The sequence below is a fragment of the Halichoerus grypus genome, chromosome 5 (assembly GCF_964656455.1).
Source record: "Halichoerus grypus chromosome 5, mHalGry1.hap1.1, whole genome shotgun sequence".
NCBI lineage: Eukaryota > Metazoa > Chordata > Mammalia > Carnivora > Phocidae > Halichoerus > Halichoerus grypus.
Window position 1 is genome coordinate 38,458,708 of NC_135716.1, and position 1,137,237 is coordinate 39,595,944.

General features: G+C 41.6%; 6 protein-coding genes, 2 long non-coding RNA genes and 1 pseudogene across 19 annotated transcripts; 4 read left to right on the plus strand and 5 right to left on the minus strand.

Annotated features, from left to right (window-relative positions):
* Positions 1-181,937: 181,937 nt before the first annotated feature.
* On the minus strand, positions 181,938-203,588 carry LOC118555966 (uncharacterized). Its single transcript, XR_004927241.2, has 3 exons — positions 203,209-203,588; positions 202,423-202,466; positions 181,938-182,293 (listed from the first exon to the last, which is right to left on the minus strand). It is a non-coding gene; the product is annotated as an uncharacterized LOC118555966 (long non-coding RNA).
* Positions 203,589-203,605: 17 nt separating this feature from the next.
* Positions 203,606-208,064, plus strand: TSPYL5 (TSPY like 5). Of its 2 annotated transcripts, none has more exons than XM_036124411.2 (2): positions 203,606-205,911; positions 207,162-208,064. In XM_036124411.2, exon 1 carries the CDS (start codon positions 203,723-203,725, stop codon positions 204,965-204,967), a length of 1,245 nt encoding a protein of 414 aa, XP_035980304.1. In that variant the 5' UTR covers positions 203,606-203,722; the 3' UTR covers positions 204,968-205,911; positions 207,162-208,064. The 2 variants fall into 2 exon arrangements, with proteins under 2 accessions (XP_035980304.1, XP_035980361.1); XM_036124468.2 differs by having other exon boundaries at positions 203,606-204,640.
* Positions 208,065-276,173: 68,109 nt separating this feature from the next.
* Positions 276,174-276,587, minus strand: LOC118555930 (large ribosomal subunit protein eL30 pseudogene; annotated as a pseudogene).
* Positions 276,588-304,507: 27,920 nt separating this feature from the next.
* Positions 304,508-752,593, minus strand: CPQ (carboxypeptidase Q). 6 transcript variants are annotated; one of them, XM_078072196.1, is made up of 9 exons: positions 752,573-752,593; positions 652,447-652,913; positions 606,880-607,087; positions 546,845-547,052; positions 470,828-470,939; positions 415,074-415,165; positions 380,385-380,586; positions 311,875-311,940; positions 304,508-305,036 (listed from the first exon to the last, which is right to left on the minus strand). In XM_078072196.1, exons 2-9 carry the CDS (start codon positions 652,877-652,879, stop codon positions 304,873-304,875), a joined length of 1,485 nt encoding a protein of 494 aa, XP_077928322.1. In that variant the 5' UTR covers positions 652,880-652,913; positions 752,573-752,593; the 3' UTR covers positions 304,508-304,872. The 6 variants fall into 6 exon arrangements, with proteins under 6 accessions (XP_077928322.1, XP_077928319.1, XP_077928321.1 ...); XM_078072193.1 differs by lacking the exon at positions 752,573-752,593 and adding an exon at positions 752,279-752,431; XM_078072195.1 differs by lacking the exon at positions 752,573-752,593 and adding an exon at positions 751,685-751,818.
* Positions 751,716-818,343, plus strand: LOC144381835 (uncharacterized). Of its 3 annotated transcripts, XR_013447774.1 has the most exons (5): positions 751,716-751,846; positions 785,291-785,419; positions 786,707-786,758; positions 786,852-786,918; positions 818,109-818,343. It is a non-coding gene; the product is annotated as an uncharacterized LOC144381835 (long non-coding RNA). The 3 variants fall into 3 exon arrangements; XR_013447772.1 differs by lacking the exon at positions 818,109-818,343 and having other exon boundaries at positions 786,852-787,039; XR_013447773.1 differs by lacking the exon at positions 818,109-818,343 and having other exon boundaries at positions 785,291-785,397; positions 786,852-787,039.
* Positions 788,473-885,403, minus strand: SDC2 (syndecan 2). Its single transcript, XM_036066902.2, has 5 exons — positions 884,843-885,403; positions 800,874-800,985; positions 794,866-794,999; positions 790,648-790,783; positions 788,473-789,732 (listed from the first exon to the last, which is right to left on the minus strand). Exons 1-5 carry the CDS (start codon positions 884,900-884,902, stop codon positions 789,569-789,571), a joined length of 606 nt encoding a protein of 201 aa, XP_035922795.1. The 5' UTR covers positions 884,903-885,403; the 3' UTR covers positions 788,473-789,568.
* Positions 885,404-1,013,823: 128,420 nt separating this feature from the next.
* Positions 1,013,824-1,076,596, minus strand: PTDSS1 (phosphatidylserine synthase 1). Of its 2 annotated transcripts, XM_036096127.2 has the most exons (13): positions 1,076,281-1,076,596; positions 1,066,434-1,066,525; positions 1,052,907-1,052,951; positions 1,049,690-1,049,814; positions 1,045,660-1,045,818; positions 1,041,803-1,041,954; positions 1,038,033-1,038,174; positions 1,035,998-1,036,110; positions 1,033,058-1,033,123; positions 1,025,354-1,025,453; positions 1,017,652-1,017,720; positions 1,016,861-1,016,930; positions 1,013,824-1,014,881 (listed from the first exon to the last, which is right to left on the minus strand). In XM_036096127.2, the coding sequence occupies exons 1-13, from the start codon at positions 1,076,457-1,076,459 to the stop codon at positions 1,014,772-1,014,774; spliced, it is 1,422 nt and encodes a 473-aa protein (XP_035952020.1). In that variant the 5' UTR covers positions 1,076,460-1,076,596; the 3' UTR covers positions 1,013,824-1,014,771. The 2 variants fall into 2 exon arrangements, with proteins under 2 accessions (XP_035952020.1, XP_035952022.1); XM_036096129.2 differs by lacking the exon at positions 1,066,434-1,066,525 and having other exon boundaries at positions 1,076,281-1,076,416.
* A 272-nt stretch (positions 1,076,597-1,076,868) lies between these two features.
* MTERF3 (mitochondrial transcription termination factor 3) lies at positions 1,076,869-1,099,449 on the plus strand. Of its 3 annotated transcripts, none has more exons than XM_078072200.1 (9): positions 1,076,869-1,077,005; positions 1,079,721-1,080,069; positions 1,081,355-1,081,507; positions 1,086,151-1,086,340; positions 1,090,331-1,090,478; positions 1,090,836-1,090,907; positions 1,092,074-1,092,235; positions 1,098,888-1,099,135; positions 1,099,302-1,099,449. In XM_078072200.1, exons 2-9 carry the CDS (start codon positions 1,079,736-1,079,738, stop codon positions 1,099,447-1,099,449), a joined length of 1,455 nt encoding a protein of 484 aa, XP_077928326.1. In that variant the 5' UTR covers positions 1,076,869-1,077,005; positions 1,079,721-1,079,735. The 3 variants fall into 3 exon arrangements, with proteins under 3 accessions (XP_077928326.1, XP_035952023.1, XP_035952024.1); XM_036096130.2 differs by lacking the exons at positions 1,098,888-1,099,135; positions 1,099,302-1,099,449 and adding exons at positions 1,085,594-1,085,632; positions 1,095,285-1,095,585; XM_036096131.2 differs by lacking the exons at positions 1,098,888-1,099,135; positions 1,099,302-1,099,449 and adding an exon at positions 1,095,285-1,095,585.
* UQCRB (ubiquinol-cytochrome c reductase binding protein) lies at positions 1,099,018-1,104,322 on the plus strand. The gene is made up of 4 exons (XM_036096132.2): positions 1,099,018-1,099,135; positions 1,101,325-1,101,396; positions 1,103,066-1,103,232; positions 1,104,110-1,104,322. The coding sequence occupies exons 1-4, from the start codon at positions 1,099,117-1,099,119 to the stop codon at positions 1,104,185-1,104,187; spliced, it is 336 nt and encodes a 111-aa protein (XP_035952025.2). The 5' UTR covers positions 1,099,018-1,099,116; the 3' UTR covers positions 1,104,188-1,104,322.
* The last annotated feature ends 32,915 nt before the right edge of the window (positions 1,104,323-1,137,237 follow it).

The window sequence follows — 1,137,237 nt, forward strand, 5'->3', positions numbered from 1 at the left end:
AGACCTGAGTTGTGACCTAGTATGTGGTCTAATCTGGAGAAAGTTCCATGTGCACTCGAGAAGAATCAGTATTCTGTTGTTTTAGGGTGGAATGTTCTATAAATATCTGTGAGGTCCATCTGATCCAGTGTATCATTCAAAGCTCTTGTTTCCTTGTTGATTTTCTGCTTAGACGATCTGTCCATTGCTGAGAGTGGAGTATTGAGGTCTCCTACAATTAACGTATTGTTATCAATATGACTCTTTATTTAGGTTAACAGTTGGCTTATGTAGATGGCTGCTCCCATGTTGGGGGCATAGATATTTACAATTGTTAGATCTTCTTGTTGGATAGACCCTTTAAGAATGATACAGTGTTCTGTGTCTCTAATTACAGACTTTAGTTTAAAATCTAATTTGTCTGATATAAGAATTGCTACCCCAGCTTTCTTTTGAGGTCCGCTGGCATGGAAGATGGATCTCCATCCCTTCACTTTCAGTCTGGATGTACCTTTAGGTTCAAAATGAGTCTCTTGTAGGCAGCATATGGATGGGTCCTGTCTTTTTATCCAATCTGCAACCCTGTGCCATTTTATGGGAGCATTTAGGCCGTTCACGTTGAGAGTGATTATTGAAAGATATGAATTAATTGTCAACATGTTGCCTGTGAAGACGTTGTTTTTATAGATTGTCCCTGTAAATGTCTGTTGTAGATCACTCTTGGGGTCTTTCTCCTTTTATAGAACCCCCCTTAATATTTCTTGCAGGGATGGCTTAGTGGTCACATATTCTTTCAGTTTCTGTCGGTCTTGGAAGCTCTGCATCTCTCTATCCATTCTAAATGAAAGCCTTGCCGGATAAAGTATTCTTGGCTGCATGTTCTTCTCATTTAGGACCCTGACTATGTCTTGCCAGGCCTTTCTGGCTTGCCAGGTCTCTGTGGGTAGGTCTGACGTTATTCTGATGTTCCTCCCTCTGTACGTAAGGAATCTCTTCCCCCTAACTGCCCTTAAGATGGTTTCCTTGGTTCTAAGATTTGCAAGTTTTACTATTACATGCCAGGGTGTTGGCCTGTTTTCCTTGATCTTAGGAGGGGTCCTCTCTGCCTCTAGGACTCTAATGTTTGTTTCATTCCCCAGATTGGGGAAGTTCTCAGCTACGATTTGCTCAAATACATCTTCTAGTCCTCTCTCTCTCTCCACTCCCTCCGGGATTCCAATTATTCTGACATTGGAATGCTTCATGGTGTCACTTATTTCTCTGATTCTATTTTCATAGATTCTGAGTTGTTTTTCCCTGGCCTCCTCTTTTCCCTTTTTATCTATTATATTGTCTTCCAGGTCATTTATTTGCTCTTCTGTCTCAGTTACCCTAGCTGTTAGATTATCTAGATTGGATTGGATCTCATTGATAGCATTTTTAAGTTCTGCCAATTCACCTTTTATTTCTGCCCTTAGAGACTCTATGTTGCCATTAATTGATTTCTCCATTCTAGCCATTGTCTTCACAATTGCTAGCCTGAATTCCATCTCCGACATCTTGGTTATATCTGCATCCATTTGTAAATCTGGAGCATAAGTCATAATCTCTGAGTCTTTTCTATTTTGGGGGCTCCTCCTCCTAGTCATTCTTTTGATGGGTGTTTGAGGGAATGTATAGAGTCCAAATTATTGACCAGAACCCAAGCAAGATGCACCTGTTTTCTTGGGACCTTAGGGTTGCTGGCCTCTTGTTTTCCCAGACTGTCTTCTGCGGGAGGGTCCTGCCAGGCTGTTACTCAGGCAACCCTGTTTGGGCGGAGTTGCCCTGCCCCCCTGTGGCGGGGGATGGGCTCAGCGGGAATCAGTCTTTGGGGCTTTTGTTCTCTGGCGGCTTTCCCTGGTGGCTTTCCGCGTCTCTTCCCCGAGTCAGAGCAGAAGAGACCGTTTCCAACCCTCTGCCTCAGAGCAGAGAGACCGCAGTCTGTTCTTCAGTGAGCTCTCCAGGCCACACCGTCTCCGTTTCTGTCCATGCTGCTATAAACTGCAGCGGCCTGGGTTGTGCACCCCTCCGCAGCGCTCCCCGTCCTGCCTCCAGGTCGGGCATGTCTCTGCCCTTTGTGTTTCTAAAACTGCCAGCTGCTCCCGGGTCGCACGCTACCCCACCGCTCCGGGTTTCCACCCTGGGGGCTGCCCTAAAGTCCTTTCCCCACCGCTACTGGTCTGCGAGTCTGTGCCCCGTCCGCAGCGCGGGAGGCTGTCGCTCACCAGCGGGGTAGGATCCCCACGGCCAGGCACCCTCCCGCTGCCCTTTATCCTCCGATATCTGCCCACGGAATCAGGGCTCCCCGCTTCATACCTCAAAACCAACCGCCTGCGATATTCTGTTTGTAGAGATCCAGATCTTCTTACATCTCAGGCTGGTTTTGTGGGTGCTCAGAGTGGTCTGGTAGATATCCAGCTCAATTCTGGGGACCAGCTGAAATAGGGTCCCCTACTCCTCCGCCATCTTTCCCCCTCTCCTGTTTGAGATTATTTTTATCTCTGGGCTTTGTCTTCTTTTCCGTTAGTTCTTTCTGCAGTCAGGTGGAGTGAGAGAGAAAAGGAACCCCCTAGATGGGTTTAATTAGAAAGCTTTCTGTAAGAGAGAAGTAATCTGGCAGGTGATTCAGTGGGCGGAGCCAGGTGGGCAGAAAAACAAGATGCAATCAATATGTCCCTGTGGTCATCCCTTAGCCAACCCCTTGGTTTCCTGGTGTGGAAAACGGAGTGCCTGGCCTCTAGGGTCTTCTGCAGCTCCAATCATCCTGGAGTTTAGAATCCTAATGTCCAGGGAAGTGTCATGTCGTAGAGAGAGGCAGCGGCATGAGAAATGAGGCACCAGCAGAGAGGGAGGGGCAGGGCGGGCTGCATGCTTGGGGGACCCCATGCAGGGGCAGCTGGCTCCACAGCACTCAGGAAGACCCCACGCTCTGTTTAGTGCTCTGCTTTTGCCATTTGGAACATTTTCAATAATATTTGAACAAGGGATCTCACATTTTCACTTTGCACTGGGTCCCACATTATCCGGTGGTCTTGGATAGGGAATAGGATGGAAGTGGGAGGACCGAAGTAGCACAGATGGAAGAAAGAGCAGGCTGTGAAGAGAAGGGGGCTCCGTCCCTCTCCTACCCACTGCTGTTGGGCCCCCCGCAAAGCCCCATTGAATGCTCCACCCACTACCTGAATGCTGGGGTCCCCATCAGCCTCCTTCACACATCCCACAGGTGCAACGTAGACATACTTCTGGTATCTACTGTTCTCCCAGTTCACAGATAATTATCTGGTTGGGAACCTTCTTTTAGAACAGTCGGATTAGTTTTTTTTTTTTTCTGTGAATTCAGAAGTTTCACCTTAATACACTATTTCCGGGGGCTGGCTCATGTCTAATTTGCCTGACACTTATGCATAGGCCTGCAGAATAAGAGAGAATGAAAGAGATCATCCGTCCAGGGTGTGCACCTTGGGTGAGGGTCGTGAGTGGCCACCCTTACCCAACTTGGGTGTTCCTTTGTCTTCCCGGACACAAAAAAGCCATGAGAATCCAAAGGCATTCTTCTTCTTCTTCTTCTTCTTTTTTTTTTAAATTTTTTTATTGTTATGTTAATCCCCATACATTACATCATTAGTTTTAGATATAGTGTTCCATGATTCATTGTTTGTGCATAACACCCAGTGCTCCATGCAGAACGTCCCCTCCTCAATACCCATCACCAGGCTAACCCATCCTCCCACCCCCCTCCCCTCTAGAACCCTCAGTTTGTTTTTCAGAGTCCATCATCTCTCATGGTTCGTCTCCCCCTCCGATTTCCCCCCCTTCATTCTTCCCCTCCTGCTACATTCTTCTTCTTTTTTTTTTTCTTTCTTAACATATATTGCATTATTTGTTTCAGAGGTACAGATCTGAGATTCAACAGTCTTGCACAATTCACAGCGCTTACCAGAGCACATACCCTCCCCAGTATCCATCACCCAGTCACCCCATCCCTCCCACCCCACCCCCCACTCCAGCAACCCTCAGTTTGTTTCCTGAGATTAAGAATTCCTCATATCAGTGAGGTCATATGATACATGTCTTTCTCTGTTTGACTTATTTTGCTCAGCATAATACCCTCCAGTTCCATCCACGTTGTTGCAAATGGCAGGATCTCATTCCTTTTGATGGCTGCATAATATTCCATTGTATATATATACCACATCTTCTTTATCCATTCATCTGTCGATGGACATCTTGGCTCTTTCCACAGTTTGGCTATTGTGGACGTTGCTGCTATAAACATCGGGGTGCACATACCCTTTCGGATCCCTACTTTTGTATCTTTGGGGTAAATACCCAGTAGTGCAATTGCTGGATCATATGGTAGCTCTATTTTCAACTTTTTGAGGACCCTCCATACTGTTTTCCAGAGTGGCTGCACCAGCTTGCATTCCCACCAACAGTGTAGGAGGGGTCCCCTTTCTCCGCATCCCTGCCAACATCTGTCATTTCCTGACTTGTTAATTTTAAAGATTTTTATTTATTTATTTGACAGAGAGAGAGATAGCGAGAGCAGGAACACAAGCAGGGGGAGTGGGAGAGGGAGAAGCAGGCTTCCTGCCGAGCAGGGAGCCCGATGTGGGACTCGATCCCAGGACCCTGGGATCATGACCTGAGCCGAAGGCAGACGCTTAACGACTGAGCCACCCAGGCGCCCTGACTTGTTAATTTTAGCCATTCTGACTGGTGTGAGGTGGTATCTCATTGAGGTTTTGATTTGGATTTCCCTGATGCCGAGCGATATTGAGCACTTTTTCATGTGTCTGTTGGCCATTTGGATGTCTTCTTTGGAAAAATGTCTGTTCAAGTCTTCTGCCCATTTCTTGATTGGATTCTTTGTTCTTTTGGTGTTGATTTGATGAGTTCTTTATAGATTTTGGATACTAGCCCTTTATCTGATATGTCATTTGCAAATATCTTCTCCCATTCTGTCAGTTGTCTTTTGGTTTTGTTGACTGTTTCCTTTGCTTTGCAAAAGCTTTTTATCTTGATGAAGTCCCAATAGTTCATTTTGGCCTCTGCTTCCCTTGCCTTTGGCGATGTTTCTAGGAAGAAGTTGCTGCGGCTGAGGTCGAAGAGGTTGCTGCCTGTGTTCTCCTTTAGGATTTTGATGGACTCCTGTCTCACATTGAGGTCTTTCAACCATTTGGAGTCTATTTTTGTGTGTGGTGTAAGGAAATGGTCCAGTTTCATTCTTCTGCATGTGGCTGTCCAATTTTCCCAACACCATTTGTTGAAGAGACTGTCTTTTTTCCATTGGACATTCTTTCCTGCTTTGTCAAAGATTACTTGACCATAGAGTTGAGGGTCCATTTCTGGGCTCTCTATTCTGTTCCATTGATCTATGTGTCTGTTTTTGTGCCAGTACCATACTGTCTTGATGATGACAGCTTTGTAGTAGAGCTGGAAGTCCGGAATTGTGATGCCGCCAGCTTTGCTTTTCTTTTTCAACATTCCTCTGGCTATGTGGGGTCTTTTCTGGTTCCATACAAATTTTAGGATTATTTGTTCCATTTCTTTGAAAAAAGTGGATGGCATTTTGATGGGGATTGCATTGAATGTGTAGATTGCTCTAGGTAGCATTGACATCTTCACAATATTTGTTCTTCCAATCCATGAGCATGGAACGTTTTTCCATTTCTTTGTGTCTTCCTCAATTTCTTTCATGAGCATTTTATAGTTTTCTGAGTACAGATCCTTTGCCTCTTTGGTTAGATTTATTCCTAGGTATCTTATGGTTTTGGGTGCAATTGTAAATGGGATCGACTCCTTAATTTCTCTTTCTTCTGTCTTGTTGTTGGTGTATAGGAATGCCACTGACTTCTGTGCATTGATTTTACATCCTGCCACTTTACTGAATTCCTGTATGAGTTCTAGCAGTTTTGGGGTGGAGTCTTTGGGATTTTCCACATAAAGTATCATATCATCTGCAAAGAGTGAGAATTTGACTTCTTCTTTGCCGATTTGGATGCCTTTTATTTCTTTTTGTTGTCTGATTGCTGTGGCTGGGACTTCCAATACTATGTTGAATAGCAGTGTTGATAATGGACATCCCTGCCACGTTCCTGACCTTAGGGGGAAAGCTCTCAGTTTTTCCCCATTGAGAATGATATTCGCTGTAGGTTTTTCATAGATGGCTTTTATGATATTGAGGTATGTACCCTCTATGCCTATACTCTGAAGAATTTTGATCAAGAAAGGATGCTGTACTTTGTCAAATGCTTTTTCTGCATCTATTGAGAGGATCATATGATTCTTGTTCTTTCTTTTGTTAATGTATTGTATCACGTTGATTGATTTGCAGATGTTGAACCAACCTTGCAGCCCAGGGATAAATCCCACTTGGTCGTGATGAATAATCCTTTTAATGTACTGTTGGATCCTATTGGCTAGTATTTTGGTGAGAATTTTTGCATCCATGTTCATCAGGGATATTGGTCTGTAATTCTCCTTTTTGATGGGGTCTTTGTCTGGTTTTGGGATCAAGGTAATGCTGGCCTCATAAGATGAGTTTGGAAGTTTTCCTTCCATTTCTATTTTTTGGAACAGTTTCAGAAGAATAGGTATTAATTCTTCTTTAAATGTTTGGTAGAATTCCCCTGGGAAGCCATCTGGCTCTGGGCTTTTGTGTTTTGGGAGATTTTTGATGACTGCTTCAATTTCCTTAGTGGTTATAGGTCTGTTCAGGTTTTCTATTTCTTCCTGGTTCAGTTTTGGTAGTTGATACATCTCTAGGAATGCATCCATTTCTTCCAGGTTATCTAATTTGCTGGCATAAAGTTGCTCATAATATGTTCTTATAATTGTTTGTATTTCTTTGGTGTTGGTTGTGATCTCTCCTCTTTCATTCATGATTTTGTTGATTTGGGTCATTTCTCTTTTCTTTTTGATAAGTCTGGCCAGGGGTCTATCAATCTTGTTAATTCTTTCAAAGAACCAGCTCCTTGTTTCGTTAATCTGTTCTACTGTTCTTTTAGTTTCTATTTCATTGATTTCTGCTCTGATCTTTATTATTTCTCTTCTCCTGCTGGGTTTAGGCTTTATTTGCTGTTCTTTCTCCAGCTCCTTTAGGTGTAGGGTTAAGTTGTGTACTTGAGACCTTTCTTGTTTCTTGAGAAAGGCTTGTATTGCTATATACTTTCCTCTTAGGACTGCCTTTGCTGCATCCCAAAGATTTTGAATAGTTGTGTTTTCATTTTCATTGGTTTCCATGAATTTTTTTAATTCTTCTTTAATTTCCTGGTTGACCATTCATTCTTCAGTAGGATGCTTTTTAGCCTCCATGTATTTGAGTTCTTTCCGACTTTCCTCTTGTGATTGAGTTCTAGTTTCAAAGCATTGTGGTCTGAAAATAGGCAGGGAATGATCCCAATCTTTTGGTACCGGTTGAGACCTGATTTATGACCTAGGATGTGATCGATTCTGGAGAATGTTCCATGGGCACTAGAGAAGAATGTGTATTCCGTTGCTTTGGGATGGAATGTTCTGAATATGTCTGTGAAGTCCATTTGGTCCAGTGTGTCATTTAAAGTCTTTATTTCCTTGTTGATCTTTTGCTTAGATGACCTGTCCATTTCAGTGAGGGGTGTGTTAAAGTCCCCCACTATTATTGTATTGTTGTCGATGTGTTTCTTTGCTTTTGTTATTAATTGCCTTATACAATTGGCTGCTCCCGTGTTAGGGGCATAGATATTTACAATTGTTAGATCTTCTTGTTGGATAGACCCTTTAAGTAGGATATAGTGTCCTTCCTCATCTCTTATTACAGTCTTTGGCTTAAAATCTAATTTGTCTGATATAAGGATTGCCACCCCAGCTTTCTTTTGGTGTCCATTAGCATGGTAAATGGTTTTCCACCCCCTCACTTTCAATCTGGGGGTGTCTTTGGGTCTAAAATGAGTCTCTTGCAGACAGCATATCGATGGGTGTTGTTTTTAATCCAATCTGATAGCCTGTGTCTTTTGATTGGGGCATTTAGCCCATTTACATTCAGGGTAACTATTGAAAGATAGGAATTTAGTGCCATTGTATTGCCTGTAAGGTGACTGTTACTGTATATTGTCTGTGTTCCTTTCTGGTCTATGTTGCTTTTAGGCTCTCTCTTTGCTTAGAGGACCCCTTTCAAGATTTCTTGTAGGGCTGGTTTCGTGTTTGCAAATTCCTTTAGTTTTTGTTTGTCCTGAAAGCTTTTTATCTCTCCTTCAATTTTCAATGACAGCCTAGCTGGATATAGTATTCTTGGCTGCATATTTTTCTCATTTAGTGGTCTGAATATGTCCTGCCAGTCCTTTCTGGCCTGCCAGGTCTCTGTGGATAAGTCTGTTGCCAATCTAATGTTTCTACCATTGTAGGTTACATATCTCTTCTCCCGAGCTGCTTTCAGGACTTTCTCTTTGTCTCTGAGACTCATGAGTTTTACTATTAGATGTCGGGGTGTTGACGTATTTTTATTGATTTTGAGAGGGGTTCTCTGTGCTTCCTGGATTTTGATGCCTGTTTCCTTCCCCAAATTAGGGAAGTTCTCTGCTATAATTTGCTCCATTATACCTCCTGCCCCCCTCTCTCTTTCTTCTTCTTCTGGGATCCCAATTATTCTAATGTTGTTTCGTCTTATGGTATCGTTTATCTCTCGAATTCTGCCCTCGTGATCCAGTAGTTGCTTATCTCTCTTTTTCTCAGCTTCTTTATTTTCCATCATTTGGTCTTCTATCTCACTGATTCTCTCTTCTGCCTCATTTATCCTAGCAGTTAGCGCCCCCATATTTGATTGTACCTCATTAATAGCCTTTTTGATTTCTACTTGGTTAGATTTTAGTTCTTTGACTTCTCCAGAAAGGGTTTCTCTAATAACTTCCATGCTTTTTTCAAGCCCAGCTAGTATCTTTAAAGTGATGATTCTGAACTCTAGATCTGACATCGTAGTAATGTCCGTATTGAGTAGGTCCCTGGCAGTCGGTACTACCTCTTGTTCTTTTTGTTGAGGTGATTTTTTCCGTCTTGTCATTTTGTGCAGAGGAGAATAGATTAATGAGAGAACAAAATGCTAGCAGGGTAACAACGTCCCCAGAAAATATACTCTAAACAAATCAGAAAAGACCTGAAGCAGTGGGAAAAGAAAGGGAAAGAGAGAAAAAGGAAAAAGAAAAAAAAAAAAGAAAAAGAAAAAGATAAAGATAAAAACAAACAAAAACAGAACTAAACAAAACAAAACAAAAACAGAATGTGATCAAATATGATCAGGCTGGTTTATAGATCAGTGCCACACACTAGATTTTGGGTGTATTTTGGCCTGTTAAAAGAAAGTGCCTCCCAAAATTTTAAAGAACGAAAAACTTATATATGTACAAAAATAAGGGTTGATATGATGAAGGGATGGAATATGACTGTAAAGATGGAAATTATAAAAAATTTTATAAAAGGAATTGATAAGTTGTTTGAAAAAAGAAAGAAGAAGATTTAAAAAAAAAAAGAAAAAAAAAGGGAGAGAATGTGATCAGGCAGGGGAGTAGAAAAAAACCATACCCTAGAGATTTAGAGTATATTTTGATCTGTTAGAAGAAACTATCTCAAAATTTTATTTATTTATTTATTTATTTATTTAATTTATTTATTTATTAAAGATTTTATTTATTTATTTGACAGAGGGAGACACAGCGAGAGAGGGAACACAAGCAGGGGGAGTGGGAGAGGGAGAAGCAGGCTTCCCGGCGAGCAGGGAGCCCGATGTGGGGCTCGATCCCAGGACCCTGGGATCATGACCTGAGCCGAAGGCAGACGCTTAACGACTGAGCCACCCAGGCGCCCCTCAAAATTTTAAAGAGAGAACAACTTATATATATATGCCAAAAATATGGGTAACTACTATGAAGGGATAGAATATGACTCTAAAAATGAAAAATAAAAATGTTTTTTAAAAAAGGGATTGATAAGATGTTGGTTGAAAAAGGGGAAAAGAAAAATTCAAAAAAAAAAAAGAAAAAAGAAAAAAGAAAAAAAGACAGTTAAAAAAAATAATTAACTTTGAAAGACTAAAGAATCATGGTAAAAAAGCCATGAACTCTATGTGCAGTATTCCCTTAGCGCTGGAGTTCTGCCGTTCTCATTGATCGGTAAACTTGGTCTTGGCTGGCTGTTCTCGCTGATCTTCTGGGGGAGGGGCCTGTTGCCGTGGTTCCCAAATGTCTTTGCCGGAGGCAAAATTGCCCCGCCCTTGCCGGTCCGGGCTAAGTAATCTGCTCGGGTTTGCTCTCGGGAGCTTTTGTTCCCTGCAAGCTTTCCGTACAGCTTTGGGGAAGGAGAGTGAAAATGGCGGCCTCCCAGTCTCCGCCCGGGGGAGCCGAGAACTCGGGGTCCCGCTCCTCAGCGAGCCCCCAGAGAAAAGCAGTCAGTCACTCCTGTCTCCCCGGTCTCTGGCCTCACTCCATGCTCACCCGGCCTGTGACCGCGCGTTTCTATCTCTGGCACCCGACCCTGGGTGGAGTCTCCAAACCCAGCAGATCCCCGCGGTGCGCTCCCGCACCTCTCCTCCCGGGGGAAGAAGGTGAGTCTCCCCGGATCTGCCGCTTGTTGGGTCTCTGCTGGAGGAGCAGTGGCCCGACTGTGCCGCGGATCACGGTTTATAGCAACCCCGAGCTGAGAGCCCGCGCCTGGGCTCCGTCTCTGCAGCTGGCTTCCCTGCTCCGATACCTGGGAGCTCTGCCGCACTCAGGCACCCCCGGTCTTTCTGTGACCCCGAGGGTCCTGAGACCGCACTGTCCCATGAGGGTTCCACCCCCCACTTAGCCACCAGAGTGACGTCCCTCAGCGGAGCAGACTTCTAAACGTTCCGATTTTGTGCTCCGGGGCTCTATCATTTGCCAGAAGCGGCTGACGGAGGCCCCTCCCCCGCCGTCTATCCTCCCGAATATCGCCTCGGATTCACTTCTCCGCAGGTCCTACCTTCCAGAAAGTGGTCGCTTTTCTGTTCAGAGAGTTGTTGCTCTTCTTTTCTTCGATCTCCTATTGAATTTGTAGGTGTTCTGAATGGTTTGATCCCTCTCCAGCTGAATTCCTGAGAGGAGACGAAATCCAGGTCTCCTACTCCTCCGCCATCTTGCTCCGCCCCCTTCTTTTTTTTTTAAGATTTATTTATTTTAGAGAGAGCGGGTGCCCCCGCAAGCGAGGGGGGGGGCAGAGAAGCCGACTCCCCACTCAGCATGGAGCCGGATGTGGGGCTCAATCCCACGACCCTGAGATCGTCATGACGCTCGCTGAAATCAAGAGCCCTCCGCTCAGCCAGCTGAGCCATCCAGGTGCATTCTTTGCAGAGCTTGTAGCAGCTCCTCCTTTGTAGAGGGAGCGAGGCCATGGAGGCCTGGCCACAGTAGTCGGGAGTGAAAGTAGGTCTCTAACAAAGTACAGCCTAATTGCTAAGTGTAAGCAGTTGTCTCTAACAGAATCCCAGACATTGAACTCTAACAGCTGAATTGACAGATTACCTGTTGGCATCAGAAAGAATTGAGGGCCAAGGTACCAGGAAGGAATTTAATACGGAGTTATCCATCTTAAACAACATGCCAGGTGCCGTGATAGGAGCTTTAAATATACTATTTCAGGTAATGCTCACAACAACCCAGGGTGGTAAGCGCAGATTACTGGTCTCAGTTTACAGATGAGGAAATTCAAATACGAAGGCTGAAAATGTGTCTTAGGTCTCAGTAGTGGAATCAATATGCAGAGAGGTTGTAGAGGGTGGTGAAGGTGGTCCTTAAGGGCATATAGAGACTGCTAACGTCCCATTTACTTGACTCCTTCCCAGACATAAACAAAATGACTTGAGTCTTCAAGGGCCTCCTCTGTCCAGAGCTTCCCCACACACCAAGCGTCCTGTCTGGAGTTGGGGGCCTGGGACTTAGACTTCTCAGACTCCTCAGCTCGAAAGGGAACAGGCAGAGCAATATGGTCTCCCCAACAGGACTTTTTCATTCCATCTTTCTTTTCACTAACTTCTAACTGAAATTTACTATTTCCCTCAATTACAAACATAGGCAATGAACCACAGTCTTGTTTGCAGTTTCTGCGACTTTCTTATCAATAGAAATCGCAGATATTTTCATTTCATATTATGGGAGCTATAGATATTTCCAAATATCACTTACTCCCTTCGCTGCTTTGAAATTATAGTAGTTGAGACTCATGGCTAGATCTTGTTATTTAACGCATATTACTAGATCACAAAATTCTCAGTATTTTGTCATCATGGTAAAAATATATAACACAGAAGTTGCCATTTTTAACCATTTTTAAGTGTACAATTTAGTGGCGTTAATTACATTTACACTGTTATACAACCATCACCGAGTTTTAAAAATATCTTGATAGCTATACATTAATGTCATAGGTTTCCCTGTGATTCTGCTTGTTTTGATTATACGTTTAAAAGCATTAGTCTCAGAAGGGGTTCTATGCTTCATCAGACTTCTAAAGGGCTCCGGGACACATAAAGATTAAGAAGCCTTGATTTATAAGGTCTTTCCACTTTTAATATTCTGGGATTATATGAGTCTAAGCCAATCAAACTTTCTATTAATAAATGGGGATTATAATATTTCTCTGCTAGACATCTAACCTTGGGGATGGCCACTTAATGAGCTTCCTTGAAGTGTTCTGGAACACTGAGGGTGGGCAGGCAGGCACTGAGTGTTTCCTTCAGCACAGCATGAATGTTCTTGGCAAGACGTTGGCATGTCGAAGACTCTCTGGAGACCCAGGGCCTGAGAGCACGGGGGACGGGCTGGGGCCCTCTCTCTGAGAGCCTCCTGTAAGGCATCACTGTCAGCAAGGGGACATCACATCACTTCTGGGGCTCGGAATCAGGCCGGGGAACCAGACACCAGTAGGCGGCCTGCTTCCCTGGGGGTGCTCTCAAGACAGACCCTGTTAGCTGGAGAGCAGGACTCACCCATCAAGTGGTATCAGACATTTGGTATAGTTGGGAAAGTATCCATTCATTCCATTTATTCATTTGTTTAGCCCTGTAATACATTTTTACTGAGTGCCTACTTCTGCACCAGGATTACTGCAATGAAAAAAACAAAAGTTTTTGCCCTAATGGAACTTACCCTCTAGAGGAGGGAAGGCACAGACAATAACCAAAATTTAAAAGTACATTATATAGCATATAGTGATGACAAATTTTGGGAAATAATAAAGAGAGTGCTCTGGAGGAGTGGGCTGGTTGTAATAATTGCTACCGTGTCCAGGGAGGGAATTACTGAGAAGGTGACATTTAGTTAAAGACTTGAGGTTGAGAGAGTGAGTGATACAGACATTTGAGGCCAGATATGCCAGGCAAAGGGAGCAGTGCAAAGGTCCTGAGGCAGGAGCACACATGGCATGTTTAGGAAACACCAAGGAGGCCAGTGTGGCTGGGGCAGAGGTGTGCAGTGCAGATGACACACTGGTTATAGGACCCTGGAGGGTCCTTCAGGGCACCCGGCTTTTCCTTTGAGAAACATAGGAAGCTATTGGATGGTTTTGAGTAGCTAATAAAAATATCTGCTTTAAGTTTTTACAGGATCAGTGGGAGGACGAGGCCTGAAAGCGCAGAGACCAGTAGAAGGCTGTTGGCAATAATTCAGGACAGGCGACGGTGGCTCGGATCAGGATGGTGATGGTGGAAGGGGCAAGAAGTAGTCAGATTCTGCGTATGTTTAAAGGTCAAGCTGATGGAATTTGCTAATAATAGATGGGATGTGGGGTGTGATAGGAAGAGAGGAAGAAAGGATGATTCCAAGGTTTTTGACTTGAGCAACGTGAAAGAAGGAGGGAGTTATTTGGTGGGTGTCTACTGTATGGCAGGCCAGAGTGAAACCTCAGGGGGACAACAGTGAATGGAACACAGTCCCTGCCTTTAAGCAGCTTCGAATTCAGGGGATGGGGTGGCAGGGGGGAAGGCAGAAACACAGGCAGCCCTCGGACACCATCGGAAGTCTGGGAGGGACACCCCATACCGTCTCAACAAGTTAGTGGATGTCCCTACAACCTTTGTCCTCATCTGTACAATGTAGGTCATAATAGTACTTATACTGGGTTTCTACAGTGAATAAACAAAATAAAGCGTGCAAAGCACTTAGCACAGTGCTTGGGACATAATAAATGCTCGGTAAGTGTTAGTTAATATTCATCACCACCACACATTAGCAATCTCTGGTATACATTTTATTTGGTGCCGAAAGGGCAACCATATTTCCTAATGATAATTTGTTGGGCAGTGGAAAAAACACGCAATTTACATGATCAGTTAAAATGAATTTGTGCCACACAGTATTCCCTTCTGTCTATTCTGCTTGGGGCTTTTTGGTGGTATTATTTCGGAGGGTTCAAACTTCCGGATTGGATAGTTGAGTAATTTATCTGTTGATCTCTTTGGCAAAGAGGAGTTGGATTTTATAAGTATTAGTTTAGATAAATATAGAACAATCGAATGTCCCTCATAAGCTATTACCATCTTTGAAAAACATAGCTGTGTACCTCCAGATAGGATCTGCCCACAGCCTGGCTACTCTTCACAGGGCTACCGAGGAAATAAGGGAGGGAAAGGAGGAAGAATTTTCAACCAGAGGCCCAGAGCTGCAAAGCTCCTCATTTCTTCTATAAAGCCAAAGATCAGCCAACAAGTACAGCACCCAGTATAGTTTTGTTTGCACATGGTCTACTCTTAATTACTTCCTGGATGAATGACGGAGTGAGTTTGAGGGCTGAGTTAGGCAGGGGTAGATATAAATACACTTTATGGAAAAATAAGGACCTCAGGGATTTTCAGAACAGGTTGCTTTTTGCCAAGTTCTTTGATGGACATTACACCCTGCCATCCTGACACTGGTTCAACAGGTGGCCAGATGAGTATATCCTCAACTCCATTTTACAGAAAAGGTAACTGAAACCCAATCACCTGCCCAAGGTCAAACTCCGAGAAAGTGGGGAGTCCCCGAGTCCTCATGGGATGCGCTGCCTCCACCACAGAGAGGCTGTATGAAATCAGGACACCAACACTCAGATTCTGAGATTCCAACCCAATTGAGACAGTCTTACAGAGCACGTGGTGGCCTCCCATACGAGGTCAGGTGGGGCCCAAATCTCTCTTCCCACCAGAAGCTTCTGGCCCCTCTCACTCCATGCCCAGAGCCTCAGCCTCTCTGCGTCGCCTGAGCCCAGAGGCCACTCTGGGAAGTCAGGATGAGGACTCCCAGACCCTGAGCTCCTGGCCTAGCATCAAGTCCTTGCTGTTGGCAGTCCCGACCCTGGTGGCCCCATCCTGAGGGCAGGTTTCTGTCCTAGGTAGACCAGTCTGGGGACACTGATTTTGAGCAATTGGGTTCATCTCTTGTTAGCTGCCCACCTTCTTCCTGGCTGGTCTGTGTTCCTGATAGATTGGTCTGTCTGGATTTTGGGGGTTTCTATGTTTCTCAGGTCTTTGCCTTGAGTGCAGCTGGTCAGAATCCCTTCTCCAGGGTCTGTGGACGTCTCACATCCACTCTGAAAGGCGAAGGGCTCCTGGCACTAACCATCGCTCCGCCACTGCTCTGGACTTCATGCCTCAGCACTGTTCCTAGCAAAGGGCTCCCCTGGTCTTGGGAAATCCTGCCTGCCTGTCCCAGTTCTGCCGGTTCTGCCTGGCCCCTCGATCTCTCCTGGCACGGAGCAACTTGGGCTGGAGTTGGGGCATCCGAGGTCTGTCACCGGTGCCCTGCTGAACCACATACGGAGAACTGTGGGCCCCTATAGACGCTTATCAAACATCCTCCCAGATTTTGAATAGTCCCCAAACACGACTATAGATAAAGTCCTGTGTTACTCCATGTGTTGGCATGCCCCTGCATGCTGTTGTCAGCCTTCATGAACCTGCCCAGTGGTGGGCTCTGCAGGCAGGGCCTGGGGACAGCGGGCTGATTGGAAATGACAATCATTACTGCACGATGCATAAAAGAGCCCGTCTTCATTTACAGATTTGCTGTTTTGCCCACCATGGATTTTTTTTTTTTATTTTTTTATTGTTATGTTAATCCCCATACATTACATCATTAGTTTTAGATATAGTGTTCCATGATTCATTGTTTGTGCATAACACCCAGTGCTCCATGCAGAACGTGCCCTCCTCAATACCCATCACCAGGCTAACCCATCCTCCCACCCCCCTCCCCTCTAGAACCCTCAGTTTGTTTTTCAGAGTCCATCGTCTCTCATGGTTCGTCTACCCCTCCGATTTCCCCCCCTTCATTCTTCCCCTCCTGCTACATTCTTCTTCTTCTTTTTTTCTTTCTTAACATATATTGCATTATTTGTTTCAGAGGTACAGATCTGAGATTCAACAGTCTTGCACAATTCACAGTGCTCACCATAGCACATACCCTCCCCAGTGTCCATCACCCAGTCACCCCATCCCTCCCACCCCACCCCCCACTCCAGCAACCCTCAGTTTGTTTCCTGAGATTAAGAATTCCTCATATCAGTGAGGTCATATGATACATGTCTTTCTCTGTTTGACTTATTTCGCTCAGCATAATACCCTCCAGTTCCATCCACGTCGTTGCAAATGGCAAGATCTTATTCCTTTGGATGGCTGCATAATATTCCATTGTATATATATACCACATCTTTATCCATTCATCTGTTGATGGACATCTTGGCTCTTTCCACAGTTTGGCTATTGTGGACATTGCTGCTATAAACATCGGGGTGCACGTACCCTTTCGGGTCCCTACTTTTGTATCTTTGGGGTAAATACCCAGGAGTGCAATTGCTGGATCATATGGTAGCTCTATTTTCAACTTTTTGAGGACCCTCCATACTGTTTTCCAGAGTGGCTGCACCAGCTTGCATTCCCACCAACAGTGTAGGAGAGTTCCCCTTTCTCCGCATCCCCGCCAACATCTGTCATTTCCTGACTTGTTAATTTTAGCCATTCTGACTGGTGTGAGCCCACCATGGATTTTTTGACACTAATTTTGATTTTTTAAAATTTGCGTTAAAATTTTACTTATTTTGGTTAATGAGGGTTTTTTGGCAGCCCCTTAAATTTTGTGCTTCAGGCAAGTGCCTCAGTTGCTTTGTCCTATCCCCAGCCCTGTCCTTCACTTGCAGCCGGGCCTCTCTTCTCTGTGGTCCTTTATCGCCATAAAAGCCAAACCCACCTCCTCCCCTCACTGCGCACCTCTGCTCTCTTGACTTCTCTGCCCTATCTCCTAGTTCTGCGCCTGCTCAGCCCTGGGTCCTCCCACATTGGTCCTCCTTCCCGGCACACACTTCACGGGGTTTAGTCCATCGTTTGCAACCTCCTCAACATCTCACGTGTTTTCAGACTTGTCTTTCCGAGTCCTGGTCCTCACGAAAATCTGGCTCAGTGCCCAAAGATGCTACTTCTGCAATGTTCACAGTCTCCCACCTGAGGACAACTGGTAGGGTGAGTGGCAGGAGCACTGCTGGCTTCCTCCTGACTCCCCTGGGCCAGTCCTTGGTTGCTGGTTCCCTGTTGTCACGTAAAAGGACATTTTCCTTTGAGGCTCAGGATCTCTCCTTCTCAGAGTGACCCACTGGGAAGCTGGAGCCCACCTGCCTTACTTACTAAAGACTGAAATGGAGCTTACTCATCCCGCTAAAGAAGCAGCCTACCACAATCAGGGATCTTTTGAGGTCTTGTAGCTTTCCTGTCCCAAACTTGGCCTTGTTCCTGAACTTCCCCTGAACTTCCCCTTCTAGTCCTTTATAGCCACCTGCTTCCTGGGTCACATCTTCAATTGTTTGTCGCTGGAATCAACTCCCACATTTAGCCTTAATTTTCTACCTTCCCCCTCTCCCCCAAACATCTGTCATTTTCTCTCTCCTGTGGCCTCCCTCCTGCTCAGCCTCCTTCTCCACCTACTCCCTAACTTTTCTGACCCTGGTCACCTTCTTTCAGCCTTTCAACCCTTTACGCTTCATCCACTACTGGCCATTTCATGCATCTTCACCTGAACTGCTCTATCAATTCCTCTGCCCATTGACCCCTCCATCATTCACCCACATAATTCAAACCCTAAACTGATCTGTCTCCTCTCTTCCTATAGCCTTATGGTTGGACACTGTTGGAGAAAGACATAAAACAGTGCAGCCTCTTGCTCTAGCATTAGCTTGCTCCTCTGCTGGGAACCCCCTCCCCATAGTGTAATCACGGCCCCCCAGTTGCAGGGGTGGAGGGAGGAGCATCTAAGTAGACTCAGTGTTTGTAAACTGTACCTTTGCCACCATTTGCAAGGCCTCATCCTCAGTGGTCCTAGTGGTGACCTTCTTTTCTTCTGGGCTCTCTATATTTTGTGGTATTTAGCATCTACAGAATTCCTCAGATGGATCTTGGGACCAAAGCATCACTTTGAACCTTATACATCTTTAAGTCCAATAAACCAAAAATATCATAAATATTAAACCTCTCAGCTGGGAATGTACCTAAGTATATGCCACTTAAAAAGGAGGCTAGAACACATTTTTGGCTAAAGGGAATGTTAGGCATCGTTAGGGAGTGAATTACCACCACAATACTACCATCCAAAGGAAAACCAGGCCACGTTTGAAATAACTACCGACAGACTGGTGTCCCTTAAGCCAAGGGTCTGGTGTAAGTCTCCCACTTCCCTCGGGGTAGGTGTGGAGGTAGCCCCACCTTCATAGTGTCCGCTGAACTGAGAGCCAGGACAGTTGCCCTGGGGCCCACCACAGCAAAAGGCAAGGGGATCCTGAGTCCTGGGTGAAGAATCATTTGGAAGCTGTGGCAGAAACTCAGGGGGACCTGTAGGTATTAGCTTGCAACCTCAGGAGCTTCTCAGGTGTAATGTGGAACCAGCCCCTGTATGTGGAGGGCAGGGAGAGACTGAAGAGCGAGGCCAGCCACGCCAGGTTGGTAGGTGGCAGATCTAATAAGCGAGGGAACTTACCTACAAGCCTGGTCTTAGGTACCATAAGATGAGTGGATCTCTGCATCTGCCTGCCAGAATCTTAAAGATTTATATAGAGGCCTTAACTGGGTTCAGTCACATATACTGTCCAGATGGTTTAAACAAAACATGGTCTCAAGGCTATGATCTTAGGGCAGCTTCTAGGAGTGGGAGGGCACACAGAATGCACATTCCAAGGACAGGGCAAGGGGTGAGGAGCTCTGATTGCCAGGATCTAGATCCCGGGTAAACTGGTAGTCACATCCTCCCCAGGACTTGCCCCAACAACAGGTGCAGGCAGAGGTGAGGCTAAAGCAGCCCGGGAGTCTCACCTGTCTTGGACAAAATGGCGAGGCCAGCGCAAGAAGGAGTCTACTTGCAAAAGTAGGAAACAGTGACAGGCTGGTAAGCTTGTTCTCGGGAGGAAAAAAAAAAGCCCAATTCATAGTATTTGCTGATTTCTGTGGTGTGAATACTCCTACTATGACTGATTGCAAGCTATCTACATGATGTTACTGAACGGAGAGTGGAGAAAAGAGGTGTGTGCTCAGTTCTTGATGGCTACTATGAGCTGGCTCCAGCACACCGTTATCATTAGTGCAGGCAGTGACCAGAGGGACAAGTGACCGATTGCCTCAGAGGCCGGCGAGAACTCAGAAGCAACAAAAGGATCCAGATGCTGTTCTTGCACCCTCTTTCCCTGCCTGTGAAGTTACATTATCCATAGCTCAAAAGCCTACATTTTCTCTGCATGTCTGACTGAGTTGAACTAAGAGTAGATTTGGGGCCATCCTACATATGGGATAGAATCTAAGCTGATTTATGTGGCATTTGGGACTAAATGATCTGCTCCTGCCTATTTCCAGATTCATTTCTTTTCTTTAAATTTAAATTTAAGTTAGTGAATATACAGTGCAATATTAGTTTCTGGAGTAAACTTCAGTGATTCATCACTTACATACAACACCCAGTGCTCATAGCAACAAGTGCCCTCCTTAATGCCCATCCCTCACCTAGCCCATCCCCCACCCACCTCCCTCCATCAACCCTCAGCTTGTTCTCTATCATTAAGAATCTCTTATGGTTTGTTTCTCTCTCTCTCTTTTCCCGCCTCCCATATGTTCATCTGTTTTCTTTCTTAAATTCCACCTATGAGTGAGATCATATGGTCTTTGTCTTTCTCTGAATAAGTCACTTATTTCACTCTAGCTTCATCCATGCTGTTGCAAATTGCAAGATTTCATTTTTTGATGGCTGAGTAATATTCCATTGTATATATACACCACATCTTCTTTATCTATTCATCAATTGACGGACATTTGGGCTGTCTCCATAATTTGGCTATTGTTGATAAGGCTGCTACAAACTTCGGGGTGCATGTGCCCCTTTGAATCTGTATTTCTGCATCCCTTGGGTAAATACCTAGTAGTGCAATTGCTGGGTCTATTTTGAACTTTTTGAGGAACTTCCTTACTGTTCTCCAGAGTGGCTGCACCGGTCGGCATTCCCACCAACAGTGCAAAAAGTGTTCCCCTTTCTCCACATCCTCACCAACACCTGTTGTTTCTGATGTGGTTAATTTTAGCCACAGATTCATTTCTTATTTTTTACTATGTGCATTTTTTTTTACCTGCCTAACTTCTATGCATTTTTAAAGACTTACCTTAGACATGAAAAGGCCTTCTCTGAATTCTTAGAATTTAGTGCCATCCAGAACATTCTGCAACAGTGGAAGTATTCTATATTTACACTGTCTCATATGGTTGCCATTAGCCACTTATGGCTTTTGAGCACTGGAAATGTGGCTAGTAGGACTAAGGAACTGGCTTTTATATTTTAGGTAATTTTAATTAATATAAATTTAAGTAGCCACAGGTGGTTAATGGCCACCATATTGGGTAGTGCAGCTCTATATTGTTGTGGGTGCCTCTTTTTGTGTTCATGAAATACATTTTGTGTTGCTCTAACTTTGCATTTACCTTATTATGTCACATTTGTTGTTTTTTTTGCCTGTTTCTCCCCACCTGATGTTGCCCTTATTGAGGGAAAGGAATGTGCTTGCAATGTGGCAGACCCTCAATAAACGCCATTGAATGTGTGAAGAGTGCTGGATCTTTCCAACACCAGTGTCTGCCCCTTAGAGCTCTCCCTGTAGGCTCAGCTGCCTGAATGGCCCTTGACCTGCTGGCCACCAACTAGAGTTCTTCTAGACTCACTTCATTCCTGTTGAATTTCTACCAATGTAGTTGGCTTTTCTGGAATAGCAATTCACTCTCCACTTCCCTACCTCTACCTAGATTAGCCTCTAAGGCTTCACTCGGACCATTACTTAAGGTAGCCATCTCTCCATCTCTGGACTGATATGTTGGTTTTTCTTCTGGTTCATGCTTCTATAAGCTGGCCTTTACAGTTACAGCCTCTGAATTCATGTACATCTTGCACTATTTTAACCTGTATCAAAAGTGTACCTACATTTGGCCTGAGTCTTGCCTTCTCTCAACGTTTTCCAACCCGCCACCTCTGAAGAATTGGTTTTGCCTCACTGGTTTATAAGATATACACATTTTATTTTATGATCATCATCATTACTCTTGATATAGATATGCCCATTCAAGAGGTTCCTCCAGGCCCTTTAAAACCTGATCCTATAATTCCTGTAAGCCTCTCTTCTACCATGGTCATTTTGCCTCACTATAAGGTTTAAAATAAGCCAGGTAATTAGCTGAGTGGAAATTAATATGTGCTGTTCACTCTTTGTGCTTTTAAAAAATAAAAATATGTTTAATAAGTATCCATGCTGAATATTAAATAACATTTTATATAAATGGTTATATAATTTTCTCCTTTATTCTGTTCATGGGATGAATTACACGGATTGATTTTCAAATATAAACCAGTCTTGTATTCTTGGAATAAACCCAACTTGGATGTGATATATCATCCTCTTATAGCTAGATGTGGTTGCTAATATTTTGTTTTGGATTTTGGTATCTATGTTCTTAAGAGAGGTTGGTCTATAATTTTTCTTTCTTGTAATATTGTTGTCTGTTTTTGGTATTATGGTCATGAAGGCCTGATAAAGTACAGTTGGAGTATACATACTCCAGTTCTCTTGCTGTTTGGGTGAGAGAACTCAGAGACATGAGGTATTCCAGATTTCCCCCATGGACTCAGACTTTGGATAATCAGAGTGGCAAATTGTGTGATAATGAGCTCTGTTTTGGCTGCCTTCCGCTCCTTGTCTCATTTCCCCACTAACCTACTAATGTTTCCTCTAATCACCTCCTTAGACTCAAATCATTCTTTTGGATTCTGCCTCTGGAAGGAACATAAACTGAGGACTGTGGGCTCTCAATTCCTGACTGTTTTGGTAGCTTTGGAATGCCTTCAAACAAATGCGTGGTGAATTCTATCCAACTTTTCTAGTTGTTCTTGGTAAAAGAGTTGGTTGAGTACAGCCTAGTCCATCATGGCTGAAAGCAGGAATGTTTACTGATCTTCTATTTACACATCATATATCTATTATAAAAAAGAAAATGCCTATGTACAATTCAGTAATTTTCCTAATAGTTGAATTCAGTCTTTAATATCTAGGAGTTCTGGTTTAAAGTAACCCTGAGGGGTGCCTGGGTGGCTCAGTCGTTAAGCATCTGCCTTCGGCTCAGGTCATGATCCCAGGGTCCTGGGATAGAGCCCCGCATCGGGCTCCCTGCTTGGCGGGGAGCCTGGCTCTCCCTCTCCCACTCCCCCTGCTTGTGTTCCTGCTCTCACACTCTCTCTCTCTGTCAAATAAATAAATAAAATCTTTTTTAAAAAATAAAGTAACCCTGAAACTAATAATACAATATATGTTAATTAATTGAATTTGAATAAAAATAAAAAAAATGCAATATCCCCTTGGAGGGGCAGCACCCCCCCCCCCCCCCCCCGAGAAAAGTAACCCTGGTAACATAGCCAGTCTTCATCTTTATTATTCACTCTGAAGGCTTGTCTTGGAGTCAGAGGCCTCCTGAGAAAGGTTTATACTTCTGGGACTCAGGCCAGTTTGGGGCTTCTCCGCTTCTCCCAGTCCCCTGTGATCTCATCTGGATGTGACATTACCCAGGTAATTAAAGGTAAGCAAGTTTATCCTTCTAGCTTCCTTATTGCCTTGGAAGGTTGTTGGGCCCCCCCTGATTCCTCTACATCTCTTCAAAGCAGAAAAAGAGACAGCAGACGATGAACCTCATGCTCACTATGACAGTGACAAAAGCTCGTTCTCCTGAGCAACAAGAATCCAATTTCCACTTTATTTCTGTTCTCAGTCACTACTGCATCTCGAGCTTCTCACATATTGCCAAATTTTAATAGGAGAGCATTTCCCTCATTGTTTGAGCCGCCTCCACGAATCTACAACTTTTATAAATAGCACTTCTTAAAAGGGACACCTATCTTTTCACAGAATATTTTAAAAAACAACTTTGAAACAATATTGAGCATTTTCGGAAGCAGAACAAAAGCCATGAGGCGGGGTTGAGCAGGTCAGGGATCTCGTTGCGGGAGGAGGTGTCAGTGACCCGAGGCGGGGCGTCAGAGCCTGAGTGAGTTAAGGTGGATGCGCATGCAAGAAGGCAGGCCAGCTTGATTCTCTTTTTTTTCCCCCACAATTCGGTCAATCCACCTTTCCTGCTTTCCGGTGTTGCAGCCCTGGTTCAAGACCTCTAGGCTATCGCAACAAGCTCTCGACTAGTCTTCTGGTCTACACAGCAGCCAGAACATTGGCTAGAAAATACCACTCCTCTACTTAACACTCCCATGACTTCCCATAGCAACCAGAATAAAACTCATGCTCTCTTCTGACCTACAAGGGCCTACATAATTGGCCCTTAACACGCTCTTGGGTCTCACCTCCTCACCCCCTCTTGTTCACGTGGCCTGTATTAGTTTTCTATTGCTGCTGGAACAAATTACCACAAGCTTTCGTGGCCCAAACAATACACATCTGTTCTCTTACAGTTTTGGAGGTCAGAAGTCCTAAAGTCAAGGTGTTGGCAGGGCCGTGTTCTTGCTGTAAACTCCAAGTAAGAATCTGTTTCTGTGCCTTTTCTAGCTTCCAGAGGCCATTTGTATTCCTTGGCCCATGATTCCATCTTCAAAGCCAGAAGCCAGCAGTATAATATCTTCCATTCCCTGTCTCTCTTACCCTTCTGCCTCCCTCTTCTAAGAATGCCTGTGATTACATTGGGCCCAGCTGGATCATTCACGATACTCTCCCTATTTCAAGAGCCTTCAATTAATCACACCTGCAAAGTCCCTTTTGCCATTAAGGTAATGTATTCACAGGTCCCAGGGATTAGGTTATGGGTATCTTTGATGGAGGGCATTATTCATTATTCAGCTTACCTTACTGCTCTAGTCTCATTGGCCTTTCTTCCTCCCTCCTTCCCTTCCTTCCTTCTTTCCTTCCTTTCTTCCTTCTCATTTCTCTTCTCTTCTCTTCTCTTCTCGTTATTTATTGAGAGAGTGCGAGAGAGGGCGCATGTGAGTAGGGGGAAGGGCAGAGGAGGAGAGAGAGAATCTCAAGCAGACTTTGAGTTGAGTGCAGAGCCCAACTTGGGGCTTGATCCCAGGACCACAAGATCATGACCTGAGCTGAAACCAAGAGTTGGACATTCAACCGACTGAACCACCCAGGCGCCCCTCCCTGGCCTTCTTTCTGTCCCCAGGCCCACCCAATTTATTCCCATCAGAGCCTTTGCCCTTGCCATTCCTTCTGCTTAGACTGTCCTCCTAGTTGGCTGAGTCCAACTCAAATGCCACTCCTTGGAGAGAACATCCAGATAGAGAAGGTTCTTCCCCTACTTCCCTTTCTTATATTGCCCTATGTCATGTTCTCCATAATTTTACTTGTTTCCGGAAGTATCTGATTCATTGTTAAAGGGGAATATTATTTCTCTGCTCTTCTGATTTTCAGGAGGAAGGCATTTCACCCAACACTCCTGGCCTTCTGCTTCACTCCTTTCTCCTCCCTACAAATGGGAAGCGGGTTGTCTGAGGAATAAGTCTGAGGAGGAATGGGACATGAGTAACAGAAACCCTTCTACTGCCTTCTCTTTTCGGGATCTGCCTGACTGCGGAGAGTACTTGTTACCATTTTCAGCCCTGTAGAAATGGTAAGGGCCTGTGGTGTGGGGACTTCCGCCTGTGGTGACCCAGCACTTCTGTGACTTCCGTGGATAAGTTGTCAGGGGTACTGGGCATTGAAAGCTCATTTGGCTCCTACATCTAATGCCAGGTTTTCTGTGTCAGCTGTGTCAGTATTAAAAGTGATATTTTGGTTTCCACATGCAGATGCTTTTATTTTCTTTCTTAATGGGCTCAGAAGGCTATTTATTGGTATCCCCTCGACTCCTTCAACATCTCTGTATTTGAGTTTTTGGTGCTTCTCTTCCCTCCTGAATGTGAATCCTCCAGGATTGGAAAGCTGGTGGTCTTTTCCTCTGCATACGATATCCCTACCACCTAGGGCAGGGCTTGGCACAAAGAATATACTCAGTAAATCTTTATTTACTAGACAGATTTCATGTTAAAATACAATAGCCAGTGAACTTTGAGGGGATTCGTCAGAGATTCACTGTGCTATAGGTCAAACTAATTATTAGAGCAAAGGCATTTTTGTTGTTGTTGAAGTTGCCCCTGTTAACCTACTCCTTATTTAAAGGAATCACAGTACTTTCCATGGAACATAAAACAAGCCTTTAGACATTGTTAAATCTTCTCTAAAGAGCAAGATATTAGGTGATTTTTTTTTTTTCCTACACAACTCGTGTTAACTTGACAGCTTCCACAGTTATCATTAACATCATTATTTACTTGTTAAGCCTGAGATGAGTCAGTATTTAAGATTTCTACCATCATAGCATTTAGTCTAGCCTGAACGGTAAAATAGTACACATGACATTTCAAGATCTTCAGCTATCTGACAGCCAATATTAGTAGACATCTTGCAACTACTGTATGTGATATACTGTGCTTGGCATGGGCTTACAGAGGTGAGTAGCACACCCTCAACCACTTAACTATTGATTGGTAGGGCTATGAAATAATATTAGGGCTTGCTCTGTGCCTGGCATTATCTTAAAGGCTTTATTTTTTTCTAAACACAATATTCATGACAACCTGGTGAGTTAGCTACTATAACATTCCCTGCATGTTATTGAACATGTAAGCAAACAACCTTGGGAAATGTACTGTCTCGCTTTGGAGCAAAAAGCAGTCTCCCTAAACTCAGAGTTGCTTGCCTGTAACCAGGCTGCATGTGCAGATGCCATCTGGCCCTTTCTGCATCTCCCTGTGGGAAACGGGGTTCTAGGAATCAGAGCAATATATGCTGATACTCTGGCTACTGCAGTTGTTGTCAGTAATAAACTCTCCTTCATCTCTGACCCAGGGGTTTCATATCTTCTACCAGCCTCCGTGGAATGATGGCAGATGAACTTGCTTGTTTGCAAGTTAGTAGGTAACATCTCAGACTTTTCACAGTTCTTGATGCTCATGAGCAAGTAAATGGAAAGAGGCAAGTCAATGAGTTCAATTTCAAGCATATGAGGTTTGAGGTGTCTTGGGCCATCCAACTGCTGATATATCCAGTAGGTCTTTGATCATATATGGAGGAACCTAGGGCATAGATTTATATTTGGTAACCAATTATGTTAACGCTGTTGCTGAGATGATAAAGTGGTAATAGAATGTGTAGATTCCTCTTTCTAGAAGCATGGCTAAGGAGAGACAGAGACAAAGAACCACTAGCAAGGATGAGAATAAATATGAAGAAGAGAGAGGGGAAAGTTGATGAAGCAAGACCCCTAAGGAAATAGAAACTGATGGAACCATGTCATACCTTTTCCACTGAAAAGGGAAGAAGGGAAGGAAGGATAGATAAGGGGCTGATATTTGTTTAGATGTCAGGATGGCATGGAAGTTGAGGGAGTCCTTCTCTAAAATTGGCTAGGTCACTGCTAAAAGGAACGAGAGAGGTGTTGGGGCTGGAGGCTCCAGGAGAACAGCATAGGTTAGAAATAGCTGGAGGAGGAACAGAAGATGGAGCTGTCTGTAGACATCGACTCTCTTGTGTCTGGCCCAGGGCTTTGCACATAGTAGGCACTCAGTAAAACCAACTGAATTAATGAATGGACACATTAGAAAGATTCTTGGGTAACACTGAGGTGTCAGTTGAGGTTGAGATGTTGAGTTAGATGATGCTATGGGCAGGGAGGAGTATCCTATTTGGTGACTGCTTGTAGCCACTAAATGGGTAGTGTTCAGCCCACCTGCTAAGAGATTGCAGGATGGTTTATCCTGAGGCGCAGGCAGGGCCAAAGCTTGAATCAGCTGGGATCAGGAAGGAATAGTTCAACTTGAGTGCTTCCCTCTGACACTATGAATGCCAAGAAGTTGAAGCTTGACCACACCTGAATTCTTATCATATTATAGAGCAAACAAAAATTGTTTAAGTCATGATGCGATCCAAGAATAAATTCAATGATATGACCTCATTCCAAATGGGATCAATTTTTATTTTTAATGCATTTATGGAATTGAGGTTCAGGCTTCCAAGAGAATGAGAGAAAGGGATAGAGGTCAATAAATGGGGTGAGAAAAATAGCTCAAAATGAGCCATGGGGCATTCTATTTAAAAAGAAATGTGTTTGTGGCCAGCCAGAAAATGATCATAATGGTTGGAAGCAGGCAACAGTCATCAGAGAGAGATTTAAGTAACTTTCCATTACTTGGCAATGTTTTTAATTTGGCTATATCTGACACTAACAAGTGAGGGAGAAAGCCAGCCCATAATTCTAAAACTAAATTAAAACTGCTCTTGAGGCATCTGAAGATTTTGATCTTGGAGAATAATTGGTTTTTGTTTCAGTTCATGCAAGTCAGCAGGCAGGGCGAAAAAAGCACTGACCTGCAACAAAGCATTAGCCTTCCCAGCAGTGGGCCTTGGCTTCCATAAGTGCAGTTCGGAAAACAACTCTACAAACCTGCATCTACACTGAATGGTGAAAAAATAAATACACTCAATGGTGTTGTACAATTTTAATGTACAGGAAACTCCACCCATGTGCGTTTGGCAGGTGTCCACAGATACCAACAGCTCATGGTCTTGACTTACAGCAAAGGACAGAGTGATGGTCCATCCCAAGAGAGCTATTTATAGGACACCAGTGCATGTCATTTTCTTTAACTATCGTCTAGTTGATCTTGATGTTTTGGGGCTCTGCCATTTATTTTCACATTAAATTATAGGTTTTTAAAACGAGACCATTGTGCCTGGCCATCCCGCAGTGTCCTATCACTCACCTGTCACTGCTTGGGAAAGTCATCTGAGGAAATGTAATGAGATCACTGGGGCAACCCCTTTTCAAGGCTAATTATTCCAGCACACTCCGTCTTGCATTGTTATTTTTAACTTATTAACATTAGCTTTCTTTCTTCCTAAGAGGACTTGAGTCCACTCAATTTCCCTGTCAAAAACGCAGATTGCAATTTTATTTTTTTTCTTATTTCCTGGGAAACTATAACCCTCATGTCCAGCTCCATTTTCTCTTCTCTCCTCTTTGATTCTCTCACAGTGCAGGGATTAAAACTGATCATTGCAAGGTGACACTGCAAGGCAGGCTGGACACATTTTTAAGTGGCCTGAGCTTTGGAGGTGAAGGCAGTTGGGAAAAATGGCTTCCATCCACAAGGCAGCGGCTCTTAATTCGTCTTCCTGTTTTGCCCTGACCCCTCTCCATCTGTTCTCGATCCAGTGGCCAGGTGCTCCTGGGAAGACTCAGGGGTCAGATCAGTCCTCTACCCCAAACCCTACCTGATCTACCCTCCCACTCTGTCCCCAGCTCCTGCTACTTTGTCTTCACTCATGCCATTTGCTCCAAGGACTTCCTTACTGTCCCTCGGACCCACCAGGCGTGCTCCTGCCTCAGGATGCTTGTTGTCCTTGCTATTTTCCTAGAATGCTCTTTCCCCAAATACCTTATCATGTTCTCTCTCATGTCCTTAACAACCGTTTTTGGTGAGGCCATCCTAGACCATCCTATTTTAAATTGCAAGCTCCTTCCCTAGTCCGCACCTGGAATTCCCTCTTCCCTGTTCCTGCGCTACTTTTCTCCATAGCATGCATCACCCTCTATCTTACTATGTACATTTCTGTTTTATTTTTTCATGTCTTGTTTTTCCCTACTAGCACCTGAACTCCAAGATGACAAGACGTGTTGTGCATTTTGTTTATTGCTGTATCCCTACCGCTTAGAATAATGTTAATAAAGTATGTTCCTAACTCGTGGTTCATTTCAGGAAGCCTATCGATATTTTATGATGTCATCCCTTAAAACTGCCCCAAGTCTCCCTTATCCAATGGTGTGCTGGTGGAATCCTTCCACAAATAGAAATCATAAATACCCATAACCACCCCAGAAAAGAAACCCAGAAAGATGCAGTGGGTTTTTAGTGTATATTTCCATTTTCAAACACTTGAAAAATAGGTCATTCATGGTCTTTCCCATATAATTAAGAACTCCATTAGCACTATTAGCAAGTTATTAGCAGTGATTTGGAACTAAGTATGTGTGTCATAATCTTTCCCCAAATAAAGAAAATAACTTTAATAGCTCTGAAAGATATCTTCAATGGAATTGGTTCAACTTGGTTTTATTTTTCACAGAAGTGATTTCTCTGCAATATTTATTAAACACCTTCTATATTCCAAGCAATAATATGATGCACTGTATTGTAGTTATTTCATTTATTAACTTCTATTAGCAGTCTTGAATTGGGGTTCTTTTTTTTTTGTTGAGCCAGGCTATTGGTAAAAACATTAATTGTTTTCCCTTTTCAGAATCCCCAGGAGGTTACACCCTTTGAGAGACACACAGTTCAATCTCCTGGGGGAGCGGCTGGCTCTTTGGTAAGTTCCAATCTTGGTCTCAAAGGTCTGTCTCACTTTCACCAAATTCCCAAAGCAACCAACAGCTAGGAATCCCAGAGCAGCTTCTGCTGTTAAATATGCTGGACTCAGTTTTTGCGGGGAATTAGCATGTAGCGTAACAATACTCTTTTGTGCCAGTTTACTCATTGCTCTTTCAGGGACCCGTGGGTTCTCATTGTTGTTTGTACTCCCTTCTTAAATATCATCATCATATATCCTCTTTTTAAAAAAAATTATTTTTATTATTTGTTTTTAATTTTTTTAGGTTCAACATATATCTGCTGGTTTAACTCATTCATTCATTCATTCATTCATTCATTCTAGTAGAGTGGTTAAGCTTATGGACTTTGGTATACCAGGTAAAAATTTCAATACATTAAAAACATAACTCTCATAAATATAGATTGAACACGTGTCACAGATTTCATTAACTCATTAATGAGGGAACTAGCAGGGTGGTAAACCTGGTTCAAAGGCTTACAGTAGAGACGGGAGGATTTATAGTCACAGAAAGCAAGAATGCTGGAAGAAGATTGCCGCAGTAGCTGGGAACTGGCTAATCTCCTGGGGGACAATAGAACTGTCACCTTTGGAGTGAGCTTTTCCACTGGAGGGAAACCCCTTCTCATTGCTGAGGGCCATCGATCATTTTTTTTTTTTTAAAGATTTTATTTATTTATTTGACAGGAGAGACACAGCGAGAGAGGGAACACAAGCAGGGGGAGTGGGAGAGGTAGAAGCATGCTTCCCGCCGAGCGGGGAGCCCGATGCGGGGCTCGATCCCAGGACCCCGGGATCATGACCTGAGCTGAAGGCAGACACTTAATGACTGAGCCACCCAGGCGCCCCGGTCAGCGATCATTTGAGTCGCTCTCAGCTTGATACAAGTTAACATCCACCCTCAGGAAGTTGCAGAAGACCCTAATCAAAAGTAAAGAGTGAGCCATTAGGGTGAACCTCGTGGAGGACAGGATAATTCTGGCGTGGGTCTGTCGCATGTTCCAGTATGACCCTGAAAAGGCAGCCAGCCACCTTTTTGTCCACTTCCAAGTTTGGGATATTTTTGTCTTAACTGCCATTAGGTTGCCTGGAGTCAGATTCTGGTCCCCACACTCAGTAGCGGTGACTGTGGCCAAGATATTTAACTTCTCTAAGCCTCAGTTTCCTCATCTGTAAAGCAGAGTTAGCAGTAGTTTCTACCACATTGGATTATTGCGAGCTGTCAATGAGCTGACCCGTGTGAGGAGAGTAGAATGGAATATGATTGCCCGGCATATAGTAAGTGCTCCATCAAGCTTGGCAACTATGATTTACGTGGGCATTAGGCTGAACTGTAGGTGATCAGGGGAAAGGCTGGTGTCCTTCATGTCCTGGCCTTGTCAGGGAGGGTGCTGAGACCCTAAGGCCATCACAGATTTGGTTGTAGTAGTCAGAGGGAGTTCACGTCATTTAGGAACCCCAGAGAGCTCTTACCTCCAGCCTGCGGTCCGAGTAGCTACTGGCAGTCCAGAGCAGAGCCTGGATGGAGGCAAAGAAGGGGGCCCATGTGGAAGAAACAAGAGGTGAAACAGAGAAGGAAGAGCTGAGGGCCAGGTGTCACCCGCAGGTGGGGGCTGTGAAGCCCTAGACATTTGAATCTTCTTTCCTTCTTTCCTTTCTTCCTTTCTTTTCTCAACTGTTGAAGTCTCCATGCAGGTGCTAGGTACTCTTCTAGTACTTTTCTACTCTTCAGAGTTGAGTATGATCTAGTCCCAACACTTAGGGAGTTCATAGACCAGCAGAGGAACGAATGTGACCCATCATTATAGAGTGTGGACAAAATGCAGTGTATCAAATGAGAGATATGTCTGCAGAAGGAAGGCTTTTTGCTCCCTCAAGACTGTTCCGGCAGCTCCCTGGCCTAGGCCGGACCACAGAAGGGTGGCAGTGGGGCTTATGAACACATTAGGAGAGCAATAGTGATTAGTTAGGGGTTGCATTGTGTACCCCACGATACATATTGAAGTTCTAACCTTATTCGGAAATAGGGTCATTGCAGACATAATTAGTTAGGATGAGGTCATACTGGAGTAGGGTGAGCCTCACCCTACTCCAGTATGACCTGTGTCCTTATACGAAGAGGGAATTTGGACACAGACACTCATAGAGGGGGCAGTCAATGGGAAGACACACAGGAAGTTGGCCATGTGAAGACGCAGGCTGAGATCGGAGTTATGCTGTCACAGGCCAAGAAATGCCTGGGGCTACCAGAAGCTGCAAGAAGTGAGGAGAGATCATCCCCTAGAGGCTTTGGAGGGAACATGGCCCTGCCAACACCTTGATTTCTAACTTCTAGCCTCCAGAACCATGAGAGAATAAATTTCTGTTGTTCTAAGCCAAGCAGATTGTGCTACTTTGTTATATCAGCCCTAGGAATCTAAAAACAGCTTTTTTGGGAGGTGAGGTTATTTACAGTTTGCATTTAAAAAAATCACCGAATAGGGAAACACTGGTCTATGACTTATAAAGCACAACTGACATGGCTCATTTCTGAACTGGTCTGGCCAAAGGAGCAGGTCCATCAGTCCAAAATGATGAAGAACATGGGGTCACATTCACTGAAGGCTTGTGGTGGCCCACGCCCTTCTAAGTGCTCTATATGGATTAATTCACTCACCCCTTTAACACCTCCTGGGAGTTAGGTGTTATTGTCTCCATGTTACAGAGAAGAAACTGAGATATGGCCCAGGGTCACGGTGAGTACATCACAGGACTGGGATTTAAAAGCAGGCAGCCTGGTTCCAGAGCTTGTATTCTTCACTGTGACAGGGGAGGACCTCAGAGGAGGGAAGGGACATAAATCGCCAGCAGTGTCCCCTCCTGTCTGCTGTCCTCATGTGCTCTTTCTCAGCTACTTCCCACAAACACTCTTCCTGCAAATGTTCCTTAGTGCTACCTCTTCTTTCCTTTTTTAAAAAACTGATTAAAAAAAAAATCGAGGTGAAATTCATAAAATTAACCACTTTAAAGTGAACAACTCAGTGGCATTTAATAACTTTGTAATATTATGCAGCCACTACTTCTAGTTCCAAAACATTTCATCCTCCCCAAATAAAAGCCCGTGTCTATTTCATAGACACACAGTCACTCCCTGTTCTCCTCTCCCCCAGCCCCTGGCACCCACTGATCCACCTGTTTTCTGTATCATTGGATTCACCGACTCTGACATTTCACATCAATGGCATCACGCGATATGTGGCCTTTTATGTTTGGTTTCTCCCAATGATCATGCTGTTTTCATCCAGCGTGCATCAGTACTGTATTCCTTTTGATGGCTGAATAATATTCTGTTGTATGTATGTACCACAATTTGTTTATCCATTTGTCTGTTGATGGGCATTTTTTTTTTTAACCTTTGGCTAATGTGAATAGTGCCACTGTGAACATGAATATACAAGTGTGCATCTGAGTATCTCTTTTCAATTCTTTTGGGTCTATTCCTAGGTATGGAATTGATGGCTCGTATATTATTTCTTCTTTCTTTCTTATTTTTTGGGGGGTCATATATCATTTCTATGTTTAACTTTTTGACCTGGCATCTCTTGTTTCTCATTCTTCCATGTTGATTCCTCATCACAAATCCCTGCTTGGAGTGTGGGGAAGTCAGAAAGCCAGAAACAGGCCAAGGAGTAGGGTCAGGGTCAAGGAAAGGCTGGGACCATGTCCACCTTAATCATCATTTACTTCATCTGTCACACTTATTATGTGGGGCTATTCTCAAGCTTGGGGAAAATAGACTGAAAGCTGGCTCCTTAAAATGGAATTGTAGAAATTCAAGATGGAACAGATGTTGCAATTTGGTGAATTTTCAAACTTTCCTTGACTGACTTCTTACAGGCCTCATGAGGGGGGCCTTGGGGCCCTCCCATGTCCCATCCACCCCTTAATTATATTGGCTCTAGTTTTTATCTCTTCTACATTTTGGGTTTTGGGGTAAGATTTCACATGAAGAGCGGAGGAATGATATTTTAAAATTTAAATTGTTTTTGTTTCGGGTATTTCCTTGCACCCTGGATCCTTGACCCATTCAGTGAGCATGGTTTTCAGTGTCCATTGCCTTAGGAGAAAGATGACTCAGAGAAGTCAGAGGGACAAAAAAAGGGAAGGCATTCTTGGGTTGTAAATGTCAAAAACCTGGGTTTCTGAGAGGGCAAATTTCTGTGTGTAGGATAGAGATTTGGGAAGTGAGGAAAGGCGAAGACTCCTGCCTTGGGAAAGACTCTCAGAGATGGGAGAGAGGGAAAGATAGGGGGGAAGTGAATAGGAAGGGAGGTCAGTGGGGTGTGGGTGAGGGATCAGATTCTGATCAGTGCAGAGTCAGCATCTAGAGCCTGCCAGGCTCCCTGGCATCTAAGTCATCGATGAATGGCTCACCTATGTTGGATGTCAAAGGAAGCCAAGTCTTCATTGGAGTGAGCACTGTGTCCCCCACAAGGAGGAGTTTGGCAATGGATTTCTTGGCGTGTGGTGAAGACTCCCTCTTAGCCAGCCATCTGCGTATCATCTAATGACTAGCATGATGACCTCCATCTCTGTTCCAATACCTTCTCATTCCTGTGGCACATACAGCTAGTAGCCTCCTCAGTTTCCATCACCTCTTTCCCTTGCTTTTATATCTTCAGTTTGGTTCAGGGTGGTGACATGTTCATCAAAAAATTCCTAGACTTCCTTCAAGGTCATGTGGGCAGTTTCTGGTCAATGAGATGTGAATGAAAGGCTTCCATGTTCCACTGGATGAGGCTTCCAGGAAAGCCATTGCTTTACTCATAAAAATGGAGAAAATCGGCTGGCATGAACTTTTGCCCTCTCCTTTCCCTCCCTTTTCTGCCTAAAATGGAGAAATGATGCCTGGAGATGCCCCAGACACTCTGTGACTACTTTCTAAGGATGGCAGAGCAGGGATATAGAAGGAGCCCAGTCATTGGGCAGCCACACTTAGGCTGGCTTACCTGCTACTCAGTTTCCCTCTTAAATGAAAGAAATAAATCCCTCACTTAATCCACTATTTAGCTTCTGAAACATGTGGCTGAGCGCACTTGGAACAGGTTCCATGACTCTTACTTCATGTGGACAACTTGAATCAGAACACTCGTCCCACATGCATGAGTCCCATCCCCATGGCTGATGGCGGACGTTGTTTCTGGAGACCTGCAGAGGGGGTGCAGTGAGGAAGGGAAAACCTCCAGCGCTTGGGTGAAACCAAATGGAACCCATTTGCCATCTCTCTAGAGCGAGGACATTGATAGAATATTCTCCTTCATTACAAAAGAATGGGTTCACTTAAAAATAGAAAGTAAAATCTGCTGCTGCATTCCAGCACTCTCTCACATTACAAAGGAAGGGAATGAAATTGATGGACAGGAAGTGACTTGCCCAGGGCCCTGCAGGTAATAATGGGTGGCTAATGTGGTTTGAAAGGTAGGGTCTCTCCCACCCTCCATGCTTTTTCTACCACTAGAGTGCTCCTAGAGCTAAATTCCTTCATCTTTTGCATTGTTTTCTACTAAGGCGATTAGCTGAATATCTGGTGTGCTAAATTAGGGAAATTTGAGGGCTTTTAAATGAAAGTAAACAAGGATTAAACAAATCAGATAATTTAAAAGAAATCCAGATGGTAATTAAAAGGATTAATACTGGTGTTTCTAAATGACAAACAGTTCTCTTAATCTTAATTATTAATTGCTAAATTAAACATTACAGCCTCATATATTCTCATATTGTTCTGATTTATTCAACATCAGTGTACTTAAGAGAAGTGGAAAACATAAATTAATGATATGTAAATTCCTATATTCATGAGCAGATGCAAAAATAGGACAGGTCCCACTACTGCAAAAGGATTATAGCTGACATAGAACTCCAGTCTGAGGCAACACTGATCCCACGCGACTCTGTCTGTAAGAAATGGTGTCCTGACCTGGAAATCTAGAGCTGAAGATACAGTGCTTTTCCATGGAGCACAGTTTATGGAGAATTGGTTGGGAAAACAACCATGAGAGCTTTGAGACTGGTCCATAGTAGTCTTCAAAATCTGAGGGCTCTGTAGGGAGCTCATTGAGGCGGTTCCTCTGGATTTTGGTGGAGCACGCTCTGGTGGCCCAAAATTTTTCCTGCAGGTTTTTCTGCAGGAATGTGGAACCCACACTCCCGAGTGGAATAACTTTGGAATCACTGTTTTTGTGGTGATTTTTACCTCTTTTAGGAAAGCATTCTTATGCTTCAAATATTTTATGTTCAACAAAATTTTACTAAATCCCAATTTGCATTGCCTTTGACGCTGTTTAAACTTTTGATTTTTCTTTAGTTGAAGCAGGTAGTGATGCTTATTCCACCACCTGAAATGTATACTTTCAAACCCTGCATTTAAAGACTAATATTTAGTGGACCGGTTAGAAGGAAGGAGACAACTTCTCCTAATTTCCTTCAGTGTAAAAGGGGAGCTCCCTACCACAACAAGGTGTATTTTTTGGATCAATCTAACTTTAAAATTATTTTTTAATGTATGTGAGAGACTTAAAAAATTGTAAAAGCCTGCACATATCTAAGTATTATCTGCTTCTCTGTCGTCTGTCTCAGGAGAACAGGAAACAGTCACTAAGTTCAGTTATAAAGGCAGAGAATCCTCAACCAGAGGTTGGAAGACCAATCTTTCATTCCCTCATCAAACATTTATTAAGCACCTGCAGTCAGCAAATACAAAGAAGTTCTTAAGGAGTAGATGGAAGAGAGGGGAAGAGAAAAACATGAACAAGCAGTTACAGCGTTATGAGTGCTTTTATACCCCTTAAATTCCTTTTATATTCACAATAACACAAAGCCACTTTAATCCGTATGATTTGGATATACTATCTAAAGACATATATCATTTGCTAGCAGTTACACATTTATATTATATAAAAGAAAATAAACTCACCTCTATTAATCATGGAAGAATTCACTGTTTTAGAGGATACCTTAAAAGTTTCCTTCTATCCCAGTGTTTTCTGAAATAAGAAAGAACACTGACAAATATAAAAAAAAAGAAAGAAAAGAAAAGAAAACCAGAAGGCTTTGTGGCATGCACCAGGTCTGACACACAGTGGAGGCTCAGCAGTGTTTGAGAAATGAACAAATACATTAATGACAAGCAGAGGGAGGGGGTTTTCCTATGTCTTATGTGAGCATTGTTCAGAATGTCCATTTTGGAATTCAGTACGAGGCTCTTTCATCCTAGCTATGAATGTGTTAACATCTATATACCTCTCTATGTATGATTCAGTGGGAAAACTGTGAAGGGTTCATACAAAGGGTGCTGTGGGAGACTACATTTCGATCCTCCTTGTAGCTACAGGTGGCCAGTGAGTTGGAAATGGAAGCGTAGAGAGTTGAATTAAACAGAGGGTAGATTCTTTTGTCCTACCCTTTCTTTGTGTGTCTGAAACATAGATGTACTTATTGGAGCTCCAGTAGCCATGTTGAACCACGAGACAACCTGGAGGAGGAAGATCTCCTGCTAAGGATGATGGCGGAGCAGAAGGAAAAGGAAACCAGGTCCCGGATGATCCTGGAGCCACCAAGCCAACCTTGGACTGTCAAGCTCTTGATTTCTTTTATGTGGGAGAAATGAAACCTTTTTTCTGTTTAGGCCTAAAATTGGATTTTCTGTGATACTCAGCTGAACCAAATGCCTACTTAAACACTGCCATTTTGCTGTTCTTCTCAGGGGCTTGAGCCAGCCATTGCCTTTTATCTCCTCTCACAGCTTTCCTCGTTACAACCCCTCCACCTATCCCTAACGCCAGGCATTGAGAAGCTATTTTCTTCAAGGGCCATATGGTAAATGTTTTAGGCTGTACGAATCATCCGGTGTCTGTTGCATGCTGAGAGCAAACTCAACTCTGCCTCTGTAGTGAGAAAGCAACGACAGGCCCTGCGTAAGCAAAGGTGTGTGGGGGTGTTCCAGTAAAACTTTATTTATAAGCCTGTGCAGCTGGTCTGCACACCCTAGGCTGCTGACCACAAACTTTTAGTCCACAGACTTAGGGGAAATGAAAAATAACTTTTGTTCATAAAGTGTTTGGGGTTAGCCCGTTGTCCAAGGATGTCTCCCCTCTTGGTCCTTGACTTTTCCAAGGCAGGGGTCATGCTTTAGTCATGTGTATATTCTCATCACCTGGCACAGCATTTAGCACACAATATGGATTCAGCATATATTTTCAAACAAATAAATGCGAGTGAAGCACCGAGTCAAGGAGGCAATGAGTCCTTCGAAGGCTGAGAGATTGAAGTTGGTGGTAGTGAGACAGCGAGCTCTGGTTTCAACTAAAAAAAAATTTTTTTAAAAGATTTTATTTATTTATTTGAGAGAGAGAGAGAGAGACAGAGAGAGAGCACACCAGGGGGAGGGGCAGAGGCAGAAGCCGACTCGCCGCTGATCAGGGAGCCTGACACGGGGCTCGATCCCAGGACCCTGGGATCATGACCTGAGCCAAAAGCAGACGCTTAACTGACTGAGCCACCAAGGTGCCCCTCAACTAAAATTTTTTTTTTTTTCAACTAAAATTTTTAAAAGTAAAACCCCTTTAGGGGTTGTGAAACCTGAATTTACCATAAATTTCTCTTCTTATTTTCTGAGCAGATTAATCTGTGTCTCCCATAAAATCTTTTGCACATTGAACAACAGATGAAAGCATCCCCTTCAATTCCCACACACACTTGGAGGAGAGCTTAGGTCCCAAGGACGGAGGAGATGTTTATCTTGGTCCAAGTTGCTGGGCTGGAAGGGCATGAAGACAGTACGGACCAGGGCTGGCCACTTTGGTGAGCTGAAGTGAGTCCCTGCTCCACTTGGCCTGAGGCAAACACCGTTTTCAGCAGGGGGCTGCTTCGAGTGGCTGGTGGCTGCAGAGGGAGACTGGGCCACCTCTGTGACTGGGAGCCCATTGGAAGAAAGGTTTTGTCCCTTTCCTCTCCGAGTGATGAATGAAAATAGTGCGTAATGTCTCTGGACCGGGGTGACTTCTGCTGATCCAGGGACAAAACTCACACACCCTACACGCAACCTCACACAGCCATCCTTCCCCATTGATCTCACAGGAGAAGCTCACGGTTTGCCTGGCACAGTACAAGATACCAATGAGAATTAATGCTTCTGGTGGCAAAGTGTTAGTTCCTGTGTTGCTTATTTCCCTGCTAATTTGCATATACAAGGTCCACAGTCCCTTATCCAAAACCCTTGGGGCCGTATGTGTTTTGACTTTCAGATTGTTCCGGGGGATAGAAAGATAAAATGGTGTCATATATAATTTAATGTCCCCAGCACAGTCTGGGGAAGCACCCCTTGACCAAACACATTAAAATTTGTGCAGAAAAATGTGAATATTCACACTCAGTAGGACCAATGAAGATTATAAGTAATCTCATTCGCGTCAGGGCAGATTTGGCCACCAAATAGATTTTGATGCCAAATGCATTACAAAGAAAGAAAAGAAGAAAGAAAGAAAGAAAGAAAGAAAGAAAGAAAGAAAGAAAGAAAGAAAGAAAGAAAGAAAGAAAGAAAGAAAGAAAGAAAGAAAGAAAGAAGGAAAGAAAGAAAGAAGGAAAGAAAGGAAGGAAGAAAAAAGGAAAGAAAAAGAAAAGAAAAAAGTTTTCAGAGTTTTTTGAATCTCAGAAATGTGAATCAGGTTGTCGGCCTCTATTTGGTCTTTCTTAAAGTGCCATCTTCCAAAGAGTCATCATTCATTTGGTCACAGAAGCACATCTGTCTAGTGCTTTATGCTCGGCACAGTAACGTCATGTTCTGACTTGTCCATCCTGCTGTCCTCACTACAGGCCAGCTAGCCTAGCTTAGTGAGTTTTTGTTAAAATGAATAACAGTCTTGCAAATTAGAAGTTATGATAACAGTATACTACATTGATAAAACCAAGTCCTAGATGGTTCAGGGGCTTGGCCGAGGGTGATGCAGAGAGTCTTGAACTCCTGGTGTTCCGTCCTCACCATCCTTGCTGTTTGCACACAATATGAGTGATGGTAACTACACCCAGGTTTTGAAAAGAAGCTGGGTCTAATCTAAAGTAGTGCTTCTCAGCAGGGGGTGATTTTGCGCCCTCTCTCTGCAGGGTGCCTTGGGGACTTCTCAATGTCTGGGGTTAATTTTGGTTGTCACAACTTGCCTGGGGATGCTAGTGGCATCTAGTGGGCAGAGGTGAGGGATGGTGCTAAGCATCCTATAACACACAGAACAGTCCCATAACCAAGAATTAGACAGTCTGGAAAGTTTATAGTGCTGAAATTGAGAAACTGTGGTTTAAAGTTATCACTCAATTCAGCTTAATTCAGAAAAAATAATCGGGCACCTGGGTGGCTCAGTTAGTTAAGCATCTGCCTTTGGCTCAGGTCATGGTCCCAGGGTCCTGGGATCGAGCCCTGCATTGGGCTCCCTGTTCCACAGGGAATCTGCTTCTCCCTCTACTCCTCCTCCCATTTGTTCTCTCTCTCTCTCTTAAATAAGTAAATAAAATCTTAAAAAAACCCAAACAAACAGGAAAAAAAACATCATCAGCCCTCTTGAATTAGGAGACACCTCTGATGCCTTCAGGGCATGTATTTTGTGCCAACTCCGCCCAAAGACACTGCACAGGGACTGCTCCCTTCTACCCTGCAGACTGGATCAAACCTGCCTTCCCTTCCTGCCAATTGGTTCCTCTGACTTGGGGACAAGATGCTTTGGAGTCAGCCTGAGGTCAGGCTTTGCTACTGGCCCCAAAGGGGAAGTGAACAAATAGATTTTTCTCTCTGATGAGGAAGCATGCTTAAATCAGTTGAAAACCTGGCCAAAGGTGCAAGAGATCCGAATGATGATTTTTACATATCTCGTCTCTTTATCACTTTGTCTTAACAAAGATGGGAAAGGAACACGCTTGCCTTTGATAACTTTTGAATCACCAGCAGAGGGCAGACATTGCTTACCTAAAGGAAAAACCCTAGTTCCGACCTACCGTTCAAGTACAGACTGAAATGCCAGAATCTGCAGGAACCAACTAACTCAACTACCTCTCCTGGTCATTCTCTTCCTCCCTGTCATAGCTGCTGTCATTGAAGTCGGCTCAGTCAATTATAATTTTGCATCTGGAAAGATACGGTTTCTTTTTTTTTTTCCTGTTGATGACTATTTTAAGTGACTTGAAAATCTTTCTTGAAAAAAATATTTTTTCTTCCTACTTAAAAATAATGCATGAGCTTGAAAGAAATTAGGAAAAGATATAAAAAGACAAAGAAATTTTTGCCTCCCAGAGATGATCACTGGTAATTAGCTCTTTGGTGCTTTTCCTTCCAATCTCTGTTCCATGAAAACTTCTGAAATGTATTGGTAGCGATGACACATGAAGGGTCCTTGACACACTGAGAAATGTATATACATCTGTGTTTTCTTGTCTCCCTATCTTTGCTCACCCAGCTCAACTGGAAATTCTTTTTCTAATCTCTGAAAATCCAAATCCTAGATGTTTTTCAAGGTCAAACTCTTACGTCTTGATTCTCCCCAGCAGGAGTTGATCTATTTTCTTCATATTTTTGTGTCACTGTGTCTATGACTTTGTTATGGTGATTACCCCCTTCTGCTTTACATTACAATATTTATGTACGGTTGGAAGATTCAACTTCCTACGATTCCTATATGAATCTTCCTACAGGGTCCAGATTTTTTGAATGTGGGGATCTCATTTTATCTTTCTATCTTACATAGTACCAATATTGGGTTATCGCATAGTAAGTACTCATAAGTATTTGTAAAGAGTAAGAAAGGAAAGAAATAAAGGAAAGAAAGAGGACGGAGAGAGGGAAGGGGAAGAAAAGGAAGGAAGGAGTGAAGGAAATAAGGGGGAAAGAAGGAAGAAAATTGTTTCATTATAACTTGCAACAAGGTTTTTGAGGAAAACAGGGATTCTTCTAGTTTCACAGGGGAGGCCCAGAGAGTCTAAGTGCTGGCTCATGTTTATAATGCCATTTGGTGGAATTTTCTCAGATTAGAAGATTCAGATTTTGGGTATTTTTGTGGGTTGACCTGTGTTCTCCAAAATGATATATTGAAGTCCTAACCCCTGGTACCTGTGAACGTGACCTTATTTGGAAATAGGGTCTTTACAGATGTAGTCAAGTTAAGATGAGGTCACACACTAAATTGGAATGGGCCCCAACTCTAATGACCGGTCCTTACAAGGAGAAGGAGGTTTGGACACAGAGATACATAGAGGGAGGACGGCCATGTGAAGACCAGGCAGAAACGGGAGAGATGCAGCTCCGAGCCAAGGAAGGCCCAGGATTGCTGGCAACCACCAGAAGCTAGAAAAGCAAGGAAGGATTCTCCCCTTCAGGCTCCAAAGAGAACGTCGCCCTACTGACACCTTCATTTCATACTCTGGTCTTTAAGACTTGAAAGAGTACATTTCTGCTGTTTTAAGCCACCCGGTTTGCCGTAATTTGTTACAACAGCCCAAGGAAGCCAATGCATCACGTTGACAACTTCCTAGTGACAAGAGGCCCACTTGGGGAATGAAGGGAAGTCCTACAGATCCTTGGAAGGAGGTCAAGATGCCAGGGAGATATAGGGAGTCCTTGGTGAGGATCAGACAGAAGGGGCTTGTTGGATGGGTTCAGAGATAGCTTCCAGTTGTTTCTTCCCCAAAATTTTAGCACAGGCAAATCCTTCTTTTTCCCTCATTTATCTTTCAAGGTATTAGGCCTTCTTGAAGGTCTTTGGAAAATATTGCGAAAGTTAACCATCTAATTTCTCTGGTGTCATCAGTGGACTCTTTCTAAATGCATGGAACCGTAGTCGGCAATTTGTTAGCTCCTAAGTGAATGGCTGCAGGGCATTAAATCCTCATATTTTTTCTAAGAGCGTGATCTGGGTGGCCACCAGTTCTTAGCTTATCATATCATCTTCCCAAATATATCACGATATGACAGAAACCACTTAGAAGGTTCTTACAGGATTCTGAGGATTAAATTGTAACTGGGAAAATGTTGCCAAAGTAGGGGAATGGAGCCTCTGAAATAAGCCTAAATGTCCCCCACCCTAACCCCCAAGACTTAGGTAACTTAGTTACTCTGGCCCCAAGATAGAAAGATCAATTCTTAAAATAAAACAACTTGCTGGGAGGTAGAGGTGAGACTGCTCGATAAATGTCATTGTCTCTCTCCCCGAGGTAGGAAAAATAAGTCAGCAGACATGGGGATGACTTTCTTTTGGTTCCCAGGCAAACACTATTTATTCCAGAAAGGATTTTAGCTTAGGAGTGTCTGGCATATGGTATCCCCTCTATGAAAGTTTTCTGAGTGAATGGAATACACGAATAAGCGAATGAATGACTTTGTGGAATTGGACCCCTCATAGCAGTGCCCTTTATTGCTTTGTAACTGAGTTTGTTTCTGTAATTTCCCTGCAGCATGGCTAGGAGTGAGGGAAGCTCTTCAAACTGACAACACATGGCCAAAGCCACTCATTTCGAGTAGTAGTGAGTTTTGGTTTTCCTATATCACTTCCTGTCTTTTCAGGGTCACTGGGCTCTGAGTGTATCATTGGCCTGGGACTGGATCCTAGTCAAAGGTTTCAGGGATCTGCGATGCATTTGTCTTCAAAACCAAAGGCAACTCCATCGAATGTAGCAATGACCGTGACGTTCCTGCTTTCAGTTTCTGCTAAGCCCTTGGGTTAAGTTCCTATTTGGCTAAAAATAATATTGCCATTTGAGTATTTCTTGACCTTATAGGATTCAAGCCTAACTGATTTATTAAACAAATATTTTGGGGGGTACCTAGTATGTGCTAGCTTCTTTTATTGAAGATTTTTTAGTGAACAAAATGCCTCCATGGAGCTGAAATCCCAGTGGGAAAAGAGTGATATTAAACAAATAAAAGTGTAAAACAGTGTAAGGCATTGACCATGCCATGAATCAGAACAGCAGAATAAGGAGATGGAGGCAGGGGTCTCTCTTTCAGGTAATGTGGCTTCTCTGAAGAGGTAACATTTCAGCAGAAACCCAAGTGAGTGAGGGAGTGAATCTGTGAAAATATCTGGGAAAAATTCATTCCAAGAAAAAAAATCTAAGACCTTTACCTCCTACCACCAACACCCCCCAAAAATCATCCATCATGAAAGGACTAGGAGTAGCGTACTTTGGAATAAGAGCAGTGGCCAGAAACTCATGATCTGGTGTCTAGTTCCCTCCATTTTGTCTTGCTATCCTCAGCATTGGCCACAGCTTCACGCTGTCAGCAAAATGGCTGCAACACAGCCTTCTAAAAAGGACAACCTAGGGGCACCTGGGTGGCTCAGTCATTAAGCATCTGCTTTCGGTTCAGGTCGTGATCCCAGGGTCCTGGGATCGAGCCCCGCATCGGGCTCCCTGCTTGGTGGGAAGCCTGCTTCTCCCTCTCCCACTCCCCCTGCTTGTGTTCCCTCTCACTCTGTCTCTCTCTCTCTGTCAAATAAATAAATAAAATCTTAAAAAAAAAAATAAAAGGGACAACTTACAGAGTCTTTCAGTGGCTCTTTAAGAATTCCAGTTAACTGGGCGCCTGGGTGGCTCAGATGGTTAAGCGTCTGCCTTCGGCTCAGGTCATGATCCCAGGGTCCTGGGATCGAGCCCCACATCGGGCTCCTGGCTCAGCGGGGAGCCTGCTTCTCCCTCTCCCTCTGCCTCTCTCCCTGCTCATGCTCTCTCTCTCTCTCTGTATCTCTGTGTCTCAAATGAATAAATAAAATTAAAAAAAAAAAAAAAAAAAAAAAAAAAGAATTCCAGTTAACTAACTAGAATTAAAATAAAAACTTAAAAACAAAAGAATAAAGATGGTCCCTAGCTGACTCGCAGCTCCTTAACTATCATTGGCCAATCACTGCAAAGGAGAGGAAGTACCCTCAGTGGGATTGCTGCTAGTGGGGGTGGGGGTGGGGTGTGTGTGGGGGTTGTCACCTTCCCTGAGGCACTTGGCTGTGTTACACCTGAGCAAAATTATGGTTCTAGTAGAAAAAAGAGGGGAGGATGGGTGTTTGGTAGGCAACCAACGGTGCCCACTACACAAAACCAGCACAATTCAATATGGTGCAGATGGTACGTAGTTATTTTGGTGAACTGTGGTAACACAAAGAAACACCCGTGTTTGTTACTTGATTATCAGGATAGTTAAGGAAGCTACGGTGAGTAAGAGCACACTATATATGCGCTGAAGTTTCATAGTCAAGTGCACAGTTATATATAGGATGGCTCTGTTGTTGTTCTGCTGATGAAGTCAGGCTTCCGCAGGGAGAACAGCTGTTTAGAGCAAAGAGTTGGAAGAGAGAAGAAATGGATCCAAGTTCTGCTGCATAATATTCAGGTGTTTCATCAACTTGGCTGCTTGAGTCCCTGGAGAGAAGGCAAGATGCTCTGAGTCAGATGTTTACACGCAAGTAGTAGGTCAAAAATAAATTAGCCTTTTGCTACATCATGCAGCCCGTGGTGGGGTTTAGTCACATCAGATTTCTTATGTATCCGTGTTAACAGTAGGAACCAACAGGATGAGTATAATAGGTAGGACTGGATCCAGACCATATTCTCCGTTGGGAATAGTGGGAAGTTCTGCAAACTCTTGATTATTCACAGCAATGGATGGGAGCAAGAGCACAGCTAATCTAAATTGGCAGTCAAAAGGGTTTCTTTTTCAGCAACTGTGACTGGCATATGAATGTGACTGTGATCTGCTATTTAGTTACTGAAAAAATCTGTCTCCAGAATTAGAAATCTCTCTATTTCCCCACTTCTGTCCTCCTGCTGGTCTTTGGCCTTCTATTTCACTCAGAGGGAGTGAACTCCATGCCTTTATACATGCTATTCCTTCTTCACCTGGCAGATCTGTGCTCTTCTTTCTAGACTCAAATCAAGGCTTTGGAAATTCTCCCCCAACTAATAACTCCACTAATAACTACCATGAAAGTGAGCGAATTGTTCCATGGTCCTCAGAATGTTCCCAGCCTAATGGGGAGTTCTTATTAGAAGGATGACACATTGTCCCAGTTTGCCTGGGACTGGGTTGTAGGAAAAGGGTGTCAAAGGATGTGGGATTTTCAGTGCTAAAACCACAGAAGTCAAGGGAAAATTGGGGATGAGTTGGTAATCTCAGGACACCAGCCACTTAAGAATGGGGAGGGGTACCTGAGTGACCCAGTCAATGAAGCGTCTGACTCTTGATTTTGGCTTGGGTCATGATCTCAGGGTCATGAGATCAAGCCCCGCATCGGGCTCCATGCTGGGCATGGAGCCTGCTTAAGATTCTCTCTCCCTCTTCCTCTGCCCCTCCCACCCAACTGTGCCCCCCAGCTCTCTCTCTCTCTAAAAAAAAAAAAAAGAATAAGGAGGAAAGAGAACCAACAAGGGTTGGAAGGCAAGAAGCAGGAGGTGAGGGAAAAGGGGGAAATGGTGGAAGAGCTCTCAGGAAATCCCTCCCTCTCAAACTTTAAAGCTCATTACACGTTCCAGGCTTTGAAAAAAAGAAAGGAGAATGGGGACAATTAACTTTTGGTCTTTTCCCTTTAAGGTTGGTCTTTTCCCTTTAAAATGTGTACATGAAAAGTATCACTAAACCATAAGAGACTCTTAAGCACAGGAAACAAACCGAGGTTGCTGGAGGGGAGTGGGGGATGGGGGGATGGGGTAACTGGGGGATGGACAGTAAGGAGGGCATGTGATGTCATGAGCACTGGGTGTTATATAAGACAGATGAATCACTGACCTCTGCTTCTGAAACCAATAATACATTATGGATTAATTGAATTTAAATAAAAATAAATTAATTAAAAAAAAGTATCACTGTTAAATGGAAGCAATGACTATTGAATTGTCACGATCACTTAGTCAGGTACCTTGGAAGAACTTGTTGAGAGCTCCATCTTGAAAACTGTCCTGGCAACTTATTCCCCACTCAACAAATATTCACCAAGAGTCAGGCACCACATGGGTGCCGTCCGCTGGGAGGAGCCCTGGCGAGGACCCTGTGTCCCCCCTGGAGCTGTGGATCAACTCCTCCCCGAACAGCTTCTTGGTCATAGGTGAGGGCTTGACTGGGCAGGGCATCTTTGTAGACTTCCAGAGCAGCCTTTGGGATCCAATAGCCAGCAGAACCTCGGCAAATTTGAATATAGCTTGGGACAACAAGTAGTCTGAGATACCCAGGAATGAAAATAGCCAACTACAGTTCATCCCCAGCCTAAAGACCACTGTGAGATTAGAGCAGCAAATTGTTCTTCAGCTCAACCCCACAGCTTCATTTCTTTTTTTTTTTTAATTTTTTATTATGTTAATCACCATACATTACACCATTAGTTTTTGATGTAGTGTTCCATGATTCATTGTTTGTACACAACACCCAGTGCTCCATGCAGAACATGCCCTCTTTAATACCCATCACCAGGCTAACCCATCCCCCTACCCCCCTCCCCTCTAGAACCCTCAGTTTGTTTTTCAGAGTCCATCGTCTCTCATGGTTCGTCTCCCCCTCCGATTTCCCCCCCTTCATTCATCCCCTCCTGCTATCTTCTTCTTCTTTTTTTTTCTTAACATGTATTGCATTATTTGTTTCAGAGGTACAGATCTGTGATTCAACAGTCTTGCACAATGCACAGCGCTCACCATAGCACATACCCTCCCCAATGTCTATCACCCAGCCACCCCATCCCTCCCACCACCCCCCACTCCAATAACCTTCAGTTTGTTTCCTGAGATTAAGAAATCCTTATATCAGTGAGGTCATATGATACACGTCCTTCTCTGATTGACTTATTTCGCTCAGCATAACACCCTCCAGTTCCATCCACGTTGTTGCAAATGGCAAGATCTCATTCCTTTTGATGGCTGCATAATATTCCATTGTATATATATACCACATCTTCTTTATCCATTCATCTGTCAATGGACATCTTGGCTCTTTCCACAGTTTGGCTATTGTGGACATTGCTGCTATAAACATTGGGGTGCCCGTACCCCTTCAGATCCCTACATTTGTATCTTTGGGGTAAATATCCAGTAGTGCAATTGCTGGATTGTATGGTCCACAGCTTCATTTCTTGTCATTCCATCCACCCACCCCAGTGAACTATGGGCGGCTCCTTGAACTTGCCTGCTTCTCTTTGGCTTCTAGGCCCTCCCCCCAGCTTGTTGAGTTGGCTTGCGTCATCCTTCCCAGTACAACACCTGCGCCCACCCCCCATTAAGTGGCCTGATGCAGACTTGCCCCCGGGCCTCATCTTCACCATTGCCTCCTCCTGCAAACCTGCCCAAGCCCTCTCCTCTGAGCTTGTGGCATTTACTACATGGTATTGAAATTATTTATTTAGCTAGGTGTCTTCGTCACTAGATTGTGGACTTGTTGGAGGTAGGACTGGGCCCTGCTCAGCACAGAGCAGGTGCTTAATAAATGTTTATTGAATGATTGAAAATGAGAATAAAATAACATTTCATGAAAACTAAAGTAAACACAGATTTCATGATTTGGGTGGTCAGTTGGTATGTTAGTTTGGTTCAGAAATATGATATTCAAAATATTTATTACTCCTGAATTAGATCATCAGTGGGAATAAATCCTACCCAGTGGTGCTGGATTAAAGTTCTAGAGGCTCCTAATGTTGTGCCAGATGCTACCCCTTTAGTTGCTGACCCCTGGGGACGTGGGGGATCCCTCAGGAGGAGCCTGATGTCAGTGTTGGGACATGATGGAAACCTGATTATTGACTGATTGATACTGCAGTATTTCAATATTTTAACAACTGCCGTGGTCATCCACGTGCATTCGGGCCACATTTCAGCCCTGGTCAGATTCATCTTCTCATTAAAATGGATGCTATAGGATTTGTAGCAGGAAGAGAAAGCCTGCATTTTAAATTGCCCCAGATTCCCCTGGTGGGATGATCTGTGTAATCTTATCAGATATATTTATGTATGGGGAAGACTCTTTATGAAGTTTCCATCACAGAGTAGAGAAATATCGATTTTATCTAGAACTCCCTCCATCGAATGCCAGGCTGAGGGTGTTCCCTGGGGCCCACCCTGGGCCGCTGTCTCTGACACTGCATTTAGTCATCCCATCCTTTGTGAGCAGTCGGGATAGGATGGTGGCAGCCAGGCTGTCCTGGGGGTGCTATGCCCCTGGGAGCTTCCTAAAAGATGCTGACCCTTGAATCAGAGTTTTGTAGCAGATAAACAACCCCCACACCAATGGTTGCAGAGCTCGAGACTGCCAAAATAAAGTGTGAAATCATTAAGAAATGAAGACACTTGGATATATTCGAAACCTTGGATATATTTGAAACCTCTTTGTGTTTCCAAAGACTCTAAAATTTGGCTTCATTTAATTTAGCCATAGGGAGATGGCTGGTATAGATCTGTGGGCCTATTTTGCTCAAGCACTGAATATAGAAAGGTGTTTAACTACAACTGGGATGCTAATGAGTGCAAATTTCAGCAAGTCTGCCACGTTCCCCAGTGAAATTCTGATCTGAAAGAATTATACAAAGCCATACTTCCTCTCTAAGCATAAGGGATTTCCCATGGAAAGAGATAAAGTTCAGAAAGCACAGGTTTGTGTTATAAAGGCTGTTTTCTACCTATTTTAATATATGCTTTGAAAACGCAGGGGTATTAGAAGAAGAGGAGAATGTACGATCCAAGTTATGTACTGAAAGATCCTGGGGAATAGCTCGCAAGGTATAATAGGATGTAAGATGTTCAGAGATTACATCAGCTACCCGAGAGCACTGTTCCTGATTAAGAGCTCAAATCTAATGGCCAGGACACCTGAAATGGCTGAATGAAAATAGAATCCCCAGAAGAATCTTTGAAAATAAAATAGGACAGAAGCCCAGAGGCATATCCAGAAATTGCTAGAGGCACCAAGTAAAGAAAGGTCACCAAGAATAAAAGAACATGGAATGGCTAAAAGAAGGGGGAGACCATGATGGGGTATCTCATTAATGGGAAACACTATACTATTGCTACTTCTTGTTACTTATCCAGAGGAAATAATCTGCTTGTGTAGGCGATGATTTATGCTCAGAGATGTTCATCACAATGTTATTTATGATCCCTCAAAAGTGGAAACCATCTTAAAGGTTAGCGGTAGAAGAACGATTAAGCAAAGTGCACCGTGCCTGTGTCATACATGATCGTATGCAGCCCGAAAAATAATGGTCTTCAGGAGTTTTTGCTCAAGTAAAAATACCTGTGCCCTGCATACAGCTTCATCTCATCCCTGTAACGAACAACAATTTTCTTGCCACACGTTAATTTGTTGGAATAATAATTTACGTTTTTCTCCCTCTAGTGATTTTTCTCCCCATTTTTAATCAGAAGGCAGGTTTTCGTCACTCTCTGTCTCAGCGATCTGAGCAGTGAGCAGAGGTAGTCCCAAGTCAGCTACCTTTCGAAATATTACTCTTATAATCAGAAAATGACAAAAATGGCATTTAAAAAATGCTATTAAAATTCCCACTTTAAACATCATGGGGAAAAGATTTGGCAATGCCATCTGGCAAGACAGTGCAGCCTACTCCAAAGTAGCAACGTCTGCTGCTGCCACCGAGGGTCCTGGGTCCTCTACTATGTTTGCAGAGGACAGGAAGACTGGCCGAGGCTTCTGAGCCCTGGAGAAATCGTCAGGCTTCCTTGTCCTTCCAGACTGGTCTTTAAGCAACACCTTCATTTCCATTAAGAGCAATTTTGAGGGTTTGTTATGAGTACATATCAAGTATTGGGAGAGCCAAGAATGGGAATTACTGTTATCATCATTCCATTAAGCAGAACGTTTTACTGACCACCACTTCCATAATAAGATCTCACAGTACTTTCTGAATCATCCAGATTGGCTCGGTACAGGTTTAGGTTGAAGTACATTTTGTTGTAATTCAATTCTTTGAAAATTGGTAATTCGGATAAGCTCTGAATCACAACTTATTAACTAGAACAGTGGTTTTTAAACTTTCTTTTCAACAGAGTGACAACCCATTCTTCAAACCCCAGCGTGTATGAAGTTTCATAGGTCATGGAAATAAAAGTTGATTTGCTCTGGTGAGTGGTGGTGGAGAGCCTCCTGGACCCAGCTCAGCCCTACTTCTTTTCCTCCAGGTTAGCTTCCCTTCACCCCCAGGAGGACTCTCAGACCACCCCCCCACCCCAACCAGGGCTCTGTGAGCACAAATAGAAAACTGCCGAACCTCAACATTTTCATGAGAACAAGTTCTGACCAAACACAGAAAAAAAGAGCTTCTACAGCGAATGGATGGTCTGAGCACATTGCACGTCACCCCTTGCTATGGCTTGTGGGGAGGGGGAAGAGAGAGAAAAGGGGTGTCTCCCTTAGAAGAGAGACAGATTTGGGGATCCTCAGGCCCTCTCCCTTCTGGAAACTTCATCACTGATACTTCCCTTTGGACTGTGAAATCTGAAAGTAAGATAATGCTGCTTTACGGAATACAGTACAAAATTAAATTACCCCCACCCCCATTTTAATATATTACAGGGTCAACCGTACGTTTGCAATAGGAGGGACAAAAATGCTCTAACAATGCTGCATTAGAAAGCTTTTGCATTGGGACACCTGGGTGGCTCAGTGGTTAAGCAACTGCCTTTGGCTCAGGTCATGATCCCGGGGTCCTGGGATCGAGTCCCACATTAGGCTCCCTGCTCAGCAGTGAGTCTCTTTCTCCCTCTTCCTCTGACCCTCTGCCTGCTTGTGCTCACTCTCTCTCTCTCTCAAATAAAGAAATAAAATTAAAGAAAAAAAAAAAAGAAAGCTTTTGCATCATCAGGTTCATCTGGCATGAAAATTGTCTTCACCTTCTCTTTTTCCCAATTAAAATCAGATTTTTCAGCCCTCCTCCCAGCTTATTTACCAAATACTTGGTGGCTTCAGTGGAGGGCAGGATAGGGTCCTGGTGGACTCGTTGCTTGGTTCTGGGGCTGCACAGAGCCGAGTCTGAATCCTGCCCCATCATTTTGTGGCCCTGGCTGGGAAGCTCTATGCGCGTCAGTTCCTCTCTGCAAAGGCGGATAGTAAAGGTCCTTCTGAGGTTGAATGAGATGATGCACTTAAATACCCAGCACAGTGCCGCTGACATTGTACATGCCCAGTATCTATTTATTTTTATCATGAGTTTAGTTTGTGAGTCTCTAAAACAGTGATTTTTTAAAAAAAATCATGGCTACCAATTAGAACCACCAGGACTGCTTTAAAAACTATGAATAACTGATAGCACAGACCAATTAAAGCAAGGCTTTTGCGCTGGTCGTTCAAAAAACTACCTCAGTAGTTCTGGTGGCCATGGGACTGAATACGCAGCTGGGGGTGAGAAGGTGTCACAGAGGGAGGGAGGGGTGCAGCAGGTAGACCCTTGTCTTGCCGCTTGTCTGGGACACACAGGAGCGCTTGCCTCCCCTGACTGCCGCCCCCCCCAGCCCGGCCCCCGGCAGCCTGCTGCCTGGCCAGCGGAGGAGCAAAGACTGATGGTGACAGCGAGGGGAGGGGGGACCGACGTCAGAGGGATGCCTGGACACAATGGGACCGGTAACCGGAGCTTGAGTGCACACCGCCCTTTACCATTTCCAAAGTGTTTTCCCATCCCGAACGGTTCGCCCTTCTCCATAACCCTGTGACCTATAGCAGGCCCGTGTAACGCCCAAGCAAAGAAAAGGGGAACTGAGTCACGAACACGCCAGGTCATCTGCTTCCGGTCAAACAGTACCAGGTGGGCGGGGTCATGACAAAACCCACATCTGCTGAGTCCACGTGTCTTTCCGAGATACTGTCTGTGTCTCTTGCTTGGCTCCCCTGCCTGGTGGCTGTTCTGTACCCCTCTTAACCAGTGAGGGGAAGTTCCCGAGAACCTCCTAGTTTGCAATGTACCAACCTGGGGGTGTCTTTTTGCTTCTCCCACAGATGATGTGGACAGGGTAGGAGAAGGTTCTAGTGGAAATAAACTTTGTAATGTGCCTCTCGGTTTCACGTTATTGAGTATCCCTCTCCAAGCTTTGAAGTAGAGGCAAACTGGCACAGCAGGAAGAACTCAGTTCTCAACTTTGTGTCAACAACAAGCCTCAGCGTGGGTTTTGGGCCAGAGCTCCCGGAAGCCGGAGCAAGTTTGTGAACATGATGGATTTCAAGCTACTTGTGTTGAATATTCCAGGAAAAGCTAACCAGAGAATGCATGATGTCCTCAGTGTCCTGTGTCACTTCTTAGAAGAACCTGTTCCAAAGTAAACTGTGGTCTGGGTAACAATAAAATGCTTATACACATATGCGCCCACCCACTGTCCCCAGGACAACGACCAAGGATTGGATCCCGCTCTTAGGTCCTCGGTGGCCTACGATTTCTTTGACACTCTGGCACTGTTCCGTTAGGCCAGCATAAACCATATGGTTTTCCTGCCTCTGGGGATCTGCTGCAACTTTAAATGCTGTAAGCAGCTGATGGGTTTACAGGAACTGCCTAACCAGTATTGCATCTTGATTTGTGGTCTCACAGTTGGTTATGGAGTTGATCTGGATTCAAAGAAGCAAATGGCCACAGCATCAGGATGTGGGTTGGTCTTAAAAACAAGGGTGGTTGTTCATGCAGATACAGATGTCTGGGAACCAGCTAGTTCTGTACCATGAAGGAGACTATCAAGGTGTTTTTCTTTCCTTCTTTCTTCTTCTTTTTTTTTTTTAAATGAGGCTTGGGTTAGTAATTTATTCTGAGACTTCACACTACATGTGAAATCCCCCAGGACCTGAAGGAGTGAAGGGAAAGCTATTTTTAATCATGGTTCAGTAATAGCTATGGAGAGAAATATTGTCCAGTAAACTTGCCCTGTTCCATCTCTAAGGATTTTTTTTTTTCCCACAAGGTACTCAGAAACATAGAGAAACATCAGGTTCATATCTTGCTCTCTGGATTCTGATCAAGGTAACAATCATCACAGTTCTGATAAGCTGTCATCAGAAAAGATCAGCACATGAGGATGAACCGAGAAGAAGCAAGACTAGGGGATAATCAATCACCCTGCCTTCTTTCTGTTCTTCCAGTGTGCTACTCTCCTTCCTACCCTCTCTTGCCTCGCTTGTCTTCTCCTAGTTCACTCCTCACCATCTGTTATAGGTGAATTGTGTTCCCCAGAATAGTATGTTGAAGTCCTGACCTCCAGTACCTCAGAAAGTGACCTTATTTGGAAACAAGGTCATGGTAGATGTAATTATTTGAGATGAGGACATATTGGAGTAGAGTGAGCCCTTAATCCGGTATGATTGCTGTCCATATAAGAAGGCCATGAGAGACACACGGGGAGGATACCAGGTGACAACTGAGGCAACTATTGGGGTGATGCAGCTGCAAGTCAAGTGGTACAGGGACCAATGGCCGCCTAGAAGCTAGGAAGAGGCAAGGAAGGATTCTATTCAGAGTCTCAGAGGGAACACAGCTCTGTTGACTAATTTTGGACTTCTGGCCTCCAGGACGGTGACAGAATTAATTGCTGTTGTTTCAAGCCACCCAGCCCACATGTGGAGTTTTGTTATGGTGGCCCCTGGAAACGAATACACCATCCTTCTGATCTGAGTTTAGATATCCCCTTTCGGGGGGAACCCTCCTACACTGTTGGTGGGAATGCAAGCTGGTGCAGCCACTCTGGAAAACAGTATGGAGGTTCCTCAAAAAGTTGAAAATAGAGCTACCATATGATCCAGCAATTGCACTACTGGGTATTTACCCCAAAGATACAAAAGTAGGACCCGAAAGGGTACGTGCACCCCGATGTTTATAGCAGCAATGTCCACAATAGCCAAACTGTGGAAAGAGCCAAGATGTCCATCAACAGATGAATGGATAAAGAAGATGTGGTATATATACACAATGGAATATTATGCAGCCATCAAAAGGAATGAGATCTTGCCATTTGCAACAACGTGGATGGAACTGGAGGGTATTATGCTGAGCGAAATAAGTCAAACAGAGAAAGACATGTATCATATGACCTCACTGATATGAGGAATTCTTAATCTCAGGAAACAAACTGAGGGTTGCTGGAGTGGGGGATGGGGTGGGAGGGATGGGGTGACTGGGTGATGGACACTGGGGAGGGTATGTGCTCTGGTAAGTGCTGTGAATTGTGCAAGACTGTTGAATCTCAGATCTGTACCTCTGAAACAAATAATGCAATATATGTTAAGAAAGAAAAAAAGAAGAGGAAGAATGTAGCAGGAGGGAAAGAATGAAGGGGGGGAAATCGGAGGGGGAGAAGAACCATGAGAGACGATGGACTCTGAAAAACAAACTGAGGGTTCTAGAGGGGAGGGGGGTGGGAGGATGGGTTAGCCTGGTGATGGGTATTGAGGAGGGCACGTTCTGCATGGAGCACTGGGTGTTATGCACAAACAATGAATCATGGAACACTATATCTAAAACTAATGATGTAATGTATGGGGATTAACATAACAATAAAAAAATTAAAAAAAAAAATATCCCCTTTCGGGGAAGTCTTTCAGATCCTTCTGCAGCCTAGAGTACATCTTCCTGCTATACAGCCCCCTACCACCTCTACTTTTCCTTCAGGACATTCATCATGTTGAGCAATTACCACTCAGTTTGTCTTTTCTATTAGACTGTAAAGTCTCTGAGGGCAGAGATGATGTTTCCAGGACTCATCACTCCATTCCCAGCAACCATGGTTGTACCTGCCATTAGTGTCCACTCTCTAAATGTTTGTTGACTGAATGAAAAATGAGGAAATTCAATTAAAAAATGTTTCTAGCTTTGCAGAATCATCTGGAGGTTAGCACTTTATGAACGGAAATTTGCTCATTAAAACTCACTTTATCTGAGAGAAGGGATTGTTTTTTGGGAGCTGGAAATCCAGCCTTTTTATATTTAGTCACAATATTTTTCTTCAAAGTACTGAAAAAAATATTTAGGCTTTCTTTTATATAAACAGTTTTCAAGATGAAAACAGTGTGAAGAAACCCTGCTTAAATTGTTTGAAGTCTCCCTTTCCTCCCTCCTCCATAAACTGCAATTTAGAATATATTTTGAATATCTTTCCTTGATGGATTCACCACTTAAGGCAGTAGCAGTACCGTTCAATGAATATGAAATGAGTCAACAAGTTTTCAAAGTATTTTCCTTGCCTTTTACTCAATGCCTTCTCTATCTCTCTCCGAAGCTGCTGGCGTAGGTTGTAAAGTATCTTTCCAAAGCTTTGTATTCCCTTTTGGTCATGTATGATAGTTACAGGGAGCACTTTAGAAGAATGAAAATATGAGGCTCGACTCTAAAGTAATACATGGAAATAAGTGTCTCTTCACCTTCGGGTATTTAATCCCAAAACTGTTAAAAACATCATTCTAACTTTTATTTTGGAAGAGTTTCTAAAGTTTGCAAGAAGACCAGTCTTATTACTGTGTTGTCATGTCTGGTTTTGGAGGGAAAGAGAAAATTTTTATTTACTTGTGTGACCTCCATATGATATTCGACCATGTGTCCATGAGGGAGAAATTTGAAAGGTGGGCCCTGAGAGAGGGCTGACACCAGCCGTGTCAGTCACAGTGCTGAGGGAATTGCTATGGGTGTGGGATGGGCAGAACTGAATTTGAGCTCCCATTGGTGATGTTGAGCTAGTCCTTAACTTTCTTGAGTCTGTTTCTTCATTTGTAAAATGAAAATAATATTTTTAATGTTACAAAGAAGATGGTTTTTTTAAAAAAAGATTTTATTTATTTGAGAGAGAGGGAAAGTGAGCGAGAGAGAGAGAAAAGAGAGAGAGCAAGAGCATGAGCTGGGAGAGGGGCAGAGGGAAAGAGTCAGAGGGAGAAGCAGACTCCCTGCTATTAGGGAGCCTGATGATATGGGGCTCAATCCCAGGACCCCAGGACTATGACCTGAGCCGAAGGCAGACACTTAACTGACTGAACCACCCAGCCGCCCCAAGCAAATGACTTTTGACAATATGTATGAACATGCTTGACCACATATTAAGTGCTATGGATATAAATCTAGAATGGAGTTATTTAGATATGTTATGGTAACACTTAACCACTTAACAAAATGCTTTGGGACGCATTCTATTATTTGAGATTTAAAATTATCTATTGAGTGAACTGGGCTAGGCACTAAGCTACATAGAGGAACAAGATATAGTTTCTGGTGGCAAGGAACTTATGGTCTAATGGAAGAGACAGACAAAAGCCAGATAATTTCAATAGTAAGTGCAGTGTACATACTTTGCACTGTACTTTATATATGTTATCCCATAAATCCCTCATGACCAACCAATGAGGCCCTAATAATTATCTAGGGGACTTGCCCACAATCACACAATGGGTAAAGGATGAACCTGGGGCTGAAATCTAAGCGTATCTCCAGAGGCTAAGGCTTGATCACTGCACTTGGCAGTGACTTCATAAGTGTCCCAGGTTTATTGTGGCATAACATACCACCTCAGTCTTAGCAACATGAAACAACAACCATTTTGCTATGCTCACAGATTTTTGTGGGTTGTGAATCCATAAATGGGCACAGCAACAATAGCTTATCTCTGCTCCGTGATGTCTGGGACTCAGCTGGGCAGAATGGAAGGCAAGTGACTCAACAGCTGGGGTCTGGAAGGGTAACTTAATCCCACACCCCGTGGTCGATGCTGGTTGTCGGCTGGGACCTCAACAAGGGCTGTTGGCCAGACACACCTATGTGTGGCCCCTCCATGTGTCTGCTTGAAATCCCTCACAGCATGGTGTCTGGGTTTCAAGAGCAGGCAACCCAAAGAGAACCAGCCTGCAGCTGCATGGCCTTTTACAACCTGGCTTTGGAAGTCACACAGTGTCATTTACAAGCCCCACTCCACTCCAGATTCAAGGAGAGGGAACATAAACACCATTCTCAATGGGAGGAGTGTCAAAGTCATGTCGTAAGAACACATGGGATTGGAAAATCCAATCTGCCACAGTCTACAACAATTCATATTCCTCCTACATAAAATACACTCATCCCCTCCAAGTCTCATCCCCATAGGGCATCAGCTTGAAGTCCCAGTCTCATCATTAAATCTGATCCAGTGTGGATGCAGCTCCTTTTGTGTGGTTCCTCTGAAAGCCAATGAATTAAAGAGACAAATTATCCAAATCCCCCCTTTCCCATCCAAGATACATTTGTGGGACAAACATTAAATAACTGCTTTAGAACTTTATTTGAAAAGGAAAAAAAAAAAAGAGTAGCATCCAGCAGTTACTGGTCCATAACAATTTTGAAATTGATCTGGGCACATGTTACCTGTTCCTTAATTAAGGCTCAGTCCTACTGCTTGGGAGTTGTTCTCCTGGATCTTCTAACTTCTGAGCTATCCTTCTTTTCTCTAAGAAACCACTGAGTGTTTGCCACTGAGTGGTTTTCTCAGCTGATTTCCTGTTCATAGAAGTTCAAAGGCCAAAAGCCTCCTTTCTCTGTCTCTTTAAGTCATATCTGATCTAATTCTTTAAAACTCTTTGCAGGTTTCCTGTGTGTCTACCCACTGGACAAAATCCATCCCATGAAACCCTGTGAGATAAGCTCTTCCTCTTGCGCTTCCTTTAAGACGATGGGACAATGTCCTTATAGTTCTTAGAAGATACATTCTTTAATAGAGAGAATCTGTGAAGCATGCCTTTAATATGCTTAGAAGGCCTGTTGTCTATTTGAAAGATTCTATGAGATTTTAACAGGATCTCAGAGTCCCACCCTGGATTTGATCTTTGGTCTGAGGTCCATCTTAATTTAAGGATTGTTTGCTGGCTGGAGACATTGGAAATAAGAAGCAGTTTTGTATTTGAACCTAGGAAGTCCTGGCTCCTTTATATTTAACATTTCATTCATTAATTTCTTTTCTTACATTTTATTATGGGAAGCAAAAGGAATCCAGGGGCCATTTTCCATACTGTGACTAGAAATCTACTAACCCAGCTCATTGAGCTCATTAGGTATATTCCCTATTTTCCATGCGACTGTGGCAGGGTTGCTAAACTTTCTGCCTCTACATAACAAGGATCTCCTTGCTTCCAGCTTCCAGTGACATTTTTAAAAAAGATTTTATTTGCTTATTTGTCAGAGAGTGAGAGAGTACACACAAGCAGGGGGAGCAGCAGGCAGAGGGAGAAGCAGGTTCCCCACTGAGCAAGGAGCCCGATGTGGAACTTGATCCTAGGACCCCGGGATCATGACATGAGCTGAAGGCAGACACTTAACCAACTGAACCACCCAGGTGTCCCTCCAATGACATTTTTAATAAGGTTCTTTTAACCTCTCATCAACAGCCTCCTCAAAGTCTTATAGGTTTTCATCAACCAACCAGTCCCAAAGTCAATGTTGTAATTTTGAGGTCTTATTATGGCAGCACCTTACTTCCAGGTATCAAAATCTATTTCAGATACTACAGCTGCACTACAAACCACCCTGGAGGTAGTGGAATGAAACAGCAAACATTTTGTTATGTGGGCCGGGAATTCTGGACAGGCAGAGGTGTCCTGTTTCAGTTCCATCACATCTGGCACTGAACAATGAGTGTCAATTGGGAAGACTTGAAGACAGAGGCTGAATTGATAGTTGAGGGCTAGAATCATCTGAAGGCTTGCTCACTTATATGTCTGGTAGTTGATGCTGGCTGATGTCTGGGACCATAGCTGGGATTGTCAACCAGACCACCTACCCATGGCTTTTCCCTGTGGCTGCTTGGTCTTCACGGCCAGGCTCCAAGAGTGAATTCTAAAGAGAATCAGGAAGAAACTGCAACATTTTTAAGATTTAGCTCTAGAGTCAATAACATCTCTTCTGCTCTTAGTCACAAGCCTGCTTAGATTCAGGGAGAGGGAATATAGAGCTTCTTCTAATGGAAGAAATGTCAAAGTTGTTGAATGGGATGAGGATGTGGGTGAGAGATGCTGTTGCAACCATCTTTGGAAAATATAATATAATCCACCCTGATCAGAAGCTATGGAACTATGGGGAACAAACACCTGAAGATTCCAGAAAGGTTGTCAGAGGGAGATCATCCCTGAGCTGTGTCTTAAAGATGAACATGGAAAGAGTGTCATCATGTTCCTGACTTCATGGCAAAGGAAACAGAGTTCTAACTATAATCTCCTAAATGGTTATGGGTATAACCTCCTGAAGTTACTACTTTGAAATGAAAACAGTCATATATATATAAATACTGTATTAGAAATATTCACTTAATTTTTTTTTAAAAAGATTTTATAAGCAAATAATGAATCATGGAACACTACATCAAAAACTAATGATGTAATGTATGGTGATTAACATAACATAATAAAATAAAATTAAAAAAAATAAAGAATGATTATGAAGAAAAAAAAGATTTTGTTTGAGAGAAAGAGAGAGAGAGAGATTGAGATAGTGAGCAGGGGGAGAAGGAGAAGCAAGTTCCCTGCTGAGCACGGAGCCTGATGCGGGGCTTGATCCCAGGACCCTGTGATCATGACCTGAGCCGAAGGCAGATGCTTAACTGACTGAGCCACCCAGGTGCCCTGACTTAATTTTATAGCCAAACTCCACACTAAATCAGTGTTTAACAATGATCTGTAAATGGCAAAAACAGTCACCGATTCAAGAGATATATTTCAAATGAATTGCTAACAAGGAGCTATAAATAGGAGTAACTGATAAATGATCATAGTCCAATGAAGAAAAGTCAAGCAGGAGCATCTAGCAAAAAGAATTCCATAGGAGGAAGAAAGAGAACTGAGAATCTGCCACAGTGCAATGCAGAGGGATTCAAGGCAGCAAATCAAAGGGCTATGCAATTTGGAGCTAAATATAGCCAGGAACGTTCAACATCTGCTAGTACAGCGGGAGGACATCAATTTTCCCTTTAATAACTCTAGGTCACTGTCGCTGGAGCACTGTTCTAGATGAGGTTGTCTATGTAATACCTTTTCTTATTCAAATAATAGTCTGATAGTGGACAGAGGGCCATTGGGGATCTCTATATGCCCCTCCAAATTGCTGCCCTTTTAATGGGGTTTTGTAGATGTTACACAATACTCCTCAAAGCTTTATCTCACCCTTCTGTCTCAGCTCCAGCAATATGAGTCTGGCCTAATATTTATTTATTTATCTTAATAAATATGACATGAAATTCTCTCTCCTGTCTTTGTCTCCCTTCCACTTCCTCATAGGTAACCACCATCCTTAGTTTCCTGTGCATTGTTCTAGAGTTTGTGCATGCATAAATAAGAAAATACCAACACAGATTTTTGTCTTCTTTCCTATCTTCACCCCTTGCCTTTTTTTAAACCCCAAAGATAGTGGATTGTGTAACATGTTTTGCAACTTGTTTTGTTCACTTAACTACATTTCTTGGAGATTTTTTCCCCTTACTTCATTACATGGTGAGTTTGTATGTATGTATGTGTATGTGTATGTATGTATGTATGTATTACAGGCAGTAAGAGAATTCATAAACCTCATCTCATGGGAGGGATTGGATATAATATAGATAGTGGGATTAGAACCAATATGAGTTTGAAACTCATCTTTTCCATGTGAAAACCATATAATATTGGGCAATTTCCATAATCTTTGAGAGCCAATTTCGGTGATAACAACACCTTGAAAGTTTATAGTGAGGTCATCAATAAAAGACTGCATTTAAATGACCTAGAACTTAGAAGATGCTTCACAAAAAATGCCTATCATTATTATTTCATCATCTGAGTTTGGAATGACACTGATTGCTCGTCAGTGCTCCAACAATCATCCTGATTTGGTTCTGGAAGGGCCTAAGGCTTTCCTCCTAAATAATCTCCATCTCTGTTCTGCTAGCACTTTATAAATCAAGTTCTATTGAACTTGAAGCCCTTACAATCTCTGATGAACATTAGCAGTGCTGCTAAAAATGTCAGTTGTGTAGATATTTTGTGGTACTTGAGGGAATAATGAGAAATGCCAGATCTTAGGCTGAAGCTCGTGTGTGTGCTCAGATGCATTGGCCACTGTGATAGATTGCATTTAGTCCTGATTCTTTACCCTTTCCTGGATCCATGCCATTTGCCATGTGACTTTGTAGTTTCCCCTACTGAAAGGATGGAATATATTTCCCTGTTCCTTGACTTTAGGTTGGGCCATGTGATTTGCTTTGGTCAATAGAAAGAGGTGGAAATGATAGTATGTTAGTTACCCATTATTAAGAGGCCTTGTGTGTTTCCACTTTCCTTTTTGTATTCTGCCATTGCTATGAGGAGAACACATCTGAGTTAGCCCTCTGGTCCCAGGAGGAGGACAAAAGACATGTGGAGCAGAGCCAACCCAGCTGAGCCATCCTAGTCAAACCATCCTTGTGGGGCCCAGCCTTGATTAGCTGACTCCCAGACAATCCAGAGGTGTGTCAGTTAAATAATGGTTGATGTTAAACCCTAAGATGTTATGGTTATTTGTTGCACAGCAATAGCAAGCCAACACAACTACACCCCACCAAGTGGTAAAAAACTGTTGAAAAATAACAGGAAATTTCAGAGTGTCATCATGTTCCTGACATGAAATTTTTGGAAGATGTCTGCAATAGGAAAAATACAAGTTACACTCTGACTGAGATTCAAAGCTAGGATTTTCAGGGAGAAGACACAAGGAGAAGGATCTGGAAGTGGCAATGCAGAAAGAATAAGGAGGTCAGGAAATTTCCACAACTACTTGCATACTGATTTATCACATTTATACATGGACAGGATAGGTGGCAAGGAAAGTAAGAAATGAAATGGATAGGTATGTGTACAATGCAGCCAAATAGGAATGAGGAGGGAATATATAAACTGTCTGCAAGTATTTGAAGTATAAGTATCAGAGGTGGGGTAAATAGTTGATTGAGCTCTAAGAGGAAACATCTAGGGCAAAAAAACAAAAAACAAAAAACCAAACCCGCATCAATGCTGAGCCAAAAAAACTTTTTAAGTTGGGGCAAGAAAAAGTCTTCCTGAGAAGATCTGCATCACTCTTGCTCCCGAGGAAGCATTAGGGGTCCCCTTGCTCTGATACTTTTAAATTTAACTGAATAAGGGAATAGAAACATACTGTGGAAATAACCTCTGGCCAACTGGATGGGGGCTAGAATCAACAATCCAGCAAAACTGAGCATCCAAATCTCATTAGACAGATGGGCATCTATCCTGTCCCCAGTGATCTTCCTGCTGTCTACATCTGTTTGTGAATTTTAGACAACTTAAAAGAGGAAATATTGGAAATAATCTCTTGACCCAGAAAAACTCTCCTTTAAAATTAGACATAAGGCACACACAGACCTGATAAAGAGTCTAGGTTAATGAGCTTTGGGTCAGAGAGGAACTGTAGTAAAGTCGGGTTGGTCTTTTTAAAGATGGCCCACAGCCTGAGACTACTGTCAGATTGCTGATGGCCAGTCTAGGCCGAGGCCTCACTGCTATCATTGCTAAATGCTTGGGTAGGGTAGTGAATACTGGGCTGAGAGTCTGTCTGTCTTTCTTTCTTTCTTTTTTAATGTAATAGCAAGACTGAACATTTTAGGGGAAAGTAATTCCAAGAGAAGTTCCTGTTCCCTTGGATAAATACAGGTTTTCAATGCTCTAAACGGCCATTCCAATTTCTTCTTCAGGGAACACATTTTATTCTTAAAGACTCATTTCACAGTCTTTCTCGCAATTTGGAGAGTCGAATAGTCTGTTGGTTATACAGGAATGGGTTTTATGGGAGTGTTGTTGGGGTTCTCTTGATAGGAAGGAATTCACAAGGGGACCAGGCAACACAATGTACCTTCTTGCCATTAGCTGGGAAGGAAATGTTCTGTCTTTGGTTTTAACAGGGGTGGGGGCTATGTGAATAGCTTTTCCTGGTATTAGTAATAATCTACCTCATACTGCTTTAAACATAACTTGGATTGGCTTTTGTTGGTTTCTCACAAATTAATTCCTTTCAGCTTCTGGAAATAGATACCTGGGAGACTTGCCACGGCCTTCTTCCTAAGATTGATTGAATTAAAACCATTGATTTCTCCCGGCTGTTTTCTGTGATCTTATTCTGCATCAATTATCTGGACTTTTATGGGTTAATACAAAGACTAGAAACTTAAAAAGTGGATAGAGAATTGTCATTCCTAGGGGTTAAATATTTTAATAACAGCAGGGTAAGACCAATCGATACTAGGCCAAACTGGTAATGTTTTGGGAATGTAGATTTACATATGTGTGAAAGCCTTTTCTCTGTGGGTGATAGAATACTCCCTTATATTTGTACATATAGGAAATACTCGAATCTTCCATTCTCATTTTTAGTAAACGAATGGAGAAAATCTCAACATCTTAAAAATGACTAATTCAAAGTCACATAGTAGGTGAAAGAATTGGAGAGTCCTGTGGTTAGAAAAAAAGTTCTTATCACAAATGGGATATGCTTTTATGATAGAAATTTTAGAATCAGGTGACCAAAAAGAACAAAATTTCAGTCTATGATCTCCCTGGCCACGAGTAATGAAGAGCTCTAGGAATCCATATGTGGCAGGTAAGACCTCCCCTCCCTGTGGTTTCCACCTCCACTGGCAGGAAGCAGGAGGGGTCCCTGGGACTCTCCACATACCCCTTCCTCTCCCTCCCCTGCAGCTCTCATGGCTTCCTCTCCTCTTCCCTGCCTTGAGATGGCAGGATGAAGCCTTCCGGAGCTACTTCTCTCCATCTGCCTCGTCCTCCCTCTCGCCCTAGGACTCAAATGCCCTTAGGGCGCTTTGCATCCTATTCTCTGACTCAATGTCCCTGCCCCTAAACCCCAAATTGTCAAGTCTCTTATACACCCAGTCATCAACCTTGACTCTCCAGCCTTTTCTGAAATTTCGCTTCACCTTCTTACTCTAACAACTGACCCCTGGCCCCTCCATATTCCCCTCACCCAGTGGCTGCTTTCTTTTCCACACCCTTCATACGATGGGGCACAGAGAGGGGTTGGATGGCCTCCTTATTCTTTCTGCATTGCCACTTCCAGATCCTTCTCCTTGTGTCTTCTCCCTGAAAATCCTAGCTTTGAATCTCAGTCAGAGTGTAACTTGTATTTTTCCTATTGCAGACATCTTCCAACCCTACTTCCCCCCATTCCTCATTCCGTAAACCATGGTCAATGTCACACTTTCCATTAGGACTATAACCACTCCTGCTGTAAGTCTTAGAGGCTTTCAGTATTCACATAAATAACTATTCTAGTACCTTCCCCTCTCACCTCCTTGACTTCCTCTTCTCCAATGATTTTGTCCTCTATCCTTGCTCAGCCTCCTCTTCCTGGTCATGCCCTAGACCTCACCATTACCAGTAACCATGATATATCTACAGATCAGTTTGAAGCATTCCACTCTGATGTCCTCTCTTTACATTTGACTCCCCCTAGTATCCCAATGACAAAACTTCTCCAGCACCACTGGCATGCATGGTCCATAGATCCTTCCTCTTCGCAAAGTCTTTTGAACCCCCTCATGTCCTCACCTCCCTCCTTACTGTACTTAGATGCTATGGTCCAAATTCACCTCCCTTGCATATACTATTAATTTCCTTTCTTTTTCTCCCTTCATTGTATTCTCTTGGCAAAACCCTGTTTAAATCCAACTCTCTGCTGATTCTGTGTTTGTTCAAATGACCATGGCTAGAGAAAAGCTCATGATCATGATGGCTGAAGCCCCTTTCAGTTCATGGCCATGAACCTCAAGTGGGCTTTTCCTGTCGCTGAGGAATCTCATTACATTTTCCAGGCTCATTTATGCTCTTGCTCCTCAAGTGAGCTATTTCACAGATTTTTCTCTCTTTTCAAGGATCTTCCACTATTCTTACTCCCAGCTTGCTGCCTATCACCAAGAAAATAGACGCAATTAGAAGAGGACCCTTCCAGATGTTTCCATCGCCATATCTACATACCTAGTTTCATCTGTGTTCCATAAGCTCTGCCTGGCCTCCTCTGTGGATGAACTGCCTCTGCTCCATCTATGAATAGCACAAACACTTTAGCACAAGTTCCCATGCTCTCACCTACTCAGGAGGTTACAAAAAAAAACTTCTTTGGGGGTGGGGGGAGCCTCTGTCTACATAAAACTTTTCATTAAAAGAGGTATTACAAAACTCATAGGCCTGTGTGAGGTATAATGATTTGTTGATGGAGATTTAGGATAATGGGTAGAGCAGTTCTTACATATTTATTTATTGTCCCATCAGCAGAAATGAAGAGACTTCATATGCCCAGATACCCTTTCTCTTCCCGTTCAGATCCAGGGACCATCTCTTTGTGTTTTTGGTTGTCAGTGTGATGCTTCTGGCTCACTTCACATCTCCCATCATAAGACAAGGGAGAAAGGCTGTAATTACTTTGCTATGGCTCTTCAGAACCTGCTTGCATGAAGATAGTTATCGATCTTCTTGCCTCTGCATTTCCCTAATACCATTTATTTAATGCTGGTTATCTTATCACTCATAGAGCTGCATCATCTATTATGCTGCCTGTGAATTCTCACTTCCAAGGGGTCTCTCGAAGGTTGTTCTGTGCTTCACTGCTGAGCACCACAAATGCAAGTCTCACCCAGAACTTGCAGGGAAATGTGAACAATACTTTGTTTTCTGGTCATGTTAAATTTACCACTCAGAAGTTTATTGAATGAATGTAGAACACAGTCTTCTCTTGACCACTTTAGGTTGTACTTACTGCATTCCTAGGGTGTGATCTTTTTCAACGTCGATCCCACTCCTGCCTTGTACACTCTGCCACCTGGGAGGAAGAATAGGAGAGGGGCCCATGAGCAGAATGAGAAGAGTGGCCTCATTCATCCCAGACCCACACCTCTGCCCCTGATCCGACATGACTTAAGATCAACTTGAGAGTGCATGACGTTGCCACATTGATTGGAGATGAGAAAGGACATCTCTTGGAAGCGCACCCTGGTTCTGTAGAGCAGCTGCCCGAAAAAGCCCTTTGGAGAGAGAGGCAAGTCCCCTCTAAGGACTGCCTGACACATGGAGCCTGCAAAGGGACACGATGACTGTCCTGGGTGCCAGTGGCAGGGGCATACAGGGTAAAGGATGCCTGTCAGCACTTCCCTGCTGTGAACTGGAGGTGGGACTGCAGTCGGAACACAGATGGGCGAGAGTCTTCACACAGGCCCATACATACCCAACCATTGGTAGTCCAGACCCCTGAACTCATCCTGTATCCTATGAGTCATCCAAAATCAGCACCATCCTAGTGGCCTAACCTTGCACAATCCTGCAAAAGGATACACTCTGGTGAGTGGGAGGAATCCATGGAATGAAGGCCCAGCCGTAAGTCCCTAGAATTCCACCACAAGCATAGGTCCTGGAGCTTTTTGGGGCAGCTGATTGATTCCACAGGTGGGGTAGGATAATGGCAAATGCCCTGGAGGGAAAACACAGAGACCGGAGTCTATGCTGGTCCTGTCCAGGCTCGGGGCTTTCCATCCAGATGGCCCTGCTGGCCCCGGCTAATGGCCCAGGCATTGAAGGGAGACAAAAAATGTCAAGGAAGGCACTTCTGGTGATTACTAGGGTTGGAGGGTCAGACCTGGGGGCCCCTTGCCCAGATGGCACTAATGGCCCTGGATGGACCCAAGCACAGGAAGGAGACTTATACCAATTTGAGGAAAGCACTCCAAGTCATGGGGACCCCGCAGGTATAGAGCCTGCGGTAGGTCTTCTACTTACTTGGGTCTAATGATAGAACTGCAGTGATCACTTCTCAGCTCTCCTCTTCTTTGACTTTTCAGAAGAATTTGTCACAGTTGATTATTTCTTCTTTCTCGAAACATCATCTTCATTTGACCTCTGGGACCCCACATCTCCTGGCTCCCCTTCTACTTTACTAGTCACCTCTTCTCAGCCTTTTTGGCTCATTCTACGTCATCTCTCTGGCTACTAAGTATTGGAGACCCCCAGAGTTTAGTCTTCAGATCTGTTCTCTATCAGTACTCACTTTCCAGGTAATTGTATCTAGGACCACCATGTACGCGGCTTCATTGTGTGTGCACTGCCTAATTATAGGAGACACCATTCACAACAACCACAACATGATCAAAACTGTGCTTTGCAAAACCTGAACAATTGAATGTAATGGTTCTGATACAGTCTTGTGGCTTTACATGTTTTTCATACCTGATGACAATGGACTCCTCTGAACTTCAGACTCATATCTGTTCAACAGCCTTTTCAACATCTTCAACATCAGTTTCTGATCTTCTCCCCTAAATCTGTTCCTCTAGTGGTCTTCTCACTTCAGTAAATGCTCACTCTGTCCTTCTAGTGGCCCAGTCCAAAAACCTGCAATTCATCCTTGACTTCTCTTTCCTTTTTATGCTATATCCCATCTGTCAGCAAATCCTGTTGGCTCTACCTTCAAAATCTATCTAGAATTGACTACTCCTCACTACTTTTACTATTCCCACCCTGGTCTAAACAACTATCATTTCTTTCCTGGATTATTACAGTGTTTTTCTGACACCTATGCTTCTATACCTCCCATCTATTTCGAACACATTAGCCCTCATGAACTAGTTACAATATGTCAGATCATGCCACTCTTTTGCTCAAAGCCATCCAGTGGCTTATTATTTCACCCATAATTAAATCCAAACTTCTCACTGTGGCTCCTAAGGCCCTATAAGATCTGGCCTCTGCTTCTTTCCCACTCCTTTCTCTCTCACCCTTTCTCCTACCCTTGGCCCTTTGCTCATGCCACTTTATTCATAACAACTTAATTGCTGGTCCTTGAACATGGCGAGCTTGCTCCAAGCTCCCAGCCTTGGTACTTGCTATTCCTTCAATCTGAATTGATCTCCTCTCTGGTGTTTTTATGACTCGCTCCTTCACCAACTTGGCATCACAAATCAGCTGTCATCTTATTAGTGAGAACTTTCTGAACACTCTCATTGAAACACCAAATGTCTCCCTCCAACAATGGCACTTATTGCCATCAGATATATTATATATTTCACTTTTAAATTTTACTTATTGCCTGTTTCCACCTGCTAGAAGGTAAGCTCCATGAGGGCAGTGACTTTTGTTTGTTTTGTTCACTTTTATATTTCTAGACCTGCCACAGGGTAGGTGCTAGATCTATTGAATGAATGACTGAACCACTTATTGTTGATTTTTTTGTTCTGTCTCTTAACACATGTATTTACATAGATAGTATTATTTAAAACTCAAGACTGTGTTGCACGTATTGTTTTCCAACTGGCTCTCGCACTATTTCATGAATATCCTGTTTCCATTCTTTAAACAGTCTTCTGTAACATCATTTTAATAACTGCATATTTCATCGTAGAGATAAATCACATTTTATTTACCTAGTGTTTTAGTGGTAGAAAGTTGCATTTTTCCAAGGACTAACAACTCTACTGCACTAATGATTTACCCATTCTTGTGATTAACTCTTTAATAACAATAATTATCATAATTTATTAGGTACTTCCTTTGTGCTAGGCTCTGGGCTCGGGATTTTATACATTATCTCAATTAATCCTCTTAACAGGCCTATGAGGAAGGTATTTGAGGCAGGAATTAGTAGAAACTGAGGGTAAATGACTTGCTCAGGGTTGTGTAGGTAGAATGTGGCAGAGCTAGGTTTTAAACCCAGGTCTGACTCCACTGTCCACATTCCAAATTGAGATGCTCTACTACCTTTGCAGGATAATTTTCTAGAAATGGAATTTCTGCTCGATCCCCAATTCTTAAAAAGTCACGCATTTTGGAGAGATTTGATTCACGAATTGTTAGTTTAGGAGAAAGTGCTAGTGACAGCATTTCTTGTCCTAGGGCCACAGAAAGAAGAAAACTTAAAAATAATTTTTAATATTATTCATACTATGAAAATAGTACACACACGATAAAATTTCAAGTCATATCTGGGTGTTCAGTTAAAAATGAATCTTCTTTCTACCTTCCAATCCTACCAATTTGGAGGTGTCACCATTAAAAGGTATTCATACCTTCCAGAAATTAGAGAAATTCTTAACTCAAACATGTTTGATATGGTTTGTCCTCTACAGGTTATTTAAAGAAAATTAAAAATTGGAAAGAACTTTGGAAATCTCAAAAATAAAAATTAAAAGAGTCCTAAGGAGATAAGCAGGCATCGTATTTGAAGAAAGAGCAAGCAACCACTCAATTTATCTCCTTCCCCTCAGGCCCTTACATTGCTCAAAGTAGAGAATGATGATTCCTGTCAATTTGTCATCATTCATTAGGACAGGAATCTTGTCTGTTTTAGCAGATATACTTTTTTTAATTAATTTTTTTTTGTTTCCCCAATGCTTGGCACACAGTCAATACTCAATAAATATCTAATTGAATACATGAAGTTATGCTATGAACAATATTGCTTGCTTAGCTTCTGGATGTTCCATTCTGAGGGAACTGAGAAGTCCACACCCGGTCCCACAGAGGACCATGAAGACACCTTGACTATCCTCTGTGAAGCCACAGAAGAAGGTCTCCCTGGCCTTGACTTTGCAGGTGTTGGAAGAGAGGAGTCTAGACGTGGAGGCAGGGATGGGGCAGAGGAAGGGTGGTCAAGAGAGGAAAGACTTCTAGGAACCCATTCAAAAAGGACCCCATAGGGCCCAAAAAAGTGACTCAGTGGGAACAGTTAAGATATGTGTTTTCTCATCCTCTAAGGTCTAGGTGTGTACGTAATTGATTCCTGTCAGTTTTGAAAAATCCTCTGAGAACCAGTTTTCATAACCATTCCCAGGAACTCATGGATGTGGATGTGCCACTGTTTGTTTATCCATATACTAGCTGAAGGACATTATTGTTTGCTTTCAGTTTGGGGCTATTACAAATAAGATCATTATAAACATTTGCAAATAGTTTTTGTGTAAACATACATTTTTCTTTGGTAAATACCTAGGAGTGGTATCCCTAGGTCATATGGTAATTGTATACTCAACTTTATAAGACAATGCCACAGTTTTCCAAAATGATTACCTTTTTTATTTTTATTTTTTTTTAAGTAGGCTCCATGCTGAGGCTTGACGCAGGGCTCAAACATGGGGCTTGACGCAGGGCTCAAACCCACGACCCTAAGATCAAGACCTAAGCTGAGACCAAGAGTTGGACGCTCAGCTGACTGAGCCACCCAGGCACCCCTGATCACCATTGTGTATTCCCACCAGCAATGTATGAGAGCTCCAGTTCCCCTCCATCCTCACTAGCACTTGGTATTGTTAGGTTTTTGAGCTTAGCTACTCTAACAGGTGTGTGTCTCATTGTAGTTTTAATTTGCATTTCCTTAATGATGAATAATGTTGAACATCTTTTCACGAGTTCACTTTTTTTAAAAAAATTTTTGAACCCTGATTCTTGGTCAGTTACCTTGTAGGCTGTTCCTTCGTTTGGCTTGCCTGATGATTTCTCACAATTAGAATTAGGTTGTGGGGCACCTGGATGGCTCAGGTGGTTGGGCGTCTGACTCTTGGTTTCGGCTCAGATCATGATCTTGGGGTTGTGGGATTGAGCCCCGCATCAGGCTCCATGTTCTGCGTGGAATCTCCTTGTCCCTCTCCCTCTGCTCCTCCTCCTGCTCGTGCTCTTCTCTCCCTCTCTCTCTCTCACATAAATAAATAAAATCTTTAAAAAAAGAAGAATGAGGTTGTGAATTCTAGTCAAAATTTCCAAAAAATGATATTGTGTCTTCTGTGCATCATATTAAGAGGTTTGTGATGTCAGTAAATCCTACTACTGGTGATGTTAACCTTGACCACTTTAAGGTGGTGTCTGATGAGCTTTTTCACTCTAAAACTGTCTTTCCCTTTGCAGTTCATAAAACTCTTGGGTAGATATTTTGAGACTATGAAAATAACCTTGTTACCTTCAAATTTCATCCAGTAATTTTGGCATTTGTAAATGGATCATGGATGCAGCAGATTTTACTGTGTGTGTGTGTTTTTTTTTTTACCAAGTAGGGATTTTTTTTTTTCATTTCTCTCGTCTCAACTTTTATAGAATTCTATTTTATAGGGGAAGAGGTGTCCCTGCTTCCCATTTATTTATTTATTTATTTATTTAGATCAGTCTGGACACACGGATATTTATTTTATTCTACCTGATTAAAATCTAATCCTGTCATTGTTTTGTTGCTCAAGTTGTTTCATCTTTAGCTATTAGGTGCTCCTTTAGGCTAGCTCTTATGTTCTTTTGACAAGTTCCCATGGTATTTTGAGCAATTCCCATTATCCTGCCACCACAGGATATTGATCTTATGTACTTTTCCTGACCAAGTCCAAGAATCACTTACGTTTCTAAGGAAACCTGGTTCCTTTGACTGGGGAATGGTAATTCAAAATAAACATCTGGACACTAGGTGAGCTCCTTGCTACTGAGTGTGTTTCTTGGCCCTCCCAGCAAACAGAGCCAGAAAACAACAGGTCTGTATTGTAATGCACACATCCCCACACATTTTGCTTTCTGTAACCATCGGTATGGACATTAAAAACAGTGAGTTTATCCTGATACCTCTGATTCCTAATCCAACACCAGAGCATTCATTTTAGCCTTTCTCCTTGTAACTTCTTTCTGTCACAGTAAGAAATCTAGCTTTCTTGACCTTTGGTATAGTTATTTACTTCTAGTACACCCAAAAAGTGGTTCAGTACCGCTAACCCATACCTTTGTGAGAAATACATTTGACAACCAGATCGCAGCATTTTGGTGTCATTCCTTTTCCCTCTTGCCTTATGGTGTCCAGTCAAGATATTATTTTCCAAAGTGACTCAGGTTAGTTCTTTTCTTCCCCACCCCTTGCCGTGTGGTTATTTATTTGTAATACAACTGAGGGCCATCTTTCACTCTTTGTGTTCTATCTTGGATTTCCCCCACATTAGTTTTAATTATTTCTTTATTTTGGGGGTAGATATATGAAATGTAGGTGAAACCTTACCGTCCTTTTGAGAGTCAGAGCTGTAGAAAAAGTATGTCTGGAGAACTGTAGAGGTAGTTTCAGTTCTGTCACAGCTTCCTTGTCTCTCTCTTCTGCCACCTGGTGGAGATCTGCAGACGGGAGCCTGCCAGTGAGCAGGGGACTCACTGATTGCAGCTTCCCAGGAGGCCACACTTGCAGTGAAGCCCGAATTTGGCTGTTAGCAACTTATTGAAGATTTTACCACAATAAGTTAACATCCATCACCTCATGTAGTTTAAAAAAAAAACACACACTTGTTTTTTTTTCCCCTTGTGATGAGAACTTTTAGGATCTATTCTCTTAGCAACTTTCAAATATTTACATATATTGTAATATATAGTCATTATGATGTATACTTTAAATGTATGCAGTGCTATGTGGCAATTATATCTCAATAAAACTGAAAGAAAGCAAAAACGATGTTAGCCTAATTCTTACCCGTTAGTATGGCGCCCAGCATCTCCCCTGCTGTGGGATCCAGACGAGCCAGCGCTCCTGTGTCGTCTCCTTGGACCGGCTTCCTTCCCTTACATTTCACACTACTTGGCTGCTCTGAGGACCTCAACTCTCCGATGGGCTCAAAAATGCTATGCTTTTTCAGTTTATCCAGATTTTTCATGTTGTTGGAGTGAAAGGGATGCTCTGTCCAGCTTTTTACGTCTTCGGCTCAGGCCAAACGTGTGAGGGGCACCCATGTGCACATTGCTGTTTAAGGCATTTTATGTGAATGCTTGATTGTTAGAGAGGTTTTTTCCCCCCTTAGCTTATTAACTTGTGAACTTCTTCCTTGTCTATTTACATGTGTCATAGGCCTGTTGAGGACCACCGAGGGAGAATTTGACTTCTCTTATTTCTCTGAAAGTGCTCAGCGCAGTGCGTTCCTTATGCTATTGGCTAAAAAGTTCCAATCGTTTGCATTCCAATTTAAACCTATTTCTTATTTTATCTTTTTTTTTAAGATTTTATTTATTTATTTGAAGGAGAGAGAGAGAGAGCACAAGCCAGGGGAAGGGGCAGAGGGAGAGGGAGAAGCAGAATCCCCGCTGAGCAAGGAGCCCGATGCGGGGCTCGATCCCAGGACCCTGGGATCATGACCTGAGCCAAACGCAGAGGCTTAACCAACTGAGCCACCCAGGCACCTCTTATTCTAGCTTTAATTAACAAAGCTGGGGAAAGCACGACTCACCCCTGTATTGGGTTGAATAATGTCCTTCAAAAATTCATGTCCAGCCAGAACCTGTGAATGTAACCTTATTTGGAAATAGGGTCTTTACAGATACAATTGATTAAGATGAGGTCATACAAGATTCGGGTCAGCCCTAAATCCAACATGACTGATGTCCTTATAGGACGAGGGAAAGTGAACACAGACACACTGACATCCAGGGAGGAAGGCCACGTGAAGAGGGAGGCAGAGATTAGAGTGATGCTCCCACAAGCCCAGGGACGCCAAGGATTTTCAGCAACCACCAGAAGCTAGAAGAGTGGAGTAAGAATTCCACTTTGTGTCTCAGAGGGAGCGCAGCCCTGCCAACATCTTGATTTCAGACTTTGGGCCTCCAGCACTGTGGGATAATAAATTTCTGTTGTTTTATGCCACCAGTTTGTGGTAGTTTGTTATGGCAGTCCCAGGAGGTGAAGACACACCTGATTCTTTACATCATGTAATTCTCCTCAGCCTCGGTGATACAAGTGTAAAATTCTTCAGGTTTTCTGAGCTATTCCTTCATCCTTTCTTTATAGTCTTTTTTTTTTTCATAATTGTTCAGCCTATGTATGAGCATACATTTTTTTTTCTGGTCAGAAGGGCTCTTAAAGAAAAGCTTTAAAGGAAAGCAGTGCATCTACAATGTGGGAGATCTGTGGCCTGCACAGGGAGAAATGTCTTAGGATTTCAGAACATGAGCTCGCTCAGAGTTCGTGGTGGATGTGGTTTCTAGCAGAATTAATGGGATGTCAAGCTATGTTGATATTCTTCCACCAGAGAGATCCCTAAGATCCATGCCAACAGCTTTGGTCTCTACGAAGTCTCCCTATGAAGAGCCATTTCAGTTTAGTGTGGTCTGGACCATTGCTCTTTAGGATGCATTTTTGCGGTGATAGAATAGTAACTGGTTTCCTTAGAAGAGAGATGGAAATGGCTCCCTAGAAGCCTCCCAATACTGCCCATCCACCCAGTTGATCAGACAGCCTTACCCTTTAAATGCCTACCTGCTGGGGCTGGAATTAGGAGGGCCTTTTAAAATGGTCTGCTAAATAGGCAATAGTTTTTGTACTCTAAAGAATGGGCAGGAAATGCATTAGAAATTTGTCTCACTCCTTTCCCTGGTCTCATATCCTAACAACTTCCCCCCCCTCACAAAAACAAGTTTACCATGGGCTAATTTCTCTTTCTTTTTCTGAATTCTTCCTTTTGATTTATTTCTTCACTGTCCCTGCTCTTTGATTTCCTTTCTTTCCCCTTGCATTGCTTTCTGAATTGTCTTCGGCTTATGTCCACAGGGCCTGCTGGATTGACTTGTCCCACACATCTGTATTTGATCTTATAGGCTCGTGCTGGATAAGGAGGGTCTGCCTGATGCGGACTATAATTCTCTCATCACCAACTGCAGAGACCACAGCTCTGGATTCTACTTCCTCTTTGAGCTGCATTGGGTCAGAGTTTGTGTGAACGGAGCTGCTGAGTTGATCCAGAACTTTCGGGTTTGATCAGACCCAGATCTTCTGGACTTTCTAGCAGGAAACAGCCTGGACTACATTCTCAGGCTTCTCGACCAAGAAATCTGAAGGATTCCAGTGGACAAAGAAATGAGCTTAAACTGACAAGATGAAATTTAGCAGGGGTATATGTGAAGGGGATCAGAATATTCCACCCTGGGATATGCCACATTAGCATAAAGAACATTTAGAGCTGAAAGCAATTAAGAAACATCAGACTCAGGAGGAACTCTCTGCCCTCCCCATTTCTGTCTAAAAGCAGGGCATATATTTCCCTTTTATAAAGGTAACATAAAGTTCCATTTGTAAAAAAAGTCCCTCTCTCCTGTACTTGGAAAAGGAGAATTATTCTTTTTTTTTTTTTAATTTTTTTAAATTTTTTTTTATTTATTTGCGAGAGAGAGAATGAGAGACAGAGAGCATGAGAGGGAGGAGGGTCAGAGGGAGAAGCAGACTCCCTGCTGAGCAGGGAGCCCGATGTGGGACTCGATCCCGGGACTCCAGGATCATGACCTGAGCCGAAGGCAGTCGCCTAACCAACTGAGCCACCCAGGTGCCCAAAGGAGAATTATTCTTAATCACTCTAGAAAATTCTCAGCGGAGAGGGTACCAACTCAAGTCTGCATTACAAATCTTACTAAAAAAACTTTCCTCCATCAGTAGTTTCGCATAAATTTATTTACTTTTCCACAATTTACCACCTCTAGGGACCCTTTGTCTAGTCACTTTTCTGTAATTTATCACCCTTTGTTAAAATTGTATATAAGCTTCTGAGTCTAATTACTTTTTGGGGATTTTCACTCTTATTTCTATGAACCCCCCACATGCATGTAAAATTAAAAAATCAACATTAAAAATATGTATTCCTTTTCTCCTATTAATCTGCCTTTTGTTAATTTGCAGTCCACAGCAACTGAATCTAAGAGGGTAGAGGAAAAAAGTTTGTTTTTCTTATATATGCAAGGGTCTGAAACAAGAGTCAAGAAATCTGCTACATGAGTTCAGGTGATTTAGCAGCCCTAGGAGCAAGGGACAAAGAAACTAGTCAATAGTAATATCAGTGTTCATCAAAACTTCTCTTTGTGGCTTCACTTACATATTAATGTCCATCTTAGTATAGACTAATCAAAATAGTACTGAGTTCCATATGAGCTAGAGCTTATTGTAAAGACCGGGGTAGAAAATTGCCTGTGTGATAGATTAATTACAAAAATGTTCCCAATCTCTTTCAACCTCTTCCCTGTTTCCATAAATTTTGCAATTTGACCCTGTAGCTCCTCCCATCGAGAAGTGAAGTCTATTTCTCCATGCTTTGAATCAAGCTTTGTGATTGGCTTTGACCTATATAGAATGTTGCAGAAATGCTGGTGAAACTGTTCTGAACCTAGACTTCATGAGCCCTTGGACATTTTCACACTTTCTCTTAGAATCATGCCTCTGCCATGTGAACAAACTCAGGCTAGTCTGCTCAATGCTGAGAAACCCATGGCCTAGTCATGCCTGTCATCCCAGGTAAGAAGCAGCCAACTTGCCAGAGCCAAGAGGAGAATATCTTAGGCCAGCCAGCCCCCAGCTAACCTGACACTCGGCTGTAGGAAAATATCTGAGCTCAACTGACATCAGCTAAGCCTAGGGCAGATAAGTAGAGTGACCCAGCTGACCTGCAGACTTGTGAGCTATAGTAAATATCTGCTTCTTGAACCATTAGGTTTTAGTTTGTTACACAGCAATAGCTCACTGATACAGCCTTGAAAGCACATCTTGTAAGAATTGTTAAAGCAACTGATGATATTGCCTTTGGAGAAGGGAAGACTTGGTGGGGAGCATGACAGCTCTGGAGACTGTGGGGTTCAGTGGCCAGTGCTGGACCCACAGAGAAAAACCTACAGGCCAGAAGTTGGTCTGGTGGTCAGCTCATCTGATGACAGAGCAAAGAAAAGTGGCAGCCTAGGGAGTGGCCTGCACTATCAGTTTGTAGGGGCAAAGGATGTGTATTTCCAACAGACCAAGTGGAGACCATAGCCTGGAGAGATTTTAGAGATACTCTGCTTAAGAGGGTAACCTGGAGGGGTTTCAGTATCCTAGATGACTGGATCTTTGAAGTGGCCTGCTGAAGAGTGGTAATAAGAGGCTGATTGGAGGGAGCATCGCACGAATTAAGGAGATTGTGTGAGAGGTCACCTGGGAGGTCTCTGGTGGCCCACAAATACACCATGGACAAATGAGTCCAAAGTGCACCACATCTATTAGAATCCTGGCCTTGACACATACCCAGTTGTATGACCTTGGGCAAATTTCCTAATTACTCTGAGCAGCAGTAAACTGGCAAGCATAAATCCATCTTGTAGGGTTATTGTTAGGATGAAATGAAATATTCTGTGCAAAGTTCCTAGGGAACTCTAGTATGCCCACAGTAAGGGGCAACTCTTGGAAACAGCTTTAGTACCGCTGGGTCAGTGGGTTTAGGTTACCAGCAACTCAGCCAGGGCGGAGAGCAAGGAAAAAAAGAATGATAGAAGAGGGAGAAGGGAGGCAGAGGGACGAGCGGGGGCGGGGGGGGGGGGCAGCAGGGAGAGATGGAGAAAGAGAAAGTGGAAGGAAAACCTCCATAAAAGGAAAGTTTTTTTATGTTTGTTTGTTTTTAATAGGAGACGAATAGAGAAAAAGAAAAACAACATTTAGCTGGGGTCAAAATATAAAGCACCCCCCCACCCCTAAGTTGATCTCATGTTACTAGAAACAACAATTTCAGTTGATCTGAAAAAAAAAAAAATAAGTTTGCCCAAATCTAGGAACTTGGTACTCTCCAGCATAAAACAGTCCTTTGTGAGTAAACATGTGGTTGACTTAAAGTACAATCTTCCCAGAGGGTTTCTTTCGGCTTCTCAAGATGTTTCCCTCCTCTGTTCTCTTCTCAGGCTGTGATTGTCAGTAGGTTAGGTGTATTAAATGTATTTTTGACCTACAATATTTTCAACTTTCAATGGGCTTATGGGACATAACCATATTGTAAGTCGTGGAAGATCTGTATCTAGGGATATTTACTGTATTAGAAATTAAAATAGAAATTAAAAAATTTTATTAATCCATTTAAAAAAATAATAAACTAAACAAATTACAGATTAATACAAATAACCTTTAAAAATGAAGGATAACTGTATTTTCCAAAAAAATTGGTAAGAAAGGTAGTTTTACATTTTTTTCAAATTTCTTCAATATCTGGCTTTGTAGAAGACATGTGTATGAAAGCATGTATCTACCAGAAGGTATATACTTTGGCATTCAAACTATTGTGATTTTGTACGCTATGTAGCCTCTGGAAAACTCCACGGTACCTTCGTGACAGAGTGAGAGTGAAAAAGGCAAACAGTGTCTTAGCAGGATCATGAAAATAGCTTTTTAAAAAAATTTTTTTAAAGATTTTATTTATTTGAGAAAGAGAGTGTGAGAGAGAGAGAGATCGATCATGAGCGGGGGGGAGGGGTAGAGGGAGAAGCAGACTCCCAGCTGAGCAGGGAATTTGATGCAAGACTCCATCATCCCAGGACCCTGGGATCATGACCTGAGCTGAAGGCAGACACTTAACTGACTGAGCCACCTAGGTGTCCACAAAATAGCTTTAAAAAAAAAAAATTATTTATTTTAGAGAGAGAGAGTGAGTGTGAGCGAGGGGAGGGACAAAGGGGGAAAGGGAGAGAGAGAGAAACTCAAGCAGACTCTCGCTGAGCATGGAGCCCGATGTGGGGCTCCATCTCAAGACCCTGAGATCATGACCTGAGCTGAAACCAGTAGTCAGACACTTAACCGACTGAGGCACCTAGGCGCCCCCATGAAAATAGCTTTGTTCTCATGGCCCCCTGGAAGGATCTTGAGGACCCACAGGAAGATGCAGATCATTTTGAGAATTGCTGCTCTAGGACTTTCTCCCTGCACTACCGGAAAAGCTTTCCACATCCCTTTCCTGTCTGATGGGAATTGCTCCTGGGTCACATCCTCCTTCTTCCCTGCTGGCATTCTCCTTGACCTTCCCTGGGCCAAGGTCAGTGTCTAGGCTGTCAGGAAAGACATTGAATTTTTTAGGAGGGAAAACATCTACAGGATTATTTCAAATGTGTTATCCCCACCACCAAGAGGAAGATGAATTGAAAGGAGAGGATGGTGGAAAGTGAAATGTGTTGGGGGGGACAGGGAGTAACAGACTGTTCCCCTCTGTGCCTGCTTGCTGGGGCCCTCGGATGCTCTGCTCTGCCTAGCCTGCTTGGCAAATACTATGTTCTTTCAGCTACATTTATCACCTGTCCCTTAAATTAATGAGACCAGCTCACTTCTCTGATGGTCAATTTACTAGTTTCTTTCTTTATCATTTTGCTTTGGGCACCAGAGAAGAAAAATATCTGTGCTTCCTTTTGCATAGGGATAAACAGAAATCATACACTATTAGTGTCTAATAACCGAGATCTATAAACTCAGCCCGGGGTGATAAACCTGGATGATTTTTTTTCCACTGTCTTTCATGTCAGTCCTCCTTCACCACAACATCATCAATCAATCAAATTGCTCCTGGAGTTCGTTATGTTACCATGGCAACGCCTTCCCGCACAGTTAAAAATAAAACTTCTGTGTTCCTGCTGAAATTTGGGGAGAGCAAGGACCTAATTGCCTGGCAGTCCTCATCGTGGGAACACTGCTACTCGGGCAGAGGCGATCTAGCCACTTTGTACTGGAGAGTGAAGACGAACAGCAGCACCGAGTTCTGCGTCTGTCTCCCCCGGGGCAGTCCCCGCGAGAACGTGAGGCTGCCTCTTGCAGGTCTGCGTAGCTGTTTTTCATCATCGACCCACTGGAGGCTTCCCCGTTCTTAGGCTGCGGGTCCTTCACAGACATCTTCTCTGCATTCGGCAAATCCATGGGGAAGAAGGAAAAAAAAATCAATGCGGAAAGCGGGTTAACTGCTCTCTTGGACACTTTAGATTGTTTCATAAGGAAGAGATTTCTGCAGAGATGCCGCATTCATTTAGGTTCCCCCAGAGACAGACCCCGAGACAAGGATTCAAGGGCAAGCACTTGATTTGGGAGGTGCAGGGGTACAAATGGGGAGGGGAGGTGGAAACGTGATGCGGAGGAGACAAGATGAACAATAAGCAATAAGGATGTGCCGTGAACTCAGCCACCAATGTGGGTAACTGGGACTTCATTCTGTAGGGAAACTGAGGAGTGGGGGGGAATCACTGGCCTCTGAGTTCTCCTAGCTGAGGAATGAGAACGCTGGGTATCTATACACTGACTCTCAAGGGGCTTTGGCTGAAGGCTGCTCCCAAGGGTACTCCTTCCCGGCACTTCTGCTCTGCCAGGTGGGGCTGGGTGGCCCTTTGGCTCTATAGAATGAGTGCTGGCCCGGAGATGCAGGAACCTGCGACCAGAAATCAGTGGATAAGGGATTAGGGTGGGTCACTGCAGGTGTGGGCTCCGGGTGCTCCGACTGGGAACTTTATTTGGGAAGTGAAAGAAGTTCCACTGAAGCAAGCCTACAAGAGACTAGCCCCAAGAGTAGTGACTATGAAAATAATAAAAGAACAGAAGGTGGTTTTAAAATGGTTTTGTTATTGTTTTCACTTGTATTTTTAAAATGGTATTTTCCTACAGTACGCAAGATATTTGAATGGACATTTGAATCTTTACTATCATGAAATGGCTTTTCATCTTTAACCAACCTCTTGGAACTTTAGTTTTTCACGGCTTGCCTTTAATCCCCAAATAGCCTCACGTCACCATGTGGTTAGAATCCACCTTCCCTAAGTATGCTTTGCCTTTTGATTCTGCTCCTTTGACGCTTTCCCAAAGATGACTCCTAAGTATAGTGTCTGAGAGTCAAGTGACTGGAATATCAGAAACAAGGCTCCCAGAGGAGGGACAATAACAAGCCCCCCATCTATGGAATGTCTATGTGCCAGGCACTGTGCTAAGTGATCTTCATGGATCACTTCATTTAAAATTTATAACCACTCCATGAGGAAGGTACTCTAATCACCCCGTTTTACAAACGAGGAAACAAAGGCAGAGTAACTTGAAAGTTCCACCGTCTAGCAGATTTGGGAGCCAGGATTCACACCCAGGCTGCCCATTCCCAGAAAATGTCTTTAATCACCTTTATCTTTTTCTTTTTATCTTCTGTTATTTCTTCCAAATCAAAATTGCTGTTTTGGGTTGACAGTTTTCAATATAGTCCAATAGATGGACCATACTACAAAATGTCTAGGACTAACCCATCTGCAGCTGGCCCTGGCCAGGGAGCAATGCTGCTTAAAATCAGATTTGTATTCAAAGGAAGTGTACAGGCATGCCCCTCCTTCCCTCCCAAGGAAGAACCCTAGTAATACTTGCTCTTAAATATCTCTCTCAGGTCAAAGTTGTATATTTTGTACTTCATGGGAAGAGCTCGGGGGCTTCAGCTGATTTCAATTTGTCCAGACCACTAGGAAGATGCTGCTTGAGGACAATTTGCCTCTGGCCCAATGAACTGCTACCGATCTGCTGCAGAGGTCTATGGTTCTTTCCACAGATAAAGCAATATACTTTAATTTATCCTCTTGGGTGCAGAAAGAATGACTTAGAATATTACCTCCAGTAATTCACCATTTATTTTATAAGGCTACATGCATACAGGAAAACAAGAAAAACTGAAGGCCTGGATGGAAAAGACAGAGCCCATTGACCAGAAATGGTGGGATGGTCTGAACTCGAGAGCTTTGAACTTGACGCCCCTTGGCTCCCTCTGCAGATTTGCTCCTTGAACCTCTCTCTGCTCAGTTTTCTCATCTTTCTCTCCATATACTTGCCTTCTCTTCCTCATATCTACTGCTTCCTTGAGATTTCTCTTTTTTATCTTTCTTTTACACACAGAGCAACATGAATCGTGGCTTCTATTTATGTTATATGCTTTAAACTACTGTTTCCACAGTTAACTGCGCTAATCTCAGAATTTCTTGGCTTAAATGATGAAAGGAGAGACTCAGAATGGACAAGTTTATGTGTTCAAGCCAAGCCATGTCATAAGTTTCTAATCAGTCTGTGGCTTCTTGGCCTTTAAGTCAAGTGACTGCCCCTAGTCCAGTTTGCTTTGGCCAGGTATGTGTGGTATAACTATAACCCCTTCAGGAAAGGTGCCCACAGCGGCTGTGGGCAGGGCAGGTACCATAACTGAGATCTACTGTACTGCTCTTTGAATTTCATAACAAATGGCATCTTGCTCCCTGCACTTCTTTTTTTTTTTTTAAAGATTTTATTTATTTGCGAGAGAGAGAATGAGAGACAGAGAGCATGAGAGGGAGGAGGGTCAGAGGGAGAAGCAGACTCCCTGCCGAGCAGGGAGCCCGATGCGGGACTCGATCCCGGGACTCCAGGATCATGACCTGAGCCGAAGGCAGTCGCTTAACCAACTGAGCCACCCAGGCGCCCGCTCCCTGCACTTCTATTACTGAAAGCATATGGGTAGGATTTCTGGCACCAATAGAACCGTAGATACACTCAAGAGAGCTCAGTCCTGAGTTGCCTCTCAAAAGCACAGCCATGATATTTTATATTTGATAAAGGTGACCTAACAGAATTTCTAACCATCGAAGGTTCTAGGTTTTTCGAGGGTCTATCTCTGCATCAAACGACCGTATGAGAAAAATCACATACTTGGACTACATCAGTTTACTTCTCTGGAGACATGTCTGAATAAAATTATGGTTTAAGATTATACCCTTGATGTTAAACATAAGAAATGTACACATGAAGAATGTATTTGCATCTTGAAAATTGTTTGAAAAGTTCCTTATTATTATATGTGCTTTATATAAACATTCATGTAATAATTTTCTCTTAGATTTTAGTGCCAAGGAAAAAAAAACTATTTGTTTTAATGAGTGAGAATGACATAATTCACCAAATTTCTTATTTGTCACTAGAAAAATCAAGCAAAATTTAGGACTCAATTATAGTAACTTGCTTTAGCCTTGGTTTCTGATATAATAATCTTCCTCCTCTCAAGTACATGCTTTTGATATTTTATCCTTATTTTAATGATTGAAAAGTATATATTATGTCTGTTGCCTAACCCACTTTAAATACTTTTGGAAGTAACTAGAATACAAGTAATACATATGATTCAATATGTATTATTAATGTTGCTGCTTGGTAGAGTACATGCTAATGAATTCAGGGAAATTTTTGGTGTTTTAGCAGGTCTTCACGCTAGTGACTTTTTATGCTCAAACATATTGTAAATGAGATGTTCGTTACCACTGTGCTTTTGCTACTAAGAAAATGTTTGTGGGGCCCCTGGAGCAGTCTGATGATGTATTTATGTTGTAGAAAATTTGAGTTTAAGAGAGTTCACATGAAGATTTTTATTGAAAGGAAGGGCTGAGGTTAGTAACCACTGGTAAAGAATTATTCATTTTCCATAAAGGAATCAGAGAGAACTTGATTGGCCTTTTATAATAGATGTTTTAGGATGCTGGAGGCTGTAGACAATTTTAAATAAATACATGGAAACACACATTTTCCAGAAAGGAAGGCTCTTTGGAAGGCAGCAAGCCATGTGGCCTACCAGGGTTACAAGCCTGGTTTCCACTGAATGTTTTTTGGACCTTGCTTTTAAAAAAATGAGTTAGCAGTAACACAAACAAAACTTGCATCTCTGTGGAGTGGTATTTTCCAGGTCACTGGGCATTCTCTGCTATTGGATTTAGTGGTATGTCATTGAATTCTTATTTTGGAAATTGCCAAGTCTTAAAGCCAGCAGATGCTTCAGCCCCCACCCAGCATTCCAGTGAGCTTGATTGGCCCTTGATCAAACTCTGCTTCACAGCAAGTCTGATTTGTTACCTTGGACCATTTTTCTATGGTTCTTTGTTCTTTTGCTCTCACTTTGGAGGAGCCAATGCGGTTGCTTTTGGCACCTGAGTTTGTAACCTTTCCCGAATTTCTCCTTCACAACCTCTTGTCAGAGACCCAAATCCCAAAGGCACATGCTAACGCAGCCCAGATGCCAGGAAGATCCATCCCCAGCTGGGCCATATGACCCTAATGAGCAAGCAGCCATATGTACAGTTAATTAAAACTGAAGTCAAAATACGAAAATGAGTTTTCAGGGTGCACTTAGCAATGGCAAGGTTTCCTTTTGTAAAATCTGGGCACTGCTTATACAGCCACCAGGAGAAAGGGGCAAGCAAGCTACTTATATGAATTCCCTTTGCTTCAAAATCTCAGTTAATAGCTATAATGTATACGAATGTCCCATACTGAAAAGTCCACTGAAAGACATTACAAGAAGGAGTAAAAAGAAAGCAGTCTGTGCTTACAATCTAGTGGGGCATTGAACATATTAAACTCTCTCCTTCAGTGGCTGACGTTCATGGTTTTTCCTTTGTGTTTCCCTTGACCCTCTGCAGGTAGGATTTGTCTCTTACTTTGTGGTTCCATTGCACTCCGAGCCTTCCCGTGTGTTCTGATGGTTGACTTGTCTCCCTTGCTCAACCGTGAGGTCCAGCGGTTGTACCAGACCCACTAGTATTGAATGGGGAGAGCTGCCTTGCACGTTCCATAGAGTTGAGGGCCAGTTGTTTACTGTGGGTAGATTGCTATTGACTATAGTGACAATATTTTTAGGTATCATGGAATTTGGCAAACGCTATAAAATCAGGGCGATGAATTTTGGGGTGGTGGATTACCAGTACATGGAATCCTTGAAGTCAGGATTGTGGCTTTTTTTTGGATCTCCAGAGCCTGGCATAGAATGGGTACTCAACATGTATTTGATGAATGAATGAAGGGACCCAAAATAGAATGAAACCAACCAAATGGGCCTCGTAGAAAACGAAACAAGCGGTTGCAATGATGTAGTGAGTTGAGAGGCCCATTGAAGGGTCCCCATCTCTCCACCAGTCTGTGTCCCTTGCTGCTTTGTTGCTGTACATGATCCCGTATTGATAGTATTTTCAGAGTAAAGTGCACATTCTGATTGGTTGTAGGGAGAAGTTCACTGAGTGGAGCAAGAGAAGGGGAAGCTGATAGGAAGTGAGATGGTGGGTGGGAGCAAACACACTGGCCAGAAAACACACTGAATTGAGGACTAATTTATCCAATAGTTATTCCATTAAAGGTTCACCCCTGCTGGAGCTAAGCAGGACTGTGAAATGGTGAGATTTATTCCTAAGCCTTTCTACCTTTCCTTTCTCTGTGAGCCAGGGCATTCATAGCATCCCTTTCATTTATTTATTTATTTATTTATTTATTTATTTATTTATTTATTTATATTATTTTTAAAACAGATTATTTATTTGGGGGAGAGGGAGAGGGAGAAAATCTCCAGCCGACTCCCTGCTGAGCAGGGAGGGAGCCAGACTCAGGGCTTGATATGGGGCTCCATCTCCCGACCCTGAGATCATGACCCTGAGATCAGGACGTGAGCCCAAATCAAGAGTCAGACGCTTAATGGATTGAGCCACCCAGGAGTGCTGCTCTGTTCTTTTTAAAGAAAAGAATCCCTTATTCTAGACCTATTTCTCTCCCACTACTTTTCTGTTACAGCTTCCTTGTCTTTAGCACCTTCTCTATGAGCCCAGCCGTTCCTGGTTATGACTTGAGATGTTATTCTAAGCAAGGTGCTACTGTTATTCAACAGAAGACTCATAGAAACAGTAAAGATTGAATCCAAAGAAACAAAAACCCCAATGATGGTGTATCAGGTACTGTGGGAGCTGTATGGGGGAAAATTTTAGTGTGGGGGACAGAGAAGATTCTAGGTGGTATGCTTTAAATCATACTACATTAAGTAATTGCTTTTACTGCCTTAGTATTAGCTAGGTTCTCACTGATTTTTGACAAAAGAGCAGGGGCCTGATGAGGTAGGAGTTGGCAGGGGTAAGTTTTGATAAAGGGAGGGAAGAGGCAAAAGTCTAGGGTAGGGGAGATGTTCCTTACCAGGCATCCTGGGCATTTGGAAGGTACTAGAACTATGGAGTGTAGGCATATCCTGGGGGCCAGAGTGCGCTGGGGGAGGAGGCCCCTGGAAGGTGCTGGGGGAGGGGTGGGAGAAGAGCAGAGGGTCTCAGAAGCAAACATGGCCTCGAGCCAGCCTTGACTGCCGTCTGTGTTTGGTCTTTTTCTACTTAATGTTTACTAGTTTTGTAATTGCCAAAAACTTGTAGTAGGCAAGCTTCTCAGACAAGATTTGAGCTTCTGTGCTGATGGCCTATGTTTATTGGATTCAGCTTTCTTGGAGAACGATCTACTTTCCAGGACCCCTCCTACTCCCCACTTCTCCGAGTCTTCAGGGAGAAGGCAGGTCCAAACTGAAAGGGAATCTCAAAGAAGGCTTGTTTGCAGTCCGTTAGAGGATTCTGGAAAATAATTTTGTTTATATCAAAAAGCAAGAGGAAGAAATTTTTTATGAAAATTCTTTCATTTACCTACGTGTATGTCTTTATTCCTTAGACAAGCTGTGAGTGAGGGGGCAGGTGGGGAAAATCCAAATCCTCGGAAATGTTTTGCAATGTGTGTAAGGTTTAAATAAAGATTTCATCAAGACTTCAGAAAATTACCTCTCCTCCCTTGACAACAGCTCTGCATCTAGGGAAGAGCATGGGCTAAAGTACAGTTGGAGAAAGTGACTTTACTTTTTATCCTCCTTGGGATTGGGACTAATAAGTAGTATCTTTTGAAATCCTATGACCAGGGGAATGGTGCCAGTGCATGAGAGACAAGTACCAAGGTGCTGGGTCAGTGTGCTGGTTTGTAACATATTGTACAAAGCTCAAATGGAAGCTACTTTCTCCTTAAAGGTGTCAGGTAACAATAAGAATGGGATAATAAAATTGCACACAAATGCATTGAGTACTCACTGTGCATTGGGTCCTGTGAGCTAAGTGCTTTCCAGCATTATCCCACTTAGTCTTTTAACAACCCTGTGGGGTAGTCACTGTTACAATCATGCCCATTTTATAGGTGAGAACACTGAGCAACAGAGCAGTTAAATAACTTGCCAGTGGTTAGTAGCAGAGATGGAATTACGTATCCAGGCCTTGGCCTGGGCTTCTAACCACGACACTACCAGCAGTAGAAGGCAGGGCACAAACTGCAACAGCAACATTTACGGAGCACCTACTATATGCCGGGAACTGCACTAAGTCTCTTCCATGCTTTATTCACTCACTTTCTTGACAACACTATGAGGTTGATTCTGTTCTATTCCCGTTTTACAGAAGATGAAATTGAGGCATAGGTCACAATTAGGGTAATGGAGCTGGGGTGGTGGTGGCGATAAGTGCTCGGGCTGCTACAGGTGACCATCAGAGTGACTAAAAGCACTAGCAAGGGACACAGACCTGTTTTCATAAAGGCTAACCTAGGGTCTCGCATCACGGGTTATGAGCGTGTTTACACCGTGCAAAAATGTGCGATTTCTCTCACTCATGTGTGCCACCCTGGGATAGCACTGATGTTGCTGATCTGCCTCCCACCACAACCGATTCCCGAGCCATACCTGTCTTATGATGCTCTGAGCGTCTCACCGCCTGAAGCCCAAGCCCTCTGGTGCTACGGCGTGGGAAAGCTTTGGGTGCCACCGGTGGGCAAAGGTGGGTGGGCAGACAGTGTCTTTGGTTTGTTTGATTGCAGTAATAAATAAACAAGACACAGAAGGAGGGAATTTCAGGTGCTTCTGTGTCACTTGGTTCTAGTTACCAATATTAGTCTCCAGCTTTTTCAGGCAAGAAAAGGGGGACGAGCCACCGATGGAATATAAAAGTTGCTAAAAGCAGCATTTCAAGACAACAGAGATGCTCACACCTTGGACCTGTGTGGCTAGGTTCAGGGACAAAAGTTTATTTATTTATTTATTAACGAGGGCTGATTTCTACCATTTATCTTTTATTAGACTTCACTTGAACTTACAGTGCTCCTCAAACGATGGTACCATATTAAATTGATGGCCCCTTCCCCCAATTTCTTCTATCCCTACACAATACTTAATTTTTATGGGGATTGGCCATCTCAGTGGCTTAAGAAATGAGAGATGGCTTTGACCAAAAGGTGTAAACACGCCTTACTGTTTGAAGCCTTACTATTTGAGTTATTTTCCTGGTCACAGATGTAGACTTGCAATGATTCATCATTCATTCATTGCTCTGAGCCCCCAGCCCCTAGAAGCAAAGGTAATCCCAGTTTCCTCAAGCCTGCTGAGTTTGCACAGATAGGGGAACTCAAGTGCCCCGGCTCATGCCACCAGGTATGTAATGAGTGACTTTCATTTCCATTCAAACTTCCACCAAGTTATTGCTAGGAGCCGCTGGGGCCACCTCATGTGAGCTCGTGAGCAGTGTTTCCGCTTTGGACCATCTTGCCAGCATCTGGGGTTTGAGGGCAGCACCTCATTGCTTCCACTGTTTAATCTCCGATGCTCGCAATCATAAACCTTATAGTGCCTGTGGCGCCTGGCCCATCTGCATTTTTTTCCTGCACCTAAACCACCGACACTGCAGAGGTGAGGCTATGCTCAATGTGAGGGCACAAGCCCCTTCTCTCCTGCATGGGTCTCTGAGTCTCCTGGAGTCCCTCCTGCAGACAGCTTCTTTGACTTCATCTGCAGCCTTCTCCAGATGCTTCTCGGGGCTGGCTGTGGTCAGTATCCTCCGTGGATTCTTCTGGGAGTGGGTATAAACTAGTGCGAAATTGGGACTCTGGCCTCCCATGGAATTTCGAGATGATTTTCAGACAGATCCAGCTCGAGGGTTGAAGTGAAGTAACGTTTACATTCAGGCCTGAAACACACTGCTTTTAGCTCTGTACTTAAGCCTACCTGTCCCCGACCTAAGGCATCTGCATCTCTGGGGAGCTTGTTGGCAATGTGGAGTCCCAGGCCCCAGCCCAGGTCTACTAGAAGCAGCTCTGCATTTTAACCAGATCCCCAGGTGATTTACATGCACATTAAAGCCTGAGAAGCTCCGCTGTGTATCATAACTGACAGATCAGACCGTTCTGAGGAAGTGCTGTTGATGTGATTTTGGGGAGCCCTGCAGCGTAGAATGTTTCAAGTAAATCCAATGATTGCTTGCTATTAAATACCTATAGAGACTTTTTTTTTTCCTGTCTTTATGAACCTCTTTCATTTGAACTCAGATTTTATTTTGGGGTTTTTGATATTCATGTTAGTCAATAATGGAGCTTGATATTGTGTATTAACTTGAATTCTCCCTCCCGTCCATTCTTCTCGGGTTAAGAACTCTGATAATGGAAGGGAACTATGGAGCTGACATTCAAGGAAAATCCAGAAAATGAATTCCTTTTTATCTTCAGGCAGAGCGGCTCCAATGAATAGAGAACTGTAATAAAGCCTTTTTATATGCCTGTCATAGAAAGACAAACCTTTTCCAAAGGAAATGGATTTGAGTATTTGCGAGGTATGATAAACAGCCTGACAAAAAAGGGCCTGAATTTCCCTTTTAAATGTTCAGTAGGGGGAGGTTTTAACTTCTCCTGTCAGGTAAAAAAAGAATTCATTATGAAAGCCATTCCAGCTGAAACTCAAAAATGAAAACTAGGCCCGATCAGAGTGGAAAGCAATGATTTAGAAATGTGTTAAAGGGAGTAGTTTAATGAATAAAGTGTCAATTTTCCATAGGAGCAAAAATAAATCACGCATAGGCTTAACCAGTTTTGTCGCCGTGAATGATCTGGGATAGTTGGCACCAGCACACATTAAAATCTAATTCTCACCGAGATTTGTGTACGTGAATTGTTGATAATGATGTTAATAATGGCATTGTATCCATTTTATGACTTTTCTATTCCAGCAAATGCTAAAAGGAGAAAGAAAATGAGCATTTGAATGAAAATGGCCCTAATTTTCAGACTTTTTCCACTCAGCAGAAAGCCTCGGGCCCTAGAATCCACCCATCAAGGAATGACCTGATGTCCCGCTGCAGAATAGTCTAGACACTCGGTGTCGCTGTCCTTGGTCTTGGTTCTGAGGTGTATCAGTTTCCTAGGACTGCCCTAACAAAGGACAACAGACTGGGTGCCTTCCACAACAGAACTTTAATGTCTCACAGCTCTGGAGGCTGGAAGTCTAAGACCAAGGTATGGGCAGTGGTGCTTCCTTCTGGGGGCTGTGAGGGAGAATCTGTTTCAGGCTTCTTGCCAGCTTCTCATGGTTTGCTGTCAATCCTTGGCACCATCTTGATCTCTGCCTTCATCCTCACATGGTGTTCTCCCTGTATGCAGATCTGTGTCCAAATTCCTTTTTTATAAGGACAGTAGTGACACTGGACTGGGGCCCACCCCGATGACCTTCTCTTAACTAATTACATTTTCAAAGATTCTGTTTCTAAATAAGGTCACCTTCTGAGGTACTGGGGATTAGAACTCCATTGTGTCTTTTGTTGGGACACACAGTTCAATCCATAACACCACCTGAGGCTGCTTTGTAACAAGGTTGTTTGGTTTGTTAATAACTAGACTCCTGTTCCTAGCACAATCCCTCTGCAGGGGATCAGAGTTCAGCAAATCATGGAATAGGTAAAGTAATTCCTTACCTAGGTATACATACTTACAAAGCACCATTAGGTATCTTTGAGGCATGGGTTGTACAATACTTATTAGTGAGGAAATGGATGCACTCGGAGGTTACCAGAATATGCTTCTCCCATTCTATAGTTATCTGGTTTGTTTTCTTGTTATTGTTTGTTGAACTAAAAGTGAAGGCAAGGAGCTTGATTATTTGCTTAATACCATGTTGACTGACCGAGCTTGGTACTTGGGAGATAGTCAGATTCACATAATTATAGCTGCCTTGTTATGTGCAGTAGAAGCAAGAACACAGATAGAATGAGAGTACACATTTGTAAGAATGAGAGGACTGGAGCTTTAATGGAAAACCCATCGGATCTGAGTTATCATGAGAAACCAACCAAACTGATGCTTATACACATTCCTGGGTCTCCTCAGCAGACAGCAAGGGAAGACCATCATTATAGGCTAGTTCTCCTTGCATGTCAAGGACAGAAGCAAATCATCATGTGTAGAGCAATGCTTACATTTCCTTCCTCCTTCTCCATTTCCTCTTGGATGTACTGAGTCCCCACTGGTACCAACTAACATGTTGTTGCTTGCAATTTGCTCTTTATTAAGTAAGGAAAACCAAATGATTGCATTTTAGTTCATTTTCTTTTTTTCCTGCTGTTCATCTAATGGCAACCTTAATGAGCAACATAATGGCTAAGGGAAGCAGGAACAGAAAGGAAGGGGGAAGAGCAGAGCCGGCATAGTTTCTAAGTGAAATTCTTTTACAAAATCATTTAGAAAGGACTAGAGATGGATAGGAACTTTTCTCTTATGAGACAGCAATTTTCTTTGGGTAAATTCATTTTTCCATAATCATCTGCATCATTGAATGGAAGTATTGCAGAGCGGGAAGTGGCCTTACAATTTGCTAGTTCAACTCCCTCATTTTACAGGAGGACACTGAAGCCCAGAGATGATAAGGTACTTGTCCAAGGTCACAAAAATTAGTTTTTACCAGAGCCTGCACTGGATCTTATGCTTTCTTTGAGCCCGAGTCTATCATTTTCAGTCTGCTGTATATTCCCTCTCAGAACTGAGATTTTTTTTTTCTCCCCTCCCTCCTCTTTTCTTCTTTCTTCCTCTGCCCCACCCCCCCCTTTTTTGTTTTTAGATGCTGCTGACAGCTAGCTATGTTCCCTGTGGAAGAAACTGCTTGCCTGGATGCCTCACTCTGGACACTGGAATCTCAACTGTATGAGATTGGTGGGGCATGTCCTGGCTAGCTATCTGTTTATACTGATCCCTGGAGGGGCATTATGCTGTACTATGCTATTTAAAGCTAACACAGGGGACAGGCAGGCAATGACTAAACACCTCCTATGGAATCAGAACACGTGTAGATAACTGTAGGGGTAACCCACGCTTCATCCTATACCATGATCATGAACACCACCCAGTGGTGTTGTGAGATTCATTTCTACTTCCTAACCTCCTGTTGAAACCTTTAGCAAAGTGTGACCAGGAGCCATCTCAGTCCTGGTCTGATGCAGTCACCTTTCCTTACACGTTTCCATCCTGCTGACGTTTCTCAGGGGGCCTGCGCAGTTCCTGTCCTCAACCACTCCATGGGACTGCTGGGTTGCTTATGTTTCACCCTTGTTAGAGAATTCTGTTCCCTTCTGCCCTTGCTCCAAGTTCATTTTTGGCTTGGGTCTACATTAATGGTATTTAAAGGAGGCTGATGTCCCTCAACATGCTCAACAAAAACATCAGCTTCCTGCGGACCACACCTGCAGAGGGTCTCTCTTTCCCACACTCTGGGACTTGCTCTCATCTCTGTTCTACCCCTGTGTTTTCTGCTATACTGTGACTTGGGGAAAGGGCTCCCCACTTGGCTTAATTTGGTAAAAAGAATAACTTCCACATTGGAGCCAAGCAGAAGATGAATCTTCTTTGGTACAGAGGCCATCGTATTTCCCAGCTGGTGGGGCTCCACCAAGCATTCTTCTTGGCTGCCAAAGTTCTCCATTTTAGTGGAGAAAATGTGAAAAGTTCACATTTTCAGATCTTCATTCTCAGCGTGGGCTAGGCAAGTGGACTGGAGGTAGCTACTACCCCACCCCCCCAACCAAACAACGCTGGTTACTTGGTGGGAAGAGGAAATGGTCAAATATGGTCCTATAATATGATCTTGACACAAGAATGCCTCCCAGTGTTCGTGTTTTCTACTGAATATTGGCTTCAGAAATCGTGATTTCATCAGCGGGATTCTGCTTTTGGAAAACCACAAAACCAAAGCCAAAACCCAAAACAAAACTCTGGTCCCAAGAGGGAGGCGGTGAGTCCAGGATGGAGAAGAAGATGACAGGCAGTGGAGCTTGAATTCCTGGGTGAGCAATGGTGCCAAATGCAGCCGGAGGGCTGCATGACGTCTGACCTTAGAACTGTCATGGTTCTTCTTTCGTCTCTCCTTCTAACCTTTACCTGGTTTCTCCTTTTCCCCTTCTATTTCTGGTTAGCCCCTCTCATATACTCACCACGCTATCAAGATGGTTAGCTAACCACCAAAAATGTGTTCTTTCCCCTCCATGATGTGGGGGTGTTGCTGGGAGGGGGCAAGTCAGGCAGGGATTGCATTTTCTAGCCCTCCTTGCACACGTGTGTGCCTGTGTAGCAAGTTCCCAGGGATGGAGTGTGGGCAGAGGTCTGTCTGTCAATTCAGGCTGGGCTTTGGAGAGTGTGCCTTCACCACCACCTCTTTCCCCTTGCACCGGCTCGCCGTGGAGGACTCTGGAACTCTCGTGACGTGGTTTCAACCTTGCTGTTCAGTGGAATCATCTGGAAAGCTTTAAAAACCCCTGCTGCCCAGACCCCACCCCCAGAGATGCTAATTAAATTGGTCTGGGGTGTGGTGAGAGCAGCAGGAGTTTTAAAAGGTGTCCTAGAGGCTAAGGGAGGCTGAGAACTGGTGCTCTGGAAGGGTTTGGAGCCATAAGAAGGAAATTGTCATGGGGAAGAAAGCTAGCTACCCACTCGCCAGGAACACCCACGTTGGAATGTTACTTAAAAGAGAAAGCAACCTTTATTCTATGAAGTCCCTGGGAATTTGAGGTTTATTTGTTATAACAGCTCAGTTATCCCAGTTAATGTATTTTTTTTAATGAACACAGAGAGAATGCCTCCTTAGCATGCCAAGATTTTCTCCCAACATCTCCTGGTTGCTTTGATCTGTTGGATTCAACTGTCCCACAAGTGGGGCAACTGGGGTGTTGGTGGGGTGCAGAGCCAGCCCTCCACTTGGGCATTCCCAGGTGCTACTCCGGCAACTGTGGGAACTTTGAATCAGGTACAGCACCCCTGTCAGCGATAAGCTCACGTGGAGATAATCATTGTTGTATCTGAAAGATGGTGATTTCCTCAGGTTTGCATTTGTCCTGTGATTCTATTAGTCTTTGTAATTCTGTTTACTGAGATCCAGTGCTCAGGATGATGCCTTCTACTCTGTGGTTGGTGATATGATACCATATTTAATTTTTCCAAGTTTTCTGATACCACTCAGTGAGAAAAATAATTGTTAGTGTTCAATTGCAGAATGTTTCTCAAGTAATTGTCTCAAAACTGCAGGGTACGTATCTGATTTCTTTGATTGATCTTTTTTGTGTATATATTTTTCCAACATCTTGAATAATTTAGGAGCAATCCTTGGTTTGTGGCTAATTTGGTGTCCGGCAATTATGCATCTTTCTGAAGCAGCTATTTCACTCACTGTGTCTGAAAGCAGGAGAGAATTGTTTTACAATGAGACTCATTGTCACATTGAACTTAGGCGTGTGGCCATACAAGGTTCCTGGAAACCTGGTGCTTATCTTCAGACCAAGGTGTGTTCTAAAAGGCAGGTGTTGGTCCTGTCTTCTGACATTGGCATTGATGGGTTGATAAGTTTTCTGTTTGCTTTAAGCTTTTTCCCTTGTGTTAGTTGAAAGTAATAGTGAAAGGGAAAATAAGGCCTGCTGGAGTTCCTGAACCCAACTTGAAAACTTAATCATAGGGAGGAAGTAGGGCTAGTTCTGGAGTGAAAGTGGGCTGTGGTAGGGGAGGAAGCACAGTCATAGGCGTGCTCTAGGATTGTTCTGGGACATGTAGAGAGCTTTCCGGGTGGCTGGTGATCCACCCTCAAGCAGACAAAAGGACTCATCTATACCAAACTGTGCACCTTGTTCTCTGATACACTTGGGGGTTGAACAAGTTGGGTTGGTTGCTTATAAGGAGGGAGACACACACCATGGGGAAGTATAGGGAGACCCAGTTAAAGGGTGTTAGGAAGAACTTATTGTAGGGTTTTAGCTTGTGTCTGATGATTTTTAGGTGGGTTCAAGAAACCGGGATTGGATACTTCTAGGAAGTGGGGTTAATTCTATGCTTGGGTCTCTTAACCACTCTTCTTTAAAAGGTGGGATAAATGAATCAAAGGAGGAGTTGTAATGGTAAAGAAAAGAGGTCACTCATTTGCAGGGGAGAGGGTGTTGGGTCATTTTTGTGCTTTGGGCAATGTTCATATTTTTGTGTGGACTCAGACGTGATTGTGGGCTGGTCTTGCTTTTGCTTTGATCCATCACATGCAGAGTGGCCTTGTCTGATATCGGTGTTCTGTGAAATTGTTGATACTCAACAAGGCCTTGCTGTGTGTGCCAGTGTGAGTTCCTAGCAGCACCAAGGCCCCGCTGATTGAACCAGGCCAGTTCCTGCATGTCTGGGGCTGCTTTTCTCGCTCTCGAGCTGGTATACTCTTGTATAGCCATATTGACTCTTTTAAAAGATTGAAAGACTTCTGAATTGCTAATGTGATAGTAATTCACCATCGCCATGAGTCTTCAGAGATACGGTATCTCACGACCCTTCCCCATTGCTCCCTAGCTCTTCTGCATAACCCACTAGTTGGTAGCAAAGTAAGGAACCTTTTGTATCATGCTCCAGGTAGCAGGAAAGGGTGAAAAGACATGAAGAAAAGGAAACAGAAATGAGGCCCGAACAGTGACCTTAACAAAGGCAAAAAACTGGGAAGAGCTGAGATGGAAGGAAGAACAGAAGAAGGGAATAAAGAACAAGAGGAAAATTCAGGCCAAGGCACCCATGCTCTGGGGCTTTTGTTATAGTGCCGTTCAGTTGTGTTGAATATGTGTCCAAATGAGTTTGCCATTGGCTGGAGCTTAGAAAACAATCATTTTGTTACAGAGAAGTTTGGGTTGGAATTGGATCAACTTTGGCAGGGTCTAACCTGTAAAGAACAGAAGGAAATGGAGCTCTAGGGCTTAATGGCCACTTGCGGAATGGAGTCTCATGGAAGCTGGTTACAATGCACAGCTTGGCTCTGTCACTGTTTTTCTCGGTTTCATCCCATGATGCTCCTTTGAATCACAACCTGCACAGGCTCCTGCGCAAGTATGAAAAACCTCACCGTCTTTGAGTTAGAATGAAAAACAGCATGCGTTTCCCTGCCAAGTCTCGGCAAGAAGGCAGTGTGAACAGATGGTGGAGGGAGCTGCACAGGAAAACCTTGATGAACCGCACGGTGGTGTGCACGGAGCACCACGCAGGAAGGCCTTTCCTCTCCCCCTGGTGAAGAACTTCTGCAAATAGCTGGGGGGAACATTGGAGGAGGGTGGGGGTGCCCGAGATCTCATCCTTCTGAAGTCGGAGTTCTTCGAATTGGCAGCATCAGCACTGTTCCTGGGCACACACAGGGACAATGAAAGAATCCATGAAAGGGAAGAGAAGGTGAGCGTGAAGCAATAGTGCATCGGCAGGTGGAGGCTGGGCCCCGGGAGCTGGAAGGGGCCCGGGAGGTCACTCTATCCTGAGTTCTCATTGCAGCTCTGTGTGTCCTGGGACTCTGGTGCATCTCTGGTAGCCAGAGTCTTTCTGGACACTTCCAGTGCCTGGCTATGTGAAACAGAAGCAGGCAATCGTGAAACAGACCAGCCTAAAGTAGATCAGGTACTCCTAGGATGACTTTTCTGTTAAATCACTCTTTAGAGATTGTTTTTCCTAGAGAAATGAGTGTCCCATTTCACAAACACACTCAGAAAAGCCCCTACCAGCTCTGGGTCTTCTTCATATGTGTGTGAGTGTTCGGTGTGTATTGTGTTCCGTCTCAGGGAAAGAATTGTTGGAGAGTTGTTCTTTTGGGGGGCTTCCTTTGGGCACTGGAATATGTCATTTGTCTCAGTTCCTTTGTTTTATATTTTTGGCTGGGTGACTATTTCTGGAAAGTTGAATTTCCTTTCTGGTCATGGAGGGGTAAGGTCATTTTTACTATAGAGAGTTCCTTTGAGTCTCAAATATTTTATATCTATCTTCATTGGAGATAAGGGTTTATTGGATGAAGATACATATTATCCAGCATTCCCAAACCTGATCATACACTTTTTTTCTAATCTTTTAAAGGAAGCCCCATAATCTCAGGACAAGAACCCCGATTCCTTGCTATAGTGGCCCTGAGTATCTGGTCCTTTCTTACTTCTTCTGCCTCGTGTCTCACCACTCCCCTATAGGCTGCCTACATCCCCTTTCATGAGAATCCTGGGAATCTGTCTGAATACATTGTGCTCATTCTTGCTTTTCTGCTGATGCATGAGCTGTTCCATGAGAATGCAGTCATGGACCATGCCATCTAGCTGAGCAGAAAGCACATGTCCCTGTTACATTGGACGCATTCAGGTTGCAAGGAGGAGACTTGCTCAGAATGTTTTGGGATTTATTTTGAGGATGCTTAGGGAATGGAGAAAAGCAGAAAATTGTCTTAATCACTGCAGTGCCAAACTCACAAAAAACCAAGAATGATATTTGGGACATGGATCATGGTTTGGGACAGAACATGGCTTATCTCATTATTGGCTACCTTGGCTGGTTTCATCTGTTTCTGCCTAAGATTTCACTGTCTGGTGTTGTTGACTCACTCTACTCTCTACCTCATAAGTTTGGTTTATTCATGGCTGCATTGCTTTTTTTTTTTCCAAAGTGAGTTTTCCTGCTTCCTTTGCCTCTGTCTGTTTTCCTCTCTGTGTGTTTGGCATTCAGACTTGCTAAGAGAAGGACTCTGGGCAGTTGGCATCCTGGATGGAATGCAACCACTGAGCCCAGCTTTCGTTCCGGGCCCCCTCGTTGGCACTGGCCAACCAAGAGGTAATTGCCTTTAGGACAGATGCTAATCCTTGGCCCAATCAGCTGTACCGAAGGTGGCAGAGTTACCTGGTAGAAAACATATCAACCTAGGATAAGAAGCATCAAAGAGGGATGGGTCAGCATAGTAAAGCTTCTCAGAAATGCTTGTGTGGGTTGCTTGGTACTTAGAAATATATAAGACAGCAAATAACTGTTGTATTAGTAAAATATGCAATGAGTGTGTTAGACCAGGTGAGAAGGGGCTGAGACCGTTATGGTCTGGAGTAGACATGCCTCTGCTTACAATCTTGAGAATAAACTTCTCAGGATGGCATAAGGCCTTATGATACCTGGCTCCTGCTTACTTTTCCAGCTTTATTTCCAGCCCACAGGCATCATGTTCCAGCCACTGGATCTCCCTGCAGTTCCTGGATGATTGTACCATATTTATTCCAATGCCACAAGGAAGAACCTATACTTCTTTACTTTTGAGATGAAGCATCATTTCTTTGCCAAAACACTGCCCTCCCTCCAGCACCTAACACCTTTCCCCCAGCCCTCTGTACATGCCTCTATTCTAGCACTTAGAGCTCTGGGTTGTGATTCCTGGCTGACATACCCACTTTACTTACTGGACTAAGGGGAAAGGGGCTGAATGCAATTTATTCATTTTTGTATCCCAGCAACAAGCCCAGGGCTTGGTACCTATTACTACTGCTAGGGCTGGCTCCTGTTTATTGAGTTATTACTCTGTTCCATACACTGTTCCAAGTGCTTAAGTAATTTAATTCTCTGAACAATCTTCTAAATAGGAGCCATAAGGATCCTCATTCTATGTTTTGGGAAATTGAGGCACAGACAGGTTGAGAAACTTGCCCAAGGTCATGTAGCTTATAATTGGTGGATTCAGGATTCAGATCAGGTAACTTGTTCCAGTCTGTGCTTTGCTCACTGAGCTATACTGTCTCTTGGCAATAAATCTTGTGGAGGAATAGTAGGTATTCAATTAGTGTTGAGGAAAGAAAGGAATAAATGCAAGTGTTTTAACGGAGAGGAAAAGGTTGGGGGGGCAGGCACTGTAGGAGAGGGAAATGAGGCATGCCCAAACACATCCACAGAACAGCAAGTAGCAGTCTTGGGAGACAAGGCTGGACATGTTGGTTGGACCAAATGGTTGACACTATCAAATGACAAGATAAGGGATTGGGCTTTTGAGGAAGGGAGTGACATGATTAAAAGCAAGTTTTAAGATTAGTCTGGCTTCAGAGTACAGGAGGTTTAAAATGGAAAGAGAATAAACACAGAGGGTCCAAGCAGGAAGCCCCAGAAAGAGTCTTGAGAGGCAGTATAATGAGAAGATCAGCGGACCTAGAGTGAGACAAATGTGGGGTTTGAGTCCTGAGTCTGCTACTTGCCTGCTTGTGTGACCTCTCTCAATCTTTGAGCCTCTAATCCTTCATATGTAAGACAGGCATTATTACTCCCCTCACAGTTTGTTATAAGGATTAAATGCATGTTTGCCAAGGACTTAACATAGAGCTTGACCTTGTTCTTTTGTTTTGGGTCAAGGTGATTAGGGCTTTTGCCCCTGTCATAGCACTGGCAAAAGAAAGAACAAGAAAAGGAGACTCAGGAGAACTTGCTGACTTATGGGTGCCGGGAAGTTGGGGTGAGACAGGGTCAGTGAGTGGTCAGTGTGGGTGGTAAAGTCAAGAAGCCTGGGTTCTGGTCTGGTTTTTTTCACCAACTATCACTCATCCACATGGCTAGATCTCTGTGCCTTTCCTGGAATATAAAAATGTTGGACCAGCAACTGTTCATTTTTCTTCCAGCTCTGGATGTTCTACCCATATCGTCAGGAGGTCTGGATTCTGGACAACCAGGAGAATATAAAAGATGCCCAAGCTCTGCCTTCCCCTTCAAAGAGATTTTCCCACCCCTTCTAGTTTTATTAATCCAATCCTTTTTTCTCCCTCTGAAATGGAAATATCATTGTTTTCTTTTGTTTTGGGCAAACAACTCCAAAATCTCAGCCATTGATGGCAGGTTTTACCACCAGAACAGAAGCGAATCAGAGATGAGTTTTTTTCTTGGAGTCCTCTGGTTGCCCTATCTGACCTGAGCCTCCCCATTTCTCTGAAAGGCAGAGCAGGTGGTTTCTCAAACAATTTAGTTTTTTTTTCTCATTCCCTGAAGGCATGGCCTATGTTCTCCTTGGTCAGCCTTCACAGCTGGTTTGTGGTGATGTTCCTCAGATGTCTTTCTCCCTGGACACGCCAGGTGGGCATCGTCAAAGAGAAAACACGTGGGGCCTGTCCCTGGCAAGATGCACATGCAATCCCCTGCTAATAAACATTTTTATATTGTGAATACTGCTTTGCCTGCATTCTATTTTGCTGTGGGGGAAAGGAAATGTCTGAGCAGTTGCTGAAGTCTCTAGTGAGTAGGTTTCCATGGCAGCTCTCAGAGGGTTGAATCCCTCTCCAAAAAAAGAGTAGTCGAGTTTTAATTTACAAAGGACAAAAAGGTCTTTACTCTGATTTTGCTTATGGAAACTTCAGATAAATCTCCCAAGCCTTCCAGGTGCCATATGGAGCCGGGAGGAGGGTCATTGACTTCTGTAACCGTACAACACCCCAGACACAGGATGTTGGTGATATGGAGCAACCAAAGAATGCTGGTTCTTAATCAAAAAGGGAAAAATGATCAAATTGACCTAGTAGACATTCATCAAGAACCTACTGATAATTCCACCTGCCAGAGGTGGCAAATTTCCACTCTTTCAGAGTTCTGGGTTGAATGTCAAAACTGCTTGTCTACTTAATAGGAAAATGAACTGCGGCATTCTTTGAGCTGCTGAGCAAAGATATGGGTGCAATCAACCACCACGTTAAACATTTCAAGAATCACAGCTTCTATGAGGAATGGAGGTAATAATTATCCAATAGGCTTTGTAAAGAACAGCCCAACTGTTGGAAATTTGCCATAATGCAATTGAAAGAACAGGAAACAATTTTGCCCTAAAATCCTAGAAAATGAGATTCTACTTGACCCAGAAAGATGTCCAAAATTTATTTCACTTCACTAATTTTCTTTTCAGTTGTGTCCAATATGTAGTCAAATACAACTGTTGAGTTATTGTATTTTTCATTCTCGTATTTCTTTTATTTTGGAAGTTCATTTCTTTTCCAAATGTGCTATATCACTTTGTATGGTATCCTACACCATTCATATATTTTCGTGTTTGTCAGTTTTTTAAAAACAAATTTGGGTCTGATAATTCCATTACCTAAAATCTGTGGGGGTCTGTTTCTGTGGTCTGTGATTTTTGATGGTTCCTGTTCCTGTTCAGGTTGTCTTGTTTTCTTGTGTGCCTGGTAAGCTTTGACGGACTGGCGGTCACTGGTCTTGTAAAATTATTGTTGAGGGTTCTCTGAGGCCTAGGATGGATGTGCCCCCTCCTGAGATGAGCTACTAGTCAAAACGCCTCAGAACAAGTTCAAGTTTTGAGAGGCAGTGGCTCACAATCCAGACTCTGTAAGATGAGATGTACATTTGTAAGAGGTCTGGCCCCGGCCACAAATACCCAAGAATAGATGTTTTTCCTCCTTTTCTTCTTTTTTTCTCTCCCCCTTTGTTTATTACCAAAACAGCCCTTTGTGATGTTTCCAGAGGTTCTGGGGAGAGGTGCAGGATGAGATCTGATTGCTCTCCCATTGAGAATATGGACCTTTTGGGCCTTAGCTCCGTGTGGGAAATGTCTTCCAAGATCCCTCCCCATCAGTAGGCTTGAGGCCTGTCTCTGGGTCTGCTGCTGGTGACCTCAGTGTAGACACTTGTTTTACTGGCAAAGGTCCTCAAATCACAAGTGGTTTTGTAGGTCTCTTTTTTGGCCTACCCTTCTGGTTACAGGATTTCATCCAAAAATTCACCAGGAAGTTCCTCATGTCTTTTCAGGTCTTCATTGCTTTTAAGTTGTTTGTATTTTTACATTTTATCCATCATTTTTTTTTTTATTTCAGCTTGCAAGTTGATCTGAGTAAACTAGATTACTTTTTCTAGATACTGGAAGATGGTCTTTCAAAATGCAAGTCTATACAAGTTCTTCTTATCACCACTATGGTCATTCTCAAAATAGCTTACTTGTTGAAAATTATTTACTTCTAGTCGGGCCCTTGGCTGCACTTTGGGAAAATTTCAGGATAGAGTTCAAGCTGCTTGGCATGGAACACAAAGCTGCTTCCTACCTCTCCAGACCTACTACCTTCTACTCCCTTCTTCACACCACTGAGCCTTTGCACATATACTTCCTATTGGATAGTGTACCCTTTTCCCTTTGTCCCTGGGGCAAACGCTTATCCATCTTTCAAAAGCCAGCTCAGAGGTCCCCTCTTTTATGAAATTCTCTTGGACTGCCCTCTCTCCACGTTATAATTGATCCTCCCTTTGATGGTATACATTGTACATGATTCTATGAATAGTTAGCATACAATTATAGTTTCCTTTTGTACCAGATTTCAACCTCCTTGAAGGCAGGGATTATAATTAATTCATCTATGTTTTACTCAGCCCCCAATACAGTGTCTGGCATGTAGTTGGTGCTCAAGATATTTTTGCTAATTGGTTGAATGAATGCAGGACACAATCAGGTAATTCAGATTCCAGCCCAAGTAGGAAGAAAACTACCATGATTTCTGATACTAACTACCCCCAAATCTAAACTTTATAGATTAAAGGAATAGTCCTCCACAAGACTGACCTCACTTTAGTTACCAGGTGTAAGTCTGGGGATCCATACACCACACTCACTTCTGATCAACTGGCTACAAATTTAGATTTTGATAGCCCTTCAGGTTTGATAATTTGCTAGAACTACTTAGAGAACTCAGGAAATGTTACACTTATGACTATGGTTTTATTATAGCAAAAAGGATACAAATTAGAACAAGCCAAAAGAAGAAACACATAAGGTGAGATCTGGGAGGGTCCCAAAGGCAAAGCTTCCATGTCCTCTCCTCGTGGAGTCAGAATGTGTTACCCTCCCAGTAAGTACATCGATGTAGGAAATGCACAGAGCATTGTCCACCAAGCTTATCCAAGATTTGGTGTCTGGAGTTTTTATCAGGGTTTTGTCATGTAGGCATAATTGATTGAATCACTGGCTATGCGATTGAACTCAACTTTCTGCTCCCTTCCTTCTCCAGAGGCCAGGCTGATATCATGCAGCTCAGAGCATCAATCACACTGTTGGTCCTTCTGGCATGGCTGGCCCCAGTCCAGAGTCATTCTGTTAGCACAAGGTATTTAGGGGCCCACCATGAGTCACTTTGATAACATAAACTGTTACAGCTCACCGTGAATAACAAAGACACCCCTATCACTTGGGAAGTTTTAAGGATTTAGAGGCTACCTTCCAGGAACTGGGAACAAAGGCCAGTTTAATTCTTTGTTGCACAAGAAATGCTTTCAGCCCTAATTGGGATGCGGTTGGTGCCAAGGAATTCAATATGGTGAACAGGCCCACAACAGGAAGTCCAAATGGGGACTTGATATCTGAGAAACTGGTGAGTTGCATGTAATAACTGGCATTTTGCAATAACTGCCCTTAAATTATAGGTGAGAATCACCCAGTGCTTGACACAGAGTAGGAATTTAATAAATATTTGTTAAATGAGTGAAATGAAGTGAGTGTGAATTGGACTTTGATGTATGGGGATCCTGGACAGAGGAAGAAGAGGTGAAGAGGGCATTCCCAGTACAAACTTCTCGAGGGCACAGAGCAAGGATGCACGTGTCAGGTTCAGGAGAGTGTCTGTAGGTTCATATAGGGCTAGATGGGGAAACAGGATGACTATGAGTAGAATTCATAGATCGTTATGTGCCATTATTGGTATGTTGGTCACTTTAAGAAACCAAGGTAGAAGATTTAGTTCTAAATCATGTAAATGTCTAAGCTGGTAGGTGGCCCAGAGGAGTGATTAGCTCTACTCCACAAAGTCATCTAAGGACCCACGTTCCTTCCATCTTCTTATGCTGCTATCCCCTGAGATATTGTCTGCTGGGTTGAATCTGGTTTACCTCCACCATGTCTCTGTTCTGGTGCATAAAAAGAAGAAAGAAGAGGTAAAGGGCAACCAGTTTTCTTTGAAGGAGGTGATCCAGATGTTGCACTTCCTCATATCCCACTGGCTAGAAAGTAGCCATCTGGGAAGTTGGGAAATATAGTCATTAGCTGAGCAGTCTTGTGCCCAGTTAAAACTGTGGGGGGTGAGGGTTGTATAAAAAAAGTAAGAAGGAGAAAATGAATATTGGGGAAAATAAGCAGATTATGTCATACCAGCCTAAAGTGTTTAGACTTCATCTCATAGGACATTAAGACCTGGTGAGAGTTGGAGGAAGAAATGATCAGGCTCAGTTCTAAATGCCTTCTAGTGCCTCCTGAGAAGTTTCTGAGATTGATGATATAATCTTTTTTGATTTATGACAATAGTGAGATGATATCAAAGGAGCGCTAGTCTTAACACAGGAGGAGGCAACTGTCCAAAAACTTCCACAAACATCTCCTCCGCTGATGCTTACAATTCTGCCTTTATTGTCATTCTCTTGGGAAGGAGATTGGGAGTCAACCTTGCTGAGCCTCTTCTTGCAGGGGCACTGTGAGAGGGAACACATATTCTCCGCTCTTGATGGTTCCTTCTGTGTGCAGGGATACCCTATTCCTTCTGCTCCTATGTCACTCTTTGCCAGAAGAGAAGGAAGCTCATACTTGATTGATAAGTCTTTAAATTGGGATGGTGTCTCATTTGTTCTTGGTTATGAAGAAAGTCCTAGAGGGTAGGTCTCTAAGGAGAAGTCTCTCATTTCCCAGCTGCACCTGTTGCTGGTAGGTGACAGGGCCAGCTGACCTAAGCCATGCCCTCCAATAGAGCTTCTCATTTGTGTTGAAGGTGATATTCCCATCCTCATCTGCCAGATTCCTTTGTTTACTTCTGAGCCGTTTCAGAACTCCAGTCCCTCAAAAGCCAACAGGTGTGCACGAGGCTGCTCCTAGTAGTTGAAGGAGCTCTGCTCATCCCTCCTGCCACTGAGCGGTGGAGAGTCTGACACAACAGGAGAGAATGCGATTGGTTCATCAGGAAACACTTCAGTAACTCACCAAGTGCATAAACCAAGGCTCTCCTGAAAAAAACTGAACCAATGCAAGTAAGCAGGAAAGAAGGAAGAGGAAAGCAAGAGAAAACAAGGACTCAGAAAGAGGGGAGTTGAATTAGTGACTCAGTTTATTGGAATAGCTGGGCGCATGGTGCAGGTTTAACATTTTTCCTTAATGATTTTTCCTTGCTTCCAGCTTGACAAAGCCCAATTTTATGTTTTCTCTGTCCTGTGTGTGTGCAGAATTTTCCACAACATACAGGTCAATTTCATAAACTTTTAAAAAAGGGGTAACCTATGAGTGTAATTTTCCATTCTGCTTTCCAGGGCACTTAGCTCCCCTAGGAGGTGGGTAGGCTGTGGAGGTGTCCAGCTGCAGGGAGTCCCTCATCTCTGATGGCTAGTGATGATTCACTTCCCTCTGCCTGCCTTGAGGAGCTTCTGAATCCACTCCTGGATCAGGTTCCTGCTCCATAGCCCTTTTCTCTGAATTCTGAAAGCAAGAAATTATCTGCTGTTGACCCAGAATTCAATCCCGCTGTTAGGTGGAGAGCCTGCTTTTCTGATTCTGCAGCAGTGGGAGACTTTCTGGGTAGTCATCCAACTCTGATGACATGAAGGAGGAATGAGAACAAGGCTACATGTGAGAGAGGCAGGAATGTACAGGCAGGGCAAGGACCCTAGGGGCTTGTGTTTATTGCACTGAGAACATCAGGACTTGTGATAATGAATGCTCAAAAGTCAAGAATAAATTAGTTTTCTGTGGCCCTCAGGTAAGACTGATTATAACTGAATTGATACAACAGGATGCTTCCTAATCTTGGAGGCATATAGTAGAAATCTCCACTTGGATGTCTACTAGGTACCCCCAAATGAAAACATTCAAAATAGAACTTCTGATCTTACTCCCCTCCCACCAAACTTGCTCTTTCCCAACCTCCCTCCTTGATGGACATCATTTACTGCTTATGCAGCCTCAATTATCATCTTTGGAACACACCATGCCCATGAATGACCCTTTATCAAGCCTGTGATTCTCCCTTGAAAATATATCCCCAATTCTACCACTCCTCACCATGGGACAAGTCACCTCCACCCATCACCTGCTCTATCGTGATACCTCCTCACCCAGTTTCTTGCTTCTAGTCCTTCACTATTAAGGATAAATCATGTCAAATATATCCTCTCATTACAAGTCTCACTCCCACCGGCTTAACTGCAGCCAGAATAAAACTCCAAAGCTCTTCAGGTGGCCTGTGAGACCTTAAATACTCTGGCCCTTGTCTCCAGCCATACCCTCGTTCTCTCTGCTTCTTAAAATTCCAAACTCATTCCCACCTTGGGAATGATGTCCTCTCTGCGTGGAAGTCTCCCCTAGATCTTTGTGTGGCCAGCTCACTCACATCATTCTGGAGTCAGCAAAAATGTCACCTCCTTAAAGAGGCCTTCCTTGACCAGCACCCTTCCAACCTTCTGGTATTCTCTGTCCCATTTAACTTATCCTAGTTTCCTCATTGCTCTATTTGAAATTGTGTCTATTTGTTATGTGCTTATTTTATGTTTCCTTTTGCTATAATGAAGGGCAAAGGTTTTGTTTCTCATCTTTACCACACAGTGCCTAGAACAGTAGACCTGGGTAGAGTAGGGGCTCATGAAATTGTTATTACATGGATGAGTGAATAGCAGCTTCTGTTTAAGAAGCTTCTATTGTGTATCCAGCATTGAAATAGGAATGCATCTTGTTTGTTCTTTCAACTTTGGCCAAGGATTTGGGGATCCAGACCATCCATTGTCCTCCCAGCTAATGGGTTCGCTGTGTGAACCAGATGTTTGAAATCACCGTGAGGTCAGTTTCAATTTGGAGGCACTTTGGAAAAAAGAAATTCTAGTTTTTAAAATTGTAACACAGCCTCCTCAACTGTTGATGATGCCCTATTGTTGACAGAATAAAAGTACACTCCTCCACGAGGTTGATGTCACCCTGCACACTGGCATGATCTCACCTTCAATTACTCCTTCCATGACCCTACCCACTGTCTAGCCGCACTGGACTCCCCTTTCCTCCACTCATGCTGTTTCCCTGGCCTCAAGGTTCTTCTCCATTTCTTTACCTCATGAGATTGTATTCATCCTTTAAGAGCTAGCCCAAATGCCACTTTCTTTATAAAGCCTCTTTTGCTTTCTTCCCTCCCTAATAAGAATTCCTATTCTGCCCTACTAACACCTTGTTCATCCTATTATAACATGACATTGTATGATAACCAATTGTATCTTTTCTTTGCATCTCTTATTTTTATCACCCCAATTCCCAGCAGAGAACTTAGCACAGAGGCTTGTATTTGTTTGCTAGGACTGAAATAACAGAGTGCCACAAACTGAAGCCTTAACAGAAATGCCTGTCTTATGGTTCTGGAGGCTCTAAGTCTCAGATCAAGGTGTTGACAGGGCTGGTTCCTTCTGGGGGCCAAGAGAGAGAATCTGTTCCATGCCTCTCAGCTTCTAGTGGTTGCAGCCAATCTTTGGCATTCCTTGGCTTTCAGAAGCATCACCCCAACCTCTACCTTTATCTTCATATGGTGTTCTTCCTATGTATCTTTCTCTGTGTCCAAATGTCTCCCTTTTTTATAAGGACACCAGTCATATTGGATTAGGGCTCACCCCAATGACCTCATTTTAACTTGATTACATCTTATTACATACCCTATCTCCAAATAAGGTCATATTCTGAGGTACTGGGGGTTAGGCCTCCAACATATCTTTTTTGGGGGGACATAATTCAACCTATAACAACTATTTACCCCCAAAATATTAATGAGTGGACATGAACTGGAATCCTTTTGTGAAAAAAAACCACCCATCTGTCTTCATCTTCTTCCCTAGGTTGAGTTTCCTGAGGACAAGCCCTGTGTCTGATTTGTTTTTCTATCCTCAGTACGTAGCTCTGGGTGTGACACACTGTAGTTGCTCAGTAAGTGAATGATTAACTATAAATACTTATTCAGATGCCACTTGCCTCAAGAGAAACTTGGCATCTCAGGAAACTCCAAAGGCTCTCAAAGGATGGAATTGCACAGAGTGGTAAGTGGGTTCGTGCAAATCAGCCTAACTTTTAGTGTAGCGTTTTTCAGTCTAGCAACAATAAGATAAATTATATTTTGTACCCAATGCAAAACCTTCATAAGTCAGGTATTGGGACCAAGTTAAGATAACTAACTTACCTTCTCTCATCTAGCACTCACAATGGTCCTCTGAGGTAGGTACAGGTATTGGTCCCATTTTGCAGATAAAGAAGCAAGATAGATGTCAGGTGGTCCAGGGTTATGCAGCTGGTCTATGGTGGAGCCAGAATTCCATACCAGTTCTGAGACTAAAGCCAATGTTGTTAGCTGCCATGACACTCTGACTCTCTGTTTCTATTTTGAGCTCTGTTTTGTGTGACATAGGTTCATGTGGTGGATGGGGCTTTGAATAGCATTTCAATCAACACCTTCCTCAATGCAGGAGCCACACTCCAATCTCCAGAACAGGGGTGTGCTTATAGTATTTCCTGCTTAAATTTTGTTTTCTGTAAAATGAAGAAGTTGGGCTTTATAGTCCCTCCCAACTCAACAATTCTGTGATCATTTGAATATACCCAGAGAATGCTTTATTCTGAAGGGTGTGACTGCAAGTTGAAACTAAAAAGAAAATCTATAACGAATCAACCTCTAACCCCTGTAGCTCTTTCCTCTCTTCTTTGGCCCCTCTGAAGCAACAGAAAATAATCTATTCCTTCTTTCACATGGCAGTTCCTTATAAGTAGCGTTTCTTCTTTTGACACCACCTTCCAGGACTTTACCACATTGGTTATCCTCTTCCTGGTGAGTGCCATGTGGTCAGAGAAATGTATCTTAAAATGCATGAACTGGAAGGTCTGAGGAAATGGAGTAGCTCGGGGGCTGCAAAACTGTTTCTTCAAAGCACTGGACTCAACTCTGTTGCCCTTTTGGATGCAATTGCTTGTGAAGAGCACCTCAGAAGGAAATGAGGCTGGCCAATTGCTCTGAAGCTTTGGCAAGAATGTGAGGCAGCCATGGGTGGGCTGGGCGCACTGAGGCTCTGCCACTTCTCAGGGGCTTATTGGAACCCACCAGAACCCTCCAAACCCACCCACTTCCTAACCTTCCATTTCCTGCATTGACTCAGGCTGTTCTTAGGTCCACCTTTATCTTGTCAGTAATCTAGTCAAGTCTCAATTATTGTATTTCTGTAGAATATCTCCTGGGGGAGATATTACCTTCTCATCTTATTGCCACTTCTCCTGACACATCGGTGCCTGGATATCCACTGTGGGCTCCATCCCTTCCTACTCTCACCTATCCCATTTATTGGTGCCAGAGTAACTCTCCTACAACCCAGCCTCATCCTAGAACTCCTTAACCACTTGCCACACCCCTTCTCTGCCTGTTAGTCTGTGGCCAGCGGCTCCATATCTCACTGACCCACCTTCCCATCATCCTCCACATGTGCAGGTCCCATCCCAGTGTCTGTCAGGGTGAGAATGAGGCCTCTTAGTTTACATGCAGAGAAGAGAGCATGCAGGATTTACCCCCAAAAATGTTTGTTAGTAAATTGATATGAACTGGAGTCCTTTGTGAAAAACAAGCACCCATCTGTTTTCTGAAAATGAAGAAAGGACTTATTTCCGTTCTTCTCAGCGAGTCAAAAGGACCAAGTCTGGCTGAGGCACTTTGATTTGGAACATAATTCCCTCGCTCATTACAAATTCTGAGATGTTTGAGTCTGTAATTAAAGCAAACAGCTCTCCCCAAATTAATTTCAATCCCAAAGAAATTCGTCCAATTTTACCAACTCAAAGGAAGGTATTAAAGATCCTAACATTACTTAGGTGCCAATTCCAGATGGTGAGGATGAAAGATTATTAAAAATAAAAAGCCTGATCATGAAGTGGGCAAGTGGAGGACAGGACGGCTTTGGGTTTCTGTATGAGTCCTCTCCCGGAGTGGAAGGAGCAGCTCCAGCTGCGGAGTAGCGGGAGGCATCCCCAGACACGACACCGGAAGTTCCCACTTAGCTGCAGGTCAGTTCCGCGAGAAGGATGTTAGATTCACTTCTCTTTCCAATAGCAGATGCATTTAAAAATGTCTTTGGGACCAGTGCCTTCTTTCCTCACTGAGAGTCCAGTCCCACATTGATATCCAGGTCTCCCAGGAGCTTCGGCAATCAGGACGCCCCAAAGCAAACTCCCTGCATTACTTCCTGCCACTGCAAGCCATTCCCAAGACACAGGTTCCGGGCCCCTTTCTCCGGGCCTAGCTCAGGAGAATGAGAGCTTACAGCTGGGGACAACGAACAATTCAGTCCACAGAGTCGTGGATTTCAGGGAAGTGAGGGTGTTGGTTTGTTCTTCTCGGCACATCATTTGGCATGGTCTCCTCTGCTTTCCTTCCATGTGTGACACACATTCCCATGTCTTGCAAAAACTCTGGCCAGCCTGTGGGGTAGGGGGACGATTAGCGTGGATGGATGACATATGGAAGCCGCTATAGGAAACACATGCTATCTAATCGGAATGGTATTTGGGGCTTGAACAAAGTATAATTGTTAAGACTTTTAATTACCCAAACAAATGCTTAAATAGAGATGCTGAGTAAGTGAGATCATAGCATCATGCCAAGGCTATTACAGTATGTAATTTCAGCAGAATATTTGTAACTCATTGATTCATTTGATAAACATTTATTAGGACGTGTTTGTGCTAGGCATGTAGCTCACTGCTGGAAATACATCCAGTAAGTGGGAGGAAGGATTGAAATGTGCACATGCACATGTACACGCATGTGCGCGTGCCCACACGCACACACACACGCGCGCACACACACCATTCACATTCACATAATCTCCTTTTGACACCTGGGGATTATTGGCCTGAAGCACCAGCTGTAGTTGCTTGTTTTTGCTTCGGCTACCTGATTTCCTTATTTACCTCCCCCCACCCTGCCCCGACCGTGATTTAATTTGATGTTGCCACTCTGTAAGAGAGGCTTAGCTGTTGTGAGAGAGGTGGAAAGAGAAATGTGTATTTAGTGTAAGACATTTGTGTGCACATCTGAGCTGTTGATTTAATGAAATGACATCCGGGTCTGCAAACTGAATGCGAAGGAAGAGAGAAGGGCTTTGCGAGCTGGCTGGGTAATTACAGATTTGTTTAACTGTCACTAAGATTCCATTTCATGGTTTTGTTTTTATAATTACAATTATTTCACCACTGGGTTAAAAACCTTATATCTTAAGAGTCACCCAAAAGCATATTTTTGGTGATTGAGTTGTTCTAGAAAAGCTTTGAAACACAAGGCTTACCAAGGAAATAATAAAATACAGGCAGAATAAATACAGAGGGGCAAAGCCAAGGTGGTTGATTAACGTGTAAAGATTATTGAAGTGTGCAGTGAAATATGGGGTAATCTAGTGGACATGGTTTATTGGTGGAAATTTTAAAACACCCTCTGTTTTAAAACACAGGATGTTTTAAAATAAATAAAACCCAACTTTGATTAGTGTGTGTACTTTCGGTAACAGAATACATAATCCTGGAAAAATATTGGAGTCCCCTTTGAGGTACAATTGTTTAGCACAGATTTTTCATTTGAAATTAGTGTTTACTCTGAGCCAGAGAAAAATCCCAGATGTTTTTTCCATTAGGCTGTGTATTTAACTAGAAACCGTAATTATAGAGCACTTTGTAATGTGTGATGTGCTTTGCTCATATATGAAGCTCGTACTAGTATTAATAACTACCATTCATTAAGGGTTTGTCTTGTGCCCGGCCCTGTGTTAAGCACTTCACAAACTCATTTAATCCTGACGAAAACTCTGTGGGTATTATTATGTCCATTTTACAAATTAGGAGCCTGCTACCAAGTGAAGTTAATAAGTACCCTGCCCAAAGTTATGGAGCGGCAGAGCTGGGATCCTGGTCCCCTCCGTCTGACTCCAGAGTCTGTGCTCTCAATCACTGCACCTACCCTAGGTCCTGAGTGGGCAGGCGTGTGTATAGGGATCAGCCAGGCCTTCCACCTTAACAGGATGTGGTGTGGTTGGAAAAAACACGTGGTCCCTCCTCCTCATTCGCAGCCAGCACCTCAGTTTCATGCTCTGTAAAATGGGAATCATAATTCCTGTTCCTAAATAATAATAATAATAACAATTTCTATTCCTCCCAGGGTTCTTGTGAATCTTGAGTGAGACAGTGCATAAGAAAAGTCTTGTAAATTGTAAGGAGTTCTATAACCGTAAATATCAATTATATTAATTTCATAGTGATAACAATATTAATCTGTCAATCCTCACAAACCCTGTGCACACACAGTTAATATTCCTCTTTCCCAAGGAGGAGAGTGTTTGGCTGGCTCTTTAAAGTTTAAAAAACAGGAATGTGTTTAGCAGTAAGATCCTTTGCCTCTTCTCCCCACTTCTTGCTGCAGCTCAAATCAGAAGGACCATGCCTCCATGGATAGGGGCGCCCGGGTGGCTCAGTCGTTAAGCGTCTGCCTTCGGCTCAGGTCATGATCCCAGGGTCCTGGGATCGAGCCCCACATCGGGCTCCATGCTCCGCAGGAAGCCTGCTTCTCCCTCTCTCACTCCCACTGCTTGTGTTCCCTCTCTCACTGTGTCTGTCTCTGTCAAATAAATAAAATCTTTAAAAACAAAACAAAACAGAAGGACCATGCCTCCGTGGAGATGGAGAGTTTTGTTTCACTGAATAACGACTTCGCATCTGGAAAGCATTCTTCCTTATCCTTACCATTTAAAAGCTCTACTGTCAATGAAAGAACTTTCTTTCAGTGTCGACAATTGAACCCCACCTGCCCGTTTTTTTTTCTTCTCCCAAAACCCTAAGGTTTTTAAAGAGGGACTTTAGGATTTTTTTTTTCTTTCTTAAGAGGGATATTTACTTTATTCTGAAATGTCAAATGACTGACTGTGGCTGGAAGAGAGTCATTTGGGATACTAGACTGCTGTTTAAATAAATAAATAAATAATAGGTGGCACATCTAGAGTGATTTCTCTTTTCATGTTTAGGCCTAAGAAGAATCTTCAAAGAGTCTGAGTGATTTGCGAAGGCTCTCATGGCTCAGAGAAGCAGGGGATAAAATATGAAGTATTCTCTCTTGGGACCAACACATAAATGAAAGCACCATCTGAAGAAGTTTCTGGAAATTCATACCTATTCAGTAAATATTTGCTGAGGGTGAATCACCTGGGAAGCACCATGGTAGGGACTAAAAAGGTGAGGGAGACATGGGGCTTCTTTGCAAGATGACTTGATGGTATTGGGAAGATGAGTCTGGAATATAAGTATGAAATAAGGTAGATGACAACATGTGTCGTACTGAAGATACCATGTCGGGGGTGAAGAGGAGACCTAGATCCCACTCTATTGGGGGAAATGAAGAAGTTGGGCCACTGGGAACAAAGGTGGTCCAGCTTGGCTAGAATGTTGAGTTACCTCAGGGAGGGAGTGAGAAACCAGATGGAAAGGTCAATCGTTGAGGTGACATTTTAGGTGGTGGTCTTCAATATTACACCCAGGAGGAAGACTGACAGGGAAGCTGGTCTCTGGAATCATCTCGTCTTCCATGTCTGTTTCAGGTCCTCAAGTAGAGTTATATGAAACCCACATCTTTTGTGCGGTATTTTGAGTAGATTCCTGTATAAAAAGAGCACAACCCAAGCTAATATTCTTTTGTTATTTTTTTCCCCCTCCATTTAACATATCAACCCTTTCCCCAGGGATCAGCATCAGAGCTGTGGCCGTGTGATAATTGGCTACAACTATTGAAGGCAGAGGCACTCCTTACTCGGTCCATTTGAACTCACTTCATCTTGGTTGCACAATCCTGTAATGAATGGAATGGATCAGGGCTCACTTCAAAACACAGGGAGGAAGCTCCTTAGATTATGGGTTATCAACCCCGGCTACACATTAGAGTCACTCAGGGCAGCTTAAAAAATTCCCATCATTTGGCCCTACATCAGGATAATGGAATTAGAATCCCTGGGGTTGTCACTAAACATTGGGATTTTAGAAACTTCCCTCTGGTGATTCCAGTGTACAGAGAGAGTTAGGAATCACTGCTTTAGATAATTTGTGGCAGGAAAAACAAATCCAGCAGTCAAGAAACTAATATTTCCCATTTAGTTATTTTTTCCTGAATTCAGGGTGAAATGCAGAAGTGCAATCATTCAACATCCTCATCCCAGTATTATCTAGAAGTACCAACCAGCTGCCTTACCACAGGGAATGACAGAGGAATAACAGCCAGCACAGGGACCCCAGCAGGCTAATGTCAGGATTGTGACTTTTGACAAATTGACCCCTGCGTTTTGTTCCTAGACATTGTGTTACCATACAGTGTCTTCGGAATTCACAAGGTTACCAGCGCTCCCTTTTTCCAACACAAAATGTTGATCAGGCAATCAGGGGAGCTGCGCCCAGCTTCTTGAAATAGATTTCTCTGCCCAAAGAGAGACTTCTATTTAGCACTTCTCAACACGTCAGACTCCTCACAGAGACGGTCCTTCTGGTTCAAGCCCCCCTCCCATGCCCCCCGTCCAAAGCAAGAAGTCTCGTTTCCAAGAACTTGATGTTTTTTGCCTTGAATTATCTGGGTAATTACTTCATGCACTCCATTCTGTATACACACTTTTCTTTGGATAAAAAAAAAAATCCATATCCAAAAATATGGGGCATCAAATTTTATGCCCATGCTGCTCCCTGGAGGTAGAGAATGAAGGGAGTAACTCTTCCCGAACACCAGCCTGTGGGAAGAATCCAGTCTAAAGTCACAAATTGTTTTGGCTTCATAGCTGGCATGCAGGAAGTGACATTGACGTAATGCTAGCCTCCAAATACGTTTTCAGGCAAGCGATCCCAGATGAAAGACTGAGAGACCCCTTCCCAGACCCCCCTTGCTGCCAGGTGTAGCCACATCACTAAGTTCTGGCCCATGAGAGATAAGCAACAGTGATATGTGACACTTCCAGGTCATAAAGCTCAGATGGAAGCAGTGTCCTCTCTCTCTCTCTCCCTCTTCCCGCTGGCTGGAGTGAGGACTTCTTGTAGTCGCTGGGGATAGCACTTGAGAACAACTCTCATTTGTGAGAGAGAAATATATTTCTATCTTGTTTAAACCAGTGTTATTCTGGGTCTCTACCGCACAAAACTGAACTCCTATTCTAACTAATACATAGTTCCCCAGAGTCTTAGGTACCATTACAAAAATCTTTCATAGGTGCTTGGCTCCAGGAAGGAGGAGTGGGCAGAAAACTTGACTTGCAAGGTAATGATTCCATTGCCCACTTTTTTGTTAGAAGTCATCTGATTTGAGTTACCATGTAGCCAAGAAGAAATGGAGCACAAGGAAACCACATAGTTCAGAGAGGTCACCGGAGCATAGATGTACTAGGTGAGCCCCAACCTTGGTCATGCTGGAAACCTCAACGAAGTGTGGGACATAAATGCATCAGAAACAAACTCTGTCCTACTGGGAATGATGTAACAGCCACACTCCGCATAATGCGGGATTCTAAAATGGAGACAATCCCCATGCTTCATGAACAATTCACTGGGAATAATTTATTTAAAATAAGACATTAGTTATATCTACATGTTCAAAGTGTCTCCCAGGGAAAAAAGTTGGATTTCTGAATTACGTGCATCAGTTGCTCCGCTAGCATCATAAATTCAAAGGAAAGAGAGAAATGTGGAAGGTGTTGAAGTCCAGGGAGCACTTCTAGCCCAAACAGTGAGTCCCAGACCGTTTCTTCCCAAGTTTGGCTGCCATTTGTCTCTGTATGAGTTCCCTGAGCAATGATCCTTCTGGGTATCTCTGGAGAGGAGTGGCTCAACTCTGTATTTCATAAGGTTTGCTTTATTTTTCCTTGGCCCCAGAAAAGGCAGTCTAGCGCATTGCATGTTTAGGAGAGAAAGTAATGAGCTGTCAGGAAGGGCAGATTAGAAGCAATTTACTGACCAGTCAGGATCCTTAGCTGTGTTCTTGTCAGGTAGGCGAGCTTTTATGCCTCTCAGTTCCTCTTAGGAATTGTATATCACCCTCAGGGTAATGCATCCAGTTGAGTTGCCTGCGTCATCTGATTCACTCACACTGGCTCTGGTTTACTAGACATGTATGCACTGTAGACATATTTGATGTATGGATATGTTTCCCCCTCCTGAGCCACTTTTCTTGCCTTGATTCCAGTGCAAACTCAGACATTTCAAGAGCACAGCGTTTAACAAAACATATGATACTGAGTTACATGAGATGTGGTGTTTAATTCCACCCAGGACTGTATTTGGTGATATAGTGTGAAGTTTTAAAATAATATTTTCGCACAAAAAATGTAAATGTTCTTGCAAATGTCACATCTTACCCAAGTGCTTTGGGTGATTCATTGTTAAATGAAAAGCCTTAATTATATTTCTGCTACTCATTAACAGCTACAGCATGGGGATATTCAGTCTCAGAGCTTTCTGAGTGCTGATTTGATGAGATAGCTCACAGATCCTGGCAGAAAAACATGTCCCACAAGGAGATAGGGTGATGGACTCGCTGATTTATTTGGCGCTGTAACTGATCTTCAGGGAGAGACATGGAACTTTTTAGGAAACAAATTGCCAACCTCAAATTGTCCCATTTTTCTAGGTCACTGAGGTGCTCTCGAATCTGCCAGGACTCCTCTCACAGGGTCCTGATACCAGGCTCTTCCCAGACTGCCAACCTTCATCCAGGAGGTATCGTTATGGCTCTTTCCTCTGCACGTCCCCTAACAAAAGAGTGGGGTGCAGGTTCTGAGAAAGAAAATGGGACTAGTTGGCTGCTAAGGCAAGGAGGGCAAGGTCTGGGGTGGGAGACAAAGGAAGGATGAATCAAGAGAAGAGGCAATTTAATGTATAGGTACATATATGGGGTCTGATAGAGATTTATAGCTCAACAACTAAGCAAAACACACCAGGCCAATCGTGGATACCAGGATCTACTAGAAGAGGGTCCTACTGGGCAGGGACAAAAAACTGAGCTTTGTCCATCTAGCTAACTGAGTCCTCCTGGGATGGCCTGCTTAACAATGGATAGAGAGAACTGGTCCAAAAAGCGAATGCAGGGGCGCCTGGGTGGCTCAGTCGTTAAGCGTCTGCCTTCGGCTCAGGTCATGATCCCAGGGTCCTGGGATCGAGCCCCGCATCGGGCTCCCTGCTCAGCCAGGAGCCTGCTTCTCCCTCTTCCACTCCCCCTGCTTGTGTTTCCTCTCTAGCTGTCCCTCTCTCTGTGTCAAATAAATAAATCTTTAAAAAAAAAAAAAAGCGAATGCAGATTGAGTTTATACTAACTTCTCTGACGGCTATGTATGCTTTGCCTCATTTAATCCTCACAAAATTTTTCAAGGTGGCGATTATTGTCTCTACTTTTCCAAGGGAAACTGGGTAGCTAAGTATCTTGACTCAAGTTAATCGGTCAAAAAGTGGTAGATGTAGGTTAATTTGTTGATTCATTTCATTCATTCATTCATTCACTCATCCTGTAACTGGGATCTACAATTTTAGAAGTGACTACTTATAAGTACAGAGAAACACATAGGTTTTTTATTTGTGATGTGGGACTTCTCACAGGTGTTCTGTGCACAAGAGTGAGTTACAGGGGCCCCTAGATATTGAAACTGTCCACGCTTGGAGCAGCAGGGCAGGACGGGAGCCCCCTAGCCAGTGGCCCTGTTTGCTTTCCTCAGTGTTCCATGCCAACATCATCATTTTCTGTGTGTGCCCTGATATGAAAAAGATTGGGAAGCCCTGCTGTAAACTGATCTTGCTCTTGAGACCATGCTGCCCAGTGAAGGGGGTGGGAAGGTGAGGCAGGGATGCTTATGCCTCCCAGTTTATGATGTGATGATATCTCAGTCTTTTTCCAGTGTAACCTGCCTCTTTCAAGCTAGCTCAGTGTCCTCCATGTAAATGCTTGAGTCTTCAGCATTTCACTCTCTTTCCCCCTTCACTCCAAGATGGCTCCCAGCATGTGTGCGGTTTGGTGGCTCACATTTTCAAGATCTTTGCTGGCTTTGGTTGAAGTATCTTGGACCACTTGTCTCTATGTATCAGCTTCTGTCTTCACTGAACCCACTGCTGGTGACACTGGTCCTGCCTGTCTTTAGGTCACATCCTGGTATCCGTGGGCAGCTTTTGCCTCCAGTCTCAAGGTCCCTGCCCTTGGGAGTCTCATCAGTCCTTACTTCTCTTCACCTCTCTGCCACCCAACCAGGACACAGGGGAACTTCTGGAATGCCTGCAAATTATGCACCAGCCATAGAAAACCACCAGTTCTGTGTCAGGTCATCTATCCAGACTCTTCCCAGTATTGTCCCAAACCCTAGTCCTGGGCCCTGCACTTTGGAGGGCATCATTCTGGCTGCACTCCTTCCCATCAGCAAGGAGTCCACAGATCTAGGAAGATGTACTCTGTCTAGACTATACTTTGAGTACCCAGGACACTGAAATTCCTTGTGCAAATTTTTGGGGCAGCTTCCATGTTCTTGCATGCCTTTTCCCAGATCCCCAGTGTGTACATATCTGGGCCCAACGATGGCTTCAAAATTTTCCTTTTGATATCTAAAGGAAGTTGTATGGAATCTTGCTTTCTCCAAAATAGCCCATCAAGCAGTGCTACTTTAGCAATTTAACATTGCTACAATATTCAAGTGTATGATCATTGGGTTTGTTTCATAGACTGTACACTAGTATAGACTAGTTTGGTTGTCCTCAAATTCATGTGTTCAGTTGCCTATAGATACTCATCATATGGACTACATATGGATCTGGAATGATAAAAAATACAATAAATAAAACAAAACCACTGGTCTTTCCCCATAGATAGTTTGAGAAACACTGATCTAAAGGGTCCCAAACTTGTAGTCAAAAAGCTTATCAAAGACCCCCATTTTCTAGGTGATATCTACCATCCCCTTGGAGGGGTGGATGCTTTGCTTTCCCAAGGCCACTGAATTCATAGGATGTGAAAGTGTTTTCATGTGTCAATTAACTCAACAACTGTTATTGTGCACCAGCTGTGTTCCAGTTGGGTACGTGAACTTGGACCTATGTTAATTTGAAGGCCACACTCATTCCCCTCAAGTGTATCACCTCGGCATGTCGGGTTCCTCCCATGCCCACCTTTTCTCTTACAACTTCATGCTGTAAAGTGATCTCCTAATTACCCTCTCTTTCCCCTTTCTGAATCTATTTCTCCATGGACTGCCTTATCTGTCCTTGACCTGACTACTGGCTTGTTCTCAGGTTCGGCCATAACTTTTAGGGACCAGGGCCGCCTGAGCCTAAGAAGGCCCGACATACCCAGGAGTTGTTTACACGTCCCATCATAGCACAACCAGCATTGGACTGTGGCCTTTCTTAAAGGTCAGTAAACCATGAGTGCACATATTCCAAGTGATTCTGATGATCAATGACTCCTAAGCCTGCAATCCCAGACCATTCACCTGAGCACCAGACTCAGAGGCCAATCAAGGTTGGCTAATCTCTACCTACCCTTTAGGACCTTGTGCAGGCCATGTCGTCTAGGAAATATTCCTTAGTCTCTGGCTAATTTCAGAGTACTTCTCTGTGCTCCCATGGTGTTCTGGGGGGCTGTAGCACTGTCGAAATATCCAAAGTGCAGTCAGACTATCTGCTCCAGTGGTGTTCTGTGCCTGCCCACACCGCAGTAGGGAGGTGGTTCTGACTGTGGTTCTCAGACCAGCATCATCACCATCACCTGGAAGCTGGTCAGAAATGCAAATTCTCAGGCCCCAGGCCTGCTGAATCCTAAAAGATGAGGTTGGGGTCAACAATCTGTGTTTTAACAAGCACTCCAGGGGACCCTGATTCTTGCTCAAGTTAGAGAACCCCCCTATAGAGAAATAATCTTGCCTGTTAGACTATAAGATCCTCAAAGGCAGAGATGAACCTCTTTCATTTTTGTGCCCGCAGAGTCAAGGCAAGTTTGCATGTTCCTGGCCCATGGTGGATAAAGTTGTGCATTTGCTGCTTTTTTAACGATTTTGTGACCAGGACACAGGAATGCCTGATTCTGGCCTCCAATAGCAGCCCCTGTCCCAGACACCCGTGGAGTTTCTGAGAGACCAATAGATACATGAGAATAAAGAGCTGCTTTTATTAGTAAGTGTGCCAGCTGAAACCTAAGAGGAAGCTTGGAAAGTCTGAGTGAGAGCATGCTGTTTGGGTTTGGGGCCTCTGCGCTATTTTGTTTTTACTCCCACATTCAGACCTTGGCCGCTTCATGGAGCAGGGCGTTTAGGGTAGAGAGGGGCCAGGAGCAGCCCGAGCTCAGGCCCCAGTCTCCCTGTCATCAGCTACAGCAAGGATGAGACAGGAGAGGGAGGGGAGGCTGCTCCCAGGAGCCCTGAGCCATCTTTCCTACGCAGCCACATGACTCAAAGAGGATCGTGAGAGCTACTAATGCTACCAGCAGCTAACACTTATGGAATACTTACTGTGTGCTGGGCACTGCTCCAAACGAGGTAAAGACAGTGATTCAACGGCCAGTTTTGCAGATGAGGAAACTGAGGCACAGGGAATGTATTGTCAAGGTCATGAAAGTGGTAAGTGGCAGAACCAGGCAGTCCAGGCCCAAACCCAATGTTGTAAATATTCTGCTAAACTCTTTCTCCATAGACAGGCAGAAAGTTGCTGTTTGGGGGGCAAGTAGCAGGGAGTTTGATAGGGATGGAGGAGAAGGGGAGTGTGGGACACACACACACACACGCATACATAATATACACAATACACACATACATATACACATACTTATATGCACACACATATACACACATACTACACATACACACATACATACCCACTCATACATACACACACATACATATACACAAATGCACACACACTACATACATACACATAACACATTCACATATACACATAAATACATATACACACATACACATACACACATACCCACTCATACTTACCCACACAGACATATACATACACAATACACATTCGCACATACATACACACACACACACACAAACACACACATACATGCATGCACACACATACACATGCATACGCACACACACACATGCACACACATGCACGCTCACATACATATGCACACACATACACACACGTACACACGATGAGAGAATGATTCCAGGGTCTCCTTACCTACCCAATCTCCTGGCCCGGAAGAGAGGGAGGACGGCTGGTGTGCTCTGAGGGGCCAGGCTGTGCTCAGGCCCTTGGGCACACACCCCTCTCCTGGCCCCCAGCTGGGAAGCACGGCCCAGGGGATGTCTTCTGGTCAGACCGCTCAGGTGGGAAATTCTCTTCGCAGTGTTGGGCCCAGAGGTGGGGGGGGCAGCCGGGTGGGAGGCAGGCAGAGGCAGGCTTGGCCTGGTGGAGCCATGCTGCATGGCTGTCTGTCCTTCCTGAGCCGCAGAGGGCTGGGGAAGGAGGTGCAAGAGGGGCTCTCCAGAGGAGGGGCATCCGGGCAGCAGGGGCTGGTGGCAGTGAGGCCAATGCCAGAGTAAAGTGGGAAGAAGGCGACCTCGTGGAGAAATGGTGCTTGACCCGATTCACATTTGGGCAGTTTCAGAACTTGCTCTAATGAGGGATATGGCAGTGAATTGGGTAGAGATTTGAAGTCAACAAACAAGAAAGTTGATGCCTTTGCCACTGATTTCCTGCAAAGGCGTTTTGATGTCGTGAAAATATTTTTTCTTCTTTCAGTAGAACTGCCAGCTTGGGTATTTCTCTTTGCATTAAAAGGTGCACTATTTTTCCTGTGTGATTAGATTGAAAGAGACTTAATTTAGTTCACTTAGCAAAGCCCCGTATGAAATGCGGTGGCTCGCAGAAAACAGAGTTGGTATATGATATGTATCTTTTTTTCAGGTGTCTCAAAGCACAGGTTCGGGAGATTGACCAAGGTTTTTCTTCCCACGTTACAAATGAGGACACAGCCGGGGAGGCTGAAGCCGGCGGCCGGCGGGTGCTCAGTCAGCTGTCAGAGGCAGGAGGGGTTGCTTTCAATTCTCTTCTCGTTGTTCCGGCTAGCATGTCGGCTCTTGGGGATTCATGCAGCACAATCTTTGCCTGTGTTTCTGAGGCAAGTGACCTATTTCTAAGTAGGCTCATCACAGAGAGGCCCTTAATGGATTTCCCTCCCTTTTAAAGGGAGGAGCTCGTTTCTCCTTCTCCCCAAATACACACAGGATGGATGAAATGATTCTCTTTTCATGTTGGAGTGGAGGGTTTTAGCTCCCCCTGCTTCCTTGAGGTTGTGAAGACCTCCCCCTCTGCCCCAGAGGGGGTGCAGCAGTGGCCTTCAGAAGTGGCCACTTTCCATTTCCTGCAGCTCTGGGACCCTGGGCTGCACACCCATAGAAAGGCCACATAGGTGTGGGCAGCTCCCTCGGGTCAGGGAGCTCGGTTTTCCTCGTCACCTCCATCCTCACACCCTGTAGGAAGCACAAGCAAGCCCATTTTAGATTTCAGACTGAATGATGGTCAGGACAAGGTAATTCCAGATTAATTACAATGTATCTGAAGGGCGAGACTGGGGGCAGAACTTTCATTCACTATGGGAAGGGAATGAAGAGACATCAGTTAACAGTCGGAGTGTCAGATGAACAGGACTTGGACCGGGGGCAGGGCTGGATGTAGGAGGTGTCGCCTGGGAAGCTACCCGGGTGCCAAGCTGTAAAGGAGAACATCCTGGAAACATGGGGAAGGGTAAGTCAGCTTTCCATGTGACGCCTTCCATAACTGGCCAGAGTGAATTGATTCCGCTCCCACTGAAAGAGGCAAGCTCTAGAGTAGAAGCTGAAGACCCACGCCTCATTGCCGGCTCTGAGTATCTGCAACGTACACCTGTAAGTCGCATCTCTGCCATCAACTTTGAAGTTGACCATGGTGGAGAGGGGGCATTTGTAACGACTGGATCTTTTCAAACTCAGTAATACACGCTATGGTACTGTTTATTGGGAAAAAGTGATTTCTCTCAGACTGGTCTCTTTGATGCCTACACCTTTCTATGGTTCAGTTTGCTTCCGAGGACTTTTCTGGTTCTGATGGTCATAGCGACTCATCTCTCTCTTTCTTGAACATAGAAAAGTATATACAATTTTTATTAATGGAAAATGAGTTTCTCTTTACTTCCATTAAAGAAATGTTCAACAAATATTTAAAGAATATTGGTTTGAAGGATCATCAAATTATTGATTGCTCAGGCCTCCCGCATGTCCACGTAGGTACAGGTCTACACCTACCTTCCTGACTGGAGGTAGAATTGCATTTTGGAAGCAAGGACGGATTTTTGCCAATGTCACAGAGAAAGAAATGACCAAAGTTTGTGACAAATCAAATGAGGGAAGACAATGCAAAGTCCTATTACACTGATTTGCTTTTGGCTGGACTGGATTGCCTGAGAGACGCGGCCTTTTCGGGTTGGTGGAGAAACTTGATGCTTTGGGGATCTCATTGCTCTCAAGACGCTCAAGGGGTCAGAGTCAGACCCAACAATGGCATCCTTGGTTGTTGACAGTTTTGAAGTGAGTGTCTGAACTCAGTCAGAGATCATTCTGGACTTTTCTCTGGCAGTAATGAGAGCCAGTACACATTTGTCACATGAAAAAAAGACTCAATTTAGAGAAAGCTAATATAGAAATGTCATCTGCCATATTTGGCTGAAACAGGGACCTAATAGGAGATGTCAGAAAAATAGGAAAAGAGAAGAGTGAGCGAAGAGTCAGGAGGGGGTGATGTGTAAGCAGGCAGAGAAATCTCCCTTTCCTCCCACTGTTTGTTCAAGAGCTAACTTAGGGGGCAACTATTTATTCAAAGGTGATTCTGTACGTTGCTGTAGAATCACGCAACCTCCTTGGGGAAAGAGCCTAGATAAACACAAAGCCTAATGATTACCGATACATCGTTATTTTCCCATGTTGAATATGGGAATTATTATTTGTAGTAGATCTCGGCATTTTTCTTTTGCCCTTTCCAGATCATTAGAGGCATTTTCAAATCAAGAAAACTCTCGAAGGCCTTCACAAGCTAGGATTGTTTATGGAACAAAAACGCGGCTCCCAACAAATATTTGCAACTTAATGATACGTTTGTCTAAAGCCCAGAATTTTTGTATAAAGCAGGTGTCAGCTCAGTATATGTTTCACTGCTCCATTAAGCACCTACCTTTCCCTTGAAATTACTCCCCATCTTATGCGGCATGAGTACATTGAACTGGTCATTTATTTTAGATTAACTCAGTGCTAGGCTGGAAAACACAGTTCCCAGCAGGGCTTTATGGTGCATACTTCTGAAAATCCCATTTTCTTTTTTCTTTTTCCCTTTACACACTGTTGGGACATGTGGAAAACAGGCGCTTCGAGCAGAGGAGACATTCAAAGGTCTCCCTGTTCCAGAGGCAAAATATAAACAAACATGCCCATCACCAGTTTCCAGATTTTTGCATTGAGTGCTTTCAGCGCGGCTGCCTGTTCTCACCATGGGAATCGGTTCTCTGCCCCGCTTGGGGACCCTCGTTAGCAGAGAGAGCAAGTGGAAGAGGAGAGTTTTCTCTCTCTCTCTCTTTAAGGGGTTCTGACCCTGCTTGATCCAAATATTGCTTTTTCTGGGGCTTAGTCCCCAAGTGCTATAACCCAGCACCTTGGCTTCCTGCCAGGACGTCCCAAGGCAGAGTGGAAGGGGGTTGCCTCTCTGACCTGCTATGTAGGTTTTTGTAACTTTTAGCGCAGTGGCACTGGGTTTGTTTATCATTCTTTCTCCCAGAATTCCCTGCCTCCTGGTTCCTAACTCTGAGTTTGGCCAAAGAGGGGGCACGGATAGCCCAGGACAAGGGGATAAAGAGCATGTCCTCATTTGCGTTCCCGCCCCTTCCTTGCAAGGATGATGTTTTCCTGAGACCCTGGTGCTTGACATTGGGGTGCACCGAGAGCCACTCACTGGTGGGGACTTTAAAACTCCTGATGCCCAGGCTGCCCTCAAGACCAATTACATCTGAATCTCTAGTGTGGGGCCTAAGTGTCAATATTTTGTAAAGCTTCTCAGGTCAGCCAAAGTTGAGAACCACTGTCTTAAGTGTATCTGCGTGATTTTGACACTTTCTTGGTGTACCCCAGGGAGAGGCTATTGACTGGTTCTGTCTTTATTTGCCTTAAAATAAATCAAACCTGGAAAAGACTGGGTCTGAAGTTACCTCCTGAGGTGTCTCTGAAACTTGGACATTCGGAATCCCTGCTTTTGAAACTTCTGCCATAGAAGGGTTGCGGACTTTTAAAATGAGAAAGCCAACTGTTTTCCATCACTCAATTAAGGATGTAAAGCCATAGTTGTAAGTTAGGGGGCATAATGGGGGTATTGCTTAGAAATTGCTTCAGAAAGTACCATTTATTAATTAATTAGCATATATGCAATTATATTGTTTACTATAATTTGTTGTTATGGGCATACTTTCTTCATATTTAATACCATGGGGACACCGAAAGACAAAGTATCATGCTGAAACAGAAGGTAAAACCTTTTCTTTATTCATGTGCTTAGCTGCAAAATCATTTACAGTCCATACCCCTCCCCCTCAGAAACAAAATAAACAAAGCAAAAAACCCTAAGAAATGATATTTCAAGCTTAGAAAGTTCTATTACGTTAGGTAACTTCCAATATACTTAGCTGCAACTATGTTAATTATTTTTTTCTATTGTCATTAGATAAGATTTTCTGCCACTCAAATAGCCAATTTCTGTATTATCACCTCTTAGAGGCTCATAATGGAGTTGGTTTATTAAGACAATCACAATGAATATTTCAGCCCTCAGTCACAGAAGACAGAACACAATTTATTGTCCAAGTGTCTGGATAAGCACAGGCTGGGTATCCAAATGTGAGTTAATTCATCAATATTATCAGTACATCCAGTGTGGACATCCGGCAGGAAGCAAGAAGAACTAACTCTGGGTCACATCAAACAGTCCATGAGTTAACTTGTGAACTCCATGCTCATTTTTCACATCTCAGTACCAGAGGGAGTCTTGGAATCATAGAATTTTAGCAGTGGGACCTAAGACGTATCTGATACTGAATGGCAGAAAGATGGCATCCGTTGTGCCAACTTTGGACTACTGGGGATGGTTGTGCGGGATGTTGTGCCAAGAGATTGAGACAACGTCTGGGCTCAGCAGAAGGAGAACCCCTGTCAACAGCGATGTCTGCAGTGGGTGTATGAGGGGAGGGTGGTGGCAGAAGGTGGTCAGTATTTGTTGGGTTTCCTCTTGCAATGGAGGTTCTCAACATCACTGCATCTTGCAATCATTTAAGGGGCATAAAAAACATCCCAATATCTATGACATACCCAGACCAATGAAATCAGAACACCTGGCTGTAGGACCATGGTGAGTCCCATGTGCCTCTCATATTGAGAATCACTTTCTTGTAGACAAAGGACACAAGGGCCTTGAGAGATAATGTGATTCACCCAATGCCATATCGATCTAGGTAGAGGATGTTTACCAGGCGTCATAGTTCCCACCCACTCTTCTCTTCACCATCCCATATTGTCTTCATCACAAATCTTTAGAGAAACACACGAATAAAGGCCCATTGATAATTTTGTCTGCTCACTTTTAGAACAGTCCTTCTCAACCTATGAGCAGCAAGCATTGACTTTTAGACTCAATGGCTGGTAAATAGTCACATTCTTAAAATTACTGTTTTGAAAATATATGAATAATTCATTTTATTGAGTAAAATACAAATTTATTGAGAAGCAGTGCTGAACTCAGGGTAGCTTTCGGACCTTTTGTGTTTTCTCACTGGGTAATACCCTCTCGGGTCCTGCCACGCTGGGGTCGGGCACCACTGGCTCGGACCTGAGAGGGGCCTGAAGCGGTGCAGCTGTGAAGAGCCCAGACTTCCCCCAGGACGAATTAAAGTCCCCACGGGTCCCTGCACACAAACTCTGACCTCAGCGTTGCCGGCCTGTCCGTTGTTGCTGTTGTACATAAGAATGAGAAGACTCTTTCAGCTCACACATGGCTCAACGTAATCCGACTCTTGGGTACGAGAAAATGACATCCTTGGGTGTGAGTCAGTGAGGATGCCGGCGATGCTCAGGCTGGAGGTATTCTGAGAGTCTTTCAGGTCGGCAGCTGCCACGCCGTAGCAGAATGTGGTGGAGTTCATGATCACGTGGTTTGTCATCCTGTCTCTTGTGTTCGTATGAATGTTCAGTTGGACAACTCCGTGTCATTCTAGCTGGAAAGCCCGGTGTGAACCACTCTTCCTCCTTATGAGCCAATTTTCTCATCTCTCAAAAGGAGGGATTAGTGTCCCTTCCAATTTTAAGAAACTGTCTCCTAAGGACCCGTGGCTGGATGATTATTATTCTACAGATGATGATCTTGTGGCCTAGAGGTGTACCAAGCAACTTTCCTAAGACCCGACTTAGTTATCAGAAAGTACCGGACTAAAATGAGGTCTCTTAACTCAAAGTCTATTTTCTTTCTACTAACAAGGCTAAATAAAGACTGGGGTTGTACTGAAATTTTTAAGGCTCTCCTGTAATTTATCCCAGCCCTCCTTATTCTCTGCTCCAGCACTTCTGTAGGGTTCTCTGAAGACTGCTGAGCCCAGAAGCCTACACACGTTTGGCAATTCCTGTCAGCAGTGGGACTGCTGGGTAAGGGACACATCTAAAAGACAGATGTTTTCTTCCCTAGGGGTCAGCCCTGGTGCAGGAGCTGGGGAATGAGAATTTAATTCTGTAAAACATATATTTATTGAACTCCTACTTACTGTGTACTGGGAACATCGGAGACACAAGCATGAGTAAGAAGGCATTTCTGCCTTTGCCTTGCTTGTGAGGGAGACTGACACAAGAACAGTGACTAATAAGATAGACTGATAATGGAGGTGGTTGTGGCAGGTGTGACTGATGGGTCAGTTTTACACCCGTTTCCAGACCCCTTGCCTGTACTCCCATAGAAAAAGCCAAAGAGTTGCTTTTCTAGTCCCCTGTGAAGGAAGGTAGTTACATGAATAGTCTTGCCGATGAGCTCAATGACACACACCATATAAGATGACAACTAGGATAGGTCCTATGAAGGAGAGAAGCAAGGTCTTGGGGAAGGGGTGGGGAGGCAGGAAAGACTTTCCTGGGGCCATGATGCTCCAGCTAAGAGTTGAGGGATGGCAGGCATTAACTGGGGGAGAGAGAACAGAATGGGAAATTCTTAATCCTAGATGGACCGCTTCCTCTGGGTTCTGATGGGGGAGAGCATCAGAAATAGCTCCTTCTCCCCAGCCTCAGCTCTGGCTGAAGGGGGCAGCCATGGCTCTCTCTGACCCATCCTCCCAACCACCACGGTAGGCTGGGAATATACTCAAAACACAGGGCTTACTTTGAACAGTGAGTGATGGATGACCTAATTTTTTTTTTTTTCAGTTGTTCATGCTGAAAAAAGAAAAGTTAAAATGCAATTTCAGATTAAAACAAATGCAGTTCGGGTGACGGAAGATAGATTGACAGTGGTTCTTTTCATATCTAGATGATGTCTAATTCTGGGCTCATGGTGAGATAGGAGAAGTGTTTGCAGGAGCTGGGGCATGCAGGGGACAAGCTGCAGCTCAGCTGTGTGCTCATCAGGGGCGGGGGGCAGCATGCGGTGATGGCCAGTTGTGATCAGAGCTTGGAGGAAACACAGCCAACTAAGAAGGAATAACAGGGAGGATGTACTTTAAATATGGGGCCAGGGAAGCCTCTCTGAAGGAGTGATTTATAAGCAGAAACCTGAAGGATAAGGAGACGTGAGCCCTAGGGAAAGGTGGGGAGGAGTGGGAGGCACTGAAGGATTAGGTCAGGATGAGCCAGGGGAAGGAGTTGGACAAATGCAGGATGAGTTGGAGACACAGAGGGCCAATTATATCAAACCACAAAGTCACATGGGGAAGTATGAAGGAGGAAGTGACTGGGGCAAGGAGTGAGAGGCTGACCCTAGGAGGGCTTTTAGGAGGAGGTGGCATTTGGACTGGGTTTTGAAGCCTGAATAGGAATTTTCAGGCTGAAAAGGCAAAGAAGTACATTTCAGGGAGCAAACTAGCTTGGTGAAGGCAGAGAGATATGAAAAGACATGATCTGGGAGGTCCAATTTTTTCTGTGATTCTTCAGGAAAAAAAAAAAAGATGATTAATACGATGGCCTCTAGCTCTGGTTATATTTTCGTATTTCATGTTTTCCTTCCCATGTGTTTGTCTACTGCAGAGGGGCGTCTGAGTGTTCTCACTGAAAATAAATCTCAGGTATTTTATTTACCACTCAGGCTGTGAAAAGCCCTTAGTGTTGGGCAAGGTGAGGCAGAATGCTACCAGAACTGTCCCCAATATGTTTATTTCCACAGCCTGTTTATTCTAGGGGGATTGGAGAAGGTACCTTTCACTACAGAGATGAGCTTAAGTTTGAATGTTGGTCCAAGAAGCAGAATGCTCAGAGGCTCACATGGTCTTAACTAGGCCAGGGAGTCAGGACCCGTCAACAAAGACAAATTGAGAATAAGGAAATCTCCTGAATAATTCAGGTCAGAAATGAGAAACACTTTGGCTTCAACCTATGCTTCTGGAGAGATCCTTACTTCTTTTCCCTCAACGCTTCCCCGGCTCAGCACTCAGAGGCCAGTTCCTAAAGAGGCAGCAATTACAGATAATCATCTGTTAGGACTCCCTTCCCATCATGCCCTCCCCACAGCTTGGCCTGTTTGCCTTGGAAGCCACGGGAAGCTCAGCGTTCTCAGCCATTCTGCCTGTCTCCTTCTGCTCTCCCCTACAGCCCCTTGTCTGACTCCAGCTTGGACCCTCCCCAACCCCCCAACCCTTCCACTATGCCTCCCAGACTCAGAGTCTGTCATCAGCAAAATCCCCAGAGCCTGAAATGACTTTTTGGACATTTTCTTCCTCTTCCTGGAGCCCCAGCTGGAATCTCCTGTAGCTCTGTCAGGAGACGTTTCTGTCTTTTTCCTCTTCTACCTTCCCATACCCTGGGCGTGGAGACAGGTAAGGTCTCCCCTTGCTTCTCGCTGTGGCTTCCAGACTGCTGTTCTTCCCACTCTCTCAAGTATCCAGAGCATTGGAGACACTCACTGGGTCCTACATTTTCCTGCTCTCCTTTTGTGCCAGTACCTCCCTCCTCCCATCCCCTCATTTATTGGCAATTTTAGCTCCTGGATTCCCATCTTTCCAGCACCGCTTTGCCATTACTTTGAGTAGGTGATTCCCCCAACACCTAGCCTCTTGGTTGCCAGGGTCTGGCCCTGTGTCCCCCATCAGTCTCCTAGCCCCATGGCCGCACCCTCGACTTTGCCTTAGCCATTCCCTTACCACAGGCCTCAACGTCGCTTCAGTGCTCCATAACCACCATCGCCTTCTACTCTAGCCTGTTCCCCCCAGTCGCCCAACTCCAGGAATCCTTCGGCCTCTCTTAGACCTCTGACCCATCTTCTGCCTTTGCTGTGCCGTCTCTTTCTTCCTCACCCAGCTGAGATCTCATGGACCATCTTGCACACCATTTCTTGCAGGCCACTCAACTCCTTCCTTTGTCTCTCCCTTCTTTGTACTTGCTGGCAACACGCCAAGCCTGCTTAAATCCCACTCTCTGACTATTCTGAGCCTGTACCCAGCACCGAATGGCGCTTGCAAAGAGTACAGGACCTGGTGACGAGCTGTGTTTTAAACTCATGACCACAGACCCGAGCAGGCTCTCTGCCCTACCTGGCAGCTTTGTTTGCCTTGTCAGTTCCTTCTCCATCCCTCCAGAGACAGACCTCACTCTCCTCCTCTCTGTCCCTCAGACCACCAAGGCTCTCCTCCCCCCACTCAGGGCCTCACAGACTTCAACGAAAAAATGAAAGCCACGGAAAGAGAACTGTGGTGGGCTCTTCCCCCAGAACTCTGATTCCAGCTGCCTCTGAGCCAAGGGCTCTCCGTCCCTCTGTAACCCGAGCAAGAGTCCTCACTCCTGCCTAAGACTGGCTCTTCCCTGCACCCTGCCCCTACCCCCTCATCCCTGCTCCAGGACACTGGTCCTGCCGTTGTCTGGTCCCTTTGTGTCACCAAGGCTTCTGTTGAGCGCTGAAACATACTGCAGCACCTCATATCCTAACCCCGCATCCTACTCAGGCTGCAGCTTCCTTTTGTTCTCATCTCTAGAGCAAAACTCCTCCAAAGGGCTGTCTGTTTGCTATCTCCACTTCTTCACTTGTTCTCTCTTTAATTGGCTCCCACCAGGTTTCATTCCTCATCATGGCACCACACTCTGTGGGTCTACACTGACCACTCCAGTGGAAACTTCACACTCTTTATCTCAACTCATGGGTCTCATTGGTCATGCGGCTTCTTCCTTCTTGAGGGACCCTTCACTTGACTTAGCAATACTGCCCCCTCCTGGGTTCCCTCCTGAATCACCGTCCATCCCTTCCCAACTGCACTTGCTGGATCCTTCTCTTCCAGACCTCCGGGTGTTGGACCACGTCTGGGCTCTGTCTTGAACCTCTTCTCTTCTTCAGCCACACACTCACCTTCCTGGTCATCTCATCCAGGCCCTTGGCTTTCAAGACCATAAGTAGGCTGATGACTCTCTAATTGATAGCTCTTGCTTGGAGCTCTCCCCGATCTTATTTCCTGCCCAGGACCACACTTGCAGTTGTCCAAGGTAGGCTTCACACAACTCCAGGAAGTAGCGTTGGTGTTGGTGATCATCACAGAATTGTGGATTTATTCATTTAATTTTCTGGCGGTTGATAATAAAGTGACAATGAAGGGTTTTCTGGTTTGGACCAAGTCATCCTGTGGGCTAGTGGGTGGAGCTGTTACAACGTTCCCCTCCACGAGGCTGTGCAACAGCCATCCTTCCTTGTGACTCTTGTTTAGGCAAGCCGAGTATGCACCTGCCTGTGCCAACACACTGCTCTCCCCCTGCCTTGACCCCGTCTTCCGGGTATGCCCTTGGCTTCCCTGCCTGCCCACGTTGTTCCACCCTAGATAAAGCAAGAGCCCTCACTTCTCTCCTACTTTACTATTTTTTATATTTTTTATTATTTATTTTTTAAACTAAGTTTTTAAAATTTTAATTCCAGTATCGTTAACATACAGCATTATATTAGTTTCAGGTGTACAATATAGTGATTCAACAATTCCCTACAGCACCCTGTGCTCATCATAAGTGTACTCATTAATCCCCATCCCTATTTCATCCCCACTTCACTATTTTTAATGGTACTTCTCTTTCTTTTGTATTGTATTATAAATATATTTTCTTACCTGTTTTTCTGGCTTCTCTGGTACTCTTTGAAATCCACAAGGGCAGGGGCTTTGTCTTGTTCACTGTTGAGTTCCTGGAATCTAGAACAGTGTCTGGCACAGAACAGGTGCTCAGTAAATAAATACTTGCTGAATAGGTGAATGAATGAATGGGTAGCATGGCTATACTTCTTCACGTCACAGTTTATAGCCTCGTATTTCATAGTGGGTATCATGGACTGAATGCTTATGTTCCCCCAAATCCACATGTTGAAGCCTTAACCTCCAATGTGGTGGTATTTGTTGGTATTTGGGGAAGGAATCAGGTTTAGATGAGGTCAGATGGATAGGGCCTCCATGACGGGATTTGTGCCCTTATGAGGAGAGCCACCAGAGAGCTTCTTCCTCTCTCTCCATCATGTGAAGACACAGCAGGAAGGAGACAGTCTCCAAGCCAGGAAGAGCGTCCTCACCAAGAACTGAATCTGCTGACCTTGACCTTGGATTTCCCAGACACCAGATTGTGATAAATAAATGTCTGTTGTTGAAGCCATCCAGTCTCTGGTATTCTGTTATGATAGCCTGAGCTGACTAAGACTGGGTGCTCGTTAAATGGGAATGATAACAATGCTAAACTCCTGAGGATGTTGCAAGTCTTGAATCAGGTGATAGATGTACATGTGAGCTGTATACAAAGACTCTTACTGTTGCTTTTATTGCTAAGAAATTAACTGGTAGAGATAGGAATTTGAATTTCATTTATCCATTTATTGCACAATTATTTCTGTGTCCTTCATATGTGCTACATTCAGGATTCCAGGTTCTGGGGATACAATGGCGAAAAAACAAAATCCTTGTCTTCCTGGGACTCAAGAGTTATCAGAAGATTAGATTTCTTTCTGTTTTCTGCTTTGCTCCAATTTAACTTGGGTGTGGTCTTAGTGGAAGGTGCAATCTTTAACACAGCAGAAGGGTGGTGTAGAGAGGGAGCATGGATGTCAGTGAGGGCAATGATATTTTCAAATCCAGCTGTGGCAAGGAAAACCTCATGAATGGGAGAGTTACTTTGTCTCTATAAACCTCATTTGTCTCTCCAGTAAAACCCCGGAACTAATCAAATCTACTTTGCTGGGCTGTTGTGAGGATAATTTATGTAAAGCACTTGGTATCCAGTGAGAGTTAAGTGCTCCACAAGTGTGAATTGTAGAGGCATTTTTAGGGGAGGTCAAGGAGGGAATAGCTCCCAAGGGAGAGTTTCAGGTCTCAGTGGAAGAAGGAAGATTTCTCACAATGGTCCTGGCTATAGGCAGATTCATTTATAAGAGATTGATGATTATGAAAAGACATTGTAGCAGGACCTGGTGGGAAAGGAGAGAGAGAAGCAAGGCTGCAAGGAGAAAGATGAGCCAAATAGACCTGAGGATAAGGAAAAGTGGCCTCAAGGAGATTTGTTTGCGGATCATTTCTGAATCTCAGGGATGAAGGAAGGTGGGATGGACTGACGGGTTTGGAGCCTGAGAATGTAAAAGAGTAGAGATCTGCTAGAGGGAAGTGGGCCTGTGTTCACTTATCTGAGAACTTCAGTGGTTTTGGATTTGGTAGGGGGGCAGGGGAGCTGAGGAGAGCTGGAGATGGAGTTTACTGAAGTGAAATGCATGTGGAGTTTCTGGGTGCACTTGCGAGGTAGGGTTGAGGAAATGGTGAGGAGAAGGGATAGCAAAGGGAAGAGAGGAGCCAGCACATGGTAGGGGACCAGAGTTGCTAGAATGACTTAAGAACAAGGATGATTAAATTGCAATTTCAAGCTGATGGCTACACACTGTGGCCATGTAACCCTTCCCCTTGCTGAGCAGACCCTCCCTTCCCCTGCCTGTTTTGATGTTGGCAACATTCTTATTTTCATGGATGGTTTAGGGGAGGGTTGAGAGGATTGACTAAAGTAATCTTTCTGGTCGACATTTTCATTCAACCCAGTTCTACAAACACACACACTGACATATGTTATTCCATGAAGCAAGACTGATCCTTACTTTGTGTGATAAAGTAAAAACACATAGTTAAATATAAAATATGGCATTATTAATTCTTAAATGTAACATAGAAACAATTTTTAATAATAAAAAATTATAATTTCAAATAAAGATGATATGATGAGATAGCTGTCTGTGCTTGCCTAGAATCATAAATTCATTCCAGGACACACGTGGACAAGACTCCAAACATATCTGGTGGACTGTTGATCCCAAGAGTTCTGTTTTTAATGTGGTCAAGGTTGAAAATTTAGTTTTACCCAAATGGGTTACTGTGAGTGATAATATTAGCAATATGCTTTTTATATTTAACTTAAGAAATTTTTACTCAATCTGAATCCAAAATAATGAACATAAACACTGAGTCTTTTAATCATTCTTCAGTGTGAATGAGTAAGCTGTAATAATTTATTCTCTGAACAACACCAAGTTATGCTCAATTATTGAATCAGGGTTTGGAAAAGAAAATGGATTTGTAATCCAAGTATTTTTCTTTAATGTTCCAATTTCCCTTTTAGGAAGTTAAAAATGAAAAGTTTGAGACAGAAGGGAGTTGTAACAATATTTCTAATTCTATTTCATTTGGGCTGTTTTCATGAGCAATGTTCTCTTTGATATGTTGTAACAATAGTGGGAATATTTACTAGATAGGGCGATTACTTGTGTCTTGGTTCCAGGGCAAATAAGATGTTTTGAAACCCCTGGATATATGGGGTGTCTTGTTGATTTTCCTCTATGGTTTCAAACATAGTTTGTTAAGAATACTGAAAATATCAGTGAAATATGCCAATTTTTTTAAAGCATCTTTTTTTTTAAAAGAATTTTATTTATTTATTTGACAGAGAGAGACACAGTGAGAGAGGGAACACAAGCAGGAGGAGTGGGAGAGGGAGAAGCAGGCTTCCCGAAGAGCAGGGAGCCCAATGTGGGGCTCGATCCCAGGACCCGGGGATCATGACCTGAGCCGAAGGCAGACGCTTAACAACTGAGCCACCCAGGCGCCCCTAAAAACATCATCTTTGAAAAAATTGCCAAATGATACTCCTCAATTAGAACACTGTGAATCTCATTCTGGAGTTTGTATACCATGCTTAACACTTTCCTTTGTAACAACCAATACCCTTTGGATGACTCAGTAAGTGGATATGATTAACTCTAATCTCTGAATAAAACATTCCAAAAAGTCAGCTATTCAGTGAGGTTCCTTTCTTAGCCTACACTTTTCAACTCATCCATGAGATTTGGTACAATATCTTTGAGATGCCCAAGCCCCAAGACATATAAACCAGATTTCAAACAGCACTGTTATTAGTAGCATCCAAACATTTTCTAGTAACTGCATTGTGTTTCCTAGCTGTATTTACTGTCCTGTGCCTTTGAAGCTTTTGATAATGCTTTAGAGTAATTCACATTGATCAGTAATGTCTATTTCTAATTTTGTGGCTATATTTTATTGTTACATGAGATTCAATTGAAACTATATAACAAATTCTCCATGAATTATCTCACCACACATATCTGACATACATGAAACAGATTGCTTCTCTTCCAATATCAGTGCCTCTTGTTGGGGCTCGGAATCTATACTAGTTGCTGTGTTCTGCACAATGATACTGTATTTTCATTAAGAGGAAGGGCTTTCATTCTATTTGCTGATTGATTATTAAAAGTTACATACGCCATATCCACATGTGCTGAAAGAATAATATTTTTAGGAGCTGCAAATTCCATTTTCTCTTTTGCCACTCAATTTGCCATTATATATATGAGATGAAGGTTTTCTTGTTAACTGCTGCAGAATGACTAAGAATACCAAAAGCGATCATTGTTACATAGCACTCCTTATGCACAGGCTCTTTTCTGTGGGCCTTATGTGTATCATCTCTACAACACCACCACGGACTAATCACTGTTATTATTTTTATTTTACAGATAAGCAAATGAGGCCACAGAGAGACAAAGTAACTTGCCCCAAGTAACACCACCGGTAAGAGGAGGATCTGGAATTCAAAACCAGGCAACTAACTCCAGAATTTAGTTCATAACCAATACATTGAACTACCTCTCAAATTGGAAATTGTGTCAATATTTTATGTCCTTTTCCGCCTCTCACTTGAAAAGACTTGACAGACCTATTGAAAACATGGAATTACAAAACAAGACACTGGGTTCTGTCATTTTCAAAGAATTCTGTGGATTAGATAAAGCCCACATTTTAAATAATTTTCATTATAAAATCTCACAGTTGCTTTTTACTTTTTCAAATAAGGTTCAAATTAAATCCCAGTTTATTGATTAGAGTCAGCATTTTGCTCAATATTGTTAGTTTTTAACTTCCAAATTCAGAAGTTGAACTTGGCGCACACATCTCCGGATTTTTTTCTCTCCTCATTCCTTTATCTTTATCCATTTTAAGGACAATTAATTCTATTTCAGCAAAAAGGTAATAATTGTTGAGAAACTAAAAAAAAAAAATATCTGATAGCATCCTTTCTGAAGAAGACCTTCCAAATTTGTAACCAGCTGTGACTTTGTTAAATTAAGTCTTACGAAGCAGAGCCCCAGGGTGTCCAATGGTGAGCCAGCGTTTAGTTTAACGAAAGACCGCAAAGAAATTGAAATAGAAAAGTTTATTACTCACAAGTCCTGGAGGAGGTACTTGGTAGACATGGAGGGACCACACTGGGAGGTCAAGGCAGGGTGCAGGCAGAGAGAAGGGCCGCACCTGGGACACGTGCCTCTCTTAGTGTTCGTGGGTAGAACGCTTTAGGGTTTCTGGGCTAAGCCTGGATTGGTCAAGTCAAATGAAAAAGAGCAAGGTTTTGGTAGGCTCTGCAAGGGTTTTATCTAAGGTGCACACAAGGGGAAGGCCCTGGGAGGCAGGGGAGACTGTTGCTCCAAAGGGTTGCTGGGAGGGTCATGAGGAACTTACACTTCCTTGTGACTCTGTGGACTGTTATCTAAGGCCTGCACTCGTTGCAGGGGCTGGTGTCAGCTCAAGGCCCCTGCATGAGCTTGGCCACACAAAATGGCTGCTGAGGCAGCAATATTATGGGATAATTTAGCTAATCTCTCAACAAACCAATACTCGGTTGAATGGCTACAATTTTGCTGACAGGGGAAATACAAATTATCATAAAATAGAAGGGCACCAAATTAACCCTCCCATTATAGTAATGGTCAAATTGACCATCACAAGCTGAGAAATAGAATGAGACATCAACGAGCAAAAGAGCAAATGATCCATTCCTCGCCACTCTGTGTATTCATCATATGCCCACCACGAAATCTTGCAAATGGTGGGAGCAATTGAGCACGGTATTTGTTGCGGCATTTGCATGGCTAGGATTCCTCCTATGAACTCTGATATTTTCTAGTTAATTAAAAAAATGCAGGTTGTGACCTACAACATTGATTTAATGATCCTCCAATGGATGGGACCTGCAATTTGAAAACACTCAGTTAATGGAAGACTGAGTTTCCCCTTTGGTTCTATGTCAGGGTGAAGAGAAATGAGTCTCGTGAGATGGGGAGTCGAGAATGGGAATTATGGCAAGTTTAGTAGAGGAATACAATTAGTGCCAGAGGTGACCATGAGACCTTGTGAAGTCTCAGGAACTTGGGGAAGGCATTGGAATTTCCCTAGGGTAGGGATGCAAATTTGAGCTGATCTTAGCTGAAGGTGGCCCCAGATGCCATTTGCTTGACCATAGCAGCAGTGGAATGAAGTGGTCAAGTATACGAGCTTTGGGGCTTGGCTGCTGAGTCTGAATCTTGGTTCTGACACTTACCAGCTGTATGCAGATTACTTAACCTTTTTGTGGCTCAGTTTTCTTATTTGTAAGATGGGGATAATAATAGTATTAAGTTCAAAGGATTATGATGAGGGTTAAATTAGTTGCTATATACCATACGTGTAAAATATTACAACAGTGGTCGGAGTGTGAGATGCATTCATGGAAAGTTAGATTTTTTTCCTTTTCTTTTCTTTCCTTTTATTTATTTATTTGTTTGTTTGTTTATTTTAATTATCAAGGGGAGTCATGTTTAGGCAAACTGTAGGAATTGAAGGAGCTTCTCAAGGGTGCTGCAAACCTCTATCTGAAGGTGTCCTCTCTGGGTAAATCATTCTTCCTGACGTTAGGTGAGTTTGAAACACTGTAATCCCCCATCAGACACACGCTGGGAGTCTGTCCCCTGTTGTATGACTGTGTGTTCAGAGACTGCACATCCATGTCCAGTAGCTGGGGTCGTTCCATTTCATCAAGGGGCCTGGGTCAAACCAGACAATGTCAGCCGACCCTCCCTCGTCCATGAGCAGCATGAGAGAGGTGAAGATGTGAGTGGAGGGGCAGCTCTGGGTGGGTTAGTGTGTGCTCATGGAGTGGATATGTGGAAATGGAGCTGTCGATGTTGAGGTAATTTAGAAATGTGAAGTGCGGGACTCAGATGGATTGCCGCAGGCAGCTGAGACCCCTGGGAAAGGTGGACAGGCTGTGGATGGAGAGTAGATTGTAATCAGAGGTCAGAGTAAGGGACTGGGGGGGATCATGGGAAGTGACGGGCTGTAGTGACAGGGAAGGACAGGGAATGCTGTGAGCTTCAAGGGGACAGTTTTCTGCCGTGTGGGAAATGGAATCAAAGACATCCAAAGGCAATGTGGGGCTCCAGACGCTGCCTCCTGGCCTCAGGTGTCCTGGGGCAAGGGGAGACGAGTGGCCCAGTTTGAGAAGACAAATAGAGAAATGATGTCCTTTGGAGTGGGGGCATGGCTGAGGGCATTCTGAAAGGATCCGTCTGTTAATGGCAGCAAGCAGTTTCTGGAGCAGGGGAAGAGCAGGTGGAGGGAAGTGGCGGAGAGCCGCCTGGGACGGTGAGATGTCGCGGGCTGTAGTCTAGGAGGTGTCGAGAGTACAGAAACTGGGGACATGAGCTGACGTGACCTGAGGAAACCAACTCTGCAGGGTCAGGCTTGGTGGGGGCAGGCCCAGCACAGCCTCTACTGCTGTGTAGGCTTTAAATAAGCCCCATTCCCTTCCTCCTTCCCTCCTTTTCTTTCACTCAGCCTCATTCCTACATCGCAAACTGAGAAAGGTGACTGATTTTTGTACACTACTCATAAACACAGAAGTAGGCAGGTGACTTCATGTCGTTCTTTTCCTCAGTGCCCACACCTTTCAAGGTCCCTCATTTGTGATCTCCTGGAGATTGACACCAAATGGTCTTTAATTCCAGGCATTGGAACCTGTTGAATTCGGTGGGTAGGGGTGGGGCTCCCCCTGGCTTGACCTCCCAGCCCAAGTGCTGGGGCTTTGGTTTACATACCACTGTGGCTCCTCCAGGGCTAAGCCCACCTCCTGTTTTAGGGATATTAGAGCATTTAGGGCACTGGGTAAGGGAAGGACTCTGTGGGGCAGTTCTGATGGGGAACTCAGCGATTCCTGTAATACAGGCTGTCAGATGAGCCAGGGGCTGCGTGGGCTGCTGTCAAAGGAAGCCCCGGACCGCACAGTGGTGGGTGGACAGGCCTCTGCATAGGAGCTGCTCCCTGGAAGGGTTGGGATGATCTACAGACACTCTATTGGCTCATTATGGGCTCCGACGCCTCTGAACACAGACTTCCCTCTCTGAGAGCAATTCCTGTATCCCATGCCAGGTCTAGTCCTCTTGTCTCTGCCACAGAGCCCCTCAAGGTCACGGCCCCACCATGCCAGTCCCCTCTCCCAGCCCTGGTGACCTTCACCTGGTCTCCCGGGGAGGAAAGGTTGCCCCCTCCCCATCCATTACTTTCTAGTCTTTATTATAACATCAGTTTATGTCAATGTTCTCTTCCACTCAGGGACTTCTCTTTTGATTCTAATTTGGAAATAAAATAGTCAGAATATTAACGGTTTTCTTTTCTGTGTCCCTGTAGCTCAAGGACCTTTAGATGCCTGTGCTGCATTAGGGGATGGGGCTCTCTAATCTTTGTTATGGTACAGACTTGAAGTTCTGCTCTACTGAGGGCCTTCTGTTCCCTTCCAGGTCTGCAAGTGAGGGAAGAAAGAAAAAGCCCCAAGATGAATATTCAGGATCCTATCTCAGTATATACGCTATTGTTCGGGAACCAACCTCGGAGGCCTGTGCCGGGACAGGCTCTCTGTCATGGGCCCTCTGTGTGAAGGGACCTGCCTGGCCAGCTGCTAGCTTCATGAGGATTCTTCTGGTAGGGACTGTTGAAAATATTTTGTAATTGGATCCCCAGGTGTCTGTCTGTACTCAGGGGCAGGGGAGCGGCTGCCTCGGACAGCACTTGGCCCACACACCTGGAAGATTCTTCTTGTTGCGTGTCTTCCTTTGTTCATAGAGCCTGATTTCTTTGCTCCTCTGGCCACTAAGTAGAACATGGCCACCTGAAGGCTCTCAAGCTTATGCGATACGAGGTTGGCCACTTGGATGCTGCTCTCTACTGTCCTTTTCCAAGCTCAGAGTCCCAGGATGGGACACCTGACATTTTTTCTTGCATCAGTCATTTGCCCCTGTTCTGACCATCTGGGGCAGGGGTAGGGGCAGGAAGGGCTGAGAGAGGGCTCCGACAATAGAGAAAGGGTTTATTTCTGGGGACTTCCTTCGACAGCAGCCCCTGGCTCATCTGGCAGCCTGTATTACAGGAATCGCTGGGTTCCCCATCAGAACTGCCCCACAGAGTCCTTCCCTTACCCAGTGCCCTAAATGCTCTAATATCCCTAAAACAGAAGGTGGGCTTAGCCCTGGAGAAGCCACAGTGGTTTGTAAGCCAAAGCCCCAGCACCCGGGCTGGGAGGTCAAGCCGGGGGGAGCCCCACTCCCACCCACCGAATTCAACAGGTTCCAATGCCTGGAATTAAAGACCGTTTGGCCGGTGATAGAGAGCCCGTCCCGCACAGCCCTCTGAGGTGGGTCCCTGAACAGTAGTGTGAGTGCCGTCTTTGAGAGTAGAGAGGTGGGGCAGACCGTCCTCAAAGATGAGGGAAGCAGCGTGTGTAGGGCACACTACCGGACCTTGTTCAGCTGCCCTCTGGTGCTTGGGGCCTCCATGACCACACTTTGCCACGCACTGGTCTCGCGTACGAGGCCCTCCAATGCAGGGCAATCCCCATCCCTCCTGCATTCACCAGAGCTGACAGACTGTTGAGCTGGAGGCTGCCTCCCTATAACTTCCACCTTCTGGTGTTAAATCTAACCCCTGAGGCCATCGAAAATAAATCCAGTTCCCTACCCGCTAACAAGCACTTCTGGTATTTGAGGAACTTGAAGAAGTATCTTCTTCAGGGAACTAGGGCCAACTCCTTTAACTCCCTCATGGGATGTGGTTCAGGCTCCTTTGCCATCCTGACTACTTCCCTCTGAATGAGCTCCTGGCTTGATCATCTTTGCTCTAAACCACGGCCTCCTGGAATGGATGCAGCAATGCTCCGTGGGTGGCCTGGTGTGGGATGCACTTCCCTCATTCTAGAAACTATAGGGCATGCAGCCTACAGCTGCACCATGTTATTGAATGAACTTCTGTAAAGCTCACAGGGTGCTAGAGCAGGATTTAAAATCAGGTAGCACAGGTTTTGATCCTAGCCCTGCCACTTACTGGTGAGGGGATTGTGGGAAACTGCCATGAGAACTTTTGGAGCCTCAGTTTCTCCTCTGTAAACTGGGAATACTAATGGCCCTACCCTGATAAGGTTTACATGTTTGTTTTAGGTGGGGGTTAAATTAGTTAAGACCAGGAAAGCACTTAGCACAGTGCTGGTATCTAGTACATATTCAAAAAAAGTTAGCTAATAGTACCATAATTATTTGTATGGTTTCAAGTACCGGTGTTGTGATGTTCTTCTTTTTCTGGTCACCTGGATTCTCCCAGGTAGTGTTTTGTACTCCTCTGTAGGGCTCTGTCCTTGTGAATTCCCATCTTGTTAGATTCTGCCCCAATTCTAACCCTATCCTGCTAATTTTGGTCTCTGGCTCAGTGAGTCAGTCTACTCTATGTCTCTCCCAAGTTGGTGCCCTGGCCAGAAGGTAAGGGCTCTCAGTACCAGTAGGAGGGCTTGACCTCCCAGCCCAAGTGCTGGGGCTTTGGCTTACAAACCACTGTGGCTCCTCCAGGGCTAAGCCCATCTTCTGTTGTAGGGATATTAGAGCATTTAGGGCACTGGGTAAGGGAAGGACTGTATGGGGCAGTGCTGAAAACTTTTGTTTTCCCTTTACCTCTCTTGATACACATGAAGCTCAAGGAACCCGGAAGTATAGAGCCCTGCAGCTACACACTGCAGGACTGGAGTCAGCAGCCCTGGGCTCCAGCCCCCGCTCACTGCTGATGCAATGTTGCACAAGCTCAGGGAACACTCTAAGACTGGGTTTCCTCCTCTATAACAGGTATATACTAGGGGACCTACCTCCTAGGGTTGTGGTGAGGAGTCCACGAGCAAACTGTGCCAGCACACACATAGTAGGTGCTCAGTAAACACAAGCTGCTCTCTTGGCCCGGCTGTGGCAGTCCTCAGCGCTCTGGGCAGGAAGAGCAGGAGTCTGGAAGAGGCACTGGCGTCTGGGGTACCACCAAAGTCATCCTCCAGAGGAGAGAGAAGTTTATCCCCTTCTTTCCTCCCAAGTGGGGGCTGGAGGATCTGATGGCCAGAGGAGCGAGCGGACAGTAATAGCCGCAACATGCGGCCCTGCTCACATAAGCGACCTTTGTTCAGGCCTCTGCTGGCATCTTCTGCCTCAACACTGAGGCTATTATAACACAGGCCTCCTGAATAGCACCCAGCATCCCTAGTTGCCAAGGTCAGGCATCTGGAGCCAACCTCCCCCAGCTGTGGTCTGGCCACCTCCCAGCTCATGTGGGTTGGGTGCTCCACAGAGGGAGGGCTAGAGGGCCAGGCTGTGTGGAATTAGGGAGGTTGGATCTGGGTATGGCGGCCAAAGAAATGTGAAAAAGGCATTATTTTTAAAAGCTCCTACCTTAAAGCTTGGAGTCGGGATCCCCAAAGATAGTGGTAATAAAATGATGGGTGGTAAAGTACAAAGAGAGGGGCCGTTCGGGCTCCTGAAAAGTATTTTTGCTTGATGGAAGTTAATAGCTTTTATGCATATTGAAAATTAATCAAATGATTCAGATCTCTGTGTAATTAAAGTCCTTTATAGGGATCAAAGAAGCTTCTTCTGGGGAGGCTTTGAAGACACAGAGTGGAGGCTCCTGGCACACACATTCTGGAGATGGTGGAGATACCGAAATGAGGCTCATTTTGTCCCAACTTAATAACAAGGAAACTAAAGAAAAATCAGAGAGAATCAGACCAGGTTGTTCCTGTCTGTCTGGTCCCAGAATATCCCAGTGTGGTCGGATGGTGTGTGGCTGGATACCACCAAGGGAGAATTTCCCTTGGCCCTCCCTCTGGCTCTGATGTGGCTCTGGGGGGATGGGTGCTGAACCCCCAAACCCAACTGTGCCTCAGATTCATCCTGCTGCTTCGGGACCTGCCCAGGTGTTCTGCCCAGAGAGCAAGAGCCTGCCAGATTGACCGAGGCCTCAGGGATAGATGGGAAGCCCTCTACTAAATGGACACAGCACCCTTTATTTCTGGTTACTAAAAAAAAAATGAAAAAAGTAGGTCACTTGGGCTCTGCTCCTGGGCCTGGGTCCGCTTTGCAACCTCCCTGAGCTTTCACTGTGCTCTTTGGTGACATCCCTTTTGCAGGCTGTTCCAGAAACCCGATGTCTTCCTGACTGCTGGTTGCTGGCCCTGCCTCTGGTTTCTGGGTGGCCAGGCTGCCCCTGGATGGGTTTCTAGTAGTCTGGTCTTTGACAAAATCCTGCAATGTGCATCTTTCTTTTCTTTTCTTTTTTTTTTTCAGAGTTTTCTCCATATTTTTTTCTGAGTATTTCCTGTTACTTTTCCCCTAAATGTTTTATATGCTGCTATAGTGAATGGGATCTCCTTTTCATGAAATTTTCTAATTGATTAATTCTGGAAAAGGATTGATTTGTGTGCTTGATAGAACTTTCCATTGAACTCATCTGAACCTAGTATTATTTTCAGGATAAAACTTTGACATTTAAAAAATGTTATTAACTGGTTATGGGTCCACTAAGTTTTTCCTATCTCTTCTTGAGTCATAGGTATTCATAGAGAAACATGTAATTTGTGTAAACTGTCAAATTTTTTGTATAAAGTTGTATGGAATATTTCTCATGTTTTAAAATAATCTTTTCTGTATCCTTCTAGTCTCTTTTGAATTTCTAACCTTGTTTATTTGTCTTTTCTCTTTTTTTCTTAACAACACTTGCCAAAGTTTATTTTATTGATCTTTCTAAAGAGGCAACTTTTAGCTTTAGAGTTTAAGTCTGCTGTTTTGTAGTCTAAAGCATTAATGTTTGCCTTTTAGTTATTAATTATTTCTCTTTCTTTGGGTTTATTCTCCTGTTTTTTATTTAGATTCTAGAATTGAACACTAAATTTACTTTTAATTTTTTTTTTCTAATGAATACCCATAAGGTTATTCATCTTTCCTTTTACTACTTCTGTGGACAAATCTCTTAGCCTCCAATATGTAGTACACTCAATCCTTTCTAGCTTGTAATTATTCTTTTAATTAAAGTTATTTTGAATGCATTTAAATTTCCAAGTAAATCTGTGTGTGTGTGTGTGTGTGTGTGAGAGAGAGAGAGAGAGAGAGAGGTGGCTTCCTATTGATGCTATAATGGATTACCACAAATTTAGTGACTTAAAACAACACATTTTTTTCTCCCTACAATTCTGGAGGTCAGGAAATCAGTTTCACTGGGCTAAAGTCAAGGTGTTTACATGGCTGGTTCCTTCCGGAGGCTCTGAGGGGAGGAGAATCTGGTTTTGTTTTGTTTTGTTTTTTTGCCCTTTTCACCTTCTGGTGGCTGCCTGTATTCCTTGGTTTATGGCTCATCCTTCATCTTCAAAGAACGTGATTCCAGTCTGCTTTTGTCATCAGATTGCCTTCTCTTTCTAGTAGTATTTGCCTGTTTTCCTCTTAAAAGGATGCTTGTGATCACATCACTGGGCCTCCCTGGATAATCCAGGGTAATCTCCCCATCTCAGGATTATTCACTTAATCACATTTGCAAAGTCCTTTTAGCCACAAAGTAACATATTTACAGATCCTGGGGATTAAGAAGTGGCTAATTTAGGGAACTATTAGTCTCCCTATCTCAGAGATGCTTTTCTCTAATTGTGAATTTCTAATAGGTTTTATTTCTGTGTTAGTGAATTTGTTGCTTTGTGGAAAATTAAGATTTTTGTTTAAGTTTTGAAGAATATGATCATTTAAACCCCTGGTGACACTATATAGTAAGAAGGTGTTAAAACTGGTAAGAATATTTTATATGGAAGATATGAGAAACGCTGGCATCTGGAAAAAAAGAATCAGGAAATGCTTATATAAAATAAGAAGACTTTGAAATTGTCACAAGAAAAGACAGGACAGCCAGCGAGAGTTAAATGGGAACATCTGCATGAGTTTATACGTTTAGGAAAGCTCTTACGGTGTCACCAAGGTAGCTTAGGTGGGTTTTGGTGTAACTGCGCCCACAGCCAATAATAAAACAAATCCTGGACTAGACAGGCGATGCTAATTGTGACCCTTGGTTTTCAGCAGTCTGAGCTGGCAGGCTTTCTACCCTATCTTGCAGTATCTCTGAAAAGGGAGAAAAAATATTTGCAAGGCCCAGCTTGAAGCCTTTGGTTTGGGACTCCTGATGGCTTGTTCTTTTGTTCTGCAGATCTTTTGTTATATCAGAAGAAAGTTGTAAGGGATTTGGCCATGGCCAGAGTGCATCATGGATTTCCCCATGGGTGGTGGTTCTGAGTAAATTTCACCATAGCTTTATAATCGGCTTGCTGGAATTATAACCTGGAAGCTCCCTCCAGAGCTTGGCATGAGGCTCTTCTTAGCATACCCCACCCTTGTGCACTGTGCAAGCAATCAGATCTGGGTTCTGGCACTGTTTGCAAAACTAGTGTTTCCATTGTTTGAGCAGAGGGCTGAAATCAATGTGGATAGGATTTAAATATCTTCTAAGCATTACATATGATAGTAAATAAAGGGCCGTGAAAGCCTTTGACCAGCCTGTCTCTTGGTGTTCTAAAATGATTCAAATGATTCAAAGAATCAAAGTGTAATTTATCCCCTAGATAGAAACATTTTGAAATTTGGTCGACTGTACAATGTGTACCAACTTATTTATATTTAACTACAAGTTCTCTTGGTTTCTTTGCTTCCTGGTTGTCGTAGAATGAACTATTTTGCTCTGCTTGAATCATATCTGTCAGAAGCAACTTGACTTTCTAGGAGTCGTGGGAGGCCAATCGAAATAATGGCTCAGTTTAAATCACAGAGAATTCATTGAGAGAAGTGGAAATCTTTATGTATGTATACCTGAAAAATATCTTCATTTTGCCTTCTCACATTAAGTTAGTGTGGCTGAGTATACAATTGTAAATTTAAAATGATTTTCCATTAAAAAGTTCAATATATTTCTCCTTTGTCTTTAGGCATCCAATGTTACCAATGAGAAATTTTATTAGGATGTGCTTGGGCATGGGTCTTTTTCTTTCTTTCTTTTTTTTTTTTTTTAAAGATTTTATTTATTTATTTGAGAGAGAGAGAGAAAACACAAGCAGGGGGAGGGGCAGAGGCAGAGGGAGAAGCAGACTCCTCCTGAGCGGGGAGCCCAATGCAGGGCTCCATCCCGGAACCCTGAGATCATGACCTGAGCCTTAGTCAGAGGCTTAACAGACTGAAGCCACCCAGGCGCCCCCAGTCTTTTTCTTTTTTTAAGTAAGCTCAATGCCCAGCGCGGGGCTTGAACTCATGACCCCAAGATCAAGAGTCTCATGGGGCATGGGTCCTTTTCATCAATACTCTTGAGCACTTGGAAATTCCTTTATGGAACTTTGGGATATTTTCTCCTATTTAAAAAATATTACTTCCCACTCTCACCTTAAGGAATAGCATGGAGGACATTAGGAGAAGGAAGGGAAAACTGAAGGGGGGAATCGGAGGGAGAGATGAACCATGAGAGACTATGGACTTTGAGAAACAAACAGGGTTCTAGAGGGGAGGGGGTGGGGAGATGGGTTAGCCCGGTGATGGGTATTAAGGAGGGCACGTACTGCATGGAGCACTGGGTGTTATACGAAAACAATGGATCGTGGATCACCACATCAAAAACTAAAGATGTATTATATGGTGACTAACATAACATAATAAAAAAAATTTATTGAGGTGTAACTGATATTCAAATAATTTCATATATTTAATGCATATCCATTGATGAGTTTGAATATCTGCATATAGTCACTGTACCTTCACCACAACCAAAGTACTAAACATAGCCATCCCTCCAAAATTTCCTTGTGATCTTTTGCTGTATATTGCTTTTTGTTTTAGTTTTTCGGTGGTAAGAATACTTAATATGGGATCTGTCCTCTTAATGTATTTTAAAGTGTAATGTTAACTATAGACACTATATTGTACAGCAGGTCTCTGGAACTTATTCATCTTGTGTAACTGAAATTTATACCCATTAAGCAACAACTCTCCATGTTCCCCTTCCCCCAGCCCCTGGTAGTCACTTTTCTACTCTGCTTCTAGCGGTTTGACTGTTTGAGATTCCTCATATAGGTGGAAACCTGTAGTACTTGCTTTTAGCGTAATGTCCTCTAGGTTCATCGGAAGTTGTAGCAAGTGGTAGGATTTCTTTCTTTTCAAGGCTGAATAGCATTCCATTGTATGTATATACCACATTTTCTTTATCCATACATATGTTGATGGGCATTCCCTCCTGCTCAAAAGTCATAGGTGATATTGGACCTCATGAAGTGGTTCTTCATGTCTCTGATTTTTTTCCCTTGCCTTTTTCTACTTCTTTATCTTTTACCCCAGTTGTGGATGATCTCCTTGACCCCATCCTTCAGAATGATAACCCAGTCACCAGTCCTATCCATTTTATTATATTCTGTCCACAGATAAGAGTTTTTATCTCAGGAGTGATCTTTTGAGTGCAGCTAGGAGAAGGGGCTGGGGAGTACCACCACAGACGAGGAGACAACTAAGGGGCTCTTGTAGCAGTGTGAATGAGAGACAATGGGGACTTGTACTGAGAAAGGGAGACAAGAAGATGAATTAGGGAAATTGAGCAGTTGGAATAGATAGGACTTGGGGCTTGGATTTAGCATTGAAAAAGAGGGAGGAGACGACGAGGAGGATAAGGTTTAGACTTTGGTAGCTGGATGATCGTGACACCATTCCTTGTAGGGCTCTCAGAAGGAGAAGCAGATGTAGGGGCATAAAATGAGCTTGTATGTGGACATGTTGGTTTCAGATGCCTCTGAGACGTAAGAATGGAAATACCTAGAAGGTAGCTGAATCTATGGGTTTGGAACCCCGCAAAGATATCTGACATTGAGCTATGGCTTAGGGATTAAGTAGAATATGGATAGACATTGAAGCCTTGGAACAATATTACTCAGGGAGAATGGAAATGGGAATCAATGTTTAAGAGACACGTCAAGGAAGAGAGGTCCACAAAGGGGCAGAGAAGGAAGAGTTCGAGAGTGTATTAGTTTTCTATCACTGCTGTACAAATTGTCACAAATTTATCATCTTAAAAAACACCCATTTATTATCTCACGGTTTCTGTGGGTCAGGAGTCTGGGCTCAGCATGGCTTTGCTTTGAGTCTCACAAGTCCGAGCTCCAGTTTCCTTGCTGGAAGCTCTAGGGGAGAATCTATTTCTAGGCCATTTAGGTTGTTGGCAGATTCCTTGCTGGCTGGGAGTCCTTCTCAGATTCTAGAGGCTACTCACATTCCTTGGTTCGTGGACCCCTTCAAGGCCAGCAAGGGTGGCCTACATCCTCTCGAATCTCTCTGACCTTCCCTTCTGCCCCATCTCTCTGACTCTTCTGCTTTAGGGGCAGAAGCAATTGCACTGGTTCCAGCTGGATGATCCAGGCTACTCTCCCTATCTTAAAGTCAGCTGATGTCTTACCTGAATTCTATCTGCAGTCTTTTCAAAGCAGTACCTACATTAGTGCTTGATTAAATGATGGGGACATGGGGATTTTGGAGGGGACATCTTTAGAATTCCGCAGACTGCAGGGAGACAAAAGGAAGACCAAAAGAGAGGAGATTGGGCCTGGGGAGCTAAACCCTAAGGAGGCGTGGGGGTGAGAATGAACATGAGGATGGCATCCATAAGAACTTATATTTAATGATAATAACAAACAAGAGGTCATGACGGGGTCAGCTAGCTGAGAAGCCTCACAAAGAATTATTTTTTGTTGCACCTCGGTGAGTGGTGAGTGGTGGCGATGTGGTCATCTTAGAAATACTCATCTTCTGGGGCACCTGGGTGGCTCAGTCAGTTAAGCATCAGATTCTTGATTTTGGCTCAGGTCATGATCTTAGGGTGGGGAGATCAAGCCCCACGTTGGGCTCTGCATTGGGGCGTGAAGCCTGCTTGACATTCTCTTTCCCTCTGCCCCTCCCCCTCCTCTCTCTAAAAAAATACTCATTTTCCATCTGGGAGAATGGAGCTTTCCAAGAAGTGTGAGTTTCTGGTGGGTTTCTAGCAGGGGGGAGACGCTGATTTCCCTGGAAAGTGGCAGCCAAGGTCTTGGGCACACTTAAGACTGTAGAGGACCTGGGTGTTGAGCCCACGCTCTCCAACTATTTCTATTGTTAGCTCCTGTCTCTTTCCCCCAAAACTCTAGGACCAAAATGGGTGTCTTAGTTTCCTGGGGTTGCTATAATAAATCACCACAAATTGGGTGTCTTAAAACAACAGAAATGTATTTTCTCATAGTCCTGGAGGCCAGGAGTCTGAAATCAGGATCCCTGGGCTGAAATCAAGGCATGTGCATGGCCATGTTTCCTCCAGAGGCTCTCAGGGAGAATCTGTTCCTTGCCTCTTCCAGTTGGTGGCTGCTGGTAGGGTGTGTGCCAGTGTGGAGGAGAATTGGGTATGGGTGGAGAGCCTTAACAGGGATGAGGCTGGGGAGATGGGCTGCAGCTGGACCAGGGGACCCTTACCTGAAGTGCCAAGAAGTGGTCCAGAGAAGGCCTACCTAGCTCCTTACTATATGATGGTAGCCTCCAAAGAGGAGGATGGAGGCCTCCAAAGATGATATAATGGGGCATGGGAAGAAAACAGTAGAACTTCCAGAGAACTATCTATATTCATTTGATATCTTCTCCCTCCCAATGTCTATTTTAATGAATGTTTTGCATTGCTTTTGTAAAACATTAGTATAGTAATTGATACATATAATCTACAGGAATTGATACAGATAATCTAGTATGTTAAATGATACAGATAATATGATATATATAATATGATATAATTATATATATGTAAAACATTTTACTGAGTGGATGTAAGACCACACAATACTACAAAGCATAGCAGTACAATCTGACCCACACTCCCATTGAGAGCATAGCTAGACCCTTGGTTGGGTCCAGGAATGATGTCCTGTCAGGTAGCCAAACTGGCTCTAAGACCCTAGCATACCAGGCCTGGATTCTGGAACCTTCCTTCAAAACAGGTGGGAAAAAAAAAGTTCAAGATGTTACAGTTGAGACCCATTGACCCTATCTTAAATATCTTCGAACATCTAACTAGTCCTAACAACCTTCTACCGCAAGTCAATGTATTTAGTTACAGTTTATGTTAGAGGGTTTGCTGGGAAGTGACATTGCTTAAAGTTAGATGCTTTGGATCTACTATAATTGGCGTATTTATAGATTTTTTTTTAAATGACTGTGCCTGGAGTTTGGTAACAGCTGATTAACTTTTTTCCAGGCTGAAATGATCACAGTCATGTTCTATGGAGTAAAGTTTTAGGGACTCCATCACCCACACCACCCTGATGCACCCAGAGTCATTTTCCAAGGGAATCTGAGCCCTGCTCTGAGGGTTCTCCCATGTCTGACTCTGCATCGAGGTGTGGGGGGCACACGTACCCATCCCTGAAACGCTTCTCGTTCTTCAGAGAAGTATGTCTGTATACAGACACCCAATGGAAGGACATAGGCCTGCTCCGGCTGGTGCCATGGAATGCTTGTACCCTTCGTGTTAGAAAATGTGTTTATGGAGCTCTGCCTCCTGGGAGTCAGCCAGGTCATTGGAAAGCTGTAAAATCTGGATTTGGCCCTTTTCACTGGAGCTTTGCTGTGGAGCCATTTCACCAGGCTGAGATGTGTCATAAATGCATCTAGGACATGGCCTCACACAACTGTGGCCAGATTTGCTGCAGGGACGCTGTTGAAGGTGACAGTCTGTCTATCATTACATCACACGGCCCTTTTTAAGAGCCTCAAGTGAGACATTTTCTGTCTCAGTACCACGATAGAGGGTTTTTTTTTCCCCCTGAGCACCTAGTTTGCTTTTCATTTTATGAAAACAGTAAAGCATGTAAATGAACACGTTTCCCTCTCGGACGGAGAAACATAGAGCTACATTTGCTGCTTTCTTCTCTGAAGTACACAGGACTCTGTGGGTGTCAATTTTGTGTGCTAATTCCAACTTCATCTTATTTGTTTCTACCTTAAATTTCCTCTTTATCTCTTTACTTCACTGATGTGTTATCGTGCGTACTGAATGTGTTTTCCTAAGTCACCTCAGATATTTCAGAACTGAAGGGAATTGAGGAGCGTGCAGTGGTTAAAAATGTGAGTTCTGGGGATAGAAAGACCTGAGGTTGAATTCCTGCCTGGCCACTTAGGACATGTGCGACCTTGGATAACTTCCCTGACTCTGTTCAATCTCAGCATCCTCGTCTGTGAAATGGGATAACAAGAGTACCAATTTTTTTTAAGGCTGTTGTAGGCAGGAAATAGAAAGCATTTAATATAATGCCTGACATATATTAAGTACCAAATCAGTATTATATAATTATTGTTACTGTTAGTATTAAAACTAGTGAGAGAATAAATAAATACATGAATAAATTAATTTATGTACTGGAGGAGAAAAAAGTCAGTCTTATCCTGCTGGGCCATTTCCTCTGTTCCTATGGGTTGAGGCCACCTGGAGAATTAACTGAAGAAACTCCTTAAAATCTTGTAGAAGCTCACAAACCCTGAAGCCTTTGAGAAAGATTTTTATTTTTTATGTTTTAACTAGAAGGGAATGGAGAAAGGGTCATAAAATGTTAAAGTATATTACTGACTATATTATTGACCTATATTACTTTTTAACAGTAACTCCAAAAATTATTACCATCTCCAAAACAATTCCAAACAATAATGTTGTGGCTTTTGTGGATGCTGTCATTAATTCACGGGGGGGATTGCTGCCTGCTGGCCACGTACCCTACAACTTAGACAATAAAATGAAATGGAACAGTAGATGATTATAATATTCCAGAATAGGCTAGTAATGTTAAAGTGACTAAAGACCAGATGTGTTTGAGGAAGAAGAGTAATGCCAAGGTGGTGTCTTTATTAAGGTGCTTTATAAACGTGAGTCTATTATCCCCCCAAGGAACTCTGAAATAGCATAAGCTCCAGACACCAGACTAAGAACTTTTAGTCTGGACTTTTATGTGCTTAACTCATTGATTCTGTTCCAGCATCCAGCACATGCCTGGCACAAATATTTCTTGATAGAACAAGTGAATGAATAGGTTGCCCCAAGTCATGAGAAGCCCACCAAGCACTGGACGATCTCCCTGGAGGCAATAGGACCAAAGGAAGCTCAGTGACCTGTGGGTTGATGAATAGGCCACTGGAAGACTTTAATGCTGGGAACATGGGAGCAGGGGTTGCTTTCATTCGCTCACTCAGTCAACAAGGTTTTGTTTTAAATCACTGTTAGGGTCCCGATGCTATGCTGGCCTCAGTGGGTACAGAAGACAAAGAAAATCGAGGCTCTGTCCTCTGGCACTAATCACACAACACATGTGACAGGCACAAGGCATTCTTTTTTTTTTTTTTTTAATAAATTTTTTTTATTGTTATGTTAATCCCCATACATTACATCATTAGTTTTAGATATAGTGTTCCATGATTCATTGTTTGTGCATAACACCCAGTGCTCCATGCAGAACGTGCCCTCCTCAATACCCATCACCAGGCTAACCCATCCTCCCACCCCCCTCCCCTCTAGAACCCTCAGTTTGTTTTTCAGAGTCCATCGTCTCTCATGGTTCTTCTCCCCCTCCGATTTCCCCCCCTTCATTCTTCCCCTCCTGCTACATTCTTCTTCTTTTTTTCTTTCTTAACATATGTTGCATTATTTGTTTCAGAGGTACAGATCTGAGATTCAACAGTCTTGCACAATTCACAGCGCTTACCAGAACACATACCCTCCCCAGTGTCCATCACCCAGTCACCCCATCCCTCCCACCCCACCCCCCACTCCAGCAACCCTCAGTTTGTTTCCTGAGATTAAGAATTCCTCATATCAGTGAGGTCATATGATACATGTCTTTCTCTGTTTGACTTATTTCGCTCAGCATAATACCCTCCAGTTCCATCCACGTCGTTGCAAATGGCAAGATCTTATTCCTTTTGATGGCTGCATAATATTCCATTGTATATATATACCACTTCTTCTTTATCCATTCATCTGTTGATGGACATCTTGGCTCTTTCCACAGTTTGGCTATTGTGGACATTGCTGCTATAAACATCGGGGTGCACGTAGCCTTTTGGGTCCCTACTTTTGTATCTTTGGGGTAAATACCCAGTAGTGCAATTGCTGGATCGTATGGTAGCTCTATTTTCAACTTTTTGAGGAACCTCCATACTGTTTTCCAGAGTGGCTGCACCAGCTTGCATTCCCACCAACAGTGTAGGAGGGTTCCCCTTTCTCCGCATCCCCGCCAACATCTGTCATTTCCTGACTTGTTAATTTTAGCCATTCTGACTGGTGTGAGGTGGTATCTCATTGAGGTTTTGATTTGGATTTCCCTGAGACAGGCACAAGGCATTCTATGGGATGACAAAGAAGGATACCCAATCCAGACTTGGAAACACTCAGGGAAAGCTTTCACGAAGAATGGGCATATGAGGGTTGAGTTGGAAGTCTTGGCCAGGTAAAAGGCGGGGCAGGCAGGAATAGCCAGAAAATGAGAGAGTGTATGACACACAAGAGCCCCCTGCCATGCCGAGTCAGTGTGGCTGGAGCAGAAAGAGTGCAGAAAAACCACTGAAGCTCAGGCTGGCAAAGAAAAGAGAGGGGTCTGCTCAGCAGGGCCTTGCCTTCTAGGGTAAGGATTATCCCTTTATGTGGAGAGCAATGGCTATGCATTGAAAGTTTGAAGCAGGAGAGTTTCAAGATCAGATCTGAATTTAGAAAACTCACCCTGGATACCATGGAGAATGGATTTTGGGGTGGAGACTAGAGACAGGGAAACCACTGAGTGAGGAGGCTGGTATGTTGACCAGGCAACAGAGAGTGGATCTGAAAGATAGCTGGGCATTCTTAGTGATCGGATATGACTGGGGACCGAAGAGGAAGACGAGCCAAAGCTATCTGCAAAGGAATGAAAGTAAGATCGATGTTCCCTTTTAGTATTGGGTGGACATTTTTCCACTTCTAACTCTTTTCAAAGCCACTTCGTGACATGTGGGCAGGACAGTGAGATGTGCATCCAGCATGTGGGGGAGGGGGCATCCCAAAGTTGTCAGAGCTCCTCTTCTTGCCTCCCTTCCAATCTCACCATCATGGTGTCATTTCATGGTGGCTTTGCAGCTATAATCAGGGAGCCCAACAACCCCTCTGATGGGATTTCAGAGGCTGGAAGATCTTTGGACACTGCCTCACACGGATGAATGGGGGTCAGGACCTGCCTATGAGGGCTTCATAGAAATAGAAAACAGGTGGAAATCAGTGAATCAGACAATTGTGGCATTGGGCTTCTTCGGATTTGGAGGCAGAAAACCTACATCCAGGCTCCATTTAGAAGTCCAATGCGCTATCCATTGCACACAGAGCCACCTCCAGACTCCATTTGGGATGAGCTGGGGAAAATCATTAAGCTCCAACACTAAAATGTCATTAAACATCAACAAGAAAAGTTATAATGACTTACATAAATCCATGTGTCACTTACACTCTATGAATTTCAATTTTCTTCTTTATTTTTTTTTTAAAGATTTTATTTATTTATTCATTAGAGACAGAGAGAGAGAGAGAGGCAGAGGGAGAAGCAGGCTCCCAAGGAGCAGGGAGCCCGATGCGGGACTCGATCCCAGGACCCTGAGATCATGACCTGAGCCGAAGGCAGATGCTTAACCATCTGAGCCACCCAGGCGCCCTCAATTTTCTTCTTTATAAAATGAGAATTAGAATATCTTCCTATCCATATCTTGAGTGCAATAAACCACATGTGTACTAATGCTTTGAACCTGGTAATATGATTAACTATGGACATGTTGGAAACCTGTGAGGTGTGCCAGGTGCTGTGTTGAGCATGGATTTTATAAGTCCGACCGATATGGATTCGTGTCCTGGATACAGTACAAATCAGCTGTAGGCAAGAGGGGAGGTTGCTCCCCAAATGGCTTCCAGTGATCTCCACCTCCTGATATTTACTCCCTTGTGCAACCCCCACTTCTTTGTGTGTGTGGACTGGACCTGGTGACTCAACTGAGTAGAATCTGGCAAAGTTCATGGCATGTCCCTGTGGAGATTAGGTTGTAAAAGGCTGTGATTTCTGTTTTGCTCTCTCTCTCTCTGACTCTGACAAAGCAAGCTGCCATGAAGAGGCTCATGTGACTGAAGGCACCCTCCAGCCAACTGGTGTGGAACTGGGGCCTTCAGCCCAACAGCCCATGAGGAAGTGAGTCCTCCAGCAACCACTTGAGTGAGCTTGAAAGCAGATTCTTCCCCACTGGAGCCTCGACATGACTGTGGTTCCTGCTAATACCTCAACTGCAGTCTCGAGAGAGACACTAAGCCAGAGGACCTAGCTAAGCCATGCCATGATTCCTGACTCAGAGAAACTGTGAGATGATAAATGTTGCCAGAAGCCACTAAGTGTTGGGAGAATTTTTTACGTGGCAATACATAATGAATATCAAGCTACTCAATCGCTCTGAGCTCCTTTGTCCTCCTCCATGAAATGGGATCCTAACCCTGCATGCAGAAGTTATAGCAAGAATTCACTGAGAGAATGGATCTAAGCCAAATACAGTGCCTGGCACATAGTACGCATTTAGTAAATGGTTGTTAATATTATCTAAAAGGCAGCAAAGCCCAGGAACAGTTGGATGGGACACATACCAGGGCACTGAGTCAGAGTCATGTCTCCCTGGCTGTCCCATTATAGCAAACCATACTCTGTCGTTAATGTTGGTCCAGTTGTGTGTCTTCTCCAGTTGACTTTGCACTGGACGAGGATGGTGGTATGTATGTTGTGTCCCCACTCTATTCCCCTAGCATCACCTAGCAACCCTAGCATCACTCAGTGAAGGTTTGTTAAATGAGTGAAGAAATAATTGAATTAATGAGCGGGCTGAGAGATGGCTTGCCCCTTTGGGATGTCCGGGACTTCAAGTGGCAGGAACTTGTCCAAGGAGAGAGTATGGGGCAATGGGAAGGACGTTGGAGCTGGGTGTCAGGGCCAATTCTGATGCTCATTAGCAGATTCTCCTCCCCGCTCCCCGCACACCCCCTCCCCTCAACCCAGCCCCGCTGTGTTTGCTGAACACAGGCAGCACATCACTTCATCCTCCTTCCACGAGCCTCAGCTTCCTCATGCATCAAATGGGAGTCATAGTTGTCCTCACCTCCTAATAGGATCCCTGTGAGGATTAAGCGAGGCCACCCATGTAAAAGCATTTTGCAAACGGCAAACATGATACAAATAGAGATCAGAAATGCTTTTCAAGTGGCCTGTTACTCAATCAGGCACATTTTGACACAGCTCAGATTTAGAAAATAGGTTTGGTTTGTGGCCAAAATTCATGGACTAATTTAATATAAAGAGCAATATTCTGACAAAGTTTTACTTTTTTATTATCTGGAACATGTATTCTTTTTCTTTTTTTTTTTTTCCAAAAGAGTAGAATGCCTTGTTTTTCCTTTCAACTATTTTCATTCACCTTCGTGAGTGGCATGTTTGGATTTGCAAACGGGAAGTGTGTCTTTTCCAGATGAAACCTTTAGCAGTAGGGACATGTTAGTTTTGCCTTTCCAATGTGTTGTTGATAAATTTTGGCTCCAGACTTTTGTTTTGTGTCCATTGGCATGGGGGTAAGCGCTCTTACCAGCTAAGGAAAACAAAGGCTCTTGAGAGGTGTCCCTCATCTGTATTCAGGCCCTAACCAGACAACTGTTTCTGCTTCAGGGAAACCCCAAAGTAGCCAAGAAGACTAAGTCAGTTTCCTTGAGCAAGTAACATCCAGGCCCCTTCCCATCACACCTTACCTCCCATTCCAACACAACTTCCTCTGCCTAAGAAATGTCTTTCCACAGCATTCTACAAATGGCATTCAGGGAGAGGTTCACCAGTTTGCCATAAATGAAGGCACCATGGGACACAGGCATGAGTTAGGGAAACATAGTACACTGTAACTCCCTCTTGGAAAATCACAACACCCCTTGTAGGCGACTAACTCTCTTGGAAAATCACAACACCCTTGGTAGGTGACTAACTTTAACATGACTTAGGTCAAAATAAACACCATCGAGTCAGAATCAATTACTTTCTCTATTCTTTCTTCTGTCTCTTTAATAACAGTGATAACCTTCTTTCTTGCCTTTTAGTTATTTTTCTACTTGCATATCTCCCTGGTTGCTCTATTTTCTCTGAGAGGACAGACTAGCTTCTTCACTCTGCATTTCTGCTGTGCCCGGTGCCGTGCTGGAAATGGCCCAGGTACTCAATGAATGTCTTTGGAACAAGCGGATAGAATAATAAATGTTGACTCACCTAGAGTGGGCCAAATAAGCAGACCTTAAAGAAGAGGGCATAAGCAGGCGAAACAGGTCATGTTTTTCATGGGCTGGAATCAAACAGTTAGGGGTTGAAAATCCCACTTCCTTCAGCTGCTTCAGGCAGAGCCTGGCATCAGTGGATTCTATTAAGTCATTGTTCCCAACAGGTTTGGTCCTTTTGAATCATTTATTCGGGGTCGTATAAGCATGGTCTTCCTGTACTTTCCTGCCCAGGGACAGTTACACATTCTGTCACACAAATCCTCTTTAATTTTTTTCCCCTAGGACACGAGGTTGTTTACCAGGGGAAAGTAATTTAGAAACTGCTCATCTTGATTTGGAGTTAATGAAAACAAACACACTGCCAACCTTACATTACCAATAGATGACCATCTCACAATAATATTGATAGTCTTTGCCCGGATGCAAATTTTGGACACGCTTTTAACATCTATGTCACCAACCCCCTTTTCTCGTGCTATGGATAGAAAGTAATCCTTGGAGGCTTTGACTATATGCTCATGTTCTCCATTACTTGTTGGGTTTCCTTTCACTTGCTGGACAAACATAAACAGGTGGAAAAAGGGACTTTGACTCAGGCTGGCCCAGGAGTTGGAATAAAGTGTATGGGTTCCAAGAGCTAACTCTCTTCTGTAACTTTTATTAATGGAGATTCTCTACCTTTCGGTTAGCTCAGCTACGTGCATCTAGGGGCCTGAGCATGGGAGAAAGAAAGGGTTTTTCGGACCATAATGCTGGCTCGCAAAACATGGCAACTGCCAAAGGAGGAGGAAGCAGGACTGTGTTGGGTTGTTTCATGGTCAACAAGACAAATGTCAGTGAACTCAAGCAAAGGTCCATATTGTGTAGTGCTGACCCCAGCGATCAGTGGAAATGGTGGGGGAGAGCTTTGCGGTTTGGCCATAACACCAGAAGCTTTGGGACACACCTGGGTCTGTTTTATTGAGACCCAGGTGTCATTCATTGCTGAGTAAGGTAAATAAGCCAAGCATCTATGACAAGAAGCATGGCGCCATCTTGCATGTACTTAGCAGGAACCATTCGGGGTACCCAGCTGGGGGAAGCAGAATTGGTGAAGGTGATCTTTAGTAAAAGCAACACCTGTTAAATTGCTAGTTATTGACGGGGATTCACGAAGCATGGCAAGGACGGAATTAGACTTTCTTTTTATTATTACCAGTCTTTTTTGGCTCCAGGAGGTGGAGGTGGTGCGTGGTGCAGGGACATGGACAGCGCTGGAGGCCAGAAAAGAAGGCTCAGCAATATGAAGGGTCAGAGAAGAAGAGAGGAAAACAAGGTAAGGACAAAGAGAGGTCTCAGAGAGCCACAGAGATAAACGGGCAGGGAATTCCTTAGGCAAACAAATGACGCATGAATCATTTAATGCTGAAATTGTGGTTGGGGGTCCTGAAAGGAGTCTAGGAGGTGACGTGGAAAATCATTAGCAGAAATTAATCATCCGCCGCTTTCAACACCAAAAATGATACTGACCTCCATCAACCAAAAGACCATAGAAGAAGCCAGAGGGACTGCTCTGGGGCCTGAGGGTTCCCCAGGTCGGCTGTTGTCCTGGCGGGCAGAGGAGAGTGGCAACCAGGGCAGGGCTCGGTCTGTGATGCTCTGGAGGAAATAATACTATCACAGATCTTCGTGTAGTTAAGAGAGGAGATTCCTGCAGATAACCAGGAAGGGAAGGTCAGCACCGACTGGGGCCCAGCACCCCTTCGTGAAGACCGTAACTGTGATGAGCTCAGCTCCTGGCAGAGAGATCTGTTTGGTTTGGACCCGGGAGTCCCCCTGCAGAACCCCACGAGTAGAGAAAAGGCATGCGCTGTGCTTTGTCTGGGGGACAGGCTGACAATGCCAGAGGGTGCCATAACCCCAGGAGTGGGACAAGAGGTAGCAACACTGTCTCCATTGTTTGGAGCCTGAGGCTGACTTACTCCCTCCGGTGCCTACAGCCCCAGGTTTCTGGACCATAGCTTTCCCGATGGGTGTCTAGGCAGCACCCTGCCATATCACAAGGAACTGATAGACTCTTTGTCTCTTCCAGGCATTGGGGAGGGTGGGTGGGAGCTGCTTGGGCTCCTGGCTTCCTGGGCATGGCGATATTGGATCATGACCAGCACTAGGATGGTGTGAGTGAGGTTCCCAGTGTGCAAACATAAGGAGGCCCTCACGCTCAGGGCTGTCGGGAAAGTACATGGTCAACGCCCCTTTGTATTTTGCACCTCGCTTCTCCCACCCCAGTGCTGGCTCTGGTTGGACTCGAGTATTTTTACTCTACATTTGGTAGTCACCCAGGCGGTCTGGAGCCCATATTTCTGTCTGGTGTCTGGAGAGGCTGTGGCCAAATCTGGAATGTATCAGGATGGGCGGGGCATGTTTTATTCTCTGCCGCTGCCAGGCCGCCAGGGGCTGTCAAGGACCCGCTGCTATGGGTGCTTGCAACCTGTACAGCTGTCCCGTCTCTGGGCGGGGAGAGGCGGGAAATAGGAGAGCTTCCACCAGTGTGACCTAAAGGGAACCCCAAAAGGATATTAATAAGCTTCGAGAAATAACTTCTCTATTCTTGTCTGATTAGAAAAATAAATACATGTTCATTTTAGATGGAGTTAAAAAAGAAAAAGCAACTGTAATTCCAACCCCCAAAGTGATCCACTCTTCCCATGGTCAGTCCTTTTGAGAGTTTCATCTTTCATCACGAGGCCCTAGTGATGACAATGACAAAGACGAGAACAATGACCATCACAACAAACATGTATTATTTCTCCATGTTGAACCCTAGGCTATTTGCTTTACATGCATTTTCCAACATGATCTCATCTATTACTCAGAACAACCCCACTGGGCCAGTAATAGTATCCCTATTTTGCAGGTAAAGTGAGAGAGCTTAGAGATGCAAAGTGACCTGCCAAAGTGACACTTTTAGGGAGGGGCTGAGCTGGATTCAAACCCAAGTGTACCCGACCCTATAGTCTGAGGGCGAGAAGGTGGATTAGGAAGGGTCTCCTTCTTCCCCCTCTGATTCCTTGCCTCTCGATTTACAAAGACGGCACAGAGTGAGGATCAAATGACAGATCCTGTTTTGGAAGGTTTTTCACCTCTTGGGTGGGGTGACACGAGGCTCCTCCAAACAAGACGTGAATGTCAGTCCCTCCCTCCCATCCATCCCACTTCAGGTTTTGTGCAGTGTTTCTTGAGCTGGCTCATACCATATAGTTTACAAGTTTGCAAGAAAAACTCCTTGTTTCCTTTTTGTGTTTGCATTTTGATTTTCTAGATTGTTTTGATTCTTTCTGGCGCTGCATGAAGTTCTGAGCAGCGGAAGACAGGGGTCCACTGGAAAGAATTTTGCCCCCCTCAGATCCAACACCTGCTCACATCAGACTTTCCCTAGGAGTTTTTGAAATCAGACACAGTGGGTTACACTCCACTGTCATAAGAAGAAATTGCATTTGTGTCCATATGTGCTTTAGAATGACGTAAAACAGAATGTATGCAGATTCAAGATGGTTACAAATTCTTTGACAGTTCTTCTCTTTGAGGGGAGGTCTATTTCTCCTCCTCTTGAATTTGAGGGTGGCCTGTGACTGCGGGACCAGTAGAAAATGATGCTGTGTCAGTTCTGGGTTTAGCTTTTATGGGAACTGGCTGTTTCTACCTTGGTCTCTCAGAATACCCTCTCTTGGAGTCCTGAGCTGTGTAAGGGGGTTTCAGTGAGCCCAAAGCCACCATGCTGTGAGGAATTCCAGGCTGGCAACGTGGAGAGAGAGTCCGTGAGGGGGGAGGCGAGGAGGACAAGGTTCTCTCTCACGCATGCCAGCCCCAGCCATTCAAGTCATTCCAGATGAGACTGAGACAGTGTGAGGCAGAAAGGAGCTGTCCTTCTCTGTCCTTTCTGAATTCTGATCAGTAGAATCTTGACATAAAATCCTAAGTTGTTGTTTTAAGCTCTAAGTTTTTGTTTGTTATGCAGCAACGGATAACTGTGACAGAACCATTTGTAAAATTTTACAAAACCACTGAAGATGTTTTGATCCAGACAAGCCCAGGAAAGGAAAGGGGTCCTGTCCTCATTTCCTAGGGTTGTCATAATAAAGGACCACATACTGGGTGGCTTAAAAAAGAATTTATTGTCGAGTAGTTCTGGAGGCTAGAAGTCTACATCCAGGTGTCAAGAGGGCATATTCTTGGATATAAACCAGTTTTGTATCTGAATTTGCCGTCTTACCTCAGCTTTCCTTGCTTCCTCCACTGACTACAGAAGTCCTGTTTTCAGGGCGCCTGGGTGGCTCAGTCATTAAGCGTCTGCTTTCGGCTCAGGTCATGATCCCGGGGTCCTGGGATCCAGTCCCATGTCAGGCTCCCTGCTCGGTGGGGAGCCTGATTCTCCCTCTGCCCGCTGCCCCCCCCGCTTGTGCTTGTTCTCTCTCAAATAAATAAACAAGATCTTAAAAAAAAAATAGAAGAAAGCATTAAAAAAAAAGTACTGTTTTCTCATATTCTCTTCTAATCCAGCATTGTCATCCTCCTGGTTCCCTCATTAATGAACTAAATAACACTTTGACATGTGCTTACTTATCTATATGAAAATCAGGTTTTTAGTATTTGGGGAATTATACTTTGACAGAAGGGTAACTGAGAGAAGACAGGACTCATGTCTTCTTCAGACTCCTGGCTGAATACTGTCATAACACTCTGTCTCCATCAGGGGCTATTTATTACAAACAACAGAAGCCAATCCAAATTAGCATAAGTAAGAAGGAATTCATTAGGAGACTGGATGGGTCTCATGGGACTCAGTTATAGGAAAGATAGCCAGGACTCCAAAGGAGGGGAGCACTGTCAATCCCTCACATTCTCTCACTCCAAATGCTCTCTGGTTTCTGATTTTCTCCAGATAATGAGCACTACTCTCTGGCTTCATTATAGATTGGTTTCCCTGTTTACTTATCAGCATGAGTATAGTTAAAAATGGATCTAGTTGACCTTCCAACCCCAGAATTTTATTTACCCCTGACAAACCAATAAATCAACTAGATTTGGTTACCATGCCCACCCAGCTAGGGGAGGGGAAGGAGAACACCTTCAGCTGCCCATTCACCAGAAGCTGAGGTTAGAGTAGATATTCTAAGAAGCACCAATGGGCAAGGGTGGCAGATATTTCTCTGATACTCTGCCCCTTAATAAGACCATTTTAGAGATTCAGAACAGAGAGAGTGATGAAAGAGGTGTTCTTTCCAAGATTTCCTGCTTTAGACCTGAGAGTGGTCTTAGGACCACTTTGGTTCAACCCATCCCTGAGGCCTAGCAAATAGGAAAGCCCCTCAGCTTCTGAAAAGGACAGAGTGAAGGCTGAAGAAAGAGAGGATGATTTTTAATTAAAACTCTTTGAAATGGAACCTAATAAAAACATCATTTTTAGGGACTATACACTTAATTGATCATTGAGAAAATTATGTCATATTGGAATTCCTTTTCAGCCAAAATACTTAGAGTAACACTAGCTACTGTAACAAATAAATCTCTTAATTTCATTGCCTTAGTACAATGCAAGTTTATTTTCCACCTACAGCAGTATAAACATAAAGCAGTAATCCCAGATCAGTGGGTAAGAATCCTTTCCTTTGCTTAGGTCTTTAAAAATGTTTGTCAGTAATGCTTTGTGCATATTTTGTTAAATTTATAGATGTCAGATGATTTTGATACTAGTTCAAGAGTTATCTTTTTAAAATAAGAATACATTTTCTAATCATTTATTGCCAATATTTGGAAATACAATTTACTTTCTTATACTGATCTTGGCATAATCCACTAGCAATCTGGCTAAATCCACTTATCACTTTAATAATTTATAGGTACATTCTTTTATATTTTCTATGTATACGATCATATTGTCAGAATACCTTTATTTCTAGTTCTTATGCCTTAATCGTCTGGAGGACAGTTAGATAAGAATTATGGTAGAACATTAATGAACTAAGTATTCTTTTTTTTTTTTAAAGCAGATCATAAATCTTTAACAGAGCAAATGTTCAGCAAACCATTGTAGCTGCATTTGTGGACATGAGGCAATTCTCAAATTTTAGTTAGCACCAGTCGAAACAAAACTGCCAGGTTCAACTTGATTAAAGCATGATATATATTTAAAAGGATCTTCTCATGGCAAGGAAATGCAAGGTGAAACAGCGGTCTAATTTTTTTTTTAATTTATTTTTTATTATTATGTTATGTTAATCACCATACATTACATCATTAGTTTTTGATGTAGTGATCCATGATTCATTGCGTATGAAGAGGGGGAAATCGGAGGGGGAGATGAACCATGAGAGATGATGGACTCTGAAAAACAAACTGAGGGTTCTAGAGGGGAGGGGGGTGGGAGGATGGGTTAGCCTGGTGATGGGTATTAAAGAGGGCACGTACTGCATGGAGCACTGGGTGTTATACGCAAACAATGAACTAAGTATTCTTAAGAAGTTAGAAAAGAGCAGTGAAATAAGCTCAAAGAAAGTAGAAGGAAGGCAACCACAAAGCTTAAAGCAGAAAACAAACACATAATAAAGAAGATCCACAGGGTGAAAAAATTTTTTTTAAAAGGCTAACAAAATTGACACACTCTGCAAAATTAATGAAAGAGACAGAGGAGGCACAAGTTAATGATAGTAATTGACTTTCTAATGTAAATGTAAAAATCGTGTAATGTAAAAATGTAAAAAACATGACTGCATATAGTAAAAAGAAAATATGGTCTTTTGAACAACTTAATGCCAACAAATTGAAAAAATTTAGATAAAATTGACAAATTATAGAAAAATGTAGAACACCAAAACTGATTCAAGAGGAAACAGAAAATATGAATAGTTCTATAATCAATAAAAATATCTAATCAATAACAAGAAATATCTCAACAAAAAATAATCCAGCTCCAGGATTCACTTAGTTTTGCTAAGTGATCTCAAACATTCAAGGAACAAACAGTATCAGTTTTATAAAAATTATTCCAGAACGTATGAGTGTAGCCTAATCTTAATACCAAATTTGGCAAGCATGGTATAAGAAATGCAAATTAACCCAATATCATTTATGAACATAGGTACATTCTACACAAAAATATAAGCAAACAGAATTCAGCAACATATGAAATTTAATAACACATCATGTGTAAGTTGGAATTATTCCCAAAATGTAAGGTTAGTTTTAACATTAGAAAGTTAATTACTATGATTCACTACATTAATAAATTAAAGGGGAAAAGTATACAATTATCTCAATAGTTACAGAAAAATGTACTGCTAAAACTCAATGTGTGTTCAGGATAGAAACTCCTAGCAACTAGGAAGAATTCTCAAAAGAAAGTAACTTCATTAGCTTCAGAAAATCTACAAAAGCACTCCAAATAGCCAACATCATAAATAATAGAGAAGTATTAAAAATATTCCCTTTAATATCAGAAATAAGACTAGAGGGCTTACCATCTTACTTCTATTTCATGTTGTAGTAGTGTCCTGACCAGTTCAGTAAGGGGAAGAAATAAGATCAGAATGGAAGGTTCCTAAAAGTCATAACAGAATTTAAAATTGTCTCCATTGAAAATCCAAAGGAATCTACAGATAATTATTAGACTCAATAAAAAAGTTTAGTCAGGTGGCTGGATAAACAGCCAACAAAATCAAGAAGAAGAGCAACAAAACAATTGAATTTATATCTACCAGAAATACATTAAAAAAGTGAAATTTAAAAAATCTATCTAAGATCATCCAAAAATTAGAGGTACCTAGTAATAACCTCCCCCCCATCAGTATAAAAAACTTTCATGGGAAATAGAATAAAAATGTATGGAACATAGTTAGAAGCCCTAAAAATGGATGTGGATGTGGATATGAATTCGCAGACACACATGCACCAGCTTGGGCCTGGTGTCATCCTGGCAATGGCAGGGGGGACAGAATATCCAAGCATGGCCACTGCATGGGTTACGAGTTTGCAAATAATGCGGAAGACTGGCTGGAAGGACCGGCAGGCTCTTGATGTTCTTCCAGGGAGAGACTTGGACAGCAGAGAGACTCGGTGACCTTTGGGGGGAAGCCTCAGGAAGTTTAATACCCCATTTATACTGTATTGTTTCAGGCTCTGAACTGTGCAAATCCCAAGATCTTACAGAATATTAGGCAGCGTCCAGGCTTTACATCTGGCTGGAGGAAAGTGGCTCTCTTCTTTCTAATAGAGAAAGAATTACTGACTCCCGGACAAATACAAAATGATTTTGCAAGGGACACTTCATGGTAATAACAGACCCTTAGCTTTACAGCTTGCCATACCAAGGCTGAATTGCTCATAGCAAGATTCAAAAGTTGAAGGCTCAGTCTTTATCTTTAATTACTTCAGATGAGGCTGCATCAGGCTTCAGTTGCTTTCTTTCAAGCCATCCATTGAAAGGAAATCCTACTGCAAATGAAAAGGGGGCTAGCGCAAGAACTAATTTAGTGAACCGTGGCCATTGTCAAGGGCAAACACCAGTTTGGTTAAGGTGGGCGTGAAAGTCCTCTTGTGTCCTTGCATCCCTTTCCTGTGTAGAATTTATCAGCGTGTTATTATTGCCCATTGAAAATCAATGGGAAAGAAGCCAGGAGCCCAAACCCCATTCAGACTAATCATCTCCCTCTGTACGTGAGGAATCTCTTCCCCCTAACGGCCCTTAAGATGGTTTCCTTGGTTCTTAGATTTGCGAGTTTTACTATTACATGCCGGGACGTTGGTCTGTTTTCCTTGATCTTGGGAGGGGTCCTCTCTGCCTCTAGGACACGAATGTTTATTTCATTCCCCAGATTAGCGAAGTTCTCAGCTATGATTTGCTCAAATACATCTTCTAGTCCTCTCTCTCTCCCCACCCCCTCAGGGGTCCCAATAATCTCAGTGTGTTTAATCACAGGACTGTCAGCCTTAGTGTTGGCACGGCCAACACAGGTGATGAATGGCGTTTCAAAATGTTGCTGTCAAGTCCTGCCTTTCCCCAGCCTCTGTGGCTTGCTTCCATCCACGGTTGAGATGATTTAACCCCCACCAGCAGGTGCAGCCCCACAATGGTTTCTAGGAAGAGGATTGCAAATATGCCTGCCACTACTTACTTCCTTTCCTAAGGCAGACATCATTAATGGATCACTACCTTCTTTTCTGCTAAGCTCAGATAGCCGCAGCCTTAAAATCCTTTTCAACTCAGGGTTCTTGACAGCTATCCCCAATGGCCTGGGACTGGCATGCAGGTAGGAATGTATTTGGCTTCTCTACTCTTGGGCCAATTGGATGTAGAAGACCCTAAAGAGAGCCAGCCTAGAACTGGCTCCATATAGAGTCACCCATGCTGCTTAGTCTGTCCTTGACTTTGTGTTCCCTTTCTTATAACTGGGCTTTCCTGCATCCATCCATCCATCCATCCATCCATCCATCCAATAAATATTGACTGAGTGCCTCCTATAGATCAGATGCTATTCTAAGCCCCAAAGATACAGTACTTATATTATAATGGAACTTTTATCCTAGTGGTGGAGACAGATTATAAACAAATAAATGAAACAGTAATAAATGCCAAGAAGAAGATTAAAGCAGGACAAGAGTATATACATATATCAAAATGATTAAATCCACAGTTTGAATATGTGCAGTTTACTCTATTTCAATTATAGCTCAATAAACTTGAGGTGGGAGTAAATTTAGAAGAAAAACAATGGTGGGTGACATGAAAAGGAGCAATATTTCAGACCGAATGGCCATGGCACTCCCCTCTCAAACAGCAATACGTGAGCAGAGTCTGTGTGAAGTAAAGGAATGGCACAGGAAGATATCTGGGAAGGAACATTCCAGGTTGTTCAGGACGATAGGAAATCATTTGGTTAATATTCCTCTCAATTTTAAGATCAGTTTTAGAGAGGTTATATAACTTGTCTAAGTCGTACTGGTTAAAGTAACAGATAACCCCCCAAATGTCAGGGTTTTAACATGATAGAAATGCATTTATTGCGCACTGGAAAGTTCCTGACTGGCCAGGCCTTTCCTCCAAGCAGGGATCCAGAGGCCAAGCCCTATCCTCTTAGACTTTTACCTCTCCATACTAAGGTCAATTCAAAGGCACAGCAGAATGGGGGACTGGGTGTGGGGAGTGTTAATGTATCAGCTGGGGTCCTCTTCCGCTCACAGTACATTGGCAAGAATACAGTCATGAGCCACAACTAACTGCAGAGGTGTGGAAAGAAGAGAATTCGTGTGCAATCAGCCAGCAGTTTCCTCCACGGTTACTTAGTGGCCAGATCAGGATTCGAACCCACGTCTCTTGGCCTCCATAGTCAATATTCTTTATCATTGCCCTTCTGTCTCCCCAAGTGAGCTGTTCTTTTGTCATCATCTGAAAGCTGTTCTTTTGCCATCGTACTGCCCCTGCAGCTTAGCCTGGCCTCCGTCTGCCACCCTGCTTGCCTGTTTCTGAGTGTTCCCTGCTCCCAGGCTTCTTTTCCCTGTGTTTGGGTCAGGCATCAGTGTGCTGCCTCCCCCATTGTCTGGGCTTAGTCCTCCACATGCGAGGGTCTGTCTGCTACACTGGGCCTGCACCCAGAGTCCCTCTGCCCAGCATCTGCTGCACACCACTGGGCAGGCTTCTCCTAATAGAGCTTGGCTTTGTGGCAATTAAGGGGCTATTTTCAGTGCTAAATGCAGACACTCTGGTTGGAAAATCAATGGTTTCAGCATACATACCAGTTGACCATTATAGTTAAAGGAAAGATACTTTAGGTACTTTTTGGAGAATAAAAAGAGACAACCCTAACATTGAAAAAAATTGAAAGTCACCGGAACCACTATGTGTGGAGACTCAACTCTGGAGTATCTATCTGAATGAATGGAGTCTCAGAATATAATCACTGCATGTATCTAGGACCACGAGGAGCCTGGGGTGTGGGATGGATGGTTTAGATTGCCCATGCCTGTCCAGAAAGCAGCTCCAAGTACATCTATCACTGATGGAAGGCTAAGGATCTCATCTTTGCATGTAAAAGAGAAGACACATTAATACATAATAACAAATTTATAGAGGATTTAGAAGTTCAATGCATTTTCTGCTAAATTCACATTTTATATCTAGTTATTTTATTTTCATAATCTTAGCAGAGCACATAGCAGTTTCTTAATACACATTTGTTAAATGAAGAATGACTTATGTATGCGTGAATGGATAAAAGGATAAGATAGAACACAAGGTTTCCCCATTCTTAGCATGTGTGAGTAGATGAATCTATGAGCAACAAATAAGAAGATAATATATTGTTACAATTTAATAAACCTTATAATAGGGTTAATTTTCTTTTGTTATGTACAAGTGGGACTAGGTGATTAATAAGGTATAAATAGTAAGCAATTCCAGAGGGGGTCTGGGAACCCAGCCCACCCCTGGGTTCCTCCCTGCCTTAAGGGGTTTGGGGACCCTGACCCTTCACACTCAGACTAGTGTCTGGGAAGATACTCCCTTCACACAAGATCTTTTAGGGAATGCCCAGAAAAGAATAGACCTGAGAAAAGAAAGAAAAAGAGAAGAAAAGAAAAGAAAGACAAGGAAAGAAAAAGAAAAGAGAAACAAAAACACAAGAAAAACCAAGGGGAAAAAAGAAGTCTTGATTCTTTTTTTTTCATAAATTTTTTTTATTATGTTATGTTAGTCACCATACAGTACATCATTAGTTTTTGATGTAGTGTTCCATGATTCATTATTTGCATATAACACCCAGTGCTCCATGCAATACATGCCCTCCTTAATACCCATCGCTGGCCTAACCCATCCCCCCCCAAACAAAAACCCTCAGTTTGTTTCCCGGAGTCCAGAGTCTCTCATGGTTCATCTCCCCCTCTGATATCCCCCCTTCATTCTTCCCTTCCTTCTCCTAATGTCTTCCATGCTATTCCTTATGTTCCACAAATAAGTGAAACCATATGATAATTGTCTTTCTCTGCTTGACTTATTTCACTTAGCATAATCCCCTCCAGTCCCATCCATGTTGATGCAAATGTTGGTTATTCAACCTTTCTGATGGCTGAGTAATATTCCATTGTATATATGGACCACATACTTTTTATCCATTCATCTGTTGAAAGGCATCTCGGCTCCTTCTACAGTTTGGTTGTTGTGGACATTGCTGCTATGAACATTGGGGTGCATATGGCCCTTCTTTTCACTACATCTGTGTCTTTGGGGTAAACACCCAGTAGTGCAATTGCTGGGTCATAGGGTAGCTCTATTTTTAACTTTCTGAGGAACAGCCACACTATAGAAAGAGAAATTAGGTAATCCATTCCACTTACAATAGCACCAAAAACCTTAAGATACCTTGGAATAAACCTAACCAAAGAGGTAAAGGATCTATACTCTAGGAACTACAGAACACTTATGAAAGAAATTGAAGAAGACACAGAAAGATAGGAAAACATTCCATGCTCATGGATCAGAAGAATAAACATTGTTAAAATGTCTATGCTACCCAGAGCAATCTATACCTTCAATGCCATCCCAATCAAAATACCAATGACATTTTTCAAAGTGCTGGAACAAACAATCCTAAAATTTGTATGGAACCAGAAAAGACCCCGAATCGCCAAGGAAATGTTGAAAAAGAAAAACAAAGCTGGGGGCATCGTGTTGCCTGATTTCAAAGTATATTACAAAGCTGTGACCACCAAAACAGCATGGTACTGGCACAAAAACAGACACATAGATCAATGAAACAGAATAGAGAGCCCAGATATGGACTGTCAACTCTATGGTCAACTAATCTTCGACAAAGCAGGAAAAAATATCCAATGGAAAAAAGACAGTGTCTTCAATAATTGGTGCTGGGAAAATTGGACAGCTATATACAGAAGAATGAAACTCGACCATTCTCTTACACCATACACAAAGATAAACTCTAAATGGATGAAAGACCTCAATGTGAGACAAGAATCCATCAAAATCCTAGAGGAAAACATAGGCAGGAACTTTTCGACATTGGCCACAGCAACTTCTTTCAGGACACGTCTCCAAAGGCAAGGGAAACAAAAGCAAAAATGTACTTTTGGGACTTCATCAAGATAAAAAGCTTCCGCACAGCAAAGGAAACAGTCAATAAAACAAAGAGACAACCCAAGAGAATGGGACAAGATATTTGCAAATGACACTACAGATAAAGGGCTTGTATCCAAGATCTATAAATAACTTCTCAAACCCAACACCCCAAAAAACAAATAATCAAGTCAAAAAATGGGCAGAAGACATGAACAGACACATCTCCAAAGAAGACATACAAACGGCCAACAGACACATGAAAAAATGTTCAACATCATTAGCCATCAGGGAAATTCAAATCAAAACCACATTGAGATACCACCTTACACCAGTTAGAATGGCAAAAATTGACAAGACAAGAAACAACAAATGTTGGAGAGGTTGTGGAGAAAGGGGAACCCTCTTACCCTGTTGGTGGGAATGCAAGCTGGTACAGCCACTTTGGAAAACAGTGTGGAGGTTCCTCAAAAAGTTAAAAATAGAGTCTTGATTCTTTTAACGCTGGTTCACATGTGCATGCACACACTCGTGCTCACGGGCAACACACGCACCTGTTTCCAAGACACTAGACTGCTTCCTGCCCTCATCCTCCCTCCTTGGAACTTTCTCTTCCCCTGGCAGATCCCTGGAATCATCTGGTTTCGTTTTATTGTGGTGTGAAGACTCCAGAAAAAGAGGCCAAATGGAGACAAGAACAAACCTCTCCTTCTCCAAGATGATGCTCAGGTGGTCCTGAGCGTTTGCATCTCCGCCAGGTGTTCCGGTCGTAGGTGACCGCTCGACCTGAGGCTGCAGGGACGATTACCCGATCGTGACAAATGTGCAGATAAGACCCAGAGAAGCAGTGGACTCCTCCCGTCTCTCACACTCCCCACCTCCACCGGCATCTAGTTTTAAGCCCGTCTGGGTTCTGTCCTCTCCGCCTCCCCGTGCTTCCTCCTGCCTGAAATGAGGCTCGCATGGCCTCTCCCTGGGACGGGGGTCACGGCTGGAGTCCACTGAGCCTGCGTGCACTGGCCTCCTGCCGGTCAGCTGTGGCAGTTCCTCCCTTCCTGTGCTCCAGGTCCCGCAGCTTGCACGTGCCTCTGGAGGGGCTGTTGAGGAGAGTGAAGAAGATGTGAACCCGTGTATCTCCAGAAGGGTCTCAGTGAGAGCATCCCGCTTTCCTTCTCTGTCCAGCCCACTCTTGGCACGGTCGCCAAAGCAATCTTCCCGAAATGCAAACCCAGTCGAGCTATTCTCCTCTTAGTGCCCTGCCTGTCCTCCTCTATACAGTAAAGACCAGACTCCTGATCATGGTTTATAAGGCCTTCAGGACCTGGATCCCCCTGCTTTCCTCGTCTAATCTGCCATTCTGTCAAATAGGGCTTTGCTTCTAACCATTCAAAATTACACAAAACTCTCCCTGAATGCCTTGTTATGGTTTTAATCCAGGTTAATATGCACTTGTTATGAACTATTACCCCTGCCTTCCGAAAGGAATCTTCCTTTCTCTTGTCCATTTGGTGAACATCTAGCTGTTCTTGAAGACTCAGTTCAAACAGGCTGCATTGTGCAGAACCTCTCAAATCCTGGTGTTTGCTTGCAGGCTGTGTCCTTAGCAGGCCCATCTCAGCGTGTGCATGGGCCGCGCCGTGTTTTGTTAGCTCACTTGTCTCTCTCCCGGGCTGGGAGCTCTCTAGGAGCGGCTGCCTCATCATACTCCTCCAGATACCCCAGCACATGCGCGGTACAACTGTTGGCTGACGAATAAATTTGGGTTGCTTAGAATCACACGGTGCATAGTTAATGTGTAGTGAGGAGAGTATTGTTTCTTTTCTGTTATGGTCTGATTGTGTTACCCAAAGAAGAGATATTGAAGTCCTGATTCCCAGGACTTCAGAATGTAATTTTATTTGGAAATAAGATTGTTGCAGAGGTACTGAGTTATGATGGGCCCCTAATCCCACATGACTGGTGTCCTTTAAGAAAAGGAGAAAAGATGTGGAGACAGATGCACACAGGACCATTCAGCACTGGGGGCAGAGACTGGAGTGATGCATTGGCAGGCCAAGCACACCGAGGATTCCTGGGAGCCAGCAAAAGCTGGAAGAGGCAAGGAAGGATTCCTCCCTAGAGCTATTGGGGAGAACATGGTCCTGCTGACACCTTGGTTTCAGATTTGTAACCTCAGAACTGTGAGACAATGAATTTCTGTTGTTTTAAGATACTTAAGTTTATGATACTCTTAGGGCAGCTCTGCAAAATAAATACATTTTCCATCAGACCAGAAGATCAGTCCTTGTCCTTCGAAGATGACCGCTGACTGTCTCCCTATCTCTGCACAGGATGATATAAAGGTCAGTATGCAGAGGCACAAGGACCACGAAACTCATAAAGCTTCAAGGGCCCCTCACTTATGAGGTCCATTCCAAGGGCATGGGAGGGTTGCCGGCTTTGTGTTCACATGATTGTAAGTTTTTGTAAAATTTTTAAATGGTATTGTAGCCACAATAAATTAAGAGCACTGTCTTTTTCCTTTCCTCTTGGGTCAGGTGACTTTATCATGGCTGGGAACTTTTTGGAATCCTGCTAAGAGGATGTAAGTTACCTAGGAGATACCTGAGCTTGGCTTAGTGGGATAGATTTATGTGGTTTTCAGTCCCCTGAATGTAGAGTTAAGTTAGTGTTAGCTCTCCCACTGTAAAGGACTTTCTGCAATTCTCCTCCCACTCACTGTGCCCACTCAGCAAAGCAAAGTGACACAGGGTGCGAGGCCAGAGGCTGTGCCCTGTTAGGCATGTGTCCTTCAGCACCCACTCTGAAACTAGGGGGAAGTGAAAAGACACAAGTTTCCAAGTGTATCCAGATGCGAGTCTGTGAAGCATTCTTTGAATCACCAGATGCATAAAACCGTATTTGGAGAATTCTGTGCTCATGATCTTTGTCAGAATGGAAGTTCTCTTCTGTCAGAAATATACTTCAGTAATGTAGCCTGTACACGGATAAACATGCCTTACATTCTTTTATATTATGATGGAAAATCTCATAAAATAGAATTTAGTCTGAATTCTTGTGTTAATAGGACACAGACCTGTAGCAGTACTACATATGCTGAGCCCATTCTGAATGTAAAGTTGTATGTTTTCTGCATGCATAACAGATCATGTTTTTGTGAACCTAGCATATCTTGTTCTAATGAAGTCTGATGCTTGCAGATGAAACAGCATCCAAGACACAACCTAATGAGACAAGTGTTTCCCTGAACAAAAGTCCTACTCATATTCATCTTTGAATCATTGTGTAGCATAAGAGTAATTTTTTTGTACAAATTATGTAGCTCAATACAATACAATAACTTATGAAGCTGAAAGTAACTTTTTAAACCATTAATAATGCAAAATAAAAAATTCTTTTTTTGCTAATAGAAAGACTGAATTTTGTTTTCTCTTTAGAAAAGATTATACAATTGCTATTGTATGAAGAGTTAATCAGAGCATATGGATCCCAAAACTGTGTGGGAAGAATGTATTATAGAGATGTGCCAGGCAATTATTTAATAAGAATATGTTATTTATGGACTTTGTGATACTGGTTGTATTAGTCATCTTTGTTATATTTGAAATGTATTTACTTTCTTCTCTCAGTCTAAAGAAATATTCATTTTTTGTGCCAAATTTTATAGTCCTCATTTTGTATTCTTTTTCTTAAAGAAGGCCCTCCCCCAAATTATATGTGTTAAGCCCCATATAATCTGAAACTGGCCTTGTTAATACATAATCATGATTGACACAATTTGTTCATCAAGTTTTACTGAAAGCCAACTGCAGGCAAGGTGCTGGGTAGGGGCTTTATGGTATAAAGTGGGAAGAGCCCTCAGTTGGAGTTAGGGGTCCAGGGGTCCCAGAGAAAGAGAGCCGTATGAAATTAGGCAAGACCTTTCTCCTCTTTAAAACTTGATTTCTTCTTTAGTGAAATGAGGAGTTTGGGTTAAATAAATTCTAAAGTTCACCTTCACTTGATGATTTTATGAACATGCATTTCAGAGTCAGCCCAAACCTGAATATTACTTATAAATAATATTGTCACTACTTAGCTGTTTCTACTCTCCAGGAATTGATGACCCAGTAAGCCAGGATTGGCCTTTGGTTTGTTGTGACAGGGCAATGTTTGCTGGGAGTTCTGTTCCTTTGTTTCACAGGTTGATTTACATCTTGGGCCAAATGAGCCCCATTTCTGACTGCTGAAGTTTTGAAGTTGTGCCTGAGCATGTTCTCATGAGGATGCTGTTCCTATTCCAGCAGGAATTACTATATCTAATAGCTAAGTTAACCATCTTGGTCTCATTGATCCTTTGACAAATCCTGCTTGGGGGACCTGTGACAGGATGTACTCCTGCCTGGCAGTCTGGGGCATGATGCCATGACTTTGTTTTCATGGACCCTAATATCTAATAGAACATTCTGTTTGATGTTTTGATTGTTCTGAGGGGATCCTCTAGGATGCTGGCCATGGTTTCTGCCACAGGGATAATGCTTATTGTCACATGGGATATTGACATGACAGCGCTCTACAGTTCTTTTTGCTAAGGAACCACTGTCCATATACTTGTCAAAAACAAAATTTCCATCAACCAGCTAATATTCATTCTATATTAGAAAAATAGCAGTGCATGCTTCAGCTGACACTTCTTTTTTATTTCCATGCTTAAGTTAACCGATGGCTGTTTTTATTCATTATTCATTTATTGATTTGATTTACATCCCTTCTTTTTCCAACTTAAGGGTTTGAATTAGATTTTTAAATTCAAAAGGGAATTCTGGCCACGTCAAAATGATGGTTTTTGAACGTGGCAAGATCATAATTGTATTTGGGTTTGATTTCGATTTCCAAAGATAACTTAAGGAGGTGTCAACAGCCCTTAATAAGGTCAGTCATATAAGCAGGGTAATTAGTTTGAGAACAGAATGTCAACATTGATAAAAGCTGCTAATTTGGTTATTTTTAAAGATGTTTAAGCTGAGGCAGATACCTTTTAAATAAGATCTCTTGTCTGCTATGACTGTTTTTGAAGATTACATGCAAGTCAGTTAAATGATTCATTCAATAATTCCCTCAGTAAATATTTGCTAAGGATGAGAAGCTGTTGACCACTTCGCAGAGATGATGCAGTTTTATGGACTGAGGGTTAGTATGAAGAAGACGGAAGTTACAGGTCAACTTGACCCAGAAAAGGAAACCCTGCCTTTGAAGTTCCACTCCAAAGATGGGACACTGATAGATGGTGCTGATTTATGCTGGCTTGGCAGACATTAATGGAGCAACAGGAAAAAAAAAAATGGCTCAACATGAGCATGGTCCTTTGAGAGACCAGAGACATTGACTCTGTTTAATGAAGAAAGTGGTCATTTGGTTGCTGCTACAGAGGATAATCAACCATAGGACTAAGTCACAAAAGCAATAAAAAGATAGAAATTTCATGGAGCAAATACCACAAACTGTGTAGTCATATGTCAATCTCTTTAGATGGGTAACTATCACTATATAGATGGGTCAAATTATTAGCATTAATGCAACCACAGTTTTAGACTATGTGGAAAGTGTCCTGAACATTTCACTAATTAATTCAATCACTCAGTCGTTCGAACAATAGTTTTTATTGAGACTATGCACTAGGCCTTTGCTAGGTATTGAAGAATCAAAGATGAATAAACTGTATGGAGGCCAGAGTAAGGAGACAGAGAAATAAACCAACAGTACAAGATAGTTTGAAAAGCACAATGACAGAGTACTTGAAAGGCACCTCATTCACTGGTGAGGGAGTGGTGAGCAAGGGATGCTGGGAGAGAAACCATGGCTAAAACCGTTGATAGCCTATCCAGCCACCATCTTCCCCATTCATCCTTGCCAATAGAACCTTTTGCTCTACATGAGGCAGAACATATTCACAGAAGAGGGGATTTCCCCCTAGTCATACGTAAACCATAGTGGTCCTTCTTCCTTTGCCAAGGATTGCTCTAGAGTAAGCTGGTAACTAGACCTGCCTAATGGGACCAGTGGGAAAGTCTGCTGGGAAAGATTTTCGTCTCTGATAAAAAAAAGATGTTGCGGGGGGAGGCTGTCATTTCTTTCTGCCTTTGGATGTGGTTTTCTGTTGGTCTGATGTTTGGAGTCAAGGCACGCAGTTTCAGACCATATGGGGAAAGCCGAGACAAAGAGAAGGCAGCCTAGAGCTCAGACATCACCAGGCTGCTAAATTAACTAGCTCTGGAACTGCCTGCTGTGCACTTCTTGCTAGGGGGATAATAAACCTCTGTATCATACTGTATGAAATCTCTAGTTTGATATTTTGTTAGGTGAAGCTGAAAACATCTAAATTGATACAAGAGTCTTCCTGAAGGAAGTTCTGAGCTGAGTCTTGAAGAGTGTATAAGACTTAACCAGACAAAGAAGTGGGTGAGGGAGGTACAGAAGGCACTGAGCCAGACAGACAGTAGCACATCTGGGGAACCACAAGTATTTCAGTATGGCTCTGGCAAGAGGTGGCGCTGGAGAGAAAGGTAGGACTTTGTGTGCCATGAGAAAAACCTTGACTGTATCCTGAAATAACCCTGGGGCACTGAAGAGATCTCTTAGATTTGCATTTTGTAGAGATGACTCTGATGGCCATAGGGGGCACAGATGAGGGGGTTTGGGATGAAACAGAGAGCACGTAGGATAATCTTGATGAGAAATGGAAAGGGTGGTGGTGAAGGGGACGCAGAGTGGGGGAAGGTTTGGGAGATGATAGGAAGGCAGGCTTCACAGGATTTGAAGGCTGATTGAATGTGGGGAGAAGACATAGGGAGGTGGAAAGGCCAATTCTTGAGTTTCTGGTTGGTGTCTAGGCAGGTGGAAGTTTTTGCCACTGAGACAGGAAATTAATAAGGTGGTTCTGAGGCTGGGGGAAATAGCTGGTATGTGTGTGATGGGTTGGGGGTGATAATATATTCAACTTGAACATATACATTTGAGAATTCTGAAGGACAAAGAGGTGGGGATTTCTAGTTGGCAGTTGTATATGTAGGACTAAAGCCGAGTGCTCAGAGGAGAGGTCTCGCCTGGACAGATCTGAGGGTCCTTAGCAGAAAGATGCCGTTGAAACCTTGTGAGTGGGTGTACAATGTGCAGACTGAGAGGAGATGTTTCTCTGGAAACACCCACACTTCAGAAGCAAAAAAGAGGAAAAGGTAAGAAAAAGTGGACAAAGGAGGCAAAGGGCCATCAACCAGAGAAATAGGAGAAGATGGGACAATGGAAGCAAAGGGAAGATTGTTTCAAGAAAAGAGAAGGGGCAAGAGTGTCAAATTAAATGTCAAGTAAGACAGACACTGAGAAAAATCCAGGGGGTTTTACAGAAAGGAACTCATACCCAGGGGAACAGTGGGGGTAGAGATGGGCTTGTGCTGTGGTAGGGGAAGGAATGGAAGGTAAGGAAACAGAGACAGATGTATTAATCATGGGTTCTCAAACTTGGCTGCACACTGGAATTTGCTGTGTCTCAGCCCCAGGGAGTGTGATTTAATTGGTCTGTGGAGTGTCCTAGCCATGAGGGCCATCAAAACTGCCCCAGGTAATTCTATTATGCATCAAAATCAGAGAAGCACAGCTACCAAGGACACTGTGGGAAACTCAGCTGAGTGGGAGGAAGGCTTATGGATTGGAGACTCAGGCTAGAGGAAGGTACCGCTCCTCAGAGAGAAAGAAGAGGCCGAGACTGAGACACAAAGGACTGAACTTTTGGTGGGGCGGGGGAATGCAGCGGGTCTTCTGTGAAGGGAGAAGAGGCTATAAAGACATGAAGAGGGGTGTGTACTTTCGAGGAGAGGAGGAGATTGAGGGAGACCCCTCTTATTCTAGTTTTTCTTGTTGGAGCTCCCCAAGGGCCAAGGAGATCATTTGTGCGATGAATTTACCGTTGAGGGTTTTCTTGTGTAATCTGTCCCTCCTCCTACACTACAAGCTCATCTGTTTTGCTCACCATTGGATCTCCAGTGGCAAACTTATTGCCTGCACTCTAGTAGGTGCTCATTAAATATTTGTTGAATGAGTGAATGGTTTATTTATTTATCTCCCGTGGTGCGCTCAGCAGTGATCACTAGGATGCTCAAAAATATGTCGAAAGAAGTAAGAAGCCGGAGGCCTCACAGGTGTCACACGACACCCAACTTCTCACCTGACTCATTAACACCACAGAGCCTGGACACTGAAAATGAAGACCAGTGACCACTGTGCAGCCCAAACCCCATGACTGCCTGTGGACTGACCTTGGGCAGGCTGGTCACCTGGGCAACTCACTGGAGAAGCAAAGGAGAGGGGGAGCGGGAGATAGCTGTTTGAGAATGTGAATGATGCAAGGATAATTGCAAATGTCTGCCTCACAGAGGCATTTGCAAACAGGTCTTCCTTTTTTTTTGGTTTTTGTTTTTTGTTTGTTTGCTGAATGTACCAGCTGGCTCATACTATCGTACAAGAAGCATAAAGAAGTGAATTAACAAAATTCAGTATCTCTATTCCCTTTATGGGGCTAACATGTGCCTTCTTGGGGGTTGTTTGAAGTTGTTGGCCTGTCTCCTTCCAATAAAAGTAAGTTTCATGAGGGCAAAGAATTTTGTCAGGTTTTTTTTTAAGTAGGCTCCACGCCCAGTGTGGAGCCCAACACAGGCCTTGAACTCACAACCCTGAGATCAAGACCTGAGCTGAGATCAAGAGTCAGATGCTTAACCAACTGAGTCACCTGGGTGCACCAAGTTTTGTCTGTTTTATTCTCTGATGTGTCTGCAGCCCCTAAGTCAGCATCAGCCCACAATAACTATGTACTGAATGAATGAATGGACATTCACACTGTGCTCTGGCTGTTATTCCAGTGGGGTTCCCTGCTCTGAAATCCTGCCGTGTTCCCCCTCCCAGTATAGACCTTAACCATCACCCACTCCATCATGAAGCTAGGTGTGCATACCTTCTCGATATGCTGGACTCCATAAGGAAGGGATTTTTGTCTAATCATCCTTGGGACCCATCATTGTCCTGAGCCCATAAGAGAATTTGTTCACTCAAAAAATATTGGCTGAGTATTGCTAGTTCCAGGTGCTGTGCTAGGCCCTACTGATACCATGTTAAACAAGATCCAATTTCTTACCTCAAGGGTTTCCCACCCAGGGAGGAGGGAGACCTACAGGCAAATAATAATCAAGCCAGCGAGCAGTGCTACAGTGGGGTCTGTACAAAGGACAATAGGAGGGAGCACAATGGAGCACTTCCGTCTGCCTGGGGCCAGGGTGTGGGTGGTTGGAAGGTTGGTGAAGGAAGTCTCCTCAGAGGGGCTGCTGCTTGAGTAGGGAGATGAGGGTTTGTGGGTTGGCAGGCATGGATGTGGAGAGAAAGGGGGAAGGGTGGTGGTGGTGTGAGGAGAAGCGTGTCAGGCAGAGAGAAGAGTGTGACCATGAAAACAAGGAGACGTGAGAAAGTGGAGGGGGTGGTGTGGCTCAGGGCTGAGGTTGTCTGTCATGACATGAAAAATAAATCAACGATTTATTCTAATCAGAACCTGGGACTCAAACTTAACTAGAGCGGCTAAAGGTAGACGGAGTAGAGTCCTTTCTACTTGTGGATGAAGCCCAGTCCCAGGGCGCAGACCCCAATAGGTAAGATTTCCACACTGAAGCCTGGACTCTGCTTTCTTTGTTCTTTGCAATTGTAATGGTGGTTGTGAAGATCTAATTTTTCTCCACTCTAAATCCTGCATCTCTTGTCTGAGACTGATTATATGATTATACCCTTCTTTTAATATTGATCTGGTTTTATGGCACAAGATACTTTCAAATGATAAAACTTGTTTTCTTTGAGATAAAAAGGGTAGGAAAAGAAATTGACTACAGTGTCTGTAGAAGGATAAAGGAAATAAACATTTTGGGATAAACATGGACATTTTAAGTCCCGAACTGTGATCTATTAGGGACATTTATATCCAAAAGGCAACCCCGTACACAGCAGTGAGCAGAAAATGTCTGGGCCACAAATACAAAATGCTTCAGGGAAAACATTCTTCTTTTAAAATAATCAAATTCAAAAAAAAGAGAATTGAAGCTAAATCCCATCCTTAATTTGTGCTAGAAACCATGTGGCCAAAGTGTACAATTTATAAACGAAATTATCCTTGGCTTCTTCGACCATCATGACTGGCTTCCTCAATGAAAGGAGGAAGTAGAAGGAAGAGCCATTTCCTCAGGATGTATCTTCTCTCTGAGTGAGGCTCCTGTTTGATTGGTCTTGCTCTGTTTTTCCTGTGGGCAGAAATGGAGAAGAGGTTACAGGATGGACCAGTCAGGGCAGAGCCCCCAGACTCCTTCCTCTTTAAACAGAAAAGAAAATAAGTAGAATGTATTTTGACATTTTGTTTTAAATTTTCTAACTTGGCTCGAGTCATTTACCTTTCTTCGCAACGCTACCTACACCAGAGAAACACATATGCTGTATTTCTTGTCAGAGAGGAAAAAAATAATCTTCAAATGCTTGACAATGTGGTGGGCCAGAAGTACATGGACATATGTGGTAGGAACTGAAAGGCTCCATGAAACTTCCTCTATAATCATGATACAAATAGTTTCCATTATTCTGCCATTGTGCCTAGAATTCCTGTGTGACTCATGTCTTTAGGGAAAGATATGTCAACATTTCAGATTATTCTGATCCAAAGGTGATACCCAACTCAGTTGTTAGCTGCTGGATAGCAGAGCTCTCTTATGCTTCCAAGTATGCCCACTTGGCTTAAGTACAATCTATACACATGGTAGGTGTTTAATAAGTATATGTGGAGAGCCAAAACTAAGTATTGTCAACCATTAGCATCATAATAGGATGGTTCACTTATAAAATTATTCTCCAACTAAGAACACTGAAATCTATGCTTATTCAGAAGAAGGAAAGTTAGGTTGGTTTGGGTGCTTTAGCAGACCTGGAGCAGGAGAGGGTGCAGTGAGATGCTTGGGACCCAGGGCACTAGATTTGTATTTGAAACATAATGTCAACTACATAAGTAATTAAAAAATTTCTAGTAGCCACATTGAAAAAGGTAAAAGAAACAGGTAAAATTAATTTTAATATATTTAACCCAATATATTAAAAAGTATCATTTAAATAAGTAATCAAAATAAGAATTCTTAGTGAGATATTCTACATTTTTTTCATGCTAAGTCTCCAAAATCCAGTGTGTATTCTAATCTGAGAGCAAATCTCAATTCAGAGGAGCTACATTTCAAGTGTCCAATAGCCACATGTGGCTACCATATTGGACAGCACAGATCTAGAAGGCCAGTTGGCATGGAGGGAGGGAAAGACAGAGGGAAGGAACAAGGGAGGGGCACTGCAGTGGGGGAGCCATAGGGAGCCAGGGGCCAGAAGAAAGTGGCTGGGAACAGGGACTGGGGAGGGGAGCTGGAAAGCAGGAAGGCACTGAGACAAAATGTGCTTCCTAAGTTTGCTGGGGCCTTTTCAGTATGATGGCTGGAGCTGCGCTGCTCAGGCACACTTGGCTCAGCCTGGGTTGGAAGGATTTTCAGGGCTGTATGTAGGTACGGTTCCTTCAAGTATTGTTCCTTTGGTGTCTCTGAAGTGAATTCATCCATCCCAAAGTCTCTTAGTTTAATAAGTCTAAAGAGTTTTTAGAACACCAACATTTATCACTTTCTTCTAGAGAAATGGCCATTTTCTAGAGGAACATATTGAAATTACCATCGTCCAGCACAGGTATCCCTGGCTAGATGATATCTCCACAACTCTATATTTGATGTCATGGAGAGCATAGAAGAGACTGCGAGAAACAGGGCAGAGAAATTTTCAGTCACTTTTACCAGCATGCCATCCAGTCCATCCAGGGCACTTTTCCGTGATCCACAACCCGTGAACTGAAACTCAGTTTGGAGGCATCTTCCATAAAGAGGTTACATATGGTACTAATTCACCATACTTGGGATGGCTGGGTGGGAGTGAAATCCACACAGAAATGCCATTTGCTTCCTTAGAGACTGGATATTGAAATGTTCCTCTTTCTTGTCAAACTTAGAAATTTATAGCAGTGGCAGCCCCAGGCACCTAATTCAAGGTGTATCTGTCTCCCAGGAAATCAATTAAAACTTAAAATTTTAGGATTGTTTTTTCTACTATAGCCCATTTACATTTGGTCTTGGGAGTTCCTCATGCTGAGAGCTGAGAGGTCAAAGATTTCTGCATCTTTCCAGCATGCACTGTTCTAAATGAAGTTTTCCATCTTCGCTCCCATGAGTGGAATAATCCAACCTAGGAGGTATAGTTCCATTAGACCAATAACCTGAGGCTGCGCTTCATCTATTTTTTGTCCTGCTTTGCTTCTTTTTAAAAGGTCCTCTTCACTGGGTCTTTCCATGGATTTTTTGGGCACGTTCTTTCCCATCACAGGTATTATCTGCATCTTCACTTGCAATAATGGTTCCACCTAGAAACCCACCCAGTAATTCTTTTAAGTATTTTAGATGGATCTCCCCCTCTCAAATCTGTCCAAAGTTTCTGTAACTATCTGGCAGATTGGCCACAGTCTCCTGCCTGTGGTTTCTTCAGTTGCTCTTATTAGGGACTCTCTTCCTTGAGCTGGAAGAGGATGGCTTTCAATGCTTTCCTAAACTTGAGACCCCTTAGCAGGTGTGGGGAGGGGAGGGGTCATTCCAGCTGGCTCTTCTTCCTAATCTTTTCTTTGGGAGCAGCTAGATCTGGCTGTGTCTTTCTATTCCCTTTATATCCCTCTACCTTGTCTCTAAAACCCCAAATGTTTTCCTAAGGAAAGATTTCTTTTCCTCCTGCTTAAGCAGCCCATCTGCTTTCATCTGTCTTTCATTCTCTCTTTGTTTCTATTTAGATAATAGGACCGAAGCATATTTTGACAACCAATCCAGTTCCTCCTTGAGTTTCTGAGCAAACTTGCTTCCAGATATACTGTTTCAAGATTAGGCCTCTTAAATTGTCTTCTTAACTTTTGGGTTGGTAATAATTTCACTGAGCATTTTGGTGGTGTGGGGGGGATTGTTTTATTTTGTTTTAATCTAAACCCAGGAAGATGGAATATTCTTATGAAACAATGGCTTCTATTCCTCTTGATATATTCATTACTGAAATCTACCACCCTTTGGGAGTGTCACCAATGTTAGCAACCTTGAAATATAAAGTGAGGGCCAGAATTTATGTTATTAACAAACTCAGGACAAACCGGAGCCTAAGAGCTCTACTACCATTATTTCATTTAATTTCCACCATAGCCACTGAGGTAGGTATTAATAACATCTACAGTTTACAGAGAAGCAAAGTAAGAATTGGAAAGGTTAAGCAATTAATCCATGTTATACAAGTAGTAGGAGGGGGAATGAGGATTAAAATCCAGATCTGATTCTGAAGGCAGTACTCTCATCATTTGCCCACTAAAAGGTGGGTTACTGTCCATCCCTGCCTTTTCATTTAAATCCATATTCTCTGGACATGAATCTCAGGAAATTGTTGGCTTCCCTTTCCCGCGATGCTTCCAGAATGCGTTTCCTTGCAAATGATGAAATGGAAATGGGTAAGAGTGAATGGATGAATAGGGAGTTCCAGATGGAGGTGAGAAATGCTGAAATGATGAGTCGTATCCGTAAATCAGCAGGTGTGCATGGCTCTTGGTGACAGACACCCATTTGCCTCACAGCCAAACTGTCTGCTTTGCCTTTGCTGAGCTGCAGTGGCAGCCAAACTGTCTACTGCTGAATCAGTGACCCAATGAGAGGGGCTGAAATTATTAAATCAAGCCAAACAAAAATCAAACCCTGGGCATTGATGCAGTGGAAGAAGAAGAGATGTCACATGCCTCTTTTTGAATATTTCAGAGATTATCATTGCCTGGGAATGGAATTCCAGTGACTAGAAAGGCGGAGGGATGATTGCCTTAATGCATTGCCCGTTAATCCTGTTCATCCTTTTGCCAAAGAGTTAATGAAGCTAAGGCAGAAGGAATTGTTATTGAACAACCCAACATCTACTATTTAAGCTAAAAGTAAAGCAGAAAAGGAAGGTCCCCAAAGTCATAAAGGATAATAGTTTAAGCTAGAGAGGGAAATCTAAGGCAGGTTGCTGTAAACCTTGATTTTCAACCCTGTTCCTGATGCCGATGGGCCTGTGGATCTTTGGAAATTTATTACTTTTTCATGCAAATTTGAGCTAAGCAAATTTGAAATCGTGTAATATGAAAATAATAATAAAGCCTCCCTTTAGACTCAACATTTGGAATAATATAAATTCCCCTTATTTGTCATGTTCCCAGCAGGAAATAGATGGTACACTTAAATTAGATGAAAGGAGGTGTGGGCAGGGTGTAGGAAAACTGCCAGGAGTAGTACAATCCCTGATCCAGACCTACAGGGACAAAGGGGGTGAGCGGTTCCTGAACCCTCGGGAGGACAGCTGTATGGGGAGAGCCACCGGACAGCAACTTGCGCCTTCAGGAGAGGGACACAGCTGACCAGTGGTGGCCCAGCAGAGTGGGATCCCTAGGAATCGATATCCTAACCTCTCTCCTCCATTTCCCTGATTTCTTGCAGGTGCTGCCTATTGAGAGAACCTAGCTGGAAGCCAGAAGGCAAGGAGACATGTTGATGTCGTATATATAGATTGACTTCCTGTGGGGAGCAGGGTGAAGGACCTGGAGGACCCCCACACTAAACCGAAAACTGAGCCAAGAATCCTATCATTTCAAACCAGCAGTAGGGCCCATTGTAAATGGGGTTTCTATTATTGTCCATGGCAGTGCCACTCCAGCTGGTAAACAGCACTCACACCCCTCCTCCCCCAAACTCTCTATCCACGGGCAGGATGGAAATGTACCAACTTTGAATTATGAGATGCTTTGAGGGAACATGCCTTCCATTGAATTCAACCTCCCCAATGCACCTTCTTCTCCAAAACACCATGTTGGTTTGGAGTCTTCCTATAAGAGATTTTAAGCTGCACTAAAGAATTCTGGCTCACCTCTCTTTATGCTGCTTCTGTGTTCTTGAGATGCCACAAAGTTAAGATTTTTTTTTTTTTTAAAGATTTTATTTATTTATTTGACTGAGAGAGACACAGTGAGAGAGGGAACACAAGCAAGGGGGAGTGGGAGAGGGAGAAGCAGGCCTCCCGCGGAGCAGAGAGCCCGATATGGGACTCGATCCCAGGACCCTGGGACCATGACCTGAGCCGAAGGCAGTTGCTCAACAACTGAGCCACCCAGGCGCCCCACAAAGTTAAGATTTTTTTAAATACAATTCTCATTTTATTTGGAGGCATGGGACATTATCAGTGCTGTGCAGCCTTCCTTTCTCTTACACTAGAATTGATTGGTACTCCAAGAAATTAATTTTGAACAGAATTAATAGCTGTGTTTCCCTTGTCACAATGGTTGCAGAAATTCTGGCTGCTAGACTATAAGCTCCCTGAGGGCAGGGGTTATGTCTCATTCAAACACTTATCCCCAGCTTCTGGTATAATGCATGGTTCTTAGAAAGTACTCAATAAATATTTCTTGAATAAGTGAACAAAGCTTTTAAAATTATGCATAATCCATAACCAAATCATACCTACTTCTAACCATATTCCCTAAGTCTGTATTATTAAAAGATTTCAGAATCACTATAAATGATATTGGGAAGGTTGAATGGCTCCCACCTCCACTGGAATGCTGGGAACACCACAAACTAAGAATTAGTATCCAAGATCAGTCCTTGTGTATGATTCCATCATTTTAAGAGTTCTTCAAAATGCAATTATTGCCAATTAAAAATTTTCCCTAAGACCCAAAGAAAGTCATTTATCCTTTCAGATCCCCGTGAATGCAGAAAACTTGGTATCTCGACCAAACCAAGTGTAAGAGTTGCCATGGGGCCCATTTCGTTTAGTCATCTGCTTTACTTTAAAAATGACAAGGCTGCACCTTATAGCCATCAAGGTTCAGCCCCAAGTGGGTTGGAAGGAGCCTGTGATTCTCTCTAGGGTAGCGGGATTCACCTTCTATCACCTGCCACAAGACAAGGACGAGGTGGGAGGGGCTAAAGGATTGAGAAAAGCTTTACCCTGTGGTACTGTTCTTTGCTTAGAAAGCCTGCATTCTGGCATCTCTTAATGATGGCTTAATTTGGGGGTATTTTTAATCCAGGAGATTAAACCAAGCCATCCATTAAGAAGTTAATCCATGCATTTGATTTCCATTAAGAGAAAGAAGAACAGATTTTTTTCTCTCTCTTCTTCTTGTCCTAATTTCCCCTTTACTTAAACTTCCTCTCCTCTGTTCAGTGATGTCATTGTAGCTTTTAGTCTCTGGCCCGGGGGTGTGGGTGTTAGCTGCTCTCTCGGCAGCCACTGCTGACTCATCGTGGTGAATCATCTGCCTGGGCCTGGGGCCTGGGAGAGAGTGATGTCTCTGTACACCCTCCCCTCCCCCTGCCTGGCCTCCCCTTTAATACGCTGCGTGTTTGAAACGGGCGTGTTCAGCTTAGGCTGCCCAGGAGCCTGGGAACTCACTAAGCTCCCCAAATGCCAGGTGGATCCTGGGCAGGGAGCCCTGGGGTTCTCACCAGTGCAGGGCTGAACTCCTTCACCCTGCTCATCACGAGGCCATTTATAGACTCAGACAGCTAGGAGGTGACCGAAATGACACATCCGATGCAGCCAGACATCCAACAGTCAAGCTTCCCAGCCCTGCTCAGCCTCTGCTTTGAGGTCAATTACAAACTATCATTTTTGTAAGGATGCTCTTAGTTCAACGGTTGCATAATCCATAGCTCTGTTTCTCAGCAATGATAATTCAGAGCCTCCCGGACAGCAGAAATCCCTGGTTTAATCTTTTTTCCTCCCTTTCCATTTCTTCTTCAACTGCTTCTCCACCTCACTCCTAACTCAACAGTTTCCAGCTGTGTATTGCTTGGCTCTGTTTCCACCCCAGATTTTTCTATAACGTGCAGCTGGACTCCTTCCAGGTCCCAGATGTGCTATTTATTTATGCTGAAGCATCTGGGCCTCAACACAGTCCTGTCACTGCAACGTGGCAAACTTGCAAAAAAAATTCGACTGGCAGCTAGCTGGCAGGCTGCACCATCCTGACAAACCAGGGAGGCATTTCAAAGGAGTGCGAGGTGAGGCCAAAGCAAGCGGCGTGAGTGAGGAAGGCAATCCAGGCGAAGCCAGAGGCTCACACTCTCCGACGCTGTGGCTTTTAGATGAGTCTAGTAACACTGGAAGATGAGGGTTTGATTCATTTCAAAGCACCATGGTGCTGCAGCACAATCCAAATTACTCATTCTCCTCCATAAGTGAACTGGAAGCGAGGTTACCCAGTGAAAGCAAACGGCTATCACCCCTAAGTGATGGGGCTGTGAGCACCAAAGATGACAGTCCAGAATTGGGGGTTATGGAGCTGTCGGGGAGGGACACTGGACTGGGAGCCAGAGTCCTGGTTCTGGTTCCAACTTTCTCCTGCTTCTTTTCATGACCCTAGGCAAGCCTTTTCATCTGGGATCCTATGCCCTCTTCATGACATTAAAAGATGGGGTAAATTGTGAGGTTTCAAGTTTTTTTTTTTTTTTTTAGTTCAAACTAAATCTTAAGTGGAAGTCTTTTATGTATGTGTGTTCAAGATCATGGTGCAAGGAAGCGGTAATAACAGTGTTCTGGGAAACAGCGTAACTGGCAGCTCATCCAGGGCACACTGGGTCCCACAGAGCTCAGAGGCAGGGGGGATGGCGGAGGTGTGCCTCTCCACCACTCAAGCATCCTCACCTTGAGAGTCCTGTAGCTTAGCCACATGGCTTCCCCTCTCAGTGGCACAGAGAACAAGCCCCTCTATTGATGCTCTCTCTTCCTTATTCCTTCCCTGGCCCAGTCTAACTCCCTCCACCCTCTCCTCCTTTCTAGTACCCTCTTCTCCTTAGCTTCCTGCTGGGATGCCAGGCATTCAGCTCCATCCTCTCTGAAGGGGCCAGGTAGAGTAGGCATGGGACAGAACTATTTATGACCTCACGTGAAACAAACCCTTGGCATACGGATCTTCCGGACTACTGAATGGAGCCTCTCTTAGCAGATTTTCTGTGTATTGTATCAAAAGAACTCTCCTCTCTCTTCTTCCACCTTGAGTCTCATTACTGAAAGCCCCATTTCTGCTCCTAGCCCTAGCTTGTGTGGCAAGCCCAGAGTGTGGTGTGTGTCCCTCTGTCTAGTCATTTCTGAGACAACTTTATTGGACCTTGAGGGCTCCTTAAAGCACAGTTTGAGGACCACTGTATAAAATGTAATTATCACTCCCAATCCTTGAGTCCTAAAGACTCAGAGAAGAGTATTCTTCATCTGGATTAGAATCCTAGAAGTTTCTGGACTAGAGAGGACTTTTGGAGATCCCCCCACTCTTTCTCATCTGCTGCTTTGAGGGAGGTCTACATCCATCTAGAGTCTTACTAGTTGGGAGAAATTCCCTGAGGAATCATTCATAGCTCCTAGCACCATACAGCTCTCCCCACACAATTTTCTCTCCAGCGGTGCAGTGTGAGATACTCTAAGCATGTGGGTGAAGGAACATTTCAGTATCAGAGAACATCCCTCCATACAGGTGACTTCTTATACGGAGACCCAGGAGTCCAGCTGGCCTAGAGACAAGAGCTGTGCCACTAAGGGAAGTTCCGAGTCATCTTGGTTCTGGGGACAAATGATTTACTTTTCCTCTCATCCTCAATGAATGGTATAGCACCATACTTGAAGCTGTTATACATCATATTATTCTTTCCAAATATTTGCTGCTCTACTTAGTGATAGGTTAAGACCTCCTGGCTACATGCATGTTCAGCTCAGTCACTGATTTGCTTTGGCCAATGAAATGTGAGGAGAAGTGATGCATGTCACCACCAAGATAACACTCAAAGTCCATATGAAGTTCTACCATCTCACTTTTCTCTCTTCTAACAAAGGGCAATATCTCAAATAGGGGCTGCTTTTTCAGCCTGGGTCTCAGAATGACAAGGATGTGGAGAGGCAGCAGACCCAAGACAGACATGTGGTAGATGTGGAGTTTGAACAAGAAACAGACCTTTGCTGTTGTAAGCCTCATTCTAGTTGAATTGTTTCTTGTGGGTTAGGGGCCAGAGAGACCTAGCTCTGAATTTCAGCTGTATAACCTAAGACAAATCACTTAACCTCTCAAAACCTCCATTTTCTCATTCATGAAATGGGGACGATAATTTCACTTACCTCACTGGGTTGTTGAAAGGATTAAATACAAAAATACAAGTAAATTGCTTAGCACAGTACCCAGTACTTAGAAAACACTTGATACATGTTACTTATTATTATTATTATAAAACGTATTTAGGGCACAGGAATAAAAATATGGGTGTATATGAAAGAGATGAACAATTACGAAGCAGGATAATTAGTCATAAATCTTCTTTTAACACTTAATTTTTAAAAATAATACTCAGTATTTATGGCTCGATGTAGGAAGAATAATGGCCCCCAACCAGTGTCCAAATCTCAATCCCCAACCTGTCAATATGTTACCCTATATAGCAAAAGGGACTTTGCAAATGTGATTAAGGGAAGGATTTTAGAGATGGGAATTTATCCCAAATAATCCAGGTAGGACTGATGCAATCACAAGGGGCTTTATAAGTAAAAGAGGGAGGCTGATGAGTCAGTGAGAGAAGGAAATGTGAGAATGGAAGCAGAGTTAGGAGTGTTTTAGTTACTGGCTGGAAGAGCCAAGGAATGCAGACAGCCTCCAGAAGATGGGGAAGCCATTAGGATGGATTCTTTTCTATGGCCTCCATTAGGAACGCAGACCTGGATTTTAGTCCACTGTGACCATTTGGACTTTTGACCTACAGAACTGTAAAATAATAGATTTATGTTTTGTTAAGCCACTAAATGTATGGTAATTTGTTACAGCATCAATAGGAAACGAAGTCAGGCCCAATTCCTTTTTCTGTTGTTTCAGCATTGCTGCTTCTTGTCAACAGGTAGTCTCATTTTCCTGAGTCCAATATCGTAAAGGTTTGGGTGGAATTTCTTTAGATGCCAATGCATGCTGACTCATAAATTAGGTCCCATGCCTATGGCCATCCTTTCTTGCCAATTCCCTCCCCCATCTCACATGATCCCACCCTACGAATCCCAGATACATAGTTTCAAATCATAAAAGGAATTTTCTATTATAATTTTAAAATGACATGTTATACTTTGTTCACTGTGTGTAGTTTGGGGGGGGGGGTTGCTTGTAATATTTTCCAGTCACTACTAAATGCTAAAATTAAGGCCAGAAGGTCCTTAGATAAACCTGAATTATGCCAGCATGATTCTTAACATGACTTTTTCCATGACTTTTTCCAGAATTCTCTTCTAGCAGATGAATTCTTTCATCATCAAGAGAATGTCATATAAACTCTCTTGATGAAAGAATTCATTTACTAAAGTAATACATGAGGCATATGGTAGTAATTTTTTTTAACATCATTTGTTGCTGAAATCTTGTTTGATCATAAACAGGGAGAAGTGATTGTTGTTGTTTGTTTCTTTTAGATACTTTTTTTTACTTCCTAATTTTTTCTTTTTCTTTTTTTAATTCAAGTATAGTTAACATACAGTGTTATATTAGTTTCAGGTGTACAATGTAGTGATTCAACAATTCTATATATTACTCAGTGATCATCATGATAAGTGCACTCCTTAATCCCCATCATCTATTTCACCCATCCCCCCATCCACCTCCCCTCTGGGAGCCATTATTTTGTTCTCTATAGTTAAGAGTCTGTTTCTTGGTTTCTCTTTTTTTTCCTTTGTTCATTTATTTCTTAAATTCCACATATAAGTGAAATCATATGGTATTTGTCTTTCTTGGACTTATTTTGCTTAGCATAATACTCTCTAGCTCCATCCATGTTGTTGCAAATGGCAAGAATTCATTCTTTTTTATGGCTGAATAATATTCCATTGTATATATATGCCACATCATCTTCATCCATTCATCCATCAGTGGGCACTTGGGTCGCTTCCATAGTTTGCCTATTGTAAATAGTGCTGCAATAAACACAGGGGTGCATGTATCCCTTTGAATTAGTGTTTTTGTATTTTGGGGGTAAATATCCAATAGTGTGATTACTGGATTGTAGGGTAGTGCTATTTTTAATTTTTTAGGAACCTCCATTCTGTTTTCCTTTTTATTGGTTTTAGTGATGGCAGACAAGAGAGAAGAGGAATATTTGTCATCTCTTTCCCACAGGCACTTTTCAAAAATTTCAGCTCAACCCTCTAGAGTGGGTAGGCTGTGCAGGTGCATCAGGGGGTCTCCCTTATGCTTGCAAACCTTTTGCAAGAAGCGTGCTCAGTGTACTATCATTTCCAGGACTCTCTCTGCTTCAGGGGTTCTTGGTTCCTTCACTGCTCCTGCCTGGGGTGGGAGAATGAGTCACGTGGGAAGTGTAAATTTCCTGATCCCTCCAACTACAGTTCATAGCTCTAGCCACACCATGGTAAATATTCTTTCTGTTCTAAATAAAACAATAATTCTGTGCTCAGACTGCTACTTTTTTTTGCTTCTCATTGGCTCCCAATTCACAGAGTCCAGGTTGGGAGTAGACAACTTTCCAGAATCTCCTCAACCACAACATGCTGATTTGTTTTAGTTATTTTCTACTATTAAAATAGGGTTGCAGTATGGAAGGGGTATTCTCTATAAGTTCCAGTGCCAGAAAATAAGCCTTTGAGCTTTCTTGATACCCGGCCTTGTACTTCTAAGTGTCCCCCCATCACTTTAGAGGTCCTAGCTGTGAGTTACTCCCCTCCCCCATCTCCAAACTGCCCTTCTTTCTGATATCTGGTCCTACAGAAGGGTGGTCTGGTTGCTCTCCAATGAGCAGCATCTCCCTCTCGGAATGTGTGTAAAATCTTAGTACATACAGTATACTCACTCTCCTCATGTTAGATTTTTTACTATTACATTTCAGCCTGGATTCTGCAGTGGAAACTTACTGCCACATAATTGACTTTCATTCACTATTTTTGTCTAAATAGGGTTATACCCATTTTTAGCTAGATATTATATGAATTAGTATCTGAATCATACCCAAGACCAGATGGAGTTGGCTTTTCCTGGGGAAGATAAAGTGTTAGGCTTTTCTTGTTTTAGTTATGAAAATGCCAGCTTGAGCAATTCACTGGCTGGTGTCCTAATTGTCTTAATGTGTGAATCAGAGAGGCCATATGGCCCACCTGATCAATTGTGTGGGTATTAAGAAGGGGATGGGAAAAAAAGGATCCAGAGGGGCATAGTTAGTCACTTAAGTCTACCATTTATGTCAGAAGTGTGTTAGTTGCCCAGGGAAGATTTGTAGATGCAGCTGCCGGGGGAAGCGAGCAACATGGATGTGTCTCTGAGCCGGTCTTGCAAAGCCTTCATGTTGTAGGAAGATGAAAATATTTTGGGAGTCTAAGTTACATGCGTTAAGAAATCAGAGGAGCATGGGGTTCTATGCATGAAAAAATAAAGCCAATTAAAAATAATGATCATCCTCTTGGAAGTTCAAAATGGAAAAAAAAAATCTTGCTTGATAAGAATCTAACCCCTCACTTGTGTCCATCTTGAGTAGCAGCTGTCCTCTAGTTGCCATCGACTCCTGGCTTGCCTTAACAACACGGGGTAGAGTCCAACCTGGGATCATATGACCGCTCTTTATTTTCAAAAGTTTCTCTTGGGTGACAGCCATGAAAATCTCTCTTCTTTGGAGGAATTCAAATTTCCAGACATTCATTCATGATTTCATTTAAAAACTTAGTTTAAAAAAAATAAGGGTGTAGAGTAGGGGTTCAAAAGTGGAGTCTACAAGCAGAATTATTTTGTTTGGTTCTCATAGGATCTTTAAGAAATTTCACACACACAAAAAATGCAGATTTCTCCATGGCTACAATCAGCCGGAGTTAAGTGGCCAACTGCCAGCCTGAGAAAGGGCATAACCCATTCTTTAGTTCCCTGTGGACATGCCCTGGGCCTGCTTCATTCTCTTACACCACCTGCCTGGTCCTACACCTGAACCCTGACCGGAATAACCACTTCTCACACTATGAGGAAACTGAGGTACAGAGTCACTCTGAGAGGCAAACACAGCTTACATCCCCAAGGACTCAACTTTGTGTGTGAATGGGAGTGGACGTGAAGCGGGGAAAATCGTTTTTAAAAGTAACTGGAATGGTTTCTCTAAACACACCAATGTGTTGGGGGAGCAAAGGAAGGAAAGTGATGGAGACAGAGAAATCGATGATGAAATGGAAGGGGAGGGCATGGCTCTTTGTGCCCACTTGGTAGCAGGAGACAGAATGAAATTCACTAGTCCATTCCTCACGTGATGCCACCTCCCACAGACAATACCCAGGCTCTAAGCACAAAGTCAGCTGGAAAAGGCTCAATGCACAGAGGCTGACTTCAGGATGTATGTCCACTTTCTCCTCTAAATTCTACAAACTCTATTTCCTTGGATGAAGCCACTATCGCTTTGGACCTGAACCACCACGGAACTTTTACCAAGTGCCTCTCTGTCCTGCTCGCCAGCCCGTTTGGTGCTATAGGATATGTCCGTGGTGCTGGATTCAGCATCAGCATGGTACTGGGGCTTTCACTCCTGACATTCCTTTCTGGATTCACTATTGGGAATACATGTGTTTTCTCTGAGAACCTGTTTTATCGTTTTGTTGCTGTTGCGTGTGTGTGTGTGTTTTAAAACACTGTCAACATTATAAAGGTTATACCACATCTGATTTCTCTCTTTGCACTGGTGGGTTAAAGACCAGAATCAAATCCACGGTCAGCCTCCAGCAAGTACAGGAGACATAGTGGAAAGGGACACATTTGGATACTTCATTCTGTTTGTTTTTTTCTTAATTTCCTAGACCTTAATTTTCCTTTGTTCTTTTTTTTAACTATTAATTTTTAAGTGCTTTTTAAAATGTCTTATTGCTATCAGATATTACACAAATACAGAATGAATAACCAAAATGGGCATTCCAGAAGACAAGGAGTATCTTCAGTTAAATTAGCTTGGGTAAAATGAAATGGAACAATGAAACCCCATGCTTATGGGTGCTAGTTGATTGCAACATATAATTGAACATTTTACCCACACAATGCTTGCCCATTAATTTAAAATTCAATTTAATCTTTGTTCATTTCCCCCAGGTCTTTGATGTAAATTCCTAGCTTCATGAAGATTTATGGCTTGTTTGTTGAAATGGGAAGGGGTCTTCTAATTGGTTTCTCTCACTACCATAGTTACTGGTGTCTGAGATGTGCTGGGTGATATGAGAGGATCCTCTCCCCACCTCCATCCCAGGGACTCTACCTGCATGCAGGCTCTGGTCATCCTCCGTGAAATCCTGGCCTTCTTCAATCTCAGAACCTAGTGTAAACCACGCAGGATCTTAGATTGTATGAAGTGGAGGGAATTCCAGTTTCTGTTTTTCATGTTGCCCTTTGTCAACGACTTTTTTCTGGGATATGCCAAGATTCATATCCAAGTCCTGTTGGGATATTTTCTTCCCAGTTTATCTCCCAAGTGAAAATCTACCAACCTCACTTCCTTTTCTAGAACCTTTCTGTACTATATGTTGTTGGGAAAGAAGAAGGAGTAAGGATGTTAAAAGTGTGTCTGTGTGTATATACAGGAAAGGGGATAGTGAAGATTTAAAAAATTATGGGTGTGATATGAACAAAACATTCCTGAGTGCACAAAAAGAGAGAGACTTTGCATCGTACTCTTCTCTGCACTGGACAACATGGGGTGGTGTTGATTGAGGACAGCTTGTTTGGGTTTGGTAATTGAGGGTGGTTTGGTACAGGAATGGCTGTGGGGTAATTCCAGGAGAAGGCACTGTGCAGCTTACATATAAGGCAAGTTTGGCGTTTGCAACTCATGGAGCTTCTTTCCTGGTTGGAGACAAAAGCTTGCCTACGTAGCCCAACTAGGGAAAAGTTCAAGTGTGTGATAAATTACTACATCACATATTAAAAGTAATAATTGCAATAAATGGGGTGCACCCACAGTTCTAAATTCAACCCATAACCAATTAATGAGAGACTTTCTTGGACAGCACTTAGTTTTGCTTTAGGGGCCTTCCCTAACTTGTAGTGAAAGTGCTCATTTGGTGATTGGAGTTTCATGGATTTCCTAATTTTTATAATCACAACCACGTCTTATGAGGCCTTCTTTTAATACCTTCTGTTATTTTCTAAAACTATCAATGTCACTTATTTTCTAAGGAGCTTTAAAATGCTATCTCTTAAGTTTCTCCAGCTTTGGAGTTGCATGACTAAGCCCATTAGATCCTGGGTCTGGACTAGTTAATACTACTGTATTGAGTATGAATTTTCATGGTTGCAGCAACTTATAAACTTCAGATAACTTAAACATGGCAATTCAAGTGACTTGGTAACTTTACATTTAAAATTTCTGTTTCTTTTATGTAAATACTTAATCATGTAGGACATTCCCTGTTCCTTTTCTCATCTCTCCAGGGCTAAGGCTTCTTCATCCTGTCATTGATGGAGAAGGGTCTGGTGTGAATCTTATCTTCAGTCTTTGCTGGTGTCTGCTGAGGCTTAGCTGGACCTGCCTGGTCTTTGAAATCTGCCTCTACTCCCATTGTGTCCACTGAAGAAGCGTGCCCCTCGTGGTCTCTAGTCATCAAATCCTTTACTCTGCACCTTCTTTGCCAACAATAGAAAGTCCATTCAAATTCCCCAAATGCTCTTCACGAAGCTCCACACCTCTCTCTACTAAACACGGGGAAATGTAGGATTGCTCTTGCACTCTATTCTGGGGCTGTGAGAGATTGAGAGTAGGGTGGCTGGAGGGTGGGACAGGCCATTTCAGAAATGCCTTTGGCAATGCTTAACCTTGTGAAAATAAAAAGAAACCTTGTGGGGCATCTGGGTAGCTCAGTTGATTAAGCATCTGCCTTAGGCTCAGGTCATGATTCTGGGGTCCTGGGATCATGCCCCACATGGGGCTCACTGCTCAGGGGGGATCCTGCTTCTCCCTCTCCCTCTGCCCCTCCCTGCTGCTTGTTCTCTCTCTCTCTCATAAATAAATAAAATCTTTTTTTAAAAAAGGAAACCTTGTATAAGATAAAGTCAGGAGGCCAGAAGGGGAGCTCTTACGCCCTACCACTTGTTGACAATTGCAACCCCAACAGGAAGACTCACACCTTGCAAGTCCATACTGCTTTAGCTGCTTTATTACCCAAGCAGGAGGAAGGTTTTCTTCTTGCCCAGCAACAGCCAGCCAATGAGAGACAGTCACAACTCAGCCAGTGAAAAGCCACCATACTTCGAACTCTCAGTTTATTCTAATGGACTTTTGTTTGTAACAGCCTCTCCCAAATTCCCCCTTTCCTCTATGGAAGAGCCTTCCTCTCCTTTGTTCTCTGAACTTGCCTATAGATTTGCTATAGCTTGCACGTTCTGAATTACAATTCTCTGCTATTCCTGAATAAACCCTTTTTTTTTTTTTTGCTTGTAAAATAACTGACGGTTTTATTTTTAAAGTTAACACTCTGTACAAACTTTTCTACTCTCTTGGCTGCCCTGCGATGAAAGACGTCCTCAGAGGATTTCTTGTCTGGGTTTCAGTTTTCAATTTGGGAGCTAGTCCTCCCCACTCTGAGATGTCTGTCTTTTCCAGGAGGATGGTCTCTACCAACTCCCCAAGGGTTTTGATCCTTGGAGGGGTAACTGTGAGAATCCTTTTCTCAAGAGATACTGCACCAGCTATACACTCTCTAAATGTTCCCCAAGATCCTTAAGCCCAGCTCAGAAAAGGCTCTCACTGCCTCTTTGTGTGGTGGAGATATGCTTTATACATCATCACATGTTCTTCCTCCTTATGTTTTATGTTATAAACTCTATGCATTTAGTGCTCCAGGATTTGCTTTTGAAGTGCCAAAATTTTTTTTTTCTTTTTCAATACCATTGTATCTTCCCCTCTCAAGAGCCTATTTTGAAATTCAAAGTGAAGAATTTGACTTGCTGAATTCAGCTTTTGCTAGGTTCTTTGGTACCTTTCCCTCTCTGGGATAAAAGCCGCTATTCGCTTAAAGATCTAATTTTAATGGTGAAAATGTTCTAGGGTAAAAAGGAAATGCCAAGAAGTAAGAATACATCTGTCAATATTTTAAAATATTTTACAGCTACTTATATGATATGAACTGAATGACTTAGGTGGTCTAGTATAAAATTTTGCTCTTTGGGGAGGAATTGGAAAGAATCTAGGCACATGTCTAACAATATTAACTTTAAATAGTTTTTGAAATTTACCATAAGAGGCAGATTTTTCTCTCCCTCTTGGCTTTGATAATATTCCCTATGTCACTCCCTTCTCTTCCATGATCCTCCATAACCTGGGAGGGTTAGTTGGCAAAATTCCATACAGTAAGCAAGATTTACTGCCATTTAAGAGCCTCATACTATCTCCTTGGGGAAAGACAAAACCCTGTGGCTAAAAATGTCAAGTCTGGGATCTTAAAGTTCTACCAGAGAAACTGTGGGGAATGTTAGTCTCTTGGTGGGGGAATAGGTTGGATCACTGGAATGTCTTTTTCCCAGCTAGTTAATTTCTATGATTCAAGGAAAACAGACCTTAAAAGGAATGGAGAAAGTACAATTTTTATGGAACAAAAGGAACATTAGTTACTTTAACATTTTGAAAAGCATTTTTATGAATTTTTAATAAAATTTGCAAATGATGAAATATCATCACATTCAAAAGAATCAATTAAATGCTTATATTATCATGGATTTAATCCCCTAATTATTGGGAAAAGGTAAAAATTCCCAGATTTCTGAGTTCACGATAGTAAACTTATATTTCTTTCATAATATTCACAGAATGCTCAGGACAAATGCTGTGCAAATGGAGATGTTTTATTCCCAACATGGACTGTTGAAATGAAACTCACTTATGTTGAGTATCGCCACACCAGGTATATACCTCATTGAAAAATGATTCCTGACTGATATATATATTATGTTTGCATGTGTAAGAATGTGTATGTATATGCATGCATATGTATAATTTTATAAATACATATAATTTTTGAACATTGAAAGGTATTTTACCCACTAGAAAGAGTTTGATATTTCAATCTCTCAAATGATAATTTTGTATCATGGAATAGTGGTTAAGAGCATGGGTGCTGGAATCTGATTGCCTGGGCTAAAACCATTAATTAGCTGTGTGACCTTGGGCATGGTACTGAAATTTTCCGTATAGCAATAACCTCATCTCTAAGGTGGGAGCAATAACTGCACCTGCCCCATGAGGTGGTTGTGGGTATTAAGTAAATTAGAACATGGCATTGTATAAAATACAAGATAAATGTGAACTTTCAGTAACATTATTAGTATATGCAAGGCCCATACTAGCTGCTTTGGGGGAGAAAAGAGACACAGTCTTTACCCTTATATGGTTTACTATCTAGTTGGGAACTCAAGCTATAGTCTTATATAAAGTGAAATACTAATATCTGAGAAGAAAATCAAGAGTTCAGTTCAGCTGCACAGACCAGCCTCTTAAATATAGAAGCCATATGGGCTGGGTGACCTGGACCAGGTCACCCTTTTATATCTTTATATAAAATGTTAGTCTCACATTTGTTTCCCTTCACCTGATGCTTATCTCTCTGACATGATGAAAACAGGCTCAAGGCACATTGTATAATAAACAACGTTTGCAGTGGCCCAGCCTATATTAATCTTGCAGTGGTTTAACCATGTGTGAGCAGTAAAGGACACGGCTACTGATGCTGGATTAAGGCTCTTGACAACAGAAGTTGGTTGAGCTGTGAGTGCTCTGAAAAGCAGGCCAGCCCACCAATTTCTGCAGTTTGCAGAGGGACAGTGACTGCTTCAGCTGATTTTTAAGTTTTTTCTGATATTTGCAGACAATTCCAGACTGTAATTATCCAGTTTAAGAGGTAATTCTGTACAAGGACTGGCACAAAACTGCCTATCTGATTGCCAGATAAATATTACAGTTAACAACTTCTCTGTGAGATCAAGGACAGGACTACTTCCCATGGTCTGGGATGTTCATGGAAGGCCTTGGGAAGAAGTGGTTATGAAAGGGCCTTCAAAAAGAATTTAAGGTAATCTTTGGATTAATCCCTTTTAAATAAAATATTAATTCCCCTAATTTAATTTTTTATAAAGAGGAATGCCTTTATTTATTAATTAATTTTTAATTTTAAGTAGGTCCCAAGTCCAATGTGGGGCCTGAACTCACAACCCTAAGATCAAGAGTCATATGCTCTACCAGCAAGGCGCACCATCCCCTAACTTAATTTTTAAATTTATCACTCTAGATTTTCCCCTACTTTCTGTCCCTGACTGGTGCTCGTATCAAAAGATAATTCTGTGCCTAAGTTACGAGCTTAATAAGTTTTCATATGTTGATCTGAGTATATAACCTTCACCTATAAAACTGCTTCTGGGGGGAAAACAGGGGTATTCTGAATTCCAGACAATCAATTTATAAACCCATTTTTTAAAACTCTACTTGGGTTGGTTCTTTCACTCAACAATTAATGAGTGCTTTTCGTTAGGATAAGACACTGTTGTAGGCCCATATGAACAAAAGAAAGATACCTGCCCTCATGGAGTTGACATTCTGGAGAGGACAGACCGTTAAAAAATATACAGAATCAATAATTGGTAGTGTGTTGGAAGGCAATAAGTGCTAAGGGATAAAGAAGGAGTAGTGCAGGGTAAGAGGGAATGGGATGGGTGGCAATTTTAAACAGGATGGTCACTGTGAAGGTTACACTTAAGCAAAGTGTGAAGGGAGCCAGCCAAGATGACCAACCCCAAGTAGGGGAAGAGTATTTAAGGCAGAAGGAAGAGCCAGTGCAAAGGCCCTGAAGCAAGAGCTTACCTAATGAGTTTGAAGAATAGCAAAGAGACCAGTAGAGTAGGAAGGGGGTGGGAGAGACAAGAGGATGAGGTCAGAGAGGTAAGTTGGGTAGTGGCAAGAGGGAACTTGCTACATCATACAGAGCCTTGCAGGACTGTAGAGGCTTCGAGAAAGTCAGCAGTCACTTGCACTGGGCTGGCTTAAAGCAAAGCCTGCTTGTATCAAAATAATTTCTCTTTTCCCCAGTGTCCTATACTTCAACTTTAATGTGGATACAAATAAACTGAGATCTTCCTAAAATTCAAATTCTGATTTAGTAGGTCTGGGGCAGGGCCTGAAATTCTCCATTTTTAGCAAGCTTCCAGGTGATGCCAGGCTGCCAGTCTACAGTTACACATTGACAAGTAAGAATAAAGAGGTGTTGAGTTCCCAGGGGCTCTGGAACTTACCTCTCCATTAGCTGGGTGCAAGGGCCTTCTTGTTCCTTGTGAGCCTGAAAGGACAACCTCAAAAGGTATTTGTTCACTTTCCTATCGGTCATGGTCTCACCACTAGACTCACTATTTCAAGGTCCTATCACTTGGCTAGTAAGAGCATGGTCTAGAACTCCCTCCGAGAACAAGAGATAGGTTGTCTGGCTGTTTCCATGCAGAGTCTAAGAAGTTTCTAGGGCCTCCTCACTGCCTATGGAGGCTCTGACCACATTCCTATCTTACTCCAGTTACAGAAGTTCTGACTTGTGGCCTTCACTCCTGGTCCTATGCCTTGAGTGAAAGCCCAGCCCTGTAAACTAGGCCTGAGGCAGCCAGAGGATCTGGGTTATGCTCCCAGGTAGAAGAGAGAATGCCCTGCTAATGACTGTTTGACAGGCAAGGCTGGCCTTCTTAAGAGCTAGTGCAGTAATCTGCAGCGGTGCAGGCCTGGGAGGACTAGCCACTCATGAATATAAAGCACGGGTTGTGAGTCAAGATAGGCCTGGGTTTGAATTGTGCTTCTATCCCTTACTGTGTCATCTCAGGAATATTCCTTGGGGTCCTGGAGTCACAGTTTTCTCATCTGGAAAGTGGGAATGACAACAACACTTCCCTCATTTATTGAGAGGATGCATGTAAAGCATGTAGTCAGGCACCTGGTGCATAATGATGCTCACAAAATACTGGTTATTATTTTTATAATCACTAGTAACATCCCACCACCTATCAGATCGCGTTGTGGCCTGACCCCATGGTACCCACCTTTACATTCTCTGCAGTTCGGGCACCATGGCAAATCCCTCAGCAAAGGCTTTCAAAGAGAAAACAGAGGGGTCAATGGCAGTTTCATCGTGGTAAATGTCACTAGAAGTAATTAAGGAACTGAAGAGGTTTCGTTTAGAAAGGAGATGATGGGGGGATGGACGTGATGGCTGTCGTCATGTTGTCTCGTGTGAGAGAAACGAGACGCGTTCCACGAGACCCAGCGGGCACGCCGAGACCAACCGGAAGCAACGAAAGGAAAGCACACCCGCCTCCACCAGACAAAGCGAGGCAGGGGGCGATGTAGGAGGGGGGGTGGTCTGTGAGGGTCCGCTCCTGCGCAGCTGCGGCGGCGGAGCCAATCGCCGCGCGCAGCCCGTCCTCGCGCGACGGTACAGTCGTGCAGTCGTGACGTCGGCGGTTGCCATGGAGAGGCCCGCTAGCTGAGGACCGCGAGCTGGCGCCAGGGGCGGCGGGGTCAGAGCGTGGCTTTGAAGCCGCTTCCGCTACCACCATGAGCGGCCGAAGTAGGGGTAGAAAGTCCTCCCGCGCCAAAAGGGGCAAAGGCCGCGGCAAAGCCCGAGTCCGCGCTGCTCCTGACGACGCCCCCCGCGACCCGGACCCGCCACAGTGCCAGAGGCTCGGGGAGGAAACCCAGGCGGCACAGGTGCAGGCTGGCGCGGGTTGGGGTGGCCTGGAAACCGCTGCGCCCGCGCCGTCCCGTCGGCCCGGGGAGGACGCTGCCTGCCGGCTCCCCCTGGACTGTGGCCTCGCGCTCCGGGCCCGAGCTGTGGGGGATCGCGGGCAGGCCGCGACCAGGCCCAGCCCGGGGAAGGCCACATCCCTCTCGGAGCGTCTAGCAACAGACACTGTCTTCGTGGGGACCGTGGGAACCGTGGGAAGGCCGAAAAATGGCCCCCGCGTTGGAAATCGGCGTGGCCCCGCCGGGAAGAAGGCCCCAGAAACCTGTAGCACAGCGGGGAGGGGGCCTCAGGCCATAGCTGGCGGGAAGCTGAAGAAAGGGGCCACAGGGGAGAATGTCTCCGCCCCTGTGGTAGAGGAAAAGAAGGTGGAGAAGGATGCAGGGTCAGGGCCCCTGGCGACAGATGGCAGCATGGATACGCTGGAGACGGTCCAGCTGAAGCTGGAGAACATGAACGCCCAGGCAGACAGGGCCTACCTTCGCCTCTCGCGGAAGTTTGGGCAGTTGCGACTGCATCACTTAGAGCGCAGGAACCTCCTCATCCAGAATATCCCGGGTTTCTGGGGGCAAGCTTTTCAGAACCACCCCCAGCTATCCTCCTTTCTGAACAACCAAGATAAAGAGGTTCTCAGCTACTTGAACAGCTTGGAGGTGGAAGAGCTTGGCCTCGCCAGATTGGGCTACAAAATCAAGTTCTACTTTGGGCGCAACCCCTATTTCCAAAATAAGGTGCTCATCAAGGAATATGGGTGTGGTCCTTCGGGTCAGGTGGTGTCTCGTTCTACTCCAATCCAGTGGCTCCCAGGGCATGATCTCCAGTCGTTAAGTCAGGGGAACCCCGACAACAGCCGTAGCTTCTTTGGGTGGTTTTCAAACCACAGCTCCATTGAGTCTGACAAGATTGTGGAGATAATCAACGAAGAACTGTGGCCCAATCCCCTGCCGTACTACCTTATGAGTGAAGGGGCCCGTGCAGAGAAAGGAAAGGAGGGCAGGCAAGGTCCAGCAAGGCAGCCAGTGGAGACCCCTGAGCCTGGGGCAAACAAGTCCAACTGATCCTGCACTAGTCTCCCTACTACCTCCTGTTGGACCTGTGCCCAGCTAACCACACGTGTTTGGCTATCTGCCTTCTCTTCATGTTGGCCTCTGTGCACTGTATTCCCTTTGGACTTCAGTTACAAGAATATGGTATTTATGATCATGTTCTTTTGCCTCCTCGTGGCCTTCTTGCTTTTTCACATTAGTGTTACATGTTAAATGATCTCACCCCTACTGTTATATGTTAAGCACACATGCTTCAAGTGTGTGCTGCCTTTGTCTACATTGCCTGGACCGTGTTTTTGGCTCTGGCCTTTCCCAGCTGTCTTTAACATGGACACTCATGAGTCATCCTCCAAGAGGACCAGTGCATCCTCAAGCTCTGCTACTTCAGGGCCAGTGACTTGCTGAGTTTTGTGTTCATGCTGGCCATGCATGCCATCTATGGCCAGTTTTTCTGTTGCCACTGCAGAATGAAGCTAGCGCACATGGTATTGGCCATCAGCCAAAACTAAGTGTTCCAAAGCCCTGGGGTCACCGGCCTCGTTGCCACCACCTACTGGATCTTGACTTTGGCTAGGGGCCTCAGCTGCCCTGCTGGATGTGCAGAATAGCACTTGACTGCTGGGCATGGATGAGGTTGAGAGTGAGAAGCAGTATGCCATGTGTTCTGTACCATCATGTGTCTCTTCCTGCCTCTGGGCCCTTCTACTATTGAACATTCATCAAGGTCTATACCATGCTCCGTCACTGTCAGGCCACTGAGACTTGTCTAGGTTGCTATTGGCCCTAGTTGGCTTCCTGGTCAACGAGGACCTCAAGAACTGCCTGTGGACCCAGGCCCCCTGCCAGTGCATGAGACACACACCTACCCTCCCCAGCCTTCCAGGAACCCTGCCACCTGCCATACTGATGGGCGGGTGTGTGAACATGTGCTCACTGTCATCGTGCTGTGGCTGCAGGTGAGGGTGGGGACTGGACCCACATACAACCTAGGTACCTTTGTCAACTCCACTTATCCCTTCTTAGCACAGGACCAGGGTGCTATAGTGGGGTTGCTGGGGAAGAGGTATTTCTGACCTGTGGGCCTCTGTCTACTTCCTCTCACACCTCTGTACCTTACTTGCCCTTCCTTCACTCCCTCTCTTCCTTCTTTCCTCCCTTCCTTTCCTGTCCTTTCTTCTTCCTCCACTTCTCCCTTCCTTTTTTGTTTCAGTATTACCACAGCTCAGAAAGAGAAAGCAACTGAGAAACCAGAGTTTTCTGCATACAGCTAGCGAGACAGCGGGGACTTGCGCACACTCACACACCATGCTGACAGCGGGTAGAGGAGGCCAGAAGGCTAAGTGGGTCTGTGGTCAGCTGTGGTCAGACCTTGGTTCCAACTCCTGGGTTCACTCTTTAATTCTCAATTGAAAATTCTTTTCATGGCTACACATGTGTTAGAATTATAAGCCCTAAGGCAGCAGTGTTGTGGACTAGTGTTTACTCCTGTTCCAACTTTTGTGTGTGTGTGTGCCCCTTAAGACCCAGTTACCTCATATTGTTTCCTCCTCTGTGGTAGCCTCTGGCCATCTGGCCCTCATTCCCCAGCTTTCTACTCTTCAGCAGTCCTTTGCTCTCTTTACTTTGCTACCTTCAAATACCCTTAGGAATAGGCTTCCATCCTGGGGCATGGGGACAGGGTGGTCAGAATCTGTTCTGGATCTCCAGGGCTCATTTCCAGTGAGTATAAAAGCTGAGCCAGGCCCTCTTTCTCCTTTGCATCCCTGAAGGTTGAGGGGTAGGACTGTAACACTTGCCCTCCCCCTAATCTCCCTTTCCTTATGGGAGACCTTGTTCTGAGTTCCCCAAGGGCTGGGGAGGCCTTGACTCAAATTTGTAGAGAGGGTGTGCCAGGCGGGGAACTTGGAGCAAAAACACAGAGCAGGAATGGGCCTGGTGTGGAAGGGGCCTGGAGATGCAGGTAGAAATGGTTTGAGAAGCCTCAGGGAGACTATGCCTGTCTCTCAGTGAGGGCGGGGACGGGGAGGGACCTTCCCCAGAGTGAGGAGGGGAGAATTAAAGGGGTCATGGGCCAATACAGTACCTAGGTGAGGGTTTGCCCACGGTTTTATCCAATCATTAGCTCATCATTAGTGGATTTTATAAATCACAGAAACAAATCCAAAACAGAATAATGTTACTTTGGATGCTTTCTCTTTTGTTCTAGGTGTGGCCTTGCGTATGTGGAAGATTGATGCTATATGCTGCTTATTTTGCCATAAGTAAAATCTTACCACTTCCCCAATTTTTGCCTAATGGGAAAATGTAGCTGCACAGGTCTGCTTTTTTCTTTTTCTTTCTTTCTTTCTTTCTTTTTTTTTTTTTTTTTTAACTTTTTGCTCTTTATTATGGACATTTTCAGACAAGCACAGAAATGGAGAGGATGGTACCTGGCCCCTGTGTACCCGTCACCTAGCTACATCAATTATGATCAACCTGGTATCTTCCTCTCCCCACCTGTATTGTTGATGGAAAATCTGACACTGTGCCAATTCAACCTTGACTACTTTGGGAGATCAGGACTCTCTTTTGGTGGTGATAGTGGTGGGGGGCACTATCATGATCCCATCAGGTCTGCTTTTTGCTTTGAATGTTAACGAATGAAATTCCAGAAATGGGTCTTAGAAGTGAAAGTCTTCAGGATAAACAGGGAGTTTCAAAAAGAGATGAAAAGATGCTCCCTTTCCCCTGTATCCACAAAGGGAGAGAGAGAGAGAGAGAGAGAGACTGTTCTGTTGTAAATCTTACAGACTGATACAATAAGGTGTTTACTTGGGACCCTTCACCAGAATATCTGTTTTTTTTTGCTTGTGGAAGATGGAGCCTTGTGTGACTGTTAGAAATATCATCAGCTTGTCCTGGTCTCATAATATAACTGGTTTTGGAAGTATAATTTGGAAATTGTTTCTGTGTTCTGTGAAAATTGCTCCCCAAAGCAATCAGTTACTGGTTGTCTTACTTGGTAATTTGACACCCTGGTAATAATGCAATTATTCCTTTGTTCCTAAACAGTATAAATAGTTGTAAGCCCACATGCATGATGGAAAAATAAAAGCCTGTATCTCTGTTATATTTTTTATTTTAACAAAAGAATTGGAAGGTGAAGGTGAGGCTAGGTAGTTGAGGGGATGTATACATTGGCCTCGAAGAGTGCTTCCTAGGTCTCAGGCCCTGGTGTGACTAGCTCCATAACAATGATTCTCATGCCCTTAGCAGAGATTGAGATTCTGTGGTTGGTTCTGGGAGGAAGCCAGGTAGTTCTTGTTTTTAACGAGTTTTCCAGGTGATTTTAGTGGAAATCCGGTGTTTCTCAAATTTTAGAGTACATCTGAATTGTGTGAGGAATCCTGTTAAAACTATGAATTCTGATTCAGTAGTCCAGGGTGGAACCTGAGATTCTGCATTTCTAACAAAATTCCAGGTGATGCCAGTGCTGGTGGTTTGTGAACTGTACTTTGAGTAGGAAAGGGGTGATGTTTAAGAACCATTCAGACTAGAGTAACAGTGCTCAGCCTTGGTTGCACGTTAGAATTACCTGGGAAACTTAAATATACTGCCGGAGCTCTGCACAATTGCTGACTAAATCAGAATGTGGGAAGGGGTTGGTCCAGGTATAGGTGTGTTAGAAACATCCCAGGTGATTCTGTTGTCTAGCCAGGGTTGAGAACTAGGGTCTCTGATGCTGTTCATTACGCATCTATAAGAAGGTTAATTCTACACATCAAGAGAAGCAGCAGCAGACAACAAAAGGCCACGAAAAGCTGCCCAGCAGAAAATAGTTGGAAAAAATTAGAAGTGGGTTGTTAAATGACAAAAAAATAAAATTGGTTTATATGATAAAGGGCACGAATCAATAAATGTGCAGTGTTCGGAGCATAGTAGGTGTTCAAATATTAAATGAATGAATGAGTTTAAAACACAGTTTATAGTCAAATGCCTTAGGGCTAGCCTGGTAATTAAATTTGCAAAGTAGGCCAGATTTGTTTCACAAGGATATGTGTATTCATTTGTTAGGGCTGCTGTAATGAAGAACCCCCGACGGGGTGGCCTAAACAACAGAAATTGACTTGCTCCGTTTTGGAGGGTAGACGTGTCAGATCAAGGTGTGGGCAGGGTTGGTTTCCTCTGAAGGCCTCTCTCCAGGCTTGTAGGTGGTCCTCCTCTTCTCTCTGTCTTTACACGGCCTTCCCTCTGTGCGAGCTTGGGAGCTGTGAACAGAGGTGGAGATTGTGTGTAGCTGTTCTGCAGGGCTAGATTGTTTACCTGGGGGCACTGCAGGCCTAGTGTGGCTGCATCTTCAAAGGGCAGTGGGAGGAATCAGGAATTTTATGCAGAATCTCCCAATTTTGAATGCTTTCAACTAAAAAAACAAAAAAATTTAAACACCCAGAGCCTTGCTATTAATGATATGTGGAGTGCAAAAGGGTATGGAGAGCAGCCTCTATTTGATGCTCAAACATCTGCTTGGGATTCATGCAGAGTCCTCTGGGGTTATGCATTGAGAGGGGCTCTCTGCCCAATTTAGCTCACACACTTGCTTCTTCAGAGGTATGAAGCCTTCACTCCCCAGGCCCCCCTTTCATGCCCCTCTCTTTGGTTGTTTGGAGATCCTGTCTGATCTGGGATTCACTACCTCCCCATGGGCTCATTCATTGATTGCCTCCTGTATGTGCCAGTCTCAGTTGTACACATCAGAAATATAGCTATGAACAAATAGAACTTTGAATTCTGCCCCCTCTTCTAGGTTTCAACCTCTTAGATTTTGCCTGGGATTGTCAGTCAATCTCTTTCTTTTTTCCCTTTTCCTGCATAGGGCTGCCGAGTGCTGTAGATCCATATGGGAGGTAAAGGAAGCCTCTTTTTACCCTCTGACCTCTAGGTCAGAATTCACAGGGCAATTAGGTTTTTAATAACCTGCAAAGTGAGGGCTTCTTGGAGTAATTCTTATTAGGCTAAATCCTTTGCCCTTTTCTCAACTTTGAGCTTTATTACAAAAGGCCTTCTTTTGGCTTCTAAACTTGTTACTGGCAGGGCTTTTTTGGAAGTATGAGGGGTTTGATTATGCCATGGGTGAGGGAGGAGACAAAACTAGTCTTACTACTAATAGCTTATTGAAAATTTTTATCAACTTGGGACTGTCTCTCCTTAACACTTTGGGCTTCCTGCCTCTGGTCTACTCTACCAATTTGCGACAAGGCAGAGAGGCGCACCGCTCCGGGTTGGCCTCACCTAGGGAGGAAACTTTGCCCTCATTTGTCCCCTTTGAAAATTGTGGAAACTCCTTCTGCACTCCCACCCCTTGAGATCTGGACCTTGGTGAGCCACTGTTACTGATGGGTGGGCCATATCCCTCAGGGTTGGGGCAGCAAAAGAAAGCCGATTCAGTCTATGGTTTTTATCTCTCTTTGTCCTTAGCATCTTCACTTGTGCTTTTGGGATCTTCTCCAGCCGTATTTCACCATTCAGGGTCTCAACTCATTTCTGCTGATTCATTTTCACCTGAAACTCTGACTTGGTGCTTCTGGACCCCAGATCTGCCTTCTCTGGTCAGGTGTTCAGTTTCATGCTCTCCGAGGCTCCAACCTTGAATTCCTTCCTCCTCTCCCTGCCTCCTCTCAGCCTGGTTCTCAGCTGAGGTTTGACAAATATAAGACAAAATAGCCCCCATCTGTGTGACACTGGATGGACAAAGCACAGTCACATTATATCAGTTGTAACAACTATCTGAAAAGACGGCTCAAAGAGGTTAAATGACTTGACCAAAACCACAGAGGTAGTAGTAAGCAGTAGAGCCAGAACTCAAACTCAGGTCTGCCAATTACAAACTCCATCCATACCCGTGATGGTAAACATGAGGCCCAAGCAGATACCTGGTACTATGAACCTCGGCACTTCTTTCCACAGAACCTGTAATTAAGCCTTCATGTAGTGCATCAGAATCCTCAGCACAGCACTCTGGTTAGTCACAGCCAGGCAGAGTTGGCATGTGAGTGTGAACCCTCCTGGCCATCCCAAACTCTAGCCTGCCAGCAGAGCTCAGTGAGGAGCAGGGCTGGCTAGGGCTGAGGCTTCCTTTAACTGCTTTGTTCTAAGGTTAGGATCGGCTCAAAATTTCAGTACCTGAAGATGAATGATTTGAAAAAAGGAGGTAATCTTTCTTCTGTAACAAGAAGTCTGGTGATGGGAAGTTACAGGCTTGCTTCAATGGCTCCATGATGTTCGGGCTCTGGTCCACACCTGTGCTTCCTCTTCTCTTGGCTTTCCCCACATCATTCCCCAGCTGCACTTAAAGGCGGGCAGGAAGGAGGAGAGGGAGAGCTTCCCGCATGTCTCTGTCTTTATCAAGGAAGAAAATCTTTGCCAGTAGTCCCTGCTAGATCTCAGGAGACCTGAGTCAGGTTCCATGGGCCAGAAATGGGTCACACTCTCACACTCTATTTCAGGGAAACATGGCACTGCCATCAAGGAATAAGGAGAGCTCAAGTGGTTAGGGCGGATGGGAGATGTTAGTCACTTGTAGGCTCATCCTTTCTGGAGCGATGTGGCTATGCCGCTGACAAGCACATCACATAATAGTTGGAAGCACCATGCATGTGCACTGCCCCTGCCCCAGCTCCCCTGGGCACCTCTTCTGACAAGAAAGCTCTACCAGTGCTTGGCGTGCTGTGTCTCATCTCCTCCATTACGTGGTAAGTGCTCTTCCCGCTAGGCAATGCGTTTTTGGTTTTCCTGTTTCCCATAGCACCTCACCCAGGGTTCACTCAACATTTGATGCATGTGGTCAGTAAATGCTACTTGGGCAAATGCAGTAAGTCTATAATCTTTCTAAAATGTAAATTTGATCATGTCAGTTACCCGTTCAAAACCTTCAGGAGTAAGGTCCAAAATCCTAAGAAGCTCATAACAGGCCTTCCATTATCTGACCCTACATATTTTTTACTTCAAACTTTTTTATTATGAATAATTTCAACATACATAAAAGTTGACAAAGCACAATGGTTACCCGTTTATCTACTATTTAAGTTCGATGATTTTTAACTTCGTGCCATATTTGTCTCTCTCTGTATATATATGTTTTGCTGAACAATTTGAAAATAAGTTGCTTGACCCTTCACCCCTAAATACTCAGCATGCATCTAATAAAAAAGGATTTTCTCCTGTGTAAACGTCAGACCATTATCACACTGCAGAACAGAATTCCTAAATACCCTCTAGTATACAGTCCATATTTAGATTTCTCCATTGTTACCAGAATTATCTTACAGTATTAGTTTTAAAATCAAGATTGAAAAATGTTCAGCCATTCATCTGGTGATCTCTTCAATCTTCTTAAAACAAAAATAATCCCCTCACTTTTGTCGCCCCCCCCAAGACATTGACTTTCTGAAGGAGTTAGGCCACTTGTCTTTTAGGATGTCCCAAATTCCGGATTTGTCTGATTGCATCTTCCTGGTGTCAGTTAACTTTTTCCTCTGTCTCCTGTATGTCTTGTAAACTGAGGATGCAGATGGAATGCCTTTGGCAAGAGTACATAGACAAGGCAGATCCTTCACGGTGCGTCACTTCTGAAGGCAAAGTGACAGCTGGTCCCACTGTCGTGCTGTTCGTTTGCTCTCTTGGTTAAGATGGCGATCACCATATTTCCCTCTTCCAATTAGCAGGAAATCTCTGAAATTACTGTAAGGATACTGTTCCCTTAAACTTTCATCCCAAGATTTTAGCAGCCATCGATGACATTTGCCCAAACCTGTTACTTCACTGTGGGTTACAAAATAGTAACCTTCTAATCTTGGCATTTCCTTTACATATGTTATCTGGTATTTTCCTGTAAGGAAGACTTTACTCACAGCATCTAGCAATGAACTATACTTCCTTCTGAAAGGCAGTGTAAATGCTTCATTTATTCCTTTTATTATCTATTTTCGGAATCAGAAGTTGGTGTAATAATTGCCTCTAATGGTTTCAAATAAGGGCATGTTTTTCTTTTCTCTTTACGATCACCGTGGACTTGTGGGGTTTTATTTATTTAACGTTTTATGATCAATTATAGTAATTTTCTCTTTTGGCTACTCAACTGACTTGCATTTTGCTACTAACTTTTACCAGACTCCTCTTGTCCTTGTCCCTGGTTTTCTCCCATTGCCCCCTGTGCTGTGCTGCAGCCGGTATGAATCAGTGTGAATCACTTCCGGGTCTCTGGATGCCCACCGTGCTCTTTCATACCCTGAATGTTTGTACAAGCAGTTTGTGTAGGAAGAAAGCCCTTGCAGCCCTTCTCAGGTTCGGCTCAGATATTCTCGTACCAAGCCGTAGTTTTTAATCTGAATTATTCCCTCCCTCCTCTTTATTTCCACAGTATTCTATCCACACTTCAATTTACAGTACCTAACATAGTGACTTGTTCTTGTCTGTTTATCAGAGACTGTGAGATCCTTGAGGCCACAGAATAATAAATGACGAGTAGTATGTCTTAATCATTTTTGTATTCTCATAGTTGAGGGGCTTATGCATAGTAGGTGCTCATTAAGCAATTGAACAAGTGAGCAAATGAATGGTCCCTAAAGATTCCTTAAGGCAGCAGTGACAAACCATAGAGAGGCTGCAAGTGCCCAGAAGCAGAGGTTGGGAATAATTTCAAGTGAAGAGAAGCATGAACCTAATACAAATGGGTTAAAGGGTGGTGGGGGGTGGGGAACTATCACCGGTACAAAGCCTCAGGCAAAAAACTTGAGTTTGTTTCTTCCTCTCTACTATAAACTCTCAAGGATCTTTGTTCATTGTTGAATCTCTTGAATCCCAGGTGCATACACATTGACATATTTTGGTCTGGTGAAAGTGTTACCCCGTAGGGATCCGAAAGGGTACGTGCACCCCGATGTTTATAGCAGCAATGTCCACAATAGCCAAACTGTGGAAAGAGCCAAGATGTCCATTGACAGATGAATGGATAAAGAAGATGTGGTATATATATACAATGGAATATTATGCAGCCATCAAAAGGAACGAGATCTTGCCATTTGCAACGACGTGGATGAAACTGGAGGGTATTATGCTGAGCGAAATAAGTCAAACAGAGAAAGACATGTATCATATGACCTCACTGATATGAGGAATTCTTAATCTCAGGAAACTGAGGGTTGCTGGAGTGGGGGGTGGGGTGGGAGGGATGGGGTGACGCGGTGATAGACACTGGGGAGGGTATGTGCTCTGGTAAGCGCTGTGAATTGTGCAAGACTGTTGAATCTCAGATCTGTACCTCTGAAACAAATAATGCAATATATGTTAAGAAAAAAAAAAAGATAGCAGGAGGGGAAGAATGAAGGGGGGGAAATCAGAGGGGTAGACGAACCATGAGAGATGATGGACTCTGAAAAACAAACAGGGTTCTAGAGGGGAGGGGGGTGGGAGGATGGGTTAGCCTGGTGATGGGTATTGAGGAGGGCACATTCTGCATGGAGCACTGGGTGTTATGCACAAACAATGAATCATGGAACACTACATCTAAAACTAATGATGTAATGTATGGGGATTAACATAACAATAAAAAAATACCTTCAGGGGGAGGAAGGGGATAACTGGGATGAGTAATTATAAAGAAATGGGGTGATTTTTAACAACCACATCAGAATTTGTATACCTAAAAGATCACTGAACTTTAAATAGCCAAGGAGCAAAACATTTCAGCATTCCTCTCTGGAAACTGCTTCCAGAATTCACTTTGTTTTTGACCAAATGTGATATACTAACACACCTAAACTTACTCCCCAGCTATGGCACCAAATAAATGTCTAATTTCCAAAAACCAAAAAAAAAAAAAAAAAAAAGATGGCAGGTTGGATGGGCCATATCTTGGAGTTGTCCCATGGCAGAAGCTGTCTCTTCCTAAGGGAGCATTGAGACTTGGAGAATCCATTTTGTTGAGCACATACCACATGCTGGGCACAGTGCTAGGCACATTTAAACACATCATCACAATAATTCTATTATTATCCTCATTTTCCAGATGAGATGAAAGAGCTCAAGAGAGTTTCGGTAACTTGTTTAATGTTATGTCAGGTGTAATTCCTGGAGCTGGGAGTGGAGCGCCTTAGCCACTGTTCTGCCCTGGCTCTCAGGCTGGGGTTTGCAGTTTGAGTTGGTGAGTTGGACTAACATTGTCTCCTGCCTTCAGAAGAGAGGGAGGAGGGTGTGTGGCTGAAGATAGACTTCAAGCCTTTCAGGGGGTAGTTATCACTGTCCAGGGAGTGGGAGTGTGTGTGTGTGGGTGTGTGTGTGATGTGGCGTGGTGTGGTGTGTGTGTATGGGGAGCCACATCTGTGTGTGCCCAGGGAGGGCATAAGAGTGGCCAACAAGCCAGCTTTGGAATACAGCCTGTGGACCTGTGGACTGCATGCTGGTTGTCCACGGACCCACAGTGCCCAGAGGCTGCCAGGGCGTGTGTGCTCACTCGGATCACTGCCCACTGAGCAGTGGGGTCCACATTTTAAAGACTCCCAGCTGTGGGTAGCTTGTGGGAAACAGACTCTCTTGGCTTGAAGCAGCTCAGAAGGAGTAGGCGTCTATTAAGGCCCTGAGCAGATGGTGTGACAGGGAGGCTGAGTCACAGAAGGCACCAGGCTCAACAAAAGGCCATCGCAACTACTAAACGAGGGGATTAGTTTGTGTAGGGGCAACATAGGCCTGCAGGACGTAAGCTGTTCTTTGAGCTTCAGCCTCCCACACAGACAGCTGTTCCTCTCTCCGCTCTCGTCTCCAAATAAGAGAGATAGTGACAAGTCATTCTTAACATTCCATAGGGGTGTTTCCCTATTCCCCAAACACTCACATTTCTACTCCACACAGGGACCGTGGGGAGGAAAAGAAAGCGAGGCAGTTAACATTAACTGAGCACCTCCTACATGCTAGACTGTGACACGTGGAATGTTTTCACCATCTTCTGTTTGTGTTTTTTTTTTTCTTTTTACAGTAACAAGCTTATGAAGTCTCCATTGTTATCTACATTTTACCTTTAATAATACATTCTGCAAGTTAAGAAACTTGCTCAGGGTTTCTCAGCCAGAATTCTTTGGCTCCAAAACTTCTGTCCTTTCCATTTTACCATAGTTCTCCCTCCTAGAAGAAGAAGGGAGACATGGTTACTCCTAATTTTAAGGAAAGTGATACAAATCAAGTAGAATGCTTTCAGCTTCAAGTAACAGAAACCCTGACTAATGGGGACCAAGAGTAAGGACAGTTATTGTTGCCATAATAAAGAATTTGGAAGCAAGTGGTCCCATGGTTAGTTTAGCTGTTCAGTTATTTTATCAAGTCCCCAGACTCTTTCCATCTTTCCAGTCCTTCTTTTCTAACATCTTGGCATACACTTAGCAAGGACTTCTTGTCTTCAAACTTGTTTCATGATCCCAAGATGGCTGCTTCAGTTCTAGGCATCATATTCTCAGAGACAGTGTCCAAAATAGGGAAGTAGCAAAACAGGCAAAGAGGAGCTTCTCCGGTACAACACTCTTCTTTTACCAGGGAAGAAAATATTTCCTGAAGTCTCTAGTGCACTTTCCTTTACATCTCATTGGCCAGACAGGAGTCGTGTGTGTGTGTGTGTATGTAATCTCCATCCCCCACTTAGACAAATTCCTGGTGTGTGTGTGTGTGTATCTATATATATGCACACACACACACACACACATATATATACACACACACATATATATTTGTATATATATATATATCTCCATCCCCCACTTAGACCAATTCCTGGCAAAGGGGGACATTACTGCCATGACTCACTCCGATTAACCAGGACTAGTTCCCCAGGGTTGGGCACATTGCATGCAGGAAGGGAGCATGGCTGTGGGGAAGGCACTTGCCACATGATAGTAAGGCCAAGGGCTCCTCAGGCTCTGTGACTGCCATAGCCAGGACAAAATACTTGGGAGAAGCGAAGACATTTACTGTCTATTCACAGATTTAGACAGCAGGCTTGTTTTGTTCCCTTTCTGATCTCAGGCATGCGTTAGGCACCGTGGTGGGTTGAAAGAACTGTAGGATATAGGCTTGCACGTACTTTATAATCTAAATGGGGGAGGAGTTAAATAACAGTGAACAATTCAATGAAAGCATGAAACAAAAACTTCACAAAAGCCAGCATATGATCAAATGGTCTCTGGGTCAGAGGGCAATTTAAGCAGATTCTTCTCCAAAGTATTTTGTGAGTTTCTTTGTTATACTCATGACTGGATGGAAGCATTTTAAACTCTTTTCAACCAGTGGGATTTATTTTTGTATCCTCTGCTGGTTTTTGTTATTTCCTTCCAAAGAAAATGCATAAATTTTTCAATGATTTGAGGATATTCTGGCCAAGGAAATAATTTTTAGGTGTTAAATATGATATTGCTGGCCACCAGAAAAAATATTTGGTGCTTCAGCAAGAGATCAGAACCAGTCATAAACTAATGTACAAGTTCTGGTAGCTTTACTGTGTAAGGTTGACATTTTATGATTTTTTTTTTTTTTTTCCTTTTGGGGAGGGTTCCCTGTGGAGCTAAGCGGTATTCAGATTAAGCATGAACATTCATTTCAACTGTTACATTAGAGGCACTTGAATAATGCTTAGCAAAATGCCACAGCCGCCAAAACTTTAATTTGGCCTCTGATTAAAGGCAATCTTCTCAATCTGGCCTCAGTTCCTAGAGTAATCCTTTGAACAGATTAGACACAAACACATACTTTGCTGATAATTGTGTGTTGATTCTATAATAAATTGGTTGGGAGTAGTTGCTATCAGTTGAAACCCAAAATCTCCAAACGGTGACTCAGAATATGGACTCTCATTCCTCTAGAGTTCCGGCTGGGCAACTTTCCCCCCAGCCCAGGCACTTTGCTAAGATCACCATTTGGGAGACCACCCCCCAAGCCCCCCCATCTTTTTTATTTTTGGACTTTTGTTATATGATCCTTTCAGAGAAGGTTACTTTAATTTTTCCAGCCTCTTCTTGGTTGGGGGTTGGGATCACGCCCAGTATGGCATTTTGCAGGCTCCCTTTTCAGGGACTGTTCTAATAAGAATGGGCTATAAGTACTTTGCTACCTCACCCCACCCTCTTGGGTATTTTAAATGCTCCTCTTCCCTAGTTGAGCTAAAGCCATGGTGATCCACGCCAATCTAAAGAGAGATGTTTCTGCCAGTCATCTATGGGTAGTTCTCTGCCTCTGAGCACTCCAGTAGCTTCTGGGCCATGAGCAATTGAAGAAAATGTTGTGGCTTTCTTGGCTAAAGAAAAAGAGTAAGATGCAGATTGCAGAACATGCTTATCTTATGGCTGCCTTCAGGGCTACATTTGCAGGTCTTCAAAACCAAAACGAACTTCAGTGGAACCAAGAAAGAGCAGTAGGTATGGGCTGTGGTGTAAGCAAGGCTGACTGGAGTCACTGGCTTTGGGTACTTGGTGATGACATCAAATGTTCCAGAATGGCTAATTGCTAAATGTTTACCAAAGTAAGGTCAGGGGCCTAGAGAGTTGGGGGAAAGGTATATAATGGGAGATTGTAGGTACGATAGTTAAGAGTTGGAATCAGGCATATCTGGGTTCATATCCAAACTCTGATAGTTAGTATGTACCACTTTGGTAGGTATTTAGTTTCTTTAAACTCCATTTGTTTTTTGTTGTTGTTGTTTTTTTAATCTGTAAAATAGAGACGAAAGTTCTGAGTTAGGCGGAAGTCAAAAAACAAGACTCAAATTAACAGAATAAAAAAAATTGTTTTAGCATGTACAACTGAAAAGTCCACAGGCAATCTGGGCTTCAGATAGGGCTTGATCCAGGGATTCAAATGATCTCTTCTTTCACCTCTCAGCTTTTCTTTCCTCTGTATTAACTTCATTCTCAGGCAGGTTTTCCCCTCCTAGTGGCAAGCGGGCTGTTTGATGCTCTAGACCCACAACTATTCCCTTTCAGCAACCTTAATGAAGAAAAAGGTATTTCTTCCCTTCCAGTTCTCCCCTCCTCCTCCTCCTCCTCCTCCTCCTCCTCAAAAAACAAACAAACAAAAAAAGTCCTGAGATTGCCTCTTTTGGTTCATTGGTCATTATGTACACTTGAACCACTTGCTAAGAACTGGGTTACTGCCCAGCCCTGGAGCCTGGAATGGGGTCAGTCCCACCCAACCTACAAGGACTGACAATAGAGAAGGGATGATTTTTTTTTTTTTTTTTCCAGATGAAAATAAATTGTGGTACCAGTACCAGAGAAAGGAGGATAGATGCTGGGCAGACAAAACCAATAGATGCCATGGAATGGCAGTTCATTCCTGGGTCATTCTCATTAATAAGGAAGTGGGAAGGAATAAAAAAACCTATTTATGAGGATCAAGTGCCAACAACCCCCTAGCTTGCCTTTCTCCACAGTATGACAGTCTTTATACTATAGAGATTTGGTCTCAGCTTGAATGTGACCTATAACCCACATTGCTTTAAGCTCTCAAGGCAGTAAGCCTTGTTGTTGTTGTTGTTGTTGTTGTTGTTGTTATTCTCTCAAGGTTTTGGTGTTTTTCTTCTGTATTCTATGGTGTGTCTCTTGGCTACAGGTAATCCAGACAGTGATCCCGTGGGCATGGGAGGCTGGGAAGAGTGGGGCCAGAGCTACTACTGACATACAGAGAGGGCTCCTTCAGGGGGCAGAGGTGTGGGGTCTTCCACCTGAGGCTGCTGAGGGCCAGGTGATACTGGCTAGTCCCTCAGAGAATCTAGAGATGGGATTCTGGGATTTCCCGGGAGCCACGTGACTTTCCGTGTACCTCAGGGAGGTTTGGGAGTTTTTACTCCTCCTTTCCCAGGCCAGGGGCCTAACCTTCATTCCTCCTCTTGGCTCCCATTCCAGGGCTTACAATTCTGTAACTCCCTCTTCTCTACACAGCAGTCTGTTCCTCTGGGGATGAGCCACACGAGTCACCCCTTGTGAGTGTGGGTGGCAGAGGGACACACAGTGGGTGGGTGTCTTCCAACACTGGACGGTGTCTGTTGATGGATGCACGTAAGACTGGCCCACACAGATGAAGTCCCTGAGGCTCAGAGAGCTGGCAGGATTTACCTTAGGACAAAAAGCAGAACAATTCGAAGGAATTCATGACAACATGGGGAAGATTGTTCACACGAAATGTTCCACAGAAGCTTATTACAAGAACATCAGTCAGAGAAAGAGATGAGCTCTACTTGGTGGTGGTAGTGGGTTCTGTGTCCTTCCCTCTAGGCTGGGCTGTGGTGAGTAAGGAGGCTGGTGAGAGAATTAAGAGAATTTTAGATGAATTGCTCAAAATGTGAGACTAAGAGAAAAGGAGGCAGGACATAGAAGGGGCAGGGGCTAATGAGGTTGTGGTAGGTGAGCATCTAGATAATTCCACCTTGGAGTCCAAGGAGTTGGGCCTGGGAGCCAAGCAGGAAAAACACTTCCTCCTTCAGCAATCAGACGGAGTATGGAGGAGATGCTCAGCCTTGGGTCAGAGTGAGAAGCAGGAAACAGGGAAGCTTTGCTCTGAAGATGAGGGTTTGGGGTAGAGGAAGCAGAGACCACCCAGGAGGGGAGCCTTTCCTGTCCCAAGGCGGGAGACCCAGGAGACCTCACGGAGTATCTCGAACCTTCGAATGCCTCTGTTTCCTTCATCTGTGCTCCAGCTCTGCTCTGTACTTGAGCCAGCTGTGTGAGGACAGGCGTGGGAGGGCAGGGTGATGAAATGATAGGATGCGGGGCCAGCAGGGGAAGCCCAGGCCTCAGGATTGAGGCCTTCAGCGGGGAAATCTCTTCTTCCTTATGCTGGGGAGGTGGTCGCTAGGTGTGGACTGGAGAACCGAATTACAGGATGACCCCCCGGAGGTCCATTTAGCCCTCTGGGGGGATGCTCAGCCTGCCCCCCAGCTCGGGCAGGGTTTGTGTCCTGTTTTCCTGCCCTGCATGTTATCCCCCACCCTCCAACCCTGCCCCAACACACACTCTAAATCGTGAAGCACTCCAGGCTTCGGCCCAACCTAAGGAAACTATTTGTTCTCTTGAGCTTTATTCTGATTTCCATAGCACAGAAGAAAAAAAAAAGTCCAAAACAGAAAGTAACTAACTGGGGGTTTTGTTTTGGTTATCTTAGGAAGGGTATGTCTCGGGGGGAAGGTGAGGAGGGGGCTTCTTCATCCCTGCAGAGTCTAAATCAATGGAAATTAAATACTGACTCCCAGGATGACACTGAAAACTCTCAACCCGGGATAAACTCTGAAAGCTACATTTTCACCCCCCAGATGAGGGCTTTCTGATGGGGATGTTGGCAGCTCCCAGCTCCACAGCCTGGCCCTGGGCAGTGCTGCAACATCGTTTATTTGAAGATGAGGATGCAGCCAGGGCGGCCCCTGTTGGGGACTGCGGTCCGCGCGCGCAGAGCCCTCCCTGTGTCCTGGGTGTGAGCCCCTCCCGCCCACGGAGCCCTGGCCCTCAGCCCCATTGCTCCGGGGCTCTCGCTGCCCATCAGCCCTGGGCATCTACCATCAGCTCCCTCTGCCTTTGAAGGAAGGTGCTTCTGCTTTCCACCTGCCTTTTTTCGGGGGAGGGGGGCGGCGGCGGGGAGATTTTCTTTCTGCCTGCACAGGCGGGGCTGCAGCTGTGGGCAGGAAAGGGAAGAAGCTCACTGGAGGTTGAAATGAAGGGTGAAGCCACAGGAGGCCTGTGGGACCTGTATGCTGGACCCCATGCCTCTTACCCAGCGGCGGTCTTCGGCAGGCTGGCAGCTCGGCCTCTCGATTGTGCTTGGGTCTGGAGAGAAAGCCATGCTTGGCTGTGTGAGGACGGCAGAGCACGGGTGGGACCGGGCAGGGTGCTAGTGCGGAGTAGGGACAGGGACAGGGACAGTCGGAGTACTGCCTGGGGGCACTGGCCTTGTGACAAGACAGAAGTGGATTTGAATCTTGGCGCCAAGACTTACTGGCTGTGCGACAGCAGCTGGAGTTCTCAAGGGCCAATTTCTTGATTTTTAGTATAGTGATAATCATATCTATTTCCCTTGTTTGCCAAAATTGCCCCTTTAACTGTTAGCTGGGGAATGTGGCCCCAGAAGAAGGGCACCACTTCCCAGCATCCCTTGCAGAGAGATGTGACTGTGTGATGTAGTTTTGTTCCTTGGGATCCAGAAACCTTCCTTAAAGTCAGTCAGCGCCCCCTCTTTACTCCCCTCGTCCTTATCCCTTCCTCTGTCCTGCGGAGGTGGCCTGCGTCCCAGGGATGATGGAGCTATGAGCTGGAAGGAGCCTGGCCTCTCCAAGAGCCTGCAGAGTTGCCATACTGGACTGGTTGACTCGGCATTTTTATGGGTGAAAGAATGCTGTTTAAGCCACTGCTGCTTTGGGTTCCTGTTTCTCATAGCTGAATCCGTCCTGTCTGAGGCAGTAGATTTGCCGGCTCCAAGCCCAGCACTGCCTCATCATGGGCTGCCCACAGGGGTAGTGGGCCACAGCGGGGAGCCTGGGGCCGGTGTGCACTGATGACAAGGACGCTGAAGCAAGGCCTCCAGGCATTCTGGGTAGCGTTCTGAATGCGCCCGCGCTCGCCCTCTGCCTGGCTTCCACAGAGTTTATTAGGAAGCAGCCAGCCTGCCATCTACAGAGGGTGAGGTCTGTCTCGAGTGCTCTCCTCTCCATCATCTCTGGCCCTCTTGAGCCCCGGCCTCTGCACACTGTGGTGCCATTCTGGCCCTCCCCCAGCCCCCCCATCCTAGGCATTACCACCACAGGCTCACTCTCTCCTTGCTCCTATCCACACCCGCCCAGGAAACGGTCTCCGTGCCTATCATTCTCACAGTGGTCCCAACTACAGCCTCCGAACCCCATTAATGAGAGGTCATGCTTCTGGAGGATACAAAAATGTTCCGGGGCAACTTTCCTGCTGTGTCTAAACCATTTACCAGACAGAGAGTGAACCACGCTCTCTGCAGTGAAGGGGGCCTCCTGCCCAGAGGGCTAGAGATTACAAGGCAGCAGGATTTGGTGAAAGGAGCCCAGGTTTTGGCACCAGCAGTCCTCAGTTTCAGGTTCCCGATGTGGGGTGTCGAGAAGCCGCAGGTTCTTTGCAGCAGGCGGGAAGCAGACACGGGGATGGAGCTTGGGCTCCGGGATGTTTATTGTGGACCAAAACGTGTGTGACCTGGAAGGGGAAGGAATGGAATTGGACAGGGGAGAGGGTGATCAGCAAACCCTTCCCCCCCCCCCCCAAGATGTTCCAGAGCATATGCTGCCCATCAGAGCTGTCCTATCCTGGGCCTTTGTGTCCCTGCCACTATGAGCTCTTGTAGGTGGGCTGCCCGGAAAGGAAAGGACATGCCCTTGGATGAAGCAACCCTCTGCAGCAAGGCGCCCCGGGCGGGAGCTGGCAGCCGGAGGCAGGAAGTCCTGCCCCGGAGCGAGGTCTGGGCAGTGCACCTCCTGCTCGCCACGGTCTTCGTCTGCGAAGTGAGGCTAATAATGCCAACGTCGCAGGGCTGAAGTCAGCTAATGGGCGAGCCTCGCCTTTGTGGGACCCACAGTAGCGATCTCCGTGGGCACTCGGCACGCCCCCTGCCGGGCAGCCCGGGATATAGGCGCTCTCCTTAGCGGAACTGCCCTCGGAGAAAGGCCTGGGTGAAGCTGACACCAGCGCTTTCTGATAGGATGAACTCCCTGGGAATGTCAGGAGTGGGAAATCCAGAGCCCTCCAAGTTGAACGCTGTGAAGCCCATCCTTTTTTCGAGTCTCCGCTGCTCCCGCACTCAGCTGTTCCACATCAAATGGCAGTCTGGGTTCAGAGCAAGACGGCTTCTGATCAAGACCAGTGAAACTAAATATGGAGAAGTCCAGAAAAAGAGGAATGCTCAAGAAAGCTGAGTTTCACTCCATTTGGAGATCTCTGAATATATTGACGGCTTGCATCTCCCCATTCTTAAGCCATGCATAAAAAGGCCCCAGTTTTCCACTCTGCGTCAGGATCTAAGAGGCATTTCAGGCCAGAGTCTGAGTTGGGGTAGATGATGAGAATGATGCCTGTGGAGACTGTCACAGTGATGGCCCCAAGGAGTCACGCCTCCTGGTGGTCACGTGCTTGCCTGGTCCTCTCGCACATTGGCGCTGGGCTTGGCCATGTGACTCGTTTTGGCCAATGGGACGTCAGCAGACATAACACAGGCAAAGGCTTAGCCAGTGTTTGAGCGCTGGGAGTTCCTGAGGTTTGGGCTGCACTCCTCGAGGGTGAGAGCCGGGGTGGGAGGAGAGGCCCTGCCCTCCCAGGCAGCCCTCCCGCTGAATGGAGCCCTGGTGAAGCCTGTAGAGCCGCCCAGCTGCCCCGCGGGATCCTGAGAAATAATAAATTGCTGTTATTATAATTTTTTGAAGTGACCTTGAATTCACATAACATAAGATTAACCATTTTAAAGAGTACATTTCAGTGGCATTTCGTATATTCACGGTGTTGTGCAACCACCACCCCTTTCTAGTTCCCAAACCTCAAAAGCATCACCCCAAAAGCAAACCCTGTCCCCATTAAGCAGTCCATGCCCCTTCCCTCCCCCCACCCCTCTAGCTCCTGGCAACCACCAATCTGCTTTCTGTCTCTATGGAGACAGACCTTTGGGGACTGGCTTCTTTCATTTAGCATAATGTATTTACCCATGTGGTGGCAGGTAGCAGGACTTCATTTCATTTTGTACTCCCACAAACAGTTGTACGCCAAATGTTCACAGCAGCACCGCTCGCAATAGCCAAAAGGTGAAAACAGCCCAAATGTCTATCAGCCAATGAATGCATGAATGGAGTGTGGTATGTACATACAACAGAGTATAATTCAGCCAGAGTTACTGTTATTCAGCCGTAAATTACTGTTATTTTAAGCCATTAGGTTTGGGAAAGGTAACAGATAACTGATAGGGTTTTTCAGGTAATTGGGGTAATAAGAACTATCAATTCCTACATGGTTTCTATGTGCCTGTACTACATGAAGCACTTTGCATGCACTATGCTTTGATTTTCACAGGAACCCTCAGTTGAAGTATTACTATCGACCCCATTTTACAAATGGGAAAACTGAGAGATTAAACAATTTGCCCAATTTAACCCAGATGATTTGATTCCAGAGCTCATGCCTTATCTACTCATTGTACACAATCCAGCCCTAAACCAGAGGCCTGCTCCGGGAGCTGGAAGGGCAGGAGCCCACAGCAGCCTGTGGCTTTGCTGTGAAAGAAATACTGCTCTCCGTTTTCTATACAATTCCTAATGAATATGACCGGGAGAAATGATCGACAGATATTAAAGCTGATAGTGGTTTAAAATCTGGACAATGTGAAATTCTAATCTGTGAAGCCTGATTTGGGAATAACGTTGTAGAAATAACGTCTGCAACATAAATGTTCAAGGGCAGAAGCTACAATCCTAGTATTTGATATAAACAAAGCACCCTGATCAATGGCCAAAGTTTTATTGTAAAATTTGCATGGGAAAGAAGTAATCCCAATGAAAATAACTTCTGTGAAATTCAATACCAATGAAAGTGGAAAGAATTGTAAAGGATTTAACTGGGCTATTTAAAAAAATTGATTAAGGAATTAAATTGACTTAATGGAGTTTGTTCAGGAAAGTACTTTCAGTACAAAATGTATCCATGACGATATAATTGTGGTTCAAATGGTAGTACTCTTAGGAGTCAAAATATCCTCAGGACGGAACATCTTTCTGAGTCAAAACATCTTATGATTTTATTTTTTAGTACAGTTGGCACACGATGTTAAAATATATTTTATCTTTCTTAATGATTCTTTGAAGAGTGTAAAATGCTGTTAGGGCACCCCTCAATAAAGCTATTTTTAAAGAAAAGATTTAAAAAATAAAATAAAATCCTATTAAGGTACAAATGTAAGTCACTCTGGGATGCCAAGACAGATTTCTAAGGCCCTTTGGAAAACAAGTGCATTGGGATATAGTCAGGCCCCCAGATACTGGGGTTACTTACAATGCAAGGTGAGGCAGTGAAGACTTCCCTGGGGAGTCAGGAATTCACCCCAGTGCAGAGGAAGGTCAAGCACTGGTGTCCCTCTTGAGACACAGGTTCTGGGCAGGGAGGAGAGTGGCACAGAGAGAAGCCACTTGAGTAACCTTGTGGCCCAATGTTTAGGGAACGTAGCATGAATTTCTCCATCAGAGGGAGCCTTAATCCTTAAGAGAGAAGAAAGGGCAGCATCTCTCTGGGGTGTGGTCATCTCAGGTAACCATGGAACCTGGAAGAGCAGCAATGTGAACCCAGCAGCAAAATCCAGCTAGGAGCCACCATATTGGGAGCAGGAGCTACTTGGGATTCACTAGAAAGAGATTTGGGGCTGGCTGGGGTAGTGTGGGGATGTGGGGAAGAAGTGCAGCGCTGTTTATACAAGAATCCCTGCATCTAGGCCTACAAGCTTTTCAGGTTTCGTAAAAATATTTATCAGCTATAAATATATCCAGAAAATTTCAAAGCTAAAATGAGCAAATGAAGAAATGTATGTAAAATGTGCCATTAGGTCATCTAATAATGGATTACGTGTAGTTCTCATATAGTTACAATAAATACGAAGTTTGGATCATAAAAATAATTTATTCTTCATACACTCAAATTTTTGAAAATAAACATCCTTTCAAAAAGTTACAGCAAAATAATATGTAATATAAATAACGATATTATATATTTAAACTATATATGTGACTCACTTTCTCCTCTTTTTTTATCTATCTATCCATGAAAGCTGTGGGTATGTTTTAATGTATCTTACATGATTTAGGGGAAGTCTAGGGCCTACAAAGGTCTTCATATGACATGAGGGGGTGGAGGCGTGACTTGAAGGTGAGGTAAGGGTTGTTAGGCTGTTCACAAAATTGAGTGCGGTCTGGAGCCAGTGACCTTGTTAATTAGCCCCAGAGCTTGATTTTTCTCGAGCCTGGTATGGCCCAGGAAACAGGAATTGTATACAATATTCTCAGAATTTACGCAGAAAAAGTACTGAGTAGACAGGGAACAGATAGATCTAGGTTTAAGATTAAGAAGGTAGATTGTGGTTCAGTGATGTACTAGGTGCCAAGTGGGGTTAAAAATAAAATCCCGGGGCGCCTGTGTGGCTCAGTCATTAAGCGTTTGCCTTTGGCTCAGGTCGTGGTCCCAGGATCCTGGGATGGAGCCCCATGTCGTGCTCCCTGCTCAGTGGGAAGTCTTCTTCTCCCTCTCCCACTCCCCCTGCTTGTGTTCCCTCTCTCGCTGAGTCTCTCTCTGTCAAATAAATAAATAAAACCTGAAAAAATAAAATAAAATAAAATCCCAAACCACAGCTTGGGGCCATCATGTGAATGGAGCCCTTTGGGGTTGTACAAGATGGCAGACCCACCACATCCCTTGGATTCACAGAAACATGGAGAGCAGGTTAGAACTGTAGAGACTGATCATCCTGCATTCCATTCAATGGGATCCTACTCAAGATACAATGGACGTGTAGTCATCACAAGGAAAAGGAAAAAGATATTCTCTGCAGAGAGGAAACTCCCAGGCTGAGCCCTAAACAAACCAGCACGTTGAATTCCTTCCTTGCAGGACTGGGGCCTGGAGCTTTGGGGATGACACAGCTCTCTCTCTGTTCCTACAGAAGCTGAATAGGTCTGGGCAGCTGGCCGTGGGCTGAGCAGACAGATTGAAATGCAGGGAGCACTAATTTGTTAGGAATCCCTGAGGCCCCTACTGTCACCGGCCATTACTTACATCCCAGAATCTTTCTTTACAAGGGACCTCTCATTCACGAACACATCCATAAACTTAATGCCTTTGTTTTTTTAAGGGGAGAGAGCATAAGTCAAGGGCTTTTGCAGCAGATCCTGGCTCTCTGAGCACCGCACACCGTCACTGTTCATCTTGCTGAATACCAGCAGGTTGGGCTCTGCAGAGAAAACAATTAACGAGGGCAACTTCACTTTTGGAGAGAACTTGAAAGCTCTCCTGATTCCCAGCCTCCGTGCTGATTCCCTTGAAACTGGAACCTCTCCTTTTGATGCTTTAGAAACCGAATGGATAACGGAAACACTTCCCTGGTGGATGTTGAGAAATGGATCCTTCACAAACACCCACCTTCCCAAATTCAAGGCAAGCTTGGATGGAATGCATTTGGCCAGTGTGTTTTTACGAGGAATCCTGCAGCCACTCAAGGGGCACTGGTGGGAATTTGAATAAAAGGTCTTCATCCTCTCTATTTTTGCACCAAGTAACCGTTCCTGCCCATTCTAACCTTTCCCACCCCTCTGCCTCTGTTCCTCCTGATTTCGAATCCTAGAATATCAGGTCTGACAGGAACATAAAATTGCCTTATCTTGGGGCGCCTGGGTGGCTCAGTCGTTAAGCGTCTGCCTTCGGCTCAGGTCATGATCCCAGGGTCCTGGGATCGACCCCCGCATCAGGCTCCCTGCTCCGCGGGAAGCCTGCTTCTCCCTCTCCCACTGTGTCTCTCTCTGTCCAATAAATAAATTAAAAAATTAAAAAAAAATTGCCTTATCTTACCCCTTATTTTTTCCCCCCTGGGAAAACAGGGCCCAGAAGGATGAACAAAATAGCCAATAGTTATTCAGCTTAGCATCACAGCTGTGGCTAAGTTGGGTCCCTTGAAGGCAGGGCCATTCCCAAAAGGACTCAGGATTTGTGCCTTTTTTCACTTAATGAAATTGGGCGAAGACCCTTTGATGACACACCCCAGTGAACCCCAGACTTCAATGTGGAAATGTGGGCATGAGCTCTACACTAACCTCATGGATACAGATTGACTAGGGCCAAGCTCCAGTGGACACACAAACCTTGCTTTGTGGACCAAGCATCATGCTGAAAGTTGTATATCACAATTTTTTTGGTTAACAACTACATTTTACGAGCACAAAGACACCTGGCAGGTTTAAGGAAATAGAAAGGAATCCTTTAGTAAAGTAAATTAGCATTTCTTTCTTTCTTTCTTTTTTTTTTCAGTTAGTGTTTCTTAACTTGCCTTTATGAGAAATCTAGATTTTCACAGTTCATGAGAATCTCTGTATTTGGGTATTTTCTTAGATCTGAATCAAGTAGCCTCTCTGTGTCTTTGTTTTCTCACCAATAATGAATCTTGATGTTCCTCGGCATCCCCTGACAGGACAACTGTGAGGTTTGAACTTGCTCGGCTCTCAAGGAGATGTTAGTCCCGTTGCCTTAGTCCCAATATTGCCACCAGCTTCCATCCTGCCCGTAGCCTCGCGCTGAGGTTGGCTGGAATGCGCATATTCTGAAGCAGTGAGGCTGGGCTGGGGTGTGCAAGAGGGCCTGGCTAGTAATTCTCATGGTTGAGAAACTACTCACAGTTAAAAGAAGCCCAAACAGAGGGTGTGACAATCTCAATTCAACTTAATTTGTGTCTGGAGCACCTACTGTGTACCAGGGCTGTATTGTGCCCAGGGAATGGAGAGCTTGGTGGCCAGTCCTTGCCCTCATGGGGTGGGGGTGGGGGAGCAAGGGCCCCTAAGGGAGCGCCCCTGTCACAGCCCTGCCTGAAGACAATAAAGAGGAACTCTCCACCTTCTAAGTTCGGTCCATCAACGGGGACAGAGCTGATTACCAACCAATGTATTTTTGTTGTGTTGAGGTGGGCCCCGTAAAGTTCGTCAAACCCACCTTGAAGAGCAGGGGAGGCAAGAGACACACAGAAGAGAGGTGTGGGAAGTCACGAGGACTTGCAGCTGGCATGTTGTCACATTGACATCAATACCCTTCTTCGGGAGAGTTCTGACCAAGGTTTCACTTTGCAGAGAAATGCCTTCCCAGTTTTCCTCCAGCACTAGAAGCTGGACGTTCCAAAGGTGAGCTCGGGCCTTCAAATCCCTCCCTTTGGCGCCCACAACACCAGTAACTGTGATGAATTACACCTGGCCATGGCAACAGTCTCATTTTTTAGAAAAGCCAATCTGGAACACTTACCATGCTTAAAAGGAGCATTGACAGATAAGCAGCCTTCAGGATGGCATTTCCAAAAATCCATCTCTAACGAGGCATAGCTAACAATATGTGGATGGCGATTATTCCAGCAGCCAGTCCCAAGGTGCTGGAATCAGTTGCATGTGAAATTTGCTTTGACAAACCATCCCTGATTATGTAAGCCTTCTGCTGGGCTCCAGACCAAGGAGCTTCCACTATTGACCGAAGCTTCTGGTCAACTCCTCCCGCAAATGGCAGAATATAGATTGAAGCCATTGTCAGGTCGTCAGGCACACACCATTTCCTGGGACTGCGATCAGAGAAACAAGGTGTTGAAAAGTGGGAAGTTTAGGGGGCTGGGAGATACAGGGCCAACCACCGTTGCTTCCCCAGGGAGAAGCCAGTTGCTGCTTCTATGAGAGACCAAGAGAGGGGGATGTGTGGGGAAGTATAGAAATCCAGGTGGCAGTGGGCATGGTTCCAGGGTTTCTGAGAACCCTTAGCTCAGGGCTTTGTCTCCCAGCATGTGCCCAGTTTCCCCAGTTTCAACAGGTAGGAAATCATACCTGCCCTGGAAATTCTGAAACCTCAGGCTTCTTACAGTTTATCTGACATTATCTGCTGTGTTTAGAAAGCCACATGTGGGTTGGGACTTGATGGGTTCAGTTTCCTAATGTGTCAAAAAATGTGACACAAAATGCATGACAAAAAAATGTGTCAACATTTTTCCAGGAAAGAGGGCCTGGGGCAAGTGGGTGGTTTACTTGGATTCAAGATAGTAAAGTCTTTCTTAAAAGAACTCGTAACTATCATATAATCTCGATCTGTTAGGATTAGGGCCAGCTGCTAGAAACAGACAACAGAAATAAAAGTGGCTGCAGTCACATAGAGGTTTATTTTCTCTAGTATAAAATAAGACTTAACCTAGATTAAGTTCATAGTTCATCTATAGGCCTCCAGCTTCCATGGCCCAAGATGGCTTCTGGAGCACCAGAGAAGAAGGAAGGGGGAAGGGAAAAAAGAATGCTTCCTGATGGGATCCATTTTATTTAAAGGAGCCCCCCACAATGACTTCGTTTACTTTTATTGGCCAGCCTTAGTTGCAAGGGAAGCTGAGCTATGTATTATTTTAGCTGGGCACATTGCTGTTTAGATTATAGCGGGCAGGCAACCGGTAGGCCCTGCCGTATGATCTTTTCGGGGCAGCTTCTATAGCTCAGGTGAAAAGCATATTGCTTTATCACCTAGACGTAACCACGTTTGGATCCTGGCTCCATTGCCTTTTAGCCGTGTGACAGTGAGTAATTCATTTTGATTTTCTGGATCTGTTTCCTTAGCCATAAAAATGAAGTTACGAATCCTACCTGATGGGGCTGTTATAAGAAGTTGATGAGACAGCTCATGTAAAGCGCTTAGCACAGCGCCTGACATTTGAACAGCAGGTGTTCAATAAATGTTAGTGCCCTTTCTCATCTTGTGAGTTGAATGTATTATTTACTTGCATGGAGGCTTTGCCCACCAGCTCCTCGACGTGGGTCCAGAGTGCAGATCCCCTGGCGGAAGGCCCAAGAGGGTGGCAACCACATTTTTTTTAAATTTAATTTTATTATGTTATGTTAATCACCATTAGTTTTTGATGTAGTGTTCCACGATTCATTGTTTGCGTATAACACCCAGTGCTCCGTTCAGTACGTGCCCTCTTTAATACCCATCACCAGGCTACCAAATTTTTATCATTAGAACCATGGCGGCAACAGCAACAGTAAGAGTGGGCGTGCATCCCGTGCGTCGGCTGCACCAGGCACTGTGCTAGGTGCTGTACACACATCATCTCATTTAACCCCCACTAGGTCAGACACCTTGTGTCCTCTGCCTAGATCCCGGGGTCTTTTACCATAATGATACTTCCAGTGGTTTGCACCTGTGACTCTTGTCAAAGGTTACATAAGGGCGCCTGGGGATGCTTTGCCCATTGTGCAGAGTGCCTGGCGTTTACCTTCCTTCGTGGCCCTCAGCCCCGGAGCAACCAATGCAGGTACACAAAAGCCCAGTTTCCTTGAGTAGGACAAACTGATGTACAAACCTCCTTCCAAGTGCCAGGGAAGATCGGGCTGGGAAACCATCTCTTGCTTTGATTTTTCCCAGTCCCTGCCTGCTTCCTCAACTGTCTTAGTGGGAACATGTCCTAAACACATCACCTGTACATGAATCCTCCTCTCCATTTCTGCTTCTGGGGAGTCTGACCTCAGATACACCCCAAGCCCCATGAGGCAGACCTATTAGGAAACCCTTTCCCTTTGTACAGAAGAGAAAATCGAAGTTTAGATGGGTCAAGTAATTCGCCTGAGGTCACACAACTAGTAAGGTGGTAGAATTGTGATTTGAACCCAGGTCTTCCTGGCAGCACCCTGAGATCATACCTTCTAGCGGTACATCTTCTCTGAATGGTGGCCCAGAACCCACAGGGATAAAGTACCAAGGATTCTGGCATGTTGAATTCCTCAACCAATTTGCTGCTAAGGTGGAGGCTCATTTCCAAGGTATACTGTTGAGAACAGCTAGGTTAAATTCTCAGTGAAGCGTCATCAAGGGTGTCCTGAAGCCCTGACTCTACTTTTCTTAAAAAAAAAAACAAAAACACATAACTTTTTTTAAAAAAAGATTTTATTTATGGGGCGCCTGGGTGGCTCAGTCAGTTAAGCGTCTGCCTTTGGCTCGGGTCATGATGTCAGGGTCCTGGGATGGAGCCCCGCATCGGGATCCCTGCTCAGCTGGGAGCCTGCTTCTCCCTCTGCCTGCCGCTCCCCCTGTTTGTGCTCTCTCTCTCTCTGACAAATAAATAAACAAAGAAAACTCTTTTTAAAAAAAATCTTATTTATTTATTTGACAGAGAGAGAGAGAGAGAGAGATCATGACCTGAGCCGAAGGCAGACACTTAACCAACCGAGCCACCCAGGCGCCCCCCCAACCCTGACTCTTCTGGCTGAGGTTTGGTCCTCCTCACTTTGGGGAGGGTGCAATGGAGCTGCTGAAGAGGACACAGTGTGCACCACGGCGTTCAGGCCTCTCAGCCAGTCCCTGCCACATCCTGTCTCAGGGCACGTAGCTTCGCCCGCCAGCATCATCAGTTCTACCCAGAAAATTGGGCTCTCTTCTCACTGTATTGTTTCCAAGCCATTTTGGCTTTATCCCTGAAAGAGCGACACCCTGGGTCTTCCCGTTTCCCAAGAGCTTAGAAAGTCATTCCTTTCCCTCCCTGTGGCTTAAAAAGAGTGACAACACCATTTTCATGGAGGGAGACTGGGAAATAATTAAATTAGCCATAATAACTCAACAATTATAAAAAGTCTTCCTTATCTGAGAATGCTTGATGGGGGTGGAGGGGAGAGGAGGTCAAACAAACAAACCAAACCACAGCAAATCATGGCTTGTGATTTTGCCTCAAAAATTAAACTTTCTTTAAAAGCTTTTATAAAAATAAGTTGAACTTTGATAATACCAACTATCAGCTAATTCTTAAAGAATAAATGAAATAAACTTTTTACATGTGAAAATTGTCCAACAAAATTGCCTGGTTGCTAATCCTAAACTCTTCACCCTTAACTTTTGTAGCACAATCCAAAAAAAGAGTACTTTTTACAAAATACGTGAGTATTTTACCATGTTCTCCAAGAGCCACTTGAAAACCTTTCCTATTGCAATTGTTTTCTTTGAAGCAACATTAACTTTGCTCTTCTCTCTTTATTTGGTAATCGGCTTCCTCTGCCTGGCTCCTGGGTCAGGGGCTTAGCTGACTGAATTGGGCATTCTGCAACATCACTTTCACTGACCTCATGAAACCCCTCAATTTTTGCATAATTTGCAATTTTATTTTGCCATCCATTTGCATTGCATTTGCAAATATGGTCAGATATTGCAGAGGTCAGACCATCAGGAAGGGGCAGCCTTTCGTTTTTTGGCAGGAAGGAGTATTAATGAATTGTAAGGTGTCTGGAGCAGGACCTGATATACGTACTAGACTTTAGCAGTGAATATTTTTGTGCTATGAGAACTGTTGCTTTGATTTCAGGCACTTGCATATGAATATTCCAGTAACAGGCCCTCCCTATGTGCCTGTACGGTGTTTCAACATTTAGGAAGCACTTTAACATTTCATGTGACCTTCACGGCAGCCAGGTGAGGAACATCATTTTCTGGGTGACTTTTCTGAGAGCCAGAAAGGTTAGGGGACTTGCCCAAGGTCCCACAGGGGCTTGAGAAGATGGCCCTCAGGTCTGTATCTTTTCATTCTAACTTTCTCTGGAAGTTCTTCACCTAGACACCCAGCGGAGAGTGCAAGTTCTGAATGGAGGTCTGGAATGCAGGGACCACCCGAATCTGTCTTAGCCAGGAGGCCTATGGAAGGCAAAATCTGAGGCACACCACTCCTCAGATCTAGCTCCAAATCCAGGTTAAAAAGCCCCATTAGGGAAGCTCATTTCTAAACTTCGCCCAAACCAGAGTGAGCTCCTCTATTTGCAGAAGAGTCGCCGTGGGCAGGAAACCCTCTCTCTCTGGTCCAGAACTGCCATTTGGCTCACCTTGGCAACATCGTTTCAATTAGGGTCAACAACCCTCTTAATTATGCACTATTCCTTAAGCAACGAGGTAATGCTTCATTCATCAGAGTTTTATCTCCTCGTTATACCACTAAGAGTCCCTGTGGTCTCCTCCACTCAAATTATCAGCAAGAATAAATCCAAGAGTTCAATATGATTGCAGAGCCATCCATTCATTAGGGCTCATTTTATTAGTCTCCTGCAGTTTGGAGCTGCCAGGAAGTGGGCACTCTGCTGCCAGCGAAGGCTGAAATGCTGACATGGTACGACGAGCTCCGTGGGTGGAGTGGGCAGGTGGGCTCCGAGGCCCGCCAGGGAGGGACGTGGTGGTCCTGGGGAGTACGGGGGGCGGGTGGATGCCGAGGAGGAAGAAGCCAGTCTCTTTCTCTAACCGCCTCTATCAGGCAACCGTACTCCCTCCCATTTCTTTGCAAGCACGCGACCGGAGAGGTCAAGGACTCCCAAGAAGCATCCTGTGTATCTCTCTTCCTCTAAAGCATTGGATCCCACGTGCTGGCCTCGGACCGGGAGGACGGAGGGGTTATTGTAGTCGGTTCGGACAGCCATGAGCGTGTCCAGCTTTGTATGTACGCACCACAATTTCTTTTTAAATGTTTCCAGATGCCTCTGGGATGAAGACAATAAAAATTCACTTAAATGCTATGGGATTTACAGTAGTTGCGTCAATGGCCTTTTGGGGGGCATCTTCTCAGCCTCCAATGACTCTTTTTTTTTTCCTGAGAACTAAGTTCCTTCTCCCAGCAGAAACTGGCCCTGGCCTGTGTTGGTACCACCGAGCCCCCTTCTTCCCGGTCACAGCTAACTGGACCCGAGGCTGCCACCTTGCCTATGCTTAGCTGACCAGAGTCTCCCCTTTAGAACTTGCGACGGGGATTCAAAGATCGCCTTGGGATGCAGGTGACTGACCAGAGGTGATGTGTAACTGGGAGCTGTGGAGCGGCTGTGTCTTCCTGGGTGAGGCAGGGAGAGCGGGCGTGTGTGGTGGGGGGGGTGGGGGGAGGGAGGGACAGGGCTGGGAACATATGGAGAGAAGCAGAAATCCAGGCAGTCACAGCTGGGCCCTGACCACCCTCCAGCTCCAACTGTTTGCCTCCCAGAGGTGTGGATGCTCTGGCTACGTCAGGGATCCTTTCAGTACATTAAAACTGCTTAAGGTGACTTCAACCGAAGAAATAGTGATTTCTGGATATTCTATGGATACTAAATATATAGATACCAAATAAAACTTATTATGTGGGGATTTTTACATATTTGTATTTTTACATATTATAAAGTTTCCTTACTTCTTCATAAGAATGTTTTAGAAGGATGGTGTTCTCTGCTTTGTCCGAAAATCTACAGAAGGAGATGCATCACTCACAGAACATCCAAGCAAAGCACTCAGCTCGGCACCCTTCACTGACTTCATGCCCAACAAGGGTCAGCAACTGTTTTCTTTATCACCCATAGCCTCTTGACCAGTACTCACAATGGCCAGGTCCAGAAGCACCTTTTGGAAGTCTATTCTACATCGAGAACACATATCATTTGAACATGTCCCCCTCACCTTGAAGATCTTTGCAGCCTCCGTGTACTCCCCCACTTGTAGGATCAGGAAGAGCGTGCACTGGGGTGGGCTGTGGGGGTGAGGTGGTCTCACAAGTATCACCTGGAGAATGCGTTGAATTATAAATTCCTGGACCCCATCCTAGACCCACTGACTGGAAGCTCCAGGGGAGGGACGAGAGGAGCTGCATCTTTAACAAGTGCCCAGGTGATTCTCATCATTACTGATCTGTGGGGGTTATAAATCTCTGTCTCTAAGTGGACAAACCACAGGTCTGGGGAGATGCCTTAGGTGCAGAAAGTCATATCATATGTTTTAACTTTGGGGGGATTTTTGTTTTCACACTATCCAGCATCCAGTTGTTCACCTTCTCCCTCCCTAACAGTACCGAGATTTTCATTGTGTTTTCTTCTTCCCCACAAAACCCAGATGCTTCTGGGAACCCTGCTCCCAGGTCCAGGCACCAATCAGTACACTCCATTTCCTGGTTCAAGTGTGGGCACATGATCTACGCTGACCTCATCAAGGGGAATGTCAAGACTTTTGCTTGGAAGGGATGGTATAAGGATGTAAGGCCTGGAGCCACGGTAGCTATTTTGTCACTCTGAGGGAAGTAGCTTTCAGATGACTCTGAGTAGAAGAGATAAAAGAACCCAAGTCCTTACTGGCATTATTAAGGTTCCAAAGCTCAACTTATCTCTGCACTTTCTGTTTGTGGGGGTCAAATTTCCTCAGCTCCATCCCCTTCACTCTCCCAGTGCTTTGCTCTTGCTTCTCATGTCCTACTTAGTTGTTTATGGGATTCCTCCATTCCTAGACCTTGCATCCCCACTCAAAGGACCTTTGTTTTAGTTACTTAGTTGGGTATTTGGAACTTGCAACAAAGAGTGCTACCAGATATATTTCACAACATCCTTTAAAAAACGGTAAGTTTATTTCATGTGTTGATGCAAATTGGTCAAGGCATGAAATCCTCAGCTACTCCCTAAACAAGAGGGAGTGGATTTGAATTTCAGCAAGAGGGATTTGGGTTAGAAAGAAGGAAAACTTTTCTTCTCAGGAAGGCTGTGAGGTATTTAAAGGGAACATCCAGGGAGGTTTTAAGAGCTTCCTATTGTGCAGATTAAAACAAAAAAGCAAATTTTCTAGGATAATTTCAATGTTGTCCTGCGGAGCTGTGGAGGGATAAATTAATTATCCTCACTTAGGAGCTCTTCCGTTCCATGATTTCATAAAGCCATCCAAACTTTATTCTGGATGCGTTTTCCTGATCTCACTTATGAAATCCATCATCCCAGCTCTCCTAGGGCTCCTCGGATGACACTTGGCAACCATTCCCAGGGGCAGGCCCACCCAGATGCCCCTCCTAGGCCACTGGGGGATGAAAGAGTCCCTTCTCTCCCTTGTTGTGACCGACCAGATGTGCCACTTGGCCAGCCAGGAATATTTTTATTGCAAAGTATGCTGTTTCCACTGACGACACTCCCAAAACCGTTAGGACAAAAACAGAAAAGAGGATATCATATTCTGGCTTGTTTGATGTTCTGAAGTGGACCTGATGAGGCAGACATTATTCCAGGGCCTTAAATCTCTCCCACTAAAATGTCCCACCACGTCCAAAATCTGCTCGTTGATACACTGAATACAACAGTGGTACAGTGGAGGTGACTGCAAGGAAAAAGATTTCTTCCTTCCTTCCTTCCTTCCTTCCTTCCTTCCTTCCTTCCTTCCTTCCTTCCTTCCTTTCTTTTTTTCCGACACAGGGTGCAACAAGGACCAGAGTGCTGTTAGCATGTTGGGGAGACAGCACTGAGGGCCTAGCCCCAAGGCCTTCCACTCCTCTGTTACTGTTCACCGATCACACAAGGCACGGGGCAGTTGGAATTGAACCAGACACCATCTCTGCTGCTAACAAACTCGCGGCCTGGGAATGGAGTCCCCCAGACAGCCATGGAGGACGTGAGAATCTGAGCAGAGCACCGGGGCATGATGAGGTCGGAGCCTCTGCCGGGGCCAGGCTCCTGAGGCCAGCCTGCTCGGCTCCTAGCAGACACCGTTAGCGGAAGAGGCCCAAAAAGAACTCTTGCCTGGGATTAAAGCAATGGCCTCTCAGGCCCGACTCTGCTGTTTTTTACCTTAAGCCAGTCACTAAATTCTCCTGAGGTTGTTTCCTCGACAGCCAAGCGGAGCTTATAAAGCTACCTCACAGAGTATGTGCAAGTGCTTTATAAACCATAACGTGTCCAGGAGAGCCAGCCACCGAGGCTGGCAGGGAACAGAATCAAGATGTGTCATCCCCCATGAGAATGTAGGCAGAGGGGACGTGCGGAGTGAGGCACTGAACTTGGGGAGAGCTCCCGCGCATCTCTGTGAGGCCTGACGCCGAGGGCCCCGCCTCAGGAATAGGGACTGTTGCGGGGCTGTCCTTTCAGCTTAAGTTGGCAGAAAATGCAGGCTCCCCTAGATGATGGGGTCAACCATCTCTAGGGATGGGAGTCAAAAATCAAAATTCCACTCTCACATCCCAGCCTAAAGAAAAGACTCAATTTGTTTGCTTAGTGGTGGTTTTTTCCACTCTCCGAAAGCTCAGTAATATTTGACAAACCAGGCTGCATCACCATGGAGACCCGACCCTGCTGGTGCTTCCTCACACAGGACAGCGTAAGCTTGGAGCATGCCTGACTCCATGGGCCAATTTCAGACCCCATGAAGGCCTCGATTTCTTACTTCTTACTGCATGTCTTCTCTCAGAAGATTGGAGTGGTGGGGCTAATATCTTAGCTTTCTAAATGGGAAAACAATGTAAAGTTTGGGAAATACTGGGTTTCATCACCTAAATTCTGGAATAGATTATTTTGTAGAGATTTGTGAGCACCTTTCAAAAGAAAGTAGACTCAGTTAGGAATTTATAGGCTGTAACTCATGTCTTTCTGGGCTACGTGCAAGCGAGGCAATGAATAAACATTTGTTAAGTAAATGAAGGCAGATTTGAGGTGATCTATAGTAATAAAAATATATCCTAAATGGATAATTAGAGATAAGAAAGCAAAATATTGGAGGAATAGAACAAAAAGGATTAAAAAGAAAGAAAAAATGAATAAATATTTTAGTATCTAGATGACTGAAAGACTGCAAATGAACACGAGGTTTAGCTCAAGAGTCCTAGAAACCAAAGCAAAAGAGTAATTGTTAGATTTTCTTATTCTTTCAATGTTTGGCAAAAAGAAAGGAAGGAAGGAAAGAAGGGAGGAAGGGAGGGAGGAAGGAAGGAAGGAAGGAGGGAAGGAAAGAAGGGAGGAAGAAAAGGAAACATAGACTTGCACCCAAACAGATGTTTTTAATTTTTTTCCCTGGCATTAAGTTCTATGTGAAATTTATTACATGAAAATTGTGTTTTACCAGGAACCGCAAGCAACACTATATGTTTCAAAAGATATGGAAACATTCTTCAAATAGACCCTTTAATGCTGATTCTCTATAAAAGCTGAGGACTTCATATGGAGTCATAACCCAGTTAAGACATTTTTTCAGGGAACTGTTAAAATATAGGCCAAATAAATTTGTTTAGAGACCCTAAAGGAAATAAATAATTAATGTGTCCTTCAGTGCCACTCTCTCAAGTCTTAGAAAGACGGAGGTCCACATTACACAACACTAACAGATGCCTTATTCTGTGCCTATGATGAGGGAGAGCTCATTCTATTCTAGTTCAAATGCTTTAGATACCAGACGTACAGAAGCAAATTTGATATTATGTTCCAAACTCTTAAGAATTTGATAGAAATTCTCACTCAGAGAAGCAGCGTGGTATAGAAAATAAGAGCCCAGGATACAGTGCAAATAGACTGGGGTTTCAAAACTTGGCTCAAAATTACTACGTGACCACCTTAGCTAAGCTACTGAATTTTTCTCCAACCTCAGCGTTCTATTTGCCAAAATGTGGATAATATGCCTTACTTTGAAGATTGAATGACATAGATTAGATGACATAGTATATTAGTTTCAGCTACAAGTAGCAAAAAAAATTCCAAATAGCAGTGGCTTAAATAAAATAGAAGTTTATTTCTTGCTTGTGTTCTAGACCAAGGACCAGGCTCCTTGTAGCTTGTTGCTCTACATGAGTGGCTCCCATTCCTCAGATAACCTCATAGTCCAAAATGACTGCTGGAGCTCCAGCATCATTTTTATATTCCAGCCGGCAGGTAGGAAGAAGAAAGAGAGTGGAGCACACCACTTCCTTTAAAAAATTTTTTTTTCATTTATATACCTTTGGCCAGAATTTTATCACATGGTCTTACCTAACTTCAAGGGAAACTGACAAATGCCATCTTTATTTAGGGCAACCCAGTCTCAGATTTAACAAAACATATATAGGACACCCAGTGAAATTTTAGTTTTGGATAAATAATTAATATTTTTTTCTCTTTTTTTAGAGAGAGAGAGAGAGTGTGAGCGTGTGTGCGAGCAGGGGGTGGGGAGGGACAAGGGAGAGGGAGAGAGAGAGAATATTAAGCAGGCTCCATGCCCAGCATGGAGCCCAACATGGGGCTCGATCTCACGATCCTGAGATCATGACCTGAGCTGAAATGAAGAGTCAGACGCTTAACTGACTGATTCACCCAGACGCCTCAATAATGAATAAATTTTTAGCATAAGTATGTCCTAGGCAAAATTTGAGACATACTTTTAATAAGAAATTTTTCATTGTTTGCCCAGAATTCAAATTTAACAGAGAGTCCTGTATTTTATCTGGCACTCTAGCCCAGTTAAAAGCCAAGGGTCTCATTACTGAGGTGGGCAGGGTGGGGGAGAATGAGTATCAGGGGACAGTCGGCAGTCGGCCACCGGGGTACATATGAAATTGCATGTTTCGCAGAGTGGGTCTCCGGCAAATGTTGGTTCTCTCTCCCTTTCCCTGTGAGGCAAGGTCAGAGAGCAGTCGCAGGGGTAACTTCTAGAAGAGCCAGACTGGTTTCTGAAATAGAACTTTGAGGCTGGTCTAAGCATGTGTACCTGGTTCAGACCTGAGGGATCTGTGCCCAATGCATGAGAGAGACCATTTTGGCCTGAAAATTCAGAAAGCACTGCCCCTTTTAGTCACAAAAAAAGCTTGGTCTCGTCTCTGCAGAAGGTCCATTTCTGAGCACATCTGTGAGCTAGTGGACCCACCAACTGAGGTGGCTGCGGGATGGAGGAGTGGCCTGCAGGGTGGGGGCGGGGGCGGGGGGTATCAGTCTGTGGCTTACCTTCCTGCCCTCCACTGCAAATGTTTTCACAATAGCGGATGTGAGATTGTTCTTTCTGACTGTAGTTAATCAAATATCTCAGCTTCTTCTCAAGGCCACTGTGAATTCCTGATCACAAAGCCGTGTCATCTGTATAATGGAGGAAGTCTCCGGATGCTGTGGCAGAGAAAGCATGAGCTCATTTCAGTTATTAATGGAAGTAAATTATTTGGGTTTAAGGTAAAATAAAGTGGAGATAGGACAGAGTTTTGTTCTGCAGTGTTTAGAATTAGAATTTGCTTTGTCAAAAGACTGTTCTTACCAGCAATATTGTGTTATGGGCTTTGATGGAGAATTACGTGCCTGTAACCTTATTTTGACAATGGCAGATCCGCTCCATCCTTCAGTTTTCCGGTTGGCACTAGCCTCTGAATTGGCTCCTGCCGTCTCCCTCCTTGCCCTTCCCGTAAATCCATTCTTCACAGAAAAGCAAGAGTGTCCGTTATAGAACATATCTCAGTGCAAACCCTACCTGAGCCCACTGGTGTCTTCTTGCGGCTAGACTAAATCCTTTACCAAGCCAAAGAGGCCCTACCCAGTCTGACTTTCTTTTTGTTCTTTGGCCACACTGTAGTGGGTTGAATGGTGGCCCCCAAAACGTTTGTCCACATACTAATCCCTGGAACCTGTGAATGTTACTTTATATGGCCAAATATGTGATTAAGTGAAGAATCCTGACAGGAGAAACTTATCCTGCACTATCCAGGTGGGCCCAAAATGCAATCGCTTATATCCTTAGAGGACAGACACACAGAGAATGGGAGGAGGCGATGTGATCACAGAGCTAGGAATGGAAGTGACGCAGCCACCAGCCAAAGAACCCTGGAGTTACCAGAAGCTGGGAGACACAATGGATGGTTTCTCCCTTGGAGCCTGCAGAGAAAGTATGGTCCCACCACCTTGATTTTGGACTTTTGGCTTCCAGACCTGCGGTAGAATACATTTCTGTTGCCTCAAGCCACCGAGTTTGTGGTAATTTGTTATCGTAGCCCCTGGAAACAAAAGCACCTGCCATGACTATTATAAATCTACTGGTTCTTCTTGTCATTCAAGGCTCAGCTTAAATGCCATCTCCTCAGATGTGCTTGCCCTGATGACCTCAGGATGGCTCTGTTGACGCCTCATTTATTCTGTGGGTGTTTCCAGAAGGAGGGAAGGTCAAGTAATTGCATGCACGAGGAGAAGTAAGATGATTATTGAGAACTGAGGAAATGAGGCATGGGGAGGGTGAATAAGTTGTCCATTGTGGCACATTCAGCTGAGGGGAGCGGAGACGAAATCCATGCCATTGGACCCTGGAACCTGTGCCCTCTCTCACCAAGCTGTACCGCCCCTCCACAGTGGGAAAGGATACTGCCAAATGGCTGTTTGAGCAGCACAGGATATATTCTTTTGTCCCCCAACATACTTACAGAATTGCAGAGACGCTTGCCCATTTTATTCTTCTTACCTCCCTCTCCAATGGTCTCGTCCCTCCTGTTGAGCTCGTACCCAGGGGCAGAGGAAGCAGAAATGGGAAATGATCCCTTACTTTCACCCACCTGAAATCGCCATTCTGAAGGATAGCAAGACAGGGCCAATGGTTATTAAACCATCAAAACTGACAGTCCATAAGGTGCATAATTGGACATGGACTTACACTTTGGTCTGCTATTTAGCAGTGGTGATTAAATGTGAGTTATTGACGTGTTTGATCTGTGTATTTTCTTCTTTGCTTCAGCAGCTCACCCTAATTATTCCTGGAGAAACAATATTCCTCATCTCGGTTCCCCATAGATAACTGACAGAGTCATTGTTTCAATTTTGGCATTCATGTGTCAGAGTTAACAGATGTTTTGCAGATAGCGGGCTCAGAAGAATGGCAAATTGGGTCCATATATTTCTAGGATGTGTATATATTTTTGTAAGGTAAGGGGCAACAAGATAGCCTTGGGAGCGGGATCAACATCAACATTTAAAGGAACAAGTTACAGGTATGCAGAGCAGACCCATCATTTTCATAGGCCATTACTTTTATTGAGAGGACACCAATCTTAGTGATTAGCTTTGTGGCAAATTAAATACGGCCACAAATCCTTTGACTCTCTTCCTTTCAAGAGATGAGATCCAATCTCTCTCTCTCTTTAAATCTGAGCTGACCATGGTGTCTTGCTTAGCTAATAAAATATAGTGAAAATGATGTTCTGGGGTTTCTGAGGTTAGGTCATAAGGAGCGTTGTAGTTTCTGCCTTGGGTGCTTGGAACGCTCACTCTCAGGATGCTCCCTCTTGGATGCAGGTTCCATGCTGCCAGAAACCCGGGTTATACGTAGGTGCTCTAATCAAGCTCCCAGCCCACAGCCAGAATCAGCTGCCAGCTATGTGGGTGAGCCGTCTCAAACAGCCACACAACCAAGTTGGTAGAAAATTGCAGCCCCAGCTGACATATGACTGCAGTTGCAGGAGAAACCCCAATTGAGAACCACCCAGCTGAGCTCAGTCAACCCATGAAGCCACGAGACATAATAAATTGTGGTTTGAAGCCACTAAGTTTTGGGTGACTTGCTAGGCAGCCATAGATAATTAGAGCAGAATTTGGTACCTGGAAGAGGCACACTGCCATGATAAAAACTGAAATCATGGGATATTGGCTTTGGGACCGAGCAGGAAATTGTTATTGGAGGCTGAATAAAGGCATCCCTTATTTTGTAATGATGGATAATTTGATACATTGTTGTTCGTGGTAATGTGAAAAACAGGAATATACCTATGAAATAGCAGATTTGGCTAAGGAGACATCCAGGCAGAATATTGAAAGTGCCTACTGGTTTCTTTCAGGCTGGTATGTTAAGGTGTGATAGAGAGAGATGAGCCCCTGCCTGACTATTTCATTTCAAGCAAACTTGGATGAAATGCAAAGAAGCAGACTTGCTGAGTTTAGGGATACAGTTGTTTCTCATCCCCAGCCTCTCTAGTTGGGAAGAGTAAGACATGGTGTGAGGGTATTGATCATCTCAAAGGTATGGCTGTAAGGTACTTGTTAAGCTTTAGAAAGTTTTTTTTTTTTTTTTTTAAAGATTTTATTTATTTATTCATAAGAGACAGAGAGAGAGAGAGGCAGAGGGAGAAGCAGGCTCCCCGCTGAGCAGGGAGCCCGATGCGGGACTCGATCCCAGGAGTCTGGGATCATGACCTGAGCCGAAGGCAGATGCTTAACCATCTGAGCCACCCAGGCGCCCAAGCTTTAGAAAGTTTTAAGAGTATGGCTCATAGACCCTCTCAACTGGACAGAAAAATTTTAAAGAAATCTGAGGGATTATTCCATAACACCTGACTCTCAGCCCAAGGCAGCCAAGAGGCCTGTCTCAGAGGCAGAAAGATCTAAAGGAACATCACACTGATGTTCACTGCTTCACCATAAGGATGTGTTCAAGCAGAGTTTTGCCATTTGTTTATTCATATAGGCATTTCCTCATTCAACAAGTATTTATTGCATTGTTCTGTAGACCAGACTCTCTGCTATCCTCTGGAGACCCATGATGCATAAGAGATAGTCCCTTCCCTAGGGTCTCATAATCCAGTGGGGGAGACAGACCAGAAACAGGAAGTATAACCAGAGGGTGAGTCCCACAGTAGAGGTGATGTGGGAGTGCAGAGGAAGGGCCCCAATCCTGGCATCAAATCTGCTCCACCTCATGACAAAATTCTAGAAGGAGCAGCAAGTGGGACATGAGCTGTGCTCAGGAAAAAAGGACAGGCCGAGGACTGACAAAATGAGAGCTGCAGACAGAGGCCACAAACAGACCAGAGGCATCAGAGGACATGCCCTCACTGGCCTCCTAGAGGCCATCGACAGGCTCCCTCTGAGGCTCAGCTCTTGGAATCTGGTGAGTATATTCCAAGCCTCCCATGGGGCCTACAGAGAGGGAGCATCTCTCACGGGCATGGATATAAAGCAAAGCATCTCAACTATGTCTTGGTTTTGGCTCCAAAGATGAGTTCTGTGTGGGCGAATCTTTTTCTTCTTATATTCTATTACTTTTTAAATTGTACATGCTCTAAAACATTAAAAAAGAAGCTAAAATAAATTTCCACAGAGTTCAAAATGGCAGACTGTGATCAGAGCCAATGTCCTTTTCCTTCCAATGTTGGCTTGTCTACAAAGTGATCTCCCACTTGGTGAGGCTATGCTGCGCCCCCCATCTTCTCCTTCCTCCACTTCCCCTCGTTCCCACCCATTGAGGTTCTCATCAACTTCAGCTGCGGTCAAAGCCTAAGACCTGGGGTGAAATCTACCCTAGATGCTCTTTGAGGCTTGGTTGAGGGACTTTACTTGCATCCCCGTTTGGAAGTTGAATGCCCACATGGAATAAGGACCCAAGATGACATTTCTGTCAGTGATGGCTTGGAGCTCTCTCCTTCCTTACTCAACTGATTGTCTAGCCTGAGTCAGGAGCTAATTTTTCCCTGGAGTACTAACACAATGTGGACCAGCAGCCACGGCCAAGTACAGTCTGGGTGTAATGTTCATCAGCACCAATTGGTGAGGGTCCTAGTTTTGGTCTGAGAGCTCCCGGAGGACAGGAACCAGGCCCTCTTTCTCCATTTTCCAGCACCTAGCAAGCTTTCTGGCATCTGGAAGGGGCTCAGTAGTGTTGGTGGAATTCATCCTGGGTATTATCCAGGTAGACAACAGCCCTTAGAGTCACCGTATGATGAGGAGGGATTCTTCTACAGCTGAAGAATAAACATGATAATGGTGATAAAAGAAACTAGTACCATTTATTGAGCCCTAATGCTTTGTCAGGTGCTAGGACAAGCACTTTACAGGCATTAATTGGGACTCAGAACCCTTTGGTGTGTAAATATCATCACCCTCATTTTACAGATGAGTAAATGGAATCTCAGCATTGAAGAAACTGGCAACCGCCTGGTTGATGGGGCTTGGACCCTAGGATTGTCGATTTTGAAGACTTTGACTCTTATCCATGACATTTTGTTGTGATACCTGAGGCCCATATCTGCAGAGTATCCCAGGTTCCATGGGACAAAACTGATAAAGGACTTGAGGATCCGATCATACCCCCAACTCTCTCCCTATCAAGGCATGGGAAGCAGGAACCAGGCTTCACACAGTGGGAGGTTGGGTTTGGGTGACCAAGCAACAAAGAGATAAATGCCATCCAAATTCCCACTTAAAATAAGCAAAACAGCCCCAGGGCTCACATGGCCAAAGCAGAGGGCTGAGGGATTTGGTAGGTTTGTTTATTTCAGTCTGTATTTGACCTTGCACTACACTTTCCAAGCAACTCCCAGTGAATACAGAAACCTTTCCCCTGCCTCGGGAACATTTCCATACACACAGAAACACTGCACAGATGAGAAAAATTAAGATGTACTCTCCAGCTCGCCTTGCTGTATTATTTAAAACAATTACTGTATGATTTTGCTTTCACATAGCCATGGAAACCCTGCTGAAAGGATTTAATATAATTTATTGTGTGCAGCTTAAGAAGAAATCTGTTTCTCCAGTGCTGGAAAACAAAGCAAGCCCATTCCTCCCCGCTTCCGTACAAGGTGTGAGAGATGCAAATTGTGGGCCAGTGGGTGACCCCACACGGCAGGCAACTGAGCTTTCTGGGAAATCGTTCTGGAGATAAGTGGACCTGCTTCCTTTAGATATATGCAAAACAAAGCCAGTGCCAGAAGAATGCTAATCTCCTTTGATGTGCCCAGAGCTGATTTACCGTTTCAGAAAGGGAAACGCAGCTCTGGGCGGCAGGACCACAAAGCTTTGCAGTAAACACAACAGAGAAATTTCCCCTGCCAGGTTACCCCAGGAAACTGTCCATTCACTGGCTCTGCTTACAGGTAGTTCAGGCCTCCGTGATGGGATCCACGAAGGAGGGTAGCTGGACACGGGGGGCTGATGAGAGGGTGGGCTCACTTCGGAGCTTGCTGATACCTACAGCCCAGTTTTGTAGCTGTTCTAGAAATGGGTTGCTTATTACAAACCTGGCTGCCTATTAGGGGCTTGGAGAAAGACCGATGCTTAAGCCCCAGATCTTTTTTATTACATTAGACACCTTGGGGGGAGGGGGGAAGGCCCTGGTATTTTTAAAAAGCCCACCAAGTTACTGGGATGAGCAGCCAGGTTGCGGACCACAGCCCCAATTTTGTGCTTCCTTAGGCCCAACTCTTTTTATGCTTGCTTTCTGGTTCCCAGCAAGACATGTAGTGCCTGATGATCTGTAAGCCTCAAAGTCCTGCTTTAGCGTTCGACTCCAGTCTGCAGTTCAGCTCTTTCTTTCTGGTTTCAGTGGGTGGCAGGAAGAACACGGCTGAAGTTGGGGAAACTGGGTGAAGGGCTTCCCTGTACTATTTTTTGCCACTTCCTGTGTATCCATAAAAATTTCAAAACAAACTGTTAAAGAGAATTGCAGCTGAAGACTTGGGTTCAAATTCCAGATCTGATTCCTATTAGGTTTGGGACTTAGGGACATAACTTACCTTCCCTGGGTTTTTTCCTTAGGAAGATGAGGATAATTATATCTCTTTGTTGCATAATCGAAGGAGATGATAAAAGTGTAACACTTGGATGTTAGCTGGAGTCTCTTGGCCCCTAAGGGCTAGATGAGATTGTTCAAACCCTCAATCGACAGACCGTGGACCATCTGATTACTTTCTGAAGCCCCGGGAGTTTCTGGGCAACTTACAGCCTTGTGGTCACCTTAGGTCGTGAGCTCCTGCTTCCACCAAATTAGTCGGTTCAGGCACTGTCTCAACCCACCACTTGGGTTGTTGAATTCAAATGGGCAACTCAGTCAGTTCCCTTAACTTCCCAAACAAACCTCTCACAGAGGTGGTCTTGAGTGTATGGGACTTTACTGAAGTTTTGGGAAGATGAAGGGAATTACATTGGAGCTGCAGAAATGACTCACAACACAGTGTCCTACAATCCTGCTTCTCAAGTTTTTTGGCCGCCTCCATATGGGTTGGTCCTCACCTCTTCTTGCGTCTTCCCTCCTGTCTTTTTCCTTCCTCCCCAGGTTTCTCTGCATTTCTAATGTGGCACATTTAGCGATCTTGTTTATTTCCTTCGCTCTCATCTTTTCTCCAGAGATCTTATTAAAATATTTCCTGACACATCCAGCCCCTCCAAAGCTGCATGGAGCATCAGTAGGTCAACAAAATCCAGCCCTAACTCTAACCCGTTGGGATGGTTAATAGTAGGACAATGCTTTCAGCTCATGCTCGCGGTCCACAGCGTCCTCCGCCTTCTGCATCCTGTCAGACCCACGGTGGCCTGACAAGAAGGCCTCCCTGAGAATCCTCTCTCTGCTCAGGCAGAGTTCATCAGCCTCCCCACCTTGCTGCCATGAAATGCTGTTCATGCCTTCATTAGAATAGACTTCCCCTCCATTTGCATGCTGGCTCCCCGTGTCCCCCCATCCCTTGCACGAGCTGGTGAGCTCTTCAAAGGCAGGAGACACAGCCTTTCCATCACATGGTACAGTCCTGGTGCAGAGAAGGCACTGGATAAATGTTTGCTCAAAGTGGCAATGAATGAGTAAGCGCTCACCAAACAACAGTGCCGAGTATGCTAGTGTTATTTATTTTAATCTCATGCAAAACACGGAGTGGGCATTATCTCCTGCTCCTAATTCTTTTGTGATTGGTTAACCAACAAGGTAGGACTAAGGCAGCTGCAGGGTAAAAGCCGGTGAAAGGGAAGCCACGCTGGCTGCCTTCTCAGGGAGGGTTACGCTCAACTGGGAATAATAATGCGCCATCACGTTGTTGGAGCCATTTTGTTTAGAGCTTATAAAATGCTTTGCTTACTTTAAAGATGTCCTAGCAAGGATAAAGGATAGCACATGTTATCATCACATGCCAGTAATTACTAGTCTGCCCTTGATAGGGCAGGATTAAAATTCAGATCTTTAAGACTTCAGGCTCTGCTCTCACATACTTTCCCTGGGAATAATCCATTTTTGGAGAGAGAAGCTAAATAATTCCCATGGGCATGGATGTCTCTTAGCTGCAGAAGACAGAGCTCAGGTCCCAGCAGCCCTTTTGTCCTTCTCCTTCTGGGATCCTCTGAGCCTGGCCGGTGTCCTATTCAGACTTCTTAGCTTCCAGGTCAATGCAGGCGCTGGGGATGGAGGAGGACAATGGGCAGCTGCTGAGACACTTGCCAAATCTCAATGCTCAGGCTTATTCGGTGATGTTGGATTGAGACAGCCTGACATGTACTCACCTCTACTTCATAGAAACTCAGCCTATGCACACTTACTGAGTACCTTCTGTGTGCAGACGCACTGTTCCAGGTGCTGAGGATTCTAAGGTAAACAGGAAAGTCACGGTCCCTACCCTGAGAGTCTAGTGGGGAAGATGGACATTTAACAAATAAGTGATTAGAAACGTGCACATTGCTGTGAAGGAGAAGTGCTATGCAAGTTAAGGGAGCCGAGGACAGGGTCACCACGAGGGGCTGTGCAAACTGTAGTCTTTGTGAATGGCGCCCCCTGAGGTGTCTGGTCAGTAGGGCAGTCAGCCTGAGACGGAGGGAATAACATCCTGTCAACTGAAAAGATGAAAAAGATTGGCCAGGTGAAGAAAGGAGGACCGACATGTGCAAAGGCCCTGAGACAGAAAGAAGCTACGCACGGCCAAAGGACCGAAGGAAGAAGAGTGTGACTAAAGCAGAGAGCGAGAGGGACAGTGAGGTGGGCCCTGTGCTGGGAGAAGGAAGAGGAGCCAGATCAGGCTGGGCCTCACAGGCCACTGAGAGGAGTTTGAATACTATTGGGACTGCAATGGGAGAATGTTTTGAAGCTGGGAATGATATGATCTATGTTGTGCGGGCTGCCACTGGGGGATGAATTGGGGTGGGGGCAGCAACAAGATTGGAGGTGTAGACAGCGCTGCCAGATCAGTTTTCACCAGAGACCTTGGCTGCCTTTTCCTTCTCATTCTTACAATTGTGACAGGCTTTGCGATCCTCATAGCATTTTAAATTTGATCCTAGGGGCATTTGATCCTAGGAGGCGAGGGGGGCATTATCACCGCATTCCATACCTGAAGTAACTGAAGGTTAGAAGGAAAAGAAAAATGGCTTTCCCAAGATCCAACAGCCAGTAACTCCTGGAGCGGCTTCTCGAGTCAAATCAAGCAACCTGACTAATCCCCCATTCTATCATGTTATGCAATGTCCCAACGAAATTATATAATTACTTACTTTTTTAAACGCTAAGATGTAATCTAAAATTTCCGAGTCATGATTACCGTGCAGAAACAGAGAGAAAAATAAACACCAATGGAAGACTGATATTTTCCCTGGGAACGGCCCAGCTCACCCAAACTTCAGATGAATGAAGAAGGCTCTATTTCATCAGAATCACAGAGGCCCTCTCTTTCCCTCGTCTTTACTTACCCGAGTGTGGCCCACTGAAAAGGATCCAGTGTGCTCCGAGTCTCAGAAGATATATTTTTGCTCATTAATCCCCAAATGGAGGTTAAGACATAAACAAATCAACATTATTTAGACCGAATGAGGCAAACATTCCTTTCAAAGACTTTTGTTCCCTCTGGGAACATGAGCTACCTGAGCCTTAGCCACAAAAACATGTACTTTCTTTCCCTTTTAAGGAAATGCCACCTCATTGCCAAACCTCAAGCACAACATCCCAAGTGGAAGGAGATGTTTCAAGTATAGCAAGGAGGAAACTCAGATTCAAAAACCCCTCAGTTCTCTTCCACTGGGGACTCCATCTGAGACTGTCTGTGGATAGTGTTTAATGTTCTGCAAATCTGCTATTGAAAAGAGATTTTTGTTACAATTACATTATAATGTTTTTCTCCAAGATCCTTCCTTGTCTGGGAGCCAAGCTGCTCAAACCTTGAACAAATCATTCCCAGACTGAATTTCCAATGCCCTTGTTAAGAAGGAGGCAGGCGTGAGGGGGGGACTCAGGCTTATCTTGCCCTCGTCCCTGACACTGGGGCACACCAGATAAGTCATGAGTTTGGGGTTTGAGGACGATAGTATGCAATTGGCCCCTCTTTGCTTTTTTTGGCTCGAGTTTTGTCAGAATTAATTCACTTGGATTTGTTATTTTGCTAAAGTCTCTATGGAAATTACTAATCCAGAACATTACAAGCATAGTCCCATGAAGGCATAAACCTTAGATGTGGGCCAATATGGCCTTGTGGGAAATGAAGAATGGTACACATGAAGAGGGGAGTTTTTCAGCAAGTTGGGGTGGGAGGAGGGAGGGAAGGGACTAGAACCTGAAGCCACCATGGTCCCAAAGGCATGTTCAGTGGGAGAAGGTCTGGGTTTGTAAGGATGGAAGGCTGCCAAACACACCCTCCTTGACTTGGCTTCACTGCTGCCATGACCCTACCCCCATTTTCCCAGGGCCCCCATTCAGAGGTGGAAGGAAGGGTCGGGAGCAGCTTTTGTGTGGCTGCATCTGCTGGGGTTGGATCTCAGTTCTGGGGAGGAAGGTCAGAGAGGAGCGCTGTCTGTGGTTGTCACACGGAGCAGCTGTGCAGGGGCACCTGGACAATTCCCCAGAGCTCCACCCCTCCTGTCCCCACCTCCCCCCAGGACACATTTTCCCTCTCTCGGTGGCATTTGGTGATACCTCCGGCATTTACCACACTCACTGATGATAATCTGTGCACAAATTTGTATCCTGTAGGGTTTTTTGATTGCAAGTGACAGTAAGTGACTCTGATTAGCTGGGATGAGGACTTTTACCAGGAGGTAGATCAGGCCCTCGGAGAATCCACAGGACCTTTCAATAGTCTAGGAAACAGACAGGAGGCAAGGTGGCCCTGCAGGGCTAGACAGGGACACCCTGGGAGTGACTGTGCCCTCAGGATGCCAGCTCCAGGCTGGAGGGACTGTATCATGGCTCTTTGGGCCACTCACTCAAGACTCGGAAATGGGGGAAAGCATCTATTTATGAGCTTAGTCCTGCCTGGCTCCAGTCACACTGGGCCGTTGTGGGAGACTCTGGGGAAAGGAGCTTCTGGTTTCTCTATTCTGGGAAGCAGGTGCATGGATTTACCACCTTGCTAGACCAAAATCAGAACTGAATCAGGGTGTTGAGCAGGGAGTGGAGGAGAACAAGGTTCACTACACTTTTTCAATCTCTCCTCTGGGTCTGTGAGCCAGTCCAGGCAGGGGACCAGGTGATGGCTTTCTCCTCTTTGTATCCCCAGAGCAGAGCCCCAGTTTAATGCAAACATCCCCGAACAGGGGGCTGACTCAAAGGGCCTCAGACAGGAGGCTTGGGTTGGGCTCGTTGCAGGTTTGATTCCAGGAAGGGAGAGGCCCTCTGAAGGGAGGTGAGAGGTGTCCCCGTGCTCCTCCTTCTGAATGGCTGCTGATCATGAACACTCCTTTCTGAGGGAGCTTAGAAAACTGGGGCCAGAGGCCTCTAGGGAACCTGTGAAGAGTCTCTCCTTAATCCCTGGCCGTTGCCAATCCCAGCCATTCAGACAATCTCCAGGAGCAAGCGGAAGGCCTGCGTGAGTGTGGCTGAGAACCTAAGGAGAGACAGCATGCCTGCTTTGCTTCTCCCTGGGGATCTTGCTGTCCTGACGGCAAATGATGGCTTCCTGTGTCCCCTCCCCTAGGCCAGACCCCAGGGCTGCATATATTCATTTCTGAAACAATTAGAAAAAACACAGCACCTCATAATGATGGGTGCTTGAGTTAGAATTTTAACCCCAGCTGCGACTCAGGTTTTTTTTTTTTTTTTTTAAAGATTTTATTTATTTACTTGACAGAGACACAGCGAGAGAGGGAACACAAACAGGGGGTGTGGGAGAGGAAGAAGCAGGCTTCCCACTGAGCAGGGAGCCCGATGCGGGGCTCGATCCCAGGACCCTGGGATCATGACCTGAGCTGAAGGCAGATGCTTAACTGACTGAGCCACCCAGGTGCCCCTGCGGCTCAGGTTTTAATGAGAAAAGAATTGGCTCTGTGATGTTGGGGAAACCACATCATCTCCCTGGGCTCCTGTTTCCTCTTTTCCAGAGTGGTAGGGGCAGGGGGTGAGCTCTCAGTGTCTGTGTTCTCAACCGCCCACCACGCTAAATGAGCAGCCCCACTGCTTAGCCAGGACACGTCTGTTTGGGGCCGCACTCAGAATCTAGAGGCACAGCTGGTCTCCTCGGTGACTGCCATGCAACACCGTGGTAATCTATTTCCTGTGCCTGTTTTCTCCTGTAAAGGGCTCTGATAAGAGATCCCAGAGGCACCACGGAGCAGGGAGGAGCCAGGATTTTAACATACATGCAGTGACATTTAGGGCCATGTCAGCATCTCCAAGCCGAACTGACACAGATTTACAGCTCACAAGATGAGGCCTTTGGCTCATATCTTGCTGAAAAACAAAATGGAAATCTACCAGGAATCCAAAATATTCCTCAACAGAAAAGGAGGGACGCTTGGGACAAGTCAGGTGTTGGGTGGGCTGGAAGGTGGAGAGATTCCTGCTAACACTTGTCTTGGAGAGTCACGTATTAGGACCCCTCAAGGTCCTGACATAAAGGGAAAGGTTTCACTTTGTATAAACTAGCCTTCCCCAAACTTCTTTGAACATGAAATATTTTCTGTTCATGGAATACTCATTCACTGTTGGCAACTTTGTGTGATCTGTCTGCATGTACACTTTTGTACAGGGAACCTCCCATGTGTACCAACCCCAGGGCCTCTCCAGCCTCCTCTTAGGTTTGGGACATGTAGGCAGCTTGTAAAGAAATGACTCAGTTAATAAGGTTGTTGAATATTCTTTGAGCACTCACCATGGGTCAGGCACTGTGTCGAGTATAAGAAAGATAAATTTGTAAAAATCCATGGTTTCTTTCCTCAAGGAGCTTGTGGTCCGGTGGGAAGGGGACACATGAAGAATGACCCGAACTTGCCTTCAGTATTGCTAGGGATGGACTTGTGTCCCCTGTTACGGACCGAATGTTTGTGTCCTTCCCCCCAGATTCGTATGTTGAAACCCTACCTCCCAATGTGATGGTATTAAGAGGCGGGGTCGTTGGGAAGTGAGTAGGGTTAGATGGGGTCATGAGGATGGAGCCCTTGGGAATGAGGTTAGTGCCCTTGTAAGAGGCCCTGGCTTCTCTCCGCTCTCTGCCATGTGAGGACACAACCCGGAAGAGGGCCCTCAGCAGAACTCCACCCGTTCACACCCTGGTCTTGGACTTCCAGCCTCAGGAACTGGGAGAAAATAAATGTCTGTTGTTTATAAGCTGCCCAGTGTATGGCACTTTGTCACAGCAGCCCAGACTAGGACACCCCCAAATTCATATGTGGAAGCCCTAACCCCAGCGTGGCTGTTTTTGGAGATAGAACCTATACGGAGGCAATTAAGGTTAAGTGAGGGCAGGGCCCTAATTTGCTAAGGACTATCACCTTATGGAAAGAGGAAGAGAGGGATCACTCTGTCCACACACGCTGAGGAAAGGCCAGGTGGGGAGGACATGGGGAGAAGATAACCACCAGCAAACCAGGAAGAAGGACGTCACCAACCAACTGAGCTCTGCTGGAACCTTGATCCTGGACTTCCAGCCTCCAGAATTTTGAGAAGATAAATTGCTACTGTGTAAGCCACCCAGTCTATGGTTCTTTTTAGTAGCCCAAACTACATGCATGGGCAGGGGCAGAGGATCCGAAGTCAAAAGTGGGCGGCCACAGACGGGTCCGAACCCACAGCCGGGGGAGCCGTGGCTATTCCTGCCCTGTGCTAGCTGTCCTCAGCTGGGGGGCTCAGCATGGGCTCTCTGCAGACTCTGGGAAGCCAAGTCACAACTCCGCGTCCCAGCTTCCTCATCGGATAGGCATAGCTGACTCTCATCCTCTGTGATTATTTGGACCTTGTATTCATTTCCTAGGATTGCCATTAACAAATTACCACAAACTTGGTGGCTTAAGACCACAGAACTTTATTGTCTCTCAGTTCTGGAAATCAAGGTGCCACAGGCCATGTTGCCCTTGAGCCTCTGGGTGGAATCCTTCCTGGCCTTTCCTGGCATCCGGGGGCTGCAGACAGTCCCTGGAATTCCTTGGTTGGTAGCTGCTATCACCCCAATCTTTTCAAGTGGCCTTGTTCTCTGTGTGTGTGGCCATGTGTCTTCAAATCTCCCTGTCCTTAGCAGGACCCCACTCATTGAGTTTAGAGCCCACCCTAATCCTGATGACCTTACCTGGATTACATCTGCAAAGACCCTATTTCCAAAGAAGGTCACATTCACAGGCCGGTAGAACGTCAACATACCTCTTTAGGTGACACAGTTCAACCCACTACAGCCTTACCATAGATAGACAGGATCAACTTGCCCAAGGCTTGTTGAATCACCCCCATGTCATAAGCCAAAAAAGACAGATCATAATTGGCCATGTTCACAAACAACATGCCAACTGGAACCATGACCTTTAGCTCCTGACTGGTCTCCTGTTGCAGGTCTTTCGCTCTGCTATCCATTATGTTCTGTGCTCTGAGGAGGATCATCATAAAATACAAATCCAATCATGCCATGTCCTTGTCCAAAATTCTCTGGGGCTTCGCCTTGCCTCAAGCATAAGTGCTTTGTTCCATTGTGGAACATGCCAGCCTTTCATGATTTGGTCCCTGCTCAGCCCAGCTTGGGTTCAGGTCCAACTCATTAGAGCAGTGGACCATCGGAAGGCACATTCAGGTGGAGAGGAGACAATCATCACCTGCTGAAAGCTGCACAGTTGGGCCCGAGGAGGATAAATGGGATGAGGACTGCGGGTTGATGGAGGCCGCCCGAGAACGGGACAAAAAGGAAAGAAGTGACAGTGACCAGGTGATACGGAAGGTGTTGTGTGGGAGAAGAGGCTTGTCAGCAGGGTTCGTGTGGCACTCCCATCATTGCCACGTCTAGAGTGTGGCTGGATTGGAGTGCCGACCGTTGACCTAAGACAAGGGCCTCACCCCAGGTGTTCGGATAAGGAGGTGCCTTGCCCCCTTTCTCCTCTCAATGCCAGAAGGTGAGTACCTGGAGGTGAGTCGAGTCAGAGGGAGCCAGGTGAGAAAGCAGTCCTGACCCACCCCTGTCCCTGGACCCAAACCGCGGTAGCTATAGATCCAGTCAGTCAGCACTGGATGGCTAGCAGGAGAAGAACCTGGAAGCAAATATGAGCTGACCCCTGTGAAGTAGCATCAGGTGCTTCCACAGGAAACAAATAATGTCATGGCTAAAAGTGACAGAGTGTGCTTGCTCGCAGTTACTAAAGAAACAAAACCGTGTTATGTTTCTGCCCAGTGAGCTAAGACCCTTCCGTAGTCCTGTGGATGAGGAAACCAAGGCAAAACGATGTTGAATAGCCATGAGCTTTAGTTCTGAGGAAAATTGAATTGCGTGTGGTTCTCGGCCTATGACCAGACGCCCTGCAGATCTTAGCTTTTATGGTTTCAAACAGAGAGAAGGACCTGGACCAAAACGCTGGCATGAGAAGGATGCTCGTTAAAGCTCGCGTCGCCTCCATGTTGGCAGCTGCCCACCAGCGTTGCGACTGTTGCCCTGAGCGTCCGTCTGTCTGCTTGACCATGGGGACGACGCCGGGTGCATCGGCGATGAAGGAGCCAATGAATACTGAACGAGTGAAGTTAATAAACAGAATGGCATCCCTATTTCAAATTGCAGGAGTTAAAGGGAGACTTGGAGGGTAGGCTGAATAAAGGTAGTGATAAACCCGGGATTTGGAATATTTCCTTTGAGATGTGGGTTGTAATACACTTGGGTTTGTGAGAGAAGGTGTGAGAATGGTTGGACACCTTTAATGTGAGCTTGACCAAGGATGCGGGTGTGGACAGGGGGTAGTCTCTGGTTCCCAGGGAGCCCTCAGCAGCCTGGATTTGATGGTGACCAGTGACAACAGAATGCACAGTCCTCCATTTGCTGTTTGTGCTCCTTATGTCCAGCTCCTTATGTGCATTAGATTTGGTCTTTCAGAGATCCATGTTACGTGGAAGAAAGTGTTCATGTGGGTCAGTTCTGCTACAATAATACAGAAGAACCAGCAGGAGCTCAGCTTCGTAAGGCAAAATCCGAACTAAAAAGGCAGTGCTGGTCTTATGTCGCTGAAATTCAGCAAAGCACTGTGCTTACTTAGAGTTTTAGAGGGACATTCTTTCAATCCCAGAAGAAGAAATTATTCCCCAGCAGTTATCCTTGGAAGAGAAGCACTCTTCTTCTCTGGAAACGGTTTCCCAGGCTCCACCAAATGAAGGAGACAGGTGAGCTGTTGTGTCCCCAGTACTTCAGCGTCTGACACATAGTCACTGCTCGATGAAGTTGTGGGTAGAATGGGAGTGAATCTGGAATCCCAGGGGAGAAAAGAGCTCACGCATACTGGGTGCAGCACGTGGGAGCTCACGGACACTGACAGAATTCAGGGAGAGGATGAGGAACCAGCAAACAAGACCGGGAATGGGTAGCTCGCCAGGGAAGGAAAGCCCAGGGAGGGTGGTGTTCTGGAAGTCAGGTAAAGACAGTGTGACAGAGGGGGCATGGTTGGATGGGGGGACATGCTTTAGGAAGGGTCAGGTCAGGCAAGGGCTGAACAGGGCCCAGGTTTGAGACTCGGGTGTCATCTAGAAACAGTTTCCCTGGGGTGGTGGGAGAGACGTTAGGACCCAGTGCCTTCAGGAATGAACGAGAAGGGAAGAATTGAAGACAGCAGGAAGTTTTAAAGAATTTTGCTATAAAAGAGGGAGCAGAGCAATGGGGCCGCAGAGAGGGATGTGGGGTAAATTGAGTTTTCTATGGGAGAAATTATATTTATGTGCTAGTGGGAAAGTTCCAGTAAAGAGTGAAACATGAACAACGCAGGAGAGAGGGAGGACAGCTGCTAGAGCAAGGGAGGACAGCTGCTAGAGCTAGACGGGGAACCCACGAGGTGAGGTGGCAGCCGCAGGAGGGCTCCTGGGTGCGGGGAGGGGAGACCCAGCCTCTGGGTGCCCGTGCGGTGGGGGACGTGCGGGGAGGGCAGAATGTGCCATTGCTTCTCGGGTTGTTTCCATGTTCTCAGTGGACGGGGAAGCTGTGAGTGAGGAGGGGGAGGTGTTTGAGGAGGTGAGTGTGAAAGATTCATCTGTGAGATGAACGGTGTGAGTGTCCAGGGAAATGATCCTGCACGGGCTCTGGGAAGCTTTGAACAGAGCATCAGCGCCTGAGCAGGAAGGCGGGAGAAGAATGGAAGGAGGCCCCGTGGAGCCTGAAGGAACCCGTCCCCTACTCCAGGTCTGGATGTACTACCAGGGGAGCGGGGGTGGGGGGGGCACATGGCCTGCAGCGAGAGGCCCTCGGGGGATGCCTGCAGGAGGAGAGGCCGCTCACCGTCCATGCACGATCGCAGTGGAACCACCTGCCCCCTCTGTCCGTCACCCCCTTCCATGCTCCATGGCAGCCACCGTGTGGCCACGCTGTCAGTCGGTGCGCTTGCGCCCCGCTTCCCCGGCGGGAAGGCAGCCTCCCTCCTGAGGGCGGGGGCGCAGGGGTCCTGCCCATCGCTCTGTGCCCGGGACCCTGGGCACCGCCTCCTGCGCACTGGGCCAGTGGTTCTCACCCCTTTTATTCTCAGGACACTTTCACCCTCTTAAACATTGTTTAATATGGGCTCTATCTTGTCAATATTTACCATCTTGAAAATTAAAGTATGACATTTTTAAATACTTCCTTTAAAAATGTATTAGTTCATTTAAAAAATAATTAACCCACTGCATGTTAACATAGATAAGTTATTATTATGAAAAAATGACTATATTTCCCCAAACAAAAAACTGAAGGAGGAGAATGGCCTTGTTTTACCATTTTGCAAATCTCTTTCTGTCTGACTTAATGAGAGGCCGAGGGGTTCCCATATCTGCTCAGGCCTTCAATCAGTCATGCTACCCTTGGGTGTGGAGGCTCTAGAAACCTCCACAGGATATTTGTGAGAGAATGAGTGTGAGAGAGATAAATAATGTCTTAGTATGATGAAAATAGTTCTGACAACTTGCGTACCCCTGAAAGGGTCCTGGGGAATCCCTGGGGTCCCCAGGTCATGGTCTGAGCACCACTGTAAATGTTTGCTGATTGATTGACTGACCGACTGAATGAATGAATGAATGAACAAATGAGGGAATGACTCTCTCACTACAATGTGCTAACTGTTTTCTCACTGGGCTTCCTGCCACCCTCCAGTGCTCCCTCTCCGATTCACCTTCTGTGCTGTTAGAGAGCCACCTTCCCATTGCACTCTCTGTCGTTCCAGATCGAGTGCAAATTGGTAGCAGGACATCCGTGGTCACCAGGTCCGGCCCCTGCCCACCTTTTTATCCTCCCCACACTCCCTCGCCAGCCTCCAGCCATACATAACCATTTCTGCCTTTATTCATGCTGTTTCCACTGCCCAGAACATCGTTCCCTGTGTCTTCCTCTCTCCCCCACCCGCACACACTGTCTGGCAGATTTGTACAGCTCCTTCCAAGCCCTAGGAAAGGTCGCCTCTCTGAAGCCTTGCCTGAATGCTTGTCACTGGAGCCGCTGACAGACGAAAAGGTCCCTAGCCCAGACCCCACCACACAGAGCACAGAGACCCTCCGATTCATGGCTGATGACCACGGTGGGCGCACACGCCTCATGTGCCTTGTGCCTTTAATCCTCACAGAGACTCTGTGAGCCAGCCACGGCAGCCACAGTGTGGCCAGGCTGGGATGGAACCCACATGCCTTTAGGTGGGGGCTCTGGAGTCCAGCAGCTCCGAATCAAATCCTGACGAGCCTCGCCTGAAATGCCCAGTTGTATAAGGTTAGGCAAGTAACTAAATATTGCTAAGCCTCAGTACCTTCATCTGTGAAATGGGATGCTGATTGGACCTATCCCAAAGGGTTCTGTAAATCTTATCTTTTTATTTGAAAGAGAGAGAGAGCACAAGCAGAGGGAGAGGGAGAAGCAGGTTCCCCGCTGAGCAGGGAGCCCAATGTGGGGCTCGATCCCAGGACCCTGAGATCATGACCTGAGCCGAAGGCAAACGCTTCACCGACTGAGCCACCCGGGGGCCCCGGGTTCTGTAACACATTAATACATGACAATGGTTTAGCATAGACAGCCTCTAGCACATAGTAAGTGCTCAGTAAGTCCTAGCTCTTATTATTTAGTGCTACGTGTTCCTTAATTCTTATCCTCTACACTCGAAATGCAGGCAGATATTTATGCCACGTTTCTCTAATTGACGCTGAAGTCCTCAAAGCAGGAACTGTGTCTTGCAAATCTGTGTCCACCACGGCACCCCGCGCCCTGCGGGGCACCTCGTCAACGCTCGGGAAATAGCCCAGGAAGGCGAGGATGCTACACGGAGGCGCCGTTTACTGGACTCTTCCTTGGGGAACTTTTATCGGCCGTGTTGTCTACTGACCTGCACGCTCCAGTCAGCATCGTGGGACGGGCCAGAGGCTTGTCCCCAGACCTAATCTCTTCAGAGGGAACCTGCAAGGAGGTCTCACTGGGGGGAAAACGTTTGGGGAAGGCCGACGCTGAAATTTCCTTCGCGGTGTGCCCTTTGAGAGCATGCACACCTTCCAATGCTCAAGCAGCCGCGCTGCGCCTCGCGGCTGCCAGGGGCGGACTCTCTGGACGGCAGTCGTGCTCCCAGCTGCAATTCTGCGTGCGCCCCTCTGTGGCGGACTCCCCTGACAGTGCTCTCTGACCACGCTCGGTGGGAAGGAAGGCTGGGGGGTGGTGGCTGTGGCTCTCACTCATCTCCCTGAGCCTCTCAGAACTTCTCTTTGGGGAATAGCTGGGCCGGGTCTGACGTGGAGGAACGCCAGCTGTGCTCTCGGCCCCTGGCACACTCGCTGACCGGCCTTGCACACTCGGGGCATCGTCACTGCTGCTGTCATTGGGGGGAGTGTCACTGAAAGCCTGTTCTTCCTCAGGAAGCCTTGAGGGTGGGGTCGTGCTTCTCAGGCTGGAAGGCCGTAAATGGTAATGGTCAAGGGCGCCAGTATGGGGGGGCAGACAACTAGACACAGACCCCGGCTCTGCTTCGCTCCCCTGTGTGAGATTTCATGTGATCCCCTCAACCTCAGCCTCCTCGTCTGCAAAACGTGGATAAAGACAGCTCCCTCGTGGTGCAGGTGTGAGGTTTAAGGGAATTAGGGCAGATAAAGCTCCAGGATGTTCCTCACTACTTAGTAAATGCTCCAGAAATTCTACCTGTTATTAGGAGATAAGGCCACAGGATGAACCGGGCACATTTTTTTTTTCCCCTGGAAAATCAGTTTTTCTCGGAGAGTTGGGGAGAAGTTTTGAATTTTGATGATCCTAACAGAGCAAGCACACGATGTAAATATTTTATAAATTTAAAGATAAAATAGAACTTTTGGAGAAAATAAAATTGTGCTTTCAGTGTCTGTTTTGCCCTTTCTGACCCTGGCTCCCGAGCCCCAGGGCCTGGGGCCGGAAGATCAGCCTCCCCTGGCGTGGGGGGTACATCAGGTCCCCCTCTGCAGAGCTTTAACAAGCAGAGTCCCAGGCCCTGATCTCACTCAGAGGGACAGCACCCAGGAAGACTGTCCTCTTAGGGGAGGGAAGGGGCGGCTTTGCCCTCTCCTTTGGGGACCGCTAGCGCGTCGCACATGAGTCAGCAATTGATCTGCTGCCTGAGGCCAGAGCAGAACTGATCCAACAGGGAAGCTTGAGAGTGAGTCGGGGCGGTTTTATTCATTTCTCTACTCTGAAGTCCTTCAATACCACGAAATCTTTGTATCCCCAGAACTCATGCTCTAATCATTTCTTCTGTGTTTGAACTCACTCCAGGGCTTTGCTCGGGCTGCCTGCAAAGGCGGGTGGAACTGTTAAGAATGCAGCAATGACCTCACCTGCTGCTTGGCTTGTAGCACACGTGGGTGGCAAGGCCTGAACGTATGGTTTTCAGTGGCTCCTTCAGGGTAATTAGATGCTAGAAGACAACTGAGACCTACAGAGGCAGGCTGGGTGGCTGCCGCACCCCATCTCCCCGCAGGGCTCCGCGGCTCGCGGCTCGCGGCTCTAACACGTGGGGCACGTGACAACGCAAGGTCTCCACCTCCCTGGGTCATCGGAGGTCTATTTAACGTCAATTACGACAAGTTCTGAACAAAGGATTCCTATAAATCTGACACATCTGGTTAGGAAATGTATTTATTTTGTCAGATTTCTTGAGTAGTAGCGTTTCTCCATTCAGACTGAATGATGGCATTCAACGTGCCTACTTACTCATCTTGACAGCTAACAAGATAAACACGTCAGCATGTGATCTGCCAAATAACGTTTCCATGCAGTTCAGATAGAAGTCGCCAGTGGTGCGTGCTTTGGAAAAGGGATGAGTGCTGCATTCAAGGTGGGAGCTGCAAAGCAAATCTGTTTCTGCCGGCTCTGCCCCGATGATTGCCTCCGGGGGCCGGGTCGGCCAGGCCCGTGCTCCGCTGGCGAACTCAGCGTGAAGCATCGTGATGTTGGAGGACCCCCCACAGAGAGCTGAGAGCCTGGGCAGGGGTCCTCTGTGGGTAGAGGCTAAAGGCACAGCTGATTTGCAGACTTGGGCACTTGCTCTGTCTATGGCATTTACACAGCCACAGAGGTGCCAGGAGCTGTGGCACAGGACGTGCCTGGCACCCGCCAGACTGCCTGGAGAGCCATGAAGTCCCCTGGGAGGACCTCACAGTCTCAGAAGGAACCTAAAGGATGCCTGGGGCTCTGCAACACAACAGACACGGGTCGCAGTGTGTGATCCCTCGCATCACTCATCAGGGATTGGCTTGTCGGGGATCATTGCACCAATCTCTCCATTTCCCCGGGGTCTACATCGGCAAAACAGGGCACTTCCGGGTTCATGTGGTCCTTTCCCTCACCTCCGTTCCTGTTGATGGGTGCCCATGGACAATAGGATGCTTCCAAGTTCAAGGCCTTGTGGATCTGAATTTGGAAGACATGCTTTCACAAGAGGGTCACGTCAGTGCCACGGAAACCTCATGCTTCCCAACGTCTTGGTCAAATTCACTTCTGGAGCCGACCTGATCTGACCCCTTCAAGATGGCTAAGCCTCAGCCCATCGGCCATGGCTCTGGACTGAGTCTTGGTGCTGAAGGTCTGGTGTTGAGGAATAAAGACCAGAAGGCATGTCACCCACAAATGGGCTGGGGCTGTTGGTTCTGTTATATGCTGATTTCCCTCCTCCCCTTTAGGGCTGAAGCCTGTCACCAAAATCAAAGCATGGGTCCTGACTCACTAAACTGTTCCATCTCCTCTCTGGGGTGGCTACTAGGTCTTTTCCTGCACACCAGGGGAGTGGACTGATGGTCCAGTGCCATTTCCAAGTGTCACCCACCGTCTGAACTCAGGCCATTTTGTGTTCTGCAGCCTTTGAACAGCAGAATAGCTATGTACTGAGTCCTTACTAGGTGCTAGACACTGTTCTAAGCTACATATCTATCTCACAACAATCCTATGACAAAGGTACATTATCTCCATTCATTCATCAACTTAGATATGTGCTGGACTCTATCCACAGGTAAGGAAGCTGAAGCTCACCTGTGCCAGGTGAAAGATAGTAAATGGCCAAGCAGGTAAGAATTCAAGCAGTCAGACTCAGGCTCCTGGTGCTGCATGAACCACTGTGCCTGACCACCTTCTCTGCTGAGCTTAGGGGCCAGCTTCCAGCAGGCCTGTGTGGGCAGCCCCGGAGAACTTCCAGTGGTTACAACTCAGAGGCCTGCTGCCCCGCATCCCCGGATGGAGCTGGAGTTCCTCAGAGTTCCTGTGGGGAAGGGGCGGGGGCTCAGACACCCCTTTGGCCTGGGTTATTCCAGTCCTGCCGTGGAGAGCGTCCTCTCCCAGACCACCCTGGCCACGTTTTAGAACTACTACAATTCATTATTTGCAGTTAATATGTTTTTTTCTAAAGGTAGCATTTAATAAATATTTCTTTTTATGGAGGTAACATTTATGGTTAATGGTTTTCTATTTACAGTAGTGATATAAAATTTGCTTCGTAACTAAATGGATTTAAGTTTTTTAGGCATTTAAAATATTCTGGTAAAATATACATAACATAAAAATTACCGTCTTAACGATTTTTAAGTGTACAGTTCGGTAGTGTTAAGTACATTCACATTGTTCTGCCGCCAACCTCCAAAACTCTTTGTATCCTGCAAAATTGCAACTCTATACCCATTAGACAACTCCCCATCCCTCCCTCCCAGCATTGTCTGGCAGCCACACTCCTGACTTCTTTTTCTATGAATCTGCCTAATCTAGGTGCCTTATATAAGGGAAGTCATACAGTATTTGTCCTGTGGCTGGATTGTTTCACTTAGTGTAATGTCCTTAAGATTCACTGATGTAGGATGTTTTTGAATTTCCTTCATTTTTAAGGCTGAATAATATTCCCTTGTATGGATATACTACATTTGTCCATCCATTCATCCACCAATATTAACGGACACTTGGGCTTCCACCTTTTGGTCATTGTGAATAATGTTCCTATAAACATGCATATACAAATATTTGCTTGAAACCCTGCTTTTCTTTCTTTTTCTTTCTTTCTTTCTTTCTTTCTTTCTTTCTTTCTTTCTTTCTTTCTTTCTTTCTTTCTTCTTTCTTTCTTCTTCTTTTCTTTCCTTTTTGTATATATACCTATAAGTGGAATTGCGGGTCATATGGTAATACTATTTTTAATTTTTTTTTCAGGAACCACTGTTTTTTACAGTGGCTGCACCATTTTGCATTCTTGCCAGCAATGCAGAGGTCTAATTTCTCCACATATTTACTAACATTGGTTATTTTCTGCTTTTTAATGGTTATGATCCTAATGAGTGCGAGGTGGTATCTCACTGTGGTTTTGATTTGCGTTTCCCTAATGATGAGTGATGCTGAACATGTTTTCATATGCTTATTGATCATTTTCATACCTTCTTTGGAGAAATGCTTACTTGTCATGGGACCATTTTTTTTTTTTTATTTTAAAGATTTTTATTTATTTATTCAACAGAGACAGCGAGAGAGGGAACACAAGCAGGGGGAGTGGGAGAGGGAGAAGCAGGCTTCCCGCTGAGCAAGAAGCCCGATGCAGGGCTCAATCCCAGGACCCTGGGATCATGACCTGAGCCGAAGGCAGACGCTTAACGACTGAGCCACCCAGGCGCCCTGGGACCATTTTTTAATAAGGTCATGAAGTTAATAAGTTTTTGAAGCACGAATTCTTCTGGGAGAGGCAACAGACCTCATCAACTTCATTGGTTCAGTTGACAGAGTTCATTAGTGTTGGCTTTAGAAAGAGACTGTGTTAGGGACATAGAGTATGTGCATTGGATGACATAGGTGGGCAGGCAGATAATGGGCAAGCAGAGGTTTGTAAGAGGTCAGGGGGCACGAGGCAGAGAGAGGTGTCCTGTGAGCTCTAGGAGAGAAACAACAAATGGGAAGCAGGAGAGAACCCAAAATAAATTTCATTGCCTTCTCAGTTTTGCCAAAGACTGATCAGGCTTTTGGGGATCCCCAGAGAGAAGTGGGGATGAGAGTCCTGTGGGTTATATATATATTCAGTCCCTTGCTAGGTTTCAGGACAGATACAAAAAGGCCTATAGTGAGTGAGAATTCCCCTCACTTGGCTCAGGACAGCTTAGCCCAGGTGTCCTACCACCACCTGGAGACCCCTTCCTAGCTGTATAGATGTGGTGGGTGATGTGGCGGGAGGGGAGACTCGGAGCTGGGCTCCTAGAATGAGCATGCTGACTCTCTGGATCTTCGTCAGGTAGTTTTCCAGAAGGCCACGGGGGGGGGGGGGGTGTTGGAAATGTGTGGGGTTCTTTGAGCTGGAAGATGCTACACACTTAGGGTATGGGTCGGAATGTTAATGGGGGGGGCCAGTACCATTCAGGACACATTGTCCTGCCTGAGTCCCAACATTGTTCCCATTGAGAAATGCTGGTTCATTCCTTAAAAGGACAGCAGATAGAGCAGAAAAGGGCACAGTCCGCCCTAGTGACTGACAACCTGCACTGGACTCCCTGCTCTGATACTTGCTGGGCTGCTTTGTGCGAGTTACATAACCTCTCTGAGCCATGTGCTGCTATCTGCCCCAAGTGAACACGGGCTTGGCGGCTGCTTTGAAGAGAGCTGATGGTTACCCCATCATTCGGTAATGAAGAGGTGACCCTCCAACTGTGCCTGAAGGCTGACTTATGCTGGGAAGCAGCGCTGGCCCGCGGGGCCCTGGGAATGGGTGTGTCAGCGAGTCACTCTCAGCCTCCCAGTGGCAGAGATGGGGGGGTTGGCAGGCAGAAGGGCTACATCAGCAGACGGGGCAGTGCCCACCCACTTGTGTGGGCTCTGGCACCGGTCCCCTTGGCCGTGGCTTCCCAGTGCCCTAGGACAACCCTGCCTGGGTCAGAGCAACGGGTAATCCCAGCCCTTTACAACCCCCCCTGCAGAGGCAGCTCTGTCTCCAACGGGGCCAGGGCCCTGGGGGTTCCACCTGTGCCTTTCCAGCTCAGAGAGAAGCTCTTGGGGCTCTTGTTTGATGAGCTGCCCTGGTGGCACTCAATTACAGCCCAACTCAGCTGAACGTTTTTGGTTTCAGGTTATGAAACGAATACCCACTGAGCCCTGGATGCCCAAGCTCTGAGGCTGTTCAGATTTCACAACATCACTCTTGAAAAATGAAGTGACAAAGCTCCTGTCTTATTCGGATCCTGTCACTCCCCTGTGTCATTGCATTCTTTCCTCCAGTTATGATTTTTGGAGAACGCTTCCTCACACCTTTCCCCCACCTCCCGTCCACTTGCATGTTCTCCCTGCACCAGAGAGCATGCAGCGACCTAGTGGGATGGTAAAAATCCGGTGGGGGAGGGTGCTGTAGCTCAGGGCAGTGTGTGTCATGGGCTGGTTAGTTGTGTCCAGGATTTTAGTGGCAGGACATTCCTGTCTTCCTTCCTGTGTTAAAGCCCATTTATCAACGATGTTTCAGGCACTTGCTAATAAAGTTCTGTGATCTTGTTCATCTTATGGAGGCTCCATTGAGTTAGGTTCAGTTCTCCGGGGGGAATGGGGGCAACCCTCTCTTCATTTGCAGACATAGGAGAGGAAAGCTGTGCCCTCCGAGGATAGTCACTTGGTGGCTGTGCTCTCTACTCATCGCAAACACATGGCAAGGTCGCTACAAATAGAAATCCCAAATCTTGGAAAAGGCACATTGTTTGGTGAAGGTGATCAACACATTGTTGGAGAACTGTCGGAATCACATACAAAGCCATCGACAAATGTTGCTTGGCAGGGTCAGGTCAGTTAACAATGAAAGAAGAGAAACTTTGCAAGGGGAGATGATGAAAGGTGGTTTACAACATAGAGTATGACAGGGTAAGAAAGGGCTCTGGGGAACAGGATGCCAAGCTCAGACATCTCTGCGATGCTTTGTGGAGGTCTTCATTATGATTATGCTGTAATCCAAGTGAGAGAGCTATTGCGAGGATTAACTGTATTCTGACCGGTAAAGTGCTCAGAAGAGTGCCTTACCCACACTCAGTGATCTATGAAGGTTAGGGATGGTGGTGGTGGTGGTGGTGATGACTCTTATGTTAGTGAATAGCACTGTCTACCCAGTTATTCAATCCAGTCAATTCCTAAGACTTGTGAATTCCAACTACTCCCTTAATTTAATTTCTCCATCCCGCATCCAGGCCACCTCTCCTCTGCCTGTCATCCTGTCCCCACGTGGTCTCCTTGCCTTGTGTTTGCTCCTTCCAATCCATTCTACCTCCTGTGGTCAAAATGCTCTTTCCAAGACAGAACTCTGAATTGGCAAACCAATTTATGTTCCTTCTAGCATTGTGTGAGCATACCTATTTCCCAAACTTTCACTGGCATTGTTTATAATTATTTAAAACACATTTTTTTGGAAAAATGGTATCATTTTATATTTCATTTCCTTGCCACAGTTGAACTTTAAAAAACACATGCTTGCCATTTTATTACTCCCATTGTATAATGTCTGTTCGTCTCATTTGCTCTGAGAGGCCTTTGATATTATGACACAGTAAATGTTATCTGTGATCTGAAGCTCAGTTTTGGAGCCTGGCAACAGTTGCCCTGGCTGGCCCTGGCCCTGGGCTTGGGGCTGTACAGAAAAGCTCCTTTTATAGTTGCTTCCGATGGTACAATGTCATGTGCCCATCTGTTTTAATTTGGCCCAGCCCATGAGGACGTGAGAATAGGACCCCTTGAAGCACCCAATAACCGTTCACTCAGCATGGCCTGTTCCTCATCCCTGGCTCACTTGTACATCATGCTCCTTCCGGGTGGCCATTTTTAGCTTAGATGACCACACCATTTTGAAGCCTGCTGCTTTTGGGGGCTAAATATAATTTCTCTGGGAAAGGGGCCAACTGCGACAGCTTATTTCCGTTTGGCCTGTGTCTTGAGGCAGGACTGAATATGAGAGGAAGTGTGGAGCCAGCATGAAGAAACAGTGTGGCGCCACCGAGCACCAACCACCACCGCACACAGACCTTCTGGTGGCAAAGGGGAGCCAGAGGTCGAGTGAGTGCACCCACTTTTAGCCCCCAGAGAGTACAGGCAACTTAGGCACGAGAGGTTCTTTTGGTCTGAAATGACAGGGGTGTTTGGGTGTGTGCCTACTCAAACCATATTAGAAGGTTCTGCCTGAATTCCATTGCTCATTCTGGTAGTTCATACTACTTGGGATAAAACAGCCTTCCATGACCTAATCCCTGAACTTCTCACTCTTGACACTCCCCAAATCCCAATTACCATCCTCACCTCTCCAGCCGTATTGAACAACTACAGTTCCCCAACTGCATCATGCTATTTTACACCTCTATGCTTTGGCACCTATTATTTTCTCTGCTTGGGTTACAACTGGAAAACGTCTACTCATTTTTTTTTTTTTAATCCCAACCCAATGCTCCTTGACCCACCCCAGTAGAAGTAATTAGTCACTCCTTTGTTTCAGTATGGTTCTCAGTTCGTACCTTTGTTGTCGTAGCACTAAATTTTCCGTGCTTGTGTCTCCTCTGTTGGAGAGGTAAAACCTTGAAGGCAGAGACTTCACTCATTTATTTGTTCATTCATCCATCCATCCATTCAACAGACATTTGCTGAGCACCTGCAAACGTAATGTGGCACTCTTCCTTGTTGTTGCATACCTTCTGCAGGGCATGGCTCTGGAACAGCAATGCTCAAGAATGGGTGGTGAATAGTATTGAGTTGAGAATGGCTACATAACTCATTCCTGGCATTGGAGGATTGCCTTCAGGTGCAGCATATTTAATCACCTTGAGCTTTGTGGTCTCATTGTATGTGGAGGATGTGTCATTTCAGCCCTCCACCCCACCGTAGGACTCCTCACCACGTCCTGGCTGCCAAGCCTTCTTCTGCATCCAGATCTGCCAGATACATCCAGGAGAATGACTTGGACTCACAACTTCTTCCCCCACCACTGACTTGCTTTCCCAGTGGAAATTATGTGTCATGTTGCACCCAGAAGAGCCATAGTGTACCCACATCATGGCACAACTATGGCCAAAATACTTGGAGCTGTGCTAGGAGAGCATGATACCAATGCATAGCAGATAATAGGAAGTGGGTGTTGGCAATGTTGTCACCATGTTTTTAAAAAAATAATTACTTAATTATAAAAGAGAGAGGATTTTAAGATCAAGTCACACAAAGGTGGTTTGAGTGACTCAAGTCCAGATAGAATTTGGAAAGACCTATAATAGGTGACGTTGGGGAGGGAAGGGAGTGAGTGTGAGTGCGGAACAAAGAAATGAGAGACACACTCTGCCCATAAACCATTCATAGGAGCGTGGGCTGTGCTTTGTCTTTTGGATGCACTGGCCATTTGGGCACTCCTGTTTTTCTTTAGGTTTCCCAGATTCTGGACCCCCTGGTTCCTCCCTCCTTTGAGTACCTCTGCCCTCTGTTAGCCTGGTCTGTTTCCCTGACAGATCCCAAAAAGCCTCACTAAAGGAAACTGTTTATCCTCAACTTGGTCTGTGATAGAACCCCACATTGACCATTAGGCATAGGACAGAAACTTCTAACTATTCATTTTAGTTAATTATTTGTTTTGTAGGGGTTTTTTAATTTGCTTTTTGGGGAGGGTCTTTTTTGATATTTGTGTTTGAAATATATTTTATGCTACTTCCTTTAAAAAAGAGATTATCCAGGGGCGCCTGGGTGGCTCAGTCGTTAAGCATCTGCCTTCGGCTCAGGTCATGATCCTGGAGTCCCAGGATCGAGTCCTGCATCAGGCTCCCTGCTCAGCAGGAAGCCTGCTTCTCCCTCTCCCACTCCCCCTGCTTGTGTTCCCTCTCTCGCTGTGTCTCTGTCAAATAAATAAATAAAATATTTAAAAAAAAGAGATTATCCCTTTACTAATATCTAGTTCTGTGCTTCATCTTTTTTATGTTTGATGAGTTTTATAACATTAAAATATAATGCTTATTTTCTACACAACATTTTCAAATGTATTTTTGGAGTGTTTGTACTAAATGATGATTTTCAGTGTTGCTAAACAGAAGTCTTATCGGGACGTCCTAAGGACCCAGAATCTCGCTTTAAGTTGCTATCCAAAAACAATCATTGTCTTTATAAAGCCCAGTGTTTCATTTTGGAATCTTTGTGGGAATGTTGGAAAGACCCCTCTGCCCCCTCCTCTGGGCCCACCCATCCCAGAGGCCCGCCCATGATAGGCGAGCTTCCCAAGTTCTCAGGCGGGTGGCCAGGGAGTCTGACCCCATGGACAGCCAGGTCGACACTGCTTCCTACACAGTGGGATTGTTCTGTAATCAGCCCTCTCACCCAGGCAGAAGTTCCTACGTGGCAAGCCAGTCCCAGTGATGCTTGTCACTGGGTGGTGACAACTCTAGGGGAAAAGTCACATCACAGTCCAATTTGGAAGGTCACTGAGTCACTCACTATTAAGTTTCCAAATCCCAAGTGTGTGAGAAGTTAGTCACCGGACATCCTGGGAAATATGGCACACACTGGTAGATGTGAAGTAAAGGTCCATTCAAGCAATTCACCCTGTTAGGTGTGATTACCCAACTCTACTGAAGATCCCACTCCAAGCACTAGGTCAAGTGAAAAACGGATGTGAGCTCAGACTTTACCTTAAAATATATGTGCTTTTACTTTCCATTTCATAGAATGAAATTCATAGGTGAGGTAGCAGTGTGTATTGGATAGGACCAAGGGCTCTTGAAGCCAGACAAAAACCCACTTTAAAGCCTTACCTCTACACTTCTTAGCAGGGTGACCCTGGGCATATTGTTTACCTCCCTCAGCCTCAGTTATTCACCCAGAAAATGGAGATTATTATGCTCTGACCTCATAGGGCTGTCAAGCAGATTTGAAGAGACAAACGTATTTAAGTGGCAACTGGTGGATAGCACTCGATAAACAGTGGGGAGATAAGGAAATGAAAATGGGCCAGGCTTTTGAAAGAAATGGAATATCGATGACATGTTTTCTGGTCTAATTTAGGTCTCAAGATTTCTTCTCTTACTTGGTGTCTTGTCAAGTTGCCCTCCTTAAGTCAACAGGTGCTGGCCACAGTATGTGGAACGGGGGTGGGGGTGGGGGTGGGCATCTCCCTTTATGATTGCCCTAGCTAACAGACTCCATGAACTGAGGTAACTTGAAGACATTCTTTTAGAGTTAATATAGTTTAAATAAAATATTGGTCTAGATCAGGAATTAGAAAAGTTTTTCTATAAAGGACGAAATAGAAAACATTTTAGGCTTTGTGGCCCATATGATCTCTGCCCCAGTGACTCTGTTTGTAGCATGAGGGCTGTCATAGATAAACACATAAATGAATGAAAATGGCTGAGTTCTAATAAAACTTTACTTGTGGACATTGAAATTTGAATTTCATGGAATTTTAATGTGTCAGAAATATTCTTATTTTTTTAAGTGACATTTTTAAATGTAAAAAACAGGCCATACAAAACGAGGTATCAGGCTAGACTGGGCCCATACACCCCTGGTTTAGAATGATATTTTGTTAAAGATAAAATTTGGGTGTCTCCTGGCCTGCTTTAGCTTCCTTCCTATTAAGCATGTGTGGTTATAGAATGTTGACTCCATGCCTGTACATTACCAGAACTTCAAGAAGAGATCATCAAATCCATCCTCATAGTGAAGGTTTCAATACTCTTCTCAAGTGACCCATAAATAAGGTACGCATATCCTCTTTTATCTTTACTCCACGCTGCAAGGTAGATTTTATTATTCCTACTTTCCAGTTGAGGAAACGGAGGTTCAGAATACCTACTTAAGTTCCATAAGATCATGTGCTAAAGAAAAGGTAGGACCAAGATATAAACCAGGATTGTGTGATTTTAAAGCCCAGGCATTTCGCACTGCTTTTCATGGCTTCCCTCACCCCCTAACCTCATAAGCTTATGGCAGAACAGAAGGTCGGGAAGGGCAGGCGCTGTGTTAAACATTGACCTCACTTTTTAGAACCCAGGTCAAGGGTTTTTCCTGGGAATTTGGGTTCTGTTGGGGCAACACTGAGGAAGTCGGATTACATGCCCAGTGACTGAAATAGCTATTTATATTTGGTGTTGTTTTTTTAATCACATGAGCAAGCATTACTATTAGCCAGGAGTCAATGGCCACCCACGGGGAGAGACACCCAGCAGTGAACAATAATTACTGAGGTCATAGATCACTTTGGGGCATAGCTGACACGGGGGTCTTGTCACTGACAGAAGCGACGGGCACGCGAGTCAATGAGGCTGAGCCACCCTGGATATAGTTCAAAAGGCTGTCTGCGTTAAAATGATGTCAATTACATGGAAGGATTCAGAGACCAAACATCTAGCTTTGGAAAGGGCTGATTCAGGAAAACTGGTTTCTGATTAGACAGAGCTGTAGTGGTGGTAAGTGGTGACAAAGGTTCCCTGGGAGAGTCATCTGGCTGTATTTGACTTGAGTGTAGAGCAAGGAGGTCAAGTGACCAACCTGAATTGTTCTAGAGGCCATTAACCAGTCTCTTCTAAGAAGAAAAAGATAAAAGGTGGGGGAGGGAAGGAGGAAGGGAGAGAAAGGGAGGGAAAGAGTGGGGAGAGAGAGAGATGAATGGGTAAAAAATGAGAAACAAGCAAATTGTCCTAGAGGCCATTAACTAGTCTTTTTTCTAAGAGAAGAGAGAGAGAGAGAAAAAGTGGGTAAAAAGTGAGAAACAAGCAAAATAGCGAGAAAAACTTGAGGTTTACCATAAGCCGGCCTTGGAATAGCTTCTAAAAGGAAGTATGTATGTGTTTGTTGTGGGAGAAGCGAAACTAGGGTGTGGTGGGGAAGTAAGACAGAGATGGGAAGGCAGCCGAGAAAAGGTTCATCATTGAGCAAATAGCACTGTGGACACACAGAGCGTAATCCCCCCCGCGATCGCTGGCAGCCAGGGGTTATCCTGCCTGAGGAGCAGGGAGCTGAGGGGCGAGGAGCAGGGAGCTGAGGGGCCAGCAGCCGGTCAAGGGCCTTTTCCCAAGCAGTGGGTGACCGCTGACCCCCCAGGGCTCGCTGGCAGTTGGAGTTGGGCTGGCGATTATGGCGATGGTGAATGCCGAGGGGATGAGGCCGAGGCGCTGGGACATCTGCAGCAGGCGCGCTCCCAAGAGCCATCTTGGAAGTGAAGCTCTGAGGGTTAGGGTTTTACAGGTGCACACGCTGTGAGCTAAACAAGAAGGGGTGGCGGGGGGGAGAAGAGAGAGAGACTAAAGCCGTAGAGAGGAAGGACGGCAATAGAGAAGAAAGCAAGTCTGTGATTGACCAAAGGTGTCCGTGTGAGGACCAGAGCAAGAGAGTGGAAGTCTGGCATTTTCTTGCCTGCTGCCCATTCCCATGAGAAAAGAAAACTGGATGTGGTCTGTCAGGCTCCATAATCCAAGGACTCCATGTTCTCATGCTGGTATCATGCTGGCTGATAGGAAGATGGGTGGTTTTCTCCTTCCTGAGAGAGGGGCTAGACATGGGAGAGCAAGTTTGCAGTGTCAGAAAACTCAAGGCCACTTTCATTGGCGTGGAAAGCTCCACAGATGAGGAGAAAAAAGATCCTCAGAGGCTTCCTTTTAAGAGGTCTGGTAGTGAGATTGTTTTTCCCAGATGAATTCCTGGGCCAGTATAAACTTCTGCTGGGGCTGCTTCTGCGATTCCTCTCTCCACCCCTTCTCCAAGAATGAGCCCAGCTAAGGCTCTTTCCAGACAAGTTCAGCTTGTGGAAGGAGTTCAAGGAGTCAGTCTCATGCAGGGCTAGGGTGTCTCTAGTCGGCAAACATGTCCCATTCACCCACTGGCTCTTGGAGTGGGCTCTCTCAGGTGTCCACAGCATAAGCTCTCTCCAAGCAGTGGGGCTTTGGTTTTTGCTGTTACCCAGGGGATGATGTGAACTCCTCTGAACTCAGGGCATCAGGGGAACTGAGCTGTGGGAGGCCGAAGCGTGGCCCCCACTGGAACCTGATTTCATGTTACTTGATTTGGAAAAAGGGTCTTTGTAGATGTCAATGAAGGATCTGGAGATGAGGAGATTATCCTTGATTATCCAGGCCCTAAATGGCATCCCAGGTGTCCTTAGAAGAGAAAGGTAGAGGAGGATTTCACATGCACAGAGAAGGGGATGTGAGTGGAGCAGAGATTGGAGTGGTGCGCCCACTGGCCGAGGAATGCTGGGAGCCACCTGAAGCTAGACGAGGCAGGAAGTGGACCTCTGGAGGGAGTATGGCCCTACTGACACTTTGATTCTGGACTTCTGGCCTCCAGAACTGTGAGAATAGATTTGTGTTGATTTAAATCAAGTTTGTGGTAATTTGTCACAGCAGGCCCAGGAGACAAATATAAGAGTCCGTAACCTTTCTGATCATAAGTTGATCTGGTTACAGACAACCTGTGGATTGAGTTGGGTAATACCGAACAGTATGTTCTTCAGAGTTTAGGTGAGGCAGGGAGAGAAAAAGGCAGGCAGATGTTTGTTTCCAGCAGTGGCATCCTTGGGGTTGCAAACTTGCTTCCAGAGACCTTGGGGAGACTAAGCAGATCCTTACTTTCATCTTCCAAATGGCCAGGCTGCTCTCCACGGTGGAGTGACTCAGTGAAAGAACACAGAGTGTGTGCTGTGGATCTGGGTCGGGGTCAGACTCCAACTTCCCCAGTTCCTCAGTGTGCAGTGAGGTGACCGGCTTAGGGTAGAGCTGCGATTTGTACCGTGGTCTCCCGGATCCACTGTGGATCGCACGGGGACGGGAACACTTCCATCTGCCACTGGGCTGTGAGGAGGCTGCTGACATCACATCTTGTTCCTTGGGGAAACCAAGGTTCTCTTATAGGTGATGCTGAACCCTTACAGCGTACCAGGTGCTCTCCGGAGAACTTCGCAATATCTTTGTAAAGTAGAAATTCCGATTCCTTGTCATACTCGGGGTCCTCCAGAGAAACAGAACCAAAAGGATGTGTGTGTGTGTGTGTGTGTGTGTACAGAGAGAGAGTGAGGGAGAGAGAGAGAGAGAGAGGAAGAGAAGGAGGGAGAGAGAGAGAAGGATTTATTTACTTTAAGAAATTGGCTCCCATGATTGTGGAGGCTTGGTAAATCCCATATCTATTGGGCAGGCCAGCAGGCTGGAGGCCCAGGGAATCCTTGATGTTGCAGCTTTTTTTTTTTTCAGTGTTTTTAAAACAAGCTGTGGCCAGTTTTATTAAAGAAAAATTTTGCGTGATTTACTTTTCACCAGTCTGTTCTGGCATGCTTCGAATGATATCAGAATCACCTGGATCAATGATAGCCAGGGTGCATACTCTGTAGTATTTCCCACATGCTGTGCCCAATTCAATATTATTGCCACTGTAGTGATGGACACCAGTTTTGGCCAACATGGCATAGTATTCTATTTCAGATTTCCTCAAGGCTGGGCAGTTGTTGGCGAGGATGACCAGTTTCGCTTTGCCATGTCTGATCATTTTCAGAGTCTGCTTGTACCCCAGCACGTACTTTCCACTTTTCATAACAAGCTGGAGCCTGGAGTTGATCGACTCCAGCAACTTTTTCGTCTTCTTTGCGGCCACCATCTTCCTGTCTTAGATGCGGGAAAAGCTGAAAGCAGTTTGCTAACAGAATTTCTCCTTCTTCAGAGGTGGTCAGTCTTTATTCTCTTAAGGCCTTCAACTGATTGGATGAGGCCCACCCACAGTATGAAGGGTAATCAGCTGTACTCAAAGTCCATCAATACTCAAAGTCTGCTAATTTAAATATTAGTCCCATCTAAATAATACCTTTACAGCAACATCCAGATGTGTTTGACCAAATATCTGGGTAATGCAGCCCAGCCACATTGACACAAAAAATTAAACACCATTCCCTCCCACAGCTCCCAATCTTTTAACAGAAGAGGAGACTGAGGCTTAGGGAAGTAGAACAACTCACTGAAATCATGCAGCTAGTGGGTGGTTTGACTCAAAAGCCAAGCCTTCACCACCATGTCCTGGATATGGTGCAGATATTACCCTCACATCAGGCTGGAATTGGCAATGGGACCCCAGTTCCTTGACCAGGTAGGCAGCTCACCCTTCCTCCTTTGTCACACCCAGTCAAGGCAACAAGCCAAGGTGATCTTAATTCAGATTCTTTCTCTTCCTTGTTTACTGCTCACCTTTAACCTTCTGACTCTCTCCTTCTTTCCCACTTCTCTGTTCCCTAGCTAAGTTTCCATCAGCACATGCTTTCCCTATTTGTGTTTGATTTTTTGATTTTTTATTTTTTTAAAGATTTTATTTATTTATTAGAGAGAGAGAGTGAGAGAGAGAGCAAGCACAAACAGGATGGAGGGGCAGAGGGAGAGGGAGGAGCAGGCTCCCCGATAAACAAAGAGCCCGAAGTGGGCCTCGATCCCAAGACCCTGAGATCATGACCTGAGCTGAAGGCAGATGCTTAACCGACTGAGCCACCCAGGTGCCCCGTGTTTGATTTTTTTTTAAGTTACTTCTACCATTTCACACAGATTTCAGGCACCATATATCTACCCTGAGAAAGCTCTCAGTCTCTAGCCACGAGTCAGCTTCTTATTGGACACGTGTAGTTGGGGCCAGTGAGGGGGTTTCTCTTCCTGGACCCCTCACTCCCAGAGCAGTGAGAAGACAAAAGACCTGAGTGTTCTTGGTCTTGAAGGGCAAGGGCTAGGCCTCAGTTGACCTTGAAGGAGGGGCCGTGTCTTAGACATCTTTGAACCCCGTGTCCATCAGCATCCAATCAGGAAAATGGAAACATAGCAGAGATTTGAAGCCGAGAGAAAGGGAAGGGGAAGGGAAGCCAGGGATTAGCAGCTGCAGGGAGCTGCTACCACTCCTCAGGCCGGGGAGCACGAGGGAAAATGGCACATCCAGAGAGTTCTCTGGACCAGACAGGCGGCTGCGGCGGTGGCTCTGTGGTCCTCGCTGCTGTGGGACCTGCCTTGTCCACCACGGCTGCCACTGCTGCTTCTAGAAGCTAGGAAACATGGCTTCTCCGGGTTTGGGGATGCTTTTGTAGACAGATGCCTGAAGTTGATGGGAGGAGGCTAAAGCAGAGGGTGTAGCTATGGTTACACAGCTCTGTGGATCCGCGCGTGTTAGTGGGGACGTCCGATCTTTCACTACTTCGTACCCGGATTAGGTTGGGCCCCCATTTCGAGCTGCCGTACCCCACTGTCTTCCCTCACAGCATTTGGTAGAGAACAACCGTTCTGTTTACCAGTTGTAATGATCTATTTGAGCCAGCTGCCCGCCGGGCCGAGGGCCGAGCCCCCCTCGTTTCCTCTCCTGTCCCCTGGTGCCTGGCGCTCAGTGGCTACCGGGGCTCGTGCCAACTGACACCGACCGGGACCTCAAGAGATAACCCTTGGCTATTTTCATCGAGAACGTTCGCAGAAAATCCAGGGGCCTCATGGGAGTGCCTGGGTTTTGAGAAGAAAGCTGGATGTGAGGCAGTTTTCCCTCCGCCGCGGCCCTATCGTTCAGCTTTTCACAGCGAAAAGGCCGTAAGGATGGGGGGGGGGGGCAAAGGGCAGTCCAAGAGGACTCGGGGGGACGCGCCCCCCTGCCCGGGGGCGAATCTGCGTAGACACTGGGTGGTTACTGAAGCAGGCGGAACCCGGACGCCGGCAGCCTGCCCCTCTACTCTCGCCTCCTCCCTTCCTCCCTTCGGCCCTCATTTACAGCTGGGAGCCGAGAGCCCACAAGCTCGTGGCCGCTGCCAGAGGACAAAGAAGGGAAAGAGATTGCGAGGGCGCTCCGGTGGGCAGGAGAAGCGGTATGCTTTGCCCCTGAGCCCTGGGGGGTCGGCACTGGGAGAACAGCTATTACTCTCGCAGAGAGGAATCCCCCCGGTCTGGGCGCCCCCCCCCCCCGCCCCCCAGAAGTTGCTCTTCCTCTCCCCGGGCTGAAAGTGCGCAGACTGATTTCTAGCCTCACGGGTGTTAAGCTCTCACACTAAGAGTGTATGAATGTGACTGTCAGATCTGACCGATGACCACTGCTTGGCTCCCTCACGTGCCTTTGAACCTTGTCCCAGGTCAATGCATTTAGCAGGCCTTGCACGTGTCTCAGCGGCTTCCCCACCTGCCGTTGGACCACTACAGAGTATCCTTGAGACTTCCGTGAGGGATACATATATTTAAATACATGTATGCTGTATATATTTAAATACCTTATACACATAAATATATAAGGTATTTCTATATATATATATAAGGTATGTATATATTTATATATATTAAATATATATATTTTTTCAGACGCAGGTATTCTTCTGAGGGAGGGATATAAAATGCATTTTAGGTTTCACTTATTTGTGGAACATAAGGAATAGCATGGAGGACATTAGGAGAAGGAAGGGAAAAATGGGGGGGGGAATTGGAGGGAGAGATGAAGCATGAGAGACTATGGACTCTGAGAAACAAACAGGGTTTTAGAGGGGAGTGGGGAGGGGGGATTGGTTAGCCCGGTGATGGGTATTAAGGAGGGCACGTACTGCATGGAGCACTGGGTGTTATATGCAAACAATGAATCGTGGATCACCACATCAAAAACCAATGATGTATTGTATGGTGACTAACATAACATAATAAAATTTAAAAAAATAAAATGCATTTTATCTTCCATGTCTTGATCATTTATTGGTGGCCACCTGGGGCGTGTGCTGAGAAGGACCCTGAAGGGCTGTGATCACTAAGTTATGGGCACCGGAAGACTTATAAGACTCTTCTATAAGAAATATGTTAAAAACCAAAAGGCTCCATAATTACATTTCTAAGCTTCCCTGGGAGGAATTCTGCTGCTTCTCCCAAGTGCTGAAATACCTACCTAAGGTCATTCCTCTCTTTCTTCTTTTTGTTAATAGCAAAATTTCCCTTCCTGTCACACTTGCCTATCACCAGACATGATGTATTTCATGGTATCATGGAATGTTAGAGCTGGATGATTCTTTAGAGAGCATTTCGCCTAAGTGTCCTATTTTACGCAGGGTGAAAATGAGGCAAAGGAGTCTGATTTTCAAAAGGTCAAACAGCTAGTTAACACAGGTCCTCTGCCTCCCATTTGTCTTCTCGGGACCCTCTGCTTCGAAGGCAAAAAACAAAACAAAACAAAAACCTGAAGACTCTGCTAGTAAAAATGCAGGGTTGCTGAGGATTGTACCACCTGGGGGCACATAGGGTCACTGTGGAGCTGCATAGTCTGGCTCTCTCACTTGCTAGATGAATAACTTGTAACTAGTAAATGGCTTAGTCTGACTAAGCCTCAGTTCCGTCATCAGTAAACTGGAGGTGAGGGTTCTGTGGATTACATGAGGCGATGAAGGGTGCAGCACTGGGTCTCGCTTAATAAATGTTGGTTATTTTTATCATCGGTGCAATGATCTGGTTGGACTCAATGATTCCTTCTTGTTCTGAGAGCCTGGGATTCAGAACATCAGCTGATAACACAAGGGACTGCCTCTGCACTCCCTGTGGTGGGCTGGTGGGCTCCATGTTTTTATCAGGACTGTTCTATTCAAGTAAGATGACACCCAGAGAGTGAGTCCTTTCGTAACTATAAGGCATTATTCATTGCTTATTTCAGCTAACATACTTGTCATCATCATCATTATAATGACTAGTATTAATAACTTTCAAGGTATATTCTATGAATATGGTTCTGATTCCAATGGCAAGTTTCAAATCCACGAAGGACTCTGTAAAATTCTCAACCCCCCTAAGTAGAACCTCTTTTTGTCAACCTTTTTGTTCAGACTTGTGTCTTTAAACTGATTATTCTCAACAAGGTGGTGTTTTAGGTTGATCTTTATATCCTACTACAGTTTTAATTAGTATCATATTTATATTTGCTTTTTATTGATACCTTATTCCTGGGCTTGCATCCATAGTCATTTCCTAAAGGGCACGGTTTTTAAAAACCTAATAAATAAATTATAAATGTCTGTGTGTGTGTGTGTGTGTGTGTGTGTGTGTGTGTCTAGGCTGAAGTTAGCACCAGCTTCTGAAGAGTGAGCATTAGGTGTTCGTGAAGGGGAATGCTGTCTTGAGGCAAAATCATCTCTTGTGCCTCCAGATGTTGTCTGTGCGCAAGTCCCAAAATACGTCATTTCTCTGCTAAACTCCTCAGCGACAGGATGGTCTCCAGTCCAACCCTGTGGTCCTGATCCACACCATGTGTACCAGGAATTGGCTGGGAAGATGCTGTTGACGTGAAGTCCACTGATCGCCCATCATCAGGCATCTTGAAGCCTCAGCAAGCACCCTGGGCCTGAGTGCCATCCTTCTGGAAATGGGCTTCATGTACAAAATCCAATAGTGGGGCACAGCAACACTGTGACAAGGCCTAGGGAATCTGAAGTGTCCTTCATGGCTGGAGTTCATGGATCGATTAGGGAAAACTCCCTAACTTTGGGTCTATTATTTTTTCATAAAAAGGAGGCATGAAGACAATGTGGAAAAGCAAAGGCTTTGCGATCAGAGCGCCTGGGGTAGAATCCTGGTTGGACCCTGCCGTGGTGTTGGCCATTTGACTCTAGGGCCACCTTAATTCTTCTGAGGGCCAGTTTCCCATCTATAAACTGGAGGAGGATTATACATCCACCGCTGATTTATGGGTTCTTGAGAGGATTACATGAGGGATAGAGACCCACATTGGTATGGGTTTATTGTCTCTGGTCATGGACAAGATTGCCGCTAGACCGAGAGGGTTAATGTTATCAGGACTCAATTTCCCTCACTCAATCTTTTGGTTCCACTTTCCTCTTTCTTAGCTTTATTCTCAGCCAAAAATCACCACACTCCCATCAATAAAAGAACTTCTCGTTCTCAACAAAAGCCCTAGAACTTGAATTCACTCCAGCACTGAATGGCTTGCGTCATGTTGGTCATGTTTCTTAAACCAGCCACCCATCACCAAAGGCATGCAATACACTGATTCATTCATTTATTCAACACATAATTATTGAGCATCTATTATGTTCTTAGGACTTCTCTGGGAGCTGAAGATATAGCAGTGAACAACAACAACAACAACAAAAACCAAACAAATACATAAATAAAAAGATAATTTTAGATACAGATTCAAAGTCGGAGGTTCTGTGTGGGGACCAGGACTCTGGTCTCTATTCAGCAAGCTCCCTAGTGAGTCTGATGCCAGGGGTCTGTGTTGCACATTTTATCGGAAGGTATAAACACAGCATAAAGAACATGCTCCAAAGACCCAGGGAGCAGCGTTCAGCTGTAAGTTGCCCTTTCTTAGGTCAGGAAAGTTCGCAGACGGGAAGAGAGTCAACAACAACACACCATGATGATAGCTTCAGGACAGACAGGAAAACAGTCTGCTTGCTTGAAGAGCAGGAGGGGGCAATATAGTTGTTCAGGGCATCATTTCTTACCCTGGAAGTCCCCATCACCATCCAAGCCAAGATTCAGATGTTTCCCGCAAATATAAAAATGAAGATTTGTTTGGTTCCTCTCTTCGCAGCTTAAATATCTGTAAAGATTCAGGATCTGCAGGAACGAGTCAGTTTGTGTTCTAGATGCAGGTGTACGTGTTTAGGGTCCAGTGTTCATTGATTGTGGTTGATTATCATCCCACCAGCTGTCCCTCCTCTCTTCCCTTCAGAACAGCTTATTCGATCTCATTTCCTCCCCTTTCCCCAGAAGGTAAACTCTTGCCAAAAATGTTTCTATGTATGGAGGCCTAGAGGCTTATTCCTTGGAGGCAAAGAGCAAGAGGTGCTTTGAAATCTGGTTTTACAAGCTGCTTTGCCAGTTTTCCCAGAGGTAAGAAACCAAAGCTGAGGCAGAGCAATGCCAGATACCCCTTCCAGAATCTTTTCACGGAAAGCCACCCTGAGGCTATTCCTCTGACCTTCTCCTACTCTGCTCCTTGTTCTTCCTGTTTCCTTCTTGGGGAAACATCTGTAGGCTGTGTGACCTCCTTTTCCTCTGATCTTTCTGTCTTGCATTCCCGCCTTTGGGCACTATCTTTCCCCTCTCTGAAGGTCACAAACCAGGGCCTTGCTAGCCCATGTTTGTGGAAGTGCTCAAGTGAAGTGAAGTTTATCAAGCAAAGGAATGATTGCCACAGTAGGGTGTGGGAAGGGGAAGACTATTTTTTTAAATTTATTTATTTTTAAAGATTTTATTTATTTATTTGACAGAGAGAGAGAGCACAAGCAGGGGGGGAGTGGCAGAGGGAGAAGCAGGCTCGCCACCGAGTAGGCAGCCCAATGTGGGGCTCAATCCCAGGACCTGAGCCGAAGGCAGACACTTAACCAAGTGAGCCACCCAGGTGCTCCAGGGAAGACAATTATAATGGAACAAAAGGAAGGCAGGGTGTAGTTCCCAACACAGGGAATAGGCAGGTAGGTGAATCCTTACTGGATGCATTAAGTATCAGATGCAGAGGAAGCAACTGTTGTGATACCACTCTGGATAACAAGGCAGGAGAGGGTTAGAACCACTCCTTTAGGACCCTCCTTCTGGATCATTCCTAGATCATCACTTAAATGGAAACATAGATTAAAACTGGAGGCTTAGCACTATAAGAAGGCAGAGTGGAAATGCCCCAGAGCTCATCCTGTCTGGGCTCATTGTATAGAAGAGGGAAGTGAGGCCAGCAAAGGTGGGGGGTTGACCACAGTCACCTAGGGCCTTTCAATGAGAAAGCACTGCAAGTCATAGGCAGAAGCCAGGGAGGCCAAGGGTGGCTGAGACTCACCCAAGAGTGCAAGTCTTAAAGTCTATCATGTAATATAATGAAGAAAAAGTTGCTATCATTTAGTCATCGGATGAAAGAATGATGAGTCAAAGTTTGACTTTTCTGACAAATTCTTCTCTTTGTAGTAAGACATGTGGTAGAGTGCGGACAGCTCCATCTGTAGAAAATAGCTGGAAATCTAATGGCAGCTCCTGATTTCTCTCTCTAACTTATGATATCTGGTTCTTTGGGGTCTGGCAATTTCCACTGTTTTAAAAGAGCACATTGAATAGAATTTGAATCCTAAATAAAAAATAGTAACAATAAAATAAAAAGAGGAGAACGTATTCAAATCACATGTCATTTCCTGCCTCCAATCCAAAATTCTCAGCAAGGTGTTAGTCCTTAACCGGTCTGCTTTGTCCACCCTCTGACTTCGTCATACATCTGAGCTACTGACTTCATTATTTCTAAGACTAAGTTATGTGTTGAAATTCATCAAGTCTGGGAAAGTGGGTTATCTGTTTCAGTATGTGAGAAGTTATCTCCTTTTTAAACATTTATTTTAAACAGTCAGATGAATTGTCGGTATTAATGTCTGGACTTTGAGAATTGAATCCAAATGACAATACAGTCAGGGATTCACTTTAAAAAATGTTGTTTGACCTTATATACTAAGGTGAATGGGGGTAGAATTTCCTGAAGCCAAGTTCAGATGCGACATCCTTTCCAAAAGAGGCCCAATTAAGATCACATATCAAGTCACCTCCTAGATTTGCATGTGAAAAGGCGCCATTATGGGGGCAGCAGAGTGTTTGCACCGTAAATTATAAAGAGATGTTTCTCTCTTCTGTCATCAAGACACCATTTCAGCCATTTCCATATTAATTTTGTAGGCTGGGAAACCCTTGCCATTAATTATATCTGTTCAAAACTGGAACGAGCAGAGATAGGTTGGTAATAAAATAAGATGAAGCAGAAAACTGTGCAGAATACCTCGTCAGCTGATAGTGTTGGGAAAAGCAGGTCCAGAATTATCTGTGTAAAGAACCCAGCCCACCAGAGGGCAAGAGATGGAAGTTGTCTTTCCGATACACTTGTCCGTATGTCCTCTCCTCTTCCTCCTACAGGGCAAGCTCACCAGAGTCACCGCATAGCCCTGGGAGCCTTAGTTTCCCTCCTCCACAACTAGACCCCCCCCATCCCCCACTGTCTACCTGCTTTCTTGGTTCGCTTTGGCTCACAACACACTCAGTGGATCCATTTTTCTGGGTGGGCCCGACTTCATTTTTTGGTTTGGTTTTGTTTTTTAGCTTTCCCCATTTTTAAAAATTAATTAGTTAATTAATTAATTATTTCAGAGAGAGAGCGAGAGCAGAAGGTGAGGGGGAAGGGGCAGAGGGAGGGAGAGAGAATCTTAAGCAGGCTCCACACCCAGCGTGTAGCTGATGTGGGGCTTGATCTCACAACCCTGAGGTCATGACTTCAACTGAAATCAAGAGTTGAACACTTAACCGACTGAGCCACTCAGGCATGCCTAGCTTTCCCCATTCTAATGTATGGCCAGGGTGAAAACTTACTGCATTTGAGAAAGCATAAACACTTCAGGGAAGCTGTGGCTTTTTCATCATTGTGTTTGGTTCAGCCCGGAGCCCTCAAACCTGGAGAACCTGCTGGACGGAGGAGGCCTGACTTCTGGGCTCATCACACCTGCTGGCCCAATGTCTCAACCTCACTGGGCTCCTCCTGGAGGAAATTAGGAGGGTGGGCTGAGTCTGCATGTCCTCCAGGTCTTCCGGAGGTGACAATGTGACTAAGGATCATGACCTGAGCCAAAGGCAGACGCTTAACCAACTGAGCCACCCAGGCGCCCCAGCAGATTATATTTTCCCTAAAATGGAGCACACAGTGAAAAATAAAATAAGGGTTTTGGGCTGCAATATGCTGAGGGCTCCCTGAACCCCAGCTGTGCAAAAAAGCAGTTCAAGGTGCTTCTGTATGTGAGTGTGTGCGTGCTTTCGTTTTTTTCTCTCCCTGAACCTGCTGCTGGAATCTATCGTCCTGTCCTCTCTCATAATCTTCTCTGCAGTGTAGATGCACTCTCCCAACTGGAGCTCCATTTGCCCTGCCAAATCCCATTCTGAAAATCAACTCTCGAAATGGCAGCTTTAAGGGGACACAAGTGGGGCTGAAACTAGGGAGCAGCCTAAAGGAATGGCTTGACTTCAGAAGTTAAAGAGAATCCTAGAGGCCCCATGGAGTGAGTTCATGTTTCCTGAGGATCCTGCTGGCTCGTGCCGGTTGAGGTGACCAGTCTCACCAGATGGGAAGTGTGACTTTGTGCACTGAGCTGTAATTGCCCATGACAATTGTAGTCTTCTTCCTGCACCCAGAAAAAGAGATATACCAACAAAACCACCAACCAGAAACCCACACTGTTTGAGGCAGATGTCCTATTAAAACTGTAATTGTCTCCATTACAGAAATTCCTCCCCATGTTCTCATTCTTTGTTTCATGTACCTATTTTTCAATAGTCTTCCTCCATCCACTTCCCTCAAATCTCCTGGTGTCTCTTTTGTGGAAGAGAACAAAAGGAATTGCTAACCTTGACTTCTGTCACTGTTCAGATCTATAAGAAAGTATTTTTCTTGTAAGTTTCTCATAGAGGCTCTTGCCTTGGACATTGCATTTTTCCATCCATCCATCCATCTATCCATCCATCCATCCCATATTCATGCATTCACTGAACCCTGTGAGAACGTTGTTTGTTTTGGCTTGCCCAGAACTGTTCTCTCTTCTTCTGGCAACAACCCCATTTTCCTTTGGGAAAATGCCTTCATTCATTTTCAATCCATGCGGTTCAGGTGAAACTGACCCCAGCAGCCAGCAGCAAGAATGCCTATATCACCGATACCTGGCCACCGCCCTGCCTCAGTGATTGGAATAAGTGGTCAAATCAGAGTCAGTCTGACTCTTCAGTGTGTGGCTGGAGCTCTTGGGGAAGACAATCTCTCATACGGCTCAGGTTGCCAAGCTATAGGAAGGTCAGTGTGGAGTTCCCAGTAGCTATGCGAGAAGAGTGAGGCCAGCAGAGGAGAAACAGAAATCGAGATGGTGAGTGAGCAACCACGTCCTGATAGCCTGGTGAAGTCCCTGGATCCAACTGTTTCGGTTCTAGTCCCTGAATTTTTCAGTCTTGTAAGTGAATACATATCCATTTCATTTACGTCATTTCGAGTTGGGTTTCTGTCACTTGCAAAGGAAAGAGTTCTATCTATCTTGTGCCAGGTCCTGAGACCAAGATAAACCAATTTCAGAACCCAAGCAGCCCAGTAGGGTGGTTGAGGGTATGACTGTCGCCTGCCTTTGAATTCTGGCTCCACTATTGACAAAGCACATGACCTCACATAAGTTCCTCTGTGCCTCGATTTACTCACCTAGAAAATCGTGAAGGGTATAAAGATTACCTAACTCATAGGCTATTGTGAAGATAATCTAATTTATTAGAGTGTTTAGCATGGTGCCTGATCTACAGTGAACATTTAATAAATATGAGCTCGTGGCAAATTGTGGTCAGCAGTGGCTAGACACAATCAACAAGATAAATACCAATATTCTCATGAATCTGCTTTGTTACCTTCCTCCTCCTCTCTATCCTACTTGTATAGATTGCATTATTGTTCCTAATTCTTAACACACCATGGGTATTGTAAGCACTGGTATTGTTTGCTCCTGAGTATATCTGCAGAAGTTGACTGACCCATCATCACCTTTCTCCCCACCCCAACCCAATAAGGAAGGGAGGACATGCCATATGGGAAATTGTCTCCAAGTACATGAAATGGTTGCTTCCAAATACACTACTGGACAAGCTATTCCAGAAAGACTCACAGAACAAATTAAAATACTTAAGTCATAAGATTTATGAAGTATATTTAAAACACACAGCAGTGGCAAGAGGAGAAAGATGAGGTCAGTTAATGCACTTAGGGTGCTATTGTGGTGGAAGGACCACACTGCCTGAATCCTGGGGTAGGCAGTGTTCATAGGTCCTGTCTCTCTCCACCACTTCAGCTCTCCCTGCTAATAGTGCGGTTACTAGGACCAGAGTTGAGGTTTGAGCAAGAGGACTGTGCAGTAAAGGATTACTCAGCGGGCTTGAGGTGCTCAAACTCTGTACATTCCAAAGAAAGGACTGGTTCTTGACTAACTCTTGGGAGATCACCCTTGAGCCCTTGGAATAGCCTGCCTGATAAGAGTATCTCTGTTTACCGGGGGCCTTGGGCCCTGCCAGATAGTTTATGCTAACAATGTGATTTATGGTAGTGGCCTTGGGCCATGTGTTATCAGTTGGACCCCTAGGGAGCTGGATCTGAGTAGTTAAGGTCCAATAAAAATTCTGGACACTAAAGCTTGTTTGAACTTCCTGCTTGGCAATACTTTGTAAGTAGTGTCACATGTCATTGCTAGGAGAATTAAATGTCATCCATACAATTCCACTGGGATAGGACAACTAAGAGCTTGTACCTAGTTTCTCCTGGACTCTGTAATATGCACCTTTTTCTTTTGCTGATTTTAATCTTTATCCTTTTGCTATAATAAATCATAACTGTGAACTTAACTGCTTTTCTGAGTTCTGTGAGTCTTAGCAAATCATTGAAACTGAGGGTGATCTTGGGGATCCCTGACACAGGGGCCCACTGATGGAATGTGCCCTGGGCCAATGTCACATACTTAGGTTTCTATAGCCATGTAGGAACAAGTGTGCCTGGCTTCTGCTATTGCCTGCCGATTGGCCAGTCGAGCAGCTGTGAGTTTTATTTGAGTTTCCTGGGCATGGGACATGTGGGACCTGTAGGATATAACCAATAGGTTGCCAAATTAGGAGATGATGAATATTAAATGGTCACACATATTTAATGCTTCTTGATATTTAGTCTTATATATATTTAGTACATTATGAATATTTGGTACTCAGATGTATCATAAATATGAGGTATTTCTTGGTTCTTTCATCCTTCTCTACATGTGACTAACATGCTCATGTTCTCCTTGCTAACTACTTCTTATATTTACACTTCATACATCCCATGAGTTCTGCCTTTGACAATCACACTTTTTGCTTACTAGCGCCTTATTTATATTTATATGTCTTCAGATAGTTTGCCTAGGTTTGCAAACTATAAGCGTAATCATTTACTAGAATTGAGTATTCTCAAAAGCATGCACATCACAGGGACACAGCCTGATAGGTGAGTTAGGGGAGGAGACTCACAAATCTATCACTGAATGCTTTAGTCCTCAAGTACCTCAGTTCCGGAAGGTCATTGTGCTGAGGCCCAGCACATACATGTCCTGATTCCTGGCCTCATGGTGGCTGGCTGCCTCCTGAAGTTTTTCACTTCTATTCATTGTTCTTGTGGAATAATGATACTAGTGATAACATCAGAAATCACATATTTAGAGCTACCATGTTCCAGGCATTTTTCTAAGCACTTCATATAAAGTAATGCTTCACAGGAGCCCTGTGAGGTAGGGGACATTTTAATCGCATTTTAACAGAGGAGAACATAAGACACAGATGAGTAAAGAAAGTTCCTCAATATCAACAGCAGAAGTAATGGTAGAGCCAAGAATCCCACGCAGGAAAGCTGGCTCCAGAAACCCTGCTCCTAGCCGCTGCATTCTGCTCACTTCCAGAACAGTGGCAGAGCCCTTCACTTGCACCTTGGCTGAACTCAAGTTCAAGCCTTATAAACATTGCCAAATGTAAAATATTTGAACACTGAAAATGCTTAGGCTGAATGTTGATAAGAAACTAGAGTGAGTGAAGGTAGAAAGGCCTTAATATATATTAACCTGTGGCAAGACTGGTGTTCAGAAGGACGTCTTACAATTACCTTCATTGAAAGATGGCCACGAAGAGCAGAAGTTCAAAATGGTAAAGTGGCATCTAGTGCTAGCACAGGGAAGGAGACGTTCTTAAGAGAGAATTCTACAGGGAAGTGTTATGGGTAAGAAGTTACCTCTCTACGCGTATATGGAAAATGTATAATAAAAATGAACATGAGCACCCACACCCCTTCAGATTTCCTGGATATCTGTCACAAAGTTCACCTGTCTACTTACATACCCCAGAATTGGGAAGGTTAACAAAAAAGGGGGCCCAGAAGCATCTAAAGGGTGGATGAGATCAGAAGGTGTCACACTCAGGAGTAGACATTTTAATATTCCTTCCCTTAAGCCACATACTTTGAATGTTTATGGCAATGCTTACAGACAGTAACTGTTGGGGTTATCTTGTGGAGGCGGAGCCAAAGAGTGGAAACTGACCACGGTTGGTCAAAGGACTTGAATACCAGTGTTGGCTCTGCTCTCCTTGTGTGGCACTTTGCGGGTCCATGAGCCCAATTCTTGGTCTGTTCATTTGCAGAACTCGTGACCATATACCTGTGCTAGGGAGTTATGAGCGCTGTGGGATGGGGACGCAAGGCCAGGAAAATGATCTGCCCAGTGTCGGGCATACAGTAGGTGCTCAGTTAATGAAAGTGAAATCTGAAGCACATGTACATTTCACCAAAATATCCTTTTTGATGATGCGCTCCTAGATTTTACCCATCCTGGATTCCCTATTTGCCCTCAGAATGTTGGCAGGAGACAGACTGGGAAATGGGTTCCTGGCTTGAAGTAAAATTTTCTTGACAAAACACATTTTATTCTCAAGGACTTCTGAAAGAAAAAAATCTCATGCGGTTTCTTGGAGACTGAGTGCTTCTCTATGTGAGCATGTTTTAAGGCACAGTGGAGTACAGAATCCTCTAGACTGGAATGGAATAGGGAGTAAGATCTGGTAAAACGTTGTCTACCCCTGCTTACTAATCCCGACAGATACTTATTAATCCTGGTAAAGTCTTTTTGAAGTTTCACAAAGATCCTAATTTTACAGAATGAGAAGTTTTGCTGAGTCTCACCACTCCTCTTGCCCCTTCTCCCTTCCCCTGCCACAAGTCAATGATCCCGTGGGCAATAACCCCCTTGTAATGAACCCAACACAAACGGGCCCAAGCACTGCACCTGGTATCAGCCTCCACACTCAGCCTTTGTCCAGGAGAGGGCGTTGCCACCAAACGTGGCCTCCTGATTAGCCCCCTCGCGGCAAGTCACTATAACTCCCTCAGCTCAGGCTGTGCAAGTCTCCTCATAATTAACCTCTCCTTTTACAGCTAATGGTTCTTACAGTGAGGCCTCTAATGTAGGGCAGCCCGTAATTCACCCTGAGGGTTTCTTTCCACGTATGAAACCAAAGCATTTTTAAAAAGAGTCTTTCTATGCACAGCAGCCGCCTAAGAGTTGCTTCGAACACAAATAGAAAATGCCTTTATCACTCTGAGGATAGTCCCACTGGACCTGGGTATGATTTCCTGTTCTTCCCCTTCAGTTTTTCTTTTTTTTTTTTAACAAAGAAGATCAAAATTCATTCCCATGTAGGCGTGTTCGGTGATTATATATATATATAATATATATAATGTATATATATGTGTATATATATATGTATGTATGTATATAATGTAATATATATTATATATATATATATATATATATATATATAATGGTCTGCCCTGGTATTCCTGGGAATATCAGACTATGGGTTGCTGCTAGCTGGAATTTCAGAGAACTTTTTTTTTTTTTGGAGAGAGAGAGAGAGATGGGGAAGGAGCAGAGGAAGAGAGAGAATCTTAAGCAGGCTCCATGCTCAGTGCATAGCTCGATGTGGGGCTCAATTTCACAACCCTGAGATCATGACCTGAGCCAAAATCAAGAGTCAGACACTTAACTGACTGGGCCACCCAGGTGCCCCGAATTTCAGAGAACTTCTAACCTGAGAATGATATTGTCCTTAGGAAGCCTTCAAAGATAGTCTGTACTGCCCACTTGTGAGTTCAGGGCACACTTACTGAGGCTACAAAGACTAGAACCTTCTAACAGATAACCTGCTAAAAATAATTCCTACTGGAAAACCAAATAAATAAAAAAACCAAAAATAAATACCCAAATGAAAGTCCAAGATCCTGAACCAAGAAAGACAATGAGTGTGGCATCTACCGACTCTATTTGAAAGAGTGAGCAGTTGGGAGGTAATCATACTAAGGAAAGCTAACATTTATTACTGGTTGAGGCCATGCCAGACACTGTCCTAAGCACTTGATAATCACTCCCTCACATAATCCTCAGGACAATCCTATAAGGTAGGTGGTATTAGTCCTATTTTACAGATGAGGGCTCTGAGATGAACACACAGGAAGCCAGAAAGTGTTGGCACGTGGCCATGAGCTGGCTCCTGGCCACGCTGCAGCCAAGTTCATATAGCTGCCCATGTAAAGATGTCCTCTGGGAGCCGTCTTGGGTGAGCTGCTGACCTTCCTGGCTATATATAGGTGGCATCTGATGCTATATTTTCTATTGCACAGCATTATAGCTCCAGGAAAGTTCTTCCTTCTAAAACCACCTCTCCAGGCTGTTCTATCTAAGCTTCTCCTCAACACAGTTAATTTCTAGATACCAATCCTATAGCCATGTCAAATCACAGGGTGAGTAAGAAAATCATCCAATGAGCATGCACTGAGTTCTTGCAATGTATGGGGCTCTGAGACACAGAGATGGAAAAGCCAAAGTCCTTGGACTCAAGGATTTCATAATCTGGTGGTAGAGACAGACAAGTAAACAGACCATTCCAATACATGCAACAAATATTATTGTAATAGGTACAAATAGCACTTCATTTGTACTAGGCACTGTTCTTAGCACATTTCATAGATTTTTCTCATTTAATCTTCACAGTAATCCCATGGGTAGCTGTGGTTAGCATTTTGCATATAAGGAAATGGAGGCACCGAGAGGCTATGATTTAGCCTTAAGTGGAAGAGATGGGATACCGAGTCCAGGCAGTCTGGCCCCAGTCCTGCACTTTAAACCAGGCTGCTCTGTGACCTCCGTCCTGATGGAGGCAAGCACGGAGGAACATACCAGCACAGAGGAGGAACACTGCCTCAGGCAGGGAGGCATCTTTCCAAATGAGGGGGTCCCAAGTTGGATGGAGTGATCTATAAAACCTACTAGTCCATGACTAGACAAGACACGGTTGGGGGAAAAATTAAGCGTGGTACAGGCACATCCTAGAGTATATATTGTAGTCAGGAGCGATGGGCTGGCAACATGGCAGCATGGATATAGTTTATGAGCATAAGACTAAGTGGAAAAAGGAAGACACAGAATGGGACCTGTAGCACCATGTCATATGTGTAAATTTAAAATGCATACACAAGAAACAATGATACACATATATAAGAACATGTATAAATAAAATTATTCCTATCAAAGTAGAATGGTTGCCTTTGGGGATTAAGATGGAATTCTAGTGGAGAAAGAGATAAAATAAAGCAAGAGAAGCATCATGATGGTAGTGTACTGTGAAAGGAAGGGAATAAGTAAGTCAACCTTGGGTCCCTGAGAGAAGAGGAGGGTGAGGAGGAGGAAGAGGAGAAGGAGGAGGAGGAAGAGGAAGATAAGAAGGAAGAGGAGGAGGGTGAGGAGGAAGATGATTCTTATTAGTGTCTGTCAAGCACATACCCTCCCCAATGTCTATCACCCAGCCACCCCATCCCTCCCACCCCCCACCACTCCAGCAACCCTCAGTTTGTTTCCTGAGATTAAGAATTCCTCATATCAGTGAGGTCATATGATACATGTCTTTCTTTGATTGACTTATTTTGTTCCCATGCTGGTAAGTTCTATTTACCATTTCCTAATAGAATGTTTATGCAACTATTTTGAAAAGAGCCATTTTCAGTCCTCAGAAAAGTTGGCCAAGTCTTTATTGGAAATTCGAACTGGCATATAAAACAAATAAATGATTGACTTAATTTTTTTTTAGAACAAAAGTACCTAGAAGAGAATGTGAAAGTCAGTCAGGAGGGATGAACAAACAGAAAACCTTCTCTGACCTTTGGAAGTCAGAGAATAGTCAACAAACTGATTTAGGCAATTTCACTGCTTTGAAGGTTTCAAAGAAGACTGATTTCTGTTTGTTCTGCCACCATTTGGAAGTGCAAAGATCAAGGACATCAAAAGTGTTATCTGAGCTTTCGAATGTGTTTGTGAAATTGCCAATATGTCATGGAGGCATTTCTCAGAGATCTGCATTGTGGCACTTTTTATCTGTGTCAGTTTGGCAGGTGCCATCTGATCAAGTGAGTGGCCCTTCCGGCACACCAAATGCCTTCCAAACGCCTCCCAAAGGCATGCCAGAGAGAAAAGAAAACCAGCCATTTCCTGTGATTGGGAGTCAGAGTTAACCAAAGGGCCTATGATGACTTCCTGAGGATGTTTAGTTGGTCATTACTGTGGCTGACAGCTGGTGCATGAAGCTTGTAGTCTACACTTCATGAGCAGCAGTATTAAATCTTCAGAATCACAAAGACGTCCAGTCACCCTCTGTAGTAAGTGCTACTTCAATAAAGTTTATCCGAGGGAGTCAGTCCAGGGCTGATATGGTACTCCCCATCGTCAGGGACCCATACTCCTTCCTGCTTGCTTCTCTGCTGTTTGTGACTTCCATTCTCAAGTTCACTTCATGGTCCAAGTCTGCTGCCGATGCTTCAGCCTTTCAGTAGGAAAGAGGATGGGAGGAGAAGAACATGCCCATCCCTGCTACCTCCCTTTAAGGAGACTTCCTGGAAGTTTCTTTAGAATTTAGTCCCAGGGCTACAACTACTTATTGGAGACTATAACCCAGTTAAAATTTAGGGGTCTGTTACCACAGAAAAGGTAAAAAGGATTTTAAAGGACAATTAGCTAGTTCTGCCCCATCATCCTTCAGGACTCAGTTCAAATGTCCCTTCTTTAGAGAGACCATCGGAGCCCATCCTGTCAATAGCAGGCCTTCCCTACTTATTCTTCATCACAGAACTTGTTCTACTTTTTATGTTCTTTCTCCTTCACTAGAACAAAGTTTCTTGAGTATAGGGACCTTATCTGTCTTGCTCTTCACCTCCATACCCTAGTGCCTCACAGTGTGTGGCACATAGTAGAAACTTGATAAACATGTGGAATGAATGAACAAATCATGAATGAGCATCCTTAGCAGAGAAAACCAATGTGGTATTGAGGCTAAATATATAAGTTCTGGGATTAGACAGCCTTGATTAAAATCTTGGCTCCACCTCTTATTAGTAATGTGACTGTGGGCAGTGACTTAACTTGTCTAAGTTTTGGCTTCTTTATTTGTAAAAATGGAGGGGGTTGCTTTTGGGAGAATGAAATGAGTTAATACATGTGAAATGTTTACCTCTCTGCCTCCTGGATAGCTAACAATAAAGGTTAGTCTTTATACATGACCATAAAAATAATTATAATTTTTGTTATTATTGAGACCTATCTAGTCCAAAGATTCAAAGGAGGCATCCCAGAGGAAGAGACCTTAGAGATGAGCCAAGGGGATAGGCAGGAATTGACTAGACAAAAAAAAAAAAAAGGGTAAGGGAGAACATCCTAGGAAGAAACCACATATGGTCTTGGGGCAGGAAGTGATATGTTAGAATTAGAAAAAAAGTCAATGGGGCCAGAGTGAAGAGAGGAAGCATAGTATGTAAACTGAGACTAGAAAGGAAGACAGGGTTAGAACATGCAGGACTTTGTATTATGAACTTTATCCTCAGTGCAAAGAGAAACTACTGAAGTGCTCTCAGCAGGGGAGTGCAGAATCAGATTTGTAATGTATATGTTGGGATTATTGCCCTTTAAAAAGTGGAAGAGACATGAGATCTCCAATGAGCACACACCAAGGAAAAACCACGTGAGTGCACATTGTGAAGGTGACTGTATACAAGCCAGGAAGACGGTCTTCACAAAGAGCTGAATCTGCCAGCACCTTGATCTTGGACTTCCCAGCATCCAGAACTGTGAGAAATAAATCTGTTATTTAAGCTACCAGTCTATGGTATTTTGTTAGAGCAGCCTGAGCTAAGACAACCTCCCTTATTTGTGGATTGGAAAACTTAATGCTGTTAAGACATTGATGCTACCCAAAGTGATCTACAGATGCAGTGCAATTACTATCCAAATTTTAATAGTGTTTTTTTACAGAGATAAAAAAAATCCATCCTAAAATTCATAGGGAATCTCAAGGGACCCCAAACAGTCAAAACAGTTTTGAAAAAGAACAAAGTTGGAGGTCTTGCACTTACTGATTTCAAAACTTATAAAGTTAAGTAAATCAAAACAGTGTGGTACTGGCATAAAGACAAACATATAGATCACTGGAATAGGAAAAAGAATCTGGAAACAAACCCTCCTTTATAGATGGTCAAATGATTTTGGACAAGGGTGCCCAGACTATTCAATGGAGAAAAGATAGTCTTTTCAACAAATGTTGTTGGAAAAACTGGGTATTCATACTCAAAAGAATAAAGTTGGACCCTTACATTACACCATATATAAAATGGACTCAAAATATAATAATGGAATATTATGCAGCCATCAAAAGGAATGAAATCTTGCCATTTGCAACGACGTGGATGGAACAGGAGGGTGTTACACTGAGTGAAATAAGTCAATCAGAGAAAGACATGTATCATATGACCTCACTGATATGAGGAATTCTTAATCTCAGGAAACAAACTGAGAGTTGCTGGAGTGGTGGGGGGTGGGGGGGATGGAATGGCTGGGTGATGGACACTGGGGAGGGTATGTGCTATAGTGAGCGCTGTGAATTGTGTAAGACTGTTGAATCACAGACCTGTACCTCTGAAACAAATAATACATTGTATGTTAAAAAAAAAAAAGAAGAAGAAGAAGATAGCAGGAAGGGAAAAATGAAGGGGGTTAATCGGAGGGGGAGACGAACCATGAGAGACTATGGACTCTGAGAAACAAACTGAAGGTTCTAGAGGGGAGGGGGGTGGGGGGATGGGTTAGCCTGGTGATGGGTATTAAAGAGGGCATGTTCTGCATGGAGCACTGGGTGTTATACGCAAACAGTGAATCATGGAACACTACATCAAAAACTAATGATGTAATGTATGGTGATTAACATAACATAATAAAAAAAACAACAAAAAAAATAGAATTACCATGTGACCCAGAAATTCCACTTCTGGGTTTAAGCAGAATCTGGAAGAGATATTTATATAATAATGTTCATAGCGGTATTATTCACAATGGCCCCAAAGTGTAAAAAACCCAAGTGTCTGTCAACATTGATGGATAAACACAACGTGGTATAAACATACAATGTAATATTATTCAGCCTTAAAAAGGAAGGAAATTCTGACACATCCTACAATGTGGATGAACCTTGAGGATGTTACACTAAGTGAAAATGCCAGGCACAGGACAAATATCGTATGATTTCACTTATATAAGGTACCTGGAGTAGCCAGATTCATAGAGACAGAAAGTTGAAGGGTGGCTGCAGGGCCTGGGGGCCCTGGGGTTAAAGGATATTATTATTTAATTGGTACAGGGTTTCAGTTTTGTAAGATGAAAAGAATTCTGGAGATAGATGGTGATGATGGTTGCACAAAAATATGGATGTACTTAATATCACTGAACTGTATACTTAAAAATTGTTAGGATGGTAAATTTTGTGTTCTGTGTTTTACCACTATTAAAAATAATAAACAATAACTCCTGAATTAAAAAGAAATACAAATTATAATTAATGAATATCAAGATTTTAGATAAAAATAAAGTGAACATTTTTAATTTAAATTTTAAAATGTTCATTAAATATTATTAATTTTACAAAAATAGAACAATTTGTAGTACTAATATAGACTGTCCATCTAGTTGCCAGTTTAAGTTATGGATATTAGATTTCAAAAGTGTTATGCCTAGATCAACAGATACTCAAATTTATGAGGAATACGCATTATTTAATATTGCAGATATGTCACCATGTACAACTGTTGTGAATGCCATGAGTACCTTCAGAACCACAAATTGGGACACGACGAGAATCAAGAAAAAATGCTCAACACTTCTGGGAAACAATAGCTCATTAGTGCCAGAATCTATTGCATTCATGCTGAGAAGAAAGATTTGAAAGGTTAATGAATTTGTCTTTTCTTCTTGAGTATTTCTGCTTCTCAAGTCTTCGTGCTCTTAGGCAGTGTCTATGTTCACAACATTCAAATACAATCTTGTCTCAAAGGCAACACCGGGGATCAGTGCTTCCTTGGAGCCTGCAAGTGGAGACTCGGAGTTATGAGCCATGCTGTGTGAACTCTGAGCACCAGACCCCTGGTGACTGAAGTACCCATATATCGCTCAATAAATTTATTGTTGGTGTGTGTTTGTGATATGTGCGGCCCTCTAAAAGCACAAGGCCCCCCTCTCTTGGGCCAAAGCATGGCACTGTGGAAGCCCCACTTGCTATTCCTTGAAATGAAAATGCACCATTAGACTCAATCTATCTACACAGTGAAGGCTAGAAGGTATGCTACCCAGAGAATTTGTTTGTCTGAGTGGGATATTCGGGTTTAAATTTTCTAGATGGCAGCCATATTTTATCAGCTCCATGACCTTGGAAAAGTTATTGATGAGTTGTATATCCAGGTTTTCTCATATCTAAAATGGGGATTAAAATAAGACCTACATCATTGCATTGAGTGAAGATGAAATCAGAAAATGCATATAAAGTTCTTAGCAGTACAGTTGGCCCAGGGAGGGTATTAGTGATAATGGTGATGATGATATGGATGGCAAGGCAGATCTTGGGGAAAATTCATGTTCCGTTACAGTTTCTGGGATAGACTGGCTGGTACTCAGAACTAAGAGAACTATTTGGATTAGTGTGTGACTTAATCATCAAGATCTGAGGCACAGCTAATGTTCTTTAAATCTGGAAAATAGAACAAGGCTTTCTGAGGTACCCGGCAACCTATGGATAGTTGTGTGGCTGCTTGAGCAGACCCAGAATGACCACCAATGAGATTAAGAACATCAGGTTCTCTGAAGAACTTGAGCACCCTTAGGATACGCTGCAAATATCTGAGTGTTTACTTGTCAAGTTTCAGGGCCACAGGGAGGCCTTCATGTCCAGGAAAAAGGTCTTTGCCTGAAGTTGAGTGATTGATTGGAAGGCCTGTTTTGATGAGAATTGAGTTCACCTATCTCATTTTGTGTACAAAATTCCATAACAATTGCTTTCTGCCATTTCTCTGCTGAACTGTGGACCATCTAAGGGAGAGAAAAGAAAAAAAATAAAAAAAACAAAAAAAAAACTTCAAAGGTAATTTCTTTCCGCTCCAAAAACAGTCTTGGGTTTTCTGGTTTAACAGAGAATTAAGAAGTAAGCATGCATCATTTATTTCTATGCAAAAAACATTCTTCACTTCAAACAGCAATTAGTGATAACATTTCTATCTCGTGTCATGATGAGATTTTTATGCTAATCATCACATAGCAGTAAATTAATCATTTGGGCACAGTTAGAGAGAATGTATATTTCATGAGACAGATATAGATATCAAGATCTGTTTGATATTTACTCAAGGTAAATGGGAAGCATCTCAAATTATTATGAAGGGAGCATACTAAGCAAATAGGACTGTGTGGCGATGAAATGTATGCAGCGTAGAAGCATGAGGATTTTCAAAACACTCTTGGTGTCATTAGTGTAATTATTGTGAGGAAGGTGGAACACTCCGGGGAACCCAAACTCCAAATCATTCGCAGATGCATCAGAACCCTCGAAGCCACATCCTAACAATGTCAAGGGCAAAATCAGCAGTCGACCTCCTTTCCCTGAATCCCCTCCTTTTTCTGTTGCAGAATTCATCCTTTTCACATTTTACAATATTTAAATGGGTTTCTCTTCTCAATTTGCACTTAAGTCTACTCAGCCAAATGAATCAGAAAAGCAACTTGACCCTGAAGTCAAATTGGAAAGCTGCTGCATGCGCAGGAAATAGGCCACCACTCAAATGATACACCATTTCTTAGCAGATGAACAATTCCTTTTACAACAATTTATGGAAAATAAGATAATTCTACTAAAAAATTCCTATAGCTCTAGTTATTCAATAGCATGTGCCAGGCTCCATGGCTGTCTGGTAGACCTAAGCAATTACGATGTGCAGGTTGTCATGAGTTTTTTCTCATCTTCCTTCTTCCACCCTTCTATTTTTCCAACTCCCATGTACTTCTCCTATATTGTTGGTGCTACTGATAACCACACTCACCAATACACTCCCCTGCCTGCACATATTCACATTGTCTCCCAACCCAGCCCCTCTATACTCCTCCAGTAAGGGGACCAGTTAGGAAATGGTAGGGGCATTTCTGCTACCATTTGGCCCTACGTAATTCTTTTTTTAATTTTTATTTTCTATTTTTTTTGCCCCCAGGGAAATAAACAACTCTCTGGGGAAAGGCAAGGAGATGTAATAAGATCCACTTCCTAAGAGCCATTTCTAGGATATAGGCAATGGGCTCTGATAATTCATAGATGCCATTTATTTTTAATCTCATTTTTGGGCAGTTCATGAAATCCCTGAGAATCCACATTCCCAAACTGGAATCAAATAGTGAGAAAAGAATGAATCAAAATGTACAAAACATAAAATGAATATGATTGTATACATTGGACAGAAATTGCTGACCTAATACGCACTTCTGACCAAGCAGAAGTAACAAGAACCAGACTTGTCTTTGGGTATTAACCAATTAAAAATCCAAATAAAATGTATGAAACAAGATAGTGGACATCAGGAAATGAGGACAATGGTGCCCAAGAGACAGAAAACAAATGAGGTGAGCTCCATTCTTCCCTGAGATTACTGCTTTAAGAGTTCCAGTTCCAGTTCAGAGAAGGGAAACCCAAGCAGAGCCCAGCCCACTGTGAGTTGAGGAGAGGGATCTGAATGTTTCTGGAAGGCCAAGGTAGCTAGAGTTCGCAGGATACACTCTTAGGAGAGAGGCTCACAGACTGAGAATGCTAGAGATCTGCAGAGGGTCTCCTCACCCCTCCCTCACTTGAATTCTGCAAGTTCTGATATGGAGGTGTTTTTGGGGGTGTGTGTGTATGTATGCTATTATTCAGTTGTAGAAATGTTTTGATTTCAATTATGATTTCTTCTGTGGCTCATGGGTCACTTAGTGGTCATTTCTTCATTTCATTAAGTCACTTATTTTCCAAACTTATATTTTTTTAGTTGATTAGCCCATTGTGGTCACTGAATATGATAGCAAATTTATTGAGCCTTTTTTTTTTTCTTACTCCATTTTTTGGGAGGTTGTTCTGTGGTTTTACATTCTACCTCTATTTTTTTTGGTTACACTTGAAAACCTAAACTTTATATTTAACTTAGCAAAACCTAAAGTTAAACAGTATCTCTATTATCTTCTAGAGAAATACAAGGACCTTAGAACACTAATTCCTGTAACTTCCCTTTTTATTTATATGCTATTCTAGCCAAGCATCTTCTTCCTTTTCAAATTCTAGATTATTGTGTTATTTAATTTAGTTCATGTTTGTTTAAAATGTTTGCTACTTTCTTTGCTCTTAATTTCTATTGAGCTGCCAGGCTGAGGTGATCGATTAGGACAATTAGCCAAAATGATATTAACAATAATGCCTTTACTGCTTACTGAGACAATGTAAACAAGATGCAAAAATAGACACCAGTTCCTCAATGTTCCATTTTCCCCCACAGAATGGTGCCAGGCAAGAGTCAGGTGAATCAGCACAGATGGAGGAGAATCTTAACTGCCAAAGAGCTGTGAACAAAAGACTCCTGCCATTTTATGGACTTGGGGTGGAGCCAGGGAGGAGAGAGGGTGGGGAAAGGGCCAGAGTGGAAAGAACTGAGTCACAGTAGACAAAAGTATCTTAGTCAAGATTCCCAAAAAGGAGGCCTCTGAATGGAGATGTTGGGCTTGGAATGCAGATATGTTTATGAGCATGGCTGGCCCAGAGGTCCTGAGTCCTTGACTGCAACTCCCTTCAGAAAACTATAATGCACCAGCTGTGTACCAAGTCTTACATGAGGAGGATAGCTTTCCCCTGTGAGGCCTGCCAGGCAAAGTCCTTGTAATTGCCTGTAGTTGGGCCTAAAAGATCACTGATCTTTCGTGTGGAGCCAACACTCTTCATTTCTTGTCTTCACTCTAGGACCATTGAGTTTTGCCAGGAGTACACATTTTCACATTTCCTTTAGTGAAGGTCTGCTGGTGGTAAACTCTCTGTTTTTATTTGCCTGAAAATATCCTTATTTTGTTCTCGTTCTTGAATGATACTTCTGAGGATAGAATTTTTAGGTTGACAAATTTGTCTCTTAGCATGTTGAAGATACCTTTCCAATGTCTTCTGACTTGCACTGTTGCTATTATTAAGAAGTTAGCTATTATTAATTGTTGCTCCTTTTAAAATAATTCATCTCTTCTCTCTTGGTTCAAAGATCTTCACTTTTGTGGTCTACAGTTTCTCTACAATATGTCTTAGTGTAGATTTCTTCTCATTTCTGCTGTTTGGGATTCACTGGACTTCTTGACTGTGTGAACTGATCTAATTCATTATTTCTGGAAGATTTTCATTTATTATTTCTTCTTATTCTCATGTTCTATATTATTTTTTCTCATTTATTATAATTCTTTGTCCTACTTTTTCTTTTTTGCAACCCTGATTAAATATATATTAGATGATCTAACTCTTTCACATTTCTTAACCTTTCATTCATATTTTCCATATCTTTTTCATTCTGTGCTAAATTCTCATTAGTTTCTTCACTATTCTTTCAGTTCATGAATTCTCTCATCTGCAGTAAAACTGGCCCTCTAATATTTTTTTAAAGATTTTATTTATTTATTTGACAGAGAGAGAGAGAGCGAGAGCAGGAACACAAGCAGGAGGAGTGTGAGAGGGAGAAGCAGGCTTCCCGCTGAGCAGGGAGTCCGATGCAGGGCTTGATCCCAGGACCCTGGGATCATGACCTGAGCCAAAGGCAGACGCTTAACAACTGAGCCGCTCAGGCGCCCCGACTCTCTAATTTTTAAATTTCACTTCCAGTTGTCTATATTTCTTGAAGTTCTGTTTGTTGTTGTTATTTTTTTTTTTTTTACAATATGCCTGTTCACTTTTTATAGCCCTGTGCTCTCTCACTCAATTTTCAATCTCTTCTTTTACTTCCTTAAACATAATAGAGTTTAGAAAATTCTCAATCTAAAAATTCCAATATCAGAGGACACTGCAGGTTAATTATGGTTTGTTTGTTTGTTTAGTTTGTTTTTGCTCAGAATGTTATGGGTCTTTCTTTTTGTTTTTTTTTTTAGTTTTTTTTTTCTTTTGACTGTGAGTTCATATTATCGTAACTTTATCTATGGGAATTTCTTCGGACCCTCCACTCAGCACTTATTCAATAATGGTAATTTTCTTTGCAGTCTTCAAATTTATTTTTAGTTCACCATAGTATTGAGGTATAATCCTTTGAGGTCTCAATTTTATTGGGGGGTCTCTAGTATCCTTAATATGGCAGGCTTTGGGATTTGTCTACAGTCCTCTGAACCCTGAAAAGCAGTGAAAATGGAAGTGTAGTTCACCACCTTCTGCAAATTTTCTCAAAGAGAAAGGTGGTTTAATGTTCTGTGTCTCCCTCTTGGTTCTTGCCTTCAGTTAATTTTTTGTCTAATATTCTTTACCTTTTAACCAGTTAACTCATACATTTAAGAAACTGTTTCTCAGATGGTATCCAGAATTTTTGGTTTTCAGTGTAAGTGTCAAAGTACCAGTTTGCTGCCTTGCCAGAAATGAAAGACCTACTGTGTCTGTCAATCTTATTACCATTAATAAAACTGATACTTTGTCTTCTCCTTCTGGAAATTCAATTACATGTATGTTAGGTCCCTTGATACCCAATGACATGTATATTAGACCACATACATATTAGATCGCAACTCTTGGAAGCTCCATTCTGGTGCTTGTTTGTTTGTTTTCCTTCACTATTTCTTCCCTTCCTGTTTTAGTTTGGGCAATTTTTATCGACCTATATTCAAGTTCATCCATTCTTTCCTCAGCACAGTCTGCTAAAACACCCAACTAGGAAATGCTTCATCTCTGATACTATATTTTTTATTTTGGCATTGACATTTGACTCTTTTATAGTGTTCATCTCTCTGTTGAAATTCTTCTGTTCATACATGTAGTTCTAGATCTTTAATGTATCAATCGCAGTTATGTTAGAGTCCCCTCTGACAGTTCCAGGTCATCTTTTAGTCTGGCTCTCTTACTTGCTTTAACTCTTGACAATGCATTTATTTTTTTCTTGCAGTTTTTTAAATTATTTTTTTAATTAAATACTGGACATTGTGTGTGGAAGAATAGTAGGTATTGTTCCCAGAGTGGACGAGGATCAATGTTTTTGCTCTATTGGGCCCTATAAGTATTATTTAGCCTCACTGGGCCTCAACTCCATTAACAGCAAAGTGGGAATAAGCTCCAACTTCATAGAAATATTGTGTGAAATATATAAAACATAAATGTCAAATATTACTATCACTTGCCTGGTGATAGACCTTAGTCATTATGTTTAATAAGGCAACTAGATTATACACACTTGATTTTTATCTTCAAATGGTGACATCTTTTTTTCCTGTTAATTAAAAAAATTCACATTTCATTTGAAAAATTCTAATGAGATGAAAATGTACAAATTAGAAAGCCAAGTGCCTCCACACATTCAACTAAGACCATACTACAATTGCGTATTCCTCAACTCCTTCAATAAATAACATAAAAATTGGTATCACTGCATTTGATTTAATGTTCATCAATACACACATAAAACCCAGAGATCTTCCAAATATTTATCCAGTATTTACTTTCAAAGTAGAAATAATAATTTTTACAGGTGGTATAAATAAAGGTCCCCACTGTGATCCCTACCATATTTTGACTCTATGTGGGGGTGAGGATCATTTCTTCCTCTAGAAACAGAGAATTTGTAAAGTATCAAGAAGGATGGTAACAGAAAGTATGAGAAAGTACTGTGCTTTGAAAATGGATCAGGTGAGAAGAAAGTGTTAGTTGAAGAGGGACTTCCTGGAGCTGCAGACCCAGCATTCCTGGCCAGAAAGGACGAAAGTGCTTTCTTTCCTGTTCTTGCTAAGACCTGGGCAGCATTTCCTCCATGTCCGCGATGACGTAAGAGACAACAGCCCAAACAGCAGCAGCCACGTTCATCTGCTTTGGATCCATGACAGTCATGGTGTCTCCATGGGAGTGATGGAAGGAGAAATATTTATAGAGGTCATCAAGTAGACTGGCTCCTGGGGAGAAAAGAGGAAGAATTCTTAGTGAAGTATTTCAAGAGATTGCTGAATAGCTGCTCAGAAACCATTGCTGCTCTTCCCTGCTTCACTCTTCCTGCTCCTACTATGCAGGCTGCAGGGGCAAAATCATTACTTTCCCAGGCTCTCTGGCAGCAAGAAATGGCCAAGTGAATACCATTCTTATTACTAGGATAGGAGTGGCAGGCTGTGGGAAAGTTCTAGGAAAGCCTTTACTTTGCCGACAAGAGTCGGGAAATGCCCTAGTGCTGCATAAAAGTAGATGAAAAGTTTGGAGCTGCATGGGGTAATAAAGCCCCCACACTAAAAATGGCCAAGTGGAAAGACAGAAGGAGCCTGGATTTCGAAAACACTGCTAGCCCACTGAATAGGCTCTACATTGCCTACTTCGGGACTATCTGCCACGTTAAAGAAGATAAAACTTTATTTAAGTAACTGATAGAAATGTCCTATTTATTTATAAAAAGATAATATCTGCTTTTGTATCTGCAAGAGTGCAAATTATGTACCTTCCTGGATTCAAAAGAAAGCCCATACTCTTTTGCTCAAGTTTTTTTGCTCAAATCATTCATATACTTCCCATGAAATTTCCCAACAACCTCTAAGGGCATCAGCAGGCACCTTTGCCCCACTTAAGAGCTTTCTTCTTTCTCTAGTGAAGCTTTTCTCTAGCTTCCACCATGGACCACAGCCTTGGGGAGTCTTTGCCCTCCGTTAGTCATCCTTCAAAACCTCCTGGGCCCAGTTTGTGGATTCCAACTGCAGTTCTTTATCCTCTGGCCTTATTTATTTATGTGTGGTGTTATTGTGAACTACACATACATAAGATTGAAGAGAACACAAATGCATATCAGGATGGGTGACAATATAAAAAGTATGCATATGTCCACAATCCATTGCAAGAAAGATACTACCAGTACTTTTGAAGCCCATTTTATGAGTTCCCCCACCCCTCGTTGAAACTTTCCTCCCTCCAGAGGTACCCACTTTCCCATTCTGCTTGTGTGTTAATCACTCCTTGATTTTTAAAAAATTAGTTTTACCCTATATTTATATGGCATTACATAAAATAAATAAATAAATAAATAGTTTAATACTGTCTGCCTTTGAAACACATACACCAGATATATTTCTGTGACTTGGTTTTTCCACTCAGTGTGTATAGCTGTGGTATTTTCATTTTTTTTTATTGCTGTACATTATTTCATTGAATTTATTTATCCATTTTCCTGATGATGGACATTTAGGTTGTTTCCAGTTTTCTGTTATTATATGTTGTTATCAGCATTCTCTAGCATCTAAATAAAGGAATGGACTTGCTGGGTTATAGAGTAGGTGTGTGTTTAATTTTATCGTGTAATTCCAAAATGTTGCCCTTTTCAGTGTGCACTTCTGCTGTCAGTATATGAGTCTTCCTCTTGTTTTACAAGAGCACTTGCTCTTGTCAAGCTAATATTTGCTAATCTGGTGGGTATGAAATATTATCTCATTATGGTTTTAACTTTAACTTTCAAAATTATTAATGAGATTGAGCATGTTTTCATATATGCATTTTTTTGTCATTTATGTTTGCTCTTTTGTAGAATACTTGCTCATGCCTTTTGCCCATTTTTCAATTGATTTGTCTTTTCTTATTAACTTGCAGGAATTCTTAAAATATTTTAGATACTAGGAATAAGAAGTGTCTTAATTACTACTAGTAGCTTAATTACTACTGCTTTCTATTTCTTGTAATTGGGCAGAGCAAATCCCCCCACCTTCTCTTCCCTCCTCTTCAGGAATGTCTTACTATTCTTAACTGAGCTTTCAGATGAAGTTTGGAATCATTTTAAAATTGTACAAAAAATATTCTTGGATTTTGATGGAAATTGTGTAAATCTACATGTCAATTTGGGGAGAACTCACATCTTTATATTAGGCTATTGTGTTCTTATCCATGAAAATGGCATATTGATATTTCCTATTTATTGAAGTCTTCTGTAGCATCTTTAAAGTTTTGTGATACAGCTTGCATACCTTTTGTTAGTTTTCTTTTCTCCAAAGCTTATACTCTTTGTCGCTAATTGTAAATTCTACATTTAAAAAAAATTGCATTTTCTATTTGTGGCGATCCATTTTTAGCATCAAGGATATATCTGATTCATAAAAAGGCAGGTGTTCCTTCTTTTGTACACTCTGGAGCAGTTTGTGTAAGATTAGAATGATTCATTTCCTGGTTTTTTTTGTAGAACTCTTTACAAAACCATCTAAGTCTGATACTTTGCTTATGATAAATATTTTAACTAATGATTCGATTTCTATCCTGGTTATTGGGCTATTGGGATTTTGTATTTCCTCTTGAATTAACTTTGGAAATTATATTTTTTAGGAATGTGTGAGTTTTGCCCAAATATTCAAAATAATCAAAATCAAAATAATCAGCATGAAGTTATCACTAATATCCTGTTTTTAACTCTGTTTATGTCTGCATGTATAGGAATGCACTTTTTTTCATTCTCCATATTAGTTATTAGTGTCTTCTCTCTTTTTTGTTCATCAGTCTTGCCAGCAGTTTGTCAGTCGTATTAGTTTTTTGAAAAAAAAAAGAAAAAGACAATTTTTTTAACACTCTCTACTATAGAGTGGTTTTTCTTCCATTGATTTCTACTCAAATTTATTGTATCCCTCCTTCTTCCTTCTTTGGCTTGATTTGCTTTTCTTTTTCTAACATCTTGAGTTGAATGTTCAGGTTATTGCTTTGCAGCTCTCTCTGTCTCCAGCATAAGCAATAAGGCTGCAATCTTCCTCCTACTGCTGCTTCAGCTATCTATATCCTGCCAATTCTGAGGAGTAGTTTCAAGATCACTCAGTTCTAAATATTCACCAATTCCTGGTTTGATTTCTTTTCTTTGATACATAAGTTAGAATGTGTTTTCTAATTTTTAAAAGTATGGGGGTTCCCTTAGTTATTTTTTCATTATTGATTTCTAATTTAACTTACAGAGAATGCAGGCTATATGATACAGATTCTTTTCAATCTACTGAGATTTTCTCTGTGGCCTATTGTGTGATCCATTTTTATAAATGTTCCATGTGTGGAAAAGAATGTGCTTTCTGTGTGTTGTGTATATGCGTGAGATCAAGATTGTTTCTTCAAATCTTTTAACACCTAACTTATTTATTGTCTATTTGAGCTATCAATTTTGAGAGGGATATGTGAAAATGTCCCTCTGTGATTTTGGATATTTTTTTTTGTAGTTCCAGCAATTTCTTTTTTATATATTTCAAACTTACAGTATTAGGGGCATACAAATTTAGAATTACAGCTTCCTGATAAATTGAACATCTTTATTAATGTGTAGTTATCATCTTCATTTTTAGTAATGCTTTTTGTCTTGAAGTTAGCTTTTCCTAATATTTAATATAGCCATACCTTCTTCCTTTACCTTAGTATGTCTTCTCCCATCATTTTTTTAAAAGATTTTATTTATTTCTTTGACAGAGAGATAGAGAGAGAGCACAAGTAGGCAGAGAGGCAGGCAGAGGGAGAGGGAGAAACAGACTCTCCACTGAGCAGGGAGCCCAACATGGGGCTCGATCCCAGGACCATGGGATCATGACCTGAGCCGAAGGCAGCCGCTTAACTGACTGAGCCACCCAGGCGCCCCACTCCCCCATCATTTTACTTGCACTCTTCCTTGCTCCTTATGTTTTTAGAGGTTTCTCTTATGAAGACTTTAAAGTTGAATTTTAAAAATCTAGTCTAACAGCTTGAATTTTAACTGGACAGTATAATTTCTTTATGAAGATTGTGATTACTATTAAATTGAATTCATTTATGCCATCCTAGTTTTTGCGTTCTATTAGTTAATTTTGTTTTCTAGATTTGTTTTTTTCCCCCTTTTCTTTCTTGCCCTCATCTGTGTTGACTTTTCCCCCTCCTATCATTCCTTTTCTCCCCCCTCCCACTCTACTAGTTTGAAGATTACACGTTTTATTTCAATTCCTTCAGTGGAGACCTTAGAAATCATAGCTCACATACTTAGCCAAAGTTAATCAATATCTTATTTAAGGACACTAGGGCCCCTTTGTCTCCAGATACACTCACTGCTCATTAAAAAACATGGTTCAGGGAAACAGATTGGCAGATACCCTCACACAAGATACCCTCTGCTAGGCTCCAGAGTTTTCTTACCTCTATCAATTCTTGCTTTATCATTTTTCATCTCTGAGGAATTCCCTTACTTTGCCTCACTAAGCCATGTATTATAGAAAGGCAATTATTGTTTTATCCACAATTATTTTTGGTGGGGAAAAATGTGTCTACAAACTTCTGGTCTACCATATTAAAAGCATTCTCTTCTCATAGTCCTCTACTTCCTGCCCTGTGGATTGGATCCTGTCCTTGTTTCTGAGACCTTTGTGGCCTCAGGATGTTGTCTAGATTTTCTCTATCCCAACTCAAGTTTTTAAAACTTTGTGTCAAGGTTAATCTCTATCTATGGCCCCAAACTCCTTGCTCTGAAGTAGAATTTGGATTTATCTCCATTCATATTTCACATTGAGTTCAGCTATGGTGCTATTAAACAAACACAAGCCAGTGAGGCAAAAAAATAAGTGTAAAAGAAAAACTCAAACCTCACCTCTGACAACTAATGACTCCAATGCCTGCCAGGATATATCCAAAACAGGGCGTATTCAGCTGACAATGCCTAGTAAACCCTTCACCCGTGTGGAGGAGAGTTCTTCCAGTTCAATAATTTTTCTTTCTAAACTAGTAAAACATGTTTTCTGTTAGCCCAGTGGCTCTGAAAAAAGTGGGATCTGACCATCATCCAGACTGATAATGTAACACCATCAGTGGCTGGGCTGGAGCTGAGGTCCACAAATATTCAGAAGGCTCAATCCAGTTCAATTGGGCAAATACTTGAGTTCCTACAATATTCTAGGCAGTGGTCTAAGGACTGAGGCAGGCATAAAGATGGAAAAAGACACAGCTGCTGCTCTCAAAAGAGACAGCTTTTGACAGAGTGTCCACAAGCAATAATAACGCAGAATGTACTGAGTGCCACGAGGAAAGGACAAAGAAATAGCAGATGGCTCATGTAACTGAATGACCTTCTTTGGCCCCTAGACTAGGTCCCCTTGCTTTGTGCACTCCATACTTCTCTTATAATCTCCACCATCTTTTGTTATAATTGCACGTTTGAAATCTGATTTCCCCATTATACTGTAAACTCCCTTAAGGTAAGGCCTCTGTTTTGTTCTCTACTCTGTCACCAATGCCTGTAACATAGTGCCAAATAGAAGACAAATGTGTATTTGTTGAGCTAATGAATGAAATTGGTGAATTTTATAAGTAAACTGGGCCTTGAAGGTGCTGTATCAGAGTCCTTGTAGGAAACAGATGGGATGCTCCAAAAAGGTAACTTGGAGAATTTGATGAAAGGACTATTTACAAAGAGCGGTCGGGGTTAAATAAAGCTCAGAAGAGATGCTGATACATCCTAGGGCTGGCAACAAAGAAGCTATTACCATTCCTAGGCTTAGAAGGCAAAAAAAGCAGCTCTGGCTGCAGGAGAGGGTCACCAGAGCAGTCGTGGCTATTTGTACAAGCCAGGGAATCAATCAGTTTCCTGCTGGTGCCTCCTGTAGCCTACGGGGCCTCCCCATGGCCAAACCCAATCATAAGCCAGAGGGAAGGAGTGATTTGTTAATGCAGTACATAACAGTCTCCAGGGCCACAATATCGGGTAGAGAAAGGTGAGGACTGATACGGAATTGTAAAAGAGATTTTTAACATAAGTACTTAAGATGTCAACAGACAAGAGATGGGGTACAGACATTCCAGGTGAAAGAGTACATGAGCGTTCCAGTTTGGGTGATGTGTGTGTGTGGGTAACTTAGGTTAATTATTGGCAGATCAATTATTGGTAACCAACTGTGGAAGGTCCTGAATATAAGGCTGAAAATAGATGGAATGTAGTTCATAAATGGGGAGCCCTTGGGAACCAATGGGCAGGAAGGCGGGGAGACTAGAGTTGCACCTTAGGGAGATGCTACAGAGGAATATAGAGGTGGAGTTGTGTAAACACCATGGTAGTGAAGAGAAGGCTAGGGAAGAGGTATCATCTGGGGGGCAGGTGTCAAAGACCAGGCCACATGAGAATATCCTAGTTTCTGAAATTCTCTAGAAAGCATATGGATGAAGATAACCAAAATTCCCAGTGAAAAGGCCAGAGGTCCATTTTAAAACCAGAAGGTTCCTTATGTCATGATCTCACTGCACACCCAGGAGAGACAAATCTGTGTGTTTACTTTGGTAGGAGCAAGAAGTATTTTAACAGAAACAGTGACATTTCAGAACCAGCTGAAGCTGGTGAGGAGCATCAGGTGGAAAGCAAATTCATGTACAAGTTAAGGACAAAGTCAAGGAGTTCAAAGAGTGAAAGTCACTGAGAGTAGATGGAAGATGAATTAGAACCGTGTACATGAAGAAACAGGAAAGGACATTTCATTCCAGCAGACAGAGTATGGCTCACTTGGGGCTGTTTTCCTCCAATTCAGCGCTTCTTAAAGACACTGCATGATGGCTGACAGGAAAGGCTCCAAATTCCATATTGAAAAAACAGAAGCAAGATATACTTGTGTATGCCCTCTCCAGGCCTCTGAAATTCCCATTCAGGCTCAGCCTGAAAGAACTTGCCTGCCAGATGGGTGGGAATCTGGCTGCCTCCCCTCACAACTGGAACATTACAGAAGGCATTTCCTCAGAGATCATCGAAGTTCCCATGAACATTTCATACAACTAAAACAACTCCAGAAAATCCGATATTACCAGTGAGGATGCTGATAACCACAGGCGTTACGAGGTGGTCCTGTTGGCTGCCTTGCAGCTTTGTCTCTGCAATTCCAAGGAGACATTTTATCAGTGACAGCTACTAGTCTAAAAGACCAGCACTGAGGGAGAGCCTGCACTGCAATTTCTGAGAGCACCTGACACGCTCTCATGGGTGGAAGGAATGTTAACTATCCCTGGGGATAAATTGCAGTCTCTTTTGACAGGTATATGAGCTCTGAACAGGGAATCATCAAATGCTTTTTAGAAATAGAAAGCTGGTAAGTAGGAGCCTGCTCTGAAGGCCAACATTCAGCTCCTGGAAATAAACTACAACATTATTAGGGCAGTTCACTGCTAGGAAATTATTTCTAAGGGAGGTTTGGAATTTAAGGATGTGAAGACATATCCTTGAGTATGTCAGCCAAGAAGTTGGACCTACGCAGGGAGATACAGCAGAGAACACAGGAGTTAGAGTCAGATAGGCCTGGGTTCACATTCAAACTCTTCTGCTTAATAACTGGGTGACTTTGGGTGAATCATATAAGGCTTTTTAGCCTCAGTTTTCCCACTCACCAAATGGGGCTACTAAGATCTGACTTTCAAGGTTCTGGTGAAAATTAGTAGGCACTCAATTAATAGATGCTATAGATCCATAGGGCTGACCCGATACATACACAGCAGCTTGATCAATTAAATGCAACTTGGAGGGACTTAAAATTATAATTTAATAAGTTAAAGTTCTGACAACTGTTCTTAAAGATGAAATAGCTGGACCATGACGTCTATTCTTTATGACCCCACCTTGACCTGGCTTGGATTATTTTTCCTTCTCCTCCTTCCCATCCCCTTCTCTCCTCTCCTCTCCAAATCTGTTCTATAAACATTCATCTCAGAAAATATTTTCCAGCTGTTTGACGGTGAAAATGGTCCCATGAATATTGTAAGAAATATCCAACCTGCCCCATACTGTTCACACCAGATTCCAATCTTCACAGAGAGATCTCAGTAATGACTGTGGTCTGTGCAGAATACTGGAACAGGATTGAATACCTGCTAATTCCCGAAAATTTGCGGGGGGGGGGTAAATATACAAAGATTCTCATAGCCTCCTCTTTTTGTATGTTAAGTCTCATTCATTTGTAATCAGTGCATTTTCATGTACACAAATTAAGCAATTCATGGAATGAGAAGTTTTTGAAAGATTTGAAAGCTTTGAAAGTTTAAATTCAAGTCTGTTATTTCAGCATATACATTGCTGCTGCAATGTTGCATGAAAGATGCACTAACAGGCAAGCAGCTGTGGAAAATCCATTTCTCCTTTATAAACAGATCTTGAACAGTCTGGGGTATGCAATTTAATTGCAATGGAATGTATTACAGACATTCCCCTGATCATAATTGTGGGGTTAGAGAAGAATGTTATGGTCTTATTCCCTGCAAGAAAATGGTCCCCCTAGAATCTATAAAATCTAAAAAGACATTTAAACTTTAATTAAAATTATTATTTCTTTTAGCAACATTATCAATGAAAAACATTACTGCCAAAACAATTAGAAAATCAATTCATGGGCTTTGCAGACATTTAATCTTTCTTTTCAAAAAGGGCAGCTTTATCCCTACTGTATTAAATCTCATTGAAAATTAGAGTGAGAAGCAGTTAATTAATAGCTTCCTAACCCATAGCTCTCCAGAAGAGAAAGCAACTTCTAAGTAGGAAAGGGGAAAAAAAAAAAAAAAAAACCAAAAAAAAAAACAAAAAAACCAGTAAATGAAAGGAAAGGACAGGACAGGAAAGGGAAGGGAAAACATCCCCAATCAAAACTCCATAAAAAGTATTATAATTTTAGTTTCTAAACTCTTAATTTATCCAAGAATTGCCGAGTCTATGTTAAAAAGGTCCAGGCATAAGCCTACAACTTCCATCTCTTTGAAAAGCTTGGATTGGCTGCTGGGATAACTTTGGCCACATAGCTTAGTCACCACCCTCAGCCCTGGTGAGCCTCCAGTTCACATGTACCTGAACTCTGTGATAGTGATTCATCTTTCCACAAAGTGAAGAATTACAGAGCAACAGCAAGACTAACTAATCCCTGCGGCACGAAGCTGGTACAGACTCTCCCACAGCGGGAATAACAAGGACACTATGTGTTGAGTGCTTCCTGTGTGCTTAGGGCTTTATGGAGATGATTTTATGTAGTTCTCCCAGTGACCCCATGAAGGGATGGTCATCACGTGGCATTAACAGATAGAAAATAGATTTAAGGAACTTGTCTAAAGTCATACAATAGTAAGTGGTAGAGATAGGATTCAAATCCAGGTGCCTCTGACCTAAAAACTGTGCTCCTAACCAGTGTTCTATACCTTCTCTCACTGCCCTATCCCAGGAATCTGTAACTACTTTCTCCCCAGTGGGTAACTATTTGCACAATTTATCCCATTCATTGCTCTGGTCCCCCATACCAATTTCTGCCTCATGACATGGAGACAGAAATTCAAATAGGAGGTGTCCTGGACCATAAAACAGTGAAGAATTATGTTCATACAGTGGGCAGCCTGGGACTGCCTATCAGAAGATGAACAGCAGAGCCCATCTGTCACCAAGTCCTCTGCTCTGTCTGGGCCACACTCTCAAGGGCCTGCCAGTCCTCCTGAGAGTTCCCGGACCATTCTATCTAGAACTCCTCCCCCTGATCCCTCGTTATCCCCCTTTTCACTGTTTAAAAGTATATTATTCTTGTAATGGTTTTATAATTTGCTGCTTGTCTTTCCCATTGGAATATAAGCTCCATAAGGGCAAGAACTTGGTCTTTTTGTCCCAATTCCCAACGCCTGGCATGTAATAGAAGCTCAATAAATATTTGTTGACTCACTAAATGGATAAATGAAAGAATTATTAAATATCAAATTGGACAAAAGTAGAGAAGAATATTGATTGGTTTCATCCTCTCTCTCTCTCCAGCCACTCTTGGTAAGTAAAGCCTACTTTCCGGGGATTCTATTCTCAGCTCTTGCCAGGTAGGTTCTCATTACTAAAAACATGTGATATTTCATATACAAGCTGAGATCCAAATGCTCTCTTACGGATTACACAATATGTTCTTGTACCTTTCACCACTGTTAGAGAAATCAGCCACAACTTGAAAACAGGGCAAAAAGGTGGGCAGCACATGTTTTCAATGTCATTCAGGAGCAAAGTCCACCTAAAGATTTCCTAGGAGAACGTATTTAGTTTGACTCACTGCTTACTATTGATTAAAGGTCGCAGACTTAGTGAATTTATATTTTAACTCATAGATTTTTGTCTAGTAGAGATGAAAATGATTTCTGTCCCAAAGAACAGATAATCCCAAAGGTTACAATTTATTGGCCTTTAAGACATTAACCAGTTTTTATCTAATCTAGCAATCTCATCCTAATATTTCTTTATTAAATTGCCTAGTTTCTCAAATGCTCTATAAATTGGTATTAATATCTTACTGGATTCCTTATTAATTAATTGAATAAAATTCTTTGACATGTATTTATTTTATATTTGCATGAACATCATGATTTTACCTTTTAGAAAATTATAACTTAATACCACCCATCTATAAACCATAAAAGAAAAATCACATTCTCACTTCTCAAAAGTTAAGTTTGTCACAAAGTCATCATCTATAATTTTATCCATGAGCACCCGAATAAGCAAAAGCACTGAGCACTGATAGATATATATATCTGTGTTTCTGTGGCTATAATATGGGGCTTGTCCTTAACGTCTCCCGACCCGTTAATATCCTTATTTATCTCTTGAACTGCTTTCCACCTTCCACATGAGAGTCATGCTTTTACCTTTTAGAACATTATAATTTAATACCATCTACCTACAGACCTTAAGTAAACAATCACATTGGTATGTAATAAGGTCCTTATCTTTGGGTTTATGATTTACGTGTGTGCGTGTGTATTTATAGCTTCAGATATAGCCGTAAAGAAACACCCATACCACTCTGTCCTTCTGTATGTTTTTGTAACACAAAATAACATCGACACTTGTTTGGGAGGGGTAATTTTGAATCTTACTCATTTTTATATATTGGTCTTAATTTATCATTCTCCCTTTGTCCATACAGAACTTACCCACTCTTCTTTCATGGCCTCATGTCAGTAAAATTCCCACCTATCTGAGCCAATGTGATTCCTTGTAAATGCTTTTCTGCAGTTTCTCTCCACACTTGGGGAATGATGCTCACTAAGAAAACATCAGTAAAAATGGTTTCTGACAGAGCATACTGTCAGAACATTCAATGTATGTGGGTCTTGAACTTAAGAAGACTCTAAAAATTGTTTCTAGTGTGGCATTTACAATGAAAGCCTTAAAATTATCCTGGGTCTTCCTATAATTGTGCTCATACGAACAGATTTTGATTTCTGGCTACAGATGCAAAAAAGTTACAAAGCTACTGTGCAATAGAAGGCAGGTGTTAAGATATAAACCTTTGTCTCTGCTTGCCACCTCCCATTCTGTTGGCAAGCAGAGACAAAGGAATGAGACAAATTGGAAGTATTACATGGACATGCTGTTCTAGACTTATTTCTCATACTGAATTTGATAATTCTGCAAGGCTGGTTGGCAGGAGTACTGCAGAAATGCCTGGGTGACATGGGAGAGCTGGAGCCCCAATTTTGTCACCCACTATTCAATGATTATGGTATTGAAGGCCAACTGGTTGATAGGAAGATGTCCGTTCATGAAAGAGGTCACAAGGGAGACTCTATGAACCTCTGACCAGTGATTCTCACTTCCCCATGGCCAGGCTAATGATTTATAAAATCCAAGCACTTAAACACATAGTTTATAGGGAAAAAAATCATGGCTTTTGTAAGAGGAAGTCTTGGCTTCTTTATGATCATTAAAAAGGTAAAAAAAAAAAAAAAAAAAAAGGCTGTAAACAAAGAGAAAAGAGTTTTTTACCTATTCAAAGAACCTCTGATTAAACTATGCTACAACCAAAAATGTTGACGTGCTGTGGAACTGAATGTTTTGTTGTGCATACAGAACTACCTGGCTATGAGACAAGGAAAAAAAGCAACAAGTATTTCTCTGCAAGGAAGTCCACCTGAGGGTTGGTATCATTATTTGGAATTGGAATCAGTCTTGAAAACCTACAAATGCCTTTCCAGTTACACTGTGGGTCTCCATTATCCCCCCAATAAGTAGGACAGGCTAAAATTGCACCTTTTAAGGTAGCAAGTATAAATTCACTGCTGATTAAGCCATACTAGGTTTCAAAGAAATGAGGCTATTTGAGAGGCTACACTTAATAATTTTAGGTCATGTCAAGGTGGGCAGCCAACGCCTCCACAAAATTCCTCTGGGGGCCATTGTCAGAAGCAGAATTATGGGCTGGATGGACCAAGAGTCTGCACTGAGATGGGCTTTTTTTCATTTCTAGATACCATAGTGTCAAGGTCACAAGAAGCTACACCATGGAAAATAGGATATACATATATAAAATAAAGTTTTACTACTAAAAACAATGAAAAGAGGCTATATTAAAAATATAATAAAATTTAAGTACTAATGAATAACATGTGTCATGTCCAGAAACCAGAGTGACGGTGTTATGTGAATAAATTTAGAGGTAGCTTAGGCCAATGAAGAAAATTGATCTGGGAGTAAGTCTCTTGATTTCTTTCTATTCTCCATATCCATTTATGTGTCAGACAGCATAAATTTATCCAAAATAAGTGTGTCCATGAACCAGGCAGCTGGTTCAACAAAAAGATGACAAACTACTTGGCTAATGCTGCAAAATATTAGTGAAGTTTCCTCCACCTCAGCTTCCAAGGAAAAAACAAGAGTGGCTACGTAGTGAATGATTCTTGCCTCAAGCCATCATCCTTGAAAATGGAGCAAAATTAGATGTTGACAATGGTGAAAATTTTGGTAAATATTGGCTCAGTTATTGAACTTTCATTTTATTTATGCAAATAAGCTTTTAATTTATTGGCTTTCATTTTATTTATGCAAATAAGCTTCTTTTTTTTTGGTCACCTGAGAAGTTCCCATTTGGCAGTTAAATGTAGCCCCTTTAGTTGACTATCTGCTAAAAGGATGAATTTTTTTTTTTTTTTACACAAAACCTTCTAAAATATAACTTTCTAAAAATTATTATTCAGTGAAGGAAAAAATAAGCTAAACACGAAAAGCTTTCTGAATTCCAAAACAAAAGAAGCAAATGTTTAAGAAGGAGCCTGGAAATGAATATGCTTTTAATGCAAACACAGTTCACTTAAAGTAAAACATCAGTTCAAGGAATATCCTCATGAAAAGATCCTGCCCATGGCAATCTACTTATAGGGAATCTACAAGGCTGAGGTATAAATTTAACATTTAAATGTAACTAAATTTCCAATGCTTTTATGATTGACCCTCACTAATGTAATTTTTAGGAAATTCTTCTAATGAAGAAATAGTGATTATTCTGAATAGACACCCAAAATATAATTATAGTACATTTGATTAAATGCTTCTGTGGTGAGATAAACTGCAATTTACACATTTCTGTGTGTTCTTTAAAAAAAAAAAGGCCAAGGATGACAAAGGAAGCTAATGCTACTTTGTGGGGTAACATGTCATTAGCTGTTCCATCATTTATGCTCAAACTCCAGAATTATTGGGTAAGGTAAATGGTGCTTGAGATTTGCTGCTACAGACCCTGAAATAGTTTCCAGCACAAAATTTATAAATAACACCAGGACTCCTACTGTTTCATCTCCTGAGTCATTTTTCTTCAAGCCTTTTAGAATTCTTGACAAAGGTGAGACATATACTGTCCTTTACTAACTAAACTGGTAAGAAGACCTCATTATGAAGGATATGGAACATGAAGCATGAATTATTTCTTGTTTAACTTCATACAGAATAGAAACAATTGTCCAGTTATTATAAATAGGTTAAATGATTACTTAGGATGATCACAGTGACATTTACAATGTACTACGCTTGCACTCACTACTGCATAGCAAGACAGCCACTAGGGATTCTGCCAAACATGACTTGGATATAAGGCTTTTGAAAAGAAGATCATATTCACTCATCTGATATCTATTGAACGCCTACTAAGTTCCAAGCACCTTGCTAAGCCCTGGGCAAACAACGGCAGGCATAATTTAAATGTGTCTGCTCTTACGGAATTTCATGGAACTTTCAAGCTAGTACAGTACACCTGTAGAAATGAGGTTGACTAAGATTACATCCAAAACTGCTTGGGATTCCGCAGATGAAGCTTAAAAAGGAAAAAGCCTCATTCTCCCCAAGTTACTGATTTTAACGCAGTCAGAGTTGTCTATGAGCATGTTGGAGGGTGGTACTCACTATGGTCAGGGTACAGAGACTGGGAAATAGCACTCCTAATTATTGTCTCTGGGATATGGGTTCTGTACAATGACATATCATTTAATGATGAAAAAGGTAACAAAATCATGACCATAATCATAGCCAGGATTTACTAAGTACTTTCTATGTTCCATGGCCTTAGCTAAACAATTTGACATTCATTATCTTATCAAATCATCATAATGATTCTCTAATTATTATTATCCTCATTTTGCAGATGAATAAACTTCGGCTTAAAGGTTATGATGATGATTAGAAGCAAAAGAGTCTGGGGAGAGGATCTGTAGACGTTTTTTGCCTTGTGCTGAATTCATCCCTTCATCTCAAAGATGAAGACCACAGGGCAGGGAGTCTTGGCCTCACGGAGTGGTGGGAAAGGGCAATCCTATGAATCTGCCATCCCCCGATGACCCATGCCCACACAACCACCCATCTTTTCTTTCCAGGGAACTTCTCGCATGAACCTGTGTTTTTTGAAATTCCTTCTATTAGATTCCATAATAGCATGTCTGACTTGTACATCTCCAAAATTATATCCTTCCCTTTCTTCTAATTCAACCTTGCATGCTTGGTAACAGACATCTAATCCCATTCTGCTTTTTTAGGGCAAAACCCACTCCGCCTGTGGTCAGTGGATTGTCAGAATAGCTACTGTCCCTCTTAACTTTTAGGGTCACTTCTGTCTGTGGAGAAATGCCTCGTCTCCTTGAAAGCTTTCTTTTCACATAAGTCAGGGCTGGGAGAGAACTTCTCCAGTCTAACTGTCAAATGCACCACATACCCAACGAGTTTGTTCCACTTTGGCTGATCAGAATTAAACATTTTCCCAGCCCCGTGGGCTCTGGGAATTGTTCCACCTCCAGCCCCCTGTTCTTTGCTGCGTCTTGTAGAATTTTAACTCTATACATGTTCAGTTCAGTATGCAACAAAAGACTCAAAGAGAACCTTATGAAGATTACTGGACCTCTTTCTCTGTTTAGCTACCTCTTCTCTGGTAGTCAGTCCTATAAACATGGGAGCCTCAGACTCCCTGAACTCTAATCTCTGTCTTTGCAAGTTAGCAAGGCTACTGTATTATGCTTGGGTTTCCCCTCTCTGCTCCATGGCCTGAAATGTGTCTCCAGGCAGAAAACTGGGGCCATAATAGGAATCATCTTTTGTTTTCTTTACCTTGTGGATCATAGACATCACTTTCCAATGTATGAAATTAGCTCTTTGATGTATTTTGCATAGTTTTCTAGTTTGTTTGTTTGTTTTAAAGATTTTATTTATTTGTCAGAGAGAGAGAGCACAAGCAGAGGGAGAAGCAGGCTCCTTGCTGATGCGGGGCTCGATCCCAGGACCCTGGGATCATGACCTAAGCTGAAGGCAGACGCTTAACCGACTGAGCCACCCAGGCGTCCCTTGTTTGTTTTCTTTAAAAGCAAAGGACAAATCTAATACCAGTTTCTCTCTTATGGGTTGAAGCAGATCCTCTTATTAGCTTCTTTTTAAACATTAAGAAAAAGTATTTTTTTTAAATTGAGATATAATTGACATACTAGCTTCTTGAAAGTGGAAAATATATCATATAGTGCTCTTGCTCCTACATTTCAGCACCTGACAGTTGCTTTACTCGTCAAGATAGCAGAGTGGCTAATAGCACAAATTATAGAGCCCATCACACTGAGTTTGAATTCTGACTTGGCACGTACTGGCTTGTAGTATGAGGAAGGATATTTTACCTCTCTGTGCCTTGATTTTCCCATCTATAGCACAGGAATAATAATAATTACAACTATCTTTCAGGTTTGTCTGAGCTTCAGTGAGCTAGTGAGGTAGAATGCTGCTTGGCATATGATAACACAGAGTATGGTAGCTATTATTATTTTTTTAAATTTTATTTTATTAAGTTATGTTAATCACCATACATTACATCATTGTGGTAGCTATTATTAATATTACTATGACTCATCACCGAAAGGCCAGTTAGCCTATTCCTTTACGACTGGTCCTTCATTTTTTTGAAATTTCATGCAGATAAGCAGAGTGAGTTAGTCAACAAAATCACATAATATTGTTTCATTGTTATAAGAAAGAATCATGTGCCCCATCCCTCCCAGCCAATCGTGAGTAAGTAACATTGAGCTCCTAGGCTGAGAACAAAAGACATTGACAAAAGCTACATCTTAGGGTACAAGGGGATTATAAGTGCCCCCTGCTTTTCACCTTTCCATCCAGATTAGGAATGAAAAAGCATATGTGTACTGCATTTCTAACAATTAGATTTTATTGGAACTGCACTAGTGGTAATAGATCAGTAGAAGAACATGGCAGTGAATCAGCTTGAAAAGTGAAGACTCCTTTTACAGAGCAAATGATTGCCTACCAATTTATCTATGCCATAAATCTGGAGTTTTGTATGTAGGGTCTGTAAACGGGCTGCACCTGGGCCAGGGTCACTTTCAAAGATCAGGCTTGGCCTCCTTAGACGGGGGCTTTCAGACACATTAAGAGCTGCTCCTGTAGGGAGATTCTCCCTGGAGCTTTGATGGAGTTCTTAGGAAAGAGGGGGTCCCAATATTTACACTTGCCAGGCAAAGATTTGAAAATCACTTGTGTGTGTGCTTAACCAGCCTGGATATCGGTCATGCGTCCAAGAATCAAATACAAATTAAAGTTTTAACATAAACAAATATCTTTGGTATTTGCTCTGCAAACCAGCCCATGTGCTACCACCACCACTGTGCTTCTGTCTGGGGAATGGTCCTTCCTTATGTGCCTGAAGGCCCCTCTCTCTCAGTCTGGGATTAAAATGGCCAGCTGTCAGGTGACCTCATCAGCGATGTTGGCATCATCTGAAGTTCATGTCTTGTAAATGTTTAATGATAGTCTTCAGAGGATAAAGGGATAAAGAAGCAATTAAAACTCACACTCCTGACTGGATACTGTGATTAAATTCAATTCTGGTGCATTATCTTAGTTTGATGTAGTACCATGGTCAGGGGTCTGTATGCTCTCACCGATCTAAGTAATCCCCCCCTGATGTACACGAGAGATCAAACATCAAAGAGTAACAACACGTCAGTCCTCATTTCTGAATCATCCACCTTATGAATAACACTTTGAATTTAAATAATCCTTTTTTTAGAAAAGATCAATGCTTTTGTTTTCTTATCTATCTTAACAGCATTTCTGTGAGAAAAGAAGGGGCTGGATTTATATTCCCGTTTTTAGAAGTATGAGAGACAGAGAACCAGAGAGAGTAAATCATTTGCTTGAGATGATCATATCGTGACACAGAACCTAAGAGAAGCCTTGGACGTTGGCGCACCAACCTGCAGCCTTTCTGCCAGATCAGGGTTAGTGAAGCAGTTTTGCGAGGGGCTAGAGACTACATACGGTAGATGTGGCAGTTTGTACAGTCTCTGCTGCACGTAACTATCCAGCTCTGCTGTTGTAGCACGAAAGCAATCATTGACAGGGTGTAAGTGTAAATGAATGAGCATGACTGGTTACGAGGACTTTATGTACATATACGTGTGTGGGTATGCGTGTTTTACAAAAATAGGTGGTGGGCCACATTTGGCCTAGAGGCCATAGTTTACTAACCCTTATACTACATCACAACCCATGTTAAATGCTGCCTTAAGTTGTAGGGACCACTGTGTAGGACAGCAGAATGTGACATTTGTGCATGCTTCCTACATTATCATGATCTTTACAAGAACCATGCTCTGTAAGTTGTAAATGACTTTTTTTTTAAAGATTTTATTTATTTATTTGACAGAGACATAGCAAGAGAGGGAACACAAGCAGGGGGAGTGGGAGAGGGAGAAGGAGGCTTCCCGCTGAGCAGGGAGCCCGATGCGGGGCTCGATCCCAGGACCCTGGGATCAGGACCTGAGCCGAAGGCAGACGCTTAATGACTGAGCCACGGCGCCCGCTGTAAATGACTTTCCATTTTATGATTCAGGAAACTGAGAGGCTAACTCACTTATCCAAGGCCACGTGGTTGTAAATAAAGCACAAAGATTACAGTATGAGTCTCCTGACTTCTAATATTTCTCCTCTGCTAGCTGTCCCATGGAATTCTTAATGATGCTTGCATTTTCAGATGAGGATATTCTAGAACCAGGGGAATTGTACAGCTTGTCTGGGGCCAGTGGTCTGTTAGTAACTGTGCCAGGAGTAGACATACCACTTGTTGGCCTTCAGACTAGTCTTCATTTGTGAACATTTACATTATTTTGAACATTATTATGAACATTATCCAGGGGAAAAAAGGTGTAACTAGATAAGAATGATGGTATGTCCATTGTATTTTATTCTTTAAATTTCCTGAAATGCTACTATTTTATAAATAATCTCTTTGATGTACCAAATAGTATACAGGTGCTGAATAATAATTTTTTATTCACTTTGTGTTTTTGACTAATTTTTAAATCCCAACCTGGATTATAAAAGTCTTATTGACACATTGCAGTATCTTTTGTTTAATTTTATTCTTTAATGCAGTCTAATGGTTACATCTTCAATCATGGTATTTAAGTATCTACTCCAATCTAGGAAATACATGAAAGAGAAGGAAAATAAACTGATGAAGAGGACTCCTTGGTTTTAACCAGCACTTTAAAATGAGTGGGTAGGAATCACCGTGATTTCTAGGGTCTCTGCTAGCTATATCAGCACATGGTAGATGATGAGGTGACCAACCATTCTGGGTTGCCTGGGACTAGGGGCTTCCTGGAATGCAGGACCTCCAGTGCTAAAACCAGAAATGTTCCAGGCAAACCAGGATACATTGGTCACCCCGATTGCTGAATAATATGTTTGAATGAACTGACCACTGACAAGAACTCTGCATACCTGGAGGTAATGAACTTCATCTAGAATGGGGACTGGGGACAAGAACAGGAGGGCTGGCCAGCTTCTCAGAAACACTTGAGCATGGTAGGGCCTCATGATTTTGTAGAGATCAAACCTAACTATATTAAAATAGAGCAGCATATATATGAAAAAACAGCCTATTGACAAATACAAATCAGTCTGGATTATTATTGCTACTCATTACTGAAAATCGCGTAACGTATCACTTAACCTAAGAAACATGTAAGCAAAGAGGGCGTTTAGCTCCAACTGTAACAGAAGGCATCTGCTCAACACCGAAAACTATCCACAAGCTGTTGGTGATCATCAGTTCCTAGACTCAACAGAGCATCCAGTTGCCGGCACGGGATCCACAGCAAGCCTGCGAAGTAGTGCCAAGTTTCCAGACTCTGCATCTGGACCATAAGCCAAATGACACCTTCCCAAGATTTCTTAGGCCTCCTGCCATTTCTACCTTCCTCTGACAACTCTGGTTTTGCAGATTGGGGCTGGCTGAGAAGACCTGCTCTGGATTTCCCCACTTTGGGGGAAGGAGTTTCTGGTGGTCCCATTAGAATCCAAGTTCCTCAAAAGTTCCTTTGTTACTGATAGAATTAACATTCCTGCCAAGGGACTTCGCTCACATCACAGGTGTGAACCACTCTCCCTGTCCTGCAGAATGTGAAAAAGTAAATACTAGAAGGATTCGCACAGTCTAGCTACGGAAGAGTTGCTAACATACTAGCCAGGGCTAAGAACCGCAAATGACTAAAAACTTTGGAAAAAGCAAGATGAAGGGTTTTCAGACTTTCCCTACAGGAACACTCACGACTGAAAGCCTTATTCTAATTTTCAGTTACATCTGGTGACTGTTTATTTAAGACCTTGGTTAGAAAATTTGGTTTAAATACGCATCAGTGAATTCTGTTGCCATTACAGGCCGGCCAAACTCAGTAATGAGTCTTGGCTGGCTCTTTAATTTTAGAGTCTGAATTAGCATATGCAGGAGACAGTTTCCCTGTCAGATTGTCCAAAGTAATTCAAACACCTAACTTCCTTAGGGATACATCTACCCCTCTCCACGTTCCCCCAGGCCACCAATAATCTGCAATTCTTGAGACACGGATGTCTCCGGCCCTTTTTCTCTGTAATTCTTACTCTGGCCTTCACTTTTTCTATTTCCTTGGTTGAGTCCGTTACTCAAGTACACATCATTGCTTTTGCCATCTCTCTTCTTCCCTTCTGCTTCTTCCTTGACCCTTTCTCCCTTTCCAATTTATCTCCTGTCAACCTCACCCACTTTTCTTTGTTATTTTATTCTCCTTTTAACTGTCCTTGTCTTTATTACCTAATTTCTCTTCCTCTTTTGTAACTTGTCCCCTGTTTTCCACTTGGAATTTCTTTAAGCATTTTAAAAACCAATTATCACCATGTTGCTTCATTTTTAATAAACTTGATTTTTAAAGTGGAAACTCCATTTCTTTAGTGTGCTATGGCAGAGAGGTAAAGACATAACTTAATTAGAGCTGGCTGAGATGGGGAACAGAAAGCCAATGTGTAGCTCTGTGCCAGAATGAATATGAAGCAGGTGGTGAGGTGTATGAACACACACTTGTATCCAGCACAGCGCACACTGTACCCACCACATATATACAGCCTGTCTGTGCCCAGAGAAAACCCAATTTCTCTTCACCGAATGCTAAATGAAGGTTGTTGAAGTCAGGTACTAGTCAACTATTTTTCAATAATTTTTTTGTTGAGGTATAATTGAAATATAACATTACATTGGTTTCAGGTTTACAACATAATGATTTGATATTTATATACATTGCAAAATGATCACTGCAATAAGTCTAGTTACCATCTGTCACCATATAAAGTTAACTTTAGGATTTACTCTCTTGGCAACTTTCAAGTATGCTCTACAGTATTACTGACTATGGTTACCATGCTGTAACATGTAACCATGACTTATTTATTTTATACCTGGAAGTTTGTACCTCTTGATCCCCTTTACCCAGTTTACACACTCCCCAAAACTCCTTCCCTCTGGCAACCACTATTCTGTTCTCTGTATCTATGAGTCTGGTTTTGTCTTGCCTTGTTTTGTTTCTTTGTTTTGTTTTTTAGATTCCACATATAAGTGAAATCATATAGTATTTGTCTTTCTCTGTCTGACTTACTTTGCTTAGCATAATTACCTCAAGGTTCATCCATGTTGTCACAAATGGTAAGATTTCATTCTTTTTCATGGCTGAGTAGTATTCATTCTCTCTCTCTATATGTATATGTATATGTATATCTATATATATGTATCTCACATATTTATCCATTCATATGTCAATGGACACTTAGGTTGTTTTCATATACTGGCTGTTACAAATAATGCTACAATGAACATAGGGGTACGTATATCTTTTCAAATTACTGCTTTCATCTTCTTCGGATAAATACCCAGAAGTGGAATTGTTAAATTACATGGTAGTTCTATTTTTTAAATTTTTGAGGAAATTCCATACTGTTTTCCATAATGACTGCACCAATATACATTCCCAACAACAGTGTGTGAGCATCTCCCTTTTTCCCCATATCCTCACCTTGTTATTTCTTGTCTTTCTGACAGGTAGTGAGGTGATATCTCATGGTTTTGATTTGCATTTCCCTGATGATTAGTGATGTAGAGCATCTTTTCATGTGCCTGTTGGCCATCTATCTGTACGTCTTCTTTGTTTTGTTTTTGTTTTTTTAAAGATTTTATTTATTTATTTGAGAGAGAGAGAGAGAGAGAAGAGAGAGAGCAAGCACGAGTAGGGGGGAGAGACAGAGGGAGAGGGAGAAGCAGGGAGCCCGATGCAGGACTCAATCCCAGGACCCTGGGATCATGACCTGAGCCGAAGGCAGATGCTTCATGGACTGAGCCACCCAGGCACTGTACCTCTTCTTGAAAAAGTGTCTATTCAGATCTTCTTCCCACTTTTTAAGTCAGATTGTTTGGGGGGCTTTTTGATACTAAGTTTTATGAGTTCTTCATATAAAATTATATAAACCCTTATTAACCCCTTAATGGATGTATGATTTGCAAATATTTTCTCCCATGCAAGGGCATCTTTTCATTTTGTTAATGGTTTCCTTTGCTGTGCAGAAGTTTTTTAGTTTGATGTAGTCCCACTTGTTTATTTTTGCTTTTGTTGCCTTTGCTTTTGGAGTCAGATCCAAATATTTATCACCAAAACCAATATTAAGTAGCTCACTGTCTATGTTTTCATCTAGGAGTTTTGTGATTTCAGGTCTTACATTTAAGTCTTTAATCTATTTTGAGTTAATTTTTGTGATGGTATAAGATAGTGGTCTAATTTCATTCTTTTACATGTGGCTGTGCAGTTTTCTCAACACTGTTTATTGGAGGCCATTTTTTTCCTGCTGTATATTCTTAGCTCCTTTGCATAAATTAATTGACCATATATACATGGATTTATCTTTGGGTTCTCTATTCTGTGCCACTGACCTTTGTGTCTGTTTTTATGCCAAATCATACTGTTTTGATTACTATAGCTTGGTAATATAGTTTGAAATCAGGGAGCATATGCTTCCAGATTTGTTCTCTCAAGATCTGATAAACTGTTTAAAGAGGACAAATTCAAAAATGGTACAGAGCATTGTGAAATTTCTACGAAGTCCAGTTTCAGAAACATGAGTAGCTAAGTCAACTGAGGATAGTTCTACAGGGAGACTGATGTCTATGCACTGACTGAAATACTCTGGAATATTCTCTAGATACCCAAACATTCGGCTAACATAAAATCTGAGTAACACAGGCCCACTAGCTAAAACAAAATTGCTTCAGGTTGACAGACCTTCAATAGCTTCCCGAGTTGTCAGGAGGCTCAGACTCATACCTGCTAATTTAGCTTTTGATTACAAAACACAACAGTTGGGCAGTGCAGGTAACAATAATTATCTCAGTAATTACATTCTGTCATGCACTGTACACCCAGGGCCCTGGGTTTTTGTGGAAACAGAAGAGGTGCCTAGAGTATCTTTAGAGCACTTGGTCTCTTCCAGTGAGCAGGTTGATAATAAGCTCTTCCAAAACAATGAGAAGGCAAAATTGCTTCTCCTTTCATACCTCCTCCCTCCCCTTTCTGGCTCAGCAAATTTCCATTGTGTTGCAGAATGGAAAAGAAGGGAGAAAGCTGTAAATGAGGAGGGAGGATGGAAACTGTCCAGGAAGAAATCCAATTTCTGTCTTGTGCTCTGTGCATTTCAAAATGGAAATGCTACACTTATTAAAGTGCCCATTAAGCAAACAATGCAGGAAAACATGATGGGGTTTAGGAGGCTGGGAAGGAGGAGAAGAGGCAGGTCAGAGAGAGGAAACAAGATGAGGGCATTGTTTTTAAAGAGACTGCAAAATGTTCAACCAGGGAAAAGAAAATGTCTGCACACACTTCATTGAAGAGTGAAGGAGCACATCATCGCAATACTGGCAATTGGCAATAAGATCTCTATTGCAGTCACACAAAGATCTGCTGGTGTCCAACAAGATGGTGGAGAGTCTAGGTAATGGTGTGACTTCCACACAGTGAGTTTAATGCATCAAGAGGAGGTGTGCTAAATACTTGATATATTGACTTGATGTGAAGAAATACATCAGATTTAGGAGAGTAAACATGGTTACCTAGTAGTCAAAACAGGGACACAGAAGGGAGAAGAAAAAACACAGAATACCTACTGTGTGCCAGGCATTTCCATATATGCTGTCTCATTTAATCCTTAAAACACACTGATGCAGTGGGTATTATCGGGCTTTGTTCACAGATGAGGACAAAGGGCTCAAGAAGAGATGTAAATAACCAAAGTTCATACAGCTGCTCAACAGCAGAGCCAAAATTTGAGGGCAAATCCCATATGGCTTCCACTATGTCATTCTGCCTTATGAGAACATCGCCTCGGTACCTTCCAGAAAGGAAGCCAACACTTATGGATCACCAACCATGTGCTAGTTACTTTGGAACATACTCGCACATTCTTTATTTCCTATAATTTCAGCTCCACCAACATGCAGACAATTTGACAGACAGTGTGCGGCCTCTTCAAAAGACAATTCAAATCTCCACCACTGCAATTACATAAATCTGGTGCCTAGGGTTGGGAGTATTATGAAATCCCCAGCATTTGGCTCCCCTCCTGAACAGGGAAATCTCATTTGAAAACCAGAAGAAAGGCTTTGGAAAAAAACAGGGTAGGAACCCACAAGAGATTTCTCAACTGTGAACGCGCCGCCTTCATGATGGATGCTTCTGCTGCCCCTTCTGGAGCCAAGCAACACAGACATTAAGTACTTCTGCACAAAGAATGGTCCCAGCTCTTGAGGACAGGTCTGATTTTCAACAACTTAGAAAACAATGGCACAAGGACATGCCTTTTAGTATCTTTAGCAGCCTGGGTGAGAAGCCACTAGATAAATTCTTTTCCTGGAGCTCTGGGTGTCAGCAGATGATTGTTGCTAGAATTTATTGAGTACTTGCCTAGTGTGTACTGGGTGCTGTTCTAAGCACTGTTCTACCACTTCAGGTAGAGAGATTAGATGACTTGCCCAAGGCCACCCTCAGCTGGGAATGGACCACAAGGGTTTGCTCCAAGACCTGCCCACTATGCTACTTCTATCCCACAGAATTGGTTGAATTTTGTTGTTATTAAGAGGACATACTGCTTATATTCTCCTATCTGTTATTTGTTTTATATCCTACAATTTCATCCATTCATCTTCCTACCTCCCTCTAAAAATACATTAAAGTCCTGTTTATGCTTCTCCCACTGTAAAACAACAACAGTGGCATTCTTTTACCCCATACTCCTCTCTAGCTACTGCTCTTTCTAACTCCTCCCTTTATAGACAAACCTCTTGGGAGAGTTTCCTTTCTTGCCATCTGTATTTCCTCATTTCCCACTCACTTCTCAATCTACTTCACCCCCAGTATTCCCCTGAAATTGCACTTGCCAACCTCACCCTTCTGGTTGTTAAATCCAATGGGTATAAGAGTGTTTTTCTGGGACATTGGACCTGGTTGACCATCTGTCCTTCTTGAAAGACTCTTCCTCTGGCTCCTGTCAGGGGGATCCCCTCTCCTGGTTTGCCCCCTCCCTGGCTGCCTCTTTTCAGTCTTCTCTATACCTTTCTTTTCCTCTGCCCATTCTTTCATGTTCTCAGCCCTCCTCTCCTCCTGGACAGTCTAACCCACTACTGTGGCAGCATGACTGTCGAGTACTTATCACTCACACCCCCACAGTCCCAGTCCTCTCCTGAGGCCCAGACACATAGCAAACTACCAAAAGGACATTCTGCCCCTGCCCAACCTGAAACCCCTATTCCCTGCTTCTGTAAATGCACCACTGTTCTCCAAGCCTGAAACTTGGCCTCATCCTTTACCTTTTCTTCTCCTTCACCTCTATCATAACACCAGGCCACAAAAATCTCCAGTTCACCCACCTTCTGCATCCACCCTGCCACTCCTCTTGCTGAAGCCATCAGCACCCCTTGTCCGGTCTTCTTGCCTGTTTTGGCAATCAGTGCTATCAAAGCCACTGCCAGAGTGATCTTTCCAAACATAAAGAGATCTTCGTACTCTTTTACTTAAGCTCCCCTTTGCTAAGAAAGGTCCCTACTCCTTACCAGAACTTACATGAAAGGTGTGTTATAATAATGCCCCTGCTTATCTTTTCAGCTTCTTTTTTCACCACTCTCTTTCCTCCTGCTTTCCAAACACACCAACCTCTTTCAATTCCTTACTGTGCCATGCTCTTGGTTTCTGGGTGTTTCCACATATGTCCTTTATGGGAACCATCCCACCCTCACGTCTTTCAGCTGACTTCTGGGTAATTCTTACTAGCTCAAATGTCACTTCTTCTTTGAAGCCTTCCCAGACCTCCAGAGCCTGGACTTGGTGCTCCTTACATGTGTCCCTACAGTCCCTTGTACTTTTTTATAAGATGGCAGTTAGGATACTGTTTGGTAGTTGTTTCTTTGTGTACCTATATCTTCTAGTAAACATAGGCTTCAGAAGTAGGCACTGGTTCTATCTTGACTATTGGTGGACTTCTAACTCCTACCATAATGTCTAGGGCAAAAAAAAAAATTTAAGGTATTAAGTATTTTTTTTTTTTATTTAAGATTTTATTTATTTGAGAGAGAGAATGAGATAGAGAGAGAGCATGAGAGGGGGGAGGGTCAGAGGGAGAAGCAGACTCCCTGCTGAGCAGGGAGCCCGATGCGGGACTCGATCCCGGGACTCCAGGATCATGACCTGAGCCGAAGGCAGTCGCTTAACCAACTGAGCCACCCAGGCGCCCCAAGGTATTAAGTATTTTTGAACAAATCTCTTGTTGGGGCTAGGAAGTGAGGAGAAAGTGGAGTAGAATAACCAGGTGAAAGGATGACCAGAAGGGCAACATAAGGAAGCATGGGAAGGCAACAGTCCTAGGTACTCTCACTCCCATTTTCCAGTATTACAGATGAAGGATTTTTCTGGAGTCCAATGAAGAAAATGGGAATTGAAAGAGAAGACTCTGCTTTCCAGGCTGTCTTTCAGGAAGACACCTGGGATAACTGCCCAGAGTATATGATGGAACAGACAAGGTGCTCACTTGTTTTGATAGAGAGCAAGAGAGAACAGAGCAAAGAAAACCTAGAGGGTTGTTAACCCAGCCCCCACCTTTTGTCTTGTTCAAGATATTTGCCAAATTTAAGCTGACCGTTTCTTTGTCTCCCATGGGAAATGAGCAGTCTGTACTGATGGCATGAGGGAAAGCCATATTACTCAGTGCTTTCCCACACACCCAGAGGACTGAATGCTTTAACATGTGCTCTTGAATGCAACTCAAGCTCTCAACTGACTGGCGAGTGATGAAACATGGTCTGAAGCAATTTATTGCTTCAAGATGATGGCAGGAGGCAGATAGTGCTAGCTAGAAGTAGAGTGGCTCATTTGGAGCAACGGATGTCAAAAAAGAGGTTCCATGTAGCAGCTGGCCCTCTGGAACAGGGCCACAGACATCTGGGGTACACCACCATTTAGGGAGCTCTCTTCTGCTCTGGGATACCCCTATTAATCTAGAAGTCCTGGAAACTAGGATGGGGGTCATCACCCTATTTGGGAAGGTTATAATGATTCATAGGTGAGAATAGTTACTGAAGGACGAAGCAGCTGGGAAAGCTTCATAGAGATATCGGCGTTTATGCCAGGCTTGAAGATCTAGCTTCTAGGAAGGAATAAGGGAAGGAAGACACTCCAAAGTAAGAATTCTCCCCATACTGTGGGGGAAACACATGGAGGAGGATATGAATAGGGTATGCCCAGGGAATAACTATTAGACCAGCTTGGCTGGAGAGGCGGGCTCTGGTCATAGAATATTGGAAGTTAAGACAGGACAAAAATACCCTGCGGTGTTCTTCAGGTAAGATCAATGGGGCTCATTTACCCAGCTTCAAAAGGTTGCAAATAGCTATTTTTTATATTGGAAAAGAAATCCAATAATTTGTATCACTTAGGGCTATGAATCTGATAAAAAACCTTTCCTGAAGACTGTAACAAATGGTCACAGGAGCCCTGCATTCAGCTGTAATATCATAATAGACCCCAGGAGAGTCAGATCATATTGATTTCATTGGGTCACTTGGCTGTCTGTACAGAATTCCCAGAGCCCCAGCTCCTTCACTGGGTTCCCTTTTATTCTGTTTTGTATAGATTTAGAGAGAGCCAGCTCTAAGGAAGGCTAGACTATGGGTGTGCAAAGATGACAGAAGCACAAGTACTGTCCTTAAGAAGCTCACATGGAGGGGGAGATAAGATGCTCCAAGAATGCAGGGCAACATGTCAAAGGGAAGCATGAATGAGGGCACAAAAGTAAGAGATGGATGTGGAACAACTGGAACTCTCTGCTGGTGGGGATGTAGAGAGTGAAAAATGGTAAAACCACTTTGGAAAACAGTTTGGCAGTTTCTTACAAAGTTAAACATACCTCTCACCCTATGACCCAGAAGTTCTACTCCTAGATATTTTCCCAATGGAAAAAATCTACAAAAAAAACTTGTATAAGAATACACAGTAGCTTTATGCATAAATAAAAAAAAAACAAAAACAAAACCAAAACACCAAAAGACAAGCCCTGAAAAAAAGCTAAATGTGTATTTAACAGGAAAATAGATAAACAAATTGTGGTATATTCACATAATGGAAAATACTCAGCAATCAAAAAGAATGAACTGATAAGGGCAACAATATGGATGAATCTCAAAGACAAGATGTAGTGCTAAACACAATACCCTGTGTTTTATTCCATTTATATAAAGTTCAAGCATGGGCAAAACTAACCTCTGGTGGTAGAAATCAGAATAGTGGATGTTTCTGGAGATGGGGGTGAGGTTGGGGGTTGACTGGAAAGGAGAATGAGGAAACTGGGGTGACATGAAATGTTCTATCGTGATTTGGGTGGTGGTTACCCAGGTGTACATGATTATCAAAACTTATCAAACTGGGTGCAGTTTACTGTATGTCAATTATATCTCAGTAAAACCATGAAAAAATATAGGAGTTGGGTAAAGGACAGCATGGCTTCATGAAAATGCTGCCTTGAGCAAGCTTCATAGAGAGTGACCCTCAAAGAATGGCTGGGGGAAAGGCCATCCAGGGAGATGAAACAGAGATAAAAGGTTAGGAGGTGGGAAAGTGTATTGTGGGTCTCAGGAAGGGCTATGTCAGCCATGAAAGGTAGTCTGTGAGTGGGGTAGCAGGAGCAGAAAGCATTGACTACATATCCCATAAGATTCACCAAGAAAGAGAAGGCAGGAAGAATAATAACTTAAAGGGATTAAAAAGCCTAGGGAACATTTTTTTTTTTATTTGTTCACAGATTGTTTCTAAGCCAAAGGGCAGAATCACGGAGGGAGAAATACTGAATAGAGATTATTTATAGAGTCAAGTTCTGGTAGACATGGATAATTCACACTTAGATGAGGGAACCTGCAGACCTCTATGTCAGGAGGGAAGGTGGAGGGCTGAGCAAAATTGTGAAGGGTAGGGGAGAAGAAAACCATGAGAGCTCATGATGGTTGTCCTCTAATGTCTCAATATGGTGGGAGGAGATGGGAGGAGAGATCATCATTGAACGTGACAGAAGGGTGCCTGGGTGGCTCAGTCGGTTAAGTGTCTGCCTTCGGCTCATGTCATGATCTGAGAGTCTTCAGATCAAGCTCCCAGTCAGGCTCCCAGCTCAGTGGGGAGTCTGCTTCTCCCTCTCCCTCTGCCCCTTCCCTGGCTCATGCTTGTTCTCTCTTTCTGCGTATCTCAAATAAAGAAATAAAATATTTTAAAAATAAAGAAAGTGACAGAGGTAGGGCCAGAGCTTGGGGAGCAAGAAGAAGGTTCAGAACAGGGCGCTATAGAGAATTTGAAAGGGGATTTTCCTGAGATGAATGGAAAAATTCTGAGAGTAATATAGCATAGGTTGATAACAGAAGTAATTGCCCAGCTGGGGACTGGCAAGTCATGAAGAATGAAAGCATATGGTGGCTACTGAGAACATACTTGAAATGGATCATGGCTAGAGATGGGGATGACATAGGGCAGGGCCAATGGGGATTACAAAAAGGTCAAGGGTCTGAAAGTCAGGAAGGAGAGGAGCAGGTTCAGGAGGCATAAGAATCTGGGTAAGTACAAGGTAGTGTTCTATCAGTAAAGGTCGTTTTATGGCTCAAGATGTTTGAAGGAGAGCGGTTCTGAATGACGATGAGTTCCAAGGTACGCTGATGGATGGGTTGAATGTGATGACATTCAGCATTGAAAGTTGGATTCACTATGGATGATAGCAGAAGACGTGTAGGGAGGGACTGAGGAAAAGGCTGAAGTCCTTGAGAAAATGTGGTGGAGTGTCCCTGCTGACAAGTTTCTTTCTCCCTAGGTGAACTGGAAGGTGACCTGAGCTTTGGTTACAAAGCACTATTTTAAATATTATATTAATTGCTGTATTTAACTCTGTTTATTCTATTAATTTAAAGATGTTTGAAGGTATGTTTTAAAGTTGATCTTAGTCAAGTCTCTATTAGTAACACAAAAGTGGTTTTTATCTTCATTTTACAAATGAGGAGCCTTACACCAGTGCCCCTCTCCACAGCCTTCCTTTCAGTTGGGGTAGGATTTGGGTACACAAAAGTAATTGCTGAAATCACTTGACTATTCAGAAAATGATTGCCATTAGACAAAAGGCACAAAATGTCATAGGTTTCAGTATCTGAAAAGAAGTTGCATGTTTTGACACTTCAGAAAATAAAATTTATGAGAAGAAAGGAGGTTTTTTTGTTGTTGTTCTTATTCATCTTTCCAATTCTTTCATTGATTTTTTTTAATTGGAGTAATTTCTTCAAGCTTTTAAAGATCAGAATTCTTGTTTAGGGACTCCCAGACTCCTATATCAAAAAGTATATTCAAAAGGCCAGTGGGAGCTTTTCCGTGTATCATGAGTCATAAGGAAATGGCAGCAGAACTGTTTCTACCACTTACTGATTGCGTGTCTCCTGACAAAATACTGCCTGTCTGGGCCTCGATTTCCTCATGACAAAATTATGCAAGTGAAGAGCTATATATATAGTGTGGAATATAAATACTTAATGTACTAAAAAATAGTGAATCACTAGTGAGTCTTTAAATTAAATTAACGACAACAACAACAAAAGCCAACTTTGACCGGAAATAGCACTCTGGCAAGGCATTCCTAATCAGGGATCTTCTAGAAATGAGTGCTGATTAACGAGATGAGAACTTCCATACCCTCCCACCACATCTACTTCTTCATCAGCATCAGCATCCACACACTGTGCCTTCCTGCCTGTGACCATTGAAGAACTAGTCAAGCTTATCCCAAGGCCTATTTCCATACTTGTGCACTAGATCCTCTTCCCTTTTGCCTACTTAGTGAATCGCTTTGGTCATGCTTTTCTCTTCCACACCATCTATTTCCTCCCTCTTCACTGGACTGTTCTCACAAGCAAATTAACATGTTATTTCTCTATCTCAAAAATCTTTCTCTCTATTCCATTTCCCCACAAGCTCAGAGAGCCTGTGCAAGGATCCCTGCCCTTGGCTCATGCCTGCAAAGGCCACATTCTAGTCCTTCTCCAGCCACACATCTCCCTGTGGGGTGAGGAATCTGTTGGGATAAGAAGTGCTTACCCAGAGCTGATGTTCTCTGAATTGTAGACCATACTCTGGGCCCCTCACACCCCAGAGTTCTCTGCCCACATGGCCCTTAGACCCTTGTTCACAGTCCTCTGCACTGGGTCCATCTTCCTTAGAGTAGACCATGCTGCTCATTTACACACTCCTAGGCTCAATTGATATTCAAGGGATGGCCATTTGTGGGTGTGTGGCCAGAGCTTGGACATGAAGGCTGAGGTGTCCCCACCCAAGCACACAAAGCCCCTCATAGTATGGGACTAAGCTGGGGTTTAGAAGTGAAGGGGTGTGGTCCACAGGCCCTTCCCCTGTGCCACCAAGTAATGGCGTGAACTCCAAAGCCCAAGAATTCTATATCTGAACCTGATTTTCCAGGTTTTTAGGAAAGCATATTTGTAATATAATAGAAGGAACACATCTTATTTAATAGTTTTTTTAGCTTAATATATAAATTTTACATACTGAAAATATTGAATGTGGGCCTCCATTTGTTTTTTTTCCCTGGACCCCAAAATATTAAGGATACAACACTACCCTAATAACTTAGAAAGGATTACTTTAAAAAATATTCCACTTTGTGGCAAAATTCCACTAAAGAATGGTCTATAGTCAACAGCTCCAATTTCTCTCCTCCTGTTCTCTCTTAAACACACTTGTATCACCACCGTCTATTGCACCATGCATTTGCTTTTCACCATCTATTAAAACCACTCTTGTCAAGGTCACCCATAACTCCTTTTGTTAAATCCACTGATTGGCTCTCAATCCTCATTTACTTGATGTTCCATCAGCATGTGACACATGGGTCACTCTCTCCTCCTCAATGTACTTTCTTCCCTTGTTTTCAAGGGTTTCACTCTCTTATCTCCAACCTCCTATTGCTAGAATTGCCAGGACTCAGTCCTGGAACCTCTTCTCTTCCCTATACTCACTCCCTTATGATCCATCCAGTGCATGGCTATGTTGTTGATGATTCTCGAATGATTTCTCCAGCTTTCACCTCTTCCTTAGCTTCATACTCTCTACCTGACATTTCCACTTGGATGTCTAATAAGTATCTCAGACTTCACATTTCCCAAATGAACTCCTCCTTTCCCAAACCTGTTCTAATCACAGCCTTCCACATCCCAGTTTATGTCAACTCCAGCTCCCAATTGCTTCGACCAAAAAACTTGGGAGTCTTTTGGAATCATCTTTTACTCTTGGCAACCTATCAAGAAATCATATGGGCTCTACATTCAAAATATATCCCAAATATGACCATCTCTCACTATTTCCATTGCTAATACACCCTGGTCCAAGCTCCTATCACCTCTTGCCTGGACTACTGCAATAGCCTTCTCACAGGTCTCTTTCGGTCTATTCTCAATACAGACAACAGTGTGATACCATTCAAATATGACAGACCACGTCATTCTGCTCAAGACCCTGCAATGGTTTCCCTATTTTGCTCAGAGTCAAAGCCAAAGTCATAACTAGTATTCAAAGCCGTATATTCTCTAGTCCCTGTTACTCTGATCTTGCTCGCATTCTCCCCCTTGCTCCCTCAGCTCCAGCCACGCTGGTCTCCTTGCAATACCTGGAACATGCGAAGCATATGCCTGACTTGGCATGTTGCCCTAGCAATCTGTTAGAATGCTCCTCCCCCAGTTATATGTTTAACTGATATCCTCAATTCCTTCAAGTCTGTTTAAATCTTGTCTTCTCAGAAATATTTACCCCAACCACCCTGTTTAATACCACAACCTGTCTCCATCCAAATCTGGCACTCCTAATTCCCCTACTCTTCTCTACTTTTCTCTTTTCCATAGCACTTGCCACCTTCTAACATTCTGTAGTTTGCTTAATTATTATTTGTCTTTCCTATATCAGCATCCAATAACTTTCCTCAGTGATGGAAATGTTCTATATCTGCACTATCCAATACAGTAGCCACCAGCCACATGTGACTACTGAGCACTTCAAATGTGGCTAGTGCAACTGAAGATCTGAATTTTTAATTTTAATTAATTTTAATTTATATTTTAATTTAAATAACCACATGTTGCTAGTGGCTACCCTATCAAGAACAGCTCTGGAATCCGAGAGCCATGAGAACAGGGAACTTTGTCTCGTTCTCCAAGATCTGCTAAACACCTGGCAGAGTGTCTGACACATAGGTACTTGATGAAAATGTGTTAATGAATAAATGATCAAATCCAAGGCCAACTTTTCCAAGGCCTTGCAGTCTATCATTAGAAGAATTAGGGGCAGAACCCAGGAGGAACTCATCACTAAGGAAACCCACCTCTTTCTCAGCATATTAAGGAAAGATCCAGAAGTCTGGACAGGTGCTTTCTGGCAGGCACACTCTGTAAAGAAGCACAGTGCCTAATCCATGGTTTTCCTGATTTTACAAATGCATATACTCATGCACATAAATTGGGGAAACAATCTCTCCTGCACAGAATCCAAACCTCTAGGTTCTGCCAATATGTAACCAACTTGCTTCATTTGTGGCTATCATCCGAATTCAGGACAGATGCTCTCCACACTCATGGTCTTGCAGAGGGAGGCTAATATAAATCTATAAAGTATTGCACTGTTCCAATGGGGAGGAAGACGAGGGAACATTTTATCATTCACAGATGAAAAGGTTGCGGTCACAGAATATAAGGTTTTATGCAATTGCATCCTGGCAACCAAACAAAATTATCAAATAGCTATGGAAATTTATGCAGTTTTGGTAGAATGAAAGTATGATATAGGAAATTAAATAACCATAGAGTGAATGATATTTTAAAAGCTATTTTGGAAATGAAATATAAAATCAGTTTTATGATACCAAATCAGGAGTTTCAAACTGTTGTCTTCCAAAATCTTATTTTGAAGACCCCTAAAACCAATGTTTTCAGTTGTACTAAGGAAGTGAAGGAGTTACAAGTGCTTTACTAAACTGCAACAAAACTAAGGATTAGGCAATATTCTGCTTGTATTATCTGCTTAGTTCCTTAAGTTCCTAATAAAAGTAGCAGATTATGTCCATAATTTCCTTTAAAATACTTCAGAATAGATTTATCCACCAATGTTCACAGCAGCATTATTCACAATAGCCAAAAGGTGGAATCAATTCAAATGTCCATTGAGGGATAAACAGATAAAGTGTGGTATATACATACAATGGAGTACTATTCAGCCTTAAAAAAAATGAAATTCTGACACGTACTACAAGATAAGTGAAACTTGAAGACATTTTGCCAAGTAAAATAAGGCAGATGAAAAAAGAAAAATAATGTATGATTCCACTTACATTAAGGACCTGGAGTGGTCAAATTCACAGACACAGAAAGTAGAATGGTGGTTGTGGAGAAATGGGGAGTTACTGTTATTGTTTTATGGGGACACGGTTCCGAGTTTTGGTTTGGGAAGATGAAAAAGTTCTGGAGATGGATGGTGGTGATGGATAACAATGCAAATTCCACAGAAGAGTACACTTAAAAATGGGTGAGTGTAAGTTTTATGTTACTTATATTTTACTACAACAAAAGAACAGGTCAGCATGTGCAGTGAGATGGTATGTGGCCATTACTTAGGGTAAGCTATAATCAGGTGTTGCCTTCATTCTAATCAAGAAACCACAGTGCAGGTGTGGTCTTTCCAGTTAGCTACTACACGCAGGTCTGTGTTTTCCGCATCTCAATCCACAAGCAATGCTTTGCCAATCAACATAACTGAAAGTCACTAATGGGTTTTTTTTTTATTGATGAAATTAGTAGCCTGCTATGTAGCTTGGTGAGTGTTAGAAATGGGCTCTCATTAGTGAAATCAAAAGTATTTGTTATATTTATATGTGCATTGGCAGAAATATTTTAGGGATACTCCCCACACTTGCTCCACAAAGGCATAAGAATCCAACTAAGCCTATATCCTTTAGCCTCAGGGATGACAGTTTTGGCTAAATCACTAAATAGTCCTATGCCCAGCCAAGAGCACTGGAAGATCCTGGATCCCTGATGATACCAACCGCAAGGATGACCAGATCCTGCCCCTGGAATCTTCATGATGGCCTTCAGTGAATATTTTGTGCAAACTGGGGGGTCAGAACACCTAAAAGTAGAGAGCTAGAACATACTCAAGTTTATAGAACTGGTCATATGAACTCTGTGTGTGTGTTTACTTGCTAATAAATGTTTACTGAGTAGATATTTTATATGTGGCAATATTTGCCTGAGATTTCTGTTCATTATAATCTAGTAGTGAAGTTATCAGCTAAGTAGGAAACCCTTACCTCAAAATTCTTCAGAGGCTACCATGACCTACCAAGAAGACCCTAAGGGTCACCTATGACCAAATTAGTCCAGGTCAGTTGACAATCACAACCACAGAGGCCAGAGGGAAATTCCAGTGTCAAAAGACAGGGAAAACCAAACCAGAATCAGATTACTAATCCTGGGGATGCACAATGGATGGTAAACTCTAACATTTTCCCTCCTCTCTGATTTTAGAGATAAAAAAAACTGGGGCTCAGAAATCATTGAGGGATCATCCCAAGTACAAATGCATTTCATAAGCAGAAACTAATGCAAAACTTTTGATATTATCATTATTTAAGAGTTACCAGTTGTTTTCATGTGCCATACCTACTACTAGGTGCTTTAACACAGGGTTGTGAATTTTCACAAAATCCCTGCAAAGTGAATAGTGCTGTCCTCAGTTCTCAGAGGAGGGACTGAAGTTCAGAGAGGTCATGCCAGCAAGATGTGATCAGTGCCCCATTTGTGGCCCCATCACACTCAGTATTCCTCACTAGTTGTCAGCATCCTACTGGCATCCTACTACAAACATTCTCGGGGGCGGGGGGGGGGGGGGTAGCAGGCTAGAAGTCTTGGAGATAATGGCCCTGGCATAAGTCCTTGGCTAATGATGAAAAGCTTCCTCCTCCAGGCTGGCTACCTCTGAGGCATGTTCTACTGTCTCCCAGATCCTAGAGTTCACCCAGAGGCTCACAAGAGTAACCTGCTCAATAACAAACTGCTTATTAGCTTCCTTCTAGTCTCTGACTCATTTCCTCACTCCCCATCAGTGTTTCCTGAACTCACCTCTCAGATAAACTACCTGCCTCAAATCCTTGTCTCAGGGAATGTTTTCTGGGGAATACAAGGCAAGGTGATGCAGCCAGCTATCAGGTTGCAGAATTAGACAGTGAACCCAGGACCATCTGCATTTGAGGATCACGCTGCTCTCCTACTTTGCATATTTGAATTGCATCTTCCGATCTTCATAAGTAGAGATAAGACAGAAGTAAAAGGAGAGAATGGATGTTACATAAAACATTCTGGAGTTTTCTAAATGATTTGTTCTGTTAGTATCTCAAGCTCTCATGTCCTTAGCGTTTACACTCACCACTCTGCATCATAGCAATATGGAACAAATCAGCTCAATGATGTTCAGTGATCTGATTAGTCAGTGTGGCAGGTTGAACAACAGCCCTCAAAGATGTCCACATTCTAGTCCCCAGAACCTGTGAATGTTACTTTATATGGCAAAGGGAACTTTGCAAATGTGATTGAGTTCAGAATCTCGAGAAGGGGAGGTTATATTGGATTACCTGGGTGGATCCAATGTAATCACGAGGGTCCTTATAAGAAGGAGCCAGGGAAGAAGGCGATGTAATAGGAAGGCAGGGATTAGACTGATGTGCTTTGCAGATGGAGGACGGGGCGCAAGCTAATAGGAGCCAAAAAAGGTAAGGAAATAGGTTTTCCCCTCAGATCCTCCAGAAGGAACCATCCCTGCTAACACCTTAACTTTAGCCCAGTGAAACTGATTTCTGACTTGCAATCTACACAACTGTAGAAGAACACCTGTGTTGTGTTAAGCTACTAAATTTGTGGCACTTTGTTGCAGGGGCAACAGGAAACTAACACCGTCAGCTAAGCAGTGCTGGGGACAATAATAGTCTAACAATAGATAATCTTCATTCAGCCCTCACAATATCTAAGCACAGTGCTGGGCACTTTATCGGACCATCTACTTCATTCCCCCCGAAGCCCTTTTGAGGAACTCTCTGTAATCTCCTCATGTTATAGACGAGGAAGCTGAGATTTCGGGAGGTTCAGAACTTGCTTCAAATGGCACAGCTAATACCTGAACTCATGTCCTTCTGATCCTCAAATCATGTTCCTAATAAAAACACCCAAACCTGAGTCCTCAAGACTGTGAGTAAAAGAGGCAAGTGAAAGGACACTTACCACCAGTGGCGCAAAGATGCTGGCCTTCAGTTACATGCTGCACAGAGAGAAACAGCCTCTAGCCCAGCACTGCTGCTGAACCCTGTCCCCACCCGCTTTCCCCGCCACAGAGCCTCTTTTCTGGGCCCCTCCATGCTTCTGGGAAAGGGCCGCTGAACTCAAAACAGTACTGCTGGCTGGACCAGGAAAATTTAGTAACTAGGCCTTTTTGTTGCTGAGGTCTTCTTAGCTTCTAGGTTCTATCAGAAGTGGGGCAGCAAGAAATTCCTCCAGCAGCTTTCTTGAAATCAGGAGTGGCTTTGAAAACCCAGAAAGAAACACATCCTTCTTACTTTTTTTCAGTTTGAGGGCACTTGAAATTTTAAAACAAACAAAAAGCTCAAGTGATCACACTGATTCTAAAAGGGAGCGGGATTTGACTGGTTCACATAGCTAGATAGAAGAGCAGGAAGTAGGTTTTATATACCTCTTCTTTAATATCTAATATAAGATGAGCTATCAGTAAAGAGAAAGAGAGAGAGAGAGAGAATGAATCAAATGAATAATGAAATAATGAAGGGCCAAATCAGTGAAGAAAGCAATATGTGGGAAGGGAGGCTGAGACATTAGTTTCATGTAATTACTTTCATGTAAGCCTTGCATCTATGTACTCTAATCACTTATACACATTTATACCCTTGTGGGCCATTAACAGTGGTAAGGGGGTGTCTTTGTTTGAAACTTGGTAAAGCCATCCTTTACTCCAGGATAGTAAATAGTTTTCATTTTGCCTGTGCCAACTCTGACCTCCTGGTACTGGCTTCTAGAACCCTATATGGCAAAGAGAATTAATGGCCAAATCAGACTGAGCTGGGAAGGAATGTGTGATTGATTAGTAATGTCAGCTTCGGACTCAGAACAGGGGAGTTGTAGGAGTGCTGTGCATTTGCTGAATCCTTCTGTACAATTAACTGTGGGCAGAGCACACTGCCCAGATTTGTTTTAAGACCATGCCATCATCTCTAAAACTATGTTCTATGAATATGCAGTTTTCACTTCTGCTTCTTCAATAGTTTCTTTAACTGACAACCAGCAAATCTTACTTTTCGCTTCTAAGCGTACTCAGAAACAATGACTTTAATTTAAGAATGTATTTGAAAAGAAGTTCAAATCAATGTCTGTCAAGTTCTCTGAAGATAAGGAATATTACACGCACCAAGAAGCATTAACAACAATAAAGCTCTAACATTTCTTAACAACACAAGTGTGGTTGGGTATTACTCTAATCAAGTTTCTTTATCGACTCAGTGAATGAATGGACCTTTACTTCCCACATAATAATTCTGTGAAGTGAACGAGTACAATTCATAATAATTTAAATCAATTACAAATTTAACTTCAAAATCACTTCTAAAACTTACTTGAGAATCTTAAAAGAATTTTCTCACTTTTTTGAAATTACTCAATAAGCAATCACTAGGTTTCACCTTTTTACCTATTCTTCCCAGGCACACGTGGTAGGGCCATTCTATGAACCATTTCCCACTCCAAGAAAACCACCAGAATCAAAAGGCTACCCAGGATATTGTTTTCATCAATAACAACAATAATAATAATACCATCTTTTAAATAGCTAAAGTATGCAACTTTTTCACCTATCATATCTACTTGATTTTTATTTAATATATGCCCTGTAGTATTATTCCCAAATTATAGATTTTAAATGAGGTTACTGAATAAATGGCAGAGCTAGGACACAAATTCAAATAGTGTGACTAAATCCATACTCCCATGCCTGATCTGCCTGGCTTCTGTTACATCACCATGTGATTCTCTGGCCCAAGATAAACCCATTTCCCTACTGCACCATGATAATTCCCTTCTGTACTACTCCTCTCTTCTTTTTTCCTGGCCTGGTCTGCCTCCCCCTCTCCTCCACGCATTTGAAGTCTGTAACTCCTCACAGCTCTCTTCAACTGTGCCATCTTCATACATCTTCACTATTCTTGCTGAACTCCATCCACTCTTACATTTTTAATACTTATTGATATATTCCTCTATGCTGTTTGATGTCCATTCATTCAACAAATAATTCTTGAGGATCTACAATATGCCAAGTAGTACTTAGGCACTAGAGATTCCTTACTGAATAAAGCTTTCTCTCGTGGAGTTTATGTTACAGCTGGGGTTCTTGCTTTTAGTATTCACATCTAGATTTTAAGATCCTTTGCAATGGTAACTACACTTGTGTTTTCTCTGTCTCTGAAGGAACAATGTAATTTCAATGCTGTATAGCTTATCACGAAATTAATAAAGTGGCGCCCTCGTGGTGTAAGTATATAGGTAGCTAATGTCAGGGCCCTAGACAGGTAAACTTTACTTGAGTTACCAACTCACTCCATTCTCCCCTAATTTTCTAACTCTGGGAAATCTGTATTACCATAGAGGAAGGTACTTTTGGAATTCTCGAAAAGGGAACTTGTAAAGGAATTGTAAGGAGGAAATGCCTGGGGATTGGTTTCCTGTGTATGCTAAAGCAAGATCCAAAATATCCATTTCTCAGGGATATGCCTGAAAGACCCACCACACTTGGGAACAACATTTTAAGAGGTTTTGAATTATTGTGCTCATTAATATGTTTTTCCTTCCTTTGATCTTTTCCTTGAGGACAACTAGAGCTGCTCTTGTAACATTTCAGGGGTGGTGAGAATTTAGAACTAGGAAAAACCACTTGCTCAGAAAAACATATTTCAAGACTTTTTACTATAACCAAAATGAATAAGGGTGGAGTTAACTCACCAAAACATAAAACTTTTCCCTTCCAAGTCTGATAGGAAGTGATCAGAGAGTGAGTTTTAGGACTTCTTCCAGAGAATTCATCTTAGGAAATTTGGCATCTTGGGTGTTTTAAAAACTTGGTTTAAAAATAATTGGTTTCGGGGCACCTGGGTGGCTCATTCGTTAAGCATCTGCCTTCGGCTCAGGTCATGATCTCAGGGTCCTGGGATCGAGTCCCACATCGGGCTACCTGCTCAGCGGGAAGCCTGCTTCTCCCTCTCCCACTCCCCCTGCTTGTGTTCCCTCTCGCTGTCTCTCTCTCTGTGTCAAATAAATAAATAAAATCTTCTAAAAAAATAAAAAAAAATACTTGGTTTCTGTGTTAAATTAAATTTATATTTAACAAGCCTAAGGCAGTTCCTGCACAAAATTTCTCTCTGAATTTTGTACACACACACACACACACACACACACACACACATACATACAACCTCATGTTATTATAGTGTTTAGTTTGCATGTCTCCCTTGAGGAATCATGACATACCAATGGCTGTTTCTATGACCCGATTTGCATAAATACCCCTTTTCTCTATTTGAGGTCAGGTGAAGGGAAACTTGGGACTCTTGCCAACTCTTCTAGTAACCTAAGAGCAAACTTCCTCCAGAGGATAGATAGATCCACTCACATAGTATAAGAGTTCACCTTGTGCCAAGGAACACAGTGAATTTGTGTCATACCTTAGGACACAATCTAAAGAGAATCTTAGTAATAAGCAGGGGTATGCACTGGATAATGCTATCTAGATTTATCTCTCAAAATTAATTCTAGGGATGTTTCTCAAAGGTCTCTGAAAACACAGTGACCCTGGAGGAACAAGGAAAATTTTCTGCAGAGAGCTAATGTCTAGAGCTGATGTGAAGAGGGGAAAATGCGTTCTTTCTCAAGAACCTAGAAGCAGTCTGAGAGGGAAAAAGGCACTGGAGAAGGTCTTTTGAAGTTGATGTTAGGACATGACATGGTAGGACTGGCCCCCACTACACTACGTATCTTGAGTAGAGACTCTCTTGTCCATGACTGACTCCGTAGGACCTGGGACAGCGATTGCATCATGGTAGAAATCCAATTAATGTTTTTTTTTAAGATAAAATATACTTTATAGCATATGTATACAGTGAAATAAGAAGAATAAATATATTTGGCTTTTACCTTTTAGACCCATAAAACGATTATATTTTTATGGAGAGGGTTGGTCCATTTATACTCATTGTTACAAGCCTGTTTTCCCATTAGCTCCTCATAGCTCTACGTACACATTTTCTATCTATACCATTTTCTGAGATTTATTTTTTATTTTATTATTATTTTTTTATTATGTTATGTTAATCACCATACATTACATCATTAGTTTTTGATGTAGTGTTCCATGTTTTTAAAGTTTCCCTACTCCCCTCTCTCAGATATCAATGGGGTCTCATAATAGATTGGTAGAGAGAGAGCTGGGAATACAGAAATAATACAGTCTTTCTAACTTTGCACTACCTAATTTTTTTTTCATGACTTTCTGCAGCTGCTTTCCATCCAATTCAGCTCTGCCTACTTGTGCTCTCTCTCTCTCTGTCAAATAAATAAAAATCTTTAAAAAAAATACAGTAACTGGAATAATGAAGAGGATAAAAGCTGTGATAGAGACAATGCTATGTGTTCACCAAACCATTTTTCTCCTGGACACATAAGAAGGCTACATCTCCTAGCTCCCTTGCACCCAGACAGGGCTATGCAACTAGTCCTGGGCAATGGCATTTGGGCAGAGGGCACATGTGCTACTTCAAGGCCTGGCTCCAAAAACCTCTCTTGTAATCTTCCAAGTTCATCTTCTCTGTGTCTATCTGTCTCTGTCTCTCTCTCATTGTTTGGTTGACCACATGCAGAGATCTCAGTGGAAGACTTTGAGGGTCTAAGGCCTTAGGGCAGGCACAGCAAGGACAGCAGATGGAAGAAGTCTGATTACCTGAATAACTGTGTGGTACACAACATCCCCTCCCAAACATTGATCCCCACTGGACTGTGACATGAATGAGAGCTAATGTTTCTTTTTTAAGTCATTGAGATGGGATTGTTTGTTATAGCTGCCAACATTATATACCCTAGCTAATACAGAGGCCATTGGATTCTGTGTTAGTTACAGGAACACTGAACCCTGAGAGTAGGACTAGAAAATGGGGATTACTAGAACATGGGGATACACATTTGCATATGTATGTACTAAATCAAACGCAATTTATTAAGCATTTTCCACATGCAAGATGTCAGATAAATAGCAAGCAAGGCATTTCAAAATGATTCTTTGTGTACTCATAAATTAAAAGAACTGAGAATGAAGTTGACATATTCACCAAGTAGTCATGTTGGAGATGGCCACTACCAACTTCCGGTTCCTTATCATTATTAACTATTTTCCCTAAGAAAATGCATCCAAAAAATAGTTCTCTACCCCAAAAAAAGAAAAAGGGAACAGACTCACTGAGTAAAAGTACTTGAAGTCTCTTGAGAAATCACTCAGTAGAAGAGCTAAGCTCACCGGGCTGTTTTCTGGGCAGGAGCAGCACAACTCTATGGTTTGGGAAAAGGGTACTAACAACTTTCTCAAGACTAGAACCACAGTGTCCAAACACGAGGCCTCAGAATAGCTCAATTCTCTCCCGGGATGTTAAACTACATTAAAACAAAACAAAACAAGCAACTCAACTCATTGCCCAGGGAAGTGGGTACAGACAGAAGGCACCAAGTACTATGGGAACGACTAAGTTCTAGGAGGAGAGCATATTTTACTTTAGAGTTTCCGGAGGCATACTTCCTTGACTCCATAGATGCCTGCATGAACAACCAAGGGATTCTGAGCCATGAGGGATTACATTCCCCTACTCTCCTTCATGCAGGGAAAAAGGCTCTGCCAAAGCCTATTGTTTTTGTTTTACTCCTTTGCCATAAAGCAAGGTAATAAGAGGTCATGGTTCGATTCCCTACAATTATCCTTAAATCCCATCCATTCTTCATCCCTTGGTTGTCTTCACCCATGAGGACTCAACTTCTTGGGCACATAATAAATGTCATCTCCTCCAAAAAGCCTTTCCTGAGTTTTCCTCAACCAGGTTTAAACTTAACTCTCTTTTCAATTTCTATAGCACTTTAAGTTTTATCATTTATAATGTTTTGCCTAGTTATTAAGGTATGTTCATATCTTATTTCCCTTTTTAGGTGGTAAACTTGAAGGAAGGGCTATATTTTATTCAAAGACCTAATTCAATCACAAAGTCCAGTTAACCCTTAAACAATGAGAGGTGGGGGTTGCCAAACCCTCCTGCAGTTGAAAATCTACATGTAACTTTTGACTTCTCAAAAACTTTACTACTAATACCCCACTGTTGACTGGCAGTCAATAATAGAAATGGTCAATTAACACACATTTTCTATATTATATGTATTATGTACTGTATTCCTACAATAAGGTAAGCTAGAAAAAAGAAAATGGTATTAAGAAAATCACAAGGAAAATACATTTACAGTGATATATATATATACACACATATATGTTTTATATATCATATTTATATACACTGTATTTATAGAAAAAGATCCATGTATAAGTGGACCCACACAGTTCAAAGCTGCGTTTTCAAGGGCCAATTGTAGATATTTAATAAATATTTTGAATTGACTTTCCAGGCTGTCTCTCTCATAATGACGGAATAAGGTTGATATATCAGGACATGGAAAATATTTCCCCTGTCTTTTTGTACTCTGGACTACTACTTCATGTGTTCAAATCCTGACTCTACTATTTATAAGTTATGTGACTTGGCTAAGGTACTTATCTCTCTCATTATTAGTTTCCTCACCCATTAAATGGGATTAATAAGATTATACATTTAGAAAGTGGCTACCATATAGTAAGAATTCAATGACTGTAATCATCATCACTACTAACCCCACCAAAATTCCACTAGAAAATGGTTGATGGTATTTGTTATTTTAAACAGGGATAGCAAACCCAAATGCCTTTAAGATCCAGGCAGGTAATGTAAGTGAGTGAAATAAAGTAAAAGCAAATGGTTGAAGTTCAGAACTAGGTGGTAAGGAAAACAAGAGGCCAATTACTATATATGTAGTAATATATACACACACACACACACACACACACACACACACACACATTATGATTAACACTATGTTATAGGCTTACTATGAGAATACACAGAATGAGTACCAAACAGCCATAATGATTGCTAACACATCCTGGGTGAACATGTTAAGATGTTATTATATGAGCTGCGACTTAGAAGATAAGTAGAAGTTAGCTAGAAGGATTAGAAAGGAATAATGTTAGAAGTAGAAGGAACCGCATATAAAAGGAGGAATTGTGAAATAATTTGGTGTTTTGAAGGAACTTCTAGTAGGGTGTTATGGCTGGAGTGAAGGTCCACATGAAAATCTGGTCAGAGAGCAGGCTGCAGAATTTGGCAGGTGTTAGGTCATGAAGGAACTTATACGCCATTCTCAAGAGTTTACCTAGAATGCAGTGGGAAGCCATATTTTAAGAAGATAACTAGAAACAATGTACTAATGAGAAATTTTTAGTGCCTTAACTAAAGCAATAGAGAAAAGGTTATATTCTGAAGGTAGAATTAGCATATCTTGGGGATCAATTGAGTCGAAAGGGCTGAATGAGGAAGAATGGTCTAAGTCCATGCAAAGCTTTCAGGTTGGTGTGACTAGGACCATAATTTGCTATTCCTAGAGATGGACTGGAGTGACGGTGGGATAAAAGTTCAGCTCTGGGCATGTTGAGTTTAAGTACCTATTGGACACCCACATGGTAATGTTGACTATGTGGATTTTAACACCTAGAGATATAGATTTGGGAATTTCTAGAGTTATCTTTTAGGAACACTGAACTGAATAAGAAAAGAGTCCAAGGATGACACCCTAGCACATAGTAACACTTAAGAGACCAGCACAAGGAGAGAAACTTGGAAAGGGGGGTGCAAAAGTAGGGAAGAGAAGTGCACCAAAGCTAAGAAAGTAAAGAGCTTCAAGATGTGGGTGGCACTCAACAGTGCCAATGCTTCAGAAAAATCAAGTAAGGGAAGGACTAGAATAGACCCATTTGATTTGGCCAAAACCAAATGAGTCCTTGGAAGGGTAGGTAGTCTTGGAGGACTTCTCCAGGTGGAATTGAGACTGCAGTGCAAAAAGGAGTAAATGGGAGGAGACATGCTTGGCTGCAAAGAAAAAGAGCTGGAGGGCCATAGAGTCATGTGAAGGTACTTACATTTAAAAAAAAAAAATGGAAAAGACGTGAATATTTTATATTCTGAGGGGAAATGTTAGTGAGGAGAGAAAGTTGAAGCTATGGAAGAGAAATAATTGCCAGTTTGAGGGGCTTGGAAGTATACAAGTTACAGGACTCAGAACATAGCCCTGGAAAAGACAGACATATATCCTACTGTATCCAAAAGGGAGAGTGGCAATGGATGGATAATAGACTACCCTCGCCTGAGCAAAGAAGGAAATGGAAGGGGGGAGAATTAGGTCAGTGGTGATAGTCTGGGAGAGGAACTGACTGAGGACATATAGCAGGATGCCTCATCGAGGGCCCAGCTAAGGTTGGAGGCCATGAATTTGCACCAAGTTACTGGTATATGTGACTTTCTCAAGCAGACTCAGTTGCCCAGTACAGATAAGGCAAAGAAGGCAGATGAATGAATTGATCCAAGATGTCTGGACATCAGAGGAGAAAACTCATGCTCATGAACTGTTTAGTGATTTCCTCAGCCTGAGATTTCATTATGAGCCTGAACAATTTGCAAAACTGCAAATCATCTGAGATTTTCCCAAAGCCATGTTGAATACTAATTCATCTAGATAGTGTAACCTGCAAGGGAATTGGAGCCTTTAAACTCAATTCTCTCTTGACACTTGAGAAATGAATGGAGAATTACGTGTCCAATTCTTAATCCTTGGAGAGCCAAGCACAAAAGTGTTTTATAAGAGTTATCAGAGAAGAGTTTTGTTCTCAGAATGCTCATTCTAGAAAAAAAAATTTTTTTTTTAAAAAAGGAGCAAGGAGGCTTTTACAAACCTCCAACAGGAGAACGAGGGGCTTACCAAGGACATTCCCTACCTTTGTGAAGCCTTATACCTTATGGTACTGTAGGTACCGGTATGACAAGCCTTTAGATTTGAAGTGGAAGGCAAAGAAATAGTGAGGAAATGGTTTCCCTTGAATATTTCATATTCTGATTGGTGGTTTAACATTTAGGAAGGTTAGTCCTTACAAAGAATACAGAAAGGAAGAGGGGCCACTGTCCTCTCTGTCCAGGGTAATAAGCATTAAGTGTGAGTTCAATCTCTAGAGCTATCTATGCCACTCATGTGGCTCAACTGGGTTCCTTCCCACACCCCTTGAGGAAGAATCCCTCTCTACCATTTCTGCAGAAGTGCCTGTTGGAAAAGGAATGCATTCCTCCCCTCACACTGTGACTCCATTTTATGTTTATGTGAAAATGAACATTTCATAGGCTAACCTTATGATTCTGAAGAATATAACCACAGCTGACAAGAGATTGCTGACAGATATAAAAGGTAATGGATGTTAAAACTAAGTGTTGCACATGGTTTTCTACTGAGTTTTCATCCTACCTATTTTCCCTTTAGTTATGAACGAAGAAAACCTTCTGGAACATTAGCTGCTTTTCTTCATAATTTCAGTATTATGTGTCAATATATGTGCAATACATACATAAACAAATAAATAATAAAATAGTAGGAATCCTGCCGTTTTGTTGGTTATTGGTTCCAGAGGTATTCAGGATAACTGTAGCTTATCTGGGATGGTAGTAAGTTCAGATGGGCCTGGTATTTTGTATCCATTCATCCATCCATCCATCCCTCACTTGAATAGACTTTGGCAACGATTTCATTCTCCTTGCTCTTCCTTATAATTCCCCTATTGACCCACTGCTTCATGGAGGGGAGTCTCTCTTCACTCTTCTTATGGTTCCTAAATCCCTACATGTCTCTAATGCCTAAGTTTCTCAATGCTAAGGACATGCAATTTGAGATCAGATGAACTAATCATAAACAAACAATGGCAAAGTGGAAGATGAATCTTAAAAAATCTCTTTGCTACAAAGAGAACCTGAAATGTTCATGACAAAGAATCATACTCTACCTGGTCTGTCCTCCCTGCAGATAGATTGATGTCCAGTCATAGAGTTGTACCCCTTCCTGAGAACAGCCGATCTAGAGCCAACCCTGCTTCCTTGGACCCTCCTCAAACCGTGCCCTAACCTAAATCCAAATCCTTCAAGTTCTTTTTAACATTTTTGACTAAGATGCCTCATGGTTTCTCATGGTGCATGTCCTCCCCAACTCCAATGAGTAATAAACCTGCCTTGTTTAATCACATGCATCTTCCTGATCTTTGACCAAACAGAGGTTACAGGGACTCTTGGGGTACTCTGCTCTGATGTGAAGTATACATAGTGTTTGGAAAGAATGAGGTGGGTAAGGCAATGAGAAAGGTTTCTTTAGTGAGGGTGGGCAAGGATGTTTCCTTTCAAAAATTCCAATTCCAAAGAACCTCTTGAGAGCTTTCCCCCACTCAGCTCCTCTTTTTTGCTTGAAGTCTTATATGGAGGCACCCACACACTGACTCATAATTGGGATGGCTTTTGTGGTTAAACCTGACTTTTTATCCCATACAATATTCCAGGCCAGCTCAGCAGCTGTTCGTTATTTTCGGCAAGTCAAATATGGTTGACCTTCTAGGTTCTGAGTGTGGGAAATATAAGATTTCCAAGGGTACCAGTTAGAGGGTGGTTTAGAAATGTGACATATAATCTGGCATCTCAGTATCTTTATAGAAATGAATTGAGACAGGATGAAGGTAAAGTAGAAAGTTAAGAGAAAAGTCTCTGAGGAGGTGGTTTTACAACTGAGGGAAATTATAAAATACAAGGAAAATGCTGGGTTTTCTATGGGTATTTGGTTTTTAGAAATCGTTACTTATATAACTACAGTACCATGCAGAAATTAGTTTATTTTTACAAGTTGTGCCTCAATATTTGTCAGAGTCTTGGTATTACGTGGGTAGAAGGCAAAGATGAGTATCTCTACTCATACGCTAGAAAACTGAGTCATGGTAATAAGTCTCTCAACACTGCAAAAGCTTCATCAACAGGGCCCTGGAACTCACCCAGGTCTTCCCACTCCAGAACACTGTCAGCATTATCAAATTGCTATTCATCCCAAGCAGCTTGGTTGTTATCCCTTTGGTTCTGAACCTGATAATATTACTAAATTTGGGAAAACACTGCCTCCATCATGTAATTCTTAGGTAATCACAGCAAGTAGTTGCTGTTTGAACACATAAGCAAGGACTCAGAATGCATCCTGTTCCTCAAAGGATGGCTCCTGGACTCCCTATATCTTAGTCATCAAGGAAAGTTAAGAAAAATGAAGATTCTGGGTCCTACCCCAGATTTACTACATTAGTATTTCTGAGTATGGGACTCAGGAATCTGTACTTTTAACAAGCATTACAAGAGATTCTTAATTATATTGTTGGAATACTACTGGTCCAGGGTAAGTAAGTGTTTGCAAAAGGCCACTCAAAGTTAAAGAAAGGATCAACATCCCCAACCCTCATCCTAAGTTGAGTTCAATACACATAAGGGGTAATGTTGAGAAGGAAAAAGTGGCAAATGTTTCATTCAGGAATCATCAAGCAAAAATTTGAGAAGGAGCCTGCTTTTAATGACTACAAAATAAATACATCTCCAGCAGAAACGGATTTGATGGTTTTTCAGATGTTCTTGTAACAAAACTGCTCTTCTTATGCTCATGGGGGGAAGCAGGGGAGCCCCTATACCAACAGCAGATGAAAAGAATCTAGTAGACTATTCTGATGTTAGAAGCTATGGCCTTAGGTTTGGTCTTGATTGAAGGGGAGACTAAGGACTATATCCTGGATCATTAAAATTGCTTCTAGGACTGTGTTTTAATAGGAAAGAAGCAAACATGTAGCAAGGGTAGATCGAAGCAATGTGATTTTCTTAGTAGCAATGGCTGTCTAGGTATCTCAGGAGTGGTAACATTATAAACTATTATATTTTTAAATAGAAGAGTTACCTATAAAGATTATTTCAAGCATAGCTTGGACTTCATAGTTTAGCTAAACCAGACGCAATATAATCCTTTTCTTCCTGTATATGTAATAGTTTTAACCAAGCTGTTCTTTTAAGCTATCTACGGCTAAAATTAATCAAGTTTGATGAAAATCATGCTACAAACAGTCTGCTACCCTAAAGTAGCATTTTCAAAACCAGCTCTTAGGTTCTGAATGCAAAAATCTCTGGCAAACTAATTAATGCCACACAAGGGAATGAAGGGTCCTATGGTAACAGAGTTAAGAGCTCAATCTCAATTATTCTCATTTTCACTATCAGGACTGATATTTCAGTTCTTCAACAACTGCATAACATTCGAAAACTCTGTAAAATCGCATTCTGGTTTTTAAAAAGCCATTCTAGGTTATTCACTCTATAATAAGGTAAGCAAATTATATATAATTTCTCTTAACACAAGTCTCATGTGGGACTTGAATGCAGCACAGAGAACCAAACAACAGGTATTAAGTGGAGCCAATGAACCCTTTCGCTTCCTTTCCCCAAGTGGTCATCTTGGACACAGTTGTTTAAAATGTGCTACAGATGTGTAAATCAAGGTATATAGCTATTTATAAAATTAAAATTCCACTGATCAAAGATGAAATATGTACATTTTTTACCCCACAACCAGCTTGGCAACTAGTTTGGTGAAAATTAACTATGCTTGCATGAAATTTATTACCATTGCTTTCATTACTACCATTTCTTTTTTACCACTAACATTTTTAGGGCAAATACAGAGTATGAAATATTGTCAAAGAAGTAAATACTTGCTCTTCTGAAATTATATTATGAAGAAAAAGGGTGGAAAAAAAAGCTCATTTTCTCTCTCTTTTTTCTTTGTTTTTAGCTTCTGTTTGGATGTGAAATATTTAATAACTGGAAGTCAAATATCCTTTGATGACAAAAGAAATTTCCAATATGATCTTATAAACTGTGCTTGTATATCACCAGAACAAAATAATAACTATAGGTATTTCAATTTAAAATTTGATCAAGTGCTCTAAATGTATCACTTCTTTTTAAACCGGGTACTGCAAACAGACACTTTTAAAACCAGGTACAGACTATGAATATAAAATATCCCCACGTTAGCAATAACCTTTTGTGTTTTTTAGTGAGATCTTTTCAAATTAATCTTTCAACACTCATATTGAGAAATCCCAGTTCTTGTCAGTTCTCAAATTTAATGACAGCCTTTTGCATTTGTGATGTTGAGGATTAGAATAAGGTAATGAATGCACACATTTGGCTAATTCAGTTTACCTTCAGTCCACAAAATTAACGCAGCTGGATTCCTAGTGGAAAAGCTTTATAAATTTAAAATTCTGTTTTGGATTTCTTAATTTACTATTCAAGATGTAATGCTAATTACCATTACAACAAAAGATTAAAACAAAGAGAAAAGCCTGTGTTACTCTTTAGGGTGGTGAAGACAGGTGGTTAGGCAGGGGTGAAGGCCCCCGAGATCTCAGCTGTAAGGCAGAGGTGAAAGGCAGTGACCTCAGTGACTAACACCTAGAAAAGATGTTCTCAGCCGGGAAGCTAGCTGCCTGCCAGAGCCAGGAGCCACAGGCTGTCTTGATTTCCCTTCCGTTTTTTCACAGTGCAACACCGTTCCTTCTGTCCCATGTAATTTGCAGCCATTATCATAGATATTAGATGTGGAAAGACTTGGCAGGTCACCTAATTCCCCAGCCCTTCACACAGAATGCCCCTGTTGAATATTTATGAGGCAGTCGTTAGCAGGTGCCTGTGGAAACCAGGCTATTAGCACTCGTGGTCATTTACCACTACCTGGGGGGCAAACAACATCAAAAGAGCCTTAAAACATAACCATAAGTGGAAAAATAAATAATGAAGGAATGCCATATTCTAGACATTTGACTAATTGTCAAATAATGAGGTTTATTAAAAACTTCCATAGAAGCTAGATTCCTCTTATATTTGGACATCATTTGCAAAGGCTCCGAACAATACCTGATGGTGGCTCTTTACTTTTGTGTAGGAAAATCCCAAAATAGGCTCTTCCCATGCCAGAGATAGAGCACGCTTCAAAAGCCAACCTGAAGGATTCTTGATTTAGGTACCACAAATTTAATTAATACAGGAAAGCACAGCATATACTTGATTAACATAAGACAACATTCTTAGTATTCTTCTGGAACAGTGGGAGTTTTGAGACGTTTTAAGCTGGCTACATAGTAGAAATTGGATAGAGGATCTAGCATTATTTGATATTTGGGATAATTTAGACACAAATCCAGATAAATCAGGCCCCAGGTGGATTTGTGTGCATGAAGCTGGGTGTGTGTCTTTGGTGAATCAGGCTGCACTGATTGCAAAGCCTACATCAACTAAGAAGCTGCCACTCCTCACTATATTCAACATAATCCCAGGGATGTAAAGACAGCAGAGAAGGAAAATAGGCTTGCAGTCAAACAGCTGGTTTAGATTTGCACTGCACCTCATACCAGTTAGGTAAGTGCTCCTAGCTGGTTTTAGCCTCAGTTTCCTCCCTGCAAAACAGAAATAGCAATATCTACTCATACAGATATTAAGAAGAGAGGATAAAATAATGAATATCATGCATTTGGCACCACATAGGTCTTAATAAATATTAGTTTCCCTTTCCTTTCTAAGCATTCTATAGTTGCATTTATATGTTCATTTCTAGAAGATAGATTTTTTTAGGCATACAGCAAAAATTTATTACAGGTAAATTTGCATGGCTCTAAATGCAATCAAATTTTCAAAATATTTCTAACCCATTGAACAGTAGAGCAGGTTTTTTAAGTGCCAAGCAATTAAAATTGCTTCCTTCACATACCCTTGAGTTTAATAGCAAACCAATGCAAAATGTAATGCTGGAGAAGAGGCACACTCATGCATCCTGTTTTCTTCATTTGAAGTTTAAGTGGGAGCCTGGGATCTAACAACCCCCTCTCTCCTGTAGAATTCTCCAAGCTCCTCAAACTGCTCCTCTTTAATAAACACAAAAGAATTTGTAGGTCACTTCCTCTTTTCTTCAATATGGTGGTAATTCATTTAGATACTAAGGATAATTAAGCATTACAACACACTTGATATTTGAAGATTGAGAAACACCATTAACCACCATGGGTGAAACTACCATTGACCTTAACCTCGTTCTCAACTTCTTTGTCTACTAATTCTTCTTTTATCCATTAAATAACTCCCTTCAGGTAGCTTTTCTAGTAGAATTCATTTAATTGTTCATAACATTATAAAAAGTTAACAAAATTAATAAAAATTTAATAAATATTAGTAAAATTTGGACAAAATTAATGTCCAAAAGCAAGCAGTACCTCTCTTTTAAATGAAAAAAAACAAAAACAAAAACAAAACAAAAACTAATGTTACTACGGTCACACATACCCAATGTTAAATATTTAAGTAAAAATAGGTAAAAAGGTCAATATTTTGGATATTGCCAACTATTCCAGGTGTTAAGATTAGAGAGATAAAATACCTGGGTAGATGACTTATAGATTCAGCTCCACTTTTTGAGGTTCTAGATACTTCCTGAATAATATGGATTATAGAATGAAAAATGCTTATAGGTCAGGAAGAGATCCAAAAGAAAGAGAGTATAACTTCAGAGGGGGTCCCAGGGACTTATAATTACATAGATAGATTAAATAGATACATTGAAAAAATCTGATCAAAATCTTGACTAAGAGCAGGAGGAAATAAAACCAGAATTAAGCAGTATTAAAAAAAAGAGACAAAATCCAAGAGAAGCCAAGAAATATGTTATTAACAAAAGAATGAATAAAAAATAAAGCGGCAACTTTCAAGGAAGGTTGGTGGGTATGTAGAAGAAAATCTTTGTGCTTATTCCTTGGCATGGTTCTTCTTCGGTGCCTGTGTGCACGTGCACGCGCATGCGTGCGCACACACACGCACACGGGCCATGATAAGGAAAAGCAAAAGAGAATGACTAGATCCTTTACAAGGTGCATAAACACGTTCTCAGGCAAAATTAAACTCTTTAGTTCCAGGACAGTTAAAAAGCACACACTTTGTAAATGGCCCTGAGGGCCTGTGACCCAAGGCACAGGGAAGCACGTGCCATAATATGAATGGCATTGTATGTACCTCTAATTATCAACCCATGTGGCATGCCGATAGACTAGGAATAGTTTACACTTAACACATGTTTTTTGGTGACTGATAGGATGGGAGTCTTAGAAAAATGAGGGTTTGATGAATGAGGCATCCTGCTTAATTGTGCTAAACTGTTTAGTTCAAATTTTCATAAGTAGATTCAACAGTTAAGAAATAGAAAACCTTTTCCTGATTCTCTCAAGAAAAAAGTAGGGGAGGGCTAGGAAGGAACTGGAAGAGAGAAGCACAAGATCACGGTGCCATGGGATACTTAAGCTGTATAAATCAGGCATTTGTGTGGCTATATTAGCAAAATTTGAAATAAATTGGTAAGAAGACCAGATGTTTAAAAAAATTAAGAAAATGTATTCCTCCATTTCCATGATATTCTCATCAATTTGCTCCCTATATTTTAGTGATGTTGAAGTACCAATCTCTTGAACAATTTAAAGTTTATAGCTGACCTTATTCATGTTTGTTTGATATAGGCAATTCTGTATTCCTAAAAGATAAAGGTTCATGAGTAGACTGCTCCTTTGTTCAAAACATCCCTGTTTTACACTGAAAGCAATTTCTAACTTCTGGAAATATTTGGGCTTTTGGTTATGGAGTATTGACACTAGAAAAGGCTTAGAAAGGTAATTCCTCAATTTTTAGTTCACAGAAGATGCATACTACATATATTTTTTTGAATCATACTACTTTAATATCACTGTCTGGGATGGGGCTCCTTGCCAATAGAGAATGCCTATCCAGTCCATAGTACATAATCTGGAACTTGATGCTGCCCATAAGAGTCAGAGTGCCATCTGTGTCCCTGGCCATGAGCCACTTGGCTTTTATATCTTCACTCATATAATCCTCCCACCAACTCTTATCAACCCATAATCAATTTACTTTGGCTGAATAGGAACTGTAAAGAGGCCTCAAAATCCCCAGAAGCATCATTTGACATAGAAGATCTAGTAATGCTATTAATATTTGACTTTTTTTTTTCTTTACTTCCTTATCTGAAGTGTTGTACTATGTTCTGGTGAAGTGAGTCAGGTGCTTTCTTAAATATTGCCCTTGAACCAGTAAAGTAGCAGGGTGGTTTACAGTGAATGCCAGCAGCCCATCACTCATTTATGTAACCACAAAGTAAGTGTGCTAAGACCCGAAGGTCAGCGAATACCAATAATACTTGTGTATCTTTTGCAATGTTTCCTAGGATATTCAAGTATACTCCCGGTCATCCTTTCTACTGGATCTAAATACAGGATAGCATGCTCATAGCAAGACCTCTTCAGTTAATTTTGTAAATATGAAACTATCCCCCAAACCCTGAAATTCCTTATTGAAGATCTAATGTGTAGAGTGTAATTGACTTTCAAAGACCTTATCACTTAAATGCATTCAACTCTTACAATAGTCCTGTGAAATATTATCGCCCTTATTTTATCCATCAGGAAACTGAAGCTCTGAGAAGTTAAATCAAAAGCACACTTGCTATAAAGCAATGAATCTGTTCCTCTATCACGACACTTGCCACTTCACCACAAGGGTTAATTAAGTGGCTAAAACAATTCAAATGTTAAAGGAGGTCTCTGGGCCTTTTGTGATTGTTCTTCCTCACTACCTCATTCTTGGATAACATACACAGTAAAGTAGCTGTGAAGTGTGTTCCTATAAATAATTGCCAAGTTTTCCCACTCCTGTAGGTACAGACTGTGGGTGGGAGTGGGAGGAGAGAACACCTCAGGTATTAGATAATGCAGACTGCTGGGATAATGCAGAGTGCATTAGATAATGCAGATAAACACCTCAGTTTATCCAGCTCCTCATCTGCCTGCCAACCTGAGTATCTCAGGTAAACTAGAACAGAGAGGGTAAGGAATGCTTTTGTTGTCAGAAAAGCATCTTAGCGGTGATTATTATGTATAGGTCATGAAGTGCAGAGAGACTGGGTATTTTAAACTCAGAGAATTTCTTTTTTTTTTTTTTTAATTTTATTTTATTATGTCATGTTAGTCACCATACATCATTTTTTTTTCTTGCTTTTTTTTTAAATTTTTTATTGTTATGTTAATCACCATACATCATTAGTTTTAGATGTAGTGTTCCATGATTCATTGTGCATAACACCCAGTGCTCCATGAAGAATGTGCCCTCTTTAATACCCATCACCAGGCTAACCCATCCTCCCACCCCCTCCTCTCTAGAACCCTCAGTTTGTTTTTCAGAGTCCATCGTCTCTCATGGTTCGTCTCCCCCTCCGATTCCCCCCCTTCATTCTTCCCCTCCTGCCATCTTCTTTTTTTTTTTTTCTTAACATATATTGCATTATTTGTTTCAGAGGTACAGATCTGAGATTCAACAGTCTTGCACAATTCACCGCGCTTACCAGAGCACATACCCTCCCCAGTGTCTATCACCCAGTCACCCCATCCCTCCCACCCTACCCCCCCAACTCCAGCAACCCTCAGTTTGTTTCCTGAGATTAAGAATTCCTCATATCAGTGAGGTCATATGATATATGTCTTTCTCTGTTTCACTTATTTCGCTCAGCATAATACCCTCCAGTTCCATCCACGTCATTGCAAATGGCAAGATCTCATTCCTCTTGATGGCTGCATAATATTCCATTGTATATATATACCACATCCTCTTTATCCATTCATCTGTCGATGGACATCTTGGCTCTTTCCACAGTTTGGCTATTGTGGACATTGCTGCTAGGAACATCAGGGTGCACGTACCCCTTCGGATCCCTACATTTGTATCTTTGGAGGAAATACCCAGTAGTGCAATTGCTGGATCACATGGTAGCTCTATTTTCAACTTTTTGAGAAATCTCCATACTGTTTTCCAGAGTGGCTGCACCAGCTTGCATTCCCACCAACAGTGTAGGAGGGTTCCCCTTTCTCCGCATCCCCGCCAACATCTGTCATTTCCTGACTTGCTAATTTTAGCCATTCTGACTGGTGTGAGGTGGTATCTCATTGAGGTTTTGATTTGGATTTCCCTGATGCCGAGCGATGTTGAGCACTTTTTCATGTGTCTGTTGGCCATTTGGATGTCTTCTTTGGAAAAATGTCTGTTCATGTCTTCTGCCCATTTCTTGATTGGATTATTTGTTCTTTGGGTGTTGAGTTTGATAAGTTCTTTATAGATTTTGGATATTAGCCCTTTATCTGATATGTCATTTGCAAATATCTTCTCCCATTCTGTCAGTTGTCTTTTGGTTTTGTTGACTGTTTCCTTTGCTGTGCAAAAGCTTTTTATCTTGATGAAGTCCCAATAGTTCATTTTGCCCTTGCTTCCCTGGCCTTTGGCGATGTTTCTAGGAAGAAGTTGCTGCCTCTGAGGTCAAAGAGGTTGCTGCCTGTGTTCTCCTTTAGGATTTTGATGGACTCCTATCTCACATTTAGGTCTTTCAACCATTTTGAGTCTATTTTTGTGTGTGGTGTAAGGAAATGATCCAGTTTCATTCTTCTGCATGTGGCTGTCCAATTTTCCCAACACCATTTGTTGAAGAGACTGTCTTTTTTCCATCGGACATTCTTTCCTGCTTTGTCAAAGATTAGTTGACCATAGAGTTGAGAGTCCATTTCTGGGCTCTCTATTCTGTTCCATTGATCTATGTGTCTGTTTTTGTGCCAGGACCATACTGTCTTGATGATGACAGCTTTGTAATAGAGCTGGAAGTCCGGAATTGTGATGCCACCAGCTTTGCTTTTCTTTTTCAACATTCCTCTGGCTATTCGGGGTCTTTTCTGGTTCCATACAAATTTTAGGATTATTTGTTCCATTTCTTTGAAAAAAGTGGATGGTATTTTGATGGGGATTGCATTGAATGTGTAGATTGCTCTAGGTAGCATTGACATCTTCACAATATTTGTTCTTCCAATCCATGAGCATGGAACGTTTTTCCATTTCTTTGTGTCTTCCTCAATTTCTTTCATGAGTATTTTATAGTTTTCTGAGTACAGATCCTTTGCCTCTTTGGTTAGATTTATTCCTAGGTATCTTATGGTTTTGGATGCAATTGTAAATGGGATCGACTCCTTAATTTCTCTTTCTTCTGTCTTGTTGTTGGTGTATAGGAATGCCACTGATTTCTGTGCATTGATTTTATATCCTGCCACTTTACTGAATTCCTGTATGAGTTCTAGCAGTTTTGGGGTGGAGTCTTTTGGGTTTGCCACATAAAGTATCATATCATCTGCAAAGAGTGAGAGTTTGACTTCTTCTTTGCCGATTTGGATGCCTTTTCTTTCTTTTTGTTGTCTGATTGCTGTGGCTAGGACTTCTAATACTATGTTGAATAGCAGTGGTGATAGTGGACATCCCTGCTGCATTCCTGACCTTAGGGGAAAGCTCTCATTTTCCCCCATTGAGAATGATATTCGCTGTAGGTTTTTCATAGATGGCTTTTATGATATTGAGGTATGTACCCTCTATCCCTATACTCTGAAGAGTTTTGATCAAGAAAGGATGCTGTACTTTGTCAAATGCTTTTTCTGCATCTTTTGAGAGGATCATATGATTCTTGTTCTTTCTTTTGTTAATGTATTGTATCACATTGATTGATTTGCGGATGTTGAACCAACCTTGCAGCCCGGGGATAAATCCCACTTGGTCGTGGTGAATAATCCTTTTAATGTACTGTTGGATCCTATTGGCTAGTATTTTGGTGAGAATTTTTGCATCCATGTTCATCAGGGATATTGGTCTGTAATTCTCCTTTTTGATGGGGTCTTTGTCTGGTTTGGGGATCAAGGTAATGGTGGCCTCATAAAATGAGTTTGGAAGTTTTCCTTCCATTTCTATTTTTTGGAACAGTTTCAGAAGAATAGGTATTAATTCTTCTTTAAATGTTCGGTAGAATTCCCCTGGGAAGCCATCTGGCCCTGGGCTTTTGTTTGTTGGGAGATTTTTGATGACTGCTTCAATTTCCTTAGTGGTTATAGGTCTGTTCAGGTTTTCTATTCCTTCCTGGTTCAGTTTTGGTAGTTGATACATCTCTAGGAATGCATCCATTTCTTCCAGATTATCTAATTTGCTGGCATAGAGTTGCTCATAATATGTTCTTATAATTGTTTGTATTTCTTTGGTGTTGGTTGTGATCTCTCCTCTTTCATTCATGATTTTGTTGATTTGGGTCATTTCTCTTTTCTTTTTAATAAGTCTGGCCAGGGGTTTATCAATCTTGTTAATTCTTTCAAAGAACCAGCTCCTAGTTTCTTTGATCTGTTCTACTGTTCTTTTAGTTTCTGTTTCATTGATTTCTGCTCTGATCTTTATTATTTCTCTTCTCTTGCTGGGTTTAGGCTTTATTTGCTGTTCTTTCTCCAGCTCCTTTAGGTGTAGGGTTAGGTTGTGTACTTGAGACCTTTCTTGTTTCTTGAGAAAGGCTTGTATTGCTATATACTTTCCTCTTAGGACTGCCTTTGCTGCATCCCAAAGATTTTGAATAGTTGTGTTTTCATTTTCTTTGGTTTCCATGAATTTTTTTAATTCTTCTTTAATTTCCTGGTTGACCCATTCATTCTTCAGTAGGATGCTCTTCAGCTTCCATGTATTTGAGTTCTTTCCGACTTTCCTCTTGTGATTGAGTTCTAGTTTCAAAGCATTGTGGTCTGAAAATAGGCAGGGAATTGATTCCAATCTTTTGGTACCGGTTGAGACCTGATTTATGACCTAGGATATGATCGATTCTGGAGAATGTTCCATGGGCACTAGAGAAGAATGTGTATTCCGTTGTTTTGGGATGGAATGTTCTGAATATGTCTGTGAAGTCCATTTGGTCCAGTGTGTCATTTAAAGTCTTTATTTCCTTGTTGATCTTTTGCTTAGATGATCTGTCCATTTCGGTGAGGGGGGTGTTAAAGTCCCCCACTATTATTGTATTGTTGTCAATACGTTTCTTTGCTTTTGTTATTAATTGCCTTATATAATTGGCTGCTCCCATGTTAGGGGCATAGATATTTACAATTGTTAGATCTTCTTGTTGGATAGACCCTTTAAGTAGGATATAGTGTCCTTCCTCATCTCTTATTACAGTCTTTGGTTTAAAATCTAATTTGTCTGATATAAGGATTGCCACCCCAGCTTTCTTTCAGTGTCCATTAGCATGGTAAATGGTTTTCCACCCCCTCACTTTCGATCTGGGGGTGTCTTTGGGTCTAAAATGAGTCTCTTGCAGACAGCATATCGATGGGTCTTGTTTTTTAATCCAATCTGATAGCCTGTGTCTTTTGATTGGGGCATTTAGCCCATTTACATTCAGGGAAACTATTGAAAGATATGAATTTAGTGCCATTGTATTGCCTCTAAGGTGACTGTTACTGTATATTGTCTGTGTTCCTTTCTGGTCTATGTTGCTTTTAGGCTCTCTCTTTGCTTAGAGGACCCCTTTCAATATTTCTTGTAGGGGTGGTTTCATGTTTGCAAATTCCTTTAGTTTTTGTTTGTCCTGGAAGCTTTTTATCTCTCCTTCTATTTTCAATGACAGCCTAGGTGGATATAGTATTCTTGGCTGCATATTTTTCTCATTTAGTGCTCTGAATATATCCTGCCAGTCCTTTCTGGCCTGCCAGGTCTCTGTGGATAGGTCTGTTGCCAATCTAATGTTTCTACCATTGTAGGTTACATATCTCCTCTCCCGAGCTGCTTTCAGGATTTTCTCTTTGTCTCTGAGACTCATAAGTTTTACTATTAGATGTCGGGGTGTTGACCTATTTTTATTGATTTTGAGAGGGGTTCTTAAACTCAGAGAATTTCTTTACTGCTTCTGGGACCTTACTGCTGCTCTTCCTTATCTGCTGATAGATCCTAGGATGGCAGAGGTTTTGTGCATTTTATATAATTTGAATCAAGTCTCAGTAGTGAAAATGAAGGTGGTTACTGTGTTCATCTGCACTTTGCCCTTCTTTCCATTTTAAGGACTGTACATCTTGACCACAGGGATGGATATAAGAGCCAGGCTGGGTCAACGTGATCTTCCCAGCTGAGTTGAATATAATGAGCTACTCTTCCATGCATAAGAGGCCGTAAAGGTGCAAGTCATGACTTGCCTATGGTCATAGGTTAGCCTCTACAAGGACAGCTGGCTTGAGAGAAGGAAGGCACCATGGAAGAAACCAGAATAAGCACAGAGAGACAGAATATGTGTCCTAATGGCATTCCAGTGCTGGAATCCATCAGACCAAATCCAACCCTACCCTTCTTGTGCCTTGCTTAAATTCCCCGTTTTTGCTTCAGGTTGTCTAAGTTGGATTTCTGTCAGTTAGTACTGAAGAAGTCTAGACTAATATAGACCTTTTGCTTTAATAACTGAAATAATAATAGTGGCTTCTTGAGCATGAACATTACCAAGCATTTCACTTAGACTGTCTTTATTTTTTTCTTCACTATAACCTCATGAGTTATATATTACTGTTATTTTATTTATGAAGAAATTGAGGCTCCAAGAGGTTACACGACTTTCCTGAGGTTATACAGCTAGACAGTGGTAGAGCAAGATTTGAATCCATTTCTATGTGGCTCTTAAATACATGCTGTTAATGTCTCATGCTATTTTAGATCTTAAAATGGTTCTTAATTCTAGCTGCATTTTGGAATCATCTGGGGAGCTTCTAAAAACAGGTGTGCTCATGCCCTTTCTTTAGGTTTCCAAGTTTGCAGAAGTATAGCAGGCACCATTCACATACAGCACAATGGACTTGTGCTCTGGGAGGGTGGGGGACCCTCTGGATTGAATATGCTCCCAATAAATGGTGCTCCCTGGACTTGTGCAACTGATGTGGTCCTGCAACCAGACCAATTAAATCTGAATCTTTGGGAGTGGGGCCCCAGGTTGATATGATTTTAAAAGCTCCCCAGGTGATTTTAAAGTGCAGTCAAGAGTGTGAACCACAACTCTAACCTAAACACATATCTTGGATTTATATGGGCTTTGACTGGGTCTACACTAGCACAAAATGAAAAATTAAAGCTTATGGTGGGGCAATTCAAGCTAATATGCCACGTGACTACAATTATCAGGATATCTCAGATAAAATCTTCTGTCAGGAATAGTGAGTGTAGAATCAATGACCCCTCTGGACAACAGATCAATTTATGTACTGCACTTTGTAGTACAGTGCTGACTAAAAATATTAAGGTGATATCTCTAAATATCCTCATTCTTAAATATGACATCAACAACAATTAATGGACTACCTCTTCAAAAATGTGGATTTTGTAAAGTTTTGTCCAACAAACATTTTCATGTAGGTTTAAACTTTCCATAACCAGATAGTTTTGGGTATTGATGAAGGCCATGCCCTTTCTCTACATAATATTCTGTTCTTTTACCTTCCAGGAGACTATTTCTTACTACAAGAAAGAAAGAAAAGAAAAGAAAAGAAAAAAGAAAAGAAAGAAAGAAAGAAAGGGAGGAAGAGAGAGAGGAAGAGAGAGAGGAAGGGAGGAAAAGGAAAGGACAGGAAGGAAGGGAAGGAAGGAAGGAGGAGAGGGAGGGAAGAAAGAAAGAAGGAAGGAAGGAAGGAAGGAAGGAAGGAAGGAAGGAAGGAAGGAAGGAAGACTGAGGACATACTTCATAACTAGTCCTAAATATGCAATAGCTCACTCAGATCTCAAAAGATCCATAACTAATAGATTTTACAGAGCTCAACTATATTTGATTTATGCATTATGAACTAGAAGGACAATTAAGATAGCAAATGTCATATTATAAAAGAAGCTTTAGTTGCCATGAATTATGCAATCTCACACTTTCTTATAAAAACAGGATAATAGGGAGACTTAATTCTCTGTTAGAAATCCCATGAGGGGAATATATGAGAATATTAGGTTAAGTGGTTGTTTTTTCACTTTAATGCCAAGCAAAGGAAGGATTTTAAGCCAACACAGTCACCTGAAATAAGGAGTCTATTGTATACAATTGAGATATAATCCATTTCTAGAGTAAAAAGTCCTTATTCAAATCTGAATTCACTTTTACCCAAATCTCTTGAATTGTGATATTTTTCCTGTTGCTTCCATAATCCCATACTTATTAATCAAATTGATAAACATTTTTTAGCAGAGCTCTTATAAGAAATCAATGAGTTTCACAATACTCCAAGACTTACTTGACTCCAAGTATGTCCACTTACAGTCAGACTTTATTGTTGATTATTGAGAATTTTAGTGCAATCAGTGCCAATCACAGTGTGGTGTTTCATGTGACTACTCTAGGTCTCTCCAGCTGGAAGGCTTAATTTGGCAAAACTTCAAGTAGCAAAACATCTAAAACAATTTCAACTTTAGCGAGAAATTGCTAGAAGACATGCAGACCAACCCTTTAGATGTGTGACCTATGAAGCTAGGTTTTGCCTTGAGTCTCTCAAAGGAGGAGGATGTGGGTTAGATGATACCTGCCCAGTGGCTGGGATTGAGCCCCATCATGTCTCACTTCTGGCTGTCCTAAATCCTCAGAATGGCATTCAGGTCCCAACTACCGTCCTAGGCACCTTTTCAATTTTAGCTCTATTTCCATATATTATGCTAAACTTCAGTCAAACCAGACTATTCATCATTTCAAGAATCCATTGCACTTTTTAATCTATGCAATTTTGTTTATCTCCATCTTTTCACATGGAACGCACTCCCTCTCCATCCAACAAAATTCTATTCTTTCTTGAGATTCAGGCAGATTGTCACCTCTTTTGTGATGCCCCACACAATTTAATGTTTCTTTTGCCTGAACTTCTATTGCACTTTGTTCTTCCTGTGTCTAAAGTCTCCACTAACTCCTTAAGGATAGGGAGTATATCTTATATATGACATTGGAATAAAATGAACCAGTATGTTAACTCTGGCTTTTCCACTTTAATACCTTAGTCACTTTGGACAAAGGAAACCCACTGAGTCCCAACTGTCTCATCTGAAAATTGGTTACAAAATAATGATGTATACTTCAAAAGATTCTTATAAAATTATGTGAGATAATGTATATAAAGCAGTTAGAATAACACTTGAAACATAGCAGACACTCAATACATGTTAAGTTACATGTAGGAGGATTCAATGATGACACTCAAGGTAATTATTTTAGTAAGTCTCGTAATCATTCCTATCTGTAACTTCTTTCCTGATTAATAAAGAAAAATTATAAATAGGCATTTAAACATTTTGGAAATCAGTAGTTTGGGGTTTTAAGACAAAAATATGAAACATGTAAATGATACCACATTAAAGGTAATTTGTACTACAGGTTAAGAGAAATTTGTACATCTCCAGTGGAATATACATACTAAAGACAAACAATCATATAATAAACAAACTTATTTCAATAGTCATGCTATTGCTGGTTGTGTGGTATTGTAATTCTAAAACTACTGTGTGTGTGTCACAGGATAAAGCAAATGAGTGATTATGCTGTTGCACTAAGAACAAGGGAAAAAAAAAGAACAAGGAATTTTGGCAAGGAAAAAGGAGACATGGATATAATATCAGGGAGGTAAGGTACAACTTTGTAGTCCTGAACTTGAATTGGAAATATCATATAATTCATCATATACTTTTTCTTAGAGAAAAAAATACATATTTCCATACACACTTAATGTTCAGACTGTGGCCTCTACATATCATGACACAGTAGAAGAAATTGGGCTTTTTGGAGAAATAGCTGATTCCAGATCTGGGGAAGGAAATATTAAAAGATGGCCTGGAACATTTTGTCACATCACAAAGCTAGAACACCTCAATGACTACCACCGTCAGGTTAAAACTCAGGAACCAGCTTAAAAAGGCTCTTGCTGGCCAGAGATGGGATAACTTGAGCATAAAATAAGAATAATTACTGTAATAGAACGAAGCACATCTATATTTTAAAATTCACTAGTAAATAGCACAAAATAATCCAACTAGTTATCCTTGGAGGATACTAGGGAACCAACTTATAAGTTTTAAAATAAGTAAGTAAAGGGAAAGAATTAACATTTATCCTGCCTTTTTTATACAAAAGTACCTCAGGGTGATCAGATAGTCAATAAGGGGAAAGTTCTTTTTTATAGAATTCTTTCAATTAATGATCAAAATTAACATTTTGCAATCCCAATGAGATAATGGATCTAGTCAATAACCTTCAATGACCATTAACATCTTAAAAAGAGAGACAAGTAGACACTACTGCTAATAGAAATAAAAGACAGCCCTTAAGAAGTATTCTTGCTAAAAAAAAAAAAGTAAAGAAAAATCAAACTTGAACCAGATCAAGCCTCTAGATTTAACTACCAATTCACAGGAAATATAAGGGAGAGTGAAAACATGTTAAATGATTCCATGGGAATGGAATTAGCTAAATCCAGACTACAGGGAATCCCAAAAGACAAATTACTTGGTTTCTGTAACAAATAAGCAGCAAGGAAGAAGAAAGATGAAGGTAAAACCTATGGATTAAAAAAGATTTAAGAGACACCAACCATATCAAGCGATTGCATTGTTTAAACCTTACTGGAATCCTGGTTTAAACAAGAAAACTCTGTGGGGGGGAACAGTTTGGAGACAACTGGAAACATTTGAAAACTGGCTCTGTATTGACTATGATATTAAGAAATTATTGTAAAATATTTTAGGAGGAACAATAGTATTGCAGTTACACACAGACGCATACACACACGAGTCCTTACCTTTTAGAGATAGAAATTAATATTTACAAATGAAATAATATAAGGTTGAGCATTTGCTTCAAAATAATCTAGGTGTAGGACAGTGATTGGAGTATGGATGAAATATTACTGCCCATGAATGAAGAATTCCTAAAGTGATGAATACATGGGAAGTCATTAGATTATTCTCTCTACTTTTGTGTGTGTTTGAAATTTTCCGTAATAAATTTTTAAAATCATGCTTTAACATCATCTAATATACCAGGCCATTCTGAATTTTACAGTCTCTAACACTTAAAGTAGGGATAGACAAAGTTAAGGTAGCTAAGAACAAGGAAACATATTTTGAAGTCCTAGTTCCTTCTACTCTACTGGCTTTCATATAATTTTTAGGGGTTTTTTTCCTCAGAAAATTTCAGTATAGCTTTAGTCAGTTTTCCATGATGAAGTCTTCTTCCTTGTTTTCATGATTATTAAGTAAACCAATTCATAGTCAGTCCTTGACAGTGAGCATGAAGAGAAAAGGGGCCTCATCTTATTTTTGTATCCTCTATAATTTTTTTATTATGTTATGTTAATCACCATACATTACATCATTAGTTTTTGATGTAGCGTTCCATGATTCCTTGTTTGTGTATAACACCCAGTGCTCCATTCAGTACGTGCCCTCTTTAATACCCATCACCAGGCTAGCCCATCCCCCCAACCCTCTCCCCTCTAGAACCCTCAGTTTGTTTCTCAGAGTCCACAGTCTCTCATAGTTTGTCTCCCCCTCCGATTTCCCCCCCCTTCATTTTTCCCTTCTTGCTATCTTCTTTTTTTTTTTTAACATATAATGTATTATATGTTTCAGTGTATCCTCTATAATTTTTATACAATGTAGCTACCTGTTGAATGAAGTGTTACATAAGGAGTCATTTAGAGTATCTGTAAAGTATTAAGTGAAATTGCTAAAGAGTCAAACTCATGGGACAGGGAACCTAAAAGAACTAACCCTGAGACCCTGAGAGGGGCAGTTAGAGAAGTGAAACTTTTCTAGGCTATGTCATTAGAGGGCATGGGAAATAGTTGATAGAGAAATTTAAGTTATTTTGGGTCATTATAATACAGAAAATGGATTCATAATTTAGTGTTCTCTGATTTTCTAAAGCAATTGTTTCTAACCCTGCACTATTCCTCAAGCTGCTTTCTCACTCCTGGTCCTCTCATTGAGCCTGCCGCTTAAGTGTTGATGGGGTACCTGCCAGAATGAACTTTATGGACTCTCCTCTAAAACACTGTTTTCATCAACTACCTCTTCTGCTGAAGACTTCTGATGACTTTGCATCAGCTACAGGAGTTTTTCACCTGAAATGTATGCCTCTTCTTCATGTGGCCCAGAGATAACTCAACTGTTCCTACCACCCATTGTTCTCCAAGATGAATCCTCTGCTCAGTGAAATTATTCTCCTAATCATTCCCAGTGGGGACACATGCCTTTGTTCATACTCTTTCTGTCACCAGAACTGCCCTTCTCTACCCCTTCTATCCATTCTGATACTAGATAGTCCTCAATATTCAGCTTAAGCTCACCTCTTCCAGGTCTTTCCTGTCTTCCAACTTATGAGCTTCTATAGTTATTCTGCATGTATTATTTACCTTGGTGCTATACCAAAAACTCCTTTTTACATGACTTAACTTTTCTTGTGTTCTTCTTCAAATCAATACATCTAGTCAGCAAACATTTACTGTGTCTCTATCATGTGCCAGGTAATAATGAGTATTGTGGGTATATAAGCATGAATAAAATACTCTCTTGGTCCTCAATCCAGTTAAGGAGATAAAATACAAAGAGTATTAACTTTAAAGTGAAAATGTATGCTTTAAATAACAATTCAAGGCAACAAGAGTCTTCATAAAGCAGTGCATGACTCACTGCCCAAGAGTATAAACAATGCTTTCTTCTTCCCCTTGGCTGTAGTCAGTGATACTAAAGGGCATGAGCCAGGTCAGCAATGGTTAGATAGTCAATGGCTTCTATGGAGCTGAAGCAGGTCTACTGCAAGGGGGAAGAACAGAACAAGCTTATTAGTTGTTGTGATGAGCAGTTTCCAGGAGTGTATTATTGATGTGGATGGTACACATACCTATCTAGCATGTAGCAGTCAAGGAACATTAAACAAGAGCTCTTAAAAAAGAAAAAAGATTTTATTTATTTATTTGAGAGAGAGAGAGCACGAGCAGGGGGAGTGGCAGAGGTAGGCTCCCTGCTGAGCAGACAGCCCAACATAGGGCTTGATCCCAGGATCCTGGGATAATGACCTGCGCCGAAGGCAGATGCTTAACTGACTGAGCCACCCAGGTGCCCCTAAACAAGAGCTCTGACTCACTTGAGTTAGAGGTAAGAGGCAGCCACCTTCTATAATTCCTTGTATTACCCTTCTCTCTTTCTAATATTTTTCTTCATTCTTGATTTCTTTGTTAGAGCCTGTCTCTTTCCACTTTCCTCTTTCCCTCCCCCACCCACTACAATGTAAACTCTACAAGAGCAAGAGACCTACTAAGTTTTTTTCATCTCTATTCTCAGTGTCTAGAGCACCTGGTTTCTACTAGGCACTAAAGCCATGCTTGTTGATGGGATGAAACTGCCCACCTACTTAAATGAAGGCTACATTCACAAACCAAAGAGTGCCCTTTTCATGTACGCAGTGGGGTGAGGTCTGCTCACCATGCAGCAATGATCTCTCCAGACATTACTGGCACAGAGCGTTTTCACCATAAAGGGGGCATCTTTTAATTAGGGACAGCAGGGGACATAGAACTGCTGTGCTGCACTATTCCATCTGGTGACTGGGAAACATATGAGTCCTGGGTCCAGAAACTCCAATTTACTTTACATTACCATTCCTACTTGTGTCCTGATCTTCTCCTTTCTTGGAACATGTTAGAAGAAAGGCCTTTAGAAATGTAGAAATGGAAAGTTTTAATTTAGCTCTGTCTAATGTCATATGAGGTATTAAGCAGAAATAAGCAAGATGGAAAATATGTGAAATTCTGAGTAATCTGCATATTTGGTACTTCAGTATGGAGTCTGAACTATCATAAAAAGATGAAAGAAACTAAAATGTGATTTCAAAAACAATTCAATATGTGAGGAAAGAGGACAGCTCAATGAAGCAAAGTTCTTTTCTGTTTTTTTTTTTAAGATTTTATTTATTTTGAGAGACAGAGAGAGAGCACAAGCAAAGGGAGAGGGAGGAGCAGACTCCCTGCTAACCAGGGAGCCCGATGCAGGACTCGATCCCAGGACCCTGGGATCATGACCTAAGCTGAAGGCATACATTTAACCCAATGAACCACCCAGGCGCCTGAAGCAAAGTTCTTAATAAAGTAATCCTAACTTATAGTTATGGCATTAGAGTTTATAAACCTCTTTCACATTATCTTACTCTTTCTACAAACCTAACCTCTACCTATTCAGCATTTGATTCATGGGCAGTTTGTTGAGGGCCAGGCACTTCTTCTCAGGTCTGGGAATTCAGAGGAATTCACCATAACCACAAGAAAAGGCTAAGTGCCACAAGGAGAGGGCATTACGGGGGCACTTCCTGGATCGGGAGGGGTCAAAGAAGGCTTTTGAGAGGAGGAGAACAAGTTGCTGCATCACGCATGAGTAGGAATTTGCTGTTGAAGAAGACAAAACAAGGTCCAATGGCAAGGAAGTGTCAGAGCACAGGGTGCACCAGGAGCTTCAGTGAATGTGACTTGTTCTAAGAGGTGAACAGAGAGGGGTGGGAAGCCATGAGAGAGGAGGCTGCACACCAGCCAGAGGGTGGAACGAAAAAGGCGTTGAATTCCACGCTAGGAAAGGACATGATCCTCTGAAGACAATGGGGAGACATTGAACAATTTTAAGCAAGAAGCAGAGATAATCAGATATTGCAGCTATTCTTAGTTGCTTACCAGTAGGAATCCTCTTCTTCTTCCTAAGGAATCCCAATTTTTCTCATATATCAGGAGGCTACCTTTTCCGTGGTGACTGGGCCTCCTCCTAGGCCCGGAAAGTAAAATTTGGTCAGTATAAGCCAATGTTGGTAATTCTACTCCATTGCCACTGCCTGATTTAGCCACAGACATGTTTTACAATTTCGGCCAATGAGACTATGGAAAAATCTGCTTTGCAGCTTCTGGGTGAAATTGCCTCACGATTAAAAAGACAAATCCATCACAGGCATTCTCTCTTCCACTATTGCACAATGTGTGAGAATTTGTTGCTTAGAACAACTGCAGCTATCTTAGGACCAGGAGAGGACAAGCCTGAAGACAAAAGTCAACATGTTGAGGATGGCAAAGTGGAAAGATGTAAAGCACCAAGGTCCTTGATGTGGTAGATGACTAAATCAAGCATTCTGTAACCACCCATTCCAGAGCTCTTTTTAAGTGAATTTAAAACTCTCCTTACTGCCATTCTAAGTTGGGTCTTTTGTTCTATTTTGCAGGCAAAAGCAACCCAACTGATAGACTGATTTTCAATTTAGAAAGTTCATTTTGGAAGCCGTGAGCCAGTTAGATGGAAGGGGACCAAGAATGCAGATTGGGATGGTAGTAGGAAGCTGCCATTGGAAAATCAGTGAATACTGATGAGACAAGGTCTGTGTGGTGGAGAGGAGTGAACAGGTTTAAGAAATAAAAGAAATTCAGAGTAAATGGGACTTAGAGACCACTTTGATGTATGCTCTGGATGATTGTGTGGTTTCTGGATGGTGGTGCCAGTCAGTGAGATAGGGGACAGAGGAGGGGAGGGGATACATATTGAGGCTTGGTGGTTACCATACTGGTTTTGCATATAAGATAACCAAGTCTCACTCAGTAGAATGTATAATTTGTGAGGGTACAGATCTTGTCTATCTTCTTTACTACTGATTCCCCAGTGCTGTACGCCAGATAATTAGTAAGAATGCTTAATAATAAATGAGTACAGACATACAGATGACCAACAGGCACACAAAAAGATGCTCAACATCACTCATCAACAGGGAAATGCAAATCAAAAACACAATGAAATATCACCCCACACCTGTCAGAATGGCTAGTATCAAAAAGACAAGAAATAACAAATGTTGATGAAGATGTGGAAAAAAAGGAATCCTTGTGCATTGTTGGTGAGAATGTAAATTGGTACAACCACTGTGGAAAATGGTATGGAGTTTCCTCAAAAAATTAAAAATAGAAAGACCATATGACTTAGTAACTCTGCTCCTGGGTATTCACCCAAAGAAAATGAAAACAAATTCAAAAAGATATATGCACCCCTATGTTTATTGCACTATTATTTACAATAGCCAAGATATGGAAGCAGCCTACGTGCCCATCAATAGATGAATGGACAAAGAAGATGTGGTATACACACACACACATACACACACACACACACACACACACACACACACACACACGAGGAATACTACTGAGCCATAAAAAAGAATGAGAACTTGTCATTTGCAACAACATGGATGGACCTAGAGGGTATTATGCTAAGTGAAATAAGTCAGACAGACAAATACTACATGGTTTCACTCATATGTGTAATCTAAAAAACAGAACAAATGAAGAAACAAAGCAGAAACAGACCCATAAATACAGAGAACAAACTGGTGGTTGCCAGAGGGAAGGGGGCTGGAAAGATGGGCAAAATGGGTGAAGGGGAATGGGAGGTGCAGGCTTGCAGTTATGAATGAGTAAGTCATGGAGGGGAAAGGCACAGCATAGTCAATATAGTCAATGGTATTGTAACAGAATTGTATGGTGACAGATCCATTGTGGTGGTAGCTACATTATGGTGAGCATAGCATACATATAGACTTGTTAAATTACTATGTTTGCACCTAAAACCAACACAACATGTGTCAACTATACTTCAGTTTAAAAAAAAAGAAAAAAGAAATGAGTGTGGCTGAGAAAAATTACATCATTTGCCTAAGATAGCACATGCAGTTAGAAGTCATTAAGCCAGAAAACACACTCTAATTCTTTCCAGCTCACTGTCTACCACATGCCAACAATATTAGAAAAAGGTTGACTCTCAGATTCTGAAGCAGACGAGGAAACTCCTATTGGTAGATATGGAATCAGCGTGTGCTTACTCTCTCAGGCCACATTAAGAGAGTATCTAATTTTTTTTCATTAATATATATTTTATAGAAGAGTTTCTAAAGAAAGAAGATGTTCAAGAAGGAGGCATGTGAGGACATCTGGAAAACATGGATTATATCTCATTACTGACATATTCAGAGTGAAATAGACTCCTCTCACTCTCACCTGGAGTTCATAATTAGAGAATCAGGCTAAAAATTAAGATGTAAAGTCTCTCTGCTATCTGGAATTTTTGAATAGAGACTAACCTAAATCCCTTTTAGACTAGTCTATGCTCGTATTGTCTTTGAAAGAGTCAGAGAACTACTGTTTACCATTTTATGTAGGAAAACCATTGAATTACTAGAAGATATTATTCAGCATCTTCTCTCAGTCTATTCCGTTAAGGGAAATAATCCTAACTGTTCTAGCCTCCCTAATTTATATCATTCTTCCGATATTTTTTCTACCTTTATATCTCTTTTCTCAGCATCCTTTATTTTGCCCACAATCCTAAGATGAGGGACCCAAAGCTTGTTGAGAAAATATTTATTTCTGTGTTTGTGTTTTTGTTTTCTACTCTCATGTCAGATTTACAAGAATTTAAATTTCTAAAAAACTAAGAACTATAGAGGAAGCAAAGTAGAAACCATTGACCTTAACCTCAAAGAATTGATCACTGGGTACTCCTAGTAATCCAAGAACGATATTAGTGTGCAATTCAAATGCCAGATCATGGGAAACAGAAGTGCTTTGGAAATTTAGAAAAGCAATAGGGTGTCATGGGCTATTAAGGAAGGATTCATGGACACTGATGAATACTGAGTGAACCTCAAGAGTATCTAGGATTTGGAGTGGAAGAATAAGAAAGAGTGTGGAAGAAAGTGGCCATGGGAGCAGGCTGGAGTATAAAAATACCTAAACAGGGAGTTTATATGGAAAATACGTCTAAGATACCTTCCTTTAAAAAGCATCACCCCCAAAGCCTTATACTTATGTTGATAGTTATCATGTCCGTTATGGACATCATCTAGATGGATGAAGGACAGCATCTCTCCTCTCCAAAGATGAACCTTTCATCAATCAATCTACTTGGCTTTTATAATTAATGAAAATCATGTTGAATTTTAATTCTGTGTTTTTAATTAGTATTTCACTACTGAGTACACACAGAACATGAAAAAAATTGGGGACCAGCCACCAGGCTACAGAAATTTGATAGGCCTAGGACACGATGGGGGCTCAATAAACACTTATTGAATCAATGGAGGAAAGGAAAGAAAAAGAGAAAGAAGAAAGGTCTGGTGTTTTCTTTTGGGAACATTATTTCTCATTAATTTTTGAAAAGTTAGGTGAGCAGTTGTGTAAATCATAACTTAATTAGTATTTAGCATTCCAGCTTTAGGTTTAAGTGACTACAACGTGACAGTTTTCAGGAACACACGGTATACAGCTGGCCTATTTTTATTTTCTTTTTCTGTTTAACTATGGTTCTTCACCTTTTTCTAAAGTTCCTGAAATTTTCAATAGGTAACAAGAGATACAACATAAGCAGTTCCATTATTTCTTCCAGAAATAGCCCACATTTGAAGTATCAAAAGATAGCTCAATGGTAATAGGGGAAGACAACAATAATTTGGTTCCATCTTATAGTATTCTAAAAGAAATTAAAAAGAATTCCAAGAAACATTAGCTGCAGTCTAAATGAACCACTGACTTTTTACAAACGTTCCTGATCTACAGAGGTACAGAGGGGAGTGGAATAAAGAATGTGAGAAGAAATAAGTAGTTATTTACAATAACAAACTCCTTTCCCCAGGGGTAAATTTTTCTGGAGCAGGAATGTACTGAAATCCTTTGCATAAGCAAGAGCTGAGTAAGACAAACATTTCAGACACTGCCATAGATTTGGAAGCCCATCTCAGCATTCCAGACTCCCCTGTGTTGTTGCACATTGTGGGAAAAGGGCCACCAGCCTTGAAAACAAAGTGGCCTGTTCTCAGGGTAACTTCTTCTGCCCTTAAGAGCAGGATAGCCTTGGCTAAGTTATTTAGTCCCTCTGAATCCGATTCTTCAAGTGCAAAACAGGGATAATTGTACCTTCCTTTTAGGATGGCTGTATGGATAAAAAAAGAGTATCTGCAAAAGCCTCACAGAGTGCCTGATCAGTAACAGGAACTCAATAAATTGTAACTTGTATTAATTCTCAAGAAACCATAATGGGGCTCAAATTCTCCACTCCACTCCATTAGTTGGTGATCAGATTTGACCTCACCTTAGCAAGAGGGGAAAGGCCTCCTTACCTTTGTGAAGACAATCAAATCAGCCTGCTAATTCCAAAGAGAACCATTCTTATGACTATCTACATGGAAGGAATAAAGCTCAGGCAAATTCTCAACTATCCAATGCAACAAAAGCACACAATCCCTGGGAGCAGCGAGTACCAGTTTCTTTGTTCTACTTGTGTTTTTGGTTTCAGCTCCTCCTCTGCGCCCCCCTTCACTCCAGTTCACCCACAGTCTGTCAGTCTTCTCCTCACAGCTACCACCCCGCAAACTAACTCAGGTTTTCTCAATTTTTAAGAAGACTCCTATTGAAAAAATGAAGGCCCAGGAAAAATCTAGAATTCAAACAAATTCTTCCATACAATTTAAAAGGGCAAATTCCCTTCCCATAGACCTTGATCATGATTAAAATTACAGATACGGAGGGAGTCTCAGATCTGTCCAGATGATGCACAGCACCATAAATGCAAATGCTGTTTTAAGATATTTCAAAATATGGGTATAATATACACACACCATTGAAGAGAATCTAGGTCCTTGTATTAGAATAAAGGAAAGCTCCTTCTATTTTTAGTTATGAAAGATTATTATAAAAATTAAAACCTAAAATATGCTTTAAAAAATCTACAATATCTCAAGAATAAGCTTTTTAAAAATCTTAAATCCATGCAGTATGCTATTGGTGAAATTTACTTTACAGGCTGGGGGAAATGGAGTGGGGTGGATCTAGAGAGAGATGCTTTTCTTTTTAACCTGTAAAATGTTTTGTAGCCACAGAAATGGTTCTGGAAACAGTAATATTAAAACTACTGAAAAGGTGGACTTCCTATTGACATAACATAAATACAGAAAAATCTGCAAATAGATCCTTTAACAGTGCTTTTGATTATGGATATAATGAGGGAACAACTTCAGGTCATAGATGCTTACTATCATCAATAACCCTTTCCCGTGGCCAGTCTAGGGCAAATTTGTGAAGTAGTATAAGTTTGTCTCTTTAAGATTATTCTACTTTGTAGTCCTGTGACCTCCTGAGGCCTACTCCTGTTCCATAAGTTCACTCCTGCCCAGGACTTGTCTTAAAAATATCAACCTAATAAATCACTCATCAGGGAAAATTAGTTTAGTCTAACCTCATATAAGAGTCTGCATTAAGAAAAAAAATGATTAGTAGGAAGCACCCAACCCTCAAAGAATAAAGCTCTACTGGTAAAATTTCAGATACCATGGTATTTGGGTCAGAAATTATTTGGGTCAGAGAAGATTTCCTAGCAGAGAACCAAAACTAGAAGCATTATCAGTAGTAATAATTGCCTTGTACTCTAGCTCTCAAATTTTGGTCATGAGATCACCATTTAGATACCTGTTTAAAAAAATAAGCAAAAACAAAAACAGATTTGTATGTCCTATGCCAGAATCATTAAAGCAGAATTTCTGGGAGTGAGGAACTTATAATTTAGAAAAAGAAGACAAATAGGTAAACAAACGCAAATTAATATTATTATTCCAAGTCTGGAAATCATCAGATTATACTTTATAGACAAAAGCTTAGAGTTTCCATGTATTAATTGGCCTATCGGTATTGCTGTGGCATGTTTGAATAGCACCTTGATTTTAAATCAGCAGCAGTACCTAAAGAACACCAACTTCATTTTTTGGTCTTACCAGGCACTCCAGCTTGGATCCAGAAGTTAATGTCTGTCCCTTCTCCAGCCCTAAAGACCTGTGTGATATTGACCGGCTGCAGCAGGCTCATGACCTCCTCCATGATGGCCCTGGCCTTTTCACTGCCAGTGAATTGCAGCCCAGAGGGTAAGAAGGTTCCCTGATCAGACTCCATCACCAGGCTGTAGTTGGAAATATTTGCCTAAACAAAAGAGAAAAGTGTTTGGTTCGTTATCTGTTGCTTCTTTGCCTTCTCCTTGGGAACTATCAAACAACAATAATCAAATGCTTTATCTCCTCGACAGTTCCTGCCGAAACACAGGCCACTCTGCCTGACCTAGGGTCTGGTCTGCATATTACCTAAGCGTTCTGGGATGCACAATTACTCATTCTGGGATTTGCCAAACTCAAGTTGACTTGGAAGGATTTAAAAAATATAATCAAAGGAAATATAAAGCCTCATGTTGGAGTTACTCAATTATTTTCTACTAGCAATCATAGCCTTTCAACCAGTTTTCTCAAATGCCTAGTGTGCACCGGGATATGATGCCTCCTACGTAGTAGGTATCTCCAGATAGTGTTAGTCAAGCTCAGACAAAAGAAGGTATGCCCCGAGGACCTATTTATCTGTACCTCTTTCCTCTAAATAGGTATTTGATCTTATTTTAATCGTGAGTTCTGCTGAAGCTTCTAGGCATCAAACGGACAGGTTTGCCTTGGGTTTCTGATGTTGCTCCATCTGTTGAATCTCCAGGGAGGGAGGTAATAGGACAACACATGAAACACTGCTCTGTCTGGTGTACCGCCATGGCGCTTAAAACCCTGGCAATTCTGTCAGGCCACTAGTTTGTAAACTCTTTCCAAATAAAGTCTGCTAAGAAAGCATGCAGTGATTTCACGTAGCCTACATTGTCACTGCAAGAGCTTAGGATATCAGAGGCTGTCGGCCAGGCTGTTCAATTAAATTGCCACATAGCCCTAGACTCACAAGTTTATAGCCCTTACCATTGGCCTAACTATCTGTTTCCCAGGAGCCATTCACTTCTCCAAGACTGATCAACTACCAACTACCAACTACCTGGTTGAGTTATTCCCATGTTATCGCTGGACGGCACTGCTAGTCATTCCTTATTACTCACCTAGTAAAAGTCAATAATAACATTTGTACAGAGCTTCCAGAGAGGTTTCACATTTGCAATCTCCTTTTACCTGCTTCTATAACCCATAAAGTAGACAAAGCAGCTTTATGGTTATTGCTGTTTTACAGAAAAGGAACTGAGGATTAGAGAGGTCAAGTGATTTGCTTAAAGTCACACAGCTGGCAAATGGTAGAGCTGAGTCTGGAATCCTCTGCTTGCCAGGACTCCACGCTGCCATCGCTAGCATGGGACGGAGTGATAAGTAAGGCTTGTTATGAATTCAAATGATTTTTCACTTATGTAACAATTTGAGGGGTGCGGGCTTTTTTGTTTTGTTTTTTTTCTGGAACAGATTCCTTTTTACAGTGATTTCCTAACTTGCCATGGAAGTGTACTGTTGTTACAAGGACAAGAACAGTGCTGGATTCTAAAGGAGGATGTTGCCGGCATTTATTGGACCCGTGGGGGGCCCTGGGATACCAACACGTTGCTGCTATCGTTGGTAATGACTGAGAAAGTTAACAAAGCAGAAGTCTTCTCATATTTCCACTCTCACTTCCAAGGGATTTCTGTCTTCCTGGTGATTTTCAGAGAAAGACCCGAGGCATTTATAATAAAAAGTGTCATCTCAGCTTTCAGCTGTGGCTACCGCACAACAGCAGCATCGTTCGAGCGAATGATATGCAAAATATTTGCATTGGTGTCTCACACATTTAGGGCTCGTGTAACTAGCACACGGATGGCAGGTCAGGAAGTTGACATGTCATTTGGCAGTCCTAACCTTCTCCCTTTATATACCCTGCTGCTCCCCACCCCAAACTCGATCTCCTATAAAAAGGAGAATAGAAACATCACAATAATCTGCAAATGAAAACAAAATTGGATGATCTTATATGGGAGGGTTCCCATACTGCAGGCAGATCCCATTTTTCCAACAAGAAAATTGGACAAAGCACTCCTAAGTCTTGCACTACTTAGATTAAAGTGGGGCTAGGTAGCAGTTTGGCTGTCAGACCCAACACTATTGAGCAGCCTGGGGAGGTGGATATAGCCCTGGACCCACTATTCTATTCTATTCTATTCTATTCTATTCTATTCTATTCTATTCTATTCTATTCTATTCTATGCTGGGCTACCAAGGGGGATGGCTTTCTCCTTCTGTCCCCAAGTCATGTCATCTTGGCTTCTGGCTTCTCCATCTTGTAGAGTAGGACAAATTCTCTTTTCCAAAGCTTGAATAATGAGCCTGGGCACATGGAGCTTTGAGCACCTTCAAAGGAAAGACCTCTGTGGGCCAAAGTGAAAGTGGTTGCATGAGTTGAACTTGCCAGGGCCCCTCACAAAATGTGCATTAAGGACTTCTTGGCCCTCTTAAATTGCAAATGAGCAGATGTCCTAGGGACAGGGCACTCCATAGTTTGTGAATGCTTCTGTACAATGTCCCAGGATGTTGCTAGGAACATAGAAAATGATATATATAAAGAAGTTTTAAAGGTATGTGTGGCAGCCAGTTTAGCAGAGAGATAAAGAGTATGGGCTTTACAATTATTCAGACTGGGTTTGATCCTCAGATTAATCAATCGTTGGCTGTGTGTCTTCATGCAGTCTATGTAACCTCTCAGTTTCTTCTTCTATGAAATGGGTATGATAATGGCAGCAGTTCATGGAGTTGTAAGAAAGAGTTCATTGTAAAGGCTGGTGCATAATTAGCACTTAATAAGGTTGTCCTTACTGGTTTTACGAAGCATCTGGACCTCTCAAACTTCTAAGGATGGCCTCCACGTAAACCATTCAGTTAGCTGCTTACAGTGATGATAGGAGGCATTTCTGCAGGGCTGCCTATGGGCCAGACATTGTGTGAAAGGCTTTTCAGCTATCCCTTGTAATGCTCACAATCATTCTATGAGACAAGTGTGATTATAGTTCTCGTTTCACAGATGAAGCAATGGAGGTTTGGTAACATTGCATAACATTCCCGAAGTTACCCTGTTAGTATGCAGAGCAGCCAGAAGGCAAATGCAGAGAGGTCTGCCTCCGGAAGCCCGAGCTCTCGAGCCCTCCACTACCCTGTCTGCTGACACTTTCTCCCAACTGTCGGGCCATAAGTCCTCACTTTTAACTTTAAAATACAGGGACTGTAGTTAAATGTATAGCGTTTAAAATGATTTTTCATGATCATAATGCAAGGTCTACTTGGGCAGAATTTACCATCCTTGCTAATAAAGTAATTTGATTAGGCAAAGGGAGGAGTAAACAAAACAAAAGCAAAAAACAAAAGCAAAAAACAACTCTTGCCCCACAATTTCCTTCCAACTAGGAATACAAAACCTAAAATAATAAAACATCCTTTCAAGCTGAATTAGACAGGATGTGCAGATGTCAATAAACCAGAATTCTGGCGTAGGTAGAGATGTTTAATTTCTATTCATGTAGAATTTTATCAGCTGCTGCTAACATGATGGCAGCATTCTCTTGCTTTCTATTTATATATAAATATCTCCATATGTTTTCAATAAAGGACTAAGAAAGCACACCACCCACCGTCCATGACACTCATTTATGGAGTCATTGTCTAATTGTTAGCACATGGTGAAGGACTTGGGAAAACAAAATGCCTCTGCACAAAGAAACCGGAATGAGTAAGCCAGGTCACTGGGCTGTTAGAACTGCTGCCTCTCAGGAATGTGTCCTTACAAACATCCGTGTTCCTTACTATGCCATGAGTTGCTGGGGACGCACTCAGTGTAGATTTGAAAAGCTGATTGTAGCTAGTGACGCTCAGCCATCTTAGCACACGTAACACAATATTCGTCCTCCTGTTTTCTGGGTGTAGGAAGAAACCTGCTTCTAGAGACTGAATACTTTATTCCTGAGATAACCAGCACCAACTGAGAGAAGCTGTGGCACATAGATGAGGAGGCTGAGCCGCTCAAAGATAAGCTCAGACAGTATCTGTAAGCCCCTACTTTGCTCTCGTAATAAAGAGAAAGATCTCTTTATTAGGAGCCATGGACACTGTCTTTCATTGCCTGTAATGTATATAATGCAATGAAGAGAAATGTTCCCGGGTAACCTGGGTCAGCAACTTTGGATTAGGTAATATCTGCTCAGGGTTGAGGACTCAACTTTGTCTTGTGCTACAATCACATCCTATCACACTTCTTTTCTGTGCTCTGGGAGGGTCAGGTTACTCTGCCAAAGAACAACTTGGTAACTATTAGCATTCTTTGGGTGCAATGCAAGATTAAAAAGAAGAAAAATGTTTAAAATACATATTGCATGCTTTAAAATGCTTACTCCCTAATATAAACACAAAGATGATGTTTGTGTTCTTTGATTCTGTAAAATTCCAGGCGATTCTTCTTCAGAAATACAGACTCAAGTTCAACAACATCTCTTCTCTCCCCAAATTTGGCTTCTTCTTTGTTTAAAGCTTTTATTTTCTCATAACCTAGGTGACATGTCTTCGGTTTTTACCTGAAGTGACACTGCAATCCCGAAATCAAATGAAGAAAAAAAAGAGACTCCTAATTATTCAAATTCGTCATGTAGCCTCCTCAATTGAATCTTCAAAGAAGTAAACTCCATCCTGACAGAGGCTAGTACATCTCAGTACCACTTTCCCGCCCCATAAAATTAATATTTTACAGATGATGGTGGTGATGCTGTTTGGTCAGGTGGACGGCTCAAAACAAGTTCTCAGAAGCACACCATCTTATGCTACTACGTGCTGAGTTGTTGCAGTTGTCTTTTCCAGCGGTGCCAGTGACCTTGGAATCCCCAGTTGACGGGGTGGAGCTAAAGCAGGGGTTTCTTCATAGAACTTCCGTTCAAAAAGCTGTCGTGATTGGACAGCAAGTAAAGAGATCTCTCCCTGCTGTGCAGAGCCAAGAACAGGTTTGACTTTCTGGTCAGATCTACCCTGAAGTTCAGCTTTTTATTTCTGATGGTTGCTAGTATTCAGTTTTGAACATCCTTGAGTACCCGAGAGAGAACCAGGAGAGGGATGATGACAAGGTGGAAGGCTCTAGGTTATTTTTATTTGGCAGCGAAACTGGCTGCAGCTTGGGGAAATGGGCACTCTTGGGTAAGTTACATTACTTCTCAAGTTGCAGACACCTATTGTGGTTTAGCCACCATTCTGCCTGGAGATGGTCTGAAGATCCCTCTCCAGTCCTATCATTCTCTGGGTATGCACAGAAGAATTCTGTTGTGAGAGGAACCTGCGTTTTCAGGCAATCCAATTTTTACAATGTCATCTGAAGCACTCTAGATCTCGGTGAATTCTCCTCTTGAGCTGGTTAAGGTCCATAGATGGCCTTTAAAGTTACTGAAAACACATGATCCCTCCATAAATGTCACTATGGTAACAATAGTGAGTGGGAAGGCTGGATATAAGGCACAAACACAGGCTAAAAGAAATACAAATTTCATTTATATTATAGAGGAAATATGACTACTATAGTCACATTTCCCTTGGGAATAAAAAGAATGCATTATCTAGAGTATTCGGTAGATAGACTTAAAAAAGGCTTCCATGGCAAGTTAATGTCAATCTCAGTTTTTAATTTTATTCCTGCTTGTTGAAGCAACATAATCAATACTCAGAAGCAGTGGGACTCGAGATCTCCACAAAGAAATTTTGATTCTTTTATTTTTTAAAAGATTTTATTTATTTATGAGAGAGAGAGAGAGCACAAGCGGGGGTGCAGGGGGGGGGATGCAGCAGGCAGAGGGAGAAGCAGGCTTCCCGCTGAGCAGAGAGCCCGATGTGGGGCTCGATCCCAGGACCCTGGGACCTGACCTGAGCCAAAGGCAGACGTCCAACCTACTGAGCCACATAGGCATCCCGATTCTTTTAATATAATACATTGGTCAAGTGTTTCATGCTACCAGTTTTTTTTTTTTTTTTAATTTTTTTATTGTTATGTTAATCCCCATACATTACATCATTAGTTTTAGATATAGTGTTCCATGATTCATTGTTTGTGCATAACACCCAGTGCTCCATGCAGAGCGTGCCCTCCTCAATACCCATCACCAGGCTAACCCATCCTCCCACCCCCCTCCCCTCTAGAACCCTCAGTTTGTTTTTTTTTTTTTTTTTTTTTTTTAATTTTTTTTATTGTTATGTTAATCCCCATACATTACATCATTAGTTTTAGATATAGTGTTCCATGATTCATTGTTTGTGCATAACACCCAGTGCTCCATGCAGAACGTGCCCTCCTCAATACCCATCACCAGGCTAACCCATCCTCCCAACCCCCTCCCCTCTAGAACCCTCAGTTAGTTTTTCAGAGTCCATCGTCTCTCATGGTTCTTCTCCCCCTCCGATTTCCCCCCCTTCATTCTTCCCCTCCTGCTACATTCTTCTTCTTCTTTTTTTCTTTCTTAACATATATTGCATTATTTGTTTCAGAGGTACAGATCTGAGATTCAACAGTCTTGCACAATTCACAGCGCTTATCAGAACACATACCCTCCCCAGTGTCCATCACCCAGTCACCCCATCCCTCCCACCCCACCCCCCACTCCAGCAACCCTCAGTTTGTTTCCTGAGATTAAGAATTCCTCATATCAGTGAGGTCATATGATACATGTCTTTCTCTGTTTGACTTATTTCGCTCAGCATAATACCCTCCAGTTCCATCCATGTCGCTGCAAATGGCAAGATCTTATTCCTTTTGATGGCTGCATAATATTCCATTGTATATATATACCACATCTTCTTTATCCATTCATCTGTTGATGGACATCTTGGCTCTTTCCACAGTTTGGCTATTGTGGACATTGCTGCTATAAACATCGGGGTGCACGTAGCCTTTCGGGTCCCTACTTTTGTATCTTGGGGTAAATACCCAGTAGTGCAATTGCTGGATCATATGGTAGCTCTATTTTCAACTTTTTGAGGAACCTCCATACTGTTTTCCAGAGTGGCTGCACCAGCTTGCATTCCCACCAACAGTGTAGGAGGGTTCCCCTTTCTCCGCATCCTCGCCAACATCTGTCATTTCCTGACTTGTTAATTTTAGCCATTCTGACTGGTGTGAGGTGGTATCTCATTGAGGTTTTGATTTGGATTTCCCTGATGCCGAGCGATATTGAACACTTTTTCATGTGTCTGTTGGCCATTTGGATGTCTTCTTTGGAAAAATGTCTGTTCATGTCTTCTGCCCATTTCTTGATTGGATTCTTTGTTCTTCTGGTGTTGAGTTTGATGAGTTCTTTATAGATTTTGGATACTAGCCCTTTATCTGATATGTCATTTGCAAATATCTTCTCCCATTCTGTCAGTTGTCTTTTGGTTTTGTTGACTGTTTCCTTTGCTTTGCAAAAGCTTTTTATCTTGATGAAGTCCCAATAGTTCATTTTTGCCCTTGCTTCCCTTGCCTTTGGCGATGTTTCTAGGAAGAAGTTGCTGCGGCTGAGGTCGAAGAGGTTGCTGCCTGTGTTCTCCTTTAGGATTTTGATGGACTCCTGTCTCACATTGAGGTGTTTCAACCATTTGGAGTCTATTTTTGTGTGTGGTGTAAGGAAATGGTCCAGTTTCATTCTTCTGCATGTGGCTGTCCAATTTTCCCAACACCATTTGTTGAAGAGACTGTCTTTTTGCCATTGGACATTCTTTCCTGCTTTGTCAAAGATTAGTTGACCATAGAGTTGAGGGTCCATTTCTGGGCTCTCTATTCTGTTCCATTGATCTATGTGTCTGTTTTTGTGCCAGTACCATACTGTCTTGATGATGACAGCTTTGTAGTAGAGCTGGAAGTCCGGAATTGTGATGCCGCCAGCTTTGCTTTTCTTTTTCAACATTCCTCTGGCTATGCGGGGTCTTTTCTGGTTCCATACAAATTTTAGGATTATTTGTTCCATTTCTTTGAAGAAAGTGGATGGTATTTTGATGGGGATTGCATTGAATGTGTAGATTGCTCTAGGTAGCATTGACATCTTCACAATATTTGTTCTTCCAATCCATGAGCATGTAACGTTTTTCCATTTCTTTGTGTCTTCCTCAATTTCTTTCATGAGTATTTTATAGTTTTCTGAGTACAGATCCTTTGCCTCTTTGGTTAGATTTATTCCTAGGTATCTTATGGTTTTGGGTGCAATTGTAAATGGGATCGACTCCTTAATTTCTCTTTCTTCTGACTTGTTGTTGGTGTATAGGAATGCCACTGACTTCTGTGCATTGATTTTATATCCTGCCACTTTACTGAATTCCTGTATGAGTTCTAGCAGTTTTGGGGTGGAGTCTTTGGGATTTTCCACATAAAGTATCATATCATCTGCAAAGAGTGAGAGTTTGACTTCTTCTTTGCCGATTTGGATGCCTTTGATTTCTTTTTGTTGTCTGATTGCTGTGGCTAGGACTTCCAATACTATGTTGAATAGCAGTGGTGATAGTGGACATCCCTGCCGCGTTCCTGACCTTAGGGGGAAAGCTCTCAGTTTTTCCCCATTGAGAATGATATTCGCTGTAGGTTTTTCATAGATGGCTTTTATGATATTGAGGTATGTACCCTCTATCCCTATACTCTGAAGAGTTTTGATCAAGAAAGGATGCTGTACTTTGTCAAATGCTTTTTCTGCATCTATTGAGAGGATCATATGATTCTTGTTCTTTCTTTTGTTAATGTATTGTATCACGTTGATTGATTTGCAGATGTTGAACCAACCTTGCAGCCCAGGGATAAATCCCACTTGGTCGTGGTGAATAATCCTTTTAATGTACTGTTGGATCCTATTGGCTAGTATTTTGGTGAGAATTTTTGCATCCATGTTCATCAGGGATATTGGTCTGTAATTCTCCTTTTTGATGGGGTCTTTGTCTGGTTTTGGGATCAAGGTAATGCTGGCCTCATAAAATGAGTTTGGAAGTTTTCCTTCCATTTCTATTTTTTGGAACAGTTTCAGAAGGATAGGTATTAATTCTTCTTGAAATGTTTGGTAGAATTCCCCTGGGAAGCCATCTGGCCCTGGGCTTTTGTGTTTTGGGAGATTTTTGATGACTGCTTCTATTTCCTTAGTGGTTATAGGTCTGTTCAGGTGTTCTATTTCTTCCCGGTTCAGTTTTGGTAGTTGATACATCTCTAGGAATGCATCCATTACTTCCAGGTTATCTAATTTGCTGGCATAGAGTTGCTCATAATATGTTCTTATAATTGTTTGTATTTCTTTGGTGTTGGTTGTGATTTCTCCTCTTTCATTCATGATTTTGCTGATTTGGGTCATCATGCTACCAGTTTTATATACATTTCAACATGCAGTCATAGAAGAGAAATGTCCAACACGGCCAGCTTTGTGGAAGCAGCCTTCTCTGCCTTTTTCATTCTCTGTCCTCCATCCCTCCTTCTCATGGCATTGCCCTGTCCGTTTCTCCTCTTGTACCCACCACACTCCCACTCTTCCCCGGGTTCAAGCAGAAGAACTTAACTGCCCAAATGAAGAAGCCTTCCTTCAGCTGAACTTTCTTCTTCAACACTGTTACATGCTAAATCAACATAAAGACATGTTTCTTGGTTTTGATGGTGGTGTTTACTAGCCAAGACAGTGCTTTCCAGTCGACTTCTAACCTCCTTCTCCAGGCTGGGAAGACTACAGCAGCTTCTTTAAGACTTTCTCTAAGAATAATAGCTGAGTTCATCTTCTTATAAGTAGACAAGTTATTTGTTTAAAAAATACAGTATTTATTTTCTTGTCCTGCAAGAATAGACTGTATTCTAGAATACAAAGATTCATTCAATCCTAGGGCATATTGTATTAAAACACAATCATTAGCTCCACTTTCTCTACAGCCTGTCAACAAGCACTTGCAGTATTTCTGGATTTTGACAATATTCTCATATGCTTTATATGATCAAGCAGTCTTTACTAATAGTAAAGATGCTAACTACAGTTTTAGAAGTAATTTTATTTTCATAAGTATGCCTTTTTTTCTTTCTCAAAAGCATAATAGTGTGTCTCAAACCTCACAAGAAAACAGTAATATGTAAATATGAGCTTCAAAGCTGTTGGTCTACTCAAGTGACCTCATGCCCTACCTTACCTCTCCTCTTGCCTTCCATTCCTAACACACCACACCCCTATCTAATGTGCTGGGTTATTGCACTTTATTAGATTTTTTTAGATTTATTTATTTATTTTAGAGAGAGAGAGAGAGAGCACAAGCAAGGGGAGGGTTGAGAGAAAGGGAGAGAGAGAATCTTAAGCAGACTCCCCACTGAGTGTGGAGCCCGATGTGGGGTTGGATCCCAGGACCCTGAGATCATGACCTGAGTGGCAATCAAGAGTAAGATGCTTAACTGACTGAGCCACCCAGGTGCCCCCAATTTGTTTTTAATATCCACCTTCTCCAGAAAGGATTGAAGACTTCCTATAAGAAAAGATCCTAATACCATATTTTAAAAGTATTCAAACTCTCTAGAACCAAGAAAATGCCATGAAGGCAAATATCACATCTGTGTGGATCTCTGCCATATTGCTGGCTTAAATAACAAAGCTCAGCACATAGTGGGTGCTCAAAAATGTCTGAGGAAAAAGAAAGTCACAACTGGGAAATCTGACATGATACCCTATCAGCAATTTGAGGATATAATTTAGCTCTAGTTCGTGCTGGCAGGGTAACGGGGAAGACTGATGTATCACAGAGCTCTCATTATCTAGGAAAAGAAAGCAGCTTCTTGAAAAAAGCAAGTTTCTCCAGCATTCAATTCTAAGAGGAATTATTATGTGGCTCCTTCTATGAGGAACACTGAACAAACTAATAGAGTCTCCAATAACAGTTTTACAAAAGAGGCAGAAACACTTTTCCTAATATGATTTCCTACATATTGATCCTCAATTAAAGCAAAAAGCAAAATATTAAGCCATATTTCAGTAAAGGTGTTTCTTCAGGAGCATACAGTCTTTATTCAATAGTTATTAAGATAGTAACAGGGCATAGGGTAACCATACATCCCTGTTTGCCCTGGGCAGCCCCAGTTTATATCCTTTGTCTTGATAGGATTATTAAGAGTGCTCCCTTTCTCTTGCAAATGTTTCCTGGATTTAATAATAGACCTTATTGCCAACCTACCTATGAAGGAATTTGTATATAAAGATGACAAAGGTAGGCTTGCTTCCTTACGAGAGGGCAGAGTTTCCCAGCAGAGGCAATAACTGGCTGTTCTATTAAATGTGTTGAGTTTTATGAAAGAGACATGTATAAAGAAGGGAGGGTTACTACTGGAAAAAACTGGGGAGAGACTGGTAGAGGAGGTGATGTTTGGCCTGAGTAAAGCCCCTCAATTGAAAGTTCTCCCATTAGAACAGGGATCTTGTTAGTTCATTAGTGTACCTCCAGGGCTTAGCCAAGAGGCATCTAATAATACTTGTCAAATTAATAGGTGAGTGAATGATACTGTTCTAAGTATCCAAATAATGTTGTCCTGATATGTAGCTTTCTAAGAGAGAAGCAGAGCTTAGGCAATCTCTAAAAGAATGAATATAAACATGTTCTACAGAGTATCCCACTCTCAAATAACAACTGTCCTTCCTAGAATTTTTGTAGTAGTTAGCAAAAATACTCAAGGTTGAAATCACTAGTGAGCATTAAATTGCAAATATTTGATGGAGCTGAATTTGACAGTTGCTTACTCCTATAAATGATTTCTTCCCTTGGCTTTTGGGACCTCAAATGCTTGGCTGTCCTCATGCCTCACTGGATACTCCTCATTTTCCTTGGCTGCTTTTCTCATCTCCCTGATCTCTAGACATTTGGGGTGGTCAAAAAACAGCCTGAAGGCTTCTTCTTTTCTCTATATACACTCACTCTGCTGGTGCTCTCATCAGCCTCATGGTTTTATTTATTTATTTTTTAAATTTTATTATGTTATGTTAGTCACCATACAATACATCATTAGTTTTTGATGTAGTGATCCACGATTCATTGTTTTCATATAACACCCAGTGCTCCATGCAGTACGTGCCCTCCTTAATACCCATCACCGGCTAACCCATCCCCCTCACCCCCTCCCCTCTAAAACCCTCAGATTGTTTCTCAGAGTCCATAGTCTCTCATGGTTCATCTCTCCCTCCGATTTCCCCCCCTTCATTTTTCCCTTCCTTCTCCTAATGTCCTCTTCTTAGGAAGTCTTCCTGACCACCTTAGACAAAAGAAGACCTCCCACAACATCCCTGACAACACGTCCCAACCTCTTATTCTGTTTTATTTTTCTCTTTTGTATCAATGATAAGTATTTATCTTCATTGTCCCTTCCTGGAAGAACATTCGGTTCCTGATGGCAGGGGTTTTTCTTTGGCATTTACTACTTGTGGTAGACTATTTAATGGCTATAAATCCTTCCCTTTCCTGTATATATGTCCCATTTCAATGTGAATTTGACACTCCTTTCATCAAGAAGCACAACGTCTTTCCTCACCCTCTGAATCTGAACTGGCCCTGAGCCTTTCTTTGGCCAATAGACTGGCAAACATGACCCCTTGTGACTTCAGAGCATGGGCCATAAGAAGCCTTACAGTTGCCACCTTGACCTTTTTGCTGCCCTGAGACTGATTATGTAAAGAAGCCTGGGTAAGTCTCCTTGAAGCTGAGTTAGCATATGGAGAAAGCAGCCTAGCTGAAAGCCAGCCCCCACTCCCACACATATAAGTGCAGCTATCCAGCCCAGTCAAGCTGCTCTCTGTGGATGACTACAGCCTCAGTGACCAGATAAAATACAGAATACCAGTTCAATCTGAAGTTCAAATAAACAATAAATACTTTTTTAGTACAAGTATGTTCTGTGTGATATTTGGAAGCAGGTAGGCTCCCTAATGACAGGGGGCCTGAAACAGCACCAAGAACACATAACAGGTGCTCAACAAATATTTGTTGAATGAATGAATATTCTATATTACTGCTTCAAAATATAGAATATTCTATATTACTGCTTCAAACATGAAGGCTCATGTGTTTATATATAATCTGGATAAGTGGGAGAGTTGGAATTTTATTATTTAAAAAATTAAAGAGTCTGATTTGTAATATTGCCCGTGTGGTAAGTCATCCCACCTCTGCTAAAGTGGGTTAAGGATTATAACTATGAGCCAAGCCAAAACCATTCTCAAAAAGCACCTTGGTATTTGCTGAAATGCCCAGGTACTTGCTTAGTTGAATTCCCAGAATTCTTCACTAAAAGAATGGAAGAAATAATCTTGGCCAGGAAGAATCTGGGGAAAAGAGCTACCAGTTATTTGGTTTTATGATTGAAGAAGTCTCAAGTTGTCTAAGAATACTGAATTGGACCCAAAGAAGGCTGAACAAATTAGCCACAAAAACATCCCTATCCAACAAAATCAATTGATTTGTTGAATGGAATGGTGGTATACCCAATGGCTTGTAGGGTCTGGTGGCTACAGTGGCCAGCACGGAAGGAGAGGAGAGACGGAGACATCAGCAGTAGGAAGAGAACAGCTCAGAGATAGTGACTCTCAATGAGGCTCATGATGGAGGAGGCCTGTGGAGAAAGCTGTCCCTGGGGACCAGAGGATCCCCAAGATGAAGAGATAGGTCCTCCAAGGACACTATATTACCTGAGCATTTATGTGGAGAAAATTCTATGACCATGCCTATCTTTAGACCTCTCCCTTGAACTTCAGACTCTTTTACCAGTTTGGTACTTGACCTCTCCTTGTGGATGTCCGATATCTCAAACTTAACATTTCCCAAACTGAGCACCTGATCTCTAACTCGCCTCCCTCTACCCAACTCCTCCCATTTAAGTAGTTCAGGCCTCAAACTGGGGGGTCACACTTGGCTCCTCTTTCTCTCACACTCTAAATACAATCCACCATCAGATCCTGTTGGCTCTTTCCTTAAAATACATCTGGTCTAAGCCACTGTTACCTCTCACTCAGAGAAAAACCACTCTTGAGGCCTGACATGATCTGGACTCCTTTATATTGATGACCTCGTGTCCTTCTACTTTTCCTTCCCTACACCTCTTCAAGCACATGGGCTCCTTGCTGTCCCTTGAATGCCACACACATGCCCCCAGCAGCACCTTTGCAACAACCACTCACCTTACCTAGAATGCTCTCTTTCAGATATCCACATAGCTCACTTCTTTGTCTTCTTCGGATCTTTACTCAAACACGACCACTTTGATGGAGTCATCCCTGCCCTCCCGCAACTCAAACTCAAACCACTCCCTCCCCACACTCCCTATCTCTGTTCCTTATCTTATTTTTCTCCTCAGCTGTCTCCTTCATCTAACATACCACTATACTTCTTTTTTTTTTTTTTAAAGATTTTATTTATTTATTTGACAGAGAGAGACACAGCAAGAGAGGGAACACAAGCAGGGGGAGTGGGAGAGGGAGAAGCAGGCCTCCCTCCAAGCGGGGAGCCCGATGCGGGGCTCGATCCCAGCACCCTGAGATCATGACCTGAGCCGAAGGCAGACGCTTAACGACTGAGCCACCCAGGTGCCCCACCACTATACTTCTTTATCCAGTTTGTTATCAGTCTTGATGCCGGAATGGAAGCAAAACGAGGGCAGAGTTTAAAGCAGTGCCTGGAACTTAGAAGGCTCTGAGCCAACAGGTGTTGAGCGAATGAATAAATATCTGTATTCATGTGTTTAAACACATACGTGTGTATACAGGTATCTGTACACATCGCAAGCACATAACTAGAAGCTATTCCGGATGACCGTAGTGGTGGTGAAGATGAGGAGGAGGAGGATGTGGCTGCTAGTGTTGGTGATAAGGCAACAGCAGGTTTTCAGATTCTGGTTTGGTTTCCTTAATCGTCAAAAGAGAGCTCAAGTTCAACAACTAAAGTTGTAAGCTGAATCTTTAGTGAATATTCTATAAGGCTCTTAAAAATATACAAATGCTTTACACCATTCATTATAAATGCTAAAAAAATATTTCTAGGAAGACTATATAGAGTGACAGCAATATAAAATGGCATTAACTAAATATAAGTGAAACTTCTTATTTTCCTTCAGTCATGGAATAATTAGATATTCTTACTCTGGAAGCTGTGCAGCAAAAGCTGGCTCCTTCTCAAGGGAAAACAGGGGCTGAACACATCCTTAGCAGACCCTACGTCATCATTATTTCACCACCAAAAACGAGAGCCCTCAACATTTGAGACTTGCTAAAATAAAATGGCCATCATTCATAGGAGGAGAAAAGGATGAACAATAACAACTGAATTGCCAAGTGGGTGTTTAAATAGAATTTTTCCAAATATTAAGTAATTTTTAAAAGAAACCTTAAGGTTTGATATGCTTTAGTACAACATAAGGATAATAACACACAGTGTAATCAGTAAGACTCAATTATAGAAACTAATAAATGCATCCTGGGACTACTTAGAGCTTTAACAATTGCTTTGCATACTTTGTAAGTTTTAAAGTATTCAGACAAAATGAAGGAAAAATAATAAACAGATGAGGCAATTTAGCTTCGAGAAGAGTTAAGATAATTTAATAGGTATAGTTTAGATAAAAGGAGGCTAAGGAATTACAGCAATTACAGAAAATATCCAAGTAGGTACCTGTATTGAGCTAAGGGAGGTATAGAGAAACAATTTTCCTCATCTGAGAATAATAAGCAGCCCCAGTAATCACCTAAGGGTAGAAGAGGAAAATAGCTATGGTAGAAAATAGCACCAGATACATTGGAAATAATTATCATTCTGGGAAGCCACCTGAAGACCACTGAGGGGAGACTGAACATGAGAAATGCTCAGGGCAAGTCGAATGAAAGCAGTCAGGTGCACAGCCCTCACCCCAAATTTCTCTTTAGATATCTGCAATCTTCACCAGGGTATCACTGGTGTTTGAAGGAGATACAGGTGATTAGGGTAACAATCCTGCGGGAGTTCAGTCTCAAAGTGGGATGGATACTACAATTCCCACTTCAACGGTGATTGTCACTGGGGAGCTAGAGGAGGTGATGTACAGACACTAAAATGTTATTTGACACATTGCTTGGTCATTAGGTGAAAGATCTTAGGCAAGTTATATAATTACTCTGGGCTTCAGAGTACTCATTTGTAAAGTAGGGATAATAATAGTTATTTAGCAGGTTTATTCTAAGGTAGGAGTTCTTAATCTGGTATTCTTTGGGGGTTCATAAATTTGGAGGTAGTCTCTGACTTAAATTGGGAAAAAAAAATGCATCTTCATTTTCATTAACCTCCAACTGAAATTTAGAATTTCCTGCAATTATGAATGTAAGTAACAAACCACAGTAGTTAGCAGAACCTGTCACTTTGTCACCAAAAGAAATCACAGATATTTTCATATCATATTTGACTTGTAGAAATCTCAAAACAATCTTTATGTTCATCACTACTTTTAAGTTACAGTAATAACTTAATAGTAATAACTTAATAGTAATAACTTAACTGCAAGATCTTATTTTATTCATTTTAAAAATTTTGATAACTATTTTAATAAAATTCATATCCTTATAATACTGTGCATTAAAAATATTTTATATGCAAACAATGAATCATGGAACACTACATCAAAAACTAATGATGTAATGTACAGTGATTAACATAACATAGTAAAAAAATTAAATTAAAAAAAATATTTGAGAAGATGTCCATAATGGGAGACTGCCAAAGTGCTCCATGGAACAAAGAATTGTCACAAACCTCTGTTGGATAAGTGGTACCTTTATTATTAAGGTAATGATGATGATGATGATGATGATTCTTATTGTTGTTGTTGTTGTTGTTATTATTATTATTATTTTATTATTAAGCTCACTAGAATTTGTTTGCCCTGAACATCTGGATTGGAGTCCTGGTTCTGTCACATAGCTATATGCTCTTGGTGGGCCATTTAATTCAATGAGTTTCATATCCTCTTCAACAAAGGAAAGACCTATCTAATAGCGTTTTTCTGAAGATTATATGAATTTACTACATGTCTTCTAAGGCATACTATATATCAAACTATTCAATTCTCTTGAGGCTTTCCATTGTTATTGTCACCAACAAGAGTGAACAATAAGTAGAGTAGCCATATAAATCATCACCCAAGTCAGGATGTCTTTGAGATGAAAGATCAATAATTATGGGAGGGCAATGGGTGGAAACTGGACTGTCAAGTAAATCAGAAACCATTATGCTATTTAAATACTACCTTTCTGATGTTTTTGTGTCTCCTTTGTGCTACTATAAAATTCACTAGATGAACACCGATTTCCTTGCTTATAAGAATCACATTTTTCTCCTATTTTAACATTTTGGAAATTAGAAGGCATCTTGCTGTTGATACATTCCATAAGATACTTCCCAAACACCAGGCAAAGAAACTAATTGTGCCATATATTTGTTGTCATTGCTTGTCCATATGTAAACTTCATCACACAGAAAGGGCCTCTGGTAATTCATTTTACACCTTAGCTAAGTTATTTGCATTAGTATCAACACAGATCACTAAATTTTAAATTTGGGCTCCTGATTATTGATCAAAATTCTTCATAAAGTTTTGATGTATGCCAAAGGTTGATTTTCACATGAGGCAAAACAAAGGCAGTAGAAATCACCAAATATTCAGATTAGATCCTAGAATGTTCAAGGTTAGCAAAGACTGGTATAACCAAACATGCATCTGGCGGCCTCCAAGTAGGTACTGAACAATTTGTTAAAGCTTCCTTAGTACCAAAAAATTGCTAGAAATGATACAGGAATTCAGCAAAGTCACAGGATATAAAATCAACGCACGGAAGTCTGTTGCATTTCTATACACTAACAATGAAACAGCAGAAAGAGAAATCAAGGAATCAATCCCATTTACAACTGCACCAAAACCCGTAAGATACCTAGGAATAAACCTAACCAAAACTGTAAAGGATCTGTACTCTGAAAACTATAGAACACTTATGAAAGAAATTGAGGAAGACACAAAGAAATGGAAAAACGTTCCATGCTCATGGATAGGAAGAACAAATATTGTTAAAATATCTATACTACCCAAAGCAATCTACACATTCAGTGCAATCCCTATCAAAATACCATCAGCATTTTTCACAGAGCTGGAACAAACAATCCTAAAATTTGTAGGGAACCAGAAAAGACCCCGAATAGCCAAAGGAATGTTGAAAAAGAAAACCAAAGCTAGAGGCATCACAATTCTGGACTTCAAGCTCTATTACAAAGCTGTAATCATCAAGACAGTATGGTACTGGCACAAAAACAGACACATAGATCAATGGAACAGCACAGAGAACCCAGAAATGGACCCTTAACTCTATGGTCAACTAATCTTTGACAAAGCAGGAAAGAATATCCAATGGAAAAGAGTGTCTTCAACAAATGGTGTTGGGAAAATTACATAGCCACATGCAGAAGAATGAAACTGGACCACTTTCTCACGCCATACACAAAAATAAATTCAAAATGGATGAAAAACCTAAATGTGAGACAGGAATCCATCAAAATCCTAGAGGAGAACACAGGCAGCAACCTCTTTGACCTCGGCTGCAGCAACTTCTTGCTAGACACATCTCCAAAGGAAAGGGAAGCAAAAGCAAAAGTGAAGTGTTGGGACTTCATCAAGATAAAAAGCTTTTGCACAGCAAAGGAAACTGTCAACAGAACTAAAAGGCAACCTATGGAATGGGAGAAGATATTTATTTGCAAATGTCTTACCAGATAAAGGTCTAGTATCCAAAATCTATAGAGAACTTATCAAATTCCACACCCAAAGAACAAATAATCCCATCAAGAAATAGGCAGAAGACTTGAACAGACATTTCTGCAAAGAAGACATCCAAATGGCTGACAGATACATGAAAAAAGTGCTCAACATCACTCATCATCACGGAAATCCAAATCAAACCCACAATGAGATACCACCCCACACCAGTCAGAATGGCTAAAATTAACAACTCAGGAAATAACAGATGTTGGCAAGGATGCAGAGAAAGGGGAACCCTCCTACACTGTTGATGGGAATGCAAACTGGTACAGCCACTCTGGAAAACAGTAAGGAGTTTCCTCAAAAAGTTAAAAATAGAACTACCCTATGACCCAGCAATTGCACTACAAGGTATTTATACAAATATAGTGATTCGAAGGGGCACCTGCACCCCAATGGTTAGCAGCAATATTCACAATAGCCAAACTATGGATACCCAGATGTCCATCAACAGATGAATGGATAAAGAAGGTGTGGTATATATATACACAATGGAATACTACTCAGCCATCAAAAAGAGTGAAATCTTGCCATTTGCAGTGACATGGATGGAATTAGAGGGTATTATGCTGAGCGAAATCCATCAAAGAAAGACAAATACCCTATGATTTCACTCACATGTGGAATTTAAGAAACAAAACAGATGCACATAAGGGGAAGGGAGGGAAAAATAAAATAAGATAAAAACAGAGAGGGAGGCAAATCATAAGAGACTCTTAACTATAGGGAACAAACAGGGTTGCTGGAGGGGACGTGGGTAGGGGAATGGGGTAAGTGGGTGATGGACATTAAGGAGGGCACGTGATGTAATGAGCCCTGGGTATTATATGTAACTGATGAATCACTAAATTCTAACCCTGAAATTAATAATACACTATATGTTAACTAACTTGAACTTAAATTTAAAAAAATAAGAAAAAAAAAATAAAGGATTCCTTAGACTTTCAGGAGAAGCTGTATGGCTTTTAAAAATATTAAATTAAAATAAAATGGAAAAACAAGTAGCCAGATTGGAAATACAGAGAAAAGCCTGTATTCATCATAATCAGATGGTCAACCCTAAAAGCACATCTTGAGCCCTTTGTCAAAACAAGAGCACAAGTTACACAAAGTGGCCTCTCACCCTGACGCTGACGCCTCATGGCTGATGACCAAAAGATACTTAATCCAGCACGATCTTTAGATTTGGACAGACTTTGATTGTAACTGCAAAAGTGTGAGTTACTGTATGCTACCATCAGTTTAAGAAAACTGTACATTTAATATAGTTTTATTTTTCCTTTAAAGCTTTATAAATCCTAATTGTACTCCTTACAATTGATAATCCTTAGATCAAAGAAGTAGAGATTGAATTTCTTGCAACCAATCTCACAGAGTCACACTTCAGTTCCTTCTCCCCTCCCTCAGGCTCCACCATTATTTTCTAGGTTAATTTGAAAATATAATATTTGGCATTCTGTTGTTCTAGCTGAAAAGGCATAAATGGTTGTGCTTTTTAAAAAGTAAAAGGAAGTTTCTTTCACCATGATTCATGCATCTACTGCTTGAACCATGTTTAAAAAAAGAAGTATGGTCCAGACTGTTGTAGCTGCTGGTAGCCATCCCCTTGACATCCCCCACGTTTCCCTGTCCGTAATAATTGACTCACATACATCTCACTACCCTACGTCAGTGTCAATATCTGCTAAAAGAAGGTGGTATTATACTCAGAAATACAGAAAGCATTTTCACTTAATCAGAGTAGTGACAAGAGAAGTATACTTCATTCCACTTGAAAATTTCAGTATGAAAGTCCACAATTGCTGGCTCTTATGAAGACCATGTTAATTTATTACTTCACACATGTCACTTCCATATAATGAAATAATTAGCTGGGAAATTATATCTGCATCCTCAATATTTTTGTACAATAGGAGTGTCAGTATAATTAGGCATTAACTACAGTTTCAGAGAACTGAAGGTAGAAGCGTTGTGTACAGTGAATGTTTTTCCATCTTTATTTGCTCCATTCTTCACTAGGTGATTCAGAAAAAGTTGTTTAAATAGAGGCTTATAATGGAAGCCATCACTATAGTATGCCCTATTAAGGTAATTGCCTAAAAGACGAAAAGATAAAAATCACATGCGTGGTCAAAGCCTTTCTGCCAAGCTCTTGTGGAAGCCAATAGGCTTAGTGCCTTAGGCTCCAACTCTTTGTTACACTCTTGAATATGCCTTTCATTTCTATTTTCCTTTCCATTTCTGTTGTATTAGACTTTGGCAAGCTGAACTACCCACGAGGGGCGGCTCTTGATCACAGCCACCTGTCATTCAAGAAGAGCAAACACCAATCCATTTTGGCAGGTACAATTTTCCAACATACTCAGTAAACAGTTTGCCAATTAAAGTACTGACAAACTGAGCTCTCAATTGCGAAGAAAAGAACATGCTAAAGGTTATAAATTATTTTGTCTCCTAACCAAGGAAAGATTAAACTAGAGTCTACTTTCTTAAAAACAAAACAAAAAACCGGAACAAGTGTTCAATCATTTGTTCTTTGAGTTGAGTTTTGCAGATAATGTTTAAATGCCTCTTTTGCAATTCACAATTCATCTCCTGCACCAACTCACTTATCTCTCCTCAGTGCGCTCACACTGAAACCACTAAGGCAGATAGGATTAAGTGACACCACCTTTTGGAGACCTCACAGCTACTTTGTTTTATAATTGCTCCTCCAGTATCCTAAGTTGCATCCTTAAATTAAGACACTGCTAAGGGGACACGGCCTGGAATATCCTTATTGTCTGATAATGTTAAAGAATAAGTGAAATCTCTGTCCTTTGAAATCTTTAAAAATAGCACAAGCAGGGATCCATCTGAGTGTATCTCTGTCCTTGGTTTATCAGGCACAATCACCTGGAAGTAGAAAGCTGAACTTGATATGTGGAGGGTCCTGATATATTTTCCTAGGTGGGTCTAAGCTCTACACATGTAGAGAATATACAAACAGATAAATACATACACTATTTCCATCTCTCAAGGATTAGAATTTTGCTCTTATTTTTCTTTTCTTTTAAGATTAGAGGCACTGGGAGATGTCCTGAGGTGGTATCCCGGGGTGCCTCTGATCTGAAGACAATCTTTTAAACAGTGGAATGATCTTAACATTTATTAGTGTGAGAAGGCATTTCATATCACTAAAAGTTCTCTTTGGATGTTTTTTGATGTTATCTGTTGTCCAGCTAAAACTTTACTTAGAAAATGCCCCCAAGCTAAGAGAATATTACAGCAAAGATTAAAAAGGTTTTTTTTTTAATCATTGTAGCAAGATTTAGAGAGTTAACTTCAGGAACAAATAAATATATTTATTTTTATACTCTCCAGAGCAAGTGCCAATATAAAACATTGAGAATTACTGGTGACAGCTGATGTCTGCATGATTATACAATATCATCTAGTGTTACACTCCAAAATGTTATAGAATATGGTTCTCTGCTATATGTGTTTTAAACTAAGCATTTTGAAGTGACTTCTCCATTCTTCCATTCAGGTGTTCACTATAACCACCATGCCTGATTTTATTGGTGTGTATGTACTTCAGACTATGAGTGGATATGTGTGTGTGTGTGTGTGTGTGTGTGTGTGTGTGTGTATTCATATATATGTAAATCCTATATTTAAGATGGGCAGCAGAGAAGTACATGGTCATAGAAGTCATTATGGCTGGTCTTGAGATAGAAAAGCTAGGTTCAAGTTCAGGTTCTGTACCTCATGGCTGTGCTGTGCAACATTGGGGACATTCTTTACCTCCCGGGGCCTCTTTATTTTCATGTATAAAATAAGGAAAACAGCACATTGCCTGGCAACTACCAGATTCATTACTATTATTAAAGTCTATGAAAGAGTACTCTTATTTATAAAGGATCACACTGATGCAAGAGATTACAATGTCATCTTGTAAATAGTACGAACTTGCTACCTATTTGTTTGGGAAATAGGATCTTTTAAAATTCTTCATGGTTTCTTTTCTCTCTGTAAGTCTATCCAAAAAGATCTCTAGTACTGAATTTTCATATCTATTAAAAGGAACAAATTACTTTCCTTTACATGGAAAAAAAATGGACAATTTTCACAAAGAACTTTTCCCTCCATTTACTATTACATTCTCTTCCCTTTGACCTTTCCTAATTCAAATGACAAAACAGCTTGATTGCTTCCCATTTAGCTCTGCGGGGTATAATAAAGTATTTTCCAGAGCTTTGGAGAGGAAAAAAAACCATCCAGTTATGCCAGTGAGGGGGAAAGGATGCATGCCATACATTCTCCCAGCCCTCAGTTAATGCCAGGAGAGTTTCCCAAAACACATCTACAAGTATTTACTATAGCATTGCCTGTGATTTCATGGGGTGGTACATCTCACGGGATGAGTTTTATTAAATGAAACTATAGAAATCTATCAAAGCCAATTATACTCCTGTTTTAACTAGTAATGGAAATTCTGTCTAATCTCAAAATAGCTCATGCTATGAAACCATTTTAAACCTTTGTTGAAAGGTCTTGTTAAGCTTTTAAAATTTGAATTGTTGTTTATATATGTTTTGCCGTGTGGGGCATAAAAGCCCTTTAGAAATTGATTCTGAGAACTCTCCTTTAAGAGAACTCTGAGACCAAAGCAGTTTAGACAAACTGCTGGTTGCTAGGGGTAACCTCAGCTTCTAGAATGAATAATCGCAAATGCAGGACAAGCACTTGATAAGAGTATGCAAGAGTGAGGTCTTCTGAAAGAAAATAAGGAATAAAAGCCCTAATCTTTGGGTTAGCAAAAACAATTATTCCAAGATCAACTCTATCAGGGGACAAGTGGCACATTTAAGACACCACAGGACTTGGGTTAATACTTATGGGATGGCCCATTAGAATGAGTTCCACAGAGAAAGACAGAGGACTATGCAAAGTCCTCAGGTTGTAGTCACAGTGGTGTCCTGTGATTCTGCTTCTCAGTTGCCTGTTTGATCTTCAGCCCTGAAAGTAACATAGTTTTAGTCCCACCGATTGTGGCTTCTAGACACTATTTCTCAGAGAACAGAGTGAACTCACCACCCAGTAGTTGCTTTGTGGCGTTGAGCTTGCTGGCAGCCCTGCCAGTTTTATTCTGCCCATTCATTCCTCAAGCCGCCTTTGACAGGCTATTCTTTGGCAGTCATATATTTATGACTCTAGCAGACGGACACAAAACTCACAGCAGCCAGAAGTAGGGCACAAACATCCAGAGGGGCTACTGATTATCAAAAGATATGATGTGCTGGGGGTCTCCTGGGAAAAGTCTCTCTCCCAGACAATAACTCAGGTTTAAAAATGAAATACTGTAGGCAAATCTATGGATAAAACTAGGATGTAGTTATAAATTGTGAACAACAATTGTTAGGGGTTAGGAAGAAAGTTGCTAAGATGTATTGGGGTGTTCATTTCTTGAAAAGACCCTTCTATATGTACAGACTTTAAAAAATATACCCTTTAAAATATATTTTTGAATATTACTGCATTTCGTTATCTTAATTAAGGGTTCTGTTGTTGCTTTAAGACATATTAAGGAGGGCACGTATTACATGGAGCACTGGGTGTTATAGGAAAACAATGAATCATGAAACACTACATCAAAAACTAATGATGTACTGTATGGTGACTAACATACCATAATAAAATTAAATTAAATTAAAAAAGAAAGAAAGAAAGAAAGAAAGAAAGAAAGAAAGAAAGAAAGAAAGAAAGAAAGAAAGAAAAAGAAAGAAAGAAAGATAGAAGTTTCTAAACATAAAAGAAAGAAAGAAAGAAATATTGGGAAAGTATGCTAACTCCTTCTTCCAACCAGGTTACTATCCTGTTGTGTGGCTTCTTGGCTGGCTATCCCTGAGGCAATAGACTGACCTGGTGATGGTGTGTTCCGTTAGCAACATACCTAAGGGGAAGCAACTGTCACCTCTTGAGGGCTAAGCTTACAAACAGTCCTATTAAAGCCCACCAAGACACAACTAAATGTTAGCTACAAGACACCCTCAATGTGAGAATTCCATTATGTGCTATAGAGCCCTTCCACCAAAAGGTAAGACTGTGAGATTGGTGGCAAAGGTTTCAGAAGGAAGTTTCCTAAACTTCTTCCCCATAAGGGTTTAAAACAGGAGTCAGAAATGTAACCAGCATGCCAAATCTGACCTGCTGCTTACTGGTGGTGTTTTTTAAATTTCAGGTTTGATTGAAATAGCCACACTCACTTGTCTAGTACTGTCCATGACAGCTTTTGCACTACAAGATCATAGTTAAGTAGAGAGGCCATATGGCTTGAAAACCTAAAATATTTACTATTTGGGCCTTTAAGGAAAAACTTGCCAACCTTGGTTTAGAAGACGAAGGGAAGAAGACAGTCCCGGGCAAGTTAAAATAGTGCTGGTGACTCAAAAGTGGTTTGCTGACTCTGTAACTTAGTAAGTCCCAAGCACACGTGATGGGACAATTTAGTTCCAAAGGCTCTGACCCATGTAGGTCACTTGTGAGCCTAAGGCATGACACTTCAGTTCAGATTTGTGTGTCCTGGTGTGCCAAGCTGATTTCCTTAGAAAGCTCATGCACCAAATATGCTGTGGGTCCTTCTGGGTCAGATCACGACCCAGTTGGCAATAGGAAGGCACTGAGGCAGAAACTATTTGTGCCTAGTTGGCAACCTCTAGTAAGCTGGTAAAAGAGGCTGGATGCAAACTGAAGTCCTTCTTCATGCTTTCAGGAATGCAGAATAAGTGAGATAAGATGCCAGCCACGATAAGTCACAATAGACCTCAGTGTTTGGGCACAATGTTCCCAGAACCAACATTAAAAGTGTAGTTGCGTTATTTGGGTTTCGGATGGTAGCAGAGCAGTCAGGATAAGGATACCATTATTTACACGTATAGAGCTCCAACCAACGCTCAAACCAAACCTCACTGTGATCTGAAACCATAAGGCATTACGGGATAAATACTGCCCCGTGACTGTAGGCAAAGTCCTGCCATCCAATGATTATGGAAAGATACCATTCTAGTTGTCACAGCCAGTCTTTTTACTTTAGACTATTCCTTTTGTCCCATATGGAAAAAAATAACAAAAACCAGCCAAGAAGGATCCTTTCTAAAGAGATAAAGGAAAGAGGGGAGTCAAAGCCTACTCACGTTCATTCACAAGGTGACATAATGCAATTCCCTAATATCAAAGGGAATATTTTGATACTTCTGCCCAGGCTGACATGTGTCTCTACATAAATACCATACATACAGAGGACTCTGAAGCCCCACAGTCATAAGGGAATTCTACCTAGGAGAACGCAAACAAATACAAAAGACAGCCCTTTCCCTTTACTAAAAAAAAAAAAAAAAAAGAAAACTAATTCATAAATTCTAATAAGACCCCAAAGAGCTCCCAGGTGTGCTGTAGAAATTGTGTGAATGTTGGAACTACAAGGGGCTCCAGACCAACAATGCACTGGGATAAATGAAATTTAAACCAATTTTGGGATGTGCTTGACCAACTAATGCAAATATCTAGGCGCTGAAAGAAAAACACAGGATGCATAAAAACCCAGCAGTAACGATTGAGACAATAACCTCTGATTAGCACGTCTATACTGCACGGGACATTAACGATGAAAGAAAGGCCACACTGGAGACACGGTCCAGACACAATTATGCTGAATGGGTATATCAAGTCTATTATTTTTATAACCAGAGCTGCAGATGAGCACAAAACTGTTCCCACTCTGGCAGCAGCACCCTAGCTATCCCTTTACAGAGAGGCAATAGGGCCGGTGCAATAAGAATGTCTAAGTAAACCCATTTGCACAGATAACATAAAGAAGTCCCATAAGCATTTCTACCATATCCCTTTATTTTAGAATGAAACATGAACCTAATGAGGGTTGGGAGCCTGGCAAGAACTCCACTACTAAAAGAAGCTAGGATTTTTGTATTTTTACATAAGAGGACATTTTGTTCCTCAGCATGACAACACAAGAAATTCCGACAAAACATTACACACATTCATTTCAACTTTTTCTGCTTTAGAGTTGGCGAGAGTTAGGGTAAACGGATGCATTTAGAATGATCATATATCTCATCCCTCATTTAATAAAGCCTATTTAAAATATTGCCCTAATTAATGATTACCAGAACACAGCAGTGTTCATAATCCCTGTAATTCAATTGCCAGTAGTTTGTGCAATAAATCAGGAAAAGGTTAAAATATTTTTATGCCAGAACAGAACATATCAATCTATTTTATTTGATTACTTTGTGTAATGAGGCTTTTTCAAAGCTAGATTACCTTACTCATTATAATTATGACAGATATTTTTGCTTAAAATGAGAAAGATTAAAAAATGTCAGCAAAATAGTTGAAACTCTTCTAGGATGTTTTTTCCTCTTTTGTACATTTTGGGACATGAGAAATGACATTATGCTCTCCTTCCAAGAGTAGAGAAGAAAGTAACATGGTTCTCATGAAAAGCAGATTAGGCGAATGGCATCTGGACAACACTCATTTTATTCACTGATTTGAAAATTAAATAAAATCATCTATAATATTTTCTAATTCCAAAGTTAAATTCCACTCTTACAAGTGAACTCTTAAAAATTACTAGAGCACAATAATATCCTTCTATAGGTGGTGACATTTCCTTCTTAGTGAATGCAAGCTGAATTCAACCAATAAAGAAGTTCATATTTTTAACAAATAATAATTTCATCAATAAAGAATAACACAAAGGCATCCTATGCCATCTTTCTCCCCCCTTTTGTAGAATAACCTATGCTCTGGGCATTAGAGAAATTTCCCTCCCTCAACTTTTTAGGGATCATTCTTGCCTCAGGCCCCCTTTTGCCTCCATTGAGTCCCAAAAGCCCCCTGCCTCCATGTGAAATCTGTGCTCCTGGGAGTCAGCTTTAGCTTTGAACAGGATGGCACTTCTATGGCCTGCTCTTCCAAGGGGTTTCTCCGAAATGAAGTAAGGTCACTCCAACCATTAACAGCCCCACAAACCTCATGCAGGATAAAAAGGCCTTGGGCCTCCTTTAAATCATAAGGCAGAACACAGAATGCAGGTGACAATCTTAAAGGCAAGAAAGCAGGCAAGAGTGAGAGCACACTGACCATTAGAAGTGGAGGCAGGACTTTCCTTGGGACTCTTCAGAACTGTACCTTGAAAAACATAAAAATATTACTCCCACAAGCATGGCCAGAAAAAAAGTCTAACAATATAATGTATTGGGGGGGATGGGGAACAACGAGGACTCTCAAAGATTGCTGGCGAGGATGTAGAATAGTACAGCCTCCCACCTCTTCGGCTGCATCTAGTTAGACACACAACTATCATGTGACACAGCAATTCTACTTCTAGAAAAGAAACGAAATGCATATGTCCACCAAAAAATTTGCACAAAAGTGTTCACAGGAGCCTTATTTATAATACCCAAAACTAGAAACAACCCAAATGGCCATCAACAGGAGAACGGATAAAGATGCTGTGGACTATTGATACCATAGAAAACTCTCTGTGATAGAAAGGGACGAACTACTATGAATGTACCAACATGGATGGATCGCAATATCATACTGTTTAGTGCAAGAAGCCAGACTCAAGAGTACATACTGTATGATTTCATTTATATGAAATTCAAGAACAGGCACAACCAATCTGTGGTGATAAAAGTCAGCGTTAATAGTTACCTTTGGTGGAGTCAGAGGTTGATCTGAAAGGGAAGTTTCCTAGGGAACTGGAATGTTCTATATCTTGATCTGTGTGATGATTACACAGGGGTACACATTTGCCAAATATATTGAGCTATATACTTAAGATCTGTGCATTTTATTACCGAATGCTTATTATACCTCAGAAAAACACTGTTAGCATGAAAAACGTGTTACTTCCAAAAATCAATTACATAAAGCACAAGCAATATACACATAAATAATTCTCAAGTCCCTGTGCCAATGTGAACAAAGAAAGTGCAAAGAACTTTAGATCTGGAAGAGAACATTTTACAACTTATCAAAATATGTGAAGTAGCATTTTTTTTAAAGAGAAAAATATGTATACATCCTTTATAGGACTTTCTGCTATATGACTTTCTGTTATGCCTATAACAATATAGGCATGCTGGACGAACCCTCAGGATTATTTCTATTCTAGATGACTCCAAAATATAATAAAAAATTCATTTTCTGGTTGAATTATTTTACCTAGTTACTGACTCCAAAACGCTTATAGACCTTTTTGAGCCAAAGTTTGTTTTCTTGAAGAGTGTTTCAGACTTATTATAATAGAGTTGCATATGAGTTTCAAAATGTATACACAAACCACAAATAGCCTGACATATTTCACAACAATTTAGTAAGGCTAGCAATTATTATAATAATTTGGCTAATATTTCATTAAAAAGCATAATTATGAAGTAAAGATAACTATTAATCTGAATAAAATTTTGAAAATTAGCTTGGCAATAAGTTTCCTCCTATAATTTTAAATCACTTTATTTTATATTTTTCTATGACTATATTAATAAAGTAAATTGTAAATGAAGATGTATTTACTAAGAAAAGGATAGTTAATTTTAATTTTATTCCCACAAAAGTTTAGCAACATGTGTCCATTAAAATAGCCTTTATAGAACTTCCACTGTTGAAAAGATCACGTGGAGAGGAAGAAGGAATACATTCAGAGTAACAAAAAGAAGGAATAGTAATTTTCTGCATCCTGTTTTTATCCATATGATGCCATGTAAGTATAGCCAACTTTACTATTAAAGAAATACCTAATAAGAATGCATATAACAAAGGATAGTATATGTACATTTATGGTATTATGATAATATCTTCCTGGAGAATATTTAATTGGCTCCAAGCAAAATTAATAAAATTATCACTTAAGTCATAAAAAGCCATAAAGAAATTGTTATACGGAAATAACAGCATGAAAATATTTTATGCTTTTTGTCATATAGATTAAGGGTCATCAGACTTTTTTGTAAAGGGTCAGATGTTTAATATTTTAGGTTTTGCAGGCACATAATCTCTGTTGCACAGTCAGCTAATGATGTAAAAAACAGTCTTAGCCTGAGGTCTGTACATAAACAGGTGGCAGGCTGGATTTGGCCTGAGGGCCACAGATTATTAGTCCCTTACTGATATAGATCACTAATAACCATAACTGTACCATAAAAATGCTAGGAATATTATTTTGAAAGTTCAAATCCCTTATTTTTACAATCACCAAAATAGGTTCTCCCCAAATAAAAGTTCCGCTCCTCTTTGGTAGCATCTACACCAGAGCCAAAGGCATGCCTCAGGTCTCAGTCATCATCAATATAAAGGAGAGTAGCCTTCCCTTTTCTCTCTCCCTGATTACTCACTCAAACCCACGTATTCCTCAAGGATTAGGTCCTGAGCCTTCCTCATGACCAACATGTCCTAGCCATTTCTCCCTCTTCTTAACTCCTTTGCATCTGCTATGCTAAGCCTTTACAGTACTCTGCACCCTGTCAGTGATAGAGTCCTTTGTAAAAGTAAGATACTTTTAGTAAATAATTTAGCACCCCATTATATATTGTTTGTTATACTAAATTTCTTATGTGTCAGTTTAAAGTTAGTATTTAAGCAGAATGTAAGATCCTTATGGCCAAAGACTGTGACTTCTTTTATTTTATCTTCCCTTTCTTCCATTTTTCCCTCTTGCACCCTTTCTTTCCTCCCTTCCTCCCTTCTTTCCTGTAGATTAGAAACTATTTCACATCCTTAGAAATGTCTAGATAAGGTGTTGTATTTATTTCAAGGACAGAAATAGGGGTTGGAGAGTTAGAGAATGTTCTATGGGAAAGAGGGCATTTCAATTCATCCTTGTAGAACATGCAGGAGATGGAAAGAGGAGAATTCAAGGCAGAGGAATGGTATGATTAATGATATGAAGAAAGGCCAGTGTGGGATACATAAGGAACTGCTCATTTTTGTCAGACTAGAGGATGATGGAGGAGGATGGTGGGAAACCAGGGCATGGAGAACCACAAGGACCAAGAAGCTAAGCAGCTTGGGCTAGATTCTTTTAGCACTGGGGAACAACTGAAGGTTTGGAGGCAGAGGGTTTATTTGAATTGAGCTGGGCTTCTGGAAGACTGACTTGATATGGTAGGTATAATGGAAAGCCTGAACTACAGAAAAGACAGGGGACATAGAAATGAAGGGTTCACCAAGAGTGACAGAATACAGAATCAATGGAGCTTTACCATTTATTAGATGTGGGTCACAAGGAAGAGGAAGGAAGGAAAAGTTCCAGTGACATTGTGATAGCTGGTGGGAGGGAGGATGAGGCTGTCATTAATAGAAACAATAGAGAAGGAGGGGCAAGTGTGACAGAGATGATGACTGTACTTCTTTCAGGCTGGAGTGTCTGTTGTAGGGTAAATTTTTAATAATAGTTTACTGATCTATAGTTGTACTGCTGAAGATAATATTGCCTTTTTTCCCTCACAGATAATAATACTAGATCTTAGAATGGCATGCTTAATTGTACATTTTAATTGTAAATAATATTACAACTTTGTTCTCAATAGAGCAAAGCATAATTATTATATGAGATTCTCTCTACATCATGAGGGTTGGGAGGGGAAGATAAACTTTAATAAGTTGAGTTGAGGAAAACTCTGTGTCTGAGAGGCCAGAGGACCTCATATTTACTTAGTGGCAGAACAAAGGTCAGAACCAGTTCTCCTGATAGCCAGTGGTGTATTTAGTTTCTTATTTGAAGGGAGAAGGCAAAACACAAAGGCTTGGAAAGTTCAGATGTGGTACCATTCTATGCTTGTACTTCAAGTGTTTTGGCAGGTATACTTGCGGGAGGAGGAAGGATATATTCCCTTGTCTGCCATTTGTGGTTTATAAGATATGGCATTGCTTTTAATATGAAATAGAAACTTCCATCAAGCAAATGTTTCCTGATGCCCCTGTTCTTCTATTTAATTGTTTTCTTTCATTATTTTTACTTCACAAGAATTAAAACAATACAGTTATATAACTTATTATATCCACCTAGTCCTAGTTTTCTTTTAGAGGTAACCATGGTTAGTGGACGATAAAGATCCTTTCAGACTTCAGTTAAGCAAACATAAACTCTCTCTTTGCCTTTCCACATCCATTTCCAGAACTGTCTCATAAAACCTTTCCACTCTCCCTCTGGCTGCCAGCTGGATATTGATGCTCAAGGCAACATTGGGAGCCATGTTGCTGAAAAGTCTATCAGCCTGGACCCCTGAATGACTATGTGGAGCAAGCCCTCCTGGAGGCTGGATGGTAAATGAGCAAGAAATAACTCTCTATTATGCTGAACCACTGGAATTGTAGGGCTTATTCATTTCAGCAGCTATCACAACCTTAGTTAGAGGATCAATTTGTTGCGGCTGGAGTGAACTGGACATTGTTTGCTATTTTTTGGCATTAAAAAGTGCTATAGAGAAGTTTAAAGACAATCTTATTTGTCCTCCCTGGCTTGGTCCTTGCTTATTATATGTACTTAAAGGTAAACTCAGCCACCCCAGAAGTGGTGATGCTCTTGACAATGCTTCATCCAGTATGTGAAACATGAGAATACAGAGTAAGTCTTTTGAGATCGGCTGTCTCGTATAAAACATGCAGAATGTTTTTTTAAAGGTGAGATAAAGAACTATCTAAAAGTAAAAAGCCTATACTTCCTTTTCTGGAATCTCTTTCCATTCCTGAAAATGCAAAGCAGACCAGCTACCAATGTATAGATTCTTGTATAGCGGCAACATGGATATTGTCAAGATAAACCAGTTCTGTTAATGTGATTGCACATCCTCTGGAAAAAAACGTATATATATATTTCTCTGCCAACCTCCTAAAAGCTTAGAATCAAGTCATTTCTGATTTCACGTATTTCATGTATTTTGGTAGGCCACAGTGAAACTCAAAACCTTACAGAGGAATAAACCTTTTTTCAGATCTAAGGAATTGCAGTGGTTGAGGAAAGTTCAAGCCAGATCCACTGCAGTTTAAATCCATTTTTTTTTTTCCCTTGGAGTAGAGTATATTATCGAGAATAAATGTGCTTCAAAACAGTTCTCAGGTATTCTGTTTTTTATAGAGTCCAAGATGTATAGAATCTAAAAGTTCCTCCTTAAAAATAATTCAGTTACTTTTGCTGCCTCAAGATAAAGTGCGAACTTCTAAACATGATGTATATATTCTTCTTGTTCAGGCTCTTGTTGACCTCCTACGCTCTGCAGCTTGTGTTCAGTGCACCAGCCACTCTGAACCCCTTCAGTCTCCTCAGGGTGCTGTGCTCACTTTACCTCCGGCCTTTGCAGGTACAGTTCCCGCTACCCAATTCTCCGACAACTCCTTTTCCTTAGCTTACTTCTATTCAGTCCTCAAGTCTCTGCTTCGGCATCATTTCTTCCATGTAGCCTATCCTGACTGTTCTCCCAGGCCAGGTTAGGCGAGCTTCCTGTCTCTGCCGTCAATACTTTATCAGAACACTTCACACATTATAGTATAATTGAAGTTCAGTGGTTGGTGTCCTTTAGATTGGAGTCTTGGTAAGGTTAGGGTGAATCGTTAAATGACACTAAACCTAGAGCCTAATATGAAGCATAATAGGTGGTCAGAAATATTAAATGAAGGTTGCTGAATCTAGAATAGATCTCCTCTGATGTTCTAGTCCACCGCAACATATAGGAGCTGATGCTACTGACCCACCAACCACAGGACACTTATCTGGAATAGTCTTATTCCCCAGGATCACTTGAGGCCAAAAGAACTGAAGAGGTAGAAGAGTTGAGCATAAAGTATGGTTTTCCTTTGTACAGTACATAACTATGCTCAGTGGTCAAATTCATGCCCCTGAGCTCATTACTCTTAAGCTCTAACTCACTGAAATAGGGTCATAGAGACCGACTCTGTAAATGATCCAAAAGGATACAAACACAATTGAAAAAAAACAAACCTCTCTGATTTTGATAATGGAAGCCTGCAGATCTGTTCCTTCTAATCTGAAATGCAGGACAAACAATCCCGCAGCAGCAGGCCAGACCCTGCTCCTCCGCCCAACCATCACTGCTCAGCAGCATATGCCTTGATTTGGGAATTTCTCTTTGAACTAACATTTGATTTGCTCCAGAGTATCTCTGAGCTTGTACACTTTGCCCTCCTCAAAGGTGGTTGTCGACATTAGTCTCCCTGTCCCCAGTCTTAAACGTGGTCTTGTATTTCTAATCATGATCTTCTGCTATCACCTTCTTGCCTCAAGCTTCACTTTTGTCTTACTAAAGTCAGTCTCAACCCAAGCCGTCCTCCACATGGCCAGGTCTGAGCTGCCGCCATTCCTACTGCCATTATCAGGGCTCCTGCTGACGCAAGGCCCCAGGACTTGGTTCTCAATTACCATAGTGCTTCCAGGACGACTTAGGGCATTAAAGTATGGGAGAGGGCTCCAGGGGCAGAGGGAATGCTTACCTATTACTATTTCTCTGGCATGTAAGAGTATAGCAGAACCAGAGAGACTTTAAGAAAATGGCATGGCAGCTGGGATTTTTCTCAGGTCACACACTGATGTAGAAATAGAGATGCCCTCAGCTCCACCCCCTAGTTCACCAGTGCATTCTCTGCTATGGGACCCGATGAAGAAGGCTTCTGCAAGGGGTGTTGGCTGGGGTCAGCCTACCAAAAAGTATTGTTGAGAGTCTTCAGGACAAAAGAAGGAAGCAAGGTTGCTTTTGGGTTATTCACCTTAATTACACATGCAAATGCCCAGAGACCCATGGCTACTTTCTTACCTTGTGTAACTGGTAATACTGGAAGCCACCGATTCCACCTTGTTCCTCTGCAGTCCAGAGCACCAAACGCAGAGTCCTCTTTGGTCGCAGCCCTGGAAAAAATAATAAAATAAGTGATCCTTCAGTTGATTTTAAATTTTTTAGGAAATGGCGAGGCCCCTCATCTGCATTCTGGAGGCAGGAGGACATCAGAGGCATGCATATTCACCTCTTGCTGATGAGGCTGCTGCCTGATTCAGAGGGTGGCTGACACAGCAAAGAAGTACCCTCAGGGCTGATCTCCAGGGCAGGTTAATGGAGAAAGGGGTTATGCAAATGCTGCCTACAGGCCAGGAAGTGAGAGCCTCTAATCATATCCTGAACTGACAACCTGCCCAGCAGAACCCAGTGGATGGCCAAGGTCAGTGGAATGTTAGATTGCATATAGAAGATGCAGTTGGCAGGACTCTAGTCAGATCAGGGAATCTTCCAATGATAACTGAAACCCAATCATTTGGCTCTACTTCCAGATAAGGTGTGTAGGGGATTGCTACTTAGTCTCAGTCCACAAGGATAGCTAGCTGCCCATGCTATCCTCGGTGACGTCATGGCTGCCAAGCAGAGGCGATGTTTATGGCTACCCATGGTCATTTCTTCTACTATTTGGAAATACAAGGTTATTCACTTAAGGTCAATGAAAACAAATGCAATGCAGATGACATTTTACTTACCTTATTACTTCACAAACAGCTTGGTGACGATTTTGTTCACTTGGGAAATACAAATTTGTAGCTTGGAAGTTATTAAAGTTGTTGGCAGATCTGGCACATCTAGAACCATTTTTGAGTGACTATGTCTGAGCACAGGTTTAGGATGTAGGCGGACCTGAGTTCTCATTAAAGCCTGGGTGAGAAATTTTGGTATCGAATTGCTCAGAAAATCCCCTTGATGCTTTCTCCTAAGTCCATCTAGAAGCCAGCTTCTCAGCTGTGCTAGCACTGGGGTACAAACCCCACTGTCTTTTGTCCGGGCTGCCGTCACCCCCTACCTGCTCCCTCTGCAGCAGTCTCTCACCCCTGCAGCCAGAGGAACCTTGTAAGAGTGAAACTGGATCGTGTCATTTCTCTGTTCAAAACCTCCCATAGCCAGAATGTAAGCTCCCAGAAGGCAGGGGTTTATCTTTCTTGGTTCCCTATGATGCCCCTAGTGCCCAGCCTGTTTGGCACACATTAGGTGTCCATTAAATAGGTACTGAATGAATAAATGAACCCAAAGCTTGGTATGTCACTTAGAATAAAGTTCAAAGCCCTCCATCACTTTCCCAGCTTCATCTCCTAAAACTCCAGCTAGTTCACTCCTAGGCAAGCTGTTACAGATGAAAAAGGCAGACAGGGGCACCTGGGTGGCTCAGTCGTTAAGCGTCTGCCTTTGGCTCAGGTCATGATCCCAGAGTCCTGGGATCGAGCCCCACATCAGGTTCCCTGCTCAGCGGGGAGCCTTCTTCTCCCTCTCCCTCTGCCTCATCCCCCTGCTTGTGCTCTCGCGCTCTCTCTCAAATAAATAAATAAATAAATAAATAAATAAATAAATAAAGGCAGACAGCTGGCAAGCCCTGCAATCATTAGGCACTAGCTGTGTAACCACTGGGAAACTGATCTATCTGAAATTCAGCCTCCTTATCTGAAAAGAAGAGAGAATATTATATATGTATTCCATAACTATTTCATGGGATCGTTGTGAGGATTAATGAGATGTGATAATGTATAGAAGACAATTCTGTGCTTGGCATGTGACAGACATTTAATAAATAAACTATGAAACTACATAATGGATATCTAGGCCCAGAGCATACAATTGTACCCCTAGAGAGAAGGGGTATCTAAACACTCAGACAGAAAGTTCTTTCATAAGCATTTTGGTGCCTGCTGACAAAGAATCCTGAAGTGCCCACTGCTCGCTCCAGAGTCTAACTAGCTGCTCACATTCAAAGCACAAACTTGTTGTGGGAAGAAGTCTACTCAGTATATCCAAAAATCACAATATGTGCTCCCTCTCTCAAAGAAATGTGCTGAATGCCGATTTAAATCAAATGACATTTTGCTTGCAGCTTAGAAACAATAAGAAAGGATAAAGTGCAAATGAAAATTCTGAACTTTTTTTAATCCATAAAAAGGAAAAAAATACACTTCCTTTTTACATTATCTCTGAACTTACCAGCAAAACAGTACCAAATTATTAAAATGATGGAATTCTCTCAATAAGGATAAAGGCATAGTTAGCACAGGTTAGAAAAAAATAATCATTTTTTTTTTAAAGATTTTATTTATTTTTTGACAGAGAGAGACACAGCGAGAGAGGGAACACAAGCAGGGGGAGTGGGAGAGGGAGAAGCAGGCTTCCTGCTGAGCAGGGAGCCCGATGTGGGGCTCGAACCCAGGACCCTGGGATCATGACCTGAGGCGAAGGCAGATGTTTAACGACTGAGCCACCCAGGCGTGCCCCCCCATTTTTTAAAAGCAAACGCCCTGAATATCCCTATAGATTTGGTGCTCCACCTGCAAATCATTACTGTCCAGGATGAGTCTCCTTCATATTTCAGATCAGCCAGATGGTCAATGATGTTATATTAAGATAATAAAGAAGTAATCAGTTTGAAATGAGGAATGCTAAGGCCTCCAAACAACAACAGCATAGCTGTTGGTGCACAGCTGTCTCTAAAAAGACAAATGGAGCCTCTTTCAAGGCCTTGAGAAAGAAGCTCAGTCCCTATCAGCACGGAACACGAGTGCCTCCCCCACGTTCAAGGTGAAGGGCCAGAAAGAAGAGGTTAGGAAAGCAGTGGTTAAGCAAATGCTTGCCTGATCTCTGAAGTCTCTGCTCTGATATTCTGGTTGTCTCTAAACCTAAGACAAATGCATGGGACTTTATTCAAAGACTAGACCCTCGTCCTAGTGAGGAGTTCAGGGGCCCCAAGCCACCCGAGTCTGTAGATGGGCAGTGTGGGGCACAGAAAGATGCCGGCCATGAATTTGAGGAAGTGTTGTTTGCTTCTCTGCTCTGCTACTTTTGGTTCTGTGATGTCAGGCTAGTTACCTAATCTCTCGGGACCTCAATTTCTTCATCTCTACAATAAAGAAAATGGTCATTGGCTCATGGGATTGTGGATTTTTTTTAAAGACTTTATTTTACTATTTATTTGAGAGAGAGAGGGCGAGTGGGGGGGGGGCGCAGAAGGAGAGGGAGAAGCAGACTCCCCGTTGAGCAGGGAGCAGGACGTGGGGCTTGATCCCAGGACCCCGGGATCATGACCTGAACAGAAGGCAGACGCTTAACCCACTGAGCCACCAGGCGCCCCACCTTATGGGATTGTCAAGAAAATTAAATGAGACGAGGCAAATATATATTAAGCACAGTAGGCACATAGTAGGTTTTCAAGAATTGTTAGTTAGCTTCTTTCTATATCATCCCACACAACTTCTCAGTCTGTGCCAGTAATCACCAGGGAGATCTTGTGGGAAAGCCAGGAGAGAGGCATAGTCCTCATTCCTTATCCTTAGGAACCGGAGAATATCTTTGTTTATTCAGAATGTGTACTCGGCCAAGGGAAAAGTACAAATTTCATCTAACTTTGTAGAAAAACGCATACCACCTCTTTCAGTAAGGACTGCTTCCTCATCCCAACATAGAGCATATCCAAATCCAAGTAAACTGGAACAGGTTCCTCACTTTTTAAAAAGTGAAGGCCAATCAGAATTGTTAGTTTCTGAATAAAGTCAAAGAGCTGGATAAGTCTGAAAACTGAACCAAGCTGTTGTAAGAATATCTATATTTTTCATCTTTAAATAATATAATTTATTGTGGATCTCAAATCCAAACTAGATTTAAAAGCTAAGAAAGAATTCTAAGTATAAATAGCAACAATAATAATAAAGCAAAATCACCAAGAGCAACACAATACAGTGATAGGAGGCCAAACACAGGGATTTCATTTTGTAGGAGAACTGGGGTAAACGAAGAGCTCAGTAGTGATCCTGACTCACAACCCTGGCTCTGGCTTGAGCTACCCAGCACTGGCCTCCAGCGAGCACGAGAAAGAAAGTCTCAGAAATGGAGGTGAGTGGCAGGACTCTGGGCTCAGCTGTCCAGGAGTCAGGTCTCATTGGGGTTTTGTCAGAAGACAGGCAATTAGTTCCCCTATGGATGTATAGTAACTTTGCAGAGATCTCTCGACCTTCTGGAATTTCTATTAAGAACTCCAGATAGTGCAGCACACATTTTACAGCATATGGTTTTCCTCTTTAAAAAACATAAACTGCTGATAATGTGTCAGAATTTTGTCTTGTTTATGAAATATGATACACATGCATTTCACTTCCATTTTACTGAGGAAAGTAATAATGCTAATGGGAAAACAGTGCCTAGGAGAAAAGGTCAAAACAATCTGGTTGGGCTTTATTTTTCATTATTATCAAACTTAAAGATGAGAAGGCTGAGAGGTGACTTTCATTAAACTGATAAACTGAAAAGGTCAGTTGATTGTCCCACACTTGCACCGAGGGGGCAAAGCAAAATAAACTCACATTAATCCAGCCTTGGAGATAGCTTTCCCAAATCATGAATGCTAGCGAATGCTATTTGTTAACAATGTGTATTGACCCAAATGCTCATTTACTGTTCAGTTTCAATCCCTCCAGAATTATGTGTGAGTCCTGTTCTCCCTTCTGTGACCTAACTTTGCAGAGAAAATACAACTTTCTCTTGCAGTAAATACTGTATACTCGTTTTCCATATAAATGCACTAGTTCATAAATACATTTGTTGCCCAGCTCTCATTTATCAATAGCGCAGAAGAATGCCTATACTTAGAGATTTCTATTCCTGCAATAAACCTGATTAATGTAATATTTGAGGTATAGATAAAATAATGAAATATTAGCATCTAAATTGAATGAGAATGGGCAGTAAGTAAGCGTAGTGGTTGAACACATGGATTTGGGGGTCAAGACCTATTTCTAACTTGGACAAGTTACATAATTTGTCATATGGTATATAAGCACAGTATCTTTTTTTAAAATAGGAGGCATAAAAAAATAAAAATAAATAAAATAGGAGGCATGGTTGGACACAGATTAATTATTTTAGTGAAATAAATTGTAATTACTTCTTTTTATAATAAGGCAGGAACAGAAAGTCACTTTGAGGATCTTTTGTTCTTGGAAGTATTGCTTGGTATCTTAGTTATGTAAATATAAAGCAATTAGGCACTTTTGGGGGACACTGGGACAGGACAATAAATTGGGTTTTTTAAAAAAATTTATTTAAATTCAATTTAATTAGCATATACTGTATTATTAGTTTCAGAGGTAGAATTTAGTGATTCATCAGTTGCATATAACACCCAGTGCTCATTATTTCAAGTGCCCTCCTTAATGCCCAGCACCCAATTACCCCATCCCCCCCATTTACAAATGCACCAAAAACCATAAGATATCTAGGAATAAACTTAACCAAAGAGGTAAAGGTTCTATACTCTGAAAACTATAGAACACTTATGAAAGAAATTGAGGAAGACACAAAGAAATGGAAAAACGTTCTGTGCTCAGGGATTGGAAAAACAAATATTGTTAAAATATCTATGCTACCTAGAGCAATCTACACCTTCAATGCAATCCCTATCAAAATACCATCAGCATTTTTCACAGAGCTGGAACAAACAATCCTAAAATTTGTGGGGAGCCAAAAAAGACCCCAAATAGCCAAAGGAATGTTGACAAAGAAAACCAAAGCTAGAGGCATCACAATTCTGGACTTCAAGCTCTATTACAAGGCTGTAATCATCAAGACAATATGGTACTGGCACAAAAACAGACACATAGATCAATGGAACAGAATAGGGAACCCAGAAATGGACCCTCAAGTCTATAGTCAACTTATCTTCAACAAAGCAGGAAAGAGTACCCAATGGAAAAAAAGACGGTCTCTTCAACAAATGGTGTTGAGAAAATTGGACAGCCACATGTAGAAGAATTAAACTGGACCATTTTCTTACACCACACACAAAGATAAACTCAAAAATGGATGAAAGACCTAAATGTGAGGCAGGAATCCATCAAAATCCTAGAGGAGAACACAGGCAGCAACCTCTTCGACCTCAGCTGGAGCAACTTCTTGCTAGACATGTCTCCAAAGGCAAGGGAAACAAAAGCAAAAGTGAGGTGTTGGGACTTCATCAAGATAAAAAGCTTTTGCACAGCAAAGGAAACAGTCAACAGAACTAAAAGGCAACCTACAGAATGGGAGAAGATAGTTGCAAATGTCTTATCAGGTAAAGGGCTAGTATCTAAAATCTATAAAGAATTTATCAAACTCAACACCCCCAAAATAAATTGGTTTTTATACTCCATCTTATAAGCTGCTACCTCTGACTCATCTGGAGGAACAACCTGGACATTGGGCAGGAGGCAAATCAGTGTGTAAAAAGAGCCTAGAGCCTTCTAGGAGAAAAGCCCCCGGGTCCTCATCCCTGCCTCCTTGGATTGGGGGCTGGGGATGAGAGACCTGTTGGGTCAGGGTGACAATGACTAAGGTCCTGGGACAGAGAAAGTCTTAGAAACAATTGGAATAAAGTGACCATGATGAAGGGAGGAGTCTGGGCTATTACCAGGGCTCAGCACAGTCACCCAAGATTCTAGCGGAAGGGCTAATTTCAGCCTAGCATGTGGCCAACTCTGGAAGCTCCTCCAGATCCAGCTACCCTGGCACAGAGGTTATGATTTCGGGTATAAGAGCTGAGGATGGGATTGTAAATGAAGAGAGTTGTCATCTTGTCGCCCCAAATCAGCACCACTGTGACTCAGGGGTACAAATAGTGCCAGGCAGTGGCCAGAGGGAAGAGCAGTCACAGGTGGATCTAGCTACAGGTTTCTGGGGGAGGACTGACCTATTCGGCCTGAGTGCTGTCCCAGGATTCATGGGCAATCTGGAAGCAGTGGGAGGGACCTCAAGGGGAGATAATAGACTTCTTGCTAATAAGGACTATGGAGGCTTGAATGATTAACTGTAAAGGAGGTTAAAGAGATGTGATCATATTTATAACCTGTGTTTGTGGAACAGGTCATAACAGTTATAATTTCCATAATTCAAAGGGAAGAGTCCTACCTCATTATAATGATTAGGATTCTATTAGACAGGAAAATCACCATTAATCTTTGCTGCAGCAGGAACACCGTGACTACCGTTGTGTGAGGCCATTTCTGGCCCTAACCAGTTTCCCACTCTCATCCACCACTTCTGCCTCTCATCCTAAGCTCCAGTCACATCACATTTCCTATCCATCCCTGAAAACATGCCATGCTAGCTCAGATTTTTGGTCCTTTGTATATCCTCTTCTTCCTATCTAGAATGCCACCTCACTTTTTCCATCTGGCAAACTCCTATTCACTCAACAAAGCCCATCTCTAATATTACTTTCTCTGAGAAAGCTCCCCTAACTCTAGGGCAAAAGTTGGCTACTCCTTTCTCAGTGTGCCTCTAGAACTTCATATATACCTCTCTTTTCATTTTCAACCATACTTAAATGTTGTTCTTCCCACAGACCATTAATTTCCTGAGACTTACTCATTTCTCTTTTTCCTTATCCTGGTCCAGGACCTGACATTTAACAAATGCTGAATAAATGTTTGTTAACTGACTGACTGACTGACTGAATGAATGAATGAATGCCTACATACATTTATGTAAGTATAAATGAAAGCTCCTGCATTTTCATTTAATCTAGACCATATTAGTGCCTCCTGATTTCAGGAAGTTGGTAAGATATGCTCTTTTTTTGTGAAACCAAATCCCAAATAACACAGATGAAACCACTCCAGTAGCCTAGAGAATTAGATGTGCTTCAAATTCAACATTTTCTTCAGCTGCTATTACATTTACTTTTGCAGCATGGGTCTAGTCAAAATTTAGTACAACAGCTTTTGTTGATCAAATCATTAAATAAATACATTATGATCAACAGAAATCTTTCCATCAGCTGTTTTAAATTATAGGTATTTGTATTTTGAACTCCAACAGTTCTCCCTAATTTTTTACTTAGATATTTTTTCTGATTATAAAAACAATATATATTCTTTTTAAAACTGAAAACTGGGGCACCTTGGTTAAGCATCTGACTTCAGCTCAGGTCATGATCTCAGGGTCCTGGGATTGAGCCCTATGTTGGGCTCTGCACTCACCAGGCAGTCTGCTTGTCCCTCTCCCTCTGCCTCTCCCCCCACTCATGCTTTCTCTCTCTTTCTCCCTCTCAAATAAATAAAATCTTAAAAAAAAAAAACAAAACTGAAAACTAAGGAAAACAATAAAAAATTGGAAACAAAACAACCTCTAAGCATACTGCTATACTTCCTTAGAAATTTTGTATGCAAGTATGTGTATACATACATATAAAAGCAATATTTTATGTATAGTTTTATACTACTTTTTTCACTCAAAATTATGGCATATATGGCCTTTATCTACTATAATTAATAATCTTCAAGAAAATGATTTTTAATTGTTTCAGCTATTTTCTTCTTATTGGATATTTAAGGTTTACATCCTTAGGACAAGTTCTTAAAACAAGAAATACCAAGTCTAAATAGTATAAACATTTTTAAGGCTCTTGAAACATGTCACTAATGTTCTAAAGACATGTTACCAATTTATATTCCCACCAGCAGTATGTAAGAATATTCACTTAATGTGGAATTTTTTTTATTATGTTATGTTAATCACCATACATTACATCATTAGTTTTTGATGTAGTGTTCCATGATCCATTGTTTGCGTATAACACCCAGTGCTCCATTCAGTACGTGCCCTCTTTAATACCCATCACCAGGCTAACCCATCCCTCCAACCCCCTCCCCTCTAGAACCCTCAGTTTGTTGTGGAATTTTATTCCTATCTCCTTTGTTTTGATATGCTTCAATATGTTATATCTATTTTTCAATACTACATTCTATTAATTTTCAGCCAAAATGATTACACACACACACACACACTCAATCTGCAGTATTTTTTAACTTGATTAAGACAAAGTTAAGTCTATTTCTGATGCCTGACTAGAGTTAAAATATGTGAATTTGTTTTTCTTATTTAAATTGTCTGATAGCAGGGCTTTTTCATCAGTATAGTTCCAAGATTATGTTAGTATCACGTAGAGATCACAAGTCTGATGTAGTTGGCATCTTTAAACATACTATTTCTTTTTCCCTATCATTATTTAGGGTGTTTTTATCTGCAAGGAGAAATTGAGAAGCCTGGCTAATGATAGATTTGAACTCTGAACACATTTCTGTTAAGAGTTCTACCGTGCAAAAACATCCAATGGGGAAGAGTTAAACACATAGTACAATATCTAAGAAAAGGATGGTAATCAAGAACAAGAACCAAGACAAATTCTCTTACAAATTCACATTCATCAATATGGTTCTTTAAATTTTATTTCTTGTGAAGATGGTACTGTGTGAGAAGAACGAATGTGTTTATACTTGAATCAGGGATTATCAGAAAGTAATACAGCTCCAACATGCAACTGAGATGAGGAAATTTCTGGGATCCACTTTCAATAGCAAACAGCAGACATGGGGCACAAGCTATTTATAATGCAGGGGCCCTCATTAAGCTGCTTCTGGGAACTCTTTCAAGTGGTCATTTTTAGGATTGCAGTGGACGGGTTTTATCTTCATTTTTCAAGATGTTCTTTGTGTATAAAATTAGTTAAGAGGTTACCTAAACTTGTTTTTGACCAATAATTAACCATAATTTTTATTCTTGTTTTCATTTAAGTTTAGGTTTTCAGGCCATAACACATTTGAGAGTATCAAATGTGATCAGCCCCCAAAGTGATCAGCCAATGTTCCTGCTAAAGGAAAATGTCATCACGGAAAGAACAAGACCATCAAAACGTCCCCTCCTTTCCATTCCCGCTGCACTGTGGCTACCACACTTTAAGCCCTTTGAATCACTGCAATCGCCAACTGTTTCCTCCCATTCTCTCTTTAAAACTGCCCCCAGATTCATCTTTCTACAATACTGCTCTGAATATGTCACTGGCTACATGAAAATCTTTAATCACTCCTTACCGTCTACAGCAGTAGTCTGCCTCCGAACTTGTTTTGAACATGCGTCTCTATCAGTAACACAATTTTGAGCGTGCATCAACACATATGTATGTGTAAATGACACATACACAATATTGTCAATACACTTAATATATTAGTAAAATGTATTTCTTTTTTTAGATAAAGAATACTTTCCTGTACCAAATGATGATCCTGTGGAGTTCCTGGCTTCAGAGGCCACAGACTATAACATAGAGTCCATCAGCATTAATTAGTATGGCATTTGAGGCTTCACAGACTAGTTCCAATCTGCCCCTCCAGACTTGCCTCCAACTACTCCCCTTTCCAAAGCCTCAATTCCAGGTAAATCGTTCTCTTCATTTTCTTTCCATCTCTGTACTTTTCCTCATTCCCTTTATCCTACCCCATCTGCCCTTCCTTTTTCTCCTGACTTACCTATATCCCAACCATCTTTTAAGACCCAGTTCCAAATCCTCCTGGTTCCACTCTCTCCTTCCTCTGAACTTCAAAACTTTTATTTTCTGTTCCACCCATTTGGCACTTAATCACAATTAATGTAGTTTCTGCTCTGGGTTTCCACACACAGCTCCTGGTAAATCAAAGGGCTCTATACATATTTGTTGATGAATGGATTAGCACACCTAATGGAAATTGTTGTAAGCTGCAACAAGACAGATATAGATCTATAAAAAGAACTTTTGGACAGAGAATATTTTTAAACATTAAATCAGTTACCAGTTACATTTGCCTAAGGGAAAGTAAAGCCTTGGAAATAAGGCTGGGCTAGGGCAGGTGGGGGACATGGAAGGAGGGCTGGAACCTTGGAATCTCTGTTAGAGCTAGAATATTATAATTATGCCTCTGCAGATACTGAACCCATCCACAGGGACATGGGACTGCATTTTCTCAAGAGAAGTGTTTGGCCTTCCAAGAGACCTGCTGTTTTTTGTTTTTTTTTAAGATTTTATTTATTTGACACAGAGAGAGTGACAGCGAGAGAGGAAACACAAGCAGGAGGAGCGGAAGAGGGAGAAGCAGGCTTCCTGTGTAACAGGGAGCCCGATGCGGGGCTCGATCCCAGGACCCTGGGATCATGACCTGAGCTGAAGGCAGATGCTTAACTACTGAGCCACCCAGGCGCCCCGAGACCTGCTGTTTATCTCAAACATTTTCATTCCTCAGTTATGGAAAGTGTGAGACACATTTGTTTTCTCCAGATAAAAGAAAACTCGGAGCAAACTCAGGGATGTTTGCATGAAATTTCAATGCTTCAAAATTTATGAACCTCACACTACCAAGGCAATGGATTATTTGACCTTATGGAGCTTTTGCTTTTCCAGGTCACTGTGTCACATCCTATGTATAAAAGCTGTTAGGGTAAGGAAGAAATTTTATACAGTCTATAGAAGTATTTATAGGAGCTTGTCAAAATGGACTTCAGATGTCAGAGGACTGTCATCTTAGAAAGACTCCCCAGGTTTATCTTATGCCCTCCTAGGGCTGAGCTTATTATAGGGGTGTGTTCGGTGTCTGAGAACACTCTACTTCTGAAATGAAACCAAACTCACGCAGTTACGTGCTTAGTGTGGGAAGGAATGTGATGCCTCCATTCCCAGAACTTTTCCCAGGACCCCTGTCCTCAAACCTTCAAATCAAACTACTAGATTTTTTTTCCACTGTGTAGACACTAATACTTCATGAACATTATTTCCTGTGATATCTAACTTACTTATATTTAATTTCCACATTTAACACTTGTTAAAATATGTTATTGCTGTCCATCTTTCAATATACAAGCATACATTTAAGAATTCTATAAAAGAAGAAACTAAAATTCTGTAATAGAAGTGAACATACAAATCAACAAATATTCACTTGGACTTACTGTGCAGAAATCAAAAAGATTAAATGGCATAATCAAAGCTACTCAAAATATCAGACTCATTCATTCAACAACCATCCCTGGTCCAGGAACTGAGGGATTTAGCACTGAAGAGCCCAGTCATGAACTTTGGACTCATGGAACTTATAGCCTCGAAGACAAAGAGAGTAAGAAACTCCCACATCATTCTTATCACTATTGCCATCACCATCATCACTGTTGTAGGCACTTGAAATTCATCTTAAAAAAAACCTGATCTTTTAAAAATGAAGTTATCATTTCTCTGGATAGAGAATGAAGTTACTCCAGAGGGAGAGAGAGAAAGAGAGAGACTTGAACTGGGTTCGAACTGGGAGGTTGGGTAGAAGGGTAAGGTAGACAAGAACTAGACGAGAGCAATCACATAGTGGTACAGAATTTATAGCATCACCCATGTGATTTTAGAGATGGCCAACACTCAGTGCAAGCTGGGAGAGAGCGGACCAAGGTTTACTGGGCACTCAGTGCTGTATCAGACACTTGCTAAGGTGTTTCCAGATAATATTTCATATATTTTGGAAACATTTCCCCGTTTAATTCTGCGAAGCAAGTAATACTGCCTTCCCCTTTTACAAATAAAGAAACTTAATTTCTATACCTGAAATTAAGTCACTTGCCCAGTACTACATAACTAGTAAATGGCAGAGCTGGGATTCTTATTGCCCAAATCCATGTGCAGTCCATGCTTTCAATCACTTCAGGCTTTTGCCTTCCCAAGCAATAAGCTGCATGGGAAGATCTGACTAGTCCTAGCCTTTTTTTAGGTGAAACTCTCACATTAGAGAATGTAATCTAACCAAGCTACCATATCTCTTCCTATTACTCAAAGGAATATTAGCACCTTCAAATTGCATCTAAAACTGTCCAACCATGAGAGACTATGGACTCTGAGAAACAAACTGAGGGTTTCAGAGGGGTGGGGGTTGCGGGGATAGGTTAGTCTGATGATGGGTATTAAGGAGGGCACGTATTGCATGGAGCACTGGGTGTTATAGGCAAACAATGAATCATGGAACACTACATCAAAAACTAATGATGTACTGTATGGTGACTAATATAACATAATAAAAAATAAATAAAATAAAACTGTCCAATATTAAAGAGACAAAGTGGCAAGAATATGGCCTGTAGACAATGTGGTCAGTAGGGGTGAGAACTGGGACTAATGCAAAGAAGGACATTTTCTAGGTTGATGGAAATAAGCAATCAGATCCTAAGACATTCAAAAGCTGAACAACACTGGAATTTCAGATTTATAGTAACAGGAATGACAAAAGTCTTGAACTGCTGGGTCTGAAAATCATCACTAACTTGAAATAAATAGGAAACAGAGAAGGAGAATAACTTATTTTCTATATAGGTTGCTGAAGACTCACTTGCATTTTGGGAACCTGAGCTCCAGAAATAATCAAATTGAATCTAAAAATTTATAAGCCTAGCATCCACTTAGACAAATCAACAAAGTGCATTTCCTGCACACAAAAAATCACATGGCTTCTCAAGAATCAGGAAAATATGATTATCAAGATTATTGTGGAAAAGAAGCTCTGAATGTAAATATATTAATTTTCGTGTCAACAATAAGTCCTTTTGGAAAACACAACTTCCAAAGACGTTGCAGGGGTTTTAAGTTCTATGGAAAAATGATTTTTTAAAAAATCCAGTTTTCACTGTTCTCCACAGAGGGAGATTAGACCAGAGGGAGAGTCTGGTCTAATTGAATTTAGGAACAGATCTGGAGGGAGGGCAGAAAAGTGATCAAGGCGCAGATCGGTGGGGAGCAATTACGTAACAGTGAAGGTATTTACAGTTCCACTGATGCTGTTTTAGAGACAGCTGACTAACTGGTGGGGCGGGGAGGCTGGGGGAGAGCAGAAAGCAAGATTTATTGGGTACTTACCACTATGCCAGACACTGTGCTAAGTGCTTTCCAGACATTATCTCACTTAATTTTCACAACAATCCTATGATACCTGGAGTATTATGATGCCTGGGGGTATGATCCCCAAGTTACAGATAAGGAAACAAAGACTAAAAGAACCTAAGTGACTTGCACAATGTCATGGAGCTAGTAGGTGCTAGAGGCTGAGTATGAATCCAGATTTTCTTTTACCCCAGTGTCTGTGCCTTTCCAACTAGACCACCTGGCTTCAGGCCCCCTTATACGTTGAGAATATTCTCGGACATACGAAAGACAAAAATAATTAGGCAAACACTAAAGGCAGAACCACTTCAATAAACAACACAGAAGTAACTGAGTTGCTTTCTAATGAATGTTTCACTAAGTCGGCCAGTCCTGAGTCATCAGTGCTAAGTCACGAGGGGTCATTACAGAGGACAGGGCTTGTTTTCTGCTAGGACCCCACCTTCTAACCCCTCCTCAAGTTTCCAGGGCAGTCTTAGCCAGGAAAATGAGGATTGAGATAAACACCGTGTGGGGGAAGGAAAAGAAGCAGTGTATGCAGGCAGACAAAAAGCACCACACAGAAAATCAACCACCACCAGCCTGTTATTTGTAGAAATCCCAGAAATTCTACAAATCCCATTGTGAGCTGCAGGCTTGGAGGTACCATTATCTTCACTCTCCCACACAGTACTCTGATAAAAGTCATCCCCTTCTGCTAGAATTTAGCAGAGCTGACTCTCTCACCTGGCCTAACCGATGGATGAGTGAAAGAAAGAAGGAAAGAAACAAAAGAAGGAAGGGAGGGAGGAAGGAAGGAAAATTAATGGAGAATTAAGAAGACCCAGAGAGCAAAATGACTAGGATATCAATGATATAGATATGATATAAACATTCTTAAGTCCCATTTCAAATGATGAAACCTAGATGGTAACCTGTGTTTCTTTCTAAAGAATATAGAGAATAGAGAACATCTTTTTTCCCATAGGTAAATAACTCCTTAAATAAAAACTGGTGACCATAAACAGCACTGTCACAAACTCAAGAAAAGATGTGGACACTTACCTCTGTCTCTTCCTGCACTTCTTGCCAACACCCCCCTGGCTGGGGAAGCTGTCAGCAAACCATACTTGCTCCTGAGGCCCTGCACTCACCCTCTACAATAAGGAAAAATCAGATGTGACATGGGGGAGACCAAGTAGAAAGAATGCTGGAACCTATCCAAAATAGAATCGAAGAATCCAGAGAAGAAGGTGTCCATCTGGCTTTGCTCCCTGAGGCACTGGAAGGTGCACTGTGGGCACTAGACACTAGCACAGGGCTCGTGCGAGTAGAGGACAAGAGCCCAGGGGCTGACCTGCTGGGGCCCAGGGCTGGCTGTGCAGAGGCTGCCGATACAGAGGGACTGGGAGGGGTCTACCTTGTATGGTAAGGAGGTGTTGTGCATAGGACCAGATGCTCTCCAAGGCGAAGGGACACAGAAAGGACGAGTGCATGGCCACAGAGCCAACCAGGTCATCATGTGAAGGAGCAGTCATGAGAGAAATACAAACCAAACAGACCTCCATGGCGTTGTGCTGATCCTGATATGGGCAGGAGAACACTAACTAGAGAATAGAGATGTTTGATGAGGTAAAGGCAAAGGGAAGCTAGCATTTACTGAGTGCCTATTCTATGCTAAAGCAATATGCTAAGCACATTATGTGCATTAGTTCCTTTAATTCTTCTCATTTGACCTTCACTGTAATGCAATGATGTAGGCATTATTATTTTTCCTATTTTACAGATTAGAAAACTGAGGCTGAGGAAGGTGAAGCAACTCACTCATGGTCACATACAGTCATCCCCCCTTCTCTGCAGGGTATAGGGTCCAAGACCCCCAGGGGATGCTTGAAACCACAGGTAGCACTGAACCCTATATATACACTGTTTTTTCCTATATGTACATGCCCCTGATAAAGTCTAATTTATAAATTAGGCACAGTAAGAGATTAACAACAATAACTAATAATAAAATACAACAATGATAACAATATACAGTCATAAAAGTCACGTGAATGTGGTCTCCCGAAAGATCTTGTACCGTACTCACCCTTCTTGTGATGATGTGCAATGATAAAATGTCTACGTGGAGAGATGAAGTGAGGGGAATGACACAGACACTGTGACCACAGTAGCTCTGGGCTACTGCTAACCTTCTGACGTTACTCAGAAGGAGGATCATCCGCTTTGGGACCACGGTTGGTGGTGGCTATAAAACCATGGAAAAGTGAAATGGCAGACAAGGAGGGGGGGCTACTTCGTATAATGATGGCAGAAGCAGGACTTGAACCCTTTTGATCCTGAGGCCCATGGTTTAGGCCCATACTCCTGCACATGGGTCCCTGCAGTGAGCCCTGCGGGCCGGGGCTGACTCCCTTGGGGATTAGTCCGCAGGCACAGGCAGCTGATGAAGATGACAACAGATGGTATCATCAGACACACACTCACAGGACACCGATAAGAAAAGTCCTTTCTTGGCCGATCACCAAACTGAAAAGTGAGGAACTTAGTCCAAGGGAAGACCGATTCTCTCAGCACTGAGTTCACCCTGGCCACAAGTCGAAGGTGCATTTACACACATTTGTAGAAACAGACAGCCTAAAATGTCCAAGCACGCATCAACACATTATTACAGAGCCTACTGGCTCTCCTTGGTTTAACTCACCACTATGTTGCTCAAATCTATTTCTATATACTTGGGGGATCAGTTGCATAAAACATCAAATTGTTCTGAACAAATAATTTTGTCTTTAAATGCTTCAAATGAAAACAGGCATTAAGGGGCGCCTGGGTGGCTCAGTCGGTTAAGCAACTGCCTTCGGCTCGGGTCATGATCTCAGGGTCCTGGGATCGAGCCCCGCATTGGGCTCCCTGCTCAGCGAAAAGCCTGCTTCTCCCTCTCCCACTCGCCCTGCTTGTGTTCCCTCTCTCGCTGTCTCTCTCTCTGTCAAATAAATAAATAAAATCTTTTAAAAAAAAACAAAAAAACAGGCATTAAAAGGTTTTTAAGAAATAGAGATGTCAGGTCATTTCCTCGAGGCTTGGGCTATATAAGGACCTAAAGAGGGAGGACGGTCCACTGCCCAACCACACTAGCCACACATATGTTCAAGCCCTCTGTATGGCAACAATGTTGGTTTATTCATTTTGAGCCTTGAAGCTGGAGGACTTTGAGTCAACTGCCTAATCTAATCTTAGCCAGACTATTTTACTGTTCCAGCGTTAAATAACAGCACCAGAGTGAGTCTCCTCGTGCCTAACAGACCATGGGCATTAAATGTTAAATAAACAGGACTTATCCCAGTGTTTCACAGCCCACTTCTTTATAGTATTAAAACTGTTGCTTCATCCCCTTGAGGTTCCCAAGTAAGAAAAACAGCCTGTTCTTTATTATAAGCAATAACAATTTCCCCTCCCATCTAGAAAATGCACGCCACGGCCCAGAATAAGGTTTCTTTCAAGAATTAGATCACCTTAGCCCGTAAAGCATAACTGGGTCCTGGCTGCCTGTGTTTATTGGGAGAAATCACAATCCACTTCGAAAATTCACACACATTTGTCATTTTAGAAATAGTTATTTGCTTTGGGCTTTTGCATGAGTAAAGGATTTTTCTAAGGACAGTGTCAAATAGCCCCATGATTACTCCCAGTTTGCTATGCTAATCATTACCTTCCATTACCAGGCTACAGACTCTTGTCAGTTTTGAAAACAGCCTCTTTATGGAAAATAAAATATGAGTCATGAGGCAAGCAAGTTCTCAGTGGCATTTGCGTGTGTCATTTTATTCTAGGCCGTACCTGTGGCATTTCTGCAGGGTGGGCCTGCTTTTACCAGCTGCCAAAGGCCTTGTGAGAAGACACGAGCACTCAAATATCGGGCTGGAAAAACACCACACAGCTTCTGTTAAAACAGTTGGAGGCTAAAAATTAAGGCGCATAGAAAACTGTAAAACTCCAAATGAAATGGAAGGTTGTTTCTCTCTTAATAGATGCCCCTCTCATTCCAGAACCAGCTGGTAAAAAAGGCATCGGTATATTCGGGGCCTGTCTGGAGTTCGACAGGAAAAAAGAACTCTTCAAACAAACAAAACTTTTGGAGGAGAGGGATGGGAGGAGGCAGGGTTGAGAGCAGGAGTACGCTAGTTAATGATCGAGGCTGAATATGCTTTCCTCCGGTTTTCTTTTATGTTTCTTCATAAAGCATTTTTCATGCTTTCCTGCTATTTTGTAGCAGCTTGTTTTTCTAATATACTTAGGTTGCCAAACTAAAAAAAGCATCTCTGCCCCCATGTACTCTCTTTAGTTGAAAGACAAGTTTCAACTATTCTGCGCAGGAGAATGAGCCAGCAACCTGCCATAGAAGTCAGGTAACAAAAGGCTCCCTTGAGAGCCTGTCAGTTTCCAGGCCCGGCCACTCTGTGCCCAGAGAAGTCCGTTCCCTGTGCACCTGGGTCCATCCTGGGCTACCAGCAAGGTTGCTGGCACAACACATCAGGGATCCAACCACTGTATTTACATTTTAGTAAGTATTTTGTTTGTATTACTTTTTCTTGTTTGTTTTCAGGGGTTCAAACAAAGGGAGAGACAAAATAATAACAAGCTCCCAAAACCAAGAATCAGCTACATTTGGATGAACTACAATTTGGACTAAGAAATCAGAGCTGGAATTTTTCAAATAGGACAAATATTTAGAAGGCGACAAATGTGCTCTGCGTGTTTTACTTCCCTCGCACCTCTCTGTTCGGAGCGAGAGCAATTCCCTGCTGTCCTATTTACTGACTGTAACAGGTGTAGTTGGAGTAACAGACCCCTGTGACGGTGTCTGCTGGATTCAAGCTCCTGACACCGTTTTGGGGTCAGGTTTGGGTAAATCTAAGGAACAGCAGGACATATATACGGCAAGAGAGTCAAAAAAAAGCAACTCCATCCTTAGATGCTGTCACTCCTATTCAATCTCACTTCTATCCCTTAAGCAAAGTGTACGTCTTCTTGGTTTCAAAACCGCTTCCTTGCTTTTATGGAAATTCTGAGAGCCTTCTTTTGACAACTGCAAATAACCTCTCAAAATACCACAGGTACAAGGATTTCAGATCGGTTGACAGCCTCAGCTGCCTGAAACCCAAGGCCTCTGTTAGGCACTGTGGGCTTCTTTAGACTTAGCTTCCCTTGCCATGCATATTTGGGGAAAGTATTCAAGATTCTACACTGCAGAGGGCCCCTGTGATATTGGTGGTTATTGTCAGCATATTTCATGGAGAAAATGACATAGGCAATACCCTTTTTATTTTAAGTTCCCCATTGCTCAGTGCCACGATGTGTGCATATATGGGGAAAATAAACCTCTGGGATGGGGAGATTAGCCCTGAAGGACTACAAATTGAGATTTAATGTCCAGAACAACAAAAACAACAACAAAACAAAGCACAACTCTCTATGCTCACATTCACACATTTAGATGTCACTCCATTAAACTTATAACCTCTTCAATGAAGAGACAAGGTTCATTTGTAACTAGTAACATTTATATGCTGTTAACATGTCAAAGCCCATCAAGCTCCGTAGCATAGTTTAGGATTCAAGCTATGATAAAACTTTTCTTGCCATCTTCTTCACACTCTTAAATGTTAGCTTAGGAGAAGTTGTCTTTACTGAAACAGATTTTATATCAGTCCATATGAAATGATCATAAATACTCAGTTGCTAGAGAAAAAAAAATCACAAACCTTCCATTCAGGCCACATTTGTGGAAACCCTTTCCCCAATCCCATAGGAAATGTGATTATATTTTTCAAAAAATAAATTTCCTTTTTCTCTTAGAAGAAATCATATTAATCATGGAAATTTTAGAAAACACAGGGAAAAGAAGGCATAACCCTATTAACAAGAGATAATCTTTGTTAACATTTTGGTATTTTCCTTCAATTCTTTTTTTTTTTTTAAAGATTTTATTTATTTATTTGAGAGAGAAAGAATGAGAGACAGAGAGCATGAGAGGTAGGAGGGTCAGAGGGAGAAGCAAACTCCCTGCTGAGCAGGGAGCCCGATGCGGGACTCGATCCTGGGACTCCAGTGTCATGACCTGAGCTGAAGGCAGTCGCTTAACCAACTGAGCCACTCAGGCGCCCTCCTTCAATTCTTTTTTGACATGCTTTCAAATTTCTTTAAGTTGTTCCATTATATATACACATATATGCGTATATATGTGTGTGTGTGTATCTATATATCTATATCGATAGATATATGATCCATTACACATATATTTTTCATTTTACATTACAACATAAATATTTATCTGTTATTTCACAGTCTCCCTAAAATTATATTTATATTTGGCTGCAAAATAGTCCATCATGACGAAGCATGATTTAATTGTCCTTCAGTAGTTACACTTTTCATTTATTTCCAACATTTAACATTACAAGCAACATTATAGTGACTGGTTTCAAACATAAAACTTTTTCAGATATTTGAATTTTTTTGAGGATAGGTTATGAGAAATAGAATTAGTCAAAGGGTAATTTTAAGGCTCTTGATATATATGCCAAATTGCTATCCAAATAGTTGGTATCAAGTTATATTCCCATAAACAGTACATGAAAATGCCTTTTTATCCTCTTACCAGGAAGTATTCTGTGTTTTTAAATCACTAATGTAGAAGGCAAAAGATGTTATTCCATTGTTTGGAATTACATGTATTTGATTAGTACTGGAATTTAACATTTTCAACTTGATTGCGAATTACATATTTTGAGCCTTTGCCAATTTATTTATTCCTTCTGGGGATTTTTTCTTATTGGTTTGTTTGAATGCTTTATGTATTAAGGATACTATTGGTTACAATTTCATCGGAATTCCTTCATATATTTTGAATTAAATTCTGTGACTTCACTATCTGTCCTTCTTAATCCTCAGACTTCTTGCTAACACGTCAAAGGATGGCCTTGGATTTCACATAATAAAAATGAATTAGGAGAATTAAAGAAAAAGATGTCAGCATGGTTAATTCCAAAATGTAATTCCATCTCTAGTATTATATATTCAATATTACTGTTTTTCAACACATACCAAAATCCTTCCTAAGTCTGAGTAATAAAGACAGGTGCACATATTATAGGTCATAGTGACCATAGCTATCAAGAAAATAATATTCTCTAGCAGAGGGATGAGGTTAAAGGTAGATGCTCCATAAATGTCCCCAAGAACCATGAGAATTATTTTCTCCCCACTTGGTCTGGCATTGTAAAAAAGCAGTACAATTTTAAAGGCCCCTTCCAAGAACAAGTTGTCAATATGCACCCAGGCTTATCTCAGGCCTTTACCCAACCCTTCAGTCATCAGATTCACTTGGCAAAGTGTGCAGATGACTGCAGGTTGAGCTAGGTAGCAGCAGGCTACCTGGAAAATGGAATTCCCCTCCACAATGGGAATCTAGTGAGAGAGTTCCAAAGTGCAGCAAAGCTGGTTACAGCTGAAGGGGCCAAGACTCTCAGGCTTCAAGAGAAATATATAGGTGTGTCTATGTATATAGAGTGTGTAGAGTCCTGGGAAGTACACTTGAAGAATTGCAAACCAATTGTATTCCTCTAAAACGAAAACTTCAGGTTAATAACTCAACCGGGCTTTGAGGTGCTTCAAAAAGTTTTAACATTAATTTTCTTGATCTTCCCAAGAAATCAGTGTTTATGATTATGTTAATTTTATCAATGCAATAGCTAAAATAAGATAATTTCATTGAGGTGTCCACAATCACAGAGTTTTTAACTTGTAGAGCAGAGGATCTAAGTCAGACCTACAGACTGTAAGACCAGTCAACTCTGTGACTAGGCTTGCCATCCTCCTTATTCTCTAGCTGAATTACTGGCTTTCAGTTTCTGAAGAAATTCTGCCATATCTAAAACCTTGATTCATACAGAGTTAGCAGAAAACTACCTTTTCCCCTAAGTTCTCAGTGGAAATTTGGGAACGAACTGCTTCTTTGGTGGATATGTTTCCTTATTCTGTCCTTCAATATGACCTCCACCATCCTCTCCTGATGTAGGAAAACCTCTGTGGAGAACTTCCATTGGGTAGCTACAATCAAGGAAGCCAGTCCATTGTCTGAAGGACTTGCCTGAAGACAAAGGAAGTCTGACCCTCTGTGGAGTCATCCCTCAGAAGCTCAACCTGCCTTCTCATCCCAACCTTATAAAGTTCAAAAGAAAAACCAGCATCTGCTGAGAGTAGAGAGGAAATGCTCCTCTGTTACAATCTCCTGGGCAGCTTGGGAAGACCTTCAAGTTCTGGCAACAGAAAATTCGTAGGGCTCTATAAACAGCAAGTAAGTTCTGTGCCTCAGGAGCCTGACGGGTTTTTGGTTCCCCAGAAACATATCATAGGGGGTAACTAGACTGGCTGAGAGAGTACTGATGATTATGGAGCCTGGATGATGTTGGCCACATATGGATCTGAAAAAGTGAAACATCTATAAAACAACCAATCACTGTGTAAGGAGGATCAGAATTCCATCAATGTCAATGTTCTAGAATACAATCTCACAGGACAAAGTCTACTGAGAAAGACTGATGGAAGTCCCAGTAGCTTTCTTAAAGACTTCTCTTTTTCATAAAAGAAGGTATCATAGAATAGTCGTTAAGAACCTGGGCTCCGAATTTGACTGACTGAAAATCTAGAATGCACCACTGACCATACTAGTTAAAGCTACATGATCTTGGGCAAGTGACTTCAGCTTCCGTAACTAAGTCTCAGGGTCCTCATCTGGAAAATGGGTATGATACAGTAGTACGAGCCTCACAAGGATATTATGAAGATTAAATGAGAAAAACCTTATGAGTGTTTAGTAGGTAGAAAACATCCTATGAAGATAAGCTATTATTATTATAGTAGTAGCACATGCTGCTTTAAATCCAATCCTCTGTCTCATAGACAATTCTTATTTGTTATTTACAAAAAGTTTCTTAACAAATACAGTTTTGGGGTTGTCTAGTAAACAGCACAAAACAGTAGCAAACTAAACTGAGCTGGAGGGCAGCACAATGACTGCATGAGAAGTGACAGCAGGCAAAAACCTAAATCAATAAAGAAGAAAGCTTTCTTACAATAGAAGGCAAGAATAACCCCTGGTAATTAAGGGAAGCATCAGTGTTATTTCATATCTCCCCATTCCAAAAAGCAAACATTTTGTTCTTGATATTCTTTAGCTTCACCTAAATGTAAACATACGATGAAGTTTTTAAAATGTCATCTTGCTTGGCAACCTTTGAACTTTTTTGAATATGAATACTCATGCCTTGCCTTAATTCTAGAAAATATTCAGCAACTATCTCTCTGTTCTCTCCTACTGGAACTATTTACTAATGTATAATAAAACTTCTTATGTTTTAAAATCATCAATGTTTTCAATTCTTTTTTTCTTTCTTTTATATAATTTTCTAACTTACATATTCCAATTCATAAAGTCTCTCTTTGATGGCATTCTCTCTTTGACTATTTATTCCTTCTGTTGAAATTTTTAAAAAATCCAAATGACTATATATTTAGATTTCTAATAATTTTAATTGGTTTTCTTTTGTATCTGTACATTCTAATTTCATTATCACTTAGTTGTTGCTTCATAAATACCTGTTCTTTTTTAAAAAATGGATGCTATTCATTCTTTTATTTTTTGAAGATTTTAAACATACTAGTTTCTTATTTTCAAGTCTTTGCCACCATAATCATGCCACCCTATGATGACTGGGGTAGCATGGCATGCTATAATAGATATAAACTCAGTTGCTGCAAAGTATAAGAGACTGTTTAGATTGAAGGGAGAGTATAAACAGAAGAATGGAGGTGGTACAAACTATTTGAGAAAGTCACCATGTAATTTCCATTTTTCTCAAGTTGGATTTTAAAATATTGAGAGAAAAATATCAAATTCTTTTAAGAAATAGGCTAGATTAGGACATACGATAAATAGCTTGCTTTACAAATTCAAAATGCTAACTGTTCCCAGCTAGTTTTCATTGTCCTTTGCTTAGCAAGAGTTTAAGACTTAATACTCTTCTCATTAACTGTGAGTTGAATGGATGAATGAAGAATAGATGGAAGAGTATTAAGTAATGATGAATCCCATAATTGGAAAAGCTCAGTGAAATGATCATGAATATCATATCTCCTCAATTCCAAGAGCATATTTGTTTTGCAGCCAATGTTTCTGAAATTAGAACAGTCTTATGATCAATATATACATTCATCAAGAAAGTTGTTTTTTTCTTTAAAAAATCTCTTATATGAAAGATGCATCTTTGAAATAATGCTATTTGGAATTAAAGAAAGAGAATATTTTAATATAATTATGAAAAGGTTTTACACACATGCACAGAAACAAAATGATAGCAATAATTTGGAAATTTCTAATTAAATGGGAACAACAGAGACCAATCTCTAACTGAAGTGGATAGGCTATGTTATACTATAAAGTCAGCAAAAATCTGAGCGTGGTCAAAACCGGAGGAAAATTAAATTATAGGTTTTGAACTCTTTGGAGGAAAATAACCTCTTCCTAGCTCCCTAGGGTCTGCCCATATGAGCAACTTTGACTCTTCTAGCTAAGTGAATTTTCTAATAAACTAGTGGAAACATGTTTATGAGTTTATTCTGCCCAGCAAAGAGGACCTTAATTGGTAGAGAAAAAACGAAAAGGGGATTTGTGAATGCTTTTGATCAAAACTAAGGTATCTCTGAGAGAAACTTTTCTCTTGAGGCTAAGAAAACTCTGAAGAGACTTTCCAAATAGAAGATCTCAGATAAAAGGCTGCAGCCCAGAATTATGAAGCAGTCATCAATCCTGATTCTCCTATGCCCTAGCAAGAATGGAGGTGAATGATGGGAGACCTGGGACCTTTAGAAAACAAGGCCATTGGCTCCTCCTGGTAGGACATTTCCAGATGCTTAGCCTACCTTATTTCATTAAGCAAACCAACTGCTTTGCTCTAGTCAATAAACCAACCAAGACTCTGGGGGAAAATGTTAAACTCTTACAAAAAAATCGCCATTCAGTAAACCTCATCCAATGTTATGACCTAATGATTTAATAATTATTCTTTGGGAAAAGCTGAAAACACAGGCATGAAAAAAAAATGATCCAAAAGATAAACTGCATAAAAGCATAAGCAACTGGTTGAAAAGAGGAACCAATGAAAGAATTGTAAAGGAACTGATGCATGCAATACCAAGAAATTAAGAACTCTATACATACAATATATATAGATATATGTTTTGAACTCTGAGATATATTGCCTTAAAGACTCATAAGATCAAATTAAATTCTAACTCAAATTTGTTAGGATAAGACAGATTTTATGTCTTGTCTACAGGTATCACCCTCTGAAAATAAAAGCTGAACTTGGGAACTTATCATGTAGAGAATCATGGAATAATAAATACTTTGAGATGGAAAGGACTTTGAAGGTCATGTAATCTAAAACCTTTCCTGGTCTGCAAATCCCTTATGCAACTCTGGGACCAAATGATCCTATAGGCTCTGCTTTTATTTATTTTTATTTGTTTACCTTTTTAAAATTAACATATAATGTATTATTTGTTTCAGGGGTACAGGTCTGTGATTCATCAGTCTTACACAACACCCAGTGCTCACCACAACACATACCCTCCCCAATGTCTATCACCCAGCCACCCCATCACTCCTCCCCTCCAGCAACCCTCAGTTTGCTACCTAAGATTAAGAGTCTCTTATGGTTTGTCTCCCTCTCTGGTTTCATCTTGTTTCATTTTTTTCCTCTCTTCCCCTATGATCCTCTGCCTTGTTTCTTAAACTCCACATATTAGTGAGATCATGTGATAATTGTCTTTTTCTGATTAACTTGTTTCACTTAGCATAATACACTCTAGTTCCATCCACGTCGCTGCAAATGGCAAGACTTCATTTTTTTGATGGCCGAGTAATATTCCATTATATATATATACCACGCCTTCTTTATCCATTCATCTGTCAATGGACACCTGGGCTTTTTCCATAGTTTGGCTATTGTGGACATTGCAGCTATAAACATTGGGGTGCAGGTGCCCCTTCACATCACTACATTTGTATCTTTGGGGTAAATACCCAGTAGTGCAATTGCTGGGTCACAGGGTAGTTCTATTTTTAACTTTTTGAGGAACTTCCATACTGTTTTCCAGAGTGGCTGCACCAGCTTGCATTCCCACCAACAGTGTAGGAGGGTTCCCCTTTCTCTGCATCCTCGCCAACATCTGTCATTTCCTGACCTGTTAATTTTAGCTATTCCGACTGTGTGAGGTGGTATCTCATTGTGGGTTTGATTTGTATTTCCCTGATGACAAGTGATGTGGAACAATTTTTCATGTACCTGTTGGCCATTTGGATGTCTTCTTTGCAGAAATGTCTGTTCATGTCTTCTGCCCATTTCTTGATGGGATTATTTGTTCTTTGGGTGTGGAGTTTGATAAGTTCTTTATAGATTTTGGATACTAGCCCTTTATCCGATAACACATTTGCAACCCATTCCATAGGTTGCCTTTTAGTTCTGTTGACTGTTTCCTTTGCTGTGCAAAAGCTTTTTATCTTGATGAAGTCCCAACACTTCACTTTTGCTTTTGTTTCTCTTGCCTTTGGAGATGTGTCTAGCAAGAAGTTGCTGCAGCTGAGGTTGAAGAGGTTCCTTCCTGTGTTCTCCTCTAGGATTTTGATGGACTCCTGTCTCACATTTAGGTCTTTCATCCATTTTGAGTCTATTTTCGTGTGTGGTGTAAGGAAATGGTCCAGTTTCATTCCTCTGCATGTGGCTGTCCAATTTTCCCAACATCACTTGTTGAAGAGACTTTTTTTTCCATTGGATATTCTTTCCTGCCTTGTCGAAGATTAGTTGACCACAGAGTTGAGGGTCCATTTCTGGGCTCCCTATTCTGTTCCATTGATTTATGTGTCTGTTTTTGTGCCAGTAGCATATTGTCTTGAGTACAGCTTTGTAATAGAGCTTGAAGTCCAGAATTGTGATGCCACCGGCTTTGGTTTTCTTTTTCAACATTCCTTTGGCTATTCGGGGTCTTTTCTGGTTCCATACAAATTTTAGGATTATTTGTTCCAGTTCTGTGAAAAATGCTGATGGTATTTTGATAGGGATTGCATTGAAGGTGTAGATTGCTCTAGGTAGCATAGATATTTTAACAATATTTGTTTTTCCAATCCCTGAGCACAGAACATTTTTCCATTTCTTTGTGTCTTCCTCAATTTCTCTCATGAGTATTCTATAGTTTTCTGAGTACAGATCCTTTGCCTCTTTGGTTAGATTTATTCCTAGGTATCTTATGGTTTTGGGTGCAATTTAAATGGGATCAATTCCTTAATTTCTCTTTCTTCTGTCTCACTGTTGGTGTATAGAAATGCAACTGATTTCTGTGCATTGATTTTATATCCTGCCACTTTACTGAATTCCTGTATGAGTTCTAGCAGTTTTGGGGTGGAGTCTTTTGGGTTTTCCACGTAAAGTATCATGTCATCTGCAAAGAGTGAAAGTTTGACATCTTCTTTGCCGATTAGGATGTCTTTCATTTCTTTTTGTTGTCTGATTGCTGAGGCTAGGACTTCTAGTACTATGTTGAACAGCAGTGGTGATAGTGTACATCCCTGCCGTGTTCCTGACCTTAGGGGAAAAGCTTTCAATTTTCCCCCATTGAGATGATATTCGCTGTGGGTTTTTCATAGATGGCTTTTATGATATTGAGGTATGTACCCTCTATCCTTACACTGTGAAGAGTTTTAATCAAGAAAGGATGCTGTACTTTGTCAAATGCTTTTTCTGCATCTATTGAGAGGATCATATGGTTCTTGTCCTTTCTTTTATTTATGTAGTATATCACTTTGATTAATTTGCAGTTGTTGAACCAAACTTGCAGCCCAGGAATAAATCCCACTTGGCCGTGTGATGTACTGTTTTTAATGTACTGTTGCATCCCATCGGCTAGTATTTTGGTGAGAATTTTTGCATCCATGTTCATCAGGGATATTTTTGGTGGGGTCTTTGTCTGGTTTTGGGATCAAGGTAATGCTGGCCTCATAAAAAATGTTTGGAAGTTTTCCTTCCATTTCAATTTTTTGAAATAGCTTCAGAAGAATAGGTATTAATTCTTCTTTAAATGTTTGGTAGAATTCTCCTGGGAAGCCATTTGGCCCTGGACTCTTGTATTTTTTGGGAGATTTTTGATTACTGCTTCAATTTCCTTGCTGGTTATGGGTCTGTTTAGGTTTTCTCTTTCTTCCTGGTTAAGTTTTGGTAGTTTATATGTCTCTAGGAATGCATCCATTTCTCCCAGCTGGTCTAATTTGTTGGCATATAGTTGCTCATAATAAGTTTTTATAATCATTTGTATTTCTTCAGTGTTGGTTGTGATCTCTCCTCTTTCATTCATGATTTTATTTATTTGGGTCCTTTCTCTTTTCTTTTTGATAAGCCTGGCCAGAGGTTTATCAATCTTATTAATTCTTTCAAAGAACCAGCTCCTAGTTTCAGTGATCTGTTCTACTATTCTTTTGGATTCTATTTCATTGATTTCTGCTCTAATCTTTATTATTTCTCTTTTCCTGCTGGGTTTAGGCTTTATTTGCTGTTCTTTCTCCAGCTCCTTTAGGTACAGGGTTAGGTTGTGTATTTGAGAACTTTCTTGTTTTTTGAGAAAGGCTTGTAGTGCTATACACTTCCCTCTTAAGACCGCCTTTGCTGCATCCCAAAGATTTTGAACAGTTGTGTTTTCATTTTCATTTGTTTCCATGATTTTTTTAAATTCTTCTTTAACTTCCTGTTGACCCATTCATTCTTTAGTAGGATGCTCTTTAGCCTCCATGTATTTGAGTTCTTTCCAACTTTCCTTTTGTGATTGAGTTCCAGTTTCAAAGCACTGTGGTCTGAAAATATGCAGGGAATGATCCCAATCTTTTGGTACCAGTTGAGACCTGATTTGTGACCCAGGATGTGATCTGTTCTGGAGAATGTTCCATAGGCACTCGAGAAGAATGTGTGTTCTGTTGCTTTGGGATGGAATGTTCCGAATATATTTGTGAAGTCCATCTGGTCGAGTGTGTCATTCAAAGCCCTTATTTCCTTGTTGATCTTCTGCTTAGATGATCTGTCCATTACAGTGAGGGGGGTGTTAAAGTCCCTACTATTATTGTATTATTATCAATGTGTTTCTTTGATTTTGTTATTAATTGGCTTATATAATTGGCTGCTCCCATGTTAGGGGCATAAATATTTAAAATTGTTAGATCTTCTTGTTGGATAGACCCTTTAAGTAGGATATAGTGTCCTTCCTCATCTCTTATTACAGTCTTTGGTTTAAAATCTAATTTGTCTGATAAAAGGATTGCCATCCCCACTTTCTTTTGATGTCCATTAGCATGATAAATGGTTTTCCACCCACTCACTTTAAATCTGGAGGTGTCTTTCAGTCTAAAATGAGTCTCTTGCAGACAGCATATCAATGGGTCTTGCTTTTTTATCCAATTTGATACCTGTGTCTTTTGATTGGGGCATTTAGCCCATTTACATTCAGGGTAACTATTGAAAGATATGAATTTAGTGCCACTGTATTGCCTGTAAGGTGACTGTTACTATATATTGTTTCTCTTCCTTTCTGGTCTATGTTCCTTTTCGGCTCTCTCTTTGCTTAGTGGACCCCTTTCAATATTTCTTATAGGGCTGGTTTGGTGATCACAAATTCTTTTAGGCTCTGTTTGTCCTGGAAGCTTTTTATCACTCCTATTTTGAATGACATCCTAACTGGATAAAGTATTCTTGACTGCATATTTTTCTCATTTGGTACCCTGAATATATCATGCCAGTCCTTTATGGCCTGCCAGGTCTCCATGGATAGGACAGCTGCCAATCTAATGTTTCTACCCTTGTAGGTTATGGAACTCTTGTCCCGAGCTGCTTTCAGGATTTTCTCTTTGTCTCTGAGATGTGTAAGTTTCACTATTAGATGTCAAGGCATTAACCTATTTTTATTGATTTTGAGGTGGGTTCTCTGTGCTTCCTGGATTTTGATGCCTGTTTCTTTCCCCAGATTAGGGAAGTTCTCCACTATAATTTGCTCCAATATACTTTCTGCCCCTCTCTCTCTTTCTTCTTCTGGGATCCAAATTATTCTAATATTGTTTTGCTTTATGGTATCACTTATCTCTCTAATTCTCCCCTCGTGATCCAGTAGTTGTTTATCTCTCTTTTTCTCAGCTCTGTTTTTAAAGAACCTCCAGCCATCAGCCGGTCCTTTCATTTCTTTCATAGTCAAGTGATCTGAAGAAAAGATTCATGCTTCATTACCTCCACACTCTCTTCTCTTTCTCACCTCAACTCTCTGTGACCAGCTTCCACTTTCCTTGCTCTACTGAATCTCTTCACATTAAAATCACCCAGAGCTCCCACTTGTTGAATCCATGAAACTCATTTCTGTTCTTAACTTCTTGATTTGTGTTTGGCATTTTACACTGTTATCCACCCTGTTCTGCTTTCACATTCCTTGCTGATTCTTTACTACTTCTCTGGTTATTCCTTCTTGCCTTTTTCAAGGGCTCCTTTTCTTCTCCTTTAAGTACTGGCCTACCTCAGATACATGGCAATGACACTTTATTATCTCACTCTGGATACTCTTCTTGATCTGCCACATTTTCCTTGGTCCTGACCACCATCTAGATCCTAAAGACTTACAAATCTAGATTTTGGCTCAGAACTCTATTTGAGCCCCAGACTTAGATATTCAGATGCTTATTAGACATTGTCATTTGGATACCTTACAGGTGCCTCAAACTCAACATAATCAAACAGAATGCATTATTTTCTTTCACTTAAATTGGCTTTTCCTGTACTTACTCTTTTAGTAATACATTCAAACTATATGCATATTTCTCTCACATAAATAGTCTTCCCTTGCATTTATTATTTTGCACAACCATCCATCAAGACAGCCAAGTCAGAAATCTGAGAGTTCTCTTAGATACTTCTCTCATATTCAGCCATTACAAAAAATCTCCTCCTCCTCTGTTACTCCTCTTTTTTCTTCTTTTTCCTCTTCTCCTCCTCCTCCTCATTCTTTTTTACTATTGGGATCATAAAAAATATTTATTGAGTGTTTGGTATATGATAGGTACTCATAAGCTTTATAAATTTTTATCTCATTTAATTTTCACAATAACTGTGAAAATTGTGAACTGAATAATTATTACTATCCTTATTTTACAGATAAGACAATTGAGGCAGAGATTAGTTGGTAACTTCCCAAGTTAAGACAGCTAACAAGTGGTAGAGCTGTATTCAAACCCAGACAGTATGACTCAAGACCCTAAGGGTCTTAGCCACTATGTTGATTAGTTATCAATATCTGTACAGTTTAATTCCTCAACTCTTTCAAATATGTCTCCTCTGTTCCATCCTTATAGCTATTACTGTGTTTAGGCCCTTGTCATCCACTAAACCAGACCCTAAGCTCCACGAAGGCCAGGATCATGTATGTCTTTGTTCATCAATGTCCCCAGTGCTTAGCATGATCATTAGCACTTAGTATTTCCTTAGTAAATATCTGCTAAGGAAACAAAGTATTTTCACTATTTAAAAATAGGAAGCTGGCCATACACTTTAGTATCCAAACAGGGAAACTTCTGATATTGAAACAGGGCACTATCAATAATTACTCTGGGTCAACAGGAATATGGACAGCTCCAGACAAACTGAAACAAATAATCACCCTGATAATTGGACTACCTATGTATGCCAGATGGGTTTTTGGCAACTCAACACCATTTTCTCCTTCCATACTCTCCCTGGTAGTATAGGAATTGGAAGCCCGGGAATTACATTTTCTGGAATCTCTGCCAGCAGGATTGTGGTGTTAGATGAAAACAATGAGCTTCATTCATCTAAGATTTCAAAGACAAAGATCAATAGAAACCATCATTACTCCTTTGAGGTGGGTAGTCACATGGGTCTTGGTAGATAGCATATGTGAGGTCTTGAGGTTTTGCCAACAGCTTCCAAGTATCTTCCTATAAATCACTCAGTTTAGTGCTGTGGGCAGCTGAAGTCATTGGTGACAGTTTCCTGTAGTTCCTGTGCTTCATGATTTTCTGATTACTAGTCGCTACATCCCTGATCTTCTCTATCCCATGCCTTCCAAAACATTAACTCTTTTTGCCATAGGCTCTAATTCCCTAAATTAAATCCCTTCCAGTTTGAAAAATCTAGAGTAAGTTCTGTTCTTATTGATACACTATGAAAGAATACATATTTGTAGAACCTAAATACATTAACTTTATGAAGAGGCACTGATCATTTGTTTCTACACCTAAATGTATAAATATTGGTTTACTGTGTATGCATAAAGCATATTATATAAAATTTTACATATATGCTTATTGTTTAGCTCATCTAGCTACTGACTGGATATTATTTAAATTAATAGACTCAATAGCAAAGACTAATGATTAATGTCTTAAATGAAGAAAACAAAAATTTGTTGATATGTAACCTATTTATGCATATCTATCATTTCTTTGAATTAAAATGATCTACATTTTGTTAGTGAGTGATAATACTGCTGAAATTTATAAAGGACTGCCATCCATTGAACCTATAAAGACCAGGGTGCACATCAACATTTTCTTATACCAACATACCTGATGATGCATAGGGTTGTATTAAAGTGAGCAAGAGTGGATATGAAACAGGACATTGACTCTTGAATTTGGTAATCATCATATTTTCATATAAAACAATTAGCTTCTACTCAGCTCTTATTCCAGAAAAAAATAATACATACACAAACCCACTCATGCAACACATGAATGTTCATTTCAAACATTTATATTCGTATGATTATAGATGTGGATGTATCGTATGTACTAGACTGTCACCCTTTCCATTTGAAGGTAATGTTCAATGGACAGGCACTTGTTTCCATCTCAGTGACTATGGTGAAGATGGGTTAATTTCCAGGGATGATGTATAGTCAATGCGGGTGGCAGAGCTAGCCTACTCCACAGGCAACATTCAACTCCTGTCTGAATTGAGACATTCATCACTGTGTTCTGCCTATTCATGCCTCTGTCAACAAATGAAGGTCATATTACTCCCTCCAATTTGTGCTAACAGGAAATGTGGGTACATCAAGCAATCTGAAGGGTGAGTATGAATTGAGAGGAAGTACTTCCAGTGAGCCTTTACGGGACTGAAGTCTAATTCAGCCACTTTTCATTCAGGTTAATTTATGGAAAAGAGAAGGAAGAGAAAGAAAGTGAGTGGAAATTCACCTTTATTGAATACTTACTCTGGGCCGGATTCTGTGCTCAATAATTTCACATATTTCCTTACTCATTTATCACAACATCCTTGAAGAAGGAACTGTTGTTCCCCTTACTGTATAATAAGGAGGCCTGACTGTATCACTTACTGTCTCAAAAACTTTGAGCAAAGCTTCTTGCCTTTCTCATCCTCAGTTTTTTTCACCTGCCAAATGAGAATAATAATCCCTGCCCTATATCTAGGCATTCTTCACACATATAATGATTGCTTTAACATTTTCCTTCCCTGCTAGACTACCAGCTACATTAAACTTTTAAAAGCAGACTTGTCTAATGCTAAAGGCCTTCTTTTCTCCAGGTCTCAGAGCCTACCTTAGAAGGGGCCTTAAAATAAGAGCTCACCTGGACAATCTAGATCCTCCTCAGACACGTGCTCATCCCCAGGCAAAAGCCACATTCAGTACAGTACCATTAGAAGCTTATCTTTGCCACTAAAAATGCTCATACATCAAAGACCAAAGAAGAAAATTGCAGAAGAAAAGCGACCAGTGATGATAAGCAGAGAAGGTCACCTTGCTGTTGATGATTGCTGGTACACACACATCAAGGGACACAGAACAAACCTGAGTAAAGGTCAAACGCATCCACTTTGTGTGCCAGGTATTAAGGCTAGGGAAGAATCTACAAAGAAATACCATGAACTTTTGAAGTTACACACTTATGACCAAGGGTCAGTGGTTGGTCTCTGTTGATTCACTGTGGGTCTTTTGCCTCAGCTCCTTCTCAGTCATGGAGAGTGGAGAATGGAAACCCAAACTAAAAATTGCCCCCTTCTACGGAGCCAGAACAACACCCAAAGATAACAAGAATCATAATAACAGCTTGTAATTGCTTTAAACTTCTCTCTGTTATTCAGTCAATCAAGCAATGAATACAGTACACACCCTACTATGAGCCAAGTTCTGGAGATTCAGTGACAAACAAGACACAAAGAGACCCTGCCTTTGTGTAGCTGACAATCTAGCAGTGAAGGAAATGTTAAAGAGATCATTACATGTGTGAAGAATGTCTAAATGTAGAGTAGGATTATTATCCACACTTAAGAGATGAGAATACTGAAGTTGGGATTGGTAAGAGGCTTTGCACAGAGTTATTGCAACAGTAAGTGGCATGGTTGTAGTCTAGGCGTCTTGCTATATTGCTCCACTGCTTGGCTGCCTGCCTGTCTCTAAAGACCCTTCTATGAAGGCATTCTGCTTCATGTCTACTGAGGTTGAATATGGTTAATACTAACTAGGGTGGGAAAAGATTAAATAGATTTGATTCTGGAGGTGACCTTAAAGTCTTTTGTTTTCTTGGCTTTAAACCATAGGGCTATTGTTTTAGGAGGAATTTTAAAAGGAGAAATAATGTTTATGGATTGTACTATGATTCACATAAGCTCATTTACTTAGGATAACTATGGTCTTTATTAGTTTCCATTAAAAAATCTATCATCAGTATACCTGTGAGTTTCCTAGGGGCCACCTGTCAGCTCTATCTATGTTGAGTATCTACCATAATACCCAACCTGTGCATTCCATTCTCCCGAAAAGGGGAGCTTTAGATGAAACTGTGAATCTCAAAATTATAAAATTGGCAAGACCTCTGGGACACTTTTATCTCAACAGTGATAGGAACTACCTCTTGCTTGAATAGTCTCTGGAGGGAAGAGATAAATGGAAATGGCAGTTGATGCAGGTGCTGGAAGTATTTGACCAGCGGAGACTGATTCTGAGGAAGACCGAAACATCTGTGCATTTGAGTTCTGTGTGTCTGGGCCTCTCCCTTACTTCTTCTACCTGCCCAGCAGAAGACTGTTCAACATGCCCATCAACAAGCTGGGAGTCACTATGTTCTCCGCCTGGCAGTAGGTGCCAGGAGGGCCACAGTGCAGATGGACAAAAACTTGGGACACTGGAGAGAATAATCTGACTAGGAAATTGAGACCAAACATGACACAGAGAATAAACATAAACCTGAAGGAGTCCTGAGAGAGGAAAGGTTAATTTGGGCTGGAAGAACTACAGAGGCTTCACTTTGGAAATGGGCTGGGCATTGTGGGATGTGATGGGTTTGAGTAGAAGAGCAGGAAGAGAAGGGCATGCCGAGCAGGGCACATGGCATCAGCAAGGGCACATAGGTGAGAGTGAGGAGGGTTTGTGGAGGACACTGGGGGAAGACCACCTGGTGAAGTAGAAGATGTGTCTTGGACAGAAATGAGATTGAGCTTGTGTGTGCCCTGGGCCCTGAGTCAGAAAACGTGGGTTCTGGTACACACTGTGGTCTCTGTCCTCTCACAGGTCACATTCTCTCTGGTCTCACTTTATTCATGTCAGTAATCAGATCGTTCCATTAGATGATCTTTACGATCTCCTTCCAGCTGTAGCAATTGAGATGCCTTGATCCTCAAAGCTACTGGGGAGAAGGAATACATCTCCACTTGTTGCTAAAGGTCCAGGAGGAAACAGAACCAATACCACAAAGAACAAACAAAAAAATTTCCTATTTTTTTAGGATAGACCCTCTAGAATTCCTTAAACATGATGGAGGAAGGCTGGGTGGTTTAATGTGAGGTGCTGAGGCTCACTATTATTTTCTCCCCAGGACTCACTGTCCAAGGTTGGTGGGGTTTGAAAAAATTCAGCTCACTGTTCATTTCTTTTCTTTTCTGCTGCACACACTTTTGATAGGAAGACAAGCTTCAATAGTCACATCCTCCATAACAGGTCATGCACATTTATTTCCTTAGAATCCTTTTCTCTTGGGGGCGCCTGGGTGTGTCAGTCGTTAAGCGTCTGACTTCAGCTCAGGTCATGATCTCAGGGTCCTGGGATCAAGCCCCGCTCAGGCTCCCTGCTCCGCGGGAAGCCTGCTTCTCCCTCTCCCACTCCCCCTGCTTGTGTTCCCTCTCTCGCTGTGTCCTGTCAAATAAATAAATAAAATCTTAAAAAAAAAAAAAAATCCTTTCCTCTTGAAGATGCTTCCTCACAGTCAAGGTTCTCAGAACTGGCCACTGCAGAGTGCCCGCCTTCTATGGACCGTACTCAGAATGACAGGAATCACCTCTGCTTCCCAGCAGATGAGTGGGATCCTTGTGCAGAAGGCATGGCGGGAGCCTATCTGTCACAACGTAATTCACACAGCAGATAATCTTGTCTGAGTCTCAATGCAGCCACTGCAAACATGACATCTTAAACAGACTTTTATATGAAACAAGTATTTTTGCAAAAAACTATTTTTACCTAGATGTATTTCCCTTAAAGAGAATAAATACATAGGAAAATTCATTTTTAAAGACCAAATAAACATAAGACTATAAACACAGGCTCATCAAGGAAAGCTTTTAAGATTTTGATTTTATTACTACTATGCAGCATCCTCAGTTCATATTCAACTGAAAGAGGAGGTACTTCTGTTTGATCATTTTTATCTCCCTGCCCCCCTTAACAAGTGTCTGCTTTTTAAATTGGTCAGCTGTTCTTAATAAGAAGCAGGATGACCAAAGTTTCCTTTTCCTGATCGTGTCTTATAAGGTTTTAACTGCTAGTAGTATTACTTCCACCACTGAGTCATACAAGAGTAATCTTCCTAAGTTTGTGAAGTCAACAACCAACCAAGGTTTCATCAAAGCTGGAAAACAGCATCTGCACTTGGATGTTTCTCACGGTTTCAAGCAATAAATCACAGGGAGAGAGAGAAATAAAAAGGCATTTATTGAAATTAAATCATCTGCTTACAAACAGTACATTTTTTTCCCAGTCTGGAAGATTTGAAAAGAAAACAAAACTCTGGATGTGTATGTAGTAGACAGGGGAAAATGCTGATCAGTCTTAAGTAATACATATACCAAAATTTTAAGACATAAGACTTGTGTAGAGTAGTAGGAATATGATTTATTTAAAAATGTAATGGAATGAGAAAAGATAAAAGATGGTTTTTCTTCTCTAGCCATCTTTCTGTAAGTAAAGGCAGGGGAAAGAGTATTTAAAGTGAATACAAAATTTCGGGACAGCTAAACATAACAGAACTACCCCACAACTGAACTAGTGCGTAGCAATCAGATCCAAAAGAAACAACAACAACAAAAAATGTTTTAATCTCTTGGATGTAGATCAACTCATCTCGCACATTTTTGAATCTAAAACAAACCCTACATAGTTGCTGACAGACAGTGTGGAATGAAATATAACTTCAAAGATGATCACAGCAATTCACAATGACAGGACAACTCCCATCATGGGAATTCACTTCATGCCATTAAGTTACTTTTTATAGCAATTGGAGAATTATGAAAAATTTGCCACTGTGACCACAACTAATCTCTCCACTTGAAAAAAATTATTAAATAAAATCTGCCTTCTTCCAAAAGAGGAAATAACTGTCACTTTCAGCATGTGTCTATCAAAGAGAACTGAAAGCAGCTCACCTGGGAGACTGCCTAGGCTAGAGGAAGTTCTCTGAGTTAGCATCGATGCGACGTTCAAGATGAAGCAAGGAAGGACAAAAGAAAAATGAGTAAGTGATTAAATAAAGGCTGAATGATTAACAAAAGGATAAAATCCAGAAACAGTGTAATGACGGTGACCAGATCAAACAGATGGAGACATGGACCACCCGACTTTATGACATGCACCCCAAATGTCACTTCTCCACCTGCCTGTGCTTCCCTGAGACAGGGCCCACTTCTGCTTGGTTGTGTCTTTCTATCTTCTTTCTCTTTCTTGTTTCCATTCCCTTTAGTCATAGCTGGTAGCTATGCTTCCTTACCCGTCCTAGGTTTCTGTAAGAGATGAAGGGCCTCTATGAATGGATTCCCCCCCACCCCGCCCAGCAAAGCTTCCCTTGGCCCTCTCACTTTCCTGGGGTGAGAAGCACTTGCTTGGGGTCAGTTCTGCTAAACCTGACAGACACTATCTGTATCATCTTGTGTTGGGTGCTGGACATACGAAGATTAAAAGTCATGCTAAAGAAGCCCAGATCTGACAATGGGAACAACAAGTACACGTAACATATGGAGGTGTGGTGAATGAGGAGTGGTGAAAGAGTAAGTCATATGTAGGGATCTGCAAGTAGCTGCAGCACAAAAGATCCCTGGATAGACAGAGCAGGTGCTGCCCCCATGGAAGGATCTGAATGATGCGCGTGTGTCCATTTCCCATAGGACTCCTACCTGTGCCCACTCAGGGACCTATCTCTACTCCTTCCAGGCCACCGACTAATGCTGACCAACATCATTCCCCATTCTATTCTCCTTATCTATATTCTCCAGATTTAAATGTAGTAACCCTGAGTGTCCTTGCTAATATACCCACCCCTCACGGAATGACCTTTATTCATTATAAAAAAAAAAAAAGAATAGTACATGGGGTTAAGTCAAGTGAGTTATAAGGCTACAATTGTGATTCACAAGCCTAGATAACAGAATTGCATTGTTTATCCCTCTAGCAAAGGCCATTCTAAAAATATGCTCTCTCCAACTTCATAAAGCAACAGAGATGGCACTCCTCCTGATGACTTCCTTTTCACCCTCCCACTGTCACTCCAGGCTCTCTCAGGGACCAGTGCTCTGCTCACTGTCCTTCGATGACAGGCTGGCTTCAGAATAAGCCCAGGTGTGAGTGTCATGAGCGACTTAGATTTGGTGTTAAGGATGACTTTCTTCTTCAGTGCCAGGTGTTGGGGGTTGGGGTTGGGGATGGAGGAGACCTGCCTAACAATTGCCAAGAAAAATCAGCAGAAATTTTTCGAAGGCCCTATTCTGAAAGAATAAATAAATAAAAACCCATAGTGAAAATCTTGACATGAGGGCTGATTATATAAGTGGCATTTACCAAAGCTGGGTAGAATCACATTTGCTTTGAAGGCCAAGAATTTTCTTATCTGATATGAAAATTGGGGTCATTTGTCAAAAGTGGCAACAAGATGATTCTGTGTGATAATCTCCCTGATAGTCCAAATAACATCTTCTGAAAGCTAATTAATACCTGCGCCCAGACCACTTAGGAACTGCATCGCCAACCTTTGCAGAAGGTGTGACTGGTGTTGGGAAGGGGACTAGCTGTGGCTACAGTGTAGTTTCTGGATCAGCCAGCAAGAGCGATACCTTGAGAGAGAAAGGAGGTGAGCAGGAATGACTTCTTTTCTCTAGGGATCTAATCCATACCTTTATGTCAGTGTTTCCAAACCTAAGATCATGCAAGAGACCTGATGAGCCAATTTCAAATATTATAGAAAACATTGAAAAAAATATACCTTTATAAGGTAAATGGTTCCCTGAGCAAACTAAATTGGCAAATTTAATTTCTTTGCTCTTGGTTGAAAGAAGATCAAGTTGATACCATAACACTGATCATCTCCTGTAAAATTAATTATAAAATTTTGCGATTGACAAAATTTGAAAATAAATCATTAGTTAATAAAATTTTTTTTCAAAATCTTGCAGAGCACATAAATAAAGATAAAAATACAGAAACTTGATGGTATAATGATTGGGGGGCCACTGGCCTTGGCCATTCATGCTTTTCGGGGTTCTCCTTCCCCATTATTATTCCCTGACAGTGGGCATCCCAGACAGGACCCTGCCCTGATTTTCCAGTTCTTGTCTCCTCCAGATGTCAAGCATCGTGCTGAATGAAAGGTGTTTTGCTTCCTTAGAAAAGAAGTAGGACTTTGGCTGCTCAGGCTGATGCAGAAGGGATCTTTTTCTCATAAAACTTAGAGAAATGCTTAGAAAGTATGCATTTTCCCCATCATGTAAATTTTATTAACTGATATTTTTTCCAGCTTTATTGAGAAATAGTTGACATACATCACTATATAAGTTTAAGGTGCACAGCATGATGGTTTGATTCACATTTATTGTAAAATGATGAGGATAGGCTCAGCTAACATCCATCTTCTCACATAGATGCAATAAAAAGAAAAGAAAGAATAAAGGAGAAAAAAATTTCTCCTTGTGATGGGAACTCTTAGGATTTATTCTTTTAACAACTTTCCTATAGATCACACAGTGAATTTTAAAAACTATTGTTCAATGCAGAGCACAACTCAAAAAAGAGAAAGGAAGGGAAGAAGGGAGAGAGAAAGAGAAGAAGGAAAGAGGGAGGGAGGGAAACAAGAAAAAGAAATAAAAAGAAAGAGGAAGACACAGAAATTCCCAGATTTCAGAAACAATAAGGGAATTTAAGAGAGAGCAGAAAGTAAAAGCTGATGCTACAGTAACCCATGAGATTTTGAAAACCCCAGGCTGAGAAAGTAACTGAAAGACTGGTCTAAGATCTCAGAAACCCAGAGATTAAGCCAAAGCAAGTGTAGATTTGCTGTGCAGGCACTTCCATACTTCACTCTCTCTGTAAAAAAAGGACTCAATGAAGGAAGAGAAGACCACGGTAAAGAAAAGTACACACCCAGACTTTCTGTAATGACATATGACTTAAGCCATATGCAGTTTGAGTTAACAGTCAATGGAAGAGACGAAAGTAGACTGGTGGTTGCCAGGAACTGAGGGGAGAGGGGGATGGGGAGGTAGTGCTCAATGGGTTCCGAGTTTCAGTTTTGCAAGATGAAAAAGTTCTGGAGCTGGATGGTGGTGATGGTAGCACAGCAGCGTGAATGTCCTTCATGTTGCTGAACTATATTCCTAAAAATGGTTGCAATGGTAAGATTTATGTGATGTACATTTTACCACGATACAAAAATGTTATATAAATATGTGGCTAAATACAAGTAAATAAAAAATAAATAAATAAATACAAGTAAATATTGGCTGCGTAAAATAGTAAGATTAATTTATCATGGTCTTTTATATATAAAAATATGCAAATGGACAAGTGTCACTATCCTTACTTCCTTCTAAAGAGTACAGAATGGAAGGGATAGGGAAGCGTTACAGTGGACAAACTTGATAAACACACCTCAGCCAGGTGATCAAGGTCAACACCATCAGGGATAAGTCATGTTAAGAGCATAGACCCTTGATATGATGTGATGAGAATAGCACTTTACCTCTGTGATCTTCTTCCACAAAACCCATAACCTCAGTCTAGCCCTCAGAAAAACACCCAACAAATTGCAACCAAGGGGCATCTACAAAATAACTGACTACAGTGTTCCTCAAAACCGTCAAGGTCAGCAAAAACAAGGAAAGTCTGGGAAACTGTCACAACCAGGAAGAGTCTAAGAAGACATAACAGCGAAAATTCACTGAGCAGTAATTATGTGCCAGGAACAGAACTAGCTCATTTAATTACCATAATAAACCTATAGACAGATACTATTATAATTTATATATATATATGGGGAAACTGAGGCATGGCACACTTACACAACTTGAAAGGTAACACAGCCAGTAAGTGGCAAAGCCAAAATATAACAACCAAGCAATAACAAACCTGGAGAAGGTTTAGAAGTAAGGCATAACTAAAACACTAGTCAACAATAATATATATGATCAGCGAGGATATACTGGAGCAATTTATCATTGCTATATTATTTAATTCAGACAAACATACTTGTGACATTTTAATAGCAACCACTAAAAGAATAGAAAGTGTGCAAGTTTCCAAATAGTGGAGGGAAAGATAGGGAGAGAGTGAAAGAAAAACCAGTAAATCTAATGAAAAGCAAAAAAAGAAAAGGAGAAAAAAAGAAGCAAAAATAGCAAACTTAATAGAAAAGAAGTTAGAAAATGAGTAAAATAGAAGTAATCACGACACAGATAAGCAGAACAAACACCTTGTTAACCGATATTGTAAGATTTAATATTTAAAAATCTAACTATATACTGTTTACAACGGAATCAACTAAAACACCATGACCTAGATAAGTCAAAAATAAAGGAATAGAAAAAGAGTAACCAAAAGAAAGTTGGTTCCATGATATTAATATAAGATAAAATAGACTTGCATGGAAAAATCATTATTAAGGATAAAGGTCTCAAGGCTCAACTATATAAAGCAACAAAAACTTAAACTATATAAGCCAAGCTGATGGAAATTTAAGGAGAAATCCTGGTGGAAGATTTTAATATATTTCTCTCAAAAACATCAAGCAGATAAAAAACTAGTAATGAAACATTAGTTTTGAAGAGCACAGTTAATAAGATTGCTCTAATGAACATATATAGAACCCTATTCCTGGGGAAAGGAGGCTAATATATTCTTTTCAAGTCAACACAATACATTTTTTTAAAAAAAATTGACTATGTAATATTAACCAAAAGTCTGTCTCAATGAATTCCAAAGAACTGGTAAACCATGTTTCACAATCACTATGTAACAAAATTGGAACTCAATAACTCAATAATAACTTCATATTTTGGGAAACTTAAAGAAAGCTATAATGATTTAAAGAGCTAAAGAAGAATCATAATGAAAATTCCAACATATTTAATTGGATAGCCATTAAGGCACTATTTCATTTTTGTTTAATTTTTTTATTATGTTACGTTAATCACCATACAGTACATCATTAGTTTTTTTTTATGTTATGTTAATCACCATACATTACATCATTAGTTTTTGATGTAGTGTTCCATGATTCATTGTTTTTGTATAACACCCAGTGCTCCATGCAATATGTGCCCTCCTTAATACCCATCACCGGGCTCACCCATCCACCCTTCAGTTTGTTTCCCAGACTCCATAGTCTCTCATGATTCATCTCCCCCTCTGATTTCCCCCACTTCATTTTTCCCTTCCTTCTCCTAATGTCCTCCATGCTATTCCTTATGTTCCACAAATAAGGGAAACCATATAATTGTCTTTCTCTACTTGACTTATTTCACTTAGCATAATCTCCTCCAGTTCCATCCATGTTGATGCAAATGTTGGGTATTCATCCTTTCTGATGGCTGAGTAATATTCCATTGTATATATGGACCACATCTTCTTTATCCATTCGTCTGTTGAAGGGCATCTCGGCTCTTTCCACAGTTTGGCTATTGTGGACATTGCTGCTATGAACCTTGGGGTGCATGTGGCCCTTCTTTTCACTACACCTGTATCTTTGGGGTAAATACCCAGTAGTGCAATTGCTGGGTCATAGGGTAACTCTATTTTTAACTTTTTGAGGAACTTCCACACTGTTTTCCAAAGTGGCTGTACGACCTTGCATTCTCACCAATAGTGTAAGAGGGTTTCTCTTTCTCCACAACCTCTCCAACATTTATTGTTTTTGCCTTGTCAATTTTTGCCATTCTAACTGGTGTAAGGTGGTATCTCAATGTGGTTTTGATTTGAATTTCCCTGATGGCTAATGATGTTGAACATTTTTTCATATGTCTGTTAGCCATTTGTATGTCTTCTTTGGAGAAGTGTCTGTTCATGTCTTCTGCCCATTTTTTTGACTTGATTATTTGTTTTTTGGGTGTTGAGTTTGAGAAGTTCTTTATAGATCTTGGATACCAGCCCTATATCTGTAGTGTCATTTGCAAAATTTGTATGGAACCAGAAAAGACCCCGAATCGCCAAGGAAATGTTGAAAAAGAAAAACAAAGCTAGGGGTATCACATCGCCTGATTTCAATCTATATTACAAAGTTGTGATCACCAACACAGCATGGTACTGGCACAAAAAACAGACACATAGATCAATGGAACAGAATAGAGAGCCCACATATGGACCCTCAACTGTACGGTCAACTAATCTTTGACAAAGAGGAAAAAATATCCAATGAAAAGAAGACAGTCTCTTTAATAAATGGTGCTGAGAAAATTGGACAGCTATATACAGAAGAATGAAACTCAACCATTCTCTAACACCATACACAAAGGTAAACTCTAAGTGGATGAAAGACCTCAATGTGAGACAAGAATCCATCAAAATCCTAGAGGAGAACATAGGCAGTAACATCAGCCACAGCAACTTCTTTCAAGACACATCTCCAAAGGCAAGGGAAACAAGAGCGAAAATGAACTGTTGGGACTTCATCAAGATAAAAATAGCTTCTGCACAGCAAAGGAAACAGTCAACAAAACAAAGAGGCAACCCACGGAATGAGAGAAGATATTTGCAAATGACACTAAGTCACTATTTCAAAACTGTGGAAAGCAGTTAAACCAGTGCTTAGAGAGAAATGTATGTTAGAAAATAAGACAGTTAATAAACATTCACTTCAAGAAGATAGAAGAGGGGCGCCTGGGTGGCTCAATCGGTTAAGCATCTGACTTCGGCTCAGGTCATGATCTCAGGGTCCTGGGATCGAGCCCCATGTTGGGCTCCCTCCTCAGGGGGGAATCTGCTTCTCCCTCTCCCTCAGCCCCCTGCTTATTGGGAGTCTGCTTGTCCCTCTCCTTCTGTCCCTCTCCATCTGTCCCTCCCCTTGCTGTGCATGCTCTCTCTCTCAAATAAATAAATAAAATCCTTTCAAGAAAAAAAGATAGAATAAATAAATAAAACAGAATAAACCCAAATACAGAAGAAAATAACATCACTTATATAAATTCAAAATCACAAAAACTATATGATACTGTTTTGGGATATACACACTTACAGGATGATGTTAAAATAATCAGAACACCTGTTCCAGCTGCAGAGGGAGAAGGGGATGGATCGTGGAGAGGTACAAAACTGGCTTCAACTGTACTGATCATTTTTTATTTCTTTTAAATTAAGGATCTGAGACAAATATTTGAAATTGTTAACATTTATGAAACCTGAGAGGAGATATGCTAGTGTTTATTAGTCTATGTATCTTCCAAATATTTGAGGTGTTTTTCATTTAAAAAAAAGAGTGGGCAAAGAAAATATTTAAAGAGAAACATTAAGAAAAGGATATGAGATTTTCTACTTTTTAAGTTGTACGTAGGATCAGCCTTAGGCCCTTCATCTGTAGAAGGGATAATAGTAATTCCCACCTTCTAGACTCAATGAGAGCTGCACATCCAGCACTTAGCTCAGAGCTTGGTCCAGCATGCTCTAGAATGCTAATGGCCATTACTATTTCCTCCTAGAGTTGGAAAAAGTCTACTCTCATCTTCACATGAACTGGATGATCCTACTTCATTTACGTCCTAAAGCAAGGGTACTCACTGCTACTGTCAATTCCTAAAAAACAGAATACAAAAAAACCCCCAAAGCATCATACATTTGTAATTAGTAAATGGATGCTACAGTCATGAAATGTAGGACAGTGCTGCAGTGTTTTCTTACTGTAGCCACTTTAAGGCTGCCTTATCTCCCTATATCTCCAGTCACTTCTCCCCCAGAGTGCTGCTCCGTTTGAATCCCAAGTCAGTGAGGTGGTCATCATCAGTATCAATCCTGACACTACAGTTTCCTTCAACATTACATGCCCTGGATTTTTCCTCATTGCAATTCTGATAGGTATGTGTTTGTTTACATTATGTTTGATTCATATAACAGCCCTGCAAGCATATTGTCATTTATTTTGTTAATAAGGAAATAAGGCCCAGATAGGGCCAGTGATCTGCCACAGAGGGCTGTTTTGAGGATTTAAAAAGGTCACGTAATGTAATTGACACATAGAAGACATTCCATAAATACTGGTTCTCTCCTCCCTTCTCCCAAGTGTTCAATTAATGTTTGTTGATATATCATTTAATTAATGTCTGTTTATTATATTAAATGAAAATACAGGGCACAGGGTTCTTTTGGCATATATTTTGCATTTTTATCAAAGATCCCTGCTTCGTGGGGTGCCTGGGTGGCTCAGTCGTTAAGCGTCTGCCTTCAGCTCAGGTCATGATCTCAGGGTCCTGGGATCGAGCCCTGCATCAGGCTCCCCGCTCAGTGGGAAGCCTGCTTCTCCCTCTCCCACTCCCCCTGCTTGTGTTCCCTCTCTCGCTGTGTCTCTCTCTGTCAAATAAATAAAAATCTTAAAAAAAAAAAAAAAAAAAAGATCCCTGCTTCATAAGTTGAACCACTGGGTTTTTTTGCAACAACATATGGTAAAGTTCCAGAAAGATAATCAATTTAAAAATTCTCTAACTCTTCATCTGTGGCCAAAAATGACATTCAAATGATTTTATCTAAAATTATTCAACTATGAAAGATGAATTCACACTTTCCTCTTTCAGAAAAGGAGTAATCGCAGTACGAAGCACTTGATGAAATATTTCTTTCTTCAAACGTGCTGCCTGAAACAAGTGAATTTGGGATGGCTAATGGCTATATGGTCTGTGGTGATGAGAACAGAAATATAGCCTTTGAAACACTTTCTAATTATATTTTCCCACACACATTAATCAAAATAATAACTCAGAATAGTTTCAACAATATTTTAAATATCTTCCTTATAAAAGATGCCATTCAGAAGAACAATCATACAAGCATCAGTGGTCATCGTCCTCAGTTTTCTATGCATGAGGATTTTCTGAGAATGCCTGAAAATTGTAGAGTTTTGACCAATTCTTGAGACCTCAGCCACCACGGTAAATTGTAAATAGTAAACACTAGATTTGATTCTTTGTTTTCCCCACCTTGATTTTTTTTCTCTATTTCAATTTACTTTGTGGTAGATTATGTTGCCCTCAACAGCTATTTCCTGTTTTTACTATTTTTTTCTTCAGGTTTATTATAAATCTTTGTATATACAGTGTTACTAGCTTAAGGACATTGGCAGTGAGAACAAAGGGGACAGGAAAAGATGAAGATCTCTCCTTTCCCATGTCCTGTGAGTGTTATTTTAATTCTGCATCATATTTATGAAGCATCTATTAAGTGAGCTCTACGGCAATGAGAAGAGAATTAGCCTTATATATACTCAGGGATGGTGGCTATACTGGGACGATGGTTTCAGTTCGGCTCACTGCAATCTGCTTTTCTTCTCTTATGAGCACTACTCTGCTGTGGGGACGTCTCTGACCAAGCTAACCTATGCAACAGGATATAGTCAGAGACAGAGTCAATCCTGAGATTATATCCTCTGCTGCAATATCCATCGTTGCTGTTTTGGCAATTAGCATCTAACAATAATAGTTGTTATTATTGATAACCTAGTGGGGGCCAGATACTATCTAAATTATTTCAAATTACCCTATCAACTATTCAAGATTACATTGTTCCCATTGTAGGGAAGAGGAAACAGATCTAAAAGATTAAATAATTTGTCCAACATGATACAGCTACTAACTAGCATAGAAAGACTGGACTCTAACATACTTTTAACATGGACTATATGCTTATTCTGCTATACAGCCTGCCTCTCATTTATCTGCAGGGTTTGAGTTATTTAAGGATTAAGGAAGGAGATTTAAAGGGTTGAGAAGTCCATGAGACCTGGGTCACATGGTATAGTCTGGAGATGCTGGTGTCCGGGCCATGGGCTGAATATCAGCTCATCAATAACGATGATCCAATATGAGGAGGGCATTAGCAGCATTACAAATAAGTAATCTAATAATAGTCAACTTCTTTCAATACTTTATTTAGCCTGTCATCGCTAGCACATGCCTGGTAGAAACTTTCCATTCCTAGAGCTTGATTTTGAGAATGTTCACAGAGTTGGAGGGGCCTAAGAATGAATTAAATTAACCCTTGCCTCCCAGGACCATTTTAAAAATCCATTTAACCATCAGATGTTTATAGTATATTTTCTTGTTTCTTTGTTTGTGGACCTCTCTTTTTAGGCAAGTTTACTGGAACAAAATTCATTCTAAGCTGGGTAAGCCACAGTTTTTGCAAAATGCATCATTACCATGATGCAGAGAAGTGTGTAGGCGAAGAATAATACAACATATCTGGAAACCCCATCACTTCCTCTTTGGTATATTTAGCATAGCGAGGTAGAAACTGGCTTATCAGCCCCACAGCAAACAAAATTTGCTTAGTAACTCCAAAGCTGTGGTCTTCCAGACTCTGTATAGCTGGGCTCTCCCCAGTCCACTTCTCCTGTGTCTCCATTCTGTTCATCATACTTCTTTACAAGTTAAAGGATGACACCTATCTGGTATCTTTATTTTAGAAAGAACTCCTATCATGTCAATCCCATGCTTAAAGTTTTCTATGGCTCCCTCTGCCTCTATATAGCATCAATTCCAAACTTTAGCTTGGCATCTAGTGTCCTTGACAAGCTGACCCTCACCTTTTATTTGACTCCTTTCCAGCCAGTCCTCACTCACCTATTGCTCTAGACTTACAGAAACATCCTCCAGTCCTCAAACTATGCACTTTCATGAGCTCTAATTTTGTCCTTCCTTCTCCTACTTTCCACCCATTCAAGGCTTAGCTCAAATGTCTCTGTCCATGTGAGGCTATTGCTGCCTATGAGTTCCTTGATGGAAGGACTTGTATTCTATTCATTTTATTAGGCTTACATGAAATAGGTGTTCAATATTTATTACTGAAATAGGAGATCTCCTTGTAAGCCAATTTGTGCAACATTGTGATGATACTGTCTTAATGAAGTAGCCTACGTTTTCCAGACAGTCCTGCCCCGGACTTCTATGGATCCCGTTCTTGGGTGGGAGGAAATCCACTGGGGCACTAAGCATACCATTATTAAGTCTTTCCATAATCCTTCTTCTCCAGGATAAATAATGCCAAAGCTTCCGATTCCTTTAACAAACAACACCACATTTCTTAACTTTCTAAGGGCATGCAGGCCAAATCAAAGCAGATGTGGGGGAGGAAGCTGAGCACGCTGTGGGGAAAGGGGCCCCCTGAGACTCACCTTTCTCAGCATTCATCTGCCATCAGTCCAGGCTTTTTGTCAGGCAGGAAGGAACTGCTCACAGTTTGCATGCCACTGGGTCTGGGTCTTGTCTATGTCTACACAGAAATGGTATATTCTAACTAACTGATAAAATAGTAACAGCAATATTCATGCCAGCCTCAGGCTCTAAAATGTCTACATAATCTCCCATACCACATCCAAACTAAAAGGCAGAAGAAATTCTAAGTGATTCATTTTACTTCATCTCATGGACATATTTAGAAGATCAATCTACACACAGTTTGTCTTTTTACACATACCAGTGGAAATGTCTATGTCGGCTGATGAGGTGTAAAGATGCTAAGTATTTTAGTGAAACTTATAAATGTGATTAAACCTCAGGACAACTTCTCAGCAATTCCCAACTGAAAAAAATATGTATCTGCTACAGGTCTTCTGGTAAAGCCAGACATGCCACTAGAGTAAATAACATATCTGAATAAAAAAATGAGATCATCCTCAAAAAACCATGAGAAGAGGCTACAAATGCCAGTAAAGCTACTTTTAGAAGTAAAAAAAAAAAAAAGAAGAAGAAGAAAGAAAGAAAAGAAAAAGAGTAAGTATATTCTTAGAGTCTAATTCTTCTACTGTTCTAGGTATTTGTCTTATTATATACAATTATAAAGAGTCAAGACCAAAACATATTCAGAAAAATAAAAGCAAATCACCATCTACACATTAAAATTCAAATTAATGAAAATGAAATTTAATGTTGGGAGAAAATATTTTTCTAAGACTTAAAACAAGTTAATTTCTTAGTTCCAAAGCAGATGTATTATTCCCCAAAGGTATTATTGAGGACCAATGATTTTAAGAGGATATCTTTCCCAGGGCTATCAGTCTCCCTTCCTGTGCTCACAAAATAATTGTGGAGGAAGAGCATCCAAAGTGAGAGTAGGGAGATTTTGTGGCATGTTTTGGGATAAAAATTCCTTCTAGAAAAGAAAAATGCTACCAAATTCTGATGCCTTTGGGGCCATGGAAAAACCTGGTAGAGAGGCCTTAGCATATGTCAAACATTTCTGATAATACTACATTCATTTAAATGAAACAGTCTCAGATATCGTGGATAAGAAATTAGTTGTTGGGTAGAGTTTGCACATGGGTACAAATGTGCTTCAAGAAGAAATACAAGAATAATCTCTACCATGCCAATTAAGGAAGCACTGAATGGTTCCATCTTGTCAGTATTCTGGCAACCACAAGATCCCAAATATAGCCTAGAAAATCTAGAATGAAAACAAATCCAAGGCTATTTGTACTCAGTTCTATAAAGTGTACCTGAGCGTGTATTTTGTATTCTTCTTCAGTTCTGTCAACACCAGTAATGCCCCCAGAGCAGTGTTTCCCAAAGCATACTCCACCCACGAATATGTATACTCTCCCAACAAAAGTTTTTTGATGAATCAAGAAATTACCAAGAGGGAGTTTCCTAAATTTATTTGACTATTCATTTTTTTTTTCTATATAACATCTCACTATCCTGAGGATGAGGTTCCCTAGAAACAGACTGGGCACATTGTTCCAGTAAAATAGTATTACAAAATACATATGAGTAAGGACTCAGGCTGCCTGGATTTAACTTTTTTACATAATAGCTGTGTGATCTTGGGCAGGGTACTTAGCTTTTCTCTGCTTTAGTTTTCTCTTCTGTAAAATAGATATAAGAAGTGCATTCACAGCTTGGAGTTGTCAAGAAGAAAAGAGTGTATGTGCATAGTGGAGTGCTTAGCGCAATGTCCACGACATAGTAATATTCTGTAAGTGTTAGCTTTAGAACTGTTATTATACTCAAAGGTATGGCAAAGCCCAGTGGGGGAGGTCCTTTCCAAGTGGGATTGCCTTTCTAGTCTGGGCTAGTGCCAAGCTGGCTTCAGGGCTCTAGCTGTCTCTAGCTCTACCTCTTAGGTTTCCATTTTATTGGAAGTTGTTAATTTCCCTTGCTTGGTTATTCTGGATTGGACTTCCTGGGACTTTTCCAAGGGAGGCTTGACTGAGGAGAAGGAAATCCTCTTCCTGGATGGATGCCTCCCTCTAAGAGAGAATCCACTGCATTCGAAGTGGGTGTCTAAAGCTCTAACTACACCAAAGCCTTGGCACGCATGTGGCTGTGTGCCCTTGTGTACTTCTGGGCCTGGAGGGCTCGAGGACTCCTGCATAACTCTTCCTACTTCCCAACTCTGCCCTGTTGTTCCCGTTGACACAAGTTAATGATAATGGCGATGCCAAGAATCTTTCCTTTGGCTTTTGAGGGTTTTTTTTTCCCCCCGATTACTCAAATAACACCTTCTTACTATAAAAAAATCTAATGTTATATAAAATATTAAATAAAAAGTGTACATTTCCTGCAATTTTGCAAATCCCCTCTTCCGCTACAATCCCAAGATTGTTACTGTCAACAATTTTCTCCTCATTTTTAATGATGTGCAGGACTGGAGGCTCTAACTCTGCTAGGAATTCTTCATTGTGCCCCTTTAGAAAAGAAAGCTTCAATATTGCCTTTGTGAAGATGCCCTGATCCAGCCACACCGTCCTCGTCCCTCCCTTCACTAGGTGTCCGAAAGTCACTTGTACATACTTCAATTAAAGAATTTAAAACAGTTTCATGGCAATTTTTGAATTCAATGTCTCCCCTACTTCAAGGATTTTGGGGACCATGTCACATTCCTCTTTGGTACAAGGCACCAGTGCACAGTAAGAATTTGCTGAGTGAATGAGTGAAAGGATATATAAATAAACTATTTTTCTAACACACAGACTTTTGAGCCCTATAATAATCACAATCAGGACACTCACATTTAAATTTCTCAAACAAGATGTTTCACATATATTCCACATTTCAACAACTAAGTGGTGCTATTAATTCTGATCTTCTTCCTTTGTTTAGGTCTGAAAACTCAAAATTCTAACTTCACAGAAAATGGTAAAGTTGGAAGAATTTTGGGATGGATGGTGGTTTATTTTTCAAGTGCCAAATGAACATTTTGAGGCATAGCATCTTTGACCATAGGCTTTGTTCACTGACACCAGAACATTCTAGGAAATGACATTTCAAATAAACAGTTTCGAGTCCAGTAAACCACAAACACAAAGAAGTATTCAATAGCATTTCACAACAAATAGCCTTCTGTTGACAGTTACTCAGGAATGACTGATTATATTTGGAAAGCATAGATATCTCTTCTGTTAGATTAATTGAATATAGTTTTAGCTGATGGCCTGGGCAAAAGGGTGAATCCATTAGAATAGTAAAAGAAAAGAACAAAGGAAAAGAGATAAGAAGGATGAATCTTAGAACTATATTCCTAAATATCAGAAATCCTCTCTGGACCAACACTTCAAATTCATGAGCCCCACTGAGGGACTTTGACATGCATGCTGCATGACATATTGTTCAAGGAACATCAGCCAAAAAGAGTTACTTTTCTTGGAAAAAAGATTACCACAGAGCATTTGTATTTCACCACTTAAACAGTTTGGGCTTAATATAATTAAGTAATATAATTATGAACCCATTTCCCAAAGTCCTATTTCTTGTTCAAGCATACCAGTAATTTTCAAGCAGAACTTATATGTCACATGTTGGACCCAGTTCTTTGCATTAAAAAACATAGACAATCTACAAATAGAAATCCACAATCTAATTTTAACTTTAGAATTAAAGAGTTAAGACTCAATGGGTACAATCACAGGAAGTGAGGTACAGAGTGGAGATTGGGCATTTAACCTAAGCCAGAAGCAGAGGCAGGAAGTGAGAAGGAGAAATTCAGATTCCTCAAAATTTATTATGAAAGTAGAAAAAAGTGAAGGGGTCACTGGATTTCCATCACACAAGAGATAACACCTTAAATAGTAAAGAGAAAGCATTTACCATAGCAGCTGAACATAGAGTTACATCAGTATAACTAACAGATTAAGTGAGGAAGCAATATAATTACTAATGGAGGTGGGGGTAAAAAAATTACCATTCTCCCTTACATAAAAAATATGGTACTATCAGAGTCAGGCTTACTATAATAAAAGTTAACATTTATTGAGTACTTGGGTTGGGTCAGGTACTGTTCTAAGTACATTATATGAACAGACTATTTAATTTTCAAAGCAATTCTATGAGATAAGGACTACTATTATCCCAATTTCACAGATGAGAAAACTGAGGCACAGAAAGGCAAAGGCCACATGCTTAGTAAGAGGCAGGGCCGGGATATGAACTCAGGCAGTCTGGCTCCAGAGTCTTATGCTTTTTTAACAGTATGTCATGCTGCCTCTTAACACCTACTCAAAAGAAATATTACTTTTGGGGGCACCTGGGTGGCTCAGTCAGTTAAGCATCTGACTCTTGGTTTCAGCTCAGCTCCATGGTCTCAGGGTCGTGAGATGGAGTCCCACATTGAGCTCCGCACTCAATTCTGCTTGAGATTGTCTCCTTCTCCTCCTTCCTCTCTCTCTGTCCCTCCCCCCAGTTGCTCTCTCTCTCTTGCTCTCTCAAGTAAATAAATCTTTGAAATAAAAGAAATATTACTCTTTATTTCAGAGTTTTATTCATATGTTTATATAGGTTTTCAGAAATCTATAGGAAAGTTAAGTCCTGAATTGAAGGAGACTGGTTACTAGCTATCAAAAGCAACAGAAGTCAGTGTTAGAAAAAGATACTCAATTCACCTTCGCATGGTGTTACATTTATCTATGCAATTGAATCCAACTCAATTAACAATGATTTAGGGTCCCATGCTGAGTACTAAAAAAGTAAGATTCAAAGCCTAGAGAAGATACCACTTTTATTCCCATCTAGAGCAGATAAAATACTCCGGAAGCTTACAGTTAGAAGAGATGAAGAAAATGAAGACCAGAGAGTTCAAATGACCTCCTGAGGCCAAAAAAGGAATTTGAGGCACAGAGGGACGTAAACTCCATTTCAGATGGGTCCAGTTCTCTTTTCGCTCTACCACTGTTTCTAATCAAGCTGGCTGAACACATCAAAATAAAATTAACCTCCTAAATGTATATCTGGGCCCTATAAGGAAGAAAATGCTTGATATCTCTGCTTGTCTCATGTCTGGAACCCACTTCATTCTGGAATGAACAGATCACCAAGGGAATATTTTTAAGGGAAGGAGGAGAAGACTCACATGTAAAGTCTCCCAGATCTTCTCTGAAGAATGTATGTTTTGGGGTTTTATTTGCTGGACAATTCATCCCTCTCAAACCTTACCCAATTCTAAAAGCAGACCTTGAAATTAGATGCATATTGCCACCCACATGAACAGGTGCATGCGTATGCTCCAACTCTATTCTAAGGGTCTTAAGAAGAGAAGACATGCTTTAAACCTTTCTGTATGCCCAGCTTTTACAAACTGCCTTCACACAGTGGGTGTTCAGTATGGAAGTGATGTCAAAAGTTTAAGTACCCTCAATGTAAGGTTTCCAATGTAAGGTTTTCTTCCCCCCCCAAAAATGGCCCTGTATCAGGTCTTTTAGTGATTTTTTTATTAGATCATCTCAGTGGACCAATTTTATACATTCCTCCACCACCAGCCCTGACCTGCCAAGGGACATTTGGCAATGTCTGGAGACATTTTTGGTTGTTACAACTTGAGGAGGATGGTGCTTATTGGCATCCAGTAGATAGAGGCCATGGATGCTGCTAAACATCCTACATGAGACAGACCCCACAAAGCAGAATTATGTCACCCCAAATGTCAGTAGTCCCAAGGTTAAGAGACACTGGCCTATTTAAAAGTAAAAAAATATACAACCACCTTTCCATCTCGCCACTTTTAAAACACAACTAAAACATAAATCAAAATGGTACACCAAAGATTTGTCCCAAGCAAGATCATTTCAGCAATCTATTGTTAATAAGACCAATCATTTAAAGGGCTTATTTATAGGATTGGAAGGGTTCATTAAACACTAGAAGAAATGCATGAATTTAAACACATATGTATGTATGTAAGCAATGGAAAGCCTTCACCAAAGAGGATGTTCTCATCTTTACTATATCTGAAGCGGAGGCATTCCATAGTTACAACATAAAACCTTCTGCTGATGAGGCATTTTACGGCCACCACTGCTCTGACTCAGATGTGGAACTCTGACTTGAAATTGTTTAATTATTTCTAACCTCACTCAAAATCTGCCTTTTGGACCAGCACACAAAGAGGAAATGTATGTTTTTTGTTTACAAAGAGGGTCATCAAAAACCGCTTTCACTATTAGCTTTTCCTTTTTACGCCTGCCCATCTTCCTCATGCCTAGGTTCACCTGGAAGTTCCAGTTCTTCAGCCTGGATTCCTTATTGTGGGTAAAGGGATCATTCCTTCAGTCCGGTGTTGCTCTCTTTGACTTCCGCCATGGAAAGATGGCTGCAGTAAAGCTATCTTAACAGCCTGATAATGTCTTTAAGATGAACAAGGAAAAGGAGGCAGGGGGAGCTGCTGACTTTTCTTTGCACTTGGCCATGGGTTTCCTTACATAGTCTCTAGCTGATGTGGTTACATGTGCTACGGTTTTATTTGCTTGTTCATTTTCCTAGTGGCTGATCATGTTTGATACTTTGGATGTCTGGTGTACACTTGAATAAAAATTTCTCTCTTTAAGGGGACAAATTCATTCTTTCCTGAGAATCAACTGACAAAAAACATACAGACCTCAGGAGGATCTTTGAACATATCACAGTAACTTATCTGTTCAGTATTTTGTGTGTTGAGTTAAATATGTCACTACTGAGATCCCCACACATTGGTTAACGACTTTCTAAATATTTACCAAGATCTTTAATAAGTGAGAGGGCTTCCCATGATATAAAGGCTCCACCACCATCATCCATGGCACCCTGCCCAACGTCCCAACTGTCCAGATGTCCACTGACCAGTACAACCTGGAACAAATAATAACAAGAGAAAAAAAATAAAACTAAGCAGAAATGACATCAAGGAGGAAGCATTCACAGTCATTCCAAATACAGATATGAAACTTTTATATGTTCTTTTCTATTTTTACATCTTAAAATATCTGTGTCATTACCAGTGGAAAACCTGATAGAAGGCATTACAGAAGGGGTGGAAGGGCATCCTAATAGCAATAAAAATTCTCACCTCGTACTTCTCTTTATTAATATAACTTTGAATACTAAAGTAAAATGGTTTATTACTGACCAATGTTTGACAATTTTATTACATGGCTTAAAACACAAATGACATAAAATGGAGCTCAAAACTTCAACCATATTCTCAGCTGTCCCAAATTCTAGCAGACATATAATAGACATGTGTTGGATTGAATTCAAATGAAAAAGTGAGAACAATATTAATTTTTTAAAAAATGATTATGCTTTGTGTATTATAAATCACTCTGGTGTTGAATAAATACACTGGAGCTACAAACTAGAGTCTCAACAAAGAACTTTTTTAAAAAATCCAATTTACATTAGTGTTAAGTAAGTCTACAGATTATATTATAAATTTTAAATCACCATAGGTTTAAATTTTTTTCAAGAATCATTAGTAATTCTCTCCAGGAAAATATAAAACATATTTCAATGAAACTAAACTTTATGAAAACATTTTAAATGAAGCAAGTAAAATGATGCTCAGTTAATGGGATATCCATATGCAAAAATTGTATCTTGACCTCTATTTCATACAATATACAATATCAAATCAATGAATTACAAATCTAAATAAAGATGTTAGAGGAAAGCATAGAACAGTTCTGTCAACTTGGAGTAGGCGAAGATTTCTTAAACTGAACCCCAAAAGCACAACACATAAAAGAAAAAAATAATAAATCAAACTTTTAGAAAAATAAGGAATGTCTGTTCATCAAAAGACCCCAATACATGAGTGAAAAGGCAACCAAGATATTTACAGTACATATACACAACAAAGGAACTATACCCAGATTATATAAAGAATTCCTATCAAACAGTAATAAAGAGAGAGCCAATGGATAAAAACATGGGCAAAAGACTTGAACAGACAGACAACTCACAAAAACAGATATACAAATACTAATAAACATATGAAAAGGTACTCAGGTTCACTATCATCAAGGAACTATAAATTAAACCACATTCAATATATATCCACCAAAATGACTAAAATAAAAAATGCAGAAAATGTCAAATATTGGTGAAGAGATGGAGCAACTGGAACTCTCACACATTGCTGGTGTGAGTGTAAATGCTTACAACCACTCCAGAACACTGGCTTATCTACTAAATCTGAACATACACACACCCTATGCCCCACTCCTATATATTTCCAACAGGAATGTATGTGTATATATACTTTCACCAAAAGAGATGTACTAGAATGTTCAGAGTATTCATAATGCCCCCATCCCCCTCCCCCAAAAGAAACTATTTAAATGCCTGTTAACAGCCCAATGAATAAATTGTATTGTATTGAATAATAGAACACTACAGAGCAGTAAGAATGAACAAACACAATACATGATCAATGGAAATGAATCTCATAAACATAATGAAAAATGAAAGAAACCCGACACAAAATAATATATTATGTATAATTCCATGTATATAAAATATAAAAACAATCAAAACAGGAGAATGGTTATCCAAGGTGAGAAGGGTTAGTGACATGAAGGGGGTACAAGGAGAGCTTCCGGGGTGCTGGTCACATTCTGTTTTGTGATCTGGATACCAGTTACACAGGTGTGCTCAGTTTGTAAAACAGCTTATCTTGTTACACACTTAGGATCAGTGTATTTTTTCTGAGAATATTATATATCAATAAAAAGCTTTCAAAAGTCAAGCAGATTGATGTCTATGTACAGCATGTAGTAAGCAAACCAAAGTTGACCCAATCTTCTTGATGAATGAAATAAAAATGCCCCATGACTTTGGGAAAGCAGGATTTGGGTTCTGAAATATCAGAGTGACCCCTTGGCGCTGCCTGCTTCCCCACGCAGCTGCAGGATCTCCCGTTGAGTCTGTACACACACACACACACACACACACACACACACACACACAGAGACCCCGCCTACGTGACTTCACTGTAGTCAGAAACAAGTACAACGCCTTGTAACTAACAAGGCTAACAAATGGCCATGTAATGAACCCAAATGGATTGTTTCTAAGGAAAGAAAAAAAAAAAAAAAAGAAGACGAAAGAAGAAACCATGTTGCAATAGCAGGAAATTCTGATTCAGAAACTGGTGTAATCCCATGTGGGATGAACAAGCCAATTAGCAATGTTCTCACCATCCTCAGAGCCATTTTCCCAATGAAGTTAGAGTTTCAGTGGATTAAAAGTGTCAAAATGCATTTTAATGCACTTTTTCCCGGTTAACACGTAAGAGTAACTAAATCGAGGCAGCTATTATTTTATCCTTTAGAATAACTGAGGTTACTTTATAATCACACATCTTTGTTTTCTAAAATGCCTACATTATCCAACCCAGAATTATTACTTAAATAATTAAAAGATGGAGAAAATGGTTTTGAATGATAGGAAACCAAATGATATCCCATAAGATAAGGTCTTCGGCACAGTGCTAGAGAAGAATGGTTACAAACCATTTAGATTATGAGAGCTTGTTTTAATATTTTTTAATCAGAAAATGTATCAGGGGCCACCATGGAATAGCAGTTATAATTTTGATACAAAAACTACTAGGTAATGACAGTTTGGGAGCATTTTTAATGAACTTGAGTTTTCCTAACCGTAAGAGCTCTACTACCCTTAGAAAATAATAGTGTCCAAGGTCTTCTTCCCTACTGCAGCCTCACAAAGGATAAATCAGTAAATCCTACAAACTCTCCATGCCTTATGTCAGCGTCAGGCAGAAATGAACACTGCCTATAATACATTTGGATCTGATTTAGGAAAACGAAATAAAAACAGACTACCCAGAAACACAGAAAACTCTGGTTTCATGAAAAAGAATCACCTGATAAAAGAGGAAAATACACAGTCCCTTCCCTGCTTCTGTTCCCTGACGTGGGGCCCTTAGCGCAGTAACAGGGCCTAGAACCTACAGAGGAGTGGGGCACGCACTCATTCACCCGAGGCAGGCAGAGCATCGACCAATTCCCCAGCCCCCACCTTCCTTTTCACCACCATGTCTTCCAAACACAGTCAAGAGCAAGAAATGTTAAAACCATAGCAGCAGCAATAGGAGCCACACCAAAACAATTAGGAAGGCAAAAGCGGAACTGCCGTGGTCTGAAATGCAGTTTGTTATTTGTGAGGCACGCATTAGCCCTGACTACCAGAGACTCGGGCCTTGGCGTGGGGGTGGGGGTGGGAGAACCTAGCACAGGAGGGCAGAAATGCACTGGCTGGAAACCTGCTATGATGAACAATTTGAGTAGCATTGGCTCACAACCCCCTTCGGGCCAGCTGCGGGTCTGAGAGCAGAGATAAACCAAATCAAGGGTCGACAGAGAGCAGCCTCAAGGACAAGCCCCTTACTTCTTTGTTATTGGTGCAGATGGAGACACTGAGTGCAAACAGATTTGCCTGATTCAAAGATGAGTAAGGACATAATCAAAATGGGACATATGAAAAATACGGCAGAACAAGGAGAGAAAACAGCCTCAGAGCAAGCACATTCTTATGAAAACAAGCTAATACAAGATATTGGAGAAAATGTCACATCTTTGGCATTCACTGCAAGCATTTATTCAACAATCTGTATTGAGTATTATAGGTCAGAGATACAGAAATGAAAAAATAACTAAATAGTCTATCTTAATGGCATTATCATTCTGGTAAGGGAGGTGGACAATAAATAAATACAATATAATGGTAGTTTTAAGTGCTATAAAAAAAAAAAAAAACAGGACAAAGGTAGAAAACAGAGAGTGGTGGTGGCAGGGAGAGAGACCATCAGTCTGCTTCCTCTTAAACTGGACGACCGCAGGAGAATTCTGTGCCCGCCCTAACAGTGAGAGAAATCTGGATAATCTACAAAATCGTCACTTTTTAAGGCCCATCACAGATCTCAGATTGTGATTCAGCCAGAGGAGCTGAATTCCAGAGGATAACAAGCTCATCCAAGGAGAGATGGGACACATGAATTGCTTGGCCTTTTGCAGTGACAGGAGGAAGAGTGACAGTGACAACAGATGGAGGTGACAGACCCAAGCAAAGGGCATTGGCTAAGGGGAAGGGGTAGAAAATTGCACTCCCACCCTGTACTGACACTTGGAAAAACACGTATGTCTCTGGGGGGTAGGTCAGGAAACCTGCTCACGCCCACAATCCTGCACTGATGTAAAGCAGGGGGGTGGGGGTGGGCTACTTATTCCCAAGACATATGGCAGAGTCTGGCTTCCACAGGGGCTGGGGGAAAGCAGAAATGTTGAGAAAGCTCCACTCTTGACCTCCAGCACACAGAGGGGCAGGAGAACCAAGAAACTACCCTGTCCCCACCAGGGGCCTGCAGTGAGTAACAAGCACTGCAGTAACAACCTAGAGCTCAGGGAAGGGCAAGAGCCCAGAGAGAAACACCTGCTGTGGTGCAGACAGACGGAGTCTGCTGAAAGTGGAGGATGAAGCAAGACACCGGGAAACCTCCTCCAGCAACCCAACCGCTAGAGAGACTAAAAACAGAGTAACAGCAACCCATGCCAGACCAATGTGAAGCAGGTGAGCACCAAAGGTAGGAATAGAAACAATAAAATCTAAACCTAGCTCAGCTATGAAAGACAGACTTAACCACCCTCATACCAATGGCTTGACAGAAGAAGAGGCATAATCACTTTTGGACTCACATATTATTCACCTCAGGCTCTACTGTTCTCTTACATATGCTATCCAGCATCCAACCAAAATTATGACGTATAAAATAAGCAAGAAATAAAATGATCCATTGTCAGGAAATAGAGTATTCAATACGCTACCGTAGACCCAAATAGAGCCTGGATATTTAGAATATCAGATAAGGACTTTAAAATAATTATGATTAATATGTGAAAAATCTAGTGGAAAATATGGGGAATTTCATCAGAGAGATGGAAACTATATTTAAAAAGTCAAATGGAAATGAAAAATATAATTATGTACAGATGGATTAAATACTTAAATGAAGTAAAAAATTAAAACTTATGTAAGAGAAAATATCTTCATGTCTTTAGGGGAGGGGGAAGAATTCTTAAACAATATATAAAAAATGCAAAGCATGAAGAAAAGATGCATAAAGTCAACTATAAAAACTGAAGACTTTGTGTTCATTGGGAGAAATCATAGGATGAGAGGAGTTGCTACAAGTTGGGGGAAGATATTTATCATACATATAAGCAAAAAGTGGTTTATATTAAAAATATATAAAGAATTCCTACTATTCAACCAGAAAAGATGAGCAACCCAACAGGCAAATGGAAAAAAGACATAAACAGGCATTTCACAGAAAAGAAATTATGAATGGACACAAGCATTTGAAAAGATGACCACCCTCATTATTTGTTGGGAAACAGAAATTAAATCCTCAATAAAATCCCACTCTGCACCTAAGTGGAAAAAAACTTAAATCTGACAATATGAAGTCCTGGCAAGGATGCTGAGCAAAAGGAATTCTCATCCACTGCAGGTAGGAGCAGAAAATTGTTAAGACCCTTTAGGAAAACTATTAGGCATATCCTTTTAAAAGTTGAGCATATGTGCATCTCACAACCAACAACTGCACTTTAGGTGCGTATGTTAGATTAATTCCGGCACTTGAGTTCTTGGAGACGTGGGTCAAAATGGTCAAGCTGAAGCAATCACAAGGCCTCAAACTGGAACCAACCCAAATGTCCATCAACAGTAGAATGGATAAAAAAATTGTGGCACAGTCATACAATGGCATATTATAAAGTAGTGAAAATGACCTATACCTATATCTATCAAAATAAATGAATCTCAAGACAAAAATACTGAAGCAAAGCAAAAACAAAAAAGGAAATCACAAAAGAAAGAGAATAAATTTCAAAATTTGGCTGAACTAAAAAATATAATCTTTAGCAATGCATACAAAGAGAGTAAAATCATGAAGAAAAGCAAAGTAATGGTAAGCCAAAATCAGGATAGTTTTTTATATCAGATGGGGGCTGGGACAGAGTGGAGATGATCAGATAGGGGCATACACAGATGATTCGAGTGGGCTTCTAAGACACTGGCAGTGTTCTTTCTCTGAAACTGAGTGGTAAGATCATATGTAATCCTTTCATTATCATTCTTTATGCTGTACACATGGTAAATAAAGTCTTTTACAAGTGTGCGATATTGAACAATAGCAAGAGTTATCAGAGATGTACCTTTGAAGCATGCGGCTCAGATGGTTTTGTAAGTGAGTTCAAACAATCATTACAGGTCAGATATATCTCATCCTAATTCAGCTGTTGCAAAGCAAAGAAAAATATAGAAAATGTCTGTATTTATTTACAATCATAATCTTGATTCTAAAACCTGAAAAAGATAGGATCCCCCTTAAAACCAACTAGAGATCAAAGATAAATGTAAAAATCAAAAATCACTTGTATTGAAAGCTATCATGACAATGGCTCAATGGTCTTCAAATGCCCATAGTAAATGGAAGTTATATATATACCAGATATGCTAAGAAAAGACCACTATTGACTCATTCTTATCTTCTTGGCATGCTTAGTTTTCAACATTTTACATTTTAAATTGTGAGTTGTATAAGTGTTAATCTAAACCTGACCGAGTTCTTATTGATTGATCCTTAATAAACAGGATGTCCACTTAACTATGAAGCATGCTTCATTTTACAAATGTTATGCTCAATCAAAAACAAGAAAGACAACTACTCAGTGTTTTTATTTTTTGATTTTGTGATGTTTTGCTTTGCTTGCAGCTGCTTCATTCTCTTGGTCTCATTTTATTTGGTGTATTTTAAGAGGTAGCGGGAGGAGTGTCAGGGTTGCAAAGTTCATGGCCTGGTGCATTTCCAGACACAGGAAATCCCCAATCCAATTTTCAACAACAAAAATCATTAGATAGTTGAAAAATATGACCTACAAAAAAAGGAGGAAAAAAAACTCTCATTATTTGGCCTTAGAGAAGAAGCCAAGAAGTGATCTAATAATGGGCTTCAGCCATGACGGGGCCATCTGTGGAGGGTATGAGCAGCAAAAGATACAGCAAGGGAACCAGTTCTGGGCTGTAGCAGTGACCGTGACGGTCATATACATGATCAAGAATTTTCTGATGGAAGGCTTTTGTAGAAGTTAAAAAAAAATGGCCAACAGGGGAAAGGTTATGGAAAATTTCATTCCTGGGAAGGTTTCTAAAACAGGACACATTCTTAGGTCTTAAATGGAAAGCTAACTATGAAGAGATAAAATCTTTCAAGGTTCCACCTAGTCCAATATTCCATGTCAGCTCTCAAGAATTCTTCTTCTTACCACTTTAAAGGGGGAAACTGTCCTTTGAAAAGTCTCCATAACCTCAACAGACTTCTCCCTGAGCATCTCCTAGATACTCTGGCTGCCAAGATCTTCCCACAATTTAGAATCTAAACACAGGTGGGCAGGCACTTCTCAAGAAATCCATGTTTTCGAAATCCCTGCCAGAGACAAAGTCTTGGCTTTCAGAGGACAGTTGCTGAATGTATTGTGCTATTGCCCAACACAGACAAAAGGGATTATGTTTGAATAAATATTGTCCTCCCCAGTGAACAGACTAGGTGGTCTACTGAAGAAAGCTAGGCTCCTGACACACAGGGTGTGTTCAGAGGCAACACAGCAAACATCTGAGCTCCTTTTGAATTAATTTATATTCAAGCTTTATTTAGTGTAACTGTTGGGTATTGATTGCTTACAGGATACAGACTTCTTTCACAAGAAAATGAACCACCTGTCCAAATGCTCACCCATCACCACAGCTACCCCTGAAAGGAGCTGTTTCCATCCTTGAGTGTCCCTTCTTACATGTGCAGGGCACTCAGATTGCCTTCATAAAAGAAAGATTGTGCCTGTTCCTAGTTGAATAGTCTGAGCACATTGCTGATATCTGAAGATAGGACATGAAGGGCCTAATTTATCTGTAACCCACAAAAACCAAGCCTTAGGTAGATTTATAAATGTGATTGCAGTGTATTTGTAAGAAATGGCTGAAATTGATTCAAGATTGACTTGTGGATCGGACACAGGAGAGAGTATCTATGGAAGGAAATCATTCTGATTCAATGAAGGTAAGTGGATTTCATCCAGAAGTCATGACTGGTTGCAACTGGAGATGATAATCTTTGAAATGAAAGAACCGTGTTCCTGAATCCCTTCTCCTTTGGCCTAAGCAACCACAGGATAAGTTGTCTCACTTAAGAGGATGGGAAGAGTAGAGAATTTGAATGACAATACTGTATTTGAACTTCCTCAAGGGAGGAAAGGGAGACAGAGTTTAGGCACTTTCTATCTCAATAGTGATCACCTTGCCCATGGTCAAATCCAATTACAGGGCATAGCTGTAACTTCTCTATTCTGACAGCCATTCACTCATCACTATGTTCTAGGTTTTTGTTAGACATGGTGCATAAGATTAAAAAATAAAAAATAGAAGCTTTTGGTACTTTGGTACCAAATTTTCATTTTTCAATTAAGACAAGCTAATAGAGGTATCATCATTATAGGAGATGAGGGCCAAGGTGCTGCCTATGGAAGGAAGGAAGGAAGGAAGGAAGGAAGGAAGGAAGGAAGGAAGGAAGGAAGGAAGAAAGAAAGAAAGAAAGAAAGAAAGAAAGAAAGAAAGAAAGAAAGAAAGAAGGGGAGGAGGGAGGGAGGGAGGAAAGAAGGAAGGAAGGAAGGAAGGAAGGAAGGAAGGAAGGAAGGAAGGAAGGAAGGAAGGAAGGAAGAAGAAACTTTAACTTTTTTTTTTCTTTTTTTTTTTTTTGCCATTTAGGTATACAAACAAAAGGATTCTTTTTGGCCCCTAATGTTTTATAAAATCTCAGAAGCCTATGCAGCTTAGAGTACTGTTTTTGCTGTTTGTTTGTCTATTGATTGTGGAAACTTTCTCAATTCTTTAACCTTATGTGACTTTCTGAATATTGTCTACAGAAGTCAATCTGCAAGATCAGCTGAAAGCTTCTGTCTACACAATATTCTGTGGCCTCCAGCTCTGGACCTATTTGATGAGCCGTGAAAAGAAAGTGAACAACAGACCAGGGGTTCCTAACCAAATGAGTATTGTCACTTTGAAAAGCACAATGAGGCTGTACAATAATTCCTCCTCTACCACCAGTTCCCATAAAGAGGAAGACAAATTAGCATGGATTAGTATACAGATTTACTTCTGTGTAGTTCTTCCTTAGTAGAAAGAACTTTGGTTTGAGGATAGGGTATTTTTAGTTACTTTGTGAATGATTAGGAATGGAAGGAAGGTGGGAGGGAGAGAATGAAGCAAAATGATAACTAGCACAAAAAAGAGGAGATGAGGTAGAAGACAGATTAGAAGGCAAGAAGACTGCAAAGAAGCTTTGGCAAAGGCAGAGAAAGGAAAGAGAAAGTAAACCCAGGTCAAGATGTGAACCCAGGCTTATGTCCAGTTGCTGAGGCTCACGTGACAAAATTAAGAGAAATTTCACCATATCCTGAGTTGCACTTGCTTGATGTCATCATGAGTGTGGCTAAGACTAGGTAAACTGAGAAGTGGGAAAGAGGCTTTGAGAAAGACTAACCTGCCATGATAGCCTGTATATTTTAAATAACAGTTACCTAAATTATTTCTACCTCAAACATCCAAGTTATTCTGTTAGCTCCTGCCTGCCAAGTCCTGGACCAGGTAGTGGGGAGTCAGAAGTCAACTATCGCAAGTCCAAGACTTTGGCAGTGAACTTTGGGGTAGCTGCATGGTTTCTAATGATGCCAGCACTTGGAAGACAACTTTAGTTTTGATGCATAAATTATAGCTTAAATAAAAGACAGTCAAATAATGTTATAGATGCCCCTAGAGGACTTTTCAATGATCTAATTTTTACCTTCAGGACAGAGTGTCAAGAAACCAAGCTTACTTTGAAAGATTCCATGTCTGTACAGGCAGCAAGCTTACTGTCCAAACACAGTGCTTCTGGTCTTTACTCCTCTCATCATATTTGAGCTCACATACTCTCAGCCAGGTCCCTTTAGTTAATAATCTCTGCATTCAGACTCTAGGAACATGCCAAATTTCCATTAGTATACATTGTTTTAGGCAGGGGCAAATACCAAACATTTTATTTTCTTGTATCTTTGTGCAAAAGAATACTATTTTGCTCATTAACCCTGACTCAGTCTTATTTTTTATTGGAATTTTCATGTCCAGAAAAAAAGACAGAATAGTTTTTTTTTTTTTTAAGATTTTATTTATTTGAGAGAAAACAGGGGGAGCAGCAGAGGAAGAGGGAGAAGCAGGCTCCCCACTGAGCAGGAAGCCCCATGTGGGGCTCGATCCCAGGACCCTGGGATCATGACCTGAGCCGAAGGCAGACGCTTAACGACTGAGCCACATAGGCATCCCAACAGAATAGTTTTCTTAACTAGTATTGTACCTAATGTAAATGTTATGAGAGACAGAGAAAAGTGTATGTTGTGTATATTTGCCCAAAAGGAAAAACTCTTCCTTTCCATTTAAAATATAATAAATTGAAACTTAACTTCAATATTCACTGTCAAATAACACATGTACATGAAGAAGAGAAGTAATAATTGTAGTGTCACAAGACTCAAAAGTCCCCAAAAAGCTGGTTAACCTCATAATGTTTGTACACCACGAATCAAAACAATCCGAAAGTGATTTCTTCTAAGTCCAAACTAACTTGAAACATGGTCATGCTTTGCACAGTACAGAAAACTTATCTTCTGCCCTCTTAAAAGTGAACTTCAAGGATAAGGAGTAGAAGCAGCCTCAATGTCATAATGTTTGGTAATGGCAGACCTGCTGGACAGAAAGGGATAAAAATTGGCCCTGGGGACTCAGAGCCCATGAGGAATGACTATTAAAAAAAAAAAAAAAAAACCATAATGAGAATACAAGGTAATTTTCAGAACATAACAGAGACCACAAAGGATAATGAATAGCATAGCGTTCTTCTCTCCAAAATGCAATTAATTGAAATGAAAGAACATCATGATAAAAGAATGCTCAATGGATACTGTGACATTATTGTCACACTGCAGACTTAGATTTTTTAATGTCAACACTTAGAAGGTTATCCATGTTCTCCTAAATATTTTGGCTTGTCATGAGATTATATTCTCATCAATTACATGTTGGTTGCAGCCATGTGTTTTGAATAATTAATCATATACGTTGGGAAAAGGAAGGAAGGAAGGGAGAGAGGGAGGGAGTAGGGGAAGGGAGGAGGGAGGGAGGAAAGAAGACTCCTCTCAATTGTGTGTTTTCTAAAGAAACAAAAATACTGATAAAAACAAATGTTTATTAATTTAACTTGTATTTTATCAGCACAAACAGTATATTTTAATAGACTATAAAATTAGAGCAAGATTAAAAGAAATACAAAGTACAGTTCTCATGAAATTATATTTGTTATTAGTGTTAGCACTTGTTTAATTTAAGTCAGCCCTGGTACAACCTCATACAGTATTTCCATCAATACCTTGGAGACATACTTGTGAATTTTAAGATGATAAAAATATAGGATGAATCATCAATATGTTGGACCAAATAATCAAGACTCTAAAATATCATCCTGAAGCAGAAATAACAGCTTATAGCCAATAAGATATTCCAGCAGGGATAAATATGAAGGTATACACTGCCCTCTGAGATGGTGGGTTGATGGCAGTTCACCTGGGGATAAGCAGAAAATTCAGGTGGGCCTAAGCATATTGAGTGAACAGCCTTCCTGATATTTCCCAGAATTTGCTTATTTTCTTTATTTGCATAGAATTACATAAGTTAAGAAACCTCCGATGACCCTGGATTCCTTCTCAGGTTCCTACTCTAGAATGACCCTAAGAGATCATGGCCAACACTCTGCCTTTACACAGAGAACTGATCTGCCCAAGCAGCAGGGTCTGAAAACAGAACTCAGGGCTTCTCACGCAGAGCTAAGGGTTATTTCCTTCCCATCCCTCTGCCTGCTTCACAAAAAACAATGCAGAGATTACTTTTGATTGCTTTTCTCTAATGCATTACCTTTTACTTGACCATGCTGAAAATTAATCTGCTACTTTTTGCCTACACATATAGTCTAAAGAGTTTTTTCAACAATTTATCCCTATCAGCTTGGCATGGGCAAGTTATTTAACCCCTCTAAGCCTTGTTTCTCTATTTGTAAGGTGGGAATAATAACACAAACCCAACTTTAAATTGTGTTGTGAGAATGAAATGAGATGACATAATAACTTCATCACTGTCATAGTCACTGGGCACAAAGCATGGACTCCTTACATGGTGGCCATTATAGTATTGGTTACACCGTAATTACTGTAAGATAACCTCAAACATTGCAAACAGTTGTCTCTAGGAAAGACCCACTGGGGGAGTTGGAGAGTATAGTAGATTTCACCCACACTGCCTTAGCAGGCACAGCTTTAGGGTACTATGTGCTGCTAGTTTGAATTAAAGGGAGCATCAATCACAAGTACATGTTATTTAGAAATATTACAAACACTCTAAAAATGTTTGGTGAGTCTAATTTAAAACAGCATGAACTTATCCTATTTGAAAACATTCGTACACCATGAAATAGCTAAGTTACATTTTCATTTCAATAATAGGTTGCAAAGGGGAAAAAAAAGTTATACCTCAAGCAATCACAAACACACAGCCCTCCCTAAGTAACTCTGCAATTACTAGGCAACCAAGTAGTGCTGGGTGAAAATGAATTCAGGTATTTGAACTAGAGCTTCCCATGCACCTGAGGTGAGTTTTGTCCTGGCAATAGCTAATCTAATAAAAGATTCCACTGTCAATTGCTTTTCTAGAGCTAGCGAGACTGATCACACAAAGGCTCTCTCCTTAGAATGGCCTAGAATATAGGGAGAGAGTCCAGAATAGATTCTCGGAGAACACATCAAAGTCTGGCATATTTCATATAAAAATGAGAAGCTTAAGCCAGGAAAAAAAAAAAAAAAAGAAGCATATCCTGACATCACATTTTAGCATAATCTCTGTGGAGAAGTTACAAAAATCGCCAAGAATAGGGAGTGGATGATAAAGGGCAGATATCAATTTTATGCTGTTGTAGACAAATTTAAATGTAGCATTGTTTGGAGATCAAAGAAAAAACTAAATGGCCTGCAAAAGAGCACTATTTCATCTCTTTCAACTCTATACTCTTAACAGTTGATGAATTTTGAGCTCCATATGTTCCTGCAGTAAACTTCAAAAAGGTAGGGCATGTTTCAATCTTGCCTTTGCCCTTCTTCTTGCAAGAGTAGTTAAAATCCTGGGCTTTCGAGGCAGACAGGCCAGGGTTTGAAGTCTACCTTGCGAGGACCTTTCAGCAAGCTGCTTTTGTTCTCTGGGCTTCCATTTCCATGCGTCTAAAAATGGACATTAACAACTGCCAATAGTGTTGATATGACAACAATTTCAAGGAAAGGGCCTAATCCCAGTGAATATTCAGTCTATCTAGTTTCCTAATCCATATTAGCACTTATTTATGTTTTATTGTCATCAGAAAGCCCAATTTTTATGGTATCATTCTTAGAAAAAGTGGCTCTCTCTGTTGGTAATTCTCAAGCAGTTGTGGGGGCAAAGAATACACTCCCCTGGTGGTAGTAGGCTGGGAAGAGGAGGTACACACAGTTTAAAATAAAAAGCCTCCCATAGCTGACTGATGCACTTCCACCGGGAAGAGAGAAGGAGCATGTCTTCTATCCTTACCCCTCAGTTGAGAAATACCAGACTCTCTCCTAATGGCAGAGACCTTTTTATTTCCTTCACACGTATTTCTCACAAGACTTGAAATACAGTAGAGAATCAACAAATCAACTTGATTTGTTTCTGTTTAGTAATAAAATGATTCAGAATCAAGCTAGTTCAGTCTCTTAAAGAAAACAATACTAGTTTTTGTGATCAAAGCACAATTAAAACAAATTTCTAATTAATTACTTTGACCTTTAAAATTCTAATCACATAAACCCATTAAAGAAGTTTACTCTCAAATATTGTATAACTCCCTTTCTCTCAGTGATGAGTATAAACAATGAGTACATTAAAAAAAGATTAACTTTTAATGCATGCTTCAAAGGTCAGAACTATACAGAGCTATGGACAAAAAATTAGGACCAGAAATAAAGTAAAGCTTAAAAGTTAATTATGAGACTTCTGGTCAATAGGGTTCAGCAAATTCACACCTTCATGAGTCTCCTCTGTTCAAACAAATGGCAATTAGAGATGAGTTAAAAAAAAAAAGTGAAAACCAAAAGTCTGTAGTTTGGCTCTAAAGACCAGATAAACATCTCTGTAGACAGGAGATGGATGAGAATCACAAGGCAGTGAGTGGGTCTAAAGTCAAGGGATCTGCAGGGCTTCAGATCTAGGAGCCAGCACTGACTGCTGGGCATTCTGCTCCTAGAGGCAGAGAGAATCTAAAATCGCTTTGCTGGAGATAGGGGGACCTACGCCCGGTTAACTGTGTGAAAGCAAGCAAGGGAGTTGGGATTGTGAGAGGAAGCTGAAAACAAAACAAAACAAAACAAAACATAAAAAGTTTAAGCCTATGGAGGAGATATGGACAAAGACATGAATCAGAACCAGGGACTGAATCAAGCCACCTGCTGGCTTTGTAACAGAATATGTGATCCTCGTTATCACCATCGGCAAGGGTGGCTGATACAACATAATAAAACCTGGTTCTGGACTGGCAGTGTTGCAGGCCAGGTGAAAACAATCACAAAACCTCCAGAGAGAGAACAGTGAGCCCAAAGGGAAAGAACACAATACTAACAATAATACAAATTGAATTTTAAATCACTCTACTCAAAATGAGTCAGCAACTCAAATTCCAAAACATATGAAGTATAGTGCTAAAAATGTCAACAAAATAAAAAACTAGAATAAAAATTCCATTCTAGATCAAATTAATTTTATGGGAAAACTATATAACAAATTTTTAAATTATGCTTAGGGTGATCAAAGGACTAATTTTCTAGAAAAAATTTAACAAAACTAACTCCAGAAGAAATAAGAAAACCTGAAAATCTCAATAAACATTAAGAAATTCAATCAAGAATCAGAAAGTATTCTCTTCCCCCCTCCCCCCCACACACACACATACACACACACACAACTAATCCACCAGACTCAAGAGGTTTTACAGGTCAATTTTACCCAATATGAAGGAATAGAAAATCTTCAAACTAAGCCAACTTAAGGTATTATCTTAAGACCAAAACAAGACAAGGGTAGTACAATAAAGGAGGTTTTTTTTTTTTTAGAATTTTTTTTTTAAGATTTTATTTGCTTAAGATTTTATTTATTTAATCTTTATTTAAGATTTTATTTTATTATTTTTTTTAAGATTTTATTTTATTTGACAGAGAGATAGAGAGCACAAGTAGGCAGAGAGGCAGGCAGAGGGAGAGGGAGAAGCAGGCTCCCCGCCGAGCAGGGAGCCCAACGCAGGGCTCGATCCCAGAACCCCGGGATCGTGACCTGAGCCGAAGGCAGCCGCTCAACCGACTGAGCCACCCAGGTGCCCCACAATAAAGTAAGTTATAGACCAATCTTATTTATGAATGCAAAGCAAAATGATTAAACAAATTATTAAACATGGTACAACTTACTCCACTTTCAACAGATAAAATTAGGTAAAATAAAGGTAAAAAATGGGCTTATGATTTCAGTCAATCTATATAATGTATAAGGTGAATTTGTCATTCTTGAAAAAGCAAACATAAAAACAAACAGATAATGTTTGTTATATAACAAACAATATCCTATGTTTGGTCCAAAATGTGAAATACAAGTTAGTGATTCTCTATGAAAAACTAAAATCCACAACAACCCTGGTTATATATATGGAGGGTTCTGTGGATTTGTCCATGCAGACATGGCATTTGGAGTGATCAACTCCAGCTTGTTGCCTAAAGAGTAAACAATAATGTTGAGCAGAAAATGAGCACACGGATTCATTTACTCCTGCTTCACTACCCATATCTGTAAAGCTTAATGGCACTGTACCCTAGCACCAGTTTATTTATTTTTATTTTATATATACACATACCCGACTGCACTATCAGTGAAATATTCAACAATCTAAAAAACCAAAACAAAAGCAATGAAACAGAAATATAGGACTGTCTTCCATTTTGCCTTCTGTATCCGACAGGAGCCCTGAAGCAGTAAGTGCCTGCCCTGCCCACAGGCTTCTCCTTAGGAAAGTAGCCTCAGGAATTCTTTCTGCATAGCGTTGTTATGGCTCATGCCATGTATGTCAAAAGAAATGAGCTCTGCTTCCATGGTTACAAATAATTATACCAAAATCAGCTCCTAAGTCAAACTAACATAGATAATCAGACATGAGAGTAGCTCACCTTTGACCTGTTCTGGCTCCAAAACCAACTCAAAAGGGGTGAGTTGCACTGGATGGCAAGAAGTTAGGGACACACAGAGAAGGGAGTGCTGAGGAGGAAAAATTTACTCTACCATTCAAGGTTCTTCTGGCCGGTCTAAGAATTATATTTCATGAGATGGATTAAGAGGAAAAAATCAAATTTAATTACATTACATACGTTTGGGGAATCCACATAAACATGAAAGGTTCCAAAGACAGTCAGGCAAAATGAGGTATAAATGTCATCCTGAACTAAGGAGAAGGGGCTAGGGATCTGGGACTTCAAAGGGAAGGAAAGTAATTCACAGGAAGATAAAAAGTAAATGTTTGGTAAACAAATGTCTACTGGGCCAGTTGGAAAAAATGGGACATAAAGAGGAATTTTAACAAACAGACTGCTAAATTCCTCCCTGTCTACGACCCCCAGTTCATATTATAATATAGTTATCTATCTATATAATATAGTTATCTATAGTGATAGCTCCTTTCCTGGAGCAGGTCCTCTAAATTCTTTTAGGCATTTAGGGGGAGTGTCTCCCTGAATCTTTTGGGCTTTGATTGTTTTCAGCTCAAAATAACCTTTACACCCTGGTGGCACATCTTGGGGTGATTTGTTCTGAACCCATACAGGAGGAAAGTGTTTCCTGTACTGTCTGGAATTCATCTTCATTCTTCTTTAAGCCTACTCTATAATGCAGTCTTAAAAGTATACAGCTAAAAAGCAAATTATGTACCTGCCATCTATATGTCCTTGTACACTTGCAGTAAATAACTATGCCATACCCATTCTATGTTCCCTCAACTATCTATCTATCTATCTATCTATCTATCTATCTATCTATCTATCTATCCATCCTTAGACCAATATATTTGGTAAATGCTCTACCAGCATATATTGTTCTAGAGAAACCTGTTTAACCTTATTTTACACAGTGTTTCCAAAATGTTTTATCCATCCCTTCAGCAAGCATTTATCAAACCACTATGTGACAGATGCCACACTATGTATGTACTTGGAGTAGAGCAAGAAACTTGACAGACAAAGACTCTGTTCTTCTGAACTTACATTCTAACTGGAGGACAGCCGATGACCAAGTAAACAAAGATAACTCCAGACGGTGACACATACTGTGAAAAAATAAAATCAAATGATGTGTCAGAGAGTGGTAAGGGGCTCAGTGGCCAGGAAAAGGCCTCTCCAAGAAAGTAAAGTTTGTGTTGAAACCTGAATGGTAAGAGCTGGCCAGGTGAAGATGTGGGAAAGAGAACTCACGCCAAAGGGAAGAGCTGCTTCAAAGACCCAGGGGTCAGAATGAGTTTGAGTGCTTAAGTCTTTCTTCACAACAACCTGTGACGCTGCTGCTTGTGCTCTCTCTCACTCTCTCTACCTCAAATAAAATCTTAAAAAAAAAAAAAAGGCAGAATAGAAAATCAGGAAGCCACATTTAGGAAATACCTGAGGGACCAGAAATACTGGTTTAATTTGAATTTAGGAATTACGATGACATGCTGACGTAGGAAACCAAAGAAATTATCAAATGCTCATAAATCGATCCATCTGGAAATGATGATAATAATTCCCTTTCAAGTAGTGAAATGTAACATGTTATATCTAGAAGTCCCAGGAAAGATTTAATGTAGCAAACTGAAATGTGATTTTCTAGAATTACTTTTCTAATCATAGACAGTCATCAAATAATTTTGTTTTGGAAACGAAAGTAATGCAAATATCTAATTGCCATAGAAGTCCTGTGGCAGGGAACCAGAAGGTACGGATCATTTTTTTTTTTTTTACAGGATCTTTGTACCATGAAAAACTGGGGAAGAGATGAGCACTGATGATAGGATCAAATGGAAGAGGCCGGAGCTGGATAGCCACGGGGTATAAGCAGAGATACATCTTTTCACAGTCAATTGGCAAACTAACGTCATGGCCAGAAGCCCTGAGGGGAGCAGCGTGGGGCACGGGTCGCAACAGGCTGGTCGGCACGGCCCCAGGACTCCGTAGTGAGTGAAGGCAGGAGCCACTGCTCAACACAAGCCACCTGGACATCACCTGGCCTGACCACAATTCACAGTGTCACAAAGTGATGAGCTGAGAGCAAATTTAGGAGAATCTGAAAGCAAACTACCAGTGGGGAGATCCTCCTCAAGAAGAGGACAGTTTAGGAGCATGCAGAAACCAGTTAAGGAAGAATTCACACAGGGCAACAGGACAAAATGGGGACAAGTAAACAGTGAGGGTTGTGTTTTATGTTTTAGTAAGAAATGGAATATGTTACCATTACAACAATTATCTTACAGAGATATACTGTAAGTTGCTTCAATTCCAAATCTTAAAAGAGGTGCTAAATTGGATATAAGTGCAACAAATAACCATGCTGCTGGGTACTCTTTCATCTTGAGGAAAAAAAACATGCTCAATCCAATCATTTATGAAATGGGGTGTTCTGATTAAATCGATTTCCTGATTAGATAGATTATATTTTTCAAATATAGTTGTCAATCTTTCTTACAGACATCAGCCATGATCAGTGGAACAGAACAGATAGTCCTGAAGCATATCTATGTATGTGTGTACAAAATAATTAAGTGTATTATATAAAAAAAAAAAAAAAGCTTTGCAACACCAACAGACTATGTGCATTATGAAACATCCAGAACCACAGAAATTTAAAATGAGATAATCTAAGTTTTCTATTTCTTCTCAACATCTTCACGGATCTGCCCACTTTGGAGACTTCTGCACTCTCTGCCCACATGAACCCCCGAACTGCAACCGTGACCTCCAGGAGATAAGAGCTCATCACCTAATCCCTGGGACTTCAGAGTACTCAGCAATTGTTAATTCTCCCTGGAGCGCTCTCCCTCCTCAGGGGCTGAGGCTAGTGGGAGGAGACACTAGCTTCGCCGCTGCTTTAAGCAATCTAATTCTATCACCTCTGGGGGGCACTGAAGAGGACTTCTCCACCCAGGGACAGAATAACCAGCACTGGTGTGGAAAGTGAGTCCCTTAGCCTAAGGCTATCACTGAAAGTGAAGGAGACTTTTTTACACCCTCTAGGTAATGCAAGCCTTTAAAAAGAGGAATTTGAGGTATTTCCCCACTACCCATGCCACTGGAAGAATTTTTAAAGTTGAAGAGTAAATATGTGAACACTGTAACCTTTCAGAAGTACAACTGTTTAAAAAGAGTATACTGGCAAGCTGCTCAAATATTCTAAAACAATGAGCAGCTTGACATTTTTCAAACAAATATTTTAAAACTCAGGTCCACATGTGCACTGGAAATTAATGCCATTTGTTCAACAATAATAGACTTGATTCATATCCACTCTCATATGTTGGATTATATTTGCTGATTTCATTAAACCTTCAAAAGGTTACAGCTGGTTGACATATGAAAAACTCCACACCTCTAGAACAAGGAATTGTGGACCAGTCCTTTTTTTTAACAAAACCACTCCTCAGAAAGAAATGGTAGAGCACAGCACTCTGTTCCTTACTATCCCTGACTATGTATTTAAATGTTTATTATCTGTGGATTACTAGCAAGGAAGCAGAAACAGATGGTCAAGAACAAACCTGGGCCTGAGAACATGGCAGATACCACTGGGAACTCCGAGAACTGCCTGGAGACCAGGGCTCTTCCAGTACAGGGTCATAGGATACAAAACCGGGCATAATCAGTGTGGGTTAAATGAGGACTCCCATAATCATGACAGTAATTGCTGCAATAAGATCTTTAACAGTTACTAATATACAAAACCTTCCAGCCTAAAAGGTTTAGTGACACAAATAACTATTACATTGTCAAGTCCTGAGTGACAATGAAAGTCCTGGAATTAACCCCAATATGCATTAAAGGCTACAGCTATTGTGCCTTGATACATTTCTGAAAAACTTAAAAAAAAAAAAGTTACACTTCTCACAAATGGTTGTGTTGTGCCCCTGTAATGCCCTTCATGTATTTATCTCCTTTCTCTTTTGAAAAAGAAGCTTTCTTCAGATTCCTCATTTCCTCAATGGTTTCGCTTTAATTTATACAAACCAAGAGGGCAAGACTGCTGTTTTCTAGTTGTGTAAGTTACTTAATTTTTCTATGCTTTGGCTTCTTACCTATAAAAGGAAGACAATAATAACACTTAAATCTTGGTTATTCTGAGGATTAGCTGAATCTATGTACACCGAGTAGGGCGAGGCCTGGACCATGGTAGTCAATTATAAAGTGTTTGTATTACTTTTACTATTTCAGTGATTTATATAGATTTATGAAGAGAGGTTCAACCATGATATAGAGGAATGTTTTAAGTTCCTGATAATTTACTGCCACGTCATTCACCTCTCCTATCTAAAATTCCAGCCTAGGAATATCTCTTATTTTACACTGGACAATTAAAGGGCTTTCTGAAGGAAGAAAATCTGGGTAGGTCTGGAAGGCTAGCAGTGACTCTAGCTTTCAATCGTTCAAACCACTAGACATTACATGAGTCTGATGGGAACCTTCCAGAAGGTCAGATCTCCAGTAAGTAATGTAGCTCAAGTCCTCTCAGATAAAGTTCAACCGGCTTAGATAAAAGTACAAAACAGGAATTCCTGGTTCCAAGTGATGACATTACAAAAGTCATATTGAAAACCACTTCTTGAAGCAGAGGCAAAGCCCCAAAGCGTGTTTCTCTGAGTGTGGTCCTCAGACCACCAGCATCAGAATCATCTGTGACACTTGTACAGAATCTTGGATCCCACTCCAGACCTACTGGATCTGAATCTAAGCACGGGTCCCAGGAATCTACATTTTTATTAAGACCTAGATGATTCCTGTGCATGCTGAATTTCAAGAACCACTCCAGGAAGTCGACTCAGGTTATGGGACTGAGCAGCAAATCTGTGCTGTTGGTGATGGATCCTTTGCATCAGTTAGAGGAACTATGAGTTGGATAATCCCTAGCTTACCTGTCTTATATCCCAAGGGTCCCTTTCATTTGCTTCATCCCTGCATCCTACCCCAGCTTCAATCAAAGAGCTCAACTCTACAAATCGTACCAGGACCAAAGGAAGCAGCTGGGCAGAGATGGCCACTCTGAGAACTTGGCTCCAAGAATACTACCTTTGTAGGATTCCTTCCTTAACATGGCTCCTGGCAAGATGATCATATTTCTAGTTACAAAACAACCATAGAGGTTTAGGCTAGACAGTAATGTTTGCAAAAAAAACAACTCAGCCCCTGCCTTATAGGGATGAAAGAAGAGAATGGAATATAGAAAAATGTACCAACTCATTGCTTTTTGTGGTTTACTTGTGAAATCAAGTTAGGCAGTCCTTGGAAGGACAATGCTATTTCAGGTTCTGTTAACAAGAATAGCCACATTGTTTCTCTAAATTATAAATCAGTATATACCCCTCTCAGTTATTCAGATATTGCAATGTAACTTATCTTCGCTAGAGAAAAGAAAAAAGAGAAAGGATAAGGATAATAAAGCATTCTAGCACATATATCAACTTAAAGAAATTCAATATTTCAATAGTAGCTTGAATGGCTAAACATCTTCCTCCTTCAGTGTTATCTGCCTTACTCTCGCTCTTTAGCAGTTCAGTTTTCTTTTGTTGCTCTATTTAAAAACAACAAAAATGATTACATTTGATCCACAGGTGTGAGCACAGGACATACGGATGCACCATGGATATGCAAAGATGTGGAAGTGTGCTTACCCCACCGCTGTGAGGGGCGCAGAAGATTACAAACTCCCACTGCAGTCGTTTTAGAATCATGGTTCTCAGTTACGCCTGTGACGTCCCTAGTAGGAAGAGGAAAACATCACCTCTGGCAGGAGTGAAAGAGGGGCCTTGGAGTGACTTGGCAAATTCTCCAGAGTCCCACAGCATGCTGGCCTGGAAACCCTCAGCCCTGAGCCATCTCAATCGCTCCATCTACTCGACCACATACCAATGCTCAGTAACAACTCATTACTACTAATAGCAACCATATTGTCCACTGTTCAGATACACCGCCATGCTCTGGATAGAAGCCTACAAAGAAAGAACTCTTTACGGAGTGTGAACTGGGGCAATATATGGGCAGCTGAAGTCTGAAGCTGATTTACATGCAAGCCAACCAGGACAAAAGATTAAAGAAACTAGGGACCCAGGCAAATTCAGCTGAGCTCTGGAATGCAAATAAAGTTTACAAATGAGAAAGACATCAAGGTTATAATAGTAAGCGTGCAAGGCCAGCACAAGTTCAGCCAATCCCAGCAGCTTGTTAAAAGCAGTTCCCCTCCACCCCACTGAAAGTGCTTCCGGATCTCAAAGTTACATAACCCTATCTGCAACAGCAGCTCCGCACTCCATCCATTACCCACATTCCACCCAGCTAATTACCTAGCGCCAGACATGCTTCTATGGGAGAGGGCTGAGAGCAATTTTGAAAGTCCCTGTGTTTTCATTAATGTGAATTTCTCGGCTTTTCTAGGTCAGAGAAACACTGGGTGATTACAAGCTCCTACTTGTATGAAAGGGGGAGAAAGCATGCTGGCACATTATAAGGAGCTAATGCCAGTTCCCAAGATTAGGGGAAAGAAGATGGAGTGCTTGGAAGAATGCAGAAGGTATTTTTTTTAATAAAATAAATTGATAGAATGTTTTACATCTCCTGAAGAAATCAATCAAAAGACCTTATAAGGTGCTCTGAGTATTAAATTACCAAAGAAGACTAACTCTAGAAATAAGAGGAGCTGATGGGAATTCAACTCCATGTAGCTCTTCCTAAACTACAATGAGTGAAGAACTGAAAAATCTTTAGTTTCACTCATTCATTCATTCATCCATTCATTCATTCATTCAGCAAATATCTGATAAAGCCTCCCCAGCCTAGGGGCTGAGGTTGCTTTCTTCTCGGCATTCCAGAGCCATCTGTCCATTCCTCACCATCCAATTTGCAAGCTACATGCTAATATTCCTTGTCTTCTCCACTCGATTTTTGGCTTGTCAGTGAATGAATACATAAAAGAAGGAAAGAAAGATAGGGAGAGAGAGATGGAAGGAGACAACAATTCCTTTCAAAGAGCATGCAATCCAGTTTGTTGTGAAAGTCATGGTGGTCAGAAGTTTGGTGTAAAGGGGCCATAAAAGGTCCATGGAGAACGGTTGGTTTACTTTTCCTCTTTGTGAGTGAACTCCTCTATATGGGACCAGTTCTAACCTTCAGCTGATGAATGACAGTTTCCATGGGGAGCCCTATCAGACTCACATTCATTCTAGAATTAGAAAGAATTTCAAGATCCATTTGGCATATGTGTTTTCAATGCATCAACTACCTTTAAATATATTTAGATTGTGTCACAATCAGGGAACAATAAGACGAATCAAACAGGGTGGAAAAGGGAAAACAATTTTTACAGAGAAAAGTAGAATTCATTTTTAAGGTAGCCAGGTTAAAAATATTTATTATGGTTAGAGAGACTTTCATTAAGTTTTCACCTGGCATCCCTGAAAGGAATATTGGTGGTAAAAATTAAGACATCTGAAAATACCAAACATTGGGGGAAGACACAGAACACAAGAACTCTTACGTACTTCTGGTGGGAATGTAAATTGGCACAATCCCATTGAAAACAATTTGGCATTACCTAGCAAAGTAAAAAATGTGTAAACCCCATGACCCAGAAATTCCACTCCTAGGTATATGCCCTAGAGGTACTCTTGCATGTATGTGCCAGAAGACACGGACAAAAAAAATGTTCATAAGCAGCACTGCTTGAAACAGCAAAAACTGGAATCAACCCCAAAGTCCATCAACAGTCTAACGGGGAGGTAAGCTGTGGCATATTCACACAATGGAGTATTATAAAATGTGAAACTAAATGAAGCACAGCTGCACGCAGCAAAATGGATGCTATGTTAAAAAAAAAAGAAAGCTAATTATAAAAGACTATATACAATTAAAATAATCTCATAAAGCTTTTTAAAGAGCAAAACTATATACTATATTGCTTAGAGATACCTATATGGGAAAACTATTTTTAAAAACATCAAGGGATTAACACAAAAAATTCAGACTAGTATTTTCAGGGTAAGGGGACACAAAGAGACTGCCTGGGAAAGGAGCCCAAGGTAGAGACCATGGGACTAAGTGATCTTAGGTTGAGAGGTGAATTTACAGATGGTAGTTTCTTTATTAGGCTTCACAGTTTACAGAGGTGGTACATATTCTCCTTACATATACAAATTTTAAAAAATTCTGATATATTGTATGATGAAATACTGCATGGCCATTAAAATAATTAGATCCATATATCCTGATAGGAAGAGATCTCAAGACAAATTGTTTTTTTTTTTTTGTTTTGTTTTTTAATTTTTTTTATTGTTATGTTAATCCCCATACATTACATCATTAGTTTTAGATATAGTGTTCCATGATTCATTGTTTGTGCATAACACCCAGTGCTCCATGCAGAACGTGCCCTCCTCAATACCCATCACCAGGCTAACCCATCCTCCCAACCCCCTCCCCTCTAGAACCCTCAGTTTGTTTTTCAGAGTCAAGACAAATTGTTTAGGTTAATAAAAAAGCAAGACATAGAAAAATGCCATAGTGTAATTCCATTTCTGTAGCAAGTTAGCAAAGAAACTAAAAGCTCATAAAACTAGACGGTAAGTATTTATTTGTACTGGATATCTCCTGTTTGCCCCTCCAGTCCAGCCTCCACCCTGCTCTCTGGCCAAGGATGCTGACCTAGATGGACTGCACCAATAAGTTCTCATGCCCTCAGCTTCCTGTGGGTTCAGCCAATGGGGAGCTTCAGCAGGAGAGTGGAAAGAGGAAGAAGAGGGAGGTCAGTGTGCTTATTCCCAGCTACATCCCCTGATCCCTGAGGACTAGCTGCAGCCTTCCACCAAAGGTCTCAGTGCCATCAGAGGGTCCTTTCTACAACATCTTCTCTATGTCCACGTTTCCACTCCCCCTCTGTGCCCTCTCAGGTCTCAGGGTAATATACATGATCTCTCGTGGTTTCCCTCCATCCTCCCCACACTTTATAAATAGTCCCTTTATTAAACTCAAATTATCCTCATTTAAATGCACCATCTATTTTCTGCCAGGACCCCAACTGAAGAAATTATATATGGATATACAAGCATAGAAGGACTAGAAATACACACAAGAAAGGTTATCAATGGTTAACAATAGTGAAAGAAGCCAGAAGGAAACACTAATGTTTTGGCCTTTATATTTCTGTATTGTATAACTTATTTCTAAGAGGCAAGTATTCGGGTATTATTTGGGCAAAACAAATTTTAAGAGTACCCCAAAAAATAATTTCTTAAAATGCAAAAGAACGAATCCCCAATGCCCAGCACAGTGCCAGGCACACAGTATGTGCTGATCAGGAAGGCTGACCCTGTAATCCAGTGAACTTTAGGTTTAAAGGATTTCTCAGAAGCAAGGTTGGCATCTATGAAGTTAAGTAATGAGAGAGAAAAATAAGTACCTCCTAGAGTAGCTCCACAGAGGGTTCCCAGAGGTATAGGGAGTGATGGTCCCCTTTGATACAGATGTGAGCAACAGCTGGGCTGTCAGCCTGGCTCCTGGCCTGCACGGTGTACCCATGGCAGAGGCCCCAGGCCCTCTGCAGGCTGAGCTGAGCTGTGCCATGGTGTCTGAGCATGAGAACTGTCCCTGACTGTGCTCGTCCAGGTGTGTCTCTTAAGTCTGACAGATTTCCAGTACTACTATCTCCCTTTTTGGTATGCAGGGTCTAGATGCTTCTCTGGACTATGATCTCCATGATTAAACCCTTTCACTACTGGACTGGACTCTATCTGGGCATCTGAAGCTGTGGTTGGGGGGGGTGGTCCACAACACCTACCTCACCCCAACAGGTAAATTAAATCCAGTCCCAGACTCCCCCAATCTGGTCCACTCAGCCATAAAGATCCAGGTACAGCTAACTCAAATTATCCTTCAAAACATGTCACTTCCTTTGAGAAGCCTTTCATGATTCCTTGCGTTTGAGTTAAGTTCTTACGGTTTTCTCCTTCTTAAATGGCCCACAGATACTGTGTACTTTCTCTATCATAATATTGTTAATATTGTATTGAAATTGCCCATTTACTTGTATATGTCTCCCATTAAACTGTAAGCTCTTTGAGGGCAGGAGTTAAATTTAAATTTTATCACTCCTGTATCATAAGGGACACAGACACAGAGTAGGGGGTTCATTAAATACTGGAAGGAAAACAGGAAGGAAGAAGGAAGAAAGGGGATGGATGAGGGGGCCAAGGAAAGAAGAAGGAATGGAGGGAAGGAGGGAGGGGAAAAAAGAAACCACATGCTGCTAGACCCATAAATATGACAATGCAAAAGAGATCAGCCTGTTTTGCCTGCCGTAATGACTTTTAAAGTCATGGATAACTCATGAACCCAGGTAAAGATGAAGACATTGATTCATCACATACTTACTGAGAAACTCCTCTCCTCCAATTGCTGTCTTAGGGGCCAGCAATGTAACGGTGACAGAAAAAATCAGGCTAGATTTCCTTCCCCATCCCCATGCTTATATGTGGGAACGTTTTGTTTTTCAAATTTCTGATGTTTCTAAATGTTTTGAAATATTTTCCAAAGGTCTCTCTGAGATCTTTGGAGTATTTAGATTGTTTGTTATATTTCTACTAATTGTTGTCAGCCAAGAGATTTTGTGAGTGAGTTCATTGGCATTAGGTACAGCTATCAGAGACCTGCACTGGTTCCTCTGCATGGAATTATCTCAAGAATTCTTTGCCAAAGTAACGAAAATGAATGTTTAATGTTGGCCCCCTCGGTCTCTCTGATGGCTTTACAGAATTCTGTGGTATTTAAAAAGCATCGGGGAAAGTAAATAAGGAAGGTTTGGTGTTCCTTTTTTAAACACAAATGAAACCATTAAGCAAATGAGTCAGAAATCACATAAAAGAACATTAGAAATTAAAACAGACTTGAAAATGATTTCTAAAAGACGTCAGGCAAAAATTCCATTCAATTCAGTCCAGAAAAATTTCATTAGTCCTACCACACTGAATGATGCTACCATCTGACCCCCCACACTCCTACCTCCTTCTAATATGTAACCACTGTACCGCATGGCCTCACTGTATGAGGGTGAGAGAATGTAGCACTTCATTGTAACAAACAAGTCCTGAGTTTTCTCCAAGCACATGAGAACTACACAAAAAGCCCATGAAAAGAAGAGAAAGAATACAACCACCATAAAAGTTATAATTTCCCATTTGATGTTTACTACTTGACTTGGGTTCATAGACATTGGTTGTTGTGCTCATGAGTGAGGTAAGCAGTACATGAAAAGAAAAGAGGTAGAACAAACTGGGATGCACAGTTGGGAGGACAGTTAAATAGCATCAACTTTCAATTATCCACATGTGGTTAACCAGTGGAGACCTTTTCATTTCAGGCTGATTTCCTGAACAACCATCAGAATAAGATTTATAAGGAGACAGAGTAGACAATTACTTTGTGCTATGACTTGGGAGAGCCTGAAAAGTCCTAAAATCCAAAATCTCCACCTTCTCCAACCCCCTCACTGGCCTTTCCATGATACACAAAATTCCCATGTAATATGCATTAAAACTATGACAGTCCTTTACAAGAGGAAAATGCTATCATGGATATAATACCTTAAACTGTTATCAGCATATGGTTGGATGTGTGTGGATGACATGTGGTGTACACACACACATACTAGCCCGATATCCATGTCTCCTTCCTTTGAAAACAGAAACCTGGTTTCCGCTTGCAAACCACTTCTTTCTCATTCTCAGTCTATGGTTTGGGTGAGACTGACCATGACTCATGGTTCTGGGATTGGGCATCCTACCTAGTCCTGGACAATCACACACCTACAATGCCCCTCCACAATGAAAGTAGACAAATGACTCCAGTCAAACTAATCAAGTCCTATCTAGAACTTTTGCCAGAAGAAACTTCTCTTGGGATGCTAAGATAGCAGGATATAAGCCTGGTGTGCTATAAAGGCCTTTTGGAACTACTTGTAGGCCATTTGCCCGAGAACGAATCATACTGAGAAAAGCAGAGCTTTGTGAAGGAGAGGCAAACACCTGACATCTTCTAAAAGCCTGGATTCAGCCCTACCAAAACTCTTCAATTACATGAGAGAAGACATTTCCCTCTTATCAAACCAGTTTCACTACGTTTCTGAAACCTAAAACCAAGGATTCCTGATTAATACATAGGCATGGATGCCCTAATCTGAATGCATGGTAGAGGAACATGCAGGCCCCACAGTGGAAGGAAAAGAACATAACTGGGGATCATAGAGATCTGACTCTGTCCCTCAATGCTTAACCTTGGACGTGTCCCTTCAAAAAAATAAGGGGGAGTTCTAATAATGAACCCTAAGCTCTCCTTAAGCTTTGATATATTATGATTATAGATATTTAATCTATATAGATTTGGGGAGTATAGAGAAGAGCCAGAAAAAGGCTGCTATAAATGACACATTCTGCAGGCAAAGTGAGGTGGGAGTGGGGGCCTGTTTAGCTGAGCTGACAGGAAGGCACCAGCAAATGAAGGTGGATTGCTGACAGGAAAATGAATGATCATGCAGATGCACTTCAATGACTTGACAATTTTTCCAGCATCGGCCCTGACTATCAAAGAAACAAACTTCTGAGCTAAAGTCTCCTTTATGTATTATCCATTCTCCTCCAGGAGGAAGGCTGTCCCAGAGGTGAGGAGATGAAGGAAGCCTCTGACAGTGACTTGGCCCTTTTTGCTCCATTGTGCCCCATCTGGAATGCCCTCTTCACTGGGCTCTTCTGGCCTAAAGCTTACATGACCTTCAGCACCCAGTCAAGGCCCTTCTCCACACAGTCTTCCCATGTCATTGTATCACACAGCAATCTCTCTGTTGTCCTTAATCCTAGGCCACTTGTTACGATTCCTCTGACTTAATTACTTAAAAATACCTCTCTGCAATGATGGGAGGTACCCAGAGGATGCCAGAGAGCCCAGGCCCAAGGGCACTCAGCTTCACAGAACTTGGCTGAGAACTTAGGTCTCTGGCCTACACATTCAGAGTTCTTCCCTCCATATCTACTAATGACACCTACGCTATCTTCTCTTCACGTTCCTGTTGCTTTTTTACTCAATGTTCAACAGTTCCCTCCCCCCCACCCCCCACCAATTTCTTACTGAATGCCTCCTATGTATTAGGCACTGTGTGAGTTCCTTATGAACATTTTCTATAACCATCACAACCACCCTTGAGGTATACATTACCAGTGCCATTTCACAGATGAGGCACAGTGAGGCTGAGTGATCTGTTCAGAGTCACTTGTCCAGCTCCTGGCCAGAGCTAAGAACAGGAAGAGCAAGAATTTGAAACTGGGGTATCTAGCTGTGAAGCCATTCTTGTCCTTCTCTATCATCATCGTCACCACCAACACCACATTGCTATCCCTGCTATTGCTTAGCAAGGAGTGGTCAATATAAAGACATTACCTAAAATTCTCCCAACCTTATGATGTCAGTATTAATCTGAAATACTGACTTCCCCCAGGAAGCCTTCGCTGACCACCACACCTCAGAGTAGGTTGGAGCCCCTCCTAAGTGCTTTTATACCACCCTGTGCTTTCTCTGCCTGTTTTCACATTTAGCTAATGGCCTGAAAACCCCAGCTTTCTGTCTCCTCCACTGAATTAGAAGCAACTTAAAGGCAGGGACAATGTCTTGTCAACTGCTTATTCTGTAAATAATTGTTGCATAAATAAGGTTGACAAAAGTCCACAAGAAGCTTTTGCTGACCTTTCAGAACCACTTTCCATTTCACCTTGGCCCCCTCAACCATACTTTTCAGGAGGGTGCAGCCACTTAGAAGCAGAGCAAGAACAAACTGGCCTGGGGATACCAATAACAGCAAAGGAAAAAATCTACCAGTCCTTTTGACTGGGTCTACACACTTGGCATTTCTCACCAAAGTTGGTATTTGTGACCTTACTGAGGTCAAGTCAAAACCAAATCAAAGCTACTTTCAAGAGACAGATGGCAAGAGAGCATAACATCTGCCAGACCTTTCAAATCACCAATTCTCCATGGCAAGAGCTTTTGGTGGCTCTTTGCAAACATCCAGTGGGCCTCACTGAGCCATGCAGGAGTCTACAATCTGAGAGTTGACAGAAATAATCTCTTTAATCTATTGTGGCAATTTTTGTGGGATCAACCAGTTGGGAAGAAACCAGTGGTTGCTGGAGAACGGTGGAAATATTTTCAGAAAGGCCTCAATACCCTCTTACATGCATTCAGAATCACAGCATTTAGCCCTTATTCCACAAACATCTACTTTCACGTGAGCAGACATTTGTCCAACAAGTATTATTGTTTATCTATTAAGAATCAAGTACTCTCCTAGACACTGGGAAGATAACAGTGAACATACAAAACCTGGTATCTCAAATGAACTCTTTTACCTGGAAGAGGCTGCTTATAAGGCCATTTTTACTCACCAGGGTCAAAGCACAACTACTTTATCAGATAAACCAATGGTTTGGTTTTTTTTTTTGAAAAGTAGGACCATGAGGTAATTCGTGATGACTGGAAAGGTAGGTTGGAGCCAAATTGTGAAGAGTAGGGAAAGAACATAATCAGTTTTGCATGCTTAAGTGGTATTTAGAGCAACAATGACATTTAGTAAACTAGTTAGTTTATACAGTTAAAATGGATGAACTAAATATGGATAAGTCTTTAAATGTGTAATAATAATGTTGAATTAAATCAATCGAGTTGCAAAAGGATATTTTTATGACACTACTTGTTTAAAAATTTAATACTAAAAATCAATAACCTAATTTGAGTATTGCATATGTAATAAAAACAATCAAAATATGCATAGGAATGATATATACAGACTTCAAGAAGTGAATTCTATAGGGAAGATACAAGGAAGATATGGGCAGAACTTTAACTATATCTATATTATTTTGTTTGCCTGCCTGCCTTCCTCCCTTGCTTCTTTCCTTCTTTTCTTTATTCAGGGGGCATCTGAAGCAAATATAGCTAATTGTTAATATCTATTCAATCTGGGGAGTGAATATATACATGCTTGTCTTTTCCTGATTTTTTGTGTTTTTCTAGTATGTTTGAAATTTTTTGTATTAAAAATAATTTAAAAAAAAGAAAGAAACACTGAGTTTAGGGACTCAGTGTTAGGGATTGCTATATAGAAAATCCAGAATAAAAGATTTTGAGTTTCCCCCTGGGAAAGTTACTGATTGGCTAGAGGGAAAAAGTCCACAGAGATCCGTAAGTATCATTCAGGGCCAGAGGACTAAACTCACACCAGGAAGATCCTGGTTCACTAGACCAAGTTCTACTCAAATCTTTCAGCATCCCAAGATGCAATCTGGTACTCTTCTCTCAACCCTGTCAAATGAGGCACCTTCTATTCGGAGCAATTTTTCCCTCAGAACTCTTTTTGGAGCTGGGAGAAATAGGGTGTGTGGAGAAAGCAGTAGTCCTAAAAGTTTAAGATCCTCAGACTACTGCCTTGTTAGTCCCAGAGCTCAATGATACCAAGCTAAGGGACAGCTGTAGGTGCTTCAAGTAGGGATTCCAGATGAAGAAGGGGAGGATGTCCCAGAGCAAGCTAAGCCGATGGCAGCCCCCTGTGCATTCCTCTTGCTATGTCTGTTCCTACTCTGAAGGCCAAGTGTCACCCAGCTTAGGTGATCACAGAGCTGTACAGGGCTCAGGAGATTTGGCTCTCCAAGTTGGTAAATAGAACAAGAGCAAAAGAAAGAGTAGGACTAAAGTAAAAACAAACAAGCAAGCAATGGGGTTGTACAAATAGTACGGCAATTTATCCAGGGCTACCATAAAAATGTAAGACTGAAACTTCATTTCTGCCAAAACTTCTTTAGATAAGAAGGAAACATATTTGTCCTCTGCGGTGCAATAGAAAAGTTAAAGAGAAGAAAAAAGACAGAAAGGAAACCATTTTACCCATTTCCTGTTTGAACCTAGCATGGCTATAAGGCAAAAAGGCCAGACCAGCATTGCTGAACTTTAGTGAATAGCCTTGATCCCTGTGATATTCTAAGTGAAAGTCAGTTACCTCTTATCCAGTGACATGATCTTTGCTTCAAAAAACCTTTTGTGGGGAAGAGGGGAAGAGAGGCCAGAGGCCTGCACGTGTGTCTGATGAAAGGTCAATGTGGCCTTTGGTATGCACAGAGCCACTGACAGAAGAACGGGAGAACATTCTTGGGTTTCCTCTGGTCCCTCTGCCACCTGCAAGGGGACCACCTACCAAGGGAGCTGATGCAAAGGAAGGTTATAGGACTTAGCACACTGATGTCCCTCTTTGCCCCACGAATACCTCTCTGTGGGACAAACATCCTCCTCCCAGCAGTGTTGACAGACCCAGGTCCAAGGTGATATAAATCTGTCCAACATTCCAATAGCTCATCAGAATTTTTCCTTATCTTGGAGTCCAGCCAGCTACGACTATCTCCATTCCTACCCTTTGCCAGGCAGTGAAATGACACATCTGTTGGTGCTCCTGTGAAGGGACCTGGCACTGTCCTCTACATTCTGCAGACCTGAAAAGTCATCTCTGGGAGAACCAAGAGCGCAGTGAAGGCTTTCCATCCAAACACTGGGAAATGGGGGTGTGCAAATTATGCCTCTGGTTAAACAGATGGTTTAACACTAAAAATCTCCAAAGAATATCATCCTTGTTACCAGAGATAGAACTTTTTGGTAATAGTGTTTGTGAGAGTTTGATTTATTTAGAAATAGCCAAAGATCAAACCTCTGAAACAGCGATTCTATGGACTTCATTCTATAGAGGAGCTATAGAGGAGCTGGAAGGTAAGATCAATTCTTTACTCCAAACAGACTCTGCACAGATGAACGGGATGAACATTTCAATATCTCCCCAAAAAATCACTCTAGAAAAAAAGAAATGTAACAGTTCTCTTAATTCCTCATCCACTCAGGACATAAGGAGTTCTAGTTGCTAGCCATTTGCTGGGCTAGAAGAAACACGTGTCCTTCTTGGCTCTGTAACTTTCTATGCATTTGATTCCTTGATTTTGGGCTCATGTGAAGCTGAGGGGTTTTAAGGAGAGAAGATGACACTGTGTTTTCCCTGTTCATTTCTACTATGATAGAAACACCTATAGTTTCTGAATACGTCTCAGGAAACCTGTATCGTCTTCTTGATCTAACAGTGAGGTTCAGAAAGGATAAGCTTCCCCCCTCTTGGTTTCTGACTGTTCCAGCTGGGGGTGTTTCTTGATATACCACCTGCTGAACACAGCCCCCCATACACACACACACACACACACACACACACACACACACACTGAGATCTCAACACACAGAAAACGCTATTTTCAAAGCATAGCAATTTGAAAAGAAACTCACTTCTGGGACATAGATCTAATGAATACTGAATTCTTTACCTGCTTTTTTCAGTTTGAAGCAAGCACAAGTAATTGTATTTGAGCATAACTCATGTGTGTGCTTACATACACACTCCTGAAAATAAGAGAATATAGTGAAAGTACATTTTCAACCCAAGCTCTACTGTGTAAGAAAACTTAGGGGAAAAATTAAGTGCGTTTCACAGAGACAGAATTGGCGAGAAGCCATGCTCTGAACTAGGCTGAATAAAACTATAGGAATATCCGACTGGATTTCTGAGATTAAGCCAGAGGAGTAACAAGAGAGGGAACTGCACTCTCACTCTCCAGAATCAAAACTAAGAAACTTGAGTTTATTTGGGGACGCATACAAGAAAGCTTAGAAAGATGAGCAATTCTGTTTTATCTCCTAAAGTAGATCTTCTTTACAGTATAACATGACTAAACATCTTATCTTCCAACATTCCTCCAAACCAACACAATGGATCTCATCTGCTCACCAAGACTTTAGTAAGGCCTTCCTCATGCCAACAAAATGAACATTACACATTCTATTTCTTTTTCCCTTAAAAGAATCTCTCCAGGAAGTTTTGGTCCCCTATCCCTCCTCAGTAATAGAAAGAAAGGAAGGAAGAGAGAAAGAGAAAAAGAGAGAAAGAGAGAAAGCATCTGGGATTTTAAGCTATCACTCATTTAAATCAGAATGATCTTCCATCGGGGCGCCTGGGTGGCTCAGTCGTTAAGCGTCTGCCTTCGGCTCAGGTCTGATCCCAGGGTCCTGGGATCGAGCCCCGCATCGGGCTCCCTGCTCCGCGGGAAGCCTGCTTCTCCCTCTCACACTCCCCTTGCTTGTGTTCCCTCTCTCGCTGCCTCTCTGTCAAATAAATAAATAAAATCTTTAAAAAAAAAAAAAAAAAAAAAAGAATGATCTTCCATCATTCAAGAGCCTGCAAAGCTCTTAATATAAATGCTTGTTAACAGTTCATTAGGAAGTCAGGTGCAAAAATAAGGTTGGAAGGGGAGAGCATCTTCTCATTGAGAATAAATTATAATAAAAATACAGGTTTTAAATAGTTTATAATTCTAAAAGGCACCCGGGTTGAGGAGTTCAGGTTTTGTTTGTTTCAGACTCAGCAGAAAGCCTTCAGGCCCTGAACTCCTCAAATTAAAATCAGATCCAAATCCAAGCAAATTGTTTCTTCTGATTCGCTGCCCTCAGACTTGGGATATAATTTCTCTGCGTCAGGGTCTGAACTTTGGAAGCCCATCTTGCAAGCAGCTTTCAGTCCATGAACAAAGTTGAAGAAACCTCTGCTTTTCACGGGAAGAGTCAGTGATGTGGAGAATCTGGCGGCTCTTCAGAGCACAGCCCAGGTGGGTGCAGTCTAAACACAAGGCTGTTTGCTTTCTGTTCTGGAACAGCTGAGCGTGGAGGTAAACTGCTTACCCATGTTTGCCTGTGTTTGCCTGCCATGAGCAGGAGACCCTGATTAAAAATGATGTAGCCAGCAAAAAGACAAACATCTGATAGACATGCATCACCCACAAATCACAAGGCTGCCTCTCTGCTGCTAAATACAAGGTCAGCAACTCTTTCTTTCCTTCCCTTGCAACCCTCTCTCATAGCAAGGCCCAAGTGTTGGCTTGTTCTTAAATCAAAGTAGGCAGATATTAGACAGCTCACAAGAAAGGAACGTGAACCCTTTAATATTGGATTTCCTGACAATTGATTTATGCTACCATGCCAACGTTACCTTCATTTAATTTCATTGCTTTGGTTTATGTTCTTGTAAAAAGACAAAGCAGGAAGGTTATTAGTGCATAAATGCCCCAGGGTTTGGAACTGAAGGAGCACTTTTCCCATACTCCCTGTCTTATGATATTAGAAAATGCTTCCTGAAAGTAAGAGCTGGGCATGGTCAACCTAAAATGAACTGAGTGATTGGTCGGTTGTAAAACACCATGATGAACTTGAGCTGCACAGGACCTACTGGTCTGGCCCTGCAGATTTTCAATGAATGTGTCTGTTTTAAGATGGATGCAACTGGAGGAGGGCGCAACTACCTCCTGGCATAATGTATACCATGGGATAAAGAATGGCAGGATGGAGAAATAAACCAGAATTAACCACCGGAGTGCAAATGTCGCTGTGCTGATAAACAGAGATTAGAAGGAATTCAGATCATCTCAGGCTGGGTTTATTTGAAGGAAGGGAGGACCTGGGGTCTAAGCAGATAAGAGAGGATGGTGGAAATGTCTCAGCTAGCTTGGTTTCTGGAATATAAAGTGCCTCTCTGATGTGCTTCTAGGTTGAGGTAAGTGGAACCATATTCTAGTTCCCAGGAAAGAGTCCTTAGGCCCCCTTACTTTCCTTCTGCTGGGAGAGCAGTGAGCTTTCCACACTTCCTCAGCACCAGCTCTTTCATAAGGAGCTCACCCCCACTGTGCCCCTGGGGCCAAGGCCACCCCCTGGCACTACTTCAGGGGGCATCATTCTTAGGGAGTCAGCAAGTATATGAATGCAACCCCTCAGAGCATAACAATGGGAATGGAGCCCCTGGAGCTCTGTGGCTTCCCTCTCCTTGAAAAAGTCTCCGAAAGCTATGGAAGGCCACTGTGACCCAGAACTGCCCTTCATGTGCTTTGTTTCCCAGCAAAACCTTTAGTTTTAGGAAACCGACATGACCCAGCACTGCTGGACCAAGATTCTTCTGGGAGACCCCAGCTGGATGCTGTATTATGGGGGACAACAGGAGGGTAAGCAACCTTGTTTATCATCCCCACCCCAAAAGTTATCAGGAAGTCAAACAGGTATCTCAATCAAGCACTCACTCTCCCTTCCCCAGGTCTGCCTCCTTGAGAGACGTAGAATGGCTCAGAAGGAACTCTGAGGAGTAACCTAAGACACTGCCCTTAGCCCTCAAGACAGTATATAAATGAAGTCACATGAAAATATGTCACATTTAAAACCTGAAAGAAAGACTGCACAACCTTATTCAGAAAACCCTTTCCAAAGTTTTCTAGTCATAACTCTGCTACATAAATTTCTCTTGTTGTAGCTTAAGCCCATTTGGTCTTTTACTATTCCAGCTTAGAAAATCTTTTATGTAAGAAATGTGGCAGGTTAAAAAAAAAAAAAAAACTTATTTATAGAAATGAAGATTGACTTTCAGATCCTCCTAGGAATCTGTACTTTTATTTCCAATAAGGTAGTCCAGGGCTTAATACATGGTAGGCGTTCTTTAAATGTTTACCGAATGAACGATTTATTCAAACATTTCAAAACTTTGGGGGAAGGTTTTTTTCTCCTATAGTGGCAGAAATGGGAAGAATAGGTTGAAACTAGAAAAAGACAGACTTAGACATGAACTGTTCGAACTGCCCGAAGATTCACATTGGAGAATGAGCTCCATGTCACTGGGGATATTCAAGCTGGACAACCAGAATGTTGTCAGAGGTATCTAGGAATTGGAAGGGTGGTTGGGCTGGTTTGATCCTCAGAGTAACCTGAACCAGAATACAAGGCCAACTACAACAGTCTTTAAGAGGTATAACAAGATTTTCTGGGTCTTCAGAGAAGGGAGCAATCACATCCAGGTAGGGTGGTAGTTCTCCGTCTCAGCTGCATACTATAACCACTTGAGCTTTTAAAAATAAAGAGACCTGAGGGGTGCCTGGGTAGCTCAGTCAGTTAAGTGTCCGACTCTTGATTTTGTCTCAGGTCATGATCTCAGGATCATGAGATCGAGCCCCATGTTGGGCTCCACGTTCAGCACAGTGTCTGTGTCCCTCTTTCTCTACTTTTTCCCCCACTTGTGCTCTCTCTCTCTCCAAATTAAATTTTTTTTTTAAGATTTTATTTATTTATTTATTTGAGAGAGAGCGAGAGAAACAGCATGAGAGGGGATAGGGTCAGAGGGAGAAGCAGGCTTCCCGCTGAGCCGGGAGCCCGATGTGGGACTCGATCCCAGGACTCCGGGATCATGACCTGAGCCGAAGGCAGTCGCTTAACCAACTGAGCCACCCAGGCGCCCCCAAATTAATTTTTTTTTTAAATGAAGAGAATTGAATCTCACCTCCAGAAGTGCTGATTTAAATGATCTGGGGTGTAGCCTGGGCAAAAAGACTTTTGGCAGCTCCCCAACTGCATCCTATTCCCCAAGATGCACTGAACTGGAAGAAATGGGAGAAGTTTCATTAAAGAAGGACAAATTATGCCTGAGCCTTAAAGGTTGGGTAAGATTTGAAATAGGGAGAAAGATAGAGAATTCCTGGCACAACCTGGTATATGTTTGATAAATACATATTATGGAGCATCCATAAATGAATGCAAAATAGAAGATCAATTTACTAATTTTTGGTACAGTTCATGGGCTCTTGTTCTTAGGTATAAATTCCAAGTGGATTTCTTTCATGCATTCAATAACTATTTCCCATTTATTAGTCACTCACAATTACTTTTGTCCTCAGCCCAGTAGTATGGGACGTGTAGTATAAGATTACACAAAAGGGTGGGTGGCTATGTTAAATTAAAAACAAACAAAAAAAACAAGGTCAATTCAATGATAAAGGGTTAATGAAAATCTTTTCAATGGACCCAAAGTAGATGACATTCTAAGTCTGACACCTGAGAAAGTATTAATAGCCATAGAGTTTCTTTGTTTTTTAATTAGTTCAATAGTACCTGGTAAATTAAGCCCAGCCAACCAAGCACTCAACAATCAATCATTGTATCTAGTCTGGTTTTATATCCATCTCCTCTTCTCTGAAATCAAATATTTCTCTCCCAACTTTCCATGAAGAGTGTCGGCTTCCTAACACACATAATTACGGAGTGAATGGGTGATAAAACAAACTGCATTAGCCATTAGAAGAGTTATACTACACGGATGTAATCATTCTTCATAAAATAAAAAAAAAAAACCATTGCACAAGAGTTGCAAAATATTCCTTTCAAATGATAGATGATAAATCAAATGGGCATGATTAACGTCAGTACAGGGAAATTTGCAGTGGAGCTTTTGGTTGCGATATTTTTCTTGTCTGTATAAATCTGCTGAAAAGAGGTTGTAGAGAAGAGGGAAGCTATATATATTCAGGAAATGAGTAAGTCCAATTCTAAACATAGTGCTATGTTTCTGCACATGAAATAGAGTAAATGCTCACTCTGGTAAACTTTACTGGAAAACGGACAACTCGCATGCATTTCCATTTGAAGCAGTTGGGATGGCCACAGAGGTCGAAGCAGATGCTTTGGCCACCCCACCCCACAGCCTGCGAGCCCACCTTTGGGTTCACCTGCAGTCTTGGTGAACAGAATCTGTTCATGCCCCTGTCCTCTGCTTTTCTGCCCAAGGGCTTTCTCTAGCACTGGAAGCCTACTAGGAGGCAATCGGAAAATGCCATGGATTTAATGCTCCCAGGGTAACTTCCAACCAAGGATGACAACAGTCAGTAGGTAAACATCTCAGCTTTGCCATCCTTTGGTGGGACGATTCTAAAACGTTCTACAGAGTTTCTCAAAAAAATCCCCAGTAGGACTGAGGCCACTTGCCTATAGTAATTAGCCATGTCTTAAATGCATCCTTTTTGGATTTTTTTCCCTTTGTTTTACCTCTTTATCTCACTTTGGCTTCCTGGAACCACCTACCAAATAGACTATCTCTATTACAGGGTCGAATTCTCTATTATAGGGTCCGCTTTTGAAGAATCAAACTAAGAACAGAGCATCTAATCTTTCATTATCTTCCTACTTTGGTCAGGGAAATAATGATGCTTTGAGAATATGCCCTGCATGCATGTAGTAGCTGCTCAATAGATGATGGATGGATGGATGGATGGATGGATGGATGGAAAGATGGGTGAATGGATGGATGGACAAACAAGAGTATGTTACTGGGGACAATGGATAAAATAATAAGATAAACACTGGCCATTGGGAAAAAAATAACATTTGAAGAAAGAGAGAGAAATAGAAGATAAAGGACGACTGGATTATTCCCATTGGCTGGGTTCTAGGATCTAGTTGAGTGATTCTGATGGAAGAGCTATGCCAGTGTAGGGATGAAAAAAGAAGGTATTCCATGAGAGACAAGCACATTAAAAATATACTCTCTTTGAATACCCAGACCCTGTGTTAAACTGCAATACCACTGACGATTCAAGTTCGTATTTTACACAGCTTCTTTATACTTTTTTGCATCATAATCTTAACAATTTCAGCTTAATGCATTACTCTTAACCCAGGCGCCCACACAGCTTCTTTATACTTCTTTGATTTCCAGAGAGATGATATTTAAAAAAAAAAAAAAAATCATGCAAGGATAGTATAGAAGCCAAGGGAAGAAAGAGCATCAGAAAGTCAAACTGGTTAATTGTGCCCCATGCCATGAAGAGGTCTGATATGATCTTGACTGCAAGGTCCTTATCCCCGCAGCTGAGTCCTGGCTAAGATGGCTTCCATATTCAGGGAATGTCTGAACAATGTCTCCTACAGATAGGGTTGAACTACTCCTGGTAGGTAGCCTACTACCTTTTACTTACTTTTGGCCCAAGGGAAGGTGGAGCTGTCCTGATAGAGGCAGCTCTTCTAACTCCCCTATCCCTGCAGGGAATTCATTCTCACCGAGACATGTAGAAATGGACTTAGGGGAGGGATCAATGTTAAGGAGTGGTCTCACTTGCACAGTCCTGCCACTAGCTCAATTTTGAGTTTCAGCTTATCCTATGGGATACACTACCCAGTCAAGTACCAGAGGACTATTCAGACCCTGCCTTGGATGCTCCAAGCCCTCTGTACACCATGGTGGTCTAACCAAAACCAACCAGGTATGCACTCATCTAAAGAAACTGGCTCTTCCAGCATATTATGATCTGTTAAGTATTCACTTTAGAGGACTTTCTACGTTGGCAATAGAGATAACTATAAGGAATCTGGTTAAAATTGTTACAGATAAATAGTATCATTCTACTTAACCAGGAAAGGATGGAATATTTAAAAAGGCTTTCAGGTTCAGAAAGACATTGTTGAAAGTTGTAATATATTTTTTACTTCTTTTTAAGTAAAACGAAACCCTACTACACAGGGTCATGAAGAACAGGAAAACAATGAATTATCCCTGCCTCATGTTTCGGCGACTAGTCAGTCAAATAGTTTCCAATTCTGTTTGGCAGCCCAGGCTGAGTACATGGAATTCACAGTGGTCTATCCCCTTCCAAAGGAAAAAGAGAAACAAATTAGGGGGTTAATCCTTGCCGTCTGATGAACTCCCACTGTCCAAATCACATGCTGCTGAATAAACAGCTTTAAAGGCTCTGTTTGCAAAAAACATTTTGATTATCATCCAAAGTTTTTTTTCCCCCCAAACCCTCTACTTATGTCATCTTGTAAAACAGACAGTTGGGAAAGTATTAGGGGTTGAACCTGGTTGGGAAGAATGGGTTGTCATAGTTACTGTTTTATAAATATGGGCTCTGGACGAATTCCAATGCTGATCATACTTAGGAAACATCTTTCTAATTAGATGGCCAGAGAACTAAAGTTACATATTCTGTGTTGTCACACAAGAATAGCGATGGTCTCTGAAATTAAAAAATTTAAATTTAAGAAGATGAATTTTTAAATTATTGTTTCTCTTAGAGGGAAGAATAGGAGCATTCTTCATTTCTTGAAGTAAAATTTTTGGTGAGAAAAATATAATCTACATAAATGTCTTTAAATTGTAGTCTAAAAATAACAGAGAAGAAATCCCAAATCAAAGCTTTACTTCAATGTCCCCTTCCTGTCTATTTATGATATTTCCACATATGAGCAAGCAGTTATCACTTTAAATAATTGAGTGACTATGACCATAAACTAAGATTATATAAGATCAGTAATATCGGACTGCTTACTACATTACTTTGAGGGCAGCTTTTACAAATTTCTACAGACATTTTTCTAAGGATGAAGGAGAAACTCGAAAGTTTAATTTGAGGATGGGTAAAGATATATTTTCAATATAACAAAGAAATTACAGCGTAACCTCATAGAAAGGAAAGGTCTCCCTGGCTCCAGAGCCAAAATTTTCTGTTCAGCCACATCTCTCCATACTGAACACATTAATTCCTACCTCAAAAACTGATGTCTAAACTCGGGCTCAAAACAGGTACTCAATATATATTCGCGGAATGAATGAACAAACTAAACAATAATCTAACCGCATGGAATAGCTTGAAAGCAAAAACAAAAAAACAAACACACTGCAATAACAACAACAATGGGGACATCAATATTCCATTCTTCACTTTCAGTGGAACAATGACTGAGAATTGAAACACATTAGATTCTGGAAGCTGAGTAATAAACAAACATACTCTCTCTTCAGATTTGGCAAGTTTGCTGTTTTCTTCATCCCAGCATTAGGCAGAAAGCCACAGTTTCCTATGTTAACCTGTCAGTGGTAACCTGTCAAAACCATCTTATAACAAGTCAAGTATATAAACTACACTAGGAAGAACAGGTGCATTCTCTACACTTGTGGTAACTGTGAGAGACACTTCAGTAAAGTGAAAAGAGAAGGAGATTTAAATCAAATAGCCTGGCTTCAAATCCCACCTGTGTCCTAAGCAGCTATGTGTGTGTATAGATTCTCTGAGCCCCAGCTGCAACATCTATAAAACGAAGTTAATAATAACACTTACTTTATAGGAGTGGGTGAGATTCAAACGAAGTGTGTAAAAAGTGCTTTATAAACTATAAGGAAGAAAATAAAATAAAATAAAATAAAATCAGAAATTCCAAATTTTACTCCTCAGTGCCAACTGTATTAGTTTGCTAGGGCTGCCCAAACAAAATAGCACAGACTAGGGGGCTTCAACAACAGAAATTTATTCTCTCACAGTTCCGGAGACTGCAAGTTTGGTTTCTCCTAAGGTCCATCTCCTTGGCTTGCAGGTAGCCTCCTTCTCTCTATCTCTTTGCATGGTTGTTTCTCTGTGCACACGCACCCCTGTGGGCCCCAATTTCTTCTTCTTCGAATGATACCAGTCATATTAGAATAGGGCTCACCCTAAGGGCCTTATTTTCACTTAATCACATCTTTAAAGACCCAATTTCCAAACACAGTCACCTTTTGAAGTACTGGGGATTAGGACTTCAATGTATGAATTTGGGGGGGACAGAATTCGGGGGGAACAGAATTCAGCCCCTAACACCAACTAAATATAAGTTTTAAAGAAAAATGTGGTGAGGGGATGAGACATTGAAACAACACTGAAGGCTGATCTGCTGACTAATTAGCAGAATGCCAGAGTTAAATTATAGCCTTTGGAGAGAACAATATATTATAATTGTTAAGAAAACAAGTCCATTACCAAATAACACATTTATTTACACCAACGGCCTCACAACATTAACAGCTAAATGGAGTAGCTAATGGACTTTAGATCATAAGAAATGATTCGTATAGCTGCTCTTTTCCTCGGCTGCTAGAACACAATCTTTCAATTTAATAGGCCTTAGTGAAGACACTACCACTGCTTCCCTAGGTTGCTACATTTTCTTTGCCCCATCCCGATCCCCACCCCCAAATTTTTTTCACTAAACTTTTTCAAGTTATTTTAGACAACCATCAAATACTTGCATGGCCTTATTTTAACAGTCATATAGAGTAGTATTTGTTGAAAGCTTATCACATTCCAGGCATTATGCTAAGTGTTTTACATACATTACCTTGTTTTATCCTCATACCACCCAATAATGTAGTATAAAAAAACTGAGGCTCTGAGAAATTAATGACCTACCCATTTGGTCAGCGAAGGAGCTAAGATTCAAGTTCAGCTCTAACTCCAGAGTCTACATTCTTAATTGTTACCTCAGTGGCTTTCTTATCTTAACCCTAACTAAACTTCCAAGTTAATTTTATCACTAAAGTAATTAGTTCTAAAGGTTAGGCTACACCCCAAATCAGAGCAAATCTGCACAGAAAAGGTATTAAAGTATGAAAGATGCCTCTATCTAATTAGAAAAATCCAGTTCTTTTGGAAATCTCCCAAATTATAGTATCCTCAATTTCCTACAATTCCTTTCCAGGTCACCCTAGAACACCGAGAGGCAGCACAGTTTTAGGGCATAAAACTGGGTAAAAACTTGAAAATGTGAGATTCTAGTTCAGCCCAACATTACCGTTTAACTTCTAAGATGGTGTCTGAGCAATGATAACGTATTCCAGAGGTTTTAGGGCCTGTGCAGAGGGACTGTGGCAAACATAGTCCTGTTCACTTACTCTTGGATTCAGTAAGCGTGTATGAAGTATATGTCACACAATCAGCATGGTGCAAGGCTCACGGTGCGCCCACATTAGACAGACGTGGTCCGTGCCCCAGATGGGCTCACAGTCCAGTGGGGAAAATGGACAGATGTATTACAATTACAATACAGTGTGGCATGTGCATGGAAAGTACAGTCAGAATTCTATGGAAGACAAAAACAAAGTAACTTACTTTGCTTGAAGGACTCAGCCATTCCTTCTCCAAAGAGGCAACATGAGCTAAGTCCAGTGCAGGTCATAGGAAATGCAGCCCAGGTGCAAGACTTCTTGTTTAAGTTGGGGCTCCCTTTTCTTTTTAAAATCATCCCCATCCAAACAACCACAGCTTAAGAAACACAAACACCAACCCCATCTTTGAAGAAATTTAAAGACATCTGTAACACTGAATCACATGAAGTCAAGGTACAAAGCAAATACAGGAATTTTTGCTGACTTGGCAGAGTAAATCAAGAGGAACTTATGTGCCTCCAGATGGTATACCTAAGCTGCATTACTGCAGAGAGCCTAAGGAAGGTACAGGAATGAGAGGTACCAGCTACCTGTGAGGCAGGGGTGAGACGCAGGATTGAAAGCAGGAAGTTTGCTTGAAAGTATTTATGAAAAGCATGTATACCCCCAGGTCCTTACTTCCTTCATGCCCACACAAGCGCCTGCAACCCACATTCTCCCAAGGCCAGCAAACAGGCATATAAGTCTCACAGAAGGGGACTCAGAAAGGCTTGGAACTCAATGACTGGGCACAGTGGAATGAAGGGTAATGCACCAATCTGAGAATAGGGAGATTAAGTGAAAGTCTGCGTATAAAACAAGAGACCCTGTCTCCTTTTCTACCCAGTTCCCACATACAAGCAGCCTTATTCCTGGCTCTGCATGCTTATTCTCAATGAAGTAGCCCAGAAAACAGAGGGTCCTGGGAGGTGAGGATGAGGAGTAAGAAGAACTGAAAGTTATCTTACAAGTTTGATTACATGAGAAAAAAATGTGGGCTGGGTAAGAGTGATAAGTACATAGAATGAAGTAATTATTAATTCCAGGGCTTTAAAAAGTTAACAAAAGGGTTAATATACACTGAATACTGGCTTAATTAAAAAATTGTGGAGGTGCCTGCGTGGCTCAGTCGGTTAAGTGTTTGACTCTTGATCTCAGCTCAGGTCTTGATTCAGAGCCGTGAGTTCAGGCCCCATGTTGGACTCCATGTGGGGCATGAAGCCTACTTTAAAATAAATAAATAAATAAATAAATAAATAAATAATTTAAAAATTATGAAATAACTATACTGTGAAGAAATGGGTAAGGGCAAGGAGGTGAAATAAAGCTAATCCCTCACCTACAATAATAGGAGATCAATGGATCAATTTGAAGATTGACAGCTCGAGAGATAGCTATAAGGCACATTACTCAGATGTATGGACGTAAACAGCTAAGAGTTGGAAGTGCTGCTCTTGGGAAGCAGGTCAGGATGGAGTGGGAGTAGAAGGAGGGGACTGCTCTTTTTATTATAAGCCCTTCAGCACTATTTGACATCTTCAGCTATGTATTTATCCTTTGAGTAAATAAAAACATACTTTTAAAAATATCATGGTGTAAAACAACCCTACTGCAGAAGGAGGGAATAAGGTGCTCATCTAAGTAACTCCGGAAATGAGTGGAGTCCGTAAGGCTAAAGGTGAAATGAAGTGCGCTACAAGCACTGGCCTCCAGGTGATGAAGCTGTTTCCCACAGGGTACAAGTTCCCAGCGCCGAAACAATACCTGTACACCGGAACTGAACAATTAAGTACATGTGGGGAGGCTGGTGGGGGCCAGCTTTCTCATTGTTGGGGTGACGGGTTATAGGGAAGCAAGAGGACAAGGTTACAATGTGGTAAGGCTTCAGAGCTGGAGACATTAGTATGAATTCATGTTTAACTTAATATAGACACAGATGGTTACACATAGAATTATTTATAGATATGTGTACACAAACGGGTTAGTGTACAAACCCACACCTCCTTGCTCTGTCAGCTGAGAGGATCTGCAAGCTATGACACCCCAGTAATAACAAGCATACCTAATGCCAGATCTTGGTTTTTAATGCCATTCTCCAATAAAAGAACTAGGGCTCCTTGGAGAAATGGCTGATTCTAGAACAAGGGCAGGAAATATGCAAGATAAGCCTAGAGCATCTTGCACTGTCAGAAAGCAAGGAAGTGCTTAAACAAAAACAAACACAAAAAACACCACAATAATGGGAGTGTGTCAAAGGGACACAGGAGCCAACTTACAGAGCTCCCAATGGCCAAAGTAGAACAATTTGAACAACAAAGTAAAGTAGTATTGGATTATAACCCAAAATATAGGATAAATATCCATGCATCCATACTAATTAAATAAATGATTGAAAAGGTAGATAGACAGACAAGGGAAAATAGTCAAATCCCCTGTGCAGAAGAATTACAAATAATTTATGAGATACTCCACCCTTAAGGAGGTAGAGCATAACTCATCAACTCTTTTTAAGTGTGGGCTCCACACACTGTCTTCCTTCCAGAGAATACAGTTGTGTAAAGGGAAAATAGATTACAGTGGAGGAAACTGACAAATACAACCTCAGCTAGATTTTCAAGGTCGATATCAACAGTGATAAGTCATGTTGAGAACATCTACCCCTGATGTGATGTGATGAGAAGGGTGCTTTACCTCTGGGGTCTTCCTCCCAAAAATATATTACCCAGTCTAATCATTAGAAAAATGTCAGACAAATTCCAACTGAGGGACATTCTATAAGATATCTGATTGATACTTCTCAAAACTATAAAGGCCATCAAAAACAAGGGAAGTCTGAGAATCCATCACACCATGAGGAGTTTAAGGTATGAGATTTCTAAATGTAGTGTGGATCCCTGGGTAAGACTCTGAAACAAGAAAAGGACATTAGAGAAAAACTGAAGAAATGTCATAAAATATGGATCAACATCAATATTAGTTCATTAATTATGACAAATGTACCATAGTAATGTAAGATGTTAATAGTAACTGGGTGTGGGGGCGCCTGGGTGGCTCAGTTGGTTAGGCGACTGCCTTCGGCTCAGGTCATGATCCTGGAGTCCAGGGATCGAGTCCCGCATCGGGCTGCCTGCTCAGCAGGGAGTCTGCTTCTCCCTCTCCCGCTCCTCCCTCTCGTGCTCTCTCTCTCTCTCACTCTCTCTTTCAAATAAATAAATAAAATCTTAAAAAAAAAAAAATAGTAACTGGGTGTGTGCTATATGGGAACTCTGCACTGTTTCCACAATAATTCTGTAAATTCAACTGTTCTTAACTAAAAAGTCCACTTTAAAAAAGATTGCAAATTTCCATAATTTCTACTCTAACTCACCATTTTAAACTCACAAGTTTCTAACACTCTTAGCAGAAATGAAGTGATATAAGGGAAAACATTATTTGGTTTAGTTCCTATGATCCCTTTGAATTCGAGAACTTTTGAAACTGTAGGCAACAACCTTCACGATGCTTTCGACATGCTGCGCCCCATTGTGACATATACGTGGGCACTAGAAGATTAAGTCTGTATCAGGATATTTTGTCAGCGAACAACAATCAACTTTGGCCAAGTGGAACGAAATAAATGGATTTACTGGAAAGAGATGGGGCAGATCGCAGAATGAAGGTAAAACTACCCAACCCAGTCTTTATAAAGGACGGGAAGCAAGCAGCAGGGATCTCCTGCCTTCCCTTCAAAGAACTCCCTTGAGAGGCATCAGCTCTAGAACTTTTCCATTCTGGAGGAATTCTGTTCAAAGCTCAAATTCTCAGAACAGCAGGTAAAGCAGATGACCCAGGAAACCGGCCTCCTGTATCACAAAGCTCCGTGCGGCCTCATTTGAATCTTGTGACCACCTCCGGGAACAGGGGAGCAGGAACATCTTCATTGGGATGCCACCTAGTCTGCATGCAAAGTGGGAAAGAGTAAGTTCTCCCGATGAGGTTGTACTATTTCCAGAAGAAGGGGAGGCAGATGCTGGGTACGCCAAAATATCAGCTGTCTAGCGCAGTTGTCCCTTCAGGGAACCTACAATCCAAAGAAAAGGTTGAGGCGAGCAGGACATTTCGACCCAAGCATAGAGGACGGAAGCAGCAAGTTATAAAGGAGAGAGATGGGATCCTCAAGAAAGACATCTTGAATATCTGGCCTCAGTACTGGGAGTACAGTGATGGAGGACACAGAGTCGAAAAACTGTGAGGTCTTCTGGGAAAGGAGCATTAAATGAGACAAGTATGGAAAAACTCCAATGACCTAGAATTCATCAATGAGGAGAGAAGCCCATTTGGTCTATGTGGGTGAGTAGTGTGTTTTCTTATTTCCTTTTTTGCAAATCTTATTTTTAGAGTGATTTTTTTTTTCAGAATATGTACAAATCCATGAATGAAAAAGAAAAAAATACATTCAGTCACAGGCATGCTTGCAATAATTGACTATAGTTATTCTGGTGTTCAGCATTTCAGCTGCAGACTTCCAGGTATACAATATGCGGGCTCCTAGAGTAGGAAGTTACAGACACTCAGGGAGCTTGTCTCCACCTCTCCTATTATGCCAAGGGCCTTAGACAGAAGACACATACTGAAAAAGAACTTTCCTAAGGCCCCAACTCTTTCTTTGTACATTTTTATTTTAATTCCAGTTAGTTAACATACAGTGTTATATTAGTTTCAGGTGTAGAATACAGTGATTAAAACAATTCCTACATCACCTGGTGCTCATCACAACAAGGATACTCTTAAGGCCCCAACTCTTAAAAATCACAGGCCCCTGCAGTGGCAGAAGGGAAAGGGCATTTGTAGGCATCAGTTATCAATGAGCGAGTCAGAGCTAAGGACCACCCAACAGTTCCCCAGCTCCGTAGTTCCTTTCTTCTTTCATGTCATGTGAGAAAGGTAAGGCAGATAACCCACGAAACCAGCATCCTGCATCACCATTCATCTTTTCTGATAACTTATAAGATTTCTCTCTGATTACTCCATCAGTGATCTCAGTGCCAAAGAACCAGCTGCAGTAAGTAATTTTTCCCATTTTTGACTGCACAATGGACCATAATTGGCAGAAATGCATCCCACAAGTCAGTCTCTAACCTACGATTTAGGCTTACATCAACAAATTCCTCCAAACTGCCAAGTGTTATTCCATCTGAGCAATTGCCTTATTCCTGGCACCCAAGCATGCCACTTCCTGTTCTATATGCTGGAGGTGAGGACCATTTATGGCTAGTTGGAGTCAGCAAACTCAGTTTGAAATTAGCCTGGTGGAATTCTAACCCCAAATCCCTTACTATAATTTTAAAATAAATCATCCCCAAATGACAAAGCAGGACCAGGGCTGTATTACAATCACTAAAAACTAAGAAGTTTAATGGAAAGGAAATGCCAAAGCTGCAGGGCAAATTACTATCACAAAAATCGTATTTCAGTTTTCTGAGCAGAAGTCAATTATATTTCCTAAACCTGTTCACAGGATAGATAAAATGCCAGCCCTCCTCACAGTGCTTATATCTATTAATTTCCTACCACTCATACCTGATGTAAGCGCTGCACACAGACCCCCGGAGCTCTGTGCATGGCCCTGTCTTTGCCTTTTCACAATCTTGCTGCCATTACTATAAGTGGCTCTATGATGGAGGCATTCAAGGAATGAGTCAAGGCTATCTCTTTTTCATATCTAGGTTGTAGTGAGTAACTACCACAGCCTTTTCGTAGCTATAAAGTCCTCCTTTCTCAAGACTAATCAAAACAAAAAACAAGTAAAAAACTCAAACCCCAAAGAGAGGTAAAGCTTCCTTACAACATGTTGAAGGTATTCAATAAACGTTTGTCAAATTAATTTAAAAGTGAAAGTATAAGCAGCACTAATATAATCTGTCTATTGAAAAACAACTAAATTGCTTTGGTTGTGTGCCCCAACTTACCCACCAGTCTCCCAATGCGCGTGTGGCACAATTATGTAGAGAAGCTTGAACACAATGAAAGGAATGGGAATTATTTTCTTTAAAAGCCATTTATAATCACTTTGTAAACCTAGCATGTGTTGAGGCAGCATTATTTTGCAATTTCTTTTCAGTGCTGTTCAAGGTAATCATGTGGATGTGTAAACAGCAAAGTAATGGCTGAGAAGTAAATGACCATCATACCATTTTTTTTTTGTAAAGTTTTCAGCAACCAGCACGACTTCAAACTGAATTAATAATTTATAAATAGCTAGATAACCAAAACAACTTCCCTTAAGTTTCCTTTTTGAGGTTTTGGATGATGAGAGATGGGAAGTAGGATATTTATAAAATACGAACAATTTACTCTCCATCCTGAATCACAACCCGGAGTCTTGGATAGAAAGGAAATTGGAAAGTATCATCCCCCACAGCTTAAAAGCTTATGAGTGGGGGTCCAAGACACTAAATTGAGAGAGTCCAATCCATTTAATTTCCTCTTGTGACACCTCACACTTGCCCCTTCTTTTTGCAAGAGGAGGGGTATGGCAAAGCTCCTCGCCCCTCACTGTCATTTCGATTAACTTATCCGCCACCTTGTGCTAGGGAAGCACATGGAGTTCACAACTTGAGAGCAGACAGAGATTTGCTTTCCTGGAAACAGCATAAGGATGATGTGGTTGGATCAGCAAGACCCTGGAAGCCAGAGCAACAAGCAAGGGACCATATGTGTTATGACCATTTTTTAAAATGTTGCCAGCCCCACCAGCAGTGTGGACAATGGCCCATATGTACGATACATCTGGAGGTACGTGTGGTTGCCTGATGGCCTTGCTTAATGCTTCTGCATATTTAGTAGAATCAAAGGGTTGAATACAGAGTTTTCTTCATAGCAGAGGGGCTTCCACAAGAACACCATTGCTTAAACTTCTCATTTCTCAGAGAAGAAGGGTGCACACGAGCCCAGGCCGTGTGTGTGTGGTGGGAGCAGAGCAGCAAGGAGAAAGCACGGGAGAGAGCAGTCAGTCCGAGCTTTGCCAGGGTTGATGAAATCCTGAGCAGATGAGATGTCTGTGTGTGGCGCGTCTTGCGTATTCTCGTCATCAGAGAGCTTTCTTCCACTGCTGCTTCTCACACTGGTTTCAAAACAGCCCCATTTACAGATACAAAGAAGAAGTTTCAGAGGGGAGCATATGGAATCATTCTATGCAGCTAATGCAGATTTGACCTTCCAGACTAGTTAGCGATTCTAAGCCTGCAGCAATATAACGGGGTTGTTTCTCTTAATACTCCTTTGAGGTAGGTCAGATTCTACTGTTTCCTTCAAAGGACTGGCAAAGGAATTCACATTCCTTTATTTTAGCATTAGTTCTATAAAGCTCAAAAAAAAAAAAACCCATATAAAGTCATGAATTTGGCTGGCACATGCCTGATTTAATACAATTACAAAAATATAATAACCTGTTTATATGCCCGAGTCCTCAAAAATAGCCTTATCTCTTAATGTACTTTTTCATAAGCACTTCTAGTTATTATCATATACTGGAACTTGGAGATTTTTCTGACATTAAAAAAAGGCTGGATTAAAACAAACCACATACTCACAGAGATGTCCTCGGCACATAGAGGATATTTTCATACTCATATGCAAGATAACAGAAAGAATACCTTTCTTGCTGCCTTGCTCATAGTGAGAGGGTAAGAAATGAAAGTAACCTGAAGTGAAAACTTACTGGTGTTTTAAGACTTGACTTCTAAAGCAAGGTACAAAGTGTTAAAAATAATATTTTTTATTTCTTCCAAATAAAATGAATGTGTCTCACATGTTAAAAGAATCCTGAATGACCTCTGTCTAGCTAAAGCTTCCTAATGAGGAAAAAAACATCACCAGTGAATCTCTCATCTGGTTCTGGGGAGTTAGATCAGGCAAAATGCTGGTGTGGAATGACAGAACCTCACACGCGGCCGCTCGTTTGATCCTCACAGCACCGGCGGTGGGTGGGTACCAGGACTGTCGCTTGACAGACGGGGAAAATGAGGCTCAGAGCTCTTATGTGAGGTGACGTGGTGAAGCTGCAGATCCATGACTCAACCCCGGGTCTGGCTAACTCCACAGCCTGTGTGATTACCTTCCGAATAATGCTGCCCCTGTAAGCTGCCCCTTCCCTATAATGCTGCTTTATAAACCTGGATTCAGTAATATGCCCCCGGAAACAGCAGAAATAATGGGAAAATCAGACTAAATCGGGTTACATAGGAAAACCTCAGAATGTCAATATTTACATTTTTAAAATTTGCATGGTTTTTTGCACACGGTCAATACGACGGTTTCTGAGATTAAAAGATTTAGTTTTATTGCCGGAAAGGACTGCTTTTCAGTAAGCCTGCTTATTATATACAGTGGGCCTGGCGGCTCAGTGACACATGACAAGAGAAGCATGGCATTACCCAAGGGAGACCGGATGTAAGTGAAACTCATCGTGGTGCCCTTATCCCCAAGTATCACTGACCACAGAGCGAGGGACTGACAAAATACATGGCCTAGAGGCTGGGAAAGTGCAAAGGGGACTCCTTGTCTGGATAGGGCACTGGGACAAAAGGGCCAGGGCAAGGCCCACTGACTCTTCTCTTGCTGAGCCCTCAGAGGCCCGCTTGAGAGCAGGCACCAGCTTGACCCTTACTGGCCTGAACCTAGACTTGGCAGGAACAAATGACTCACACGGTCTCCTCATTTATGAGCTGCATTTTTGAATAGCAAACCACTCATTTGCATGGTGAAGCAAGGGCCTTTCCTGATTGTTGTACATTTTGTTTTCTTTTGGTTTGGTTCTGCAGCTCCTCTCGATGGAAACCCACCGTCCCTTGCTCCACCTCTTTTCTCACCCAGGGGATCCTTCTGGTGGCTAGAAAGCACATGGATCTCTAAAACATTAATATAATTCAAGAAAACCGTTTTGCTCTTCTGGTAGCATCCTTGTCCTAAAGCATCCTACCTGTAGCTACTACACTGTAGACAATAATTGTGATGGCTATTTGTTTCATCTCTCTGTCCTCTGCTATATGTGCTGGCCTAACAGTAAGAGTGCACTCGGAACAGAGTGAAGCCCACGCACTGGAGTCTCAAGACCTGGGTTGTGGTCCTCACTCAATCCTCAGTGTGACCTCAACAAGATACTTGACCTTTCAGAGTATCAGTTTCCCGAACTGTAAAATAGGGATTTTAATATGATTTCACCAACTGCACATTAAATGGGAATATACATTTTAAAAAGTATTTTACAGATTAACTAGTATTATACAAATGATAATTATTAGGGTTATTATCATACAAAAGTTCCATGGGTAACTAGGATAGAGAAAGACAAGAGGTCTCGACATGACCTAGTGAGAAAAAATTGTGGGAAACACTGGTCTTGGAAGATAATACCTCCAGTTCCAGGTCCACCATCCACTAGATGTACAACACTGGGTGAGGCATTTAACCTCTTTGACCAACACTTCTTCATCTGTCATAAATGTGAATGGAAGCAAGAGAAGAAAACCATGGGCCTCACATGGGCTAGGATTTACATGTTCTCTCTCATTTAATCCCAACAGTAGGCTTCACAAGAAGCGTTATGATATATCCATGGTCACCCAGGACAAGAACCGAGACACTGAGAACTCAGGGAGAAGAATGCAAAGCACACACAGGTGGCTCACAATTCAAACCCTGTTCTGCGGACTCCAAAGCTCATGCTAACCTGGCCAAGTACCAAACAAAGGAAGAAGAGTGACCATGGCTTTGATCTAGATGATTCCGAAGGATTTCTTTTAATTCTAAAATGCTAGGAGTCTAAAATTGTGTAAGTTTTTCCACTTAGTGAAAAATAAAAGCCTAAGTAAGGAAGAGTTACATATTCCTTCAATTTCTACATGACCTCCCTCCACAAATGTTCCCTTGTTATTCAGGGACAGGCAGACTGGCTACTAGTGGGCTGATCACAGCCCCTTAGATGTCCACTCCCAGCTCTTCTCTGGGGGATCGACATGACTCATGTCATCGGGCTATTACCATTCATCTCTCTTCTCACAAAAACACATGCCAATAACAGCAGGGCCATCACACCACTGGCCTCTGATACTGTGAGAACGATCTGCCCACACATCCCCAGCTCCAAGGACACAGCTCTGTCTCACTAAAATGCTCACTAAAATAAATGCTCAATTTATAGCATGATACTCTCATGGTAGGTACATTGAGAAGTGGAGAGAGAAAACCACTGAGGAATTCTTCTCTCTGACCAGCCAATGCCTGTAACAGAAGAAAAACATTAGAGGAAGCCTGCCTGGTGTCAAGTACAAGGCCTCTAACTCCATTTTATTTCCACCGTTGCTGATGTCATTGTGAATTCCTGCTGCATTTATAATTAAGAAAGAAACAGATGGTAATGCTTAGGATTAAGCAATAAGGAGTGGCCATTAAAACAATCTAGAATGCCAGCAGTTGTATATGATATCAGAGGTGTAGTTTACCATAACAAAGTTTTATATCCATGGGAAAAGAGGAAGAGAAATTAAAGCCCTTTTTTACCTCACAAGTCCATTCACCTTACAGCTGTCCCCTCGCTGAAGGCACACTGCACATCACAGGCAGAATCCTGGACCCAGGCGTTGCTGGACACAAAACAGGTTACATCTTGATTTTATTATAAATTGCTATCACAAGTGGCAAAACATAAAAGCCAAGATGCAACATTCACCAAGCTATGTTGGTGAGGCCCTAGAGAATCACAAAAATCACTTGGGTGATAGGACAGGCCGAGGGTAGACAGAAGAATTCCAGAAAGAATTCCAGAATACTGTGGGAACATGGCTGCCAGCCTACATCTCCTGGAGAATATAAGAGGCTATTAAATTGTGTTACAAAATAAAACCAAACATCCCTGCCCCAAAATATATGTGCATACATAGGGTGTGTGTGTGTGTGTGTGAAACTGAAAAGAGAAATGGCTGCATAATTCTTCCAGTAAGACAAACTTTAATGACAATGTCAACTAGTTGTCAGAAAAGTAATCTATCTCCCATTCCCCACGTATACATGAATGTTTCTGCCTTTAGTCATCTGAGCTTCCTGAACAATCTCAGTCCTCACAACCTTGCCTTCTGATTCTGTGAAGGATGCTCATCTCATTGGAGTTGGGTCACCATCTCCTAGGGATCCAATTCCCATGGCGGGGAGGTCACTCTAAACCAATGTACCCATTGAGGCACAGCTCTTACTTGTACCAATAGGCTTGCATCCTCCTTAAAAGTGTCTGTCACCTGCCAACTTCCAGCCTAAGTCACTAATCTTGCAAGATGCATGGCAGCCAAGTGGCTTCACCTTTAGAACATCCCAACACAGCTAATTATAAGACCTTCCTGTTCCGAATAGAGCTATATATCACAAAATAACAAACTTTAGGAATTCAGAAATACGTTGTCATGGTGGAACATTCTCTCCCTGACTTTCCCCCACCCCCTAAAGAGGCGGGGGAGGGAGGAAGAGATTAAATAAAGAGGTAGTACAGAATAAAGGGAGTGCAGGGACAAGTGGAGCCCTGAGAGATACCAGTAAAAATGCTGAAAATCTGTGAACTCATTTTCTGCCTGGATGATCCTTAAGAAAACATTCTTAATGTTCAGAACCTCCGATTATGTGACAATAGTCACACTTGAGATTCATTATATCACAACTGTCAGAACAGCAAATGGAAGACAATTCATACTGATATTTTTGCCAACATATTTCAACCAATGGCACATTTATTAACTATAGGACAGGGCTCAATAAGTCTCTTCTCATGACCTTCCATAGGATATAGGAGGAGAACCCCACAATTGAGAAAAGGGAAAGCCAACATCCACGTTGCCCAGAATAACTCACAGGCTTAGGTGGATACTAGGAATGACATTTGAGACAGGCTGGGAACAACACATCAAAGGAAATAGAATACTCCACAGCATAGGCAGCAGCTCTGGCTAATTAGTGCAGCCATGAAAGTTAGTGATTGGCTCCACTTTCAAAGTTCCATATACCTTTCCTGCGGCACAGACTGCTAGTTAGTCACCAATTCTGTTCTCCCCTTCATCTACGGCATTAATAATAGAGGTGGAGCTGGGTTTATTGCTATGCAGCTCGGCTACATATCCCAGCCTCCCCTTCACTTAGGCATGGCGGTGTTTTTTAAGCTTACCAACGCCTTGTGAATGGAAGTGATATGTGCCACATCCAGGTCTGAGCCTTGAGATGTTTGACATTCTCTTTCCCTTTCCCAGGTGACAAGCCAGCTTCTGTAATGCAGTGAAGACAATGCCCTAGGTGATAACAGAGCAACAAGATGGAAGGAAACTGTACCCTGAATGACCATGGGGGGTTGAGCTACTCAAGAGAAATGTACCACTCATGCCTGCTACATGAGCAGTAAATAAGCTGATCTGTTATTTGAGCCACTGCACTGTTGATCTCTTTGTTACAGCAGCTAGATTTTAATACATTCCCCAAATAAAAACAAAATATATTATAAATATAAAATATATTATGAATATAATTTATTCGTCAGTATTTGTTTTCCTTATCTACTGGGCTCCTTCTATCAATCTGTCTTGGCAAATTCTCCTTCTACATTACTCTGGAAGATCCTGTTTTCTAATAGGCACAGAGACATAACTAATAGCAGTTCTCTCATTTTGATATCCTAGAAATCTTTCAAAGGCTCCTAAGCAAATGCAATAGTATATACTATACTATACTATACTATATTATACTATACTATATTATACTATACTATATATATGCATAGTACCTTCTATATGCATGTTCCTGTACTAAGCACTGGCGGTGGGAGGTGAGTTTACAGAAGCCCAGGACATGGACTTTATAGTTCATGTAGATTTCTATGCTAAGTAATTAGCACCATCTCTTTTATCCAGTTTATTTTATTTTATTTAGTTCTTCTTTACCATTAAATTCTTTTTTTTATTATGTTCGGTTAGCCAACATAGAGTACATCATTAGTTTTTGATGTAGTGTTCAACAACTCATTAGCTGCATATAACACCCAGTGCTCATCATGACACGTGCCCTCCTTAATACCGGGTGATGGGTAGCCAGCTTATTTTGAAAGTTTTTTCTGAGGCTTGCAAGTTTGGTAGGGCAACGTAGGGCTATTCATATTACATGAAGGGAATCTAACGCTCAGAGGAGTGAATGTAATTCTTGGACAGAGTTCACCATCCTTCCTTTCAGCACCTAGGACAGGATTCTCAAAGTGTGGTTCCTGGATGCTCATGTCAAGTGAGGAGCCCAGGTGACCCCTTCATACCCAATGACTCAGAAATAGCTGGGGGCTTGGAGGGAATCTACACTTTTGACACGTGCTTCAACTGATTTCCATGCAAAATAAGCAAAGTACTGTCCTAGGCAATGAACATACTTCATTCAGGTCTGCTCAGCAGCATCTTATTAGCTTATGAAAAAAAAAATTCACTTATAACATTTGATCTAATCATGACTCCATCCTAACATTCTTCCCCCAGAATTTTAACCTTTAATCTGTCCCGGTGCCCCTAGTTCTTTTTCTAGTCTTTTATCAATACAGCCTAGCTTCTGGCGGCCACTGTGATATTTCTATCCAGGCTTAGTTAGGTATGGACAATTTTTTTTTCTTTTCTTTGATTTGGATTATTTTTTCAAAGGGAACTTCACAATATATAAAGGGAAAACAAAGCCAAGTAACCCCCCAAAATGGAGATACTAGTTGGCAACTATAAGCTTGTCTTAGCTGGGAGAAAGCCCTGCTTCTCTTCAACTCAACCCTGTCTGGGGAACTCTGACCCGAGGCCCACTGTTTGGACCAAGCTGCCTGTGATGCCCTACTTCTTCATGGACCTACCCCTCTTCTCAGATAGGTACCAGTAACATGGGAGGCAATCTGATAGCCAGTTTCCTGTGGGCTAATATTCCTTAGCTGTTCTTAAGCTGCTTCCACTTTTCTATCCTGTTGTCATAGCTACCGTGTTCCCACCCTTCACCACAGGCTTCTGGGCCCCTGCCCACTCAGCACCTCACTGCACTCTACTGTCCTAACATCAGGGAGTACCATGCTTGGAAACGACCCTCTGCAGAAGTCAGCTCCCACAGGGCTGCTGTGTTGCACAACTCCCGGAAGCCCCAATCATATTCTGTTCCATGTGAACAGCGCCCACGAGTTCATACAGTGCCAGTGGCACCACCAGAGTGGTGCTACCAGCAGTCCTGCATAGAGTGGGTCCTGAACTACGCATCAGAATGACCTGGGGAGCCTGTTGCAGTTATGGATTCCAGGCCTCTGCTCCTTCCCTACTCTCCCTGTCTTCCCTTCACCTGAGTTGTGATGAGTAGGTCTGAGATGGGGCCCTTTTGAAAAAGCATCTGTGGTAATTCTCATGATCAGCATGGTTTGGGAATAAATAATCTCACCCCACTCTCCCATTTTGCAGGTAAATGAACTGAGTCCCCAAAGGACTGGGTGACAGATCAAGGTCACACTCCACTGGTAAGCCACAGCTGCAGTCAGGTCCCAGAACTCATGACTTTCAACAAGGGCCTTTTGTCTCTAGCATTTAAACAACATATAACAAAATCAAAGGAAAATGAAACAAAGACAACCACAAAAACATTACTAGGAGGGTAAGAAGTGGTATGAGACATCTCAAAGTCAAATATGAAATGCAATTTGTATTCTCCTTTGCGTGGATCTCCTGTACCATGGCTTCCTTCCATGGCAAATATAGTCCTACTTATGCATGAACACAAAACTCTGGGGAGGCCTCGAGGAGGGAAAGGTGGGAGATAAGAGCTTTAGATCAAAGGAATAATTTTAAAGACAACTGGGCTCCCCTAAGGACACCTATCAAGTCCTGAGGAAGAATCTGCTGGCTGTGGTGGGTTCAGGGTTGGGCTCTGCCAGGCAGACGTAGAGGACTTATCCATGCTGCTCCAATACACAAAAGTGTGATCAAGGAGCCAGAGGGCCCATTTACTACTTCACGGTGGGAGGCATTCTTGGCTTCCAAGTACCCACAGTCTGCTACCCAGAAGCGGGCAGGCGGGCACGGATGCTGCAAACCCCAGCAGCTGGCTCCACCGCAAGTTGCCTTTGGACTAAATTAGGACAAAGGGAATAAGATGCTCTCGTGCCATATCTCCTCTCCATGCAGTGTTTCCCTGCTCCAAATAACTTCCCTTGATAAAGAACTTTGCAGAAGACAGCAGAAGGTATCAGCCATGAGTGTAGGTCTTGGAGTTTGGCAGGCCTGGGTGTGAACTCTGGCGCTGGCACGCATGAGCTGTTCTGCAGTCACGTCACTGTATCTGTTTTCTACCTCAAATGAGACTAAATGAGAGCATACTGACCATTTAGGGTGGTGTTGGGCGTATACCTAAGCTCGTAGAAAATGGTGGCTCTCCTCAATACGGGTAATGTGGAGAGGAGGAGCGGGGAGGCCTAAAGTTAAGGGTCCTAAAGTAAACGTGATCTCCAATCAGCCTAATCAGGGAGAGAATTCTCTCGCCAGGTTCTTCACTCCTAAAATTCCCTCCTCCTTTGTAAGTGCTCACATTGTGGTAAAATTAACTTCTTATTAAGCACTGAAACTTACCCATTAGTCATAATATCAACTTCCACTTTATTCTAAATGCATTTTTCAAAGAATCGATGTCCTTTTGTCATTCAACAAAAAAGTATTGCTGAGACATTGCCTACTTCTCCATTTGTTCCCACTTTTTAGCCCAGGCCCACTTCCTTAGCTTGGCTTTCATGATTTTCCAGTGAGAGAGGGGAGTAAACCCAGAGCAGCAAGGGTTAGAAAGAAGGAAAGGGAGATTAGGAAGGATGTTGAGCAATGCCAAGTGAAGTATGACTAAAGCAATGACAAAGTATAATACTGCCTTTAATATCAGATAGTGTAGAATGCGGTAGAACACTGAGAAAAAAGCAGGCAGCTTTGAACTAAAATGGCTTGTCAGTTGTCACATATTAGACTAAAATAACTGGGCTTTTTATACCCCCTATGAATCAGTCATTGGATGTGGACCACACCAGGACAGGGTGTGACCTTGTAGGAGCAGCTCTCTGCCAGTGAAACAGTCCCTGAAGGAGATGACAATGGAGGCCATCTGCTGAGTGCATTTCCAGAGCCTGGGCCAATGAGTCCTTCCCCACAAGGAACCACTGAAGAGATGGGAGGAGACACTCAGCTCAGTAAGGAGAAAATTAGATATGTAAAGGCCATTTCCAAATGTGCAATGAGCTCTCATGTGGAAGAATTAATGGGATTTGTCTGCTATGGTTGAATCTAGGAACAACTGTGGTATATCTACTTACAGGTAGGAAGATTTCACCTCAAAAGTGAGATCTTTCATAGAGGGAGTGCTACCTAAAGGACTGGGATATGTCAGTAAGGACTTCATGCAGGTGTAAAGCAAAGTCTGAATATAGAGCAAATCCAAGAAAGAATATTAAGTTCCCTTCCAACCTTGAGATTCAATGATTCCAAGAGTCAGAGTAATGCTCATAATACAAAATTGTCACTTATGCATCATTCATAGGCAGCACTATCAGCCCTTAGGCCAAAAAAATAAATATGAAAGTTCTATTTGCTGTAGCTTCATGAGGAAATAAAGTTGCTAAGCAATAGGAATAGTGACTAGTGACTACAGACATTTCCCAACTTCCAAACACCCAACTCACCAACAAACTTATCTATCTGTCATCTCTCTGTCTACCTATCATCTATCTGTCATCTATCTACATACATAGCTACCTTCTTACCTACCTATCTAGATATCTACGTAGCCACCCATTTCTCCTCCACTGTTCGGCAGCAAATGAAACCCTCCAGCTGTACCCATATCCACCTCTGGGCAACAAACCAGAATTTCTCTTGTGAAGGCAGCTCAAAATCAACATATCTAAAACTCAATTCAACTTTCCTTTGCCTATACCCCACTCCAACCCATATTCCTTGTATATTCCTTTACTTTGTTAATGGTGGCACTATTAACTCAGACTTCACAAGACAAAAGTGTCAGAATTCATGAGTTTTAGAGCCAGGTATATTTGATTATGAAACTGACTTTTCCTGTTTACTTACTATATGGACATGAATAAGTTACATACGTCTCTCTGAGTGTCATCTTTCTCAATTATATCATTGGGATACCAACCTCATCAAGTTGCTTTGAAACAAGAAGGTTCTAGTAGGAAGAAAAAGTACCAGGAACTGGAAAAGGACAAAAAAGAGGGGCCATCATCAAAGACAACATTATCTATTGTTAAGTTTTTGTTTTGTTTTGTTGCCAAGTGTTGGCCCAAAGTCTCTAGTCTTTTCCTCCATCACCCTAAGCCCCTCACACCAAATTTCTCTTATCCTCACACCTTATTCTAGTATACCCAATGCTATAAGATAAACACGCATTTTCAGTCTCATGTCCATGTAGAAATGCATTCCAAATTCCAAACTATTTTTTGTACAACTTCTGATAAATTGGTGATTGTTCAAACTTGAAATAACATAACAAAAAGTCAATTTTAAGTAGGTATGTAGCTGCACCTACAGCTTCTAATACTCTCTCCAGACCCCTTACTGAAGATCAAAGATACATGCTTGATCGAAACTCCCCCATAACTTCACATCAGTGTTCCACCAGCCAGCAGGATCCTTTTTTTTTTTTCCACCACAGCACCCTAATTCTGCCCACAACTTTTCATCGACTACAATATACAAAGTCTTGATCCTAAGTTTCCTTAACACAGATGCCTCCTGGACAAATCATTTATAATTCTCTATATTCTTATTATCAAATCCAATATACACTGTTTCACATTTGAAGTTCTCACCACCCATAGTGGAACATTTATTAATATGCTGAACCATCGCCATAACTCTATTCATTAAAAGAGGGATTTGGCCACTGGATGACTGGATGGCTATCCTTTTAAAGACTAATATCCTTCTTACTCCCTACACATCCCCCTCCAAACCCCTCACCTCCAAGAGGCTTGAGTTTCCTTCATACCATTGATTTTTTTTAAGAATGAAGTATTGTGAGTTTTAACAACAGTGTTATGCTAAAGTAGCAGTGCATCATTCCACAGTTCACAATCACCCTGATTATCTTTTGCTAATTCATCATTTGAATGGTTGGGTGTTCTTCTCAAGTACCATCAATAATTCTGCATCTTATGCCTCCTCAGTAGAAAGAGTCTACTTTTTCCTTTCCTTCTTTAGGGGAAAAAAGAACTGTCCCCAGAATCTCAAAGCACAGTAACCATCATTCACTGGATAACTACTCTGTGCCAAAGCTTTCATGGACATCTCACTGAATCCTGAAACACATCCGTGAGGCATACAAACCCCATTTTTCAGAAGGTAAACCTGAGGCTCAGAGATCCTCAACTGTGCAGAGCAACAACATGAGTGACTCATCCCCCACCTGCTCTGTCCATGTGTGTTCCTGCTCAAGATTTTAGTTCTTAGTAGTGGGAGTTGGCAGTCCACCATAAGCCCAAATGTTGGGAGAGGGGCCATTCTCAAAGGAAGGAATCCTGGGCAGACAAAAACACCTTTCTCAAGCTCTGATGTCTTCATTAGAGGCCCCTTACCTTTCCCTTGCTTCTCTGCCCTAAATATAAGAAAAAAGAATTCAAAGTAACTCCAGGTTTTAAAAGAATGCTCAATCATCTCCAGAAGGAGAGTCAAACCTACTCTGCTTCAGAATGGTGCACAGCCTCAAAATGGCACAATTTTTTTTGAGGTTCCCCCTTTCTGGGGTTTCAATAGTTTCCTAAAAACAAAACAAAGCAAAAAACAGTCTTATTAAAAAAAAAAAAAAAAAAAGTCTTATTCACCATCCATAGGGCTAGTACAGGAACAATTATGTAAATAGAGATCATTCAAGGTAACTGAGAGGATCTTCAATGTATAGTCACTGTCACAGCCCACACATTCCCAACCTCATGAGTAGATAAAGAAGAGCACAGAGGTTGAACAAGAGTGCAGAGCTTGAACTCACGGGTTTACTCTGCCCACCAACCACCCTCTTTGTCCAGTGGGCATGGACAAGTTAGGGCATGCCTAACTCTTTAAACTTTTGCTTCCCCATCTGTATAATGTGGAAAATAAAAGTACCTGATTCATAGAGTTGTTTAGGGGATTAAATGACAAACTGGATGGTAAAATCCCTGACACATGGTAAACACAAGCTCATAGTTATGGTAATTATTTTGATGGCTCACTTCTACTGGAAACTAATCAAGGTTCCTATAGGATTCTTATTGCTCAAAATAAATGGTTTTTCAAAATTACTTAATCTGCTGCTTTTCTCACTACTCCGGTTAATATATTTGCCTTTTGAATGCTAAAATAGTTTATTGGTACTCTGGAAGTGGAATCTTCCTTTTCAGTAATGTCCTTAAAACACTATCTTATAATAAAAAGCAATGACAAAGTATAATACTGCCTTTAATATCAGATAGTGTAGAACGTGGTAGAACAGTGAGAAAAAAGCATTCATTTCCTTCTCTGTTGGAAACCACACGAAGGGTGTTTCACAGACTGGAAACCCACAACAATATTAAATTTCTAGACCAGTTTCATCATTTTATTTTAGTCATTAGCTTCCACTGGTAGAGAAGGCAAACATTTTCTTTTAATCATTAATTCATTCATCTATTCATTTTTCTTTAATGCAAAAAACATTTTTTGAGTGCCTACTATATACACAGAAATGAGATATAGATTAGTGACAAAACATTAGTATAAAAAAGACCAATGGGAGTTCTAAAGAGAGAAGCCATGCATATGGCTGAGGTGATCAGGAAAGGCTTCTTAGGGGAGGTGGCATCTGAGCTTGCCCTCGAACAGTGTCTGACATGCAACTATAGCTCAGTAAATTTCTATTAAATGAATTAATGTTATTGAATCATTCAATTAAAGTGAATAAATGAATAAAGAAAGAGTAGGCCAGATTTCAATGGGTAGATACAGAAATGGGGATCAGTATGGAGAAGGCAAAGAAACCAAGACGTGACACAAAACATATGGAATAGAGAATCTTCCAGGCTTGGAGGACATAGATTATTTCTGGGGAAAGGCATGACCAGTGTACCATCTTGTAGATGCAAGGCTTTGTTTGTTTGTTTGTTTGTTTGTTGACAGTAAGTGGGGAGCCACTGCCTATTTTAAATAGAAGGTTGACAGAGGCATATTTCTGTACTGAGGCATCCTTGATATCGGTTGGGTGGTGATATACCAGACAGGAGAGAAGAAAGACTGGAACAGAGATGTTAAGATGGTATCTCTATCATCCACACAACATCCCCTGACAGATAAAGAAGGAATGAGGTCCAGTTCTCTGATCTGCATTGAGTTCCATGCACTCATATCCAGGCCTACTTCTTAGAGGCTTATTATAAAAATATACAAATGGTAGTTTACAGTATAAACTCAAAGGGCCTCTGATATAAACACTGAGGGAAAATGGGAGAAAGTTCTGGTCAAAATAAATTTGGAATGAAATATTGTAATTTTGCAAAGAGATGAGGCATGACTAAGGAAGAACATGCATTAACTGGCCATAATTGCTGCTAAAAATTCACATGACATTAAACTAAGTTAGTTTAACCTTAAATTAAGAGTCAAGAATGTGCACAGAATAATAATGTTCTTCATCCAATCATTCATGTTTAATTTAACTAACAGCATTACTGTGACGGCACATTCGGCACATGGCCACACAGTGTTCTTAGAATGTTCCAAGGGCAGTTCTTTTGGCACGGAGAGAAACCATGTTAACCTCTTACTAAGTTTCCCATTGATTATTATTTAAAATTACTCTGTTTTAGCAAAACCCATAAACAGTTCAAAAGACAACTTCAAAATTCCCTAGCCACATATTTATTTAGATGTAACATCATTTTACTGAAAGATTCATGTATAATCAAAACATCTAATAACAGGTTAAGTAAATTACAGAATATCTATTTGTCAGAATAACTTACAGATCCTAAAATTTCTATTCCAAGGGATATTTTGCCTGATGTTAAACAAAAATCAGATCTGACACTATCTATAAAATATAGCTATATAAAAACATTCATAGAAGAAAACACAGGGAAGGAAATGCAGCAAGATGTTAATAACAATTGTCTGAGTTAATTTGTTCCTGAGTAAAAATTCTTTTTATTTTTCTCTGTTTTTCAAATATGTAGATACTAATTTTATATGAAAATCTAACTTAAACAATAAATGTAGTCTTTCTACCAGGAGCTGCTGCTAAATCTAGAAAACAGTGGAGTTGGAACTGGGATGCAAAGAGATTTCTGCAACCTAAATATAAAGGTTCTGTTTAAGGGCCTGTCACAGTGGGTGACACATGGGTAGCACTCAATAAATAGTCCATGAATGAGATATGGCACAGAATAACAAGTAAATTTGGGCAATTCTCTTTTTAAAAAATTCAGTTGGTTAGCAGGATGCCAAGCAAAACACATAATTGGTTATAAAATGTTAATTTCTACCTGATTGTTGCAGCAGAACTGGTAGAGTGAAAAATCCTGGGGAAAATCCAGGTGTTCTTCATTAGCTATTTCTTAGCCCTTCTTTTAAGCTTAAAGTTTTCAAAACACAGACCCAGACAGTTTAGTGCAGTAACAACATAGGGAGGTGGCTATTTTGGATAACCTGGACTCCCCTTTCACGAAGGATTTATACAGTACATTTTTTGTTTTAATTTTGAAGTAAATATTTCAATGTTTTGATTGCTTTCCTGTCTTCCTAAATCACCCCTATGCATCTTAATTCCTTGCAGACTCGTCACTCTTGGGAACATTAGTTGCTACATTATCATATAATATAGTAAGTTCTTAGTGAGAGCCTTATATCCCAAATGCTATGATTTCTGAGTTGTGAGTCTGTCTTCTCTTTCATTTGCAGTTCCTAAAATATGCCTTGCTGTGGCACATTTTTTGCATACACTTTTCTCTTTGCCCAGAACACCTCCCAATAAATTCCTTGTCCATCTATTAAATTCCTGCTCATCTCTCTCACCTTTCAGTAGCCAGCTTTCCTGACAACTCAGACACAGTATTCCTTTCTGTGTATCTTGTGCTCTTTGATTACTGTATTATTTCACCCCAAAACCTAGTAGCTTAAAATAATAAATACTTATTACCTCACATAGTTTTTGTGGGTTAAGAATTTGGGAGCAGAGAAGCTAGGTGGGTCTGGCTCAGGGTCTCTTATGAGGTGTGGTCAAGATGGTGGCCAGGGCTGTAGTCATCTGAAGGCTCAACTGGAGCTGATGGATCTACTTACTGGCTAATTTGTGCTGGTGGATAAGAGAAGGCCCCCAGCTTCTCACCACATGGACCTCTCCACAGGGTTGCTTGAGTATCCTCACAACATGGCAGCTGGCTTCTCCCAGAGTGAGTGATCCATGAGAAAGAGCAAGGAGGAAGTCACATGCTTTTTATGTTCTAATCCCAGACGTCACCCACCATCACTTCTGCCACATTCCATTCATTAGAAGCAAATCACTAAGTACAGCCTACACATGGGGGAAGGTAATCTGGCTCCATCTTTTAAAAGGAGATTAAAGAATTTATGGACAATTTAAAAACCTCCGAGACTGCTCTTACTGAATTATATGGTAATTATTTATCCAAATAATTTCATTCTTCAGGTTGTGTTTTAGAGCATCCTTAAAGCATTTGTTCTATGCTATATTAAACTGCAGGGCTCTGGGCAGTGACTACAGCAAGTTATAGAGGAATCAGACTTTGAATCTTAACTCCCACTTATTAGATGTGTGTCTGACTTGAGTAATTTACTTGAATCTCAGCTTCTTCCTCTTTCAGGTGAAACTGTAATAATTAGCCCTGTTGTCAGGATTAAATGAGATACTACAGGTGAGAGTACACTGCAAACTGTAAAGGACTGCAGGGTACGTTCGTACTGGGTCAGCCAGGACGGAGCGCCACAGGCCGTGCGTCAGTACTGTGGAGTCCGAGTTGCAGAATTCACTGCCTGCTTCACTTAACCACCATGCAAGGGGCCCTTTACCATCTCTTCTCTTTGCCTCAGAATACTTCCTGAGTTTGTCACATAGAGTTCTACATGGACTAGGTATTCAACAAGCATTTGTTGCTGCTGATTATAGTGCTGACAGTTGTGCTGGTTTTCTTTCTGTTTAGGGTAAAACAGGAAACTCTTTAGAGAGCAGGATCTCACAAACTAGACTAGAAAAAGACTAAGAAGTCCAGGATAACTAATTGTTAGAGTACAGTTTCCAGGATAGAATAAACTTGTGTTTACTCCTAGCTCTTCCATGCAGAAGCTTTGTGAACTTTATGATCTAAGCCTCAGTTTCTTCACCTGTAACATGGGGATAACAGCATGGCTTACTTGAAAATGCATGAGAAGCATCAAGAATACTGCCTGTCACATGGTAAACACTCCATAAATGTGGACTGTTATTCATCTTATGATTATTACTAAATAACTCCATCATTAATAAAAGAAAGGTGCTCAAATCTATGAAAGATGGCATCCTCTTGCTTGCAAGTCCCATTTTGGCCACTAGGATGACTTATTGAGTCCAGGAAAGAGTACTCTCCAAGGAGCGCCGTGTCTACCTGGGTGGCTATCTATCTAAAACAGCCTGTCTGGCTGGAGCTATTTCCATTTGCTGTCTTTATGAGCCCAGAGGCATGCATAGCTATGAGCACATTTCAGAAATTTGAAAAATAAACAATGAAATGCCTTATGCTTGCCACACATGTATTTTTCCTTCCATGATTTAGGTTGGCTGGTTCTAAGCCATAAAAAGTTTATAATAAGAAAGAAAAAAAAGAATGAAATTTGCCAGCTTCAAACTCTTTAACCCCACCCCCCAAAACTTTCCAACTCAAGGTTAAGATGTGAACAAATGTTCCAACCAATAGGTTCATGAAAGATTTAATAATTACTTTGCTTATGAAAGTTTAAACAGCTGCTTGTTAGTAAAAAGGCTCCCACCCAGGCAACGTAACTTGCTGTCCCCATTAAGGAGGTTTTACAAATCATCAGACCACATACTCAGATGCAAGACAAAACTGCATTTGCTATATAGCCTCTAAGTCGTCAATTCTGTACAGCATGATTTTGTCCACCAGGTCAATCAGGTTTGTTTATTCCTTCGACAAGGGCTTGACAGCATCAACGTTAAAGCTGTTTCCAAAAGGATGGCTGAGATTTTCAATAATTTATTTTTAAAAACATACATATGGGGAAGAGGCCATGCGTTTTTCTTTAGGCATATTTTACAGCATAACTCCATGAACACAGGGTTCATTAACAGACAGATTTAGAAATTATAGGTGGTCACATCACATTCCTTTAAAAAAAGAATAACACCACTCTTTGGGCTTTCATACATACTATTCCCTCTGCTTGGAGCATCCCCAACCCAACCCCACCCACGTAACCTTTAACTTGGTTAACTCCTGTGGTTAACTACTCGTGTTGAGGAGTCAATTGGATCTCTCCAGAAAGGCTTCCTTGGCTTCCCTGACCAGGATGTTTGCCCCTGAAATGAGCCCCTGTTATACCGTGTAGCTGCCATATTACGACACTTGTGGTTACCTGTTTACTTGCTTGTCTCTTCTGCCCCAAGTGCTATGAAAGGAATGTGATACAGCCAGCACATAGTAAGAGCTCAATAAATTCTTGTACAATGAATAAATGAATTCCACCCAAACTGCACTTTTTGTCCCCTGCATTCAAACTTTAACGATTTCTGCCAATTTTATTTCCTAAATATTTCCTGAATCCTTCTCCTCTTTCCCGACACTATGTCAGCTGTCCCAGTTCACATCCTCCTGTCTCCTAGCTGAATTTCAGTCTTTGCCTTCAGTCTTCTAATAGTGCCCATACTGTACCAAAACGCAAAGTTCCTGCTAAAACCCTTCAGGGACTTCCTACTGCCAACAGGACAAAGCCCCAGCCTTGCACACGGTATGTCAAGGCTGTGCTCCGTCCCTCTGATGAGCCCCTCCTATTTCTCAACTCCTTGCTTTTGCATAAGCTCTCCCCTCTCCAGTAAAGGTCAATATATATTGAGGGTCAGAGAGGCAAAATGACCTACCAAGAGAATGTGAGAGGTAGGATTTGAATTCTACTGGCTACGTTTCTGACTACAGGGCTATGCTGCCCATCTGACACGACTGCTGTAACTCTCATGCCTGACACATACCGGGTACTCAATAAATTCGTGTTGTATTAATGAATGAATAGTTTTTAAAAATGAATATTAAAAAACACCAAATATAAGCTACCCAGTGAATCTTATGCCTCTATCCTACTGTTTCTCAAAAAGTTTGGGGAATATTACAAATATTTAAACTTCTTAAAAATTCCCAGAGTACACCAGCACAATAAAGGTTTAAGAAGTGCCACAGGGGCACCTGGGTGGCTCAGTCGTTAAGCACCTGCCTTGGGCTCAGGTCATAATCCCGGGGTCCTGGGATCGAGCCCCGCATCGGGCTCCCTGCTCCACGGGAAGCCTGCTTCCCCCTCTCCCACTCCCCCTGCTTGTGTTCCCTCTCTTACTGTGTCTCCCTCTCTCTCTGTCAAATGAATGAATAAAATCTTTAAAAAAAAAAAAAAAGAAGTGCCACAAAAAAAGGAGTTTATTTTACTTTTTCAATAGAAGAGTTCCTAACTGTATCTGAACACATAATGTTAAAAAAACAAACAAACAAAACACTGACCAACACTGCTACTCTGTCAAGTAATGAAAGAGCTCCCACTGCGTCTTGTTACTATCTAACAGCATACAACGTGTGTACCATCAGTCTGATGATGATCCCCGAGTATTTTTTTTTTAAATAATGGAATTTTAAGGCTGGAAATGAACTTTGAGTTTTCCCAGACAAAGTTCCCCATTCTATAGTCGAAGGATTGAGTGGGCCAGGGTCATTCAGCTTATTTGTGGCAGAAATAAAACCAGAACCAAGGCGTGTGGCAACACCCATACTGTGTTTCTTCCATTATTCCACACCAGTGATTCTCAGTCTGGGGTGACTTCTGTCCCAGACATTTTGCAATGTCTGGAGTTTTTTCTGTTTTTTTTGGTTTTTTTTGACAGTTACGGTTATAGGGTGTGGGGGAGAGGCCAGGGATGCTGCTAAATATTCTACAACACACAGAGCAGACCCCCACAACAAAGAATTATTTGGCCCAAAATGCTAATAGTGTAGATATTAAGAAACCCTACCCCTCCCCCCCCACACACACAAAGAAAAAGTGAGCTATACACCTTACAAACTAAAACTTTCATCTCAACGTTTCCCACTGGCCTGCACAGTACTGCATTATATTTGAAATAACACTTTATATGAAACTGAAATTGTTCTTTGAATCCATGAAAATAACTGCCATAGGAAAAATGCATGTATAAAAAAACGATTTCACTCATCAAGGCTTTATCAAAATGGATTTGGATATTATCAACCAAAAAAAAAAATCTGAAACACTTTTCTTTTCCACACAATTCCCTCAGACTTCTGGAATATATTAACATTTTTAAAATATTACATTTACTAGGCAAAACCTCAGAAGGAGGCCTAGGAAATCACTGAGGAGCAAAGGAGATGGGGCAGCCCCAAGAGTCAATACTGGAAAATCTGTTCTCAGTAGAGAGTCTGTCCTACAGGTGCACCAACTCCCTAGTTTCAGGTCATCAGCCCTTTTGTCAGGTCACTTTGAGCACAACCCTCCTTCTGTGTTTGCCTGTTTGCTGGAGAGAAATACCCTGGAAGCATCATAAAGTGAGGCCAGGAAAGGGCTATTCAGGCTAATGTCAGGACAGGGTCCCCCCCTACACTGGCATGATTCTGGGCTTGGAGGAGCCAAAACGTGCCACTTTAGGAAGAGGGTAGAATTAATGTGCATAATACCCCTACTCTGCCATTTTCACATATTGAAACTCAATAAAGTATTTGTATTATTGGCAGTTTTAAGAAGCCTATGGTTAATTCAGTACTTATAGTTTATGGCTAAATTATACAGTAGGGTTTTGAAATGTGTTAATGCTTCATCAATCACATATACACTTTTTTAGAGCTGAAAATTACCACACCTCGTCCATGGTTCTTGGGCCAAATCAGAGGGATTCTTTATGTGCTAACTGCTTTTCTTTCATTAAAGTGCTGAGTATGAATAATGAGATGTAAGGGGTTATGCTGGGTGTTAGCACTGAAGACTGTCTGTCAGCCACTGTGAGAATATTAGCCTACTCTCAAGACACCCAGGATGTTTGATCTGCAAGCAGAATAACAGAAATTGCAATAAACCCTCTTCTTTTTAGAGCTAATTTCCATTGCAAGTAATTTGCTTAGCATTATTTAACACTCTTCTTTAGTATGATATGGAGCAAGGCAGGGAGGATGTGTTAGAGATAAGTTAGTCAACCTAAACAACCTAATGTTTACGTCACTGCTGCCATTACAGTAGTCCCCTCCTTATCCACAGGGGACACATTCCAAGATTCCCGGTGGATGCCCGAAACCACGGATAACATCGCCCCTTATATCTATTTTTTCCTATGCATACATACCCATGATGAAGTTTAACTTCTAAATTTGGCACAGAGCTTAACAACAATAACATAATAAAATAGAAAATTATAACAACATACTGTAATAAATGTTACGTGAATGTGGTCTCTCTCTCAAAATACCTTACTATCCTGTACTCACTCCTCGTGATGATGTGTGATGATAAAATGCCTATGTGATGAGCCGCAGTGAGGGGAATGACGTAGGCATGTGATGTAGCCTTGAGTTACTGCTGACTTGACCTTACATCAGAAGGAGGAGCATCTGCTTCCGGACTGCGGTTCACCGCAGGTAACTGAACCCGCAGAAGGCGAAACCGCAGATAAGGCAGGACTACTGTACCTATCATTAAAAACAAAGCTGAGCGATTTTCAGAAAGTTTGCCAGAGTTGAGGAGAGCTAGACTCCCTCATTAGCCAATGAAAGAATCGTTCTTAGTTGGCATTTGAATCTCCATCAGACATGTCTTTCCCCTCCTTCATTCTCATTTTCTACTCGCTTCTGAGCATTCATTTTCTGCTACATAATTTCCTCTTACCTGTAACTGCCTCCCTCCCTCTAGGTCTCTTTTCCTCTGTCTTCTGCTCACCTCTGATTACTCACCCCAGTATTTATCTTTATCATAACCTTTATCTTAAAGGGAACAGGAGAGGGGGTCTGACAGCAGGGAAACACCAGGTGGAGATCAGCATTTTAAAACAGCTCTGAGCTGCATTGCAAAAATAGGGGAGAGATTAGAACAAGAAAAATCGGTGGGGAGGGAATAGCAAGGGCCTGAATTAGGACAATAATGACAGTAAAGGCAAGACAGAACAGATTTTTTTTAACATGATGAAAGTAGACTTAAAGGATGTGGTGCCTGGCTGTAGGTCAGTGATAAAGAGGAGAAAATGAAAACTAATGTGAAGTGCTCTAACCGTGCCAGCAGGTAAACACGGCTCCTTTCACAGAGACGAGAAACTAAGGCAAGTGATCAGGTTTGAAGGAGTTGAGGTGTTCAGGCTTGGACAATACAGAGCTGCATTTAGAGGTGATGTCCAATATGTCAATGGACAATCACTATTCTAAATGGACAGGAGAACTTTTCGATTTAACAGGAATTGAGATTAAGAAAATTCTCCAACCATTTTCTCCTTTACTTCCTCTCTTCATTTTACTAAAACAAAATATGTGTTGAGAAGCTACTGCATGCCAAGTCCTAGTACAGGCATTAGTGAGAAGAGAGAAAAAAAGTAAACAGTGTCTGCTCAGGGCATTAGCAAGCTCTGGCGGGAGATGACACCATCAGAGCATATAGTGCTGAGATGAGGTGAAGGTTACCTGAGGAAGCTTCATGGAAGGGGCAGCACTGATCAGGGATGGACTATGCTTACTTACACTAGGTTCATTAGCTCACCTAATGCCTAGAGAGAAGAACACATGCTTGCTGCTTCCCTTCACAGTCTGGACATCCCCTGCAGTTTCAAGCAGACTATGAGACAGATTCCTCCCCAAAAATAGTCACACAGACTTCACTGCACTCATCCACATGCCTTCTGTGGAAGTAATACTGTGACTTCTTTGTGGGAGAACTTTTGTTAATTTTCTACCTTGTATGTCTTGGTAACAACGTATTTATAAACCAACTGCTGGAATGCTATGCAATGCTATGGTAGAAGTAAAAGTTTAATCCTGAGTCTTGTGAACTCTCTGGAATCTACCCACCTAGAGAAAAAGCTACCCCCCACAGAATACAGAGACTGAAGCACCCTGAAGAAGATCAGGGTGCTTAAATTTCAGGCTGACCCAGCAAGTCTACTCCTAGGCATTTACCCAAAGAGAAATGAAAATGTAGGTCCACAGAAAGATTTGCATAAGGATATTCACAGAAGCTCTCCTTATAACAATCAAAAACTAGAAACCACCCAAATGTCCAACAACTGCTGAATGGATAAACAAATTGTAGTATATCCATGCAATAAAATATCACTTAGCAGCAATATAAAGGGATGGACAATTGATAAAACAACATGGATAAATCTCAAAAGCATTATATGTGAGTGAAAGAATGCCAGACTCGGAAGACTGCACATTCTATGATTCCACTTCTATGAAATTCTAGAGAAGAAAAAACTCTAGTTCTAGGAAGCAGATCAGTAGTTACCAGGGGGCAGGGGAGTGGAGGAGGAGATGGACAGCAAAGGTGTACGAGCAGTGTTTGGAGTGATGAAAATATTCTCTATTATGCAGTGGTTACATTACTGTGTACAGTTTTTAAGCTCATTGAATTGTATACTAAATTTGGTAAATTTATGTAATTATGCTTCCATAAAGCTGATTTTTTTTTTTTTAAATCAGCCTGAGCTGAGGAGTAGGCCCAAGCATTCCCAACCAGAAGATGCCAATGGCCCTTGGGAAGCTGTATGAGCCAGCACTACTTCAGCCCTCTGGCTGCTACAGCCCTAAACAGAACTCCTCTGCTTCAGTGCTTTAGCTCAGACCATGACACCCCCTGGCTGCTGCAGACCAAGGCTCCCGATAACTCACGCTCATCTTGCCACCCAGCCTAGGGACCAGAGAACCCTGCTCACCCAGACGACTGATCACAGATAATCCTAAACCCCTCCTGCTCTGGACTAGCAGCCTTAAAAATGGCAACACTTTATCCTAGAACTACTGACTGGGGAAAATACCTGGTAAGGATTACACTTTAAGGAGGCTGACTCCTTGGAGCCTGGAATATAGACTCTGGGCCCTTCTGTTATCAGGTTCCTAAAGGGCAAGGGGCTTGTTTGTTTGTTTTCTCAACATTGGAAAGTAGAGTTTCTCTATAGCTATCTGACTCCCTAGGGTCCTACTGAAATCTTGCTTCTCCATTATCCCTGTGGCTACAAGCCTAAGGCTGATGCATGCCCACATCCTGGATGTAATTTGGGAAGGAAGAACATAAAACAAATCTTCACTGCAACAGAGCCCTTATGTCTGGGAGAGGTCCTGAGTCAAGACATGTACAGAAGATTTGTTTCTCCATCACTATTCACTTTTTCCTTCACCCCGTCTACCTCTTTAAGCAAAATACAAGTCTGTAATTCTAGAATAACTTGATGTTTAAATGCTATTTCCAGAGTTTCAATAACTACTAATAGAGGAAATTTGCACCAGACACCTTATCAGAACAGTTTTTTGGTACACTTAATGTCAGATGAAGTAAACTTCCATTCAGTGTGTGTCTGCATTGTACCAAACACAGTGCTAGGCTATTTGATGTGCTGGGCTAGTTGAGTCCTCAAGATAATCCTGCTAAATTACATATACCATCGCTTCTTTGCAGAAAAGTTCTCTAAGACTCAGAGAATAAGCAACTTGCCAAACTTACTTAACCTTCGGCTAGCATAGAGTCTGAATCTACCTCTAGTACTATTTGATTTGCAAACTTTGCTAAGGAAAAAAATATTTCGGGAAATTACTGTGGTTTAAAACTTGGTTTAAACATTTTTAAGGTCCTGGTTTTGACCTCAGGCACCTGAGTGTGGACCTCAGGCACCTGAGTTTCCTTTGATGTTACTTTCCTCACCTGTAAATGATGAAAATAAATCCACTTCACTGAGCTTTGAAAGACTCAAATAACATAATCCACACAATAAGCATAATAACTATAGGCTATCAGTATGATCTCAAATGCCAACCTGGCTCTAAATGGAATAAATACATGTGTGTGTTGGGGGGGGAGTGTGTGGGTGTGGGTGTGCAGCTAGACAGAGGTTGAATTTCCACACCATGGATCCTATTACACTCTTCAAATCATTGTAAAACTTTTGGTGGGAAATAAGTAAATATATATATCCTGCCTTCAATGAGTTTATAAGGACCATCTCTGTAAATTCATGTTCTCTCTTTCCCCAGCCATCTCTAAAAACTGATACTTGACCACAAAACCCTATTCCCAAACAGCCCATGCGCCCCCTTCACTCACCTGCTCTGGGTACTTGCTACCAATGATCTCTGCTACAGTGTTGAAGGAATCAGCATCTGGGTAGTTCTTTGCCGCCATCTTCAGCTGAATAACAATTCTGTTCCCACGAGAAGCCATTCTTGACATCATTTCTGCATCTTCCACTGTAATACAAGCTGTGGGGATTTTTGGCACACCATCTTGGTATTCCTGAATACCTGTGTGAGGACTTGAGAAAAGAAGCCACCAGGTTACCTTAAAAGTAGAAATGGACCAAAAGTATTTTTTAAGTGTCTGTATTTGGCATTTAACTCTCACTGATCTTTGTTTGCATATGAGAAATAGGATGGGTGGGCAATATTGGTTTATTTGCTTTTGATGTGAATTTTCCTTTTTGGTAAAAATAACTTAGAAAGTTCAATTTAATGGTCATCTCATTGAAAACATTACATGAAATTTATTTTGATAATTTGATGATCCTTTAAAGTTGCAAATTGCCTCAAACTCAAAAGAACATTAACAGCACCTTCACGACCAAGAGGTGAATGAACACATGTGTTCAAGGAGACAAAGAAAGCTCTGAAGTCCATCAAGGCTACAGACCAGAAGACCCACATCTCTGGGAGAAAACTGCCCAAATACATCCAGCTCTCTGTCACAGACTGATTCTGCGGATACTCTCTTCCCACTCAAACACAGAGATCTGAACATGCAGCCCTGCATTGGTGGTAGAATGCTTTTGCAGAAAACTGTAGAACAATGGGAAATATTTGTGTTCCCATGGAGAAAAGTGCTGCATAAACCCCAGTCCCTGATTTTACTGTTACAAGAAAAAGAAAACTATGATAATTTTGGCACTAGAAAAGAAATATTACCCCAACGGTCAAGTTTTTCCTAGTAATTTCCAGATGCTTCTTAGATTACTAGAAACACTTGTAATTAAAGTTTCTATGAATCTATTGTTGATTCAACCTCTATACATGCTAATTGAGTTTATCAAACTCATTTCCTAAAATTGCTCTGTCAAACTGTCCCTTTTCGCTCCTGAGGTAGGACTCCAAAGGCTCCCAAACCACAACCCCCTCGGGACCAAACTGGCACAAGTTTCAGAGTGTGCACCACACCCTATCAGCCCATTCCCATCTTCTGTGAAGGCACAAGCTAACTGCCTCCCTCTTAAAAGTAATTTTTCTTTTCCTACTTCCACGTTTGTTTCAAGTTGCCTCATATTTGCAGGAAACCCTTTCTCCTTCTCTCAGCCACAACACATTTCTCTCCTATAGAAGTGACTCCAACCTCCACATGCATAAACATGACAATCCAGTCTTATCACTGCTTTCTTGGTGTGACTGCACGGTTGTGACAATATGTCTGCTGACTACTTACTTACTTAGAGAAACTGCACAGCAAAATGATTAAGAACAGAGACCGCGGAGCAAAACCATCTAGGTTCAAATCTGGGCTATGGCACTTATTGCTAATTGACCTTGGGCAAATTATATATACTTGCTTCAGTGGCTTCATCTATAAATAAAAGTGATAATAATACTTAACTCACAGAGTTATTTTGCAGATTCAATTAATTTATACAAGTGAATCACTTGCCATGAAACCTAGCACTCAATAAATGCTAAATATTTATTTTGTTAACTTGTCTATTACCTTATCCCTGCAGAGAGAGACTGTCTAATCTCAAATCCTTAGCACCATCTTAGCACACCCTCTATGAACATTTCTTAAATGGTAGTCTTCATCAAGAGAGAGACAAATGACTTATAAACTCAAAAACTGTAATACAGAAACCCTAAATCTCAATCCCTACTCTGGAATATGCTTAATTCACTCTAACTTCTGGTTCAGAGTGGGCCATGGGGTCATATAACCTAGGTCTAATCCTGGCTCTACCATGACATGTAGCAACCCACATGATCTCTCTGTTTCTGAGTTTCTACATCTATAAAGTGGAGAATAATATTAGTATTGACTTCATAAGATTGCTATGAGGATAAAAGATAGTATATATAAAGAATTTAAAATGGTATTTGGCACATTATAATTATTTAGTAAATATTAGTTATTATTATTTCTTCAGTGCAATTTTTCCCAATGAGTTGGTACAGTGATTAATGACCAAAAGTACTTTGAAACATGTAGGAAAACAATCTAAATATTTATTGTTCAGATTACCTTACATGATGTCTGGGATTCAACAAATTCTCCTTGTTCTCAGACTCTTACTCAAGAGGAGGTCAGTGTAACATTTCTCAACAGGTTCTTTTTTTTAAGTTTTTATTTAAATTCCAGTTAGTTAACATACAGTGTAATATTGGTTTCAGGTGTACAGTATAGTGATTCAACACTTCTATACAATACCTGTTGCTCATCACAAGTGCACTCCTTAATCCCTATTAGCTATTTAACACATCCCTCCACCCACCACCCCTTTGGTAACCATCAATTTGTTCTCTACAGTTAAGAGTCTGTTTCTTGGTTTGCCAATCTCACTTTCTTTTCTTTCCTTTTGCTTGTTTGTTTTGCTTAAATGATTTTCCTGAAGAAATTTGTACCAATAAGTTAGGGTAAGCATTCTTAAAGTGGGGACAGTAAGTTGGGTATGCACCCGTGACTCCAGGGAGGAAAACAGCACTAAAAGGCATCTTCCAACTATGGTTCTGAATTCAAGATATAAAAACCTTTGTAATTTGTTTCTGCAATTAAGAATGTCCTCCAGGAGTGCAATCCAGCACTGTTTAGTAGAAGTAGGAAGAATGAGGACTCAACACTTTTCTCTGGAGAACTGTACTTTCACTGCCTATTGTTCTACAGGGGATGATCAGCATTAAACACCACCTTCCTGCTCCCATTTATAACCCCACCTGCAATTTAACAATAGCAAAGGGTAAACTACAAGGAAAGCTATAAAAAAATCAAAATGATTATATTTAAAAATTAATACCAATTCTTTACAAACTCTTCCAAAAATTTTAAGAGAAGGGAACACTTCCCAACTTACTCTACAAGGTCACTATTACTGATATTTAAACCAAAGATATCATAAGAAAACTATGAACTAAAATCTTTTATGAATATAAATGCAAAAAAATCCTCAACAAAATATAAGCAAACTGATATCAGCAACAAATAAAAAGGATTATACACCATGACCAAGAGGGATTTATCCCAGAAATGCAAGGTTGGTTTAACATCCAAGAATCAATCAATGTAATATATCATATAATACAAAAGGACAAAAGCCACATGATCATCTCAATAGATACTAAAAAAGCATTTGACTAAATCTAACACTCCTTCATGTTAAAAAAAAAAAAAAAAAGCTATAGGAGCAAGAGAGGGTGACGCTGGTATAAGGATAGACATAGATCAATAGAATAGAATTTAAAGTCCAAAAATAAACCTTTAAAGAATGGTCAGTTCATATTCAGCAAGGGTGCCAAAATAATTCAATGTATATAGAAAAATATTTTCAAAGAAATGGTGCTGGGGTCAACCAAATATCCACATGTAAGAGAAAAAAGCTGCACCCATATATCACAACATATATAAAAATCAATTAAAAAATTAATTACAGGGGGCACCTGGGGGGCTAAGTTGGTTGTGTCTGACTCTTGATTTTGGCTCAGGTCATGATCTCAGGGTCATGAGATTGATCCCTGAGTCTGGCTCTGTGCTGGGTGTAGAGCCTGCTTAAGATTCTCTCTCTCCCTCTTTCTCTGCCCCTCCTCCCTCTCTCTCTCTCTCTCTAAAAACAAATAAAAATAAAGATAAAAATAAAAATAAAATAAAATATTTTTAAAAAATTAATCACAGACCTAAATGTAAGAGCTAAAATTATAAAACATCATGACTTCAGGTAATGAAATTATTTCTTAGATACAACACCAAAATCATAAGCAACAAAAGAAAAAATAGATAAATTGAACCATGGAAATTGTAAACCTTTGTATTTCAAAAGACACCATCAAAAAATGAAAAGACAATGCACAGGATGGGAGAAAATTTTTGTAAATTGTGTTCCTGATAAAGCACTTATATCTACAATATATACAGTCTACAATATATAAAAACTTGAAACCCTGTACATTATTGATGGGAATGTAAAATGGTGAAGCCACTTTAAAAACAATTTGACAGTTCCTTAAAAAGTGAAACATGTACTGCTAGGTATATACTCAAAAGAAATGAAAATATATATTCACACGAAAACTTGCACACAAATGTTCATAGAAGTATTATTCATAATAGTCAAAGGTAAAAACAACCCTTATGTCTATCAGCTCATGAATGGATCAATAAAATGTATGTCCATACAATGGAATATTATTCAGCAATAAAAAAAATTATGTTGTTATACATGCTGCAACATGGATGAAACTTAAAAACATTACCTTAAGTGAAAGAAGTAAAAAAAGACCACATATTGTAAGAGTCCACTTACATGAAATGTTTAGATAGGTAAATCCGTAGAGGTAGAAAGTAAATTTTAGGTTGCCTAGAGCTGGTTGAGGGCGAGGAAAATGGGCAGTGAATGCTAATAGGTATGGGGTTTCTTTGGGGGCTGATGACAATGTTTTAAAATTAATGATGAGTGTTGTACAACTTCATGAATATCAGCTCTCCTGATTCACCAGCTTGCTGGCTATATATCTTGGGACTTCGCAGCCTCCATTATCACATGAGTCAAGTCCTCATAATAAATCTCTTTATATATATATATTGGTTTTCTTTTTCTAAAGAATCATGACTAAAACAGCCACAATGAGTCAAATTTCTTTTTATTTGCAGCCAAATATATTCCCAACATTTGCAATGACCAAAATAGATAAATGATGCATTACATATTTAAAAATTATAAATATTAACCTTAAACCTTTCTTTTCACAAATATACAGCTTCATATCAAATAAATATATCCAAATTAAAATTACTGAAAGAAGCCATTATAAAGGATTCTGGGAAGATAGTGAAGTAAACCTGCCCTGTAAGAAGTGCTTAAGGGAGTCCTACAGAGTGAAATGAAAAGACACTAGACAGTAACTTGAAGCCATGTAAAGAAATAAAGCTCTCAATAAAGATAAATAAATAGGTAATTATAAAGGCTATTTTCATTGTAACATTGGTTTGTAGTTCCACTTTCATGTTTTCTAAATGATTTAAGAGACTAATGTATTTAAAATAATTCTTAGTTTATTTGGGGACATAATGTATTAAGATGTAACTTGGTGATATCAGTGACCAAAAAGCATGGGGGTGGAGCTGAAAAGATCAGAGTTTTTCTATGTTATTGAAGTTAAGCTGGTATAAATTCAAATTAGAGTCCTATAACTTAGCATGTTAAATGTAATCCCCATGGTAAGCACAAAGAAATAGTTCTAGAATATAAACAAAAGGAATTGAAAAAGAAATATAAATATTCCACTATAAAAAATCAGCTAAACACAAAAGAAAACAGTAATGCAGAAAATGAGGGACAAAAAAAAAAGCTAGAAGACATTTAAAAAAAAAAGCAAATAGCAAAATGAAAGAAAAGAGTCCTTACTTAGCAATAATTACTTTAAATGTAAATAGATTAAAATCTCTAATCAAAAGGTGGAGATTGGCAGAATGGATTTTTTAAATTATCTAACTATATTCTATCTACAAGAGACTCACTTTAGAGCTAAAGACACAAATATTTTGAAAATAAAAGGATGGAAAAAGATATTCCATGCAAATATTAAACAAAAGAGAATAGGGATGGCTATACTGATATCGGACAAAATAGACTTTAAATCAAAAAGGGTTATAAGAGACAAAGAACATTATATACTAATGAAGGGGTGAATACAGCAAGAAGATATTAACAATTATGAACATTTAGGCACCTAATGGCAGACTGTCAACATATATGAAGCGAAAACTGACAGAATTGAAGGTAGAAATAGACAGTTCTAGAATAATAGTTTGAGACTTCAATACTCAACTCTCAATAGTGGATAGAACAACCTGTGACATACACCTGTTCATAAACATTCCCCTCTCGGGTGGTCCCTCAGCATTTACTCCTAGCCTCTAGGGCTATAAAAGCAGATCCTAATAGAGGTGGGGTTTCGGAGATCTACTCGCCTGGTATCCACCCAAAACACACTTCTGTCCATGAGTCCCCTTGATAAACCATTTCTCGTCAAGCTGGACTTCTCAATCTTTTTCTTCAGTTTTATGTCTCCTTCAGCATTTAGAAGTCACAGAACAACCAGACAGAAGATAAGTAAGGAAATAGAGGACTTAAACAACACAATAAACCCATTAGATCTAAGAGACCACTCTATCCAACAACAGCACACACATTCTTCTCAAGCACACATGGAATGTTTTCCAGGATAGGCCACATTAGGCCACAAACTGAGTCTCAACAGATTTAAAAGGGCATATATCACGCAAAGCATCTTCCCTGGCCACAAAAGAATGAAGTTAGAAAAAATACAAAAGGAAAATGAAAATTCACAAATTTTTGGAAACTAAACAGCACACTCTTAACCAGCCAATGGATCAAAGAAGAAATCACAAGGGAAATTATAAAATATTTAGCTATGAAGGAAAACAAAACCACAACATACCAAAACATACAGTATGCAGCAAAAGCACTGCTAAGAGGAAAGTTTATAGTGATAAATGCTTACATTAAAAAACAGGAAAGATCTCAAATCAACTACCTAACTTTACAACTTAAGGAACTAGAAATAGAAAAAGAAGAACAAATTAAACTCAAAGCTAGTGAAAGAAAGGAAATAAAGGTTAGAATAGAGATTTAAAAAAAAAGGTTAGAGCAGAGATAAATGAAACAGAGAATATAAAAACAACAGAAAAATCAATAAAACCAAAAGTTGGTTCTTTGAAAAGATCAACAAAATTGACAAACCTTTAGCTAGATGGACTAAGAAATATAGAGAGAACAGTCACATTACTAAAATCAGCAATAAAATTGGGGACATTATTACCAATTCCACAGAAATAAAAAAGGATTATAAAAGAGTATATGAACAATTATATGCTAACAAATTGGATAACCTAAATGAAATGGACAAATTTCTAGGAACATGAAACCTACCAACTCTAAGTCATGAATAAATAGAAAATCTGAATACATCTGTACCTAGTAAGGAAATTGAATTAATAATCAAAAAATCTCCTGACAAGGAAAAGCCCTGGACATGTTGATTTCAAGGGAAAATTCTACCTAACATTTAAAGACCTAACATCAAACTTTCTCAAACTTTTTAAAAAAATAAAAAGGAGGGATTACTTTCTAATTCATTCTATGAGGCTAGCATTACCCTAATACCAAAGCCAGGCAAGGACACTACAAGGAAATAAACTACAGACCAATAACCCTTAGGAACACTGTAAAAATTCTCAACAAAATACTAGCAAATGGCAGCATATTCAAAGGATTATACACCATGACTAAGTGGAATTTATTCCTGGAATGCAGGGATGGTTCAACATACAAAAATCAATCAATGTAATTTACCACATTAACAGAATTAAGGGGAAAAATATGATCATCTTAAGTAATGAAGAAAAAGCATGTGACAAATTTCAAGACCCTTTCATGATAAAAACACTCAAAAAACTAAAAATAGAAAGAAATTACCACAATATAATTAAAGCCATATATGAAAAACCCACAGCAAACATACTCAGTGCTGAAAAACTGAAAGCCTTTCCTCTAAAATCGGGAACACAGCAAGGATGCTAACTTTTGCGATTTCTATTCAATACAGTACTGAAAGTTACTGCCAGAGCAATCATGCAAGAAAAAGAAATAAAAGGTATTTAAATTAGAAAGGAAAAAGTAAAATTATATTTGTTCACAAGTGATGTGATCTTATATGTACAAAAGGCTAAAGACTCCGCACAAAAAAACTGTTAGAACTAATAAATGAATTCACCAAAGTAACAGGATACAAAGCCAAAACATAAAAATCAGCTGCATAAACATAAACAATGAACAATCTGAAAAGGAAACTACAAAAACAATTCCATTTACAATAGCATTGAAGACTAATATACTTAGGAATGAATTTAACCAAAGAGGTGACAAACTTGTGCAATGAAAACTACAAAACATTGCTGAAAGCAATTAAAGAAAATATAAATAAATGGAAACACATTCCATGTTCATGGATTAGAAGACTTACATTGTTAGGATGTCAATACTCCCCAAAGCAATCTACAGATTCAATGCAATCCTTATCAAAAAATCCCAATGACATGTTTTGTGGAAATAGAAAAAAACACCCTAAAATTCTCAAGATATGCTTACTAGCCAAAATAATCTTGAAAAAGAACAAAGCTGGAGAAGTCACACTTCCTGGTTTCAAAACTTACTACAAAGCTACCACAACCAAAATAGTGTTATACTTGCATAAACATAGATGTTTATATATATAGATGTATAGACCAATGCAATAAAACAGCCCAGAAATAAACCCTTGACTATATGGGATTTTTGACAGGTGCAAAGACCTTTCAATGGGGAAAGAGCAGAACTTTCAACAAATGGTGCTGGGAAAACTGGATATCCACATGCAAAAGGATGAAGTTGGACCCTTATTTAACATCATACACAAAAATCAACTCAAAATGGATCAAAGGTTAAATGAAAGATCTAAAACTGTAAAACTCCTAGAAGAAAAATGTAGGGCAAAAGCTTCATGGCATTAGATTCCAATGATTTCTTGGAAATGACACCAAAGGCAAGGCAACAAAAGAAAAAATAGACAAATTAGACTTCCTGAATATTAGAAAATTTTGTGCATTAAAAGACAACATCAACAGGCAAAAAGGCAACACACAGAATGAGGGAAAATGCTTGCAAATCATATCTCTAATAAGGGATTAATATTCAAAATAATTAGAGAACTCAAAAAGCTGAACAACAAAACCCAGACAACCCAATTTAAAAGTGAGCAAAGACTTGAATAGACATTTCAACAAAGAAAATATACAAGTGGTCAATAAACCCAAAAAAAGGATGCTCAACATCACTAATCATTAGGGAAATAAAAATCAAAACTAATGAGATACCACCTTACACCTATTAGGATGTCTATTATCAAAAAACAGAAAATAACAGATGTTGGTAAGAAGGCAGAGAAATAAGAACCTTTGCGCCTATAATGGGGAATGTAAAATGGACAGACTCTTTGGGAAACAGTATGGTGGTTCCTTAAAAAATGAAAAATAGAACTACCATATGATCTTTCAATTCCACTTCTGGTCATATACCCCAAATAATTAAAAGCAGAGTCTCAAGGATATACACCCATGTTCATAGCAGCATTATTCACAATAGCTGAAAGGTGGAAGCTACCCTAGTGTTCATCAGTGGATGAATGGATAAACACAATGTGGTATATACATACAATGGAATATTATTCAGCTTTAAAAAGAAAGGAAATTCTGACATATGCTACAACACAGATAAACATTGAGGGCATTATGTTAAGTGAAATAAAGCAGTCACAAAAAAACAAATACTATATGATTCCACTTAGATGAGGTACTTAGGGTAATCAAAATCATGGAGGCAGAAAGTAGAATGGTGGTTTTCAGGGGCCGGTGGGGAGTGGAAAATGGGGAGTTATTGTTCGATGGGTATAGAGTTTCAGTTTTACGAGATGAAAGAGTTATGGAGATGGATGGTTCTGATGTTGCACATTAGGAATGTATTCAATACCACTAACCTGGGTGGGGAGTGGAAAATGGGGAGTTATTGTTCGATGGGTATAGAGTTTCAGTTTTACAAGATGAAAGAGTTATGGAGATGCATGGTTCTGATGTTGCACATTAGGAATGTATTAATACCACTAACCTGTACACTTAAAATGAGTAAGATGCTAACTTTTATGTCATTTGTGTTTTAAAAAGCCATTACATAAAATAAAATCCAATATTGTATAAATTATAGGGGAAAGTATACATACATTCCATGCTGATGGTACTGTTTAATTAATTTAATATTTCTAGAGTGTGATCTCCCAACATGTAGCAAGAACTATAAAATTTCTTACTTTGTTTGCTTATTCTGCTTTGGAGGACAGACTCTTTGGCAATATTATAAAATGAGAAAAAAAAAACAATTTATATTAAGATGTTTCCTGCATCTCTGTGTATAAATGTGAAAATCTAGAAACAATCTAGCCGAGGTAGCAGGAAAATGAAACTGGCAAGGCAAGTAAATGGCCAAAAGCAATACATGGAAACATGTAGATAAAATAATGTTAAGTTAAAATAAAAGAACCGAATACCAAATGCACATGATAAAAACGGAACATGAATCTGGAGTGATATAAATTAATAACCCCTAGATTCTTTGAGAACCTACACTCATCCTGTTAGACTGTGATCATGTGAACTGCAACATTACCAATAAACAGAAGTAAATTCTTAAAAATCTACGCCACAGTCTGTAAAACAACCTGGAAGCAAAGACTGAAGCTATCACAGTGGCAGTTTGAATCCTTGATATACTAGGTCACAGGCATTTGAGCACCTGTGGCGAATTAACAGAAAAATATCTGTTGAAATTTTCTTTTCTTCCACCATCAATTACATGAAATACTTGCAGCTGAATCCTTCTGCAATGCTGGTCCATCAATGTGCCATCTAGGCAGAATTACAAAGCTAATATTTTCTTGATGCCAATTGCATTTGGGTTCAAGGGCTCTTCCTGTGCATCTGGTAGTGTTTTAACTGTTTATTCACATTTGTGTACATCTTCTCAACCTCTGAGGCAATAGGTACATGTTTTAGTCTTCTAATCTTTAGAGAAGTTGTGTATGAGTGCTCTTTCCCACAATGATCTAGAGGGGCACAGAATTACCTCTGAAAAGATTGCTGGCACAGATAGGAAATCAGCACTCAATTACTTCAAAGGAGGAAAATAATGTCTACAAACAGCATCTGCGCATCATTATCAGTAAACTTGCTCAAATAAGACATTTCCATAAAATAAAAATGGATGCCCTGACCTTTGCTTTAAAATTTTCCCCTTGGCCTTTTTTAAGCTTTATTTTGGTATTAGTTTTTTGTCCTTATTTTTCGGCACCAAAAAAGGCCTTCAGTCAAATAGTAGAGCCTTAAACCCTACAGATTTAAGGAAGTGGTATTCTTATTCCATGGGCCCCTAAAGCATAAACCCTTCCATCAAAACTCACAACATACCATAAAGAAAAGTTAAACTCTCTGACAGAGCAATCCATGGAACATTCCCCCAAACATGAATGATAATAACAGCTAGCACTTACGGAGCAATTGCTACAGGGCTGGTGGCCTTCTGAGTGTTTTACATACATTAATTCATTTACCAGTCACTATAACCCTATGAAGTAAGCACTCTTACTGTCCCCACTTTACAGCTGAGGAAATTAAAGTACAGAGAGGCTAAGCCATAGTCTCACAGCTAGAAGCTGATAAAGCCAAAATTGAACCCTGGCAGTCTGGCCGGAGTCCACCCTCTTAATGCATATAGAATCTATATTATATTGCCACTCACCACTCTAGGAACAATGATGATGATTTTGATGATGATGGTAGTGGTAATTATGATGATTACCATTAACAGGAATCAAAACATTACTATCTATTGCATACTTAAGACATATACTGAGCTAAGCAATTTCATTCATTACCTTATTTAATCTTCATATCCATTCTAAGGTAGGTGCCCATATACCCATTTCTGAAAGGAACTGACAAACGTAGAGTGCTCTGGGCAAGGAAGAGTGAACTTTGAGACCAAGCTCTTCTTTCCAGGTTCAAGGGAACCTATTCAAGCCACACAGCACCTCTAAATCTTTTATATTCCTTCTGATGGGCAGACTGAGAAAAATGATATATTGTGATGGAAAGAATTTGCACTGTGCCTGACAGATAATTTGTGACTTATCAATGATACTTATGATCATCACCACCCATATTTTACATACACTTCTATACTGAAGCATCGCAGGCATTGTAACTATTTACTCATCTTTTATCTATTCTAGACCATCAGCTCTATGAGAACAAAGACATTCTCTTTGTTGCTTTTGTCTACCCAGTGCTACAGCACAGTTTTTAGTCCAGAATATGTGCTCAGAAAACACAGAATTTTCTAACCTGTGGCCCCTGACACTAACTTTTGCTCATCATATTATCTCCTTGAACTCTATTTCCAGTTTTCTCCAATCTTTACTATTTATTGATCATGTATTATGGGTCACAATCACATGTAGGTTTTGATAAAACACAGGTCATTGGGCCCAACATCCAGAATTTCTGATTCAGGAGGTGCAGAATGGGGCCATGGAATATGCATTTCTAACAAACTCCCAGGTGATGCAGATATTGTTGGTCCCAAGTGTTGGAGAGTTCGAGCCTTCACTGGAAGAGTTTATTCAAAAATAGGTGCTTGCCCACGGAAAAAGTGTATTCTCAACAGAGTATTCATTGCTAGAGAATCTATCACAAACATACACAGGTATGTACTATGTGCAAGACATGAATACAGGTTCTATGAAAGAATCACCCCTGCTCTCAAGGAAGTGACATTATTTGGGACAATATTCGTTTCATAGAAGTGTGACTACAGAGTTATGGACTTAACATAGTAACAGACTTACCCAAATTCACATAACAAAAGGAGTGTTAGCCCTCCAAAGCTGTCACTGTGTGAAGCTGCACAGTTATTGCAGTAATTGCCCAGTGCTCTAAACATTTTTGGCACTTTTTCCTCTAAAATTGGCTTCAGAACACTTTGGCAGCCTACCAAATGGTCAAAATGGAGGCAAAATTAGGTATTTTAAAATTAGAATTGATTTTTGGAAACAGCCAAAATATGAACAAAAGAACAAATGATCTAGGGTCCAAAACCAAGATATATTATAAAATAATGAAACTTTTAAATGTGTAGCTGATCAATTGGATCTGAAGACAATCTCAAAAAAGAAGTATCAGAAATGTTTACATCAATGGCACCTGTGTTAGAATATGTGCTTAGACTCAAGGTATTTACACAATAATGTTGATTAGATGTATATAGTATTGCATATTTGTTTAAAATGATTTATTCCAACAGCGTTTCTTTTAAAAAATGGAAGCAACCCAGAAGTTCAATAAGGAAATTGTAGTATAAATTATGGTATTCAATTTCAATGGAGTATTTTGTAGCCATTAAAATGTTAATTATGAAGTCTATAAAACAATATGAAACTTTTGACATAATATGGAGAAAATAACAAGGTCTTTGTAAACTTTGACAAGCAATATAAAGTTTTATGCACAAGGAACAGAAGGAAATACAGGATCATAGAAAAAATTTAACATGGTAGGAGAAATGACAGCATCTTTTTCTTTTGAACTTTCTCATTTTCATACAACTACAAAATTTGGACTTAAAAAATCTTTATCTTAAAGCTGCTATTGATATTTGCCAGAGCAACAGAAAAATGTGGACAAGACTAATCATAAATATTGTGAGAAAGAAGGTATAAATGCTTATATTTGTTTATGATATGAGTTATCAAATATGCCTAAACTCAGCTACAGAAACACTTTGAAAATAGACATGTAGGGGGAAATATTCCCAAATGTCTGAGAATCTGAGGGGCTGTACCATAACCTGGCACATAATTCATGAAAATGAAGGTGAGCATGGATCCACTTGATGATCACAGGTCTAAGCCAGATTCCCAATCTAAATACATAGGAACAGTGTATCAGTCAAGATAGGTGAAATTGTACTATGATAACAAACAGTCCTTATGATTCCATTCCTCAAACAATAGATTTTTTTTATTTCAATTTCTCTGAAGTAGAATTGACAAAACTGTAAAATATTTAAAGTGTACCTTGAGATGATTTGATAATGATAATACACTGTGAAAGTATTCTTCTCGTCTAGCTAATTAACATATCCATCACCTCACATATGTATTGTTTTTGTTTTTGTTTTGGTTGGTTTTGGTGAGAACATTTAAGTTCTACTCTCTTCGCAAAAATTAATTGTACAGCACAGTGTTATCAATTATAGTCATTATGTTTTACATTAGATCCTCAGGCCTTATTCATCTTATAGCTGAAAGTTTGAAGGCTTTTACCCACCTCTTGATTATTCCCACCTCTAGGATCCCCACCCACCCAGGACAGGGCAATCACTTAGACTTTTTTTTTTTTAACTCAATATATAGGTGATACCATATAGTATTTTTCTCTCTCTGTCTGGATTATGTCACTTAAGATTCCTGTGTGTGTGTGTCTACCTAAACACCTATATTCATTTATCTGTTGCTGGACACATAGGTTGTTTTCCTATCTTGGCTATTGTGAATGCTGCTGCAACGAACATGAGAGTACAGATATTTCTTCGATCTCCTGTTTTCATTTCCTTTGGATATATGCCTGTAAGTGGGATTGCTAGATCATATGCTAATTCTATTTTTTTATTTTTTGAGGCTGCATCAATTTACATGCCTACCAGTAGTAAATATGTGTTCACTCTCTCCACATCCTCACCAACACTCATTATCTCTTCTCTATTTAATAATAGCCATTCTAACAGGTATGAGGTGATATCTCACTGCAGTCTTAATTTGCATTTCCCTGATGATTAGTAATGTCATGCACCATTTCATGTACCTGTTAACCATATACATATTTTCTGCAGAAAAATGTCTATTCTAGTTCCTCTGCCCATTTCTAATTGCACTATTTGTTTTTTTACTATTGAGTTGTGTATTCAAATTCTCTGTATATTTTGATATTAACCCCTTATCAGATGATGTATGATTTGCAAATATTTTCTCCCATTCAATCAGTTGCCTTTTCATTTTGCTGATGGTTTCCTTTACTGTGAAGAAGACTTTTACTTTGATGTAGTCCTACTTGTTCATTTTTGCTTTTGTTGTTTTGGTGTAAAATCCAAAAAAGTCATTGCCAAGACTAATGTCAAGGAGCTTACCATCTATGTTTTCTACTAAGAATTGGATGGATTCAGGTCTTATGATCAAGTCTTTAATCCATTTTTAGTTGATTTTTGTGAATGATGTAAGACAGGGGTCCAGTTTCATTCTTTTGCATGTGACTGTCCAGTTTTCCTAATACTATTTATTGAAGAGATTACCTTTTCCCCATTGTATATTATTGGCTGCACTGTCATAAATTAATTAACCATATATGCATGGGTTTATTTCTGGGCTCTCTATTCTGTTCCATTGATCTATGTGTCTGGTTTTTATGCCAATACCATACTGTTTTGATTACTACAGCTTTGTAATATAGCTTGAATTCAGGTAGAATAGTGTCTCCAGCTTTGTTTTCCTTTCTCAGGATTCTTTTGCTATTCAGGGTCTTTTGTAGTTTCCTAAAAATTTAAGGATTATTTTTCTATTTCTGTGGAAAGCACCATTAGAATTTTGAGTTTTTGCAAAGTATGGGCATTTAATTTTAATAATATTAATTCTTCTAATCCATGAGTATAGAATATCTTTCCATTTACATGTGTCTCCTTCAATTTCTTTCATCAGTGTCTTACAGATTTCAGTGTACATATCTTTCCCATCTTTGGTAAATTTATTCCAAAGTATTTAATTCTTTTTGATGCAATTGCAAATGGAATTATTTTATTAATTTCTTTTTCTGATAGTTCATTATCAGTGTATAGAAACTCAACTGATTTTTGTATTTTAATTTTGTATCCTGCAACTTTACTGAATTCATTTATTAGTTCTAATAGTTTTTTGGTGGAATCTTTAAGGTGTTCTATATATAATATCAAATCATCTGCAAATAGAGACCGTTTTATTTCTTCCTTTCTGATTTGGATGCCTTTTATTTCTTTTTCCTGCCTAATTGCTCTGGCTAGGATTTCCAATACTATGCTGAATAAAGGTGGCAAGAGTGGGCATCCTTGTCTTGTTTCTGATCTTAGAGGAAAGGCTTTAAGCTTTCACCATTTAATATGATGCTAGCTGTGGACCTATCATATATGGCCTTTATTATTTTGAGGTATGTCCTCTCCATACTCACTTTGTTGAGAGTTTTTATCATAAATGAATGTTGAATTTTGTCAAATGTTTTTTCTGTACCTACTGAAATGATTATATGATTTTTGCACTTTATTTTGTTAATGTGGTGTTTCATATTGATTGATTTGCAGATGTTGAGCCATTCTTGAAACTCTGGAATAAATCCCACTTCATTATGGTGTATAATCCTTTTAATGTATTGTTGAATTCAGTCTGCTAATATTTTGTTGAGGGTTTTTACATCTGTGTTTAGAAATATTAGCCTAAAATTTCCTTCTTTTATAGGGTCCTTGTCTAGCTTTGGTATCAGGGTAATACTGGCCACATAAAATGAGTCTGGAAGTGTTTCCTCCTTTTCGATTTTTGGAAGAGTTTGAACAGGATTGGTATTACTTCTTTAAATATTTCACAGAATTTGCCAATGGAGCTATCTGGTCCTGGCCTTTTCTTTGTTGGGCAATTTTTGAGTACTGATTCAATCTTACTAGTAGTTGGTTTGCTCTGATTTTCTATTTCTTCTTGATTCAGTCTTGGTAAGTTACGTTTTTAGGAATTTATCCATTTCTTCTAGGTCTACCTTGTTGGCATATAATTGCTCATAGTAGTCTCTTATGATCCTTTGTATTTCTGTGGTAGCAGTTGTAATGTCTCTTATTTAATTTCTAATTTTGAGTCCTTTTTTTTTATATGTCTAGCTAAAGATTTGTCTATTTTATTTATCTTTTCAAAAGCACAACTCTTAATTTCATCAATCTTTTCTATTCTCTTTTTAGTCTCTAATTTATTTATTTCTGCTCTGATCTTTATTTACTTCTACTCATTTTGGGTTTACAAATGGTCCCCAACTTATGAGGGTTTGACTCATTATTTTTCAACTCTACAATGGTGTGAAAGCAATAAGTGTCCAGTAGAAAATGTACTTCAAATTTTGAATTTTGATCTTTTCAAAAGCTAGTGATATGTGGGCAATACTCTCTTGTGATGCTGGGCAGCAGCAGAAAGCCACAGATTCCAGTCAGCCACACATTCGGGTAAACAACCCATACACTTACAACCATTCTGTACCCATACAACAATTTTGTTTTTCACTTTCAGGAGAATATTAAATAAATTACATGAGATATTCATCACTTTATTATGAAATGAGCTTTGTGTTATATGACTTTGTTCAACCGTGGGCTATTGTAAGTGTTCTGAGGACATTTAAGGTACATGAGGCTAAACCATGGTATTCAGTAGATTAGGTGTATTAAATGCAATTTGACTTAATGGTATTTTCAACTTATGCTGGGTTTATCAGGGTGTAACCCCATCATAAGTCAAGGAAGATCTGTAGTTTGTTTTTCTTTTTCTAGTTCCTTAATGTGTAAACTTAGGTTGTTTATTTGAGATCTTTCATTTCTTAATGTGGCATTTATTGCTATGATCTTCCCTCTTACAACTGCTTTTGCTGCATCTTATAAGTTTTAGTATCTTGTATTTCTATTTTCACTTGTCTCAAGATAGTTTTTGATTTCTCTATTAATTTCTTCTTTGACCCACTAGTTGTTGGGTTACATACTGTTTAATCTTAACGTATTTGTGAATTTTTCAGTTTTCTTCTTGTAATTGATTTTTGTTTTCATACCATTGTGGTTGGAAAAGATATTTGATATGATTCCAGTCTTCTTAACTTTACTAAGACTTGTTTTGGGACTAACATATGATTTGTCCTGGAGAATGTTCCATGTATTTTTGAGAATAATGTATATTCTCCTGTTGGATAGATTGTTCTACAAATATCTGTTAAGTCCATCTGGTCTAATATGTATTAAATCCAATGCTCCTTATTGATTTTCTGAAAGGTGGGTTGAAAGGGGGGCACTGAATCCCTTACTATTATTTATTGCTGTCTATTTCTCTTTGTAGGTCTGTTAATATTTGCTTTATATAATTAGGTGCTTCTATGCTGTATGCATAAATATTTCCAAATGTTATATCCTCTTCTTGGATTGACCACTTTAGCATTATATAATGACCCCCTTTGTCTCGTGTTATACTTTTTGGCTTAAGGTCTATTTTGTCTGATAATGGTATTGCTACTTCTGCTTTCTTTTGGTTTCCATTTACAAGGAATATGTTTTTCCATCTCTTCACTTTCAGTCTGTGTGTTTCCTTAAAGTGAAAGTGAGTCTCTTGTAGGCAGCATATAGTTGGGTCTTGCTGTTATTCTTTTAATCAATTCAGCTACTCTATGTCTTTTGATTGAGAATTAAGTCCAGGTACACTTAAAGTAATTATTCATAGGAACAAACCTACTATTGCTATTTTCTGAACTGTTTTCTAGCTGTTTGGTAATTCCTTTGTTCCATTCTTCTTTTGCTCTCTTCCTTTGTGATTTGATGATTTTCAGAAGTGGTATGCTTAGAATCCTTTATCTTTTGTGTATCTACTATAGGTTTTTGGTTTGTGGTTACCATGAGGCTTACATAAAACATCTTATATTTATTTATAAGTCTATTTTGAGCTAATAACAGCTTAACTTCAAATACATTCTAAAGCTCTACATTTTTACTCTCCCCACCCATGTTTTATGTTTTCAATGTCACAATTCACATCTTCTTGCCTTGTGTATTTGTTAACCAGTTATTGAAATTCAAGGCATTTTTACTTTTGTCTTTTGATTTATAAGTGATTATAAATTTTAAAGTGATTATAAGTTTTGTCTTAGATTTATAAGTGATTTTCCTACCACCATTACATTAGAGTATTCTGAATTTAACTATATATTTACCTTTACCGGTTGGATTTATACTTTTATATGTCTTCCTGTAACTAATTAGCATCCTTTCATTTCAGCTTGAAGAATTCCCTTTAACATTTATTCTAAAGACAACCTAGTAGTGACAAATTCCTTCAGCTTTTACTTGTCTGGAAAACTCTATCTCTCCTTCAATTCTGAAGGACAACCTTGCCAGGTACAGTATTCTGGTTGACAGGTTTTTCTCTTTCTACACTTTGACTCTATCATGCTACTCCCTTATTGCCTGCAAAGATTCTGCTGAAAAATCTGCTGATAGTCTTATTGGAGTTCTCTTGTACATGTTTTTTTTTTTCTTGTCTTTAACTTTTCAGATTTTAATTATAATGTGTCCCAGTGTGGGTCTTTGGATTCTTCTTCTACAGAGCAACTCTCTGGGTTTCCTGGATCCAAATGTATGTTTCTTTCCCAGGTGAAGGACATTTATAGCCATTATTTCTTTGAATAAGCTTTCTGCAACTTTCTCTCTTTTTCCTGCTTCTGGGACCTCTATAATGAGAATATTGGTCCTCTTGATAGTGTCCCATAAGTGCTTTAAGCCGTCTTAAGTCTTTTTCATTCACTTTTCTTTTTGCTGCTCTGATTGGATGAATTCCACCACCATATCCTCAAGTTCCTTGATCCTTTCTTCTGTTGACATAGTCTGCTATTAAATCTCTCTTTAAAATTTTCAGTGCAGGTATTTTATCCTTCAGATCTGTGATTTCTGTTTGGTATTTTCTTATATTTTATATCTTTGTGTTGAAATTCTCACTTTCTTCATACATTGTTCTCCTGACCTCAGTAAGCATCTTCATGATCATTGTTCTTAATTCGTTATCAGGTAAATCACATCAACATTTCATTATCTGTTTCTGGAGTTTCACCTTGTTCTTTTGTTTGGAACATATTCTTCTGTTTCTTCATTTTCCTGAACTCTCTTTGTAGGTTTCTACACATTAGATAAAACAGCCAACTCTCCCAGTCTTGGCAGAGTGCTCTCATGTAGCAGATTAACTTTATCATTTAGCCCAGCCTGAGCTTTTGGTTGTCTCTCAAAACTCTGTGAATGTCCAAGCTCCTATCTTTGTTCATAGTGGCTCTCAGTAGTTGAGGGTGTGCTAAGACTTGTCAGTGTTCCAAAGGGAGGATCTCAGTCAACATCTAGATGCAGGCTGATTGGAATTCAGACCCTCAGGCAGTAGCTTTTCAAATATGCAAATAGACTTCCTTCTGGGAAAGACTAGTAGATGAATTTTTGTGTCTGCTACCTATGTATTTAGCCCTGGGGAGATCACTGGTTAAGAACTGTTTCTTTGTTTGCCAAAGTTCTGTGGGACTGGCAAAAGCAGGCTCCACAAGAATAGAAGCTAAAAAAAACCAAAAGAACAGATCAAGAAACCAGGAGCTGATTCTTTGAAAAGATCAACAAAATTGATAAACCTTTAGCAAGACTCATCAGAAAGAAAAAAATAGAAAGAAAGAGAGAGGACTCAAATAAACAAAATCAGAAATTAAAGAGGAGAAATAACAACCAACCCCACAGAAATACAAAGTATTATGAGAAAATATTATGAAAAATTATATGCCAACAAATTGGACAATCTAGAAGAAATGGATAAATTCCTAGAAACATGTAACCTCCCAAAATTGAATCAAGAAGAAATAGAAAATTTGAACAGATCAATTACCAGCAATGAAACTGAATTAGTAATCAAAGACTCCCAGCAAACAAAAATCCAGGACCACATGACTTCACAGGTGAATTCTACCAAACATTTAAAGAAGAGTTAATACCTATTCTTCTCAAACTATTCCAAAAAATAGAAGAGTAAGAAAAGTTTCCAAATTCATTCTATGAGGCCAGCAGTATTCTGATACCAAAACTGGATTAAAAACACTGTCAAAAAAGAGAACTACAGGCCAATATCTCTGATGAACATACATGCAAAAATCCTCAATAAAATATTTGCAAACTGAAATCAACAATACATGAAAAATATCATTCATCATGATCAAGCGAGAATTATTCCTGGGATACAAAGGTGCAAGTACTTGTTCAATATTTGCAAATCAATCAATGTGATACATCACATCAACAAGAGAAAGGATTAAAACCATATGATCATTTCAATAGATGCAGAAAAAGCATGTGCCAAAACCAACATCACACTCAATGGTGAAAAACTGAGAGCTTTCTCCCTAAGGTCAGGAATAAGACAAGTATGTCCATTCTCACCATTTTTGTTCAACATAGTACTGGAAGTTCTAGCCACAGCAATTAGACAACAAAAAGAAATAAAAAGCAACCAAATTGGTAAAAAAGAAGTAAAACTTGCACTATTTACAGACGACATGATACTATATATAGAAAACTCTAAAGACTCCACCAAAAAAAACTACTAGAAATGATCAATGATTTAAGTAAGGTGGCAGGATATAAAATTGATATACAGAAATTTGCTGCATTTCTATACACTAATAATAAAGCAGCAGAAAGAGAAATTAAGAAAACAATCCTATTTATAATTTTATGAAAAACAATAAAGTACCTAGGAATAAACTTAAACAAGGAAGTGAATGACCTGTACTCTGAAAACTATAAAACACTGATGAAAGCAATTAAAGACAACACAAATGGAAAAATATTCCATGCTTATGGATTGAAAGGACAAATATTTTTAAAATGTCCATACTACCCAAAGTAATCTAAAAATTTAATGTAATCCCTATCAAATATCAACAGCATTTTTCACAGAACTAGAACAAATAATCCTAAAATTTCTATGGAACCACAAAAGACCCCAAATAGCCAAAGCAATCTTGAAAAAGAAGAACAAAGTTGGAAGCATCACAATTCTAGATTTCAAGTTATACTGCAAAGCTGTAGTAATCAGAACAGTATGGTATTGGCACAAAAACAGACACATGCACCAATGAAAGAGAATAAGAACCCAGAAATGGACCCTTAACTATATGGCCAACTAATCTTCAACAAAGCAGGAAAGAATATCCAATGGAAAAAAGACAGTCTCTTCAACAAATAGTGTTAGGAAAACCGGACAGCTACATGCAAAAGAATGAAACTGGACCACTTTCTCACACCATACACAAAAATAAACTCAAAATGGATTAAGGACCTAAATGTGAGACCTGAAACCATAAAAATCCTAGCAAAGAGCACAGGGAGTAATTTCTCTGACATCGGCCATAGCAACATTTTTCTAGATATGTCTCCTGAGTCAAGGGAAATAAAAGCAAAAATAACTTATTGGGACTACATCAAAATAAAAAGCTTCTGCACAGAAAAGGAAACAATCAACAAAACTAAAAGAGAACTGACTGAATGGGAGAGAATATTTTCAAATGACATACCTGATAAAGGGTAAGTATCCAAAATATATAAAGAACTTACACAAATCAACACCAAAAAAACACCAAAGAATCCAATTTAAAAATGGGCAGAAGACATGAACAGATATTTCTCCAAAGAAGACATCCAGATGGCCAACAGACACATAAAAAGATGCTCAACATCACTCATCATCAAGGAAAGGCAAATCAAAACCACAATGAGATATCACCTCACACCTGTCAAAATGACTAAAATCAATAACACAAGAACCAACAAGTGCTGGTAAGGATGTAGAGAAAACGAAAACCCTCTTGCACTGTTGGGAATGCAAACTGGTGCAGCCATGGTGGAAAACTCTAAGGAGTTTCCTCAAGAAATTAAAAATAGAATGACCATATGATCCAGTGTTTCCACTATTGGATATTTACCCCAAAAATATGAAAACACTAATTTGAAAAGACATATGCACCCCGATGTTTACTGCAGTATTATTTACAATAGCCAAATTATGGAAGCAGCCTGAGTGTCCATCAATAGATGAATGGATAAAGATGTGGCATATCTTTATGCAATGAAATATTATTCAGCATAAAAAAGAATAAAGTCTTGCCATTTGCAAAAACATGGATAGAGCTAGAGAGTATAATGCTAAGTGAAATAAGTCAGACAGAGAAAGACAAATACCATATGATTTCACTCATGTGAAACTTAAGAAACAAAACAAATGAACAAAGAAGAAACGAGACAAACCAAAAAACAGACTCTTAATTATACAGAACTAACAGATGGTTACCAAAAGGGAGGCAGATAGAGTGATAAGTGAAATAGGTGAAGGAATTAAGATTACTCTGATCATGATGGGCACTGAGTAATGTACAGAATTGTTGAATCACTCTCCTGTACACCTGAAACTAACATAACACTGTATGTTTACTGGGATTAAAATTTTTTTTAATTAAAAAAAAAAAAAAAAAAGCAGGTCCCGCTGGCCACCAGAGCCAGGCAATCCAAGGGTGTATCCTCCGGATGGCAGCTGGAAAAGCCAGGATGCTAGATGTGTACACATGCAGCTTTCAGGGAAACAACAGCAGTGTGGAGCAGGCCTGAGGGAGAACGCGAAGATGGGGTCTACTCCCTCATGAGTCACTGGGGAGGACTGCAGTCAGCCCCCAGGTGTATGTTACATTTTAGAGGCCCGAACCTCAGGCAGGAACTTTTAAAGGATGCAAACAGGCCTCCTTTAGGGAGATACTGAGAAATAAGCATTTCTTTCTACTCCCTCGGTGCTGAGGCTGAGGTGCAAGCTATAGTGAGTCCTTCTTTGCTCTAGGTCTCATGTACACAAATCATGTTGGCTTTCAGTGCTAGGTATTAGGGGATTCTGTCCCTCAGGTGGAAGTCTTAAAAGCTGGGGGCACTAGATGTTAGGTCCAAACACGTTGCTCCTCAGGAAAAAGCTGGGAGTTGTGCATTCCCTCCCAACTCTGTAGCACTCCGCCAGAGTTAAGGTTTATAGGGAGAGTGGGCCTTAGTCTTTCCTACCCATTTCAGTTAGGGTGTTTTCTTGTCTGATAGGTAGGAGTCACTAAGCTAGTTTTGGAATTTCTTTCAGAGGGAATTGCCTGTTCCGTGCACAGCTATTGATTTGGTGTGTGTGTGGAAGGAGATGAGTTTAGAAGCCTCCTACTTTGCCATCTTTGACCAGAACTCCCAAGACACAGTTTTATTTCCTGCTCACATTACTTATCCATCCCAGTTCTTCTGGGTGCTCACCTTGGCCTCACCCTCACTCTGGGATCCAGACTAATGGAGCAGCCACTCTCTGGAACACTGCCAGTTACTGTGGCAGAAGGAAAAGCACTCTGGAAGATTTCTCTCATTAATAATTAAATGTTCTGCTCACATCTCATTGGCTAGAAAAAGTCATATGGTTCACCAAAACCCAATGGGGCCAGAAAGTGCAATGCTCTTTTATGTGTAGAAAGTGAACAGCCAGAACTATTTGGTGACAGGTGGTAATGAATACCATAGTGAACCAAGAGGGTCTCTGTGAAGCCAAAGGTAGATGCGAATCACCATGGGACTAAGACTCGGCACCATAAAAAAATAGGAAAGACCAAATAAAGGATGGTAAAGTCATCACAAATAACTCTGCAGCCATTAAGCACCATATTTGAAGGGTATTTAATGACACAGAAAATGGTTAAAACATGTTTCAAAATTGTGCATATTCTCCAATCCCAATAGTATATATGTAAATTTATGCAGCAAAAAATGACTCAAAAATAGATGAAAAAGTAAAAGAGGTTTTTTTTTTGTTTTTACCCTCCCAACTGGAATATAAAATGTCAGCTTTATTATTGTTTTATTCTTCTCTTTTTTTTCTATTTCTTTCTCCCAATATACCTTTCTAAGTCATCTTAAACTGATTAATAATGGTAAGTTAAGCAGACAGATTTTTCAAAGGATTAGATTCGGCTGCTGAGTTTTGAGGAATTAGTGGGTGTTCCTCCACTCATTTTGAATAGTTTCAATTAATAATCTGGCTTTAAAAATTGAGAAATGAAACTTTTATTTCCAAGAGAGAATACATTTGGGGGAAAGTAGAAAAGCTTGGGGAGGTGTAAGAAGCATTACCAAGGACTTAGTATTCACATGAAATTCCACAAAACAGGCTGAATTCTTATCATATGTCATGGAGAAAATAGGAAATGATAGGGAATAAGCCCCTTTAAGGCAGAGGGAGTGAGGGTGAAGGGCTGTTGAACAGCTCTAGTATAATATTTAGTTGATGTAAAATACTTTCATCTGGTACTTTGAAGTAGGCAAATGTTATTTCTTTACCACAAAGTCAAAGTATAAACAGGACATTAGTAGAATGGCATTTTATAAACACCTGGATAATGTATTCATAAGGCCTAGGCCTAAAGATTCAAGAATCACCTGGCAATAATTCCAAATCCATCACTGATTAAAACACTTTCAAACATAAAACCTCTGGTACTTGGTGTGGTTTCAGATTGCACTGGAACATTCCATAAGATTTAACCCATTTCACAAACATTATGTTGAGGTTCAGCCTTAAATTTAGAGTTTGAATTTTAAAAGGAAGGGGTAGCTAAAATCATCCAAAAATAGGTAAGTCAACTCTAAAAAATTTAGTAATCAAATGGAAACTATTATTTCCACATTTAGAACTATGATTTAACTTTTGTGAGAAATTAAAATCTACTACTCCTTTGAATTACAAAAAAAAAGTCACCAAATATTTAGTCAATTTTCCACAGTTTGTTCCCTTTTCAGGTAATTTCCACTTTTTTTTTTTTTTAAAGATTTTATTTATTTATTTGAGAGCGAGCAAGAGAGAGAATGAGAGAGAGAACACGAGAGGGGGTAGGGTCAGAGGGAGAAGCAGACTCCCCGCTGAGCAGGGAGCCCGATGTGGGACTCGATCCCGGGACTCCAGGACCATGACCTGAGCCGAAGGCAGTTGCTTAACCAACTGAGCCACCCAGGCGCCCCAGGTAATTTCCACTTTTAAATAGCAAAATAGATATAATTTTAAAGTTCTTTTCTAGTTGCCTTGCAAGAATATTATATAATCTAATAGGTCTCATTTGCTGGGAAATTTTCCTAAGCAACCTGGTGTAATGTCTTAAAACTGCCAAGCGATTTGCTGAGCTTGTCATGAACCTTCTGCTTTTATTAAAAATAAATCATTCATCAAACCTGTGACTAAGTGCAATCATTAATTACCAAAATTTAAACATTTGGCTACCAGGTTGACTTTGGCAACCAAAATTTCCAGCTCAATAAAGGGAGCAAAAAGAACTCATGGGTTGAATGAACTCATTCTGGCCACTTGATCATGTATATGGAAACATTAATAATATATTATAATAATATAATATTTGAAACATTAAGTCAACTCTCAAAATGTCTTGGGTACTTACCTAAGCCAGATTCTGTGCTAGATTCTGTGGAAATAGGCTATATCTGTGAGCAAAATAAATGCAATTCCTGTCCTCTAAGGAAAAAAAAAAATTCACACTTTCACAAAAACTTGCTGGGCATATATTTCCTGGACAAACCTAATACCACCCTCAGGCTCTCCAATCCACTCTTCAGGACAGGCAATGTTCATATATTTATCTCTATATTTCTAGCACTTAGTATGCACACTAGTATACAGTAGGCTTGTAATAAATGTTTGATGGATGGATGAATAATATACAGATTATTATTTCCATGATTATGTCCATTACTAGGAGATGATGAGTTTAATAACAGACAACTTGAAAATTTAGGAAAAATTTAACCTCTCCTCATCTGTGCTCTAACTGTTCTCAAACTCCATGGATCTATTTAAAATCGATATCATCTGAATTTCTAACTAAGTCTGACAAAGAATCAGTCACACAGCAACTCTAGAGAAAGCCCAGATTAAGAGGCAAGGGCATGTTGCAACCCCTCCAAAGTCAAATGAACTGAAGTTGAGTGGAATAGGAATTCAATAAATGGCCACCCTCCACAGGGTAGCATATCGACCACAAACACCAGAAAAGGTCCCACTGGGCTCCTTTCACATGCACTTGTCTAGGAAAGAGACACCTGGGTATCTCAGCACATCAAAACTACGTGCTGCTCAAAACTAACTCAAAGCTAAGCAGAGCCTCCTCCTCTGCTCTCCCCCAAGACAGAGCCAGCACCATGGTGGCTTACTCTCAACAGCTGCCTCTCTAGTCCACACAGACTCACAGGGTCTCACTGAGTAGGAGAGCTAGCCTTTTGAAGTATTCAAAGTGGACAGAGCTCAGCTGTCATTCAAGGAACTGTTGATTCTATGATGAATCCTGGAGAGGCAGGGTCACCATACGAACCAGAGAGACCAGGGGTCAAGTCCATCTGTGACATTAACAGGATGACCTACAGTAGCTTTCGTAACCAGGCTCAGCCTCAGATTTCTCATCTGTAAAATGGAGAGTATCTTACTCATAGTGTTGGTGAGTCTTCAAAATAGCTTATACAAAATGCCTAGCGCACCATAATTTAAAATAGCAGCCATCATTATTATCCTACTTTTTGGGGCCCAAGGCCCATATATTGCACATAAGCATTCTACTCATGCCTTCCTCCACAGAACCCACTCTCTGGAAGTGCTTCAATTGTTATTATTTTATTGATATTGCTATTACTACCAATAATAACATCCAACATTTGAATTCTCACTTAGAATTTACTAAGAAAGTTCTCATAAACATAATTTACTTTTACAAAATCATAAAAGGTAGGTATTGTTACTCAGATTTTAAAAATGAAGATAGTCTGGCTCAAATTTAAGAAATATGCCCAATATCGGGCGCCTGGGTGGCTCAGTTGGTTAAGCGACTGCCTTCGGCTCAGGTCATGATCCTGGAGTCCCGGGATCGAGTCCCGCATCGGGCTCCCTGCTCGGCAGGGAGTCTGCTTCTCCCTCTGACCCTCCTCCCTCTCATGCTCTCTGTCTCTCATTCTCTCTCTCTCAAATAAATAAAATCTTAAAAAAAAAAAAAAAAGAAAGAAATATGCCCAATATCACACAACTAGCAATTAAAGGAACTGAAATGTGAACCAAGATTTTGCGAGTACCTACAATGAATATTTTATGGGGAAGCCATACCATCTCTCACTCCTCTTCCCATGCTATGCATCTTCTCCCATCCCATTCCTCCAAATAGCTACTGGTGTTCATTTCCTTATGTTTAAAAATACAGAGCACAGGTTAGATTTAGGATGCAGGCTTAAATATTGCTGAAATAAGAATATTACCCAAAACTCATTCAGCAAATATTTTAGGCACTCCTCTAGGTTTGGAAGATGTGGCAGCAAATGTGATGTTTTGTTATCACGGTTTGTGACTCTTTGGGGTTCCTTTAGGCCCTGCACTCTGCATTGTTTCATCTTTGAAAACACGCAACAAAGAACTGTTTTGTATATGGCTGCTCAGGTCAATACCCTGTCCAAGATATCTGTAACCTTTACAAACACAGACCTACCCCCTTTAGACTCCTAATGAGTACAAATAACAAGTTCCACGGTCTGCAGCTCCCTCTTCTCCTGTTGGGTGGAAGAAAAGTTTTGGGTTGGGCCATGCATAAAGTCTCAAAGACCCTTCAGGAAATCAAGGAACCAGATAGCAATATCTTTCATCCTCTCCAAATGAGAGAATACAGTTGGCAGATTTGCTGGTCCTAGAGAGTGGGAACTGGTGCAAGTAGACACACTAGACAACTGGGGGCAAGGCACTCTAGGCCTCCAGCTCTAACAAGCTGGTTGGGAAGTGGGAACAGAACAGTGCCTACCTCCTTCCAATCCCTTCTCTTGGCACAAACTTTCCTTTCCCTCACATTTCTCATTATTCCCTCTTACACCTATCCCCATAAATTTCTGGTATATATCCAGGCAAAAGTTATACTGAGTATTACCACTATGGCCAGTTACTAGATGACCTGTTATCACCAAGTCCAAAGATAATTATGCATGCTATTATAACATGTCAAATCCAATTTCTTATTATTTTTATTTGATGCCAATACCAAAAGCATTCATGAGTTCTCAGTCTTTATAGTCTGTTGCTTAAGCAGTATGATCATCTACTCACAACTTTAAAAACCATTAAGTGACTATCCAGGAACCAAAACCATTCATCCTCCATAGAATTCTTTGGCAATTCTGTCACTGGGACACTTTGGTATGTACCTGCTAAACTGAGAAGAGCCTAACCAAAGCTATAACCAAGCATTAAAAGCAAAAAACAACCCTATGGGCTGGAATCAAAATCCTCCCTGAAACATTCAACAAAAATAGCATTTTATCCCTTAACAAACACATATAATCAATACAATCTTAACTATGAGAAACCTGGAAATTCCTTTTCTTCTTGTACATTTCCTGCGAGGTGCAAAAGAAACAAGCTTCTTCCAATTCAGTCTCAACCCTTCTTTCTTTGACCCCTCACAGAGACCTCCCAGAGGGTCAGTCTTCAGTTTTTTGCACTCAGTTTTTTATACTCTTTCTCCCTTGGAAATTTCATCCCCTCCCATACATTCAATTATCAGAGCTACTTAGAGGCCTGCTACCCCCTCCAATTCCATAATCTCCCACTCTGACCTCTTCTGGGTTCCTAACACTGGTTGCTAATCATCCGACATCTTCACCTGGACTGGACCCCAAGACAAAAGCATCATCCTCCTGCTTCAACCATGTTTCCTTTATATTCTTAATACTGCTATTGGCCTGAAATCCTAGAGCCTAAGCTCCCATTCATTTTTTTCCCCTGGCTCTGAGTTGGCTAGGGTTAGATTCTACTGCAAATAACAAAAGCTCAAAGTCTCAGTGGCGTCAGGAGAGTTTAATACTCTCTCATAGAGAGGTCTGGTGGAATTCTGTCTAGGGCTGGAAGGACAATCTGCCCCATGAAGTCTGAGATTCAGGCTCCTTTCAATTCATCCCTCCAATATTCCAAATGAGCCACTACAACTAGACCAAGACCAAAATGGCCGATTATCTAAATGATATAAAAAAAAGTGATGGGAGAAAAGGCTGTATGCCAGTCAACTTTTAGGCATGCCATATGATACTTCTGGCCAGAACATAGTCTCTTCACTATACCTAGCCACAAGTTGAGAAATATAGTCTTTATTTTAGATGGCTAAGTTTACAGCTAAAAATCAGGGTTTTTATTACTGTGAAGGGGGAAAGAACAGATACTCAGGTACGACTAGCAGCGTCTGACACTATTCTCCATATCTAATTGTTCTAATCTTTATACATTATTTCTACGATGAATCTGGCATCAGCACTGCTATCAGTATAAAATTTCAAATTCTAAACTTTAATCACACCATTCCCTAGTTAAAAATTTTCAATGGCTCTCCAATGCCTATATATAAAGTCTATATTCTTAAACTAGCTCCTAGACCATTCAAAAGTTGTCTTTTTCACAGACTACTTTTTTTCATTTTATGTAATACCATTACCCAAAATTGAGACAGCCTAACTATTTACAATAATATTTGCTACCATTTATTAAGAGCCAGAGAGTTTACATAGATTATAACCAATCTTCACAAAAAAAAAAAAAAAAAAACCAAAACACACACACACACACAAAACAAAATCAATATTATTATCCTCATTTTAAAGATGGGGGATCTGAGATTTGGAAAGGTTAGGTAGCATGGGCATAGTCCATATTTATAAGTAGAAGGAATTTGAAAACATACTATGTGACCCCAAAGTACACTGTTTCTGTACATGCTCCATCTCCCCCCCTCCCCATTAAACATCATTAGTCATGAGACAAGTTCTTTTTCTTTATGGCTTTGTTCCTGCTGTTCCCTCATCAATAATGTCCACATCCTCCATCTCTGTTGAGATCCATCAGTTGTTGACATTCAAATCATCTTCCATGATCAATTAAAATACTATCTCCTTCATGAAAACTTCTCTGATTTGTTTGCCCTTCCTCCCTCTACTCAATTCCCCAACAACCAGAAGTACTTTCTGCCTGAACAGCCACAATATTTTGTTTGCATTTTCTTTAAAGTCTTAATCATATCCTATTTTATATCATGATTGGGTATATACAAGCTTGCCCATCCTCAAGGCTTCTCACTCTCAGAGTGCTGGACCAATGTGTTTGTCATGTGCATCCCCAGTGTGGGGAGCACTGGGTGCCAGGCATTCTGGGTAATCACCTAATTTTTGTTAAGTGAATAAATCTTAATTTAAACATATCAAGTTTGCTTAAGAATAGGCACACCTGTTTAAGATGTACCTCCATTCCTTGTTGAGCATGCTCTCTGCAACAACTCTGATGCCAGAATTAGCAAAGGGAAGTGAGAATATAAAGAATTTATCACACCCCAGTGATATCTTCGTCATGTCCTTACATCTTCAGGGTCACAGTGTACTGATTGGGAAATAGAAGATCTTGCAAGCTTAGTGACCTAAGCAACCTTCCTCAATCCTTGTTGCTTTTCTTCCTTCTGTTCAAATTCTGTCCCTCAGCTCTGTCCCCATTCCATTAACTTTTTGCCCCTTTCACTGTTCTTCCCAATTTTCTGCTTAGTCTTAGTCATAAGATTCTAAATTACTGGTAAAAAGCAAAGTACTTTCTCACACAACTAGTTATACAATTTTGCTCCTAACTGGAGTATGTTTGTTTGGTTTCTACTTTCTAAATTCTAAAAGGTTCATGCTGGCTTAGAAATCAATCTACACAATTTTTATGATACAGTACCAACAAAAATATCAGAGTCTTATTAATTTTTTTATCACCAATGCAAAGCCCAGTGTCTAATGGCTAGTAAGGTCTTAATAACTGCTTAATGAAGAGTGAATAAATTAATGAGTCTAGAACAGAGACTGCTTTATTGCTAACCCCTCCTCCACTATATTTCAAAGAATTAAACTGACATCATTAAATCCAAGTTCAATTTTCTTAATTCAAAATAAACAAGTATTTATTACCAGAAAACTCACATTGATAATCCATTTACTAGTTTTGAAAATAAGCACTACAGCTTTTTGTTTCAGTACAACAGAGAGTATATGAATGTTGCCTAAAGCTAAGTGTCTGCAAAAGAAAAAAGGAATAAGGAATTTTCCTTCAGAATTTTAGGTTAAGTGTCCAGAGGCCTAAGACTTATCCTACCTCCTACCTATTCAGCCAAGAGGTTAATTCTATCCTGGAGTGAAAGGAGACCCAAGACAACTATCCCAGCAGATCTACCCTATGTGCATTGGAGGAGCTCCTATAGGTTGAACACATTTGCACACCCCAAGTTCACCACTCCAATCCTTCCCACTGCTTGATACCAGTAAGTACCTAGAAAAGGCTACCTTCCTACTCCCATGCCCTGCCAAGAAAAGGAACTGCTACTGGGCCAAAAAGCTTGAGGGGATCTGAAAAGGTATTCAAATATACTGATCAAACAATCCAAAGGATTGATGTTAGAGCATGCACATGGGAAAATCAGTTGTATGAATAAAGAGCAAGCCCCACAGCTTTGAAGCAGTGGCCAGTATTCTCTCAGTGCAATAACAGCTAAGCTTTTCAACTGGGAAATTGCCTGTATTGAAAATACACTATTCTTGGTGGTTTATTTCTTTCTACTGAATGTCTCCTCAGTGCCTACATCACTCCCCTGGTGTCTTAGAGAATTTGTTGAACTCTTATAATCCACTGCATGATCATCTAACACATTGTAAAGGTACTGAATGTATCCTCAGGAGAGCACTGAGGTCAGAGTGGCAAGGGCAACATAGCAGGTAAGCCCTCAGTGTGCTCAGTGTCTCTGAAAGAGTTGACAGGCCTTCACATGTTCCTAGGAAAATGATTTGGTACTAGGTCCAAGCTATTAGATCAAACACAGACCTAAAAAGCATTGGTCCAGTTGAAAGGAAGCCTCAACTCTGAGATTCAAATTTAAATCATTTTGGAGAAAATTCGGCAATCTCTATTAAAATTAAAAATCCATATTTTTAGGGGCGCCTGGGTGGCTCAGTCAGTTAAGCAACTGCCTTCGGCTCAGGTCATGATCTCAGGGTCCTGGGATCGAGCCCCATGTCAGGCTCCCTGCTTGGCAGGAAGCCTGCTTCTCCCTCTCCCACTCTCCCTGCTTGTGTTCCCTCTCTCGCTGTCTCTCTCTCTGTCAAATAAATAAATAAAATCTTTAAAAAAAAAAAAATCCATATTTTTCAATCCAGAAATTCCAGATATTAGTAACACATATACCTGAATTTTAATTGCAAGATTGTAATTAAAAGTGAAAAATTAAAACCATCAGCATGTCTATAAACAGGGAAATGGCTAAATAAACTATAGAAGATAATATGCCATGCAATGAAATAATCTGCAGAAGTTAAAAACAGTAAGAGAGAGTTCTACTTCTGGCTCTAAAGTTGTTCGTGGCAGGCCAACATTCCTACTAAAACAGTAAGAAAAGACAAATAAACTACAAAAAATCATGTATTTAAAAACATTAGAGTTACTGAAGCAAAGAGGACTAAAAAAAGTAAAATTCCAAAAAGAAAAGATTTCAGAGGTGACCTAAGTAGATGCAGCTACCCACAGGGGACACTTGCCACTCCTGAGCTGGCTCACTCTAGAGGATTGGGAAGACAGAATCAGAATAGGGCTGGGCAGAGGACAACTGCTGGGACTGAGAAACCTTCAGATCCTCTGGCAGCCATTTGAACCTCAGTAACAACACTGGAAATTTGAGGGATCCTGACCACAGAGTTGGTCACCCAGGCAGGTTATTGTCAAGTTCTGAAGCTGCATGGCAGAAAACTAAAAAGCTAAGCCAAAATCTCTCAAAAGCAGACCAGAAATTCTGCATTCTCTCAGTGCTATGGATTCAAAGACCTACCAGGCTTTTGACTGAAAGCCCTGAAGGGCCATGCACCAGAAATAGGGATAACCAGAAGTAGACTGAGTTTTAATGAAATTGTAACCTATTCTGATGCAACATAATATATGGTTGGATTAATGTACTCAGGCCCTCAACTTAATCTGTGTAGCAGAGGAAAGGTAAACCTATGAAGCTTGTACAGCTTTTCAAAACAATGTCTGGCATTCAAGCAAAAATTATAAGGCAAAGAAAGAGTTAGAAAAACAAATGACTATCAAGAGAAAAAAAAAGGAAAAATAAAAGCAACGAAGTAGTATGTACTAAGGTAAAAAGATTTCTAAACTGAGTTGATAGAAAAAACACAAAACTACACATTTACATAATATTTGCATACACACATGTCAATGCATGGAAAAGAAGTCTGGAAGAACACACATCAAACTCACATCAGTGATTCCATCTTAAGAATACCAACTTGGATACAGTGGTGCTGGTGAGGAGAGTCAAGGAAAATATTTACATGTATTGTTCAAATCTTCCTATTTTTAAAAGTAGGTAATTCTCAAAACTACTTAAATGGTTTAGTCACCTTGGAAGTAGAGAGATACACATAGCTTTCTGCATCACAGGAAAGGAGGTACTTGATTACAACAGCTGGGAAATTAGTGAGCTAGCAACCTATTTGCCTTGATAGAAGGAAAGAAGCTGGTAGGAGTACAGGGAGTGGGAGATCTCTTCCTTGTAGCTACCCAGCAGTGGTGACTTTAGTCATATCCATTTTGCTAATACAATTTTGCATCAGTGATATTCCCTTGGGTAGGAAACAAAGGAGTAACATTCCGAACATTCAGCTCTGCTGTGCGAAGAACTCTGAAGTTAAGCAAGGAATTGGAAACAAAGGGTAAACCCAAAGTAGGTAGAAGATTATCTGATAAAAGCAAACACAGACACACATACCAGGCTTGATGAGGCCTGCCACAAGCTAGAGAAAACTAATAATCCAAGGGGAACACTCAAAATTAGGAGCTGGAATAAAGTGTGCAGAAAGATACCCAGCCAAGCCTGGATTCCTCCAAGAAGTAAATATCTCCCTCTCCTGTGTTTTCACAAGACTTCCTATTTCTCTGATTAACCTCACTATAGTCTTCCTTGAGATACAGGCTTCATGTACACATCTTTTGTGCACTCAACACTGAGGCCCCAGAAGACAGACACTCCTAGCAGTGTCCTCCCATGGTCAGTGCTCTACACTTGTCTAGGATCTAAGTCAAAATAAAGAGACTTCTGCATAGGGTGCTTATCAGCAAGTAGTCAGACATTCAACTTGCAGGGCATCACTCATTGAAAAAAATAGGTTTTGAATTATGGACTGAGTTATCTACTGTCTCCTTAGCATTATGCTAAGCTGTTTTTCACAGCAAAAAATTGTCATGACTCATCTCTTCCTACTCTGCTTTCTGATCAGCCTTGCTTTCCCTTTCCTCCTAAAGGTGCTAAATGGGTCAGCAATATTGAGTTATGGGGAACACAAGGACAAGAAAAGTAACAAGAAGGCAAACCTTGAGGAACAGTTCCCAGTGGAGAAACACTATACAGGAAGCATGTAATAAACATTTATTGACTACCTGACAACCAAAAAGTCTGTTCTGGCTAAAATGTGTACAGTAGTTTGTAAAAGGACAACTGCAATGTGTTGGGCTGCCAAAGCATTCCATGCTTACGCCAGTTCAGGAAGATTCTTCATTTTTCATTTTGATAGCTGACCAACAACCCAGGTAAAAATTTCCCCTAATTGTGCATCTTTATCTTAGGAAAAACTGCTTAAGGGCAAACAAAGCTCTTTTGAAAATCTACTGTTCAAAGCAGATGCTGTGGAAGAAATTACTTCATAAGAGAAGGTCTAAATATGTTCCTTAAGTAGAGGAGGGGGAGGTGGGGTTTTTTTGTTTTGTTTTTTAATAAACATGCAGATGCTCCTCAGATCCCTTTGGGCGCTGCTTTCTGGCACAGCCTGTTTATTGGCCTAAGTTTATTCCCTTACAGATTTAATTTTTCTCTAGTGGCCTTGAGGCATGATCTGCTGCTAAATGTGCAGCAAGGCTGTGTGTGGCTTGGCAAATCCATAGGTGGGCTTCCCATGCTTATTACCAACGAAAGCCAGGGGAGCAGTTAAATTACAGGCCTGTCCAGGCACAGGCCCATGGGTCTAGGTGTTGCTGACCTCCATGAAAAAGGAGGATTTTGGCCAACTTCTCTAGCTGGTCACATTGCACAGATAACAAAACAGAGACCTAAGGTCCACCAGGAACCAAGCATGCCTTCTGGGCATGACCATCCCATGGCTTCTGGGTACATATTCTCTGCTCAGAACTATACAAAGAATATAAGAATTGGTCCTTGCTTTCACAGAAGTTACAATCTAGTGAACAAATGTAGCACAACAGAAAAACTAGAGATGTTCCCTTAACCACCCTATTGATCCTTTTTTCAACACAGAACTTACCAAAACCTGAAACAACTTAATTCACCTGTTTATTGCCTATCTCCTCCATCAGTATGCAAGCTACATGTTTGTAGAGGTGTCTCTGTCTTGTTCTCCTCTGTAGCTCAGCCTTAGGACAGGCCTGGTCCACACAAACTCCTCAATCAGTATTTATATATGCATTCATTCAATGGACCCACTATTCTAGATACTGAAGAAAGGGCAGTTCCTCAGTATCTGATAAGATAAGCAAGATTCCTTCTCTCACTGAGAGGAGACAGAAGGCAAAGAAGTACACAATAAAATAATTTCCAATAAAAATAAGTGCCATTAACAAAATAAAATGTAGCAATCACCCTTGAATCCTTTATTTCCCTCTGTTCCCACACCCAATCCGTCAGCAAGACTGGAAGTCTCTGCCTACAGAACAGTCAAATCTGACCACTGCCCACCATCTCCACTGCTGCTACCACAGTCAGCTCTCATAATCTCTCATCTAGACATTTGCAAAAGCCTTTTGAATGTTTGGTCTTCTTACTTCCATTCCTGCTCCCCACAATCTATGTGCCACCCAGAGAGCAGTGATTTCCAACGCATGAATCAGATTGTATCACTTTTCTGCTTAAAAGCCATTTTCATTAGGGTGAAATGCAAGCTCCAAACCAAGGCCTAGATGACCTTTCACAAAGATGTGGCCCTGCCAACCTTTGTGCCAGCCACTTCCTACCCCTCTAACCCTTGCCCGCCTCTGACCCAGTTACATGAGCTTCTGTCAGTGCCTGGAACATGTTCTCCCTGTTGAGCTATTGTACTGGTTGTTACCTCTGCCCAAGAAGTACTTGCCCAGGTCTCTAAATGGATAGGTCCTTCTCATCATTCAAATCCAAACAGAATGTTATCTTCTAGAAAGGTCTTCTCTGACCAGTACAGCTAGTACAACCACTACTATGCCCAAGTCAATACTCCACCGCATTACCCTACTTTATTTCTTATAGCATTTATCACTATCAGAAATTACATTCTTTATTTGTTCTTTCAGTTTCTCTGTGCCCCCACTAGTGTGTAAGATGCATGAAAGCAGGGGCTTTGCTAGTCACAGTCATTGTTGAATCTCCAGTGCCTTTCACAGGGTAGGCCCTCAATAAATTTTTCTGAATCAATAAGTGACAGCAGCTGAAAAGACTATTTAATTTTACTTTTCTAAAATTTTATTTTCTTTAAATTCAACTTAGTTAACACATACTGTATTATTAGTTTCCGAGGTAGAGTTCAGTGATTCATCAGTCTTATATAACACCCAGTGCTCATTATATCACATGCCCTCCTTAATGCCCATCACCCAGTTACCCAATCCCCCCATTTCCCCTCCAGCAACCCTCAGGCCATTTCCTATAGTTAAGAGTCTCTTATGGGGGCGCCTGGGTGGCTCAGTCATTAAGCATCTGCCTTCGGCTCAGGTCATGGTCCCAGGGTCCTGGGATCGAGCCCCACATCAGGCTCCCTGCTCGGTGGGAAGCCTGCTTCTCCCTCTCCCACTCCCCCCTGCTTGTGTTCCCTCTCTCGCTGTGCCTCTGTCAAATAAATAAATAAAATCTTTAAAAAAAAAAAAAAGTCTCTTATGGTTTGTCTCCCTCTCTGATTTCTATCTTATTTTATTTTTCCCTTCCTTCCCCTATGGTCCTCTGTTTTGTTTCTTAAATTCCACATATGAGTGAAATCATATGATAATTGTCTTTCTCTGATTGACTTATTTTGCTTAGCATAATACTCTCTAGTTCCATCCTCATCGTTGCAAATGGTAAGATTTCATTTTTTTGATGGCTGAGTAGTATTCCATTGTGTATATGTATATATATATATATATATATATATATATACATACACACACACACACACACCATTATCTTCTTTATCCATTCATCCATCGATGAGCATCTGGGCTCTTTACACAGTTTGGCTATAGTGGACATTGCTGCTATAAACATTGGGGTGCAGGTGCCCTGTCGGATCAGTATGTTTGCATCCTTTGGGTAAATACCCAGCAGTGCAATTGCAGGATAATAGGGTAGCTCTATTTTCAACTTTTTGAGGAACCTCCATACTGTCTTCCAGAGTGGCTGTACCAGCTTGCACTCCCACCAGAAGTATAAGAGAGTTCCCCTTTCTCTGCATCCTCACCAACATTTGTTGTTTCCTGACTTGTTGGTTTTAGCCATTCTGACTGGTGTGAGGTGGTATCTCACTGTATTTTGATTTGTTTTGATTTGTATTTCCCTGATGCTGAGTGATGTTGAGCATTTTTTTCATGTGTCTGTTGGCCATTTGTATGTGTTCTTTGGAGAAATGTCCATTCATGTTGAAAGGACTATTTTAGACAGTGTCTAGGAACAGTCCCCCTGAGGAAGTAGTACATGAGTTAAGACTGAAATGAAAAAAATGAATGAATGAATTCTTCACGTAATTTAGAAGCTAATCTACCTATTTCCCAGAACCAGGCATTCTCCTATCAGGGCTGGGTTTATTGTCTTTGCCCTGGATCCTTGGGCCTATGACAACACCATCAGCCTCCTTTTCCTGGCCCTTCTCAACAGCCACCTGCTGTCCAGAGATAGGAAGATATCTTAATATGACTGATTAGAAGAATGGCTGAAATCGTTAATCTTATGTGTCAAATTGACTGGGCCATGGGATGCCCAGATATTTGGTCAGACATCATTCTGGGTATTTCTGTGAGGGTGTTTCTGGATGAGATTAATATGAATGGGTCTCATCCAATTGGGTGAAGCCTAAATAGAACAAAAAGACTCTTTGTCCCAGAATAAGAATCTCTCCTACTTGACTGCCTTCAGACTGGGACATCCGTTTTCCCCTGCCTTCAAACTGAAACATCGGCTCCTCCCAGTTCTCGAGCACGCCAGCTTTTGGACTGGAATCATACCATTGGCTTTCCTGGCTCTCAGGCCTTCAGACTCTTGGGTCTCTAGCTTGAAGATCGTGGGATTTATCAGCCTCCATAAGTGCATGAACCAGTTCCTTACAATAAGAAAGTAAATTATATATATAACACTTTTACTGGGCCTTCAATGCCCTCACCTTGTTTCTTAAAAAAAAAAGATACAACTTTTCTGGGCGATTCAATGTTATACTTATGAGTTTCCACCATTATAGGTATGGCAATCTACCTTTGTGGCTGTACTTTATAGTTTTCCTGTCTCTTCTCTCAATGTCAGAATGTCCTCCATCATTCCTATGTCTGCTAATCTGATATGTTCTTAAAAATAAAAAATCTAGGGGCATTGGATGGCTCAGTAAGTTGAGCATCTGACTCTTGATTTCAGCTCAGGTCATGATCTCAGGGTCATGAGATCGAGCCTCTGCAGGGAGAAGACTCGATCTCAGACTCAGTGGGGAGTCTATTTGAGATTCTCTACCTCTGCCCCTCCCCCCGCTTGTGCTTGCTCTCTCTCTCAAGTAAGTAAATCTTAAAAAAAAAAAAATCAGAAATCTAAACTTGTTCAAAATAATGTGCTAAAAAGAGCCAACACAATATTGAAGAAGAACAAAGTTGAAGGACTGACAGTACCCAACTTTAAGACATACTATAAAACTACAGTAATCAAAACAGTATGGTATTGGTGAAAGAATAGACAAATAGACCAATGGAACAGAATAGAGAGCCCAGAAATAGATTCACATTAAATACAGTCATCTGATCTTTGACAAAGAAGCAAAGGCAGTACAATGGAGCAGAGTGTCTTCAACAAAAGATGCTGTAACAACTGGACATCCACATGCAAAAAAATGAATCTAGACACAAACCCTATACCCTTCACAAAAATTAACTCAAAATGGATCATAGAACTAAATGATTGTGTTCAGGCATAAAATTCCCAGAAAATAACATAGGAGAAAACCTAAATGACCTTGGGTACAGTGATGCTTTTTTAGATACAATAACAAAGACACAATCCATGAAAGGATTGATAAACCTTGGCTTAGTTAAAATCAAAAACTTCTGCTCTGCCAAAGATAATATCAAGAACATTAGAAGATAAGACACAGACTGGGAGAAAAAGGCATATCTGATGAAGGATGTTTACCCTAAATAAACAAAGAACTCTTAAAACTCAACAATAAGGAAATAACTTGATTTAAAGATGAGAGAAAGGAGCACCTGGGTGGCTCAGTCAGTTAAGCATCCAACTCTTGATCTCAGCTCAGGTCTTAATCTCAGGATGGTGAGTTTCAAGCCCTGTACCTTCCCCCCTCACCTCCTCCTTTCTCCAAAAAGAAGGAAAAAAAATTAAAAAATTAAAATGAACCAAAAACCTTAACAGACACCTCACCAAAGAATACATACAGATAGCAAATAAATATATGAAAAGATGCTACACATCATATATCATCAGGGAAATGCAAACTGAAACAACAATGAGATACCTTTAAACACGTATATTAGAATGGCCAAAATCTAAAACACTGACAGCACCAAATGCTAGCAAGTATGTAAAGCAACAGAAACTGTCATTCGTTGTTGGTGGGAATGCAAACTGGTACAGCCACTTTGAAAGGCAGTTTGGCAGTTTCTTACAAAACTAAATACGTACAATCCAGTAATCATGCTCCTTGGTATTTACCCAAAGGAGTTGAAAACTTATGTCCACATAAAAACCTGCACATGGATGTTTATAGCAGCTTTATTCATAATTGCCAAAATGTGGAAATGATCAAGATGTGCTTCAGCAGATGAATGGATAAACTGTGGTATCCAGACAATGTAATATTATTCAGTGCTAAAAAGAAATGAGCTATCAAGCTATGAAAAGACATGGAGGGGCCTTCAATGTATATTACTAGGTGAAAGGAGACAACCTGAAAAGGCTACACACTGTAGATTCCAAGTTTATGACATTCTAGAAGAGACAAAATATGGAAATAAGAAGAAGAAAAGTAGTTGCTAGGGCTAGGAGCAGAGAAAGATGAGTAAGCGGAGCACAGAGGACTTTCAAGGCAGTGAAAGTACTCGGAATGATACTGTAATGGTGGATATATGTCATTATACATTTGTTCAAACCCACAGAATGCACAACACCAAGAATGAACCCTAAGGTCAACTCTGGTGAAAAATTTTACCATTCTGGGAATGGATGTTGATGATGGGGGGAGGCTATACATGTACAGAGGCAGTGGGTACCCGGAAATCTCCACACCTTTTCAATCTTGTTGTAAACGTACAACTGCTCTTTAAAAAGACTTAAAAAAATTAAGTCTTTAATAATAATATGCTTATGTTCCAAAAGCTCTTGGTGAGAAGAGCAGAAGTACAATGTACTTTCTGGCCACATGGGGGTTGTGACAGCTATATGGAGCTGCTCAGAGGCTTTTTCTCTGATTTCCACCTGAAGTTGTTGATAAAACTTCAACCTTCAGATCGGTATGGCATTATCAGCAATTGGTTTGGCCCAAACTATGGGATTCCTAACACCAAGCACATGTATCATTTAGTACAAAATTAAATAAATAAATAAATAAATAAACAAAATTAAAATAAATAAATTCTTTAAATAATAAAAAATAGGGGTGCCTGGGTGGCTCAGTCATTAAGCATCTGCCTTCGGCTCAGGTCATGATCCCAGAGTCCTGGGATTGAGTCCCGCATCGGGCTCCTTGCTCAGCGGGAAGCCTGCTTCTCCCTCTCCCACTCCCCCTGCTTGTGTTCCCTCTCTCACTGTCTCTCTCTCTCTGTCAAATAAATAAATAAAATCTTAAAAAAATAATAATAAAAAATAAAAGTATGTGTTGTCTACATGATCTGATATTTTATTTTTTCACTCACAATAAGCCTTTTCTGTGAATAAGTTCCACACTGGATTATCAACAACATCAAACCTCCCAAAACATGTAAATTCAGAGCCAAAGCTTACAGGCTGGAAAAATAAAGGTTCTGATGTGAACCAAATATTGACCAAAACCAAACCAAGCCAAACCAAACCAAACCAAACCAAAACAAAACAAACCTATGCCCAGCACTAAAAACATTTGCTTTGTTTATGTACCTAAAACATCATTTTGTATTGCTCTTTCAGAAGGTCTGTGAAGTGACCAGTAACAGTACAGTGCAAGGTTGAGGGAAAGAATTTCCCTGCAAACATAAGCAAACAGCAAATGTCACATGAATTACCAGTGTTCAGAGGAGAAATTCCGCCTGTGTCATAAAGGTTGATATCTCTCTTCCTGTTCTCAGGGTATGTTAAGAATATAGGGCGCCTGGGTGGCTCAGATGGTTAAGCGTCTGCCTTCGGCTCAGGTCATGATCCCAGGGTCCTGGGATCGAGTCCCGCATCGGGTTCCCTGTTCAGCGGGGAGCCTGCTTCTCCCTCTGCCTCTCTCTCTCTCTTTGTCTCTTATGAATAAATAAAATCTTTAAAAAAAAAAAGAAAAAAAAAGAATATAATGATTCATAGATTAGAGCCTGCCACAGTGCCCTGGCCTTGAATTTTAGAATGGTTTACATGGACCAAAAAAATCTCACGTTCACTAAATACCTTCCTTCCCATGACATTTATGACCACAGGTTCCCTTTCAGGCAAGTAAGAACCCAAGATACCAAACTGTGTGGCAAAAGGGGAAAGAGGTTTAAGGACACTTCTGTTCATATCTTGGCAAGAATTGCCAAACTGTAGTCACAGTTGGGGACTGTCTAAAATGTCAAATTTTTTGCAGCTTAGGTAACAGACCTGTTTATTAAATAACTAGCGGGGCTCAAATTTGAGGCTTCTTCCCAAACAGGTCTGGGAAGCATCAGTGATAATAAACGTAAGTGAGAGTAAGCAAGCACTGGCTATCCTTTTGGGGGGATGTAGACATCTCATGCTGAGTCACTATCATTTCTGTTTCTTGGGAACTTAGAAGAACTTCATTTGTATTTCAAGGTTTCCGTTTGGGTCAACCATGAACAAGTAACAATAGGAATGAGAAAGAGACAAGGAGGCCACCTGGAACGTGAGCTGGGAGCCTGATAAGAGTTTCCCCAGTCATGCTATCTGGTGTGTCCTGGCACTTGTCATCCAAATTGCTGTTCTCCCGAACAAATTTAGTTTCCCCCAGACAGTTCAGCCTAAATGAGCTCATACAGTCTATCTGACACCTGTCAAAAGAAGAGTGAAAGATTTCTCTAAGCCCTGAATTGAAGGAGAGAGGGAGGCAGACAGAGAGAGAGAGGTGAGCAGGAGCAAGGAAGAGGGCAAGGAGATGGGCTATGTGCTGAGCAGAAGCAGCTCTTTCTTGGAGGGCCAGTGTATTTCTATCTTCACCTATCAATCTCATGCCAGAAGGTGGTAAAAGAAGGAAAAAAGGACCACTTCCAATCATATTTGCTGAGAAAAAATCTGATTGAACACATGAAATATGAAAATAGTATAAACTACCTTCACTCCCATCTTGTGTCATTTTTGGGGGGTGGGGGGGGTCCTGTTTGTTTTGTGTGCTGCTTTGTTTTCTTTTTAGTTAAGAAAGGAAGAAATAGCAGTGGAGAAATCTGATCTGCTTTTGACCAGTGCTCTTTTTCTATCCCAGCTGGAGCAGGATTCAGTAAGAGGCAGGGGCAAGTGGAGGAGTGATTTCATTAACTCGGTCTTGATTTTGAGGTTTGCATATCTGCAGATCTGTTTCTTCCTCCCTGGGTCTTGGGGAGCTGCCAAAATGGGCAAAAGAAGTGATGATAATGGATTGAAGCTGCCACAGGGCAAATCTCTGGAAGGGAAGCTATCATGAATAGTTGCCAGGAGGATACTGCTTGTGCCTTTGTCTTTCAAGTTGTCAGGTACCAGGGCATCAATTCAGAAACTGTTATTTGCCACCAGAAGAGACCGAATAAAGAGAAGGAGGAAAGAGACAAGACAGAAGGATAGGAAACAAATGAACCTCACAGAAATATAACCAAGACGTCTTTCAAAATCCACCTTCCAAAGCAGAGGGCCCAAGATTGCACAGCCCTCTTTGATGTCGTTACCATGGGTGTTAGGACATCTGTTGGTGGTTTCTTGCCTTTTATTCTCCCAACGTGGTCTCAGTTGGAACACATTGTTTTGTCTCTTTTGCAAGCTTTAGTAACACGATCTTACAAAACCCTTATCTATGTATTTTTTTATTTCTAGTTCAATTATATCAAGACTATTAGTTCTTAAACTGGAAAATAGATAAGCAAAAAAAAAACCTTTTCCAAAATGTCCTATGATACAATCTTGATCAAGTTACTCAAATATAAAATGTGTCTAAAGCTCCCTGCTTCCCAAGACTCTGGCTAAGGTTCAACTGAGATGATAGATATAAGCACAAACACTTAAAAGTGGCTGAATATATGTTAGCTCCTTTCTCTTCCTCTCTCTGAATCAAGAGATTCCTAGAATTTATATCAGAAAATCCAGATCAGTAATGGGCAGTATATAAGCATATGTCCATTCACTTACGTTTTCTCAGGGAAATTATTCCAGTTAAGATAAAAATCAGCATAATATCACAACGCCTAGTTGGGGTATTTATGAGCATCAGAATTCATTTAAAAAATATTCCAGTGGAGCAGTATTTTAAATACACCATGGTGTTATGGACACAGCTGGTGCTAAGCAACATGAGGCACGTAAGCAGTGAAGATCTATTGCACAGCTTCTTTCCTTAGCAGGAGAAGGGATGACATTTTGTCAGCCTCGCCTCCGTGGAGATTAAAAACCAAGCACCAGAGAAGGCCAGACAGCTGACAAATAGGCTCTTCCCCCGCTGAGGAAAGGAAAACACAAAGCCCATGGAGAGCTTACCTCTTCACAAGGTGAGTTTCCATTTCTTGTGAGAATGTTCATGATACAGTTCACTTTGCTAAAAAGTCCTATCGAAATGAGCAACGCTATGTGGCATTTCAGAAGCACACTGGGTATGCTAACTCTTAAAAACATCAGTTGGCGTGGGTGGGAGGAGAAACCCCACAAAGATTAAATCAATGCATGCCTAAATCAATGTACTCATAATCCCGGGAGGCTGGGTGTAGTCTGATAGAGATCTGCCTAGGAGACTTGAGAGAAAGGAAACGTGGTATCAGGAGCTACAAGACACGTGTCCTTGTTCTGCCATTAACTAGCTGAGTGACCTCAGCCCCAAATTCCTCATCTGTACAACGAAGGGGTGGAGCAGATGCTCTCTAAAGGCTCACCCAGCTCTAACATTTTTGAAATCTAGATTCTAAAAGGAAAAGGAAGTAGAAATAGGAAGAAGATGCTTATAAGAATTCCAAGTGCCAAACCACTAAAATCTGGAAAGTCCACCAAAATATGTATAGTGGTGAGGAGGAGGAGGAGGAGGATGGTGTTAACTACACCTGCAGATGCCTTACTAGGAGTCCCGCACTGGTCTGTGCACTTGACAGGTGTCAACTCTTGTAACCCACTCTGACTTCCTTTCTGTCATACTTCCCATCACACCGGACAACACTGGGATGGATACAGGCATTCTGAGCCTCCAGCCAAGAGTAAGTTGATTTGGGGTTGTATTAGTTTGGGCTTATGGGGCTGTATTTATGCAATTCACAGTTGTCATTTCCATCCTGAAATGGCTCCCGCGACAACTGGTGTCACAGTACAAAGGAGCAGGGCCAGAGGCCATCTTGGGCTAAGAGCTATCTTGCAACAGCTGGCATGAAAGTAGGGAGATAGTGGTAGAGACCCAGACGCTAGTCGCTAGGAAAAGTCTCCCAATCATCAAATTGTAAAACTGCAAATAAATGATTCAATTCTCATCTATGCTTACTTTTTAAAAAAAGATTTTATTTTCTTTATTTATTTGGGGGGGGGAGGAGCACGGGGGGGTGGGGGGAGGAACCGAGGGAGAGGGACAGACTCCCCACTGAGCAGGGAGCCTGATCCTCCATCCCAGGATCCCAGGATTGGAGCCGAAGGCAGACGCTTCAGGGCCTGAGCCACCCAGGCACACCTCATCTTTGCTTACTTAAAAAGAAAGTTCTTTCCTGTCAAGAACAGATTCAATAATTCAGCGTATGTTATGAACACAACTTCTAATTTTATATTTTATTTTTCCTTTTTGAGGAAATCATGTACAATGGAATTTAACAGAATTTCTGTGTTTGTGGGGGGGCAAACCTGGAGTTGTACCACAAACAGTGAATGCACTTATGTATGAAGTCACATGATTTATGTGTGTCAACATATTGGGTCTCATGTTAGCATATAAAACATATTTGTCCTAAGCAAGTCTGTCAATACCAGACAAAAGACATACAAAAACCTTGATTTATTGAGAGAAAGAGATGTACTTTTTCATGATAAACAGCCTCTTAGATTATTTAGGAATACAAATAGTGAAGAGTAAATCACCTTGAAAAATGATTGAAATTTCTTACTGATTTGACACCAAATAGTGACAAACATAAAGATAACAGAAAGTCACAAGATGCCACTAAAGAGGAAATAGACACCAAACTCGTTCAAATGTCGTCAATTCATTGTTACTATACAAGAAAGGGTATAATGTCCTGAAATCTTACTGCTCATACATGGAAGAAACTTAACAGCAGCTTTCCAAAATTTGAAACAATCCTAAAAATGTATACGGTATTACCAACAAAAAGCTGTAAGCCTAAAATAAACTTTCCCAAACTATCAATAATAAAAACTACATTTCTGTCCACTGTGTTGGAGGAAAGACTGAATTCTCTTTCCATTTTCTCTCAGGAAAATGTAACACAAAAGCACTGTCAAATAAAAAGCAATCAAAGTGTAGGCAAGCAAAAAGTGTAGAAAAAATACAGAAGCTTGACAGGTATTTAATAAAAACATTATGATATTTTTCTGAATTTTGTAATGTTTGTATTATTTGGCAGCTTTCTTAAATTTGTAATTTGTTATAATTTTTGTTATTCTAAGTAAATGTTGATTTTATATCAAAAAATTTTTATTTGCACCTCTGTATTCTTATTCTTAAAGAGGCCCCCAAATTACATCAGAGCCTAGTCCTACAAAACTTGGGTCCTCCCCTGGCCCAAAATATGCAAGACACTTAATAAATGCTTATTGAATGAATAAAATTGGAAAATGTTAAAAATTAAATTCTTCTCCTAGATGTCAAATATGCAATTTACGGAGAGCAGCAACCAGGGTGGCAACCGATACTCATTCAGCTTTTAAACTACCACGGTAGACCTGCTAGCCAAGGCTGGTTACCCTTTCACAACCACTGATGATGTGGGTGAGGTGGAGTGGGTAGATAATTTACAGTTTTCTGTTCTCCACCACAGAAATTAGGTAACCTCTTCCCAAAGAAGCACCCTTACAGGGCTCTGCAAACCCACACTGAGACACTTATTTCTCCTGGAAAGGGCTCTTTGGAAAACACACTCCTCAACATCAGCTCTGCAGGGCAAAAAAGGAAAAAAAAAAATCTAGAGAAAATCAGAAGTAATTGCTGGATTTAAGATTTTTGCTCATTTATTTTAACAATTAACAGCAATTATGTATGGGGTGAAGGATCTTCATTTGCATATGGTATACACTGGTAATGGTAAACTCTAAAAATAACTTCAGGAGTTATTACTCCAAAGCTCATGCTGCTAATGAGAAAGTTCAGAGGAAATGGTATTGATTACACCCTGCTAATTAGTTGACTTATCTGAGATAGCTTGGGTTCCCTTGGATATAAAAGGTGAATTCCTTCCAGTGCTTCAAATATTCAAGCTTATTGTAAAATACTAACTTTCACATGTATTAAGCACTTTGAAATTTTTGATGCTTTGTCAAAAAGAATAATGACTCTATTGAATTTTAATACATCCAGTTTTAAAAATCCATGGAGTGATACTCAGAAACAGTAAGAAGAGGAAAAAGGTGAAAGCTCCTCTTTACAAAAGCAGGCCAGTTAATAAATGTGAGAGGAATCACTGAATTAGAAAAACATTTGCCACCAGCAATGTAATGACTGATTCAGACAAGAATCATTAACATACGCTAATTTTCACTGGGTGAAATTTTATTGGGGGACTTAAGATTCACAAAGTCTCAAAGCATCTCACCATAATTACAAGGTATTCCCCCTGCAAATGTGAAAAGTACCTTTCCAATGAAGAAATCCTGAGATGCTGCCTTAGACAAGTGATCACACTCAGGCTCACTAATAAGGAAAACTGACATTATCTGCTTCCTTCTGCGATGCAATAGGAGGGACGCAACATTATCCACATAGAATTCTTGCCAAAAATATTTAATCTGAATCTAATAATGAGGAAATAACAATTCCAAACTGAGAGACATTGTGCAAAACAGCTGCCTGTATTCTTCAAAAATGTCAGCGTCATAAAGTATTAAAAAGGCTAGATAACAGTTCAGATTAAAGGAGACTAGAGATACAGGACAACTAAATGTTAAGGAAGTCCTTGATTGGATTTTGAACTTGGAAAAAAAAAAAAAAAGCAGGGACATTACTGAGAGTGAGGAACAACTGGGGCAATCTGCATATGGATAAACTTTGCACTATGTAACAATGTAAATTTCATAGGTATGATGACAGTGATGATACTCCATTATGTTAGAGAAGGTTCTTGTTCTCCTGAAATACATGCTAATGTATTTCTGGTTGAGGTGTCCTCATGGTTATACCTACCTCACTTTCATATGATTCAGAAAAGGAGAAAGACCGAGAGAGCAAATGTGGCAAAATATTAAATAATGAATGTTGATGAAGGGTATATGAGTGAACACAGAAAGCAACTGATAAATTAAAATTCACTAACTTTAAAAACTTTTCCTCATCAAAAGACACTGTTGAGCCAAAAAGCAAAACAAAACAGCAACAAAAACAAGGAATAGGCAAGACATCAATATGCGAGAGAATATTTGCAAAACATATCTGACAGTGCACTTGTATCTAGAATAAATGAAAAACTCCTACTACTCAATAATTTAAAAACAATCCAGTTGGGGTGCCTGGGTGGCTCAGCTGGTTAAGCGTCTGCCTTTGGCTCAGGTCGTGATCCCAGGGTCCTGGGATAGAGCCCCACACTGGGCTCCCTGCTCATGGGGAGTCGGCTGCTTCTTCTCCCTCTGCCCCTCCCTCCAGCTCATATGCGCACCTTCTCTCTCTCTCTCTAATAAATAAATAAAATCTTTAAAAAATATAAAAAATAAAAACAATCCAGTTATAAAAGGGGCAAAGGACAGGAGCAGACTTTTCACAAAGGAGGATTCAGAAATGACCAATAGGCACGTGAAAGAGTGCTCAACATCATTAGTCATAAGGGAAATGAAAATCAACATTTCAATGAGGTACCAGCACACGCCCACCAGAATGGTTAAAATTAAAGACTGACAACACCAAGTTTTGGTGAGAACGTGGAGCAGCCTGAACTTTCACACAGGGCTGGTGGGAATGTAAAATGGTACCATCTCTCTGGAAAAAGTTAGGCAATTTCTTATAAAGAGTTTATGAGTCATTTAATATTCTTTCAGTTTTTACCATAGATTGGTATTTTTCCAAAAAAAAAGTTGGGAAAAAAGTCTGTAATAGTTTAGAATGTGGCTTCAGAAAACAGACATGATTCAGTATGTATCGATTTCTGGTTGGTTCTCTATTCTTTTGATCTTAGATGGTTTTTTTAAATAGTTATTCACTCACAAATATCTCGTGAGTACCTGTCGTGTGCCAGGCAATCTCCTGTGTACTGAGAATATAATAATGTAGAAGAAGGATGTAGTCCAGTCTTCGTGGAATTTATACTCTCATGGGGAGAAACATACTAAACAAGTAATAGGTAGACAGACGAAAGTTACCAAATGTTATTAAGATTCTGAGCATACAGAAGAGGTACTAGGTAAGAGAATTTGAGGGAAAATGCTACTCTACTTGGGATGGTCAGGAAAGGCCTTTCAGGAAAAAACTTTCAATGGAGATCTGAAAATTGAAAGGAAGTCAACCATAGAAAAAGCTGGGGAAACAGAATTCCAGACGAAGGGGGGTCAATGAGTGCAAAGGCCCTGAGGTGGAAAATAGCTTGGATAGCATTTAAAATAGACACTTGCTGCATCTCCATCAGCTGGCCACACCAATCACTGGTCTGAGTCACCACAGCTTTAACACTTACATGCAAGAATAATTTCAAGCATTCAGTGTGAGGCCAGAGTGGGGAGAAAAGACAAAGAGCAGAGTTTTAAGCCAAAGACTGAAGGAGACAAGAGTAGTTCCTGAAATCAGGAGATAATCAGAACCAAGGTCTCTGGAGCCCACATTGTGAAGAGTTCTGGAGTTCTGCTTTTTAAGATAAGTTAGTTCATCTCAAACTACCTGCTCCGTCCTATCATGATCTAATGATGACAATGACAATAGTGACCATGATCAAAATAAGATGTCAATTATAGTTCACTGAGTGCTTTCCATGTATGATGTCCCATGTCTAGTGCTTGATCTCATTTCATTCTGTCAACAACTCTAGAGGTAAACAGTGTTCTCCCCACATTACAGATGAGGAAGCAGGCTCCCAGTGGTTAAGTAGTGGACGTAAGGTCGGCCACACAACCTCTAAGTGGCCGAACCTGCATCTGAATCCAGGTCTGTCCGATTCCAAACCCCAGAGTATATATTGTCAGCTTTGCTGGCCTCCAAAATTTCCCTAGTAGTACCTTCTGGTTGGCACTTTGTCCAGAAGGCTAAAGAAGACAGCAGGTCATTTGGATGCAAGAGGAGTTTAAGAGTCGTCTTTAGCTTTCATGAGAGAGAGAGAACAAAAGCACCTGCAACAGTGAAAGACTAGAGGTTACTCAGGAGTCTTCTGGTTCATATCCTACACTAGACATTTTCCAAAGGGAACTGCATAAGCAAACAACATTGTCATAATCCTGAAACCTGAATTCAAAATGCATTAATTTCTTTTTACCACTAGAGATTCAGAAAAACATGCCACGGTGATGTGATTCTTAAGCTTGTGCTTTCAATAATCAGAAAGCTGGAAAATAGAAGGTGAACATTTATATACATTTTAAAATTATGAATGCAAAATAGCAGCCAAGAACAAATTTTTGTATCAAGGTTATAAGCAGATGAAAAATGACAGTCAGTACTAGGAATGCAAACAGACCATTAATTATAGCAGCCTCACAAAGCACCATAGTAATATGCAGTTTGCAATACTTTACCAAAATTTACATAACTATATAGTCTGCTCTCAGATTCCGGAGATTCTATTTTTGATAAGTAGCAATTCAAAAGGTTAGTCACCTCATCTATAGTATTATTCAACTTCTATGAATGTGAAATGGTGACACCTTGAATTCACATGTTAGCGAACCGGATAGACTGCCCCTAACTCCTTATTCATTCGTTCCAGCACTACCGTGTACCAGGCCTTAAGCATGGCCCTGAGGACACTGAGATGAAGAAGACACAAAGTATGTCCCCAGGAGAACTTCCAGTCCAGACAGAGAAAAAGACTAGCAAACACGTCACCCAGAGTTTGGACAAACTAAATAGGGGGAGATCGAAATGACAAAATGGGGCTAGGGTTGCAGAGGGCCGCAGTGACAACAGTGATACCGAATAAATTATGTTTTTTCTCCTCCCTCCTTTCTTCCTTTTTTTCTTCCTCCTTCCCTCCCTCTGACACTCCACACTTCCCTCCCCTCCTTCCTCTTTTTGTCAATAAGTATATCCAGTCATTACTTAACAAGACTATATATCAACACCACTTTACACGTATGTAAAACTACGTGTCAGGCAATACCAACATCTCATTTAAAACCTCACAAAACACCAGGAAGAAGGTACAGTTATTTCCCCCACTTTACAGATGAAACTGAGGCACAGAGTTTGCACAGCTTGCCAAGGTCACACATCTGGCAAATGGCTAACAAAAACTCCAGGGGGGCGGGGGCTCGGGAGTCATTGCCCAGTTCTGTCCATTATGAGGAAGTATGCCTGTCACACTACCTGAAGCAATAATAAGATTTCGGTGATTAAAGAACATTTTGGAATTTCTAACAAAGGCGTTCTAAAAAGAATCTGCCTTTCAAAATCAGAGAGGGGAGAAAGAAAAGGATGATGAGAAGAAAAAAAAAAAATGCTGCGTTCGGTGTGGGTCTTCTCTGGTTTCCCCCCGCGGGAGCACAGTGGCCCTCCACCTGCATAAATGATGAGAATTGGCCTTCTGCTTGATTACTGTGCATCTGTTATGAGCTTCAGAGTGAATTAAGCAAAAACAATGTAAGGCAGGAAAAGAACCTACTAATGGAGGCTGGCCCAGTTGCCCAGTTTTGAGTCATGGTGGTATCTTCCTTATTTTGTAATCCCCAGCAGGCACATATGCCCCCCAAATTGCAACAATATTTCAAAACAATTTAAATCAAGCTTGATAGCTAATTATGCTAAGGTCACGCCAAAGAACCAAACCACCAGGACATCAAAAATCCAAGACGGTCTAAGTGTGAAGTAGCAGCATTAATTTTCTCCCATTAAAAAAGCCACAGGAGGTGGGGGGACAAGCTTTTTTTACTCTCTGGGAATAACTGGTTTTCAAAACTCCCCCAAAACAGACCTCTTTAGACATTTCACCTCTGCTCTGAATGTTTTAAGTTGGCCCTCTGATTACAAAAATGTTCATGTTAAATCTCATCAAGATGCTTTCTTAAGATGAAGAATGTTTTATAAATTGTAATGGCTTTAATCAGAGCCCTCTTTGAAGCTATTTAACTCCACGATGTAGCCCAACCAGCGCTTCAATTATGTCATTTATCGACTCAGTATTAATTAAGTATCATTATAGGGATTGATTTATAGACTTTTTCTCAGCTCTCTCACCAGATGGTATAACATTCTCCCTCTCTGACACTCCATAAACATCACCTGGATTCACTCGTCTTGCTCTCTCCAGCTGAATGTTTAATCAGGTCTTAGTCATCCTCAAACTGGATTGCTCCTCTTCCTCTTCACTATCCTCTATTAATAACACGTTACATGACGGCCAAGTGATATAAAACATAAACCAGGAGAATTTACAAAGCAAGTTCTATCAACAACTCATCGCCACCTCCATGCATTCTTACCCAGCATGGTGATGCAGTTTTCACAGTGAAGTGGAGGGAGATTTGCTTCCTTAGCTGATTAAAACTTACAGTCTGTGTTCAATTATCTGGGGCAATGGAGAAAATAACTAGGAAAGAAAATGTGTATTTGGCAGTGGGAGTACAACAGACAATTTGGCCTCAGTAGAGTTACCTTCTGAATTGTATTTTACTTGGACTAATATAAAAATCACTTTGCATTCTTGAGCTCGCACGTTGAGAAGGCAGGAGGCAGGAGTCCCAAGGTGTGCCGCACTGCAAGGAAGCCAGCCTAGAATTTTAAATTGCCTTGGGTGATCCAAAAAGTAGATAACAGAGAAATGGAAATGCTTACCTGTTACCTGTTTTCTTCTTACAAAATATAAAAACCGGGTTAATGGAACTTCTCACAGTCGCCTCAAACTCAAAATGTCTAAAAACCAAGCTGCTCATGTTGCCTGCAATCAGCTCCCTCTCCTGACCCCCAACACTTCTCCACATTCTCCGGTCACCAACCTGGGTGGAGGGAAACCAGGAAACTTCCACAGACTGGAAAGAGTACAACCCATCAACTAAACGGACTTGGAGACTTATCTAATCCGCTGGTCTGCCTTATGGAACACACTAGATGTTGCCAAAACCACAGACTCCTATTTCTATGTAACTCTCATGATTCTTAAATATTGGGCTGAACTGAACACAGATTCATCCCATGGTTTGATCCTTGCCTCACAGTAAACTTTGACCCTTCCTCCAGTTCCCCTTCAAATACAACCAAGTTCTGATCACTTTTTCACACTATCCCTCTTTGCTGTCTCTTGCTTTCCATTCCCACTGCCATCATCAATGCCCCCATTATTTCACATCTGCATTATTAGAGCACTATCCTATCTTTCCTTCTCACAGCAGGCTATGTAGTCACCCGATTGATCTTTCTGAAACAGTAGTTCCCAAATTTTAACATACGTTAGAATCACCTGGAGGGCCAGTTAAACCACAAGCCCCACCCTCAGGCTTTTTTAATTTAATGGGTCTCAGGTGGGGCCTGATAATTTGCATATCAACAAGCTCCCAGGTGAGGTAGGTAAGGTTGACGACGGTGTTACAGAGACCATCTTTTTTTTTTCCTCCAGAGTGCGTGCACCTGCATGAGCACGAGAGGCGAGGGAGAGAGAGAGAGAGAGAGAGAGTGTGAGAGAGAACAAGTAGTGGAGAGAGAGAAGCAGGCTGCCCGCGGAGCAGGGAGCCCTACGCAGGGCTCTATCCCAGGACCCCGGGATCATGACCTGAGCCGAAGGCAGACGCTTAATGACTGAGCCACCCAGGTGCCCCATCCAGACCAGGCACCCCATCCAGAGACCATCTTTAGAGAAACATTGCTCTAAAACATCACCCCCCCCAGCTCTACCACATTCAATGATTCCCCATTTCCTCCACATAAAACTCAAAACTCCCCAAACTGGTACTCTTGATTCTTCATAACCTGGTCTCTTCCATTCACCCCAAAATTACATTTCCCTGATCTTCTATGAAACCTTCTGGCTCCAGCCATACTGGTCTACTTGTGTAGTACCCAAGTACATCATGCATTCCCACCTTGATCATGTATAGAATGTCTTTACACCCCCCCCCTTCTCTTATTCGAGTTCAACTTCGTTGTTGAATATACCCAAAATCTACATCCTCTATGTAGCCAGCTCTAATCAGATTTCTGCTATCCCTTTTAGATTCCAAAGCACTGGCTCTTCGGGTTGCTTGGTGCAATCCAAAGTGCATAGAATTTAGAACCAGAGACTCTAATTATGAATCCTAGTTCTTTCACTAGCTGTGTAATTTGATTATCTAAGCATTCTGAACCTGTTTCTCTTTCAGTAAAAGAGAGATACCAGTTATCTGCCTCCATTGGATTGCATAAAGAATTAATTGAAACAAACTATTTAAGCCTTCAGAGATGCACAGTACAAAGTAGTTGCTAAATAAATGTTCATTTCTTTCCTTCATTCCTTTCCCCCATTACTCATTTAGCACTAAATGTAAAAAGAGATTACATTAGTTTTATATTTTAAGCTTACCCTCCTCTCTTTTAGCCAGATAGAATATTTCTGAGGGACAAAAAACATGTCTAATTCATTTTTTTTTTTTTAAGATTTTTTTTTTTATTTGACAGAGAGAGACACAGTGAGAGAGGGAACACAAGCAGGGGGAGTGGGAGAGGGAGAAGCAGGCTCCCCGCTGAGCAGGGAGCCCGATGCGGGGCTCGATCCCAGGACCCTGGGATCATGACCTGAGCCGAAGGCAGACGCTTAACGACTGAGCCACCCAGGCGCCCCATGTCTAATTCATTTTAATAACCCTACAGCTTGGCAACTTCTGAGCAGTGGTAAGCTCTCAATAAATATTTACTAAAAAACTAATTAATTTGAGAAATAATATAAGACAAATGGTTCCTCTGCAGAACTTAAATTAATAATTACATTTATCCTTAAAATATCCTCCTATGACCAAGGCAAAAGGTATTTTACATACAGAAAAACTAAAAAAGATCTAATGAGAGTCCCAGTTGATACTTAATGGTGAACAAAAGTCACTATAAAAACTTCAATAAAGAAAAAAATCTCTTTGAAGAAAATTTGAGCACAAGAATACTAATAATGGCAATACAGAGAAATGGCAACAATGAGCCTGGAGATATTGAAGGCAACAAGTAATGGATGTTTTACAGATGTTTCTTAAGGATATCTGTCATGTAACCATGTGACTGTTGTACTTCCAAAATGGCTGACAAATATCGTTAACGGCGCTGACAAGTGTCAAGTTAAACTGGTCAAATACATTATCTGCCCCTTAGGGGTTTTCTCTGATTTTGAAGCCGAGCAGAAACTAATTACAATTTATATTCTGTTCTCTAGGGTTGCTGATCTCTACACTACTCCTAACCAGAATCCTGTATCACCACTCCCATAGAACTACAGGTGAAATGTCTGTCAGAGAGAAGGGAGTGGTTTTATTCAATTACCAATTCAAAACATCGTTGTTCATGAATGTTGTGGCAGAAAAAAGACATAATCTGGCAATATAGGGCACCTGGATATTTTCCTTAAATACAGAGCAAAGTGCTCTAAAAATTCAGGTTGTTTTGAACTTATTATACAGAGGCTACACAGTTTGTCAGAGAGTACTTAGAATCTGGTCACCACGTTTATCATAACAGCCCTGCCATGACTGACTATACAATTTCAGACAAGTTCATTCCTTCAAAAGAACTGTTCCTGAGTGACTATTATGTAACAAACAAACTAGACGATGGAGATAGAGGTTTTAAATATATATAAATATGTTTGTATATATTTACGTATATTAAATATAATATTAAATACACATATATATTTTTTAATGTCTTTCTGGAACTTAGAGTGGAGTCAGGTGGTTCAGATGGACTGGACAGTTTACCTTTCACTGATGGCATAAAGATAGACCAAATTTCCCCACCTCTACATAACTTCATTCTGGCCAGTGAAATGTGAGTAGAAGTGAGGTACGCCATGTCCAGACCTGGCCATGGAAAACCTCCCGTTTGATTATCAACTTTCTCTATCTTCTTACTTGCCAGCTGGATTCAAAAGAGGACTCTGAGATCTTAGAGGCGATGGTGTCACAAGATGGGAAGGAGCAGAAGGCCACCTGCTGAACACCCTCTGGGAACCATTATGTGAGCAGTCAATCAATTCCTATTGTGTTAGGTGACTGAGATTTGAAGCTGTTACAATCGTTAAGTGTACCCTACCATACCATGAACCACAACTACCTCCAAGACATTACGATATAGAGTATGCACAGGATGATGTGGGAATACCAGAAAGACGTGGCTCGCCTGCATTGGATCTAGATATCAGGGAGTGCTCCCTAGAAAAAGAAACACTTAAGATGAATCTTAAAGGACAGTATGAGACAGTGAGGAAGAGGATAGAAGGCTACAAGGGAGAAATCATATGGAAAGTCATGAAACCTTGAGGAAACGTGGTACATCGGGAAAGTGTTAGTGACTCCTGACTATTAGAATGTGGAGTGATGTTGGGAAATAGAGCTACTCAATATGTGTTTGTTGAAATGACTAAGAAAGAGCAGGACCTAGGAGACATAGTAATTACCAGAAATGATGGATAAGAGAAGAGAACAAAAAGTACTCAAGAACCATCTAGCTTAGTAGGCATAATAGATGACACTCTCTTCCCTGAAGTAGGAAATGCAGGCTAAAGAGGTAAGAAGATGAGTTCAGTTTTGAAGAAAACTGAAGTGTAGATAGCTATGGAACATCTGAAAGACGTATCAGGAGGTGTTGGGATATAAGGGCCTAGGGCTCAGGCAGTGGTATGGGAAGGAGAGGTGGGTTTGGAAAGTGTCACAGTAGAGATGGTGGCGGAAGTCACAAGCATGACAGGACTGCTCAGGTAGAATGTTCAGAGTGAGAAGCCAGGGAAACAGAAGAGGAAGAGGGAAAGTAGGAAAGAGGGAAGGGGTGAGAGCAAGAAAGAGAAAGAGAATATGAGAAGCCATAGAAGCCAAAGAAAAGAGATATTTAGGAAGCAGTCAACAGTGACAATGTTTCAGAGAGGGGAAGTAAAATGATGGCCTGAAAAATGTCCATTATATTTGACAACTACAGTTGCTATTTGTGACCTTAACAGGTTTCATTTCAATACTGGCAAAGCCAGATTAAAATGGTGTGCAGAGGGAATGACGGATGAAGAATTAGAGACAGGAACATAAAATACTCTTTTAAGGAAAATTAGCTCTAAGGAACAATTAGCTAGAAGTGGACAAAGAGGCAGAGTTTGTTTCATTTTAGTTTTATTTTTCAAGATGTAAGACTTAAACACGGTAACATGTTGAATTCTCTGAACTTTCATTTCTCTATCTGTAAAATGGGGCTAATAATGCCCCTTCTGCTAGGTCTACTAAGTTGTCAGGACAAGTAAGATGCTGTATGTCAAAGATTCTAAAGTACTGTGTAAAGGGCAATGTTATTATGTATTTATAAATGTCAAAAATACGAAGTTATAAAAGTCAAGAGTCCAGTGAAATATGGTTAGCTATAAAATCAATGAAAAATTATAATCAGTCTAGATCTAGAAATATGAAGAAAAAGAAAAATGTCTTTTTAGTATACACTAGAATTTGTTGATCCCAAATATTAGAGGTTAACAATAGATGTCTACATTCTATGCTGGGCATAATTTTTCTGGGGCTCCCAGGTTATAGACTTGGTTTCCAGACGTCTTCATTATACCAGAAAAAAAATGTCAGTTAACCCTGGCAGATTGCAGTATACTAAGTCATTTGGGAGTTTATTAGTCTTATGAGTAGTAGTTCTTAAATAAATATTTTTGGCAATCACCCCATTTCACAAAGCAACAGACTAACTACATAATTTAGATCTCATGACCAGTGAAATCATAGTGAATGGCCACAGCTTGCTGAGGAGTATGTTATTCTAAGGGGCGAGTGAGGTATTCTGGGAAGTAAGCTAACCATTTTAGGACTTCCCTCCTGGGAAGATTAACCATCCAAAAGACTATGGGCCAAAGATTATTTCACGAGTCCCCAAACCTTTAGACTCTACAAAGAACATTATTTTAGCACTATGACATCAGTAGAACTAGTTTCTCTCTTATAAAACTTTTAAAAGTGATTTTAACATGTCCCATCTTCCTCCCTGGGAAGAAATCTTATCCCCATAAAAGAAAAATGTCCCTTTCCTTTTTTCTCTGTGATTTTGGACAACTCCCTTCTGAGTTGGTTTCTTATTGGCTGATGTCTCCTCAATTATATTATTTTCAAGGGCGCAGGGTGCTAATTAAGATCAAACAGCTATGTCTCCAGCTCCAAACAAAAATTGTATAGAATAAATAAATTTTCCTTTACAGTAGATACTAACCTAATCTTGAAACCCAAATAAACCCTATTTGCAATTGTTTCTGCTTGCCTTGTTTTCTTTTTTTTATCTTTGGGAGATCAGACTATGACTAGAATGGTGCTTCTTTTATCCATGTTTATGTCCATCAAATACTTCACCCTTAATGTGTGACACTACCATATGTAGCTATTAAATTAGGCCAAATGTCTACAGGTCAAGTCTTAGAACTTTTATCCACTGCAATGCTAAATTTTATCCTAAGACTGAGGGTCAATAAAGCAATTCACAATTACCTCAATCAGAACTACAAAGAAAAAGACAAAACTTATGTTGCCCTTAAATACCACAAAACATTTACTAGACCTTTGCAGAAAATCAAGTATCTTTCGTAAGTTCATCTCATTTATTCTCAAAGTAACATTGTAAATATATAATTCTTCATCATCACTGATTCACAGTGAAGAATGCTGAGACCCAAGGAGTTTAAGAGCATTCCCAAGGCCACATACTTGTTTGGGGGCAGAACCAGGTCTATATCCAAGATCCTCTGCTTCCTCCTCTCTTTCCACTACACCACAGACAACTCCCATCATGTTACCCACTTTATTTTTATTTCACTTCTCTAGCAACAATGGGAAAAGGCCTGGCTTCCTCTGAAGTCATAAGGAATCTTTGATGAAACACAGACGTGAATTCAGTTCTCCCTCCAATGAAAATACATAACATATTGGTTACATAAGGAATGTTATGGGGTCATCATGGATGTGGAAAGCTTTTTAAAAGAATGTACAAATAATGCTAGGAATCCTAAAAAGGCCAAAGAAGATGTTACAAACAAATGACCAAATATGGAATGGGGGGAAAATTCCGTAAACAATCAGTATTTTCATTTGAATGCTTTGTTTTTATTTCATAAGGGCTCCTCTTTCATGGACAATCCTGGTTTTTTAAAGAATTTCAAATGAACACCATGACCTACCTATAGATGGAGAAGGAAGCCACTGATCGAATCAGGGATGCCAAAGCCCCCACTTTGGCAGCTTCCACTGCCCCCTGGACCCGGTACTGCACTGTCTTCGAGTAGCTGACATAAGGTTGATTATAAACAACAATCTTCCCTCTTGCTTCTGGGGCCCTTCTCTGCAGTTCCTCGAAAGAGGTCACCACCAGAACTTCTGCCGTAATGCCTGGAAATAAAAGTCATACAGGATTAACTTATGGTTTCCGACCAGCCAGGTTGAATTGGCACACAAAAGGTCATACATGCTTTATCTGCTACATCTGACAAGCTGGTTTGAGAAGATCAAAGTTTTAGAGTGATTTGCCATGGGAGAGAGACTGCAGAGGTTAGCCAGTTTCCCAAGAGAGAGAAAAGGCATTCAAAATAATATGACATATGACTCAGAAGGTTTTTCAACTCACTTGACCAGCTGGTACTAAATCACAAATGGCTTGAAAAGATAGCTTTTTACCCCTTCTTTCCCACCCTAAGAAATCATGAGTTTCACAGAATGACACTAATTATTCATAAAGAAAATGCACTTCAGAAAGCTCCCATTGGGATTAATGAAACATATATTTACCTTTTTATAAAGTTATTTTGACATGTTGTTAAACAACCTTCATGGACAGCATACAAAGAATGGCAGTTCATGATGAATGTTCTTAGAAGCCAAGAATCTTCAAAAATCCAACTTTTGACAAATAGTTAATGTAACCTCTACCAAGAACTACAAAAAGTCAGCTTGTTTTCATTCCTCCTTTATACAAAACACTCTTAAAGAATATGAAAACTTCCCATGCTTCTCAACTTACAGTACTTGTTCATCACCAAAACACATCACTATTCTCCAGATAAAACTTCTGAAGATGTTGTAATTGTCCCATAATCCTGTTGTCTTACTTAGAAGAGATGCACCATCTTTCCTCCTACAAGACTCACCCAGATCTTCCTGATTAGGGAACAGGGTTTCACAGCCTCCAAGAAGTCATTCAAAACTGCCAGACCACTGAAGATCCAATTTGATGGAGCAGTTTGAGTGACAAGGAGAAGATATTCAGCATCAAAAACCAGGTGCAGTGACTAAATAAAACTATGAAAAGAAAGTGGCCGGTGCCTACTCTTTTGTGGCTTTAGCCATGCAGTCATGAAATATGTCAATAAAAGCAGAAGTATCAACATGTATTTGGCATGTTTCCTTAATCTTGCAAAATGGAGAATTAGGTTTTTCTGGAAGGTTAACAGATGTCATTAAAATATTAACTGTTACTTGGAAAATCCTTTTAAAATGCACTACAGGTATGAGAGAATTCTTGCTTTCAATATAGGCCCCATTGTAATGGACCCTTTGGGCTGGCTCCACTCCTACTTCTGGTTCCCCTATCTGGACTCGATTTGTACTTTTACTTTAAAGTGACTGACTACAGATCTATAAGCATGTCTCCACCAACATTCAGAACTCAGAATTTAATTTATAATCTAAAAAAAAGCAATGTACAATTATAAAAAGGAAGGCACTAGCTTTTCCACATGATAAGTAAATATGTATAAACATACAAATAAGAGTTCAGCTAGACAGATTTTGAGATTCGTAACTTTCCAAAACCTACCTTAATACTTGACTGGTGTTACTGTTGGCATAATACAAGAATTTTATTGATGGTTTTCAGTTGTTCGTAATGAATAACAGATTCAGTGGTCCACCCAAAGGCTGTCCCAGCAATGGGGTAATTTTGGCATCTGGATTGGAGCCACTAGAAATGAAGCCAAATTTCTATAAATTTTCATAGGCCGCTGCAGAATTAAAGTCATAGGCGGGTGGTACTTCACGATGGTCTGTGCTTCAAGTTCTTTTAACCAATGAGAATGTGATGGAGCCTTGAACAGCCAAAACCCATCCTGGACACCACAGTGGCCAAAGCAAATCACTAGTAGAAGCAACAGGTCAAAACCTATGACTGTAAACATGGAAGAACAGTTCAAATTAACTGCTTTCCTGAAAGCTTAGAGTCATCTCTCACTCCTCTTCTCTCCTTCAGCCACCACATCAAATTAAACCTCAAATACTGATAATTTTATGCCTTAAACGTTGATTGAACCCAGGTGCTCTGTTCCACACTCTCACATCAGGCTCTCATTACCTCTGGACTGAGGGCCTGCTATGGCTCCCTCCTCTTCCACGCACCTACCACCACTGGTGTCCCAGCCTCCAGCCTAGCTCCCCCAAACTCCACCTCCACAGAGCTGCCTGAACTACCTGAACTACTGAGTAATCAGCCTACGTTACCACCCCTGCCCTGCCCCTCTCCAGCTCTGCTGAAAACCATCACTTCAACATACCATTCAAAGCCTGTCCCTCTCTACAAACACAATCTCCCTTTTCTTCTGAATTCCATCAAAAATACACTTAAAAGTTCCTGCTCTCACCATGCCAGTTCACTCCTCAGCATCTTTGTTCACACTATGGTACATCATGTTTTGTTCATCTCATTCTCCCAACTCCATCATGTGACTAACACCTATTTATCCTCCAGGATGCCATTTAAGAATCTCTTCTTTAGGAAGCATTCTCTGGCCTTTGATCTCCTGTCTCATTTCCCTCCCCGCCACCCCCAGGGAAGGCTGGCTTATGAACCATCCTCCTCTGGGCTTTCAGAGTATCCTGGGCCTACCTGGGCACTGGATAATTGAAATTCTGCCTATTTATGATTCTCTCCACCACATAAACTGTGATATCAAGGATTGAGGCTATGTTCATTTTTGCTTGCTTCTCCTGGGCCTAACACAGTGCTTGGTGTACGTGTGTAGGCAGTCAGTCAATAAACACTCCTTGAATAGCATCGCTCCAAGTAGGGTACCACTGACTGGATCTAAAGTATTTCCATAAAAGTGCAATTTTACCTTTAAAGTTTGATAGCACTTCTCCCATAATAACTCAGCAGTCTGATTCTCTTACCACCCAGAGCACAGCTGCATAACAATAACCAAGCAAAAAAGGCCTTGGGGCAGTCAGAATAGGAATATAAATTCTAAGTATGACAACTCAAGGACTTGAACATAAGAAAGCTCCTCTGCTCTCTGTTAGAGCCTCTCTACCCTTACTTCACACAAAATTCTAAATCTAGTATTTAAACCTATAAACCATGAGAAACAACAAATCAAAAGGAAGAGATACAGTTGGAAGCTGATAGTACCAGAAAAAACAATGTCAGAGATAGGAACACATAAAATAACAAATATTGACAGAATTTTCTGCAGTGTTAGAAATGTTCTCTATCTGTGCTAACGCAGTAACCATTAGACACGTATGGCTCTCGAGCACTTAAAATGTGACTAATGTGACTAAGAAACTGAATTTTTAATGTCACTTATTTTAATTTGAATAGCCGTATGTGTGTAGTAGCTATGATGTAGAACTCACAACCACTGCGGACTCAGCCTTTATGTAGGCAAATAGCCTAAAGCATCTCTGTTGGCCCTGAGGACCCTGCTGCATGACAGTTCAGTAACGGATGCGAGAGTCATGGTGATGACCTCCGGCAGCCATCACAGACCAAGTGGACTGTACTCAGTATCCATCTTTTGGGATGGCAGGGTATGCAGAAAAAGCATTTAAGGGAAGATTTTTGCTCAAACTGAATAAAATAAAACGAGGCCACCTGGAAGACTTCGCTCATCTGTATTATTTTTTTTTTTTTTGGACACATGTTACACAAAGGAAATACTCATATTCTCCTACAAATCAGCAGGCTCGGGGCGCCTGGGTGGCTCAGTTGGTTAAGCGACTGCCTTCGGCTCAGGACATGATCCTGGAGTCCCGGGATCGAGTCCCACATCGGGCTCCCTGCTCGGCAGGGAGTCTGCTTCTCCCTCTGACCCTCCTCCCTCTCATGCTCTCTGTCTCTCATTCTCTCTCTCGCAAATAAATAAAATCTTAAAAAAAAAAAAAAAAAAAATCAGCAGGCTCCTATTCTTTTCTGTGTTCTCATCTCCCTTCTCCCCATTCTCCATTCTCGAGGAGAGTACATGAAAACCCCTAAGAACACAAATCCAGTGTCATATTCACACTAAGGCCTACCCTGACCTCCCTATTTATAAGTGCAACCCACTCCCAATTCCCTCTCCTCTTACCTTGCTTCATTTTTCCATAGAATTTATCAGCTTCCAGCTATACCTACTACAATCATGTAAGCTCCATGAGCAGGTAAAATTTTTTATCTGTTTTATTCGTTAATAAAAAGTTATCAAAGTGCTTGAAATGGTGCCTGACACACAGTATGTGAAATTCACACACACACACATTCATAATCACATTCATAATCACAAATACATGTACATATGCATATACGGAATGAAGGAAAAGAAACCAAAAAAGAAAAAATTAAAGTATAATAATACCCCATCCCTGATCACTCTCCAAAAGTGTATACTTTCCAAGGAACTTGTATATTTCTGTAAGTCAGGATAATTGATGATAATAGCAATAATAGCTATATTTGAATATCTATTGTTTATACCAATGGCCAGAGAAATTGCAAAGTAGTTATTAGGAGGATACTGATATGCAGAAAAATACATTTACACAACTACTGGGTGTTGAAGCTGAGATTTGTTTTTTTTTGTTGTGGTTTCTTTTTTTTTTTTTAAGAATTTTTTATTTATTCATTTAAGACAGAGAGATACAGAGAGAGAGAGAGTAGGAGCAGTGGGGAGAGGCAGAGGAAGAGGGAGAAGCAGACTCCCTGCTGAGCAGGGAGCCCATTGTGGGGCTTGATCCCAGGACCTGGAGATCATGACCTGAGCCGAAGGCAGGCGCTTAACCATCTGAGCCACCTAGGTGCCCTGAAGCTGAGATTTGAATCCAAGGATCATGCTCCTCCTATTAATTGCACTGCTATCTTCTTTCACAAATGTAAAACAGAAAGGCTCAGTATTTTCATTTTAAGGGGAATAAAGAGGAAAAATAAATAGGTATATAAAAAGTCTTCCTAAGTTATTTTATTTTTCTTAGGCTACCCAGGATCTGACTCATAAATCAGAGTACTACTGTCACATTACATCCCAAACTATTAACAGAGGAGTTGGGAGGGAGACTTCACTCTAGGAAAAGAGTCCTCAGACTCTGTTAGAGTAATGAAAAGGATTATGATAGTTAATTCTAAAGAAAATGTGAGACTGAAGCTAAGAATATTCACATTATAAAGCAACTCTCTTGGCTACAGCTGATTATATCACAAAAACTGTAAAAATCCTCAGGTGCCGTTTTATTCTCCACATCTAATTTTTTAAATTGATCAATTTATTTTGTAAGCGACTTACCCTGTGCATAATCACTGCTGCGGTCTCCTTCTAGAGACAACAGATGCTGGCTGCTGTGGTGTTGGCTCAGATCATTTTTTCTATGAAGAATTTGATAAAGAGACTCCAAACTTAGTATCTTCTGACTGGATTCCCCCCAAGAAAAGCTAAGAATAGGAAGATAGTGAAGTGAGAATTTTTATAATGTCTTCTATTATCAAAAGGAAAGGAAAAGAATACAAACAGAAAAACATGTCTCTGGGGCTCAATTCAATGTGGTATGTTCTAGAAAATTGATTCTGATTTCAGAAGATTTAGCCTTCAAACAGGAAATACTCCAGCCCCACCCAAAAGGAAGCCTAGCTTCTTACTCTTACTGCATAATCTTATACTGAGTATACTATACAAGATAACTAGGTCCAGTGGAATGGCTGGTTTTTCCTGAACTCAGTTATGGAGAAGGGAAAATAGTTATTCTTGGAAACTCAGTGTTTTGGCCTGAAGTGGTAAGGAAATTGCAAATTCATGGCAAGACAGATAAAAGAACATCAGAGCAGTCCTTTTTGAGTGTCCACTTGTTTATGGAGAATATTATAATTGTGCAACGTCCTTCTCATTAAAGAACAAGCCTTAAAGATTCAAATTCATTCAACAAATTTATAGCCCTCCTACTGGGTAGAGCTTCATACTGGACATTGGGGGCAGCATGAATTTGACCAAGTTTCAGTCCTTTCCTCAAAGATTGGAAAATGTGGGCACCAAAAACCGTAAGATACCCAGAAATAAACCTAACCAAAGAGGTAAAAGATTTGTACTCTGACAACTATAGAACACTTATGAAAGAAACTGAGGAAGACACAAAGAAAGGGAAAAACATTCCATGCTCATAGATTAACAAATCTATAGAAGAACACAGAAGAACAAATATTGTTGAATTGCCTATACTACCCAAAGCAGTCTACACACTCAATGCAATCCCTATCAAATTAATGCCAGCATTTTTCACAGAGCTGGAACAAACAATCCTAACATTTGTATGGAACCAGAAAAGACCCCAAATAGCCAAAGTAATGTTGAAAAAGAAAAGTAAAGATGGTGGCATCACAATTCCGGACTTCAAGCTGTATTACAGAGCTGTAATCATCAAGACAGTATGGTCCTTGCACAAAAACAGACACATACATCAATGGAACAGAATAGGGAACCCAGAAATGGACCCTCAACTCTATAGTCAACTAATCTTCGACAAAGCAGGAAAGAATATCCAATGGAAAAAAGACAGTCTCTTCAACAAATGGTGCTGGGAATATTGGACAGCCACATGCAGAAGAATGAAACTGGACCACTTTCTTACACCATATACAAAAATGAATCCCAAATGGATGAAAGACCTAAATATGACACAGGCATCCATAAAAAATCCTAGAGAAAAACACAAGCAGCAACCTTTTTGACCTCAGCCACAGCAACTTCCTACTAGACTCATCTCCAGAGACAAGGGGGAAAAAAAGCAAAAATGAACTATAGGGACTTCATCAAGATAAAAAGCTTCTGCACAGCAAGGGAAACAATCAACAAAACTAAAAGGCAACCTATGGAATGGGAGAAGATATTTGCAAATGCCTTATCAGATAAAGGGCTAGTATCCAAAATCTATGAAGAACTTATAAAACTCAACACCCCAAAAACAAAAAATCCAGTCAAGAAATGGGCAAAAGACATGAACAGACATTTCTCCACAGAAAACATACAAATGGCTAACAGACACATGAAAAAATCACCAGGGAAATATAAATCACAACAACAATGAGATATCACCTGACACGGGTCAGAATGGCTAAAATTAACAACTCAGGAAACAACAGGTGTTGGCAAGGATGTGGAAAAAGGGGAACCCTCTTACACTGTTGGTAGGAATGCAAACTGGTACAGCCACTCTGGAAAACAGTATGGAGGCTCCTCAAAAAGTTAAAGAGAACTATCCTATGATCCAGTAATTACACTACTAGGTATTTATCCAAAATATATAAAAATAGTGATTCGAAGGGGCACATGCACCCCAATGTTTATAGCAGCTATGTCCACAATAGCCAAACTATGGAAAGAGCCCAGATGTCCATGGATGGATGAATGGATAAAGAAGATGTGATATATATACCACATACATATATACTTTTCTATACATGCATACATACATATTACATACATACATACATACATACACACAATGGACTATTACTCAGCCATCAAAAAGAATGAAATCTTGCCATTTGCAAAGATGCAGATGGAACTAGAGTATATTATGGTAAGCAAAATAAGTCAGAGGAAGACAAGTACCATATAATTTCTATGTAGAATTTAAGAAACAAAACAGATGAACATAGGGGAAGGGAAGGGAAAATAAAATAAGATAAAAACAGACAGGGAGGCAAACCATAAGAGGCTCTGACCTATAAGGAACAAACAGGGTTGCTGGAGGGGAGGTGGGTAGAGGGATGGGGTAATTGGGTGATGGGCATTAAGGAGGGCACTTGATGTAATGAGCACTGGGTGTTATATGCAACTGATGAATCACTAAATTCTACCCCTGAAACTAATAATACAGTATATGTTAATTAAATTGAATTTTAAATATAATCATTTTAAAAATTGGAAAATGTGGGGGAGAAAAGTAGGTAAACAAGAACTTTAAAAAGATCACAGGATGTCACAAGTCTAAATGAATGTACATAGTAAAATTTCACAAAATAATAAATTAATTCTGACTGGGGGAAATCTAGGAAGTTTCCTATAAGATGAAACTTTAAGTGAGCCTTAGAAGACTTCAATAGCCTAAAAATGAAGAAAAGGGCATTCCTAGGAAAAGAACAAAGAAGGGAAGACAAAAATAGACAAAACATCTATTCATTTACAGTGAATAGGAGGCTTCCTGCCAGGCCCTCAAACAGACAAAGAGACACTCTAAAATCTTCTACTTCTCAACCAAGATATTTACAGACCCCTATTCTCATTCTATGAGTTCCAAGAAGGCAAGGAAAACAGTCTCCTTGAAACAATTTTCAGGAAAAAAATATTAAACTCAGCTATTAGCTGAGTGAAAGTCAGAAGAGCAAGAGGCAAAGTGCACCCCTCCAAGGATAGCTGCAGGCGTGTGACCCACCCTCTCCAAACTGTCTCCTGAGATCTGGCTCAAATTAAACCTGGTCTGTTACCTGGAGAGCAAGCCCAGACCTGACTTCATCAAAATCCATGGGCACAGCGAATTATCAGCAAGTCTCAAGAGGCAGCTGTCTGGCTGATGGAGCAGTGTACTACAAGCCGCCTTGCCACACTGACACCTAAGGATTAGCCACAAGCGAAATGACTGGTCTACTTTGGCCTCAAAAATACAGAACTTACACATTTTGTTGTATAATGGAGAGGTACCCACCACAGGACCTCTGTGTTTACTTCGACCTGTCATGTAGCACACTCAAGTAGTATGGGGACCCAACTCCGCAACACACAACGGCAACAAGCATGGAGCACAAACCAATCCTTAGCAATCCGATCACTTAGAGATTCCAAACTGCTTCCACTGGTCAGGCCACAGCATGAAAGGCAGTCACACTTTGGGGGCACTTCGATTAATTTTAGCATTTATCACAGGGAGCCAGTTATAGTCTAAAACATGAGGCGTATTGTGTTTGAAACACAGTTGCTTTGGTTGTCTTAAATATGGTTGCTTTGAAACCTGTTTGAACTTGGTTGTTTTCTCCTCAACCCCTGAGGATTTCCTTGTAATGGTGACCGGTGTGAGTGAGTGGGGACTTCCACAAAAAACATTATCTTCTTAGACATACATGGAAATGAGCAGCTGGAAGGTCCTACGTACGTCAGTCAGCTTTCAGTGATACTTAAAAAGGAAAATCTACAAGTCTTAGTGATGGCATGCGGGGGTATGGAGGTGAGTTTCTGGCTGCGGTCGACTGACACAGGACTAGTTATCGTAGTCTGGGGATCATGGCTGGCTCTGCTGAGAAGGTGGGATCTGAGAAGGGAGTCTCAATAGACTAGAGGAGGAAGCCAGGGAGCAGAAGAGAGAAGGAGATTAAAGACACAGAGTGAGCGAGAGAATGGCATGAGAGGAGGCTGGCAGTTGGCAGGGTGACATCACCTGGGAGCCCTGTAGCTGCAGTAAGGAATTTGGGTGGGGACAGAGAAGTCAGGCAAATTCAGAGTTACATGCTGGAAATACCACTAGTCTTAGTGTGATGGAAGGCTTGGAGGAGGCAAGAAAAGGCATGGAGGGCTATTTAGGGGCAACTGCCACATTCCGGTTGAGAGCAGTAGTGGCTGGAGGAGGGCAGGGCGGTGGAGAGAAAGAAGACTGGACAGACCACTGAGCAAGAGTATGGAGGGGATGCCATTTACTGCAATGGGGAAATCAGCTTCATTGAGTGTTGTACTCCATAACCATATTACCCAATCTATATAATGATTACTTTCCTGGGGAAAGTTGTATGTAAACTGAAATTTAGTTATCAAAACAAAGACTTTTTTTGTTGTTTAATTTTAAGATGAATCCTATCTGTGAAACAATGATCTTCATCGAAAACTTCTTTACAAAGTATTTTCTATACTACATTATGCATTCTTCCAGATATGCTTAAAACAGGGTATTTCTTTATCAGTAACAAAAAGCATCCATTGTTATGTAACCTGGCTTGAATACTGGCTATAGAGCTCACTAGCCTTTGCTCATGAATAAGCTGCTTAACTTTTCCCACCCTGTAAAATGGGAATCACAGTATTATTGACACCATCAGGATTCTTGTGAGTATCAGATGAGATGACAGAGCTAAAAATTGCTACGTGTGCTATAAAGCAACATAAGACAGTAAGAGTAAGGTTTGTAAGGGTTCTGGACATATATCAAATGGATATAAGCAGTAATTATCTGATTTATTTAAAACTTCACTTCAAAGTAATCACCAGGAATAAAACAAAAATAATGGATATAATCAGCAAATACGGAGCCTACCTGGCTCAGAGCAGAACTATTCTTTATCACATCAGACAGCTCCAGAGGCTATGCGATTTCTTGTCAGTTTTGACTAAAGCAATCATGTAGGCACTATATCATAAAGATGCCACAAAAGGCTGGGCAGAGAAGCTGAGGAGGTTTCATGGGTCTACTTGGCAACAAAAAAACACAGGGGTGAAGGAGGAATGTGTGAGAGGAACAGGGAAAGGACTTTTCAGAGAAGCAGCAGAGGAACAGGGCATGATAGAAAAAGATACCAGTGGCCCTATCTAGAATTATACTAATGCTATGTTGTATTATCTCCCCTCCCCTTTTCTGTAAGAGAATGACACATGCCAATCAATTGCCTTGTAAACTGCAGTGTCTCTCTTGGAAGACACCAATGCTGGGCTTGGCCATGAGATTTGCTCTGGCCATTAGAATGGGAATGGGAAAGGTATATGGCCACAGCTGAGCAGGAACTTAAAGAGCCACTGCAAGCTTTGATATCAAATGGATATAAGCAGTAATTATCTGATTTATTTAAAAATAAATAAATCTTTTTACTTATTTTAAGAGATCTTTTCCTTCAGCCACAAGAATGACATGTCCCAGATGGGGACTTCTTCAGCCGGGATCCTGGAATGAAAGATACTTGAGGCAGAAGCAAAGGCACTACCAACTTTATATATTTATATGCAAGGTGAACAAGAAATAAATCTTAGGAGGTGCACCTGGGTGGCTCAGTCGGTTAAGTGTCTGACTCTTGGTTTCAGCTCAGGTCATGATCTCAGGGTCTTGGGATCAAGTCCCATGTCGGGTTTTGTGCTCGGTGTGGAGCCTATTTGAGATTTTCTCTCCCTCTCTCTCTGCCCCTCCCCCTCCTCTAAAATAAATAAATATATCTTAAAAAAAAAAAGAAAGAAAGAAAGATATCTTAGGAGGTCCAAGCCACAGAAATTTGGGGGTTATTTGTTACCACTGCAATACTGAGTGAGAGCTGACTAAAGTAGGAGCCCTGAATTTAAAGTTTCTATCAGAACATTTCACAATCTATAGCTGATGACAGATAAAATATAGAATGAATATTTTTAATACCTTAGGGACAACTGTTCAGTGAAAATTAGATAACTACTTTCTTCCTCCTATCACACATCAAAGTGATCAAATGATCAACACCAAACAGTAGACAACCAACAAATCTGAAAAAGAATTTAGCAAGTGTCAGTGATTTAACACATGCAGACTAAATGACAAAGAATTTTAAGTAAGAGATAAACCCTAGAGATCATTAAAATACAGTCTTGGCAGCTTCGGTTAGCTAACCCACCTGATGTCACTTCTAAAAGAAACAAGCAGCCCTGTTGTACTATTAAATAATTCTATATACTTTCAATAGATTTCAATATTTCATATCTAAATGTGTTTTCCCTCTAAATTTCATCTCCAAAAACCAAGGGCAAAAATGATAGAAACTGGTGTGCTTATGTTTATATCAAGTACAGAATAATGTTATTATAGTGTTATATCAGGGAGATAAAATAACTCTATGACAGCTTGGCATTCCAAAATGGGCTTTTTCATTCAGCTATGTTTTGAAATGTTAACTTCCTATGCTGTTCTTGAAGAAGTAAAACTTGGAGAAAAAATACCGTAGCAAAACAGAATTTTCGCCCTCAATAAGAAGAAACCTGACTCACTTTCATAATTCAGTTTGACACAGCAATTTGCCATGAGAAGATTCTAGAGACATGATGGAAATATCAGAACTATAGGACTTACAGGAAAATTTCCTGAATGTTATTTATTAAAGTCTACTGGCTGGAAGGACATAAATCCTTCTACAATTACAATTCAAAACCATCAACATGAAGTTTAAGCAGGAGAGATTTAAGTACAAGAGCATTAACCACATTTAATTTGTTCAACATCATACATCATTAGGGAACTGCAAATTAAAACAATGAGATACCATTACACACCTATTAGAATGGCAAAAATCCAAAACACGGACAACACCAAATGTTGGCGAGGATAAGGAGCATAAGGAATTCTCATTCATTGCTGGTGGGGATGCAAAATGGTATAGCCACTTTGGAAGGCAGTTTGGAAGTTTCTTACAAAAAACTAAACACTCTCACCGTATGATCCAGCAATTGCACCATTGGTTATTTACCCACAGGATTTGAAAACTTACATCCAAAAACTGCACACAGATATTGACAGCAGCTCAATTCATACATGCCAAAACTTGGAAGCAACCAAGATATCCTTTACCAGGTAAGTGGATAAATAAAGGTACCTAACGACAGTGGAATATTATCCAATGTTTAAAAGAAATTAGCTATCAAGCCATGAAAAGACATGGAGGAAACTTAAATGCGTATTACTCAGTGAAATAAACCAATCTAAAAAGACTCTATGATTGAACAATATGACATTCTGGGAAAGGCAAAACCATGGAAACAGTAAAAAGATTAGCGGCTGCTAGGAGCTGGGGAGAGAGAGAAATGAATGGGCAGAGCACAGTGGATTTTTAGGGCAATGAAACTATTCTGTACAATGTTATAATGGCAGATACGTATCATTAAACATTTGTCAAAACCCATAGAATGTACAACACCAAGAGTGAACCCCAATGTAAATTATGGGTTTGAGTGATAATGTGTCAATGTAAGTTCATTAATTACAAATGTGCCACTGTGAATGGGATGTTGATAGTGGAAGAAATTATCCATGTGCAGGGGGTGTGAGTATATGAGAATTCTCTATACTTTCCCTTCAGTTTTGCTGTGAACCTAAGCCGCCCTAAAAAATAAATTTTAATTCTAGGATCTCTAAAAAAAAAAAATTAAACTTAAATAAATAAACTTTATTAATTAAAACATATATAAATATATATTCAAAAGAAAGTTTATGGCTGGTAAAGCCTATAATCAGGAATGCCCCAATGACAAAGAGAAGGTCTCCTTTACGTGGGAAACACAGAATCTAGCATACTATTAACCTCACACATTCAATCAACATATACTGAGAGTTTAATTATGTGCCAAGAATGGTTCTAGAAGACCGAACAGATATGATCCCTTCTCTCAAGGCATTTCAATAAAAACTTGCCATTGGTTAATTTTGTTTCCATAATAATCTTAGTCCCTGTATCAAGTTTTCTTACACATATGAATCGGTATTCTAGAACAATTGTAACACGTAGGTTGAATTGTAACACGTAGGTTGCAGCTATCACGAATCTTTTTTCTAACTGCTGAGATCAAAGCACATATGGATTCTCATACTTGCAAGTGATAGAAAACCCCAACTGGCTTGAGCAAATTTCCAATTGGCTTAAGGAAATGTATTGGTGGGGCACCTGGGTGGCCCAGTTGTTTAAGTGTCTGACTCTTGATCTCAGCTCCGGTCTTGACCTCAGGGTCATGAGTTCAAGCCCGGTGTTGGGCTCCATGCTAGGTGTGGAGCCTACCTAAAAAAAAAAATGTATTGGCTCACATGACCAGTAGAAGGGCTGGCCTCAGAGAGTTCCTGGCTCCTGGTATTGCCCCCTTTCATCTTAAGAATCTGTGTGGTGTTTTGCCCATTCACAGCTCTAGGTTCTCCCAGACCTCATATCCTTATTTATACTACCCAAGGAAAGAGGGAGTGTCTCTTCCAGAAGTTCCCATGGGAAAAAGAGAGCAAGCTTCATTCTTCCAGAAGCCCCAGGAAACAAGTCTGTTTAAAACCATGTGTTATATGCCCACTCCGAATCCAAAACTATGGTCTTGGGGATGGGATGTGCTGACTACCTTAAGCCAAGCAAGGCTCACCTCTACACTTGGGTAAAGGGCCAATCCCACCCAAACCACGTGGCTGGGAGTGGGTGGAAGTCACCCACCCCCAAACAGAAGGAAAATGCATGCTGGGTAGCAAACAACAGATGGCCACCACAGGGGAAATGTCTTGATACTGTCACAGGATGCAGTACAATGCTTCTCCCATGTTCTGAATTCAATGTGTGTTTGCTGTGTTCAATTAAATTGACCATATTTTTCATGATCTACTTTGGCAGAGTAAAGAGCCTCTCAGACCATTCATCCCCAACCATCTGAATTCCACAAAATGAATGGGAAGTTTTTGATGAGTTTCTGAAGAGCTACCAATTAATGAAAAACAGGCATCATTGAAACACCACTGATAGTTTATTAATCCATACCAGAAACTTAAGCAGAAATGCTATGTTAATAGAAACATTAATGCAACAGGAGCCCATAGCTTGCATGGTTCCCAAGAACCCATGTGGACCATTGATTAGCCTTGAACCATACTGAGAAGCCACTATTTCATACAACTTCATGATGGAAAAGTAAAAATTTAAACATTTGTAGACTTACCAGATTGTAGGGCAGGTTTTTCAAATATTTAAAGAAAAAAAAAATCAAGTTTGTCTATACTCAGTATAAATCCAAGAAGTGAAAGGTAGTAATTCTTCAGTTCAAAAGATTTGCATGAAACTGATGATAACAGGAATAACAATTATATGCATGCTCTGACCAGGTACCATGCAAAGCTATTTACATGCATTATTTCATGTAATCCTTATGCCCCTATGCAGTAGGTATTGTTGTTCCTGTTTACTGAGGTGAAAACTGAGATTTAACCTATCTCAGAGTTTGGTTAGTTGCAGATCTAAGAGTCAAACCCAGATCTATCTGATGGAAACTTTCTATCCCTAACTGGGAGAAAGGTAGAGAGAGAGCAACAGTCCTTCTAGTAATTGAATCTAATCAGTCATCCATATATTTGTGTCTACAAGATGCCAAGCTACCCGATATATGAACTGTCTTAGAGACCATCTCTAAGATTTTTAGCATATCATCTGACACAGCACAATGCATTTGCTAGCTGCTACACAGATTATAATCTGTAGACATAGAATAATTGTTGATGAGTGACCCTTAAATATATAACTTTATCCTTTCCCTCTTCATTTAACCTAATTTGAGAATGTTCCTAAGACTGTCTCTTCAAGGAGGCTTACTTGGTGGTCACTTCAGAAAAGATTTAATTATAATAAGAATACTGAGCAAACATTTATGTAGTTCTTATAGTACACCAGACACTGGTCTAAATGTTTTGTTTACATTAACTCTTGATTCTCTCAACAACTCTATGATATAGATACTTTCATAGTCCTCATTAAACACAGGGTATTTATCTATTCATAACTGCATTTATTTGTTTCCAACTTTATTACCAAAAGAATTTGAGGAGACCTATAAAAATACATTGAAAAAATAAAAATAAATGAATGAAGAGAATGCAGGTGTAGTAAAATAATACCATTGTTAATATTATAGAAGAAAATACATGTCATAAGGTTTGTGCAGTTGCTAGAGAGGACTATAAATTTAGCTGTAAACTGCCTGGCAAAGAAAGCAAAGAGTGAAACATAATCAGGCACAAAACAGAAATACAAACCAGTTGCTCAGGAAAAGCACGAATTTATGAACAATAAAAGTTATTCTGTGGGTCATCATAAAGAAAATGCCATATGATATAATAATAGACAAGAGTCCATTTCTACCACAAGTACAACATATGGGGACATTGTTCCTTTCCCCCATATCCTCTTTCTCTCTCTCTTTCAGTAATGGAACCATTTAATACTGATGGAACATGACTACGTAAAAACAAACAGCAACAAAAAAAGAGACCTCATTTTCAACTTCTCTGTAGATAGGTATGACCATGTTACTTATTAGGGGAGGCATGTCTTTATCTTCCCCTTGACTCCTTCCTGGTCACTCAAATGCAGATGGAAGACACCATCTTTTCATGAGGTAGAGTTGAAAAGGAACATCGGGACAGAAGTCTGGGTTCCTACCCATGGAGCACAATTACCTAGAATTTTATATGACAGAGAAAGAAACTTCTATCTTGCTTAGGCTACTGCTATTATTTTGAGCTTTCTATCATTCCTAGCTAACTAAAGAATGAGGGGGACAGAAACCTCTTTTGGATATGGGGATATTTAAACTGAGAACTGAAGGATTATGCTAAGGGGCTATCACTAAGAAGAGTGATGACAAGAGTACTCCTTCCAAAAGCCCTAAGGCAGGAAAACTTTTCCGAGGAACTGAAGGAAGATCATTTGTCTGGAGTGTACAGAAAGGGCAAAACAAAACATGAGATGAAGTCTGGGAAAAAGCCAAAGACCATATCATGCAGGGCCCTGTGGGTCATGGTAGAGTTAGAATTTGTTCTATGGTCAATGGAAGAATGTGTGTGGCAAACAGTTGTCCCTCAAACATTTGTTGAATGAGTTTTTTACATGTATATTAAAAGATAGCTCTTTGTGATGATAATTTTTCTAGGCAGGAGGACCTGGCAAGAGGCATATGATAGAATGTTCATATAAAGAATACAGGTCTTGCATTCACAGAGTAGAGAAGGGAGAGACTTGATGTGAGACCAGTTGAAAGGAAAGACCTGGACAAAGATGATGGCGGCCTGGCCTAATTCACAGAAGAAAAAAAGAAGGGAATGAATTTGCAATATATTTTAGGAACAGAATCAATAGGTTTTGCTGAATGATTTGATGTGTAGACAGACAGAGGGGTACAATGGAGGGGAAAGAGAATGATTTGATGAGAATTAAAAAACAAAGAGTTAAAGGATAGATTATCAAAAACTTGGAGTGAATGTGTAGTCCATGTTGTCGATTCAAAGCAGGGCAATCCATATTGACAAGACAATTGATATCCTCTTACAAAATTAAGACTAAGAAAAACACATGTCCAGATCCATGACCACCATACTTCTACTGGTTGGTAGCCAATGAGCTCTGATTTTCTTCAGAATACAGTTGCCCAACACAGGCAAATAAATGGATAATCAAGGCCCCACATGTACTGGAAAGGATCTGAAAGATATAGACATTTCCCTGTCCTCAAGGAATTTAATATGTAAATACTTAACTAGTCTACAAATACATTAGCCAAAAAAAAATTAATATATTAATACATTACCCTACAAAAGCATAAAAGTAAACCATGCTAAAAATGTAATTTGGACAAGAAGAGCTTCTGGAATCAGAGAATTCTCAGTATCTATATCTTCATCTTGTCTTTGTTCCTACTCTCCCATCTCAGTAGGCATTGTCCCTCTTTTCTTTCTTTTTTTTTTTTAAAGATTTTATTTATTTATTTGAGAGAGGGAATGAGAGAGAGAGAGAGCATGAGAAGGGGGAGGGTCAGAGGGAGAAGCAGACCCCCCGCTGAGCAGGGAGCCCGATGCGGGACTCGATCCCGGGACTCCAGGATCATGACCTGAGCCGAAGGCAGTGGCTTAACCAACTGAGCCACCCAGGCGCCCTGTCCCTCTTTTCTTAATCAATCCTTCAACTTGTGCTCTGCTTTCCTAAAAAAAAAAAATGAGTTTAATTAATTACCCATTCTGCTTCTTATTAAGCTGTACATTCTTTGGCAAGTCACTTAAGCTCTCCAAGCTTCAGTCTCTTTATCTGTATAATATATTCACAGCAATGTTGTAAGGATGAAATGAGAATATGTACTTGAAACTATTGTGTAAATTAGATAATCAATATAAAAATAAAACATATTCCTTTACCACCTTCCCATTTCTCTATTTCCCTCATGGGCAAATTATATGAAAGATCTATCTACTCCTTCCATTATTCACTCATTCTCTCCCTCTCCTTAGTTGTTACTAGCTTTATTGAGATTAAATTCACTTAACACACAATTCACCCATTTAAAGTGTACCATTTGGTAGTTTTTAGTATATTCACAAAGGCATGCAACTATCACCACAATAAATTTTAGAATATTCCATCACCCCCAAGACAGACACCACAGCATTAGCAGACACACCCCATCCACATGTCCCACCACTGCCACTAATCTACTAATCTACTTTCTATTTCTATGGATTTGCATATTCTGGACATTTTCTATAAATGGAATCATACAAAATGCAGTCCTTTGTGACTGGCTTTTTCCACTTATCCTAATGTTTTTGAGGTTCATCCATATTTTAACACCCTTCAATATTTCATTCCTTTTTATTGCCAAATAATATTCTATTGTATGAATATACTTTTTTAAAATCCATGCAACAGTTGCTTCAGGACTCATCTTTGCATTCCCTGCAGCGAATCATATGATGCTTGTGAGGGTTGTAAGCCCCTGATACCAGCAACTATGTATTAGTCATTTCTATACCAATAGTATGTGCACCCAGCTGGCATAAAGCCAGTGTTCAATAAGTTTATTCAATAAATGAAAGAACGATAAAGACTTAAAAATCATTTACTGAAATAATTTATGTGTTGAGGGTAAGATGTATATAAATGCACAAATCTAGATTCAGATTAGTATATTTCACTCACTAACCCTTACATAGCCCTAATAACTAATTTTACAAAGCAAACTGACTGCTTCCTTCCAAGTAGCCTGAATTTCTTAACTTAGAACTCCCTTGGAGCATCCATCCATCCAGAAGTCCCTTCACAGTTTTGCACCAAAAATCTTTGGCTTTCCAGTGCTTCTAGTCTTTCTAGTGAAAAATGCATTATTTCCAAAATAATCAGAATAATAAGGCACTTATTTGCCTTCCCAGCACTCATAATCCACAGCCTAAGCGATACAGAGTCCCTGTAGTTTTGTATTCCACTGCCGGGGGCGGGGGGGCAGGGCAGTGGGCAGTGGGGAAAGAGCTTAAGGAAACCAATAGATTGATTTTATGTCCATTAAAAACTTAAAGCTAACTTAAATGAAATTGGGTTTATTGTTTGGTCTCATCCTTGATTTAGGTGGTAGACGGAATACCAAAAATTTATTATTCATTCAAGAAGTGATTGATAGCTGGGTAAGACCTAAAGAAAATTAAAAAAATAAATGTAAGACATTTCTTAGGCTGAAGTAACATAAATTAATTGGAAGTTATGAAATAATTAATCACATGCAATATATGGCTATCCAAATATCAGAATGAGGCCTGTTATAATGCCAATAGGATCCAGAGCAGGTGGATGTCAATCCCTGAAAGAACCTGCACTGTCCAGCTGTCAAAATTAAAAGCCATTCCCTATAGGCTCTGCCCTACCCAGGGCCCTTGCAGTATGCCAGAGAATAACTGGAATGGTATGATGCATTTATCTGCTGTCTCTAGGCCAGGGGTGATGAAAGTCCTAGGTACCAAGGTGAGCTGCTATCTTCCTAACCACCCCCACCTCATCCCTCACCTGCTGAGGCCAGTCTGACCACATAGTCCCCAGCCCCCGGTTTTCATGGTAATTTCCCCAAAGACTCAAGTCCAGGTCCTGAGTTTCTCACCTAATTCCTACTTGTCTTTTGGGATTGATTCCTTCTTCCAGAATCTAATACATCAGCTCCCGGAATATGTCCTGATCCATAAGTAAAATGACAGACTGGAATCAAGAAATGACACATTGTCTGAACAGAGTCCCCTGGACAAGCACTGTTCCCTTACCTTGGAAAGGGATCCTGGAGAAAGTATCAGGGTGGGCAGCATCATCACTCTCTGTGTCCCCCTGAACTTAGTGATCTGGATGCTAATCTCTGTCAGCAGTCCCCAGGCCTCACCCACTTCCAGTCTTAGTTTTTTCTTCTCTTTCCCATCTGAAATGCCTAGAATATCTCTTGACCAAATAGAAGAATGGCTGAGCCACACTGAGGTTCAAGTTGGAAGATGGTAAAAGTTGTGCTTAGTTTGGAGCCAAATTCCAGAAGGCTTCCACCTGCCACCTACACTGAAGTATTTGGACTTCTTCCTATTGTCACTGTGGGAAAGGGGGGAACAGTGGAGGTTTATGAGTAGGAGAAGAACAAAATGAAATCACAATTTGTGTTATAACCACATCCTTCTGACCTAGCCCAGGAAGAGGTCTCTATTTGAATGAGGGCCCAAATCACTGTCATGCTTAATGACAAACATTTTAGCTTTCTTTAAGATAAGTATATTCTTTCTTTTTTATGAAGAGAAGAAGTAACAGACACCAGCTCAGCTTAAGAAGAAAACCTTGAGAGGAACTCAGCATTTTCTAAGATCAAGCTCAGATTTTTTTTGTCTCTTGGCTGTTCTGGTAGCAACCCTGTCCTTTCCTCCCATGTGAATGGTACTGCACCAGGCCCTTAGGATTTTACAAAAGACAGAGAAGACCCCATTCCTGTTCTCAAGGACTTCATTATCTAAGGATCCCTTCTAACCACTCTATCATTCCCTGACCTCAACTACCTTAACCCAGTTTCATGTTTGAACCTGAGACGTTCAAAACAGTCTGCCCAAGAGCAAAGATACTACCTCCCAATCACACTAGCATTTTAATCCCTCAAGCAATATTTTACAGCAATTACTTTCAAAAAGAGAAGTTCTTTACTATGCATGAGGCAAGAGACATAGACTACCCACAGTTATTTTAATAAAGTTATAAATTAATACATGCTGTTTAGTGAATAGACACACCATTTTTTAAAGTGCTTTTAATCCTTTTAAATTTTAATGCAAATTTAAATGTAATTAAAGATGAATGGCTGGGAAACATTTTTGCTATGGCATATAACCTAGTAAGGATGCCAAACCATCTTGAAGGCATATAAAACTCTGACCTCAGAGGTTATATGCTTTTTTTTTTTTTTTTTTTTTGGAGGGGTGGGGGTAGAGTGTAAACAGAAAAATACCTGTGTAGAAAAAAAGCTATACTGAAATAAAGTAGTGTTCCTAAATGCAAATACTGCTATAGTAGAATATTGAAAAGAACCCATTTGGTAAAAATGTAATATCTCTCTTTGGGTACTCCAAAGAGAATTGCCTCATAAGAATATATAATGGTAAATGAAAATAAAAATCAACAAAGAAAAGGAGTTATTGGTTAATATCCCAACTATCAGAGTCACTAATGTGGATTTCTAAATAAAGCCCATAAACAAACATTTGGTTTATATTCAAGTTCCTCTTTCTTTCCACTTACTCCCATTTACACCGTCACTCATGGGAAAATGCGATTTATGTAAAGTAAATAAGCACAAGTATTGGATTTATTCCCCAAATATTTTCACATCCTAACCAAAAACACATTTGGATAAATATCTATAAATGCTGCAAGAAGTTAGTGGTCCTTGACATATTTGAAAGGTTAAAGCAACAAGGCAGCAAATGATTTTAAATTGCTTACTAATATTAGAACATAGGTTTAAATCACCTTGAAGTAGAAACACAGTTATTATTAATGACTATAATATAGGCTTTTTGTTTTCTATTATAATTCTATCTTATAAATTTAAATATTTACATAACATACCAGTAAAATATTTCAGTATCTCTAACATTTTCTTCTCAATTTCATTTATTTTTTATCCTGTGTCTGCAAACAGTCATATTATCCATAATATTACTTTGATGAGTTCTTAATGTACCTCAAAATTTATACACCTAATTAGGTTTTATCCCATTTTGTTTTAAGCAATATCAATAAGGTTAGTAAAAATTAAAAATAATGACAAATCTAGCCAATTAGATGAATCAAGAGCCTAGTGCTTATTCTCTTATCTAAAAATAAGACATTGTCCCCTTCTTTCTATAATCAAGGTAAAATATTATTTTTTAAAATGAAAATGTCTATGAAATGCTATAAAGAATACCACACTGATAACATGCTATAGTTCAGATTTTAGGACTTGTGGAAAATGGATCTTAGATACAGTTACATTCTTTAGTCTTACAAAGTTCCAAAGACATCAGAAGACCCCCAAGGATCCAGAACATTTTATTAGCTTAAATTTGGAAATTTTCTGTGGTAAATTATTTGAGCAGACTCTAAAACTGAGAAGCAATTACAATTTTATTTTGAAATGTAGCCTTATTTTTTTTAATAGGGATTTCTTTATTTATTTGACAGAGAGAGAGCACAAGCAGAGGGAGAGGGAGAAGTAGGCTCCCAGCCAAATAGGGAGCCCGATGCAGGACTCGATCCCAGGACCCTGGGATCATGACCTGAGCCTAAGGCAGATGCTTAACTGACTGAGCCACCCGGGTACTCTGAAATGTAGCCTTCTTTAAAAAAAAAAAAAAATAGATAACATTTCTCTATATTTCTGCGTTAAGCTCAACTTGGTTTGTCATTTTAACATTTCTGGATGCAATGCTTTCTATTAAGAACTTAGGGGACCCAAAGATAAATAAGACAGAAGCCATGTCTTCAAAAATTTTTCAGACTGGCTGGCAATTGCTTCCGTGCAAAATAACACAAGAGTGAATGGATTTGACAAGTCTATAGATGTCTCTCACAAACAGAGGAAGTTCTAACTAGATGCCACAAGGAGTCAGGTAAACATGTCAGTGTAACACTGAGGCTCCATGTAAACAGTTGAGGGTGAACAGACTTTACCTATTTGGTTTGGTTTGCCTTACTATATCCTCGAGCTGAGGTATGACACTGTTTCAATGATGTTTGTGTGCAAACTGTGTTACTCTGTAGAGTACTTTCACATACATCCTTTTATTCATGTCTCACAGCAATCCTATCCAGTGCATAGGACTATTTCCCTCACTTTCTATCAGAGAAAACTAAGGCTAACATATTAAACAACTTGTCCAAAGTCACTCCAACCACTGAGAGATTGGGATTCTACTAGACTCCCTTCTTTTCCATTCTTTTCAATATCTCACTCTGCCTCACCACAATTCCATGAGGCACTCCCATTCATTCATTATTAAACACTCACTGACCATCAGCAATGTGGTGGGCATCTGGGGTAAAATGTGTGTAAAATATGGTGCCTTATCTCTAAAAGATTACCATCTTTTATGGAAGACAAAATCTTAAAGAGCTAATTATAGTGTCATCTGGTAAATGCAATGATAAAGCTGTCCTAATGTGCAGGAGTGAGGAAAAATCAAGGAAAGCCTCCTAGAGAAGGTGAATTCCAAACTGAATCTTCAAGGGTAGGTAGGAGTTAGCCAGGTGAGGGAGAGAGGAGGTGGGAGCCCCAGGGAGGACCAGGAGGAAGCTATTCCAGACAAGTGTTCAGCATAAATGAACAACAGCAAAGAGAGAAACAACAGGATGTGTATGGAGGACTTCTTAGCAAGTTTTTTTCACAAGCAAACTATTTTTACCTACTTCAACTTTTTAATCAGCTTTTTACTGAAGCATAATTTACTTACAATAAAACTAATTAGTTTTCAATATACAATTCTATGAGTTTTGACAAATATATATAGTCATGCAACCACCACCACGATCAAGCTATAGAGAATTTGTATCTCTTCAGAAAGTTCCCTCATGCCTCTTAGAGTCAATCCCTTCTTCCCATCCCTGACCCCTGGCCACCAGTGATCTTCTTTCCGTCACTAAACTTTTGTCTTTTATAGAATTTCATATAAATGAAATCACATGGTATGCAATGTTTTGTGTCTATCTTCTTTCACTCAGCAGAATGCTCTGGAGATTCATCCATGTTGTGCTGTCCATCTGTCCTCCATTCTTTTGTATTGCTAAATAGTATTCCACTGTATGGATGCACCATGTTGTGTTTATGCACAGTGAGGGATGCACCACACTGTGCTCATCTGCTCACCAAGTGATGGACATGTAAGCTGCTGCTAGTTTTTAGCTATTATGAATAAAACTACAGTGAATATTCACATACAAGCCTTTGTGTGAGCAAATGTTTTCATTTCTCTTGGGTAAATATCTAGGAGTGGAATTGCTGGGTTTTATAATAAGCATATATTTAGCTTGATAGGAAACTGATTTCTAAATAAATTGAAACTGTGGGGCAATAATTGTTCATTCTCGTTAAAGATTCTTTTGGTCCCACAGCCCAAAGCACTTCTCAATTGTCCTGCCCAATTCATGAATTTGGCATCGTTAACACAGATGTGTGTATGCCCTTGCAGTTTTCAGAGCATGTTCACATACACGATCCTAATTTACCCTTCTAGCAACTCCGTAAGATAGTCCTGGTTGATACTCAGCAGGTAAGTGTCAGGGACAACCTTACCAGATGCGTATGTTATCTGTCTGATTGGCTGACAGCCAAGCTAAACTGGCTCTCAAGACGTTTCAGATACCATTTCTGGAGTAGGTACTATGGGCCCCATTTGAAGATGAGGAAACTGAGGCTCAAAGAAGTTAAGGATCTTGATCACCATGAGACCCCAGAAAAGCATAAGAACAAAGGACTCCCACCTAGAACTTCTAAACTACTGTCCTTTCCACGTCTTATGAGCACCACGAAGGGAAAAACAGGTGGGTGCAGGGGTATTTGAGCTATAATTAGATTGATAAAGAGGGTTCCTTTCTTCCCACAGACCTTGCATGAGGAGCTTGTCCTGTGATGTTCCCAAATTCAACTCTAGAAAATATTAGCAAAAATACATTGGCGTTCTCTCCCTAAGGAGGGACAAGAATAGAGAACAATATCAGAAATGCCAGAAGCCTCCATCTTTGAGGGGAGAGGGCTATAAGCCAAACTGTGATGACAAGAATCAGGGACTTTCCATGCTCTGTGTATCCAGGCTCATTGTGATCCCATGGCAAACTCTGTCAGAGCCAGGCCAGGCACCTGGCGGCTACAGCTCAACTATCAAGCCCCACTTCACTACTTCATGAATTTTATTTTTCTTTTTTTAGCTCAAAGAAAGATTCAGGTAATTTAAAAGGAGCTTCCCCCCATTTTCATAAATCATAGCTATATTGCCACAATCTTTCCGACCTTCCTAAAAATCACTAACAAACATTTATTTTGATAAAACTGAATAGAATGCAAATAAGGACAAAATTAACATTATTTGGATCCAATAGCAACCCCAAGATGCAGTCATGGTCTCCACAGAGTGACTTGTAAAAGTAGCAACAGCACCAAATCCCTGCTTTGCCCAAGGCCATGAAAAGTGCATTTTTCCTTTAGGGGTGCGAATCGCTCACATATGTTCACCCTGACATTGTGCCTGGTCCCAAGCTTAATATATTCAACTGTGTGACAATCTGAAATGGGAAAAGAGCTTTTCAAATCTGAATATAAACTTTATATAAACTTTATATAAAATATACTTTATTTTCAAAGTTGATCTGGGTCTGAACACAATCTGTCCTTACAATTTAGAATCTAAAACTCATCCTATGTATCCTGGATCAGTGATTCCAAAATTGAGCATTGAAGAAATGAAGAAACTACAGTTGTACTTACCTTCATGAAGTAAAAGTTTCTTGAGACAAAATTACCAGAAGTTGTTGGATGAATGATCAGCAAGATACATATAGTTTGGTGAAAAGAGCAAAGAGCATTAACTGTGCGGGTAGGAAAGGAAGGTCTCTACCACAGACCACCATGGGAAGGATCCATGGGCAGCTGTTCAGAGTGAGTTTCTCTGGCAAAAGGAACAGGGACCAGGGATCAGGAGTACAATAAATACTTACTTTCCCTTGCATTGCAAGAATTTCTCTTTATTATATTAACTCCCTCTGTCCCCTTTCCCCCATTTTAATAAGTCATGAATATGGTAATTACATAAAAAATAGAGATAATATAAACATCCTTCAACCTCCTTACATCTTAATATTTTGTCATCTTTGCTTCAGTTCTTATTTTCTTTAAATAAATATCCATAGATTACAAATGTGCACTGTTTATATTACCCATCCCATTCTCTTTTTTCTCCAGAGACAACACTTACTATCTGTGGTGTTCAAACTATGCATGCGTTTGTACCTTCAATACATATAAATGTATAAACATTACTTGCATGTTCTTTAACTTCAGGTAAATTGTATGATAAGTACCTATGTTTCCTCAACTCATTTTTTTAAATTCAGTGTTGCTTGTTAAAGTAATTCAGACTGATATATGTAACTCTGGTTCATCCATTTTAACTGCTTTCTAGTATTTGATTGCATAAACCTGCTCCAATTTATTTACCTATTCTCCCATAATAATAATTTCTTACTATGACAAACAACACTGCAATAAACACGCATGTACCTGTCTCCTTAAGTACTGTGTGAGCGCCTCTGTAAGGCACGTGCCTAGAATCGGGCTACGCTCACTTGCACAAGAGCTCTCTCACGTGGCTGCAGTGGCCGCTCATTCTCCTGGAGCGCTTAGAGTTTCTGCAGCTCCACAGCATTTTGCCAAAGTCAAACGTTTAAAGTTTTATTAAATCTAAATATTATCTCATGTTTATTATATTTTCAATAAATATGTAAGTAGGGGTGGGGGAAGGAGTATGAGGTTCTAAGACATCACCAAGGCACAAAAAGACACACTGCTAAGCCAGTATCTCCAGCTAAAAGAGCAGCAAATTCATTTAAAGCTGTGCTGGTCTCACCCCCTCATCCATCCCACCTCGTGCTAGTGATATCTGACTCCGCACCCTAAATCCCAACTTGGTTCCAACCCCAGACATCAGTGCCCTGCTTAAAAGGGCTCTGGTGGCCACTCACATAAAATCCTATGGTTGACCCCATTACCAGAGGTGACTAGGATCCAGCCAGCTTCTAGACCCACCCAGAAGGTCACGTACAGCTCTGTTACCAGCCCCGTCCAGCCAGGTTTCATTCCAACCATGTCCTATTGTGGAGGGCAAGTGAGAGAGTGGCATCACGACAGAAAAAACTCCCACGGCGACCAAACAAGGTCATTTACTGTAACCAAAACTATACGAGGATATGAGGGGAACAACTGAGAGAAGTCCAAGTTTCAGAAATCAGTGGGAAAACTTCCACATGGGACAACCTACAACGGGTGAGAGTCTGTCTCAGCAATTCTTTTTGTAATTGAACAAGACACACAGATTAATAACTGAATGGTAATGAACGTGATGATACCAACTGTATCATGTAGCTTAGCAAACATTACATAGAGGAAAAAAAAACTAGAAATAACCGGAATATCCAGTAATGAAGGACTCATACAACAAAATGCTATGTGCCAGGCAGTGAATGCTTTAAATGTATTACCTCATTTTGCCTTGACTCTAACCCCATAAGGTGAACACTATTACAATCCCCATTCTTGCAGAAAACAAAACAGGGCCTTTCAAATGTTAAATAATTTGATAAAGGTCACATTGCCAATTATGGATTAAATCAGAATTCACCCTCAAAGTCAGGTTCTGAACAACTGCTGTATATTCTCATTAAAAAGAGGAGAGGGGTGCCTGGGGGGGCTCAGTCGGTTAAGCGGCTGACTCTTGGTTTCCACTCAGGTCATGATCGTAGGGTCCTGGGATTGAGCCCAGTGTCGGGCCCTGCGCTCTGTGAGGAGTGTACTTGTGGATTCTCTCTCTCCCTCTCTCTTTCTCTCTCTCTTGCCCTCTCTCCCTTTGTCCCTCTCTCCACTCACACACTCTCTCTCTCTCCAACTCTAAAATAAATAAATAAATAAATAAATAAATAAATAAATAAATAAACCTTAAAAAAAAAAGAGGAGGAATGTTTTGTAAATGTATATAAATATTCAAATGCATAGAAAGAAATATGCATATAGGCCAAAATGTTCATAGTTCTTACTTTGGGGCAACAGAACTTCATATGAATTTCATTTTATTTTCTACTTGTGCTTTTCTTTATTTTTCAAATTTCTACATTTGAAAATAAATATGTTATTTTCCTAATCAGGAAAATATTATTTTAAGACACTGTATGAAACTTATACTTCCTGTTTGCACATCATTAGCTATTTGGTTTTTGTATAGAACACGTATATTATCCACAGCTTCCACAGATGAGTGCTTAATAAATGCTCTTCAAGATGAGACTAATGCATAAATGCAGTCTGAGGGCAAATGTCTTATTCCATGAACTGAGAGAGAGAACCAAGAGCTTTCTCAGAAAACAAAGCACTGAGTGTTTTGTGGTAATTTCCCCCAAATTAAGTAGAGAAAATGCACTTTAAAGGTAAGGTTCAGGAGCAGCACAATATGGTAGTCTGAGTTTTATAAAAACAAAAACACATTTTGCAAATTAGTTCTGTCACTAAAAGCTGCATTAGCTTTAAAGTCATCTGGATCATAGTAAGGCTGACAGAGATAGTTTATGAAATGGCAGCATAAAGGAGGAGAGGAATATTAGTAGGCAATGAGGCTAACAGTTGCCTGTGAAGTTGAGATTGGCAATTACTTCATTGATCCCATAGGACCGAGAGAGCATGAACTGTTTTTTGGTTTATTCGATTTTTAAAAACCAAAAAACTAGATATTCTACTCAAAAAAACTCAGAAATCCTATCAAATACAAATTATGCTAATAATAATATTTATAAGTACCATAGAAACTGACCCCAGGGAATTTTTATAACTTTGACCTGGTCACAGTAATTAGTAGCAAAGATTAAAATTCAAAACCCTTCACTCCCAGTTCTCTATGCTTCCACTAAGAGATGCTAAATGAGGTTACCACCTAATCCTCTACCCTTTTTCCTCACCTAGAAGTAACGTTGGCCCTAAGAAATGTAAGAATACGCAAGATGGCCTTCGCAAGTTTCTTTCCAGTCTACCTTTGTACCTTTCCAGGCCCATCACCATCCTTTTCCATTTTCTCACCATGAACCTGCTCCTCCAGTCACTGGGCAAGTACGTCTTATACATTCATATCCTCATACCTTTGCTTGTCTTCCTTCCTGTCCTGAGTATACCTTTTCTCCCTTCTTAGCCTCGGGGAATCCATCATCCTTCAGTGTCATGTCCCTCTGAAGGCTTGTTCAACCCCCAGAGAGAGCTAACCCTCTTCTCCTTATTCCCATCTTAATTACAGCAGTCCTGGTTTGATTCATCTGTGTGTTATCGCCCCTAACCCTGTGCTGGGCATACAGTGGATGCCAATACAGTAACCAATTACCGAGCATCAGTTAAGTGGCCAAGGCCGCCTTAGGGGCTGGAGAGACAGAGATTATAGGCATCCTGTGTCTGAATCAGGCTCACAGGACAGTGATTTGATAGAGAAGTAAACAGGAATCACTGTTGTGGCAGCATCAACAGAGGATTCAATAGTCTATAGAATTTAACTGAAGAAAATAATAAATGCTACATGGGTGCAATCAGTGATCACTCTGGTCCACTGTTACCACTTTGTGGCATTCGGGGATGTTGCATAAGAGAACATGACTGTTTTCTATGGAATCAACCTCAAAAGATCAGTGTATTCAAACTAACCCTATCATCTGCTGCCTTCAGCCACCTTCTCTCCCCTGCCTTTCTCTCTGTGATATCACTCTGGTTTTTCTAAGACCCAGACTTGACAGCTTTGTAATCTCTGATTCCTCCCATTCCTCATCTCTCAGATCCAAAATGTTTTAATTGATCTTCATTTCATAATATTTGGTTCTCCATTTCTAGTAATATTTGGTTCTCCATTTCTGAGGTCATTACTCCTCCAAACTATTAGTCCCTCAAATCTGAATTCTCTCTGGTCTTTCTTCTTTCCCATCCATTTGTCACAGAACCAAAAGAATGTGTTCCAGAAAACATTTATCCAAAACTTCCCCTATTTGTAAGTGTGCAATAGTTCCCACTGGCAATAAACCCAATCTGGCCCTATCCTAGGCTTCCACCACTATTCAGACATCATTTTCCCTCCAACATGTCATCTAGAAGCACCTTTCAGAAATGCCCTATATATTACCTTGTCAAATATATGTAATATATAATGATCACCAACAAAATGTACTTTTCAAGGTCTTCTTGGGAGAATTCCTATAGAATGTGGTCCCAAGGAAAATCTGGTAATTCTTAAGCCCAATGGCAACTAACAAGGGTTAAATACAATTTAACCAATTTTGACAATTTCACCCTCAATTTCCTTTAGAAATATTGGGTGGATGTCATCTGGTCCCAGTGGTTTACTGATCACCCACTTTGTCAATCAGGCCACGAGCATCTAATGCATTTACCAGTAGTTGATCCAAAACCTCTAAGCCATCTATTTCTAAAAAAGACAAATTTTCCTAATGTTTTCCTCAGAAAAATGTTTCAATTTAATGATATAAAGCTCTGAAACTTCCTGGAAATTTCCCAAGCAATTTCTCAATACAAAGGAAATCAAGAATGTAAGGAGCCCCATAAGGCTTTGGCCTTTGAGCTCCCCTGGAGAAACTAAAGTACCTTCCATTAATTGATATTATTGACGCATTTTCCCAAATAGCCATCAAAATGGCTCTGATTCTTAGGAAACCATTTTCAATGTGAAATTCATCACAAAATTTTTCTTTACTGCTATGAGTACAAAATATGTACTCACCACTTTGCTTCAGGGACTGTAATTCTAAGACTACAATGGGGCTGTCAAAGAGGATTTTTACAGACTAAGAAAAAGATAGAAGTTCCAATTAAAACTAGAGCAATAATCTGACATAGCTGCAAATACATCAGCTCTGGACTACTCTGTTGGTGAGGCTATGAACCAGAAACCAGGAGGCAGAAAACAAAAAGAGCCAAAAAAGAGAGTCTAAACCAAAGAAAGAGACAGGGAGAAGAGAGTGAGATAAAGAAGGGAACAGAAAGAAAGACAGAGATGGTTAGTAGAGAGAAGTACAGAGAAAGAGACAGAGAGACAAGCAGAGTAAATAACAGAGACATAAATAGAAACAGTAAAAGGAGAGACATAGAGAATCCCAACTATGAAGAAGAAATACCTAAATTTCCTGGTTCTACATGATTAAGTTCAATGCTAATTATAACTTCTGATTACTGAACACATTTCTTAAATTCACCCACAACATCAGTTATCAAAAACCTATAGTGATTAACCAGTGATAGTTTCTGTTAGGAAAAAGGAATCAGAGAGATTTGCTAAAGAAAAGGATGAAATGTGAGCTGGATAAGGATGTCTATTAGAAAGGACACCTGGGTCCTATCAACCCACATTATTTCAGCAGTAAGTCTAGAGAGCACATCGTCCATACTTTCAAAATCTCAAAAGAAAACCTCTTCCTGGAAGATTTTTCATAACATTAAACATTGGGAATATCACTAATGTGATCTAAGGGTCCGACTAAAGGCTCTACAAAGCAAACGAAAAGAGACATCAGCCGGCCTCCAGAAGCTTTGAAACTAAGAAAACAACAATGACAAAGATAAATATATGAAAACTAAAAACACTAAGTAAAAAGTCAAGATTTCACATTAAGCATAAATCTGAGTGAATGTCATAAGATCATGGGGGAAGAAGGAACCAGATAATGTTTAAAAAGTAAAATAGAAGCAGCTTTCTTTTCTCCTGGAGAAAATGACAAATTATCCACATACCTACCTTAACTTCATGCCTCAAACAGCAAGTGGATTTTTGTTTTTAATATCAAATGAAGAGTGCTGGGTTAATTACACTCCTTAATTCAGAGTATACCATCATCACTGGCCTATTCAAGGCAAATCTCTTTTATTTGCTTGTTTTTAAAACTTATTCTCTTTTAACCCCACTCCTCATTCCCACCTCTGCCCCATGTTCTAAGGGGACAACCATTCTAAGATGTTTTTTGTTTATATGTCTTCTTATTAGATGTGAAATATTATTCTCTGTGCATGCAAAATTGTATTTATATATGTATGCAAATGTATTATGTATTTCATTCTATTTTTTATTATTTTTACTCAGCTTTATGTATGTAAGATCCATCTATGTTGCTATTCATACATTAGTCTGTTGATTCTGACTTCTGTAAAACATTCCCTGGGAGGCACCCACCGCATCTTACATGTCTACTCTCCTAGTGAGGGACCTCCAAATGGACCCTACCCCCACAAATAAGACGATCATAATTATCCTTATATATGCACCCTGAGGTAACTCACTGACAATTTCTTTGGGAAATATACCAAGGAAGTGAATTGCTGGGTCATTGAGTACAAAAATATATTTAAGTTGGCTAAATACTACCAGTATGTTCTCCAAAAAGGTGGCACCATGCTCCATGTCCACCAATCAGTGCATGAGGGTTCCTATGTCCTCACAACCCCACCAACTTTACATCTCTGCCATAAAATTATTTCATTATTTTTTTAAATTTGCTTTGTTCTGATTACTAATGAGTTGAGCTCTCTCTATATACGTGTTAGCTTTTAGGGATCCTCTTCTTTAAATTGTTTAGTTAGAACTTTTGTCCATTTTTCTACTAGGGTTACTGCCTTTTTATTGTTGATTTCCAATAGTTCATAGCGTACATATTAATCTCATAACAACTTTAGACAGTGTTAAGATCGTCTCCCATTTTGTCATCTTTCATCATGGTATCCTTCATTGTAGAAATTCTTAATTTTGATGCAATCAAATTCAGTAATGTTTTTGTTTTATGGTTTGTGCTTCTTAAGTTGTGTTTGTGTGAGAGTGTGAAGGCACATAGGAGATAGATGTGTAAGTCCCATTTTTAAGGAAACAGCTAAGAGGAAAATAGAAGTACTTGAGAGATGTGGGCAGAAATATCCACCATGAGGCAAGGTGAAGAGGAAAGTCTTTAGGGAAGGCATGACTTGGGGCAAGACTGTCACATATTAGCTGTGTGATCTCAAACAAAGTGCTAAACTTCCCAGAGCCTGTCATCTGTAACATGTGAACAATATCTAGCCCAAAAGACAATGTATAAGTAAAAGAATCTGTACAATGACTAGTGTATAAAAGGCATTCAATAAATGTGAGTCCCTTTGCCCCTTCCTCCTCATTCCTACTCCCGTCTTGGTGCAGAGAGAAAATCTGTAACCTCTGACACTTTGGAATTGGATCCTTCAGCTGATCTCATACCTGCAAATTCCAAGAGTCACCTGTGGATACAGGCTCTCTAGAACACTTTTGCTCACACTGTGATTAGATATCAGACAAAGATTAAGCCCTGAAAAAAACAAAAAAACAAAAAAAACTGGAAGTGCTATTTCCCTGATGAGACCAAAGGAGAAGAAGAGGACAGAGGCAAATAACCAATTATCTGATGATGGGGCCTTGTGCACAAATTAGCTAGCACCTCACTAAGAAATGGATCGAAACTATTGGCTTTGGAATGTCTTCCCTTGGTAGATGTGCTAGGAGTGTGCAGGAAGGCTATTTTAAGTTCCTATGAGATGAATACAATAAGAGTTTGGAATATGCTTAAACTGCACCTTTCCAGATTTTCCAGTCCATGCTGCTTAAATTTTCAGAAAGAATAGACTGTGGCAAACAACCTAATCATGATTTGATTGATGTTCATTTATCTTTCTCTTTGCTATGTGCCTTTACTTTAGATGCACACCAAAACTTACTGCTATTTGGATATGACAGGACATAAAGGACATACGGAAGTCACACAGGGTTAAAGGAAACTTGTTTGAGTATGAATGAGTTTTTAATATCTCTTTTAAATGTGTGACATTTCTCACATCAGATCAATGGGTATTTAATATGCATCTATTACATACCAGGCACTAAGACTAGTGCTAAAGGAGATACCAAGATAAGATGGAGCTTTCACCCTGGAGGAGGTCATAGTTTCTCAGCAGAGAGGACCATGTAAACAATTGACTTCAATAAATTGTGATTATTGCATACTATAGGCAAAGTCCTAAGAGAATAGAGATGAAAGAACAATTAAGTTTACTAGGTTTGGATTCAAGAAAGACTTAAAGAAAAGATCCATTTTAAATGATTCTTTAAAATGAGTAGGAATTCTCCAAGCAGAGAAGGGTTGGGTTGGGTTGAGTTAGGATTAGGGTTAGGGCGAAGGTTAGGTTAGCCAGAGATCCAGAAGCAGCTTTTGAGGCAAACTGGTATGAACATGTCAAGGTGAGAGCAGTTAGGCCCAGGTAGCTGAAGCATAAGGGGTGTGGCTACAGAGGAACTAGACTTGACATACGCCTAGAAACACAGCTTGGGGTCGCTTTTTAAAAGGTTGTAAGAATTTGAACTATACCCTGAAAAATGAAAAGAGTTTAAGCAAGGGAGTGGTATAATGAGATCCATATTTTACAAAGACAACTGAAGCAGTGGTATTGAAATGGATCAAAATGAGACTGGGGTCAGGAGAATCAATTAGGAGATGATTATAACACTAGTCAGGAGATGTTAGGTCCTGAACTCTGATGCTACAGTGAGGATGGAAAAAAGGAGTCATTTAAGACTTGGTGACCAACTAAATGTTGGAACAAGATAAATGGAAAGACTTAATTCATTCAACTAATGGTTCTTGAAGCTTTTCTGTGCATGAGACATCATGCTAAGGAGTAGGGCAAAGTTTCTCAATTTCAGCACTACTGGCACTTTGGAATGGATAACTATTTGTTGAGGGGGAAAAGAGGCCTCTTCTGTACATTATGGGATGTTTGGCAATATTCCTGGCCTCTACCCATTGAAGGGAAGCAGTACCCTGTCTCAGTCACAACTATCAAAAATGTGTCCAGATATTGCCAAATTTCCCCTGGGGAGCAAAATTGCCCCCAGTTGAGAACCACTGAAACTGGGATCTCTAACTCTAAGAGGCTTATTATCTAGCAGAGAAATGCTTATGATATAACCATATATAGGGTACAGGAAAAACAGAAGGGAGAAAGAGGTCAATACTTGTTTGGGGATGAGCAAGCATAGAAGAAGTCTCCACAGAAGAGGCATTTGAGCTGAATCCTTAAATATGGGCATTCCAGGCAGAGAATAAAAACATGAAAGCAAGATACCATCTCAGACATTAGATTTAAGCTCCAAGCATGGCTGCCTGGGTGTATGATAACATCATTAACAAATATGAGAAACAAAGGGTGATAGGATGATGAGTTTGTGGGACTTGTAGAACATCCAGTAGTTGTTGGAACTGCAGATAGACATCAAGCACATATATGTACAGTTAAAAGTCATAAGTATATAGGTGGTACCTAAACCCATGGGACTGGATCATATTACTTAAAGACAATATTTATAGGCAGAAACTTTTGAAAAACACCAACATTTAAGATGAGGCCTAGGAAAGAGAAGCATCCAAAACGGAACAGTAGAAAAGATGACGGAGAGAACCCACTTTAATTTATATGGCAAACTTGACAATCAGCCTAGAACATTTCTCTTCAATCCATCAGCATGCCCAGGGATATATGCCCCCTACATTTTTTCATAATTACTCTCCTTATAATCTTTTTAGTCCTTTTAAAGCCACTACAATTCATTTGCTACTGAGGACCAAATTGCTATTGGTGGTTATTATGTTATTAAGATACGCATATAATCAATGGGTATCTTTTTTTTTACTTGTTTATTTATTTATGCAAAAAAAAATTCATATCATATTGTTACCAAAGAGGCATAATGAAATGGGCATCGTGTTAGATATGGACAATTGGCATTCAACAGACATTCCAACTTTATTTATTTATTTATTTTATTTTTATAAAGAAGTTTTTTTAAATTTTTTTTAAAGATTTTATTTCTTTGTCAGAGAGAGAGAGAGCACAAACAGGGGGAGCGGCAGGCAGAGGGAGAAGCAGGCTCCCCCCTGAGCAAGGGGCCTGATAAAGAACTCGATCCCAGAACCCTGAAATCATGACCTGAGCCAAAGGCAGGTGCTTAATCCACTGAGCCACGCAGGTGTCCCTCCAACTTCCTTTAAATGGGTTTTTCTACATATAAAGACTAGAAACCTAAAAATCTAAATTTCTTCCTACACCTAGGGTTCTAGAAGTAATTTAAGTGTCACCAATTTTATGCGCTTGAACAAGATCTGGAAGGCAGAATTAGGTGGAGGCTTCTTTCTACTGCTTCTACTATTTCAGAGGCAAGCACAATTGTAGTAATGTCTGGATTTCCTACAGCAACTTTCTGATAAAATCCATTGCTTAATCTAAGAAAAGCAATAGCGTCTTGGTAGTCTGGTTCTACAGAATGGTTCTCAAATTCACTCCTGAAAAGCTCAAGTTATGAGCAAGTCTGCATTATGAGCTTTCCCAATAATTCTGAAAACAATTTAAAATCCTATAATATACCCATATGTGCTTTAAATTTAAACCCAGTTAGAGTAGTTCCACAACTAAACATTAACTGCTAGTCAATTCTATACATTAAGCCCAGTGTAGTGTTATCTCTACCTCTCTTCCTCCCAATCCTAAATCATCTCCATGAAGTCATGAGGTACACATACTTTGACATGACCCAGCAGAAGTACCAATCAGCACACTCAGCCCAAAATCTAAGTCTGGGTTGACTGCATTCTTAAGTTTCTTAAGCGTTTCAAGAGCAAGTCACCCACCAGTCTGCAAACCAGGAGGTTGATGTTCCAAAGTCTGTGTAGACTGAGCTAAAGAACTCAGTTTCTTGGAGCACTCTGATAGGGCAAAGGGAGCATAAATTAGTCAATTCTGCTGTTTTACAGTCTTTTAACTAGGGCTGGCTGAAGGGACAGCCAGCCTTCTTCAAAAATGAGAAATAAATAAGTTCTTAAGAAGAAATGAAAAAGGAGATAATGAATCTATACAAATTGTTTCAACAGCTTCAAAAAATCAATTTGAATCAGGTGACAACAAAGAATTTAAATCTTTATTATGTAATGAGTTCCTATACATCAATTAGAAAATCTTTAAAGTACCAACAGAAAAGTAGGCAAGGGATATTCACAGATAATTTAAAGAAGAAAAATACAAGTAACCAATAAATAAATGAAAATATTAGTTTCACCAATAAGCAAAGAAGTACAAAATTAAATAATAGTGAAATACCATTTTAAGCCAATCAAAATGGCAAAGATTAGAAAAAATTACCTAATGCATATGAAGGCACAGGAATTAGGATATTAAGATGAATTGCTGACAGGGTGCCTGGGTGGCTCTGTTGTTAAGCGTCTGCCTTCGGCTCAGGTCATGATCCCAGGGTCCTGGGATTGAGTCCCACATCGAGTCCCACATCGGGCTTCCCGCTCGGCAGGAAGCCTGCTTTTCCCTCTCCCACTCCCCTGCTTGTGTTCCCACTCTCTTTGTCAAAGAAATAAATAAAATCTTTAAAAAAAAAAAACAGATGAACTGACAGGAGAGTAGATGAGTACAATTTTCTGGAAAACAATTTAACAAATATATCAAGAGCCTAAAAATATCAGTATTTATATTAAAATTTTGAATAATTAAATATACTATTTACATTGTATCATAAATTTATATTATAATGATATATAAATTCTATTATATTAACATTTTACATAATTAAAAATATTTGGACAGAAAAAATGACTTCTAAGAATTTTATTTCCATTTTTTATATCTATAGGAGCAGTTTCAAAGTCATTTTTTGCCACCCTCTTAAGACTCCCTAGAATATCCCAATCATTCCTCTTTATGATATTCATCAAAAACATAAAAATCTCTCCTTTAAAAATCTATCCTTACTTCTCTATTAAAGGATTTGTATAGCTATGTTATTTGAAACAATAGAAAAAAAGGAAGAAAGAAATAACCAAGATTCCAAAAAGAGGTTTTGGTTATGTTATTTATTGTATATTTGTATTTTGTAACTATTAAAATTTATTCCAAAGGGTATTTATTAGTATGTGGTAAATGTCCATGATATAGGCATAAAAGGACACAAATATATACAGTTTCATCTCAAATTTATAAAACAAAAATATGGGGTGCCTGGATGGCTCAGTCGGTTAAGCATCTGACTCTTGGTTTTGACTCAGGTCACAATCTCAGGGTCATGAGACCGAGCCCGCATTAGTTCCGTGCTCATCAGAGAGTCTGCTTGAGATCTCTTCCTCTCCCTCTCCCTCTGCCCCCTCCTGCTCACATGTGCACAAAGACACACTCTCTCTCTCTCTCTAACATAAATAAATAAATCTTTTAAAAAAATAAATAAAATAAAACAAAAATATATATGCATATGGAAAAATTAGAGAGAAAAATTAAAATGTTAGCAATGATTCTGGTAGAAAAGATCACAGACAATTTTTATTACTTTTATATTTATGTACATGTTTTCTACAATGAGCAAGTACTGATTTTATAATCAGAAAAATCTAAGCAAATTATGATGGGTCAACAACATCATCAATAGGCAGAAGGAACCACTATTTTTTTATTATTACAAGTGACTAACATTCTAAGGAAAGACCTACCTAAAATAATTCACTGTTCCTCAAACATTGAATGAACAGCTAATAAGCACTAAGTATGGTGCTGAGGGTAGAGAGATGGATAAGATTCAGCCCAGCTTTTCAGGACTCCCAGGAGCTCCCAATACAATTTGCAACAAAAAATATTTTGGGAAAGCCCAATACCTCTATAGAGATGCCAGTCTCCACAGAGGACTAATAAGTACTCAATGATCTGCTGTTTGGGGTTCAGAGACTATATAATAAGACCTACCAAGTTATGTCTACTGAGGAAGGGTTAACAACACTCTGCCCAAGTTCCTCTTTCTTGCCCATTTATCAGCCTTTCTTGGATTTGGCTGCTGGTTCTCATTCTTTCACCCAGTCCATTTAAATCTTATGTCTGCTATGCTATCTCGGGGTTGATTTGAAATTATACTTTTGCCCTGTCTTACTTCTAAGTTTTGCTCAGCATCTTCATCTTACTTGGCCAACTTGCATCTGTCTTCTTCCAATTCTCCATAGATAACTCAGAGAGCCCTAACCCTGAAACGCAAATAAACTAACAAACACTGTAATACTGAACTCTGGAATTGGATGGTTAAAAAAAATCAACTCTGGTTATATAAGGAATCTGCTCCATAGCATATGCCTGGGAGAACCCCTGCTCTCATGAACTTTAGCTTCACTGATCCCTTGTGGATTCTCATAAAAATCACAACCTTTTCAATCTGGAAGAGAACTTACAGATTCAAATGTCAGCCATCTCTCATTTTACAGGTGACAAAATTAAAGTCCATAGAGATTAAAAGACTGGACCAAGGTCACACAACTAGTAGGTGGCTAAACCAAGGACACAATATGGGTTTCCTAAGAGATGAGTTCTGCACCACACTACCTGCAAATGGAGGTCCCTTTATGTTGACTTCACACTATCTCCTGTGGGAATTTTTCCATACCTGGTTCAGTCTAACTCTCCAGTGTCCTCAGAGCTCAAAATAGCCCAGTTGCCAGACAACTGTTTATCTACTCTGAGCCCCATGGAATAAGGAGTGGGGTGAAAGTGAGTCTTGGAACACTACAATAGATTCTAGTGAGGAAAATCACTTCCCCTGGGTTTTGAAGGCCCCAGGAGCAATCAGTAACTTGGCTTAGTTTTCAATACCAGGCAGATAGCCAAGGAAGATCAGGCCCAGCCACAGAATGAGAAATGAGGATAAGAAAGAAAGAGGAATGAGAAAACATGTCCAAAAAGAAGGTGCAGACACCAATATATTCTGCTGCCACCGTACGGGTATCAGCAGCTTTTGAGACAGATCTGTTTCAGTCAGATGGCTAAAAAGGGAAACCTTATATAAATGAAAATAACGTTAAAGTATCTGTATGTGAGGCAATATAGTCTAACAACTAAAAGCACAGACTCTGGAGTTTGACAGTTGGCCTCTCACTGGTTGTATGACCATAGGCAAACTATCTCACCTCTTGAAGTCTGGTTTTCTCATCTGTAGAAAAAAAAGCTAGACCTTTTAAGATAGTTGGAAAGACTTAAAAAGGAAAAAGAAGTTATACATAATCTGGTGCCTAACACAGGTTATTGCATAACAGAGGCAACTAAACAAAACTCCCGGTTGACACTATAGAATCCAAGCTGAGGGGTTCCCCTAAAACCTCAGAGGTCACCTATTCATGCAGCCTCAGAGAAATCAAAACAGACTATCTCAGTGTTACTTTCAGAATGGTGGAGTGAGAAACTTCGCAGATCTGTCCTCTACAAAACATTTAACTGAGAAAAATCATTTTTAAAAAAATCACTTAAAGTCTTTCAAAATTGTCTTAAGGGTCTAAAGCAAATGGAGAAACATTCATTCAAGAAAAACTACTAAATCTGAGAATAATGAGAGTCTATAGCATTTGGGCTGTGGCCTGCTTCCTTCTCCCATCCCCAGCTCCATGTTACAAAAACACTATTATGGGCACTCCACTCCAAAAAGGCTGAGGCCCTATTCCTCTACCCAGCCCCAACTCATATGGTAGAAATCCTACCTTAAGTATAGCCACCAATAGTACTTGGATCCTGATCACCTCTGTCTATCAGCTTACTCATAGGCAGAGGTCCCACGCTGGGAGAGGCAAGCTGAGAAGACCAGGAGCTACCACCCTCCCCTTCTAGCACCTGCTAAGGATATCACTCTGGGAGAAAAAGGCCATTATCACTGTGCCTCATTCCTGGGAAGTAGCAAGGTTCTCCTAGCAAAGAGGCAAGCAAACAAAAGGAAGAGTTTTGCAGTTCTTACCCAGGATAGTGACTATATTTGGAGCAGAACACAGAGAATTCCATGCCTAAGGGTGTTGTTGAAAACGATGGAGAGCTTGGTGGAAGACAATTAAAGAAGCACTAGAAGCTTCATGATACTGCTAGTACCAAGCAAAATGGCAGAGCAATCCAAAGTTTAACAGAAAGAATCAAGAAAAGAAACAACCAAGAAAAGCCCTCTTGGGATCACAGTAAACCCTGGTGACTGGAAAAGCTATGCACATATTCCTATTCAGGAACAATTAAAACAGGACATAGGTCAGATTGAAAACCCTTCCCAAGCTGCACACAGATCCATCAACAAAGGGCAGAAGCTTCACTGGCATAAGAGGCTTACGCACAAATTGACCAAATGCAATCTGAAAAATAAGTTATTCTGATACGGAGGAAAATATTGTTAAACAAGATAGTAATAAAATCACTTGGATCCTAGCAAGTTGGAAGAGTATGTACATGCCCTAGGCTGTACCCTCTCAAGGTTGATGGTAGAAAGAACTTCCAAGTTACTAGGCTGTAGCTGAACTTGGGGCAAAAACATAAACTCTTTAAGTTTTAATAACAGCCCCCTAGCCATGTGTACATCCAACAGTAAAGGGGAAAAATATAACCGACTAATGAGATTTGTGCACAACCTTTAACCAATAATTAGTTTATGGGGATCCAGGGCTGACTCCTAGTGAGCCATACTAAAAGTTAAAAAAGGAGGGAAAAAAAGCACTCTAAACAGGGACATTAGAATCTGTACACTGTGAGAGAAACAGACTTCACAGAGTTAGTACAACCAAATCATTAAACAAATAAAGGGCAAAGCAAACAACAAAAACAACATCAACTTTCAGCAGGCAGGAGAGGGAAAGGGAGAATCAGTATCGAGAGTTGCTAGAATATATTATTTTAAATGTTTAGTTTTCAACAAAAAAAAATGATGAGACATGAAAAGGAATACAAAAGTGTGACCAATACATAGGATAAAAATCAGGCCTTAGAAACTGCCTTTGAGGGGGCTCTGTTGTAGGATATATGAGAAAAAGACTTCAAAGCAGCTTTTATTAATATGTTCAAGGAACTAAAGGAAACCATACTTAAAGAATTAAAGAAAAGTATGATGACAATGTCTTAGCAAATAAAGAATACCAATAAAGAGATAAAAATTGCAGGAAAAAAATTCTGGAGCTGAAAATTATAATAACTGAAAAGAAAAAATCAGTAAAGGACTCAACCATATATTCAAACTAGCAAAAGAAAGAATCCGTGAACTTGATGATAGATTGATACAGGTTATATAACATAAAGAATAGAGAGAAAAAAGGGGAAGAAAAATGAGCAGAACCTCAGAATAATGTGGAACACCATTAATTGCACCTACATACTCACGGTGGAAGGCCCAGAAGAGCAAAAAAGGGTAGAAAAATCTTCATAGAAATAATAGTTGAAAACTTCCCAAATTGATAAAAAACACTAGATACATCCATGAAGCTCAACAACCTCCAAGCAAGAAAAAAGCAAAGACATCGACACCTAGGTACATCAGAATCAAAATTATGAAAACCACAAATAAAAAGAAAATCAGTAAGAGCAAAATGACTCATCACATACAAGGGAATCCCAATAATATTAACAAGGGACTTCTCATCAGAAGCAGCAGAGACCAAAGGACAATGGATGACAAATTCAAAGTGCTGAAAGTAAAAAATTGTTAACCAAGAATCTTATATCCAGTAGAACTATGTTTCAAAAATGAAAATTAAATAAATAAGTAAGAATGGATGAAAGGTTGGAGAATTTTCTGCTAACAGACCTGCTTTGAAAAAAAAAAATGAAGGGAATTCTTCAGGCTGAAAACAAGTGACACCAAACAGTAATTTCGATCCTTGTCCTCACAAAAATAAAAATACTTATAAGGAAATACTGTAAATAACCATATGCCAACAAACTACACAATTTAGGCAAAATGAATAAATTCCTAGAAAGACACAAACTACTAAAACTGACTTGAGAATAGAAAATATGAATAGATCTATAACAAGGAAAGATATTAAATTAATAATTAACAATCTTCCCACAAAGAAAATCCCAGGACCAGATAGCTTGCGCATTCTACCAAAAACTTAAAGAATTAATACCAAACTGTCACAAACTCTTCCAAAGAATAAAATACCAGGCAGTACTTTCCAACCAATTATTTGAGTATAGAATTACCCTGATACCAAACCAGATGATGTCATCACACACACACACAAAATGAAACTACAGAACAATATCCCTTCTGAGTATAGATGTAAAACTACTCTACATAATAGTGGCAAAATGAATTCAGTAATATATAAAAAAAAATTTATGTTATAACCAAGTGGAATTTATCCCAGGAATGCAAAGTTGGTTTAAAATCTGAAAATCCATTAACGTAATACACCCAATTCAATGAGGAAAGAATAGTCTTTTCAGTAGATGATGCTGAGACAACTGAATGACCACATGCAAAAGGATGAAGATTGGATTACCTGACCATATATGAAAATTAATTCACAGATCTAACTGTAAGAGCTAAAACTATAAAACTCTTAGAAGAAAATATAGGAATAAATCTTTGTTTAGGCAAAGGTTTCTTAGATATAACATGAAAAGCAAAGGTTTAGGCAGAGATTTAGGCAAAGGTTTTGGTTTAGGCAAAGGTTTCTTAGATATAACACGAAAAGCACAAGCAACAACAAAAAAAATTTAGATAGGTTGTGCTAGATCAAAGTAAAAACTTTCCTGCAGCAATACTACCATCAATAAAGTGAAAGGAGAATCCACAGAATGGGAGAGAATATTAATAAATCATACATCTAATAAGAGACTTGTATCCAGAGTACATAAAGATATTTTACAACTCAATAATAATAGCATAATTAAAAATTGGGCAAAGGATTTGAATATTTCTCCAAAGAAGATACACAACTGGCCAATAAGAACATGGAAAGATGCTCAACATCATTAATCATTAAGGAAATGGAAATCATAACCACAATGAGATATCCCTTCACACCCACCAGGATAGCCATAACCAAAAGGACAGACAATAACAAATATTGAGAAATATGTGTAAAAATTGGAATACACTCATGGAAATGTAAAGTGGTACAGTCACTTTGGAAAAGAGTATGGCAGTTCCTCAAAAAGTTAATCATAGAGTTACTGTATGACCCAGCAATTCCACTCATTGGTATATACCCAAGAGAAATGAAAACATACATCCATACAAAAACTTATGCATGAAGGTTTTTAGCAGTGTTAGTCACAATAGCAAAAGATAAGAAAAAACAAATGTCCATCAACTGATGGATAGATAAAATGTGGTAAATTCATAAAATGGAATACTATTCAATAATAAAAATGAATTAAGTATTGATTCATGCTACAACATGGATAAACCTGGAAAACATTACACTACATGAAAAAAGCCAGTCACAAAAGACCACACAGTATATTATTCTGTTCGTGTGAAATATTTAGAATAGGCAAATCCATAAAGATAGAAAGAAAATTAGTGGTTGCCTTGGGCTTAGGAGGGAGGTACAGGAGGGATACAAAGGAATTATTAAGGAGTATGAAGTTTCTTTCTAGGGCAATGAAAATGTTCTACAATTAGATCATAGCAGTAGAGGCACAATTCTGTGAATATACTAAAAACCACTGAATTGTAAATTTTAAATGAGTGAATATTATGGTATGTGAATTATACCTCAAAAAAGATTTTTTTTAAAAAAACTGACCATCTGGGGCGCCTGGGTGGCTCAGTCGTTAGGCGTCTGCCTTCGGCTCAGGTCATGATCCCGGGGTCCTGGGATCGAGCCCCACATCGGGCTCCCTGCTCAGCGGGAAGCCTGCTTCTCTCTCTCCCACTCCCCCTGATTGTGTTCCCTCTCTCGCTGTGTCTCTATCAAATAAATAAATAAAATCTTTAAAAAAAAAAAAAAAAAAACTGACCATCTACTTCTATACTGGGTCTTTCTTTTGGCATTAGAGAAGGTCAGAACTTTCTATAAACTTTTTAGAGAATGTCAACTAGCTTCTTTTTTTTAAAACTTTTTATTGTTATGTTAATCACCATACATTACATCATTAGTTTTTGATGTAGTGTTCCATGATTCATTGTTTGTGCATAACATTTAGTGCTCCATGCAGTATTAGCTTCTATAAAATAGTTTCTCTGCCATGGGAAAATAGTCCATGAATATATGAACAGTCCATAGGAAAATAGTCCATGAATAGTCCAAGACTGATTCACAGCTCACTAGTGACCAGTTATATATCCCTGATCTAGTCATTTATATTGTCTGATGAAGCTGAACTAGGGAGCTGATAAGTTAAGGTAGAAATTCACCCTGGATAATTCCTTGCATGTGAGGCCTCTGGTTCTATAAAAATAATTAACCCAAATCAATTCCATGTGTAAAGATCTGTTCCCCATTTCATTAATTCTAAAAATTTCTGTACATTGAGGCTGCTTGGAGGAAATTATAGTTTTTCCATCCTATACACATTTATCTCAATGCTCCACAGAATGAAACTAATGTTATACTAGCTACAAGTTACTAAGTGATAGGGCTGATAAATATCATGGATCAATTGTTGTAGATCTTCATTTAAAAAGTGACACTACCCAATAAACTTCCTTTCAGAAAGAAATAGAAGAAAGAAAGGGAGGAAAGGAAAAAGGAAGAAAAACAAATATAAGAGTAGAAAACTCATTAAGCCAATGGAATGAGAAATGATTCTATCATCCTTCTTATCACCTAAATTATAATATGAATCATGCATACTGTAATCAACTATGTCCCATGACACTAGTTTAACACCGTACACAGCAAATTGACTTGAAAAGACAAAAGATACCTTCTGGGGGAGTCCCAATGCTGCTGCCAAGACCCAAAATAGCTATCTTGTGAATCCTTGGCTCCAGCATCACAGCAGATTCTTCTCCCCTCTCCCAGTGGGGTATTTTGACCGGCTCCAAGTGGACATTCTCCAGCCCATCTTCCCGCAGGTTCTGGTACATGATTTGGATGGCTTTCTCCAGGCTCTTGGAGCCACTTGGTCTGGGTCCAACAGTATCAACCAGAAGTGCCAATCGCTCATAGGATCTGTTCCGGGCTCTACCATAAACAGCAAGGTTGATGATTGCTTTAGCAACATCTCCATAGTGGGCTATTTCTTCTTTTACTTCTTGAAAAGTCCTCTGAGAGATGTCATTCTTATATATCGCTTTCCCAGAGTTCAGGGAGAAAAGGTGAACAACACCAACAGATATGAAAAGAAGGAACTTCATTGATTCTTCCAGTTGGTTTTCTTCCTAAAATAATCTATATAAGTAAGAAACATGTTTTAGGGGTAAGAATCTCACAGCTATCTGCCATAACCCAGGGACTGCTTTTCAAACAGGAGTCCCCTTCCCTTCTCAACCACTGCCCAACTTCAACCATCAACTTCAGGCACCATAACTCCCAGGAATGAAGAAGTATAAAGAGACAACGATTGGCTGAATAGGCAGTATTTACTAAAACCACAGAATCACATGTTACCTAGTGATCCAGTTTAAGCTAGGCTAAAAGGTTAAAATAAGACAACTAGGAAAGAGAGAGAGTGTTAGCAGTGTGGTAGCAGTGACAGGGTTAAAACCATACTGTCTGCTGCCCCTCCCTCTAAATAGAATATTATCCAAATGGGTTTTAGAGTTCCTTGTACCTAATAGGCTCTTTCCTCTCTGTCTATTGAACTCATCCATTGAGGCCCCTACAAATATCATCTTTTCTTGGTGCTTTCCCTAATTCCACCTGCTACACATTTAATCCTCACAACAACTCTATGAGTTAGTTTCTTCAAAAAGTAGTAACTTTTGTTTTATAAATGAGGATCCTGGAGTAGCAAGAGAATTAAGTGACTTGCCATAGACACACAAAGGCTTTCTCACTCTACAGTCCATACTCTAAACAATGCTACTTAAAGTATGGTCTGAGGACCAAGGCCCGTCCACAGCTAGTTTTCAGCAGTCCACAGGAGATACAGAAGTTACGAGTAAACCTATCCAGTGCTGTGCAACAAACTAGACAATAGCCTCATGTAGTTATTTCAATTTAAATTGATTTAAACTAAATAAAATGTTTAGTTTTTCAGTCATACTAGCCCCATTTCAAATGCTTAATACCCACATGTGGCTAGTGGCTACCATACTGGGCAACACAGACATAACATTTCCATCATCATAAAAAGTTCTATTGGATAGCATTAATTTAGACATCTTTATAAACAACTAACTAAATAATTGTACATTTGTCATATCTAATGATTAAAAAATGGTGCTTCTCTTTGTATGTCTCTTTTATTTCATTTTTCTAATTCACTGCTGTTCTATTTTGCAAAAGTATCAGTCTGCAACAAATTTGAAATTTTAAAAACTGGCCTTTCACCAAAGATAATTTGAGAATCACAGTCCTAAGCTACTATATTATAGGGATAAATTCCAAATTCAGCCAGTATACAAGGCCTTTCAAAATATGCTCCAACAACAACCACAGCCTCATCTCTCCATTTCCCCCTCTAGAGCACACAAATGTTTTCATTCTTTTTTCAGTTTTTGTTTTGTTTTGAGAGAGAAAGGGAGAGAGAGCACAAGAGCGGGGAGAGAGGGAGAATCTTAAGCAGGCTCCATACTCAGCACAGAGCCCAACACCAGGCTTGATCTCAGAACCCTGAGATAATGACCTGACCTGAAATCAAGAGTCAGATGCTTAACCAACTGAGCCACCCAGGCACCCCACAAAGGTTTTCATTCTTTTTCTCATTCTGTCTTTCTCCCTTACCCTTTTCCTTTCTCTCTTAAACACACACACAAACACACACACACACACACACACACACACACACACACAAAATCTTAGGGAAGCTTCTAGATACTGTGGCTAGCCCAAATTGAGATGTTTTCTAAGTGTAAAATACAGACCTGATTTAATCTTTAAAATCGAATACTTCATAGTTAAGTATGAAAAAAAATAAATATTTCAGATGTATTAGGTTAAATAAAATATATTATTATTCACCTGTTTATGTTTCAATATGAAATTTGAAATTTTTAACTTACATATTTATATTTATATTGGACAGTAATGCTCTAGCTGCACTGAACTTGACACTGTTCTTCCAATACCCAGGCTCTTTCATAACTCTGGATCTCTACATATTTTCCTTCTTTTTTCCTGCAAGACCTTTCTCCTCACCTTATTCCTCTTCTTCTGGCAAATCTCCACTCATTCTTTAATGAAAATCCTTTAAAAATCACCTCTTCTGTGGAGTCTCATCAAACACCACTCCAGAGTTATGTGCACCATTTTCCATGCTTCTACCATAATTGACAATATTATCAACTAATATATTTGTTTATGAATTTGTCTCTCCTACTCTTGAAGTCAAGTAGGGTAAATTATTCATCATTGTACCTTCAATCATTGTACCCATGTGTAAATGCTCAGTATATTTTCATTTAAGGAATGAATGAGCCCTTAATCTCTCTAGATCTTAGAGTACTTGTCTTGCCTCCTTTACAAAGAAACTGAAGGAATAAGAACTTACTCTCATATTTAAAATATTTTGAAAAATTACAAAAACTGTACATTGATGTTGTTCTCCTTTTTATTGTAACTATATGCAAGGTTCTTGGTTTCTATAGTCAACATTACTGATACTTGTTTTTTTTTTTTTTTTTAAGATTTTATTTATTTATTTGACAGAGAGAGAGATAGCGAGAGCAGGAACACAAGCAGGGGGAGTGGGAGAGGGAGAAGCAGGCTTCCCGCCGAGCAGGGAGCCCGATGTGGGACTCGATCCCAGGACCCTGGGATCATGACCTGAGCCGAAGGCAGACGCTTAACGACTGAGCCACCCAGGCGCCCCTACTGATGCTTGTTTTTAAAAGCTAAATTTTATTAAACCATGAAAATATCTCACCAGATTGTAATTTATTCTTCAAAGTACATTCTTTCAAAAAAAAAGAAGAAAAGGTTAATAACACTTCTATCAATTAACACTAACTACAAGTATCTACTTCTCATTAAAAATTCTCTAAGCATCCCTTAAATATTAACTCTTTCATAATACACTTCTAGTGATGGATTAGAATCATATAGTGGCACTATTGTGGAGATACAGGAGAGCTTAGGAATCCCTAGTCCATACCCTTGTTTTGCAGAAACAGGGCCTGTGCTGTGATTCCTAGGTAGCAGATAAACCAGCAAGTACAATCAAACAGGTAACTGGACCAAATAGTGCAGACATCCCGGACGAGTAAGAATTGTTTTCTTATAGGAAACTGTATGCATTTACATATAATAGAAATTCAATGAAGGACACCCAAATGCAGTCTGAGAAGCAAATAACTATAACAAAAAATATGTACCCAAACAGTCTCATATATAGACTAGCACTGGAACACAGAGAAGAACAAAAGAAATCATGAAAAGCTATAGAGAAGACATGACATCTCAAGACAGACTCGAGTAATGGCTCCACAGGCAGAGAAGAAGGGACCGCTTTCAGAAGGAGCACTGGGACATCATCTGTAGGCTACATTCTGGTTAGAAGATATGTTCAGAAAACAAGTGTCTGCATCTAACATCTTTACATCTTTTTGCATACATGTCAGTTGAATTAATAGAAAACATGCCATTTTGATAATAATTCCTAATGCCTCTGCTAGCATGGTCAGTTAAATTAATTTTGACACTAAAAAATGATGCAATTACTTTAAAACATAAACCAGTATCTGTGAGTGTTGTTCTTAATAACTTAACTACACTTTATCTTCAATCCCACAAATGCAATAAATACTTATTTTTAAAAGTAGTTTAATTTTAAAGATGATAGATTTGTTACCTTTCAATGGATCAGTTTTTCCCTGAATGTAACATTAGTACTTTAGGAAGTTTACTAAGATCAAAGGCACAGAACTACGTGAGAAATCACCTAAAACACTTGACATAAGTAAACACTAAACAAATATTAGTTGATTCTAAACCTGGTTTTCCCTAGAACATAATCTGAAAATTACTGATGTAATTCTTGGCTAAAATGCGTAATTATATATCTTTCCAATGGAACACTGCAAGAGTCTTTTATTATTATTGTTTTTAGGAAGGCACATTAGCCCAGCTAAGATATGTTTTAATTAATAAACAGTAGAAAATAAGAATTATTACTAACAGTACCTAGTTGGAGACGTAACAAAAATGGAAGAAAATATTGCTATATCACATTCCACTTATGAAAAACACTGTAAATAATATGTAATTTATAATATGTAATTTAAAAACAAATAATGCAATCTAATATATAATTTATCCATTCCTAGCAAGAAACAGAGATTTAGAATAAAAATTAAAATCGGGGTGCCTGGATGGCTCAGTCGTTAAGCATCTGCCTTCTGCTCAGGTCATGATCCCAGGGTCCTGGGATCGAGCCCTGCATCAGGCCCCCTGCTCAGCAGGAAGCCTGCTTCTCCCTCTCCCGCTTCCCCTGCTTGTGTTCCTGTTCTCGCTGTCTCTCTCTCTCTGTCAAATAAATAAATAAAATCTTTAAAAAAAATTAAAATAGAGAAATACAGAGACAGAATAAAGCCAAATAAAGGCCAATATAATCAAGGACAGCTTGAGGAAATATTCTCCTGATTCATACATATAGGGTCACCATACACCAAAAAATTCATTCTGGACTTGGAGTCAATTCAAATGAGAAAAACGATCAAAGGCACCAGTTTATTTGCATGAAAGAATCAAAACACACCAGCCCTCCTCAGTGTGAAAAGACTATAGGCCAAAAGTAGAAATAGTTTGGTGTATAAAATCAAGAAGGATTTTGATAACACAAATACAGATTTACTCACCAAATATTTTCGTATTAGTACTAGGGAATAGTCCTAGTAGCTCACAGCTAATTTTAGGGAAATCAAAATGTATAGCTTTTCACAATTAGTGATAAACATGTGACTAGTTCCCCCAACAAAAGAATTTGATAAAATCATGAATGATGCAATCATTAGAAGTCATTTTAATCTACCACAAAGCACTGGCTCCACACTGACCCAAGCAAAGTTCCCTAAGGGATCACTAGGAGGATCTGCTGATCTGAAAGACTTTAGTCTACCCTGGCTCAGAAATACAAATATCCCTACACCATCATTTCAGTGAAATAAAATTAAGCAAGCTATAGTAGTATTTTTTCTTTATAGTCTGCAAAGGGAGAAAAGAATTTTATGGATCAACAAAGTAGTACTACTCATTTCAAACATTTCCTCTTTATTAACTGTAAACAGTGTCCTGTTTGGGTCATAACTTCATCTCTCCATTCATTTAACAAAAATTTATCAATCACCTACTAAGCACTGAAGACGCAAATGTTTGAGAGAATATCCACACCCTCAAAGAGCTACCAATATAAACAGGAAGACAGAATGTAAAAATCCCTGTAACTAGGGCAGTTTCAAGGTTCTGCAAGAACAGAGGGGAGGAGGGGATGAAGAGGCCAATGCTTGAGCAGAGGTTTAAAGGGTACTGAAGGGCATGTGAAGAAGGTGGGAGTGGCACTGAAGAAAAGGTAACCCAACACAGGAACAACCCAAGCAAAGACACAGAGGCTTTACAAAACATGGGCTCTGGAGAAAAGGGCAAGTAGTTGGAGGGAAATAGTGGAAGATACAGCAGTAATAGAGTCTGACTGAGATCTACTGTTGAAGCTCCAACATATATGGAGCAAAATGCCCTAGGGTGCTGTAATAGGGGACACAAAGAACATTTCCTATCCCTCAAGCAGCCGGGAAAAGGAAGGAAGCAAGGAAGGGAGGAAAAGAGGGGAGGAAGGGAAGGAGGGAGGAGAAAAAAGGAAGGAAAATTTCTTTCCTTTTTTTTTAAATTTAAATTCAATTAGCCAACTTACAGGACATCACAAGTTTCAGATGTAGCATTCAACAATCCATCAGTTGAGTACAACACCCAGTGCTCATCACACCACCTGCCCTGCTTAATACCCATCACCCAATTACCCCATCCCCCCACACACCTCCCCTCTAGCAACCCTCAGTTTTTTCCTATAGTTAAGAGTCTCTCATGATTTTTCTCCCTCTCTGATGTCTTCCCATTCTGTTTTCCCTCCCTTCCCCTACGGTCCTCTGCCCTGTTTATTTCACATATGAGTGAAACCATATGATAATTGTCTTTCTCTGATTGACTTATTTCACTCAGCATAATACCCTCCAGTTCCATCCACGTCAATGTAAATGGTAAGTATTTGTCCCTTCTGATGGCGGAGTAATATTCCATTGTATATGTATATACCACATCTTCTTTATTCATTCATCTATCGATGGACATCTCTCAGCTCTTTTATTTCTGATCATCACTACCTCCTGTCTCCTCAGCACAGAGAATTCATCCAGATTCCACATCAGGGCAAGGATTGCATACAAGGTTCCTCAAAATCCTCAAACAAGCCACTACTTATTACTATCTGGTTATTCCTTGGAATTTTCACTGAGGCAAAAGTAACTCATGCTTACAAAAGGTGCATTAGTCATGCAATTCATTTATAAAAACACTCAAGATTTTCTTCCGTTTAAAATTCTTAAATACTCATAACCTAACTGACAAAAAAGAAAAAAAATCTAGTGCACTCTTGAACAATTACAGGACACTTGAAATGTCTAAACTTAAACTGTACATTTTCTAAAAATACTCTTTATTTTTTATACAAAGGCTGAAGTCATTGTTCCTTTACTTGAATTCAAACTATAAAAATATTAAATATTATACCCTTCAAAATCTTAAACAACTATTTTTAAACCCATGCTGTATCATGCCTTTGAATTCAGTGAAAGTTATATATTCAAAGGAAATTGGGAGCACTATTTGAGAAAGACTTGCTTTTCATATATTGTCTTCATGATCCATAGTTACAGATTATCTTTTTCATAAAAAGAGATAAAATTCTTTATACTGTCATTTTCATTCTTTTCTACTTAAATCTGGAAGCAAACTGAAGCAAAACCAACTTTTCTCCTACTGTGAATTTTTTTCTCTCTAATAATAGGTTTACATTTTGAGGAAACAAAACAAAATCCTTTGCTTCTATTTCTAAATATTTTTCCTGGAATATTATTGTTTAAAAATGTCTCAGGCTATGATAGAAATGCCAAAATGAATAGACTAAGTGAAGTGGAAAGGGACACAATGAAAAGAGAATGCACTGAAAGACAGAAGGGGTAGGATTTAGGGACTGAGGCTTCCACTGATTTTTAATTGTGTCACTTTTTTCTTCTAAAGACTGAATATACTACCTACATGAAAACTTAAATATTTCCCCTAAACCTTCCATTGCTGAACAGGGTTCACTGATATAAATTTAACTCTTAGTCTTCATTCTAGAGCCTGTCGGAGACATGGAGACCAGAAATTCTAAATCCTGGCACAGACAGCAGCACGTCAAAGCTCACTTCCTGACTCCTGCTAACATGCCTAGATTTATAATGATTAGCCCTTTAACCATCTTAAGGAAGATCATTTTTCCTTTATTAAATTCAAACTTCACACAGTGCCGGGCTTCCATTTTCCATCGCTTATATTCCAATTATTCTTTCAATAATTCAAGAAAGCTCATTGAGAACTTACGACACATCAGGAACTGTGCAAGAATTTGGAGAAGACAGAAAAATAAGCAAGACTCAGTTCCTACTATTTGCAGGCACTATTAATTACCTATTCCATAGCTATTCCCCTTTTTTCTTGCTAACCAAACTTCAATTTTGTTTGAAATGCAAAGTGTCCGGCCTCATTCATCTAAGCCAGTTGTTCTCAATAGGGATGGTGCTACCCCTAGGAGTCATTTTTGAATATGTGGTGGGGGAGGGAGCATTTCTGGTTGTCATGAGAGCATGGGGGTCCTATTAGTAATTACTTGGCAGGGGCCAGGGATAGCAGACATACTGTATTGTGGGGTACAATCCTGTATACTGAGAACTCTCTAACATCCCACATAGATTTTTTTTAATTTTTTTAATTAACATATATTATTTAAGGGGTACAGGTCTGTGATTCATCAGTCTTACACAATTCATAGCACTCACCATAGCATATACCCTCCCCAATGTCCATCACCCAGCCACCCCATCCCTCCCACCCAGCTCCACTCCAGCAACCCTTAGTTTGTTTCCTGAGATTAAGAGTCTCTTATGGTTCCTCTCCCTCTCTGGTTTCATTTTGTTTCATTTTTCCCTCCCTTCCCCTATGATCTTCTGTCTTGTTTCTCAAATTCCTCATATCAGTGAGATCATGTGATAATTATCTTTCTCTGATTGACTTATTTCATTTAGCATAATACCCTCTAGTTCCATCCATGTCATTGCAAATGGCAAGATTTCGTGTTTTTTTGATGGCTGCATAATATTCCTATGTGTGTGTGTGTGTGTGTGTGTCTGTGTGTGTGTGACTATATATATATATATATATATATATATATATATATATATATATATACATCTTCTTTATCCATTCATCTGTTGATGGACATCTTGGCTCTTTCCATAGTTTGGCTATTGAGGACATTGCTGCTATAAACATTGGGGTGCACGTACCCCTTCGGATCACTACATTTGTACCTTTGGGGTAAATACCCAGTAGTGCAATTGGTGGGTCATAGGGTAGCTCTATTTTCAACTTTTTAAGAACCTCCTTACTGTTTTCCAGAGTGGCTGCACCAGCTTGCATTCCCACCAACAGTGTAGGAAGGTTCCCCTTTCTCCGCATCCTCGCCAACATCTGTCATTTCCTGACTTGTTAATTTTAGCCATCCTGACTAGTGTGAGGTGGTATCTCATTGAGGTTTTGATTTGGATTTCCCTGATGTTGAGTGATGTTGAACACTTTTTCATGTGTCTGTTGGCCATTTGGATGTCTTCTTTGCAGAAATGTCTGTTCATGTCTTCTGCCCATTTCTTGATTGGATTATTTGTTCTTTGGATGTTGAGTTTGATAAGTTCTTTATAGATTTTGGATACTAGCCCTTTATCTGATATGTCATTTGCAAATATCTTCTCCCATTCTGTCGGTTGTCTTTTGGTTTTGTTGACTGTTTCCTTTGCTGTGCAAAAGCTTTTTATCTTGATGAATTCCCAATGATCCATTCTTGCCCTTGCTTCCCTTGCCTTTAGCGATGTGTCTAGGAAGAAGTTGCTGTGGCTGAGGTCGAAGAGGTTGCTCCCTGTGTTCTCCTCTAGGATTTTGACGGATTCCTGTCTCACATTTAGGTCTTTCATCCATTTTGAGTCTATTTTTGTGTGTCGTGTAAGGAAATGGTCCAGTTTCATTCTTCTGCATATGGCTGTCCAATTTTCCCAACACCATTTGTTGAAGAGCCTGTCTTTTTCCCATTGGTCATTCTTTCCTGCTTTGTCGAAGATTAGTTGACCATAGCATTGAGGGTCTATTTCTGGGCTCTCTATTCTGTTCCATTGATCCATGTGTCTGTTTTTGTGCCAGTACCATACTGTCTTAATTATTACAGCTTTGTAATAGAGCTTGAAGTCCGGAATTGTGAGGCCACCAGCTTTGCTTTTATTTTTCAACATTCCTCTGGCTATTCGGAGTCTTTTCTGGTTCCATACAAATTTTAGGATTATTTCTCCCATTTATTTGAACCACATAGATTTTTTAAATGTGAAAAATCCATATATGAACCTTAAACCTAACTGTATTGTACATACAAAAGTAGTTTTTGAATAGTTTTGATGCAAGTTGACTTTTTCAAGAAGCAACTACCACGTATATCAAGGGAGGACTATGCTGTATTTTGTTCAGAACTTTACTGTGGGCTGTTCACCATCTCAGCAAAACACCCATGACTACACTGCTTCTGGTCTTGGAAACACCACCACCACACCCCTGGGCCATCTACATTTGTTGCTGTCATATTCACCATGCAAGCATCTGACTTCTTCATTACATTTAGTAGAGTCATGCCTGCAAATGTACATTTTGAAGTACTTTATTATAAATTACATTACTTTATTATAAATGTACATTTTGAAGTACTTTATTATAAATTACTTTCCTCTAATGTCTCCTCTACATTATAGTTAGGATAGCATACTGATTTAATCAAAAATATATATAAGCAGATTATCTATGCTGCTTCTTCAGAATAATAAGGCAGGTACCGTAAATTATTATTTTTTAAAAAGGAGGGATTGCAACTAGTGGTTTAGGTGAACTGGACAATTCTCTTCCTCACTCTTCCAGCCAACCTTCCAGCCAAAGGGGGGCCCTGAGACCCAGTTCTAGTCAAGGAGACCCAAACAGGAGCCACTGACAAGAAAGTGGCCACAATTCTAGAGCTGCATATGCTACTTTGTAACCATAAGGGCAAGTCCAAGAGAGCTGGTCGTGGCATCACTGAGCAGCTGAACCAATACCAGCACCACCAACTCGTCTGTTAGGTGAGAAAAATACACTCCATTTGTTTTAGCCACTGTTAGTTGGATTTTCTGTTCATTGCAGCTGTGAATACATTTCCAACTGCTATACTACTTTAGGGGCTTCTTGGGGATCCATAATTAAATATATTTTTTATACTGATACCATAAGGAAGGTCCAGGATCTGGCCTACGGTCTACCTAGATTTCCCACATGCACCTAGATTCTCAATATCCAACATCAAACTCAGAATCTTCCCTTCCAAACCTGCTCTTCCTTTGCTGCTTCCCCTACTCAGTAAGTTAGAAACTGCAGTGTGTTATTGGATTCTTGCCTCTCTCTCAGGGAGAACAGGTGAACAGTTGGCAAGTTCTGCCTATAATTCCACCTTCAAGCTCTTTCTTGACTAATTTCCCTCCCACTCCACCTTATCCTCACTCCCCTAGCTCAGAACCTCATTATCCTTCATTTGAAACACTTCCTCACACATATTCCTGCTTAGAGTCAGGTACCTTTCCAACCCGTCTTCCTTATTGCCACCAGAATTATCTTAAACCCAAATCCAATGACTCCTTGTCTTACAACATCTGTTTCCCCACTGTTGACTGTTCAGTGTTATGGATATGGAAGTCTTCAAGATCATTCCCTGCTATTCCCCGACCCTGACATCGAAGCCCCAACAGGCTGTGTACCAGCCCTTGAAGTCACAGAACACTCTTTATACCTCTCTGATTTTGCTCATGCTACCCCTCTCCTAAAGCACCCTTTCACTCTTTCTCCATTTGGAGAAGTTGCAATCATAATGCAAGGTCCAGCTCCTCAGTCTCCAACTCCCAGGCAGGATTACTCGCTGCCTTTTCAACAACGCATTGTATGCTCCGTGTTTTTGTGTCTGTCACCCTGCTGGACTACATATCACTTAATAGCGGTAATATTTTACAGTTATAAAATTCACCAAGCATGTTTTCTGCAAGGAATATGTTTTATTTATTTTGTATACTAAGCAAATGGCAAAATACCTGTCAATAAATATTTATAGAATAAATGAATAAATTCATCAAACAAGTAGTTATATTTCACAACAGAAGTATACGGCTCTGATTCATCACTTTCATGATTACTTTTCCTGCATCAGACATGAATTTGCTCCTTTAAACTGTAGCATATTCAAAAGTTGCTTTCATAAAGGGAGTCAAGAGACCTAGGACTTGGTCCTGGCTGTCCCTCTCTAGATGTATGACTTTGAACAATTTATTGGAAGTCTCTATGTGTAAAATAAGGGATTGCATATCAGCTCTAACAGTCTATTATGGATTTTCTTAAATTTTTAATATGAGTCACACTTTTCTTTGCACTCTATGTTAGCACCTGACTAAATCACCTTATACCAAACACTTAATTGGGTCATATATAAAAACCACTGCTCAGTCTACCATTTTGTCTCCTCCTACTAGCCAACTGAACTCACAAAAGTCATTATGGATGCCCTTGTTCCTAAATCCAATGAAAACATCTCATTTCCTATCATAGGTGACATCTGAAACATTTAACTCTATAAATAGCCTTTCCTTTTCCAAATATCCTTCTTTCTGTATCTCTGCTCTCTTTCCCAACATTTTTCTGTTGGGGTCTCTCTTCCTCATCTCTCCTTTAAAGCTTATTATTTCCTAGGGTTCTCTCCCTGACCCTACTACAAATTCTAACTGGGAAGGTCATTCACTCCAAGGCTTCATTTACCAAGCATGGGCATGAGCTCAGCTATAGGTTAATAAGCTCTCTTAGTTTGGATGCCCATAGATACCTCTAACTCAACAGATCTAAACCCTTCTCATGACTTTTCCCCCAAGTCAGTTCCTCTCCCTGAATGCCCACTCGTCATGCATGGCATTTCTACCACCCATCATCTGCACCATTTGGGTCATCTCACCCTCTTTTAAACCCTTCAGCCACTTGATCATTAAGTGCTATCAAATTCAAGTCTTAAAAAGCCCTCAAACCTACCTTTCCCCTCTAAATCTTCCTCACCAGCTTGGTTTCTGGCCATACTTCCTTAACCTGAACCACCACAGCAATCTCCTAACTCATCTCCATGTCTCCAGCCTCCTCTCCTCCCATACATTCTCTTTGCTACACTGGTTATTATCTTTCTTCAAAATATTTATATTCAAAATGTATATCTCTCCCACTAAAATGGGGACTCAATGTGGGCAGGAACTGTGTAGAAGCCATCTTTGAACCTCTAGTATCTAGCATTGATCTTGCATTTAGTAGGCACTCAATAAACATAGGCAGGAATTGTAGGAGGTGATACCTGAATTAGTTTGGGAAAACTCTAAGAGCTAGCAGGCATATGGGTTGGGGAGGAGGAGTGAATGTACATTCCATGCTAAAGAGTAGCTCTTCTCTCTTTATAATTCAAAGAAAAGTACTTAGTAATATGTACTGTCTTGAGCTTAACCTTTCTGTATAAGCAGATAATTCCCAGATATAAGACCATTTCTTCTTACAAGAATTTGTTCCTCCTTGGCACCTAATTTACTGCTTTTTAGAGTAAGCATTCAGACTGTATTTGTTCATGTTAGTTTTCTAGTATCTATTTTTCACATGATGGGGGACAGGAGGGCTAGATAGAAAAAAAGGAAGAGACCAGAGAAGAACCTTTGCTCCCACTGCACCTTCAATTCTACTAAGAAAAAAAAAAATCCATAGAATTTGAAATCTTTTGAAAGTCCCTAGTAGAAACTGGTGAAATGTGAATGAAGTCTATAGATTCTCCCAAAGGCAATTTCCTGGTTTTGATATACTATAGTCAGAGATGTTACCATTGTGGTAAAGGTGGTGGAAGACACAACGAGATCTCTCTGTATGATTTTTGTGACAATCTATACATCTATAATTATTTCAAAATAAGAAGTTTGGTTTCACTCATATGTGGAACATAAGGAATAGCGCAGAGGACCACAGGGGAAGGGAAGGAAAATTAAAGGGGCAGAGGGAGACAAATCATGAGAGACTATGGACCCCAGGAAAAAAAAACTGAGGGTTTCAGAGGGGAGGGGGTGAGGGGAGGGGGTAACCAGGTGATGGGTATTAAGGAGGGCACGTGTTGTGATGAACACTGGGTGTTATATGCAACTAATGAATCATTGAACACTACATCAAAAACTAATGATGTACTATATGTTGGCTAACTGAACATAATAAAAAAATTTTTTAAAGAAGTTTGAAAAAAAGACCTACCTACCCGACTCTTTTTTAAGCATTTTTTTAAAAATCATAACACTTATTTGTACTTCTGGAAAAAAAATATACAAAAGTAAACCAGAACTTATCCAACTCCAAAACAGGGAGAGGAGTGTCCCAGGCCCACCTCTCCTACCATCTTAGACTAGGATTCACCTGTATCCAACAGCTCCGCCATTATTTTTCTAAGAGCCATGATTAAGAGGCTTCGTTTCCAATGTCTCTGCCACTGAACACGTCATCCTGAATAAGGTATGGGCATCATAGAGAAAAGGGAAGAGGACTGAAGGAAGAGAGACAAATCCTAGCAGCCAGGCTAAGAAGCCAGTACACGATATCCCTTTATTCCCATCGGTTCTGGAAGTTAGTACAGCGACAGCAGGTTAGTGAGGTGTTGAGAGGAGGGTAAGTGGTAATCTGACAGGCAGTCCCCTTCCCAGAAGGGATCCTAGGAACTGTGGGGGTGACAACCTGTGGGGAGAGCCCCCCCAAGAAACCTGTCTCCTCCCACCTGCCATACTGAATCATTCATGGCCTGACTCTACAGATGTCAGGTGATCTTCTCCTTCTTATCCCTCCTCATGCCATCAGCAATGAGCCAGTGGGCTGACTCATTTTGTGTCCCTGACATTTTACTGTTTACCAGTGAGCACTTTTTGAGTTTGCCTTCTAAAAAATTTAATTAGGCTCATTCCACTAATGCTTTTTCTGGATTTCTTTATTCCTTTCAAGTTTCTTGAGTGTATAAAACAATGTAGCCTAAATTCCTACTGTTCTTTGTAGGCATGTTTGTTCATATAGCCAAATGTAACTGACTTTTGACCTACATCATGATAGGACTGAGAGAAATAAATATAAAGCTCCCTTACATGCTGCTTAAGTGAAACAATATGATTAAAATTCCAACAAATGAAATCAACCATGAACCTTAGGACAAACTTGTACCCTTGGCTTGAAAAATCTGTACTGAAATTCAAAGAGGCTATGAGACTGCTCTTGGTCCCTTTGTTAGCTGAAGATGACAGGCTGACCATGAGGGTGGATGTCTTTGAGAACAGGGGTCTATGATCTAGACTCTGCCACATGCATACACGCCTGCAGTCAGCAGCCATACGAAGCACATACAATCAATAAAAACACAGATAAATCATGAAGAATGCAGTTTATACCCCTTGGAGCCAAATACAAAGTGGGTAACCCTAGACATTAGCAATTCTGAGGCCCTACAGTCCAAGAGAACTGAAAAAGGGGACGAAAGGAAATGGGATTGTAGCTTCGTAAAGTTCTAGTTTTCTAGGACTTGGACCCCCAACATAAGAGTAATAGGAAGTGTTTTATTTCTGCCAATAAAACCAGCGAAGCATTTGTCTTCGATCTGGTGATATTAAAAAGCTATTAAAAGGCACAGCAGCCTCTTCCAGAGGCAGGAGAGAGAATATGGCCTTCCTTGAATCAGACAAAGTGCAGAAATCTTCCAGAGAGTCAGCTGCAGAAAACTATAAAGCTAGAGATATATAGATTTAATTACCATTCACCAATATAGGGTTACAGTAAGCTGACTGTACTAATGCGTTTTTATTGCTAAACAGCATGTTTCCCCCATGTATCCTCCCCTGAACTGGTTAATAACAAGTTCCAAGGAACATTCTGGTAGAGATATTAGTAATTTCCTTTGGAACATGCCTTTCAGTTTCCCTCACTTTAGCCAGGCTCCCCCATCCCATAAACACAAAAAGCAGAAAGCCCCTCAATGAATCTTGCTGCAAACGCAGTTCTTGTTACAGCCCAAGCCAGGGAGGCCTGTTCAGCAAGTCACTTACTACAAAATTTGCTATTAAACCTGTCAAACAGACATATATGAAAATATTGCTTCCCTAACAGCTGTTCAGTTTCATGAGCTTAAAAAGAAAACACCATCTAGCTAGACACTGTTAACTCAACAGAGATTCACCATTCAGTTTTAAAATCTGATATGCTGGCACACTTTTCCCCAAGTCCTAACATTTGCTCTCTGCTGTGAGATAGCTACCACATAGCACCATTAGCAAGCACCGGCTGAGAGCATATGCAGACTTGCTTGACAACAGTGCAAGCTAAGCTCCCTCCTTCTGCATGGGAGCCTGCAGCATCTGTTGCTTCGGGCTCTTGCACAGGAAAAAGAGCATTTCTCAGCGGTGTCAAAGGGAAATTAATGCACTGATTCCTCTCTGTCCCAGTGGTCAGACATTCATCACGGGTGGCAAAAGAAAAGGGTTAAGTCAAATAGATTCACAGTAATGGAGCTAAAACAATTATTCAAAGTGCTTAATCAGTCAATGTGAAATAAAACCACTGTAACACTACATCACTGCACAGCCAGCAACATTTTCCTGGGGGGAAAGAGCATTCATAAAACAAGTTTTCTAGGAAGTGGAGAAAGCAAGGTGAGACAGCAGATGTTTGACAGCAGGAAATTAAAAAGGTAACCTAAACAAAATAAAGAAGGAATTAGGGAGACACTTAGAGAGAGACGAGCATGGAGTGTGGAACAAAGGCCGTGGTGGAAAATACATCCCAGGCCAGAAGTGAGGAGGAAGGAGAAAAGAGCTCTACAGAGGCCCAGGAACCAGCTAAAAGTGCTTTTTCTTAACGGGCAATTTCTAAAATCCAAAAAGCCATTTTTAAAAAGAGAATCACATTCATCAGGAGAGGAGGTGTATGATTTAAAGGATTATGACAACAGACTCCAAGAAAAAGATTCTTGGATCCCTGATAGAGACTGCAAAAGAAACAAGGAGAAGAGAACTGGCTTCCCTCTGGAAGAGACAGAAAAGGCTTAGGAGGAGGACAGAGAGAAATCAAAGGAACCACAGCTTATCTCAATTTTTGTGACTTATTTCCCAATCTCTCACTCGAAAGATGAGAGTCAGGTCACCCAAGTCATTGTTATGGGAAATGAGGTGAGGAAACACTCAGTTTGGAATAATCACCCCATAATTGCCTAGAGGTCTACTAAATCTGTGAAGGATAGGCCTATTTCCTCAATGTAGTGCATTTGATTTCCCTCCAGAGAATGCAGGAAATTGTACCCTTTGAAACAGACGGGAAGTTTTGGATAACATCAGATTCTACTGGAAAGCCCCCGGGGAGTGAGTTGGCACCTCACAGCCTGCACCTCGGTGTCTGATACATTTAGCAGCAGATGAGGGGAAGTTTGTTGTGACAGCTGTGCAGGGGAAGAAGTCTGAAGGTTAGGTGGATTTGCAGCATGAGAAGGTGATTTGGGTTTGGAAAAAGCAAAGTCACCTTCGGAAGGAAAGCGCGCACAGAAAAATGAACAAAAGGAAGCCAGAGCAGGTGGGGGAACGCAGAGAGAGCCCGGCTTGTTGGGAAGTTCTCTGCATTGTTTCCCTGGTTCGGGAGGGCCTGCTGCCCTGTCCGAAAGCCCCCCAAAACCAGTTGCACCGTGCGCTTTTATAGCAGTTAGGCCTGGCCAAGAGCGGGACTATCGTACTACTTGCAAGATCCACAGATACAGAGCAAACTTGACTTATACTTGAGGATGATTTTCCTCTCTTCTCTCCACTTGAGGACTAAGGCGATCTTCTCTCAGATGGTCGCTGCTGCCCGCCCCTCCTTCCCTCACAGGGCCACCCTGCTGTTCTGTCCCACACAGCACCCGCACGCCCCCCCCCCCCCGCTGCGTGTGTTCCCCATCTTCTCTCTCCTCCACCGCTTGCTCACAGCCAAGACACGAAACCCCTCATGCTGTACAGGATGAGCATCAGAGGGAAAAAGACCCTAATGAATTGGAAGCAGGAAGATAAACACCAAGTGACAGAGATAACAGCTGAAAACCCTCCAGAAGTTACCTCTGTGTAGCCTGCTCTGGAAGTCACGTTCCTCACTTGATGGAGGCAGGAGGGAAGGAAAGAGGAAGAAAACCAATATCGACCTCTGCCCTAGCAAGTGACTGGGCCACGTGCTTTCATATATGTGTCATCTATGACTCAATCCTCATAAGCAACCATTGAGGGATATTATTACTTCCAAAACAGAGGCTCAGAGAACATGATTTGCTCATGGACAATGGGGTAGTAAGAGGCAGAAGCCTCTCCTTCACTTCTTTGAGGAGCAAATGCTAAGGTACCCTTTGAAAAGCGTTGTCTGACCCTCACAGTTTGGGTTGGGGGACACTTTGTACTACTGTTATTCTAGGTACTTTCTCCAGGGTACATAACGCTCTACGTTATAACTGCCTGTCTATTTCTCAGTCTCCATCTCTAGACTGGGGGCTCACTGAAGGCAGAGGCAACCTCTTCAGGATGCCTCCATGCTACATACAAGGAAGGCCCCGTCTCCATGTGCTCCAGGAATGCTGGGCCGCAGAGGAGAACCCACCACCCCATGCTGTCTCTGAATAATACTGCTTGGAATTTTAATTTGACCAAGTGCTTAGTGAAATGAAAAAGAGTAGTTATGAAGACTACACATCTCCTGCTTTCAAGCTCAGACTCTACGGTCTCCGTGGTACTAACGCTACTTCTGGAACATAGTTATGGACTTGTAAAATAGGGTGTTTAAATGCAAGTAATCATACAGCTCTGTAATACTTGCTATTCCCTGGTTGAAAATGAATGTTGGTTTTTTTCCAGGTTCTTTTCTGTAAAGTAATGAGAAACCCGGGTAAGCCCTGCTTTCACTCTCAGAGTCCCACGGACACCAATTATTCACACTCAATGTCACAACTTCAAAATGTTTAAGATGCTCTGAACTTTAGTGGGTTCTTTCTTTTAGAGATGGGAACAAAGAGAGCCAAATTACCTTAGCCCATGTTTTTGGAAGTCATTATGGTTTCTGCACCATAGAACCCATGCAATTGTTCCAGCAATCCTGTTCCAAGGCCTGTTTCCAAAGGAGAAAATACAGGACTTGACCACCAGGAATGTCTGTACTAAGTCCAAGTGCAGAGCAGAGTGGTTCTGCCTCGGCTGTTACCCCTGAAGCCCCATCATTTAGCAAAGTCTAATCAATCCAGAAAACCAGCAAAAAGAAGCCAACCAAACAACTAAGTCCAGACTGCAGTAAATCTGCTTCCAGTTATTTTTCTCTCTTGTTCAAACACATCTAGGCATGGGCTTTAATAAAGGCGTGTGCAAAAGCTAGTTTTACTGAATCCCATACCCAATGGGGATAGCAAATGGTGGACCTGAAAAAAATAGCCTCTAGCAACTAGAACCAAGCTGGATATGCATGTAAGGTACTGAACTCTATGGAAAAAGCTGAGCCTTTCTCAATTTGTCTTGGCATTTGTGTGGTTCCATGCTGTATTTAAGGGCTACCAACACTGTGAGAAATCTCTCCTCAGTCTGCTGACTGCCTGGATTGGGCTTGTCCTAAAGTAGACAAGAAAAATGGTCCCTCCAATGCTGTTGAGGTAGTGGAAATTCAAAAGCTGAGGGATAACACTCTTGTATTTTTTCACCCGATTCTTTAATTCTTCATACCATTAGTCCAAATACTTTCAATAACATTTTTAGCAGCTTCATTGAGGTATAATTAACATACAATAAACTATATATGTTAAATATACAATTTGGTAAGTTTATATCATACTGAAAGTATGATCCATAAAGGAAAAATTGATAACTTGGACTTCAATCACTTTTTAAGTATTTTTTCCTTAAAAAAAAAAAAAAACTTATGCACAGCATCTATATAGAGAACAAATATAAGCAGAGCTCCTTTTGAAGGGGGCAGGGATCCTGGGTACTGTTTCCTTAGTCCCCTCATCACTCTCCTTTGTGCTTCTAAGATGTCTCTGTAAAACACAGGGTCACAAAGAATAAAAAGTAGAAGCCGCTGGATTTTATTAACAGGAGGTTTGTAACTGCCCAAAATAACCACTAACTTTTGTTGAGAGGCTATGTATACATTACATAATGTGATAGATACTTTCTTGTATTTTTTTCTCTTTTAATTCCATTAGGTGGGTATTATTTCCATTCACACATGAGGAAATTAAGGCTCTTACAGCTGGTACGTACCACAGCTGGAATCTGAACCCAGTTCTGACCCACCAAGACCATGCTCAAACTTTGGGTTCCAGTGTTCTGGGATACCATACACACATTGCCTAGGAACCAAACATAAAAGATAAGAACTTGGATTTTCTGTGGACATAAACCACTTGTACAAAAGAACTATCAATTCTAAAACATGAAATTCTTATTTCCCTAGAAAAATAAACTCCAGCTAAAAATAACGTATAATAAACATCCAGGGTATTCTTCCTATAAAGCCATGCCAGCATGTGATAGTGTGATAACCTTGCTATACAGTAAAGAGCTTTGGCAAGGCCCTTCTCCCAGACACACACATACCTTCCCTGCTATCAAGAACAAGTAGCACATGGGGGTCTGCAGTGAGCTGAAAAATTCCATTTGTTTAAAGGCTAAGTAAGCCAGTTAACTTTGCAGCATTCAGAAGAGGGGTGGAGTAGCAAATTGGTTATGAATATATTAATGTCACACAAACAGTAAAGAGCCAGAGCCTTGATTAGGCCCAGGTTTGATGTTATTAGTGGAGGTAACAGTTACAATAATATCTAATCTTTATCAAGTCCTAAGGACTTAATCTCATATTATCTCATTTAATCCTCACAACAACTCTGGGATAGGTGGAAGAGGCTTAGAGAAGATAAATGACAAGGTCAAGGTCACGTAGGAAATGAGGGGCAGAGTCATGATTTGTACCCAGATCAGTGACTACAGAGCCAGTTCTCTGAACTACTGCTGTGCTCTACCTCTCTTAAGAGAGAGGAAGGGCAAAGAAAACAAGAAAACTCACCAATCTCTTCCTTGTAACCTTCCACTCCATTCCCTGGGGTACAGGATTCACTCACCTGCTCACCTTATAGACCCTAGAGAAGGGGTCCCCCACTGGAGAAGCCAGTCCAGGACTGCAGGGGAGGAAAATGAGAGGTGCTGGGGAAAAGGTGCAGAAAGCCCAGGCTCCTGGAGGTGGTGAGTCACACCTGTGAGGCACTTGGTCCGCATGGCGGTTTATCTACCTCTGATGGACATCACAGATTTCAGGCTGGTTTGCACATATCAGGGGCAGACATGCAGCTTTCTTTCCCTGAGCTGAAAACCCAGTCAAGCCAGTCTTCCTTGCTCAAAACTACCTCAGACCAGGAAGGCCTTAGAAACAACAGGAAAATGCTTGTCACCCACAACTTCTGCACTTTGGCAACAGGGAATTGAAGATTTAGAAGGGACGTTTTTACCCAAAAGTCACTAACAGCTGCTTATTCCCTATGAAGTATCAGGCAGAATGCTCAGCCACACAACAGTTTAATTGACACATATCCTAACTGAGAGTTTTATAGCTTTAGTTTTTCTTGTTAGAAGATTTTGCCTCTCTCAGACATAATTACAAGTTCCATATTTTTGCCCTAAGGCTAAAATGTAAATCATTTCCTGGTATACCACAACTTCCCAGCATTGACTATATAAGGCAAGGCTGCACAGCATTGAAAATTAAAAACATCATTTTCCTAAATGTGTGTGTCATTATGATGTTTACCAGTGTGTTTTGCTGGTTAAGTCCCAGTTCCTATGCACTTCAGTCAAAGGCCTGCCGGCATTGTGATAGAAGCCCAGCAATGCAGCCTAAAACTTGCAGGTTTTCTTCTCTTTGGATTCTCTTATGAGCTCCTTCATAGAGTACTTTACAGGGCTCCAGAATATCGACTATAATGCCTTTTATAACCAGCAGGGGCTAAATTCATCTCTGTTTGTTAAAGTCCTACTTAGGCCCCTGAGAAATACTTCTTCTCATTAGCTCTTAAGAGTATCATCCTCTATCTACTTCCACTTACAAGTTTGTACAAATTTCTTCTCTGAATCTGTGTTTCCTCCTCCATTAAGTTGGAATGATAACACCAGATGTAAGGAGTCCTTGCAAAACAGATTTCTAACAGCCACTGGGCACATAATAGTTGCTCAGGAGATGTGTGTTCCCTTCACTTGCTCTGCCCTTCTCCGTGCAGCTCCCATTCCTGCCCACGAGAGTAAGCCCCAGACCTGTAAGAATCACAGGGAGGAGAATGGAGTTTGTAATCACAACTCAGGAAATCATAAGAAACGGAACAGGCTTTTAAAAGCTATGCTGGCTTGACGAGCTTCATGGGCTCGGTCCAATAAAGCGACAAGGGAGTCAAGCAGCCAGGAGCTCGGATTATGAAATCAAGGAAGCTTGGGCTGAAACTCTACCTGTGACCTTGACCAGGTTACCTAACCTGTGTAAATTGCAGTTTCCTCCTGTGTAACAGAGGGGATAATAGGTAGTGGCCTGCTTTGCAGGGTTAGGAAGAATATTAAATGACAAAATGTATCTAAAGTGTCTAACACAGTAGCTGGTATGTTGCAAATACTCAATGTTAAGTGATCATTTCCTGTTACTAACAGCTATAAGCAGCATGCCCTTGTCTTACTAGCTGAAGAAATGGCCTCTAGTCAGCATGCTGCCCTTAGGCACCATGTGACTTTGGACAAGTCACTTAAACATTCTGCACCTCAGTCTCCTCATCCATAAAATGGAATGGGCATAAACTCCCACCATCCTTCACAGCACAGTTGGGAGTATCAAATAAAATAATGGGCGTAAAAGCACTCTGTGAAAGACACAGTGTAGAAATTTTAGCAGATGTTATTATTACAATACAAACTGTTGTTGAAATGCTAATGGACGCTAATCATAAGGTTCTTAAGTTCATCCAAAAAGCAAGTTGATCTGAACAGGGCTTAACTGAGTGAAAAAAAAAAAAATCAACCCAGAAGCATCCATTAGTCAGGAAATCACACTTCAAAGAAGGGTTTTAATGCTTCATACATATTTATGTGGTCTATTTCTGACTTTGGAATTCAACAGCCCATTTTCCTAATACTAAAATATCTTCTTCTTTCACTGGAGGTTTGGGCAAAAGGGAAGAAAGGACACAAGAGAATAAGTTGAGCCCCCTGAAGGCAGATTAAAGGTAGAACAGGGATGGAGCAAGGTGAAGGCAGGAGACGTGACTAGGTAGCACATTATTTCCCCCACTAAGAGACTAGGAAGCAAGGGGATGAGGTCACCATAGTAGGTGTCTGGGTTCCAAATTCTCCTTATAAAATATTACTCAAACCTTGTCCTTTTCCAGGGTGTGGCTTTGGTGGAAGAACAGAGTGATAGGAGCTCATTCCTATCCCCTTCACAAAGCTGACCAGCTTATCAGTACATATGTATTGAACATCTACTATATGGGGAATACAATGAGATAAGACTGAGCTCCCAACTTCAAGGAAGTGGCTCACAGTTCAATTGGTGATAAAGTACCTGAGATCATTATCAGGACAAGTGGGCAAGTGGTAAGCCAGGATGTAGAAGCAATAAGGAGACTCATAACAGACTTCTGGGGTAAAAAGGTTGGAAAAGGACAAAAAATGAGTTAAATGAGAGAGAATTCAGCCCCTGAGGATAAATTAAAAAAACAAAAATAAAAAATATGAAAAGCAAAATAACAACAATAAAATACCTAACAGAAAACCAAAAAGCCACCCGAGATGCCTAGCTCATCAAATTCAGGAACAGGCTAATGGTTTAACTTCTTACATGGTAGCAGGCTAGATGTGCATGATAGAGCTTTTCCTCACTTCTCATGATAAACACACACACACACACACACACACACAACATACACACACAAGACTGGCAAAATACAGAAAGCCAAAGATCAGAAGGAAGAGCCATTCACTGTGAGTATAAAATTTCCATTTAGTACGGCATCAGTAGGAACAGGTTAGGAAGTACATTCTTAGACCATAAATCACATGTTTCATCCTCACAACCAGACAGAAAGGATGGTCCCAAAAAATGTAGGAAAAGATCATAATCACCCCTAGGGTCTACACCAAATTTCAGAATAAATTTCAGAACCCAAGGGGTTGCAGAAATATGGTGAGCAGCATCCACTTTTATGGGAACTCTCCTGCCATCATGGAGTCCTATCCAAACCAGCTGTCCTGTCCTATCAGCCCTGCCTACTCTACTTTGGCTGAAGAGACCTAGCTCTCCCAATTTAGCAAGATAATGAGTAAAGGTGGAAGCACAGTTTTTTAGAAAAAGCTTTATAAATATGGGTAAAGACAGAGAGAGCTTACATTCTAGACAGCATGTAAAAGAATATTTAGTATTTTGTGCTATTTAAGTAACCGTAAATTGTATGTAACCTTAGAGTTTTAAAAAATGCAAGGGCTAGGGGCGGCTGGGTGGCTCAGTCGTTAAGAGTTTGCCTTCGGCTCAGGTCATGATCCCAGGGTCCTGGGATCGAGCCCCACATTGGGCTCCCTGCTCCGCGGGAAGCCTGCTTCTCTCTCCCCACTCCCCCTGCTTGTGTTCCCTCTCTCGCTGTGTCTCTCTGTCAAATAAACAAAATCTTCAAAAAAAAATGCAAGGGCTTATTAAAAGGATATTAACTATAATCCTAATCTGTTCAATCTATGAGAGATAAGTTCCTGTTAGACCTAAAAATAGGAAATAAAGGAAACATCAAATTAAAATTTTTAGGTTGAATCTGAGTAGAACATGCGAACAGTAAGTAGAGTGAAAAATCATTCATCTATCCTCTTGGTTAACAAAGACAAAGCCTGACTAGATCTCACGAGATCTCTCTCAAGAGTGAAACAATTGGCTAAAATGTGAAAATATAAGGAAATCCAAAATGCAATCAGGATGGATTTTAAAAACATATTAACAACAATGTGAAGAATAGGATGACACTGGAGAAAACAATTTGTAACAGAGCAGTGCTTCTCAAATTTTCAGGTGCACATGGATCATTTAAGGATCTTGTTAAAATAGAAATTCTGATTCAGCAGTTCTGGAATGGTGCAAAATTCTGCATTTCTAACAAGTTCCTGGTGATGCTGGAACTACTGGTCCTACAGACCATAGAGACAGCAGAGATATAGAGAACAAGGTTGAAAAATTCTCCTAGAATACAGAGAAACAAAAGCTTCGAGGAGGAAGATGGTAAGTAGGATGAATACAGAATACATATCCAACCTATTATAGATATGCTAGAGGGAAAAAGTAGGATTAAAAACAATAATCAAATAAAACTTCTCAACTTAAGGAGACAAAACAAAGAGACAGTATCCCAGGTTGAGGGAAAATTATTAAAAGAAACATACCTAGATAAATTTCTGAATTTCAATGTGGTAACATACACACGAACACACAGATCCAGGCCACAAAACAACTGCTACAAAGGGAAATATGGAGCAAAAAGGCAGGAATGGAGCAAAAGGCTGATCTCAGACTTTCCCCATACTATACATTGGGAACCAATAGGTATCAATTTGTAAAGAGGTTTCAGGGGGAAAAAAATCTGTGCCCAAAGAATCTGACACTCAGTAAAGTTACTCTGCATGTCCCAAAGCAAGAGAACATTATTTTCAGGTGTGAATGTGCTCAGCAAAGATCAGGACATATCCATATTACTTAAAGACATTCTGACTGCAGGTCTAATCAAAATTAAGAACTGATGACGAGGCAAGTTACAGTAATAAGGGGATTGTAGTCAGCATTAAATCCAACTCAATCCTGTTTGCAAATGACAAACTTGAAAGAAAATAAGGTATAAACTCAGATTGAATCAAGCTATCCCAGGAAAAAGTATAAAAAAGACAGAGAAGATGGCATTATAGATGCAAAACATGAAGGAATTCAAGGCAAAATTTATTAAGCAGAAAAAAGGTCACTTAATATTGAAAAAATTTACAATGCAGACTTCCAGTTCAGGAAGCAGTCTGATTACTCATACATAGCTCTTCTCTCTTCTGAAAGCCCACTGAAATAACAGTAAAAAAACAAAACAAAAGGAAACAACAACAACAAAACAAGAGAAAATAAAAGCAGAAAATAACTGAAGAAATAATAGAATAAAATTTTTCAAACCTGAAGGGTATCAGTCTTTAGGTTGAAAAAGTCTTGTAATGTTCACCAGGATGAAAATAATAAAAAAGCATTCCTAGATGCATTTGGCAAAACTTGGAGTACTAAAATTAAAAAGAAAATCTTAGAATCTTCCAGAAGGAATACTTCAAGTTACCTAGAAAGTGAAGAAAATAAGCTTGGCATCAGACTTTTTACCAGGAATGGTACATGCTAAAAGACAAAGGAGCAATGCCTTCAAATTGGTAAGAGGAAATTATTTTAAGTCTAGAATTCTACACATAGCAAAATATTAGTCAAGCATGAGGTCAAAATTATAACATTTCCAGAAAAGCAAGGACCCAGAAAGTTCACCATCAATGTACATTTTCTAGAAAAAAAAAATCACTTGATATGTACCACAAGGGTTTGGGGGTAGTGAATAAAAAGAGAGGAATATACAGGATGTGAGAAAGAATGGAACTAATCCAGATGTGGCATGAAGAAAAATCCCTGGATGACAGCTCTAGACATACCAAGAAATAAATAGGTCAAAACATACTAAAGCATTCAACAAATAGTATGACTAACAGTTGTAAGATATTAGTAATACGATGGAAAGGCATGTGTTTCTTTTGTCAAAAGAAAGATAATTAGAAACTCCAGGAAAAAAAAAAAAAAAAAAAACATTTTCCAAGAACAGCCCAAAATATGAAACAAGTTAAATCCTGGCCTGAGTCTGAGTAATAAATGGGATATTAAAAGAGAGAGAATCCATTTAGCCTTGACCTTGGATCATTTCCCTTCCAGGGGCATAGGTGTTGAATTGCATTACCTTCTCTATGTATCCAATATTCCCACCAAATATGCAGTGAATATTTACATCACTATTATATTAAAATGCTGTCTATCAGCTTATAACTTTCAGTCAACCTGCAGACAAAGTATGGAAGATTTATCATAACTAGAGAAGAGAATGCTCTAAACCTTGCCCACATAAGAGTGATAACAGAGCTAACAGAAGCTGGATGGTAGAGAAAGAGACATGCAAAAGATGCTGACTGGGAAATTCATTTCCCCATCTTGAATACCAAAGAGTCAAAAAGTGTTCTAAGTTGATGAATCAAGAAGTAGGAATTTAAGTATTTTTTAAAATTATAAAGGATATGAAAATAAATTGAGAGGGATTTGAGAAGGAGAGATAAGGGTATATTTAATTTTTCATATGGAAGAAGCATAGATAATATCTACAGTTAATAAATTAATAATAAATTAAGAATGAAAGATATAAACATATTATTTAGAGTTATGAAAATAACCACCAGAAGAAATAAAAATAGTCGGGGCGCCTGGGTGGCTCAGTTGTTAAGCGTCTGCCTTCGGCTCAGGTCATGATCCCAGGGTGATTGAGCCCCACATCAGGCTCCCTGCTCCGCGGGAAGCCTGCTTCTCCCTCTCCCACTCCCCCTGCTTGTGTTCCCTCTCTTGCTGTGTCTCTCTCTGTCAAATAAATAAATAAAATCTTAAAGAAAAAAAAGAAATAAAAATAGTAAAAAATATTCAAAAGTAATTACCGATGAAGGGTGAGATTACAGGTAGGGAGTCTGAAGAAAGATTTTACTCTTCATTTGATGTCCTTCTATCCTCTTTGAATTCTTACTTCCAGGTATAGGTGTTACTTTTAGGATTTTTTTTGAAGAACTAAAAGTTACAATCCAGAATATATATGAGAATTATCAAATTTATAAATATTATGGAATAAAATATAAAACAAAAATTATCAATAATATAAATAAAAATTACAAAAACTCAACTTGAGAGGGGAAGTAATTTATCACTTTCTACAATAATAGATCAAGTAAGACACAATTAAATAAAAATTATTTTAAATTAATAATTATATACTTTGTGCCTTCAGAGATGATACATTTTTAAATATCTATGAAATATTTATAAAAATTGACCAGGTAATTGGTCACAGGATAAGTCTCAGGACTTCTAAACAGTATAAATTATAGACTACATTCTCTAATCACAATGCAATAAAAGTAGAAATTAGTAACAAAATAATTTCAAATCCTATGAAAAAGTTTTATTTTTTTAAGATTTTATTTATTTAGGGGCGCCTGGGTGGCTCAGTCGTTAAGCATCTGCCTTCGGCTCAGGTCATGATCCCAGGGTCCAGGGATCAAGCCCCACATCAGGCTCCCTGCTCTGCGGGAAGCCTGCTTCTCCCTCTCCCTCTGCCTGCTGTGTCCCCTGCTTGTACACTCTCTGTCAAAAATAAATAAAATCTTTAAAAAAATTAAATAAATAAAAGAATGAGTTCAGTTATTCAAATTCAAATAAAATAAGATTTTATTTATTTATTTGACAGAGACACAGCAAGAGAGGGAGCACAAGCAGGGGGAGTGGGAGAGAGAGAAGCAGGCTTCCTGCGGGGCAGGGAGCCCGATGTGGGGCTCGATCCCAGGACCCTGGGATCATGACCTGAGCCGAAGGCAGATGCTTAACGACTGAGCCACCCAGGCGCACTGAAAAAGAGTTTTAAAGCCACTCTCCTATTACCGTATCAAATGAAAAACTTAAATTAAAAGTAGAGCCTATTTAAACCTAATGAAAATAATAACTAAGTAAAAATGTAAGCATTCTTGACAGAGCTATACTCAAAAGCCAAATCCACTTAGAGTAGTTCTGGAAGGAAAGCCAGGAACCTGGGAACTGGGCTGCCTCCCAATGTGGCCCTCATAGACTGGAGCAGGGTAAGGAAGGAGACTTGCTTTTCTCTGTGAGTCCTTTTGTATTCTTTGACTATTGCACCACATGTATGAACAACCACAAAATACAGAAGTATTTTTTATTTATTTATTTATTTGAGAGAGAGAGAGAGAGAGAGCACAAGAGAGGAGAGGGTCAGAGGGAGAAGCAGGCTCGATCCCAGGACCCTGGGATCAAGACCCAAGCTGAAGGCAGATGCCTAACTGACTGAGCCACCCAGGCGCCCAATACAGAAGTATTTTTAAATCAAATTGATAAACTTAAATATTTTCATTACTAGCCAAGAATTTTGTTTTAAATGAACCAACAATCCATGAAGCTAGAAAAGAAAGAAAAAACAGTGGCAAGCAAAGCAGGAAGAATAAAATGAAAATCTAAGCAGAAAACTAATAAATTTTAAAACAATAAATGATGAGTAGATAAGTAGATAAGTAAGTAAACAAGTGGAATGGGTGGTAATTTGGGAAAAGAGTTTTTAAACTGACAAAGTTCTGACAAATCTAAATAAACAAGGAAAAAACAACATTAGAAAAGAGGTAGGAAATAAAAGAGTTCATCATTGACTAAGTGCCAAGCACTGTGTGTCAAGCATTTGGCATAGATGGTCTCATTTCATTTTTTTTTTTTATCAACAGATAAGTCAACATGTCTTAATAACTTAAGAGAATTCTACCCACAGTTATATTTAAACAAATTGGAAATCTAAATAAAGTGAATAATTTCTAGAAATACTAATTAATAAGATTGATTCAATGGAATAGGAAAACTGAATATCCGTTGAAGACATTGCAAATGTTACCAAGGGATAATTTGCTAAACTGGTTCTAGGCCCAGACAATGCTATTTGGACAAGGCCTTTCAAGTTTTCAAGAAGCTGATTAACATCTACATTGTATAATCTATTCCAGAGCTTATAAAATTATGAAAAGCTACCCCAATTCACTTTATGAAGTTAACGTTAAGTCTGATGCCAAAATATGACAATGACTGGTATATTCCAAAGAGGTTTCTGTGGAAATTGCCATCACTTTCTGAGGAAGGGCGGTCTATTGTGGATCAGTTTGGAAAATACTCTCAGAGATTTACAGCATGTATTAACATATTAAAGTCTCTGAGAAGCCAGAAGCAAAGAAATTTGTTTAAATGTTTTAATCTGCCTTTCTCAAATGCATCTGACCACAGAACTATATTTTTCCTCATAATATTCCTTCTTAGAAAACACTTCAAGAAATGGTACCCAGAAAAGATTCATTTATGGATACAATGTGAAAATGCTAAATGAGGAACCAGTCAAATTAAGTCAAAGTATATTAAAATAATAAGCCAGCACAATCAAGTAGGGATTACCTCAGGAATACAAGGACTGCTTAATATTAGAAAATATATTAATATAACATATCACATCACTAGGTCAAATAAGAAGAGCACAAAATTATCAAAAAAGGACAAAAGATCACTTGATAAAATTCAACACTTTTTTGCTGATTTTTAAGCCTCTCCTAGTAAACTAGGAAGCAAAGTATATTTCTGAGTCTCTCTTAGGCCAATTGCCAATACCTCTTAGCGGCAAATTACTAAAGCTGCTCACATTAAAATCAGGAGGAAGGTAAGGATGTCCAGGATCACAACTAACATTCAAGTAAAGAAACAAGATATATAAATATTTGAAAAGAGGACAGAAATTATTGATTATTTGTACAAGATGATATAAGAGAACCAAAAAATTATTACAACTAAAATAATGCTTAACAAATTGGCTAATTATAAAACATATATCCAAGCTTCAGTTTTCTATATACTAGAAATAATTAGAAAATGTAATGAGGGGAAGATTCAATTCACAATAGCTATAACTTAAACTTAATAATAACAATAAATAAACCATAAATTACTTAAGCAAAACATTGAGAGATGAAACAGAGAAGAAAACCTAAACAAATGGAAAGATAAAATGGTGCCCTTAGAGGGGTGGAAAAAATAATAGAAAATGTCAATTATCCCCCCAAATATCTACATTTTTAACATAATGCCAAGCATTGTATATGGCAATCACTATGTGTGAAGATAGGTTATTTTTTTTTAAGTAAACCCAGTGGAAATACACTCAAATTAGATATCAAACTATATTTTAATCCTTTAATAATCAAAACAGTATAATGCTGGTGTTAAGAATCAATATTTCAATGCAACAAAACAAACAGGCATGAAATACAGCTTTGTATCTATTTAACTTAATATATGACAAAGTACACATCACAAGCCAATATGGAAAAAATGGATTACTCCACAAATGGTTTGTGCAAAACCTGCTAAGTATTTTGGGAGGGGAAAAAAAAAAACCCTTATGATCTTACTCCACACCACACAAAAATAGATTTAAAATAAATTTTAGAATTAAATGAAAATATGTTTTTGAGGCAGCATGGGTAAATATTTGCCAGATTTTAGAAAGGAAGAATTTTCTAAACCTAATAGCACTGGAAGGACTCACAGGATAAAATGATGGAATGATATGGGATCATGAAACCTTACTCTCAAAACCTTTCATGAAATGAACAAAAAAAATGACTGACCAGCCAGAAATATACCAGCAACACTCGAAGGAAGGAGCACTATCTCAACCAAGGAAGGAATAGAAAGAACCTCATATGCCAGGTCTGAAAACCAGGGAAGAAGGAAAGATCCCAGGAATCAAAAAGCAGCTCTCCCATGGTAACAGTTCTAGTGGAAAATCAATGAATAAAATTCAGAAGTGTCTCCCTAATATTAGCTACTACCACCAAGTCGGGAGTAAAGCTGTTTGCCTACTCGCTCAGTCATTTGATATGCTAAAATATACATTACATTTACTCCAGTCCAAGCACTATTCATTCAATCTGGAAAATACCAGTCTGAAGGAACTATCCTTTCTATAGGTAATAATTTTGAAAAAAAAAATTATTAGCTCTATATAACTCAAATATTTTATGTTTCCAGGAGAAAATGTGTAACATCAAGATAAATCAAAAGAAAAAAATCTCTTGGGGCGCCTGGGTGGCTCAGACAGTTAAGCATCTGCCTTCGGCTCAGGTCATGATCCCAGCTTCCTGGGATCGAGCCCCACATCGAGCCCCACATCAGGCTCCTGGCTCAGCGGGGAGCCTGCTTCTCCCTCTCCCTCTGCCTCTCCCCCCGCTCATGCTATCTCTATCTCTCTCTCTCTCTCTCTCTCTCTCTCTGTGTCTCAAATGAATAAATAAAATCTTTTAAAAAAATGCTTTTAAAAAAAAAAGGAAAAAAATCTCTGGGGTGCCTGGGTGGCTCAGTCCCTTAAGCATCTGCCTTCGGCTCAGGTCATGATCCCAGGGTCCTGGCATCAAGCCCCACGTCAGGCTCCCTGCTCAGCAGAGAGCCTGCTTCTCCCTCTCTCTCTCCACCCCCACTTGTGCTCTCTCTCTCACTCTACTCAAAAAAATTTAAAAGATCTTAAAAAGAAAAGAAAAGAAAAGAAAAGAAATTCTCAGTGTATAATTCCCAGTACTTGTTTGGTGCCAATATACATAAATACATCTATGTTCTAAAAAATAATCATAATCAACCTGTGGTCTCATAGACAGCTTTTAAAAAAAATTGGCAATATATTATGTGCCTCTTTCCTTTTCCATAAATATATCTCTATATCATTTGAATGCTTATATAATATTCCCTTGTATAGATGAATCAATTTGTTTGATGAGTTCTCTGTTTTGGGGCCTTTAGATATGATCCAAAAAAAGATCCTTATACAAACATCTTGGTACATTCATCAGATTACGTCATTAAGAAAAATTCTTAGAAGTGGAGTTAGAAAAGCCAGTATGGATTTTAAGATTTTTTTTTTAAGATTTTATTTATTTATTTGTCAGAGAGACAGATACAGAGAGCAAGAGCAAGCGAGCATAAGCAGGGGGAGCGGCATAGCCTTTAAGATTTTTAATACACACTGCACGGCTGCACTTTTGAAAGGCAGTACCAATTTACACTTCTATCCTCACTAATGGGGCCACGCGCCTCTGTCCTCACACTCAGGCCAACCCCAGGACGAAAATACTTTCTTGACTACTGTGTCCTTGTATTTCCTTTCTTCTCAAGTTCTTTACCACACCCAAAGTAAGCCTCTTTCACAGTCCAGGGTTGCACACTGGCAGAAGAGTACCCCTTCCAAGCTATAGGCCTCCTCCTTCTTACATCCAGTCCTAGGCCTTCACTGTTTATCAACAGTTCATTTAAGCCACTTTCAGATCGGAATGAAAGATTACAAACTCCTGAGTTCTGATCCGAGCTGACTGAGATATCAAAGCACTGGCCCAAATCCAGATTTGAGACAGACACAAGTCGATTAAACCAAAAAAGGTAGTTCCAAGCTTTTCAAATAGCCATAATCACATCACTCTCAATATATGAATTTTTCTCGACTACTCTTTGATAGAGCTGAACTACTTCCCTGAGCAAGGAGAGAAGCCACATCACTTGGCCACTCTGTTATTGCCAAATGGGTACATATAAGAACCTGTGTTCTAGGTACTACAAAATAAAGTAAGAAGGATAAGTTTCTTGAGGAACCAATATCTAATTCAAAATAAGGCTTTCAAGTCCGTGATTCAACAGTCCTACACAATTCACAGCAAAAAAAAAAAAAAAAAAAGGCTTTCATTTAACATCAGTTATTGAACATCAACTCTGCATCAGACCCCATAGAGGCATTTAAGTATAAGGCTGAATGAGATATAACCTAGTGAGCAACACAGACATCATCATCATCATCATCATCATCATCATCATCATCAGTTCAGTAGGAATTACAAAAAAGTACAGACAAATATCCCAAGTAACATGGATAACACAGAGGACAGAGTAGTTGGTTTTATCTATAGGGGTCAGAGAAGGCCTCAGAGAGAAGGTAACAAATCCACTGGATCTTGAACAATGAGTAAGAGTTCTTCAAGAGGAGAAGCTTCAGAATGGCATTCCAGAAAGAGAGAACCACAAGGACACAGGCCCTGCTGCTCAGCACTGTTCACAGAGAACACTGAATCAAGTTATTTCACTGTTTAAATCAGAGCACGGCAAGCTGTTACAATCTGCTGCAACGAATCTTTTTTCTAAAGAAATATACAGACTAGACTTAATTTTGAGTTATTCTTGCACAAATATTTCTTTCATAACTGTTTTCAGTTTCCTAATAGCAAGAAGTAGCAAACAGTAAAAATACACAAAAATATTAAATAAAAAACTCGAGGAGGCAAACTAAATCCATGCTTATTTTCTTTATTAATAAATGCTTATGGTTTAAGGTTGTAGCATATTTTCTGTGTATATGATTGTCCCTGGATCCAACAACTGAGTAAAATATAAAGCTATTTCATATTTAAAAAAAAAAAACAAAAAACAAGATGACTCTAGGCAATCAGCTACCTGCACTAGTTTGAGAACCAAAGGATTCTCATTCTGCACTGGATGAGGGTGAAAAGCTAAAACTCCAAAGACAAGTTATGATGCAATACTTGAAAAGGTCTAGTAAGACATGTTGAGAAATTCAATGTTTTGTAATACAAAGAAATAACATATCAATTGTGTGAGGGACTTTGTGTTTGTTATTCACTAAATTTAAAAAAAAAAAAACTGATGATAGCATAAAAGATGGACTTGAATGAAAAGAGATTGAAGGTTACTATAGCTATGCTGGAAAGAAACAGGACCAAAACAGATGAGCTAAGAGAAGCAGGTATAAATAATGAAAATAGTATATTGTCATCACATGCTAATTAGTTGATTTCTGGCAAATATAAAACAACTAGAGTCTTTGACATTAAAGAAGAGTAATTGGTTATGGCCAATAGGTACATGAAAATGTGCTCAACATCATTAATCATCAGGGAAGTGCAAATCAAAACCAAAATGAGATATCATCTCACACCTGTTAGAATGGCTATTAGCAAAAAGACAAAGATAACAAATGGTGGCATGGATGTGTACTATTTGAGGGAATGTAAATTGGTGAAGCCATTATGGGAAATAGCATGAAAGTTACTCAAAAAAATTAAAATACAATTATCGTATGATACAGCAATCCCACTTCTGGGTATATTATCCAAAAGAATTGAAATCAGAATCTCGAAGAGGTATCTGTATTCCTATGTTCACTGTAGCATCATTCATAATAGACAAGACATGGAAACAACCTAAATGTCCATAGAAAGATGAATGGATAAGGAAAATGTAGTATTTACATACAATGTAATATTATTCAGCCTCAAAAAAAAGGGGGGGGGGGAATCCTGCCATTTGTCACAACATGGATGAACCTGGAGGACATTGTATTAGGTGAAATAAGCCAGACACAGAAGAACAAATACTATATGATCCCACGTATATAAGGAATCGAAAATAGTAAAACTCACAGAAGCAGAGAGAATGGTGGTTGCCAGAGGCTAGAGGAGGAAATGAGGCAGTTTTGTTCAAAGGGTCAAAGTTAAAGTTATGCATGATGAATAAGTCCTAGCGATCTACTGTACCACATAATGCCTGTAGTGAACAATACTGTATTGTATACTTAAAAATTTGTTAAGAGGGTAGATCTAATGGTAATTGTTCTTACCACAAAAGAAGGAAGGAAGGAAGGAAAGGAAGGAAGGAAGAAAGGAAGGAAGGAAGGAAGGAAGGAAGGAAGGAAGGAAGGAAGGAAAGAAGGAAAGTAGGGAAGAAAGAAGGGAGGAAGGAGGGGAGGAAGAAAGAAAAAGAGCAAGCAAGCAGGAGGAAACCTTTGAAGGTGATGGATATGTTTATAGCACTGATTATGGTGATGGTCTGACAAGCATATACTTATCTCCAAACTTATCATATTGTATATATGTTAAATATATACAGCTTTTGGTATGTCAAAAAAATATTTACACACACTCACACACACAAAAAGAAGAGTAAAGAAATTCTACCAAAATTTCTACCAAATCCATAATTGCTATCTTTCTTTGTCTTTCTCACTCGGAGACTCATAGGACATGAGAAGTAGAAGGAACCTGAGAGATTAACTCATCCGGAGGTGCTCAAGCTTTAGGGCACATACTTGGTCAACTTACTGAAAGGCAAATAACAGTGCCAATCCCACAGGTTCCCCTTTTGGAGGCCTGGGTAAACTCCAGGAATTTAGACTTTTAACAAGCAGCCCTGGGTGATTCTGATACATGTGATCCTCCAAACACCATATTCCAAGAATCATTAATCTGGTGCAAGCCCCTCAACTGTCAGATAAGAAAGCTGAGGCCAGGAAATAAAAGTGATGAATCTAATCTCAAGAAGTCCCAGAATTAGAATAATAATCCTGGCCACCCAATTCCAAGTAATCCTTACACTACACAAGACTGCCCAAAACAACCCAAAGTCAATGTGGGCCAACTGGATGAAACCAAAACAACCAATCTATAGCAACAAAGGGTCAAATTCTGAAAGCAAGAATTTTTCTTGGGTGTTTTTTGGTCTCATGCATGCAGGTGATAGCACATTCACCTCAGTAGTAGGCCCTTCTCAAAGTGTGTTCACATGCAGTAGGCTTTGAGTAGTCTTGGTTGGCCCATTTAAGTAATGAGTTCAGCCAGTTGCAAAGACACCAAACCCAGGGGATCAGCCAAGTCATATAATTTAAACTCCAAGAATCAGAAACTCATGGGAAATATTTTGGAACACAACATTTGGCTGTTAGAGCCATAGAGCTGAAAGATGCTAAAATTCTGCCGCTGACTACTTACCAACTCGCAACCTCTTTATACTTCAGTTTCCTCAGGTGTCAAAAGGCTATAATGAGATCTACCCGACCCACCTCAGTTATAGAAGACAGTTGTGAAACTGCTTTTACAAGGTTTAATAGGACTACTCAAAAGTAAAGAATGTGTAAAGTCCTTTTCATATGCTTCAGCTGCCACTTGACTACTTGGAGAGGTACAGGTACAGGGAGAGAGGCACAGGTCAATAGAAGCATCTGGAAAAAATATGTTTTGGGCTGGGCTTTAAAAGAAGGGGAAGCAGTTACTGATGGAGTGGCAGTGAGAGTGAAGAAAATTAGGTGGACAGAAGCAGAGTGAACAGGGGGGCAAGCTGATGAGACTACTGACAGAAATTAATTTTTTTTATTCTTATAGGTTCTCGACCTTCACAAGGAAGAATGTACCAACAAAGCAAGAGACAGAGGAAATACCTTTATCTCCCCAATGTAAGCTGGCTACTTACTAAAAGCTATCTATAAAATAATATTTCACTTTTAAAATATTGTTTATATTAGGTATGGCTTTATTGTTAAGATTTTTAGTATGAGGAGGTATGTTTATAGTAAAGTCTCTCAGCTTTTGCATTTCTTGGCTCCAGCATTTCAAATTAATGAACCTTATGCTGCAGTCACGTATTCACTCTATAAAACACACATGACTTGGTTTTCTCCTATCTAAACAGGCCAAGTCAACTTTCATCAAGTCACCATCAAGCAGCATTTTATTAAGCCCCCACCTGTACACCTCATATAACACTGCAGTGAGTTAAGGAGGCTTAGTGAAGAAAGGACAAGTTCACAGTGCAGCCACTTTCAAAAAGTAGGGAGAGTTTGGAAAGGCATATACTTGTTAAGCTTTGGCACAATTTCAATAAGGCGATGGAAACTGAAATAGACCTTAATGGTCATATAATCCAAGCATCTGTTCTGAAGTACAACTTCCCACTCAAAGTAAAATTCCCACTACAGTAGTCTTGATACAAGCCTACCTCATCTCTGATTGGAAATGTCCAAAGATGGGATATTCATTACCCCAAATGATAATTCATTATATTTTTTATTAATTTTAATTAAAAGAGAATTCTTCCTTTATTTGGTATTTAACAATGAACCTCCCTGTGATATAATTCAGTGAACAAAGCAAGAGTTTTAGAATCAGACAGAATTGTGCCCAATTCCCAATTCTGCCATTTACTAGCTGTTTGACCTTGAGTATCTTCTTCAAGCTCTCTGAGCCTCAGTTTCCTTACCTATAAAATGAAAATAATAACCCTCCTATCTCAGTGGTTTGTGAAAAGCATTTAGCAACTCACCTGGCACATAACAATTGTTCAATGAATAAAGTATTATTCCATTCACTTGTTCTAGCTCTATTGTTTGCTGCTAATGTTTTAATCCCCCTTTTATATGCATACAATAGTTCTTTAAATATATGCTGATGGTGAGCTTTTGCTTCCTGACACTGTTCTTTACCGATAACCATCTCCAGTTTCTACATCATTTGATGGTACCATTTAATGCCAAGCCACTATGCTGTTGGGGCCATGGGGACAGTCCAACATAATGGGCTGTGGTTGGTGACTGGGTGATTCAGTGATTGGGACATCTTTCAACCAAAGGATATGATAAATCCAGATCAACACTTCACAGTCCAAACCATTACAAGATGGAAGAAATGTATCCAATATAACATTAATCACAATTTATGTAAGTGGATTTAAATATCTGCTTAAAAGACAGTTATTGTCAGACTGGATTAAAAAGTAAAGAGGCGCCTGGGTGGCTCAGTCACTCAAGTGCCTGACTCTTGATTTCGGTACAGGTCATGATCTCCAGGTCCTGGGATCAACCCCCACGGTAGGCTCTGAGCTTAGCGGGGAATCTGTTTGAGGATTCTCTCTCTCCCTCTCCCTTTGCCCCTCCCCCCGCTCATGTGCTTGTGCTCTTTCTCTCTCTCTCAAATAAATAAATCTTTTAAAAAGTACTAAAAAAATAAAAACAAAATATGACTCTAAGTTATTTGCAAGGGACACATCTGAAGCTTAACACACAAAAATGTAATGTAAAGTTTATGAAAAAGATATATCAAGAAAACACTAATCAAAAAACTGGTAAAGTTATATCAGTATCAGACAGAATAGATTTAAAGGCAAAAGAATTACTGGATATAAAGAGAATCACTACATAAAAGGCTCAATTCACTAGAAATACATAACAATTTTACATGTACATGCACTTGATTACATGGATTCAAAGGTATATATAGCAAACATATATATGAACTACAGAAAAATGGAAAATCCACTTAATAATGGAAGATTTTCTCTCCTCAGTAACTGATACATCAAGCAAAAACAAAAAAATCAGTAATATTATAAAAATCTGAATACAAAATACTTGAAACAATGCAGCCAACAACTTGAGAATATACATTCTTTTCAAGCACATATAGTTTATGAAAATTAACTATATTCCAGGCCATAAAATAGATCTCAACAAGTTTAAGTTATGTGTACATCATATACTACATTATCTAACAACAAATAGCTAAATTAAGAACCAGTAGCAAAAAGAACCATAAGAGGAAATTTTATGTTTGAAATTCAAAAACACACCTCTAAGTTACCCATAGGTTATAAAAGAATGAAAATTTTAAAACACTGAAAGATAAAAATACTACTGATCAAACTTTGTGAAATGTAGCTAAAGACAGATTCATAACTTTGAAACAGTGAAGAATGTATGTAAATGAGGTTTTAAAAAGGAGAATCCATAAAGGGAAAGATTAATTTATTACAATAATATTAATAATTTTGATCCATAAAAAAAGGATGAATGACTGGAAAAAAAAAACACCACAAACTGAGAGAATACATTAACAATACAAATACTATCAAAAGAGATTAGAACCTACAATATATAAAAATCTCAAAGAACCAATGAGAAAAGATGAACAATCTAATGGAAAAATGGCAAAGTCATAACGGAAGGGGAAACAGGAATGGTGAATAAAAAAAAATGAAAAGAGGCTTCCCTTCATTAGTAATCAGGGAATTACAATTTAAATCACAAGATACCATTCACACCATAATACAGGCAAAAACAAAAAGTCTGATAATAAGTATGGGAGAAAACATGACACAAAAGAAGAATTCCTATACCATGGGCAACAGTGTGAAGTGATAGAACCACTCTGGAAAACACAGTTCAGAATTATGTAAAGTTGAGCATGCACACACCTGTAACCTAGCACTTCTACAACCACATGAGCTGTATGAGGGGCAGGGGAGGTCGGTGGTAAGAATATGCTTATTTTACAAAGCTAAGTTGAGGATACTGTGATCATCATCTCAGTGCCTGGTGGAACTTTCCCAGGTTTACCAGTAGTCTGCCAAAGAAACAGCCTCTTAAAAGATATGCACTAAAATCTTCACAATGACACAGAAGCTGGAACACTGAGACATACCAACAAGAGGTTCTGCAATGTTGAGAAGCCTCCTAGAGCTACCAAGCTGCTAGAAACAACAGGCTGAGCACATGCATTTATAGAATCAGCTGGAATTGACTGAAGGTTTACTATATGCCAGGCCCTGAGGTAGTACTGCACATACAAAGGTAATGAACAAGGAAGATGCAGTTCTCTTTTCTTAGGAAGCTTACTTTGGTCAAGACAGATAATATATTAAGACTACACAAATAATCATGTAGATAAATTGTGATAAGTGTGATGAAGGAAACATAGTGATATTAGGAGAACACAGAATGGGGACCCAAGAGCCAAGGAAGTTAAAGAAGGTGTTCCTGAGGAAGTCATATTTAACCAAAATGACAAAAAGAAGTTAGCCAGGCAAAGAGAGAGGGCAAACAAGTACTGCAGATAAAAATAAGAGGTGTATAAAAATCCTGATACAGGAAGAGAGAGAAGCATAACACAGTAAAGAGGGAAGCAGTGTTGGACAGACAGGAGCCAGATCACACAGGGCCTTGGAGGCCACCATAGGATTCTGGACTGTTCTAAAGACATGGGCGGTTGTTAGAGGATCTTGAGTGGGAGAGTAGCCTGCCCAGATGTCCCCTTCACCACAAAGGCTGCAGCAGGGTGAATGGACCAGGGGACATCCAGAGTGGGTGTGGGGAGCCGGCTGGACGTTACTGCACAATCTGGGGAGCAGCGGCCTCTCTAAAGAGATGGCAGTAGAGACCGAAAGATGTGGTCTGACCAAAGATGTCCTTTGGAGGCAGAACCAACAGAACTGAGTGAAAACAGGATTGGAGAAGATGTGGGGTGAGGATGAAGGAGATGAAGTGCCATGAATAACTCCCTGCCTGGTGTGGACAACTAGCTAGTATTACTGAAACAGTACTACATACAGCCGTAGGCATTGTAATTAGTACTTCGGAGAGGTGTACCACGTGCCACCTCTAAAACCATAGATGGCAGGCCTGTCAGGGACAATTACTGAATTGAAGGACACTAAAGGACAAGGGAATTTGGGGAGAAAAACCATTTAGATTTAAACATTTTTCACAAAGAGGACAGCCTAATTAAAACTAAGCATAATCTCACAATTCTCTACTCTTCATACTCAGAAATTTTCTAAACCTATGAATATGGTAGTCACTAGCCACATTTAGCTACTGAACATGTGAAATGTGGCCACTCCAAACTGATATGTGCTGTAATTGTAAAATACAGCCCAGATTTCAGAGACTAAGTATAGGAAAAAAGGAATATGAGATATCCCCTTATTCACATTGATTACATCCTGAAATAATATTTTAAACACTGGGTTAAATAAAATATATTACTGAAAATTTATTCCACCTGTTTCTTTTTCTATTTTTAATGTGGCTACTAGAAAATTTAAAATTAGGTATGGAATCCACGTTATTGTCCCATTGGACAGGGCTGTTGTAAGAAATAACTGAACCATGTATTCACTAAGTAATGATGGATTGAAAGAGTTCATTGTTAAAACTGGTGAAAGGGAAATGAGGATGTGCCTGAAACTGAAAAGTCAGGGCCACAATAAATTAAGTCACTTGTTAATTGAACACAAAGTGAGAAACTGAAATCCCAACACTCCACAAATTTCACTTCTTCACCAATACTGAGAACAGTCACAAGTAGGCAGGAACTGAGATGTCACCAATGTCTTCTTGTCTTTGGTTAGAAATGGAAGGGACTTTTAAATGTCCTGGCAAACGGGGAGGTTTAAAGGGGATTTAGTGATGTTAAGGTAAAACTTAATTAGGTCCTATCTTCAAAACAGGTTCGAAAGAGAAGGCCTGCGTTGAGATTTGAAGAGGGTCTATATAAAAGACTCTATACACCACTCCACCCCATCCATCAAATCTGTACCTGAAATCCTGAAAATGCCTTTGTTATCATATGCATTAGTTGGGGTTTACAAGGGACTCCTTTTGAAATGTATACACTCTTATTGAGATAAAACATTGAATCCCATCAGTGATTAATCTCTCTCATCTACCTTGATCTGAGCTATTTTAATCAAATTCTTAGACAACTCACCAACAGTGAGGCATTTTTTTTAAAATATAAATTTTCTTCAAAAGGGGAAATGCTAAAGGACATAAACTTGCAGGGGGCACTCTCAGTGGGACACTGTGGACAAGTGAACTCTCACAGCATAGCCATTTGGGGGTCCTGCTCAGCAGCTGGATATGAGTAGAGGTGTGCCAGATAGTAGAAAGATAATATGAGAAAGAGGCCACCGTCGAGACAGCATCACAATTTTGCCAGAATTTGCCTTGGGCTCAATTCCAAATTACAAAAAGAGAATTCACTGTCCCAAATAACCAGTTTTTACTTTTTTAGTTCATGGGAATTTTTTTAAATTTTCATCTGTCTATTAGATGGAAATTAAAAATAAACCCACATGTTTCAGCTAATAATGTGTGAAAAAGATAATTCAAAAAAACCTTTTTAACAAACAAAGATAATCCACATTTAGTCCACCAAACATCTTACTGGCCCAAACACCTACATTTGGGTGCCATTCTTCCATTTATCAAGATGCCAGAAGGAAAAGAAAGCTTCTCTAGAAGGTTCCTCATTGTGAATACGGAGGAAACTAAAAAGCATTTTTCCTTTTGTAGAGGTCAGGGGTGTGCAGAGAATACCATGTCAAAATTGATGCCAGCTTTATAAAAGACAAACAGGAAATACCACCTACTGCCATGTTTAGACTTGAATCACTAGTTCAGTGTCATTGAGACAGGGCCAAACCCAACGAGTCTTTCCTTTAACAGATTTTAGACACCTTTGATTTGTGTATTCTACTTAAAATTACTCAATTACAGATCATCTGACTCTGTAATTCCCCAAGCCTCTGACTTCTCTTATCATCTCTCTGAGCACCTCTAGCCACTTCACTGCTTACTAATGTCTTTGAGTGGGAAGGAGGAGGAGGAGGAGGAAGTTAAATTCCTATCAGTCAATTTCACTTCTTAGCAACACTGTAAAATATTCACAAGGGAAAAAGTGAGGTTTCTATATTGCCTGGAAGTTTTGTTTGACCATAGGAGAATATACCAAAATGGGAAAGAATATGTTTATGTTTTTTCATGCTTGATTAAAATTCCGTTGTTCTTAAAAAAAAAAACTGAAATTCAAAAAAATCCTCAGTCATGAACCTATATCTCTGATCCACAGAGAACTCCTTCCCACCTCAAGCCCCCAGCCTAAAAACTACCACCATTATTACGGACCCTCATACGACTTTCTTATAGTCATTCACATGAAAATGGACTTTGCCTACTGCCTCTCCATCGATTATCACAGTACATCTGAGTTACAGAGCATTTCCTGAGGCATTTCATGGAAGCTCCTGGCTCTTCATTACTCAGCAGTGAACAACTCCTTCCCAACCCCATATCTTCTTATGATACTACAAGTCAATCAAGAATTTTAGATCCATCATGGGTAGAGGGAATCTGTGTTCATCCTGCAATAAGGTGCAATATAAAGGCAACTAAAGATTACAGATTAAACCAAACCATCAATCCCTTCCCAAAACAGATCTGAAAGCTTACAGTGGTCTCATGGACAGCCTGAACTATCCAAGGAGCTATCCTCTATTGAGAATACACTACCTTACATCCAACTTTGTTCATTACAACTTGTGAGATAGGTATTCTCTCTAATTAAGAGATAAAGGAACCAAGGGTCAGGGAGTTTAGGTATACTTGTCCAAAGTCACACAGTCAGTTAAGTAACAGAGCCAGTGTTCAAATCCAGGTCTAGATGGTTAAAATCCAGTAAACTCTAGATAGTCTATTTGTTTTAATAGTACTCCTCTTTGGAGCTCCAACCATATGAAGATGCTGCTATAGGGAAGAAATGAGAGATTTGGAAGAAATTGGTAATGGAGATGCCAGATGGTACCCAATGAGCAAGGTTTCAGGACTACCTTAACTAAAGAACATCCACTTTTATCCTTTTTGTGCATTGGGATTCCAAAGGTTTGTTACAGGAGGGGAGAGAATTGAGTACATTTTTTTTTTTAAAGGCCAGTATATATACAGTTCATTGCTCTAGGTCAGTGGATCTCAAATGTAGATGTACACTGAATCCCCTGGGGAATCTAAAAATCGGGTTACCACGGCTGCATCTGAGACAAATTACATTGGAATTTCTGGGGGTAGAACACAGGTATCAGTTTTTTAAAGCTTACTAGGTGATACTAATGTACATCTAAGTCTCAGAACCCCTGCTCCAGGTTAAGAATGCTAAGGATTAAGTTAGTCTTCCAAAACACTTTAAGATCAGAAAAGATTTTATGGGCCCACTGACAAACACTGGTCTTTTGAGGGGCAGGGGAAAAGAGATGAGCTGAACCCTCTTGCTCTTTGTCCCCCTGTCCTGAGCTGCCTTCTTTAGCTGCTTTCCTCTTCCCAAGTCTAATCTCCTAATGTCTGTCATCAGCTTCTTCCAAGACACGTGGTCCTCTGCAGTTGTCTCTTTGAAAATTAGGTTCTCTCCACCCCCAAGAGAGATGAGCAGACTTCAAGAAAGAACAATCTCAAGCTGTCAGACCACTGGGAATTTTCTATGACCTTCCCATAGCTTTTCTTTCATTTTCCTGTCTCTTGGTTTTAACTTGTTTTATTCAGGATACACTATTCAGAATACATACCCAATAGGATCATTATACCCTCAAGCTCTCTGCTCTGGCTTAGCAAAGAGAAAAAAACATTGTCTAATTCTTTCCAAAAAGACTATGGCCTGGTGTGTTCACATGACTCTGTATCTGTCAGCTCTGGCAGGGAGCAAGACGTGGGAATATGCAACACTCCTACCGCCTTTGTGTTTATGTCCCTCATTCTCAAAGGCTCTCCCTATATGGGGCCTCCTGACTGTTGCCAATCCCCAGACCCAAGGCCATTTTCAACATCAATGCAAAATGTCAAAACTTATCGTTGCAAATCAGACAAATCCAGAAGATAAGACATAGTACAGGCCAACTGTCTTATCTCTTCAACAAGTCAATGTCACATGTTCACACACACACACACACGCACACGCACACACAAGCAGGGGTAAGGAAGGATTGTTCTAGCTAAAAAGCTTAAGAGACATAACCATATGAAATGCATTTTGGATCCTAAATTGAACAAACTAGCTGCAAAAGACATTTTGGAGACAACCGGAAAATTTGAATATGGACTAAGTAGCAGATGATATTAAGGAATTAGAGCTCATTTTAACAGGAGTGATAATAGTATACGGTAATGCAACAAACAGTCATATATTAAGAGAAATATATAGGAGCGCCTCAATATTAGCAAAAACATGATGTAGCAAGTATGGCAAAATGTTGACAATTATTAAATCCAGATGATGTGTATATTGATATTCATTATTAGAGCTTCATTATTTTGAAATTTTTCATAACAAAAAATAATTTTTAAAATGTTCATCTTTGGCAAATAGGTACAGCTAGAATTGCCCTTCCTATAATGAAGAATTCCATAGGAAAACATTCAAGAAATGTGAAAGCAGGGTGTGCAAACATACAGGATGTATAAGACAGCCACAGGACAAGTGTGTGCAATCCTAGGCCGACACAACACTCTTTCTGCCCTTTTATTCATCCTGCATGACAAGAGAAAATCGTCTTAGCATGCATGTGCATGCTTCACACCTAAAAAGGATAGTCACAGTTCTAACTTGGCCCTGGAGGTCCACCCCAGCTCTATTAGCTTTAAGATTCCCCTTCACTTCCCAGATTTCTTGGAAGCCATTAGTTTCTGTTGGTTATTTAAAACTTATATGCCCGGAATGTTGGAATATTTCATATGATGCAGAGGTTCTCCCTACATGTAGGTAATATAGGTGCTAATCACTTTTACCACATCCAGCAGGACGCGTGCTTCAGGTTCCTTTTTCCCCTGGTGATGAGGGATTGGCTCCCTCTCTAACCCAATCCTCCTTGGACTGTGACCATACATTTATTTCCCAGACTGGCTGAACAAGGAATCCCTCCTTGAGCTAAGCTAACGGACCTATATGGGGATCAAACACATAATCCTGAGCTCATTAGCACCTTGCTCTAATGAAGTCCACTAGCTCAATCTCAGAGACCAGGAACAGCAGCAGGGCTGGCTCTGAAAATATCTGTGTCTATACTGACTCAAGAACAGAGAAAACAGTGATTTATGAAGTGCTTTTCTTGGTTTCCCAACTTGATACCGACCACATCCACCCTCAGAATGTGCCAAATAATCCCAAAGAAAGCAAAGGTTTTCCATTTCAAAAAGGCTATGCCCCAAATGCTCAAATGCCTAAAATTTACAAATCAAAAGGTACTGAAAATTTCTAAGATGGTAGAAGATTAAAGACCTTTTTTTTTTTTGATTAAAAAAAACTGCTCTTTAGTTCACCATTTTATTAGAATAAGGGAGGGGGGAGGAATCCAGCTTCAAATTAAATTGGGGCCACCTGATTAATATTAGAGCAAGATCAAGTGAAGAAACCCTAAAGTGCAAACAAACAGGTTTGAGAGTCAGTGAATAATAAAATGCTGGCCTCTTGTCATACTTACTTTTTCAACAGTTAAAAAAACATCCTTCCATCTAACATTTCTTTTCTACTAAAATTATGAAAACAAATCAGGCCTCCCAAGCACCAACACTTGGCAGAAGCACTTAAGGCAAGCAGTGATGCAAAGGCTAAGTAATCAAACACTGTCCTGCCTGCTTTCAATATCAGATCACTTGGAAGTCAAGGTCAACCCAACAGCCCTTTCAATAAAGTGTTCCCCCAGGGAGTGGGTGATGCCTTGGCAGGAACAGCCAGAAGGGGGCTAAGACCAGGCAATAGCCAAAGCAAAAGGCAGACAAGCCAAAGTTTGAGGCAAAGGTCACAAAAGAGTGATCTGTGTGCTGCACCCAGGTCAAATATATTTTATTTGGCCTACACAGTGTTTTTCCAAATATCAAATAAATTGGTGACACTAAAAGGTCAGGAGATTTCACATAAAAATTTGGATATCTATTTTTTCTTTCTGGAAAAATCAGAAGATCTGGGAGCAGCCCCACGAGAAGAGGCTACCCTATCATCAGATCACCATAATCCCACTTCTCCAAACGTGGGAAAAGACCAGGAGTCTGGAAGCCAATGAACCCCAAAAGTTACCTTTCCATAACATTTAGCTGCAAGCTAGGCATCTTAAAACCAGAAAGCTAGCTGAGATGTAAAAGAACTGTCAGGACTCAAGCAGTTAGGAAAATCAAGATGGCAGCACCACAGAACACAGAAGTGAGACTAAACCTGAAGTGACACTGAGAGAGCTTTTATACCTTATGTCAGGAACAGGAACTGCTAACCAGACTAATTCAAAATTCTGTCCTGTAGATGCCTTACACAGTGGTTCTCACTCCTTGAGAATACTACAAAGGTGCCCATATAGAGATGGGGTAATGAAAGAGGGATTGAGGAGAAGGTTTCCAAAGCTAGCCCTCTTCAATCACAGCAGCAACCTTTATGTGTTTTATAAACTGGTCTTCCTTCTAAGATTTCATTTGTTGAAAGGGTTCCATTGCTTAAACAAAATAAGGGGAAGGAAGCTTAAAAACACCACTCTAAATAAGAAAACTCCATTAATAGGATTAAGTTTTCAATCTACATGTAAGGTTCATAAAAGGATCTCTTTGTCTCAGGGAAATCATTCAGGCCATTTAAAACACCGCTGTATTTCATTTAAATTTGCATGATTGACGTATTCTTGGAAAATAATGTCAACTGAATATTTAAAATGAAATCAATTTTTAAAAGCCAGTGGACCCAAATTTTAAAAGAAAGTGGCTCTGAATTTTTTTATTTTAAAAAAATAGCCATAGATAATATGTAAAAAATGGGCATGGCTATGTATCAATAAAACTTTATTTCCCAAAACATCTGGAGAGCAAGCCAGATCTAGCTGTAGTTTTGTCAAACCCAACTACAGACATTTAAACCTTCCCTTCATGATCTCTGGAAATGTAGCCTAGAGAGGTAAAGACTAAGGAACAACAATAGCTATCCTGTATATCTGAAGAGCAGTCATATAAAAAAGGGAATAAACATGATCTCCTGTTTATTCATTCATTCAATAAATATTAATTGAATACCTATGTATGCACCAGGCATAATGACTAAGCACTGTGGATACAGCACGAGACAAGACAGATAAGATCTCTGCCTTTACTGAGCTAATTTCCTGTGGGAGCAAGGAAAAGAAACAGGAGCACTGTTAAATAATTACACTAAGGTGCTGCATGGAGCATAAAGAAAGGGCCTTCATCCTGGTATAGGCCTTCCAAAAAAAAGTTAAGTCTGTGCTGCAACCTGAAGGAAGAGCAAGTGTGCGCCAAATAAGGTGGGAGTCAGAGAGTGGGGATTCCAGACATAGGAAACTAAATGTGCAAAGGCAAGGAGGCAAGTGACACTACTGCACATCTGACAAACCGTAAAAGATCAGTATGAAATGCACAACTGTTCAAAATAGAGCAAAACAAGCCACAGCTAAAGAGGGAAATAGGACACAAATCATAAAGGGAGGCCTGTGAGTCACTTTAAAGAGCTCGAACTTTATCCTGAGGGTAAAAAAATGCCTGTGAAGGGTTTCAAATGGTCAAATGACAAAAAGAGACTGGTGTTTTAGCAAGTTCACTCTGGAAGTTGTGTGGAGGCTGAAAGTAAGGAGACCCATTAAAAGATTGTTGTTAAAATCTCAATAGGCTGATTATCACCTGTACTAGCTACGGATGGAGACTGAAAAAAGTAGAGGGAGGACTTCTGCTTCTAAGAGAATTCAGAGAAAATGGAGTTAGTGGTACAGAACTAACCCTCCCACTATAAATGACCACAGAACTATAAAACTGGACAAAAATTGACAATGATTTTTAGGCATTGGGAAAGAGACAGTACAAGACAGCAATCTCTGGGAGAAGAAAAACTCACAAGGTGACACCAATTGCCCAGCTTTTTGCCTAGGGACAACTTCCCAACTACACTGAAGTGAGCTGGAATTCATGCAGAGCACAACAGGCTCACTGAACTGAGAAGGCAGAGGCCTGAGTTTGAAGAGTTGGAATCTTCAAGGTCGGGCACCAGAGAGGAGGAAGCTGTATGACGAGGAGCTGTGAAAGTCCACGTGGGTATCCCCAGCAAGTCCTTGGCTGAGGGCTGGGTTGCACACACACAGTGAAACTACCTAAAGCTTCCGAGAGAGTAGCTGCTAAAGGGTTGAAAAAAGAGCAGAAATAATAGGGTTTGGACACTGGTGGAGGATATTTGCAGTCTGGTACAGCTGGAGGGGGGGGGAAATCTCATTAACACCTCATTAATCCCCTGGGCATCCAGCAAAAACACCAGAAAGGCTTCACCTTAGGAATGGGGACCACCTCTAGAACAGCCTTTCTCAATAGGAGTGATATCATCAAAAGGGTGAAAATTAGTTTCAGGCAAGGGGGAAGGGAGGAAAAAGCAAAAAAAAATTAAAAATAAAAAAATCTTAGAAACTACACAGTACACAAACAGATACATAGTTACCTCTGTAGTATCAAAACTTCACAGGAGAATTGGAGGGTGGGAGTTAACGATTGGGGGGTGGGATGTCTAAAAAGTCTCCTGAGAGGATAATTATGAAAAAAAAATTAAAAAAAAAGATTGAGAAATACTGTCCTCGAGTACAAACTACTCTGGACCCGCTGCAGAAGCACCTAAAACTAAGCCTCAACAAGATCTTCAGAGGAAGCAGAATTTGTAATTTAAGTCTCACTAAGTTAGAGGGGTTATGGCAACACATAGAACTTTCTACAGAATCATTTCAGCAAAGGATAACCCAAATTTATCCAAGTTCAGGGTGATAAACTGCCTTCTAAAAAAAAAATTACTCTCAGAGGAAAATATTTTCAGAGGAAGATAATAGATCACAGTGTCTAAAATGTATCATCTACAATGTCTAGCACACAATCAAAAACTGCTAGATCTGCAAAGAAAAAGGAAAACAGGATCCAAAGTTAAGAAAAAGTAATCAACAGAAACTGATCCCAAGATAGCCCAGGTGTTGGGTTTTCCAGACAAAGACTTTAAAATAGTTATTATAAATATTTTCAAGGAATTAAGAGAAGATACATGCAGAGAGTTAAAGGAAAACATTGTCTTCATTTAAACAAATGAGAATCATAACAGAAAAATGGAAACTATAAAAAAAAAAAGAACCAGATTTAAATTCTATAACTGAAAAGTACAATAACTAAAATGAAAAAAGTGGACAGATCTGAGAGATATTTTGGGAGTTATACATTCAGCATATTCTATAGTGGTGAATGAATATGGAAAATAAAGTAAACAGGACTACCAAAACTTTTGCTCAATGGTGTGTGCCATTTCTTGAGATAGGTAACACCATAAGAAAAGCAGGTTTATATTGCTCCAAAAGTCAAAACAAGAGGGCAACTGTGCAGAAATGATAAAGAGCTAGATGGTAGGATGACAGAACAATTACAGCTATACCACAATGCAACTGATTTTGTTGCCAAGTAGGGAGTACCCTTCCTAGGAAACTACTGGCAGAAAACAAGTGAATTATAGATTCTATAGAAAATAACACTGTATGGGATAGAAGTTTGGACTATGTATCACATAAGTTTCCTTTCAAAGTTAAATTTCTATAGTGTTTGAAACATTATGAGACCCCTGCACTGCAATACATGAAATGGATACAGGCTCAGCAAATAATGTGAAAAAGATGCATAGGGTTCAGCCCACCCTTCCACTAAATGGCTCCATACTTAGAAGATGATATAGTGGGTAGAATAATGTCTCCCATAAAGATGTCCAACTCTTAACCCCTGAACCTATGAAAATGTCAGGTTACATGGCAAAGAGGAATTAAGATTACTAACCAACTGACGTTAAATTAGGGAGATTATCCTGGATTACCCAGGTGAGCCCAGTATAATTAAAAGGGAATGGAAGAGAGAGGCAAAAGAGGACAGTCAGAGGGAGATGTGACTATGGGAGAAAGGGACAAAGAGGTATAACATTGCATGACTATGGTGAAAAGGGGCCATAAATCAAGGAATGTGAGCAGCTGCTAAAAGTTAAAAAGGTCAAGGAAATAGATTCTCCCCTAGAGCCTCCAGAAAAGAAAGCAGCCCTTCAAGCACCTTAACTTTATCTCAATGAGACCTGTGCCAGACTTCTAGCCTACAGAACCATAAGATAATAAAATTGTGTTGTCTAAGCCACTAACATTATGGTTTTTTATAGCCACAACAGAAAGCAAATACAATTGTCCAGAACTGTGCTAATATAGTAGTCACTATCCACATGTGATTATTTAATTAAAATGAAATAAAAATTGAAATTCAGCTCCTCAGTGACAATAGCCACACTTCCAGGGCTCAATAGCCACTTGTGTCTGGTGGCCACTGTACTGGACAGTGCAGACAAACACTTCTATTATTGCAGAAATTTCTGTTGGACAGCACTGACCTCTTCAATGTCTCTCCTCAATTATGCTTTAAGGCCTATAACTTTGTGAAGAGCGATTTTTTGAGCTATAAGCTTCCTTTCATTTCCTATATCAAAAGTAAAAACTATATATTTCCAGGAGGAAATAAATAAAATATCATAGACATAACCAAACCAAATCGGTTCTTGAGCCCACTATAGGAAAAGAAATGCCATCCTGGCTTTACTGAGTCAAGCCATGGGCTTTATAGAAAGTATTTTCATTGAGCTCAAAGGTTTTTTACTTCAGTTTTCTCCTACATTTATGGCTATTCCAGAAGGTTATGGTTGTAAGAAATAGGAAAATTGAATAGCAAGATCATTACCAAAATTTAAAATTTGCAAAAGTGTAAAAGGATATAAGTAATGACTACTGAATTAAAAAAAAAGTCAAAATCATTTCCTCCTCTATAACTTTTCCGGGTTTTATTCATAGTACTAATATGATGAAACCTGAAAATGTAAAGCAGTTAGTGTCATGAATAAGGTCATGTTATTCAAAATTATACTACTGCTTATGAATCATAACTTCCCATTTTCACATTAAGCTGTCATTTTAAATGTATGCCTTCAAATGTTTTAAAAATCGGTCTTTACTCATGTAGACAGAACTTGATATTCACCTTGATTTGAAATCAGTGAAATTTATTTTGTTGAAAGTCTCTCTCCAGCTTAGCCCCTATTTCGCCTAGGCTTTCCACCCTGATACCCTCCATGCATTCACCCCAACCCTCAAGAGCTAAGTCCTACTCTTCTCCAGCCACGTGCTTTTCCCTAAAGCTAACAAAATGTCCAGTCATCCAAGTCACTTGGAGATGAGAAATATAACAGGCAACCCAAAAGATAACAGACACAGTCTGAAAAACACATACCTGGCTTAAAAGAACAGAGTCATTGGTTCAAAACCAGGGACTTAAGAAAAATTCCACAGGTCAAGTAGGCATAAAGTTCCACAGGCCAAGAACAAACAATAAGTCTCGAGAAAAGAAAATTCCGGCAGCAAAGATCATGAATTAAAGCAGAGTCCAGGCAACAAGGACTGGATCACCAGCTGACAGCAAGGCTTCAATATGATAGCTGTTTGTTTCAGCCCAGGGAAAAAGAACCAGTTCCCAAACACGGGGATGGCAGACTAAGGAAGCACAGGCACCGGGCAGGAATGAGTAATGGCAGGAGGAGAGGAAAGCCCACTGATCTTCCCACACTGGTCACATTATCATAAGATCCATTACCAAAGAGAATACAGAGACCTCCTTAAAAATAATATGAGATGGAATAATGTACTTCAGAATGGAAAATGGGAGAGGAGAGTTGCTAATAATATAGAAATATTATTAAATCCTAGTAAAATCATGCCTGCAATTATGAAACATGCCCCTGGGGTTCTCTGGGCAAAGGAAAAAAGAGGGATTGAGACAAAGTTAGGGGAAGTGACAGTAGGCAGTCAAGAGCGGGAAGGGAATAGGGGAGAGAGCTTACCAGTAGACCTAAGCAGGCCAAGCTCCAAACTGGTGAGACAGACACCAAATTCTCTGCTGCAGCAGCTTCTGGGAATAACTTCTAGCAGCTACAGGTCTCAGAGCAGGAGCAAATCCACGCAGAAACACCCAAATGAAGAATTTGGATTCTTCTCCCCTCAGAAAGTTTCCCATCTTCTTGCTGATACCTGAAGTCATCATTTCACTGGTATTGCCAAAATGCTTAAGCTAAAGAGTCTATGGTCTCACACACAGAGAAGCTATGTGAGGAGAAAGCTGCTTTCTGTTCTTGCTCATCTTTCCTAGAGAGGATCTTTATTCCCACTCAAACCCAGACATCCGTGCCGACAAAGCAGTCAGTGTGCTAAGTACTAGGGTTTCAAGCATGATTTTAAAAGACAAAGTCTCTGCTCCCAGACACAAAAGAAGAAATAGACAAGAAAATTTATGATTAAAACATGGTTAAATTGAGTCCTAATAGTGAGATATGCTCAAGGTGAATAAAATTATCTTTGGGCAACTGAAAACAAAACTGTTTAGAGAGGCCACAGAAACAAGCATAAATAATTTAGCCTACTCTGCTTTTAAATAAGATTCTCCCCTATTCATTCTTCTTTATCAAGTCTGTAAAAGGTGAAGTTCCTCAAGGCTCAGACTGAACCCTCTTTTTTTCTTAAATTTATACTCTCTCCCTAGACAATTTCATCAATGCCCTTGATTTCCAAGACTGTCACCCAAATGTATATATTCATCTCAGACCCCAAAAACAAGTATATCCCCACTGTCTACTTGACATGTTCAAGTGAATCTTGAAGGTACTCGGTACTTTGAATTCAACATTTCCAAAACTGAGCACCTGATCTTCAAGACCACGGATGGTGACGCCATTCACACACTCAGTTGTCCCACTCCCATCAGTAGGGCAGCATGATTGATACCTTGTTTACAGTTCCTTAGTTCCTTCCCATTGCTCTTAGGATAAAACTGCACATCCCCATACAGCCTCCTAATCCCTGAATGTCCTGTCCTCTCCAACCTCTGCAGGTTCATCTCATGTACTCTCCTACTCTTGAACTCCAGATATGTTGACTTTATCTCATACATTCCAACATGCCATGTTTTATCCTGATCTCTCTGCCTGGAATATATCCTCTTTACCAGCTTTAGTTAATTCCTACTTCTTCACAGTTTGACTCAATCAGTATTTCCTTAAAGGCACATTCCTGATTCCCCACACTAAGTTAAAATCTCTAAGAATACAGTTCATAGCATTATGATAATTATAATTAAAAAAGAACAAACACTTACTGAGCACATACTCTTTAACCAACCATTATAGGTGATGGAGATTCAGCAACAGGGAAGACAAACAAGGTCTCTACTCTCTTGGGGCTCCATACTTGACATGAGGAGAGACAGACGATAAGTAAATAGACAAAAAAACAAGATAATTTCAGATAATAGGTAATATGAGGACAATAAAACAGGCGATGTGGTAGCCAGTGCTCAGCAAATAGTAGATAATCAACCAGGAGGCAACTTGAGAAAACTTGCTTGCTATCAGAGTTTTATGGCTTACACAAAAAGAAAGAAACTATTGAGTCCCAGGTCCATTCATGTATTTCTTAAGATTTAGAATTTTAGACTAGGTTATCTTGTAGGTTTGAAGTATGCATTTACTCATTCATTTATTCACTCATTCATTCAATAAGCATTTACCAAGCACCAACTGCTTGCCAGACACCATGTAAGATACTCTATATGGGATTTTATGAACTGAGGAAAGAAAATCTGTGTGGTGACAGTGCTTAGCAAAAGCAAAATGACCACATTGCTTGGAAAGGTAACTATACATCTAGCCAAACTTAAGTGGCAGGAGATACTTGTTATCATCTTTCCTAGAAAAAGATAGACAGCTGCGTCTTATTATTCATGGCAGTTACATTCTATAAAGTGACCACAAACAATGAGTTAGAGAAAACTGAACCATGCCAAAAATTGAACTTTTCGGGAAATATAAGGTGAGGTTCCTGCGAACCTCTGATCACGACATTTTTGTCAACCTATCAATATATAACCTTGCTTTATGTGTGTTTCTTTTAAAGACACCATATTTAGTATCTATTGGTTCATTAACATCGAACTCACAGCCAACAGCACTATAATTCATGCCCGAACAAAGTTTATATAACACGTGTACTTTCCATGTAGGGCACCTCAAGCCTTCTTGCACTTAAGAACACCAGACAGCACTTCAGCTTTACAACTTTAACATCGTTTTAAACACTAATCAACCCAAAGGGTGCAAAAATGTGTCAGTAAATAAACCAGGAAAAAGATACTTGTTTACAGTATGAGTGAAGAGAGAAGGAAGAAAAGAGAAAAAGAAAATATAATTCCTGGGATTGAAACCTAGTTCTACCATTTACTAGCTGTGTGATCTTAGGAAAATTACTTTATGGCTCCATGCCTCAGTTTCCCTTTCCCTGAAATGGAGATAATATTACCTATCGCGTAGGTTTACAGTGAAGATTAAAAGAGTTAATACAAATAAGGTATTTGGTGCAGTGCCTGACACACAGTAAGCACTATCTAAGTGTGAGCTCTCAAAATAAACAAGCATAAAGCACTGGGAGATTGTCTTAACCTTCAGTAAAAGTATGTGATGAGTATAGAATGGGTGTTCAATATCCACAGCTATCATTCATCTTTCTCCTTCTTCTTCTTCTTCTCCTTCTCCCTCCCCAAACCTTTTCTTTGTCTTCACTGAATCCTTCTTGCCTGCCTCAGACTCCCTGGAGGCCCACACAGGATGTTGGAAGGTCCCCCTACCTCAAAGAGCTTGCTGACCTAGAGGCCAGCAGCTCTCGTTCCAGAATTAAGATGACACTTCCTTCAAGTGCAGACCCAACAGCTTCTGGAATGAACATCTCTCCCTGCTGGACACCCAAAGGCTGCTGCCCAGGACAAACCAACCATCTTCAGGAAGAAGGAGCCTTCATGTTAACCCCGAAGCTCTGCAACAACTGCCCCTTTCCATGCTGCAAGGGACTAGACAGTCGCCATCTTGCCAGCATGACTTCGGCTTTTGGTGGGTCACCAAACAAGCAAGGCTCCAGACAAAGTAAAGAGAGGGATGAGGAACCAGAGGAGAAACTGACAATGCCAAAGCTGGAGCTTCTCAAAGCAAACCTCCCCTGTGCCCGTCCCAGCTGGAGACAGTGGAGAGGAAGTGTGGGCCAGAGCCAATGAGTGGAAGGGAAGTGTTACAATGGCCACTGCACAAGCAAAAGCTCCTTGGGTTGGGGATGGAGAAGGGGCTGGGAGCAGTAACACCCAAGCTAGCCCCGAGTGCCAGGGCTTTAGCTGGCAACACGAAAATCCCCTCCTGCCAAGGTTGCCAAGGAACGCTCTCAGAAGGCCAAGGGTATGTTTTTCAGGGCATCTCTTAAGTGAAATGTGTGTGGTACATTCTGGAGCTGGCAGAATCCCTGCCTCAGATCTCCTCTTTGGAGCTTCCTCGTCTTTCTGATCAGGACAAGAGGCCCTTTTTCATGGTTTGCATAGTATTAGCTTCCAGTTAGATACTTTTATATTTTTTTAGTTTTTTTTTTTTTAAGATTTTATTTATTTGACAGAGAGAGAGGCAGCGAGAGAGGGAACACAAGCAGGGGGAGTGGGAGAGGGAGAAGCAGGCTGCCCGCTGAGCGGGGAGCCCGATGCGGGGCTCGATCCCAGGACCCTGGGATCAGGACCTGAGCCGAAGGCAGACGCTTAACGACTGAGCCACCCAGGCTGCCCCAGTTAGATACTTTTAAACTTCTAAATTAAGCAGAAAAATGCTTTGAAAATATATTGCCTTCATCAAGAAAGAAAGTTTGGGATTCAGAAAACATCAAATACTTATCCGACTCAACACATCTAACTACTGCAAACTACATTTGAGAGCTACACTGTCCATTAGCTCTTAATTTATCAGATCTGTCTCCAGTTATAATAATAGTCATTCCCTCTTTCAAGGACCTATGCTGCAGGCACCACCCAGGGTGCAGACACTTGCGAAAATTTATTTCATTTATTCCTCCCCCAAACCCCTGAGAGGTTGATGTTACAACCCATCCCCATTTCACAGTTAAGGAAACTGTGAAAAATAATTTGCCAAAAATTATGTGGAAAGTAAGTGACTGAGCAAGGACCCAAACCCAAGGCAGTCTGACTTTAATATCTATATTCTTTCCACTGTATTGTATATAACCAGGTAATTGTACAGTCTGCACTCAATGGGATACAAACTTGAAATGGATGGTTATTTCTCCCAGTCCCTCCTGCCACAATGAATCATACTTTACTGTCCCTTAATAACATGTAGGCAGATGGTACAACTTTCCAATCACTTTCAGTTATTAGAAGAGTGCCATTCCAGTACTTAAGACTCAAATCCATTTATATTTTAAATTCTAGTTGTGCATCCAGTTTAAAGCTCTTCTCCTTCCATGTCCCCAGGGCTGGCCCAGCTTCAGGTCGGGGCTGCAAGGGAGCAGGGAGCCCTGGTCTACTCTTGCCCTTCTCCCCACCCTTCAGGGAGAGAAGAGATGTGCTAGTGTCCAGTGTGCCTCCTCCCTCCTCCACCTTCCAGGCTAAAGTCCTCCAGGGTGTTGGGAGGCTGAGAGCTGAGAGGTGGCAGGGGTCGACATATACCAGCTGCCGGCCTGTTTCCTCTCTAGCTGAATCTGGTTCTCTCTGCTGCTGGCGGTCTTCACTAACATAGAAAGTGGATGCGGTTTACCTGGAGGGACGTTGTGCTTCACTCCATCTCCATCCGTGACTGAGAATGCCCTCAGAGAGGGGGCCACTGTATTTCCATACTGTCTCTGCCAGTGGTCCATGCCCTCAGCCATCTTGCCAAATGGGACATCCCCTACTAGAGGTCACCTGATCAGGCCCAAAACTCATGCTTCCCATTCTGCACTTTTTACTTCTCTTGTGGAACCACAGGAACCATGAAAATCCTTTTCCAGGCCTTTCACGTGGGGTGGGGGCACTTCCTCTGTCTTCCTAGACACCTTACCCTGGGGTCCCTTCTCTGTCAGCTTTGGCAGACTACCAGAGCCAGGCAAAGAGCAGGCACCAATTTCACAGTCCCATGTTCCCTGATAGCAGCAACCCCTGTCAGCCTCTCTCCTTTCCTTCACCACACTTAGCTCACACCAGGCCAGTGATAACAGAAAGCATGGCCTCTGCCACTTCATCTCAGCCAACATCTAGCCAGGAGCGAGAAGCCATCTCCTGGGACACCCCCAGGCTCTTGTCCAGGAGTCCACCTTTCATGGGGCTTTGCGGTAGGCAGGAAGCCCCCATGGGGAAGGGACAGAAACACTGTAACATTTGGCCAGATGGTCAGCAATTCACAACTCTAACAATGTCTTCTTTCTCCTCTCTACTCCGTATCTTCTTTTATCAGTTGAGGCGGATGGCTGGCGAAGGCACGGAGTGACAGTGTAGTTAGTGGGAACTGTCTGACTAACTCTTACTGAGCTCTGGAGAAGTGTCTGACCCCAGTTATTTGCAGCTCATTTTAAAATACAGGGTGCTTGATACCTCTTTGTCAACACCTGCCCAGGCTGGAGGGGAAAGCTACTCCTCAGCTCCCGGGGCTGTCACCATGTGGGGATGCATGGCCAGTGTTGCCCATCATCCATTTTCCAAGTGAAGAGGGAAATCTGTTCACCACTCGCCCCGTACATATTTGCTTGTTACCCCTGTCATGGTACCTCTCCTTTGCTTGGTCCCTCTGCAAATGTTTTTTGTTTTTTTTTTTAAACTCAATGATTCTTGCATCAAAACTTTAATAATCAAATAAATTCAACCCATATTTCCCTTAGTATCTCCTCAGTCTCTATTTTCTGCCAGAATTCATATCTCTCAAAAGATTAAACCTCTCCTACACATCAGAGCACAGAAGACTCTGATTCCACACTTTGCTGGTTTTCAGAGGTCAAGGCTGTGCTCTCCTCTTCTCCGGTATTCTCACTCAGAACCACCTGCTGAAGGAGATATCCAGAGGGAGAATGTCCCTCCTCTGCCAGGTAAACTCAGTCTGACTTGTGCCCTTGGCCCAGTCCCTGTCTACTTTCTCCAGGATCTTGGCACCGCTTGCCCTTGTATCCGTGCGCCGATACAGCTCCCTCCCCCCCTCTCAGCCAGTGGATACAAACCTTCTCTGCCTGCAAGCAGAGTTACCTGCCTGGATCGCCTGCATGGCTTTCTATTCACTGTCTTCCTTCCATTCACTACTACACTTTTCAATAGGCTCCATTTCCTCACCACACTCCTGTTCCTTAATTCTTTGCACTATGACATGTAATGCTCTCCAACCAATCACACACTCTCGGGGCTGAAATTGTTAGCAAAAATTAGCAACTCTAAGTTGCTAAAATGCCCTTCTTCACCTCTCTGAGCCAGTGGTTTTATAGGTCAAACCACGCTTCTGAAAATTTGCTCCTACTTTAGCCCCAATGACATCAATCTATCCTAGGTCTCCCACCTCTGGTGGCTCCTTCTCTGTATTCTTAATCAGCTCTTCTCTGTCTCCTTTATTCCCTCAGTCCACTTCTTTTTTTTTTAACACTGTTAAGGCCAAATCTCACTACAAAATGAATAGTGACCCTAACTGTGGAGTACGGTAAAAACAAAGGCTATAGAAGGCTCTCTCCTTACTAAGAACTACAGTTTTATTTGGGAAAGTCCTATTATACACTTACTAGCAAGTGTGCAATCTTGCACTTCTCCTGAAAGCCTGCAGCACTCCAGCCAGACCAGACCATTCACCTGGTGTTTCAAGTTTGTCCTAGGTACATTCCTGTCTTTACCAATGTCATTCTCACTGCTGGAAAGTCCTCTTTCTCAATCACATTGCACCCAGCCCTTAAGATTCAGCTTCAGATCCATTTCCCAGAGACAACTCCAGCCACAGAAGTCTTGCCCTTCCCCAAAACTGTAGCACTTATTAATAGTATCACTGTCTTGCATTTAATCATACACAATTGTGTGTTTTAATAAAACCCAATTCTTTCACTGGTTTCCAAAGGAAATCCGCTCAACAAATTTTCATTGTCATTTCTATGGTTTTACTGATATTTGTAGATTAATGAGGAAGGGTTACATTTCACGGAACACAGCATTTCACATGATAAATCCCCATTTGGCTTGCCTCTCTCTAAAAGCTACCTCTCATGCTATCATCAATGACCTTCTTGACCTTCCTGCCTTTAAGATCCATCTGTCTTTCAGAAACCTGAGGACCAGCCAGGCCTTGAAGGTTAACTCCTACCCAAGCTTATCAAAGCATCATTTCAAGAAAGCCATTTTTCCCAGCAAAGGAATTCTTATACCAGTTACCAAGATGACTCTACTTTATTGTTTGTTTTATTTTATATTATTATTCAAATATAGTTCTTGAGTCCTTGATTACATTTTAAACATCTAGAGAAATACTAGTAATACTAATAATACTAGTCCGTAGTACCAGTCAATACTCTGACACCCCTAGAACAGTGTTATTCACAAAGGCAGTGCTTGTAAATGCCTGCTGAATAAATGAAAAGAGGTGATAAAAAAGAAACACCATGAAGTATGTTTGAATAGTGGTCACTAAAAAGTTATGTATACATCCTAACCCCCAGGACCCTCTTCGGAGAAAGGGCCTTTGCAGATATAATTAAGGATCTTGAGATGAGGTTATATTGGATTACGTGGTGGGCACTAAATTTGATGACAAGTGTCCTTATAAGAGACAGAAGAGGAGAAGACACAGAATGCAAAGGAGAAGGCCTTGTGAAGACAAATACAGTGACTAGGAGTTACACAGCCACAAGCCACAAGAAGTTGCTAGAGACAGGATGATTCTTCCCTAGGGTCTCCAAATGGAGCAAAACCCTGACAACTCCTTAATTTCAAACTTCTGCCCTCCAGAACTGTGAAGGAATAAATTTCTGTTATTGTAAGTCACCAACCTTGTGGTAATTTATTATAGTAGCTCTAGGAAACTAATACAAGCTGCTTCTGTATATTTATTCTTCCATTAGGAAAATATTCCCCCAGAGTTGTTATATACAAAATGGACACTGTGCTAGGCATTTTAGATATATAAAGATGCCTTCTACCTGGGTCTTGCCTTGGAGAAATATATATTCCTAAGGCAAATCTGGTTACTTCCTGGATTTAGGGTGTCAGCTGCTAGCAGGACATTTTATTTTGTGTTTCATAAAAGACCACAGATATAGTTATGCCTTTATATCATGAGAACAGGACATCATAATATGGCTGGAGAAACAGGTGGAAAGAGGACTCCAGGCCAGCCTTTCCTAATTCCTGTTATTATCAGGAGAGACCATAAGAGAAAAGTCAACAACTACAGCATCCAAAAGAGATTTCCCCTGCATTAGACATGTAAATTTTGTGTCACAGCTCAAATAGCTCGAATAGGGTTGCAGGAAGATATCAAAAGAGAGCACCTGTGACTCCAGATCTGAGACAAAGCCAGCAGAGGACCATTCACCAAACTATCACACCCTGATAGGAAAAACTATCCCTTTTTTGGGATAATGCTTCCAGGTGCATGAGCTGACAGCAGGAGATTTCTTGGACAAACCTTGGCATAAAAGAAAGCAGGTAGCTGGAAATGAATAACAAATCACATGCACATGCCATATTTTCAGAAAGCTGAAGGCAAAGGAGTGAGAAGGAAAGTAAAAGCTAAAAAATCACACTCACACATAAACCCCATGTCATAAAGACAACTGCTATTTAGCCTGGAATACAGCACTGATTCTTGACCCCTATAAACCTTGTTCAAATAGCTGTTCCAGAAAGAGCATGCCTCAGTTAAGGCAACTCTTAAAAAGGGAGAAAAATTATATACAAGCCACAAAAAGAGAAAAAAAGGCACAGGAAAAAAAGGAGAGCATACAAAAAATATTGCCACAGAACTGATAAAAGTTGTTGCCAAACAAAATGCCATGAAATAAAAAATAAGCATATGCCTTTATGAAACAAAAAATCAATGTAAATATACAAGAGCTCAAATAAAATAAAGTGAAGCAATAGAAAGAGATGACTTATGTATCAGCAGGGTCCATAAATAGAAAAGAAAAATAAAGCCATCAGGGAAATGAAGTTCACATCAGAGACAGCCCTCAAAGAGACTAAATATTGCTGAAAACAAAGTAAGGATCATGAAGCACACAAATGAGAAAAGTAGTAAGGAATAAAATGTAAATGAGTTAAAAGTGATTACAGCAAAAATAAAATGTTTCAAATAATTACAGCAAAATGATACACATGAAAGTTAGGAAATGGAAATCAAACATATGCATAACTAGTATCCCCAAACAGCATAATCAAAACAATGAAATAGGATTAAATCCATAATTTTTCCCCAAGGAAAAATTCTCAAAGAAATACATTAAGACCAAGTATTTTATACCCAATAAAACAGTTGTTCGAGTATAATGACAGCTGACAGACATTTTTCGGGCATGCAAGAACCAACACAAAGAATTTTATTCCCTCCCTCCCCTTTACCATCCCTAGAAGAAACTGCTAGTACATGAGCTTCAGCCAATCAAGAAATGAATGAGAAAACTCTGGCTAAAATAACTAATAGTAGTACTGAACTTACAGTATAGTAAATCCTAGACCAAAACAAATATAGAGATTATGGTTATAGGACAGAATGGATACGTTATATATACCACATCGTCTTTATCCATTCATCTATCGGTGGACACTTGGATTGCTTCCAAAATTTGGCTATTGCCAATAATGCTACAATAAACATAGGAGTGCATATATTCTTTCAAATTAGTGTTTTCATATTCTTTGGGTAAATACCCAGTAATGTGATTAATGGATCATAGGGTAATTCTATTTTTAATTTTTTGAGGAACTTCCCTACTGCTTTCCACAGTGGCTGTACCAGTTTGCATTCCCACCAACAGTTTCTCCACATCTTTGCCAACACTTGTTGTTTCTTGTGTTTTTTTATTTTAGCCATTCGGACAGGTGTGAGACAGTATCTCATTGTAGTTTTGATTTCCATTTCCCTGATAATGAGTGATGTTGAGCATATATATATATATATATAACACATTTGTGTTATATATTTTATATCTATAACTCACATTTATCACTGAATAATGTATATGAATATTATTCAGTCATAAAAAAGAATGAACTCACATTCTTCATGACTGAATATTTAATTTCAACATGCATTGCTGAAAACAATAATATTCATATATATTATTCAGTCATAAAAAAGAATGAAATCTTGCCATTTGCAATAACATAGATGGATCTAGAGAATATAATGTTAAGCAAAACAAGTCAGTGAGAGAAAGACAAATACCATATGATTTCACTCATATGTGGAATTTAAGAAACAAAACAAATGAACAAAAGAAAAAAGAGACAAATGTATTCATATACATATATATGTACAAACCAAAAAACAGATTCTTAACTATAGAGAACAGATGGTTACCAGAGGGAGGTGGGTGGAGGGATGGGTGAAATAGGTAAAGGGGATTAAGAGTACACTTAATCTTGATGAGCACTGAGTAATATATAGAATTGTCGAATCACTATGTTGTACATCTGAAACTAAGATAACAATGTATGCTAACTATACTGAAATTAAAATAATAAATAAATGAATACCTCTTAAAAATATAACTGGATATGTTATAAGCCCTAACATATAGCAATGTATAATTAACAAAAGTTGAGAGAGCAAAGGGACAAGAAAGTTGGTATTAGTATACTTCTGTTGATTTCCTCCTCTTATAAAAGCAGAGGCAGCAGATACCAATGGAGACCTACACAACTCCTTCACTGCTTCTTTGCTGGTAAAGCTAGGAGGCTTTCCCCAAACCAAGGGAATGCGTGATCAGTCTAAGTCAGTCTTGGTAAATCTATGTCCCATAAAATAAATGGTTTTAGTGTGAACATGTGATTCAATTCCAGCCATGAGACATGAGAGGGTATTTGTTTCCTTGCTCTTATGAAGAAACATAAGAATGGGTTCTGGGTTCCTAGATGTGCGGGTCACAGCTTACTGTCTGAGACTTGATCATCCTCCCAGGAGTTCAAGTTGCAAAATATGAGGCATGAGTAAGATCAAGATCTAGAGGAAGGGGAGATGGAAGGGGAGAAGCAGTCTTCTAAGCTGGACGAACCTGTGATTGCTCAGGAACCAGGTGAAAAAACATCACAAGAGGAAGCACAAACTGAGAATCCAGATAGTGAGCCTGGACAAGAGAGAGAAGAAGGAGCACCTGTGGTTCAAGAACCTGAATTGGAAAGCAAAAGCCAGGAAATGGGTCTGGAAAAGACTGCGGGTGAGTGTGGAGATAGTCTTGATGTGAAAGAGAAGACTCCACCTAATCTAGCACCTGCTAAAATTCCAGAAGCACGTGATGGACAGTCATAAGTTAAAAATAAGAAAAGCTGAAGCCACGCCTGTGTTTTGTTATATTGATAATTTGGCTTAAATTCTCTCAATAAAGCTTTACAGTTTGCTCAGAAAAAAATATATATAAGAAGACAAAACAGCATTTATCTATCCCTTGCCACAAAAATATAGCAAGTTCATGTCTATAAATGCAACCAAGAAGAGATAACCATGAAGATAAAAGCCTACCTGCTCCCCTCCCCTCCAGCAACCCTCATTTTGTTTCCTATGATTAAGAGTCTCTTATGGTTTGTCTCCCTCTCTGATTTAGTCTCATTTTTCCCAGGTTTGTTTTTTTAGGAACCAGAATCATACTGTATGTATTGCTCTTTGATGTGCTTGTTGGAAATGTTCTCAGCCTAGCACACTCCTTTTATCATTCTATATTCCACAGAATTAGTGTCACTATTTGGGCTGCTTCATTCTGCTGTTATAATTATGCCCACTTTTGTACACAAACTTGAGCACGGGGCTGGAATTTGAGGGAAGAGTGTTAGTTTGAGCCCTTGTCAATCTGAGGTGAAGACGTGTTGACCTGGCATTGAGCAGGTGGTAGGCCGTGCATGCTGACTCAGGCAGGAGGGCGGCTGGACTGTGGATTTGGGACCCACAGGCCGATGGCATTGTGTGTGACAGGGATGTGGCTGGTTTTGCTCCTGGTCATGAATTCCTTTAACTCTTGTTTTTCTGGGAAACTTGATCTCTCCTTCTATTCTGAATGAAAGTCTTGCTGGGTGAGGGGGATGGGGGGATGGGCACTAGAGAGGGCACAGGATGAAATGAGCGCTGGGTGTTATATGAGACTGATGAATCACTGAACTCTACCTCTGAAACTAATAATACACTATATGTTAATTAGTTGAATTTGAATTTAAAAAAAGAAAGGGAAAAAAAAGCCTACCTGCTAAGGACAGCAAAGTGAAAGAGACAAAGAGAGGGAAGAACCTGGGCTCTGATGACATGGTTGAGATAAACGAACTAACCTACTTCTCGATTTAATACTGAGACAGTGTATGTCTTCATTGGTTAAGCGACCATTAGGTGGGTTTGCAGTCACTACTGATGAAAATATTCTAACTGATATACTTGAGGTCAAAAGATATCACTTAAAACTGATAAATCAAGTGTTAGAATTACATGTATATTCAAATGTAAAGAGATATAAGGAAGAATACAATCTTATCAATTTTGGGGTGGGGGTTGTAGGAAGAAGTGGAAGTTTCCAAGTTCCCCAGTACTACATAGTTCTATGTAAAGGTATAGTTATAAAGATAACTGTTACAAAAAAATACAAATCTTCCAAATTATCAGAAAATACACACACACCCTACAAAGCAGAAATATAGTTCATGTTGTGAATTTAACAACAACAAAGGCATGATGACAAACCTAAAAACAACCATTTATTGCCATAAATACACATGACCTAAATACACCTATTAAAAGAAAAGGCCCAGGACGCCTGGGTGGCTCATATGGTTAAGCATCTGCCTTCGGCTCAGGTCATGATCTCAGGGTCCTGGGATCGAGCCCCACATTGGGCTCCTGGCTCAGTGGGGAGTCTGCTTCTCCCTCTCCCTCTGCCGCTCCCCCTGCTCATGCTCTCTCTCTCTCTCTCTCTGTATCTCTGTGTCTCAAATGAATAAATAAAATCTTCAAAAAATTTAAAAAGAAAAGAAAAGGCTCTTAGACTGAATCTCAAAGCAAAATCCAACTATCTGCTGCATATAAGAGGAACATCTTAGATTCAGTAACTCAGGGAGGCTGAAAAAAAAAGGAAGGGCAAAGGTTAACAGAAAATAGCAAAAAAAGAAAAGAAAAGAAAAAATAGAAAAAAGAAAAAAACACACACACAAAACCAAGGGTCATGATATTACTATCAGATGAGTTTGAATGCAGAGGAAAATGCATTAAATGAAAAAAGACAGACAGCTTATAATATTAAAGGATACAAGCCAAAATGATGATTGTTATATCTAAATACCCAATAATAGAGCATCACTGTCCATTAAAAAAAATACCTACAGAAAATACAAGTTTTAGAGAATAACATCTCAGCAATAGGAAATTTTAATTCTTTTCTTCCAGTAGATGACAGAACAAGCAGATAAAATATACCTCAGAATATACAAAATATAAATAAAATAAGGTATTCCTAAGTAATATACTCTGAAAATAGAGAATATACCTTCTTTCCAAGATCCACTGGTAAATTCACAAAACTGATTATGTGGAAACAAAACAAGTTCCAAAAATGGAGAAGCAATATGGACATCTGTGATCATAAAGTAATAAAACAAAAATAACAAAACTAGAAAACAAAAGAACTCTACCATCAGGGTATTTTTAAAGTTCTGTTCAGTTTTGCATCAAAGAGGAAAGAAATCAAAACTGAAAATACAGGATATCTAGAAGATAATGGTAAAGGAAAGCAATATATAGATTTTTTAACTATAGAGAAAAACAAGATAATTATGCTGTCAGGAGATACAGCTAAAAATATTAAGAAACAAGGAAGAATGAAAAATATGATTTAAGCACTCAACTCAAGAAGTTAAAATAAAAGAAAAGGATAACAAAAGGAAAAAATTAATAATGGTGCTAGAAAAACTGGACAGCCACATGCAAAAGAATGAAACTGGGCCATTTTCTTACACCATACACAAAAATAAACTCAAAATGGATTAAAGACCTAAATATGAGACCTGAAACCATAAAATTCCTAGAAGAAAACATAGGCAGTAATTTCTTTGACATCAGCCATAGAAACATTTTTCTAGGTATGTCTCCTCTGGCAAGGGAAACACTTGATCTTAGCCAAAAGGCCGAGAAGCGATGGCAAGGGAAACAAAAGCAAAAATAAACTATTAGGACTACATCAAAATAAAATCTTCTGCACAGCAAAGGAAACCATCAACAAAACAAAAAGGCAACCTAGTGAATGGGAGAAGATATTTGCAAATGATATATCTGATAAGGGGTTAATATCCAAAATATGTAAGGAACTTATACAACTCAACATAAAAAAAAATAATAATAATAATCCAATTAAAAAATGGGCAGAAGACCTGAATAGACATTCTTCCAAAGACATACAGATGGCCAACAGACACATGAAAAGATCCTCAACATGACTCACCATCAGGGAAAAATGCAAGACAAAGACATATACCATACAAATATCAATACCATATGATTCACTCATATGTGGAATTTAAGAAACAAAACAAATGAACAAACAAAGAAAAAAAGAGACAAAAAACAAACTCTTAAACACACTGAACAAACTGGTAGTTGCTAGAGGTGGGGGGGTAGAGGGGTAAAATAGATAAAAGGGGATTAACAGTACACTTATCTTGATGAGCACTGAGAAATATATAGCATTGGTGAATCATTGTATTGTGTACTTGAAACTAATATGACATTGAATGTTAATTATACTTGAAATAAAAATTAAATTAAAAAATAAAAAAGCGAGAAATTAATAGAAATAAATTTGAAATTAGTTAATTAGAAAACCAGAACATACAAGAACTAATAAACAAATCTAAGAGCTGTTTCTTGAATGGAGGGAGAGGTGGAATAGAAAAGAAAACCTTTAACTTGCTTAATTTCTCTAGGAGGAAAGAAATAAAGGTAGGGGGAAAAGAATCACAGAAACAGAAGAAATTAAAAGAATCCTAAAACACCTCTTTGCTCATTCATTGTTAGTAAATTTGAGAACTATGATGAAATGGATTATTTTCTAAGAAATCTCATCCCAGATGAAACTGAAAATTTAACAGGCACAATGTCCACAGAAAAAGTAGGACAAATTGTCAAACATTTACTCCCACCAAAATAGTACAGCACATGGTTGATTTCACAAAGGGAATCTTGACAAATCCTTAAAAAACAGATAACCCCAATGCCATTCAAAGTGTTTTAGAGCATAGAAAAAAGAAGCCTCAAAATTATCTTTATAAAGATATAAACCCCAATAAAGATAGCACAGAGAAAAGTACAACCAAGAAAATTAGATGACCATCTCCACAGATTATGAAAAAACTTCTGCTAAAATTCAACATCCTTTATGACAAAAATTTTTACTGTATACTATACTAAGAATAAATGGATTCTCTCTTAGCATAAAATATTGTTACTGCATCTCAAAAGTCATCATATTATGCCTAATAAAAATACTATTAATATCCCTACTAAAGTCAAGTTAAAGATAAAGATGTCCACTATAACCACCATTAATTTTTTGGAGGTCCTGGTAATATTAGACAAGAAAAATAATTAGGTGTAAAACTTAAAAGGATCTGGTAAAATTATCATTATTTTCAGACAATATGATTATTTACCTGGACAACACAAGAGAATCAACTGAAAAACATAATAAGAGAATACATTAAAGTAGATGAATATAAACATAATATAGTGACACTGCTACTATATATAAATATAAACAACATTGATAGCAGATATAAAGGACTAGTAGATTACATTTAAAATAGCAACCACAGTGCTTGGGTGGCTGAGTCAGTTAAATGTCGGACTCTTGATGTCAGCTCAGGTCATGATCTCAGGATCCTGAGATCGAGCCCCAAGTGGGGCTCTGTGCTGGGTGTGGAGCCTGCTGAAGATTCTCTTTCTCCCTCTGCCCCTTCCCACCACCGCTAGTGTGTGCACTGCACTCTCTCTCAAATAAACAAATACCCACCAAAAGTTATAAAATAGCTAAAAAGTGCATAACAAGAAATACATACAATCTATATGAAGAAAACTCTTAAATGTTACAAACAGACACACAATAATTTAACAAATAAGATGAAGCATGGTCAAGGATAAGAAAATTAAGCATATTAAAGATGTCAGTTCTCTCTATATTTTTATCTATACATTTCATATGATCACACACACACAAATTAGCACTGTTTTAAACTAGACAAATTGATTCTGAAGTCCACAGGAAAAATAAACAAGCAAGAATAACCAGGAACATTCTGAAAAAGAAGACAAATGATCAAGGATTAACACTGCAAAATATTAAAACCTGCTGCAACGCTATAAAATTTAATATGATGAGTTACTAATTTGTGGACAGACAAAAAGATCAATGATACAGAATAGAAAGTCCAGAAATAGATTCAAATACAGTTAGTAATTTTAAATGTGATAAACGAATTTGAATCGCATGGAAAAAAGTGAAATATCCAACAAATGGTATGAAAACAAAAAAACCTCATAGCTAAATGGGGGAAAAAATAAGTTGGATCTCTATATCATACCTTCCTCCAAAATCAATCCCAGATAGATCAAAGATTTAAATGTAAAAACCATTAAAGAGTTACAAGAAAACAAGAAGATTTTTAAAAAACAATTTCAGAGTGGTAACAGATTTTCTAATTAAGTCACAGAACTCAGAATCCATAGAAGATTGATAAATTTGACCAATATAAATAAAAATAAAAATTTTTCATGGCAAAAATCAAAAAATGTCAACAAATCACTAAGAAGCTAAGAAAAATATTTACAAACCATAAAACACTGGGCTAACTTCATAAATTCATTAAGAATTCTCACAAATCAATAAGAAAGGACCAAAAATGCTTTAAAAATAGAGACAAAAGATATGAATGGACAGTTCACAGAAAATACAGATGACTCTTAAGCTTAGGAAAAGATGCTCAACATCGCTCATGATAGAAATGCAAATTAACAAGAGTACCATTTCCCTCCAGCAGACTGCTACAGATCATAAGGTTTGGTACAACACACTGTGGTGACAAGGGAAAGGGGAAGTAGGTACAATTACATATCACTGCTGGGAGTGGTGTATAATTTCTATGGAGAGCAGTCTACATATATGCGTGTACTTCTTTTTAAAAAAGATTTTATTTGTTTATTTGAGAGAGAGGGAAGAGAGCACAAGTGGGGAGAGGGGCAGAGGGACAAGCAGGCCCCCCCATGAGCAGGGAGCCCGATGCGGGGCTCCATCCCAGGACCCTGAGATCATGACCTGAGCCGAAGGCAGATGCTTAACCAGTTGAGCCACCCAGGCGCCCGTACGTGTACTTTTTAACACAAAAATCCCTCTTCTAGAAATTCTCCTACAGATATACTCAGACAGAATGATCTACATACAAAGATTTTCATTGTTCTGTTGTTTGTAATAGCAAAAGTTTGAAAAAGCCTACATGCCCTCGTATAGTAGACTAATTATGGTACATCCATGAGGTAGAACATGAAACTATTAAAAATGAAGTGCTCTCTATGAATGTTGAACAGCCTCCAAGATGAAATGTCAGAAGAACAAAATAAGGTGCAGAACAAAATGTATAGTAAGCTACCTTTTAACTACAAACAAAAAGAGAATATGCTTTCTTAAAGAATACATAAGACACTGAGAACTGGAGATGCCTCTGAAAATGGGAGGTGTCTTGGTGAAGAGTAATCCATGGGCTTGGCTCAAGGAGGAAGAGGGAAACATTACATTTTACTATACACACTTTTTGAGTGGTATCTCACTTGCACATATGACCTCAAAATTATAAAGACTGTAAAGGCTTTTCGATACACTTTCTCTTCTCTGACTCATGTATCTTTTCAAATTCTGAATATGCCCTTAGTGTTTATCCTTCTGAAGAAGGTATCACCTTTGTGGATATTCTTGTTTTGTTCAGGGGCAGGCGGGATAAATTCCACCTTTAAAGGTATCAGTCTTTCAAATTTCAGTGTGATTATGATCTCCAAGAGAAAAAAAAATAGACAACACAGGCTCTTTTTTGAAAGTCCTGTTCTTGAGCAAATCGGTTGCCAAACATCAAAAGGTTTTTTTTTTTTACCTTTACATCCAAAGATAAACTGTTTTTCAAAGGCACTTCTTATTTTACTAAAAACAAAACAAAAATCAAGATTCCCAAAGTTTTGTGGGATACAGTTGTATCAGGGTATGAAGGGAATATCTTCTTCAAACAAAAGAAAGATTTTGTTCACGTTTTGCTTGAATCTCTTTCTTCTTGAGAACTGCTATGCCAAGTTTCAACCTGAAAATATGTGCCTGTAATGAATGTGCTGACAGACCTTTATCTAGAGAAATGTGAATCTAATGCAATAATTCTTAGCCAGGTGCATTATTTTATTCATTATATTTTAAAGTCTACACAAGCATTTCTTAAGGAAATTTATACCCTTAGTAACACCAATTCAGAGTGATATAAAAGTGTACTCAGGTCATGAAGTCTTACCCATTACAGACTACAAAACTACACTATTCAGCTATGTAGATCTGACTTCAGTAAGATGTAACAAAGTGTGTTTATTAAAGCCTCAATAAATCCACAAAAGTGTTTAAAGCACATCATCAAGGAAAGGACAAAAAGCTCAGAAAATACATGTATTTCAGTCCTGTCTACTTCTCAGACTCCCTTCCTCTTCAGAACCTTTTCTGTTTCCAGCTGGTTTCTCCAGCGGGGGGAACCCAAGCTGTAATGGCAGTTTTGGGTAGTCTGCGATGCTCAAAATTTTAAGATACCATGCTAATGGTTGAGATGTTGCATTATCTACTAAAATAGATGCCCTGAGATCAGTTTCACTGTTTTTATCCAACAATTATTTTAGAAATAAGACTCTTTTTATGACAAGACTAGATCTCCCGTGTCTCTACCTCCACTTTCTTAAAAGTAGTAGAAAGGTTCTTATCAAGATGTTGTAGGTTTTCTCACTCTAACCACCTTTTCCCCCCCGCCACAACCCTGCCTTAGCATTTTATTGGAATTGCTTCAATATGGTATTTGAGCTGCTTCGTAACTAGCAAGGCACTGTCATGCTCATACTGAAGCTGTCTGATCACATTCTGTTGTTCCACCGCTTAGAGCCCTCAGACTGCGCCCCATCTCGCTCCACGCTGAAATGCGATGTTCCCACCTCAGGCCCTCTGTACTAACTCTTCCCTCTGCTTGTACACACTCTTCCCCAGAGGGAATATAGTGCCTTCAAAGGCTTTGCTCAAAATGCACTGCTCACTGAATCTTTCTTTGACCGCCCTTTCAAACTGGTGATGACACCCCGGGTTCTAGCAGTCCTTTTCCTCCTTCCTTGCTTTACTTTTCTGAATAGAACATGTCACTTCCAAACATACTATAAAGCTAATTTATCCGTTTGCTTATTGTCCATATTTCCAGTCTTGAATGGAAACTCCCCGAGGCCGGAGTTTTCATCTGTTTTGTGCACGGATGTATCCCTTGGGCCTAGAACACCGACAAGCACGTGGCAGGTGCCAGGGCCCCTGTGCAGCACCAGGCTGTGTACCACGTGGGCCCGGAGGACACTGTCCACATAGTCCTGGAGGGGTGCAATGCTGCAGTCCTGTCAAGGCACTCAGCATTTGCTAACTACCTGCTTTGTGATCTGTAATACAGCAGCTTTCTGACAATCTGAGATGTCCATGACGCTTTATTTTTGCCTCCTTTTTGCTTTTATGGTTTTGTTTTTATTACATAGTAAGCTGGTGTTGGATACTGCATAGAAAGACAATTACCTGGTTCTAGAAAAACAGAAATCTTCATCTGTTCCACCTAAATCTCTAAGAATTCCTTTAAACCATGAGATCTGATATAATCTCTTTTTCTGCGAGATCCCTGAAAACTGTATTAGTGAATTGTCACTCCAGTTAAAATTTAGTTGTGAAAATACTTCCTCAAAGAAATTCTACAGGCAAATTAACTGATTAATTAGGAAAGAATCTAAAATGCTAAACATTCCCATATATTCCATAAACATGAACTAAGGAAAAGTTGGCAAGAATTTTCTTTTTTTCTCAATTTTTAGAGATGAGTTGCAGATTCTTCATATGATTCTTCATTCATCCCAAGCACTAGAATTACTTGGAAGGATGTTCTTTTAAATGTAATCCATTACAACAAACCTCAAATTGATAGGTTCCTTATTGCAGCTGCCAAACCTTAGCTAGGCCATTTGTTTTTCTTTTGTTTTGCATAATTCACATGGATTTGACAATGGTAAGTACTGTACTGAAGCTACATATCCTGAGAAAGGACATTCTTCTTGGCAAGGTAAGAGCTGAAAAGGATTACAAGTACCACTTTTATGCTATAGCTCTTACAATTTATCGTAGAACATTAGAAATATTTAAAGAGAGTTATGTCCCCTCCCTTAGACATACTTGCACATGCTTTTCACACACACACTTTAGTTTGTATGTACTATAAATCTTATGCTTCCATAGTCTTAATAATATTCTGTATTCCTAATAGTTCCAGCCACCATAATGCTGAATGTAATGCAGAAATTCAGAATAAGTATTTGTAGACCAGTGTATCATTGGTTGACAAAAAGATTTAAGATTATCAGCAAGAGGAAAGGGAACTACCCTAAAGTATACTAAGTTTTTTTAATTACACTTTTTTATTTTGAGATAATTGTAGATTCCCATGCAGTTATAAGAAAGATACAGAGAGATCCAAGTACCCTTTACCCATTGCCCCCAATGTGACATCTTACAAAACTATGGTCCAATGTCAGAACCAGAATACTGCCACCGAAACAGCTGAGATACAGAACATTTCATCAGCACAAGCAACCCTCGTTTTGCTGTTACAGCTATATCCACAGCCCCACCACTACCACCCTCTTCCTTTAATCCTAGCAACCACTACTGTCTTCCCCATTGCTATAATTTGTCATTTTAAGAATGCCATATAAAAAATAATACAGTATATAACTTTAAGGTTGGCTTTTTTCATCCAGGTCCTTGCCTGTATTAATGGTCTGTTCCTTTTTATTGCTGAGTAGTATCCCATGGCATGGATGTATCATAATTTGTTCAACCATTCACCCATTAAAAGATAGCAGAGTTGTTTCTAGTTTGGGGCTATTACATGCACAGGTGCTATGAACATTAGTGTACAGGCTTTTGTATGAACATAAATCTTCATTTCTCCAGGATATATGCCCAGGAATACAACTGCTAGATTGCCTGGTATTTACATGTTTAGTGTTTTTTTTTTTTAAGATTTTATTTATTTATTTGACAGAGAGAAAGAGAGCACAAGCAGGGGGAGTGGCAGGCAGAAAGAGAAGTAGACTCCCCGCCGAGCAGGGAGCCCAATGCGGGGCTCGATCCCAGGATGCTGAGCCGAAGGCAGACGCTTAACGACTGAGCCACCCAGGTGCCCCATGTTTAGTTTTTTAAAGAAATTATCAAACTCTTTTCCAGAGTGGCTATAACATTTTACATTCTCACCAACAACGTAGGAGTGATCCAGTTTCTCTACATCCTCTCCGGCAGTCAGTGTTATTATTTATTTTAGTCATTGTGACAGGTATATCGTGCTATCCCACTGGTTTTAGTCTACATTCCCCTGATGGACAATGGTACATGTCTTTTCAGGTGCTTATTTCTCATCTGTGTATCTTATCCAGTAAAATGTTTCTGCTTTTGTCCAAGTTCAAACTGGACTGCTTGCTTTCTAACTGTTAACTTTTGTGAGTTTATAAATTCTACATACTAGTCCTTTGTCAGATAGGTGATTTGCAAACATTTTCTCTCAATCTCTATCTTGTCTTCTTATCCCCTTGACAGGGTCATCCACAGTGCAAATGTTTTAAATTTTTATTTAGTCCAATTTGTCACTTTTTCTTTTTAAGGATTATGCTCTTGGTGTTAAGCCTAAGAACTCTTCACCTAGACCTAGATCCTGAAGACTTTCTCTTGTCTTTTTCTAAAAGTTTTATAGTTTTACATTTCACATTTAAGTCCATGATCCATTTTGAGTTAATTTTCATATGATGTGTGAGACTTAAGTCAAGGTTCATCTTTGCTGATGGTGTCCAAATGCTCCAGCACCATGTGTTGAAAAGGCTATCTTTCCTTCATTGCACTGCTTTGGCACATTAGTGGAAAATCAGTTGGACACATTTACATAGATCTATTTCTAAGACCTGCTCTGCTCAACTGCTCTGTGTGTCTATCCCTCCACCAACACTACAGAGTCTTGATTACTCTATAAGGCTTGAAATCAAGCAGGCTGATTCTTCACACTTTATTCTATCTCTGGGAAAAAACATTCAGTTTTTCACCATTAAGTAAAATGTTAGCTGTAGGTTTCTGTGGCTGTTTTTTTTTATCAAATTGAGGAAGCTCCCTTCTATTCCTATCTTACTGAGAGTTTTAATTATGAATGGCTACTGAATTGTCTCAAATGCTTTTTCTGCATCAACTGAGAGAATCATGTGATATTTCTTCTTTAGTCTGGTTAATATGGTAGATTACATTGATTTTCAAGTACTGAATCAGATTTGCATCCCTGGAATAACCCCCCCTTGGTCATTGTGTATAGTTCGTTTTCTACTTTGCTAAATTATATCTGCTAATATTTTGTTAAGAATTTCTGTGTCTAGATTCCTGAGGGACACTGGTCTGGAGCTCCCTTTTCTGTACTGGTTTTGCCATCTGGCATCACAGTCATACTAGCTTCACAAAGTGAATTGAGAAACGTTCCCCCCTTTCTGTTTTCTGGATTCGATTACATAGAATTGGTGTTAATTCTTTAAATATTTGGAAGAATTCTCTAGTGAAACCATCTGGAGCTAGAGATTTATTTCTTGGCAGTTTTTAAATTATAAATTCAGGGCGCCTGGGTGGCTCAGATGGTTAAACGTCTGCCTTCGGCTCAGGTCATGATCCCAGGGTCCTGGGATGGAGTCCCGCATCGGGCTCCCTGCTCAGCGGGGAGCCTGCTTCTCCCTCTGCCTCTCTCTCTCTCTCTGTCTCTCATGAATAAATAAATAAAATAAAATCTTTAAAAAAAAAAAAATTATAAATTCAATATCCTTAATCATTATAGGGCTATTCAAATTATTTATTTCAGGCTGAGTAAGTACAAGTTGTGTTTCTCAAGCAATTAGTCTGTTCCATCTACACTGTCAAATTTATGTACATAGAGTTGCTTGTAGTAGTCCCTTATTAACCTCTTGGTGTCTGCAGTTGATTTCTGGCTTCATTCCTGATAACTGGTATTTGTGTCTTCCTTTTTTCCTCTGTCCGACTTGCTAGAGAATTATCAATTTTATTAATCTTTTCAAAGAATCAACTCTTTGTTTCCTTAATTTTCTCTATTGTTTTACTGTTTTCAGTTTCATTGATTTCTGCTATTATTTCCTTCCTTCTCCTTGCTTTGGGTTTATTTTTATTTTATTTTCCTAGGTTCTTGACATGGGAGCTTGTATTAATATTAAACTTTTCCTCTTTCCTAATGTAGTCATTTAGTACTCTAAATCCTCCTCTTAGCACTGCCTTAGCTGTGTCCCATGAATTTTAACATATTTTCATTTTTATTCTCTTTGATGTCTTTTTTTATTTCTTTTAAGACTGCTTCTTTGACCCATGCATTATTTAGAAGTGTGTTGTTTAGTTTCCAAGTGTTCATAGATTTTCCTGTTATTTTTCTGCTATTCATTTCCATTTTGATGGCATTATGGTAAAAAAAAAAAAAAAACACATTCTGTAGGAGTTCAATTATTTTAAAGACTTTGAGGTTTGTCTTGTGGCCTTAAGATATGGTCTATCTTGGTATAATCCTCCATGGGCACTTTCCCCCTGCCCTGCCATGGCCACTTAAAAAGAACATTTTTCTGCTGTTATTGAGTGATGTGTTCTATAAATATCTATTAGGTCATTGTGGTTGGTGGTGTTTGCTATACCCTTGCTGATTTTCTGCCTGGTTGTTCTATTAATTGTTGAGAGAAGGATACTGAAGTATCCTTTGAATTTGTCTGTTTCTCCTTTCATTTCTACCAGTTTTTGCTTCACAGGTTTTACAGCTGTTCTGTTGGTACCTACACATTTAGAACTGTTGTATCTTCTTAGTGGATTAACTCTTTCATCATACAATGTCTCTCTCCATCTCTGATCATTTTCTTCGCCCTTAAGTTTACTTTACCTGATATTAATATAGCTATTTCTGCTTTTTTTTGGTTAATCTTAGTAATGATCTAGTCAGTTCTCATTATTTACGGATTCCATATTTGCTAATTTGCCCACTCACTAAAATGTATTTTTATCCCAAAAATCAATATTTGCAATATTTCTGCAGTCATTCACGGACATGCACAGAGCAGCAAAGTTCGAGTTGCCTGACACACATATTCCCAGCTAAAACCAAACAAGGCAACACTCTGCCTTCTTGTTTCAACTCTCAAGCTAAAAACAAATATGCTTTTCACAATCTACGTAGTACCACATTTTTCCCATTTTTGTGCTTTTTGTTGGTGATTTCACTGCTTAAAATGACCTTGAGCATAGTGCTGAAAGACCGTTTTTAGTTCCTAAGAGCAAGAAGGCTGTTGGTGCCTTACAGAGAAAAGGTGTGCTAGAATCAGACAGGACTCACAGTGCTGTTGGCGGTGAATTCAAAGTTAATGAATCAACAATATATACCCAATAAAGTGTCTTCACACAGAAACACACATAAAACAAGAATATGTACTGACCAGTTGACAAAAATGTGAACAGAGGCTCACAGGAGCCTAACTCTGTATTTGCCCCAGGAGCAGTTCAGTGTTTGCTAATCCAGTATTCACAGTGATTTAATTAGCTACCACAAATAAGGAGAATCAACTGTTTATGTTTTCCCATCCTTTTATTTTCAACTTGCATATGTTATTATATTTGAAATGAGTTTCTTATAAACAGCATATAGTTGAGTATGTTCTTAATCCACTCCGCCAATCTGTTTTTTAGTTGGTGTTTTTATAGCATTTACTTCCCATAATTATCGATATATTAGAGCTTAAGTCTTCTATTTCATTTTTGGTTTTCTATTCTTCCTCTCTGTTATTTGTTTCTCTAGGTGTTTTTTTTTTTCCTGCTTGCCTGTGGGTTACTTGAACATTTTTTGGAATGCCATTTTGATTTACCTCTAGTGTTTTTGAGTATATCTCTTTGCATAGCTCTTTTTAGTGGCTTTTTAGTATCACATTACATGCATAAAACATCTTAGTCTACTAGTGTATCATTTTACCAGTTTAAGTACAGAAAACTTACCTCCTATTACATACAATTTTTTACCCTTCCATGTTTACAGTATAATTTTCCTAAATATTTTATCCATATATATCTAGAATCACACATTTAGAGAGTGTTATAATTTTCACCTCAACTGTCAAACACAATTCAGAAAACTAAGGAAAAAAAGGAAAGCAAATTTACCAATGTATTTGCTTACCATGTTCTTTCCTTCCTTATGTTCCAAGGTTCCTTCTATCATTTCTTTTCTGCTGAGAGAAATTCTTATAGCCATTCTTTTAGGGTAGATCTGCTTAAGGTTGTTTTCTTTTACCTAAGAATGTCTCGATTTCCCCTTTGTCCCTGAAAGATATGTTCACTGGGTATATGATTCTAGGTTCACAGTTATTTTCTTTTAGCACCTGAAAAATACTGTGCCACCATTTTCCAGCCTCCATGGCTTTTGATGAGAAATCCACTCTCATTCTAATTATTTTTCCCCTATAGGTAAGATGTCATTTTTCTCTGGCTGCTTTCAAGATTTTTTGCCTTTAGTTTTCAGAAGTTTGATTATGCTGTGTGTTGGCAGATATCTCCTTGGGCTTCTCTCCTATTGGGAGTTTGCTCAGCTTCCTGATCTCAAGGTTTACGTCTTTATCAAAGTTGAGAAGTTTTCAGCCATTATTTCTTTGAGGGTTATTTTCAACCCTGATTTCTTCAGTACCATAGCTCCCTGTGGCTCTTTTCATTTTTTTGTGATCTATTTTTTCCTCTGTTGGTCAGATTGCTCTATCATCCAGTTTACTGTTTTTTCTTCTGTCCCCTTCATTTTACTGTTGAGCCCATTCACTGAGATTCTCATTTTGCTTACAGTATTTTTCAGATGTAGAATTTCCATTTGATTCTTCTTTATATTTTCTGTTTCTTTGTTGAGATTTTCTATTTCTTTTCTGAGGCTTTCTATGTTTTCATTTGTTTCAAGCTGTTTGTAATTGCTCATTAAAGCATTTTTATTTGGCTATTTTAAATTCTTTGTCAGATAATTCTAAAATTTGTATCATCTTACTGTTGGCATCTATTGATTTTCTTTTTTCATTCAGTTTGAGACCTCCTTGGTTCTTTTGTTATAATAAGTGATTTTCAGTTGAAACACAGGCATTTTCATATTTTGTTTTAAGATTCTGGATTATTATTTAAACCTTCTATTTTCGCTGGTTTTCTCCAACACCACATCAGTCGAAGCAGGTGGGGGTGCTGCTGCCTCCACACTGCCATTGGAGGTGGCAGTCTGGGCTCCCCCCTTGGCTTCCATGACATTCAGAGAGGGGATCTCCTTCTAAACTCTAAGTGAGTGTGGGAGTTCCAGACACCCCACAAGGTCTTCACTGACAATGCAGGAGGATCTCATTACTGCTGACAATGGTGACAGTCCTGACTTTCCACTAGATCTCCTCTAAGACCATGCCATCAGGGAAGAGGTAGAGTGCATTATTTTCAATTGGGCCATAAGTCCAAACTCCCCACATGGTTTCTACTTACTCCAACGGTGGGGGTGGGGAGGCTCATTAATGGGTGCTGGATATATGAAAGTCCTGACTCCCTACTTGGTCTTCCCTGACACCACCCTGGCAGGGGTTTGGGATACCCTGTAACAGCCTTGTGAGGACAAAAGTCTAAGCTACCCACTCAGTTTCTGTTTGTATGGGTCACAGTGTAACCACGGTTTTTTTGTTTTTTGTTTTTTTTTCTGTAGTATCTGACTGGAGTAGAATGGTTACTTTCTAAGTTTTCTGTCTTGACAGACTATCCCCTTTCTGGTCCACTGGCTACAGAGAGCAGGCTTTTGTTAGGGATTTTTTTCTATATTCATTGGCATTTCCAAATTGCCAGCTTTTTCAGCTCCAAGACTGAGGTATATGATGCAAAAAGAAAACCTAAGGAACTCAGGTCCCAAGGTCCCTAGCTGGTCTGCCTTCTTCTTTCCACCTTCCAGAGTCTTCTTATGTTTTTTATATATTTTTTCCCAAGAGTTCTTAGTTGTTTTTGGTTATACTTAGTGAGATAAATAGGAAAAAGTACATCTACTCCATCTTTCCAGAAGAGGAAGCTTTCCAGCGTGTCAATTTTTAACAACACACTGTGTAAAGTACAAAATTTTCACAAAGCAAACATGAGTGTCAATACTACCTCCGTGATGGGGCGTCTGGGTGGCTCAGTCGTTAAGCGTCTGCCTTTGGCTCAGGTCATGATCCCAGGGTCCTGGGATCGAGCCCCGCATCCGGGCTCCCTGCACTGTGGGAAGCCTGCTTCTCCCATTCCCCCTGCTTGTGTTCCCTCTCTCGCTGTGTCTCTCTCTGTCAAATAAATAAATAAAATCTTAAAAAAAAAAAAATACTACCTCCCTGCATGCTCCATTTTTTTCCTGAATATCAACTCCTCTGTGAATCCTTTCTAGAACTATCCAAGTCAAAATTAATTACTTCTTTCTTTGTGTATCCACAGCATGGCATTTACTTTTCTGTAAATCCGATAATCATCCAATGGTGCCACCATTGGTCATATAAGTAAAGCAAACTGAAGATGAAGACCATGTCAGATTCATGTTTGGATTCTCAATGTCTGAATGTCTAAGAGTACACATAGTATTACGATAACTCACACAGTGTGGGGAAAATAGTGAAGATCCAATAAATATCAGTTGACTGAATAAGTGAACAAATGAACATTTATTCAGCACTTGCCCATATGCTCTGGAACTCAAGAAGGGTTTGTTAAACTGGCCTAAATTGTTTCAGCATCTGTCAGTCTAATCAATCCACAATTATTTCTTCCCAAGAGGAAAAGAGAAGCTCACAAAGTATATCCAAAGTGCAATTATTACAGATTAGTACTTTTTCCCAATTAACAATTAATTAATTAGCAACTATTTATTTAAAAACTCACAACCAGAACTATGCATGGTACAGAAGTGAAAGTCAAGATTCCTGCCCTCAGAAATATAAAATATACTCTGGAGACTAAAAGATAAGCAAAAATTAAAGAGTAAATAAATCAGTGAAAATGAACTGTGCGAAAAAAAAGAATATGGGTGATCTGGATCATTAAAAAGGACTTCATAAGAGAGGCAGGACTTCTATCAGGCTTTTAAAGATAATTAAGTTTTAGTTGACTGAGAGGAAAGCAAAAAGAAGGGCATTTCAGGTCTGGGAACAGTAGAAAGATACAAAGATAGAAATGAATTCAGAGAGGAATTCACTTAGAGGGGATAAGGCTGAAAATCAGAGTTTGAAAATGACTCAGAATTCACACAGCATAGAAGAAATAAAGAAATCACCATCATCTGAACTATATTACAGTTTACAAAGATTTTTCAAACCTGCATTTTCTCATTTAAGCCACCAAATATCTTTCATGAAATGCAGAGTGAAACATGGAGTGACTTGAATTTAGATCTTCAGACATTCACCCTTGAGCCAGGTACACACCATTCTCTCTGTGTAATGTTCACATAACTGGGGGGGTTTATCTTGGGGTGGGGGTGCTCTTTTCCCAGTGAGATAAATCTGCCAATATTTTAAAAGATAGGTTTAAAAGAAGAGACTAGAAAGGTGATAAAGATCCTAACTAGAAAGGCAGTGGCGAACATGGGAAAGAAAGGAGTAAATCTAGGAGAGATTTCAGAAGAAGATAGATGATTTGACAGAAGGGGAAGGAAGGGAGTCAAAGAAAAAGCTAAGGTTTCTGTTTCAGGCATTGAGGAAAATACTGGTAACAGTCAAGGGGATCAGAAAACATGAATGATAAGTTTATCCTTAGACACTGAATTTCAAGAACTCTATAGGTTTGTAGAAAAGCAAGAGAAAAGAAAGACATCAAGGGGCGCCTGGGTAGCTCAGTTAAGTGTCTGCCTTTCGCTCAGGTCATGATCTCAGGGTCCTGGGATGGAGCCCTATGTGGGGCTCCCTGCTCAGTGGGGAGCCTGCTTCTCCCTCTTCCTCTGCCCCTCTCCCCCCACCCCACCTCCCGCTTGTGTGCTCTCTCGTTTGCTCTCTCAAGTAAATAAATAAAATTTATTTAAATGGCTACAGGCACATCATAGTAGACTATGGTAGCTATGGTTTTTGACTTCTCAGCATACTTCCCCATTTTCTGTTTTCTTTTTCTTTAAGGTCATCTTCCCTGATCCCCACACTTTGCTCTAGGTTGACTGTCAATCACAGTACCATTCCTCATCCCACACTTCACATCCAAACTACAGAGAGAGATTGGTCCTAGTAAGGCCAATCAGAATCTTTACCGACATTGAAATATGGTATATTAACTACATTTTCCTATTTTCTGTATTCCTGGTGCTCTGACATCTTGGGCCCCACTGATCAGGAGGAACTGCCCCTTTCAGGGTTAGCTGATTCTTAGACTTCCCTGCGAATACTCTTTTCATATGTAAACCAACCAACCTAAAAACAATACCCTCCAACCATTTCCACTATCTAACTCTCACACGCTCAGCCAATATTCCCCTGTCCTAATCAACCCAGGGCCAGGGACCAGACAACTTGAGATAGTCCATATACCTGAGAGCCCACTAAAATTATTCAAACCAATCCTAAGCCTGTTTAATTTGTATTACCCATTCTTTCTCACCAAAACTACAATAAAGTCTTTTACACATGCTTTCCCCTCACTCCTTCTGCCTCCTACCTAACCCTGGTGTTTCCCTGTGTGGCTCCACATGTCATGGCATGCCCTTCCTCTTGGGAACTGTAACAAAATATCTTTCCAATGGCAATCATTTCCTGATCTGTTGGCTCTTCACACCTGAATAATAATAAAATATATTTTAAAACATATGGATGTTGCAAATAAAAGTTGTTTAAACACAGTACTGGAAGTCCTAGCCAGAGAGATTAGGCAAGAAAAAGAAATAAAAAGCATCCAAACTGGAAAGGAGGAAGTAAAATGGTCTCTATTTGCAGATGACATGATATTATATGTAGAAAACTCTAAAGACTCCATCAAAAACCTATTAGAATAAATGAAGTCAGTGACATTGCAGGATACAAAATCAATATACAAAACTCTGTTGTATTTGTATACACTAATAACAAAATATCAGAAAGGGAAATTAAGAAAACAATCTAATTTACATTTGTAGCAAAAAATAAAATATCTAGGAATCAATTTAGCCAAGGAAGTGAAAGACCTATCTATTGAAAACTACAAGACATTCATGAAAAAAATTGAAAAAGACACAAATAAGAGGAAATATATATCATGCCCATGGGTTGGAAGAATTAATATTGTTAAAATGTCCATACTACCCAAAGCAATATACAGATTCAATGCAATCCTTATCAAAATTCCAATGGCATTTTTCACAGAAAGAGAACAAACAATCCTAAAATGTATATGGAAGCACAAAAGACCCCAAATAGCCAAAGCAATTTTGAAAAAGAAGAAAAAAACTAGAGACATCCCACTCCCTGATTTCAAACTACATTACAAAGCTATAGTAATTAAAATAGTATGTCGGGCGCCTGGGTGGCTCAGTTGGTTAAGCGACTGCCTTAGGCTCAGGTCATGATCCTGGAGTCCCGCGATCGAGTTCTGCATCGGGCTCCCTGCTCAGCAGGGAGTCTGCTTCTCCCTCTCCCGCTCCCCCGTCTTGTGCTCTCTCTCTCTTTCACTCTCTCTCTCAAATAAATAAATAAAATCTTTAAAAAAAAAAAAAGAACAAAATGTTACTGGGGCACATGAGTGGCTCAGTCAATTGGGCAACAGACTCTTGAAAAAATAAAAAATAAAAATAAATAAATAAATAAAATAGTATGTCATTGGCATGAAAACAGACATACAAATCAATGGAACAGATGAGAGAACCCAGAAATAAAATCACACATATATGCTCAATTAATTTACATCAAAGAAGCCAAGAATATACAATGGGGAAAGGATAGTCTCTCCAATAAATGGTGTTGGGAAAATTGCACAGCCACAAAGAATGAAACTGGCCCACTATCTTATACCACACACAAAAATTAACTCAAAATGGACTAAAGACTTGAACATAAGAAAGACCTGAAACCATAAAAGTCCTAGAAGAAAATAGGAAGTAAGCTCCTTGACATAGGTCTTGATGATGATTTTTTTTAATCTGACACCAAAAGGAAAAGCAACAAAAACAAAAATAAACAACTAGGACTATATCATTCTGCACAGCAAAGGAAACCAGCAACAAAATGAAAAGGCAACCTACTAAATGGATGGGAGAAAATATTTGCAAATCATATATTTAATAAGGGGATAATATCCAAAATACATAAAGAACTCCTACAACTCAATACCAGAAAACAAACAATTAAAAATTAATTAAATTAATTCAAAAATGAGCAGAAGATCTGAGTAGACACTCTTCCAGAGAAGACATACAGATAACCAAGAGGTACACAAAAAGATGCTCTACATCATTAATCATTAGGGAAATATAACTCAAAACCACAATGAGATATGACCTAATACCTGTTAGAATGGCTACTATCAAAAAGACAAAAATAACAAGTGTTGGTGAGGATGTGGAGACAAGGGAACCCTTGTGCACTATTGGTGAGAAAGCAAAGTGGCACAAACACTATGGAGAACAGTACAGAGTTTCCTCAAAAAATTAAAAATAGAACTACCATATAATCCAGTAACTCCTCTTCTGAGTATTTATTTATCCAAACAAAACTAACTCAAAAAGATATATGCACTCCCATTTTCACTGCAGCATTGTTTACAATAGTCAAGATATGGAAACAACTTAAGTGCCTACTGAGAGATAAATGGATAAAGAAGTCAAGGTATATAAACACAATGGAATATTATTCAGCCATAAAAAAAAGAATGAAATCTTGCCATTTGCAACAGCATGGCTAGACCTCAAGGGCATTGTGCCAAGTGAAATAATTCAGATAGAAAAAAACAAATACTATATGATCTCTCTTATATTTGGAATCAATCAATCAATAAAACCAAGATCATAGATACAGATAACAGATTGGTGGTTGCCAGAGGTAGGAGTGGGAGAGGGGGGAGAGAAATGTGTGAACTATTTGGATTTTGTTTGTTTAGTTTAAATAAATGAAAATCAATAAATTAATTTAATTATATTTTTAAAAAAGAACCTCTCCTTGCTAAAGGATGTGAGCTCAATGTATTTCTATCACTGGGATTTGTTTTCTAAATGCTCCTTTTATGCTTACATTAGATGCCTCTAAGATCTACCAGAGTGGATTTTTTGGTTATTATTCTACTACCCAATTGCTTTTCTTACCCAACTTAATCACAGTCAGTGTCTCTTTGCATCTAATCCTAAACCCTGTTTTTGTCTTCTAGAACCAGATCTACATTCTCAAATGCCTGCTAGCTATCTCCATCTGTGAATGTTTTCAAAGCCTAACTAAATTCATAATCTCTTCTTCTCCCCAAGGTCTTCCCTTCAAGGTTCCGTATTTCTGAAATAGGGAATACAAATGCTCCAAACTTGGTGGGCAGCCTCAATTCCCCTTCTTTCTGTCCCAAAATTCTACACATTGATCTACCACTGGAGGCCTCCCTCCAAGAAACTAAGAACAAAGGTCTCTGCTTTCCTGGTTCTCAGAGCCTTCTCCTCATTTTCTTCCTGAGGATCACTGCAGTTTATTTGAATTTTATGTTTGCATTTCTGTCTCTGACAGTAGATCATGATTGCCTTGAAAGGAGCTTTGTTTTATGCATCTATGTATTCTGATTTCCTCCATATTTCAGTGTTTGGAATAAAAAAGATGCTGAATAAATGCTGGTTGAATTATTTGTATTAATTGCACTAATTACAATAAATGTGATGGCAAATGAAGACAATGCAAAAAACAGGATTTTCTTGAGTCTTCTGATTAGTAAAACAATAACAGAAAAATCCAATGAGTGGGATGGTGATTAAAATGGTATAAATATATGAAGGAATAAAAATCTGAGGAACTTAGTAGTTTCCCAGATTGATGAAAATAAAATAAATTTAGAAAACACATATGTTCGTAACTTCAAATTATTGGAAGGCAATTATAGTATTTCTGTCCCTTAACCAGACTACATTGAAGATTGAATATTTGCAATAACTTGTGTTTTTAAAATTATACTTGAAAAAAGGTAAAATAAAGTGTTTATGTGGGGGGGGGATTATTTCCACTGAGATTGCTAGGATGCGAAACTGGAGCTTTAGGCACCCATTTTGCCTACTGTATACTGAAAGCCCACCTGCAGAATGAAACCAAGCAAGGACAAGCTAACCTGACAGACATTTAGGGATAGAGATGGGCCCATATTATATCATTTGTGTCCTGGATCTAGCCATGCCTAAAGCCAGCTATATCCCTGAACTTTCCAGTTATGAAAGTTACAGACGCTCTCTTTTAGGTTTAAACTCATTTTAGTTGGATTGCTTTCACTTACAACCAAATGTTCTGATTCAACATCACCAAACTCATCAACTTCCCGAAAATCTTCTCTAACTTAGAAAGACTTCCCTCTTTCTGTTAATGAAACCATAATTGTCCCTACCATTCAGGCTCAAAAGTACAAAAGCATCTATGTATTCAGTCAACCACCAAATCTCATCATTCTATCCTCTTACATCTCTTCCTTTTGTCCCTACCAATAAAACGTTCACCACTTTAATTCTGGTCTTCTTTATTTCTCTCACTTAGCAACAGTGTTATACATAACACATCTCAATTATCACCTTCTCTTTGAAACCTTTTCTTACCTGCCCTGGCCAAAACAATCCCCTTGCTTTGCTTTTTCCCTTCCTTTTCCGCCATTCTTCACCCCCACTCTCCTACAACCATCTTGAGTCAGCTCAGGCACTATCATTTCCAGGATGCTGTTCCTGACTTGGCTTCTCTTCTCACAGGTGGGGCTGAATGTCCTCTTCAGTGATATCCCAGCACCCTCCGCTTACCTCCTTCAAAGTTTACCACAGCCTAGGTTGAAATTATCCATATTATGTCACTAGTCTTAAAGCTTTTCAAGGGAAAGATCAATGTCAAGTGGATTATCTGCCCAGTATATAGTAGAAGCTCAATAAATGCTTTTGAGTTTTTAAAGTGAATTGTGTTTCCTTCATCCTTGTGTCTCCATTATTCAGCACATGTGCAACACAGAGTAGCAGCTAGATTTTGTTGTTGGCTAGCTAAGTGAAGAGTCTTCTGCAATAGGCTGAATGTGTCCCCCAGGAAATTCAAATGTTGAAATCCTAACCCCAACGTGATGGTACTAGGAGGTGGGGCATTTGCAAGGTAATTAGGTCATAAGGGTAGAGCCCTCATGAATTGGATTAGTACCCTTATAATAGTGATACTAGAGAGCTCTTCTTTTGCTATACTGGGGATACAATGAGAGGTTGGCAGTCTGCAACCCAGAAGAGGTCCTTCATCAGATCCCTGCCATGCTTGCACCCTGATCTGACTTCTAGCCTCCAGAACCGTGAGAATAAATTTCTATTGTTTATAAGCCACCCAGGCTATGGCACTTCGTTACAGCAGCCTGAATAAAGACACCTCCTCATCTCCAGTCTGACTATAATTCTATCCACCCAACTCACCATTAAAGATTAATCTTGGCTCACAACCTTACTTGGTGGTGATTCTAGAAATGCTTTCATTAGCAACCTAGATTGCCTTTGCCTTTCCTCCTCACCTACTTACCTATTCCTCAAAACTAATTTGAATTTTCTCTGTGCTTGCTTGCTCCATAATACCACCATCAACTTTACCTAATCATACCGTATGTCTCCACTATAATCTAAGGTTGTCTGATCTCAGCCGGGTCCTCTGCATTGCTTGGCAACTCTTATATTTATCTTCAGCTGACCCCTATCGAATTCCCCACTGCAGCTGCTACAAAGTTTTTCCACTCTCCTTAAGCCCCAAATTCCACCCCTACTCCCCACATGCTCAGTGAAAGATCTCCTCTTCCACATAACTCAGGATACAATATTACAACCATGAGATGGCTTGACTTTCTTCATCCTCAACTCAAAACTTTTCTATCCCTTTATTCAGCCTTTCTCAGCTCATGCTCCAGTGAAAGAATTGCCCACCCTCCTTTGCAAAGCCAATTTCTCTACTGATACTATACCAATTATTTAATTTTTCTCCCTCTCTTTGGCTCCTTCCCTTTACACACAGGAATGCTTAAACTTCCTCTGTCTAAAGAGTTAGTATTTCATTATTAGCTAATGTTTGTTGAGCATTTACAACGTGGCAGGGCCGCTGTAAGCAGTTCACAGCAATCATTTTATTTAATCTTGACAATAACCTTTCATGTTTTTGGTAGCATATCCCCTATTTTACAGATTAAGAAACTGAGGCCAATATTGGGAAATTTGCTTAAGGTCACACAGCTTTCTACTTCCGTATACAACTCGGAACTTTTCTAACAAATGATCTAAATTTAATTCTTCTCCCTTATTTCCTGCCTCTCTTCCCTTGTGTTTCTATATCATAGGTCCAAAACCTTCACTGCTGGACCAATCACAGAGACTCACAGCTGAGCATTTCTGCTCTGTCAACAAGGATAGGGACATCCATCCGTACACTGTACACTCAGACGCACCCAACACCACTATTAACACTCCTTCAAACTACACTTGTTGAAATGTCGAAAAAATGAATCCAGCCCTTGGGAGAATTACATTTAAAAAACAAAACACCACAAAGCAGCACTGCCCCTTCCTCTTTCTCTCAGCCGCTTTCACTTTTATAAATTTTCAAGCACAGAGAGTTTAGAATTGTGCAAAAGAAACGAAAGCACTGAGGAGGTTTTCCTGGGTTTGAGAAGCACTCGCAGCCTCAGTATTTTTCTTCAGTTACTTAACCTAATCCCGTGGTCCACAGCTTGGCACAGGTTCCACGGCTTTCAAGAATTCTGTCTGAACAAGAGGGACAAGATCAGGTTCAGAAAGGAAGAGCACACAACAGTATCAGCTGAAGTGCTTCCCCATCAGAATGGCCAGGCTGACACCAGGTCAGCTGAGGAAACAAACATTACTTCCATTGACAAGTGTTTAATTGGCCATTTTGAAAATCTAATGTCATGTATGCAGATGCAAATGTTTGAAGAGTTGTTTACAGTGTAGTTGGTGCCAGACAGGCTCCAATGCCAAGCCAGCACACAGTCTCCCATTATTCTGCTGGGCTCAGCTTCTAAAGATGTTTCAGGGCTCTCTGAGCCTTGTAAATTTCCATATCCACAGGCTTATCTGTGTTTCCAAAGCGGAGTCCTTCTTCCCCCTGCCACCCTGGTGAGGAGACATCAGTCCTTCGCCTGCCAATCTCTGCAACTGCCTGCCCTGGTTCAAGAAGGGCTTTGGAGAAATGATTTGACAAGTGATTACGCCATCCTCTAGAAAGTACAGGGTTGAAGTTTTAGTAGTTCTTGAAAAACTAACAAAAAGAAAATGCCAGACTCCAGATCCCTGCCCAGAAACCAGGTCTTAGGTGATGCAATAATTTTGAGAATTATTCAAAACTAAAAATCCTGCCACTCGTTTTGCATTTGATAAGCTCATTTTTTATCCAATGGTCTTCATTGTATAAAAAGCCATAAAAATTATGATCATTTATTAATGAGTTCATTCACTTATTCATACTACAAACACTGATTAATTACCTACTATGCTCACAGCAACTGCAAATATTTCAGATATACGGAAATAAGGAGTATGTCATCCTTGGCCTCAGGAAGCTAGTGAAAGAGGAAGGCAAATGACTATCATACAAAAGGAAATAAATTATCATGTACTTACAATAAAGTAATGATAAAGTATTGCAGGATTATCACAGGAGAGAATAAGGAAGAAATAACAGAGAAGATGGTATTTCAGCTCAACCTTATAGGATAGATTAATTTTCACAGCTGTATAGTGGGAAGGGTATTTCTAGTTAAAGAACAACCATGAGCAAAGGTCTGAACATTTATAATATGTTCCCCAGAAATGGTAAAAAGTCTAGGGAAGATGGGGTGTTATAAAGCCCTAGGGAGAAATTTAAATACACATACATGCACACAACAAATATATTTCCAGTCCCCTTTCACAGTTACTGAATCAGGACCTACAGTTGGGGAGGGACCTAGGAATCAGTATTTTAAAAAATCTTCCCAGGTCATGACGTGCACTCATGATGAGACTGGATACACACATATAGAATACATGGAGAAATATAGGAGGTGTTATGGGCTTTGAACTGTGCCCCCCCCACCCCTCCACCAAAATGTGTATGTTGAAGTCCTGTCCTAATCCAGTACCTCAGAAAATGACTATATTTGGAGGCAGGGCCTTTAAAGAGGTCATTAAGTTAAAATGGGGGCATTAAGGTGGGCCCTGATACAATCTGACCTGGGTCTTTATAAGAAGAGAAAATTCAGACACACAGAGAGACCAGGGATATGTGTGAACAGAAAAAAGCCTTTGTGAGGAAACAGCGAGAAGATAACCATCTGCAAGCCAAGGAGAGGGGAATGGAAAGAAACCAAACCTGTTGGCACCTTAATCTCAGACCTCCAGCCTCCAGAACCATGAGAAAATAATCTTCTGCTGTTTAAGCCCCCCAGTCTGATGGCAGCCCTAGCAACCTAACACAGTAAGTGAATGCACCATGAATGCACCCGGAAATATATTTTAATGCCAGATTTTTAAGAACCTTAAATGCCATATTAGGTGTTTAGACTTTATTCCACAGACAATTTCTCCAACCTTAGGTCTTTTGAGAAGGGAAGTAATATGACCCACCTTATGATCCCACTCTTGAGGCAGCATGGAGGATAAAGAGGTTTAAAAGATTCTGCCTGGGCAAGGCAAGAGACAATACGGGGTATGACTAGGGCAGTGACAGAAAGGATGGTGAGGGGGAGAGACAGAAAAATTTAGGAGCTATAGCAGGTAGACATAAACAGCATTTGCCGACTTATTAATTTTGGAGGATGAGGAAAAGGGGAGTTAAGGATAACCTCCCAGATTCTGAGCCTGTTTTGTATCCTGTATTTCAGACACATCACATTACCTACAATCCCATTAACTACAATACAAAACACAGAGAGAGCATATTTGGGAATGAAACTGATGAGTTAAAAACCAGAGAAGAGAAATCAGAGAGAATTCAAATGTAGAGATGAAGATCTCTTGAGTACAGAGGAGCTTCTTAAAGCCACAGGGTAATGACAGCATTGCCCTCGCTTCCGATTTCAGCCCCAAAATGTAAGAGCTTGAAAGTCATCACTCCTGTCCTTACAACAACAAATGAAACTGAACAAACTGAAAACCAACAACTTTCCTTGGACCTAGCAGGGAGCTACGGATGCAGAGTAAATCACCACCCTAAAATGCTGAAGAGACAGGTCAACCCCGAGACAGGTAAAGCCCAGATCGGGGCTTACCTCGAGCAGAAACCACCGGAGCCATAAACTGGTAAGAATACCTACGTGGTCATTTTGACAGACTGCTGGACACTGAGTCTCAACTACCATGAGAGTGAGAAACACCTCAGACCACAGTGTTGGTCAGGTTGAGAGCACAGGGGATTCCAACAATTTTAGACAACTATGACAAAGGAGCAAAGACAGAAGGGAAACTAAACTACCAATCGATAATAACACTAGTGGCTGATATTGGCTGAGCACTTACCCTGCGGCAGGCCTGTCCTAAATGTTTACATTTCTTAAGCCTACAACAAACCTATAGGAAAATGCATTATTTTCCTATTGTACTGTAACAAATTACCACGAACTTGGTGGCTTAAACAATATAAATTTATTAACCTACAGTTCTGTAGGTCAGAAGTCCAACACAGGACCCACCAGGTAAAAATCAAAGTGCTGGCAGGGCTGCATTCCTTGTGGTGGCTCTAGAAGGGGATGTGTTGCTGTTGTTGTTGTTTTTAAGATTTTATTTATTTGTTTGACAGAGAGAGACACAGTGAGAGAAGGAACACAAGCAGGGGGAGTGGGAGAGGGAGAAGCAGGCTCCCCACTGAGCAGGGAGCCTGATGTGGGGCTCGATCCCAGGACCCCGGGGATGTTTGCCTTTTTCCATCTTCATGTGCCCACCCACATTGCTTGTCTCATGGCCTCCTTCTGCCATCTTCAAAGCAGACAACATTGCATCTCTATGGCCAGTCTTCCAGAGTCCCATCTCCCTAACTCTCTGACTCCTCTTCTGCCCCTTTTTCCACTGGTAATTGGGCCCACCCAGATAATCCAAGATGATCTTCCTACTTTAAGGTCAGATAATTAGCAATCTTAATTCCATCTGCAAACTTACTTCTCCTTTTCCACATAATCTATCATATTGACATGTTCTAGGGAATAGGGCATGGACACAAGCAGTTATAATTACTATCTTCATGTTACAAATGAAGAAAATGAGGCATGGAGAGCCTATGTAATCAGTCCAAGGTCACACAGGTGTTGGTGGCAGAGCTAAGATTTGAACACAGGAAACTGGCCCATATTCTTAACCATTACACTCTAAAGAACATGGGTGCTAGTGAGGGATTTGTTTAAGTGGTAAACCCTAAAATTTAGACCGAGTAGGTAATGAAATGTCAGAATAGTGCAGACTTCCAGGATTTGCCCTCTGGGTCTCAAAGAACTTAACAGGGTTGGTGACCCTCCATACATTCTCTACTCTTCCTACAGCCACTGGTTTTCTGTAAACTTTAGCTCAGAAAAGCTAACGAAAAGAAAAACCCTATAAAAGAACAGCCAGATGTGTGAGAAATTTTGCAATATAATACACATGGCATTAACGATTTACAACACTTAATCAAATGTAACAAATGCATCTTCAGATTAGTCATGGATAACACAGACCCGATATATTTTGATAATGATAACAGAATCTCAAAATGATGTTCTGGGCACAAAAAGGACGTAGGTATATGAAGGCAGAAGATGAATACATGAGTGCCTTGACAACATCATGAAAGAGAGAGGATGTTTTCTTTTTGTGATTTCAACCTATTCCAAAGCTAACTGAAAACATGGGCTAAACCAGAGGATTGAGGCACTAGGCCAGCAGGACTCTAGAATTCACTGAAATCTTCATTTGACTTTTTTTTAACAATCTTTCATAAATGTTCCAAAGAAGAAATGAATTTTCTGCAAATAAGAGATTATATATATATACATACATACAATAAAAATAAGAGAGACATATATAACATGCACATATATACATCACACACATATATATTCACATATAATATAAATAATTGTATTATCTTACTAATATTAAGTATGTCATATTATTGGAACCTCCTATATCCCTGTTCATCCTTATGAATTATATTCTTCAACTTCATTAGTTACATTATTCAAATCCTACCATTAGCCTTTTGTGTCTACTTCATTTGCCATGTAAAAACAGATCTTAAGGTATTCCTTTTTTCTTTTTGTAAGATTTTATTTATTTATTTGTCAGAGAGTGAGACAGTGCACACAAGCAGGGAGATTGGCAGGCAGAGAGAGAAGCAGTCTCCCGCTGAGCAAGGAGCCTGATGTGGGACTCGATCCCAGAACCCTGGGATCATGACCTGAGCCGAAGTCACACACTTAACCACCTGAGCCACCCAGGCATCCCAATCTTAAAGTATTCCTACAAACTGTTTGGTCATCTTCTCGCACTTCTGACCATTTCCTTTATATATTTTGAGGATAAGTATTTTTAAACGCTTGGCCGATAAAAAGTCACAACTATTCTGTCTTCCTCACAGATTTTATCTTTCATCAACATAAAACAACTCTGGATCTAGTGTAATACTCTTTCCTTGGAATTATACTTGATTTCATTTTAATAATGATGTAGAATTCAAGGCCATAAGAGTCTCTGGTTTCCCTATCCGAGGCCATTCTATTTACATTTACACTCATGACTGCCTCTTGTAGGTCCCACCATCAGACCAGGGCGGTGCCAGTGCTAGGCTTTTCTATTTCCCAGCTGAGCTTCGCCCACCCAATGTCCTACCTGTCCGTGCTTTGTAAGCAGTAAAGGTAGATAGATGGATTTAACTGCAAATCATTATGTGCACTTTGTTTTCAATGGTCTCTAATGAATAAGGGATCCAGCTCCAGATCCCCATTTCCATATATGATACTCAAGTTAGAAAAGTCTTCAACATGTAATATACTCAATGTAGATGTAGCTTCCTGCAGATGTGTCTTGCTTTAAGCAAACCCCATATTTGAAAGTCTGGATTTATCTAGTGATTAACCGTTCGCTTTATAAAGGGGTTATTTGCTTCATGGAAGATTTAATCATAAGACATATTGTAGATTCTCCTATTGCATTGAAAGTATCATTAGATTTCCACAGATATTCTCTATATACAGCCCTTCATGACCATCCCCACAGTATACAGCAGAATTGCTGCTAAAGATACTTTCTATCACTGCCTCCCTCCTGAGAAATCTTGGCTTTGTTGGCCTTCAAATACCATCTGCTTTACTTTTACATGATGCAACATGGGGGGGGGGGGGGGCGGGGAACGCACTATAAAAGGCCAGGGTTCCAAGGCAAAGCAAGGCTCTGATACAACAGAGCAGTAGATTGGAAGTCAGAAGGCTTGGAGCTCTCGCCAGCCAGGGGAGCTGAGGCAAACTACAGGCTGCTTACTACCCAGATTTTTAGTTTATAAAAGAAAGGTAAGAGTGCCTCGCTGCACCCATTTTGGAGGTTCATATAACAATCAAATGTAAAAATTCTTCTTAAATATAAGGTGCCATGCTAATATATTCTTTTTTCCAAGCAAGTCTAATGCCACAACACTAAGAGAATGCTATATCAATCTCCCTTTTTCTTTGTTAGCAACGATTTGTCATAGAACTCATTAAATGTTCTGAGAGTTCCTCCTAATCATTATCCTTTTCATTTTATCTTACTCTACCTCTTTTATTCTTCCCTTATTTCAAAGTCTCCCAACACTTTCTCTGCAAAGTAAGATCAAACCCTTTGCCCAGCACCTCTGAACAATCTCCTATTTGTCTCTTCCTGACCAGCTGAATAAGAGAAAAAATCTAAAGCTTGTGATATTCTTACCATTAAAGAAGTACAGTTATTTGGAAGAGCCAGCTCAAATTTCTTCTCTATATTCCAAGTCTGCCTACACCTGTGTCACAGTGGTCCATCCTCCTCTACACTCCTGCCATTTGCTTATCTTTGTTCCTTTGAACCACTCCTGTCTACGTCGCTCTATTTCGGTTTCTTAATCCCTCACGCTTTGAGTGTCCAACTTCTTTTCCTTCACTGGAACTTACATAAGAATTGGAGTTCTAACAAACACATGAAATACGATGCAATGGTCATTAGCCAAGTCCAATGTGGTTATTTTTCCCCCCTTCTTTTTAAGAGAGTTATTGAATTGATTTTTCTTTTCAGACTGAGGACCAGTGGTAATGTTTGGCAGGTCTCGACTGTATGATGTGGCAGTGCAGCGACAGTCAAGGCTGTAGACCAGGGGTCTCCCCTGGATGTTCCACAGTTGCCTCTACTCACTGTCTTTCTCCTGAAACCTCCTCCTCACCTTATATTTATTAGTCTCTTTAGTGGCATCTCCACTCTCCCAGCCAAGCAAATCTCAAACCTCAGAATTATTTTTGACCTTATTTCCCATATCCAGCTGGTCATTAAATCTCTACTTGCTGAATATCTTTCAAACCTGTGTTAGTTTAGACCCTTACCCTATTTCATCTGGACTATAGCAACGTCATCCTCGTGGTCTTCCCGCTTCCTGGCTTTTCCATCGCCAGTCCCTCCAAAGTGTTATTGCTGGAGCTATTTTCTAAAGAAAATCCAATCATAAAACGCCTCTGATGAAAAATTCTGCTTAAAAAAACTCTGAAACAGATTATCCACGGCATGAAAGGGTCTAGATAACATGGCCCCACTCTCACAAGACTTCTCTACTGCAGCCACACAGAACTCCCATCTCTCCCTCTGGGAGGGCCACGTTCATCCTCACCGCCTCCCAGGCCTTGCCAACCAGGCCTTGCCAATGTTGTTCTCTCGGCTTAGAATGCCCTTCTCCTACCTCTTGGCCCTCAGGCTTCAAAATCAAGTTCAAAACTCACCTGCCCTCTGAAGTCTTCCCCCGCTCTAACCATAGCTCTTTGCTAGGAAAATGAATGCCCCCACTTTAACATCACCCTGTGGTGCAAGTATTTGTGGAATGGTCACTTCCTACTGAAACTCAGTATCTCGTTCATCTTAATCTGGTGCATAGTACACACCGAATAAATGGCCACTGAAAATAACATGTGCTAAATAAAATCATAACTAAAGAAAAATTCCAGAAACCTAGAAGCACACTGGTCCTACTTCTTCACTGCATTAAAGAAACAGGGCCCAGGAATAAAGAGAAAGGACTAATAATCTGACTGAGGCAAACACATGAATGGGTTGTTTGTTTTTAAAAGCTAAGTGGTTTAGGGAGGGTAGGGGGAGAAGAAAGTACATTTTAAAGCTCTAGCTCCAGGGCAAGTAATAAAAATTGTTGCTTTAATGTTTTTTTCATAATATTGTGAGCAATGGGAAAATCTATTCTATCACACCAGCCTTCGGGGCAGAAACTTTCAGCCTCCTGAGCTAAATCAAACTGGCATCTGCTCTCAGTTTTTCAAGCAGCCACGATAGGTCTCTGCCTTCCGTGCAGCTCAACTTGACTGACAAAGAAAAAACAAAACAATTTTCCACTTATTTTACAGGCCCCTCTTCTCCTCTTTTGCTCTCATCAATTACTTATAAGCGTCCTGCAGTCTTGTCCCTGGATTACAGGGATATCGTCGTTATACTTTTTCTGCAATAGGAGTTGTTGTTCTTATAAAGGAGGTTGGGAGGCAAAGCCTTCACAAGGACACAAAGCTAGCCCAGGAAATAATAATGCCCTGTACTCACAGTTCAAAGCTCTTAAGCTGATGCTAGCTCTTGATGTCACCCATTTTACACTCCCTAAATTGGTTAAGTCTGAAGATGTTTAAAATTAGGATGCATGTGCATTTAGGTCAAAGTATCAGAGTCTACCAGAGTCCCAATGGAATTCAATAATTTTCAAAAGGATATAACAACCAGTTCTCTATAATTCAGTCTTCCTCATTCCACCCCTAAGCTCCCATCCCAAATTCATTTACCCACAATGCCCCAGAGTTATGTATACCTATCCCAGAACATACACCTCATTATCTAACGTCACACAGACTCTCCTAGCAGAGATTGCCTATGTTTCTGGGGAAACCCTGCCTCCAACTGTCTATATTTTGAGTACTTGACTTGCCCATTTTCCAAGCAGTTTCTATTTAGGAAGGTTGAATGGGGATCGCAATAGTACCTAGCTCTTAGATTTATAGTAAGGATTAAATGGGGCAATATAAGTAAAAAGATTAAATATAACAGTGCTTTCTGCATGGTCAGTGCCCCATAAATATCAACTTTTGTTACATTCCATGCCTGAACAACACATGACCTTGTAAATGGCTCTTTGGGAAAAGAGTTCAAGAAAGTTGGTCTTTTTCACCAAGTACCACTTTTGGCCCCACTTCTCCCAATAGACTTGAAGCAACTGAAGTAGGTAACATTAATTTTATTTTACTTAACACGTTTGGGACTTTGTGTTTGTTAAATGTAGCATGCAAAAAATATTTTAATATGTTTGTAAAATGACTTTTTAAGTGCCATTAAAAAAATCTCTAAGGCCCTTCCAGCTCCAAAATGTTGTGATCTATAATAACTAATTTCAAATGCATGCAAATTAATAGTGACACAATTCCCCAGACACTGGAGATATATGGCACTGTCAGGCTGGGCTGCACTGGAAACAGGTTAGACCCAGGCCCAGGAGCCTCTGGCAATGTGGAGTGAAATCTTGCCTCCCCTTCTCCCCACCAGCCAGGAGTCTATTATTCTCTTCTTGAGCTCCCAGATACTTTTGCAACAGATGTGGAGAAGAATAAGGAATGAGCTGTAATTTGCAGAAAAGAAAGTAGGACCAAGATTCTACAGAATCCCAAACAGATAGGCTGAAGTGAGCAGAATTCCATGAAGTCACCTACATCTCACCTTTAACCTTGATGAAAGAGAATCCTAGAAATCTAATTCAGGAAGGGGCCTCACCAACCCTCCCTCATCTTGGGAGATTAAGGAACTGAGACCTAAAAAGATCAAATGACCAGTCCAAAGTCACCTGGCTTTTCTGGAACTCAGGTCTGGGAACCTACAGAGCTGATGTAGTATTAAAGCAGTCTCAGCCTATGTTACTTCCAAAGCATCTGCACAGATAAATGTCTCTCTGGACTACATTCAGCCTGCTTCCGTTACTCACAAACCAGCTAGTACCTATCTCAGGAAAACAAACAAGATTCTTCACAAACTTGAATTCAAGAGAAATGTCTGATTTTACAAAAAGTTACTTAAAGCAGAGTCATGTGTTTTTACCTTTAGATTCACCCTTATCTTTCAGAAACACAGTAAATATTATAGTGACAATGATTCTTCAAGAGTCCGCAGCAGAATACAAAACACAAGCAAGAAAAAGCCTAGGCACATTTTAAGCAACATATTTACAGAAATCTACCCAAACTGGAAATAGGAGGAGGCGCTTCTGGTGCTTATTTTCTTTAAAAACAGCATAAAATAAAGCTCCTTTGAAGTGAATGGCTCGGTCTGCAAGAGTGCAACATTAGCACGACTTTTCGGGCAAACTATCCACCGGAAGATGAGCCTTATAAGCCTGTGTCTCCACTGCCTCCACTCCGTATTTGCATTCCTTCATGGGCACTCATTCACTTACTCAAGTGTTAACTCATCAGTTCTATTTCATAGGCACTGGCTCATCCCTTCAGTTGCTGAGGGAGTACCCCCGAGGCCCCCACCAGCCGGACAGGCTCTGCCCTCGCGGAACTCGGGAGTCTGAGCGGAGCCTGGCCGTGCACACCAAAAGCGAAAGCACAAGGTAAAAGGCGGAAAAGCCCCTCCAAGGAGCTCGGAGAAAGCGCCCTGGAGGCCTAGGGGAGCGGGGAGCCCGTTCCAGATGCGGGGAGGGCAGCCCCGCGCGGCCTGGGGCTGGGCCCCGACCCGAAGGGCTGGCGGGGGCCGCTCTGGGCGAGGCGCCGCCACGGCCGCGCTCGCTGCGGTTCCGCGGCATCCGGCGCCCTGCCGACGCCGGCGCTCGGCTTCCCGTCTCTGGGCCCGGTCCTCCCCCGTCACGGAGGCCGCACGGCCCGCCCGTCTCCCGTGGCCTCCCAGCCCCGTCCGTCAGTCGCTCCCACGCATGAGCGACTTAGAAGGCCATCCCCGGGGCCGGCACCCGCTCAGCCCGCCCGCGGGAAGGGCCCGGGCCTGCACCCAGCCGCCCGCGGGCACGGCGGGCCTGCGGCGAACGCACCTGTGGGGCCGCTCGGGGGCGGCGGCGGCGGTACCCGGGGCCACACTCGCGGCCCAGCTTTCAGGTGGCGGCGGCCACACCCCTGACGCGCCCGCAGCCCTCCGCGCCGTCGGGTGACTGCGGCCCTGCCCCCACTGCGCCGCGGGCGGAAAGGCCAGGCGTGGCGGGCTGGAGGGGCTGGGGGGGGGCACGGGCGCCGGGGGGGGGGGGGCCGGGACTCCACCTCCAGAACGCCAGGGGGCTCCTGGGGTTCAGGCGACCCGAGGGCCGTAGGTCGATCAGATGGCTCCTCACCTTCTGAGTTCTGGCGCCCGTCGGAAAACTGAGAGTTTCAAGCTGGGCCCTGGGCCCCTATAGCCCTTGCTTGTTTATAGAGGGACGAAGAGACTCAGGAGTTGCCTCCAGGGTCTGGGGTTCTGGGCCACAGGGTGTTTCCGAAAGTGTGTAACCTCAGGTAAGGCGGAAGACTTGGCAGAGGTGAGGTGTGCTTTATTTAATGAGAGGCTGTGCAGGTAGGGAAGGACGGGGCTGTGAGGCTGAAAGGAGAACGCGACCGGTTAGGGCCTGTCTCCGGGGCTGGCAAACGAAGGCTTTGCTGTCAGACGCTGATTATTAAACCGTTACTCTCCAGAGGCCTGGGTGGCTCGGTCGGCTAAGCGGCTGCCTTCGGCTCAGGTCATGATCCCCGGGTCCTGGGATGGAGCCCGCATCCTCCTCTCCCTGCTCAGCAGGGAGTCTGCTTCTCCCTCTGCTGCCGCTCCCCCTGCTTGTGCTCGCTCGATCTCTCTCTCTCTCTGGCAAATAAATAAAATCTTAAAAAACAAACAAAAACAACGTTATTCTCCCATTTTGCCCAGTGCAGGATTGCTAGAGAGGTGGTGGGGATGGTCGTGGGGGAGATGAGCCAAGCTGGGAGATCCAGAAGAGTCAATTCTATCAGTTTATGCATTATTTGTAGGAGAGTGCCCAAGAACAAAAGACACTCATCTGATCACCTGGTGTAGCTTATCTCAACAAGTCACACGCATTCCTGGTCACAGAGTGTGTGCTCAAGTATTTCCAACGTTTTATGTTTTGATAAATTTGAATTTCTTTGTTTAACCACACTCTTATCAAATACAAACAGTTATCCTTGTGAAACACGGAGCAATTCAAGTCTCTCCTCTTAACCAGAAAAAAAAATCTTTTAATTAAAAAAAAAGAGAGAAAACCACATGCTCACTGGGGAAAAAAAAGTGTAAAGTGTGCAATGTCCATTTACCTATATACTCAGTTAATAATCTCTATAAACTTTTATTAACCCTGCTGCCCACGGAATAAAGTATGAATTTTGAGACATTCAAGTTTTCTAGAACTTCCTTACAATGTGATCCTGGCCCACTCTTGCAGGTTCATCTCTGTGGTGCTATATCCAGCCTCATTGAATTACTTTTTTCTCAAACTATCTGGAGCAAAAGACAAGTTTTTATTACTTCCGATCAGTCATGGACCGTTACTTTTGTAGGATACAATTAAAAACTTGCTACAGGGCGCCTGGGTGGCTCAGTGGGTTAAGTGGGCAGACTCTTGATTCTGGCTCAGGTCATGATCTCAGGGTCATGAGAATCTGCCCCCCAACGTGGGCACCCCCCTCAGCAGGGAGTCTGCTTGAGGATTCTCTCTCTCTCCCTCTCCCTCTGCCACTCCCCACCCCCGCCCCCCAGCCCGGCTTGCTGGTGTTCTCTCAAATCAATCATTCAATCAATCTTTAAAAACTTGCTAGAAAAAGTAGAAACAAGGCACAAAAACTACAAGCCCCAGTTTTCATTATGAGTGTACAACAAATATACAAGTACAAAATTACTCCGTCAATTTGTCTTTGTTTTCTTCTAACTTCTAAATGTTTACTCTCAATATCTATCTTTATCTCATTGTGGACCAGTAAGAACAGTTCACAGATTGGCAATGATGATCACACTTTAAGTGGCATTGACTTGCTGTTCTTTAAATGTGTCAGATGCTTTTCAGCTTCTGGGCCTTTTCTCATGTTATTCTTTTAGTGATGATCAAAGTCCTTCTCATTCAAAGTTCATCTCATAATGTAATAGTAATAATAGCTTAATATTTATTGAGTGCTGTATGCTAACTATGACTTTTCATGCATTAACTGTGAATTTTTATCAACCGTATGAGCTAGGTATTATTATTATTATTATTATTATTATTATTATTATTATTATTAATATTCCCGCTTTCCTGAGCAGGACATTGAGGATTAGAGAAGTCAAATCACATAACTAGTAAGGTGCAAAGTTCGCATTCTAAACTGAGCCAGCCTGATTCCAGAGCACATGCAGTCAACCACGATGCTGGGCCCTCCTCCGTGAAACCTCCCATTTGCTTTGGAGTTGAAGTTAATCACTCCTTACTTGTACTTCTACAATATATTTTCCCCCATTGGTTTTCTTTCACATCTGTTTCCTACACTAGGCTTTAAGCTTCTGAGTACAGTGACATTTGTGTATCTCCATGGCTCTTAGTGTTGCTTTCTCCAACTAGAACATCATTTACGCTCTCAATTCTGCTCATAATAACCACTGGAAAACAAGCTCATCCTTATCTTTGTATTACCACATCTTTTGTGCTTACTTCATGTTATAATTATTTATGTCTGCATCCCCTAGTGGACCACAGGTACCCAGGACATTCAGCTATCTTATCAAAGATGTTTTTATTTATTTAAACAAGCACTTACATAGCACTTAGGATATGCCAAGTACTGTTCTCAGAGCTTTACAATCTCATAAGCAGCCCTATAGGGGAGGTATTATTTTATCACCATATAACCCAGGAGGAAACTGAGGCGCAGAGAAATTACTAGTAAGATACTAGGAAGCAGCAGAGTCAGCATCCCAAGCCAGGCAACCTGGCTCTGGACTTGATTTCTCAACCACCATGTCGTACTGATTTTCCATTACACCAGGTGGTCTTCCTGCTGAAAACACTTCAGTTGACTTTGCACTCCTCTTAGGATAAAAGTGAAACTCCTTAGGAGAGCCTTCAAAACTCTGTGTGGCCTTAGCTCTGCACCTGCCTCTCCCACCAAGCTTCCCAGCTCCCTTCTAGCCATATTTGTCCACTTTCCCTTGTTCCTGAGGTTCATACTCTTTCTGACCACAGCACATGTTGTTCCTTTGGCCTGGAATGCTGTTCCCTCACCTTGTTCCTTCTTCAACCCCAAATTATCCTTCAGATTTTAGCTCAGGAAAATCTTCTTAGACTAGGTCAAATATCCTCTGACACATTAAAGCATTTTTTTGTTTTTAACATAATTATTTTATATTTTATATGTGAATATTTGCCTAAGGTCAGTCTCTCCCTTTCAACACTGTAAGCCCCATGATGGCAGGAACTATCTGATTGTCCCACCTTTATATCCTCAGCAACGACAATGGTAGCTGACACAGAGTAGGCAGTGGATAAATATTCACTGCATAAATGAAGAAATAAATAGTATTCAGAGTGTTATGAAAACTTAGGAGAGTCACAGTATTGTGCTGCTAAATGTTTACCAACCGATTAAAAAAAAAAAAGAGCTGATATGTACCATTTGCCAATTTCTATGGCGTAAATACTCCCTCCATGGCCAATATGACATCACGCAACACTGGAAGTAGGAAGTGATGTAAGCAACTGGCTTTGGGGCATTGTACCCCTTGGCTCCAGCACACCACTGGATGGGCACCAAAGTATTGGGGCAGAGACTGGTGCACAGAGCCCGGGAAAGCTGCTTAGGGATCAAAGCTGGGATTTGAAATATGAGTAGAAGACAGGTTTGGGAGGTAGACACATGTGTGGGACAAACAACGGACAAGGCAGATGGGGGTTGGAGAAGGAAAGGAGAGAGTTCAGTGGGGCTGACCCATACATCGGAAAAAGAGTGTTGTAAATCTTGGTAAAGTTAAGATATCCTTATGGGAAGCATAAGCAAACTGGCTTAAGCAGGTCAGTGGCATGGTGAAGTTTTGGAGACATTGCTCTGGCTACCTCTCCCAAATGGGCTGGCATAGTGTATCCACCCAAAGAAGAGACACTGATGAACAGAATCAGGACAGAGATGAAGAGAAAGTGCAGACAACTATGAAAGAGAGCCTGGGAGGAAGTGTTTTGCATGGAAACAGGGGCAACAGGGCAGTCTGGCCCTGAGCAGGCCTAAACTGCCACCCTAGTTTCAGGAGGTGGGACCCAGGGGCTGGCCTTGACGATAAGCATAGACTTTAAAGACAGGGAGATAGGACGTGGGTTCTGCTTTAGCCACTTTTTAGCTGTGACTGGTCATTTAAATTCTCTGGGTTTTCAGCTTTCTTTTCTGCAAAAAAAGGAAGAAAAAAAAAAGAATACAGTAAGAACACCTCACATGGCAATTCTGATGATAAAATGAGAAAATGGATGTCAAGGTAACTTACAGTGTGTGGCACAAAATAGGTATAAAACAAATATTTTAAAAATTTAGCAGGAAAGAAATAGGAAGTAAGTTAGGCACCCTCTGGTTTGTATGAGTGGTCTTCAAATGTGAATACGTGTACTGTTCTCAGAGCTACTTGATTTTGAATGATGGCTCTACCACTAACCAGAGCTTTACAATCTCATAAGCAGCCCTAAAGGGCTACTTGATGGAGTGACCAATAATATCATCCAAACTGAGAAAGTTAGAGAGTGACAGGGGGTGCTCTTAATAATTACACCAGGACAACAGTAGCATGTGGTCATCTTAGTACTCAAGGACTTTCCAAGAGGCAGACAGGCATGGAGAGTTTTAAGTTACCAGTTTCAAGATCCAGAACCTCAAAGGTCATATTGTCTCCTTCCAAACATTGATTTGCCTGAAAGGTGTCTTTTATAATTGCCTTTCTCCTGCTTTCCAAAAGAAAAAATTCCTCTCACAATACCCCACACCTCTCCAAAATGCATTGCCCTGAGGGAAAAGATGTCCCAGAAGCCAAGCTAAGGGACATTTTGATATTTCCTTTAAACAAAGTTGCATAAACACCTGTGACTCCCATGTATCTCATGAAGATTCATTTTCAATAGCTTACATTTACGTTCGATAATTATTTATTAAATGTGTAATATATTTATATTTTAATAAATTATGTACTATCAGTAATTAAAATAATTCAATTCAGGAAATTTTTTAAAGTTTATAAAAACTTTAAATTCCAGTAGTTAACATACAGTGTAATATTCGTTTCAGGTATATAGTTTAGTGATTCAACAATTCCATACAACACCCGGTGCTCATTACAAGTGCCCTCCTTAGTCCCCAGTACCTACGTCACCCATCCCCCCCACCCACCTCCCCTCTGGTGATCATCAGTTGTTCTCTATAGTTAAGTCTGTTTCTTGCTTTGTCTCTCTCTCTTTTATTTTCCCCTGCTATGCTCATTTGTTTTGCTTCTTAAATTCTACATATAAGTGATATCATATGGTATTTGTCTTTCTCTGACTGACTTATTTCACTTAGCATACTACTCTCTATCCACATCACTGCAAATGGCAAGATTTCATTCTTTTTTATGGCTGAATAATATTCCATTGTATATGCATGCCACATCTTCTTTATCCATGAATCAGTAGATGGACACTTGGGCTGTTTCCATAATTTGGCTATTGTAGATAATGCTGCTATAAACATTGGGGTGCATGTATCCCTTTGAATTAGTATTTTTGTATTCTTTGAGTAAATACCTAGTAGTATAATTGCTGGATCATAGGGTAGCTTTATTTTTAACTTTTTGAGGAACCTCCACACTGTTCTCCAGAGTAGCTGCACCAGCTTGCATTCCCACCAACAGTGTGGGAGGGTTCCCCTTTCCCCACATCCTTGCCAACACCTATTGTTTCCTGCGTGGTTGATTTTAATCATTCTAACAGGTGTGAGGTGATACCTCATTGTCGTTTTGATTTGCATTTCCCTGATGATGAGTGATGTTGAGCATCTTTTCATGTGTCTGTTGGCCATCTGTATGTTTTCTTTGGAAAAATGTCTGTTCATGTCTTCTGTCCATTTTTTAATTGGATTATTTGTTTCTTGGGTGTTGAGTTTTGTAAGTTCTTTATATATTTTGGATACTAACCCTTTATCCGATATGTCATTTGCAAATATCTTCTCGCATTCTGTAAGTTGCCTTTAGTTTTGTTGATTATTTCCTTTGCTGTGCAGAAGCTTTTTATTTTGATGAAGTCCCAATAGTTTATTTTTGCTTTTGTTTCTCCTGCCTCAGGAGACAAATCTAGTAAGAAGTTGCTAAGGCCAATGTCAAAGAGGTTACTGCCTGGGTTCTCCTCTAGGATTTTAATGGTTTCATGTCTCACATTTAGGTCTTTAATCCATTTTGAATTTATTTTTGTGTATGGTGTAAGAAAGTGGTTCAGTTTCATTCTTTTGCATGTTGCTGTCCAGTTTTCCCAGCACCATTTGTTAAAGAGATTGTCTACTTCCCATTGGATATTCTTTCCTACTCTATCAAAGATTAATTGATCATATACTTGTGAGTTCACTTCTAGGTTTTCTGTTCTGTTCCATTGATCTATGTGTCTATTTTTGTGCCAGTACTATACTGTTTTGATCACTACAGCTTTGTAATATAACTTGAAGTCCAGGTTGTGATCCTCCAGCTTTGCTTTTCTTTTTCAAAATTGCTTTGGCTATTCGGGGTCTTTCGTGGTTCCATACAAATTTTAGGATTATTTGTTCTAGCTCTGTAACACAGGAACTTTTTTAAAGTTAAATTTACATGTGTGTTTTTTATTGTGGAGAAAAGTATGATGGAGCAATCAACAAAATATTTTGAAGCTAAAAAACAGTGGGATAAAATTTCGGATGAGGGTCATTAGGATGGAAAAACAACTTCATGGAAGGAAAGGAACAATGCAAAATTTTTGATTATTAAAAAGAGTTTTTCAAGAATTTTTTTAACAGATGATGGTTAATATCCAACCATTGTAGAACTTAAATTCCATGGGATACATTTAGAAGAGTGATATAAGGGTGCCTGGGTGGCTCAGTCAGTTGGGCATCTGACTCTTGATTTTGGCTCAGGTCATGATCTCAGGGTTGTGAGATTGAGCGCCATATAGGGCTCTGTGCTGGCATGGAACCTGCTTAAGACTCTCTCTCTCCCTCTCCATGGGCTCCTCCCCCCACCCCTGCTCAAGCTTTCTCTCTCTCCCCTCCCCCCTCTCTCTAAAAACAAAGAAGAGGGATATAACAGTTTTATTTTGAAACATCAATATTTACAACATGCTCAAAACTTTATTCTTTGCAACTATTAACCTCACAATGAAAATTATTGAAGTAATGTTACTCGGTGGTACTCAATGTTAATAATAGCTAATACTTCTTGATACTTACTCTATCATAAACACTCAACTAATGCAGTTTAATTCTCACATGATTCTATGAGGTACATTTCTATGAATCATAGATGAGTAAACTGAGGCACGGAACAGTGTCTTTTTGTTTTTCAAGTACTTTACAAAACAACTGGTTAGTGGTAGAGCCATCATTCAAAATCAAGTAGTTTGACTCTAGAGCCTTCCCTTGAAACCACTACACCTTACTTTTCTTCCCTAGAGGCCCCTTGCACATCTCAGTATCCTTAGTTATTACCAGGATTGAGGAGAAATTCTCTATTTATAAGTGAAACTGTTCACTGTGCTAGGGTCCCTTCTTACCATTTTTTCTCCTTACTGACTTTCCAACCCTTTGCATATCACTGCACACAAAGAAAATGTTATCTTTAAGTCATTATAGGGTGAAGGATTAAGGCATTTCATTGCAGGAGGTGGCCAGCTCAAATAGTTTCAGTTTCCCCACACCTGGCTTGACCACCCTGAGGGTTGAGTAGAATCTATGCCTCCACATACTGCAACTCATTCCTGGCACTCAGTATGCCAAGGCACACAGGTTGGGAAGCTCTAATATAGATACAACTGAAGTCTATACTCTCTTTTTCCTTTGACATGGACTTGCAGAAATAACTGATAGGTCTTTATTTTGCCAGTTATCCTGATTAGCTTGGCAATATAGAAAAATGTTTCTTTTGTCAAAGTAGACATTACAAGAGTATTACAGTTAAGGAGAGTGTTATAGTCAGATGCTGTCCCTCAACTAACAAAAGTCAGCATTACCTTTGTTGACAAGAAAAGCACAGGCCCCACATGGAGTCACTTAATGCTAGGCTAAGTCACCAAACCAGGGCTTAACACCTAACTACAGTTTCAACCTCTCCTAGAAATGTAGTCTTGACCAGTCAGAAATTTTCTCATCAGCACCAACAAGAGTCAGCACCAATGAGGTCCTCTTTATCTCACCAGCTACAAAGGAAGATGAATTAATCTGCATGATAAGACTCCCTGCCTTCTCCTTCAGGAAAGGTGACCTTGCTTGAAACAGTCCTTTCTTTTCTTTTGCTAATAACTTGCTTACCCTACCCTCTTTCCTGTAAAACAACAACAACAACAACAAAAAACCTTTCCATTTTGTACAACTCCTCAGAGCATCTTTCTCCTTGCTAGATGGAATGCTGCCTGATTCATGAATCACTTAATAAAGCCAATTAGATCTTCAAATTTACCAGGTTGGATTCTGTTTTTTAACACCCTGATCCTTCAAAGAATGCAATATGAAGCATTGCTTATTCTCTTTCATCACCCATTCCTAACTCTCCCAGTTATGTGAAAAAAGAAATGTGAATGGCTGAAACTTATACTGAAACTCTTATCTTGTCTACTAAGTTTGAATCCCATAGGGGAAAACACACACACGTCATAGTAATTAAAAACAATAGAGGATCAATGGATTTTTATCATATTTCTCTATTCATATGCAACAGTTTTGATTTAAGATTATATTAAATAGTATAGGGGCACCTGGCTGGCTCAGTCAGTAGAGCATGCAACTCTTGATTTTGTGGTTATGAGTTTGAGCCCCATGTTGGGGGAAGAGCTTACTTTTTTAAAAAAGATTATATTAGTATAAAGATTCTGAAAGTAAGTGAATGCTAAATACCTGTGTGTAACTCAATGAATTTTTATTTGTGAACACACCTATAAAATCAGCATACAGATCGAGAAACAGTCTTACCAGTGCCACCAACAGCCCTTCTCATATCCCCTTCCAGCCACCCATCCCCATAAGGATATCCCTTAGACTGACTTCTAACACTATAGATTAATCATTTTTGAATTTTATATAAACGGAATCATACAGTCCCTGTTATTTAGTGCCTGGCTTCTTTCATTTACACATATGTTTGATGGCATAAAGATAGGTGTATAGATCAATAAAATGTAATAGAGAGCCCAAAAGTAAGCCTTCACATAAATGGCCAAATGATCTTTGACAAGGGTGCCAAGACCACTCAGTGAGGAAGGACAGTGGCTTTAATAAAAGATGATGGGGAAGCATCCACATGCAAAAGAATAAAATCAGACCCTAGCCCTATATCATATACAAAAATTAACTCAAATGAATTAAAAACCTAAATGTAAGACCTAAAACTATAAAACTCCTAGAAGAAAATATAGGGGAAAAATTTCAGGATATTAGGTTTGGCAATGATTTCTTGGATCAGACACTGAAAGCACAAAGAACAAAAGCAAAAATAGATAAATTGGACTTCATCAAAATTAAATACTTCTGTACAGCAAAGGACATAATCAACAGAGTAAAAATTCTCCCTACAGAATTGGAGAAAATATTTGCAAATCATATATCTAGAAAGGGGCTGATATTCAGAATATATAAAAACTACAATGCAACAACAAAAAACAACTAGATTAAAAATGGGCAAAAGACTTGAACAGACATTTCTCCAAAGATAATAAACAAATGGCCAATAAGCATATGAAAAGATGCTCACATCACTAATTATTAGAGAAATACAAATCAAAATCACAATGAGATACCACCTCACACCCATTAGGATGGCTACTAATTAAAAAAAAAAACAAAACAGACAGGAAGTAAGAAATGTTGACAAGGGTATGGAAAAATTGGAACCTTTGTGTCCTGCTGGTGGGAATGAAAAATGGTGCAGCCACTATAGAAAACAGTATGGTGGTTCCTCAAAAAAGTAAAAATAGAATACGTAGGAGCCAGATATCCCACTTCTGGATACATATCCAAAAGAATTTAAAGTAGAATCTTGAGAAGATTATTTGTACATCCATGTTCATAAAGGCATTATTCACAAGAGCCAAGAGGTGGAAGCAACCCAAGTGTCCCATCAGTAGAAGAACAAATAAACAGAATGTGGTGTATATGTACAAGGCATATTATTCGGCCTTAAAGGGGAAGAAAATCCTGTCACATGCTACAACATGGATGAACCTTGAGGACCTTGTGCTAAGTGAAATAAGTCAGTCGCCAAAAACAAATACTGTATGATTCCACATATATGAAGTATCTAAAGCAGTCAGACTCACAGAAACAGAAAGTAGAATGGTGACTGCCTGGGGCTAGCTGAAGGGGGAAATGGGGAGTTGTGTTTAATGGGTATAGTTTTTCAGTTTTGCAGGATGAAAAAGGTCTGGAGTTCTGTTACATAGCAATGTGAATATACTTAACACTACTGAATAGTACTTAAAAATGTACAATTAATAAATTTTATGTTACATGCTTTTACTACAATTAAACATCTAAAAATTTTTAAATGTTTGAGACCCATTCATATTATTGTGCATAACTATGATTCATTCATTCTCATTGCTATATATATTCCATTATATATTCCACAATATATTTGTCCATTCTACTGTTGGTGGGCATTTGGGAAGTGTGTAGTTTGTGGCTGTTGTAATTAGTGCTATACACAGCATTTTAAAATGAGGAAAATAAAAATCTATCAGATTTTTAGAGTTTAGAAGGCACTCAGAGTGTCATTATGAGTATAATGATTTTAAATGTGTTAAAATATTCTCCATCCTTGCTCTCAGCTTGTATGGCTGATTGCTAACTTAAGTTCTCCCCTTGGATATCTAATAGACATTTCAAACTTATCATGTCCAAATCTGGTTTACCTGAAACGTTCTTCACATCTGTTGGCAACTCCATCCTTCTGGTTGCCCAGAACAAACTTTGGTAACATCTTGACTCCTTTCTCCACACCCACATCAAAGGCATCAGTAAATAATGATGGCTCTACATTCAGAATAAATCCAGAATCTGATGACTTTGTATTATCTCTACTGTTATCATATCACAACACCATCATCTCTTGCTTAGATTATTGCAATAAACATCTTAGTCTGCGTTTGGCACTTGCCCCTTCCCATCCTGTCCCCCACCACCCAATCTATTCTCATCACAGCAGTTAGATGAGGCATTTTATATTTTCCAGTGATAGCCAGAAGAATACCTCCCTTCCCACATACTCTTTTGTAGTGTGACCTTGCCATCCGCCAGCTAGAAGAGGAGTCTAAAACACCTCTTATAAATCTGGGCTAACCTCTGAGACTTGCTTGAACAAATTAGAATGAGGCAAAAGTAACATTCCGGGACTTCCATGGCTAGTTCATAAGAATCCTCACAGCTTCCACCTGGGCCTCTGGGGAATGCTTGCCTTGGCAATGCTCCCCCAACATCCACGTTTAAGAAGCCCAACCTTTATGAGGGTGTTCTAGTCAATGCCTGAGCTGAGGACCCAATCAACAGCCAGCATCACCTGCCATCTGACTGGAGACCTCAAGGAAGAGCTGCCTAACTGTGCCCAGTCAATTCACAGAACCATGAGAAATGATAATAAATTGTTTTAAGTCACTAAGATTTGGGGTGGTTTGTTACACAGCAATAGAAAATGGGAACAGAACTTGTTACAGTGAAAGTCAGATAATGTCATTCATCTGTTCAAAACCCTCCAGTGTCTTCCCATTGTGCCCAGAGTAAGAGCCAAAGTGCTTATAATGGCCTGCAAGATACTGCATGATGTAGCCTCCATCCCTACCTCCCTTCTCCATGGTTATTTGGCTCCAGCCCCACTGTTTTCTTTCTTGCTACTCCCTCAACACCCCTGCGTTAGGGACTTTGCATTGGCTGCTCCTCTTCCCTAGACATTACTTGACCAACTCTCCTCACTCACTTTCCTCAGGTTTTTGCTCGGATCTCATCTTCTCCATGAGGCCAACCCTGACTACCCATTTAATACTGCAGCCAGCCCCTTCCACACCCCAGAGAGTCCAATTACCCTTACCCTGCTCGACTTTTTTTTTTACATAGCACTTATTATTTGCTAACACAGCATGTAATAGTACTTATTTATTACGTTATCGTATACTGTCTGAAAGTTCCTCAAGGACAGGGATTTTTCCTTTACTCGTTTACCTACTATATTCCCATCACCTAGAACAGTATCTGACACATAGTAGGACTCAATAAATGTTTGTATTGTTTGTCCTAATAATAGCTGAGATTGAGCTGACCAAAACAGCCATGAGGGTAAGATAAAGGTGACTGGCAGAGCCATGTAAGAAGAGATCGGTAAAAATAAGTGGAGGGGAATGGGTTATACTTCTGGAATCATAGTCACTGCCCATTCCCCCATTTCTAGCAGAGAACTGCACTAGGGCGGAGGCTGTGTTTGGAAGAAAGCATTCAGCTCATGTAAGAAACTCAAATGGTAACATGTCATGTAAGTCAAAGCCAATGTATGAGTTGAGCTAAACTCCATTATAATACTGTTCCTAATTACAGTGAATTGCAGCCAAATTACACTCCCCAAAACTAAACAAATATACAATATACCAGGTGGTGGCCCTGTTTTCCAACATCAGAGTTTCAAATGTGCTGCCTGGTATTTGTTTTGAATGTGCTGTTCTGCAATTATCTGATTAACAATTCAGTTTTCCCAGAATTACAGGACCAAATCCAGTTTTGTTTTGTTTTTCTCTTGGTCTTATTGGTCGTGAGATATTACTTTAAAATATACTTATAGTTTGGGATCCTCTAAAATATTAGCCAAAAAGAAAAGTAAACTTAACTCTTCAGGTCAATAGAGTATGAATTTCAAATTGTCTGTAAACATGTATATTAGAACAATAAAAGGCATCACAGAAGGAAAGATATATTGGAGTGCTTTTAAAAAAATTATACAGCTTCCATATTTGAAAAAAACATGAAATACAAATGACTAATAAACAAAAAAATATTCAACTTCACTGGTAATCAAAAAAGGCAAAGTTAGTTATGATAAATCTTATCATGCAAGGTGGCAAATATATTTTTAATGCTGACAATGATGTGGGCTTTCTCATACATTGCAGATGAGAATATGCATTCACAGAACATTTCTAAATAGCAGTTTAAAAATAAGTAGAAAAAATAACCTAATATACAAAGATATTTTAAAATGTATATATTTTTTATTAACACTAGCTGCTGAAACATTGACCCAAAAATGTAGTATAATGCCTCAAACAAAATAGAAGTATATTTCTTGTTCATGTGATGTTACTGAACTATTTCAGGTTTTGTGTGTGTGTGTGTGTGTGTGTGTGGTTTGTGTGTATAAGAGAGAAAAAGAGAGAGAGAGATGGAGGGACACTGGGAGGGAGAGATGCTCTACACAATTATAGTCATTCAGGAATCTGGAAAACAATGGATCCTTGGCCAGATTCAATGGAGATGTCCAGGGGTCATTCTGCAGAAGTAGAAAGAGTACAGAGAAGTGTGCATGTAATGTTTTATGGGGATGCCTGGAAGTAACTCACATTCCTCTGGATAGAACTCAGCTTTGTGGGCACATTTCACTGCAAAGGCACTGGGAAATGTAGTCTAGTTGTGTGCCCAGGAAGAAGAGACAATAGGTCTGTTGAAAAGCTAGCAGTCTTTGTCACACTCTTTTACCTAATAATGTACTTCTAGAAGTCTATTCTAATGACACCAAAAATACAGCAGATTAATTTAGTATAGCAAAATGCCAACAATATATCATATGACTAATAATACCAAATAGCTCATAAGTTTCGGTACATCCACTTAGTGAAATATGCAGCAATTTACTTACAAATAATTTTTCATAACATGGAAAATATCAGCATATAATTTTAAATTAAAAGCCTTAATAGAGGCCATATTTACAGCATTTCAATTATATAAATATATATGTCATATATATCATATATCTTCCCCTAAACAAGGGTATGATTAAGTAGGCAATAATTCATTGCTCTGTAATATTCCTCTTAATATTATGTTTACAAGGATTACAATGGAAAAAAATGCTTCTTTTATAATATTAAAGTGTAAAGCAGGAAAAATGCTTCATGTGATTGTAACCATGTAAAAAATAATCATGAAAAACATGGGATAAAATGTACCAAAATGCAACAGTGGTTGTCTTTGTGTGATGAGATGAATGTGTTTATTTCTTTTTTCTGTGTATGAAGTTTCCATTTTTTTCTAGAAATAACTTGTATTACTTTTACATTGAAAATTTTACCTTCCCAAACAGACTGATAAGTGAGAGTAAATCCTTCAATAAAGTTGAGTCTCTGCTGGAAAGTGGATGGTGACACTCCTAGAAATGGAAGTTACAGCTTGTGTCCTCTGCCCCTTAGGAAAGAGGTGATGAAGTGAGCAATCACTAGTCATTGCCATTGTCTCCCTGAAGGGCTGGCTGGTGCAGGAACCCTTGAACATGGCAGTATGGGGAAGCATCAGTGACTGGTGCTGAGAGATTTCCCCCAAGTGTTGGAATAAAGCCTCAGCTGTAAGCATTGTGCTAGGGCCTCTATTCTATACTTCTCTGTCCTGTTTCTGTGACAAGGGGTGGGGGTAATTGAGAAGCACAAAAGGAGAGCACCTGGCTTTTCCCCATTGTGAGCAAGGAATCTAGCTGCCTTACCTGACTTCACAAAGATTGCTTGTTACAGTAGAATAACAACTAGACTAACTCTCAGAAGACATGCACTACTAATAACTACGTGGTTCCAGCTCTAACTCCAATTCTAAACTGCTTGTAGTCCTCCACCCTACCGCAGAGCTTCATGCCTCTGTGCCTTTCTTTCTTGCTACTCCCTCAACTTCTGGGAGTCCTGCTGGCTGACAACCAGCCCGCAGCTATTCGCCCTCTTCCAGAATTTCCTTCCTTGCAGATTGTCTTATTCATTGAGTACTTCCTTATTTTTTTTAGCACAAAAAGAGGGTGTGATGCATTAGAGAAATATGGAAGAAATTGTAAGAACACTAGAATTGAGTGGCTGTGCTTAGGCAATAGACAGTGGTCGTGAGTGATTAATGTATAATCAAAAGCTAAGTGTGGAAGCCAGACCACTCCTGTGGTAGCATATAAAGAGGCTTTCATCCCCCACACAGGAGAGCGGAAAAGGCTGATGACCTTCTTAATCGTTATAGGAAAGCTTCAAAGCCAGTAAAATTCTCAACTTAGGCAGGTCTGCTGTGCAAAGATTAGGACTCTGGGTGGCCTGTGCTGGACTTTGTCTGGGAATAAGGGATTGTAACCCAAAGCTGATGCAGGATCCAGCTAATATGTACCAGCAGGAGTTCAGAAAATATGGGACTGTCCCTAAAAATGCGGGATCAGGGAGGGTGGAACATAGAGATGAATAAGGGAGAGTTTGTCAATATGGTAACAACTTTCCACTGACGCGGGATTTAATACCTGACAATGACCTCAGGAGATGATACTAATATGCAGCTAAATTAGCTTTTTAGGAATAGGGGGAAAGTGACACTCCACACTAAAGGAAACACAAATATCAGAGCTGCCAAGGCAGGTGGCGGGGGAATGGATCAAAAGTCCAGAGAGATTACCAAATAGATACGAGAGATTACCAGATAGATATACAAGATAAATTACCAAAGGCAAGAAAGCCCACCAACCAACCCTTTACCGCAGCAATCAGGATGCACTGATGAGAGGGGCACTCTCTCATGAGAAGCTCAGCAGTAGCTACCATCTGTGGGCCAAGTAGGGGGTGTTGCTAGAGAACTAAGTTCCTAAGAAGGGTGATACAGACCCAAGGTAACAGTGACCAGGCAGCAGCGATTAAATGTCAGAAGAAGGTGGGTACAGTCATCATAATGTAGAAATTGTGGCACAATGCTAGGCACAAAACAAACCGCACAGGAAATGGATACTACAGAATGATTAGAATTAGTTGGGCAGAGAAGGAAACCAGACATTCTAGGAAGAGGGAACTGAGTACACAAAGATGTGGAGGTGTGAAACAGCATGACCCATGTGGAGACCCAATGTAATGGGTGTGTAGAGGAGGAGATGCTGTGGACAGTCAGGCAAGGATCAGATCCAAGACTAGGTCAGTTAGAGCGTGGAGTTTATCATAAATGCTACAGGGAACCATTAAGGAATTATATAAGCAAAATAATGGTACCTGTAATCCCAATTTCAGGACAATGCGATCATATTTCCATAGTAGCTATAGAAGTGTTCTAAAAGATCATCTCCGTCAACTATTGATATATAACAAACCATCTCAGTGTCATAAAACTATATTCATTTATTCTAGCTCACATGTCTGCAGGTTGGCCAGGCCTGTCCTAGGCTGAGCTTGGCTGGCTGTTCTGCTTCAATCTACAAACCTAACTGGGCTCAGTTCCTTGCTGTAGGGTGGGCTCAGATTTGCTCCACGTATGCTCATTCTGAGTCCCAGGTACAAGGGGAAGCACTGCTGAGTGAGGCTTCTTCTCAGCCTCCTTGGTGTAGTTGACTATCCAGGGCATCTCCTTCCCATGGCAATGGCAGAAGCCCCAGAGTGCAGGCAGAAACTGTGATGTCTCCTGAGGCTCAGAACAGGCACACAGTGCTATCTACCCACATTTCATTGGCCAAAGCAGGTCAGATAGCTGAGTCCAAAGTCAAGAGTCAGGGAAGTACATTATGCCTCTAATGAGAGGAACTCCAAACTCACTTTTAAAGAGTGTAGATAAAGGGAGAGGTGAAAAAGTGAGGTTAACAATTCAATCTACCATATATATATATATATAGTGGAGCCAGACAGACTGTCACTTAATAGCTCCATGGCTTTCCATGAGTTATTTAAAATTCTTCAAACATCAGTTTTCTCATCTACAAAATCTAGATTGATACCTCTCTCACCTTATAACTGATTATAAGTATTGCATGTGATAATGTCCATGGGTGTGCATTTTGAGCATCAGCACTAATTAGGACCTCTCTGGTAGTTATATCCAGTGTGCCATGACTCTATTAGTAAAAACTATGTAGAGGGAGATCAACAGTTGGACGTTGGTGCTGCAAAGTCACCATATTGAAGAGAAACAAAAATCCAGCAAAACCCAGAATGCATGCCCCAAGATGCCTATTAACAACCCCTCTGCTGGCAACTCCAGCTATTTGTCTTTGAGGAAAGATGTATCTCCCAAAAGAAAGGCCAGCCATTTGCTAATATGTGTTTGGTCTGACAGTTCTTTTACATATCCACTTCATTCTTTGGCAGCTTGAATTTTTGGTTCATGAATAAGAGGGGTATTTACCCCAGAAGGGTCCAAGACAAAGCTGGGCAGGAAGGACGCAAATGGAAAAAGCACCTCCTGGCATTGCTTTAGAGTTGTTCTCCCTGAGTCTGCAGCTGCTGCCCTGCCCAGATGGCCTCCCTTGGCCGAAGAATTGCGCCAAAGACAATACCCAAAGTGCTCTTATTTATCTTCTCAGATTGAGACAAACTGGTTCAACATAACACAGCTCTTTGAACCCAAGCCTCTTGAGTCCCACAATGATGCTCTTTATCCTGTTGGTATAAACTAGATAGGCAAAAGGCTAAGCTGCTATATAAAAGACACCATAAAATATAGTGGTTCCAATAATACTGACATTAATTTCTCTTTCATATAGCCTAGAGATGGGCAGGCAGTCTAGAATGGGTTGGAGGCTGTGGTCCCTATGGACTTCCAGGAATCCAGGTTCCTTCTTGTTTTTTTTGCTCCAACATCCTCAAGCAGCCCTTCCCAATGGAGTTTTCACAAAAGAATTAAGTTTTAATGCTTTAAAGCATCCATGTGTTAATGAATTAACTTTTTCCCTATGTATCTAGAATAATATAGCTTTGTACCATCCTTGGAATAATGGAGATAAGAGTTACTTAAGTCATTTTCTGTAAGACTTAATTCCCTTACAGGAACCCTGTTGAGATAGGCTGCTAATGTATGGTTCTTATCCTGTGGTTGAAGCTGGACCCCAGCACCGTATCTGCACATTCCAGTCTATAGGAAGGGAAACAAAGAAGTTGAAATAGAGATTCTTTAAACAATGTAACCTGGGAGTTGCATACATTACTTCTGCTCACACCTGATGGGCCAAAATATAATTTCATGGCCAAATCTAGTCACAAAGTTGCTGGGGAAATTAGTTTCCAGCTTGGCAGCCATATGCACAGCTAAAACTTTTGGGGATTCTATTACTAATAGGAAGGAGGATGGAATAAACAGGGAGATAATTATCAACCTCTGCCACATTTGACTATTATTCTTTAGACAGTAAGTTTCACGAGAGCAGGAACTGTCTCATTCACTAAGGACAAACAAGTAAGTATATTTTTTTAGCATAGTATCTAGTACACAGAAGACCCTTAATGATTGTGATTAAATTCCATTTACTTATATCACCATAAGGTAATCCAGACACTTAAGGTATGATTTTCAAAAGACCCAGACACTAAATACTTCAATGAATACTTATTTAACATTTTCTTCTTTTTTTGTGAGAGATGAGGGAAATCTTGATTTGTTCTGAGTTAAGTTTCTCTTCGTTAGTTTTAATTTTTGATTACTTTGACTTTCCAAATCTTCAGGATCAACTTGTGGACTTTCATAAGCCTGAAGAAGGAAACCTCTCCTCAACTGGGACACAAAGGGTACTGTTAGGATATGATAATTATGTGGAACAAAGGAGCTGATATTTGTAAAAAGCATATTAGAATGGTGCCTGACACAAAATGAGTGCTATATAAGTGTCACGGATGATAGAAGATAGAGAGATGGATAAATGGATGGATGGTTGGATGGATGGAGGGATGGATGGATGGATGGGCAGAAGAAAGGGAGGAAATGCACTGAGAAACAAGCCAACATTTCCTCCATATTTTGGAATAGATTATAAGATTTTCTACTAAAAGCAGAAACAGTCACTAAGCCTCTATGGTAGGAAACATCTCACCAGAGACCTGAAGATTCATTTCTTTGCTTGACTGACCTTGAATGTACTTTGCCTACTACATGTGCTATGGTCAAACTACTTGATTACTGATCTCTTAGGGGAACACTAAAATGACAAGCAAAAGTAGCAGGACACTGGTTTAACAGGGCCTGACTCAGAAGGAGGCCAGTGCCACAGCAAGAAATTCTAGGATGTCTTATAGAATCCTCAGCCCAGGGGTCCCTGAGTGGCTCAGTTGCTTAAGCGTCCAACTCTTGATCTCAGCTCAGGTCTTTTTTTTTTTTTTTTTCCAAAGATTTTATTTATTTATTTGACAGAGAGAGAGACAGCAAGAGAGGGAACATAAGCAAGGGGAGTGGGAGAGGGAGAAGCAGGCTTCCCACTGAGCAGGGAGCCCGATGTGGGGCTCGGTCCCAAGACCCTGGGATCATGACCTGTGTTGAAGGCAGATACCTAATGACTGAGCCACCCAGACGCCCCTCAGCTCAGGTCTTGATCTCAGTTCAAGATTGCCCTACTTTGGAGCCCTAGTTTGGGCTCTGCGCTGGGCATGGAGCCTACTTAAAAAAAAAAAAAAAAGTCCTCAGACCTGCCTTCTAGAGTCATTCTCCTGCATATTAGGGATAATCTAGCCCTCAGAATATTCCAGGATAACAGCTGTCTGGGACGTGTAAAATGTGTCCACTCCCTGGTTTTGGTATAGGTGTCTGTAATGGATGCATGGTTTTGCCCACCATGCATCCATTCTCCCTTTTTCTGATGATAGCATTTTGCTGCCCTTCTAGGGATCCTTTCCATATGATTCTGATATAGTTGTGCCCAGCCCCTGCCAGAACCAGAATAACCACTCAGAGTATGCCATCTTCCTGACAATGTGATTGACTTTTGAATGGATATATGACTCAAACTGTTCGTCCTTAAAATTTAGTAGAGACAATGGAAGAGAGAGAGGAGATTCTTCTGGAGAGATGAAGGAAAGTGGAAGTTGCCCTATTCGCACAAAAACAGACACATAGATCAATGGAACAGAGTAGAGACCCTGGAAATGGACCCTCAACTCTATGGTCAACTAATCTTCAACAAAGCAGGAAAGAACATCCAATGGAAAAAGGACAGTCTCTTCAATAAATGGTGCTGGGAAAACTGGACAACCACATGCAGAAGAATGAAACTAGACCATTCTCTTACACCATACGCAAAGATAAACTCAAAATGGATGAAAGACCTCAATGTGAGACAGGAATCCATCAAAATCCTAGAGGAGAACACTGGCAGCAACCTCTTCGACCTTGGCCACAGCAACTTCTTTCAAGACACATCTCCAAAGGAAAGGGAAATAAAGCAAAAACCCTACAATCCCAAACCCTATGACCCAGCGATTGCACTACTAGGTATTTACTCCAAAGATACAGATGTATTAAAAGGAAGGGGCACATGCACCCCCAGGTTCATAACAGCAATGTCCACAGTAGCCAAAATGTGGAAGGAACCGAGATGCCCTTCAACAGATGAATGGATAAAGAAGATGTGGTCCATATATACAATGGAATATTACTCAGCCATCAGAAAGGATGAATTTGCGCCATTTGCTTTTACATCATTTGCATCAACATGGATGGAATTGGAGGGGATTATGCTAAGTGAAATAAGTCAAGCAGAGAAAGACAGTTATCGTATGGTTTCACTCATATGTGGAACATAAGGAATAGAGTGGAGGACCACGGGGAAGGGAGGGAAAACTGAGTGAGAAGAAATCAGAGAGGGAGAAAAACCATGAGAGACTCTGGACTCCGGAAACAAACTGAGGGTTACAGAAGGGAGGGGGCTTGGGGGGCGGGGTAACCAGGTGATGGGTATTAAGGAGGGCACGTGTTGGGATGAGGACTGGGTGTTATACGTGACTAATGAATCATTGAACACTACAACAAAAACTAATGATGTACTATATGCTGGCTAACTGAACATAATAATAATAAAAAAAAAAGAGAGTGGGCAGGAGCTTGAAAAAATAAAATAACGAGTTATATTGATAGAGTTAAAAAAAAAAAGGAAGTTGCCCTATTCAAAAACATTTCTCCTAGCCCTAGAAAGGTCATATGTGGTGAAAAATCGTAGCCAAACCAAAGAGGGAGGCAGAGTTGAGCACACACCAGAAGGGAAATAGTGATACATTTGAACCCCAAGATCCAGTAGTGCCTAAAGCTAGCTTGCCCCTTTCAGCTACATGCACCAATACAGTCCCATCTTTTATTTAAGCTTATTTGAGTTAGAATGTCTGTCATTTGCTTCCAAGAGAGTTCTGATTTACAAAGTCCCTGACTAGGTTCGGTTACCCTAACAGCTCCTACAGTTCTAGGATGACCGGACTGCTGAGGACCCATAAACAGCTCCTTCAGTTACGTCCCACTGCCTCAGAAAATTCCTCCATGTTCCATTTTATACTTTCTACTCGAAACTCTCTTATTCTGGTTCCTTATGTCTATTCCTATCCTGTGTCTGGTACCTGGATTTCTTTGGATCAATATGTCATGGTACATGGAGCCTGACCTTCCATTTCAGTCTCACCTTGAATGTAGTTCCTCCCAAAATCCTGGACTGCACCCTTTTTATCCCATGGGCTAGTGTTTCCAACCTCTGCATCCAGCCCAAGACCCCTGAGCCAGACATTTCTCCCAGAGCAAGAGCCACTGAGTCATTTTAGTTTCTTCAGTGGGCCCTGCAGCGGATCTTGCAGGTCCTCTTAGTACATGTTCACTTTCTTTTGAGCTGCCCTTGGCTTTAATTTGCTATTCAGGAAACCCAAAGATGAAAACCTCCTCTCTAGCCCACCAAAATAGTCATACTATTTTCCTCATATTTGGTAATAGGGAATTTTGATCGGAAACAGTAAGAAAGAATAAGCTTTTCTAAAGAGGTTAGTCATTCAAATAAGGAAGCCCTAAAATCCACATTGCACAAAACACTCTGACCACACAAAGAAGAATGTAAGACTTTTAGCCTTATGGGAATCTATCCCTATAATGGACTCAATTGTGTCCCCTCAAAAATTCATATGTTGAAGTCTTCACCCCCAGCGCCTCAGAGTGTGACTATATTTGGAGATAAAAATCTTTAAAGAGGTAATTGAGTTAAAATGAGGTCATCAGGGTGGGCCCCAATCCAGTGTGACTGGTGTCCCTATTGGAAGAAGAAAGGACACAGATGGACAGAAGATGATATGAAGACACAGGGAGAAGACAGCCACCTGTAAGCCAAGGAGGTCTCAAATGGAACCGGCCCTGGAGACACCTTGATCTTGAACTCCTAGCCTCTAGAACTGTAAGCAAATAAATGTTTCTTGTTTAAGCCACTCAGCCTGTGCACTCTGTTGTGGTATACCTTGCAAACTATTACATTCCCCTATTAGTTATTAGTAAACTGGCATCTCTCCTCATCAAATCCTTTGGGAAAGAACAATATAAATCTCTTCCTGGCTCTTTCTCTCAAAAAAAATACCCACAGAAAAGAAACCCATGGTATTTGTGGAATTACCACCAAACACTTATGATTTATCTAGTAACTAAGGAATAGATCTGGGGTCTCAGTCACTGGTGAAGGAGGAAGCTAGTGGTAAAGTGCCAGCATTCTTTCTCTCCAGAGTCAAGGATGGTCCCTCTTCCTCGGCTTCTTTCCCTTCTTCTCTTCTTCTTGAATAATTTGTGCAAAAGCTATTAGATGGAGCTGAGCAAGCAAAGTGTGTATGTTGGGGGTTAGGGAAAAATAAGCTGTGGTGGCCCAGAACAGGGTGCTAGGGCCTGAGTGGAAGGAGGAGGGTATCCAGACAAGGGCTAAGCCTAGCACAGGGTAGCCTGACTGAGAAGAGTGAGAAGAACATTTATGTAGATGGGCTACCTGGTGTGAAGAGTTGACACCAAGCAGGGTAGGGTGAGTCTCCATGTGGGAGGGTGACCCCATATGGGGTGTCAGTAGCCAGAGCAAGGTGAGGAGAGTGTCCCTTCCCCCCAGTGTAAACAATGAAGTCTGAGCAGAGTGAGGAAGGCATCCATATGGCAGGGTGGCTCAGCATGGTGTCAGAGGACTAGAAGGATGACGAAGGCATCCACATGGGGGCGGGAAGGGGGGCACCAGCATGGTATGTTGGGGCATCAGTGGGGTGAGGAGGATGCCCACAAAGAAGGGTGGGGTGGTGTGAGTTGGCAGGGCTTAAGCTGAGTAAATGGGGCATCCATGTGATAGGTCAGCCCAGCTTGGGGTGTTGGAGCCCAAGTGGTGTAAGGAAGGTAGAATGAAGGAGATTGGTTGCATAGGGGTGGATTGATTCAATAAATAAATATATTAAGAGCAATGAGAGCTAGGTGTCTCATTGTTGGAGAAGGAAATTACAAATATGAAAAGGGGAAAACTAGAACTCTGTGGCACTGGATTAAAATTGGACATGATGCTGTGAACGCACAGGTTTCAAGATAGGTAGATGATAGATAAGATAGATGATAGATAAATAGGTAGATAGATGATAGATAAGAGAGAGAGAGATGATAGATTAGATAGATAGATGATAGATAGATGATAGATGATGATGATAGATGATGATAGATAGATAGATGATAGATAGATAGATGATAGATCGATAGATATTGTAGACAGGTAGATAGCTAGATTTTTTAATGTAAAAGTGTACACCCACACATCCACACATTCCCCAGTTCTGTGCATGGAGCAGATCTGGGAGCAGTGATACTCCAACAGCAATAAGCATACTGAGTGCATAGATTTTGGTTTCTTAACACTATTCTCCACTAACAGACATAAGGGATTCTTGGATAAATGGCTGCCAGATGAGCCTGATAACCTCTTTTTGTACCAAAAACTACAAAAGTGATCAAAGAATATAGAGACATGTCACAGCCAAAGGACACAGAAGCCAGCTTGAAGGGACTCCTACAAGCCACATAGGGAACAATATAAGCTTGAAAATAAAGATAGTAGCTGATTATGACCCATTAAATAAAGTAGGAATCTATGAGCCCATACTGATATGAATAAATAGCAAATAACAATAGCAGATGGGATGGGGCATCAATCATGTCAGCAGCTTACTCTCACCTACTTCAGAAAAGAAAATCAAATTATTTGTACTGCAAATTTTCTGCAAATTTGGGATCTTTTCCAAATTAAAAAAACAAATAAATAAAGTTCAAGAATGCAGGACAACTGGCTCAGTCTCTTCAACAAATTTGTGTCATGAAAAAAGGGATAGATTAAAAGAGGCTCAAGGGACATAACAGGCAGATGCAAACATGGTCCTGGATGAGATTCAAGTTTGGATAAACAGTGATAAAGCACATTTTGGAGACAATCAGGCAATGTAAATATGGTTTATTATTAGATAAGAAGAAATGTGTTGAAATGGAAAAGTGGAGATCATCGATCAGAAAAGGGGGGGGGAACAGGCAATAAAATAGAGCAGTAGTATGTATCATGTGATTTTGTTTTATGGAAAAAAAGAGAAATACAAATAAAGTTCTGGAAGGATAAATACTTGCTTTAGCACTGGTACTCACGGAGGGGTGGGAATATTTTTTTATTTTGAGATTTTCACTTGTCTTTATTTCCTAATATATGACAATGTATATGCCCTGATTCTGTAATAGTAAAAGATATATATTTTTTTAAGATTTTATTTATTCATTTGAGAGAGAGAGAGAACGACAGAGAGAGCACACAAGCAGGGGGAGAGGCAGAGGGAGAGGGAGAAGCCGACTCTCTGCTGAGCCAGCTGGGGAGCCCGATGCGGGGCTCGATCCCAGGACCTGGAGATCATGACCTGAGCCGAAGGCAGACGCTTAACCATCTGAGCCACCCAGGCGCCCCAAGATAATTTTTAAAAGTAAAATTGAAATAACAGAATTGGAGGAAGAGTCAATGGAGTCGGTGTTCACAACTTTAAATAACTCACATTTGTATCAGTTGGGACATGTTAATGTCACAGGAAACATCTGGGCAAAGTCCTTGAAGCAGGAGCCTAGGGTCCCTAACTCTGCTATATGTGTCTGAGAGCTGCCAACGTGGTGTGTATGGCCATATCTGTCCATTCTAATGCCATATAATTAATGTCTCATTTTAATGCCATATAATTTTAATGCCTCAGTTATCTCACCTGTAAAATGGGTACTAATATGCTGTCTCAGAAGATTATTGGGAGTATTACATGAGTATTTGCAAAATGTTGAATAAATTATTAATAGATACCAACACACCTCACTTATACAAATAAAAAATTTGGGATCATCTCCGTTTTTTGTTTCGTAAAGAAAATAAAGATCATCTCTGTTTTTTGCTTCACAAAGATATTATAGCCTCCCACTTCAGCTTGGAACTTGGTACAGCAGTCCCCCTTATCCACGGGGGATACATTCCAAGACCCCCACAATGGATGCCTGAAACCACAAATGGTACCAAATCCTATATATTGTGTTTTTTTCCTATATATACATACCTGTGGTAAGGTTTAGTTTATAAATTAGGCACAGTAAGCAATTAACAACAATAACAAATAATTACAATATACTATAATAAACGTTATGTCAATGTTGTCTCTCTCAAAATATCTTCCTGCAGTGCACGCACCCTTCTTCTTGTGACACTGTGAGATGATACAATGCCTACGTGATGAAATGAAGTGAGGCGAATGACACAGGCATTGTGACATCACATTAGGCTACCGTTAACCTTCTGATAATACATCAGTGGAGGATCAGCTGCTTCCAGGCCAGGATTGACCATGAGTAACTGAAACCACGAAAAGGGAAACCATGAATAAAGGCGGACTACTGTATTTATTTTATGAACTCTAATATTGTACCTTCTGTATGCTAGGCTTCTAAGTGCTTTACAAATAATAAATTTTTAATCATCATAATAATCCTATGAGGAGGGTAATCCTATCACCTTCCCCATTTAAGAAGTGAAGGAAGTGAGCCACAGAGAGGTTAATTAACTTGTGTAAAGTAACACAGCCAGTAGAGGCAGGGACAGACTTAGAACTAGGTAGTCCAAACTCTCAGTCTCAACCTATGCTGCCGCTCTTACCAGTGCATAACCAACTACAGGAGAGTGCTCCAATTTATAGATCAATTGGTTTCCAAAAGTTCACTGGTAAGCTAATGTTTAAAGTTCTAATGCATTTTCCACCAAAACAATATTACAAATTAGGTTTGGTTACTAAGCCAACCTATTTAAATAGACCAAACTTATTTAACGCACAACATGGCTGACTCAGAACAACTATGGCCTCAAGATCAGTGTCCCTCTGGGCAGAGGACGGTGAATAGGTTTCATCTTCTGACCCAGTTTCAATCAGTTACCTGGAGCACTGTCTGGAGAAGAATTCCAGGGTTGGCCTTAGCAGGAGAGCATACGGGGATCATCTAATGGTGCCTGCCATGACTGGAGAAGTAGGAAGAGAGGCCCCAAAGCTGGCCATTTGCCATCCCTGCTTCAGATCCTTTTAAACCCTGACTTGAAGCTGTAAGCTAAGTCCTGCAACCTGGTCTCTGGACATTTCTCAGTCTTGAGTGCTGAGGAGTCCAGGAAATGGGGGAAGGGGGTCGGGCAGGGATTCTGAGAGCAGAGGGGGAGGCAGAGAATGCCCGGGGCTTCTGTGACGGTGTAGGAAGGCCTGGTGAAATCAGTGGCTAGGGTGGGGCTCCTCTAATGGGGTGACAACAGCGGAATGATGGGTATTTTGTAAGACGAGTATTCCTGTGTCAGCCCAAGTCCTTCCTCACATCGCAAGCATCACCCCAGTGATCCACACACCAGCAAGCAATAAGGAAGGCAAGGTTTTGACATTGTCTAGTCTCGTGGCATTTCAAGAAGTTGTCAGAACAGTTAAATGACTCATTCTGGGTCACACGTTGAGGTCAGAACATCTGTCACGAGTTATATATAAAAGCAATGTCAGAGTAGAATGAAAACGAGTACATACAGCCCAGCAAGATGATCCCACAAACCACTAACTTACGTACAGGACTAGTAAACTACGGTTTGGGATGGGCGGATCCTCGCTCCTACGACGGAGGTTTTCAGAGAGGGACACTGGAACGCGAAGTCGATTTTGCGTGTGGTTTGCTGAGGACCTATTTCTCAAGATAAACTAGAAAAAATAACTACATAAAGCTAAAAGTGAATCCCAAGCTCAGTTGCATTTGAGAGAGGATTGCAGCCCAGCAGGCCCACAAAATGTCAATGTCAGCTTTCGAAGGCACTTCACAGTTGTTGCAAGAACACCGTTGGAATAAAGCCAGGCAGATTTAGACGCAGCCCAGTCCCTTAGACACGGATGACACTGCCAAGAGCAAAATAAAAAAGGGCCATTGCCTAGCTTGGCATCTGGGTCCTGCAGCTGCCAAATCATATCCAATAACCATGCCAAAGTAATCCGCGGAGAAATTCCCCATAAGAGGCCCAGTGGCCCAGCAAGCTAGAAAATTGCCTATGATCTAGGCAAGTGGTGGGTTCCAGTCCTCCAGTGTTTGCTTAGATTGCCAGGCAACTTGAAGCAAGTCTGTACAAAGATTTTTGCTCCTGTCTTCTAGTTCATAAAATGGGCACTTCACTCGTAGCACGTGTGTGTGTGTGTGTGTGTGAGAGAGAGAGAGAGAGAGAGAGCAAAAACAAAGAGAGACAGAGAGGGCACTAGGAGATGATGATAAAATGAATAAAGCTTTTTTCCCAAATTGTCCAGAAGACAGGGTCCATAGGATTAAATGAACTAAAAAGAGGGGTGGGGGATAAATAAAAGGACTCTAGTCACTTCCTAATCCCTTCTCCCAGTAGGACAGGAAACTGTAACACAGGGAATAAAATCCCACCCTGTAGCCAGAAAAGTCCTGCCCACTCTGCTAGGGAGAAAAAAGGAAGCAAAGCAAAAACTCAGAATCCGCGGATTACAAGCCAGGCAGAAGCTCTGCTCCCACCTGCACATCTGCCTTGGGCTTTTCTTCTTTTCAGATTGTTGCAAGAAAACAGATGGCTGCAGAAGCCTGAATTTTAAATTTATGAATGGAAATTTGAACAGATGTTAGCAATCAAGATGGCATATAAGAATTTTTCTCATACCATGTTTACAGCCCAGCCTCCTTCACATAAATGGGAGAGAGGGTCATAAAAAGGGTAGTTTTTGATCTCAGGACAGCATGGATCCAGCATGGTAATTATGTGGCACAATAACGGAAATGTTGAAAGAACAAAGAAAGAAAACACTAATCAGCGCCCTGTATAAATGCTAAATATTTATCTACAAAATGATAAAATGTATCTGCAAGAAAACCATTAACCCATCAGAGTACTTTCTGTGTTTTAAGTAGGTGAGGTTCAAGCCCAGGGTTTTAACAAATATCTGTGAATGCCTGCTTACTGAAATTCTGTTTAGGCTTTTGACATGATATAGATTGTTTCGTTTGGTTTGGGCATGACATATGGGGTCTTACTAGATTTCAGAGAGGAATTGAGTGAAAGGCTAGTCAGAGAGATGGGTTTATATGTGCCTGCGTCTATCATCCAGTGCTAGGGACCGGGTTAGGTCCTAAGGGCAGGTGGGGAGCGGTGAAATGAATCCAAGCTGATCGAGGTCCTCAACATGCTTAGAATAGAAGGTAAAAGCAGGCTGGAACAAGGTATATGTTGAAGGTTACAGGAGTGAAGAGGAAGTGTTAGGAGTGAGTTGGACAGTTAGGTAGTCAGGGCCAGGGTCCCCAACAAGAAAATATGGATTCAGGACAGCTAAGATAAAACACTAACATCCCGTTTTGCAGCTTAGACAGGACCTCACTAGCTTTCTGCTTTGCAGCCTTTGCAGAAATGACTTCTGCAAAATGTCCTAAAATAAGGCAATGAATCACACAGCATTTGTCACCATCACGGGCAAGGGGAATTAAGACATAAGCCCCCAGATGTCAGCAAAAAAGACCATCTGCAGGTAGACATTAACCTAATAGGTAGACAGATATATGACCAAAGCCCTGGTTGGCACAACTCAGAACACCCTGATTGCTGAAGATAGAGCTCATAAAACCCTTTAAACTTAGAAACTCCAAGGGCAATCCTCTAGGGTCCCCTCCCTCTCCGGGAGCTTTATACTCTTGATCAATTAACTTTGCTTTGCTGCTCACCACTCTTCGTCTGGTGTACCTCTTCATTCTTTAAAGTGGCATGACCAAGAACCATGGCCACTAAAGGCAGAGAATTCCTGCAACGAAAGGAGTGAGGTTGATTGGGGACTGGATAATGACAGTGGTTTCCAATACCCTACGGGAAGAGTCTGGAGCGTGGGGCCATCTAGAAGAGTGTCACTCAGGGTTTGTTAGTAATTCCTACTGGCTACATTTTCAAAGTATGGGGTGGCCATAAAGTTTGGAAACATGGATCATATTATGTTATCAGGTAGTATTGTATAAATGCCAGGAAACCATTTATTATATATTCACCTGGATTTCCAGATGTTGTGGCCACCTTGGCTCTCCAGAATCCCATCACTTCTCGCCACTTCCATGCGCGATGATGGTCTCTCCTTGAGTACTGCAATAGCCTCACGAGTCTTCCTGCTTGTGTATTTGCCCACATCCACCACTCATAACCAATCTATCCTCAACATGATGATCAAAACAATCCCTTTGAAGCAGTGGTTCTCTAAGTGGGGTTCTGGACCATCTGCAGCAGCTACACCTGGGAAAGTTGGTGGAAATGCAAGTTTTTGGGTTCTACCCACCTACAGAACCAGAAATGCTGGACGTGGAGCTCAGAAATCTGTTCTTCTAAAGAAAAAAAGATTTATTTATTTATTTTAGAGAGAGAGAATGAAAGAGAGAGTCTGCGAGTGGGGGGAGGAGCAGAGGGAGAGGGAGAGAGAGAATCCTCGAGCAGACGCCCCGCTGAGCATGGAGCCCAACTTGGGGCTTGAGCCCAGGACCCTGAGATCATGACCTGAGCCAAAATCAAGAGTCGGCCACTCAACTGACTGAGCCACCCAGGCACCCCCAGAAATCTGTGTTTTAACAAGAGCTCCTAGTGATTCTGATGCCTACTAAGGTTTGAGAATGAATTGTAAGCATAGGCCAGATAATGTCACCCTTAGCTCAAAATCCTGTAAGAGCTAAGGTCATCACATACAAGGTCATACATACACCATCTGGCCCATGGATCTTTCACTGGCCGTCCACCACTCTAGTCTCTAGCTCATTTGCTCCCCTGCCACACAAGGCCTTAGCACTTGTCCTTCTGCAGGAACGCTCCCCAGCACCCCAAACCTCCCTCCCCCACCTACCGTGGCCCTCACCACCTTCAAGCCTCTGCTCAAATGTCTTGTTAACACAGTACATATTGATTGACTGTCTCTTCCCACTAGAATGTAAGTTCCTTGAGAGCAGGGACTTTGTTCTGTTGTTTCCTGTATTCCCCAAGCCTGGAACTATGCCTGGTACATAGTGAGTGCTCAGGACTCACTTGGTGGAGGAATGAATAAATAATCCTGCATGGAGGTTCTATCAGATGCCAGATAGCGTGTTAAGTGCATCACCTCACTGAATTCCCACAAGCCAGTGCACTGGGTGTTATCTTTATTTTACACAAGGAAAAAAAGAAGTAACAGACACTAGAAAAGGAAAGGACTGAGATACGTGTTATCAGAAAAGGGAACTTCATGATCCCCAAATCCTGGGTCTGCCATGGAGCAGACTACATTTTGTATCCTCTTTCCTGCTTTTCCTTGCAATTGGTCTAGACAGAGGAAATGCAAGCTTACTCTGGCATTTACCTAAGCAGAAAGTAATTAAGGAGGCAAAAATCCTGCTTTCAATGACCCCAGGACAAGGCTATAAGTGGGAGGATTATTGTTTTGTTTGCTGATATTTTCCTATTGTAAACATAGAGATATTTCCTCAATATTCAAATAATTTACTCCTTTGCCCAATTACTTTTTTCAGTTTTAAAAACAGTTCCTACTGTATGTTATTAAGGACCTGGTAGAAGTGGATGCTTTAATATGCTTATTAATTTGCTCAAAAATGAGCTATGGTGCATTATGGGGATTTTCCTCCCTTGCAATGAAAGACTGTGTTCCCTGCTAATAGGTATCTGAGAAAATGAAAACCCAATTCTGTGACCAGTACTGAAGAGTGAAACTGGTAGTCGTTCCTCTAAAAAGTTAGACTGTGCTAGAAGGCAGACCTGGGGCCATCCTCTTTCTTTACCTACTTACCTCTCCAGATATCTCATCTGGACCCAGGACTTTTAATACCATCTACCTTCTGTTCACTCCTTTGTCATCGGTCGGGGTCTAGGAAGGAAACTAGAGCCCATGCTGGGTAATGCAATAGAAGGAATTCAGTTCAGGGAATTAGCTATGAAGATGTTGGAAAAGCCACAAGGGCAAACTGGGGAAGGCAAGATAACCCAGAGAACAGCAATGGCAGGAAGCCACTACCCTCCCTATGGCTGGGGAGACAAAGGGGGGAAGTGGGGTTCATGAGAGTTTAAGAACAGTGGGAGCTGGGAATTTGAAGGAGAGTTGGTCCAGTGGGAATTCAAACCATTGAACAGGTACATCAGTGCTAGAGATGCTGCCCAAAGTTGAGAGAGGGGAAAGTACTCCAGCTTTTCCCTTCCTCCTGATCTCTAGTCTTCTGCCAGTAACCTTCCGTTGGCCAAACTTTCTTAGAAGCCAGTTGGCGAGGAAGCTTGGGAAGCATCGTTTGCATGGGGCATCCCTTTCCCTGCCCTCCAACTTCCATAGAGAGCAGAGCATGGAAAAGAAGGAAATGAGCGTGTCGACAGGCCGGTGATGGACACTATTCCTAAATCACTATCTCCAGCTACCTCTTCTGTGATTCTTACATTCAGTAAGTTGTTCACCTGACATCTGCACTTTAGTGTCTAATATTTCTAACTTAACATGGCCTAAAAGGAACTCTTATCAGTCAACTCCCCGACATTCCCCTTCTCAGAATGTGGCTCACTCAGCTTAGCCAAAAACATGGATGTCATCTTTGATCCCTTTCTTTCCTTACTGCCTACTCCTTCCAACCCTTTAGCAAGACCTGTGGATTCTACCTCCCCAAACAATTCCTCTCCAGTCTTCTCTATCTCCACCATTACCACCTTAGGCCAAGCCACCATCATTTCTCCTCTAGGTAACAATAATGATCCCCTAAGGGGCCATGCTTCCCCCCCTCCAACTTGTCTCCTTATAATGCATTGTCCAGGGGTCAGGTCCTAAAGATCTTGAGGGCAGGTATAAGGAGTCAGAAGCCAATAATTTCTATCATAAAGAGATCAGCCTAGCTTCATCGTGGGAATAAAATGTAAGTGAACAAAAGTGGAGGAAGGAAGACCAGTAAGGAAGCAATTACGCTTCTCAGCTATTGTCATCCTTCCTTTTCTACCATGGTCTGCTACCAAGGTCAAACACTGGCCTTGTCACAGTTCTTCCAACATGCCAAGCTCCTTCCCTGTTTAGGGCTTCCCACAGCCTGGAAGGCTTGTCCTGATTTTAGCACAACTGGCTTCACATCCTTCGGGCCTTACCCTCTCAGAGATCTTTCCTGACCAGGCTGTATGTAGTAAGTGTAGCTGTTCCCAAGTGTGCCATCTCTCTCCCTACCAGCACAAGTAGGCTCGCACCTCTCTGCACACTGGAAGTCAGGTGTGGCCACGTGACTTGCTCTGGCAAATGAAGTGTGGGTGGAAAGTAACATATGTTACTACTGTGCAGAAGCCTTAGAGCCACTGTTTGCTTACCATGATTTTCCTTCTTTCACAGTGACCGGCAGTGTTCCAGGTGACAGGTACTCCACTGACCAGAGACTGGGGCTGAGGACGACAATTCTTCACAGCAGAACTCTGCCAACCGACGGACACGTGGCATGAGTAAGACATAAATCCTTTGCTGGTACGAGTTGCTGAGATTGTGAGGTTGTTACCGCAGCATACCTAGCCTAGCTGGGCCCATAGTCCTTCAGTCCCTTACATCATCCTGCATGATATCCATCATGGAAATTCCTACCAACTGGCAATTCCTACTTGCTAGTTTTGTTTCAGAGTCTACGCACCCCTCTCCAAACCCCATGAGAGCAGGAGCTCTCTCTAGCTCATCACTATACCCCCAGCTTCTAGAAGAGTGCCCGGTGCATACTCAGTAGGCAAGTGTCTGCTGATTAAACCTCCGATGCCTTGCACATACATTTGTTGCTTGAATGCTACTTTGCTAAGGCAACTAGAATAAATGAATCTTGTGCTCATACATCAGAAAGACCAAAGCTTATAGCTTCACTCCATTTGTGGGTTAGAATTATTGCTTGGGTCACATATACCCTTCCAGCTAATTCACAGGAAACCAAGTTGCTCCCAAAGCCACCGGGATTCCTTGGTCAGAAAAATCCTTGCCAGAAATCATATGCAACAGATAAACAAAAAGGAATGAAATCTTAGAATGATAAATCTAAGAGTGAATTTGCCCAAAATTAGGAGACAGAGTGGGACAAAATTCATTTTGATATTTTTACCTCTACGTAGCACAGTTTTTCATTCTTTTTAAAGCTTCCCATGCCAGGGCACCTGGGTGGCTCAGTCGGTTAAGTGTCTGCCTTTGGCTCAGGTCATGATCTCAGGGTCCTAGGTCAGGCTTCCTGCTCAGTGGGGAGTTTGCTTCTCCATCTGCCTCTACCCCTGGCTTGTGCTCTCTCTTTCTCAAATAAATAAAATCTTTAAAAAATAAAAAAATAAAGTTTCCCATGCCTGCTCAAGCAGATTTCCCAGAAATAGCCAAATCTCAACTTTCACTATTGTAATAAAATATCAGCACTGAAAACACCTTCGTGGTTACTCAATTCAGACTACATTTATCATCTGGCTTGGTTAATTTTAATTGAAAACTTCTTCAGGTCTCACTGATGTCTGCCAGAGGTTTAGAACTTTAGAAATTCAAGTTAGAGATTATGTTGCTTAAAGTCATTGCCTTTTAAAACCAAATGTATTAAAATTTTTTTCTACCATCCATTACATAATTATAATAAAGTTGTAAAGATGATTGTTGTCATAAAATTCACCCTGCAATATTTTTGGGTTTTATATTTTTGCTCCTCACTTAAAAACTTTCCCTAAGTTTTCAAAATCTCTAGGACACTGAAGAAGTAAGCTCCTAAAAACCATGAAGTTTTTACTGCCCCTGTTTTTGCAGGACCCAGCACCCTTTGCAGGACATTCAAGTTCCTTCGGGAAACCAGAGTAAGGTAATTATGTTCTACTTATTTAGCTTAGTCTCCTAGACCCTATACAAACAGACTATACCTTCAGTAAGCAAGAATCTTTTGTCTACTTTGCAGAAAGGATTCTACTTTGCAGAAAGGACCATTTCACCAAACATTCGATCCGAAACTATCAACTTTTAATGTGAGTAAGATGGCAATTTCTGCTATCTTGTCCAACCTAAATTCAATTTTATTAACCAGGTCCTAATCCCAAAATTCAGGTACTATGCACCTGCAGCTAAAACTTAAAAACACCACACCATGAGCTCATCCCACTTTCCCCATCCACTGAAAATGGGGCAGTTTGAATACTGCAAGTCTTTCAAACACAAAGCCATATTCACACAAAGGAAATCATTTACATGTGGTTAAGGAAACAGTAAATTTTCACATTGGCTTTAATGTTTATATTTTACCAAAATTTTCCTAAACTCGGTAATCATTACTAATATTTATTATAGTACTATTTACTGCATCTTAAAAACAAAAAACAAAAACTAAGCAGAAAACATACAGTTGAAGAAAACTGGATGTCAGTCTATGCAATTTTTTTTTTTTTTTTACTTTCAGCATGACACTTTATTTTGGCACTTTAACAAATATTTTGCTTTACAGCAGTGACAAAATATTTGCCAGAAACTTTCTTTTCTTGGCATGGATATTCCAAGCAGTTAATTCTATGAACTGAATTTCACTATGCTTTCCACAGTTAGAGGTATACCCACTACATTCTTAACCTCTGTAATCGAGGGATATTGTGCAACTTTAGAAGGTGCTAGAACTTCCTTTTAATCACCCCAAAGTGGATTGACTCTGTAAGTGATGGGACAGGAATTTGAGAATTAAGGCCATTAAGAATTTAAGTAAACACTGTTCCGAGTGCTGCTTAATTTTTTTTTTTTAATGAGTTATGTGGCAATTCCAGGGAACGTTCTTTAAATGAAGTATTCATACTTTATTAAAAGTACATTATGTATTGAAAGGGTTGCTGTTTTTGCGGTCTTCTTCCTACTTTGGCGGCTCACACATTAAAACAAAATTTATGGTGAAAACAGAAAAGGCAATGTTGTTAGAAGGAAATACCCAGGCAGGGTACCCTCAGACTTCCATCTCCTCCTCAGGCACTCCTGCTTTCCAGCAATTTCAATCCTCAGCAGTGGGGCCCTCCTTTTAGTGCACAGAGCCACCCTGCCCTGCTTTCCTTCCTTACGGTGTGAACTATGGCATTCCACCTATTGGTTCTTCAGTGAAGCTTCAAGAGAGATTTGGAGCAGAGTTTCCAAGGTACATCAGTCTTCATTCGGTCTACAGGACAAAACCTTAGATACTGACATCAGGAAAATCCCCTTCAGTTCTTTGGAATTTATCCTCCCAAGAGTTATTTGCAAAAGCAGGCATCCCTCTCAATGTTGCCATCAGCTAGCCTACAAAGGTTGCCAACTTCACAATTCCCTCCCTGGCAGTCTTCCAACGTCTACCCCCAAACACAGGCAGGAGGATACATTCAGATTTCCTCTGGCCAATTCAAAAGTGAGTCTGGTAATAAACAGCCTCATCGATGAGCTCTTTGGTTTTGATTTACAGACACTATGGAACACTCAGAAATCAAACCCACATCATCCTCAAGAGCAGATGGTCATTTGCAAAGGGGAGATGTACATTTGATCGAAAATGTACAAAATTTATAACAGTGACATTTTCAATATTAGGCCACATGATTTATTCAGTAGTTTTTATGTTCCCAAATTACAGTTGATGTCTATTTGTAAGACTACAAAAGTTACCATTAGAATTGTCTGTGCTTATAAAATACCAACTTTTTTTTTAAACTGTTATATATACTCATTAACATCAGTCTGCAACGAGTTACATAGAATCATAGGCACTTCAAAGGCTTAAAAAGACGTTTACAACTTAAATGCATTTTTAAGAACAAAAACTGATTTTTCCTTAAACCCCTACTCGTACCTTCAAATTGCAAGAAATTAACAAATACAGTGGCCAAAGGAATCTGCAGCAACTTCTCAAAATACTGTTAGCATCTTTGGGTTTGCTGAGGCTTGTCAGTAACTCACATCAAATCCTCCCAAAAGAAGATCTGATTAGATAGCTATGACTGAACAGTTTTGTGGTAATAATCCAATTTTACACATTAATTTGCTGTTGCAAATCTGCCTGAAGCTACAGGTGATGAAAAACAAAGCAAGTGTAAAATGGATAGTCTGACACTTAAAAATTTATACAAAGTGGAGGTTAAAGTTTACATATTTGAAAATCACATATACACTAAATTACCATTATCTGAATTATCCAAAGACAAATTGCACCATAACAGCTACAAAAAGGCATAGAGTTTTGTTTTCAAGGGGACAAGAGGGACGAGCAGAGGAGAGGGAACAACAGATAAATTAACAAAGTAAGACCAACTTGGTAAGGTCAATCGGAGACATGCGGACACAAATTAAACAGCTTTCATCTTTGAACCATAGGATAAAAACAATCATTTTGTATTTGCGCATAAAAGTTTAAGCCGATTCCATGAACACAGAGGGTTTTCATAACATAATATTTTGCCACTGCTATTCACAGAACACTGCAGATGTTATTTTAATTTTATGTTGTTCTAAAGAAATACATGAAAAGTTTTAAATACAATGGGATTTTATCACTAAAGGGCCAGAATGGCTCTTTAATGAAAAAAAAACAAAAAACAAAGATCTTCATTATTCTATGCAAAAGCTTTATTTTTAAAAGTTCAGTGATCTCATAAATAGAGACACTAAGTGGGAGTTTCACGCATAAAACTCCTTAGTAGGTGCCTTCTGATAAGCAGCACTGGATGGTTTGCGTTCTCCAAGGTCGTAACTTCCTTCATCCTTCTTTCTCATGCGATACACCAACAGCAGGATAAGGAAAATTGCAAAGAGAAAGCCGATAACTCCGCCAGCAATGACAGCTGAAACACGCCAAAAGGAAGATTACTTTCAGGAGAGATTCAAGGACTGCAGAAATTAACTTTGTCGAACCCCATCTATTTACACCTTTATAAAAGGCTCCATTTGAAAAACCCCAAAACACTTAAAAACTGGATTCGATGAGGCAACCAGGTAATTACCCAAATCTGACATTCCCGAGGAAGGTACAATACTTTCTTTGATTAGAATTAATAATATCAGTCAAAAGCCTCAATAAGAAAAATCTGGCTGGGGCCTCACATAATTCCTTACTTTAAAATTCTTTAGTTTTCTCACAATTCATAGTCTAATCTTCTAATTGCTTTTTCAGTGAAGGCACAAAACAGGATGGAAGTGACTTAAGTTTTGTAAGGGTAAATATGAAAAAAAGCAAACAAATGTCCTTTCTAGTCTTGGCTTTGGGACTATCCTTTCAAGGACTAAGTGTTCTTAAATCGCACAAATCTTTCCCTTTAAAATCAAATGGTGACTGCTTTCATCAGGTAAGTTACAATGAGAGACAGCATCCTTAATGCCTTGGGCGTTATTTGCGTCAACTGCCCTCCCCCCATAAAGGACTTTTCCTTCTCAAGTTTATTTTGATATCAGGATGACTTGGAGCTGGACAAATTGAGCTTCACATCCCACCATACCCCCCCACCCCCAACCCAGTTGTTCTGGACCAACTCAGATCCTAACTTTCCTCTTCTTGTACCAAGCGGTAGGATGAGGGAGCGGAGAGAAAATAAAGAACATTTGCCTAACTCTTGTCTCTCACTCTGGAATGAGACAGGCCCTCAGACTGCTCTCGGCAGGAAGGTGACATTCAGCAAGCTTGGCCTGTATCTCTGAATATCACTTAGCCAAGCGAGGTCTATTTAAGGACCCTCCCACCAGGCCCCCTCTGGGCTACTCACCTGCCAGGACTTCTGTTCGTTTAAACAGATTGTCTGAGTGCTTCTCAGTATACACATTTGTATCATCTTCAGCTGGGTCCATTTTCCTTTCTGAGTCAGAGAGATGAACTTTTTCCTTATCAATTTCTTCAGGTGACTGATAAGGGAAAAGATTATAAAGATCTTTTTTAATGTGCTAGAAAGAAGAGAAAACAGAAGTATATTCCAAGGTTTGTTGTTTTCCAACAATGAGTTTGGGAAATAATTGTGAAGTTTACACCAAGGGGCGAGTCCTAGGATGGAGCCACGTTGTCCATGGTTTTGTAGGAATACCATCACAGGTAGAGGCAAGATGGCTGCTTAGTGAGTGCATGATAATCCAGATGACATGGTTAGGTTGTTTTAGTTGACACTTCATAAGCTCTGTTTTCTCACCACTCCTCTGACTTCAGGCTCCAGCTCTTTCTGGCTGCGCCAACCCAAGAACATGGTCCCAATTCTCCTTACTCCGTCAGCTCTTTGCTACATGGGGCACTGTGATGGCAGCTTCCTTTCAGGCCTTCTCTCCAGGTGTTCTCCAAGGGCTCTTCCTACTACCAACTCTGGGGAGTAGCCCTCCAGACTTAGTCAGCAATGCTCCCCTCTCCCTACTCACTCTTACAACTTCCACGAACCCTGAACTAGAACTTCAGGGGTCTGGGCTCTCTAAGCAGCTCCTGTGTGACCCTGACCGAGTCATACCACCTTCCTGCACCTTGGTGTCTCCCTCCATTTAATGAAGGGCATTCTGAGGTTCTTGGGTTTTCCACAATTCTAAAGCACAAATCCAAGGTGGTAACTCTCAGAAGCTCATCTCCGGTGAGCATTAACCCCAACCACACATTATTATGACAAACCTCATGAATTCCCCTCAGATTTTTTGAGTCTCTATAATCATTTGTGAGACCTGACACAATTCCCTCTGACTTACCTTCTGATCTGCATTTCAGGGGTCTGTGGGTGTGGGGACAGGAGGTCTCCACAGAGCTGGGGCCACCATGCACTAATAGGGACAGTCCATCAGTGCACAAGCTTCCAGGTGCTCTGGATGGAACATTCATTCTTTACATTGAAACGCTTTCTTGTATAGAAGCAGGGGTTTGACTAAGAAGAATTATTTCTACAGTATGGAGCTAATCTGAAATTCCTCAACCCTTGTATATATGTGCAAAATGAAATTCCAAAAAGGCACCATAGATGATTAAATGAAGTCATTTAAAGATCTGTCACATCCACGTCTGGTTGTTTGGATGCCTTGGAAATGTATCGGAAGTAAAAGATTGTGAGCAATGCTCTGCTTCAACCAACAACTGTGTTCTTTTTATTTTTGTCACATAAATTTACAACAAACTAGATGGGATATCTGTGACAGTGACACTAATACCACTGAGAGACCCATTCGAAAGCAGTCTACATTAAAGATAGCCTAGAGGCAACGTTTAATTTAGTTGTACCACCATGTAACTATAAGATAGAAAATTAAATCACTTATTAATAATATTCACTATCAATATTATCATTATCAGTACCTAGAATAATGTTTGACACATGATGAGTAGCATTTAATAAACCTCTCATGAAGAGATGAATGAGGACTCCATTGAATACAAATGATACTAGGAATATAAATATGTTGAAATGTTTGGGGATTCTTAATTTCTGAGCTCATCTGCCAAACATCTATCTTCTTTATCTAGATCTGACACAATCACTTCCTTGAAGCCAATTTTTTAAAAATTTAAATCAAGTTTCAATCCATTCCTGTCAACTGACCAGAACTCTACTCTCAAATTAGGTTTTGCTTAGGATACAACTCTTTACCACTGAAAGCCAAAATGGAGTTTGCTGCCTCAAGCTAGCGGGTCTTGATGGTCACCGACTTCGAGAGATTCAGTCACGACAAGCAATCAAATAAAACTGTGGTAACGCCAGATGCATCTTTCAACAGCCACACTGGGTAACTGTGGCACACACACTCTGAGGACCCTCTCCCCATCCTAACATCATGACACACACCATTACTTCTCACTTCTCTCCTCCCATCCTTCTTCCATTCATTCAACTTCATACGTTTATGGAGCAGCTACCATGCATGGAGCCCCCACATGCTAGGTACGTCTGCCTCAGGGTTCAGAGACCTTCTCCTTTTTTCCGATCACCTGGCCCAGGAAGTCAGTCTGCCACCAACAGTAACTGCCCCATCTTAATCCTGCAGAGCGCACTCCAGGCTGGAGAGGATTGAACATGGCCCTTCCGCATCTGCAGAAATGTATCCAGCTCTGTCCCTGCCTCTCCTTTCACATGCCCTGGGGGCACCTTGGGCCTGGGAGGGAAAACAAATGCACTTTGACAAGGGGAGGAAAACAAAGCGTGGGAAGCCCCCATGTGTTCCTACTGCAGGGGGGCACCTCTTCCTCCAGGGAAGACCTGGCACTATGGACAGGAGGCGGCCTTCTGCATCCTGTCTCCTACAAAAGCTTGGCAGCATCTTACTTCTGACCCACAGATGGGTGAGCTCTCAAAGGGGACACCTGCGTTTCTAGGTTTTCGTAAGCAGCCTGCTACCCCGGGACCACAGACAACGTCTCCAACTGCAGTTACACACGCTCATTTGGTGAATTGCCTTGGGCTCTACGGCTCTAACCAAATTCACTGGAGGCTTAGAGAATGCTTCCTGAGTCTCAGGTGCCATGCTATATGCACCCACATTTCTTCTTCTCAAGGACCCACGAGGAACAGCTCAGAGAAGCTAAGAAATTTGACCAGATGCAGGATTTAAAGCCTAGGCCTTCTTCAGACTTTTTTTTTTTTTTAAGATTTTATTTATTTGGGATGGTGTGTGCAAGGGAGAGCGCATGGAGCAGGGGGAGGGGCAGAGGAAGAGGGACAAGCAGACTCCAAGACGAGCATGGAGCCTGATGTGGGGCTCGATCCCAGGGAGAGATCATGACCTGAGCCAAAATCATTAGCCAGACACCTAACGCACTGAGCCACCCAGGTGCCCCTTTTTCAGACTTTCATATGCATTTTTCAACTTAAATACCTTACCCGGTAGCGAGTGGTCAACTAATTACAATATAATAATTATAAGGCCAAAACCACCAGTCTCATAGTTTTCACTAGCTAGTAGTTTTGCTGTGTTCTAAATCCAAAGACCTTATTTCTTAATAACTCAGCTCTCAAAATGACTATATTGGGATGTAACCACGTGCATCATTATCACTGTAAGAGGCCAAAGTCTGTAGGCCACTGATGATAGGCCTGAGAAAACGTTCAGAAATAATGAGACAGGTACCTGGAGTGTCCTTATTCCATTACCTGTTCCAGCATGTGTAAAGTTCACAATGGTTTTAACTCACAACAAATTCTTTATGAAATGAAAACAAATTTTCTTGGCTGAAGCCCAAATAAACAGAAAATGTCTTGCTTCTTAACTGGGCTGTGAGCTCCTTAGAGAAGGAGCATCCTATGAATGATATCCGTATGGAAGCTAGGTCTGGGTGATAAAAGTAGTAGGAAGAATGACCTACCGAGCTAGGAAGAGACGTGGAGGAACCTTACATGAATATCGCTCAGAGAAAAAAGCCAATCTCAAAAGGCTACATACTGTATGGTTCTAATTATATGACATTCTGGAAAAGCCGAACTATGAGGACAGTAAAAAGATCAGTACTTGCTGGGGGTGGGGGGCAGGAGAGATGAGTAGGCAGCACACGGAGGGCTTTTAGGGCAGTGGAAATATTCTGTACGAGGCTACAATGGCAGATACATGTCATCAACCCACAGGATGTACAACACCATGAGTGAGCCCTAAGGGGAACTATGGACTCCGAGTAATAATAACGTGTCAGCGTAGCTTCACTGGTTGTAACAAACGTACCACTCTGGTGCGGATGCTGACAGAGGGGAGGCTGTGCACATGTGGGAGCAGGGGGCCTCTGGGAGCTCTCTGGACTTCCCCCTCAGTTTTGCCATGAACCTAAAACTGCTCTGAAAAACAGTCTATTTAACAACAAAAAAGTAGCAGGTGGGTAAATGTCAAAACAATCAAAGGAGTAAGGACTAGCCATTTACCGCAATATAATGAGAAGACCATGTGTCCTCACGTCATTTTTGAAGGGGGCTTCTCAAAAGGAACAATCTGTGCAATTTTAAAAAGCATTTACGAGGACCCGCTAACGCAATGCAAAACACACACACCTTCGTCTGAGCAGGTCTCTTGTTCTGTATCTTCAGTGTCGTGGTCTCCACTTCTGGAACAGCACTAGTGAACCCCATCTTTGGCAGTGGTCGGGATGTTGTCAGCTCTGGGCTCTCTATGTCCTCATCAGCTCCTGGGGAAGAAAAACAAGCGAAGGTGGGCTGAGCACAGGAATCCCAGCACAGGTTTCTCTATGAGCAGAGGGCGCTGTGCGGGGTGGACACTGACAAGCCAGGGGCTTTCACACTACCTGCTCCCCAAGAACCCCACACTAACTTCCCACAGTTTTCACACGATGAGGGGATTTCAGAGTGGATCTGTGGGCAGCCTGGCATTTTCTGTAATATTATCCTCAATGCTCTCAAGGCCCCTTCTTTCACTTCCATGCTCAAATCTCTCCTGCTCACAAGATTTCTTCCTTTCCTATGCTGAAACATGCTACGCTTCCCACTTTAAAACACGACACAACGACAAGAAAGGCAGACTCTCCCACAGCAGACCCTTTCTTCTCGGAGGGGATCTGCTGCCCCCTCTCTCCTCTCTTTTATAGCCAGATTTTTCCAGTGGCCTGGTAGGTCCTCACCAGCAATCCACTCTGCTGGCCTCCCTCTAGTCAGATTTCCCCTGTCATCACGCTATCAGTGACGTTAGTTAATGAGGTCACCAACGTCCTCCACACTGCCATATCCAGAGGCATTTTCCTGAGTGGTCGTCATCTAATGGAACCTCCTCGCACCACCGGACACTGGTTAATGATCATCTCCTTCTTCATATACTATCTTTGGGCTTCTAGCACTTTGACTTCCCAGTTTTCCCCCTCACCTCTTGGGCTACTTCTAAGTCTCCTTTGCAGGCTCATTCTCTTTCGACCTGGATGCAAAAATATCAGAGTTCCTGGGTGGGAGGATGGGTTAGTCTGGTGATGGGTACTGAGGAGGGCACGTTCTGCATGGAGCACTGGGTGTTATGCACAAACAATGAATCATGGAACACTATATCTAAAACTAATGATGTAATGTATGGGGATTAACATAACAATAAAAAAATTAAAAAAAAAATATCAGAGTTCCTTAAGGTTCTGCCCTAGGCTGCTTCTTACTCTACCTTTTCTCCCTCGCCTACACTCCTGGCTTCAATTACCATCTAAATACAAATGAAACCTACGTTTATAACATTAGCTTAACCACTCCTCTGAAATTGAGACCTACATATCCACTGGCTGGCTTGATATTCTCACTCAAAGGACTCAAAGGTACTATGCACCTCTCACATGTTCAAAACAGAGAGCACGATCTCCCTCCCCGTCCGCCTATAAACCTGGTTGTCGTCCTGTGTTACCTGGCAGTGAACAGAACCTTCCATTCCTATAAATCACAACCCTGACTTCTTCCTTACCCCCACCTTGAATCCATCACCTCAGTTCTGATTTTACTTTAATAGGTCTTCGCTCTAACACCTTTCCACGGTTCCAGGGCCACCAGCCTCATCCAGGCCACCGTAATCTGTCCACAAGCCACCGGACCTGCCTTCTTCCTGAGAGCCCCCTCTCAGTTCACTGCCCACAAACCGGCTGTGACCCCATCACCCTCCTATTTAAAACCATTACAATGGTACCCACTGCTCCTGAGATAAATAGAAAATGTCTCAGCCCAGCCCTGCATGGTCCAGCCCTGAACCACCGTTCCAGCTTCCTTGAGCATGATCTTCCCCTCTCATCTGTCCCCTGATGTCCTGCCAGAAGCCCTCACCTGGCTAATTCCTAATTCACCTCCAGACCTCAGCACAACGATTTGCAAATTGCACTCATCTCATCCTCCCTTCCATATTATGTCAGAGTCCTCTGTTAAATGGCTTTTTAGTACTACCTTTCTTAGCCTAAGTACATTTACCACAGATTTGTAATCGTGTTTATTTGTAGGCTATTGACTGAAGTCCCCTCCCCCCCCGCCCCCGCCACACACGGGACTGGAAACTCCGTAAGGCTCCGGCCTCTCTGAGCACCTAACAGACTCCCCGGCACATACAGGCTCTGATCCAGTGTTTGTTCAAAGAGTGACTAACCACCAACTGCCACCTGGGCACTATTTTGTTTTGTTTTTGCCTTTTGACCGGAATAGCATTTGAGAATTTCTGACATTCAAATACAACATTCTTTTTAAGGTGATCATTTGTCAAATGTGTAACAACTCAAATAAACTCAAAACTCTGTACCTCAAACTAACCCGCTTCCTCAGACAGGAACGAGTAATGAATACCTCCAAGTTCCTCACAGAAGCCCGGTCACGTAACAAGCAGTTCAGAAGAGGTAACGTGCTGGAGACAGGGCAAGAGCCCTTGTTTCTGTTTAATGTCACATTTTAAAATATTTTATTCTATCAACTATCTCCTTTAACTTGAGCACATACACTCATCATACGGGGAAGAAATCGTAGGGTAAATCGTGAAATAAATACGGGATTTGGCATTAAAAATAAACCTAGTACTGGTTCTGGCATATTTAGCCAGACCTGTGTGACGTTGGGCGAGGAATGCTTGAAACTTAGTGTCTTCACGTGTAAAACAGTGATATTAATTCTCCGAGGTCTGCATGTGATAGATATTAGAAAGCACGGTACACACAAAACAGTATATGTAAATATGTCACGAATAATGACAGCTCCAGAAACACACTGCTCTTTTATATCAGCCCACCTGATTTTCTATCAAAGTCTTACATATAATATGCTTGATTTATTCCTACAATGAATCATTTCCTTACAAAAGATTTTTGCCAATGCCAAATGAAAATTTTCCATTAAGGGCTTTCAAGACCCCCTTCGTTCATACCAGTTACAAATATGAATCACCGAAGTAGGGGGATCTGTTGTGAGAAAGGGGGAGATTTTTGTAAGGTTGAAAATTCCCTCAAGCTAGACTTCTTCCATCAGAGACGGGAGTGATCTGCCTCGGGTGGTTCTTCTACTGTATTTGTCATCATCTTTATTCAAATAGATGGTCCCCCCCTTGCCCAAACCAGAGACCTGGGAGCCCCCTGGATCACATCTCTGGCATCCCTGACTTGTGAGCTTCTCATTGTTTCCCCTGGCCTGAGACATCCCACCCCAGAGCCTGTTTCCACCTGGGAAACTGCTGCTCACACCATCTTGCTCAGGATCAACGTCATCCCCTCTCTCCACTACAAGACTATCTGCTTCCCAGCCTTCAAAATATCATGGCTTTGGTCTCTTCTACTGTTTTAGGTGTCCTTGTGAGTTTAAGAACAATTCCTTTATTGACAGCTTAGTTGGGCATTGGAAAGTATGCGTGTTCCATCTACCATTTTTAACCAGAACTCTACGTTTCACTCTCAAATTTCTGTTGTACAGCACTTTACCATATTATGTCACTCATGACATGGTGGTATGATTATTTTTTCTCATTTCTGCATTTCTCTGTCTCTTGGTTCCTTGAAGACAGGGACCAAGCCCTTCTCATCTCTCTGCGCTAAGAACATGGCGTGATGTGTGGCATTCAGTGAATGCCTGGAGTGTTCATATTCATTAATGTCCATTCTTGAGTCCACACAAATAGCATGGCCCCATCTCCTCACCTGGGAAGTACCCTCTAGGCCCCTGGCCGTTTTCCTCTGGTCCATTTGCTTTTCCACTAGGTAGCTAAGATAGGAGTGGGGACAGAGGGAACACTGGCCAAAACCCTGGGGCATCCCAGTTTCCAGCTGGGACTGGCATCAGCTAGGCAGGGCACCCTAATTCTAGAGTGACATATTATGACACAGGAGGCAGGTCAACAAAGGAGCAAAAAGGAACACACTCTCAAGTCCAACTCCCCAGCCCTCGCCCCAGCTCTATTACTCTCCGATAGTATGGTCTGAGGCAAGTTACTCAATCTCTCCGTGCCTTGGACTTTCCCATGCGAAAATTGGAGATGGTAACAATCTGTCCTTATAGAGATGTTGGAAGTATAGAACAGTGCCTGCCACACTGTATGGGCTTTACGAATTCTAGTTACAACTTCTACTACCTTTAAGCTGTAAATCGATATACCTTTAAGCAGTGCCAGGGGGTCTCCAAAGTCTAGAATGATGCACTTCTTTGCAGCAATGCTCTGCCCAGGGCTGGAGCCAAGGCAAAAGCAATGTGGATCCACACTATAATCTATCTATCTGATTAGCGTGCTCTGGATTTCAAATGACCCACTGCAAACTCCTTTCACCTGCGCGGGTACAGAGAAGCAGGACTATGTACCTGCTTTCTTTATATTGAACTTCAGGACAATCTTGGCATAACTCAGGAAAATGACTTGGACAACGTCTACAGACCTAATGACTCTTGGATTCTAAGATCTACGAAATGGGAAGAAAAGGGGTCCATATTCATTATCTCTTGGGACATTTTGAAGATAGTTACAAAGCACTTTTGAGGTGCTAAAGGAAAAAAAAAGAGGTGCCATGAGTGAAAGATATTAATAGTGTTGTGGGCTATGGAGAACAACTCTTTCCACACTCATGTGGCATGTGTGGTATATATCACTTCCCCAAGAATAACTAGGGCTGTTTTTACATTCAAGTTGCACTGTAAGCTCACTGTTACTAGGTCAGCCGCCATCGCGCTCGTCTTTCTCAGACTTGCTGTTTTCCAACTTAAAACACTTAAAACACTCACTCCTATACAGGTAGACCTCGACAATTGATTTTAGTCTGTTCTGGGTCATTCTGAAGCCCGGGCCAGTCTGATTTCAGACATCTATTGTTCAGCATAACTTTGACCATCTGTTGAATCTACAGTGAAAACTCCAAGCAAGAAAGGTCCTGGATAAGACTTTCCTAGAGTACTGCTGACCACAAATTCCTGACTTGATTATTCGCTGAATATATGCACAAGTTCTTCTTCCTTTCCAGCTTCTTGGGGGGCCATTCCTGGTGAAACATTTTCCACATATGGTAGATTGCAAAACTGCCAGAATCGTTTACTCCCCCTGCCTTGTATCCACATCCTCTGTAATGTGACTGTGCACATCCTTTCATTCAGACTTGGAGGCTGGGCTGGCCTAGGACCTGCTTTTGACTAGTAAAATGTGGTAGGGATGCTGTGCCAATTCTCAGCCTAGCATGCAAGAGGCTTTGCACACTTCTACTTGCTCTCTTGGGATCTCTGCATCCTCCTGTCAACAAATGGCTGGCCCACTGGAGAAGGAGAGGCTGTGTAGACCAGAGCCAAGTTTGCCCCAGAGCTGGGACAGAGCCCAACCAAAATCAATAAAGCTGCCCAGACTCTAGCTGACCAAGGACACACGAGGGGGTCCAGTTAGCCCAGCCTAAATTGCCATCCTGCAGAATAATGAGCTAATGAAGGACTGTTGATTTTAGCCACTACGTTTTGGCTGGTTTGTCATGGGGCAGCATTACTGAGATCACAGGTTACAGATACACTAGGGGAGTGAGGATATCACTGTATCACCATTTTGCTTGGCTGATACATTCTCCCTCCTACTCTTGAGTACGAAGGCACAACTCTTTTTGCTTCCACCCATAATCTAGAACATAGGGTTGGTGGCTTCATCAGACTGGTGTCTGAGGGATTTCTTTCAGGGTGGCTGCCCACTTTTATCACTCTGAAAGCCTTCATAATAAAATTAAAACTAATGTTAACCCAACACTGACTACTTGCCAAGCACCAAACTCTAAGAGCTATAGATGCGTTAACCCCTTGGAGCTTTACAACAACCTGGGTGATAGAGACTATTATTACTTTCCCTTTTTTGAAGGAAGAAACGGAGACTCAGCCAAGTCAAACACATTCCCAAGATCTCACAGCTTAGGTGGCAGAGAGCTAGAATGTGCATCCAGGCATTCTGACTCCAAAGGTGTGTCCTTAACCACTGTGCATCCTGCCTGTCTCCTTGAAATAAGCTCCAGTAGGGTGTGTGTGTGTGTGTGTGCGTGTGTGTGTGTGTGCACACGTGCGCAAGCATGGAAAACAGAGGCACTCACGGAGGTAGATGGCCTTACCCGAGCCTGAGGCAGAAGCATAGTCATCATCATCAATAGGATACACTCCCGAAGCTTCTTCAATGGAGCTATTGTCGAGGTACATGTCTTTATCAGACGTCAGCTCTGCTCTCTGAGAAAAGAACAAGAAAGGGTTCAGAATGGTGAGAGATCAAGAAACCTGCTCATTTAGCTTACTGTTCAGGTTTACCCCAAGGTGACTACTCCTCTTTTCTCCAGTCCTTTGAACCCACATTTCTGGCCCTCCCCTTCCTCAGGACATCCTGCTAATGTGGATTAAGTCACAGGCTGACCATAGGCAAACCCCCCGCCTCCCAAGGGAAGCCTCAGTAGCCTAATCCAGGAGAACAAAACAGCTCAGAGACCTAAGCACCTATCAGGGGCTTATTTCATTACATTCCACTGAACCTGTCTGAGTTTCGGTGGTCTCAGTGCTAGTTATAAGCCAGCTCAGGCATTTCCTTTGTCACAAAGTCATTGTGAGGCTCCCTTACTGGAGAACTACCAAACACTCAGATTATTTAAGACTTTCTTGGGGATGAATACAATGGTTTTACCACACTTAGGCCAAATCATCACCCAGGGAGCCATCAAGGCCCACCAAACGTCTGCAGGCCTGGCCACGCTCAGAGCTTTGTCACTGTGGCCGAGAGCTCCCCAGATGTCCGGGCAGCCCGGATCCGTGCAGACGCCAGGAAGGGAGGGCACCCGGCAGGCAGCAGTCCCCAGGGGGCTCCTCCGACAAGAGCCAAAGCCCACCCCGAGCCCGCTTCTAGGGTTCACTGGCTTAGCAGAGCCATAATGACAAATGCAGATAAAGCCACATGAGCACATTCTTTTTATATTACTGGCACTTGGAACCAGCAAATCACACACTTCACATGGAGAGGGATCATTCGCGAAGTACACCAGCTCCACAGCTTCTTTGCTCTTCAGTAGCGTTTTTGTATTAAAATTCAACCTCATCCTGGCCATAAGAGTAACTCACATGAATTGGAGGCAGAGTAGATGCATCGTTTTTTTATAAAATGGTCTTAATAAATTGGTATTTTCCCACGAGTATCTCAGGAAAACCCAGAAACAAAAGCAGACGGTCAGATTAAACAACGTTTGTGTTTGGAAATAGGCAACACTCATATTGTCCTATTTTTAAATATTAAATTGAATGTTTGCTCCTAAGAGGAATTATAAAAAATGTTTCCCTTACTACTCTGGCTCTCATTAGATTTCCTCTTAAAATAAGACTCTGTGTTCCAGCGGTCGCCGTGACTGGAACCTTCCTAGGAGGACAGACGGGGTCCAGCCCTCCCTAACAGCACTACTTTATTCTCTCGGGTTTCAGTAGCTGCCTGGAGAAGCTGGAGCCTCATAAACCTGAGCCCATGTTCTCCACCGGGCCTCAGCGCCCACCGACAGAAGAGTATGTGAACTCTTTTTTTTGTTGAGCTTGCCACACCGGCGCGTTGAGCACTGAAACCCTCGGGGCTGGTTTTCCAGTGGGCTGGCTGGCCGGCATCGAGTGACCACCCTGAGCCAAGAGCGTGGTGGCATTTTTCTGCTAGAATGGTCAGAGCTGACCTCCACACTCGGAGGCCATCCTGCATCATCCTGGTTTCCAAGGCCGTAAATCCCAAAGCTTGTGAACCATGTCAGGATGGTCACTCAGCTCTACCATCAACTTAACTGACCCCGAGCCGACTCTCCGCTGCTCTGAGAGCAAGGACTGTACCTCACGTCTCTTTAATCCACCCCAGCTCCCCGCAATCACAGTAGGGGGTGCGTATATATAGTAGGTGCTCAGTAAATGCTGCTTGGGCTGTTGGGGCTCACGCTGTAAAGCAATTTTCCATCCGGCTTATGTTAACCTCTGTCCTGTGACTGTCATCTGGAGCACCCCCTCATTCTTTCTCTCAAATCCTGCCTATGAAACAGGCTCTGACCACCCCAGTCCCTGGATGTAGTCATACACTGCGATTTTGGATTTTATAGCCTACGAACAGTTTAAGCCCTAAACTCTTACTGTTATTTTTCATTGTTTCATGTGTACTTTCTCTTGCCCCTCCGCTGAGTACAACTTGCTGAAGGCGGCATGCTTCCTGCCTCTCTCAAAATGCATGCGTACTCAATAAATATTTGTCAACTGAGATTACCTAAAACAAATTGGCCTTTGACTCAGGTTTCAGAGTTAACACCTGTCACAGGACCTCCAGGATTCCTACAGTTAAAATCTCTCCATTCTAAGCCTGGGAGATTGTCTGCCCCAGACCTCCCATGCACGTTGCATCACATCTCCTTAAGTAACCTAGAGTCTGAAACCTAAGTCAAAGTATCTTTTAACATATTAGAAACCTATTTGTCTTTTCTTAATATTGACTCCATTTTCCTCTTGGCTCTGTCCAAGAAGTTGGAGGTGGCATGGTAACACGAAGATATTTAATTCCTACGGGTAAACTGAATTTCTGTTCATTAGGCGAGCCAGTTGTCATCTGTCAAAACAGACAGGCAGAGGGGCCAAAAAACGTCTCCCAGGGAATTCTGGCCACCTCACAGTTCAGCCACACTGGGTCGCCTGACAAGCAACTGACTTCCCCAGGACAACCCTCCGAGGAAGCTGTCCCACCTGAGCTGCTACAGGACTTGGGGTAGAAGCGTGGGCGCGTCTGGAGAAGCTGGTTTGCCCTCGGCCCCTTGGGGTCTACAGGGCTCCAGTATGGTTGTGGGGCGGACGAGATGTTTCACAGGCTGGAGGACCACTAGGTATTCGGCTCCTCCATCCTCCAGTGTCGTGCAAATGACTGTGACATCAAACCCACAGTCATCTCCTGCTCTGATGTCAGGCGCACCAAGCACAGAGGAGGAATTACCAAAATCCTTCCACAGAGTCCAATTTAATAACAAGCAGGGCCCTTTTCACTCTGTAGCAGATAATGCTCAAAGAATACCTCCATTGTCTTTCCTTTAAACAACAACAACAACAAAAACCTTTCCAAACATGACAAGTGCCTTTTGTGGAGACTCCGCACTCCAGGCTGAGAGAATTTCTGCGCTCAACATATGCCTGGAGAGCGAAATGGAGTTGCACAAACACTCCCCTGGGGCAAGATGTGCATCTCTCGAAAGCCATGGAAAGGGGTGACTCAAGACGACTGCTTACTGCTTTTACACCTAGCCACATGCGGGCTGCCCCGCTAAGCAGAGAACGCCGGGACTCACCCCGAGCCCCCTCCTGCTCAGGGAGACAGAGCCACTGGACTAAGCGAAGAGTGGCAGGGCCCGGCAGCACGGGGCGGCAGGCCGACCGGGGCATTTCACAACGAGGTGGTTTAGTGTGGGGCCGACCACTGCTGTGAGGCTGTGCCAATCCTGTTAGCTAACAGGGCTCAGAGTCCGAGCTGGAAGAAAAATAGAGCTGGTCTTTCAGACCTTTTCCCCCATGGCTGATGCAAGACGTGAACACCGGAGAGCAAACGGAAGCTGTGGAGAGCCACTAGGTACGGTGAGGAGCAAAAGCTCCTGCAAACCAGAGAGGCTGCTGCCTGACGCCACCTTCGGCCGCGGGACCTGCAACCTTCTCCTCGCAGGCAGTTCCTCCCAGAGAACGCACCACTGACTCAGTTTTGTAGCCCCACAATGCCCAAAGGCAGGCAAGATACATAGCTGCTTCTACCCTAACTCTCTCCCTCCTTCTCCAGCCCCCGAGCTGTGGCAACCTCATCATACTGGGCCTGGGCCACTAACTACCAAGGCCTCCTTACTCGGCCACTGGCTAAGTCTTTGCGTTTGACTACACTCTGCGGAGGGACCATCCTTAAATGTCACCGTATCACTCCCAGCTAAAAACCTTTTACTGGTTCTCTGTCACCTACAGGATGAAATAAAAACTCCTTAGCTTGGAAAGAAGTGCTTTCACCATATGGTCTCACCGGCACTTCCGGTGTCGGCTGCCGCGCCTTCCTCTACCCAACCCCGGGCTCCCCGACAAACTCAAGAGACCTGGTCACACTGATTTCCTTTATGTAAGACCACTACGAGGAAATAAACTCCTTTAAGGATGGGAAATTGAGGAGAGCCATGGTGATCTAGGCCTTACATGCTTGAGGATGATGAAAACCAGTATTCTGAGAGAATGATTTAGCCCAAACTCATATGGTATCTGTAATATAAATGAACAGAGAAATGTTAATTTGACGCATAAAAGACCAGTGCCCCGATCTTGGTTTTAGTAATATCACCAACCTGTCTATTTGTGAGACAGGAACTGAACAAATCTACGTATTGGACTTTCTCACGTAGATAAAGCCTACCTTGAACAAATATTATGTTTCAAACTGCCAGTGTGGAAATCAGTTATTTAGAAATCTGAGGTCTTCCTTGAAAGATACACTGCCTTATCTACTAGATGAATGTCCTCTAACTCTCTTAAACTAGCACAAGCGATAAACAGTGGTCAAGATAATTAAAGCTCAAAGCAGTAAGTGTTAAATTCACTTTACGGTTGCAACTCAGGTTAATAACAAAGTCAGAAAGTAGAAAATCTAACTATTTATGGACACCAGACATACCTGCAACTGACCTTCAGAAAATTAGCCTTTGGATATAAAAATAAAATATTCATGTGGCCTAATATTACATTCTGTATCACATCACAGAAAACAAACACCTAGATGATGTTCTTAGTTTTAGGATAAAGGCACATCTAGTCCTGATTTGGACTCAAATGTCTATTAATTTTTATGGTGATTACAAAGTGCCAGACTGGTTGTAACTTTAGCTTATCTTTCCAGAGATGACTTAATTAACTCTTTTGTTACTAGCTAACATACACTGTAAGTGAATAATAATAACCTAAAATTTTCTCCCATACCGTCATTCAGAGATGATACATGTGTCCTTCAGATGAACTTGACAATTCTGGCTTAGGTAAAGCCCAAAGGAACATTAATCTTAGAGCTTGGCTGGACATTATAGGCATCAAGATCACCTATTTATTTCAAAAGTGAAGAAACAGAGCAAAGTAGCTTTAAAATCATCCAGTCTAGTTGGTGCTCAAACTTGAGCCCAAGACTCTAGACACTTAATTCTGGGCTCTTTCTGTTACAATGTAATTCCCCAGAACATGAAGATATCAGAGCCATTCAGCCCGGGATTCAGAAGGATTAGCTACAGCTAACTGTTAAGTGTTTATTATGTGCCAGGCATTTTGTGCTAAGTGTTTTATAAGCACTGGCACATTTAATCATCTCAACAATCTCCACTGCAGACCAAGGAACTGAGGCTTGCCCAAAAAACATACAGTTCAGAAGTAGAGAGCAGAATTCATATCCAAGTCTGAACTTCAAAATGTATGCTCGTTGAGAGTGCTGCCATGCTGAGCCTACCTCCCTGACTGCTTTTCCTGTGATTCACATGTAATCATCATAAAGGTCCTGAGAAGAACTGCAATAGAGTCACGTTGACCTGCCTGAGCCAGCACTTATACACTCTGGCCATGGAAATTCTCCCTCCAGGATATCTATTTAACATCTTTCAGAATTAGCATTCTTGGCATCCTAGATAGGAAAAAAATTCTATGTTAAGAGTTAAGAGTTCTAGGGCGCCTGGGTGGCTCAGTTGGTTAAGCGACTGCTTTCGGCTCAGGTCATGATCCTGGAGTCCCGTGCTCGAGTCCCACATTGGGCTCCCTGCTCAGCGGGGGGTCTGCTTCTCCCTCTGCCCTCTTCCCTCTCGTGCTCTCTGTCTCTCATTCTCTCTCTCTCAAATAAATAAATAAAATCTTTAGAAAAAAAAAAAAAGAGTTAAGAGTTCTAGCTTAACAGTTCCTTCTCTGCCTAATGTCCTGTAAGCTCCCCCTATGAAGGATGCCTGGAGTCATGACCATCATTTGCCATTCATTCATTTCAGGAATACCTTCCTCTCTATTAAGTATCCCATCCAAACCAAAGAGGTAATAGAAGAAAAGAGCCCTACGTTTATTGTTGGAAAAAGATACTATTGTCCTTGAATAGGTGACATTTGCCTGTTTTGTAAGCTTATAAGCAAATACTGTTGGATTTACAAGCACTTATTTTAAGGGTTTGTTCACAGCCAACTAACTACCTGGTACCTAATCATGTTCTAGGCTTACTCTAACATCCGGTATAAAATACATACAAAAGCCAAGGTCAAAGGTGAGGTCACACATGAAAGAAAATTTATAAATTCTTTACTTAAGAAAGCTAAAGTGTTTTACTTTTTTTTTTTTTTTAAGATTTATTTACGTATTTGAGAGAGAGAGCTTGTGCGCACAAGTAGGGGGAGGGGGAGAGAGGGAGAGGGAGACAATCGGACTCCCCGCTGAGCAGGGAGCCCAATGTGGGGCTGGTTCTCAGGACCCTGAGATCATAACCTGATCTGAAATCAAGAGTAGGACGCTTAACCAATTGAGCCACCCAGGGGCCCCTAAAGCATTTTAAGAAACACTTTAGGGTACCTTCCATAAAGTGGGGAATGGATTTATAGGCATACCTCAAAAATGGCAGGTTTGGTTTAAGTTGCAATAGCATTATGTCCAAAAAACCAATCTACGTAACTTAATTATAAAATATTGCTAAAAAAACGCTAACTATCATCCAAGCTTTCAGTAAGTCGTAATCACTGATCACTGTAACAAGTATAATAATGAAAAGTATGAAATATTGCAAGAATTACCAAAATGTGACAGGGACACAAAGTGAACAAATGCTGTCGGAAAAATGGTGCTGACAGACTTGCTTGATGCAAACTTTCAATTTGTAAAAAACAATTTGAAAATTGTTTCAAACCTTCAATTTGTAAAAAACAAACAAAACCCAAAACACAATACCCGCAAAAAAGCACAATGAAACAAGGTATGCCTCTAAATTATTTATTTGCACATATTAGGAAAAATAAATCCAAATTCTGAAAAAAATCGTTAGGCTTCATGAAGGAAGAATCGCATGTAGGTATAAAGTGTGAAGGAAAAGGAGGACTAGTCAGGCCTGCTCATAAAAATGGCAAATTAAAAAGAAATTTTTTTTTAAATGTAAAATCACAGGCAACTATATAGAGAAATCCAACCGGTTCCACGAACCTTTTGCCACAAACTGAGGCCTGGCAGATGACGGAATTCCTACAGTTCTTCAAGTCTGAACCACTCATTTGGAATTACCACCAAGGTGGGATTTTCCTGTTGGATACAGAGGGGGAATCTTATCTCACCACTCAGAATGCACATTCCTTGAAGAGGTCCAAGAATCAGGGCAGGGCTGATGATTTCCGCATCTTCTATCAGACCTAGCATCGTGCTCTACGAACCAACACAGGATAAAGGCTCAACAAAGAGTAGAAGAGGTCACAATTCCCCAAAAGGCTGAACCCAAGCTTAAAGCCATTTGGGGAAAGGAAAGAACCATCCTTTCTAACGAAGTTACCTGGTTACTTCACATCTGGGAAAACTAGATCAATGTTCTCTTACCTGGTCTCTTTAAAATGGGCAATCTGCAATTCAGCCTTCTACTGTGAGGAGAAGCTATAAAGGTAAGTGTTGACCTTAGAAGAAAGTGCCAACTCACTAAGGATGCCTCCAATGAGCCAGAGACAGTGTTAGTCTTTGGAGAACATTTCAATGGCTGAAGAGCATTTAAAAAGTAACACTGAGATAGTGTACTTAATGGTAGACATTTTCCTCTTTGTTAAAATAAAAAAAAAGAACTGAAAGTGGTTCAAAAGCAGTTTGATTTCCTAGCTTTTGAATTCTGAAACATTTGAATTACAAAATTCAATCAACATGTCTTTTAATACTCTTCCTGAAATTGGTTTATTGCTAATACTAAACAAAAACCAGTCTTCCTCTTAGGCAACAAGGAAGTCAAGTCAGGGGAGGGCAGGGGGAAGCAGGACACACTGATTCTTTTTTTTTAAGGTTTTATTTTAATTCACACACCAACAATTCTTACTTCTGTTTGTGGTAAAGGGTTCAGGTTCCTAATCCGGAGAGAGAAGCGAAGAACCTTTGTCCTGAATTAAATTCGTTGGCAACAAAAATACGGCCCCGCAAAGCGATGTATATTAAAGTACTGCCTGGGACCTCTGAGTGGGATCATGCTGAATATGCATGACACACAAAAGGAAAATGTTCATTACTTACAGATGTGCTCCAAGTTGTGCTTTCTTCCTTTTTTGGAATATCAAACAGAGGAAAGCAAGAGGTTTGTAGCCATGTTATTATAAGCATTGCTGCCTCTCCCCCTCCCAAACTAGAATATTCCAGTATTTATTTTGTTATCCATATGACCACAGTTTAGACTAGAGTAAAAATAGAAGCCGTGTGAGCCTAACCTGAAAAGTCCCAAGTGCTGGAGAGGGTCAGTATTAATATATTCTAACTGAAATAACGAGATTCTGTTTCCTGGTGGAGTTTGGCAGGAGCAGGGGGAAAAAGAGATTTGGAATTTATTTCTTATTCAGAAGTGTTTTGTAAAAACTACCATAACGGGACAGACTCCAAGTCAAGCACAAGAAGGCAACAGGCTCTGGTTTAGATTTAATAATTCACTCTAAGGGTTTTCAACTGTGACAACTTTAGGCCCCACAGCACAAACACATATATTCTCCACCCTATATGGGGGCCCACAGAATGCCACGGGAAGCCTATGGGACAGGCAAATGGGAAAGACCTTAGGTCCAAAGGGCAGACCACACCCTCCCAGGCTCCAGCTGATGATGCCAGAGAAGGGACCTGCGGGCTGAAGCCAGCTGCAGCTGATGGATGCAATTTCCAGCTGAGACCATACTTCAGAGCTCTAACCTAGCACTGAGTTTGAATGTTAATAGGAATATGGGACACTTTACTACTGGTCTGTGAAGAGACACTTGGACTATTTAAAAGACACCAACTAACAGAAATTGGCACAGGCCCTTGGGGAAGCACACTGCTAAGGTGTTTTAAGAAGATAGGAAATCTTTTATACCATCTGACCAGATATTTCTACTCTCAGGAATTATCCTAACGAAAAATTATAAAAGGAAGAAGAGTTAGGGCGTTTACTACCACACTAAAGCAAAATCACCAAGACAACCTAAATGCCCACTATGGGGGGGGGGGGTTGCTCTGTAAATTATGTGTGATGTGTTAGCTTTCTCAACATAGCCGTTAAAAATCATATACCACAGAGCAACAAAGAAAAGTGTTTAGACAACACATTAAATTTAAAAACATATATTATTTTAATTTTTCCTAGTATTACAATTCTATTAAAATTTCCTATCATTTGGCCAAACACAGATAGGGGAATGGAAAACGAATAGAGTTCTGGGGCGCCTGGGTGGTTTAGTTGGTTAAGTGTCTGACTCTTGATCTCAGTTCAGGTCTTGAGCACAGGGTCGTGAGTTACACACGCACACACACACACACACACACACACACACACTGAAGAGAGTGCATTGGTGAGGATGGTGGCTTATGAGTGATTTCTTTCCTAACTGATATTATCATTGCATTTGTACACATATATATGGTGCTAAATGCACAGCAAGCACAAAGCCATGAGTCACAGTCACAGATAACAAGGGACCAGCTTCTAAACATCAACAGTACAAACAAGTAAGTTTTCAGAAGTTCAACAGTTCATGCATTCAAACATGGACAAGTGCATATATACAGAGAGAGGATCTAAAGAAAGCAACATGGAATTATATAGGTGTATAAGTGATAAACATTAGAAACAAAACAAAACAACTTCACACTTCAGAAAAGTGCCACAGAATGACCCGACAGTGCTTGGGCCACTCCTGATTCATTTCATCCGAGGTCACAGTAGCAAAAGGTCCAGCCAAATGGATATTCAAATCACAAGATTCCAGGTTCTAAAATTTCCTGGGTTTAATTACCCATCTTATTAGCTACTCTTGGCTCCTGGGTTATTTAAAGCAAGGAAGCTGCTCCCTGTCAAAGTCAGGTTGGCCAGGTTTCTCACTGAACAAGTTTGCCTTCCAGCTTAGGCCCTGCCTGTGGAGGCCAAAACCTGAACTCGGAGCGCTGTGCCCCGATGGGCCCCCAGGGTTGACATGCCAAGGGAGCCCCCAGATGTTCCACACTGCTCCTGGTTTTCAGAGTCTGTTCTACTACACTTATCTCTCCGTAAGGAGAGCCTCTCATTCTGCCTCTTCTACTGATTCCAGAAAGCCTCTGGCTTGACCCAGTGACTACCTGACCTAGGAGGGCTTTTTCAACAAAGATGACATTTGTGGCTGGTTCCTTATCCTGGAAGATTGAAAGTGTGTCTGCACTTACCCAAATAAAAGTAACAAAGCAAGAAGGAAGGGGATAAATACAAAGGTGGTAAGACCACTGATTGCAAAAGAGAGCCAAGCTGTTCTGAATAGTGGGCTTTTAAGACTTAGGGCCAAGTATGCCCAAGCGATTATTCACATTACTGGTATCTGCTGGAAAAAACCACCCTGATTCTGCCCAAGACTCTCAGCCCCGGGCCCCATATTTCTTTTTGTTATATAAAGAAATTGTTCTTGACTAAACTTTTTAACCAAGTGGGGGAAAAAAACAAAAGAAAACGAGGGTCAAGCAGCTTTTAAAGAAATGATTTCCTTGATAGAGAAACCAGGACAAGATTTGAAGATATCGTTAGAGTCTATTATGAGATCCATCACGGACCCTGCGTGAAGTTTCCCAAGCGATGGAACCTCCCTAGGCTGTACCACAGCACCTGAGACAGGAGCACAAGATCCCGGACAAAAGCACGGGCCTCACGGAGGATGTTTATGTGAGTCCCACGACCTGTGCCACCTTTTAAGCAAATTCATTTCAGAAAGTGCTCCTGTTGGCATGCTAAAGTGTTGTATTTGACTAATTTATGTGAAGATAACATTTACACATTTGCCAAATGAAGAGGAAAAAAGACTGATAATTTTTCCCCCACCAACAATAAACACTTTATTGGTTTTGTAAACTGACATGCGGCAAAGCTTCCAGAATCCCAAAAGGTAACCTGACCCATCCCAGCGTTGTCTTCTGTCTTTCTGATCTACCTCCTCCATCAGAATCTAGATGTGAAGACAGACACTTCGCCGACGGAACTGTATACAGTTATGATACGAGGGTGTAGAGGATGAGGGGAAAGAGGGAGCCTGCAAGATGGTTCAATTACCTGCTCAGTTAAAAAATATTTAAGGAGTGCTTTGGAATATCTATTTAAAAAGAGCATTTCATTACTTTTTTGCCCCCACATGAGGCTGATTCACAGTAATTCACTAGTGATAATTAAAAGTCTCAGCTGGAACACATATTCATAAGCACCATTTCACGAGAGACACAGCACTTAGTTTTCTAAAAATATGGTAAAGAAAAGCAAATAGTTATAAGTCATAATATATCAGGCCATCTCAGGGAAATTGGTTTTCTTTTCTCCAAGTGAATCCAGTAATAAAAGCAGCTTGCCAACTGATTCCATCCGTTCCAAAGCAAGCCATACAAAGGCTTCTGTGGTGATTTAGCACCCAAGAGCGCTAAGTAAAACTTGATGATGCTAAACCTAACACTATTTTCTAAAAATTCCCACATTCCCCAGGATCTTCAATTCTGCCCAAAGTCATGGACCACCCCATTCCTGCAAATGCCTCTGTAAAATAACCAATGACAAAGTCTCGAAAAAAAGCCCTTCCCACCCCTTCACCCCTTCAGGCAAGCCCCCTGAGCTACCCGCACCTCTCAATTTTCCGGGGAGCTCAGACTCTTACTGACAATGCGTAACCCTGGGAGCCCGGGCCACAGTAATGGTTTCTCACTCGGGTGCCATCACATGCCTTCCAACATGGGACCAATTTCTAGTAGATTTCACTGCTCCAGGCATCCTGCCTCCAGACAGTCCCTCTGCCCACAGAGTGTTTATTATTTAATTGGTACGAGATCCACGTGCAGCCCCCGAGAATAACTCAGTCATGGCACACGTATGTAAGATGCCCACCGAAGACATGGTACAGGCCTCAGGGAGACAGCTGGGGAGCCATCAGCTTCTAGGATTCCTAACGTCAGCAGGACATACCTGCCTTTGGCCAATGCTCTGGAATAAGAGGAGACTTCCGACTCTCTTCCTGCTGTTTAACCTTGCACACCGCTTGTGGAAAAAAATTACTCACTTCTTGCCCCTCCTGCTTTGGAGGCTGAAGAATGCGGGGCTGACTGATCGCAGCTGCTGGGCAACCTCTTTGGCATGCAAGGCAGCAACTCCTCACCTAATAGCCTTCCTCTGCCTCGCTGCCCTGGCCCGCCAGGGACGGCCACGATCTCTTCAAGCGGTCACATTGCAGCACAGCCCCCATGGAAACCCATTTGGAACTGTTCAAGCTCGTACCAAAGATGATGTTTTTAATACAGATTGTTCTTTTTAAATCCCTTACAAAAGCAGCTGTAATCAATCGTGCTGGGGAGGGGAGGGGGGGCTCCGTAAAAAGCTGCCACTCAGAAAGCCCTAATATTGATTCCTTCCCCTTTCATGGCTTTTAAGAAAACAATCCCATGCTAAGAAACCATAATCAATTTCTCTAGACTTTGCTAACATGAAACACTATCTAAATTACAAAATATTTTTTTTTAATTCAATAAAAACCATAGCCGATATAAGAAATCCATCTGTTATCCTGCCTTTCGTTCTAGGGAAAACATGTTTGTTTTTGTAAAGGAAAGTCAGTTGAACAAATTCGATAATTATTAAATACTGACTAAAGCTCAGGAACTAAGAGCTGTTAAGCAGGTGACACTCAAAGATTAAGGGGAAATCTGTCTTCATTTGAGATCTGGCTTTTCCAATTCTTCATTTGCAAGACAATATATGCTATTTTTCCCTGTGCCTATTCTTAGAGAAAACTATCAATTCTAAGCCTGTGTTTATAGACCGTCATGATTCCAAGTGGTCACATCCTGACTGCACTTCCAAATACCAGAATATTTTAAGTCGTTTCCCAGGAATTATGGTAGATATATTACTCTGTCAAATCTGCCTCTCCGCATTAGGCCTCTCAGAAACACAAACATTTCAAAAGGCAAAAAGTCAACGTTTAAGACTGTAATGTGCAGATGGAGCCATTTGGCATTTTCATTTAAAAAAATTATATTCAAAATCCTCACGAGCCTCAACAGCCCATTTCCAGATTAGACATTAAGGAAAAGCACAGTTTAATGTAATGTCTATTATCTGTACTCCTGTTTAGAATGAAAAAAAAAAAAAACCAAAGACTTTATTAAAATGCCTTACATAAAATGAATACAGAACCGGAATCTAAGCAGACAGACAGCCCATAGCACTGTGTCAGCGTGGCACTTACCACGTGCATGAAAGGAGATCTGGTCAAATCCGAGAACTGGCAGTAAAGCAGAAAAACAAGAAAACTTTGCTTTGCCCTTTGCTTTTCTCCCAAGTAAGTATAATTTCAATTTCAAGGGAGTGAGCTATGATTTCTGTGGTAAGGATCTGATCCTCATTCAGGTTTCCTGTTCCCAGCATCCAAAGACCACAGGAGTTTACTGAACGGATGGCTATACGATTTGCAAATGTATTAGTTGAGAAGTTTAACTCCCTCTCCACACCTACCCCAACCCTTCAAATTAGAGAAGGCCCCTGCTTTTTCACCAAACTAAATAAGCAAGAGCTGAGGGTTCTGTAAAACTCCTTAACACTAGCTGATCAAGGGCCAGAACCTTTGTCAAGCCCTACCTCCTGGGGCCGCCACACAAGGAGGATTTCACAGCTTCACTGGCCTGGGCAGCCTTTGTATCCCCAGTACGTTCCTTAAAGCAACTTTCCTCCACCAAACAAATCTCTGGCCTTCCTCTCTTCCATTGTAAAACTGTTGCAGCACAAAACACCCAAGCATTAAATAGAAACCAGAATTAGGATCAGCCTGGTCAACCAACGCCAATCCCATCCTTCTAGTTGGATGTCCTAGATCAGGGCTGGCTGGGGAAATTTACTATGGGGAGCAGAAATGTTCTGTATGTGCCTTGTCCAAAATGGTAGCCACCAGCCACACGGGGCTGTCAAGCAGGTGCAGTGGGGCTAGTTCAACAGAGGCACCGAGTTTCTTATTTTATTTACTTTTAATCCATTTAAATCCAAATAGCCACATGTGGCTAATGGCTACCATATTGGAGAGGGCAGTTCTGGAGAGAATGTTTAAACTGCTGTTGGAAGCCGTCGACTGCTGCCAGCCTAAGCCACTGAGGGACAAGTGCTCTCCTTAAACAATCACCGCACGTTAGCAGGAACCTGCGCCTAACAACCTAATTACCTTTGCCATCACAACGCTCCCTGGGCACTATACACCTGTCAGAAAAATTAAGCATTCAATCTAAGTAGGTCCTTTAATGACCATTAATCAAACACCTACGATGCACTGAAATGTTTTATCATTTGCTTAAAAATAAGACGTCAAGGCTTGGGGATGGATACACAAAATATTGTGCAGCTGAACAATGCAATATTATTTACCAGTACAATGAGGTGAGCTATGAGGCCACCAAAAGATGTGGAGGAAACTTAAATGCATATTACTAAGTGAAAGAAGCCAGTCTGAAAGGGCTTACATGCTAGACGATTCCAACTATCTGACATTCTGGAAAAGGCAAAACTATGGAAACAGGAAAATGATCACGGTTGCCGGGAGCTCGGGGGGAGCAGGAGGGAGGGATGAATAGGTGAAACACAGGGGATTTTTAGGGCAGTGAAACTATCCTGTATGAAACTGGAATGGTAGATACATGACAAATGATTATGCATTTATCAAAATCCATAGAACTGGACAACATTAAGAATGAACCTTTGTGTCAACTATGGCCTACAGCTAATAATAACCAACATCAACTCAATAATTGCAGCGTACACAAACGTAACAATAATAAGGTAAAAGGGGAGGCTGGAGGAGTCTGTAAAATTTATTCTATAAATTTTCAAGAGTCCTCCCCTGCCCCCACCAAACAAGTCTATTATCATGAAGTCCAAATCCCTGGAGAACTCCTGAGGCCTGCCCAAATAGTCTGCCCTGAGCTAAGCCTCCTGCTAGAGTGACAACAGGTTTTTGGCAAACCAGCAGAGAAGAGATGGTTCCTAGTCGCTAACAATGTGTACCTGGCTGCCTCACCCCCGTGGCATCAGACTCAATTAGCTTCACCAAACAAATGAGACCTTTCCAGATTTCTAGATGTTCTACATGGCCCCTTCGCCATGGTGAGGGCGTTAGGAATTCATTCCCAGTCATTCATTCTTGCCTACACCGATCCATCAAGCAAGGAAGGAAACTGCTAATAACAGCCAAGTGCAGTCCTCTCCTGGGAAAATGGCTTGTGTCCATGTATTAAGTAGTGAGCTGCACCATTCGTGTCCCCCGCTACTTTGCTGTCACACCATCATCGGGGTATTCTCTGATGCATTAATAAATTGCAGGAGATAAGAACTCTAGTGCATTCTGGTGTAAAAGAACCAAAACAGACATTCTTTCTTAGGACAGCTGGGGAAATGTGAATCCAGACTGGATACCAGAAAATAACCTAGAATCATCATTAACTTTCCTATAGGAGATATCATCCTTATAGGGGCCGAACGCTAAACTATTCAGGCGTGAAGTATCCTCATGACCAAAATGGACTATCCAAAGCACAACTCAGAAGAATCTATATAAAAGAGAATCAAGAAAATATAGTAAAATGCTACCAAATTATTTAAATTTAGGTGGAAGAGCCGGTCCTAGTCTTTCAGCTTTTCTGCATATTTGAGAATTTTCGTAATGAAAAAGTTGCGAAGAGAGGAAACGCCAGTTAAAAAAAAAACTTTCCAGGGGATATCAAGGCTGGTCATAAGGCAAACAGTTCCTCACTAAGGGACAAGAAAGCAGAGCTTTCATACCAGAAAAAAAAGTGAGCTGAGCTTCACTGAAAATCAAGCCAGCTTGTGGTTAGGTGGTTTAAGCTATCTGGACCCACAAAAGACTGCATAGAAGAACAGGAAGCTACGAACTTGAAAGACAAACTACAGTCCCAAAGGGAAAGGGTTCCCACCTTTGAAGAGGTAAGGGGAGGAAGCAAAACCAGTCAAGGTAAGGAACTTACCAGAACAGCATGTACAGCTAGACTCTGAGGTGATCCATCTTTGGACAAATAAGCATCTGACACACAGAGATGGGAGCAGGCCATTTTTACATGTGAGGTTTTAATGGAATTCAACTTCCAATTGCAAGTAAAAATTATAGGCTGTGAGTAGGCTCAGATATTACCAGCTGGAAAACAAACTTTTGCCTCCTTGAGCACAGGAGGAACGGGACGGTTATCAAACAGCTGTGTCAAGAGACCCGCAGTCTGATCTTCCTTACCCCCATCCTCACCAGCCCCTCGATTAAACAAGAAATTGGTGGTAACCCCAAAACCTAAATGATTAATGTATTATATACGTATATATTACAAGGGCAACTTGAAAATTCAGGCTGGACACTCATGATTTGTGTACTTTTTTGACTGTGTTATATTTCAGTAAAAAATTGACTAAAACAGAGGCTCCTAGAACCCTTTTCGCTGGTCACAGCATTCTCTAGAATACAGGTTTGCATTTCCATACATTAACAAGACACAAAGCAGGTGGATCATGTGGCTTTTTTTCAGGCACACCTATCAATCTGAGCGCTGAAGTTATAGGACACCTCAACACTCACCCAGGAAGCATTTAGCAGGCTCTGCATCTTAGGGGAGCAAAGCAAATCCCCACAGTTTTCATGACAGAGAAAGGCTTGGATTTCTAGTTGTTTAGAACATACATGTAATGCAGTAATTTCCCATGGTTCTTGAGTTTCCCAAAGAAGTAAAGCGTAAGGGTGGGAGGTGTTAAATGTCTTTCCCACAGAAAAAGAGTTAAGACCAGACTAGTGCCTCAAAACCTTCCACAGAAAGCTGTCAGATGACTATAGACAGGTGTGGTTCCTATCGCAACAGGGTAAGATCCTACAGCCCGTGTGGACAGTAGGTCTGGCTTTGCTGCTTTCCAGCTAATGGAGATTTTGCACCTGGTAACCACAGATAACCCTCTTAGCTGGCTGCAGCTTGGGGGAAAAGGACGGCTGCTTTTGCATGGGGACATTTAGGGGCCATTATGGTTTAAAATTCTGAAATTCCTGAGGGGACAGCTGCTGCTGATAAAGCAGATGAATTGTGGTGACAGTGATCTCATTTCCCTCCACCCCAAGTTCTCAGGCAAAGACTCCACATCTCCTGCCAGCTCAGCTACCAACCCAGGGTCTTCGCCTGAAGATCCAGCCTATGTCCAGGCTTGCCAACCATCCAGAAAGGTTAGAGACGTGAGAGGCCCCCGAGGCTAACGATGCTGGCCCCTCTCTATCTACTCAAGCCCAGGGTGGACTCATTCAGTCACTGAACACCTGCTATGTGCTGCGGGCCGTGCCAGGTGCTAAGGCCACAGAGCTGCAGGTGAGTTGATCTAGCCTGGTGGAAGGGGGGAGGTGTGGAGGGTGGGGGGGGACAGGAGGAAGGGGTTCAGGAAACACTGGCATTTAGGGGTCCAAGACAGGATGGGGAATTCAGAGGAGTCCTGGTCCTGCACAGTGGTGGGTAGGGTGTGTGTCCAGGCACAGAAATGACAGTGTGAGATGAGGCTGTGAAAAGGGTCAGATCCTGAAGGGCTTTGGGGGCAAAAACGAGGGAATTTATATTTATTCCGTAAAAGCAAATGAGGGACTTCAAGGAGAAGTTCAAATTTGTGTTTTCAGAAAGATCCGCCTGGGTGTGGTGCAGATGATGCACTGAGGGCCTAGACTGCAGTCAGGGTGATGAATCCGATTAGGCCAATAATTATGTTGGAGGTCTAAGGCTGAGGGACTGTGAACGAGAGGACGAGGGCAGCATTACTAATGTGGGTAAAATCCACTGGGCCTCCAAACTGGCAGAATAAGGGGTGAGTGAGAGGATGTAGTTTTGTTTTTTTTTTATGAGAACAAAAGCTGCTGTCCTTATAGAGTATTTGTCAACACCCAACAAGGTAGTACAATAATATTACCCCCATTTTCCAGCTACCTGAGCCTTGGTGATGACATGGTTTGCCACCATCACTCACATAGTAAGTCAATGAATAATATCCAGATTTCTGATTTGGGCCCCCTGAGTGAGGGGTAAAGTCCTTCACGGACTCAGGAAGATAGGAAGAAGCAGCGGTGGGGTCAGAGGTTAAGTTGTGTTTGGGACGTGATGAGTTTGGAGAATGAGCAAGTAGGACGTGCCAGCAGGAGTTACTAAAGAAAGAACTGGAAAGGATATGGAGAGATGATGGTTTTCTCCACTGTTGCTGAATGACGGGGTTCTTGTAGCCCTTTTGGCCACATGCCAGAAAGTCAGGCAACGTGGTAGGAGTTGGGAGGTGTCGTGAAGAGAATCCATGTGGACTAAACTCTGAAGGTGAGTTTCCCTGGAGGTCAAAGGAGAAAATTACGCCAATCATGCCAACAGCTCCCGTTTTCACGGGATGATTGAGGAGATGCACTGTGTTGAGAGTCCATATCGAATGTCAAGTAAAAACCCAACACAAATGTTTATATTTGCATAGACGCGCTCACGCTTTGAGGCACGTCAGGGGCCATGTTAAAAAAGACTGTTCCTCAAACTCAAGCCACCTCCAGGAAGGTCACACAGCTTTGTTAGTCTGCCTCACAGCTGAGCCACTGGTCACCACGACCCGGCAAACTTTGACACGAACACAACCAAGCACACACAAATGCAGCTGAATCAGGGCCGAGAAATAAATGAAGAAAAGATTTGTAATTAAACCTTAACCTCACCCCGGCCTCCATATAAACCTGTCGGAATAAGGAGTTCCTCATGAGATTAGGAAATGTTGAATTAATGTAGGTCATGACTTAGATTAACTGATCTTTTGAGAGTAAACACAGATAACACAACAAGTGATTCCACAGAAATGGATCACAATGAGTGCAGGGCTGACAAATCTAGACAGATTTCCAGTTTGGGGCTCAGACACCAATCATTATACAATAAGGGGACGGAACACACACGTCTATTGTTTTTAGGAAATCAGCCTACATAGCACCTAGGCTCTCAGGAAACGGGACGTCTAGTCATCCCAGGGGAGCACAAAGTATACAGTCAACTTTTAAACCCCAAAGAGCCTGGGGAAGCCATAGCCATGGCCGCTCCACCTCACGCCCCCCGAGATGCCCAGAGCCACTAGAACTGTTTCACTGAGGAATTCAAACACAGCACAGAATGCCTCCACCAGAGAACAGAGGACAAGGTGATAAATCATTATCACTGGCTGAACTCACTCCCCAGCAGGTGGCCAGAGAGGTTTCAAAGCCAGAAAATGTTTCCATGAAAGATTTTAGGCATTAACCACCTTCTCCTTTAATATGAAGAAACATTTTCCACCAGGGGCTCTGGAGTCAAAGACTATTACGGAAAAGATTCATTCGGTAGCACCTCCTGTGGGGTCACCTCTCATTGTCCCAGGCCCACCGCTCTGCAAAAGGCAGTAATAACACACAATGAGGCCGCCAAGGTGGACCCAGGAAAGAGAACACAGTCACAGGACTCCCTGAGCCAGCACTGATGGCCTTTAGTACAAGGACACCCCCCAACTTACCTTCCTAACAACCCTCCCCCTACTGAGAATGTCAACCCTTCAGTTTGCTTGTCCTGAGCCAAGACCTTTCCAGAAGGAAAAGTCTACTTGTGCAATAATAAATGGCCCCATGACTTGACAGAGCCAAGACCCAAAGGTGCTAACAATATTGTTCTCTCTCCCTCTGGGATCCAAATACCACCAAGCTAACAAAGATGAAGGCTTATGAGATAGGAAATGTTGAAGGTACTGTAAGATTTTTTATGATTTTTGATAGTTTTAGTTTGTGGTCAGCTAGGTTTTCTTCCATTTCAACACAGATTTGTTGCCGGGCATTGCAATCCGCAAGCCACCAGGCAGGTCCTCTCCTTGAGGCACCCGGCAGTGCACGAATTATTAGAAAACAATGAGGTGTGTTCTTTGCTAGCAGACCAGGCACATCTCTGGTGAACAGATCAAATCCCCAAACTACGAACATGGTATCAGGTTCAATCAGATGAAATGGCCATTTTGTACGTCAGAAACATTGCAATTCCCATATGGTTTGGTCTATACAGGTTTTTTTTTTTTTTTTTTTAATTGCTTTGTTTCTGTTCTCAAGTTGAGCAGGGGCAGTATCTGAACTCTTCACCATGGTCTGTAAACTCTGCATTATCTGGAACTCTCCATTTTCCATCCTTATCCCGCCCCATCTCCTCAAACACACAAACCTGCTCCTCTGCACAGGCTCTTTCATCTACCTCATACTCTTCCCTCAAGCTTCTCTGTGCTCCATTCCTTCTCATTTCAAAGGACTCATTTGTCTTTATGAGGATATCCTCAAAAAAGCCTTTCCTGACCATCTTACCCATCATTCTAACCCAGCAGTCTAATAAAAACATAACACAAGCCACATATGTAATTTTAAGTTTTCTAGTAGTCAAATTTTAAGTTAAAATTCATTTTCTTTTCTTTTCTTTTTAAGAATTGTGGGTAAAACATACGTTAATTTTACCATTTTAACGTGCACAATTCAGTAATGCACAATTAGTACATTTGTATTGTTGTATAACCATAAACACCACCCATCTCCGGGACCTCTTTCAGCTCCCCAAACTGAAATTTTACCCATCCAACAATCACTCCCCACTCCTTACACCTCCCTCCACCCCGCACCTGATGACCACCATTCTACTTTGTCTCTAGGAATTTGATGATTCCTCCCCTAAGTGGAAATCATACAATATTTGTCTCTTGGTGCCTAGCTTATTTCACCTAGCATTCTTATGTTTTATTTAATCCAATATGTAAAAATTTAAGACGTAATCCATGTAAAAATGGAGATATTTATAATTTTCTTTTCATCCTAAGTCTTTGAATTCCAGTGTACATTTTACACTTACAGTATGTTTCAATTTGGACTGGCCAGATTTCCAGGGTTCACTGGACACGTGTGGCTAGCGGCTCTAGTAGCTACCACAGTGGATAGCCCAGGTCTATCATGTCACTTTTTTCTCTAGATCCATTTTTTTTTTCTTTTTGTGTCCATATGTTTTTCTCTCTCCCTTCAGCAGAATAGGAGTTCCTCAAGGGCAAGGCCTGTGTCTGTGGTTTTCTTTCCTCTAAACCAAGCATAGATTAAATAGAATATAATCACATAAATATTTCTAGACAAAGGTCTTTAGAGCAGATTCTTCCAGAAATGGAAAGATCAATCTCCAAATTATCCCTGAGATCCTATACCACCCGTAATGGAAACACCACCAGAGAATGCTTAGTAACTGGTCCCTTTCATAAGAAGATGCAGCAGCAGCATGAGCCTGGACCCAGACCAGCCTGGCCCTGCTGCCTCCCCTACCGGCACTGAGATGTCTCTGAACTTCAGGTTCCTCATCTACAATGTGGAAATGATCGTGATCGTGCCTACCTCAGAGATCTGCCATGAGCATCAGATCAGTTAATATTTGTAAAGTACTTTGAACAGCGTCTGGCGCAAACTAAGTGTTCCGTGCATGGGTTAGCTCAATAAATCACGCTAATAGGTCTCGCCATTGTCATTTTAGGAATGACGGACGGCCCTGCTCCAGACATCTCTCTTCTTTGAACAGTTCATCCGCTCAGCAGGACCGGGATTACTTTCCCACGGGGCACATGTGCTCACCCACTCTCCCGCTTATAGCACTAAGAGCCCGATGCCTCCGGATGCCGGTCTAAATTTCCCTGCAGGGCAAGCGAGAGGAAGAGCGTGAAGTGAGTTACAGCCAGACTCCAGCTCCCAATGGTGAGGGTTGGGCCAGGCTCTGCACTTAAAAGCTGAGTGACCTCTGAGAACACATTCAACTTTCTGAGCCTCAGGTTCTCCATCTATAAAATGGAATAACAGCACCTACTTTTCCAGTTTGTTAAAAAAATTAAATGAGTTAACACCTGCCAAGCACTTTTTACAGTGCCTGGCACAAAGTAAGCAATCAATAAATATCTATTATAATTACAGGGCCCTCCACAACTAGACTCCATCCTTTTTATTTACTTTTTAAAAAATAGGCTCCACACCCAGCGTGGAGCCCAATGAGGGGCTTGTACTCACAACCGTGAGATCGAGACCTGAGCTGAGATCAAGAGTTGGACACCTAACTGAGCCACCCAGGCGCCCCCCCTAGACTCCATCTTTTATAGCTTCGTTTCATTTAAAAAACATGTAAGCATCTAATAAGTACTGGGTAATACGTGAACATGGCTCTTTCACTCACGGGAACTTATAGTCAGGTAGGAGACAAGTAAGAGCCAGTTATAAACCAGGGGGGTAGATGGTCTGCTAAGGGCGGTACACTGTAAGCTCAGACCCACAACAAGGGAACCTAACCCAGTCTTGGGGTGGAGGGCTTTGTGGAAGAAAGAATATCTAGGCTGAGACTATAAGGGGGAGTGGGCATGAAAGAACACTCTACCATTCTTACCCAAGCACCAGCCACATGAAATTTCTCACCCTTCCCTGATCACATGACTTTTCACTTCTCATCCTGCCTTACTTGTATTACACTCTGACTTAGGTCTGCCTACTCCAAACAGAGGAAGAGTTCCCCATGTCACCTGTTTCTTTACTAAGCACAGAAAATGTTCAGTGTTTCCATTGAATGGATTCACTTTTCCCCTGCTTTCCCTTAGGATGAAAGACCCACATCTCCAGAACGGTGACTTGAGCTATGGTCCTAGACCAGGTCTGTTAACCAGCTCCTGGCTTCAGCAGACCCAGCCAGGCTCAATGTATAGTCCCTGACCAGCTCACATTCTACAAACCTGCAGATACATGAAAAGATAGCTCTAACTTAGTCTCTGGGTATTTATTTCCCACCTATGAACCGGGAACTCCAAGTAAGAGTCCCACCTCCAGGTTTTCCCTTAGGCAAATCACTGAACTTTTCTGACCCACACAGGTCCCCTACCCCCCCAGCCACCGTGCCTGTCTAGCTACTACGGGCAGAGCTTTGGGGCTCTTCACCAAGCACGATTCCAACCATTTTAGCAACCGGCCAACGGTTTGGTATCTCCAACAGGTTCTGGTTAGGTTTTTAGAGGAACATTATGAAAAACAGATTCACTGGAGCTGCTCCACCTCTCGTTTAAAAACCAACTCTTTGGGCTGGCCAACAATTTTATTCGTTACAGTGAACATTTCATTTTCCACCCCCACAAGATGTATTCTTTCACCACAAGATGTGCCAAGAGTAATTAAGAACTTCTGAGGAAGGGAGGAAAAACCCACATGTTTCCCTGCAGACAGAGGGGTTACCTGGCTCCGACCTCAATTACTCCGTAAGACAAAGCAAATCAAATGGAGGCAATTCTCCTTTGAGTACAGAATGAGCTCTCCTCCTATTGGTTAGATAAGAGTCAGTAATTATGCCTTTATAAGGAATGGGTGGCGGAAAATACGGACTTTCCAGTGTGTGGCAGATTTAGGTTCGAACAACCACAATACTTTGTACAAGTTTCTTCTTCTAAAAAGTGAAGATTCTATCACCATTCTGGTGGTTACGATGACTACCCACACATAAAATGTCTAACAGTGCCTGGTACCCAGTAGGTGCTCAACAGAGGTCATTCCTGCTCTATTTATCAGAATACAGTTGGGTAATGAGGCTTTGTGGTAAAAATAGGTTTAGGAAAAAAATTTCTATGACAACTAAATTATCCTTGTGAATACTCTTAGATTAAAGATGACAGAACATGCCAAAACTTAAGACTTTCGTAAGACTCCATTTTCTCTTCAAACTGCAACTGAGAAATGAGAATTCCGATCTTTTTGCTACCAGAATTCTTGGAAGTCAGACTTTGAGGACATTCGATACAAAGTGTTATAGTCATGAGATCTTATTAAAACATTTTCACTTGTGTAAACTTCAGAGAATAAAGACATACTTAAACACACACACACACACACACACACACACACACACACTTCTCCCAAAATATAAATGCTTACAATGGGATTAAAGTATGAAAATAATGCACATGGGGCGCCTGGGTGGCTCAGTTGGTTAAGCGACTGCCTTCGGCTCAGGTCATGATCCCGGAGTCCCGGGATCGAGTCCCACATCGGGCTCCCTGCTCGGCGGGGAGTCTGCTTCTCCCTCTAACCCTACCCCCTCTTGTGCTCTCTCTCTCACTCTCTCTCTCTCTCAAATAAATAAATAAAATCTTCAAAAAAAAAAAAAAGAAAGAAAATAATGCACATGTTTCTCATATTGCAAGGTCAGAATGATTAAAGGAAAAAAAAAAAAAGACCACCAATCTCAGGGAAACTAAGAACAACCAGCAAAAATACTTTTTGGTATGGTATATATGCTTGTTAGTTGTATTTCACATAAAACTAGTAAGTACAATAGTTATTATAAGAGCTTCTTGAGACATCTAAAATATGCCCAATTAGAGCTGTTATGATTTCCATTTCATTATTTTCCCGGAAATATTGTGGGTAGAACACTTGAAAACCCTTCACAGTAGTCCTTATCATTCTAGCGAATCAGCTGTAGCCTTTGCTTCCAGAGCCACCATACCATTAATGGTTCCATAACTCCATAGCATCAGGGCAATTTAAACTCTCTTAAATAATCCAGAAATATTTAAAGGCCATGTAAGAGTTTAAGTCTTTAAGTTCATTTACCAATGTCAACTCCACTGTTTTTCTATGAAATGTGTTTTAAAATTAAAATTCCAGGGGCGCCTGGGTGGCTCAGTCGTTAAGCATCTGCCTTCGGCTCAGGTCATGATCTCAGGGTCCTGGGATTGAGCCCCACATCGGGCTCCCTGCTCTGCCAGAAGCCTGCTTCTCCCTCTCCCACTCCCCCTGCTTGTGTTCCCTCTCTCACTGTGTCTCTCTCTGTCAAATAAATACAATCTTTAAAAAAATAAATAAATAAATAAAAATAAAATAAAATTTAAATTCCATATTTCTCTAAGAGAAGCATCTAAGAAACCCACAAAGTTGGCCAATATAATAGTCAAAATAATATAACCCTGATAATAATGATAAAACATCATCAGACATTTCCTTTTGCTGCCTTATGTCTAGGACACACTTTTACGTCCTCTAGTGAAAGTGGATGCTCACTGCACCCAGGTATGGTAGACCATGCAGCGGGCATCATCCACATCAAAAAGGATGTAAGTCAAGGATCCTACCCAAGATCACACAGCTAGTGAGTAGCCTAAGGGGCAGAGAAGAAGACTCGAGTCCAGGTCTTGTGGGTGACATGCCCACTGTATTTTCCATTAACAACAGGAATCTTAGATGGGGTAACAAGAACTCAGGCATGTCAACTGGCTGCAGAACTTCCAGATCATCAGTTCCTCAATTATCCATCGCTGGACCCTTCACCTCCCACCCGCAGGGAAGACGCCATTATATTCCCAAGGTCTACCATTTCTTCATGGCAGTTGGCTATGTGGCCTTTCGGATCAGACATTTCTAGGGCTTGTTGAGGGAAATGCAATCTTTCCCAATCTATGTGTGATGTAGGTATGACTGGAGTTAGGGGAAATTGAGACACAGCCAGTTACAAGGCAATACTCAACACCACAGTCACAGAAGAGACCGATGTCAGTGTCACAGATGTTCAATTCTCTACCTTCCCCACCCCACTCCCCACCTTGTCCCTGCCCTCATGGACAAGACCGCATATGCATATACTTAAGATTACATATATATATATTATATATATACACACACACACACATATATATATCCAAAACTTATTAAACTAAGACTTAATGTAAATTCATTTCTTCAGCACAGATAAACAATGAAGATTTGATGATCCCGTAAGACCCAAGATCATCTCTAAATCAAAGATTAAGTCAGATCCAAGGTGGTTTCGGTGGTTGATATGATTTATCAGGACCTCTTTGAGCTCACCTATAAAATAAGAAATTGGACTGCAATATCTCTAATAAAACTTTCACCTCCAGAAAAAAAAATGAAGACATTTTTTAAAAATTGGTTATTCAAAAATGGCAAATACAGACTCACTGAACCAGACTAACACTAAACCGACATCCCATTTCTAAAACAAACTTCAGAAATAAGAGCTTAGTGTATTCATACATACTATTCATTCATATAATTCACTCATAAGGTATTCATTCATAATTTATAACTAAAATACCTGATACATCTCATACTTTTAATGCATATGCTTAATGTATTAAAATTTTCCCAAAAATCCCTTTCCTCAATGTACAATTTTGAAAGAACAAATAAATACGCTTGGGCAAAAAAAGATAACCTACTGCTAACTTATCGAAGTTTATGAAGCAGAGTGAAGAATGTACAGAGAATGAATTAAGATACAACACCATACAATTAAGTCAGTGTTCCAAATGACCACAAAATTCAACTCCAAAAACAAGGGGCGAGGCACTTTTCCCAAAGCGCTGGCAGGGCTAATTTCGGCACTTAACTACCAGCAGTAATAAAACTTGAAAAATGAACCACAGGAAAAAAAAAGAAAGAAAGAAAAAGTAGAATCTCAAAGTATTTCCATGGAAAGTTTTATTCAGTTAGATATCAACAGCCTAGGTGTGTAAAGGAAACAGCTTAGGTACATTCACCAGTCAGAGAGCATTCTTCAGGCTTCCCCTTCAGAATCCCTCACAAAAGCAGCCCCACTGAGTTGCAGGTCCTTTACCTCTCTCCGGGAGGCTAGGCCCCATGCAACCCACATGTAGAGCCCTGTGTGTAAGGGGCTGCAGTCCAGGCCAGCAGAATGCAATTGTAATGAGAATAGAAGTGAAAACTCTTCTATGAGGTCCTGATCACTTTTTAAGGAGTCCCAAATGGCCTACTCAAATCACATTCATGCTTGAACATGCCCTTGCAAAGTTAAAAGCACTCAAGGGCCTCTAACAGCCTACAGGCCTGGGCAGAAGCCAAGGACCTATGGCCACAGCGCCTTCCCAGCCCTCTTTCCCTAACCCCCAGTGGGTGTACAGGTTACCTACATTTCCATTTTGAATGAGACAGGGAAATGATCCCTACATTTAACACTAAAACTCAAATGTAAAACCTTCTCACCAGGACAACTGGGGACACCTGTGTGTTTCAAAAGGTTGTAATTACCAAGTCATCAAGCTACAACAAGCTACAAGACTATGCCTAGGCTGGGCACAAAAGGAACAAGAGATGCTGGCACAGGCTGGCTAAACCGCTCTTGGAACACTGGCCTGTAGTTTGGTAACTGGCAGCTGACTGGCTGTCCGACCCATTGGTCTGTTAATGACAGAGTGTGGCCTTTGGTGGCTCATGGATAAATATGGCCAAGTGTCCTCATCCAATATGTAGAGAGGAAACAGAAGTAGAACCCTCAATTTAACAGTGCTTTTTCAGGCAAAGGGCCTGTCAGATGACAAAAATTAAGAGCTTAAAGTATATTACATACATACATATATATATATTTTAAGTTGAAAACACAATGTTATAGCACTTTTGTACATAAACTCCAATGCACAGATCTGAGTAACTGATGGCTCCCTTATGAATTTATCCCCCAGACTAAATGTATTAAATATGAACTGTACTGCTTCTACTTCCAGCTTTGTAGATTGCTTAGAAGAGCGGTCCTCAAGATGCAAGGTAGGATTCCTGAAGCACCAGAATCAGCATCGCCCCGACACCTGTCAGGGCTGTAAATTCCCAGACCCCACGCCAGACCTGCCGAATCAAACTCCGGGGGTGGAGCCCAGCCACCTGCACTGTCACAGGCTTTCCACGTGGGTCTGACGCACACTCCAGTCGGAGGACCCCTAGTTTAGAAGTCTGAGAACAAAGATAAAAAGCGGAAATGTAGAAGATATTTATAGGAAATGAAAGGACTGAGAGAACACTCAGCTGAGTTAGGAAGCCAAGAGCATGAGGGGGTGTGCTAGAAAAGACGAAGGTCAGGTGAAAGGCAGGAGGACTGAGCGTCAGCTCAGGAAGCCCAAACTCTAACTGGAGATTTTGAGCTCTTGAAAATTTGGGCAAGAAGGGAGATCCTAGAAGGGTGGGTTAGGAAGGACAGATGGAAGACTGTCAAGAAGGCAGATTAATCTAGAGCAAGGTGATCGAATACGGACAAGGGAGAGATTGATAAGGTTTCAAAAGGGGAAACATCAGTAAGACTTGGCAACAGAGACATCTCGCTGACAGCATTTACAGAAACCACAATGGAAAAGATAAGTTTAGGAGAAGACGGGTCGATTTTGCTTTTGGTATTTGAGTACGCACAGGGTGTCCAAGGGAAAATGCCTATCAGGTGGTTGGAATGGTGCAAGAGGAAAGAACACAGAGCCAGAAAAACAAATTAGGGGTGATGTGTGTGAAAATGTTGAACTGAAGCCACAAAATTAAGTGATATCACCAGGGGGTAGGGCACAGGGCGGGGATATAGAGAAAGAAAGAAAAGAATGGAACCCTACATGAATGTGTCCCCTCTCCCACAGTCACTAAATTAACACTGGCCTCCACAGGAGAACCATCCGCGTCCCCAGTGGGAAAGAGGGAATTCAGGTTAGCCCGCAGCTACAGAGAGAGAAATGGGGTAATTTAAGCATAAAAGCTCTGCTTGAAAACATCCCTAATTTTATTTTAGGTTTCGCTAAGAAAGAAGAATTGAAGGTGAGGATTACCAATTATATGTGTTTCAATGGAATCCCTGGTTCCAGTAATTAAGATAATTAGAGCAAAATTTTGCCTATCAGAATGAGTGTGTTAGGGATGAGGAGCCTGCAGAAGAAGGGGTGAGGAGCACTGGACTTACTCTAATTCCAATAATGCAGAGCCTCTCACTTGCATTCTGATGACAAGGAGTTGTCTCCTCAAACTCCCAGAGTGACTGAGACCCGCAGGGAGTGCCCTGCAGCCTCCCCAACCCCCACCATCCTGACTCCCCAGGCCGACCATCACCTTTGGAAACCCCGCCAAGGCCAAGCAAGGGAACGGCTCTGGTGGAAGTACCACCTCTGTCCAGTTATCTTTACATCACTGAAAGGCTAAGGCCCAGGAACAGACCTACAGAAATACAGTCCACTGATCTCCGACAAAGGGGTAAAGGCAATATGATGGAGAAAGCTGCCGGAACAGCTGGACAACCATGTGCAAAAAAAAAAGTCCAGATAGACCTTACACCCTTTACAAAAATTAACTCAAAATAGATCATAGACCTAAATGTAAAACTATAAAACTCCTAGAAGATAACACAGGAGAAACCCTAAATGACCTTGGGTATGACAATGACATTTTAGTTTTAATTTTTTTATTTGAGCACAGTAGACACACAATGTTACATTAGTTTTGGGGGCACAACACAGTGATGTGACAAATCCGTAACGTGATGCTGTGCTCACAAGTGTAGCTCCCACGTGTCACCATCCAATGCCATTACAACATCACGGACCATATTCCGTAGGCTGTGCCCTTTCTTCGCATGACTTAGCTATTCCATACCTAGATGCCTGTCTCTCCCCCTCCCCTTCAGCTCATCCCTCCATGATCACCCCCCTTCCTTCTGGCAACCATCAGTTTATCCTCTGTTTTTATGGGTCTGATTCTGCTCTTTGTTCGTTTTTTTTTTTTTAGATTCCACATGACTGAAATCCATGGTCTAGAACAATGACTTTTTAGATACACCACCAAAAATACAATACATAGAAGAAATCCTCGATGAACTGGACTTCATTAAATTTAAAAATTTCTGCTCTGCCAAAGACACTCCCAGGAAAATAAGAAAACAAGCCACATTCTGGAAGAAAATACTTGCAGAAGACGTATCTGATAAAGGACTGTTAATCTGAAAGTTGTGGAGCATGTGCTCTTCCTTCTTCTTTGACAGAGACCCCCTGCCCCACTCTGACTTGACTACTATTTGGCTTTTGCCCCATCTTTTCTCCCTGTCCCAACCCTCTGAGATCTGTTCTTAGATCTGTTCTTAGACCTCTTGCCACTGGTACCCAAATAACTTCCCACAGTAACGCATTTCAAATTAAGGAAAGTAAGGAGGAAACTAGATTTGGTAAGGAAGAAATCTGCTTCGTAGACACGACAAGAACTTCTTTGTTAAATCGATTGAGGGATGCTGCACTATTGGGCCATTTAACTGCTATGAAATAAACAACAGTGGTATCAAGCGTCCTGGGAGGAACAGCTATCCGGAGAATAAACGCAATCGAGGCCATCCCACTCCCCTTGTACAGTGAGGCTGTTGTGAATTCCCACTTCCCACTGGTCCTCTGGGAATCTGATGCGAGTGCGTACAAGGGTTCTAAACTGTGCAGGCCCAACGGGCATTGCTTACAGTATGAAAGAGGCTCTGGCTGCTTGTTCTTGCTCTCCCCAGCTCGTTCAGGGATCCTACTCTTCCTTTCTTCTCTATGTGAGTTGTGTGTATATTTCTGTACCTAGAGGAAGATCCGCCTTGCTTGGCCAAACGCATGCTGGGCACACTTTGACATGGATATTGAGAATTGGAGGGTAAACAGACACACTTCTGGATGATGGCCGTGTTTTCCTGCCTATGTGTCGGACTACTCACTCCAGCTTTGAAGAGCTATTTTATCTCTCTTTTAAAAGACCAGGGGCTCTTAACCTGGTATGTAGGGAGTGTATGGATGGTTTTAAGGGATCCATGAACCTTCTGATTTTTTAAAAATAAAATCAAGTGTAAGTGCATAGCTTTCATCAGATTCTCAAAGGGGCTAATGATCCAAAAATAGTGTAAGTACTACCATACTGGGTTATACAGAGAAACACAATCACTCCTGGTATTCTGAAAGTCAAACCCAAAGTCACATGAACAAAAAATCCATAGTCTTAAAAACATAAAATCTGTCCCCTGTCATATCCACCAACTATTGTAAAGGGTTAATATTTGAGACTCTTTAATAATTCAGTGGAACCATTAACTGTGGAGCAACTAACTCATACAGCACCTAACAAACACTTCTACATAAATATCCTTTAATCTTCACAAATTGTGAAGCAGATATTATCCATGTTTTAAAAATATGGAAGCAGGGGCACCTGGGTGGCTCAGTCAGTTAAGTGGCCTGCTCTTGATTTCAGCTCAGGTCATGATCTCAGGGTCCTGGGGTCGAGCCCCAGGTCGGGCTCCACACTCAGCCGGGAGTCTGTTTGAGGATTCTCTCTCTTCCTCTCCTTCTGCCTCTGCCCCACCCCCTGCTCACATGGACTCCTTCACGTGCACTCTTTAAAAATACATAAATCTTTAAAAATATAGAAGCAGGCTTTACAAAGTTAAGACGTTTCCTCAAGGTCACAGTACTAGTAAACCAGGATTTGAACCTAGGTTGCCCGATGCCAAAATCCACGCTAACATTTGGTATAATACTAGTTAAAAAAAAAACAAAACCCATTGGACTATAGACACAGAAATCGTATTAGTGGTTGCCCAGAGCTGGAGGGATGGGGGTGAGAGAAGGTGAGAATTGCAGAGCAGGGTGGGAGGCAGTGACTGCCAATGGATGGGGGGTTGGGGGGGTACTTTGATGGAAAAATTCTAAAACTAGATTGTGGTGATGGTTGCACAGCTCTGAATATACTGAAAACCACGGAGTTGTATACTTTTTGAATGGCTAAGTTGTATGGTATGTGAATTATATCTTGAGGAAACTGTTAAACCAACTGAAAATTGAGGAGGGAGTGAATGACATTTTGTCATCTTTAAGATCAGGACGAATACAAACTCAAAAACTCACATTTGGTCCTATATGAAGCTATAAGAGCTTCAGAGAGGTCCAGGTGTTTTGTTCCCCCCAAACATTTGATTCATTCCATATCAGAAAGCTTGGTAGTAACTGGAAGAGAAAAGTTGGCTCAGTATTCCTGGATTAATGCCAACTTGGGTAGACTCCAGCTGAATAACTCTCGAGTTTCATCAATCTCCCTTCCTATAAAACGGGGATGATTGCACTACTTATTTGCACTCTAACTCAGAGAGATATGAAAACCGAGACAAAAACCTAATACGCACAAAGCTTTGAGCACCAAATCATTACTATTCATTCTCTTTAGGCTGAAAAGGTAGGGGCAAAACCAACCGCAGACAATACGTGGTGTACAGCTTCAGAGAAAGCAAATTATGAAAAGCACTCACAAACATGGCAAATCAAGTTTATCTTTACACCACAGGTTCATTCTTCCATTTCTCTCTCCAGAGACCTTCAGTGGCCTCTTAACCACTTATTAAATCCAAAAACCTTCTGCCTGGCCCCATACCCCACCTCATTTCCTACCTTTTACCAACAACTCCACAAGATGGTCACCATTCCTCACCATCCAAACTCTACTCCATCTCCAAGTTCATAGAGATTCTCCAGGATTCCCTTCTTTTCTCCCCTCTAGCTGTCAAAATCCTAGATCTCTGAAGCCCCACCTCAAATTTCACCTTCTCCTTGGCCACTCAGCCTTGACCCTCCTCCTCTCACCATATCCCACCTCGTCCCTATTGGCCTTTGGGCCAAATACTGAAACCTTGTTTCCATCATTATTCCTTGGGGAGATCCCACATAGCAGCACCCAGCCCTTTACTGAGCATAAAGTAGATAACTTCTGCTATTAAATTACCGTGAGTAGATTTACTTCCCAGTTCTAATACGGCATGCAAAAACAGTCTAAAAAATAAACCAGTTCCTCCACTAGCAATTCATAAAATAATCCGGACATTATCTTTATATGGGACTTTTAAGACCATGTATTATTAGTTAAGCACTTCAGTGGAAAACTCCTATCACCTGAGTTTATTACACAATAGTAAGTTTCATTTGACTTGTGGAAATGCTTTAAAAATGGATAGTTGATTTATATGGACTTATCCCATTTAAAAATTACATTTAGTCATTCATTCACTAAATATTTCAAAGCACCCACTGAGTGTCAGGAACTTAGTCTCATCAAGAAACCCTAAGCCAATCTCAGGAGATAAATTTCAGAAATTCTTTGTCATGTTTAACTTTGAAAAGAACTCTTCCATACACGGCAAGGATGTTAAGTGAAGACCACAACCAACACAAGTGCCCAAACAGGCCACATCCCTACCAATGAAGGCCCATCAGTTGCTTGCCACCAGACCACCACCAGCCATCTCTTTTGTTCAAACATTGTTCCTACTCACCCAAATCTTGAGCTGGAATCACAGATTCCTTTCTCCCTTCCCAAGCACCAGGGCCAATCTAGTTATTTTCCTCTCAACCCCATCTCCACCCACCAGAAAAGCAGCATGTCTGAACCCTAGCAAACCATTTCTAAATGACACACAGCTCTACCCTACACTTAGAAGCTCTTCAACCGCCAAGAACAGAATGGATCCTTCTCTCAGACGGGTTTCATGCAATTAGAACTGCTCTAACTACTCATGCATACCAATTATGGTCTTTATTTACAAAGTACACTGAATGTAGACAAGGTTTAGACATGCCCTGACATCTATCCTCAGGATCAGTTTAATATACTTGTGTTCCTCCTGTATTTATGTATCTTCTTTAAAAAAATTCCAGCCTGGCATCCTAGGACCTTCCTACTACACAACACAGCTATCACGTTCTTGGGTTTGGGGCAAGTATCCAACAGATAAAAATTACCATTCAGCAAGAAACGGCACCATCCTTATATGAAGACCAACTGACCAGACACATGGCAAAATTGATACCAAAATAATCCTAAAATTGGTTAAAAGTGTGTGTGCATGGGACAGGGGCATTGCATAACCAAACAGGAAGGATCATTTTTCTTCTAAACGTAATAAAAATGTCTTACTAAAGCTAGTTTATATATAGTTAATTTCTCAAATTATCAGCCCCAAGAGGCGAACATAATGGTGAGAAATCAGAAATAACATCACAAAAATAACCCACATCGTAAGCTTTTAGTTCAAGTTTGACTTCCACACATGTCACTTAATCACATTTGAATATATGTGTGTGATATTCTAAGAATTCACTCCAAACAAACTATTTTAACAATCAAGCCCAAGAGGAAGTTGAAAGGTCTAGCTTTCACTAAGTCTGACAATTTATTATAGCTCAAGCTGGAAATCTACTATTCTTAGACCAAGAGAAAATTTATTCGATCGCAAGCCTTTTTTTGCAGCAAAGAACTGCGTGGATTTGTATGGATGCCTCAACTTGTAGGGTCAATAAAGGGAGTTTGAAAGAGGAACAAAGGAAGGTGACTGGTGCAGAAAATGCTATTAAATCTGAAAAGTTTTGTCAGGAGTAACTGAGAAGTGGTCTCATTTTTTGAAAATTCCCAAGACCGTAAAGTATATAAGCCAAAGAGAAAAGTTTTAAATCTAGCCTACGTTATTAAATCTCACCAACAACATATATTTGTATTTAAAAGTTTATGCAGCTCCCCTAAGTCAATACTAATATTTGTTATCTGTGTGCTTTTACCTGGAAACTTCCAGTACCTAACTGAGCCATCCTGGTTGCTCTGTAAACATGAAGCAATGCTAAGATGGAGAAGCAAGAGCTACAGCTCTCCGTGCCCTGTCCCACCCTCGGTAGCCAGTATCTATTGGTTAATTGATTGGCGTTTGGACTAAACAAAACACAGGAGTCCTAATTTGGTCAAATCTGACTGAGTGTTCTACCAGCTACTCTTAACGGATGTTAAGGGAATCTCACTGGCTCCCCATGATTCTAATGGCTTAAGAAAGGAGACAAAACTGGGTGTCTGGGTGGCTGTTGGTTAAGCGACTGCCTTCGGCTCATGTCATGATCCTGGAGTCCTGGGATCGAGTCCCACATCAGGCTCCCTGCTCAGCAGGGAGTCTGCTTCTCCCTCTGACCCTCCCCCCTCTCATGTGCTCTCTCTCTCTCAAATAAAATCTTTAAAAAAAAAGGAAGGAGACAAAACAAAGTCTGTATCAGCCATCCATCCATCCATCCATCCATCCAGAACTCTTATGCACCAGAAACTGTACCAGGGTTGAGAATATAATGGGTGCATATTGTAAATTTTGAAAACGTCCTGTTTTCCTCATGCTTCGGCATCCCCACAAACAGGTTGTCGATATCCTGGCTCCAGCAGCCAGAGAAGAGTGTGATCAGGCTGGTCCCTGCCACAACTTCTTCTTGCACTCCCCTGTGACCTAGTGACATTCAAAGGCACCAACGAATTCCCCTCAAGCCTTTTGCTGGTATACTCCATCCTGACCCCAGTGAAGACACTTGCCCAGGGGACCTCACTCTCTCTCAGCTCCCCACCCGCTTGGCTGAGCATGCTTCCTGGGTACTCCTTTCCATGTGGGTCCCCCTCCCCCCCTCGTGGCACGCCTGACCTCCCTCTGCTAGGATCTGGGAGCATAACAACCTCTTTAATTTCATATGCGTCTCTAAGTGTAATTTCTGTGGTCGTGTTGGAATGAATCTTGAAAGATCTCACAAAGGGGACTCACTTTTCCATTTACAACACAGGGTGCAAAACTGGACAAAGTCCCCATCCTTCTCCAGCTTGCTCTAATCAGGGAGACCACCAAGTGCCACAAAAGTGCCCACAGAAGTGCGTGCTTCCAAGGAGAGATGAACAGAGTTATGATAATGTCGAGTGGGGGTGGGGGATGGAAGGGTTGGTTAAAAAAACATGGGCAGAGGCCTGAAGGATACCCAGCCTTAACTCGGGGAAGAAGGGAGGGGAGAAGGATGTGCGAAAGGGGAGAGGAGAGTCCCACGCAGACAGAGCCACTCAGGCAATAGCCTCCGAGGGAGGAAGCCAAAAAGGCAGGAGAGGCTGAAAGGCTGCCATGCTTCTGAACGGCGGGAGGGCAGGGAACGCAGGGTGGGAAGGCAGAGGCCAGACCTGCACCTCAGTGCCTTGCTGACAATGTGTCTTTATCTTAACATAAAAAAAGAAGAAAATCAAAACCACAGAGCTTTGTATGGTGCAGTAGAAAGTGGACTGGATATCAAGTCAGACCAGTGAACCCAAGTCCCAAGTTCCAGTTCAAAAACAACCTGAGTGGTATTCACCCTTGGGCCTGGCTTCCGTCCCACTCAGAGAGTCAGCTAAAATACTAACACCCATCTCCAAGCACCCTTGTGAGGAATGAACAGGTAAAAGTATGTGAAATTGCCTTGTGAAGTGTTTGGAAAATGAACAGCACCGTAAGAGTAAAGATTATTTTTAATTAAATGCTGGAACATAAACCATGATCTGCACAAAATCTACCTTTTCCTTTTAATTAGGAAATATCTGCCCAAAGATGATTATCACTTTAAGAGTAATACTCACATATGTGTGCTTCACTGAAGGGAATAATATTCACAAAACTCAAGACTTTATTAAAGTTTGGATTATACCCTGCATTTTGACCGTTTACAGATGGATGACAGGCTGCTTGGATACTTGTATATTGTATTTCAATACACCAGAATCTTGTACCTTAAAAAAGGACCATGTAAAGCTCCTCAGAAAAAAATATCCGTGGTATAAATCCAGAATTGTATGTCATCAATCAATTACCTTATTATACAGAGAGCTTGGAGTCAAACCAGGCAGATTATGAATCTCTGTAAAAAATTAAACACAAATAAGTTGAAGGCACAAGGGACTCCAATGGTCTGAAGGCACTATTCTAAAGTAGAGCAATAAAGCATAAAGAAAAGAATTTGTGATTCTTTATAATGGATAAATGGCTGTATTATCTACTCTGTTATTGGTGTGTGCAGTTCTTGCTGCCAATAAAATACCAAGAAGAAAAAAAACAGCAAGGTGCTTTAAAACCGCTGTTGGTCTAAGTGTAGCTTATCTCTACAACTTCCTATTACCCTTATCTCTTCCGAAAAGGAAGTTACTAAAGCAATCAAACTTAGCAAGAGTAATGACTCTGTAGACAAAACAAAAACAAAACAAAAACAATTCCCCACAAAAACTATTTAGGCTATTTATATCTTAAAATGTATACCTTCTAGATCATTTATACCTACAGTTGTTGCACGTATCTTCTATAAAAATTTTTTAAAAAATCAAAATAATACAACAGTACAATTTTTAAAAAAGGTATTCTCATATACAACCCGTATGAGTAAGTATATTTATAGATTGGTTATATCAAATTTGAATGCCTTTAATATTTTCTGAATACTGGTTTATAAGGCTTGAGTCTATTTCCTCACAAAACACATTTTTCTTCCAAATATTCATCAAATGAAACTTATTTTATGTTTTTTGGCAAATTCCCCTTCAACCTAAAAGAGCGTTTTGTAAAATAAGGCCGTCAGATGTTTACATCATGTTAAAATCTGAAACTTGTATTATACACAACCCCAAGACGAAAACTGCTTTCTTTTCATCAGTCTGATTATAAAAATAGCTAATCAGGAATTCCTGAAATACCTACAATTCTTTTTCATACAATACCAGAAAACTCTTATAAGCCTAATGACTGGAGAAGCATTACTCCCTAACAAAGGCAAGATGCTTCGAGACTCCACAGGAATTTCATCATTGCGAGTCCTTGAACGTGGCAGGGAGGGTATACCACATTTGATGAAAAGTTCACTAAATACACTAGACAATTGTGAAGTGTCCCTTCTAAAGAACAACGGAACCAAGACACAAAATTGAGAGGGTTCAAAAACACTATTTTTAATCACATTAGAATTTAGTGACAAAAAGCCTTAAAACTCCTTTGTCCTTTTCAGTCTTGAATGCGGAAGAAGACAGAGTCAGTGGAACTACTAGAAAATTCTATCCAAGTTAAACTTGGGACTTCACAATGATACTGAATCAGAATAAACTTAGATATGACAAACACCATATGGACTGAATGAATCAATTTTTTAAAAAGGCAAAGTGCAAAACTGATTTTATGTCAAAAGACTAGCTTGATAGAATTTTCTTTGAGACGTTGGATAGAATTCAAACAAATACATGATAACAACACAGCACCATTTACTTCTCCCTCAATTTTAAAACCCACATTTGCCAAGATCAGTAACATGGGATATAATTCAAGAACTTTAATATATCAAAACAAAAGAGGAAAAGAAGTTCCTCAGGGCTTCTGGATAGAATATAGTCCCAAGATGGAGCTCAGAGTAAAAACAAGTTAGAGTTATATATTAGATACTAGAATCTTATATTTCATTCCTCATTTCACCTAGAGACTAAAACATTAGCTGGAACAAGGTCTGGGTAAAGCAGGGGCTTTGGCCAAGCCTAGTGGGAGAAGAGCGGCATCCAACCAGAAGCCAGCCAAGAACACACACCAATGTGTCCCAGCTTCTGAAGAATACTGTGTATAATTTGTTATTTTCCCCAAATCAGGAGACATTCAGGCCCTCCAGAGAGACAACAAGAACTGGCATCTCCCCCAGCCAATCAAGTCCTGACTCATGGGGCACATACCCTCCCCCCCAAAGAATGAACACAGGCTGACCTTGTTCAAGAAAAAGGAAAGAGGAAGAGAAGAGAAAGATTTGAAGGAAGATGAAGATCTCTGAGAAAACCTATTCCAAGAAAAAGGAAATGGGCACAAGAGGACTTGGCACCCAAGTTCACAGGGTTGGAGTCAAGAGGGCAAGGAGAGAAAGTCCCAGACCCCTGGAGCCTGCCAAACGCACGGTGCAAGTCACATCTCTTTCCTGGTAGCTCTCCTCAGCAGATTCAGAGAACGACCTGCCTGCTCTCATAAATCATCAAACTCTATCGCCTGAAAAGCCCATCAGAATCCAAAATTAAGCACCCTGAAACTAGCCTGCATATGGTGATGAGCGGTACAGTAGGTTAAGGACCAGACTTTGGAGCTAGATGGGTTAATTCCTGCTTCCACCAGCCCCTGGTGACCCTGGACAAGATACTTAACTGCTCTGTGCCTCTCCGGTTAACTCACCTATAAACTGGGGCCAGTAATAGTATGCGTGCCTCATAAGATGGCCGTGAGGATCCCCTGACTTAACATACACAGATTGCTTAGAATAGCAGCCTGGCACAAATGAACAACACATTGTATTAGTTATTAGTAATTACTTACTGAGGAAGTGGTCTGTTTTAAACTGTTTTATACTGTCCTATGAAGAAGAGATGGGTTTGATTAGGAAAATTATAACCTTGGGCAGATTTTCTCTTAATCCCATTTAGTGGGGGAGATGTGAATTTCTTGGGGCTTACAGGAGGCAGGTAATGCACCCCCAGAGCAAGGGGATGACAGGCATCTTTGGCATCTACACCACCTGCCTGGGCTAGGTATGGCCAAAGAAACCCTCGCCTGCGAGAAGGGGCTCGAACCAAGTGGAAGGTCCCCTGGGAGAGTTACCTACTATTCCAGCAGCCCTGCTCACCGGCAGGACTTGGGTGAGCATGCTCATCACTGGCTGAGCAGGAAGCAAGTCCCAAGGCTTCAACAGTGACTTGTGAGCTGTGTACACCTGGGGGCCTTGCCGGACAGAGGATCATGGAGGCTGTGGGTAGGAACCAAGAGCTGACAACATGAGGACTAGAAAAAAGATCTGAGCACCCATCAACGGGAAGCACTTGACTCCTGTCACCCCAGAAGTGAGACCTACACAGGAGGCTCCTGGGGGCTCAAGAGGCTGAAGAGGAATCATCACAGAACGGCACCAGACTCACGACTGGCCAGTTTAAATAGGAATCGATGTGGCATACTTCAATAGAACATTTTCTATTTTCTAATAAAATGTGCCTAGAAAATGGAGATCAGGGGGCTTGTTTCGGGCTGTCAGTTACTAAGTTATTTCCCCAGGTTCCTGGCGGTCTGTGAGTTGGGTGGCAATCAGCCCAAGATGCGTGATACGTACGTAACAGAGGAGAGTATCAAAACTCCTTTCTCACGAGCACCTTTGACACGGCTGCTGTGCCGGGAACGATGAACGGCCCGCATTTCCCTGAAAAGTCCATTTTCAGTGGAACTTGTCTCTGGGAATGACTGTCTGCATCCACCATCAAGTGCTTCAGTTAGAACAATATTCTATCCAAAATCCTAGAGTCAGACTGAGACAACCATCCCGTCTTCCGTTCTGATTTTAACTTTTACATTTTACAGCATACGTACGTGTAAATATGTGGTCTTTGAAAACCTTTTGGGTTCCCATTTTCATATGAACAGAGAGGTCCCTACACTATGCTGTCTGTATCTAGAAGTACTCATGCACGACAGGGGAGACCCAAAAAGCTCAAGTGTAAAATTTAGAACCTAAAAGAGAAAACAGTCTCAAAAGGGGAGCCAGATTTCAAAACTGCTGAATTAGAAAGATTATTCTAACTATAGGTTAGCTGACTACCCTTGGCTAAAGGAGCAGTGTACATGTCCCTACATGACAACAATTTCTAGGCTCTGGTTCCACATAAGGAAATAGGTTTTATTTTAGACAATGCTCATTAAATTTTAAGAAATCAAATTCAATAATGAACTTACTGAATCCCTACACAAAGGCATTTCAGGTGTGCAAACATATGAGTTATTGCTCCAGCCCTCAGAAGAGAAACGGATATAAGGACTTCTAAAGCCGTTATTTCCCTTGATGGGAGGCACAAAGATCAGCCCAATAAGATCCTCTAAACATGGAGAAACAAAGGGCCAATAATAAACATCCCCCAAATTACTGGCTTCAATGACCTACTAGGTAAAGGACAACTGGTTCTGTCTATGAGCTAGACTAGTTATATAACTATAATTGGCTATATTAAATACCTATAACTGGTTCTATATACCAGTTATATTAAGTTGTATCAATGCTCCTCAGTGTCACTGTTACTAGCAAGGAACTCTTCCCCTTTCTCAACAGCTGAGAGGCCACTCCTTTTTCTAAAAGTTGCTCAGTTCATGGCAACTGCTGGACAGCTCTCAGAGATAAAGACTCCGGTCCCATTTTCAGAGTTACCAACAGGTACGATTTTTGTTACTCACATCACCCTCTCCCACACTTTGAGGCAAGACAGCTTCAAAGCCACAAGAACATCTCAGGGGCTTGTAATTCTAGGGTAGGAAACATAGGTAAACCTAAGGGAAAAAAGGTTTTGTTTATGACCCCCATCCCCGTCGGCCCATGTCAAGTCCGCAGGTTGGGGAAGGGGGGGTGGGTAATGCAAAGGAGGAAAATAGGGGGAGAGTTTGGAAATTCCCCAAATTGTTTTTAAATAATGCATTTTCCTAAAGTTTTCTTAAGAAACTATCTCAATTTCAGTATAAGGGTGTTTTGTTAAACACTCAGTTTTTAGATTCCTGTACTCTGACTACCCAAGAAATGTTTCTGACCGATAGACTTTGCTATACAGGAGATAGAAGGTACACGGGCACATTTGATTTCTATTTACCAGAATGCTGAGAAAATTTTACACAAACATACTATGCTGCAAAAACTCATTAAATAGGATGACTGCTTCTTGTGCACACTGTTTTCTAGAAAGTTCTGTCTCCCATGCAGAGCTGGGATCAGAGCTGCTTTATCACTATGATCCTACTTACCAACCAAAATTGACATCAAGACAGTGAAGGGCGCAGCTTTCAAAGCTGCAAACTCCTTGTTGCATGTTCCTGGCAAAGCAGATTCTTAATGTTAAACCTGGCAGTTTAAACAGAAGGCTCAAACCGGGAATTTCATTCATCCATTTCTGTTCCTAGCTACTTCCACTAGCTCCTCAATATTCAGGAATATTCCTGCCACTTCAAGGAAGAAACAAAGGAAGCCGTAAAGTCAGAGGCTAAAACAGAGGTTAAAAACAGGCGGCAGGTGGCACATAGCTCGCTCCAGCCTGAAGACTGCCCGAAGGAGAGAAGAATTCCTCTGTCAGGATGAAGCACGTCACAAATCTGCAACAGAAAGCACTTGTGACTCTTCCAACTTTCTTCCCCCTTGACCCCTCATGTTTGGGGAAACCCAAATACTACATACCTCAACTACCTTTATTATCGTTGTTAGTAATAAACATCTATAAAAGTTGCATTAAACATTTGCATAGAACGTCAAACCAGGACCTACACCAAGTCCATTCAGATATTAAGAAAGCATCCTTTAAACCCAGACCCCACACTTTTGCATGACAGTCACCCTGATATCCTGAATCAGCAGGTAAAAGCCATACTCTACCCAAGTACACCCTAATGTGGCTTATTACCATCTACAACTCTTACGGAGAGCCCAGGCTGACTAGCCTCGGGACCCAATACCGTGATGAGGCAAATGAATCCAGACCCTGTGGTCTGGGCTGACACCTAGCAATTGCTAGTAGCTTCTGCCATTAATAGCCCAGTGGAGAGCGTTGGTGGGGAGGTGGTCCCCAAGTTTGTGGGTGAGCTTGAGTCATAAGTAGGCCTTCTAGATCCATATTTACTGACGGTGACTCACACTTATTTAAGTTGGGCTGCCGAAGTCTTTTACAGGGTAAGCTAGTGAACCAGATTTTCATGTCTAATCAAGACGTAAGATGCCAGTAGGCCCTTGCACCACCAGCGAAACATCATCAACTCAAACTTCTAAGACACGATAATGAATTAAAAATAGCCTGCATTTTTCCCCCGCAACTCAGATATGAGACTGTTCAATCTGACACAAAAAGGTCTTGCAAAGCAAAAGGCCATTTAGAATTGGCCTGTTTTCATTCTGGTGCTATGGCTTTTTTTTTTTTTTTTTAATGGTCACACCCAATATAGCAGCCTACAGGCTGCATGGAAAGTGCCCCTTCAGAAAAAGGCCTTGCTCATTGTGATGGTGGCCCTCAGCAGAGGGAATTCACAGCAGGATGCTTTGCTGGGCCCATTAATCAACATATGGAAACTCAAACAAAAGGCTTTTAGCCCTTCTTCCCAAAAGCATTTCTTATTTCCACAAAGGAATCAGAAGGAAGAAGAGTCTCTAGGATGGTTAGAGGGCTAACCATTCTGAGGAATCTTTAATGAAACACTTGAGAAATCCATTCACACATAGCTGTTTCACACGCCAGCTTTTTTCCTCAGCTCCAAACTTGATAGTAATAACTAGTAATCCACCTCCTTGCTGTTAAATAGCCCTCTCTTTGTACTTCAGCGGAGACCACTGAAATTGCTCCATGAGGAACAGGAAAAATTCATCACACATTCTACAAAAAGCTCCCTGTTCCCTTTTTCCTCTGATTTATTATTAATGATGGCATGCCCACCCACACAGAAACAAATGGAAGGGCTAAGGAAGTCTAGGGCTCCACTGTCACTCCATCCAACATACTGGAGCCTTCTTTGTTCTTCTGGCTAATTTTTTCCACTACCAGGAACTGATTTCGGATTTTTAAAAAGAGACAGGAGAGAGAAAGCAAGCCAACCAATCAGCCAAGTATTAAATTATCTCACCCAAAACCTCAGTAAGGGCTCCTCTGAGATGTGATCAAGACTATGGACACTCTCCCCAGAAAATGCGGGTCCACACAAAACAGTACAGTTTCTGGGAACTGATTCGTGAAGTCCTTAGGGCCATCCGGGGTTCACGGATTCCAAGTCAAACCCCAAGACTACACCAATCTTTGACCTTGGGCTAATTTGGATGACTATAAAGAACCACTTAGAGGGGCAGAATGAAAAGGCTAACTCTAAAACATTTCTACAGATTATGTAAATGGGAAATTTCTCTGCAATCTCTTAGCAGTCTTTTTCAGCTGTCTGTATCTTCCTGTGAGGAGAAGTTCTACCATTTCATTCCTGATCCTCCCTTCTCCCAGTCTCCTCACGCATGTGTCACCTCACCAGGAGCACTGGTGACCAGCAGCCTTGGAACTGACCTTCCAGCTAGAGAGCTAGTCTCCCCACCATAAATCCAAAAACTTCATCTGAAAATGGAAGGATTGCCAAAACATAGTCCCCACCACTCCGTAAAGCAGAGGTTCTGTCACTTGGGGTGTCCAAGGTCAGTTAGATGTTTGCCTGAAATGCAGATGCCCAGGCTACGCCCTACCCCTCAGAACACCCCAGACTGACAGAATTTCAGGGTGGGGTGGAACATAGGAATGTGAACATTTAAGAAGCTCACTGGACACTTTCAGAACCACTACTCTCAAGTAGTCTTCCATGTGAGCCTGGTTAGGATCCTCCTTCCCGGGGCGCCCGGGTGCCTCAGTGGGTTAAGTGTCTGCCTTTGGCTCAGGTTATGATCCCAGGGTCCTGGGATTGAGCCCCACACTGGGCTCCCTGCTCAGTGGGGAATCTGCTTCTCCCGCCCCACTGCTCGTTCTCTCTCTCTCTCTCAAATAAATAACATCTTAAAAAAAAAAAAAAAAAAGGATCCTCCTTGCCCACCTCCTAACAGGACATGCTCATTCTCACCAGAGACTTTGTTCTATTTCTTACCACTACATGGAAACACCCACCTCTCCACCTACCTAAATCTTAATGCATTTTAAAAGGTCTATCTCCAAGTCCCTCCTTCCCCAATACTGATCATTCTGGTGTCTGTCAAGGTGAATTCTTCTCTGACCTCAGATCAGAATTACCTAGTTCTTAAGAATGCCAGTTATTAGACCAATCCAAGTTCTATAGTATTAGAAGAACACGGAATGAAATGCAAATACATAAACATTAAAAAAACAAAGTATACATAAAACAGAAGGAACTCCCAGAACCACCTAAAGGTTGTTCACTGAGTTTTCTGAAAATCCTCTGAAGTATTTCTGAATCCAAGGTCAGGCAGAGAGGAGTTAAAGTCTCCAAACCTGCTCTCTCAGCTAATGCAGGGAAGGCAGGCTCTAAGGGAAAAGCTGGTCAGGCGGGGACAGCTGCGCCATGGCTTAGCCTAACAGGATATACGGCTGCGCAAGGGGCCGGCTCGGCGGGCTTCAGAACAAGACCTCAACTCCGCACCTCCTCGCCCCCTTCACAGTGGTATTCTGAAAAACACCTATGCAATTTCATGAAATAACAGGCCCATAAAAACGAGGGCAGACTGAAAACTGTAGGCAATAACCTACTGCACAAAAAACACGCAATTGCTTTTTTAAATTATGTTCAAACTAGGTAATAATTATACCAATAATAAGGTTCCACATAATATCCATGTGTTCTAAATTTCTGCAATCCTCAAATCTTATCAGTGGGCATAACCATCTCTAAAACTACTCATTCAAAAAATCCAAGTGCTAAGTTTCCCAGGGATATGGCACTGTGCTAAGTGCTGTCCAGACACCGAGATGAATGCGAAATGGTCATTGCCCTCGAGGAGCTCAGCACAATCTTGAGGGAGGAATATAATAAAAACAAATAGCTATAGTGCAAAACAGTTGTGTGCTAAGTGTCACAAGAGGAAGTCAAGGAACGACAGGAGTTTAGGGGAGTGATTACTAGAAGAGAGAAAAATAGCATTCAGGTAGCAGCATTTCACCTGGCTCCTGAGGGACAAGGGTAAGTCTGCTAAGTGGAGGTTAGAACTGACAGGACAGTTGTCGAGCAGGAAAGGCAAGAGCTGAAGAAGACAGATGAAAAAAATCCCTATGCTCCGAATGGAATGGGACGGCCACTGAGACAGGGCCATCAAGAAGATATTCGAGCTGAGGCCCCATGGCCTCTCTTGGGTAAGCCCAAAGGATGGGGATAATTTTGCAGTAGTAAGGTGATTTTGCTGATGGGTCGACCAAAGGTTATTTCTTTCCTAACAAGGAAGCCTAAACGGAAAGGAAATTGGAAAAAAAACAAACTTTTCTGAAATAAACTGGGCAAGAAGAAGTAAGAAGGAACATCATGGCTATAGCAATGGACAAAGTCAGGACAAAGACGTGGGCTGAAGTCCAAGTTCACCCTGCCAGCTAGACCGCCTTCAGAAAGTCACTCACACTTCCGTTTCTTCACATGCAAAACACAAATGATAATTCCTCCATCCAGTAAGACTTTTAGCTGATCCAACAAGATGGGTGTGAAGGTCCTTTGTAAAACTAGAAAGCTTTTTCAAAATGTAAGGTAATATTACTGGGTAACTGTTGAAAATTTTTAAAAAATTTTAAGTACACATGGTGGTCATGATTAAATAAAATTCAGCAAGATACTTGTCCACAAGGGGAATGCTAGGCTCAGGCTGAAGCAGAGGCCAAAAATGCCAGAGCAGAGAAAGGAAATAAACAGGATGGTGCTAGGATAGCTGGGTTGCTGGATGGACAGCCCTGAATGCACCTTGCAGCTAGACTTTCCATTTACTTAAAGAGGTACATCTCCTTAACAGAAAATCCGCTCAAACCTATTTAAACCGAAACTTGCAACATAAAAGGTTCTTAAGTCATACCTGTTTTAAAAAACACTTATTTGCGGGGTGCCTGGGTGGTTCAGTCAGTCAAGCATCTGACTCTAGGTTTCAGCTCAGGACATAATCTCAGGGTCCTGAGATCGAGCCCTATGTGGGGCTCAGCACAGAGCCTGTTTAAGATTCTCTCTCTCCCTGCCCCTCCTTCCCCCCGTCTCATGTACACTTGGGTTCTCTAAAATAAATAAATCTTTAGGGGAAAAAAACAAAACAAAACACTTATTTTGTTCAGTTTACATAATGGTCCCTTAACAAATACGAAGATATTAATATGGCCCTACCTAATTTCCTTCATTAATAGCTCGGCTTTTCTTAATAGCTAAGGTCAATCAATATTGAATATCCACTATACAATTATCTAAGTTAAACACATACACATATAAAACAGAACTTCAAGACTGGAATTCATTTTCATAGTTAAGGAAATGAATGCAAGGTGTATACTCACATTTGTACGTGGCAGTGAACTCTTCTGCCATTAGCCATAAAAATATTTGAGCAGGGGGGGAATAAAAATAGCTGGGCAGAAGGGGGAATTACAAAGAGAACCATTTCAGGTCCTTTTTCATGGCTTGGTTCTAAGTAAAGCTCTAAGTAAACACATTAACCTGTTAACCTGCACTGAAGGATTCTATAGTATGACTAATTAAAATAAATTCTCCTTTGATCCCATGCAGTATTCAAGACTTTCAAATTCTAACACATTACACTAGCATGGGTATAGTTTAAAAGCCAAATAATTTTTTCCATCCAAAGAATATCCAACATGCCAGACTACACTGCCTTTTTTTTTTTTTTAAGATTTGTTTATTTGAGAGAGAGAGAGAATGAGCAAGAACGGGAGGGGGAGAGGGAGAGCGAGAATCTCAAGCTGACTCCACTTTGAGCACAGAGCCTGACTCAGGGCTCGACCTCATGACCTGAGCCAAAACCAAGAGTTGGTCGATCAACCAACTGTGCCACCAAGGCCCTCCTACCCTGCTCTTTCTTAAATCCCTCACCTCCTGCGTCTCTAGCAGCCGAAGTTTCTCTTCTTTCTCCCCACCTTCCCCTAAAAACTGATTCTCTACCTATTCCTTCTTATAACCACAGTAGCAATAAAATGTATCATCCAAACCAGGGCACTTTGGGGGGGGGGGGAGGGAGGTATTCATAATTAAAACAGCTATAAAAAACTAGGACATATGGTGACCCTACTTACAACTATTATTCTGGGGAGAAGGAAAAGCCTATTCACTGAGGAAGAGAAGGAAAATCTCCTATTTAATAGGCTGAACTAGTACCTAGAGATCCAGACCTATCCCAGCCCTGAGTTCCCATCCTTGAACCCTGCACAAGAAACAGAAGCTGTCCCACCACCCCATCACTCCTGTCTGGGATGGGGAGTCCAGGTCAGTATGTAACCCGACTGTGAATTCTTTGGGACCACTGGAAAAAGCTAGAAGGCTCGTTTGTTCTCTGCTGGAAACAGAACTACCCTTCAGTGCTAAAGAGGCATTAATAACCTTCAATTAAATAGGCATTAGCAACATCAGCTTCCAACTTCAGGGGCTCATCCTCATCCAAAACATTCATTAAGTATGGTTTACTGTGCTGGGTGCTGCAAAAGTCAAAGTGCACAGCCCACGTCCTCTCTGAATTTATAGTTCCCCAAAAGAAAACGATGTGGGCTATAAACAGGAGATACGCACACATCAAATAGGGGATTTAAAAGTGCAGGCCGATGAGGAAGAGCAGAGCTGGATTTGGGAGCAGAGCAGAAAGCAAAGCAGTTAAGGCAGAAGCTGGTTCAATGATCCAAGGCCCTGGTTTGGGGCAGCACTACATGATGTGAAGGGAAGGGAAGCTGGGCAGAAGGGGGAATTACAAAGAGAACCATTTCAGGTCCTTTTTCATGGCTTGGTTCAGGGTCACCTGAGTTTACGACCAAAGCATCCTTAACCATGACATGACCTTGGATTCCCCCAACTCAGCAGTTTTGCACCCTCACCTTCATTGACCTGTAAGCCCCCTCAAGCCTGGGGGCTTTCGTGTCAGTCACTGGAGTATAATTAGCCCCCCCAAATCAGGTGCCCAATAAATACCTTTTCTTAATTATAGTAAAATATACATAACATGAAATTGACCAGCTTGGCCTTTTTTTTTTTTTTTATAAGATTTTATTTATTTATTTGACAGAGAGAGAGATCATAAGTAGGCAGACAGGCAGGCAGAGGGAGAGGGAGAAGCAGGCTCCTTGCTGAGCAGGGAGCCCGATGTGGGACTCGATCCCAGGATGCTGGGATCATGACCTGAGCCGAAGGCAGACGCTTTACCGACTGAGCCATCTAGGCGCCCCAGCTTGGCCATTTTTATGTGCACAGTTCAGTAGTGCTGTTACATACATTCACAATGTTCTACAACCATCAATACCATCTATCTCCAAGAAAACTGAAACTCTGTGCCCATTAAACAACTTCCCATTCTTTCCTCCCTCAGCCCCTTGCAACCACCCTTCTGCTTTGTCTCTCTTTGACTATTCTAAGTACCTCATATAAGTAGAATCATACAGTACTTGTCTTTTTGTGACTGCCCTATTTCACTGAGCATAATGTCCTCAAGCTTCACCCAATGTTGTAGCACCGGTCAGAATTTCCTTCTTTTTAAAGACTGTGTAATATTCCATTGTATGGATATACCACATATTGTTTTTCCCTAGTATCTTCTGAATCAGTGAAATAAATATACCTTGGAGGCGAGAACACAGTCTCCAAATGTGAGAGAATTTCAAGTCTCCTGGGTTGGAATATTTAAAATTTCTTAAGAAAAACAGAAGAATTTGCAATTAAAAAAAGATAGGGATGCCTGGGTGGTTCAGTCGTTAAGCATCCAACTCCTGATTTTTCAGCTCAGGTCATGATCTTGGGGTCGTGAGATTGAGCCCCGTGTCAGGCTCCATGTTCATCACAGAGTCTGCTTGTGCCTCTTCCTCTGCTGCTCCCTCCCTCTCATGCTCTCTCTCAAATAAATAAAATCTTCTTTAAAAAAAAAAAAAATCAGGTAAGAAAACACTTCCCAAGGCTCTCTTCTTTCTACTACTCAAGGAGAACGCATGACTTAACAACTCACTTGGTGAACTGAGATTTTTCCACTAAACTACCTTGCTTTTACCAGCTTGTATTTTAACATTTAGTTTCAATGCATGAGTAAAACCTATTTTCATGAAGTTTAGGAGGATAGCCTCTTTATCTGGAAAGAGAAAAATCAGTATAGAATGAACAAACATTGCTAAATCTTTTCAAATCCTGACTTCTAAAGCCACAGAAGTTAAAAAAGAAGGGGGAGAGTCCTCTGGGCAGCAACTATCATCACAAGGTGACCTCCCAAGATGGGCAGGTGGGCACAAGAGGCCCCACCAAAACCCACTGTGTACAATTCTGATAGTCTTTAGGACATTACTGGTGTACCTGTAGGGGTTTCTGGTTTCCTTCCTCCCGCCATCTTGAGATTCTGAACTGACATCAGAAATGCATAATCACACAGGATTTTCATAAAATAAACACTACACTCTTTCTTCCTACTCCATAGAACTTCTTAGGGGCTTGATCTAATGACCTCAATAAAGTTAAATATAATGACTTGTTTTAAAAGTGTGTCTTCTGTCAACTCTTCCTGTCAATATGGACCCATTTTCCCAACCAAGTTAACTGGTTAGAACTGCCTCTGTTAATTTCTATCATATGATGTCCTAAGGGCAGGAAAGGGTTAAATTATACCTTGATCCAGAAAGGACACCTTAGAAAATTGGAAAACTTGGGCAGTCACCCACAAGACTAAGAATTCCAGAAATGTTATCTAATAAGAAAACTGAATGAATGAAAAAAAATGCGAGTAGAATGCATTATGGTGAAAATCTAATTCATGTCATATTGCTTTTTAATCACTAATAACTGACCAGGAAATCAGACCAGGCAACTAAAGGGAGCAGGGATCATCCCCCACATGTCCTTTTGATCCCTGTGGCATAATGCTGGGTAAATATCTATTCTACTTAATACATATTGATTTACAGAGTGGTTATTTACCTGACAGTACGCAATAATGCAAGATTGTGGTTTCTCTTCCTTAACATAATTCAGTAATTTTTAAAATACAAATTCAGTCAGAAAGGGAGTCAACAGAGCATGAATCCAAAAATATTTATGTACTTTACCATGTATGTACCCCTACAAAGCAAAAAAAAAAATCTAGTGGAGATCAGTAAGCAAAAATAAGTACCCCAAAATGTTTGAAGAAAATACTTTCATATCCTCTCTTTCATGCTTAGATGTGTTTCATCTTTGAAAACATGTAAGATAAAAGATCTTCCTTTAATGTCATTTCTGCAGGAACTCCAACAGCTCATGTAGACACAGACAGGCGCAATTCTATGGTCAGTACTGGTTATTACAAGATAATGCCAGGCCCTGCTTTGTCCTCTTATTTAAAAGGAAAACCAGAAAATGGTCTTTTAGCCAAAATTTATATTTCATGTACTTTTTTGAGACACAAACACATAAAAGGTTAAAGGAAAACATCCTAACGATGTTTGGCCAGCAAATTCCAAAGACAGCTCGACTTGCAACAGCTTCTGCTGACAGCCACACAGGGATAACCAAAATGGATGGCAATCGGCCCCATGAAGGACCATATCCAGAGTCAATACTTTGGTCAATGGACTGGCAAGGCTGACTCAAGGCTTACTGGGGACAGTAAGACCCAGCTGTCTGATCTAACTGTACTTAGGGCAAATGAATTTCTTTAGCAACTGCTCTTTGCATTCTGAAGACTTGATTGAATTCTTAATATTTCATTCACAGCTCAGCAAAGAAGATCCTTCTGAAATATCAAGAGCATGGGTGGCTGAAGAAGTTCCCATGGCAACTGTCCCTCCTTCAACTTTCAGCAATTAAGAAACTTAGCTACATTTCTACACTTTTCTTGTGCAACAGAATTTGAGGCAGATAACCCTATAACGTGACAAAATTTAAAGATCCTTGAAGCAATGGAAAACTACCTGTATTTGCTTTAGAGAGATTTAACATTGGACTCTAACCAGCTTTAGTCAATTCAGCCTAAACAGAAAAAAATTCCCCAAAGTAATGTTTACAGAAAGTTTTTTCTTTTTTTACTATCTTTAGTATCTTTGGCTTGAAATATGTAATAAATATTTGTAAAAAAAAAGAAAAAGTGCATTTGTATTTTTCCATATATATTTTTATATCATAAAACAAACTTCCAGGAAAGGGAGCCCAATGTATAACATAAGCTTTACATTTAACACAGCCTACAGGAAATAAGAGTTTGTGTTATGGCCATGCCTCAAGACTAAACGTTCAGGAACCAATTAGGCCTGAAGTCGGGAGTCACTTTAAATAAAAAGAGTTTAAAGACAAAGCTGACAGATATTTGTAAGTGCATTAGCACTCAAGGAATGAGAGAATGGACTCCCCCCCACCCCCCCGCTAAGTTATCCTTAAAATTCACAGCTGTAGGTTATAGCCCCACTACAAAGTACTGGGCTTATTTAAAAAGCATTGAAACCAGAAAAAATATATATATATCCCAAAGAAAAATCTTTAAGTTAGTAATTTTTTTTAACTTCCCTGAACCTAAAGTCACTGGATTCCTAATGCAGTTTTATTGACATAACACCGTATAACTGCCTGATGTGCTATTTCCCCCAACAAAGAACCCTGCTAGCCTTCAACCGTACTCCAGTGCCTGCATTTGTCCCTTAAGTATATTGTTTTCAGAATTTTCTGAGAACTTCGTGACAGCTCTGAGATACCTAGACATTGACATCCTATAAACTTTAGGCTGGGGATCCCAAACAACCCATGAAGCTTCTAGAACACAGACAAGATTTCAAATTCCAAGGGGTCTAAAATCAGATTTACTTTTTCCTCTTAAAAAAAAAAAAATTAGAACTGCTAGACCACTAGCCTTCTTTCTTATTCTGTACCATTTATAAATTCTTTTGATAAGAAGGAAGAATCTTACTGTCACAGGACAATCTTTTCGGCCCCCTAAAATTTACCAAAAGGTCATTAGAATTAATCAAGTTCTACTATTTTTCACAATGGAACCCCACAAAAGTACTAATAACATACCAATATTTGGAGGCAGCCTGGACTGGCTACGAAAGATTCTGGTAGAAAATTCTTCATAGAGGGACCTAAGCTTTTTATTTTTTTTTATTTTTTAAGATTTTATTTATTTATTTGACAGAGAGAGAGAGCACACAAGCACAAGCAGGGGGAGCAGCAGAGGGAGAGGGAGAAGCAGGCTCCCCGCTGAGCAGGGAGCCCAACGTAGGGCTTGATCCCAGGACCCCGGGATCATGACCTGAGCCAAAGGCTGACGCTTAACCCACTGAGCCACCTAGGCGCCCCGAGGGACCTTCGCTCTTAAGAGCTTTTCAGAAACACAATGCAGAGCCAGGTTTCCAGAATTCTGGCCAACAGCAGACTTTCTCTAATTGCCACAGAGGGAAAGCTCATAGGTAATCAATCCTAAAGCAAGCTCCTAGAGGCCAGCATTCCCTCCTGACCTGGCACATCTTTATATTTCTCAAAGTACCAACAACGACAGAGCACAAGCTCCAAGAAGCTGGGACTGTACCTAGACCGCTGCTGCATCCACATCACCTAGTGCCCTGCCTGGCAGACACAAGGCACTCAAATAGGATGATGATCCACATTCAGCACGTACTCAAAGAATATCGCTGAGCCAACCTCTACCTGGGAGCATCTGTTAATTATCTTTCACCTGATGATTCCCATCCATAGCTGTGGCAGACCCAGTTCAGCCTCCCAGAGAGGGAAATTAAAAGAACAAACAAAAAGAAGAAGTTGGAATAAGCCCTTCTATTTTCAAATTTCTCACCCATAAATTAAATTCCTTGAGGGGCAAATCCATATCATCTGATTACTTCGGTACTCCCCACAGACATTCCATAAGTGTTCCCAGTTGACAAACACAAATCATTCCTGTTTGCGTTTTCTCATTCTGTTTGCGTTTTCTCATTCAACATCATGCCTTTAAGCTGCATGAAAAAGCCATTTCTAGGTTTCATAAAACGGCCTAAATACGTAACTGGTAGAGTCTGTGGTTCAGTCAAGGAAGTGAAGACACATGTTCCATGTTCCAGTATGCACCTTGGCTGGCAAACACAGGAACGTAGGTAAGGCTGAACCAGGCTACCATTACACTAGAATTGGGGAATCAACATGGACTAGACAAAGAACTTAACGGGACTGAATTATAATACCATGCCAGACAACCACAGTTTCCTGTGTTCTTAAGTTTAAATAGTTGATGGCTGGTAAATAGAAGGATGTAGGTGGTGGTAGTTCATTATGATATTTAAAATTTTAGTCTCTTTTTTCCAACTGGCTTTCACCTCTTCAGTTTTAAAAGCAAGGCAACTCCCAAGTGTACAGGTTTTGATAACTTGAGTACATTCTCGATTTGTGTAAATGAAATATTTGGTTGTTTTTACATATACTAGGCTGTTTTTAGTTTCATGACCTTAATTTTCTTGTTCTTTAAAAACAACCTTTTATTCTTTAGGTTGTGCAAAAGAAATATATAATTTACTACCCTTAATCATATACTTCTTTGTATAAAACATGGCAAACAGGTAAACCTTCTGGGAAAACATGCCCTATACAATGTTTTTATGGTTCTTAATGTCCTGGAAGAAGACCATAATGAGGCATTCTATGTAAAAGAAAGTCCAATCAGACTCCAGTTTCTGAAACACTCAAATTCTATCTACTATAATATCACTAGTTCGTTGTGTAACCTTGAACAAGTTACTTTACCTCTCTGGGTCTCCCGTGTCAATACAGATGTGTCTCCCTTATAAACTGGGAGGGTTAGATTAGTTTCCCAACTGCACCAAGATTCTAATGCCCTTTGGCCCTCAGGACAGCTGGACAGAGCCACAATGGAGGGAGACCCCAGATCCACCACCTTCAGCCAAGAGAGGCCATTTATTTTTCTGCAGTGAGCTGTGCAAACCTTTTTAAGGTGTACCATGATGGGAAAATGACTGGAGGCACTGGAGTAGATGGCCTCAAGGTTCATGCTAACCTGGACATTTGATAAGCCTATAATTTTGAGTCTGAGCTACTGCCAGAGCCAACGATGTGATTCTATCATCTACACTGCAGAGCACGGTGCTCTATAATTAGGAGGCACTCAACAAATTTGTTACAATGGCTCAAACTGCCCTAGCATCACTATAAGAAATCAACATTACTATAAAAATTAAATATATAATTACCATGTTGTTTACTAGCATTCTACTGATTGAAAATTTCTATTACTTAAAATCTTAGTTTATTATCTATCTTCAGTATGTCAAGGCACACTCTAAAATCCTAAAGTATTATAGAAAAGAAAGCTGTCTGTATTTAGCATATAGTTTTAATACAATGTTATAGTATATTCTAACTTTTATAAATAATTACTATATGCCATGGTAGCTTCACTGTTAATCATTCTAATATTTTGGGGACACCTGGGTGGCTCCGTAGGTCAAGCATCTGCCTTCGGCTCAGGTCATGATCCCAGGGTCCTGGGATCACCCCACTGAGCAGGGAGGCTGCTTTCCCCTCCCCCTCTCCCTCTGCCTGCTGTTCCCCCTGCTTGTGTGCGCTCTCTGTCAAATAAATAAATTAAAATAATCTTTTTAAAAAAATCATTCTCATATTTTGCTAAAGGATTATAATGGCACTTTTAATTCCCCATGTGTCCACTACCTCCATCAATTAGACAAAACAATCATAGTTTCCGGAGACTTAAAAAATATTCACAATTAAAAGTACCTGTTTGAGAAGCCAGAAAAAAATAGGGTTTAAAAACCTTTAATGTGTATAGTGTTTATCCTCAAAGTAAACCAAAACCAACAAAGGGCAAAAAAAAAACCCCTCATCCCCTGCCTCTCCCCACCATCTCGTCGGAAAGTTCTAGGCAACTCATTACCAGAAAGATGTAAATAAGCAGGAGGGACCTGGGAGAGGAAAAACAGGAAGGGCTAAGGAAGCAGAAGGGCTGGCGTATCAGGGACAAGTGAAAAACAATCTCTGTCGCTTAGCCAAGAGAGCACAAGGGACATCTAACTATATACACACACTGGGGATCAAGAAGAACGAATGAAGAAAGAAGAATTGTTCCCTGATTCCCAGGGTCACTGGGAAGGGAAAAAGAGGAAAGAAAGCATTTTGGGAGAAAAATGGGGAGGAAGGCGACTTTGGGACAAGCTATTCTGCGTAAGGAGAAGGCTTCTGCCTCAGTCTACACACAGGCTTACTGCTCAAAGGTTATTGCTCACCTTAAAGCAGCCTTGAAAAGAAGCACTGAGCAAGAAACCATGGGATGAACACACCCCGGAGTATTGACACAATGAGAAGTAAGTACAGGGTTGGTTGACATTTTTGTCAGAATCTTAACACTGACCGTCAGGGTGGCCACTCATGGAGTTTTGGGATATGGCTACAAGTGAGGTTATCAATTATCAGTCTTCTCTTAAACTTAACCCACTCTTAACCAAGGAAATCTGAAAGATATAGATTTATAAGAAAATAAAAATTACCCATAAGATCACCAGAGGTAATTACTGATAACATTTTGATGTTTTTTCTTCTTTTTAACATGGCCACTGAATATTAAGTGGGAAGGATGAATGGTCCATTATATTTGAAATTATCTCCTTTTTCACCCAGTTTTCATCTCCTGAATTTAAAGCAACTCACTGCATACAGGTTTCAGGCATTAAGTGTGACTTCTGGTACTATTTGCACAACTCACTGGGGGAAACAAATGGCCGCTCTTGGCTGGAGGCCATAGATCTCTGTCCAGCTCCCTGGAGGGCCGAGGAGCACCCGAATCTTGGCACAGCTGTACAAGGGCATCCCAGTTAGTAAGAGGATCTAACTCAACTCTCCCATTTTACAGATGAGGACATCAAGACCCAGAGAGGTGGTCTTGCTCTTGTCTCGTTCAAAGTCACATTGTTCAAAGTCACAGTGCATATTATAATTTCAGCATTTCAGAAACTGGAGTCTAACGTGACTTGTCTCTTACACAGGATACATCATATGGTCTAGGATAAATTAAGGATCATAAATCCCCTTTGTAAGGCATGTTTTCCCCAATGGTTTATCTCTTTGCCACACTGTATAGGGAGAAGTGTATAATTAAGAGTGGTAAATTACAGATAGCTCAACTTTTGGAAAACCCAAAGGCCAAAAGGTTGCTTAAAACAACAAAACTAGATTAAAAAGCAAGGTTATAAAAAACTAAAATTAGAAATATTTACGTTACTTTCCAGTTTTTAAATAGTAATATTTCTTAGTATGTGTAAAATCCAAACCATTTTTATTTTTTTAATCCAAACCATTTTAAATACCTTAAAATTTTAAATGACATTTCTTTCTAGAAAGGGTATCAAGGTATACCCTATTTGCATTTTCTAAGTCTTTCCCAATATGATGAAAAAAAAGAATTTGTTTTGCATTGTTTTGATCCTAGTGATCATTATTAGCCATTTGTAACTCTTCTGTAAAAGGAACACTTTTAAGTACTCAAGTTGAGCGATCACTGATTGTTTCTTGCTTCCAGGCTTAAAAAGATATCCTCCTTCAGAGATCAAGTATCTTCCAATTTTTTTAGTTTAGTGTATTAAAAATATAGATTCAACTCCAATTCACATGATTGATATTTTGGTATATGACCTGAGGCAAGCATCTAAACAGGTCTTTTTTTCTTTCCCAGGTATTCAATTTTACAATCTCCTTTACCAGATAATCTGTACATTCCTCCCATGACTTATCACCTAATTATTATTCTACACACTGAAGATTTGAGAGGTGCTATTTTGTCTGATTGCATATTTTTTTAAACTCACATCATCTTTTATTATCACAGCTTTGTAATATGTTTTAATCTCTAGCACCAATCTTTACCTCATTCTTTTTCCAAATTAAAATGTACACCTACCTATGTGTATATAGGGATGTGTGTGTACCTATACACATTCTTCCAGAGAAACTATGGAATTTGTTGAAAAACTTATTAAATTGATTTTCTGAAGACTACATGCAAAGATCCCTTAACATCTCAATTTTCTCTGGTTCCTTTACCTGAATTATTTTGCTCCTGTTCCAAACTTTCAATGCAGGTTCTAAAACCCCCTGGTTTTAAAACCCCAGAACTCTAGCTCCACCTGGATTCGAGCCCCCACTTGGCCAGCCAGCACGGCTGCCCACAGTACCACGCAGGGCACACAGAGGCTCTAGGATTTGATGCTGCGGGGCGTGCGGAGCCAGGTCCCAGAGGGCCCCGTGTGCCCCACTAACCCACAGCACGGTCTTTCCTGGAGGTGCAGGGAGCCACCGAAGGGCCTTTAAGTAGGAGAGTGCCCTGCTCAGATTTCTGTTTTAGGATAAAGACAACCAGCTGGATTAGTGTTAAAGCACCGACAGAAGCAGAGAGAACAGTCAGGAGTCCCCTGTGGTCCCTGCTCTAGACAGGTAGTGACAAGGACGACAGCGAAGGATGCTAGTGGGTTACGCTCCTGCAGTCTTGCCTCTCTTGCTGTACACTCCAGGAGCAGAAGTAATGAAGCTCAGGAACCTGACCCCAAGCATGGTCCCTCCCCCCACATGTCAATAGGCCTCCCTCTCCACCTCCAGAGCTTACATTCACTCAGCCAGTATTTACTGAGCACCTACTATGGGTCAGGCATCATACTAGCTGCTGAAATAAATTGTGGATGGATCAGTGCCAGATAGCAGCAGAAGTCCCCAAAAATGAAGAACAGGACTCTGACTTCTGAAGACAAAGCCAAATATTAGGAACGTAGCCACCCAAACTTCGGGAAAAGACTTGTATGGAGCCACCACCTTCTCAGAGGATACCTGCCTCTCCCCTCTAGGCCAGTGGCCAGGCCCACAGCTCCCCCAGCAGATCCAGGAGGCACGTGAGTACCCTCAGAAATTTAAAAGAAAAAGAAAAAAAGAAAAAGAAAGAAAATCTGGGAATCCAGTTTATCAGTAAGGCATGGTCTTAGACAAGTCCTCCGAAGTTCATATGGAAATCCAGGTGACCTGTTAAATAATGGTCAAAGTCTTTATCTCACTCGAATTCTGGTTCCATAAAAGACAATAATTATTAGAAAGTTCTCAAACATCACATCATTGCAAGGCTGAGCAGTAAACCACACAAAAATAGGAACCACCCACTGAAGGGCAGAAATGACACTACGTTAGGTCCCATTTACTAAGTGTGACCACAGCAGTGCCCGGACAGCTACTGGACAGCAGGAAGATGGAGGAGGAAAGATTTTTAAGTATCACTCAAGCATGTTGATAACAAGCTTTGCAGCACTGGTTCATTATTCCCAGCCACCCTGCAATCATTAACCCAGGGCAGCAGTGGGGGAAGCGAGAAGACAAGGCGACCCAGTTCCTTGCCGAGGAGACTTCCTGATGCCTTCGACCACAACTCTCAAGGAAGCCATAACTTCAACATCTGAAACTAAAAGAGCTAATAGCCTAAACTGGAATATCTAACTGACATGAGTTCTGACTGGTTCTCATTAAATATTTTTAGTCAGTTGTCAGTGTGCTTCAGAGGGAAAAAAATATATATATATATACACACACACACACACACACACACACACACACATTATATATACGTATGCATGCATGTATGTCACATGCTCAACAGATGTGGGCCAGAATCGAAGCCGAGCTGAGTGGAGCTGCACAGTGAACAGCAGTTCCCCCCAAACAAAAGGTCAGCCATTTATAATGACATCCCCAGGGTGATATATGTGCACATTAGAAAGTTAGATTTCTTGAAAAGAATGTCCAATAAAGCCATCAATTTTATTTGGGGTTCATCTGGCTGCAATTTCTGCCTGCAGTCATTTTGCTCTAGGAAAACAGCGCCGTGCAGGCACCTGGATTCACTTCAGGGTCCCTGCTCCATGCACTAGGACATTCCACGCATAGTTTCCCAACACAAGCCCTGAAATGCCTGCTCCCTACGTCTTAGCTCACTGTCTGTAGAACATTCCCCCGCCCTTTGATGTCCAAGAAAAATACTCCACTTTATAACATGACCCTGCACTGGGCTTTTTCTGAAAGAAGCTAAGACCCCGCCACCATGGGGGCCACCCTGAGCGTCTGTCCCAACAAGTGCAGAAGGACGGTCTTAAAGTGACAAGCATGTCGGGTGAGGGTACATCCACTAAATCCTGTTACTATTTTACGGAAAGAGAAATCACTAGAATCCCCCACAATTACCCTCAACAACAACAACAAAAAAGTCCACCTCTTTTCGGAGGTGGATTCTTGTCCCAAACAGTTAAGAATTCCTCCATCCTTCTTCAAGTGCCAGGGCCATTTGTTATCAAGTGCACATTTAAACTGATGTTTTATAATGTTGCTGTTTTGAGTCTCCTCCCTCTCCTACCAGGCATTTTAGGCTAGAATAGCCATCCCACCGTCACCTCCTACTGAAAATCAGAACAGTGGGCCAATTAAACTAATCACCTTTCCCCATATTTTTATCCGGCTTACAGATGTAAATCTCTCCCAGAATGCCGAGAATGAAAGACTCCTCTCTCAAAGCTCCTAGGACTCCGAGCGCTCCTCCTGGAAGAGGCCCAGCCCGTCGGGGCCAGCTTCACTCACAGCCCACATTAATCAGTAACATTTTCAAATATGTGAGATTCATGTATATTCACCAGACATTCATCTTTCTTCTTCAAGAGCATCTAAAGGATCTCCCGTCATTAATCCTGAACTACTTCTACACTTCAAAAGCCTGAACTTCACGTGAAGGTGGCTGAGCTCCAGCAGCAAACCACCAAATCTTCTACAAAGAGATTATAGAGAACAGCGGTGCCTGCTACACAATGTGGGATTCTTAGCGGCTCAGAGATCCATTGTATGCTTTTTTTTTTTTTTTTTGGAGTGAAAAAGATTTTTAGAAGAGATTTCAAATTCAGAGGTTTATCACTGTAGTGTGAGCCACACACTATGGAGCAGCTGAATTAATAACTCCACAGAGAAATTTTTCCTGATGAATTACACAGAATCTTCTGGCTCTGAAAGGAGGGACATATTTTCATTCAAACGCCAAGTGACAAGCAGTGAAAAGGAAAAATTCCAACCCCAGGCAAGAGCAGCAGGAGGGAAATCTACTTCATTTGTGCAAAACTAATCCAGAAACAGACCTATGTATCCTCTTCCTAGAAAAAGCTACCACCTGAGGAACGCTCCTTCTGGGCAAGGCGAGGATGTATCTTACACCTTACATCCTGAAACTGCTCATTTTGCTAAAGGTCCAGCTGCATAGCTTAATCACTACCTCAAATATAGATCATAGATCCTTAAGCTATTTTCCCATAGTAGTCCAAACAATTCTCCAAAAAGTGTCCTACTAGATCGTATGAATCGGAATAACTGCTTATTGTTTTAGTTACCTCCCTTCACATCATTACAGCATAATACAGCACTCAGAGTGTTTCCCAATGGGGGTGAAGAGCCCCTGCTATCAAATCAGGGAAACAAAGGAGGAAGGAATTAACCACCTTTTGATACCTTCTCTTTCCAAAGGATCCAAAAGGGTATCTTTGGTGAAGAACAAAAACAAAGGTAGCTTTCCCTTTTGACCTAGCTTTTCCCCCCAGAGAGGTGGGAAAAAAAAAAAAAAAACCCACAAAAAAACAGGTAACCACTTGAAAAATGCACTTTCAAGCAACAGGTACTTCAAAAAGCTCAACCAATAAGCAGACATAGGTATGTCCTAATTAGGCCACTGAATAAAAAAAAATTTACCGAAAGCATTAACTCTGAAAGACTTCCAACTGCCTATTTGAGAGATCTCCTCCTACTAAGTGCTCCAGACCTCCCATTCCCCCCTTTATTTAAAGCTACGATGTCACCAAAATTCTTAGAAGAATAAATGCAAAGAAAGACATTCAACGTATCTCAACAGAGTATCCTAAATGTAACATTTGCTTTTAAGCTTTGCAGAAAGAATGCAGGACCCAGAAGGACACTCAGCTCACACTCACCTTAAAAAATGAATAAAGCAATTAAAAACCCCACTATTTAAAAAAAAAGAAAACACTATTAAAAAGTATAACAGATTCCAGATCAACTTAGAATTTTAGTGAATAAGATCATCCTGATTTTTCTCTCTCGCTTAATCAATACCTTTTAGGTTAACAATGTTAAATAGGACCATTATATCAAACAACACAGCTCACTTGGCAAGAAAAGAGAACTCCCCCATTTTAGTGATATCCTTGGATTTAATGTATTCTTTCCTACGAGAAATTAGCTTCCCAACCTTTAAAAGGAAGAAAACACAACCACAAAGCAGGGAAAATTCTCAATTTCCAACACAGATGTGGAATAAACAGCAACATATTATTCTCAAAGAATGCTAGATTGCCATCTTCTCTGACAAAGCCTTCTGTTACCTGGACAACCTTAGGCTCAAAGACCCCACACATGTTCCTCAACCCAGATAATGTGAGCCCACCTACCTTCTCCAGACTGGAGGCCATAAATCCTCAGAGGCTGCAGCCCTGCTCCAGACCCCACCATGGTTGAACAAAAGGTTCATTACATCAACATCCTTCCTAGTTTTCAGAGCCGTCTTCCCAGATCCAAGTTTTCCCTCCCCACGCCTCTCCAATATGCTTGTTCTGCCTTGAGGGATCATACACAGAAATTTACTGGAATAATGTATTTGCTGCTCACTTAGGACTTACACACTGATAAAACACTACTACTAGAAAGGAAAATCTGAATATGCCGGGACAGTCTATGAAAGGTGGTTAATACATAATTCCAAAATGCTTTTTTAGAGTTTCTTCCCTTCTGTCTCAATTTTCAAAAGGAGAGGATCTGTACTGACATGAGAATTAGGTCATCAAGAATGTGGTACCCTCTAAAACAGTGCTAACCTGAGAATGAGGGGTCCTGAATTTTAGTTCTGACTGGTTGCCTTTGGAAAATTAAAGGATCGTAATGGGCACTTGCAGGGCCGAAACTCTGCTGTCTCCTTCCTATATTGTTCTCTCAGATTCAGTCTTCCAAAGCTCCACCTTCTTTTAACCTCCACACTGTTTTGGCTTTTGCCCTTGGGTGTCCAAGGGAAGAGTCTTTTGTTGGAAAGACAGTCCTGACGTTCCCCAGGGGCCCGAGGGTTAATGCAGGTCTCCCAGAGCAGGATGTGCATAATCAAACTCAGACAGCAGCTGCTGAGTTGGAGATAATCCTAAAAGGACTACTTCAGACCTCCTCTTTCTCTCACAGTGAAATTGCCTGGCACCAGGCCTGTTCCGGCTGTTTGGGCCTTATGTTTTCCGCACATTGCAAACAACATCTTCTGTGGATTCAACTCTCAAAATGCCAATGGATTTTTCTGGTTTTCTTTTTCAAGCTGGCTCTCCAGAAGCAAATACTTAAAACCTAAGCATGCACGGTGTCCACATGCTGATCATCTATAAACAGTCTGGGATGGGGAAAGAGGCTCTTTGAGGGGAAGGGATATGGGACTCCTTATTAGTGGCATTATTACCGCTCCTCTGTTCACTTGGGCAAACAAGATCTCACGAAACAGTCAAAGTGACGAAAGCAGCAAAAATCACTCATTTGGATATTGCTGAATTTACCAATCTCTCACTAATAATTTCTAACACTCATAGTCTTTCCATGAAGTCACAGCCTCTGTCCACTTAACTTCCATGGCCCTAAAGTAGGAATAATTCTAGGGGGCGCCTGGGTGGCTCAGTCAGTTAGGGGTCTGACTCTTGATTTCAGCTCAGGTCATGATCTCAGGGTCTTTCTTTTTTTTTTTTTTTTTTAAAGATTTTATTTATTTATTTGACAGAGAGAGACCCAGCGAGAGAAGGAACACAAGCAGGGAGAGTGGGAGAGGAGAAGCAGGCTTCCCGCTGAGCAGGGAGCCCGATGATGTGGGGCTCGATCCCAGGACTCTGGGATCATGACCTGAGCCCAAGGCAGACACTTAACGACTGAGCCACACCGAGGCGCCCCATGATCTCAGGGTCTTGAGACTGAGCCCCACCTCCAGCTCTGCACTGGGCATGGAGCCTGCTTAAGAGTCTCTCTCTCCCTCTCCACACCCCCCACCCTATTTGCTTGCTCGCACGCATTCTCTCTCTTGCGCGCACTCTCTCTAAATAGTAATAATAATAATAAAAATAAGTCTACTTTGTTTTCCTGGAAATACAAGGTGACTTAACAGTTTAACCTCGTAAAATGGGTTCCACTTGTAGAGTCAAGAGAACTTTTTTACAATGTGTACTTTTAAAAGTAAAAAGGTTGTCACTGCAAAGTCTTCTTGGCAGAATTCTATCAACCATACCTGGCAAAAGTCATCTTGTTCCAGGAAGTCCAGTGAGAAAGGTGAAGATGATGTGTTAGGACAATCACTTAGTTCCAGATAATAACTATTTACTCACAGCCAAATTAGTGGCCAGCATAAATTATGAATGCTACCAATTTGTTCAGATAACTAAGGTTATACTACTACTTCTAAAAATAATATGAAGTTAATTGGGATTAAAATTTTGACCTACGAAATACAAATTTGAGATTTTTTTTTCTCTCCCCAAGTTATTCAAGGTAATTAATTTGATATAATTACATGTTCTCATAAGACATCTATTTTGTTGTTTTAAAGTTTCTCAGAATACTTCAATCCAAATCACCCTTCAAGAACACATATCCTATTTTTTATACTTATTCTCTAATAAATATTGATCACTGTGAAACATTTTGAAATATGTCTCTATGATGAAACATTAAGAAACCATGGAAAGTAAATTCCACCAATAAACCGTATTAATACTTTGGAATCTGAGGACTTTACAAAAAGCAAGGGGGTTGTAAATATATCAGCTTTATGATTTTTAAGACTACTATGTAGAGAATTGAAAGGATTCTTCTTATCCCAAGGAAGTTGTAAGCGCCACACCTGGTTCAGCCTCCATTCATAAGAGCCTTTAAAGCAAACTCTCTCTCCCCTACCAAGGCTCCTAGGTTCCTCCAGCAGGTATGGTCCCGATGCAGAGGACCACACTCGAAGCTGCAAGCTTCCCAGACACTTCGATGCAGGCTGATGGTACTCCTTGTTTCCACCCAATGGGTCTGCATGAGGATGTCCAGATGAGTTCTGTTGAGTGTGGGTTGGCTTTGTATGCATGAGCTTTTAGGTGGAAGGCATTAAAATCAAACCATCAAAACCCTTGTAACAGATCATCAAGACAAGGCGGATTCGCACACTTCCCGACCGAAAACTAGGATGAACCTCCTCCAAATGTTCCACTTGAAGACTTTGCCAGACTTCAGATCAAAAAAAATTTAGTGGATTAAAACTAACAGCTTAAAAGGTGAACCATATTATTCCTAATTATTATTACTACTCTATTCATGCACCAGCTGTGAATAAATTATTCTACATTTCTCAATTCCCAGGAACCCAAGAATAAAATTAAGACATTTCTGAAAGAAGTTTCGCCTCTCTATCTGTAGTTAACTGCTCTCAAGGTAAGGCAGTCTCTCCAATTAAATCCACAGGGCAGAAGCACACCTCACAGCAAAATCTTGTGTTTTCCTTTCTCTCCGTCATGCACTTCGTCTTTAAAAATTAAAATAACCAAGAAACATTAAGAGCACATGACTAGGTTTTTTTATACCATTAAACTTAATAACTTAAGAAAATTGGTCAGTACAGGGCGCCTGGGTGGCTCAGTTGGTTAAGCAACTGTCTTCGGCTCAGGTCATGATCCTGGAGTCCCGGGATCGAGTCCCGCATCGGGCTCCTTGCTCAGCAGGGAGTCTGCTTCTCCCTCTGACCCTCCCCCCTCTCATGTGCTCTCTCTCTCTCTCATTCTCTCTCTTTCAAATAGATAAATCTTAAAAAAAAAAAAAAAAAAAAAATTAAAAAAAAGAAAATTGGTCAGTACATTCCCAACATTTGTTTGCTTCCCAGCCCCTTCTCATCAGAATCAGCAGGAAAATAGGAGTAAAATTAATAGCAGGTCTTTATTCTTTTGGTTTTATGTATAGATGACAATGATAAAATATATGATTTTTAAGGGATGGCCATGCACACAAATCACAGAATTTCAAGCTGATTTGGGGGAAGCATTAGAATCTAGTCAAGCTCCTTCATTTTACAGCCAAAGACACTTTAGGCCCAAGAATCTATATGCAGGGTGAAGGGCATTCAGAGCTCATGAAGGTCACTTAACTAAGTCTGTACTGGCGGGGCTAAGCCAAGACCAGAAACCTAAAACGTGCTCCACTGCAAAACATTCTGCACTTTTAACAAATCCACCCCATCACCACCGGCACCCAGAAAATTCAAATTCCAAATTCAAAAGGAAAGGCTCCTTTCCCCTGCAGCCCAGGGATCCTCAAGCAGCCCCAGGGCTCAGGAGCTGGGAACTGGCGGGTGGGTCATGATCACGGATGGACAGCATTTTTCACCTGCTTCATGACAACTCTGGCTGTCAATTTTGTATGCATTTGGGCGATTTTCAAATTTGAAAGTTTGTGGGTAGATGACGCTGGGTGAAACATTAGCTTTGGAAGAGGAAGTCCGTCAATGCCCTGGGGCCCCCAGAATACAGTACTCGGGCTACTTGCAGCCTCATGATCTGTTTGGAGTGCATTCATTCGCCCAGTTTGTAACAGAACTACTAGATTCCAGGACAAGACCACACATCCAGTGTGTAAGAGTCAGAGCCTAATATGCTGGAGGGAGGGGGGTGGGAATCTGCTGGGAATTACCCAGTGAACAAGGACAACCGCCCTCCACACCCCAGTTGCTTCCTGTCCCTGACAGGTGGACAACATTTTTCCCCTACTGTGGGAATTTTCCCTCCTACTCCAACTTCTTGTTCCCATATTCAAAAGCGACTTCCACCCTCCGCTCTGGGAGGAAGAAATCGGAGCTACAGCAGCTAGTTGGAGTGGCATCTCCGAGAGGAAATGGTCAGTCACGAAAGAGGACTGCATTCTAGATGACAACTGAAATCAATTTGCTTGGCTGGCAAAAGAGGAGAGAGGAGACTAGAGCACCATGTGAAAATAAGGGCTGGAATTTTTAAATCTTTATTCCAAGGCAGTAGGTTGAAAGAAGAAAATTATTTCCTTTAAAAGAAAGGGCACAGTGTAGAACTATAGTACGTTTGGCTACAAAGATCAAGGAGTTTCACAAATGGGGAAACGGAGGCAAAAGAGGCGCGATGATTTGCCAGAGGTCACAGCTGGCTGCTGGCAGAGGAAGGCTAGCTCCAAGAACCCAAGTCTTCTGGCTACCTGTCCAGCCTGCTCTTGCGTCACCCAGAATACAAAAGGAAATGCAATGTATGGGCTATTTGGGCAAAGTAAAGAAATACAGGAATGGTTCCTAACCTCAGCGAGTCCTTGTGCCCGTCTTTTGTTTCAGCGGTATTTTTCACCAGGGTTGTGTAAGCCTCATAAGGAAAGCTTTGTGCTAGGACCCACGGGTCATGGGGGATCGTGGCACAACACGACTGCCCTCGACCAGTCTAAGAAGAGCTACTCAGTCCATGTGGTAAAATGGCAGAAGGGGAATACTTAGCAGGCTAAAGGTACCTCCCAAACCCCTGACAGTGGCCCCCTTCCCTTGATACTCTTCACGCTACCTTAGAGACCCCCGCCTCTCCACCCTTAGAGGCTCTCTCCCTTCCCCCTCAAGGCCACCCACTGTGACTTCAGCTCCCCGGTACACACCTCTCTGGTTCACACCAGTCAAGCTGGCTATTCTACCTGATTAACTACCTATCAGGGCCACCTGGAGTTTGCAGCAACATCAAATCTCAATAATTATATGGTCTCTTGAATTTGGCAAATAGAGGTTTTGCCATCAGTTGAACAGAAAGTTCGTCCTAGAATGCTGTATTCCTTCAACCAAGGGCCATAAATGATGTCTAGTTTCAGTCAGACCACGTTATCAGGAGAGGAAACAGAATATATTCTTTGTTGCTCGGCATTCAACTTCAAAATACAGATGACAGAATCTAAGGTGAGTAGGAAGCTGTAAATGTCAGCTAATCTCCCAGGTAACTGATGTTTTGAAGATCCCAAATAAATGGCCAAACACATGCTTGCTTACCTCCAAGCATGGGGCCTCACTACTTCTGAAGTGGTCTATTCCTTCTGTGACCACCTTTTAGAAAGGTCTTCCTTTTATTCAGTCAAAATCTGTCCCCTTAGAAGTTCCACCCCTTTCATTCCTGATTGACCAAAATAGAAGATCCAGGAAGACAAAGGGTCAGATGTAAGTCATTACATTATATTTTCCTGGTGCTTCATAGTTGGTACTTTCCAGAAAATCGTTTTGTTTTTTAAACTTCCAGTAAAATAAAAACCGAATCTCTTGCACATGCAGAATGCTAAAAGTAATTTTATGTTAAATAGACTAGAAGGCTCTCTTGAATGAATACTAAACACATCTGCAAACAGTTTATGGTATGGAATTTGTTTGAATCTTCTGGGTTCTCTGCCTCTCTTTATACCTCAGGCACAAAACAACAAAAGCAGCCTGGTAAAGAGTCACAAGAGTAGTTAATGCCCAAGGAGAGCAAACACCAGGAGGCAGCTCACAAATGCGCTCTTAATATTTATTAAACCAACAATAGTGTTTTGGGTAAATCTTATTAACGTAATACACCAAGTTCTCGGCAAATGAAATTTTAATTCATTTACATCAAATGTGCCTGCAATCCACATTTTTATTAAAAGGACAATAAGCATTCAGTTGAGAAGCTTGGAAATGGGAGGTTATTTTGAATATCATGTATTATTTTTCTATCATTTAAGACAGTTAAAACTTTAAGAAAAATGTTACCTAGTATGCGTTTAGAAAGCTCTGGTTGCAGTACAATTCAACCATTTATATAATTTCTTCTAAAGGCTGTGGGAAAGGTATGAGTCTCGGAAATCACGTCAAGTCTTCTGTGTAATGAGGAAGATAGAATATATATATATACACTAAAGAAACCAAAACCTTGAGAACGAAGGAGTAAACAGTAATTCATCATTTATGTAACACTCATCGCTATTTGATGTGCTAAAAGCCTCTATTTATACAATCTTTAGCAGTTCAAGATGCAAACCACTTTATGGAAAACATTTTTTAAAAAAGCACTTACCAAATAGCCAAAGATAAACTTGTTTATCTTTTCCTTTATTCATATTCCTGGACTTCCCCCATGACCTAAGCCACAATGTTCCTTTTTATTTCTTATGCCAATTGGAGTTGGGATTTTTGCTACTAGCACCTGGGACTATCTTAACTCACTTGATGATGCCTTACGGGGTCTTGTTACATCTACCCCGGTCCCGGGTCCTTCTAGCGGTAGCTACCACGCCAACCCTTTCCTCCCTTAGGCTTCCCGGGGTCCACCCCAGGCAGAAGCCAAACAAAGCAGCTGTGTGGCCTCCTCACAAAACTTTTAAATTAAGGGCATTCTAGAACTGACTTCTATAAAGGAAACTCACTATTTCTATATTGTTTCACCAACTTTACTGTGCTTATGAGTCACTGGGAGTCTTGTCAAAATGCAAATCACACTTCAGGAGGCTCAAGTGGGGTTGAGATTCTGCATTTCTAACCAGCTCCCAGGTGATGCTCACGCTGGTCCAGCGTCCACATTTTGAGAAGCGAGGCCCTAAAGCAATGGCCTGTAAGCATGGCTGCACATCAGAATCACCAAGCAGCTTGAAAAAAACCAAAAACCCACTGCTACCTGGGCCCCACAACCAGGAGCTCCCATCCAATAGTATCTGCAACAGCAGGAGGAGAACCCCTCTCAGCAGCTCTCCATCTCTAGCACGCAATAGAGTCACCTGGAGGGTTTTTTAAAGCCGACTGCTGGGCCCTACCCCCAGATTTTGGATTCGGTTGGTCTGGGGTCAGGCCCAGAACCTACATTTCTAACAAGTTCCTAGGTGATGCGGATACTGCTGGTCCATTCACATGGAGAGACCTGACCTAATGCCAGGGTTAACAACTCTAACAGACTTCATTTCCACTGAGAACAAACACTTCCATGTGCAAATTGTATTATATCAACGCTCTGGAACATCTATGTATCAGGGACACGCTAAGAGGGGGAGGGTAGAACTCACATTTCCACTCCCTTAATTTCTAAGAGTAGTATGCATGCACGCTTCATACTTTGAAGAGACACATTTAACCCTGTTGCTGCCAAATTAAAACAAAAAACAGCGATGTTGAATTTTATTCTAGATACTACAGACTTGTGAGGTTTAAAAGCATATGAATTGTAGCAAATGGTTCATTTTAAAGGCTCGCTCAGAATAATCCAACTCTATTGTGGGACAGATACATGTTGAGCAGTAGTTTCTAAAGGGTCAGCACTTTAATGTTATCCTGCAGAGCAACTTTTAAAAGCTTTTGAAAACTCTAGAATTCTTAAACAAGGTTTTTTGATTTTTTTTTTCTTCCCCCGAGTCAATTAAAGATAGCCCCTTTTATTCAAGGGATGGAAAATTGTGTTTCAGAACTGAGTGAGGGCAAACATGCTCCCAAATTAGATACCAGAACAAAGTAAACTATGAATAGATTAGATAATGGACTGCTGCTTTTTTACTTAAGCAAGAACTAAAGACAACTCCAACGTCTTATTCACAGGATAGCCTGAAGCACTCGCTCTTCCCTACTTCAACCCCGGAAACAGCAGAGTTCCATGGAATTAATTCAACTTGAACAAGGTCCAAGTAGCTGAGCTGCGGTAATAAAGGATAAACTGAAGAAAAGGACCATCATTAAGACACGTGTGTAGGGCTTATACATGATCAGTAACTTCAGACAAGTTCTAGGACACATTCCCAATCACTAAAACACAATCTCTCCGTTCAAAGCATGAACTCAGGCAAATCTAATAAGCTGACCAAACATGCTTTTCTGCAACCAGGCCAAGGGGACAAGCATCCTTTGTTCCACTAAGGAAAGTTTCTGAAAGGAAAGGGAAATGTTTCCATTTTTTCTAAGACATCCTCAGACAGACTTCATTTATACATATATAATCTTTTGTGTAAAGAGCATGTATCGTAAGCCACCAACGTTAATTATCAGGAAAGCACGAGCCAACAGAAAAAGAGGAGGAAGGGAGAAAAGGAATAGGTTGGGAGCAAGCATGTTCACTTTCACAGGGCTCTAGACTGGGGCAGGAGGCTGTCCCCGGGAAGCCATTGCATTCCACGGGGTTTGGTCACAAGCAGTAGGGAACGTGGTTTCACAAGACAAAATCTTACCCGCTAGACTTCCCTCTAAGCTGAGGGGCCCCAGAAGGCACCCAGAGCACTGGTTCTCAAAACTTCTGGAAGCTAGAATCACCTGGGGAGCTTTTCTATAAAGCCACCTGGCCCTTCCCCACCCCAGTCTGATTTAACTGGTTCTGGGTGGGGCTCAGGTGCCCACAGCTTTTCAAAGTTCCCCAGATGAATTTAATGTGCGGGAAGGGGTGAGAGTCAGTGATCTAGAACATGCCCCTCACTCTCCAGAGCTAAGAGCTAGAGAGGCTAAACCACCTTCTCCACGAAAACACAAGAGCCACAGCAAGAAAAGAAAAAAAGAGGAAAGAATTCAGCCTCCCCCTTTTTTTTCCCATCGCTGTCTTTCCCATCTGGTCATTTGTCTTAGTCTCAGGTTCAGAACCTCCAAAGAGGATCCTTTCTTCTTTGATCAGCACATCGAATCAGCCGTCCATGTCAATCAGCGTCAACACGGAGGCAGTGCTGACTCTACACGGGGCATGCTTCTAAATGCTGGACAAGCAGGAACTCATTAATCCTCACAGCATCACCGTGAGGTGGCTACTGCGACTAATCTCCTTTTTACAGATGAGAAAACTGAGGCAGAGAGAGACTAAGACACCTGCCCAAGGTCACACAGCCGGCCACCGGCAGAGCTGGGAATTTAAAGAGACCCCATGAATTCCACCGACTGGTTCCCCCATTACCAGACACAAGTTTGTGGAGAGAAGCCCACGAAGCAACAGGCTCCATGTTGGGAAAGGAATCAGAACATGGGTGACCTAGAATATTTGGCCAACCAATGCAAAGGAAGGGTCTGACACTTCCCTGTTGGGAGCTGTACCCATTAGACCGTATTAAAAAGGGATTATACATTTAAACACTTTCACTGCTCTCTTGAAAGATGATAGTATCCTGTAACGTCTATTTAAAGCTTAAAAAAAAAAAAAAAAACCAACCAACCCAAGGACCTAACTTCTGCTAGGTCACCTAAAATGCAGTCGTGGCAAGTGATGCCACCAGGCAGTTGTGAGACAATTATAGACAAGAATGGAAAGTGCCTATCACAGTTCTAAGTACACAGTAGGACATCTGCGTAGTAATTTTCAATGTCAGTATCCTTTAATAAAATGCATTTCTTAAAAATATCACCCCACAGACTTATTTTCTGAAAAACTAGGATGCAAATATATTTGCGTTATTACGCTCAGATTTACCAAAGAAGTATTCAAGAGAAAAATGTTGGGAGAAAAGATGACCCTACATCCAAAACCAGCAAAAGGAACTAAAGCTTCTACCTGGACCAGAAGTACCTCCACCCCCCTTTTCCTGGAAGGCACTGACCTGTTTATTTTTAGTATAAACCTCTAAGGAATGCTCTTCTTCCCTCATAAAATGTGGTATTTTTTTTTTCCCCATAAAATGTGGTATTAATTCATGAGAACTTTACTTCCAGTTTTGATTCTTATCTCCAGGAACCTTTCATCTCCTTTTCTTTCTGCAAGTCTCCATAATCTTCCTATGATTTGCAAATCAACTGGACTTCAGCCCCCGGTCTCTCTAAATCCCAGGGCTTTCTTCTCTCCTCCCCTAATTAGCCAGAAGGGTCACAGATAATAACAGAGTCTGCCAGAGCACAATTTTTGCTGCAAATTGAGAAATTATCTAAACACCATTTTAAGTTATTCATCTTGCACAGAACACATTAACCACACTGATGCAGAGCATATAAGATATAATTTATGTTCCATTTGCTATTTCATTCACGTGTCAAACATGGGCCAGGAGTAGGTATATCAGGTGCTAATCATTAATGTGAGGAATGAGGAAGAAGAAGGAGCCAGAAAGGGAATGTTTTATGGTAAGAAAAAACTACTAACAAATCACTGATGGCCTAAGCCCAACATTATAACTCTACCACTAACTAATTACGTGATCCTGGACAAATCACTTAACCTCTCTAGATGTGTTTCCTCTTAAAAGTCAATTCCGGCTCTAAAATCCATTGTTACATAATGAAAAAGCAGAATCCAAAAGAATACAAGGAAAATCATCCCAACACTTTTATACCTCTTTCCTTTATCAGCTAAGACTATTGCTCTTAGCCAGACACATAAGGTCTAGCTCTCGCCTTTCAGGGCCCAAAGTTTATAGACTATGGAGAATCAGACTGGATGAAATGTAAGGTTTCTTTCTCCTCAGATATAAACATCAATAAATTATTCAGGTTCTAAGCAATTTCTTACTCTTTGTGTCTTTCGTGCGTTTTTTTTTTTTTAAAGATTTTATTTATTTATTTGAGAGAGAGAGAATGAGAGAGAGCGAGTACATGAGAGGGGGGAGGGTCAGGGGGAGAAGCAGACTCCCCGCTGAGCAGGGAGCCCAATGCGGGACTCGATCCAGGGACTCCAGGATCATGACCTGAGCTGAAGGCAGTCGCCCAACCAACTGAGCCACCCAGGCGCCCCTTTCGTGCGTTTTAATACTCAGAAGTCTTTCCTTGGAGAACACGTGGGGAAAGAGAAAAAAATTTGAAAAACAAGTGTCCTCAGGTCATCAATAGAATTCTGCTTTTTCTTCAACACACCAAGCCACTTCAGAGAAGGTTTTGGTTTTGCTTTGCTGGGAAAGCAGTGACTTCTCTTCTACAAGGGGTTCTTCTTCTCCTTCTCAGCTGCAGATACAGTTCTTTGGCAGTTTTGATTGCTAAGTGTGTCTAACTAGATTCAGATAAAAACAAACTGAGGCATATTTTACATATAACGCATGTATAACCTATGGGCCCAACCCATCTTCAACTACTCTAAATAATTGAAAGGTAGGTGATAGCTGCTTGAAGGCAAGCCTTCATGTCATAATTTCTTTTTGTAACTTGCAAGACCAGCAAAGAGCTTTGCCCTTGGTTGATGTGCCGTAACATGAGTTAAATCTTAACTGACTTACCAAACATAAAACCTCATTCAATAACCAATTGGCACAATGACAAAATCAAATCAAACCTAATGCAGTTCCCCCCCGCTATCTGAAAGTAGAGGGTTCCCATGAAACCTTTCGTTAACCAAAATGGCAGAAAGCAAAGAAGCCATTATAAGTAATTTACATAGAAAAACTTTTGGGCCTTCTCAGACACAAAAAAATAACCTCTCTCAGGTTTTTCTGATACCTTAGGACACATTTTGCTAATGGATGCACAAAATAAATCAAGATAAAGCACAGATATTCACACAGTTCAAAGCTATGGCGGCTTGACGCTGGGATGCTGAGTGCAGTTCTCTGGGAAGGAGCTTGGTGGGGCCGCTCTTGATGCTTAGGGTGCATGCTGCCTCCGTAACAGCTCACTGCAAAACCAACACTGAGCACTATTTTCACTTCTTGCCTTTCTTTTTCATAAAAGCAAAAATTTTCTTTAGATATCTTCCGGTTAGTGAAAACAGGTACTAATGTACATCTTTCATAAAAGTGCACTGGCCTGGGGCGCCTGGGTGGCTCAGTCATTGGGTGTCTGCCTGTGGCTCGGGTCATGATCCCGGGGTCCTGGGATCCGGCCCCGCGTCAGGCTCCCTGCTCCGCGGGAAGCCTGCTTCTCCCTCTCCCACTCCCCCCACTTGTGTTCCCTCTCTCACTGTGTCTCTCTCTGTCAAAAAAATAAATAAAATCTTTATTAAAAAAAAAAAAGTACACTGGCCTAATGTGAACTTTAAAAAAAAGCAGGAGGATACGTGAATAATAAAATAAAAATACTCACCACTTTTATCTAAATGAGTTCAGAGGTGGGACAGAAATAAGGTTAAGATTTTAATTCATCAGCAAACCTAACAGAGAAATCAGTGTTTACGACATAAGATTGCAATGTTGACCTTCTTTAAGCATTTTACAATTATATTCCCAAGTCCTATGTTAGATTTTCAAGCCTTAACTGAATTTCCAACTTGTGTACAAATCTATTTTGAGTTTTAGCTGAATGTAATTCAGGGAACAGATGATGGCAGAAAGAAAAAGTATAATTCAGCATCACACCCTGCCTGGTAAAAAATAAACTGGTCATAAAATTGTGAAAATATATGTCCCTTGGTGTCAAGGGTGAGAATGCAAATGAGAAACAAAAAACATATGCACACATATTTATGCACATATAATATGTTCCAGAATCACAAAATTGAAAGCTAAAAAGAAAGAGAATCAAATGTGCTTAAAACACCTACTACGGGTCAGGTTTTTGTGTTAGAAGTTTTCATTCATTATTGAAGCTAATTTTCAAAATAACCAAAAAGGGAAAATATTATAATCCCCAGTGTTACACTGAAAAAAACAAGCTCAGAAATGATAAGAAACTTCCCCAAGGTCATGTGGATTTCAGGTGGTTAATACCGAAAACCAAGCCCTAATACACCTGATTCCAAGACCCTCAAGATCATCTCCTGTGTCATCTTAATTTGGGAGAGCACAACACTGAATCTTGGCAATGCTAGAACGACACGTTCATATGGAGTAGAATCTATGTATGTTATGACCCATACTTTACTGCACTGTGTCACACCTGTCACCCAGGCAACTAGAGACTGTTGCCTAACAACTCAGTAAACAGTGATCTTTTGGTTCCTAAACATGGCAAGTGAATTGAGCCATCAGCACAGATGTACTAACCCTAATATAGTAAACCTCTGAGTTAACCAGAAATTAGAGACCCTTGTATTAACATTTTTATAGTCTTTTATTATGTATTTTCTGCATCTATTGAGAAGATCATATTATCTCCCTTAAACTGTTAACTGCATTGCTTTTCTGATGTTGAAGCATGCCTTGGATAAACTCTACCGGAATTCATCATGATTCTTTTAATAAGCTGCTGTTTTCAGTTTGAGAATATTAAATTTAATGAGAATATTAAATTTAAAATTTTGGCATCATAAGTGAAGCTGGCCTATGGTTTGTTTCCTACACCCTCCTTGTCTGACTTTCACATAGAGTAATGTTAACCTCATAAAATGAAAAAGAACAGATTCTATCATTCTCTAAGCTCTGTAACAACAATTGTTCCTTCAAGGATCAGCAGAAGGTACTTGTAAACCCCCCTAGGTCCGGTGCCATTTTTTTAATTGAATTTTTTGTTGACATAATTGTAGATTCACATGCAGTTGTAGGAAGTAATACAAAGAGATCTCTTCTACCCTTTATCCAGTTTCTCCCAATGGCTAACATTTTATAAAACGATAGTAAATATCTCAACAAGGATATTGACACTGATGCCATCCACCAATCTTATTCAGTTACGCAGTTTTACTTGTACTCCTTTGTGTCTGTGTGTATGTGTGTATATATAGTTCTATGCAGTTTTATCACACGTATAGGTCTATGTATACATATATAAAAGTTTATTTAATATAACCTTAGTTTCACTATATAGTTTTATATCAGACTTTCTATTATAAAGTTTCCCAGTTATAAACATTCTTTGAATACATTTTTAATGGCTATATGGTGTTTAATGTATAATTTAGAATCTTTAACCAATCTTCTCTTATTGTACACACAGGTTGTTTCCATTTTTTTTAACTATTATAAGTAAATATTCAATAAACACATTTACCCAGCTATGGTTATTTCCTTTGGATAGATTTGAAGAGGTAAAATTACTGGGAAAAATGGGCTTTTCATATCTTAACACTCATAGATTCATCTGGTCCCAGTAAGGAACCTTTCAGCAACAACCAATGACATATCCTCTCACATCACCCACATTTAGAGAAAAGCTGAATACAAACATATCCCCAATATCTGAACACAGAGCTAGGCCTCCCCAAATCAGGAAAGAGAACCAGCTGTAAAAGAGCAGGCTCAATCCTGCAGATCCTGGGCCACTCTCTGAGTTGGAGCTAACTAAGCCCTGTAGCGTACAGAGCCCCCACTCTTTAAGGAAACAGAAAACCACGCATCAGGATAACAGTACCTGACACAGGACATAAAGCATGGATACGCCACTGTGTGAAAAGCTTCTACCTATTCTGTCTCACATAATCCTGAAAACCTTGTTTAGAATATTCCATTTTACAGAGGAAAAAACGGAGCACAGAGTGATTAAGAAATCTGCCCAAGGTGACACGGTAAAGGGGATTCAAACCCACCTCCAATGACCAGACTCTGAGCCAGTCTACCATACTGCCTACTCTCAGATTCTTGCTTGTGGTGTCCACAGCACTTACACCAGCTCCAGTGCTAACAGAGATGAGCCAAAGGGAAGGCACCAGCTAAAGGCCCCTCTCTGCAAATGGCACGCCTAGGCCAGAAACCAGATGAGGAGCCTGAGGCCCCTCGGTGACTTAGGCCTTAAAAAGCCCTTCAAATTACATCAACAAGTCATGTTGTCTTCCGTCTAGAAAGAAAGTGAATTCCATCACATCCACTGGTCTTCATGCTACACCGGCTGATATCAGAAAATATATGAGAAAACACTAGACATTAGATCATGAACATTCTGAGCAATGTATGTAATCTCAGTACATGATGAATACTCAGTTCAAGTTAACAGATTACCATCAGCTATTGGAAGTGACTTACCTTTCAGTAATGTGAATGAATTCCCTGCTTCAATAAATAAAATAGTATTTGGCAGGAGCTTAATAATTACTTATTGATTAGGTTAATCTTAACATTTCTCCATTCTTACCCTGAAGCATATAGAAAAACTAAATATTAAAGACAGAAAATTCTTCTAGTTCACTCCATCATTTTATAAATGGGGAACCTGACATCCCACAGAGATTAAGATATGTAAAACCTCACTTTTACCCTAAAAATTGTACATTTATTTTTACTGCCTTTATATTTAATAATATATCACATGAAGCTACATATTGAACTTTTACTCTTTCTTGGTAAGAACTTGAAATAAATTATTTTCCCTTATTAACTGGATATCTCATTCCACATGTCGTTCTTATCATGAGACCAAACTCTATTAATTGCACATACTCCTTAAATATCAGTACTATTGGCATTTAATATATCTGTATAATCATAAAAGAAAAAAAAAACATCCAAATGCTTTGTAAAGGATGCATTTAACTGCATCTCTGTGACATTTTTGACAAAACAGATTCAACAGTAGAGGAAAAAAATGTGAAAACCTATCTTGTCTTTAACAACATCTTCCATAGCTTGGCGTCCAAGACCATAAGCTGGCTCTCACATCATTGACTACATACCAGTTGGCCTCTCTCTGCTAATACGAAATTCAAATGGGAAATCTCCAAAGACTTCACAGTTTCTCCCCTTCTTCCAGTCCTACCAATTCTTTGAGATACCCAAGAAACACAGACATTCACAATTCTATTTCCACAGTGTTCTTTCCTATTCAGAGGCAGTCACCCCTCTAGCCTTGTTGCTAAAACTAACGCAGCCCCAGAAACAGACTTGTCAAAACGCACCGAGATTTTTAATAGTAAGAGCCGAAGCTCAAATTGCTAAAAGGAGAAATTTCACACATTTCTACCCTTAAAAAAAAAGAAGACTCTCTCTCTGCCCCCCACTCCCCAACATTCCCTCACCACCCCTGCCACCTCCTTCTAGGTGACCCCTGCCACCTCCTTCCAGCATCCGATACAGACAATATTCTCTCCTTCCGGTGTGCTGGAACCTCAATGGAAGCACACGGGAGGAAGCATGGAGGTAACCAATGATGGCAGGACTTGACTTCAATGTCCTGTTTATTCTTCCCACCAACACTGCAATGTTGATGAAACTGAGGTCTATCGAGTCAAAACTGGCAAACTAGCCCAGGTACACCCCCGGGTTGGTGGATTCAGTGGATCCCAGACCACACTGCTTGCAGTGGTCAGAGCAAAGCTGAGCTTCAGCAGAACCGGCCGATCCAGACTGCCCTAGCCACTGGCCCCAGCACTTAAACACGGATCATCAACAGGTGTTTACCAAGCTCGGCACTGCACAGGCGTCAAAGGTGTAGAAATAAGGGCCCTCCCCTCACATGGCACCAATCTCAATGGAAGAGAAAATTGCCCTCTTAGAATGTCAGAGGGCTTAAGAACATTTTATACAGTTCCCTCATTTTCATTGGCAAGAAAAGAGAGGCCAAGAAAGGAGGAAGAAAACCACTTAGTACCTTCTGTGCCTCAAGCACCATTCCTATGCTCCCTTATTATATGCTCACAGTAATCATGTTATAAAAGGCATTCAGGTCCAACTTATACACATGTACATATGTATTTTTTCAAGTGACTTGGAGTTTTAGTGTCTTGTCCAAGTGCTACCATATTAAGTGGCAAAGTACCAGCATCTGAACCCGGCTTATCCACTTCCCATGCCAAAGCCCTCTGCACTCTACTGTGGCCCCCAAGGTCACACAGCTACCTACTGCCCACCAGCTAACACAAAATGGCATATAAAGAAGGGGTAAAGTATGTGATCCAGACCAATGGTTCCCAAATGTGGCTGATTCATTAGAATTATCTGAGTTGCTTCATAAAAATATAGATCACCCCACCCCCTTCCAGGCCACTGATTATGTTGGTCTGAGATGAAGCCCTGAGATTTGTATTTTCACACACTTCTCATGATTCTCATCATTTGTCTGCTGTACCATTTACAGAAAGCTAAAAAACAAGGGCTCAAACATGAAAGACCATCTGGAGCTTGGGTCTGCATCCACAGAATGTTAAAGGAGAAACACTAAAGAGGTGGCTATGTCCCAGGAGTGTTCACGACAGTGAGACCAGCGGGTCAGCACCAGAAGACATGATGGGGAGTGATCAAAGGGGGGATAAGTAGGAAGGAGCAATATGATGAGCATCTTACAAATCTGGCAGAGATATTTAGACTCCATGCCATGTAACAAGAAACACGGAGGTCTGCGGACCATGGGAACACCATCAGAATGGTACAGGATAAATCAAACAGCAGGTGAGCATCTGGGCCAGGAAGAGCAACTACAAAGCACAGGTCTCAAGAAAGGGCACAGGCCCCAAGAAAGACAAAACTGACAGGGAAATCTACCTAGATCACTAAAATGTGAGCTGCAAGAACACAGAAGAGTTAAGCCCAAGAACACAGAGCAGTTAAGCCCGGTTTGCTCAATGCTTTATCCCAGGCACGTAGTAGGTGCCGAAGTGTATTTGTGGAATGAACCACACGTAGGTGGAGTTTGCAGTCCACTGAACGTGGAAGTCAACAAAGTGGAATGAGTCAAGGATGTCATCAAGATTCAACTCCAAAAGACCAGAATTAAGATGATGGTACTGGCCCAACTGACTAAAAAAGGTAAATAAGAGTAGCTTATTTTCAGCAAAGACTCTTCTTCATTACTTCTTGCTTTTTTTCTCTCTCTAAAACTTTATTTTGACTTCTGCTCCATGAAAGAATCGGGTGATTTTGAGATACCGGAATGTACCGTTGATGGTGGTAGAAATGGCAGGTCTTCTTCCATGGTGAGAAGAAAATGATGGGTGAAATGATTTAGTTTTGATTTTTGGCAATGGAAAAGGGACAGTGCTGTGAGAATCTAAACTCAGATGACATTCCTCACACCGTCTATTGGATCACTGCCAGCTGACATGCCAGGAACATAGTGGCTTGACCAGACTCCTTATAAACCTTAATGACAGAGCTGTCTGTGTTCTGTGCAGCTGGCTCAGCCTCAGGGCTTTGCCAACCTGGGAAGACTCCGGGCCACCTGCGGCTGACCGGTCAGGTCTCTGGGAACTTCTGGAGAGCTGAGAATTAGTCCTGCCCAGGAAAAAACTTGGTGATTTTTTGAAATCCTTTCCAAACTCATGATTATTCAAGGCGCCATGTGAGTAAGCATGTTACACAGTCCTTCAAAACTGGATGTACCAGGTCCCAGAAGTAGGAATCGGAGGGCATACTCTAATTCCTTTTAGGACATCCGTCTTTTGCAAGCCTGATCTTACAATATCTTTCTTTCCTAAATGATGTCTACCTACTGCTAATATCCAACTAAGAGAGAAACAACCGAGGTTTTAATAAAATTCCCTAGCAAAAGTAATTTGTTTCATTACCAGCACAGCCAAAATATATTTTTTTACGGAACTGAAAAACGTTATATGGTCCCAATTTTATTTTTCTTTCTTCTTTTAAAAAAGATTTTATTTATTTGAGAGAGAGAATGAGAGAGAGAGAGAAGGAGCAGGGGGAGGGGCAGAGGGAGAGGGAGAAGTAGACTCCCCGCTAAGCAGGGAGCCTGACATGGGGCTGGATCCTGGGACTCCAGGATCATGACCTGGGCTGAAGGCAGATGCTTAACTGACTAAGCCCCCTAGGCGCCCCTTATTTTTCTTTCTAATGCAAACTTTCCAAAGCCTGCCTTTCATAATGCACTGAGAGGTAACCCATGAGTCCAAATGACTTGACAGTTTCTTTTAATGTACACACATTGAAACGTGTGTATAAAATTCCCTTAGTTCAAAACACTCCCTTTTCTTAAACATATTTCCAGTTCAAATGATGTTTAGAGCCATGTGTAATATATTATTCCTAAAGGTAAACAGTCACGTTTAAAAAAAATGGATAGAAAAACAGCATATCACTACCTCCACACTCAGTCAGTCCTTCCTCTCACATGGTGTTCCCGCAGTGAAAGCCTTAACCTGCCGGTGGAAAGTATGAATGCATGACCACGAACAGTCCCTGCTCTCTCCAGCATCCAGAAAGGAAGGGCCACCAGTTTCTTTTCACAGTCAGCTTGGAGCCTTCGTTCCCAAGAACCTCTGTGCCACGCACCACCCCCCCACACACACACACACCTTCCCTTGTGCTTAGTAAAACACTCAAGAATTCACTAACTGCAGACATTTTTCCTTTCCTCCTTTTAAACACAGATTTTGAGCTCGGACAACCACCACTTCTCCCAGGAAACAGCTGTCGTTTTCACATTAAAATAAGAGGTCCTGGAAATAACGTGCTCTAACAGCTAATTGTTGAAAAATGAAGTCTTTCAACTTCATATACATTGAGGCTGCTAGGCATCAAACGGAGACAAAAAGTAATTTAAATGGACTAGTGGCCATCCTGGGCTTTGAAATAGCCTAACAAAGACTCTCCGCTAGAGTGTCTAAACTGACATTTTAAAAATATCTAATCACCCTTTTGGATGATATTCCAATTACTGAAGAGAGTATCTACCACAGTGAAAGAGCTCGCCGTGAAAGCATCTAAACCTGGTCAGAAATGAGAAATATTAGAACCGCAAAAACAGAGTTCAGGGGAAAGGTGTCACCAGAGAGGAGAACAGTTCAGGCAAAAAGCTTCCTTAAAGAGCACCGTCAGATTTATGCAAAACTCCGGAGAGCCAGAAGATAGAGACATTCTGGAGAAACCCCAAACAGTAACACTTCCTAGCAAATCCTGAACAGGACTCAGCGATAAAAGGACTTCCCTAACCCTGTACAGCCTTTCAGGCAGGCTTCTTCTGAAAACCCTTAGAGGGAGTTCTCCCTTTGCCCTGTTTTGCAACAAGATGAGCAATCATGTTTTTTCTGAAATAAACAGAATCTCTCCCTTTCTGTGGACAATGAGCCAAAGTTCATAACTGGCTGGGAGATTACCAGTCCTAACGGATGAACCAATCCTTTGCCAAAGAGAACTACTGATAAGGCTCGGAGTTCTATTTTACAGCCCAAGCACCCAAATACTCATCTATGCTGTACAGTGTACAATTCTACCCGCTCTTCAATCTCAAGGAACGTTGGGGGACCTGCTAGCACACACAGAGGCTCCCACACCGATGAAAAATGCCCATCTGCTGTTCAGTGCCTAAGAGGTTTCCCACTCCTAACTGCCTCAACTCCAAAAAAAGGGGGTGTGGGGAGAGAAGGGGAAGGGAAACAATATTCCAAAGGCGAGGGGGAAAAACTCACAAAACCACCCGTGGGCAAGTCAGGAGGTGGCAAAGGGAGGAGATATGGCAACCAGAAGGGCCAGAAACGGCTGCGCTTCCTAACCGAAGCTCCAGAAGGCGCCGAGGCTGCAGACAGAACCGGGGGTGCTGGGCTTCCACCTAGCCGGGCAAAGCTCGGGGCGCCCAGGTAGGGACCGCCACCGACAAGAAGCCCAGGAGGCAGTTCCCTTCAGAGGGCGCTCATTGGGCGACGCAGGGAAACCAGCTCCGGCCCCAGAAAGGCAACCCAAAGAAGGAGAACCCAAGCTCCCGCAGCCGCGGCCGGGAAGGGAGGCTGGGTGCCCGCAACCCGCCCTAACGGGCGAAGGGACTCCTCCGGGCCTCGGAAGCACCCCTGCCAGGGCCCGCGAGGGCAAGCGTGGCAAGCTAGAAGCCTCGGTACCCGAAGGGCCCGGCGACCCGAGGCCGAGCTTGGCGTCACCCGCACCCCGCCTCGCCCTGCACGCTCCACTCCACTGCAACCCGTATTAACATGTCCTCCTGCCCCTGAGGGCCTGCGGGGCCGCCCTGCGCCCCTCAGGGAGGAGAGGGGCGCCGCAGGACTGGGATTCCAGGGGCCCGGGCCCCAGCATTTTCCGGCGCGTTCCGTGCACACCCCCCGCCCCCGCGGGACCCGCGACTGGGCCTCAGGGGGTAGTCAGCCTTTCCACGAAGTGTCTGCTACCTCGCCCCAGCCGCCGAGAACATCAAACAAAAGAACTTTTGCAAACTTTCCTCTCCGGACACTCTCAGGTTTCTGAAATCGGGACCCCATCTCCTCACTACCAGCATTCAACCGACTAAGAGAGCTAGCTAGCGTGGGGGATGGTGTGTGGAGAAGGGGACCCCAAAGTTTCCAGGTTGTCCCTGGGTCTCGCCGAGCGCGCGGAGGGGGCGGGTTCCCTCGCTGGCCCTCCTCCGGCCGCTCAGGCCACCCTTTTCCCTAGGTCCTTCTCGGGCCACGCCGCAAGACCCCTGCGACGGCGAAGAAGTTGGGAGTGACTTCAGGGGCCTCTGCGGTTAGACAAAACTGCGATTCTCGCGCCCTCATCCCCGGGGACCTCGCGGCAACTTCGGCGAGCCGCACTTTTCTGCGGGAAGAGAGGGCAAGGGGGAAAGGGGTGGGGGAGCGAGCGCATTTGTCCCAGTAGATTCTCGGGGGCCGAGCGCCAAGTCCGGGGGGGAAGGGATCCCCCAGGCGGCGCTCCCCGATTCCCCGCGGGTGCTGCGGACTCCCCATGGCTGCGAGCACCCGAAACGGCTCGCGCTCCCCGCTCCGAGTCCACTCACCGACTCCGCCGACACGCAGGCGACCAAGCCCAAGGTGAGCAGGATCCAAGCGCGCCGCATATTCCCCGGGGACCGGCTGCTCCCAGCCGCCGCTTGCAACGAGGGCGAAACGAAGCCTACTGCCTAGCGCCCGGCGCAGCCGGTGCAAAGAGATCCGGGCCAGAGCAGCCGCAACGACCGCGGCTGGGGCTCCGGCACTGGGGCTCCCGGCTCGGGGGCGCTCGCTGGCTCCTCCTGCGCCTGCTCCCGCCGCCCGCGGCTGCGCCCCGGGAATGCGGCGCCTTCTCACTTGTTGGTGGCTGCACTCCCGAAACCGAGTTGTTGCTCTGGGGAGGCTGCTCTCTCGAGCTCTTCTTGCTCTGCGGCTGTTTTACTCCTCCGCGGACTCCTTCCCAGTGCCGCGGTTCAGTTGCTGGTTTGAGGAATAAATTAGATGGCTTGGAATGTAGCTGCGGCTGAAGTTTGGGGGCAGAGCGCTGAGAGCGCGCGATCCGCGCGGCTGGAGCTCCCGGAGTATCTGGAGAGAAGCGCGTCCGAGCCGGGCTAGTGGCTCAGCGGCTGTGCCCCTCCTCCTCTCCCGCCACCGCCTCCCGCCCCCGGTCCTCCTCCTCCTCCTCCTCCTCTTCTTCTCTTCCCGCTCCCTCCCTCCCTCCCTCGCCTGCTTCTCCCCAGCTCCTCCGGGCGTCTAGGGGAGAGGAGGCGGCAGTGTGACTCCCAGCTAAACCCGGGAGAAATTCCTACAGGATTACGCCCCGATTGGCAGCTTCGGGGACCAGTGGGCGCCGGTGGCTCCGCTCTGTGGCCGCTCTGGATCTGCTCGTCCGCAATCAGAGCTCCAGCGCTCCAAAGCTCCTTCGTTTTCTCCCTCCTTCTCTCCTCTTCCTCTCTCCTTCACGCTCTTTTCTTCTCTATGTTGTCTCTCCACTCTCACTCTTCTGGCGAGAGATCGGTGAAACAACGGGACTCATAATTTAGCTTTTCTGCCTGTGAGAAGTAGACCAGTAGAAACTGCTTTGAGAGTTGTTAAAACATACACAAACTTCACAGATGCCTACAAGCATTGTGAACTGGTCGTAAGTCACAACTTCATGAAAATTGTGTTTTAAAAGAGGAGACAATAAATGTAATAAACGTGCCGTGAGAGTATTTCCCACCCTCCCTAAACCCCCTTCAAAAAAAATAATAAAAATAAAAAAAGTGAAGGAAGACCCCTATAAACCCAAAAGGCAACACTTTCAAAGCTCATAATTTCATTAAGGATTTAAATACCATTTCTACCTCACACACAGTTTAAAAGCCCCTAAATCATTTTATAGGCTCCATTTCAGCTTAGGGGTGTTAAAGTTCGGAAGCTACAAATAGGGCAGTTTGATGAGAAATTGGATAGAGACACTGAATAATAAGATTTAAGAGAACTTCAAAGAAAAGAGAGAAAAAGTAATTTCTAGTTGGAAGAAAGTAAGGAGCATGTATTTCCTGAATAGAAGTAATTGATCAGAAATATTTTGTGATGGAAACTTTCTTTCAATTCGGTGTCTAGGGTATGGATACTGCAGACCATGGCAAATACCTATTCTCTTCCAGTTTCTAACACTATTTTTTCTGACTTATGGAGTAAATGATTTATGGAACTATTCTTCTCCTAGAATGCCCACTCCAGGAGACCAGGGACCTTTCTGTCTTTTTCACCACTGTATTCTCATTCCTGGTACATGAAGACACACAATAAATATTTATTAAATAAACTTTGATCTAAAACTCAGTCTATACTGCATACAAGTTGTGAACCTTTAAGATACATAGATATAGATATATAGATACTAGGCCATGGTAATTTTTGAACTTAGAATAAAATACAGTCATACTCTGAGAATTAGTGTCTTAGTAACCTTTCACTGCAATAAATCTCGAAGAAAGAAATTTAGGGACCTGGAGAGTTACAGCTCAAAGTCAGAGGCATCCAGCTCTTCGGTGCTGGGTGCCATCCACCAAGCTCCCCATGGGCAAATCTAAGGCATTGACAGTCCAAGAGGTAATGTGGAGAAATAGAAATGTGGGCAAAGGAGGAAAAAAAGGAAGGAAGGAAGGAAGGAAAAATCAGGAGAACTGGAAGTTGTATCATCAGAGGCTTCTGATTCCACAGAAACTGAGCTGGCAACTGTGGGTCAATGTGGGTCTAGCTTGGTTTTTGGAAGGATGAACTACCGCCATATTTTTAAGATGGATTCTTTGTGCCTTGGAGAATTTCACGAGATGGGGGAGATAGGGGCTTCTAAAAGGAATTTCCAAAGAAAAATGAGCAATGTGAGGGAAATGCAAAGAACCATAAAATGTTGCCTCTACTTCCAAAAGAGATCTAGTCTGCTTCTCGGGCTTTGGGCAAGGCTGCACCTCCCTTCTCCTCAACAGTTACAAACATCAAATAAATTAGAACTCCAGTGAGAGAGGGAAATGCACTCATTTGGTGGCTTCCTGAGTTATTGCTGCTTATTGGGGCATCTACCTAAGAAGAAGCATGGCAGTTGCTCTCTTGCTCTCCGATTCAGCTTGGGCAGACAGTGATAAAAATAAATAAGCACATGCATCTGTTCAAGGAACATATATGTCCTTGCACCTGAAGATGTACCCCAAAGCTCTTGGTGTCGATGAGACTCCCAGTGACTTGTTTTTTATAAATGATAATGCAGCACTGAGAATATGTGTAATAAGGGGATGGTACTGTTGTGAGAGTCACACAATATCAGGTATTTGATAACAAATAAATATTCAAATCTTGTGTTCAAATGCATTAACAGGCATGACCAGAAGGAGAAGCTGGAGGTATAAAAGGCATTAATAGTAAAAGCACCTACGCAAGAGCTGGGTGCAAAACTGTTGCCTGTGCTGAGTGGGGCTGGTGGTAGGGGACAAGGGATGTCCGATGGTGTTAGGAACATGCCTCAACTTGGAAAGGACGAAGGTCTGTGTCTTAGTCTGTTTGGGCTGCTACAAGGAAAATATCATAGACTGGCTTATAAACAATAAAAATTTATTTCTCACAGTTCTGGAAGCTGAGAAGTCCAAGATCAGGGTGCTAGCAAACTCAGTGAGAGCAGGCTTCCTGGTTCAAAGACGGCTCTCTTTTTGCCCTGTCCTCACATGGTGAGGGAGTTCTCTAGAGCCCCTTAGATAAGAGCACTAATGCCATCCATGAGGGCTGCACTCTAATGACCTGATCCCCTCCCAAAGGCCCCACCACCAAATACCATCACCTTGGAGATTAGGATGTCAATCTATGTATGGGGGGAGCTAGGGAGGGGGATGCAGGGGCACGAACATTCAGTCTACAGTAGCCTGTTTGTGTGTTTTGCTAACTGCAACTTTTTTAACTGAATAAAATTCTGTGGAATTTTGTGGCATATATCTAATACACGAAAGGTAGTATAAGTGATTAAAGCCAAAGGCTCCTCCATAATGTATGTTTTCAGGTCCTCCATTTGAGGGCTGTGCTTTAAGGGGTACAGCAAGTAAACTAGCAAAATCAATCACTCCCCAAATAGCTCACTGATTGCTGAAGGAATAAACAACCTACCTCAAGAATCTAGGAGGAAAATATAGAAAATGAACAGAATATAGAGACAGAGCTGCAGACATGGAAATAAAAGGGGGTGGGGCGGTGAATTAAAAGGAACAGAACACATGAGAACATAGAAATGAAAGGTACTAGAGACATATTTTTCACCTAAGCTCACACACTGGAACCTGTCATTAGGGTACCTAGTGATATCACGTTATCACCGTGGACAAGCAGGTGCTGTGGCCCAAGGTGAGCTGTCACAGTAGGAAATAGCAAAGGGACAAAGATGCCACTTTGTTGTTTTTGGTTGTTCTTCACTTGCCATTCTCTGGAATGTTACCAGAGGTTTAGGCTAGAAATCGATTTAGTAGAATCAGCCCTGACTAAATTCACTGGAAAGGTGATAGAACCTGAGAATAAGAGGAAATCCAGCCAGCCAACTATTAATTACCCATGCTAATAATGGCAAGTGAGCTGAGACCATGACAAATATCTACAGGCCATCCAAAAAAAGTCTATTCTTAGCTTCAGATTTCCACTGTTCTCTTCATTCACTTTCATCATTCCTTTGCCAGGGAAGTTGGCTAATTTTTAAATTAAGAGTCGTCCTCAAATCGCAAGTCTGTGACTAAAGTCCATGTCAAATTTCATCCTAAAATCAGAAACGGAAAATTTAAAGAAAACATTATTTATAGACTACATCATTTGGGGGCATCAAACGTCTACCTACGAGTCATACTGGATATATGAACTTAGCAACGTTCCACAAAGGTATCTTCAAGTTACTTGCATTGCGTTTGTATATATCCAGTTGAACGGGAAAATAGAATCCTGGCTGATTTTATGTAAAATGGTACTGCTCTTGTTACTGCTATCTGTAGGCTCTGACTTTGATGGCAGCTGGTTCTAATCCCACTCACTGTTCTCAGACATTTATTCTGTCCAAGGCCCCGAAGGAGAGCTCTACATACTGTATACTAAATGGTTCCACACGCTCTTGATCACAGTTATGTAGACCAGGGCCGGGTGTGGGGAGAGGCAATTTATTAGTGGCCACTGGCCAATTAGATCCACCCTTCAGATCATTTCAGCCAAGGAGCTCAGAGTCGAACTCAACTGTACATTGACCTGGGAGTCATCCAAAACTGCCAAGGGGTCCTCGTGTGATGAAACAGAAAAGGCTGATTGATGTACGGGGGAAAGAATAAAGCAAGTAAACAGAAAGAAGTAGAAATAGAGGACGCGTGATTCCAGAATAATGGAGGTTCCTGACTTTTTTTTTCCTAGCTCTTTTGAGACCCAAATCAAATTTGTTCCTTTAGGATCTGCGAGGTATTTTAGTGTCCTTAAGGTAAATTTTTTATTTTTCTTTAGGTAGTATAAGAGGGCTTCTGTTCCTGGTCAACAAATGATCCCAGACAAAGACAGATGAAAATGAATCAGAGTTTTGACTATCTTCACTCTGAGTAGAATGAAGTCCTCACCATTTAGTGCTGGATAAGGCATATGTAGGTAAAGAACAGTCTTAATGAAGACAAACTACTATAAAAATTATTTAGATTTGTGAGGGAAAAAAAACTTTTAAAGAAGAAGATGGTTTAACTATTGAATTACCTTAGGGGAAATGCTTTCCTTATTCAGGAGAGCTAGGTATCTTAAAACCTCTAAAAGCAGAATAGAATACATTGATATTTCTCTGAACAGAACAGTATTAATACCGGGATCACCTACAGGTTAATGCAGGAAATTATTTCATTGAACATTTTTCTAAAATATCTAGAAGGCAAAGTGCACAAATGTCCTGGTGTGAAAATGTCACTAAATTCTTTCAGGTAGTGAAATGTGAAACAGGTAAGATGGTCATGGCTGGGTGAGCTGTTAAGTAACCCAATAAATGAAGGAGACATAATGCATCCTCTTAACACCTGCTATTAGAGGAGTCCGCACACTGCAGTCGATAACAGCGCAGGCCTGACAACAGACAGACTGGGGTTTGATTCCCCGTTCCATCTCTCACTGTATTCTAAGAGGCCTTGACCCCTGAGCAGGCCACTGAATCTAAGCCTGTTTCCTCACCTGAGACTGGCGATAATGGGTGAATGTGTGGAGTCTGTGAACTAATGCACGCGAACTATTTAGCGAGTTACTTTAGTGAACTCAATATAAATGCCAGTTGTCTCAATAAACGCCAATTGTTATAAATGCCAGTTGTCATTAGTAGTATTTCCTCTGCCTGGAATAACCTATCTGTTCACCCAGTTCTCTGCCTAAGTCCCACTTGCCCCTTTGGTGTCGGTTTAAAAGTGCCCTCACTAGCAAATATTTGAGGGCCTACTGTGTGTCACACACCCCCTCCAGGTAGCCTTCCTTGAGTCTCCTAGACTGAATAACAGACCTTTAGGACAATCAATTCTCACCTATTAATTATAATCCAGGATAGAATATCTGAGTATTGGTAAAACTTGCTGGTAGAAACATGTTTTATTGTAGCTAAAAGTATGAACAACAACAACAAAAAACTGAACAGCATTAGGAGGACATAGGAAACAAAAGTACCCATCATTCTCTCTTTAAAAAACCATGTGCACCACACCAAGTTTAAACCCAAATAAAAACCTAGGGAAAGAGTATAAAATTCCAACATGGCAAGTTCTGAAATAAAAGTTAAGAGAATTGGATCGTGAAAACAAAAAACCATCCCTTTGAATTCAGATGGAAATAAGAAAAATGCTTCTGGGAATGAAAAGAATACTGTCTATCACGGAGTCCGAACTCAAAATGTCTACTTTTGCTCTTCTTATAGCTAATAGTAATGCCAGGATAAAGGACGCAAGTTCTCTACAGAACTCATCCCAGTGTTGCACCTCCAAAGCAGCTTTCCCCACCCCCACTCAGCACAGGCACACCCTCAACGTGACCTCTGTAAATGAATCATCCCCTTTCCCTCCCTTCTCACGTAACCCAGATGGATACACACACATCCATAACACACACGAGGGTTTTTTTTTTGTTCGTTCTTATGTATTTTACCACTAAACACTTTCTTCGTCTTGCAGAAATTCCTCCGAGTCCCTTGACCGAACTTCTATTCATTTTTTTAATGGCTGCGCATTTCCCTTTGGTGTTTCCCTGCAAAAGGCATTCTTTCTGTTTCCAGTTGTTTCCTAAAAACAATCTTACAGGAAATACCTTTTATATATTTCCTTAATTAATGGGTGATTTTCTTTCTGTGGGCTAGATTCCCAAGAGTAGGATTGCAGAGTTGGGAGAATATAAATGTGTTTAATTTTATGAGATGTTGTTTGAGTTTTACAACACAAAAAGTTCCCACCACTGATGTTTGAGAGTATCTTTTTCTTTTTTCCACGTCTCAGCCAGCAATCGGTGTTAGTTTTCTTTTTGGCCAGTCTGATAAGTATGAAGCGACAGCTCATTGCTAGTGTTATGCACATTTTCCTGCCTACTAGTGCTTTCGAGCATCTTTCCATGTGTTTGTTATATTTGGAGTTGGTCTTCTGTGAACTGTTCACATCTTTTCATTTTCCTACATGACAATATGCCTTTTTTCTTGTAAGAGCTCTTGTATGATTGCTATTAATATATCCATCTACAACTATGGTATTAATCCATCTTACATGTATTCTCATACAGAGGGCCATCTACTTCCAGTTCTGTATTCTATTCATTGATCTGTGTGTCTATTCTCATGTCATACCATATTCATTTGATTACCTTGATGATGTAGGACCCTCTGATATTTCCAATATCCCTGTTCTTCTTAACCACACACTGTGTGGTTATCCATATAAATTTTAGGATATTTTAGACAAAATAAACCATTTTAGAATTCCAACTGAAATTCAGCTAGGCTTGGGGCACCTGGGTGGCTCAGTTGATTGAGCATCTGCCTTTGGCTCCAGTCATGATCCTGGTTTCCTGGAATCCAGCCCCCGCATCGGGCTCCCTGTTCAGTGGGGAGTCTGCTTCTCCCCCTGCTTGTGCTCTTTCTCTCTCTCTCTTGCTTGCTCAATCTCTCTCTCAAATAAATAAATAAAATCTTCAAAAAATTTCAAGTAGACTTATATTTTGGTTTTGGAACAATTCACACTTTTCATGGTATTAAGGCCTCTCAAATCAGAAAATGTTATATTCAACTTTGTTCAGATCTTTAACTATTAGTTAATAAGGTTTTATAGTTTCTTATAGATCCTGTGAACTTCTTTTTATATATATTCCCATTATTTATATATACTTTGTCACTATTATAAGTAGGACTTCCCTGTGTTCATTTAGGAACTTTTGGCTAGAGGAAAACTGTTTTATCTTTTAATATTTGCTATGCTACCATCTTAAAAATTCTTTAATTAATCTAAGTACATTTTTTTCCTGGAGTCTCTTGGCTTTCTAGGTGTACAATGATATCATCAACAAAAAGTGTGGTTTTAATATCTTCTCAAATGCCTATGCCAGTTATTTAACAGCAGAAGTGCTATAAACAGTAATGGTGATAACAAGGTATTCCGCTCTGGCTTCTGATTTTAATGAAAATAATTTAGGGCCCTGTGTTTTATCATTTAGGATGACAGTTGTGGTTGGTTTGGGGGTAGTCTTCAGTAGATCAAAAAGTTGTGTTACTTATTATGAGTTTTTATTAGAAATGGTTGTTGAATTTTATCAAAGCCTTTCCAAGATGTATTAAGATGATTCTATGGGTTTTATCCCCTAGTTGGTTGATGTACTAGATCGTGTTGATGTTCCTCAAGGGTGGTGTTCTAATAGTGAGTCACTTCCATGTTCCTTTAATAACACTTGCTTGATCTTATTACACCTATTCTCGAGAACTTGATAATATCTGCTAGTATTTTACTTAGAATTTTGTGCATCTTATTTGAAAGTGATAATGGCTCTGTAATTCTTTCATCCCATTTTCTACTTGATCAGGCAATGGCATTAAAGTTGGGCTGATGACATAAAATGAACTTGGAGCTTTCTATATTTCCTCTCTGGCCTGAACTAGTTGGAACAGCATTGAAAAAATCCGTACTTTAGAGATTAGATAGCACCACTCCAGGAACCCATTTAATCTTGGTACCTGTTTACGTGGTAGCTCTTTTACCACCATTTCTTCCGCCACAATTGGGTCTATTTAAGCTTACTATTTCTTCTTGGTTCAATTTGTCATTTGTATCTCACCAGAAGGTCATTATTATCCTTGAGGTTTTAAAATCTGTTGCCATATATTTGCTTCTAGAGAGATAAGCCTTCTCTTATGACTCTTAAAATTTCTCCTGCATTCTTCTCTCATTCCTTACTTTGACAATTCTTTCTCATCTGGCTCTGGAGATTTAGCTCTTCTGTTATTCATCTTCTTTAGATTAACTTTTGCATTTACTTATCCTTACTCTTTTTGTGTTTGTTTGCTTTCTCTTTTATGTTCATTCTCTTATTCCTTTCTTTTGTTTTAAAAATTGGTCTCTTTCAGTTTCTTAAATGGAATTCTAAGTTCTTTTATTTTGTCTTTTTTTTTTTTAATAATAATAAAAGCACTTGAGGCTATGCATTTTCAACCCTTAGGTAATTTGTTCTTTCAGTTTAAGAGCTTTTAAGATTTTCCAGTTATCCTTAGAATTGAGGGCTTTTACCAGGATATACCTACATCCTTGTGATTTCTTACCAATGTAGTTTTCAGCTTTCAGACTTGGGTCTTTCTGCTCAAATCAAAGTTTCCTTGTTTGTTTCTTTAATTGCGGGTTTTGTGTTTTGTTTTGTTAGCTTTATTATTTAACGTTCCTCACTTTTTTTTCTTTCTGGAACTCCTATTATTTACCTGTTACTCTTCTTACTTGCTTGTTAAGTGTCCTAAATATATTCTCCAAATCTCTTATCTTTTCTGACATGATTTCCATTCTTCTTACGTTTTTGCTTGCTCTCAGACCACCAATTCAGGTCTTAATGGCAGTGAGCATTTCTCCTTTAACTTATCTTCTGAATTTTTTATTGGGAAGCCTTATGTTTTATTATCAACTAATATTATTTATTTGCAAATGCAATTGTGTTCTTTAAGTGTAATTTTTTTTTTAAGATTTTATTTATTTATTTGACAGACAGAGACACACAGCGAGAGAGGGAACACAAGCAGGGGGAGTGGGAGAGGGAGAAGCAGGCTTCCCGCCGAGCAGGGAGCCTGATGTGGGGCTCGATCCCAGGACCCTGGGATCATGACCTGAGCCAGAGGCAGACGCTTAACGACTGAGCCACCCAGGCGCCCCTTAAGTGTAATTTTTTAAAACTAATGGTTCCATCTGTTTCCTCTAGCCGTTTTATTTCCTTGGGTATATGATCTAATAGTTTTTCCTCTCTCAGGCTGCTGGATACCTACTGCTTCGATGGGGCATTATACTGCTTTGTTGGCTGGTTTGGGTCTTAGATCTTGCTGATCAGAGTATCCCTATGATGGAGATCCACCAGTGGGGGAAGGCAAAGGGGTTTTGCTCATATGTCCCTGCACAGATAGGCAGGCATGCCGTCATTTCTCTTGCCTCCCTGCCAGGCCACCTGGAGGAAGCCTCTCTCTTCCCTGGTCCTCAGCCTTAAGAGCAGGGAAGATTTATCCCTCCTTGGCCTTTGCAGAAAGGATCAGAAAGAGTTAGCAACGGACGTAGAGCAGACAGTGTCTTCTGCCCTACAGACATTCTGTGGCCCATTTTTCTTTTGGATTCTCCTTGGGGAATTGAGGGTACACATGGGTGTGTGTTAAGGACTGGCACTTTCGCGGCCTCTCCTAAGATATTTTTTATATTTTCTAAAAGGAAATCAACACTGAAATTATGACAGAATGGCTGGATGGGACTGTGGCATCAGACCGACAGATGTTGGTTTTGAAGCCCATTTAAGTGAGAACAGAAAAGGCTTAAAGAGCAAGAGTTATTTGCAAGGTGAACACTTCAAGGAAAACGTCATGCAAACCAAGGAATGTCTGTGTCACAGACTAGAAATTGTGGCCCTAGGAGTTTCCATCATTTCCCCAAATTGATCCAACTGGGGAGTTTTAGAGCCAGGATTCCCAGCCCAATGTGTCTGGAAGTTTTAAAAGTCTTCTGGAATCTCTTCCATAAATTTGAGGCATTAATTACCTGTGAGCTTTTTACAGGTTTAAGCAAAATTCATAAATATTTCACTGAGGGAGTTTCCAATTTTGTTTTTAATGTGTTTTTAGTTTCCATATATGTAGGTTTTTAGATCTATCTTTTTATAATCAAGTGCCAATGGCTTGTATTGTCAGCAGAGAACATAATTTGGATATTTTTTCTGTCACTACTATGTGTCTCAAGCCAAAGAGGACCTTAAGGTAAACGCAGAACCTCCTTGCTGGGTGATGTTTATTTTCTTCTTGTACATATCCTTCGTGGAGGCCCTCCTGGAATATCAGGAGCAGCTGGGGATACTGTGCTTCAGGGAGAGGCATAAAGGACATTTGACGGTTCTATAGAAAAACAACAAAAATGACCACAGATTTAGGAGCTATCCAATGAGGAGAGACTAGATGAAATAGTAGGCTTCAGACAAGATAAAGGATAGCAGGAAAGGGACTGGTGTTTTTACAGTAATGAAAGTAATCTTGGAGAGAGGTCAGACTTGTTCATCAAATTCTAGATTTGGAACCAAAGGGCACGACTTAGTTCTTGGAGGAAAGAGTTTTAGGACAAATGAGAGAGAACTAATCGTGAACTTTTAGAAATTTCTTTTTGTTTTTGCTATATTTTATCATAAAAAATTCCAAACATGCATAAAAGTAAAAAGAATTACATACTGGAGATCTTTTTCCCAAATATGGCTTAGAATGAAAATATAAACAGATTCAAGAAGCATTTTCATAATATACAAATGATGACTGGACAGTGGACTTTTAAAAGCCCTTAAGGATTCTGGGGATTCAAATTTTGAGATGAATATTTTAGAAGATGTGGGTGGTAAGAAACTTTGGGGTAGGGTGCCTAAGTTGACATGAGAAGGGAAGCACTGGGAGTGGGGGTGGAAGGAGCGGGTACAAATGTCCCAGAGAAATGTTCGGACATGTGAGAGGGATAAAACTTGTAGCAGTTGGGGATGTGACAGCCTTGCAAAAACATGAGGAATTAGATCTCTGAACTGTGAATGTTAGTCATAATTCAATTTGCTTTGCAGCACCATAAAAAATTCAAAGTTTTTATTAAAACAAAATGAAAGCTTATAAAAATCAAGTAATGTCACTTCTTCTGGCTAGAATGGAGTAATTGCTACTGAGTTTGCCCACCTATCATAAACAACTATAAACTTGGACAAAATATATAAGATAACTAGCTGTTTTAAAGCACTGCATAACAGGCAGTGCAGGATTGTGGTTCTTAGCAGAAAGGAAGCAAACAAAGGGACACTCATGGCTAACTTTCTATGTGGGAGAAATTTCTGGACCATGACTAAGGGAAGGAAAGCCCAAAGAGCAGTCTTGCTTTGTTGAGGATTTGAGATGAGAGATGGGGCTGCAGAATGCTGAAATGTGTGAGCAGGGTACCAGAAAGGATTTAGCTACACAGAGGGTGACCTCAGAAGTCTGTGTGGATCCCTGGAGAGGACTAGCAGCCTAGTAGAAGACAGCTAGTGTGAGGCTAAAAGCAGCATAAAGATACTAGACATCCTAGAGTGCTGGTAGATGTTGGAGTCCTGATCCAGCTAGGGTAGAGACGTCACTGCATTCAGTTAACATCAGAGGAAGACCACGTCTTCAGAGTAAGTTCTAGCCATTCCCTAGGACTAAGGATAAATTCAAAAGAGAATCATTCTAACAGAGCATAAAATCAAGCCTGACAGGAAAATACAGATCTACCAGTATAGTAATTGTCAGAACAAAGTTCAGCACTCTTTGTTGTTTTCTTTCTTCCCTTCTCTTTCCTTCCTTCCTTTTTTCCTTCCTTCCTTCTTTCTTTTTCTTTCTTTCTTTCTTCTTTCTTTTCCTTGCTTCCTTCCTTCCTTCCTTCCTTCCAGTAGACTCTAGTATGAAGCCCAGTGCAAAGCCAAACTCATGACCCAGAGATCAAGACCCGAGCTAAGATCAAGAGTTGGGACACTCAGTGGACTGAGCCACCCAGGCGCCCCAATTCAGCACCCAAAAGGAAGGCAAAATAATCCTTACAACATATCACCCGTAATATCCAGAACGCCATCAATACTTACTAGACATGCAAAAAAATAGAAAAATATGACCAATGATTTTCTTAATCATTTTTCTTAAAAAAGAAGGTAGTCAATAAAAATAGACTCTGAGGTCACCAAGATGTTAGATTTAGCCAATAGGGACTTTAAAATAGCAATTACACATATTTCAAGGACTGGAAGGGAAAGATGGACAAAAAGAATAAACAAATAAGGAATATTAGCACATAAATGGAAATTAAAAGAAAGAGTCATGAAAATCCTAGAACTGAAAAGTAAAACATCAGGGGAAAAAATCAAGTAAAAAATGACCAGAGCCTAAGTAACTTGTGGGACAATATCAAGTGGTCTAACACACATGTATTAGTGCCCCAAAAGAGAAGAAAAGGAGAAGAGGGGAGACTGGATGGGAGGAGAGAGGAAGTGATGGGAGGGAGAGAAAGAGAGAGATTGAGAGAGAAAAGCAAGGGGTGTAGAAAATAATATCTGAGATATTGGCTGAAATTTTTCCAAATTTGGATACAAGAAGTTCAACAAATAGTGTGTGGGATGAATACAAAGAAAACCACATCTAGACACATTATGGTCAAGTTGATGGAAAACAAAGTTAAAAAGAAAATCTTTAAAAAGTCAAAAATAAGAGGCGCCTAGGTGGCTCAGTCATTAAGCGTCTGCCTTCGGCTCAGGTCATGATCCCAGGGTCCTGGGATCGAGCCCCGCATCGGGCTCCCTGCTCGGCGAAAAGCCTGCTTCTCCCTCTCCCACTCCCCCTGCTTGTGTTCCCTCTCTCGCTGTGTCTCTGTCAAATAAATAAATAAAATCTTTAAAATAAAATTTAAAAAAAAGTCAAAAATAAAAGACACATTAGACACAGAGAAATAATTATAGGAATGTCAAATGACTTCTTTTCTGCAACTTTGCTGGCTGGAAGACTGGGAGATTATCTTGAATGTGCTAGAGGGGGCAAAAGACAACTGTCAACCCAGAATTCAGTATCTAGTAAAACTGCCTTTGAAAAATGAGAATGAAATAGACATTTTCAGACAAGCAAAGGCTGAGAGAATTCACTGCCAGCAGACATGCACTATAAGAAATACCAAGGAAATATCAAGGGAAATGATACCAAATGTAAACTAAATCTATAGGCAGGAATGAAGAACACCAGGAATTGTAAGTAAATAAATCATATTAAAAAATTTTTTTCTTTCTTCTCTTAATTTCTTTAAAAGACACTTGATTGTTTAAAGCAAAAATAATTATATTTCTGGTTTGGAATTTGTAATGTATATGTAAGTAAAATCCAAGACAGCAGTAGCAAAAAGAATGGAGGAGGGATGGTAAGTGGAATTATACATAAGGTTCTTACATTTTATATGAAGAGGTACAAAATTAATTCAAATTAGAAATCGATAAGGTAAGGATGCATATTGTGATCTGAGGGTGGCCAACTGCTGGTATGCCTGGGACTGATGTGTTTCCTGGGATGGTTAGTCATCCTATTTCATATGTGTGGCAGATAAAATAAAATTGGCAAGATCGTAGACTTAAACTCAATTATAGCAATACTGACATTAAATTCAAATGGACTACACACACCAATTAAAAGCAGAAATCAGTCTAAATTTTAAAAAGTAAGGCTAAACTGTAGGCATTTTTTAAGAAATGCACTTTTATGTATAAAAACTCAAATAGGTTGTTAGTAAAAAAAACAGAATAAGTATACCTGGTAAACAGTAAGCCTAAGAAACTGTCAGACAAAGTGGACTTTAGACATTGTTACAAAAGACTGAAAAAGACATTTCCTAATGTTAAAGTGTCAATTCCTCAGGAATACATCAATATATGTGAACTAGTAACAGAGCTTCAACAGACACAAAGCAAACTTAAGGGAGAACTTAAGGGAGACAATCATACCTGGATATTTTAATACTCCTTTCTCAGTAATTGATATAATAGATTTAAAAATCAGTAAGGATATAAACAAAACTACCCGTCAGCTTAACCTTACTGGCATCTGAAGAGCACTATACCCACCAACTGCAGAATATGCATTCTTTTCAAGGGCACATGGGACATTGCCAAGGTAACCATACATCACCAAGGGACACCATAAACTGGGTCATAAAATAAGTTTCTATAAATTTCAGATTTAAATCTTACAGAATATATTTTCTGTCTACAGCAGAAATGAACTAGAAACTAATAACAAATTAGAAAGTAATAATAATAAGATACTTAGAAAAGGCCTAGACATTTGGAAATTAAATAACATGCTTTTAAATAACCAGTGGATCAAAGAAGAAATCACAAGGTATTTGATAAAGATTTTTTTGAATTAAAATGAAAATAATGTGTTAAGTTTGTGAAATATAACTAAATCAGTATTTGGAGAGAAATGTCTGGCTTTAAATGATTACATTAGAAACAAAGGCTTAAAACCAACTCCCTAAATTTCCAACTTAAAAAGGTATAAAAGGGGGTAGCCTGGGTGGCTCAGTTGGTAAAGTGTCTGCCTTCGGCTCAGGTCATGATCTCAGGGTCCTGGGATCGAGCCCCTCATTGGACTCCCTGCTCAGTGGGGGAGTCTGCTTCTCCCTCTCCATCTCCCTTTGCCCCTCCCCCTGCTCATGCTCACACTCTCTGTCTCAAATAAATACAACATTTTTAAAAAAAGGTGTAAAAGGTAAGCAAAATAAACTCAAATAGGTAGAAAGAAGGAAATCGTAAAGTCAAGATTAATAATATAGAAATAGACAAACAGTAGAGAAAACTAACAAAGCAAAAAGTCAGTTCTTTGAAAAGATTAATGAAAGTATTAACCCCCTAGCAAGATTAAGAAAAAAAGTAACCCCATAGGCAAAAATGAAAAACTCAAAGAACTGTGCATGTTGTTGGTGCTAATTAGGGTGAAGTCTGCACTGGTGTTTTGTTGGATATAGAAATAAAAACCTAGGAAGTCATTTTTCTAGGTTCACTACTGATTTTTGAGAAAAACATTTAAGTGTTTTCTCTTTTGCCCATTTCTCCAACTGGAAGTCAAAAATGAAACACTAAGAAGAGCCAAAGTGGGGGGGGAGGTAGATAAAAATACTATTAAGTCGTATAGGATCTATGGGTTGAAACTTGTAAGATATTTTGTAATCTTTGAAATATAAAAGCACAAATGAAACCAATTATGAAATCACTAGTTCTATTTTTATTTGGGGGCTTAGGGAGACCTCATATATACAAAATCTGGTTAATCATACTCCTTGGTTCACAAACGCTATCATCCTTGGTCTGGGGTAGGATTCTTTTCTTTTATGTTTTAATTTGTTTTTGTTTAGTTATTTAACAAAAACCTAAGACTCTGCCATCCAATCTAAGAACACCTATCCCCAAAATTAAACTTACCAATGTGTTATCAACCTCAACTCCAGAAACACCCGATAGTATCCTGAATTTTGTCTTTATTACTTTTATATATGCATAAACAATATTTTGTTTAGTTTGCTTATTTTATATCTTGGATATGCGATTTTTCAGTATTATGTTACTAAAATTCATCCATATTGTGGGTATAGTTCACCCATTCTATTGGATAAATATGGCACAGAATAATTTATCTATTCTGCTAGTGTAAACATCTGGGTTTTTTGCGGGGGGTGGTATTCTTAAAAATAAGAATGTTTCGCTGGTACACAAGTATATGCCTGGGAATAGAACTGCCAGGTCATGAGATATGGCTTTACAAGATCATGCCGAATTATCTTCCCAAATGGATGTAGGAATTTATACTCCTACCTGAAATGTACAAGTTACTCTATTAACTCACATTTTTTCCAATATTTAGTATTGTCTTATTTCTTAATTTTTATTGATTAAATGGGTATCAAATGGTACTTCCTAGTCTTGATTTGCATTTCCCTTCTTACTAATAAGCTTGAGCATCTATCTCTTCAAATGTTTTTTGGCTATGTATGTTACCTCTTCATGAAATGCCTCTTCATTTCTTTTGCCTATTATTTTATTGGATTATTTGTCTTTTTCTTATTAACTTGAAAGAGTTCTTTATATGCTCTAATAAGAATATTCTCTCTTATGTGTGTTACAAATACCCTCTCTCCCTGATGTGGCTTATCTTTTTAATTTTGAGGGTCTCTTTTGATGAGCAGAAGTTCTTCGTTTTAAGGTAGTTGAATTTCTCATTAAGGAGGGCACATGATGTGATGAGCACTGGGTGTTATATGCAGCTGATGAATTATTGAACACTACATCTGAAACTAATGACGTACTACATGTTGGCTAATTGAATTTAAATAAAAAATCGAAAATACAAAAAAAAATGTATTGCTTAAAAGATCCATAGTCAGAAAGATATTCACCTGGTGCCTGGGTGGCTCAGTTGTTAAACGTCTGCCTTCGGCTCAGGTCATGATCCCAGGGTCCTGGGATCGAGTCCCCACATCAGGCTCCCTGCCCAGCAGGAAGCCTGTTTCTCCCTCTCCCACTCCCCCTGCTTGCGTTCCTGCTCTCGCTATCTCTGTCTCTTTCAACTAAATAAATAAAATCTTTAAAGAAAAAAAAAAAAAGATATTCACCTACAGAGCTCTAAAACTTTTAAAGTTTTGCATTTGACATATAAATCTTTAATCCACATAAAATTGATGTTTGTGTTGGTATGAGGTAGGGATCCGATTTCTTTTCTTTTTTTTCTCCTTTATAGATAATTGTATCTGTCTTTACCGTCTTTAGGCAGGAAGAGTGACAGAGAAGCCTAGGAAGACAATCTCTGAACATGTATTTTTCCTCACTGGAGTCGAAGGGCAGAAGGCCACATCCCCCATTTGTGAGAACACAAATCTAATGTACTGCTCTGAGATTTATCATCAGATTGCAAAAATGGGAAGAGCCTACAGAGTTATATAATCCATCACTCAGCATCCAGAGATGTTTCAACTAAACCACTCAGGACAAATAAATATCTGACTCATTTTAAGATATCTCTGGGAAAAGATTTCTCATTCCAACCCTCGGCTGTTTTTGTTAGAAAGTTTCCTTTTTCCTAGTCATAGAATCATGCTCATTTCCTTTATATTGACCCCTACTAGGAAATATTTATTGTAATAATAATTTGCACGTGGATCACAAATGTCCCCAAGGATCATAAACTCAAATTAGTTTGAATTAGTGTTCAAGGTTTTGAAGCTGAGTCCATGAAACGTTTTACCAGCCTGTAAACACTTGCCTATCTTTCGGACCATGTCATAGCCCCGATGTGCTAATGCCAGGGGTCATTAGGAGCATAGAGAATATTGGTGGTTCTCTTTCGCAGTTGAAAAATTATTGCATTAATTTAACTTAATTTAAGTTTAACCCAATCTATTTTTAGCCCTAATGAGCCTAGGGGAGGGAATAAATATATGGATGAAGTTAGGGATTGTGATGGTTTTAAATAATAACAATAGCAGCGACAATCAAAGAATGAATTACAAATTATAAATTTAATTCTCAGGTTTTTTGAACTTCTTTAGATAACAGGGAAACAAGGGACAAAAATAACTGAATAGGCTGTAGTTCTGTTTTAGCTAATTACAAGCTGAAAATAGACCACCAAGAAAGCCCTACCTGTAATCCAAATACAGGATCACACTTTTGGATACATATTTTATCTAGTAATAAAAGTGCTAATTGTCTTCATATTTGTAAAGAATTGGGATAAAAATGAGCCAGGAAACCTAACCAAACTTGGTATTTCTGAGAAAGGCCACAAATTGTTTCATCTCTTCCTACTATATTCTGATGCTCTTCTCTGGTGAAATTTTCTGCTTGATACCTCCCAATTTGCTTGCCCTTAATATTCTCACCGTGGTTCCTTTGTCATAGGCTAAAGGATACTTGTTTTTTAAGGACAGGGTTTGAGTTATGGTCTTCCTGTACAGTTTTCGTGCTCTTAAGGTAAGTATCTAAGAAGTGAGTCATGAAGGCGCACATGAATGTTAGGTGGAAATTGCTGATGATGGCTTTCTTGCCTTTATGGACCATAGGAAATAGCAATGCACATTTAGGAGTGGGGTCGGGGAAAGGACCTTCAAGCATTTAATTTCTTTTTAGCCAGAACAATCTCTTGTACAGAAATGTTGCTAATAGCAATCTAGATGAAGGCTTATTTGAGACTGGAGCTAAAACCATTCAAATGTTGAAGTAGACCTTAAAACTGGAGGCTGCATTCTCTGAGAATTAGTAAATGCACTGGAAGTTATATTTGTATTCATTTTATGTTCAAAGACGTGTACTCACAACTTTTTCCCCCATTAAACTGGAAGCTATACATGCTCTCTGGGTTTCAGATCAAAGAGTTACTGCTTTCTTGCTTTGCTTCTGCCATGAATGTGATGAGTTTTTAACAAATCACTCCATTTTTCATCTGTTTTCGTTACTGTATTAAATGGAGATGACCAGCACATTTTACAAGGCTTTTGTTGGAAATAAAAATAGTTCAGTATGATTAACTACTACATACTATATTTACTAGCACAATTGCTCATTTCCCCTTAAAGTAATTTGTAAGGCATCTGGATTCTGGTCTATCTCCATTCTTGGTTTAGAGCTAAAAAGGGTAAAGCGGAAAATTATAGAAAAGACCATACAAAAGTCCCAAAGCATATATTACTGTATATTTTTAAGAGAGTAATGAGAGGAAGGAGTAAAAGTATCTTTCCTGTCCTTTCAAGTTTCAACTTAAACCCTAAACAAGCAAAAATCAAAGAATTACATTGGAGACTCTCACTGTGAAAGCATCAAAACATGTATGCCAGTGTTTCTAAGTGAGAAGTAGACAGAGACGGCCAAGTAGGGAGAACCTTCTCTTGAACCCTTCCCAGACCCCCGTTCTCTTGCATGAGCACCTGCGGTCCAGAGGGAGGATGTGCAGCCTCTCAGCGGCTGTGAGGCAACAAGCCTCTGCAGGCCAGTCACCCAGCAGGGTTAGGGGGCCCGTGCCCTCACTGAGTAAACTTAGAGGGAGTTCCCACAGTTCAGTTTGGTTCGTTTGGTTTCTGGCAACTGTCCAGAAAAGCTAAGAAGGCAGTGGATAAGAAAGAAGGAAATACAAAAGCAGATGGGTGATGGAGAGTCACTAATTACCATTTTTCTTGTCCTATTCAGTGGCAAATGACTGGTCATTGTTGGATGCTCCTTTCATTGAACGTTTTCATGTCCTGGGAAGACACTGTCCTTTAGATTTACAGGTTTCCCCTGCTATCCAAAACTAGAGCATTCCTATGAAACCTTTCATAAGCCAAAATGGCATGAAGTGAAGAAACAAGTATCATCAATTTACATGGAAAATTTTTTTAGCATTCCCAGACCCAAAAAATAACCTCTCATAGGCTCTTCTGATACATGAGGACACATCTTGCTAATGGATGCACAAAATAAATCAAGATAAAGCACAGATGCTCACAGACACAGTTCAAAGCTAAGGCAGCTTGATGCGGAGATGCTGAGTGTAGTTCCTGGGGAAGGAGCTTGGTGGGGCCGCTCTCACTGCCAGGGATGAGCGCTGCTCTATAAGGGTTCACTGCAAAACAAGTGCTGAGGGCTATTTTTGCTTTTCACCTTTTTTCTTTTTTAAAATTTTATTCAAGAGAGAGAGCGAGCAAGCGAGAGAGAACATGAGTGGAGGAGGGAGGGGCAGAGAGAAAGGGAGGAGCAGGCTCCCCGCTGAGCAGGGAGCCAGACCCTGGGATCATGACCTGAGTGGAAGGCAGACGCTTAACTGACTGAGCCACCCAGGTGCCCCAGCTTTTCACCCTTTTTCATCAAAGCAAAAATCTTCTTTGGATTTCTTTCAGTTGGCGAAAACAGATACTAAAGTAGGTCTTTCATAAAAGTGCGGTGGTGTAACAAGAACTTTCAAAAAGCAGGGGACTACCTGCATTGTCTGCATCTCCCATGGAACATAGAGTGAGTGCCTTTTTCAGTGAATCCGTATGATATTCTTACAACTCCCAGAATAGCTTGCCAATGGCCATAGTTCTTTTTTTTTAAGGTATGTTCAGAAGCATTTGTATGGATGATGTGGGAGAGAAGAGTTTAAATGGGGGCAGGAGTTGTCTTGGTTAGTGGGGAAAGTCAGGAAGGAACATAAACATGTAAACTACAGAAAATGTAATGAAGTAAAATCATAAAGTACTGAGACACTATGGCAATAAATGCTTACATATTAAGCAGTATATCACCTAAAGGGGAAATAAAACAAAAAGATAATAGTTATGAATTGCTGAGATGTCTCAAAATTTAATGACTTATTTGGTTTTTTCTTTTTTTTAAATCTATTCAGGAAAAACTATAAACATAATTTCACTTGTCTTAGACACTTTTTATTTGGTTTCTAGGTGCAACAAAAAATTTGAGCTCTTAAGTATTACTTTCAACATCTAGGACATAAGGAGGCCTTAGGGGGTAGAAGTGTTACTGCTTTTGAAAAAAAAAATTTGACTTGGTGACAACTAAGGTTGGGTTAAAAAGAGCATTCCACATTCTGTGTGCACAGGACACAATGACACCTGAAGGTGGCCGGTAGAACAAAGCCTAGTCTGAGAGGATGCTTTGTCACCTAGGTGTGTACATACCCAGTGTTGGCTCAGGCCATTCGACGAGGCCTTCCCTGCTTCTCCAGCCCAAAGCTGTGCTTCCCCTGCAATCCCACAGCTCTTTGTTACCATCTCCTGGGTCGCCTATCATGTGCTGTAAACAATCCCTACTAAGTGCTTAAGGCCTTAGACCACATGTTAAGTTCAGTTCCCTGGAAACGGAGTCCATGACAGAACTTTGTGCACATGTGATATGTTGAGGGCGTTCTCTCAGGAGGCATCTGCCGTGTAGTGAGGGAAGGAGTAGGGAAGGGCAAGAATGTGCTTCCACCAGATACTCTGAAGCTCTGGAGCATCACTTATGCATAAATTATTTTTATAAATATATAATATATAAATTATGCTCCAGAGCTTGAGTCTGTGGTCTCCCTTGACTCCGCAGAGTCTGTCAAGGGAGCCTTTTATACCCTTCCCTAGGGTTCCCAACTTCGATTGAGGGGCATCTTAACTCTGGGCGAGGTGGTTTCCATTGCCCAAGGACAATCTTCTGGACAAAGTTGCAGGGATGAGCCTTCAGCCAAAGCACCAGCAGAAGCTGGGGGGACAAGCACACCAACCAACAAATAAAAGGGATTCCAAGGGATCTGGGTGAGGCACCCACATCTTCTGTTTCAGATTGGTATGGGAATCAGCATCACGCTTCCAGATGTGGGGAGCATTCTGGAGCAGAATTAAGTGACATACAAGCAGAGCTGGGACAGCCTATGGCCGACAGTGAGGGTTTACTTGACAGAAACCAGCATGAACTAATCAAGGCCTAGAGCCAGATGATAAATAATAAGAGTAACCACAATAATAGTTAATACTTATATAGTGTTTACTGCATACCAGTCATTGTCCAAGCTCTTTACTTAAATGAACATATTTATTCCTCACAATAACCCAGTGAGGTAGCTATTGCTCTTATTCCTAATTTACAGGTGAGGACATTAATTTACAGATGAGGACGTAGCCATTAACACATGGCTTACACAACTTCACTGAGGTTACAAAGTAAGCAAGTGACAGCTGAGTTGCAACCCCAGGTGGTCTGAGTCCCTGTGTCACTACTGTCTTCCCAATCCAGAATTTAGATACCACTGCCAGAAAAGTGGGGATGGGGGATGTATTAGTTTTTTATTGCTGCTGTAGCAAATTACCACAAACTTAGTGGTTTAAAACAACACAAATTTATGACTTTATAGTTCTGGAGGTCAGAAGTCTGAATGGGCTTCTCTGGGCTAAATTCAAGGTGTTAGCTTGGCAGGGTTCCTTCTGGAAAGTGTAGGGGATACACTATTTCCTTGCCTTTTCCAGCTTCTAGAAACTTCCCACATTCCTTGGTTCATGGCCCCTACCTTTTCTTCAAAGCCATCAGTATAGCATCTGCAAATCTCTCTCTTACTTTGACTCTCCAGCCTCCCTCTTTCACTTATAAGGACCTTGGTGATTATATGGGGCCACCCAGATAATCTAGGATAATCTCCCCATCTCCAGATTCTTAATCTAATAACCTCTGCATAGTCCCTTTGCCATATAAGGTAGCACAGTCCTAGGTTCTAAGGATTAGGATGTGGACATCTTTGGGGGACCATTATTCTGCCTACCACAGGGTGGCAAGGAGCTATCTCAGATTGAGTTTTGACCACCTAACCCAGAAGAAGGGAGGTTCAAAATATATCTTAATTTTAATTATGGAAGAATAAAATCACATTTCTTCCACATATGAGTTTGTAAACTGAGATTCGTATCTGGTACTATAGCTTCTACATGTATCTTATAACCCACATTTATTTATTCATTCATTTAACAAGTATTTATTTACCACCTGCCATGAACTGTTCCATGAGAAAAGAATGATCTTCTATTATATTTTAGCCGTTCTACATTTTGAGGTAAACTTGCTGGAGTCTAGGCTACCTTAACTAAAACAACTCAGTTTGAGAATGCATCTTTAAATGTAAGCACTAGAAGGTAGGTTACTCAAAAGCAAGGTTATGCAAAGTTTAGCAGATTCCTTCTTATTTGGGTTAGATCATTTGTAATTTTTAAAAACTGTGGTAAAATACACATAACATTTACCATCTTAACCATCTTTCTGTGTACAGTTCAGTAGTGTTGAATATACCCAAATTGTTGTGAAACAGATTTCCAGAACTTTTTCATCTTGCAAAATAAATTCTGTATCTATTAAATAAAAACTCTCCATTTCCTTTTCCCCCCAGGCCCTTGGCAACCGCCATTCTACATTCTGATTCTATGAATTGTCCTACCCTAGATACCTCATACAAGTGGAATCATACAGAATTTGTCTTTTTGTGACTGGCTTATTTCACTTAACATTAATGTCCTTCAGGTCCATCCATGTTGTTGCATGTGTCAGAATGTCTTTTCCTGTTAAGGCTGAATAATATTCCATTACATGTAGAGACCACATTTTGTTTATCCATTTATCTGTCAATAGACATTTGAGTTCCTTATCTATAATCCTCTCAGAGTCTAGGAGCCTTGTCTACAGGAGGTGTGCCCCACAGCTAACATTTTAGCTCAACTCTTTATTTCCCCACCTCCTACTGACCCCTCCCCTACCAACTGCATTCTAATTCTGAAATGACACATTCAAGTACTTGGAAAATAGTTGAAGCAAAATACGTACAGTTGCAAAATAAAGTAAGAATAAAAGTACTCAAGGATTCACAAGTACATTTCTCCCCATATTTTGGTGTTCTGTGTATTAAAAACAAATCTACAAAAAAAATCAGTTGAAAATATAAGTAATGAAGGGCATTACTAGAAGATGTAAAGCCTGAATTTGACATCAAACCACCCAAAATTATATTCATTACTCTGAAAATTTTTATTTGCCCCATGCTGAAGAACAGAACAGAATTTTATAGCTCTGTTATGATTACACATAACTTTTTGGTCTATTATCTAAAATAGAAGGCCTATAATTTATACCTCTTATCTTCAAAAAAGATGTTTTTCAGCTTTACATTAAAACAGAAGAAGATGTTCCCAACGCCCATTTAGGTCAGAAGTTAGAGTTGTTTTGTCAACTCAACAATTAATAAAGCTTGGATTTTTAGTTTTATTTTTTTAAAACGATGACACTCTACTTTTGATACCCATCCTACAGCAATATTGGCCAATGTACCCAGGGTTGTGTGAACAAAAATATTCACTGGATTATTGTTTGTATAAAGACAACAGAAATGTCCTAAACCTCCCAAAATAGGAGATTGATTATATATATAACGGTACACCAATACTACAGAATATGTATGGCCATTTAAAAAAATGTAGCAGATTCCAACATCCTTATTTAGAAAGAGCTTGAAACATATTATTATCGTAAATAAAAGCAAGCCACAGATTAATAGATAGTACTAATTTATTCAATGCATATTTGTTGAGAGCCAACTACCTCATACCTAGTTGTGAGGATTTAATAAGGACTTAGTGAGAATGCAGCCTGGCACGTATATCCAGTGCTCCAAAATGTTAGTTATTTTACTAGGTATTATTCTGCTATAACAAAATAAGCAGAATAACCTCCAAGAATAAGTCTCCAAGATATAATTCTTTACTTTCTTTTTTATTTTTTATTATTTATTTGAAAGAGAGCAAGAGAGCATGATTGGGGGAGCAGCAGAGGGAGAGGGAAAGGGAGAAGCAGGCTCCCCGCTAAATAGGGAGCCCAACGAGGGGCTTGATCCCAGGACCCTGGGATCACGACCTGTGCCGAAGGCAGATGCTTAACCGACTGAGCCACCCAGGTGCCCCGTGATTCTTTACTTTCTTAAGTAGAGCCAGCCCCTGGTGAAATCGTGGACTTGATCTCAACCATTCTAGTACCCATTTTGCAGACTTCCAGAGTCCTTGGGTTATAGGACTTCCGTCCCCTAACGTCCCATCACCCATCTACACAGGACGCCTCAGGCGGCCGTCATACAGACCTACCATATTTGGGCAGAAGATAAAATATTTATCTGCCCTGCACCCCATGCTCGTAAGATCCTGCCTGAATTATTATTAACCTGAAAGAGCTCGTTTGTACCAGACCGACAAGTCTTTGCTAAGGATTCCCATTTTCCATATTGATGCCTCCTTTTAGCAGTATGTTCTGGAAACACTCTCCTCTTATGGCATAAATGCCAGATCTCAACCACTCCCGGTTCAGAGAACATAGAGAATGGGGTTTGTGTTCTGGGTTCTGAAGTCCTGTGACCTGGCTTGAAAGAGCCCAAATCCACCATTTGTTTTTAGCTCTGTGATCTAGAATGAATTACTTACTTTTTCTGGTTAGAATTTCTTCAATTATAAATTGAGGATAATACGCACTCTTAAAAGATCATTGGAAGGATTATTAATAACATGACGTAAAGCACTTAGCACAGTGTGGGGCATAGAATGTACCCTCACCAACTGGTGGGAGTTTTGGCTGTTTAGATAAATAAGTGGCTATCTAGACAGCCAGGATCATGTGTCTGGGTCATGTTCAGTAATATGGATGTTGGTCCCATCTCATTATAACTGTAATCTCCTTGAAGATGGGACCCTGTCTTCTATTGAATTTCTTTCTTCTCCATAGCTAAGGTGACTTGGTCCCCAGATTTTTCAAGGAATCTTTCCTGTCTCCTTTGAAAGACCATGGCCTGGACCATGCATCTGCTTTCTGGATTGGACACTCTGGCCAGCAGAGGAACACAGAAGTTAAGACTATGCTTCCCAGGGGTGCCTGGGTGGCTCAGTCAGTTAAGCGTCTGCCTTCTGCTCAGGTCATGATCCCAGGGTCCTGGGATCGAGCACCGCATCAGGCTTCCTGCTCAGCAGGGAGTCTGCTTCTCCCTCTGCCTCTCCCCTCCCCCCGCTTGTGCTCTCTCTCTTTCACTCTCTCTCAAATAAATAAATAAAATCTTTAACAACAACAACAACAAAAGACTATGCTTCCTGGAGTCCAACAGACTTATTTCTTCCAGATACTCATTGTGCAGTCTTCGGCAGATTATCTTACACCAATAAGACTCAGCTTCCTAGTATGTGTGACTAGTAGAAATTCTGATCTCATAGGGTTGTGTGAGGCTTCAGTAAGATTGGGTGTGTAAAAGATGTAGCAGAACCTGGGGTACGGTGAGTGCTGGCATCATCATCTTCTCCATCCTGCTCCTCCTCATCTGAATACTAGAAAACTCAACCCTAATGCTGAACATATAGTTCTGTCTTTCATTTGGACACTTGCCTAATGAATGCCAACTATATAGGGAACTGTGATGGGCGCTTTAGAATATAAAAATGGATGAGTGTGCTCCTGAAGTCATGTTGCTCACTCGGTCATGAAGGAGACAAACATACAATGAGGTGAGTTAAATGAAGGGGGGGGTGGCGATGGCAGGGAGGAGGACAGGAGGAAATCAATACGTTTTGTGGATGAATTGAGTGGGCATCGATGTGCTCACTGGAAAGGCTGAGCCCTCACTGACGTTTCTCCCCAGGTCATGTAAGTGCATCTTGTCTAGGGCTGGGGAAAGCACTCTACCTTCCCTGCCTGCCTGTCTCTCAGCAGAGGTTGCCTGTGAAGGCTTTCAGGGCATGTGGGAAGAAAATGTGACATCCTGACACAGGAAGAGATGTCCTGGAACAGATAGAACTCGGTGGTTACCCTCTGACTTCCTATCCTGGCAGTGGCTGCTTTGCCCAGATCTGGGGCAAGCTCTCATGCATGCATTCATTCATTCATTCATTTGTGAACCTTCTCTGCGTGGATCTCTCATTAGCGTGGGTGGCTGGGGTCCTACGTAAACATGTATATGCCTAGCATGTTCCATGTTCACAAACACTCAAACCCTTCTGTCAACTATTTACTTTTTGCAAGGTTTGTGTATCTACTATGTTTACAGATTATGATGCTATACACAGGCTTTCATGTATAGAGAAGAGAGCACATGATTTGAGTCATAAAACTTAGATTTTCATCACAGTTCTGCCGTGGATGTCACTCTTAACTTTCTAGGCCACACTTCCCTCATCTGAAAAATGGGGATGATAACACTGGCCGGCCCTCATGGATTCATTTTGGGACCAAAAGGAAGCACATTCCAAAATAAAGAGAATTATGTATATTTACGTTGATGTTATCGTTGTCATTACTGAAAAGAAATTTTACATTCGTAACTGTTTCTTTTCTTAAAGAATAGAAAGATCAGGGAAAAATCAGGGGAGTACTGACTTGCCAGCCGCTGGTCAGTGTGCGTGTTCAAAACACACCCAAAATATCTTGTACAAACTGAAATGCTCTAAAATGTTCAAGGGGGTGCACGTAGGATAGCAGAGTGCAGTGATGGTTTTGACAGTCGATAATAGACATTGTATGGAGGCCACATCATTTTTAGCACTTGAATGTAAATGGGAGGATTGATTCAAGAGATTCTAAATGTGGTGTTTTAATAGCCCAGAAGACAGCTGGTCTCTGTTAACCAGACAGGAGGATGTGAGTGGATGGTGACTTTGATCTCTGAAGAAATTTATACAGAGGGATAAGAAAGGAAGAAGAGGAAGAAGCAACAGTATTAAGGAAAGAAACATCAATTAATAAGGAGTCAGGGCAAGAAAAAGACTCTGAGTCCAGTCCCCTGTCTGTGTCCAGGGAAATGGATCTAAACGTTATCAAAAAAGCACTTATATTGAGCTTTATTCATATTTGGATCTTGCCCGAGTGGAAAATTCCTATAGAATTTCTAACTCTATTTACCTTGAGATCTTCATTTTTGAGCAAGGGAGGGTTCAAATTATTTTAAACATTTGTAATAGTCTAATGAAATTTGATCATGAAATGAAGTGTGCATTTGGGGAAATAATAAGAGTTAGAATCAGATCATTCTGGATTTTAATTCCTCTGCAGCATTCACACCAAGGCCAAAACTGCCCCAGGCTGCTCCCAGCCAACGGCCAGGCACGGTTGGGAGCAAGAGCCCAATATAGGACTCCTCTAATGGGCAAGTTTTGCTCTGGATTCCCCCCCATAAGCCTGGCTGAGACTTTCCCTGAGCTGTGCTATAGTCTACATAGGCTCTTCCTCAAGCCCCCTTCCTTCTCCCCCCTCACACAGGTGTAGGATCAGATCACGATCTGAAGGCTTTCCCTGTCACTCCTGCTTCCCCGCCCCTTTACTGCACTTCTAAATCCACCTTGACATCTGCTTCTTAGCAACTTGAACTGCCACACATCCTCCAAGGTTTGTTGTGAGGGTTTAATGAGATAATTCATTTAAGGTGCTTGGCATGGTATTGGAGTCTTGGCAGAAGCTCACTTTAAACTGGCTGTTGAAATTTTGAGAAAAAAGAATAAAGTTGCAGGAACCACATTACTTGATTTTAAGACTTACATAAAGCTACAGTCATCAAGACAGTGGAGGTATTGGTGAAAGAATATAGACACATAGATCAATATAGAACAGGATGCAGAGTCCAGAAATAGAGCCGCACTAATACAAAAGCCAATTGAGTTTTGACAAAGGTGCAAAGCAATTCAATGGAGAAAGAATAGTCTTTTCAACAGATGATGTTGGGACAATTGGACATCCACAGGCAAAAAGTGAACCTTGACCTAACTTCACACCTTATACAAAACTGAACTCAAAATAGATCATAGGTCTTTATGTAAAACCTCAAACTATGAAACTTTTAGAAGAAAACACAGGAGAAAGTATTTGTAACTTGAGGTTAGTTCTTAGACATGGCACAAAAGCATGATTCATAAAAGAATACAATCATAAGTTAGACTTCATCAAAATTAGAAACATTTTCTCTGTGAAATATACTGTTATGAGAATGAAAAGACAAGCTACAGACTGGGAAAAAAATGTTAACAAATATTCCACAAACGACTTATATCCAGAATAGATAAAAACCCGCAAAATTTAACAGTAAGAAAACAAACCAGTTAAATCACAGACAAAAGACAAACAGATACCTCACCAAAGAGGATGTAATGATAGCAAACAAGCACAAGAAAAGATGTTCAACATCACTGACCATCAGGGAAATTCAAATTGAGGTCACAATGAGATATCATTACACACTTAGTAGAACAGTTAAAATAAAAAATATTGACAATATCGAGCGCTGATAAGAATGCAAAGCAGCCGGAACTCTCATACATAGCTGATGGGAATGCAAAATAGTACAGTCACTCTGGAACTTTCCTATAAAGTTAAATATAGACTTGCCATATGACCCAAAAATCCCACTCTGGGTATTTACCCTAGATAAATGAAAACTTGCATTTATACACAAATCTGTACACAAAATCTTTTTTTAAAGATTTTATTTATTTATTTGAGAGAGAGAGAATGAGAGAGAGAGAGCACATGAGAGGGGGGAGGGTCAGAGGGAGAAGCAGGCTTCCTGCCGAGCAGGGAGCCCAATGCGGGACTCGATCCAGGGACTCCAGGATCATGACCTGAGCCAAAGGCAGTCGCTTAACCAACTGAGCCACCCAGGCGCCCTCTCTACACAAATATTGATAGCACTATTCTTAATTGCTAAAAACTGGAAACAACTCTAATGTCCTCCAACAAAGATACGTAAACTGTGGTACGTGCATAGACTAGAACAGTACTCAGCAGTGTAAAGGAGGAAACTATGAATACGTGCAACAACTTGGATGAATCTCAAAGGCATTATGCTGAATGAAAGTCAGTCTCAAAAGCTTAGGTACTATATGATTCTGTTTATAGGACAGTCTCTAAGACACAAAACTATAGATAGTGATAGAGAACTGATCAGTGTCCAGGGGACAGGGTGGGTCGGAGGGCACGACTACAAAGCGGGAGCATGAGAGAGTTTTCTAAGGTCAATAGAATTGTTCTGTATCCTGATTATTGTGGTGATTACATGAATCCCTGCATATGTTAAAATTCGCAACACTGTACACCAAAAAATGGTGATTCTACTGCATGATAATTTAAAAAATAAAATTAATTTATAAATTAGTCATTGGTGTTATAAATATTGATATCATTGAGGGCTAGTTTTGTAAATAACCGTTGCCATTGATTGGTACCTCACTGTTTTAAGTATTCCTACTTTTCACTTCCACACCTTGTGGAACCTCCCATGAATCTCACGCCAGCGCCTTCTTGCTGTGTTTTTTTTTAAGATTTTATTTATTTATTTGAAAGAGACAGAGAGAGCATGAGCAGAGAGAGGGAGAAGCAGGCTCTCTGCTGAGCAGGGAGCCCAATATGGAACTCGATCCCAGGACCCTGAGATCATGACCTGAGCCGAAGGCAGACGCCCAACTGACTGAGCCACCCAGGTGCCCCATCTTGCTGTGTTCTAAAATGTCATTCAATCCTATAGTCAGACGAGGGAGATTTTGTTTAGAAAATTGGTTCAGCAAAGGATAGCTATAAAAGCTGTGAAGCTTGCTCAATTTACTCAAAGTTAGTAATGAAGACAATGCTGCTGCTGATTTTGATACCAGCATCCTGAAACTCTGGAACATTTTCTCAATGGTTCATTGGTGTAGGAAGAGCCTACCAGATACTAACAATAACTCTCCCCCATTGGCACGAGAGTCAGCAAGTCCTGGCTTGGAATGTGGTAAGGACTTCCAGGGGGCTCTCCGGAGTGACTTGAGAGGACTGAAGGATTCTTCTGCACCAGAGAGTGGATGCTGCACAAGTGACCGTGAGGCTTTCCTCAGCTCCTTGTTGCTTGTCACTTCCTAATCAAGCCCTGACTCTTCCTCAGTGGCTGACTCTGCTTCTGAGAATTGGGTAGTGCTGTCTCCCAGCTGCTTCTGGAGGGCAGATGGTTGGCCCTGGTAGACACCCACCGCTCGCCATGAAGGCAGAAATGGAGTTACCTAGCCTACCAGTTGTAGGTGGCAAGTGGAGCCAGTCATCTACCTTCTTCCCTTTGGATCGCCAGCTTTTCTCCAAAGCCCACCCACCTCAGGCCCACGCCAAGTTCCAAGCTCCAAATAAGGCCAGTGGCTCTCTAGGGGAATGTGGGACTCCACAGACGTTATTCACGCATTCATTGGAAGTTCATCCACGGTTTTTAAAGAAAGTTCACCAGGGGTAAAAGTGTGATTTTTGTGTGTATGGAGAACACCATGGGTGTCCCTTTGATGATATCAGACCAAATGGCAGATCCCCAAACTGCTTTCTCAGTGTTTTCTCCAAAAGGGAAATGTCCAACAGCACTGGTAGCAAAGCAATAAAAATTCACAACACTGAATTATTTTTTTCATTTGTCAAATTGGCAAAGAGTAAGAAATGCCCTTGCCTAGGCTTTCGTTCTGCAAGTTCACGGCTTCACTGGCCTAATACCCACGTCCGGCCAATGCCCTCTCCCTGCAACACGCAAGCTCCTGTTTTCATTTAGTTATTTTATTTACTATTATTTATTTACTCCTATTTAGTGAAGTTTGCTACTTTTCTGCTCAGTACAGAAAATATAGAAAATACCAGAAAAGGCAAGCAAGCAAAAACAACTACCCATAAACAACCACTGTTGAAATGTTGATGACATTCCTCACGTGTTTTATAAGCAGCATCTGTTCCTGTTTTTAAATGGAGGTAGGATGGTAGGAGGTATAGTACTCTATAGCTTACTGCATTTTCACGTATCTTTTTTAAAAAGATTTTATTTATTTGAGAGAGCGCATGCGCGTGCGTGCGCGCGCGCACACACACACACACACACACACACACACACACAGAGTGGGGGGGGAGGGGCAGGAGGAGAAGCAGGACCCCCCCCCCCAGCTGAGCAGGGAACCCACCATGGGATCATGACCTGAGCTAAAAGCAGATGCTTAACTGACTGAGCCATCCAGGTGCCCTTCACATCACATCTTTTTTTTTTTTTTTTTAGATTTTATTTATTTATTTGTCGAGGTACCAGGGAGAGCACAAGCAGGGGGAGCGGCAGGCAGAGGGAGAAGCAGGCTCTCTGCTGAGCAAGGAGCCCGATGCAGGACTCGATTCCAGGACCCTCAGATCATGACCTGAGCCGACGGCAGATGCTCAACCGACTGAGCCCCCCAGGCGTCCCTCACCACAACATCTTAGCAAGCACATCTCCTACTGGTACCTACACATCGACTTCATTTAAGGAGGGCAGTGCTCAGTTCAACAACTCTTGTCCCAAACGACAGTTACAATGCCTCATCACAAAAAATTCACATCAACTGTGGCTGTCCCCCTGCCAGGGTAATTTCCTTAATTCTGCTGAGACTTTTGGGCGCTCTCTCTCTCTCTCTCCCCGTCCCCTGCCATAGGGAACTCCAGGGAGAGAGAATCAATGGTTACGGGGGGTTTTCACTTCTACTTAAAAGCTTTATGGCTGACAAACCTCACCCTCCCAGAAAGGACCTCTCGGGATCCAATTCTGTATTTCTTAGAGAGCCTTGGATGTGCCCATGCAACACCCTGGCATCCTTCCAGCAACCTCCGAACACAGAGAAGAGATAGGCATTCGATTCTAGTACTACCACCCTTATTAACAGCTCGTTTCTTCTCTGGAATAACACCACCTGCCACCCTTTAGAGTTTTGTTTTTTAAAGCCCTCCTCAGTGTTTCCTGGAATACCCAAGAAAAACACACACCTATTTGCTACAGTCTTTCAGATCTGCTTCCTCTGAAATAATGACCACAGGAGATTTCAGCCTCTCCCCAAAGTCTCAGAAATGATGCCAACCCTTTCAATCTTATTCACACCTGTGCTCCAGGATTAAGGAGGAATAAAATTATAAAACTTTAATGCACATCCAAAGACAATGCAGAAAAATACGAAGTGTCCTGAATTACAAACAGGAGTCTTAAAGATCTTCAGTGCCCAACCCAAGCACTCTCCTTCTGGGAAGGCTTCCTGGAAGAGGCGATATCTGAGCCAAGGCATAAAGGATGAGTAGGAGCTAATCAGGGTCAGGTGGGGGCAAAGAGTGGGACCATCCTGGCAAAAAAGTATGGTAAGAGCAAAGGCAGAAGCAAGAAGCAGGGAGGTGAATCGGTGCCGTGTTCCGCTATTAAAGAATAAAGTACAAGGTCGGTGAGAGGGGCACAGGGAGAATGGCAAGAAATAAAACTGGAAAGCTTAGAAAGGGAAAAAATGTCTGAGAAAAAAACCCCAAACTAGTCCAGGCTGAATTCAAACCGTTATATTCTAGTGGGCTATACTGATCTAGTGGTTGCTTCTGCTTGCCACAGTTTTGTACAGTATTAAAATCCGTATATATAAAATGAGATTTAAGCAACATTTTTAAAGCAGTTTTTACTCCTGAAATTTCTTCTCCCCAATGAAAACCCATCTCCGGATATTTTCTATCCTTTCTTGATGAGGCATTTTAGGTACGTTTAGCTGATTAGCCAGTTTCACCCTAACAGTAGCAGATTAGGTTATACTTGATGACTTACGTGTATGTATATAAACAAGCACTTGTGAGTGTGTACAGGGTGGCACCACAGACATGCCTTATCCATTGATCTGCATTCCCTGAATACCTTTTCATATCTCTGTGGCCTGGCCCATGCTGTTCCCCATGCCTGAATACCTTTCCTCCTGTGCCTTCCCAAACTGAAAAATTCTTGCTTATTCTTTACCCAGCAGCCCCTCTGTGAAGCCACCCCCCCATGGCCCAGGTAGTCTTAATTGTCCCATTTGTGTTCCCAAAGCATTTTCTATCACTTTTGCAGCACTGAGGATAGCAGTTCTCAGCTGTGGCTGTACATTACAATCATCGGGGCCGCTTTGTAAAAATACTCTTGTCTGGGCTTCACTCCTAGAGAATCTGATGTCATTGGTCTGCGGTGGGGGGTGGCCAGGAATCAGTATTTTTTTTTTTTTTTAAGATTTTATTTATTTGACAGAGAGAGAGAAAGATAGCGAGAAAGGGAACACAAGCAGGGGGAGTGGGAGAGGGAGAAGCAGGCTTCCTGCCGAGCAGGGAGCCCGATGCGGGGCTGGATCCCAGGACCCTGGGATCATGACCTGAGCCGAAGGCAGACGCTTAATGACTGAGCCACCCAGGCGCCCCAGGAATCAGTATTTTTAAAAAGCTGTCCAGGGGGTTCAAATGTGAATCAAGATTGAGAATCACCACTTACCCAGCACTTATTTAGCTTCATCCCACAAATTTTGAAATGTTGTAATTTCATTTTCATTCAGTTCAAACATCTTTAAATTCCTACTGAAACTTGCTCTTTGATCCATGGATTATTTTGAAGCATATTCTGTAATTTCCAAGTATTGGATATTTTTAGTTTTATTTCTGTTATTGATCTCTAATTTCAGTATGGTCAGAGAACTTACATTGTATGATTTAAATTCTTCTAAGTTTGTTAAAGTTTGCATTAGGATGCAGAATATGGTCTGTTTTGGCAAATGTTCAACGCACACTTGAAAACCATTTTCATGCTTCTGTGGTTGGGTGGAATGTCGTATAAATGTCAACTGGATGTAGTTGGTTGATGGTGGTGGTCAATTCTACTATATCCTTATGGATCCTCTGTTTCCTTGTTCTATCAATTACTAAGAGAAGAGTATTAAAGTCTCCAGCTCTAATTGTGAATTTTCCATTTCTCCTTTTTGTACTATCAGTTTTGCCTCATGTATTTTGAAATTTTCATTAGTTGCATGCACACTGAAACTTGTTATATCTACTTGGTAAACTGACCCCTTTCTTTGTGGCCATGTAATGTCCATTTTTATCCCTGGTAACTTTCATTCCTCTGAAATTTACTTTGCCTGATAATTAAAGTAGCCATTCCAGCCCCTTTCCATTCGTGTTTGCACTATATCTTTCTCATTCTTTTACTTTTAACCTATAACATTATTTAAAGTGGGTTTCCTATAGATAACATGTAGTTGGGTCTTGCTCTGTTATTTATTATGACATTCTCTTTCTTCTAATTGACGTAGACTATTGAAATTGCATGTCATTATTGATATATCTGGATTAGGTATGCCATTTTATATTTGTTTTCTATCTGTTCCCTATGTTTGTGGTCCTGATCTCCACCCTGTCCTGCTGTCTTTTGGTTTATTTGAATATTTTTCAGTATTCCATTTTAATTTATGTTGTGAGTTTTTGACTACAGTTTTGGTGTAGTTTTGTAAGTGGTTGCTCTATAAATCACAATATAATATTTAACATTCACAATCTACTAAGAATAAATATTTTAGCACTTCACGTGGAGTTCAGAAAATTTGCCATCACGTACGTCTCTTTAACTCTTTACTCTCTTCACTTTTTGTTACAGCTGTGATACGTATAATATCTAGATACACTGAAAACCCATCACATAGTGTTGTGATTTTTGCTTTTAAAGGTCATACATATTTTTAAACTTCAATCTATTCCATTTATCAAGATACTTACCATTTCTGTTGTTCTTTCCTTCATGAAGTTTCAAGGTTCCCTCCCGCATCATTTCCTTTCCATCTGAAGAACTGCCTTTAGCATTTCTTCTAGAGCAGGTCTACTGGCAACAAATTCTTTTAGCTTCCCACTCCTGAGGATGTTGTTAGCCTTAAAAGCAAACTGCACTGTTGTTTTACTAGCAAAAAAAATGGGTTAATTCAGGAATAGCAGAGAATCGCAATTTGGGACGCAACCTACAGCAAAACCATATGCAAGTTTGGAAAACAAAGGAGAGGAGCGCTCTTTTAAAGCGGAAAGGGCCACCCGGGAAGGGCTCTGCTCTTATAAACAAAAAGTCCATTGGAGCAAACAAGGAGCTCGAAGTATGGTGGCTTTCCATTGGTTGCATTGTGACTCTCTCTCATTGGCTGGGCTGTTGCCAGGCCAGTAGAAAACCTTAATTCGTCCTTCTGGAGTAGTGAAGTATAGGGTTCTTCGGGTTGGGAATACAAAGCAGTCTCCTCCTGTTGGGGTCTGCAATTGACAAGGAGTGGGAGGGCATGAGAGCTCCCCCTGCTGGCCTCCAGGCTCCATTTTAAATGAGGTTTAATTTTATTAATTTTCATGGCTTTATTCTGCATTCATTCCTGAAGGGTATTTTCACTGTGCATAGAATTCTAAGTTGACAATTCTTTTCTTTAAACGCCTTAAATGTGTTGTATGGCTTCCTCCGGGCCTGTACATTTTCTGGCGAAAAACCTATAGTCATTCAAATGTTGTTCCTCTATAAGTAAAGAGTCATCTTTCTATGGCTTCTTTCAATATTTTCTTTCCTATTTTCAGTGTTCTGTAGCTTAACTGTGATATGTGTGAGCATGTATTTCCTGGAGTTTTCTCCTGTTTGGGGCTTCTTGAATCTATAAGTTTATGTCTTAATCAAATTTGGGAATTTTCAGCCACTATGTCTTCAAATGTATATATATTTCAAATGTATATATATTTCAAATGTATATATCTTTCAATGTACTATGTGTAGGTTAATTGAATTTAAATTTTAAAAAAAGATAAAAGGCAATTTTTTAAAAATGTATATATCTTTCTCCTTCCTTTCTGAGACTCTGATGACAAAAACATCAGACCTTTGGGTATGGTCCCACAGATCCCTGAGGTTCTGTTCATTTTATTTTCAATCTTTTCTCTCATTGTTTCATTGGCTGGTTTCTGAAATATTAGCCTTTGAAATGGAAAGACTGTGCTAAGGTTAACTCAGTCATTTACTGTCCTGTTTTACCATCTGTTGCAGCAGCAGTGAAACTAGATGCATCTCTCACCTGACAATCCTGCAGTCACTGAGACTAGATGATAATTCTTACCATTTATATGGTGACACCGTTTACAGAATGTCTTTTCACACATTATTGATCCCCGTAGCCCTCGGTGAAGAATCATATATCGTTCTAATGTTTCAGGTACAGAGTTTGAGAAGCAAAATAATAAATAGCTAACCTAAGATAACAGAGCTTGTAGAAATTAAAATCAAGACTCAAACCAATTGATTGTAGAATGTATATCTTAGTTCCTTCTTTTATACCAGTGGAATTACAAGTGAACTTTAAAATTAAGACTGTTTTCAAGCAAAGCTTAATAAAACTCGAATATATAGGGGCGCCTGGGTGGCTCAGTCGGTTGGGCGTCTGCCTTCTGCTCGGGTCATGGTCCCAGCGTCCTGGGATCGAGCCCCGCATCGGGCTCTGTGCTGGGCGGGGAGCCTGCTTCTCCCTCTCCCACTGCCTGCTGTCTGCCTACTTGTGCTCTCTCTCTCCCTCTGTCAAATAAATAAATAAAATCTTAAAAAGAAAAAACCCAAATATATAAACAGATATGAACAGAGTTGCTCTGGTTGAAGGGCAGGATTGGCCTCTAGGACATTATACTCTGAGTGGTAGAGTGTGAAAACACTGCCCTGAATCACAATTAGACATTGAAGGCTTGAAAAATGACCACTGAGGACATAGTTTCTTCTCACCAGAAGTGAAGCCCATCTGTCATGCATTCATTAGTTCAGCAAATTTCGTCACAGTTCATTCACAGTTTCTCTGCCTGCACACTGAAGTTGAACCCCTTTTGCCTGTTATTTTTAGTCTAAAGTGGGAAAGATGGGGGGGCATCCTCCATCTTGACAGACTACCACCCTCAGTCTTCTTTGTTAATTTGTGAGAGTCTCACCTGAATTTACTAAAGAACGGAGGCAAGATTAATCTTGGGCAATGTTCATTGTAATCCTAAGGTTTCTCTGTGGTTTTTTATCCCCCCAGCAATTCTTTGCATTCCTAAAAAAAAAAAGGATGCTTAGCAAGGAGACAAAGTTGAGAAGGAGAAAGGCTGTGGGCAAGGGCTTAAAGCCAGTCAATGATATGGTGGTCCTATGTCTTGTCTCCAATAACTCATTAACAAGCCAAGTTTCTGGTTTTTTTAGTGTGACATTTGTGGCTTTCTTTTTCTTTTACTTTTTTTTTTTAGAGAGAGAGCATACACGCATGTGTGCGCATGTGCGTGAGAGGGAAGGGCAGAGGGAGAGAGAGAATCTTAAGCAGGCTCCACGCCCAGCACAGAGGCCAATGTGGGGCTCAACCTCACAATCCTGAGATCATGACGTGAGCGGAAATCAAGAGTCCGACGCTTAACCGACTGAGCCACCCAGGCACCCGACGCTGGTGGCTTTCTGCCACATTGCCATGTGAGTAGCATCTCAACAAAAGAATGGTACAGATTAAATTTTTAAAAAATTTACAGTGCTATTATTTATAAGTTTCAGATTTAAAATTCTATCTCTATTAATCCCTGGAGAAGAAAGACTAAGTGGCCTCTGCAGCCCCAGCTCCTATTGTCACTATCCCCCTCTCTACACCTTGAGGTACAATGAGGGAACCATGTGTGAGACTGAACAGCCTACATCTTAGGATATATACCAGTGCCAGTCTGTTATTTCTGTGACCCTCTATTCTGGCCGTGTGGGCTAGACTAGTACCTATTCCAGCATCAGGTAGAAGACAGTAGCCTTATAAGAGTATTTAACCACCTCCCACTGTTGTGCAAGGTCAAATCTTTCACTGACACAACCTATTTGATTTTTGTCAGAATTTAAAAGTTTTATCTTTTATGTTCTTGTATTTCATATTTTCTATCTCTGCTCAGTATTGCATTCCAGATAATTTGGTCTCGGCAACCTAGCAACCCTCCAGTTCTCTAGTTCCTCCTTCAGGGACAACTGTATCTAGTCTAGTCTAGTCGTCTAGTCTTTTAAAGCATTTACTATTGGATTCTCCACCCACACCCCCAATAATGACTAGCTACTCTCTTCTCTAATAAAGACAGAGCATATAGAAGTGTCTACTAAACATGGTTTTATTATTTCAAGAAAGAAAAAAAGTTGTAGGGCAACAATCTTACTAATCATCAAATGAAAAAGTATTAGAACAACCATGTATTAGTCTCTCTTTTTTCTTTTTTGGGAGACTAATCAATGCTAGTCAATGCTAGCTAGGATGCATAGAAGTAGATAGTTTCATATATTATAGATGTCAGTATCAGTTGGTACAGTATCATGAAGCAACCACTGATAGACAATACATATCAAGAAAATTTACCCAGTAGTTTAAGCTCATGAGACACATGGACTATAGGTAATACTTTGGAAATAACATGAATTTGAAAATAAAATAGAAATTATATATGAGATACAAATTATTACTATGGAATATAAGCTGGAACAGAATGTGAACAGTATTTGGTTTGGGGTGCTACAATTATAAGTGATATCCTTTCTGCTTTTCTTTTTTTATAAATTTTCTTGTACTAGCCTTCTTTTTTTAGTTGAGTAAAATTCACATAACATGGTAGAATTAACCATTTTTAAAGTACAATCCAGTGGCATTAAGTACATTCACAATGTTGTGCATCTATCACCTCTATGTCATTCCAGAACATTTCATCACCCCAAAAGGAAACCCCGTCCTCAGTAAACAGCACTCCTCACCCCTCTTCTTCCCCCAGCCCTGGCAACCACTAATCTGCTTTCTGTCTCTCTATATTTACCTTTCTGGATATTTCATATAAATGGAATCATGTAATATGTGCCCTATTGTGTCTGGCTTTTCCCTTAGTATAATGCCTTCAAAGTTCACCCATGTCATAGTATGGAGTAATATTCCATTGTATGAATATACCACACTTTGTTAACCCATTCATTCATTGATGGACATTTGGGTTGTTTTTATCTTTCAGCTATGGGAAACGGTGCTTCTTTTTTTTTTTTTTTTTAAGATTTTTTATTTATTTGAGAGAGAGAGTGAGAGAGAGAGAGAGAGAGAGAGCACAAGAGGGGGGAGCGGGAGAGGGAGAAGCAGACTCCCTGCTGAGCAGGGAGCCCGATGTGGGACTCGATCCCAGGACTCCAGGATCATGACCTGAGCCGAAGGCAGTCGCTTAACCAACTGAGCCACCCAGGCGCCCGGGAAACGGTGCTTCTATGAACATTCTTGTACAGGTTTGAAGACCTCTTCTCAATTCTTTTGGGAATATACCTAGGAATGTTTTTAGAAAGTCAGATCTAGTCACTCGGCAAAGGCATATTTATTCATTTTTCTCTCTGAATTTGTGTGCAGCATTTTGGATGTGATGGAACACAGGAAAGGAGACCCATACGGTTGTTCTCCCATACCACAGTGCCAAGTGAAAGTCACAATAAGTGTGTGAGCCCTGGTGGGCTGCCACAGGGGTCCTAAGTAGTTCAGTGCAACTCAAAATGCAGGCTGGGGGCCGGATGCCGGTAGGTGAACAGTGTAGTACCACTCAGCAGGCTGGCATTTGGAGTAGTGTTACTTAGCACTGGTAATGTGCTAAGCACTGATAAGAATCTGGGGAGGTTTTCGATAAGACCGATGGAGGTCCAAGAATCTTTAAATGAGGGCTAGGAAGAGAGAGGTCTTTTCGGTCTTTAGGGGTCTGAAGTAGGTTTCTATTTACCTTGTATGGCAGCCTCAGGCCATATCCGGAGGTGGGGAAAGGATGAGAAGAGTTTGCACTGCCCTCTACGCTAGCAGACCTCCCCACGCCATTTATGACTCAGAGCTGGCTTAGTGGATTGATGGTTACCTGGGCAACAGATGTTGTATGGCTCTCATCGATAGTTCTGCTCTGTGTGTGACAACTTGGTCAGGACCACTGGGCTTTGCAATGTTCTTCTGAAACAGTTGGAGCTCTTATCTGGGATTTGCTTCCAGTTTCATTACAGAAAGCTGATCCCAAAATTACACACATGGCCTGAATGCACCTCTACTTCTGTTTCCTGCAAGAAGAATAAAATCATAAAAAAAGATTACGAATGGAGAAAACAACTCCCTCGATGAAATGGATGGAAATTCATTTACATATTATTTTTTGAATGTCATATATTTAAGCCCACAGGAGCCCCTGGAAAGATGTTACAAAGATATTGCAGCCGGGAAAAGAACCCAACTACCTGAGAAATAGTTGTTCCTCTTAATAGGATGTGGAGATTAATCTCAATTGGGCATCAGACATCAGCCAAGTGCTCAAAAACCACTGAGGCAGAAAACATTGCAGGTTTTTCATCAAAGTTCCGGCCGGGTCAGAGTGATGTTCCAGGTTAATTCATCCTCACATTAATGCTCCAGCCCAAGTTGGGCAGCCTTTAACATTTTCCTTAACTACAGAGTGCTTTACTTAAGGAAAGCAAAGCAAGCAGCTGGTATGAATTGTTCCGCTGTTAAGTTTTCAGTGCCAAGGCCCAATTTGGGGCACTTCTTACTAAGCTTTCAGTATCATTCTGGAGTATGAATTTGGGGTAGTCAACAAGTGTTTACCAGCAGCGAATGGTGAGGTCTCAGCACAAGATCCCCACCACCACCACCACCAAGCTATCCTGACCTGAATTCAGGTCTTATCCCTTGGGTAAGCATTAGCTTCAACTTTTTAGTGGTAGGATTTTCAGGTTAATAACTTCACCCCCTAAGTTCTCGACTGAGAATCTGAGAAAATTCAAATCAAGCTTCCTGAAACTCTGGCTCTGGGAGATTCTTCTAGAAACCCCTGTGGCTCTTCCAGATCTGTTCTTTTCTTCTACGTGGCAAATAGGTTTCATATGTGATTCATGCTGGTCCTGGAGTGCTGGAGTGAGAAGGATTTTAAGGCCACTTCAGGGTTCAGCAACAAACCATGCTGTGGGCCTGCCTCATATGTGGGAAGGGATTTCCATAGCTGACCTTCTGTCTGACTTCAAGTCTGTGGTGGATTCCCACCCCTTGGGAAGGTGATTCCCTTGGCCTGGGATCCCATCCTCCAGGCTTGCCTGCCTCCTCAGCAGTAGGGTGGAGTGGAATGGTTTTGAGCTCAAACTGACCTAGATTCAAACCCCAGCTCCAATAATTATTAGCTTTGTGACTTTGATGAGAAAGTTAATTGAAAAAAACGTAAGTAGACTATCCAGGAGAGGACCCGGCTTTAGTAGGTGCTCTATAAGTTATACTTCTCTTTTACAACTCAACTCGAGCTTGTTTTGGAAACTATTTCTGGCTCTTTTATCTACTATGGCCTCCCAGGTACCCTTCCACTCTGTCTTTTTCCATTTTCCTCATGATTGACATTTTCCTCCTCTCTCTCCCCGCACTAGACTGAGCCACTGGAGTGTTTATATTTGTTGTTCAAGAAATGCTGCTTGTTGATCGTTAAGTGCTTCTCAACTACTACTCCTTACCCATCTGCCTTACAAGTTGAGATATTTGTGCCTGAGAGATGAAAAGGATCTGTTCCTAAGGCTCCTTTAGCAGTGTCAAGGGAAAGGTAAGCCCTAGCAGCATCAGCTGTTCCCAAACAGAAAGGAGCCAGCCACACAGAATGTGAAGAGAGCCTTAGTCATTTCCAGACCATCAAACTACAAAGGAGCTCTTCCGCACTGCCATATGGCCGGCAAAGCCAAATGCATCCAGTGACGAGCGTCACGGTGACACACTGTGCCGAGCTGCTCACTGAGTCGCTGGGATGATAGTACTTTCGATGCTGCTGGAATCAGAATCCCAATGGGGACAGAGGGTGACGCTTCTATCCGGCTGCTCTTCAGCAATACGAATCCTCCGTTAAAGCCTTAACCTTCCTAAATTCCACTTTAGGGGCTTAAGCTTGGCGTTGGGTGACCTTATAAAGAAAGTCATGAAATATTCTTTATGCCAGACTTGAGAGTGGGAAATTGAGTAGAAATTCCTTAATATATTTTCTGTACATTCAACACTGTGTCCACCCCCATTGTCCCTCCCTGTTCTCCCTTAGTGGGGAGGAGGTTTCTTGGTATAAAATACAAATTGTTCTATGGGAGGTGATTGGTTCTAGCTTGAAAGAGGCTGCCTTATGCGGTGGGTGCCACACAAACACAAGCAAACAGGACCCCAGTCAAGGAACGGTGGGAGATGAGAGATGGGCTTCACTGACTCCACTCAGGGAGCAATGACAGGATGGGGCTGGGACCCTATGGAGATGTGCATGGAGACGGTGGACGGGTAGGTGGCTGAGGAGAAGGGACTTCTGTGTGGCCACATAGTACTGAGGCAGCACTTGCTGCAAAGTGGCCCAAAAGAAAGGTAAATAAATATTTATGCCAGCCTTTGGGAGCCACACATGTTTTTGATAAGCTGTGAGTAAGATTGAGTTCTTTCTGGGGATAGATTAAGATGATCCATCTTTCTAGACTTTGGGAGGCCCAGTGGCAGCATTACATGGGCATATCTAGTTAAAAAGCAAACAAAAACAAACCAAAAAGCAAAGGTCCTGATATCTTATCTGTCAAAAAAAATTCTCCCTCTCTCTTTCCATGGTCTAACAGTAACTTTTACTATAAGTCAGGTGCTGTTCAGTGCTTCATGGGTTTTTAACTCTTTTAATTCTGTAGATACTATCATTTCACCATTTCACAGCTTAGGAAACAAGGCAAAGAGGGATGAAGTGACTTGAGCAAGGTCCCATGAGCTCATGGAGGCAGACCTGGGACTGAGAGCATCAGCCGTCTGAGACTAGAGACTTGAGCAAGGTCCCATGAGCTCATGGAGGCAGACCTGGGACTGAGGGCATCAGCCGTCTGAGACTAGAGACTTGAGCAAGGTCCCATGAGCTCATGGAGGCAGATCTGGGACTGAGAGCATCAGTCGTCTGAGACTAGAGACTGGGCTCCTCACTGCTAGACACTGCTGCCTCTCCTCAGCCAATAAGACCACCTTCCAGATGCCCCCTTTAGTCCTGAACAGTCTCACTGCCCACCCCAACCCTGCCCCGCCGCTCCCCCTCTCTGTAACCTCACACCTGTGCCAGGAGGCCTCCAAGGTGGCTCTCCTATGACTCGGGGGATCTACGAATCACCTCCAGACTAAACTGGCAGCATGAACTTCATCTTGTAATTATTTTTGAATTCCTTGTGTCTATTTAGTAATAGACACAAAGCCAGCACTGGGAAATGTTTGCCAGATGAAATGAATGAATCAGGATATAAACTTAGGGATATGGAAGAAAACTGGGGCCTAATGGGGCACAAATTGCACCTCGTAATAATATTCGTATTTGTTGACCACCTGCTTCATTCCAGGCAGTGTGCGGAGCACTTCTCCTGCATTGTCCCTTGATCATTAGCACAACCCGCTAGGGTAGTTCTGCTGTTCTCCCCACTGTAAATTGAGGAAAGCAAAGCAAAGCTTAGATTGCACTCCTCAAGTGCACACAGCTGGTGGTCTACAGATCTGTCTGATGCCAAAGCCACTGATGTTGACCTGCTGGTCTGAGCTTGCATATTCGTTGTGGGAACATGGCAGAGGGTTTTCCAGCTGCAGTTTTGAAGTCCTACCATCTTTGCTATGGGTTTCCCCAAAACAATGCTGCATATGATCATCTTGAAAATCTCTGTTTTTCTTATTGGTGTTGCATAATCATTGCATTGTTACTACTGCTGGCCTATTTGAGTTGAGCTCTTGCTATATATGACCCTAGGCACTTTTAGTATTTAAATGTCTTTAATCCTTTCAACAACTGCATGAAGAAGTTACTTTTATTAAACTCATTTTACAAATGAGGAAATTGAGGCCCAGAAAGGCAAATTAAAACTTGGGCAAGTTTCCACCATGTGGTGAGAGACATGTAGGTATTTAGCCCCAGTCTGGTTCCAGAGCCTACGTCCTCCACCCCTGTGCTAACTGGACTCCCCGGCGGTACTAAGCACTCCATATCCCTGCCTGTGGCTGCCAATTCCTTAATTAGCTCGCGGTCTTCAAAGGCCAAGGCTTGGTCTCTGGGTAGCGGTGGTCTGCACCCTAATGCTGGCCAGATGTTCTGCAAACACCTCAGAGATCTAGGCCCTCGGTTACCAAGGAGACCAGGTGGGGATGGGTCAGTGCTAGTTCCCAGCTCCACTGGGAAAACTGTGCTTCTGATTAAAAGGTAAGAGCTAACTTCTCTACATCATTAAAATACCCGTTCAAACCTCTGCTAGTCAATGAATTTGGCTTACTTGTTTCTCTACGTGCTACACCTGTTCCCACCTGGCTTTCTATGCACAGAATATTGGCTTTCACATCCATGATTTGCTGAAAGGGTCAAATTCCACACTGGCTGTTTCATCAGAAGGGTGAATACTGTGTGTTTAGATATCTGATGTGTTCAGAGTGAGAGTGTTTTCCAGTGAAAGCTTTGGAGGTTTTCGGGCAGAGCCTAGAGTAACAAGGGATGTTAGAGCTGGCGGGGGGCGGGGGGCGGGGGGGTGTCAAAGTCCAGCACCATCCTTTTTTTTTTTTTTAAATAGATAAAGGAGGCCAGATCACCAGCGGCCTGCATCTATCCAGCTAACAAACAGCAGAACCAGGACAAGACATCCCAACTACCATCAACAGGCCACCTGAGGCTGAAATTATGTTTGCTCAAAACTCTTTGGGAATTTATTTTGGCCTCATCAGCAAAGCCCGGGACCTGAAAATGGCTATTTCATCGTTGGAGAGGAAAGAGGGATGTGACATCAGGGCATTGGTATCTCTACAGTCAAACTGAAGTGAAAAATGGATCGGCTTTCTGGCCAATTTGATCAATCAGGGTAATCAACAGGAAGTTACTTCCTCAAATATCCAGGTTCTATATTTGAAGTAACTGCTCTATGTATGTTAATTCTATGTAACTCGATGTAACTATTCTGTGTATTTCAGTATGCTTTTATAGACAAGATCATTTTGAAGTTTTGGTCTTTTTATCCTTGGCTGCTAGGAAAATTGTCACACCATTTAGTAGATCGCATATACCATTAGCCTTTGACAAATGTTTGCATGTGAAACAAGTCTGTCATTTAAAAAATAAATTTGTGGTATGGGGTATCCATTTGAGGTAATGGAAGAGTTCTGGAACTAGATAATAATGGTGGTTGTACAACATCATGAATGTGCTTAACGCCACTGAATTGTACACTTTGAAATGGCTAAAATGGTAAATTACATGTTATGTGTATTTTTTCCATAATAAAAAAATACATAAAACCTAATTATTATAAATAAGAAAAAAATTGTATTTCACTGATTTATTCAGTAAATATATATGGAGTCACCTGCCACGAGTCAGGTGCACATTTAAAGAAATATTTGAGGGTGCCTGGGGGGCTCAGTCGATGAAGTGTCTGCCTTCAGCTCGGGTCATGATCCTGGAGTCCCAGGATCGAGCCCCGCATCAGGCTCCATGCTCAGTGGGGAGTTTGCTTCTCCATCTGCTCCTTCCCCTGGCTCGTGTGTTCTCCCTCTCTCCCTCGCTGTCTCTCTCTCTAAAAAATAAAAATAAATAAAAATCTTTAAAAAAATAAAGAAATATTTGAAAGTACTTGCTAACTGTAGAGTGTTATGGAAATGTAAGATGTTTGTGTATAATGCATGTGTTTGTGAATGAATACTGGATACTGTCCATTCACTCTTCACCCTTCTCCACCTTGCTTTGTGTTTTGGGAGCCTCCTCTGAAGGGACTGCAGCAATGGATTTCTTTACCATTTGGCAACCTATACTGGGTTTGGCGAATGGGAGGGGCCAGAGAAAGGAGACAGGGAGGGCAGAGTGTGAGGTTGGGGTATATATCTCTTCAACTCCCTTCCTGGCAGGTCACTGTAAATTGGTTGTATCCTTCCACCAAAGGACAAAGCTCCTTGTGGTCAGCCTTCTCTCGTAGCTACCATCAGAGAGTTTCGGGAATACATAACTCTTTTATTAAACAATCCTCAATTACCATGAATGAGTACGCCATCAGATTCCTGCCGGAGCTCTGGCCAGTACCGCAGGTGTGCATTTGTGTGTGTGTGTGTGTGTGTGTGGCAAATGGTAGACATTTTCTCTGCCCCAACTCATTATCTAAGGCAATTGGAAGGGCATAAATTAAAATTTGTCTGTCTGAGAGATCCAGAAGAATTTGGAATAGTGAGAACTGAGTTTTAAAGACTCCACTTACGGTTGCTTCTAGGGGATTTTGGTTTTTTGTTTTTAATCTTTTTTAACATCATGTCTCATGGTTGAAAAGGTGACTATACTCCAAATGGGAGAACATTCTCTGAAACTCCCATGATTTTAGAAAAAAATGGACTTTGAATTAACAGAGTTTTGAAGTATTCAATATCTTTTATTATAAAACAAGAAAGCACCATTGCAACTAGGGACTACTGATTGCTTAAAACTACACTCTTTTGAATAAACCTATATTAGTTTAATGAAGTTTTCCTGTGATTAGTATAATTTACTGCAATTATATTCAAACCCCAAATTATGGGCATTATACACATGAAATACAGCACTGGTTTAAGGCAATTAGTTTAATCACTTTCCTGACGTGAAACGGAACAGGGACACTACAGAGCAGGGCTGCCCATAGCACGCTGTGTGAAAAGGCCAGCCCTCCTTGTGGGTCCTTGCAGGATAGAGCCTTACTTTCTCACGACTGCCGCTGCCCCTTCCTCCACAGCACATGACATTTTACAAAACAACGTGCCACAGGGTGGTGCCTTGTTACTGTTCATCAACATCCTCAAACTGTGTCGTTCAGGCCTTCCTCACCATGCATCTGGACAGTTGCCACCATGCTTCCTCGTGTGTTCAGGCACGGTATTCACTGCAGAGGGTGCCTGGGCCCAAGCAAGGCTTAAAGCCAGCCTGCACTCTGCCCAACAAATCTGTTTCAGTTGTTTCAACAAAAAAGAGGTGACTTTTTCTAATTTGCTCGAAAGTGGCAATAGCAGCCCAATTGCTAGTGTCTCCTGACTGGTCTCTCTTCCTCTGGCCTTGCTCCCCTTTTATTTATCCTTCTACTGGGATAAACTTCTAAAATGCAGGTTTTGACCACAATGGGATACCACCTCGCACCGGTCAAAATGGCTAAAATGAACAAGTCAGGAAACGACAGATGTTGGTGAGGATGCGGAGAAAGGGGAACCCTCCTACACTGTTGGTGGGAAGGCAAGCTGGTGCTGCCACTCTGGAAAACAGTATGGAGATTCCTCAAAAAGTTAAAAATAGAGCTACTCTATGACTCAGAAATTACACTACTAGGTATTTATCCAAAGGATACAAACAGAGTGATTTGAAGGGGCACTGCACCCCAATGTTTATAGCAGCAATGTTCACAATAGCCAAACTATGGAAAGAGCCCACATGTCCATCAACAGATGAATGGATAAAGAAGATGTGGTATATATGCACCATGGAATCTTACTCAGCCATCAACAAGAATGAAATCTTGCCATTTGCAATGATGTGGATGGAACTAGAGGGTATTATGTTAAGTGAAATAAGTCAGTCAGAGAAAGACATGTATCATATGATCTCACTGATATGTGGAATTTAAGAAACAAAACAGATGAACATAGGGAAAGGGAAGGAAAAATAAAATAACATGAAAATTGAGAGGGAGGCAAACCAAAAGGGATGCTGAACTCAAGGAAACAAACTGAGGGTGGCTGGAGGAGTGGTGGGTGGGCAGATGGGGTAACCGGGTGATGGGCATTAAGGAGGACATGTGATGTAATGAGCACTGGGTGTTACATGCAACTGATGAATCACTAAATTCTACCTCTGGAACTAATAAAAAGAATTAAAAGTAAAAAAGTAAAATGCAGGTTTTGAAAGCATGATGAAACAATTTGAAGAAGATGCAAATAAATGGAAAGATATCTTGTGTTCATGAATTGGAAGACTTACTATTGTTAAAATGTCCATACTACTTAAGGGATCTACACGTTCAATGCAATCCCTATTAAAATTCTGTAATATTTTTCACAGAAATAGAAAAGAAAATCCTAAAATTCACAGTGAATCACAGAAGACCCTACATAAAAAAAGCAGTGTTGTGAAAGAAGAACAAAGCTGGAGGCATCATACTTCCTGATTTCAAACTATATTATGAAGATATAGTAATCAAAACAGTGTGGTTACTGGCATAAAAACACACATAGAGACCAATGAAACAGATAGAGAACCCAGACACAAACCCTTGTGTAGATGGTCAAATGATCTTCATCAAGGATGCCAAGAACACACAAAGGGAAAAGGAGAGTTTCTTTAATAAACGATCCTGGGAAAACTAAATATCTACATGCAGAAGAATGGAATTGGACCCTTACCTCACTCGATATACAAAAGTCAACTCAAGGTGAATTAAAGACTTAAATGTAAGACCTGAAACTGTAAAACTCCTAGAAGAAAACATAGGGGAAAAACTTCTTGATATTGGTCTGAGCAATGATTTTTTGGATATGACCCCAAAAGCACAGGGAACAAAAACAAAAATAGACAAGTAGGATTGCATTAAACTAAAAAGCTTCTGCATAGCAAAGGAAACAATCAACAGAGTGAAGAGACAACTTATGGAATGAGAGAAAATACTTTCATATCTTATAAGGGGCTCACTTAAAAAAAAAATAAGGAACTCAACAAAAAAACAAATAGCCCAGTTAAAAAATGGGAAAAGGACCCAAATAGACATTTCTCAAAAGAAGACAAATGAATGGTCAAATAGATACAGAAATATATGGAAAATGGTCAACATCACAGATCATCAGGGAAATGCAAATCAAAACCACTATGAGATATCACCTCATACCTGTGAGAGTGGTTGTTATCAAAAGGTAAATCTTGGCAACGATATGGAGAAAAGAGAACCTTTGTGCACTGTTGGAGGAAATGTAAATTGGTATAACCATTATGGAAGATAGTATGGAGGTTCTTTGAAAAATTAAAGTAGAACTACCCTGTGATCCAGTAATCCCACTTCTGGGTATTTATCCAAAGGAACGAAGTCAGTATTTCCAAGAGGTATCTGTACTCCCCTGTTCACTGCAGCATTATTCATAATAGCCAAGATATGAAAACAACCCAAGTGTCCCTCGATGGATGAATGGATAAAGAAAATGTGATCTATATATATTATTAACCTTCAAAAAAGAAGGGAGTCCTGTCATTTGCAACAACATGGATAAGCCTGAAGGACATTATGCTCATAAGTGAAATAAGACAGGCACAGAAAGAAAATGCTAGTCTACTCACAGAGATAGAGAGTGGTACAGTGGTTGTTGGGCTGGGGGGTCGGAATGGGGAGATACTGAATGGAAAGAATAAAGAAAGGGGTGCTTGGGTGGCTCCGTCAGTTAAGAGTCTGACTCATGGTCTCAGCTTGGGTCTTTATCTCAGGGTCTGAGTTCAAGCCCTGTGTTGCGCTCCATGCTGGGTGTGGCGCCTACTTTAAAAAAAAAGTTGACAGAATAAAGAGAAAAATGAGAGTTTGAGAGTTTGACCATGCCTCTTCTGCTTAAACTGTTCAGTGGCTCCCCATTCCAGAGAGCAGTGTGCCTCAAACTTCTATGTACATATCAATCCCCGAGGCGGGGTAGGGGAGACAGGTATAGAACTTGTTAAAGTGCAGAATCTAATTCACTAGATCTGGGGTGGAGCCTGAGACTCTGCATTTCTAACAAGCTCCAGGTGAAGCCAATGCTTCTGGTCGGCTGACCACTTTGAATAGCAAGGTTCTAGGGCAGTGCTGTCCAAGAGAACTTGCAACAATGATGGAAATGTTCTCCATCTGGACCGTCCAATATGGTAGCCACTAGTCTTACGTGACTATTGAGACTGGCTAATGAAATGTGGTTATTGAAATGTGGCTTGTGTGACTGAGGAACTGAATTTTAAATTTTATTTGATTTTAGCTCCTTTAAATTTAAATAGCCACATGTGGCTAGTGGCCACTGTATTGGACAACACAGTTGTAGAAGGAAACACCTACATTCTCACCATGATGTACAAAGCCCTCCCCTGATCTGCCTTTTACCTACATCTTGCTGCTCATTTCTTGCCCTTCCTTGTTTCTTGTTTTATGGTACAATACCAGGAAACTATGATAACTTTCCAAACAGACCAGGGGTTTCCACACCCCCACTTTGCACATGCTGTTCCCTTTGCCTGAATGCCTTTTTCCATGATTTGTGCCCAATAATGTCACATCTGCTTTCCTGCTTCAGTCTTGGCACCCCCTCCTCTGTGAATCCTTCCCTGACTTCCCTGCTAACAGCAATCATTTACCATCTACAGGTTTTGAGGGCCCTTCACACACATGATTTCATTCAACCTGCACAGTAAGCCTGGCAGAAAAAAACAAGCTTGAAGCAGCTTGCCCAGGGTCACAGAGCTAGAAAGCAGACAATCATAAATTCAGATGCAAGTCTGTCTGATTCTGAAGCTGATGCTTTGCCCCCCATACACCATGGTGCCTTCTGCAGGCCCCATGCTAGTACACGGACAGCACTAATCCCATAGTGGGGAAATAAGTTGTCTACAGTCTCTCTTCTCTATGGGATTGTAAGCTATTAGAGGCCACAGACTAGGTATTATTTATTTCTGTATCCCACGAGCCCGTCATGAGTGCTGGATTACTGTGGTTGCATCAGTATGCATGTTTCCACTCTCCAGCCCTTTGTAAAACCCATGTGTGCAGTGACTGAGTTTTATGCCACTGATGTGCTTGGTGCTCAATAGGCTGCTCACGAGAGTCTGAAGAAGTGAATTAAGAACTAAATGAGTATGTGGACCATGGGCAACATTGGCAAGGATTTTGTTAGAAGCCCAAGGGGAAGGATTCTTGCTAAGGAGCGTTTGGACTTTGAAATAAAACTATCCCTTCATTCTTTTCATAATTTACAGAATGCTATTTTTTTTTTTCCTACACTCTGTCACTTTCTATGTCTTGAGTTTCTTTGGATCTAAATTATACATTTGAATTCTGTTCATTTACTTTAAAAATATTGAACAAATCAATCACAAACAAAACTCTGGGCTAGGCCCTCAGGGATCTAGAGTATAAATCGAATCAAACATGTTCCTCACCCTCAGACGAGCTAAGCCTCATGCAAGAGAGAGATGGGTTCCCCAAATAATGCCAGGGAGAAAGTAAGGAGAGAGAGTCAAGGGGGTGCGGAGGGCTGAATATGGAAGCAATCTGCAATAATAAAGTGTTGATGTGTGCTTCCCTTCAAATCTGCCTAATTAGTGTGGCCAGTGTTCTCCTGAATTAACATCTTGTGAGGTGACTTTATTAAGAATATAAGAGAATGGGGATGCGTATGTGCTGCCAGCAGGACCCAGGAGTATAATTGGTATGACCTTTATAAAGGGAATTTGCAGTACCATTCAACTTCTTTAAAAACATGCATGTCCTTTGTTCCAGCAATTCTACTTGTAGGAATTTATCCTAAAATAATCATCATGGCTGTGTCCTGAGTTTTATCGGCAAAGACTTTACTGTAATATTGTTTTTAATGATTAAAAAATGCAAAAAGACAAATTTCTAATTTAATTCTAAATTAAAGAATTTAAATCCATATGATTGAAAACTATTCAGTCATTAAAAGTGATATGAACTATATGTATTGATATGAAGCAACATCATTATCTATTCTTAAGAGGAAAAGCAGGTCACAACACGGAATGCACCATATGATTTCCTAATCTGCAGAGGGAAAGTTTGAGGGTGTTCATGCACAGATGAAACAAAGGCTTTAAGAGCCAAAGAGTTGCTTGCTGCGCTCTCTGGGTGATGGGATTAAATTAGTTGTGTCTTCATGCTTTTCATCTGTATCTGCCACTTTTTATGACAGAAAAATTCCTTCTTAAAAACACGAAGACACTAATCTGTTCCATGGTGCCATTTTAGCCTCGTCTCTAATTACAGAGTATCTTCTTGAAGATCCAGGATACTTTACAGGAAATCCATAGGTGGCCAGCTGCTTGGAAATAGCTCCAGTTTGGGGAAGTCACGTTCTTTCCTGTCATCATTCAATGTCCTCATTCCTTGATTTCCAATATCCATTACTTCCCTGTTTCTGCTTCCAAACTCAGCCATTGGCGCCATCTCCCCTTTGTCCAGCTTTTACTCGATCAACGCCCCGCAGAGGTGGGCCATCCACAGTAGAAGCCTTCCGGTCCTCAAAGGCTGGTGGCCCAGGCACATTTCTCACTGCACGATTTCCTTTTGTTTGCTGTTGCATTTTGACAAATAACTTCCAATCTTTGCTGTCATCCTGGTTTCTTGCTCTTTTTTTTTTTTTTTTGGTAGTGCTGGTGGGGGCTGCTGTTGTCTCTCCTCTCTTCTGCAGGGTTTCCCAAGTTTCATAGATGGTAAGGAGTGGGGGTCAGATGCTGGGCCCTCAAGAATTGCCCCACTCGCCAGGAGCTTATTAGTTGCAAAGGAAAAGCAAGAAGTAATGAGAACCTGTTCTAGCATCTAGACATTTCTTGATTTGTAAAACAGACACATAAAAAGAGGAAAAGAAGCTAAAGAGTAGCTTCCTGGTTTGTTCCCACAAACACAAGACAGGTTTTAAAAGCATTACATGAGCTCCTTCAAGGAAAATTCACATCATCATCCTAAAGAGTTGTTCAGCTTTGCGTAAGGTAAGAGAGAGATTTTTAAGAACAAAATTCTAAAATGACTTAGACTGATTTTTTGCTACATAAGGAGTGTGGCTTAAGCCACCTGCATGCATTTTTCACAGCACTTTTATAACGGATCCTGGCTCCCTGATGCCACTCTGCATCGCAGATTGTGTGACAGGAGATTCAGGAGCAGCTGAGTGCCATAGGCACGAGGAGAGGGCTGTGCCCTAGGAAGCACCAAGATGGTGGGAGTGGAGCCAAAAGCTGGGAGCTCACATCCACGAACCAACTGGAATAAACCAGCAACCATTCAGCAGGTTGGTAGGGGAAGCAAATGCTGAGAGCAAGGAGACGTACCCCAACTCCCCAGCTGGTGTGGCAGAAGCGTTGGCCCGGCCCTTAACCTCAGGGGTAGGCCGGGTCATATGTCAGCATAACGTCATCTCTTTGTCTCGGGGATTGTTTCAGAGATGAGGAGGGACCAAATGTAAGCTCATCAGTGCTACACATTCCCATTGCCACAGGGATTGCTTCAGGCTTGCAAAGTGCAAGATTTTGTTTAATAGTTGGGGAAGAAAAGACCTGGTTTTTTTGCACCTCACTTACCATCCTTCTCTCTACCTTGGATCTATAAAGGTACCTAGTCCCCTTTTCTTTGACTTACTTTCCAAGGAACCAGTACCACAGACAGAGTTGGTGCAGATGGCTACTGGAAGTTGAGGATAATGGAGGTGGTTACAGACCACGCGGAACAACAAGCAACACGAGATATTAACCTGTTCTTTAAAGTCTCTGTGCAGCCCCTCCAATCTGGCTCTCTTTCCCCTTAGGTACCAACTTCCACCATCATACTCAACACCTTCCTCTGGCCCCAACTCCCTTGCATTTCTTTATTCTCCTTCATCTTCTTGGGTCCCTCTTCTCTCCCTCTGTGCCTGTTCTGTTAAACTAAAACACTCTCATTTCCTTTGTAAATGAGTTCAGCCTTCCCTTGCCCTATCTTCTTCTTCATATCAAGGCCTATGTTTATTCCCTCCACCCCCCAGTGAATGACTGGAGGTATTTCCTAAAGAGAAATTTCTTTGCTCTTCAAGAGGAATTCTAATGTAGCTTCCAGGTTTTAAGATTTATTTTCTCTATGTTCAACTATTAAAGACAATAGGATATGTCCCATTACTCAAACAGACTTAACTGCCTGGACTTCACCACATCCCACATCCCATCAGCCACGACATCCTGTGGATTCTGCATCAGAGAAAGCTCTCAAATTGAGCCCTACCCCTCCTACCTAACTCCATTCTATAGATCTAGTTTAGGCCAGTCTCTCTCCTAGACTGGAGTTTCCAAGTACCATTCCACAGATTCTGGTGAAATGTGTACCAATCTGAAGGAACAAATAAAATTAAGGATGATGTAGTCATTTTCTCCCTAAGTCTAAATTTATTTATAATGGAAAATTCAAAACTGAATATCTGCATGTTAATGAATGAAGTTGGACCCTTACCTTATACCATATACCAAAATTAATTCAAAATGGATTAAGGACCTAACTATAAAAACAAAACTATAAAACTCTTAGAAGAAAACATAGGGTAAAGTTTCATGACATTAGATATGACAAAGATTTTTCTAGCTATTATGCCAAAGGCACAGGCAACAACGGAAAAAGAGAGATAAAAATTGGACTTCATCAAAATGAGAAACTTTTGTGCATCAAAGGACACTACCAACAAAGCAAAAGGCAATCCATGGAATTGGAGAAAATATTTGCAGATCATTTATCTGATAAGAGATTAATATCCAGAATATATAAAGAAGTCCTGTAACTCAACAACAACAAAACAAACAACTTACTTAAAAAATGGGCAAAGAGGGGCGCCTGGGTAGCTCAGTGGGTTAAGTGTCTGACTCTTTGATTTCATCTCAGGTCATGAACTCATGGTCTTAAGATCGAGCCCCAAATCACAGGCCCTGAGCTCAGCGTAGTCTGCTTGTCCCTCTCCCTCTGCTTCTCCCTCCACTCATGGTTCTCTCTCTCTCTCAAATAAATAAATAAATAAATAAATAAATAAATAAATAAATAAAATCTTTTTAAAAAATGGGCAAAGGACTTGAACAGACATTTCTCCAAAGATGTACAGATGACCAATAAACCCATAAAAAGATGTTCATCATAACTAAGCATTAGAGAAATGCAAATCAAAACCACAATGAGATATCACTTCACACTCATTCAGATGACAATTATTAAAAAAAAAAAGAAAAAAGAAAATAACATGTTGCTGGTAAGGATATGGGGAAATTGGGACCCTTGTGCATTGCTGGAAGGAATGTAAAACAGTGCAGTCACTGTGGAAAACAGGATGATGGTTCTTTAGAAAATTAAACATAGACTTTCTATATCATCCAGCATGTCTACTTCTGAGTATATACCCCAAAGAACTGAGAGCAGGAACTCAAATAGATATTTGTATATCCATGTTCACAACAGCATTATTCACAATAGCCAAAAGGTAGAAACAAACTCACTGTCCATCTACAGATGAATGGAAAAATAAAACATGCAATATCATTCAGCCTTAAAAAGGAAGGAAATTCTGACACGTGCTACAACATGGATGAACCTTGAAAACATTGTGCTAAGCGAAATATGCCAGTCCCAAAGGGACAATTATTATATGATTCCATTTCTATGAGGGACTTAGAGCAGTCAAACTCATAGAGACAAAGTGGAACAATGGCTGCCAGGAGTGGGGGGGGGATGGGGAAATGGAGAGTCAGTGTTTGAGGGGGACAGAGTTTCAGTTGGGGAAGATGACAAAGTTCTGGAAAGGGATGGTGATAAATGTCGCACAATGTGTGGATGTACTTAGTGCCATAATACTGTACACACAGAAATGGTTAAATTATCTCTTTTATGGTGTATATATTTTACCACAATAAAAAAAAGCTATAAAAGAAAAAAAAATCACCTTTAATCTAAGATTGTCCTTCATACTTTTTTTGTATGAAAATGTGTTTCATTAAAAACAAAATCTTAAATAATATTTTTCCCTTTAATCCTTATTTGGCAAAACCAATAAAGTTGACAATTTCAATAATACTATTATTATTGTAGTCTATGAAATCTTAGGAGTTTTAAGCTACCTGCTGACTTCCCTTCTCGTCTCCCCAACATCACTCCAGAGTGGTATTTCTAACATCTCATCATGTCACTCCTCCCTGTTTCAAATCCTTCAGAAACTCCCTATTACTCACCCTGGTGGTGTGAAGAGGCAAGGAAAGATATCCCCCTAGAATCTTCAGAAGGAGTGCAGCCCTCCCAACATCTTGATATCAGACGTCCAGCCTCAGAACTGTGAGAGAATAAATTTCTGTTGTTTAAAGTGACTGGGTTTGATGAATGGACAAAGAGGACACACACACACACACACACACACACACACACACACACACACACACTGGAATATTACTCAGCCATAAAAAAAGAATGAAATCCTGCCATTTGCAACAACATGGATAGAGCTAGAGAGTATAATGCAAAGTGAAATAAGTCCGTCAGAGGAAGACAAATACCATATGACTTCACTCATATGTGGAATTTAAGAAACAAAACAAATGAGCAAAAGGGAAAAAAGAGAGAGAGAGAGAGGCAAACCAAGGAACAGATTCTTAACTATAGAGAACACACACTGCTGGTTCCCAGAGGGGAGGTGGGTGGAGGGATGGGTGAAATGGGTGATGGGGATTAAGGAGGACACTTGTGATGAGCACCCGGTGTGTATGGAATTGTTGCATCACTATATTGTACGCCTGAAACTAATAATAACACTATATGTTAACTAGCTGGAATCTAAGTAAAAACTTAAAAAAAATAAAGTGACTTGAGTTTGTGGTGATTTGTTGCAACAGCCTCAGGAAACCAATACTAAATTATTTTTATCCGCTATTTTAGTAGTAGCACAGATCCTGGCACATATGATATGTTTTAAAAGAATGAATTAATTCGTAGATTAATACATGGGGGTGATGAAACAAAGCGTTAAATTGTTTTTGAGTAACTTGGATGGAACATTATAAAATGGCACTTGATGAGAGAGTTCCAGTTTGAGGGTTTTCTAGGAAGAAAATAATATTTGCGAGTGCCCACTGTGTACTAGACCGCGAGATAAGTTTCATTCATAAATTCTATCACGGTGCGAGTTAAGTGTTATAAATTACAGTGGCAAAAGCAAGGTCTTTGGAGTCAAATTTGAGCTCTGATTCTTATTAGCTGTATGACCTTCAGCAAATTATTTAAACTCTCTTAGCCAAAATTTACTCATCTGAAAAATGAGGATGTGATTCCTAACTCCCTGCCCTGTTCTCAGGAGCAAAGGAGGTCATGTTTGAAATAGCTGAGCGCAGCACCTAGCACACGGAAAATCTCAACAAATATTAGTTATCATGAGTGTAATGTGGTGATACATGCAGAGGGCGTCCTGGAATTGGGAACCAGGGCCCTCACGTGAGAACAGGTGCTAAGTACCCCACTTCTCAAAGTTCAGAGAACTCAGGCATTTGAGGTCCGCTGAGACCCTGCAGGTTGGCTGAGCTGCGCAAGGTGGTGTGGTGTAAGCTATCTTGCCAATATCCTCCTCCTTGGAAGTCTGCATATTCGGGGGAGGGGACTCAGCAGCAAGAGGCTGTTAGGGGGTTACTTGTAGCAGAGGGCTGATTTGGAGAGGGCAAACTCAGATCTGATCTCCATACCAGGGACCAGGTAGAAGAAAGACCCTCACAGGGGCCACGAAAGAACCAACAAATGCGCCTCACAGGAGAACCCATCTTGGACACCTGCCACACACTGGGAACAAATGGCCTGTGGATGTCAAATGGAGGAGCTGTGGTGACCAACAGAGAAGGTTACTAGCTGACAGCAGGCGGTGGGGTAAGATGAGACCTGCGACCCCTTTCTCCTCCCGTAACACCAGAGCAGTGCATGCTGGGAAGGAGGAGGTGTGGGTAGCGCAAGAGGGAGGCCGACCACCCTCACTCTAGCAATAATTTCAACCCTGGTGGCACCATAGAATCATTTGTGGAATTTAAAATAAAATTCTTTTTTTTTTTTTTTTTTTAAGATTTTATTTATTTATTTGACAGAGAGAGACACAACTAGAGAGGGAACACAGCAGGGGGAGTAGGAGAGGGAGAAGCAGGCTTCCCGCGGAGCAGGGAGCCCGATGTGGGGCTCGATCCCAGGATCCTGGGATCATGACCTGAGCCGAAGGCAGAGCTTATCGACTGAGCCACCCAGGCAACCCTAAAATAAAATTCTTGATTAGAATATAAGATATTCTCTTTTTTTTTTTTTTTTCAGAATATAAGATATTCTGATTTAACTGATCTGGTCTGGAGTGGAATCCAGGTATTGATATTTTACTTTTTTATTTCTAGGCTTTGACTTTTAATGAAATTTGCCCTGCTGAATATAAAACCTGCTTGGGACCAGTACATTATTTCTTCCAATTTCTCGCTTTGGGTATAGCAACACTTGTCCTATATTTATCTTCTTTTGCAAGAAGATCGTTCATCTTTTTTCTTTTTCTTAATAACTTCTTTTTTTTAATATTTATTTATTTATTTACTTAGAGTGTGCATGGTTGGGAGGAGCAGAGGGAGAGGGACAGAGAGAATCTCAAGCAGGCTCCACCCCCAGTATGGAGCCCTACTCGGGGCTCAATTTTATGACCCTGAGATCATGACCTGAGCTGAAACCAAGAGTGGGTCGCTCAACTGACTGAGCCACCTAGGCGCCTGATTAATTTTCTTTTATAAAAAATTATTTTATTTGAATATAGTTGACGCACAATGTTGCATTAATTTCAGGTGTACAACATAGTGATTCAGCTTCCTCTATGTTATGCTGTGCTCACCACAGCGTAGCTCCCATCTGTCACCATACAATGCTATTACAATACCATTGACTATATTTCCTATAGGCATTGAAATTTTTAATGAGCAGTGGTTCCCTGAATTGGGAACCACTTCTCTAAAGCCAAAGTATATCCTGTGCTTGGGAGAAAGTGTAGGGTTGTCAGATTTATCAAAGAAAAATAAAAGTATTATAAGAGACATCCTTATACAAAAAAGTTATTTGTCTAAAATTATAATTTACTTTGGGCACCTGGGTGGCTCAGTCGGTTAAGCGTGTGCCTTCAGCTCAAGTCAGGATCCCAGGGTCCTGGGATGGAGCCCCACATCTGGGCTCGCTGCTCAGTGGGAAGCCTGCTTCTCCCTCTCCCTCTGCCCCTCCCCCTGCTTGTGCTTTCTCTCTCTCAAATAAATAAGTAAAATCTTTTTAAAAAATAAAATTATAATTTTCTGGATATTACATATTTTATCTGACAGTCCTAAGAGGGAAAGAAAACTATTTGACATGGATAGAAGATTGAAATTTTAAAATGAACAAGGCAGAATCTTAATGACTAAAAGTAACTGTTTAATAATAAAAAGCTGACTGAGACATTAGGGTATTGGGCTGATCTGGCAAAGTAGCTGCTCCTCAGTCAGAAATGAGTTTGACATAAGTACAGTTTAGGAGCAATTTCAGGAAAAATACAACCATTTCATGTTTATGCCCCTGGTGAATTAAGACTACCAATAAACCAGTCATATCGTTCTAACCAATAACCTTGCCCCAGAGATGAACAAACAGAAGCCTAGAGAATTTATGTGATTTGTGCACATTCAACACAGTTGGTAAGTGACAGAGCCAGGCTTGGAAGTCAAGTCAATTTGACTTAAAAAAAAAAAAAAGAGTAGAAAGTTCTTTCTACTGTGCCATAATGGCTGTCAGAAGTTTTCTTTGATACTAGTAATACTGTACTAGGAGAGTGATTCCTTAAAACACAGCTGACCTATACAAATAGCCTTTAAGGCAGGAAGAGGAGAGGCAGTGGTGGAATTGTTAATTCTGGAAACTTGGGGGGGCCCAGACCCTGCAGACTGGCCCTATTCCTGCCTTCCTGCCCTGCTGTAGGGGAGCAGAGTGAGGGGCTGAACTGGGGACATTCCGGTCTCCTTGTCCTCTCAGTTGCTGAGCAGCCAAATGGCGGTGGCCGCTTGAATGTTTATTTTGTGGCAATTTGCTACTCCTTCATGATGTCTACTGCTTATATTTCTGTGTTTTAATTAAACGCCATCTCACTGTGCTTGTCCTTGTTGTGCTTGAGCTCTGGGACTGTTTTAGTAAAGGGTACAATTTTGTATATCAAATGGCGAAAAATAAACAAAACCACCTGTTCTGCAAGCCTGAGTGCTGCCGAGTGTGGAGCTCTCCACCCCCTCTCCCTCCCCCTAGAGAGGGCTGGAGGTACACTGTCCCCATCCAAAGTCACCTAGACTGGGGGCTCCCTGCCTCAGGGCCTTGACTTTGGGGGAGCTGGGAAGAGCTGTGGTGACAGACGGGGGCAGTGGCTCAGGGTGTGGGGGGGAAGACAGACTGCTGAAGGCAGCCTGTCCCCAAATTACCTAAGACTCACAGATGAATGTGAAGTGGGACAGAACCTACTCATGAGTAATCCCAGCCTTCCCTCACCCGTTCCCACCACCTGTTAAGGGAAAATGTGTCTTTTCCTCTTGAGCTTCCCTCTTTCCTCACCTGCATGGAGGATTCCACATTTGCCAGCCTGTGTCCCGGGATTCTGAGATCTGGGATAGGGAGAGGGGCTACAGAGACAGAGGACCAGAAACATGGGAAGGAAGAGAGAGGGAAACGCATGGGACGGGCATGTGGGCTGTGCTGGGAGGAACATTTTTGGTAGAGTTAAGAGTGAGATACAAAAGTTTCAGGCTGGGAGACAAAGGGTATTTTTTTTTCCAAATAATTTATTGAGGTGAAATTCACATAACATAAAATTGACTATTTAAAGTGAACAATTCAGTGGCCTTTAGTTACATTCACAGTGCTGTGCATCCGCCATCTCTATCTCTTTCCTAATATTCTCATCTCTCCAAAGTGAAACCGTGAGGAAAGGTAGTTTAAGATGTTTTGACATGGATTGTGAATTGGATCCTTAATGTTCTTCAAGAGACCCAGGCAAAATAAACTCTTTCTATCTTACTGTTATTTATCATTTCTCTGTTATCTGTATAACTTCTCCCCCGCCCCAAACCTATCACTTGGCTATCATATTTTGCTAAGCATTTTCAACTTAAATAAGTCAAATATGTCTTTTCTTTCAGAGATTCAGGGTTTTCCATCCTGATAAGGAGAACTCTGATCCATATATTTACCTAGATTTTCTTCTAAACTATTTATCATTTTATTTTATATAGATGTGAAAAGTCCTTAACGTGTCTAGAATTGTTTTGGCATATGATGTAAGATGGGATGCAATTTGTTGTTTTAGAGAATAGTAAGTTGAGCTAGTATCATTTAAGTAACCTATTTTTTCCCTGCTGACTTAAACTATCAACTTTGTTATGTATTAAATGCTTGCATGTACTGGGATCGATTTTTTTCAATCCCCTATCCTGTTCCTCTCCTGGTTGTTCTCTTCCTGTACTAATACACAGTGATTTGATGACAAAGTTTTTTTGGAGTGCTCTGATATCCAATAAGTTTAGGCCTCCCTAACCGTTATTCTTTTTCCTATTTTCTTCTCTTCTGGACGTTTATTCCTCCATGTAAATTTTAAGTGCATTGTATCCAGTTAAAAAACAAAACCTGTTGGAAGCAAAGTAAGTCTATTAGAAGTCAAGTTAGTAGATCTCCTTGGTGGGAGGTACGGACCAGGAGGAGGCAGAATGGCGGAGTTCTGGGGACTGGTTATGTTATATTTCTTTACGGAGATGTTAGTTACATGGGCACATTTATGATTTGAACGCTTTTCTGTATGTATGCTATACTTCAAAATAAAAACTGCGTTCAAAAAACCTTCTAGGATTATAATTGGGATTGTATTATATTTATATTTTGGGGGAGAATAAATTTTTTATGATATTAAGTCTTCTAAACAAATTGTATGGTGTTAAAATTTATTCAGATTTTGTTTTATGTTTTTTAATATAATTCTTTCACATAGTTTTATACCTTTCTTTTATATTCATCCTTCAATATTTTGAAGATTTTGCCACTAAAATTAATTGAATTTTTTCTCTTATCTATTTTTTAGTGAACATGCTATAGTAGAGAGAAGTGACTAATTTTTGTATGCATTTCTATAAGTCTTGCTATCTTATCAAATTCTTCATTAATTTGAGGTTTGGTGTTTTTTTTTTTTTTTTTAACTACAGCTTCCTAGGCTTTCTAGTAATGCAATCAGGTCATTGGTGGAAGAAAATATTGTCAAATATTTATGTCAGTTACTAAATTTAATGTTCTTACTGTATTTCCTAAAAACATCCAAGGCAATGTTAAACAGTAATGTTAATAGCAGGTGTAAATCTGGAAAAAAAGAGAGAACCATGAATGAAAAGAATTACTCCAATACCTTATTTCTTTTCAAATATTTATAGTAATCACTTCATTTTCTTACCTTATTACATTTGTCTGAGTCTCTAAATCTCTAAGAAAAATCTTGAATTAAAATGACAATAGTGAGCATTCTTGTCTAGTTCTTAGTTTTGTTTTAGATTTTATTTATTTATTTGACAGAGAGAGAGAGAAAGAGCACAAGCAGGGGGAGTGGCAGGCAGAGGGAGCAGGAGAAGCAATCCCCTCACAGAGCAGGGAACCCAATACAGGGCTCAATCCCAGGACCCCAGGATCATGACCTGAGCAGAAGGCAGATGCTTAACTGACTGAGCCACCCAAGCACCCCATGGTTTTTTTTATTTTAATTGAAATGCTTTTGGTATTTTGCTGATTAGAATGATATTGGCTATTGGTTTTTGACAGAGACTTTATTATATCTAACAACTATCATTTTGTTCTTATTTTCCTTAAAGCTTGAGTAGGGATGCCGCTGAATTTTATCAAATGCCTTTTCAGGAACTATTGATAAGATGATAAGCTTTTTCACCTTTAATTTACTGATGGAAATATTTATGTTGACAGATTTCTTGATGTTGTGCTTTGTAATCCTAGACTAAATTCTGCTTAGTTACAGCGTATTATTACAGTGTATTATTCTTTTACCACATAGCTAGATTTTATTTGTTAGTATTTTATTTAGAATTTTTGCATCTATAGCTGTAAGTAAGATTGGCTTGTTGTTTCCTTTTATGTATTATCTTGATCAGATTTTAGTCTTAAAATTATGCCTGCTTCATAACATAAATTGAGAAGCTTTCATTTTTTTCCATGGCTTATAATAAGTTAATTAACATTGAAATTATCTGTTCTTTGAAGATTAGAAAACTGAGCTGTGGAACCATCTGTCTTGATGTCCTTTTTATTTATTTATTTTTTAAAATTTTTTATTGTTATGTTAGTCACCATACATTACATCATTAGTTTTTGATGTAGCGTTCCACGATTCATTGTTTGTGCATAACACCCAGTGCTCCATGCAGAACATGCCCTCCTCAATACCCATCACCAGGCCAACCCATCTTCCCACCCCCCTCCCCTCTAGAACCTTCAGTTTGTTTTTCAGAGTCCATCATCTCTCATGGTTCGTCTCCCCCTCCGATTTCCCCCCCTTCATTCTTCCCCTTTGATGCCCTTTTTAATGGTAGATCTTTAATATCTTTCTTCTCTCTCTCACTATAATTAGTTATTCAGGTTTTCACTTCTTGGATTGATTTTGGTAATTTCCTCTAGATCTTCAAATTTATTGTCATAGAATTAGCATATAATCAATTATTATAATTATTTTAATCTCTTCTGTATCTGTGATGATGGCTCTTTTTCATTCCCTATCTTGTTTCTTTTTTGTTCTCTCTTTCCTTTAATCAGACGTGAGAGGGGGTTATCCATTTTGTTGAATTCCGTGATTCTTTAAATAAGAATCTCAGCTTGCAGTCCTTTGTTCTCCAAAGTCCATACATGCTAGGTACTAGCTGCCCATACAGCAGAGTTGAATGTCAATCTGATTCTCCTTCCTTGTTCTTTTTACCTGTGAACCGGAAAGATTCATTGCTTTACCTCTGGAATTCAGAAGTTTACCAAGGTATGCTTGGGTGTAGAATTTGTTAATGCTTGCAAGACAGTTACTGATCTTTCTTTATCTGCAGGAAAGCTGCTTGCTTTATTGTTTAATTATGGCCTATTTTCCAGCTGTCTCTCCTTCTTCTGGAATTGCTGTTTTCCCTTATGGTGGCCATCTCTTTGTGTCAGCTCTGTGGTTTTTGTTTCTTCCACCGGATCCTCTATAGATGCCCTGACTGGAGTCTCAACACTGACTATCCTACTCTTCACCTAATTCAATTTGTTATAATTTGAAAATCATATTAGTTTGTTTTAATTCCAGACTGTCTTTTGAAGACTTTTCTTAAATCTCATCAGCTTCTCTTATTATTATTTTTTTGTGTAGGTTATAGATTACTTCCTCCAGTAGTGCTAATTTTTTACAAGTGTTTATTTTTTAAGTTTTGATTGCTTTGTTATTCCTCTCTCTCTCTCTCTCTAGCTGTTGTCCTTCTCTGACATATAATTATTCTTTGTTCCTTGGAGCTCAGGTGCTGCTAAGAACCTTCCATGGTATCATTTCCAAGAGAGCTAGAAGGTCCTGTGGTCTCTGTCCCCAGGGGCTGGCAATGGAACAAATGTAGTTTGTCAGATCTCTATGAAGTCCCCACAGGAAGGAAGCTTTTATGTTTACCATCTTTTCATGAACTCCCAACCTCAAGGATGGAATGGCTTCAAACTTCCTTTCCAGCATTTGAGTTGGGATATACCTGTGGATACAGACATTCCCCTCGGGTGGACAGTCCCTCAGGGCTAGCTCCCCCGGGATACTCAGTGTTCACACTCTTACCTGAGTCCCTCAGACACTAGTGGCCAGGCTCTCATAAGGCCCGGAGGGGAGAAAGCCACTTAACTACCAGGTGCCCCCTTACCAGTTGCTTACATCTGTCTGGATTAGGTAAGATAGACCAGCTGGAGTTGTGGCTGGGATGGAAAGAAATCAGGACATCTTCCCTAATTCCTTCTCATTTCTACAAGTCCAAACTCTATCCATCCTTAAAAGGGTGTTTACAAAAAACACTTCCCTTATGAACTCCTTCCTGAACTCCCTGTCCCAGTGGGTCTCAACTGGCTGAACTTGGAATCTCCTGAGGAACTCTACCAATTACCAATGTTTGGGTCCAACCCCAAAGACTCTGATTTAATAGGTTGGGCTCCGAGCTCTTTCAAGACCTTGTGGAGACTGTACCACGTGGCCAGGATTGGGTATTACTGACCTCACTTGGTGTGCTTGTCCCTTCCCACCTCCTGACAGCATTCAGTCTTTCCTGTATTATTCCGTTGGTGTACTTCTTGCACCCTCCTACCAGTAAGCTTCTTGAGCTCACGTTCACTTATTTGCTCAATAGTTCAGTCATTCACTTCCTCACTTCATTCTTTCACTCCTTCATTTATTCATTCAACAAATATTTAGTGTCTACCATACTCCAGGGGGCAGGCCCTGGGAGATTCAAAGATGAATGAAAGTCTTTGTATAAATATATTTACACATGTGTGTGAGTTCAGTTAATGTTTTTCAAATGAAGACGATCTTTTTCTTACACTTTTCTCTAACATAAACTGAGAAAAACTTGCTGTGGACTGCTCAACTATCCTGCCCTGAAAAGTGTTTTTGTGAGGAAAGGCGCTATCACAAATCCAATTTCTAAAAATCCAGATGAAAAAAGACTGCAGTGTCAACTGTTGACAGAGACAAATGGGAAAAGCCAGAAAGATCTGTGAATAGGGAAGCCTCAAAAGTCACATAGCATGCAGCCTTGTGTCGCTAACATCTGCGGCTTACTAACCTAGAATTTCAACTCCCCGAAGAAATGGATGACAAAGCTCCCTTTTCTTGCCATCAATTTTTCTCTTTTTTTTTTCCCCAGAACTGGGTATATTCATAGGTACTACATGAGTCATGGAAATGAAAAAACATTTCTAACGACGAAGTTTTTGGCTCAGTCTCCTGTGTGCAGATCACTGCATACCCTGGTTAGGAGGCAGTCCCATGGTGAGGGGAAAGACCACCAGCCCGAGAACTGGGTGATGAAGTTCCGGCATCTCTTCGGCATTTCTCTCCGTGTGTCATGAGCACCCCTCACACACAACAAGGAGCCCAGATGATCTCTGTCCATCCTCTGTGAGCATTTATGTGGACAAAATTTCAAAAACATGCAAATGGAGTGCCAGAGGAAGGGGTATCTATGAAGAGAGGCTGCTTTGAAGCCAAATTCTACAAGTGCCAAAAAGAGCATGGAAAATTGGCTTCTGAGTTAGAATAACACATGCCACAAAGTTAGGGTCATATTTTCCCCCTCTCTTAACATAATTGCATTTAAAGTCACATCTCACCTATCTGGAGCCCAGCCAAGAGCCAAGAAAGAAACCAAAAAGGGCTCTAAGCATAGCCGGTGATGGTAGAAGTTCCGCCACGAGGACACTCTTGTACTTTGTATCTGGGAAGACCTAGCTTTCGTCCAACATTTTCTCTTCTTTACACACAGTTGCAGCAAGTTGGAGAAACTGGTTATCCAAACCTAAATGGATAGTGCTACATTGAAAGGGATGTAGAAGATGCTATAGGCATGCATCCTGACAGCCAGGAGAAGCAAGCAGGAGACAGAATAAAGGAAATGCACATACAGTGGCATTTCTCCAGATTTCCAGCCCATTCTATTTTCAGTAGATAGGAATGTTTGACCTCCTACAGCTTCTGACACCTGGCTCAGGATAGATACATCCTCCCTCCTTGCCACAGGTTGGGTTGCCCGGAAAGCCGACTCTGAGATGAAGTTTGGCATACAGGGTGTTTATTAAAGAGTGACCATGATGTCCATGTTATGGAAGAGAACAGAAGGAAGCCAGAGTGGACAGAGGGAAAATTGAGACTACAACGTGACCCAACAATAACCTTGGCCAACTCCATGGGGAAAACTGGAGCTAGTCCTCGGAGTTGTCATCAGCTGGATCAAGATGGGCGTGCCTTTATATTCCTGCATCGACAGTCATTGAATATAGGTTGTCTGGGTTCCTTAGGTGAAGAGGCTCTTCCAGAGGTGCTGACAGATGAAGGCTCTCTGCCGACAACACACCCTTCAGCTGAGGCAGAAGGGGCCTGGGTGGTGCCTCACCCAGGGGCCACTGTGCTCCTTGACACATATCCTGGAGGATTAGGATAGTCTCACCTTCTCTGTGCTGCAGAGATTGACTGATGGCTGTGGCAGAGACGGCTAATTATCCAGCAAATAGCCATCCTAGGGTAAGGGTAAGGATAGCAAGGTACTCGGCTACAATATATTATTTTCCTCTCTTCCTTGTTAGTAACTGTAGCCATGAACTTTGGCCAATGAGATATAAACAATGTTGTGTGGAAATTCTGAGAAGAATTTTTTTTTTTTTTTTTTTAAAGATTTTTATTTATTTATTTGACAGAGAGAGAGACACAGCGAGAGAGGGAACACAAGCAGGGGGAGTGGGAGAGGGAGAAGCAGGCTTCCCGCTGAGCAGGGAGCCCGATGCGGGGCTCGATCCCAGGACCCTGAGATAATGACCTGAGCCGAAGGCAGACACTTAATGACTGAGCCACCCAGGCACCCCCTGAGAAGAATTTTTTAAAGTTGCTGACTCTGCCTTCTTCCTTTCTCTCTCCATTCTGCTCTTTTGCTACCTGTAATGTGGATGTGATAGATGAGCTCTGGCAGCGATCTTGGACCATGAGGTAGCTTTAAGAATGGGAGCTATGTACTAGCGAAGTAGATCCGAAGGACAGAAGGAGCTTGAGTCACTTTGGAGCTATCATACCATATCTGAACTGGACTTCTTTTTATAGAGCAATAAACATCTATCCTATTTAAACCACTGTTATTTGAGTTTTCTGTTTTTGCAGCCAAATTTGAGCTGACCAGATTCAAAGGCCAAGCTTTCTTGGGGATTTCTTACCATTAAGATGGTGGTTTTTGCTTCCTTCATAATTCTGGAATCCACCTCCTGTCCATTGCCATTGCCATGTTGGTGGAAGTCCTTACTGTTCCTCCTTTCACTCTTCACCCTCTCCAAAAAATTGTCTATACTACTGTCAGAATGATCATGGGAGGGACACATTTGATTATGCCAGTCCCATAGTTAAAAATGTTTCAAGAAACTGTAAAGTCTAACTTGTTTGTGATTGCATACTTTGTCTTATGAACATTAGGACCTGAGCATGTCCTACTCGCTGCTTGTGCTTATTTTGCTACGCAGTTTATATTGTGTGTTTGTAAGTGTCCTCGGAGCATTGCTGAAAGCAGCACTGGCTGTTCCTGCAGTGAGGAAGCCGCTGGCTGGCACCATGTCCCATGTGAGCCAGTGAAAGAACATGAGTTTGTCAGTAAGCTCGGAGTTGGGCGCATCTAGCCCTACCTCCGAGCCATAATCCAGCAGCCACCTCTTCTCCCAATCACACAATCCTGCTCTTTAATAGAATTTCATTGTCCTCTGAGCTATTCCTTTGTCCCTTCCTCTATGAGTGCCCTGAGCATGTGTGACTTTTTGCAGTGAAATGCAGGTTACAGATGCACCAATGAGCCTCCAGCCACATCCAAAGCGCCTCAGGATGAGTTGGGTTTCGTTTTGTTTTGTTTGGTTTGGTTTGGTTTGGTTTGGTTTTCAGAAGTTACCAGTGGGTTCCACAGTATTGTGTTACTATATCAATATTTCTCCCCCTTGAAGATCTTGTTGACTTTATTTTTTATGTACATACATTTAAAAAACCCTTTTGTTTTGAGGTCATTAAGGATTCCCATACAGTGGTAAGTTATCATCATCCTCCTCTTCACCCAATTTCCCCAAACCGTAACATCTTGGCCTAAGTTATGTACAATATCACAACCTGGAAATTGACATCGATATAATCCACATCACTATTTTAATATGTTATTGTTTTCCTTCTTTTTAGACACATCATATATTTATTTAAAAGGCAGTCGACCTTGTGAACTTGCAGTAGAAGATGTGTATTGCACTCTTTTTACTTCTGATGGTATGTATTGTATAGAGTTTGGGTGCTTCTTGTGATGAAAATAAACTTTCTCTTTATTTGAAAGATAAAACGTTTTCAAGAGCTCCTTTTCCTTCTTGGGATGAAGTCTGGAATTGTTTGTGTGGCCTTCAAGCTGCTCCAAGTTCTGGCCCTAACTCCCCACCATTGTCTATCACCACTCCTCACCTGGTTCCCCCAGAGCCAGCCTCCCAGAGCAATTCCACTGCTTGCAAACCTTGCTCTAATAGGGTCTAGATAATTCCTACGCATATTTCAAATTAAGCAAAGTCTATAATTCCTCCTAGAGGCGTTAGCTACTCTCTCTCTCAGTCTGGGTTAGATGTCTTTTTATTTTTTCCTTCCTTAGTGCCTGGCATGCAGTTGATGCCCAATAAATATTTGTGGAATGAATAAATAAATGAATGACTAACTCTTAGCAGTGTAAGAGGGTCGGGACAAGCTGGCTACTTGTCTTTTCTGTTACTTAACTCTAGGCTCCACCACTGGAAGAGATCCTGCCTAAGTGCGTTGGTCTGGGCAGCACCAAGCCCAATGCATTGCATATATTAGGTGCTCAATATGTGATGATGGATGGCTAGAGGGAGGTGGGAATTGAGACAGGAAGAACAGTGTGAGTGCAGGTCTGGAGATAGTGGGTTCCAGGACAGTGAGTAGACCATTTGGCTCAGAAGAAAAATCATTTTACAGGCCATTTACTCCATTGGAGCAGTAAGTCTGGCTTATATCACTGGGCATCTCAATTATAGGCATTTACTGAGTCCCTCCCACCCCTACACTGTTAAAACAAAATATAAAAGAATCTGCAGCTTCTGCAACCCTCTATTCCGTGAACATCAGTCATCCCCACGGGCTCAGCGCTGATGCTCATCAACAGCTACTCACAGAATCTTCTAGGATCCAAAACTAGGGAGTTAGTGCATTGGATGGGCTTCATTCACCTCCAGAAAGGGAAGGTTTGCCTGAGTGCTCATATAGACTTAAAATGATCTCCCGAACAGCTATGCCATCATTAGCACCTGAAAAGGAGGGTTTTATTCTCTTAGTTCAGTCTCTTCTTTTATGGGAATATGGAACTTGTGAAGCTGGAGTTCACATGCCAGTCTGTAGGAGTGGCTTCTTTGTAAGCCTGCGCCCCAGGCACGTGCTCCTGCCTGTGACGCATTCTGTTCCAGGGAGCCAGGGGGTACACCCCGTGAACCAGAGGCAGGGTCACAGGGGATGGACACCCTCAGTTTTGAATCCTGGTTCTGCCTCTCTCTTAACGTGGATTTAGTGTTCTCCACCGCCACATCATAAAATAAAGAAATAGGATGACCCCCTATCTCATACAGCAGTTTTGAGGATTCTGTGAGGCAATGTATGGGAACTTAGAACAGAAAGAGGCACACGGCAGATGCTCAGGAAATGTTATCTCTCATCATCATCATCATCATCATCATTATCGAAGAATCATAACTGAGCATGAAGTATGAGGGCTCAGGAACAGAAACAACTGTCCTTGTAGGCACCTCTCTGAGTTTTCATTATGTTAGGTCGCTGGTGCATGGATATAGTCAATATTAGGCTGACCACTTGGGGTAGGCGGAATAATGCCCGCCACTACCCCCTCCACTCAACAAGGGTGTCCATGTCCTCATCCCTGGAACCTGTGAATGTCACCTTATAGTCCAAAAAAGGACTTCGTAGATGTGACTGAGTTAAGGAACTTGGGATCAGGAGATTGTCCTGGAGTATCCAGGGGACCATAAATGCAGTCCTGTGTATCCTGATAAGCAGAAGAGGGGGATTTGGCACGCACGGAAGAGAAAGCGATGGGACCACAGAGTGATGAGGTGACAAGCCAAGGACTGCCATCAGCCATCAGAAGTTGGAAGAGACAAAGAATACTTTCTCTTTTAGAGCCTCTGGAGAGAGCATGGCCCTGCTGACACCTTGATTTCAGCCCAGGGAGACTGATGTGGGACTCCTGGCCTCCAGAGCTGTGAGAGAATACATTTCTATTGTTTTAAGTCACCAAGTTGTGGTGATTTGTTACAGTCGCCATGGAAACTAATACACCACTTAACTATTTGGTTGAATTATTGCAACAGCTGTTTATAATTTTTATTTTTGCTGTTTGTTTTTAAGGTTACTGCCCTCATTTTTTATGTCATTTTTGGGGGGAAAGCATGCAAAATTAATGAACCTAAGATTCAAGTTACGAGTAGCAAATTTTGATGCCCTTTTCTTTGCATATACTGAGCAGTAAAGAGTTGTTTTGCCAATATTAATCTTCCAATGAGTTCTTTGGTGCTTCAGTACAATTTATATTTTAATACTTAATTTGTATTTTGGTCTTTAGTAAAGAATCTAAATTTTGAGTATTGAAGAGCTGAGGGTTAGGTAAGAGTTATTTTGTTTTTCTCAGAATAAGTTGTTTAAACAACCAATTACTTATTACTGATGTGTTTTATAGAGTTAAGTGTTGAAAACAATTGGCTTTTACTTTACTATGAAGTTTAGATTTCCCACAGTAAAATCATTGGCTGGAAAGCAGGAAGACTCCTTGTTGCTCTTTTTACTTTTCTGGAAAATGTTTCAGGGACAATTGAGCAGAATGTTTTAAACTGTGTGCATTTGGGGGGGGAACATGAGTCCAGGGACCCTGGGACTGGCACTTCCTCTACTTTCTTTGTCCACCAAGTAAACCCACTTGTTTGTGATGGTCAGAGGATTCCTGTAAAAAATTCGGGCCTTTCCTCCTTGTAAAAATGCATGTGCAGTTGATTCTCATTATTCATAGTATTTATATGCTATGAAGTCAACACAAACACCGAATTAGCAAATACTGAATCCTGGCTCCTAGGGGAAATGGAGGGTTAGGTTCCTGCAATCCTCTGGTCACAACATTTTCATCAATTGATCAGTACACAACCTTGTTTTATGTGTGTTCTGTTTAATGACTTTACTGAGTATATATTGTTGATTTGTTAACATTGAATTCAGCCAACAGCACTAGTCTTCGTGACTGAATGAAGCTTACCTAACACACGTATTTTCTCCGTAAGGCACATCACAGCCTTCTTGTGCTGAAGAGCACTAGACAGCCCATCAGGGCTATACTTGAAGATCATTTTAAAATCACCAAAAAAAAGCACAAAAATGCAAAAAAAGTGATGCTAAATATACCACCCAAACACAAGAGACACTGTTTACAATGCCGAAACAAGCTGAAACATAGCTAAAACAAATAGGCACAGGGTTGGTTTGCTTGGCCTCGGCTGGGGAGATGGGTTTCAGGGACTCAACGTCTATGTCACTCTGCAAATATCCGCAAATGAACTCAAGAAAGTGCTGGTGAGGTTACAAATAAATTCCAGTGAATAAGAAAATTCAAAAACACAGAATCTGTGAATAAGGATCACATGTCCTCCCTAGTAAGCTGACTAAGCAGGTTTTACCATCAATGGACACTCAACTGTGAAGTGACTTTATTCAACATTGTAAACTGAGCCTGTGCTCAGAGCACGATGTGGTTGTCTTTTTTAAGGAGTTTAGAGTTTGGTTAGGGAACCGAGCGTGGGAACAGCCGTCCACACCTCCAGTGACAGAGCTGGTTCGAGCACCTGGGAGCCACATGCATTCCTCTCGGACTGGGGAAAGCAAGTGCGTCCTGGAGAATGACAGCACTCCTTCCCGACAGCAGGTGTCTATGAGGGCAAAGGAAGAGTCGGGAGGTGCTAGGATCCCTAAAGACAGAAGTGGTACTAAGGGAAGAGAAAGAAAAAAAGGAACAAAGTCATGTTTGCTTTCTTCACAATTTTGTTTGGAGTCCGCACTCCGTGTACTGTGAACACCTGTAGAAAGGTTTTAGGCGTGGTTATAAGCTGATGAATTTTCCTTGATAGAGTCACGGGAGAAAATCAAACACAAAGAGGATTCAGTTTGGCAAAGGCAAACTGCTCTATGGAACGATCCGAGTTCCTGAATATAGTTGTTATTACACAGGATCTAGAGCTAAAAGGGGTATGTGATCTTATCAGGTCTTGTTTTTACATCTTCCAGAAAGGATTGAGAAATTTGTCCCAGGTCTAATAGCGGCACAGCTAGAACTAGGGTCTCCTAATGTCAGTTTCCACAAGGCATCATTTTTAAAAATAGACTTTTTGTTTTAGAACGGTTTTAGGTTTGTGGCAAAACTGAGCAGAAAGTGCAGAATTTCACATACACCCTGCCCCAATCCTCCCTCTTTATCGACATCCCCCACCAGAGTGGTCCATTTGTTACAATCCATGAATGCACATTGGCACATCATTATCAGCCAAAGTCCTTGCTTTATATTCGGGTTCACTTTTGGTGATATATACTCTATGGTTTTTGACAAATGTATAATGGCATGCACCCACCATTATAGTATCACCCAGAGTAGTTTCACTGCCCTAAAAAAAAAAAACTTTGTGTCCCAGAGGTTCATCCCTAACTCACCCTTAACTCTTGACAACCTCTGATCTTTTATTGTCTCCATAGTTCTGCCTTTTTCAGAATGTCATATAGTTGGAATCATCCCATACATATTCTTTTCAGATTGGCTCCTTTCATAGTGATATGCATTTCAGTTTCTTCCAGGTCTGCTCATGGCTTTAAAGCTTATTTATTTATTTATATAGTTTTTAAAGATTTTATTTATTTATTTGACAGAGAGAGAGGGAGACACAGCTAGAGAGGGAACACAAGCAGGGGGAGTGGGAGAGGGAGAAGTAGGCTTCCCGCCGAGCAGGGAGCCTGAAGCGGGGCTCGATCCCAGGACCCTAAGATCAACCTGAGCCGAAGGCAGACGCTTAACGACTGAGCCACCCAGGCGCCCATAAACTTTATTTATTTTTAGTGCTGATTAATATTCCTCTGTCTGGATGTACCAGTTTATTTATCCATTCACCTACTGAAGGACTTCTTGGTTGCTTCTAAGTTTTGGCAAGTATCAATAAACTGCTGCTGCAAACATCAGAGCAGGTTTTTGTGTTGACGTAAGTTTTTGACTCCTTTGGGTAAATGCTAAGGAGCATGATTGCGGGGTTGTATGGTTAGCGTGTGCGTAGTTTTGTTCGATACTACCAAACTATCTTTCATAGTGACTGTAGCATTTTGCATCCCCACCAGCACTGAATGGGAGTGTTTGGTGGTGTCAGTGTTCTGGGTTTTGGCCATCCTATTAGGTGTGTAGTGGTATCTCATTGTTTTAATTTTCATTTCTCTGGTGACATAGGATATGAAGCACCTTTTAATTTCATTTGCCATCTGTATATATTCTTTGGTGAGGAAGGTCTGTGAAGGTCTTTGGCATATCTTTTAATCAGGTTGTTTGTTTTCTCATTGTTGAGTTTTAAGAGTTCTTTGTGTATTTTGGATACAGGTCATTTATCAGATATGTCTTTTACAAATATTTTCTCCCAGTCTGCGGTGTGCCTTCTCATTCTCTTGACCCTGCATCGTTTTTTAGCATGGTGTAAATGCTCAATGGGTATTAGTTAAAGAATGAGTTAGTGAATAGCACTTTATCTCTGAAATTCAACTAGAAGCCTATGATTCTGTTCTAGGTGATGGCTACATGTGGGTGTTCATTCTGTTCATTCATCAAGATGTATACATTTTTCTCTATGTAGATTATAAACTTCAAAAAAAAAAAAAAAGCAGAAAAGGAGAAATCCCCAGGACAGTACAATTTGAAAGACAGAGTTCCAGTTTATATGAAATGTCCCCCCTTCTGAGGGAGAGGAAATTAGAATTTTAAAGGGGCCCTAGACATAATCTTGTCCAATTTTCATGTTTTGCAGATGACAAAACTTAATTATAAAGAGACAGATTGACCTGTCACTTCATCTTGGGCCTTTCAATGGGAGCAGAGTCTGAACACTGGACCACAGACCTAGACTCTGATGGCCCCGCACTTTGAGCCTCAATGTTCTCATCCGGATAATGGTGATGATAATAATACCCCATCTCACGGGGTTGTAAAGAGGTTTAAGTAAGAATAATGTATGGGAAGCACCCAGCCCGTGCTGCTGACGCAGCAAATGGCTGTGGTTAATGTCTGTTCTCAAGCACAGCACTTTGCGTATAGGATTTGTCTAATAAATACTTGCTGGATTTTATTCTATATTTTCACTTGGAAAGAGGGAGGGAGGGGAGAGGTGGTAGTGATTTTAGCATTTGTACCCAAGTTCAGATAGGATGGCACCTGCTCAAAAAATTTTGAAGGTCTGCTCGGAATCTAAAATAACAGCTACAGGAGCGTACATTTCTAAATAAATGGATGGCATTATTTCCAGGATCTTAAAATGCTAATATTTACACAGTGAACGTTCAGCATTTGCTTTGCGTGCCAAGACCCCACCAGCCACTTTCATGCTCTTTCCCCGCAAACCACCTCTCTCATTCCAGACCGAGCCTCCGAAGCTGCTTCTCGAGGTCAGATCCTGGTGTGGGTGTGGGAGAGGCTGGAGCTTCCCAGCAGCCTCTGAGGGAAACTCAGCCAGTGGCTTATCTCCTATGTCTATTGTTCCTCAGGGCGTTGCGTTTTTATATTTTAAAATAAACATCTACTAGTGTGAATTTGTTAAACACAAACATTTAAAATACACTACCTTTTTTGGGGACGCCTGAGTGGCTCAGTTGGTTGAGCGTCTGCCTTCGGCTCAGGTCGTGATCCCAGGGTCCTGGGATCGAGCCCCACGTTGGGCTCCCTGCTCAGCCGGGGGAGTCTGCTTCTCCCTCTCCCCCTGCTCATGCTCTCTCTCTCTCATCACTCTCTGTCTTTCAAATAAATAAATAAAATCTTTAAAAAAATAAATAAATAAAATACACTACCTTTTTAAAAAAACCCTCTTTTTGCATTTCCTCCTTTCTCCCAGAAGCTCGAAAGACAGAAAGTGACTTAGAGCCTCCCCCAGCCTCCAAAAGACCCTGTCCCAACGCCAACAGGATAATAATGTAGCGTGATAATAATAATGCAGTAACTGCTAGCACTTACTGAGCAGGAGAGTAGAGGGGTGGTGATGAATGTGGGCTCTGGGACCTATTACCCACATTCAATACCAGCCTCATTCTGGCTAGTGACCTCTGAGAAGTTCCTGCAGCTCTCACTTACATTGAACCTGAGGATGTTAGTAACAGAATCTTCTTAATAAGGCAGTCACGAGGCTCATAGGTGTGAAAATACAATGCACTTAGGATAGAGACTGACACCTGATAAGCACATAATAAGCAGCCAGATATAGGGGGATAATATTTTTTAATTTAAATTGGGCTCTCTGGACTCTTGTCATCACTGAATGAGATAGGTTGCATTATCATTCTAATTTCATAGATAATGGAACCGAGGCTTGGAGAGATGAACTAACTAGCCTGGGGTTACACTACCCCCGTAAGCAGCGAGAAAGGCCTCTGACGTCAAGTCCACGTCTACGACCGCTCGGCCTTGCTGCATTATTGATAATAGTGGAAAACTGAGAAACAGCCTAAAAGCCTAATAAAAGAGAAGGGTTAAATAAACTATGGTGCATCTGCATGATGACACACAACCACTAAATACCACATTTGTAAACTGGGCCTAGTGGCCTGCAAAGCCCTGCTCGCTGGCTTGGTGATTCGCTACCTCCCCGGCAAGGCCAGGCGTGGGCATGCGGGGCCAACTCTGGGCACCACGGTGACTCTTGTCCTGGGACACCCCCTCCCCCCCAACTCCGACCCTCGTCTTGCTGAGGCTCTGAGAACGGAGGCCCCCATGGGAAATGCCTGCTTCCCTTCCATGCTGTTGTAGACAATCTCCATTCTCTCCCAAATCCTCTGCCTCCAGGAAACGTCTGGAATGACTGCCCAGGAGTAGCTCTCCTTCTGCTGTCCTGGTTTAGCAGTTATTGAATGCATTTGCAATTTACTCTGGGGTGAGTGTCTTCACACGAGGACGGCCGTGCTCGGAGGACAGGAATTGTGTCCTATATTCTTGGCCCACTCCCAGGGCCTAATACAGTGTATTCAATAAATATTGTAGAATAATAATAGCTAACGTTCATTAACAGCTTGCTATATCCTCAGCCCTGTGCTAAGCACTTTATGTGCTTTCAGGAAGCCAAGATAAATAGAAGAAAACAGGAGAAGAGCCACGTTTTCCCTCACCCCTCTCTCACCCCAGCCAGAGAGGCCAGCAGAACGCATAAGGGACAACAGATTGAAGCCAGGTCCCAGGCTACGGGTGAAGCTTATGAGGAGGGGATAAGACCTTGCCATGCCACTTAAATTCCCTAAGCCATATTTAACCTCACTTGTAAAAGAGATTAGTTGCTAGTTAGTATTAGTTAGTTAGTACTAACTATTAGTTAGTACCCCCCTCATGGGATTCTTGGGAGGATTAAAGAGAAAATAGAGATGTTTACCTCTAGCACAGGACCAGGCACATATTAATCAAACATTAGCAATATTTCTGGGGAAATGGGGCAAGGGCTGTGGGGCAGAGATATTAAGAGTGTACGATTCTGCCATTTCTATGACCCTAATATCAGCAAGAGAGTGCAGGGCGGATTCTAACCAGCCTCCCCCAAGTGCAGGCTAGTGGAACAAGAGGGAGTAGGGTAACCAGCAACAGTCAAGAGCTGCCAAGCATCTGCTCCTACTCAGGAATCTTGAGAAGGTTCTGGAAAACCTGATGACTGAGGTAAGGGGGCTTCTGAAACCTCCCCTTCCGGCACAGGCAGCAACGGCCTGGAACCTGGGGTGATGAGGGGGCAGTGGTTGATACCCTGGCTGCCCCACCCTTCTCTCTGCCTGCAGGCCCCTGGCTGTTGGAGAGTTTTCCCCGGGCCGGGTTGAGGCAAGCCGAGTGGGAAGAGGATACGGAATGGGAAATCTCGCAGCTGCGTTGACGGAACAGAGGTGGGACTCAGTTCTATGCCAGCATTGAAAACCTAACCCTCAGTCCTCATTTCTTCCTCCTGGCGATGAGCATGAACAGGTACCATCATTTCTATTAATGTGCTTTTTGGAGAAGAAGGAAACGGAGGCACTCAGCGGCTTGATGACTTGGCTGAGGTCGTCCAGTTAGGGAGTGGTGGAGCCAGGATCCCAGTCCAGGCAGAGCGGTGCCAGAGCCCGTGCTCCTATCCACTGGGCGTGTGTGTGTGTGTGTGTGTGTGTGTGTGTGTGTGTGTGTGCTGGGGGCAGCACATGACAAGCCTATTGCAGGAGCACCTCACATGTGAGTGGCTGGGGCAGGCGACCTCCCAGCCCCGGGCCTGTCCACTGAGTCTTGCAGGCCTCCCTGCCTCCTGCAGCTCAGCAAAGCAGTTGTCCCCTCCCCCACCCACGTACCCCCTCCTCTTTCACTTTGACCTTCATACTCCTTCCCACACCTTCACCTTGGGGTTAGGGCTGCCCCGAGACAGAACAGTGAGCAGAAAGCTCACGTTACATAAACTTTGGGTGATTTTCACTGAGATATATTTTTTTATAGGCCACAGTATCTTGAGGGCAGAAGGCGGGCAGAGGAGGTGGATCCCACACCACACTGTGGGATGGCAGCTCACCCCTTACAGAGGGCTCCTGTGGTCTTAGCACCGAAGGATAAACCAACCAAGCTAAGAGCATCTTTGCCAAGCCATAGGCTTGGTTAGTTATAAAGTGTTTTGCCAAAATGTAATAGATTTGCTCTGTTTGGGGGGTTAAAGTTAGGATGGTAAGGAGACCAGAGAGCAGCGTCTGAGGTTTATGCGCAAGGGATGTTGGTTTGGTCTGGGGTTCAAGCTGACAGAAGCTCAAGAAATTCCCTGCTAGCAGCACCCTCTGGGGCTAGTTTGGCGGTTCCAGGCTCATCCTACCCTCATAATGGGCCCAGGTTCGTTTTGTCCGGTGTCTGTGATCTCTATACTCTTCCTTAGAAGGAGCAGAGAGGATCGATGGGACAGGAGATTTCGGAAGCTGACCTTGTGTTGACATCTTATTACCCAGCTTATCATCAAGAGACAAATAAATTGCCTCGCTGATTTATGATGACATTCACCCCTTTGGCAGCTGCTGAAAGACAGGTGTGTCATGTGGCATGGAGGGGAAATAGAAGGGGAAGCAGCTTTTGCCTCGAGGGCCTTTGGGTAAATTGCTCTTATTTGCATAGCTGATGTGAAGTCCAAAAGCCCTGTGTTCCTCCTGGCCAGAAGAGTGAAAGCTACTCCACAATAATGTCTACCTTTGAGCTAACTTCAGATCTGTTTGCCCCATCTGCTCTTTTCAGCCCCTTCTCCTGCCAGCACCCTACAGGAGCGTAAGGTTTCCTGTTCCTGGAGCCCAGGGCTGAAGGCAAGACATCTTTCAAACTTGTTGGCCTGAGTACTCATTAGAGTCCACTGAGAATATGCCCAGGGGAGATGGGGGACCTGGAGGCACAGCAAAGATGCTCAGAATTCACCTGGCACCTCTATGCCCAGAAAGGGGAGAAGAAACCCAATTTAACAAGAGCAGGGGACATGCTCAAGAGCCACATAAAGTCCTGTGTGGCTGCTCTTATTGTTTTAAGTTGGATCAACCATTCAACATACAGTAAATGTTTTAAATTATGAAATAGTTCAGATATGCAAAAAGGCAGAGAGATTGTTATCATGAATAGCAGTTTACCACCTATCCATCTTAAGTAATTAAATATTCCCAGATGGCTGAAGCCCTCAATGTACCTTATTCAGATGACATTGACCTCCTTCCACTGTGGAGGCAGCCCCTGCGCTGGCTTTGGTGTTTACTAGTCCCGTTGATGTCTTTGAATTTTTATTACACCTGTAAGAATCCCTATATGACACATTTTGTGCTTTCGTTTATTTAAAAAACACTATTTAAATGGGATTATGTAGCATATATCCTTCTGAGCCTTGCTTTTATTTTTAAACTTAAAAAAAAAGATATATCATGGGGCGCCTGGGTGGCTCAGTGGTTAAGCGTCTGCCTTCAGCTCAGGTCATGATCTCAGGGTCCTGGGATCGAGCCCTGCATCGGGCTCTCTGCTCGGCCGAGAGCCTACTTCTCCCTCTCCCACTCCCCCTGCTTGTGTTCCCTCTCTCGCTGTGTCTCTCTCTGTCAAATAAACAAAATCTTTTAAAAAAAAGATATATCATGCTAACACATGAAATTCCAGTTCATTTATTTATCTATTTTATTGCTATAGTGTATTCTACTGAATGACCATACTATTTATTTATTCATGTTTCTGTTGATGGGTAGTTAGGTTATTATGTTCTTGTTTGTTTGCTCTTCCAGTCATTGATCTGTGCTGGGCAGAGGGGCAAGAGTTTCTCTGGGGTGTCTACCAAAGAATAGAATCTCTGAGGGACAAGGCTGGGCCATCTTGAGTTTTGTAATACTGCCAGAGTGACCTCAAACATGGTTGATACCAGTGGGTACTCCCGACAGTGTGAGAGCTTGCATTTTCTGGCCAACACACAGTTTTGTCAGGTGTTTTAATTTGTGCTGATATGATGGTTGGGAACTGGTATCTTATTGAAGCATGAATTTATAGTTCCCTGATGACTAGTAAACAGGAGCATCTTCTCACATGCTTATTGACCATTTGGATTTTCTCTTTTGTGAATTGCTTGTTCGTTGACCTTGCCTGTTCTTTAACTTCCTCATTTGTCTTTCTGTATGTATCTGTATGGCTTCTTATATATTGTGGACGCTTTTGAAAATACCTTCTTCCAGTTTCTAACTTGTCTTTTAATTTTTTAATAATGTTTGAGAATTTTGTGAAGTCATGCTAAAGTATACAGAACGTAAAAATTATCATTTTTACCATGTTGAAGAGTACAGTTCTGTGACATAAAGTACATTCACATTGTTGTGCAACCATGACCACCATCAGTCTCCAGAGCTTTTGAATCTTTCCCAACTGAAACTCTGTGCCCATTAATAATGTTTGTGATTTTGATGGACTTAGATTTATCAGTCTTTTCTTCTCTGGGTTGAACTTTGTGCATGTTTTTTAAATCTTTCATAAAAATATTCTCCAATATTTCCTTCTAAAAGTTTTAAAGATTTGCTCTTCACTTTTATATCTTGATCCATCTGAAATTAAATTTAGGAAATTGGGAGAAGTGGAGATCTATTTCTAGTTATTTTCCACACAGATAACCAATAGTTCCAGCATCGTTTTATTGGTTAGACCATCCTTTTCTCTCTGATCTTCAATTTTAATTCTGTCAAATATTATTTCTGTATATGCAAGGATCTATTTCTGAACTCTTTATTCTTTTGTATTGGTCTGTTTTTCTCTGCCAGTGCCAAACCACATTGTCTTATTTGCTACAGATAATTAAAGGCACCTTATTTCCTCTGTACCTCCACCACCTGATTCTTTTTCAAAATTGCCTTGGTTATTCTTAGCTCACTGCTTTTTCATAAATTCTAGAACCAGCTTGTCAAAACCCATACAAATTTCTCTCAGAAGTTTGATTGGAGTTGTATTGAGTTTATAGGTTAATTTGAAGAAAATTAAGTATTCTTATCCATGAATATGGTCTATTTCTCTGATTATTTAGGTCTTCTTTAATGTTCTTTTATAAAGCTCTATAATAAACTCTTATATAACTTTTGTTATATTTATTCATACTTTATATTTCACATTGCTATCATAAATAACATCTTTTTAAAGTTACATCTCAAAGAAATGCGATTTGATGTAGGTTGGACTTATATCCTGCAATCTAGCTGAACTCTTTGCTAGCTCTGATAATTTTTATAATGAAGACACAGATAGTAATTAATCTGTCCCAAATCAGACCCTGAATAAGCATCTACCTTTCTGTGGGGGAGTAGAAATAATGTCAAAATGAGAATTTGCGTGGTATTTAGTTCAAGTTTCATTTTCTACTTCTCTGAGTCATTTGTTTGTAAGATCTGAAGGATTTGTTGAAAGACTCCTGTGGGCTCATCTAAGTGCTGCAAGGTTTGGAGAAGGAAGAGAGAGTATGCAAAGAAGTGTGGAATCATCCCAGAGAAGGAAGGGACCTTGGAGTAAATCTAGTCTTCCCCATCTTAAGTATCACAAAAATTTTTCTGAAAGTGTCCTCTATGAAGCCATTTATCCATTCAACACATATTCTTTGAGCACCTACTAAAAGGCAGGCCCCATACTGGATGTTGGGAAACAGCAGTGAGCAAAACCTTCAAGACCCTTATAGTTTACAGAGACAGAGTGTAGTGAATAATCACACAAATATATAACCGTGAGTGGGCACAGTGCCGTGAAAGGATAGAAATGGGGCTCTGAGAGTATGCAGGGTAGGATGGGGCGACCTGACTTCCTGAAGGAGTGGTAGAACAGTTCTAGGCCCTGAGGTGAAAAAAAGCCTGTTCGGGGCGAGGAAGAAGTCTGCTGTGGCCAGCTAAAATCAAGCTGGAAACCCACTGGTGTTAATTCGGTGCTAAGATGCACATGCATCATCTCATCTAACCCTGGCAGCACGAGGACTACTACTGTCACCCCCGGTGGGGGCCCGATGAAGCCGAGGCTTGGAGAAGTTAAGAAATCCACTCAAGCCTACGCAGTTGGCTCAGTGGTAGAGCTGAGATTCCAAGCTGGCTGGCGTAAGTCTCAGCTACCGTGTCATCCTGCTGTGGGTGCGGGTGGGAGAACAGGGTGAGCCCCCCAGACAGAATGTGAAAGCTCCTAGTAAGAGGAACAGAAGTGGGATGTGAGCTGTGAGCCCTGGACCAGGAGGCTGGCAGGTCTGCTTTCAATCTCAAATCTTCCGCTCACCCTCTCTGTTTGGAAGACATCCTTCATCTCCTCCAAGACTCTAGGATGACTATACACATAACTTTGGAAAAGTCATTCGATTTCTCAGAATCTCTGTTTCCTCCTCAGTAAAACCAGAATAACACTTCTCGACTGAGATGATAGCTACAGAAGTGTAGTGTGAACTTTAAAGAGATTTACAGACACCAGCGGTCACTAGGATTACCTTCTCATGAGGCAGTCCACTCTTCTGGGGCGACTCTCCACGTCAGAATGTGCTTCTTCCTCTTGATCTGAGATTGGCTTCCCTGTAGCTTCCTTCCACTCTGATCAGAGCTGTTGGACACAACCTCATCATGTTGCTCTGTCTCTCCGGTGACAGAGCTTCAAGCCTCAGGGACAGCTGCCCAGCCCCCATGGGGGTCTCACTTCATGCTGGACACCAGCAGCTCCTTTAAGCACACCTCAGCGGGTGGGCATGCTGCCCTTTGGCCTCTCTGGAGGTTCCCCGATTGACAGTAGCTGGGTTAAAATGTGGCCCACAGAGCCCAACACAAGACTCCAGGTGTCATCTGACAAGCTCTAAGTACAGTGGACTTGGTTTGTCGTTAATCCCAATTCCCCAGTACTTGCCTGCAGCGGGGGTCGGGGGGACTTCAGGATACACTTTACTGGGCTGGCTGAGGGCTCTGGATGTGCGTTTGAGGAACCAATTCACTTTAACACGACCTCCCCCTGCCTTCCCAAAAGAATACATGCTACCTACTCTTACAGGACTTAAAGAAAACAAAATGTATAAAAAATACAGGGCATTTCAGATGATTTAAATAAGTCATAATGAAAGTACCCAAGTGGACCTTCCGCTCATTGCCAAAGTCACGTGGCTTCATTTCTTTTTTATTTTATTTTATTTTATTTATTTGACAGAGAGAGCACAAGCAGGAGGAGCGACAGGCAGAAGGGGAGGGAGAAGCAGGTTTCCTGCTGAGCAGGGACCCCAATGCGGGACTAGATCCCAGGACCCTGGGATCATGACCTGAGCCAAAGGCAGCTGCTTAACCGACTGAGCCACCCAGGCATCCCCACGTGGCTTCATTTCACTTTTAAAAATGCCTCGTAATTTGGGAAAGATTTTACTTGAAATGTGACAGGTTTGAATAAAAACGTAAATTTGGGGCAAGGTGTCAGAGTGAAGGAAGACGGGGAGAGTTTCCGCTGACTTTTGTGGAGCAAGGAAAAAAGTTCTTTTAAAATGACATGATGCCGTTTTCCAACATCACCTCAAAAAATGAGTTCCGACGCTTTTGAAACTTCAAACTTAATGCCAAGAGTCTTTGATAAAGTGAATGTGTTGTCTAAGTAAGTCGAGAAATAAAAAGTGAGAGAACCCATTTCCACCTGTGAATTCCTTTTTTTTCAACCTGAATTTGAGAAGAGAACATTTATTACGTCCAAGGTGGGAATACCTCAGGTGGGTTGTTTTTTGTTTTGTTTTTTATCACTGATATTTGCCACAAATCTACTAACTAGAAACCACGATATTTGATTAAATTTTAGCCCAGTGGAGTGCTTAGGTAGTTAGAGATGAGGTGTACATAAAACCAACTGTAGTAGCCAGATACTTTTCCATAACATAAAACCCAGAATCAAGTAGTGAAAAATTCCCTTTGGCTTCATTTCCCAACACTGTCTTCACATTAATAGATTTTGTGCGTGCTTTCTCTTCTCCACTGGTAGCATTATGACATTTTCTTTTCCATGCGTTTAAGATTTAATAACAAAGTACAGTCAACACAGCATTTCTGAGAGCTCAGACTCCATTACATATGCTTCTGGCCAGCTAAATAGACTTCTTGGAGGAGATGCCAGACATGTGTGATGCTAATTTGGTTGAACTAAAGCAAGATGCTCAGAAAAAATGATTTTTGCTTAAAACAGTCCTTCTGGCCTTAGCAAGTCCAGTTGCCCAGCCACTGACTGCCTTGGAAAATGGGCTGGGGCAGGCTGTGGGCCTTGGCCCTTTGAGGTGATCTACCCCAGATACTCCCAGAAAGGGACTCATCAGGGAGAGAAAGGTGAAGCTAGATTTCGGATGACCCCAAAGCCAAGTGACCCCATTTCAAACAAAGGCATGTTCTCACTAATAAGTTGGGTACTGGGGACTCAGGCTGCATTTTTCCCACAGAAGTATAAGGGCTAAATACCCAAGTTTTAAATTAATTAATCATTTAACTAAGTATTTACCAAAAATATATCATGGTCATCCTTTCAAAGGCCATGACCCACAATGTATCTCAGCTAGAACTGGAAAGGTTTTAGAAGCTGCTCTTTCCACGTCCACACAGCTAACAGTTGGCCAAGTCTCCCCAGGGGCCCAAGTGATATTTGAAGAAAGCTGCCACGTTCCCTTTAAACCTTTGCTTTTCTAAACTAAACATCCAAAGGTAGCCAATAGGACAGTGGTTTTCAGACCCTTCTCTAGGGAGGGATGTCAGTCCTGAAATGTGGGGCTTGCAATTTGTCATAAAGCTTGAAATGGCCTGGGCTGGGGCAGGGAGTGCCTGGCTGTTAGCTCCCTTTCTCCTGGGACTCTGTTCTGAGGTAGAGGAGAAACGCATTTGCTTTGGGAAGTCCCATCTGACCACGAGGTCACCTTTGGTTGGGCAACCCACGCTCAGGGACACGTTAAAAGCAAAATGTCTGCGATGGCCCACCACCCTGATAGTTACCAGTGGCAGGGTGAATTCGTAATGGGAAGACGGAGAGGAATGGGATACACATGCAGGGGAAGTCAGCTCAGCGCTGGGCATCGAGCTCCACGCTCCACACTCCACAAACCGAACCTCTTTCTACCGGCACAGGGAACCTAGGAAGCAAGTATCGTTTTAGTTCCTGTGTGTATTTGTTTGGAAAGAGTTTGGCTGCAAATAACAGACAGATTGAAGGAGGAAACCTGAAAAGATAAGGATCTATTTGCCTTGTGATGTATTTTGCAAGTCTGGGGTGGGCAGCCCAGGGCTTGCTGGGAACCCTGTGAGGCCATCAGAGACCAGCCGTCTTTATAGGAGAAGCCTTCATCCTCACGTGTCACCTCACGAACACAGGACGGCTTGCTGTCCCTTTCGGCATCATATCCACCTTCTAGGGGGAAGAGGAGAAAAGGCAAAAAGGCAAAGGGAGCTGTTCATGCCGGCCCAGGCTGTGCTTTTAAGAAACAACCTTATTAGCTGTACTCAGTGATCTCTCCTTAACAGCTCATGGGCCAGAACTTATCAGATGGGAGCGCGAGACGATGAAAAATTTTATCTGGACCCATATCAGCTCCAAACAAAACCAGGGAGGGTTTTATGGGTAAAGAAAAATGGGAACAGGCTCTGGGGTAAGCAGCAACAGTCTGCCACTCCGTGTTGCAAATGAGAAATGGAGCCCAGAGACATACAGTAACTGTTTCATGTCCACAGGCTAAGATGGTTAGAGGATGGTCGAGCGGAGATTCGAAGCCAGGCACCTCGAGGTCGAAAGCTCGTGCTCTTTCTACGGGGCCGCGTGGCCTCGGAACATGGCACAAATCGTTGTCCCTTCCTAACACTGTCGGGAAGCAGGTACTTTCTAGCTCCAAATCATTTTACAGATGGGGAAATGGAGGCACAGAGAGACTAAGAGACTTCAGTACAGAGGACTTGGACCCGAGCAGTTGCTATAAAGAAGAAACACAGCAGTAGCAACATTAGTCTGAACACTTAATGTCTCTAGTACAATGAGAGAGAGAGAATGGGAATAGGAAGGGTGGTGTGGAGAACTCTGAAGAAAAGGGAAGAAATGTGAATTAACATGAGCAGGAAGGAGAAAGCAGATATGAAGATTGATAGCAATTCTCCCTGGGCCATGAGCTGTTTCCAACCACATACCCGGCATGGGATGTGGGGAGAGCAGAGATCCTGCCACTCAATCTGACACTTGCCGGGAAGGGCTGATATGAGGCTATAGATTAATACATTAAAAATATATGTAATCAAGGGGCACCTGGGGGGGGCTCAGTCGGTTAAGCGTCTGACTCTTGATTTCGGCTCAGGTTGTGATCTCAGGGTCGTGGGATTGAGCCCCGCATGAGCTCTGCGCTCAACATGGAATCTGCTTGGGATTCTCTCTCCCTCTGCCCCTCTCTAAATATAGAAGTAAATAAAATCTTTAAAAAATATATATATGTACACACACACACACACACACATATATGTATGTAGTCAATTATTGAAACCCTGTGAATGGTTTCAAAGTTCTTCAGGTTGTACGCATTCAATTATTCTGAAGAAACTCATTTTGGCTTTAATGTTTTCAATGTAATGACCATACAGATTTGGTTTATATTGGAAATACCCATTTGTAAAATTAAAAAAAAAAGAAATACCCATTTGCCCTCCAAAGTGGTACCTAGGCAGAGACAGACAACTCTAAAAACACCAGGCTTTTATTTAGTGGGAGCTTAAGAGGGACCAGGTGCTGTGATAAATGCTCCACATTTGTCACCTCATTCAGTCCTGGCTCATCTCTGGGGAGAAATTTCCTATTTCCCTCACTTTTCAGGTGAGAACCCGTGAGGCTGAGTGAAGTAAGTGACTTGCCCCCCAAACACAGGCCTACGTAAGGGGCCGGGCGAGGGCCGTCATCTGGGTCCGTCCGCAGCCACCGTGGCCCCGTCTGGGTGTGCGCCGGAGCCGGCAGGCTGGAGACGGGGTCGGGGCCAGCAGACGTGCAGGGGTAGCCCCCCTCCATGCACTAGTGCAGCTGAATTTTGGAAGCTAAATGAGAGATAGTATATTCTTCTCTCCTCATTTATTTTTTTAATCCAGCCCAACATGTTAGCTTGTAGAGATATTTTTAGACTACAAAACCAGTACAGTTCTGAGGATTAAGCTGCCTTAATTCTCTCGGACTTCCCTCCATCTGGCAGACAGGGCATATTTTTATGTAAAATTAAAAGCTAATCAAAGTTAAAAAAAAATTTTTTTTTTTCATTTGGCCGTAAAGTTGCTTTCTTCCAGTTGTTCGGGAATGAAACAGGCTGTGCTCATCTCTGAAAACCAGGAAGCCTGGAGAGAAATTTATGACTTCCAGACAAAATTTAGAGGTTGGAGGCTTTAGCAGTTCGCAAGGAACACAGAGCTAAGCCTGTGCGAAAGGCTGTTCCAAAGGTGCTGGCCTGAAGTGCCGAGGGCTCTTTCCAGAGTCCCCGACGAAGCTCCTCGGTGTCTGGAAGGGGAAACACGGGAGCGAGCGCTTGGAAGGCCCGTCTGCGCCCAGAGCCCGTGCGCCCGCCAGCCTGTGCACTTTCCCACACGGACGCGCTCAGCCGGGGTGGGAGCCACGCACCGCCTGTGGGCCACGGGCTTTGGGAGCCTTCTCCTGTTATTCCCTTCTCAGGGAATCAGCCAAGATTTGTAGCCAACAGCCTCTGCCCCATTCTCTCTCAGCTCCTAGTCACACTGCCATATATGGAAATCCTTATCACAGAGCTAACTCCCCGGCTAGGACATTTTTGTAGGAAGTGTTCAGTGTGTCGTGGGCTTTATAAGCTAAGTAATGCTAAGGATGGAACGGCCACAGCAGTAACTGTGTGTGTGTGTGTGTGTGTTTAAATAGCCCTGACCGCTGCTAGAACATCTGTACCAAACTTAAGCTCAAGGTTTCATCCATTTCGGTAATTGTTGGATAGCAAAATGAATTTTAACTATTTAGAAAGGCATGCTCATAGAGCGCCTGGGTGGCTCAGTCGTTAAGCGTCTGCCTTCGGCTCAGGTCATGATCCCAGGGTCCTGGGATCGAGCCCCGAATTGGGCTCCCTGCTCGGCGGGGAGTCTGCTTCTCCCTCTCCCACTCCCCCTGCTTGTGCGCACTCTCTCTCTCTCTCTCTCTCTCTCTCTGTGTCAAATAAATAAATAAACAGAAAAAGAAAGGCATGCCCACATATTGCCTAGAAGCAAAGCAGCAAGCCATGATAGGAGATTTCTCCCATAATAAAGGATTTCAAATCCCCTCCACAGGCGGGCACTTTCTCAGGCTAGGCAGCGACCGCACAGAGGCAGACGGAATTACTCGGTCACCAGGTTAGTCCAGCTTAAATAAACAGAACAAAGAGGAGCCCTGCGCAGAGTGGACGTTCAGCAGATGCTCTCGCCTTGCAGGGAGTGTGCAGGGGGCCAAGCGCGCGCCCCTCTGGCTGGCTTACACTTATGCAATGAATTATGCCGTTAGTTCAGAGAGTCGTCACATCTTTTTGCCCTCTTGCAACTAATTCCTCTTACCTGAGGTGCCAAAGGGCAAGTTATTTGCTTGAGAATACACAGCTAACACCACTCCTGATTCAAAAACTCTCATTGGCTCCCATTATTCAAGTCCAAACTTTCCTTAGAAACAGAATTTAGGGTGTAACCGTTAATAAACATTTAGACAGTCAGGTACCTGTGGGCAGGCACCAGAGGGGGCAAAGGTGAGTAAGACACGATCTTGGAAAGATGTAATATAAGCAAGGGAACCTGTCATGATACAAATAATTAATAATAACAATACTGATAATTGCAGTAATATAAGTACCTTAGCTCAGCTGCTGGGACAAAATACCATAGACTGGGTGGCTTCAATACAGACACTTATTGCCTGTAATTCTGGGAGGCTGGAAAGTCCAAGATCAAGGTACCAGCTGATTCAGTTCCTGGTGAGAGCCTGCTTCTTGGCTTGCGGACAGACAGACACCTTCTAGCCGTGTGCTCACATGGCCTTTCCTCGGTACGTGTGCGAGAAGAGAGATGGAGATGGAGAACTGTCTCTTCTACTTCTTCAAAGGGGCACCAATCCCATCTTGAGGATCCTACTCTCAAGACCTCATCTAAACCCAGTTGCCTCCCGAAGGTCTCACGTCCAAATACCATCACATCAGAGGGTAGGGCTTCAACATGGGAGTTTGCAGGGGACACAAACATTCAGTCCTTCACAATAAGTGAGGGAGGAAGGGAGATGGACAGGACCCGGCAGCACTGAGGTGTGATTAGATTTGAAAACACATCTTTGCCAATGGTCTCTTTTCCATTCACTTGTTCTGGGTCTATGTATAGCTCCCTCCTGCAACTACTGGTACCTCAGAGAAAAAAAGGTAGGACATGTTTGTGATCTTTGTCAGACTTTCAGTCTAAAAGGCTAAAAGAGGGGCAGAGTTATAGGTGAGGCCAAGGTTGTGGGGGAGGAGGTTGAGGTGGGTGGGGGGGCTGGTGAAAGACCAACACAATGTCATTGACAATGGCCCTGGAAGGTATTTTCCAAATTCCCTTCAGTGAAGACGGGTTGCTTATGCATTTTTACTGACATTTTGTACCCAGAAAGTATTTTTTCTGAGATGTTTGAAATCTTGAGACCTTCTTCAAACCTGGATCCCCAGAGCTAGTGGGGTAGTTAACATACAAGTGAGACTGATCTCCCAGACATGATAGGAGATCTTTTATATAATCAGCGCCATGTTCTTGGAGTCTACCTTGCCTTCCCGCCCGTCTGCCACTGGCCTGGGGATGAATGTTTTTGCTTTGCAACAGGAACACTCACTCCGGGCGCACTTCATCTGGGTGGAGTCCTGGAGCAGGCAAGTGACCGTGCTCAGGATAAAACAGACCGAGAGAGCAGCCCCGGTGCTTTAGTCTGGAGCCCAGACACATAAACATCCTCTGAAGCACCCACTGCCAACCTTTGGTTTGGGGCCCTTTACGCATTGTACCTCATCGGCTTGGAGAGTTTCAAAAATAAATCACCTTATGCAACTTTTTGGTCCTAAGTGGCGGGGGGGGAGGGTGAAATGCTAAGAAACTGTTGATATAGTTTGATCAGTCAGAATGACACAAATTAGCTGTTTTCTTTTAAAGGCCTAGTACTGCGTCCTCCCCTCTCTTTTTCCCTCTTCCCCTCCCCTTCACTTTGAACACGTACCATATGGTGGCACTGCCCTAAGCGTAGAAGTACACAAATGACGAAGGCATGGGATGGCACCTGGCCTCTTTCATTCTATAAATAGCTATTGTATGTGCCAGGCGCTATGCTATGTAGTGGAGGGAGATACTGCATTAAACAGGAAACACAGATTTTGTGTCATCTGTATATAGTCTAGCAGGAATGATATTGGATAAGCAATTAGGAATGTTGCAAAAGTCATGAGTGAAAAGAATAGAGTTCCATGAGGGTGTATAACAGGGGGACCAGATCGGGTGTATTGAATGTATGGTATCAAACAGTTAGTGATCCAGAGGAGGAGCAGGCCAAAAGTGTTTAGAACACGCTTTTCACTAAGTAAGCTCTGTTTTCAGTTTATACTCTATCTTCCTAAAATTAAGACAATTAGATTAATAATAAAAAATCTATTCAGTCAAATTATTTTGATTTTGATTACATGAGTCAAGCAAGCAGTCTGATAAATAAATGAGTTAGTTGCTCAAGATTTAAGTAAACTTAGTCTAGGGATGATTGACCTTTTGATATATATTTACTCAAGATTGACTTAAACTTCTAAGCTCCTACAGCAGCTGTGGTCGGCAGAATTCTAAGATGGCCCCAGTGATCGCATCCCCCTCGTTCCCAGTATATGTCTTCTCCCAGTTATTCAATCAAACACTAAGCTAGGTAATCTTGCAAAGAGATTTTGCAGATGTAATTAAAGTGTCAAATCAATTGACTTTAAGATAGGGAGATTATCCTGGGCCAGAGGGCTGATCTAATCAGGTGAGCCCTTGAAAGCGACAGGGCTCTTCCTGGTGAAAAAGATGCAAAGAGAGACTAGATTCAACCCTGGCTGGTTCTGAAGATGGAGGGGCCATGTGGCAAGGAATGCAAGTGGCCTTTAGGAGCTGAGAGCAGTCATCAAAGAAATGGGAAACTCAGTCCTACAACCACATGAAGCTGAGTAATGCCACAACCACATGACTTTGGAAGATGACCTTGAGCTTCCAAGGAGAACAAAACCTTGCTGACACCTGAGCAAGACCACAGCCATGCCATGGATAACCTTCTGACCTACAACACAGTGAACTAATAGCTGGGTGCTGTTTTAAGCCAGTAAGTTTATAATAATTTGTTCCATAGCAATACAAGCTTAATACAGCAACTATTCTCTTTCCCTGCTCAGCACTGTTCCCTTCAACTCCTTCTAACTCCAATCTTCCTGACAAAAAGGCCTGGGCAAGTGACCAGGCTGGCAAATCATCATCCCTCTTGCCTCTGGGCGTAGCAATTGGCTCAGATGTTGGACATGTGACCTGAGCTGTGCAACAGTGTCTTTACATGTGAATTTTTGAACTTGAAGAAGAGAGCTAATTTTCTTCTCTGGTCCTGAGCTGTAGGAATATGAGTCCCTGAATCCATTGTCCTTTGACCATCTGACCCATGTCCTTTCAGTGATTTCATTACCGAGCCAAGGCACGCCCTTTCAAGTTAAGCTAAGTCATGTGTAACTTTTGTCATTGGCATCCAGGGCCCTGAACAATGCAGCTAGAGAGGAGCAAAGAACCGTTAGCTGGAAGACACCAGTTCTGCTTATCAGACAATATAAAACATAGATGTGCCTCTTTGCATATAACCTGGGTTTTGATTTTTTTCTTTTTCTTTTTAATCAGTGATGAAGGACATCAAATGATAGCAAAAATAAATGCTAGCTCAACTGTCCTATTATTAAAGCTGCAAGGGAACTCAGATGTCATCTGATTACGGTCTCTCATTTTCTACATGCCAAAGCTCTCTGTGCCAGAGAGGCACGGCTAATTAGGGAACAAGCTGGTCATTCCAGAATCATTGGATAAAAATGACCCAGGTTGGATGAAAAATGATGCTGCTTGCCTTTAATTAGTTTTTCTCTTCTGCTCACCAAATTTTCTGAAATTGTGTCTGTTGAATACTGTGACTTTCAGGATTCGTATGGTATATTTTCAAGTGAAACCATCCAGTTTCTGGAACGCTGATAGTACCTCAATTTGTCAGGATGATTTTTATTTGATTCCACCGGAAGTGGTATAAAACTATCTTCTGGTATACACTGTTAGAAGCTTAGCCTGGGCACAACCTTATCTTTGTGAAGACTGCATGAAGATAAATGCATAAGTGGTTATCCTTCTTGAGTACAGATATAAGTAGTTTCTATAGATCTGTTTACAAATACTAATGAGATGAGTGTTTTCCAAAACCTGGTTGAATGACATCTTTGACATATGAAATTATCAACTTCTTATGCCATTTGTACATAGAATCATAGACTGTTAGAGCTGGCAATGGTCTTTGAGGTCATCAGACCCAGCCCCCCATTATTCAGATAAGGACAATGGGTTCCAGAGAGGAGGAGGGTCTTGCTCAAGGTCAGATTCTCTCTATTGTAAAACATCAATAAGCAGTCTGCAACGCCTTTAAAAGAGATGAATGGAGAGAAATGTTTTCTTTGAAATTTGCATTTTATGCATGTATGTGAACAGAAAAAACAAAGTAGCAAAAATACAAAGATCATTCACCATCCGGATTTTGGTGTAACTTGGAAAATGTGTTTCCAGATTAAGAAAAATCTTACCAATGAGATAATAAAATGATCTATTTATTATAAATCTAAAAATTGAGTAATTGGCAGAGAAACACTGTTATTGTGAAAATTGGTGCCAACTTATTTTTAATATTTAGAAAACATCAAACTGTAGAAAAAAATAAGAAGGAAAAATTATATCTTCACTATGCAACAGAATGAGTCTTTAACATTTTTGGTGGTTTTCCTTTCAATTTTTTCATATGTATAGGAAGTTTATGAGGATGACAGTCACAAATATTTTCCCATGTGATTACATCTTCTTTATAAATATCTACTAAGTGCATGTGATATGTTTTTCTTCAGCAACTAACAATTCTATTATGGGAATGCTGGTTTTAAAATAACCTTAAGTGAGCATCTTCCTGTATAAATATCTTTTTCCATATTTAGGATTATTTTCTCCTCTGTAAAAGGAATGTCTGGGTCTGTTTTATAGTAGGTGCTTAGCTCAATAGATATTCATTTAAAAAAATGACCTAAGTATATTCATCAGAACAGCCTAGGTGTGCTGTGGTAACAAGCAGCTCTAGTATCTCAATGACCTGACTAATAAGAATTTACTTCTGAGTGATATAAAACGATCTCTGAATTTGCTGTCTTCTCCACAGGGACTCAGCAGTCCAGACTGTTCAGTCTTTGGCTTCACCATCTCAGCTGAGGCCTCCTCTCTGACTCACATCCTCAGAGGAAGGTTCTCCTTTGCTTCAGTGCAGAAGGGACACACAACACCCCTGCCCACTACCCATTGGCTGGAACTAATCACACGGCCATGTCTGACTCCAAAGGAGATGAGGTCCGGCCAGGAGGTATCCTCTTCCCACACAATGGAAGGAGGGGAGCCCTGAAATTCTCTGTTACATCAAGGTTAAGATTATCAACAAATTGTTTCCTTGGAGAGTCACACCAATTTACATGACCATCAATTCACACGAGAAAGTCCTTTTCACTACATGGATTTACTATACTCATTGGATATTACTCCTTTAAAAAAATCTTTGCTACAGCGATGGGCAAAAATATTTAATTTGGTTGACTTTTTTGTTTAATTAATTCATTCATTCACTTAATCAACTAGTCAACAAATACTTAGCAGTAAGTGGCATTGACCCAGGCAAAAGGGCTACAATGGTGAACGCACAGACATGTTCCCTTCCTCACCGGCCTTATAATCAATGACTGGTGGTAGTTTCTCTTTCGTGACCCGTTTCTACATACCTTGCCTGTGTATGGTGAGGGTTCTTTGCATTTTTCTCACTGGGTCGCTCGAGGTCTTTCTACAGTGAAGAGAGCATTTCTTTGTTGTATTTGCTGCAAATGTTTCCTGCAGGTTGCCTTATAATCTTAATTTTGGTGGTGCTTTTTTTAATAGAATTTTAAAATAGTCTATTCAAATCTACTGATTTTTTCCCTTATGATTTTTACTCTTGTTTTTGACTTTAGAAAGTGCTAAAAATGGTTATTTTTAAGTTTTCTTACAGTTTTTCTTTTGCTGGAAACCACCTTGTGAGAAAACACACACACACATATGATACATATAATTATGTTACTCTTTTAATAAACTGATTATACATAATAATTATACCTAGTTATACATAATATATATTATACAATATACACATACAATGCAATATACATATTATACATATCTGATTATACATAATTATATATATCATATATATGTGTGTGTTTTCTCACAAGAGAAAAATCATAAGAAAACTCAGATATATATAGTATATACATACTCAGAAATACATATGTGTACTATATAATGTGTGTGTTATATATAAATACCACTATATAATATGTGTGTGTGTGTTTTCTCACAAGGTGGTTAATATATATAATTATATATTATATAATACATAAATGTACATATGGAATTCAGTGAAGAATCCAAGACTGTATATGCAGATTATGAACACAGAAGTTCCTTCAGTAGATCCTATGCTCTCCCACATCTGTTGGTACGACCTTCTCTCCTCTTCGGGTTCCTACTTTCTCTTACCTCCACTTTACGCACTATATTTCTGCAGTGTTTTCCTTTCAGCAACCTGTCCCCTTTGAAGTATTAATTCACAAGAAACAAAGACCTTGCTTCTGTTGGGGTAACTGCATTTTAATTGGGGTCTTTAGTCCCTTAAGCAACCGGGATTAATTTTCAAAGGAGAAATTTCAGGCACTGTGACAGTCAGTAAGGGAGATGTTTTGCTCCAGGAACTCCTGACCTGTTTTCTTCCAACCACGCCACATCCGGCTTAGAGAGATCAGCCTTGAGTGGCACCTACCAAGATCTCGTGCTGTTCTTCCCCCAGGCTGACGTTAAATCCAGAGCCCAGCTATCATTTGCTTGCCCTGTCCAAAGTTAGCTCTACTGGATGGCCTCTTTCACGTTTTTTATATTTACCCGGAAGACTAGCTTCCTCTCCTGGCTACCCTACTTCTTCTTCTTCTTCTTCTTCTTTTTTTTTTAAGATTTTATTTATTTATTTGACAGAGAGAGACAGCGAGAGAGGGAACACAAGCAGGGGGAGTGGGAGAGGGAGAAGCAGGCTTCTCGCTGAGCAGGGAGCCCGATGCGGGACTCGATCCCAGGACCCTGGGATCATGACCTGAGCCGAAGGCAGATGCTTAACAACTGAGCCACCCAGGCGCCCCTACTTCTGTCACTGACCCTAACACTGAGGCTCAGAATCTTGGTCACTTGTAGCCCCTTGCTTTATTCACTGCCTACCAACACTGCTCAGACATCCTTGTTTCTGCACTCTGGAAACATCTTTCACCTGGAATGCTATTCCACTTACCCAGAGCCTCACAGGCACAGCTAAGAGTAACCCTTGCTCTTCTGACCCCACAGAGGACTTGTCTATGCCAGTGGTCTCCAAAGTGGGGGTATATGGTGATCCTTTGAGGTGCAACAAGAAAGTAGTAGACATTTTGCTTATAAAATTTCAACCTTTTAAAACTTCCATCATTGTGTGTTTTTAAATAGACCTAATATATTCATTTAGAACTACATGACCAATTCTTATAGATTTTTTTTTTTAAAGATTTTATTTATTTACTTAACAGAGAGAGAGACAGCGAGAGAGGAAACACAAGAAGGGGGAGTGGGAGAAGGAGAACAGGCTCTCCGCGGAGCAGGGAGCCCGATGCGGGACTCGATCCCAGGACACTGGGATCATGACCTGAGCCGAAGGCAGACGCTTAACGACTGAGCCACCCAGGCGCCCCTACCAATTCTTATAGATTTTAAGACATACATTGCTTCACGTTTTAATGTCTCTCATATTGAGATGTATTTTACAACAGATGCCTAAAGAAAGCCTTATGTCCCAATATAGTTGGCAGCAATATTTTTCTTTCTTAATGAGACATAAGATAATGATGTCATATACAATTGATAGTGTCTTGAATTCCATGAAATATACATATATTGGGTATGCTTGCTCAAAGAAAGTTTTTAACTAATGGAATTGCAAAACGAAAAGAAGCTTGGAGGCCACCCAATCTATACAACTCAATTCTTTCTTGTTACACACTGCCTCAAATTAATGATTCACTCATATATTTGTGTGTCTCTGTCGTTGTGCATACTCTCATTATACACTTGATGAAGGACCAACCATGTGCCATTCTTCTTTATAGTCCTTACAAAAACTTGCACAGTCTGGGCCAAGAGCTCTCAACCCTATCTGACCCAAGGCCTCTTTTATAGCTAATATTTTAAATGTCCTCTTTACTATCTTAAAATGAAATTCACATGTAAGTATTAGAAAAAGAAGACCATATTGTATTAGTTAGGGTACACTGATTGCTAAAACAAATGGGCCCTATATTTAAAGGCTTACACCAATAGAAATTATTTCTAGCTCCTATCATGGGACTGGCAGATAAGTAATGTGTGGGGAAGAGAAAGGGACATGGAGTGTGGCATATAGGAGATTTTCCTGGGCCAGGCCCGGGAGTGGCAGGTCACACTTTTCTCAGGTGCCATTGGGCTAGAACTCAGCCCATGACCATAATAAGTGCAAGGGTGGCTGGGAAATCGAGTCTAGTTGGGGGCCCAGAACAGAGAGGACAACATAGCTTTTGGTGAGCATCTAGCAGTTTCTGCCACAAAATACAATACTCCGTTATTATAGAGAAATAAAAGAAAAATAATTGTTAAGAAAATAATATGATTTTCATGATGTAAATCCTCAGGCACGGCCGCACTAGCAGACATGAATGTAAGATGTGTCTTTCTGTATGGGGAATCATGTGAATGTGAAGGCCTGGAACGCAGTTTACGACAGGTACGTTGTCTTAGTGACTAACGTGTCCTTCCCATTTTACCATTACTATCCAACAGTGGTATTGCTACTGGTAATGAGAATTCCCGAAATGGTAAAATTCTGAACAAAGGGCAATTTTCTCTTTATTTATACAGCTGACACATTCCTGGAAAACCCAGTGCATACGAGAACTCTGCAAAAAATCCTTTCCATTTATGTGTAAAATAAAAATGGTCTCTAGGCTCACATCGTTATGAAGAGTTATTATTTTTTTTAACCCACATGAATGTCCAGTGGGACACTAGGAGGCCATGAAAGATGAGGGATCATCCTTCGTAGTGGACGCTCTTCTGTCTATTGCAAGATGTCTAGCATCCCTGACATCCTCCCACTAAGTGCCAGTAGCACCCCCCAAATCATATGACAACCAAATACACCTCCACAACTTTCTAAAACATCCTCTGTGGAGAAGCACGACTTCCACTGAGGACCTCTTCCACTCAGTAATGCTTATCCAATTCACTCATGGATGCATGAACAAATGAACAAATTCACCAATCCTGGCATATTGCTGTAAAGCAAAATTATGGATATATGTGGAATGCCACCATCGTGCTCTGCTAGGTGACTTCACATACACTATTTCATTTAATCCTCATAACCATCTTGCAAGATTAGTATTAATATAAAATGAGCAAAGTGGGGCTTTGGAGGTGAAATGGAATGTCTGCATTCATGTGGTGACTAAGTATGTGAGCAACTAGGATTGAAATGAGTCCGACTAGAGAATCAATCCTATTTCCACTGATACTGGGATGACCATATGTGTAAGCCTGTTGTCCAGAAGTGATGATTATGAGCATCCCCTTTCATTCTCAAAAGAGGCCCTGTTTGGGTAATAAATTACATGGTCACTGCGAATATTATATGCTGCTATTGTCATCACTATTTATTGAATGAGAAGATCAGGGCGAGAGTGGAAAATGACATTCTGCTGTCTCAGGCATCAGTGGGATGACAGAGGATGCAGAATGGGTTTTCCTCTTTCCAAGTCATTATCGGTGCATTTCTGAAATCACCCGTGGAGGTTTACATTTGTTTATCTTCTAGTTAAACAATTTTCTAAATAGTAGGAAAACAAACACTTCATAGATATCCAGTCTTTGCCCATCAGCCAGGATGGTGTTCTTCACCTTCAAGTAAGATGTGTTGCCCATTGATAAAGTGAAAGATGAAATGCTCTGAAGTCTGAGGAACAGCTAGAAGTGTGGGAAGATGAGCTGAGACGTTCTGAGTGAGGTATTGCACTCGTGTTTGCTTTGTTTCCATTTACTGGTCACAGTACCGAGCCAGAGAGAAACCCTCTTTTCCATTTTTAAAAGTCAGAACCCATCTCTATCTGTTCCTGTTTCTAAAACTTTTTAAACAAATCACAGTTTTAGAAATGTCACATGCACACGTTTGGTCTCAGAGTTATGGAAAAGGACTGGAAATTCCCGGGGTGATCTGAACATTCAAAGACAATACGGTACTTCGCTGGGAGTACTCAGCCCTTGTGCCTTTCCCATGTTACTCAGGCACACTGCTATCCCCCAACTTTTGTTTTAGCTTTCCAGGCATTTTGTTATTTTCTCTCCAGGTCTGCAGCTCCCTGTCAGGGGCTGGTGAGACAAAGTGGATTAGATTATCCTCTACGTCTTATGCTAAACATCCCCAGAACCCACCTAAATCCACTCAGGCCCTTCCCCAGCTACATCACCCACAGCCCTCGTGAGTGCTCTGAAGAGCCTTCTGGTTTCCCAACAAGAGCTCCAATATCGAGGGTGTCCCTGCTGAGCCAAAGTCCCTCCGGGGCATGTTTCAGACCCAGGTGGGGCAAGAGGTGGGGAGGAACAATCTGGACTGTCCCTGGTTTATCTGTCGCCGTTGCCAGGGCTTGTGAATGATGCTTGACAAACAGCACAGCGTCCCATTACAGGCTCACAATAAAATTCTAAAATTAAAAAAAAAAAAAATGAACAAATTGAGTCATTGAGAAATACCTTCTTGTTGCAATTGCTTCCTTCAACTTCTGTTTTATCTCAGAAGACAAGAGAATACACCGGAAATGGATACAAATTATTAAAATTTCCCACTCCTCAAGTCTCTGGAGTGGAGGAGTAGGTTCATGAAGACTACCCAGGGAAACCTTAAGTCCTTAAATGGTACTTATGACATAAGTCCCCCCAAGTGTGGATCTTAGACTTTTTGTTATATAAAGACAGGTTGTCTTGCTGAGGCCATAGGCAAATACACTTCATAAATGCTATCCTTCCTGCTCACCACACCCATGGTGGTCACTGTTAATTGATTACTTACTCCTTCTTGCTAATTCTCAATTTTCCCTTCTGACCTAGAGTAAGTGCACACCCCTAAAGAGGTGGATAGTCCCAGAATCTATTAACCAGGAAAGATGTAGCCCTTCATGTCAGAATCTGGAAACTTAGAGAGTGGATTTCGAGCACCACAGGGCAGATCTCCTGTCTCTCTCTCTTGCCCCGTGGGTGTGTCTTGAGAAGTCTAGCTATGCTGGAGTATGCCAGGTGGGAAGGGAAAGATGTGGAGATATGCCAGGAGCTGGGCAGGGAGACCTTGGAGAGGAATGCAAGCTGGAGATGAGTAAGTTACACATTGTAGGCCCCATTCCTTAGCCAGAACTAGCTTTCTGAGTCTGTTTTCTCTTTTGCCATCCATGAGCCTCAAGGAAAATTCATTCATCCAACAAACATATTGAACATCTATCCTGTGGCTGTCACTCAGCTCTGATCTGTAACATGGGGATGGATGACTCAGGTACGGTCCAGGGAAGGCAGACCTCTAACAGCCACTTACTCTCACTTATGTTCAAATGAATTTCACTTTCTGGAAGAGCACAGGCTTGTTTGGGGGGCTCATCTGATTAGGCCAGGCCCACCCAGACAGGCTCTCTTTTGATTAACTCCAAGTCAACATTTAGGAACCTAATCATGGGTTTATATCTCATCATATCTCCAGGTTCTGCCTACACTGAAGGTAAAGGAATTATAAGGGCGTGTATGCCAGAGGGCAGGAATCTTGTGGCTACCTTGGAATTCTGCCCACCACAGACTAGCAGCCTCAGCATTCCCTGTGGACAGTGAAATGTTTTGCGTGGTTTGTGAAACAGAGCGAGCTCTCAGTGTAAGTACCTATGATGTCACTGACTGAGGCTTCTGCTGGGACTGCATAACATTGCAATTCTTCCCTCTGCCACTCCGACTTCCTTTATTCCCCACAGATGATAATCTCCAGATGACCAATAAATTTTGTGAGCATGAATCTCCGTGAGTCTGTTTCCCAAGGAACCTGACCTAAAACATGAGGGCTCCTGCACCAGCGGATTGGAGGGTGCGGAGAATGGACTGGTAACATTTAGAAAATCTCTGAGCCAGTTATCCTTGAGCCTCTACTGAAAAGGATGGTGACAGAGCTGCGGGGCTTATCTCTGGGCTGCCAAGTCAGGAGCGGCGCACGGATCATCACCGACAACCACATCACCCAATGGTCTTCCTCCAGTTTCCACTTGTTTTTAAAGTTGTTCCTCCTTTATCGTCATCCTCGAGATGACATCATAGGTACTTACACTGAGAGCTCGCTCTGTTTCACAAACCACGCAAAACATTTCACTGACCACCTACTGAGCCATCCTGGCAGAGGGGCTAAGAGTCCCAGGGGTTAGACTACTTACTGAATGCTAGCTTCTCCATTTGATTGCAATATGGCTCCAGTGACTTAGCTTTCCTGAGTCTGTTTCCTCATTAAAAAAAGCCCCAGTTTCCTCTGTTTGATAGAATAACCCTTCATGGAGAACTCTTAACATGTGCTTGGTCCAGAGCAAGCATTCTGTAAGTTTCAGTGATTTCATAGCCTCAATTTGATTCCTAGGACAACCCTGCAAGAGGGCTTATCACTGAAGGAGCTGAGGTTCAGAGAGGTTCAGCAGCTTCCTAGTATCCAACTAACAGCCAAAGAGTGCCAGGGGTAGGATTTCAACCATGTTCCTTCGGACCACAAGTCTTAGCCCTTAACCGTGATTCCGTGTTAGTTCACCATGGTGGGTATCAACAGGAGCGAGGAAGCCAACACGGCCTTAAGCACAACACAAGAAGAAAGAGAAAATGAAAAAACCCACACAGAGTCTCAAAATCTCTGGGAAGAAAACGCAGGTGTGAGTGGGTTGCAGCGGGTTCACCTGAAGGGTATCAGGATTCTGAGCCTGAATCTTTGGGCTGGTTTGTGGTTTCCTAAATGGGGGAGTGGAAATCAGAGTTTTTCTTTTTCAGAGAGCTACACTGGGCAATAGCTCCTCAAGAGAATGTTATGACAGATCCGTGATCAGCTCCTGAGTTCCCTTTCTAAAACCTGAAAAATTCTGAATTTTGGATGAAGGCTCTGGGGCCTTTTTAAATGATCTCTGACCATTTTTTGCTACTTACCAGAGCAAAGCATACAAACACACCAGATTTCATTCACAGAATGACCTTTGTTGAGAGAACCTTTATCCAAGAGCTCTTCAGAGGACCCTTGCTTGCCACAAGGTGGACTAACACGCCCCAGGCCAGACACACCCACCCAGCCCGACCTGAAGACAGGCCCAGGGATCCTTAGGGGCTGCTGCCCAGTCTTTGTCCGAGGACTAAGGCTTTCAACTCCGCACTGTAAAATTCTCCTGCATTGTTTTCCATGCCCCAAGTGCTGATCCTGGTGTGATTTTATGGCGTTGTGGTATTTTATAGGGCTGAGGGGGTTGAGGGTCCGGGGGAATACTGGGGCTGTGGATAAAGGTGCAGAAGAGAAACAGGTATTATGCCCCTTCTCGACCTCCAGTTCCTTTCCTGGAACCTCAGGGGACGGCAATCATCCATTCATAGTATTTCCCACATAATCCCAAAACTTTACATATTTTGAATGCACAAATTCCACATCATCCTCCCACCTTCTTCACTATTTATTTAAATGAGATGAAATGCTCAATGAGATACAAGCCTGGTCATATTTAAAATGACAGATTCAGAGCTGCAAAAGGAAGAGTACCTCCATATAAATGACCCGTGTCTCCAAATTTCTGCCAAGTCTATATTCTAACATTAAAACCCTATTTTAGCTACTTTGATGTGGGGCTGAATGCGTGAGCATCATTTCACCACCATTTGTTTAGCTGTACTTTGGCAAATGTCAAGTCCAAGTCTGTGTATTTGGACTGTGGTGGACAAAATGAGGTTAGCAGCCTCCCGATGGGCTGTCTGTCTGGCTGACAGTCCCTCACTGATCTTCACTCCATGACGAATTGCATGAGCCATAGGGAAGCATCACTGAATAAGGCCTCTGGTCACTTTCTTCTCCTCAGGATAAATATCAATGATCAGCCAACACAGAAGATACTCACCACGACTCCAGCTCCAGAGCTCACCCTGAGAGCAAATCAGTGAACACTTGAAGCATTTAAAGTGAAAACAAATTAAAAATATTTCTTTGTTTGGTCGTTTCCAAATTATTCTCAAACTTATGAGCTATCCAGGGCAGTGTCCCATTCAGCCCCTTCTCACTGGTTATCTACCTTTGGTCAACAAATAATCATTGGTGATTCCTTTTCCAATACATGGATGGGAAGCAGGGAGGAAGAAAAACAAAACCGGTTTCTCCTTTGAGTTAAATTCAATTTTACAAACAAACTAAGCATCTACTAATGGCCAGGTATTCTGCTGGCACTATGGAGAAAGGGACTACGAATTACAGTCAAGGGAAGGGGACAGACCGGTTGATTGACTTTCAATGACGAGAAGTTAGCACAAGATGCTACAAAAAGATATGAAAGACAAGGGATAGTCACTCAACTCGTCCTTGATGGGGATGGCAGAGGATCAGGGAAGGCTTCCTGAAGGAGGTGACAGCTATTCCAAGTCCTGAAGATAGAATAGGAGTCATTCAGGCAAATGTGTGAGAAAGGGATGAAGACATTGTGTACAGAGAACAGCTTATGCAAAGGTTCTGAGGCAAGCACATGGTATGAATTATATATATTTGCATATGTATTTTACATGTCATTTATTTTATTTATAGACCAATTGATTTTTAAGCTACATCCTAGGAGCATTTTGTTAATGTCCGAAGTACCCTAATTAGCAATACACATTCCACAATGTTTTGTAAGCTCTGATAGACTCTAATTGGAAATCTACAGTCTAGGGTAGCTTCTACATGAGCTTCAGCAATTTTCCTCTTCACCCCCAGCTTTAATGAGCTATTACTAACTTATATGAAAGCTTAAGATGTACAATATGATGATTTGATAAACATATACATTGCAAAATGATTACCACAATAAAGTTAGTTAACACCTCATCCCCTCACATAATTACCATTTTTGTGATGATAAAATTTAAAATCTACTCTATCAACAACTTTCAAGTATATAATACAGTATTGTTAATTATAGTCACCATGCTGTACATCAGATTCCCAGAATTTATCTTCTATCTGGGGGTTCGTACCCTTTGACCATCTCCCATTTCTCCCACCCCACAGCCTCTGGCAACCACCATTCTAGTCTCTATTCCTGAGTTCTATGAGTGACTTATTTCACTTAGCATGATGCCTTCATGGTCCATCTATTTGTCACAAAGACAGGATTTCCTTCTATTTTACGGCTGAATAATAAATTCCATTGTACATATATACCATATTTTCTTTATTCATAAATATTCATTTTCTCTATCTATTCAACTTAGGTTATTTCCATGTCTTGGCTATTGTGAATAATGCTGCAGTGAACATGGGCATACAAAGATCTCTTCCAGATAGTGATTTCATTTCCTTCAGATATGTACCCAGAAGGGAGATGGCTGGATCATATCATACTTCTATTTTTATTTTTTTGAGGAACCTCCATATTGATTTCCATAGTGGCTGTATAAATTTGCATTCCCACCAACAGCATATATGGGTTCCCTTTTCTCCACTTCCTCACCAACCCTTGCTATCTTTGTCTTTTTGATGATAGTCATTCTAACAGGTGTGTGGTTTGATTTTCATTTCTCTGATGATTAATGATGTTGAACATCTTTTTGTGTACCTGTTGGCCAGTTGTATGTCTTCTTTGGAAAAATGTTTCTTCAAGTCTTTTGCCCATTTTTAATTGGATTGTTTGGATTTTCTTGCTACTGAATTGTATGAGTTCCTTATGTATTTTGGACACTTAGACCTTATCAGATAGATGATTTGCAAACATTTTCTTCCATTCGGTAGGTTGCCTTTTTATTTTGCTGATTGTTTCTTTTGCTGTGCAGAAGCTTTTTAGTTTGATATAATCCCACATATTTATTTTTGCTTTTGTTGTTTGTGCTTTTGGTGTCATATCCAAAAAAACTCTTTGCTAAGACCAGTGTCAAGGAGCTTTCCCCTTTGTTTTCTTCTAGTAGTTCTGCAATTTTGTATCTTTTATTTAAGTCTCTAATCCACTTTGAATTAATTTTTGTGAGTGGTGTAAGATAGGGGTCCAATTTTACTCTTTTGCATATGGTTATCTAGTTTTTCCAAAACCATTCATTGAAGAGACTATCCTTTCCCTGTTGAGTCTTCTTAGCTTCCTTGTCAAGTATTAGTTGACTATATACGCGTGGGTTTATTTCTGAGTAGAACTTCAGCAATCTTTATCTTCCATCAGCATTAGAGGGTCTGCTCATTGTGTAATGGGTTTAGAAATTATTTTTTGTTGGTGAAATAATTGGTGCAAAAGATATGTGGGTAGCCCGAAATATAATACAGGTCTTCCATGCTTACATGAACACAGTGTAAGAATTTTTCAAGTTCAACAGCTTACACTCTTCATAATGGCCTGCCAAGCCACAGACTCCACCTTATCTGTGTGCTTGAGGCTATTGCCTGATTTTGACTAGAATTCTGCCACTAGAATATTATCTCATCATGCAACGAAGTGTATGTCAGAGGGCAGAGATTTTATCAAATGTAGAAAAAAAGATTATGCATTATTATAATGCCTGCTTATTAATACATGTTTATATGTGTAATAGAATTTGGTCTGGGTCTTGCTTTCAATGCAACCTACCCTTACCCTTTAGTTGGGCAGTCTTAGTAGAGCAAATCTATAAGCCTCATCACTTTTTAACTATGGTAGGCTACAGATACCCAGCACAAAGAACCTGATAATTATAAGCAGCCAAATTGGCTGGAGTCAGATTTCCACAGCATGATTCCTTTGTTTGTTTTTAACAGTGCTAGCCATCCATCCCCTCCACTCCAGGGAGGGAGTTATCCAACGTGGCTCAATTCAGCTGAGCAGCAAGAAGGACAGAATTCCATGGAAAGGAGCCTAAGTTCTACCAGGAAGACAATGCCAGTTCTGACAAATCTGCTGGGTGATGCAAGGACAAAATAAGGCCACTTGGTGACTGGGAGAGCTGAAAGCAGGGTGGAAAGAGGTGTGAGGCACAGGTTAGGGTGAGTGACTCGGGACGGAGGCTGTCACCAGCAGGTGATTACCAGAACACACCTTTGTCAGGGTGCCAAAACATATTGTGTCAGCTTAAAGGAGCCACACACAACTGAACACCAGTCAGCTACCCATGGCCAAGCTTATTACCTATTGCTTCTCCACTCACCTCCTCTGAGTTTGCTCTGCCTCCTGTGCTTTTCTGTTCAGCTAATGGCATCACCATCTACTTGAGAATCATCCTGGGCACCTCTTGTATCATCTCCCTAATTTTAATCAATTGCCAAATCAGAAAACTTCTCCCAAGTTGACTCCACCCCCAACTGCCTTGGTTCTAGCCCTCATCACCTCTCTGTGGGACCACTGATGCAGCTTACACTGCAAGAGGCTCCTTGCTGGTCTTCCTGCTTAAAGTGTTCCCCTCTCCACTCCTGCCTCTCTCTAGTGCTCATTAAAGCCCTTTAGAAGCTCTGCATCGTCCTTAGTAGACCAAATTCCAGTGCAAGGTGTTTTAGTGTGGTTTTATCACAAGTGATAGGAACTCAAGTAGGACTATTTTGGGTGAAAAGGGGAAATTTATTTGCTTACGTAGCTGAATTGTAGGAAATACAAGGGTGTGCCCCAGAAATTTGAATCAGGGGCTCAAATGCCATTGGAATTTTTCTTTTTCCATTTCTCTGTGTATTATCAAGCATTATCTTCTTGCCCTTCTCCACAAACCTGGACCATGATCCATGGCCACTTAACAGCTCTTGTCTACCTAGTTGCACCACTGGAGTAGGAAAGGCTCCTCTTTTTTTCAATTTCAATTTGAAAATTCCTAGGGAAACCTCTTATTGTTCTGGCTAGGATAGTGGGCCCATCCCTGGTCTAATGAATATGGCTGCAATGGGCAAGGAAAACTATGATTATCGTATATGCCCCCAGTCAGAGGCCAAGAGCATGATGTGCCATCCATATTGATGAAAATGGATGCCCTTGGATAATCTAGCTAAGTTCTGGCCATGAAAACATGGCCCAGATAATTCCCTTTCTGGCTAGCTAACCCCTAGCAGTATGGCATAGGAGTTAAGCCCTTAGGCTCTGGAGCCAGAGAGATGTAGGTTCAAATCCCAGCTCCCCCAGTTACATTAGTTGTGTAGTGTTGAGCGATGGTCATAACACCAGTGAGCCTCAGTTTCCTGATCTGTAAAACAGGGAGAGAAGTAAAATAATACCTATGTGAAAATTTAAGGAGACAGGTTTCAAGAGCACTTAGAACGGAGCCTGGCTCATGGTGTGAGCTCAGTCAGCTCTTCCTGTTCCCAGTACCCCTGGCATGAGTGGGCAGCCTTCAGAAGGCAGCAGGGCCTCAGGCTACGGCCTGCTGCCAACAGAATGAGATCAGGGTTAATCAGAGGAACAGACTGACCTGATTCACAGCACTCCAGTGAAGTGACCCATCTGACAGCCCAGAGAAGACAGTGCCAGGAAGATGAGTTGCTTGGCAAATGATATTCTCCAAAATCAACAATGAAGGGTCCTTTCAAAACACCTTGTCTCCCTGCCAGAGGAGGGCGACATCTGGGAGGAGGTACTTCTCCAGCTCTAGGGTTATGATGCGGCCAGCCTTGTGGGTCACAGCCTGGAATCATCTCTTTATTAAAAATAATTAGGAGGTCCCCGTAAAGGGAATCTGGGTATAATTACCTGACTCATGAAGCTGCCGAATTGAAACTGGGAGGCTGTTTTACTCCTGTGGGCACACTCTTAGGCCATTTTCGTGGTTCTGGAAGCAGCAGGTAGAGTCTCACTTTTGTGGAGGGCTCAGACTCAAAGTCGCATGTTGAAGTATACACATCCCTCAGGAACCCTCCAGCCAAGACTCCTATTCAAATGGCGAGTCCTCCCCTTTCCTGCTCAGCAAGACTGGTCTTGGAACAGAGAACACAAAGAAGGGTCGAGGGACCAGCTGGGCAAGGAGTCAGCTCATGAGTAGCCTCCACGGAGGTGTTGAAATTAAGCAAGTTAAAAGCATATTAGCTTAAATGAGATCTTTTTCATCAATGAGGGGTGGTGTTTAGATAAAAAGCAAATGCAATCATTTTGTGACAGTGCATAATTTAATAATTAATGGGGAAGTTGTCAGCATAGTCTTGATGGAGTCCCAGGAAATGAGAAATCTGTCTTTATTAAGGAGAATCCTGGAGAAAGTTACTGGAATGCAGACAACTCACCAGCAAGGTCCTTGTAGCAAGTCCTTATTAGATGCATGAATTGGGACAGACTTTCCGTCCCTTCTGTGTTTCATTTTGATTTGCCCAGCCCTACTACCTTTTTTAATGGAAATACAGTGAAGAATAGAGGACATTGCTGGGGGTTGTGAAGCAAGCACAGGTTTTCTTTCTGCTTCTCAGAAGGGCTAGCCAGTGCCTCTGCCATGCTCCTCAGGAATGGCAGGGAAAGACAAGCCGAACCCGCTCCCTGGTGGCTCAGCCATGTCCCTGTGGCCCTAAGACCTGCCAGGGCTGTGCAGACTCCCAGTGGGCCAGCAAGGGAATCCTAAGGAAAAATCCTACAAAGGCACCCATTGCACAGTGGTTAAGGCAGGGTTCTGGGGCCAGAACACCCAGGTTCAGCTTTCCACTCGGGGACACAATGGTGTGTGACCTCAGACAAGCCACTGAAGCTTTCTGGGCTTCAGTTTCTTCATGTGTGACAGGGACAATGTGCCAATCTCATAGGGCCGTTATGAGGATTGAATGAGTCATTCTATGTGAAGGATTCACAGCAGTGGTTGGCACTTAAAGCTTACTCAACAAGTGTTCTATAGTTATTATTCTATTCTCTAGCACTTGGCTGTCCAATACAGTAACCACTAACCACATATGGCTATTGAGCACTAGAAATGTGTCCAGTCTGGGTTGACGGGGGCTATAGGTATAAAATACACAGATTTCAAAGACTTTGTATGAGAAAAAGAATATATAATATCTTATCAACAGTTGCTATATTGATTATATGTTACAGTGATAGCATCTTGGATATGTTAGGTTAAATAAATATATAGTATTAAAATTTAATTTCACCTGCTCCTATAAAAAATTTGGTAAAAAACACATACCACAAATTTCTCATCTTAACCATTTTTAAGCATACAGTTCAGTAGTGTTAAGTATATTCACTTTGTGGGAGACAGATCTCGAGAACTTTTTCATCTTACAAATATGCAACTTTATACCCATTAAATAACTCCCCTTTTCCTCCTCCCCCCAAACCCTTGGCAACTATTTTCTGTTTCTAAGAATTTGATTACCTTAGATACTTCATATAAGTACTTCATGCAGTATTTGTCTTTTGGTGACTGGCTTATTTCACTTAGCACAATATCCTCAAGTTTTATCCATGCTATATAGCATGTGACAGGATTCCTTTCCCTTTTAAGGATGCAAAGTAATATTCCATCCTCTTAATTTTTTAAGGTGGCTACTAAAAAAACTTAAAATTTTATTTGTGGCTTGCATTATGTTTCCATAGGATGGCACTAGTCTAGAACCACGGGTTCTCAGCTCCATTAGTCTCAACCTTCCCTTATAATGATCAGCTTGTAACACCCTCTTCACTCTCCTGAAATGAATGTTATATATAATATAATTCACCAAATGCATGATTTTTAAAAAATCAACATAATGGCCTAACTATAATGTGAAGGATCAGTGAAAGGAAAGGAATCCATAGGAAAAAATGTATTTCAAACTTATGGTTAGATTATGAGTACTTGACGACAAAATAATCATGCTTGAATGCATATGCAGAATCATCATTAATGGAATAGGTATTAATGCAGAGTAATAACTCAAATCTAGGAATGATATTACCATCAGAGATGTGACTTCCTGAAATGCAACAACTCAGTCAAGTTCCAGTAAATCAAAGTACAATTTTTTATTTACAGGTTTACATTCTTATGAAACTGAGTATAAATTTAAATGGAGCAAAATATATATGTATATATGCAAACTTAGTTAGAGTCCTGGCTCAGAGACTTATAAAGAGTTTTCACTTAAATGAATGTCCAATGGGATATTTAGAAATGAAGTGGACCCCAGAGTGATTTTTCACTGTGCAAAACTGTCCCATGCATTGTAGGACATCTTGTATCCTTGTATACCCTGTATGCTTACTGAAGACCAGTGGCATCCTCCAGTCACTGGGACAATGAAAAACAACCCCTCCATTTTCCAATGTTCTGCATCAGAGGTAGCAGAGTCCCCACTAAGAAGCAGAGATACTGTATCATCAGACAACACAGTATGGTGGTCCCAAAAGTTCAGTGTTCAGTGGGCTGCTCTGTTTCCTTGCCTGGCGTCCCATCTGTGTCCTTCAGTATGTCAACCTGAGGCTAGTCCTCCAGTCCAGCCCTGACCGCTCTCCAGCACAGACCAGAAGCCTACATTGCAGTTCTTCCAGAACCTCAAACACAACAGGTTCAGCATCTTTCCCTTCAAACCCATGCCCTCCCTTGACATCCAGGTTTCAATGTCACCAATGTTTCCTCAGGACCAGAAGCTTCTTTTCCTCTCCCTCCAAACCCACTCCCAACCCTCAAATGTGGTGGTCACTAATATGCCCTGTTTCTAGCTCACTGCCCCTTCCTTTTATCCTCAGGTTTCTTAGTGGCTCCTCATTGCTCTTCCTGACTCTGATCTTCATCCAACTACCCTCCTCCCCCACTGCAAATCTATCCTAACCCTATATTGTGTTTGTATCCAAGCTTCTCTCCTTATTAGCTGCCCATGGGCAAGTGTGTTATCCTCTGTGTATCTCCTTCCTCACCTACTAAATGGGATCACAATGCCTGCCTTGTAGTGCTGTTATAGAGAATAAACAAGAACAATGCTTCTATGACATCAAGCACTAGCATGGAACATAGGAGAAAATAAACAATGCCAGTTTCCTAGACCTTATTTTCTCTTATTCAATCTTATTCCTTTCCTCTATGCACTGAGCCAAGTATTTGCCCATATCTCATATCATCCCAAGCAGGCAGTTGTCCAAGAATAGTCTATAAGGGTTGCTAAAGCATCATTAGAAATGGTACAAGGCCAAGAAATCTGTATTTACTAGAATACAGGGAGAGCACTTTCAGTGGGCTGTAAGATTCCCAAAGGGCATGAAAAGTCACAACTGATGGTCCCCAGGAGGCCAGTAGCAGACTGCATGGCTTGGGTTTGCTGGGTGGGGTGGACAGATTGGGGTAGAGTGGAATTGCAGAGGCGGTAGAGACCGTGAGTCCTGCCACTTTCAGTCCTGCATGCTTTACACACAGTCCTCAGTTTCTCTTCCAATAAACATCAAGCAAATATTTTTAACACAGCGATTTGAAGGAGTGTCCAACTGATGCCAGCCCAGGGTGCTTGTGTCTTCATCTGGGTATGGCCGCATCAATACTCAGGCTGTTACTCCTCAGCCCCCAGGGCCCAGCTGCCCTGGTGAGCCTCTCCTGCCCTGTCTGTCCTTGACCATCCTTCCCTTCTTGGAGGTCCTGGAATACCCACCAAGCACATGCCTGATAAACTTCTCACTTGGATTACTTTGTCTCCCAGTGAAAGGAAGAACCTCTCAGCCCTCTGGTTCCATGGCACCTCTTTCATCACGGAGCTTTGTTCTTTACAACATACATCTTGGGAACCTCAGAAGGATTCATCTTGCCTTGGGCAGATTTTGCCTCAAATGATCAGATAGAGATCAAAATTAGCTGTGGTTTCTTCTAACTAAAAAGTTGAAGACCACCTAGGAATGCCTTAAGAAGATGGACTTTATCTATCTAATGGTGCCTACCAACAACAGCTGAAGAACAAATTGTTTTGGCATGAAAACCCAAGCACCCATTTGAAGGCCCCTCCTAAAAAAATTTTAAAAGGAAAAGAGCTCATTCCTAAAGTCATTTCTTCCCAATGTAGAACCTCCTTGAAACAAAGTTTAACCTTTCTGGGGTTCAAGTTCATTTATTCTTTGCATATAACAACTTCAGCAGCTTCTTTATTTCTAAGAACAAAGGCTTGTTAAAAAGAAAAAAAAAAAGAAAAGTCTCTCAAGTCTCCTTGGACATCAAATAGCTCTTCAGAGGAAATGCTTTGATGAGTTAAGTGTAAACGAGTAAGAAACATATGGATTAGATTTCTCATATAATACACATGGATTTAAGAATTAAGAGGGAAAATCTGTTTGGAAAATATGGTTTGGATTTGGGTTCTGCCTACTCCACAAACACTGATTAAGCTAAAGAATATGGATTTTCCTCCGGTCTCACTCTCTACCTTCAGCCTCGGGCATTTGCCATCATTCTTTCCAAAGAGTAATGTCAGATCAGGAAGGCCAGGGAAGGTTTTTAAACAGGGAATTTATAGATTGCTAATATTTAAGAGCCAAATAGTTTTCATAACAGATTTTCTTCCCATCAGACTGGTTTTAAAGCATTTTTCAGAAACATCTCTCTGTTGGCCAATGCAACTAACCAGAAGGAACTCTGAGCCCTGTGTTTTGGTGAACTGAAAACACTACCCTCTGGAAACCAGACTCTGTGGCTGGTAATCCCATTTCAAGGAGGCCTCCTCCTACCCTCGGGTAGATTTTACCAGTTGTGGCCTTGATGGGACATTATGCATACCCCACAAGTTGAACCCAAATGAGAAAGTTTATTTAGTCAGCACATGCTTTCATACAGTGTTCATAAAGGATTATATGGGATTAGGGCTGTGAGAGCAGTTGACACTGTATGTGGCACATGGAAGGTGCTCATTATACGTTGGTTCTGTTGGAAAACTCTGACAATAGATTCCTATTACCTCTTCAGATGGGAACAGCTCATCCCACACAGCCCTACTAGGGGGCAGCCTGGCTGGGCAAACAAGTCTCCATCCAGGAGGCTTAAAGCTGGATTACAGAGATTTCTATTGTACGAGCACAGGGGCTGGATGCAATGTAGAGTAAGCCCTAGGATAGGCCACTTTTCTCCTTGTGCACAGAGAAAGCCCAGTGAGAGAAGGGGAACAAAATGGAAGCACAGAGAGAGAAGAGAGATGACAGGCTGCACACTCCTCCTCCAAGCCAGGAGCTCATCTGTCAGTTCTGCCTCCCAGGTGTGAGTCTCTCTTTTTTCAACAGCTTTACTGAGAAATAATTCACATTCCATACAATTCTCCCGTTTGAAGTATACCATCCAATGGTTTTAGTTATTCATTGGTATGTGCAAGCATCATCCCAGCCAATTTCAGATTTTCATCACCTCAAAAAGAAACCCCCACCCTTTAGCTGTCACCTCCCCTCCCATCACCCCACCCCTTTGTCCTAGGCAACCACTAATCTACTTTCTGTCTCCATAGATTTCCCTATTCTGCACTTCCATAATGATAGGATCAAATAATATGTGGTTTTTGTGACTGGTTTCTTTCAATTAGCACAATTTTTTAAGGTTTATCCACATTGTACCAGGTATCAGTACTTCATTCCTTTTTGTGGGTGAATAATATTCCACTGTATGGATATACCACAATTTGTTTATCCATTCATCTGTTGATGAGCATTTGGGCTGTTTTCATTTTTTGTCTATTATGAATAATGCTGCTATGAACACTCATGTACCCCAAGTATGTCTTGAACCTGGCCCCTTCTCTCTACCTCCCTGGTCTTGGCCTAAGCCACTGCCTGTGAGATTCCCATTCCTGTCTCCCTCTCAAATCCACTCTCCACCTGACTTCCAGAAGGATCTTCTAGAAATATAAATCAGATATTGTTGCTCCCTAGCTTATAACTTGTCAGTAAATTTCCATTGCACTATAAAAGAAATTCATTCCATAGTCAACAAGGCTCTGTGTGATCTGGTACCCACCATTACACTCCTTTCCTTTCCATCTGCTACACTATCCCTCGCTCACCCCGCTCCAGGCTCATGGCTTTCTCTCACTTCAACACAACATCTACTCTGCCTGTCATATGGCTGTCATCTCCTTGTCCTTCCAGTTGCAGCTTCAGTGTTGCCTCCTCAGAGTAACAATCAATGATCAGCTAGGATAAAGTCAGGTCCCTCTGCCACTCTCACCTCTCTGATATTCTTTCTCACAGCATTTGCTTTTTTCTTCACACAATTTACAGATTTTGGAATTGCTTGTTTATATAGTTGCTTATTACTCATCTTCCCCAGTGTAAAGTCTGTTTTATTTACAACTGAATCCTCAAATCCTAGAATAGCAGTGTCTGCAGTTGAAAGAACAAATGTGGGTTCTGTGAGATGAAGAGAAGAATTTGGTTTTTAACTCCAGTTTCTGGATCCAGTCCTTCCTGAGGTCCCACCTTGGGTACCATGAGACACCACTGTGTTCTTATGATAAGCACTTCTCTTTTCTTTGAGCTAGTATGAATGGGTTCTGTTTCTGACAACTCAACGATCCTTGACTAATGACTTTTTTTTGCTAACTATTCACAGGTATTCTTTCAACCTTGCCATTGTTGGGCATAAATTGCTTTTTGAGTTTTTTTGTCTCTACAAATTTATTTCCCTAAATCTCCCCTCCTAACTTTCCAAAATCTTCACTTCTATATTCCTTTAAAAGCATGTCTATATTTGTACAGCCATGCTCATGGCAGCATTATTCACAATAGCCAAGAGGTGGAAGCAACCCAAGTGACCATTAATGGATGAATGGATAAGCAAAATGTGATCGACTGATCTATCATCTATCTATCTATCTATCTATCTATCTATCTATCTATCTATCTATCTATCTATCATCTATCTATCTATCTATCTATCATCTATCTATCTATCTCTATATCTCCAATGGAGATAAAGGAAGGAAGTCCTGTCACATGCTACAACATGAATGAACTTTGAGGACATTATGCTAATTAAAATAAGCCAGTCACAAAAAGACAAACACTGTATGATTCACTTAAAGGAGGTATCTAAAGTAGTTAAATTCATAGAAACAAAAAGTAAGGTGGTGGTTGCCAGGAGCTGGAGTGAGGGGTAAATGGGGAGTTGTGAAAGTTTTAGTTTTGCAAGATGAAAAATTTTGGAGATCTGTTGTACAGCAATGTGAATATACTTGACATTACAAAATTGTACACTTAAAAATGGTTAAGATGGTAAATTTTATGTTTTTGTTTCTTTCTATTGCAATTTAAAAATTTTCTTTAAAAAAGCATCTCTACTTCATTCTCCTTCCCTTCCTTCCTCTTTCCCTCCCTCTGTCCCTTCCTGGTCAAATATCTTTAGGTCTAAGTCATGGCTCATGCTGGGTTATGCACTAACCAAGGTGTGGGCTCTGTCTGGAGACGCTCACAGGACCCCAGCACATGCCGATGAGCACTCCCTATTCTGTAGAGCACATCAACGAAAGGCAGGGCCCAGCTAGAGGCTAGCTTAGTCTCCAGCATGGACTGACTGCATGCCAGGCATTCCCCAGAAGGATGTTTCAGACCAGCTCTGGCATTGTCAGAGATTTTTCTGGCCAAAGCTAAATTGCCCCCTCTTCAATGTTTCCACTTTTGCTTATTTCCAGTTAATTCCTCTTTGTCCCCGCTGTGAATGCTGCAGGAAATAGGGTAATAGACCTAAGTAGGCTTTGGGGCATGATAACCAAGAATACTCTGTAGGAGAAGATATTTGGTACAGGAAAGATGGTACAGGAAGAACAAATTCATCCCTAAGACTCTTACTGTGTAGTCAGAAAACTCCTATGTAAGTATTAAGTAGATTTGATTTCACCGGCAGCAACTATAAAGACAATGATATCTAACATTTATTGCAAACTTACTATTTTTCTAAGAACTTAAAATATCCTATTCATTTTATCTCAAAAAATGTAAGTACTCTATTTTACAGATGAGGAAATGGAGGCCCAAAGAGCAACTTGCCCGAGGTCACATGGCCAAGAGGTGAAGCCAAGATTTGAACAAATGAACATTTATTAAGTGCCCATTGAGAACAAATCCCTGAACTAGGCTGTAATGGAGCCCCAAAATTGGACAGAAAGCATCCATAGGAAATGGCCAAAGAACAATTTAAAGGAAGTACACCTAAGTATCTCTTCAATATATATGCATGGGAGTTGAACAATACAGAGTTGACCACATATGGAAGAGAACAATAAACAGTCTAGCTGACTGAGTCTTTGAATCACAGAATCTCAGAATTGGAAGAGATCTGGGGGTCATCTCATCCCACCTCCTATGCAAAGCAGAGATCTCTTCTACAGAATCTGTGGTAGTTCCACTGTCAACTTAAAGGCAACTAAGCCACTTCCTTTGTTCTTCAGGTTTTGATTAGTACAAAGTTCCTATTTTTCATCAGCCAAATGTACTTTCCTTAAGGGAATTCTCCTATTGGTCCCAGTACCCGCCCCCACGATCTACATTAAATAAATCACCTTTCTGATTGTTATGATTGCCCTTCTTTGCATGGAGAAAGGAAAGAGTTGACCACCTACTCTGCTCCAGGACATCACAATAACCCCACCAAATAGGGATGATGATTTCTTATCTAAGGGATTGGAAGGTAAGAGATGTTAAGAAACTTGTCCAAGGACACACGGCCTAGAAGTACTAGAGCAGAGATCTGAGCCCAAACTCACCTCTTTTCTACTCTACTACATTGCCTCCCAAGGTCAGTTATCAACATGTTCCTTATCATCTCTTCTACAGACCACCTAAATGTCCCTGGTTTCTTCAGACTTTCCTCCTTAGAGCACACGTTCTCCAGAACTTTCCTGATGGTGGGTCACTCTCTAAACATGCTCCAATTTGTCAATGTTCCTCTCAAAATGCAACATAAGACTGGAATACCATTCCCAGAGGGGCCAGACCATCTTGCCTGCCTTGCTTGCCTGGCAAGCCATCTTATCTGCCAGGATGGCTTCACTGACTTCAGAAGCATGGCAGCCCTATCATACATTTACCTGATAGAGCTACAACCCCATGTCTTTCTCATCTGAGCTAGTTTCAAGTCAGAGTTCATCTATCCTTTACTTATACTATTGATTCTAACAAATTTTGATGGCATTCTGTTGGATTCCTCTCTTGGTTAGTTTTGAGACAGTATTTCAATATGTTATATAGCATATTAGCTGCCTCTCTCACCTTAGGTTATTGGAAAATTTTAAAAGTAGTTCTAGTCTTCAATGTTGTGATACAAGTCACTGTAAGAATGTTGACCATGCCAAGAGCAAGGGCAAAGCCTCAAGACATTCTATTAGAGACTTCCAAAGAGTGGCTACTAATTAATGTTCTTTGTACAGTTGTCTACCCAATTGTGATTCCAGTGAGCTATTTTTAACCATATATTTCTTCACCTCCTTCACAGGTTATACAATAAAAGACTTTGTAAAACACCTTGCTGAAATTTGCCCAAACCATCCTTTCTCCCAGTGTGTTCTGTGGAACATTTGCTCAGTAGAGTGTTTTAAATAGGTTTCTTTGGTGCAGGATTTCTCAGAACTTTTAATGTGCTAATATGCACTGTGACTAGGAGGAGGTATATTAGCATACTGGGTTTCTCAAAGTTGAGGTGGGTTGTTTTTTAAATCAGTATTATTTTTTAGCTTAGATGGGATTTGTACTCTGAGATTTGAGATTTGATCTCCCAGTCTGGTAATCCTGTGAAAAAGGACACATGAGCCTTGCATGGTTTGTTCTTAGTGAACCTCTGCTAATGCTCAGTGATTAATGCTTCCTTCTGTAAGTATGGTCACAGACCACCTTTAATAACTTGTTCTAGAACTTTACTGTGGATTAATGCCAAGCTTGTTGATTTGTAGTTTTCAAAATCTCTTTCCTCCTCTCTCCTAATGACGCTTTCTTGTTTCTCAGGGCTGAACCAACAACAGCTCTAAAATTCAGCACCATGTTGACATGATGTTTACCTGGAGTTGACATTTCTAACACAGGTAGGTGCTACCTTGGGCTCTGATTCCTTTCTACCAATGCATGTTCTGCCTTTTCCCAGGTTGTATATCATGCTATTGATGGGAAACATATAAAGGAATAACTCTCTTGTGCTCAAGGTAGAGTCCTCACTGACTCTGCGTCAGACTTGCTTGTTTCTCCCACTGCTTCCCATGGACCTCCTGCCTCCTCTTTGCTAATTCGTAGTCATTTCCTTCTAGAACCAGCTGGATGATCTCTTACTTCATTTAGGTTCTTCCTGACCAACATCATCTCTCCCTTCCTATATTCCTGTGTCATGCATGTACTGACTTGTCCTGTTTCCTCTATCATCTTTTCATTCAAGAATTCATTCATCCAACAAATATACCTACTGTGTTAGGTGTTGGGTATCTGAGAGTGGAAAAGCCAAAACCAATCATGGAGTCAATAATCTGGCAGGGAAGACAGATGATGTACAGGAAGTAAGAGTTACAAGAGGAGGTGGACGGTGCTGTGGGGGTGGTAAGCTAGTCTGGGTGTTGATGAAGGTCTTCCTACCAAAGCAGTGTTCTAATTGAGAACAAAAGGATGTGGGATGAGTTTACTAGGGGAATAGTGGGAAGCAGGATGTGATGGGAAAGACCCTGGTGGATATCCAAGTGATAAAAACAGGCCAGAATGACTGGAGTGCAGAGGTGAGGGGAAGACGGTACACAGGAGGGCCAGAAATTGACTCAGGAGCCATAGTAAAGAGCAAAGAGAAATCACAGAAGGCTCTGCAGCAGGGAAATAAGACACAATAAAATGTAATCAGACTGAACTCTTTTTTTCAAACAGTGTACACCAATCTTTTGTTTTCCTTTCTAGTCCTATATGTTACTTGCAAAAACTCTACCTCCTTTTAAAAAAAATTGTCCTTAGCACTTTCCAAATCGCAGCCCAGGCTTTGGCCATTTCGGATACGCGACTTTTCCATGGGTTCTGTCCCTCTTTTTATAAGCATCCCTAGCTATCTATGTGCTGTTCTTGTACACGCCTTTTAAAATTCTGAACTTGTTAGTGATAGAAGGCTTCTGAGGGTGGAGCCGGCTCTGAAGGTGAGAAATACACAGTGCTGGGGAGGAAGAAAGACATTTGGTTGGAAGGACGAATACCTTAAACACAGGAAGCCTTGGTGGCTGCACAAGCACCACAGGGCTCACTTACTTCAGTAACGTGCAGGAGGACATGGCGGACGAGGGCAGGAGCATGGGAGCATGGACCTGGGGGCAACCTGAACCCTAGCTCTGGTGCAGCCAGCTCTGTGACTCTGGCCCAGTTACTTGACTACTCTGGGCTTCCGTGTCTTTTCTCTCTTTCTTTTTTTTTCCAATTTCTTTGTCATTGTGGTAAAACATACGTAACATAAAACTTACCATTTTAAGTGTACAGTTCAGTGGTTTTAAATATATTCATAATGTTGCGCCACCATCATCACCATCCATCTCCAGGACTCTTTTTACCTTATAAAACCGAAACTCTAGGGCGCCTGGGTGGCTCAGTTGGTTAAGCGACTGCCTTCGGCTCAGGTCATGATCCTGGAGTCCCTGGATCGAGTCCCGCATCGGGCTCCCTGCTCGGCAGGGAGTCTGCTTCTCCCTCTGACCCTCCCCCCTCTCATGTGCTTGCTCTCATTCTCTCTCTCTCAAATAAATAAATAAAAAATCTTTAAAAAAAAAAAAAAACCGAAACTCTATATATCTATTAAATAACAACTCTCCATTTCCACCTTCCCCTCGGCCTCCGGCCACCACTCTTATGTTTCTTTGTGATTTGGACCACAGTGCTTCCTGTCAGTGGAATCTTACAGTATTTGTCCTTCTTTGAGTGGCTTAGTTCACTCAGCACAATGTCCTCAAGTTTCCTCCATGTGGCCGCATATTGCAGCATTCTCTTCCTTTTTAAGCCTGAACAATATTCCATTTTATGTCTGTACCCCATTTTGTTTATCCATTCACCTACCCAGAGACACCTGGCTTCCTTCCATGTTTCAGCTATTATGACTAGGGCTGCTGTGAACACGGGTGTACAAATATCTCTTCAAGACTCTGCTCTCAATTCTTTTGGAAAATATACCCAGATTTACCCAGTGGAATTGCTGGATCATCTGGTAGCTCTATTTTTAATTTTTCGAAGAACCGCCATACTGTTTTCCACAGAAGTTACACCATTTCACGTTCCCACCATCACACAAGGGTTCCAATTTCTCCACGTCCTTGCTGACACTTGCTATTTTGTTTGTTGTTTTGGATGGCAGCCATCCTAATGGGTGGGAGGGGCCCCTTGGTGTCTTGACCTGTGAACCGCAGGGGTTTAACCACAAGCTGACCCTAAGCCCCTTCCTCCGAGTGTCTCCTGGCTTCCTCCATCTGTATGTGTGTGTGTTAACAACACGAAGGTTAGGTCACGCGGGCTCTTCGCCATCCATCCACAACCTCCTTCTTGAACAGTTTGCGAGGCAGAGTTGGACTACAGAAACAGCATCTGGGAGCAACTCTCTTTGGATTGGAAAGGAGGTGAAAATGTGCTATTCCGTGTCATTTCCTCAGCCATCTTTTAATACAGCCCAGTCTTCTGGCTTCAATCAGCAGGAGGGATCAGTAGGCTGATTACGGGATTGTAATCTTGCAGAATGGCCGGTCGGCCTCTCCCCGCAGCCAGGGGAGTGATTTATTTTTGGCTGAGTTAACCCCGAGAGAAGTCAGATTCACACAGACCCTTGCTCAGAAGAGGCGGATGTTGCACATGGCTTTCTTGAGGAAACACAGAAGTGCTTCATCCAGGGGATAAAACATTTTACTCAATGGTCTGTCATTGCCTGTGTGGAAAGCTTGTGGCAAACAGATGCGAGAGGGAAGAACATTTGCGTTCAAAAGCAAAAATAATTCCCCAAACTAAAGTGGTCACAGCAGGATAAAGTTAGCAGGATGAAAGAGAATCATTTCACTTTGGCGAGAACCACCAATGGAAGGGCCTTTCTTTTGGGGGCTCTTTTCTCACTAAAGCAGTAACCAGGCCTTGCAAGATATGGAAAGAACATCTTCCCTAGATGCCCAGCAGACACAGCCCCTGGCAGCCCAGCCCCTGTGGCTCCGGAAGGAACCCCCAAGAACACTGCTGTCACCATCTGAGAACCAGAGGGGCTGCAGGTCTCGTCAGGAAGGAAGCGGCTTACATGGGAGCAGGAACTCCTCTGTAAACTGTCAGATGCGATGAAGCACATCCAGCCAGCCTTACCGGGAAAGAACCAGAACCCTGGGAAACAGGAAATCTGTGGCAGCAGAACTTTGTTGTTCTGCCTTCATAACCTGGCACCCACTTGCAGCATGTGCTGGGGGCAAGCTGTTCTGGGCATATGATGAGCTGCTAAGAGGCCAAAGGGCACGAGGACGGGGGTAAAGCTTAACTCTTCCCATGCTTAGGGGAATCTCCTGGATGGATTAGCTGGTCCCCGGCAGTGATGGATACTGAGGCCCCAAAGGAGGGCTCATCCTGAAGGAAGAAGGTGCCTGGCTGGTGAACCGGGTTCCACTTTGATTTTCTCATTTCCTTTTAGAAGTTCAACTTACAAACCTCAGTCCAAATACAAGGCTGGCTGCATTAGTCAAGGTGCTCCAGAGAACAGAACCAATAGGGTACCTCTGTCTCTCTCTATATGAGACTTGCCAGGAATTGGCTTACGTGGAGGCTGAGAAGTCCCACGACCCATGGTCTGCAAGCTAGAGAACCATGAAAGCTGGTGGATGGCATAATCCAGTCTGAGTCTAACGGCCTGAGAACTGTGCATGTGTGTTTGTGTGTGTCAGGGAGTGGGGGGAAGAGTCATGGTCTGAGTTTGAAAAGCCCAAGAACCAGGAGCAATAATGTCCAAGAAGATCGATGTCTCGGCTCAAGCAGGGAGAGCAAATTCGCCCTTCCTTCACCTTTTTGTTCTATTCAGGCGGTCAGTGGATTGGAGGATGCCCACCCACGTTAGTGAGGGCCATCTGCTTTACTCAGCCTGCTGATTCAAATGCTAATCTCTCCCACAGATACCCTGTCTGTGGTGACACACCCAGAAATAACGTTTTACTAGCCGTCTGGGCTTCCCTCAGCCCAGTCAGGGGTGACATGTAAAATTAACCACCCCACTGACCTAGACATTTTCTTTGGCCACCACTGCTGGGCTTATCTTCAGTTTCTGCTGAAATTACTTAGATGTCCATAAACAGAAACTTCCAGCAGAGACACAATATTGAGACCCGCAGTGGAGGTGATCCGGGGGGCAAAATGTACACTTCCACATGGATGTTTTTGGGAACCTTAACCCTCTCACCCATGCCCTATGTGTGATCTGGCTGGTCCCACCCTCGAGCTGAGCCTGGCATTCTGTGAATCCAATGTGGTCCAAAGGAAAGGACAGGAAGACGTCGTGAAGGGTGAGTGTGGGGGTGAATAGGTGCTTGTGAGAGTATGTTTCCGTGGGTGGACACGATTGTGATTTTAAGTGCCATATTCTCACACGCACTGCTCTGCTGTCAGCATCCTTGCTGACCACACACGGAAACACACAATCCTATCGACTTTAATAGATGCTCTGGCAGACTTGGGCTATGATAACAGTGGCTTGGGAACTCTGAGACTCTGGGTGTTTTTTCAGCTTTCACCCATCCTTGTGAGCCGGGTCGAGGTCAGGTTGAAGGGGAAAAATGCTGAACGCCAGCACAGCAATCCCAGGCGTTGTAGTCTGTGGTCTGAGACAGGCAAGAGGAATTCACACGGTGACCAAGTGGTTCCTTCCCGCCTCAGCAGAGTGGGGAGCTGCTTCTGTCCAGCTTGTGAAATTGAAGCTGGAGCTGACCCACCACCGGAATGAAAATTCAAACCCACGCCACCCTTTCGTCTTCAGGATGACTCTGCCCTCGTCCTTACTACTAGTGGCAGCAGTAAGTCTGCTCCCAGCGAGAGTGCAGAACCTTGACTGGTAAGAGGGACAGGTGGGGAATTTCAAAAATCTTTCAGGAAAACCTCCTCCTAGAGAGTTACAACTGGGGTGACACACCCGGGCTTGCTAAGTGCGAACACCTGGGTTTGGTGTGGGGTGGCGTGGCACTAGGTCGGCAGGAAAAGTGTGGGTATGGGATAGTCACCTACTATCCTGTCCCTCTGTGAAGAGCGGCTTCCAAAGTATTTGGCCAGTGAGTCATCAGAAAACTGCTCTCTCTCATTTGTATCTCCGTGGGATATTTCATGGCTATCTGTTCTCCCTAGAAATATGGCGGTGATGGTGGTGGTGGGGGGAACCCAGGCCCTTAGAAATCAAAGCCATATGCATACCATATTAAAAAAAACAAAACAAAACCAAACCCAGGCCATTCCATTATTGCTGACCATAGGAATTCAGTATTTATAATTTACATTCTTTCCCATACTTCGCTGTTTTTCAGAAGTGAAGAGCAGAGGTTTCTGGCCTCACCAGACCATCAATCAGATTCCTGAGGGTGGAGGGGGCTGCTGCAGGCTGAGGAGCTGCCTTCCGACAGCTTGCAGAATGCGTCAAAACATCAGGAAAAGAACCCAAACAGAGATGGGACCTGCTTCAAGGAATGACAGCTTGACTCATTTGAGGCCACACAAAGGGCTGATGAGGCCAGAGTCCATCTCCTCATACGACACCGGTATTCCTTCCATCCAGCATGCAACCAGCCAAGATCACACGGGGAGCCAACGTGTGGAGAGAGGCTCGGAGGTTCAGCCATCCCTAACACAGCGAGCACCTGAGAGAGGAGTCACACTGTCGCCTTCCAGGGTGAGGGCAGGCAAGGGGCTGGGCTCCCCCATTTGAGCAGGCTTCTCACTGTCCATGCGTCTGCCACGGACGCCGGCTGGAAGCAAGGTGGCGGCAGGTCCGTGGAGGCTCTGGTCTGGCCCTGAGGCACGAGACCTGTGCACGAGAATCGAGTTAAGGAGTCTGGAGCGAAGAAAGAGCATTAAGCTCTGCGCTGATCCGACAGCCTCTAATGGCTGTGTGCTCTTGAGTCAAATACTTACCCTCCCTAAGCTTCATAAGCCCAGAAAATGGGGATAACACCACCAAACTCACTGGATTCAAAAAGAATACACATACATACATACACCCGGGCCCACGGGGCAGGCGAGGGGCGGTTTCAGGGACGCTCTTTTCCCCTGGAATTGAAAATACTGTCCTGGTGCCTGGCTCAGGAGCAAGGCCAGCTGAGTGATTCTCCTGCCCTAGGAAGATTCAGGGGGGCGAGGGGTTCCTAAGAGCCCCACCCAGAGGTCTTTCCAAGGTTCCCAGTCCTCTGAAGGCCTGTCTGGGAGGTATGTTAGCAGGGGCCCATTAAACGCATCCCCTTGCTCCTGGTCTGGATTTTGTCCGCTCCAAAAGAAGGTAGAGGATTCTAAACATTTTGAAAGCTGGAGGTCTTTCTTAAGCCTTTCCTGGGTTGCAACCATAAAATACCTGATCAGTCCATGACGTATGCAGTCAGATTGACGAGAATGAGCCAAAGCAGCCCTTTGTCAGGCGAGAGGGAATAGTTAAGGTTTATGGTCCAGATTTTCCAGTATGGATTATTACATAAACCCTGCCTGCGATTTGACACTATAATTAAGGCTATTCTATGTATCCTTCAGACATGAAAATACAGTATTTTGGTTCTTGAGTCTCAGATTTTTCTACTTTTCTCTTAAAGGCAAACAAACCTTATTTCCGGTGGTTTGTAAAACCACAAGTCGCCTTTCCTGAGCATCCAGAACGGGGACATGGCCTATGTAGAAACACCAGCGTCTGAGGCCTGGGGGAGACCGCACTGGGGGCGGGGGTGGGGTAGGAGGCCCGGGAGATCTAAGAAAACCTTCCAGACACTGGGGGACATTATCGGTTCCCACACTTGCAGGCCCTCTGAACATGTTTTCAGAGCCTTCCAATAACAGAAAAAATAATTAATACCCGGGGCACAAGAGGTTCACGTGTGAGCCCAGAATGGCTAAGGAGGCTGGTGGTTGGCTGCATCAGCTGTGAAAGCAAAACTCTTGAACAAATTCTATTTTCTTGAATGGTGTTCCTGTCCTTGCTGGGTTTATGAGAAGGGGATGGATTTGCCATGCTCTTCTCCTTGCTCTAAGAGGACAAGAATGCTGGGGACTTAGGAGTCCCTTTTGCCAACACTGTAGGCAGGAAGCTTGCCTGCACCCACCCCCTTAGCCAGCCAGGTATGCTCTATACAGAGACTGATTTCCAACCAGAGTATCATGATGTATAATAAAAACTAAGCTTAGTTATGGGAGGCCCTGGAGCTATTTGGACCTGTTACAGATCCTTAACAGGGTAAGACTTTAACAACAAGTATTTTCTTATAGAACAGACATCTTCAAAATCTACCCAACAAAGCTGCAAGAAAGGGAATGTCAGGATAGACAAAGTCACAGATGAATTTCTGAAATGGATTAAAGGCAGTCTTTAGTAAACAGAGGAGACAAGGAAGATTTTTACAACTCAGCATTCCAACAAACCAAAAAAAACCCAAAACAAAACAAAAAAACACAAAACCAAACAACTCATGTGCAACTGTTTCTCTCCTTTTGACTGACATTCATAAATGATTCCTCTGAATTCACAGAAGAAAGTAAAAAAGCCATAAATATTTATTGCACCAAAAATAATACCAAAGTTCCAATTAAAATTTTTTGTGACCTTCACACCTGTGATAGTCTTAGCATCAGGTTTAGAACAAAATGTGATCAAGGAAATGTTGTAAAAACTGAATTATCATGGGCTAGTAACGAGACTCTGCAGCCCATCGGTCTTAGCCATGACCAATGCTGACCCTTGCAAAGCACCAAATCTCAAATATAACCCTTGCAAATGCACACACACTTACGAAGGAAAGACATGCATTTATGATGAAACACTCACTGATGGACAGAAGTCTCGGCTCTCCTTACATCTTGATTTCAATCACATAAGTGAGAAATATACTGAGGATGACAATAGCTGCCTGTGGGATTCCTGGTTCTCTGACAGTAAGAACGCTATAAATGAAGCCCAGCTGGCAAACTCCGTGGTGGGCGTAGGGATTCTGCAGGAGATGCTGAGCATAATTCAAAGAGCACACAAGTCAAATCCCCTGTGTTTAACATGCTCACTTCAGTCTGGTTCTCAATAGTGAACGGGGTGGTTCTATTCCACCCTGCATTTAGCCTCCCCACTGTAAGGGCCTGACCAAGTACACTCTTAGAAACAAACAGAACAATCCAGTGTCCACTTCCAAAGGGAGATCCCGGACAAAAGGAGCTATGACTCAGGCAGCTTCAGAGGGGAGACCACTAGGGCTACCCCTGATGTGTTTGGTAAAGAATTTTATTTTGTTTCTCCTGGGTGAGTACTTTACTCGTGAGCTCACTACAGAAGACGTTCTAGTGGAAATAAGGCTCGCATTTATGGGATGTCTTTTATCATCAAAATGCTTACCAGGTCAATGAAATGTCCTAGCATTGCTGTGGGAGCAGTTTGGCCAAGTCTTTTACAAACGGTGAAAGGAGACACAAGGAAAGCAGGGAAAGGCCACAATGACAAAAAGGGAAAGGTATCTAACATGCAGTACAGTGCTACTGATGGAGAAAAAGATGCGAAACACTCTTTGCGCATTATGTTCAGAACAATGGTGTCTTTTAAAAGGGCGGTTTGCAAATGGCGAATGTGAGATGATTTGCAAATGCATCGTTTCTGATATTAAATGATGCCTCTGATCTACTGCCATCAGTGAGAGGTCCATTTCCATAGAAACGAGTAGGAAAGTAGGCCAAAGCCGACAGTATGGTTTCTAGGAGGAACGGCAGCTGAGGTTCTGGCCAGTCATGGAAAGCACTGGTTTTGTAACCGCTGTGTCAAGAGCTTTTACTGAAAAGGGGGAAAAAAAAGAAAGAGCTTAAACTCAAAGAGCAGGCACAGACAGTATCTGAGGACTTTGCTGGGATATCAGACAAAGCCACGGAGGAAAAACGGTCCCACGGGCGCTTTGCTTCTCGGATATCCCACGGGACAGTCAGCCGCCCCGTGCTAACAGGTGCCTTCCTCTACGCCGGCCTTGGAGAAGGGAACGTGCTGCACCGGTCTGACCGAGCTCAGAGTTAGGAGTGTTCAAGTGCCAGGCCCAGCTCTCCCAGATGATGAACTTGGAAATACTCCGCGATGTGGGCCAGGCGCACAGGAAGGAGAGTCGAGGTAGACCATGTATAGGATACTGTGATACACTCTGGCACTCGGTGCTCAGAAAAGCAGAATGCATGGGGAAATACTTGCAAAGAAAGTTCACGTTGTACCTGTGTTTTAAAAATGCCTCTTTCATGGGCTATCAAAGTGTAGGTGGGTTTATGCCACAAGCACCTCTGCTGTCTCAGCCCTTTCTGGGAAGGACAGGGTTGCCGTGTGGACCACATGTGAATGCAGAGCCCGGGGGGGGGGGGGGGGGAGCATCACAGCCAACTCCCCCAGTCACCGTTCCAGCGGAATGAACGCAGGTGCCCCTCCACCGGCAATGGGCCCGGCTGCTGCGGCAAGGCTGCCTGACGCTCTCACCCAAGTGAGCAAGGGCACAGGATGTGACCCCGGCTCTGCATGATTCATTTAACCCCTTCACCCCGGAATTCCTTTGCAGAAAAAGAAAAACATGATACTTCTAGGATGAAAGATTTCCTGAAAGGGGGAAAAGACATTGAAAACTCTGCTCTGTGAAATGAAGGAACAAGAGGATTTCTTTCGGCAAAATTAGATCTCTAAGCCAATCAGCTGAGTACTGGTGCCTTGTTAGAGGAAAAAAATCCAACTCGGTGGATGTGACCACATGAACACACAATGACGATCTTGTTCATTTCCTGTGGCTCACCCGGGGATCGGAGGAAACAGAACGTGTGTCTGTAAGCCCTCTAAAATACCTCACTTACCTCTTTTCTCACTATATAGAGCGCGTACGCATTCACATCACCCTAAAGAATACAGTGATTGCTTACAAACGGTGGAAAATACCAATACGATGCGAAGAAATGAGCATTTTACAGAGACTGATCTTTGATGGACTTTAACGTGAATTATTTTATTTAAAACAGGAATCCATCAGAGGTGGTGGACTATCAGGGTAAGTAAATGTTCTAGAGCATGGCACGGATGAAAGGTAATACTCACCAGCACCTCACATGGGACTAAAAGACAATGACAGCCACACAGCATGGAGGGAAAACCAACACCATGTAGAAGGCACCTGGCTGGGAGAGAAGCCCGGTGGGCGCTGTGTGTGCACTGTGGATACGTCGGGACAGACGACACTGGGAACGGACGGACCAGGTTCTGACCTGAAGCCCGGGAGCCTCTGTGGGTAGCGAACCTTTCCTCAAGCCGGTTTTCCACCCACCGCGCGCGCGGTTTAAGGTCCTCGAGAGGGGACGCGTTTGCGAGAGAGCAATAAACACTCTCCCGCGTTTTATCTCCGGGAGAGAGAGGCGCCCTCCCCAACTCAGTTTCAGCAGTGGCTTCTAACTTAAAACCAAGTACTAACAACGATAAAATAAAAGACAGAATAGGGGCCTGAACTCAGACCCATAGGTTGAATGGGAGAGGCAGATGCATAAAAATAAAGCCCGGTCACCAGTCCGAATGTGCCGCGAACGCCCCGTCTCAGCGACCCGCGACCACAGCGGACCACAGTAGGCGCAAGCACGGCGCTGCCCGGGGCAGCGGGGAGGGAGCCATCGCCCCCCGCCCGCCAACGCTCCGCACGCCTACCCGTGACCGCACGCCAATGCTGAAGTTGGAAGAGACCTCGAATTGGCAAAGGATGCCTGGGGTGGCCGGGTCTGTGGGAAACAAGACTCACGCTCTCAAAGAATGACCCCCGAGCCCCCTCTCCTCGTCCCGATGGCACTGCATGTTTGCCCTCCTCACAGGGAGGTCCACACCATTCAGTTTCCCCTCTCAGTTCTAGGCACTCTCTGGGACATCTGCGATGAGCCAGGCTCTACTCATTTCTTCCCCACTCCATTGGTGACTTTTGACTTGGAATGTCGATTCCTTCTTCGGGAAGAGTGGCTTTCGTTGTTGCCTGGATGCTTGGGTGGGCTGTCCTCAGAACCTGGCCAAAGGAAGGAGAATACGCTGTCACCCTGGCTGTGGGGGGTTGAGGGCTCACTCCTCAGATTTGGAGTTCTCCCTGCTGGGGACCTGCCCGAAGTGCAGGCTCTTCTGCTGATACTTGCACTCCATCTAGTGGCCTCATGAATACACGAAGGCAAGGCCCAGAAATACAGCTTTCGCCTGCATATGCAAGGAGATGGGGGTGGGAATGGGGGGGCGCTTCCTGAAGAATTTTTACATTCTCGCTGTGTAAGGTGGATTGTGCTCACGGTGATGGGCTCCAGAACGGAGAGGACAAATGACATCAAAGCACAAGGAAGAACAATGAAACCACAGGGGTGTCGAGTCTACTCTCACAACCAAAGGAGACCTCACCTAGATTTCCATGCCTTGACCCGTTTACACACTAGAGTTTCTACATCCCCAAACTGAAAGGATTCCTGACTTTACAAAATTAAAGATAGTATGCCCTCTATCATCCGATCCAGAGAATACCTTTAAAAACCAGGCCCCTGCTGCTTATGACAGCTCTGGAGCCTCCCACTGAAGATGCCACACACCTTCGTTCGAGATGCGCAGTCTGCAGGGACACACTTACTATTTGTTTGGGACCTCGGAGAAAAACTTTCACATCAGCCGGATGCTGAGCAGCCAGCAGGTGTCAGCCAGGTGGAGGGTGGAAGCGGAGGGGAGCAGGCTGGGGGTGGGCCTTCCACGTAGTGGGGTGTAAGGAAGGCTTGGGAGAGAAGCAAAACTGCCTGGCATCAGGCTGGCTCTGCCCTGAGGTTGAGCACATGGCCACCCTCCAGCCCAGCAGTCAAGCCAGACAGTTCTCTGCTCCAGGGCTCAGATCCAGGCCCTCCACCCAAGACAGCCACTAAAAACATAAGAAGTTCCCAGAGTTTTGGTCTCCATTGCAAGGGCCGTTTGGCTTAGTCCAAGGGATTCTTCTACCACTCTGAAGTTCTTTTTCTTTCTTTTTTTTTAAATGATTCTGTCTACCTTTCATTTCAACATACCTCTACCACTGCTTACTTTCCTGCAGTCTTTTCACTGGAGAGGGGCTTAGAAGTGCCAAGAATTGATCTGTGAGGAGCTGGTTCTGAATGAGGGAGCCCCAGGGAACCCCTCGGCCCACTAGTATCAGCATTCCAAAACAGGGTGCCCATCGACCCCTTGATTCAGGAGTCTCAGGAAGGGTGCCCGGCCACTCGGCAGAGAGCATGCTTGCCTCTTCCCTGGAAAGGACTCTGGAAAGCTTGACCCCAAAAAACTCAGGAAAGCAGTGTGAACGGTAGTGCTTTCCTCTCTGTGGGCCCACGGCTTCTTGGAGCAATTCTGTGAGCTCAAATTCACCATCTCGAGCATTCATAATTCTCTCCCTTCGGCCAAGCCTTCCGATCGGCTCATCAGAATGGACAAGAGATTACTGTCCAGTGGAGCCTCCTTGGTGTCATTCCACAAGCCTAATTCATTAAAATAGCCAGGTGGCCCCAAATCTTTCCAAGAGGCTCCCTGCAGAGGCCAATGGGAAATTCCTGGCTCCACAACTGAAATCTCTCTTATACCGGGCTGCCTCTTGAACAAATGTAATTAAATCACTCCACCTCTTCTGAGAGACCTCTCCTCCCGGTACGTAATTCTTCCTAACCCTTTTCACTCATGACCAAAGGCAGGAGGAAGAACATTCCCATCAGGATGCCTGAGACGGGTGCAGGCCTCGTGACATTTTCCCATCTCAGGAGAGGCAGAACCACACGGCGCCTCTTCTTATGAGGCAGGTTTCTTGGGCAGATCCTGCCAGTACTTGGCAGGTTTCACGAATAGGTAATGGAGGACATGTGATGAGCAGGTCTGAGAACCTTCAGGGCATACATTTATCAACATTCAGAGGATAAATATTGATTCCAAATCTCCTTATGGGGCCTCAGGAGGAAGAGAACTCAATAAAGTTTTTAAACAATGAGTGAGAGATACCTTTTGAGCCTTTCCCATGAGACCAGGAGATGTCTGGACTGTAGGTGCCATCTTCACACTCTGAGTACGTCTAGGGAGAGAGGGAGACTTAGTGATGGAGCTTCAAGTACTCCCCGGGGTGGGGCAAGGCCAGCAAGTGAGGCTGCTTCACCCCGGGGTCACCAGCAAGTGGCAGAACCTCCTCACACTCCTGTTCCTCAGCTATAAAACCACGACTGTCTCCCAGGGGCTACAGCATCAATCTTCTAGAAAGTACCGTCAGGTCCTCAGACTTAAGGTATGAATCGAGGATGAAAGCTGTATTTTACTTAAGAAGATATTACACTTTGTGGTAGACTACCAACGTAGCACGGTGTGTTCAGCCTGCTCACATCTATTTCCTAACTGTAACCCCTGTGTCTTCTACGAGGTGGGTAGGGCAGGCGTTTTATGAGGGGGAGCCCCAGGCTGGGTCACAAAGAGGCCCACACAACGTCCAAGAGCTGGGAAGAAAACCCAGCCTTTCAAAAACCAGTCCAGGGCTCTCTGTGCGATTTTATTTTTAAACAGACACATAATTGGGTTTTAAACCCCTTACAAAACGAGGACAGAAATAGCGACCTATTGAGCAGGGCACTCACAAGCATGGGCAGCCACTGATAGGGGACGAATCCTGAACTGGTTATGTTTCCGCAGTGGCCAAGACTGAAGGTGCATGCTCACAGTGCTGGCCACGCCACATTCTCAGATGAACCGCCCCCCACCAAGCTCCAAGCAGGATGTGATCATTTTAAAGACGGACCCTTCCATACCTTTTCTCGGTGACCATAGTGCTCTGCATACCAAACCATGCCATAGAGACACAGGAAGGTGGTGAAAGCCTGGAAGAGAACAACAAGCACATTTCATACATAATGTTGCACCAAAAAAATCCCATTTCCCAGGATTTCAGGGTTTCAACAGTAACACATACAAGACGGCTCGATGTGGCTTTGCCATCTCTCCTAGGACACCGGTTACACAATGGCAGAGATGAACCCCAGGAATGTGTGTGTGTGTGTGTGTGTGTGTGTGTGTGTGTGTGAGAGAGAGTGGGGGAGGGCATCCTCCAAAGCTTCGGACACGAGTCATGCTGAGACCCTAGTGACACTTATGATGCCGATAATCAGAATACAAGATCATTTTTCGATGGCGGGTAAAGTGGGATGCATTCTCTGCATGGCTTTGCAGGTTTTTATATACTCTATGTCTGGTTCTCATGGCCCATCCTCTGCCGCCAGCGCTGGGAAGTTACAAGGACTCAGCTGGTCAGCTTCTGTGGGGAAGACGAGTTCTAAATGAGAAGGGAGTTTCATTCGGTCTAGGATCACAGTGGCGCGGGAGGGCATCGAGGACCGACGCCCACGGTGTCTGAGTGGGTGGCGGGCGCAGCGGGACACAGCTGCCCATGGCTCTGCACCGCTTTCTCAACTCCTTTTTTGTCTCAGCGGCCCCACCCCAACCCCGGCTCTGGTTGCTTTTGTTTTTCCTCTTTGAGTCCATAGGAAAATACAGAGAAAACAAAACCGCTTTGGAAGCAAGCCCTGGAGTGAAATGAGAAGGGAGTGGTCTGTGGGTACCCAGAGGCAGGGACGACCTCTACTTCCCCGACAACTCCCCACCCACCTTGCACCGCACCCTAAATTATACTCTAATTTAAGCAAAGAATAGCATCTACGGAAATCCAAAGTCTTCAAACGTGCCAAAGCACTAAAAATCAGGGAGAAGTTTCTGGTTGCCTTGCCGGAGCACTGAAGGAGAGAGGGGGAGTGAGGACAGAGGAGTCCCCGCCAGGCCCTGCAGCCAGGCCTGACCTTCCCGACTGTAAGTGAATCACCAAAACAAAACAACGCTTGTCCATCCCAGTTCTGTGTCTTCAGAATGCCTCGCCTTAGGAACTGACTGACACCGGGGAAAGAAAAGCATCACAGGAACACTTGACGGTGGAGCCGAGCCTGCAGGGAAGGCTGGGGGGGGGGGGGGGGCTCTGAATTCTCATCACCCCAGCGTGCAGTCCAACTCTGGCCCAGTTCCTGTCAGTCAGCCATGTTTACGGAGCGTCTGCTGGGTACACAGTGTCACCTTAAGTGCAAAAAAGACAGGAGTCCGAGTGCTCTGGAGGGCCTTCTTCTATGTCAATGAAGTGGGAATACTGGCGTGGTAGAGACAACATGAAATGTTAAGACCCACTGGTTCATTTTATTTTAAAGCCATATGCAAGCTGGCGTAAATCTGCAGATGAGGGATTTAAAGAAAAGGAAGCTCATATCCTCCCCCATCAAAAAATCAGACAATGAATGAATAAATTAAGATGATAAAATGAAAATAACTTCTAGGACTTGCTCAAGATTTCTAATCTACACCACCATTAAACGTACCATTTTCATGGGATGGAAAGAGTGGGGAAGCCTAGAGGATTTGCAGGGTGTCAAGCTTATGCAGGTGTTCGCTCCTTTACAAAGAGCAAAATAGGCTGTCTTAGGTTTGGGGGTAGGGGGTGGGGAGTGGGGGGCAGGTTCTACCTCCCCAGACCAGAAGGCTGGCCAGATAGCTGTCACTCCACTAGACTAAGGGGCGGTGAGCTCGGGGCTGGCTGTCATAGCGAATTCCGCCCACTGGAGGGCAGGAGTGTGGAGCTCTGCCTTCCCCAGCCCCGTCCCCGAGAGAGGGCAGGTGGGGGCAGCTGGGGCTTGCTCCCGAAGAATGGGCTTTGCAATTTGCAGGCAGGCAAACACTGGCAGGTGGTGAGCAACAGGTGCTTATCATCACAATCGCCACACAAAGAGCCTGCTGTGGTGGCCAAATTTACCACTTCACCCGGGTACTTAGAGGCCCATTTCACACTTGTCCCAAGGAGACAAAAGCTTGTAATTTACAGGTTTGCAATCATACCTGTGAAAATCTAGGCGCATATCCACTTAAAATGTCAAGGGCTGGATTTAAAAAAGCAATTGTACAGATTTTGTTTTAAGAAAGGGAAAGGAAAAAAAGAGAAAGAAAAACACGTGGGAGGAGGGCCAAGGCAGCACACAGCCAGGGGGGTGTGGTGGCAATGAGGGCGTAGGCCTGGCTTGACTTCCAGTTAGAGTAATGAGCAGGCAAATATACATGACTGATCAGACAACTGCTGAGGAGAAACTTACTGACCAGCATATGGCATCTCTGCTTCTGCATTCATCTCAAGGTCTGGATCTGTTCTCTTACCAAGCAAGGGGAATAATTAGGGGCTTTGTTTCTCTGGCCACACTTAACTCTCTTATTGAATAAGGTTCACCTCCCTCCTGAGTTTGAGATCAATCTTGATGTTTAATAAAGGCCCTGAATATGGGCAATGGGGACCCCCAATCATCCCAGCCACCAATGGCCTCTTTTCAGGCCAGGTCCCCCTCTATGGCACTCATCACTGATAACACTCATCAGGGGATTTGGCTTGGTCTTCAAAGTCCTGATCTCCTGGGGCTGTTTCTCAGGCCCGGGGCTCTTAAATGCAGCTGCTCCGAAGAATCCCATCCTCAGCCAGTTTTTCCTGCCCCTGCTCAGTTCCCCTAACCTAATCCCGAGGCTCCAACCACGCCCTGTGCGCCAGTGGCCCTCAACTCGTTCACCTCCACTGCTGACCAAGTCTTCCCAGTGTTACTGGACAGACTGGAATTTCCAATGATACAGGACATCTTCGCCTCTAAGTTCTAAGGGCCCCTCAAACCCCAACACCCTAATCAAATTCATCTCCCCCCAACGCCCTAATCAAATTCATCTCCTTTCACTCAGTGGGCTTATCTGATATCCCCCAATTTGTTATTACCACCAAAAGCCACCCAGGGGCACAAACTAGAAACCCTGGAATCGCCCTCATGCTATCACAAGGGGGTGGCGTCCTGTGGAGCTGCTCTCTTGAACATCTCTCAGATACAGCCCTCTGGGGCGCCTGGGGGGGCTCAGCCTTTGGCTCAGGTCATGGTCCTGGAGTCCCCCCATGGAGCCCCGCATCAATGGGGAGTCTGCTTCTCCCTCTGCCCCTCACCCCGCTCGTGTGCGCTCTCCCCCCCCTCAAATAAGTAAGTAAGTAAATAAATAAATAAACCTTTAAAAAGAAATAAATCCAGCCCTCTCTCTGCGTCTTCCCAGGCCACTGCCTTGGGTCAGCCTCTGTCATTTCTTGCCTGGGACCCTCAACACCCTCAGACAGCACCTCTCCTCCCTCCAGACTCTCCCACCCCATGCAGCCTTTCTCTGTGAACCAGTATCTTCCCATTGAACGACAGTCCTTGGATCTCCAACTACAGACACACAAGAGTCCTTCCGAAGCAGATGTCCCTTGTCCCCTCCCCCACCTTACTCTCCTCCTCTCACTCCCCAAACAGGGTGCCGTCTTCCTGAGACGCTGGGCACGGGCACCGCTGCATGTCTTTGCATGTGCCAGTCTCTCAGCCTGCCTGGATGTCGCTCCTGGTCCCTATCTCTTGAACCCACTCCTTTATTCTCCATGCATTTGCTGAGTGAGTCCTATGCATCAGAGACTGTACTAGGGTCAGTGGGGACAAGAGGACAACAAAAATTTAGTCTTTGTAAGCAAGAGGTACAACGCTGAAGAGAGAATGTAAACAACCCCAAATTACGTGACACTGAGGTTAGAACTCAAAGAAATATGTACCAGGTGCGACCAGTCCCCCAAGGGGACGTAACCAGCCCGCCTGGCTGGGGCGCATTTCATGGAGGGTAGGAATTTAGTTTGGTCTTGGCATGAGTCACTAGGTAGAAAAAGCAGGGAAAAGCATTCAGATGGGGCAAAGAAAGCACCCTAGGTGAAGACAAGAGAAGTCTGTAAGGATGATTCATTGAGGTGACTAAGAGCAGTCTGGGGTAGCCTGAGATTCAAGTCCAAGAGGGTGGGTATGATGAACGCTCCGGATGAAGACTGTCCTAAACACACACGTCAGAGTTCACATTTCAACCGGTAGGTTTTGTGGTGGGGATTCTTCCTTCTTGATACTTCTTTCTACACGGAGAAGCTTTGCTAGTATAATATTCCTGCTTCTCTCCACCCCTCACCACTCTTTCGCAGAAGAGTTCTTTCTTCACCGACGGGGGAATCTGAGATAAGGAAGCTGGACATTTCCTGTCCTTCCTTGGGTGCTGGGCCACCGGCACGGTGTGAGGAGGCCTGCTTCCTGGGGCCAGAGAGTGTGTCTCATTCTGGACCTCACTCTTCAGAAGCCCCTTGTTGCCGTGCATCTAAAGCTGATATTGAAAAATGTGAAACCTCAGTAATAGAGATGCTATGCTGCTCTCCACAGCCTTCTTTCACCCTATCTTTTGAACTATTCTGAACTGAAACATGTTGTATTATTGGGCCTTCTCCAGCCCCCGAAAACAGGCAACGGTTCTGAGCAGGGAAAGAGATTCGGATCTGAGTCCCGGAAGATGGCGTGGCGGCAGCATAGAGAATGGCGCCAAGGGGCAGAATGGGGAGGAAGTGCAGGTCCAGATAGCTGCAGGGACAGCGGGGATGGGGGCGTGGGGACGGAGCTGGATGGGCAGAACCTGGTGACCCACTGCTTTCAAGAGGGACAGAGGAGAGGAAGCAGCCCCTGAGGTTTTTAGCTGGGGCACCTGACGGACGGGAGAGCATCCACTGCAACACTTCAAAACCCTGCTCACATGCTATGTCCAGGGAGACTTGGCAGCTCCCCAGCTCGTGTGGTGCTCTCTAGTGCTCCCTCAGCTCTAGGTACACATCCTTTGTACTGTCTGTCACATAGGAACATGATGAGTTTGCATGGGTCATTCCCATCTGGACCTGGAGATCCTTGGAAGCGGACGCCCTCGTGGGGAGAACAGGAACTCTCTTGCCGGGCTGTCTGGGTGTGGGCCCTAGCTCGCCACGTACTATCTGTGTGACCTTGAGCCAGTTAGTGAACCTCTCTGGGCCTTTATTTCATCTATAAAAGATGGCATATAAAGTACCTCCCCTCCAAGTAATCCTCAAACATGCCATTCATGAGAAGTGCTTAGACCAGCGTCTGGCTCACAGTGAGCATTAATATAATCTTATCACCACCGTCTGCTATCTGTGCGGCTCCACTATCAGAGGCTGCTTTGATGAACACTCAGTAAACGTCCTGTGAACAAATGACAGACTTGCAGGGACCACGCCAGGTGAAGGAGAGACCGAAGCGGTTCACGTCCTCGATAAAGTGACAATCACACAGGCACCAAGGCAAACCAAAGTCACCAACACAAGGGAGCATACGCTAAGTGTCAAATAAGTAAAACAGAAAAGTCTCTAAAACTTAAAGAGAGGCTGGAGGAGCCCCTGCAGGGCAGATGACCAGAGAGGGCTTCTTGGCCATGGCCTTGGGAAGACCTTGCTGGCCACTGATTCTCCAGGGTGGGGCTGCATGCGGGTGTTGTGAGAAGGGATGCTGCCCCCGTCCCAGCAGTCCTGCCTCCTGCCTCAAGCTCTCGGTGGTCTCCAGGGCTCCGGCACCAGGTGAGGGCAGCACCCACCTCGGCCCGCCCTCCGCAGTTGGTCCTGCTACAATTCACGCACCTAATGCACGTGCCAGGGAGACATGTGAGAAGCACATGGTTAAAATCTCCAGGCTCCTCCGACGCACTCCCCTAACCAATCCTTACATCTAGTCTCACTGGGATGGAAAAAACACATTTGAACATTAATTCTGGTGTACGGGTACAAAGAAGATCATTATTCCCTTTCACTGTTCAAGATAAAACAGGACAGAACAGGCTCAAGGTGCTCTGGCACAGTTCAGATTTCTAACAAAATAGATGCTGTGAAATGAAAGGCAATAAAAAACACCTTAAAAATACAAAGTTTAGTCTTGCCAAAAAAAAAAAAAAAGACCCAAATCTGATTAAGCCTCTAGATTCAGCTACTAATTTGCAGAAAAAAAAACAAACAAAAAACAGAGGACAAAGACATCTGTTAAATCAGAGTACACTAGAAAATCAGTAAAATCCAGACTGTGGGAAAATCTACAGGACAACAAAGCTAGGTCCTTCGACAAACTGTAAGGGAGACAGCTAGAGACAGGAAAAACTATATAATAAGAGACTTAAAAGGCCTGCTGACCAAGTCTAACAAGTGGATGTTGATTCAAATAAACTACTAAAAATACCAGATTTTAAAAAATAGTAGAAGTCTGAACATTGACTGGGTATTTGATAGCATTATGAAATTATTCTTTTTCAGATGTGATAATGGTATGGTGGTTGCATTAAACAAAAAAACATTCTGACCTTCTTTTAGGGATGCATCCTGAACTATTAAAGGTGGATCTATTTCAAAATAATTCAGCGTGGGGATGGTGGGTGGGGAATACAAGGAAACAAGAAACCCACGAGGTGGCCACTGTTGAAACTGGATGATGGATGGGTACCTGAGGGGTTGTCTACTTCCATATACATTTGAAATTTTCTATGATTATAATGAAACCTGAGTTCATTTTCTGGACCAAGTAAGTGAAAAGTGAAGAATGTTAAGCTTAAATGTAAAATAAGACTTTTCCCCAAAATAATAAAACAAATTAAGAAGAGTAGACACAGAATGGTAGATTAAGATCCTACTTTACTTTCTTTTTGTTTAATTTAAATTCTATTAACACAGAGGATATTATGAGTCTCAGAAGTAAAGTTTAGAGATTCATCAGTTGCATAGAACACCCAGGGCTCATCACATCACATGTCCCCCTTAATACCCATCACCCAGTTATCCCATCCCCCCACCCCCGTCCCCTCCAGCAACCCTCTGTTTGTTTCCTACAGTTCATCATTTCTTATGGTTTGTCTCCCTCTCTGATTTTGTCTTTTCTTTTTCCCTCCCCTTCCCCTATCAGAGAAACATAATTATCATGATTTCATTCATATGTGCAATTTAAGAAACGAGACAGAGGATCATGGGGGAAGATCTTACTTCATTTTAAAGAAGAGGAAAAAGTCCCAGGACAGTGGAGCTAGAGGTCCCCAAGGGCTCTTCCCTTCAGAGAGGAAAATCATCCCACAGGGCTTGGCCCATCAAAGTCAGCCTGTGGGGCAGAAACTGCATGGTCTGAATACCTACAAGAACATCTTACATGGCCTACAAACCACAGTCCGTCATCTTGTACATAAACCCTTGAACAGCCATACATATGCTACGGGGCACTCTAACTGTCCTTGTCCCCTCATGGAGCTGAACTCCCATGAGCGAAATAAACGCACGTATGGTGCACCTGCAGAGGGCATCTGACCGGCACCTGCCCAGGTGACCTGTTTCGGATGCTGGGTGGTCTCATGCGTTTAATCTTGACCTTTAGACTGGTGGCCGGTTTTGGGTTATTAGAAATAGAAGCTCCTGTGTGTAAATTTCTGAAAGAACTTGATGCACAAGGGTTTTCGTTGTTGTTGTTTTGTTTTTTTAAAGAGACACCATGGGGAGTGTTGCTGACACTTCCGGGTAAAAAAGTAATGACTTACCACACAAAGAAGCCAAAGCACAACATAGAGTATTTGGGTCTTAGAGAAGAGATCTTGTCCAAATTTTATGCACACGATAGCTTCCAGGAAACCAATGACCCTAGTCAGACAGAATGAGAGATTAAATATTAATTCTTCTTATCAGATGCATTATACATATGCATATATACAGTGCAGGGCTGAGCAAATGCATTATCAGAAATACGCATTATTCCATCATTATACGCCGGTAGCAGGCTCCCCACAAAATGATACATGTTCTATTCCACAGCAATTTCTTCAGAAATAACATATATATTAGATTTAATACAAAGTTTATTTTATTGTTATTTTTTCTTAAGACTTAATTTTTTTAGAGCAGCTTTAGGTCACAACAAAACTGAGGGCAAGTACAGAGATCTGCCATGTACCTCCCTGCGTGTCACGACCCCTCCCCCAGAAGGGTCTATTTGTTACAACTGATGAGGCTACAGGGACATATCGTCATCACCCGAAGACCACAGTTCACATTAGCGTTCACTCCTGGTGTTGTACATTCTGTGGGTCTGGACTAATGTATAGTGATGTGCATTTACCATTAGAGGATCCTGCCCTAATAACCCTGTGTTCTGCCTATTTGTCTCTCCATACCTCCCCAGATATAATAAAATATTTTTCACATCTTCCTTTCTCCCAGACCAAATATTTTAATAGCTGGAAGCCTCCAACTCAGCCCATCACCATTGGGGTGAACTGTCACTGCCCCTGTTGGGAACCCACTTATTCTGCCACTCGATCTCCTCAGCTGTTGGCAAGTTTTCCTTGTCTCAGGCTGGTATCTGCCTCCTTTTGCCCATGGATCCTAACTCTGTCCTCCAGTCGTACAGGGTGAGTTCGAGCCTCCCGAGTAGTCTTTCAGGGACTTGAAGGCAGCAATCACATTCCCTCCCAGACTTCGAAGCATTTCCAGATTTCATATTCCCCGTTCTTGCTGACCACATAAATAAACCTTTATCCTCCAAACATAAAAATGTTAAAGAAAACAATTTTGTTTTACTCTTTAGTTAAAAGAGGAAAGGGGGGGGGGAAGCCACTCTTACATTCTGCATCTTCACTTATGAATATAAAGATCAGATCTTTACTAAGGTTCAGAGCTTGAAGGTAAGAACAGAGGAAGTGAGGATAATAGCGCTGGCCGTGTGATCCCAAAGACTACCCAAGAATGCTGATTTCACACAACTCCACTTTAGGTGTTCCTCACTTGAGATGGAATCTGGTCAATCAGGGATTGGTGTAGTTGCACAGATACTCTCTCAAAAGGCAAGAAGGGGCTCAGGAGGTCCTCGGTCCCCCTACCCAAGGGCACAAAGGTCACTGCCATCATCAAATGTATGGATGGCTCTAAACAACGGAACACCTCAAATCTGAACCAAAGCAGAAAATCTCCTTAACATATCGTTAGAGAGTTTGGGGTTCTTTTCCCTTAGCCCCAACCAAACAATGTTTAGGAGTGGTTGGCCTGAATCTCTAAAGACCACCTCCGCCCCATGCCACCCCCAACAAAGTACATGTGTGAGAAAGCATCATTCTACCTGGGATACAGTGCTGGGCTGAGTGTCACCAGAATGCTCAAGTCAGGACTGTGAGGTGCCGCTAGATGGCAGCACAGAGCAGGCAGGTGCCTGGCGGGCGGAGGGGGGCTCCGAAAGAATACTTAACCCTTGGCTGGGGCTTCTTGAAGAATTACAAGAGCAAGTGCTCAGCCCAGGAAGTCAGTGTGCTCATCTGCCCTTCAGCCAGACGAAACACCCAGTTTACTGTGAGAGTTTTGGGTATTCAACTCGATCCAGTCACCTTTCAAAACCACAGGAACTAGGGCTGTGATTCTCAAACTTCTATGACCTGAGACCCAGAGCAAGAAACACATTTTTCTTTGTCACACACACACACACACACACACACACACACAACTGAAACAAAAGTTCCACAAGATAATTTGTTCCTTTACTTTGATATTTTTGTATTCTATTTTGTTTTAAGAAAACGCTGGTCAGGGCCCACCTAATTGACTTCATAATGGCCGGAAGTTAAAGACAACAGAGCGTTTCAGTTAGCGGCTTCAGGGTTAGGATTTGCTCCCTCGTGCTGAGGGATCTTAGCTAAGCCGTGGTCCCTGCGTGTGGCCTTCTCAGTGAGCACGTGATCACTGAGCAAAGTTCCGTGGCAGGAAGTGAGGGGAAGGCAGAAGAGATGAGGCACAGAGCAACATGGGTCTTGAGGGCCACGTGAGGGTGTGGCTTTTAGTCTGAGGAAGGGTTTCGAACAAAGGACAAAGCAAACATGACTCAATTTCCATTTTAATATGGTCATTCTGGGGGTAGGAGCAGGGAGGCTTCTAATGTGGGGAGAGGACCAGGGGAGCTGCTATGGAGGTGTGAGAAGCAGTGGGAACTGGGATGCATTAAACCCAACAATCACATGGACCCTTTCCCACTAGTCATTGCCCCCCACCCATTATCCCTGGCCCCCTGAGGGAATCCTGATAAAGTCCTTACGGAAGGCTGACGTTACTTTGTACAAGACCCAAGTGGCTGCTCGTTTAGGGCTGAGTCCAAAGGCTTGGGCACACAGGCAGCCCGTGTTACTGAGCCTGTCAGCGGCGACCGCACAACCTCCTCACCAAGGCGGTGGGGTGGGGCGCAAATTTACATCTCTCTGATCTTTACCAGACTGAACTCGGTGACCAGGCCGTGGTTTGATGGAATTCAGTCCGGGCTGTTACTCCCTTTGATGCCTCTGCCCATCGTTATCTTTAATCAGCAAGGTTAGAAGGCAGCCAAACATCTGGGCTGCCTGAGGTGCTCCTGCCTGGGGACGAGGCTGGTCTGCTGACTCGGACCTTCTCGGCTCCCCTACCCTGGGGAACCTGCTCCTTCCAGACATGGTACAAATAAAGATGACATTAACGTAGAGTCCGGGGTAAGGAGCTCCTCACTGGGTGGGATAAGAACGCAGGCAGGTACATTACAGAAACTTGAGACACAAAACACTGGGCATCCGAGCCAACCCGGAGAAGCAGAGGATGTTTTCAGTTGGCCAACAAAACCCACTTCAGGAGGAAGCCACAGCCTGGGTGCACCTGGCACGTACCGAACATACTGCCCCCTGGCTGCACGAGAACCCGCTGCTGGGATGGCTCGCGGTGGGACCCTCCCGCCGTGGAAAGGAGACACGTACACACGGGACACATCTACCACACAACCACACAGGTCCCCAGGAACTGGGTTCCGGTTCTGGTTAGGGTGAGCAAAGACAGCTTTGTAGAAGTGATACTGAGCTAAGCTTTACCAGATAGAAATAAAAGGTCCAACTGTGTTCCATGGAACTTTCTGACTTCCCAAGATCCCCAGGGGCAGGGTGGGAAGGGTGGGAAGGGGGGCAAAGGGTCCTGGGTAGTTCTGCTCAACTGTTTTTGCTATTAGGATTTGGGGAAAGATATCATTTGGGGAACAGGATTCAGCTGCTAAAAAAATTTTTGTACCTACTGCCAGAGGTTTTGGGCTGTCAGTGGAGGTGTTTTTGAGGAAGGAAGCAGGGAGTGGCGGGATCGAGAATGGTATGAAGAGAGAGACAGTGGGAAAAGGCAACTGGCTATGAAGTTACCCTAGGAGTGTGAGCACAGAGGGCATGACACAGGGATGGGCAGATGGGGGCGGGGGGGGGAGGTGAGGGACGCAGGAGGCTGTGAACAAAGGTCAGCAGCAAGAGACGGGGGACCAGGTCGTGCTGGGAGAGGTCAGAATGGGATGAGACCTCCCACAAAGGTCTGTTCCCCTCACACACACCCTCCTCCTGGAAGGACCCTGTGCCTCACAGCTGTTGTCCATCCTTCCGGGAGAGGTGGGGGGAAACCCAAAAGAGGCTGGAAGAACAAGCACAATTATAAGAAATTGTGGAGTGGAGTGAGACGTGGAATGGGCAGCCAGCAGAGGAAACTGAGAAGGAACAGAAAAGTAGGAGGAAAACCAGGCCAGCCGCTGCAGAAGGAACAGTTTCAAGATGGCAGATGCTGGGGAGAAGACAGGAGAGCTGCGGATGGAGGAAGGACTTGCTGATTTGGGACTGGCCTTGGCCAGAACAGTTCAGCAGAGCACCGGAGACAGCAGCTGATTGTCAAAGGGGCACCAGTAGGGTTAGGATGACATGGAGCTAAGGGCAGTTCCGACAGTGAGGCAGACGCAGTCCTGGAGCCCCCCAGGCTCAGTAGACTCTTACCCAACACCCCCAAGGTCCCACCCAGGAACTTTCTCGGGAAGGAAAAGTGACGGCTCACTCCTGCGACAGCCAAAGCTTTTGGATACCCTCCTTCAGGGCCACGTGATCAAACATCTTTTCTTTATACATCAGGCTACTTCTCTCTTGTTTGGAAACTCAATTATGATGAGGGATGCGTGGGGAGAAAGACGAAGATAAAGATGGTATAAAGTGTACCCCTGGGGAATCTGTTCATATCGGTCTGGCCCTAATGCCCCCACACAGCTGGAAATAGCATAATGGGACTTCCTAAAGAGAGGAGGGGCCGGCTTTTTCACACCACTGCTTTCTCCTTGGTGGGGTTCCCATTCCTTAGCTGGATGGAGTCCTATCTCTCTGCTGGGCACAGCGTGTTTGAGTATAAAAGGCTTAAAAGCTCAGGTCTATGGCGCAACTGTGGGAGACCACATTGTAAGTCTGTATTTAGTTACATCAGCGAGTAACTAATACAAACTTTTTCTGGGTATAACATTTACAGAAGAAAAAAGTGCCCTCTTCAGGAGAAAAAGTTGTGGAATGGTGGGAAAGACACCTCAGGTGGTCCTGTTTGCCTTTTCCCCTCCCCCGCCCACCTCCCCCAAAGCAAAATTCCACTGTCGCTATAAGGGGCGCTCTACTCTGTTCCCCCACATCTCCACACCATGCTAAAGCCTGAAATTACTCTCAAACTAGTGAAAAGGAAGCTACAAAGCAGTTCCTAGTTATTAAAAGAAATGAGACATTTACACATTTGCAGTTTTGTTTTTGTTTTTGTGAAAGAGAGAGTGTGTGTGTGTGTGTGTGTGTGAGCTAGGGGAGGGCAGAGGGAAGAGAGAGAGAATCCTCAAGCTGGGTCCATGCTCACCGCTGAGCCGGATATAGGGCTTGATCTCACAACCCTGAGATCATGATCTGAGCTGGAATCAAGAGTCGGATGCTTAAAGGACGGAGCCACCCAGGCAGCCCAACATTTGCTGTTTTGATAAGAGATGGAAATAACACAAGACGAAGGCAGCAGGGAGACAGGAGGAGGGATGAGGCAGAAGAGCGGAGGTGGTTTTCCGAGGGGCAAAGCTGCAGAGAGAGAAGACAAGGCTTGGGCCCAGTTGTTTCTCCTTCGCCGGCTCACGGGAGGTGGCTCTTGCCAATGTCCACACGCCCAGGAGGATGGCTATGTGTGATTCATGGAGAGGCCTTTGTTATTTTCAGCATGACCCACTAGTTCGCAAGATTCCGGAGTCCTGATACCACCCTGCTGGGAGCTCTCCATTCTCAAGAAGCATACCAAATAAGCCCAATGAGCACTCCTTTGCATTTTGCTTTATTTTATTTGGTCACTTTCAACAAGTTGCGACTTTTCTGTCAGCAGCGTTTTCTGCCGCTCGGGCCCTGTTGATTTTGCCATTTCTCCTACCACCAGGGATTGTATTTTTTGGCCGCCTGATGAGAAACCAACTTTGCTGTGGCACCACCTCTCTCTCCTTTCCCTCAACAGGTAAACAGAGACGGTTGTGTGGAAAATACGTCTACTCGCAGCAGAGTGAAGGCTCTGGAAGGACTTCAGAATATGAAGAGAAAACTGCATGTGGACAGAAGGTTCCCATAAGCGGTGGAGGAGGACTCAAATGCTCTGTAGACAAGAAGACGCAAAACCAATGCTTCTTGTCCTCTGTGGGCGGGACAGGAAGAAGGAGAGCCCACCTCCCTCCTCTGCATGACTCAACAAATGTGCCCTGACAGGGCCTCTGCTCAGTCTATGTAAGTAAGTTCTCTCTCCTGTCAGATCACTAAACAGTGGAAAGCTAATCCATGTTATCACGCGGTAAGCTACTCTGGGTATGAAAATCAGTTGATAGTACAGAATGTATGAGAAATAAGGACAATGACCCTTTGTGTTCTGGGAGCGGGGAAAAGCCTGCCTACAGCTAACTTGAGTAACCCCTCAGACTCTGAAATGAAAGCTGGACACACACACACACACACACACACACACACACGCACAGAAATGTTTACAAGGAATAACATAGAAATGTTAACCACGATTATCTCTGACCGGGTGACTTCTTTGGATCATCTTTAGTTTCTTCTTTTGCCACTTTTTTTTTTTTAAACATTTTATTTATTTATTTGACAGAGAGAAATATAGCGAGAGAGGGAACACAAGCAGGGGGAGTGGGAGAGGGAGAAGCAGGCTTCCCGCAGAGCAGGGAGCCCTATGCGGGGCTCGATCCCAGGACCCTGGGATCATGACCTGAGCCGAAGGCAGACACTCAATGTCTGAACCACCCAGGCGCCCCTCTTTTGCCACTTTTTAATCTATACATATGTATTACCATTTTAACTGGGAAAAAGAAAGTTAACTCTGCTTAAAAATCTGTTGAAGTAGTAATTTCTTCCCTACTATGGGTACTCATCAAATTTTCTTTATGCCATCACACTCAATCGAGAACCTAGATTAGGTCTTGAATCTAAGCTGCCTCAGGGACTGAACCTCACACACAGATGTGCTGGCCATCTCTGGAACCTGAGTTGCTACGTGGAATGGTAAACTGCTGGTGATATCTAAGCAAAAGAACCACTTACCTGAGATACTGAAGATGGTCTCGCATTTAACACTGCGGGGTTAAACTACATAGCCTATGGTCTTTCCAAATCATTTTTTTTTTCTTTCAAGATTTTATTTAAATTCTAGTTAATTAACATATATAATGGGTAGAATTAGTTCCAGGCACAGAATTTAGTGATTCATCAGTTGCATATAACACCCAGTGCTCATTAAAACAAGTGCCCTCCTTAATGCCCATCACTCACTTACCCCACCCCCCCGCCCACCTCCCCTCCAGAAACCCTGTTTGTTCCCTATAGTTAAGAGTCTCTTATGGTCTTTCAAAACATTTAAATAATAATATATTAAGATAACATTGGTATCTGTAACAAGACAATAAATTGTGGACATGTGACTATGTTTTAGCTCTCTTTGGAACAATAAAATTATGCCTTGGTAGGTAGGAAGCAGCTGTTTTAAGGGGCCTTTCTGATGTGAAAGTAACATAAAGCATCAGTAAGGCTATCACAAAATGATGTCCCAAACTTGTCCCTGAATTTAGAGGGAATTTGAACAATCCATGATCTATTTATTTCATAAAATAAAGCCTCCCAAGTTCTATGCAGAATATATCCTTTGGTTTCCTATTTTTCTTAAAAAGCAGTTTGTATATCATCTTTTCTATAATTTGCCAATCAACTACAATATTCTAAACTTAAATCAGAAAAGAGAATGTTAAAAAAATGAAAAGACATATAAAAACAACAGCAAGCCTTCATAGGAAAATTGTACTGAGAGGCACTTAATGTGTAGGGTCAACAACCAACCAACGAAATTTAAAGGCTCAAGTGGTTTTGAAACGTCCACAGTAAGAGATTATTACTCACCCAAACACCCAGCACTGTGTTCCTACGCGTTTGCACTGCGTGTCAGTGAGGTAAGCATAGTACTGCCTGAAAGAACAAAGGTGGAATTCATTGAGAGCTTCTGGAAGACCAAGGGGTCGGTATAGAATTAAATCACTTTGACAGAGTAAATATAAAAGATGTTCCGACTGGTTCTACACACTGCAGCTGCCTGGTCTACTTCTAGTCCAGGGCATAGAAAGCCAGCGCCCGCTGAAACATTCCTGTAAGAGGTTAAGAGTTCGGGCTGGGTTTGGAAGGAGGAGAGAGCACGGTTTAAAGAGCCAATTATTCGCAAAGGCGGTTTTGATTCGGGGACAGAATGGGTGCTTCAAGTCTCTCTGCGTGGAAGTGGTTCCAGAGGGTCACGTACACGTCAGTCACTGTCTCCTCTGGCACTCTCCGGGACAAAGGTTGCTGATTGTAACCCAGGCAGGGCAGACACCCATTTTTGGCTCTCAGGAACTGGAATGGGACCCCGGTGGCAGTTCACTGCGCACTGAATACCAACGACTCTGAATGCTACTGATGAGATCAGAAAAAAAGAGGCAATGATACGGAGTTGAAAGGCTTAGAGCAACACCGTCCAATAGGTATGTAATACAAGCCACAAGTGTGATTTAAAATCTTCCAGCGGCCATGTCAAAGAAGTAAAAGGAACAGGTAATATTCGTTCTAGTAACTTAGGTTATTTAATCCAACATACTGGAAACAGCTACCACGAAGTATTTTACATTGTTTCTGCACTAAGTCTAAAATATGGTATTTGCCTCGTATAGCACATTTTAATGCAGGCTAGTCACATTTCCAGTGCTCGCTAACCGTGTAAGCGACTGCCGTTTAGCCCGGCACAAGCTTAGACCCTCATAACTACCCCCAAACTCAATCCATCCCTTCAGAAGTAGCATCTGAAGCGGGAGCTCATCATCTTTAGGGGGGGTCACAGAATCTGAGGATTTAATGAAACCCATGATCAAGGCACATGAACACACACACACACAAAATTTTGCATTAAGCCTCAGGGGATTCGTGGATACCTGAAGGTCATCCACAAACTATCATCTCCTCACGCCAAAGGCCTGAGTGGAGAATTCTAGTCATAAAGCATTCAGGTCTACCTCTAACTTCACATTTTCATGACCTAATACGCTTTTACCAGTTTAGCGACTCTACCCTCCGATCGCACCCATCCCCTTAGACTGCACTTTATATTATCAGATTCAAAGAATGTTCAATCAAACATCTTCTCAAAACAAGAGAGTCAAAGTGAAAGGGAAGAAAACAGAGATATGGTCTGTATGATTTATCCTGAAGCCTGTAGGTTTCCTCTCCTTTTAGGGGCCTGGCACACACTCCTTGGAGCGGCTGTGTTAAAACCCGCTAGGAGCACCTCCATCTTTCCAAGCAGCTTGTCACAGCGTCTTCTTACGCAGGAAATGCCTCTGGTTGGTATAAAAGCACAGAAAAAGTGGCTGATTTTTAAACAAAAAAAGAATCGTGTAGAAATCCATAGGGTCTGGCAAAAATGTTAAGCTCTCAAAAAAACTCAAAATACTGGGCATTTAGTCTCCAGTTTTTGAGATGTTTAACGATATTGAAATTTTGTGATCAGATGTGGTTTGTGCTTCTGTTTTATAAGAGGTTTCCTTTCCCCGCGTACTGACTTTGTTGATTATTCCTAATTTTACGAAGAAGCTGCTGCTAATCTTTCTTGAAGATAATTGTGAGCTTCAAATTAAATTAAATTTTAAATGAGAGAAGGAGGTTCCAATCCACCAAGGGAAAATAGCATATTTACAAGAAAACGACTTCAACAGGCCACTGGTCTGTGACACGTCAGAACGCTGCCTGCCTACCAACTGCTGGTTTCCCGTTTGGTTCATAATGAACACCAGAGAGGGAATTTTGGGCCTTAACTCCACAGGACTCAGTTGTATCTTACTTGGTTTGTTCAATCCAGATCTGGGGGGAAATATATATAGATAGATGCAGATACATAAATATCTATAGAGATATATATTATATATAATACATCTATATATCTATATATGTTTGTTTCTTTTTTGTAATAATTAATGAGGACCAGAAGACGTGCTGGCTGGAATAAGGTTTGTTTGACCAAAAACACCCACTCTTCTTGGCAAGTGAGGCCCTCTGCTTGTGTGGTTTGCATGCACATTAAAAATGATGAATTAAGTTATCCCACAGATTCTGGAAAGCTAACCCTTGTAACTGCTTAGTTTATATTTGAATCAACTGCGCAGATATCTTTGGTGTTATTACTGTTCAATGCCGGTACTCCAACATTAACTGCAAAACCCAAATGTCATTAGCTCTAAGTAGGAAAAATGAAACAGATGAAACTATGTCTGTCTGATACTGACTGGAATCAGTCTACATGAGGGGCAGTCTCCAAAGAACGCCTCACCTCTGGGGCCCTACCCGAATCGGAGGAACAACAGCATGAATATCCAAGCTTACCTCAGTTGTCCTGGAGGATGACAGGAAGGACACTGTTAAAAGGAAATTAACTGGCTCTAAAAGAGCGAATAAAGTATCATTCTAAAATAACGTCATTTATGACTTGTGATCCACCATTAAAACTTTTGTATTTTTTAATCACCTCATTTTTGAAAAAAAGCATCACTGCTACTCTTTTTTTTTATTTAAAGGATGTTAAACGGGTAAAAAAGGAACAGCAGTGGAGGATGATAAAAAGGTTTGAAGATAATGGTGTGTGTGGTGTTCTCACTTCATGTGACTCAGGTCTGAGAGCAAAACATTTTCTTCATATTCAGATGTATAATCCTTTAATATTTTCATGGAAAATCTGCTAGTTTATGTGACTTTCCTTATGCTGAACAGGAGAATACATAGCAGGTTAATGTGCTCAAATGACAAGTCAGGCTTGTATAGAATTACCTCACTGTGGGAGCCGTGATGCCACCAATGAAGAGAATTCTACACCAACTTAATGGATGACTGGCTTGGAACACAAAGATATGTTTCAAGAAGAAGGTATTCAACTCAGTTAGCTGAAAAAGAAGGAGGCATTAGTGAACTTGATACCGCATGCTAAGTCATAATAATATATTCCTTGTTATGGGCACTCTAAAAAAATAATTAGCACGTTCAAAGCATTTTCAGAAAATAGATGGGGACTTCCAAGTCGCTACAGGAATAGCTGCTATTTTTAAACTAAGTAACAGCCAGTACAATATTGGCACCAACCAACTAGGGGTTACGGGGGAGGTGCTGGGGTGGGGGAAGGGGTATATGGTGGCATCAGCTGTCGTGTTTCCTGGGGCGTGGCTGCCACTTGGGTCATGCATGATCTGCTGGAACAGTTGGGAGGGAGATGCTTTGAGAACAGCAGAAATCATGAAGACAAGTATTTGCCATGGAACACTTACGAAGTCTTACAGAAATCAGGCCGGTCTAAGAGATGTAGGACTATAGGAAAGTGAGTTCTTTAATCACCAAAAGAAGCTTGAGAATGAGAAATGACTGGGAATGCATGTAGCACGTGCCTTGGCCAAAGGCAGCTCTTAAAGGTGGGTGTAAAGGGTTGGTTCAAGGTTTCATCTACGGGCCGTGCTCCTTTTCCCTGAGGTGAGCATCCCAGTGCAGCTCATCACATGAGGCAGCAAGGGGATGTGTTCCCTGCCGAGCCGGCCTGGACGCATTTCCCGTCCAGATTAAGCAAGGAGCAGAGATTAAGGAAGGTCACTGCTTGGAAAACATGGACCAGCAGGCTCATTTCAGTGACGTAAGACGCGTGTCTTTTCCCATAGCACTGATTTTAAGGGTATAAAATTAAAAAATGGTCCACTAATTACCACCACACGTGGAAAGCTGGTTACAGCTAGGTGCTCGCGCTCACGGGAGAGGTGTGCTCCGGGTAATGCTGCCCTTCTAGGAGCACAGCTGGCTATCTCTCCTGGACGAATCCAAACTCCTGCTCAGTTCGTGGATTAAAGGAAAACCTACACCTTCCTGGATATTGCTCTCACGTGGTAAAACTTAATCCCCATCCATTTAAACTCCCATTTTTATACATACGGACTTCCCCGAACCACGGTGACTATTTTAACTATTCACATACAATTCTGTATCCCTAAAGTCCATTTACTGAGATTAGCATTAGTATTCTCCACGTGTGGACCAGGATGATTGTCTTCAAGGTGACACATGCTTATTTTTTGTTATGCGGGGAGTATTTTGTGCATGTGTTCAAAATATAATTTCTCTTCAGGCAAAAGCTAGTCTCCCAAAGTTGTAAAATAATTAACCTGGGGGCGGGAGGATCAACACAAAAGGCTATCTCTAGAAAACAGAGATGTTTGGTAATCCTTTTCCAAGACCCTTGGCTGTCTCAATCATTTCAAGCACGTAGTGGGCTGCGTGGAAGAAGACCTTCCCTCCACTGACAGCACCTTCCTGGAGGACCCAGGTCCCCAAAGGGCTCCAGGGCCCCACAGGTAGTCGAGGGCTTCTTTACTCAGCTCTCTACATATTACCCAGAGTGGTAACAGCTGAGGCACAATTTTAAAAATCAAACATTAAATTTGGAACGTAGGAAAAAGCCTTTGCATTTGTTCCTTTGGTCCTGCAAATGATCACTCCGAAAAGCTATCCAATGCCTAACTCCTTGGGTGACAGATGCTGACCAAAAGCTTCTTTCGGGGAATTTTAAGCTGTTTCTAATTTGCAGTTCAAAGAAAGATACTTGAAAATGTCTTCCCCAGGAAGCAAGACCTTAGGCCTGGTAACACCATTCGGTTTAATTATTCTACATGTCAGCTGCAGGATCTTCTGTCTTCTGAACCAGCCAGCAGCAGCTAAGCAGTGTCAATTAGCATTAACTCTAAATTCCGGGATGGTTCTTATTTTGCTTTTGTACTCCGCCCCCCACCCCCCACCCCCGCCACCGAGTTCCGGGCATCTGAAAAAATACCTGCCAGATGATCATGAAAAGGTATATTCCAGCCACTCTCTGAAATGAAGATTTGGGGTCAAACCATCGAACGTAGGTCCAACTAGCAGGAGTAAACTGGAGCACGGCTCTTTTGATTTTCCCGGTGGTGGTGTGGATGTCTCTGTAAGAAGAGAATGGCCCCAGTGAAAATCCGAAGAGATAAGGAAGGGGAAGAATAAAAAAACAAAAAGACAAGAAAAAAATAAAAAAAAACCGGCACTGACAATTTTACAACGCATGCTCAGAAGAAAAAGATCCCTGTCGAGTCGAACCGTCTCTCCAACAATGATCTCTCTATCCATACGAAGCGTGGAGAGCTGTGTACTCGATGGGGCATTTCAGGGATGACAGGCACAGGGCAGAGGTCAGGTCACCGCAGAGCCAGGAGAGGCCTTCACTTGTGAACGGGTGACAAAAGAGGCTGAGGCATTAAGCACCTGGAACCAGGCCAGGGAGAATGAGGGCGCCGGCAAGGATGGGATCCCACCCGCTGTGCATCTCCCAAGTCAGGGCATTTTAGACAACTTGTTCCATACTCTGAGGTCACCCACACCATTTCTTCATCCTACGTGTTCCTAAGATAAGTGAACAGTTGGGGATGACAAACAGTGGTTTTTAACCTTCCTTAGTTTTAATCCTAGAAATCACTCAGTTAAAAACTTCAAATTCCCATGACAGAACAGGTCAGGGCTTTTATTCTTGTGGGAGAGAGGTGAGGGTTTGTTCCTTCATTCATTCACCTAACCCATCAACAAGCATGTACTGAGAAAATCTCGGGGCGCCTGGGTGGCTCAGTCAGTTAAGCATCTGCCTTCAGCTCAGGTCATGATCCTGGAGTCCTGCGATCGAGTCCCACATTGGGCTCCTTGCTCATTCAGGGGAGCCTGCTTCTCCCTCTGCCTGCCACTCTGCCTGCTTGTGCTCGCTCTCTCGCTGACAAATAAATAAATAAAATCTTTAAAAAAAAAAAAAAAGAAAAAGAAAATCTCGCAGCAAAAAGATTTGAGGCACAACAGCAACAACAAAAAAAAAACAGAGATTATCCAAAAATAAACAAAAACTATGAAGGACTTGTATTTAAAAAAAAAAAAACCAACTATATGGAAAGAGGAAGAGGAATCTGGGAATAAAGAGAGTGACACAGTGGGATTAAGTATTGGAATGCTTAATACAGATCTTTCTCAATTTATGACGGGGTTCCGTCTTGAAAGACCCATCATAAATTGGAAATATCATAAGATGAAAATGCATTTAACACACCTAACCTACCAAACATCATAGTTTAGTTCAGCCCACCTTAAACTTGCTCTGAACACTTGCATTTGTCTATGGCAGTTGGGCAAAAATCTAACGCAAAGCCTCTTTGATAATAAAGCGTTGAGTATCTCATGTAACTTATGGAATACTGTACTGAAAGCTGAAAAACAGTGGTTGTCTGGGTGCAGAATGGTGGTGAGTATCTCGGTCGTTTGCCCTCATGATCGCCTGGCTGACCGGGAACTACGCTGCCACCGCCCAGCATCGCGAGAGGGGGTCCTACGTGCAGCCCTAGCCCAAGAAAAAGATCCAAACTCAAAACTCAAAGTATGATTTCTACTGAATGCTTATCACTTTCACACTATTGTAAAGTCAAAAATCATGAGGTCAAACCATTGTAAGTCAGGATTGTCTGTAAAGAGGCCAATTCAACTTTATATTCATTTATATATTTGACGTTAATATAAAAAAAAAACACCAGTGGGATTTCTGCTTATTAGTTGGGCTTGTGTTTTGGTAAACTGACAAAACGACTTTCAAGTTGAATCTAAAGCATAAATGTATGAAAACGGGGAAGCGTTATGGCAGTGTGTAAAGAGCCAGGCAGCCTGACGTAAAATCAGACTCAGCTGCTTGCTACCTGTGTGTCCCTTAGGCAAAGTACTAAACCTAGTTCTCACTGTCGCCGTCCCTAGAAGGAAGAGAGAAGTAGTGTCAATCCCTAGGACTGAGGTCAGGCTCAAATGAGAAAGCTTGCTTACAGCACCATCTGGCACCAGCTATGGTTTTTGTTCCGTTATATACAGTCTTAACGATATTAAAAAGTGTGTTTTCAAGCCAGTACCTGAAGAAAGGGTTACTTAAGGAGTGGGGAAGGGATGCCTGGGTGGCTCAGTTGGTTAAGCAACTGCCTTCGGCTCAGGTCATGATCCTGGAGTCCCGGGATCGAGTCCCACATCGGGCTCCCTGCTCGGCAGGGAGTCTGCTTCTCCCTCTGACCCTCCCCCCTCTCATGCTCTCTCTCTCTCATTCTCTCTTTCAAATAAATAAATAAAAATATTAAAAAAAAAAAAAGGAGTGGGGAAAACTGTTGAATCAATTGCAAAAACACTATGAAATCCCTCCCTCACACCATATACCAAATTAAGTTTGAGAAAGATTAAATAAGTTACTCATAATAAAAAACCAAACCATGAAGAACTGGAAGAAAATACAGGTCAACATTTACCTAAAGAAAAAGACTGAAAGTTTTTGAAGTTTAAACAGAGTATCTACCACAAAGAAAATTAAAACTAGATGACAAAATGGAAAATGAAGTCACATTTATGAGAGTGTTAATACTCTTAACCTATAAAAAGCACTAATAAAAAGAGGGAAAACCTAATAGACATGGCCTAGAAATTCAGTATCTCACAATTCTATGTGGGATAACACTGAAGAAGGATTAAAGGTAAAATTCAAAGGAACAGTGAAATGGACACATACATATATTAGTGAACATGGGTGAGAATATAAATGGGTATAAATAAATTTATTTACAGAAAAAAAGAGTCAGAAATTTACACAAAGATATATGTTCAAGAATGTTCACTCTAGCTTTCTTCATAAAACTGAAAACTTTGAAACAACTAAATGACCACAAAAGGGAACTGGTTAAATACCTCATGATTTATTCACAGGTTGGGATCTGAAGAAGCCCTTAAAATCATGGTTTAGGAGACTAATGATGTGGGAAAATGCTTATATTTTGTTTGATAAATAAATGAAGGTGAAAACACAATAAAAACAACTACTTTCATGATCACCTTCCCTCCTTGTCAGCGGCACAGTTCCTGTGACTGTCAAATTGAGGAGCGAATTCAGGGGAGCAGGCTGAGCCATGACGGAGGTGGGCTCTGTGTCCCATGGTGGCACAGAGGAGGGACGTGCGACTTGAATCAGAGAGTCAGAGACAACTACCTGGAGAGGTATCAAGGGAGTCGAGGTAGAAAAGGAGAGGACCCGTCACCCTGGCACATGGGGACACAGGTCAAACCCAAGTCCAGAGGAGCACGTACTCGGGCTCAGAACCTCGGGTGCCCCAGAGGGCCTGGAGAAAAGGAGCGGACCTGCCCAGCCCCCTCTGTGCACTTTGCCCTAAACACCATGAGAAGCCATCACAGAGGAATGACACGATGAATCTGACGTTCTGAAAAAGATCGCTCGGAGGGGGTAACCGGGGAACAGGGGGCTAATTAATCCAGTGATGGCAGGGTGAATTCAGGCTGAGGCATTAAGCATAAAAATAAAATGGATGGGAGAAAATCGTAAATGATTTGGCATTTTTCTGGATGAATGCCTCGAATTAGGTCTATAATCGCTCATGAGTTTCAATTACTAACATGCAATTAATTTCTTATCATCCAAGACCGTACTGAAGTTGCGTGCTCCTAACGTGGTGAAGGGCGCATTGTGAAACCCTGTGACTCGTGTCCAGAAAGAAGGCCACTCACTTGAAGCTGGCCCAGTGGTAGGTCCTCATCTCAAGAAAGCGGCAAACGACCATGCCCAGCCAGATGCCGCCGCCGTTGCACAGCAGGATGTCCAGGATGACCTGATCCCACCAGCACTCGGCGAAATTGGGCAGCAGGTGCATGAAGAAAAGCTGAGAAACACAAGAGACCATGGTTTTAAAAACAAAACTGCAGAACGATAGAGTTCCTTTGATGAACATATTCCGTTAGGAAGAGCTGTTGACGTGTCAGGTTTTCCTAATGTATGAACCGAATAAATAAAAACAATGTCTGTGATTAGGTTTGTGTTTTATGCTGTGGACGGTTTACAAATATTATGAATCCAAACAGTTTTTTTTTTTTTTTTTTTTTTACATAGGGCTTTAAAAAAATAATAACTGCTCCTGAAAAAATACCACTGATGAATGACCTTGGCTAAGGACAAGACAAGACAAGGATCTAGGAGGGGCGGAGGAGAAAAGTCTTCATACCCACCAACAGAGCGCTGGCATAGTCCTCAACATTAGCAGCTTGATAGTTCAAGCTGTGCATTTTAGAAATATTCCATAGATATTTAGGTAAAACAGCGAGGAAACTGCAAAAGTAGAAAGGTTAGGTTTTGATGGCATGTTTTAGGAAACCCATAGCTTAACAGAAAGCCTTTCGATAACTGATTCGCAATCGTAATCTTATTAAGTGCTAATGATGCACAAGTGGCGAGGCAAAATAAAGTCAAGTTTCTTGATCTCAAGGGCAGGAGTCAGACGTTTATCTAGAACCACAAAATAAGGTAGGCTGTGGCAAATGTTTCCATGGTGACATAAACAGAGCATGGTGGGGATAAAAGGGAGATTCATTCTGACAGATCGCAACTAGAGCACGACATACTGGACTGGGACCGTTAAGGACAGGAATGACTGTTTTCAGGAGATGGGAGATGAAGACTGAGGACATTCCAGAAAGGGGGAACAGCAGGATGAAGGGAGGGGGGAGGGGATAGAAATTTCCTATGGAAATAGCTTTGTCCAAAACAAAGAGCGGATCAGCCGTGTCCAGAGCAGCATGCCCTGCTGCGTGAAGGCCCATTGTAAGAAGGTCTGACATGACAAAGACCGTGCCTGGGAATTCTCTGGAAAGAGGCAACCTCCGAAGTCATATGATCAATACTGTGAAATGAAACTGTTCATGAAAGCATTCCAGAGAGGGAAAGCAATGCACACATCTGAGGAGTCTGTCTGCTTGGCGTGCCGGCCAGCGAGAAGATGGAGCGCAGCGGCTGGGCACGAAGGCGCGGGGGCTGCGTTCCTCTCCGAGGCGAGCCAGGCCCAGTCCCTGAAGTGTATTCCCAGGTCCCCAGCCATGGCACAGAGCACTGACTGTTGCTTTACACAGGGAAGAGGGACTCGTCAACAGAAGTCGATGACACACATTTGCTGTCATGAGACTATGCAAGGGGAGCGGGATGTGGAGGACAGGCTTCGGCCTCAAGAGCTTTCCTGGAAAGCACCAGATACTGGGGGTAAGGCGTGCTGTCCAGATGAATGCCTGGAACTCAGGGACGGGACACGGTAAAACAGTAGGAACGTGGGCTGCCCATCCAGAGCGGAGCACATCCTGGCTCACCTAACGAGGCAAGGTGCTGGGCTCTGGCCCTCTGGTCTGTCCAGACCTGAGCGGGAGACGCTGCAGAGGGCTGGATTCACTCACTCACCAGGAACTTGGGGAGCACCTGCCATTTGTGAGGCGCAGTATCCGGGACGATGTGGATACGGGCCCTGCCCTCTCGAGGCCTGACACTTGGCAGCAAAGAGACACTCTAAGCAACTAAAATGTCACGAGCGTTTCAAAGGAGAAGGGCCAGGTGCTCCATTTCCAGGTGTACAAACGTGGAGCACAACCAGCACAGGGAGCAGGGAAAGGAGGGAAGAGCCTGCAGGTGGGCTCTGGGATAGGAAAAGACACGGAATCTTTAACACGAAGAAAGCAAAGATGGCTGGAGCACAGACCACAGAATGGGAAGGGTCCCGAGCAGACGGGGGAGGTGGGCCAAGGCCAGTCAGTATCGGGCCTCGCAGGCTGGTCCAGAAGTTTGGATTTTGGATAAACACTAAAGGGTTTCAGTTGAAGAAGGTTGTAACCAGATCGAGAGGTGAAAAAGATCGCTTTGGGAAGAGACGGTGAAGGGAGGAGGTGAGTGGTTCAGCCAGGAGAGGACAGAGGTTAGATACACGTTGAGCAGTGGCGTGGAAGATTTGGATAGAGCGGCACTGCTTACGAGAGTCGAGAGGCCACCGAGGAGCAGGGAAGGAAGGCATGGGGCCATCTGTAGTATGAGGGGAGAGAAGCAGACAGGCGGAGAAAGGCCCAGAGCCTGGCGCAGGGTCCCACAGCAGCGAGGTTAGGAAGCTGCCTGGAATTCCGAGAGGAACATGGTGGGGGAGCGGGAACGTGGGCTGCACACCTGGAACCAAGCACAGCTGGAGCCCCGTCCTGGCTCACCTCATGAAGCAAGGCTCTGGTTCCCTCCTCTGTCGACGGGATATACTCAGCCTTTTCGGTCTATGGTGAGGATTTAGGATAACACATGTACAGTGTTGGGTACTGTTGTGGGTTGAATTGTGTCCCCTCAAAAGCCACATGTTGAACCCCTAACCTCCAGGTCCTCATGATGTGAACTCAATTTGGGAAGAGAGTTGCTGCAGATGTCCTTAGTAAATGAGGTCATCCCGGAATAGGGTGGGCCTCTAATCCAGTGTGACTGGCGTCCTTACAAAAAGAACGCCATGTGAATGCACACAGGGAAAACCCCACTCGAAGGCGAAGGCAGAGACTGGGGTGATGCATCTACAAGCCAAGAAATGCCAAAGATGGCCAGCAAGTCATAAGAAGCTGAGAGGCCTGCACCAGATTCTCCTTCACAGGCCTCAAAGGACACCAATCCTGCCAACACCTTGAACTCAGACTTCTAGCCTCCAGGGCTATAAGAGGCACATTAACAGAAGCTAGATGTGGCTGGCATGCTTCCCTAAGTTAGGGTCAAGACAACAGTTGGCATCAAGAAATATACTGTACACATGGCCAAATTTTGTTCCCTGGGAGTGATTAACTAAGAATAATATCATAACTGAATGATAAATGAGTAAGACCCCCAAATTTCATTTTCCTAATAGTTTTTCAAGACTATATCTCTTTCAGGAGTAGTACCTGGGTGGCTCAGTCAGTTAAACATCTGCCTTTGACTCAGGTTATGATCCCAGGGTCCTGGGATCGAGTCCCACACCAGGCTCCCTGCTCAGCCTGGAGCCTGCTTCTCCCTCTCCCTCTACCTGCCGCTCTGCCTACTTGTGCTCTCTCTCTCTTTCTGTCAAATAAAAAAATAAAATCTTAAAAAAAAAAAAAAAGACTATCTCTTTCATTCATTAAATGAGACAAACCTGACTACTGTGATATTAGAGCTATATCAGGAATCTATTTTTCAGCTACAAAATATCCTGGATGCTCTTGTAATCCCTAAACACCATAATTCTATTTATCTCAAACTGGAAACTAGCTGGTGGGAAACCTACTTACTTACTTCTAAGCAGATCTCATTATCATGTATTTGTCTCACTGGGGATTTTAACTTCATTCTTTTTGCTTCATTTCATTTGTTTCTCTTTAAGACTTATGAGACAAGAGACACGTTTTAAGTTAATAAGGAATTTGCACCCCGCCCCCCACCAAAGGCAGAAAATATTCCCAGGGGGTGGTTTAAACACAGTTTGTACCACAGAGGCTGGAGAATGGGTTAACTGCCTGTTAATGGACAGACTACCTTCCTCCTACATGTAAACTAACTGATCACAGCCCCTTCTTACCTCAGTTAGCTCCCAGGTAATACTGATTGTCCAGCAGAGACCATAACTACGGATCAACAAGGCCTTCATGGCCCAGCCCCAGAAATGTCCAAACGCAAATATATCAAAATGGCTGATAATCCTCTCCCAGGTGATAACGTGACAGTTGACAGCGTACTCCTATTCAAAATAAAAAGGGAAATAATTAATGGATACTCTCAAAATCAACTTCCTTCCAGGATCCTGACAATAAATGAAAAGAACTGATATGACCTTGACAACTAATACCTGTCCTACCCCCCCACCCCCCAAAAGCTTTAATAATTGAACATCCTTTAGGAAAAATGGACAAATATTAAAGTTTATGAATCAGAATTGCTTTGCTCTGAATTGCAGAAGTTTGATTAAAATGGGAAGCAAAGTAATTTTACAAAGGCTTATTAACCTGTCTTAAAGAAGTAGAATCACACAGCCCATGTCACCTGACTGTATGGCAACTATGGTAAAGCCAGTGATAAGAACATAAATAGAATCCCAATTAATAAAGAATAAGTACAATCCCAATAGGTTTGGAAATATCATGGTGTAGAGAAAGAATCAGAATAGAAATGTAAAATATAGTCAGTATTAAATGGTAATGAAAATACTATATATCAGAACGATGGGATGAAGCTAAGTAGAACTCAGAGGAAAACGTAAAGCCTTAAATATTTGTCAGAAAAGAGGAAAAGCTAAAGCATCCAATTTCAGAAATTAGAAGGAAATAAAATAAACCTCCCATCCCCAAATGTTACCACATGCTACATAATTTAAATATTTAAAATGACAAAGCTGGGCGCCTGGGTGGCTCAGTCGGTTAAGCGTCTGCCTTCAGCTCAGGTCCTGGGATCGAGCTTCGCATCGGGCTCCCTGCTCAGTGGGGAGCCTGCTTCTCCCTCTGCCTGTCGCTCTCCCTGCTTGTGTGCATGCTCTCTCTCTCTCAAATAAATAAAATCTTTTAAAAACAAATAAATAATAAAAATGACAAAGCTTTTAAGACTTTTGGTTTTGTTTCTAATATCTTTTTGTTTTTAATACGACATATTTTAAAGAAATTTTAAATCAACATCCTTATATTTCTGTATTTATTAAGAAAGTAATTATCGTATGACAATACAACATTTCTCGAACCTCTACATTTGACATTCTTTCTTCCCAAAATTAATCTGATAGGATTGAGTAAGATTTGGAAAACAGCCACCTATTATCAGCCAGTTGAAAGTATTCCTGTACCAATATTTTTAAATTCTAGAAATGCCTCCTAAGGGAGCAAAAGAGCAATGTGGTCCTCCTCCCTCTTCCAAAACCCACCACCATCAGATTTCTGAAGCCTTTCTCAGATCCATCTGGTACATTTCGATTTGCAAAGCTGAAAGGACATTTTAAAAAACTATTTTTTCAGAAGCGTTAGGATATGATATTACGACGTGTAAACGGGAAACGTGGAAAAAAGAGGAAAAGATTCAATAGGGAGAAGTCAAGACAAAGAACAAACTGCACTGTAGTAAGAGGAAAATTCTCATCCAGAGTCTGGAACAACATGTGCCTGTCACAGGCACCACAGACCGATGGAGAGAAATACCCCAGGCTGAAGCAGCTCCATGTCAGCTTAAGGAAGAGCCGACACGCCCCGTCAACCCAAATTCCTCGACCACCCTATCCTCTTATTTACGCTGGACACGCTGCACAGGGTGAGAAGAGAGAGCTGAGTTCTGTTTTCAGAAGGCTGCTCTTCAAGTCATCGTAGGCTGAAGATGACTTTGGGGGCCCTTCTACTCTCCGTGAGAATATTTCTGGGCTTCAACACATGCAAAGGCACTTTGAAAGTCACAAAAAGCCAAACATAACTCTTAGCATTATAATTATTAATGCACAGATTTGCCAATGATCACAACAGGAAGATCTCTGAGGTCCTGGTCGTGGGAGGAAGACGGACCCTGCAGTTTAACGCCGCTAGGGAGCCGAGTGCAGGCACAACTCTGGGCAGCAGGGGGAAGGGGCATTAAATGAGGGAATCCCAAGCCAGGGGGGCAAGGAGGGGAAGGTGTGAGCACATGAAGGGTAGGTAAAGACAAATTGCACCCACCTCCCTAACTGGTCGCAGGGCTGATCTTGGCTCCACCCTCTTCCTTGCTTGCCCAGCACTTAACCAAATACCAAGTCCTATTCACTGGGCTCGGTCAGTTTATTTTGTGATATAATCCCCTTTGCTCAAAAACCCAAGAAAATGGTGGAGGAAAATATCATATACCTGGAATACCTTTCTCCCAATCTCTGTTTCATAAGGCTCCTGTGAGTGTTAAAGCACTGTCATTACTATAACTATGTACTTACGGCATAGTCCAAAGGAAAAGGATAGGTCCTGAAATCAGACGGATCTCACCAGCTTTGTGCTTTGAATGAGATATTTATCCATTTTAAATTTCCGTTTCCTCCTTGATAAAATGGGGGATATTACTGCCTAGCATGCACGTGTGAGGCTTACATAGAATATATGTAAGTGCTGGTAGAACAGACAACCCACAGTTGTAACCGCCACCACCCTCACCATACCCATCACTATCAGTATCATCGTCAGTAGAAGCTCCAAGTCAGGACGCCACTCTGTTCCTTAAAGTAAGAAACCCCTGGACAGACTTTTCTTCCTGAGACTTTTAAATAATTTTTGGCACTCTTATTTCTGCCTTTAGCATGTCCTTTATAAAGTTAAAGATAAAATGTTGAAACACCATTCAAGAAGGGTCTGCCCAATCTCAACTCCAGCAGAACGATCACTTCTTGGACCTTTCATTAAGTCCCTTTGTATTGTTTCTTTTCTTTTTTTTTTTTTTTTTAAGATTTATTTATTTTGAGAGAGAGACAGAGAGAGAGAGAACACAAGCAGGGGGAGGGTCAGAGAGAGAGAGAGAGAAGACTTCCCACCGAGCAGGGAGCCCAATGCCCGGCTTGATCCCAGGACCCTGGGATCATGACCTGAGCTGAAGGCAGACGCTCAACCGACTGAGCCACCCAGGCGCCCCTTTGTATTGTTTCTTAAACAAGGCCCTGCCTATGGCCCAGATGCCTGTTCTCCTTTTCTCAGCATTACTAGGTTTTCCTTCAGTCTGTACCAAATGTTAGGTATTAAAAAAAAAAAAAAAAATTAAAAAGGAAAGAAATAGCATTAGAGTATAAAATAGTCTCTTCGCTAAAAATGAAGTTCAGAGAAGCTTTACCCAAGAATAAAATTATTTTTGTGGGTTACGAAAAATAATGAACGAAATGGCCTGATCGGCCCCTTCATGGCGAAGGATCATGGCTTTGGGGCCAGAGTGGGGAGCAGAGCGTTGAGGGCCACACTGCTAGAGCAGCGGCCACCGCCATCACTGAGGACCTGCCGTGTGCAAGGTGCCAGGCTAGGCCTCGGAGATAAGGTTACTTTGTTTAGTTCACAATAAAACTCCCCAAATAAGTACTATTATTTCACTTTACAAAGAAAGGAAGAGGCTAGCCAACAAGTACATTGCCCAAGGTCTTACAGTTAACAAGTGACAGAGGCAGAATTCACACCTAAGGCTGTCTGACAATAACAGTCACCCTCTTCCCACCAACCCCCTTTGCTCCAAGAGGGGATATCATTTCCCTGGACCCTATCACTCAGGGAAACCACACACCTCACCTTCCCAGAGACCCGGCTTTTACATTATCTACACAGGAAATATGCAGAAGTAACAATTTAGAACTTCACTTTAGGGCGCCTGGGTGGCTCAGTTGGTTAGGCGACTGCCTTCGGCTCAGGTCATGATCCCAGGGTCCTGGGATTGAGCCCCACATCGGGCTCCCTGCTCGGTGGGAAGCCTGCTTCTCTCTCTGCCTCTGCCTGCCACTCCCCCTGCTTGTGGTCTCTCTCTCTCGTCAAATAAATAAATAAAATCTTTAAAAAAAAAAAAAGAACTTCACTTTAGTGAAGTCGACTATCTCTTATACCCAAGAGTCTACCGATTTCTCTGCGAGACCACGGACAAGTACATACCATGATGTCTGCTTCCCTTGTGGCGTATCGAAGATTTGGATCCAGCCAGTACATCAGGGATTTAACCTGATCGAAGTTCAGGAAGAGGAGGAATACCAGGAAAAGGAAGTAGAGCACACTGAGTCCTGAGGGAAACAAAACATCCCCACGTTTAGGAGAGATCCAGGGGTCAGACGCACAACACACGTGAGACTCAAGTCAGACATGGATATTGCAGTGTAGTGTGTCGAGATCCCCGTTACAGTCTGGCATTTCCTTTGATGAGCGAGTCTGATACACTGTCCCAATTCACACTGAGAGGGTTGGTAATACTCTCTGAGAAAATGATGCTCGAGTTGAGTCTTGAAGGACCCGCCAACATTCAGGTAGAGAAAAGGCATCCAGGTAAGCCCGTGACATCAGAAGCAGAAAGAGGAAGGGAGCACGGTAGCCCTGAGGTGAAAGGGCTTGGGGGCCATGGCAAAGATCTCAGATTTTACCATAAGTCAAACAAGGAGCACGTGACAGGTTTTAAGTGGGGGAATAAGATGATCTGGGTAATGCTTTACAAAGTGGGCTCCGGCTGCTGTGTGGAGAGTGGAGGGAGGTGGGCAAGCCGGGTATGGACAGCCCAGTCAGGGGGCAACATCAGCAGAGACAGGTGTGAAGGGCCGAGAGGTGGCCCAGGCCTACACATCCACACCTTGTCAGCCCTTGTGGGCATTACGTTCCTGTTGCATCATAGCAGAATCAGTATCCTAATAATCACTCCACGTCGTTTAAAAATAAAGTTAATCGTCTGCTTTTAAAACAGCAAAAGCCTTTTGGAAAGATTTGGAAACCAGCCACCAGCAGCTCTATCACTTCTCTTTCTCTCGGACCTGCTAGAATTAAAACATCTGTGTAGGACACTTAGACACTGTCATACAAATGACCTTGAATCACAGCACTCCGTGCGAACTTGGCTCCGCGCTAATCTCCCACGAGCTGCTCCAGAGGAGACAGCGTCCATGGCTGGACTGAAATCCCCTGAACATCTACAGCGCCAAGCCTTCCAAAAGCGCCTCTCCCTGTCCTCAGGGAGCTCAGGGGACTTGAGCACAGCATGGCTGACCTGGTTGTGCACCCCAGGGCCCCAAGGGCACACACGTTAGTATAAGGACCTCCGCACATTTATTACCAGCCGCTTTTATAAATTTTCATCTCAAATGCCCCACACTACACTTTTTTATTATAATCTTTTCAAAATAATTATTTTAAGACAGAAAGAAACCATCTCTGTGGATCAGGGCTTCTTAAACTGGAATTCATGGTTGAGCTTCAAAGTCCATGAAGCCCCAGATGTAAAATGCACAAATGTGTGTGTGTGTGCACATGCGTGCACACTGAGAAAGGATTAGTTCTCATCAGATTATCAAAGGGCTCCATGATCCCAAAAAGAGCTCAGGTAAGATTATAATTATCATTACCTATAATGGATCATTTGAAATAGGAAAAACTCAAATGTAGCCAACCAGCTGAAAATAAATCATAATTTCAAGCAGCAACATTAAGTCCATGAGATATAAGTATGATGCAACCAGGACAATCTACTTAAAAATGGAAATGAATCACGTCACTTCTGCGAAAAATCCTCCCAGGACTTCCCACTGTCCTTCCTGTCTGCGCTCCTTACTGGCCCACATGCCCAGTGGGGCTCTGTCCCTGCCCAACTCTGGCCTCTCTCTTACTACTCCCCTAGGACCTGCTCTGCTCCACCACAAATGGCCTGCAACACACCACGCTCTTTCTGGCTGGAGACCATTTTAGTAGCCTTTCCCTTTGCCTGGCTTCCAGTGACCCCAATCCTTGCCAGATCCTACTTTGCACAAGCACATTTCTGTGAAGCATTCTTCCTTGCTCATGCATGTGAAAGCAGTCACTTGGTCACCATCAGGCCGCATGGTTTTAATTAATTTCTGAACACTTGGCGGCATGTGATACTTTTTGATTATTGATTTGGTTAGTAGTTTGTTTGCGATAGCTGTCCTCCCTCCCAGGGGGAGCCTCCTGTCTGTCTGGCCCTCCCCTGCAGCCTCAGGGCACAGACCTCCACACAGGGGCGCTCAGTGAACACCTGCTAAAGGAAGGACGTCATTCCATTCAAAGGGATTCACCTGTGATCTCTGAAGGTTGAAAGAAAAACAGGCGACCTTAAGCAAAATATCCATTTTTAGGGTTCTTTTCATAACATTACATTTTCTGAACCTAAAATAACTTACTTGATGTCTTTTTTAGGCAGGACAAAGCCAAGAGCCGACATTTGAAAGATGTGTTTTAAGTCCATTCAGGGGATTTGAGTATTTGTGGACTCGAAATCAAGTAACAACAAGACATCCAATATTTATAGAGATGCTTATCACTGACCCTTATTTCAAATCAGGGCTCTCTGTCTAAAGACTTCGCCCTTTCCAGGATCTTTCCCATTCACAACACTCAGGAGACTGCCGAGTTTTCGGGCCCTTCTGGACGCTGACAAGACAGTGCCCACAGCACCCGTGAAGGGCAACATCAAGATGCATCAAGAAAAACAAGCACATCCCCTTATGTCAGACCCCATGTACATTAAGAGACAACAGCAGGGGGCGAGTGGAGTTGGAACAGTTCACCTGTATGAGAATCTGAAGTTATCACCAATATGTTTGTTTTGTGTCAAAGAATTTTCATAAAAGTTTATATTAGGAATAACATAATTATTTTATTATCTTATTATATTTTATTTTTAATTATTTCCTTTTATTTATTATTTAATTTTTTATTATAAATTATTTTATTACTATGTTTACTGCTGAAGGAAGGATGTCACTCCATTCAAAGGGATTCACCTGTGATCTCTAAAGGTTGAAAAAAAACAGGCGACCTTGCGCAAAATATCCATTTTTAGGGTCCTTTCATAACATTACATTTTATGCCACACTGACCTGCAACACACTGTGCTCCTTCTGGCTGGAGACCATTTTAGTAGCCTTTCCCTTTGCCTGGCTTCCAGTGACCCCAATCCTTGCCAGATCCTACTTTGCGCAAGCACATTTCCGTGAAGCATTCTTTCACGGAAGTGAAGTATGGAATTGGGCATGGAATTGTACCCAATTCCAAAAAGTAAAAGGCTATTAAGTTTTACTGTAAAACGGCTATACTGATATACAGAAAATGGATTTTAAGTAAAATATGTTTCTAAATCTACTAATGGGTAACTCACCAAAAACCATTCTCCATAAGGCCGGATGAGGTCGAGTAAATGGGCCTGCGGAGGGAAAACATAAGGTTAGAACAAACGGGTTTCAAACAAAAACTAAAAGCAAAGTGCTGACCGCTATAGCAATTTTAAAAAAAAAAGCTCTCTACTGTCAAAATTTTTTTCTACATAAATATTTTGAGGTCAAGTCTAGGTTAAAATATTTTATTCGCATTGTAGCAACTGTCACCACAACCGTAACAGGTACCAGTTTCCACAACAGACGTTTGTTTTCAAAGCTTTGTCTTTAGAACTCAGACCCTAATTTCCCAGGGAAACAATGTTACAACAGTGAGCGGTTACCAGGCCAGCCAGCCTGAAAGAGTTCTTCAAACATACCGACGTTTAACAAGTGAAATCTCCCAGCCCAGCTACAGAGAGTGTGAGTGTGTGTGTGTGTGTGTGTGTGTGTGCGCGCGCGCACGCGAGTGAGAGAGAACGCGAGAAGAGTTCTTCAAACATACTGAAGTTAAACAAGTGAAATCTCCCAGCCCAGCTACGGAGAGTGTGAGTGTGTGTGTGTGTGTGTGTGTGTGTGTGCGCGCGCGCACGCGAGTGAGGGAGAGAACGCGAGAAGAGTTCTTCAAACATACTGAAGTTAAACAAGTGAAATCTCCCAGCCCAGCTACGGAGAGTGTGAGTGTGTGTGTGTGTGTGCACGTGCAAGTGAGAGAGAGAACGCGAGAAGAGTTCTTCAAACATACTGAGGTTTAACAAGTGAAATCTCCTAGCCCAGCTACGGAGAGTGTGAGTGTGTGTGTGTGTGTGCACGTGCAAGTGAGAGAGAGAACGCAAGAAGAGTTCTTCAAACATACTGAAGTTAAACAAGTGAAATCTCCCAGCCCAGCTACAGAGAGTGTGAGTGTGTGTGTGTGGGAGCGAGTGAGAGAGAGAGAGAGAGAGAGAGAGAGAGAGAGAGAGAGAATGCGGGAAGAGTTCTTCAAACATACTGAAGTTTAACAAGTGAAATCTCCCAGCCCAGCTAGAGAGTGTGAGTGTATGTGAGTGTGTGTGTGTGTGTGTATGTGTGTGTGGGCGCAAGTGAGAGAGAGAGAGAACGCGAGCGCTCTGGGAATTAAACAGGAGAAACACTGCTTTGAGAACACGTGAAGTGGGGTATGAAACTGAAAATAAATCCTTTGAGCACTGGAATGTGCTAGTGCAGTAGCTTTTGATCATGAACTGTGGTAACAAAACACCTCTGACATGGCAACCCCGACCAGACACACAGACGCAGCTTCTGCACCATGAAAACAGGCTTCACAGGACGAAACTTACTCTGACTACAAGTGACCCACCAATACTTTCTCTTCTTGTTTATCTCTTTAAAAAAAAAAAAAAAAAGTAGAAGCAAGCAAACAAGCCAGCCAGGCCTTGATCTACTAAACCGACTCACCATCAACGGAAGGGTTACAGTTCACGAATACTGAACAGTGCTCTCGTGGGCACTTGACCTATTCGGGGCTGCCCGCCCCTGTGGAACAGCCTACCTACATACTCCTGGAGGATTTCCAACAGCAGAATCCCACATCTCCCAGGGAGATGCGGGAGCTGGCTGCCCAGCTCCCTTCCTAAACGGGGCTTAGTTCTTCAGTGGCACCTGTGCCAGACTTGATCTCAGGAGCCGGCGATACAGACCTAAGGGTGACGAGCTCCCCTCCACCTCTCCCTCTCCCTCTGCCTGGACCAGCATGGACAGTAGGGGGGAGATGGCACTGGTGATCGGGGCAGTTCCCTGCAGAGGTGACAGTGGGACAGACTATAGCCAGTGCTCACTGGGGTTTCCTCATTAGACCAGTTCTGGGTGACCTGCCAGTTCCTAGAAGCTTAGCCTGGGACCCAGCCTCCTAGTCCCCCCTGGAGTCCTCCAGCCGACATCCTATAAGTCTTTTCAATCAGTAATCAGCTTCTGTTGCTGGCAACCTGGAATCCTGTCTGAAGGAAACATTACATTGTAATTTTTATTCTGGAACTCATCCTCAATCACCCACCTCATCTTAAAAAGACGACTTTGAAACATATTTTAACTGCTTTCTTTTGATGGATCAGGTTCTTATTAGGAAAATCAGTATCCCCTGCCATCCAAATCTAGTCGGTTCCTGAGCTTAGACAGAGGCAGCTCAGAAGGTGAGTGAGGTTCGTGCGGGCCTCCGCTCTATCCAAATTAATAGGGTGTCTGAGTTTTGGAATGGCAAGGAGTGAGAGCTCAGATTGAGGGATTTAAATAAAGCGTCTCCAAATCCATTCCATTTCTGAGTTCTGGTAGCAAAGGCTCAAGACAGCAAGGAATAACTGTATTCTTCCTAACCGGCTGCTTTTTTCTCAGAAAGGCACAGTGAAGCATAGAAACCAGGGTCCCCTTCCAGCTAACAACACGGCTAACTTTCTTCAAGTCCCTGGAAAACGGACAGCTAAAATGGTCATCTTCTAATTTCCTCTTCCCAACACCCTCTCCACTGCTGCTGGTCACCACGAGTGGGTTCTGGTTACTGCGGCTGCCTGGCATGCAAGTTATCACTTCACCCAAATCACCACATTCACCTTTTAGACAGAACATGGGACCCCGGCTTTCTCTAGGCTTCCTCTCACGAGGTGAAACTCTAAAACGGTACGATTATTTGGCTTGCAACACAATTCCATGCCCAATCACATAAGTCGGGTTATTCTCAAGATCAATCACAATTATAATAGTACTTTGCTGGGCACTTAGTGCGTAGCAGATGGGGGGGAGACCCCCCCCCGTTGTCTCCTAATTGTCATGACAGCTGGGTGGTGAGAAGGTATCATCACTCCCACTCTACAGCTCAGGACACGGAGGCACAGGTACTTGCCCAGGGTCACACAGCCCACAGGACCCCAACTCTGGTCTGAGAGCACTTTGTGCTTTCTGATCCCCTCAGTCAGGCCTGGGCTGGCTCAGGAGGACAAAGCAGGGGCGGTGGGTGGGGAGACATTGAGGGTTTCAACCAGGGCTGTCTCAGGGCCAGGAGAACGAGGGGAGAGAAGTAAGCTAATGAGTGGTGTTTACAGACGCTGCCATGTGGAACAGGTAAGCAAGGTCAGGAAGGACAAGGGGCAGGATGGGGAACTGATGAAGGTCCCTCGTATCAACTAATAGAAGGGCCCCCAAAGTCATCTTCAGCCTACGATGACTTGAAGAGCAGCCTTCTGAAAACAGAACTCAGCTCTCTCTTCTCACTCCATGCAGCGTGTCCAGCGTAAATAAGAGGATAGGGTGGTCGAGGAGTTTGGGGTTGACGGGGCCTTGCGGCTCTTCCTTAACCTGACACGGAGCTGCTTCAGCCTCGGGGTATTTCTCTCCATTGGTCTGTGATGCCTGCGACAGGCACATGTTGTTCCAGACTCTGGATGAGAATTTTCCTCTTACTACAGTGCAGTTTGCTGTTTGTTCTAAGTCTTGTCTTGACTTCTCCCTATTGAATCTTTTCCTCTTTTCTCCACATTTCACACTTACAATTCATAATATCGCACCACGTTTCTGAAAAAATACATTTTTTTATTATGTTCAGTTAGCCTTCATATAGTACATCATTAGTTTTTGATGTAGTGTTCAACAGTTTTTTTTTTTAAAGATTTTATTTATTTATTTGAGAGAGTGAGAGAGAGAGACAGAGCACAAGAGGGGGGAGTGGGAGAGGGAGAAGCAGACTCCCTGCTGAGCAGGTAGCCCGATGCGGGACTCGATCCCGGGACTCCAGGATCATGACCTGAGCCGAAGGCAGTCGCTTAACCAACTGAGCCACCCAGGCGCCCCACAAATACAGTTTTTTAATATGTCCTTTAGGGGCGCCTGGGGGGCTCAGTCATTAAGCATCTGCCTTCAGCTCAGGTCATGATCTCAGGGGCCTGGGATCGAGTCCCGCATCAGTCTCCCTGCTCAGCGGGGAGCCTGCTTCTCCCTCTCCCTCAGTCCCTCCCCCTGCTTGTACTCTCTCTCCCTCTCAAATAAATGAAATTTAAAAAAAAATTAAAATGTCCTTTAGCTTTGCAAATCGAAATGTACTGGATGGATCCGAGAAAGGCTTCAGAAATCTGATGTGGTGAGTTTCAGAGAACAAGCTGCTCTACCCTGAACCACGTAGGTGGGAAGCGTTGGTGTCTTTTGCTACAATAGGTGTAGTTAAGGCCCTGGAATGTAAGGTGAGACTTTCAGCAGCTACTTGCAAAACCCATTCCAGGCTTTATTTCAGTCATCACATCTGCCCACTCCTTTCCGAAAAGGCACTCTAAATGTTTTGGTGAGGTATTTCAAGGAGTACACTCTAGCAGCATTACTCACTAAGATTACCTACTTTACCATCAAAGCCGGGAATACTGCTGAAAATACTATTTGTATTATTTTGCGTTTTAAAAAAACATGGAGGATGAGGCTGGTGTGTTTTTCCCTTATTACAAACCCTGACGCTGATGCTCACCACATCACCCACCCTTGCCTGCTCCAGTCAGGTCAGCTTTGGGGCCGTGCTTCCTGCAGCTCTCCTCTGCCAGGGCATGTTAGCGCTGCCACGGTCTTCCCCGAACATTCACGCTATCTCCATGCTTTCCCCACAGATCCCACTTGTCAGCGGACTACTTCGTCAGTGGGCAAGTCCGGGCAGGGCACCTTCTCCTCCTCTGCTCCGTGTTATGGTCTGGAAGGTAGGGGGCACTCCATCTCAGGGTCTGCGTCTTCTCTAGGCTTTATTTCTTTTCCTTTTTAATTTAATTCTATTTTATTATGTTATGTTAGTCACCATACATTACATCATTAGTTTTTGATGTAGTGATCCACGCTTCACTGTTTGCGTATAACACCCAGTGCTCCATGCAGTACGTGCCCTCCTTAATACCCATCACCAGGCTAACCCATCCCCCCACCCCCCTCCCCTCTAGAACCCTCAGTTTGTTTCTCAGAGTCCATAGTCTCTCATGGTTCGTCTCTCCCTCCGATTCCCGCCCCTTTCATTTTTCCCTTCCTTCTCCTAATGTCCTCCATGCTATTCCTTATGTTCCACAAATGAGTGAAATCATATGATAATTGGCTTTCTCTGCTTGACTTATTTCACTTAGCACAATCTCCTCCAGTCCCATCCATGTTGATGTAAGAGTTGGGTATTCATCCTTTCTGATGGCTGAGTAAAATTCCATTGTATATATGGACCACATCTTCTTTATCCATTCATCTGTTGAAGGGCATCTTGGCTCTTTCCACATTTCTGACTTGATAAAACGTGCCTACAAGAGCTACTCTTCTAGATCACGTGGGAGGTATGGGGAAGGGCTTCTCCAGGAGGTGACGAACCAGTGCTGTTTGGTTCTGGGTTGTGACTTCTTCCCGGGGCCACGCTCAAACGTGGCTTGGTTTACTTTATCAGTCCCTCCATCTAGGACACGTAATTTTCAATCAGATATTAAGAATGAGTTTGATTTCAAAGGAAACAGAAATCAAATGGCTTTGCCATAAGAAGAGCTAGCACTTCAAAAACTACCTCAGAGGGGCACCTGGGTGGCTCAGTTATTAAGGAATTGACTTCCGCTCAGGTCATGGTCCCAGGGTCCTGGGATTGAGCCCGGCATCGGGCTCCCTGCTCAGCAGGAAGCCTGCTTCTCCCTCTCCCACTCCCTCTACTTGTGTTCCCTTTCTCACTGTCTCTCTCTCTCTTTGTCAAATACATAAATAAAAAAAATCTTAAAAAAAAAAAACTACCTCAGAAATGAGAACATAAGATAGCACACAAAAAATAAGAATAAAAAAAAAATTAAAAAAGAAAATAAGATCACAGCTCCACTCGCCAGCAGCCTGTTAGGATTCCCATGAATAACTAAGTTCAAGGGACCGAACCTTAGGGAAGTAGTTGCGTCTCCAAGAGCTATGGGCCTGTGCCCTCTTCGTCTGCTTCTTCTCTTGATTATCACTGTTTTTCAGCTTTAATGAGGTATATTGACAAAGATTATTATTATTTGCGATTTTAAATTCCTCTAGGAAAAACCTAGAAAAGGTGAGTAAAATGATCTTTAAGCAAATTTCAAACCTAAGAAAGAATTTTTTTTTTTTAAAGAAAAAGTAGTGGAGCAGGAAACAGGATGAGAGGAGGACAAGAATTTTGTTTCAAATTTAGGGGGCAGTGAATCTTCTGTATCACCTTCAAACCTCAAGGAGATGTGATTAACACTATCTTAGCTCAGAGAAGTCAAATGAGGCCAAAAGGACAAACCGAAGGATGAATTCAGGAAAATCAAGAAATACTAGTATTTCACTCTCCTCAAAATACCTTAAAGAAGTGCTGAATGGCATTCCTCTTGCAGACAAGGATTAGGAAAGAGAGGGCTGATTCTGTGAACCTTCTTCTGGGCAGACTCATGACTTGATCCCACAAATACTTATTGAGAGGCCCTGTGGGCCAGGCACTGGGGGTACAGAAAAGGCTTGGGCGGTTTGGGGAGAGTGGGGTACAAGGGGAAGGAATGGTTCAAGGAAGCCCCCAGAAGCTGGAAAAGCACACCTGAAGGTCACCTGTTGAAAGAAATCTCACAGCCAAACAGGTTTTTAAATTTCACTGCAGTGATAGAGTGATACAGTTATAATTACACCCGAATGATACACCGGTATAGTTAAAATCACACTTCTGCTGGAGTGCCAGTTGCTATAATGAGATGGAGGAAGCATTTAAAAAAAAAAAATTTAAGGGAGGGGCGCCTGGGGTGGCTCAGTCGGTTAAGCATCTGCCTTCGGCTCAGGTCATGATCCCACAGTCCCGGGATTGAGCCCCGTGTCGGGCTCCCAGCTCGGCAGGGAGCCTGCTTCTCCCTCTCCCTCTGCCTGCCACTCCACTCCCCCTGGTTGTGCTCTCTGTCAAATAAATAAAATCTTTAAAAAAAAAAAAAAATTTAAGGGAACTGGTAGAAAAAGAAAAGAGGGCAGGAAAGAAGCAGCATGGTGTAGATATCAGGTCCTGCTTCTCTGGCCTCACCCCAGGGTCTCTCCCTCCACATCTGCTCACAGGCCTGAAGGAAGGAATTCTAGAACCTACCCCAGTCACCCACCCTGGGGATGAAATTCTGTTTGGGTGTCCACTGCTCTCCCAGATAACTCAGTGGTAAAATCTAAGCCAATGCAAGCAATCCTTTCTCTCTCTCTTTTTTTTTAAAGATTTATTTACTTATTTGACAGAGAGAGAGATAGCGAGAGAGGGAACACAAGCAGGGGTAGTGGGAGAGGGAGAAGCAGGCTTCCCACGTAGCAGGGAGCCCGATGCTGGGCTCGATCCCAGGACCTTGGGACCATGACCTGAGCCGAAGGCAGATGCTTAACGACTGAGCCACCCAGGCGCCCCTCCTTTTTCTCTTTTAGTCTTCTGGTCAGTGAAGATCTATCATGTGCCCACTTGTTTGGGCACTATAAATTCCTGTCCTCAGGTCTGGATGGAGAAGAGGCACAGGGCCCAATTCTGGTCAAAGAGAAGTGAGGACAAGCGTGCTGGAGGGTTTCTAGCAAGGGTTTCTTCACCCTTAAAAAGATCGAAGAAGTGCCCTCCTCCTCCTTTGGACACTGCCCGAGACCATCTGTCCAGCACTGCATCGGCTCTCACGGGACCATTAGGGTAGCAGCGCACAGCACCCACAGGCTGAGGATGGAGCAGCAGAAAAAGGCAAAGAGCCTGAGTCTTCACATGTCACCGAGCAGCTAAATTAGCCAACCCTGGAACCCTCTATCTCAGAACTTCCTGACATTCGGGAAAGTAAACATTCCCTTTATTCTTCAAGCCATTTTGAAATGGGTTTCCTCTTACTTGTGGCCAAAAGCATCCTGACTGTTATAAAACCCTATGGAGAAAGTTAAGGGCTTCCTTGGTTATTTAGACTCTATAAAAAGCATCACGGGGCCCCTGCTTCCTGAAGGAGTTGACTGATTCTACCACCTAGCACAGATGAGCTCACACAATCGAATTTAGGCGTACACTCAAACACACTGGGCAGCCTTTGCGAGGTCAAGGGTAAACGCGTTCGAAGTTGCCAAAACAGAGCCATTCTGGGAATGCCATCCACTGCAGGCACTCCCCCAAAACTGCCTTTCAAGGAGAAGGCTAATGTTGGGCTCTGTTTCTCCCATCCATTTTCATTACTTAATTCGAGACTATGTGCCAAGGGTGGGGGTGAACAGAAAATGAGGTGACAAGACTGGAACAAGAAGAGGCATGTATACTCTGCTCAGAGAAGCAGCCGCCCAGCATCGGGGCCCCTGCGAAGGCCTGAAGTCTGAGTGCTGGCTCTGGAAGTGGACAGCCACATAGCTCGGGAGTGCCCTTCCCCAGGGGCCTGGCCAGCTGCCCCATCATCCACGCTGGCACCTTCTGAAGCCACCCCTAATTTTAAAATATTCAATAATAACATTCTTTACTGTGGAAAACTTAGTTTTACTAATCATATGTAAAGTGTGGACAAAGGGATCTTTAGAAAACAAGGAGGACACAATGTGCTTGCTATGCACACACGGCTTTAAGAGAATCCCTCTAACTAGGTGCTGGCCTAAGTCCTACATGTTCTGCCTGCAGGGGAGTGGTGTGGGTGCAGGCACACACAGAGATGGCAGGGGAAGGATGTGGTGGGAAGAGACAGGATGAAAGAGAGAGAAGGAGGGATGCCTGGGTGGCTCGGTCAGTTAAGCGTCTGCCTTCAGCTCAGGTCTTGATCACGGGGTACTGGGTTTGAGCCCCTGCATCGGGCTCTCTGCTCAGCAGGGAGTTTGTTCCTCCCTCTGCCTGCCGCTCCCCCTGCTTGTGCTCTCTCTATCTCACTCTCTCTGACAAATAAATAAATAAAATCTTAAAAAAAAAAAAAAAAAGAGAGAGCGAGAGAGATTGAGAGAGAGAAGGTAGGCTCTGGGTGATATGCTACTCTCTCTGGTCACAGATGACATCTGGGCAATGAAGGATGGACACAACCACCCACGAGGTACAGACCAACTAAGACCCTAAGATTATATTCCTGGGGAAAAAGAAAAGCCAGACAGATAGAGAGGAACAGAAGAAAAAGGAGACGAAAACATACACAAAGACAGAGATAAAAACACATCACGATGGACCTAATAAGAAAAATATCCAGAACAAGTCAGACTAAAGGAAGATGCCGGAGCTGAGGTCCTCCCACCAGGCTGACATGGAGCGGCTGGGTGACCTTTCAGGGATGAATGAGGGCGGAGCATCTCAGCTTTCACAGCTGTAAACTGAGCAGGCTGAATGAACCCCATAGGCCTATGGGTCCTCCCCACTTTGTATGTATCACGAAGTCCACAAGCCAGGACAAAAAAAAGCATAAAACAAACTTAGCTCTTATCTTCCCAGAAGGAAAGCAATAGCGCAGTCCCACAATGAGAGACTGAGTGGGTTAAGTGGACTTTGAAGATTAGAAGACTTCATTAGGGAACAGAAGAAAAAGCAGCAGAAAGCACGTAAAATGTTACGTCCGACAGACCTCATCCCCCAGCCTTCAGGGCCCTGGGTGCCTACAGGAAACCATCTGCTAATGAAGCCCCGAGCCCAGCTCCTGCTAAAGCCTCACGGAAGGGATGGCTATAAAATCATAAAATCATGGCTATTGAGTGACTAATTTTTGAGACATCTCAGACTTCCAAAATGGCACTGGAAAAAGAAAAAGCAAGTTTAAAAGGAAAAAAACAAAGGCAGAAAAGAAATCTTCAGAGCCAAGAAGTCACCTCTGAGAACTCAGCGACAGTTAACACGCAGCCAAGAAAAGCTGAAGGTTTGCAGAGCAGACCTGACACCCCTGGACTGGCCAGTTCCCTAAGCACCCAGCATGCCTTGACTGATGTTTAAAAAAAAAAAGGGGGTAGTAGGACAGGGACAGACTAGATAAGAAGTAAGAATAAAGGGCACAGAGCAATAATGGTCATGTCACTGCCTGATGACACAGGAGTAAGCAGCAGACTCTCACAGGTCGGAACGGTAAAGGGAGGAGTGCCCGTGACCACCCCTTCACCTGTCACCTGCTCACCCTCCTTCCAGGCTCAGCGTCTCCTCGCTTTGGCCTGTACTTTTATGCCACCTTTGGAGGAAAAGGCCAGGTTCCAGAGCTCAAGTGGACGACCTACAGACTCGGGTGGTTCCTGTGCATTGCATGCTTTATGCTGCAAGTGGCCACTTAGCTGTCCTACAACATGGGGCCCTTGAAAGAAAGGATGGGCTGTGTAACGTCCAAGCTCTCCTCTTAACCAAAAATTCTGAACTCTGAGGTTCTGTGTATTGGAAGAGTGAGGGAAAAGAAAGTTGGCAAATAGCCAAAGAAGTGGTTTGACATCAGGGACTTTTCCTAGAAAATTCTATAGTAGGGTCAATACCCTCTCATTCCATGACCTAGCCATACCATGGACATCTAATCATCCTCCTTCAAAATTGTGCATTACTAAAGCTCTCAATCATCATGGAAAGGCCAAACTATGTTTGTCATATCTGCATAAGTTTGCAGGTGTTATAGACCGAATGTTTGTGTTGCCTGCCAAGATTCATTATGTGATAATCCTAACTCCTACAGTGAAGACTTCTCTTGGACCTTACAGGACTGGACCATAGAGCTACTTGGCTATGAACATTTGGTATTCTTTAAGACACAGGAAGAAGGATCTCAAAGGCAATTGGGAGATTATCTGAGCTGTCATTTCCACCACAAGCCTTAGAGTGCATGGGCCACTGGGTGGGTGGAGAGTGGGGAGAGTATCTCCACCTGAGTTTCAAAAGGCAAGATCAACACCCAGCAGAGCCATGGGGGCAGGCCAAACTCCAGGTGGGCAGAGCTATGGAAACAGACTATTATTACCCCAGTAGGTCTGGAAGGCAGAGCACTGAGCCAAAGAGGACTGATTATTCTTTTTTTTTTTTAAGTAAACTCTACCCACCACATAGAGCTGGAACTCACGACACCGAGATCAAGTCACATGCTCTACCGACTGAGCCAGTCAGGCACTCCCAGGATTGGTTATTCTTGACCCTTAAAGTCTCATCCAGTTTGCCTTCCTGGTTTTGAACTTGCTTGGGACTTGTCACCCTCCCTTCTTTCCTATTTCTCCCTTTTGGAATGGGAGTGTCTGTCCTGTGCCTGTCCCACTACCAGACTTCGTAAGCACATGTTTGGTTTCATAGGTGCACAGCTGGAGAGGAATTTGCCACAAGATGATCTTGTGTTATTTAAGCCATCCGGTCTGTGGTATTCTGTTAGCAGCCTGCACTGACTGAGACAGCAGGTCTTCACATCTTGAAAGGTTTCCACGAAATATTTAATCTAGAAGCTTGAGTGGTTGGAGAGTTAAACTCAGCTGTCAAATAACTTGGTTATCTAAAACAATTCATTCTCTGAAGGATTCAGTCATGGTTTTACTGGTTGGATTCCTACACTCCCAGCAAAAATCACGTAGTGCTACATAAGATTAAGCAAAAATACAGAACAAAATGCCATTGCCATCATCTTGGAAAGACTGAAGGCCTGTAAATCACTGATACTGTGATTTACAATAAGAACTATAGATTTGGTCTTTGTGCCCTTTTCTGGCGCAGAGCTCCTAAAGCCCTTGCAATTTCAAGTGATGAGAATAATGAATATTTTTTGCTATGTTAATGAGACCTGAGGAAAGTACCTAAGGATGGGGCTGGTTGCCAGTGGGGACAAACATGTGATTAGAGAGTTGAAACTTTCAGTCCCACCCCCAAGACTTCCAGGGAAGGGTGAGAGGCTGGAGGTTGAGTTCATTTCCCAATAGCCAATGATGCAATCAATTATGCCTATGTAAATGAGGCCTCCAAAAAAACCAAAAGGATGGGGTTTGGGGAGCTTCTGGGTTGGTGAACACTTTCTGACGCCAGAAGAGTGACACGCTGGAGAGTGCATGGAAGCTCCTAGTCCCTTCCCACGTACCTTATCCTATGCATCTCTTCATCTGACTGTTGATGAGTACCCTTTGTAATAAACTGGCACTGTCATCTAGTGAGTAAACGCATTTCCTGCATCCTGTGAGCCACTATAGTAAATTAATCGAACCCAAGGAGGGGTCATGGGAACCCCTGATTTATAACCATTTGGTCAGAAGCACAGGTGAAAACCTGAACATGCAATTGGCATCTGCAGTGGGGGGCCATCCTGTGAGCCCTTAACCTGTGGGATCTGATGCTAACTCTGGGTAGACAGTCTCAGAATTGAGTTGAACTGTAGGGCCGCCAGCTGGTGTCCAAAAATTGCTTACTGGTGGGGGAATACCCCCATCCCTGCTGCTACTTGCCTCCCCCAACACACATAATTTGGAATTCGTATTAGAACTTTGTTATCATGGTAGATTTCCAAGTAGCAAAGAGTAGCATTCACAACGGGCTTCTTATATTACACATTACATTCTACTGAATAGATGGGAGGATAGAGAAGAAACACACCCTCAAGTATGATGTTTAAACCCGATTACAGCCCTTGGAGCATAATGCATAGGTAAGACTAAAAAATTTCAAAATATCTTAAGAGTAAAAAACACAGGATATAAAAAGGAAGTGTTTAGAAATGGTTACAGGGAATAAGTAGAGAATATTCTAGGGAGAAGTTACTGAAAAGGAATAAGAAAAAACAAAGCAAGGGACAATTCAGAGGAAAGGGATGAATCTTAAGTATGGCAGCTTTTATTTTATTTTTAAAGATTTTATTTTATTTGACAGAGAGAGCAAGAGAGAGTGAGCACAAGCAGGGGGAGCGGCAGAGGGAGAGGGAGAAGCAGACCCCCCACTGAGCAGGGAGCCTGATGCGGGGCTTGATCCCAGGACCCTGGGATCATGACCTGAGCTGAAGGCAGACGCTTAACTGACTGAGCCACCCAGGTATCCCCTTTAAAAAAAAACAAAAACCAAAAAACAAAGACTTTTCCTCACTCTATAATCATGATGGGGGATAAAATTCACAGTAATGATTGTCTTTTTTTCACCTGATGATGAAAATTCATATCCCAAATGCATGATCAGCAACATTTACTGTGATTAAAGATCACCTGGGACAACACATTATTTAAGTAATATTCATACAGCATTGACCCTGTCCTTAGCAAAAAGGACTAAATAATAATTGAGTATTTTATGACTCAGCTGATATAGCAAAAATAGCAACCAGAACAACAGCTGACACTTACTGAGAGCTTACAATTTGTCAGTCACTATTCAGAGAATTTAACATGTATTAATTTAGTGAACCTTTCAACAGTACCTACCTGACAATCTCCATTTACAGAAGAGAGAGACTCAAGCACCTGGGAAGAAGCTGGGGGACTTCCCCAGGGCCACCAAGCTAGCCAGTGGCGGAATGGGCAGTTTGCCTCCATAGCCTGTGCCCTAACCACCAGATTAGGTTTTTATTCCCATTTTCTGGTTTCACCTTCTAGAGGGCATACCTCCCAAAAAACACCAAAAGGGTACAATGCACAGGAGAAATGTGGTAAAGCATGACATCACTTACCATTGGGAAAAGCTAACACACTGATGATAAGGAAGAAGAAAATGACAGAGAGGATGCCCCTCCAGATGTTGTCCTCTGGGACAGAGTCATCCCTGAAAACAGAAAAGAAAACACGGAGTATTCATTTTCAGACCTAAACAGTCAATCCAGAAGGCATAGGAGTTCCATGTTCTAAATACCGGGGACTGTTAACTTCATTTTGCAAGCAAAGTCTTTACACACGCTACTTACTCCTCACTATCCTTTCCTAAAATAACACAACCTTATACTAAAGTCCAGTCTTACAAGAAATGCAGTTGGCAACCCTACATACCGACACACATTCCACTGAGACAAAACATCTGAGAATCACTCTTCTTTATAAATTAAAAAAAAAAAAAAAAAAAAAAAAACCCAGGATGTCAAAAGGTAAGGTTTATTTTGGAGAAATGCCTTTTGATTTCAATAATCACTAAAGATGACCTTTATGATGTACACTGTGGCAAAGAAATCTTTTGAAGTCAGAAAGAAAGCATAAGATTATAATGAAGAAGAGCACAATGCAATGAGATTATCAATTCTTAAAAACGGGCAGTTGGCCATCTAAGGGATGAAAGAAAAGGGCAAAATGTTGGGTAATAAGAAAGCACCAGAAAACAATATTAAAAGAAAAATCATGAGAAAACAGAATACAAGATTTACGGTCAGACCAGAAGCAAAAGCCCTATAAAGAAAGGGGATGAGTTTCCTCCCTCTGTGCCTGGTCATTTCTATTGCTGTATTTATCTCTTCCATAACCCTAGTAACTGAAATGATTCCATTTATTAGTTGGTATGTTGTCTGTCTTCAATATAGAAAGTAAACTCCTGGGGCACCTGGGTGGCTCAGTCAGTTAAGTGTCCGACTCTTTATTTCAGCTCAGGTCATGATCCCAGGGTCATGAGATCGAGCCCCGTATCGGGCTCCGTGCTGGGCATGGGGCTTGCTTAGGATTCTCTCTCTACTCCTTCTTCTGCCCCCACTCCCCTGCCCTGCCAAAACAAAACAAAACAAAAGAATATATAGAAAGTAAACTCCTGAAGGCAGGGCATTATTCACTCATTGTATCCTCAAAGGCTGGCACAGAATAAGCCCTCAGTGGATATTTGTGGACTGATTACTGATTACAAAGAAAATCTATTGTATAAAACCATGTAAAATTTCCCAAATGGAAATTTTCTCAACATTGATGGCAGAGAAAAATTAGGTTCTGACAGTTTATATTAAAAAAAAAAGGGAAGTCTCGGGCGCCTGGGTGGCTCAGTTGGTTAAGCGACTGCCTTCGGCTCAGGTCATGATCCTGGAGTCCCGGGATCGAGTCCCACGTCGGGCTCCCTGCTCAGCAGGGAGTCTGCTTCTCTCTCTGACCCTCCCTCCTCTCATGCTCTCTCTCTCTCTCTCATTCTCTCTCTCAAATAAATAAATAAAATCTTTAAAAAAAAAAAAAAAAGGGAAGTCTAGTAGCATACTTGGGGCTCAAGAGAATCAAACAAAGGAGGGAAAACAGAAGTCTCACACAGTAAGATTTTCTGAATTATTGATAATTATTAAGAAGCTCGAGAGAGGGAAGTCCAGAGTTTTCAGTTTAAAAACGTGCAGGATGAGTAGAGAGAAAACAGGAGAAAAGAATGGAAGGAGATATTTAGACATAATGAGACTAGTAGCAATAAATTCAAAAGTGATTTTTGGAAGTTGGGTTTATCTGTGCAAGGACTGCAGCGAAAGAGCTTTCAAAAGACAGATATTAAATTAAGATTAAACATTACTGAAGGAAAAGAAAAGAGGTCAAAAAAAACCTTACAGGAAAATCAAGTTAACATATAAAAAAAATCTAGAACATCAGAATACATGAAGAGGTGTGGAATGAAACGGTAATCAATTACCCAATTAAAGACTAGGTCCTGGGGTATTGGGCTTCAAAAAGAGAAGTTAATTTAGATGCCAACTTCTGTTCATGCTAACTTTCTGTACCCAATTAAATGATTTCCAGATTTATAACAGGACTGAACATAAGGTTCCGAGGTAAGAGATCATACAGATCCCATTCCTTAAATCATCATCTGGCCCAACAGCACTAACACTAATGCTGGACAAACAATGCTTCACTGTTAACTTCATAGATCTGCTTATAAAACCAAACCACCCAATCAGACGGACTTCCTCTTGCAGCAAAGTGTAATCATATTTTAATGTACACCCCAACAGTTTAACATCTGCCCAGAAGTTATGAACATGGACGGCCCTAAAAATGCTAGCCCAATCATTTACTAGGGTACTTGCCATGGCCTTTGGCTTAGGGAAGCCCTATATCCAATTTCCAAGACGAGCTTTTATTGAAGAATGGCTACACACAGGGACTGGGGGAACACAACGTCCTCATTCAGGCCAACATCACACTACCGATACCAGTAACAATAATGACAATAATAACAGCTCCCCCTTTATCAAGTATTTACTGTGTACCAGGCACTGGACAGGCAGTTTCGAAACATCATCTCTAATTGTCACAACCCATCTGTGAAATGGGGTACTATCAACCATATTTTACAAATGAGGTAACAAAGGCTCAGAAAGGTTACATAATTCTAATTTGCCCAAGCCTATAATTGTAAGAAGTTGCAGAGTTCCCATTTGAAACCAGGTCTGCTAGACTCTGAAGATGATGAGCCAAGCTGCCTCCTAAAAAAATTATGTCATCCTAAATCTATCTGACTCATGTTAGATGCACAGGGATGGTATAAGAGAGTTTGACAGGGCACACATAAAAGCAAGGCTGAAATAAATTAACTGTTGCCTGGGAAAAGAAGGTTGATACTGTAACTCATACTTTTTACTAAAAATATATTCTAGATGATTGGAAGAAGTAAAAAAACAAACAAACAAAACAACAAAAAAAACAAAACCAAAACCCAAAAACCAAAAATCAAAAACCCAAAAAAGCTCTGGAAGAAACAATGGATGAATTAAAAAACCAAAAACAAAACACACCAATTCCAGGGCACACCACCCTGCCAACTCTCCTGGTTCTGACAACCTTGACCACAGCCCTGACTTCTCCCCAAGGCCTACTGCCGCCATCGGCCACAAATGTCTCAACCTCTGGTGCTCTGGACTTGCCAAGCAACTTCCGCAACTGGCATTTTCTTTGCACAGCCCCCCAGTTCTGTGGAGGAGTATTATCTTGACTTGGAGGAGGAAGGAGATAAAGCTCTTGCTTTCTCTGGCCCACAGTTACACACAAATAAGAGGCTGAGTGGAAGTAGGAGCCAGGGCTTCTGGAACATTGGCTCTAGGTCAAGACTGCTACATTTACCAAAATGATACAGACAGACAAGCTGGGGGGGGGCATGGGTGTGGGGGGGGGGGGAGTAGGCCAAGTCCTTTTCCCTCTCTGCCAAATTTAGGAGGTGCTCCGGAAGCATGTGGGGGTAGCCCTGACTACATACAGTGAAAATACTGAATGGGCAGATTACAAAAAACCGTAATTTAACCTCCAGAGGGCACACATTCCATCTCATTCCTCTGAGGTACCTCGGGCGCCCAGCACAATCCTTGGCCCACAGCAGGCCTTCTCAAAACAGTGGGTGCCAGAATGAGCGAGACGCTATGGCTGAGTGGGCCCAGCGACTCAGGTCACGTGAGGGTGAACCACAGCCTGAGCCCACGGAGTCCACTAACAGTGGCTTTCCTGTCCCGGTGGGGATGGCCAGTCAAATATTCAAACACTTCAACTCCTTCTGTCAAATGCTGTTTCAACCAGTATAAGGAACTAACTGCCCAGAGAACAGAGAATGTCCTAAAAGCAGGAAAGGTATAAAGGAAAGCCCTGAACTAAAAAAGTCTGCACTCAGAAAAAATTTTAGACTCCGATTCTGTGTCAGTTTAGTGTCTGACTAGAGGCAGGCAGTGGGCGAGGCCGACTTCAAGAAACCGAAGCACGCTCCACGCAGTCACTCACATGTCACCTCAACAAGGCTTCCTCCCTGGGGCCAGGCAGAAAGGAACCTTTTACCAGGACTCCTAAGGCTGCTAAGTAGGTTGTCCTCCCTCCCCCCATCTTCTCCTACCCGTCCCTTTAATAGGAGTCCTTGAAATTGAGACACACAGGTAGGGTCATGTTGATAAGGCCGGTCCCTGTTAAGGATCCTCTCTCCCAATGGAAAACCTAGTCCCAGGTTACAAGGTGGAGCGGTGTTAACTAGCTTTGGTATTGTCTTTAAAGACTACATTCATTTCATTTTACAGTAAGTTATAATCCTTGTTGAGAATTATAACTTAGATCTATCAATGAAAGGAGAAGAGTGATATTTTTTTAAAGTTCTTATTGGATAAATGATTTCCTGTATTTGATTCATTTAGCATTTACTGGGTGTGTATCCTGGGATGATGAAGGTATTTGGCCTCAAAAAATTGATATAGTAACAAATACTATAATGCCAATAAGAGACACACAATAATAAAAGATATTTGGAAGTATATAAACATGTCTTCCTCAAACAATCGAGAAAGGTGTCCGGGAAGGCGCCCATCCAGGTGGACTGTGCAGGATGCCATGGGCTCGTGGGTAGACAGGAGGCACCGGGAGGTGCTCTCTAGCAGCAGAGGGCCGCCAGCCTGGCACTGGGTGTGGGGTCGGTGAGCCAGCTGGGCCTGCTCTGTGCCCTGTGTGCAGGTGTCGGGGGTGGGGGACAAGGCTAGAGAAGGAAAACTCCTCCACAATGAAAGACCTCAGAGTCCAGCCAGCATTCCCTACAGGTGATGAGGATGCAGTGACAGACTGTATGCAGGGACAGATGGGGTCACAACTTTGTCTTAGAAGGTCATGAGGGCAGCGGTGTGGACAGGTGCGAGGGAGGTGGAATAAAGGTTTGGGAGCATACTATCCCAAAGGATAAGGGGATTGCTGAGCCAAGGCCTGGGCCTGGGCAGAAGAGAAGAGCTCTGAGAGCTGTAAAGACCCAGTGAGACCTGGGGAAGATAAACTAGGTCTACTCCAGGTGAGCAGACACCTGGACCGTTGAATAGCTGAACTGAATTAAACGGGATACCAGGGCCAGGGGCTCAGAAAGCAGTTGTGGCTGACTGGATAAGACCTGGTTTCTGGATTCAATGAGACTGAAAACCTGCTAACTTCCCTACAAAAATCTGAGGCTACAGAAATTATTATCACAAGACTAACTATATTACCCTCGGTAACAGAATTATAGCTAAAATGCTAAACACCAGGTAGCAATTGGTAGGCATGCAATCTCTCTGAGGTAAGGCAGCATTTAAACCAAATAAACATCGGAAGTCACCCAGGAACCTATTTCCTACAGAAGACCCCAAAGAAATATAGGATTCATTTTCCCCTCCAATAAGCTTATAATCGTATTAGGGACCTAAAACACCAGACGTAAATATAAGAAAGGATATAGAAGATGCTTACTGAAATCCAAGGAGAAATATGATTCAAATAGGAAGTGGGGAAGAGAAACGTGAAGATCACTCGTAACTGGACCTCATCAGAGGGCACCACCTGACAGTGTACTCTGTTCCCTGCCCCCACCCCACCAGGGCTGGTTTAACCCCAGCACACAGCCGCTGTGGACCATCACTTAATAGAGCTGGTGTCAGGGAACAAGGACATCCAGGCCTTCTGTTAATGGGAGAGAAAGAACATGATGTATACAAAGGAAACAGAACCAAGACAACTGAATCAGCAGTATCAGGAGACATTTTCTAATGGGATTTATATGGGCTAAAGGGGAAAGAATGGGGAAAGTTGGCAGGTCTCCATGAGGGAGGTGACAAAGAAGGCAGAACTAAGTAAGGCTCAGGGACCTGATAAAGAACGGGAGCTCCAAGTCTACTCAGGGAAATGAAATAAAAACCATTCTTAACAAGTAAATAAGAACAAATCAACCAAAAGTCTGTCCATGTCCCTGCCCTCCTCTGTCTCCTGAGTCTCCTATCAAGGAGAAAGCCAGCACAGACAGACTAGGAAGCACTCAGGGACAGCAAGCTGCAGGAAGGCAATCTCTTCTGGGGTAAGTGAGGACTGGATGAGGTTCTCGGACAGGCACTCCTGGAGAGGTGGATTCCATGGTTTTATTGCTGAGTGCCTCTTAAGGAAAGGGTGGGCTGCTGTGAATGGGATTTAGTAGATTTGGGTGTTTTCAAATCTGATGTTTGAGTTTTTGCCATGAGGGCCATTCACTATGTCCAAGTTTGCCAATCTCTGAAAGCAGAATAAATATGAAACACCTCAGTAATTATACTCTAAACTCGAGACAAAGGTTCTCCCTGCTCCATTTTGGCTGAACAAGCTTCCAAGACCTATGCCAAAGCATTTATCTTATAAGAAGACTTATTCTAAAACGTGGCAAAATGAGCTTGGGAGAATGATTCGATGGCATCTGGTTTATTTTTAATGATAGTGAAAGAGACAGGAGATTTAAACACTATGATTTAACAGTGAGTTGGCCTAGTTGCTATTTAACAAAAGAACTACTTGACAAATCCAAACCTGTCTCAGACTTCTGTGTGTGGTATCTAATCCTACACGATCCTAAATTCTTGCTGTGTCTCTGCAGTATGTGACAGGACCCAGCTACTGTTGCTCACCTACTGGTCATACAGCACCCCAAAAGTATTCGATCTCCTGTTCTCTTACATCACTAGTCTTTGAAAAACACACTTTTTTACTGTTACTGAAGGAACTGCACTGAACAGTCATCCAACTAAAATCCTGTTATAAAGTAAGTATAAGGTACTGGAGACAATCATTACAAAAGAGCAGAGAATGAATAATTTTCATTTAAGAAGTCGCTACTTTCAATCTTTATGGAGAAAGAGCGATCACTGTCATGTCCCACTTTAAAGGGTCACAAATCATTACAAAAAATGAGTAAGAGGTAGTAAGTACCAACTGCACTAATGGTGCTTATGATTTTATAGAAGGTGAAACTTGTTATTAATGAGTTCTTCAACAGATGGTTTCTCTTTATGAAATTATTGGAAGAAATAAAATGATTATTATTTTTGGAAAAGACCATAGGCTGAGGTTCAGATTATGCCTTTTCTATTACTTTTGACAAGCTATTAAAATTCATATTCTCCCCTGCTCGGCAGGGAGTCTGCTTCTCCCTCTGACCCTCCTCCCTCTCATGCTGTCTCTCATTCTCTCTCAAATAAATAAATAAAATCTTTAAAAAATAAAAAATAAAAAAATAAAATTCATATTCTCTGCTGCAGTTTATCGACTGCTTTGGCAGAATATGCTGTAAAAGGGAAATTACAGAAGAACGTGACTTTCTGTAATAGAAAAGAGGAAGAGAGATCTATTCTTAGAGGGCCTAGAATAATATTAAAGATAAAAGGCTGGAACAAACCGCTCATTCTTTTTCTCATTGTTTAGAATAAAATACCATAATTACTTTTCTTATTTCCAAAGAGACTCTTGCACTAATTCCGTCATTGTCAACCCACACAGGAGATGAAGTTAAACCGAAATTAATACTAAACAGACATGTATGTTATCCAAGCAAAGCAATGTTCATTATTTCAACGCCTTCATCCTTTTTCTCAATAATAGAGCATACTTCCTCCTCGCTCCTTGACAAATATAATTTAGAAGACATTAGCATACAATGAAACGATGTAACAGTTATGGCTAATGTTTACTGAGCACTTACTGTGTGGCATGCACTGATCTAAACACAGATTCTCTAAAAAAATGAACTAAATCCTCATGACAGATAATCCTATGGGGAATTAATAGATATTTCCATTTTACATATAAATAAGGAAACTGAGGCTTAGCAAAATTAAGTGGCCACACTGCTATTAAGTGGTAAAATCGGATGACATAATGAATGAAGTATTTGAGAGTAACCATGATTAGGGACAAGAATGAGTTTTCTCCCAGGCTAGAAATATGTTCTTGGTTGGATACTATGGAAAGGTCTGGTCTTATCCCACTGCATAGAATTAGCAGAAGACTTTACAATCATAGTAGCTGTATCCCTCAATCATTAAGAGTAATCGTTACATATGCTTTATAGTTTTAGGTAGATGTATGCAAACAGATAAACACAAAACAAGACCCAAGAGTCAAATGGATTGTGGAGGTCAGAAACAAGTGTGATGTGGGAAGATATTTAGTTTTATGAAAATCTGAAAGATTGCAGTGATTCCCAATGGAGGCACCCCTGGCACCTGCGTGTGTGCAAGTGTGCATGTGTATGTATGTGGATATCCTGCAGGTGTATGTGCACACACAAGCATTTATATAGCGGACAGTTCATTCTTCATCGTACAGTGCCGTCCCGTGTGTCCTAACACATCTAGCGTCCTTAATCTCCACCCACTAAATACCATAAGTGCCAATGCTTGTGACCACTCAATACACTTCTGCACATTTTCTGCTGACCTGGAACAAGAACCATTGATTGCTGGATAAAAATACTGAGAGAAGTAACTGACGTTAATTGTGCATTGTGAATGAGGTACTCTGCTAAGTGCATTCACACATATTCATTTATTACTCATAAACCCGTATAAGGTAAGTACATATTTTATCTCCATTTTACAAGTGTGGATCCTGAGGCTCAGAGAAAGGTTGAGGAACTCAACCATGGACACACAGACACTTGAAGCCAACAGTCTGGCTCCAAAACTACACTTCTCTGGGTTGATCTTTTAAGCCATAAGAGTGTGGTAGGCATGCCTTTCCTTTAAAGAGGTTCAGTCAGAAAATATAAATCCTTGTTAAGTAGGACCCATAGTGTGTATGTCATTATGAACCTGGGATGGAATATTTCCCTGGGTTGGAGGTGAGCGGCCACATGTTCAGTGACTAGTTATATGATGTAGGTATCAAGAGTTGGGCTGGAGAGCTCCTATGCACAAGTATATATTAGAACAGCTTTGAGCAACTGTGTGTGTGTGTGTGTGTGTGTGTGCGTGTGTTTTCGGGGAGAAAAGAGTTGTACTATGCTGAGGTTTATGTGTTTTATTTATCACTCCCACAGCATTTACTATGCACCAGGCACTGCTACAATTGCTTGACAATACCTCATTGTGTAGCAATGTACAAGAGGTGATAGGTAGCAGCTGCGCTGGAAGGGGAAAGGTCAGCTTTGATACAGATCTACATCATTTGTGTTGTGGTCCTGTTTGAGGCTGGGGGAAGGGTTCTGCTAGATGGTTTGTGTGCCACGCATACCAGAGGTGCTGCATGGGAAAGACTGTGTAGTGCAACTTCCATGTGCATTTTGTGCATGGCCGGTAGTGAATACTGGAAGAGATCCAAAGGAAGGGGTCCTGGTTGTGCCCTGGGCCTGTGTATGGTGCGTGAAAACGCTGTGGACCGGGGTGCTTTCAGCGTGTAGCGGTATGTGCTGAAAGTGGTGCATAGGAGATGATTCATACGGTGTGCTCGGTAGGGACGGGGGCTGGAGAAGAGGGGGGCGCGTCGTGATGTGTGTGGGGAGCGATGCTCAGTACGACAGGAGAGGTGGGCATCGCGCTAGGTGACCCGCGAGTGCTCCTGATGTGGCCCGAAGCGCTGTATAGGAGGTAGTATAGGGTGGGGGTTGAGGGTGGGGGTTGGAGAGTAGGGGCGAACGCCAGTCCAGAAGCGCTGTAGGGCAGGAAGCTAGGTGTGCTGTGAGACACCGCGCCGGTGGAGGAGCTGATGGGCGGTGGGTCTGCGAGTGTGTGCGTGGAACAGCCAGCGCGATTCCTCATCCAGAGCTCCACCGGCCCACGCTCCTCACCACCGCCTCCCGCCAGCCCCTTCCCTTCGCCCAAGGGCGCTCCCTCCACGCGGCCCGGCCCGTCTCACCGGGTGAAGGCGAAGTACATGAGGCTGACGATGGTGAAGCTGAGCAGGGTGATGGTGTGCGGCCGGTAGAAGAAGTCGATGGTGATGTCCTCCACTTGCTGCTCGTTGATCATCCGGAAATGCATCTTGTAGTTCACATCATCTTTGCTCAGGGTCCGACTCCCCACGCAGGACGCCATGGCCCGCCTCCCCGTCCTGCGGCGGCGGCGGCGGTCCCGGCCCGTGGAGGCTGGGACCCCGGAGGTGACGAGCCGCTGCAGGAGGGCAGCCGGACGGCGGGGCCGAGTCTGGCGCGGAGCAAAGGCTGGAAGCCGAGGGAAGGACAGGCGCGGGAGGGCGGGGTCGCGGCGCCGCCAACGCGGCCTCGGGCGGGGGGGCGCTGCCGGCCGTGTGGCTGCCGGCGTTCCGGGAGCCGCATCTCTGAGGACTCGTGATATCTTCACATTCCCAGTGGACGAGGCCTAAGGTAAGTAGCGTGCGGGAGAAGGGAAGCTGTGACCCCTGGCCGGCTCTTTCCCCGCCGCACGCCGCCCGCTCTCCCCCCGCGCAGCCTCGCAGATGGTCTCGCCCACTCTGGCCGCGGTCCACGTGGGCGAGGGAGCGCGGCGGCGCGGGCCGGCGGGGCTGGCTGACCGGCGGCCGTGAGAGGCTGCGGGACTGTCCGCCGGGCCGGGCCAGCCTGGCGGCCACCCGCAAACAAACCAAGAGCGTGCGCCTCGCCACAGGTAAAGCGGGAGCCGCCGGAGCACTCGGGGCGCGCTCCCGGTGGGGTTCGGGTCCAGACCCACCCGCGTCCAGGCCGGCCCGAGGCCTCATGGCCCCTGGATCTCCGCGGCCCAGTCGGGGGCGATTAGTTTAGTTTTGTTTTTTTCTCTGGCCGACGAGACGAAAACGCAACCATGCTTGTTTATTAGCGCCTTTTGCGGAGGACGCGGAAGGAAGCCTAGCGTGGCAGCTGGCTTCCTGCGGAAGTTCGCTATGGGGACTTGTTAAAATGGCCTAGGAGGGGCGTGTAGCATTCACGAGGGGCCCCTGATTACGAAGCCATGTTCCCAACACCCGCTTTCATCCCCTGACATCACTTACTAGCCTTACAGAGTTAGAAATCTTGAACCCTGGGAAAACAGTACTTCAGTGGCAATTCCTGTTCCTAGCGAAGAATTAGAGCAAGTCCTGGTATATGATATTTTAATGCAGAATCCTTTAGGGCTTTTTCCTTTAATCTTCCTGATGGAGTCGTGTTAGATTTACTGTTAGCACCACGCAGGGCCTTTGTGCACGTCCGCAAATGCCTTATCCGCATTTGAATACTGAGTAGACGAATTAATCATAGTTGCAACTGATTCATTTCCATCCCACAGACATTGGAGCAATGCAAGTCTCGGGGCTAATGGGGAATAGTCACTGGGAGGGTGGGTCCACAGATAGGTCCAGTGAACGAACAATTGATCAATTGTTAAGAGGTATACACAGCAATGAAATGATGATGTAGAGAGGATACTGCACTTGTAAATACAAACAGGATAAACATTAGTTGAATGCATAAAGGTCTTTAAATGAATATGGATGGAATTCAAAAGTTAATTTGCGCTATATGGGAGGAGTATTAATTTGAGCCTGGAAAGGCTTCACAGTGAATGTGGGATTTCAGAAGTTTGCTTTGAAATAGGATGAAATATTTAGATAAACTTAGAAGTCAAAATATTTTAAAGCTGATAGGGACCTTAAGAATCACATTACCTTTTCAAAAAATTATTTTTTTAACAATTTTTATTATTTATTTATTTATTTATTTTAAAGATTTTATTTATTTGACAGAGAGACGCAGCGAGAGAGGGAACACAAGCAGGGGGGAGTGGGAGAGGGAGAAGCAGGCTTCCCACCTAGCAGGGAGCCCAATGCGGGCTTGATCCCAGTATCCTGGGATCATGACCTGAGCCGAAGGCAGACGCTTAACGACTGAGCCACCCAGGTGCCCCAAAAAATTGTTATTTCAAGAATAGTTATTGAACCCCCATCATGGGCCTGTCAGTGTGCCCACCACAACAAGAAATAGTCTTGTCAACTAGCACAACTGAGGTCTTCTGGCTTCCAGTTTGCTCCCTTATGACTTTGTGCAGAGAATGAATGTTGTAGGTTTGAGGGAAAACCTGACAGATTTGGCGGGTCATTTCCTGCCAGAATTTAACAAAAAGCACCTATCCCATAGGCTGTTGTGCCTACCTATTTCCTTTCTAAAATCATTTCAGAATGACAGTGAGACTTTCACTTTTGTAAAGCTCTTTCAGGAGACTTCCCTAAACTACAGATATCCAGGAGGAGGTTAGACCTTCAATATCTGGTCTAATTGTGAGCATAAAACAAGCTGAATTCCAATATGTAGAAAAACAAATAAAAAAGTTGTATACTACAGTTAATTCAGCAGAATTCATTTATATATGGATGTGTAATCAATAGTAATACTAATGGCTAACATTTGTTGAGGATTTTCCGTATACTGGACTCCATGCTGTGTGTTATATGGATTATCTTATTTAACATAAAATTATATGCATCAAATCTACTCTTCTAATTAAGCTGTCTAAATATAAAATTTCTTCATAATCCTGGAGCTTAAAGTATTAACAGCCTTTCCTTATAAAAATCTTAAAACAACTGCATTTTTTGGTCAAAATATTCATGTATTCTTTACTGGTTGCTTATGTATTTCTGTCACTTCATTTTGCTTGCTAGTTTTGACCTTTTGTTTTTGAAGGCTTTTCTTTTTCTTTTTTCCTACAGCCAAAAAACAGAATTTGACAAAATTGGTTTTGTTCAATTCCCTTTTGAGGAACAGCTTTATCTGAAATAATCAAGTGTTCAGCCCTGAGGATTAACCAAGAAACAACCTTCTAGATAACAGTGGTGATATTTAGGACAGTGATAATTCATTTAGGACAAAGTAGATTTCTTCTTGTTTTTTAGTTTGTGAGTAATGCATAAACATAAAATGCATTTGCATAATTCAGTGTCTTGGATCAGCAATCTGCTTCTTCAAACCAATGTCCTTCAAACCAAATATCAAGAACACTTAATTGCATCACCTTATTTCCTTTAAATATTAAATTAACAGATTATTGGGTTCAGCTGTAATTTAAACACAGATTTTTGTCTTAAATGGTTTTCTTATACCAATGGTTTTGCTTTTTTTTATATTGTAAAGCAGTCGTTATTTTTCCAGTTCAGAAGTTCCTGTCTTTTGGTTTGTAACTGGGGCTGTCTTGTTTTTGGCTTTTCCTGTGCTTAAGTAACATGTGACTGCTCTAATTATCTAAGTCTATTGAACATCTTTTAATTAGAAAAAAGATTTTCCAGTTTATCATTTTGTTGTTTGAGTACTGTTCTAAACATTTAAGTCAAGTGAGTTTCTCTTTTTTGATGGTTATATATTTCCTTTGTAGGCTACTTTAAGAAAAATGGCTTTGTCAGCCCAACAGATATCCAGATGGTTCAATTCAGTTAAATTGAGTAGCTTCATTACAGCTACACAATGCAGAAAACATTTCCAGAGACCAGGAAGAACATTGTTGCTTGGCTTTTCTGCTCAGCCACAGATGTCCTCTGACAATTGCTTTCTCCAGTGGGGATTCAAGACTTACAGGACTTCCTCCTTATGGAATAGTTCCCAGTCTACCAACTCAAGTAGGCAAGAGATTGGTTCTGGCCAAAGTACTCTGCTTCCTTGCATGAATGAACAGACACAGAAGACACAAGAAGTACCCAACTTTGATTCTGAGCTGTCTCTAGAAGGTAATTCTGAACTTCCAGAAGAGTCCTCTCTGCCCCACTTTGGTAGTTTGAACAGGTTAACTGTTTATAGTCTGTTAGCCTATTTCAGGTCATACTTTGTACCAAGTAAGAAAAAGAACAATGCCAGTTCTATTCATTTACTTATTTGACTGAGAAAAAAGGTTTGTAGATTAATATATATATAATATTATGTTCTAGATTTATGTGTAACAGTGGCTTTCTAAATATTATTTAAATTTATAAAAAATTTTCAGGTGGTAATTAGTTTTACTAGGGTATAATTTATCCTAATATATTCCTAATTAGGATATAATTTTATCCAAGTAAAATTCATCAGTTTTGAGTGTACAGTTTTATGAATTTTGACAAACACATCTAGTAGTGTAACAGCCTCCACAATTAACAAACCAAAAAGAACACAAATAGAACACCCCAAAAAACTCCCTTGTCACTTTTTAGTCAGTCCTCTCCTATGCTTCCTATTCTAGGAATATTCCCATGCAAGGAATATTTCACCACAATGAGGGAATATTAGGTTAAGTAGAATATGAAAGAAAGACAGCAGGCTCAAGGAGGGCAGGGAGGAAAGACTGGCTATAAGAAATAAGAAAGGGTAGTTATGAGAAGCAAAAAATAGAACAAAAAAATCATAGTCTTGATTCTTTAGCTTAAGGTAGGTTATAGTTCCCAGTGTCTCCCATTACGCATTTGGTTTAAACAAAACAAAATCTCAGAATCAGGGCTGTGCTAGAGAGGGTCATGTCCATAGTGAAGGACTACAGGTGGTAGAAACAGAATCATAGAAGTCCTTTTAAAGACGTACTTGAGAATAACTTGGAGGAAAGGAGATTGCATCAAAAGACATTTCAGGATCAAATTGACTCTTAACTCACACAAATCAGGATGGTAGAATATGTTGTACTTTGGGCCAGTTTAACAAGCTATGGTAGAATCTATCTCAAAATGTACTAGAAGGTCAGTTGATTTTTAGCATTCTTACCTGTTGATTAAAAGTGAACTAAAAGAAAGGAATTTTGTGTAGGACCTCCTCCTTATGAATAGAAACTTACCAACAGATTGCTTATCTTGGAGGAACAGTGGTTGATTTCTCTAAATAGTCTTAGCCTTACCTCTTAGGAGGTAGAAAATATTTGAACTTCTCAGATATTTAGTTCTGAAATGATCCCAAGATTTAAAAAGAAGCAAACCAGGGAAGAGGTTTCACTTTAGGTGTACAGACTGGAAAGCTGACCGCCCCTGTCTTTCTATATGGCTGGCTTCAAAGCACTGGACGACCTGCCTCCGGTGTCTCCGTTGCAGCTGGTTTCTGAGGAGGAGGCCGTTCAGATTATCGCAGACCCTCCACTGCCCCCAGATACGTTCACGCTTCGAGACTACGTGGATCATTCTGAGACTCTGCAGAAGTTAGTGCTTCTAGGTAAGTCTCAACAACCTACAGGTACTTCTTCAGTGTATTCCTCATTTGCTTTTTTGCCTTACTTTGTTCACATCAGCATTTTTAATCTTTATCAAGATGAACAGAAGTCAAATAGTGTGAAAAAAGCTTCTAGTGAAAAACCGTACTCTCTGCTTCATCCTTCCTGACCTTCATGCTATTCCCCAGAGGTGTCTCCTTAACTTTTACAGCTCTTTCTGTTTGTAGTTAATCTCTGTTTATGTCATTGTTTATTGTGCTGTTGCTTGGTTTATCAGTTTTAGACATTGGTTGATCTCTTGTATGTACACACATACTTTTCCCCTATTCAGTTTGCCCAGTATAGTTATGGTAACAATTTTTAGATGAATCATCAGTCAGCGATTATATTATGACTGTAAATATTGCTTGCTGCTCTCTGGGATCGTTTTCATTTTTCCATAGTTGTTAATAATTCTTGTTTTTCCTTTGATTAGTTTTCTTTATTTCTAGGGCCAAATTTTCCCACACCTTCCAGTAGCCTGTCAGGACAGTGTTTCCTGCAGTGAACCCTACCAGATGAGGAATTCCTTCCTTTTCCCCACCACCTCCTGCCATTCCTCCTGGAGCCCACTGTCCCCCTAATGTGGATGGTTTCTGTCTAGGCCTGCCCCATAACTATTTTAGCTTGTTGGCTGGGAGGATGCACTGGGGTCTGGATAGTTGAAGACAGCCAAGGGATCTCACTGCAGACTTTTCACTTAGTCCTCTCCTGTTCAGTCCAACACCTTATTGCAGCCATCTGCTTCTCTCATTATCCCTAGCTCTGGCACATCTCTGATTTCATTTTCCCAGATGATAAACCTCCTTTCTCCCCGGGGGATTGAGAGGAACAGGGTAGGTAAGGGATTCTCTCTCAAATTCATCTGCTCTCATTCTCCAGTCACTGCCATACTTTAGGCTTTCATTTTTCACTGGAAAGTTAGGAGCTTCCTAACTTGATAGCCGTCTTATCAGCAACATTGCTCTGATGATCTCTCAAATATCAGTTCTCTTTCTAAAATGCCGATCTGACTATGTCAGTGACCTATTGGAAATCCTTCAAAGCCTTCCCGGGATGTCAGCGCTCTGCCTAATCTGGCCCCTACTTACCTTTTCAGCTTTACTCCTTTCCCCTTCTCTCCTTCTGTTCGGCCAGCTCTGACCACTGGAAAACTTAGTTCAAGTTCTTCGGTGACCCTCCTCTGGACCCTCGCATCACCCCGGCTTAGTTCCATTCTAGCACTAATAACAGCATTACAGTTGTTTACTTCCCTGTTCCTGTGCAAGTTACGCAAATGTGCAGGTAATGGCCTTTGTTCTCAAGAAGCTTCACGTCTTCAGAAGTATCTAAATATACATATATAAAAATAACTGGACTGCAAGGATGAAAGGTAAAGTGAGAAGTGCTACATAAGACATACAAATAAAGTGTTCTGTGGCTTCAAAGGGGAGAGAAAGACGACATCTGCTACAAAGAGGAGAGCCAGTCACCTTCCTTCTGGAACAGCTTCCCCAGCCTTATGGTAGGTGCCAGGGCTAATACAAGATAAACAGAAGACGTGGCCCCTGCCTTTAAATAATTTACAGCATACTAAGAGTTTTGGAGTATATGTTCCAGCCATTCCTTCTCTGTATGTTGATATGTCAACAGCACATCTTGGAAGTAACTTAAGTGACAGTACCGTGGAGGAGCCGTGATTGCCTTGTCAGATAGTATTTTTGAGGACCCATGTGTCCCGGTGCCTGTCTGCTTCTCCGATCTGTTTTCTGCCCTACTCTGCCTGTTCTCTATCCCAGGAGGCCAGTCTCCATGCACTAGAGCTTCTTTGCCAGCAGGCTCCTGGGCAGCTTCAGCCAGTGGGAGGCACTTGCAGGAGGAGAGGGAAGGCAGGTGGGAGTATATTTTTTTTCCCCGTTCCTTCCCCGCTTTGGGTCCTGTAACTGCCTCGCTCCATGACAACAGCTCCTCCTGAGCAGCCCTTTCTTAATAGCTTGCAGTTCCCTCTGGGTTCGGGGAATACTTTTGGCTCCCTGTCTGTTTAGCACTAGGGGTGCCCTTGTTCGCTCCCTCATCCGTCACACCACTGTGTAAAGTCCCTTCATTAAAGTTCTTTTTGCTCGCACTTTCTAGGGCAATATCTGCTGCCTGCCAGACCTTGATGGATACACTAGATATGTGTAACCATAACTGAATACAGTGGTAATAATTGTAGTTACTGAATGGATAAAAGCAACTCAGACTGCGGTCACCCAGAAGTTAGAGGCGTGTATTACTCATTTGTTATATCCCCAGAGCCTAACAGAAGTGCCTGGTCCATAGTGGGAATTCAGTGACTATTTCTTCAAGTTAATCTTGAGTAAGTCCAAGTGATTTGTGCTGACAGCAGTGTGCTCTCCTGATGAGATTCTGCTCTCCTATTGCTGTTAAAAGGCAGCTTTTCAGGATTTCTGTTTGAGCCCAGTCAGGGTGTGATGGCTCATGCTGAGCAAGGCGCTTCAGCGCAGGTCAGCTGTAAGAGGAAGTTCAATTCCAAGTCTGAACCCTGTATGTTATTTTCAAAGCACCCCTTCCCACATTTATCACAGAGATTTGGAACTAGTTTCTGTCTTACTTATGTATCCATCCAGTAATTTATTTTTATTAATATTATTTTTAAATAAGAATTTCATCTAGTTGTTAATAATGCAAGTACTGTAAGAGAAAGAGCTCTCACCTTCTCTACATACCCATTTCCACTTTCCAGAGGTAACCCTATCACCAATTTGTTTAATAGCTTTCCCCACCTTTTTCTATGCAAATATATTTATTACAGAAAGCCATACATGAGTTTTATATTTTTATGTAGTCATGCTTAATATTTTTTAAACTGTTTTCTTGTAGTAGTTTTAGAGTTAGTACACATTTAGATGCTTAATCTTTTGTGTAAGATATAGAAGGAATTTTTTTTAAGTAAAATTGACATGTAGTTTCAGATACACAACATAGTGATTTAGTAGTTCTGTACATTACATCATGCTCACCATAAGTGTAGTAATAGAAACAATTATTTTTCACACGTATAGCTAGTGGTCCCATTATATTGTAATGAATAGTGTATCTTTTCACCATTAATTTGAAATGCCATTATTATTATATGCTAATTTTTTATTTTATTCATTTAGTTGATCTTGGCTCTGTTTCTGGTCTTCATTCTGCGGGTGTGTTTGTGTAATCTGTTTTTCTAGTCATGATCATCTTACATCAATGCCTGTTTAATATCAAGAAATTTGGGTTTAGAATTATGTTTGGATATAATAGTATATGAAATTATAATTTATTTTTCTGGTTATGTACACCATTAAAGAATGTTTTTATTTCATTGCTTTTATATTTAAGACTTGAAAGTTGCATCTGGAAATCAGTTTGAGAGTTATCATCTGAAGAAATATTTTTAAGAATATAGAACTTTAAATCTAACCTTAAGGTTTTAGATCATCTTCAAATGTTTACTCTCAACGTAAAGAAGAGGACTTTCCTGTTCATGCTTATTTTTTTAATCAGATAAAAGGAAAAAAATGAGAGAATAAAATGCTCAGTTGTTTTTTTGGTTTTTTTTTTAAGATTTTATTTATTTGACAGAGAGACAGAGAGAGAGCACAAGTAGGCAGAGCGGCAGGCAGAGGGAGAGGGAGAAGCAGGCTTTCGCTGAGCAGGGAGCCCGACGTGGGGCTCGATCCCAGGACTCTGGGATCATGACCTGAGCCCAAGGCAGCTGCCCAACCGACTGAGCCACCCAGGTGCCCCAAAACGCTCAGTTTTAATGAGAATTTTGAATTACAGGTTACTTTGATTCTTTGCCTAATTATCATTGCCATCTAATTATATCCATAACCAGAGAATACTTGAAAGTAACAGCTTGCTTTCTCCCTCTTCTTTCTTTCTCCTATGCCTTGTCTCACTTACTTAGACTACCTAAGATTATAAGGATATGTGAAGGTCAAAGGTTGTATACTTTCTGCTTTGTTGTATATTTGAGGGCTATATATGCTCACCTGTTCTCACACAGACATTTCTTGTGCTCCTTCAAGGTACTTGTCTCCATGCTGAAGACCTGGAGATTACAATGAGTAAGACATAGGGTTATTTTTATTCCCCCACCCGGAGGAGATCATAAACATATTTCGAAAATAATAATTATAACTAAGGAAATGACAAATGTCAAAGAAAGTAACAATTTATTTAAAGGGTTTGTTACACTGTAGAATTGCCAGTTAAGCAATTACTGTGGAGATCAGTAGGAGCTCATAAGCATTATTCAAACAATATTCAAGAACCATAGATAAAGAGGATGATCCTAGCTAGGTCAGTATGACTTGGTGAATTTGTTTCAGGTAGAAATTTAACCCCAAATGAATTGTTTTCCTCTATATGTGACTTTGACATAAGTACTATGTTTTCATTTTAATTTAATTTTATTTCTGCAACTAGTTTAGTTTAAATATATTTAGAAGTTTCTGTTGGCCTGTCTCAGTTCTCTTTTGGACAGGTTGTTGATCTTCATCAGTAATTCCTTGTGTTTTTATGTATGAAGTTTAATGACCTAGCTAAACAGTTATCTTCAAACAGTATTTGTAATTTATTATAGGAGTGGATCTCTCAAAGATAGAAAAACATCCAGATGCAGCCAACCTCCTTCTGCGATTGGATTTTGAAAAAGACATTAAGCAAATACTCATGTTTCTTAAAGATTTGGGTATAGAGGATAACCAGCTGGGAACATACCTGACTAAAAACTATGCTATTTTCTCCGAAGACCTTGAAAATCTTAAGACCAGGTAGGGCTTTTACAATGATTTTTCACATAACCCAAGAAGTGGTTATGAAGGAAATATATGTGTAAGTTATTTTTAAGTCTTAGCTGCATAAGGATCGGCTGATAATGAACATGAATGTTATTATTTTTTTTTTTTTTTTTTTTGGTTACGGACTTCCTTTGATCAAGATTAAGTATCTAAAACAGTTCTTTTATTTGACTTCTCATTTTTATGTGTTCAACTTACTGCTGAGTCAACACTCAATGGGTTGTCTTCAGAAACTGGAATAAAAAAATTTTTTTAATCCATCAACACATGGCTAGATTACCTGGGAGTGCACTTAGAGTTACGAAAGCCTGAACTTTTATGGGTTGTTTTAATTTTCTGGGCAGTTTTTGATGGTAGACATCTGACATCCTCTTGGCACATTATTGTATCATTTGCTTAATCATTTACATAAGTTGCCTATTTTGGTTGTTCCTTTTTTTCTTCTTTAAAAAGCACTTCCGTAAACATCTTTGTTCTTCATTCAACATTCAAAGAATTTATTAAATCTGTGAGAATCAATACAGTGAGATGAGATAGTATTGATCTGTGAGATAAGAACCCTGCTAGGCACTGGGAACACCACAGAGAACAAGACAGAGCCCCTGTCCCTAAGTTCACCTTTTGAATTTATCATCCTCCCTACTTCGTACCTAAGTCAGTTCTTCCCTGTATTCCCAGATTCACTGAATAGGAGCACTGTTCACCTTGTTGCCCAAATCAGAAACATTAGTGTTAACTTTGGCTTCTCTTCTTATGGTATCCACATCTAATAAATCAACTATCAATTCTTTTTTATCTCTCAAATCAGTCAGTGCATTTCTCTGAATCTTCACTGTGAAGATCACCTTGGGTCCCCATTTCACATGAAGACTGCTCTAACAGTCTCCTGACTGGTCTGCCTCTGGTCTTCATCCCCAGATTATTCTTACTCTGATGGTGAGCCTCACTGCATTTCAGAGAACTTTACAGTTTCTTGAACAACATCAGAGTCCAATGCCTTGTCTGAATTAGGAAAAAGAACTAAACAAAAAACTGGACTCCGTACATTGAACGATTTGAGCTCCTGTATATGCAAGGCACTGAGCTAGACTTGAACCCCAAAAGACAGAACGTGCACACCCTCTCTCTTCATGGGACTCTTCTGGTATAATACAGACAGACTATTACAGGGGAGAGAACGGATGATTCTAGGAAACTCAGTCTGACATATCCAGCTCTGCTTCTCCTGGCTGTCTGGAACACTGATCCCTCCCCATTCAAAAACCAGTTTGCCCTATTCAAGATTTATTCAAAGGAAGTGTGCATACCAGGAGGTGGGGATTATTGGGAGCCATGTCAGAGACTGCCTACTATGCTAATACTATTTTTTTAAATTGAAGTATAGTTGACATACAATGTTGAATCAGTGATTCAACAAGTCTGTACAAGGCTATCTGTTATGCTGTGCTCACCACATGTGTAGCTACCATCTGTCACCATACAGCGCTATTTCAATACCACTGACTATTGCACCACTATTATTAATATCCCCATTTTCCAGGGGAGGCATAGAAAGGTTTAATAATTTGCCCAAGATTACGCAGATAGTGTAAGTGACAGAGCTGGGATTCAGGCCCACTTAGTCTAACTGCAGAGTCCTCGCTACTGCCCCATGCTGTCTCCCTACTCTTAATTCTGTAAAGGAAACCTGAGTTTAAAAGAAGCTGAAGTTACTTGCTCAAGATCACACATGCTCCTAACAACGAGAGGATATTCTCTCATGGACAGCATAGTCTAATGGTTCCTAAACTCTGGAGCATTATTTTAATTACTTGGAATTTTTTAATAGGTTTATCCACATACAGCAAAAAATAAGCTGCTACTGTAAGAGGCAAGAGTATGATAATCTTTATTTAATTGAACTTAGCTTTTGTCTCTGGTATGTACAGTAGTCTTATTTCTAGGATTTCTGTAATAGCATTGATTTCATATACTTGTTTTCCTTTGAATGAAGAAAATTTCAAATGTATAAAAAAGTTATTTTCAAATGAATAATTTGCATTTAATTATTTAAATTTTTTTTTTGGCTGGGCATATCTTAGTTTTTTATTAGAAAAATTATCACAAGGTAGACAACAGTTTTGATAATGTTTTAGTCAGATATTGATTTTTGCTGTGACCAAAAAAAGGGGGGGGGGGACAAAAAGTAATCCTCCTTCCCACCTACTTATATTTGTCCCTCATTAACTTTCTGAGACCCATCTGTGGAGGCAGCTACTATGATCAGGTTTTTTGTTTGACCTGCTAAGAATGTTCTGTCATATGTAAGCATATGTGTATATCTGTGTACAAATACCCATGAACCCACATACATACAACTGGTAGCATTTATACATACTATTCTGCACCCCACTTTCTTACCTTAACTGTATGTTAGAGATAGTTTTGTACTGGGACTTCCTCTTTTTTTAATGCTAGTTTAGTTCATACTGTGGATCATCCAGTCCCTCACGATAAACATGGTGCTTGATTCCAGTCACTGCTACCACAACAAGGCTGCAGTGACTCTCCATATGTGTGTGTGTGTGTGTGTGTGTGCATGTATATATATATATATATATATCATTTTGCACATACTGCTATATATCTGTAGGGCAGATTTCTAGAAGTGGAATTGCTAGGTGAAAGGGTATGTGCATTTATAATCTTAATAGATATCGACAAGTTGTCCTTTGTAAGGTTGTTTTCCAGTTTACGCTCCCACCAACGTCATATAGAAGTGCCAGTTTCTCTGTTACCCTCACTATTACAGAGTCATCAAACTTTATGGTTTCAGTTCATTTTATAGATAAAAACAGTGCCTCAGTGTTGTTTCAGAAATGATGTTTGGAGGATCTTTTCCTCTGTTGAATTTCTATTTACATCACCTTTTCTATAAATCACATATGTCCTTTGTCATTTTAAAATTAAGTCTTTTTCTTTCTTTTGTAAGCATTCTTCTGTATTTTAACAAAATTAGTTATTTCCCCATGACATGTTGTAAATACTTGTCACTTGTTTTGACTTTGTCAATGCTTGGGCAGGGGGGGTGCCTTGCATTTAAGTTTTTATATAGTTAAATTTGTCGGTCTTTTCTCTCATGTCCTCTAAGGGAGTCCCTTAAAGGAGTAGTCGTCACTTATAAAATATAAGCTCTGGTGGTACATGGTATAGAAATCTCATAGGCATGTCTGAGTTCAAATCTCAGCTTGGTCATTAATTAGCTGGTGGTCTAAGAGGAGTTATTTAACTTCTCTGAATCTATGTTTCTTCAGATACAATGTGGAAAATTTACCTGGTTCACGGGTTTTTGTTTCTTGTGTTTTATTTGGTGAGAATTAAACAAGATAATGTCCTAGTATATTTTAGGCATTTAATAAAACTGCCTTTTACTATGTTTATAAGTTTTTAAAAATCAATAATGTTATTTCATAGTCAAACTTTCTATATTTTACTACCATATTTTGGGTCCCAGAAACTTAGCAGGAAATTTCTCAGTTGTTAACAAAATGCATAATGGAAATCGTAGTAAAAATTATTTACAAATATACATAGTCAGTAAATTTGCTAAACTAAAAAATTCCTCTCTCGACTTCTGCTATGCTTGAGGGTCTTTATAAAAAGAGTTTGGAATCTCTTATTTTCTTAATTTATGGATTTATGTTCTTAGCAAAGAATTCTTAAATGAAGCTATTTGATTTTTTTCTACCAAGTAATAAAATAACTGAAAAGAGAATCTGTTAGTAGATTTCAGAATTATTTGGTTTCTGAGTAGAAATGGGAACCATTCTATCATTGGATGGGTGCTTATTTTGCTTTAACCATATTTGGGCCATTATTGAATGTTTTTACTTATCCTTTTTTTGTTTGTTTGTTACTTTGGAAAGTACATGACATTAGTAAATGTTAATTATATGTACATGTATTTTTTGTTTGTTTCTCTAGAGTGGCTTATCTGCAGTCAAAAAATTTCAGTAAGGCACACATAGCACAGATGGTCAGAAATGCGCCATTTTTGCTGAGTTTTTCAGTGGAAAGATTGGATAACAGATTGGGATTTTTTCAGAAAGAACTTGAACTTAGCGTGAAGAAGGTAAAGAAAAGAGAATTTATATATTTCCATGTGAGCTACATTTAGAAGCTTAAATCTCACGTTTCTCACAGATGCCTGGTCCATATGAATTCTATAAATGCCTGGTATTTTTGTATAAGAATGAATTACCCTACTAGGTTAAATGTATAACTGTATCATTTTATAGTATTCCATCAAGTTGGTGCCTTAAGTTTTGTTTTCAGTATTTTTTTTTCCTCAAACAGTATTAAGTTTATGTATTTTCAGGGTTCCTAGCTCATATTTTGAATTTTAGTTTTGTGTTCCTAGTAATGCCTTGTTTTCCCAAACTAGTTGAATGTGCATGTATAGTAATAATAGATTGTTTTATAACTATAGACTAGAGATCTGGTAGTTCGTCTCCCAAGGCTACTAACTGGAAGTCTGGAGCCCGTGAAAGAAAACATGAAGGTAGGTCGACTTTAAGATTTTCAGAAATCAGCTTCTTTCTTTAAGTGCTTAAGAAGAGGATAGATTTTGCTACTGTCTTCTTAACACTAGATTGTGAAAGAAGTTATTTCTAAAAAGATGGACATAGGAAATGATACAATAAATATCTAGCAAGCAGTTTATTTTAGTTAATAATATGTTCACACGTTGAGCAGGTGTTACATGCGTAAATCACCTTGTAGACACCGATACCAGTAATCCTAGAGTAATGCATTAGGTATCTGGGCGATGCCTGGAAACCGCGTCTGTTGCCAGTGTGAGACTCCAGGTTTATGTCACCTTGGTGGGAGATGAGATTTGGAGGCTGGATCCGGAAGACTTCTGTGAAGAGCCTAGTGGCCAGCACATTGCTCTCCTTAGAACTGTGCCCACTGCCTGCTCTAGTTCTATCACAGGACATACCAGACACTCGTTACTGTCCTACCTCCAGGCGAGTAGTATAAAGCCAAAGGCAGCTGACTAGTTAGTATACAAAGCTGTAGTCGTACTTGAAATTATGATAGAAGGCCTGTTTTTCTGAGGTGCTTAAAGTGTTTCATGTCCAGTTGTTGAGGAAATTTTTGTTGAGCACCTGCCCATGCACTGTGCTCGAAGATAGTCCCTGCTCTCATGGGGCTCATAATCTAGTGGGGGCATAGCCTGCAGAGTAATAAGAACGGATTGGTAGGGGAGCAGAGGACCTAACACACATTTGGGTATTTAGTTTTACCATCTCTGTCTGGAATTTTGACATGTGGTTTTTCCAGATAACATGTATGTGAGTGTGCTTGGGAGCAGAGGCTCAAAAAACACGTTGAAAATCTTAACTGCTGGTCTGTGGTGTAGGGCCCATACAGATAGCCTGACCAGGCCTTCCACATCCACCATTATTCTGTTTCATTGTTATGATAGCTCCTTTTGGTGATCTTCATGATGGTCACCATGCTGTGAGAGTTCGTCTCAGGAGAGGGGCTTGAAATTCAGGATACCCCAGAAGCAGGAAGCTATGGACCCTTGAGGGCATTGACATAGCTGTCTCCAGATTTTAATGTCCTCATTTCAGATTTTAAAATAATCAGTGTGTCCTCTGGCATATTAGGAAAATAACTGTTTACATTTGTGATTCAAGCAACTCTACTTTCTTTTAGGTTTATCGTCTTGAACTAGGTTTTAAACATAATGAAATTCAACATATGATCACCAAAGTCCCAAAGATGTTGACTGCAAATAAAAGGAAACTTACTGAGACTTTTGACTATGTGCACAATGTGATGAGCATTCCCCACCACCTCATCGTCAGGTTCCCACAGGTAACAAGTGCACAACTCCCTCTGGAAGCTCTCATTGCCCTTCGTCCAGAACTGCTCTGTGTGCATAGTGCTGTTCCGCTGCAAAAATGACTTGCTGTTTGGGAAGGAATTGGACCAATATACTCTGGTTCTGAGACTGACAGTTGTAGTAAGGTCATATTTCTTTTGCCCATCTTTTAAATCAAGAACACATCTAGCAAACGAAGTCAAGGGATCACTTGTGAAAAGTTTACAACTTCTAGGGCACACATGTACATGTCCATAGGAGACACAGGGGACGAGTCTGTTCCCTATAGTTGTTACCTATTGCTCATCCTGCCTGTTGGAATCTAACGTATTCCCAGTTGTGTTTTTCTCCCATCTAGATTAGAAAAGATCACTTCCCTTAAAGGTCCTTTCAATTCTGCATGTACTTTTCATTCACAGTCTATCTAAATCCATTAGTTAGGGGCACCTGGGTGGCTCAGTCAGTTAAAGTGTCTTGACTCTAGGTTTCAGCTCAGGTCATCATCTCATGGGTCCTGAGATTGAGCCTCACGGCGGGCTCTGCAGTCAGCAGGGAATCTGCTTGGGATTCTCTCCTGCCCCTCCCCCCAGTCGTGTGGTCTCTCTAAATAATTGGAATAAATAAATGAATGAATAAATGAATGAATGAATAAATAAATCCATTAGTTAATGAGCTGTATTGTAATGATCTCCTACAAAAGCATAAAACAGTTCTAGTTTGCCATTGTGCCAAAGCCATATTTATGTTTTCCAAGCTAATCAGACTTTCCTCTTTAGCAAGTGACATTATCTGCTTGTTCACAAGAATGTTAACTCTTTGAAAGCAGAGATCCTTTCGGATTTATACACTGCTGGATTCCCGGTGCCTGGAACTATACGGGACATTTAGTAGGCACTAGATAAGTATTTGGTGAACAAATGAATGATTGAATTTCATCAAAGTCATCCTTTCTTTCCTGTTTGCCATGTGAATAGACACTCCATATTCACTGGATAAATGAAAGATTGAATTTCATTAGAGTGATCCCCCTACTCTGTTGCTACATGTGTTCTTGATATAAAGATAGGCAAAAGAAATACGGCTTTAATATAACTCAGAACTAGATTGCATTTGGTACAATTCCTTCACAATAGCAATGTTTATTTATCTATCACACTTCACTATGAATGGGTCCTTAATAGAGAGGTTTTTTGTTTTGTTTTTTTTTTAAGATTTTATTTATTTATTTGACAGAGAGAGACACAGCGAGAGAGGGAACACAAGCAGGGGGAGTGGGAGAGGGAGAAGCAGGCTTCCTGCAGTGCAGGTAGCCCGATGCGGGGCTCGATCCCAGGACCCTGGGATCATGACCTGAGCCGAAGGCAGACGCTTAACGACTGAGCCACCCAGGCGCCCCAATAGAGAGTTTTTCTGTTTCATCAAATGTGTATGTATTCATTATTAAAAGTGCAGGGGTACAAATTTGGCTTATTGGAACAACTGTAAAGTAAGTGGTCTTCAACTAAAAAGCAGTAACAATTAGTTTTCCCCTGGGCTGTTAGATAATTCAGTGACAGAGTATGATAAAATAATCTGATTTGGGGATACAAAAATCAATCAGACATGGTCTGTATTCTTGTGGAATTTGTAATCTAGTGTGGAAGACAAGTCTCTAAAATGTAATTGATTTACATAATGTTAGAGTCTTAACCAGATAGACTTAGTTAAGTCTAAGTCTACCTTAACCTAGACTTAGATAAGTCTTAACCTTATAGAACTTATTAATTTAATTTAGAAGAGGTAGGAAAATCATAGAAATAATGATAGCTACTAAGTGCTCACTGTGTGTCCACTCTGTCTTTACTGCTTTACTTGTATTAATTCATTTAATCCTCACAACCATCATATGAGATAGGTACTATTATTATCCCGATTTTACAAGTGAAGAAAGTAAGCATAAAAGGATTGTCCAAAGATGGTTACCCAGGTAACAAGGAACAGAGACAAGATTAGAACTCTGGCAGTCGGGTTTAAAAATCCATGCTCTTAACTAGGATATTCTACCACTCTAAGAACTGACATTTGAGTGGTCAGTAGAATGAGTGGGGTCTCAAAGATGGACAGAAACTTTCTAAGTAGGGGAAACTATAAACTTGACCAAATGCATCAAAATCACTTGTTTAAATAACACAGACTTTTAGGCACCCCAAACCCTAGCTTCTGGGAAGCCCAGTTATAGAACTGTGACTTCCTTTTTGGGATTCTTAGACTCATAGGGGTCTGGCTAATATTGTTTTTTAAAAAAAAAAAAAAGGAACACTACATTAACTGACAGGACTGTGGGGGAACTGATAGACTTTAAATTTTTGGCTGGTGCTTTAAAAACTTAGTGGTATGAAACGAATTTTCTCTTGCAAATAACAGTTCTGGTTGACCTGTTTCTGATTCCTTTTTAAAGTTGCTGCCACTCATGCTACTCCTTAGGAGTTTTAACCCCAAGACAAAGACGTGCTTCCCCTAGTTGCTCCCCTAGAGGCCAGGTTCATTTCATTCTAATACTAGTCAGAGGGAGGGAGCAGGCAGGAATTTTACAAAAATAAGGAAGCTTCACAAGATTGTGAAATCTTACAAACTTTTTGGTGCCGGTGGACCTTGATTTCTAACTTTGGTTCTCAAACTTGGCAGTTATCAGAGTCACCTCTGACATCAGTCACCAGTGACTCTCCAGAGTCACCTGGAGAACCTGTGGGCCCCACAAAAATTGAGTATTTTGGGGGCAGGGCCTGAGGATTTGCTATTTTAACATCTCCTCCATCTGGATTAGCCAATGTTCTTTGCCTGCAATATAGCCCTTAATTACTTTATAATTTTTCTGTTCTTTTTAATCGTAATTTCTTAGCCAAAGCTATATGGTTTAAACCCTGTGGCATTTATCATAGTTACTAAGCATGTGGTCACTACTTTATAATTATTAGCCTAATTAAAATTTTTAGCCAAATAAACATTTTAGTTCATCTTTCAGTGCACAATGTTGTTTTTAAAACTTTTTTTTTTCTTTTTTAGATATTTAATACAAGGTTGTTTAAAGTCAAAGAAAGGCATTTGTTTCTTACCTATTTAGGAAGAGCACAATATGATCCAACAAAACCTAACTACATCTCTTTGGACAAGTTAGTGTCTGTGCCTGATGAAATATTTTGTGAAGAGATTGCCAAAGCCTCAGTACAAGACTTTGAAAAATTCTTAAAAACTCTTTAGTTTTTGATGAATGTTAAGATGTAATAATATAAAATGAATGTATATATGAATGAATGATACATATTTTTAAATAAATGCCTCAGGCCTCTACTGATGCTGGAAACAATTTCTTGATATTGTGAATTTGGGTACACTTGTGGCAGATCTTTCTTACAAGTTCTTGGTGACTTAATTTTCTTCAACTCGACCATTTCCTTCCTTCTCGGAGGACAGAACTTAAACCACAGCAAGCTGAGAGGAGGAGTGAGAGTCACTTTCCTATGGGCTGGCACACTGTCTGTCCTTCTGGTGAGGATGAGGACAGAGGTTTCCCCCTGGTATTCGCAGGCCTTCTAAAGTGGTTTCCTCACAAGACCTCTTTATTTTCTTCGAAATGTTAGAAGTTTCTGGAGCATGCTATATTATTATTCACCTAATAGCTACTGTTCACGTAGATAATGCTACAAAACACATTCCATTTTGGATGATCTGTGCTGTATCCTCCTGAGCATAGATATTCAGAGTTGCCCACAAATTGGCTACCGAGAATCAGGAAAGGAAAAAGGATTGGGGGGGTGGGAAGGAGGGGACTAGTGTGAAGATAAGTAAAGGGCAATGAGACATATGGTAAAAGACCATAACAAACCTCTGACTTATTGCCAGTATGCAAAGATTTACAGCATGAACTGATACTCTTTTCCCCATTTATCATTTAGACTTGTAATCCTGGGCCAATAATTTAACCTCTGGGTCAGATCCTTATTTGTAAAACAAGGCATTGTGACTTCAGCTATCTGCCTTGGGATCACAAGCTTGGGTGGGTAGTTAACACTGGTGGCTTCCAGTGAACCACCCTGGTATTTGTTCTCCTTGTCCCCTTCCACACTGACTCTGGGCCAATGAGACCTGGTCCCTGAAACATTATCAAGCAGAGGCTAGATAAGTACTTGCACAGTGGGGCTTGTCCTCTTGAAACATTTGCTCTTGGAACCCTGAGCCACTATGTAAAGAGGTTGGGTGACTTGGAGAAATGAGGTGGAGAGAAAGAGGTGTCTGGCCAAACCTCAGCTATTCCAGTCATGCCAACGGAGCACCAGACATGGGGGGGAGGGGGGGAAGCTTAGACATTTCAGCCTCAGCAGATGCAACATGGAGCAGAACTATCCAGCTGAATTCAGAATTGGGATAAAAAACTTTTAAAACACTAACTTTGGGGGCAGTTTGTTGTGCACCAGGGTCTGTGATGTGCTGTAGATCTGGAAGCGTCATAAGAAACTAAATTTATAATTGATGAGGGCCTTCCTGTTAGGTATTTTATTCATTTGCCCAACAGACATTTGAGTTCCTAAAATGTAGTGGTGAATGTGGCATAGATACGGGCCTTCATGGAGTTCTCTAATGGATGAGATCAATACACAGGAAACGAGGCTCAGCTAAAAAACAAAGCATGGAACCATCCCACTGGTCTTTCTATGGCTCAGAACCTCATTTTGCCTTTATTAACAAACCACTTGTATCAGTCAGAACAGGCTATAATGAACAGTCCTAAAACCTTAAATGGTTTCTTTTTAAAGATTTTATTTATTTATTTGAGAGACAGCATGAGCGGGGGGAGGAGCAGAGGGAGAAGGAGAAGCAGAACCTGCTGAGCAGGGAGCCCGACGCAGGACTCCATCCCAGGACTCCGAGATCATGACCTGAGCCGATGGCAGATGCTTAACCGACTGAGCCACCCAGGTACCCCAAACCTTAAATGGTTTAAAACCACGGAAGTTTTTATCTCATACATATCCTACTTGGGACTAAAAAAGCTCTGCTCCTTATCATCTTTAGTGACAGAGGTTGATGGAGCCTCCACTGTGTCTTAAGTGTAGCCAATCTATGAAAGGGGAAAAGAATGTGAATTGCTCTTAAAAACTAATCACATTTTTCCTGGCCAAAGCGTCACATAGCCATGCCTAGCTTTAAGGGAGCAGAGAAATGCAATCCTACCCACGTGCCCGGAGGGAAATCAAACAATTTTTGAATCAATACTAATGACTGCCAGCAAACATCCAGGACCTCTAGGCTCAATACCTCTAGGAGCTGGATTTTTTTGACAGTCTTGGGCATCTGATCTCTTGACAAGGTCTTCCTTCTCTTACCACCTTCACCACGTAACCAGCAAGCTGAAACTTAAGGGTAACGAGGAAACAAGAGTTTACTGAGTACTTCTTGTAAAGCAATGTGCCAGTGTTTAAATGTATTGCACTTCTTCACGTCTTTCAGACTTCACCTTGGCTAGCGTAGTCTGGGAGCAGACATTCACGTTTTTAGTGCTGCATACGGGACTGAGTAATGTGAGAATGTGGCGGCACAAAGAAGAAAAAAGGGGAAGGCAACAAAAGTTTAGAACTGGAATGTGACTAGGACCACTGAATCTAACCTTCTGAATTTACAATGAGATGGATTTCTCTATATGGTCCCAGTTCTCCGCTTAAGCCTGAAGTAAACAAAAGTAGATATTCGTGGGTTCTTGTTATGGATTGAATTGTGTCTCCCCAGAAGTCGTGTTGAAACACTAACCCCCAATGTGATGGCATTTAGAGATAGGGCCTTCATAATGCGAATAGTGTCCTTGTAAGGTACAAAAGAGTCTGCCCTGTGAGGACACAATGAGAAGGCAGTCCTCTAAAACCCACAGGAAAAGCTCTCACCTGAAAGTGGCCATTCTTGCGCCTTGATCTTGGGCTTCCAGCCTCCAGAACTGTGAGAAATACATTTGTTTTTTAAACTATCCAGTCTGTGGTGTTTTGTTATGGCAATTCGAGCTGACCATGACAGCAATGGTGGTAGGAGGTCACTAGGAACTGAATGAGTCAGTCACACTATAATCGTTTCTGTCCCTAGATTTTAATGCCTTAGACTTAACATGTTGGGGCTGAGGCCTTGAGGGTATACTTTTATCTTAAAATCACACACAAATTCTGCTCTGTATCTTAGGTTAGTATTAAATTTTTCGTGTGTGCTGACCTAACCTACCACGAAAATGGTTTGGTGTAGACCTCAAGCTGGAGAAACGGAAGGCCAGAGAGGGTTAGTGTCTCCTGGATTAGTAGTGTGGTGTATGGCCCTAGAATTAAGGAGTCCCAAAGTTTTACCCGGATCCTCTGATACTAGAAGATAAATCTGGATTCTTCCTAGCTGTGTAGTCTTGGACAATTTATCCCAACTTTCTGAGCCCCTGTTTCCTCTCTACAATGGGGATAATCATAGTACTTACCTCACGGATTTAGAACTAAATGAGAATTAAAATAATACGCAGGTAGAACGCTTAGCGCGTTGCTTGGCACAAAGGGCGCAATAAATACTCCCTAAATTCCCACAGCTCGTCCACCACAGAACCCAGGCTAAAGCCCCTTATTCCTTGCCTAATGTTCTTCCCATCAGGTCACACGAAATGGTTCATGGAACGGAGCGCGCAAAATGCCCGCCCTACTACACCGGCAGGACTCATGCGGAAAAAACGGCAGGCGCAGGTGCCCCAAGTCGGCTGCCAGAAACTGCGCCTGCGCGGGCGTCCTTCCTCGCCAGGCGACGCGACGTAAGGCGCCTGCGCAAGGGCCCAGAGCGTCCTCCAGGACTTACCCAGCAGGCAACGCTGCAGCCTCGGGTCAAAATGGCGAGCAGGCCTGCGGGTAAGTACCTGGAGGCCTCCCTGACAGGCATTGCCACACTCAGCCGTTTATTCTTCCAGTAAATTGCTCCGCTTCCTCTAAGTGGCTAGGTGTGCGACGTCAGGGAAGGTGGAGGCTCCGCTCCAGCCTAAAGGGCGCCTTTCCCCCACCCTCTTACTGTCCCCAGGCCGGCCGGGCTCACCCGAAGGGTTGAAGGTGGATCTGCTGTCGGTGAAGGTGCCCGCGGTGCCTCCGATAGCCCTGCCATTCCAGCTGCCCGTGCTCGGCAGGCCTTCCCCTCGGCCTTAGAAGTGTTCAAGGACACTAGGAGATAATAGTGCGTGACTTTCGACCAAAATGAACCGAGTGCTTGCCGTGAGTCTAGCCCTGTCGTGTGCGATAAATTCTCCTGCCAGTGTGACGAGGGCGGTATTAGTTTCCCTTTTACGCTGATCAGGTAACCGAGGCAAAGTGACCGGAGGAAATAGGTCTGCAAACTTCCACCCCTCGCCCTTCTCAAACGGAATTCAGGGCAGCTGAGCCAGTGTTACAGCGAAGCTTCAGATTAATTTTTGCTTATCTGGAACGTCAGCTCGGTCTGTAGATTTGGAGAAGTTTGTATTTACTGTAGGCACTAAAACAAACATACTTATTATGCAATAGAATACAGAAATTACCGGAATATTTAAAACAGATCGTGAACACCAAGGATTTTCCCTCCCCCGCACCTTTTTTGCCGGTCTCTGCCCTCTGGAGGTATAGATTGGAGTAGCCTTTAAATGATATTGGCCCCTTTCTCCTCGCCCTCAGCAATGGTGAAACATCAGATTGCCTGAAAAATCCGTTAATCTAAATGACATTGAACTTTTTGGGGAGTGGGGGAGACATTTAGGAATTCGTTGTTTCATTAATTTGACAAATATAGAAGGCACTCTGCTCTGTCCTGTGTTTGAGAACTAGATAGACCTGGTCTCGACCCTGTCACTAGCTGGCTCTGATCTTGGGTAGGATAAGTTCTGTAAACCTTATTCTTCTGCGAGGACAGGCGTGTTGTAAATAAACCGAGCCAATGTGGGTAAAGCAGATAGGATAGTGCCTAGCACACAAGTGTTCAATGAATATTAATCATCACCGTCAATGGCAAATATGTATACAGATCATTTGTTTTCTACAAGTATGTTTGTAGATTGTTGACTCTTTGGTACTTGTTTTTCTAGGAGCAATCTTCTACATGGTGCTTAATTTTCAAGGAGATTTACCAAAGCTGTGTAATCTGTGATATGCTAAGGAGTAGGGATGAGGAGGGGTTGGAATAAAAGAGTTTGCTTTCATGCCTTGGTGAGAGGCTAGCCCCAGACAAAATTTTAAAAGAAAATTTAAATTTGCTCTATCTCCCCTTCTTAACACATCTCTCCCACGAACATCAGGCACTATCATGTTGCCCTTAGCCCCTACTGGGTTATCCCATCAGGCTCAGTCCTCCCCGAAGAACTTTAATGTTATCTATTTCTTCTCATCCATTTTCAAATATCCATTTCCTCGTTGGAAAGTTAGCTACTTGGGAGGAGGAAAATGGGCTTCTTCTACTAATCCATATTACTATTAAATGACTGGCTAATGGTATCAAAAATCCTCCCAGAAATACATATATTTTTAAAGAGGCTAGGCAAGTGAAGTAAAGGTAATGTAGAATAAAGATTTTGGAAGATGAAGGTCATTGAGACTTGCCAACCTATCCTGAAGTCTTACCGTCTTTACATATAACTCCAACTCCCTTGATAAGAAAAGTTTACGTTTATTTCCTGTAATTTATTTCTGAAATTGCAGAAGATGGAGTTCCGAGTTCCAGTCCCACACCCTACCCGTTCAGTTCTGATGGTAGCAGCGGTACATAAAAGATGGGTTACTTGACGTGAAGAGGCTGGAGTGCTAATAACTACTGTAGCTCTTTTGTACATCATGTGTTTGAGTTTACCCTTTTTTCCCATGACTTGCTGCCCATTTTTTTTTAGCCTCTAATCACTTTTGCTCATAGATAAAATAAGCAGTTTTTATCTACAGTATACAGAATATATACTTTCAAAAGGAAATTCCTTCCTATGTTTGCATTCTCTAACAAGGTAACTATAAGAGTACTGGTTGCTTGCCTCTCCAGGTGTTCATATAGTATAATAAGTGAATCGTAGCAACTAACAGTGTGACAATATCAGTTGCAGCATCAGGCCGGTGGCTGGAGGGTATTCGAAAATGGTACTACAATGCCGCAGGGTTCAATAAACTGGGTGAGTATCTGTTTTTTCCCTTGGTTTTCTTTTTTTTTTTTTGCTTTATATATAGTTCATATCATAGGTCTTAAACATGTATATGCCATGTGACCCACAGTCTCACTTCTAGGAATTCATCCTAATGAAATAATTTAGATAATAATTTAAATATTGCCCAAAGATTTAGCTACAAAGATGTTCTTGAACCACTGTTTATAAGTAAATTACAGTAAAATCCAAATATTGAAATCATTTAAAGTTATATTACAGATTATATATATATAGATTCTATGCTATCTATATTGTATATATGATTCTATACTAATCATAATATATACATATAGTATATATATGATTTAGACTGTGTGTGTGTGTGTGTGTGTGTGTGTGTGTGTGTGTAAACATCTATGGATGTTCCATTATGGACAACCAACCTATTGCCTGGGTTTTTACTAGCTTTTGCAAGAGTTGTTATGATTCCCAAAAACAGCTTAACTAATTGTACCTGTGTACATTAGAAAATTGTAAAATTAGGTCACATGTTATTGTTCAATCATTTCCTTTTTATTATTTTGAGAAGAGAGTAATAGAATCAGTCATCTCAGATGTTTGAGGTGGAAATAAGTTACATTCTTGAAATATGGTAGCAGTACATTTTCCTTAATGCACGCTCCCTCTCCCAACTCCTCCATTTGGCATTTGAAAATTTAAGTTATATGAACTTTGAAAGTAAGAGATTTCTCAAATGTTAAAATTGTCAAATGTTCAAATCATTGGATACCTGAACTTTTTTAGATCTTTATAATTTGCCATGAACTTCATCTTTTTTTTAATTGAAGCTTGACAGAAGCATCATTAAATGTTACTGGTTCCTTGGGGGCGCCTGGGTGGCTCAGTTGGTGAAGCGGCTGCCTTCGGCTCAGGTCATGATCTCAGGGTCCTGGGATCGAGCCTCACGTCAGACTCCCTGCTCAGCGGGGAGTCTGCTTCTCCCTCTCCCTCTACCTGCCGCTCTGCCTACTTGTGCTCTCTCTCTGTCAAATAAATAAATAAAAATTATATTTAAAAAAAATGTTACTGGTTCCTTAGTACACTGTCATCTTAAGGTTCTTTAATACCTTGATCTCAGATTCAAAGTATAAGAAAATAGAGATGTGATTTATTGATGTGTGTTTAAAAACAAAGTAGATACTTTAGATATTTTTAAAATTATTTTAGATAAAATGTGAATTTTGTGACAGGTTTTTAAAAGACTGTTTCTGCAATACCATTTAAGAAATAACCCATTATGAAGGAAAGGAAAAAATAAAATAAGACAAAATCAGAGAGGGAGACAAATCACAGGAGACAACTAGAGGAAACAAACTGAGGGTTGCTGGAGGGGAGATGGTTGGGGGGATGGGTAAGTGCGTGATGGACATTAAGGAGGGGACTTGATGTAATGAGCACTGGATGTTATATACAACTCATAAGTCGCTAAACTCTACCTCTGAAGCTAGTAATACACTGTATGTTAATTAATTGATTTTAAATTAAAAAAAAAGAAATAACCCATTATTATGTATGAAATGCATACATATTTCACCTGAATCTTAAGTTATGTCATAAACATATTTCACTCATTTTTTTTTAAAAATCTGATTTTTGAGATGTGTATTCAATCTGACTCTCTTGTTTTCTGTCACAGGGTTAATGAGAGATGATACAATATATGAGAATGATGATGTGAAAGAGGCCATAAGAAGGCTTCCTGAGAACCTTTATAACGACAGGATGTTTCGCATTAAGAGAGCACTGGACCTGACCATGAGGCATCAGATCTTGCCTAAAGAGCAGTGGACAAAATATGAGGAGGTAGCTCAGCTTTTATGTATCTGACAATATTGGCCACTAAGCATTAAGCATTAGAAACAGAAACATTCATTTGTATAGTGCTTTAGAGTTCTTAAGGTTGTGTCAAATAAATATCCTCATGACAGTCCAGTGAGGTTAATAGAGCAAATGTTAACTCCATTTTAGAGATAATTACTTTGTGACTTAAAGGGGACGGACTGTTCCAGAATCACTAAGCAGGTCTCTAATATAGAGATCCTGGGCTAGAGTCCAGATCCTCTGTCTTATGGGTCGTTGTTCTCCCTCTACAATGTTTCCTGCTCAGATGGAAAAATGTTGGTATCCATGTGATCAGCCCATAGAGTGGTCCTCTGGCTTCCAGGAAGGACTCTGAAGTAAACCCTCACCCCTTAAACTGCATTGAAATTAGGCAAAAGGGGCACCTGGGTGGCTCAGTCGTTAAGCGTCTGCCTTTGGCTCGGGTCATGATCCCAGGGTTCTGGGATAGAGACCCAGATCGGGCTCCCTGCTTGGCCGGAAGCCTGCTTCTCCCTCCCTCACTCCCCCTGCTTGTGTTCTCTCTCTCGCTGTCTCTCTCTCTCTGTCAAATAAATAAATGAAATCTTTTAAAAAAAAAAAAAGGCAAAAGCTTCTACTCTCATTTCTTCTCTGGCAGACTTTCCCCTCTCAACCTATCAAAGCAACTTATTACAAGATCTTTGTGGGTTTTTACATTTTAGAAAAGCAGACGGTTCTTAGTCTGCTTGAAAATATATTTTCTTAAGTTGGAAATAAGAATTAATTTTGATGAATTTCTTTTGTCGAAGACCTCTTGAGTGTTTGGGATATATCAGTATGTGATGGCTGCATATAATTTTTTTTTTTATTCATTCTTTAGGATAAATTCTATCTTGAACCATATCTGAAAGAAGTTATTCGGGAAAGAAAAGAGAGAGAAGAATGGGCAAAGAAATAATGATGGAGTTGAAATCTGTGGTTGCAGCTGCCCTCAAATATTTTTAAGAAGTTGAATAAACCTGAAATGTACAATTTAGGACTATCTGAGCTGCAAATGTATTACTTTAAATAAATGTCTATGGTGATTATTGGAGTGTTTGAATTCTAAATCTTATTCTGAATAACTACTGAATTTACTTACCTGTTAGGATGCTTTCTAGACTTTTAAGGTATTTTTTTTTAGTTAGTGTTTCCTGAAGCTCAGGGAGTCCATTTTAATCAACTTTCCTCACTGGTTGGACAACATCTGAATTTACTGAAGAATATAACGTTCTTGCAAGTAGAATAGTCCCCTTTATATTGCCTTTGTAGATTAGCAAGATACTTAGAAGTCCCCTCAGGGCCTCACTTGGCAGGGATGCAATAGAGCAAGAAATGAGTGCCCGTGACTTTACGGTGTGTAAAGCGAACAGCACTCTAACATATTGGCTATCAGACTTTGCAAGGTACCCGATGAAAAGAGGATTCACCCCCTCGTTTGCCAGGATTGGTAAACAGCACTTTCCAACCACTGCTCTCTGAATATTACTGATTTTACATCCTATCCTTTTTAAAGAAGTTATGTATGTGGTCCCAATATGGGTCTGTGTAGGATACATACATGTGCTCTTGTGTTAATATGTGTATTAGAAAACAAAAACTAGACGTTAAAAAAATTGACAAAAATACAAAGTAAAAGTGTTAAGGTTATATAAATTAGAACCATTCAATAATGTCATTCCCACCCCTGAATTCTAAAATGCTTCAGCGGAAGGAGCTGTGTAGGACCTGCAGCCTGTGCAAGGTTCCACGAGCCTCTGCTGTGTGCAGAGAGAGCATCTGACTGGGATCTTCCCTCGGAGAACAGAACTACAGTGTGAGGAGCAAGTTTGGGGCTATATTTAAAATTCCTGAAGCAGAATCAAAAGTATATATTTTTTTTCACAAAATGGGTTATGATGTTTGACAGTCATTTATGATTGTCTTTTACAACATGAACATGAATGTCTTAATTTTTTTGCTAAAATATCTAAAATATTAGCCTCATTAAATTCTCTAAGAGCCTCCTCTTTCACATTCACAGTATTTTCTGAAACGCCTGATCATTCTTGCCAATTTTCTTTAGTCTGGTCCAAGTTGGATGAGTCCTCATTTGATAATGGTCTTGGTCATGGTAAAAGCAGTTCTCCTTTAACATACTTAATATTTTATAAGATTTATGATTTGATTTGGCAATCCATTTGGTTGCATACATTGTTGGTACAGTATGACAAATCACAGAGAAACATGAAGATGGCGGTAGATGCTAGTGTTGGAGAATGGTTTAGTGGACTACATATGCTTAGTTGATTATTAAGTTTTTTGTGTCAAGATGCTTCCTTATCAGGCCTAATGAAGCAACTAAGATAAATTCTGACAACCAAGGACCACCCGGTGTCTCAGTGATTCAATTTCTTTCCTCTCACACTTTTTCAAAAAAATTTGTATCTCATACATTGCTGATGGGTATTAATAAGCATATGACCCATTTGGATAGCATTTTGGCAATATGTATCAAGAACGGCAAAATCTAAATAATTCCAATAGCAGCCACCATTATATTGAGTGATTATGATTATTTTACATGAGGCACTGTGCACTTCATGATCATTGGTCTCACAACGATGCAGTCAGATAGGCACGTTACTCCTTTGCAAATGAGCAAATTAAGGCTTAATTACAGAGGACAAGCAACTTGCCCCAAGTCATGCATCCACAGAAATAATGTTTGACTCCAAAACTGTGATGCAGTGCTGCTTTATGAAAAAGATGTTTATTGCAGCATTGCTTATCAGAGTGAAAAACCAAACAATGTAAGTTTTCAATAATAGGACATGCTTAAGTAAGCTGTGCTGAGTGGGAAAAGTATATTTATGAAGATAGTTTTAAAACTTTGAAACTTCTTGTGATATTATGTGAAGAAAGATACAACTAGGTGGAACAAAATCCCCAACTCTTTGTTAAGGAAAGATGGGAAACATCAAGATAACAGTGGTGGTTATCTTTTAGTGAGTAAGGGTGGTTTTGTATTTTTCCTTTTCTCTGATAGTCGATTTTTTATAATTGAGTAGCAATCACTTTTACAGTAGAAAAAGCAATAGCAGATGTTTGTGTTCTTGGCACAAAAGCTGTAGGTCATAGGATCTCTTGCCTTGCTTGAGCCCCCTGCCCCAGGCTCTTATGGGTGAGAAGGTAGCTAGCAATAAGACTGAACAATTTTTCTAAAACATGTTCAGGTGAATAAGGAAGACCAGACTGAAGAACAGCAGGTAGGCTGTGCCCTTGTATTTCCTTTGTTGCCAGTGAATTTGCTAGTACTGCAAGGACAGAAAACCACCCAAGCAAGATCAAGATTCTCTGGAGGTTCTTAAGAAAAATATCAGGTCACAGTGGGAGGAGGTTTCAACGTAGTCCTGCTTGGCAGAAGAAGGTTGAGAAAATGGACTGTCCAGAACCCCTGTTTTTAAAAGCATTTGTATCCTCAGAGAATTTCCTTGACTTGGACTCTCCAGAGTCTCCTTTAACTTCAAGATCACTTTTGCAGGAGTCTGATAATCATTCAACTAAGCGTCCAGTGTGCACCTTTACAAGGAGACCAGAGCTGAAGCATCTCCCACCGGACCCCTACAAAGGTGTGTGGGAAGGATGGGGTGGAGGGAGGCCACGACATTATACTTAGGGACTATGCTTGTGAATGCTGTTGATATTTACAGCAAGCCTAAGGGCTCCACTGAAAGACAGGGGCAAACAGCTGACCAAGGTTAAGGTGTAACAGGAGGAACTGGGTCATCCACCTGCTCAAGGCAGAAAATGAGGCGTGACAGTAGGGCAATCTGTGACTTTGTGAGAGCTCTTTCTAGCCAAACTGTAAGGCTTTTCTACGTCACTTAATGACCTTATTCTTCTAAATGGAAAAAGTATGCAAAAGTTCTTTGAAAACCATAGAACACTACATCGATGTTTTTACTGTTAATTATAATTATCAGTATTGTTCTGCTTGTTATGAAGAATAAGAGAGAAAATAGAAACAGTATCTAACCCATTGAAAGAATAGTTGAAGGGGTGAGAATTTTGTTAATTGGTCAGTGAAATCTTTTCATTTGAAGAGAGGGTCATTTTGTTACCAAAAGCTGTACTCTGAAAAATCAGCATGGGAAAATCTGAAATACAGAGGCTCATCATCCTGCAGACAGAATAGAGGGATTCAGGGGCGCCTGGGTGGCTCAGTGGGTTAAGCAGCTGCCTTCGGCTCAGGTCATGATCCCAGGGTCCTGGGATCGAGCCCCACATCGGGCTCCCTGCTCAGCAGAGAGCCTGCTTCTCCCTTTCCCTTTGCTGGCCGCTCTGCCTACTTGTGCTCTCTATCTCTCTGTCAAATAAGTAAATTAAAAATATATATATTAAAAAAAAAAGAATAGAGGGATTCAGAAATGCCCAGATATGAATCCACTTACTTACTGTGTAACTATAGGACTCTGGTTTAACTGCTCTGTGCCTCAGTTTCCTCAGCTCTAAAGTGGGGCTCATGATAGACCCTACTTTACAGGGATATTGTGAAAATTACCTGACTTCATTACATGCCAAGCACCTAGAATAGTTCCTGGCACATGGCAAGCACTAGAAGGGTTAGCTTCTGTGCTCCTCTATGTGAATAGAAGGGAGAATAAATATTCTGGGGAAATGCTGAGGACCATCAAGTCTAGTAGTGGAGTAGTCAAGGCCCAGGTCCTGAGCTCCTTTCCTCTACCTGCCATGTGGCATTCTCATTTCTGGTCCATCTACCCCCTTTGGATGTCTGGCCTTGAATGAAATACCATTTACCCGAGGTGAGGACAGGTGGAATTGGACCCATATGACAGCTTGATTGGGATGGAGCCCAGCCAAGGCTTTCCCGTTTGGCCTTTTGGATTGGCAGTGGTTTTTTTTTTTTTTTTTTTAAAGGTTTTATTTATTTGACAGAGAGAAAGACAGCCAGAGAGGGAACACAAGCAGGGGGAGTGGGAGAGGGAGAAGCAGGCTTCCTGCGGAGCAGGGAGCCTGATGTGGGGCTCGATCCCAGGACTCTGGGATCATGACCTGAGCCGAAGGCAGACGCTTAACGACTGAGCCACCCAGGCGCCCCGGCAGTGTTTTTTAAACTTCCAATATTTCACATCCTGCTAGTTTACTTTGTACAGCGTAAAATGTTTGATATCTTTTATTGTTCAAAGTTTGAGGTTGATTTAGGTTTTGAATATATGGCTTCCTAGTCCTCGAAGAAAGATAGATTTGCTTACTCTCAGGTGACTTACTTTGTTTTTCTGTTCCTTGCAATTCCATACAACACTTAGCTTATGCTCACTGATGTAGTGCTTCACTCAACCTTCATGGTGTCCAGGTATAGGAAGCAGAGTAAGGAATGATGGGGCCTCAGGTCCCCAAATACTGACTCTGGTAATCCCAAACTGCACAGCAATGTTTGGTAACATTCCCAAACAGAGTTCTCGCAGCCTAAACGTTCATGTGACGCTCTATGAATGGTGCTGACATGTTAGTGAAGGAACCTTCACTAACAGTACCATGACCTGTTTTAAAACTCTAGAATCTTAATAAAATCCCAAGTGTAGATTTTGGTAAGGATTTCATGTTTACTTTAAGGATTCCCCTTGAAGGCATTAATTCTGTACTAATTCTGACTTTCTAAAAGACTCATTAATAAGAATAAAAACTGGGCCAAAGCCCAACATTCCTACAGTCATAATAATCCTTCTACATTCACAAACATGATGGGGTTTTGTTAATACAGACATCCTGTGTGTGGCTTTGAAAATAACCAAAGTACTTGGAATTTAAAAGTTAGGCAAACATAAAAACTGTACTAAGCAAACCCGGGACAACTTGGAGGATGAAGGGAATTGAGTTTACTCTGTATGGGTGACATGAATTTTAGGAACTATGGTATCAGAGATGAACAGAGTTGAAGGGTGACTGAATCACGCAACTTCAGAAAATACAAGGAAAGGTCCCTTGTTAGAATAAGGTACTAAATTCTGCCACTAGGTGGCGATGCACTACAACTTTACAACTTCAAAGTACAACACACTAGAGCGATTGAAGATTTATCCATTCTGTGCCCCACCAACTCCCTCCCCTTCATTTTTCAGGATGACAACACCTTAGAGGTTTATGGCCATCAGGAGAATTTACAACTAAGCTATATACTGATGTAATGAAATCTAATATATGCTGTGCAATGAATTATGAGATGTTATTTAGTTTCAGGATTTTATTACTTCAATCAGTTATGACCATATTTCCTTTTATATGATTGCTCACTCTTTAAACATACCAGATGACTGTATAAGGAACACCTAATAAAGTCTATAGATGTTAAAATATAAATGTTTTAATTTATTTGCCATAATTTGTTTAAATTCTGGTTATACTGGTGTTCATATTAAAAGTCATAACATGTTAGAATCTGAGATCTCAGACTGGATGGTGCCTCTGAATTATATTTTGCTAAGAAATGTCATTGTATGTATTAGCAATTGAGCAGGGAAGAAGAGTGGAATCATTACAAGGCAGTTAATTTTGAGCATAGATTCCAGAAAGTCTGTTAACATTTGAGGGGTTTATGTATTATGACAAACTACTTAGATTGTTATTCTGGATTCTGACTCTATCTCTTCTACAGTCAAAAGTATGTATTATTTGTTTTACTTTGTATTTTAATACATTTGCCTATTTTTGCATAAATGCCAAAAATGTAATTTCAAAATAAATCCCTGTGAAACTTACAGTAACATTATTCAGTTGAGTCATTGCTCTGTTTGTGTTCTAACTATTTTAAAGAAAATTTTATACATAAAAATGAAAACTATATTTACAAGCCAAATCCCCCCCCCAAAGAATGATAATTATTTGGTTTACAAAAGAGTCAGTTTATAATTCCTTTCTTATGCATGCATTTAAAATGTGGTTTGCCACTAAACTGGAAACTCAGATCTGATGCCAACAATTTAGGCAAGTCATTAGCTTTTATAGATTGGGGTTTCTCAGCTATAAAATGAAGGGGTTTAACTGCAAAGTCTTTAAGACTCATTTCAGCACCAAAACAATCTGGGTCTGTGACTTAATTTATGCACTTGACTGTTAGGATAAACTACCACTGATGGAGCATCAGTTTTGTACCAGCCATTGTTCATATGTTGTCTCTTTTAATCCTCCCTACAACCCTCTGACATAGGTATTATTACATCTACTGTATGAAAGAAGAAATTGGGCTTGAAAAGATCATTTATCTATTGTTCATTATATAGTTTAAAAAATTTTTTTGGTGTGTGCTTTTTATGTGCTTTATACTAGGTGGGAGCTAGGGATAGGACAGGGTTTCTCAACATCAGCTCTATTGACATTTTGGGCTGGATAATTCTTTGTCGTGGGGGCTTTCCTGTACATTGTAGGATGTTTAGTAGCATCCTTGGTTCCCCCCCAGTTGTGGCTACGAAAAACGTCTCCACACCTTGCCAAATGTTCCATGGAAGACGGAATTGCCCCTATACTGACGGTATATTCCAGATCCACTCTCTGTACTTCCCCATCCTGCTTTGCACCCGGGAGGCTGACCTGTATGGACTACATCAATAGACCTCTTGGCCTCTGGCTTCTGGCTTGAGGTTGGCCAATGGAAAGTCAGTAAACCGTCAGTATAGGGATACAAAGAGAGAAACCAAGCTGGTGGAGACAGATATGTAAATAGATACATAAATATGTAAATAGATGTGTAAATTATCTGTAAAAATATATGTACTGGGTATTACGGAAACACGGAAGAAGGCAAACTTACTCAACCTGGAGGGGAATCAGGGAAGACCCTCTGACAACTTAGCTGATTCCAGAAGATTAAGCAAAGTCAGCCAAGCCAAGAAGGTGGTGAAGGACTTTCTAAGCAGAGGAAAATAAAAAGGACATGCTCAGAGGCACGAAAGTGCAAGGCGTACGTCTTGGGAAGAACAAGCAGTTTTGCATTAATGGAGTGGCAGTTGTCAGCTGGGGGTTGGGCGAGATGAAACGTGGAAGGGAACTCCATGTTGATGTGCTTGGACTTTGTGAGCAGGAAAAGTATTTGAAAAGATTCTGAGAACCTTTTCTAGAATTTTCCCAGAATTCCCAGAATTTTCAAGTTGGGTCAAGGGGGATGAATTTTAAAGTTTCTCAATACTGAACTGCCAATTTGCTTTTCAAAACTTTGTAATGATTCATACACCTCTAAGTAATCCCTCAGCACCCCGCGTGCATTCAGTGCTCCCCTTAAGAACAATCTTTATGAACTTGGTTGGATAGTTTCTTGTTTAAATTTGCATTTCTTGGATTGAGTAGTTAAACCTTTTTCCATATGCTCTTGTCAAGTTGTTTTTCCTCCTTAATCAATCTTGTTCGTGTCCTTTGCCTATGCCTCTATTTTTTATTTTTACAGTTTTTTCCTTATTTGTTTGGTTTTCTTCTTAGTCCCCCTCCCCCAAATTTGGGTCATTTCTTATCTATTTGTATGAGACCTTTACGTATTTAGACAGTACTCCTTTTACTTAAATTTGCTGAGACGATATTTTCTTATTTCGTTGTTTGAGTTTTGTTTTGGTTATTTTTGATGCCTTTTCAACTTTGTTCATGGTGGTTTTTGTCGAACGGAAGTTTCCGATTTTTCTGTAGCACAATCTATCAGTCTTCTCCTCTGTGGTTTTGCCTTTGAGAAGTCCTCCCTTTACTCCAAGGTTATATAAATATCCAGTGAGGTTTTAATCCAGTACTTTTAGCTGTAAGAAGTAAAACCATAAATCTTTAATCTCCAAGGAATTTAGATGTATGGTATGAGCAGAGTATATTTTTGAGAGATACTAGGAGGTCCAATTGGCAAGACTGGATGATCAATTACATGTGCAGGGGTGGAGGTAGGATGTAGAGAGGGAAGCATGGAGGGGATCCACTAAAGGGAATGCTTTAGGGGGGATGCAGGCTGGTAATCAGCCCCTTCTGTGAGCGTGTCATTCTGTAAGATTTTTCACTGTGCTGGATATTCCAGATCCACTCTCTATACTTCTCCATCCTGCTTTGCACCCGGAAGGCTGACCTGTATGGACTACATCAATAGACATCTTGGCCTCTGGCTTCTGGCTTGAGGTTGGCCAATGGAAAGTCACCTGTAGGAGAGGGCAGACAAGAAGAGAGACTAGGGTATACTTCCCCAGCCCACCCCCTGCTGGGCCATGGGTTGGCAGTCCCTCTCAGGATTCCTGCAGCTCTTTCCTTCTCCGCACCCATCCTTTGTTGGTTTCCTTTAACCCTGCCTGCCCTTTGTTAGTGGTTCTTCACTGGATGTTCTTTGGTTGTGGGAATCTGACTGGCAACCACGGACACTGACTCAGACAGAGTTGGGCTCCCCTCAAGAGTAGTTGGGTTTCCTCATGGGAGAACCAAGTGCTGCCCCTTGGAACTGGTTTGTGGTCCGCCCCTGGAAAACTTTACAAGCTTGCTTCTTTGAGGTTGGCCAAGTCCTGGCCCAGAGTCAGCCTCCAAGAGACCACACAAGTTCCTGTGGAAGGCAATGACCTTCCAAAGCCCTGTCTCCTACCACTCCCACCTCTCTGCCTCTATGCCTGATGGGTCTGCTTCCAATCAGAGACTTACTCTTCCACACAATTTAATTCAGGGAAATGCCAGTGCTAAAAAGATGCTGTATGACAGAAAACAGAAGGTTCACCCATCCTGACATACTGCTGCGCTGTCTTTCTGGGCAAGCTCTTTCTTCTTGTTTAACTCCCTCTTCCCCAAACACACTTTAAAATTCCGCCTCTAGTCTCTGTCTCTCCTGTTCCCTATCTCCTGGAATGCCATTCACAACCCTCACCATTCTCTCCGCTTGCCCACGTTCTAACTTTACTTTCAGACAAAAATGAAATTCTACCTACTCAAAGAAGCCCTTTCTGATCCCAAGGCAGCTGACATGTCTATTTTCTTTGAATTTCTGAAGCACTTACTGCTTCAGCCAATCATTTGTTATCTAAAATTAGCTAATACTATTTACCTAGTGTTCGCTATGGGCTCATAGCAGTCTTGTTATTCCTTAAAAAAAAAAAAAACAACTCTTTAAGGTGGGTACAATTTTCATAAAGGCTCAGAGATCTTAGGTAACCGATACAAGATCACAGCAGGAGAGCAAACTGAAATTTAAATTCTGTTGGCCCCGAAATGGCATGCTGTCTTTTCAATACCTGCCATTTCGTATTTACCATCTTAACATTTACAAATTCAATTCTGTTTTGTACTCATTATTTCCTTATACTTATCTTTTAAAAAAGCCTCTCTTTTTGAAATGAAATCTTTAGTTTTAAAAGTAGTGTAATCATATTCTCTCTGAGGAGGTGACATTTGAACTACGTCCTGAATGTTGGAGAGGAACCCCCATGGGAAGCCACCCTGGTTCTCAAGTTGAGCTGTGCAGAGAATCGCCAGGGAAATTTAAAAACAAGCAAGCAACCCAAACCAAAACAACCTGATGCCTGGAGCCACCCCAGAGATCCTGAATTGACCGGATGAGGGTGCAGCCTGTAATGCAGATGGTTTTAATATATAACTAAGGCCGAGAAATACTGGATTAGGGAAGGACGCTCTCGGCAGAGAAAACAGCAAGTGCAAAGGACCTGTGGTGGTAGCTAGCTGGGAGCAGCTGAGGAGAAGCTGATGGAGAGGGCCATCGGGCTGACTCTGAACAGAGGAGGGGAGAAGGCAAACCTGAAGTCAGAGAAGCAGGCACAGCCACCTGGTGGGGGACATTTTAGACCAGGGGAAGGAGTTCGAATTTTATGTAAATGCAACTGTAAGCCCAGGAGGGTTTTAAGCAGAGCAGTGAACCATGATTTGAAAGCAAGCGGTATGTATAAAACTACCTCATTCTTTTTCAGGAAAGCAGAGCTCTCCAGATTATGGGTGTCCAATAATTTATTCAACCACTTGCCCATTGATTGACATTTGGGTGGCTTCCAATGGAATGCTATTACAAAATAGAGCGGCAGCGAATATCCTTCTGCACAAAAAGTGCTTTTGCATTTTTGTAGGAGAGAGTCCAAAGGCTTAAAAAAATTTGGACAGGGGACATGGTTGGCAGGAGGGGAGAAAAATCCTTTAAAACTCCTTGTCATGCAAGGGAGAGAGATCTCTTAAGCCCAAGTGTCTCAAATGCGTGTTCCCCACTAGCCAGGATAAAGCCAGGTTTAGCAGACAATCAAGATTTTGCAACCAGCCGCTGGAGTGTCCTACAATAACACTGAAGTGTGAGAAACATGGACACACCCAGCGTTACTGAAACGGACATTTCATTTCCCCTTAGGTTTTCATAATATCATAAATTGATTACATTTGCTCTGCTTTCAGTTCTATCCAAGCGATTTCGCGAACATATTGTATGTTTAGTATTTTATGTTCACGTAAAAGTCAGCTTTTTAAAATCCTGTCGTAAATCAGGACAGAATTTTCCTTTTAGGTAGATAAGTATACCATTTTTTTAATAGATAATTCCCATTGTCTAAAGAAAAGGTACCTAATGTGCACATTTCTCCAGCTATTCAAAAGTTATTTCTTTCTTAGGGCATTTCCACCTTTCGTGTGCATGTGCGCGTACAAATTAAGTTTTAATGTGTAATTAACTAACATTTACTCCTGCATTGTGCTAACGGAAGCCTTGTCCTCACTGGGTCTGTGGCCTGGAGGGGAGATCGCCCCTGTGACCTGCAGTCACAACTCGGGATCAGCAGGGTTTCTTTGCAGAAAGCAGGGGATGGGGAGGGAGCATGGAGGACAGGAACCAGCCAACACCGGGTGAGGGCTGGAGGTGGGTGACAGTCATTGGTGATAAGCAACTGGAATAGATTGTGGCTACAGTAAGCAGATATCTGTATTGGGAGACGGTCATGGAATGAGTGGAAGTTGTTTTAATTTCCCATTGCTGCTGTAACAAATCACCATGGACTTAGCATAAAACCATGCAGATTTATTGTCTGACCGTTCTGGAGGGCAGAAGCCCCTAATAAGTCTTATGGAGCTAAAATCAAGATGTCATCAGGGCCGGTTCCTTTGGAGGCTCCGGGGGCGAATCTGTTCCTCCGCTCCTCCAGCTTCCAGAGGCTGCCAGCATTGCCTGGCTTGTGGCCACAACTCCTCGGTTTCGGATGCTGGTAGCACAGGGCTTACTGCTATCTTTGACCGTGCTGCTTCCCTCTTATAAGAGGGACCTTGTGAGCACCTTGTGAGTACGTTGGGCCCACCCGGGTGATCCAGGGTAATCTCCCCATCTCAAGATTCTTCACTAAGTCCCATCTGCAAAGTCCCTTTTGCCATAGAAGGTAACGTACTCACAGGTGCCAAGGATTAAAGCAAGGACCTCTTTGGGGATGGAGGCCGTTACTCCGCCTACCACGGAAGGCAAAAGAGAGGCCTCCAGAAAGGGACGGACGGGCTCAAGCCCTGCTAAGTTCCTGTCCCAGGACTGACTGACTAAAGGCCTGTGCTGGCCACGGCAGCTGCGGGCCCCTGCGTCATTTCCCAGCTCTCCCTCCACCTCTGTTGTTCCCACGAGACAGAATCGTCAGTTGGAACATCCAGGTGGTGGGTCCTGGCTCAGGCCCCCCATGCTGACTGCTGGGAGAAGGTGTCTTGCTTCCGAAGCTCCGGTAACAAGAGGCGGGTGATTGCCTCCCCGTGGGACTCATACTAGAGGTTTCCCTCCCGCCCCCTGCCAGGAGCACGTCCAGATGCTGGCGGCTATGATGTGGACACACGAACACATCTACACCCCGGGAAGGAACCAGCCAGCAGGGGCGTCACCCTGGACGGAGCTGCTGGGGCCGGCGGCCTGGAGAAGGCTACTAGAGTAACTCACGTGAGCTCGTCTGTCCTTCTTCGTGTGGCTCATTTCAGGACACTTGGGCCCTGTATCAGGCTGTCATTTTCCCCAAGAAAGGGGACTAATACTAATATGAATAAAAGGTATCTGAAAAGAAATTAGAGACACAGAGTATGTTCTAAAAGCGTACAGACAAAACACGAGGGTCCCCCTCTCTTTAATACGCTCCTCGTGGGTGTGCAGATTGGCAAGATCTTTCTTGCCAAAAGAAAGCATAGATGCCAAGAGCCTTTAAAAGGACATACCATTTGGTCCAGTAATTCTGCATCTCAGAATGGGAAAGCAGAAAATAAAAATGCAGAGATTTCTGTACATGGATGTTTATTCCAGTGCTGTTTATTATAGTTTTACTGTCAACGAGGGGGGAATGGGGGTTGCAATATACTCACCCTTTAAAAGTGGTATTGGCAAAGGGTACTTAAGGACATGAGGATATTAAAGATATGTCTTGTTAACTAGGAAAAAAAGCAGTTTCAAATTAAAACAGATGATGTTAACATTATAAAAGGGGGAAAAGGCAACAGTAATTTTCTGTAAGTTTTTCAGAGATTTAGCCACGGACCCCTTGAAATCCTTACAGGGCTTCTAAATTTAGACTCCCTAGACTAAAAAAGTATGTCTGGCTAATTGGTTTAGAGATGGTTTTAGCCTTTTTAGGTGTACTTTTTCAGATTTTCAGATTTTTGAATTGTTTTTATCATCTGAGCACTTAAAAAAAATAATGGCATTGAAAAATTAAGCTGTGATATTAGGAGAAAATAAAGACAGAAAAATATTATGCAGCACACATTTTCTTAGTCTGGGATGTATGTTAGAACCACCTGAGGGCCTTTTCCACAATACACTCCACCCAGAGATCCTGATTCAGTAAGCAGAAAACAAACTAACAAACAAAAAACCCATCGGAATCATCTGGGTGCCCCTGGTTAAGGATCACCAATTCCAAACATGTAGGCATTTCTCATATGGAAAAAAAACTCCAACCTTCCTGGGCATGAATGCCTTCTCTCTCTTCTTCATGTCTTCCTAAGGTATTTGCTGATTCTTCAGGCTCCTTCTCTTTCCTTCTTCACCTCTCCTTCTCTTCTTAATAGCTTGCATCTTACCAGAAAGCACTACTATAACTTATTGGAAATAAGTTGATCAGAAATCCCCTCCCCTTTAATACGTCTCGTGTCTCTGTTATCATCTAAAAAGGGTTGTGGATTGAACCTGCTGGCAGAACCCTCCAATATAGGAAGCCACTGCTGCTTTCGGCCATTTAAACTGTGTGAAATCCCAACCACCAGCCCATCCTTTGAGGTCGGACAGCAGTTTGTGGACAGCAGAAAGAGTAAGTCCTAAATTGCCCTCCAGAGCAAGGGTCAAATCCTAATGTCCTTAATGGGAAAATTGCAAGGCTCACTTACTTAACTTAGTGAGCAAAACTTTGTATAAAACAACACAGTCAGATGCCTCCCCCACCCCCCCAGGAATGAGCTTCCGACTGGAAACTGAGTGAGAAGGCAAAGAACATGTTGATCCACGTGCTGGAATTTGTCCCTGGGGTTAGAGAGAGTGCCTCGTGTCTTTACCTTACTCAAATATTTACAGCACAATTGAGTGAGCCAAAAGAAGGAATAGACATTTTTGGGCAATGGTTCATTTTTCTTGTTTCTCCCCAGATTGCTTTTCTTTCCAATCCATATTGAAATTTTGGTATAAGATGTTGTAAGTTAACTACCTTGAGTATTGAGAACTAAAAACATAGCTTTTAGACATTGGGGAGGGTATGTGCTATGGTGAGTGCTGGGAATTGTGTAAGACTGTTGAATCACAGACCTGTACCTCTGAAACAAATAATACATTATGTGTTAAAAAAAAAAAGAAGAAGATAGTAGGAAGGGAAAAATGAAGGGGGGGAAATCGGAGGGGGAGATGAACCATGAGAGACGATGGACTCTGAAAAACAAACTGAGGGTTCTAGAGGGGAGGGGGGTGGGAGGATGGGTTAGCCTGGTGATGGGTATTAAAGAGGGCATGTTCTGCATGGAGCACTGGGTGTTATACGCAAACAATGAATCATGGAACACTACATCAAAAACTAATGATGTGGGGCACCTGGGTGGCTCAGTCGTAAGCGTCTGCCTTCGGCTCAGGTCATGATCCCAGGGTCCTGGGATCGAGCCCCGCATCGGGCTTCCTGCTCAGCGGGAAGCCTGCTTTTCTCTCTCTCACTCCCCCTGCTTGTGTTCCCTCTCTCGCTGTGTCTCTCTCTGTCAAATAAATAAATAAAATCTTTAAAAAAAAAAAAAACTAATGATGTAACATATGGTGATTAACATAACATAATAAAATAAAAAAAAAGAAAAAAAAACATAGCTTAGCTCACTGACCCATATTATAATCTTTTAACTATTGAGACTGTTATCTAAAGATCAGGAAAAAGTAAGAAAACTGATTTGCTGATGAACAACTGTTTCAAATTATGACTTTGACTTAAAAAAGCAAAATATCAACATTAGACCCTAACACTCCAACTTGGAAGGTCTTGGGGCTTGACTGAATTTATAACCTCAATTCCATAATTCTGTCACTCCTGGGAGAAAAGTGTCTGTGGACTTCAGTTCAGAGATTTAAGATAGGGGTCTTAGGGTATAGGGATTGATGAAAGCAGCTGTTCAAATGTCTGAAGAGACTCTGTCACTGGGCAAACCAATCTGTTTTTTAAGCATAGGGGTTGTGCCCGAGTTAAACAACAATAGCGAGCCAGTGTGTTTAGGTTTCTCTCTGATAGTTTGGAAAATCTTTGAATTAATCTCGACCCACTATTTCCTTTACTCTAGAACCTTTACTTTCTTTTAATTATGAAAACATGGGTCACAACTACAAAGCGTGGCCATCTCTGCTGTGAGTCATCAGAATCTAGAGAAACCGAGGCTTTGGGAAGAAGGTATAAAAATACAGACAGACTATGATTACATGGAGGAATGGGAAAATCTCAGTGACTGAATTCAACAATTCTGCTAAGTTCCAGGCGATGAACGTTGAGTATATGTGGTGAACAAAACAGATAAGCTGTCTGCCTTAGTGACACAGTTTCTGTGTGTGTGTGTGTGTGTGTGTGTGTGTGTGTGTGTAATTTTTTATGATGCCTGTGAAGCCTTATAGAATGGCATTCACTATGGACTGAATGTTTATGTCCCCCCAAATTCATATGTTGAAACCCTAGTGTGATGGCGTTTGGAGACGGAGTTTTTGGAAGGTAATTTGGCAATGCGGGTGGAGACATCATGATGGATTTGGGGATAAGAACAGACACGAGAGAGCTTGCTTCCTCGTTCTCTGCTCTCCACCATGTGAGCATATGAGAAATCAACTGTCCATAAACCAGGAAGTGGCCCCTCATCAGACACATCCCATCCTCTAGAACTGTGAGGAGTCTATGTTATGGTATTCTTCATAGCAGCACAAACTGACTAAGGCATCAACTAAGAGATCTTTTGGTTGTATTATGGTCACCGAGGTGTTTATTTTCTAGTCCATAAACTGAATCCAAGCTCCATATCTTTGGTGGATCACTGAATGACTAATATATAATATAATATAATATAATATAATATAATATAATATAATATAATAATACATATATATGTGTATATATATATATATATATACACACATATATATATACAAAATGTCCAGCATTGGCACTTCAGTCTCTCCCGCAGTCGAGGGCAGTTTGCTGGCTCTGCCTTCTCCCGTATCAGGGTGTGCATCCACCAACAACAATGCAGTGTTAAGGCCCCTCTCAGTCCTCTCTGCTTGGTCGGTAGGCGTGCTGGCTTGGAGGGGCCCTGCACCTGGCTCTGCCCTGTGAGACCTGCATTCTTGGCAGAACCTAGTGCACGGAGTCATGATGCTGCTGCCCTATCCCTGTATGGCTCTCTCTGCTCTTCCAAGCAGCCCTCGTTTGCTGCCCTTTACTTATGGAAATAAATGCAGGAGAGAAGTGTTGTCCAGGCCACTTGGCCACTTGGCCATTGGTCAAATACCTTTACTTAGGGGACAGGCCAGGTCCATATGGGGGTGGTTAAGAGCAAGGGCCCTGAAGTCAGACTGTCTGGGTTCAAGTCCCAGCTGTGTGACCTTAGGCCAGTGACTCAGCCTCTCTGTGCCCCTGTTCCCTCATCTATAAAAAATGGGGTGATGATCATAAGATTGCTTGGTGAAGTAGGTCAGCACGAAGAGCAGCCCTTGGTACTTAGTAAGCTCTTAATACATGCTGCCCATTATGATTCCACAGGTTGTGAACACGTCTAAACATTTGCCTTGGCCTTCATATTTTCAGCACAAAAGCAGATTATTCTTCATGTTTAGACTCCTTTGTTTTTAAGTGAGAGGTGCTGATGTGGCAGGAATTTAAAAAGGGCTTCTTTATGGGGCACCTGGGTGGCTCAGTCAGTTGAGCATCTGCCTTTGGCTCAGGTCATGGTCCCGGGGTCCTGGGATCGAGCCCCGAGTCAGGTTCCTTGCTCAATGGGGAGACTGCTTCTCCCTCTCTGACTCCCCCGGCTTTTGCTCTCTCCCTCTCTGTCAAATAAATAAATAAATCTTTAAAAAAGGGGGGAGGGGCTTCTTTAACGGACCTGGATAAAAGCTGCCCTAGGCACTCATAACCTGGAGGGAAACACCGGGGAAGCAGATCTGGGTCCCAAGAAGTCAACATCATCTCCTCCAGGTTGACCAGCTGGTCTGTCTATACCCAGGCCCTGCTCCCTCCCATTTACCCCGAATGTCTTATCCTTGTAGGGGTGTGACTGTCCCTGAGTAGCTGAGGATAAGAAAACAGGGGGAAGAGGCACAGGTCTGTTGTGGTGCTTATGACCCAGTGAGGAACAGAGCTTGGCCTACCTGTGAATTCCACGTGTTCACTCGATCCGAACAACCCCCTTGCCTTCTCCCCCCAACCCCAGCAGCTCTAGCTCTGAACTATCAACAAAGGGTGGCTTGTCTGCTGGGTTTTTAAGAGGGAAATGTCCCAGATTCATACATTTGTAAAGAAAAAACTATCTGGCCCATATCTTGGCCTCCCGTTGTCAACGGCAGATCGGTGGCTTCCAAGGTTTCCCCGACCACAGAAAGCTCAACTTCCCGGCTCGAGCCTTCTGAGTAAGGTGAGACTGACCTCAGAGTTCTGTATTTATCATTGAATTTTGCCAAACAAACCGGCTTAGCGAAAAACATGGAATTGAGACCGTCTTGACGGGGCCAAAACCCGAACAGTAACAAGAACAGAAACTTGGCATTTGGGTCTCCGTTTGTTTCTGAAATGCTCCTCTTGTCCTCTCCCTCCCTTCCCCCAGGAGTTTTTCAACAGTCGAAGAAAGATTTCGTTCAAAGGGAACTGACTGGCTCTCCCACAAACGGGGTAGAAGATGCGTCAGCGCACGTCAGCGGCCACACCGAGGGAGGGAGGAAGGTGGTGTGGCTGGCACCTTTGTGTCAGGAGCTCAGCTTTCTCTTTTGGCTGGAAGTGCTTTGTTATTAGAGTCTGTTTAAAACTGGAATCCTCGGGGTCCTCTTCTGAAAAGGCATCATCAGCATCTTCGCAAGCGGCTAAGATGTTTCTCTCCCTGCCTCAGATCTGGCCTTAAAAAACCAGACCGCGGCCGCTGGCTTGTTTTGGTCTCTCGGACAATGGAGTTTTCAGACTTTTTGAAGTCTTAGAAATGTTATCTTGAAAGTAATGAGAACCTTGATTTAAAAATATGTGTTAAAGGATATAAGGCAGATGTTAACAATGTACAAAGCGCCACTCTTTGTAGGCAACAGTCTATGTTAAGGGGGACCTTAAGAATGATAACTTGGTAAAATATTAACGTGATGAGTGTGCAGGTGGAGGCTCAGGGGCTCTAATAAAATTTGGTTCGGCCCGACTAACCTTCATCGCAGTTATATTGCTATGTGCTTGCCTAGCGAATGGGAAGGGAATCGGGTCACATGTAGAAGGGTAACAGGGAATCGTGGGATGAGGGAGGGAGAGAGGAAACATGCACGACTTAGGAGTTGTGAATTTGAGTTGGCGGTGGGATGGTGATGTCTTTAACTGAAAAAGAAGGAGTCAATTTAGGGACAGAAGACAATAATAATATATTGGATGTGTTGAGTTTATGGGCCTGCGTGACATCTCCCACCCAACCATAAACCCCAGGAAGACAGCAAGACCTATCACATGCTTTGTATGTCTAATGCTTACTACCGATAACTGTAAAATGCTTGAACTAATGAATTAATGGCAGCATGTGGAGATGTCCACCATACTGTTGGGAAACTAAATCTGGTGCTCCAGAGAAGACCAGCGTCTAATTGTCCCAGGAAAATCGGCAGAGAATGTAATTGAAGCCCCGGGAGCAGGTACACTGGAGAGTATGAGTGAGAAGAGAAGGTACTGAACGCAGATTCGGGGGGTGGCTCGTGTTGCCCTGGGTGTCCGCCAGCCTTCCAGACTACTAGGGCCCCTGTTGGCTTTTCACAATTGCCAGACCGGTTTGAAGAGAAGTCTGAGGATTAGACGTACCTGAGAAGTATATGGTCCGTCCCCAGAATGTCTCCATGAGGAGGTATGTTGCAATGGAAAAAGCAAGTCTTAGAGGAATTATGCCACACACATCGATCAGCAAGTGCAGCAAAAGACACTCCCCCTACCTTTTCTTTTAAGTTTGGTGAAGTCCTGGATCTCCAACAATACTCTGCATTCAATGTTCTCTTTAAAAAAAAAATGTTTTTCTTTATTGAAGTCTAGTAGACTGACAATGTTACGTTAGTTTCAGGTGTACAACATAGTGATTGGAGCTACCATCTGTCACCGTACAGTGTTACCTCAATATAATTGAGTATATTCCTTATGCTGTACCTTTTACTCCCAGGACTTACTCCTTCCATAACTAGAAGCCGGTATCTACCACTCACCTTCACCCATTTTGCCCATTTCCCACCCTCCTCTGCTCTGGCAAACATCAGTGTGTTCTCTGTATCTATAGGTCTGATACTGCACGGATGTGACAACGGTGGTGGGATCAGTTTTTTTTCTAGGGTGATGGGATGAATCCTCCTTGAAGTAGGGATGCACAGGACCACGTGGAACCTGAAGTCAGGGGCCATGTGGTCTAGGATCAAGGCCTGATATTTTATGCTGCCTTGACATCTTGTAAAATTAGGAAGGCCACAGATGGCCTAGTCATAAATTTCTCTCCCCACTCTGCTCCTGCATGTAAGGTCCTCCAGCCAAACAAGCCTATCACAAGAACCAGACGCAGTTCCTGCTTATCCCTAGTAGCAGTCTTCTGTTCCCTGCCAGTGCATGGAATTATTCAAACAAGCTGATCATGTCCTGCCAAAAGAGCCAAGGGCCTCTTCCCCATCTTGATACTACAAAGCCTGCCTCCCACAGTCCCTGGCTGTTTACTCTGTTCCTGAGTACAACCCCTATGGGACATTCTGAGTCCTTTTTCCTCAGGCTGGGAGTGTACGTGACTTATCAAGCACTGTCCATTTTACCTGTCCAGCGTTGACTACCACATGTTCAGTCATCTCCATAACCCCACGGCCGGAATGCTTCTTTCACCAATAGGGTGAATAGGAGGTGATTAAAATAGGTCTCTCCAAAGGCATTAAGTAGCTGGATTCACCAGATCCAATATCCCGTTCATGCAAAGTGCCTACATAGTGTTTCTAGCCAGTCCTCGTATCTTTGGCACCACTCCCTTCCATTGTAAGGTATTTTTATAACATTCTTAATGCTAGTTTACAGAACTGACTATAACACTGGAACTCTTGCAGTAGCTGTTTCTAGAGGGTGGATGCCTAAAATTGTCTTCCAAAATGCTAACTCTATTTCTGATAGGGTACTCCTAGGGTGTAGATGACATACTTACCATTCTGTCAATGCTGAGGTATTCTAAGTGATGTTACAGAGAGTATGAATGCTTGTTTCCTTTAATGTTGGAATCAATTGACTTGAAATTTTTTTTCATATAAGGTGGATACCTAATATACCTTTCCTAGATCTCTGGAGATCTCTGGGCTCACCTCTCTCCTGCTCTCTCTGAATTTATAGTCTCTTGTGAGTGTTCTCCCTTCCTCAAACCCTTGCTTCTTTAGAATATGCTACCTTAGTTCCCTTACTCTCCAAACCACAATTGACCATGAGTAGCAGACTTTACTGAAGGTTCAGGGTGAGGAGAATCCATTCACCGAAACTGAATACCAGCAAGGTTGCTAGATATTGCAAATAGAAGATTCTCAATTAAATTTGAATTTCAGATAAACAATGAGGAATGTTTTAGTGTAAGTACATCCCAACTAGTGCATGGTAACCTGTCTTTTACCTGGGAACCCTAAATACGAACCCTAAATACTGAAACCCTAAACAGACATCTCTGATCTTACACCAACGGCAGAAATTACCCACTGACCTTCTTTTCCCTTTTGTCAAGTAGAGAGCATCATAGTTGTCAGAGATAAACGTGTGGTGTGGAGTGAAATCCAGAGGGCTGGTGGATGGTGTGCAGTGATGAGTGGAGAGATGAGGAAGATTGAGAAGAAGCCGTGGGCCTTGGCTTTGTGACTTTTGGAAAAGTGATGCCCATGGATGTTGGGAAGAGAACAAGGATTTCAAGGCGTGGAACAAGATCAGCAGAGGCTCTGTTGAATTTGGCAGTGAAGGGAAAGAGAGTTGTATATGAACTGAAGGCAATGGAAACTTATGAGTTTTTTTTTTTAATTGGATAGATTTATAGGTATTTGTGGGCTGAAGAGGAGGAGCCACTGAAGATAGAAAGATGAACTATGAACCAAAGATTTAAGAGGGGGACCCCTTTCGTTCTTTTGTCAGGTGTCTGATGAAGCAATGTTATGGGCTGAATTGTGTGCCGCCATGTGGTGAAGTCCTAACCCCCAGTACCTCAGAATGTGACGGTATTTGGAGACCGGGTCTTTCAAGAGGTAATTAAGGTAAAATGAGGTCATGTGGGTGGGTCCTAGTTCAATACGACTGGTGTCTTTATAAGAAAAGGTCAGCCCAGGCCTGCAGAGCGGGAAGACCATGGGAAGACAAGCAAGGACACAATCATCCACAAGACAAGGAGAAAGGCCCCAGAAGAAACCAACACTGCCGACAGCTTGATTTCAGACTTGTAGCCTTCAGAACTATGGGAAAACAAATTTCCATTGTTCAAGCCCCCCAGTCAGTGGTGCTTTGTTATAACAGCTCTAGCTAACCAGTACAATGGGTATTTGTCATCATTGTGTACACAGGCTTTGGGGCCAGCCAGTGTGGGTCTGAATCCTGGCTGGGCTTCTTTCTGGCTGTGGGATCTTGGATGAATTAGTAAACCTGGAAGCCTCAGTTTTCCCCTCTGCAAAATGGGGATAACGGTTTACACTTGTAACGTTGTGAGGGTTAAAATGAGGCAATGCATATAAGACCCTTAGCACAGTGTTTAGTAAGGAGTTAAGTGCTCAATGCCTTTATTCCTTCAACAAATACTTACTGAAAGACTATGTGCCAGGCATTGTTCTAGGTGCTGGGGACATATCAGTAAATTAGACAAAACACCTGCCCTCTGGTAGCTTTCATTCTGGTGGGGGAAGACAGATAATAAACAATTATGTAAAGTCTATAGTAAGTTAGATGAAATGGCAAAATATATAATATAAGTGACAAGTAAAGCAGGGAAGGGATAAATGAAATGCTAGGAGGTATTGAAATCTTAAATAAGGTGGCCAGGGAAAACCTCACTGAGTAGGTAGCTTTTGAGTTAAGACCTGAAGGAAGTGAACGAGCCAGCACTCCAGCAGAGGAAACAGCAAATGCAAAGGCCCTGTGGTGGGAATGAGCTTGGTTTACATAAGGCACAGCAAGGAAGCCAGTGAGTATGAAGAGAACAAGGGTAAAAGGAGCAGGAGATGGGGCCAGACAGGTGACAGGGGCAGGTCATGTAGGGCCCTATGGTGATGGAATGGTAGCCCCTAAAATATATGTCTACACCGTAATCCCTGGAGCTTGTGAAAGGAACCTATATGGCAAATGATGAATTGAAGTAATATTCACGTATGGCAAAAAATACGATTAAGGATCATGAGAGGTGGAGCTTGTCTAGGATTATCCAGGTGGTTTCTAAAGGCAATCCCATGTGTCCTTATAAGATGGACACACAGAGAAGAAGGAGAGAGGAAGATGGAGCAGAGAGACGCACCATAAGCCAGAGCGCCAGCACCGGAAGCTGCAAGAGGCAAGGAATGCCTTCTCTCCTAGAGCTTCCAGAGGGCGAGGGGCCCTGCCAACACCTTGACTTCTGACCTCCAGAACTGCAAGGGAATATATTTCTGTTGTTTTCAGCCACTAAGATTGTGGTAATTTGTTAGAGAAGGCCTAGGAAAGTAATACAGGCCTGAGAGCTCATATTGAGGAATTTGACTTCTGAGTGCTGTAAGGAACCATTGCAGGGTTCTGAGTAGTGGAACAACATGATCTGACCTTGTTTAAAAAAATCTCCTCGGGGACTGTGTCAGGGTGTGGGGCCCAAGGGGGCAGAAGTGGGACCAGTTAGGAGACCCCTGCTAGAGTTCAAGTGAGCAAAGATGGGGGCTAGGACCAGGAAGGCAGAGTGAAGTTGGTGAGAAGGGTCAGGTTCTGGATACATGTCAAAGGTAAAGCCAACAGGATCTAAGAGTTGAGTTGCTGCTCCTGAGATGGGGCTCTTGGCAGTAGGACCTGGTTTTGGTGGGTGAGGTGAAGGGCCAGTAAAGGGCCAGTTTGGGACTCGTGTTACCTCTGAGTTACCTGTTAGACCTGCAGACGCAGATACTGACTAGCAGCTGCTATCTGGCACAGAGTCCATGTGAGGGGTTAGGCTAGCAATGTAAATCGGGGTGTCAGTGGCACACGGGGGGTAGTTAGGCCGAGACGTGGTAGCTCTTCAAGTGGGAGCAAGTGTTTGTTCCATTTGTGTTGTTGCATTTTAACGGACAGGACCACCGCACTGCAAAACCTTGATTGCCTCTAGATGTCTAAACTCATAATGGTTGGCTCTTGATGTGTCCTTAATCGACTCTGAGCGCATGGAGCGCAACCACCAGGATAATGGCGTCATCTGGCAAAGCTACTGCCTTCAGACTTAGGAAAATGCAAAATATTTAAAAATCAGTAATTTCATAAAATCAGTCCAAGCTTCAGCTCTCTTGCCAAATACTCCCCCTCATCCCCAGTCTCCAGACAGTCCTCTGTGAACACAGCTTAAACAAGAGCTCTACTTGGTGCTGCATTTCCCCTCCCACCGCAGAAGGGCAGACCCCAACCAGCACACCTATGAGAAAAGGGAGTGTTTCCTTGAGACCCGTGGAAATGGAGTATATTTGCAAATCCCTTGTTTGTTTTTTTTTAATGAAAAATTTATGAATTTCTTCAGGTTAACTTGGAAGAGCTGCAAGAACGAGTTACTTAATTTTTCTGAGAGAGATGTGGCTCATTTGAAAGCGATGACAATGACTTTAGCTTCATAATTGCTGTGCTTTATACAGCGCTTTATATTCCTAATTGGTTTCAAGGACTGTCGTGTTCATTATCATAACCAGTTCCATTCTCCCTCCTCTGGAAAGGGAAGCTGAAAATATCACTGACCTAGGGGGGAAAATAAATTTAAAAATCACAGAAAGTAAACTAGATTACTTAGAAAAATTTTTTTTTCTAAATTTTCTACCTTGATTTACTTCATTGATTATAGAACTTTATATGAATCAAATATCCACTTGTTTAAGTGTAAGTGGAGTCTCAGGACCCCAGTCTGCCCTACACTAGCCATGACTTGGGACAAGTCACCTCGGCTCTCTGACGTTGAGTCTCCTCCCTTCGTAAGGGCGGGGGGTGCTGTAGCAACTGCCTCATGAAGCTGTGAGGATGGAACGAATCATATACCTGAGCCCGCAGCAGAGACCTGTCCCAGGGTAGACACTGCAGTTGCTTTTCTGCACACACCTCTCATTTGCATCATAAATCAAGTAACAAACTCACGTTTTGTCCTAGGCCCACCATTACCAGATGCTGGAGGTTGAAGAAGGACACAATCCTGGCTCCTGAGGGTCTCACAGTCCCTTAGGGAATTTATATATTCAGCTGATAGTCATTAAGGACTTATTATGTGTCAGGCTCTGTTCTAAGAGTGAACAGACAAAATCCCTGTCCTTGAGGAGCTTACATTTTACTGTAGGTGACAGTAATCGTGCACATGAAGAAGTAGATAATATCAGCCAGGTTGGCATCAGTGCTCTGAGGAAAGTGGGCTAGACAATGATGGTAGGGTTGGTACTTTGGTAGTGTGTTTGGGGGCAGCTTCTCTGAGGAGGTGACCCTTGAAAAGAGACCTGAAGGAAGCAAGGAAGCGAGAGAGTTCCCAGAAAGTACACAGCTCTGAGGTGGGAATGTGCTTGGTTGAGAAATGGGTGGGAGGCCAGTCTGGATGGAGCAGGAAAAACAAGGGGACAGTAAAGGAGGTGAGGTTGGAGAGATAACCAGGGGTCAGGTGGCAGGGAACAGATAGATGTGTGACTCTATAACACAAGTGCTTTGCTGGAGGTGCAAATGTGGTGCTTTGGTGATGCAGAAGGCTCTGCTGATTCTCTCGGGTCGGTGTGAGGGAAGGCTTCTCGGAGAGCCAGAAATGGAGCTGAGCCACTCAACACAAGCTCACGCTCTGCTGAATGCCAGGGGCAAAGACAAGAAGACAAGGTATTTGGCCTTTAGGGGTTTACAATCTACTGAGATTATGAAACAAAATACTTGACTTGATGGGGACAGATGGTAGCGATACTTGCGGTGGGCATAAGGTATACACTTGTTGAATCACTATATTGCACACCTGAAACTAATGTTACATTCTGTGTCAACTATACTCAAATCAAAAAATGTAAACAAGCAAACACTTGACCTGGAAGTCTGCACAGGGCGCGGTGGAGCCCCACCGAAGGAGAGGTTGGTGGTGTGCGGTGTGTATAGGGCATGGGGTCACCGCAGAGAGCAGACCTAAGGGAGTCAGGAAAGCTCTTGGAACAAGAATGTGATTGGATCTCATTGTAGGTGATTTTGAAGATGGAGGGCAGACAAGGTGGCGGGTAAAAAATACAGGTATTTGCTGAAAGTAATTCAAAGACACACTTCCCCTCCTCTGTCCGAAGAAGGTCTTTGCCAACATGACACAATATACATGGGCCATGTCTTGTCGTAGGAGTGCAGCTTTTGGTGTCGTTCAGAAACCCGGGGCTTATTCTTCTAGACCTCAGTTGTGTTCCCACATGGTTTTGGCCTCCAGCTGGGAGGCTGGTCAGGAGGCCTCTGTCTACACCAAGAACTATAAGGAAATATAAGGAAAAGGACATTGTTTCAGGGGATGACCCCTTGTCCTCTTGCACTGGGCCATCCTGTGAGGATGGGAGCTGGGGAGGAGGAAGGGCTCACTTAAACGGGCCTCTGGGAAAGTGACAAGAAGCAGCAGGCATTGATGACTCCAGGTGAACCAGGGGGATCTGGGTCCGATTGCCTCTTCCACCCTGAGCAGCTGACTTTGGGCTGGCTACTAAAGCTCCCTGGGCTTTATTTGGCTCATCTGTAAACTGGGCTAATGATGGCATCCATTTCACACTGCTGTGAGAACAAAATGAGTTATTAAGCTTGTAGCACAATGCCTGGCACGTATTAGGTTTCCAATAAAGATTAACTATTTCCCATATCAATACATCTCGTTAAAGGGTAGAAACGAACTTGGGAGCCAGAAAAGCTCTTTGAGCCATCATGCAATTGGATCTTCAATATGAGTGGTGCTGAAGATTAACTGGAGAGGGGACAAAGTGGGGTAAAAAAAAAAAAAATAAGGCAGCAAAGATGGCTTTCTGTTTCAAGACACTGGGTTGCAAAGGGAAGGAAAACTGATAACTTGAGGGGAATTTTTAGGATAGATTTTAGGGAAGGGCTCAAATTCAGGCTGATGCAGCTGATGGTCGTGCCCTACCACCGGTCTCATTCACTCCCACGGATGTGGGTTTGGTCCTTTACTCCAGCCACGGGGTTGGTAGAGAAAAGCATAAAGTCATGGCCATACTCAGGTAGTATGGGCAGAATGGAACCAGGACAGAGCCCTTGCTCAGACACTGTCAGGCACTGATAAACACCTCTCATTAACACCTGTTGCCATGGAAACTGTTTTTTCATGGCCCCTGAGCATTTGACTTCTTACTCTTCAGCGCATTCCCACCACTGGGGGGAAAAACCAACCAACCCACCCCCTTACCATCCTTCACCATGCCTGGCTCATACTACATACCAAATACTTCTTGGCTGCATCAATCAATCTATGCTTCCCTCGAATCAAACATTAAATCATAATCTATTATTGGATGAAGCTCGAAGCCATCCTGCTGGCTAAGTCTGATGATGAGATTCCTTGGCCCATGCACAGTCAATTCCATTGTATGGCCATAAATTAGGAATACCTTGCAAAAAACACTAAAGCTTTTCCAGGTCACATCCGTGCCAGAGAAGTGACACAGGGGGGACAATAATGGAAGTCAGCTTTTTTAATTGGAAGTCATGACTCACGCTGGCAAAGAAACCATAGGAAGGCCATGCAGCCCTTGGCTGCCGAGAAACTGGAGGCATTAGGACTCATCAGCTGAGTTTTACAGCTAGAAAAATGATGGCATAGCAAGGTTAAGTGGCCCAGTCAGGTGCCAGATTCAGGGACATGTATGGAGGGTCACTAGTGACAACTTTCCTATGAAATTCATCAACAGACTGCCAAGTACAAATTATTCCATTGTCCCGACACAGAACTCACTAGAAGGGAGAGGTGGCAGGAGGAAGATGATGAAGCAGTAAAACTCTTTTTAGAGGAAAGTGAAAATGTGTCCAAAGTATATAGACAAGGAGCAATATTAGAGTCAGCCAGAAGAGACCCAAGGAGTTACAACTGTTTAAATAAAATTGTCATTTTATATTCACAATGGGCCAGATTTTATCCCGGGATAGCTCTGCAGGAATTCTTTGGAAAGATTCCTAGCTCTAGAATTACTTGGTGAGAGTGAATTGGGGCCCTATGAAAATGATACTTGGTGATGATTTTATGCAACTGCTTTTTAACCACCTAACAGACACAGAATTACTTTCCTACTAGTCCCACATTGGCACAGCCCGGGGAAGAACATTCAGCAAATCCCATTATACCATGGATTCGACTTCTCTTTCACTTTGATAGCTTTTGTGGAAAGAAACTTCAACGAGTTGTGTATTTGTCCAACTAACTCAGCATAAATATTCATTTCTCCAGAATATGTGCACTATGCAAAGTTGGCCTGGCCATATAAGCTTAGAAAAGTCCAGCACATACTGTAAGCATCACTTAAGTAGTGAGAATACAAACCCGGGCAATGTCTATATACCTAGAGAATCAGATTGCTTCTGCTGTTGCCTGTCCCCTTGCTATGGGCAGCGAATACCAAGAAGTTCATTCTGTTCTCTCCTGCTTTTCCCCCTCTGTTAGTCCTATTGTAATTATATCCTTTTCTCTGATATTTTAAAATGTTCTAGCCAACTTAGTCTTTTGTTAAGTTGTCCCCCAATTTTGGGAATCGCTACCCTCTTTCCTTATGTTTTGTTGTCCCAACCTCTATTTCCATCTATGGAAAACCTCTCTCTCCCTCTTTTTCCCCCTTTTCTAAGCTTCCATGGAAATGGCGACACAAAGATGGATGACACAGTTTTTGTCCTTGAGAAACTCACACACAGCCTGGTGGGAGGAAATGTGGTGCTTATGAGATACACGGAAACTCCAAATAAAGGTCTATCTGTCAGCCTGGGAGGAAATCCCAGAAGGCCTCCAAAAAAAAAGGTGACATCTAAATTGAGTCCTAAGATACAGTTAGGAGTAGAGGCAGGTAGGCAGAGTGGGGAGTGGGGAGAAGGAATCCAGGGCAAATGTGAGCAAAGGTAAAGAGGCAGGAGATAGGATAATGGTGTTGTGGGGTTGGTGGGGGGTAGAGGGCTACAGGTCCTCTGGGGCACCTAAAATGGCAAAGTAGGTGGCAGCCAGTTGGGGAGATGGGGCTGGAGAAGTGGACAAGGGCCCAAAAGAGAGTCTGCTTCCTTATAGTCATGGTTACATGACAATTCATTGTGGGACGAATGGAGGAATGAATCGCTGAGAAATCGTTTACGTGGTAAGACTCACAGAGCCATCAAACAATGGACATGAAGCTCCTGAACATGGTTCGTATGGTTCATAGCAAGGGTGTGGTTTCTGTGGAGAGTAGTTTAGACTGACAATCAATTTGCTTATTGATTTTCTCAGTTTTTCTTACTTTCATTATTACCTACAATGTGCCACACCTTGAGCCAGACACTCAGGATAAAAAAATAAGACAGCAGCCCAGGGTAGAGTGTTTTCTTCTAAAAGTCTGGCCTAAGAGAGGTCTTTTTGGTTGCAAGGTTGCAAAGACAGAGGAGGAAACAGGGTTTCAGCAAGGTCATCAAGGTTTGCAGGAAGCAGGCTGGTGGTGAGGCCACTAATCTGCAATTGAAAAGGAGGCAGCAAGGCCGAATGGGGAGCCAAGACTTGATTTTACACACTGTATGATGAGCTCTGTGTGACCTTGACAAAGTTATTGACCCTCTCAGTTTTCGTTTTCTTATCTGGGACACGGGGGCAATGACATCTATTTAACAGAATAGTTTCCAGTTTCCAGATTCCAGAATAATTTCCAGATCCATAAGATCATGTATGTGGCTGGAGTATCACAGGGAGAACACATTTCATTCCAACAAGCATTCCTTGAACGTGCAAGTTGTATTCAAGTCCTATACTGTTTCTGAATCCTCAGAGCACTAAGGATTCAAAGATGAATAAGACACAGTTTGCATCTGTAAGGAACTCTCCACCAAGTGCTAGCTTTCTTCTGATAATTACAGATAGAAATTTCTAGTTTCATGTCTCAGTTTCTCACTCAGGAAATGAGGTTAGTTTTCTTGCCTTCCTTCCCTTCTCCAGAGAAAGTCCCGGGACCTAATAGAACTTAAATACACACACACACACACACACACACACACACACACGGTGCGGCATTAAGCACACATTCTGGAAATAACAAAGAAAACCTCCTCATGTCCAGATTCGCACTGGGCTGGTGGTGCTGCCCTGGCTCATAGAGCTGTAAGTCGGAGCATGGCTAGTCTGAGAACATGGAAATCCATAGGCAAGTCTTCTGGCTTGTGTCCAGAATCCCCTTATGGCTCCTTGGTGAGGAAAAGGCAGACAAATTCACAGGAGCCTCGGGTTCTCATACGTCTCCCACATGTTGGTGCTGTCACTGGGGAGGGAAGTAAGCATTCCACATGCCAAGTGCCTTTTGATGATCATGATGGGGTGGGGGACTCCCTTAGGATTTTGTTTCTTTCTTGTGATGTGCTATCCTCGTTCATCTGTTCCATGTGTTCTCACTGTTAGGCAGCAGCTGTTTTTAAGTTATCTGGGCCGATCCCCAGGGACATGTAAGCATCTAGAGAACATTAGTGATAATACACCTGATAAATCCATTTGTGTTACATGGTTTCCCTGCAGAGAAACAAGGAAAAGACCAGCATTCTGATGATAGTCTAGCTTGTGGGGCACATCTGCCACATATTAAACACGTTTTAGGGACTCATTTCTGAGAATGATTTTTCTTCATTTTAGAAGGACAGCTACAGCTGTGTCTCCCTGTGAGTTATATTCTATTGAAGGCAGCCCAAACTTAGTAGTTGTTGAAAATTTCAGTCACTTTCAATGATTGGCCAATGAGTTTTAATAAAGCAGGATCGGTCCAATGATGCCATTGTGTATATTTTTTCATTTGTTCCTTTCCGCCTTCCTCCCTCCATTCCTTCCTTTTCCTTCCTTCCTTCCTTTCAAAAAGGAATCTTTCTAGGTGATTCAACTGAGTTTTAACTCACCATAAATCATGACCCAGAGTCAAGAAAGTCCAGTAAAATGCATGATCTGATTGGAATTTTTGTCATTTCTCTGCAAAAGATGATGTTTAAGAATCTGGGGCATGAATTAAAGTTTAATGGTAGAATTTACAAAGCACAATGGGGCTGGTCGGCATGTGTAGAGCAGGGTCTCCACTCACCAAGGCTAGAATGTGCAAAGAAGGAGATTTCATGTATCTTGTAACAACAGAGTCCAGGGCCATTTTAGAGCAACCTGGCCAGTCTACTGTCAAAAATAAACCAACTGAAGTATATGTAGTCTTCCCTCTTCTTACCCGCCCCGGGACCCAACCTCATCTCATCTCTCATGCTAGCCCCCAGGGTCTTTCATTCTAGTTCAGCAGAAATAAAATAGAAACTTGACTTTTTAAAGAGAAAATAGGAGGAACTCCTGGTGAACTCTGATTGTGGCTTTTCGGCTACAAGGAATGGAAACTCTCTGTGCAGCTCCAGAAATGGGGATTCCTCTAATGGAGACGACTGAACATCATAGGGATCACCAACACTCAGGCATAAGATGGCTCAGAGCAGCTTGGAAGCTGGTGAGTCTTCACTCTCGTCACCACGTTTGGAGGCTTTGGCATGCACATAGTTAATTCCCCCAACACTCTGACCTTCATCCCTTGACCTCATCACTTCCAGTGAACCTTTCTTGCAGCCCTGTTAGCAGCCTACTCCCATGGTCTTACACTAAATTTTACCGTTATCGATAATTTCACCACGGACACTGAGTTCGTGGAAAATAAACGAAATGCTATAAAAATATGGTGAACAGGTGCAATAAGAGGCCTTTCTCTCAATTGATTGTGCAATCCTGGAGTCCTGTCTTGAGAGATGGCTAATAGTAGCTGTTCTGTGAATGTTGTTTGTGTTTGCTCCTCAGAGCCTCTGTCTCTAAGAATTAAATAAAAATAGCTAACTAACAAATAACTGGTTGAATAAAAATATGTTTACTGTTAAACTCTACAAAAGCTATTCCACCAATAATTATGTCAAGTGTTGGAAAGAAAAAAATGTCCACAATATCAAATGAATATCTATCTGCTAGTTAAAGCAAAAATTATTTTCTCAGATTGAATTAAGATGAAAAGTTAAGTTCACTAAAAATAATTTAAGAAATTAATTTAATTTCCTGGGGCGCCTGGGTGGCTCAGTCATTTAAGCATCTGACTCTTGATTGTGCTCAGGTCATGAGATCAGGGTCATGGGATCGAGCCCTGCATCGGCTCCCTGCTCAGAGTCTGCTTAAGCATCCCCCTCTGCTCCATACCCTGCTCTCACTCTCCCTCTCTCTAAAATAAATAAATAAATAAATAGATAGATAGATAAATAAATAAACTCTTTAAAAAAATTAATTTAATTTCCTAATTGTTTCTTTTGCTGGAAAATAATTTTCTTGAATCTTGAATAATTGAGGAATTTATTTATTTGATTACATTGCTATTATTATTATATATTTATGTAAGTCACTGAATCACATACAATTTACTTAAATAAATGACATTAAAAGTTACTGAGCAAGGGTAGGTATGTCAAATATTAATAGCTTTTTAACTTTTAATTTTAAAATTCAACATTTTATCAGTCACCTTAAGCCTGCATTCAATAAAAAACCAGGCTTGTACTTTCTTAATGTACACATGGCATTATATACCATATATGCTATAGTATATTTGTACTGTGGGTAATACATACATACAGCAAATAAATAGAGAGTATATCTGCGTTGTTGAAATACCACGTTCTGATTGTGCACGTGATGGGCCAGTCATCACTTCCCGACTGCACGTCAGTCATGTTGTGACACCGAGTCCTCATCTGCGCTATGGTCAGCAGAGCAATAGGGTACCGATGGGGTGGTAAGAAGTTGCAAGTAGAGTCTGGCTCTCAGATCCAGGTGTCGCGGCTTTCGTGAGCAGGTGCCTTGAATTCCTGACCGCAGTGATTTGCTTCCCTGTTTCTCATGTTCCTCCTCAAGCCAAGCAGGTACTCGGCTCAAGGCTGTTACTCTCACGGTTCCCTCCGGGCCCGAGACTCTGGCTGTGAGAACAGGGCTCGCTCACTCATTTGGTTCAGGACTCTGTTCAGAATTCATGTCCTCAAAATGCACGCCTGGCTGGTCCCCACACTCTGAACCCTCTTCTTCATTTGTTTTAATGTGTGATACCTATCACCCCCTGACATGATATGTCTATTTGGTTACTTGGTTTACTGTTTATCTCCCTCATTAGATTGTAAACGTCACAGGATGGGGCCTTTTGTTTACTACTCTATCTCCAAAATAGGGACTCGGTTATTTGTTGAATGTGTAATGAATACATGGATAAATCATAGAGCCCGAGTTTGAGTCTTGGCTTAAATGGAGCACAGCTTGAACGTTTCTTTTTCACTACTTTAGGCGACCTTTCTACCTTCGAGGGGTTGTGAAGCACCCAAAGGTAACAGACATCTCTTTCTCTCTTGTGTTTTCCTGCCCACTGCCCCCCCTCCTCCCCTCTCTCATTCTGTTTCACACTTTTCACACTACATATGGCTGATATGGTCCAGGACCCTGAGGGGATAAATCTGCAGAGGGAGCCCCTCCTACTTCTTCTCTCCCTCTGCCCTGCTTAGAACAAGCCTCATGCAATTTCCTGGGCATACAGCCTTTGAAAGTGCTTTCTTCACCTGGTTCTATCACTTGGTCACATACCACTCGGATGACTATGGGCCTCTCGCCCTTTCCTGCCTACCAGGTCCGGCTGTCAGGTGTGAGTTACTGTGGGCTCACAGGTCTCATCCCAGTGTGATGACAGTCTCCTCCAGGAAGGTCATGCAGAACGTTTCTCCTGGAATATATTGCTCTAATCAATTTTAGACATTGCCTTAGATGTCCTCGAAGCTTCGCAGGAACCATCTGAATGTGCATTCCCATGAGATTCTGGCCCAGGACACCAGAGTCCCCTGAAATTAAATTGCCTGACGAATTTAAACATTGCTATGTACTTATTTCTGGGGCGAT

Bases quoted from the DNA above. Each gene is read 5' to 3' on its own strand.
- TSPYL5 (XM_036124411.2), top strand. From the start codon at position 203,723: ATGAGCGGCCGAAGTAGGGGTAGAAAGTCCTCCCGCGCCAAAAGGGGC.
- CPQ (XM_078072196.1), bottom strand. From the start codon at position 652,879: ATGAAGTTCCTTCTTTTCATATCTGTTGGTGTTGTTCACCTTTTCTCC. The intron at 311,941-380,384 runs GTAAGACCAAAA...TTGGAATTGCAG, and splicing joins GATCCAAGCTGGAGTGCCTG to AGACAAAGCTGCAAGGCAGC. The intron at 305,037-311,874 runs GTAATATCGGAT...TTTTCTCCCCAG, and splicing joins GGTTATCAGCATCCTCACTG to GAGCCAGTCTACTTGATGAC.
- SDC2 (XM_036066902.2), bottom strand. From the start codon at position 884,902: ATGCGGCGCGCTTGGATCCTGCTCACCTTGGGCTTGGTCGCCTGCGTG. The intron at 795,000-800,873 runs GTAAGGCCATCT...TTTCTTCCCCAG, and splicing joins TGCTTCTGCCTCAGGCTCGG to GAGCTGATGAGGACATAGAG. The intron at 790,784-794,865 runs GTGTGTGTGTTT...TTCCCTTATCAG, and splicing joins AGAGACCTGCTCAGACGAAG to TCACCTGAAGAAATTGATAA.
- PTDSS1 (XM_036096127.2), bottom strand. From the start codon at position 1,076,459: ATGGCGTCCTGCGTGGGGAGTCGGACCCTGAGCAAAGATGATGTGAAC. The intron at 1,017,721-1,025,353 runs GTAAGTCATTAC...GTTCTCTTCCAG, and splicing joins TGCTTTGGCTTCTTTGTGTG to GCTTTCACCACCTTCCTGTG. The intron at 1,016,931-1,017,651 runs GTATGGAAGGGT...CTCTCTCCCTAG, and splicing joins ACTATGGTCACCGAGAAAAG to ACGTACTCAGAGTGTGAAGA.
- MTERF3 (XM_078072200.1), top strand. From the start codon at position 1,079,736: ATGGCTTTGTCAGCCCAACAGATATCCAGATGGTTCAATTCAGTTAAA. The intron at 1,080,070-1,081,354 runs GTAATTCTGAAC...CTGGCTTCAAAG, and splicing joins TTCTGAGCTGTCTCTAGAAG to CACTGGACGACCTGCCTCCG. The intron at 1,099,136-1,099,301 runs GTAAGTACCTGG...TACTGTCCCCAG, and splicing joins AATGGCGAGCAGGCCTGCGG to GCCGGCCGGGCTCACCCGAA.
- UQCRB (XM_036096132.2), top strand. The intron at 1,101,397-1,103,065 runs GTGAGTATCTGT...TTTCTGTCACAG, and splicing joins CGCAGGGTTCAATAAACTGG to GGTTAATGAGAGATGATACA. The intron at 1,103,233-1,104,109 runs GTAGCTCAGCTT...TTCATTCTTTAG, and splicing joins AGTGGACAAAATATGAGGAG to GATAAATTCTATCTTGAACC.